The sequence below is a fragment of the Doryrhamphus excisus genome, chromosome 10 (assembly GCF_030265055.1).
Source record: "Doryrhamphus excisus isolate RoL2022-K1 chromosome 10, RoL_Dexc_1.0, whole genome shotgun sequence".
NCBI classification, from domain to species: Eukaryota; Metazoa; Chordata; class Actinopteri; order Syngnathiformes; family Syngnathidae; genus Doryrhamphus; species Doryrhamphus excisus.
This window is the reverse complement of record NC_080475.1, coordinates 12,192,684-13,257,062: the sequence shown is the minus strand read 5'-3', so window position 1 is coordinate 13,257,062 and position 1,064,379 is coordinate 12,192,684. Positions and strand designations below refer to the sequence as shown.

At 40.8% G+C, this 1,064,379-nt stretch overlaps 43 protein-coding genes and 5 long non-coding RNA genes across 115 annotated transcripts; 28 read left to right on the top strand and 20 right to left on the bottom strand.

Moving 5' to 3' along the window:
• The first annotated feature begins 1,689 nt into the window (after positions 1–1,689).
• Positions 1,690–41,881, top strand: si:dkey-11f4.7 (piezo-type mechanosensitive ion channel component 2). The gene is made up of 56 exons (XM_058083306.1): positions 1,690–2,660; positions 4,317–4,412; positions 9,776–9,877; positions 9,989–10,034; positions 10,791–10,944; positions 11,026–11,227; positions 12,695–12,908; positions 12,991–13,156; positions 13,350–13,442; positions 14,427–14,468; positions 14,551–14,683; positions 14,776–14,921; positions 15,041–15,307; positions 15,489–15,597; positions 15,679–15,800; positions 15,904–15,963; positions 17,340–17,488; positions 17,568–17,732; positions 18,734–18,775; positions 19,752–19,784; positions 19,952–20,082; positions 20,155–20,330; positions 20,391–20,567; positions 20,680–20,844; positions 21,868–22,068; positions 22,150–22,354; positions 23,303–23,404; positions 23,476–23,641; positions 23,795–24,038; positions 25,073–25,169; positions 25,443–25,602; positions 25,723–25,812; positions 26,069–26,157; positions 26,896–26,961; positions 27,041–27,153; positions 27,220–27,340; positions 28,740–28,814; positions 28,892–29,058; positions 29,134–29,324; positions 29,972–30,130; positions 30,193–30,495; positions 30,572–30,830; positions 31,934–32,122; positions 32,823–33,030; positions 33,124–33,253; positions 33,343–33,490; positions 35,249–35,463; positions 35,622–35,780; positions 35,852–35,999; positions 36,163–36,351; positions 37,255–37,347; positions 38,767–38,936; positions 39,001–39,117; positions 39,217–39,296; positions 40,935–41,151; positions 41,260–41,881. Exons 1-56 carry the CDS (start codon positions 2,597–2,599, stop codon positions 41,513–41,515), a joined length of 8,181 nt encoding a protein of 2,726 aa, XP_057939289.1. The 5' UTR covers positions 1,690–2,596; the 3' UTR covers positions 41,516–41,881.
• Positions 41,882–42,069: 188 nt separating this feature from the next.
• atp5f1e (ATP synthase F1 subunit epsilon) lies at positions 42,070–43,249 on the bottom strand. Its single transcript, XM_058083314.1, has 3 exons — positions 43,113–43,249; positions 42,653–42,774; positions 42,070–42,269 (listed from the first exon to the last, which is right to left on the bottom strand). Coding segments are annotated over exons 1-3 (156 nt in total). The 5' UTR covers positions 43,145–43,249; the 3' UTR covers positions 42,070–42,267.
• Positions 43,250–43,706: 457 nt separating this feature from the next.
• On the top strand, positions 43,707–47,496 carry LOC131136470 (PRELI domain containing protein 3B-like). The gene is made up of 6 exons (XM_058083313.1): positions 43,707–43,874; positions 44,495–44,663; positions 44,736–44,825; positions 44,973–45,043; positions 46,093–46,195; positions 46,276–47,496. The coding sequence occupies exons 1-6, from the start codon at positions 43,843–43,845 to the stop codon at positions 46,390–46,392; spliced, it is 582 nt and encodes a 193-aa protein (XP_057939296.1). The 5' UTR covers positions 43,707–43,842; the 3' UTR covers positions 46,393–47,496.
• Positions 47,497–48,060: 564 nt separating this feature from the next.
• Positions 48,061–53,726, bottom strand: bpifcl (BPI fold containing family C, like). Of its 2 annotated transcripts, XM_058084687.1 has the most exons (15): positions 53,541–53,726; positions 53,355–53,469; positions 52,278–52,409; positions 52,019–52,174; positions 51,883–51,946; positions 51,395–51,455; positions 51,228–51,319; positions 50,982–51,158; positions 50,806–50,865; positions 49,329–49,496; positions 49,086–49,153; positions 48,983–49,025; positions 48,856–48,919; positions 48,649–48,725; positions 48,061–48,573 (listed from the first exon to the last, which is right to left on the bottom strand). In XM_058084687.1, exons 1-15 carry the CDS (start codon positions 53,638–53,640, stop codon positions 48,514–48,516), a joined length of 1,437 nt encoding a protein of 478 aa, XP_057940670.1. In that variant the 5' UTR covers positions 53,641–53,726; the 3' UTR covers positions 48,061–48,513. The 2 variants fall into 2 exon arrangements, with proteins under 2 accessions (XP_057940670.1, XP_057940671.1); XM_058084688.1 differs by lacking the exon at positions 51,883–51,946 and having other exon boundaries at positions 52,075–52,174.
• Positions 50,744–52,888, top strand: LOC131137114 (uncharacterized). Its single transcript, XR_009131854.1, has 3 exons — positions 50,744–50,861; positions 50,972–51,094; positions 52,303–52,888. It is a non-coding gene; the product is annotated as an uncharacterized LOC131137114 (long non-coding RNA).
• A 250-nt stretch (positions 53,727–53,976) lies between the features above and the next one.
• LOC131137576 (uncharacterized) lies at positions 53,977–64,701 on the top strand. The gene is made up of 3 exons (XR_009131942.1): positions 53,977–54,470; positions 58,518–58,960; positions 64,507–64,701. It is a non-coding gene; the product is annotated as an uncharacterized LOC131137576 (long non-coding RNA).
• On the bottom strand, positions 55,162–59,294 carry LOC131137575 (vesicular inhibitory amino acid transporter-like). The gene is made up of 2 exons (XM_058085690.1): positions 58,580–59,294; positions 55,162–57,807 (listed from the first exon to the last, which is right to left on the bottom strand). Exons 1-2 carry the CDS (start codon positions 58,967–58,969, stop codon positions 56,620–56,622), a joined length of 1,578 nt encoding a protein of 525 aa, XP_057941673.1. The 5' UTR covers positions 58,970–59,294; the 3' UTR covers positions 55,162–56,619.
• An 844-nt stretch (positions 64,702–65,545) lies between the features above and the next one.
• On the top strand, positions 65,546–72,525 carry actr5 (actin related protein 5). 2 transcript variants are annotated; one of them, XM_058084024.1, is made up of 10 exons: positions 65,546–65,934; positions 66,118–66,356; positions 67,249–67,418; positions 67,490–67,707; positions 67,892–68,056; positions 68,134–68,238; positions 69,080–69,219; positions 69,314–69,446; positions 70,365–70,488; positions 72,241–72,525. In XM_058084024.1, the coding sequence occupies exons 1-10, from the start codon at positions 65,563–65,565 to the stop codon at positions 72,384–72,386; spliced, it is 1,812 nt and encodes a 603-aa protein (XP_057940007.1). In that variant the 5' UTR covers positions 65,546–65,562; the 3' UTR covers positions 72,387–72,525. The 2 variants fall into 2 exon arrangements, with proteins under 2 accessions (XP_057940007.1, XP_057940006.1); XM_058084023.1 differs by lacking the exon at positions 72,241–72,525 and having other exon boundaries at positions 70,365–72,204.
• On the top strand, positions 72,397–74,939 carry ndufa4l2a (NDUFA4 mitochondrial complex associated like 2a). Its single transcript, XM_058084027.1, has 4 exons — positions 72,397–72,570; positions 74,314–74,399; positions 74,523–74,583; positions 74,702–74,939. The coding sequence occupies exons 1-4, from the start codon at positions 72,526–72,528 to the stop codon at positions 74,756–74,758; spliced, it is 249 nt and encodes an 82-aa protein (XP_057940010.1). The 5' UTR covers positions 72,397–72,525; the 3' UTR covers positions 74,759–74,939.
• On the bottom strand, positions 74,026–80,683 carry LOC131136785 (uncharacterized). Its single transcript, XR_009131808.1, has 3 exons — positions 80,148–80,683; positions 76,754–76,883; positions 74,026–75,966 (listed from the first exon to the last, which is right to left on the bottom strand). It is a non-coding gene; the product is annotated as an uncharacterized LOC131136785 (long non-coding RNA).
• A 106-nt stretch (positions 80,684–80,789) lies between these two features.
• Positions 80,790–87,271, bottom strand: LOC131136783 (neurexophilin-4-like). Its single transcript, XM_058084026.1, has 2 exons — positions 87,148–87,271; positions 80,790–82,507 (listed from the first exon to the last, which is right to left on the bottom strand). The coding sequence occupies exons 1-2, from the start codon at positions 87,202–87,204 to the stop codon at positions 81,701–81,703; spliced, it is 864 nt and encodes a 287-aa protein (XP_057940009.1). The 5' UTR covers positions 87,205–87,271; the 3' UTR covers positions 80,790–81,700.
• mbd6 (methyl-CpG binding domain protein 6) lies at positions 85,545–110,032 on the top strand. 10 transcript variants are annotated; one of them, XM_058084021.1, is made up of 21 exons: positions 85,545–85,627; positions 86,635–86,754; positions 87,120–89,543; positions 90,668–90,716; positions 90,802–91,197; positions 91,370–91,575; positions 94,316–94,381; positions 94,753–94,784; positions 96,898–97,083; positions 98,522–98,661; positions 98,749–98,851; positions 99,415–99,586; positions 100,671–102,953; positions 103,232–104,211; positions 105,229–105,337; positions 105,449–105,594; positions 105,722–106,459; positions 107,380–107,432; positions 107,509–107,578; positions 107,721–107,801; positions 109,157–110,032. In XM_058084021.1, the coding sequence occupies exons 10-20, from the start codon at positions 98,546–98,548 to the stop codon at positions 107,790–107,792; spliced, it is 4,842 nt and encodes a 1,613-aa protein (XP_057940004.1). In that variant the 5' UTR covers positions 85,545–85,627; positions 86,635–86,754; positions 87,120–89,543; positions 90,668–90,716; positions 90,802–91,197; positions 91,370–91,575; positions 94,316–94,381; positions 94,753–94,784; positions 96,898–97,083; positions 98,522–98,545; the 3' UTR covers positions 107,793–107,801; positions 109,157–110,032. The 10 variants fall into 10 exon arrangements, with proteins under 10 accessions (XP_057940004.1, XP_057939996.1, XP_057939999.1 ...); XM_058084013.1 differs by having other exon boundaries at positions 87,120–87,271; positions 89,404–89,543; positions 107,721–110,031; XM_058084018.1 differs by having other exon boundaries at positions 85,568–85,627; positions 86,635–86,685; positions 87,153–87,271; positions 89,404–89,543; positions 107,721–110,031.
• On the bottom strand, positions 89,070–95,065 carry stac3 (SH3 and cysteine rich domain 3). The gene is made up of 13 exons (XM_058084025.1): positions 94,622–95,065; positions 93,578–93,616; positions 93,189–93,267; positions 91,864–92,017; positions 91,690–91,787; positions 91,112–91,172; positions 90,921–91,018; positions 90,775–90,844; positions 90,624–90,673; positions 90,002–90,084; positions 89,844–89,895; positions 89,637–89,774; positions 89,070–89,507 (listed from the first exon to the last, which is right to left on the bottom strand). The coding sequence occupies exons 2-13, from the start codon at positions 93,583–93,585 to the stop codon at positions 89,400–89,402; spliced, it is 999 nt and encodes a 332-aa protein (XP_057940008.1). The 5' UTR covers positions 93,586–93,616; positions 94,622–95,065; the 3' UTR covers positions 89,070–89,399.
• Positions 110,033–112,609: 2,577 nt separating the features above from the next.
• On the top strand, positions 112,610–130,658 carry kif5aa (kinesin family member 5A, a). The gene is made up of 28 exons (XM_058085216.1): positions 112,610–113,151; positions 116,234–116,321; positions 116,399–116,472; positions 116,556–116,660; positions 117,196–117,244; positions 117,311–117,366; positions 117,448–117,535; positions 118,929–119,053; positions 120,087–120,191; positions 120,273–120,421; positions 120,493–120,853; positions 120,925–120,993; positions 121,064–121,270; positions 122,552–122,698; positions 122,760–122,948; positions 123,031–123,148; positions 123,264–123,325; positions 124,163–124,272; positions 124,347–124,448; positions 124,524–124,584; positions 124,697–124,768; positions 125,219–125,323; positions 125,397–125,613; positions 125,697–125,874; positions 125,953–126,032; positions 127,154–127,193; positions 127,288–127,373; positions 128,402–130,658. Exons 1-27 carry the CDS (start codon positions 113,023–113,025, stop codon positions 127,364–127,366), a joined length of 3,165 nt encoding a protein of 1,054 aa, XP_057941199.1. The 5' UTR covers positions 112,610–113,022; the 3' UTR covers positions 127,367–127,373; positions 128,402–130,658.
• Positions 130,659–131,491: 833 nt separating this feature from the next.
• LOC131137283 (uncharacterized) lies at positions 131,492–167,159 on the top strand. 6 transcript variants are annotated; one of them, XM_058085021.1, is made up of 25 exons: positions 131,492–131,535; positions 135,171–135,219; positions 151,888–153,612; positions 153,804–153,980; positions 154,064–154,184; positions 154,273–154,366; positions 155,705–155,791; positions 155,930–156,049; positions 156,136–156,234; positions 156,311–156,462; positions 157,259–157,397; positions 157,476–157,598; positions 157,708–157,905; positions 158,038–158,639; positions 158,737–159,153; positions 159,380–159,629; positions 159,980–160,069; positions 160,824–161,105; positions 161,176–161,343; positions 162,145–162,322; positions 162,398–162,508; positions 163,573–163,842; positions 163,916–164,124; positions 164,735–164,790; positions 164,945–165,479. In XM_058085021.1, the coding sequence occupies exons 3-24, from the start codon at positions 152,106–152,108 to the stop codon at positions 164,768–164,770; spliced, it is 5,430 nt and encodes a 1,809-aa protein (XP_057941004.1). In that variant the 5' UTR covers positions 131,492–131,535; positions 135,171–135,219; positions 151,888–152,105; the 3' UTR covers positions 164,771–164,790; positions 164,945–165,479. The 6 variants fall into 6 exon arrangements, 4 of the variants coding, with proteins under 4 accessions (XP_057941004.1, XP_057941006.1, XP_057941005.1 ...); XR_009131877.1 differs by lacking the exons at positions 131,492–131,535; positions 135,171–135,219 and adding exons at positions 142,681–143,149; positions 166,964–167,159 and having other exon boundaries at positions 164,945–165,926; XR_009131878.1 differs by lacking the exons at positions 131,492–131,535; positions 135,171–135,219 and adding an exon at positions 142,680–143,149 and having other exon boundaries at positions 163,916–164,135; positions 164,945–165,481.
• On the top strand, positions 167,068–175,743 carry LOC131137285 (protein-glutamine gamma-glutamyltransferase 2-like). The gene is made up of 15 exons (XM_058085024.1): positions 167,068–167,197; positions 167,896–168,069; positions 168,140–168,373; positions 168,498–168,616; positions 169,187–169,315; positions 169,543–169,711; positions 169,867–169,999; positions 170,069–170,172; positions 170,246–170,334; positions 171,908–172,061; positions 173,306–173,394; positions 173,505–173,688; positions 173,765–173,925; positions 174,817–174,953; positions 175,058–175,743. Exons 1-15 carry the CDS (start codon positions 167,068–167,070, stop codon positions 175,221–175,223), a joined length of 2,172 nt encoding a protein of 723 aa, XP_057941007.1. The 3' UTR covers positions 175,224–175,743.
• Positions 175,744–176,300: 557 nt separating this feature from the next.
• On the top strand, positions 176,301–181,217 carry szrd1 (SUZ RNA binding domain containing 1). The gene is made up of 4 exons (XM_058084938.1): positions 176,301–176,466; positions 177,527–177,576; positions 178,617–178,889; positions 179,707–181,217. Exons 1-4 carry the CDS (start codon positions 176,419–176,421, stop codon positions 179,789–179,791), a joined length of 456 nt encoding a protein of 151 aa, XP_057940921.1. The 5' UTR covers positions 176,301–176,418; the 3' UTR covers positions 179,792–181,217.
• A 1,136-nt stretch (positions 181,218–182,353) lies between these two features.
• Positions 182,354–197,148, bottom strand: atp13a2 (ATPase cation transporting 13A2). 5 transcript variants are annotated; one of them, XM_058084933.1, is made up of 30 exons: positions 197,026–197,124; positions 196,688–196,745; positions 194,824–194,907; positions 194,558–194,725; positions 194,425–194,483; positions 193,256–193,322; positions 193,100–193,179; positions 192,944–193,021; positions 192,091–192,160; positions 191,754–191,888; positions 191,616–191,682; positions 191,411–191,542; positions 191,151–191,312; positions 190,922–191,032; positions 190,233–190,279; positions 189,970–190,158; positions 188,706–188,912; positions 188,490–188,600; positions 188,236–188,392; positions 187,985–188,096; positions 187,200–187,324; positions 186,973–187,133; positions 186,739–186,831; positions 186,576–186,655; positions 185,311–185,463; positions 185,133–185,229; positions 184,827–185,050; positions 184,147–184,298; positions 183,903–184,075; positions 182,354–183,715 (listed from the first exon to the last, which is right to left on the bottom strand). In XM_058084933.1, the coding sequence occupies exons 3-30, from the start codon at positions 194,824–194,826 to the stop codon at positions 183,542–183,544; spliced, it is 3,387 nt and encodes a 1,128-aa protein (XP_057940916.1). In that variant the 5' UTR covers positions 194,827–194,907; positions 196,688–196,745; positions 197,026–197,124; the 3' UTR covers positions 182,354–183,541. The 5 variants fall into 5 exon arrangements, with proteins under 5 accessions (XP_057940916.1, XP_057940917.1, XP_057940918.1 ...); XM_058084934.1 differs by lacking the exon at positions 196,688–196,745 and having other exon boundaries at positions 197,026–197,148; XM_058084935.1 differs by lacking the exons at positions 196,688–196,745; positions 197,026–197,124 and adding an exon at positions 196,213–196,293.
• Positions 197,149–197,872: 724 nt separating this feature from the next.
• LOC131137073 (succinate dehydrogenase [ubiquinone] iron-sulfur subunit, mitochondrial-like) lies at positions 197,873–202,876 on the bottom strand. The gene is made up of 8 exons (XM_058084598.1): positions 202,727–202,876; positions 202,021–202,154; positions 201,019–201,104; positions 200,730–200,866; positions 200,005–200,121; positions 199,549–199,650; positions 198,687–198,809; positions 197,873–198,609 (listed from the first exon to the last, which is right to left on the bottom strand). Exons 1-8 carry the CDS (start codon positions 202,790–202,792, stop codon positions 198,529–198,531), a joined length of 846 nt encoding a protein of 281 aa, XP_057940581.1. The 5' UTR covers positions 202,793–202,876; the 3' UTR covers positions 197,873–198,528.
• A 1,151-nt stretch (positions 202,877–204,027) lies between these two features.
• Positions 204,028–218,205, bottom strand: tmem240a (transmembrane protein 240a). The gene is made up of 4 exons (XM_058085781.1): positions 217,490–218,205; positions 217,047–217,153; positions 212,334–212,542; positions 204,028–205,585 (listed from the first exon to the last, which is right to left on the bottom strand). Exons 1-4 carry the CDS (start codon positions 217,544–217,546, stop codon positions 205,431–205,433), a joined length of 528 nt encoding a protein of 175 aa, XP_057941764.1. The 5' UTR covers positions 217,547–218,205; the 3' UTR covers positions 204,028–205,430.
• Positions 218,206–220,355: 2,150 nt separating this feature from the next.
• On the top strand, positions 220,356–226,663 carry otud3 (OTU deubiquitinase 3). The gene is made up of 8 exons (XM_058084428.1): positions 220,356–220,492; positions 220,966–221,197; positions 222,186–222,334; positions 222,426–222,538; positions 222,620–222,742; positions 224,451–224,583; positions 224,679–224,866; positions 226,027–226,663. Exons 2-8 carry the CDS (start codon positions 220,992–220,994, stop codon positions 226,183–226,185), a joined length of 1,071 nt encoding a protein of 356 aa, XP_057940411.1. The 5' UTR covers positions 220,356–220,492; positions 220,966–220,991; the 3' UTR covers positions 226,186–226,663.
• Positions 226,664–230,834: 4,171 nt separating this feature from the next.
• On the bottom strand, positions 230,835–232,588 carry bcas2 (BCAS2 pre-mRNA processing factor). Its single transcript, XM_058085797.1, has 7 exons — positions 232,378–232,588; positions 231,890–231,982; positions 231,748–231,818; positions 231,517–231,678; positions 231,389–231,439; positions 231,220–231,300; positions 230,835–231,140 (listed from the first exon to the last, which is right to left on the bottom strand). Exons 1-7 carry the CDS (start codon positions 232,468–232,470, stop codon positions 231,014–231,016), a joined length of 678 nt encoding a protein of 225 aa, XP_057941780.1. The 5' UTR covers positions 232,471–232,588; the 3' UTR covers positions 230,835–231,013.
• A 1,027-nt stretch (positions 232,589–233,615) lies between these two features.
• trim33 (tripartite motif containing 33) lies at positions 233,616–257,789 on the top strand. Of its 5 annotated transcripts, none has more exons than XM_058085788.1 (21): positions 233,616–234,469; positions 238,925–239,043; positions 240,096–240,249; positions 240,423–240,555; positions 240,705–240,821; positions 240,915–241,029; positions 242,118–242,264; positions 243,309–243,426; positions 244,164–244,495; positions 244,571–244,765; positions 246,656–246,712; positions 246,866–247,066; positions 247,260–247,392; positions 247,859–247,922; positions 248,036–248,189; positions 249,917–250,095; positions 250,165–250,276; positions 251,885–251,959; positions 252,039–252,191; positions 254,712–254,762; positions 257,133–257,789. In XM_058085788.1, the coding sequence occupies exons 1-21, from the start codon at positions 233,686–233,688 to the stop codon at positions 257,352–257,354; spliced, it is 3,615 nt and encodes a 1,204-aa protein (XP_057941771.1). In that variant the 5' UTR covers positions 233,616–233,685; the 3' UTR covers positions 257,355–257,789. The 5 variants fall into 5 exon arrangements, with proteins under 5 accessions (XP_057941771.1, XP_057941768.1, XP_057941769.1 ...); XM_058085785.1 differs by having other exon boundaries at positions 249,791–250,095; XM_058085786.1 differs by lacking the exon at positions 254,712–254,762 and having other exon boundaries at positions 249,791–250,095.
• Positions 257,790–258,323: 534 nt separating this feature from the next.
• Positions 258,324–263,264, top strand: slc66a1 (solute carrier family 66 member 1). Of its 2 annotated transcripts, XM_058085795.1 has the most exons (9): positions 258,343–258,448; positions 258,987–259,044; positions 259,394–259,587; positions 259,664–259,793; positions 260,039–260,126; positions 260,849–261,006; positions 261,109–261,201; positions 262,150–262,335; positions 262,528–263,264. In XM_058085795.1, exons 3-9 carry the CDS (start codon positions 259,397–259,399, stop codon positions 262,612–262,614), a joined length of 933 nt encoding a protein of 310 aa, XP_057941778.1. In that variant the 5' UTR covers positions 258,343–258,448; positions 258,987–259,044; positions 259,394–259,396; the 3' UTR covers positions 262,615–263,264. The 2 variants fall into 2 exon arrangements, with proteins under 2 accessions (XP_057941779.1, XP_057941778.1); XM_058085796.1 differs by lacking the exon at positions 258,987–259,044 and having other exon boundaries at positions 258,324–258,448.
• Positions 263,265–263,406: 142 nt separating this feature from the next.
• Positions 263,407–281,382, top strand: nr1h5 (nuclear receptor subfamily 1, group H, member 5). 3 transcript variants are annotated; one of them, XM_058085792.1, is made up of 10 exons: positions 263,407–263,639; positions 265,091–265,187; positions 268,371–268,751; positions 268,830–268,970; positions 270,787–270,914; positions 270,985–271,180; positions 279,828–279,947; positions 280,019–280,090; positions 280,196–280,309; positions 280,587–281,382. In XM_058085792.1, the coding sequence occupies exons 2-10, from the start codon at positions 265,091–265,093 to the stop codon at positions 280,799–280,801; spliced, it is 1,464 nt and encodes a 487-aa protein (XP_057941775.1). In that variant the 5' UTR covers positions 263,407–263,639; the 3' UTR covers positions 280,802–281,382. The 3 variants fall into 3 exon arrangements, with proteins under 3 accessions (XP_057941775.1, XP_057941774.1, XP_057941776.1); XM_058085791.1 differs by having other exon boundaries at positions 263,549–263,639; positions 265,061–265,187; XM_058085793.1 differs by lacking the exon at positions 263,407–263,639 and having other exon boundaries at positions 264,814–265,187; positions 270,988–271,180.
• brpf3b (bromodomain and PHD finger containing, 3b) lies at positions 281,207–297,595 on the bottom strand. 3 transcript variants are annotated; one of them, XM_058085784.1, is made up of 13 exons: positions 297,249–297,592; positions 294,835–296,405; positions 293,543–293,699; positions 293,291–293,422; positions 291,392–291,520; positions 290,954–291,266; positions 289,360–289,665; positions 285,428–286,012; positions 285,049–285,133; positions 284,870–284,964; positions 283,351–283,445; positions 283,105–283,259; positions 281,207–282,240 (listed from the first exon to the last, which is right to left on the bottom strand). In XM_058085784.1, exons 2-13 carry the CDS (start codon positions 296,379–296,381, stop codon positions 282,057–282,059), a joined length of 3,783 nt encoding a protein of 1,260 aa, XP_057941767.1. In that variant the 5' UTR covers positions 296,382–296,405; positions 297,249–297,592; the 3' UTR covers positions 281,207–282,056. The 3 variants fall into 3 exon arrangements, with proteins under 3 accessions (XP_057941767.1, XP_057941766.1, XP_057941765.1); XM_058085783.1 differs by having other exon boundaries at positions 285,428–286,009; positions 293,291–293,699; positions 297,249–297,595; XM_058085782.1 differs by having other exon boundaries at positions 293,291–293,699; positions 297,249–297,594.
• Positions 297,596–298,089: 494 nt separating this feature from the next.
• mapk13 (mitogen-activated protein kinase 13) lies at positions 298,090–312,371 on the bottom strand. The gene is made up of 12 exons (XM_058085794.1): positions 312,141–312,371; positions 309,065–309,194; positions 307,456–307,514; positions 306,275–306,380; positions 304,609–304,638; positions 303,903–303,950; positions 303,603–303,717; positions 302,552–302,623; positions 301,579–301,658; positions 299,771–299,849; positions 299,528–299,701; positions 298,090–298,784 (listed from the first exon to the last, which is right to left on the bottom strand). Exons 1-12 carry the CDS (start codon positions 312,251–312,253, stop codon positions 298,699–298,701), a joined length of 1,092 nt encoding a protein of 363 aa, XP_057941777.1. The 5' UTR covers positions 312,254–312,371; the 3' UTR covers positions 298,090–298,698.
• LOC131137629 (uncharacterized) lies at positions 312,078–316,499 on the top strand. Its single transcript, XR_009131949.1, has 2 exons — positions 312,078–312,340; positions 316,213–316,499. It is a non-coding gene; the product is annotated as an uncharacterized LOC131137629 (long non-coding RNA).
• A 13,719-nt stretch (positions 316,500–330,218) lies between these two features.
• On the bottom strand, positions 330,219–373,283 carry tafa5l (TAFA chemokine like family member 5, like). The gene is made up of 5 exons (XM_058085613.1): positions 372,789–373,283; positions 354,001–354,150; positions 346,757–346,884; positions 336,012–336,065; positions 330,219–332,557 (listed from the first exon to the last, which is right to left on the bottom strand). The coding sequence occupies exons 1-4, from the start codon at positions 372,883–372,885 to the stop codon at positions 336,042–336,044; spliced, it is 399 nt and encodes a 132-aa protein (XP_057941596.1). The 5' UTR covers positions 372,886–373,283; the 3' UTR covers positions 330,219–332,557; positions 336,012–336,041.
• An 11,179-nt stretch (positions 373,284–384,462) lies between these two features.
• Positions 384,463–468,511, bottom strand: mtor (mechanistic target of rapamycin kinase). The gene is made up of 58 exons (XM_058084201.1): positions 468,356–468,511; positions 467,878–468,020; positions 467,187–467,295; positions 465,755–465,987; positions 465,459–465,659; positions 465,254–465,388; positions 464,887–465,162; positions 463,244–463,352; positions 462,973–463,156; positions 462,762–462,890; positions 462,440–462,684; positions 461,048–461,257; positions 460,279–460,484; positions 458,913–459,035; positions 458,754–458,837; positions 458,587–458,679; positions 457,957–458,091; positions 456,079–456,208; positions 450,903–451,153; positions 450,735–450,821; positions 446,573–446,740; positions 445,842–445,954; positions 444,584–444,746; positions 444,125–444,217; positions 442,540–442,686; positions 442,113–442,255; positions 441,774–441,936; positions 440,726–440,871; positions 421,482–421,557; positions 419,186–419,325; positions 416,716–416,816; positions 415,469–415,584; positions 410,955–411,032; positions 410,640–410,747; positions 407,990–408,115; positions 406,127–406,258; positions 404,211–404,326; positions 400,132–400,249; positions 399,445–399,630; positions 398,711–398,811; positions 398,492–398,588; positions 397,097–397,195; positions 396,895–397,017; positions 396,549–396,731; positions 396,285–396,419; positions 394,615–394,789; positions 393,087–393,222; positions 392,864–393,011; positions 392,651–392,773; positions 391,233–391,315; positions 391,081–391,153; positions 390,813–390,887; positions 390,523–390,658; positions 388,044–388,109; positions 386,839–386,919; positions 386,625–386,705; positions 386,441–386,546; positions 384,463–385,216 (listed from the first exon to the last, which is right to left on the bottom strand). Exons 2-58 carry the CDS (start codon positions 468,004–468,006, stop codon positions 385,201–385,203), a joined length of 7,539 nt encoding a protein of 2,512 aa, XP_057940184.1. The 5' UTR covers positions 468,007–468,020; positions 468,356–468,511; the 3' UTR covers positions 384,463–385,200.
• Positions 433,356–436,043, top strand: angptl7 (angiopoietin-like 7). Its single transcript, XM_058084202.1, has 5 exons — positions 433,356–433,787; positions 434,148–434,248; positions 435,026–435,220; positions 435,303–435,498; positions 435,584–436,043. The coding sequence occupies exons 1-5, from the start codon at positions 433,427–433,429 to the stop codon at positions 435,751–435,753; spliced, it is 1,023 nt and encodes a 340-aa protein (XP_057940185.1). The 5' UTR covers positions 433,356–433,426; the 3' UTR covers positions 435,754–436,043.
• A 9,003-nt stretch (positions 468,512–477,514) lies between the features above and the next one.
• agrn (agrin) lies at positions 477,515–716,053 on the top strand. Of its 5 annotated transcripts, XM_058085203.1 has the most exons (37): positions 477,515–477,932; positions 480,362–480,623; positions 533,761–533,781; positions 560,184–560,222; positions 595,781–595,996; positions 608,921–609,145; positions 613,079–613,303; positions 615,801–616,007; positions 626,170–626,391; positions 633,158–633,355; positions 634,892–635,092; positions 644,971–645,113; positions 645,202–645,307; positions 649,693–649,812; positions 650,154–650,318; positions 650,858–651,001; positions 652,574–652,698; positions 652,780–652,885; positions 659,782–660,201; positions 665,770–665,895; positions 670,047–670,174; positions 674,723–674,837; positions 676,490–676,609; positions 677,613–677,990; positions 678,159–678,351; positions 681,510–681,725; positions 682,280–682,509; positions 686,226–686,360; positions 690,517–690,607; positions 690,682–690,846; positions 691,965–692,076; positions 698,828–698,944; positions 701,222–701,405; positions 701,678–701,768; positions 708,126–708,350; positions 710,523–710,626; positions 714,210–716,053. In XM_058085203.1, exons 1-37 carry the CDS (start codon positions 477,729–477,731, stop codon positions 714,368–714,370), a joined length of 6,240 nt encoding a protein of 2,079 aa, XP_057941186.1. In that variant the 5' UTR covers positions 477,515–477,728; the 3' UTR covers positions 714,371–716,053. The 5 variants fall into 5 exon arrangements, with proteins under 5 accessions (XP_057941186.1, XP_057941188.1, XP_057941190.1 ...); XM_058085205.1 differs by lacking the exon at positions 533,761–533,781; XM_058085207.1 differs by lacking the exon at positions 659,782–660,201.
• A 1,844-nt stretch (positions 716,054–717,897) lies between these two features.
• Positions 717,898–737,686, top strand: ptpn11b (protein tyrosine phosphatase non-receptor type 11b). Of its 5 annotated transcripts, none has more exons than XM_058084070.1 (17): positions 717,898–718,059; positions 724,984–725,106; positions 726,320–726,514; positions 727,753–727,945; positions 728,043–728,162; positions 729,050–729,163; positions 729,699–729,795; positions 729,989–730,086; positions 730,242–730,397; positions 731,774–731,905; positions 732,917–733,071; positions 733,180–733,247; positions 733,457–733,608; positions 734,028–734,128; positions 734,627–734,766; positions 735,531–735,932; positions 737,518–737,686. In XM_058084070.1, the coding sequence occupies exons 1-15, from the start codon at positions 718,046–718,048 to the stop codon at positions 734,712–734,714; spliced, it is 1,806 nt and encodes a 601-aa protein (XP_057940053.1). In that variant the 5' UTR covers positions 717,898–718,045; the 3' UTR covers positions 734,715–734,766; positions 735,531–735,932; positions 737,518–737,686. The 5 variants fall into 5 exon arrangements, with proteins under 5 accessions (XP_057940053.1, XP_057940051.1, XP_057940054.1 ...); XM_058084068.1 differs by having other exon boundaries at positions 735,531–737,115; XM_058084071.1 differs by having other exon boundaries at positions 728,046–728,162; positions 735,531–737,686.
• A 1,465-nt stretch (positions 737,687–739,151) lies between these two features.
• Positions 739,152–744,439, bottom strand: LOC131136810 (RING finger protein 223). The gene is made up of 2 exons (XM_058084073.1): positions 744,308–744,439; positions 739,152–740,188 (listed from the first exon to the last, which is right to left on the bottom strand). The coding sequence occupies exon 2, from the start codon at positions 740,112–740,114 to the stop codon at positions 739,386–739,388; it is 729 nt and encodes a 242-aa protein (XP_057940056.1). The 5' UTR covers positions 740,115–740,188; positions 744,308–744,439; the 3' UTR covers positions 739,152–739,385.
• Positions 744,440–745,385: 946 nt separating this feature from the next.
• Positions 745,386–751,633, top strand: LOC131136811 (uncharacterized). The gene is made up of 4 exons (XR_009131814.1): positions 745,386–745,632; positions 748,298–748,383; positions 749,538–749,587; positions 751,234–751,633. It is a non-coding gene; the product is annotated as an uncharacterized LOC131136811 (long non-coding RNA).
• Positions 749,213–763,415, bottom strand: dennd2c (DENN/MADD domain containing 2C). 2 transcript variants are annotated; one of them, XM_058084065.1, is made up of 19 exons: positions 763,130–763,415; positions 758,150–758,925; positions 757,723–757,847; positions 757,112–757,191; positions 756,935–757,042; positions 755,811–755,889; positions 755,673–755,717; positions 755,213–755,400; positions 755,022–755,131; positions 754,599–754,668; positions 754,082–754,159; positions 753,615–753,755; positions 752,364–752,512; positions 752,091–752,268; positions 751,842–751,883; positions 751,611–751,719; positions 751,279–751,521; positions 751,112–751,198; positions 749,213–749,554 (listed from the first exon to the last, which is right to left on the bottom strand). In XM_058084065.1, exons 2-19 carry the CDS (start codon positions 758,833–758,835, stop codon positions 749,523–749,525), a joined length of 2,550 nt encoding a protein of 849 aa, XP_057940048.1. In that variant the 5' UTR covers positions 758,836–758,925; positions 763,130–763,415; the 3' UTR covers positions 749,213–749,522. The 2 variants fall into 2 exon arrangements, with proteins under 2 accessions (XP_057940048.1, XP_057940049.1); XM_058084066.1 differs by having other exon boundaries at positions 755,213–755,397.
• A 759-nt stretch (positions 763,416–764,174) lies between these two features.
• On the bottom strand, positions 764,175–772,437 carry ampd1 (adenosine monophosphate deaminase 1 (isoform M)). Of its 6 annotated transcripts, none has more exons than XM_058084092.1 (16): positions 772,211–772,437; positions 770,243–770,408; positions 769,869–769,983; positions 769,584–769,749; positions 769,272–769,491; positions 768,218–768,347; positions 767,952–768,146; positions 767,691–767,822; positions 767,448–767,611; positions 767,232–767,358; positions 765,420–765,583; positions 765,214–765,334; positions 764,956–765,129; positions 764,775–764,885; positions 764,385–764,543; positions 764,179–764,295 (listed from the first exon to the last, which is right to left on the bottom strand). In XM_058084092.1, exons 1-15 carry the CDS (start codon positions 772,230–772,232, stop codon positions 764,388–764,390), a joined length of 2,163 nt encoding a protein of 720 aa, XP_057940075.1. In that variant the 5' UTR covers positions 772,233–772,437; the 3' UTR covers positions 764,179–764,295; positions 764,385–764,387. The 6 variants fall into 6 exon arrangements, with proteins under 6 accessions (XP_057940073.1, XP_057940078.1, XP_057940077.1 ...); XM_058084091.1 differs by having other exon boundaries at positions 764,181–764,316; XM_058084090.1 differs by having other exon boundaries at positions 764,175–764,543.
• A 4,877-nt stretch (positions 772,438–777,314) lies between these two features.
• On the top strand, positions 777,315–785,527 carry rassf11 (Ras association domain family member 11). Its single transcript, XM_058084176.1, has 3 exons — positions 777,315–777,375; positions 777,522–777,634; positions 778,702–785,527. The coding sequence occupies exons 2-3, from the start codon at positions 777,532–777,534 to the stop codon at positions 779,889–779,891; spliced, it is 1,293 nt and encodes a 430-aa protein (XP_057940159.1). The 5' UTR covers positions 777,315–777,375; positions 777,522–777,531; the 3' UTR covers positions 779,892–785,527.
• csde1 (cold shock domain containing E1, RNA-binding) lies at positions 781,525–802,626 on the bottom strand. 4 transcript variants are annotated; one of them, XM_058084171.1, is made up of 22 exons: positions 802,463–802,626; positions 797,098–797,854; positions 794,955–795,229; positions 793,884–794,069; positions 792,416–792,614; positions 792,160–792,326; positions 791,647–791,733; positions 791,467–791,564; positions 791,296–791,377; positions 790,382–790,510; positions 789,643–789,768; positions 789,333–789,548; positions 789,115–789,255; positions 788,853–789,020; positions 786,335–786,442; positions 785,353–785,531; positions 785,159–785,271; positions 784,764–784,883; positions 784,504–784,682; positions 784,266–784,429; positions 784,068–784,200; positions 781,525–782,934 (listed from the first exon to the last, which is right to left on the bottom strand). In XM_058084171.1, exons 3-22 carry the CDS (start codon positions 795,078–795,080, stop codon positions 782,887–782,889), a joined length of 2,769 nt encoding a protein of 922 aa, XP_057940154.1. In that variant the 5' UTR covers positions 795,081–795,229; positions 797,098–797,854; positions 802,463–802,626; the 3' UTR covers positions 781,525–782,886. The 4 variants fall into 4 exon arrangements, with proteins under 4 accessions (XP_057940154.1, XP_057940156.1, XP_057940157.1 ...); XM_058084173.1 differs by having other exon boundaries at positions 792,217–792,326; XM_058084174.1 differs by lacking the exon at positions 793,884–794,069.
• A 328-nt stretch (positions 802,627–802,954) lies between these two features.
• sike1 (suppressor of IKBKE 1) lies at positions 802,955–805,946 on the top strand. Of its 2 annotated transcripts, none has more exons than XM_058084178.1 (5): positions 802,955–803,388; positions 803,932–804,034; positions 804,109–804,251; positions 804,330–804,443; positions 805,407–805,946. In XM_058084178.1, exons 1-5 carry the CDS (start codon positions 803,230–803,232, stop codon positions 805,536–805,538), a joined length of 651 nt encoding a protein of 216 aa, XP_057940161.1. In that variant the 5' UTR covers positions 802,955–803,229; the 3' UTR covers positions 805,539–805,946. The 2 variants fall into 2 exon arrangements, with proteins under 2 accessions (XP_057940161.1, XP_057940160.1); XM_058084177.1 differs by having other exon boundaries at positions 802,959–803,388; positions 803,929–804,034.
• Positions 805,947–806,628: 682 nt separating this feature from the next.
• Positions 806,629–808,684, top strand: micos10 (mitochondrial contact site and cristae organizing system subunit 10). The gene is made up of 4 exons (XM_058085445.1): positions 806,629–806,771; positions 807,704–807,751; positions 807,836–807,936; positions 808,510–808,684. Exons 1-4 carry the CDS (start codon positions 806,708–806,710, stop codon positions 808,516–808,518), a joined length of 222 nt encoding a protein of 73 aa, XP_057941428.1. The 5' UTR covers positions 806,629–806,707; the 3' UTR covers positions 808,519–808,684.
• A 2,109-nt stretch (positions 808,685–810,793) lies between these two features.
• On the top strand, positions 810,794–815,715 carry htr6 (5-hydroxytryptamine (serotonin) receptor 6). The gene is made up of 3 exons (XM_058085446.1): positions 810,794–811,741; positions 812,704–812,838; positions 815,356–815,715. The coding sequence occupies exons 1-3, from the start codon at positions 810,857–810,859 to the stop codon at positions 815,713–815,715; spliced, it is 1,380 nt and encodes a 459-aa protein (XP_057941429.1). The 5' UTR covers positions 810,794–810,856.
• On the bottom strand, positions 814,919–825,582 carry tmco4 (transmembrane and coiled-coil domains 4). The gene is made up of 14 exons (XM_058085444.1): positions 825,421–825,582; positions 824,762–824,912; positions 824,238–824,412; positions 823,873–823,900; positions 822,993–823,122; positions 822,800–822,897; positions 822,341–822,484; positions 822,142–822,261; positions 820,908–821,072; positions 820,702–820,838; positions 819,343–819,427; positions 819,147–819,264; positions 818,925–819,042; positions 814,919–817,764 (listed from the first exon to the last, which is right to left on the bottom strand). Exons 1-14 carry the CDS (start codon positions 825,461–825,463, stop codon positions 817,336–817,338), a joined length of 1,941 nt encoding a protein of 646 aa, XP_057941427.1. The 5' UTR covers positions 825,464–825,582; the 3' UTR covers positions 814,919–817,335.
• Positions 825,583–836,774: 11,192 nt separating this feature from the next.
• On the top strand, positions 836,775–846,598 carry vwa1 (von Willebrand factor A domain containing 1). 3 transcript variants are annotated; one of them, XM_058084664.1, is made up of 7 exons: positions 836,775–837,001; positions 837,069–837,146; positions 839,909–840,466; positions 843,371–843,700; positions 843,785–844,060; positions 845,223–845,495; positions 845,719–846,598. In XM_058084664.1, the coding sequence occupies exons 2-7, from the start codon at positions 837,071–837,073 to the stop codon at positions 845,745–845,747; spliced, it is 1,542 nt and encodes a 513-aa protein (XP_057940647.1). In that variant the 5' UTR covers positions 836,775–837,001; positions 837,069–837,070; the 3' UTR covers positions 845,748–846,598. The 3 variants fall into 3 exon arrangements, with proteins under 3 accessions (XP_057940647.1, XP_057940648.1, XP_057940645.1); XM_058084665.1 differs by having other exon boundaries at positions 836,775–837,146; positions 845,722–846,598; XM_058084662.1 differs by having other exon boundaries at positions 836,775–837,146.
• A 762-nt stretch (positions 846,599–847,360) lies between these two features.
• LOC131137312 (ral GTPase-activating protein subunit beta-like) lies at positions 847,361–869,599 on the top strand. 9 transcript variants are annotated; one of them, XM_058085103.1, is made up of 33 exons: positions 847,361–847,505; positions 848,194–848,418; positions 849,421–849,623; positions 849,701–849,867; positions 849,935–850,121; positions 851,096–851,227; positions 851,394–851,572; positions 851,755–851,823; positions 854,723–854,874; positions 854,951–855,176; positions 856,943–856,978; positions 857,756–857,957; positions 858,585–858,752; positions 858,848–858,962; positions 859,064–859,211; positions 859,492–859,556; positions 859,648–859,792; positions 861,072–861,202; positions 861,307–861,489; positions 862,583–862,731; positions 863,790–863,977; positions 864,068–864,171; positions 864,305–864,460; positions 864,914–864,976; positions 865,289–865,498; positions 866,235–866,393; positions 866,476–866,641; positions 866,716–866,838; positions 866,965–867,101; positions 867,182–867,290; positions 867,381–867,459; positions 868,163–868,311; positions 869,312–869,599. In XM_058085103.1, exons 2-33 carry the CDS (start codon positions 848,242–848,244, stop codon positions 869,503–869,505), a joined length of 4,671 nt encoding a protein of 1,556 aa, XP_057941086.1. In that variant the 5' UTR covers positions 847,361–847,505; positions 848,194–848,241; the 3' UTR covers positions 869,506–869,599. The 9 variants fall into 9 exon arrangements, with proteins under 9 accessions (XP_057941086.1, XP_057941087.1, XP_057941094.1 ...); XM_058085104.1 differs by lacking the exon at positions 856,943–856,978; XM_058085111.1 differs by lacking the exons at positions 851,755–851,823; positions 864,914–864,976 and having other exon boundaries at positions 864,308–864,460.
• Positions 869,600–874,871: 5,272 nt separating this feature from the next.
• On the top strand, positions 874,872–966,207 carry prex1 (phosphatidylinositol-3,4,5-trisphosphate-dependent Rac exchange factor 1). Of its 2 annotated transcripts, XM_058084029.1 has the most exons (41): positions 874,872–876,177; positions 895,497–895,562; positions 895,719–895,841; positions 901,120–901,224; positions 906,890–906,991; positions 908,362–908,523; positions 911,285–911,418; positions 911,559–911,674; positions 914,823–914,972; positions 918,778–918,925; positions 924,482–924,582; positions 926,884–926,987; positions 928,176–928,225; positions 929,207–929,282; positions 930,770–930,842; positions 934,957–935,102; positions 938,297–938,389; positions 941,554–941,702; positions 941,809–941,894; positions 943,341–943,480; positions 945,857–946,001; positions 947,138–947,313; positions 947,380–947,541; positions 947,611–947,821; positions 951,884–952,151; positions 953,404–953,625; positions 955,941–956,029; positions 957,598–957,680; positions 957,838–957,928; positions 958,024–958,152; positions 958,264–958,305; positions 959,374–959,591; positions 959,726–959,828; positions 960,408–960,551; positions 961,469–961,583; positions 962,418–962,484; positions 962,582–962,626; positions 962,890–963,065; positions 963,164–963,266; positions 964,657–964,724; positions 964,802–966,207. In XM_058084029.1, the coding sequence occupies exons 1-41, from the start codon at positions 876,034–876,036 to the stop codon at positions 964,842–964,844; spliced, it is 4,968 nt and encodes a 1,655-aa protein (XP_057940012.1). In that variant the 5' UTR covers positions 874,872–876,033; the 3' UTR covers positions 964,845–966,207. The 2 variants fall into 2 exon arrangements, with proteins under 2 accessions (XP_057940012.1, XP_057940013.1); XM_058084030.1 differs by lacking the exon at positions 962,582–962,626.
• Positions 966,208–968,210: 2,003 nt separating this feature from the next.
• Positions 968,211–995,521, top strand: LOC131137330 (potassium voltage-gated channel subfamily KQT member 2-like). 8 transcript variants are annotated; one of them, XM_058085161.1, is made up of 17 exons: positions 968,211–968,907; positions 976,624–976,714; positions 976,803–976,929; positions 977,010–977,185; positions 977,850–977,975; positions 978,050–978,160; positions 978,483–978,578; positions 978,683–978,777; positions 980,149–980,208; positions 981,839–981,868; positions 983,874–983,927; positions 984,451–984,659; positions 986,169–986,186; positions 988,241–988,346; positions 988,436–988,567; positions 992,445–992,538; positions 992,605–995,521. In XM_058085161.1, the coding sequence occupies exons 1-17, from the start codon at positions 968,609–968,611 to the stop codon at positions 993,400–993,402; spliced, it is 2,622 nt and encodes an 873-aa protein (XP_057941144.1). In that variant the 5' UTR covers positions 968,211–968,608; the 3' UTR covers positions 993,403–995,521. The 8 variants fall into 8 exon arrangements, with proteins under 8 accessions (XP_057941144.1, XP_057941137.1, XP_057941140.1 ...); XM_058085154.1 differs by having other exon boundaries at positions 988,217–988,346; XM_058085157.1 differs by lacking the exon at positions 983,874–983,927.
• A 10,749-nt stretch (positions 995,522–1,006,270) lies between these two features.
• Positions 1,006,271–1,022,225, bottom strand: slco4a1 (solute carrier organic anion transporter family, member 4A1). Of its 3 annotated transcripts, XM_058085622.1 has the most exons (13): positions 1,022,116–1,022,178; positions 1,017,389–1,017,425; positions 1,015,452–1,016,429; positions 1,015,192–1,015,282; positions 1,013,886–1,014,007; positions 1,013,704–1,013,815; positions 1,013,482–1,013,636; positions 1,011,824–1,012,070; positions 1,010,805–1,010,970; positions 1,010,553–1,010,728; positions 1,010,406–1,010,470; positions 1,008,587–1,008,735; positions 1,006,271–1,008,522 (listed from the first exon to the last, which is right to left on the bottom strand). In XM_058085622.1, exons 3-13 carry the CDS (start codon positions 1,016,254–1,016,256, stop codon positions 1,008,358–1,008,360), a joined length of 2,253 nt encoding a protein of 750 aa, XP_057941605.1. In that variant the 5' UTR covers positions 1,016,257–1,016,429; positions 1,017,389–1,017,425; positions 1,022,116–1,022,178; the 3' UTR covers positions 1,006,271–1,008,357. The 3 variants fall into 3 exon arrangements, with proteins under 3 accessions (XP_057941605.1, XP_057941603.1, XP_057941604.1); XM_058085620.1 differs by lacking the exon at positions 1,017,389–1,017,425 and having other exon boundaries at positions 1,022,116–1,022,225; XM_058085621.1 differs by lacking the exon at positions 1,022,116–1,022,178 and having other exon boundaries at positions 1,017,389–1,018,023.
• Positions 1,022,226–1,064,379: the final 42,154 nt, after the last annotated feature.

Below are 1,064,379 nucleotides of genomic sequence, written 5' to 3'. Positions count from 1 at the left end.
TAGGTTAGCAGTTAAAGTTAGCACTGTACCCCATTAGCTAACATACATAACATGTCTGGATTCATGGTGGAGGCAAGTGAGGCCTGTAGATTTTGGATAATGTTCTGGAGTCTTTTGCGACCTCTTGGGTGAAACATTGAAGTGTGACAAACCTGAAAAAAACCAAATAACTCAGGAAAGGGGCAAACATTTTTCCAATAAAAGTAAACATGCATATACAGTGGTGCCTTGGTTAGAGTCAGAATGTCAGACAAACCAAAACACACTTTAACCAAGGCAAGTTTTCAAATAAGCAACTATTGCGCATTCTCAAATAAAAGGTGGCTGTTATACAAGCTGTACACTAACAGCTCTAAAGCATATCCAAGTTTCATTTTTTATCCCATGAAAAGATACACTGGAATAAAAAAAATCATATAATAAAAATAATACTTCATCACTTTTGGGAGTATCACAGTCTAATAATTAATATCTAGACAATAATATCAATCCAAACAATACAATCTTTATTCTCTCTGCATGCTAATAGTTGCTTAATAATTACGTTCCTTCTTTAAATATTCAGGTTTGAAGAATGGAAGTACTCTTACACAAGGTGGCAGCAGCACAACAGGAACCCTCAGCAAATCATTGATCCAACTACATATTGATATTCCAGACTTCCAAACATAATAATTTGTACCTCATCTGCATCAGCATCATCACTAATATAAGATGTGACCGCCACAAGGAGGGTCTATTAGTGGCTTTATTAAAACTTGACTGTGAAGGAGATGAGGTCATGCCCAGTGGTCCTTAGGATGGTTTTTAGTGGTTCTCATTGTGGCTTCATTGGGATCGCATTGGGATCCACTATGCTCCCAGTGTGCCGCAGAAGCCGACAGTGCACTGCTTTGGGGAACGCTCAGCAGCACCCCCTGCTGCTCAGCGAGATCAGAAATTGCAGGACAATACATGCTTTCACTGTTAAGTCCCCAAATATACATTTAAAATAGCAATATATACAAGTATATAAAATAAAATAAATCAGAAACTGCGGGACAATACATGCTTTCACTGTTAAGTCCCCAAATTTACATTTATTCATTCATTCATTTTCTACAGCTTATCCTCACGAGTGTTGTGGGGGGTGCTGGAGCCTATCCCAGCTGTCTTTGGGCGAGAGGCGGGGTAATTTACATTTAAAATAGTAATATATACAAGTATATAAAATAAAATAAAATGGATCAGAAACTGCAAGGCAATACATGCTTTCACTATTAAGTCCCCAAATTTACATTTATTAATTAATTCATTCATTCATTTTGTACCGCTTATCCTCACGAGGGTCATGGGGGTGATGGAGCCTATCCCAGGTGTCTTCGGGCGAGAGGCGGGGTAATTTACAGTTAAAATATTGATATATACAAATAAAAAATAACTATTGTATTTGATTAATTGCTGTAGAATTGTATAATAATAATATTGTTATATAGGTATAACTCATTTAATTAAATTTTGAGTATTTTAATCTTGTAACAAAAATCAAATCAAATCAGCGAGATCAGAAACTGCAGGACAATACATGCTTTCACTGTTAAGTCCCCCAAATATACATTTAAAATAGCAATATATACAAATAAAAAAATACATTAAAAATGAATAAAGTGCCACAATTTTGTAGGCATTTTTATTGGCAATGTACACTCAATTAAAAATATAATTGCAACACTTTAGTTTTTCCTGTCATCTCTCATGATGTCTTTTCTTTCAAATATTGTTGACAAATCTGTGATTGTTAGCATTTGTCCTTCATATATTTACCTCAAAGGTATGTCATATCAAGATGCTGATGCTGCAACATCATGCTAGGTTGGCCCAGTTGCTGTAGAAAAAAAAAAATACTCTCGAGTGTAACTGATTAACAGGATTAATAGTTTCCATGTTAATCATTGTCCATAATCCAGAGACATTTATTGCCTAAAAATTCTATAAATAAAGTTTTTTTTTTTTTTACTCTAAGCATTGATTGTTCATCTGTAGTCACACCAGCGCTTAATGGCCTGGCAGCCATGAATATTAGATACACTTCCCCTCACCCTGCAGCTCAAATGTGATGAGCCAGCCTTATGGAACTGTAAGCAAATACAAGTGCAGTTTGATTATCCGCCTGGTGTCAGACATGCACGCAGAAGATTTGCTCAATCAAAGCAAATAAAGACAAAAGTGAAAACCGGCACGGGGAGACGTTCTTAATAGCAAATTCATCAGGTCACTCAGTTTTATGAGCGTTTTATTTACGATTGTTAGCGACGTAATGACAGGAGACCCGTCCCTGGAGGGAGATTTAGCCTCAGTTTCAGCATAGTAACAGGGATGCTCGGTCACAAGCCATTAGGAGGTTTGAGAGCGAAAGAGGTGAGGGAGGGGGAAGAAGATGGATTGAAGAGGAGCATCCTCACACATGAGATGCTTCACTTCTTCCCATTGAGCGTCAGGGAACTTTATTCTGGGCCAGTCTCTCCGTGCATGTCATCATGCACGTTTTTAACAATTTTCGAGGAAGATTGTAGTGTTTTTTTTTTAAGTGAGGAAGATAAATCATTGTAAAGCGGCAATGGCGGGGGACATGGTGGTCGGGATGCTCTACAACTTATTACTGCCGCTCAGCCTCTTAGCCGGTGAGTCTTGTTATGCTTTTTCTGTAGTAGTAACTAAAATAATCTGAATTATTTCATGAATTTCTGCACAATTTTAACAGAAGACAGTCACAATGTAATCCACAGTGCATTTTGTGCATACTGTTTATAATCTGTATAATCTACAATAGCCATATTATAGTCATTTATATCCCTGTACATATCCTCACTGTATTGTAGTCATAGCCTGTTATAGTTTTTTTTTACATAGATCTGTCCATTTTTTTTCGACATTTACTTACTACTAAGGTACTTATAAAATCGCACTTCTGGTTGGATGCTAACTGCATTTTGTTGCCCTGTACAAGTGACATGAGCAATAACAATAAAGTTGAATCTAATCTAATCTAATCTAATTTTCAGTCAAAAAGAAATTGACAAAATTATGACAAAAATGGACAAAATTAATTGACAATTACACGGCGTAATGCAAGTGTCAGATGTGCCACACTCCTCTTAACGCTTAACACTCTCTCTCAATTGGGACATTCCTTAACATAACCTGGTTAAGCATGTTCTAAACAAACACAAGCATTACCATGACCTCAAATGTAAAACAAAAAAAAAAAAAAGTTAACCACTGAGAAATGCATGAACGATAAAACAAGGGCTAATGTTGAATAAAAAAAGGAAAAAAGTTTAAAATTACATATCTCACTATGTGAAAAGGGAATATAATTACTTCATAATTTGAATATAAAAGCCCTTAAATGCCCTTGTGTGTGTGTAAAAGAGCCGCAGTGTAAGTTAAGTTAATGTGGCCTGGTCATGAGTAAAAAGCACAGCATTATTATTATTATTATTATTATTATTATTATTATTATTATTATTATTATTATTATTATTATTATTAAAAAAAATTGAACTTGAACGTGCTGTGCTTTTTACTATATAATTACATAATAATAATGCTAATAATAATAATAGTTATCATTATTATCATTATTATTATTATTATTATTATTTCTGCAATGTAGAAATTCAAGTATAATGTATTGTATTTGATTAATTGCTGTAGTAGTGTATAATAATAATATTCATTCATTCATTCATTCATTAATTTTCTTCCGCTTATCCTCACAAGGGTCGCGGGGGTGCTGGAGCCTATCCCAGCTATCTTCCCAGCTATCACCCTGGACTGGTCGCCAGCCAATCACTAATAATAATATTGTTATATATAACTAATTTAATGTAATTTAATTTTGAGTATTTTAATCATATTTTTAATAAATAAAATAAAATAAAATTACAGTGTACATAATTAATTTTTTACTGGCACTGCAAATAGTGAAACATAATTACTGTTTGCAACATAACCTGAAATAAAATACATACACAATATAATTTACTAAGATCATATCATCTCCAAAGGAAGTATGAGTATAGAGTAGTGTAGTGCCATCATTAAATATAAAGTGCTGTATGAATATCTTGGGGCGCAATGCCAAATCTCTCGGAGCGCCAAAGGTTAATTTTAGTAATGTCCTCTTTGGTGCTGTTCCATGTGATGTTCCAGGAATGGGATCAGTCCAGCTAATTCCGTATGAAGCAATGTGATGTTTCCAAGTAGATGAACCAATGCTGTGAAAAAATGCTGATTTCATTTAACAGGTCAAATGTTTTCTCTTTTTCACACAGCGTCCTCGTTCCGTTACAATGGACTGTCGGTGGTCTATTTCCTGTTTCTGCTCACCTTACCGCTGCTGCCCAACCCAAGTCTGCTCACAATGAAAGGTGAGGAAAATCTTTGCCTCATTCACATATAAATTAAATTTTGAAGTTGAACTATTATGCTTTTTCCACTTTTCTGACCTATAAATGCAGGTAGAATGTTGTATTCTTGTGTTAAAAGATGCCAAAGTTTCAGATAATGAGTTTTGCGCACTTGGAAGTGAGCTCTGAAAGAAGTTTTGGTTTATTTTGTGTAAGTCATGGAACAAAAACGGTTGCCTGTGTGGCATTATAGAGTGCGCATACAGGGAACAGGGTTGCTAATAGTTGTTTCCTACCACAATCAGTGGCAAAAAAGATTACACGTTACCGATGCTGTCGAAAACCTAACGCTAAAATGCTAACGCTACTTACCACTCAGAGACGTCTTGAAGTAACCTCTTTTCTTGATAAACTTCGGACTTTCCAGTCTCTACTTCCGGATCAGAACACTAGAAGTCCTTAGAAGCACTTGAAAGTGTGACCAACCATAGCAGAGTGGGCGTGCCTGGAGGCGGCCCATGGGTGGAATACATTAAAACAGTGAGAAGCACAAAATCCAAAGAAATACAGCTGAAATAGGTGTAGATTCTGGAAGATGTAGAAAGTTTTATGTGCGGGTTATTGTGTGGAGCTGCTCTGTAGGAGCCCACAACTCCTAAATCTGTACGTATTCCGGCGGAATTTCCTTGGATTTCCAAAACGGTCTGTTTTGCTTTATTCCAGGGGTCTCAAACACGTGGCCCGCAGGACACTAGTTTGAGGCCCCCGCCTTGATATGAAAGTTTAATGTTAGTTTGATATGGATGCTGTATGGTATCATGTACCCAGAAAAAATTATTACGTTTGATTAATGTTCATGTTAAAGGTTAAATAACTGTTAATAGTTATCCTCCCTATCAGTGTGGAAGTGGTAAGTTTTTGGCTTTTTAAGTTTAAAGGAAATAACTTGAAGGCTACCGTTTAGGTCGCTAGCTGTCTAGTTTGCGAGTTAGCATGTGTCTCGAGACCCTGCAGTTGTGCAATATGTTGTAAATAAAAAGAGTATAAATGTGACTATAGTCGTGTTTTGTCATGTCTACAGGGCTCTAATAATGCTTTGTTAATTTTAATCTGAAAAAAATAATTTGTCTACCCACCAACTATATGTGGTTTCTTAAGTTTTTATTATTTGCCGTTTTATTATTATTATTATATTTATTTATTTATTACTGATTGATTGATTTTCTTTATTCTTGATTTGTTTATTTATTTTCATCTTATTTTGTGTAGAAAAATAAAAAGTAAGATATTTGAGAACAGTGGAATGTTTTATCAGAGCTTTTCTTTTTGGAGTTTTAAAAATTTTTTTGTTTTTAATAAATGCGTTTTTTTGTTGTTGTTTTTTTTGGAAAACCTGATGCGGCCCAGTCTCACCCAGACCCGAGCTCCAGTGGTCCCCCCAAGTAAATTGAGTTTGAGACCCCTGATCTAGAACGTTTTATGTGCGGGTTATTGTGTGTAGCTGCTCTGTAGGAGCCTATAACTCCAAAATCTGTACGTATTCCGGCTGTATTTCCTTGGATTTCCAAAACGGTCTGTTTTGCTTTATTCCATCCACGCCCACTCCGCTGTGATTGGTCACACTCACAAGCGCTCGGGAAGCCGTACCTGTCACCATCTGCTCATAATTGTTTAGAGTCTGTTATGACTGATAGTATTAAAGACTTTTGTCAGGTCAACTAAAGTAGTTTGAGCTTGTTTGGGTTTTAGGTCAGGTCAAGCAAAATCTGTGGCGATCATCCATGTTGAGAACTCGAAAACTGTGTTTTTGAATTTGGATATGTATTGTCTTCATTTGCTTCCATGTTTCCACAGACAAATATAATAAAACGCTGACTTTACATCACATTTGATGTCATCCCTTTTAACCCTGTACACACACGTGCACGCTTTGTAAAGGGGGGGGATGTGGTTTGGAACAGTCAAATCAATTATACATAGCTTGGTAATTACAGTGAGGAATTAAAAGATGTGATGTCAGCATTCTGTGATTCTTTCACTGGGCCATCTAAAAACTGTTTGCCTTTCAGTCTTTGTGTCTCTTAAAGCTCCATCCAGCCCACAATGATGCTCTCCCTCCCCAATATGAGCTCAGCCTAAGTGCTCAAGTGTGCCTGCCACATCCTGCATGTGTGTGTGTGTGTGTGTGCTTCTTGAGTTTTTGTGTATCCACCTCTTACTCAAAGAGTGTATGTATGTTGTTTATAGCGGAGAGATGGAAGTGAAATGAAGCTTTTAGTTAAAAAAAAAAACAAAAAACCTAAGCATCAATAGCATACTTGCTGCCTCAGCAATAGACTATGATGGTATGTCATTAATATTACTCATTAGAAACACACAACAATCCCCTCAGTGGAACCTCAAAGGTCAAACACTATCTGTTACGGGATGCTGGTGAAACAAATTTTCCGATAGGATGTAACAAAATGCGAAAAAAAAATGTCTTGGCTGACCGTCGTGGTGAAAGGAGAGCTGAAGTTCTCAATTTATTGGTCGACCTATGTTCCTTTGGGTACCTTTGGGTCTACTAGATCGCGGATATAAGCTGCTGAAATAAGTTTGCTGCGTAGTAGGGCTGGGTTAAACCATTATTTCTGTAATCGATTAATCTAGGAAATAGTTTTGATAATAGATTTCCAGTTTCTGACTGGAAGTCAGGAATACAAATACTTTTGGATTGGAAGACCTGGGTGGTGGTCCACCTTTTTAAGAAAGGTGACCAGAGGGTTTGTTCCAACTATAGGGGGATTCCACTTCTCAGTCTCCCTGGGATAGTCTATTCCGGGGTCCAGGAGAGGTTCAAGAGTTTCAATGCGTTTTTTGCATTGGATCAGCTCTACACCCTTGTGACGGTGCATGGGAGTTTGCCCAAAACGTCTATATGTGGTCTTGGAAAAGGCATTTGACCGTGTCCCTCGCGGTGTCCGATAGGGGGGCGCTCCGGGAGTACGAGATTGATGGCGCCCCAATACGTGACATTTGGTCCTGGAGCAGTGAACGGTGAACGTTGACCTCCGCCAAGACTTCCCTTTGTGACTCATTCTGTTCAAATTTTCATAGACAGAATTTCTGGGCACAGCCAAGGCGTCAATGGAGTCCAGTTGGGGTGCCTTAGGATCTCATCTCTGCAGTATTTGCACACGGTGAGGTCCTGATGGCGTCTTCGAGGTTGTGACCTTCAGCGTTTACTGGGAAGCTTCTAGGAGGAGACCCACCACCTCCAAATCAGAGGTCGTGGTTCTCAGTCGGAAAGGGGTGGAGTGGTCCTGTCCGGGTTGGGAATGGGGTCCTGCTCCATGTGGAGGAGTTCAAGTATCTCGGAGTCTTATTTACGAGTGAGGGAATGTGGGAGTGTCAGGTCGATAGGCAGATCGGCGTAGTGTCTGCAGTAATACGGTCGCTGTGTTGGACCGTCATGGTGAAAGGAGAGCTGAGCCGGAAGGCAAAGTTCTCAATTTATTGGTCGATCTAAGTTCCCATCCTCCTATGGTCATGACCTTTGGGTCTACGAGATCGCAGATATAAATAGTAGGGCTGGGTTAAATGATTATTTCTGCAATCGATTAATCTAGAAAATAGTTTTTGATACATCGATTAATCCCTGAAAGTCATCTCAATTTTGTATAGGTCACAAACCACCGCATCATTACCTTTTGGCGTGAAGTATTCCCATACTTTGGATACTCTGTTATGCGATCTTTCCTTCTGGGCGGACTCACTGAAACTTGTTTCCGCAGCCACCGCCATGTTTTGATGTTGAGTAGTGGTGTGGTGTCCGTAGGATAGCTGGTAGTCCGTAGGATAGCTGGTGTCCGTAGGATAGAGGATCTCAGTCACCCGATCGGGGCTAAGAGTAGAGCCGGTTCTCCTTCAGAATGGTCCAGTCATCCAAGTCTACAAATCAGTCAACTTCTGGTGACGTGGCTTCAAATTTTGGCCCAAATTCAGCTCAGCTCATATTTAACACAACACAGATAAACAGTGCGGGCACATTTATTTGTGCTGTTGAACGTAACCGCTGAGAAACAATCATGAAATAACGTGTTATTGATCTCATTCACCGCTCTCTCTCTTTTCATTCACTCTGTAACTTGCTTCACCACAACAGCATCTCATAGCTGCTTACTGACAGAGCAGCCCTGTCCCCCCACCCCATATGTCCGCACCTTTTACACATGACATTGAAGCTGAATAAAGTACCGTAGTAGTATTCCTGTGTTCTTGGTCAACAGAATATATACAAAAATAGCACAACCAAGTCAATCAAGAAAGAAATAATACATAAACATAGCATAGGATAGCAACATGGTAGCCTGAAAACAACTGTCAATTGGTGTGAAAGTAAAATTTGTTTAACATCATGGTCTAGGGCAGGGGTCTCAAACTCAGTTTACCTGGGGGCCACTGGAGCTAGGGTCTGGGTGAGGCTGGGCCGCATCAGGTTTTCCAAAAAAAAACAAAAAAAAACGCATTTATTAAAAACAGAAAAATGAATAAACTTTGGTTCCGATTTTCTACAAGAAAAGCTCTGATAAAACATTCCACTGTTCTCAAATATCTTCCTTTTTATCTATCCACACAAAATAAGATCAAGAATAAAGAAAATCAATCAGTAATAAATAAATATAATAATAATAAAACAGCAAATAATTAAAAATTAAGAAACCACATATAGTTGGTGGGTAGACAAATTATTTTTTTTCAGATTAAAATGAACAAAGCATTATTAGAGCCCTGTAGACATGACAAAACACGACTATAGTCACATTTATACTCTTTTTATTTACAACATATTGCGCAACTGCAGGGTCTTGAGACACATGCTAACTCGCAAACTAGAGAGCTAGCGACCTAAACGGTAGCCTTCAAGTTATTTCCTTTAAACTTAAATAGCCAAAAACTTACCACTTCCACACGGATAGGGAGGATAACTATTAACAGTTATTTAACCTTTAACATGAACATTAATCAAACGTCATAATTTTTCTGGGTACATGATACCATACAGCATCCATATCAAACTTGCGCGGGCCGCACTAACATTAAACTTTCATATCATGGCGGGGGCCTCAAACTAGTGTCCTGCGGGCCTGTGGTCTAGGGGAAGGATAAAAAAAAGGTAGCTCAGCGATTTCAGCTGTCCGGTTCCACTCAAAGGAACATAGTGAGGAAATGGAAGACCAGAGGCAAAGGATGGTGCGAACAGTCAAACTCAACCTACAAACCACTTCCAAACATTTAATATAGTTACTTTCATTTTTTTTTGGCCCCTGCCACAGAACCGATACCGCCCCCATAGTTGGAGACCCTTGCATTACAACGCTTCCTCTTATTTGTATCTTCAGGTAAAACCGGTCAGTTCCTACGCTGGATCATCTACACTTGTGTGACCTTTCTGACCCTGCAGTGCTTCATGCAGATCCCTTTTGCCTATATCACTCCACAGGGTAAAGCAACATATGGCGCAAAGTGTTTTTTTTGTATATATGTCTCAAAAAGTACAACATTCATGAATTTTGTTATTTATATATGTTTTACGTGGTAATTTTTTTCAACAGTGAGTGGCCACTGGGAGGATGTCCTCTACCATGTGGGCATTGTGAGGTATTTATCTGCTGTTGGGCACACAATACATTTCTATTCTATCCCTTAGAGTTACATATTATAATTAGGAATATTAGCACAACAAAAATTATTATTATTTATTTATAATTATTTATTATATGATTATTTATTTATAATGATTTAAATTATTTGTGCAATTTACTGTTTACGCTTTACATTGTTCATATTTGATGTCATCTATTTATTATCCACATTATTATTTATTATTTATTATTTATTATTTATTATTTATTATTTATTATTTATTATTTATTATTTATTATTTATTATTTATTATTTATTATTTATTATTTATTATTTATTATTTATTATTTATTATTTATTATTTATTATTTATTATTTATTATTTATTATTATACGGGAGCCAGGCAACGACATTTCGTTGGTAATTTCATTTCACTGCTGTGTTACTGTACAATGACAACGTCTATCTATCTATCTATCTATCTATCTATCTATCTATCTATCTATCTATCTATCTATCTATCTATCTATCCATCTATCTATCTATCCATCCATCCATCCATCCATCCATCCATCCATCCATCCATCCATCCATCCATCCATCCATCCATCCATCCATCCATCCATCCATCCATCCATCCATCCATCCATCCATCCATCCATCCATCCATCCATCCATCCATCCATCCATCCATCCATCCATCCATCCAGCTCTATCTATTGTGTTTTTTCTTATGGATGCATATTTACAGTATACATGTGTGTTTCCAGATTCACCTCTGTAGATCCAGGGAATATTATCCGCTTCCTGGCACCAGATGTGGGCCTTCTCATGACTACTGCCTTGATAGTAAGACTCTGTAGAAAGCTACTACGCGCCACGCCTCAAGTTAACCTCCACGAAAACGGAATCCCACCCTCTGAGGTATAGGAAGGCTATAGAACATGACTGTACAAACTACACAAACTACACATGGTGACGTCTGTCTGATTGGCCTCTTGACAGGAGCCGGAGACGTCTGAAACAGAGTCGGAGGGAGAGAGTGAGACATCTGACAGCTCGGATGAGAGCACGGTGCCAGTTCAGACAGGTCCACCTCAGTTTGTTCAAAAGCTGTTGATGTTTGCGGCCGGACTGAGGCTTTTGTTATCAGCAATCATGAACACAGCTGGAAAAGTGGTCGTCACCTTACTACTGGGATTGGCAGGTACAGTGCACAAGGAAGGAAAACGGCAAATAATGGCTGCACCCATGAAAAGTCTTAATAATCCCAATTTTTTTAGAGTAAGCCTCAGATATTAGATCTGACCATTTCTGAGTCTGGTGATGTCATAATATGCACATTAGATGAGTAAATAAAGGGTTAATTCAGATGCTGAAACAACTAAATTGACCTTAAATTACTACGAAACCAGTGATGGCGGCATTCCATGTAGCACCAAGCCAAAGGGATACCTTTACAAAATGGAATACACTGATAACTAACTTCTGCCAGATGGTATTGGAAACAGCAGTCTATACCTATATTTATAGGTTATCACATGGTTTGTCTGGTATCAGGCCAGGTATCATGCCCCCAAGTGTCAGCATCAGCCCGAGACCGAAGGTTTCATGAGCTTATTATCACGTACTTTCGTTTTTCCATCATGTAACGTGCCAGAGAATTGAATTTTGATTTGAGAGAATCAGGCTCATATTCATCCCCATTTTCTTTTCTGATTGATAAAATAATGTAGCGACCCTGACGTGTTCATGTTGACATGTTGTGCTCTTGAGTGTCTGACTGTTCCGGGTGACTGTGAATGCACCAGGGGTTGAGGAAGCACTGTTGCGTTGCTGGCGGTGGTTGCAACGGCAGCAAAACAAACGCTGTGTGTTCACGCTCGTGCGCTGTTCTCTGATTGGTTGTTTCACGGCCACGATACCAGAGCAGCGCGCTCTGAGTGGACAGCTACGGGGGATGATACTGGACATGGTTAAACTCTATATTTTATCAGTATCACTGCCCTGGGCTTTGACACAGTATCATTTCGGCCTTTTCCCGTATCATTCATGGGCGGTTTCTAGGGTACAGGACCAATTAATACTGTAGTATGTGATAATTACTTTTATGATACTTTTGTGATAATTACTTTTATGATGATATAGATCATCACATGGTTTGTCTGGTATCAGGCTAGGTGTCATGCCCCCAAGTGTCAGTATCAGCCTTCGGTCTCTGATAGGCTGATAGGGGCTTTCTCATCACTGACTCACGTGGCAAGATGTTGATACACTGTAGTGGTGTGTCGGTCATGAACGAACCGTTCAAAAGAATTAGTTCTTTTTTTTTTTTGAACGGGATGAACGAAGTGACCGCCCGGGTGGGGTTAACTGACTGAAAGACCGAGAGATTGACCGACACTCGTCGGTCGTTCATTCATAACCGACATTTGAGTCGGAACTGCCTTGAAGATGAGTGAACGAACTGACTCGACACCTCTGACCGGGTCTATGCACAGGGGGAGATCACAGGCTAACGACTAATTGATCGAAATGAACGGATCTTTTTACTGAATGAACGGTTTTGCCCACCACTAATACACGACACTGTTGACGGCGAAAAAAAACTATAAAATGATGGTTGTGTTAATGTTAACTTTACGTTTTTATTTATTTTTTTTACTTTGTGTAGGTATAATACTCCCGTCCATCACTTCTGGTGTCTACTTTGGGACTTTCCTGGGACTAGTTTGGTGGTGGGTATTTGGCCGCTCCATCGATCTTCTCCTCTTCAGCTCCATTTGTGTAATGATGGCCATCTTCAGTGGTGGACACCTTTTAGCGCTTTACATCTACCAGCTGCCTCTGTCGCAGCAGGTGGTGCCTCCTGATGATGTATATGCAAGGTAGGACTTAAATAGCCAAATAGCAGAATCATTAGCTACAGAGCAGATAACTTACATTCAACCCCCATCTTGTGTGTTTTAGGTTGTTTGGAATGACGGGAGTGATTCGAACCAACAGTTCTGACCCGTACATGCTCTATCTGCAGCCCGATGTCAACTGGCCTGATTTCATCAACCCTTTGGTTATATTGCTGCTCTACTATACGCTAGTGGCTCTGCTACATAAATGGGTCCACATCACAGAGGAGGTTGGCTGAACAATATTTAGCATCTATGTGCCTTAAGTGGAGTTCTCTGATGTTATTGTACATTCATAGGGCAAAAATTATGTGTGATGCTAAGCTAAATAAAAGTAAATGGCATCCATGAGATTACATACATTCATACGTACACTAGTGTTAAAGTACAAACTTCTAATTGGGTTACTGTGCTTCCTTTTAGGATAATGTTGAGGTTGATGAAAGTCTACTATACACTCCAGATGTTCCTCCGAGCTTCTCTAGAGTGGTGTACATCTCTGGAGATAAGCATGAAGTAAGTTTACAGACGTTATTGTAGATTTGTTTGGTTCTTAATTTATTATTCATTATGGAAATACCAGTTTAGGTTTAAAGGTCCTGACTGTTTTTAATGTCATAATGTGCATTTTAACCTAGTGAGGTTATCAATGTAATACAAAATGTACTGTGTTGTCTGCGCTTCGCCTGCGCCAAGAATAGACCAGATCTGAGCTGGTAAGCTTTTTTTTTGTGAAATTGTCACTGTGCTGGGCTGCATGGTAGACAAGTGGTTGGCGCGCAGACCTCACAGCTAGGAAACCCGAGTTCGATTCCACCCTCGGCCATCTCTGTGTGGAGTTTGCATGTTCTCCCCGTGCATGCGTGGGTTTTCTCCGGGTACTCCGGTTTCTTCCCACATTCCAAAAACATGCTAGGTTAATTGGCGACTCCAAATTGTCCATAGGTATGAATGTGAGTGTGAATGGTTGTTGGTCTATATGTGCCCTGTGATTGGCTGGCGACCAGTCCAGGGTGTACCCCGCCTCTCGCCCACCCGCGACCCTTGTGTGCAAAGCTGAAAATGTGGACTCCTGGTGCGCCACCACAGCCATACCAAATTGGCTGCGCTCATTGGTGCGCTGGACCAAATTACCACTCTGTGGGCTGCGCCACCATCCGCCACCCTACGCTGCGCCACCTTATGCTGCGCCACGCTGCGCCACGCTGCGCCACGCTGCGCCACGCCACGCTGCGCTTTAGTTTTATATCACACTCTTCTTCAGTTAATATCTACTGTAGCTCTCCAGCTGTGTATCAGATGGACAACACATTAAGTCCACACTCGAGGTCCTTCCCCTCCCGTTGAAGCTAAACCAAATCGACCATAACTTGGCACGCACCTCGTAGCAAGCGAACATTGCGTCATTAAACATTTATTTTGTTTTTGTTAATATATTATCATAGAAATATTTCAAATATACATTATATGTAACAAATTGTCTCCCCCTCATTATTTCAGCTTTTGAACAGTACAGAGGAGGAAACGTATCTACCAAATGAGGTACAAGTGAAGAAAAAAACAACAATTATATTCTCTTCTTTTGACTTGTTATTTCATAAAATGTGTGTTTTTTTTCTTTCAGCCAATGATCTTAATGAGGTCCAGTTCCTGGCAGGAAGTCTATGTAGATGACCAAGGAAGCTTGCTGGGGGGCGCCGGCTACACCAACTGTTACCCTCTCTCACAGTATGATGGCAAAAATTCACCATCACATGGTAACCATATTGTATCTAATCTCCGCATATGATGCTTTCACTCATTTGTAGTTGTCTATATATTACTAATCCTTGTGTAATCTAATTTACAGAAAGCAGAGGTGACATGGAGAGGACTGACCAAGGCTTGGAGAGTCTGACTGAAACATCTCCTCCTGAGTCAGGCCCAAGCGGTGCGGTCATCTTTGGACGACTGGCCCAAAAACATAGCTATGTCAGCGGCCTCATCATCATGATGGTAGGGAGGACTAAGACTAACGTTTGAAATGAAGTCAAAGAAACCTGACATCATAATCCTATCGTCCAAAACCAAAACAGTTAGCTGACTAGCTTAGTTTATGTGCTACATCGACCCAGGTGTGGAGTATTACCTACAACAACTGGCTGACCTTTTCCCTCCTGGTGTGGTCATGTATCATCTGGATGATGCGCGACCGCCGCCGTTACGCCATGATGTCTGCCCCCTTCCTGGCTGTCTACGGCACGGTCCTGGTGGTGCTGGGCTTTGTGAGCGGGCTGCGTCTGAGCCGGGCTGAGCTGTACCCGGGCCTGCCCCCAGCTGTGGTGGAGGACTTTGACCTGAACAGCTACCACCCTGCACCCTGCATCCACTTAGGAGCCAAGGTAACATTATAGTGCTTACGCCTCATTGAATGATGCAATATTCAGCCTAATTAAGGGGCTCTAATTTCGTAGACCAGGCCCCCTAACAGGGTGTGGCCAGCTGTTGTATTTTACAACAAAAAAGGTTAATGATTCAAATGATACATCAATACATAAATGTAATAAAAGTTTTTATTTGCAGGTTTTCTACACGTTTAGTTTTTGGCTGATGTTTCGTCAGCAGCTGAAGGAGAGACAAGAGGAGCAGATCCTGAAGGGCAGATCTCTAGATGATGTCAAAGTTATTCCACGTAATTCCAATTCAATCTGCTTTTCCATTCTTTTGTTCTGTTTCTTTAATTTCATTTTTGTTGTGTTTCTCCTTTTTTCAGTAGAGGAAAATCAGCCGTCGCCGGTTGTAGCCATGCTGATTTCAGGTGTAAAGGGGGTCCTGGTGAAATACTGGATTCTTTTCTGTTGCTCTATGTTCTTTGTGGTCAGCTTCTCTGGAAAGGTATGCATGGATTGAGATAATAATACATATAACCATGTTGCTAAAAATAGTACTAGTGATGTGCAACGGTGATGCAAATGTTACTGTTACTTCACTTGTTCAGGTGGTGGTCTACAAGATTCTTTACATTGTCCTCTTCCTGTCCTTTGTTGTCCTCTACCAGGTATGTGATCCAGCTCTTAAATGACGGGGTCAAAATATGCAATATTCTCAACCACTATGTAGCGGATCTTTAGATGTGCAACAGGAAATGATCCAATTTCACTTAATGGGTGTGAAAATGCTGATTTGTTTACAACAAATAATGTATATATATATTTTTTTTTCATGGTTTTTCTCGCCCGTGTTACGTTTCTGCTGAACTTTTCAAAACATGCTAGGCACTTAGCACACAAGAAGCCTAATGGCCACAGAGGTGGCAGGTTTAAGATGCACCATTAGTTCTCTATTTGGATACGGTCAGCAAGCTTGTGGTTTTTTTTTAGTTTTGAAAAAATGTCCATTATCTATGAATGATTCATTATTGATTGACAGGTTTTTTTTTGGTATTATTTTACTAACGTAAACGTTTTTACATTTTCTTCACATGTTCTACGACTATTTATGTATAGAATTCATATTTGAAGAATTGATTGTACTGAGCTTGGTTGCACGGCGGTCGTGTGGTTAGCGCATAGTCCATTCATTCATAGTCCATAGTCCAAAAACATGCTAGGTTAATTGGCGACTCCAAATTGTCCATAGGTATGAATGTGAGTGTGAATGGTTGTTTGTCTATATGTGCCCTGTGATTGGCTGGCCACCAGTCCAGGGTGTACCCCGCCTCTCGCCCAAAGACAGCTGGGATAGGCTCCGCGACCCTCGTGAGGATAAGCGGTAGAAAATGAATGAATGAATGTCTGTTTTGGGTCTGCATGGCAGACAAGTGGTTAGCACGCAAGCCTCACAACTAGGAGACCTGAGTTTGATTCCACCCTTGGCCATCTCTGTGTGGAGTTTGCATGTTCTCCCCGTGCATGCGTGGGTTTTCTCCGGGTACTCCGGTTTCCTCCCACGTTCCAAAAACATGCTAGGTTAATTAATGATGCAATGAATTAATGTTTTAGTCTAGGCTGCACTGGGAACGAGTGGTTAGCACGAAGGCCTCACAGCTAGGAGACCCGAGTTCGATTCCACCCTCGGCCATCTCTGTGTGGAGTTTGCATGTTCTCCCCGTGCATGCGTGGGTTTTCTCCGGGTACTCCGGTTTCCTCCCACGTTCCAAAAACATGCTAGGTTAATTGGCGACTCCAAATTGTCCATAGGTATGAATGTGAGTGTGAATGGTTGTTTGTCTATATGTGCCCTGTGATTGGCTGGGCACCAGTCCAGGGTGTACCCCGCCTCTCACCCGAAGACAGCTGTGATAGGCTCCAGCTGTAGAAAATGAATGAATGAATGAATTGTACTGAGCATCCATACTCTTTCCTTTGGTTTTATGGTTATCATCACACTTTTGTTGGGTGCTATTCTTGGTATCCTTTCTTCGGTTACTCTCAGGTTCGTTTTGATCTGTGGCGTCGATACCTGAAGACCTTCTGGGCAGTGGTGGTTGGCTACTCCATGTTGGTATTGATCGCCATCTACATGTATCAGTTCCGAAGCGTGTCTGCGCTCTTCCTCCAAATAATAGGCATGTCTGAGGAAGGGTAAGTAACACTTATATTTAAAAAAAAAAATACACACATTTTGAGTTTATATCACCGCTAAATGTGTCCCCTATGTCAGTCTCCGGGATCTGGGTTTGGAACGCTATGACACGGTGGAGCTCTTTGCCCGGATTCTGCTTCCTGCGGCGTTTTTGTTGGCTTGTATTCTCCAGCTGCATTACTTCAATTCTGACTTCCTGACCCTCAGTAACATTGACAACGTTCCCATTAGGGAGGCTACAAGGTGAGAAAGCGTTAAAATACATCCATCCATCCATTTTCTATGGCGCTGGAGCCTATCCCAGCTGACTGGTCGCGTTAATGTAGAATATGTAGTAAATTGAACATGCAGCATTATGATTTAGGTCCAGTTATTACCTGACGGGAGATATTTGCACCCCTGGTATTGTCACTGCCTACATTTTACCAGCAGGTGGCGCAAGACTTGAAGTACTCCACTTGCTTCTCACTGCATTACCCACAAAGCATTACGCACACTAGCGTAACAACCCAGCAATTCTTAAAGGGGACCTATTATGCTCATTTTCTATGCTTTGTATTGTGGACTCCTATAGAGCAGCTACACACAATAACCCGCAGAGAAAGCTTTCCGGACCTTCCAGATTCTGCACCTGTCTGCAGTATTTCCATTGACTTCCTGCTTCTAAACGGTTTAATTGTTTAATTTACTCCACCCATCCACTCTCTACCTCGAGGTACACCCACTCCCCTGTGATTGGTCACACTTCCAAGCGCTCCCGAGGACTTCCGGATATGTAGCTATGCGTTTACTAATTGATTTGTATGAAACAATACTATAATTTGTTGTGGCTTTGGTTTGGCCGGGCGTGAAGAAATAAATATGCATAGAACAGTTTTAGGTAGTGATGGATATCATCGTTTATCATAGTAAAAATACTTTTTAAAAGACAAACTTTTCACGGAAAACTGAACTGAACTTTGAATTGAAATGATGGACTATGAACGTGAACTATTTATATTCATACTGTGTGATCTGAACTACATCCGACCGCCATTTTGTGACGTTACTAAAAAATATATCAGAAGGTTGCCTACAGCCACAGCTGTTAATGCCATGTATTTCATCCCGGTGTGAATTGGAGGTTATGTGCTTTTGTGACCACAACTGCAAATAGGAGCCAAGTCAAGGTGAAGTAGTTTTTCGGTGTCTGACTTTACCATTTCTGTTACTAAACTTCATTTTTTTCTGTTTTTCCAACTTAGAGAAGAAGAACTCAGAAGTTCAGTCACCGTGGTATCCGACATGTAAGTGTCATCCTCCTCTTTTACAGCATGTTTTCTTCTTTATATGTCTGTTTTGGGTCTACACGGTGGGGGAGTGGTTAGCATGCAAGCCTCACAACTAGGAGACCTGGGTTCGATTCCACTCTCGGCCATCTCTGTGTGGAGTTTGCATGTTCTCCCCGTGCATGTGTGGGTTTTCTCCGGGTACTATAAATATTCAATTTATAAAGAAATATTCCAGGCTTTACGGTGGTCGAGTGGTTCACGCGGAGACCTCACTGCTAGGAGACCCTTGTTCAATCCCACCCTCGGCCATCTCTGTGTGGAGTTTGCATGTTCTCCGGGTTTTCTCCTCACATTCCAAAAACATGCTAGGTTAATTGGCGACTCCAAATTGTCCATAGGTATGAATGTGAGTGTGAATGGTTGTTTGTTTATATGTGCCCTGTGATTGGCTGGCCACCAGTCCAGGGTGTACCCCTCGCCTCTTGCCCGAAGACAGCTGGGATAGGCTCCAACACGCCCATGACCCTTGTGAGGAAAAGCGGTAGAAAATGAATGAATGAATGTCTGTTTTGGGTCTGCATGGCAGACAAGTGGTTAGCACGCAAGCCTCACAACTAGGAGACCTGAGTTTGATTCCACCCTCGTCCATCTCTGTGCGGAGTTTCCGTGTTCTCCCTGTGCATGCGTGGGTTTTCTCCGGGTAATCCGGTTTCCTCCCACATTCCAAAAACATGCTAGGTTAATTGGCGACTCCAAATTGTCCATAGGTATGAATGTGAGTGTGAATGGTTGTTTGTCTATATGTGCCCTGTGATTGGCTGGCCACCAGTCCAGGGTGTACCCCGCCTCTCACCCGAAGACAGCTGGGATAGGCTCCAGCACCCACCGCGATCAACGGTAGAAAATGAATGAATGAATGTCTGTTTTGATTACTTCCTTGTCAATCAACAGACTTCTAACACGCTCTCTGTTTTACCTTTCACATTTGCAGTATAAAAGAAAACATTGAAAAGTTCAAAAACAGGTAACAATGTGTTAAATCATGTATTGCACTTGCACTGATATTATTCTTTGCATGCATTTTTAACATTCATGTAACTAAACTAGAATCATACACAACAAAGCCAAAAAATAAGAGAAAACAAAACATGCTGTGGAGATAAATCTCAAAAACCACATCTTATGGTTCAGACTGGTGAAGGAGAGTATGGGCAGTGGAAAAAGTCAGGAGACTCTGGACATCGTTGAGCTACAGACGACCTCAGAGGGCGGGGATGAGGAGAAGGAGGAAGACAAGGAGGAGGAGGCCACAAGAGCAGGAGGTAGCGTTTGTAGAGCACATGAAGCTTTTCATCACCATCATTTCTGTCGTTTTTTTTTTTTCTTCCTTTCAGAAACTATGACCGGCAATTGCGATGACAAGTGGGTTGTGATTGTGGACCGGGCCAGTCTCTTGCTCATTCAGGCTCTGCTTGGCATCCAGAGACTCCAGGAACTCAGCTGGAGACTAATGGAGCTCCATGGTTTCAAAATTGTGTCTTCCGGCATCATCTGGGTGTCACTGAGAGAGGTGGGGCATTGAATAAAGTGTCTTGACTCATTCATTGTTACTGTGATTGTATTCGGACAGGTTTCTCTCATGAACTCGCTCTTCCTGGTTCTGTGGGTGTTTGCCGTCCCGTTCCCACGGTTACGGCCCATGGCATCCAGCGTGTCGGCCGTGTGGGCCTGCGTCATGGTGGTGTGTAAGATGTTTTACCAGCTGAAGGTCATCAAACCATTAGACTACTCCTCCAACTGCACCGCTGTGAGTGCTACCCTGTTTTTGTGCTGGGACTTAATTTGGGTTCAGACAGGAACCCAATTCTAAATCAAAATTAATACTTTTTTTCCAATTTATTTTATTTTTTATATCCCAGAGTATTGTGTCATCCAACTTCTCAGGCCTGGATGTTGGTGTGGAGATGAGGAAGAACATGATGGAGCTTCTGAAGAGGTCCATCCTCTACATGGAACCCGTGGATCCAGTCTACTGGTGTGGAGCGCTGCTCAAGTGTGAAGGGAGGATCCTTCCATGCCTTAGGGTACACTCGTATTACATTTGGACTCTAGTCCTATACAGCAAAATATGTCTTGCAACAACAACGATAGACAACATACAACAAAAATGAACAAAAAGCACTGCTGAAAAACCAGCAGGGAAAAAAATAACAAAAAGAATGCTGAAAACCAAGCCGGCAACGAGAAGCTAACCGGAACAAAAATACTCACAAACATGATACAAAAAGCACAAGGAAGAACACGAGGCAGGAAGGAACAGGAGTCAGGCGAGACAATCTGGCAAAGAGAAATCCAAACAGCACAGCATTCGTAATTCATTCATTTTCTACCGCTTTTCCTCATGAGGGTCGTGGGGGGGGGGTGCTGGAGCCTATCCCAGCTGTCTTCGGGCGAGAGGTGGGGTACACCCTGGACTGGTGGCCAGGACAGCCAGCCAATCACAGGACACATATAGACAAACAACCATTCACACTCACATTCATACCTGTGGAGTCGCAATTAGAAGTCGCCAATTAACCTAGCATGTTTTTGGAATGTGGGAGGAAACCGGAGATGCACGGGGAGAACATGCAAACTCCACACAGAGATGGCCGAGGGTGGAATTGAACCCAGAACTCCTAGCTGTGAGGTCTGCGTGCTAACCACTCGACCGCTGTGTCGTCGCATTAGTAATTCATTCATTCATTCATTTTCTACCGCTTTTTCCTCACGAGGGTTGCGAGGGTGCTGGAGCCTATCCCAGCTGTCTTCGGGCGAGAAGCGGGTTACACCCTGGACTGGTCGCATTAGTAATTAAAATTTGAAACATGATTGTTTTTTTCATGACATTTATATATTTTTTATGTAATTTTTAATAGTTAATTTGCATTTTCATTTAATTGACTGTATATTTATTTAATTTTAGCACCAAAAAAAATACTTTGCAATTTTAGTAGCACATTGTACAGACACTCAATTTATTCACTTTTTTTGTCCCATTACTTTTGCCCATGTCAGTTATACATCCTTATGACATTGTTTTATGTTCTATTACTTCTGTGTGGTAGAATCATCTGATGATTTTGGGTCTGCTGGTGTTTGAGGCGACAGTCCATCGTCACCAGATCTATTTCCGTCTCCATAACAAACTCAAACTGCCGCCATTCAGCATCATCTTCCACGGCATCACCAGGCAACACCTGGACCACGGCATCAGGCCCTGCATCAAGTATTTCATCAACTTCTTCTTCTACAAATTTGGACTCGAGGTGAGTTCACGTGAAAACTACTCCCTTTTCATTTTTGACCTTTTCCGATGCCTCCTCAACATCCTTGTTTGTTTTTTTTAGGTTAGCTTAATCGTGGCAGTCAATGTGATTGGTCAGAGGATGGATTTCTACGCCTTGCTGCACTCCTGCGCTTTGATGGCAGTTGTGTCGCGGCGCCGCAGGAAAGCAATAGGAGAGGTGTGGCCTAAATACTGCTGCTTCACGGCGGGACTCATGGTGCTGCAATACCTCCTCTGCATTGGCATACCTCCTGCTCTATGTGTTGGTACGGCTCTCATTCATTCATTCATTCATTTTATACAGCTTATCCTTACCAGGGTCGCGGGGTGCTGGAGCCTATCCCAGCTGTCTTCGGGCGAGAGGCGGGGTACTGGTCGCCAGCCAATCACAGGGCACATACATACAAACAACCATTCACACTCACATTCATACCTATGGACAATTTGGAGTCGCCAATTAACCTAGCATGTTTTTGGAATGTGGGAGGAAACCGGAGTACCCGGAGAAAACCCACGCATGCACGGTGAGAACATGCAAACTCCACACAGAGATGTCCGAGGGGTGAATTGAACTTGGGTCTCTTAGCTGTGAGGCCTGCTCGCTAACCACTCAGCACCGTGCACTTCTCTTTGTTCATTGATTCATTTTCTGCCGCTTATCCTCACGAGGGTCGCGGGGGTGCTGGAGCCTATCCCAGCTGTCTTCCGGCGAGAGGCGGGGTACACCCTGGACTGGTGGCCAGCCAATCACAGGGCACATATAGACAAACAACCATTCACACTCACATTCATACCTACGGACAATTTGGAATCACCAATTAACCTAGCATGTTTTTGGAATGTGGGAGGAAACTGGAGTACCCAGAGGAAACCCACGCATGCACGGGGAGAACATGCAAACTCAAGGGTGGAATCGAACCTGGGTGTCCTAGCTGTGTGGCCAAACCACTCATCACCGTGCAGCCTGTTCATTCATGTATTAAATGATTGATACCGCAAATGTTAACCAGAGTCCCCAAATGTAAAAAAAACATTGGTATTAACAGCTGTGGCTGTAGGCGACCTCCAGATGTGTTTTGAATGAAAGTTCCCCAAAGACCAACAAAATAATTATAACACCCACTATGTAAGAACGTCAAGAAAGGTGCGGCAAAGCACACAAACTATTTTCAGATGTTTACATTATATTCATATGTGCTTTTGCTCTTTCATAGATTACCCATGGAGGACTGCTTTTCAACCTCTGAGCTCCAATGTCATCAAATGGTTTTACCTGCCTGATTTCGCCATGAGTCCAAATCCTTCATTCATATTTTGTGAGTCCTATCTCCTCCATCTATACATCCATCAAACTATACAGTGGAGTGATCATTCTCCTTCTGTGCAGACGACTACCTCCTGCTGCTCTGCTCCTCCTTGCAGTGGCAGGTGTTTGAGGAGGAGAACCGGGCAGCGGTCCGACTGCTGGCCGGCGACAACGTGGAGATCAGCCGCAGTCTGGATCCCAGCTGCTGCAACCAGTTCATACCCGTGGATAACTTCCTTTACTGCAGGTCGGGTACTAGATGCTGACCACTCATGATACATCCATAATTAAAAACGACATAAGGAGGTTGCCTACAGCCACAGTTATTTGTAGACTCAGTATTTAATTGAATAGAAGCCTTACTTGGGTCATTTACAATATGTTTCCCTCTGTCCTCCAGGTCATACCTTGACATGGTTAAGGTGTTTGTGTTCAGCTACTTCTTCTGGCTGGTGCTGTGTCTCATCTTCATCACGGGCACCACGCGGATCAACATCTTCTGCATGGGCTACCTGGTGGCCTGCTTCTACTTCATGCTGTTCGGAAGCAGCGTGCTGATGCAGCCCGTCAAGTACATCCTGCGTTTGTGGGATTGGCTTATCGGCTACACTTGCTTTGTGATCGCTATGAAGAATGTTGTCTCTGTGAGTCCATCAGCCTTTGCCGACACATTATACAGTCATTCATTTACTACCGCTTATCCTCACGAGGGTCACGGGGGTGCTGGAGCCTATCCAAGCTGTCTTCAAGTGAGAGGCGGGGTACACCCTGGACTGGCCCATATAGAGATAAACAACCATTCACACTCACATTCATACCTATGGACAATTAGGAGTCGCCAATTAACCTAGCATGTTTTTGGATGTTTTGGAGATACCCGAGGGTGGAATCGAACTCAAGTCTCCTAGCTGTGAGGCCTGTGCGCTAACCACTTGTCCGCTGTGCAGCCTAGACTAAAACATTCATTCATTCATTATCTACCGCTTATCCTCACGAGGGTCGCGGGGGTGCTGGAGTCTATCCAAGCTGTCCTCAATTGAGAGGCGGGGTACACCCTGGACTGGTGGCCAGCCAATCACAGGGCAGGAGTCGCCAATTAACCTAGCATGTTTTTGGAATGTGGGAGGAAACCGGAGTACCCGGAGAAAACCCACGCATGCACGGGGAGAACATGCAAACTCCACACAGAGATGGCCGAGGGTGGGATTGAACTCGGGTCTCCTAGCTGTGAGGTCTGTGCGCTAACCACTTGTCCGCCGTGCAAGTAATAGTCTAAATATGTTTAATTAGAAATCCATTTTCTACCGCTTGTCCTCAACTAGGGTCGCAAGGGTATTCTGGAGCCTATCCCAGCTGTCTTCAGGCAAGAGGCGTAGTACACCCTGGACTGGTCGCCAGCCAGCCAATCACAGGGCACATATAGACAAACAACCATTCACACTCACATTCATACCTATGGACAATTAGGAGTCGCCAATTAACCTAGCATGTTTTTGGAATGTGGGAGGAAACCGGAGTACCCGGAGAAAACCCACGCATGCAAACTCCACACAGAGATAGCCGAGAGTGGAATCGAATTCAGGCCTGCGCGCTAACCACTCGTCCACCGTGCAGCCTAGACTAAAACATGAATTATGTTTTTATATTTTATGTGTCCTGGTTTTCTCTGTCTGTTCAGCTTGGTTCCTGTGCCTACTTGGAAAGCTTGTTGAAGAATGGCTGCTGGTTAATTCAGGCCTTCAGCATGTTCTGCACCATAAAAGGCTACGATGTCCGTGAGTAGACACAATGAGAACCAGGTCAATGTTACGAATAGGAAATAAAATCCATCATATGACAAATACTGTTCAATGTATGGTGAGACTGGAGTCCACTTACTACTTAGTTTAAGTTATGAATAGCAACATTAGACCCACTTTAGTTCCACTTTATTATATGTAGACATATTGTGAAAATCTTAATATGTTTCAAAGAAAAACACTGTTTCTGTAGTTAAATGTTATACAATTATATAATAACTGTACTTACGTTTTCTTTGTATGTTTCAGCCGAGCCAGATGACGAGTGTGAGCTGCCGGAGGGTGAGGCTGGAATTGTGTGGGATGCGATCTGTTTCACTGTTCTTTTAGCACAGAGGAGAGTCTTCCTCAGCTACTACTTCCTGTACGTGGTGGCCGACCTCAAGTCATCAAAGATACTGGCCTCCAGGTCTGTGGAATCCAACACAAACAAGGAATATGTTTTGCTTATAAAATTGTGTACTGTACAACCCATTGTGTATCGTTTGGGAGTCTTTCTTTTTCCTAAATCCCTCTTTTGGACTCTAAGGGGTGCTGAGCTGTTTGAGGCAAAGGTGAAAAAGCAGGTTGCAGCCCGGCTGGAAATGGAGAAGAAGTCTGTGGAGACGCTGAAAAAACAGTAAGACTGTTGTTGCCAACTTGGCCGCTAAATTTTTTTCTCGAAAGCATCTGTGGAGAGCTTTTTTTATATTTGAGGACTTAACAGTGAAAGCACATTACACTACTTTGCTGAGTAGCAGTATTCCACCTAAGAGCAGAGGTATGGCATCTGTCGGGTTTCCACATCAGTGACCTCTGACCTGCCAGGTGTCCCAATAATTAACATTTTTAATAATTTTGCCCCTTTAGCATAAACTGTCTTCATCTTCTTGTAGGATGGAGAAGATCAAATCCAAGCAGAGGGGTCGGCAGACATCGCCGGACAAAGCAGGACCTCCTGTTGACCAGAAGCCAGAGATACTGGGTAACAGGTTATATTGGAATACATCACATGTTGCAATTCCCAGTTCCACATGTCCAAAAAGGAGTAGGAAGAAGAAAATGTAATACTACCACTTTTCCGTTTGTGCACTTCCTGTAATCACCACGTACCATTTATCAGTTTTGAAAACCAAATGAGTGAGGAAAAGTTAATACTAGCAGGCAGTATGTATGAATACATTACTTTACAGATATATGACACAAAAGGAATTAATATAAATCAAATCAAATCAACTTTATTTGTATAGCACTTTTCCTGCAAAGACATGCAACACAAAGTGCTTTACAGAATTAAAACAATTACCGCAATTAAACAATACAAGCAGTTGATGTTTGCTAAATACAAGGATGAAGAGTCTTGAACCAGTCATGATGTGCTATATATATCACTATATTGACACTTACTATGGTACCCATTATGTCATTGGATGGTCATATCACCTCGTACTTCGGTATGTGACAAAATATTAAATAAAAGTAAAATAAAATAAAAAAAACTTAAATTATATTAGGAAAGCAGGAAGTGAACAAATGTAACAGTTACTGATTGTAAAAGTACCAGATGGAGGGGTAGGATTTAATAAGCTTTGCTTCTTCCTACTCCTTTTGGACATGTGGAACTGTTTATGTGATTATGTGGTGCACTCAATTGTAATCTGATGCATGTTCAAATGAAATAAAACCATTACTATTACCAGTATGTATATATAATATATTCCAGATGCCGAAGAGAAGGCAAAGATGGATGCAGGAAAATGGTGGAAGCCCTGGGTCTCGAGGCCTGGAGGTAGCGTAAATGTAGTAAAGACCCTTAGATTAAATATCACGCAGGTCATAGGTTTCAGACTCTGCTCTCTTTCACACAGTGGAAAACAACTGCGGCTACCACCTGTTTGAGAGTGACAGCGAGGAAGAGGAGGATGAGGCGCCAGAGAAAAAAGACGAGGAAGTGCCCCTGAAGAAAAAATCTGCTTTCCAGGTTAGAAAACGATCAAAAAAAAAAAGAACTTCAATGTTGAACCGTGTGGGTCTGTTTTCTTGCCAGCTGGCCTACGAGGCCTGGGTGACCAGCTCCAAAACCGCTTTGAAGGACCTGAGCAGGGAGAAGAGGCGGATGAAGAAGGAGGAGAAAAAAAGAGCCAAAAGAGAGCTTCAGACGCAGCAGAGTGAGGAGTTTCTTTTCAAATGCTGGATTATTTAGCATTTATTAGTAAATGCTGAGGTATTATTAGGAAAACAGAAACAAAGCAGATTTTGGTTTGTCATTGGGCTGCAGCTGCACGGTGGTCGAGTGGTTAGCGCGCAGACCTCACAGCTAGGAGACCCGAGTTCAATCCCACCATCTTGGCCATCTCTGTGTGTTCTCCCCGTGCATGCATGGGTTTTCTCCGGGTACTCCGGTTTCCTCCCACATTCCAAAAACATGCTAGGTTAATTGGCGACTCCAAATTGTCCATAGGTATGAATGTGAGTGTGAATGGTTGTTTGTCTATATGTGCCCTGTGATTGGCTGGCCACCAGTCCAGGGTGTACCCCGCCTCTCACCTGAAGACAGCTGGGATAGGCTCCAGCATACCCTTGCTACCCTTGTGAGGATAAGCGGTAAAAAATTAATGAATTAATGTTTTTTCAGTGAAGTACCCTAGAGATATTGGGGTGGGATTTAATAAGTTTTACTTCTTCTCACTCCATTTTGAGCTTTCAATGTGTTCGATATTATTTCTTCTTGCTCAAAAACTATTTTGGACTTGATTTTTGCTAATTTGTATATATTCTGTTGTATGTTTTGCGACGGTGCATTGTTTTGCTCGAAATAAATTACAAACAAAACAGTATATGGGGAAGTCTGGCGCAGTGCAGCGCACCCGCGCCTCCATCCCTCCCACCGCCGCAAGTCATATCAGACATGTCATATGGCATGCTCGAAATAAATTACAAACAAAACAGTATATGGGGAAGTCTGGCGCAGTGCAGCGCACCCGCGCCTCCATCCTTCCCACCGCCGCAAGTCATATCAGGCATGTCAATTACCGTATTTTCTGTACTATAAGTCGCTCCGGAGTATAAGTTGCACAAGGCCAAAAATGCATAATTAGGTAGAAAAAAACATACATAAGTCGCACTGGAGAAAAAGTCGCATTTTTTGCGGGTAATATTTTACAAACTACTTGACCAAAACAGACATTACATCCTCTTGGAAGGCAAGTTCTAACAATAATAAAAGAATAGAGAACAGGCTGAATAGGTGTAAGATATGCTAACACAATGGTTATTCAGCTACACCAAAAATAAACATAAATAGAAAAGGTGTCCAGTGTTTATGTAACATAAATAGTTTTTTCATTTATAAGTCGCTCTGGAGTATAAGTCGCAGGAACAGCCAAACTATGAAAAAAAGTGTGACTTATACTCCGGAAAATACGGCACATTAACAGTTAATTAGTTGTCTAATGGGTCGTTTTTTTGTTTCAATGCTGTCTGCGCCGCGTGTAATATTGCAATTTGAATGTAACATGGAAGCCATCATGACTGTACATCTACTTACTGTATGTCTTTTCTATCTAGGTGTTGATAGAGTCGACTCAAGTGAAGATGAACTGGATGAAAGCACCACAAAGGAGGAAAGTGAAGAAGATAAAGGTAATAAAAAATATGTTTTAGGTGTTTCTCTTCCACTGGTTTTATAGAAACCTGAGAGACTTTTCCCCCTTTTACAGAAAACATTCTGCAGCGCCTCATCAGCACCCTGAAATTCGGCATCGTTTTCTTACAGTCGCTTCTGGATGACGTGACTCACGGCCTGAACTCGTTCTGCAAAGATAATTTGGACATTTCTAAGGTGTTGCTCCTTGAGAGAGCACTGCTTAGTCAGCAGCAAAAGAAAGTGAGAGGCTACAAGATGAGATGAATGATGCAACATCATGGACAGCACACAAATATTCCACTTGTTTCTCTGCAGGGCAAAGAAGTCAGCCAGGAGAGCGTGAAGCAGTTTTATGACAGCTTCCTGTCACGTCAGAACACGCTGTCATCACAGGGAGACATAGATGACGCTCTGACCCCACCGCCTGTTGTGCCCTCTTCCCGCCACGCCTACGCCAAACTCAAGAACCAGGCCTCCAAGATGTCCTGGGCCAGCAGTGTCTCCAGGTAGCGACACTGAAGACTCAAAAAACTTGAGCAAAAGCAATTACAAAACTTTTTTTTTTCAAAATGATGCTGTTAAGATCCTAAGACATTCTTAGCTGCCTCTTTTTAGCTGTTTTTATATCTTTAGAATGCACAGAAAAGAGAAAGATGCATGTGTGGACGATGGGCAAAATCGTACACTTTTCTTTTTAATTACTTCCAGTTCTTACGGTAACATTGTTGGGTTGTTGGGCTTCAAAGTTTTTATTTTATTTTATTTTATTTTATTTTATTTTATTTTATTTTATTTTATTTTATTTTATTTTATTTTATTTTATTTTATTTTATTTTATTTTATTTTAATAATTTTTTATTATTTTTTTATGTGAACTGTTATAATACAATACATGCTTTATTATCATGTTGGAAGCATACAATTGTCACCTAGTACATCCGTGTAGATAATGGCGGTCGTCCAGAAGCATTTGGTCGGCTGGGGCACGGACAAAAAAAAAAACAAAAAAAAAAGTTCATATTTTAGGTTGTGTGGTTTGCGGTATTACGGAAACTTGACTGAATTGCTTTACAAATGAGTGTTTGTTGATAAAAACATGTACTGTATATTAGGTTGATTGAATCTAAATGTTTTTTTTTAATGAAACCGTCAGCTGTTTAACTGAGGAGACCATGCTGGGCTCCAGGCAGCCGACCCAGGAGGAGCTGGATGAGCCTCCTGTCACTCCTGCTGCCGACCATCTCAGAAGGAGGCTTCTAAAGTCCGCCAACATTGACTGGACCTCCTACGAAGCTGATGAGCTCGGACCAAGGTAGTACATACAATGGATGGATGGATGGATAGTCCTGTTGTTCTGACTGTATTTTTTATCAGTAGCTGCGAGGCAAACATGGAAGACTATGAGGACAACATGGAGGAGGACAAAAGGAGACATGATGAAGAGGAGTCAGATGAAATGGAGCTACAACATCATCAGGGATTTAAGCAAGAGGCGGAGGAGGACCTTTATGGAGAATTCCTGCAAAGTGAGGAAGATTACAGCCTACAGCACCCACAATGCACCTCTCTGGGCTTCAGGGAGGACATCACAGAAATAAGCATGGATGACACCGGTTTTCCCAGACCTCTGAGTCAGGAAACGAGGAACCTCACTGCCAGCGAGTTGTTGCTCAACAAGTCAGTCAACACACAAAAAAAAAAAACGTCTGCTATTTGATAATCTTCATCAGCATCTCTTCTTCTGCCCCCGCAGAATGTTTGAAAACGATGAGATCTCGGAGTCCGACAAGTTCTTCCTGACGCTGCCCAGGCCACTGAAGCTGATCTTTGCCCTCTACAACACCATGGTGTCCAAGTCAGAGATGTTGTGCTACTTTGTCATCATTCTCAACCACATTGTGTCGGCGTCGTTCCTCTCCCTCATCCTACCCATCCTCATCTTCCTCTGGGCCATGCTGTCCGTGCCCCGGCCGACCAAACGCTTCTGGATGACCGCCATTATCTACACGGAGGTAATGTGTACAATTGTATGATAATAAAGCCTGTATTGTATTATAACAGTTCACAGTATTAGTCGTATAATAAAGTAAAGTAAACATTTTCAACTAGGATATAATGGAAATTTAATTGATCTGTTCCGGGGTCAAACCCTTGAATGTTCTTAATGGCTATGCAACTATCAGTGGCGTCATTAGGCCTATTTTAGGGGGGCTTCAGACCCCCGAAAATGTTCTTAAAATGCCCCCCTAAATAATTTGATATTTTTTTATTGATATTTTAAAAACTTTTATTGATTTTTTTTTCTACTAGTAGTAGTAGTAGGTTAGTATTAGCCTGCTTTTGCCCTGTTTTTTTTCAGAGCTTTTTTTGTAAAAAAAAAAATTAAGAAAAAAAAATTAAAAATCAAGAAAAAAAATCAAATTATTATATTACAATATAATAATATAATTAATATATTATAATATATATTATAACCTACTACTACGACTACTCGTAGTAGTAAACTACTAGTGGTAGGTTAGTATTAGCCTGCTTATTGGCTTGCTTATTAGTCTGCTTTTGCCCTGTTATATGAAATTTGTCAGAGCTTTTTTTTTGTAAAAAAAAAAAATCAAGAAAAAAAAATTTAAAGATCAAGAAAAAAATACCAAAATTATTATTTTATAATATAAATATATCATTAATGTATTATAATATATATTATAACTTATTGGCCTGCTTTTGCCGTATTATATGAAATTTGTCAGAGCTTTTTTTGTGAAAAAAAATTTTAATCAATAGAAAATATCAAATTATTAATTAGTAATAATCAGAAGAAGAAGAATGACGATAGTAATAATAATAGGCTGATTAATAATATAATAATGATTTAAAAAATTTTTTTTTTTTTTTTTGTCTACTACATTCCCCCCCCTGTCCTCGGAACCTAGTGACACCCCTGGCAACTGTAATCAATAAAACACACACTTCACGTTAATGACAAATGATGGAATAATAAACTGACCTTTATGACCTTTGGGGCTTTCAAATGGTTATGTAAGTTGTGTAACATATCAAAACACAACAAATTAATCATAAACTCTGACCTGATTGATGCTTCTTCTTCTTCTTCCAGCTGAACGTGGTGGTGAAGTACTTCTTCCAGTTTGGCTTCTTCCCATGGACCACCTCCGCCTACCGAGGTATTAACGCCGAGCGCCCCTTTGCCCTGCCCAACATCCTCGGCATTGAGAAGAAAGATGGCTACGTCCTGTTTGACCTCATTCAGCTGCTGGCTCTGTTCTTCCACCGCTCCATTCTGAAGGTACGCAATCAACATGCAGTACCGTCAACATGCTGTACCATGCAGAATTAGAAACAGTATCAATAGAACCTTAGGTAACATTATGGTTTGGAGCTGCATGAGAGCTGGCGGTACTGCAGAGATACGGTTCACTGGTAATAACCGTGGTGCTCGCTTTCAATATTAATATTGATTTGGTTAGTGAAATTATACTGCGATACAAGCTGTTCACTGACTACTCTTTTTTTTCAATGAAGTTGATAAAATACCAGCAGCACTCATGCACCTCCAGACCATGACACTCACCATCAATGTGCTTGAGTCGGTCATACTTGTTACCATGTTGGGAAACTAAGGAGAAGGGATTATGCTCTGCCTCATAATGTCGCAGTACATGTCAGAATTCATGTTTCCTCTCAAGTAACCACATTTACCCATTACCAGCGGCACTCATGCACCCCCAGACCATGACACCGACCCATCAATGTGCTTGAGTCGGTCATACTTGTTATCATGTTGGGAATCTAAGGAGAATGGATTATGCTCTGCTTCATAATGTCGCAGTACATGTCATAATTCATGTTTCCTCTCAAGTAACCACATTTCCCCAATATCAGCAGCACTCATGCACCCCCAGACCATGACACTACCCATCAATGTCCTTGAGTCGGTCACACAATGAATCTACACCACCTTCCAAGCTGTACATGTGCTCCCACAGTGCCACGGGCTGTGGGACAACAAGGAAGTGGAGATGCCTGATTTCTTCAAGAAGCTGAAGAAGAAAGCAGACAAGAAGAAAATGATGGGAGGAGAAAAGATGAGCGGCAGGGAGAAACAAGCCCGTCGACTCCGGTTCCTCCCTCTCCAGTCGTCCACCACGTCCATCTTCAGTCGGCTGAAAAGAGCTGACTCTACAGAATCTGACGGTGAAGACTCATTTTAAATTTAAATGTGGCGTAACAAGTGTAAAAATAAGTTAACCGCTGTTGAGGTCAAATCAACAAAACACTCTTGAGCAGGTAAACCCAAGAGGCAGAACAACAAGAAAAAGAGCCGCCGTCGAAACAAGCCTCCTCTGACCAGGAGGCAGAGGATCAGACAGCTGATCAGGGAGAAGATGCTACGGGCTAAAACTACCATCATTGAAGTGTGAGTCCACATACTGAGCCATTGTGTTTTGTAGATTGAAGACTTGAAGACTGCAACATTTGCCTTCCATGTATTGTTTGTGTTTTCAGTGCCCTTCACATCTACTTACCCATAAGACAATTTTTCTATGACATCATCCACCCGGACTACAGTCCCGTGTGTGACGTCTACGCGCTCATGTTTCTCATTGACGTTGTCAACTTCATCGTCACCATATACGGTTACTGGGCTTTTGGGGTAAGATCATATTATGGAGCCATCTTGTTAAGAACATATGCTAGGAATACTGTATACCATAACTCAGGGGTCGGCAACCTTTACTATTTTTCTTTAGTGGGAAAGGGGGTAAAATGGCTATTTTCCCATTTTACCCCCTTGCCCACTAAAGAAAAATAGCCTGGAGCTGCAAAACCTAGGTTTAAAATAAGGTCTTATAAACTCATGGTTACTTATCATGGTATAATCTTGGTTGAATTGGCAGCCTGTTTCTTTTAGCCAGCGACAATTAGCTGTGATGAGTTCATATGCTGAGCCAATTATGAGTTTTTTACCATCAAATTTGGAGGGAAATTTGGGTTATCAAAATAGTTCAGATAAGAAAAGACAAGTTCATTCATTCATTCATTTTCAACCGCTTATCCTCACGAGGGTCGCGTGGGGTGCCGGAGCCTATCCCAGCTGTCTTCGGGCGAGAGGCGGGGTACACCCTGGACCGGTGGCCAGCCAGCCAATCACAGGGCACATATAGACAAACAACCATTCACACTCACACATTCATACCTATGGACAATTTGGAGTCGCCAATTAATCTAGCATGTTTTTGGAATGTGGGAGGAAACCGGAGTACCCGGAGAAAACCCACGCATGCACGGGGAGAACATGCAAACTCCACACAGAGATGGCCGAGGGTGGAATTGAACTCGGATCTCCTAGCTGTGAGGCATGTGTGCTAACCATTCTTCCACCGTGCAGCCCTTGATTAGTTTTGAATTATTTAAATTATTTGTGCAATTTACCGTTTACGCTGTACATTGTTGCTCATATTTGATGTCATCTATTTATCCTCCACATTGTTATTATTATTATTTATTATTATACGGGAGCCAGGCAACGACATTTCGTTGGCAATTGCACTGCTGTGTTACTGTGACAATAAAGGAAGTCTATCTATCTATCTATTGGAGATACATCAATGTATCCATCAATGGAACTTACATCAATGTATGTGTAAATTACTGTAAACTTACATAATTTGTTTACTCTGGCGCAAACTATTTCAAATAATGTCAAATAGCTCTGGGAATGTATTACTTTTTTCCCTCCATGCTTATCTGTGTGAGAGAGAACTGAATAGCATCCTGTCTGCTCATCCAATCACCAGAACTCAGCCAGGATGCATTCATGGTCTCACATAAAGTTGGATTTTTTTTAAGTCATTACAAAGACCTGCATTTTCCCCACTTAAAAATATTCAAACAATGCAAAGGGAGCAGGGTGACACGGTGGTCGTGTGGTTAGCACGCAGACCTCACAGCTAAGAGACAAGGGTTCAATTCCACCCTGATCTCTGTGTGGAGTTTGCACACGGGTACTCCGGTTTCCTCTCACATTCTAGGTTGATTGGCGACTCCAATGTGAGTGTGAATGGTTGTTTGTCTATATGTGCCCTGTGATTGGCTGGCGCCTCTCGCCCAAAGACAGCTGGGATAGGCTCCAGCAACCCCGCGGCCCTCGTGAGGAAAAGCGGTAGAAAATGCAAGCCACAACAAAGAGGCTGAAGAGCCACATACGGCTCTGGAACCATGGGTTGCTGACCCCTGCCATAACTGTTTGCAGCTAGCTCAATCTTGCATTTTTTTAAACCAAAATATTATGATTTTTCCTTTCCACTTTCTCATGCTTTCCAAATCATTACTGAAGTACATTATGATATATTTCAGAACTAAACGCCTATATTAATGGCGTATCCCTTTTGTGCAAATCTTTGTATGGTAGAAATACTCTGCGGCGGCTGACATCACAGAGTCCTTGTCAGAGGACCAGGTTCCCGAGGCCTTCCTGGTCATGCTACTCATTCAGTTTGGCACCATGATAGTGGACCGGGCCCTCTACCTAAAGAAGTCTCTGTTGGGAAAGTGTGTTTTCCAAGTGGTGCTGGTGTTCGGCATACACTTCTGGATGTTCTTCATCCTGCCCGGAGTCACTGAAAGGTCAAATGTCGATTTATTCTTTTGCGATACTCAATTTATATGACGTGGTCTGTTCCAAAAAACTGCGCTAGTAATTTCCAAGTAACATACTATGAACATCTCTACAAGTGTAATAATAAGTAAACCGCCACTAATATCTCCATTAATGTCCCACATAGGAGATTCAACCGCAATCCCGTGGCTCAGCTGTGGTACTTTGTCAAGTGTATTTACTTCGGACTCTCTGCGTACCAGATCAAGTGTGGTTATCCCAACCGCATCCTGGGGAACTTCCTCACTAAAAACTACAACTACCTCAACCTCTTCCTCTTCCAAGGGTACACACCGAGTGTATTTATTCAACCATCTTTTCCTAATATTTTTACCCTGCTGTCATCGACTCCTTCAGGTTTCGCTTGGTCCCATTCCTGACGGAGTTGAGGGCTGTGATGGACTGGGTCTGGACCGACACCACTCTGTCGCTGTCCAGCTGGATCTGTGTGGAGGATATCTATGCAAATATATTCATCCTTAAGTGCTGGAGGGAGTCTGAAAAAGTAATTATAGTCGATATAGTAAACCGGGTGCATCATCTTTAACATCTTCATAAATGACATAAAAGAGGGCTACATTTCTTTCACTTTCTAATGTACTCCAAAGTATTTTTTTATATACTGTGTGTATGTATACAATGTTTTTTAATTAATGTCCTTCTTCCAGAAATACCCCCATCCACCAGGCCAAAAGAAGAAGAAGGTGGTGAAATACGGCATGGGAGGATTCCTCATCTTTGCTCTCATCAGCATCATTTGGTTCCCGCTGCTTTTCATGTCTCTTGTCCAATCAGCAGCCGGCGTCACCAATCAGCCAGTGGATGTCTCCATCCAGCTCAGTATTGCTGGATATGAGGTGAGGAGATGTTTGCTTATTGTTGTAGTGTCACCACAGGGATAAGTATTTTTATTTTTATTTTTATTTTTATTTTTATTTTTATTTTTATTTTTATTTTTATTTTTATTTTTATTTTTATTTTTATTTTTATTTTTATTTTTATTTTTTATTAGTAGAAATAAACAATTTAATCTGTGGGGTGACCCAAAGAGGTCTAATAGAATAATAGTGGTGTGTCAGTCATGAACAAATGGGTCAAAAGAACTAGTTCTTTTTTTGTGAACGGAATGAACAAGCTCCCTGAAAATACTCCTTCAGTTGCAAATGCTTTTTTTTGGATTGGCTGGAGAGTCCGTTCACCGTTCCTTTTGTGTGCTTGCCTGTCTTATCCAATCGTGGCGCCTCGCTCTGTGGGTGGGTGGGGTTAGCTGACTGAAAGACCAAGAGATTGACCGACACTGTTGGTGACCTTGTTCATTCCGTTCACAAAAAATAACTACTTCTTTTGATTCGTTCGTTCATGACCGACACACCACTAGTCATTGCGCTGTTGAGTTGAAACGAACGTGAACATGAGTGAACGGACTGACTCGACACAGCGGACCGGGTCTATGCACAGGGGGAGATCACATGCTAACGACCAATTGACTGAAATGAACGGATCTTTTTACTGAATGAACCAGAATGATCCGGTTCACTGAAATGAAAACGGTTTTGCCCACCACTAAAGACTAAGACGCATCAATTTAGAGTAGTGACTACCCGGTAGTGTTACCCGGAAGAATGAGCAATACTTGCCAGATTCTAAATGTGCCATATACTTTATACCGTATATATTATATATCCCATTTCCACATGGATTACCCGAGAAAACCACTGCTAATTTAACAGTATAACTGTGTTCATTTTCTATATCCACAGCCTCTATTCACCATGAGTGCCCAAGAGCAGAACTTGGTCTCCTACTCAGAAGCAGGATTCAACCGACTCACCAAAATCTACGCAACCTACCCGGTGAGATCTTTTTTGGCAGAAAATAGAGTTTTCTGCATCATACTCACATGCAGTGATGGGAATAAAGGCGTTTAAATAAACTGCGTTACTAACACCGTTACTTTTTTCAGTAATCTAACAAATTACTCTTACTGTCAGCATAACGCCGTTACCATTTTCCAGAGCACGTTAGTTTTTTCCACCTAAAAATATATCACCGTCTTCATAGCTAATCTGCAGCGCTGTGAGAGTGTTGCAGCGTGGCAAGGGAGGAGGTGAGATAATCACATAAGCAATGACGATTGGCTAAGGTTTAGTAAGATCGCCTCTTCAGCCAATCAGAGAACTTAAGTGGGCGGGTGTTTAGAGCACATAAGCAATGAAGATTGGCTAAGGTTTAGTAAGATTGCGTCTTCAGCCAATCAGAGACTTGGGTGGGCGGGTGTTTTAGAGCACATCCAAAGTGCCGGGTAGTAGAAACAGCATCGCGAGAGATGGCTAGTGAGAAGACAGCGGCTGTGTTTGAAACCGCATACTTGCCTACTACTCAAACCAACTCTTTGAGTATACAGTGTGTCTACACTGGCAGTATGCGATTTTTGAGTATGCGAGAAGTTCCCGGGTGGATACTGCATTCGCCAGAAATGTTGAGTATGTATCATCAGCTTACTACTCACACTCAAATTAAATAGGATGCAACGCGATGTGACGTCACCACGAAAAAAGCACATTGGCTGAACACTGAGCAGCAGGATAGACCAAACGGCGGTGTCAAGCTGGAAGTATTACGAGTTGGTTCGCTTCTTGTTTTCAAAATAAAAGCAGTGATTTATCACTGTTTTTTTTTTTTGTATGAGAAAAGCAAGGGGGTGTTTTATTTTGTGAAAATAACCTGAAGTGCGTTGCTCACTTCGGCTAGCTTAATTTTTTTGCCGAATTTGTAAACGAAATTGTAAACGGTTGGTATTTTGACAAATAAATGACACACATAAATGGCCAATTTCTCACCTAATTAAAAAATCACTATTAAGTAATGTATTTAAAGAGTTTAGAGCTAAAGTGAAATCAGCTCCAGGTAGGAGTGCAATGCATTGTGGGTTATCTTGTAGTACGCTGTAGTGTAAACACATTGCGTACTGTCTGATGGATTGAGTATGCAGTATATGGTCAAAGGTAAAAATGTACACGTCGAATGTACATTATGTCACCAACAGGGGCGAGTAATGCAATAATGACTTTTAGTGGTAATTAGTTACTTTTGTAGTGGAGTAACTGAGTTAGTAACTCAGTTACTAAAATAATTAACATTTATTCGTAATTATAAAGACTGGATTGTAAAGATTTTTCCAATGTAAAAAAAACCAAACTGTATTAAACTGCATTACACCATCATTAAAAACTCACTTTGTATAATAAGTTTATATATTCTCCGTCCTGCAGGGCGCCATGCAGTTCATCATGAACTACGAGGCTGAAGACATCGTTGTTGCAAAGATCAAGAGCGATGCCAGTCTGTTGTGGAGCATCAGCCCAGCCAGTCGGGAGGCCATGATCCAGGAGCTCAGCAGCTCCCCTCACTTATACATGACGCTACGCTGGACACTCCTCCGGTCAGACTGAGTAGTCCTGGACTATTTAATAAAAACGTGATGTAACATTGTAACTATTCTACAGAAATGCCTCCATATCGATGAATGCTGAAACGGTGGGAGAACACACGGTGAAGTTTGAAGACAAGGCGCTGAAAGAAGGAATAGTACACATGCTCAAAGGCGACAGCAGCAGACATGTGTGAGTCACAAATAAACATATACCCAAGTGGATATTTATTTATTTACTCTGAATAACTGTAGTAGTATAAATAATTATTGTTGTGGTATATCTTGGCAGGATCATTAACTCTTTGCTGCCAAAGTACCTCCGAGGTCCTAAGGGACCAGAGTCCAAAATGGCCACCAGGATGAACATAGGTCAGTTGTGATTATTATTTACTATTTTTCTACTTATCATTCACTATATTGATCAATACGAAAAATATGTATTGTAACTGATCTAATTATATGTGGCACATTTATTGATCAAATAAACTCATCGCTCATCTCCCTCACCGCCTCTTAGTAAACATCCAATCACTGTTAGTATGCAAATGAGCTAAACACAGTGCAGAGAAAAGTGACCCATTAGACAACTCATAGTTAAGAACAACTTAATATAATTGGTTGTTCAAGTCCGGCTTACTTTAGTGTTAGTTTTTCCGCAAGGAGTAGAAGCTAGAGAGAATATATCATCTAAGGTTCTATTGGCGGTGACAGAGCACTAATGCATGTGTTTAATGGAGATAATCGAGACGAACGTGGCGGCGCACCATGGGAAGTGTCTACATTTTAAGCTTGGTGCAGTGACAATTTTGTGACAAAACAGCGCGCCAAAGATATGCTGAAAGCTCGCCAGCTCCGACTTGGTCTTTTCTCGGCGCAGTCGAAGCGCACCTTGTGCAGTGGCAAATTGGCTGACGGCCGCACAGTGTACACACAGGGTTGTTACTTTACAGATACGTTTATTATGGCTGTCCTTTCCAGTGGTGTACCACTGTTTCGCTCATCTCCGATCAAGGTTGTTACTTTACCGATACGTTTATTATGGGTGTCCTTTCCAGTGGTGTACCACTGTTTCACTCATCTCTGTGAATGTTGACTGTGCATAGCCAATTTGGTAGATCGGACTGCCCTGAGACGAGCATGGCGGCGCACCATGGGAAGTGTCTACATTTTTAGCTTGGTGCAGTGACAATTTTCTGACCGAAGGTGCACTGAAAGCTCACCAGCTCCAACTTGGTCTGTTCTCGGCGCAAGCGAAGCGCACCCTGTGCAGTGGAAAATTGGCTGACGGCCGCACAGTGTACACACAGGGTTGTTACTTTACAGATACGTTTATTATGGCTATCCTTTCCAGTGGTGTACCACTGTTTCGCTCATCTCCGTGGCTGTTGACTGTGCATAGCCAATTTGGTAGATCGGACTGCGCCGAGACGAGCGTGGCGGTGCACCATGGGAGGTGTCTACATTTTCAGCTTGGTGCAGGGACAATTTTGTGACAAAACAGCACGCCAAAGATATGCTGAAAGCTCGCCAGCTCCGACTTGGTCTTTTCTCGGCGCAGTCGAAGCGCACCTTGTGCAGTGGAAAATTGGCTGATGGCCGCACAGTGTACACACAAGGTTGTTACTTCACAGATACGTTTATTATGGCTATCCTTTCCAGTGGTGTACCACTGTTTCGCTCATCTCCGTGGCTGTTGACTGTGCATAGCCAATTTGGTAGATCGGACTGCGCCGAGACGAGCATGGTGGCGCACCATGGGAGGTGTCTACATTTTCAGACAAAACAGTGCACCAAAGATGCACAGAAAGCTCACCAGCTCCGACTTGGTCTGTTCTTGGTGCAGGTGAAGCGCACCCTGTGCAGTGGCAAATAGGCTGATGGCCGTAAAGTGTACACACAAGGTTGTTACTTTACAGATATGTTTATTATGGCTGTGGTGTACCACTGTTTCAAGTATTGTTACTGCTGTATACAACCACAATGTAGTGTAATGTTTTTCCCTCTTAGGCCATACTGAGCGTCCAGAACTCCTGGCATTCTTCAGACCCCTGTCAATCAAACTCCAAAAGGTCAACGGCACATCAGAGCAGGCCGACCAGTGGTGGGTGGTGCAGGAGTGCTCGCCGGGGCCCATGTCCCATGAGCACAAGTGTCACAGCATTGAGATGGTGGTCTTCAGCGACAAGGTCAGCCCCTCCAGTCTGGGCTTTCTGGCTGGACATGGGTAGGTCATGTGGGGGGGCTCTTTTACATGCATTTTTGCAGATGCTCCTTGTATAGAAAATAGGTTTTAAAATGATATATCTATGTTGACCTTCTCCTTCCTACCCAGCATTGTGGGGCTCTACATGTCCGTGGTGTTGGTCATCGGAAAGTTTGTACGGGAATTCTTCAACGGCATCTCTCGCTCCATCATGTTCGAGGAGCTGCCGTGCGTAGACCGCGTCCTCAAGCTGTGCACGGACATCTTTGTGGTGCGCGAGACCGGCGAGATGGAGCTTGAGGAGACACTCTTCGAGAAGCTCATCTTCCTCTACAGATCACCAGAGACCATGATCAAGATGACCAGAGAAAAGAAGGACAGCTAGCGAGACTAATCAAAAGGCTTTTTAAGACATGTCATCTGGACCTTTTTAAAAAGGCTCGCTTTTCTTGAACTTTTTCCAATCGGGGACTTAGAAACATGAGCGTTGTGCATCGTACCTGGTGTAATGTTACACTTGAATGAATAATTGCATGCATTTCTAATGCGCATCATAATCAGTTGACAGATGATAGAGATGCTGTTGATTCAGTCTGTTATGTCTTAAGTAGTCCAAACTTTGTAGTATTTTCAGCCATTTCTAATTAATTGTCCCCCTCATCAATAAAAGGAAATATTTATTCATAAGTACTAAGGAAGGCCCCGACACCACCTGTGTAATATTGAATGTTTCATTTTTGTGCCAAAATTAAAATTTAAAACCTCTTTGATGACTGACTTTAACAGACAAAACATTAAAACATGTCAATAAAAAATAATTTCAAGATTAGAAAATATAAATCAGAAAATACAGAAAAGTGTCTGCATATATTTGAGATAGTTCACAATTTATTTTTTCTTATATTTACTGAGGTGCAGATACAAATACTTGAACAAAACTCCACTTTCCCATGACTCTTCTTTAATGCAGTTTTAATTACTGATAACAGTGCTGGAAATGTAAGTAATTCATTTGTCTGTACTGTTGCAGAAATCAATCTTGACGTCATCCATCGCTTTTTGGGGTCTCTAAATAAAAATGTCAGACGGTTCTGGCAGACAGGGACAGGAGGGAATGGGCTACACCAGAGGATCACATTCTGCAAAGACAAATAATGCAGGATTTTCTAAGGCTATGAAAATTCATATGCAACCAACGTCTAAAATAAAGAGGAAAAGGTCTCTAAATAAGAAACTCAAAGCCACTCAATCAATTAATTAGATTTGCATAATAACACACAGAAACACACTACAATTGAATTAGGGGTGTCAAACTCATTGACACTCAAGGCCAAGACATTGCAGGTTTTCCTTCCATCCATCCAGTCACTAAAGCAGGTGATTTTAATGTAACTTAAATTGGAGCAAGGAACTCATCAATGAAATTACCTGCTGGATAAACTGTTTGGAAGAGAATACCTGCAGTGCTTTGGCCCTCCATTGATATGCGTTTTAGCCCGATAATGAAGACACTTCAACTTACATGCCGTTTTGGGTTTTACAACTTTGACGCTGGCTTCTGCAGCCTTCATGGCTTCACTTTTCGCCTGCGGCTTGAGGGCGGCCCGCACTGCGCTGGCGCAGATGGCCGAGAAGCGGATGTAGCTGCAAAACAGATGACTTGGTTAGTAACATGCTAAAGGACAAGCCATTCTTAGCATACCTATTCCATCCGTCAAAAAGTGCCACCATTGACAAACAAACAGTATATGTAACTTATAAACACAGCATTATTAAGACAATTCGTGTAACAGAACAGTAAATAAATCGCGGACAGGATGACTAGCATAGCATAGTGACAAAATAGCACAGTTCCGTCAAGGCTGTATGTCTGATGAGTTACAAACCACACTTATTACTGCATAAACTAAACATCACAAAATAAACGTGAGATTCAACACTTATATTAAATGCGTATATAGTTCTTTTTATTTATTTTTTACCTGAGTCCTGCTTGTCTCCAGTATGCAACCATCTTGTCAGTCGAGTGTAGCTTCAAGGGCAGGTCGGACGCGTGCGTGATGACGTCATTTACAAGCGCGAAGCATTGGAGATTGACAGCTCACTAACCTCCGCCCCCATTTGAGCAGCAGAGGAAACACAAAGCAGTAAATAACAAGAATAAAACAAATAAATTGTTTTTTTTGTCTTACGAAATGATGTATAGTTTAAAACAATATTTTATCAACATATTACTTCTTTGTTGTTTTTTTTGAAAATATAAATGTGTGGTTAACATTACGGTAAGAAATTACGTTTTAATGCGATGCAAAAATATTTTTTTCTTCTTTATTTCGAACATGAAAAACATCCAAAGCACAACAAACCAACCAAAATCAATACAACCAAAAATACCTATGTATTTATAAATGTACACGAAAGTTGACATGTTCCGTCTATAACAACTGCTATACGTATTAAATATGATCCTATTAATCAACAAACCCCCAACTTACAATTTATACCTTCATTTGCAGATGTTAAATACATTAAATACATAAAAAAAGTTAAATGCTGTATACAAACTATTCCTGTCACGCCCGCTAGGGGGAGTGTGCTTGTCGTGCGTCCATGAGAGAAGACGTCTTTTTCCACCCGACCTTTCTTCCCTCTTCACGGCGGTCACGCTGTCATTAGCAGCCGGCTCCCAGTGTCTGACAAACCTGCCAAAACATGAAGATCTGGGTGTCAGAGCACATTTTCAAGTGAGCTTTCTGTCTTTTCCTATACCACATCCGTTACTGTGTAGTTTCTTACACATTTTCCTCATTGAGACGTTTCTTTTCTAGCTTTTAGCAGCAAAGCTAAGTACTTTAACTACACGTTAAAGTATCCAAAATGGATACCAGTCTCATTACTTTGGACACTGTAGTCGCATTTACCGCCAATCTCTGACATTTAAGCTAGCTGACCGAAAGCTAGCCTAACTTTGTGTGTTAGCAGTGTTAGCGTTAGCAGTGTTAGCATCCCGGTGCTAGCACGAGTCAGCTGACTCGTGACTATTTGTCGAGCTTTTCGAGCTTTATTATTTGTCTGTATTTTCTTTTATATATGTCGATGAAACTATTGTTACACGCCAGTCAAATAAAGTGGTAGTTATGTTGTCATATCTGTCATTGCTTATCATCAAGATAGAAGCTGACATAACCGTTATTACATAACGGGCTGTCCAGTGATGCCAGTACAGAAATGCATCTTAAAGAGTTTGTTTCGTGAATTCAACGTAGTTTAATAATAATAATATAGTTATTACCGTAGTTTAATAATTTAGAATTTTTTTTATTGTGTGTTAACATGCTGAACTAAACAATTGATATTTCAACAGCCACCCATGGGAGACGGTGACCAAGGCAGCCATGCAAAAGTACCCCAACCCTATGAACCCCAGTGTGTTTGGTGTGGACGTTTTGGACAGAAATGTGGACAAAGATGGCCGGTTACACAGTAAAAGACTGCTCAGCACAGAGTGGGGTCTGCCGGCCATCGCAAAATCTGTAAGTGCAATTTAATGAAGCCTTTGAAACAGGCAAATGGATGAAGGATTTGATGCGTTCCTTTTCCTGCAGATTATCGGAGTAACAAGAACACACACCTATGTCCAAGAACACTCAGTAGTGGATCCCCGCCTAAAGATCTTTGTGCTCAAATCTACAAATGTGAGTAGCGCTGAATGCAAATTTAAAGAGAAATTGTGTTTTTTTTTTTTTTACATACACAGGCTCCACACTTTAACATAGAATATTTACACAGTAAGACACACTATAAACCTTGCAATCCAACCTTCACTTGTTTGCTCCCTTCAGATCTCCTTCACGAACTTGGTGTCTGTGGATGAGAAGTTGACATACAAGCCACATCCGCAGGACCCTGACAAGTAATTACCTTTATTATTTAGAATTGTATCTTGTTAAAACACTTAATAATGCCTCATGATCATTTGACACAGCAACTCAACGCAAAGAGAGCAAATATTGTGCAGGACCATGTACTGTAAATAATGGGAACATCACTTTTCAGAATCAGAATCGCCTTTATTGTCATTGTATTGCACACAACAAATTTTTGAGTGCGTTTTGTAGAAGGTAAATAAGGAAAAGGATAGAAATAAACAAGTAATAACAATATACATAAATATAAAAGTGGCAGGTGCTGTTCAAAATAAGTGTAAATATTGTACATCAAAAACAATAGTCTATACAGTAACAAAATGTAGAATTGCAGTCAAAAACAATAACAATAGTATTGCAGTCAAAAACAATAATAATGACAATAACAAAATGTAGTATGAATCTTATTGCACATAAGTCCAGTATTACACGTATGAAGCATTATTTACATAACAGTGAGGTGTATGTTTCTTTTTTGACGACGGGCTGCACGGCAGTCAAGTGGTTAGCGTGCAGACCTCACAGCTAAGAGACCCGATTTCAATCCCATCCTTGGCCATCTCTGTGCGGAGTTTGCATGTTCTCCCCGTGCATGCGTGGGTTTTCTTCGGGTACTCCGGTTTCCTCCCACATTCCAAAAACATGCTAGGTTAATTGGCGACTCCAAATTGTCCATAGGTATGAATGTGAGTGTGAATGGTTGTTTGTCTATATGTGCCCTGTGATTGGCTGGCTTGGCGACCAGTCCAGGGTGTACCCCGCCTCTCACAGCTCTCACTTGAAGACAGCTGGGATAGTCTCCAGCACCCCCGCGACCCACGTGAGGATAAGCGGGAGAAAATGAATGAATCACTTTTAATGGCAGTTTTTAAATTTAGTTTTAGCAACACGCATACAGCGTTTGGCTGAAAAGTGATGCAATCTCTGCCGGTGAGTGCGTAATTATTATGGAGCATTATGAGTTCTTATTTTTCAATGATCAATGATTTTTCTAGTAGTTTAGTTAGCTAAGTTGCGCTGTTGTTGTGTCGACCAGGACTGTGCTGACCCAGGAGGCTCTGATCAGTGTGAAAGGTGTCAGCCTGAGCAGCTACCTGGAGGGTCTCATGGCCAACACTATCTCTGTCAACGCTGGCAAGGTGAAGTTTAAAAAAAAAAAAAAAATCTCCACCTAACACACATTAATGTTTTTGAATTAATTTTTTTACTCTTGCCTCAGGGTCGCGAGGCGATGGAGTGGGTCATCCGGCGGTTGAATACAGAAATCGAGGAGCTGGCAGCGACGGCACGCAGCACTATACGCGTACCCATGGCGGCGGCAGTGGCAGACGAATGATAGTGGGTCTCCTCCAATCACGAACTGATGCACTTCTCTTGATGCTTCCCTCTTCCTCCAGGGGGAGCTCACCTCAACTACCAGTAAAGCCTAATGCCGCAGCCTAAACCCCAACTTAATACCCTTTTACTTTACTTTTACTTTTCATGTCTTTTCCACCCTCGACGACCACAAATACTGTAATTGTCGCTCATGCTTGCATTTTTCTTCTGTGGTCCAAGCCAACATGTCCCCCCCACACAGGCAAAATGTCCACAATAATAACAGTGAAATGCTGCAGAGATAAGGACAAGCCAGTGTATGTGCCGCGTGTCTCACTACTGGAAGAAGTACGTAAGTAAATAAGCACTGTCAAACCCACCCATCCATTGTCTATGCCACTTGTCCTCATTGGGGACACAGGGGGTATGCTGAAGCTTATCCCAGCTGACTTTGGGTAGAACATCCTATTTAAAAGTCACTTTCTTCATACGTCTCTCTGTGGTCAGGAGAGGCTGTTACAAAGTATTCTTTTAACGTCAGCTGACCTCATTCTGTCCTTGTTTATCTTTTTTTTTTTTTTAAACCGTCCCTTTGGAAGCCCCTCGTACTTCCTCACTATCTTTTATTCCGCAGTGCCGCTCACTCAAGCATCAAGTGACCATTTTGAATGTGAAAAACATGACAGGAAGGATTTTTGTTTTGTTCTGGGTGCCATCAAATGTGCCATCATCACATATATGTTTTGAAGTAAGTGTTATGAGAATTTCATTTATCTGCCTCAAAATGATTCAACACCCCCCCACATTGTAAATTCTGACTGCAGATTATTAGAGAACAATTTAAAAAGCTGCCTATTTATCATAAGTAGCCATGAATACAAAGTCGGGGGGTTGTTAAATGGTTTTGTAGTTGCAGCTGTGTCTTGTCCATCCACCCATGCAGTATCTCCTTTAATAAACTGATGTTTTCTTATGGGGAACATTTTAAAAAGCAGGGGCTGTAAATAGGTTTATATTTATATTGTCGCGGTGTTACATTCCAAGAATGTCAACCTGTAACTAAAACAACAACAACAAAAAAAGGCACAAATGTGAATAATAAACATGTCACTGTTTAATGACACTGGTGGTGGTGAAATCCTTTGATCTGCACTGAAAGTTGGAATTTTGATTTTTTTATTACACTTTGAAGAGAGACTCTTTTAGGGTGCCAGGGTATAGAATGTAGGTTTTAAAAATTAACTAATAATGCTAACAATAAGCCATCAAAACAGAGTCAATATGAATTAGTGGCTTCATCAATATTCCCTTTTGCTCCCCATATTGGGAAGATAATGAATTTTTTTTTTTTGTTTCAGTCCTTTTTTATGATAAATCCTGCCTAACAAAATGAAAAATATATTTTTAAATCAACTTTCTATGTCCATGTTGGTAGTAAGAAGTAAGTAGTAAGTAGGTAGTAAGTAGTAAGAAATAAAGTAATAAAACTGTCTAATATATGATTCATTAATTAAAATTAATTTAAATTAATTTAAAAAATTTAAACAAATTAATTGAAATTAATTTAAAATAATTAATGAATCATATATTAGACAGTTTTATTACTTTATTTCTTTATTTCTAATTAATTAATTGAAATTAATTGAAAATAAATGTAAACAAATTAATTAATTGAAATTAATTTAAAATAAATTTAAACAAATTAATTGAAATTAATTTAAAATAATTAATTAATCATATATTAGACAGTTTTATTACTTTATTTCTTATTACTTCCAACATGGAAATAGAAAGTTGATTAATGATTGATTGTATAATGGTTGACTAATTAATTATTTAAATTAATTTTCATTAATCTGATAAAATAAAAATAATTGGATTGAGTTTAATTAATTAATCTAATTAATTAGATAATTTTAATTAATTACTCTAATTAATTTTAATTAGAGAATTACGATGTGTAATTTTTTACTACAAGGTGAAGCATTCCTTGTTGTACTTACACTCATACACTAAGATATGTCCTATGAGATACATTGTAGTAGTCTACAGCCATGCCTTTAGTGAGTAATTGTAAGGCGTGGAAAAGTAAAAATGAAGACAATATTTAAAAAATTTTAAAAAGCTGCTCAAATGTGTGCTAACTAAGACGGCGGTCACTTGGCTGCAGTTTAGCATCCGAACGGAAAGCAACAAATCCCTGTTGGGGGGGCACAAAAATCAACAATAAGTCTCCTCTTAAATTCCTTAAAGTGTTTTTATTAGTAGTACTCACCTCTTCTACTGTCAGAACCGAATTGACCAGCAGTGCTTGTGTTGTTTGTGGTAAAGCAAAGCCTGTGGACAGTTTGTCTGCAAATCAAGCAACACCCAATCAACATCCAAGTACTAGAATATCAGAAAAAATGAATTAAAAAAAAAATTAAAAAATAATTTAAAAAAATGAATGAATGCTTGGTTAATTGAGTGTAATCCAACTCACCATTGATATGAGGCAAAACAAACATTTTCATCGCCATCTTTCCCAAGTTTTCCAAAGCAGCGATCTGCAAAGAGAACCTTTTTTTAAACTTGAGGCTCCAATATTTTATTCTGAAGCAAGCGTGTACCTTAAAGGGTCCGATAACAGTTGCTACCAGAGTCAGTGTGAAACTGTTTGAAAAGAGGTTATTACTTTTTGTTCAAAAACAGACACCATTATTGTACTCTCACTTGTCCATTGTCACCGAGCCCTTCAGGAATCCATCATCCGTCCACATTTTGCCCTTGAAGTTTGAATCCTTCATTAAAAAAGAAGTTAAATTTTTATTTCAATATTAAATACAAACCAACATAACTGAAGACATTTTAATTAATTTTAATTAATTTTAATTAATTAATTTTAATTAATTAATTTTAATTAAATTAATTTTCAAAAAACATTTTTCACAGGACCAAGGCCAGTGTAGTGCTCACCACATGCAGTTTAAACAGTGGGGTCCACGTGGCATTGGGCTGGATGGCGAAGGCCTTCACCGCGCCAGGCAAGTTCAGTGTGATGGCCCCGGGGTGGAAGGAGAACACCGGGAAGTTTCTGGCGTAAGTGTGCAGAACCACGGGCAGGTCTGGAAACATCTTTGGCAACTGTGGAAGAATTAAGTTTCCCATGGGGGGGGGGGGGGGGGGGGGGGGGGGGGGGGTCTGAGAAAACTTTTAAAGGTGGGTGACTTTCAGCAAAGCTTCATTTTAAATGGTTTGTGTGGCTAAACAATCCACATTTGGATCAGATGTCCGGTGGGGTACATTGTCATCAACCACAACCACCCATTGCTGGAAATTTTGGCACGCACGCATGTCTGAATTTTCTTATTTTTACGCTTTATGTAGGTAGGTAGATACTTTATTCATCCCCATGAATAATTAAATTGAATTAAATTAAATTAAAAAAATAAAATAGAATAGAATAAAATGATTTAATTATGCATTTATGTTATAATAAAACGGTTAATTAAATATGATAAAGACACTGGTATGTATGTCTGAATTTTCTTATTTTTACACTTTATGTAGGTAGGTAGATACTTTATTCATCCCCATGAATAATAAAATAAAATTATATTTAATTATGCATTTATGTTATAATAAAACAGTTAATTAAATATGATAAACTAAAGACACTGGTATGTATGTCTGAATTTTCTTATTTTTACACTTTATGTAGGTAGGTACTTTATTCATCCCCCTGAATAATAAAATTAAATTAAATTAAATAATGTTTAATTATGCATTTATGTTATAAAACAGTTAATTAAATATGATAACAAACTAAAGACACTGGTATGTATGTCTGAATTTTCTTATTTTTACACTTTATGTAGGTAGGTAGATACTTTATTCATCCCCATGAATAATAACACAAAATAAAATAAAATGATATTTAATTATGCATTTATGTTATAATAAAACAGTTAATTAAATATGATAACAAACTAAAGACACTGGTATGTATGTCTGAATTTTCTTATTTTTACCTACATTTATGTAGGTAGGTAGATACTTTATTCATCCCTATGAATAATAAAATAAAATGATGTTTAATTATGCATTTGTGTTATTATAAAACAGTTAATTAAATATGATAAACTAAAGACATGTCTGAATTTTCTTATTTTTACACTTTATGTACGTAGATACTTTATTCATCCCCATGAATAATAAAATAAAATGATATTTAATTATGCATTTATGTTATAATAAAACAGTTAATTAAATATGATAACAAACTAAAGACACTGGTAGTATGGTAAAGACATACTAAATTAATATACAACAAGAGACGGTTAATTAAGAAGGTGATATATACTGGCACCTAGCGGCCTTTTTGAGTATTGCTATAATTGAGAAATGAATGGTTTTTTTTCCCTTTGGGACACGTGATTAGATAATGGCTTACCTGAGGAATGAAGGGACCCAGTGAACGGGTGTTAAGGTGCACGGGTGATCTGGGAGGTATCTGAATAAAGAAAACAACAATTTATAACATAAAATGTAAATGTGCTATTTTATTAGGTATTCTCTGGAGACGTTTCCAACTACAAGCGGCCATTTTGTCTTCTCAGGTGAGCTCACCATGCTGTCATCGATAAAAATCTGCATTAAATCAGCTGAGAAGTATCCAAAGGAAGCGGAATTGAACGTGAAGTCAGACAGGCCCATGGACAGCATGTAGGCTGGATTCTCAGGTACCATGAAAGGCTGGGCCTCAAAGGGTGGCTCCTTTGGCCTTTTGATGCTGTAGAATTCTCCCTTAAAATGTATGTCAAATATTTATGTGTTAGCTTAAACTAATAAAAAATAATATGTATATTTCCTGACCTGAAAACCAAGGCGAAGACTTGAAGCGTCAATAACAGGTTGGCCAGTGAGAGGCAGGTCCAGAATCAGGTCTCGATTCACCTGGAAATTGACTAAAAAGAATTGAAATGTTTAGTTTTTGTCTCGAATTTTTGGTAGAGTTTCTTTTTGTATCAGTAGTGCAATACCGTTCATAGCCTGTAGATGGCGGTCCAAGTTCACGATAAGTTCTTCCACAGCGTCGCAAAGCTGGCGAGAATGGAAACATTGTTATTTTTATTGAAACATTAATCTCATGACAACACATATTAAATCCAAATAAAAACATAGAATGTAGTTTTTAAGGACTTTGTGCAAAAACACGAATAATACGAATCAAACATCCTCCATGTTACATGAGTGCTAAAGGCTAGCCAAAGATCCTCTATACAACGACAGGAGTGCCCTGTTTTTTTGTTTTTTTTATATGCCTGCTGCAAAAATCGGGACAAAGATCCTCTATATGAACGCCTATATGTGTTAGTTAAAAATAAGACAATGTTTTAATATAATCCATCCACATATACTTATATATGTATAGACTACTACTATGTATATACTGTACTGTATATGACAGTACTATACAAAACTCTAGTCAAAGATCCACACGTTAACTGTTAAAAAGCAGAACACTCACTTTGCCCTCTATTTGACCTTTGATTCGTGCTTTGAGATGCTTCACAAAAGGCTGGAGGATCCAACTGCAAACATGCATGTTTTTTTTTTTTTTTTTTTTTACAATCTATTATAAAACAATTTTTTATATGTGCTACCTGGAGCCGCCGTAGAAACGTAAGTCCACATCTCGAGTTTGAGTATCGCAGCTCACGTTGGTTAAAGACAAATGTCCATCAGCGTCGCTCCCCAGATGCACTACCGAGACCAAGTCCACTCCGAACAGGGCCATGTCGAAAAAGCCACTTCCGTATCTGAAAATAAAAACTATAAATAATTATAATAATACTAATTTGTACATTTTGATTGATCTATCTATCTGAATCAAATCAAGAATTAATGTCATTTCTCACTCACATTATCCCACAATGGGCCCGCCAAGCTCCTGTCAGTGCGATGCTGAAACCTACAATGGACATCTTCAGTCCTGAGACGTCTTGGTAGAACTCTATCGATGGCTCCGCAAAATCACACTTGGCTATGGTGACACTTCAACAAAGAAGAAGACAAGAAAAAAAACAAGTTAAGTACACACTTCTATTAATAAAATAGTGCAACATGTTTTGCATGTTTTACTTTATTTTAATTTTATTTAGCTGCATTGCATTTCTTTTCAAACGTGACATCAAACATTGCTTGTAGTAGTAAAGGTTTCATGATGGCCACAGCTTGACCTTGGAACAGATTATTTATATTTCTAGCATTATTTCTTGTGGAAAAACTAGAAAGAACAATGAAGTTACTTTTAAGTACACGGTCTGTTTTTAATTTATCCCACTCATAGCCCGCCCCCGGGCATGCCCACAATACTGTGATTGGTCACACGCCCAAAGTGCTTCCTAACTATGAACCATATAAGGAAGTCTGTCCCTCTGTGACATCACAAAGGGTCACTTTAACCACGCCTTTTGAAACCAAGTGTTTTGAACCATCCCAAACTTCTTTCAGTGCTCACTTCTAAATGCAGAAACCTCATTATCTGAAACTTTGACATGGTTTAAAATGAGAATACAACATTCTAACTACATTTATAGGTCAGAAAAGTAGAAAAATCATAATAGGTCACCTTTAAGAATGCATGAATGTACTTTGTCCGTCCCCAAAATCAGAGGAAGTTCTTCAACTTCTTTCAACTAAAAATAAATTCAACTAAATAAAACTAAAATAAAGTAAAGCAGACGCTTAACGTGCCCTTTTATTAGTTCCAGAGTCAGACTTAAAAACTTTTAACTGTACAGACAATGTGTGAAGTTACATTTTAGCATTCTTAACTGTCATCCATGTATAAAAAGCCACAGGCAATGTCTAAGTTAACATTTTTCTGGAATGTTACTGTCAATTATAGTAAAATGTAGCGCAAAATGCCACCTTTTTTGGTACCAATTTGGTATTTCATGATAGAACTACAAACAAAATGGCTATGTCGTCTTATACCCGGTTAGCGTGTAGCCTATGTGTCCCAGGAAGCTGAGGGGTATTTCACCGTCCATATCAGGGAATGTGACAAACTCCAGCTTTTCCTGAATCCAGTCTGCAGCAACGTTTTTTCCTTAGAGACAAAAACACACAACACATGCATGTTTCTTGTTAGTACATGCAAAATGATATAGATCTACTTACCGTACTGGAGTCCTTTGTTGGTCAGGATGACTTGTACTGCAGGGTTTTTTTCTCCATATGTGCAAAAGATGAGTGCCGTTATCATGATGGGAAGAAGCATTTTGATATCAGAATCGAGGCTACTTTAATAAAAGCTGCTGCCTTTCTGCTGTTTCTGAAATAATGCAGTGTTTTATTTCCTGTATTACTGAGAAGTGAAACCTAACATATGACTTCTGTGTTTGTGTGGGCGGCTGTCCCAAAAATTTGCTGAACTGAAGTGAAACTGTCCTTCTCTTTAGTTTTTCATCACTAATACGTATTATTAAATAGATCGTTTATTTCAGTGTTTTTTCTGAGCCATTGCACGTTTGTTTACATTGTTAAAATCTAAACAAACCACCTCACGTGCGGTCACGGAACGAAGCAATCGGGTACGTGTTGCCACACGGACGAATATTACATTGCTCTGCTAGTCTTTACACCACGGACACTTGACAATGACATAATAGTTGCAGAAAATGATTAATAAATGTTAATTTAAAAAAACGGATATTGGATAATTCCTCATGGAACACTATTGTGCCGCGGGACGGTGGTTGAACTGGTCTATCTATTTAACGAGAATGTTCTGTTGCTCCTACTGATAAAACCGCTAGCTAAAGATTCTCCATACGACACCGCTGTTCTGCTGTTTTAAGGAACTAGTGCAAAGGGCTTTGGTATTTTTAACCAAAGATTCATTATATGAGAGTGTGATATATTGTTTGTGTTGCAATGTGTTTATTAAAAAGGGTTACATCTATTTAAAATTGCTTTACAATTCACTCTGAATCAGTTAATCGGGGATCGATTGTCTATGTCTGGCGGCGGCACTCCATTCTGGATGAGGATGCTAGAGGGAGACATCGTTTCCGACCATTCTTATTCACATATTTCCCCCTTTTTCAGGTATGTCACGAACATTACATGTAATGTGAGTATTTTTTAGCATGTTTGGTGCATTTTGGAAACTTTTTGAGACATAGTTTGGTACCGCGTTGTAGATGCTACATGGTACTGTAAGCTAGCTAAGCGACCTGTAAGCTAGCTAACAGACGTCTGTTAAGAGTGTAATGTCACGGTTTATGTTTAATGTATGTATTTGTTTAGGTAGACATGTACAGTATATGTTCTTTATTTAGATGTTTGAAATAACATACAAATTATTTGTGTTTGAATCGACTGAAAAAGTACATTGTGTTGTTTTGTTGACTTGCTGTGCAGGTCTACTTGTGGGAAACAAAATGGCTACCGTGTGCTTGACAGATGTTTTTGTGTGTGTGAAATAAATAATTTTTTAAAAAAGCATTCTTGATGAGGATGCCAGAGGGAGACATCGTGTCCGGCCATCCTTATTCACATATTTCCCCCTTTTCAGTGTTATAACAAGAGCAGTGCTTTGCTGTTTTTAAGGACCCACTGCAAAGATTGTTTACTGTACATGACAGGAGCGCTCTGCTGCTTTGACTGAAAAAATATATATAGTTAAAGATCTTTATATTTGACAATATGGCAAAAACGCTTGTTGAAGATCATTCATTGATCATTCCATCACTTTACTGTATTTACAAATCCCATTTTCTGCAAGAAAACATTGTAATCAGCAGCCATAAAATATTTCATTTATTGATCTCTTCATTCCACAAATACTCTTTGTCTCACACACCATGATTAGTTGCATTAAATCACAAGTTGACAGGTTCCACAGGGAAGAGAATATCATCCAACAAACAGAACACTTTTTCATACGACACAAAGAGGAGCCACTTGCTTGCACTTTTTAAATTCACTCCATCCAGAATGACACAGAGAAAACAAACGATCTCTACCGAAGTTGAAGAAATGTACCCCAAACAAAAAAAAAAAAAGAGATGAGTATTAGTCAAACCACTACACAGAATATATTCACGGCAGGTTATGACCACCATCTTTACTGCAGGGTGCTGGCTCGATTTTATTAAGAGGTTTGTGCATTCCTGTATTGCATTAATATCGTGATATCCAAATCAGTGAAGTATCATGAGTTTTACCTCTGCATACGCTTTAAAATATTGCATTTGACTATTGTACTATTGTTTGCAACATCACCTCTATTAATACGGACTGCGGTTTGCTTCTTACCGCTACGAAAACATTGGCTCTATTAATGTTGTGTCGGTCAAAGAGCCTTTTAACTTTCTCATGCACTCCGAACCATTATTAAAGTTTAAAAAATTAACTTATTTACAATTATTTTTAACACCCTCTGCACAAAATATTAATCAGCCATGCAACATCCTGCCTAAGAACCCCACTCTGGATTCCATCTTCCACACTATAGACCACTTGGTATTAAAAATCTTGTCCACACATAGACACACACTCATAAACTAAATTACACAACCTGTGTCTCAATTCCAATACTCCCATCAATACACTTCATTATGTATAATATGGACGTCATGTACTTAGATCCCTGTTTGGACGCTTTTACCGTACACTATATAATATGTATGGAAGCACGCAAATTGAGACACATAGTGTACACAGTATACTTATCGAAGTGTGCTGACGGTAGCATCGGTTCACTTTTTTTTTTTTGACACTTGTATAACAGTTAAGCATGTTAAAATGTCTGTATTAACATAAATATGGCAGCAGTTTGACCACAGAACACAAACATAATTGAAGAGGGTGTATATTTCTTTTCCCGAAATTATTGTTTTGCATGTGGGACGTATTAGCTAAGTAGCAGCTGGAATATCTAAACAGCAAACAAAACAGTTTTTACGCACATGCAGTACGTGACATACGCAAACCCCGAGTATGAACACGTACTCACACACACGTGACTTGAGGACACAAGTGTCTTCGCCGTCCGTAAAGGAGACTTTTATATTACATCATGATTGTAGAGTTTATTATTGCACGTCATCATCACAAAAAGGCAAAATCAAAAGTTATACAATTTACACAATATAATTGTTTTTTTCTTCCTCTGGATGAGGTCACTGCCACCTGCTTGGTCGGGTAGCGGTTTGGGATGAAAGGTGAATAAAAACACCAAAAAAAAAAGCTCTCAGTCTTGGATATTGTACCTGAAAGCTTCTATGAGCCCTTCAATGGAGTGAATGAAACCCGATACGGCGCAAATACCCCCGATGACAAAAATAGCCACGTCGAAGAAAACGTGATGCCACAGCAGGTTCCTCCACTGCAGCTTCAGATGAAAGAGGCTTGGTAACAGGAAGCACAAACCGGCGCCTGTGAGGCTCCCGGTGAGACCCATAAGAAGCGCAAAATGCGGAACAAAAACGGCCATTAGAAGAGTGAACACCACAAGAGCAACACGGAGCCCCAGACCCCAGGATTTGAGCTGGCCGCCGGGGCCGTAGCAATTGGGGAACAAGGCCTGCCCACCATCCTGGAAGAGCGACTTCTCCAGGACTTCCACAGCGGCGAAGAAAGGCAGCGGATAGGACAGGAGCGCTTTAGCTACCAAAAAGATGTTGACAACAGCACGGATAGCGGACGGGAGGTTATCCGTAATGACCTCCTTGGTGGCGTCGGCCCATGTCAGGTATGCCACCAAGGCGAAGAGACCCTTGAGGACGCAGGCGGCGATATGCGTCCACTCCATCATGCAGTGGAACTCAGAAGGCCGCTGCATGTTGCCTTCCAGCGACGGCAAAAAAATCTGCGAAGTGTAGCTGAAGACGATAATACCGATGGAGATGGGGAACTTCTTGACATCGATGTAGAACTTCACCTTCTCCCATGCCCACTCACGAGCACGGGAGAGGCAGTACGCAATCACGAGGACGTTGATAACAATGTGGGCTATCGTGCACAGCAAACTGAACTTGGACACGGCTTTCAGGTTTTTTAGGAAAGCGCACGGAAGCAGCGCCGCCGTTGCTACCACCGACCACGCCTTCTGAGAAACAGGAAGACCCGGGAAGCTGTTGTACATCAAGTTGCCGCTCACCACCACATACAGAATACACGTCATGACCAGCTCGATGATTTGCGCCACGTTCACAACGTGGCCGCCCAGAGCGGGAAAGCGTGGTGCACAACAGGCGTTAGCCACGTCCACGTAGGTGTCGCGGACCCGCACTTTGATACCATCCTCGTTTTCTTCATAGAGACAGGCGATGAGGATCTTGCCCGTGTAGCAGCACACCACTGCTGCAAAGATGATAAGAAAGAGACCCAGGTAGCCACCATGCAGGATGGCATAGGGCAGGCCGAGGACGAACATGCCCTGCAGGGGGGGGGGGACAAACAAGCATGGCCGAACCGTCACAAAAACATGGAGGCTGCACCTTACATAATCTTTTCATTACAGAAAAAAAATATTTTTTAATAATTTATACCATAGATAAAACATATAAACAAACAAATTCATTTAATTCATCAATATTAATTTTATAAAACTGCTTTTAAATATTTTTAATTGCATAAAAACAGCTACATTGTTGATAACATAATTTACATAATTCCCCCTTATCATCAATCACCAGTGGTTTGACCCTATCATTTAAATTCATTCATTTAGGATTTAAACCGTATTATAACAGTAGGTTTTTGTTGCTTTTTTTTATTATTATTATAATTTTTGCCGCCTTCACTGAGCCACAGCACTGATAAAAGGATTTACATAATTTCTCTTACTAATACATCGGTTTCATTTTAATTTAAAAACCAAAAAAAATCATTTTTGAATAGTTGATTTCGATGTTTTTTTTTAATATTTGTGTATTTGCTACCAAAATATAATTCGCACCCTGAGGGTAGAAGATTTAAATAGTAGGGATTTTATAACACTATTTTCAAAATGTCTTTTAATTCATTGTAGCCTTTATTTGTTGTAATTTTTATGTACTTTTTTACATTAAAAATGTTATACATTTTAATGTATTTTTGGTATGTTGAAATTGTATAACATTATTTTTTTTATTCGTATTTTAATAGGCTGTCCTCCTGTGCCGTGTTGCGTTCAAGGTGACATTAGGCCCAATCCGGACGACGTGTACCTGAATGGCATTAGTGACGTTCCATCCAGCCTCCCACGACGTGATTTTGGGCTTGTCCTCGTCCAGGGATCCCCCGGTCTTAAGTGACGCGGACCTGGGTCCGGTTCCGTCCCTCTGGTAGTGGCTGTCCCCGGCCTCGAGGCCTCCTTCACCGCCGCCGCCGCCACCGTCATCATCGTCCCCTCCTTGGAAGGTGTCCATTTGCATGCCTTGCCTGTAGTCATAATCCAGGTCGTCGCACTCCGCGAAGCCCACGCCCTCTTCGTCCGTGGCGGCCTGGAAGCCGAGGCGGGCGAACACGCCGCTGACCTTGGCCTGGGACTTGTTGGAGACCGTGTGGGCCGCGTTGGTCAGCTTGTTGGTCAGCTTGTGTCGGATCAGGTGAGCCATTGTCTCCGCTTAATCGTCAAAATCCAGAAAGCGAGAAATTAAATTAAATTTTATATAATAATAATTTTTTAATGTCCTTGCTGGTGCTGCACAGTCATGTCGTCGAGTCCCAACACCGCACTCCAAAAAAAAAAATCCTCTCGGCTCGCTCGTCCATCATCCAGCCCCCCCACTAAAAATACTTTAAAAAAAATCAACCTTAAAAATATACCCTTGTTCGTTTCAATATTAATAAAATAATTGTTAAATATATGAAACTGGAAGCAGGGAATGTGTGACTGCTACGTCGTACAAGGACAAGGAGAGATAGAGAAAGGGGGAGGCAGTCACGACAAATCACGTGGAAAAGTGCGCGCGTGTGTGTGTGGGGTGGGGGGGGAGAACCCACGCAATTGACAGTGTGACATTATGAATGAAGCAATGATGACACCTTACTTCCTGTCTACGTTATTTACCCATATTTATCGACATTTTTGTGCAAAATTGCAATTTTTCACATTTCTATTTTATACGTTTTGTGTGATGGAATTATTGCACACTATAAACCCACATATCACTTTAAAAACACAAGAAATACATATTATTAACAATTTACCAGAAAGGTGTTTTTTTTGCCTTATTGGTCCACAAAAGCCAATGATCAAAAACAGTATAATACAATTATTCATTCATTCATTTTCTATACCGCTGATCCTCACTAGATTTGCGGGGGTGCTGGAGCCTATCCCAGCTGTCTTTGGGCGAGAGGCGGGGTACACCCTGGACTGGTGGCCAGCCAGCCAATCACAAGGCACATATAGACAAACAACCATTCACACTCACATTCATATTTTAATTTTAATTAATTTTTTTGACTCAGTTTTCTTTTTTGACAGGGCACATATAGACAACCATTCACACTCGGAATTTTAATTTTAATTTTAATCATTTTCCACTGCTTTTCCTCATGAGGGTCGCGGGGGTGCTGGAGCCTATCCCAGCTGTCTTTGGGCGAGAGGCGGGGTACACCCTGGACTGGTGGCCAGCCAATCACAGGGCACATATAGACAAACAACCATTCACACTCGCATTCATATAATTTTAATTTTAATTTATTTTTTGTTTTCTTTTTTTGGACAATGTGTCCTAATTAACAGCTGGGATAGGCTCCAGCACCCCTGCGACCCTCTTGAGGATAAGCGGTAGAAAATGAATGAATGAATGAATGTTTCCTAATTAACGTCTTTATTTTGCACCCTGCCGCTGGGAGCTCAAAACAGGCCGATGCGTCACACACAAGATGTTGCACTAAACACACACACACATCTGTTTTTGCACATCTGTCGCATCTAAAATGGAAAACACCGAGAATTTCTCTACAGTATTTTGTTTCTAAAAGCAAATATTCCCTTTATATAGACTTGTACTGTTTTCTCATGCATGCACTTTGCAGCTTAAAAAAAAAAAATTAATAGAACATATTGTATTCCGGATTAGCAGCAGCAGCAGGCTGCAAGAACGCAACTCGTTGCTGATATGATGAGCATGCATGGCCTGCAGCAAGCGTGCAACCGTGGAAAGCTCCCACCCGCACGCACATCTTCATGCATCTCCGTACTAAACCGTATTGTTTTAACGATGTATCGTATTATATCATGTATTTGAAGACGCATACATATCCAACATACTGTAACATATATATATATATACAGTATATAGGATAAATACGATTATTTCTTCCCTACCTCAGCTCTCCGCATGCAGCTTACATATAATCTGCTGTGACAAGGCTGAGCAAGTGTCATCGTTTTTTTTTCTTCCTATATAGCAAAAAAAAAGAGTGAGTGGGGGGAGCACAAAGCAGCCAGATTTTAAAAATATTAATCAAAAATAATAATAATAAATAATATGAATGATGGAATTAGGTGAATTTAAATGGTGCATGTTTTCATGCTTGGCTTTGCATGCATGCATGCATGCATGCAGCTGCTGTTGGTGCTCAGGCTCACACAGCGCTTGTTGTTTACTGTGTCACCCACGTCTGACTAGGCGTGTGTGTGTGTGTGTGTGTGTGTGTGGAGTTAGGAGATAGCCACAGTCCTTCAGGCATCTCACCCCTCCCCCTTTATCCCCCCCCCCCTTTCCCTTTCCTCATCATGGTCACATCATGCACACACTGGATCGGCTGCAAATGTCACATGTACACGCATATAGTATAAGTACACACTCTGCAACTAAATGAATAATATTTTATTTTTGTACAGTGATTTTGTAGTCTATTATTATTATTGTGCATATTTGTTTATTTTCTTTTTTTTACAAATCACATTATATATTATTATATTATTATTTTATATTATTATTATTTATTATTATATATTATTATTATATATTTTCTTATTGCATTTTTAAAATATATTTGCATATTTGTTTATTTTCTATTTTTACAAATCAAATTATATATAATTATATATTATTATTTTATATTGTTATTATTATTTATTATTATTATATATTATTATTATATTATATATTTTTTACATTAATTGAATTTTTTCCTCGAAGCTCCTATAAAAAATAATTTAAAAAAATGTCTACCTTCTTTGAAAAGGTATTTTAAATTGGTTGCCAGGGTAACCAATGTAGCTTTTACCTCTACATAAAAGCATTAATTCAACGCTGTGTGTGTGTATATATTTACTATTTTTTACAAATTTAATTATATATATTTTTTACATTAATTTAATTTTTTCCCCAAAGCTCCTATAAAAAAAATATTTTAAAAAATGTCTACCTTCTTTGAAAAGGTATTTTAAATTGGTTGCCAGGGTAACCAATGTAGCTTCTATCTCTACATAAAAGGATTAATTCAACACTGTGTGTGTGTGTGTGTAGGCCCGATACGGAGAGGCTTATAGCCGCATCTTAACACTGCTGACTGGGAGCCATAATCTCTGATAGTTGCCATGGTCACAGCAGCAATTGGACGTGTGTGTGTTGATATTTGATTGTGAAAATTGATTTTTTTTTTCAGCACCCCCCCCCCCCTTTGTATTTTAGAGTCTTGATCATGACTTAGCTAACTGAAACAGCCTTTATGTAATTATTATTTTTTTAAAAAAGAGATTTTATACAGTAAATTATGACACACATAAATGCATGGAAAGTGGCAGGTGCACAAACACATTCACCCCCCTTCCCCCCCACCTCCCGGCGCATAAAAACCCCAAACAGTGCAGCATGGCTCAAAGGGGCCACCGAGTGAAGAGAGCTGCAGTGACAGACTCTTGTTGTGGAGGAGAGATAAAGGTCATAGTGCACGTTTCTCTGAGTGAAGTGGATGTTTGTGTGTTTGCATGCATGTCAGGGTGTGGAGGGAAAAAGTCGCAGAGGTTGAAGATGAGGTTGAGGTGGTGTCTGTGATTGTTGTGGTGCTTCATCTCCTGTTATCTGTTATCAAAGGTCTACCTTGATATCAGGCCTGAGGCTAACACTAATTGGCATACTCTCATAATAAGTATCCAGTATATAGGATGGCATCGTGGTATCATATTGACAGGTTAGGATACGAATACGAATAGAAACCAAACTGACCAAATCCACTGCCTTCCTGGACTGGTGGCCAGCCAGCCAATCACAGGGCACATATAGACAAACAACCATTCACACTCACATTCATACCTATGGACAATTTGGAGTCGCCAATTAACCTAGCATGTTTTTGGAATTAACCGGTATAGTGTCCTATACATTCGCTGTGGTTTTGGATTGTGTTGTAATGCGCACGGTGTACGAGTGGTTAGCGCAGACCTCACAGCTAGGAGACCCGAGTTCAATCCCTCCCACATTCCAAAAACATGCTAGGTTAATTGGCGACTCCAAATTAAAAAAATACAAGTAATTTTAATTTTAATTTTAATTTTAATTTTAATTTTAATTTTAATTTTAATTTTAATTTTAATTTTAATTTTAATTTTAATTTTAATTTTAATTTTAATTTTAATTTTAATTTTAATTTTAATTTTAATTTTAATTTTAATTTTAATTTTAATTTTAATTTTAATTTTAATTTTATGAATGTGAGTGTGAATGGTTGTTTGTCTATATGTGCCCTGTGATTGGCTGGCCCAGGGTGTACCCCACCTCTCGCCCATAGACAGCTGGGATGGGCTCCAGCATCCCCTGCGACCCTTGTGAGGAAAAAGCGGTAGAAAATGAATGAATGAATGAATGTGAGTGTGAATGGTTGTTTGTCTACATGTGCCCTGTGATTGGCTGGCTGGCCACCAGTCCAGGGTGTACCCCACCTCTCGTCCGAAGACAGCTGGGATAGGCTCCAGCGTGAGGATAAGCGGTAGAAAATGAATGAATGAATAAATGAATGTAACACGCCCACCATGTTTGTATAGGTGGTGTCCACCATGTTTTTTTTGGTCCACCATTTTGTGGCATGTTTTGTTGCATTTCCACCATGTTTGTGAACTTCCAACATTGTAGATATTTTGCTACTTATATTGCAGCATGTCCTCCCTGATTATAGATTATGTTTTTCCCACATCTGATTATATATTATATACTTATATTTAGTGTAAATGTTCATCTCCTTCATCTTGCTGGAGACTGGACAAAATGGAGGCATGACAACACCACTCAGCTGTAAGCAGCACGCATGTCAGGCCTTGGAGGGGTGGACCCCGAGTGTGTGTATTGAGAGGGCAGGCATGTTTTGTGACGGTATGTGTGTGTTGGTCTCGTAAGCAAGTATGCCACTGTGTGTGTGTGTGTGTGTGTGTGCGTTTGAGAGGGTGAGTTGACCCAGATCTGCTTATTAGCATCAGGAGGAGGGTGGAGGAGGGGGGTGGGCATCAGTCACTTAGAGCTTTGTGCCTGAGCAGTGAACTGTGCTCGTGTTTTGGTGACACACCATCATACAGTAACCCCCCCCACCCCCCACCTCCTCCTAACACACCAATTGCTTCCTTATTCCTCTCCAACTCCTCCATCCATCGCTGTCTGCACTATCCAAGAAATAAATGCCAATAACGCCACTGCATGCTATATTGCTAATTTATTATGCTCAGTAAAATTTCATTACAGTTACATCTTAATTCAAATTATAACAAAAAATATGTGTGTTACACAAAAAGCCATACTGTTTTTGTCCAGTGAAAACATGTCTCTCCATCATTTTTTTTAATTGAAGGCAAAATGTAAATAAAAAAAATAGTAGCTTTTCAATAGACGATGATGATGCAGCACTTAACATAACACCTTAAATGTAATCTTATATGAAGCTCTTAAACATTCATTCATTCATTTTCTACCACTTGAAGGGTGCTGGAGCCTATCCCATAGCCTATTTAATTTAACGATACGTCGTAATTTTTAATTTTAATTTTAATTTTAATTTTAATTTTAATTTTAATTTTAATTTTAATTTTAATTTTAATTTTAATTTTAATTTTAATTTTAATTTTAATTTTAATTTTAATTTTAATTTTAATTTTAATTTTAATTTTAATTTTAATTTTAATTTTAATTTTAATTTTCCTCACCAGGGTCGTGGGGGTGCTGGGTGCCCAGCTGTCTTCGGGCAAGAGGCGGGGTACACCCTGGACTGGTCGACAGTCAGCCAATCACAGGGCACTTATAGACAAACAACCATTCACACTCACATTCATACCTATGGACAATTTGGAGTCGGCAATTAACTTAGCATGTTTTTGGAATGTGGGAGGAAATCGGAGCACCCGGAGAAAACCCACGCATGCACGGGGAGAACATGCAAACTCCACACAGAGATAGCCGAGGGTGGAATTGAACCTTGGTCTCCTAGCTGTGAGGCCTGCGTGCTAACCACTCTGCTCTTAAACATAATTTACTTTAATTATCTGATTTCAGTTTAGACAACATGCAAATAAAATTGATCAATTATCTTAAAATGATGTGTTCTCTCTTTCTGTTATTGTTGTTGCAGTACAGGAAGTGGAAAGCGGTTATGAGCAACATTAGGACAGCAACACTATGATTGAATGCTTGGATCATAAATGCTTGCATCATAATGAATGGGATACATGCTAATACTTTCAAATTGTGTTTCATCATTTAATGATATTGCCTATATTAGTGTTGATGATCACAATACATATTGTTGGCACTATTATGTATGTATTATTATATATAAATGTTGCCCCGATAGTAATCCACTCTATAATGTACTGTACACTGGGTTTGCTAAGACTGCGCCCTCTGGTGGTAAATACCGGGATTTCCCACAAAAATAATAATAAGATAAGATGTATAATATTGTATGTACTGTAAAAGATGACATCTTTGCGTATTTGTATAAAGGCTCATAATGAACTGTTGTAACAAATAACAAATAAATAAAAAAATACATAACGTTAAATATTTTAACGTCTTTAATTCCTTCCTAAGACAAGTTATATTAAACAGTTTTATAATCGAATTAATGTATTTCGAATTATATTTTTTTGGTAAATGTTTGGGTTTTTTTTTCAAAATTTACAAATTGTTTCTGTTGGCGCAATCAGGAACAGAAACGATGACAAGCAGTTTCTACTGGGGTCTATTTTGTTGTAACACCATGCAAAATGGCCGCTCCACAGCAACCGGCTTGCCAAATTTTCTCATTCCGAGACTGCAAAGCTTCTCCGGATCCAATATTCAATCTCCCGGCCTCATGTGGGACGTCGACCCCTATCGTGATCGACAATGGTTCCTTCCAAACGAGGGCCGACTGGGCCACGGCGGACTTGGACGCTCCACGACTGCTCTTCAGGTCCGTGGCGGCGCGGAGCAGAGGGGCCGCCCGCAGCGAGACCCAGATTGGTAACGACATCCCCAACCTGGAGCCTCTACGGTGGCTGCTTAAGAGTCAGTTCGACCGGGATGTGGTGGTCAATTTTGAGATCCAGGAATTGATTTTTGACCATGTTTTTAGCCACTTGGGCATCACCTCGGAGGTTAGTGGTCCTCTATTGGTCACTTTATTCAGAATTCACAATTAAAAATGGCCTTTACACCTTAATTTACACAGAGGAGAACTTGGGTAATCACTAAACTTCTCTCAAAAGTGGAGAAAAATAAATGGTGCATTCAAGTTAGCTTGGCTATTATCTTTGAACATCATCTGCAATGTGTTTCAGGGTCGTGTGGAGCACCCCATCGTGCTGACCGAGGCGCCATGCAATCCTCTTCACTGCCGTCAGATGATGTCGGAGTTGCTGTTCGAGTGCTACGGCGTCCCTCATGTCTCGTACGGTGTGGACGCCCTGTACAGTTTCCATCGCGGCAATAATCAGAGGAACCCACTACATCCACGGACAGGCATCATTTTATCCTCAGGGTACCATTGTTCACACATCCTGCCTGTGATCGAGGGAAGGTGAGGATCATTTGTGAAAAGAATGTTCATATAGTTGACAGAATATATTAAAGAATACCAATTATGCTAATTTTTCGACGCTTTGTATTGAGTTGTGTACACAATAACCCGCACAGAATGGCCGGTTTTAATTTATTCCACCCACAGCCGCCTCCGGACACGCCCACTCTGCTGTGATGTGATTGGTCACACGCTCAAAGTGCTTCCCAACAAACAAACCCCACTTTCTAATTTAGTGGGTATAAGAGTTGCCTATACAGAGGGAGCCTGCCCCTCTGTGACATCACAAAGGAACATTTTAACCACGCCTTCTGAAACCGAGCATTTTGATCCATCCCAAACTTTTTTCAGAACTCACTTCCAAATGCACAAATCTCATTATCTGGAACTTTAGCATCATTTAACACAAGAATACAACATTCTAACTATATTTATAGGTCAGAAAAGTAGAAAAAACATCATATGTAAATATGTAAATAATGTTAAATATGATTAATAAAACATTCATTCATTTTCTACCGCTTTTCCTCATGAGGGTCGCAGGGGGTGCTGGAGCCTATCCCAGCTGTCTTTGGGCGAGAGGCGGGGTACACCCTGGACTGGTGGCCAGCCAGCCAATCACAGGGCACATATAGACAAACAACCATTCACACTCACATTCATACCTATGGACAATTTGGAGTCGCTAATTAACCTAGCATGTTTTTGGAATGAGGGAGGAAACCGGAAACATGCAAACTCCACAAAAAGAGATGGCCGAGGGTGGAATTGAACCCTGGTCTCCCTAGCTGTGAGGTCTCTGCGCGCTAACCACTCGTCCACCGTGCCACCCATTAATAAAACAATGTAGTTCTATTTATTTGTGAATTGAATTTCAATTGTTGTTCTCCAGGTTCGATGCGATGAACTGCAAGCGAGTGAATGTGGCCGGAGGTCAGGCAGCAGCTTACCTGCAGAGGCTCCTGCAGCTCAAATACCCTGGTCACTTGGCCGCCATCACGCTCAGCCGTATGGAGGAGCTCCTGCATGAGCACAGCTACACTGCTGTGGACTACCAAGAAGGTGCACATCTTCGTCAATAGATTAAAGCTTTTTATTTATTTTTAATATATATATTTTTTAAATGTATACAGAGCTAGAAAAGTGGCGTAGCCCCGATTTCTATGAGCGCGAGGTCCACAGGATGCAGCTTCCCTTCTCCGGCAAGTTGCCTGGTGGCTGTGTGAGTGCCGAGGAGAGGCAAGAGAGGCGAGCTCAGCAGCTGAGGCGTCTTCAGGAGATCAATGCCCGGCGACGTGGAGAGAAACTGCAGCAGGATCAAGAAAGGCTGGACAGACTGATGGCCGTGCAGGTAAGAATGGTATGACATAGGCGGGGTTATGGTTTCAAGGTCACGGTTCGGTTCTGGGAAGTACACATATCGGTACCTTGACCTCACTATTTGTATTGTATTGTATTGTATTGCTTTACAAGCTGGAGCCTACCCCGCTGTTCTACTGCATCTTTTGTAGACTAGCTTTTTTGTGTATGTGCAGGAGCTGCTAGAGGACGGCCTGTTGGATCAGTTCCACAAGAGTCTAGTAGAGCTCAACATGGACTCGGCTGAGGAGCTCCAGTCATACATCAACAAACTCCAGCAGGCCGTGGAGCAGGGCAGACACAAGCTGCTGCACAGCGACGCCACGGAGGGAAAGACGGAGGTAAGGCGGATGTCAGTTGGAGAAATGGGGAAATGGCTGTCATGTGACGTGTGATGTTCTACCGATTTCCCTGCCAGGTGTCCGAGCTGGAGCAACCTATGGAGGAAGGCGACGGTATGGCAATGATGTATTCGGACTTCCCGGAGGACACCCTTCCGGAAAAACCTCTTAATGTAGTCCAGGTAGGACACAACTTCCCAGATTTATGGTAATGGTTTAATTTGATTTGAACATGCATCAGATTACAATTGAATGCATCACATAATCAGTTCACAGTTCCACATGTCCAAAAGGAGTAGGAAGAAGCAAAGCTTATTAAATCCTACCCCTCCATCTGGTACTTTTACAATCAGTAACTGTTACATTTGTTCACTTCCTGCTTTCCATAATAGTTTACTTTTACAATCAGTAACTGTTTCATTTGTTCACTTCCTGCTTTCCATAATAGTTTACTTTTACAATCAGTAACTGTTTCATTTGTTCACCCTGCTTTCCTGATTTAATTTAATTTAATTTAATTCAATTCAATTCAATTCAATTCAATTCAATGTAATTAACATCAACATTTTTAGGTGATTGGTTATTTTTAGCCTTATGCATTATTTTAGCTGTTTGAAGATGAACTATATCAGCAAGTTGAAGTATTAGTGATTTTAGAAATAAAGAGTTAGTATGTTCTCTGTAGGCGGCATTATGAATTATCCTTACTGACCTTTTTTGCAGTACATTTAGCGAGTGAAGATTGCTTTTATAGTTATTAGCCCATATTTCCACACAATAAGTAAGATATGGTAGATTTTGCAAATTTTGCTTTGTTCAATATTGAAATGTTTCTTGCCACCTTATGTTGTATATTTGTAATATGAGGTTTCCAGCTCATATTTTGATCTATTGTAATCCCCAGAAATGTATTTTCCTTCACGGTTTCAGTGTCGACACAATATTTGTATTTGTTGAATTTAAGGAATAGTAATGATCATTTCTGGAACCCATTCATTGTTGGCTTTCTGTGTTATTTTCCAGCCAGCCTTCAATATGGCAGAATACCACCAACTCTTTGTGGGCACAGAGCGACTACGCTGCCCGGAGATCCTCTTCCAGCCCTCGCTGACCGGAGAGGACCAGATGGGACTGACGGAGACGCTTCAGTATGTGTTGTCCATGTAAGGGCTGTTTACTAACATAAACCCGCCAAAAAGCAGTAGTAGTTTTGCTATGAAATAGAAAGGTTGATAATCCTTCCTGTTGGGGTTTCAGGTACACTAAAGAGCAGCAGGAGGCACTGGTCAGCAACGTGTTCCTGACCGGAGGCAACATGCAGTATCCTGGCATGAAGGAAAGGATGGAGAGAGAACTCCTGGCCATAAGACCCTTTCAGTCGCACTTTAAGGTACAAACTAAACAACTCTAATTCATTTTTGTTTACTTTGTTGAATAATGTTGGAGCAGCGGTGGCTGAAGGTAACTTCCTGATGTTGTTTTTTTTATCACCACAAGATGGCAGTATTTGCTGTTGATGTATCACGAGTGCTCAGCCTTTATCTTCCTCATGTGCTTTAATGTAAAAGTCATTTGCGTTACACAGTTTGCTCCTTGGCATTGGTTCTGTTGATGCTATGTTGTGCAATACACTTGGTAATGGTAATGGTTTTATTTCATTTGAACATGCATCAGATTACAATTGAATGCATCACATAATCAGTTCACAGTTCCACATGTCCAAAAGGAGTAGGAAGAAGCAAAGCTTATTAAATCCTACCCCTCCATCTGGTACTTTTACAATCAGTAACTGTTACATTTGTTCACTTCCTGCTTTCCTAAAATAATTTTGTTTTTTTAGTTATTTATTAATTAATTAAATGTAATTAAATTAAATTTTATTTAATTAAATTTAATTAAAGTTAATTACATTTAATTTGATTTAATTAAATTAGATTTAATTTAATTTAAAAATGTTTAGCACGTACCGAAGTATGAGGTGATATGACCATCCAATGACATAATGTGTACCATAGTAAGTGTCAATATAGTGATATATATAGCACATCATGACTGGTTCAAGACTCTTCATCCTTGTATTTAGCAAACATCAACTGCTTGTATTGTTTCTTGAATTGGCTCATCGTTGTGCATTGTTTGACTTCCTTACTCAATCCATTCCATAGATGATGGAATCTTCTCTTGTAGAGAAGTATTGGATGAGTATTAGTATTATATAGTATATAAGTATATAAATATTATTTTTCACTTTCTCATGTACTCCAAAAGCATCATTAAGGTGAACATATTTCGGTTATTATTCTCCTAGGTGACAATGGCGTCACAGCCGTCCTTGGACGCCTGGTTGGGTGCCAGAGACTGGGCCCTGGAGCACCCCCTTAGCGGTGAAGATGAGGGCTGGATCAGTCGTCAGGACTACGAGGAAAAAGGAGGCGAGTATCTCAGCGAACACTGCGCCTCCAACGTCTTCGTCCCAATGAAGGTCAACAAAAATGGTCCGCCTCGACCGGCCGAAGTTCCCGTCGCCATGGTTACAGCAGCTCTGACAGCCTCTTCGTCTGCAGCTGATGTTGCCATGGTGACATCCTAAACTTACTTGCGATGAGTGTTCGTTGATTTGAGTGCAAGGATTACACCAGGAAGCGTATTTGAGCTAAAATGGACGACCTCGTAGTGAGGCTGTCATGTGATCTCTCCCAGCCAATCAGTACTTTATTTAAAATATTTTTTGTACATTTGTAAATATACTTTTTTTTACCGGTCAAGGGGCCACACAGATAAGTCAATTACATAAGAATAGTGGAGCTATACTGTACTGTATTATTTCACATTTGGACATAAATCTGGAATATATACATTATAGACTATATATTATAGACTATAATGTGAGCTCTGGTGTCATTAAAAAGCTTGAATTGTGTTCAGTGCAGATGAATAAGCTCCTCCAGTGCACGCTATTAAGGTAGCAGACATCTGCAGTCTAATAGTATTAAGATGTATGAAAGTGTGCCACAGCTCAGGCTTCAAACCCTCTGCCAGCTTGTTCTGTTTGTCCTCAAGACACACACACACACACACACACTCACACACACAGTAGGGGCATAGAGAGGCTAATCGTAGCCAAAGCAGTCGTGTGACTGCAGGATGTTTGGCTCAAATGTAACGAGCGATTAAAAGAGGGGAAACAAGGTAATATTCATGAGCGCCTGAGGAAGTAAACATTTCTTTGTCTGCATTCCTGATGACGGGAGAGGAACAGTTCAGGTGCAAAATGGCTGAGGTCAAGTCCCATATTACCGTATTTTCCGGACTATAAGTTGCACGTTTTTTCATAGGTTGGCGGTTCCTGTGACTTATGTGACTTACACTGGACACCTTTTCTGTTTATGTTTATTTTTTGTGTAGCTGAATAACCATTGTGTTAGCATATCTTACACCTATTCAGCCTGTTCTCTATTCTTTTATTATTGTTAGAACTTGCCTTCCAAGAGGACGTAATGTCTGTTTTGGTCAAGTAGTTTGTAAAATAAATTACCCGCAAAAATGCGATTTATACTCCAGTGCGACTTATGTAGGTTTTTCTACCTAATTATGCATTTTTGGCATTGTGCGACTTATACTCCGTAGTCCAGAAAATACTGTATATGACAACCTGTCATTGCCACATCATCACGTGGAGTGGGCATGCCTGGAATTAAAACCGACTGTTTTGGAAAGCCAAGAAAATACAGCTGAATAGGTACAGATTCTGGAAGATCTATAAAGTTTTATGTGTGGGTTATTGTGTGTAGCTGCTCTACAGGAGTCCACAACTCAATACAAAGGCTGAAAATGAGCATCATCGGTATCCGTGCCTCATGTTTTGGAAAGCCAAAAAAAATACAGCTGAATAGGTGCAGATTCTGGAAGATCTATAAAGCTTTATGTGTGGGTTATTGTGTATAGCTGCTCTATAGGAGTCCACAACTCAATACAAAGGCTGAAAATGAGCATCCCTGCCTCATGTTTTGGAAAGCCAAGAAAATACAGCTGAATAGGTGCAGATTCTGCAAGATCTATAAAGTTTTATGTGTAGGTTATTGTGTATAGCTGCTCTACAGGAGTCCACAACTCAATACAAAAGGCTGAAAATGAGCATCATGGATATCCCTGCCTCATGTTTTGTTTGTTTTTGCTGCTCTCAGTCGAACTACTGTTGCACACAAGCCTTCCCATTTCCTCTCGTTGGCTCCCAAAGGGCACAAAAGTGAGTGAAAGATCCTCGACTCTTTGCACCCTCACAAAAAAAAGCCACGGTGACGAGAGAGCAGCTGTAATCAGATGGAAATGATCTGTTTCTCCGCCCCACTCCCTGCCTTGTTCCCTCCTCCTGATGCAGTGCAACAGGTCTTACATGTCAACTAACTACAATTACCTACAGGCTGTCAAACCAACATTTGCTATAATATTTGAGGAAATCTCATTTTGCAATGATATTTCGGACAGCGGTGGAGCATGCCAAGAAGCACCCTGGCGTAAGTAATCATATTTTATATTATTTATACATTTGTCATTTTTGCATTTATGTCGCATTTATTGCTGTATGACTTACACATGCATGCATTTAACCTCATGGAAGTTGATTATAATTGCTGCAATTTTAAAGAACATGGAAACATATGATGTTTAAGCTTTGTGTTTGAATAGTTATCACAAATGACAATATGATATATGATAAAAATAACCGTCTGATATATTTGATATATCATTTGATTATATTTTATGATGACTTTTTCCAACATGCAGGATCTTCATTCCTGTCTTATTGTTATATGTAATTATGACCCGCATAAATAATTTAAATGATACTTTTCTGAGGTTATGGCTTTGATTGATTTTTAATTAGAAGTTAAAAACAAGCAAAAGCCTTCAGCTTCTTAATGATGCCTTTCCAAAATTAACACCAACTAATATGAGTATGATGTTAAAATGCATTAACTCCTCTAATGACGACGATACAAGTTTCCTTATCTCTTCACTTGTCAAAGCAAAGGATGAGTTTGGACAGTTAATCTCATTTGATCTGATTGCTTAAGCACTATGTGTGTGTGTGTGTGTGTGAGGAGGGGGGGGCTTAAATAAGACTTAAAAAAAAGAGGCGCTCAACCAGCTATGTATGACCATTACAAAGAAACTGACAAAAATGATTTAGGAAAGTAAAAAAACTGCAAGTCTGCACCTGCAGGGGAGAGGATTAATTTTTTTTCAAGCTGCTCTGCTGACAGGGAGCTCTTATTTTGTGACTGTTTTTTTTTCTTCCTGTCATTAGAAGCGAACTCTACTTTTTAGGGGGAATTTTGCCTGTCATTCACAATCCTTATTTCTTTCCCTTTTCTGTGCATGATAACGCGAGAAAATTTGTTAATTTCAGCTAGCTTACAATGCTGTCATTGGATACACCTACTTGGGAATGCTAATGGATAGTTTTGTTGTTGTTGTTTTTGGAAGAATTGTATTAAGCAGGGGCGTCACTAGGGTCTGAGGATGGGGTGCGGGGGGGCTTAGCCCACTGGAGATGCACAGGATATGAATGAATGTAGTAGACATTCAAAAAAAACAACAAAAAAAAACAAATAACGAACAAACCGGGATTTGTCAGAGATTTTTTTTGTAAAGAAAAAAAAATCAAATAACAATATAAAAATAAATAATTTTTTTTTGAGAGTCTTAAGAACATTTTAGGGGGGCTGAAGCTCCCCCTAAAAAATTTGATATTTTTTTTTACAAAAAAAAATCTCTGACAAATTTCATATAATAGTGCAAAAGCAGGCTAATACTAGCCTACTACTAGTACTAGCATACTACTATCTGAAGCCCCCCCTAAAATAGGCCTAACAACGCCACTGGTATTAAGTATAGGCTGCACGGTTGACGAGTGGTTAGCGCGCAGGCCTCACAGCTGGGAGACCCGAGTTCAATTCCACCCTCTGTGTGGAGTTTGCATGTTCTCCCCGTGCATGCATGTTTTTTTTTCCAGGTACTCCGGTTTCCTCCCACATTCCAAAAACATGCTAGGTTAATTGGCGACTCCAAATTGTCCATAGGTATGAATGTGAGTGTGAATGGTTGTTTGTCTATATGTGCCCTGTGATTGGCTGGCCACCAGTCCAGGGTGTCTCGCCCGAAGACAGCTGACCCTTGTGAGGATAAGCGCTAGAAAATGAATGTCTTAAGTATTATTAGTATAAAATTGTATGATTATTTTTGTGTCCCCTCAGTTGATCCCCCAGTTCTTCTTCATCTGTTTGGGAATGGGTGGGGCTTCTCTTTACCTGATCCGATTGGCCAAAGGACCTCATGTGACGTAAGTACGCACTCAACATGTCCTAAAACTCTCTTTGGTGAAGAGAGACCTGACTTGTCACTTACTACATATTCCATACTAGTCTACTACTTGACAACAATATTCAATCATGTGTGTTTCCAGCTGGGACAAGACCAATAATCCAGAACCCTGGAATAAACTTGATCCCACATACCAGTATAAGGTGATTTAATACAAATGTATATACACTACACAGTATATACTGTCTGTATATATATACAGCATATACATTAACAACGCTATAAATAATTTAAAACTCCCTTTTCTCTGTCTGTTATTAGTTTGTGGCTATCACTACTGACTACAAGAACCTGAAGAAGGAGGGACCAGAGTTCTGAATTTGGCCACCATCCACCACTACAAGTAACTCACTAACAGTATATATAACATTACGGTCACTGTGTTCATCTCAAGGAATAAAATACAAAAATGAATATGACAAGGTGTTCTTCATTAAGGAGATAAGAAAGAGAAGAGAATCATTCATTCATTCATTTTCTACCGCTTATCCTCACAGGGGTTGCGTGGGTGCTGGAGCCTATCCCAGCTGTCTTCGGGCGAGAGGCTGGGTACACCCTGGACTGGTGGCCAGCCAGCCAATCACAGGGCACATATAGACAAACAACCATTCACACTCACATTCATACCTATGGACAATTTGGAGTCGCTAATTAACCTAGCATGTTTTTGGTATGTGGGAGGAAACCGGAGTACCCGGAGAAAACCCACACATGCACGGAGAGAACATGCAAACTCCACACAGAGATGGCCGAGGGTGGAATCAAACTTGGGTCTCCTAGCTGTGAGGCCTGCATGCTAACCACTCGGCGCCGTGCACTTCTCTTTATTTATTCATTAGTTCATTGATTTTCTACCGCTTATCCTCACAAGGGTCGTGGGGGTGCTGGAGCCTATCCCAGCTGTCTTTGGACTGGTGGCCAGCCAGCCAATCACAGGGCACATATAGACAAACAACCATTCACACTCACATTCATACCTATGGACAATTTGGCGTCGCTAATTAACCTAGCATGTTTTTGGAATGTGGGAGGAAAACCGGAGTACCCGGAGAAAACCCACGCATGCATGGGGAGAACGTGCAAACTCCGCACAGAAAAAGGCTGAAAAAAAAAGAGTGGAATTGAACTCGGGTCTTCTATCTGTAAGGCCTGCATGACAACCACTTTCCACCATGCGGCCCAAGAATAATTCACATTTACAGTATTATTAACAACAGCTAAATGAAAGTTCCTTCTTCATATCCCAAAATGCCGTAACAAAAACGCTCACATGCTCGGAATGTTAGCAGGTTTAAATGTCATCCCTGAGGGACACCCACACGCCGTGTCAAAGCAACAGTCAGGTCGTGAGAACAGGCTCGCAGATGTGACGCGGATGAGGCTAGTATTTGTTTACCGATGCTGCTCGAGCGTCTCTGCGGACGTGCGTCCTTGCGTGTGTTTGTATGCAGAGGATGAGGCTGAAAGCTGCTCCTGACCTTTGACCTGCGCTTCAGCTGGTGAGTCTCTGTGGACGGAACACATTCCTGTGGAAAATTAAAAAAAAAAAAAAGAGATAGACTTAGTTTGGACACAAAGCAGCAAGGAAACAAAGGTCTGGTTGTTTCTTGGCCAAAATGAATATTAGACGCTCCAGTAGGCAACAACAGCAGCATGGCCTTGTGTGCAGTTTTCATAGGAGAAATACAGTAGCTTGAAAATAATATATAATAACACATTCTCAATATTTACATCAGTACATCTGAGTACACATTAAGTACATCTGAGAGTTTAAAATATCCATATCCATATATCGATATATATACCTCCATAAAGAGAAAAGAGAGAAGGCTTTAAGACAGTCAAGTGTAACCTTAAAGTTGACCTATTATGCTTTTTCTATATTTCTGACATATTAATGTATTTACAATATTGTATTGTCGTGTTAAACCATGCCAAAGTTTCAGATAATGAGCTTTCTGCATTTGAAAGTGAGCACTGAAAAAGTTTGGGATTGCTCAAAAAGCTCGGTTTCAGAAGGCGTGGTTAAACTGTTCCTTTGTGATGTCACAGAGGCGCTGACTTTGTTATATGGTTCATAGTTAGGAAGCACTTTAGTTGTGTGACCAATCACAACAGAGTGAAAACTCGCCGGCTCCGGCCTGCTCTAATATTGGCGGAGGCAAAGCACAGCCTAATTACAGTTAATTAACAGTTAATAATTAAAAACAACGATTAATATAAAGTTGATTGTTAAAATCTGGCTGTACGATATATTTTTTTACTGTTCCTTTTTTTCTCATGGAGGATGAGGAAGAGAAAACACAAGTGTACCATCAAAGGTTCCTTCTATTTGGCGATGTAGAGCAGGGATGCTGGTGGAAAACAAGCAAGATGTCTGGATTAGCCTGCTGCTGTGTTTAATGTAACGTGTCCCACAAGGTGGCATCCATGGAGCGACATTCTGTTTGGAAAAAAACACAACTTTTAATAACATCATAACATCATGCAGGCGTACATAAATAAGTGAATTTCTCATCACCGGTTGAGGTCTTAATGTAAGCATCTCCTGCTTATGTTTCCTGCTGTGATTTCCCATTTCTGTTTATTTATTAAACAGGAAATGACTTCAAACAAAACCTGGTCTGCTCAGTGGTCAGTGATTTTCAGCAGGTTCTTGCTCTTTGGTTGCAGCTATCTCATATCTCTTTTATTTTCTCTCCACAGTCCTATGTTGTCGTTGTAATGAGAGGAAATGAGGGGAGGAAATACCAGCAGTGTAAAACGCAGCTTTGTGTTCTTATCTTCAACAAGAGTACTTTTTTTAAACATAAAATAAAGAGTTGTTTTTTTTAAACCATACAATGTTTAGAAAGAAATAATTTTTGAAAAATAAGTTGTGTATATATATATATATAAATTAAGGAAAAACAGGTGTACAATTAGTCCTTAAAACAGAGTTTTAATGATTTAATAAATATTATATTATTATAATATAATATTATTATTATATTATTATAATAAATTTAATTATCATTAAATATTTAATTAATTAATAAACACCAATTAATACATACCAATACAAATTGAGTGGGACTGCGAGTGTTTTTCAACCTTTTTTTGAGCCACTGCACGTTTTTTCCATTGGAAAAACCTTGCTGCACACCACTAAACACCTCACGTGCATCACTAAGTCTATTTGAGGAACGAGGTAATCAGCCACGTGTTGCCACACGGACGAATATTACATTGCTCTGCCAGTCTTTACACCGCTGACACTGGACAATGACATAATATTTGAAGAAAAAAATATTAATAAATGTTATTTTGTTTTAAAAAAATTATATTAGATATTACCTAACGGCACACCTGGCGATTTCTGAGAAATCGCACAGTGGTTGAAAATCGCCGGTGTCGTCAAATTGTCCACAAAATGAGGTCAGGAGGTCCTAGCAATGGTAAGGGCAAACAGCTTCACCTGCTGGCCAAACAATGCAATGTACAATCCTTTGAAATCAAACCCATAAGATGTGATTGCGTCCTTCTAGCAACATCTCTCATTCTAATAGTTGACCCTTACTTAATTCCATTGATAAATTCAAAGTTTGAGTAAACATCATTATTATATTTGGTCATTTGTAAAATTAAACTTAATTAATGAAAATGTAGGCAGATGAGTGGTTAGCACGCAGGCCTCATAACTGAAAGATTCACATGCACATATGCCCATATACATGTTTTCATTACTGTCTCTCCATTCACATATACTAATAATAATAATAATACATTTCATTTGTATAGCACTTTTAAGAGTACTCAAAGACGATTGACAGTAGAGCAAAAGAAATAAAAATAGAGTTGAGTAAAAACAGAGTAAAAGATGCATTAAAATACAATATCCATACATTCATTCAAAGCTAAAACAAGGCTAAAAGTATTATTTACAGTATTTATTTATCCATATACAGATGCATACAATGTATTTCCATTCACACACACATCTAATATAAGCATTCACATACACACATTAATAATAATAACAATAATAATCTTCCTATAGGGCTGCACGGCGGTCGAGTGGTTAGCACGAGTTCAGTTCCACCCTCTGACATAATTTGTGGCGTTTGCATGTTCTCCCCGTGCATGCGTGGGTTTTCTCCGGGTACTCCGGTTTCCTCCCACATTCCAAAAACATGCTAGGTTAATTGGCGACTCCAAATTGTCCATAGGTATGAATGTGAGTGTGAATGGTTGTTTGTCTATATGTGCCCTGTGATTGGCTGGCTGGCCACCAGTTCAGGGTGTAACCCCACCTCTTGCCCCTTGTGACCCTTGTGAGTATAATGAAAATATACCAAATGTTGGCGTATAAATACAGCATGCATGCATAAAACTTGTAAAATGGAGTCCAATTAATGCAGGGGTGCAAGTGTCAGTTTGAGGAACATATGGTGAAATGGAAATGCAAGATTCCCCCCTCCTCCCCTCGCGCTGTCATGGCAGTCAATTTTTGTCACTTGTCTTCCAACCTGCCAAGGATGCCTCAGCCTTTCCACTGGGAATGATGAAACGTCTTCCCGAGTGACGTGAAAAACCAACTAACTCACTAACGAGGCGTACGGTGTACACAGCAGCAACTTTTAAAAGGATTATCCTTAAGATAAACTAAATAATTCATTGTTTTTCCACACTATAATAACAGTTAACTTCTTTCTACACACAAATAAATTAAGAATGTTAAAAAAAATAACATGCAAAGTGAAGTCTTGTGCAAGCAATTAGGTTTTAAATAGACTAGAATAATTGTGTTGTTGTTGTTGTGATTGCCAAAACAAGCTTGTTCCAAAAAACACTTTCATCACTCCGCATTATAATGCTTGGCACTGGAGGGGGGGGGCGCGTTGGAAACAATGTAGTGGGACTAATGGGCCTTTGAAGTTCTAAAAAAAAAAAAAATCAGCTGAATAAAAAAAAGGCAACAAATGTGCTGAGATTATAGGCAAAGTGGTAAATGCTAACGGCTTGTTTGCTCTGTTCAGCTGGTAGTTTTGTCCGCCTTTACACTCAATTATTGTTCCACAAGCCTTTCATCTTTTATTGCGTTTTATGTCTTTTGTAATACGGGAGGCGACCGTCTGGAGATGTTTTCCTCCTTTTGGCGACCTCAGTTGCCTAATCAGTGCTATCACATCCACGGTATGACTGTATCTTGTCAGGAAACGACTCAATCAAAGTCTTGTCTCTTAAACACTGATTAGTTTATTTTGTAATGATATACAGTATATATACATGTATATATACATATAGAGAGAGGACAGTTATTCCTCATACCTCAAAGGGGCCCATGGAAAAAAAATCACCAATCACCAAATGTTGGTTAAAAAGGAGTGTGATGTATGCTAACACGACATGCTAATACTTTGCTAGCTTATTTCATTACCTGCTCATTAATTACCAAGTTCATTCATTCATTACCTAGTGTTGGGCATGTTACTTTAAAAAATTATTCGTTATAGTTACTTCTCAAAACAAGTAACTGAGTTACTCCACTACAAAAGTAACTAGTTACCAGTAAAAGTAACTATTGTCCCCCCTCTACCCCCACAGCAAAGGCGGGTACCATTACAGAGGTTTGTATTTATTGCAATGACAGGTGTTTCTGTGGGTTTGAGTTGCTCACACAAGACGTGGACAAAGTTTTTTTTCGGGACATTAATATATATTTTACCTTTGACATCAACGAGGTTTAAGTAGTATCTGTACTTCCATTTTGTAAACGCTGTCTTCTCACGAGAGTCCTCCTCACTCGCCATGTCAGCTATCGCATTTTGGACTTGCTCTAAACACCCGCCCACTCAAGTTCTCTGATTGGCTGAAAAAGCAATCTTACTAAACTTTATAGCCAATCCTAATTGCTTATGTGCTGTAAACACCCGCCCACTTAAGTTCTCTGATTGGCTGAAGACGCAATCTTACTAAACCTTAGTCAATCCTCACTGTTGCTAATGCGTCAGAAAGAAAAGTAGCTATTGGCCGGATTATGTCAACTGCTAAATTGCATATAGTTTGAATGTGACGTAACAAATGATGTAGGAAAAAAAGCATAACCTTGCAGGAGAGACACAAAAGTGAGTAAAAAACTGAGCTCATTCTTGGTTTGTTTATTTAAAATTGGCCTATATTTTATCTTTACACAGATCGTTCTCCCATAGCGCACGGGCCTCACAGCTAAGAGACCGCGGTTCAATTCCACCCTCGGCCATCTCTGTGTGGAATTTGCATGTTCTCCCTGTGCATGCGTGGGTTTTCTCCGGGTACTCCGGTTTCCTCCCACATTCCAAAAACATGCTAGGTTAATTGGCGACTCCAAATTGTCCATAGGTATTAATGTGAGTGTGAATGGTTGTTTGTCTATATGTGTCCCTGTGATTGGCTGGCCACCAGTCCAGGGTGTACCCCCGCCTCTCGTCCGAAGACAGCTGGGATAGGCTCCAGCACCACCCGCGACCCTTGTGACGATAAGCGGTAGAAAATGAATGAATGCAGGTGGATCACAAGCATGATGCTTGGGTTAGCCTGCTGCTGTGTTTAATGTAATTGTCACTTAATTTCATACTCCTATTCATGACAAAGGAATAGATTACATGTTTCCCGTGAGCTGGTCCACGTCGCGACGGTCATTGTTCAGGTATGAATGTGAGTGTGAATGGTTGTTTGTCTATATGTGCCCAGTGATTGGCTGGCCACCAGTCCAGAGTGTACCCCGCCTCTTGCCCGAAGACAGCTGGGATAGGCTCCAGCACCCCCTGCGACCCTCGTGAGGAAAAGCGGTAGAAAATGAATGAATGAATGGTCTAATTATGGTCCAAAATCAGAGAAGCCAGTTGAGGTCACGAATCCCGACAATGTCTGGCGCCACCAACAGGAAGTAAGAATAAAAGTTGTTTGTTTCAGGTTGCAAGACAAACGGCTTTGTCCGTATGGTCAACGTTTGTGTTTTGTTGATGTCAGATTTCGGTATTGTCATCACAACTATGTTCTTCACAAACAAACACAAAAACGCAGCAAATTGGGGAAGCACATGGCGAAAAAAATCGACTATGCGGTTGTGACCTAGGTTCTAAGGGAAATCCGAATACATTTAAGGCTACGTATAGGATTGTTATGGAATTCTTGAGGTCCACTCTTGTAACACCAAGGTGATTCACTACAAAAAACCCCGATTGGACACCATGCTTCATCTCCAAGATAGCTTCCAGTCAGTCATTGTTTGGATAACAGTCATCCAAAGTGCTGCTGGTTCTGCTCAACCTGAAAATTGCGGTCTGGGCAAACCTTCTGCACCAGTCTGTAGTCTGTCCCGGTGAAGGCGATGAAAATGCATATGACCTTAAACGGTTTGGCACAGATCCACGCTGCCTGCGATTGGGTGTTTTCCGAGTAGCATGTTTGACCCGGGTCGTACATGCAGGGCTTGGTTTTCTTGGACCGATTGGTTCTTTGGTACTCCACACGGCAGTTTAATTCAGTCATGACCATCAAGTCCTGCTGCTGTTTGGGAAAATCTGAAGGAGTCGAACCGGTGGATTGAAACTGGGATGCTAGATCTGTTAATAGGACGGATTGAGTGCTTGGAATTCCAGGATCCAGAACCTCCAAGGCAAGCGCTTTAGATGGCGGCACAATGCTAACGGTGATATTCCCCAAATGCGAGGAGTTGTGACGGAAATAGACGCTGAACGTGCCGTTGATGTGATCCACAATCTTCCCGGTCACTAGTAGGCTAAATTTCAGCGTTTTCACATTGAAGTAAAAGTCGCCCCAACCCAAAATCTTCTTGGACTTGCTAGACACTTTTGGATGAGGCTTTGATTTGGATGGAGGGTTGTATAGATGTTGATCCAGGGAGAAGTTCCGAGGCCACCCGTACGGGCCAAGAGAGCCGTACGCCGGGGTTTTATATTTGGTGGAGATGATCTGTAAGTCCTTGGAGATGTGTTTGACCTTCAAAGACGCTCCAACAGCGTCTACTCTTCCTTCCTCATCTGCTTGCTGTTGTTGGCTTGAGGCTTTGGTTGTTTCTTGGATCTGCGGAGAACCAAACATGAATTAACTCAATGGTTGTTTCATGATGTCGCAACCATAGAGCGGTCCAGAGGTAATCGATTCAAATCATGACACTGTAAAGTCGGTGATTAAATTGACTGTGATCAATAGGTCGTCTCCTTCAGGAGTCTTTGTCAACATGTCAATCAAAATACTCAGGCTGAACATACACTCATGATAAATATTTTAGAATTTTTTGTATTTACTGTTTTTTACAGGGGCGGCACGGCGGTCGAGTGGTTAGCGCGCAGACCTCACAGCTAGGAGACCAGGGTTCAATTCCACCCTCTGTGTGGAGTTTGCATGTTCTCCCCGTCTACTACGGTACTCCAGTTTTCTCCCACATACCAAAAACATGCTAGGTTAATTAGCGACTCCAAATTGTCCATAGGTATGAATGTGAGTGTGAATGGTTGTTTGTCTATATGTGCCCTGTGATTGGCTGGCGACCAGTCCAGGATGTACCCCGCCTCTCGCACAAAGACAGCTGGGATAGTGGTAGAAAATGAATGAATGAATGAATGTTTCTTACAGTGGTATAATACTATAATATTATAATACTATAATAATAATAATAATAATATATAGTACGGTATAATACTACCTGCATACATTCATTCATTCATTTTCTACCGCTTTTTCCTCACAAGGGTCACAGGGGTGCTAGAGCCTATCCCAGCTGTTTTGGGCCGAGAGGCGGGGTATCTGCATACATGTAACCTATTATTATTGCTATTAATATTGGTTCAATTACAAAGATTTTACATGTTCAGCCATACTTTTATATTCCTAGCCCTTTAAAAAGTCAATTTCTGGTGACATTTTCCAATATTAAAGGGCACCTATGATGCTTTTTCCTATTTTCTGACCTATAAATGTAGTTAGAATGTTGTATTCTGGTGTTAAACGATGCCAAAAGTTTCAAATAATGAGGTAGCTGCTGGCAGTGGGCGAAATCGCGTTTATTATTAGCTCCAGTGGTGTGTCGGTCATGAACGAACGGGTTAAAATAGCTTGTTCTTTTCTGTGAACGGAATGAATGAGGTCACCGCGCCTTGAATATCCGTTCAGTTTGTTCAGTCGCAAATGCTTTGTTTTTTTTATTGGCTGGAGAGTCAGTTCACCGTTCCTTTTGCAGGGCGGGAGTATCTGCGTGCTTGCCTGTCTTATCCAATCGTCGCGCTTCGCTCTGTGGGTGGGTGGGGTTAGCTGACTGAAAGACCGAGAGTTTGACACTGTCGGGGACCTCGTTCATTCCGGTCACAAAAAAGAACTAGTTCTTGTAAAAAGAACTAGTTCTTTTGACCTGTTCGTTCATGACAGACACACCACTAGTCATCACGTGTTGTTGCGCTGTTGAGTCGGAACGAATGTGAACATGAGTGAACGAACTGTAATTCTGCTTATACTGTTTTATACTGTTTTGTAATTGAAGATTGTAATAATATATATATCAAAAATAATAATAATAATAAAAATGAGTGAACGAACTGACACAACACGGCTGACCGGGTCTATGCACAGGGGGGAGATCACAGGCTAACGACCAATTCACCGAAATTACCAAAACGAACGGATCTTTTTATTGAATGAACCTGAATGAACGGGTTTGCCCACCACTAATCAACTCTCGTGCTGTTTATTAAGGCCTAAATAGCTAGCTGCACAAACCGGAAGTGCTTCTTGCCCTCGGAAATGTGACCAACCACAGCAGAGTGGGCGTGTCTGGAGGCGGGCCGTAGGTGGACTACATTAAAACAGACCGTTTTCAGCTGAATAGGTGCAGATTCAGGTACTTTTCTATGCTGGCTCTATAGTAGTAGTAGTAGTAGCCGAAAAATTAGCATAATATGCCCCCTTTTAAGAGTATTACGATCTGTTTTGTGTCTCTTTTAATGTTGGAAATGTCATTGCATCATGTTTACAGACAATACCATTATGAATACTAGTATATGTACAGTCACCATACAAAAATAGCAAAGCTGACACCAAATACATTATTCACTTCCACTTGTCAGACTCCAACTCCTCTCATTAAAAACTCCAATTTTAAGTAAAACACGTGGCTGCAGTGTGGGAGACAGCTTCAACTTTTTAATGTGAGGCAAAACTTTTTCCCCCTAAAACTTTGTATTCTTATATTTCTGGGGGGAAGAACAGCTCCCATGCAGGATGTCATTCAGCGACATCCCTTCCAGCCACCTCGACCACGCTGTCACAGTTGTTGTCTTTGTGTCACAGGCACTGCAGCGACAATATACTGTATGCGTGCTGCTCTCGGCTAGCCCAATTAGAGCCTTTCAGTGTGACAGCCATGTCAGTGCCTCTGTGACAGCCTACCAGCACAAGTGATGGTGGAATAAACACCTGAGGAAACCCAAATACCAGAGGGTCTGAGATATGTAATTATTTCCAGAATGATTTGGTCACTGGCTGTGAAAACTGAATATAATTGGCTCCAAATAACTAAATTTCCACAAAGTAGCATTCAATATTAATAAATTGAATATTTTTGTACATATGATTTTCTAAATATGTTTTGAATTATTATCAGAGTCCTGCAGACATGAAATAACACCCCTATAGTCAACTTTATATTCCTATGATTCTTTCTTTACAACACATTGTTAATGCAAAGTGTACAGGATCACTGCAGGGACACAGCTTTAAGGACAGCATGTTTGCGAGCTAACTTGTTAGCTTCCAATTATTTATTCTAACCTTAACAGGGAACTGCACTTTTTTTTTATTTTGTCCATGTTCACAATGCTTATGTGAAACAGGAACACATATTTATTTCCCTTTTCTGTGCATTTTAACAAAAAGTTAATATGAGCTAGCTAACAATGTGTGATACACACTGAAGTGTGATCACAATTGTTTAATTAATGTATTTTATTAACAGTTCGTATTAAACAGTCTTAGTTTGTACATACGGGGTGTAGTAACAAGAGTTAGCCAGCAGGGAGCAGTGTGATAACTCGCCTGGTTTCCAACTCTTTACGTCAGTTTATTCTGCTTGACGAACTTCCTCTTTCTGCTTAGCAAAATGAAGGACAGACGTGACGTTGGCTGTGTCTCATTAATATCTCTGGTTTTCAGGTGGGTGGAACAGTAAATTAAACCAGGTATGAAAATTCACTATTTATATGTTATAAAACGTTTGAATGTACAATAATAATGCTGTTATTAATATACGAGAAAATATATGTGTGAAAAGGGAGCAGCTTAACGTTTGCACGCGCCGACGCCATCTTGTGCCAATTAAGCCATGTTTGAAAAGAGTTGGAGTTATTTTTTCTTTTTATGGAAGTAATAAGTGAAATATATAAGGATTATAAATAACTTGGTTAAAAAGAAAGTAAGAACACGTTTTGAAGAGTAAGCTATTTAAGGGAAAGAGAAAATTAAGATGAAGCACTGAAGAACCAATTGTGAATGGTAGAAGCTAGGCTATGCAAGGTAACATAATACAATGTTGTCATTGTTTATTGAATATTCCATTTGTTGTACATTCTGATTTGTTAATTTTTGACTAATAATGGGCCATTGTCAACCATGACACAGTGCTCATTTATTAATCACATGTTGAAAAAACGCAATAGAGTGAAGGAGCTGATGAATTATCTATTTCCATTTAATGGTTGGTTGCAAAAAAAATTTTGTCCGATTTTTTTCAGTCTCACATTTCTTCTTTCTGCTTTTTGAAACTCTACCTCATTAACATCCAACAGTGCAAAATGTAAATTCTTATAATTTTTCAACAGGCCTTTTGATCACTACTGTATATCCACTTCTGTTTGTACATTTGAATTTTGTATAATTGCTCTAATCAATGTTAATACAGGTTGCTCATTAAGATAAGACAATAATTCACTATTCTTCAAAATGTTCTTATCAAGAAATATTCCTATACCTGGGACCCCATCATTGAATATCTAAAAATGCCAAAATGATTGTAATGAACTGAAACACACTGAACTAAAACACCATCAAAATGGTGATATATAATAACTAAATAAACACGTTCTCACATGTGTTCCTCCAGAACAAAAGGCAGTAATATCATCCGTAAATAATACCGACTTAATTCTTTTGTGACTTTGCAGATGTCATTGATGTACAAGTGAACCGCTTTGGCCCCAGTGTTGACCCCTGGGGTACGCCACACATAATATTTAAACATGCAGATGTGTGTTCTCCTAGCTTTACATATTGCTTCCTGTCAGGTAAGTAGCTTTTGACCCAGTTCGAAACTAATCCTCTGATTCCGTATATTTCTAATTTTATTATTAGGATGTCATGGTTGATTGTATCGAAGGCTTTTGTCAGATTCATGAATATTGCGGCTGCAGACTTCTATGATCTGTAGCATTGGTGATTTCCTCCGTAATTTTAATAAGCAGCATAATATACAAGCAATTCTGTAGATCTACGTTTATGCTAAATAGTTAAAATGTTTATGGAGAAAGCATTTCAGAGAGTATATTTTGTCAATGTAAGTGTGTTATTGGTTTTGTCCAAATATGCCACTGGGCTCAAGCTCAAATCCGAAAAGTCCAATGAATCACAACAACATTGCCTTCATCATCAGGAGTAACAATCCGACGTTGTGTACTCACCGCAGAGGAAAAAAGCCACAAGCAGGTGACGGTCAGCTTCCAACACAAAGGCTTCATCTTGGACCGGCAAACATCCGTTCAGTGGACTCAAGGAGGATGCTTTCACTGAGAGCCTCCAGAAGAAGTACAGGACATTCTGCAATGAGACCCCCCCCCCCCCCCCCCTACTTCTACTTCTCCCTCAACGAGCACACATACAGTCCACACACATCTCTGGTGTGCTCAGTCTGACAGCAACCCACTGTCATTGAAAACATTTAAAACCACCATGAGCCTGCTAAAGTGGATTCATCCAAATAAGAGGATTTGTACAAATGATACTGACAAGTCAGCTAATATTCTGACAAATCCTAAACATCCATATTCGTGGAAAGTCATTACATTAGCAACAACCAGACAAGGTTTTTTAAAAAGCTGGACATATAACTATAATGTTAAAAAAATTTAATTGAACTTTTCTTTCAATTAATGTTAAAATCTCATCTTGTCTCAGACCCAATCTGATGTGATCAGATGTGACATAACTGGAGCCTATCCCAGCTGTCTTCGGGCGAGAGGCGGGGTACACCCTGGACCGGTCGCCAGCCAATCACAGGGCACATATAGACAAACAACCATTCACACTCACATTCATACCTATGGACAATTTGGAGTCGCCAATTAACCTAGCATGTTTTTGGAATGTGGGAGGAAACCGGAGTACCCGGAGAAAACCCACGCAAAACATGCAAACTCCACACAGAGGGTGGGATTGAACTCGGGCCTCGTAGCTGTGTGGTCTGCGGCCTAACCACTCAACCGCCGTGCAGCCGGGAGAAACTATATATAATAGTATAACAATATACTGTAATGTATAAAAAAGGTATACCAAATGTATAAACATGTACCAATATGAGTTTTAAATAATTAGTTTTCTGATTTTTTAAACCTTATTAATAAGTATACAAAACAGTAGCAGAAGCCAAAAAGCTAAAAAAAAAAATTCTAATAACATGACACATCACACCCACTCTGCTGTGGTTGGTCACACTTCCGAGGGCATAAGAAACACTTTTTGTTACTTGAGTAGACTATAAGCTGGATACAGTGTTCCACGTCTTTCAGAAAAATTTAAATTTATGAATGAAAAATTTGGCCAAAAAATAATTAACAGATTTTTAATTTTAGAATGCTCTGTTATTCATTCTTAGAACACATTTTCACATAGCAAAACAAAATCATCATCAAAGTCCATTATCAATAATGAATCTGTGTTTTTTTGGAGAGTGGGCAGTACCAAAAAAAGATGTAAACCAGTCTCTGGGTGGTCTCCACAAAAAGATCAGTCCATATTAATAGTTCTCATAAATTTGATCATGTAGTGATTAGAAGGGTAATATTTGTCAATAATTCTGAAGGATACTTTCTTAATCTTGTTAGTCATTAAGAATTTACGTCATTAAGTAGTGCGGCATCATCCACAACTTGTTCCAGTCAATGTCATACACTCGTTGCATCTGAGCAAGGCATTAACAGTGGCCCTGCTGTGACGTCAACTTCCTGTTTCCTCTGGTGGCCAGGGGCAGCATTACAGCGTCAGCCTCCATTTTCTTCAACCATTCAGAGAAGGAGTCATTAGTTTTAGCTTGAGCTCACAAACACAATTGAAATAGTGTAGAAAGAGGTGCAGAATCTGGAAGATCTAGAAATATTTGTAGATCTACTATAGCTGTCCACAACTCGATACAAAGCGACAAAAATTAGCATAATAGCTCCCCTTTAAGAATTGCTGGATTATTACCTAGTGTGCGCAATGCTTTGTGGGTAATGCAGTGTGAAGCAAGTGGAGTAGTTCATGTTTCCAGTAAAATGTGGGCTTCTCACATAACATGAAGGAGTTCACATTCAAGTTCTTTATTTACAAACACGTTGTGCTTGTGAATGAAAGCATTTTACATTGTGATTCTGTCCTAGTCCAGCAGGTAGCAGTGGTGCTACTTTTACAGACGCCAACAAACACCACCATATGAAATAATTGTCAACATTCGGACTTTTTATAGTCGAAAACTTACCCTGCGTTTTGTTAATAGCAAACACCATTAGTGACAACAAAAGCTATGGTATACATGGTATGTCAGTATACATTTTTCCACATATTAGAAGGCTTTTTGGTGGAGTTGTAGAAATGATAAAAGTAATACTTTACCACATCAAGTCAGACAGTATGATATCTTTTGACCTATACTATTGAAGTGTTTTTTTATTATTATTTTTTAGGTCACAGTGATCTCTTGTAGCAGATTAAAGGGGAAGTACCCCAGCTTGCGTCCAGTGCTGACCTTCAAGTAACCACCTTTCTCATCCCCTTTCTTCACCACAATCTGAAAGGCAGGAAGACAACATCACACAGCCTGATAGTAAGAAACAGTGCAGAAGTCGTTATTTTGCTCACACTTACATACTTTAGCAACATAAAACTAATATAACATGATAATGCATGCTTATTTTACCTGATCTTTTTTCAGTGTGATTTGTCCCATTTCTCTGTTCCCGACAAAAGAGCGCGTCACCTTGTAAACCCTCTCAGAGGCACGCACTTTAATGAGGTAGTTGGTGGGGAAATAGCCACTCTTCTCCCCCATTTTACCCTGGAAACATAGCGGGCAACTTATTTTTAATGAATTTTATTTACTGCTGTATATCTATAAAGACCTCACCCTCCACCACTCTTCATTGGAGTCATCCAGCACTGTGATGCGATCACCAGGGCTAACACAACAGAAAAACATCAGTAGCTCCTACACATTACTTACTGTGTTATTATATTAAATTGATTAGCCTAGCATGACATTAAAAAAATGTGTATTATACTTACTGAAAGTCAAGATCATCCTTTTCTATGGCTTTGAAGCGGTAGAGGGCCAGGTAGTAGTGTGACTGGGAGAAGGTTCCTTTGGTCTGTTGTCAAAACGGTACAGATGCAGTTTTATCCATGCAAATATCGAAACAGTACCACACTCTACTGCACTACACAACACAGAAAGGCCAAGGGGCAGGACCACATTTCTTCATGGTCTCCATTATTCACTTAGTTATTCATAAGGAAGCGTATCAAAGTTTTTTAACACAACAGACATGAGTTTATTACACTAGACATGGATACTTATCCTCACAGGAGGTGCTGGAGCCTATCCCAGCTGTCTTCTGGTGAGAGGCGGGGTACACCCTGGACCGGTCGCCAGCCAATCACAGGGCACATATAGACAAACAACCATTCACACTCACATTCATACCTATGGACAATTTGGAGTCGCCAATTAATCTAGCATGTTTTTGGAATGTGGGAGGAAACCGGAGTAAATGCAAACTCCACACAGATGGCCAAGACTGGACTTGAACTCTGGTCTCCTAGCTGTGAGGCCTGCGCTCTAACCCCTTCTGCGCCGTGCAGCCCTACATTTAATGTATGTTAAAAATTCAACATGTTTTTTGCTTACTTTTTCATCTGCTTTTTCTCCTCCTTTTTCCTTCTTTTCTTCAGGCTTCCCTGTGTGTCACAGTAAGAGTCAGTCATCAATATTTCCATGAAGGTACAGTATGTGAATACTGCAAAATTCTATGCTGGACTTATGTAAGTAATTAAAATACCTTCTCCTCCATCCTCATTCTCTTTAGGCTGTTGATTTTCATCTTCCTCCTCCTCCATCATCATGAGCATCTTGAGAAAAAAAATACTTTTGATTGTACTACCGCTTATTGTACATGTTATTAATTTGAGCATCTCCCTCGCTTACATTTTTTTTGTCATTTTCATTCTTTTTGCGCTCCTTGTTGGCCATGATGACGCCCACTCTCAGTGTGTCAAAGACAGGGTCGTTCCTGTTGGGATTGTCTGCTCAGAAGAGATGATAGGGATATTATTGTTATTACTACGCTCCATAGGCACAATGTGTTTTATGTTTGGTTGAATGTTGGGTGGACCCACTTGGATCTGGTTGGTCACTGCCATACAGAGGAGAGCTGTAGGCCCGTCTGAAGCCGGGGGGCTAAAAAGAGCAACAGCAACAAAAGGTATTGGTTGCATTTATGTAATAATGATATTTGCATGTTGAGTGGTACTTGTAGTGGAACTTCTAAATATTGCTGTAAAATTTAAGAATGAACCAGAAAAAAATACACTGGGTCCCCATTTATCACCACGTGTTTTTGCTTTTTCTTTGGCTTTTTTTGTGTATTTCTCCAGATTTTCTCCCAGTCTGTGTTTGCCAGTGCCCTGTACTTTGCTATGGTTTGTTGGTCGTGAAGCACCAGCAAAAACAACATAAACCAGATGGACAAACTGATCTGGAAAGGCGAACAAGAATTCTCTAACAGACTCCTGCAGTTCCGTTCACACAGTAAATGCTCCATGACGACAACCACAGAAAAGGAAATTGAACTTATTGTGGGGTAAGAAAACCAATAGAAAAATCCATACAGCTGTTCCACTGTGTATTGTTTTTTTTGCTCAGTCATTGATATTGTTATTATCAAGTAGCTTGACATGAGACAAAAGACACTTACTATTTTACCAAAGCATTTCTGGAACTCAACATAGGACTGACATGAATGGTGGATGTTGGTCTTGCAGTTTTTACACCTCAGAGCAAACTTGTTGTTCACTAAAGATAGAATCAAAAAACAATGATTGACACAAAGATTGCGCAATGTGAACACAACATTTCCCGAGATACATACAAACGATCATGCGAGCGCAGACGTCACAGAACTTGGGTTTCTTGCAGTAGTGGTCCTTGAACTTGTGAGGTTTGTCATTGACACGGACCACAGGTGGGGGAGGTTCCGGTTCCTTTTCCTCCACCTCCACTTCTTCTTCATATATGAAGTAGACCTGCACATATATATACACTGTAGAGCAGGGGTCTCAAACTCAATTTACCTGGGGGAGACTGGGCCGCATCAGGTTTTCCAAAAAAAAAACCGCATTTATTAAAAACAAAAAAATTTTAAAAACTTCGCTTTGGTTCCAATTTTCTACAAGAAAAGCTCTGATAAAACATTCCACTGTTCTCAAATATCTTACTTTTTATTTTTCTACACAAAATTAGATGAAAAATAAATAAACAAATCAAGAATCAATGAGGTAAAAAATACATAAAAATAATAATGATAATAAAACGTCAAGTAATAAAAACTTAAGAAACCACATATAGTTGGTGGGTAGACAAATTATTTTTTTCAGATTAAAATGAACAAAGCATTATTAGAGCCCTGTAGACATGACAAAACACGACTATAGTCACATTTATACTCTTTTTATTTACAACATATTGCGCAACTGCAGGGTCTTGAGACACATGCTAACTCGCAAACTAGAGAGCTAGCGACCTAAACGGTAGCCTTCAAGTTATTTCCTTTAAACTTAAATAGCCAAAAACTTACCACTTCCACACGGATAGGGAGGATAACTATTAACAGTTATTTAACCTTTAACATGAACATTAATTAAACGTAATATTTTTTTCTGGGTACATGATACCATACAGCATCCATATCAAACTTGCGTGGGCCGCACTATCATTAAACTTTCATTTCAAGGCGGGGGCCTCAAACTAGTGTCCTGCGGGCCACATTTGGCCCACGGGCTCACGTGGCCGCGAGACCGCTGCTGTAGAGTGTCTGGCTTGGGATCACGAATTTGGTCATCTTGCATGTGAAACATTCCCCTTGGATAATGCTCATTTTAAATGGAGACTGGGCTACAAAACCAAATAACCTCCAGGCTCTCTGATTAGTGCCGGGTCAAAAAGCATTGGCATCACCAGCCATGGCTCGAGATAAAGCCCGCTGAGATCAAGATCTAGTTTACTAGTTTTGACATGCATTACTTTTTTTCTATTTGAATTGAACCCCATTTTAATTCCCACTTGGAACAAAAGAAACATGTTGTAGGTTGTATTTATTATCTAAATCGACATCATCACCGCTGCGTTCCTGTTCCTGTTCCTGCTGGTGGCTATTTAATACAACAAGGTTAGCTTGACACAGCCGCTGTCACTCACCGTATCGCCGTCCTCCCTCACCACATTGTCAGGGGCCGGAGGGTTGTCATGGATGTCCACAGAATTTTTGTCATCCTCCCTGATAGATAAGATAAAAATATGCCACACAAAAATTGAGCTTTTGAGTTTTACAAGATATACCGAAATAGAAAAAATAGCATCAAATTGCATTCTCATTTCAATATACATTTTTAATGTAACTATTTTTCACAGAATGGCCATGACACAGGGTTTTATTTTTACCACCTCACAAATGGAAGCTGGATGACTTCTCATATAAATAGAAAGATACAATTAGTAATGTTTTGACAAATAATTGGAGAACACTGAATTATTCTCATTGCATGAAAAAACAAAAAAAATTGAATAAATCTTGCAAGTATACTCACTGGTCCATGGTTGTGTTGTCACTGTCACGACTGTTCCACCTATAATAATATAAAGTACATATACAGTATTCACAGTGATCATATATTGTTTTTGTGTTACTTGTACTTAATTTAATATATTATTACTACATATATTTTATTTTTTTAGCGTCAGGATTTTATATATAACATACTGTATAGTTTTATTTTTTATCATTGAAATGTATCAGGATTTTATATATAACATACTGTATAGTATAAAAATATACTGAGCACAAAATGCATTTTTTCAATGAAACTTTTTATTATTCACCATAAGAAAGACACTGGGCAAAAATTGCATACATGGCAGAGTTCCAAGATGAAAACCACTGCTGAACAAAAAGATCATTAAGGCTCATCTCATTTAAGAAAAACATTATTCCACCAGTAAAATATGGTGGTGGTAGTGTGATGGTCTGGGGCTGTCTACCTGAGCTGAGTCCTATTGAGATGCTATGGCTGGAAAACCCTCGCAGTGTAGCTGAATTACAACAATTGTGCATAAATGAGTGGGGTAGAATTCCTCCACAGTAAACATTTGATTGCAAATGTTGACCTTTTCACACAGGACCATGTCGGATTGGCGTTTTTTCTTTCCTTAATAATAATACGTTTCATTCAAAAACTGCATTTTGTGTTCAGTTGTGTTGTCATTGAGTAGTTGTTCAATGATCTGAATGGTCTTTTTTTTTGTTTTTTTTTTAAATATTATCCAAGGAGAGGTTGCACTGACCCACAGACACGGACACGCTGCACTTGTGCACTTGACCCAAACTATTCTAAGTAAGTGAAATTGAATCTCATCACAGCCCTAACAATGTGTGCTGCACTATCAAATGACAAAATCCAACTTTTTCCCTGTTGTCTTTTTATGCAGTTTTCCAGTGTTTATCATTATCCAATCAGTGTTTAATACAGCAACATACTGGAACATAGCACACTATTTTAATGGAACGCTACATGCTAAACTGGCAATAGTACAGTATCTTATTACACATGTAAAAAGAGATCAAAAATGCGTACCTCTTTTATGTGAAAAGCGGGTGCTAGATCAGTCCTTCAGGAGAGGGGGTGGGGGTCTAAGTCCGTCAACCCAGTTGACCCACCTCAGGACACTTTGTCAGCGTTAACGCTCTCTATTCTTGTCCCTTTAGGAGATTTTCCACCCTGATTTCCAGGTCCAAGTGTGAGTAAGGTTGCCTGTATATTGGCAGACGATGTACGATGGTGTTTGAATGAGTGTTTACGTGAATGCCAAACTGAGCGCTCATGTGTCAAACTTGACTGTTGGGGACAGCTGGGGACCTCAGATGGTGGACCCACCGAAGATGAGGAGAAATTAGACACCTTCTCTTGCCCTCTGTCTGCTTAAAATGCCCCTCTTTGGATCCCCACAGCAGGGAATTAAGATTTACTGTTAAAATGTTTGCCTGTACGGTTTTATAGCAGACACAGTTTGACCCTGGAACAGGCGATTTCCCATTATATTGTTTCCTAGGGCAAATATGGTTTCAAAATGAATAATTATTAAAATATATAAATATTTAGCTTGAGGCATAGTTAAGAGATTTTTCTAGGGGCCACATTGCAGACATTCCAAAAAGGTAAAAAAATAACTATCTATTGTAGATAGATATAGTAGACACACAAAGCATATTATTATTATCAGTTATGCTGTTTTGCTAGTTTTATTATTTTTTGTGTTATTTTCTTGTTTAATTGTATCTGTCGAAGGTGCCGGCGGGACAGTAAAAATAGAGGTGTGGGCCACACATTGAAAATCATTGGTGTTTTTAGAAAATCAGCTTCAAAAATATTAGTCGCTCAAAAGTTTTTAGCTGAATTCGTGGGTTTGTGTGAATTCATCCATTTTTTTTATAATTAATTTAATTTGTGCAGTGATATGTAAGTAAATACCCACAAATGACGAAGAACGATTATGTAACTACATGACCGTGTATATTTAACACGTATTATATATTTATAAACAAAAGCTCATCATCTTATAAATTAAAATACATAAAAATACATTAAGTGTACAATATTTCAGGTTAGTTACGTATTCATAATGACGTTTTCTTGAAGTTTTATGTACGTTCTAATAGAAGGCTACAAATCTCCCGTTGCATGCTGGGTAAAACGTTTCCCCGGAGCTGCACAGTGCGCATGCGTGACAGAAAACTCCATTATTATTTTTTAAAGATGGGAATCTTAAAATAAAAAAGGCAACTGTGCAATTTGGGATTACATGACTCGTACTAGTTTTTTGGAATACATTATTGGAACGCAAGACGGCCGCAGAGGACCGGTGTTCGACGTGGCTAAGTGGAAAGCGGCAGCGGGACATCCTCCACTCCTGTCGGGACACTTCCAAACAAATCAAGTAAATTCACTGAGCTAGCGCTGCTATGTTAGCCGCTACGCTCTGTTAGCATTTTAGCCCCTTAACCCTCGAAAGGGCGCCGTCAAATTGGAAGCCTTATTGCCCCCCTTTGTTTGTACATTCAACTTGCACACGTTGTTCACACGTTGGCCGTTCGCCGCATTAATACGCCACCAATTCCGCTGGAGAGTGCTTCTTTATGTTTGTGTGAGCCGTCAAAAAGCATCCATTTGCTAGCTCAAGCTAACGTGATTCTCCCGCGGAGCCAAGCGAAAGGCGAAGACTTCAAAAACTTCGCCAGCACAAGACGCGTCTGAAGCCGCGAAAGGTGAATACATTCATCCGGGCGGAGCCCTGGAACCTTTTATTTCCTTACACTTGACTTTGTTTGTGGTGTTTAGTTGTGTGTTGAAACGGTTGCACATTGTGGTGGCTAATGTGCAAGACTTGTGCAAGAGGATTGTTTTTGTACGCCTGACAGCTGTCACGACAACAGTGCAAACTGGACGCGTATGCTAGCTTAGCTGTTAGCCTAGCATTTTAGCTTATCGAGTTTTTATTATTTTCTACCATGACTGTGCACTTTTGGTGATGTATTACTTAAGGATTATCTTATTCGATTCAGCTAGCTTTGTTAAAGCGTGGATATTTTGTGGTAAATCTATTTTATTATGCAGCTGGACACCCATTACAGCAGGGGCCTATCTACATAACACACCCTCCCACCTTCCAAGTAGCCTCTGGTAAACTTGTAATGTTTCATCTTCGTGTGCGTGTGTGAGTGTGTATGTCATGAGGTGTTTTTTCAAGTGGCTTTGCATCATAGCATGTGGCGAGGATTTTTATATTTTACCCCCCATATTAGCACATTCCTACTTCCCACGTTACATAATCCACCTCCACGTTTCTTTGGCAGGCTCACCATCTTCATTTCAGCTCAGCTTCTCTGATGTGAACCGAAGACAACACATCTGCAGGATTGCCTGGGGGGCACTTTTGGACACTAAGTTTTAAGTGGCGCGCTTCTAACCAACCACCAGCATGTTCACCCGGCAGTTGATACCCTAGCCAAACCTGAACCTGGCTTCTCAAAGATGACAAGGTACACTTTGGACACCATTTGTCTACTGTTTGCTCTGCCAGTATGATTTCTTTGGTGAAGTATTATTGCAGACCAGAACCAAACAGGGGGGCCAAGACTGCATGAAACAGGTCTTGGTCCGCCTACCAGTGGATTCTAGCCCTGAGTGATGTAAGTGTAAATGCCGACTGCTCCAACAAACCTAAACGTTCCATACGATATTCTCAAATGTGACCGTAACCAGGCGATGCATAGCAACGCCCAACAGAAAGCTGAGTGAAAACGATCCAAAAATAGCATTTAAAGGGTCCCTGACATGATTCATCAACTTTGCTTGGATATAATATATATTTTTTGTGATTCCGTTTGTTGTTATTATATTTTATAATTGTTTGCAGCCAGCCATGATGAACTATCTCGCAGCTCAGCCTCATTTCCATAAGTGACATAATCGGGGTAACACCTCTCAACAAAAGCAGAGTAAACAAACGCTTCTCGAGGTAGATCGTCGACTTAATTCTGTATATTTTTCATCAAAATAGTAGTCATGCCAAAATGTTGTGTTGCTGCTGGATGTTCATCATGTCCGAGTGATACTGTTAAGTTTTTCTTTTCCATAAGAGGAAGGTTTAAGATAGCAGTAAATGAAGCAAGTGCAGAGAACAAGGGACAGATGGATGCCCACCTCAAGTTCTGTTTTTTGCAGTGATCATTCTACTGAATATTGATGTCATTTTTTTGTTGGCGTTACCAAATTTATGCACCTGCCTACTTTTGTTTAAATAATTATTGCTCACTTTCTGTAAATCCTATAAACTTAATTTCACTTCTCACTTTTGTGGTCTGCTATATGATATATATATATATATAACTGCCATAGCTGATCCCAACAAGTACTGATTTATAAAGGAAAATCTTGAATATTATCAGGGGTGCCCAAACCTTTTCATACCACTGTATCTTATATATCAACAATGTACAGGGACCCTTTAAAAGTAAAGTAGTTAAATATAACTGGCTTTTTAAGCGAAGATGTTGTGTTAATCTTTTTTTTTTTGGAGTTGATGGCCGCCTTCTGCAGCACATCTCTGGAAAACGATTAACTTATTCTAGTTTATGTCCTCTTTGTTACATCCCAGCTAGTAACCAAAAAAATCTGTTTAGAAAAAATGCTAAAAAAATGTTTCTGGTGCATGAGGTCATTGTACGCCATTTCCACCATCCAATCAAAACACAACATAATGCAAAATGCTTAACTACAAGTCTGATTACTGTTACTTTAAGACGTTACTTTGTTTGAGCAGTCCACACATGTTGGCAGCTTGGTTGAGGCCATTATAATATATATATATATATATATATATATATATATGTGTGTGTGTGAATATGAATAGAGGTAAGCTACATGGATTCATAAAAGGATTCATTTTTAAATTATACTCTTGTCATACATTCCAAGCTACTGGAAGGCTGCAGCGACAAAATGATGGGAGGCAGTGACACAGGCAGTGGGGACAAGGAAGGGGCGGTCACCACTGCGATCCACATCCCCATTGGCTGGCAGAGGAGAGCGGATGGCGGCCAGGTGGTCTATGTCAGGTGAGTTGTTCTGTTCCAAAATGTTAACTGCTGAATCTATTCCACATGAGAACATAATAAATTGAGCTTTTTTTTGATTTTGTTCAGTCCCAGTGGCACTTCCCTGTCCTCCCTGGATGAGGTGAAGACCTATCTGTTGACTGATGGAACCTGTAAATGTGGTCTAGAGTGTCCACTTGTCATCCACAAGGTAAATCTGTTTTGCTAGCTTGTGGTAAGACAATTGTGTTTGGTGAGAATGGACAAAAACATGGAGAAAATGCACATATAGTGGAACCTCAATTAGCATCCGCCGTAGTTAGCATATTTGCAAAAATGCACAAAATCATTTTTTCAGGTTAGCGTCATCTTGTGTTATTACTCCACTTTGTGAGTCCAACCGTGTTGTTAATGTGTTCTTATCACACAACACAATGACAACCAAAACCAGAAGCCCGTCTATGAAGTTATTAGTGTCTGTTAAAGGGGACATATTATGTTTTTTATAAATGTATTTAGAATGTTGTATTCTTGTGTTAAACGATGCTAAATTTTCAGATAATGATATTTGCCCATTTGGAAGTTTGGGATGGCTTAAAATGCCCCTTTATGATGTCACAGAGGGGCGGACTTTCTTATATGGGCATGTCTGTAAGCCAGATAAGCGGTTATCGTACATCCTTACTATTTTGTAATCCCCCCAAATAATATATTGCAATGATCTGAAAAGCATCTAGTTGGTGATGACGAGTGGTCTCTTCTGTCTTCCATCAGGTTTTCAACTTCTCCGTGGGAGTGAGGGTTGAGCAGCACAAGCAGCCTTTAGGCAGAGCAGAGCAGGACATGACCAAATTGTGCAACCATCGCAGGAAAGTGGTGGCAATGGCCGCCCTGTGTCGCAGTATGCAGGCGTCACAGCTGCCCTTTACCCACCTTCAACAGCCAGGTGAGGCCATGATCACCACAGTGCAAATACAGTTAATTTGCACTGTTTATACATGAACATACAAATACATAGATACATGAATAGGAATGATTCAAAGGGTATTTTTCTCAAGCTGATATTTAGGTGGAGCTACTCATGACTGAGTCCTACTGAGAATTTAAATAAATACACATTCTCCACACAAGGAACACACTTCTGTGTCCATCCTTCAAAATAAGAGCGCAGTTTGCTCCATGTCTGTGTAAACAAAACTCAAGTGTCTTAAATATATTCCATATGCAGTTGGAATTGCATGGGTGACTACATCTTCATTAATCACAAGCAAAGGCATTAGTTTGTCAAATGTAGTAGCAATGTAGTAATAGTAGTAGTAATGTACAATAGTAGTAATGTGTGCAGAGGCTGACATCCCATTAGAAAATGTAACCACTTTGTTAGCAATAAATAATTTCATTCATTCATTTTCTACCGCTTCTTCTCACGAGGGTCGCAGGGGTGCTGGAGCCTTTCCCTGCTATCTTCGGGCGAGAGGAGGGGGGTACACCCTGGACTGGTGGCCAGCCAATCACAGGGCACATATAGACAAACAACCATTCACACTCACATTCATACCTATGGACAATTTGGAGTCGCCAATTAACCTAGCATGTTTTTGGAATGTGGGAGAAAACCCACGCATGCACGGGTAGTACATGCAACCTCCACACAGAGATGGCCGAGGGTGGAATTGTACCCTGGTGTCCGAGCTGTGAGGTCTGCACGCTAACCACTCGACCGCTGTGCAGCCCCAATAAATAATTTGAGACAAATAATTTTTATACAAGACTGAATTAAAATGTTATATTGTCATATCGTGATATATGCTAAGGTCCATAGCGCCCAATCCTATTTTATATTATTTGTTTTACTAAAATCATGGTATATAATGTATACAATGATTTTACTGATCCGGCTCACTTGGAAGTAGATTTTCCTCCATGCGGCCCCTGAGCTAAAATGAGTTTGACACCACGACCCTTCATCATCATAAAGTGGATTTTATGATGATTATTTTAACGTGTCGTTCATTCATTTTTTTTTCCAGAGGTTAGCAGTGGAATGGACAGTTGGAATCCAAAGAGGGCTCTTGGTGAGCGTGACGAAGAGGACCGGGGCGTTGACCATCCCAAACTCCGTCCAGCTCCTGCTCGACCGCAGACTGGCGCACACCCGAACCCCTGCGCCAGCCCTACTTCCTCCCACCAGTTTATTTATCCTTACAATGGTTCCTCACCAGGTCCCCACACAGGCACAAACTCCCCGCATTCCCTGGATGCTTTGCGAAGGATTCAGCATCATCCCCTTCCTCTATCCATGCCCGCTGCCTCTTCCACCCACCCCTCATTTGCCGCTGCCCAAAGGTCACCACGCACTCCCACCCCTCAAGGTCAAAGAACGCCCAAAACCCCCGAAACCCCTGCTTCCCCTCGGCTAAGGCCTCTATCGTCACCTCCTTCATCATCACCTAATAGCTTTGTAGTAGGAGGAAGAGTAGCACAGAGTCAAGGTCAACATGGGGTCACAAGTGGAGGCTCTCCTCTCTCCCCATCTCCCATACTCTCTCCCTCTGTCCAGAACATGAATTGTGTGTCTCCACATCAGCGGTCCCGCCATCCTTCGGCCTCTCCTTCTCCTCTCTCTGAGCAGGGTGTAGGTTGTGGTGCAGCAGCAGAAGGACCGACGGGGAGTAATTTACCACAAAGGAAGAAGTCTTGCTCCTCCTCTCCTCACTCCCCTCTCCCTTGCCGGTCCCCGAATCCCAACCCTAACCTCTCCAAGTTCAAGCTGGAGGACATCTTGGAACATTTTAAGAACTCTGGCAGCAATAGCACTAATAACCACCACCTCTCTCCGAGCCCCAACTTACTGACCAACCGAAGCAGTAGCAGCCCTCATGCCCCCTCTCTGAAACCCTCAAAGGGCACAGCGAGTCCCAGCACAGGACCACTAGGTTTTGCCTTGAACGCTGCGGGGCTGCCCGTCGGGCCGTTTGTGAACCACCACAGCCACCAGGGCAAGCTTCTGCCGCCGACAACTTCCTTTCCTGCAAGTAGTCTCCTCTCGGCAGCTGCGAAGGCTCAGCTCACAAGCCAGGTGACCCTGAGCCAAGGTCAAATGAGCTCACCCCCGCCCTCCCTGGAATTCTTGACAGAAGCGCAGCAAAAACAGTCGACAAACGTAACAAACGGCACTTTACAGAACAGCCATCTTACCCTTTCCACCGCTGCCACGAGGCCTCATTATCCTTCCCTCGCAGCAGCCTCTTCTGTCCTCTTCCCTTCGTCCCAATCCCTGGCCCAATCCCTGGCTTCTACCTTGCCGCACCTGCCTCCCAAAGCGGAGCGCAATGCATCGCACAGGAAGAGGCAGCGGCGATCTCCTACCGTGCTCAGCATGATCAGAGACACCCAGAAGCTGACCAACAGGCCACCGCGGAAAACCCCGCCAGGAGACTGCATCCCGGCTACCGCTATGAACCTGTCATCCGCGGCTTTCCCACACTCTTCCTCTACCTCGGATAGTGTCACGTCTGAGCACCATCATCCCACATCCAAGCTCTCGGCTCCCAGACAGACGGCGCATCTTTCCCCGCCTCCTCCACGACAATGCCAGGCTGTTGATGTCACTACAGGCCTGGTGCCACCCCACCTTGCTGTGGCTCCTCCAACCCAGCCCCTTTCTGCTTTCTTACACCTGCTCAGTGTACAGAATGCTCACGCCTCGGCTTCTAATCCTGTTGAAGGGAGTGAACACACTAAGATGCAGAGACTCTCACCCGGTTCTGTTACCCCTCATTTCGGTGTCAACAACCCCCCGCCTTCGTCGCCGTGCAGAACCAACAACACTAACACAACACTATTGGTTCAAAAGGCACTTTCTCCCCCTCGCACCTCTGTTCATTTCAGATCAGTGCATTCACAATCTGAGCCTGTGAAGTCTAGTTCTCTACAAAGACATTCTCCTACGTCCTCCGTGCCGTCGCCATCAAATTTAGCTTTACATAGCCGCAGCCCGTCTCGGCATATGACCCCATTAGACAGGCATCAACCAACCGAGAATCACATTTCCACACCTGACTCGCGGGTGCTTTCGCAGGAAGCAATGCCGACCGAGATGATGGTCAACAACGGCACATCCACAGCTGAATTGAGTCCCTCACAAGGCAGCGGCGTTTCTGTGGCACCGCCCACCTCGCCAAAGCCTCTTGATCTTAGCAACCACGTTCTGGCCCTTCTCGCAGCGTCGTCTACTGCATGCCAGGAGGACGGCAGCTCCTCTGATCATCTTGCAGATGTAGTGATGTCTTCCCAAGAAAATCTCCTACCGGGTGAGTATATTTTTAAGGATTCATGCGTAAAAATGTTTTTGATGTGTTTTTTTTTTGTAAGCTAACAAGTATAATAGTCAAGGGATGGCCCAGGGCCAAACGCTTAGCTTTTTTTTCTCCTAAATGAAAACAGAGAAAATGTATTATCAGGATTTTAATAATGATCTTTAAATTAAGTCATTATTTTGAGAATATGCTGAGGGCAAAAAATGTCCCCCCGGCTGCACTTTGAACACCCCTGATATAGGGTTTTTCATGCTATGTGTTTTCTTTTCTAGGCTCGGAGGAGTCTGGATTTGTGGTCTCCAAGAGCCTCCCATCAGCAAAACCTCTGGCGTCCACCAGCCCAGAGGCCGTTGTCTCCTCTCAGCTCGGGGAAGACAGTCCCGACACCCCCTCGGCTCTGAGCGACCCGACTGCCGCTTTACCTCTGGCAGAGGCCTTCCCTTTCATGAACCAAGAACAACTGCTCCAGCTGTTGTCTTCCACAGGAGGCCTGCCATCCATCCTGGATCCTGCAGTCCTGTCTTCGTTACACCTCGAAGGGTTGTGGTTGGGTGGGCAAAACGCACAGATACCTCCTCCTGCTGCTGCAGTGCAGACTCTTTCCGAGCAGCAGCCATTATTGATACAAGCAGAGGCGCAGCAGCACAGTCAGGATCCGCAGCAACAGAAGCAGCAGCAGCAGCAGATGAACGGCAGTCCTCTCTTTCCCTTGTTGCCCTTGTTAAGCAGCGTGCAAGGGGACTTACCTCTGAATCTATTGGGCCTTCTGAACCCAATCCCGCCTCCTGTTTCAACCACAGGACAGGAAGCTGATTTGGGTCTGACGGAGAAACCGAGCCTTCAGGCTCTGCTCATGGCCTCCTTGCTGCTCGGGCAGCAGCAGGCGCCATTGTTACCCCTCTCTGGACTCGGCCAGCTGGGTCAGGTCAGCTTGGAAGTTCCTCTCCAGCACCCGCCGCAGATTCCCGCCACTTTGGAGGGCCTCACGCTAGACAAGACCGCCGGTCTTTTAGATCCAACAGCTCTGCACGGAGCGGGGCTTTTGGAGGTTACCCAGGGACTTCCCCTCCCTCCTGGAGCGGAAGGATCTATTCAAGCTCTGCAGTCTCTGCTCCTTCCTGCTGCTCTTCCTCCTCACCCAACTACCTTCTTGCCTCTTAGCCCCGCCCTCCTCGCAGCTGCTCTGAATGCAGCTGACCTATCCCATACTCATTTGGGGCCTGCACAGCAAACCCAAAATACCCAACCTCAGGTAGGTTCACCCTTCTCCTTGGGTTCTTTCCTCTTAACTCATCAATATCTAAACCAGTGACCTTACAGTACTTACTGGTTCTTTTCCATCTACTAGTCAAATATTCCCATGTTTTCCTAATGATGAGTATTTACTGTGTCTAAATGCATATGCATGTGTGAATGCAGAGAATGCATTGAAGCGTCTAGCATTGCTAAAACAACAAATCTAATGGCGGCCTCAGGCAGGGGTTTCAAACTTTTCACTGAGAACCGCATTTAAGAAAAATGAAAGGATGTGGGAAGCCACTTAAATACATTTTACACATTAAAAATGCCAAAACCAATCCATTTCGGTCAGTCTATATACAAAACTACAGTATCTGAACATCCACATAATGTTGTAGGTTATAGATAATCTACTTATACAGTGCTGTAAAAAAATTGTTTGCCCCCTTCCTGATTTTTTATTTTTTTGCATGTTTGTCACAATTAAATGTTTCAGATCATCAAACAAATTGAAATTTTAGTCAATACAGCCTTGTGCGTCAAGATTTCATGGTTCTATTTATCACAGCAAGTCTATCAGGTTCGGAAGAAGCAAAACAGCGCCAGACCATCACCGTATTTTACTTCTGATATGTTTTTCTGAAATGCAGCGTGACTTTTTTTCTAATGGTTGAGTAATGATCACTCACCGTAAGTGAGGCCTGTAGTTCTTTGGTTGTTGTGGGGTCCTTTTATGACCTCTTGGATGTCATTGCTGTGTTCTTGGGGTAATTTTGGTTGCGTGGCCTGTTATGGAATGGTTCACCAATGCTCCATTTGTGGATAATGGCTCTCACTGTGGTTCACTTGAAATGTTTTTTTTTTTTTTTTTTTTTTTGTCCATTTTAGTCATAAAAAGATATAAAAAATTCAGGAAGGGGGCAAACACTTTTTCACTTTTTTTAAGAGTATTCATAAGGCTAATTAAATGTTTTTGCACCATACTGTGGTTTTTTTTAAAATGTAACTTTCCCACTGCAAAACTCTCCAGGAACTGTCTGATGCTGGTGTGGACACCCTCATCCCCCTTTCTCTCCAAGGCAAGGACAACCCCATTCTCCAGCAATTACTTCCCACTTTGCTCAACCCTGCCGTATTAGGTGAGTTTTTATGTCCCAATGTGACATGACAGGTGACATGACACCGAAATAACAAGTAATGCTCTCCATTATAAGCGGGTGCATAAGTGATAATGACGCATTTCTGTGTAGGAGACATTTCCTCCATCACGGGGCTCCATAACATGGTGGGCATCGGGGCTGGTTCAATCCTACTACCCCCGGTTCAGACCTCATCTTTGGGCATGCCTCTTCTCCAAGGCCCTGATGGAACCATCAACTTGCTCAACAACGTACAGGTCAGTGACTGATCTTATTAAAAGTCTTGGGCCAGATCTACTCACTCACTGGCGGCCCCTGCAAAAATGTTTATTTTGATGGCGGAATCTTTGTTAATAAAGTTAATTGTTTGTATTCCCCCCCCAGCTAAACCTTGCACCCTCCTCTGAAGAAAAGTCCAACCCCTTGCAGGTAGCACACAGTCCCGCCCCTCACGAAGACATTCCAGCTACTCAGATCTCTCCTGAAGGGGTTGCCAGTCCTGCTCGGACGCCGGCCCAAGAACCTAGCCAACCTTCACAGCGGGGGTCCGAGGGCAGGGCGGTAATCGACCCCTATACCTCTTTTATGGACACAATTTACAACTCCTTCCTACAAATTAACGCGAAAGAGCAGGAAGAAGGGGTCCACTCTGGGCCATCTGACCCGTCGTCACCTTTCTGTGCCTTACCGCCCGTCTCCTTCCCCATGGAGCACGACACCCTCTCCACTCCGGCCCCCACTCAGCACCAGGCAAGTGCCCCCGTGTCCCTTAGTCCACGGCGGGCCTGCTCCCTGAGAAACCCTGACTTGTCACGACTCAGTTTAGAAGCGGCGGCCCACTCTCCGGCCCAGGGTACGCCCAAACCCACCGAGGATGGGGCCACGTCCCCTTTGCAAAGAAAACCAGTCATGGTGGAGGGACACACCCACCCGGAGCCACCTTTGCCATCCATATACTTGGAGGAGGCAAAGACGGACTGCACCGGGCCGGCTGCTGCAGTGTGCCCCTATGCTGAGGCAGGCGTGGAGAGGCAGGCGGGTTATCTGAGTCCCAGTGACGGTTGCAGTAGGAGGCCCACTGGGGACTGTCCTGGGACTTTGCTGCACAGTGAGCAGGGAAGGGTAAGTGTCTGCTGGTTCTGTTATTTATGTATTTATTTGTAAAGTCAGGCACATGCTTTATATGACACAGGGGTTTGCAGTGTCCCCTCAACCTGAAAAATAAAAATAATATCATTAATAATCATAAAAATATAAATTCATTCATTCATTTTCTACCGCTTTTCCTCACGAGGGGGGTGCTGGAGCCTATCCCAGCTCTCTTCGGGTGTGAGGCGGGGTACACCCTGGACTGGTGGCCAGCCAATCACAGGGCACATATAGACAAACAACCATTCACACTCACATTCATACCTATGGACAATTTGGAATAAAAAAAATTCTAATAAATAAAAATTGATATAATTTATATACAAGTATAGGCTGCACGGCGATCGTGTGGTTAGCGCGCAGACCTCACAGCTAGAAGACCCAAGTTCGATTCCACCCTCGGGCATCTCTGTGTGGAGTTTGCATGTTCTCCCCGTGCATGCGTGGGTTTTCTCCGGGTACTCCGGTTTCCTCCCACATTCCAAAAACATGCTAGGTTAATTGGCTACTCCAAATTGTCCATAGGTATGAATGTGAGTGTGAATGGTTGTTTGTCTATATGTGCCCTGTGATTGGCTGGCGACCAGTCTAGGGTGTACCCCGCCTTACGCCCGAAGACAGCTGGGATAGGCTCCAGCACCCCCCGCGACCCTCGTGAGGAAAAGCGGTAGAAAATGAATGAATGAATGAATTAATAAAAATAAATTACTGACATAGTAGGCTTGGTCAGTTCCTGCCTTATTTTTGGTTTAAAAAAATGTACCACCATTAGAAATCCCCACATTTTTGCATTTATGTCTGTATGCTTCATTGTTTTTTCATCATTGCATTGTCATGATTTCTGCGGTGGTCCTTGAATCCACCATAATTGCTTGATTATGTCTTTACCCAAGGAACAATCAGGAGCAGTGTCTGGAGCCCGACGAGGCAGAAAAAGGAAACAAACGTAAGGGATCATCCTTCACTGAAACAGGCAGCGTGGGTGCAATGTTTAGTTGTCTAATTACACACACTGTTGTCAGGCTGCAGAATATGTTGGAAGACTTCAGAGACGTGGATGCCACCACGGCACTGGAGGACACGAAGGCAACGGTATGACTCACTTGTGTTGCCAGATAATGATACAATAATTGCTGTGATTGCTGTACATTGACTATCAAAAGTATATCCAAGTTTACTTTCTATAGGACAAAAGTCTGCATTTCAATGATCTTTTCTTTCCGTCTTCCCACAGACGGCCCTCTTGAAGCCCGACACGTCGGCCCGTGGCAGGCGGAGGCGAGGGGCAAGGTCTCAGAGGCAGTGAATAGTGGAGGTATCTGTCCGTCTCAGCAATCACAGGCACCGCTTCCGCCACTATTGTCCCCGTCATCTTTAAAACCTTTTTCTTAAAAAAAAAAAAAATCCTCAAACTCAGCTGCACTAATGAATTATGCTGTTGTCGTGTGATCTGTTACTATGGCAACCAGCAGGAGGGGGGGAAAAAGCATAGGAAAAGAGGTCTAGTCTGAGGGCGTGTGGGGGGGGGGGGTCATAGAGAACAAAAGTGGTTATTTTCTCACTCTTCTAGGGTCTAGTTGATGAAATGATGGTTGTTCGGTGACATCAGAGGTCTCCTCAGTATGTTAGCATCATATCATTTTTACACTTAAAACACACCGAAAAAGTAAGAATACTCTTCTCATCGATGTTACTGTGAGTCAGGATGAAGCCCATCTACTTGAATCATGCTCTCTGTGGAAAATGTGTGTGTGTGCGTGAGTGTGTGTGTGTGTCTTTTTTTATAATGTTGATTGTGTAGGACACCTGTGCTATTGCTGAGCCCCCTCACTGTCAAAACATGCTTTTGTTGGATTCATTAATAAATGTAATGAACTACTGTAAATGCTCTAATTATAGCCAGGGTGGTTATTTACCTAAATTGGTATTATTATGGGCTGGAATCAGGCTGTAATTGGTAACAGTTTTTTTTTTTTTGCTCTAATAATGATTTTGAGTGCATGAAAAAGTGGAAGGTAAAAAATAGCTTGTTGTCACAAGCAGCAACAGAACCAATGTTGAGTTATAATGCCAGTTGTACGAGTTATAATGACTTTATTGTAAATAACAGTACAGCAAGTATAACAACATTTTTAAAGTGAATGCAGACATAAACTACTCCTGATACGTAAATACAGTCACTGCCATTTTGCCGGGTTAATTTAAACCAAAAAAAAATGACGTACATCAGGAGGTTGTCTTCAGCTACTGTTAATGCCAATTTTGCAAGTTTTGGTCGTTATTTGATTTTGTAGAACCACTCAGCTGGTGCCTTTAGGGCACTGAAATAAAGTGGAAGAATGGAGGCACTAATTTGAGCATTTATAGTTGATCTTTTTTTTGTAAGAAAGGACACACTCCTAATGTTTTCAGATGGTGCTGAAACAATATTAGATGTATCTGTTTTTAGTTTCCTTTATGCCAATCAGTCACTTTATAGCCATTTAATCATATTTTTTACTCTCCGTTAACAAAGCAGTACACCCCATGATTGATTGAACAAACAGTAAGGAGTCTCAAAAAAAAAAAAAAAAGCTGAGAGCCATGATGTCTTATGTGGATTTGTGTTTTTTTGTCTAAAAACTGTAAATTTTTGGTATAATGTCCTTTTCTGTTTGTCACCTCACTCAGACTACCCTTCCTTGACCTGACCTGAAAAATACTGGCTGTATTTAAACAACAACAAAAAAAAAAACACGAAAGGAAAAAAAAAAAGTGAAAAAGAAAGCATATTATGCAATTTCTATACACTTGGAGATGTGTACATATGTACAGTTAATGTGTTTTATTTTGATTTTATATGGTTTTAGAAGAAAGAGATGAGCATACAATTGTGAATTTTTCCACCCTGGGAATATTTTTATCATTCTCCACAACCCCACACCCCCTTCCCTTTTGCTTTTAATGCTTATGTTTAAAAAGAGACAAATTGTGGAAAGTAGCTTTCTTTTTTTTATATGGGAGTCTTTTTTTTATTTAATATTAAACTATTTACAGAAAATCTTATACTGTCTTGTTGCAATCATATAACAATGAGTTCTACACACTAATAATTATGACTGTATTATGGCAAGTACAACAGAAATGTTTTTTTAGAAAAAGAAAAGAATTATGTGCATGAAAGTCCAGAAGATGTCCAGCAGGAAATATTGTGGTTGTCTGTTTTACTCAATTTTTTGAGTACTTCAAGTTTTTTTTTTTAAGTATACATTGACTAGATTTTTTGCAGGTGCAACCAATGTGGGCGGTGAGTAAAGTTTTCATTACAATTCTTCCTCTAGAAAAGGTTGAAAGTCTGAACAGAAAATATGGTCTGTTTTGTTAAATTACATTTTAGAAAATATAAACAAGTACAATGAAAAAATATTTTAATATATGCCCTACTGCAATATGCTAATATAATTTCTACTATGTTACACTATACTGCACTCTGTGTGTATGCTCGTGGCCCCGCCTCCACCCACAGGTTATCCTCACGAGGGTCGCGGGGGTGCTGGAGCCTATCCCAGCTGTATTCGGGCGAGAGGCGGGGTTCACCCTGGACTGGTGGCCAGCCAATCACAGGGCACATATAGACAAACAACCATTCACACTCACATTCATACCTATGGACAATTTGGAGTCGCCAATTAACCTAGCATGTTTTTGGAATGTGGGAGGAAACCGGAATACCCGGAGAAAACCCATGCATGCACGGGGAGAACATGCAAACTCCACACAAGAGATGGCAGAGGGTGGAATTGAACTCGGGTCTCCTCGCTGTGAGGCCTATGTGCTAACCACTCCACCACCGAGCAGCCAATTACTGAACTAAAATTTAAAAAAATACAAACAAGTACAATTATTTTTTTTTTAATATATGCTAACATAATTTCTACTATGTTACACTATATATATATATATATATACAGTGAAGAAAATAAGTATTTGAACACCCTGCTATTTTGCTATTTCTCCCACTTAGAAATCATGGAGGGGTCTGAAATTTTCATCGTAAGTGCATGTCCACTGTGAGAGAGATAAACTAAAAAGAAAAATCCAGAAATCACAATGCATGATTTTTTAACAATTTATTTGTGTGATACAGCTGCAAATAAGTATTTGAACACCTGTGTATCATCTAGAATTCTGACCCTGAAAGACCTGTTAGTCTGCCCATTAGAAGTCCACCTGCACTCCATGTATCATCCTGAATCAGATGCACCTGTTTGAGGTCGTTAGCTGCATAAAGACACCTGTCCACCCCATACAATCAGTAAGACTTTAACTTGTAACATGGCGAAGACCAAAGAGCTGTCCAAAGACACCAGAGACAAAATTGTACACCTCCACAAGGCTGGAAAGGGCTACGGAGCAATTACCAAGCAGCTTGGTGAAAAAAGGTCCACTGTTGGAGCTATCATTAGAAAATGGAAGAAGCTAAACATGACGGTCAATCTCAATCGGAGTGGAGCCCCATGCAAGATATCACCTCGTGGGGTCTCAATGATTCTAAGAAAGGTGAGGAATCAGCCCAGAACTACACGACAGGACTTGGTCAATGACCTGAAAAGAGCTGGGACCACCGTTTCCAAGGTTACTGTAGGTAATACACTAAGACGTCATGATGTGAAATCATGCATGGCACGAAAGGTTCCCCTGCTTAAACCAGCACATGTCAAGGCCCGTCTTAAGTTTGCATATGACCATTTGGATGATACAGAGGAGTCATGGGAGAAAGTTTTATGGTCAGATGAGACCAAAATAGAACTTTTTGGTCATAATTCCAATAAGCGTGTTTGGAGGAAGAAGAATGAAGAGTACAATCCGAAGAACACCATCCCTACTGTGAAGCATGGGGGTGGTAGCATCATGCTTTGGGGGTGTTTTTCTGCACATGGGACAGGACGAGTGCACTGCATTAAAGAGAGGATGACTGGGGCCGTGTATTGTGAGATTTTGGGGAACAACCTCCTTCCCTCTGTCAGAGCATTGAAGATGGGTCGTGGCTGGGTCTTCCAACACGACAACGACCCGAAGCACACAGCCAGGAAAACCAAGGAGTGGCTCCGTAAGAAGCATATCAAGGTTCTAGCATGGCCCAGCCAGTCTCCAGACCTGAACCCAATCGAAAATCTTTGGAGGGAGCTCAAACTCCGTGTTTCTCAGCGACAGCCCAGAAACCTGACTGATCTAGAGAAGATCTGTGTGGAGGAGTGGGCCAAGATCCCTCCTGCAGTGTGTGCAAACCTGGTGAAAAACTACAGGAAACGTTTGACCTCTGTAATAGCAAACAAAGGCTACTGTACCAAATATTAACATTCATTTTCTCAGGTGTTCAAATACTTATTTGCAGCTGTATCACACAAATAAATTGTTAAAAAATCATGCATTGTGATTTCTGGATTTTTCTTTTTAGTTTATCTCTCTCACAGTGGACATGCACCTACGATGAAAATTTCAGACCCCTCCATGATTTCTAAGTGGGAGAAATAGCAAAATAGCAGGGTGTTCAAATACTTATTTTCTTCACTGTATATATATACTGCACTCTGTGTGTATGCTACTGGCCCCGCCTCCACCCACGGAGACTAGCACTATGTTTAACAAAACATGCCTTAAATTCTTAAACTAATGACATAATACAAAGTATATTGTTTTTCTTTGTTAACTACATGTCATTTAAATTATTTCAGTGAAATGGCGAGGTTATGCAGGAGCCAATCCCAGCTGACTTTGGGCGGGGTACACCCTGGACTGGTCGCCAGCCAATCACAGAGCATAAATTACAAATAATAGAATGTTATAATATTAGTGATGAATTCTAATGTACATTTGAAGAGAAAATACAGCCTATTTTCTTAAAGGCATATACCAATGTTTTAATATTGACTCAGTAAAGTAATATTATTAAACAAATTGTTTCTCTAAATAATGTGTAACGTATTGTTTACCAATAATATCTAAAATGTTTATTTTGCAGCTTTAGAACAGCATTAGAACACAAACTCGGGAGAAGGATGCTGAGCCAGGATGACGAGGTGGGTACCACTTTAATGACAAGGATGCTGGCCACGCCCTTTTCAGGCCCTGCCGACAGGGGGCGCTGTTTGTTGGCGTGTATACTTCACTGTCCTTCTAAGCAGCATCGCTCACCTTCAACCGGCCTGACGCACCCAATAAAAAGGCAACCGGACGACGTGAAACGTCTCTTCTAGACGAACAGAGCCGCATCTGAGTGTTTATTCGCTTTTTTGTAAAAAAAAAATAATGTAGCGTAATCGTTGGGTGTTTTTTTTTAAACGACTATACAGTCCGGCCTGTTCACTGCGACACGGAAACAACATCATCAAAAAAAAACTAAACACAACCTGAAAAAACGTTTTAAGCTTCTTTGCAGTGTTTCTGTGGGACAAAGGAGAGATCTCTACGGATCTTTCTCGTCGTGTTGTGTGGTTTTTTTGACGCCTCAGCAGCATCCACCTCGTCCTCATCGTCGTCTTCATTCAATCTGCGCCATGGCCGACGTCCCAGCAGAGTGCAACATCAAGGTGCTGTGCCGCTTTCGCCCTCTCAACCAGTCCGAGATCATTCGAGGCGATCTCTTTCTACCCAAATTCCAAGGAGATGACACCGTCATCCTGGGGGTAAGTAAAAAAAATTGTCATTTTAAGAAAGGGAGGCGCCTTGTGTACACCCTTCATCAATTAATCATTATGGCCGCCATAATGTGTGTGAATGTGGATGCAGCATAGCCTTTATAATGCTATAAATGCTATTTTTAATTGACAAATTCAACAATAAGCACATTAGCTTTACTGAATGTGTTATTGTGCAGTGTTAGTAACCAAAATACAACCGGTACAGTACCAACTACTACAACCACAGTTGAAAACAATGGACTGTACATAAAAAACAAGCCAAATATAACACCAATTTAAACAAAATAGTATTAAAACATTCTAAAATGATATAAAAAGCGGCCTGTCTCAGGTTAAGGGGTTTAACATTTTTGGGAGCAGCAGTAAAAAAGGCTTTGTCCCTTAGGTTCCAGTTCCTCTGATCAGCTGACCAGAAGGAGGTAAGGCGGGGCAACACCAGTTAAAGATTAAAAAAAAAAGAATAATAATATAGATACAATTTAAATGGACTCTAAACTGCACAGATGTCTGAAAATATTTGGGAAGGAAAAAACTAGCTAACTCCAAAATAAAGTGCATTGCAGTACTCTAGCCGATGGGAGGGCGGGTCTTACCTAAATATAGGTTCATCTGAGCTTTCATGAGGCGGCATTTTTGGACGCTAATACAACATATAGTAGATCTAGCTCAGGGGTCAGCAACCTTTACTATGAAAAGAGCCGTTTTATGTCCTTGCCCGCTAAAGAAAAATAGCATGGAGCCACAAAACATACGTTTAAAACAACGTTGGGGGGATGAACATAGTTCAGACAAGTTGGAGTACTTGTACATTTTTAATGTCTAACTTTTTATACCCGACTTCTGCACCTCACCCCGCTTTTAGCCTTGTTTTAACTCCGAATTAATGTTTGGATATTGTATTTTAACTCATTTTATTTTATAATTTTACTTTGTTTTAGCATATTTCCACAGCATTTCAGTCCAGCTTCAGCTTCCGAACGACTCTGGAGAGTCGACAATCTGCTGAAAACCTGAATAGCAGATTCAAGATCAGCTCTATTTTTATTTATTTTTCTCTACTGTAAAGCGTCTTGAGTACTCTGAAAAGCGCTATACAAAAAAAAATGTATTATTATTACTCTGGAGATAAAGTTATATCAATGTATGTGTAAACTACTGTAAACCTACCCGATTCGTTTACCACGTTCCCATGCAGCTGTTTTTAAATGTCAAATAGCCCTGGAAAAGTATTAATTATTTTACTTCATGTTTACCTGCTTGAGAGAGAACTAAATAGCATCCTGTCTGCTCTTCCAATCAGTCAGAACTCAGTCAGGATGCATTCATGGTCTCACAGAAAATTAGATTTTTTTAAAAACTCATTACAAAGATGTACATTTTCCCCACTTGTGTGTATAAAAATATTCAATCATTGCAAAGGGAGCCACAACAAAGAGGCTGAAGAGCCACATGTGGCTCAGGAGCCGCGGGTTGCTGACCCCTGATCTAACTGTTGCCTGCATAGAACCCAGTGGGAGTAAGTAAAGGCAGAAAAGCAGGGGCCCTAAAATGTAACCCTGTGGTACCCCACATATATTTTCATTCATTTTCTACCGCTTTTCCTCACGAGGGTCGCGGGGGGTGCTGGAGTGGGTGCTATCCCAGCTGTCTTCGGGCGAGAGGCGGGGTACACCCTGGACTGGTGGCCAGCCAATCACAGGGCACATATAGACAAACAACCATTCACACTCACATTCATACCTATGGACAATTTGGAGTCGCCAGTTAACCTAGCATGTTTTTGGAAACCGGAGTACATGCAAACTCCACACAGAGATGGCCGAGGGTGGAATTGAAACCCTGGTCTCCGAGCTGTGAGGTCTGCGCGCTAACCACTCGACCACCGTGCAGCCCGACCTATATTTTTGTGGATTTAATATTCTAAATTAATATAGAAATAATTTTTTTAAATGTAGTTTACATGGTTTTGTTAAGAGCAGCACACATGGTGAAGAATAGCTTACTCGGCAATCATGGAACTAGGAGTCAGCTTTCAATTTAGGATCAATTTCCGGATCAATGACTGACCTGTTTTCTCCTCCTTGCCTGCCTCCAGTATTTATTATTTTCTAGTAATGAGTCAGTCTGCGAATGTGTTGTCTTCTTTTGTGCCACACGAGAGACTGCTGCTCCTGTGTGACTAATTGAGCCAGTGTTGGGAATGCTGAGTCATTCATCAACGTGTCCCTGTAGTCATTATATGTCTTCAATGGATAATTTCACCTTACAAATTTAAAGGTTCAGTATTACAGTTTTTTCCATCCATCTTTTTTTGCTTATCCTGAGTCTGGTTTTGGGAGCGAAACAGAATCAGTGACAAAGGGATGCCCTAATGGAGTTCAACCCTCATTGGAAATTAGTCCGCTATGTGGACCGAGCTCTGGCACTGACCGTACCTCATAGTCCCAGACCAGGACTCCTCAAGGAACACGGTTGAATGCCTTACCTGAGTCCGTAAAACACATATAGGCTAGTTGGGCAAACTCCTATGCACCCTTAAGGATTCTGCTAAGACTATAGAGCTGGTCTACAGTTCCACAACCGGATTGAAAACCACACTCTTGATCTTGAAAATCTGCTCTTCAAGTTTTCAGCAGATCGTCAACTCTCTACAGAGTCATTCGGAAGCTGAAGCTGGACTGAAATGCTGTGGAAATATGCTAAAACATAGAATTACAGTAGTAGTAAATTGGTAGTTTGAGCTCAAATTATGAATTGGAGCAACCGACTCTGGGTCTGGATCCAAGTACTATTCCAGTTGCGCTATATAACCAGCAGAGGGGGCCATTCCCTTCAAATAGGAAAATTCCCATCCATCCAAACTGACTGAGTCACATTCATTCATTCATTTTCTACCACTTATCCTCATGACGGTCACGGGGGGTGCTGGAGCCTATCCCAGCTGTCTTCGGGCGAGAGGCAGGGTACACCCTGGACTGGTGGCACATATAGACAAACAACCATTCACACTCACAATCATACCTATGGACATATTCTTGTGATTTCATTATTATTTCTTCCGTTCCAGGGGAAGTCATACGTGTTTGACCGAGTGTTTCCCACCAACACCACCCAGGAGCAGGTGTACAACACCTGCGCCAAGCAGATTGTGAAAGGTATGCATGCTTTTCAGTAATAATAATAGCATTTTCAAATGAATGAGGTCACCGTTGTGTGTCTTTTTCTCTTCTAGATGTGCTTTGCGGCTACAACGGCACCATCTTTGCCTATGGACAAACCTCCTCCGGCAAGACTCACACCATGGAGGTATGCTAATCACCGCTATTCAATTTTTTAGGAGTATTTGTTAAAACTTTGAATTATTCAAATATGATGACTTCCTGTTTCAGGGCAAGCTGCATGACCCTCACCAGATGGGCATCATTCCTCGCATTGCTGAGGACATCTTCAATCACATCTTTGCCATGGATGAAAACCTGGAGTTCCACATCAAGGTTTTTTTTTTCATTATTTGCTTAGCATTAATATTCATTCATTCATTTTCTACCGCCTTTTCCTCACGAGGGTCGCGGGGGGTGCTGGAGCCTATCCCAGCTGTCTTAGGACGAGAGGCGGGGTACACCCTGGACTGGTGGCCAGCCAATCACAGGACACATATAGACAAACAACCATTCACACTCACATTCATACCTATGGACAATTTGGAGTCACCAATTAACCTAGCATATTTTTGGAATGTGGGAGGAAACTGGAGTACTCGGAGAAAACCCACGCATGCACGGGGAGAACATGCAAACTCCACACAGAGATGGCCGAGGGTGGAATTTAACCCTGGTCTCCTAGCTGTAAGGTCTGCGCGCTAGACCACTAGACCACCGTGCCGCCTAACATTAATATAATAATTTATAATAATAAAAACACACTTTGCCGCCGACTGTGTAACATAACACAAAGTTGACACAAATGGTTGCCAGATTGCCCCCGCATGCAGCCCTGCTCGACTTATATTATTTCCTTGTCCTCCTAAAGGTTTCCTACTTTGAAATCTACATGGACAAAATCCGAGACTTGCTGGATGGTAAGTGTCTGCTTAGCAATCTCTTTAGCATTTCATAGCATTTCAATATTTATTCTGTTTTTAAAGTGACAAAGACCAACTTGTCCGTCCACGAGGATAAGAACCGTGTTCCGTATGTCAAGGTATGGGACAGCGTCTTTTACACCATTTTATTTAATAAAAATTTTTTATGAGTGATGTTAAATATGATCTTCTCTCGTCAGGGATGCACAGAGAGATTTGTCTCCAGCCCGGACGAGGTCATGGACGTGATTGACGAGGGCAAATCTAACCGCCATGTTGCCGTTACGAGTGAGTCACAGTCGCCACGGCAACACATGAACAATTATCTAGACATTAACACACACTATTATCATAAATGCTCAATAATCCAAAATACATTGATGATATTAAGAGTGTATTATAAAACCTTTTCACTTTACCATCATAGTTCCACTGATATTTCATCTATTATTGATTGATTCATATTTTATTATAGTTAATTGATTTAATTGGCATTAAATTACAAATGATACAGATGGAGGAATGAACAGTGAATTAATCTATTTCGTTTTTTTTGTTTAGATATTATTTATATTTTCTACTATTATATTATTGTGTATATTTATTGGGCAAAGTAATCTATTTTACATTTTATAAAATATTGTAATTTATTAGTATTATATTTATTATATTTATTATTATTTTATAAAAATATTTATATAAATTTATAAATTAAAAATATTATAATTTTAAATTTATAAATTTATTTTGTTATTGTTTTGATACAAAAATAATATTTATATTTACTATTTTCCACATATAAATTGCTATTAAATGTCACACAATAGTAAATGGACAATCAGTTAATCTATTATATCACATTGAAAAAAATATATTTGAAATAATATTTAGATTACATTTATTTAGATATATTTAACATGTATATATATATTTTTTCATTTAAATAATATGTTATCAGTAATTATTTTGTTCTAATTGACATTAAAAGCCATAGCCAATGCAACTTTATTATTTTTTTAATAAACAAAATACTAAGTAATATGAAATAACATGCTTTGTGAAACAACTCCAACTTCCTGTTTCAGTTAAATGACTACAATACTTTCATCCAAAGCAAAATATCATTTGTAATGATGTTTCACCCTCCTTGAGGAGGTCTCACTCCTCCCACATTATAGGGGATGAATGCTGGTACTGTGATGACTCCAGCATTCATGTACTCTCGCTGATTAGAGCTCAGAGATTGAGTGTGTTCTTCGTGGATTACATGATTTTATGTGTGTGAGGAAATGCTGATTGGATGGCAAGATACCGCACATGTTGTCATGGTGACCAGGACCAAGATAAAAGCCACACTGTAGAGCAGAAAAGTCAGTCAATAAGAGGGGATAATAATAATAATAATAATAATATCAGTCATGGCGTCATTGCAGTGTTGTGGTGCTGACTCACCGTGCTGCAGGGAATAGTGGAAGCCTATTTATCGAGTGCTGAAACCCGCACCTTATTTTTGGGAAGAGATAGCGCTGCCGGTCCTCTGCATGATGAAGTCACCTTGCTGCAGTTCGAGCCTGGGATAATAGAAGGAGTTTCTCCATAGACAGGCAGACAACGAGGCCCCCTAGTGAGAGCATTCATTAATAAAATATGTATCGTTCTTCTTCTTTGTATGTTTGCTCAGACATGAACGAGCACAGTTCTCGCAGTCACAGCATCTTCCTCATCAACATCAAGCAGGAGCACGTGGAAACGGAGCAGAAGCTGTGTGGAAAACTCTACCTGGTGGACTTGGCTGGAAGTGAGAAGGTGGGAAGCCATCAGAGAAGCTAGAATTTGGAGTCGCTAATTAACCTAGCATGTTTTTGGAATGTGGGAGGAAGAAAAACCCACGGATACACGGGGAAAACATGCAAACTCCACACAGAGATGGCCAAGGGTGGAATTGAACTTGGGTCTCCTAGCTGTGAGGCCTGTGTGCTAACCACTTGTCCACCTTGCAGCCTAATTACCATTCATTCACACTCACAAGGGTCACGGGGGTGCTGGAGCCTATCCCAGCTGTCTTCAGGCGAGAGGCGGGGTACACCCTGGACTGGGCACATATGTATAGACAAACAACCATTCACACTCACATTCATACCTATGGACAATTTGGAGTCGCCAATTAACCTAGCATGTTTTTGGAATGTGGGAGGAAACCGGAGTACCCGGAGAAAACCCACGCATGCACGGGGAGAACATGCAAACTCCACACAGAGATAGCCGAGGGTGGAATTGAACTCGGGTCTCCTAGCTGTGAGGCCTGTGTGCTAACCACTTGGTCACTGTGCAGCCTAATTACCATTCATTCATTGTAATGGACAATTTGGAGTTGCCAATTAACCTAGCATGTTTTTGGAATGTGGGAGGAAACCGGAGTCCCACAAACTCCACACAGAGATGACCGAGAGTGGAATTGAACTCGGGTTTCCTAGCTGTGAGGCCTGTGTGCTAACCACTCGATCACCGTGCATTACCATATTTACATTATTATTATTATTATAGATTCTTATGCTTTTCAACAACCGCCTATGTCAGGGGTGGGCAAACTACGGCCCGGGGGCCACATGCAGACCACCTAGCGTTTGAATTTGGCCCGCCAGTTGCTTTCTAAGTATTTCAACTTTTAACATACAAACCGGCAACATGATGTCTTATTTAGTAAAAAAAACACAAAAAAAACAACAAAACTGTAAAATTAAATGACATGACAACATACAGCTGATAGTATAACACTTTTACAGATAAAATTAGACAAATAATGTTCCACTGTAATACGTATCCTATTTTGCCTGTGCAGGTCAGTAAGACGGGGGCTGCAGGAGCCGTCCTGGATGAAGCCAAGAACATCAACAAGTCTCTTTCAGCTTTGGGGAACGTCATCTCTGCCTTGGCTGAGGGCACGGTGAGTTTTTGTACCGGGTCATCCTTCTACTTTCTTATCTCGGCGTCCTCTTACGTAACCATGACGTCCCTCCTCGTGCAGAAAAGCCACGTGCCGTACCGCGACAGCAAAATGACCCGCATCCTTCAGGACTCTCTTGGAGGGAACTGTCGTACCACCATGTTCATCTGCTGCTCACCCTCCAGCTACAATGACACCGAAACTAAGTCCACGCTGATGTTTGGACAACGGTAGAATCATCTATTCAGTGGAATAATACTTAAAATAGTGTTTAAAAAATATTCCGTATGCTCGTCCACAGCGCCAAGACTATCCGTAACACCGCCTCCATCAATCTGGAGCTGACGGCTGAGCAGTGGAAGAGGAAATACGAGAAAGAGAAGGAGAAGAACAAGACCATGAAGGACACCATCCAGAAGCTGGAGGCTGAGCTCAACCGCTGGAGGAACGGCGAGGACGTGCCGGAGACGGAGCGCACCCAGCCGGAGACCATAACCCGTTACGAGTCGGTGGAGGAGCAGCAGCAGCAGCAGCAGCAACAGCAGCAGCAGCGTACCATCCTGGACAACGACACCTCCTCCATTGTGGTCCGCATTTCTGAGGAGGAGCGGCACAAGTACGAAGAGGAGATCCGTAAGCTGTACAAGCAGCTGGATGACAAGGTTAGCATCCTGGCGTATTTAAGGATTTATTTTTTCGGTGGCTTGTTACGGAGACGTAATGTCTGTTACAGGACGATGAAATCAACCTGCAGTGCCAACTTGTGGAGAAACTGAAGCAGCAGATGTTGGATCAGGACGAGGTTGACACACACACACACACACACAAACACACACATGCGTGTTTTCTCACATGCGTCGTTTTTGCCGCAGCTTTTGGCGTCTTCGCGTGGCGATGGCGACAAGGTGCAAGCGGAGCTGGGCAGGCTTCAGGTGGAGAGTGACTGCGCCAAGGCGGAGGTGAAGGAGGTGCTGCAGGCTCTGGAGGAGCTGGCCATCAACTATGACCAGAAGAGCCAGGAGGTGGAGGAGAAAGGTCTGCAGAACCAGCTCCTGGCCGACCAGCTGGCCCAAAAAATGGTATGTTCTAGAAAGTCCAGTGCTCCATAACAATTCCATAGACCTCAATGATTCTTCCAGGATCCAGTGTTTGTGTTAAAGAGACATTTATTCCATTATTTGGTAATGGTTTAATTTCATTTGAACATGCATCAGATGACAATTGAATGCATCACATAATCAGTTCACAGTTCCACATGTCCAAAAGGAGTAGGAAGAAGCAAAGCGTATTAAATCCTACCCCTCCATCTGGTACTTTTACAAGCAGTAACTGTTACATTTGTTCATTTCCTGCTTTCCTAATATAATTTAAGTAAACATGTTCCGTTCTGCATTTATTCCTGGCATTAATTAATACTTCCCTCTTGATACATTGCAGTATGCACCTTGTAGTCTTAACTTGTTTCTTAAAATACACAGTGTTTTCGGGCACGATCGTGCATCAGTCACGATGTAATGGTTTTATTTCATTTGAACATGCTTCAGATTACAATTGAATGCATCACATAATCAGTTCACAGTTCCACATGTCCAAAAGGAGTAGGAAGAAGCAAAGCTTATTAAATCGTACCCCCTCCATCTGGTACTTTTACAATCAGTAACTGTTACATTTGTTCACTTCCTGCTTTCCTAATATAATTTAAGTAAACATGTTCCGTTCTGCATTAATTCCTGGTATTAATTAATACTTCCCTCTTGATACATTGCAGTATGCACCTTGTAGTCTTAACTTGTTTCATAAAATACACAGTGTTTTCAGGCACGATCGTGCATCAGTCACTGACAATGTAATGGTAATGGTTTAATTTTCATTTGAACATGCATCAGATTACAATTGAATGCATCCCATAATCAGTTCACAGTTCCACGTGTCCAAAAGGAGTAGGAAGAAGCAAAGCTTATTAAATCCTACCCCTCCATCTGGTACTTTTACAATCAGTAACTGTTACATTTGTTCACTTCCTGCTTTCCTAACATAATTTAAGTTGTTTTTGTTTTATTTTAACTTTTTTTTTTTTTTACGTTATTTTTTCAATTTTTTATTTAAACAAAACCTCAACAATAATACAAACAAACTCAAAACAAAAAGGGGGTACTGGACCTACACAGTATACAAGTTAGTGTTACATTGTGATAAACATACACACACTTTGTCATAATCATACACAACCATTCAGTTTCTGTAATTTTAACAGTATTTTTAATTTTTAATTTTTAATTTTTAATTTTTAATTTTTAATTTTTAATTTTTAATTTTTAATTTTTAATTTTTAATTTTTAATTTTTAATTTTTAATTCCAGGCCAGTCTGATGGAGCTGGAGGCAGAGCTGTCTCGCATGCAGGAAGTGAGTGGTCAGCAAAGGAAGCGCATTGCCGACGTTCTCAACGGCCTGATGAGGGACCTCAGCGAATTCAGCACCATCGTGGGAAATGGCGAAATCAAGCTGGTGAGTCGGTGGCATTATCGATATAATATAGATTGTATCTATAACTCTGACCCGTCATCAGCCGGTGGAGATCAGCGGCGCCATCGAGGAGGAGTTCACGGTGGCTCGCCTGTACATCAGCAAGATCAAGTCTGAGGTGAAGAGCATGGTCAAGCGTTGCCGTCAGCTGGAGAACATGCAGCTGGAGTGCCACCGCAAGATGGAGGAGACCGGCAGGGAGCTCTCGTCTTGCCACCTCCTCATCTCTCAGGTGAGGGAGGAAGAAATAGCGGAATGTTTAATGAGGGAAATAGCATTAAATAACATTATTCCGGTGACGTCATGTGACGCAGCACGAAGCGAAGATCCGCTCGCTGACCGAGTACATGCAGAGCGTGGAGCAGAAGAAGAGGCTGCTGGAGGAAAGTCATGATTCTTTGAGTGAGGAGTTGGCCAAGCTGCAAGACCAAGGTAATACACCATCACTATACTACAGTACACTATATTTATGTAAGGTAATACGCTATCTCTGTTTAGTAACTCAATCTTGTCAACAAGATCAATGATTTTTTTCTTCTTCTACAAGATAATTCCCTTATGGAGGACAAGGATGCTGAGAAGGGAGAGACTGAGGATGGAAACGTCAAGGTAAAAAAGTCCAACACACAGGGCACATATAGACAAACAACCATTCACACTCACATTCATACTTATGGACAATTTGGAGTCGCCAAAAAGGGTGGGATTGAACTTGGCCTCGATGTGAGGCCTGTACGCTAACCACTCGGCGCAGTGCACTTCTCTTTGTTCATTCCTTCATTCATTTTCTACCGCTTATTTTCACCAGGGTGGCGGGGGTGCTGGGCGAGAGGCGGGGTACACCCTGGACTGGTGGCTAGCCAATCACAGGGCACATATAGACAAACAACCATTCACACTCACATTCATACCTATGACAATTTGGAGTCGCCAATTAACCTAGCATGTTTTTGGAATGTGGGAGGAAACCGGAGTACCCAGAGAAAACCCACGCATGCACGGCGAGAAACTCCACACAGAGATGGCCAAGGGGGGAATTGAACTTGGGTCTCCTAGCTTTGAGGCCTGCACGCTAACCACTCGGCGCCGTGCACTTCGCTTTATTCATTCATTAATTCATTAATTTTCTACCGCTTATCCTCACAAGGGTCGCGGGGGTGCTGGAGCCTATCCCAGCTGTCTTCAGGCGAGAGACGGGGTACACCCTGGACTGGTGGCCAGCCAATCACAGGGCACATATAGACAAACAACCATTCACACTCACATTCATACCTATGGACAATTTGGAGTCGCCAATTAACCATTATTAATCAGAGATGGCCGAGGGTGGAATTGAACCCTGGTCTCCTAGCTGTGAGGCCTGCGCACTAACCACTCGACCACCGTGCAGCCACTTCTCTTTGTTATGATTTGTAGTTAAACACTGTGTTCTCTTTCCTTGTCCAGAAGATAACCCGCCAGCAGGGGGAGTCTCACCGTGGCCTCCATCACAAGCAGCTGGCTCGTCTGCGGGATGAGATCAATGAGAAGCAGAGGCTCATTGACGAACTTACCGAGTGCGGAAAAATCATCCTTTTACCATCAACCCGCATGATGTGTCCATGAAATAATGACCGTGTTTTGTGTCCAGTCGGAACTCCAAGATGGAGCTGGAGCTGGCTCAGGTTAGGTCCGACTTTGAACGTCTGAAGAGCCAAGACAGCACCAAGAGCGAGCGCCTGGAGGAGCTCTCGTAAGTGACGGTGCTTGAAGTGTACGGAAAATCATAATTTTTTTTTGTTACTAATGATGATCCTTTCCTGCATAGATTCCTGCACGAGCGCCATGAGCAGACTAAACAGGACCTGAAGGGTCTGGAGGAGACCGTCGTAAGTAAACATCATAGCCACATGTCATTCTGTTATACTGTAGCTTTTATGGAATACTGAATAGTTCAGGTTGGTCCACCTAACCTTCTTCACGTGTCGTGTTCCGTATCAGGCCCGCGAGCTCCAGACCCTCCACAACCTGCGCAAGCTGTTTGTTCAAGACCTCACGTCGCGGGTTAAAAAAGTATGTCTAATTTATCATTATCATTATTTATGACTTCAAGCATCAGTAACATTACATAAACCTGAGGAGATCACAATTAATTTCTTTGATACCCACATTTTAATCAATTATTACAATTACAATTGAATGCATCACATAATCAGTTCACAGTTCCACATGTCCAAAAGGAGTAGGAAGAAGCAAAGCTTATTAAATTAACTTGTTTCATAAAATGAGATGAGGATGCTGGGGTTCTCATTGGGAGTGACCAGGATGGATAGGATCAGGAAGGAGTACATCAGAGGGACATTACATGTTAAAGGCTTTGGAGATAAAGTCCAATGAGGCCAGACTGAGATGGTTCGGACATGTTGGGACACTGTTACATTGCATTAGCAATGAAGTTAGATAGGGGCAGGTGTACTTAGTTGACTATAAAAAAATAACAATATTTTTCTTGAACCTGTGCAGAGTTCCGAAATGGAACCTGATGATAGCGGGGGGTCTTGCACCCAGAAGCAGAAGATTTCCTTTCTTGAGAATAACCTGGACCAACTTACAAAGGTTCACAAACAGGTAAGAAGAAGAAGAACATTTATGTTCTACTTGGCTATATTAGCATTAACGCTAGCCACTGTGCGTCCTCCAGCTGGTTCGTGACAATGCAGATCTGCGTTGTGAGCTTCCAAAGCTGGAGAAACGTCTTCGGTCTACTGCTGAGAGAGTTAAGGCCCTGGAGACTGCACTGAGAGATGCCAAGGAGGGCGCCATGATGGACCGCCGCCGCTACCAACAGGAAGTGGACCGCATCAAAGACGCCATGAGGGCGAAGAACGCCCTGAGGCGCCCTCATGCCGCGCAGATCGGTACTACTTTATGGAAGTTTCACCCTGGAGACAGGAACGTATGCTAGTGGTGGTGACTTGGTGTTCTATCTCCTTGTCCTTAGCCAAGCCCGTGAGACCGAAGCAGGTTCCCGTGTGTTCTCCCAGCAACCCGTTCTACTCGTACATCCGGGCTACAGAGCATGCCAACACCTACAGCAACGCTGTTTTCCAGAGCAACATGACACCACCGCCCAATTCCGCCAGCATCAACTGCAACCCAAACTCTGTTCAAACCAACACGTAAATAACTTTTTTTAAAATAAATTTTTTTATTGTAATGGTTTGGTCCGGTTCACGTTGGTTTGTGTTTTTTTACAGAGTTTCCACAGCGCTGGGCTACAGAGCAGGAAGATACAATGGAGACATACTGGAATCTTTCCCACTTAACATTGACAATGGTGATCATGCATCTACAGTACCATTCATATACAAATATTTGTCACACTTAAATGTTTCAGGTCATCAAACAAATATAAATATGAATCCATGACAACACATTTTTTAATCAAACCTTTTATTATTAAGGGAGAAAAAAATCCAAACTGATATAACCCTGTGAGAAAAAGTGATTGCCCTTAGCAACAACAACAACTGCAATCAAACATTTGCAATTGCAATGAGTGTCTTCCCGTAGAGGGACTTTAGCCCACTCATCTTTGCATAATTGTTATAATTCAGTCGCATTAATGGGTTTTCCGGCGGCACGGCGGTCTAGTGGTTAGCGCGCAGACCTCACAGCTAGGAGACCAGGGTTCAATTCCACCCTCGGCCATCTCTGTGTGGAGTTTGCATGTTCTCCATGCGTGGGTTTTCTCCGGGTACTCCGGTTTCCTCCCACATTCCAAAAACATGCTAGGTTAATTGGCGACTCCAAATTGTCCATAGGTATGAATGTGAGTGTGAATGGTTGTTTGTCTATATGTGCCCTGTGATTGGCTGGCGACCAGTCCAGGGTGTACCCCGCCTCTCGCCCAAAGACAGCTGGGATAGGCTCCAGCACCCCCGCGACCCTCGTGAGGAAAAAGCGGTAGAAAAAGAATGAATGAATGAATAAAGGGTTTTCCAGTATGAGGCACCTTTTTAAGGTCCATGCCACAGCATCAATTCATCAATAGCAGCAATAGCATCAATAGGATTTAGGTCAGGAATCGAACTAGGTCACTCCAAAGTCTTCATTTTGTTGGTTTCAACTGTCACCAACAGTTGGACTGACATTCTCTTTCAGTATTTTTGCATAGACAGCAGAATCTATGGTCTTCCAGATCCTAACGCAAAACAAAATAGTTGAAGACCATCACACTACCTCCACCATATTTTACTGTTTTCTGAAACGCGACGTCACTTTTACACACACGTTCCAAAAAGTATTTACCCAAAAGAATTGGTGATCATTAAGATACTTAAAAGGCCTTAAAGGGGACCTATTAAGCTAATTTTTGACACAACTGTATATTACTCCATTGATATGAAAATCAGGGCTTACGACTACTATTTTTATTTATTTTTTTGCTCCCAACAGGAAACAGCATCAGTGACGCAAGGGACATCAATGACAACAGGTGAGCAGATCGATACAGTAGATAGAAAATATATATATGGACAGATCACCAGATTGTATTGAATGCTTTGCATGTGTGTCTACATTATGAACAGGAGTGATGTGCACTGTGGCAGCGAGGTGGACGATTCAAACAGACACTACATGGTTCACCAGGAGACAGCTGCAAGTTAATAGCAAGGTAATAACGTCATTATTGTAATGGCAATGGTTTAATTTCAATTGAACATGCATCAGATTACAATTGAATGCATCACATAATCAGTTCACAGTTCCACATGTCCAAAAGGAGTAGGAAGAAGCAAAGCTTATTAAATCCTACCCCTCCATCTGGTACTTTTACAATCAGTAACTGTTACGTTTGTTCACTTCCTGCTTTCCTAATATAATTTAAGTTTTTTGTTTGTTTTTTTTACTTAATTTAATTTATTTTAGTTTATTCTAGTTTAGTTTAGTTTATTCTAGTTTATTATTTTAGTTTTATTTTATTTTAGTTTATTCTATTTTTTTTATTTTAGTTTTAATTTAGTTTATTCTAGTTTTTTATTTTAGTTTAGTTTATTCTAGTTTATTTTAGTTTATTTTATTCGTTTTCTATTTTAGTTTTATTTTATTTTAGTTTATTTTATTCTAGTTTATTTTATTTTATTCTAGTTTATTTTATTTTATTCTAGTTTAGTTTCACTTAGTTTAGTTTAATTTCATTTTATTTAAGTTTATCTTATTCTTCTTTATTTTATTCTAGTTTATTTTAGTTTTATTCTAGTTTTCTATTTTAGTTTTATTTTAGTTTATTTTATTCTAGTTTATTTTAGTTTAGTTTATTTTAGTTTATTCTAGTTTAGTTTCATTTAGTTTAGTTTAATTTCATTTTATTTAAATTTATCTTATTCTAGTTTATTTTATTCTAGTTTATTTTAGTTTTATTCTATTTTTCTATTTTAGTTTTATTTTAGTTTATTTTATTTTAGTTTATTCTAGTTTAGTTTTGTTTAATTTCATTTCATTTTATTTAATTTAATTTCATTTTTATTTACATTTTTATTTACATTTTTATTTACATTTTTTATTTTTTTGTCACGTACCGACAAACTATGTAACTGTGCATTAAACTGTATATACTTACTGTATATAGTCATTTTCAGCTTTTTTTAAGTTGTGAATTTATCTTGAAAATGTTGTGCAAAAATGTATATTTTTGTCTTCCAGGTGACGACCAAAACACTGTACATGTCCAGGGACCCCCTCCCCTCCCTTTCACCTGCATGCATGCGGCCCGTCTCTCCTGCTTCACCCACTGATCAACAAAGATAAAGATCTATAGCTTTGTAGTCTTTCAAGTACGTAAAGCTTCTCCTCATCCCTCTTACTAGCGTCGACCATTTAATTACTCCGAGGCCTCTCGTTTTGAGATGAAATCAATTTTGTAAATATTAAAAAAAAAAACAGTCAAATCGGTGATATGTTTCAGTACACGCACATGCACACACAGCATGCATGTCACTTAGCAGGTTAGCTTTCCTGATATTTGCATGTGTTGCGATTCCAACAGAGAGGCTACAAAACTTGGTTTTGCACACCCGGTAGTTGTTTACATGTGTTTTTTTTGCAGGTTGTTTCAGGTGTGAGGTAAACGTAAACACATCTGGATCAATTGAGAGTGAATGTAAAATCGAGAATTCGTCAGAATCGGCCATTCGAAGGTGGCGTTCCTCTATTTACTGCAGCTGACATCGATAAGGTTTAATTTTTTATGAGTCACCGAGCGCTATGACTATATTTTGTCATTAATGTAACCAATATATATGTAAGTGTAGTATATAATATAATACATTTTGCAGTTCTATCACAATAATTAGCATACAGTGGCTCTGAAAATTGACCCCTCCAAAATTTTTAATTTTTTTAATTCAATTTTGTTCAGAAATTTTCAGCTTTAGTCATATACCCGAAACCTGTTATTTCCTAAATGTGAAAAAGTCATTATATATATATATAACAAGTTTATTCACTTTAATAATGATTTGGAGTGCATGAGAAAATGGAAAGGAACACATAGCTCTCTTTGACAACATAGTCATGTCTTACATTGTGTATATTGCACAACACAGCAGCATCAGAACCAATGTTAGCGGCAAGTCGCTAATCAGCCAGCAGTAATATTACTAACGACTGTAAACAAGAGCACGCCAAATATAACACGTATGACTTCACACCGACATTACGCATGCAGTATATATTTTTAACATAAAAATATCTGTCTTAATTTGTTTATTTATATTTTTGAAGGCGCTAGCCGCAGCTCTGAATGGCGTACCTTATGACGGCGTAGCATCAGAGCTAAATTACAATGAATGAATGAAGGTCTTTTAATTCAGCGCCAACATGGAGAGAACTTGTTCCCTCTCCAGCTAGCCAACCAGCAGTTGGGGTTCGGACTTGTTGTTTGTTTGTTTATGCTGTGATTCTTCTCACGTATATCCTGACCATCCAATCAGGAGAGAGGAACACTGCGTGAATTTAAAGAACTCAATTATTTGGGCTGTTTTTAAATGAAAATTATTCATTACATTTATCGGAATATGATCTTAAATAGATGAAAAAAATATGCATTCAGGTACAGATGGAATGTAAAAATTTATTTCTTTAAATGACAGCAAAATGACCTGCACCTTTATCTGGATTTGCACCAAAATTTGACCTATTTTGAGTCTTATTTTGCTGATCTCAGGGTCACCGGGAATCTTATTATAGGCTGAAAACGAATTACAAACTGAAAACAAACACCAAAAAAAAAATACTTAAAATCAATATTTATTATGTTGTAATATACTCTTTTAATTATCTATTTTTTGTACAAAAATATTGTTTTGTTTAACATATTATATTATTTTTAAAATAATTTAATTCTTCTATTGTTTAATTTATAATTATTTATGTGTATCATTGTTAAAAAAAAAACCTGCAGACCTTGTCGTAATAATAGTCTGTCCCTTTAAAAAAAAAAAAAAAAAAGATGCCTTGGACTCTCTGCAATTGAGTGGCCACTATATAAGAAAATACGGTAGAAATATGTTCAGACCCTACAGTGTGTGTCCTAGCAGACCCCTTCTATTTGACACCATGTTGTAATATATATATGTGAAGGTGAGGAGCGTGTACTGTACTGTACTTTATACCGCATATAAATACAGTATATTTATTTCTACATATGTCATCTGTTACTGCTTCCACTGTCTGCTTTAAACATATCACAAATAAGTGTGCTATTTTATTCTTCATTTTTGTCAGTAAAGTCTCTTATGACAATGCAAGAGAAAGGTATTAGTTTTATTTTGTGTACGCTGATAACTATGATACATTCTCCGATAATCATCGTGCAAGACTCCTTGTATGTAAATAAATAGAAGTGTACTGCATTGTATGTGAGCCATTGTGTTGTAGTTCAATAAACTTGTAGAAAGCATTTGGATGTCATGTAGGACTTTTTGGAAATGGCTCCCTCTAGTGGTGGATATTTATCAAGACGGCATGGAATCCAGCTACCTTTTATGGAGCTTATCCTCACTCGGGTGACAGATGGGGTCTGTAAACTGGTCGCCAACCAATGGCGGAGCACATATATACAAACAAGCATTCACACTCACATTCATACAGTATTTAAGGCTAACTTAAATGTACAATAGGTCCTTAAAAACAGCAGAGTGCTAGCCGCTATGCTACTGTATGTTATCCATTAAACAGTCCAACCAGATGGTGGCGGTAATGTGTCAGTCAGTTGTAGTGGTGGGCAAAACCGTTCATTTCAGTGAACTGGATCATTCCAGTTCATTCAGTAAAAAGATCCGTTCATTTCGGTGTCAATTGGTTATTAGCTGTGATTCCACCAGTGCATAGACCCGGTCAGCCGTGTCGAGTCAGTCCATTCACTCATGTTCACGTTCGTTCTGACTCAACAGCTCAACGACACGTGATGACTAGTGGTGTGTCGGTCATGAACGAACGGGTCAAAAGAACTAGTTTTTTTTTTGTGAACTGAATGAACGAGGTCACCGACAGTGTTGGTCAATCTCTCGGTCTTTCAGTCAGCTAACCCCACCCACTCACAAGAGGGAGGCGCGACGATTGGACAAGACAGACAAGAACGCAGATAGACCCGCCCTGCAAAAAAGGAACCGTGAAGTGACTCTCCAGCCAATCAAAAAAAAGCATTTGCGACTGAACGGGTATTTTAGGGGCGGTGACCTGTTCATTCCGTTCACAAAAAATAACTAGTTCTTTTCACCCGCCCGTTCATGACCGACACACCACTAAAGAAAACATTCAACTACAACTAGCAATGGGTACGTTTTTAAAACGAAAATATGACAAAAGTGTTGCCAGCCCCTGCCAAAAGACTAATTTTTTTAACCTAAGTACAATCCTGACTTCATCAAGTACGGCTTTGTAAATGAAGGAAGAGCAACATCTGGTTTTAGCTTGTGAGCTTTTAGCTAACTGTGAGTGGATTTGATTTATTATTGAAAAAAAAAAAACAACTAAATGAGATCAATTAAATCTATACAGTGTTAATATTTAATGGATCCCGGGTAACTCTGAACTGAAAAAAATCTGGCTTCAACGTCAAAAAGGTTAAGATAGTCAATCGTCCATCTTGAATTCTGTTCAAGTGATGCAGGCCAAGTGGATAAAGGAAATTCCTTTTGGCTCCCATGAGAAAGGAAATGGTGATGTAAACAGCATGTGAAGAAGCATCATCATCATCACAAACCCACTCTGTGAGGGATGGCCTTCATTGGTAACCTGCATGTCTATTGTCATGTTCTGATACATGCTACTGTATTTCATCAAGGGGGGAAAATATTTTCATATTGATATTTCATATTTTGTGTGTGATTTATACCAGTGGCGTCATTGGGCCTAAAATGGTCTTAAGTCCCCCTAAATATTTTAATATTTATGTATTTATTTTTAATAGATAATAAAAAAAAATAATAAAAAAATTACAAAAAAATCTCTGACAAATTTAATATAAAAGGGCAAAAGCAGGCTAATAAGATATGCCTTTATTCGTCCCTCAGTGGGGAAATTTGTAAAGCAAGCCAATAAGCAGGCTAATACTAGCCTACTACTAGCCTACTACTACTACTGGTATAACTAATATCAAATTATTTAGGGGGCCTTAAGAACACTACTACTAATAGTAGTAGTGTTCTTAAGGCCCCCTAAATAATTTGATTTTTTTAATAACATTTTTTTTTACAAAAAAAATCTCTTTATAGATTTTTTAATAGATTTTTTGGTAAAAAAATCTTTTTTTTTTAACAAAAAAAACTTTTTTTTTTTTTTACAAAAAAAATCTCAGACAAATTTCATATAATAGGGCAAAAGCAGGCTAATAAGCAAGCCAATAAGCAGGCTAATACTAGCCTACTACTACTACTAGTAGTAGTAGTAATAATCAGAAGAAGAAGAATGATGATAGTAATAATAATAGGCTAATTAATAATATAATGATTATTATATAATAATGTATATATATAATTATATATAATAAATATAAAATAATTTGATATTTTTTATACATTTTTTTAAATAGATTTTTTTTACAAAAAAAATCTCTGACAAATTTCATATAATAGGGCAAAAGCAGGTGATGAATGATTATTACTACTACTAGTAGTAGTAGGAATAATCAGAAGAAGAATAATGATGATAGTAATAATAGGCCAATTAATAATATAATTTGCAGTGTAGATTGTGTGTACTTGTGTAAATGTAATGGTGGCCTAAAACAATTGAGTATCTCTACTAAATCTGGCCAAAAGTGGGAAAGTAATATCCCGGTTCTTGTTCCTTATTTGTTTTTTTTTTTATTTTTTTAACGTCTACCACATTCATTCATATTGTGTGAACCCCCCGCCCCTGATTGATACCATTATTGGTGAGAGTTGGTAAGAAAGACTCCTCCTGAACTCTTGAGTTGTGTAAGCAGCTGCTATGGTCTGTCTGTGTCTTGGGAGGTTATAAATAAGAGGCTGTGTTTTTTTTTTTTTTGTCATGTTTGGTCAGCTGCCTGAGAGGGTTTGTTTGTCTCCCCCGTGAGTGCAGGTATACTCACTGACTGGCCTCTTGATGCTCTTGTTGAAAGCTTACCTCAAAGCCACGGTGCTATTTGTGATACATGCGCATCATCTGTCCCGATGCTGTCTTTCAGGGCTAGTCAGCTTTTCAGGGGGGGGGGGTACCACCATACTGCTGTTTGGAAGCAAAGTAAGTCAAATATCCTCTATATGACTGCTTTAAAAAAAAAACAGTAAGAATGTGATGTGACTTTATTTGGTAGTACAACACAACAATGACGTTAAAGGGTTTCATGTTCATTTTGTGTGTGTTTGTTGTGGTGTGGACTTAGCAGTGCATGGGAAAGTGGCCCTGGATTTTTATTGCAGACCACCAGCATCGATGATCTCATTCAGACATCTTGCATATTTGCCCGCTACACTGTATGTTACCGCTGTATGTATTTCTAAACTATTCATCTTTTCCAATCCAATCCAATAATTATTTATATAGCACATTTTATAAACTGAGTTTCCAAAGTGCTGCACAGACTAGTAAAATAATTTTTTTTAAATAAAATACAATAAATAAAGGTACAAATATAATTTAATCCAAAACTAAAAGATCAAATAAGAAAAAAAAAAGTAAAATAGATAATAAAATATGAAAAACAAGAAGCAAAGCACTAAAAGTATAAAAAAATAAAACCAATTAAAATAAAAATAAAAGAACTAAAACACACAGGACCATACGACTCACTCCGAGTTCATTCATTCACGAGGGTCGGGGGGGGGAGGGGTGCTGGAGCCTATCCCAGCTGTCTTCGGGCGAGAGGCGGGGTACACCCTGGACTGGTGGCCAACCAATCACAGGGCACATATAGACAAACAACCATTCACGCTCACATTCATACCTATGGACAATTTGGAGTCGCTAATTAACCTAGCATGTTTTTGGAATGTGGGAGGAAACCGGAGTACCCGGAGAAAACCCACGCATGCACGGGGAGAACATGCAAACTCCACACAGAGATGGCCGAGGGTGGAATTGAACCCTGGTCTCCTAGCTGTGAGGTCTGCGCGCTAACCACTAGACCGCCGTGCCGTCCGAGATGTATTTGGGGGGCCTTAAAAACAAACAATAAAATCTTAAAATCAACCAATTCAGGGAGGCCAAGAATTGGGGTGATGTGCTCCCCCTTTTTGGTTCCTGTTAAAAGCCGTGAAAAGCCGCAGAGTTCTGGACTAATTGTAAGCGGGAGAGAGATTTTTGGCTAATTCCAGACTAAAGTGCATTAGAGTAGTCCAGACGTGATGCAATAAAAGCGTGCATGCTTTCAATGCCATCAGCTTCTGGGTTGATCCTGACAGCTCATGATGATTGATGACCAACAGGGGTCACCTTCCCTCAGAGGTCATTAAGGGTCACACCATCAGTTGGGTGGCCAAAATAGACACTCGTCTCTTCTCAGAGAGTAATCCGAATAAGGTTGAGCAAAAAAAAAAAAAAAATCCATCCCAAATATGTTATGTTAATAATTCATTCATTCATTTTCTACCGCTTTTTCCTCATGAGCGTCGCCAGCCAATCACAGGGCACATATAGACAAACAACCATTCACACTCACATTCATACCTATGGACAATTTGGAGTCGCCAATTAACCTAGCATGTTTTTGGAATGTGGGAGGAAACCGGAGTACCCGGAGAAAACCCACGCATGCACGGGGAGAACATGCAAACTCCACACAGTGATGGCCGAGGGTGGAATCGAACCCTGGTCCTCCTAGCTGTGAGGTCTGCGCGCTAACCACCCGTTTTATAATAATCATTTTTAAAAATAATAATCCATTGTATGGTTAAATATCGCAATACTTCACTAATCTAATCAATATTTTTGTCACGTTCCGGCTTAGGAGCTTTACGGTTCGACCCCAGGATGCAGAGAGCAGGACCCAATTGCAGGTAAAAATGTCTTTATTGATGATATACAGCAGAACAATGACCAACCAAAACTAGCATGACCAACTGAAACCTTGCAATGACAAAGAAAGGAGTGCGTACCTGAACTAAATAGGAATCACAAATCACAAATCAACTGAAAACAGAACAGAGCAACACAGGAAGTTAATACAAAATAAAAGTATGAACTAGGAATAGAGGCAAAGAAGGAAGTAAAAGAGCTGTCACGAGGGGGGGGGGTAACGCCCACATCGTGACAATTTCGTCCCAATCCTAATTTAAGAGAATCCATGTAAACCGGAAATTCACATTAAGAATGTCCACACAGGTCAAAATGACAAAGTATTTTACAGTTTCGGAAAACAGCGTTCCGGGTTCCTTGCTTCCGAGCTTCCGAACTTCCAGAGTGTGAAAGTCTGGTAACCCACCCCCCCCCAAAAAAAAACAAAAAAACAGATGCGTTCCTGTGTAGACAGGGGCTTAGTGCATGTAAACATATTGGGTGCAATGTGACTCGGCACAACTGTTTGAATACCCCCCCCCCCCCCTCCAAGGGTGTAATATTAGCACTTTTGAAAAGTGGGTCAGCACTGACACGTTGGTTCTTGCCTATGTTTATGGGTCTAGACCGGCCTCAAAAAGGTTGGTGACCACTGATCCAGAAGGACTACTAATTACTACTATTACTAAATCTTGTGTCGGTTCCATCGCGGAATGAACGGATCTAGCTTGGCCACAACTGGAAGTACCGGCAAGACAATGATCCGAAACCACCAAGCTAAAGACGATACGGCTGACATATTGCGAGCTAGTTTTATACTCTGAGATGTGTATTTTATTCATGGATTTGTGGAAAAAATGTAATGTTCGGAATGAGTTTTACCGAGTCCAGTGTCCTTTTGTTGTTTATGACTGCTTCCAGACGGATCTTGTACAGCTTCCTGTATGTCACCTGTGGGATTTTGTCGAAAAAGCCTCAAGTTGGGTCAAGATCGGTCCAATTCCTAGCTATCATTCTGGAATTCAAGTCTCACCACTTGATTGGATTCAGGTTAGGACTGAATCCTTGGTCGTTCTAGGATGTTGACATCATTGTCCTTGAACCGTGAAGAAACGGTTCCTTCAAGGAACCGTGAAGAAACGGTTCCTCCATGGTTCAAGGACAATGATGTCAAAATCCTAGAACGACCAAGGATTCAGTCCTAACCTGAATCTAATCAAGTGGTGATTGGAGTCTCACCACTTTTGTGGAGCAGATGCGTTATCTCACCACTTGATTGGATTCAGGTTAGGACTGAATCCTTGGTCGTTCTAGGATGTTGACATCATTGTCCTTGAACCGTGAAGAAACGGTTTCTTTGCGGTTCAAGGAACTGTTTCTTCAGTCCTTAGGATTCAGTCCTAACCTGAATCCAATCAAGTGGTGAGAAACGGTGAAGAAACGGTTCCTTGAACCGTGAAGAAACGGTTTCTTCACGGTTCAAGGACAATGATGTCAACATCCTAGAACGACCAAGGATTCAGTCCTAACCTGAATCCAATCAAGTATTGAGACTTAAATTCCAGAATGATAGCTAGGAATCGAACCAATCTTGACCCAACTTGAGGGTTTTTCGGCAAAATCCTGCCAGGAAGTTGTACAAGACACTGGGCTCGGTAAAACTCATTCCAAACATTAAATTTTTTCCACAAATCCATGAATAAAATACCCCGTAGTACACATCTCAGAGTATAAAACTAGCTCGTAATATGTCAGCCGTATCGTCTTTAGCTTGGTGGTTTCGGATCATTGTCATGCCGGTACTTCCAGTTGTGGCCAAGCTAGATCCGTTCATTCCGCGATGGAACCGACACAAGATTTAGTAGTAGTAGTAATAGTTAGTAGTCCTTCTGGATCAGTGGTCACCAACCTTTTTGAGGCCGGTCTAGACCCATGAACATAGGCAAGAATCAAAACGTGTATAAAACTAGCTCATAATATGTCAGCCGTATCGTCTTTAGCTTGGTGGTTTTGTGTTTTGAGTCGTAGAACATATCCAGTATACAGTAGAGAAATTGTAACGGCGCCACATTGTACTCCCGGTGACTTTTGGCTGGATTCTATCCTCAGTTGTGGTGGGAAGAAAACCAAACGCTTGTAGTTTTTATTTTCCGTCGACCACTTGATTATATATCTGTACTCTTCACCAAGAGACAGCACTCAAACACTTGAGTATTTTAGGTTCAGGCTTTTGAATGCTTTGGAAATCGAATGTTTTCCCACCATTCTATCGTGTAGAGCGTGTGGTTACGTTGTGTCTTTTTGTGGCCCTGAAGTTATGCTGGCTTGAAATGTCTATTGTGGTCTCCTTAGAATGATGATGGATTGTCTGCTGCATGTCTACAAGTTTCTTTTTCTAGAGCTCTGCTGTTTCTTCTAACTTTGCTATGCAACCTAACCACTGTGAACGCTATCTGACACTTTTCTGACCTATAAATAAAGTTAGAATATTGTATTCTTGCATTAAATGAAGCCAAAGTTTCAGATAATGAGCTTTGCGTATTAGGAAGTGAGCCCTGAAAGAAGTTTGGGATGGGATCAAAACACTCTGTTTCAAAAGGTGTGGTTAAACTGGCACTTTGTGACATCACAGATGGGAAGACTTTCTTATATAGAAATTCTCTACCCTCCCCCAATCTCTGCTACCTTTGCTGCTCCTCTGTTTATGTTCTAATGGCACTGTCAATAGATTAAAATACTTGATTGTGATTAATCGCATTTGCTCACAGTTAACTCTGAATTAATCGCAGATAGAAATACGTTTTTAGCTAAAATAAATAGGGGAAATCTCTTTGTGGTAAAGATTTTCATGTGCAATGATAATTACATCAACTTTTATGTAAAAGGATATAAATTTCGGAAATATGGGCCATTATTTAAAACAATGCAGTCAGCAAGCATATTTTTGTATTGCTATTTTTCTTTATTGTTAGCATAGCATCTATTTATTCTCCACATTGTTATTATTATTATTTATTATTAAATGGGAGCCAGGCAACGTCTATCTGTCTATCTGTCTATCTGTCTATCCGTCTATCTGTCTATCTGTCTATCTGTCTATCCGTCTATCCGTCTATCCGTCTATCCGTCTATCCGTCTATCCGTCTATCCGTCTATCCGTCTATCCGTCTATCTCTCATACATATATTATCTATCCGTCCATCCGTCCATCTCTCATACATATATTATCTATCCGTCCATCCATCCATTCATCTATCTCTCATACATATATTATCTATCCGTCCATCCGTCCATCTCTCATACATATATTATCTATCCGTCCATCCATCCATTCATCTATCTCTCATACATATATTATTTATCCGTCCATCTCTCATACATATATTATCTATCCGTCCGTCCATCCATCGCTATCAGAACTGCAAATTAGCATCCATAAATTGGTATGGGAAAACCAATTGTGAATCAGAGATCAGACGGTTAACCAATCAGAACCATTTTGCAAAAATTTGTCATAGTCACAACAACCATCTTGAATGTCTACTGGTGTACTAAGTAACAGACGTCCATCAGCAGTTGTTGACAGAAATATTGAGTGATGTCAAGAAAGACCCTAAAAAGACCCAGTTCATCGCAACAATCTGCAAAGGGTATTACTATCTCCTGTTCATAGAAGACTTAATGAAGATGCAAACCACTTATTAAATTGTCCAAAAAGTACCCCCAAAAATTCCTCAGTCCATAGAATGTATGTCTCGGTATCTTTAAAAATGATAATTGGACAGTATGAAGAACAGCATACAAATATTTGTCTTAAAAACTGTCAATTTCAAGCACTTGCGTAGCCTGGTGTCGACCCAGGCTTGCTTGCTTGCTGCGGGAGATTTATCTGCAGCTATGCTAAGTGGCACTCGGAATGCTAATGAGGTGTGAGCTGCTAAGTCAGAGCTTGAAGATGCAAGCTTGAAGTTCTGAGAATGTGTGCAGTTAAAAATAGACGGCCTGAGGTTCGTTAGTGCCATCATTGGCTGGGATTAGCCGCTTCTCGGCACTCGACTCCATTAAGGTTACAAAGTGCGCGCACACACTTTTCAATGCAAATCTGAAAATGATTTGAAACGATGTGTGACCATTTGAATGTGGTGCGTCAGTGTTGTTTTGGTGGCTGATTTTACTGACTTCATAAAATTAGCTAGTACCATATTATGTACCATATATACCATATTATGTACCATATTATGGTAATGGTAATGGTTTTATTTGATTTGAACATGCATCAGATTACCATTGAATGCATCACATAATCAGTTCACAGTTCCACATGTCCAAAAGGAGTAGAAAGAAGCAAAGCTTATTAAATCCTACCCCTCCATCTGGTACTTTTACAATCAGTAACTGTTACATTTGTTCACTTCCTGCTTTCCATAATAGTTTACTTTTACAATCAGTAACTGTTACATTTGTTCACTTCCTGCTTTCCATAATACAGTTTATTTTTACAATCGGTAACTGTTTCATTTGTTCACTTCCTGCCTACCGAAGTAGGATCTAGATTCTAGATTCTGTTTGAAGGTATTTTTGACCATTCCTCTTTCCAGAACATCTCCAGTTGAGTCAAGGTTCTTGGTTTCTGAGAATGGACAGCCCGCTTTAAATCTTTAAAGTTCTCATCTATCACTGTGTTCGTCTGCTATATGATATATTTAAATTGGAATGACTGATTCCAACAACCGAGCCTGCCATGGTGTAGTGGTTAGCATTCCCCGGGTTCGAATCTCCACTAGTAAACATCATCGTCAGGACGTGCATCCACAGTATAAAGGGCTGACTCCAAATCAGTATCCGCTGGGGCGATTCCGTAGCCAGGAAAAAGTCGAAATAAACAAACCAACACTGATTCCAAGAACCATACATTCATTTTCTCCCGCTTTTTCCTCACGAGGGTCGCGGGGGGGGGGGGTGCTGGAGCCTATCCCAGCTGGGCGAGAGGCGGGGTACACCCTGGACTGGTGGCCAGTCAATCACAGGGCACATATAGACAAACAACCATTCACACTCACATTCATACCTATGGACAATTTGGAGTCGCCGATTAACCTAGCATGTTTTTGGAATGTGGGAGGAAACCGGAGTACCCGGAGAAAACCCACACATGCACGGGGAGAACATGCAAACTCCACACAGAGATGGCCGAGGGTGGAATTGAACCCTGGTCTCCTAGCTGTGAGGTGCCGCCCATTCCAAGAACCAGTGATTTATAAAGGAAAATCATAAAAATGATCAGGGGTGCCGAAACTTTTTTAATACCACTGTACGTCCACAATGGCTGACTGAGGAGAAATCACTGATTAAATGAAATAGGCGTCTAATATTACAATTCAATATGACATTTTTGTAAAGTACATAGCCAAAGAGGGGAGTACTGTCAAGCTCCCTCCCATCCCATGCTGATGGAAGATGGTATCTAGAGAGATGAGGACAAGGGCAATTAATGCTTCACTGTGTCCACTTGATTCAACAGCTTGTCTCCTCTGGCTAACACACACACACACACACACACAAATACACACTCTCCGAACGTCACTCTCTTTTGTGACTAGCACACATTTGCCATGTCAGCCAGAAGAGTCAGTGCATTAACAGAGCCCGGTGGGGAAAACCAGAGCCACAGGAGGAATGTGAGGACAACAATAAAAGCTATAGTAACACAAACAACAACACATGCAAGAGTTCAGGCACATTGCTTAGATTAGTTAAGGCTTGTAGTACATTCGAAATATTTTGTTTACATATATTTTGCGCATATACTATCTACAGCAGGGGTCTCAAACACGCGGCCCGCGGGCCAAATGTGGCCCGCAGGACACTAGTTTGAGGCCCCCGCCTTGATATGAAAGTTTAATGTTAGTGCGGCCCGCGCAAGTTTGATATGGATGCTGTATGGTATCATGTACCCAGAAAAAATTATTACATTTTGATTAATGTTCATGTTAAAGGTTAAATAACTGTTAATAGTTATCCTCCCTATCCGTGTGGAAGTGGTAAGTTTTTGGCTATTTAAGTTCAAAGGAAATAACTTGAAGGCTACCGTTTAGGTTGCTAGCTCTCTTGTTTGCGAGTTAGCATGTGTCTCAAGACCCTGCAGTTGCGCAATATGTTGTAAATAAAAAGAGTATAAATGTGACTATAGTCGTGTTTTGTCATGTCTACAGGGCTCTAATAATGTTTTGTTCATTTTAATCTGAAAAAAATAATTTGTCTACCCACCAACTATATGTGGTTTCTTAAGTTTTTATTATTTGGTGTTTTATTATTATTATTATTATATTTATTTATTACTGATTGATTGATTTTCTTTATTTTTGATTTGTTTATTTATTTTTCATCTTATTTTGTGTAGAAAAATAAAAATTAAGATATTTGAGAACAGTGGAATGTTTTATCAGAGCTTTTATTGTAGAAAATCGGAATAAAAGCAAAGTTTGTTCATTTTTCTGTTTTTAAGAAATGCGTTTTTTGTTTTTTGGAAAACCTGATGCGGCCCAGCCTCGCCCAGACCCTAGCTCCAGTGGCCCCCAAGTAAATTGAGTTTGAGACCCCTGATCTACAGTAAAAAAGATAGTGATCTCTTGTAATGTGTTTTGCCTGCTTTTTGCATTATTAATGGCTGGTTTATCATTTTTAGGTTGCCGGAATGTCTCCCACAGGGTGACGCCATGTGACGTACCAGTCAGCGTCTGTCTGTCTCACTTTGTCGCCATCTGAGGTGGCTATAGGTCAAACCTCCATAGATGAGACATTCTTGGTGCTCAGCTGCTTTTTTTTTTTGGACATATCACCCAAGTAGTGTTACCACTAAATTATAAAATGAAAATGTACTGTGTTACTCTTTTGAACGCATATTGTTCAGAGAAGCAACACCGAAAACCGAGCAGAACTTCATTTTCTACCGCTTATCCTCACGAGGGTTGCGGGGGGTGCTGGAGCCTATCCCAGCTGTCTTCAGGCAAGAGGCGGGGTACAACCTGGACTGGTCGCCGGCCAGCCAATCACAGGGTACATATAGACAAACAACCATTCACACTCACATTCATACCTATGGACAATTTTGAGTCGCTAATTAACCTAGCATGTTTTTAGAATGTGGGAGGAAACCGGAGTACCCGGAGAAAACTCACGCATGCACGGGGAGAACAGGCAAAGGTGGAATTGAACTCGGGGCTCCTCGCTGTAACCTAGCATGTTTTTGGAATGTGGGAGGAAACCCGAGTTCTCCACGGGGAGAACATGAAAACACCATACAGAAATGGCCGAGGGTGGAATTGAACTCGGGTCTCCTAGCTGTGAGGTCTGCACGCTAACCACTTGACCGCCGTGCCGCCCGGACGTCATAAAACTTCATGTAAAAAAAAAAAAAGCAAACTATCTAATTCCAAAATATAAGTGTAATGAAATTGGTCCAATGATTGTAATTCACCCTCTGAATTCTGCCTAGCAACAAGCAAAGAATCAGCGTAATCTAAAAGTGAATATTAAATCTGAATATTAGTGATGCAGTGTGTGCGTACAAGTCGGAAAAAAAGTGTATGTAAGTGTTTGTATGCACTTGGATTGGCTGCTCCCCCACCCCTCTCTCTCGCTCTCTCTCTCTCTTTCTCCCGCTCTCTCAGCTCTCTGCATGTTTGGTCACACTGTCACTTTCAGACCAACATAGCGGCCGCCATTTGACACGCTTCCACAGAGAGCTGGATACATGGTGAAGAGTGGCGAAATAAGAAGTTATTCGGCTAAATAAGACTCATCCCCAGGACTTGATGGTGTGAGGTACAGCTGCTTTAAAATTAGCCGAATGGATCACGGTACCAAATCTCAAGACCGGGACCGCCTCTGGGTCTGCTGTGGAGAACGGAAACGGCAACAGGAGCAAAGATGGTAATGTTAATGTCACAATCTATTTGCTGTGATTACTAGCTGGCTAACAAGTCGTGGACCTTGTTAGACCTTAGGCTGACCTTCAAGTCTCATGTTCTGTTCTGTCTTTGTGTCGAGTCCAAACTTCTAACCTTCTGAGACACTTGTGGACCAAAGCAATTTACTGTAATGGTATGATCACATGGTTGGTTTGTCACATCATGCAAATGTTTGTCCATTCACACGCACATATGCCCACATACATGTTTTGTAATAGACTGTCTCTCCATTCACATATACATAATGCGAACCTCTTTACCATTTACAGATGCATACAATTATTTTCATTCAAGTTTGTCCATTCACACACTGTACACAAAAACATGTCTTTCCATTCACACGCGCATATGCCCACATACATGTTTTGTAACAGACTGTCTCTCCATTCACATATACATAATGCAAACCGCTTTATCCATTTACACATGCATACAATGTTTTTCCATTCACATACTGTACACATAAACATGTCTTTCCATTCACACACACTAATATAAGCATTCACATACACGCATTAATAATAATAGTAACAATAATAATCTTATAATATAGGGCTGCACGGCGATCGAGTGGTTAGCATGCAGGCCTCACAGCTAGGAGCCCCGTGTTCAATTCCACCCTTGCATGTTCTTTCTCCGGGTACTCCGGTTTCCTCCCACATTCCAAAAACATGCTAGGTTAATTAATTAGCGACTCCAAATTGTCCATAGGTATGAATGTGAGTGTGAATGGTTGTTTGTCTATATGTGCCCTGTGATTGGCTGGCCACCAGTCCAGGTTGTATCTCGCCTCTCGTCCGAAAAAAGCTGGGATAGGCTCCAGCACCCCTGAGATAGAAAATGAATGAATGAATCTTACTATAGACATATTGTAAACGTACTGTTAACTCATCAATATGGGACAAAAATGACCACAGCCACACCCCAAAAGAGTGGGAGTTAGGGGACCAACTATCTTTTTTCTTTTATTTTCAATTCTTGAAAGTAGAAGGACCAGTTGTCCCAATACTTGTGTCTAGAATATATTGAAAATATGAGGGTATTCCCTGACTAGATGTGTATTTCCTGTGTGTTACCCCTTTTGGCTGAAGGGAGGGTGTGCCCAGCTTGCACATAAGGCTGATGTTGTGTGCCTCTGCCTGACTGGAAGTGTGTTATGCTGGGAAGTGAATTTTAAAATACCCGCCCATCCCTGCTGCAGGTTTGACTTGGCGGGACATTATGTGTGTGTGAGTGTGTACGTTTACCTACCCAACCGCCCTCTTTCCAGAATGTTTGCCATGCCGTTGCCACCAACAGCTCCTATTCAGAATAGACGTTCTACAGTATGTTGTCTGAGTGATTCATGCACTGTCGGTATATGCATACTTTAGTTTAGTTGTGTATGGAACATGGTCCACTCTACTGTAGATAATACCAGCCAAAACGTTTTTCATGAATATTGTGCAATGGAACCAACTTAAGTCGGTCGTGTTTATGTTGACATCCCACCAAGTCCTGTTACGCCAGAACAGAAAAACATAAATATTCCCATATTTTTGCCCATTTTCCTTATGTCTCACAAGTAAACATGAAAACATTGACTAGTTTTGGTTATTTGGACTACCGCTGTAGGGGATATCCGATCATCTGACGTAGCGACGTGATGCTAACAGCTAATAGTAAACAATATAGTATAGTAAACAATAGTGTAGAAAAATGGAAATAAAAACCGTCTTTTTCGCTGTTCCCTCCCGCTATGCAGCCTCTCCAACTCCATATTTCCGCGGGGATAACCGATCACCTGACGTAGCGACGTGATGCTAACACCTAATATCAGCTGCTCCCGAGTGTCAACAATGGCTCAAATGTAATAAGATGAACAACCATAGCTGCACACTTACTTAAGGGGTCGGTATGGCACAAAACAATAAGGAAGTAATACATAAAGCACTATTAAACACTAAAAAATATATTTTACTTCCACTGTATGTCTTAGCTTTGTTGTAATGTCGTATCTATATCTATCTATATAAGTATCTATATACACTTTTTTACGACATTACAACAAAGCTAAGACATAGCTTGTCTTAGCTTTGTCGTAATGTCGTAAAAAAGTACGTATATATACACACACAAAGTATATATATATATTTATATACACTTTTTATGACATTACGACAAAGGTAAGACAGCTTGTCTCAGCACTTAACACTTTTTTGATATTAGCTGTTAGCTGTTACACTTTTTAATGACATTACGACAAAGCTAAGACAAGCTATGTCTTAGCTATTTCATATATATATATGTTTTTTACGACATTACGACAAAGCTAAGACAAGCTAAGACAAGCTATGTCTTAGCTTTGTTATGTCTAAAAAAGTGTATATATATATATATATATATATATATATATGTATACTTTTTTACAACATTACGACAATGCTAAGACAAGCTATGACAAAACTAAGACATACAGTAGATACAGTATATATATATATATATCGCTATTTCTGTTAAGCACGACATAAAAAACAAGCATATCTTCATATTGATATAGACTGGATTGATGTGGAGGTCACATGTTTTCAAGATGGCGCCGCCCGACTGCTAGCTAGCTAGCTAGTAAGACAGCTCCGTGTCTCCTGCGGCTTTTTTAGTGTTTAATAGTGCTTTATGTATTACTTCCTTATTGTTTTGTGCCATACCGACCTCTTAAGCAAGTGTGCAGCTACGGTTGTTCATCTTATTACGTTTGTAACTTGCCGTTTGAGCCATTGTTGACACTCGGGAGTAGCTGATATTAGCTGTTAGCATCCCGTCGCTACGTCAGGTGATCGGTTATCCCCGCGGAAATATGGAGTTGGAGAGGCTGCATAGCGGGAGGGAACAGCGAAAAAGACGGTATTTATTTCCATTTTTCTATACTATTGTTTACATTTTAATAATACCTTGCACACATATTTGACTTTATATCGAAATATATGCTAATATCGATATTCTATCTAAATATATGGGATATGAGTTTTGGTCCATATCGCCCAGTCCTAAAACAATGATATTTTTTTAACACACTGTGTAATCTCTTTCTTTTTCCGAGCCGTAAATAGCATACAGTGTTGAATTATTAACACTTGCAGATGTTCTTGTGCACCATGAAAAACAAACTGTGTCAATTTTTAGTTTGGAGTGTATCTAAAACAAACATATTTGATTAAGAAGGAATGAATATACAACAGAAATGTTCACGGTTGTGATCATCCTTTCATTGTTATCTTTTGAGAGTGTTCAGAAGCTTCTATTTAAACAGGGACACGCTTATTTGACACATATCTGTCTATTCCTGTGAGTTGATGACGGCTATGTCACTGCAAATCTATTTACAACACAATTGAATTTTCCTCTAAAATTGTTGAGGTTGTCTGTCACTCCTGGTGTCGTTGTGACTACTTCCATTCAGCCATGATGACCAAAGATTTTTTTTTTTTTGTATGGGAAATACTTGTAGACAGTCACCGTCATCAAGTATCTGAGTAGACAGAAGTACTTTTAAAGAAATTGTGCACTTATTATGGTTCTTCTTTTGTTATGTGCCTACAGCAGGGGTCTCAAACTCAATTTACTTGGGGGCCACTGGAGCTCGGGTCTGGGTGAGACTGGGCCGCATTTTTTTTGGGGGGGTTTTCCCCCCAAAAAAACAAAACGCATTTCTTAAAAACCAAAAAATAAAAAAAAAACTTTGCTTTAGTTCCAATTTTCTACAAGAATAGCGCTGATAAAACATTCCACTGTTCTCAAATATCTTACTTTTTATTTTTCTACACAAAATAAGATGAAAAATAAATAAACAAATCAAGAATAAAGAAAATCAATCAATCAGTAAAAAAATAAATAACTATAATAATAATAATAAAACGGCAAATAATAAAAACTTAAGAAACCACATATAGTTGGTGGGTAGACAAATTATTTTTTTCAGATTAAAATTAACAAAGCATTATTAGAGCCCTGTAGACATGACAAAACACGACTATAGTCACATTTATACTTTTTTATTTACAACATATTGCGCAACTGCAGGGTCTTGAGACACATGCTAACTCACAAACTAGAGAGCTAGCGACCTAAACGATAGCTTTCAAGTTATTTTCTTTAAACTTAAATAGCCAAAAACTTACCACTTCCACACGGATAGGGAGGATAACTATTAACAGTTATTTAACCTTTAACATGAACATTAATCAAACGGAATGGGTACATGATACCATACAGCATCCATATCAATCTTGCGCGGGCCGCACTAACATCAAACTAGTGTCCGCGTGTTTGAGACCCCTGGCCTACAGACATTGCCGGACCTTGGCTGAATTACCAAATAAACAAATGAACCGACTTCAGAGGAAAATGGTTTGAGGCATAATAAGCAACATTTGAGAATGCCGGAAAGAAGGAAGACATGATGCGATCTCAAGGCGTTCTTGTCAAACAGTAAACAGAAAAGATGAGATAACTGCGATAAAACATATCAGTTTGACGATTCTGCTTCATTGATCATAATTAGTATCTTAAAATTAGCATTAAAATTTGATTTGAAAGTTTGCAAACCTGCTAACGTCAGTCTTTTCCAAACTTAATATTTGTATCAGGAAATTACAGTACATTTGCAAAATATCATGTACAGATGATATATCCTGTAGATTCAATGCAACACACCACCCCCCATAAAGCGATATTTGGTTATTCCATGTAAACATAGCCAGTGTCAAGGAATAATTGCTCTCAGAGTGCTCGACAAGGGACCGCCATGAAATCTCGAGACTATTTCTGTTTCTTAATGATACCAGACGGCGATATTGAAACCATCCTTCGCTCCCCACAGTGAGTCAGTCATCTTATCCACCGTAATGTGAGTGTGTGGTCGTTTATTTCAGGGCTGAGTAAATGCAAGATGTAAGCAAGATATTGACTTGTAGACTAGTGCAAATCTGACGAACCTGGTATGCCAAGACATCTGCTTAGGTCAAGATAACAGAAAAATGTGTACTGGCCTAGGGATCTGGTGATGGTGTACTGCATTACATAACTACTGGAAAGCATTAATAACTGGTAACCATGCTTTGACCGGCAGCTTATGCTTCACCCATGAGGCCATTAAAGCTTTCTTTGAAAGGTCATCAAAGTATAGTTACTCAAGACTCCATTCACTGTGCAATATCAAGACTCTAAATACAATATATTAAGTTCTATGTGAAGTACTTCTATAATGCCTCATATTAACTCACTAGCAAGATCTCATAGTGTATAGACTGGTCATATATTTCATCTCGTTTCATATTATCGACATACTGTAGTTGTATATAACTCTGGGTAAAACTGTTAATTTGTTAATAGTTGGGTTGTTGATATTGTTTTTTTGTTTTTTTTATATTGTGTATTTTTGTACTGCACTGCAGGGTACTGATGTGCAATGCAAATTTCCCCACTGAGGGACGAATAAAGGCTTATCTTATCAATTTCTGTACAGTTAATATATGTGCTAACAGTTAGCAGAACCTCTTTCTGCCAAGTAGTTCAATTTAGTTTATATATTTTGAAATGTCATATAAAAAAAATCTGTGAACTTCATTTTCTCCTGAGTCATTGTCATCGCCACCGCTTCCAGTACGAACCTCCTTTTCCCCATCATCATGATGACCAGTGTTTTTGTCCCCAAGTCCCCAAGGGGCGTGGCGGGATTGAGTCACAGTGCTTCTCTGTAGTCGGTTCTCGTGGACAGTGGTCCCAGATGATAATGCAAGGCAATGAGATAGCGAGGGAAGATGTAAACATGCAATGGCAGATGCGGAACGAACCACATAGACCAGGGGTCTCAAACTCAATTTACCTGGGGGCCACCGGAGCTAGGTTCTGGGTGAAGCCGGGCCGCATCAGGTTTTAAAAAAAACAACAACAAAAAAACGCATTTATTAAAAACTGGAAAAAAAATCAATAAAAAAACTATCTTCAATGCTTTTGCTTCTACTATACCCTACACTTTTTCAGTACTTTGGTTCCGGTTTTCCACACCAAAATATCTGATAAAACATTCCGCTGTTCTCAAATATCTTAATTTATATTTTTCTATACACAAAATAAAAAAAAATTAAGAATAAAGACAATATATCAATCAATCAGTAATAAATAAGTAAAATAACAATAAAACAGCAAATAAGAAAAACGTAAGAAACCACATACAGTTGGTAGAGAAATTATTTTTTTCAGATTCAAATGTACAGTATTAACAGTTATTTAACCTTTAACATGAACATTAATGAAACTTAATAATTTTACCCAATTAGCAAGTTAGCATCGTACTCAGTTCCATCTGGGAGCAGCGTTGTAACTTTAACAACATGTTTGATCAGATGCTTTATCTTGACGTGTATTTTCCGTTTTATTCCAAATCATTTCCTGCATTTATTTGTACCCACCATCATAAGCCTTTAGCTTCATTGCTAATCCAAAGCAAAACAGGGCGGGGCAAAATCATGTTAATTGTGTCCGGTGTGCACACAGCTTTAAGCTGTCATTTCAACATTAAACTTTGGTATCAAGGTGGGGGCCTCAAACTAGCGTCTCACGGGCCGCATTTAGCCTGCGGGGCCGCGAGTTTCAGACCCCTGACATAGACTATCTGCTTATTACATGAGGCAACTCCTACAAGTGTAAAGGCCTGCCGAGGACAAGAATCTTATTAAGCAGACATAAATTTAATTAGGGTTTCTCAATTAAAATGACCCATAGACAATCATCTTAACGTCGTTCACCACTTCTTGGAGACCTGAGATGTACATGTATATAAATGAACCCTGAGCTTTGCTCTGCCGGGTCTAAATGAAGCTGGACCTAAATGTGTAAGGAAGTCAAAGAGGTTAAAGGAAATGTGAAACCCTAAACCGGGGCTCCATGACAGCCTTGAGAACACCCGCTATTGCAGTCACACTGTTTATTGGGATTGTTTGGCTGCATTTTTGACGGTGAACAACAAATGTTTGAGCTTGCTGAGCTGTTTCCCCTAACAGGTGACGGACCTGTGCGATTTAACAACTGCATGAGGAATGTGACTGAGCTGGGTCATCCGTTATGTTTAGTTACTAGGTTTTGCAAGATCTCTTCTTTTTGTAGATTACTGTAGCTCAGGGGTCTGAAAATCAATTTACCGTGGGGGCCACTAGAGCTAGGGTCTGGGCAAGGCTGGGCCGCATAAGGTTTTCCAAAAAAAAACAAAAAAAACGCATTTATTAAAAACAGAAAAATATACCAACTTTTTCAGTGCTTTGGTTCTGATTTTCTACAATAAAAGCTCTGATAAAACATTCCACTGTTCTCAAATATCTTAATTTTTATTTTTCTGCACAAAATAAGATAAAAAATAAATAAACAAATCAAGAATAAAGAAAATCAATCAGTAATAAATAAATATAATAATAATAATAAAACGGCAAATAATAAAAACTTAAGAAACCACATATAGTTAGTTAGTTGGGTAGACAAATTATTTTTTTCAGATTAAAATGAACAAAGCATTATTAGAGCCCTGTAGACATGACAAAACACGACTATAGTAACATTTATGCTTTTTTTATTTACAACATATTGCACAACTGCAGGGTCTTGAGACACATGCTAACTCGCAAACTAGAGAGCTAGCGACCTAAACGGTAGCCTTCAAGTTATTTCCTTTGAACTTAAATAGCCAAAAACTTACCACTTCCACACGGATAGGGAGGATAACTATTAACAGTTATTTGACCTTTAACATGAACATTAATCAAACGTAATATTTTTTTTCTGGGTACATGATACCATACAGCATCCATATCAAACTTGGCACGGGCCGCACTAACATTAAACTTTCATATCAAGGCGGTCTCAAACTAGTGTCCTGCGGGCCATATTTGGCCCGCGGGCCGCGTGTTTGAGACCCCTGCCGTAGCTTAAATTGTCTGTGCTCTGTCTATGGTAATGGTTTTATTCCAAAGCGGCAATGTCTTATGTCTGTGTTAAAGAGACATTTATTCCATTATTTGTTAATGGTAATGGTTTAATTTCATTTGAACATGCATAAGATTACAATTGAATGCATCACATAATCAGTTCACAGTTCCACATGTCCAAAAGAAGCAAAGCTTATTAAATCCTACTCCTCCATCTGGTACTTTTACAATCAGTAACTGTTGCATTTGTTCACTTCCTGCTTTCCTAATGTATTTTTTTAATTGTTTTTTTAATTTATTTTATTAATTTTATTTTATTATATTTTATTTAGTAGTTCCACATGTCCAAAAGGAGTAGGAAGAAGCAAAGCTTATTAAATCCTACCCCTCCATCTGGTACTTTTACAATCAGTAAGTGTTACATTTGTTCACTTCCTGCTTTCCTAATAAAATGTTTTTATTGTTTTTTTAAATTTATTTTGTTAATTTTTATTTTATTTTATTTTATTTAGTAGTTCCACATGTCCAAAAGGAGTGGGAAGAAGCAAAGCTTATTAATTACATTTGTTCACTTCCTGCTTTCCATAATACAGTTTAAGGTTTTTTTTTGGTTTGTTTTTTTTTGTCGATGAAAATGTTGCATTTGAAATGATGTCAGTTAGGTCTGGAATAATTAACCACAATAAACAAAGGATGGATTTATATGCATACATGAGCTCATAATTTTTTGTGTATCTTTATTCAGAACCTTGATTCTGTGGAGTCGAGCTGGAACCTGCTGTCCATCTTCAGCCTCATCTTCAGTCAGAGATCTCCCCGTGTGCACCCAGAAGCATTTGAAGAGACCCCGGTCCCATAAACGTCATACCCTTGCATAGCTAGCCGTTGTCTGCTTGCTGCAGCCCAGGGTGTGGCTAACTATGGGAACCGGGTGCTGTGCCTAACTCGGACACTTGGAGTAGCATGGCCTCTCCTCCTCGTCCATACGCCCCAATACCTCCTCCAGCTACCTGTGCTACTTTTCCTGATAATTCCACTCCCTGCACCTCCTTAGGCAGTCCTGTTTCTAAGGAAACTGCAACAAGACAATACCCGGTAACTGTCCAGACCTCATTCTTGCCATCTCTCACACACCCCGCTGCTTTTTCGGTGAAGACAAGAATATGTCCAGCCAAGCACGGCATTGCGGTGTCTCTCTGCCTTGTGGATAGTAGCAGTACTCCCTCCAAAGACACTGTAAAAGACTTGAAGCCTATTGGCTGGGTGACTCCAAATACATGGGACAGTCGCTTCAGCGGCACAGAGGAAACGATGGATGTTCGCAAACTGGAAACAACTTGTGAAAATACAGCTTTGCGCAATGTTGAAGAAACTAAAAAACAAGTATGTGAGGATTCAGGACATATAGCTGCCATAGATGCGGACTATATTGATATTCTGCAGGCAAATTTGCTTTTTGGAAAAAGTCCATCAGCAACTGCGGGGCAGCAGAACTCAGCACAAACTGAAAAACATCAATCAGAATTATTCATGCATTTACCTAAAAATGCGCCTTTATCGTCTCTCCACCATTCCCAGTCCCATCACCCTCAACCCGAAACATTTCAGTGTGTCCGCACTGTCCAATTCTCAGAGAAGCCCTGCACCCCATGCATGACAAGGAGACAAGGGGAAGTGGTTTCCCAAACTCAGGATTTAAAGTGTCGGCATCGGGAGTCCTACAAGGCCGCTCTGAAAAACCCTGTCGGATTAGAGAAGGCAAGATCGAGGATGTTAGGTGTTTTGCCGGAAGATGGTGGAATCTCACGGTGTGATGACAGAAGGAGACCAACAGAGACCGAGAGAGGAGGACCACAATGGCATGACCAAAAGCCTTGCTGTGAATCCGGGATGGAAAACTTTCCCAGTGCCAGTGGAGCCATCTTTAAGGAGTCAGGCGAGACGCACAGTGTTCCATGTTGGAGACATACAGGAGATAAAACCCCAGCTGACCGTACGGCCTACACTAGAAAGTTTGACAGAAATCCAGAACCCATAACTCACAGGACCGACGTGCCTTTCCGAGAACCAACTGATGCAAAATATTACATCGGTTTACAAAACGGGAGTAGAGCTAATACAGACATATTTTTCCCATGCACCAAGAACCCTCAACATGCAAATATAATCTCCGACGATCACCACAGCTTATCACATCGCTGCTCCGAAATTCCCAAACCTTGTGAAAGGCCACTTGACAGACCGACTCCCACCGGAGCTAAGGACAAACGGGATTCCTCTCTCTCCACAGCAGTGGTGGACACCTCGGAGAAGTGCCAGTTGGTTCTCGTTGACGGTCAGAATGTCAGGAGGGGGGCGGATGCTGACACGGGTGCAGGTGTTCCTCAGCTACATGTGGTGAAGTGTAAGAAAAGCACAGCTTTTCAATTAGTATCACCAAAGATCAGCAGGATGAAGATGGCCATTCCAGGTATCACTCTTTACTTTCTTTTTACTATTTTTACACTGACAAATATGGATAATACCAAGTACAACAATGTACTATTTTAGAGCATACAGTAGTATATACAGTAGCCAAGACAGGTACTGTGGAGTAGAAAAATAATGCATATATATATATATGAAGCCCCTATTTCCTCCAAATGTATCCTACCCTTTCAGATGCGGTCAGCAGATCCAACGATGGTAGAAGCTTGAAGAGCTCTTCACTGGAAACAGACACTCACAAGAACCCTCAGTCGTCCTCTACTCATCCCAATCCCAGACCAGACCACCTCCCTTTGGGTTTCCTAGGTCCCAGAGTTCACCCGCTCTATCAAGGAGTAGCAGCACTCACAGGCAGGTTCTGATCGTCCTCAAACTAAGAAGAACTGTAAGAATGTTGTATAAGTTGAATGTTATTAACTTCTTCACCCATCCAGGAGGCAGAGACAGAACCGGCAGGGCCATTATTGAGCTTTATGGAGACCACCAAGAATGGAGATCTAACATGACCAGCCAGGAGCTCCTGGGGATGCTGCTCTACTTCCACTCTATCATCAGGTAAGTATTGACAATATTACCTGTTGTTATATTGTATATTTGTACATACTGTACATTTGTATGTGTATATGGACTATTATCTTCCAAGGAGAGAACTCAGAGAAGCTGGGATGACCTTAATCTTTGATGCAAGGAAGTCAAATCCTCCACCGCTGCTTTACAAAGCCTTGATGACGCTGCAGGTAACATCCAAAGTGCAAGTTTAACAAGTGCATTTCACTGAAAGGCTAATAATTAGTTGATATTGGCATAAAAATTAGATACCGGTTCATATTGGTATCACATTTTCTGCCAGTATTCAGTGTGCAAGTGATGATGTCATGCTCCACACAGCAAAAAGCTTACTAGTTTAATGTGTCTGCGGTCTGAAATGACTTTGAAGTTTTACCTTTGTACTGGAAATATGCAATATTAATTATGAAGTAAGGCATATCCCATAATTTCAGATTTTGAACTTTCCTATGTTCTTATAGCTTTCTGAATATGGAATATGGTCGTATCACCTCGTATTTAGGTACATGATTAAAAAAAAACGAAAAGTAAACTATATTAGGAAAGCAGGAAGTGAACAAATGTAACAGTTACTGATTGTAAAAGTACCAGATGAAGTGGTAGGATTTAATAAGCTTTGCTTCTTCCTACTCCTTTTGGACACGTGGAACTACTAAATAAAATAAAATAAAATAAAATTAATAAAATAAATTTAAAAAAACAATTAAAATTTATATTAGGAAAGCAGGAAGTGAACAAATGTAACAGTTACTGATTGTAAAAGTACCAGATGGAGGGGTAGGATTTAATAAGCTTTGCTTCTTCCTACTCCTTTTGGACATGTGGAACTGTGAACTGATTATGTGATGCATTCAATTGTAATCTGATGCATGTTCAAATGAAATAAAACCATTACCATTACCAATATCATTGCCAGCATTATTTAATTGGCTGATATAGTTAACTTTGAAACAGCTAAACAATGCATAAAGCCAACAATACCCTATTACCTAAAAACCCGTCCATCTATTTTCTATTCCGCTTATCATCACTAGGGTTGCGGGGGTATGCTGGAGCATATCCCAGCTGTTTTTATTCCATTGTAACATGATGAATATTCAAATGAAACTATTACCACAACATGTGATCACAGCATGTATATTAAACGATGTTGTTAGAGGTTACGTGCATTATTAGCTAGCTCGTTTTCTCTTGTTAAAATACACAGAAAAGGGAAAGAAATACTGTGTGTTCATGTTTCACACAAGGTTTGTGGATGATGGTCAAAATTGAAGAGGTTGGGAACCACTGAAGTAGAGTGACCATATTTTTGATCTTTTGAGCTATTCAAAGTTTATTGAAATATATTATAATATCAATGCATTTAGAGTAAGTCTCCATTGTATGGCTACAAAATTGTGATGTACCAAATACTACCTATAACCAACGACACACATTCAGGTAGGCTTCTCAGAGGTTACTTAACATATTTTATTCTCAAATATTGTTTAAATTATTGTTTTTTTCAGGAGCTCATTCCCCAGGCAGTAAACAGTTTGCTGCTTTTCATAGACAGAGAAAGCAGCCCTCATCCAGAGACGTGCCCCACCATCCAGGTGAGTCAACTCATTACCTCCCCCAAGGTTTTGTTAGTTGTTTGGTAAACAGTGCAAATGCAATATATGCAGCCGAATGGCCACCATATGAGAACCATGTAATAATATTAATAATGGTGTTCATTTATTTGGACCAAGCAGACTGAAGTGGTGACGTCCCCGAAAGCCTTAATGAAGCTGGTGGAAGAGAGTCAGAGAACCTACTGCCTGGATGGAACACTGTGTCACAACAACCGTGACTGGATGGAGCTGCACCAGGTCAGGACCGATGACACCAGCGACTCATCTCATTCTCATACTTCCAATCAGAAACTCAGCACAGACGTCATCTTTGACTTCCACAGAAACTCTTTCCATTTGCATCTGATCTTCACGAGGCGTCTGGTCTGCTTCTGAGAGCAATCAGTAACTTAAAAGCTCCTCGAAGAATGGACTCTGTTCAAGTACTGTAAAGCTGTCTTTTTACTACAGTCTCACAATACACTAGAATACACAGAATAATATTTGGTTGTCCTACAGACTGTGCAGCAATGTATGAAGGAGCAGAGGACTCTAATGCGTGATGTACTGGAGGATAAGCGATTGGTTCACTTGCAGAGGGAGGGTGGGGCCATCCTGGCGAGGCTGAGGAAGGAAAGTGACCTCAGATACCCACATTGTGAGGACCTCAGGTGGGGTATTTTTTTCATTCATTCATTCATTTTCTACCGCTTTTCCTCACGAGGGTCGCGGGGGTGCTGGAGCCTATCCCAGCTGTCTTTGGGCGAGATGCGGGGATACACCGTGGACTGGTGGCCAGCCAATCACAGGGCACATATAGACAAACAACCATTCACACTCACATTCATACCTATGGACAATTTGGAGTCGCCAATTAACCTAGCATGTTTTTGGAATGAGGGAGGAAACCGGAGTACCCGGAGAAAACCCACGCATGCACGGGGAGAACATGCAAACTCCACACAGAGATGGCCGAGGGTGGAATTGAACCCTGGTCTCCTAGCTGTGAGGTCTGTGCGCTAATCACTTATCCGCCATGCCGCCCGGTATTTTTTTCATTCATTCATTTTCTACCGCTTTTTCCTCACGAGGGTCGCGGGGGTGCTGGAGCCTATCCCAGCTGTCATCGGGCGAGAGGCGGGGTACACCCTAGACTGGTGGCCAGCCAATCACAGGGCACATATAGACAAACAGCCATTCACACTCACATTCATACCTATGGACAATTTGGAGTCGCCAATTAACCTAGCATGTTTTTGGAATGTGGGAGGAAACCGGAGTACCCGGAGAAAACCCACGCATGCACGGGGAGAACATGCAAACTCCACACAGAGATGGCCGAGGGAGGAATTGAACCCTGGTCTACGTGCTAACCACTCATCCGCCGTGCCGCCTGGTATTTTTTTTGTGTATTTTTATTTTTATTAAGTGATTTTTCTACTTCACTCTTCTTTTCATCACATGCAGTGATGCAGTAGACTCGCTGACAAGCCTGTACAACAACATGGAGGAGCAGGTACACATCCTTGTGCAGAGCTCCAACACGTCTCTGGAGCATTTGGAGTATTTGCTACACGTCAGGGAGATGGAGGGACATGTCACACAGGTGCCAAAAACGCACTTTTAGCATAGCCTGGACTTGTATCCTAGTGATGTATTTGAATTCAATCTCATTTTATTCAAGATGCAAAAGTGGTTTTACGAAGAAGGAGAGCGCCACCTCCAGGAAGCCAAATCGGCGGTGGACTCTGGAGAGCAACTGGAGCAATTCCTCAACCGCTTCACTGCTTTTCTTATTGAGGCTAATGTAAGTCATATGCTTGTATCATAGTACATCAAAAACCACCACCTGTACCCAATATTTTTTACATATCAAGGCATATCCAACATCTGACCTTTCACCTCTTTACCCTCAGGATCGCAGACATCATGCCATGTCATTAGTTGAAGACGCTGAGCACCTCCAGCAGGATGGGGTATCTTACCCAGAAACACAAGTCTTCTGCAGCCTTATCTGCATGTTCAAAACAGAACTGGACGACTTCCTGTGCAGAGCGGAAACATGCAGCAGGGAGCTCCAGATCATGGTCAATGTGTGCGATTTCTGTGAGCAGGTTGGTGTGAACTCTGATTGGACAGTTAAAACTACTTTGTTGTTGCTTTACATCAGCTTAAATAATACTGACGTAGTTTGACAGGCAGGGTACATCCTGGTATGATCACATGTCAACACATTTGTTTCACAGGCTAGAACTCTGGCTGCTGAATGCATTGAGTACCTCAACCAGAACCAAACCAGGACCTCCAAAACCCAAGACTGGGTTCAAAATAGATCACCTGTCAATCAAAACCAAGATGGTGTCCATGCACTGCTCATCCCAGTCACACCCACAACCACCAGTGCATTGTCATCAGACACCTCAATGCTCCAAATCTTCCAGGATAAGTTCCTCCAGTTCAGCCCAGACAAATTTCAAGAGGTGAGGGCCCAGGCCAGTGCCCTGCGAGGCTCCAGAGGGATGAGGGTGTGGAACGCGGCGTGGCTGAGGTGCCAGGAAGCCCAGCAGCTGCTTCAGGAGAAGATTCAAGACACCACAGATGAGGTTTTGAACAGGAAACCACAAAATAGCAGCTGTTGTGGGCATCATTATGTCGATGTGGCCAGCACTCATGTTCAGACAGCACCACCTAGTGGTTTGGTGGTGCAGTCGACTCCAGGACCACAGCACCCGCAGTGGGAGGCCATTGTGTCAGGGGCGATGGACCTAGGGAATAGAAGAATAGAAGCTGACTGTGACCTGATCAAACCTGAAGAACATGGTGACGCAGGAAGTAGCCGGAAGTCAAGGTGAGTGTAACTAGCATGAATTTCACACCAAGCATGATACAGTATGTCAAATGCTGATACATCTTGATAAATCTTGTGGATTTACTTCTATTAACAGATCATCAAGGAAAGAGGAACGAGACACCAAGAAGAGTCGAGCGAGAAGCGAGCGAGATGCCGCCGCTCTCTCTCAGTCTCACACGGTCGGCTGCCACTGGTTCCTGTGGGGCAGAGGCCTTCGAGCCAAGTCCCAGTCCCAGGTAGAAGCGACTGAGTTTCCCACGCCTCCAGAGGAGCAGGTTCGACCCCCATCCTGCTCTCACCACGGTCAGCCGTCTTGTCGGATCCTACAAGAGGCTCAGAAGTTTCAGATCTCCCGCCACGGAAGCTTTTGCTCAGTGGGATCCTGCACCAGCAATCGATTAGCCGTGGAAGAGGGGGGAGGTTATCTCTGCAAACACTCTAGCTTGCCAAGTGGGAGGAGTGAAGGAACGTTCTGCTTGGAAAGTCCACAGGAGAGCACCAACAATGCTCTGTAAGTCTTTTTTTTCCTAACTTAAACTTTTTACCCAAACATAGCATTTTGGGTTGTAATGTATTTTTTTGTCTCTAAGCTTCCACTGAAGTTGCACAGGTATTATTCCTCCTGATTTGGGATTCCCAAAACTTTTACAATTTTGACGCCTAGCTGCTCCTGCTTAATGAAACCAAAGAGACAAACTAAAATAGGATAATCTTATTCCCTTTCATTGTTCTCCCAGGAGGCTTCAGCGTGTCCTGGAAGAACTGCTGATCACAGAGAGAGAGTATGTTCGCTCACTAGACTACATCCTGACTCACTACCTCCCCCTGCTGGACAGACCAGACATCCCTCAGGACCTCAGGGGCAAGCGCGGTGTCATCTTCGGGAACCTGCAGAAGCTTCATGACTTTCACAGCCACTACCTCCTGCCCGAACTGGAGGCTTGCCAGAGTGAGCCTGCCATGGTCGCGCGGTGTTTCCTCAGACACGTTAGTACCATGTATTCTTTGTGATCATGTGATTAAGGTGTGTTTTCTCAGCCTCGCCTTATGGGCATGAGTTTTGGTGGTGACCATGATTGCATGTACAGGTAGCGGAAATGAGCTTAACTCTAGAGTGGGTGGGTTAGGACATAGTTGGGAGAGGAGCCAGATCAGATGGCTTGGGCTAGGATGGCTCCGTGCCTGGGAAGGTGTTCAATGCACATCCAACCAGAAAGAGGCCTCCTCAGTCTGGGTTCCTTTGCTAAGACTGCTGACTTTGTGATCTGATCCTGGAAGAACATGGATGGATGGATGAATGGTTCTTAATAACCATTTTGCTTTGTCTCTCTCCACAGAGTGACAGTTTTGGACTATACGCGCTTTACAGCAAGAACAAACCACAGTCAGATGCCCTCATACTACATCGCCGCCATGACATATTTAAGGTCATTTTTTTACCCCTCTTTCTTCCGTCAAAATATTTTGCGTATAGTTTTTTGTGTTATAAATGGTCTGATCTCAGCCACACACAAAAATCATATGACTAAGTCATCATTGCGTGTAAGCTCGCATGACCAGATTTACATTTTATGTGAGACATATGGCTCATATATCATATGTTTTTATTGGGTTTGTGGTTTTTGACACATGATGCATCCTTCATAATTTTGGTGGTCACAGAGAAGCCCTGTATTGTGCAATAACAAACAACAGATGTTTGTTGATGTATAATATATATATATTTTTTTTTATTTATATTATATTATATTTTTATTATGTAAAATATATTTTTTAATACAGTTCAATGCACAGTATTAATATTATATTATCTTTTTTTTGTGTTTATCATGACAATTGACACCCTGCCTCCCCTGACTCAGCGTCACAAACAGTGGCATTTTTGTCCAAAACTGCATAAAAGTGCATATTAAGAAATTAATGTTCACCTTAATTGACACCAGTTCTGTGGTGGGATTATCAATTTAGCTATTTTTGACAGCATCCTCTTCATAATGCATCATCTACAGAATGGGAGTGGAAACAGCTTGATTGGCAGATCTGTTTTTGTTTCTTTAGCTGAGGTTTCTGCTTTTATAGTTTAACAGCCTCACGCACATATTCCATGTTAACATGACCACTATCACGCAAACGCTAAACCATAATGGCGGTCATCAATCTAAGATAGTTTTTCATGTTCAGAGAAAGCAGCAGGAACTCGGGGACATGATGGACTTATCGTCCTACCTGCTGAGGCCCATCCAGAGGATCAGCAAGTACAGCCTGCTGCTGCAGGACATGCACGCTCTGACCGCCTCCCACTGGCCACAAGACATTACCCATGATGCTCTGATGGCCCATTCTCCTGACCTGAGCTGCAGGGAAAGAGAACAGGCTGACATCCAGGCTGCCGCAGAGCTGGTTCGCTTTCAAATGCGCCACGGCAATGATTTGCTCACCATGGACGCCATCCAGGACTGTGATGTAAGGTGGTGGAAAGCTAGAGATGTTTTCATTAGATCAGAAGAACCACTTTTCTCCTATTTCCTGACAGGTGAACTTAAAAGAGCAAGGTCGGCTCATTCGACAGGATGAGTTCACAGTTTTCTTCCGGAAGAAGAAATCCATCCGCCGCATCTTCCTCTTTGAGGATCTCATTCTTTTCAGCAAAACCAAAAGGACAGACGGAAATGATGTTTATGTCTACAAACAGTCCTTTAAGGTTAGCATTGCAACACTATACAACTTCTCAAGAACAAAAAATGTCAAATGAAAATATCTAAATAAAAATATGTACAATGTCAATACATATTTTGACCCTAAAGCCCTCACAAAAAAAGAAAAACATTAACAGTGTTTATTTTTACATTTTTAGTTAATTTATGTAACTGACTTGTATATTAACCAAGCTACATTGTAGCAGCTAGCATGAAAAACTATTTTTATCTCGCGGACTAACACGACATGTCGCTAATCGCTAGTCAATTCGGCGTCATTCACAGACAAAAAAGTGGATACTTAGCTCTTAATTTCACTAGAAAGACCTTTTAATTAAGAGCATTTTTTTTACGTCTCGTGCTGGAAGACACAGCCATCCCAAGGAGAGTGGATATCGTAAGTGCTGTCGCTGTTGTTGTTATTGAAGGAACTAGCATAAGCATGATCACAGCGTGTGTATCAAACCGGGCAACGTTGTTTTTGAGAGGGCTTCATAGTCGAAATAGGTGTATCCCAATGACAGCCTTGTAAGCTAGCTCAAATTAACTAGTTTTCTCATGTTATAATGCACAAAAAAGGAAAGATATATGTGTTCATGCTTCATATAAGTATTATGAATGATGGGAAAACATTAAAAAAGCTGAGCAACCAAAGTAATGTTGTTCTGAACCCATCTTTCCAAAAAAGTGACGTATTCTCTTATTGTATGTTTCTATTATTCCAAATATGCAATCGCTTATGTTGACGTCAGACATAAACATGTTGTATCCATAGTGAAGGAGTCTCTGTGTGCTGTCTTGTTCAGACCAGTGACATCGGAATGACTCATAACGCTGGCGTTAGCGGACTCTCCTTTGAGATCTGGTTCCGCAGACGCAAGAGTGAGGACACCTACACTCTGAAGGCCAGCAGCATGGACTTGAAGAAAGCTTGGACCACTGACCTGGAGAAGCTTCTCTGGGATCAGGCGGCTCACAGTCGAGGTACGTATCAACTGACAACAGTCTAACTATTAGGTTTGCTAACTGTTGAATATGTTATGTATGAATATGTGGTAGAGCTGAGATTACAAGAGAGAGTGTTCATGGGACTCAGCCGCAAAACCTTCATGGACATTCAACCCAGTGACTCCACCGTTGGCGACCAGGCCATCAGCAGCCCCAGGAGAAGTAAGAGCATTCTGCATACGGTACTCCACATTTATTATCCTCACAAATACAGCCGGCCAGCCAATCACAGGGCACAAACAACCATTCACACTCACATTCATACCTATGGACAATTTGGAGTCGCCAATTAACCTAGCATGTTTTTGGAATACGGAGTCCGGAGTACCCAAAGAAAACCCACGGGGAGAACATACAAATTCCACACAGAGATGGCCGAGGGTGGAATTGAACTTGGGTCTCCTAGCTGTGAGGTCTGCGCGCTAACCACACGACCGCCGTGCAGCCCACTTTCATTAATTAATTCATTAATTTTTTACCGCTTATCCTCATGAGAGTCACAGGGGTGCTGGAGCCAATCCCAGCTGTCTTCAGGTACACCCTTGACTGGTCGCCAGCCAATCACAGGGCACATAAAGACAAACAACCATTCACACTCACATTCATACCTATGGACAATTAACCTAGCATGTTTTTGGAATATGGAGTCCGGAGTACCCGGAGAAAACCCACGCATGCACGGGGAGAACATGCAAACTCCACACAGAGATAGAGTGGAATTGAACTCGGGTCTCCTAGCTGTGAGGTCTGCGCACTAACCACTTTTTTGTTTCTTTACTTTATTTGCCTTTTATTTAACCTACAAATGTGTCAGATCATTTTGCCTGTCCCTGTATAAGGAAGTCCGCCCCTCTGTGACATCACAAAGGAACGGTTTAACCACGCCTTTTGAAACCGAGCGTTTTGAGCCATCCCAAACTTCTTTCAGGGCTCACTTCCAAATATGCAAACCTCATTATATGAAACTTTGGCATCATTTAACATGAGAATACAACATTCTAACTATATTTATAGGTCAGAAAAGTAGAAAAAGCATAATAGGTCCCCTTTATCCTTAACACACCGACAGCAGTGCTCAGTTCCAACACAGTAAATGCTTGTTCCTTATTTTGACTAGTAAGTTATCATATGTAGACCAGCCAACAAGGTTTTAATTGTAATCCATGTTTGTGCCCACCGAGCTCATTCTGGTGTCATTGATGCCGACTTTCTATGTGTGTTGTCAGTCCCTGTGGCATGTTGTTCACACAGGACTGTAGATTACACTCGACCTCACTCCATTGGGTCCGCCTCCACCACCCTCAGCCAGTCGTCTTCTTCGTCAGGCCGCGGCTCTCTCTCCCCTGCTGGCTATGCTGGGAACCCATCCCACGGGGTGGAGAACGGTCCAGCCGGAGGCCCCGTTCCCGACACTGTGTTGGATAATGAGGTCAACACTCATCACTTTCATTTTCATCATGACTGTGAACGCTGGAAAACGCTCCATCATCCACAGAGTGCGTTGGTGTTCAAAAAATAACATCCAAGTCCGCTTTTGAGCTTGCGACTAAGGTTTGTGCTGTGTTTCAGCCGTGGCGGACATCACGGATTCATCCGAGGAGAGTGCCACCGTTTTCTTCAGCGACTCGGAGCACAGCTTTTTGTCGGCCCTTGGTGGGGAGGTGGTTGACTCTTCATCCTCACTGAGCTCACACAGTTCCAAGCCCTGTACATCAATGTGTCGCATGTCACCGGCTGTCACCAGGAATAAACCACTTCCACACCGGGCTAATGCTCAGGTACACTGACGGTAACACCAATAATTAAATCCTCTTATCAGTGTATTAAGATTCTATATGAACACAAGAAATTACAACTTGTTTTGATGACATTTGACAAATATATAATTGTGGTGGCACGGCGATCGAGTGGTTAGCACGCAGACCTCACAGCTAGGAGACCAGGGTTCAATTCCACCCTTGGCCATCTCTGTGTGGAGTTTGCATGTTCTCCCCGTGCATGCGTGGGTTTTCTCCGGGTACTCCGGTTTCCTCCCACATTCCAAAAACATGCTAGGTTAATTGGCGACTCCAAATTGTCCATAGGTATGAATGTGAGTGTGAATGGTTGTTTGTCTATATGTGACCTGTGATTGGCTGGCGACCAGTCCAGGGTGTACCCCGCCTCTCGCCCCAAGACAGCTGGGATAGGCTCCAGCACCCCCCGCAACCCTCGTGAGGAAAAGTGGTAGAAAATGAATGAATGAATGAATAATTGTATGAACACACTAAATGAGATGGGAAAGTAATTTTATATATATATATATATATATATATATATATATATATGAATATATATTTTATGATCAATGGGCATGATAATATTACTTATTTTTGTATTACATTCCAGGAAGAGGTTTCCATTGGAAAATCAACAGAGGTTTAAGGTTGGATTCCCAGAGCGCGGTAAGCTTGTCAGGTTTCCCTAATTAGGGGTTGACCTACGAAATGCAGTTTTTAAATGAAACCTTATTATTAATATTATTATTATTATTATCAAATAACACTGATGCATACTCTGTTTGCTTTCTGTATTATTATAATCCAAATATTTTTGCAGGTCTCACGTCTACACATTCTGCCGGATGTCCACTGGTCCACCTGCTCATTGTTTGGGTATCATTTAAGTGGCTTTATATTCAATATAATGTGGTTTTTAGACTTTGTGTGGTTACATAGTCACACACCAGTCATCTATTTTTATGGTTACATTGCCACAACGTGTCATATGTTACGCATTCATATGTGGTTGTATTTGCCACACACCCTGTTAAGTTTTGCTAAATACATAAAAAATAAATACATTAAAAAGTATCAAATTGCAGAATAACAAGCAGAAATATTGGAAATAGTGAAGTTGATATGTTAAAATGAAGGATTTATGATTTGAATTGTGTTTTTGTAGTATTTTATACCACAGATTATGGATATATTATTAAGTTAAACACACAGGACCAGAGGCTAATTTATATTTGTGTTTTCTTGTGTTTGTATTATGTAATTAATGATTTGAGAATTATGATGTAAATAAATTACATCTCCCATGTACAGGTGGCCCGAGGAGCTAAAAAAACAAAGAAATGGTTGTGTTTGATTTACAAAATGGATAAACCACTTTTAAATAGCACATATAATTGATAGTAGCAAGAGTATCATTGCAAACACAAACAAACATATATTTCATGTGAAGCTACTCACTGTTTTATGACATTGCTACCCTTTCTTTACGGTGAGCTGGTGTATTTAAAGGGGACCTATTATGCTTTTTCCACTTTTCTGACCTATAAATGTAATGATAATGTTGTAATCTCATGTTAAAGATGCCAAAGTTTCATATAATGAGGTTTGCACATTTTGGAAGTGAGTCCTGAAAAAAAGTTTGGGATGGATCAAAATGCTCGGTTTCAGAAGGCGTGGTTAAACTGCCCCTTTGTGATGTCACAGTTTTGTGAACATTGGCCAGTATGCTAGCCGACAAACTGCTGCTGACGCTTCCTGACGCCTTTCCAACTTTACTAGGTCGTGTGGACTGAGCAAAAGCAGTAAGTAACAATTCATCAGTGTCCTAACTGTGTTTATTTTTTGTAAGTCATGGAGCAAAAGCGCTTGCATACGCGAAAATGCTAACGCTACTTACCATTGAGAGACGTCATGAAGTAACCTCTTTTCTTAAGAAACTTGGAACGGTCCAGTCTCTACTTCCGGATCGGATTCGTGATCCAACACATATAGCTGTATGTTAAAAGCCGACATTTTAAAAGTTTATTGTCAACCCCTATACCGTCAGCTAGCGTAACAAACCGGAACTCCTTTTAAGTAATTGCTGGAGTGACCAACCACAAACAGAGTGGTGTGCCTGGAGGCAAGCAATGGGCGGAATACATTAAAATACACCGTTTTCGCGGGAACCACGAAATCCAGAAAATACAGCAGAATAGGTGCCGATTCTGGAAGTACTATGAAGCTTTGTGTGCTGGTTATTGTGTGTAGCTGCTCTATAGGAGTCCACAACTCAATATAAAGGGCCTATTAGGTCCCCTTTTAAATGCTCTCACTTCCAAATGGCATAACAAAAACATCAAATAATGGCAAATAAAATTTCATGGTACAGGGAAGTTGTAGCCAACACCTTTCCTGACACAGAGCAAATCTGTTTAGCATGTAAGGGCATTTACTAGATCAACAATACTATCTGCCCCAATGGCTGGACGGGACAAAAAAAAATGCTCTCACTTCATTATCCTCATTGTGAAAGTGATGTAGACGTGACTCATTCGAAAAGTGAAAATGCACGTCAGCGCATGTTTACAAAAAATACACAAAAAAATACATGCACTAAATAATGGAAAGTTTTTAATAATTGAATACCTACTTTATAAAAATGTTAACTGTCACCAACAATGCAACTTGTACAGATTCATTTTGTATAAAGCTTTTTGATGATCTGTTGACTGGAGTTTTGACAACTCTGTATTAAATATAAACAGATATAATATAAAGGACAGAATTCAAATGTACAATGGCGGTTATTCTGTCTATGACTGTCATGTGGACTTGCTGTGTGTGTTTTGTGTGGCAGTAAAGAGCAGCAAAAAGAGGAAGTGATCCAAGCCAGTGTGGCCTTCCAACTAAAAACAGAATTATGAGGACTCGTCAGATGCTGACGACCCACTCTGGTTTCACATGCTACAAATATCTCCCCACACCGCCACAAGCTGCTATCACACACACATGCACGCATTCACAAACACATACGGCAACAGGACACACACCTTCAGCAATAATAAGCGTCTCGCTGCAGTCATGAGTTCAGGTAAGCCTCCAAAAGCATGCTTATGTATTTTATTTTTTGTGTTATTTTTTTTGTGTTATTTTATTATGTTGATGATGTGATTCTATTGGATGTCTTTCACCAGTTTATTTTGGGAGAAACTCGTTAAATGAGAGAATGCTGAGAGATGATAGTGATATGGAGTGTTCACATTGACATTTTGTACAAGATGTTTTTAATGTAACATTTGCTTTTCATTCTAGATATGCTGAGACAAAAATGATTTTTTTTTATTAATTACAATAACAAAATACATATATTTTTTATATAACTGAGTCACAAAATAATGCTGGGACATTTGCATGCATGCTTTTAACTGTTTTTCCACATGAAAACACAAAATAAAAGTTATTATTGTTAAATATTATTTGCTGTATTAATCACAATATTTATAATAATGCTGTTAATAAATTATTTATTACAGATATGTTAAATAGATTGCAGTAAGTAGATTAGTTTTAGGTACACACTATAAAAGGACTACAGTTCCCATGATGCTTTTCCCATTAAATTTAAGGATGTCAGTTTTTGCTTAGAAAAATAATAATAAAGTTGTCAGTAGTTGCTTTTTCGAGAAAGAGAATGTATAGTTCTCTGATTTCTCCCTAAATATAATAGACCACCAAGAATATCAATTTTAGCATTATTATTATTATTATTGTCTATTTTGTTGGTTTTAGTTGTGGTCATCGAACGTTGTGACCTGAACATCAAAGGCAACAGGAGCAGCCATCACACCGACAAGTATGCCGATGAGCGTCTGATCGTCAGGAGAGGACAAGCCTTCACCATCTTTCTGCACCTGAGACCTGGAAACCAGACCCTCAAAGACCTCACCTTCATTGTCCAGACCGGTATAGCAATCAACCTCTGTGTGCGTGTGCGGGGATTTGAACATTGATAAAGTGTATGTTCATACTCCAGGTCCACTGCCCAGAAGAGAATCAGACACCAAAGTTTCCTTCCCACTTAGCCAGTCCACAGTGGATACTGAATGGAGCGCCTCAGCCACTAATGAGTCCACTGGGAACAAAGTGTCAGTGACCATTATGTCCTCCCCCAAGGCTCCCATTGGACTCTACTCGCTGACTGTAGACCAACAGGGACTCAAGACCACCTTAGGACAGTTCACCTTGCTGTTTAACGCCTGGTGCCCAAGTTAGTCATTTTTTCACACAAAAGCAGCTGTGATTTGCAAAATTTAGAGAAAATGGTAACATTACTGGCCAGATGTTGTGTTGTTGTAGTCTCAAGTGTGATGTGTTGTTGTGTGTCTCCACAGAGGACGGCGTGTACATGCGCAGTGAGACCAAAAGACAAGAGTATGTCTTATCACAACACGGGCAGATCTATAGAGGCACACACAAACGAATCAAGGGCATACCATGGAATTTTGGACAGGTTTGTGGATTAAAAGATAAATGGCCGTTTATTATCAACTCTGATAGGGTTAGCAGCTAGCGGAGTGGGGGCATGCCTGGAGGCAGGCCGTGGGTGGAATTAATTAAAACACGCCCTTTTCGGTTTAAAATCACAAACTCCAAAGAAATACAGCTGAATGGGTGTAGATTTTAGACGATCTAGAAAGCTCTCTGGTTATTGTGTTTAGCTGCTCTATAGGAGTCCACAAATCAATACAATGGGCTAGAAAATGAGCATCTTAGGGCCTCTTTAACTCAGGTTTGTCCATTTCTTCTGATCCCGCTACTCCTTCAGTGGAGTTCAGACATAGTAAAAAAAATGTGATTAATCATGATTAATTAATTTGAATACTTTGATTAATCTGATTTTTTTAAAATCAGAAATACAAAAGAGAATTAATCAATGGAGTTCCGACATAGTTTTTTGAAATGCGATTAATCGTGATTAATTAATTTGAATACTGTGATTAATCTAAAAAAATTAAAAATCTGAAATAGAGAAGAGAATCAATAAATTCTTTACTGTTTTTAATTTACTGTATGTGTGCAGTTTGAAGCAGGGATCCTGGATATCTGTCTGAAGATCCTGGACGACAACCCTAAGTATGTGTCGGACGCAGATCAGGACTGCTCAGCCAGGAGGAATCCCATTTATGTGACCCGGGTCCTGAGCGCCATGGTAGGGTCTCGGGAAGAAACCATTATATTTTAGCATCAATGAGTATCTCGCTCTAGAATGATAATAGAACAGTTTAGTTCATATTGATACAGTAAGGTAACAAAATGCTACTTGTTTATGAAATATTTGTTTATGGAGTTGAGGTAGTTACCCTTCCTCAATGTGTCGCCTATATAGCGGACCAAATGTTCCGTACTAAAAAATCTGATTACAGTTTCTCAATTCAGATCAACAGTAATGATGACAGCGGCGTGCTGGTGGGAGAATGGTACGACTTTTCTGGAGGCGTCCATCCCGGCCTGTGGGTCGGCAGCGGGGAGATCCTGCGTCAGTGGGTGGAGAGCGGCCCCGTCCGTTACGGCCAGTGCTGGGTCTTTGCTGCTGTCGGCTGTGCAGGTTGAACAGCCATGCATGTCCGCCGCGGATACTGTTTATGTCTCTTTTGTCACGGCGAGGGCGAATACTGCAAAAAACAACTTTAGTGGGTTAGCGAGGGGGTGTTAGCGAGTGTTGTGGCATATTAACAGATTTTATATGTTACATGCCTCCAGTGTCCCGCGCCCTCGGCATCCCGTGCAGGGTTGTCACCAACTTTGGCTCGGCTCACGACAGTAACGCCAATCTGATCATAGAAAACCATTATGATGAGGACGGCAAAAGAATATCGGACGGAGATTCAGTTTGGTGAGTCAACTACAATGATATTAAAATCGATTACTGTATCAGATTATCATTTATTATTTGACTTGGCAGGAACTTTCACGTATGGGTGGACAGCTGGATGACTCGTCCAGACTTGGGGAAGGAGTTTGATGGCTGGCAAGCCAGCGACCCCACTCCACAGGAGAAAAGTGACGGTCAGTTTTCTTACACAGAAAATGGAATACATCCCAAAATGTGTTTGCAAACGTCGTGTTGTTGTGTTTGTAGGTGTTTACTGTTGTGGACCAGCTTCACTGAGAGCCATCAAGGAAGGAGAGCTTACCAAAAAGTATGATGCTCCTTTTATATTTGCTGAGGTGAGTGGTAAGGCTTCATAACAGTCATATATTTAATAATTAGTATGGTAATCAGCACAGGGTAGATCTTACTTACAGGAAGTGTTTGCGTGAGTAATGCTGAATGCACCGGAATGTGGTGGTTATTTTCTGCGTCCTGATTGGTTAAGGGAGAACCCCCCCGCATTATGTTAAAATTGTCAATCATTTCCTGTGCAGTACAAAATGCGTTCGGCTTGCCAAATTTACATAAATGTTTTATCGCTAGCAGTGTGACTCTGAAGTGCTACTGTATATGTTAGTGCTATATGTGCTATATGCAAGTTTTATCTCCGCGAAAAAGTTCTGCAATGTCAAAGGTACGTGCAGTCGCACCCAAAACGGCGAGAGGGAAGACGCAAGGAAGAAGGAAGAAAATACATAGACAATCATGGGAAAAACAAAGACAGGAGCAATACCTTTTAACAAGGATGCAAAAACGCTACAGTTCAGGAGTGAAATACCCGTGAGTCACTTAATAATTGCTTGTGTCCGACACTGGTTAATCATTAAAATAACCTGATACATAATTACCAAAATTATTCATTCATTCACTCATTTTCTACCGCTTTTCCTCACGAGAGTCGCGGGGGTTGCTGGAGCCTATCCCAGCTGTCTTTGGGCGAGAGGCGGGGTACACCCTGGACTGGTCGCCAGCCAATCACAGGGCACATATAGACAAACAACCATTCACACTCACATTCATACCTATGGACAATTAACCTAGCATGTTTTTGGAATATGGAGTCTGAAGTACCCAGAGAGAACCCACGCATGCACGGGGAGAACATGCAAACTCCATGCAGAGATGGCCGAGGGTGGAATTGAACTCTGGTCTCCTAGCTGTGAGGTCTGCGTGCTAACCACTCGACTACCCTGCAGCCCCACTTTTTTTTGTTTCTTTACTTTATTTGCTTTTTATTTAACCTACAAATGTGTCAGATAATTTTGCCTGACCCTGTATAAGGAAGTCCGCCCCTCTGTGACATCACAAAGGAACGGTTTAACCACGCCTTTTGAAACCGAGCGTTTTGAGCCATCCCAAACTTCTTTCAGGGCTCACTTCCAAATATGCAAACCTCATTATCTGAAACTTTGGCATCGTTTAACACAAGAATACCTAGCATGTTTTTTGGAATGTGGGAGGAAACCGGAGTACCCGGAGAAAAAACCCACGCATGCACGGGGAGAACATGCAAACTCCACACAGAGATAGCCGAGGGTGGAATTGAACCCTGGTCTCCTAGCTGTGAGGTCTGCGCGCTAACCACTCGACCGCCGTGTCGCCCTTACCAAAATTAATGGTAAACAAATAAGAAACGTAAGCTAAATGATAAACTGTTTCCTACAAGATTCAGATCATGAATTGCATGGCTTGTTTTGTAGGACCTTTTGAACCTACTTATATATACAAAATACCACATAATATAAGTTGGACTACCTCAAGTTCTGAGGTTTTAAACCGGTATAATACTACAAGTGTGTACGTTTCTGAGCAGGCGGCGCTCAGGCCGTTGGTAATGTAACCTACTGTACAGTATGTGTGCTATTTTAGGTGAACGCAGACGTGGTGGACTTGGTGCGTCTGTCTAATGGAAAGTTTGTCAAATTCAGCGGCTCCACTAAATCTGTCGGACGTTTCATCAGCACCAAGACTGTCGGCTCTGACGAGAGACATGACATCACGCATCAGTACAAGTATCCTGAGGGTAGACACGTCTTACAGATTCATTCAGACCAGGGGCGCCACTAGGTTCTGAGGACGGGGGGGGGGGGCTTAGCCCCCTGGAGATGCACAGGATATGAATGAATGTAGTAGGCATTAAAAAAAAATCTAAATAACGAACAAGAACTGGGATATAACTTTCCCACTTTTGGACAGATTTAGTAGAGATACTCAATTGTTTAGGCCACCATTAAATACAATAAGTAATCATAAATTACTTAATAAATTGAATAAAATAAAATAATAAGTAACTAAAAAAATAATAATAATAAATAAAATAAAAATAATAAGTACACACAACCTACACTGCAAAACTGCTGCTGTCCAGTGGACAGTGATCAATTATATAATAATTGATATAATAATAATATAATAATTATTGTATAATAATTATATAATAATACAATAAATATATAATAATATTATTATATTATTAATTTGCCTATTATTACTATCATCATTATTCTTCTTATGATTATTACTACTACTACATGTAGTAGTAGTAGGCTAGTATTAGCCTGCTTATTGGCTTGCTTATTAGCCTGCATTTGCCCTATTATATGAAATTTGTCAGATTTTTTTTGTAATTTTTTTTAAATCAATAAATTATAAAAAATCAATAAAAAATATTATATAATAGATTTTTTTTTTGCAAGTTTTTTTTAAATCTATAAAAAAATTACAAATAAATAAAAATTATCAAAATATTAAGGGGGACTTAAGAACATTTTAGGCCTAATGACGCCACTGGTATAAATCACACACAAAATATGAAATATCAATAGGAAAATATTTTCCCCCCCTTGATGAAATACAGTAGCATGTATCAGAACATGACAATAGACATGAAGGTTATCAATGAAGGCCATCCCTCACATAGAGTGGGTTTGTGATGATGATGATGATGACGATGATGATGATCACATGCCTGTTACATCACCATTTCCTTTCTCTAGTACTAGTAGTAGGCTAGTATTAGCCTGCTTATTGGCTTGCTTATTAGCCTGCTTTTGCCCTATTATATGAAATTTGTCAGATTTTTTTTTTTGTAAATTTTTTTTAAAAATCAATAAATTTAAAAAAATCAATAAAAAAAATATCAAATTATTTAGGGGGGCTTAAGAACATTTACAGCCTAATGACGCCACTGATTCAGACACATTCTCTCTCTGTATGCGTCCATACTTAGGCCTCTCCAAACTTAGGCTTCTTGTTGATGCGGTTTAGGTTCCCAGGAGGAGCGTCAGGTGTATGAGAAGGCTCAACACCAGAACAAACTACAACAGCGAGGAGAAGAACCAGGCCTCCATCTCAAGGTATTGTACACCTTCATACACTCATATTTCATTTAATATTCTTTCATTAAATAAATAAACTAACTAAGACATCTTGGATCCCACCCATCAAAACGTCCTTCTTCCTGAAGATCAAGCTGGCTGAGAACATGATCGTAGGCTCAGATTTTGAGGTCTGCGCCGTGCTCGCCAACAACTACGCGGCGACAAAGAAGTGCACCCTGCTGTTCTTCGCCAGGGCGGTGGGCTACAATGGCAAACAAGGAGAGAGCTGCGGATTTGCCTCCGATAAAGTGGAGGTGCCCTCTGGAGAAGGTGACGGGTGAACACTACACACACACACACACACATGCTGTTAGCATCCACACTTAATGTGTTACTGTGTTTTCAGAGAGACGGCTGCACCTCAAACTGAAGTATGACAACTACGGATCAGTGATTACGTCTGATCGACTCATTCATCTGTCTGCCATCACCATTGACAAGCAAACTATTGATTACCATAAGGCAGAGAAGACCATAGTACTGGATGAGCCCTCTATAGACATCAAGGTATTAATTTACTGCATATATACTATAGATTCATCTTAAATACTGCTCTATGTTTGTTTGTGAGAGAGAGCTAAATCTAATATTTTATGTATTTTATGTATATTTTAGTTCAATTCCACCCTCGGCCATCTCTGTGTGGAGTTTGCGTGTTCTCCCCGTGCATGCGTGGGTTTTCTCCGGGTACTCCGGTTTCCTCCCACATTCCAAAAACATGCTAGATTAATTGGCGTCTCCAAATTGTCCATAAGGGGTGGCACGGCGGTTGAGTGGTTAGCGTGCAGACCTCAAAGCTAGGAGACCAGGGTTCAATTCCACCCTCGGCCATCTCTGTGTGGAGTTTGCATGTTCTCCCCGTGCATGGGTGGGTTTTCTCCGGGTACTCCGGTTTACTCCCACATTCCAAAAACATGCTAGGTTAATTGGCGACTCCAATTGTATGAAAGTGAGTGTGAATGGTTGTTTGTCTATATGTGCCCTGTGATTGGCTGGCCACCAGTCCAGGGTGTACCCCGCCTCTCGCCCCAAAACAGCTGGGATAGGCTCCAGCACCCCCGCGAACCTTGTGAGGAAAAACGGTAGAAAATGAATGAATGAACAAAGAGAAGTGCACGGCGCCGAGTGGTTAGCGCGCAGGCCTCACAGCTAGGAGACCCAAGTTCAATTCCACCACAAAGGGTGGAATTGTCCATAGGTATGAATGTGAGTGTGAATGGTTGTTTGTCTATATGTGCCCTGTGATTGGCTGGCCACCAGTCCAGGGTGTACCCCGCCTCTCGCCCGAAAACAGCTGGGATAGGCTCCAGCACCCCCACGACCCTCTTCAGAAAAAGCAGTAGAAAATGAATGAATGAATGTATATTTTATGTATTATACCTAATGTCTTCTGTGTAGCTGCTGGGAGAAGCTAGGGTGAGGCATCCGCTGTCGGCACAGTTGACCTTGTTGAACCCGTTACCAGAGACCCTATGGGACTGCAGCTTCACCATCGGGGGGCCTGGTCTCATTGATGGAAAGCCCATGACACTCAAGTACAGTATAGCAAAATTTATTTTTGTCATACGACAAATGTCACAGATAGTCACAGAGTTTTACTCAAGACGGTACTTGTACTAGTCGTGGCTGTTCTTTGCAGGATAGGACAAGTGGGCCCCAAACAGGAGGCCAGGACCACTGCTGTGTTTACACCCACCGCTCCTGGCCCATGTGTGCTGCTGGTCAACTTTGACAGCGACAAGCTGAGGAGCATCAAGAGTTCCATCAATGTTCTGGTGAAAGACGAAGATACTCCACACATGTAACACTCCAACCTGATGACACTTTTTAATGGAATACAAGGCGATTAATTTAAATTAATCTATTTCTATCACCCTCAATGAATTTTGACTCGTAAATTTTAATCACAGTGAAATGTACAACCATCATCTTTGCTGATTCTGTAAGCAATCAACTTTGTCTAATCTACCTAATCTCTACATTGATTTCAATTGTACTCAAGTTAAAGTCCACTTAAGGTACAGGTCTAAGAAAAAGTAAAAAGATACAGGTAACAATTTACAGGTTCAATTTAGGTTTGATGTGTAGATGTGGTTAATAATATGAGATACACAAAAAAATGCATTCTGAAATAAACTAAATGTAAGATGTGGAAATGAACATTTTGTGAATGTTCTGGCAAAAACAAGATTTCACTTTTTTTTTTTTAAATAGTCTAAGAAAATAAATGTGACAAAAATTAGTAGCTGCCATTTTCATTTTCTAAGAAAAAAGGTTGGCGACTCTTGCCTGAACCAAAATGTAACCTCAACCTTTATCAATTAAAATGCCAAAATAAAATTTATAATACTTTACCAGGTTTGTTCTGGTGTCCATTGTTAATTATTGTTTCCAATTTTTTTCATGTACTTTTTCATTCATTCATTCATTTTCTAGCGCTTTTTACTCACGAGGGTCGCAGGGGGTGCTGGAGCCTATCCCAGCTGTCTTCGGGCGAGAGGCGGGGTACACCCTGGACTGGTCGCCAGCCAATCACAGGGCACATATAGACAAACAACCATTCACACTCACATTCATACCTATGGACAATTTGGAGTCGCTAATTAACCTAGCATGTTTTTGGAATGTGGGAGGAAACCGGAGTACCCGGAGAAAACCCACGCATGCATGGGGAGAACATGCAAACTCCATACAGAGATGGCCGAGGGTGGAATTGAACCCTGGTCTCCTAGCAATGAGGTCTGCACGCTAACCACTAGATCATCGTGCCGCCGCTTAAATGTAATACTTTTCGTAAAAAAAACAACCAAAAAATTCCTTGAATAAATATAAAATATTACTCCCTACCCCGGTATTTAGTGTTGGTGAGTGGGTGTCTTCATGGGGCGTGTCACAAGCCGTGGGGGGGAACCCGTCACAGTGACGTCACTGTGGGCAGAGAGGCGGCTGTGGAGGAGCCAACAGAGCAGAAGTGTGTGTCTCTCTCCAGCAACATGAAACATGGATGAGGAGGTGGCGGAAAGTTGGGAAGAAGCTGCTGATAACGGGGTAAAACTACTAAATACACTCCAACAATTTAAACGCCGTTATCTTAGTCACTTTATTTACAAGTTCCAAAAAAGATTCATATTCTTATTGTGTGCCAAGTCCGCTGGGCCAACAATGTGGCTCTTGCTAAATGCGCTGGCTAATAGGGGAAAGTTAGCGAGCTAACGTTACAGCGGCTAGCGATTTGCTAGTAAGTTAGCTCTCTGAATTAAATTAATGACAAGCTAAGAATGCGCTATTTGTAACTCTCAACACTTTAGTTTAGTTAACCTATCACTCAGCTGTAACAGTAACAGCATTTGCGACGTGACGCTAACCGGGTGGCGATAAAGTTTCAGCTTTGCTTTAGCTAATGTTGCTAATGCTAACATGGGAATATAAGACAAAACGCCGGCTCGTGTCGCCTTACTATTGGTTAAACGTTTATAAATGTACTCTCCGTTGAAATGGTTACTAGGAAAAAAATCACGATAAAGCAAATTAACTCTATTTTAACTCCCCGTTTTAGTCGGTCGTTTAGCTCACATTTATTCAGCGTGGTACCGCTGCCAACTTTTTATTCAAGTCATTGTATGTGTGCGCGCCTCTGATTTTAAACAACATTGTTATTGTCATTGTTATCCCAAACAAACTGTCCATTATTTAACGACAGTTCAATGCCACTGAGTTAAGTTTGTCTCTCAGGTTAGCTTAATGCTAGTTGATGACGTCATCAACGCGGCCCTACTAGGAGCCGGAAGTAGCCGTAGCCACCGGTGCTCACTTCACTTTATCACACGTTCATATTTTAATGGCATATATAGCATACTTTTTGGGGTAATGGTTTGACTAATGTTAGATAGGTGAACACTTTTATGTCATGACTTGACAGCTGCCCCCCCCCAACTCCGCCATGTAAGCATGTATAAATAGCATGTAACTCAACCCTGTTTTCCATCCACTGCTAGACTTGCTCAATACCCCCCCCCCCCCCATACACACCACTACTTTTCTTGAAAATCCCCACAGGAGTAATTTGTTTACATTCATACATGTTTGCACTTCTCCCCTCCCTTTGCAGGAAATGGAAAAACGGTTGGAGGAGAAGCTAAAAATCAGCCAGAAAGAAAAGTAAGAACTTTTATACATTTAAGTTTTTAGGGGAATAGACTTGTTTTGGAAGTTTACATTGAAATACTGCTTAATTTAAGTAATTATTTAACATACACAGGTGGCAAAAATGCTTAAATTATTTAATGTTGTTTGAAACTCATTTTTTATGTGGCTGTTTATTTATTTTATTCATAATAAATGCAATGTGATCATTCATATTCATTCATCTTCTACCGCTTATCCTCACGAGGGGTGCTGGAGCCTATCCCAGCTGTCTTTGGGCGAGAGGCGGTGTACACCCTGGACTGGTGGCCAGCCAATCACAGGGCACATATAGACAAACAACCATTCACACTCACATTCATATCTATGGACAATTTGGAGTCGCCAATTAATTTAATAATTAATTCATTCATTGTTCATTCATTTTCTACCGCTTTTTCCTCACGAGGGTCGCGGGGGTGCTGGAGCCTATCCCAGCTGTCTTCGGGCATGAGGCGGGGTGCACCCTGGCCTGGTGGCCAGCCAATCACAGGACACATATAGACAAACAACCATTCACACTCACATTCATACCTATGGACAATTTGGAGTCACCAATTAATTTAATAATTAATTAATTTTTGAAATGTGGGAGGAAACCGGAGTACCCGGAGAAAACCCACGCATGCACAGGGAGAACATGCAAATTTCACACAGAGATGGCCGAGGGTGGAATCAAACTCGGGTCTCCTAGCTGTGATGCCTCAGTGCTAACCACTCATCCGTCGCATTCCTATCCATTCATTGAGAAAATGATTAGATCACCCTTCTTCGCTTTAATGAGGACCTATTATGCAATTTTTTCCAGCCCTTTGTATTGAATTGTGAACTACTATAGCAGCTACAGCTACACACAATAGCCAGCACAGAAAGTGTTAGATCTTCCAGAATCTGCACCGATTCATTTGTGTTTCTTGTGAAAACGGTTTTACATTGTGTTTTTGCACTTTGTTCAAGTTGAGACTACCCACTTTGAAATATAATTGATATAGTTTGCTGGCTGTGTTGTTTCCCAGAGAGTCAAGTAACCACCTTTCTTCCCGCTCGCCACTGAGGACAGCCATGGTCATCCAGGACGAATCTCTACCATCAGCACCTCCTCCTCAAATCCGCATCTTGAAGCGGCCGAGCAGTAATGGCTCGCTGGACTCGCCCTTGAGCCAGAACCGACCCACGCCCCAGGTAAAGTCATTGGCTCAGCGGGAGGCGGAGTACGCCGAGGCCAGGAAGAGGATTTTGGGGAGTGCCTGCCCAGAGGAGACGGCTCAGGACAAGAACAGCACGGACAGGTATGAGTCCACTTTACACCTCGCACAGCTTAAGACTACTGACATTTAGAAATGATCTGTTCCAGGATCAAACTGTCGCCATCATACTGTCTTTAGTTTGTTGTCCTTCGCTGTATTGCGTTTTTTTATTTTAATGAATGAAATATATGATAGCTGTTTTTGTGGTTGACTATAACAAGTCATTATTATTACTCAAAATATTGCAATATAAGTTATATATTGTATTCTGGTCACCAGGCATCAATAATGTTACATTAATGAGACATTATATGAGATTATATTACTTTACTCGTACAGAAAGCTTTCTGGAGCTTCCAGAATCTGCACCCAGCCTCTCTTTTCTTGGATTTCCAAAACATTTTAATTAATTCCACACACGCCCCGCCCACTCTGCTGCGATTGGTCATGCTCCTAAAGACTTCCGGACACCCCACTTTCTAATTTTGTTGCTATAGGAGTTGATAATGAATAAACCCAATGGTGCTAGCTAACTGGCTGGAGACCCCTGACTTAGCGTGTATGAACTCAAGTGGTAATGTAGGGCTACATCTGGTCGATAGTGGAAAAGGCTTATTGGCAACTCCAGACACGGGTGAGCTTGGAATTTAGCATGCATGCAGGTAAGATTCTCCTTGCATGCACACTCTATAATGCTACACAGACAACTACTTACTTATTCAAAATAAACACAGGTAGGACACTGATGACTTCAATTGTTATTTACGGCTTGAGCTTCTAACTCTTCTGACACAAGTATGGAAAATATGGTAAAATTAATAAGGTACGCACAACATGTTCCGTGTTTCCCCCCCCCCAGGCCCACTCGCACCAACTCCAGCAACCACACAGTCCGACAACCAAACAGTCCCGACGGCACCCGAGGCTTCCGACAGCACAGATAAGTCGGACTGGGGGGGGATGGGCCGTGGGGAGGCCCCCCCCCGAAACCTCCTTCTTCCAGACTCCAGAAGGAAGTAACCTGATCGGGCCTCTGCTCTCCCCACCGTGACACTGTGACTGGACTCACTGTGATGATCCCTTTAACAGGAAAGGCCTCACTCAGCCTCTAAAACTCAGCCCACCACCCGCCGGTTATGCAGGTGGAAGCAAAGACTAGCAAAGAGTTTGAGTGAGGGGGCCATAGCAAAATGAGACCCCCCCCCTCCCCCTCCCCAGCAATAATAGTGAAGACGTCACTTTTTTTTTTTTTAATCTGTATTTTTTTTAACCTTTTTTTGGACTTCTAGGAGGGACGCTGGCATTATGAAAAGAACTCTCAAGAAACCACTCTTAAAGCCGCTTGATGCTTCTGCCTAATCATGAACCTTCCCAAGGTCTGTGTCGGGGTTTGAGCTCATGCCATGCAATTCCGCGGCGAAACACTACATGCAGTGTTTTTCTGGTGAGTCAGCTTCATGACCTACCGGGACACTTGTGAAATATTTTGGTTTGTTAGCTTCCTTTTGTTGCCATGAGGCGCGGTTGGAACTGGAACTAATCAATGTTTCAACAGTCAATTATATTGCAAACATTGATACCAAATCAAAGAAGGTGGGCTTCTACGCCCTCCCGAGTCGAGAGTTGGATTTTTTTGAAGGTGCATTCGCGAGCCCCTGCCTGTACTGTTTTAAATCGTCAAAACAGCCATTGTTGTCGCTAAGACAGCACATTGTATTTGTTGCTTTTTAACTTAGATTATTTTTTTATGACTTCCATTAATGTCCTCGGACTCTCAAGTGTCTCCACTGCCTTTTGAAAATGTACTTGACAACAATGTCAGCAGTATTTTTAAATCAGAAAGAACAAAGTTTACCCCTCCCAAGTTTCTTTGTACATAATAACTTTCCTTCTTTTTTCCAGCTATGCTTTTAGCTTCTAGGACAGAATGAACTTGGGAATGTGATTGTATTCCTATTCTTGTTCCCTAAAACACAGCACAGGAGCAACTATGCGTCCTAGTAGGAACTCAAAGCCAACATGGCCGCCGCTGTCGGAAATGTTTACGTCACTCCTTGTGCAATAGCCTACTTTCACTGCTGGAATTAAGAAAGGAAGTCAGTCGAGGAATGTTGTGTCCATTTCACCATCTCACCTTTTTTAGATTTCAAGAAAGCCATATAAGTTAGGTCTGTGGTAAAGAGGATGTACACACCTGTATTGCTTCTTTCCTTCCTGTCGCTGCAAAATGAGCACATGTGAAGGGGGTAAAAAAAAAAACATCACCTGAAATAGGAATAAGGCTTGCAGAACTTCTACCAACAGCGCAGCACACAAGGCTAACAACGCAAACTGCCTAAGATTCAATAAAAAATTATTTGCTGAAATGCGTATATGATTATGTGTATAATTTGCTTAAATTCAGTGTACAGTTTGTGTATAGAAGAGAAGTCTCCAGGGCAGAGCTAGGACACGTCGTGTCTAACAGTTGGCCTGGGAACGCCGTGGCGGCCTCCCAGTGGAGGAGATGGTCAGGGACCACGAAGTCGACTCTTCCCTACTGAGACTGCTGCTCCTGCAATCCGGACCCGGTGAGTAGAGGAAAATGGCATGGAATCGAGTTTGTGTATACAATGATGTGAAATTGTGTTTGCCCCCCCCCCTTTCAAGTCTTTCAAGTCACACTTGAAAGATTTCAATTAGTCTATTTAAAAGAAGAGAAAAAAATTCAACCTACATGGCCCTATCATGAAAAAGGCCAAAATTCCTCCAAGACTGCAAGTTATCACAAATGCTTGATTGCAATTGCTGCTAATAAATTGGCCCAATCAGTTACCAGCTTTAGGACGCAATCACCTTTTCCACACAGGGCCATGTTGATTTGGAATTATTATTTTTTTCACTCGAGTTTCAATTAGAAACTGCATTTTGTGTTTAGTTATGTTGTCATTGACTTAAGATTTACATTTGTTTGATAATCTGAAACATTTAAGTATAACAAGAAATCAGGAAGGGGGCAAACACTTTTTCCACACCACTGTATACACATGACTTAATTGTGTTGTCTTGTATACAGTATATATTTTGCCTTGATTTTTTTTTTAATTGCCTCAATTGTTTATCTAATTTTGTAATTTAAAAGTAAATTTTTGTAAGGGTTCAAATTTAGTGTAAATATTTTTACCTTATTTTTAAAATATATTCCTGTACTTAAATTGAATATACATTGACAACCAATACAATACTTTTGTATATTGTTTTACAACATATTTTCTAGGATCTTAAAAAGGTGGTAAAAGTTTCACCAGAATCTTGAATTTCCTGTATTAAAAAAAACAAAACATGCACAGCATACATTAGAAGCTGATATTCTCAGTGCCCATGTTCCACTCATATTGCTAACTAATCACAGCATGTTATTGACATTAATGCTTCTGGACCAAATTACACTGAAATCAAGATGAGATGACAGAACATTATATACAGTGTAAAAGTGTTTAGAATATTAAAAGCCACAGGCTGACACATCAAGTCAAATATATATATTTCAGTAGATATTTCAGACTGTATCTTACACTGTGAAAATATGGCATCGGCACTATCCCAATAGCAGTAAGACATAAAAGCACCACAAAATATGTAAAACATGACCCAAAGGAAAAAGAAAAAAAACAAACAAGCTGGGCATACATGGTGTCAATTAAGCCAATTTAAAACCTGTTTCGGTTGACTCGCTTAAATGTGGTTGGTTGTTTGACGATAGGTCGAAATCCTAGCGCGCTGTTTAATAATATAATTGACTGTTTTAAATTTCCAATCATTTTCTCCCTTAAATTATACATATAACTGTTTGTTGCTTGACTGTATGTGTGTGTGTGTGTGTGTGTGTGTGTATATATATATATTTTTTTAATTTAACAATTTTAAGAAGACTACATTGAAAAAAATATGACTGGATTCAAACCAATGCAGGAGCATGTTCTTTGTTTATCGTACCACAAAATTGAATCTACACTGGTTGTAGATTGTAAACTGTACAATTGTAGAATTGCCGTTTTGTGATGTTTGTTTTCACAGGCAATTCGTACTGTCAAACATTTGCAGCATTTCTTGAAATGCTGGCTTGTCAACTGTATTAAAAGAGCAGCATTTCCTGAAACACTGGCTTGTCAACTGTATTGAAGAGCGGCATTTCCTGAAATGTTGGTATGTCAACTGTATTGAAGAGCGGCGTTTCCTGAAATGCTGGCTTGTCAACTGTATTGAAGAGCAGCATTTCCTTAAATGCTGGCTTGTCAACTGTATTGAAGAGCAGCATTTCCTTAAATGCTGGCTTGTCAACTGTATTGAAGAGCAGCATTTCCTGGAATGCTGGCTTGTCAACTGCATAAAGGAGCAGCATTTCCTGAAACGCTGGCTTGTCAACTGTGTTAAGGCGCAGCATTTCTTTGCGATGTAGCAAATTACACTTTCAGTGAACGCACCCCATTTTGTTTGCATTTACTTTGCTGATCAATTTCCTCTGAGTGTCACAACGAAGGCTCTGGACCTCAACGTGTAGTTTTTGTCCAGATGGGAAAACTGGGTCGGAAAGGTAAGTTATTTTTGTTGCTTCACTTTCAACAACAAAAACAACAACTCCCAGTGTGAACATATCAACTGTTCATGCTCATCGTATTTAAAGTGCGTGTTGTGCTAACAAGGAGCAAGATATGCTATCTTATGGTGGTGACTGTGTTCTGGGATGCGTGCAGTGTTTGGTTGAGGGGCGGCCATAATGGTGCATGGGGGTTGCAGAGCTGTGAGTGGAGGCGTTTGTACTGTTTCTTGATGGAGCGCCTCGGACACAGCCAGCGGAGACAGTTGAGGATGCCCACGTCAATCAGCATCTGCACACCAAAACACACTTTTTTTCCGACAATACTACTAAACTATTTTGTAACAAATGTATTTCATTATTTTCTATATTTTTGTAAAATATGACAAATTATTCCAATACCTTTTCCAGTGTACCAGGTGTCTTTTAGGGTTCAGGCACTTCAAAAAAGGACGCTTGTTTATTCCTGTGACACTTACCTCAATCACAAAACAAACAAGGAAGTTGAGTGCAGCCAGAGCGACGATGAGCATCTTGAAATTCATGTCCGAGATGTCGTAGAACTGTAGTAGGTCGATGAAGAACGGCCCCGGATCCAACGCGAGGTATGTCATGATGGCAAACAGGATGAGGAGTAAACACAGGAAAACGACTGGAAGGATAAACAAAGAATGACGGATGGTTGCAAATGAATTGAGTACGCTATCTTCCAATATGTGTTACCGTTGCGGTAGAGAGGGCTCTTGTGAGGGTAACCTTTGGTGACCACCACGGCCATGAAGATGTACTGAAAACCCGACAAGGGAAACACTCCAGTATTTTCCATGTTGGGTAGGTTTGCCGCCCCGAACACAGTGGAATTGAGGGGAATATACCTGAGGGAACAGAATATGACTTAAATAATAACAAACGTATTCAAATCCATTCGTTTTCTAACGCTATTTCCTCACGAGGGGTGCTGGAGCCTATCCCAGCTGTCTTCAGGCGAGAGGCGGGGTACACCCTGGACTGGTGGCCAGCCAATCACAGGGCACATATAGACAAACAACCATTCACATTCATACCTATGGACAATTTAGAGTCACCAATTAAGAAAGTTTTTGGAGAAAACCCACGCATGCACGGGGAGACAAGAACTCCACACAGAGATGGCAAAGGGTGGAATTGAACCCTGGTCTGCTGTGAGGTCTGCGCGCTAACCACTCGACCGCTGTGCAGCTTATTCAAATCCAAGTATGTGGAAATATTTCAACACTTAAATGATATATTCTCTATTAAATGTCTGACCCAAAAGTCTTTAAGTGGTAAAAATAGGTGTCTCAATAATAAAATACATCAATTATTAATTACTATTGGCATCATTTTGTGACCTGTCTGCTCTAACTTGTTGTTTTTGTACTCACCAGTCCTGAGACATGGTGAGAAAGAGAGCGGCCAGCTGCCCCAGTATGACCATGCTAATGTGAATAAAAAGGCTGCCAAGGACGGGCAAGGTCAGTAGATTGGCAGGGGGCCTGCGGGGGTTCAGCTCCTTATTGGGGCCTCCTTTGCCCATCACAATGGCCAGCGGGGTCACCAGTATGAGATCGATGAACAGGAACTGCATGTCAGCCAGGTTGGTGCCCACCTAGAACAAGTGTTTAAAAATACAGCTCGATACCGTTCTATGCTCCAGGTTTTTTTGTAAGGTCATATTGTGTGAAGGTCACCGTGTAGAAGGTGAGCACAGATGTGAACTGAATGATGCTGTAGAGGGCCATGTATCTGAAGAGACTGAAGGAAGTGACCAGCGAGCATCGGCCTTCTCTGCAGAGGTGAGAAGAAGCTCTTACATAATGTTGTGTGTATATATATATATTTTAATGTTTACATTATAAGTTTAATTACCTGATGAGAAGCGGCACACAGCTGATGTTGTCCGTCTTGGAGGTAAAAGGCGATGCGATGGAGGCCTCTGCTTCTGACAGAGAAACGCCAACATCAGCCGCTCTCAGGGCGCCGCAGTCATTGGCGCCGTCGCCACACATGCCCACCCGGTAGCTGCAATAATGACATAGAAGCTTGGATCAATTTTTTTGTTGTTTTGCTTACAACATAAGCAGTACAATTTATTCCATTTGAATGATGTAATACAAATTTTCTATTACCTTATTGTCAAAAAGTGACTGATATTACATTTAATTTTATTAAAATTAAGAATGTTACAATGATATTTGGAAGAGTGGTTAGCATTAGCACGCAGGTCTCACAGCTAGGAGACCATAGTTCAATTCCACCCTCGGCCATCTCTGTGGCGTTTGCATGTTCTCCCCGTGCATGCGTGGGTTTTCACCGGGTACTCCAGTTTCCTCCCACATTCCAAAAACATGCTAGGTTAATTAGCGACTCCAAATTGTCTCGGTCTGTGAATGACGCTGAGACTAGTGATTAGCAGACGTCGTGTTAGTTAGCTAGTATCGATGCACCCTACTTTTAAAGTGTTTTCAATCATCAAAATACGGCAAGATACTGCAACTATTACATATCATCAATATGTGTATCAGCATGGATAATATCAAAACATGCAACATTGTTATAGGTTTATTTTTAGAGGGCTTCATAGTCAAAATAGGTGTAACCCAAAGACAGCATTGTAAGCTAGCTGAAATTAACTTGTTTTCTTGTGTTTTAAAGCACAGAAAAGGGAAAGAAATATGTATTCATGTTTCACATCAGGATTGTGAATCATGGGCAAAATTCCCCAAAAAAGTACAGTAAAGATTATTCATTGATAAAAAAAAATTAAGGTATTTTTGTTGGTTATTCACAAATAAAGCACATTTCTTCTCTAAGAAAAAACATGATCTCGGCAGGCGGAGAGTGGTTAGCGCACAGGGCTCACAGCTAGGGGACCCGAGTTCAATTCCACCCTCGGCCATTTTTGTGTGGAGTTTGCATGTTCTCCCCGTGCATGCGTGGGTTTCCTCCGGGTACATTCCAGGTTAATTGGCGACTCCAAATTGTCCATAGGTATGAATGTGAGTGTGAATGGTTGTTTGTCTAAATGTGCCTGACGACAGCTGGGATAGGCTCCAGCACCCCCCGCGACCCTTGTGAGTATAAGCAGTAGAAAATGAATGAACGAACAATCTTTCGTGTGTGTACAAACTCACTTTAGCATCTGGAGTTCTTTCACCAGTCGTGTTTTCTGGTCAGGCGCCATGCGTGCAAAGATGGTGGCTCGCATCAAAACCTGCAATGACATAATACCACTTCAAGTATAAAAATGTTACATCACAGAGAAGACTTCTTGGGAGTGAATCGTTTTTAATTTACCTTTGACAGATGTTCAGGGAAGTGGTCACAGACGACATCTAAGGAAGTGCCACTAATAGCCAAGTGATAGCCAAAATCTCCCTGGTAGACATCCTGGGAAAATGAAGGGAAGTTATCAACTACTACTAATGTGATGGTTCTAGTTCTTAGGAGTAACCTTGAAGTATTTTAGCTGATGGGATTTCCAGAAAAGACATGAAACTGACTTATTTGGGTCTTTGAGCATCAACTGACCCGGGTTGTGACCACTGATCCCTCCCCGTCCTCCAGGTAGAACCTCAGGGTGGCCGTGGCCTGAGCTGTCTGGGCGGTGGCTTCAACAAACATGACCCCCTCATCAGACCTCACCATGCCGCAGCTTTTGGCCACATTGACTGCTGTTAGAATGTTGTCGCCTGTTTGGAGAAACCACAACGTGTGATTCACGTGACGGTTCAACATATTAACAGATGGTCTCTCACCTGTGACCATGACAGTACGGAGCCTCGCCATTCTGAGCATGTCGATGACCTTGCTGCTCTCCGGTTTCACCAAGTTCTTCATCATTAGAAGACCCAAGAAGAGCATGTCTTGCTCTACCTCGCCTCTATGGTTAAACACATATTACATATATATATATTACAGATATATTTATATTTCCTATAAAGGTGTAGGGTCTTTTTTTATGTAGTCCTGTTTGTTTCTGATGTTTTGTGATTGTTGTTGCTCTTGTCTCTTTGTACTGTCCCGCTCTTCTTTTCTATCCCCTCCTGCTCAGGTCAGCCCGCTCCAAAATTTGCATAACAACAAGACAAGGTCAAATAAAACCTAGGTACACAAGGTAAACAAGGTAAACTATCTTACACTTTCCCTGTTTACCATGTAAGGGCATTTACTATAAATCAACAATACTATCTGCCCTAATGGGTGGACAGGACCACAAAAAAACAAAAACATGTGGGGTCTAATAGAGCTAATAACCAGGATCTTTAGGTAACAGCGGGTCATACATACATAGTAGGAAGAAGCAAAGCTTATTAAATCCTACCCCTCCATCTGGTACTTTTACATTTGTTCACTTCCTGCTTTCCTGATATAGGTTTTTTTTGTCATGTACCGAAGTACGAGGTGATATGACCATAAAATGACATAATGGGTACCATAGTAACTGTAAATATAGTGATATATGTATGTATATAGCACATCATGATTCTATGTTCTATGTATATAATGGGTTTGAAGTAACATTTCAAATCAAGTGTCCTACCGTTCAATGGTGCTCAGATCAGCACTTTTATCCATTGGTTTATAGGCAAGAGCAAGAACTCTGAGGCCTTCACTTGAAAAGCTGCGTAGTTTGCTTGAGAACTGTGGTGGCACTGTAAATGTAAAAGTATCTTATTTAGTATTGCCATGCCATCTATGTCAAAAGTTGTGAAAATAAAAAAAAAGATGGAGAACATTGAACCAAGCGTACCCTTGACCCCTTTTAGGGTTCCCCTTAATCTTAATTCTGACCTGTGTCTTGTTGGCAGAGGCTGGCCACCATCTCTGGGGATCCTTTCATGAAAGCCACAACCGAGCACCCACCGCTGGCTACTGTAACCACACTCATCCTCTGCAGGGCTGAGGAGAAGGGATACCTCTGCACTATTGCCACCGGCTCGCTTGCAGGCTAGAGGAAGAAAAGTAAGTCGCTGTGATGTTACGTCCCTGTGACTGCTGAATGAAATGATAGATTGGTTCTAGTTAGCGTAGGCGAGAACACTCACAGTTGCTTGAAAAGGAAGCGGCCTTCCAGGAGGTCTCATGACAGCTAAAACTCTGTGACCTCCAAACTCTGCATCCAACACCCCGATGTCCTCTCCTGGCTCTTGTAGTGACTGCAATAGAAGCACAGAATTGGGGTTCTGCAGAGCTACATTTAATATCAAAACATTGTGATGTAATAGGTGGTGAAAATATCCATGTTTTTTTTAGGCTCCTACCCAACCAGTGGAATTTATCATTTTAATCTCCAGAGGGTCTCCAACAGGCTGCCCTTGCAGCAGTGTCACAGTGTGACAGCAGGCCAGGCCCGAGAGCAGGGACCCTGGCGGGAGAAGCCTGGGATCGGAGACCACGTCTGCGAAACCGGTAGGTCCGCCCTCCATCACGCCCCACACATCCAGTCCCTCCTCTGTCAGAGTTCCTGTCTGGAGAATAGGCATGGTGCTCAAACACAACCTCAACATACTATATTTATATTAGGGATGCCTGATAATCTCAACCAGCCGATACTGACATAAAATACTTTTCTTATATAAATTACATAAAAATTACCAATCCCCTAAAAATGTCATCCAATACTTCTCTACAAGAGAGGAGAAATATGATCTCGGGGAAGAACTAAATCTAAAACATTTATATGCTAGGACTACGTTAAAAAGCCATAGCATTTCAGTATGTGGAATCAAACTATGGAATGGATTGAGTAAGGAAGTCAAACAATGCACAACGATGAGCCAATTCAAGAAACAATACAAGCAGTTGATGTTTGCTAAATACAAGGATGAAGAGTCTTGAACCAGTCATGAAGTGCTATATATATCACTATATTGACACTTACTGTGGTACCCATTATGTCTTTGGATGGTCATATCACCTCATACTTTGGTACGTGACAACAAATAAAAATTAAAAAATAAATAAATACAAAATAAAAAAATACAAAGTAAAATAAATATTAATAAACTAAAGTAAAAAAAAATTTTTTTTTTAAATATATATCACCTCGTACTTCGGTACGGGACAAAAAATTAAAAACTTAAAATAATAAAAAAAAAACCTTAAACCATATTAGGAAAACAGGAGGTGAACAAATGTAACAGTTACCGATTGTAAAAGTCTTGTACTTTTACAATCAGTAACTGTTACATTATGCGGCATAAAAATTAATAAAATAAATTAGGAAAGCAGGAAGTGAACAAATGTAACAGTTACTGACTGTAAAAGTACCAGATGGAGGGGTAGGATTTAATAAGCTTTGCTTCTTCCTACTCCTTTTGGACATGTGGAACTGTGAACTGATTATGGGATGCACTCTATTGTAATCTGATGCATGTTCAAATGAAATTAAACCATTACCAAATATGCTTTCTATTTGTGGAGATGGTTTACTTGTTCGAGTCAACACTGCAAACGGTCACTGATTAACCCTATTGTAGGAAAATATGGTATGTATACACAAGAACAACAAAACCCGGTCCTCACCTTATCAAAGCAGAAGAGCGACACTTTGCCACTGATGTTGATACGTGGCGGACTAATACAGAAAATACCATGCTTCTTGAGCCTGTGCTGGGCGTAAATTGTGCCAGTGGTGATGGCAGCGGGCAGAGCTGGAGGCACCACGACAGTGACTAAATCCAAAGCCCGTATCACCACCTCGATCCAGTACATCTGGAGAAAATATCATCAGTGAGATGGGCTTGTAAAGTCAAAGTCCCTGATTTACCAATCCAGTCTATACTTACATCAAACCATGAGAAGACAACAAAGCTGTAAATGGTCCCGAACAAAGCTGTATCAAGAAAATAGTAGAAAAAAACGGTTTGTGTGCATCAGAATTGAAGTGGTGACCAATACGGTAATATATGGACATATATAGAGCCAATTTGCTAAATACAAGTATGAAGAGTCTTGAACCAGTCATGATGTGCTATATATATCACTATATTGACACTTACTATGGTACCCATTATGTCATTATATGGTCATATCACCTTGTACTTTGGTATGAGGTACATTATTTAAAAAAAAAACCTTAAACTGTATTATGGAAAGCAGGAAGTGAACAAATGTAACAGTTACTGATTGTAAAAGTACCAGATGGAGGGGTAGGATTTAATAAGCTTTGCTTCTTCCTACTTCTTTTGGACATGTGGAACTGTGAACTGATTATGTGATGCATTCAATTGTAATCTGATGCATGTTCAAATGAAATTAAACCATTACCATATATGGATCATTTATCCAATATCTGTAGGACAGGTCACAATCATTCGCATCACCGGCATAGTTACAGGATGTTAGCTACAATGCTAACATTCCACTAACATTTTAACAGCAACATCATGTCGGTGAGGCAAAGCTTCATCTGCAAAGCCTTTTTTTTTAGCTGTTCTGAAGTTAATTAATTAACTTGTTGTTTTGGTGGGCTTACCCAAAATGCCCAACATGATCAGGAACTTGGTGGCATCCTGGTAGAAGCGGAAGTTGGTAGGCTGAGGGTATAGAATGGAGCTGACCAAGCTACCTTTAGCAGTAAAAAAGCCTGTAGATGACGCAAAGTACATTAACTGGTCATTTGATATTATTATTATTATTATTATTGTCAAGCAATGGATACAATTTTAAAAAGGTGCAGTCCACTTTTCACTTTCAGTACTCACCAGTGCCTGTAACAATGGCGACGCCACCAGCACCAGTGGACCCCCCACCTTTGGCCCGTATGACCTGTGTTCCACAGAACAGTGCATGCTTGCGCTCAGCGTCTGAGATATATCTCCTCTCGGAAACCGGCAGGGGGGTTTTCAGCACCGGGACGCTCTCACCTGAACACATGTAATAGCAAGTATTCTCATATAAAGTATATAGTTTATGCCATCAACACCAGGAATCACAAATGTCCTTGCAGGCCAAGCAACCTCACCTGTCAACATGCCTTCATTGACAAGACACTCCCCGACCAGCAGAGCAGCATCACAAGGGAGCAGCAGACCATCCTTGGGTAAATATATGCAGTCTCCGGGCACCAGCTCATCTGAACTGATATTCTCTTGCACTGTGAAAATACATTTGAAAGGGTAAAATCCTTTAAAATAATTAGGAAATTCAAAAAAAAAAAAAGAAATCACCTCCTGAGCTTCTTAGCACTGTGACATTTGTTACCAAGCGGGCCATGTTGTGGAGAGTGGCTCTTTGCTGTGAAGGGCATAGTGTTTATCCATTATTTCTGTATATACGCCAGTACATAAAATCAGTATACTAAATACCTTGCGGATCTCATAAAGCGAGATGCCGATGGAGAGCATGGAGACTAACAATATGCACGCTGCGTAGAAGTAATATTCATCAAACAACCACAGGATGATACTGAATATTTGGAATATATAGAACGGATTGAGGACCTGAAAAAGAAGAGTTTGATTGATATTGAGAAAAAACAAATCAAATCACACACACACACTTTAGACATATCCGCTATGAGGTGATCTCTTTTGTGTTGCCAGTTATTTACACAACAATGGCTGTGGACCGTAAATCTACACTGCTATACAAGCTGTATAAACTGTTATGAGATATTCTACAAAATATTAATCGCCATCTCACCTCATCGGTCAGTAGTTTGTAGAAAGACTTTACCGGCACGTCAATCAGGTTGGGACCATACACTTGTCTCCTAGAAGATAGCATTCAAAAACAGACAAAAATATAGATTTGTAGTCGGCTTTTGAAAAGTTGTACAATTATACTTCATATTCAATTTCAATATGGTCTATTATTAGTAAAAAGGGTGTTATTTTTTTTGTCTAGATTTTTGTCTGATGATGTTTAAAAACCATGTTTAGTAGAACATAAACAGGTTTATCTTCTGTCATTATAAAAATATTCAGTGAAAATTAACTTCTCACAAGATTCCTGTATTTCCACGCTAATACAGTAAACCTCGGATATATCGGATTCAATTGTTCCCACTGGTTTTGTCCGATATAAGCGAAATCCGTTATATGCGTATACCGGAAAATGTCCGTTTTACGCATATATCGGATTTATACCCGGTATATGCGTAAATCGGATTTTATCCGTTATAAAAAGGCACTTCCTTGACTATGTTTCCAATGTACCTGGACGCGCAGGCAACGCTGCAAATGACGTCGTATAGCGGCCTGTCACGATTCGGCGAATCAGAGCGCCACGATGCGGCCATCCGATATATGCGAGGGAAATTTAATGGAAATGCATTGGAACGGGACTGGAGATTTTGTCCGAAATAGGCGAAATCCGTTATAAAAAATCCGATATATGCAATGAATTTTTATTGGAAATGCATTACAGAAAAATTGGTTCTTTTTTATCTGTCCGTTGTGAGCGAATTTCCGATGTATCCGAGTCCGATATATCCGAGGTTTACTGTATAAAATGTCCACTAATGTGTGCAAACAGTTGTTGGGCATATGCTCACCTCAGAATCTGCTCAGATTGACTCAAACCCTTTTTGAAGCCATGGAGGTCCTTGCAGGTCCAATCCTCATTTAAAACACTGCAGCCAAAACATCCATTATTGCAATGTGATGAAACTCATTTATGTATTTGGAATTAGTGGCTTCCTGTACGTTACCTAACACGACAGAAAGATGCCCTTGTGTCCAGCCATATGTAGCGTAGTCCTTCCAACAGATAGTAGCGCAGGAGTGTTTTCTGTTCCAAAATATTCACACCGTCATTGAGAGTGTGGGAGAAAAAAAAAAAAAAAGAATCCACAATTGTTCCTCACCTTCTCTTTGTAGAGTTGAACTGTGTCTCTCCATTCTGTATCCTCAGAATCTCCCAAGAATCCCAAACTAAAAGAAAACAAAAACTTTTAAGTGCTACAATTAAGGCCTCTATTCAGTGAACTATTGAGTCTGCTATAGTCTACAAAAGCAAATAACCGCTGAGGTCTGTAATTAACACCAATGTCGCAAAACACTGGCATTAAAAGGGATATTAACACTCAACTGTGACTTACGTAAGTCAGGGAGTCATGTGTTCATGCTTTACATAAAGATTGTGAATGATGGGCAAAAAGTGCAGTTCCCCTTTAAAATGTTACTCAAATGCTAGTGTTGCCGTACTGTTATTTGCAATGAATACATCAACACTATTAATTGCTTGACAGCTTGCTCCTTACCGCTATTAATGGTAATGGTTTAATTTCATTTGAACATGCATCAGATTACAATTGAATGCATCACATAATCAGTTCACAGTTCCACATGTCCAAAAGGAGTAGGAAGAAGCAAAGCTTATTAAATCCTACCCCTCCATCTGGTACTTTTACAATCAGTAACTGTTACATTTGTTCACTTCCTGCTTTCCTAATATAGTTTAAAAAAAAATTTTTTTTTACTTTATTTTACTTTTATTTAATTTTTTTGTCCCGTACCTCGTACGAGGTGATATGACCATCCAATGACATAATGGGTACCATAGTAAGTGTCAATATAGTGATATATATAGCACATCATGACTGGTTCAAGACTCTTCATCCTTGTATTTAGCAAACATCAACTGCTTGTATTGTTTCTTGAATTCGCTCATTGTTGTGCATTGTTTAAGGGTCTTACTCAATCCATTCCATAGTTTGATTCCACATCCTGAAATGCTATTACAACATCGATTTGGTTGCTACAATATACTTTATAAATCACCATGTGATCAAAGAGCTGCGATTTCCTTTCCACTTTCATATGCACTCTAAAATATTAAAGTTAAAAATGTACTCATCATATATGATGAGTTTTCACTAATAGCCTTTCCAGTTAGCCACTACTTCCTGTAATACCAAAATATATTGGCACTTTAGCTAATTAAATGTCCCAGGTATAATTGATTACTAAAATTATTTCATCATTAATTTGAGTATTTACATGATCCACATAGTGTTGGATATTTAAAACTGACCTGCCCGCCTCCATCTCCTCTGTGAGTACTTTCACAATATGCTGCTGGCCAAAAGTATCCTGAAAGAAAGGCAAATACTTAATTACCCTGTTTTCACTTGTGTACAAATACAGTATTTTAGTTATAATCTCACCCGTATTAGCACGAAGTCCGCGACCGCCAGAGGGCAGGGGCGGCAGCGTGCCAGTAGAGACAGGCGCGGGAACCATCGAAATAGAATCAGAAGAAAACCAAAGGACAGCAACGCCACAAAACGACACAACCACACCCGCCATCTGACCCACTTGTAGCCCTGAGCGTCCTGGTGGGGGCACATTGTGAGACCATGAGGTCTGTTCAATCTATATACATAAGTCCGTACAGTATTTGTTTAGTTATTTATGCATTGTGGAACATTACCATATGTTTACCAGGCAGTCATGCAGGCTAGCTGTGAGAAGTGGCCTCTGGAACAGTTCAACCACACTTCACAGCACGTCACACCTGCAAAGTCAATATAAACAACATATATAATGCGCTGAACTGCAACAATAAATGATAAGTACATCATTAATTCTATGACAAACTTGGCCCAAGTGATAAAGGCGACCTTTAGACCTGTTTTTTTTATAGTTTGTTTATATATTATATTTTTAAAAAAATGTTAATAGTAATTATGTCATGATATTTGATTAGGACAAATCTACATGTACAGTTTAAAAATAAATACATTTAAATAAATATACATTTTCTGAACTTTCTAGTGAAAAATACAGAGTTCATTGTGATTAGCTGTCAAACCGTCTATTTATAACTATACTGTAATTTAATTTATTTTATGATTTCCATTTTTAAACAAACGATGTTTTTTGGTATAGACTATTATAGTCCGGACGCATCACCGCAGATCAATGCGCGATCTGATGCGGATCAATACCTGCGTGCACGTGTCGACGTCACTAATTAATGGTTTCGGTTGACTAAGTTAAAATTACACAGAAAAAACGAAAAATTATTCGTCTTATTCTAAATAAGTTATCATAAAATGACAAATTCTTGACGACAGTCTGCCACTCTCAAGCGCATCCATGGACATATTAACTTTTACGGTCATACAAAAAGAGGAAAAAGCACTGTAAAACGATTAAGTGGACAAACTATCGTCTCGTTTAAGATAACGCCAAATATAATCGATAGTGTTGGAAGCAAAATGCCATTAAAGTTGCGTGTTTACTTAGCGCTTTAACATCGCAAAACAATACGGTGGATATCAACCTACCGTCAACTGGAAACAGTCATTTAAAGGTCTGTAATATTCAGTTTTTTGTTTTGTTTTCCAAGAGAACGAGTATGGAAAAAAATTATGACCGCGGTGAGGTGAAGGAAGGGGGCGAAGAAAGTGCCGATAACACCGGGATCGAACAACTGAGCTCCTAACCTAGGTCTACGTCACCACAAACAGGAAGTGTCCATCACAAGGCAGGGCCAATAATGCGCATGCGTATACTAGCGTTAGTAATGTTTTCTACTGTATAAGATACCCTGCCTTTTGGTAGTTAAAAGAGATATTTATATATTATAAGTTTATATATATTATAAGTATATTATAATTATATTATAAGTTAAAAGAATATTTGTATTCATTTTTAAATGGTCAAATTCCTTAAATTAGTCTAAAACACAAAAATAGTCCCCTTGAACATCAATATTCTGCTTATCTAAAAAGGTCTTAAATCAATTTTTATCATTGCAGCCTCACCAGAACAAATAAAAACAACACAATAAATCAATATTAAAAACCTGACTGACCTGAAATGGCGTGAACGTGTGCAAAACATGTGAAAATCACATGCCACCATCACATTGTCTCAAATAAGCAAGTCTGCGGCCACAGCTGTCCACAACTTCCCCAAAAGTTTGAAGAAGTAGTAACAGCTGCTTTTACATTGGAATTCATTGAATCCCTGCAGAATATTACACACGTCACACTTAGAGGACCTGCCTGACGAAATGATCTTCAAAAGCTTAAGATCACGCTGACATGTAAAGAAATTCAGGAACAAAAGAGAAATAAAGTAATTGAGCTCTATCAGACTGGAAAAATATTATAAAGCCATTTCTAAAGCTTTGGGACTCCAGCAAACCACAGTGAGAGCCACAAATTGAAAAATTAAAAAAACATGTAACAGTGGTGAATCTTTCCAGGATTGGCCGGCAAACCAAATCACCCCAAGAGGTCACAAAAGGTCCCACAACAACATCCAAAGGATGCTGCAGGCCTTACTTGCTTCAGTTAAGGTCAGTGTTCATGACTTCACCGCTGGGCAAAAACAGCTTACAGACTACAAGACAAAAAAAAAACATAAATACCACAACAAAAACAGAACATGTGGCGATATTGTTTAACTATTTTTGTGCTTTCCAAATGCGAACGTCTCATAATAAACCCCTAAAAGCGTCGGCGTGCAATAGCATGTAATTGTACCTCTATAAAGCCTGCAGGACTTGAAGCAGCATAAGCGTAAGCAACTAAGCTAACCTGCTGGACTGTGCTAACTGCATGTCTGTGCACCGTTTTAATATGGAATTAATATCATTCATTCGCAAGTAAAGTGCACTTACATGTGTCGACGTTACTCTGGTCCTGATGACAGACTCAATGCCGCATTGTATCGCTTTATATTTATTCACACCATGCTGCCCGCCCAATGCAAAACATGGACAACACGTCATCAAGACCCCACATGCCTATGGGAAGCGAGGAGGTCCAAAACTCCTTTCACTGCTTGCCTTACTGTATGTTTCCGCCACTGAAAACAAATATCCGAATGGTAAATCGAAATTACGATATAAGAAAGTCGACATTGCGAGATAGAAAGTCGAAATTACGAGCTAGAAAGTCGAAATTACGAGATAAAAAGAGAAAATCGAAATTATGAGATACCAACTGCGCATGTGCCGCAAGTGCCGTCTTTTCCACAGTCGTCTTGTCACTTGGCAAAATGGCTAAACAGTTGTGCCACATCCTTTTTATTAGTTCGATGCCTCTAAATTCTTTCCAATGTACGTTTGCTTAGTACAATTCCGTGTGAATTCACCAGCAAATGAAGTATTTCATCATTTGTAATACCACACTTAAAGTTACTCACAGTCTGTTCAATCTGAACAGGAGGAGAGAAGAGCTGCTGCTGTGACTCTTCTACAAAGCTAACTCATTATTTCGACTTTTTATCTCATTATTATGACTTTCTATCTCATAATTTCGACTTTTTATCTCATTATTTTGACTTACCATTGGGATAATTTTTAATTACTTTGCATCAAATTACATAAAATATAGGAACTAACTGTATTTTACATACTAGCAAGTACACCGTAACTATAAGTTATGGGAGAACTAGACAGTTTAATCATGTTTTCTCAAGGCATGTTGTGACCCAAATAAGTCAAATATGGCAATGATATCACACATATTTAATAAGTACATGTAATGACATTATTTACAGTTTAAATACATTGACATTGATGCCTGAAACGTTCAAATATCTGTCGGTATGGCGTTTGCTTGTTCTTCCCGTGTTTGCAAGTTAACTGTTGTTTGTGTGATTGATTGTGACCGACTGACGACCACCAAGCCTCGGGTGTACCCTGCCTTGTGCACCAAAGGTCAGCTAGGATAGGCTCCATATCATGCAAGGACTATGAGTAAATACCTGGACGGTGGAAATATGGTCCAAAATCTTGCTTTTGTCTCTGTTAAACAGGCACACATAAGTACATACACAAATGATCCGCAGTCTCAGCAAAACTGTCATTGATTTGCAGCGGAGATAGCTACTTAAAAAATCCATAATGTAGCATGACCCCAGACAATTTAAGATTAGATATCAATGAATGATGTCTGCAGATTAAGACCTGTGCACTTAGCTACTTCCCATAGCTTGTTTGAGGTATCGTTTAATATGAGTGATGGTTTTTGAATAATTGATCGTTATTTAATGGTAGATTGGTTAAAAATCAGCTCCCTCAGAAATGTTCATATGCTCTGAGGACTGATCGAGATGTGAAAATGAACACGATTCAACCAACAATAAATAGATGCATCCATGGATCTTCATGTGGTGTTCAAGATGACAGCGCTTTCTTGTCTTTGTAGGTCGCCATCATTTTCTTGATCTCTGCAATGGCCCTCCCTGGGTTGAGTCCCTGCGGAGGCGGCGAAAAAGAGCAGTGAGAAAAGCAGAACTCGGTAGAAAAGAGAGCGCGTTGGCGTTTTAAAGTACCTTGGGGCAGGTTTTGGTACAATTCATGATGGTGTGACAGCGGTACAGAGAGAATGGGTCCTGAAGCTTAGACAGACGCTCTTCTGTGAACTCATCACGGGAGTCGATCATCCATCGGTATGCCTGTTTGACAGCGTAGATATGGACAACTATTATGTGCATGCCTTTTGATTACACACAACAAAAAAGCTTTGCGGGCCGCACTTAGGATATCGGTGGACGACAGAGTTAAAAGTTACTGTTACTAAACATAACCCGGAAAAAATTGCCAGTTGATGATAAATTTAATTTTGCTGCCGCCAACCTCGCCTGCCCGAGGCGGAGCACTCATTGTCGGACACACTTTGTCAATGGTGCCGCGGAGCTCAGAAACCGGACGTGTGTTTAGCAGATATTTCACATTCATGTTTATAAAAACAGTCCTGTGTGAAATGCTGTTGACAGATATATTATATATATAATCATATTATATAATAATTTTCTCTTGCTCCAATAACTTCTGCCTGATCTTGCCGATCCTTGCCGATCCTTGCCTGTTCCTTTGTGACATCACAAAGGAACAGTTTTGCAACGCCCTCTAAAACCGAGCGTTTTGCGCCATCTCAATCTTCTTTCACAGCTCACAAATCTCATTATCTAAAACATTGCCATTGTTTAACACAAGAATACAACATTTTAACTACATTTATAGGTCAGAAAAGTGGATAAAAAACACAATAGGTCTCCTTTAAGTACAAATTAAGTGTGTAAGACACTTTACATTTCAATAAAGACCAACAACCATATGTAAATATTTCAAAAGTACATAGCTTGCGGTGTCTGTGTGTGTGTGTGTGTGTGTGTGTGTTTGCACACGACATACCTGCATGAGAACAGCAGGTCCGAGGTATTTGTCCCCATTCCACCAGTAACTGGGGCAGCTGGTGCTGCAGCATGCACACAGGATACACTCGTACAAGCCATCCTGTTGGGATCATCATAAAAAGACACATGGATGGGATGTACAGAATTTCAATATGATGGAAATACATTTTTACGTAATATTAAATAAATTAATAATAAGAAATAAAAATAATTAATAATAATTAAATATATTAATAATAAATAAACAATTGTTTAATAATTAAATAAATTAATAACAAGAAATAAAATAATTAATAATAATTAAATATATTAATAATAATTATATAATTATTTAATAATTCAATAATTAAATAATAAACTACTAATAATTAAATCTGATAAATGCCCAGCAACTATTTGTTTGCTGAACTGAACCGTTCCGCCTGGTGGAATCATAAGAAGCTAAGGTATCTACCAGCTTTTGCCTGTCTTCCACAGACTGGTAATACTGGTCCTTCCCCTCTTTAGACTCATCCTTCTTTTTCAGGTAGGGTTCGATGGATTTGTACTGTGCGTAGAAGTTGCTCATATCCTGTAAGACAAAGTATACAATTGTTCCAGCATGAATGTAGACCAACGTGCCATTACAAACACATTTAACTAAATTTGAACTAAAATTGAAACACTCATATGCTAGGACTACATTAAAAAGCCATAGCATTTCAGTATGTGGAATCAAACTATGGAATGGATTGAGTAAGGAAGTCAAACAATGCACAACGATGAGCCAATTCAAGAAACAATACAAGCAGTTGATGTTTGCTAAATACAAGGATGAAGAGTCTTGAACCAGTCATGATGTGCTATATATATCACTATATTGACACTTACTATGGTACCCATTATGTCATTGGATGGTCATATCACCTCCTACTTTGGTACGTGACAAAAAAAATTATTCAAAACCATAAACCTTAAACCATATTAGGAAAGCAGGAAGTGAACAAATGTATTATGTATGTATGAATTTAATAAGCTTTGCTTCTTCCTACTCCTTTTGGACATGTGGAACTGTGAACTGATTATGTGATGCATTCAATTGTAATCTGATGCATGTTCAAATGAAATAAAACCATTACCATTTACTATTCATCAACATTTACACTGAGCTTATGACCAAAACAAGCTTGCATTACTTACAGGCACCAGATCTTTGACCACATACATGTGAGGAAGCGGGTAGATTTTGGTGACTTTGCTTGTGTTGCTGTCGATTTTATTGAGGCACGCGAGAGTATTGCCTCCATTGATGTTCATGGCACAGGAGCCGCAGATACCTGGTAAAAAAATCCAAACATTCAGATTAAAGTACTTGGGTTCACATGTAAAGAAAGGGTAGGGAACCTACGGCTCGGGAGACATATACGTACATACATTTGGTTGCATTCTGTGTTAAAAAATTAACATTATCTGTGCGATGATTTCTCACCTTCGCGACAGGAACGTCTGAATGTAAGTGTGGGGTCCAGCTCGTTCTTGATCTTGATGAGAGCATCCAGAACCATTGGACCACATCTGGATTTAGAAGAAACACAACAGTTTTTTTATATTGAATGCCAATATTAGCCACAATACAGCCAGCAACATGATGCTAGGTTAGCCTATTCACTGAAGAAAAACAAAATGATCAAACTTACAGCTCCCAGCTGACTTTTTAAAGATGTGTAGTGAAGCCTTTTTATACAAAGCTGTCTTTCAGCAAGTGGCGAGCGTACAAATGGGGCGGGCTCATTGAACTAGGTCCGAGTGTCGGGCTCAGAGAGCGAAAAACCTTTTATCGGTTGCACGTTTTGCTTTAAAGGGGTTTTAAGTATATATATATATATATATTATCATTTTCGTCCCATTGTATTGAGTTGTCGAGTCCTATAGAGCAGCTTCACACAATAACCCGCACTTAATTTTAGATCTTAATTTTAGAAATTTAGATCTTCCAGAATCTGCACCTATTCCAAGCTGTACAGTATTTCCTTGGATTTTGAAAATGTATTCCACTCACTGCCCACCCTCTCCACTGTGATTGGTCCCACTCAGCTTGTAGAGCATGTGCTCGGGCATGCCCATATAAGGAAGTCACCGGCTGGGTGGCTGCATACTCATTCTTGTTCAGTAAATAACATGAATTCACCTCAGATCAAGTCAATACCTTGGATACTGTTGTGTAGCTCGCTCGCTTACCATCATGGCTGACTTTCTGCTCCTTTGCATATTACACACTATTTCATGCATTTGTGGCGGTTGTGTTGATGATGTAGCGTCTTTGCTCTCTAATATGTTCCCCGCAGGTGTCGGTACTTAGTAACACACTACCTATGTTTTTGGTAAAAAAAAACATCACAAGGATACCGAATCAAACTATACTTCCTGACTTTGTTTTATTGAAATACAGCATCTATTTGAGGCTAAATAGACGCTAGTAGTCATGCCTTACGTGTTGAGGTCAATTTCATATGTCTGCATCCTTGGTTTGTCTCCAGCTGTGTCCGGGTCCCAGCGGTAAATCTGGAACTTCTTAATCCTAGGCTCAGGAGCTGGGGCAGCGGCTGTCTGAGCATAGCGCACCATCTGCAATATAATAGACAACAAATCATGTCATAAGACTCAAATCGTGAAGGACTATTATAGGACAATTATAAGATTATTAGGACTATTATAGTTTGAAACATACAAAATGTGTTTTACATTGAAAAGCAAGCTATTTTGGTGCAGCTTTTAAATTGGCTCATGCTAGATTGTTCAATTGTACCTAATAATGGCCGTTTAGTACCTCTTACTACAATTCAAACAAGTCTTACGGCGCCCCCTAGTGGTAGCTACCCGTCACAGCTGCGTTACATCACTGTGCTTACCCAACTGTCTTTCGTGACAATTGAAGGTGAATTTAAGAATAGCTAACAATATAATATATATATATATATGTAACTTGGTTCATACTTTGAATGACAATTGCCAGCTTCAAGTACATCGTCTGGCGTATATTTGCTCTCTCGAATAGCTTATATTATCCCTATAAGTTATTCAACGTGTTAAAATAAATGACAGAGAAATGTGAAATTACATAGCATAGCCGTGTATGATAGTAGCAGATATTTAAACACAAGTTCGGCAGTTGTCCGAGAGTCATTTAGGCGACTTACCACAGTCGTGCCAGAGTTCCTAATCGCCAAGACATTCCGGGCAAAGGCGACACAAATTATGGACATAGTTTAATCAATAAATTTAACTAAATCTACCAAATAAGTTCGCTGTACGAGACAGTCAGCGGGACTAGCTTGAACCTTAAACCACGCCCTTTTATATATGTTGCTTTCAGATGACGTACGTAACATGGAGTGTCACGTTGCTGCCTTCAGTGCCATCTTTCCAAATGTAAAAAAAAAAAATCAAACACACCTTACATATGCTATGCCTGGATGTTACCTTAAACAACATTAAATATCCATATATTATTTCCACTTACTATATTAGGGATTTTTAGTATTTGTTTCCAGTCAATATAAGTAGTGTTTAACAAGTCTGTTTTGTCATGTCTGATTGCAAGTGAATGCAGCCTTCTTTCACAACCACAGTACAGTACAGTGGATGAGGGTCAGTTACATAGCGTATGCATACAGAACATTAAGTAACCTAATACAGCTGCATTTTGCAGTTTATATTTATTGTTATATTAGCGTTTATAGCAATGGTTTAGTTAATTTTTAATATTAACAATATTAATATAATATATATTATATTAATATTATTATTTTATTATTAAATTAATATACAATATAATATTAACTTATTATTTATTGTTTATTTAATGTTGACATCACTGTTACATTGGACAGACCAAATGCATTGTTCCTTGGTTTTCGTGCACATTTGTCAACAGGAGCCTTTTGAAATTATAATACATTAAAAGTAAAAATAATAATAATAATAAATCTGTAAGTTAAAAACCAAAGGCAACATGGTCAAGCAATCAACCAATCAAACTATTAATGTGAACACTGTTTTTTTTTTCAGCCATTGTTAAAAATTACTTTATTAAAAGTCTGTTTACCCTTTACAGAAAGAGTAGACTGACAAAATGTATATTGCTGGAGCCTATCCCAGTAATCTCGGCAGAAAGGTCTTACTGTGTCAACACAGTATTTTTGCAACTCTGTAATAATTTAGCAAGGACTTCAGAGCTGGACCTCAGTATTTGTGTGCTTTACCGGAAGACGATCTATCATTTATTTACATTATATCCAGGTGTTCTGCTGTTTTGAAGGACCTACTTCAAAAATGGCAGTCAAAGATCATCTATATAACAAGAGTGCCTTGCTGTTTCCAAATATGTCGATCGAAGATCCTATTTGCGACAGAAGCACTGCTGTTTTTAGTATACTTGTTCTTATTGGCTGTTGTCATTGTTAGTCGTCATGACACAATTAAACACCAGAGGTCACTGTTGTGCTTCAGTGGCACTTTTAATAAAACAGACATCTCATCCTCACAACAGCAATGTCTGGACAGTGGAGGAGGTGGAGGCAAACATGGGTTCTCTTTGCTTCACTTCTGATATTAACAAAACTTGATTTCAAATATGTATTTTCTAATACGGAGCAGCGATTTTGCTTGCAAAATTACCGACAATTCTCATGTAGTGTCGAGTGGTTGGGGGTATTTACTCGACTACAGAGAGCACCGGGCATATGTTACTGTAATTTGCTAAAATGCAACTCTAAATAGAATATAAAATATGTTTTTTCCAAATAAATAATGATACCGAACTAGTCAGCGTCACTTTTAATATTTTAAATACATGTATTTTTTATTCTAAATGAAACAGTGTATAAATTATTCAGATATATCATAACAAATATAAATTATTTCATATTCTGTCAAGGTCGATTTCGGGTTAGCATTGACATTTTGCATTATAAACTAATTTTTTTTTTGCATTATAAATTAAATTTTTTGCATTATAAAAATAAAAAAATGAGTGCTATCAGGTACTCATGGTAATCAGAAAATTACAGCCATCAGGTGGAATTATTTATTTGAGGTGTGGTAATTATTTTTAGAGAGGAGTGCACCATTTTTGGTGAAATATGGTACATTGATTAGTTTCATAATTTTTTTTTTTTTTATGGCTGTGTGTGCCTTATATTTTTCATTGACCAAGCTGATACTTGAGCCCTGTGAATTCTGCCTAGCAACAAGCAAAATGTTAAGAAAACAAACTGGAATGTACCATGTGTTTTATACACTATTGTATATATAGTACACTATTTTGCAAAGCAAAGAGAACCCAAAGCACAATGTTTTTTTTTTGCCTCCTCCTCCTCCTCACCCCCCCCCCATCTCATATATTTACAATAAATTAAATTACATTCAGTTATTTCACTATGTAACAAAGCTAATTCAATCTCTGTGTGTTTGTGTCACATGTTTTTGCGTCCATCTTTTACTGCTTCGTTCGCCGTAATCCTGGACCCGTCAAGCCAATCATTAGTGAGAAAGTAATGAAACCCCCCCAAACCCCCAGGCCCCTTATTTAGAACTATGTACACAAGCAGCAATCTAACATCACAAAAAAAAACCACCCTCCGTTCAACCCCACCCAAAAAAGAAAAAACAAACACTGCCCACATATTTTACCCTGTTCTAAAAGAGCATGCCGAGTTAAACAATCAACACAGAAAATGTCTCTATACAGAAAAAACACTCTTAAAAATGTTTTTGTTTCCGATGCTCCTTCAGGTGATCACCTCCTTGCATTAATTTGGGCCCATAAAGGGTGGGGTTCCTTTGAGGAAGTAACATGGAGAATTCTCAAAGGACAGGCTCAGGTTTTTTCTTGTTGTTGAGTCAGAGGTGACGAGGGCTCGGGTGGCCGTTGTGGTAGAGCTTCTGCTTGATGTGCACCATGTTGCCGCTGGAGTCGTCCAGCTGTCGGAGCTGGGCCCGGCGACGCAGCTCCCGAAAGTTACAGAACTGAGGCAGCCATGACCAGGATGGCGTATCTGGAAACGAGAAACAGACAAAAAATATGGTTAGACTTGGCTCGATATATTGGAAATGTGGCTGCACGGTGGTTGAGTGGTTAGCGTACATGCCCCGCAGCTAAGAGACCAGAGTTCAATTCCACCCTTGGCCATCTCTGTGCATTCGGGGACTCCGGTTTCCTCCTCCGAGGTTAATTGTCCACTCCAAATTGTCCATAGGTATGAATGTGAGTGTGAATGGTTGTTTGACTGTATGTGCCCTGTGATTGGCTGGCCACCAGTCCAGGGTGTACCCCGCCTCTAGCCCAAAATCAGCTGATGCTTCCTGCCAAAATGGTCTGTTTTAATTTATTCCACCCACAGCTCGCCTCCGGGCATGCCCACTATGCTATGATTGGTCACACGCCCAAAGTGTTTTCATAACTATGACCCATATAAGGAAGTCCGCCCCTCTGTGACATCACAAAGAGGCAGTTTTACCACGCCTTTTAGAACAGAGCGTTTTGATCCATCCCAAACAGGACCCGGACCATGTGAAAATAATAATAATTGAACATTGCAGCGGAGTGGTTAGCGCGCAGACCTCACAGCTAGGAGGACCAGGGTTCGATTCCACCCACGGCCATCTCTGTGTGGAGTTTGCATGTTCTCCCCGTGCATGCGTGGGTTATCTCCGGGTACTCCGGTTTCCTCCCACATTCCAAAAACATGCTAGGTTAATTGGCGACTCCAAATTGTCCATAGGTATGAATGTGAGTGTGAATCCAGAATCCAGATCCAGAATCTTATGTTTTGAAGGTCCAGTCATTTACACAGCATAAAAGTGACTTATTGAGCTCACACATACTTTTGGACCGGCATGGCTGAGGTCGTTTAGTCACCATTTTCATCATCGCTCTAATAACATTTAATTCAGGCAAGTACAAGGTAGCTATCTTGCGGTGGCGGGGGGGTGCACTGTGCTGGATTTATTTCTTCTGATATCACGTCATGGAGATGAAGATTGGATTTAGATTTCAGCCAAGCGGTCGGGAGAATTTTTTGTGTCTTTTGATGAAGGATATGAACTCTGACTCGTGTTATTACTGATCATAAAGGGAACCGCAGTACAATACACGCCTGGATACGCCGGATATACTTTCAAAATGGCACATTACTGGCATAAAAGGGTGCAATTAAACCACGTTTTTCATGCCTATTACAGCCTTTTATGTTTTTATTCTTAAGTAAATTTCCAAAACAGATTCTACTATCATATAATTTCATCTGAATAATCTTAAGTAACTTTGATCAAATGTACAATGTCTATAGCTTTTGGACATTACAAGGTTTATAGTGTGTGTAAAGCACCTAATGTGTGGTTCCAATTCTGCCTTGTACACTGACACATAAGTCATAAAAGGTAGCGAGTATCATTCACTGTAGTGTGTGTGCGATACTGCTAGATTTTGTGTCGATCTGATACCAAGTAAATACAGGACCAGTATCGAAAAAATCATAAAAAATTAAGTGTCTTTTTATTTTAATTAATATTAATTAATATTAATGTATTATACTAAAATATTAATAAATTCATTAAATAATAAAAATATTAATATATTATAATATATAATATTATACATTAATTAATATTAATATTAACAATTTTATTAAGTGTCTTTTTATTTTTATTAAAAAATATATTTTTTATTATTTCTTATTATTATTATTATTTATTATTATTTAGAACTATTATGCTAATTTTTCGACCCTTTGTATTGAGTTGTGGTCTCCTATAGAGCAGCTACACACAATAACCCACACAGAAAACATTTTAGATCTTCCAGAATCTGCACCTATTCCAGCTGTATTTTCTGTCATTGATGCTTCCTGCCAAAATGGTCTGTTTTAATTCATTCCACCCACAGCCCACCTCCGGGCATGCCCACTATGCTATGATTGGTCACACGCCCAAAGTGTTTTCATAACTATGAACCATGTAAGGAAATCTGCCCCTCTGTGACATCACAAAAGGGCAGTTTTACCACGCCTTTTGGAACAGAGCGTTTTGATCCATTCCAAACAGGACCCAGACCAGGTGAAAATAATAATAATTGAACATTGCAGCGGAGTGGTTAGCACGCAGGCCTCACTGCTAGCAGACCTGAGTTCAATTCCACCCGATTTCCACCAGATTTCATGCTCTCTCTTTCCTGGACACTTCTCTGGATCTGGGTACTCCGGTTTCCTCCCACATTCCAAAAACATGCTAGGTTAATTGGCGACTCCAAATTGTCCATAGGTATGAATGTGAGTGTGAATGGTTGTTTGTCTATATGTGCCCTGTGATTGGCTGGGTGGCCACCAGTCCAGGTTGGACCCCGACTCTCGCCCGAAGATAGCAACCCCGCGGCCCTCGTGAGGACAAGCGTTAGAAAATGAATGAATGAATATTGCAGCTGTAAAAAAGGTCATATGTAAGATAATTTAATGTCAGTACACACAACAGGGGAGGCCTTGTCAGGTTATAAAGTGAAGGAGGTGAGGGCAGAGGAGAGGAGCCTAGATAGCTAAAGGATAAGAAGGAGGAGGGATGGCGGCCATGGCGGTGAAGTTGAGGGACAGTGTGTGTGTGTGTGTGTGTGTGACGAGAAGGGGGAAGTTATTTATAGCCGTGAATGGGCCATGCTGTCCACAAGGACTGCTCTGAAGGGTATCCAAAGGAAAAGAGGAGCAAACAAAGACTAGAGATGACAATGCATTAGCCAAGATATTACCATGCTATTTGTTGTCATATACAAAATGCTATATACATCCCAGCATCACAATGTATGTGCATGTGTGTTTCCCATTGCAGCTTCCCACTCACTACCGCTCTCATTCTATTTTTAGCAGATACTGTAGTGTGTGTGTGTGTGTGTAAAAGGCGGTGGGGGATGTGACAGCACCATCACCCTCACCCCCCCCCCCCCATACACACACACACACACACACACACGTGGAGTGAAATCCTTCCTCCCACTGTCAGCCTCACCTTCACTCCTCATCTCAGTGAGGCTAAATGAGTGTGAGCAGGCATCTATTTCTCTCTCTCTCTCTCTCTCTCTCTCTCTCACACACACACATACACACACACACACACAAAAGAGGGGCATTCCCTCCCAGTATAAAAAAAATAAATCGTTTAGTTTCCTTTCCGCTTTTTCCTGATTTCGGAGTCGCCACAGCAGATCTTTTAGTGTACTCTTCTATGGTGTACTGTTTTGATGTAACATATTTTTTATAGTTTATTTCTATCAGTTGTAATTCATATATATATATATATATATATATATATATATATATATATAAATGAATATATGAATAAATTATATATATATATATATATATATATATATATATATATATATATATATATATATATATATATAAATGAATATATGAATAAATTATATATATATGAATATTTATCTTAATTATTGAGACCTTGATTGTTTTAATGTATTTTTTATTCGTTTTAGTTTAGTATTTTTTAATAGTTTATTTCTATCAGTTGTAATTCATATATATATATATATATGAATATTTAATTATTTATCTTAATTGTTGAGACCTTGATTGTTGTGATTGTTGTGATTGTTGAGTTTTAAGTAACATATTTTTTATAGTTTATTTCTATCAGTTGTAATTCATATATTATATTATATATATATTATATATATATATATATATATACATATATATATATATACATGAATATATATATATATATACATGAATATTTAATTATTTATCTTAATTGTTGAGACTGTTTTAATGTAACATATTTTTTATAGTTTTATTTCTATCAGTTATAATAAAAGAAATATATGTAGACATACAATATATATATACATATATATATGTGTATTTTTATTTATTTATTTAGTTTAAAGTAAAGAAGACAGTTCTTTATCAGTTCGGCCATCTCTGTGTGAGCATGTTCTCCCCGTGCATGTGTGGGTTTTCTCCGGTTTCCTCCCACATTCCAAAAACATGCTAGGTTAATTGGCGACTCCAAATTGTCCATAGGTATGAATTTGAGTGTGAATGGTTGTTTGTCTATATGTGCCCTGTGATTGGCTGGAGACCAGTCTAGGGTGTACCCCGCCTTTTGCCCGAAGACAGCTGGGATAGGCTCCAGCACCCCTCGGCAACCTCATGAGGATAATTGGTAGAAAATGAACGAATGAATGAATCTCATCAGGCCTGAGAAGTTTTCCTCCAAAAGTCACACATCAACAACTCCAAATCAAAACATCTGAAGCCACAAGAATTCCGTGCCAATTTGTGCCGAAAGACTGACTACTAGTCTCCAAATTTGGATGCGAGCAGATGGCGCTGAAACAGCACATATAAGGAACATTCTGGATGTTTTTTTTTATCCAGTTCAGTGCCTGTTGTGTAATCGCTGCACAAGTCGATGTCACAAAGAGGCCAGTTATCACACTTAGTTTGATATTAAATATACGATATGTGTGTGAGATATGAGAGAAGAATGATGATGGTGACTGAAGATGGTGTACCTAATGCTGTGTCGAGTGGGCATATCCGTATTAGGACTATTCCAAAGTGGGACGCTGCTCTCAAAGTGTCAGAGGAGTGATATCGGAGCTGACAAGGTTGTTCGGATGAAAGATTAATTGTTTTGACAGCAGATAATCATCGGAATGATAAGACATACAATGCTAGCGTCATGGGTGTGTGTGTTTTGAATCAACACTCGTCAACTTGTTCTGACATTTGCTTTGCTTTTCAGACCAGAGATGAATGATTTGACCTGGCTTAGTTTTTACACTAACTGGTCTTCCTGACATGATTCTCCCATTTATTTGGGCTTGGAACCGGACCTGGACATCTCTAGTGGCTGGGTGATGGGACTCGACCTCACCAAGTCTGCACAAAAGGTAGCAGCATGTACCATTACTATTATTTTTATTTTGTTTATAAAGTCAATGCAAGTCATTCATTCATTCATTTTCTACTGCTTATCCACACGAGGGTCGCGGGGGTGCTGGAGCCTATCCCAGCTGTTTTCGGGCGTACACCCTGGACTGGTCACCAGCCAATCACAGGGCACATATAGATAAACAAACAGACTGAGAAACAGCTTCTTCCCAAGAGCCATTACCACCCTGAACTCAGACATATAACCAGCCCGGTCATTAGCATAATGCAAATGTGCAATATTCCATCACTACCTCGAAAACATATTTATTTATTTAACAATACAATACACTCATATGTGACTTACTCATCTGCATACACCATTCATTATTTGTACTAAAACCCATTCATTTTTTGCACTAAAATTAATATATATTCCGGTATATTTTTACGTTTACTTTTTGTATACCTTTTTAACTTAACTATTGCACTGAAAGGAGAAGCTCTCCAATCACGTTGTACATCTTGTATAATGACAATAAAGGTCATTCCATTCCAAACAACCATTCACACTCACATTTGGAGTCGCCAATTAACCTAGCATGTTTTTGGAATGTGGGAGGAAACCGGATTCCCCGGAAAAAAGCCACGCATGCACGGGGAGAACACGCAAACTCCACACAGAGATGGCCGAGGGTGGAATTAAACTCTGGTTTCCTAGCTGTGAGGCCTGCATGCTAACCACTCTACCGCCGTGCAGCCCCAATGCAAGTCATGTCTTCAAATATTCATGACACCAAATGCATACCGTAACACAGTCAAAGATCCTTAATATGACAGAAGGTGTCTCTTTGAAAACACAAGTTAAAGATCCTCAATAAGACAATATAACAGCCTTTTCTATATGACAGGAACGATCTGCTTGTTTTAAGGAGTGATTGCAAAAATACTAGTCAAAGATCCTCTCCAGCAGCCCAGTACCGGTCCTTGGGCGGGGCTGAACCGGGGGAAAGCTTTCAAGTGCAATGATAAAAATACTGGTCAAAGATTCTCTCTATGAGAAATGAGCACTTTACAAGCTTTACAGACCTAGTGCAAAAGCACTAGTCAAAGATCCCCTGTCCGATAGGAGCGCCCTGCAATTTTAAAGCACCTACTGCAGAAATGCTAGTCAAAGATTCGTCGAAACACAAGCCAACCGTCATCTGTTTTCATCTCACCTAATACAAATCACAAGTCAAAGATCGTCTATGTAACAGTAGCGCTCTGCTACATAAATTCTAGTCAAAGATCCTCTACATCGGGGGTCCCCAATCACCAGTTATAGTCACTATAATGTACGACTCCCTTCACCCCCAAAAAGGTTGGGGACCACTGCTCTAAATGTTTTTAATCTTGTATTGTAAAAAATATTGGTCAAAGATCCTCTCTAGAAGCGCAGTACCGGTCCGTTGGCGGGGCTGAACCGGGGGAAAAGCTTTCAAGTGCAATGATAACAATACTGGTCAAAGATTCTCTATGAGAAATGAGCACTCTACTGGCTTTACGGACCTAGTGCAAAAGCACTAGTCAAAGATCCCCGTATTGTAAAAAATATTGGTCAAAGAGCTTCAATATGACAGTTTTTAAGGACCTATTGCAAAAACACAAGTCAAAATCCTTCATGTGTCAGAGATGTCCAGCGAACATTCAAACCCAGATCTCCTGACTGCGTGGCCAACATGCTAACCGCTATACCACCGTACCGCACAAACATCGCATCCACGGTCAATAATACTTTTATGACAGTTTGACCCCCGGATAGAATGATTTCAATTTCCTTGATTCCCGATGGGAAAATAACCCAAACACCGCGTCTTACCGTAGTAGCGGCTCGACCTCCAGGCCCGGACGGCGCAGTGCAGGATGCCGTCCAGCCACAGCAAGAGCCAGCTGATGCAGAAGCCCAGCAGCAGGCCCAGCATCAAGTCCATCTCCTGCTTGGTCACACTGTCACTCACAAAGTAGTTCTCAGATGAGTCCACCAGGGAATGGTCTCCGTCGTATGGGATTACGTAATGGACATGATGTCTGCAGGAAAAAAAGTAGGATAGTCTCCTGTTAGATTTCGTGAATGCTACGTACTTATAGCATTCACCTTTGGTCTCGGGCTGATACTGACATTTGGGGGCATGATACTGGGCCTGATACCAGACAAACCATGTGATAACCTATAAGTGGAGCATGGCTGTGTAACATTTGCCTCAGTAACTGACCCCACGGTGCAACACTACGACTACGGCTCAGCGACTTCCCTCAAACTCCACTGAGGAGCAGCGCAGTCTTCTTCTTCCAGTCACTGCACGGTCAGAACACACAGCAGGGGGGTTGAGCCTCAATGAATCTACACGAGATGAGTACATGTTGTACTACACTATCTCCCTTTGCGACATTGACCATATTATTATACTCTATGTTACTTTGTTGAGTGTCCTAGACCAGTGTTTTTCAACCTTTTTTGAGCCACAACACGTTTTTTTACATTGGAAAAATCTTGTGGCACACCACTAACCAAAAATGTTACAAAATGTCTTGCGGACCGCATTTGGCCCGCGGGCCGCAAGTTTGAGACCCCTGGGTTAAAGGAATATTCCATCCCTGTTCAATTCTTTCCGTTTGAGCAAATAAACCAAATGCAATTGGAATATTTGGGTCCATGTATGCTATTGACATAATGGCTATTGATATAATATTTGCAAATGATGATTAATAAATGTTAATTATAAAAAGTGACATTGGATAATTCCTCACTTCACACCTGACGGTTTCTCAAGGTACACTAGTGTGCCGCGGCACAGTGGTTGAAAATCACTGTCCTAGACCATAGACTATGACCTTATATGGTTCATAACTATAAACTATGACCATATAAGGATGTCCGCCCCTCTGTGACATCACAAAGAGGCACTTTAACCACGCCTTTTGAAACAGAGCGTTTTGATCCATCCCAAATTTCTTTCAGGGCTCATTATCTGAAATTTTGGCATTGTTAAACACGAGAATACAACATTCTAACTACATTTATAGCTCAGGACCCGATTCAGTAGGAGAAAATGTAATATAACAATAAAGAAAAAAGTGAAAACGCACATTAAGATGTCCATTAACACAAACAACATGTCTCCATCTTAGAATAGCACTCATGTCATTGCCTTAAATGCACATTGAATACAATTACCATGCATCTTGGCTCACGGTTACTCCACTGCAATCTGAAGATAAATGTGCAAGTAGCTGGAGAGCACACAACTCCAACATCATCTAGCTAATCCTCATTTGGATCGCTACCAAATTGTACACTTGGATAGATTATTCACTGCAAAATTGTGAAGTGAAAAGGTAAAAAAAAAGTAATGGTAAAACAGGATATGATACAATGTGATGCAAGACCGGGACAGAATCCAATTGGATAGAAAAAGGCAGGACAGGTTTTCTCCGGGTACTCCGTTTTCCTCCCACATATTGTATCAAAATATGACCGCCCAATATAATAACAATAATAACTTGTTGGCTTGTTTCCCCACAATACATCGATATCACGTAATTGCTGTATCATTCATTTATTCATTCATTTTTTTACCGCTTATCTTCACGAGGGTCGCCAGGGTGCTGGAGCCTATCCCAGCTGTCTTCGGGTGAGAGGCGGGGTACACCCTGGACTGGTGGCCAGCCAATCACAGGGCACATATAGACAAACAACCATTCACACTCACATTCATACCTATGGACAATTTGGAGTCGCCAATTAACCTAGCATGTTTTTGGAATGGGCTGCACAGCAGTCGAGTGGTTAGCGCGCAGACCTCACAGCTAGGAGACGAGGGTTCAATTCCACCCTCGGCCATCTCCATGTGGAGTTATTTTTTATAGCTTTATTTCTAATTATAACTATAATTATTATTTCAGTTATAATAAAAGAAATATATATATACATACAAAATATATATATATATTTTTTATTTATTTATTTAGTTTAAAATAAAGAAGATAGTTCTGCACGGTGGAGGAGTGGTTGGTGCACATGGTCTCACAGCTACGAGACCCAAGTTCAATTCCACCCTCGGCCATCTCTGTGTGGAGTTTGCATGTTCTCCCCGTGCATGCGTGGGTTTTTTCCGTGTACTCCGGTTTCCTCCCACATTCCAAAAACATGCTAGGTTAATTGGCGACTCCAAATTGTCCATAGGTATGAATGTGAGTGTGAATGGTTGTTTGTCTATATGTGGTTATTTTTAGGCTTATGTATTATTTTAGCTGTTTGAAGATGAACTATATCAGCAAGTTTAAGTATGATGATTATGAGTATAGGTGATTCAGCGCAGAAATCACAAACCCAGGAACAATAATAAACATGTTGCGACATACACAGCTCAAAGTATCTTTGCAAAGACTCGATTCTTGTGCATTGGAGCTCATTAGCTGGTGTATCTAATGTTTTGCTGACCGCTTGTAGCATTTTGCATCAATTCAGGACTGGATACCATACGATACTGGTTATACTAGTAAGTTATACCAACACATTATACACAATTCATTGTAAAACCAATACAAACATTGATAAATGTATTTCAAAATGGCGACAAATAGATATAGGTATCAAGTCGTCACATCAAATCAGCACAGTGGAGCAACGGACGCTGCCAAGTGCAATGACACTGACTGTGTCCTCCAGCCTGACAAGGTGACACCTCCCTCCACAGTCCTCAGGTGGACCGGCTCAGGTCTGCTCCAGTCCAACATGACAACAACTCAACTTAAAGATATACGTAGGGTTTATCAATCAAATCAATGTAACGTAAAGCTCAGTGATGATTGACACTGTCGGTAGTAGGTGTCAATTATTGTGCGTGGAGTTTATGTCGGACAAAATGTTGGAATAAATACTAAACTAGGCTGCATGGTGTTGTGAGTTGTGGTTTTCTATAGAGCAGCTACACACAATAACATGCACAGAAAATGTTTTAGATTTTCCAGAATCTGCACCTATTCCAGGTGTATTTCCTGTTATTGGTGCTTCCTTCCAAAATGGTCTGTTTTAATTTATTCCACCCACAACCTGCCTCTGGGCGGTCACACGCCCTTATCTGGTTCATAACTATGAACTATGACCATAGACCTAGACCATAGACTATGACCTTATATGGTTCATAACTATGAACTATGACCATATAAGGAAGTCCGTCCCTCTGTGACATCACAAAGAGGCACTTTAACCACGCCTTTTGAAACAGAGCGTTTTGATCCATCCCTAATTTCTTTCAGGGCTCACTTCCAAATGCGCAAACCTCATTATCTGAAACTTTGGCATGGTTTAACACGAGAATACAACATTCTAACTACATTTATAGTTCAGGACCTGAATCAGTAGGAGAAAATGTAATATAATAATAAATACAAATACAAAATATGAAGAAAAGTATTTAAAAATCTGCTTAAAAAATTATAAAAACTGAAAATAAAAATAATTGAATATTGCAGCAGGCTGCATAGAGGACAAGTGGTTAGCATGCAGGCCTCACAGCTAGGAGACCCAAGTTCAATTCCACTCTCGGCCATCTCTGTGTGGAGTTTTCATGTTCTCCCCGTGCATGCGTGGGTTTTCTCCGGGTACTCCGGTTTCCTCCCACATTCCAAAAACATGCTAGGTTAATTGGCAACTCCAAATTGTCCATAGGTATGAATGTGAGTGTGAATGGTTGTTTGTCTATATGTGGTTATTTTTAGCCTTATGTATTACTTTAGCTGTTTGAAGATGAACTATAACAGCAAGTTTAAGTATTTGTGACTTTAGAAATAAGGAGTTAGTATGTTCTCTGTAGGCGGCATTATGAATTATCCTTACTGACCTTTTTTTACAATAAAAACAGCTGTTTACCGTGATTCAGCGCATAAATCACAAACCCAGGAACAATAATAAACACGTTTCTACATGCACAGCTCAAAGTATCTTTGCAAAGACTCGATTCTTGTGCAATTGGAGCTCATTAGCTGGTTGTATCTAATGTTTTGCCGACCGCTTGTAGCATTTTGCATCAATTCCAGACAGGAAAAACAGAGGCCGATGTATGCCCTGCAGTATATGACACCCTTACTGTTAATAGCAATGCATTATAGTGCAGATGAACTCATAACGAATACACAAATGAGTTCATCGCTGCTCATACTGATACCGTAGCCTCTTCCACCACCTCTCTTATTGCAAGACTTGATTTATTTTTGCGCTTTATTCTCATCTCGAGACCCGTACGTAAGTGTATACACTTGATGCTCACACTCCCATCACCTATTTATGGCGCCTCCGACACACACCTTGGCAGGCTGCATGCAGCAAAAAGGCTCACAATCGATGCATGCAAAAAAAAAAAACAAAAAAACGACCACCACCAGTGCATCTGAAAATAAACGCACCAGCTTTGCACAGCTCCATCTCACCCACACACACACACACACACACATACATGAAAAACACCAACCTACCAAGGCCTATTAATTGACAGAATATGGAAATATAACAGCATGCAAATACAACATTTACCTCCCACAGTTGCAGTGACAGACGCGGTCCTCCCCTCGTAGATGTGGCAGGATGTAGTTGTGAAAGCGATCCAGTAGTGCGTTCATGTCCATTAAACAGGCGATCGCCTGCAAACACACACGTCAGTCAGCTGGGACATGACCAGCAAAAAGGTGCACATTTCTTTACAAAAAAAATTATAATAATAATAATAATAAACCTCACTGCTGTGGAATCAAAATTATAAACGTAAAATCACATGACTAACAAAAATTCAGATGTGTTGGTAAGATCCTCCAGAAGATGAGGAGGAGAGAATGAGGATGAAGAGGAGGAGGGGGGGTGCCTGAAAATGGATTATTTATTTATGATTAGAATGTGATTCTGCAAGGTTACATTTGCACCAAAAATAAAAAATATGTCAATTTAATTACATTTAGTGGTGTATATTCGTGACGTCTTACCATTACAACTGAGGCACCCAGAATCATAAAAATCATGGTGGTTGTGATCATATGCATCCAAACTTCCAAGCTAGCCCAACCGCTGGTCCTCTTGGCGGGGACTCTCTCTCTCTCGCTACCCGCGGCGGTGCAGACGCTTCGGCTTTTGGGCTCTGCAGGGCTGTCCCTCCTCCCGGGGGGAGCCGCTCATGGAGCCGCCGCACAGCCCCTTGGCTCCCGGTGTACCCCTCCCTTATATCTCCGGTGTCCTCCTCCTCCTCTCTTCAAGCAGCAGCAATGGGGGCCCTTTGCCGTCCAACAGCACCCCCCCACCCCTTTCCCGGTCTCAGATAGACGCGAGCCGGTCCTCTCCTAATTAGGAATGCAAAAGGATCCGAGTCATTTTCCGCTAAATATAGAAATATTAAATTGGTATCCTTTTAAAAAAAATGGTATCTCCTTCGATCCGGGATTATTCCACCTCAGTACCGGCAAATTCTGTCCTCCATGCAGCCAAAAAAACGCCCACTTTCCCCCCAGGATAGACGCGTCAAAGACCTGCACCTTTTCTTTTCATTGAAATGGAGGTGGGGGGGGGGGGGGGGAGGTGTGGTTACACCCACCCTGCATCCCGAGTCCTGGCCGCTTCAAGGAGCATCTCAACCCGGAGACACATGACGAGACTATCCCATCCTGGCTAGACCCCCCTGAACAGCAGCAGCAGCTAAGCTTAAAGACCAAGACCAGGATCCACAGCGGCGTGCGCGGGCGCCACTGCTTCGTAGGGGGGCGGGGGGATCGATACAAATATTGATTTAAAATAAAAACCGATACCAAGTGTAGTATAATTGCGTTTAGTTATGAATATTACTATTATATTTTTGTATGGTTGAAAGAAATGTTAATTTGAATCACAGTTGTTGTTGTTGTTGATAAATTGTCTTATTGATAGTGTTATATTTATATATTAAGTGTTCAAAAAATATTAAAAATGCCTAATATTTTTTATTATAATCATAGTCAGCAAATTTAAGGCAAAATTCACTCAATTATTTTGAACAAAATGTATTAGTATCAATAATAGTCATCTGGATCGACATCAATATTTGCAGTATAGCCCAACCTTACTGCATAGTGGTGTGGCGTGACATAGGGAAATGGGGGCTAAGGGGATGGGTGCCCCCACCCAATGAGATGCCTATCTCTTGGGATATTGTATCAAAATATGACCGCCCAATATAATAACAATAATAACTTGTTGTCATTCATTCATTCATTTTTTTACCGCTTATCCTCATGAGGGTTGCAGGGGGTGCTGGAGCCTATCCCAGCTGTCTTTGGGTGAGAGGCGGGGTACACCCTGGACTGGTCGCTAGCCAGCCAATCACAGGGCACATATAGACAAACAACCATTCACACGCACATTCATACCTATGGACAATTTGGAGTCATCAATTAACCTAGCATGTTTTTGGAATGGGCTGCACGGGGGTCGAGTGGTTAGCGTGCAGACCTCACAGCTAGGAGACCAGGGTTCAATTCCACCCATCTCTGTGTAGAGTTTGCATGTGTGGGTTTTCTCAGAGTACTCCGGTTTCCTCCCACATTCCAAAAACATGCTAGGTTAATTAGCGACTCCAAATTGTCCATAGGTATGAATGTGAGTGTGAATGGTTGTTTGTCTATATGTGCCCTGTGATTGGCTGGCCACCAGTCCAGGGTGTACCCCGCCTCTCGCCCGAAGACAGCTGGGATAGGCTCCAGCACCCCCCGCGACCCTTGTTAGGATAAGTGGTAGAAAATGAATGAATGTTTTTGGAATGTGGGAGGAAACCGGAGTACCCGGAGAAAACCCACGCATGCACGGGGAGAACATGCAAACTCCACACAGAGATGGCTGAGGGTGGAATTGAACCTGGGTTTCCAAGCTGTGAGGTCTGTGCGCTAACCACATGTGCACCGTGCAGCCCTTGCTGTATCATACTATTGGAAAAAACATCATACTGAGAGGTGTTTGTAATATTTTAATCATTTTGTGTAGTTTGTAGCTTTTTCTTTGGCTTTTTTAGTTATGATAGTGCAGAAGGAGGTGCTGACCCAAGTAATTGGAAAATGCTGTAAATAGACATAAAATAGGCCACATCAGTGTATACATACATATATATATAGACCTCTATATAGACCTCTCAGGCTTTCAAGCTGTTATTTTTAGTGTCACTCAAACAAGCATGTATACAGACAAATAGAAATGTTGCTTTGTCCATACTCGGCTGACTGCTCTTCTATTCCACTCAGGTGACTTGACGCTGATTGCAGCACATGTATGCATGGGTGTCCTTAAGGCCATGACAGCTGTTTTTACACGCAAAACGCCCCATCTGAACTACTCATCAGCTTGTGCAGCTGCACGTGTTATTTCATACATGTGCCACATTGTGCTTCTTAGCTTCGACAGATGCAATTTTCATGCGCTTGTCTCGCTGCAACTTTTCCTTAGTAAACATCCTGTTTATTGCTTCTCGGCCCACGCCTCCCCCGCACATTGCCATTCTGCAACTGTGTGGAGTCGTCAGGAGAAGAAGGTGATGAGTAGATTTGAAAAGAGCTGAGAGCAGCAGAAGGCTTTTCAGATATTTTTTTTGGGGAATCATAATTCTAACAACCTTTTTGAGTCACAGTCTACTGTGTGAATGACTCACAAGATAGACGGAATTGCCCTTTATTATTAGCTCTATTAAATAGATTAGATTCTTTGTTTATTTCTAAAAGAAATTCATAGTATAAGTTAATCACATAATTTTTTAATAATTTTAAGTTTTGAGCCATATATTTAGCAAATTGTATACAGTATTATTGACGTAAATGTATTTTGGTTCATCCGAGTATCCATACTTCCTTGTTGGCGTGACGTAAGCGGAAGCTATGTTGTAAACATTCCAGTGCGGACATAAGCAATATAATCGCTCCCTTCGTCGTCGAAAGAAACAATTAAGGAGACGTATTTACGAGGGAATTTCGTGAAAAGTAAGCAACCCGTTAATTTAGAGTTTGACTCTGCAGTTGTTTGCTTTGGGTTCGCTTTGCTGTGACTTTTTACGTAATCATTAAGACAGCTGATGCTAGCAGCTAGCATAGCTGTTAAACTTGATTTATTCGAACGTAGCTTGGACCGACATTAACCTAAACATATTGTTGCTTTTTTTACCTTTTATTTCCACGTAAAGTTATGTTTAAGCTACTTAAATAGATGTTGAGCTTACTAAAAAGGATCAATGTCTAATCGTTCAGTCGTCAGTTATGTTTATATGAATATTGGAAATAAACCAATGAAGGATTTTGAAGATTTTTATTTCGTTTTAGTAATTCAGACAGTTTTGGATTTTAAATAACTTCCACGTTTGTTCTGATGTTGCTTTTTGATAACTAGATCAGTTTCTGTCATCAGGAAGTTTCCATAAATTGCTCCTCCACCTTAATATCCGTGACTGGTTTTGCAGGACTGCAGAATCGACTGCAGCAAAATATGTCGAGGAAACACGCCGCAAAGCCGACACGAGGCAACAAGAAGAATGAACTGGAGCGAAAGCGGGACGAAAGGGCTGCGAGAAGAGCCATCGCCAAGGACCGCAAGAATCGTCCTCAGGATGCCGACGAAGGAGCCGAGTTTATCAACTTCTCTAATCAGCTGCAGGCGCTGGGACTGAAGCTGAGAGAAGTACCCGGTGATGGGTACGTCAGAAAAGACGTCATCATTTAGGCATTATAATTTAACAAGGAAGTGCCTGCACTACAGTGTAGTTTTCAAATGATCATGATCATTTACTTGACGCCTGAAACAACCCACAAGTGCGTCAACCGGTCAGTTTGGGTTCAAGGTTTTCAAGTCTGTTTGTCTGTAAGGGTCCATAGCAGGCAGCACAGTATGGTAATGTGAAAAAAAACAACATTCTGAGCGTATTCATTCCATAATGAAATACAGTAAACCTCGGATATATCGGATTCAATTGTTCCCACTGGTTTTGTCCGATATAAGCGAAATCCGTTATATGCGTATACCGGAAAATGTCATTTTTACGCATATATCGGATTTATATCCGGTATATGCGTAAATCGGATTTTATCCGTTATAAAAAGGCACTTCCTTGACTATGTTTCCAATGTACCTGGACTGGGCAATGAAAAGAGACGTAAGGTAATGAGAATTTAATTTTATTGGACTCTGAGCATAACAAATTGTTAATTAAGCTAGGTCCTGTTACGCCCGTCAGGCCTACGTTATTTCCAATAGTGAGGTTAAGATCTCATTCACTGCTGTGCTAGTATTATTGACGTCACTCACTTTTATATTTGTCCTAAATCTGGAGCCAGGAGAAAGACAATAGCCAGTGACATCAACAAGATTAGCATAACGATGCGGCCATCCGATATATGTGAGGGAAATTTAATGGAAATGCATTGGAACGGGACTGGAGATTTTGTCTGAAATAGGCGAAATCCATTATAAAAAATCCGATATATGCAATGAATTTTTATTGGAAATGCATTACAGAAAAAACGGTTCTTTTTTATCTGTCCGTTGTGAGCGAATTTCCGATATATCCGAGTCTGATATATCCGAGGTTTACTGTACCTATACAAGCCTGATTGTACTGATTCCACAATGCAACACCGTAGCACCTGGTCATGTGTCATACTGGTTTCCATTATGTTACTCCAGGAACTGCCTGTTCAGAGCTCTTGGAGACCAGTTGGAGGGACACTCCAGATCTCACCTGCAGCTCCGTCAGGAAACCGTCCAGTACATGATGTCCCACAGACAAGATTTTGAACCCTTTGTTGAGGACGACATTCCTTTTGCACAGCACTGTAAGAAAAAAATGATTCCATTGCTAACACTGTTAATAATAGTAATTATTATTATAAAATAATAAAATATATCTTTCTTTTGCCCTTTAAGTATCCAACCTAGCACAGCCTGGAACCTTTGCAGGCAATGACGCTATTGTGGCTTTTGCCCGAAGTCAGCAAGTGAAAGTGGTCATCCATCAGCTTAACACACCACTTTGGGAGGTGAGAACCAATTGTTGCATAATTAATGCTAGGTGAAATCCTTCGGCGTTTTGATTGAGGACTTTGTGGGTCTGTTGGCAGATAAACGGCACGGATAAACACGTGTGCCGAGAGTTGCATATTGCTTACCGCTATGGGGATCATTACGATAGTGTGAGGCGCATCGGCGACAACTCCGAGAGCCCTGTTCAGCTACGCATTCAGGTATGGACACTGGTAATGAAAGGTACAAGAATTTACGGACAGATACTGGAGCTAAATCATCCTACATAGCACTTTCAATTTTACTCATAAATAGTTCAACTTTGATGAATAATCGAGAAAATGGGCTGCACGGCGGTCAAGTGGTTAGTGCGCTGACCTCACAGCTAGGAGACTAGGGTTCAATTCCACCCTGGCCATTTCTGTGTGGAGTTTGCATGTTCTCCCCGTGCATGCGTGGGTTTTCTCCGGGTACTCCGGTTTCCTCCCACATTCCAAAAACATGCTAGGTTAATTAGCGACTCCAAATTGTCCATAGGTATGAATGTGAGTGTGAATGGTTGTTTGTCTATATGTGCCCTGTGATTGGCTGGCGACCAGTACCCCGGCTCTTGCCTGAAGACAGCTGGGATAGGCTCCAGCACCCCTGCGACCCTCATGGGGAAAAGCGGTAGAAAATGAATGAATAATAGAGAAAATACACAATTGTCATAAAAACTCATAAATTATAACAGGTGACTTTTATGTGTGCCTGAGAAATTAGAAAACATAATTTAGCCCTCATTAACCACTTTGTATTTATTTGTATATTGCACAACACAGCAGCAACAGAACCATTGTTGTAATAGTGGTAAGGAGTAAAGTCATCCGGCATTAATAGCGCTGATGAGTTCATTGTAAACAGTACGGCACATGGACCATGCATGACATTCACACCACTTTATTTATTTTATATTAAAATAATAAATATATATTTAAATGTAGTTGAATAACATGAATCATGTACGTAAATGTGTATACAGGTAATAAGAAACTTGTTCAGCCTGAATTAATTGCATGAATTAATCTTATAGTTTATTATTCATCCAATGCATCACAATACAGCAAATACAAAACTATCATCACTATGGTCAAAATAACTATTAAGTATTAAATTCATTCCTTTTCTACCGCTTATCCTAACGAGGGTCGCGGTGGTGCTGGAGCCTATCCCAGCTGTCTTCGCGCAAGAAGTGGGGTACACCCTGGACTGGTGGCCAGCCAATCACAGGGCACATATAGACAAACAACCATTCACACTCACATTCATACCTATGGATAATTTGGAGTCGGCAATTAACCTAGCATGTTTTTTGGAATGTGGGAGGAAACCGGAGTACCCGGAGAAAACCCACGCATGCACGGGGAGAACATGCAAACTCCACACAGAGATGGTGGAATTGAACTCGGGTCTCCTAGCTGTGAGGCCTGCGCGCTAACCACTCAACCACCGCCTGATGAGATAATTCGTTTTTTTTCTTAGAGATGAAATGTGCTTTATTTGTGAATAACCAATAAAAATACCTTAATTCTTATCAATGAATTTTTTTTTAAATAATTTTGCCCATGATTCACAATCCTGATGTGAAACATGAACACATATTTGTTTCCCTTTTCTGTGCTTTAAAACATGAGAAAACAAGTTAATTTCAGCTAGCTTACAACACTGTCATTGGGATACACCTATTTTGCCTATGAAGCCCTCTAAAAATAAACCTATAACAACGTTGCATGGTGTGATATTATCCATGCTGATACACATATTGATGATAATGTGTAATAGTTGCAGTATCTTACCGCCATGCAGCCCTATATATTAAATTATTGTTGTATTTGTCTTTAAAAAAAACAAAAAAAGTGATGTGATCTTAATGTATTTTGCCCCTCCCAGAATCTGCAGAACTCACAGGGCCAGCAACGGGAATTCGGGGACGGCCAGAGAGGGCGACAGGAAAAATCCTCCCCAGCAGGCTCAGAAGACGACAATGTGATACTAAGCTCCATCAGGAACCGAGGGACACGGGGTTAGTTTGTCTCATTAGCTGCTGAGAAAAAAAAAACATGTTTTGTCGTATGTGAACAGCAACACTCATATACGTAACTTCTTCTTCTTCTTCAGGTGATGAGGAGAACCTGCTGCAATTGAGTGCAGCCACCATTAATTCAGAATGGCTTGTAGGCTCCACGCTGAACCTGTCCTGCCAGGGTGACTGTGGACCTGGATCCTGCTCAGTCTGCACAGATGCAACGTCACAAAGCAGTCAACACAAACAAGCAGCAGACAGCAGCAACATAAATAAACTTAAGGTAGGGCGTCCCGTGTTGTAGTCGTGCTTTGTGTAAGGTTAATATAACAATAATTTACCGTCTTTGAATTATTATTTTAGTTGACAATACACATTGTAGACAACATAGTATTCTTCAAACCTAACATATATGTAGATACATCTCCATTCTCCACTTTTGTATAATCATAAATGTGTATTTTTAAACAGCAAATACAACTTAAGTCCTTATTAAATCTTATTATAGATCTTATTGCTGTGATTTTTGGCATTTTCAGCGCAATTTAATCAACATTATCTTTCTTTCTTAATTTATTTCAGATTATTCTAAATCATTAAAATTATTTGTACAAATTACTGTTTACACTGGACATTGTTCATATTTGATGTCATCTATTTAATCTCCACATTATTATTATTATTATTATTATTATTATTATTATTATTATTATTATTATTATTATTATTATTATTATTATTATTATTATTATTATTATTATTTATTATGCGGGAGCCAGGCAACGACATTTCGTTGGCAATTGTGCAATGACAATAAAGAAAGTCTATGTATCTAGCTAGCAATAACTAGCTTGCTAGCTAGATAACTAGCTAGCTGCTAGCTAGCTAGATAACTAGCCAGCTACTAGCTAGATAACTAGCCAGCTACTAGCTAGTTATCTAACTAGCCAGCTACTAGCTAGCTAGATAACTAGCCAGCTAGATAACTAGCCAGCTACTAGCTAGCTACTAGCTAGCTAGCCAGCTAGATAACTAGCCAGCTACTAGCTAGCTACTAGCTAGCTAGCTAGTTAGCTAACTAGATAACTAGCTAGCTAGTCAGTCTATCTATCTAGTTATCCATCCATCTATCCATCCATCCATCCATCCATCTATCCATCCATCCATCCATCCATATGCATACTATGTTACATTGATGTTTCTCACATATACACTTACAATACAATACACTTACAATATCTACTTATATACTTACACATATATACACACACACACATATATATACACGCAGCATACATACACATATATACATACTATGTACGTATATATACGTATATACATACATATATATACACACATACATACACAACACCTCATTACTACACATGTCTGAAAAGGAGCAGTAAGAAGCAAAGTATTACATTACTATCTTTTCTGCCTCAGGTCTCCAACAAGCAGAGGAAAGAACAGCAGCGGCAAGAGAAGAAGAAACGTCAAGAAGAGCGCCATCGATTCAAGGCCCTCCACAGTAGAGGAGACCAGAACCAGAACGTTCCAGAAGCTGTCACTTTAGTACCAGCTCTGAACACACTCAGCATATAAGGTAACAACAACAAAAACAACCAAGGAACCCTACTGCTGTTCTCGCTGCTGGTGGCTGATGCTTTCCACACAGTTTTGCATAGAAGTCAAATCTGACGCAGGAAGTCCAGTCGGTGACTTTCCTACAAACGTTAAAGAGTGCCTGCAGAACACGTGACAGACTTTGCCGCTATGTATTCTTTTTCTGATTAGCATTTTTCCTGTGTGTTTGGGTCACATGACCACATCCCTTCCTGTGCTGGACATGGAGCTTTTTTTTTTTTGACCATTATTTCACGCAGCTAAGCACATTTGTTTTCATTTGAAAACAATGTTTTATTTTTCAAATGGTCAAATCCTTCTTCCCAGATCCTTGTTCCATCTAAGCAAAAAAAAAAGGAAGAACAAGAAGGGAGAGAGGCGGGGCAAACAACTAACCTATCATGCACCCTGTATAAAAGGATGTGGCAATAAATGTATTCTTTGTGTGTGCAGCAAATTATCCTGTATTTTTAGCGTTTTTATGTTGATTCTCATTTTTACAGTTTTATTTGTAATATGAAGATACTTCTTGTGCTTGAGATGTCGGCATAGGCAAGAAAACCGTTGCACAAAACTAGGGTAAGGGATTAAGCCGGAATATCTTTGTTATTCCACCCTCGGCCATCTCTGTGTGGAGTTTGCATGTTCTCCCCGTCCTCCCACATTCCAAAAACATGCTAGGTTAATTGGCGACTCCAAATTGTCCATAGGTATGAATGTGAGTGTGAATGGTTGTTTGTCTTTATGTGCCCTGTGATTGGCTGGCGACCAGTCCAGGGTGTACCCCGCCTCTCGCCCGAAGACAGCTGGGATAGGCTCCAGCGACCCTCGTGAGGAAAAGCGGTAGAAAATGAATGAACTTGGCTGCACGGCAGTCGAGTGGTTAGCACACAGACCTCACAACGAAGAGACCAGGGTTCAATCCCACCCTCAGCCATCTCTGTGTGGAGTTCGCATGTTCTCCCCGTGCATGCGTGGGTTTTCTCCGGGTACTCCGGTTTCCTCCCACATTCCAAAAACATGCTAGGTTAATTGGCGACTCCAAAATGTCCATAGGTATGAATGTGAGTGTGAATGGTTGTTTGTCTATATGTGTCTCTTGCCTGAAGACAGCTGGGATAGGCTCCAGCACCCCCGCGACCCTTGTGAGGATAAGCGGTAGAAAATGAATGAATCTTTGTTATCCTGGCTTAATTTATCCATGAAAATCGAGACATGTTCTGACATACATTATCCATCCATCCATCCATCCATTTTCTATGCCGCTTAATCCTCATTAGAACATAAATTACCATGGACATTTTCTTCCAACAAACATTGTACAAACTAAATTTGTGTTTGTCCATACACCTGTCAGTTAGAAGGCCACTTCCTGGTTCAAGGAGGATAACACAAAGGTGCCGTACCATTTTTTTTTCTACCAGGAAGGATGGAATGTTCCATCATGACTCATCATGAGCAAGTAAATTCCACCTGAAGCTTTTAGCAGTCTTCTTCCTGGTTCAAGGAGGATGATGATACCAGGGTTGGTTGATTCCGTAATACAAATACACATAAAAATACAGTGAAGAAAATAAGTATTTGAACACCCTGCTATTTTGCTATTTCTCCCACTTAGAAATCATGGAGGGCATGATTTTTTAACAATTTATTTGTGTGATACAGCTGCAAATAAGTATTTGAACACCTGTGTATCATCTAGAATTCTGACCCTGAAAGACCTGTTAGTCTGCCCATTAGAAGTCCACCTGCACTCCATGTATCATCCTGAATCAGATGCACCTGTTTGAGGTCGTTAGCTGCATAAAGACACCTGTCCACCCCATACAATCAGTAAGACTTTAACTTGTAACATGGCGAAGACCAAAGAGCTGTCCAAAGACACCAGAGACAAAATTGTACACCTCCACAAGGCTGGAAAGGGCTACGGAGCAATTACCAAGCAGCTTGGTGAAAAAAGGTCCACTGTTGGAGCTATCATTAGAAAATGGAAGAAGCTAAACATGACGGTCAATCTCAATCGGAGTGGAGCCCCATGCAAGATATCACCTCGTGGGGTCTCAATGATTCTAAGAAAGGTGAGGAATCAGCCCAGAACTACACGACAGGACTTGGTCAATGACCTGAAAAGAGCTGGGACCACCGTTTCCAAGGTTACTGTAGGTAATACACTAAGACGTCATGATGTGAAATCATGCATGGCACGAAAGGTTCCCCTGCTTAAACCAGCACATGTCAAGGCCCGTCTTAAGTTTGCATATGACCATTTGGATGATACAGAGGAGTCATGGGAGAAAGTTTTATGGTCAGATGAGACCAAAATAGAACTTTTTGGTCATAATTCCAATAAGCGTGTTTGGAGGAAGAAGAATGAAGAGTACAATCCGAAGAACACCATCCCTACTGTGAAGCATGGGGGTGGTAGCATCATGCTTTGGGGGTGTTTTTCTGCACATGGGACAGGACGAGTGCACTGCATTAAAGAGAGGATGACTGGGGCCGTGTATTGTGAGATTTTGGGGAACAACCTCCTTCCCTCTGTCAGAGCATTGAAGATGGGTCGTGGCTGGGTCTTCCAACACGACAACGACCCGAAGCACACAGCCAGGAAAACCAAGGAGTGGCTCCGTAAGAAGCATATCAAGGTTCTAGCATGGCCCAGCCAGTCTCCAGACCTGAACCCAATCGAAAATCTTTGGAGGGAGCTCAAACTCCGTGTTTCTCAGCGACAGCCCAGAAACCTGACTGATCTAGAGAAGATCTGTGTGGAGGAGTGGGCCAAGATCCCTCCTGCAGTGTGTGCAAACCTGGTGAAAAACTACAGGAAACGTTTGACCTCTGTAATAGCAAACAAAGGCTACTGTACCAAATATTAACATTCATTTTCTCAGGTGTTCAAATACTTATTTGCAGCTGTATCACACAAATAAATTGTTAAAAAATCATGCATTGTGATTTCTGGATTTTTCTTTTTAGTTTATCTCTCTCACAGTGGACATGCACCTACGATGAAAATTTCAGACCCCTCCATGATTTCTAAGTGGGAGAAATAGCAAAATAGCAGGGTGTTCAAATACTTATTTTCTTCACTGTACATTAAAAAATTATTCTAACAAAAGTGGAAATACAACATTTGTGGTATTTTGCTGGTGACTTTCTGATTAATGACAAATTAAGATAAATGTTAATGTATGGAACATACAACTTGAGTGTGAATGTTTATATTGTTTAATGTTTGTAGGTGTGCCCTACCTCTCACCTGATGAAGCTGGGATAGGCTCCAGCATACCCGCTACTGTATACAGTTCCCTGCAAATAACTTAATTTCCACAATCATCATATTCCCATTTTTGCCAAAACACAGCGGGGCCGTGGTGTTGACGTGACGCTGTAACTGTCGTTGTCAGGACACGGATCTCCTTGAGGTGAAGCAGCCTGAGAAGCTTTCGCCGATTATTGCGGAGATGTAACCTAATTAGACGCTATTGACTTTTTAAGAGGAAGCATCAGAATTTCACGTCATTGAACATATGAGTCATTGAAGTTTAAACCTTGTCGCCAGGAGTGCTCCCACTTGACTAATCCCATTAATTGGACGCCAGCATGGAAGACTAAGCCTAAGAATAGCAATACATGATGGGATACTTCTAGTACAATTCAATCACATACTTTTAGACAATGGAATAGATAGTACCGTATCTCGGAAACATTTCCTCCGGTATAGCTTCAAAAGCAGGGATGTGCAAGCTACGGCCCGGGGGCCACATCCGGTCCGCCAAGTGTTTGAATACAGCCCGCCTGTTCTTTCTAAAGTATTTAATTTAAACGTACAACCTGGCGTCATGGCTTGAGCCAACCTTTTGATGGTCGACGTAGCTTTTTTTTTTTATATCAATTTAGTTATTTGGTCTGCTGTTTACAAAGTGCTCCTGAAAAAAGGGGCACAAGCACATATAGCAGATTGCATGACACTTTTATAGATACAATAATTCCAGATGGACTGTTAAGAATTATATGTGTAAAATATATAGTCTGGCCCCCCCCGTCAATTTCCTTAAATCAATTTGGCCCACGAATCAGAAAGTTTGCCCACCGGTGTTCTGTGATTTTTGGCATTTTCAGCACGATTTAATCAACATTATCTTTCTTTAATTTATTTCAGATAATTCTAAATTATTTGTGCAAATTACTGTTTACGCTGTACATTGTTCATATTTGATGTCATCTATTTATTCTCCACATTATTATTACTATTATTTATTATTATGCGGGAGCCAGGCTACAACATTTCGTTGGCTATCTATCTATTTCCCTAAATCAATTTGGCCCGCGAATCAAAACTTTTGCCCACCCGTGTTCTAAAGTGACGATACTACAAAAAGTCAAGTTGGATATATTTTAGAGTAGGCAGTGTGCAGCTTGTATAGCGGTATAAATTTTCTATGCACTGAAAATCAGTCAACACGCAACCTTTATTGTACATCTGGCAACACAAGTCGCATGTCATCATGGAGGAGGATTCCAGTAACAAGATAGAGATGGACTAACTTGTGTTGCCAGATAATTAGGCTATAAGGGTTGTGTTGATCCATGGATAAAAATACAACCAAATGTAAACACAAGGAAAATCTATTTTAAGAAATAATGTTTAACTTTATTAAAATGGCATACAAAAACATGAATGTGCTTTGAGAATTTGAAAGGAAGTCCGTCAACAATGTCCACAATCAAGTTAAAAATATGTTTTCATTCATCCTTCCTCCATATGTAGCTGGATTTCCAAACCTCAAGCAGTCTTTTCTGAACATCAGAAGTCCTGCCTGATGTTTTCCTTGTTCTCGTCCCCTTGCTGTTGTTTCAGTTGGCCAATTTCATTTTCTAGCTGAACAATGGCTCGCTCGATCTCGTAGTTCTTGCTCACCAGGGACACCCAGCTGTTTGGAGGAGAAGCACAAACGGTTTAAAGTCAACAACAACAACAAAAAAAATTAAGTTTAGCTGGAGGCTACATACTTTGACTCCAACTCTCGCAGTTTGGCTCCTCCTCCTAATTGGTCGTTTTTACGCTGCCAGTTTAAATCTTGAATTTGCTTCCTGTGTGTGTGTGTGTTAGACAAAAAAAAAAAGAAATAAATAATCAATTCCACTTGAGAGGATATCTCATGTCCGAGCAACCGTTCACCTGAACTTCTGAAGTTCCTTTTGTGCCATTTCGATCATGTACGCAAGGTTACTAAAGGAAGAAGAAGAAGAAAAAGAGCCGTGTTAGTCATCTTCGGAACAAACAAAGCAATCATCCATTTTTCTTACTCGTTATAAACTTTCCACGCGTTGGTTCCGTACTGCGACATGAGCTCCAGGTTCTCAATGCGAACCGCCTGGTGCTCCAGCTGGGCCATGGAGTTGTTCACACACTCGTGCCAAGCAGTTATGTCGTTTTTCTGACCCGAAGACGGCGCTGGCAGTTCATACCTCCACAAAACAATGGATGATAATTTTGAGTACCACAAATATTCTTCAAAATGGACGCATATTACTCACCTCTTCATACTCAAGAGCTCCATGGGCTGCCGGGATGCCAGGCGCTCAAATTCATTCTTCATGATTTCAGTCTGGAGGGTGACAAGAAGCCAATTGTGCTATATTTGAAGCACTAAGGAGTTTTCAGTTTCAGGTTTCTCACCTCAAAAGCAGAAAAATCAGGTGTTGCCAGGTAGCTTAGGTAGTTCTTAGTTGGTCTGTATCTTCTGGTCTCCTCCTCCACTAATGCTGCAGCCTTTAGGAAAGAAATTGAACGTTTTGACACGGATGCGCAGATACCGATCACATACATTAACTGTAAGTGTTTAACTTGTGGCCTGTCAATTTTGAATATATTATTTATATAATTCCAAGCTTTTCCACAGCCTTCTGCAACTGAAGCCAGTGGCCGATCCATACTTTTTATCCAATTGTCGCATTGAAAATTTTGATATTTGTAAAATCAAGTCTGTGATCAATTCTGATAAAACATAACTTTAACTTTAATTCGATGCCTTATTCGATCTGTTTTAAAAGTCAGAGTATCCACTTGCATTATTTTAATGATCAGAAAGTCAAGTATATTTTTCATGCATATGCCTCACGCGGCTAACATCATGCTAGCTCTCCCGACAGAAACACTTTACTCACCGCTTCTCTAACACCGGCAGCATCGTAACCTTGGTCGAAATAAGGTAAAGCATCAACAAACACATCACCCGCAACTGAAGCAGTTCCAGCCATAATAATATTAATCTAATTACACACAACTAATAATAACTGTGTCTTCTTAAACGTAGCCGCTTTTCTTGTAGCATTTACGTATTTCCGGTTCCACACCCCCGTACTTCCTTCTTGTTGTTTATGGCGGGGCGCTACCAATATTTTACTTGCATACCGCTATCTACTGGTATGGAGTGTATCTGCAGTGTGTGTACTTAAGAGTGAAAATCAAAACGAAACACACACACACATTAAACAAAATGTGTTTATTTCGGCTTTAATAAAATGCATTAAAACATTCTTTTCCGCCTGTTTTTTTCTTCTTTGGCTCTTCATTGTGTTTTATGGAAGAGTGGCACTCATTGTAAAAGGTGCATTACTGCCACCTACTGCACTGGAATGGGACCCGGAATGTTCTTAACCAACGTTGACTGCTATAAGAAATGTACTACACTCTACTCGTGTATATAGCTGTATATAGTGTATGTAAGTGTATGTCCAATGATAATAAATACTTTATTGAATGTTAGTGTCTCATATGGCCATATCAAAGTGAAAAATTATACTAATTATCCGCGTCAAATAACTACTAGGTCAACTGATGAGTTGCCTCGAGACATGCTGTACGCCATGATGACCACTAGTTGGCAGTGTTGATAAGTTTTGTGGCAAAATATTTTTTTCATTGCGGTTGATTGATGCCACAAATTGTAATACTGATGTGACATATACAACTACTAATACTATCCCAATTAATATTTAATATTGCAATTATTCATTTATTTCCCCTCGCTAACCCACGAAACTCACTTTGCAGTAAACCCAATGAAAGCTGGAAACTTAAGGGATACACTCATAAATAATTAATTATATTACATTATAAATTACTTTCGTGATTTATCACTGCTCTGTGTTAAATATGAAATACGTGCTATTATTTTAAATATTGAAAAACGTCACAAAACGTCTCTGGTGGAACAGAGAGACGAAAATTCTTGTGATTGCACTTAATAAATGATGCTCAACGTACGTCCCTTACGTTTAAAATGACGCCATACCTAACGTCGACGTATGTATTTTAGAAATGTCGCGGATGGCTAAATATCGTCAGAAAATCCAACGTCGACGACGCCCCCGCTGTGACGTCACGACGCACTGGCGTTGTCGTTTTTCTGACAAGTCACGCCGTTGACGCAGTCACGTAGAGTACGTGCAGCGGTTCAAAGAGGAAGCAAGATGGCGGATAACAAAGACGCCGATGATATGGAACCGTCACCTAACCCGCCGCCAGTTCCCTCGTTAGAGGGCAACGAACAAAGCGAAATTCAAGCCGAAACTGCGACTGCGGTCCCAGAAAGCGACACTAACGAAACGGAAGAGACAGAACCACGTTTTCCTTCTAATGAGGCGCCAACAATAACAACAAGCACCACCACAGAAGACGGAGGGGAGCTTAGCATCAGCAATGTTAGCGGCAGCTGCAGCAGCATCGACACGAGCCCGACGGAAACAAACGAAGAACCGGGTCCCGCCGAAGTCCCAGATCCAGCAAAAGATCCAGCCCCGGGTCCGTCTCAGGCTCCGGCTTCAGCTCCGGACCCGGCACCACCAGCCTCGGCCACGGCGACAGCCCCGGCCCTTCCCCCGGTCCCGGCGACAGCCCCGGCCCTTCCCCCGGTCCCGGCAACAGCCCCGGCCCTTCCCCCGTTCCCGGCAACAGCCCCGGCCTTGCCCCCGGTCCCGACAACAGCCCCGGCCCTGCCCCCAGTCCCGGCGGCCACGGATGCCGCAGTCGGTGGGCTTTCAACGGAAATGTCCCCCCCTCCCACGGCTCCGGCTACAACGCCGGTGCCACTTAATTTATTAGATACCTGCGCAGTGTGTAAACAGAGTCTTCAGAGCCGAGAACCAAAACTTCTGCCATGCCTGCACTCGTTTTGCCTGAAATGTATCCCGCAACCAGAGAGGCAGATCAGCGTGCAGGTACCTGGACCACACGGACAAACGGACACACACATTGGTGAGTTTTCTTCAGCTTCTTCTCCAACAAAAATCATCTGTTTGCTTCCTGATTGGATTGTTTTGCTAGTTAAACATTATGTAGCTGTTGACATTAGGTTAAGTTCCCACATGTAATAAAGCTTAAAGCTTTCCAGACCTTCTAGAAAGGTCTGCTTTTATTTATTCCACCTCCATGGCACACCCACTCTGCTGTGATTGATCACACGCCCAAGTGCTCCCGAAGACTTCTGTACTACTGTCAAACCCCACTTTGTAATTTTGTTATAATAGGAGTTAATAATAAAATGAATAAACATTGTTGAGAACTACTTGCAAAGTGGTTAGGAGCTAATGGTAATGGTAGCTGATGAGCTACTGGTTGGAGACCCCTGACTCGCGAGTGGTAACCTAGGTTTTCTGCAACATCGGGAGTTGAACTGTGGTCATTACCATTTTTTTACGGTACTACCATGTTTAAAAAAAAGTCGGGCAGTGCCACTGATTGTAGTGGAAAAAAAGGTTATTAGCAATTCCGTACAAAATAAAAACAGTTAGGACACTAACAAATTGTTACTTGCAGCTAGCTCGGAGTTAGCAACTTTAGCAACAGTTTGGCGGATAGTCCAGCTTCATACTAGCCCACATTCACAAAAAAGGCTCCTTTTGAAATGTTGTTGACAGATGAAAATATTTTTCTCTTGCTAGCAGGGAATCGGCAACTCCAATCACTTCTGCCTGATGTTTGCCTCATTAGGCAAACTTACACATTTCCTGGTATAAACAGAGCTTGGGGAGGGCGGGCCTATAGCATATCTGAGCTATAGCTTGTGTCCATATAAGGAACTCTTTGAAACCGAGCGTTCAGAACCATCCCAAACTTCTTTTAGGGTTCACGTCCAAATGCGCAAACCCCATGATCAGAAACCTTTGCATTAACCACGTATACATGGACTCAAATAATCCTATTGCATTTGGTTTATTTGCTCAAACTAAAAGAATTGAACCTTTTGTATACACCTCATTACGAAAGAAAAGTGCCAATCCGAATTAACACATAATCGGTTTCAAGGGGTTGGAATTTTCCTTTTCCCAAACCGATTGAGGTATCTTGTACCCACTCAAATGGAAAGTTGTCAGGGTTTGCGTTCTTCTTCTTCTTCTTTTGTTGTTTATTGGCGGTTGGTGTGCATTACCGCCACCTTCTGAACAGGAGTGTGGAACCGTATCCAAACCCTTCAATAATCTATTCAGAAGTCCAGCTTTTCTCGCGATACATTTGCTGTTGCTCATCTCAACACTGTGAAACACATACACACACAACAATGGACAGGCGGGAGCCCGAAGTGATAATAACAGCAGAGAAAATAACGCCAAACGATTTGTGAGGTTTGATTTTTTTTAAATTTAGGTATTTTTGTTATGCAAATGTATTATACCGGTGGAGCTCAGGCGTAGCCAGACGTCTGGCAACCTCGCCTGCCCGAGGGATAGCATTCATTGTCGCACACACTTTGTCAGAGGCGTGGCTGGCGCCATCAACAGTTTGACTGATAGTTCATGTTCACAAAAACAGTCCTGTGTGAAATGCTGTTGACCAGGGGTCCCCAACATTTTTTACACCACAGAACGGTGTGATTTGGGTCTTTTTTTCACGGACCGGCAGAAAAATACAGCAAATATAAAATAACACGCCGGGGCTAAAAGCAAAATGTTAAGTGCAGGGAAATTATAACTCAACCGCTAATCAGTGGGAGACCTTAGCTTGTTTTGTTGGGACGAGATGGTCCCATCTAGGTGTGATGGGAGACAGTGAGTTATTAATAAATTATTTATTATTTCTGTGCGGCCCGGTAGCAAATGCGCCACGGACCGATACCGGTACCCGGCCCGGCGTTTGGGGACCCCTGCCATTGACAGAGAAAAATATATTTCTCTTGCTGGGACTCTCCAAATGCCTGAGCTTGTTTTGTAACCAGAGTAGCAGAGCTTGGGGGAGAGCAGGGGAAGCAGCCCTCTGTGACATCACAAAGGGGCAGTTTTACCACGCCTTTTAAAACCAAGTGTTTTGAGCCATTCAAAACTTCTTTCAGGGCTCACTTCCATATACGCAAACCTCATTATCTGAAACTTTGGCATAGTTTAACCTAAGAATACAACATTATAACTACATTTATAGTTCATAAAAGTGAGAAAAGGCATAATAGGTCCCCTTTAAAATTTTGAGACGATTGAATCATATGTAAGGGAGTTATGACATTTATAATTTTCAACCAGGCTATGTAGTCATGTCCTGTCTGATGCTCCAAACCACCATCAAAAAATGTGGACCAAATCAGCCATGTAGAAAGTAGTTACCAGTTGGTGGCACCATTGGAGTCGGTATCAAAATGTAGTCGTCACCAGAACCCAACCCTGAAGTTTCATGTGAGTTTTGACAGCCATATGATGATATTCTAAAATCACAAATACTTCTTCAAACAGCTAAAATAATGCATAAGGCCAAAAATAACAAATTCCCTAAAAATGTCATCTAATATTCTCTACAAGAGAGGAGAAATATGATCTCAGGGAAGAACTACATTTGAAACACTTATATGCTAGGACTACGTTAAAAAGCCATAGCATTTCAGTATGTGGAATCAAACTATGGAATGGATTGAGTAAGGAAGTCAAACAATGCACAACGATGAGCCAATTCAAGAAACAATACAAGCAGTTGATGTTTGCTAAATACAAGGATGAAGAGTCTTGAACCAGTCATGATGTGCTATATATATCACTATATTGACACTTACTATGGTACCCATTATGTCACTGGATGGTCATATCACCTTGTACTTTGGTACGTGACAAAAAAGAAAAAATTAAATAAAATAAAAATTAATAAAATAAATACTTTTTAAAAATTATATTAGGAAAGCAGGAAGTGAACAAATGTAACAATGTAAAATGAATACAATAAAAATTAATAATTTTTAAAAATTATATTAGGAAAGCAGGAAGTGAACAAATGTAACAATGTAAAAATAATAAAAATAAAATGAATAATTTTTAAAAATTATATTAGTAAAGCAGGAAGTGAACAAATGTAACAATGTAAAATTAATAAAATAAAAAAAAACAATTTAAAAATTATATTAGGAAAGCAGGAAGTGAACAAATGTAACAGTTACTGATTGTAAAAGTACCAGATGGAGGGGTAGGATTTAATAAGCTTTGCTTCTTCCTACTCCTTTTGGACATGTGGAACTGTGAACTGATTATGGGATGCATTCAATTGTAATCTGATGCATGTTCAAATGAAATTAAACCATTACCATATGAAGTTACCAAGTTATGTCTGATGGATAATGGCGAGGAGCAGTTTTTGCTGCCAGGCTCTCATGTCTTATGTGAAAAATCATGCTTCATATCATCAATCTGTTTAATATGCCCTGTATAAATGTTGAAGTGATTCAATAAATGAAGTCATAGCAGTTGGTTTCTCTAGCAAGCATTTGTGTAGTTGTAACTTCCTGTCACCACCAGGAGGCACTGTAACTAATTGGCGAAGTGGCGATGAAGCTAGCATAATTCAGTTTTATGCCTAATTTCCTTCAGGCAGGGATTGTTTTTTATTGGTTGATGAACGACACACCTTTTTAATCTACATCATTTTCATTATGTTACAATCATAATGTGGACATAATGACAAGGTTATCATAAGATAATGTTATGAATATTAATGATGCATGTGTTCCCATTTGTGTTTATCTTCTTGTCTTTGTCATGTTTGTAATAATTGCGTTAAAATGAAGGGAAGTGTAGAATGCGGATGTGGTTTTATACCGATGAGGAGGTGGTCATGGATCTGTTTAATTTATTGATGTGCGTGCGTGCGTGCGTGCGTGCATGCGTGGTTAACGACTGTTTTGGCAAGCCCATCATTCAGGGACTCAAGCAGATGGAGCCTCCATAAACTGGCCTCACACGGCTCAAACCGGTTTCGACTGCCTCAAACTACTCCACACTGGTTGTCAGTGAAAATGTCCGGCAAATGTCCGGCATTATTGGATTTTTACTTTCAAAAACATCACGTGTGTGCTATATTAGCTTTGGGGGGGGGGGGGGGGGGTGGTAATTGTCAGCTTGAGCATCCTAATTGAATTATTGGTGATGCAATTTTTTTCTTTAATTAATTTAATTACAGACAAACAATCCTGCTTTGAAATAATTTTTGGGGACAAAGTCCCTATGTTCGATTTAATCTAATCATTCTGGGAGAAATACTAACTCAATAAGCTCTCAATGAGGGGGTGAGTGGGTGAGGGGGTCCCACAGACATAAGAACATAAGATCTTTGCTCTAAAAAGTAAAATAATGACTATAACAGAGGTTTTTAGGGTCGTAACTGCCTTTTTAAAAAAATATATATACACATTCTTATGAGATATTTATTAGACATTTGATGTATTCTCTCTTTTCTGTCCTCCAGTCAATGTGATGCGATGCTCAGTGTGCCACCAGGACTACAAACAGAATGACATTATCAACAACTACTTTGTTAAAGATACCTCCGAGACCACCAGCACATCTGATGAAAAGTCTGCAAATGTAAGTAAAATGTAACAATCACTTTTTTTTATGGACAATTTGGAGTCGCCAATTAACCTAGCATGTTTTTGGAATGTGGGAGGAAACCGGAGTACCCGGAGAAAATGCACAGGAGAACATGCAAGAGATGGCCGAGGGTGGAATTGAACCCTGGTCTCCTAGCTGTGATGTCTGCGCACTAACCACTCCGTGCACTCCGCCGTGCATCCCTATTATTTTATATTATAAAATTATTAGATAATATAATATCTAATAATTTTATTGTATAATTATTATAAAATTATATAGTTATATAATAATAATAATTATTATATATCATATACTATATACTATATAATATTATATATTTATATATTATATATAATTATTATATATAATAATAATTGTAATAATAATAATAATTATTATTATGTTTTTAATATTATTAAAATGTGTAATTATAATGTTATAATTATTATATAATAATAATAGTAATAATAATAATGATTATTATTAGCATTATTATTATTATCTGGCCCAACACTCGTAAAACCAAACAATATGTACTCGAAAGTACTTGAATATTTCCAATGACACCTCCTTTTTTGTTTTCAGAGATTCATTTTGATTATCGTTTTCTTTTGATGCTTTTTCTGTTTTTCTTTTTACACCTGAAAGCACCGCTCCATTTTTCCCGCCACTACATACCACGTCCTCCTCTGTTAATGACCCCCATGGCATGTTGACCGGAAAGCTATGTTCCAATCATGAACTGTATAAGGATCCTAAAATATTGGGAATAACACTCAATAGGTTATTACTTAGGTCTATAAATATATTTTTTAATTGTGCAATAAATATTACAATAAAAATAATAACGGCCCACGTGTTGGGAATCACTGCTATAAGCTTTTGGACCTGTTTATTTTCTGTCAAATTGCTGTCAGATCAGAAGGTGGTCAGATGTTATAATAACCTATTGCTATTGCTATTTACTCATGTAAACAATTTCTGAATTTCACGTTGTTTCCAATTCCATACCGTGGACCTGACTGACATGTTGCTGTCTCAAGGTGTGCACAAGCTGTGAGGACAACGCCGGGACCATCGGATTTTGCATGGAGTGTGGAGAATGGTTATGTAAGACTTGCGTGGAGGCTCATCAGAGGGTCAAAATAACCAAAGACCACAAGATTCGTACAAAAGAGGATGCTGACACGGGTTCCGGTAAGACGGTTTGCTAACTAATACAACTTGCCGTTTTTGGGTTCAATATCAAATGAGAATAATGAGAATTAATACGACTGTATGTGGAATTTCTTTCATTAGTTTCAGTAATGAACTAGATTCTGCCGTATTTGGCCATCATCATTATCATCCATCTTCTGGTCTTTCTGCAGAGTCTATGGGCGGATCTGGTCGCAGGCTTGTTTTTTGTCCCATCCACAAGCAAGAACCACTAAAGCTCTTTTGTGAGACCTGTGACACTTTGACCTGTAGGGACTGTCAGCTACTAGAGCACAAGGAGCATAGGCAAGTCGTTTAGCATATATCGAGGCCATAAATATAATAAATATGCTGTAGCACTGTTGTTGTATTAGTTGTTTATTAATAGACATTAAGCGCGTTGATTTTTTGATAATGTAATTTGGAACTGTTATTTTTTTTAACACTAAAATCAGGTACCAGTTTCTGGAGGAGGCTTTTGTGAACCACAGAGGCCTCATTGAATCGTCCATGGGCAAACTACAGGAGAAGAAGAACTTTGTCCACTACTCAGTCTCTCAAGTGCAGAACAGGTAAGTGATTTTTTTTTTTTTTTGCTTCTGCGTTCGTGCTCTCTCGACATACATATGGTGGTGACTGTACCATTTGTGTATTTTTCAATCCAGGTTAAAAGAACTGAACGACACTCATAAGAAGGTTGAACATGAAATCAAGATTGCGGTGTTTACTCTGATAAATGAGATCAACAAGAAGGGCAAGTCCTTGCTACAGCAGCTGGAGGTAAGACAACTGAGTTGAGATGAAAGTCCTGATCTGTCACTAACTATGGTAATGTTTTTATTTCATTTGAACATGCATCAGATTACAATTGAGTGCATCACATAATCAGTTCACAGTTCCACATGTCCAAAAGGAGTAGGAAGAACCAAAGCTTATTAAATTATTAAATCCTACCCCTCCATCTGGTACTTTTACAATTAGTAACTGTTACATTTGTTCACTTCCTGCTTTCCTAATATAATAAAATATATTTAATTTATTTTATAAATTTTTATTATTTTTATTTAATTTTTTTGTCACGTACCAAAGTATGAGGTGATATGACCATACAACGACATAATGTGTACCATAGTAAGTGTCAATATAGTGATATATATAGCACATCATGACTGGTTCAAGACTCTTCATCCTTGTATTTAGCAAACATCAACTGCTTGTATTGTTTCTTGAATTGGCTCATCGTTGTGCATTGTTTGACTTCCTTACTCAATCCATTCCATAGTTTGATTCCACATACTGAAATGCTATGGCTTTTTAACGTAGTCCTAGCATATAAGTGTTTCAAATGTAGTTCTTCCCTGAGATTATATTTCTCGACTCTTGTAAGGAAGTATTGGATGACATTTTTTGGTAATTGGTCATTTTAGCTGTTTGAAGACGAACTATATCATCAAGTTTAAGTATTTGTGATTTTAGAAATAAGGAGTTAGTATGTTCTCTGTAGGCGGCATTATGAATTATCCTTACTACCCTTTTTTGCAGTACATTTAGCGAGCGAAGATTGCTTTTATAGTTATTAGCCCATATTTCCACACAATAAGTAAGATATGGTAGAACCAGAGAGAACTAAGGAGTGTGGAGTCATTTCTGATCAAGAACAATTTTTTCTTTGTTCATTACTGAAATATTTCTGGCCACCTTATGTTGTATATTTGTAATAGGAGGTTTCCAGCTCATATATTCCCTCATAACTGAGGTTGCAACGGTACGTCACAATCACGGTTTTAAGATCAATTATTAAATTTCTGTGCAGTGGTTATTTTCATGTGTCATATCTTAATATCTGATTTGTCTACTTTTGTGTCCAGACTGTGACCAAAGAGCGCAGTGCAAGGCTGATGGCCCAACATAAAGATATCGGCCAGCTTGCCCAGCAGATCCATCACGTGCTCAACTTCTGCCGTTGGGCCATCTCGACGGGCAGCAGCACGGCGTTGCTTTATAGCAAGAGGCCGGTATGTTGTTTCTTTGTAATATTTTGCTTCGGAAAAGAACAGGGTACACCATGGACTGGTTTTCAACTTTTTTTTTATTTCCTTGTTTGCAATGATTAACCCCGTCATTCATCCAAATCGCACCACGTAACACTCTTCAAATACACGCTATAGTTAGTTTTATTTCTATTATTATTATTGTTATTAGAATAATTCATGTTATTATACAATTGATACTATTGATATGGGCAGATCATTTAGAAATATATTTTTATATTAACCTGGTTTGTGGTTTGTTTTCAGCGACCAATCAGGGACTTTCAGGGATTAATCGAAGCATCGAAAAACTATTTTCTAGATTAATCGATGACAGAAATAATCGTTTAACCCAGCCCTAGCGTCAACGCGGCCAACCAGCTGCCTGTCATGATTGATATGGTGGGTAAAACCATTAGCACTCAGACTGCGAGTGTGAATCTCAACAAGGAAAACATCTTGGAGAAGATGGATCGATAGAGAGACCCGAATGGACAAACTGAGTAGCCGGCTACTCGGTTTGTCTGTCGGAATGCGGCTCGTCGCACTAACCCAAACAATCTTTCTTAATCCGCACTTTGACCTCCGCACCCTTGGCCATCCAAGGTCAGAGCGTGATAAATTTCCCACCAAGAGATTTCTGCAGCAGGACGCTCCGACCGCCCCGTGCTCTTCTTCACGGTCACCTGTTGTTTGTTGCCTCCGCCACGGGCCTTTTTCACGGTCGTCTCCATGGCAACTGTTGTGTTCCTGCAAAGTCAGGTCCAAGATTGGGCACCTGACGGGGGGGGGATTTGTTTAGGCCCACACACATGCAACCAAGGACACTCACATGCGCGTTCACACACTCATCCTTTAGTCGTCCACCGCCTTTGCCACATGACCATCGCCACTCCCCTTACAGTCAACAAAACACATGAATTAACTCGTAGAGTTGTTGTGGCCAAAGAAGAGTTTTTCTTTTTTTTTTTTTTTTAAATACAATTTTGGAGTCAATAATACAAATATTTGTACTCTATGTGCTTGCAGATTCTATTTCAGCTCCGCCAGCTCTTCAAGGCGAGAATAGAGCCAGTGCCGATGGCCAACGGAGAAGTGCGATTTTTCTGTGACCCCACCTTCTGGGCCAAAAATGTGGTAAATCTAGGTACGGATGGTATTTATTTCTGATATTTTGACAGAATATACACTACCGCTCAAGTTTAAACATTTTCATGCATTGCACAAATAATTAAATTTAATCAGATGATTTTCAAGAGTCTTGAACCAGTCATTATGTGCTATATATATCACTATATTGACACTTACTATGGTACCCATTATGTCATTGGATGGTCATATCACCTTGTACTTTGGTACAGGACAAAAAATTACAAAAAATCAAAATTCCCCCCAAAAAACAAAAACTGTATTATGGAAAGCAGGAAGTGAACAAATGTAACAGTTACTGATTGTAAAAGTACCAGATGGAGGGGTAGGATTTAATAAGCTTTGCTTCTTCCTACTCCTTTTGGACATGTGGAACTGTGAACTGATTATGTGATGCATTCAATTGTAATCTGATGCATGTTCAAATGAAATTAAACTAACTAAATTAAACCATTACCATTTTCAAAGAATGATCTACATTTTTGCATAGAGGCCTACTATCAACAACTGTCAGTTGAATAAAACAGTAACAAGATGTGGAATTACAGTGACCAAATGTGGAATTTCAGTAAACAAAATGTAGCCTTATTAAATTTTTTAAGGGGAAAATAATTTAAAAATCCCAACAAATCCACTGGTTGAATAGCTTCTTGAAACAAATTGAGTTTCAGGTGTCGTTCAAATTTGATGCCATTTGATTAACGTGCCTTCGCTGCACTTTTCCCCCAAATCTAGGTAATCTGGTCATTGAGAAGCCACCTCCTCCGACGCAGCTGCCCACACAGCCACCCACTTCGCCAGGCCAAGGTCATCCTGGCAAACACCCCGGCCAGATCAGCCTGGCCCAGTTGAACCGTATGAACCAACTACGGGAAGCCGGCTATGTTCCAAAGCCGCCTCAACAGCAGCCGCACCATCCGCACCAACAGAACCATCCACACCTTCAGCACCAGCAGCAGCAGATGCAGCAGCAGCAGCAGCAGCAGATGCAGCAACAGATGCGCCTTGCTTCCCAAATATCCCAACAACTTTCCAGACCGACTGCGCCGCCCATGGTTCCGCAGCAGGTATTGCAGTTTTTATTTTTATAAGCAGCCTTAACAAAAACAAAGGACGCTGACCTCGTTTGCGCTCTTGCCCAGCCTCCCAGGCTCATCAGTATGCAGCAGCTCCCGCGGGGGCCAATGGTCCTAAATGGTGGACCCATTCCCTCCATGTATTCCTCGTCGCACCACATGCGTCTACCAGGTCCACCACAGAGTAGGATGCCCCCTGCGCAGCTCAGGCAAAACGGACAGCAGTACCCTAGCATGATGCAGCCTCACCTACAGCGGCAGGTCAGCACGCACCCTCATACACGCAAACTATTATGGTATGGTTGATTTATGTCCATATACAAACCTTATTGGACAATATGCAATAACAGATCTTGGTAACTGTACACACACAGTATGTGTAAATGTTTTTTTTACTTGTAGCTATTTTTTCCTTGTCTGGAAATTACTTTCTTCAGCCTTCCGATATTGATTGACTTTATGGTTGGAAGTGATAGCTCCATCCATCAGCCCGCAACTGCAGGCTCCAAACTACACTTTTTTTTTTTCAACAACAACAAAACGATATAAGAACAACTACCATATGTTATCAATAGTTGTATAAAAGAACAGATTGAACAAGTAAATGTTCGTATTTGTCAAATTTCTAAGTATATGCACAAAACAGGGTGTTGCAAGGAGTGTGCAAAACTGAGCTGTCAATACACCAAAATCAATTGGCGGTGTGTTCATGGGCTCACCTTGTTTATTCTATTTAACCCTTCCTCTTGTGTTGGGGTCGGCACCGACCCATTTTACATTTTAATGCATAAAAAGAATCACATAACATTTGTTTATTGCATCAGGGCTTTTTGACTTTGTCAGGAAACTCTATTTCAACAAAATAAAACAAAACAAATTTTTTTACTACATTTTAAAATGATGTGGTTGAAATTATGACCACTGTATTGTTAGGGTCGGTTTAGACCCGGTTATAATAATATGACTAAAGCAATATTTTGATCCACAACTGAAATCATAAGTGTACAATTAGCCAACACAATGATAACCAGCTCCTCTTCTCATCATGTAAGCTAATTTTGACCGCTTTTCCAATATATCAGCAGAAAAACAATGTCCAGACATGTGAGGTGAATTCATTCATTTGATTGGCGGATTTCACATTTACAATTTGAATCATGGAAAGAATGGCAAGAAGTACAGTGAACCAAGATTTGGGCCTGTTCTGCTTTTTGATTTCAGTTTATACTAAAGTTCTGTTGCTGAAAACAATAACTTTTTCTACCTTTTCTTGACATTAATATACGTATATGGGTCAATATTCACCCCAACACCATAGATGTTTCTTTAGTGATTAATACTAAAATGAGAAAATAAATACAACTAATTGATTTAAGACATATGATCTATAGCCCTCAGTAATAACCAGGTACCAAAATAAATCAATTTACTAATATGATTCTTTTGAGGTTCATTTTACCATTTTTGGAAATCGAAATGGAGGGGTATAGTGACAAAAAAAGGCCTGCATGCCCACACCAAAAGTATTAAAACCAACATTTTCATGGATGAGGAAGCCTAAGAAGACATGAGAAGCAAATTTGATGGTAACTTATTGTTTGTAGTGTTTTTTATAGCTGATTTAATACATGGGTCAAAACCGACCCGTTAACATAAGAGGTGATATTAGAGTGCTAACACAAGTTTAAAATTGAAATATTCCCCACAATATGGCTTTAGCATTTGCCTGAGAAACCATTGCTTTTGTGCTTTCATTCATATTTGCATTTAGTCACTTGCAAGCTGCAGCACTCGCTTGCAGCCCCCTGCCTCCACCCACTGAATGACTGACAGGAGGGTTCACTCGCTCCGTTCATTTCGCTACACAATCAATGTGCCCTGGGGTTGAAACAGAGGCACAGAGTGACACATCTTGCTATCCAATTATCATGCAGTTAATTGATTTATTACGGTAACAGACCTAGCCTGCTCGCGCTCTTATGGAATCAATGAAGCACTTTTAAGTGTACAAAGTACATGCTTATTGTACCTTAACTACTTCACTCTTGTTTACATTTAAAAAATATAAGCCAAACTTGTATGCTAAATGGATCAGTCCATTTAATTATCAACGATAGTCAATTCAAGCCCCCTGTTTGTTTCTGTGTCCAGATGTCGTTAGAATCTGAGATGAGCCACCAAAGATTTCGTTTCTTACTGCAATCAGGGGTTTGGCACCTTCTTTTCCTACTTTTTGTCATTCGTGCATCTTGTGTAGCATGTTTTGTCACCCCAAATGCATGACCGGCAATCATGTTTACTGAGGGAGTAACATTTTCTTCTATAAATCACCCAATAAATCCTCCCTTGTTTTTGCTTCAGCATTCAAACCCAGGCCATGCAGGACCTTTCCCAGTGGCGTCGGGCCACAATGCAAACCCCACCAGTCCCACCAGTGCCAGTATGGCCGGAGCCCACAGTCACAGAGGTCCTGCCAGCCCTGTCATCGGTCCCATCGAGCTCATCCCGTCCGTCACCAACCCGGAGAACCTGCCCTGCCTCCCTGAGATCCCGCCCATTCAGGTGTGCACATTAGCCTTCCTTTTGTTTTTCATGTAAAACAGTCAGCATTTATTGTAATATCATGCAGAACATGCCTTGTACTCTCTGCAGTTGACCAAATAAAGACCCCTCAGCCACTATTTGTGTTAATTATACTACCGACACACATCATAGCCTGATCACTTAGTCATTATGCATTCCTTTACATTTCTAGCTGGAGGATGCAGGCTCCAGCAACCTCGGCCACCTCCTGTCTCGTTACATCACGGCCAGCACGCAGCAGCACTCGGGCTCGCTAGACATGAACCCCTCTCCTGGACTTTCCACACACTCTCCTGGATCTTCAGGTACCAAAATGTGGCGTTAATTTGGCTGAATGGGGAATATTAGTAATGGTAATGGTTTAATTTCATTTGAACATGCATCAGATGACAATTGAATGCATCACATAATCAGTTCACAGTTCCACATGTCCAAAAGGAGTAGGAAGAAGCAAAGCTTATTAAATCCTACCCCTCCATCTGGTACTTTTACAATCAGTAACTGTTACATTTGTTCACTTCCTGCTTTCCATAATACAGTTTAGTTTTTTTTTGTTTGTTTTTTTAAATAATGTACCTCGTACCGAAGTACGAGGTGATATGAGTATTCACAGGCATGTTGCGCTAATGCATGTCCGACTACAGTGGAACACCTTTTATATAGACACCCATTGTCTGAGGTCTTGTGAGTGGGTTTGTAGACACAAGTGGGTTCCACTGTACTGCTGATGGGCATCACATTCACTGTGAAATACTGTTTGCGTGTTTGCAGGTCTTTCCAATGCACACACGCCAGCACGACCCTCCAGCACGTCCAGCACAGGCAGCAGAGGCAGGTAAGGATATCTGTTTTTTTTTTAATGTCATGATGGTGTTTTCTTTTTGCCTCAAAGTGTGTTAGAGAGGTGTTATTTCTGTATATTAATGTTTTGTGTTATTTTTTTCCAAGTGTCAGCTCTGCAGGGAGGACAATGTCAGGAGGGGCTTCTGCTGTGGACCAAGTGCGGGTGAAACAGGAGCCCGGTTTGGACGACAGTCTCATTTGTCCAGGTTCTTCCATGAAGGCAGAGCTAGGGGCAAATGGTGGGAGGAGTGCCTGCATGGTAAGAACACTTTTTTTTTCAACCTTAATAGTGTAGTCCGCTTTTGTTCAACTCATTAAAATACAGATTTTACAGGCATATGTCCATCTGTTTTCTACCGCTAGGGTATGCTGGAGCCTATCCCAGCTGTCTTTGGCTGGTCGCCACCCAATCACAGGGCACATATAGACAAAAAACCATTCACACTAACATTCATACCTATGGACAATTACCAACACCACTTCTGAGATCAGACGTGGATGAGCACGAGGTTGAGTACGTGTGGAGGTACTGCTGCAGGAGGGTTCAATTTCTGCCGCAGTTTGGCTCTGCGGGACTTCATCTGGGAAGAAATCAAGCCATTATTATGGCCCTCAGGCCAATATTAGAATGTATTTTGATCTCCCAAACATATGCTAACTCTTGCCTTTAGGACACTCGCTTGAATAAAAAGGTGGGAAAAAAAGAAAAGAAAAAGCGTTGCCTCAGGACCCAGGTCTATATCCAGACCCACAGTCGATGGCATTCCTAAAAGTTAGGATGAGGAAGTAAAAAAATAAAATAAAACAGTGGATTTCCCCATTGCCTAGCTGAAAGTGCTGTCTCCGTGACGATGGCCCTGATGAACTGAGAGGTAACAAAAATACTCTGGTCTTATTTCATGTAACATTAATTAATGTAGGGCTGCACGGCGCGCAAAGCGGTTGTGCACGGCGCGCAAAGCGGTTGTGCACGGCGCGCAAAGCGGTTGTGCACATGCTTAACTTGCAGGCCTCACAGCTAGGAGACCCGAGTTCAATCCCACCCTCTCTGTGTGGAGTTTGCATGTTCTCCCCTTGCATGTGTGGGTTTTCTCCGGGTACTCCGGTTTCCTCCCACATTCCAAAAACATGCTAGGCTAATTGGCGACTCCAAATTGTCCATAGGTATGAATGTGAGTGTGAATGGTTGTTTGTCTATATGTGCCCTGTGATTGGCTGACGACAAGTCCGGGGTGTACTCCGCCTCTTGCCCGAAGACAGCTGGGATAGGCTCCAGAATTATTTAATGTGGTTTAAACATGTCAATGTTTTTTTTTTTGTCGTCGGATTTGAATAGGTTCTTTTTCCTGTGGCGCATTTCTTGCAGCAGTACTTCCACTTCCGTACTATCAAAAGTGTTTTCCTCTTCACCGACTGTGCTCCAATTAATTTACATTTTGCTTTCGGCATTTTGAAATCTGCGTCTGCTCAGGACCCTGCAGCTTTATGCCCTTTTGTTAGCATTGGTGGGCTGTTATCTATGCTAATGAAATGTTAATTCGGCTCACCATACGCACACTTTCAGTTTACAAGGCGATGGGATTCAATAATCTAAGAACACAGCTGCACACGATTTTGCGGTTAAAGAAGATGTTGATGATTTGAATGTAGTTTTCTTACAAAAAAATCTAAGATTCTTAGGAAGATACTGCTGAAACCCAGAGTAGAGTACTAAGTAGGACGATGTTCAAAATGAATGACATGACATGAACATTGAAATTAGACCACAGCACAATTGTAGTTCTGTTGGTAAATTGCTTAACGATAGGCAGCCTTCACAGCTTAATAGTGAGACAAAAAATGTCTTTGTTGTCCCGACAGATGAGCAGTCCTGAGAACAGCGCCTTAGGGGAGCGCATCAAAACAGAGCCCCAGTCTGAGACCTCTTGTTCTGGGCTTAACGGCTCCGGTGTTGCCCCCTCATCCTCCTGCACTTTGTCCACACAGCTAACTAATGGAAAAGCGGCCAAGGGGCAGGGGGTGGATGGTGGCGGCAGTAAAGAGGACGACCCCAACGAAGACTGGTGCGCGGTTTGCATCAATGGCGGCGACCTGCTGTGCTGTGACCGGTGTCCTAAAGTGTTCCACATGAAATGCCATGTGCCCACTATCAAAATCTTCCCCAAGTAAGTGCTCTTCAAAAAGGAATTTGTTCTTTTGAAATCCTTTCTTGACTTTTGAAAATTGTTTTGCAGGGGGGATTTTCTCTGCACATTTTGCCGGAGTATATTGAGTCCGGAAATTGAGTACTGTGATGACAGCAAGAGAGTCAAAGGAGAGAAAGTCCTCAATCCAGAGGACCAAAGGGTAAGTGTTGAGTAGTGCATCCTCATTGGGCTCGATTAGTGTGTCTGATTTATTTATTTTTTTTTACTGAACCAAGGAATACCACCAAACAAAAATGTCATAGAGTATAGACCAGGGGTCACCAACGCTGTGCCCGCGAGCGCCAGCATGGACCACTTAAGGCGCCCGCGAGGCATCTTCTAAAAATAGCACTGGTCACAAATTATCATTGTTATTTTGTGCTTTAAATTTTGAATCAGAATTGCTTACATTAATGTATTTTTTTTTATAACATTCATTCATTCATTTTCTACCGCTTTTTCCTCACGAGGGTCGCGGGGGTGCGAGAGGCGGGGTACACCCTGGACTGGTCGCCAGCCAATCACAGGGCACATACAGACAAACAACCATTCACACTCACATTCATACCTATGGACAATTTGGAGTCTCCAATTAACCTAGCATGTTTTTGGAATGTGGGAGGAAACCGGAGTACCCGGAGAAAACCCACGCATGCACGAGGAGAACATGCAAACTCCACACAGAGATGCCCGAGGGTGGAATTGAACCCTGGTCTACTAGCTACGAGGTCTGCGTGCTAACCACGAGTCCGCCGTGCCATCTTATAACATCATAAATTAAAACAAAAATATTTTATAACAAACTGTTACCTCAAGTCAAAGTTCATGTGTGCGCACGCGTCCGCTCACCCGCATTTCCGATATAGTGCAGCGGTGATGAGGAGTTAGCTTACTCGTGCAGTTTAGCCCCCAAAAAACATAGCAGAAAAGCGAAAAATGTGTCTTATTTGCGATAAAGGTTGGTGACCCCTGGTATAGACGGTTTAACCTTGGTTAGTGTACACCCTTGGTTAGTGTGCACCAAAATTGTGCCTCTGTGTGCATACATTTTCCAGTGAGTATGCAGTATGGCATTATTGCATTATTAATACAATGCCTGAATGTACCGTATTTTCGCACCATAAGGCGCCACCATCCCTTTCATTCATTATTCATACGCATTTTGAATTGTTTTCTGCATCTAAAATTATATAAACATGTTGTGTGTTAATATTAAAATTAGGACACACCATTCAGCTGTTCATTCATTCATTTTCTACCGCTTATCCTCACAAGGGTCGCGGGGGTGCTGGAGCCTATCCCAGCTAGCTGTATTTGGAACAGGCCACAGGAAAAAGAACCTATTCAAATCTGACTAGAAAAAAAAAACATTGACAAGACAAAACCACATTAAATAATTCTGGAGCTGGAGCCTATCCCAGTTGTCTTCGGGCAAGAGGCGGGGTACACCCTGGACTGGTGGCCAGCCAATCACAGGGCACATATAGACAAACAACCATTCACACTCACATTCACACCTATGGACAATTTGGAGTTGCCAATTAACCTAGCATGTTTTTGGAATGTGGGAGGAAACCGGAGTACCCGGAGAAAACCCACGCATGCACGGGGAGAACATGCAAACTCCACGCAGAGATGGCCCGAGGGTGGAATCGAACTTGGGTTTCTTAGCTGTGAGGCCTGCGTGCTAACCACTCGCCTGCCGTGCAGCCTCAGCTGTTGTATTTAATGCTAATTATCCTCTTCTGACCTCTCTCTCTCTCTGCAGCGATGTGAGCGCCTCCTGCTGTACATCTTCTGTCATGAGCTCAGCGTGGGCTTCAGGGAGCCCGTCCCCAACTCTGTGCGTAATTTTGCAAGACGCACAACTACACAATTTATTCTATTCACTTTCATATAGAAGGTTTTTTTTTTTAACTCAGGTGCCGAACTACTATCGAATCATCAAGAACCCTATGGATCTGAAGAAGGTGAAGAAAAAGCTGCAGCTGCGGAGCTCCCAATACTACAAGACCATCCAGGAGTTTGTATCTGACATGCGCGTGGTCTTCAAAAACTGTGCAAAGTATAATGAGGTGAGTGAGGTGACTTGTTTTTTTCCCCCACCAGCTTAGGGAGCGACATCTCGTGTGAGTGTGTGCATGACAAGGCTCAGTAAGGGATGTAGTGGTACGCCATCATGACAGTGGTCAAGGTTAAAGTCAAAGGGAATAACATGTTAAACCAAACCTGGATGTATTTCGTCACATTTCTCTAGTTTGTTTCCTTGGTCGGCCTCTGCTAGATAGTATTGACCGGTTACCGTTTTTTTTTCATACCACGGTATGAAAAAGTTGCTGTCTCACAAACGCTAAAGCAGTCAATTATACCATTCTACTGTATGAGGAGAACGTTGAGGTCCTTACAAGGTACTACTTTGTCTTGTCTTCTTGTTTCTCGCAGTTGGAGATGGGCTTTTTATGTGCTGTAACTTCGGGCATGAGCTTTGTTGCCAAAACTCGCAAAAAAAAAAAAACTTGCGATGCCTCGTTTGTATCAAGCGGTGCTGATGTGACAAGACGTGTGTCCTCGTCGAGTTTTACATCCCGAAGCGTAGGGCTTTGCGATATGGACCAAAAACTCAAATCCTGACATATTTCAGTTGAATATCGATTAACGATATAGCGACAAAATCAAAGCCATTCATTCATTTTCTACCGCTTATCCTCACAAGGATCACGGGGGACTGCTGGAGCCTATCCCAGCTGTCTTCGCGCGAGAGGCGGGGTACACCCTGGACTGGTGGCCAGCCAATCACAGGGCACATATAGACAAACAACCATTCACACTCACATTCATATCTATGGACAATTTGGAGTCGCCAAATTAACCTAGCATGTTTTTGGAATGTGGGAGGAAACCGGAGTACCCGGAGAAAACCCACGCATGCACGGGGAGAACATGCAAACTCCGCACAGAGATGGCCGAGGGTGGAATTGAACTCGGGTTCTTAGCTGTGAGGCCTGCGCGCTAACCACTCTTCCCACTTTACTACAGATATCCATAAACATGTGTTAACTAATAGCACGATCCAACTATAAATGGGGGAATGTGCTTATGTTGACTGAATCGATGATTAATCGATTATCCAATTAATCAACAACTATTTTGGTATTGGATTTCATGATGTAAATATGTTCTGATTTCAGCCTCTCAGATGTCTCTCAGAAAACCCACGCATGCACGGGGACAACATGTAAACTCCACCATTTGCCGTGCAGCCTGCGTGTCTTATTTTTATATAAAAATAAGTACTTAACATGAGGATTTTGTAACTCATGAGTTATATGATAATACAACATTTGTAGGTCAGACAAGTGTAAAAAGCACAATAGGTCCCCTTTTATAGTGTCAGAACCTCATACTGGTCCATGCCTACTCTTTGCACACTCTTAGTGACATGCAAACTAAACTGGCTATGATCGGTTAGCTTGTAATGCATTCGCTCCTGTGTGTGTGTGTGAGTGTATACACAAATTGTGCAGAGGTTGGACAGCCCACCTCCGCAAATGTATTCTGCAATTACTGATTGTTGTTACTAATCAATTACTTCCAGATGCAATAACACTCCCTCTCTCTCTCTCTTTAATTAACATTGTGTGATGGAAAGCTTACGGCTATGCACATTTTCCCCAGTGCAGTGTTTAAAAATGCACATGAGTGCAGTGATAAAAATAAGTTTCAGTCTCATTTTTGTTTAAATCTTTGTTTACACATTTTGCCTCGATGGCGGCAGTTTGCATTCATATTAAATTACTTGGAAATCTTGCTCACTTGGTATCATTATAACACTTTAGGCTTGTCTTCAAAACAATAGATATGTGTCAGAATAATTGATGAGGTACTGCTCACCTCAGTATTTTTATAAGTGTTCTATTCAAACAGGAAACCTGTATAAACCTGTAAAATGATTTGCCATTATTAAAAAAAAAATAAAAAATAGAGCCCACCATTATAGCTTAAGACAATCCAAAGGGAAACCCTGCTGCATGCATCTTTATTTCCCTTTAAGACGATGTATAATAGTCTTAGATAATGGTGGACATGTGAATTAACAGTTGCATCGTACAGAGTTGCACAATACATGTTCCTTCCTACATGGTTTACAATGAAACTGGTTTGCTGCCATCATGCTAGTATTTACACCCCAAAACTCTAAAACTGTGCTGTTATACACACCACTACAAGCAAGTCAGTACCCCAAAACTTTGTTGAGCTCCTCAAAATAAGCATTACCCTAAAACGACCGCTGCCACTACTACCTAGGTCTTTCGATTTATCCATTTTGTAGTGAGCAATCATAACCGAGAGTTCAATATACAGTTCTGAGTGTCATCACATTTTCCCTTTTTGCCATCACTGCCAACTTCAGAAGCGTATCTTTCACCAATTTGTTGAATTCTGAATTCTACGACTTTGCAGAGTCCACTAATGATCCACGCCCTCTGTGATTCTATTGTATTAACACAAGTGGACTTAAAAGCATGTTTTTGAAAAGACCATTTTCCCCCTGCTACTTGACCTGTCTGTGTTATAACGCTATTGCCCCTTTTTAGATGTCTCGAATAATCCGGGTTTATGATGACGACAAACCCATTAATACACAGGTAAGATGTTTCAAATAGAGCACAAGATATCCTCCCTCGCTCCCGCTGAGGCTCTAAGAAACTATATTTTTTGCCCTTCAGCATAGCGCTTTTGTACAAAACATAATTATTTACTGATGGCAACGTGGAATACTGATAGACCGCAGTGCTTTAGTAGCATTTTTTACATTTACTACACCACAAAAATCCCATAATACATTGAGTGCGCTAAGAAAAAATGTAATGTAGTGTTTATTTCTACGACCGCAATAATTCAATTAGTGCTATTTGTGCAAAGTAACAAGAGCATTAAACCCAGGTAGCGCTTGCGTATGCACATCATTTATTCTTATTGCCAGATAACTATTGATTTGGCAAAGTTTAGCCACTAATGTTAGCATTATCATAACCACGTAACGACCCTTTGCCGTGCGTGTACGTGCTAAGGACATGTATACGAGAAAACGGTGACCGAAAATCATGAATTCCAACTTTTCTGCCTGCAAGTTTAACTTAGAATTTTGACAAATATAGATATTTATTTCCAATCTGTTCTTATATTTTTGGGTTGAAATTAGTGTAATTTGGAACTGAAGAGGGACAGCGCCTTTTTAATGTTTGAGAATGATTGACATATTGTGTCATGGATATTTAGATTGTACATTTCAAGACTGTAATACAAGTGGACAGTTTCAAAGTAACAAAAAAATGGTTGTTTTTGAACCAACACCAGTTGGCTAGTTATCATTAATAAATGGCAGAAGAAATAATATAATTGATTTTGTGATTTTTTTTTTTTTTGTGACATGTCGTGCCCTGGTTTGTTAGTTTGTGGATTATTTGAAGTGTTCATTATTTTTAATGGGGAAAGATAATAACTGGCGAGTGGAACGAACACATTGTGATTATATGACACAGATTGTGTGCTTGTGTCGGTGCCATTGGCTTTTAGATGTTGGATTATTTTGAATTAATTTCTATCATTAATAACTGTCATGAGGAGCAAACACAATAATTATGTGACACTTATGATTGGTTTTATTGATGGTACAAAGCGACAGACAAAAGGAAACTTATCGATCGTGAGTTTAATATTGTGATAGTTTTTGTCTATGGCTGTCTTAGTAGAGGTTTTAGTTTGTGGATATCGTGGTATTTTGAGGCATTCTGTGGCCAGGGATGCGTACCACACATGAACACAGCACAGACATCTTATCTTGCACCACTCAAACAAACCGGAATTTAGATTTCAAGCATGCCCATATGTGACACCAACTACCTAGTGCAGGGGTCTCAAACTCAATTTACCTGGGGGCCACTGGAGCTAGGGTTCCGGGCGAGGCTGGGCCGCATCAGGTTTTCCAAAAAAAAACAAACGCATTTATTAAAAACAGAAAAATTAATAAACTTTGCTTTGGTTCCGATTTTCTACAAGAAAAGCTCTGATAAAACATTCCACTGTTCTCAAATATCTTACTTTTGATGAAGATGAAAAATAAATAAACAAATCAAAAATGAAGAAAATCAATCAGTAATAAATAAATAAATATAATAATAATAAAACGGCAAATAATAAAAACTTAAGAAACCACATATAGTTGGTGGGTAGACATTATTTTTTTTAGATTAAAATGAACAAAGCATTATTAGAGCCCTGTAGACATGACAAAACACGACTATAGTCACATTTATACTTTTTTTTATTTACAACATATTGCGCAACTGCAGGGTCTTGAGACACATGCTAACTCGCAAACTAGAGAGCTAGCAACCTAAACGGTAGCCTCCAAGTTATTTCCTTTAAACTTAAAAAGCCAAAAACTTACCACTTCCACACGGATAGGGAGGATAACTATTAACAGTTATTTAACCTTTAACATGAACATTAATCAAAAGTAGTAATTTTTTCTGGGTACATGATACCATACAGCATCCATATCAAACTTGCGCGGGCCGCACTAACATTAAACTTTTATATCAAGTCGGGGGCCTCAAACTAGTGTCCTGCGGGCCACATTTGGCCCGCGGGCCGCGTGTTTGAGACCCTTGACCTAGTTTGAGTGCTCACTACAAAGAAGGGACATCATCGATTATTTAAGTGAAGTCATAGGATTCATGCATACCGGGACGGCATATTCAATCCAAATGATTGGTCATACTAAATTGCATGTAAATGCACCAGCTGAATGGCAGCAATGTGTTTCTGGAGCCACAGTGGGTAGAGGGTGCGTTCACATGTGGTTGAAGGATATCAGTGTACAACCCGGGACGTCCTCTCAGCACCGCTTTTAACCACATGTCATTTGTCTCTTCAACCCATCCTTTTCCCTCCCCTACTTGTCTTTTCAATGCCCACCCCCTACCTTCCTCCTTCTTACCCCCCCCTGGCAGGAGGGATCCGAGATGGCGGTCTCCGGCAAAGCGGTGAGCCTGTACTTTGAGGAAAAGCTGCAGGAGATCTTCCCAGGACAAAGCTTCCCTGATTTGCCCGACGACGATGCTACGGAAACGGGGGATGGGAATGCAGAGGAAACCGAGGACTCTGAGGACGACTTTGTTCAGCCGCGACGCAAACGGTTAAAAACAGATGAGATGGTGGTCCACATCAAGTGAAGGCGGACGACGCCCCCCAAGTTCTTTTCATCACAGTTTGTGATGAAAAGGACAAACAACTGCTTTGAACTGTTTACTGGCATTTGTGGGGGGGGGGGGGGAAGACAACAGTTTCATAAACATTTCACCAACAGGCAAGTTTGAAGTTATTTTACAGCAACATTAAGGACTTCTTATTTTCATTTGTATATTATGGCATTTGTGTCATGAAACCAATGGTTCGAGTGTATAATATAATATTTTCTTTTCAAGACATGGAGAAAAAAATCTGTCAAATGTTGACTTGATGACTATAATGGGAAATGTTGTGTGTGTATAAGAGACTTTAGCCCCATTGAATGGAATTACAGGTATTCCCGCAGTATTCATTATTGGGTGCATCCTCAATAAACCGCTGTTCTTGAAATATATTAAAAGAAAATCTATGTTGTGGAATGCTGAGATGGTCAGAGTCATTACTTGGCATTCTGCAGGTTGGTTTGGGGGTTGGTCAGTTTTACATTTTGAACTAATAGTGAGCATTTTGTAATGGCGCATGGACAAAAAAATTTATTTTTCAACAAATCTTGTTTGCTTTAGATGTTTTTATTATTTTTCTCAAGCTGATATCCCCCCCTAATCACATGTCAGTGACCAATTATGGAATAGGAAATCAATATAGCACCAAAGTTTGAATTGGTCTTTTAGCATAAATATTTAATTAACGTTATCCTATTTAAAAGTTGTAGTAAGTCACAAGAGTGTGACAGAGTCAGCTTAATGGAACCCAGCCACTACCTTAGTGCTTAGTTGCTAATGTCAACAGAATTATCAGCCATTAATGTAAGAGTCGGTCCATTAAACTTACTAGCTATAACAAAAAAATCGAATTATGTAATAAGGTAGTGTTATGAGCTACAAGGTACAATTCTATTTATGTAAATAGGTCACAATTTTAACATTTTTATTTAGAATGCAGAAGTCTGTTATAGTATCCGGAAGTGATACAGAACACGTGACCTGTGGAGTGAAACGTCGCACGAGCTGACTGAGTCAGCAGTTTGTCCACAGTCGGCTGACAACGTAGACAACATTATTTCCTTCCTTTTTAAAAGGTAAGACTTATTTCACTCCTTGACCGTCACGTTGTCGACGCATATTACGCAAGCTGGTCACTAATTGTGCTTAGAAAGAACGACACATTATTGTTATTGCTGTCTCTTTCGCAACTGCGTTCGAAAAATGTAAAGCTGGTGACAGCGTTGACTAATGACTTAGTCCCCCTTCACACACACACAGATTCACTGCAATTTTTGGCAACGTTTATTGATATTTGATGAGAGAGTGTGAAATGTTTGTGCGACGCCGGTGTCGTGCCGTACACTACATGAGCACAACACGGATATTAAAAGCTTTCTTGGTGGGGTTTGGTACTAAATTTTGGTACTAAATGCGAGTATTTTATGAATTGAGTGACATTTATAGAAATATATACTTCATCTCCCAATTCAGTTTCCGGCTGAGCGGAGCTTTATTTTGAAGGATATTTATGCCCCTTGTGATTGGTTCACTGTGCATCATGTGATATAACCACTCAATCCAATCATCTCGCAGCTAGGTTGTTTATTGTCTTCTTCCTTGTTTTTACCTCAGCTCCCTCGAGGCGTTTGTCTTACCCAGGTTATTCCACCGGTTCCCAGCTACCACACAGGTTAAGAAACATTTATTGCTTATTTTACTATCACTTCATGCGTTTCTATGAACGTTACAGTTAAATAATGAAAGTAATGCATGTTTTTATGATTTAGCTTGCAGTTTGTCGGATGTAGGATCTCGGTTGATCTAATCAGCGGGACAACAGTGATATGTCTGAGCAAGTAATGTTTCGGTAGACATTGTCTTCCCTGGAATCATGTTTTATGAATCAGGAAGAGATTGTTGTACATATATGACGTCATTCAGATGTTAAAATGTGTTATTGGATGTGTGTTGCTTTCTCTACTCATCATTTCTTAGGAGACTCCAAGACTTTGTTTGAATCCTACTATTTCTGTCTGCAGATTATGTTTCCGCACAGAGACCTCATACACGGACCTTCTGGGTTGGCCACTAGTGGAAACCTCTCTACGTTGTGCCCCAATGGGTCCGAATGGGTTTGGGAAGGTCTCGGCGAATGCGCCCAGGATGCTAGAGATATGGCCAGCATCTACCTGGGCCTGCTGTCCATCCTCTGCTTCATGATGTCCTCGTTGCCGTAAGTAACAGCCTTGGCTTCATGCCCCCACCCCTATAACCACAACACATCTTCTTATGTCATATTTTGTTCACAGGCAGTACTACAGCTCGTGCAAAACGGGTAATATGGACAGCGCCCTCTCCATTTGGTTTCTGCTGCTATGGCTGGGGGGTGACACCTGCAATCTGGTTGGCTCCTTTCTGGCAGATCAGCTTCCACTTCAGGTTGTTGTCTTTTAACTTGGATGATGTTCGGAGTGCATGAAAAAGTAAAACATAGTGTGCTGAGATGAGTGCATGGCCCCCAGAGGGGTGACGGACAGTTTGGGGCAAGACCAATCTATGGAGAAAAGAGAACCGGGGTGGCTTAAATTGGATCCACAGTCTCTTCATCTTGCAGCTTCATTGACTTGAATATGTGGAAAGTGACGAATAACTTTGTTTTCTTTTGTGTGTCTGTCGTCATTTAGACGTATACTGCGGTTTACTACGTTTTGGCAGACCTGTTGATGCTGGCCATGTACTTGTACTACAAGATGAAGAACAAAATGGATGAAAGTAAGTCTTTAGAGAGGTCATCTGCCAGGGCTTTGAAGCTAACACTACCAATCAAAATACTCTTTTTTTTTTTTTTTTTTTTCCTTGCGTTTTTATCTTTTTAGTCCTATTTTATGCTCTTAGTCTTTAGCTTTTAACTCCAGTATTTCCTCAGCGGGGGTCCTCCACACTGGGGGCTGTGTCAGGTCTGCCATCCTTGGGTCCCTTTGACCCGGCCGGCTGGGGGTTCCTCCCTTTTGATGTGGGGGTCCGCCCGTCTGTCGGAGTCGGGGGGCCCGGGTGCTGGTCCCCCGATGGTGTGGACGGCGCCAAAGGTGGCGTTTCCTTGATCCTCAGTGCCATGCCATGTATCCCTACTGTGTGTGATTGTGTGTGTGTGTGTGTGTGTGTCTAGTATGGAGGGGAGGAGGGAGGGGCTTTATTTTGTAATTGTTTTTCTTTTAATTGTGGTAATTGTTTTTAATTCTGTAAAGCACTTTATGTTGCATGTCTTTGCAGGAAAAGTGCTCTACAAATAAAGTTGATTTGATTTCGGCAAACAACTTTTTGCTGTCATTGCGGTCTCGTGTCTTCCAGACACAGGAAGATGTCACAACATCACATGTCGCTGTTATACTTATTCCCAATATTGTTGACCTTTGGCCTTTTCAAGCCCTTGTCTGGAGGAATGTGCTGAAGTGTCGACGTAAGTATTGACACTGAACATTCTCTCCTCTCTCCAGACAGGAGGGTTTTACACATGGTGGGTGTGACCTGCATCCTGAGCTGCGCTACAGGCCTCACGCACCTCCCTTGGTGGGGCACTGCCCGACAGGAAGTGATGCCCTTGGGGTACAGAGGGCGCACGTTGCTCTCCAATGTTAATCTCGCCACCGTCAGGGTGAGACGCATTTTTATGTTTTTTGTGTAAAACTTCCCGTACATTTCCTGCGATATTCACCAACATTATTATTGTTAATAATTTTGTTGTATTGTCTTTCAGTCTTTCACTCCCAAAGAGATCATTGGTTTCTCCATCGGCTCTGTGTCGTCTGTGCTCTACCTGTTTTCCAGACTTCCTCAGATGTACACCAATGTGAGAACTTTTTTTATTTACATTAAATTTACATTTGGCTGCACGGTGGATGAATGGTTAGTACGCAGGCCTCACAGCTAGGAGACCCGAGTTCAATTCCACCCTCAGCCTTGCATGTTCTCCACGTGCATGCATGGGTTTTCTCCGGGTACTCCGGTTTCCTCCCACATTCCAAAAACATGCTAGGTTAATTGCCGACTCCAAATTGTACATAGGTATGAATGTGAGTGTGAATGGTTGTTTGTCTATATGTGCCCTGTGATTGGCTGGCGACCAGTCCAGGGTGTACCCCGCCTCTTGCCCGAAGACAACTGGGATAGGCTCCAGCACCCCCGCAACCCTCATGAGGTTAAGCGGTAGAAAATGAATGAATGAATGAATGAAAAATTTACATTAGGCTGCACGTCGGTCGAGTGGTTAGCGTGCAGGCCTCACGGCTAGGAGACCCGAGTTCAATTCCACTTTTGGCCATCTCTGTGTGGAGTTTGCATGTTCTCCCCGTGCATGCGTGGGTTTTCTCCGGGTACTCCGGTTTCCTCCCACATTCCAAAAACATGCTAAGTTAATTGGCAACTCTAAATTGTCCATAGGTATGAATGTGAGTGTGAATGGTTGTTTGTCTATATGTGCCCTGTGATTGGCGACCAGTCCAGGGTGTAACCCGGCTCTTGCCGAAGACAGCTGGGATAGGCTCCAGCAACCCCCGCAACCCTCATGAGGATAAGCGGTAGAAAATGAATGATACATTTACATTAGAAGTCTCTCATGAATGCAAATGGACTAAGAAATAATCTGTTCCAGGGTCAAACTATGACCATGATGATGATGATTCACAATAATGAAGCATCAAACACTGTTACTATGACGATGTGTCGTGTGTATTGTGCAAGTTATCTGGAAATACTTGGCACTTACATCTTGTACTGATGGAACATGTTGTTCTCTCAGTTCAAGAGGAAATCCACCGAGGGTGTCTCTTACTTCCTGTTTGCGCTGGTCATCCTGGGAAACACCACATACGGCCTGAGTGTGCTGCTGAAGAACCCAGACCAGGGCCAAGGAGAGAACAGCTACGTCATCCATCACCTGCCCTGGCTCATTGGCAGCCTCGGAACGCTCTCCCTGGACCTCTGTGTATCCTTCCACTGTTTGAGTCAAAGCCCGTGTCACCTACTTGCTACATTTTATACAAAGCGCATGTACGCGTGTGTACTACAATATATCAAGTATCCTAAGAGTCAGCATACTCTTGTCTGCACGTGCATTAGCGGTATAGCTTATTCTTTTCTTCTCTGGTCACGTGACTTCCTCAACTCAGTACCTCAGATTTCCATCCAGTTCTTCATTTATCGCAAAGCAGCAGCGAGGCTGGATGCCAGTACCCCAGAGACAACTCCTCTGATGGGGAGCTAAAAACCCCCTCACCCCCACGAAACCACTCAGTCCTCAAGATCACTCACAATCACAGTGGAAATAGTTTATTTTTTAGTTGTATAGTTTTATTTATTCTACTCATGTTTTGTGATTTTTACCAGAGGGATGATATTACTGGCATTCCCGCTGAGCCCCAGGCTTAGTTTTAAAACGGAGCAAAGGGTTTTTAGGACGTTTTGACTGAAAGGAAAACGGATATTTCTCGTATTGATGTTAACACAATCTTAAAAGAAATATTTTACAAGTTGCCAAATATTTGCTGCTGCATGAATTCCTGTGATCAGGTTTACATAACAACTGCAATTTTAACTTTATTTTTATTATTTTGACTTGTAAATGTAGACGCGTATTTACAGTTGTCATTTTATTCATCAATTTCTTTGTGTGTATTTTAAATACATTTCAGTTTTTGGTTTTATGGTGCTTTTATTTTAGTTTTTTAATTTTAAACACAGACACATGACCAGTTGGATTTGCACTGGTGATCACTGGTGAGCACGATAGTATTATGCACGTTTAATTATTTACAGTTTTACTGGACATTCTCACTTTTTTTGCACACTTTATAATGGGAGGGGAACATTTTATCAGGTCAGTGTACTGTTAAAAAAATAAACAATTTCATTCTACTTGCTGTCCTTTTTTTGCTTTTATTTTTCTTTGAATGTGGAGTCATGATATATGTACCCCCACTTCATTGTTTCACCTCATTTTTCACTTCTCATTCTTCCAGGTCAAGTTTTTACCCTTGGACCTGAATGCAACATTCAACCCTTGTGCTGTTTTTCCTTCATTAGCCGCCTCACAGTGGACCTTTTGGCACCTAAAGTAGCGACAGCCCACCCACTTGGGAGACAAAGGTCGGGCGATATTTTGTGTGTGTTTGTGTGTGCGTTTTTGTGATGATGTATTTTTTTCAGACGGGGGGAGTTGGAAGGGAAGCAGCCATCCATCATCGGGATGAACAGAGATAAACACAAGTCTAGAGGGAATGTCTTAATGAGGTACATGGAGCTTACAAATGACTGTAATGCTAAAAATATCTTCATGCTTAAACCCTCTGACATTATTTTATTTTATTTATGAACTCTCAAGCATTTTAACTCAATCCCCAGCTCTAGTCCTAGTCCCTACCCTTAATCCTAACCCTGATCCCAGTCCCAACAGTATTGCTTTCCTATAAAGTACATGAATTTCACATACAACTCAAACAAAAGGTAAAACATCGCCCTCTGGTGGATGTGTTCAGTCAGTCACCTCCTGTTTACATTCCACTTCATGATATGCACAGTCAGCCAAATCAGTGTTGACCCTGTCCACTCCGTCCACATCGTAACTCTTCCTGATTTAAGGCCATTATCAAAGCAGCCTGATCATTTGTTTGTAAAAAAAAAAAAAGGACGAATGATTTACGAGGTGGCTCATTTTGTTTCCCCTCCTCATTCTTCTCCATTTCCTATTGGCTTGTCCATCTCCTTTGAATATCATCTCAGATGTAACTTTACTAGGGTTTGCATTAACTATAAAATACACAAGGATGAAGAAATAAAATCTGCATGTGATCCAAACAATGCAGCATGTGTGTTTGCTCAGTGTAGCAAACGTACACTTTGGCCGTGAGTCAACAGCAATTTTTTTTTTTTTTTTTTTTTTTAAACCATCGATTGTGATGATCCGGTCGTCATCCTCTTCCAGCAGCATGCTATGTGTCAAACTAAAATTTACAAGCTGCTGTCTTGCAGTGTGATTTAGTGTCGGACCCGTCATCATCATTATCATCATCTCCTCGGGGAGCAGATAGAAGGAGGTCTTCTTAAATCAAACCGGTGTCCAATATTAACTGCAGCACAAACACAGCGTTGATAAACAAAAGGCAGAGTAAACAGAGTGTAGTAAATAATTCATTAAACAAGGCTAAAACTCAGCCGCTTAAGTTTAGAAATCATAATAATTGGACTATTTCATTTCTAATAATGGACAAATATTCATACACATTATATAAATGCATACAAACACACCAAAAGTGTTGCATATCCCTCATAGTGTTAGCAAAGAGGTTAAAGGTCACCATGTTTCCCCCTCCAAAACTGACATGGTTTTGATGTATGAAGTCCCAGCTGTTTGGATCCCAGTCCTACACTGGGTGTCCCCTCTTGGTCCGCGCCCCCTACCCTCTCCACCTCCCTCGGGGGTCCTGATGGAACCTCCTCCAACACTTCATCATCTATCACAGACCCCAACCAGCAGCATTCAGCTGGACACGTCCTCTTAAGAGACATGAAACACATCTTAAGGGGGGATTGAGCACTTTTTTATTTATTTTTTTGGTCCCCAGATAGTCGTCTTCAGAAAACGTGACATGTGTGTATTGGGACATGCTTGATGACACACTGTGTGTGTGTGTGTATATGTGTGTGTTTGTTAGTACACACAGAGACACTCTTGTTGTGTCCAGATGAGAGAGTGGACAGACTTGGACATGAACTTCACAGCGGGAGGTTTTCTCTCCTCCTCGGACTCTTACTGCTCCACGGAGCCCATCCAGTTCTACGGTAAGTAGTCCGTTTTCAGTTTTGATATTCAACTCAGTGTCAAATTACAAACATTTTTATTATCCCACATTCTTTGGGGATTTTTTTCTCTTATTATAAAACAATTGTCTCTGTAGGAAATAATGGAAATAGAAATAATCTGTTCCGGGGTCAAACTATAGCCATTATATCAGTCTACATACAATGTTTTAAGTCACCTTTTAACAATATTAACTGTCATACAAGTGGAAAATGAAGCAAACCTCTCGATTATAATATATAGGGTGAGTCAAGAGTAGACAAGACAAAATGTCCCGACAGTGGGATGTCAAAATACTCGGTACACAAACCGGTACACGCAATATCTCCACTCACATTTTAACATTAACTTTATGCAAGTGTAAAAAAGAAAAACATATGGTAATGGTTTTATTTCATTTGAATATGAATATGCATCAGATTACAATTGAATGCATCACATAATCAGTTCACAGTTCCACATGTCCAAAAGGAGTAGGAAGAAGCAAAGCTTATTAAATCCTACCCCTCCATCTGGTACTTTTACAATCAGTAACTGTTACATTTGTTCACTTCCTGCTTTCCTAATTAAGTTTTTTTTAAATACAAATAATTAAAAAAAATATTACTACATAAGTAGTAATGTGTGAAATAGTGTATGTGCATATATATATATATATATAAAATAATTAAGTAATATAAGCTAGAAAACAGTCTAATAGAAATAGTAGTATAATAGTTCCATGGTCAAAGTGTGGCCATCATAAAAGTTTAATTAACTGTACAGGAAATGTTGCATTTAAACATTATTAACTGTCATGAAAGTGTAAAAAGAAGTTAACCACTCCTAATAAGAAAACAATTTGAACTTTTAATAGGCCTGGTATTAACCAATGACATATTCTGGCTTTTTTTCTCGTCAACTTCCATTCATCCATTCATTTTCCTCCGCTTATCCGGGTCCGGGTCGCGGGGGCAGCAGTCTCAGTAGGGAACCGCAGACTTCCCGGCCACCTCCTCTTGCTCCTCCGGGAGGACACCAAGGCGTTCCCAGGCCAGCTGAGAGACATAATCCCTCCAGCGTGTCCTAGATCTGCCCCGGGGTCTTTTCCCGGCTGGGCATGCCCAGCACACCTCACCAGGGAGGCGTCTGGGTGGCATACGGACTAGATGCCCGAGCCACCCCAACTGACTCCTCTCGATGTGAAGGAGAAGTGGCTCTACTCTGAGACCACGAGATACTTAAACTCCTCCACCTGGGGCAGGACCTCATTCCCAACCCGGAGGGAGCACTCCACCCTTTTCCGACTGAGAACCATGGCCTCTGATTTGGAGGTACTGAGTCTCATCCCAGATGCTTCACACTCAGAAAATAGCAGAGATGAGATCCTAAGGCCCCCCGAAATGGACTCCCTCAACACCTTAGCTGCGCCTAGAAATTCTGTCCATGAAAATTGTGAACAGAATCGGTGACAAAGGGCAGCCTTGGCGGAGGCCAACGTTCACCAGAAACAGGCTGGACTTAGCACCGTCAATGCTAACCAGGCTCCTTCCCCATTTGTACAAGGACCGGATGGCACGTAGTAGCGCGCCACCAATCCCATACCCCCGCACACCCCCCAAAGGACGCCGTGAGGGACACAGTCAACTTTTTTGTCAACTATAAAAGTATTTAAAATTCAGGTGTTACGCATACTGAATACTCTTGTACGTACTTTTCATTCACTTCAGGCTCCAACAGCTTTGACAAAATATTTTATAAAAATATATACATATATAATAAACATCATTGTATATAATTAAATAAATGCATGAAATAACTTTATTGATAACAAATAACATGCCTTGATTTTACAGTATGCAGCGAAACCTTGGTTAGCGTCATTAATTTGTTGACTAACTGAAACGGATGCTAACCAAATCAACTTCTCCCATCAGAAATAATACAATATAGCTTGCTAATAAAATGGCAGCCAGAACCGGAAGTCAATTGTGTCACTTGTCAACAACTGACATTTTGTTACAAAGCTATGCTAACAAGAATGCTAACCAGGCAACATTTTGGCATACATTTTGTACATAAACATGCTCGCCAGGGTGGACGCTAACCAAGGTTTTGCTGTATAGGTGCTTTTCACCATTTGATGAAAAACACATAGCTCCAAATTTTGTCCATAAATAAATATAATATACTTTTAAAAATAATACTATGTAGGTAAGGTAGTAAAAGTGTTGGTAGGCCTTTAACACAATACAATGCATATCTGTGCCAAAACCCGACAATGCTAAATGCTAAGTATGTCCATTTTAAGCAAATGTATTGATAAATCACAACAACCAAGTTAGCCTCTAATGAGGCTAGTCCAAATTGAAAACAATGTTTTTCTTCTCATATCTAAGCACCAAATGAAAACACGACCTCTCACCCTGCAGGGTAAATATACGCGAGGCAAGGTCCACGGTATGTGTGTTTTTAATTTTAAAGGGACAACGCTACTATGATGTACTCTTATATATTATGTGATGAATGAGTAAATTTATACACTGTAGGCTATGCTAGCACGGTAACAATGACTTGTAGTGTAGTTTCACTCCTGCGACTCTTTTGATCAATGCTGTTTATTTGCCACGCAGGGAGGTCCCAGCATGCAATGCTAACTAGCTCACTGCCGATGTTGTTGGCTGCCAAACATGTGTGGGATGGAAAAGGGAGGTTGTTTAGACAGTTTGCTAACGGTTTGTAAACACTTGGGTCACATGATATTGTGATATGAGGAGTCATCCATTCAGAGCTGCGTCTAAACCGAAATCACATCCACATTCCTTTTAGTCATCTTAGCTAATATTTTTATTGTATGTATGAGTTTAGGGACGTGGTCTTCGTTCTATGAGAGTCCAGCTGCTCTAAAATGTCTTCTCACTGGAGACCAGACTTCAGACGTAGACAGAAATGCAGAGAAGACGTCACTGGGACTTCCTCTGCTTCGTCTGTGTGACACGTTCACAAGCTTTGTAGTCCAGACCCAAAGAGCCATGACACATGAGGAAAAACACTATCGCAGTCTGTGAAATGTTTGCAGCATTTCTTGAAATGCTGGCTTTTCAATAGGAGTGTCAGTATTATGTCAGCTCACTGTTCTAATAATCGAATAACCAAATAGTCAAATGTTCTTTTGTTCAAATCAGATATGTTGGCCGACCCCCTGGATTGCCCCCTCCCGGAGCCCGACCTCCAGCTGTTCTCTTACTGCCCTCAACCGTACAACACCGCCAATCTCTCCTTCCCCCTATACGACTCCCCATCTTCCTCCACATCCTCGTCGTCCTCGCAGCCCGGCCACGCTCCATACCATTTTGATTTACTGGAGGGACCCTGTGAACCCGTCCCACATGAGTCCCACTGCGGAGGCCTGCCGCAAGGCTTCGGACTATCCGGTCTGCCTGTGGTGAGGAGGTCACGAGTGGGGTCTGGCAGCAGGATCCGAGGTCAGGATGAGCTGTGCGTGGTGTGTGGGGATAAAGCGTCAGGGTATCACTACAACGCCCTCACCTGTGAGGGATGCAAAGGTGATCACAACATTACGCCGCCATTGCCGTGCCATTGCTTTCTGATGCTAACAACGTCCTTGTGTTGTTCGCCTGCAGGTTTCTTCAGGCGTAGCGTGACGAAGAAAGCCGTGTATCACTGTAAGAGCGGTGGCGGCTGTGAGATGGACATGTACATGCGCAGGAAATGTCAAGACTGTCGCCTCAGGAAGTGTCACGCTGTTGGAATGCTGGCTGAATGTGAGTAGAACGTTAGTTAATATAGTAAACATATCCCAGGATGTTGGTGAACGTTGAAGTTAGACAATGTTTGAAAATGTTGGAGAATTTGCAAGATGTTGAAGGAAGTTTGTAAATGTTTAAGTTGATGGAAAATGTTGCAGAATGTTTTAAGAACGTTGCACAATGAGGTTGCATTTTTGGCAAAACTAGTGGCAAAAAAAGCCTGACATACTAAGCCCTTATGATTTTTGTCAAAAATCACCACCCTCAAACTCTGGCATTTTCTGCCATTTTTGGATGCTTCTGAGGCCCCTATTGAGTGTGTTTGAGGTTTTCTGTTTTTTTGGACCGGAAAAGTGCATTAGAAGCAAGTTGGAACCCCCCCCCCCCAAAAAAAAAAAAAAACGACGTACTAACCCCTTTATGATTTTTGTCAAAAACCACCACCCTCAAACACAGGCATTTTCTGCTGTTTTTGGATGCTTCTCATGCCCCTGTTGAGTGTGTGTGTGAGGTTTCTTGTTTTTTTTTTTGGACTGGAAAAGTGCATTAGAAGCAAGTTGAAAAAAACAAAAAACGACATACTAACCTCGTATGATTTTGTCAAAAAATCAACACCCTCAAACACCGGCATTTTCTGCTGTTTTTGGATGCTTCTCATGCCCCTGTTTAGAGTGTGTGAGGTTTCCTGTTTTTTTGGACCGGAAAAGTGCATTAGAAGCAAGTTGGAAAAAAAAACAAACAAAAAAAGACATACTAACCCTTTATGATTTTTGTCAAAAATCAACAGCCTCAAACACTGGCATTTTCTGCCATTTTTGGATGCTTCTGCGGCCCCTGTTGAGTGTGTGTGAGGTTTCCCGTTTTTGTTGGACTGGAAAAGTGCATTAGAAGCAAGTTGGAAAAAGAAAACCCCCAAAAAAACAACAACATACTAACCTCGTATGATTTTGTCAAAAAATCAACACCCTCAAACACCAGCATTTTCTGCCATTTTTGGATGCTTCTCATGCCCCTGTTTAGAGTGTGTGAGGTTTCCTGTTTTTTTGGACCGGAAAAGTGCATTAGAAGCAAGTTGGAAAAAAACCCCCAAAAAAACGACATACTAACCCTTTATGATTTTTGTCAAAAATCAACACCCTCAAACACCGGCATTTTCTGCCATTTTTGGATGCTTCTCATGCCCCTATTGAGTGTGTGTGAGGTTTCCTGTTTTTTTGGACCAGAAAAGTGCATTCGAAGCAAGTTGAAAAAAAAAAACAAAGAAAAAAAACGACATATGATTTTTGCCAAAAATCACTGCCCTCAAACACTGGCATTTTCTGCTGTTTTTGGCTGCTTCTGGGGCCCCTGTTGAGTGTGTGTCAGGTTTCCTGTTTTTTTGGCCCAGAAAAGTGCATTAGAAGCAAGTTGAAAAAAAAAAAACAAAACAACAAAAACGACATACTAACCCCTTATGATTTTTGTCAAAAATCAACGCCCTCAAACACAGGCATTTTCTGCTGTTTTTGGATGCTTCTCATGCCCCTGTTGAGTGTGTGTAAGGTTTCCTGTTTTTTTGTGGAATATTTTCGACTGGTGTACAATGGAATAGAATAGGGATGCTCCCATCAGGGTGTTATGCTGCCCATTCCCGTAGCGATCATCCATGAGTGAGGTCACATGATACAGATCACATGGATGAACTTTTCAGGTTATTTATGATGAGTACTCTGAGCTCCTGCTGCTGCAAATGTCATAGTCGATGCTTATGATGGTGGATGACAACAACAACAAAGAGGAGTCCTGCCAAAACAAGTGTACAGTAACACTACTTCCTACTTTCTGTTCACAGGCCTTCTGACGGAGGTCCAGTGTCAGTCCAAACGACTGAGGAAAGGAGGAAGAGGAAGAAGACATGTGGGCGAGGACAGTGCAAACAGTCGTCATGTCAGCTCCACCAGCAGAGTACACAGTGGACAGGTGAGACATGGATGGACATGTTTGTTTATTGCTTCCAGTGCATATAAGACGGGTATCAACTGTACTGCAGCAGGTAGCTGGGGCCACGTTAAGCCGAGAACAGAAGCACATCGTGGACAAGATGGTGGAGGCCCATCGAGAGTGTCCAGTTGTGGATGGCAACCACTGCAGAGTGATGCAGCTCTTTGACTGGCTGTGTCCAGAGGAAGGGGAGGGGCTTCCTGAGGTTGCATCACAACTTCTGCAGTTTGCCAAGGCAGTGCCAGGTAACACCCAAGACAGACAACATGAAGCAACATTTAATAAATCATTCATAAATCCACCAATAACCTGTAAGGGAAAAATAATTATAATAATAACATCCATAACCTCTTTTTATGTTTCTGGCATTTTATGCCATTTTTGGATGCTTCCTGGCCCCCTGTTGAGTGTGTGTAAGGTTTCCCTTGTTTTTTTTTTTACCAGAAAAGTGCATTTGAAGGAAGTTGAAAAAACAACAAAAAACGACATACTAACCCCTTACGTTTTTTGTCAAAAATCACCGCCCTCAAACTGTGGCATTTTATGCCATTTTTGGATGCTTCTGAGGCCCCTGTTGAGTGTGTGTGAGGTTTCCTGGTTTTTTTGACCAGAAAAGTGCCTTAGAAGCAAGTTGAAAAAAACCAACAAAAAAAACCCCCGACATACTACCCCTTACGTTTTTTGTCAAAATTCACCACCCAAAAACTCTGGCATTTTATGCAATTTTTGGATGTTTCTGGGCCCCCTGTTGAGTGTGTGTGAGGTTTCCGCTGTCTTTTTGACCAGAAAAGTGCATTTTCAGCAAGTTGAAAAAATTGAAAAAAAACCGACATACTAACCCCTTACGTTTTTTTCAAAAATCGACACCCTCAAACTTTGGCATTTTATGCCATTTTTGGGCTCTTCTGGGCCCCCTGTTGAGTGTGTGTGAGGTTTCCGCTGTCTTTTTGACCAGAAAAGTGCATTTTCAGCAAGTTGAAAAAATTGAAAAAAACGACATACTAACCCCTTACGTTTTTTTCAAAAATCACAAAATTTAATACTGGCATTTTATGCCATTTTTGGGCTCTTCTGGGCCCCCTCTTGAGTGTGTGTGAGGTTTCCGCTGTCTTTTTGACCAGAAAAGTGCATTTTCAGCAAGTTGAAAAAATTGAAAAAAACGACATACTAACCCCTTACGTTTTTTTCAAAAATCACAAAATTTTATACTGGCATTTTATGCCATTTTTGGGCTCTTCTGGGCCCCCTCTTGAGTGTGTGTGAGGTTTCCGCTGTCTTTTTGACCAGAAAAGTGCATTTTCAGCAAGTTGAAAAAATTGAAAAAAACGACATACTAACCCCTTACGTTTTTTTCAAAAATCGACACCCTCAAACTTTGGCATTTTATGCCATTTTTGGGCTCTTCTGGGCCCCCTGTTGAGTGTGTGTGAGGTTTCCGCTGTCTTTTTGACCAGAAAAGTGCATTTTCAGCAAGTTGAAAAAATAAAAAAAAACGACATACTAACCCCTTACGTTTTTTCAAAAATCACAAAATTTAATACTGGCATTTTATGCCATTTTTGGGCTCTTCTGGGCCCCCTGTTGAGTGTGTGTGAGGTTTCCGCTGTCTTTTTGACCAGAAAAGTGCATTTTCAGCAAGTTGAAAAAATTTAAAAAAACGACATACTAACCCCTTACGTTTTTTTCAAAAATCACAAAATTTTATACTGGCATTTTATGCCATTTTTGGGCTCTTCTGGGCCCCCTGTTGAATGTGTGTGAGGTTTCCGCTGTCTTTTTGACCAGAAAAGTGCATTTTCAGTAAGTTGAAAAAATTGAAAAAAACAACATACTAACCCCTTACGTTTTTTTCAAAAATCGACACCCTCAAACTTTGGCATTTTATGCCATTTTTGGGCTCTTCTGGGCCCCCTGTTGAATGTGTGTGAGGTTTCCGCTGTCTTTTTGACCAGAAAAGTGCATTTTCAGCAAGTTGAAAAAATTGAAAAAAACGACATACTAACCCCTTACGTTTTTTTCAAAAATCACAAAATTTTATACTGGCATTTTATGCCATTTTTGGGCTCTTCTGGGCCCCCTGTGGAGTGTGTGTGAGGTTTCTGCTGTCTTTTTGACCAGAAAAGTGCATTTTCAGCAAGTTGAAAAAATTGAAAAAAACGACATACTAACCCCTTACGTTTTTTTCAAAAATCACAAAATTTTATACTGGCATTTTATGCCATTTTTGGGCTCTTCTGGGCCCCCTGTTGAGTGTGTGTGAGGTTTCCGCTGTCTTTTTGACCAGAAAAGTGCATTTTCAGTAAGTTGAAAAAATTGAAAAAAACAACATACTAACCCCTTACGTTTTTTTCAAAAATCGACACCCTCAAACTTTGGCATTTTATGCCATTTTTGGGCTCTTCTGGGCCCCCTGTTGAGTGTGTGTGAGGTTTCCGCTGTCTTTTTGACCAGAAAAGTGCATTTTCAGCAAGTTGAAAAAATTGAAAAAAACGACATACTAACCCCTTACGTTTTTTTCAAAAATCACAAAATTTTATACTGGCATTTTATGCCATTTTTGGGCTCTTCTGGGCCCCCTGTTGAGTGTGTGTGAGGTTTCCGCTGTCTTTTTGACCAGAAAAGTGCATTTTCAGCAAGTTGAAAAAATTGAAAAAAAAAACGACATACTAACCCCTTACGTTTTTTTCAAAAATCGACACCCTCAAACTTTGGCATTTTTTGCCATTTTTGGGCTCTTCTGGGCCCCCTGTTGAGTGTGTGTGAGGTTTCCGCTGTCTTTTTGACCAGAAAAGTGCATTTTCAGCAAGTTGAAAAAATTGAAAAAAACGACATACTAACCCCTTACGTTTTTTTCAAAAATCACAAAATTTAATACTGGCATTTTATGCCATTTTTGGGCTCTTCTGGGCCCCCTGTTGAGTGTGTGTGAGGTTTCCGCTGTCTTTTTGACCAGAAAAGTGCATTTTCAGCAAGTTGAAAAAATTGAAAAAAACGACATACTAACCCCTTACGTTTTTTTCAAAAATCAAAAAATTTTATACTGGCATTTTATGCCATTTTTGGGCTCTTCTGGGCCTCCTGTGGAGTGTGTGTGAGGTTTCTGCTGTCTTTTTGACCAGAAAAGTGCATTTTCAGCAAGTTGAAAAAATTGAAAAAAACGACATACTAACCCCTTACGTTTTTTTCAAAAATCACAAAATTTTATACTGGCATTTTATGCCATTTTTGGGCTCTTCTGGGCCCCCTGTTGAGTGTGTGTGAGGTTTCCGCTGTCTTTTTGACCAGAAAAGTGCATTTTCAGTAAGTTGAAAAAATTGAAAAAAACAACATACTAACCCCTTACGTTTTTTTCAAAAATCGACACCCTCAAACTTTGGCATTTTATGCCATTTTTGGGCTCTTCTGGGCCCCCTGTTGAGTGTGTGTGAGGTTTCCGCTGTCTTTTTGACCAGAAAAGTGCATTTTCAGCAAGTTGAAAAAATTGAAAAAAACGACATACTAACCCCTTACGTTTTTTTCAAAAATCACAAAATTTTATACTGGCATTTTATGCCATTTTTGGGCTCTTCTGGGCCCCCTGTTGAGTGTGTGTGAGGTTTCCGCTGTCTTTTTGACCAGAAAAGTGCATTTTCAGTAAGTCGAAAAAATTGAAAAAAACAACATACTAACCCCTTACGTTTTTTTCAAAAATCGACACCCTCAAACTTTGGCATTTTTTGCCATTTTTGGGCTCTTCTGGGCCCCCTGTTGAGTGTGTGTGAGGTTTCCGCTGTCTTTTTGACCAGAAAAGTGCATTTTCAGCAAGTTGAAAAAATTGAAAAAAACGACATACTAACCCCTTACGTTTTTTTCAAAAATCACAAAATTTTATACTGGCATTTTATGCCATTTTTGGGCTCTTCTGGGCCCCCTGTTGAGTGTGTGTGAGGTTTCCGCTGTCTTTTTGACCAGAAAAGTGCATTTTCAGCAAGTTGAAAAAATTTTAAAAAACGACATACTAACCCCTTACGTTTTTTCAAAAATCACAAAATTTAATACTGGCATTTTATGCCATTTTTGGGCTCTTCTGGGCCCCCTGTTGAGTGTGTGTGAGGTTTCCGCTGTCTTTTTGACCAGAAAAGTGCATTTTCAGCAAGTTGAAAAAATTGAAAAAAACGACATAAAATTTTATACTGGCATTTTATGCCATTTTTGGGCTCTTCTGGGCCCCCTGTGGAGTGTGTGTGAGGTTTCTGTTGTCTTTTTGACCAGAAAAGTGCATTTTCAGCAAGTTGAAAAAATTGAAAAAAACGACATACTAACCCCTTACGTTTTTTTCAAAAATCACAAAATTTTATACTGGCATTTTATGCCATTTTTGGGCTCTTCTGGGCCCCCTGTTGAGTGTGTGTGAGGTTTCCGCTGTCTTTTTGACCAGAAAAGTGCATTTTCAGCAAGTTGAAAAAATTGAAAAAAAAAACGACATACTAACCCCTTACGTTTTTTTCAAAAATCGACACCCTCAAACTTTGGCATTTTTTGCCATTTTTGGGCTCTTCTGGGCCCCCTGTTGAGTGTGTGTGAGGTTTCCGCTGTCTTTTTGACCAGAAAAGTGCATTTTCAGCAAGTTGAAAAAATTGAAAAAAACAACATACTAACCCCTTACGTTTTTTTCAAAAATCGACACCCTCAAACTTTGGCATTTTATGCCATTTTTGGGCTCTTCTGGGCCCCCTGTTGAGTGTGTGTGAGGTTTCCGCTGTCTTTTTGACCAGAAAAGTGCATTTTCAGCAAGTTGAAAAAATTGAAAAAAACGACATACTAACCCCTTACGTTTTTTTCAAAAATCACAAAATTTTATACTGGCATTTTATGCCATTTTTGGGCTCTTCTGGGCCCCCTGTTGAGTGTGTGTGAGGTTTCCGCTGTCTTTTTGACCAGAAAAGTGCATTTTCAGCAAGTTGAAAAAATTGAAAAAAAAAACGACATACTAACCCCTTACGTTTTTTTCAAAAATCGACACCCTCAAACTTTGGCATTTTTTGCCATTTTTGGGCTCTTCTGGGCCCCCTGTTGAGTGTGTGTGAGGTTTCCGCTGTCTTTTTGACCAGAAAAGTGCATTTTCAGCAAGTTGAAAAAATTGAAAAAAACGACATACTAACCCCTTACGTTTTTTTCAAAAATCACAAAATTTTATACTGGCATTTTATGCCATTTTTGGGCTCTTCTGGGCCCCCTGTTGAGTGTGTGTGAGGTTTCCGCTGTCTTTTTGACCAGAAAAGTGCATTTTCAGTAAGTTGAAAAAATTGAAAAAAACAACATACTAACCCCTTACGTTTTTTTCAAAAATCGACACCCTCAAACTTTGGCATTTTATGCCATTTTTGGGCTCTTCTGGGCCCCCTGTTGAGTGTGTGTGAGGTTTCCGCTGTCTTTTTGACCAGAAAAGTGCATTTTCAGCAAGTTGAAAAAATTGAAAAAAACGACATACTAACCCCTTACGTTTTTTTCAAAAATCACAAAATTTTATACTGGCATTTTATGCCATTTTTGGGCTCTTCTGGGCCCCCTGTTGAGTGTGTGTGAGGTTTCCGCTGTCTTTTTGACCAGAAAAGTGCATTTTCAGCAAGTTGAAAAAATTGAAAAAAAAAACGACATACTAACCCCTTACGTTTTTTTCAAAAATCGACACCCTCAAACTTTGGCATTTTTTGCCATTTTTGGGCTCTTCTGGGCCCCCTGTTGAGTGTGTGTGAGGTTTCCGCTGTCTTTTTGACCAGAAAAGTGCATTTTCAGCAAGTTGAAAAAATTTAAAAAAACGACATACTAACCCCTTACGTTTTTTTCAAAAATCACAAAATTTAATACTGGCATTTTATGCCATTTTTGGGCTCTTCTGGGCCCCCTGTGGAGTGTGTGTGAGGTTTCTGCTGTCTTTTTGACCAGAAAAGTGCATTTTCAGCAAGTTGAAAAAATTGAAAAAAACGACATACTAACCCCTTACGTTTTTTTCAAAAATCACAAAATTTTATACTGGCATTTTATGCCATTTTTGGGCTCTTCTGGGCCCCCTGTTGAGTGTGTGTGAGGTTTCCGCTGTCTTTTTGACCAGAAAAGTGCATTTTCAGCAAGTTGAAAAAATTGAAAAAAAAACGACATACTAACCCCTTACGTTTTTTTCAAAAATCGACACCCTCAAACTTTGGCATTTTTTGCCATTTTTGGGCTCTTCTGGGCCCCCTGTTGAGTGTGTGTGAGGTTTCCGCTGTCTTTTTGACCAGAAAAGTGCATTTTCAGCAAGTTGAAAAAATTGAAAAAAACAACATACTAACCCCTTACGTTTTTTTCAAAAATCGACACCCTCAAACTTTGGCATTTTATGCCATTTTTGGGCTCTTCTGGGCCCCCTGTTGAGTGTGTGTGAGGTTTCCGCTGTCTTTTTGACCAGAAAAGTGCATTTTCAGCAAGTTGAAAAAATTGAAAAAAACGACATACTAACCCCTTACGTTTTTTTCAAAAATCACAAAATTTTATACTGGCATTTTATGCCATTTTTGGGCTCTTCTGGGCCCCCTGTTGAGTGTGTGTGAGGTTTCCGCTGTCTTTTTGACCAGAAAAGTGCATTTTCAGCAAGTTGAAAAAATTGAAAAAAAAAACGACATACTAACCCCTTACGTTTTTTTCAAAAATCGACACCCTCAAACTTTGGCATTTTTTGCCATTTTTGGGCTCTTCTGGGCCCCCTGTTGAGTGTGTGTGAGGTTTCCGCTGTCTTTTTGACCAGAAAAGTGCATTTTCAGCAAGTTGAAAAAATTGAAAAAAACGACATACTAACCCCTTACGTTTTTTTCAAAAATCACAAAATTTTATACTGGCATTTTATGCCATTTTTGGGCTCTTCTGGGCCCCCTGTTGAGTGTGTGTGAGGTTTCCGCTGTCTTTTTGACCAGAAAAGTGCATTTTCAGTAAGTTGAAAAAATTGAAAAAAACAACATACTAACCCCTTACGTTTTTTTCAAAAATCGACACCCTCAAACTTTGGCATTTTATGCCATTTTTGGGCTCTTCTGGGCCCCCTGTTGAGTGTGTGTGAGGTTTCCGCTGTCTTTTTGACCAGAAAAGTGCATTTTCAGCAAGTTGAAAAAATTGAAAAAAACGACATACTAACCCCTTACGTTTTTTTCAAAAATCACAAAATTTTATACTGGCATTTTATGCCATTTTTGGGCTCTTCTGGGCCCCCTGTTGAGTGTGTGTGAGGTTTCCGCTGTCTTTTTGACCAGAAAAGTGCATTTTCAGCAAGTTGAAAAAATTGAAAAAAACGACATACTAACCCCTTACGTTTTTTTCAAAAATCACAAAATTTTATACTGGCATTTTATGCCATTTTTGGGCTCTTCTGGGCCCCCTGTTGAGTGTGTGTGAGGTTTCCGCTGTCTTTTTGACCAGAAAAGTGCATTTTCAGCAAGTTGAAAAAATTTAAAAAAACGACATACTAACCCCTTACGTTTTTTCAAAAATCACAAAATTTAATACTGGCATTTTATGCCATTTTTGGGCTCTTCTGGGCCCCCTGTTGAGTGTGTGTGAGGTTTCCGCTGTCTTTTTGACCAGAAAAGTGCATTTTCAGCAAGTTGAAAAAATTGAAAAAAACGACATAAAATTTAATACTGGCATTTTATGCCATTTTTGGGCTCTTCTGGGCCCCCTGTGGAGTGTGTGTGAGGTTTCTGCTGTCTTTTTGACCAGAAAAGTGCATTTTCAGCAAGTTGAAAAAATTGAAAAAAACGACATACTAACCCCTTACGTTTTTTTCAAAAATCACAAAATTTTATACTGGCATTTTATGCCATTTTTGGGCTCTTCTGGGCCCCCTGTTGAGTGTGTGTGAGGTTTCCGCTGTCTTTTTGACCAGAAAAGTGCATTTTCAGCAAGTTGAAAAAATTGAAAAAAAAACGACATACTAACCCCTTACGTTTTTTTCAAAAATCGACACCCTCAAACTTTGGCATTTTTTGCCATTTTTGGGCTCTTCTGGGCCCCCTGTTGAGTGTGTGTGAGGTTTCCGCTGTCTTTTTGACCAGAAAAGTGCATTTTCAGCAAGTTGAAAAAATTGAAAAAAACGACATACTAACCCCTTACGTTTTTTCAAAAATCACAAAATTTAATACTGGCATTTTATGCCATTTTTGGGCTCTTCTGGGCCCCCTGTTGAGTGTGTGTGAGGTTTCCGCTGTCTTTTTGACCAGAAAAGTGCATTTTCAGCAAGTTGAAAAAATTGAAAAAAACGACATAAAATTTAATACTGGCATTTTATGCCATTTTTGGGCTCTTCTGGGCCCCCTGTGGAGTGTGTGTGAGGTTTCTGCTGTCTTTTTGACCAGAAAAGTGCATTTTCAGCAAGTTGAAAAAATTGAAAAAAACGACATACTAACCCCTTACGTTTTTTTCAAAAATCACAAAATTTTATACTGGCATTTTATGCCATTTTTGGGCTCTTCTGGGCCCCCTGTTGAGTGTGTGTGAGGTTTCCGCTGTCTTTTTGACCAGAAAAGTGCATTTTCAGCAAGTTGAAAAAATTGAAAAAAAAACGACATACTAACCCCTTACGTTTTTTTCAAAAATCGACACCCTCAAACTTTGGCATTTTTTGCCATTTTTGGGCTCTTCTGGGCCCCCTGTTGAGTGTGTGTGAGGTTTCCGCTGTCTTTTTGACCAGAAAAGTGCATTTTCAGCAAGTTGAAAAAATTGAAAAAAACGACATACTAACCCCTTACGTTTTTTTCAAAAATCACCACCCTCAAACTCGGGCATTTTCTGCCGTTTGAGATGCGTATGGAATGGTCCTCAATGATGAGATCCCCCCCCCCCCCCCTTAATGCATCCCATTAACTCCTTGTAATCCCCATCCAGGTTTTGACCTGTTGGATGTGTCAGACCAACGCGCCCTCTTGTCAGCATCTTCACTGGACCTCATGTTCCTGCTCTCAGCACAGAACTTCTGCAGCAAGCAGCCGACCAAGAACAGTCCAGGTGAGGGCACACGTGTCTGACAACAGCCTATCACATACGTGACGTGACTTTAAAGTTATCTCTCTGATCAGCATTGCAGCCTTTTAGCAAAACAGCAACACATAATTGGATGAGACACGCCTGCTCAAAGGACATCTCGTCAGGTGAGTCCCTATAAGAAATGTGTTGTATACAGAAAATATGTCATTTTTAGATATATTGGTATCGGAATATCTGATATCGGACTAAAGACTAGTTTATTTGTACAGGAATCAGCAAGGATCTCCTGAACCCTGTGCTTAACTTCTGCCACAGCATGGTGGCGCTGCAGGTGAGCGAGGCCGAATACGCCCTGCTGGGTGCCACCGCTCTGCTTTGCTCAGGTAATTATTATAATTAATAATACATATAGTAATGTATAGCAGGAAATAAAGAGTAAGTGCAGTAGTCACATGACCCCTTCAAGCACCGGCGATCATCGATCTTGTTTGATGACACACAGTTGGAGAAGACCAGACACCTAAAAATACAACTCACATTTCATTCCGTAGTTCATGTTGTACTGAGCAGCCAGGACAGAGATATGTGTATAAAAAAAAAAAAAAAAAAGATTTACTTCATCTGTCGTCACAGAGGTTCTTCTGTGTTCCCATCCTGCAGACCGTGCATCCTTGCTAGCGGCCAGCTACGTGGACCAAATGCAAGAACTGGTCCTGGATCTGCTGTCATGTGTATGTGGGATCCGTGCTGCAGCCGGAGCGGTGGGAGGAGGCGGGGGCCCGCAGAGGTTTGGTCGCCTCCTGGGCCGTCTAACGGAGCTTCGGACCCTGTGTCACGACTACCTTCTTCTAAGTCGATCGAATGGTAGAACCTGATAGAGCAGCACCACCGTGTGGCCATTGATGTGCACTACACCGCACGCAATGTCAATAACTGCACACGTTATGTTACTTTTAGGGACTGAAAGCAGTATAAATCATTTTACAAATTTATTACAAATCACCCCAAAAAGGTGTTGCTACCACAACATGGCAGTAATATACAATTTAATAATACATCAGCAAATATACTAGTAAACAGTAGTAATACAAGCCTCCTTACTTCATAATTATTTTTTTCCAGGTGAGAACTCATTAAGACTCATTATTTGACCTCTAAGCATTGCAATACCGCTTACAACCACCAGAGGTCGTAGTTGAATCAGAACCTAGCATTGCACATTCATAATAATACAAAAGAAATAACACTTTCATTCATAAAAATGTGGAAAAAAGCCAATGTTCCATATTCCAAAATGTTTTAATAGAGCATTTATTTCCCCCACGAGGAAATAATTGATTCCAACAAAAGTATTTGGTGAGTTTAAAATATGCAAGTGGCACATAAGCTTATAAAAAGGTGTATGTTTATGATAGCTTTTAATAAATAGCTGGTCAGGGTGGAGCAATGGGTTGGGGTTGGGGGGGGGGGGGTCTTGTTAAAAATAACTAAAATGTATAACTTTGCCTGTTAAAATGTGTTTCTTTTTCATTTCTTATTAAAAGTCTCACAATTTTTTTTAAATATACAATTTAAAATTCTTGCTTTTTACCAATATAAATTTATTTCTATAAGCTCCGTCCTCCATAAATAAATTATTTCTCTTTGTATCAAAAAAGAGAGAATTTCATCATTAATAAACAAACGCATGTGTAGTGTGTGTATATATAGTATATACATATATATATACACACACACTACACACACACACATACAATATAAACAGCATAACGTTGCCTAATTGGCCTGATTGAAAAACGCATTTCAAAAGAAAAATAGCAACATAAAATGAGATTTTTGTCATACACACATAATGTACACAACGTGTACCTTTGTACTGTACAAGTGTATCTGTAAAAGATTAAAATGTGATAAAAAACTATTGTATCAAAGATGGCAGTGATCCGTTCATAGGTCCTCTGCAATTTCATAAATATTTCAATTTCTCTTCTCTTGCGGCTTCTTGGCAGGTCAGCATCACACACACACACACACACACACACACACGTTTGGACTCACTTGCATGTCAGCATACCCAGGGTAACAGGGTGTAGGGTTGGGGCGTGGGGGTAGCCACTTTTTGGAAGGGGTCTACAGGAAGTTGGAGGTGACAAAGCCTTGGCTGTGGCTGACTCTGCTCTGGTGGATCATGGCCCGGTCGAACGCCACCTGTACGGACTTGCGGATGCTGGGTTTGCGGCCCTCCATGATGCGCAGCTTGTCGGCTGTGTCGTCGATGCCCAGAGGTGTTAGCTTGTCACGGGGGAGCCACTGCCTAGAGGGTGGGAGGGTGGGCGGGACAGGAAGGAGAAATGTGAGACCTGAGTATTTGCGTACAATTCCATGAAAATGGAAAAACATAACTAAAAACCCTGACATACTACGTATAGGTATGCTTCCTAGTATAATATGATGTATTAATAATAAAAACCATCAAAGCTGTATAAAGCAATTAAAAACATTAATTTTCTACCACTTATCCCCACTAGGGTCGCTGGAGCCTATCCGAGCTGTCTTCAGGCGAGAGGCAGGGTACACCCTGGACTGGTGGCCAGCCAATCACAGGGCACATATAGACAAACAACCATTCACACTCACATTCATACCTATGGACAATTTGGAGTCGCCAATTAACCTAGCATGTTTTTGGAATGTGGGAGGAAACCGGAGTACCCGGAGAAAACATGCAAACTCCACACAGAGATGGCCGAGGGTGGAATTGAACCCTTGTCTCGTAGCTGTGAGGTCTGCGCTCTAACCACTCGACCGCCGTGCAACCCAATTAAAAACATAATTATTATTATTATTATTATAATAATAGGGCTGCATGGCGGCTGAGTTAGGTTATCGTGCAGGCCTCACAGCTAGAAGCCCCGAGTTCAAATCCACCCTCTCTGTGTGGAGTTTGCATGTTCTCCCCGTGCATGTGTGGGTTTTCTCCGAGTACTACGGTTTCCTCCCACATTCCAAAAACATGCTAGGTTAATTGGCGACTCCAAATTGTCCATAGGTATGAATGTGAGTGTGAATGGTTGTTTGTCTATATGTGCCCTGTGATTGGCTGGCCACCAGTCCAGGGTGTACCCCACCTCTCACCCCCCATTTAAATGAATGAATGAATGATTATTAAGTGACTGACCATGTGCGCTTGTTATCAAAGAAGAGCACCAGGTAGAGCCTCTGGCTGGTCTCCTCCTGCCTCTGGTCCCCCAAGCGGAGGACGTCTTTCGGGGGCACAGGGATGGGCACCCCGTTGAGCAGCAAGCCCTCCTCCGGCATCTCCGGGTCGATGATCTGGAACAAACTCATACACGTCAGCGTGACACCAGGAGGAGTCTGATGCTAGTGGTTGAAAAAAAAAATAAGGAGCTAAACAACAACATACCAGGGCTGGGTAGGAAGGATATCCACGACATTTGGCCCAAACCAGATCCAGGGGTTCCAGCTCTGTCTCATCCTCTGATGTATGGCTGCCGTTACCTAGAAGTAATAATAAAGTACATTCATGTAATGTCAAATCTAAGATGAGAGAGGAGAGGAAAAGTATTTTCTGGACTATAAGTCGCTGCGGAGTACAAGACCAAAAATGCATCATTAGGTAGAAAAAAAACATACATAAGTCGCACTGGAGTATAAGTCGCACAAGGCCAAAAATGCAACATTAGATAGAAAAAAAACATACATAAGTCGCACAAGGCCAAAAATGCATCATTAGGTAGAAAAAAAACATACATAAGTCGCACTGGAGTATAAGTCGCACAAGGCCAAAAATACATCATTAGGTAGAAAAAAACATACATAAGTCGCACAAGGCCAAAAATACATCATTAGGTAGAAAAAAACATACATAAGTCGCACAAGGCCAAAAATGCATAATTAGGTAGAAAAAAAACATACATAAGTCGCACTGGAGTATAAGTCGCACAAGGCCAAAAATACATCATTAGGTAGAAAAAAAACATACATAAGTCGCACAATGCCAAAAATGCATCATTGGGTAGAAAAAAACATACATAAGTCGCACTGGAGTATAAGTCGCTCAAGGCCAAAAATGCATCATTAGGTACAAAAAAAACATACATAAGTCGCACAAGGCCAAAAATGCATCATTAGGTAGAAAAAAAACATACATAAGTCGCACTGGAGTATAAGTCGCACAAGGCCAAAAATACATCATTAGGTAGAAAAAAACATACATAAGTGGCACAATGCCAAAAATGCATCATTGGGTAGAAAAAAACATACATAAGTCGCACTGGAGTATAAGTCGCTCAAGGCCAAAAATGCATCATTAGGTACAAAAAAAACATACATAAGTCGCACAAGGCCAAAAATGCATCATTAGGTAGAAAAAAAACATACATAAGTCGCACTGGAGTATAAGTCGCACAAGGCCAAAAATACATCATTAGGTAGAAAAAAACATACATAAGTCGCACAATGCCAAAAATGCATCATTGGGTAGAAAAAAACATACATAAGTCGCACTGGAGTATAAGTCGCTCAAGGCCAAAAATGCATCATTAGGTACAAAAAAAACATACATAAGTCGCACAAGGCCAAAAATGCATCATTAGGTAGAAAAAAACATACATAAGTCACACTGGAGTATAAGTCGCATTTTTTGCAGGTAATTTATTTTCCAAACTACTTAACCAAAACCGACATTACGTCCTCTTGGAAGGCAAGTTCCAACAATAACAAAACATTATAGAACAGGCTGAATAGCATATCTGAAAGATATGCTAACACAATGGTTATTCAGCTACACAAAAAATAAACAAACAGAAAAGGTGTCCAGTGTTTATGTAACATAAACACTTTTTTCATTTATAAGTCGCAGGAACAGCCAACCTATGAAAAAAAAGTGCGACCTATAATCCGGAAAATACGGTAAAACCTACCTGTGTAGTCAGCGTCTCCATTAACGATGTCCAGGAAGGGAACTTTGGATAGAGCGGGCTTCCCGAGGCTTCGTTTGGGTGGTGAGACACCATGTCTATATAAGACATATCTTAATTAGTCAAATTCTTACACCTAAACGACAACAGGAACACTATTCAACATAACACAAGGAGCTTACATTTCTTTGCGGAGCACCGGACAGGGGACGTCGTCTCGATCGGACCCGCAGTCATCTTTGTGCTTGTCGAAGCCGTTGGTCAGTCCTGAAAAGAAACCAAACAGAAGAGAATAGAGTGGTAATTCAACAATTAAGAGTTGTAGTTTTTGACCCAAAAAAAATGGCCGCCATCATACAAGTTATTTAGCTTTTCTTCAGTAAGTAGAATAAACTAGCATGATTTTTTCGGTGAAACTGTGACGTAATGTTGACACTGTAGCTCAATAGTGAAAAACAACATCTCACCTACATCATTAGTGAACACAAGACAAAATAAACTTATAAAAAATATATATATAATAAAATATAATAATAATAATAAAAAAAAAACACTTCTTACCAGATTTATTATTTGGCATTCTGTCTGGTTCTCCATCTGAGCTCATATCTTGACCAGCGCTCCATTGGTCATTTAGGCAGGGTGGTGCTATGGCTTTTTCAGGGGTTTTGGTGGGCGTGGACAAAGGTGTAGTCGAGGGGGTGTCGGGTGAGCTGAGGGAGGCGCTCGAACTGTCGTCCTGTGCTGCATTCCCATTGGACAAAGGACCGTCGTCTCGCTCTTTCGACAGCTTGGCGCCATTTTTTGCCTTTTTGAACAACACAGACGTCCGTCGTCCAACCCCGCCGGTGATGGGCCGCGTGGGGGTGCAATGATCCGACAGCCCGTTACCCACCGCCGACCCGTCACTGTGCAAACTCGGCGGCGATGACGGCGACGCCTCTTGGGTTTTAGTGCAAACAATATCCTCTGCGGCGTTGCTGTCGTCCTCCAACTTTAGCCGTTTGCAGAGCCAGCTGGTGTGTGGCGGGGGCTGCTTCGTGATGGGACGAAGTGTGGGAGGCTCCAGGGGTGCGTCTCCTAGCCGGGGAGGAGGGGCCGGCCCGGTAGGTTCCAGTGTCGGGGGAGAGGCGGGTTTGATGTCTTCTGAAAGAATGGTGGAAAAAAATGAAATAAAAGTGTAACTGTGTGTGCATTTAAAAACCAACATGGCCACTGAGTATGTGGTGTGATGTGGTGGTAGTCCTAGTCACACTGGAGAATGGGGTCTTCTCTGGCATCCAAAATTGGAAAAACAAAAAACTTGGGGTGCACTGGAACCTCGAACGTCAAACACTTTCAACATCAAACCAGTTTTTTCCAGTAAGAAATAAATTATCTGTGAAGGAGGCACCTTTATTGTGTGCAGGTAACCAGTGGATTCTGGATACACAATACTGGATCATTGCCGGGAAGACTCTGTGATATATAAGTGCTGTCCCACTCGTTTGCTAAAAATACTTTTTTTCCAGTTTGTATGCATCGTAACAATTCATATGAAGAACAAGCTTAAGTGACATGTTTTCTATTTTTAATTTTGTTGTTCTTATTTTCAATCGCATATTCCTTTCTTTTTTTTTTTTTTTTTTTAATTTATGTTGATATTGTTCTGTAGAATTGAACTTTTATGTCCCTGTAATTCTGCATATATTGTTTTGTACAATTGAAGTTTGTAATAAAATATCTAAAAAAATAAATAGAAATAAAAAAAATGAATAAAATTAAAAATACAAAAAAAAGGATTGTAGATGCCAAAATATTATATGAAAAACTGAAACTGATATTAAAAAACAGAAAAGCACTGAAACCCTTTCATACATTGGAGAACGTTCTAAAAACAATTCATATGAAGAACAAGCTCAAGTGACATGTTTTCTATTTTTAATTTTGTTGTTCTTATTTTCAATCGCACATTCCTTTCTTTTGTATTTTTTTAAAATTTATGTTAATATTGTTCTGTAGAATTGCACTTTTATGTTCCTGTAATTCTGCTTATATTGTTATTGTTTTGTGCAAGTGAAGTTTGTAATAAAATATCTAAAAAATAAATAAAAATAATAAAAAATGAATAAAAATTAAAAATAAAAAAATAAAAAGGATTGTAGATGCCAAAATATTATATGAATCACTGAAGCTGATATTCAAAAGCGGAAAAGCACTGAAAACCTTTCATACATTGGAGAACGTTCTAAAAACAATTCATATGAAGAACAAGCTTAAGTGACATGTTTTCTATTTTTAATTTTGTTGTTCTTATTTTCAAGCAATATCCCTCGCACATTCATTTCTTTGGTATTTTTTTTTTTATTTATGTTGATATTGTTCTGTAGAATTGCACTTTTATGTTCCTGTAATTCTGCTTGTATTGTTATTGTTTTGTACAATTGAAGTTTGTAATAAAATATCTTAAAAAATAAATAAATAAAAATTAAAAATTAAAAGAAAGGATTGTCAATGCCAAAATATTATATGAAAAACTGAAGCTGATATTCAAAAACAGAAAAGCACTGAAAACCTTTCATACATTGGAGAACGTTCTAAAAACAATTAATATGAAGAACAAGCTTAAGTGACATGTTTTCTATTTTTAATTTTTAATTTATTTTTTTTATTTATATTGATATTGTTCTGTAGAATTGCACTTTCATGTTCCTGTAATTCTGCTTATATTGTTATTGTTTTGTACAATTGAAGTTTGTAATAAAATATCTTGAAAAAAATAAAAAAAATACAAATAAATAAAAATAAAAAACAGGATTGTAGATGCCATTTTACTAATTTTTGGCCATCATCACACCTTTCCTCTCCCCATTTAGAGTGGCATCACAAAAAACACACCTCTAGAATGGATGCTTTTGATTCTCACTAAGGCATTTCAAATCTATATTTTTATTTGGAGGGGGGGGGGGTCTATTATTCCCCTAACAGGCTCTAATTCCGAATGACATCCAACTAACAGGTGCTAGACTGTAGAGGTTCCACTGCATTCTACTGGTATGTGCACACACAATTCGGACACGAGTGAAGAATATACAATGCTCTCACAACTGTACATGGTACCAGGACAAGATTTAAATGACGCTACAAAAAGTATCCGTCCAACCACCGGCCCTCTTCTAAGACGAGCACGAGACTGTCCCGAGGGGACAATCCTGGGAGTCGGAAGTGGGATGATATGACATGGCCAAATGGAGTGGTGAGTCCATGGGATTTATGTGTAAAAAAGGTGAGCAGAGTGCACTTTGGGAGAGAGGAGTTGTGAGGTAGCCATGGCTAACCAGACTCTGTGGACCCCTACTTACTAGACTGGAGACAGTGGGGTGGTTTGGGTTGGTGCGTGGGGGGGACCCTGGCTCAATTACCTAAGGACAATGTTCCGTTAGCTCATGTTCACAACTGGTCTCATTGAAAAGAACTGGGTTGAAAAGGAGACGTAACATGTATACAGAATCTTGACAAAAAAACACCTCACATTTCAGAAAAAATTGTATTATATCTCAACGTACAGTATAGTACTATAGAAAGTAAACGTTGACATACTTCAGTGTACAGCTTGTATAGCAGTGTAGATTTACTATCCACTGAAAAGGAGTAATCAAGTGAGTAGACCAGAAATTGCTATTTTTATTTTTGATTTTTATATTTTTTTTAATATATATTTTTTATATACTATTTTTAAAAATATTTTATATATTTATATATATATTTTTATATTTTTTTTATATCGCTGCAAGTACTCTCAAGTTTTACTTTCTTAAAAGGGGACCCATTATGCTCATTTTTTTGGCCCTTTGTATTGAGTTGAGCTAACCAGCACACAAAGCTTTCTAGCTCTTTCAGAATCTGCACCTATTCAGGTGTATTTCTTTGGCTTTCGTGCTTCCGGCTAGTTCCACTGTGGTTGGTCACACTTCTGAGTGCTTAGAAAGACCTCCGGTTTGCTCTTGTGACTCTTCCACAAGTAACATTGGAAAGGCGTCGGGGTTCAGCAAATTTGTTGGCTAGTCCATACTAGCTCATGTTCACAAAACAGTTTTTTTGCTGGTAGGGAATCAGGAACTCCATCTAATGGTGGCGTCTTTAGGAATTGTAAACAAGAGAGTAGGGAAGGGGAAGCAGCGCTTACGGGAGAGCGGAGAGTGCCTACAGCCACACCCATAAGAAAGCCCGCTCCTCTGTGACATCACAAAAGGAACAGCTTTGCAACGCCCCCCGGAACAGAGCATTTTGAGCCATCCCAAACTTCTGTCAGGGGCTCACTTCCAAATGCGCAAACATTATTATCTGAAATTTTGGCATCTTTTAACATGAGAATACATCATAGGTCCCCTTTAATGACAAGATTTACTGTCGTAAAAATGATAACTGAAATGTGAGGGGTTTACTCAGGTCTGGGAAATACAGTAGGTATGTTTTTTCCGGAAACAACAACAACAACTTATGACATCACTCACCTTTGTCTAAGGACGCAAGGCCGTTTTCTGTCTTGACCACATCTGCCTTGTCATCCTCCTCCTCCTCCTCCTCCTCCTCCTCTTCAGTGCTGTCTTCTTTGACACGCCCGTTGTGAAGACCATAGCGATGCTGCTGTCCTTGCCGGTACCGAATGCTGTTGATTTCGCGGCGGAGCAGTCGCATGCGACGGGTGCGAGCGCCACTGCAACGCATCGAGCTGACAAAGTCCAGCTTGTCCAGAAGCTCCTTCAGCTGCTCCTCCACACTCATATGGAGCCGATTATCAGGGTCCAGCACGCTGTCCACTGGATAGGGAAGCACAATTTGCATGAGCAACATTTTCCATTCAAGACTCAAATTAGAATTAAAGCCAGTCAAATTTGAAAGGTTGAGGGGGGGGGGGGGGGGACCCTTCACATGAGACATCATCAGCCTTCAATGGGACAACTGTCTACAAATCATTCATTCATTCATTTTCTACCGCTTTTCCTCACGAGGGTCGCGGGGGTGCTGGAGCCTATCCCAGCTGTCGTACACCCTGGACTGGTGGCCAGCCAATCACAGGGCACATATAGACATATAGAATATTTATCCTTTAAAAAAATCAGTAAAGAATTCAGATATAGTTGCAAATGGTGATTAATCATGATTAATTAATTAATTTGAAAACTGTGATTAATCTGATTTTAAATTGTTTAACAGCACTACCATAATGGTGTGCATTATTCATTCATTCATTTTCTACCGCTTATCCTCACAAGGGTCGCTGGGGTGCTGGAGCCTATCCCAGCTGACTTCGGGCGAGAGGCGGGGTACACCCTGGAATGGTGGCCAGCCAATCACAGGGCACATATAGACATATAGATTATTTATCCTTTTAAAAAAAATTCAGTAAAGAATTCAGATATAGTTGCAAATGGTGATTAATCATGATTAATTAATTAATTTGAAATCTGATTTAAAATTGTTTAACAGCACTACCATAATGGTGTGCATTATTCATTCATTCATTTTCTACCGCTTATCCTCACAAGGGTCGCTGGGGTGCTGGAGCCTATCCCAGCTGTACACCCTGGACTGGTGGACAAGCCAATCACAGGGCACATATAGACAAACAACCATTCACACTCACATTCATACTTATGGACAATTTGGAGTCGCCAATTAACCTAGCATGTTTTTGGAATGTGGGAGGAAACCGGAGTACCCGGAGAAAACCCACACAGAGATGGCTGAGGGTGGAATTGAACCCTGGTCTCCTAGCTGTGAGGTCTGCACTCTAACCACTCGCCCGCCGTGCAGCCCCCTGTCTACAATTATTGTGGAAAAAAAGGATGTAAGACTGCCATCACGATTTGTTCGGGCAACCATGTCAGAACTCAGATTGCTGATTACAAATGGGGGGGAAAAAAATCATAAAACAAGCATTAAATTCAAGCACAACATGTTTCCTGACAAAACAGATAAGTCAGGAATGCTTGATTGATGCTGACAACAGAAAACTGAAATAAAAGCGTACACTACATACAACATGATATATAAAATGCAATACATAATATGTTATATAAGTATACTGTTAGTCCTGCTTCTTACCATCCTCCCATGTACAGCTGTAAAACTCCCGCTTCTGCGGCGACTCAGGCAGATGCATGCCCGAGTTGGCCTCCAGGCCCGTGCTGGTGGCCTGTCGCTGTGCATGGCGCAAAACGGCTCCCCCAAGGTCCCGGAGACGTAGTGCGGCCCGGTGGAAGACCGTGTCCTTGGTGTTGTACAGGAGGCAGTTGGACACCATCAGGGTGAAGTCGGCATCCAGGTCAGCCACGCAGCGGTAGGCGTGACTTTCGAGCTTTGAGCGCATGGTGGAGAAGTCCATGGGCTGGCTTATGAACTCAAGGTAGTCTGGGACCTGAGGAGAAGACATCAAGGATGAAAATAAGCACCCCGTAGTCCCGTCTGAAACTGAATTCTACATTTTGGGACAATATAAGCGCCCAACTTTGTGTTGACGGTGGAACTTTTAGAAAGACTGACCTCCGTGGTGTCGACTGGCTCTGCAAAGATCTGGGCCGTGTCCTTCTCCTGCAGTTGGTCCAGGGTTGAGCGAAGTAACAACAGCATTGGGGTCAGCTGCATCTCCAGAGCCGCCTGATGGACTTTGATCTGCCATTGTACAAAAACAGGTAAGTGAGAGGTAGACATTACCCAATCAATCTGAGGCAAAAAGTCTCTTAGAACGCCGTCGGATAAGCATAAGGCCTCTCACTGTGTGCCACTGCTACAGTAACAACAGTAAAATATGGTGGTGGTAGTGTGACTGTCTTGCTGCTTCAGGACCGGGAAGACTTTCTGTGATAAATGGAACCATAAACTCTGCTGTCTACTCATAAAAAAATCCTGAAGGAGAATATCTGGCCGTCTGCGACCTCAAGCTGAAACCAACTTGGGTTCTGCAGCAGGTCAATGGTCCAAAACCCACCAGCAGGTCCACACACTTAAATAACAGTTCCCAGTTGACCTTCACAAAAGAAAGAAAGAAAGAAAGAAAGAAAGAAAAAGGAAAAAGAAAGAAAGAGGAAAAAGAAAAAGAAAGAAAGAAAAAAGAAAGAAAGAAAAAAGAGAGAAAGAAATACAGAAAGAAAAAAAGAAAAAAGAAAGAAAGAGAAAGAAAGAAAAAGAAAGAAAAAGAAAGAAAAGAAAAAGAAAGAACAAAGAAAAAAGAGAAAAAAAGAAAAAAAGAGAAAGGAAAAAAGAAAAAGAGAAAGCAAGAAAGAAAGAAAGAAAAAGAAAAAAGAAAGAAAGAAAAAAGAGAGAAAGAAATACAGAAAGAAAAAAAGAAAAAAGAAAGAAAGAGAAAGAAAGAAAAATAAAGAAAAAGAAAGAAAAGAAAAAGAAAGAAAAAAGAAAAAAGAGAAAAAAAGAAAAAAAGAGAAAGAAAAAAAGAAAAAGAAAGAGAAAGCAAGCAAGAAAGAAAGAAAAAGACAAAAGAAAGAAAGAAAAAGAAAAAAGAGAGAAAGAGAGAAAGAAAAATAACAGCTCCCATTTGACCTTCACAAAAGAAAGAAAGAAAGAAAGAAAGAAAAAAGAGAAAGAAAAAAGAGAGAAAGAGAGAAAGAGAGAAAGAAGAAAAAAGAAAAAGAAAGAAAAAAAGAGAAAAAAGAAAGAAAGAAAAATAACAGTTCCCAGTTGACCTTCAAAGAAAGAAAGAATGAAAGAAAGAAAAAAAGAAAGAAAAATAACAGCTCCCAGTTGAAAGAAAGAAAGAAAAAAAGAAAGAAAAAAGAAAGAAAAATAACAGTTCCCAGTTGACCTTCACAAAAGAAAGAAAAAAAGAAAGAAAAAAAGAAAGAAAGAAAAAAAGAAAGAAAGAAAGAAAGAAAAAAAGAAAGAAAGAAAGAAAGAAAAAAAGAAAAAAAGAAAGAAAGAATGAATGAAAGAAAGAAAAAAAGAAAGAAAAATAACAGTTCCCAGTTGACCTTCACAAAAGAAAGAAAGAAAAAAAGAAAGAAAGAAAAAAAGAAAGAAAGAAAGAAAGAAAAAAAGAAAGAAAAAAAGAAAAAAGAAAGAAAGAAAAAAAATAACAGTTCCCAGTTGACCTTCACAAAAGATGGATGGATGGATAGATAGATAGATAGAGAGCCAACGAAATGTCATTGCCTGGCTCCAGTATAATAAATAATAATAATAATAATAATGTGGTGAATAAATAGATGACATCAATATGAACAATGCACAGCGTAAACAGTGAATTGCACAAATCATTTTTATAATTTTGAATAAATAATAATAATAATAATTAAAAATTTAAAAAGTTTAGCGTGTGCGTGTGGGCAGGTAGAGGAGCTTATTTGGCATCCTCTGACCTCTGAGATGTATTTAAAATGGATGAAAAATATAATATGGGCGATATACAGTAGCTTTGCTCCATGTTACCTGTTCTCGTTTGAGTTTCTCCCTCTTACGGATGAGTTCCACCAGCAGTCTGGCCTTCTCTAAGTCGTGCCGAAGCTTCTGCCAATATCTCAGCGCTTCTCTGGCAGCAGACACTTTTTCATCCACCTCCGGCTGCCAAAATAAAATTTGCTCGATAAAACGAATCCAATTACTGGAAATTATTACGATAAAGAACATGCAACATGGGTGGAAAAATAGCTTAAAAATGTAACTGTGAATTCTGGGGCTGACCTGTTCAGTGTTCCGTTGGGACTGGATGTTTGAGTGCAAACGGCGCACAAGTGGCACACCGTTGCGGGACTGACGCTTCAGTAGCCAGTAACTATGCAGCCTCTGTATGAACTGGTTCTTCTTTTGGAAAATGATACCTTTGCTGATGGCGTTCAACCTGTGTAGAGTCCAGCGATACAAGCTGAGGGATTGGCAAAACGCCACCGTGCACTTAACAGCTTAACAGGTCAAGAAAGACTTCCGCTTTGTGCCGCTAACTTTGTAGGAGTTAATAAACGGTATAGGAGTTGATAATAAATGGCGATTTATCGTTTAAAAGATGTCCGCTTTCAACATAGCGCCATATGTGTAGCTTTAGCATTTTTTTTTTCACAAATGGCGATTTATCTTTTTAAAAATGTTTGCTTTCAACATAGCGCCATATGTGTAGCATTAGCATTTTTTTCCCGAACGGAGATAAATGGTATAGGAGGTGATAATAAATGGCGATTTATCTTTTTAAAAATGTCCGCTTTCAACATAGCGCCACATTAGCATTTTTTTCATAAATGGCAATTTATCGTTTTAAAAAATGTCCGCTTTCAACATAGCGCCATATGTGTAGCTTTAGCATTTTTTTCCCATAAACTTTGTAGGAGTTAATAATAAACGGCAATTCATCTTTTTAAAAATGTCCGCTTTCAACATAGCGCCATATATGTAGCTTTAGCATTTTTTTTCATAAACTTTGTAGGAGTTAACGGTAAAGGAGTTGATAATAAATGGTGATTTATCTTTTTAAAAATGTCCGCTTTCAACATAGTGCCATATGTGTAGCTTTAGCATTTTTTCATATCTTTTTGAAAATGTCCGCTTTCAGCATAGCACTATATGTGTAGCTTTAGCATTTTTTTTTCCATAAACTTTGTCGGAGTTAATAAATGGTATAGGAGTCGATAAAAAACGGAAATTTATCTTTTTAAAAATGTCCGCTTTCAACATAGCGCCATATATAGCTTTAGCATTTTTTTCATAAACGGCAATTTATCTTTTTAAAAATGTCCGCTTTCAACATAGCACTATATGTGTAGCATTAGCATTTTTTTCTTTGCATTTTTTAGCGCAAATCTCATTATCTGAAACTTTGGCATGGTTTAACACTAGAATACAACATTCTAACTACATTTACAGGTCAGAAAAGTGGAAAAAACATAATAGTAAACTGCTGGTAAATTAAAAACTTATGCCACACTCAAACACCATCAGGTATGTTTCCCATCCAATATCCATGTTAAAATGTGAATAAAAAGTACCTGCTTGTGGGTATTTCAGGCACTATGACTTGTGGAGAAGACGTGTTTAGTGTTGTGGACGCCGTGTCCTTCTTCCCTTTCTTTTTGTCTGCCTTGCCGTCAGCCTCGGATTTTCTGCCTTTCTTCGGCGTAGCAGGACCGTCCGTGTAGGCGCTCCGTCCTCGGCTGGCCCTCCCCCGGCTCCCCACCACACGTCCTTCGTTCTCCTCATCGGAGGTGGCGTCCTGGCTGGCGGGCGAATGAGTCTCGCAGAACGCCGTTTTCTTCACGGAGAATGTAGTCCCGTTTACACTCGTCTCTCGCACCGGGTCGATCTTCATGAACAGGCCGGCGCGCTGTGCACATGTGACGTGAAAGGCCGTGTAGCAGTTGGCCTTGTGGCACTGGATGGACGCCCCGCGGCCCTTCTGCTTACACAGGTAGCAAGTTAGCTTCCAGCGTGCTGGAGGAATGTTATTGACTCCTTCCACCGGCTCCAGAAAGACCGTATTAGCAAAACAGACTTCAGGGATCCATATAGCGCAGACGACATGTGCCCAGCGTCCGTCGCTGGTTTGCTTAAAGGCGCCGCCTCTATTGGGGCAAAGGACGCAGTCAGTGGGTTTCTGTGGGGACTGAAGGCAGCAGCGGCACAGCCACTGGCCCTCCGGGATGTAAGGAACGCCGTAGCATTCCTGGTGCACGGCTAGGTTGCACGCGTCACAGAAGAGGATGACGTTGCTATTGAGGCACTCGTCGTCCAGGCACACGCAGCAGAAGGCGTCATCGTCGATGTTCTGAGACGGCACCCGGGTCCGTGCCTCCCGGTATGACTCGTCCTCCAGGCGGTCCACCAGCAGCTCAAAGACATCTGGGGAGAGCGGAGAGCAGCCGTCCGCTCGCCGTCCATTGTTGACCATCTCCAGCCAAGCGGTGTCTTCTTCGTCCATGTCGTACTCCGCTACAGCTTCCTGCTCTTCTGTTGAGCGTTCGATGTAGCGGTAGTACGCCGTGGGCAGAGGAGGCGTCTCGGCAGGGATGAAAGTCTCCACGACACGAAAAGAAGGCTCAGGGAGGGGTGTAAGGTGATTGTGTGTTGCATTCAGTTTTTCCGGCATTTGAGCGCGGGCGCAGTGGTTCTTTGACGTTTGCGGTGACTTGAAAGGCGTTTTAGATTTGGAGTCTTTCCAACGGCCACGTGACGACACGGCGGGTTTGCTGACAGTCTGCGGCGTGCTGACGGGAGGCGACGGCTGCTCACTGTTCTCCTTGTTGCTGTTGCACTCGCTGATGTCCTGTGCCGTCATCTCGTCCTCTGTTATGACAACCAAGGGTTCTAAAACGGAGATCCGGTGAAGCCGACCTTCAAGCTCCACCTCCACGACCTTCTGGGCCTGTGCGTAGCTCAGTGTCTCTCTGCTTGGAGCCGCTTTGAGGCTGTAAGGGGATGGGGATCGCTGGCGGGTGCCGCCCCCGCCGCCACGACCGCTGGCCGGTGTCGTCTTGGACTTTTCGGCATCCGCTCCACTTCCTGGGGCCACATGGCCTTTTCGGCGTGGCTTCCTCATAGGCCAGCGATCACACCGTGCCTCCTGGTCATTAACCACCACAACATTATTATAGAGCATACAGAGCATGGGTATTTAAAGTACAAATCAGGCGATATAAATTCATCCATCCATCCTTTTTCTGTACCGCTTATCCTCACAAGGCATGCTGGAGCCTATCCCAGCTGTCTTTTGAGCGAGAGGCGGGGTACACCCTGGACTGGTCGCCAGCCAATCACAGGGCACGTACAGACAATTTGTATTGTACATTTGTATTGCCCAATATAGTAGATATAATCCGAGAAAACAAGACAATAAAATTTGCAATATTGCCTCTCTAATGACTCTAATGGGGACAAGCGATATAAAATGGCTGGATGTAACTATCTGGACATTCCAATACATATACTGAGGATATATGTTTTCACAAACACGTACTCTTTATACGAGAATTACTTTCGTTAAGTGTCACTAAACTATTTAACACTAATCGCAGGGTAGTCACAACATCAAATGCTCTGAGCCAATCAGCTTGACGGATAATGTGACTGATCACCCAAGAGCCAATCACAATGAAGAACGCCGCAGCCCGTGTCCTTATTTCTAGAGTACACAGTCAGCCATATTTACAGTTTTAAAACACAAACAAATAATCGGTTTATGTTCTACTTTCAGCTTTGTCATTCCGAAGCATTACATTGGGTGTATTTTTGAGTTAGGAACGCGCTATGACAGAGCTTCGGTATAACATTTTTATTAGCGAGCCAGGCTAACTTTGTTTCTAACCTTAGCTGCCTTGTTTCTACATTAACAGGGACAAGAAAGAACAGAAATGGTAGACATTTAAAGTTTTAAAGTATTGATAACATAGCAATAAACAATCCTTACCTGTTATGGTAACCGGGTGGCACAAGTAGATCCACAGCCGGTCTTCTCTTCAGTAATGGTCGCCAACCTAGCCTGTGGTCTGTAGTCCAATAGCCACAAGCTAACTTACTGTAAGCCAGCTACAGTTTGTTGCAACAGCCGGTGTGTGTCCTTTTATTAACGCGGCCGTCCCTCCATAAAACTGCGACGAGGGGCTGTGCGCTTGAATCCATAGATTCGACGAGCGGCCTCGTTACATTTCCACAATAATACTGTAAAGGACTATGTAATGTCGACCTAATTTTGTAGGAAGCTAGCTAGCTTACTTGCGAATGTAGGCTACTCGGCTACATTAATGCTGGCTTGCAACTTCCGTGCACATCAAATAAAAGTACTACACAAAAAATGCAATTTGCCATATTTAAGTACTCCATCTTTCACATACACCACAACTTAATACATCGTGTTGATTAAATAAATTGATTTTACAGTTTTTTTCATTAAATACATGCATAACACTCGCCCTCGACGGCTTCCGTCTACTTTAATTTGAACACGGAATTGTCTTATTTCCGCTTCTGGCACTTAACCCCGCCCCCTTGACGTCACCCAGCCATGATTTTGGCGGCCTGGCTAATAAACAGAGCCAAACGTGACAACAGCAGCAATTAAACAAGACACGTAGACATGTACGCTTCAGTAACAATTGTATATTCTAAAGTTGATACAAAGCATTCAAATGACAACTTAAATCCCCAAAGAATTAACTGGATGCAAATTATTCTACATGTGAATGCAGGGGTTTTGTGTTAAAATTAAATATCTTTGCTTGCAAAAAAACTTATATTCAATTATTAAACAGATTCTTAGTAAACAGTATTTGACAGCTGCAATTAAAAAAAACATTTACATTTTTTTCTCCCCCAACAAAACTTCTAAAATTAAAGCCACAATGAATGAATATATTCAAATATTAAATCATTGTATTTGCTTATTCAGATTTTTTACATTGTTAATGAATTGCTAGTTTATGTGATAATTTAATACCCCCCACCCCCACCATTTCTATTACTCATTTATTGATATAATATTAAATGGCACATAAAAATAGCAACATTTTTGGAAGGCATACACATGTTTGGCTTAAAATTAAATCATTAGATTATACATAAATTGTATATAAATTTACCAAAACAAATTTTACATAGTCTTAAAATATGATGTACTTGGGGCAATATTAACGCTAATACTATACTACAATATTTGGAAATGAGCACACACTTTTTGTTTCATTTGCACAGAAATGTAAGAAACTTTTACATCTCAACTTTAGTGAAAAGTGGCAAGACACAATGTAAACATAATTATGGTACAAGTAAAATAAAAAATAAAAACAAGGGGCTGTGTAGTAGTCGGAACACGAGCATATACTGTATATACTGTATGTATTTACATGACATTCAATCGTAAGTCAAGGAGACATAGTCAGCGTATTTTTCCTCTTGGAGTCTCGCCGGGGGAATGGCACAAAGCTCTTCACCTCTCGGAAACACAACCCTGTAAGGCCAGAGGACAGCATTGTGCATTTTTACGAGAAAAAAAAACATTGTATAGCATTTTAACATCAATTATTAACTAACAGTTCTTCCATAGCATGTTTATAAAGTTGTGGATCCAAACAAAATGTCCACTTCAGGGCAGCAGTGAATTATTTAGAAAGTAAATAATAGCTAAGAAGCTGCACGGTGGATGAGTGGTTAGCGTGCAGGCCTCACAGCTGGGAGACCCGTGTTCAATTCCCTCAGAGCCTGGGTTCTGTTCACGGTTTTTTCTCTAATATGAGTTTGAGTGCTTTCTCATGTGGGGTTTCAGTTGTTTCTCTGTTTTCATTTCTGAATGATGCATGTGAACTTTTTATTCATAATTCATAATTCAAATTCATAAATTGAATTGAATTGACTTTGTCCAGGATTGCTATGTGAGCTACAATGTAAACATTACAGTTTTTCGTTGTTTAATCATGGTTAATTGGTTCCAGACCCGGTTGTGTGAAGTGAATAATTTTTTTTTACCATTATTAGAGCCCTGTAGACATGAAATAACACCCCTATAGTCACATTTCCACACCTATTTTTCTGTGCATTTACAACTATAATGCACAGACTATGGGATCACCGCAGGAAAATGAGATGGCCGCCCCTCTAAACATAGCATGCTAGCCTTCAGTTTGTTTACTGTAATTCCAGCCAAGAAGACTTTTTCCACAGAACTGGACTGCTGTGATTTCCTCATTTACTTACGCTTCCACTCCTCCAGAGATAGCGAGGCATTATCGTGGCTGTCGTCATAAGGTTCGGGTTCAGGAAGGTCATCGGGGTCCCTGAGGCTGTCAAAGTATGGGTGCTCCAGCGCCAGTTCAGCTGTGGGCCTCTCATCTCCGTCCAGAACCAGCATCTTCTCCAGCAGTTCGATGCCTGGAAATTGTGGAAGTCAGTAAATGTGCATGTAACACAAAAACAATTCAAATTAGGAATTGAACTCACCCTTTGCACTGGCTCGGGGGAACAGTGTTGAGAAGTCTTTTCTGGGATAGTGAGGAAGGGCCTTCACATAATTTTTAGCCTGTTTTTAAGGCGGAAAAATAGATCATCAGAGAGCAAGGATGGTTTCGTACGCCATGATGGCCCCAAGACAAATAACTGCTATCATTTTATTTGACATTTTAATTAGTGCATCAGCGTGACTATGCTAAAGTATCCACTAAACATTACAGAGGCATGATCAAGGTGCACATCATACATAGAGCTGCTTTGAGGTGATGTCATGACATCATCGCTTTTCCCTTCATGATCTCACCTTGCAGACACAGTTCAACATTCGAGAATTGCTAAATGTTCCGGGCTACAAAAATTAATGGCTTTCCATATTTATATAGTAATGGTAATGGTTTTATTTCATTAAAAGATGCATCAGATTACAATTGAATGCATCCCATAATCAGTTCACAGTTCCACATGTCCAAAAGGAGTAGGAAGAAGCAAAGCTTATTAAATCCTACCCCTCCATCTGGTACTTTTACAATCAGTAACTGTTACATTTGTTCACTTCCTGCTTTCCTAATGTAGTTTAAGGTTTTTTTTATTTTTATTCATTTATTTTTTAATTTTTTTAATTTTTAGTTTTTTGTGAACATTTGAACATGCATCAGATTACAATTGAATACATCACATAATCAGTTCACAGTTCCACATGTCCAAAAGGAGTAGGAAGAAGCAAAGCTTATTAAATCCTACCCCTCCATCTGGTACTTTTACAATCAGTAACTGTTACATTTGTTCACTTCCTGCTTTCCTAATGTAGTTTAAGGTTGATTTTTTATTTTTATTCATTTATTTTTTAATTTTTTAAATTTTTTGTGTGTACCGAAGTACGAGGTGATATGGCCATACAATGACCATTGACCATACAATATGTGTAAATAAATCGTTAAAACAACATTTTGAGGTGTCACAAAAGCAAAAAAAAATGTCAATGTGAAAGTTATGATTGAAATGCACAAAAAAGATGTTTTGCTCCCTTTTTTTGTTGGGAACAGATACTTGCCTGAAACTTACATATGCTGCTGATTACTACTTAAGAACGGGAAAAGGTAGAAAAACATACACTACCGCTCAAAAGTTTGGGATCCCTTGCAAATTTCTTTGTTTTCCAAAGAAAAACACATTTTAATTTTTATCCATTTCACAAACAATTAAAATTAATCAATTGATTTTCAAAGAAGGATCTACATTTTTGCATTGAGGCCTACTATCAACAACTGTCATCTTCATCAATCTCCTGGTATGGCTTTTATTATTATTATTATTATTATTAAATTATTAGAAAACCCATCTAACCAATCTAAATCTCTTTCCCAATATAATAATTTTTTTTTATTATTTTATGAATTTTTATTATTTTTATTTTATTTATTTTTTTATTTTTTGTCACGTACCAAAGTAGGAGGTGATATGACCATCCAATGACATAATGTGTACCATAGTAAGTGTCAATATAGTGATATATATAGCACATCATGACTGGTTCAAGACTCTTCATCCTTGTATTTAGCAAACATCAACTGCTTGTATTGTTTCTTGAATTGGCTCATCGTTGTGCATTGTTTGACTTCCTTACTCAATCCATTCCATAGTTTGATTCCACATACTGAAATGCTATGACTTTATGACATAGTATATACATTTAAATTTGTTCAGTGTTAAATAATAAGAATAACAGTATTGATATGAAGGCATCGGTTGTGATTCAAATGATTCACAATAGAAAAATAGACTTTTGTAACAAGTTGTACCTCCTGGCTGTCCAGCTTCTGTATGAACTCTGGTCCCGGCACTCCAGTCACTTTCATAATCTGTGTCAGCTGGTCCATGTCTGTAAGGTTTTGGAATCAAGGCCTTTATTGGCAAGACTTTTGGAAGGTGTCCTAATAGGTAATCTATTCATTTTCTATGCTGCTTAGCCTCATTAGGGTCGCGGGTATGCCGGAGCCTATCCCAGCTGTCTTTGGGCAAGAGGCGGGGTACTCAGGGCAGGGCTCATATAGACAAACAACAATTCACGATCACATTCATACCTATGGACAATTTGGAGTCGCCAATTAACCTAGCATGTTTTTGGAATGTGGGAGGAAACCGGAGTACCCGGAGAAAACCACACAGAGATGCCCAAGTGGAGATTTGACCAGGTGTTCCTGGTCTCAGTCGCTAGCCCAAGTCAGTTGGGATAGACTCCAGCTCCCTGTGACCCTGATTTTGATGTCACTGGACGTAGTATGTTTTGCTTGTCTTTGTTTTATATACGGGCTGCACGGTGGTCGAGTGGTTAGCACGTAGGTCTCACAGCTAGGATACCGGAGTTCAATTCCAACCTCGGCCATCTCTGTGTGGAGTTTGCATGTTCTCCCCGTGCATGCGTGGGTTTCCTCCCACATTCCAAAAACATGCTAGGTTAATTGGCTATATGTTGTCTATATGTGCCCTGTGATTGGCTGGCCACCAGTCCAGGGTGTACCCCGCCTCCTGTCCGAAGACAGCTGGGATAGGCTACAGCACCCCCGCGACCCATGAGGATAAGCGGTAAGGTGAGGAAAATGAGTTGCAGGAAACAACGGCAGTTTCTAAGTATCTACTGAAAAAAAAACAACAATCCAAAATACTGTATACAATAGTGCTGATTTGAAGGACTGACCACAGAAACCCTAGAAATGTACACAAATGAATAGTAAGATCGTTAACTCCATGGCTGAGATGCAGATGAAAGGATACAGTCTTTGCCTTTGAAAAGGGTTTTTCCGTTGATCATTTCAGCCATGATACATCCCACAGACCAGATGTCCACTAGAATAAACGGCACAGAAAAACAAGTGTCAGTGACAGCATTTCATCATTGGCCCGGCGCTCTAAAAATGTGCTCGAAAAACAAGCAGAATTCCATTTTTCCATTAACAGCGTGACAGGAAACTTATTGTTTCTTCTCACAAGCTTGGAATTTGCTATAGAAGCAGCATATATCCTTTTTATTGCAAAGGACAGCAGATACATCTGTCCCACTAAAACCACTTAAAACAGAGACTAGACCTGATAGACACTGAGACAACATTCATTCATTTTCGATTGCTTTTCCTCACGAGGGTCGCAGTGGGGTGCTGGAGCCTATCCCAGCTGTCTTTGGTCGATAGGCGGACTGGTGGCCAGCCAATCACAGGGCACATATAGACAAACAACCATTCACACTCACATTCATACCTATGGACAATTTGGAGTCACCAATTAACCTAGCATGTTTTTGGAATGTGGGAGGAAACCCACGCATGCACGGGAAGAACATGCAAACTCCACACAGAGATGGCCGAGGGTGAAATTGAACTCAGGTCTCCAAGCTGTGAGACCTGCACACGAACCACTTGACCACCGTGCAGCCCACTGAGACAACAAAAATGATTCATTCATTCATTTTCTACTGCTTATCCTCACAAAGGTCACGTGGGTGCTGGAGCCTATCCCAGCTGTCTTCAGCGACTGGTGGCCAGCCAATCACAGGGCACATATAGACAAACAACCATTCACACTCACATTATTATCTATGGACAATTTGGAGTTGCCAATTAACCCAGTATGTTTTTGTAATGTGGAAGGAAACCCACGCATGCATGGCGAGAACATGCAAACTCCACACAGAGATAGCCGAGGGTGGAATTGAACTCAGGTCTCCGAGCTGTGAGACCTGCACGCGAACCACTCGTCCACCGTGCAGCCCATTGAGACAACAAAAATGATATATTTTTATAAATAACATGAATAGCTATGATTGTCTTGCCAGTCTGAGTGTAGTGCATCCAGTTCAGAATGACCTCAGGTGCCCGGTACCAACGGGTCACCACATAGCCGGTCATCTCAGCATCAGTACTCCGAGCAAGCCCGAAGTCCAGGATCTGCATGTTAAGGGGGTCAACACTCAATTAAATAGAAAAATACAAATAAAGAAACAAAGAAAGTAATATTTGTTAAATATGCTAGTCAGAGATCCTCAGTGTGGAATGAGTACTCTGCTGTTTTTAGGACCGAGTACCTAGTCCAGTATATGTTTGTCTCTGCAAAACCTTGACAAAGTACAAACCTTCAGTTCACAGTCTTGGTTTACCGCCAAGTTCCCGGGTTTGAGATCCTGCAATAGAAGAGATGAGTGAAGAACGTTATGGTTGCTTTATTACTTCCTACTTCAGTGTGAGGAGTTTAGACAAGGGAGCCAAGTATAGGCTGAGTACTTTCATTTCCATGGTTACTCATAACATGCTGACGCTGTCATGTATGTTGAGTGTGACTAAAGTGAAAGTAAAGTAAATCCTCCAAACTCAAACAAAATCATTATTCTCAACATCACACATTATAAAAAGGGTCATTATGTAAGTGTTTTGTCAAGTGTGATGATAAATATAGAACCAGAAATGCAAGTTCATACAACGCCACTAGGTGACGGTACACAAACATTTACTACTGTTTCTGTTTCAAGCGTCTTCGCCAAGACTCCAAACCTCCAGCTCATCCAATCATCCAGTCGCAACTCAGCCAGGATGCATTCAGGGTTTCACCGAAAGTATTGGGAAATTTGATATGTTCCGACACATGACTTCACAGGTGTTAGCAACAGGGCTGAAGGGTGTGGCCTGACAACTCCAGACACGCTGTCACAATGAGCTCATCCTACCTGTTGGTGCACAGTGTTGATCCGACTCGATCGCAACGAATTAAGCCGACTTTCTCAGGACGCACTCAAACACAAGAATAACAAGTATAACGCAAAGGAGACTTCGGCTTGAACTTACCCTGTGAATGATTCCAGCCTTGTGAATGTACTGCAGAGAGGAAAACAGAATATATTACACCACATTTAGGATATATTGGCAAAAATAAGTGATGATGCAACTGCAAACTAAAAGAGGATCAGTTTAAAGACATAAAAAAGGCCACAAAGTGGCAGAAGCGCATGTAAAAAGCGCATGTAAAAACACACTCAACAGCATGGAGGAGTGTAGTAAGCAGGTTACGCATTGTAAGGACATTTTCACGTATGTACACGCATACACACAAAGTGTGTAATAATTCATGGTGTTATACGGTAATGGTTTAATTTCATTTGAACATGCATCAGATTACAATTGAATGTATCCCATAATCAGTTCACAGTTCCACATGTCCAAAAGGAGTAGGAAGAAGCAAAGCTTATTAAATCCTACCCCTCCATCTGGTACTTTTACAATCAGTAACTGTTACATTTGTTCACTTCCTGCTTTCCTAATATAGTTTTTTTTTACTATTTTTTTTAATTTTATTTTTGTCACGTACTGAAGTACGAAGTTCAGCTAGTTGAATCACAATATAGATACACAATATACACCTGATTTTTTGTGACAATTTGTCTTTAAAAAAAATAATAAAAAATTCTCAAAATGTATTTTAGAATTTATGATCTATTTATTAAATGGTAAATACTATAAATACTGGTAATACTATATAAATGGTATACTGAAAAAGTGTTTCATAAGTTTGTTTCAGATCATGGCTGCACGGTGTAAGAGTTTTTTTTTTTTATTTAATAAAAAAAAATTTATGGTTATTTTTTTTTTACATTTGTTCACTTCCTGCTTTCCTAATATAGTTTAAGGTTTTTTTTTGTCATGTACCGAAGTACGAGGTGATATGACCATACAATGACCATTGAACATACAATATGTGTAAATAAATCGTTAAAACAACATTTTGGGATGTCACAAAAGCAAAAAAAAAATTTTCATTTTTATCCATTTCACAACCAATTAAAATTAATCAGATGATTTTCAAAGAAGGATCTACATTTTTGCATAAGGGCCTACTATCAACAACTGTCAGTCCTCTGCATCAATCTCCTGGTATGGCTGCTAATCCAAGTTCATCATTTTATAAGGCTAATAGATTATTGGAAAACCCATCTAAAAATATAAACTATAATCTCTTACCATGCTGTTAACTACTCCCATCAGAGAGCAGCACAAAGTGGATCTAACAAGGACAGAAAAACGCTGCACAACTGTGCAAAAAGACAACTAATTGAGAGTGTGTAGTTTAAGACAAAGACGTTTTTACCAGGTTGTCACCTGGTACCTGCACTAAATAGTACCCGTCAAACACCAGTGTCAGTATCAACAGTGAAGCGGCGACTTCAGGATTCTGGACTTCATAGCAGGACTGCCAAGAAAAATCCATATCTCAGACTGGCCAAAAAAAATTCTGAGTTATCCCAAACTTTTGAGCGGTGGTGTAGTTTTCTGATGAAAGACAAGAGTCTAATCCATCTTTTTGTTGGTTCCATGTTTATATAAGCTATAGAACACAATATTATGAGTCTAAAATGGCCGGTTTTCCACTTTTAAAACACCATTATATTACATTATATTATGATGTCATATGCCATTATCCAAATGCAAACAACTACAACCATTTCTGAAAACTCACCCTGAGTCCACAGAGCATTTGGTAGACAAGAAACTGGACTTTGTCTTCTGAGAGATGACCCCGCACTTTTGACAGGTCCGTAAACATGTAAGGCATCACCAGGTAGCTGAGAACAGGATGAATCAATCAGGAGGGAACACAAACACCTCATTTGACCAGACGTTAGACTATTACATACAAAGCTGTGTTTACTTGCTAATATGACACAATGACGTGCTACTCAGTCGGGGGAGCTAATTTGTATATTTCTACATGTCCATGCTTTCACTAAAGGGATAAGAGCATGGTTATATAAGGCTTATTTTTTTTATTATTTCTATCCATTTGCGGTGAGTACAAAGGTACTTTGAGGTTGTTTTTTTTTTCACCTGTGAGGGTTTGTCTGCAACTGATTTTGTCGTGGGTTGACATAAGTGCTGCCAGTAGCGGGGGAGCTGCAATTCTTCCAGAGGAAAACATGAATTCCGACATGGACTGTGGAATTGTGAATAAATCCGGGCGGAATAGGAGATTCCCAACATGATAAGGAGTTCAAACACACTTCCAGGATGAAGCTGAAGGTGGTAGAGTGGCTAAGTGTGTAGGATGGAAGCCAGAAGAGTGCTCCACCAGTGATGCATGGAGAAGTGGAAGAAAAATTCCAGTATCAACCTGTGAAGCTCCGGTTAATTCCATACACATTGTTTCATGTCTGAGTTCATGTAGAAATTCCCTGTATGAACCGCAGCTTCCCCCCCGTGCCAGCAGCACTCATGCAACCCCAGCCAATGTTGTCATCAGTACCATTATTGACTATAAATAAGACCCAATTGTTCCACTATACGTTATATGGCATAGTTATATTTGGAACTCAAAAAACAAACCTCTGACTTGAGGAATTGAACTTTAACATTCTCCTAAGCATGCAGGAAACAATTTGCCAACATTCCACTCATGGGATTAGTGACTCTTAGTGCCGGAATGCACCCGACACAGAATAAGAACCTTTAAACTTAGTGTAGTATTCCATCACTCTTAAGAGAATTCACTGTAAGCACAGTTATTGACATTTGTCCCTAAGCTACAGTCTAAAAATGCCAAATAAGAAGACAGGGATGAATGTGAGATGCTCATGTGAGTATTTAGCAGCTGAATATTAAATACCGCCTGGAGAGTTAGCTGATGGGCCACAAAATACTTACAAATCCTGGAAGTCGTCGAGGCTGGAAACAGATGAAAACACATCGAGAAGTCCTATCACCTGGTTGGAATGAAAAGGTAATAAGTCGAGGGAGATTGGGAGCAGAGGTGTTTGATTCCTTCATTTTGGTTTATGTAGCATTGGTCCCCCAAATAATAAACTCGGAAACTGGGCTCTTAAAACATCTCACGGGGGTTGCATGGGTTGCTGGAGCCTATCCCAGCTGTCTTCGGGCGAGAGGCGAGGGTACACCCTGGACTGGTGGCCAGCCAATCACAGGGCACATATAGACAAACAACCATTCACACTCACATTCATACCTATGGACAATTTGGAGTCGCTAATTAACCTAGCATGTTTTTGGAATGTGGGAGGAAACTGGAGTAATTATTATTATTATTTTTCATTCATTTTCTACCGCTTTTCCTCACAAAGGTCGCGGGGGTGCTGGAGCCTATCCCAGCTGTCTTCGGGCGAGAGGCAAGGATACATCCTGGACTGGTGGCCAGCCAATCACAGGGCACATATAGACAAACAACCATTCACACTCACATTCATACCTATGGACAATTTGGAGTCGCCAATTAACCTAGCATGTTTTTGGAATGTGGGAGGAAACCGGAGTAATTATTATTATTATTATTTTTCATTCATTTTCTACCGTTTTACCTCACGAAGGTCGCAGGGGTGCTGGAGCCTATCCCAGTTGTCTTCGGGTGAGAGGCGAGGGTACACCCTGGACTGGTGACCAGCCAGCCAATCACAGGGCACATATAAACAAACAACCATTCACACTCACATTCATACCTATGGACAATTTGGAGTCGCTAATTAACCTAGCATGTTTTTGGAATGTGGGAGGAAACCGGAGTACCCGGAAAAAAACCCACGCATGCAAAGGGAGAACATGTAAACAGACATGGCCGAGGGTGGGATTGAACTCGGGTCTCCTAGCTGTGAGGTCTGCGCGCTAACCACTCGTTAGCAGCCCCACAAAAGTGCTATACAAAAAAGACATTTGTCCAAACTTATTTATTTATGATCCACAAAGAGAAATGCATGCCTTCATGCTCCGTTTTCTTACTGCTCTTCTCCTTCCGCCATGAGGCATTCAGGTCCACTCGTATTTGTGAGTGTTAGGGAAGTAATTGTTTTTCATTTTTATTCACGTACCTCCATGACAATTAATATACCTCTGGTGTTAGGCATAGCCCACTTTGGGAACCGTATCATATTTTGGTAAAAACCCCATTTTGAGCATCTCTTATTTCTAACTATTACACACTGCCAGTTATGTAACAATACCCATTTTAATCAGGCATTGGCATCACAAGTCACACTGCCAACTACTGGCCTGGTATGCACACTACAACAGTAATCGCTAACCTTAACCTTAGCCAACAAACAGGTTTGTCCACTTCTGGTTATGAAAATAACCAACCTTTACAACTGGGAATATGCATTGAACTATGTTTTTCCTTGGTTGACTGAAGGGAAAAATATGATTAAAAAATATGATATGATTTATTTTTTTAAATCAGAAATTTCCATTACTGGTGTCATGTTTTGTTTACTGTTGAAGGTAAGCGTGTTGACTTAATTCTACTTACGTTTTCATGCTTCATGTGTTTGAGCAAGCGCAATTCCCGGTAGGCCCTTTTAGCAAAGATCTCTGACTGAAAAGGCCTGTGAAGCTTCTTGATGGCCACTCTCTCCTTCGTCTTCTCATTTATTGCTGAGCTGTGGTGAATAATGCAAGAACACACAATTAGATTTGCCTGCGTTTGTCCGGTGGTTAGCATTCTTAATGCTTAGAAAGTTTCCCGTACGACATGGGTATTAACAGTTGTGGCTTTAAAAAAAAAAATAATAATAATAATAACAACAACTTTTCCCTACCTCTGCATGCACTTTAAAGCATACTTATTATGCTAATTTTTCAGCCCTTTGTATTGAGTTGTGAACTCCTATAGAACAGGTACACACAATAACCCGTACAGAAAACTTTCTATATCTTCCAGAATTTACACCTATTCCACCTGGATTTCCCTCGAATTCAAAACAGTCCGTTTTACTTTATTCCACCCACAGCCCGCCTCCAAGCACGCCCACTCTGCTGTCATTGGTCACACTCCCAAGTGCTCCTAAGTACCGGACTTCGGGACTGCCAAATCTCACATTTCTAATTTTGTGGGTGTAGGAGTTGGAAAGCCAAGGCTTGGATGGATTCCGGTTCATTCAGTAAAAAGATCCGTTCATTTCGGTCAAGTTGGTCGTTAGCCTGTGTCGAGTCAGTTCATTCACTCATGTTCACGTTCGTTCCGACTCAACTGTCGGTCATGAATGAACGGTCGACGAGTGTCGGTCAATCTCTCGGTCCCGGTCTTTCAGTCAGCTAACCCCACCCACCCACACAGCGAGACGCGACGATAGGATAAGACAGGCAAGCACACAGATAGTCCCGCCCTGCAAAAGGAACAGTGAACTGACACCCCAGCCAATCCAAAAAAAAAAGCACTTGCAACTGAACAGACTGAACGGGTATTTTAGGGGCGGTGATCTCGTTCATTCCGTTCACAAAAAAGAACTAGTTCTTTTAACCCGTTTGTTCATGACCGACACACCAATATACGCTATGTTAGGTTAACGTACGTAAGAATCATTTCTTCAACACTGCTGTGAGCTTCAATGAAAAGTGTATATGGCCCACACTGTGAGGGTGAATGGTTGTCTGTGTACTGAATGTGCTCAGTAAAGCCAAGTAACCGGTTGTCAATGTCTGCAGGGATCTGTAGGGCGCTGCTTTGTAGGAGGGAAAGCCAGCTAGCTGTGCTATTTGTAGCTCCATCCGCCAACACATTAGGAAGAGAGATGCACTTCCGTAGTATCACCAATCCTGGACAAAAAACACTGATTTTTAAAAAAATATTTTTTAAAGATTGTCTATGTATCCTGTGAATGACTGGAGACCTGTACAGGGTGTACCTTGACTCTCGCTTAAAATCAGCTGAGCTCCAGAGGACAAGCGGAATAGAAAATTGCAGAATATGAACATAGAGCTGCAACAGTTAAAGGGGACCTATTATGCTTTTTCCACTTTTCTGACCTATAAATGTAGTTAGAATGTTGTATTCTCCTGTTAAACCATACCAAAGTTTCAGATAATGAGGTTTTAAAATATAAAAAATAATATAATATAATATTATAAATAATAATAAATATTTAAATATAAATTATTTTAATATAAAATATTAAAATATAAATTAATAAATAATAATAGCAGATTGCATGACACTTTTACAGATACAATAATACCAGGTGGACTGTTATGTGTAAAATATACAGTCTGCCCCCCGTCAATTTCGTTAATGTTAATTGTTAATTTTGTCTCTCACCCAACATTATAGTCGTATTACTGACCCCTAGTGACCACTGTAGGACACTACATTTCATTAATGTCATTGAATGCGTCTTTTATCCTTATATTTGTGGGGAGTGAGGATTATATATATATATATATATATATATATATTGTTTCGTTATTTCTGTTTCGTTATATTGTTTCTATACGTTCCAAGAGGGCACCTGAGGTCAAAACTGGAATCGTTGGAAAAAAGCAAAATAAATAATTTGTTCATATTTTTTCCACCGATGACCATATACTGACAAATGAAAATGGAGTTGCTGTAATTTCATTCTACTATATGTAAAATGATATTAAGGGGCATTCTGATTCTGAAAAAAAAAAGGAAGTGAGCTTTAAGAGAAGTTTGGGATGACTCAAAACGCTCTGTTTCAAAAGGCGTGGTAAAACTGCCCCTTTGTGATGTCACAGAGGGGCGCACTTCCTTATATGGTTCATAGTTAGGAAACACTTTGAGTGTCGTGTGACCAATCACAGCAGAGTGGGCGTGCCCGGAGTTGGGCCGTGGGTGGAATAAATTTCATCAGGAAGCACAAATCAAAGGAAATACAGCTGGAATAGGTGCAGATCTGTGGGTTATTGCGTGTAACTGCTCTATAGGAGACCACAACTCAATTCAAAGGGTGGAAAAATGAGCATAATAGATCCCATTTAATCAATTAAATGATAGTTAATCAATTAATCGACTTATTTTAAAATTTCAATATGTAAATTTTGTCTGATTTCAGCCTCTCAAATGTAAATATTATTTTTATTTCCTTAGTCATCCATAAAAGCAGACATATTACCGGTACTATAATGGCTGCTATTTAATGGTTTGTTGGCATTGAATGAAGTAGCATTGTTTTCAAGTTCAAGAAAACAACAACTAGTTTTTAAGGTGTGGTGGATTAAATTATGTTGTGCCTGTGCGCCAAGATCAATTCCATGGAGCTGTGCAATCTGATTGGACCTTAAGAAGTGCTATCATCTTCTGAAGATGACATCATTGCTATTTACTGATGCAGAAGACATTAGTGTGGATATTTGACCATCCTAATACATGCAAATAGATGTTTGGGTGTCTGTTGAGGAGCCACTATTAGGGCCATGATGACGTCATAGTGTATGTTTTGGATCCAGTCCTACAAGGCCCATTGCTGTCTGCATGTGTGTCGGTGAGTGTGTGTGTGTGCGCGCGCATTACAGTTAGCCTTTAGCTCCCATTCACACATAGCCAAGTAGTACTCGCTATGCTACACTAAGAATGACAATTCACTCACCACACGCAGCCGTACGCCCCGGTTCCGATTTGCTTGAGACGGGTGTACTTCTCCGGAACCTCCCACACCGTGCTGTTGATTTCTTCGCGGGAGAAGCTCGCCCGAGCCTCCATGGCAAAGAAAAGGAAAAGGCGAAGGGTTGGAGTAATAACTTCTCCTCCCTCCTGGTGAACCGACAACTGACAGTCTCGCTTGGAAAGGTAAATCAAAAACAATAATCAAGCGGAAGATAATGCACGCTATACCTCATTTCCGGTTTGTTCACAAAATGAAGGTCGTAACAACTCGGGACCGGAAATGGAAATGCCCAACACTTGTTCGAAAATGTTGGAAAAAGCAGTAACACATTCACGAAATCACTTATATAATAATAAATAATAAATAATAAAATATAATAATAATAAAATAATAAATATTTTTAATAACACTAAACACATAAAAACTCTATCAAAATAAAATACAATAAAATGTGCATGAAATGAAGTTGTGATTATCAACCAACCCCCCCAAACTTACCTGTGCAATTACATTAGAAAAATTACTTTTTATAAATTTGTCTTTGTTATGTTATAATATTTCTGCTGCTTTTATTTGTTTTCCCCGCACAGTCTCTGTTTTTTTTTTAAGAAAATAAAATGCTTTAAAGTATTATTATGAACCAGTGGTACTCCAGTTGCAGATACCCAGTTGGGACCACAAGATGGCGCCAGTATCTTGCTGTGAGTCCACTCATCCATCTATCTGTTTTCTATACCGGTTATCCCTTGCTGTGAGTACATTGTTCTTATGTCAGTCAAGCGGAAGATAATGCACACTGTACCTAATTTCCGGTTTGTTCACAAAATGAAGGTCTTAACAACTCGGGACCGGAAATGGAAATGCCCAACACTTATAACAAATGTTAGAAAAAGCAGTAACAAATTCACGAAATCACTTAAATATTTTTTAAAAACACTATCAAAATAAAATAAAATGTGTGTCTGTTTTTTTTAAGAAAGGCTCCAGCACCTCCGCGACCCTCGTGAGGAAAAAGCGGTAGAAAATGAATGAATGAATGAATAAACTGCTTAATAAAAGTATTATTATTGCTCCAACTTCAGAAATTCAGTTTGAACCACAAGATGACGCCAGTGTCTTGCTGTGAGTCCACTCATCCATCCATCTGTTTTCTTATCCCTTGCTGTTAAATTAAATTAAATTAAAATAAAAAAATTAACAAAATAAAAAATAAATGAAAAAATAAAAAATACATTAAAATAAACCTTTCATTCATTGTTGTTATGTCAGTTTCAGTTTCTTAATTTGATGCAACAAAGTTTGCACGCAACTCTTTGTGTCGTCGCTCTGTTCCAATAATTAGTATGCTCATCGGAAACAATAAGTTGCATCATCGCATGTTGTGACACATGCATTTTAGTCGAACACGTCACAGAACAACATCAGCAAAGCAAAGACTCGGGGCACTACACTGCAGCCACATTGCCTCACTTCCCATCATACAGGACAGATTGTCAGATAGTAAAACATTATGACATGTCCTTTTTGAATTTGCCTGCGATGCAGAGTCGGTGGCGTGACTGGTGGCATGCATGCGTGTGACTCCGGACAACAAAACACACACATTTCCACCAACACACACACACACATGTATACATCACAACACAGCTGTGTGTGTGTCTTTCCCTGTCGTTCCCTATGCTCCAACCCATCTGCCAAATTCCTCTCCAGCCAAATGTGACTTGACATTTTCCGACACTGAATCAGCAGAGAAAGTAGGCTAGCACGCCGACCGTGGACCCCCGTTTGGAACAAGCGAAATGGGGCATTAAACTAATGAGTCTTCAACCGCCAATAGACACTATATGTACATTTGTGTACATCTGTATCGGTGGATAATTCATTATTAGTTATCAATGAATTTGCTGTTGCCGAGTTCAGGGCAAAGACGGACGGGCATTGGCATTTGGCTGTGATTAATGAAGCGACCTTCCCTACAGCCTTGGCTGGATTCTAAAAAAAAAAAAAAAAAATCTATTCCATTTAAAAGCTACCCCCTACCCCCCACCTCCCCCCAGGGAAGATGTCTGCTTTGGAACACCCATACGCTCAACCTCTAGCAGTCAGTATCACCTTCATTGGTATCTGTAATGTATCTGTATCAGTCGGCGTATTTATTAACAAAAGATTTGCTGGAATTTAATAAAAAAAAAAAATTCATTCATTTATTCATTTGAGCCTATTTCAATGACTGGTGGCCAGCCAATCACAGGGCACATATAGACAAACAACCATTCACACTCACATTCATACCTATGGACAATTTGGAGTCGCCAATTAACCTAGCATGTTTTTGGAATGTGGGAGGAAACCGGAATACCCGGAGAAAACCCACGCATACACAGGGAGAACATGCAAACTCCACACAAAGATGGCTGAGGGTGGAATTGAACCCTGGGGTCCTAGCTGTGAGGTCTGCGTGCTAACCACTCCTCCACCGTGCAGCCCTTAAAATTAACCTTAAAAATCTATTTATGTTACATCACAGTCACATGTTGGAAGCTAAACCATGATGGCATGGGGACATGATAAAAGTGGAATCGAACCCTGGTCTCCTAGCTGTGCGATCTGCATGCTAACCACTTGACCGCCGTGAAGCCCTTAAAATGAACCTTAAAAATCTATTTATGTTACATCACAGTCACATGTTGGAAGCCAAACCATGATGGCATGGGGACATGGTAAAAGTGGAATCGAACCCCGGTCTCCTAGCTGTGAGGTCTGCGCGGTAACCACTCGACCACCATGCAGCCTTTAAAATGAACCTTAAAAATATATTTGTTACATCACAGTCACATGTTGGAAGCTAAACCATGATGGTATGGGGTCGTAGTAAAAAGGGTAGTACTTGGTGTACAAATGCTGACAAGTATTGAGTTTTTCATTGGATCAGAACATTTTCATAATGAATCTCCAATGATTTGTGTTGTTATTTGACTTATATCAATGCCACTAAAGAAGAAATTGGAATCAAAAGCTAACAAAGTACAGTCAACTTGCTAGCCTATCGTATATAAAAAAAAAAAACAGTGCCTCTGAGCACCCTTTACTGGAATGCAAATATGGCAATATGATTATGATATTAAAGGGTGCCCAAAGACCAAATTTCCATATTTGTCCCAAGGGCTCTCCATTGGTGGAGCATGGCATTAACATTTCTACATTGGTTCAGTTCCCATAAGATGAAAACCAGCCTACTGCAAGCATGAATGCTAATTTCATTCTCAGCAATGCGTTGCTTTTAGGTTTTATTATCAAAAGGTTGTTAACTTCTTTTTACACTTAACAGAACATGGAACAGTAGAAAATCAGTCAAAGAGACCAACGCAATGGACCAACTAACGACCACTGTTCTCAAATATCTTAATTTAAATTTTTCTGCACAAAATAAGATGAAAAATAAATAAACAAGTCAAGAATAAAGAATATCAATAAATCAGTAAAAAATAAATAAATATAATGATAATAATAATCAAACGGCAAATAATAAAAACTTAAGAAACCACATATAGTTGGTGGGTAGACAAATTATTTTTTCCAGATTAAAATGAACAAAGCATTATTAGAGCCCTGTAGACATGACAAAACACGACTATAGTCACATTTATACTCTTTTTATTTACAACATATTGCGCAACTGCAGGGTCTTGAGACACATGCTAACTCGCAAACTAGAGAGCTAGCGACCTAAACGGTAGCCTTCAAGTTATTTCCTTTAAACTTAAATAGCCAAAAACTTACCACTTCCACACGGATAGGGAGGATAACTATTAACAGTTATTTAACCTTTAACATGAACATTAATCAAATGTAATAATTTTTTCTGGGTACATGATACCATACAGCATCCATATTAAACTTTCATATCAAGGCGGGGGCCTCAAACTAGTGTCCTGCGGGCCACATTTGGCCCGCGTGTTTGCGACCCCTGATTTAGTGTATACATTGCAGTATTTCTATGCATCTTTGACGTCCTGTCGCATCCCTGATAATGTGCCCGTGTCCGTATTGACAGATGACAGATCTTCTGGGAAGCCAAACCGGACAGACAATGTGCATCACTGTCACCTCACGGCTGGTCTGACACACAGCCAGAGCTGCCATGACAGGCGGAAGTAACACGTTTTAGCCTGAATGCTAACAATCTGTGACACATGACGTACACTCAGACTGACCCCACCCAAACCAGCACTTGTGGTTAACAGTGGACTATAATTCAGCAGTTATATCTGTTTGTTTTTTTTGTATTGGTTTATGACATGTTAACGCGCCGAGTAAATAAAAACACTACGGTTGCTGAAAGGAGGGAGGAGTACTGGTTGATGTCCGCTTAGTATTAATGGTTAAGGCTGTTTTGGATGTGAAAAGAAGGGGTGGGGGGTGAGAACTGTTTGTGGATTTCCCGGAAAGAATCCGTTTGGGGTCTAAGTTTAACCGTTAACCTTATTAACTCCTTTTTCTCCATGCTTCCTGCTCCAAAAGCCTGAAGCACATCCCCTATGCTATACCTATTTCTGCATAACATTTCTATCAACACAAACACACACACACACACACACACACACACAGTCCAATGGCCCTTGTCTAAGTGTGTCACTCTGAGGTCCAGTGTGTTAGTGCCACATGACCTAAAGACACTCATGGCCAGTGGGCCACAGCTAAAACCATAAAGACGAAGGCTGCTTTTACTCTGCTCTCTGCTAACATCTCCTTTTCTGCATGGACTACTTGAACACAAGTTTTGGGACACATTCATGTTAGCATTTGCCGCCTACAGAGAACATACTTCAACCTGCTGATATAGTTAATCGTCAAACAGCTAAAATAATGCATAAGGCTAATAATAACCAATTACCTAAAAAGAGGAGAAATATGATCTCAGAGAAGAACGACATTTGAAACACTTATATGCTAGGACTACGTTAAAAAGCCATAGCATTTCAGTATGTGGAAGGAAGTCAAACAATGCACAACGATGAGCCAATTCAAGAAACAATACAAGCAGTTGATGTTTGCTAAATACAAGGATGAAGAGTCTTGAACCAGTCATGATGTGCCATATATATCACTATATTGACACTTACTATGGTACACATTATGTCATTGGATGCTCATATCACCTCCTACTTCGGTACGTGACCAAAAATAAGACAAAATAAAATAAAATTAAAATAAATGAAAATTCATAAAATAAAAATTAAAATAAATTAAAAAAAACAATAAAAAAATTATATTAGGAAAGCAGGAAGTCAACAAATGTAACAGTTACAAATGTAACAGGACTACAACTCCCATAGTAACTGTCCATATAATGATGTGCTATATATATCACTTTATGGACAGTTACTATGGTACACATTATGTCATTGTATGGTCATATCACCTCGTACTTCGGTACGGGACAAAAAATTCAAAAATTGCAAAAAATAAATAAATAAAAACTAAAAAATTTTTTTTAAATATTAAAAAAAAAATTAAAAAAAACCTTAAACTATATTCGGAAAGCAGGAAGTGAACAAATGTAACAGTTACTGATTGTAAAAGTACCAGATGGAGGGGTAGGATTTAATAAGCTTTGCTTCTTCCTACTCCTTTTGGACATGTGGAACTGTGAACTGATTATGTGATGCATTCAATTGTAATCTGATGCATGTTCAAATGAAATTAAATCATTACCATTAGTTGTAAGTGTAGTCTGCCTTGGGATTGAGTGTTTCTATTCCCAGTACTTCTCTGTGAAAATGGTTTCCAAATCTCTACAAAGAAGAGGTCAACAGGAAATGGATTGTGTAATTGTATAAACATCAGTCATTGAATGTAACGTACAGACTGTTACAGTATGCCGCAATCATTGCCCCTCCTCAGGCTGACATTCATCACCGCGTCAACTCTTTCGTAATTATAAGGACCGTCCTTCACGTCCCCAAAAAAACATGACTGATGGCTTTCGGCAATCTCACAAGTAGCATGTGTACGTGTACGTGTGTGTGTGTCACTGGCATGTAATAAGAAAAAATCTGATTAATGATGCTCATCTGGGCCTCCCGAGGCTATCTGAATGTAAACAGAGGGCCGGGCTGCTGCTTTGCTTGTGGTGTAATTAGTCAGCGGTGACAGCTTGTGTCTTTCCCCGCTCATCTTGTCAACAGGGACACCTTGCTGTCGACCAGCCTGATAGCCTGTGCTGCCGGAAAGGTTAGAATTTACATAAAATACAGCAATCTGCGTCTGCACGCTTTATTGTTTTTTGGTGGTATGTTTATTATTACCAATGACTGTTGATGACTTCCCCTCACACACACAAAAAAAGGTATAAACGCTCCGATTTGTTAAACAGGAACACAACAGACTGAAGGTAACGCATTTCAGATTATCAAATTTATTCAACTAAAAGCCAAATAAAGTTTTTAAATGAAAACCCTGTGTTAAAAAGTAGTTAAGTTAATGTCCCTTAACTGAGATTAATTGCGATCCATCAGTCTGGAAACCATTTTTAAAGCCTTGGGACTCCAGCAAACCACAGTGAGCGCCATTATCCACAAATGGTGGAAACATTAGAAGTGACCAAAATTACCCCTAGAGTGCAGCGACAACTCATACAAGAGGTCACAAAAGGACCCCACAACAACATGCAAAGTGTTCATGACTCCACTATAAGAAAGACACTGGGCAAAAAAGAGTTCCAAAACTCTCCCGACTGTGTGGCCTACTTGCTAACCACTCGGCCACCGTGCAGCCCTGCCAATTAACCCAACATATACAAACCACAGTGAGCGCCATTATCCACAAATGGAGGAAACATTAGAAGTGACCAAAATTACCCCAAGAGTGCAGCGACAATTCATTCAAGAGGTCACAAAAGGACCCCACAACAACATCCAAAGTGTTCATGACTCCACTATAAGAAAGACACTGGGTAAAAATAGCCTGAGTTCCATAAAGTCCTTTTGAATTTGAGTTCCAAAACGCTCCCGACTGTGTGGGTTACTTGCTAACCACTCGTCCACCGTGCAGCCCTGCCCATTAACCCAACATATACAAACCACAGTGAGCGGCATTATCCACAAATGATGGAAACATTAGAAGTGACCAAAATGACCCCAAGAGTGCAGCGACAATTCATCCAAGAGGTCACAAAAGGACCCCACAACAACATCCAAAGTGTTCATGACTCCACTATAAGAAAGACACTGGGCAAAAATAGCCTGAGTTCCATAGAGTCCTTTTGAATTTAAGTTCCAAAACGCTCCCGACTGTGTGGCCTACTTGATAACCACTCGTCCACCGTGCAGCCCTGCCAATTAACCCAACATATACAAACCACGGTGCGCGCCATTATCCACAAATGGTGGAAACATTGGAAGAGTGGTGACCAAAATTACCCCAAGAGTGCAGCGACAATTCATCCAAGAGGTCACGAAAGGACCCCACAACAACATCCAAAGAACTGCAGGCCTCGCTTGCCTCAGTTATCGTCAGTGTTTATGACTCCACTATAAGAAAGACACTGGGCAGTAACAATAAAACAACAATAAACATTCATTCATTCATTCATTTTCTACCGCTTTTCCTCACAAGGGTCGCGGGGGTGCTGGAGCCTATCCCAGCTGTCTTCGGGCAAGAGGCGGGGTACACCCTGGACTGGTCGCCAGCCAATCACAGAGCACATATAGGAAAGTTGGTAATGAAAAAAACCAAAAAACATGACAAATGTTGTGTCGCGTTTTGCACGGGAAATGTCAGCTCTCTCTATTTTACATTAACTTGCCCTTGACATTTGCGCTATGCCGAGTGTCTCCTTTAAGACGCAGCCACTGCATTTAATGGAACAGCTTCTTCTTCACATCGATGCCTACGCCGATAAAGAAAAAGTACAAAATGTGCATGCTGTTTGGACAGATACAAATATATAAAAAAAATAGGTAACTGATATTTTATATAATAAAACTTAAACAGGACTGATTGTGCTCATTTTGAACCCTTTGTATTGAGTTATGGACTCCTATAGAGCAGCTACACACAATAACCCATATAAAAAGCTTTCAATATCTTCCCGAATCTGCACCTATTCCAGCTGTATTTCCTTGGATTTCCTAAACAGTCTTTCTTTCATTTATTCCCCGCATGGCTTGCCCACTCCACTGTGATTGGTCACACTCCTGAGAACTTCCAGACTACTGCCGAAACCCCACTTTCTAATTTTGTCGGTATAGGAGTTGATAATAAATAAAACCTTTGGAGAGCGACTTGAAAAAGTAGTAGTGGTAGTTCATGAACTACCAGCTGGAGATCGGACGTGAGGGCTTTTTTTTTTTTTTAGGTTGACTTCTTTCACTTTTCACTTTTCCGTTTTCTTTCTTCTGCTGTGTCAAAGTGGCAAATCATTATGCCAGAGATAATCCTTCCTCACCCTTCAAACACTTGTGTTGTACAGGCTCTGAGGTGATGAAACCGTAAGGATGTGGTGGTGCTGATGGTGGTGGAGAGACCGGGTGGGGATGGGGGGGGGGGGGGCAAGGGAGAGAGGGAGAAAAGGAGGTGGGGAGGGTGCTTGAAAATGACTTCTTAGCAGAGCAGTGAGATGTGAAGGACATACAGAGTGACGTGAGGTGGTGTGGCCAGCAAACTAATGAGCAACGCAACTCCTGCCCGGGAAAAGAAGAGAAGGGACAAAATGATGACAGAGATAAAGCGGATGGGGGAGAGAAAGATGGAGGAAAAACAATATTAAAAGATGAAGAGAGAGAGAGAGTGATATGAAAATGACCTTTTCACTGCAAGATTGTGTCATTCATCCTGTCATGACGATGAACAAACCAATTAGCCAGGACGAGTTATATATGCTATATTATATATTATATATTATATATTATATATTACATATTACATAGACATCATAGACACATTGTTGCAAAGAGGTTTGCAATAAGCGGTTCAGGAGGAGGTATTTGTACATCTTTCTCTTTCTGCATCTTTCACTCTGATAATCGTGCTGTCTGACAGTTGGACTACAACTCCCATAGTAATTGTCCATATAATGATGTGCTATATATATCACTATATCACTAAATATACAGTACATATACACACATATATATAGTAACTGTCCATATAATGATGTGCTATATATATCACTATATGGACTCTGGTACACATAATGTCATTGGATGGTCATATCATCTCGTATTTCGGTACGGGACAAAAAATTAAAAAAAATAAATAAATAAATAAATAAAAAATAAAAACTAATTTTTTTTTTAAATATAATTTTTTTTAATAAAAATTAAAAAAACCTTAAACTATATCCGGAAAGCAGGAAGTGAACAAATGTAACAGTTACTGATTGTAATAGTACCAGATGGATGGGGTAGGATTTAATAAGCTTTGCTTCTTCCTACTCCTTTCGGACATGTGCAACTGTGAACTGATTATGTGATGCATTCAATTGTAATCTGATGCATGTTCAAATGAAAATTAAACCATTACCATTTCCATTACATCATCAGTGACTGATGCACGATCGTGCCCGAAAACACTGTGTATTTTATGAAACAAGTTAAGACTACAAGGTGCATACTGCAATGTATCAAGAAAGAAGTATTACTTAATGCCAGGAATAAATGCAGAACGGAACATGTTTACTGAAATTATATTAGGAAAGCAGGAAGTGAACAAATGTAACAGTTACTGATTGTAAAAGTACCAGATGGAGGGGTAGGATTTAATAAGCTTTGCTTCTTCCTACTCCTTTTGGACATGTGGAACTGTGAACTGATTATGTGATGCATTCAATTGTAATCTGTTCAATTGAAATAAAACCATTACCATTACAATAAAGTTCGGGGGGTTAGTGGAAAACAGATCGTCCCTCATCTTTTTTTCTTTCACACGGCACTGATTTTTTTCCCGGCGCTTCTGAAGCTAATGAGAAGGCTCCCCGCGGAGATGGAGATGACACGCTTCCACTTGATTAAGGCTTACATTTTTTTTTTTTAATTCCTCGGTCAAGCATAGTTGTCCGACAGTGATGAAGCCTCAAAAAAAAAAAAAAAATGCCATCAACTTGTAAGAACTTGCCCCCCCTTCCCACAGCCTCCTCATATTCCATGTTATATAGATGGAAAGCTGCTGGGGCGATCTGATGTGTGAGCTGAGTGACATGCACTGCAGCTTTAAAGAGGCCTTTTGGGATCGTTCCCCCTCCAGGATCTTTGATGGACTCCCCTCTAGTCTCAATTATACCAGACCTTCTCTGCTTATGCTGAATTTCCTCTTTTGTTGCACCTCAGGACAGTCTGGTTCTTACCATGTTTGATCTGGTCCACATCACACACCAGCTGCAAAGATGGTGGATGGAGCAGTGGGTCCACGGGCATTATGGTCACCGACCCCGCTATACTGTGGAGGAACCAAGCATCATTAGCGATGGTTAGGATGAAATATATGATATATGTTTTACTAGCGGGTGGCACGGTGGTCTAGTGGTTAGCGCACAGACCTCACAGCTAGGAGGATCAGGGTTTGATTCCACCCTCGGCCATCTCTGTGTGGAGTTTGCATGTTCTCCCCGTGCTTGCGTGGGTTTTCTCCGGGTATTCCGGTTTCCTCCCACATTCCAAAAACATGCTAGGTTAATTAGCGACTCCAAATTGTCCATAGGTATGAATGTGAGTGTGAATGGTTGTTTGTCTATATGTGCCCTGTGATTGGCTGGCCACCAGTCCAGGGTGTACCCCGCCTCTCGCCCAAAGACAGGTGGGATAGGCTCCAGCACCCCCGCGACCCTCGTGAGAAAATGAATGAATGAATGAATGTTTTACTAGCTCTTTAGCTTGTATGCTGTACATCTTCACTAAAGTTGATATACTTCGATACAATACATTTGCAAAACCTGTAAAGCGTTTTTTTTCTATTTCAATATGGATGTATTTTTGGATATTTTTGCTTATTTTCTATTTTTGTAAAGTTTTGTTTCAGTATTCAGACGTCTGCTGACATTGCGTCATCCATTACAATGCCAATCGAACTATGTTAACGTCGCATTGACAAAACAAGTAGCTACTACCCGGTTAGCGATGAGCTTTTCTACATTTTCGCCCGCTGAGAATCAGCGTCACGCTCACAACACCTCCGACCACGACCGAAACGTAAGTCTACATATTCCGTATGCCGCCACCGCTGTTGTGTTTTTATTTTTCACTTTATGAAGTTAACGCTAGGGGTTTGTTTGTATGCTAATATGTGAAATCAACAAAGTTCTGGTAATGAACAGAATACGCAAAATATTGCAAGTATTAGAGTACATGTCATCATAAATGTCACTGTCCGATTATTTATCCTTTAAAAAAAAATCAGTAAAGAATTCACATATAGTTGCAAATGGTGATTAATCATGATTAATTAATTAATTAGAAAACAGTGATTAATCTGATTTAAAATTGTTTAACAGCACTACTATAATGGTGTGCATTATTCATTCAATCATTTTCTACCGCTTATCCTCACAAGGGTCGCAGGGGTGCTGGAGCCTATCCCAGCGGTCTTCGGGGCAAGAGGCGGGGTACACCCTGGACTGGTGGCCAGGCAGCCAATCACAGGGCACATATAGACAAACAACCATTCACACTCACATTCATACCTATGGACAATTTGGAGTCGCCAATTAACCTAGCATGTTTTTGGAATGTGGGAGGAAACCGGAGTACCCGGAGAAAACCCACGCATGCACGGGGAGAACATGCAAACTCCATACAGAGATGGCCGAGGGTGGAATCGAACCCAGGGCTTGGTGATTAATCATGATTAATCATTCATTAATTCAGTCATTTTCTACCGCTTATCCTCACGAGGGTCATTTGGAGTCGCCAATTAACCTAGCATGTTTTTGCAAACTCCACACAGAGATGGCCGAGGATGGAATCGAACCCAGGGCTTGGTGATTAATCATGATTAATCATTCATTCAGTCAGTCATTTTCTACCGCTTATCCTCACGAGGGTCGTCATTCGGAGTCGCCAATTAACCTAGCATGTTTTTGAAAACTCCACACAGAGATGGCTGAGGGTGGAATCGAACCCAGGGCTTGGTGATTAATCATGATTAATCATTCATTCAGTCATTTTCTACCGCTTATCCTCACGAGGGTCGTCATTTGGAGTCGCCAATTAACCTAGCATGTTTTTGAAAAATCCACACAGAGATGGCCGAGAGTGGAATTGAACTCGGGTCTCCTCGCTGCGTGGCCTGCGTGCTAACCACTCGTACACTTCCATTACATAAAATTACATAAAATACTGAAAAATACTCTGATATGGGACTTTTAAGGCATGCCGAGAAATGCCAACACAATGTCTTCCTTTAATATAATAAAGATCTGGATGCCAGTATTAGAGGACCACTTTTAGGACCATTTAGGACCACTTGCCCCCAGACGAGACACGTCAGGGGTCAAGAGGATGGGAGAGTTTCTAAAAAAAAAAAAAAGATGCTTATTGAAATTCATCAGTAAAAAGAGTCTCCACTTGGCCTTTTCAGAAATAAAATTGTCATGCTAATTCCGTCTGATTGCCACATTGGGCCGACTAAACAAAATGAATGGTGTGGGCCAGACGCGCCCGCTCAAGCGTGACTGTGGGTATTTCATAGTGAATTACCTTTGATCGACTCGCCCCGCTGATCTCACGGCAAACTGATCAAATGCCCACGTGGCCAATGCCAATCGCCGCCGCATTGCAAATGAATAGATTTGCATGGGCAGAGAAGCACATAAACAAGCAGGGTAGAAGACCAGGAGGCTCTTATTAAGAATTAAAACATTTACTAGCATGTAGCATCTGGAAGTATATTAAGCGTTATGCTAACCCTTAAAGGGGAATTGCACATTTTTGGGAATTTTGCCCATTGTTCACAACCCTTCTTTCCCTTTTTATGTGACATTCATTTACGTGAAAAAAAAAAAAATTACATTAGGAAAGCAGGAAGTGAACAAATGTAACAGTTACTGATTGTAAAAGTACCAGATGGAGGGGTAGGATTTAATAAGCTTTGTTTCTTCCTACTCCTTTCGGACATGTGAAACTGTGAATTTTGTTGAGTCTTTGTAGCAAAATCGAGAGCTAGGTATCCACTCTTCCGTCTAGCGGTTAGCAAGATGTCGTGTTTGTTAGCTAAACTGGATGGATGGATAGATAGATTAATTAAATTAAATTCAGAAAATTATATTAGGAAAGCAGGAAGTGAACAAATGTAACAGTTACTGATTGTAAAAGTACCAGATGGAGGGGTAGGATTTAATAAGCTTTGCTTCTTCCTACTCCTTTCGAACATGTGGAAGTGTGAATTTTGTTGAGTCTTTGTAGCGAAATCGAGAGCTAGGTATCCATTCTTCCATCTAGCGGTTAGCAAGATGTCGGGTTAGTTAGCTAACTAGTATTGATTAAGTCAATATTACAGAATTGTCATTTATGTTCCTTAAATATGCCTAAAATGACAAAGACAAACAAAGAGTGACACAAAAACATCTCATTAAGAATGTTTAAGCCCAGCAGATACCGTATGGGTGTATTTTCGAGGTCACCGTATCAAGTCCCAGAGCGTCAGCCTTCCCCAGTCGTCATTTTGTGTTCGGCTGTCATGCAGTTGCGGGGATTGGGTACCCCTTCTGGGTATTGATTGGACTCGGCTCGGCTTCACACTGTCAAACAGATAGGAGACATGTCATTCACAGATGGGATCTTGACCCTCGTACACTTAAGATCCAACTCCACACACACAGTGAAAAATCTCTGTACAGTTTGTGGGCTGTAAACTACACAAAATGAACACACAAGTACAACACACACACACACACATATGTACACACCCTTGGGAGTCCGCACTGACACCCTCAATCTGTCAGCACTAAAACCCAGAGGATGTGGTCTTTGAGTCAGGAGGATAGCGACAGCACACAGCTCAGTCGGCTTTAAGCTAATCACGACCGCCAAAGAATGACGGATATGTTTTGATTTATTTCACAGCGTGTGTCCATTTGGGGAAAAAAAACGGTTTATCTTGGTTTATCTTGGTATGGATGGTGTGTCCCTGCTACTTGTCTCCATGCCGAGGTGGGGGATCAGTTGCGAGACAGATGCGACTCGGATGCAATCGTCTGATGAAGTGACCTCTGTGTTAATTGCTGCCAATCAACCTTTAAAAAAATTCGATAAACAAGTCAGCGAGCCGTCGCCTCATCATGGAGAATTTCCTACCACTTCAATGGGTCAATGACAAAATGTGACCCCTGACTCGACCCCCTGTCAGAACCCTCTAAATGATGGCCGCTCGTGAAATCAAGAATCTGCTCTTCGGATACATTTTAGTTTAACTAGCAACAACATTACTGGTCATGACGTGAAAGTAGATCATGTCTGAGAAGTAGTAGGAAGAAACTGAACTTGCCTTAAAAAGGCAAAAGACAGTAAAAAATGATCATTTTAACTCTAGCAAAGCATGCTGGGAAATGTATAATCTTATTCCACAGCTCGATAACATAGATAGATAGATAGATAGATAGATAGATAGATAGATAGATAGATCAATGATAGATAAGATAGATGATGATAGATCGATGATAAATAGATAGATAGATAAATGGATGGATGATAGATAGATGATAGCTAGATAGATTGATGATAGATAGATCGATGATAGATAGATAAGATAGATAGACAGATAGATAGATGATAGATAGATGATAAATAGATAGATAGATAAATGGATGGATGATAGATAGACAATAGATAGATAGATGATAGATGATTGATAGATAGATAGATGATAGATAGATTGATGATAGATAAGATAGATGATTGATAGATAGATGATAGACAGATGATAGATAGATAGATAGATAGATAGATAGATAGATAGATAGATAGATAGATAGATAGATAGATAGATAGATAGATAGATAGATAGATAGATCGATGATAGATAGATAGATAAGATAGATAGACAGATAGATAGATGATAGATGATAAATAGATAGATAGATAAATGGATGGATGATAGATAGACAATAGATAGATAGATGATAGATAGATGATTGATAGATAGATAGATAGATAGATTGATGATTGATAGATAGATGATAGACAGATGATAGACAGATGATAGATAGATAGATAGCTAGATAGATAGCTAGCTAGCTAGATAGATAGATAGATAGATAGATAGATAGATAGATAGATAGATAGATAGATAGATAGATAGATAGATAGATAGATAGATAGATAGATAGATAGATAGATAGATAGATAGATAGATAAATGGATGGATGATAGATAGATAAATGGATGGATGATAGACAGATGATAGATAGATGATAAATAGATAGATAAATGGATGGATGATAGATAGATGATAGATAGATAGATGATAGATAGATGATAGATAGCTAGATGATTGATAGATAGATAGATGATAGATAGATAGATGATTGATAGATAATATGTAGCTAGATAGATGATAGATAGATATATAAGATAGATGATAGATAGATAAGATAGATAGATGATATAGATAGATAGATGATAAATAGATAAATGGATGGATGATAGATAGACTTCCTTGATGAAAAAAAATTAAAACTATATTAGGAAAGCAGGAAGTGAACAAATGTAACAGTTACTGATTGTAAAAGTACCAGATGGAGGGGTAGGATTTAATAAGCTTTGCTTCTTCCTACTCCTTTTGGACATGTGGAACTGTGAACTGATTATGTGATGCATTCAATTGTAATCTGATGCATGTTCAAATGAAATTAAACCATTACCATTATTATTACTGTGATGTTTTTGTGTTGAACAAAATACTCTAATGTGAGTGTGAATGGTTGTTTATCTATATGTACCAGGGTGTACCCCGCCTCTCGCCTGAAGACAGCTGGGATAGGCTCCAGCAGTATCCAGTAACCTATTGTTGGCAGTGTTCTGAGATGCATAGTGATGACCTGGTGTAGTTCTACTAGCTAAAGGTGTCCTGAGTCCTAAAATGATCTGAGTGAATGTGGCTACGTCTCCCCTGCAGAAGTGCTTGCAGCAAAAAAATGCAGTTTATTAAGCACCGTAAAAAAACAACATTAATATTCACGAGCGAGGGAGCGTCGCCTGACCCTTGAGAATGATAAATTACCATGTGTTGCTCGAGCAAAACGACCATTTTATATACCTTCATCTTCCCGAAGGAGCAACGCTTTCCCTTTACGTTTTCTGGCCTTCCACCTGCTGTAGCCTGGACCTTTGTTTCCATGTACTGCTTGAAACTTGTACTGAAAGAAAACTGACGGGAGTAAAAAAATATCATGGCGTCCGACATACTCCGTACTCATCTGTCCATCCATGGATCAAGTGTCACACAATGCTAAATTCTGTCAGTGGAAATACAACATGACAACACATTTACATGTGCTGGAAGATACAGCCATCACAATGAAAGCGGACATCGGAAGTGTTGCTGTTGGTTTTTGTTATTGACAGAACTAGCATAAGTATGTGTATCAATGCATCAAGGAAAGAAGTTTCGATTGTGTTTTAAATCATCAAAATACGGCATTTAGATACTGCTAAATATTACGTTATAATCAGTGTATGTATAAATGCATGAGCACAGCTTTATATCAAAGATTCAATGTTGTTAGAAGTTTTTGTTTTTTTTTAAAATGGCTTTATCATCGAAATAGGTGTATCCAATGATAGCATTGTAAGCTAGCGCATTCATTTATTCATTCATTCATTTTCTACCGCTTTTTCCTCACGAGGGTCGCGGGGGTGCTGGAGCCTATCCAGCTATCTTCGGGCAAGAGGCGGGGTACACCCTGGACTGGTGGCCAGCCAATCACAGGGCACATATAGACAAACAACCATTCACACTCACATTCATACCTATGGACAATTTGGAGTCGCCAATTAACCTAGCATGTTTTTGGAATGTGGGAGGAAACCGGAGTACCCGGAGAAAACCCACGCATGCACGGGGAGAACATGCAAACTCCACACAGAGATGGCCGAGGGTGGAATTGAGCCCTGGTCTCCTAGCTGTGAGTTCTGCGCGCTAACCACTCGACTGCCGTGCCACCCTCACATTAATCAAAGAAGCTAAAAAGATACACAAAACAGTTTCACAGCATGCTGTGTACCCTGTTACAAGATTCCGTCATAGCTACGCTGGCTGGCACTCGTTCCAGGTGTTGTGAACCCCAGAGCAGAAACAAAGGCAAAAAAACAAACAAACAAGGAAATACTGAATGGCTCAAATACTTACAGAATGAAGGTAGATTAGAAAGGTGCAAACGGAGGCAAGACGAGGCAACAATCTGACCAAGGTATGCAGTCCAGGTGACCAGGAAGGGATCCTCTGCAGAACAGCAAAGACACAGCAGAGGGCAGCAGACCAAAACAGAGTGCAGATCATAACACATATTTCACCAATATTGCCTTTCATTTAGGTTATTTTAGCTTTTTCATGCAGCTAAGGACTACTAGCACACCAGAAGATGAGTATGAGGTGTAGCTCCATCCATGAAGGACATGTTTTCTTTTGAATATGCTGAGAATTTTATACAATTTTATACAATAACATAAAGTTCAAGGCAAATTGGCTCTTTGAGAAGTGTGTATCAAACTGGTAGTCCTTCGCATTCATCACGACACAAGAAGTAACTCTTGGTTTCTAAATGTTGGTGACCAATAATATAGATAATATAATAATAATAACAATAATAAGACAAATACACATAATCCTGCGCTTCTTTCAATATAAATACGGTAAAAAAAGGGCTTATTTCAAACATAGTGAGACATGGAGATTAATTATTCATTATTCGAGGGTCGCGGGGGTGCTGGAGTCTATCCCAGCTGTCTTCAGGCGAGAGGCAGGGTACACCCCGAACTGGTGGCCAGCCAATCACAGGGCACATATAGACAAACAACCATTCACACTCACATTCATACCTATGGACAATTTGGAGTCACTAATTAACCTAGCATGTTTTTGGAATGTGGGAGGAAACCGGAGTAATTATTATTATTCATTCATTTTCTACCTTTTTTCCTCAAAAAAGGAAAGGACTGGTCGCCAGCCAATCACAGGGCACATATAGACAAACAACCATTCACACTCACATTCATACCTATGGACAATTTGGAGTCACTAATTAACCTAGCATGTTTTTGGAATGTGGGAGGAAACCGGAGTAATTATTATTATTCATTCATTTTCTACCTTTTTTCCTCAAAAAAGGAAAGGACTGGTCGCCAGCCAATCACAGGGCACATATAGACAAACAACCATTCACACTCACATTCATACCGATGGACAATTTGGAGTCGTAAATTAACCTAGCGTGTTTTTGGAATGTGGGAGGAAACCGGAGTACCCGGAGAAAACCCACGCATGCACGGGGAGAACATGCAAACTCCACACAGAGATGGCCGAAGGTGGACTTGAACCCAGGGCTTAGCGATGAATCATGATTAATCACGATTAATCACGATTAATTAACATTTTTAAAGCATGATTAATCTGATTAACAATTTAATCATTTGACAGCCCTGTTATTTTTATATAGAAAAATGATCGAACCATAACACCAAACAGAACCAAATCGTGAAGTTTGTGTATCGTTACACCATTAATATACATCAATCCATCCATTTTCTAAGCAGCCTATCCTCACTAGGGTCACGGGTACACCCTGGACTGGTCGCCAGCCAATCACAGGGCACATGTAGATAAACGATGATTGACAGTCACATTCATACCTATGGACAATTTACACACAAATGGTAAATTCAGAAGAGTTCCCCCAAGCAGATGCTGTCTTTATATCCTCCAATGCATACATTGCAACATAGATGTACAGGGTGTTAAGTACAAAGAAACAACAGAAGAAATAAAAGCGGCTCGTCACATTAATAGGGACACCAGCACAACAGGATGCAGTACATTGCTTTTGTCCTAGAGTAAAAAAAAACATTTATATATATAATACGTTTTTTTTTGCAGTGTTACAAGTTGACTCTTGCAGCTTGTGTGTTGTGACGTGTTTAAAAAAAACAAAAAACTTTACTTTTGTTATTGTTATGATAATAATTATTATAATAATTACCTGTTATTGTGTTCACCTTTTAGCCAAACAAATGAATAACAATTACCACTTTAAAATGATGCATTTGTTTACCCCTTAATGCAATCGCAATAACAGTGGTAGCAAAAGTGACCATCACGGGTCAACAGTCTCGTACTGAACGTAAATTACACTAATTGTATCATGATATACAGGATATTTATATACAGTTGGTCTTTTTAAATATATCAAGCATCTAGCTGGGCAAAAAAAACTACATTTCATATCAAAATAGAGTCGATTTAGACAAGTATTTCCAAACAAATGGCAGAAGTTACTACTCACTACTTTCAGTGATAGATTCCTTTTCCTTCCAACACATAAATATTTATTTGCACAAATAAAAAAAAAATTCAGAATAAGAAAAGCTTCTTTCGTGCCCGATGGATGGAGAGTGTTCTACAAAGGAGTATTAGGGCCAAAAAGGGGGAAAAAAGCACAATAAAAGAAGTAATTTTTGTCTTAAGTATTTAAAGGGGAAGTGCACTTTTTGTGGTGCATCATTGTGCGAAACATGAACACATTTCTTTCCCTTTTCTGTGCATTATGAAGCCAGTTAATATGAGCTAGCTAACAATGCATGTCATTGGGACACACCTAGTTTGACATTACGACGATATTCCCATTTTGTTTTGTTTGTTTTGTGTGTGACCCTAACACTCCTTTTGTAACGTTTTGGTGTGAAATTGGATATGATTTATTTCACAGTGTATCCGTAGATGCGCGTACACACACACACACACACACACAATGTGCTGCAGTAAATGCCGCTGATGTTGTAATGAAGAATGATCTCCATTGAAAAAAACGAGTCTAACAAGTAAAAAAAAACACTACTGACGTTATATGCTGAGTCATTCAAAATGTCCACATTTGCAGAGTCAGCATATTGTTCACCTCAGTGAGTGAGTCCAGTAGACGTCCACATCTCGTACTGCCTCATAAGCTCAAAAAACAGAAACGGATGTTGAGCGAGGAGTCCATATCAAGTGATGTTTGTAAAATCACCTTGGAGGATGAAGACGTGAATCTTCCTCAATGTCCTCCAACGTTTTGCAATAAATGTGTTTGCACTGTATTGTCACCTTCTGGTAAAAAAAAAAAAGTACTTGAAAGTGAAGGCATGGTGTTGAGTTTGTGAACCTTTTTGTTGTTGATGTCGTGATCAAGCACAGGTCATCTCCTAGCATGGAGCCTGTGGAGGAATAACAAGAAGATACAGACAAGTGAGCATCCTAACCTTGAAAGGGGATCTCTACTACAGCTTGATAGTTTGGTAATGGTAATGGTAATAGTTTAATTTCATTTGAACATGCATCAGATTACAATTGAATGCATCACATAATCAGTTCACAGTTCCACATGTCCAAAAGGAGTCAGAAGAAGCAAAGCTTATTAAATCCTACCCCTCCATCTGGTACTTTTACATTTGTTCACTTCCTGCTTTCCTAATAAATTTTTTTATTTTTTTTTATTTATTTTATTAATTTTAATTTGATTAATTTTCATTTAAAAATTTTTTATTTTATATTTTTTTATTTTATTTTATTTATTTTAATTTATTTTTTGTAGCAATTTTTATTAATTTAATTTAATCTTTAGCAATTTTTATTAATTTAATTTAATTTTTTTGTCATGTAGCAAAGTAGGAGGTGATATGACCATCCATATTTCTCCTCTCTAATTAATTAATTAATTAAATTATTTAATTATGAATTAATTAATTCATGCTGTTGATTGAGTTCACTGTAAACAACAAGGAAACCAGTAGTTGTTGTGGTACATTTTAAAGTGCATACAGAGGTAGATTAGCGTAACTCATTTAATTCCAGTCAAAAGCCGTCCCTTTTCGGTACTGGCCACTTTTAATGATTTTGACTGGCACATGGGCTTCATTCTTTGGCCAAAATGTCTAAACAACAATGCTACAACATAAACAACGCATGCTGGATGCTGACCGTGAATGATACTTCAAATCCATTCCACTTCCTGGGAAGTTAATTAAAAAAAAATATATGAGAGGGTTGACTATATCCACGGTTGTTAATGCCAATTATTTCTGACGTGGGGCGACACGGCGGTCGAGTGGTTGGCGCATGAATGTGAATATATAATATAAAATATAATATATGAATGTGAGTGTGAATGGTTGTTTGTCTATATGTGCCCTGTGATTGGCTGGCCACCAGTCCAGGGTGTACCCCGCCTCTTGCCCGAAGACAGCTGGCATAGGCTCCAGCACCCCCGCGACCCTTGTGAGGATAAGCGGTAGAAAATTAATGAATGAATTTAGTTACAGGGTTGCACGGTGTACGAGTGGTTAGTGCACAGGCCTCACAGCTAGGAGACCCGAGTTCGATTCCACCCTCGGCCATCTCTGTGTGGAGTTTGCATGTTCCTCCCCGTTTATGCGTGGGTTTTCTCCGGGTACTCGGTTATGCTAGGTTAATTGGCAACTCCAAATTGTCCATAGGTATGAATGTGAGTGTGAATGGTTGTTTGTCTATATGTGCCCTGTGATTGGCTGGCCAAGTGAACTGGTGAATTTCTGATGTGACGCTAATTAGAGACCCCCATGGGTTATTTGTTTTTGTAGACCGCTATAGGACGACTTAAGTTCATTCCACAAAGGATGCGCTTCAGTGGTCAGCTAATAACTTCATTTAGCTAATCAAGAACGTCATCTCAATGATAATAGAACTCTGTCATGTAATATAGATAAATCCATAAACGGCTGACGAGTGTGACGTTCAGGATCGCCGTCTATAAATCATCACGACACTTAAAAATGTGTTGGCAAATCCATGTAGAATGATACAAATTCCCAGTGCTGGTAAAATACATATTTATGGTGCCCCCGGCTTCCCTTCTCTTTGTGTGTGTCCTTGGTAATTGTGCCTGATTCAGTTTTGTTTTCTCAGCACAAGAAAGGCCAATCAATCTTCAGAGGCAGCCGCACACATTCTAATAGCCTCTGGATTTGCCCAAAATAATCTAAAAACTTCACAGACACACACAACACTAAATGTGTTTTTTTTTTTTTATGTAAAGCTTCCAGCAAAGTCAAGCTGAGTGAGTATAGAGACTATTTCAATATGACTTTCAGTTATATGATGAATTATGTGCCTGGGAGGAATGGGAGATGGACGATGAGAACAGTGATTTACGTACGTCGACATCAGCATTTGTTGACATTCATTCATTCATTTTCTACCGCTTATCCCAGCTGTCTTCGGGCGAGAGGCGGGGTACACCCTGGACTGGTCGCCAGCCAATCACAGGGCACATATAGACAAACAACTGCATTTGTTGACATAACATCAACTAATGATTACTTAGCACATTTACTTAGAACCAGTGGCGCGGTAAGGGTCCTTCGGGGATCAAAGCAAGAAATTCATGGGGCCCGTGTGAACAATAAACAGACCTTGCGGCTGATTGACGCGCTGAAGGCAGATATAATCGTGTAGAAGGGCCCCCCAAGGGGGGTTTGCTGGCCATTGTTGTTGTTTCGTTAACTTGGGGCAGCCAGTCTCTCAGTCTTTAGGAGGACCCCCCCATTGTCGTTGTTTCGTTGACTTGGGGCAGCCGGTCTCACAGTCTTCAGGAGACCCCCCCCATTGTCGTTGTTTCTTGGGGTAGCCGGTCTCTCAGTCTTTAGGAGGACCCCCCCATTGTCGTTGTTTCGTTGACTTGGGGCAGCCGGTCTGTCAGTATTTAGGAGGACTCCCCCCTCCCCCCATTGTTGCTGTTTCGTTGACTTGACTTGGGGCAGCCAGTCTCTCAGTCTTCAGGAGGACCCCCCCCCATTGTTGTTGTTTCGTTGACTTGGTGAAGCCGGTCTCTCAGTCTTTAGGAGGACCCCCATTTCCGTTGTTTCGTCGACTTGGGGCAGCCAGTCTTTCAGTCTTTAGGAGGATCCCCCCATTGTCGTTGTTTCGTTGACTTGGGGCAGCCAGTCGCTCAGTCTTTAGGAAGACCCCTCGCCCCCATTGTCGTTGTTTTGTTGACTTGTCGTTGTTTCGTTGACTTGGGGCAGCCAGTCTCTCAGTCTTTAGGAAGACCCCCCCCCCATTGTCGTTGTTTCGGTGACTTGTCGTTGTTTCGTTGACTTGGGGCAGCCAGTCTCTCAGTCTTCAGGAAGACACCCCCATTGTCGTTGTTTCGTTGACTTGGGGCAGCCAGTCTCTCAGTCTTTAGGAGGACCCCCACCCCATTGTCGTTGTTTCGTTGACTTGGGGCAGCCAGTCTCTCAGTCTTTAGGAGGACCCCAACATTGTTGTTGTTTCGTTGACTTGGGGCAGCCGGTCTCTCAGTCTTTAGGAGGACCCCCCTAGGGGGGGCCCCTCTTAAAAGCTGGGGCCCCAGTCAAATGCCTGGTTTGTCTGCTTGGAACTTTGCATGGTTCAATGTTGTCTAACTTGATAGCCGTTATATTGCTGTTGTTTCACGCTGTTTATCCATAATGATGAAATTATAATTCCACAGCACATTCTGAAATAATCTGTACAGATTTTCCGTACAAACATTCACCTTATGACCACAAAAGCTGTCAATCAACCTTGATGTAACGCATAGACGTGTTGTTGACATACACTGGTTTCATTGTTTACACTTGATGAATGAATGATAATAAAAAAATAACTTACTATATAGTTTTGGTGTTCTGCCGCAGCGTCCTACGATGGCTCCTTGGGCAAAGGCTACAAAAGACAAACAAGTAGAGGAAGCTTTAATTGAATGTTTTCTTCAACATATTGGCCTTTTTCTGCCTTTAAAAAGAACAATGTCATCCAAGGTAGCAACATGAAGGTTACTAAGTAGTACTTATCTTTACAAGAACATGCTTTTTTTCTTCCCCTTGACAAGTGGTAAAAAGCAGCTTCCTTGTCGTCTTAATGTTGGTGAATGAGCCACTTTTGTGTAGATAATGGCTCTGCTAATCATAATCAGGAAGCTAATGGGGTGTTCAGGAAATCAGACGAGCTGCAGCATTGACATTCCGCTGCTTCCCCAATGCTTGGGTTGTCTAGCGGGGGGATCAGACCCGTCTTGTCGCCCTTACGATCCGTCACTCGGACCGTCTATGGCAGGGGTCTCAAACTCAATTTACTTGGGAGCCACTGGAGCTAGGGTCTGGCCGAGACTGGGCCGCATCAGGTTTTCCAAAAAAAATCCCCCAAAAAACGCATTTATTAAAAACTGAAAAATGAATAAACTTTGCTTTGGTTTTGATTTTCGACAAGAAAAGCTCTGATAAAACATTCCACTGTTCTCAAATATCTTATTTTTTTTTCTGCACAAAATAAGATGAAAAATAAATAAACAAATCAAGAATAAAGAAAATCATTCATTCATTCATTCATTTTCTACCGCTTTTTCCTCACGAGGGTCAATCAATCAGTAATAAATAAATAAATATACTAATAACAATAAAACGGCAAATAATAAAAAATCAAGAAACCACATATAGTTGATGGGTAGACAAATTATTTTTTTCAGATTAAAATGAACAAAGCATTATTAGAGCCCTGTAGACATGACAAAACAAAAAAAATACTTTTTTTATTTACAACATATTGCGCAACTGCAGGGTCTTGAGACACATGCTAACTCGCAAACTAGAGAGCTAGCAACCTAAACGGTAGCCTTCAAGTTATTTCCTTTAAACTTAAATAGCCAAAAACTTACCACTTCCACACGGATAGGGAGGATAACTATTAACAGTTATTTAACCTTTAACATGAACATTAATCAAACGTAATAATTTTTTCTGGGTACATGATACCATACAGCATCCATATCAAACTTGCGCGGGCCGCACTAACATTAAACTTTCATATCAAGGCCTCAAACTAGTGTCCTGCGGGCCACATTTGGCCCGGGGCCGTGTGTTTGAGACCCCTGGTCTATGGCGACGAACGCATGGCTGCTGACGGAATTCAGTCTTCTTAAGAGCCATTGATCTATCACACCTCTCTGGCGGCGTGTCATCTAAATGCTAAGTACTTCCACCGCATCTTTAAATCAAAACAAGGAAAAGAAATGAGGTCCGCCCAAAGGGATGCGGGCCGTCGAGGCCACAATGGAATCTTGCAAAGCAAACCTCAGCTTTATTATTACATTCATTTCCGAGGAGGACATGCTTGGAAAACAAAAGCTGAGCAAGAGAATCAAACATGATAAGGTTTCGGGACCTTGATCTCCCTTATCCTGTACATCAGGGGTCTCAAACACGCGGCCCGCTGGCCAAATGTGGCCAACAGGACGCTAGTTTGAGGCCCCCGCCTTGATATGAAATTTAATGTTAGTGCGGCCCGCACAAGTTTGATATGGATGCTGTATGGTATCATGTACCCAGAAAAAATTATTACGTTTGATTAATGTTCATGTTAAAGGTTAAATAACTGTTAATAGTTATCCTCCCTATCCGTGTGGAAGTGGTAAGTTTTTGGCTATTTAAGTTTAAAGGAAATAACTTGAAGGCTACCGTTTAGGTCGCTAGCTCTCTAGTTTGTGAGTTAGCATGTGTCTCAAGACCCTGCAGTTGCGCAATATGTTGTAAATAAAAAAAAGTATAAATGTGACTATAGTCGTGTTTTGTCATGTCTACAGGGCTCTAATAATGCTTTGATTTTAATCTGAAAAACATAATTTGTCTACCCACCAACTATATGTGGTTTCTTAAGTTTTTATTATTTGCCGTTTTATTATTATTATTATATTAATTTATTACTGATTGATTGATTTTCTTTATTCTTGATTTGTTTATTTATTTGTCATCGGGGTTGGGCGATATGCACTAAAACTAATATCCCGATATATTCAGATATCAATATATGATATATATCTCGATTTTTAGTCTTTACTTAAAACAAAAATCTGAAACAAAATCACAGCCAGCCTGAAACGGATTCTGTTGGGCTTCGGCGGTTCTGCTAGTCTGACAATAGAAGGTCCGAGGCCTTGGCTATCGACCGATACTCCTTGAAGTAGTCTCAGAGTGCTGAATCAGCAGAAGAGGGCACCACTATGAAGTGGTCCCACTCATTAAAAGGCTAACAAGGTGAGCGTGGCCCCATAGGACGAGCGCACAACCGTAGCTCATGGCCCATGGCTGCTAACGAGAGACGGGAATTCAAGGACGTGGAAGACATATTTATTTCTAGGGGAGTGCAATGGTAAGCACTTTTTGCAGTGTGATGCAACAGACCTCCCCTCTGGAACTGGACGTGCCCCAAATTGGAACATGACTTGTAAACACGGCGCGGCGTTAATAGATGATAATGCCTTGCAGTTCAAATGAGGTGTGTTGATAGGAACTTTCACAGGGCACAGAAACAAAGATATTGAATTACATGCAGACGAACAAGTACAATGTTCTGGAATGGCCGCCTCAGTCCCCAGACCTGAATATTATTGATGATATTATTGGGATTTAAAGTGGGCTGTCCGTGCTCGGAAACCCAAGTATTACTCATTCATTTTGTACCGCTTATCCTCACGAGGGTTGCGGGGGTTCCTGGAGCCTATCCCAGCTGTCTTCGGGCGAGAGGCGGGGTACACCCTGGACTGGTCGCCAGCCAGCCAATCACAGGGCACATATAGACAAACAACCATTCACACTCACATTCATACCTATGGACAATTTGGAGTCGCCAATTAACCTAGCATGTTTTTGGAATGTGGGAGGAAACCGGAGTACCCGGAGAAAACCCACGCATGCACGGGGAGAACATGCAAACTCCACACAGAGATGGCCGAGGGTGGGTGGAATTGAACTTGGGTCTTCTAGCTGTGAGGCCTGCATGCTAACCCCAAGTATTACTCGATTAATGAAAACAACAAACTTCAGGACCTGATCAGACCTGGAAAATGTATAAAAGGTATATATCGTATTTTGTGGACTATAAGTTGCTCAAGGCCAAAAATACATAATTAGGTAGAAAAAACATACAGAAGTCGCACTAAAGTATAAGTCAGATTTTTTGCGGGTAATTTATTTGGTAATGATAATGGTTTTATTTCATTTGAACATGCATCAGATTACAATTGAATGCATCACATAATCAGTTCACAGTTCCACATGTCCAAAAGGAGTAGGAAGAAGCAAAGCTTATTAAATCCTACCCCTCCATCTGGTACTTTTACAATCAGTAACTGTTACATTTGTTCACTTCCTGCTTTCCTAATATAGTTTAAGGTTTTTTTATTATCTCAATTTGTATTTTTTTTAATTTATTTTTTATTTTTATTTTTTTGTCCTGTACCGAAGTACGAGGTGATATGACCATACAATGACCATTGACCATACAATATGTGTAAATAAATCGTTAAAACAACATTTTGAGGTGTCATAAAAGCCCAAAAAAAATGTGTCAACGTGAAAGTTATGCTTTAACTTTTTTTTTTTTTTTTTTTTTTACTTTTTTATTTTAATTTTATTTTTGTCACGTACCAAAGTACGAGGTGATATGACCATTCAATGGCATAATGGGTACCATAGTAACTGTCAATATAGTGATATATATAGCACATCATGACTGGTTCAAGTATTTTACAAACTACTTGACCAAAACAGACGTTACGTCATCTTGGAAGGCAAGTTCTAACAATAAAAACAAAAAAATAAGAACAGGCTGAATGGGTGTAAGATATGCTAACACAATGGTTATTCAGCTACACCAAAAATAAAGGTATCCAGTGTTTATGTAACATAAACAGTTTTTTTCATTTATAAGTCGCTCTGGAGTATAAGTCGCAGGAACTGCCAACCTATGAAAAAAAGTGGGACTTATAGTCGGGAAAATACGGTACATACATTAACCGCTGCATTATAAAGTGGACATAAAGTAGAGTCAAGCTTGCCTGCACCAAAGAAAACATGACAAAAGAGAAAGTGTAGCATGTTTCAACCTTTTTTTCCCTCAACCGTGATAAAGAGTCAGTGTTGAAATGTGGCCTTTTGGCTCCAACAATTTCACACCAGATGAAGCGCCGGAGACAAGCTACAACACAAATGGTGGTTCGGGGCTGCTGATGACAGGGCTTAAAAAAAAAAAAAAAAAAAAAGAAGAGGAAAGTGCACTCCATCGCTTGGGAGCACATACATCCTCACTAGACACGCTAGCTCCAGGGAAAAAGGACAGAAAATAACAACAAAAATATGTAAATAAAGAGCAAAACTGAACATTTTGTCATAGTTGCTTTTTCTCAACACACGGTATCTATCACTGGATCTTATTTGAATTTATTTTCCGCACGGCTACACACGCTGTCTTGCCGAGAATGACGAGCACGCCACAGCATCGTGCAAATGGATGAGAGGAAACCTGACAGCGTATTTTTCCTTTGTGTGTGATAAACAATAACAGAAGGCTTGGATATTGTTTACATATTATCCGATACCGGTGCCAGATTGCTACTTTTGAAATGATACTGGTGCTCGCATCAATCATTCATTCATTCATTCATTCATTTTATACCGCTTTTCCTCACGAGGGTCGCGGGGGGTGCTGGAGCCTATCCCAGCTGTCTTCGGGCGAGAGGCGGGGTACACCCTGGACTGGTCGCCAGCCAATCACAAGGCACATATAGACAAACAACCATTCACACTCACATTCATACCTATGGACAATTTGGAGTCGCCAATTAACCTAGCATGTTTTTGGAATGTGGGAGGAAACCGGAGTACCCGGAGAAAACCCACGCATGCACGGGGAGAACATGCAAACTCCACACAGAGATGGCCGAGGGTGGAATTGAACCCTGGTCTCCTAGCTGTGAGGTCTGCGCGCTCGCATCAATCAATAACAAAAAAAAAAAAAAAAACATACAAATGTCATCTATTCAAGCATCCGATATTGTCGTGTCGTGATGATGTTTAGATTCTGATTCCAAAAATAACTTGAGCTCATCATCACCATTGCTGATGTGAATGGAATCATTTGTGCGCTGCTGTTAAAATAACTCACACAAAATGGAATAATTCCATCTGCAAATGAGACTGAAACTTGGCCGAGCAGAGCGTTCGGAGGACGCGATGCATGACATACATATCTAATATTGCAGGCCCTTTTTTCCTCCATTCATTGCATTTTAAATACATAAACATTCTTCTAATGACGTCCTGTGCTAATCTTTTGAGAAAAGCTAACTGACCCACAGGACTGCTTTGATCATGTCTCATTGATTTCAAACAATGAATTGAACTGATGAACCTCGATGTTGATTATTGGCCCTGCTAAACAGAGTTGAAATACAGCTGAATAGGTGCAGATTCTCAAAGAACTAGAAAGCCTTCTGTGCTGGTTATTGTGTGTAGCTGCTTTATAGGAGTCCACAACTCAATACTTCTTCTTTCTCTTTGGGCTTTTCCCATCAAGGGTTGCCACAGCTTGGCGCTGCTAAACAGAGTCGAAATCCAAGGAAATACAGCTGAATAGGTGCAGATTCTGGAAGAGCTAGAAAGCCTTCTGTGTTGGTTATTGTGTGTAGCTGCTCTATAGGAGTCCACAACTCAATATTTCTTCTTTCTCTTTGGGCTTTTCTCCTCTGGACATGTACAAATCATCTCAGTCTGGTCAATATGACATGTAATGTCCTTCTGATGGATTGGTTCTTGGTCCTATCCATCCTGGTCACTCCCAATGAGAACCTCAGCATCCTCATCTCTGTTCTCCAACATGTACTGTGACTCTGGACATGTCCCAACCATCTCAGTCTGGCCTCTCTGACTTTATCTCTAACATGTAATGTCCGTCTGATGGATTGGTTTCAGATCCTATCCATCCTGGTCACTCCCAATGAGAACCTCAGCATCCTCATCTCTGTTCTCCAACATGTACTGTGACTCTGGACATGTCCCAACCATCTCAGTCTGGCCCTCTCTGACTTTATCTCTAACATGTAATGTCCTTCTGATGGATTCGTTCCTGATCCTATCCATCCTGGTCACTCCCAATGAGAACCTCGGCATCCTCATCTCTGTACTCCAACATGTACTGTGACTCTAGACATGTCCCAACCATCTCAGTCTGGCCTCTCTGACTTTATCTCCAAGGCCTCTAACATGCAATGTCTCTATGATGTACTTGTTCCTGATCCTATCCATCCTAGTCACTCCCAATGAGAACCTCAGCATCCTCATCTCTGTACTCCAACATGTACTGTGACTCTAGACATGTCCCAACCATCTCAGTCTGGCCTCTCTGACTTTATCTCCAAGGCCTCTAACATGTAATGTCTCTATGATGTACTTGTTCCTGATCCTATCCATCCTAGTCACTCCCAATGAGAACCTCAGCATCCTCATCTCTGTACTCCAACATGTACTGTGACTCCGGACATGTCCCAACCATCTCAGTCTGGCCTCTCTGACTTTATCTCTAACATGTAATGTCCTTCTGATGGATTTGATCCTGATCCTATCCATCCTGGTCACTCCACTCCACAACTCCATACAAAGGGCAGAAAAATGAGCAAAATAGGTCCCCTTTAAGGGCTATATAAATAAACTTGACCTCAACGCTAGCACCTCGCAGTAGCTGCTGGTTAGCTATATACAACATTGCTTGTACTGTACAGTTAAAAAAGGTTGTATGCTGGCAACAGACTGGATTTGGAACAGAATAGTTCTGTTTCGGTTATTTCCATTAATAGATTTGTTGTGAAAATTTTATCAAAGTCAATCAGCATCCTGGAAGGGCTTTGGTAAATTCTTCCAAATGAAAAGTCATTTATTAGCCTCCTTAGTGCATCACATAATGTGTTTAATCAAAGTGAGTGATACATTTCATTTGCTCACAAAAGCCGTAAATCATTTTCCAAGGAAGCTTGCGGACATTAATTCAAAGGCTGGCTGCGCGTAACAGATGCCGGCGTGAATGAGGAACGTGCTCATTAACATCTTTCACAAGTCGACATTGTCCTCCCGAAGGCTGCCATGTCATTTGATGGGGTTCATTCCAGGATACGCTCTTTATCAGACAGATGCTGACGCTCGTCATTTTGCTTTAACAGGCCAGTGTCCTAATACACCCGGCAGATAGCGTCGTGTAGTAACACACACATCCATTTGATTCCTTCTTCTTCTTGAAATTGGGACGCTTTATTACTGTCACTGTTAGTGTGGAACAGGAATTGACTCAATTTTCCACCTTGATTTTGGGGTGTAGATGCATTGGTATACCATATGATGGTCTCCCCCTCAACTCTAAATCCATGATTTGTCAATCATCCTTCCTCTCAAGTATGTATCAATGTTGTTTTAATGTCAACATGTTTGGTAATGGTTTAATTTCATGGAATTGAACTCGGGTCTCCTAGCTGTGAGGCCCGTATGCTATCCACTTGTTCGCCGTGCAGTCTTACACATTTATTTTTTTGGTATAAATTTATTATTTCTCCGGGCACTCTGGTTTCCTCCCACGGCTTTCCTAATATTTCCTAATCTATCTATCATCCATCATATCCATCATATCCATCAATCTATCTATCATCCATCATATCCATCATATCCATCATATCCATCATATCCATCATATCCATCAATCTATCTATCTATCTATCTATCTATCTATCTATCTATCTATCTATCTATCTATCTATCTATCTATCTATCTATCTATCTATCTATCTATCTATCTATCTATCTATCTATCTATCTATCTATCTATCTATCTATCTATCTATCTATCTATCTATCTATCTATCTATCTATCCATCCATCCATCCATCCATCCATCCATCCATCCATCCATCTATCCATCTATCCATCTATCTATCTATCTATCTATCTATCCATTTATCTATCTATCATCTATCTATCTATATATCTATTTATCATCTATCTATCTATCTATCTATCTATCTATCTATCTATCTATCTATCTATCTATCTATCTATCTATCTATCTATCTATCTATCTATCTATCTATCTATCTATCTATCTATCTATCTATCTATCTATCTATCTATCTATCTATCTATCTATCTATCTATCTATCTATCTATCTATCCATTTATCTATCTATATATCTATTTATCATCTATCTATCATCTATCTATCTATCTATCTATCTATCTATCTATCTATCTATCTATCTATCTATCTATCTATCTATCTATCTATCTATCTATCTATCTATCTATCTATCTATCTATCTATCTATCTATCTATCTATCTATCTATCTATCTATCTATCTATCTATCTATCTATCATCTATCATCTATCATCTATCTATCCATCTATCATCTATCATCTATCAATCTATCAAACTATCTATCTATCTTATATATCTATCTATCATCGATCTATCTATCATCTATCTATCATCTCTCATCTATCTATCATCTATCTATCATAATCAGTTCCCAGTTCCACATGTCCAAAAGGAGTAGGAAGAAGCAAAGCTTATTAAATCCTACCCCTCCATCTGGTACTTACAATCAGTAACTGTTACATTTGTTCGCTTCCTGTAGTTTCACTACTTTGAAAATGTTGATTCAGCATGTTTTGCACTGAATGTCAATGTCAACCATTGTGATGATTGCGATGGAAAATCAACAACAATCACAACTGTTTCAATGTTATTCACTGTTGATTTAAATAGCATGCTATATGCCTCGATGGAAAAAGTTTGGACACCCGTGATGTCGCCTATTTCTGGCTTCCAACAGTTGCAGTTTCTAACCTCATTTCCCTGAAAACAGCACCAGCATCATTTGTTATTAAGTGAACCCGTCCTCGGCCATGCTAATTGAAAAGATGCAAAGGGGCACACAGTCTGCATGATTAGAAATGTAGCGTACACACACATACACACACACACACACACACACACTTGGCTGAAGCTAAGTATGCTGTCAGCAGAGATTACGCCACAAGTGCAAAGCATGCGTGAAATGTGCGGCAGACGCCTGAGGCGGCCGAGCGAAAGACGCGACCGGACAGCAAGTGAGAGAGAAATGAAGAGAGAGAGATGATAAAGCACGAGAGCGATAAAGAGAGAGAGAGAAATGTAGCTTGACCTTTGACCCTGTGCACCTGTCTGCAGCCTCCATCATGTCAAATCTCGTCATGACACCAATTTGTTGCTAAATCATCACAGTCCGTATCCAAAGTCACATGTTATTGTATTGCAATACATGCGGGCGGCACGGCGGTCGAGTGGTTAGCGCGCAGATCTCACAGCTAGGAGACCAGGGTTCAATTCCACCCTATTCATTGTCATGGAGTTATGTGAATAAAAATGAAAAACAATTACTTCCTAACACTCACAAATACGAGTGGACCTGAATGCCTCATGACGGAAGGAGAAGAGCAGTAAGAAGACGGAGCATGAAGGCATGCATTGCTCTTTGTGGATCGTAAATAAATTAAGTTTGGACAAATGTGTTTTTTGTATAGCACTTTTGTGGGGCTGCTAACGAGTGGTTAGCACGCAGACCTCACAGCTAGGAGACCCGAGTTCAATTCCACCCTCGGCCATCTCTGTGTGGAGTTTGCATGTTCTCCCCGTGCAGGTGTAGGTTTACTCCGGTTTCCTCCCACATTCCAAAAACATGCTAAACATGCTAATATGCTAAAACCGAAAGTGAATTCTCTGGAATTAAAAAAGAAATATTATTATATTATATTATATATATATCTATATATATATCTATATATATATATATATATATATATATATATATATATATATATATATATATATATATAGATTAAAAACGTTACATTAAACTTACTGAGTACTTATATTGTCATAGATAATGCAATGTAAAATACATGCTAACTGTGAAAAACTGATAATAATTAAATTTATTTTACTCCGGTTTCCTCCCACATTCCAAAAACATGCTAGGTTAATTGGCGGCTCCAAATTGTCCATAGGTATGAATGTGAGTGTGAATGGTTGTTTGTCTATATGTGCCCTGTGATTGGCTGGCCACCAGTCCAGGGTGTACCCCGCCTCTCGCCCAAAGACAGCTGGGATAGGCTCCAGCACTCCCCTCGTGAGGAAAAAGTGGTAGAAAATGAATGAATGGATTTCATGTTGTGTTTTTCAAGGCAGCCGCAGCGCTTCGCAATTAAGGTGAACCCATCATTATGTGGTAAACTACATCCGTAGCCTCAGCTGCAGAAATTCGTGCCTACAGCCTCTCCAAATGCAAACATCACCACACATTCATTCATATTCATACACCATTGTAAGTAGGAATGGACAGTTCTGGATGACCTGTTATGTTGTATCCATGCCTTACAAGTAGCCCGCAAGCTAACAAGCTAAGAAATGGCATCATGTATTGATTTAATGTAAGCCTTAAACACACAACGCCATCTTGGCCAATCTATGAAACAGACACGTTTTTAATGTGCGCTGTAAATTTACCGTGACAGTCTTGATGCGTCCGCTGCCTCGGGTGCAGGTCCAACCCGAGCGGTTGAAGAGGAGGCTGCAGACCTCGCCGTCCATGCAGGGTGTCATCTCACACCACTGACGACTCCGCACGATTCGAGCTAAGAGAATGTAAGAATATAGCAGTGAGAGACAGCATCTCTGACCTCTGACCTCCCCCAAGCTCATAGCGGTTAACACAGTGTTGTTACAATGTTGTATTCGTGTGTTAAAGGGGACACATTATGCTCATTTTTCAGCCCTTTGTATTGAGTTGTGGACTCCTATAGAGCAGCTACACACAATAACCAGCACAGAAAGTTTTCTAGTTCTTCCAGAATCCGCACCTTATTCAGCTGTCTTTCTTTGGATTCCGTGCTTCCTGCAAAAATGGTGTGTTTTTACGGTATTTAACGGCATTCCACCTATGGCCCGCCTCCAGGCACGCCCACTCTGCTGTGGTTGGTCACAGGACTTGCTGCTAGCTGCAAACCCATTATAGTAGTTCATTCATTCATTCATTCATTTTCTACCGCTTATCCTCACGAGGGTTGCGGGGGGTGCTGGAGCCTATCCCAGCTGTCTTCGGGTGAGAGGCGGGGTACACCCTGGACTGGTGGCCAGCCAATCACAGGGCACATATAGACAAACAACCATTCACACTCACACTCATACCTATGGACAATTTGGAGTCGCCAATTAACCTAGCATGTTTTTGGAATGTGGAAGGAAACCGGAGTACCCGGAGAAAACCCACGCATGCACGGGGAGAACATGCAAACTCCACACAGAGATGGCCAAGGGTGGAATTGAACCCTCGTCTCCTAGCTGTGAGGTCTGCGCGCTAACCACTTGTCCGCCATGCCGCCCAATTATAGTAGTTGATAAACGGTATTAGAGTTGAAAATAAACGCCGATTCGGATGCCGAATCAGATCCAGAAGACTGGACAGTCTGACGTTTCCCAAGAAAAGAGGTTACTCCAAGACTTCTCTCAATGGCAAGTAGCTTTAGCATTTTAGCATTAGGTTTTCTTCAGCATCGGTAATGTCACATTTTTGCAGGACTACCAGTGTTTAAAAAACTGTGGTAGATAATAATAACTAATTGTGGTGGGAAACGACTATTAGCAACCCCGTAACCCCGAGTTTGACGCAGTGGTGAGTTGTGCCGCCCTAACTAGAACAAATACCAGAAAAGTCCCAAAAGTCAAAGAAAAAGCAAAAAGGTGTTCATGGTTAGCAGCAATTTCTGAACATACATTGTTGACATTTGTCATCTGGAAAACTATTTACATTCCCTAGTAATATTTTTGTTAGCGATAAGTTTTTTTTTACAAACAGTTCCCACGTGTGTCATGGCAAAAGTAGCAGATTAGAAAAAAGCCGTAATGGAAAGACGAAATTCCAGCTATCAGTCCGCCGCAGATGTCGAGGTTGGCTATCATCTCTCCAGCGACTGTCTGTGTATGACATTGAATTAGCATCCACCTGTGGTTCGCCACGATAAGCGGTGATTATTCTTTACACAGTGTGCTAAAGCAACACGCTAAAGGTTATCGGTTCTCAAAGGACCTGCTCAGGGCCAATATGACTACCATCATACCTGTCACAAACACTGCTAGCTCCTGGCTAGTGGCGACCTCCTGATGTACATGTTACTAATCGACAACTTTATTTACCTCTGCATGCACAAGTTTCTGCAGAGCTGTTGTTTATAATTTCATTATTGTAAGTGGTTGCACAAAATAATTTGATCTGAAACTAGATATTTTTATTATGTTGACTGAACTAATACGTTTTAACTAATAGTTAGCCGAGTTAGCCGAGGGTGGTAACTATTGTCAAATAAATTATATTATACTTACTCAAACTCGGGCTGCACGGCGGCCGGGCAGGCCTGAGAGCTAGCAGACCCGAGTTCAATTCCACCCTCGGCCATCTCTGTGTGGATTCTGTGGGACTCCGGTTTCCTCCTGGAGTTTGAAGTTTGTTGTTTTCATTAATCGAGTAATACTTGGGGTTAGCGTGCAGGCCTCACAGCTCGGAGACCCGAGTTCAATTCCACCCTCAGCCATCTCTGTGTGGAGTTTGCATGTTCTCCCCGTGCATGCGTGGTTTTTCTCCGGGTACTCCGGTTTCCTCCCACATTCCAAAAACATGCTAGGTTACTAAAAAAATTTGGAATAATTCAGTCACAGGGCTGCACGGCGGATGAGTGGTTTGCACGCAGGCCTCACAGCTAGGAGACGCGAGTTCAATTCCACCCTCGGCCATCTCTGTGTGGAGTTTGTGGGACTCCGGTTTCCACCTGGAGTTTGAAGTTTGTTGTTTTCATTAATCGAGTAATACTTGGGGTTAGCGTGCAGGCCTCACAGCTAGGAGACCCGAGTTCGATTCCACCCTCGGCCATCTCTGTGTGGAGTTTGCATGTTCTCCCCGTGCATGCGTGGGTTTTCTCCGGGTACTCCGGTTTCCTACCACATTCCAAAAACATGCTAGGTTACTATAAAAATTTGGAATAATTCAGTCACAGGGCTGCATGGTGGTTAGCACACAGGCCTCATAGCTAGGAGACCCGAGTTCAATTCCACCCTCAGCCATGTCTGTGTGGAGTTTGCATGTTCTCCCCGTGCATGCGTGGGTTTTCTCCGGGTACTCCGGTTTCCTCCCACATTCCAAAAACATGCTAGGTTAATTGGCCACTCCAAATTGTCCATAGGTATGAATGTGAGTGTGAATGGTTGTTTGTCTATATGTGCCCTGTGATTGGCTGGCCACCAGTCCAGGGTGTACCCCGCCTCTTGCCCGAAGACAGCTGGAGTAGGCTCCAGCACCCCCTCCAGCGGTAGAAAATGAATGAATGAATTACTCAAACTTAACTATTTTGAGTAGATTTTACTAATTTTAGTCAATCGAATATACTCTTTTTCCATGATTTATAGATATTGCTATGTTTTGCTTTATTTACAGTACGTTACCATCTGCTCGCTAATTTGATTTTGGGCACATCATTTGTTGCTCATATTGCCCCCCGTACTAGAAGAAGAATAAATCCATCAAAATACGGGTCATCTCATCAAACTTTTCTTAACAGGATGTAAATGTGCACAAAACATTTTCGCAGAGCAAAAAAACTGTGTGACCTTCCTTCTCTCTGACTTCTATACTCCACTGTGACTTCTCATTTTCACACATCAGAGCGCAAATTTAGTCAGTGGCACGTGCAGTTTACTATGGAAAAAAAAACTCAGTGTGCAGGTTATACGCTAAGTAAAAAAAAAAAAGGTCTGAGTTGGCAAAGCAACAGAGTGCTGACTAACAATGGAGTACTCGTGACTCACTGCCACTGAGTGGCGGAGGTCAGATTAAATAAATGTGTCTTCAAGCGGCTGCCGCTGTGCGTTGACCTTGTTACTTCCACCGTGCCAAAGCGAGACATTTGATCCAGGTTGGAAGCTGTGAAACACTGGACAAGTTTAGTGGTGTTGTTATAGGAACAAACAAATGGGAAAGGTAGGTAGAGAAAGAAAGATGGCTCTCATATTTTAGCAAAAACATTTTTAGGACAGTACATCTTTTTCAATGGACAACACTATAAACATTTGGGATAATTTAGTTACATGGCTGCACGGTGGACTAGTGGTTAGTGTGCAGGCCTCACAGCTAGGAGACCTGAGTTTGATTCCACCCTCGGCTATCTTTGTGTGGAGTTCGCATGTTCTCCCCGTGCATGCGTAGGTTTTCTCCGGGTACTCCGGTTTCCTCCCACATTCCAAAAACATGCTAGGTTAATTAGCGACTCCAAATTGTCCATAGGTATGAATGTGAGTGTGAATGGTTGTTTGTCTATATGTGCCCTGTGATTGGCTGGCCACCAGTCCAGGGTGTACCCCGCCTCTCACCTGAAGACCCCTGGGATAGGCTCCAGCACCCCCGCAACCCTTGTGAGGATAAGCGGTAGAAATTAATGAATGAATTTAGTTACAGGGTTGCATGGCGGACGAGTGGTTAGTGCGCAGGCCTCACAGTTAGAAGACTCAAGTTCGATTCCACTCTCGGCCATCTCTGTGTGGAGTTTGTGGGACTTTCCTCCCACATTCCAAAAACATGCTAGGTTAATTGGCGACTCCAAATTGTCCATAGGTATGAATGTGAGTGTGAATGGTTGTTTGTCTATATGTGCCCTGTGATTGGCTGGCCACCAGGCCAGGGTGTACCCCGCCTCTTGCCCGAAAACAGCTGGGATAGGCTCCAGCACGTCCGCGACCCTTGTGAGGATAAGCGGTAGAAAATTAATGAATGAATTTAGTTACTGGGTTGCACGGTGGACGAGTGGTTAATGCACAGGCCTCGCAGCTAGGAGAACCACGTTCGATTCCACTCTCGGCCATCTCTGTGTGGAGTTTGTGGGACTCCGGTTTCCTCCCACATTCCAAAAACATGCTAGGTTAATTAGCGACTCCAAATTGTCCATAGGTATGAACGTGAGTGTGAATGGTTGTTTGTCTATATGTGCCCTGTGATTGGCTGGCCACCAGTCCAGGGTGTACCCCGCCTCTTGCCCGAAAACAGCTGGGATAGGCTCCAGCACCCCTGCGACCCGCGTGAGGATAAGTGGTAGAAAATTAATGGATGAATTTAGTTCCAGTCAAGCAAAGTGGTGGTAGCCTCACAGTGCATGAGTGCTGCTAGTATTGGTGTAGCTGTGGTTAATTCATTTTTTAAGTTCAAGCAAAGTTTCATTTCTATATTATTATACTTGAGAAGATACTCTGTCTTTGTTGATACTTTGTTTGATAACCCGAATTAATTTTCTTACTCTGTTTAAGAAATTAGAAGAAACAAAAAGTAATATAGTCATATCATATTTTGAATGAATTATAAATACAATAGATGAGCACCAACAGGAACATAAAAGCAGCATTCAAGCAAGAGGAACCTCTTGTATCTCGCACCGTTGGGCTTAAGTAGTCTTGTGCATGTGTCGTTAAACGTGAACAGAATGTTAACGGAGATTAAATGTATTAGTCAACTTCTCTTACATTAAACCATCAGCTGTTGCTACAAAACAGTTCCCATGGTGATACTTTCGGGAAGTAAGACTTCCTGTTCATTACAGCATCCCAGAGTAGACGTGACCTCTTCCTAGATGAGGAACACTGAGGAACACTCCTACTGTTTCTTTAATAAGAAGACCTGTGATAAAATACAGGTGGAATATTTATAAATGATTTAAAATTGGGTTTGGAATAAGAGATTAGCAGTGGGGCAAAATGGCGGCCGAGTCAGTCCTACCCATTAGGCTCATTTTTCGGCCCTTTGTATAGAGTTGTGGACTCCTACAGAGCAGCGACACACAATAATCAGCACAGAAAGCTTTCTAGTTCTTCCAGAATCTGCACCTATTCAGCTGTCTTTCTTTGGATTCCGTGTGCGGAAACTGTGCGGACCGCATGCGGCGTCCAGGCTATTAGAAGTCGTGCGTCATGGCATGTCGTTGTGATGCCGCCATAAAGCCCGTCTGTCAACCTTCCTGTCAGATACCGACTGATTGTTCCGACAGGCCAGCCGGTATTAAAGCTTATCGAGCTCGCCTTGCGCTGTGCAATAAGGGGGGGCTTTATTTAGATGCTAGACGGTATTATTAAACGGTGATTTAACACAGCACTGAAGACCATCAAAGAGAATGAATAGAGAATGAAACTCTGATATAAGGAATGTATTGGACTACGGACTAAACTGAAAATGTCAGAACTGGTCTCAGTCAAAGGTTTTTGGTCGATTTTACACACTAGGCATCAAACACGTATCTTTTTTCATTCATTAATTTTCTACCGCTTATCCTCATGAGGGTCGCAGGGGGTGCTGGAGCCTATCCGGGCTGTCTTTGTACACCCTGGACTGGTCGCCCAGCCAATCACAGGGCACATATAGACAAACAACCATTCACACTCACATTCATACCTATGGACAATTTGGAGTCGCTAATTAAACTAGCATGTTTTTGGAATGTGGGAGGAAACCGAAGTACCCGGAGAAAACCCACGCATGCACGGGGAGAACATGCAAACTCCACACAGAGATGGCCGAGTGTGGAATCCAACTCGGGTCTCCGAGCTGTGAGGCCTGCACGCTAACCCCAAGTATTACTCGATTAATGAAAACAACAAACTTCAAACTCCAGGAGGAAACCGGAGTTCCACAAACTCCACACAGAGATGGCCGAGGGTGGAATTGAACTCGGGTCTCCTCGCTGTGAGGCCTGTGCGCTAACAACTCATCCGCCGTGCAGCCCTGTGACTGAATTATTCAAAATTTTGGAGTCGCTAATTAAACAGCATGTTTTCAGAATGTGGGAGGAAACTGAAGTACCCGGAGAAAACCCAAGCATGTACGGGGAGAACATGCAAACTCCACATATAGATGGTCGAGTGTGGAATTGAACTCCGGTCTACGAGCTGTGAGGCCTGCCTGCGAACCCCAAGTATTACTCGATTCATGAAAACAACAAACTTCAAACTCCAGGAGGAAACCGGAGTTCCACAAACTCCACACAGAGATGGCCGAGGGTGAAATTGAACTCGGGTCTCCGAGCTGTAAGGCCTGTGCGCTAACCACTCAACCGCCGTGCAGCCCTGTGACTGAATTATTCAAAATTTGGAGTCACTAATTAAACTAGCATGTTTTTGGAATGTGGGAGGAAACCGGAGTACCCGGAGAAAACCCACGCATGCACGGGGAGAACATGCAAACTCCACACAGAGAGATGGCCGAGGGTGGAATTGAACACGGGTTTCCTAGCTGTGAGGCCTGCGCGCAAACCACTCTTTCACTGTGCAGCCTAAAGAGCTTTTAATTACTTCATATTGTTTGTTCTTTGAGTGTACAATGTTGATAGATATTGTCCAAATTGTCAATGTATATTGATATGATATGATACGGCGGACGGTGCCGGTGCTGCACCCCACAGAGTTAGTGTGAGCCTACAACAGGGATTTCAATCGGAACTGCGACGGATTCAGGGTGAGCCCGGTCTGATGCAGTTGACAGGTTGGGGTTCCAAGCACAAAAAACAGATTTACTATGAATCTTGAGTTGTTCATCTACCAAACCGTTTCAGTTTTAAGAGTCCGCAGTGCACTGCGATGACATCAGCCACTCATTCGTACAATTATCTCGGAAATTCAGTCTGTTCTTTTACGCTCCAAAACAGAGCAGAAATGTTTCATCAACATACCGTCGACACAGGCCGGCCTTGCCCGTGTGGTTCCGGCAATCTGACCTCTCCGGCAGGCGCAGCGGGCTGTCTGCCTGGCGATGGTCCGTCTGGGAAAGCTGCTGTCCCTGTTGAGCATCACAATCTCGCAGGTTCCCACTGCCAACTGGCCTGTGAAAACAAACACAAAAGCACAAAGTTCATTAGCATAATGATGAGCCTGTAATGGCCACATTGCAGAGTGCTGATGAAACGCCAACTGTGGCGTCTCCTCGAATGGAAACAAGTGAAAAAAAAAAGTGCTCAGGAAACACATTTTGAAGACCTCTTCAGTATCAGTGTATGGATACTACATGTGTATGTGTATATATGTATACGTATGTATATATATGTGTTTTTTTTCTGGTTATTTATTCATTCATCCATTTTCTACCACTTATCCTCACAAGGGTGGCGGTGCTGGAGCCTATCCCAGCTGTCTTCGGGCAAAAGGCGGGGTACATTCTGGACCGGTGGCCAGCCAATCACAGGTCACATATAGACAAACAACTATTCACACTCACATTCATACCTATGGACAATTTGGAGTCGCTAATTAGAATTAGCCTAGCATGTTTTTGGAATGTGGGAGGAAACCGGAGTACCCGGAGAAAACCCACGCATGCACAAGGAGAACATGCAAACTCCACACAGAGATGGCCGAGGGTGGAATTGAACCCCTGTCTCCAAGCTGTGAGGTCTGCGCGGTGCTAACCACTCAAACACCATGCAGCCTTAACATTCATTCATTCATTTTCTACCGTTTTTCCTCACGAGGGGCACGGGGGTGCTGGAGCCTATCCCAGCTGTCTTCGGGCAAGAGGCGGGATACATTCTGGACTGGTGGCCAGCCAATCACAGGGCACATATAGACAAACAACCATTCACACTCACATTCATACCTATGGACAATTTGGAGTCGCCAATTAACCTAGCATGTTTTTGGAATGTGGGGGGAAACCGGAGTAAACCCACACCTGCACGGGGAGAACATGCAAACTCCACACAGAGATGGCCGAGGTTGGAATTGAACTTTTATGGCACAAAAAAAACACAGTTAAACAATATTTTGCCACTTTACCTACAAAACAATGCTGTTTTTTATCTTTTTTATAGCCTTTGATTTTTTAGTTCCTGACCCGAAGTGTAAACTGTTTGGGCACCTCTGATTTAAACCTTTAGATGTAGTGAAAATCCGGAATTTCCAGAAACATGGCATAGGGGATCCTCCACTGTTCTGTATGAATGTTCCGTGTCCCTCCTATCTGAACCCGTGGTTTCATGACAAAGCTGCCACAATGGTAAAAGCGTTGTCTACACACCGACACTGACACTTTCCGTCTCCCAAACGTGACAGCGGGAGGGGGGGGGCGTCAGCCGAGAGTCATTTCGTGTAATTACATGTTTATTCATAGAACGCCATGCCCATTAGCGACTAATCGTTCTCTTCAACGCACCGGCATGACTACATAAAAAGACAATTAAATGTCTTCCCTCTGGTTTTCACTGTCATTCCATTGACAGAACCACTGCTGCCTCCATGTTTTAATGCTTACTGAATTAAAACACAACAGAAAAAACATTGCTTATGTCTGTTAAATAGATCCTCCACTATTTTAGCTATGGGTTAGGTTTTTCTTTGGCTTTCTAATTCCTAAATTATATGTATATTATTTTATGCAGGCACTGTTCAGGGCGGACTTCATAATCTTATGCCAGGCACCTTGCAGGGCAGCTAAGGGTCCTTCTTAGGACTAATGACACATCCAGGCAGCTACTGTTAAAATCTGCATAAAGTATATATTTATGTTCGTCTGTGTTGAAGATTAAAAGATACCACAAAATATATCGAACATTATGTCAATAAGCCAGGATGAAAATATTAACTGTTTTAAGAAGGCCCTTTGTATTGAGTTATGGACTTCTATAGAGCAGCCACACACAATAACCCGCACTGTAAACTTTCTAGATCTTCCAGAATCTGCACCTATTCCAGCTGTATTCTCTTGGATTTGTGATTCCCGCAAAAACGGTCTGTTTTAATTGATTATTTTGAAGTGTCACATAAAGGGGACCTATTATGCTTTGTTGTATGGAGTTGTGGACTCCTATAGAGCAGCCACACACAATAACCCGCACTGTAAACTTTCTACATCTTCCAGAATCTGCACCTATTCCAGATGTATTTCCTTGAATTTGTGATTCCCGCCAAAACGGTCCGTTTTAATTGATTATTTTGAAGTGTCACTTAAAGGCGACCTATTATGCTTTGTTGTATGGAGTTGTGGACTCCTATAGAGCAGCCACACACAATAACCCGCACTGTAAACTTTCTACATCTTCCAGAATCTGCACCTATTCCAGCTGTATTTCCTTGGATTTGTGATTCCCGCCAAAACGGTCTGTTTTAATATATTATTTTGAAGTGTCACTTAAAGGGGACCTATTATGCTTTGTTGTATGGAGTTGTGGACTCCTATAGAGCAGCCACACACAATAACCCGCACTGTAAACTTTCTACATCTTCCAGAATCTGCACCTATTCCAGCTGTATTTCTGTGGATTTTGTGTGTTCTGCAAAAAACATGTTCTGTTTTAATTTATTCCCATTTAAATTTATTCCTATTCCCCAATTCATTCACTCCCAAGTGATTAGGTGGACTTCCAATGTTGATAAAAGGTGTAGGCGTTAATAATAAACAATTATTTATCTTTTAAAAGGTCAGATTTAAACGTCCAGCCGTCTATACTTCCTATTCGGAAGTAGAATGAGTGTGACAAAATGCTAATTAATAAGAAATCAGGAAGGGAGCAAACACTTTTTCACACCCCTGTACTGGATATACACATACCTGCTTGCTTATATCTCCGCCAGGGTGGTCGTGTTTACATGATCTTAACTGCCATTGGCTTTAACTGCACAGTGAGGTTTAATGTAGTTCAAAACTATATAACATAAAATAAATAACATGGTTTTATGTTTTCATGTGATACATTTCAGCCATTTACACAAGTAAACAATCAGGAGCAGTATCTCTCTCTCTATGGAAATGTGTTGTATTTAATATTCTACTCACTCACTATACACCATCATCACAACCACTCAGCCCACCCGGTGATCTTTTTTTTTTTTTCGGAAGGCGAGCCCTTTATACATGGTGCGTACCGGGTAGGGCGGAGGTGATGTGAGATATCACTGCTGTCTGTTTCTCGACTGAACACATGAACGGGCCCGAAGGCACAGACTGCTACAGCAAGGCCAGGAGGATGGTGGAGGGAGGGGATTGGAGTGGGTTGCAAAAGTGCCCTCTTTGCCACCGCCTCCACTCCAGCAATACAAACGCATGTGATTCATGTGAAAGGAAGGGTTTGGCATCTTCGATCATTCAATAGCAAAAATGCACTTGGGATGTCAGCTCGGCTTCACACGACAAAATGTGCACATTTCCGAATTTCAGATTCACATCACTTAGCATCTAAAAGGACGAACGCCCCATAAAACATACCTCAAAATCTTTTGGTTCCTGCCTTTTACGGTATTACGCTAGTAGTCAGAACAGAGTGTGGAAAAGCTGTTTGCGTGGCTGAATAGATTTTTTCCCTCCGTTTGGTACGGTCGTGACCAGACTTGTTATTGAAAATCAGGACTGATTTCAGCACAAAATGTTTTACTGCTTTCCTAATGCTTATTTTTTAAAATCTGGATTGATTTAGAGCCGTTTTAGTTGAAAATAGGTGGCAGTTTATGGTCTGCTGTCTGCTAATTCGGAATATGGATGATCTAAATTAGATAGTTATGTGTAGTAAAATGCATTGACTGATGATTTAATGCTTAAATACGACAATCATGGTTTTTGCATGTTTTTTTTTGCATTTTGTAGGTAAATGGATATTTTTTGGAAAAAGTATGAGGGCAGCAAATCTTTTTAGGGGTGTCCCGGGGGCCATTTGCGGCACATGGCTAATGGCTTTTAATCAGTTCTTGTCACATTCTAATAATAGAATTGAATAAGAAAACTAACAAAAACAAAAAAACTTGCAAAATATTACAACAAAGTCATAAAATTAATTACAAATATAAAATAATATTAATGTTAAGTAATTATTCATTCATTCATTTTCTACCACTTATCCTCACGAAGGTCGCGGGTATGCTGGAGCCTATCCCAGCTGTCTTTGGGCGAGAGGCAGGGTACACCCTGGACTTGTCGCCAGCCAGAGAACATGCAAACTCAACACAGAGATGGCCGAGGGTGGAATTGAACTCGGGTCTCCTTGCTGTGAGGCCCGCGAGCTAACCACTCGTGCACCCAATTATATGATTATTCATTCATTCATTTTCTAACACTTTTCCTCACAAGGGTTGTGGGGGTGCTGGAGCCTATCCCAGCTGTCTTCGGGCGAGACACCCTGGACTGGTCGCCAGCCAGCCAATCACAGGGCACATATAGACAAACAACCATTCACACTCACATTCATACCTATGGACAATTTGGAGTCGCCAATTAACCTAGCATGTTTTTGGAATGTGGGAGGAAACCGGAGTACCCGTAGAAAACGCACGCATGCACGGGGAGAACATGCAAACTCCACACAGAGATGGCCGAGGGTGGAATCGAACCCTGGTCTCCTAGCTGTGAGGTCTGCGTGCTAACCACTCGTCCACCGTGCAATTGTAATATTATGAGGAAGAAAATGGAACTTTGAATTGATTTTAAAGTCGGAATGTTAGTATGTAATGTTGTAATGCTGTTTTAGTGGCTCACCATATTTTTCTGCTGTAAAAATGCTTATTTTTCAAACTCAGCATTGCTTTATGTGCTGCATGTTGCTACGAATGAGAAAATATGAGTCGATTCAAAAGTACAGAGACTCATGACCTTATCACTGCATCACAAGACTAAACCAGTGCAAAGTAGCAATACACACACACACAGGGGTTCAAACACACGGCTGAGGGCAAAGATGTGTCTGAGCGCTACATATCAGCACTGTCATCAGAATGCGGGGCGGATCGGCAAAGCCGTGCAGCACAAATACATTAATATCTGCGTCTGAAATAAGCTGCGGGAGCTCATGGTCACACACAATTTTTGCACTGATTCAATATGCAGCATGGAGGACAAGTGGCCATGATGAGGTTATTAAAGCAACAATATGCAGTCACTGTGGCTTAAAATAGCAGCTGGCTTGTGTTGTAGGGAGGGTAACTTCTGCTGTCGTCACCATGGTGATCACGCATCACCTACTTTAAGTGGTCCATAATGCAGGTTCTGTTAGTACTTAGGAGGTACTGTATGTTCACTGACTTCTGCTCATATATTTGTAGCTTTCCCATTATATATATATTCTCAGATTGTGACTTGTACTTTTATATTAATGAGGGCTGTTAAGTGTACTCCAATGCAACAGGTGGTGCTGTAACTGCTAATCATAATGCTATTGTCGTCATTCACCAGCTGAAGCAAGTCATATTTCATAAGCCAATTGAGGAAGTGGACAAAATTTGTATAAAAAATTATTTTGATGACACTGGAATAGTCAAGACAGTACATGATATGCTGCTTGTGGCTGGGGTACTATGACATTTTTATTTCTTTACTTAAATTTTTTAAACTCTTGAGTACTTTTGTAATAGTAAACAAAATGTCCACTCCAGTAACGGCCATTTTAGATGTTTTTGACTGATCACATACAGTAGAATATTACATTTAACATGCCAAAAGAAAGATTAGACTCATTTTTCATCCAAAAAAAGTTTGTTTCTACCCTTTTCTGGTCTTTAGTATTCAGCAGTAGAACATTTTTCAGCAAAATATCAGTTCTCAATTAACCAAAAGGCTTTTTGCAAAAAGATAAATGTCAATGAAAACTTTCACTTTGACACAAATTTAGCCGAAATATCCAAACAAAAATGCCAAAATGTTTGTTCATTCATTCATTTTCTACCGCTTATCCTAATGAGGGTCACGGGGGTGCTGGAGCCTATCCCAGAGGCGTGGTACACCATGGACTGGTCACCAGCCAATCACAGGGCACACATAGACAAACAACCATTCACACTCACATTCATACCTATGGACAATTTGGAGTCGCCAATTAACCTAGCATGTTTTTGGAATGTGGGAGGAAACCGGAGTACCCGGAGAAAACCCTTGCACGGGGAGAACATGCATGCGATTGAATGGGTCTCCTAGCTGTGAGGTCTGCGCGCTAACCACTCGACCGCCGTGCAACCCCCAAAAAGTTTGTTTTACATCAAAATAATTTCTTTACAAATATAACACGATGAACTATTTACAATTTTCATATTTGGAACTGAACTATGCATGTGCACGCGTCTGCATGCGTTAGCATTCGCTGCTAACCTAAGCTAACCCAGCTAGCTTGCATTCACGTTCCAAAATAGAGGCGTTTCAGAGTATTTTCTGTCAACTTTTGCTGGTGTTTCAGGTCCTTGTGTCGACATGTAAAGTTCAGGAGGGCACGGGCGAGTGTTAGCTAGCTAATTAGATTCTGCTACGATTGAGCGGGTCTGCTGGAGAAATACTTCCCCGCATAAATATTCTTTCTCCTCATTATAGCAGTGTTTCATTCACGTTAAATCGATTTTGAACAGATTCCACATTTAACAGTCGATGACGTTTTTATTGGCCAATTCCATTATTTTGTTAACGTGGATAAACGCGTATTATATTACAATATCCCAATACGATATCACCTGAATTCCTTCACCAGTAAAACTATCAAAGGATGCCATGTGACGCATTGCACAATGAAACGAGGGGACTCTATTAAGAAGCTTCCTTGGGGAAATGTACCATAAGATGTTATCATAGGCCGTATTGTTTGAACGACTGCATTTCCATAATAATTAAAATCCTTTACACACTATATTCTAATTACATGCTGCTAAAGACAGCAGCGAGCCAACCGTAATTGATTAAAAATTACACTTCTTGTAAATCTAGCGCACTTCATTATTTATCACAATGTGTTTGTTTTTCCTCTGCAAAAGAACAACTCGGCTTTTCATATCTACAACCCCCCCCCCACACACACACACACACAAACCCCACCCCCAAGAGAGAGACAATCATGCTCTAATCACCAAACACTGACATACAATAACAAGTCAGAGTGATTATCTCCATTGCTTTGTGTGTTCTTCTCCAGGATATAAAATGGGGGGGGGGGTAGCGACAAAGCAGCAGTGAAGATTATAACACATAACAAGAAATTAACGTATTGACGTATTGACTTTGACTATAGGATGACACTGTGTGTGTGAGTGAGTGACAAGAAAAAAAGCTCTGACTCATTTGGGAAGAAGAAGGTGTTTTGGTGCCGCCTGCTGGTGATAAATACTGTTTAAATTCTATTGTTATCATTGGGGGCTGCACGGCGGACAAGTGGTTAGCGCGCAGACCTCACAGCTAGGAGACCCGAGTTCAATCCCACCCTCGGCCATCTCAGTGTGGAGTTTGCATGTTCTCCTCGTGCATGCGTGGGTTTTCTCCGGGTACTCCGGTTTCCTCCCACATTCCAAAAAACATGCTAGGTTAATTAGCGACTCCAAATTGTCCATAGGTATGAATGTGAGTGTGAATGGTTGTTTGTCTATATGTGCCCTGTGATTGGCTGGCCACCAGTCCGGGGTGTACCCCAGCCTCTGTACAGCTGGGATAGCCTCCAGCACCCCAGTGACCCTTGTGAGGATAAGTGGTAGAAAATGAATGAATGAATGAATCTATATGTCTATATGTGCCCTGTGATTGGCTGGCCACCAGTCCAGGGTATACCCCGCCTCTCGCCCGAAGACAGCTGGGATAGGCTCCAGCACCCCAGTGACCCTTGTGAGGATAAGCGGTAGAAAATGAATGAATGAATAATGCACACCATTATGGTAATGCTGTTAAACAATTTTAAATCAGATAAATCACAGTTTTCAAATTAATTAATTAATCATGATTAATCACCATTTGCAACTATATCTGAATTCTTTACTGATTTTTTTTTAAAAGGATAAATAATCTATATGTCTATATGTGCCCTGTGATTAGTTGGCCACCAGTCCAGGGTGTACCCCGCCTCTCGCCCGAAGACAGCTGGGATAGGCTCCAGCACCCTCCGCGACACTCATGAGGATAAGCAGCAGAAAATGAATGAATGAATGTTGCACAAGTCCTTCACTTCTACATTGCATAACATTAAAGTTTATTAATATTGCTCATGTCGCCGTATAATATTTAAATAGCATCTGAACTCAAGCACCAGTGTGAAAATAGAACGCTTGTTTTTCACTACGGCGCCTCTGCCCGTCTTTACTTGTTTAGCAGAAGAGGATCACGGACATGGTCAAGAACATCTTCAGACATAAACATCTGCCTCCTTCACCTGGCTTCTGATGCACCAGGTAATGAGAAGCGCCTCTTGGCTACCGTGACAAGCATATGCTCGCTAGAACAAGACGGACGTTTGATGTCGAGAGCAGGTTGTGAAGTGTAGACTCAAGGCTACAGTGGAGGATACGTCGGGATAATACATTTAATACATCAAATACCGCAATTTAGACACAAGTATTGGGACATATCAGGAAGGGGAAATAGAGTAGCGTTGTAGCTTCTGGAAAAGACTTCAGACAAGGCTTTGGAGTGGATATGTCTTGTTCAACCCCTGATTAATTGGTTTATTTTCCCTAAAATTGTGTCAATTTATAATTTTTTTGTCAATATTCTATACCCATCCATCCATTTTCTATGCTGCTTATCCTCACTTATATTCCATAGTACCGCTTTCATAATTGTTTTAATACATACAGTAAACCTCGGATATATCGGATTCAATTGTTCCCACTGGTTTTGTCCGATATAAGCGAAATCCGTTATATGCGTATACCGGAAAATGTCCGTTTTACGCATATATCGAATTTATATCCGGTATATGCGTAAATCGGATTTTATCCGTTATAAAAAGGCACTTCCTTGACTATGTTTCCAATGTACCTGGACGCGCAGGCAACGCTGCAAACGCTGCAAATGACGTCGTATAGCGGCCTGTCACGATTCGGCGAATCGGAGCGCCACGATGCGGCCATCCGATATATGCGAGGGAAATTTAATGGAAATGCATTGGAACGGGACTGGAGATTTTGTCCGAAATAGGCGAAATCCGTGACAAAAAATCCGATATATGCAATGAATTTTTATTGGAAATGCATTACAGAAAAATCGGTTCTTTTTTATCTGTCCGTTGTGAGCGAATTTCCGATATCTGAGTCCGATATATCCGAGGTTTACTGTAGTATGAATACGGCTAATATAATGAATAGCCAAAAATCAGTGCAGCTGTACGCCACTACAAACATAAATTACCGTCCTGACCGGAATATGAAACCACTCTGAATATAACACAACCATTTTTTAAGACAATATCAAAACACAAAAAAAGACAATCATGCAAATGGACCTGGTTTTGGCAAAAATTGTTTTTTAGACAAAATCAACGACAACAGAGATCAAATTAATCTCCAACTTTGGTACGGGACAAAAAAAAAAAAAAAAAAAATTAAAAAAAAAAATTATAAAAAAAAAACAACTCTTACATCGTGCAGCCATGATCTAAAACAAACTTATAAAACATTTTTTCACTCCACTGTATTTGGATGTAGTATACCATTTATATAGTATTACCAGTATTTGATATCATCTATTTATTCTCCACATTATTATTTATTATCTATTATTATACGGGAGCAAGGCAACAACAATTCGTTGGCAATTTCACTGCTGTGTTATTGTGCAATGACAATAAAGAAAGTCTATCTATCTATTTATAGTATTTACCATTTAATAAAAAGATCATGAATGCTAAAATACATTTTGAGAATTAAAAAAAAAAAATTTTTAATTGTTAACTTTCTATATTGTGTATATCTATATTGTGATTCAACTAGCTAAACCTCGTACTTCGGTACGTGACAAAAATTAAATAAATAAAAAACTATATTAGGAAAGCAGGAAGTGAACAAATGTAACAGTTACTGATTGTAAAAGTACCAGATGGAGGGGTAGGATTTAATAAGCTTTGCTTCTTCCTACTCCTTTTGGACATGTGGAACTGTGAACTGATCATGTGATGCATTCAATTGTAATCTGATGCATGTTCAAATGAAATAAAACCATTACCAAAATAATGTTTTTTTTTTCATTTTGGTGGTAGAATTGTTGGTAAAAAGGCCCCAGAAAGGGACTGTGGAATATGATGGAGAAAAAGCATGGTGTGGAAAGTAGAGCTGGAGAGTGTGATGCAGCAAAGACTACGACAGTCAGTGACTCACTTCAGCCCTCCAGGATCTCCTTCCCCTTTTATTTAATGCAAAGACAGAGACAGCAATGAGCAACAGAAGACTATTAAAACCCCGGAGAGTACAGTACAATGACACATTGACGGTGTCAGGCCTTGATATTCAAGTCCCTCTCTCTCTCTCAGACAATATAAGCACAGTACCAGGCATAAAATGGAATCGGACATAAGACAGAAGGAACATAACTCAAGTCAAGCTGATGGAGCCGCTTCACAAGCTGGGATGCTCTCTTCAACCGTGAGTATAACAATGCCGAAATACAATCAACGTTACACTCATCCACCAGGGAGGTCAAAGCTGACAGCTGCAGAGAATTCATATTCAGTGGGTGGGGGCGGGGGGGTCGGGGCGCTGAAATATGAGCTTTGTGGACTGCCAAATTGATTTAGCTGTAAAAATTCTTTTCATTTTCTTCTATAAAGATGCTCGTACTTTTACGGCTCGTCCGCCTGTAGCGGCCTTGATGATTTGCTTCCATTTTACAGCCAAGGTCACAATCAAAGCAGCTCCCGCTCTGCATATGGAACGCCGCCGCCGCCGCCGTCAAGATGATTTGCAAGAGCAACGATCCCTTTCACTCGGAAAAGATGGATAGATCCTTGCGACTTTTAACGCTCGGATGCCTTGCAGTTAAATGTCATTCAGTACTATTACATTATTGGGACAATACCGAATCATTATTGCTGAAATTAGGGACGGACTACATTCGCTATGGTGAATATTAACAGTCCATTATTATGTCTTTCATTCATCTCTGAATGTTCTGAACTTGTGTTTCCATGCCATTGTTAAATTGAGCAATTGCCGAAATGGAGGTCTGTATTGATGTCCTCCTTCTTTAGACAGCAAACTAACAATAAGAGGAGAGGGGATGGGGAAAAAAATACAATTCCAAACTAAACGGTGTAGGACTGTTAAAAAAAGTAAACACATTTTTACACAACAAGAACACAAGACTAGTGCCACAAAAGGGTGGTTATCCCAGCGTGGCCGGCAGGCAGCCACAGTTACCTACAGCCAATTACAGCACAAGCTGTGGTCCCAGCCACGCCCACACCAAAGCGGGGTAGATATAGAGGCAAAGGCGTTGGATGATGAAAGGGATTTGAGTGCGAATGTGCATATGCGTGGGTGTATGGGTGTAAGGCCCAAGGAAGTCCGCCCCAACAGGTGCCCTTTCTTGGAGCTCAGTTCGCAGGGTGTCATTGCGATAACACAGCAGTCGCCATGGAGACGTCTGTGTGGGTGAGGGTCGGATGGAGGGTCTAATGGAGGGTCAGAGCATCCTGCTGCGGCAATCTTTTGTCACAACATGACCTTGGTTAGCCATAGGGAGAAGGGGGGGGGGTGGCTGAAATCCAGTATACATACACTGAAGTACTGTATATTGGTTGGGTTAGTGCGGATTTCCGTCTCCATTAACGCCGGACAGGGGAGCTGAGACGCTCGACTGACTCGACATGGCTGACCAGATCTATGCACAGCGGGAGATCACAGGCTAACAACCAATTGACCGAAATGAACGGATCTTTTAACTGAATGAAGCGAAATGATCCGGTTCACCGAAATGAACGGTTTTGCCCACAAAAAGCTTTTGCCAGAAGCAGAGCGCTTTTGTCCGGGAAAGATGCATCACGTCCAAGGAAATACAGCTGGAATAGGCGCAGATTCTGGAAGAACTAGAAAGCTTTGTGTGCTGGTTTATCGTTGCTCTATCGGAGTCCACAACTCAAAACAAAAGGGTCAAAAAATTAGCAAAATAGGTCTCCTTTAAAGGGCTTAGAGACACGCCCATATAAGGAAGTACGTCCCTCTGTGACATCACAAAGGGGCAGTTTTACCACACCTTTTGAAACCGAGCGTTTTGACAAATCCAAAAAAATACAGCTAGAATAGGTGCAGATTCTGGAAGAACTCGAAAGCTTTGTGTGCTGGTTTATCGTTGCTCTATAGGAGTCCACCACGCAATACAAAAGGGACAAAAAATGAGCATAGTAGGTCTCCTTTAAGGGCAGAGCTCTTATCTGGCTTAGAGACATGCCCATATAAGGAAGTACATCCCTCTGTGACATCACAAAGGGGCAGTTTTACCACGCCTTTTGAAACCAAGCGTTTTGAACCATCTCAAACTTCTTTCAGGGCTCACTTCCAAATGCAAAAACCTCATTATCTGAAACTTTGGCATGGTTTAACATGAGAAATCATATAAAATTTCAAAAGGCATGGTAAAACTGTTCCTTTGTGACATCACAGAGGGGCGGACTTCCTTATATGGTTCATAGTTAGGAAGCACTTTGGGCGTGTGACCATTCAAAGCGGAGTGGGCATGCCCGGAGGCGGGCCATAGGTGGAATAAATTAGACTGTTTTGGCAGGAAGCACAAATCAAAATACATCTGGAATAGGTGCAGATTCTGGAAAATCTAAAATGTTTGTGTGGGTTATTGTGTGTAGCTGCTCTATAGGAGTCCACAAAGTGTCAAAAAATAGCAAAAAAAAAAAGCAAAAAATTGCAAAAAAAAATAGCTTAAGAGGTTTAAGTGCAGTGCTCTTATCTGGCTTAGAGACACACCCATATAAGGAAGTCTGTCTCTCTGTGACATCACAAAGGGGCAGTTTTACCACGCCTTTTGAAACCAAGCGTTTTGAACCATCTCAAACTTCTTTCAGGGCTCACTTCCAAATGCAAAAACCTCATTATCTGAAACTTTGGCATGGTTTAACATGAGAAATCATATATGTACAAAAAATATCTCAATTCCCTTGTAGTGTGAATGTACTGCAGCCTTAGTTTCCAATCTTCAGAGACTCTATCTCAATTTAAAGCAGCAGTATTTCTCCAGCTTTGATGAGGCCTACAGCAGAGACCAACTGTTTGTCCAACTCCTAATTAATGCGCTTTAAAAAACAAAACAAAACAAACAGCCATAGCTTGCAACAAATCACCTCTCCAGCCTCAAAGCTGTGATGGGCAGTCACAGCTCAGACTGTGTGCTGCTCGCGCTGGGAGTGTGGTCCGCTGAGGGAATCCAGACATTTCCAAATTTATCGTTGCATAAATTGGTGGCGAGGAGAGCAGCTGACAGGCCATTCATCGCGACGGGCGCTGGCTGGATGCCGTGCGCAGACAGGGCTGCTGCGCTTTGATTTCCTGTCCTGGCTGGCCTGACAAATGAACTACAGAGAGGACGCAGGCAAAACGACGTCGCGCTGCAACACTGGTCCTCTCTGTCAATGACTAGCCTCCATACTGGATTTGGACAGAGGTGGACCAGGTAAGGGGACGGTTATGGACATTATGTTCCGGCAGTCACGTACAAGTTGATTTATTATGTCAGAAAACTGAAATGAGGTTCAAATCGGTCCCTGAACACCTCACTTAGGCAGTGGAAGCTTCTCCACAAAGACACTCAGTGGAGCCCAGACCTCCGCCAAGGCAGAAGAACTTTAAGTATGTTATTGGTTTGAAAAATAATATGACATTCCAGGCAATGCAGTTCCACTCCTGTCTTGCAGGAGGCAGTAAAGCACATGACCAAGTGGGTCTCCACCACAAAACAGCTCTACCTGCTGGATATAGTGTATAACTGCCCCACTCGGGTCCCAATTTAAGCGGACTGCAAAAGCAAAAAATTAATCTGTATTTCTAGTCACACAGTTTTGTGGGAAATAGAGATCTAAGTTATTTGTGTAATCTTCCAAACTACTTAAAAAGGGACCCTTTATGCTAATTTTTCGACCCGTTGTATTGAGTTATTTTTTGTACATTATTTATCGTTTTAAACCATGCCAAAGTTTCAGATAAAATAAAATAAGTTTGTAATGGCGCAAAACGCTCGGTTTCAAAAGGCGTGGTAAAACTGCCTCTTTGTGATGTCACAGAGGGACAGACTTCCTTATATGGGCGTGTCTCTAAGCCAGATAAAAGCACTGCCCTTAAACTTCTTATGCTAATTTTTCGACCTGTTGAATTTAGATATTTTTTGTACATGATTTATCGTTTTAAACCATGCCAAAGTTTCAGATAATAAAGTTTGTGCATTTGGAAGTGAGCCCTGAAAGACGTTTGGGATGGCGCAAAACGCTCGGTTTCAAAAGGCGTGGTAAAACTGCCTCTTTGTGATGTCACAGGGGGACAGACTTCCTTATATGGGCGTGTCTCTAAGCCAGATAAAAGCACTGCCCTTAAAGTTCTTATGCTAATTTTTCGACCTGTTGAATTGAGATATTCTTTGTACATGATTTATCGTTTTAAACCATGACAAAGTTTCAGATAATGACGTTTGTGCATTTGGAAGTGAGTTTGTAATGGCGCAAAACGCTTTGTTTCCAAAGGCGTGGTAAAACTGCCTCTCACAGAGGGACAGACTTCCTTATATGGGCGTGTCTCCAAGCCAGATAAGAGCACTGCACTTAAACCTATTATGCTAATTTTTGGACACTTTGGATTGAGTTGTGGACTCCTATAGAGCAGCTACACACAATAACCCGCACAAACATTTTAGATTTTCCAGAATCTGCACCTATTCCACCTGTATTTTGATTTGTGCCTCCTGCCAAAACAGTCTAATTTATTCCACCTACGGCCCGCCTCAGGGCACGCCTAATCCACTGTGATTGGTCACACACCGAAAGTGCTTCCTAACTATGAACCATATAAGGAAGTCCGCCCTTTTGTGATGTCACAAAGGAACACTTTTACCATGCCTTTTGAAATTTTATATCGTTTTATATCGTCATATCGTGATACATCCTAAAAATATTGTCATATATGCTAAGGTTCATATCGCGCAATCCTAGTACAGAATTACAGTATATTTAAAAAGTAAACAAAGTGCACAATTACACTTTTTGGAGACGCACAGGTCATTTGCATTAAAGCAACAAATACAAACTGGTATGTTCCCAGTCGAGTTTAGTAAAAGCACTTTTAAACTATAGCATCACAAATAGGTTTTGGAACATCTGTTGTAAATTTAATTTACTGTAATTATGTGAAATATTAATGATTTAATCACTTTTCAAACAATTTTTAAAGCAATGAAACACCTCTAGGTTTCAGCTATAATAGCACTAGAAGCTCAAAACAATAAGATTTCAGCATTGATTTAAAATCAGGCGTAATTCACACACAGAGATAGTCAAGGCTAAAAAGTCATGCTCTATTTACTCTCCAATACGAGTGTGAGCAAAGTTCACAGAGATTGATTAAACAATTTTTGCGGCATAAAGACACTAACAAGATGAAAACGAGTACAGTATAAATAGCTGCAGGCCCAACAAGAGCTCTTCACTCGAACACGAGTGCGTTTGACAGCAGCATATTAGATGCCATGGTGTAAATTAGAGGCAAAAGGGAGAACATTTTCCACGCTCAGCTTGCAGTTCATTTTTTCACATCACTATCCTTTCACTTTTTTTTTTGCTGCCCCTCAGGCACGCTGCCAAAGACGCCCTCCACCCTCCGTAGCGGTAATTACACTGCTGACCACAGCTTGATTAAAAGATCTAATCTAAAAACTTAGTGTTCAACATCTGCCAACAAGATCCGGTGTGTGTGTAGTTGTGTGTGTGTGTTCTGTTTTCTTTATGTATTTCCAAGCATGGAACAGTGAAATGGGAGAGGACAGCGAGCTACGAAGTGCAGAGAAAACATCATTTTGCTTTTTCCTCTGTGTCAGGGTGAGAGTGTAATTGCACCAGAGGATGTTTTATTCAAGGAGGGAAGCACTGCGGGATCACAGACATTATGCAGGATGAAATTATAACTTGTTCTGAAAGGCACCAGGCCAGCCTTCTTCCTGTCTGAATTAAAATAAGCTCCGTTTCACCTGAAGCCTCGCTGCAGACGATATAATAACAGTAAGAGTGCGCTGCGTGTGCCAAAATGTAACTTTTAATAATTACTTGGAGTGCATGAGAAAGTGGAATGGAAAAAAAACGTAGCACGGTATTGCACAACACAAAAGCTACATACTGGCGAGTGTACCATGCATGACAACAACTTTTTTTCTTAACTTAAAAAAATTATTTAAAAAAACAGAGGTTGCCTACAGCCACATCTGTTAATGCCAGTGTTTTTGACATGGCAATAAATACAAATACTGATTTTTTGGCTTTTTTTGATCCAATACAATTCATTGATAGTCCAGCACAGATACTTTTCATTCATTCATTCATTCATTCATTTTCTACCGCTTATCCTCACATGGGTCGCGGGGGTGCTGGAGCCTATCCCAGCTGTCTTTGGACGAGAGGCGGGATACACCCTGGACTGGTGGCCAGCCAATCACAGGGCACATATAGACAAACAACTTATAAAATTATTTAAAAAAAAAAACAGGTGGTTGCCTACAGCCACATCTGTTAATGCCAGTGTTTTTGACCTGGCCATAAATACAAATACTGATTTTTTTTGCTTCTGATCCAATCCAATTTATTTATAGTCCAGCACAGATACTTTTCATTCATTCATTTTCTACCGCTTATCCTTATGAGGGTCGCAAGGGGTGCTGGAGCCTATCCCAGCTGTCTTTTAGCGAGAGGCGGGGTACACCCTGGACTGGTGGCCAGCCAATCACAGGGCACATATAGACAAACAACCATTCACACTCACATTCATACCTATGGACAATTTGGAGTCGCCAATTAACCTAGCATGTTTTTGCACGGGAAGAACATACAAACTCCACACAGAGATGGCCGAGGGTGGGATTGAACTCGGGTCTCCTAGCTGTGAGGTCTGTGCGCTAACCACTGCCGCCGCGCAGCCCCCAATGATAACAATAGAATTTAAACAGTATAAAAAAAGTATTTTTCCCACAGAAAGCAGTGTGAAAAATCCATTTACACCATACATGCAAACACCAGCAGGCGGCACCAAAACGCTTTTCTTCTTCCCAAATGAGTCACAGCTTTTTTTCCTGTCACTCACACACACACACACACACACACACACACACACACACACACAGTGTCTTTGGCTGGCCACCAGTCCAAGGTGTACCCAACCGCTCACCCAAAGACAGCTGGGATAGGCTCCAGCAAACCCCCCACGCGACCCTTGTGAGGATAAGCACATTCCAAAAACATGCTAGGTTAATTGGCAACTCCAAATTGTCCATATTAATGAATGTGAGTGTGAATGGTTGTTTGTCTATATGTGCCCTGTGATTGGCTGGCCACCAGTCCAGGGTGTACCCCGCCTCTCGCCCCGAAGACAGCTGGGATAGGCTCCATCATACCTGTAACCCTTGTGAGGATAAGTGGTATAGAAAATGGATGGAGGGATGTCACCCATTGAGGATGCTGTGCATTGACATATACTTCTATAATACCAATATCCAACAACAGCTATTTAAGAGGAGTAAACCAACATCTCACAGGCTACACAACAAACGTCACACCAGATATAGCAAAACTTTGTATATTGGAGTGCATTAATGATGCAGTTTAATTAGCATCATATGCTAATTAGGAATATCAGGGCTCACTAACACGAGAGTTTTTTTTTAAAACAATATTTGTAAGAAATAGGCCTTTTGTGTACATAAAAACAACTTTACTGTTTGGAGTTCTACTCATGAAAGATGTAATTGTTGCATTTATATTTTTGTTGACTTGTTCCAAGTCATAATTAACAAATGTTTATTGTTCGCTAGCTAGCTATCTAGTATCTAGTATCTATCTATCTAGCTAGAAATAAGAAATAGGACTTTTGTGTACATAAAAACAATTTTACTGTTTGGAGTTCTACTCATGAAAAATGTAAATGTTGCATTTATATTTTTGTTGACTTGTTCAAAGTCATAATTAACAACTGTTTATTGTTTGCGAGCCAGCTATCTAGTATCTAGCTAGAAATAGCTAGCTAGAAATAAGAAATTGGCCTTTTGTGTACATAAAAACAATTTTACTGTTTGGAGTTCTACTCATGAAAGACGCAAGTGTTGCATTTATATTTTTCTTGACTTGTTCCAAGTCATAATTAACAACGGTTTATTGTTAGCTAGCGAGCTAGATATCGAGCTAGCTAAGCAGCGGTACAAACGCATATGACCACTTGTTGCTCAGCAGAATTTGTGGGCAAAATTCGAGTCAAACATAACCACCTCCTTAAATAATGACCTTTAAGGGACTGAAAATCATGTGTGTAAAGTTTGAATAAAACGGATAAAACTTTGTATATAACTTTGTATTTGATATACGCATTACAAGTATGCTAGCATGTCTTGTGGGTACAACACATTAGGGGCGTGCTACATTCACTGCCCCGTGACAGTAGTAAAAACGAAATGTGCTGTGGGATGCAATCATGCATTCAATTCAGGATTATTATTATTATTATTAAGATTATTAAACAAGGTCAACTAAGAACATGAGAAGACTTAAAGACACAGACTCACCCTCTCGTAGCAGATGTGAATAGATAAGCCAAAGGAGCAGCAGGCAGCAGAGGGACGCACCTCCACCTGCCGAGAGCGTCTTGACTCCGGACTGCATCCCGTGCTTCTCCTCCTCCTCCTCCTGGATGATTGAGGAAAAAACAAAAACAAAAAAAAAACTTTGTGCACCCTCCCCTCCTCTTCCCAGCTGTCAATTACATCAGCTGCTAATCCAGGAACGTTTCCACATTCTGTCGACGGCATCCATTTTGCAATGAGGTGAAGATAAAGATTAAGAAACAAACAAAAAAAATCCTGTTTTTAACCCCCCCGCCCCACCCCCAACTCCTCCTGCAAGATTTTCCTCAGTGATGCAAATCCAATGTAACAATATCGTTGTCCAAGTTGAGGCATGCGTCCGTGTTGGGGGTCCAGTTTGGTGGGATCAAGTGGTTCCGATGAAAGGTGGGCTTTGAGGAAGAACAGGATGAAGAGTGTGTAGCGCACTCCTCCTCATCCAAGCGCGGGAATGATGATGATGATGATGATGATGATGCGGATGAAGAGGAGGAGAAGGAGGAGGAGGAGGCTGGTGGTAAATAAAGGCATCCTCCCTCACTCCCTCAGCGAGTACAGTGCTAATTCACTTCACACTTGGGGTGTCACCACACACTCAAGAGGCAGGACATATTGGATGCAGTCAAAACAATATTTTCACATTACTTGTTTTTTTTTTTTTAAAGATACAGGGACAAAATATAGGACTGTAACAACCTAAACAAAATAAGAAAACCCACACTCTGATTTTTTTTCTATTATACGGAGTTAGCAAAGTTAGCAAATATGGTCTCAAGGAAGTTACACTGTTATACATTGTAGGGGCGTCACTAGGTTCTGGGGGGGGGGGGGGCATGCACAGGATATGACTGAATGTAGTAGACATTCCAAAAAATCCAAAAAACAAATAACGAACAAGAACTGGGATATAACTTTCCAACTTTTGTAGTAGAGATACTTTTTGTTTTAGGCCACCATTACATTTACACAAGTAAACCATTCTGTCCAGTGGACAGTGATCAATTATATAATAATCATATTATCATAATCATATATTATTATTACCATCATCATTATTCTTCTTCTGATTATTACTACTACTAGTAGTAGCAGTAGGCTAGTATTAGCCTGCTTATTGTCTTGCTTATTAGCCTGCTTTTGCCCTATTATATGAAATTTGTTACAAAAAAATGGAAAAAAATCTATAAAAAAAATCTATAAAAATATGAAATTATTTAGCGGGGCCTTAAGAACACTACTACTACTACTCCTACTACTAGTAGTAGTAGTAGGCCAGTATTAGCCTGCATATTGGCTTGCTTATTAGCCTGCTTTTGCCCTATTATATGAAATTTCTCAGAGATTTTTTTTTTTTACAAAAAAATCTGCATTTTTTTTTGTAAAAAAAAAATCTACAAAACAAAATCTATAAAAAATATCAAATTATTTAAGGGGACCTTAAGAACACTACTACTACTACAACTCGTAGTAGTAGTTGTAGGCTAGTATTAGCCTGCTTATTGCCTTGCTTATTAGCCTGCTTTTGCCTTATTATATTAAATTTGTCAGAGATTTTTTTTGTAAAAAAAAAATAAATCTATAAAAAATCAAATTATTTAGGGGGGCTTAAGAACACTACTACTACTAGTAGTAGTAGTAGTAGTAGTAGGCTAGTATTAGCCTGCTTTTGCCCTATTATATGAAATTAGTCAGATTTTTTTTGTAAAAAAAAAAAATCTATAAAAAAACCTACAAAAAAAATAAAATTATTTAGGGGGGCCTTAAGAACACTACTACTAGTAGTAGTAGTAGTAGGAGTAGCAGTAGTAGGCTAGTATTAGCCTGCTTATTGGCTTGCTTATTAGCCTGCTTTTGGCCATTATATGAAATTTGTCAGAGATTTTTTTTGTAAAAAAAAGATGTTTTTGTAAAAAAAAAAATCTATAAAAAAATGTCAAATTATTTAGGGGGGCCTTAAGAACATTTTAGGGGGAATGAAGACCCCCCCCCCCTAAAATAGGCCTAATGACGCCACTGATACATTGTGTGCGTGTGTATGCAAAAACATTATGAAAAAGGCGATCTATCTTGTGAAAGTGAACCATTTAAGGCTCCCTCGCTACACCGGCATCATTACTATAACTCATCTTGCCACACAGACTGTATAGCATGACTAAAGAAGGTGCACTTTATTAGCAAATGGAGATGTCCCGCCGGTGTGCTGCTGCACTATCATGCTTCTCTCTCAATGTCTTTTATGATGACGTATCGGCAGCCGTCATATCATGAAAAATGGCCGTTTTTTTTTTTTTGTAGGCTATCCTATCTCAAACTACAAAATCCTATCCTGAATCCTATCAAGATGCTGCGGCATGACCTTAAAAAGGCGCTTCATGCTGGAAAACCCTCCACTGTGGCGGAATTACAACAATTCTGCAAAGAGGAGCGGGCCAGAATTCCTCCACTGTAAGACACACATTGCAAGTTATCTTGGCTTGATTGCAGTTGTTGCTGCTAAGAGTGTTCCAACCAGTTATTAGCTTTAGGATGCAATATTCGAAATGTGACGTAGCGGAGTGGCAACTGTATTGCACAACAAAGAAACAGAACCAATGTTGTAATAGTGGCATGGAACAAAAACTGCTCTATTAGTATGATGAGTTAATTGTAAACAATAGTACAAGTGTGCAATGCATGACTTTGACACCGCCATTTTAAAGCGCATGCAGAGGTAGACAATGTTTTTTTGTTTTGTTTTTTTTTTTAGAGATCTTGGAGGTTATTTGCTTGCATAGACTCCGCACCCAGTGACCATAAACCAAAGCTCACTAAGGGAGTGTTTATTTGTTAAAATGTAATATTTAAAACAAATAATGTTTCTGTAATTTTTTTTGCTAAAATTAAATTATTGAATTATTTGTAAAACATATAAAAAATTTGCACAATAAACATAATATATGCAAATTTCCAATATTTTATTATAATTACTTAAATAAAATATAAAATGGAACAGTAACCCTATTATGCATACAGCAACACTTTTTCTTTTATACGTACATTTAAATACTTTTAAAACAATGTATACTTAAATATAATGGACATTATTATAAATAACATATTTATTTTGTTTTTCTTGTATTTCTGATTTGAAAAAAAATAATGCAAATGATTTACAATACTATAAATATAATGCAATTATATACAGTATATACATATTGAATCCCTGTTTTTTTAAGCACATACAGTATAGATACTGACTACACACTGAAAAGACTCCATTTTGTTGTACGTTACACCTTGGAAGCTTCTGGCCTATAAGGTTCGATCCTATTTGTGAGCCTCGGAGTGTCTCAGTGCCATCTAGAAGCTTGTGTGGAAACCATGACAAAGTGTATGGTTGGCGCCGCTATCCATCTTCCAGCTGTGTCGGCCACAGACAGACAGGAAATGAAAAGAAGGCGAAGCAGCAGTAGCCGAAGGCATTCTTACTTTATCCGCCAAGAGACTTGGCTTATCCCACAGTTGTGTGGGCCTTTGAATGCAAACAATGGTCTTGCTGCAGAACTTTTTCCCGTGAAGGATTAAGAAGTTGCGGAGATGTTTAACTGTCTTCTCGTGAAGTTTGAAAAAGAGAGCAAAGCGTGAATTAACAAGAGTGATGAATGACGCCGCGCCGCCGTAGAGCTGTACACCTGACTTCCTCGTTTTTCTGCAATACCGCTCCATGAATAAATTAGACATTTTCAAATGAATCTTCATTTACTGCAACTATTCCGTTTTTGTATGTACTCTGTTAGTTATGCCAACCGTTCCTTTTCACTGCTATTATCCACATGCACTCAATTCCACGTGTCCATTTTTAAACCCCCCACACCTATAGCTAAGTGTGTGTGCTCGGGACATCTTCACTCAGGTGAAATTGGGTATTTAACCTCCAGTATTGGTGGCCACAGCTCTAATAAACGCCATGCTCAGTTTAATATCCATGTGAATAAATTACACCCCCCTCCCCCCCACACACACACAAAATAGTATGATGGAGGCAGTAACATAACGTAACGTATGTATTGCTATTAATACTGTATATAATTGCATTGTATGTATAGTATTGTAAATAATTTGCATTCTTTTTGTTCAAATCTGTTCCATTTTATATTTTATTTAAGTAATTATAATAAAATATTGACAATTTATATATATTATGTTCATTGTGCATATTTTTATATGTTTTACAAATAATTTAATCATTTAATTTTAGCCAAAAAAATTACGGAAACATCCATTTTAAAAAAATATTAAATTTGAACAAATGAACACTCCCTTAGTGATCTTTGACATCTTTACCAAAACACATTGTAAAGTTTACAGTGATGTTTAAAGAGAAAGTACTGCTATATTTAAAAAAAAATCAAACAATTTTAATACAATATTAGCTATATATAATAATAAATATTTCATAACATAACATAATATGTATTGCTATTAATACTGTATATAATTGCATTATATTTATAGTATTGTAAATAATTTGCATTATTTTTGTTCAAATCAGAAATACAAGAAAACCAAAAGAAATATGTCATTTATAATAATGTCCATTATATTTAAGTATATATTATTTTAAATGTATATAAATGTACATATAAAAGAAAAAGTGTTGCTGTATGCATAATAGGGTTACTGTTCCATTTTATATTTTATTTAAGTAATTATAATAAAATATTGAAAATTTATATATATTATGTTCATTGTGCATATTTTTTATGTTTTACAAATAATTTAATTTTAGCAAAAAAATGACGGAAAAATCTATTTTTTTTAAATATTACATTTTAACAAATAAACACTCCCTTAGTGATCTTTGACGTTTTTACCAAAACACATTGTAAAGTTTACAGTGATGTTTAAAGAGAAAGTGCTGCTGTATTAAAAAATTCACAAAAAAAAATCAAGCAATTTTAGCATTGAAATTGCTTGATTTGTTTGGATTTTTTTTCCAATTTTTTCAGATTTTTTATTAGATTTATAATAATATATATTTCAATATGCCATATCGGGGGTATTGTCTTGTAATTATACAATTATACACCGTGTTTGGTATTTTGGTATCATGGTCCATGACCATCGTTAAGTGGTAAGTGATACCAGACAAAATGACTGCAGAGGACAAATAGATTGAATCTTGCACCGAGCTCTCGGACGATAGCTGTCCTATCTAGTCTTTGAGCATGAAGTGATGAAGCCTGCTCGAAGGGAACGGTTTCTTACTTGGCATCCTTCTTTGTCATGTACTGCTGCCCGTCCAACAAACTACCCATCTAGCTAGCTGTCAATAAAAGCCGGTTGATAAAAATCTGATGAAATATCGACCCGGACGAGATTCATTTGGTCACCATATTGGCATAAATTAACTGACGAGGCTTTTTAGCATTCGGACAGCGATTAAAAATGATCAGGATCCCCCCCCCCACACACACGAAACACGGTTTGAAATACGATTTATCCAGTTTAGAACAACAGTGAGTTGCTATTTCTCACAAATTACTCATTTGCAGTCCTCAAACATCAACACCCACAATGCATTGCCCACTAGATCAGATTCTGCTGACTCTCAGCGCCCAACAGCGCCATGGATGCCATCTTTCAGGATAAGTAACTTGTTGACACGGCCCTGTCCTCAAGCTGCCCCCCCCCCCCTTTTAGATTTACACACCCCCGTGGGTGAATGGCTATTACATGTGCTGTTATTATTTGTCATAAAAGCGATGCACTGAACGGTGACCAAGTGTGAGGCGGCTATAAAAAGCAGCGGGGCCGTGAGCGTCATCAATCAGACACGGTGGTGAAACAGCGGGCCCCTCCGCCGGGTGCTGGAAATTGATTTTTCTTTTAAGTCTTAGCGATTAGGGTGTGGAAGAGGCAGCGAGGGGAACAGGCTGAGATTAGATGGAGGAGGGGCGGAGCATTGTGCTGAGAGAAAATACAGCAAAAGCTTGAATACTCCGACCGGAAAAATTCATAAACTGACCTTTGCTTGTTTTAACGAACGTTCTGGATCTATTGCAAAAAAAAATAGTCAAAGATCATAAATATCAATAGACCCCAAAAACTTGTCTGTGGCCGGGGAAACTTTCAGACACAGGTTTGATGCCCTCCGTTATCAGGAAAAAGCCAACAGAAACAAAATTGGACGCTATTGTGCATATTTGGGCACGGCGGTCGAGTGGTTAGCGCGCAGACCTCACAGCTAGGAGGACCAGGGTTCGATTCCACCCTCGGCCATCTCTGTGTGGAGTTTGCATGTTCTCCCCGTGCATGCGTGGGTTTTCTCCGGGTACTCCGGTTTCCTCCCACATTCCAAAAACATGCTAGGTTAATTGGCGACTCCAAATTGTCCATAGGTATGAATGTGAGTGTGAATGGTTGTTTGTCTATATGTGCCCTGTGATTGGCTGGCGACCAGTCCAGGGTGTACCCCGCCTCTCGCCCGAAGACAGCTGGGATAGGCTCCAGCATCCCCCGCGACCCTCGTGAGGAAAAAGCAGTAGAAAATGAATGAATGAATGTGCATATTTGTTCAGCGCACAACCTCAAGTTGTGTTACCACACTCCACCTCTCGACCAAAGTCAACTGGGATAGGCTCCAGCATTAAACAAAATGGATGGATGGTCTTGTAAACATGATATGGAGTGGGGCAAAATAATGACAAATGACTAGTGCAAATATGAGAATGATACATCACTTTACCTAAGTGCAGCTGTGTCTACGGATGTAGTTCACCACCACCAGTGTGTGACCAAGGAGTACCTTGATAGGCAATAATCCTATTACTGTTATTAATTAATCGCTGATGAAAATTTGACCAGTTGAAAAATTACAAGTAGAGCTTCAGAATGTAAACATTCATTCATTTTCTACTGCTTTTCCTCACTAGGGTTGCTGGAGCCTATCCCAGCTGACTTCGGCTGAGAGGCGGGGTAGAATGTAAACAAGCAAAGTGAAATCAATCAAAAGTTCAAGACCGCGGCCTTGAAAAGCCAAATTATTTGCCAAAAGTAAGAGAAAAATTGGTGCTAAAATGATAAATTATTATAAAATATTATTATAAAATATTCTGCAAAGCCTGTGCAGAATATTACTCCAACATGGACGACAACGATGAGTCCAAAGGTCCAGAGCTCCTGGCAAAACACGACCTGCAGGACTTTCTTTTTCTTTCTTTTTTTTTGTCTTAGATCTTCCAGATTCTGCACCTATTCCAGTTGTATTTCTTTGCATTTCATGCTTCCTGTGAAAGTTGAATGAAAGAAACAATTCATTCCCAATCTGGGGGATCTCAGGCAAAATAATACGGACTGCAGGACTTTCTTTTTCTTTCTTTTTTTTGTCTTAGATCTTCCAGAGTCTGCACCTATTCCAGTTGTATTTCTTTGGATTTCATGCTTCCCGTGAAAGTTGAATGAAAGAAACAATTAATTTCCAATCTGGGGGATCTCAGACAAAATAAGACGGACTGCAGGACTTTCTTTTTCTTTCTTTTTTTTTGTCTTCAGCTTGAGGCCTGTGCAGCGGATTTAATTAAGATGTCATGAAAATGTATGGCTCTTGTAGGACGGCATAAATCAGGTGTGAAGGTGTAGAGCTGGGAGGAAAGTAAAAAAAAAAAAAAAAAAAAGAACATTTAAGTACTACTTTCAAAGTTGCTCACCGACAACCTGAGAGACAACACACACACACACACACACACACCATCCCTGAAACAGAAAGACAGCTGGAGGAGTTGAAAAAGTCTGCAGTATCAGTATGAGGCAGGAAAGCCTCCACTGATGAGGTGGACAGCAGTTTAGGACACCGGAGACGTGCTGGTCTCTTTAAAGACGCTTTGGAAACCGGCTTTGTTTCCCGACATGCTGGTCTTCTCTGCAACTTCCAAACCCAAACTAATAACTAGTACAATAAGTATAAATATAATATAATACTGTCAAGGCTGCATGGTGGAAGAGTGGTTAGCACGTAGGACTCACAGCTAGAAGACCCAAGTTCGATTCCACCCTCAGCCATTTGTGTGTTGAGTTTGTATGTTCTCCCCGTGTACGTGTCGCCAGATAGTATGTTAAGTTTAATATACGGGCCGTATTCACACACTCGGCGGGCCAGGTGTGGCCCCCGAGCTGTAGTTTACCCACCCCTGCACTACACAGTAACCAGGAAAATCAAGTTGCAAAAGTGAAAACTGTAAATAGTTCATGGTGTGTTGTTTATTACACATTTTGCCTAAATATAGTACATGGCTAAATGTGTGTCAAAGTGCTAATGGTAATATTTCATTTGACCATGCATCAGATTACAATTGAATGCATCACATAATCAGTTCACAGTTCCACATGTCCAAAAGGAGTAGGAAGAAGCAAAGCTTATTAAATCCTACCCCTCCATCTGGTACTTTTACAATCAGTAACTGTTACATTTGTTCACTTCCTGCTTTCCTAATATATATATATATATATATATTCATTTTTGTCAGGTTGATAGATATACACAATATAGAACGCTAACACATGATTTTTTGTGACAATTTGTCATTAAAAAAATAATAAAAAAATCTCAAAATGTATTTTAGCATTTATTATCTTTTTATTAAATGGTAAATACTATAAATACTGGTAATACTATATAAATGGTATACTATATACAAATACAGTGGAGCGAAATAGTGTTTTATAAGATCATGGCTGCACTGTGTAAAAGTGGTTAGCACGCAGGCCTCACAGCTAGAAGACCCCAGTTCAATTCCACCCTCGGCCATCTCTGGGTTTTCTCCGTGTACTCCGGAATGGTACTCCACATTCCCGAAAAACATTCTAGGTTAATTGGCGACTTTAAATTGTCCATAGGTATGAATGTGAGTGTGAATGGTTGTTTGTCTATATGTGCCCTGTGATTGGCTGGCCACCAGTCCGGGGTGTCAACCCACTGGAAATGGCAGGAGGGCGTTATATATATAACAGTATAACAACTGCATGTTTGTATATTTATTTGGTATACTTTTTGAGTGTTAAGTTGCTGTGTGATGAATTCAGTGTTCTTAGCGACCCTCGTGAGGATAAGAATGAATGAATGAATGAATGGACTGTCCAAAAAAGGGGAGTTAATTCTCCTTTGACTTTGAGAGATTAGCGCAGGGGCATTTATCAAATCTATGTCTAATAAAACTTCACGTATCGACTTTTATTTATTTATTTTATTATATTTTCTACCTTATTTTTGGTTGAGAACTAATATGATATGATAATATGATGGCACATAAATGTGCTGCAGTGCAGTATTGTCTTATATGAGCCTAAAGAGTGACCACATCATCGTTATTATCATCATAGAGTCTGAGGGTGCCCCCCCCTAAAAAAGGTTAAATATAGTGCAGGAGCTGCTGTCATCGCCATTATTATGTGTCACCATCGACTTTACTTCCTGTATCCCCCCCCACCCCCACCCCCACGCTAAGTCCATCTCCACAGTGGGTAAACAGCTAATCCCTCCTTCAATCAATGCAAGCCATTTAACATGAGCTATTGACTCCCTTGGCCCCTCAACAGCCTTGGAAGGGATGCTGCAAAAAAAAAAAAAAAATTAGATGAAGCAGGAAGAATAAGCGTAACAATGTCTGCGTATAAAAATAAATAAATAAATATTTTTTCTCGCAACTAATGAGGTTGAAAGGAGTGACATAGGATAAGCAAGAGGAGGAACAGATCGATGGGAACAGATAATCACCTGGGCTCAGTCCTGATGTGTACAGAGTGTGACATTGCAGGGAAGAGATCAATGGGCTGCTTTTTTTTTTGGTGATCTGTAATCCTTAACTATCTCCAAGTAATTAACCTTCAAAAGGAGGAACACAGGAGAGCGTAAGAGAGAGGAGAATAACAATGAGCACAAGCACATTTGCTGTTAGGATGAGAGTCAACACCGTAGACTGTTGGGACAAATCATCTCAGTTCATTTCCAGGACTAATTCAAACACTGTTTATATTCATTCATTCATTCATTCATTTGGGGGGTGCTGGAGCCTATCCCAGCTGTCTTCGAGCGAGAGGCAGGGTACACCCTGGACTGGTCGCCAGCCAGCCAATCACAGGGCACACATAGACAAACAACCATTCACACTCACATTCATACCTATGGACAATTTGGAGTCGCTAATTAACCTAGCATGTTTTTGGAATGTGGGAGGAAACCGTAGTACCCGGAGAAAACCCGCACATGCACAAGGAGAAGATACAAACTATCTTCTCCGAGGGTGGAATTGAACTCAGGTCTCCTAGCTGTGAGGCCTGCGATCTAACCACTCGTCCGCCGTAGGATTACTTATTTATAAATGGAATATTTTACTAGTAGAGCATCAAAAATGTGTTTACGACCTCCTGACACTATTAGAGCCCTCTAGACATGAAATAACACCCCTATAGTCACCTTTCGACTTCAATTCATTCATTTTCTACCGCTTATCCTCATGATCGTCACGGGGGGGGAGCTGGAGCCTATCCCAGCTGTCTTCAAGTGAAAGGCGGGGTACACCCTGGACTGGTCGCGAGCCAGCCAATCACAGGGCACATATAGACAAACAACCATTCACACTCACATTCATACCTATGGACAATTTGGAGTCGCCAATTAACCTAGCATGTTTTTGGAATGTGGGATGAAACCGGAGTACCCGGAGAAAACCCACGCATGCACGGGGAGAACGTGCAAACTCCACACACAGATGGCCGAGAGTGGAATTGAACTGCGGTCTCCTAACTGTGAGGCCTGCGCGCTAACCGTTCAACCCACTTTACTACAGATATCCATAAATATGTGTTAAATAATAGCAAGAACCAACTAGAAACGGGGGAATGCGTTAATGTTGATTGATGATGATTAATCAATTATCCAATTAATCAACAACTATTTTGGTATTCGAATTAATCATTTTTTGGATTTCATGATGTAAATATGTATGTGATTTCAGCCTCTCAGATGTCTCTCAGAAAACCCACGCATGCACGGGGAGAACATGCAAACTCCCCACAGAAATGGCAAAGGGTGGAGTTGAACCCAGGTCTCCTAGCTGTGAGGCCTGCGTGCTAACCACTCGTTCACCACGCAGCCTTGACACTCATTCATTCATTCATTCATTTTCTACCGCTTTTCCTGGAGCCTATCCCAGCTGTCTTCTGGCGAGAGGCGGGGTACACCCTGGACTGGTCGCGAGCCAGCCAATCACAGGGCACATATAGACAAACAACCATTCACACTCACATTCATACCTATGGACAATTTGGAGTCGCTAATTAACCTAGCATGTTTTTGGAATGTGGGAGGAAACCGGAGTACCCGGAGAAAACCCACGCATGCACGGGGAGAACATGCAAACTCCACACAGAGATGGCCGAGGGTGGAATTGAACCCCGGTCTCCTAGCTGTGAGGCCTGCGCGCTAACCACTCGACCGCCGTGCAGCCTTAACACTGTTTTCCTTTAAGTGAAATAATGGAACAGATTATGCATTATCCTTAACACATGTCATTATTATTATATAGACTATAGTACATATTTTATGTGTTTATTGATAATATTTTAACACTTACCTTTTTGTTTCCCTTTTCTTTCATCACTGCATAGGCTATGTACGTATGTCTTGTTACACATTCTCCATTCTCCAAGCTGCTTCTTCCTACTACTTTTTGGACATGTTGAATTGTGCAAGTAAACACGTGATTTTCCATCATGTAGTGTGAAATAAAAAATTATAAATTATAAAATTACCTTTAGATTATGTATGTGCAGAATGAGTTAAACCATTACCGTCCTCTGCCACCGAAGATGCTGCTATTAGGAGTCACAGTGCCCTCTGTGGGCAATAGAGGAAAAGAGGAAAAATAAATGTAGCAAATGAACGCACTGTGTGTATCTGTACAGGGTTTAATGGCACACGGCGCATCGTCAAACTTCATTCATACCGTGTCACGGATTACAACGCGGAGCTGGAGTTAGTAAAAGGCTTCCTGTGTTACTGAAATATGTGGCAGTAATACACAATGACACAATTAGACAGCTGTGTGACAACTACTATGTTTGCCAACACGGCTACAGTAGAGTTCAAATGCTGCAAGTGGGCGGGTGTCTTAAATTAGGCTGGGAAATCCAAGAACTTAAAAAGAAAAATAAAACAAAAAAATGCATCTATGCAAAATGCAAAAAAAAAAAAACTCCATAAGTTGTATCTTGTGCAAAAAAAACAACAACCCCAAAACAAAGAGATAACATTTTCCACATGTTGGAATGAGTGTCTGTGAGTCAAGTGTTCAACGTTGGCGGACAAAAATATGCTTCTTCACCAAAACGGACACCTAAAAAAAAAGAAGAAAAATTGATATAAAAATTTTTGTCATAAAAGGTGGACAAAATATGAACTTTCATGTAAATTCTAACTTACCAGACTGCAGAAGAAAATAAAATAAAATGGACAATAAAGTCAATTGGAATACAAACTACATTTACAACAAACTAAAAATAAAATAAAGCAAAAAAAAAAAAAAGAATAAAACAAAAATTCAGAATAAATTCAAACTAAATAATAAAATAAATAAATATATAAAAAATATATATAATATATAAAAATAAAATATTTTTGTCAAATTCAAACTAAATTTAATTCAAATAAAAATGTCAATAAAACAAAATAATAAAAATAAAGTAAAAGTAACAAACATATACAATATAAAATATATATATATATATATATACACATATATATACATACATATACCATATTTTCTGGAGTATAAGTCGCACTGGAGTATAAGTTACATTTTTTGCAAGTAACTTATTTTACAAACTACTTGACCAAAACAGACATTACGTCATCTTGGAAGGCAAGTTCTAACAATAATAAAAGATAAATTCAAACTAAATAATAAAATAAATAAATATATAAAAATAAAATATTTTTTGTCAAATTCAAACTAAATTTAATTAAAATAAAAAAATCAATAAAACATAAAAACTAAATAAAACTAAATAATAAAAATAAAGTAAAAGTAACAAACATATATACATATACCATATTTTCTGGAGTATAAGTCGCACTGGAGTATAAGTCACATTTTTTGCGAGTAACTTATTTTACAAACTACTTGACCAAAACAGACATTACGTCATCTTGGAAGGCAAGGTCAAACATTAAAAAAAGAATAGAGAAGGGGCTGAATAGGTGTAAGATATGCTAACACAATGGTTATTCAGCTACACAAAAAATAAACATGAACAGAAAAGGTGTTTATGTAACAAAACAAACAGTTTTAAGTACACTAACTGTTTTGTTTTCTTCATGGCGGTAAGAGTAGAGTCCGAGATATCGGTGCAAAAGTCTAGAGTGCCCTCATGTGGCTGTCTGTTAAATTATATACATATTTTTTCATTTATAAGTTGCTCTGGAGAATAAATTGCAGGGACAGCCAACCGATGAAAAAAAGTGCGACTTATAGTCCGGAAAATACGGTATATGCATATATATATAAATATATATATACAGTATATAGACATATATAAGCAGAAGAAGCAGTGGCACTGACCATCCGATGTAACACTGACACAGGTTCTCATGGGAGGTGGCCTGCTTTATCAACAGCTCCACTTGTGTTGGCACGTCCAGCGTCTCATCGTGAGAGAAGTCTCGACCTGCGGGTCGCAACAACGAATGTATCACAATACATCGGAAACACAGCAGAAGAACTATTGCTCTCTATATATATATACCTGTAAGTTTATCTCGCACTCTGTTGATAATCTGAATGGCTTTCTTGTTGAGGGCCTCGGGTTGTACCAAGCCATCTCCAACTGAAAGACACGTACATATAGTATACGGTATCTTAAAAAATAACTGAAAACCAGTTAAGAACCACTGGTCTAAATATACACAGCATGTGGACTATGACAGAAGTGGGCTTCTTTAAGCAGCAGAAAAACTTACTAAAAGAATGGATAGATTCCGGCACTGTGGTCCCTGGTTTCTTGTGGGTGGTCTCTCCCAGGTCCATTGCCTCAAGGGCTTCTAGAAGAGGACAGGGCACAATTAGGAGGGGCAGTTTTTTACTCTTTCCGAATGACTTTTCCGAAAACAATGGTATACATGGAAAGGAATATTCCAATCTCTTGTCTACATGCGCCGCTATAATCAACCAGAATAGTCAATGGGGCATACGCAGTAAAACGTAAACATCAACATCACGTGATACCGACTTCCTCAAGTTTTTTTTTCACTTGTTGGAATAACTCCGTATTGCCAGTTTTCCCGTTTTTCCAGTCTTGAAATTTAGTTTGGATCAAAAACCAAAGATATACGTCATATCTGAGCATGCGCTCAAAAGAACGCACCCGGGATAAATTTAAACAGGAAAAGATCAAATTCAATCTTGCTAATATTTCATAATTAAACTCGGGACATGTTTTATATATATATATATATATATTTTTTTTTTCTTTTTTCATAAAAACTGAAGGGTGAGGAGCTCAGTCATCCGGGAGGGGCTCAGAGTAGAGGCGCTTCTCCTTCACATTGAGAGTCAGTTACGGTGGCTCGGGCATCTAGTCCGGATGCCTCCCGGACGCCTCCCTGGTGAGGTGATCTGGGCATGCCCAGCCAGGAAAAGACCCTGGGGCAGACCTAGAGGGATTAAGTCTCACAGCTGGCCTGGGAACGCCTTGGTGTCCTCTCCCGTTGGAACTGGAGGAGGTGGTTGGGGACCGGGAAGTCTGGGCTTCCCGACTGAGACTGCTGCCCCCACAACCCGGACCCGGATAAGCAGAGAAAAATGGATGCATGGATAAAAACTGGACTTGTGAATGGCGTATAGAAGGGTTTAGATTCTGTTCCACAAATGGCGCTAATGCACACGAAAACCGCCAATAAACAACAGAAGAAGAAAAACACGAGGAAGAAGAACGCACCCTGACAACTTTCCGTTTCAGCGGGTAAAAGATATCTCAAATCGGATTGATGAAAGGAATATTCCACCCCTGGGAATCCCATTATATATTCATTCGGATTGGCACTTTTCTTTCGGAATGAGGTGTATACAAAGGTTACATTCTTTACGTTTGGGCAAATAAACTGAATCCAATTGGAATATTTGGGTCCATGTAAACGTGGCTAGTCGGTCGACACCGTTGACTCACCCACAGACTGTCCCGCTGTGTAGGAATCGGTCCTTGTGCGGGAGCGCTTGTTGCCTTTGGTGTTTGCTGCAGGGGAATATGACATAAGTCGGGTTTGTTAGAATATTAAACATAATATACTATTTTGATTTTTTGCTCGTATAGTTCTTTCCGTCAAGCCTGTACTGGAATGATGTAAACCTGACTTCTCTAAGTCCTGAGACTCTTTGCTCAAAGGCTAGCGTTCTCGATTTAGCATTTTGTACTGGGTCTGGGTCATGCAGAATGCGGGGCTGGTTGGTCCAGGCAGTTTTTTTTCTACCGCTTTTTCCGCACAAGGGTCGCGGGGGTGCTGGAGCCTATCCCAGCTGTCTTCGGGCGAGAGGCGGGGTACACCCTGGACTGGTCGCCAGCCAATCACAGGGCACATACAGTATAGACAAACAACCATTCACACTCACATTCATACCTATGGACAATTTGGAGTCGCTAATTAACCTAGCATGTTTTTGGAATTGAAAACCGGAGTACCCGGAGAAAACCCACGCATGCACGGGGGAGAACATGCAAACTCCACACAGAGATGGCCGAGGGTGGAATTGAACCCTGGTCTCCTAGCTGTGAGGTCTGCGCGCTAACCACTAGACCACTTTGCTGCCACTTTGCCAGATTGTCACGGCAAATTGTTCTCAATTGTCTTCCCTGGATAAATAAATGAAGGATCCTACAATGTACCTCCTGATGACGCCACATCAAGACCAACTTGAGGTTCAGTATCTTGCCTAAGGATACTTCGACCTGATCACAGAATCAAACCTGCAACCCTCAGCCATCTGCTCATAAGTGGTGCATATGAACACTAAGCATACTAAGCACACCCAGTATGCTTCTCTTTTTTTTATTTTAATGGTGCAAAGCCTTTGAGACCATAACATTATTTTAATTTGCTATTTTGTCTACAACTGCGTTCCCATCTGCTCTCTCCTGTGTGTTGTGGTGCTTGAAATAACCTTGAAATGGAGAATAAGAAATTGATACTTCTGCCTCCTGGCCTTGCATTAAACCACCTACATTATTACTTGTTCTTTGGTCCGATCATGCTCCTGGAGACGTTATTCCATAAAGTAATAACATGTCACTCTATCACAGACATAGTAAACAGTCACGCCGAGCCACAGACTGCAGCGGCTACGCGTTCATTCTTCTAGTAAGAACACAATTGGCCCCGACAACCAAACCCTGATGGCTTCTATGATATTACATTTTTCTCCAAGCGGTACATTATATTGGTACACAAACTGGGGGGTGCTGGAATGTGGTTTCACTTTTTTTTTTTTTTTTTGGTACTGTCCAACATAAACACAATTATTGTCATGTTCTGTCATTTGTGCAGTGGCGGGTAGGCGCTGTGTTGAGGGACACCCAGCCTGCACAATTTCTAGGTGGTGCAAAATTTCAAAAACAAAGAAATATACCATAATGTTGGTCATCATTAAAAAATAAATAAATAAATAAATAAATAAATAAATAAATAAAAAATATATATATATATGTATAGATACCACCCGAGTGGTTTGCGCACAGGCCACACAGCTAGGAGACCTGGGTTCAATTCCCCCCTCAAGCATCTCTGTGTGGAGTTTGCATGTTCGTGCATGGGTTTTTTTTTCCAGGTACTCCGGTTTCCTCCCACATGCTAGGTTAATTGGCGACTCCAAATTGTCCATAGGTATGAATGTGAGTGTGAATGGTTGTTTGTCTATATGTGCCCTGTGATTGGCCTGCATATTCAAGATGCCGCCACCGCTGTTGTGTTTTATTTTTCACTTTGTTAAGTTAATGCTAGGGGTTCGTTTGTATGCTGATATGTGAAATCAACAAAGTTCTGGTAACAAACAGAATACACAAAATACTGTACTGTACTAGAGTACATGTCATCATAAATGTAACTGCCCAAATTATTTATCCTTTTTTTCAGAAAAAAATCAGTAAAAAATTCAGATATCGTTGAAAATGGTAATTAATCATGATTGATTAATTAATTAATTAGCAAAACTGTGATTAATCTGATTAAAAATAGTTTAACAGCACTACCATAATGGTGTACATCATTCATTCATTTTCAACCGCTAATCCTCACGGAGGTGCTGGAGCCTATCCCAGCTGTCTTCGGGTGAGAGGCGGGGAACACCCTGGACTAGTTGCCAGCCAGCCAATCACATATAGACAAACAACCATTCACACTCACATTCATACCTATGGACAATTTGGAGTTGCCAATTAACCTAGCATGTTTTTGGAATGTGGGAGGAAACCGGAGTACCCGGAAAAAATCCGGGGAGAACATGCAAACTCCACACAGAGATGGCCGAGGGTGGAATCGAACTCAGGTCTCCTAGCTGTGTGGCCTACGCGCTAACCACTTGTCCCATAAATAACATCAATATTTAAAAAAAAAAAAGACATTCCATAACACAGACATAATTCAAGGTTCCCTTACTGTCCATGAGCCTCCAGTTAAGCAGCGGATCGTAGACAAAGGCCTCCAGCACAGCCATGACGCTGTCTCTGTGCTCCCTCAGAACCTCCATCACAGTGTGGCATGTGATGCGGTAGTTGCCGTCCAGGCCTGTAACCTGACACAAACACAGCCACGTATTCATTGGCATTTGCTGACATCTCCTGGTGGCTTGTGTGCAGTTTATGTGCTCTTGTGTTCTTCATATGCATATTTCTGCAGAAGGGGATTTGAAGGTTGTAAGGTTGTAACTGTAGTATTGTGCCACCTACCTCCATGGCGTTGGTCAGCATCCTTGTTAACCTGAAGGGAATCTTCTCAGGGAATTTTTCTCTCGTCATGGCAACCTGTTCAATAATGTCATCCTGGTTAATCTTGGGCAAAATTAAATATGACTAAAAGCTTTAGTAGAAATTTGTACATATTGGTAGATTACTACTGTGTGGGATGAAGTTCTTATCCTAACCATGTGAGAATATGAAATACATAGTTTTGGTGCCAGATTGTTCCCAAGTATGTTAGTGTGTTTGTGTCTCTCACCTCAAAACAATCTCCAAAGTCAATATGGAGGATTTTCCCACTTAAACGATCCAGCATCAAATTGGACGGATGCCTTTGAATGGGAAAAAACAAAACATCATCTCCCTTGAAACGGTAGCCGTCATGTGACAATACTGTGTGACATCACCGACCTGTCGCCCAGTCCCAGGATGTAGCCCACCATTGACATCACAGCCAGGGAGCGAGTGTAATTGGTCCTCCTGTCAAACCACACCTATAGGAGAAATAATCATGATAGTCTGTATGAAGACAGGGCTGCATGGTGGGCAAGTGGTTAGCACGCAGAGTTCAATTCCACCCTCGGCCATCTCTGTGTGACTCCAAATTGTCCATAGGTATGAATGTGAGTGTGAATGGTTGTTTGTCTATATGTGCCCTGTGATTGGCTGGCCACCAGTCCAGGGTGTACCCCGCCTCTCGCCCCTAAGACAGCTGGGATAGGCTCCAGCACCCCCGACCCTTGTGAGGATAAATAGCAGAAAATGAATAAATGATCCTTGTGGAGGTCGTTATATATAACAGTATAACAACTGCATGTTTGTATATTTATTAGGTATATATTTTGAGTGTTAAGTTGCTGTGTGATGAATTCAATCTTCTTATTTCCGTGTTCAGTGTGAGTATATAGTTCCCTGGTGAGTTTGCTCCATGCTAGTTGTATTCTCCTCAGTTGTCATACCCTTTATGTTTCATATGTTTTGGACAGTGAAAAGTTTAATAATAATACATTTTATTTAAAAGCGCCTTTCAGGACACCCAAGGTCGCTGTACAGGAGATAAGGTTAAGGTAAGGATAAGGATATAGGTTTGGTTGTATATTTTGTCTTTTTGCCCAGTGTTATACCTTTTTTTAAAGCTGCAGTCTACGATTGCCACACTCTGATGAGTAATAATAATCCCACCCGCGGCCATCTCTGTGCGACTCCAAATTGTCCATAGATATGAATGTGAGTGTGAATGGTTGTTTGTCTATATGTGCCCTGTGATTGGCTGGCCACCAGTCCAGGGTGTACCCCGCCTCTCGCCGAAGACAGCTGGGATAGGCTCCAGCACCCCCCCAATAAAAAAGAATATTAATTTTTTAATCAGATTAATCACAGTTTTCTAATTAATTAATTAATCATGATTAATCACCATTTGCAACAATATTGGAATTCTTTACTGATTTTTTTTCTTTAAAAAAAGGATAAATAATCGGACAGATGATGACATGTACTCTAATACTTACAGTATTTTGCGTATTCTGTTTGTTACCAGAACTTTGTTGATTTCACACATCAGCAAATATGTAGAAAATGAATGAATGAATGAATGTATGAAGACCAATGATGTCCACTTCATTAGGTAACATAAGCAGCCTCTATAAACATAATATGGCTCGCTGGGCGGCGGGGGGGGGGGGGGGGGGGGGGGGGCTATTAACAATTCTCCTCCATTGTATTCCTGTCTGTGTTTTAGCTTGTAACCAAGTGTTCTCGACATACTTTTACACTTTTTCAAGTTCACTCATTCGTCTTCAAAACAAAGGCGGGAGAGCAGAGCACCTCACCTCAGAACTTGGACTCTTTAACCACAAGAGTTTGGCCAGATCGTCTCCGGCTGTGTTGTTCACAGCATGCTCAAACACCTCCACCTTCTCCATCAGCGTCAGGTGATCATAGTCAGGCGCCATCTGAAAGAAAGTGCGGGAAATATATTGCAGAATATACATATAATTCATAATTTGCACTGCATGAGAAAATGAAAAAGAATGACTACGTACCCTGAGCATGATGCGATGTTCAATGTTCAGGAGTATCTTCTTCTTCTCTCTGTAGTCTCTAATGAGGGCGTGTAGCGTGTCACAGTGGGGAACCCAGCCGATCAGGCCCGAGTTAGTGGACAGGGGGATCACGGCGTAGCGCTGGATGCTGAAATGTATAACACAAAATAAAGCATCAATAACGTCTAATTCATATAATGCACACTCAATGCTGTGAGGGTACCTTAGGTTCTTGCGTAAAGACGCAGGGTCGTTAGCCAGCAGAGTGTTGACGAGACCAAAGAGCTGCATGACTCTCTCGTCCTGCCTGAGGTCCTCGTGGCCCTTCAACAGGAACATGAACTCATGGCCGTTACTGCCTGCAGGGGGAGCCACAAAAAAAAACAACACCACTGTAATTTGCATACAACCTTTAATGTTGTTGACATAGTAAAGACGTTGATGTTTTATAGTTCTCGTACGCTCCTTGAAGACCGTCCAAGTACAAGCAATGTGTTTCCTGTTGCCATAGAAGTCCGCCGGTAAATCTAAGTGGGGGGAGCCTGGCAAGTGGGTGACGGGTCTTAATCTCAAGTCCTGCTCCACAGGTCACTTGATTTATTGCCTTTCATTTTTTACAGCCGATGTTGTGTATCACTGATGGGGAAACATGAGAAGAGGTACGACCACGACGTTGGCCCAGTGGGGAAAAAAGTGGGAGGTAAAGCAAACCGTTTGTGATTAATGGCAGCGTGATTTGGCTCGGAGACAAGGTGACTTTATGGTGAGCGTGACGTTTTTGAAAAGGCGTTGTGTTGTATTTCATAGCACTCCATGTAGTGGAATGTTGCTATTATTTATTTGGGTCTTCAAATTATTGTCAAAAGATTGGGATGGTTTATGTACGTATGCAAATTGTCATCACTAGTACTTACTGGAGCGGCACCGGAAAGGTCCACCATATCAACATAAGATGTTTTTGATGATAAAATAACAGAAATTGAATGAATCTGTTTATAAGGTTGCAATCACAAAACATTGATTAATGCAATAACTGTCATACAAGTGTAAAAAGAAGACAATCACTAGCACATACATCGCTAGTTGTATGTTCGGGTCGATGCCTATCGACGATATCTACATAAAAAAAAAGACTGTAATGCACGCAAAGCCGCAGACCTCACAGCTTGGAGATGCGGGTTCAATTCCACCCTCGGCCATCTCTGTGTGGAGTTTGCATGTTCTCCCCCCGTGCATGCGTGGGTTTTCTCCGGGTACTCCAGTTTCCTCCCATATTCCAAAAACATGCTAGGTTAATTGGTGACTCCAAATTGTCCATAGGTATGAATGTGAGTGTGAATGGTTGTTTGTCTATATGTGCCCTGTGATTGGCTGGCTGGCGACCAGTCCAGGGTGAGTGTGAATGGTTGTTTGTCTATATGTGCCCTGTGATTGGCTGGCTGGCGACCAGTCCAGGGTGTACCCAGCCTCTCGCTTGAAGACAGCTGGGATAGGCTCCAGCACCCCCCGCGACCCTCGTGAGGACAAGCGGTAGAAAATGAATGTATGAATGAATGAATGCACGCAAAGCAATGAACAACTTCATGCTTTGTCTCCTTTCTGCGTGATGCATTCAGGTGCACTCGTAATTGTGAGTGTTCACCGCTAATTTAATTTTTGTTTTATTCACATACCCCCCCCATATGACAATGGGTGTGCCCCAAAACAATAACTTTTTCAAAGATTCATAGCAACCAGCCGCTCATCCTTACCCATGATGGTGAGTTTGCGAGGGCGCTGCTTGGAGGTGATGACCTGCAGGGAGGGTGCAATGGACTGGATTCGGATGATGGGCTGATTGGGGTCGTAAGTTCCCGGCACGGCCAATTCCAGGTCGCGACACATCAGCAGCTTGGGAGAAACGTACTGCAGCTCCAGGGAAGTCAGCTAGTATGCAATTTTGAAGAGGAGAAGAAGTTAATGAGATGGCTCGACGATGCGGTAGAGGAAAATGAAATAAAAGTAGAGATATATGCACTTTGTGACGAATTTTGCACACCAATAAATACACACTCTGTCTCATTAAACGATCACATTTTACATCTTATCACACCCAATGTGCATCATGAAGCACATCTTATGCTTTTTCCACACTTGTGGATGCTGATGTAATTTCATCCCTGCATCAACCAGCAGCCTGGATGTACCCTGGAGTGGGTTTATTTCTGTGGATACCTCGCAGGCACATATTTGCAGCAATCCCAGCACCTTATTATGTCGCTGTGCATTTCATAATATCGCAGCGGGGAGAATCCCACCTCCCTGAAGGCAGCACCCTTGTCACAGTCTGTTATTTATGTTGGGGGTTTATGCTGTGCTTTCTTCTCCATGTGCACTTTGTGGTTTTTCTGATTTGTACGTGTCTGATCCTTGTTTCGAGGCTGCACGGTGTACAAGTGGTTAGCGTGCAGGCCACGCAGCTTGGAGACCCAAGTTCGATTCCATCCTCGGCCATCTCTGTGTGGAGTTTTAGGTGTGAATGTGAGTGTGAATGGTTGTTTGTCTATATGTGCCCTGTGATTGGACCCTGGACCACCCCCCGCCTCTCGCCCGAAAACAACTGGGATAGGCTCCAGCACTCCCGCAACTCTTGTGAGGATAAGCAGCAGTAAATGAATGAATGATTGTTTGTATGACTGCATGTTTGTATATTTATTAGGTATAATTTGAGTGTTAAGTTGCTGTGTGATGAATTCCGGATTCTTATTTCCGGATTCAGTGTGACTATATAGTTCCCTGGTAAGTCTGCTCCATGCTAGTTGTAGTCTCCTTGGTTGCTATGCCCTTATGTTTCATATGTTTTTGACAGTGAAAAGTTTGGTTATATATTTTGTCTTTTTGCCCAGTGTTGTCTCTTTTGTCAAGAGCCAATCACGAGCTGTCAGTGCACTCGCAACCAGCTTGTCAATCCACTGGAAATCGCAGGAGGTTGTTATATGTAACAGTATAACAACTGCATGTTTGTATATTTATTAGGTATACTTTTTGAGTGTTAAGTTGCTGTGTGATGAATTCAGCGTTCTTATTTCCGGATTCAGTGTGAGTATATAGGTCTCTGGTGAGTCTGCTCCATGCTAGTTGTAGTCTCCTCGGTTGTCATGCCCTTATGTTTCATATATTTTGGACAGTGACAAGTTTGGTTGTATATTTTGTCTTTTCGTTAAACCTTTTTTTAAAGCTGCAGTCTACGATTGCGACCCCCTTTTGGGCCCACCTCGCCTTGCCACCAAACCCCAACCTTAACAGCCGAATCCTTAAGTGTACAGTCAAAATTGGTGACATTCTTTAACTTTTAAATGTGAAATACTTGAGGTGCGTTCAATTACTTACAATTCAAAGAGGATGGGGAATTTAACCAGAGCAGGGGGGACCGCTTACATACCTGTGGCAACTGTTTGGAGATGCGTCTGAACACGTGGTAGTAAAGGTCCCACGCCTGGGTCAAGTCCTTCACGTTTCCAGAGCGCATGTACTTCCTGCACCAATCCTGAGCCTCCATCAGATCCCGACCATAAGCCTTGAACATGAAGAAAGATTTAGTGCTTGTAAAAAAAAAAAAACAAAAAAAAACCATTCTATATAATCCTGGTCGGAACCAGCTGTACTTTCCTGAGAACGGTTTAACACCAATCTGCCAGAGACGCACCTGATTGAACGAGGTCTCTTTCAGGGTCTGCGGCCCCCTCTCCATCATGGCGTGTAGAGGCTCCAGGACAGCGAACATGCCCTTGACATTGCGCTCCCCAAAGTAGAGTCGAGACGCCTCCTCCAGGCCCTCGTGCCACATCTCGTGCCACAGGATGGCCACTCTGATAAGCTCCTCACTCACCTGAGACCAAGGACGCAGGAGAAGACCTCAAAAACTTGTAAAACTCAAAACTTTGGGTAGTTTATAGTGGTCTAGCAGTACATGTATTTGGTCCCGTAGAGCCCACCCTTGGGTCTAGAGAAAAATCCAAAACTTGAAAACTAGTACTACTACAAGTTTGTACCATGATGGCTTGCTGAACCAGAGTGTTGCAGTGTTCACACATGTTCTTCAGGATCTTGTTAGCGGCATTGTGGCGAGCCGTCGTGGTGGATTTGGAGGCCACGGTCAGCGGGTAGATCAATGCCTGGAGACGAGCAGTTCAAATGTAATCGGTGCTTACCAGTTAGCAGATTGATAGATTTCGGTTTTGGTCACAGGCTTACTTGGGGGTGATAGCGGCCGATGTCGGTTAGCAGCTGGTGGATGAGGCGACCCACCAGAGCACGGGGAGTGTCGATTCGAGCTATGAGCTGCGGGATCACCTAAAACGGCACAAACATAAGAGACAACTAAGTCATAGGTAGATACAAAAATGTTAAAGTGTTGTGCAGATGTGCAAATATTCTAAAAAAAAAAAAAATGCTAATAATCAATTTTTACACTTACAGTTAAAAAATATGCTAAATTATAGTTATCTACCTTATCTACCAAGTTATTATATGTGAGAATATGACTACTTTGTTTATTTGGGAAATAAAGATAGCTTTTGTTTGACAGAATTCAAAATATTTATACATAATCAGGGCTGCATGGTGCACAAGTGGTTAGCATGCAGGCCCCACAGCTAGTTCGATTCCATGGGAGGAAACCGGAGTCCCTGGAGAAAACCCACGCATGCACGTGCAGCCCACATAATACATTTAAACCTAAAAATAAATGTATTAGGCTGCACGGCGATCAAGTGGTGAGCACACAGGCCTCACAACTAGGAGACCCGAGTTCAATTCCAACCTTGGCCATCTTTGTGTGGAGTTTGCATGTTCTCCCCGTGCATGTGTGGGTTTTCTCCGGGTACTCCGGTTTCCTCCCACATTCCAAAAACATGCTAGGTTAATTGGCGACTCCAAATTGTCCATAGGTATGAATGTGAGTGTGAATGGTTGTTTGTCTATATGTGCCCTGTGATTGGCTGGCTGGCGACCAGTCCGGGGTGTACCCCGACTCTAACTCGAAGACAGCTGGGATAGGCTCCAGCGAACCTTGAATGAATGAATAAATGTGTATTTTCTATCTTACAGTTTTCTCCCTTTAACAGGATTTATATTTATTTATATATTTATATTTATTTTAGATGACTTAATAAATGTCTCCACATGTTTTTTTGTCTGTAGTAAAATAGTGGAATTGTAACTAGTGTTGCTTCCCATTGCAGTTGATGTTTGCTAAATACAAGGATGAAGAGTCTTGAACCAGTCATGATGTGCTATATATATCACTATATTGACACTTACTATGGTACACATTATGTCATTGGATGGTCATATCACCTTGTACTTCACTACGAGGTACATTATTAAAAAAAAAAAAAAAAAACTTAAACTGTATTATGGAAAGCAGGAAGTGAACAAATGTAACAGTTACTGATTGTAAAAGTACCAGATGGAGGGGTAGGATTTAATAAGCTTTGCTTCTTCCTACTCCTTTTGGACATGTGGAACTGTGAACTGATTATGTGATGCATTCAATTGTAATCTGATGCATGTTCAAATTAAATTAAACCATTACCATTACCATTGTGAGAAAATGCTACTTAAGACTAGCTTATATGCATGTTTTACCTGCAGCCAGGTGTCTATTTGGATGGTCTTGATGCCCTCCACCAGGGCCTCATTCACCTCAGGCCAATGACCGTAGTCGAACCACAGAGTCAAAACCCTGAAAAGCACAACCAACAAAATGGACTGTTATATTCCCAGGAAGCAAGCAACCACTAGAGGTCGTCCTACACCAACATTCTAGGTCTACATGGTGAAACGTGTTGCAGTCATTTGAGTCACCTCAGAGTGTCCTGCAGGTTGTTGCCTCTGGACAGAGAGATGGAGCGGAAGAAGCCTTGAACGGCAGGAACCGTGTACATGAGCAATGTCTTGGAGAGGTCCTGTGTGGACAAGCACATGTGTGGAATTGATTGATTGATTGGTGTCTTCCTGTAGCAAGCAAGGCAAAAGTACTGCAACCAGCAGAGGTGCTGTTGATTACTAGTTTAGACTGAATAGCGCCTCTGCTGGTTGAAGCTAAGTAATGCACAGCATTTTGCTGTATTGCCAACCATTCTTTCATTTATTCATTTTCTACCGCTTTTCCTCATGAGGGTCGCGGGGGTGCTGGAGCCTATCCCAGCTGTCTTCGGGCGTGAGGCGGGGTACACCCTGGACTGGTGGCCAGCCAATCACAGGGCACATATAGACAAACAACCATTCACACTCACATTCATACCTATGGACAATTTGGAGTCGCCAATTAACCTAGCATGTTTTTGGAATGTGGGAGGAAACCGGAGTACCCGGAGAAAACCCACGCATGCACAGGGAGAACATGCAAACTCCACACAGAGATGACCGAGGGTGGAAGTGAACCTTCGGTCTCCTAGCTGTGCGGTCTGCGCGCTAACCACTAGACCGCCGTGCCGCCCGTATTGCCAACCAGTCCCAATGAATTCTAATATGATGGTGTAGATTGACTATTTGACTATTTGGATAAAGGCGTTCAATTCCGTCCGTCCGTCTCGCACCTCATTGACTTTTTTCTGTCCCGGACTGTGGTCGCTGCAGTCCATCTCGCTGTCGCTGTTACTAGCCTCGCTGTTAGCGCTGGCGCCGCTGGCGTGCCTCAGCTTCTTCTTCTCGTCGCGGGCCTGGTTTTGGTGCTTGTAGTGCAGCACCGCCTCAAAGTTCATCACTGCCCAAGCGTGCCAGGCCTGTAAAGAAAGTCGGGGTGGGGTGAGGGGGGGGGGGGTTGAGTGGAAATGACGACTCATGATGTCATTTTTCCAAATTTAAGGTAGGACACGATGTCCCCACGGGGGTTGATCCACGTGTGCGGTGTTATGCAACCAAGCTAATAAAAGGTTAAAAGCTTAAGGGAGTTGGCTAAGACAGATGAGTAGGAAGTTGGGTAGGTGAGTAAAATATAAACATCCCAGTAGGCCGCAGCACTGGATTGGATTAAATAAAGAATAAAAACCATCCCCAAAAATCGTTGATACGATCAGACCAGGCATCATTTACCGACTCGACATAAATTAGCCATGCAGCCACTAAACAACATTCCCGACAATGAAGGACAAGGTTTCTTCTTGTCAGGAAAACCTCCTGCCGACACAGCTGGAATTTTTTTACTGTGGTCAGTGAAGTTGAAAGGTTAGAGTGTAAAGGGTGACATGTGTGTGTGTGTTGAGGGTGCGTTTAAGGGGGCTGACCTTGTACCAGTTGCGGTCGTGCTCTGTGGAATGGCTGTAATACTGCAAGACCTTGGGAATGGTGCTCTCATTGATGCCCTGCAGACTGAGCTGCCACTCTCCCAGCTTCAGGAAGCATCTGCGCAGAGGACAAACGCAGACAAGACATTATCATCGGAAGACGGCGAAATCGAAATGAAATCAGTAAATTGTTACAAGAGGTCAAAGGTCATCCCCTTCTGTTTGAAGTTCTGCATTAGAAAAGTCGAAGTTATGGTAATGGTTATATTTCATTTGAACATGCATCAGATTACAATTGAATGCATCCCATAATCAGTTCACAGTTCCACATGTCCAAAAGGAGTAGGAAGAAGCAAAGCTTATTAAATCCTACCCCTCCATCTGGTACTTTTACAATCAGTAACTGTTACATTTGTTCACTTCCTGCTTTCCTAATATATTTTATTTTGTTTTATTTCTTTATTTACATTTGTTCACTTCCTGCTTTCTTAATATAGTTTTTTTTAATTAATTTTTTTAATTTTATTTTTGTCACATACCAAAGTACGAGGTTCAGCTAGTTGAATCACAATATAGATATACACAATACAGAACGTTAACACTCCCGATTTTTTGTGACAATTTGTCATTGAAAAAATCATAAAAAATCCTCAAAATGTATTTTAGCATTTATGATCTTTTTATTAAATGGTAAATACTATAAATACTGGTAATACTATATAAATGGTATACTATATCCAAAAACAGTGGAGTGAAAAAGTGTTTTATAAGTTTGTTTCAGATCATGGCTGCACGGTGTACGAGTGGTTAGCAGGCAGGCCTCACAGCGAGGAGACCCAAGTTCAATTCCACCATCTCTGTGTGGAGTTTGCATGTGTGGGTTTTCTACGTGTACTCCGGAATGGTACTCCACATTCCGAAAACATGCTAGGTTGATAAGCGACTCCAAATTGTCCATAGGTATGAATATGAGTGTGAATGGTTGTTTGTCTATATGTGCCCCGCCTCTCGCCTGAAGACAGCTGGGATAGGCTCCAGCACCCTTGACCCTCGTGAGGATAAGCAGCAGAAAATGAATGAATGATCCTTGTGGAGGTCATTATATATAACAGTATAACAACTGCATGTTTGTATATTTATTAGGTATACTTTTTGAGTGTTAAGTTGCTGTGTGATGAATTCAGTGTTCTTAGCGACTCTCATGAGGATAAGCGGTAGAAAATGAATGAATGAATGAATGAATGGTGTAACGTTCAATACACTGAGGACTGTTTGTCTAAAAAAAAAAAGGGGGAGTTAATTCTCCTTTGACTTTGAGAGAATAGCGCAGGGGAATTTATCAAATCTATGTCTAATAAAACTTCACATATCGACTAAAAAAGGTTTCACAAGCACATATTTAATGACTTTTTCTACAGTTACACTCAGCGCCGCACTTTTGACTCCACTTAATCCATCAAACCGCTGGATGATAAGACGCTTCTCACAGGCGATCGTCTAGCATGGTCTGCACAGAAACACTGACATATGTTTAACCCAAGTAGAGTGCTTGGCACACATGGTGTTGTCATCTCATCCATCAACTGTCCAACAGCCCAAGCCCCATTTGCAGAATACCTAAACTAAATTGTTTTTTGGGAGATTATGTAATTTCTCTTGAGCGCTTTTCCATGCAAGGAGACATTCAAAAAAAAAAAAAAAAAAAAAGGTTTTCCCTCAAAGTACTTCAAACTGCAAACAGGTTGAGGGAGTAAAATAGTTGTTTGTGGGAACAATGTGTCATTTGGACAGAAAACGCCGCCGGGCTTACCGAGCTTAGTCACACACTACATACTGTAGGATTCTTCAAGGGTGGCGAGACGTTCAAGTGACGGCAGAAAAACGGCATCGTTGGGAATACAGGTGTAACTCTATACTATGGCATGACGATTGTGTGCACTCCAAAGTGTGTCAGCACGTCTGGAGGTAGACTGTCCTTGTCGGACAAGATACAGGTGTTGTCGCTAACATTCCTCAGGAAGCATGGAAGCAGTTTTCCAAAATAGACACATGTCACGCTTCTTTGTTGTCATGTGTAACTCATTAGAAACAATAAAGCTTTTGTTTGAAGTAGATGTCCGCCGAGGCAGAATAATCATGTTCATGTGTTACAAATCTATAACTTTTTAAATGACAATTTACAGTATAGGGCGGGTCGAGTGGTTAGCGCGCAGACCTCACAGCTAGGAGACCAGGGTTCAATTCCACCCTCGGCCATCTCTGTGTGGAGTTTGCATGTTCTCCCCGTGCATGCGTGGGTTTTCTCCGGGTACTCCGGTTTCCTCCCACATTCCAAAAACATGCTAGGTTAATTGGCGACTCCAAATTGTCCATAGGTATGAACGTGAGTGTGAATGGTTGTTTGTCTATATGTGCCCTGTGATTGGCTGGCCACCAGTCCAGGGTGTACCCCGCCTCTCGCCCGAAGACAGCTGGGATAGGCTCCAGCAATAAATTAAGACATCCGACTTGCAAGTCATGTTTGTAGTTTGTATGTTAAAAGTTGAAATACTTAGAAAGCAATTGGCGGGCCGGATTCAAACACTTGGTGGGCCACATGTGGCCCCCGGGCCACAGTTTGCCCACCCCTGGACTAGTTGCTTGTTCTGGTCTTATGGCATGATAAATGGATAATTCTTGCTTCCAGTCAAGAATAGTGGCAGAGTAAGGATGCACGAGTGCTGCCGGCACTGGGAAGCTACACATCATGGCGGTTTTCCAAGATGACGATGAGCTCAAACACATTCCAAGATTCCAAGTTTCTTACGGAGGAAGCTGAAGGTGACGGCCAAATGTCTCCTCCAGTCCTGAACCCTACTGAGCACCTCAAGTGGAAGGAAGAGGAAGGAGGGCAGGGTGTCTAATAATGCTAAGAGCCCCAGTTGGTGCCAATAAGGTGCCTAGTAGCGTGCAGTGGCTCAAACTGCCTCCCAACTGGCTCGTTGTGGCACGTAACGGTGGCAAAAATTTAGTTTGGTGGCAAGAAAATTTCAAAATGTTTAAAATCTTTGTCGTGCCACTTGCATATCAAATAATTGGCGCAAAGTGTCCACCAAGTGGAACCAAATGTCACAAACAAGCCGCCTATTGGAATCCATTGGAATGTAATGGCACGAGCCAAGTTGAACCAATGTTGCTGGGATGTCCACTGGGTCGGCAGCAGTTGGTGCCAGTTTGCGCCAAAGATTATGTGATTGGCGCGTAGTGGCTCACTGTGGCGCCGAATAACGGCAACATGGCTACAAGCCGAGCCAACTGGCACCAAGTGGCACCAACTGGCGCCGGTCCAGTGGATTCCTAGCATAACATCCACCAGTTCCACCAATGGGTGTGGTGAACCCATCTATCTATTTGAAGATAAGCAGCAGCGTCTGAAATGAATGTATGGATTGATCCCGGCTAGCAAACAAACCATTTTAGCTCATTTTGAGTGAAGTCGATGCATTTACTGTCACGTTAATTGTAACAGTTCAAGTAATTATGCCCAAAAGCATGAGAATATGTTATTATATTTCCCATTCACTTGAATTGGTCACGGGTCTGTAAAAGGCCATCACCGGGTACGGATTCAGACCTAGGTTCGCCATTTGGTGCTGGCTGTCCTAAAATAATTAAGAATGAAATGAAAGTACTGTAGTCACTTTTTGGAGACAATGTCATCCATTTAATCCGGTGTTTGACAGCTTTTTGAATAGCTGACAAGGTTTTTGAAAGCCGCTTCATGGTTTTCCCACATTGGGGCTGCACCATTCTGCCAGAGCTGTCAAGGCAAGCATTCAGTGGGAGGGGTGCGTGCGTCGGAAAATAAAATAAAATAAAATATGGAAGCGTCGGTGTGGAGGCAGCAACTTTTTTAGGTGTTTAATGAGTAGCTGAGTGCTACAGTTGTTTTTCTTTCATTCAGTGAATCTGGCAAGCCTTGAGAAGGCTGTTGGTATTTATAAGATGGCGACGGAAAGACCATTTAGTATCATAAGTAATGGTAATGGTTTTATTTCATTTGAACATGCATCAGTAATTGGAGAAAAAGAAAAACAAACCTGGCCATCAGTTTGTGGAGCTCCAGCTTGTGTTGTTGGTCCTCGGCCGCAATGGCATGCTGGGCCTGCTGCTGCATCCCTTGCACAAAGTGCTGCATGTGCTGGAAGGCATCGATCTGAAGAAGAACAAAGCAATCTATGAAAAATACATAATTATATTATATTTGTGGCTTCACTTTGTGGGTGGGTCCGCTGGGGGCAAAATTACAATTATTTGAAACACATATGGGTTGCACAGTGGAGGAGTGGTTTGCGTGCAGGCCTCACAGCTAGGAGACCCGCGTTCAATTCCACCCTCGGCCATCTCTTTGCATGTTCTCCCCGAAAAAAAAAATTATAAGTTCATTCATTCATTCATTCATTTTCTACCGCTTTTTCCTCACAAGGGTCGGGGGGATGCTGGAGCCAATCACAGGGCACATATAGACAAACAACCATTCACACTCACATTCATACCTATGGACAATTTGGAGTCGCCAATTAACCTAGCATGTTTTTGGAATGTGGGAGGAAACCGGAGTACCCGGAGAAAACCCACACGTGCACGGGGAGAACATGCCACACAGAGATGGCTGAGGGTGGGATTGAACCCTGGTCTCCTAGCTGTGAGGTCTGCGTGCTAACCACTCATCCGCCGTGCAGCCAAATTTACAAGTGACTATTTTGTTCATTTGTGAAATAAAGATAGCTTTTGTTTGACAGAATTCAAAATATTTATACATAATCAGGGCTGCATGGTGTACGAGTGGTTAGCATGCAGGCCACACAGCTAGTTCGATTCCATGGGAAGATACCGGAGTGCCCGGAGAAAACCCACGCATGCACATGCAGCCCACATAATAAATGTATACCTAAAAATAAATGTGTAAGGCTGCACGGCGGACTAGTGGTTATCACACAGGCCTCACAGCTAGGAGACCCAAGTTCAATTCCACCCTCAGCCATCTCTGTGTGGAGTTTGCATGTTCTCCCCGTGCATGCGTGGGTTTTCTGAGACATCTGAGAGGCTGAAATCAAAACACATTTACATCATGAAATCCAAAAAATGATTAATTCTAATACCAAAATAGTTGTTGATTAATTTGATAATTGATTAATCATTATCAATCAACATTAGCACATTCCCCCATTTCTAGTTAGTTCTTGCTATTAGTTAACACATGTTTATGGATATCTGTCGTAAAGTGGTTAAAACGGTTAGCGCAGGCCTCACAGCAAGGAGACCCACGTTCAATTCCACCCTCAGCCATCTCTGTGTGGAGTTTGCATGTTCTCCCCGTGCATGCGTGGGTTTTCTCCGGGTACTTCGGTTTCCTCCCACATTCCAAAAACTTGCTAGGTTAATTGGCGACTCCAAATTGTCCATAGGTATGAATGTGAGTGTGAATGGTTGTTTGTCTATATGTGCCCTGTGATTGGCTGGCTGGCCACCAGTCCGGGGTGGCCAGCTGGGATAGGCTCCAGCACCCCCTGCGACCCTTGTGAGGATAAGCGGTAGAAAATAAATGAATGAACAAATGAATGAAACACATATTCTATATTTTTGACACTTAAAATGATGACATGTGAATCAAAGTTGTGTTTCTCACAAAAAAAAATTTAAATCTGACATTTTTCTTGCAGCACTTAATGTTTACCGTGCATGGCGGCGGACTTTAATTGTGCACGAATTTATTGGAAACATAAAGTGATTTGATCCACGCATCAATCATTAACCACCGCCGTTGAACAACTGACTCATACCCGTCTAACGTTACAGACGCTCTTTTAGTGTTGTGATGGAAATATAAATGTCTGCGGCACTGGCTCCGCCGACATGCCGACTCAATCCCGTTCGAGGCCCAGACAGGAAGTGTGAAAATCCTATCAAGTGATATTACTGTATAATTCCCCATCAAGGAGAGGTGGAGTCCTACCTTGCGGGTGCTCTTCCACATGTACTTCATATAAGCGTAGGTGACATGCGGGTGGGCTGTGGGCAGAGGGTGGTCCAGTTGCTTGGAGGGGTCAACGCCCAGGAGGAGCACCAGGGTCTTATGGGCTAAAGCCTGGAGGGAGGAGAACAAGGAAGTCAAAGTTGGCCAAATGCATGACAGCAGGAGGAAGAGCACTGTCAGAGAATTTTATAGACCATGAACACGACCCCCCGTGACCCATTGTTATTATGGAAGAAAAAAAAAAAACACAACTCCTTGAGCCCTTACAGAGCTTCATTATATAAGCACCATGACACATCCTTAGCCAGGAGGGCATGCATAAGTAATTAGGAAGGGAAAGGAAAAGAGGTATCTTACAGGGTCATTTTTTCCAACACCTTGTATTCACATTCACCCCAACAGGCTTCCACTGCTTTCACTTTCAGTTACATCACTGTTAGCATTTTGTGTGTGTCTGACCGGCTGCCACGCTTAGCAATCAATGAGCGTAACAAGGGCGGTGAAAGATGGAAAACCACTGGAATCGAGCAGATACACAAATATTACTTTTCAAATGCTGATTAAGTATGTGCCATTACTTCATAACATAACACTGCACAAAAACAATATCCAAAACCAGGGGTTGGCAACCCGCGGCTCCGGAGCCTCATGCAGCTCTTCGGCCATTTTGTTATGGTTCCCTTCACAATGCTTAAATATTTTTTTTACACCCAAATGGGGAAAAAGTGCATCTTTGTAATGAGTTGATTTTCTGTGAGACAGTGAATGCATCCTGGCTGAGTTCTGGCTGGTGATTGGATAAGCTGGTGAAGGAATGGAGGGTGTTTGGTAGGCATGGACAGATGCCTTTGTCTTTGTCTGGCTTAGATTTATACTTCATATGTGGCGAAAAACAATACAAAACGCAAAAAAGGACCAATCAGCAGGGGTTCTGTTGACCGACCAATGAGCAGACAGGATGCTAGGTTATCGCAGGTGACATATATAAAACATATATAAAGAAAAACAGTGGCCTGGGAAAAGACAGGAAGCAGAACTGGAGGTAGCAGAGATGAGGATGCTGAGGTTCTCACTGGGAGTGACCAGGATGGATAGGATCAGGAACAAGTACATCATAGAGACATTACATGTTAGAGGCCTTGGAGATAAAGACAGAGAGGCCAGACTGAGATGGTTGGGACATGTCCAGAGTCACAATACATGTTGGAGTACAGAGATGAGGATGCTGAGGTTCTCACTGGGAGTGACCGGGATGGGTAGGATCAGGAAGGAGTACATCGGAGTGACATTACATGTTAGAGGCCTTGGAGATAAAGTCAGAGAGGCCAGACTGAGATGGTTGGGACATGTCCAGAGTCACAGTACATGTTGGAGTACAGAGATGAGGATGCTGAGGTTCTCACTGGGAGTGACCAGGATGGATAGGATCAGGAAGGAGTACATCAGAGGGATATTACATGTTAGAGGCCTTGGAGATAAAGTCCAGAGAGGCCAGACTGAGATGGTTTGGACATGTCCAGAGTCACAGTATATGTTGGAGTACAGAGATGAGGTTGCTGAGGTTCTCACTGGGAGTGACCAGGATGGATAGGATCAGGAAGGAGTACATCATAGAGACATTACATGTTAGAGATTGATTTGCTGTGGCAACCCCTGAAGGAAGTAGTGGTCTTGGAACTTGTTGGCACCAAAGTCAACATACCAGGTAAGTTTAGTTTCCCTCCAAAACCGTGAGAGACTCATGCAATCGAACGTTTAATTCAAATATGTGAAATATTGTGCCTGTTTGCATGACCTCTGTTGGGTTAAGTTTGCCTGATTATTAACCGTAAATACACTGACCAGACGTCCACTCTTTCCACAGAGGCTGGCGTATTTCAACCACGTTCTCATGTCCTCGTGGGGGCTGATCACCAGAGACCGGACCATCAGGATCCTTTGCCAGTCTTCCACAATACGCTGACAACCCTGACGGAGAAAACACACACACACACACACAAAATAAAGCAAACGACAGATGAAATACTGTCTTGTTAACGTCATCAAAGAGAGGCAACTACTCCTGACATTTACGAGATGGTGCACATGAGGGCCATATCGTTAAAAGCCCTGAGGGCTATTATTGCTGTTTCAACCCCCCCCTCACGTGAAGACTGTCCCACGTGCCAGAAAAAAAAACACACACATATATAGGTCATTTTTTATGTATTTTCAAGAAGTAATCACTGGCATTTTGTGCACGGATATGATTTACACGAGGAAGACAGTATTATGAATTCAACTTGAGCGTGTAACATAATATTTTAAGTCTTTTTGCATTGAGGCGATTGAAATAAGGTATTTCAAGACGTTTTGGCCAAAAATGACATCTCATTGTGGGGAACGTTTCTGAGAGGGATCTCAATTTTTTTTTTACAATGTTCAGTCAATTTGACAGAAAGACTGGAAAAATAGCAGTGGACGACATCAGCCTACAGGTTTTCGACACATGACACGATTAAATAAAATAAAAGGCACAGCAAAGAAGTAGGACAGGGACTTTAGGCCAGTTTAAAAAAAATCAAAAAAACTCATCTTTTATTATTGGGGAAAAAGTCTGGTCAAGGTTACCTTAATTTGACTACAGAGGGAATTTTGTGAGTTGGGAAATTTTTTGTTTCCAACTCTTATTCCACTTTTCTGACCTATAAATATAATTGGAATGTTATATTCTCATGTTAAACGATGCCAAAGTTTGAGGTTTGAGCATTTGGAAGTGAGTCCTGAATGGCTTAAAACGCTCTGTTTCAAAAGGCGTGGTAAAACTGGCCCTTTGTGACATCACAGTGGGGTGGACTTATCCTGCTTTTTGTGTTTTATAAGAAGAATCAAATGAACTGTTGAAAAAAACAGTAAGTTATGTAACTTCAGGTGTGGGTATGAAGTACAGTAGAAACATTGACCCAAGAATCAGACATTTTCGCGGGGAAACCACTCACATTTCAGTAAAAAAAAAAAAAAATAATAATAATAAAACAACACAGTACAGTATATGCTCGGATGGGGTAATTCTATACTGATTCTAAGGAATCTGGAGGTCCTCAAGAAAAAATGGAGGAGTGCAAGATGTAACATGCACCACCTCCACCAGTGATATTATCATAACAACATGTGCAACTATGCTCAATTCCATATCCAAGAGGATTAAGGCCTCTTCTAAATCACAACGGTGCTCACAAAAAATGATGCAATTCGAACAAATTCATCGTGATGTGTACTCATTTGTGTTGGTACTTATTAAGACAATAACGGCGATGTGTTGACTAGTAAATTACAGTAAACGTTGCTGGCGGACCCCCAGTCATGTCTCCACTGCTGGACCCCTGTATGCCTGGACACCATCCATCCTCTGCAAGCTACGACGAGGTGGACGGACATGATGGATGATGAACTGCCGGACATGCCACCACTCTTTGATGACCTCCTCGAGGCGGGCCCCGAGTACAGTGGAAGCAGACGGCGAGGCCAATTCTAACCTCCTTGACATGGGCGTGATGGGAGGAAAGAGGAGGATGATGACTCCACTTTTCCTGCTCATTAATCCAGGTCCCCCCCACCAGTGCCGCAAAGGCCGACTCCCAGGGGCGCAGCCATGTATATGATGTTTACAGACAAGCTGCAGTCATGCTCGGAAGTCCGTGGCCAGATGCTCTGGATGCGGAAGGGGGACCATGAGGGACCTGGATGATGGCATAAGGCTTCCTCCAGCCCAGGAGACCAGGGTTCAATTCCACCCTCGGCCATCTCTGTGTGGAGTTTGCATGTTCTCCCCGTGCATGCGTGGGTTTTCTCCGGGTACTCCGGTTTCCTCCCACATTCCAAAAACATGCTAGGTTAATTGGCGACTCCAAATTGTCCATAGGTATGAATGTGAGTGTGAATGGTTGTTTGTCTATATGTGCCCTGTGATTGGTTGGCTGGGTGTACCCGGGGTGTTGCCCGAAGACAGCTGGGATGGGCTCCAGCACCCCCCCCCGCGACCCTCGTGAGGAAAAAGCGGTAGAAAATGAATGAATGTTGTGCAAGTGTGCATAAGTAGGGGGTACATGGCTTCAGGTCAAAATAACTGAGGGGGTAAATGACTGTAAAAGGTTTGGGAACCACTTCTCTAAAGTATATCCACATTTCATTTCTTTAGTCTTGTCCCTAGTGAAGATATAATAAAATGGTTCATCTATCCATCCATCCATCCATTTCCAGTACAAAACATTAGAATCAGGAAATAGAAGTTCTCCACGCTTCTCTGATAAAACTGCGACTCTGAGGCTGTGCTAGGAAAGCACTCGTGCACTCACGTCTGCACAAACTGTATGATGTTCGCCTTACAATGCCTCCCTTGAGCAACAGTCGACCTTTCAACATCTGCTTTTAAGCTGCATTTAAGCTTTTCACACGTGAGTTCAAGTCCGTGTGTGCTCGCTTCATACATCATACTTGAAGGGTTGAGGTTTACCTGAAGCCTCTCCCACCACGTTTCTCGAATAATGTCCCTCCTCTCGGGCACAAGCTTGTACTGGATCACCTCCTCCAGTTCTGACAGCATCTGGCATGACACCATGGCCTGGGAAACACATGAAGGCGTCGGGGGTTGTGATTCCAAATATTACGATTTACGGGGAGACAATATACTGTAAATGTACACGGCTTGTACACGTGAACATGTGGTGGTGGTGGTGAAGAATTGTACATACAAGACACAGTGGAAACTCTGGGAAAGTCAAACAAAAAGAGTTTGTACAGATAATTTAGACTGAATTTGACTGTTTACCCCGTAGGCTCGACTGTAGCTTTCTCCGGCCATGGCTGTCAGCTCAGCATCCAGTAGGTCTCTTGCTTTGTCAATGCACTGAAAAACAAATAAATACATACTTTATAACATGCTCTCATGCACCAAAACTGCACGAGTAACATCTTTACTAGTGCAGTTATCGTAAAAAATATACATCGGTACATCTATTAATAGCCTGCACACATTTTAATATCATGCTTTAAAAACATACTTTAAATATGCTGTTAAGTGTTTTATAAGAAGAATCAAATTAACTGTTGAAAAAAAATATTTTTGTTAGAATGTTGTATTCTCGTGTTAAACGATGCCGAAGTTGCAGATAATGCAGTTTGCGCATTTGGAGGAAAACTTTGGAATGGGTTAAAAAGCTCTGTTTCCAAAGGCGTGGTAAAACTGGCCCTTTGTGACATCACAGTGGGGTGGACTTGTCCTGCTAAGTGTTTTATAACAAGAATCAAATTAACTGTTGAAACAAAAAAAAAATGTTAGAATGTTGTATTCTCGATGCCGAAGTTGCAGATAATGAGATTTGCGCATTTGGAGGAAAGCAGTTCAGGATGGGTTAAAACGCTCTGTTTCCAAAGGCGTGGTAAAACTGGCCCTTTGTGACATCACAGAGGGATGGACTTGTGCTGCTAAGTGTTTTATAAGAAGAATCAAATTAACTGTTGAAACAAAAAATGTTGTTAGAATGTTGTATTCTCGTGTTAAACAATGCCGAAGTTGCAGATAATGAGATTTGCGCATTTGGAGGAAAACTTCGGGATGGGTTAAAACGCTCTGTTTCCAAAGGCGTGGTAAAACTGGCCCTTTGTGACATCACAGAGGGGTGGACTTGTCCTGCTAAGTGTTTTATAAGAAGAATCAAATTAACTGTTGAAAAAAAAAAAATTTTGTTAGAATGTTGTATTCTCGTGTTAAATGATGCCGAAGTTGCAGATAATGAGGTTTGCGCATTTGGAGGAAAACTTTGGGATGGGTTAAAACGCTCTGTTTCCAAAGGCGTGGTAAAAATGGCCCTTTGTGACATCACAGTGGGGTGGACTTGTCCTGCTAAGTGTTTTATAAGAAGAATCAAATTAACTGTTGAAACAAAATATGTAGTTAGAATGTTGTATTCTCGTGTTAAACGATGCCGAAGTTGCAGATAATGAGGTTTGCGCATTTGGAGGAAAACTTCGGGATGGGTTGTCTTTGAATGGTAAAAGTGTCAAAAATGTGTCTTAAGACAGATTAGTTTAGCTAAAATAAGTGTATTGCCCTGGAATATTGCCTGATTAAAAACCAAAATGGCAAACCATGACGCCATTGACCGCCTAGATCCTAACGGTGTGAGCCCTTCCTATACAGCTGAGATGATCTCATATCTTGGATGCCAACACTTTTAATGAATACAAGCTTGAGCATTACCATTAGCAAACGCCTGCTTGTCCAATTTCCTGGGATTCATCTACCGCATCCCCTTTTCACGACCAATCTTGCTCTCTGTGCTCCATCCTCAACCTCGCCCCCCCCCCCCCCCCCCCTTCCTCTTAGGCGAGAGATTAGATCCAGGTGTGGCCAGTAGGACCGAATCGGGAAAGCAGACTTCTGATTCTAGTTGACACCAAGCCACTCAAAATGAATAATGAGGAATGAAAAGCAGATGGGAGCACGGGCAAAGGCTTAGATGTCAACATGAGCTCAGTCTGGTCTTCCCAAATGTGGTTCCTAATCTTCACACTTAACTTCTTTTGATTTCACAAATGTTTGCTTCTGGCCTCGTGCGATACCCTCAACATGCAGACATGTGCTCCGCCAAAACCGAGAGCGCATCGCTGTGTTTTTTTGGAACAATTTGAGGTGTTTTGTCTGTCCCGCCAATGGTTTGTAGCCACACCAGTTGTTGAATGTCTACATGCAGCAAAACCTTGTTTTATTCACCAGACAGACTCGACACCAATGTTTGTCTCTGCAGACACCATTCACACGGCAGCTTACATACCATGATTTAATGATATATATAAGCCCAATATTTAAGCAAGAGAATACATACAGACACTACAATTTATCAGGAGTCGTCTGGGCTGCACATTTCCACCGAGGAGGACCCCCAGTAAACAGAGCTCTAACTGTGGTCGTAAAGAAGCTAGCTTCATTGGAACCTCATCCGCAAATTCCCTCCTCTTGTTGTGCATGCCTGCATAGGTGTTTCGGCACGCCGTGCCTACACCCACTCCCTGTGGAATAATAATTACTGGTCGTCGGACTGAAACAGCTGTGTGCCCCTGGCCTACAAGGACGTCTCGGTCACCTCTCACATTTTTATGATAGCTTGTCAAGGAACAGTGCTATAGGAAGTTAGCTTGGATGTGCGTCATTGGTAAAGCTTGCAGTAGAAATTTACTATGCACCGAAAACAAGTTATTGTCTTAATAACTGGCAACACATATGACTTTGCCCAAATTGTGTTCAAATTGATGCTAATTAGATGCTAATTTCAAATCAGATGCTATGTAACATTTCTCCGGGTACTCCGGTTTCCTCCCAGATTCCAAAAACATGCTAGGTTAATTGGCCACTCCAAATTGTCCATAGGTATGAATGTGAGTGTGAATGGTTGTTTGTCTATATGTGCCCTGTGATTGGCTGGCGACCAGTCCAGGGTGTACCCCACCTCTCGCCCGAAGACAGCTGGGATAGGCTACAGCACCCCTGCGAACCTCGTGAGGAAAAAGCGGTAGAAAATGAATGAATGAATGAATTAATCCTATGTAACATAAACAGTTTTTTCATTTATAAGTCACTCTGGAGTATAAGTCGCAGGAACAGCCAACCTATGAAAAAAAGTTCAACTTATAGACGGAAAAAACAGTATATAACACACACACTCACACTATTTTACGCTTATAATTCTAACAGTCCGCCTTGAATTATTAGTCTAATTTTATTTGTAAAAGTGTCATACTATCAGCTATATTCTCATTTCCCTTTTTTCAGGAGCACTTTAAACATCAGGCCACATCAAACTAATTACATTTTACAGTTTTTTTTTTTAAATAAATAAGATCAATAAATAATCAATAAATCAGACTTGCAAGTCATGTTGCCAGTTTGTATGTTAAAAGTTCAAATACTAGCGGGCCAGATTCAAACGCTTGGTGCGTCGCATGTGGCCCCCGGGCTGTAGTTTGCCCACCCCTGGACTAGTGGATTGTTCTGGTCTTATTTTACTGAATAAGACATCATGTTAAAAGTTGAAATACTCTGAAAGTAACTGGTGGGCCGGATTCAAACGTTTGGTGGGCTGCATGTGGGCCCCCGGGCCGTAGTTTGCCCACCCCTGGACTAGCGGCTTGTTCTGGTCTTATTTTACTGAACAAGACATCATGTTACAAGTTGAAATACTCTGAAAGTAACTGGTGGGCCGGATATTCAAACGTTTGGTGGGCCGCATGTGGGCACCTGGGCCGTAGTTTGCCCACCCCTGGACTAGCGGCTTGTTCTGGTCTGATTTTACTGAATAAGACATCATGTTACAAGTTGAAATACTCTGAAAGTAACTGGCGGGCCAGATTCAAACGCTTGGTGGGCTGCATGTGGCCCCCGGGCCGTAGTTTGCCCACCCCTGGACTAGCGGCTTGTTCTGGTCTGATTTTACTGAATAAGACATCATGTTAAAAGTTGAAATACTCTGAAAGTAACTGGCGGGCCGGATATTCAAATGTTTGGTGGACCGCATGTGGGCCCCCGGGCCGTAGTTTGCCCAACCCTGGACTAGCGGCTTGTTCTGGTCTGATTTTACTGAATAAGACATCATGTTAAAAGTTGAAATACTCTGAAAGTAACTGGCGGGCCGGATATTCAAATGTTTGGTGGACCGCATGTGGGCCCCCGGGCCGTAGTTTGCCCACCCCTGGACTAGCGGCTTGTTCTGGTCTTATTTTACCGAATAAGACATCATGTTAAAAGTTGAAATACTCTGAAAGTAACTGGTGGGCCGGATTCAAACGTTTGGTGGGCTGCATGTGGGCCCCCGGGCCGTAGTTTGCCCACCCCTGGTATAAACAAAAGACATTTGTCAGCGGCCAATGCACCCAAGTCAAAGTAAGCCACTCCGGGTACGGTGCAATATCACATTTCTTAGCCTTTAGCATCTTTAGCATCATCTATGCAGTAAAAAGCCAGGCCTTAATTGTGTGATCCTGAAAACTGATAATTTTATACTTGAAAAGTGAGTTACATAACTCTTACAGTACCGAATAGGGATCACATTATAAAAAAATGCAAACAGAATGAGGCAATAAGGGAATTAAATGATGTCTGGGATATACATATAGACATTTTTACATGTCTTTACAGTGTCCAATGAGGTGAATGCATTGCTCCAAAGACTAATGAAAATTCCAGAGCACTGAGAGACTATAACATATTCCCATGGCCTGCTTTTATGAGATGTTTTCTAAAAATAATAGCTGGTAAATGGGGGTGGCGGGTGGACGTCCATTCCGTACCTGCTGAGCCAACGAGAACAGATCCTGATGGAGGGCTAGCACTGCTCTATAGAAGGCTCCATCGTGGGTATCTCTAGGGATCATGCATGTATATTCCTCCATGCTGTCCCAATGCCCTGAAAAAGACAAAAAAAAAAAAAAATCAAGGACACAATGATCTTTTGAACTTTGATGAGCGTAATATAATGTAGATACCACATGGACAACAAACACGACATGTAAGAGAGAGTTCTTATATATAAGTCAAAACCACAGACCACAAAGCTCGGAGGGATGCTCTTTGACTGGCTTGTTTTCCCTCCACCAGGAGACCGTAGAGGGAGGCGTTTTTTTTTTTGACAATACTTTTTTTATTATATGAAGTAGGGGGCTGCACGGTGGTCGAGTGTTTAGCGCACAGGCCTCACAGATCGGAGACCCGAGTTCAATTCCACCCTCGGCCATCTCTGTGTGGAGTTTGCATGTTCTCCCCGTGCATGCATGGGATTTCTAGGTATGAATGTGAGTGTGAATGGTTGTTTGTCTATATGTGCCCTGTAATTGGCTGGCCACCAGTCCAGGGTGTACCTCGCCTCTCTCCTGAAGACAGCTGGGATAGGCTCCAGCACCCTCCACAACCCTCGTGAGGATAAGCAGTAGAAAAATGAATGAATGTTTCCCAGTTATTAAAGGGGACCTATTATGCTCATTTTTGGCTCTTTGTATTGAGTTGCGGACTCCTATAGAGCAGCTACACACAATAACCCGCACAGAACGCATTCTAGATCTTCCAGAATCTGCACCTATTCCAGCTGTATTTCCTTGTATTTCCAAAACGGTTTGTCTCAATTTTTTCCACCAACGGCTCACCTCCGGGCACATTCACTCCACTGTGATTGGTCCCACTAAGCTCATACAGCTAATAGCTTGTACAGCTTGTACCCGGTTATGCTAGGTTAACTGGTTACTCCAAATTGTCCATAGGTATGAATGTGAGTGTGAATGGTTGTTTGTCTATATGTGCCCTGTGATTGGCTGGCCACCAGCTCAGGGTGTACCCCGCCTCTCGCCCGAAGACAGCTGGGATAGGCTCCAGCACCCACAAAGGCAGTGTAATTGATTGATATAACACCAATTCCCCTGCAAAAATATGATTTGTTGCCTTACTATACACAAAAATGTACCCAAACCGCGACCTTAAAACTGAGGTACATTCCCAACTGTGATTAAGGAGTACTATTACAGCCTTAAGTCATCCATTTAGTTACCTAGGCCCCAAGCAGCTGCAGCAGCCATACGAGCCATCTTGGCCTGGGTTTCTTCACTCACGAGAGTCCATTCCTCGCAGCATTGCTGGTGTAACTGGCCCCTGAAGGAAAAAGAACACCCAATAAAAATTAGCACGTGCGTGAAATGCATATGAACAAAATATTCCCATTTGTGAGTTTCAAATCGGTTTTTCTGCAGCATTGAAAAAAGTATTGAACAAAAAGGGTGAGGAAGTATATGTTATAGTGATAACATGTAATAGTTGCAGTAGCTTGACTTATTTTGATACAAATGAATGAAATTTTTTTTTATTATATGAAGTAGGGGGCTGCACGGCGGGTCGAGTGTAGCGCGCAGGCCTCATAGATCGGAGACCCGAGTTCAATTCCACCCTCGGCCATCTCTGTGAGGAGTTTGCATGGTATCCCCGTGCATGCGTGGGTTTTCTTATTAACATTATTAAAATAAATAAAACATTATTAACTTGTAAATACTATAAATATTGGTAATACTATATAAATGGTATACTATATACAAATACAGTGGTGTGAAAAAGTGTTTGATAAGTTTGTTTCAAATCATGGCTGCACGGTGTACGAGTGGTTAGCATGCAGGCCTCACAGCTAGGAGACCCGAGTTCAATTCCACCTTCAAGATACACTACCGAAACTTTTTTTCGAGGCGCATTGATACACGTACTTATGCTAGTTCTGTCAACAACAACAGCAGCATTGACAGCACTTAAAATGTCCGCTCTCATTGGGATGGCTGTGTCTTCCAGCATGAGACGTGTGTTCCAGTCCTCAGGTAAAAAAGTTAAGTCTTGTAGCAAAATGGGAAGCTAGGTATCCACTCTTCCGTCTGTGAATGACGCTGAGACTAGCGATTAGCAACGTGTCGTGTTAGCCCGCAAGATAAATTTTTTTTTTGATGCTAGCTGCTACAATAATAATATTGCTATAGTTTGTTTAATATACAAGTACGTTATGTAAATAGAACAATGTTTTGTGAGGGCTTGCCACCATTTCAGGAGGACTAATGGTTAGCATGCAGGCCACACAGCTAGGAGACCCGAGTTCAATTCTACCCTTTGCATGTTCTCCCCGTGCATGCGTGGGTTTTCTCCGGGTGCTCCGGTTTCCTCCCACATTCCAAAATCATGCATTCCAAAAACATTATTAAATTGTAAATACTATAAATACTGGTAATACTATATAAATGGTATACTATATACAAATACAGTGGCGTGAAAAAGTGTTTTATAAGTTTGTTTCAAATCATGGCTGCACGGTGTACTAGTGGTTAGCATGCAGGCCTCACAGCTAGGAGACCAGAGTTCAATTCCACCCTCGGCCATCTCTGTGTGGAATTTGTACGCGTGGGTTTTCTCCGTGTACTCTGCAATGGTACTTCATATTCCGAAAACATGCTAGGTTAATTGGTGACTCCAAATTGTCCATAGGTATGAATGTGAGTGTGAATGGTTGTTTGTCTATATGTGCCCTGTGATTGGCTGGCAACCAGTCCAGGGTGTACCCCGCCTCTAGCCCGAAGACAGCCATGATAGGGTCCAGCACCCCCGCGACCCTCATGAGGATAAGCGGTAGAAAATGCTTCCGTTGTGGCTTAAACGTCTAAGAAATAAAACAGACTTGATTTGACTCGACACCGACGTGTATTATTATTAGTTTTTTTGAAACTGTATTTAAGCGCTTTGACACCAGTTTTGGGTTAACACAGCAAGGTCCTGTACAATATCCTTTTTATCCTGACAGGAAACTATGTGTTCTCAAAAATCTGATCTCCTTTGACTCGTGACCCTGTCAAGCGTTACGTAACAGACCGTTACTGTTCCGAACACAAACATTAAAACACACCTTCAGCAAAATCATTTTGTTCCAAAAAAAATATATATATATATTATATCATTTACCGAAATGACACTGTTGACAACAATGACACAAGACAGTTACATAAGTAGAACGCCATCTGCTTAGCGTCAGGATTTCTGTAACTGTCCACGTCATTGGATCTTTTTGACGTGACTGTCTTTTTCCCCCCCGAGAATACTCTTTGAATGTGAGCCTTCAGAGTGGAGTGGCTGCACCTCGAAGTCGAAGTCGGCCGCTGGTTCATTCTTTCCGGATTGAATTACTTTGGTCAACTCGGGAGAAACCATTTTTGTCAATTTTTTCACCCCCTTCAAAAAAGGGACTTTTGTCAGGACGAGTTAGGAAAAGGCACCATATACTTCAACTTTGCCAAGTGAAGATTCGAACCCGGGTCTCCCCGATCTCCTGACTGTGTGGCCAACATGCTCACCACTCCACCATCATGCATCATATAATACTTCTATAGTATTGTACCTTGAGAAGTGATGGTGTAATCACTTCCGTATATTACTGTACTGTACATAAGTCCATCCATCCATCCATATTCTACCACCTATCCAATAACTGAATAACATACCATTCACCCAGGGCTTCTAAGCAGCGCATCCTGCCCAGGATGAGCTCTGGATCTTCTTTGTTCATGTCGATCTTCTTGTCGTATGCCACCAAAGCATCTTCCCACTCATGGAGCTTCTCGTACCAGGTGGCTTGGATTTCCTAGGCAGAAAGTGAAATGTTATTGCACAACATTTTTTTCCTCATGATAAAAAAAGTGCACACCATGTAAGTTTTTTTATTTTTGTGAAATATAATGGTAATGGTTTTATTCCATTTGAACATGCATCAGATTACAATTGAATGCATCACATAATCAGTTCACAGTTCCACATGTCCAAAAGGAGTAGGAAGAAGCAACGCTTATTAAATCCTACCCCTCAATTCTGGTACTTTTACAATCAGTAACTGTTACATTTGTTCACTTCCTGCTTTCATAATATAGTTTAAGTTTTTTTATGATTTTTTAAATTTTTTGTCAGGTACCAAAGTATTTAGCTAACATCAACTGCTTGTATTGTTTCTTGAATTGGCTCATCGTTGTGCATTGTTTGACTTCCTTACTCAATCCATTCCATAGTTTGATTCCACATACTGAAATGCTATGGCTTTTTAACTTAGTCCTAGCATATAAGTGTTTCAAATGTAGTTCTTCCCTGAGATCATATTTCTCCTCTCTTGTAGAGAAGTATTGGATGACATTTTGAGGTAATTGGTTATTTTTAGCCTTATGCATTATTTTAGCTGTTTGAAGATGAACTATATAAGCAAGTTGAAGTATTTGTGATTTTAGAAATAAGGAGTTAGTATGTTCTCTGTAGGCGGCATTATGAATTATCCTTACTGACCTTTTTTGCAGTACATTTAGCGAGTGAAGATTGCTTTTGGAGTCACCAATGAACCTAATATTAAGAGTCCACTTGGTCGGCGCCAGTTGGCACCAATGCAATTTGCTGTGACGCCTAGTGTCGCCAATAAGGTGCCGAGTGGCGTGCAGTGGCTCAAACTGCCTCCCAACTGGCTCGTGGTGACCATAACAGCGCCAAAAATTTAATTTGTTGGCAAGAAAATTTCAAAATGTTTAAAATCTTCAAAGTGCCCACCAAGTGGAACCAAATCTTGGAAACAATCCGCTTATTGGAATCCACTGGAATGTAATAGCGCTAGCCAAGTTGCGCCAATGATGCTCGGAGTCCACTGGGCCGACGCCAGTTGGCGCTAAAGGCAATTTGCTGTGGCGCCTAGTGTCGCCAATAAGGTGACTAGTGGCGTGCAGTGGCTCAAAATGCCTCCCAACTGGCTTGTCGTGGCCCATAACAGCGGCAAAAATTTAGTTCGTCGGCAAGAACATTTCAAAATGTTTAAAATCTTCAATTTGTCCACCAAGTGGAACCAAATGTCAAACAATCCACCTATTGGAATCCACTGGAATGTAATGGCGCGAGCCAAGTTGCGCCAATGATGCTAGGAGTCCACTGGGCCGGTGACAGTTGGTGCCAACATTAATTCGGCGCCACAGTGAGCCAGTACGCGGCAATCACATAATCTTTGGCGCAAACTGACACCAACTGGCACCGGCCCAGTGGACTCTTAGCATAACATGCATGTTTTTGGAATGTGGGAGGAAACCGGAGTACTCGGAGAAAACCCATGAACACACCAGGAGAACATGCAAACACACAGAGATGCCAAGCGGAGAATCGAACCCGGGTCTTCCAGATTTCCTGAAATATTTCCACGTCACACATTTTTTTTTGTATATTGTATTTTGTACTATAGGACAAAAGCAATCACAAGCATATAACATAAAACTCTATTTGTAAATAGAGCTAGATTTGTTATTCTTACACCTTTTTTTTCTTTTTCTAACAAGTCACACCAGCAAATGGGTTTCCCACATGCTGTGTCTTTAGAACAGGGTGTTCTGTGGGTAGGAGGCTCCAATGACCCTGTATATTAGGAGAAGGATACCCCATGAAGAGGTGTGTGTGTAAACATAAGACCACCCATGATACAGTTCATTAAGGTTATATTATAACTGAAAACGGTCAAAGTATTCTGTACTTATGTGTATTGCTGTTGACAGATAGAATTACTAAGTCCAACACATTCAGAACCTAAGATAATATGGTTTCCATTTGGTAGACTCGTTTTCTTGTCTGCCTTGACACTTTTAAATATACATAAATTATAAAAGTGGTTTGACCGTGCTACAATGAATGAACCGTTTTGACTTATTAAAAATGACAAATCCTGTGTATTTATGACTAATTACAGTTTAAGTCCGTTTTAAATGACGTTAAGGAAGCAAAACTTACCAGTTCACCAAAATGTTTCATGGCGTACTCCAACACACCTGATGCAGCTTCCGGCTGTTGCAGTTTATTGTTGATGCTGAAAGATAACGAGACAAAAACAAGCTATTAGGACACGAGGAGCTGTGATGGAGAACAGTCTGACTCATGGTATGATCTAACAAATAAAAAAACACTAAATTCATCACACAGCAACTTAACACTCAAAAAAGGTACTGTATGTATGAGAAATATACAAACATGTACCAATACAAGTTTAAAATAAAAGTTTTCCCATAATGCATTGCATCCGGGGCGGTGCATTGACATCAGCCTCCTTCAGCGCTATGGATGGACAACATCTATACTGCTTATCTTCCAATGAAATGCTTTGCATTATGGGAAAACTTAAAAAAAAGTTGTTTTAAAGCTAAGACTATGTTTTGAAGATTCCAGTTGTCTCGACTCTCAACTTTTGAAGATTCCAACCAACGACATTCCCAGGCGACAAAGAATCTTGAGCAAATGCATTTTGGAAAATATACGGAAGTGTTTTCTCGGTGAGCAAAATTCATTACTGTTGAGGGAAACATTTGTCACACATTTCAAAGTGTGTTATCTGTCACAATCACACCCTGAACTCACAGACCCCCCCCCCCCCCACACACACACATCTGGAAACACTCCTGTGAAAGGCAACTGTACTTCCTCCACGGGTAAAGAATCGTGAGTTGAGTAGAAGAAAAGCGCTACTTCCTGAGGACAGTCGATTAGCTTTCACGCACAGTCGAGGTTAGAATGTGATGAAACGGCTCAGCAGGTGTCCGCTGCGAGCTGCTGATGCTGCACTCAATATCTGACAGTTATGATTAATATTCATGCATGGAGTGGCTTGATAGGAAACAAATGTAATCTCTTTAGCAGGGTCTTGAAAAAACACATGAATCAATTTGTATTTGAATGAAATAAGTATGCCCTGTGATTGGCTGGCGACCAGTCCAGGGTGTACCCCGCCTCTCGACCGAAGACAGCTGGGATAGGCTCCAGCACCCCCCGCGACCCTTGTGAGGATAAATGAATGAATGAAATACATATTTGATGCCTTGTTGACAAGCACGGAGGTCACCAACATTTTTGTAGTTTGTCACCGGGGTTGCACATATCTATTTATTAGAGCCTTGTAGACATGAAATAGCACCCCTATAGTCACCTAAACATTCTTTAATATTTATCTATCTATCTATCTATCTATCTATCTATCTATCTATCTAAACACTCCTAATATTTACAGTTTACGCTGCTCGCTAGGAAAACCTATATATGACTTTTTAAATATGGGTTTTAACATTATTAGAGCCCTGTAGACATGAAATAACACCCCTATAGTCACCTAAACACTCCTTAATATCTATCTATCTATCTATCTATCTATCTATCTATCTATCTATCTATCTAAACACTCCTAATATTTACAGTTTACGCTGCTAGCTAGCAAGCTAACCAGTTAGACTTCATTTTTTCTAAACTTAAGATTCCAAGAACCTACCACTTCCACACAGGATGGGAGGATAACATTTTTCACTCCATCCTGTCAGATATTCCATGGCTGACTCCATGACTTCATGCAGTGTTAAGGTAATGTAAAGTAAGGCAATGTCATTACTGCCCCCTAGTGACAAGAATACTACACTTATATTTCAATATATTTGACTCTTCTCTGGACCCTGGCGAAATATTCGTCCCACAGCAAAAGCCATCTGGTAAAAAAGAAAACCTATTTATCACTTTTTAAATATGGGTTTTAACATTAGAGCCTTGTAGACATGAAATAACACCCCTATAGTCACCTAAAAGCTCCTAATATTCACAGTTTACACTGCTAGCTAGCAAGCTAACCAGTTAGTCTTTATTTGTTCTAAACTTAAGATTCCACGAACCTACCACTTCCACACAGGATGGGAGGATAACTTTTTTCACTCTATCCTGTCAGATATTCCATGGCAAAAATATGGGAGCTTGGACCCTGGCAAAAATACGGGAGCCATCTATCTATCTAAACACTCCTAATATTCACAGTTTACGCTGCCAGCTAGCAAGCTAACCAGTTAGGCTTCATTTTTTCTAAACTTAATATTCCGTGAACCTACCACTTTCACACAGGATGGGAGGATAACTTTTTCACTCTATCCTGTCAGATATTCCATGGCTGACTTCATGACTTGGCAAAAATATGGGAGCTTGGACCCTGGCAAAAATACGGGAGCCATCTATCTATCTATCTATCTATCTATCTATCTATCTAAACACTCCTAATATTCACAGTTTAGGCTGCTAGCTAGCAAGCTAACCAGTTAGACTTCATTTTTTCTAAACTTAAGATTCCAAGAACCTACCACTTCCACACAGGATGGGAGGATCACATTTTTCACTCTTGGGCTTGGCCGGTCAATTGCCTTTGTAATGTAAACAAGACAAAGTAACCCAACTATTAGACTCAAAAAAAGGACAATTTCATACCATATAGCTACATATGTTAACTCGTACTGGCTTGAAGCTTTTAAGCTTGAATGAGAGAGAATATTTAGAACCATTTTGATTACAAAAACAGACTTTTGTTCTTCAAAATATCCAGAGGGAAACCCAAAAGTGCAGCATACTGTAAAGTGAAATCATTATGAATCCCTATAAAGGATCTTGGCTTTCAACAACGAATGTGACTGCAAGCTCTTTTGAAAAGTGAATCTTTCCATTAGGTAAGTAACATCCATGTTTATATGAAAGCCTATGATGGATTGATAGAGAACAATATACTTTACTATTAAAAAAAAATGGAAGAAAGAAAGCCAACTCCCTGGTTTAATAATCTCTAATGTATGCAAAGCAAACAGAGAGGGAAACCAGGCCTTGCAACTGAAACTAATCTAATTATTAAGAAAAATCCACTTGATCCTGGATATTTGGGGCCAACTAGACCTTAATGTAAAACATAATATTTTTAGAAGGCGGACTGGCAATGTGCAGTTTACAAAATTAATATTGGTCCATGAAATGTATAGGGTTGACATCTGCAGAGACATTTCTCCGGGAACAATGAATTTGTACTCCGTCGTGGTATTCTTCTAAGTCTCAGTCAAAAGTACAAAAGTGTTTGAAATCACAAAGCTACAATAAGAATGGAATCACACAAAATAGCCACATCAGAGCCTTTGAAGGACGGACATTTCTGCAACACTGCTTTCAATAAGGCGCCGCTACATTTCTGATACTACTGTTACTAATGTTGGATCAACATAGAATAAGTATTACGGTTAGAACATCGTTATAAAAGTAACTTTTGCATAATAGGAGACCATTACTGCCGACGTCAATATCAGCTCATTCATTCATTTTCTACTGCTTTTCCTCACGAGGGTCGTGGGGGTGCTGGAGCCTATCCCAGCTGTCTTCGGGCGAGAGGCAGGGTACACCCTGGACTGGTGGCCAGCCAATCACAGGGCACATATAGACATATAGGAATTTGGAGTCGGCAATTAACCTAGCATGTTTTTGGAACGGGGGAAGAAAACCCGGAAAAAACCCATGCCACAACATGCAAACTCCACACAAAGATGGCCGAGGATGGAATTGAACTCGGGTCTCCTAGCTGTGGGGTCTGCGCGCTAAACACTTGGTCGCCGTGCAGCCAAAATAAGCACATTCATTCATTCATTCATTCATTTTCTACGGCTTATGCTCACGAGGATCGCTGAGGGTGCTGAAGCCTATCCCAGTTGTCTTCGGGCGAGAGGCGGGGTACACCCTGGACTGGTGGCCAGCCAGCCAATCACAGGGCACATATAGACAAACAACCATTCACACTCACATTCATACCTATGGACAATTTGGAGTCGCCAATTAACCTAGCATGTTTTTGGAATGTGGGAGGAAACCGGAGTACCCGGAGAAAACCCACGCATGCACGGGGAGAACATGCAAACTCCAAACAGAGATGGCCGAAGGTAGAATTGAACCCTGGTCTCCTAGCTGTGAGGTCTGTGCGCTAACCACTTGTCCACTGTGCAGCCTTCAATATAAGCCGTCTAATATAAACCCAACCACAAACAAACCTATGTTCCAAAATTTCAATCTTTATAACTATTTACTGAGCATTATATGACCATTACAATGCATAGCTGAAACTGTCATGACGTAATCAACACACACATTCCCAACATGATTTAAACAGGAAAGTCAACTTGTAATACATGATCTCTGAGGGAAGTTTGGCACGAATGTGTTCTATGGTAACAATTAAGACTTAAGCGCCTTTTATCAAACGCAGACCTCAACCTGTGTGTGACGGAGAAAGCGACACATAGTTGGATGCGGGAAGCGTGGATGCAAAGGAAGTTACATCAATACTGGGTGACCTGTGTCCTAGCAAATTATTTTTGGGATAAGAGTGGCTTAGTGGGGGGGGGGTTGTTTGGTTGCCTCAAGCAAGTTAAGAGAGTGCCGGGCCATCACATGGAAAAACGATTGAAACGTGATCACCAAATTGGGAGAAGACCAATGTAGACTAGTGTGGGCCTCTTCACCTTTCCGGTCAAGAGGCCAAAAGAACCCCCCCCCCCCCCCCCCCCACCCGAAAGCTGGAAGTTACCTCATTGGAATGTTGTTGTTTCCATGTTAACAAACAAGTCCATAGTCAATAGCAACGTATACATGGACCCAAATATTCCAATTCCAAAACCCTTCTATACGCCATTCACAAGTCCAGTTTTATTAAAAAAGAAAATATATATCTATATAAAACATGTGCCGAGCTTAATTATAAAATATTAGCAAGATTGAACTTTATATTTTCCTGTTCCTGGGTGCGTTCTTTCAGCGAATGCTGAGATATGACGTAACACGCAGCTCGAGACGTTCTTTGATTTCAAAAATGGAGGCGAGCAATCGACACTGGACTGCTGCGGAAAGTTTGTTTTTGAGTCAAACTAAATTGCAAGACTGGACGAACGGAAAAACTGGCAATACGGAGTTATTCCTACAAGTGAAAGAAAAACTGGAGGAAGTCGGTATCACGTGATGTTGGTGTTTACGTTTTACTGCGTATGCCCCATTGACTATTCTGGTTGATTATAGCGGCGCATGTAGACACGCAATTGGAATATTCCTTTCCGTGTATACCATTGCTTTCGGAAAGTTCATTCGGAAAGAGAAAAACTCCTCATGTAAACGTGGCTAATGTTTTTAGGCTGCATATTAACCTTCCACTTGAGTAGACTTCAGAGCAGAAAGCTAGTCTTTAACCCAACGCCCCCCGTCGAGGAAGACAACATTCCCCCGTGAGGTTTCACTCTCTTCCACCCGATTGTCCGGTACCAAGAAGTTTGTCGTGGCTTGGCCGGATGAACGCTCTGGGTGGCTGCTTGATAGAGCGAAGCCGCTATTAGTTTTTAACCACAACATTCCTAAGCATCGATAATGCCTGCAACGGGTGTTTATTGTCCATAAACTAAGTAGTTTGTGGCTGATGTTTATTCGGGATAAGCTGGATACTCGTTGTAAACAAGTATCCGTTATAGGTATAGTAGGGCGGCACGGCGGACAAGTGGTTAGTGCGCAGACCTCACAGCTAGGAGACCCGAGTTCAATCCCACTTTCGGCCATCTTTGTGTGGAGTTTGCATGTTCTCCCCGTGCATGCGTGGGTTTTCTCCGGGTACTCCGGTTTCCTCCCACATTCCAAAAACATGCTAGGTTAATTGGTGACTCCAAATTGTCCATAGGTATGAATGTGAGTGTGAATGGTTGTTTGTCTATATGTGCCCTGTGATTGGCTGGCATGCAGTCTCGCCCGAAGACAGCTGGGATAGGCTCCAGCACCTTCCCGCGACACCTATATTTTGGTTTATATCTAAAATTACTTGGTAAACTTGTTCCATAATACGCTGTGCATCGCTGTGCAGACCTGCATTGACTGGCCACAACATTAGATACACTTGCACAAGGGCGGCATCAAGCAATCTGCATTCATGGCTGGCATAAAATATTACTCCTCTTTCAATACGTTGCAGTATACACCTTGCAATCTTCAACTTGTTCCATATAATACGCTGCTTTTTTAACAGGACATCGGGCACGATCGTGCATCAGTCAAGGACTTTTTTTGTCTGCTTGTTTAGGTTGATGGCTGATGATGTAAAGTCAGTTGGAAAACTGTTTGTAGTACTGAACTGAAAATTCATTGTTGTTATGTTTATTACCATGTTTGCAACTTGATGGTATAACTGAAATTGAACTTTTCCAAGCAATATGCGTTCAAAAGAGTAATACATTTGCATGACAAAAATGCTTGTAACTAAGTTATGCATATGCTGCATATAAATTAGCAAAATCTATTAATGAAACCAATTAATACTCAATATTTCTGTCTGTTAAAGTAAAGGAACCGCAACATCCTCACATCTGGAAAGCAATGTCTCAAGTCATTATATGTACTCTGTCACTCCATTTATCTTCAAGTTATACTACACATAAAAGAAAAAAAAATAACAAACCACTTTGAATACTCTTGAGGATTGCGGCCAATCTATGGTCTATCCTTTCAGGATGTTTGTCTGAGCTACTGATTTTGGAGAGTGGCAAACTGCTAGCCGACCAAGGGTTGGCAATACGACGGATACCAGCTGGCAGTCATCACTAGCTTAAGCCACCAGAGTACCGGAGGGCCTGCCAAGACATGAAGTCAGCCAGTCAAAAGCTGCACAATACCCCCAGTGTATTCATATCGTCTCCACTACATCATGGAACATAGTACAGAAAAGTATGTTAACCCCAAATCGGTAGGTTTAACCGGGTCGAAGGTCAACATTCATTGGGTTATATTGTTCAGAATTCATGTCCAAAAGCTCGGACTATTTCACTTTTTGTTGGAGTGCGAATTGTTTTATTAATTAACATTTAGTAATGAGCTGCACGGTGGAGAAGTGGTTAGCGTACAGACCTCAAAGCCAGGAGACCCAGGTTCAATTCCACCCTCATTCCACCCATCAAACATGCTAGGTTAATTGGCGACTCCAAATTGTCCATAGGTATGAATGTGAGTGTGAATGGTTGTTTGTCTATATGTTCCCTGTGATTGGCTGGCTGGCGAACAGTCCAGGGTGTACCCCGCCTCTCGCCAAAAGACAGCTGGGATAGACTCCAGCACTCCCCACGACCCACGTTAAGCGGTAGAAAATTTATGAATAATTTTTCTGAAAATATTATGTCATTGTCGACTGGCAGAACAATGTAATATTCGTCCGTGTGGCAACACGTAGCCCAGTGATTCGCAAACTGTGGGCCACGGCCTCATGGTGGGCCGTGTTGGTAATGCAGGTGGGCCATAAGCGGTCATTAAAAACATGATTCATTTTTGCAAATATCATTTTTTACATTATTTTTACTGTAAAATATTTCTTTCACGATTAAAAAAAATATTTATAGGCCTAAGTAATAACCTATTGAGTGTTATTCGCCTGTCACAATATTTTAGGAACCTTATATAGTTTATGATTGGAACGTAGCTCTCTGGTCATCATGCTAAGGGGGTCATTAACAAAGGAGCACGTTATATGTATCTTTATAGTAATAATAATAATAATAATAATAACAACAACTACGGTTTCCTCCCACATTCCAAAAACATGCTAGGTTAATTGGTGACCCCAAAATTGTCCATAGGTATGAATGTGAGTGTGAATGGTTGTTTGTCTATATGTGCCCTGTGATTGGCTGGCCACCAGTCCAGGGTGTACCCCGCCTCTCGCCTGAAGACAGCTGGGATAGGCTCCAGCACCCCTGCAACCCTTGTGAGGAAAAGCAGTAGAAAATGAATGAATGAATGAATGAATGAATGAATAATAATAATAATAATAATAATAATAATAATAATAATAATAATAATACTACGTTAAGTGCACTGGGAAAACATCATTTCATCTGTGTACTGTTTATAGGTCAAAGGTGGGCCGAGGACATTTTTTTGGGCCCTGAGTTGGTAAAGTTTGGGAACCCGTGACGTACCCGATTGCCTCGTTCCTCCAATAGACTTAGTGATGCACGTGAGGTGGTTAAGTGGTGTGCCGCAACATTTTTCCAATGTTAAAAAAAAAAACGTGCCGTGGCTCAAAAAAAAGGTAGAAAAAAAATCTGAATCACACTTCGGTGTCATCATTGGATCCAGTTCATAGACCAGATTTGGTTCACTTCAGTTGCTTATAAATAAACAAAACAACCAATTCTGAACAGAAGTTACTATTCAAGGGTATTGTATTATCTTGCACCACGCTACCTCTACCATTGTTACACATTGGTACGCTTTCTGCATTTTGACATTAGAAAACTGAACCTTACAGCTTATGGAATCAAGACTTTTGTAAGTTGATGCTACAAAAGTTCACCATGGTACCAACAATGTTGGTCTCCCTGTGTTTTAAACCACTATCCATCTACTGGAAATCTTTGAGCGTAATCTCCACCTCAATCTCCGACCTCAGGTTTAATAAAAAACATATTACTGCAGAGTCACGTCTACCTTTGATACGCAGCTTATCCCATACAGGAAGAAGGTCATACATAGGGAGCTGGAAGCAAGCCTACCTGATATTAGACATGAGGTCGTGGACCGGCTGGCTGCCAGTTAAGGACCGACTTGCGTAGATAAGTGTACATGTATAAAAGTTAGCCTAATCTTGTGTTTTCTATGGGAAAGAGCAGGAGCACAGAGGCGTCGGAAAACCATGCGAACTCTCTAGAGAAGGATCCTGCAAGGAAACCATGCCTATTACGGAATGTCAGCACTTTATCCAAATATCTAAAAATAAACTGAAAGAACAGATTGATACTAAAGGCAAAAAAAAAAAACAATGTCAGGAGGAAGATGTTAACAGTTAATACACATTATGTAATTCCGTCATTTTGGAGAGACAAAGAATCTGCTGGTTTCAACTCAATGTAATTGAAGCCATGAATGCTTTGCTGACAGCTTGGCTCCAGCGGTTACTATTTAATACCGATGGAGATATAGTGACATAAAAGCTCCTTTGGGCTTTTTGTAACGAAAGCATTATGTCAGCCACGATTCCACGGAAGGTAAATGCAATTAAGCACCACAGGGGGTCGAAAGTGACAGCACCTTGGGCCTAAAACAGGGGTCCCAAACACGCGGCCCGCGGGCCAAATGTGGCCCGCAGGACACTAGTTTGAGGCCCCCGCCTTGATATGAAAGTTTAATGTTTGTGCGGCCCGCGCAAGTCTGATATGGATGTTGTATGGTATCATGTACCCAGAAAAAATTATTACGTTTGATTAATGTTCATGTTAAAGGTTAAATAACTGTTAATAGTTATCCTCCCTATCTGTGTGGAAGTGGTAAGTTTTTGGCTATTTAAGTTTAAAGGAAATAACTTGGAGGCTACCGTTTAGGTCGCTAGCTCTCTAGTTTGCGAGTTAGCACATGTCTCAAGACAGTGTAGTTGCGCAATATGTTGTAAATGAAAAGAGTATAAATGTGACTATAGTCGTGTTTTGTCATGTCTACAGGGCTCTAATAATGCTTTGTTCAGTTTAATCTGAAAAAAATAATTTGTCTACCCACCAACTATATGTGGTTTCTTAAGTTTTTATTATTTGCCGTTTTATTATTATTATTATTATATTTATTTATTACTGATTGATTGATTTTCTTTATTCTTGATTTGTTTATTTATTTTTCATCTTATTTTGTGTAGAAAAATAAAAAGTAAGATATTTGAGAACAGTGGAAAAATTGGAACCAAAGCGAAGTTTTTAAAATTTTTTTGTTTTTAATAAATGAGTTTTTTGTTTGTTTTTTTTTTTTTTTTAGAAAACCTGATGCGGTGGCCAGTGGCCATCAAGTAAATTGAGTTTGAGACCCCTGGCCTAAACGAAGACAGTAGTTTAAAAAGGAGGTAGTTTCCAATGAATGATGATGAACATAGTACAAAAAAAAAATCCTGCTGTGCTTTCCTGGGCTAGCACCGAATGACAGAGTCCAGGGCAAACGAATGAGGAAAAGTGATTCCTGGGATGTATTGTTGGCGAGTGGAATGTGACTCACGGAGCAGTTAGGCAAATGAGGAAATGGCAGAAGGCAGAATTAACAGTGTTTTTCCCGTAAAAAGAGACTGACGCACATCGGTGACATAAGGATTCATGAAACGGTCAACAACCATCACCGTCGTTAATTAAAAAATATATATTATGTGTTACTTGTACCTTTTTTACACCTATACACATATAAAACAATACAATAAAATAACATGAAAAGTACAAAACATTTCTTCATCTGTATTAATTATAAATACAATCTCAGGATCTCAGGGAAGAACTACATTTGAAACACTTATATGCTAGGACTACGTTAAAAAGCCATAGCATTTCAGTATGTGGAATCAAACTATGGAATGGATTGAGTAAGGAAGTCAAACAATGCACAACGATGAGCCAATTCAAGAAACAATACAAGCAGTTGATGTTTGCTAAATACAAGGATGAAGAGTCTTGAACCAGTCATGATGTGCTATATATATATCACCATATTACCTTGTACTTCCGTACGTGAAACTAAAGTCAAGTCAAGTAAAGTTAAAAAAGTAAGGTAAAGTAAGGAAAGGTAAAGTAAGGTAAAGTAAGGTAAGGTAAAGTAAGGTAAAGTAAAGTAAGGTAAAGTGAAGTAAGGTAAGGTAAAGTAAAGTAAGGTAAGGTAAGGTAAGGTAAAGTAAAGTAAGGTAAGGTAAGGTAAAGTAAAGTAAAGTAAGGTAAAGTAAAGTAAGGTAAGGTAAGGTAAAGTAAGGTAAGGTAAAGTAAAGTAAAGTAAAGTAAGGTAAAGTAAGGTAAATGAAGTTAAGGTAAGGTAAGGTAAGGTAAAGTAAAGTAAAATAAAATTAAATCAAATTAAATACAATTAAATTAAATACAATTAAATGGAAATTAAATACAATTAAATGGAAATTAAATACAATTAAATGGAAATTAAATAAAATTATATAAAATTTAATAAAATTAAATAAAATTAAATAAAAAAAACATATTAGGAAAGCAGGAAGTGAACAAATGTAACAGCTACTGATTGTAAAAGTACCAGATGGAGGGGTAGGATTTAATAAGCTTTGCTTCTTCCTACTCCTTTTGGACATGTGGAACTGTGAACTGATTATGTGATGCATTCAATCGTAATCTGATGCATGTTCCAATAAAATAAAACCATTACCATTACCAAATCTTCACAGTATAGTACAATAAATGTGTAAATTATTCAATGCACTTCAGAAAACTGTAAAACCTAAACCCTCCAAAATGGCTTCAGAGGAATAGCACTCTAACCCTTCCAGCACTTCACATGTCTTGGCATGTGAGGACCACATTTATTGAACAAACGGTCCTCCCCCAGGATATCGTAAAAAAAAAAAAAAAAAAGTGCAACGTGTAAGTGAAGTGTAAACGCCATGAAGAGGAAATGACAAGTTGGCCATAAAACCATCAATAAGCATCAATAACAATACTCAATAACTTTTCATAGCTTTATCATGGAATTATTATTATAGTCTAAAAAGGTGATTTCAAAATGGCAGTAGACTTTCTTGACTTCTGTTGGTACACATGTGGTCGTTTCTAACAAATCCAAAAACTGGAAAACATAAGCTAACCTAACATGGGTCTACCATCTGTGGAATGAATGGGAATAAGTTGGGATGAAAAGGTAGCAGGGAAGGGATAAGAAACATCTCCACCCAGGGAGGGTTAGAGAGTCCACTGACGGGTGTGCACTGGGAGGGAAGGTGGGAGGGACCCATTTGTAAAATACTTAAGATGGTCTGAGAGAGGAGGTCTTCACTGAGGAAATCAGATTTGGGTCAAAGTAGAGCTACCGGGCAACCACATCTTGACTGACTACTACAAACAAAATCTTTTCCCAATATGTCGAAACTCAATGTGAACATTACGACTTTGTTTGTCGCCCTTCTTCTGGCGACCGTGACATGGGCCCAGAATCCTAGGAAGACTCTAAAACCACCGAAACCCTCCAAGGGCCAGTGCTGCGACGAGGTTCGTTCCCTTAAGGTCCAAGTGGCCAATCTGACCAGCCTTGTCGGGGAGCTGACTCGCAAGCAGGAAGCCGACCTGAGAAGCGTGGTGAGGCAAATCATGGATCTGGACAAGCAGAACCGGCAACAGGAAGCCCGGGTCACCGAGGCTGAGAGCAAGTACTCTGAAATTAATAACCGCGTTGAGATCATGCAGCTTCAGACTCTGCAGTCAGCGCCTCAGACGACATCGGGTAAGTAGGAGCAGTTTCTATATGAATTATTGCTAAAAAACCATTCCGGAGGTCAAAGTTCTTGTCCATTATTGCATCTACTAAGTTCATTCATTCTGAGCTAACAAGTCCAATCTGCATGGCTATCAATCAAGTCCTCCATCACTTTAGTACTAACAAAGTAATCAGCATGGCCTCCAATGGCAATGTTTATTATTTCAGTACCTCGACTGTGTGGTCTCACAGAATCACATTTGACTGACCGGCAAAACAAACAGAGAACTTTTGAGTGAAAGATAAAAAAAAAGTAGTACATTTAAAAATTGGTTCTTTCCCAATCTTACTAACAATGTATAATTTTTTTATGTTTTTTTTTTCCAGATGCTATATACGACTGTGCATCGCTCTACAGCAAAAGCTATAAGATATCCGGCGAGTACAAACTGCCAAAAGATGAGTTTCTGGGAACGCCTGAGTTGAGCGTGAGTATTAGTACTACTACCAGTACTGCTACGTTATCATAATACGGTCTATAATTATTAGACAAATTGGTCAAAGAATTGTGCTCCCTATTTGATGGCAGCCATGTTTTTTTTCCAAACCAACCCTGGTCAAATTTACAAACAGTCCCTCAAAAAATTTGTACAAAATTTGCTGATAATTTAGTAAACCCATCTTGGGTATGTTGTGAGGCCGCCATCAAGAAAAACGAAAAAGTAATTGACAATTTCTATTGTGATGATACAACTCGGAGATCTGTATTATAAGCGCTTCCATAGCAACCAAAAGGGGGCGTGTCCGGATTTTTCCATTACTCTATATACCAGGGGTGGGCAAATATTTGGATTTGTGGGCCGTATTGAGTTAGCAAAATTATCCGGAAAATTATCCGGAAAATTATCCAGAACATATATTTAAACACGCACACACACACACTATTTTATGCTTATAATTTTCCTTGAATGATTTGTCTAATTTTATTTAATTTTATCTGTAAAAGTTCAGGAGCACTTTAAAAATCAGACCACATCAAACTATGTAATTTAATTTTTTTTTTTTTTTACTAAATAAGACATCCGACTTGCCAGTTTGTATTATAAAGTTGAATAAATTATAAAGTTTTATTATAAAAGTTGAAATACTTAGAAAGCAACTGGCGGGCCGGATTCAAACTTTGGTGTGCCGCATGTGGCCCCCGGGGCCGTAGTTTGCCCACCCCTGATTGTGCATGGTAAGAAATTTTTGCAAATGCTTTGTAGGTGTTCTGCGACATGGACACAAATGGAGGCGGCTGGACTCTGATCCAGAGACGTAAAGTGGGCTTGACGTCATTTAACCGTGACTGGAAGCAGTACAAAAGCGGCTTTGGATCCATCCGTGGAGACTTCTGGCTTGGCAATGACCACATATTCCGTCTAACAAGGCGGCCCACTGTGCTCAGGATTGAGATGGAGGTACGTTTATAACCAAAAAATAATCTGCATAAAACATTTCAAACGCATAAAAAGTAATCGTTGAAAATATTCCTGAATACAGGACTGGGAAGGAGAAAGCCGTTATGCCGAGTACGGCTTTTTCACCGTGGCCAATGAGCTCAACAGCTACAAGCTCTTCCTTGCCCACTACAGCGGGAATGCCGGAGATTCCCTGCGCTACCACAACAACACCAACTTCAGCACACTCAACAAGGACAATGACAAGTGTGTTGACGACTGCGCTTCTTTGCGTAAAGGTAATAATCATTTGGAACTCCGAAATTAATGCGTCTTTCAAGCTCTTATTATTATTATTATTTACAATTTTCCATGTGATTGTAGGTGGTTACTGGTACAACTGCTGCACCGACTCCAACCTGAATGGCATTTTCTACCGCTATGGTGAGCACGTGAAGAGCACAGATGGGATCACTTGGTACGGATGGCATGGTCCCAACTACTCCCTGAAAAAGGTGGAGATGAAGATCCGGCCGGTGGGTTTCCAGCCTTAAGTTCTACAGCTCTATATCCCGGATGCCATGATGAGGCTTTCCCTTGGCAGCCAAAGGAAAGCCTGATTAAGTTTGATGTTTTTCCATTTGTACTATGTTTAATTGTACATTTTTTATGTGTGTTTGTTTAGTCTATTTATCAGTAAAATATTTCATTTCTTGAAATATAAGTAGCAATAATTGGAATGGGACCATATATTATTGAATTACGCCAACATTGTACTGTTATTACACTAACCGTTGGTTGCCATTGTTGTAAAATGTGTACAGATGTGTTTTTATACGTGACAGAAAATAAACATATTTTTAAAAGAAAGTGACAATTTGACCACCCTCTGCGTCTAACTTGAGATGTAATTCCCACCGTTCATTGGCAGTATGATTGCTCCGGTCACTGACCTCTGACCCTTAGGTCACATCCCAAAGCGCTCCGAAGCAACGGCAGGAATGAAGACCACACACGAAACGTGCATGAAACACAACTTTGCTACAAACAATGTAGCAATGTGCCACATTAAGTCGCATTAAATATCTGGAAACATAATTGAGGAGCATGAGTGCTGCCACCATCAGGGAGCTGTGGTTCATTAAGGGGAAACATTAATATCAAAATGTGCCTTGACAAGGGGTGCCCCAATGCAACTTTTTCATTTCTAAAACAATATCAATATTGCAACTTTTTTATTGTATCATCCGATACTGATATCAATTCGATACGATAGCAATGCATACTTTTCGTACTTATTTAGTACTGTTGAATGCTAGAAAAGGCTATATCAAGTGATTTGAGTCATACAGAGAATCGGCAAGAAGTGTCCACCAAGTGGAACCAAATGTCACAAACAATCTGCCTAGTGGAATCCACTGGAATGTATTGGCGCAAGCCAAGTTGCGCCAATGATGCTAAAAGTCCACTGGGCCTCAAACTGCCTCCCAACTGGCTCGTTGTGGCGGCAAAAATTTAGTTTGGCGGAAAGAAAATATCAATTTTTTTTTTAAAAATTTGTCACGCCACTTGCATCAAGCAATCAGCGAGAACTGTCTATCAAGTGGAACCAAATGTCGCAAACAATCCGCCTATTGGAAACCACTGGAATGTAATGGTGCGAGCCAAGTTGCGCCAATGATGCTAAAAGTCCACTGGGCCTCAAACTGCCTCCCAACTGGCTCGTTGTGGCCGTAACGGCGGCAAAAATTTAGTTTGGCGGCAAGAAAATTTCAAAAATTTTTAAAAACTGTTGTCAAGCCACTCGCATCAAGCAATCAGCGAGAACTGTCTCTCGAGTGGAACCAAATGTCGCAAACAATCCGCCTATTGGAATCCACTGGAATGTAATGGCGCGAGCCAAGTTGCGCCAATGATGCTAGGAGTCCACTGGGCCAGTTGGTGCCAGTTTGCGCCAAAGATTATGTGATTGGTGTGTAGTGGCTCGGTGTGGCGCAGAATTAATGTTCTTGCCATGCCACAGCGAGCCACTATGCACCAATCACATAATCTTTGCCGCCAACTGGCACCAAATGGTGCCGGCCCAGTGGACTCCTAAGCATCATTGGCGCAACTTGGGTCGCGCCAATACATTCCGGTGGATGGTTTGCGATATTTGGTTACACTTGGTGTACACTTCGCACTGATTGATGGATGCAAGTGGCGTGACAAAAAATTATTATTTTTTTTGAAATTTTCTTGCCGCCAAACACAATTTTTGCCGCCGTTTTGGGCCACCACGAGCCAGTTGGGAGGCAGTTTGAGCCACTGCACGCCACTATTGGCATCACTAGGCGCCACAGGGAATTGCATTGTCGCGAACTGGCAACCAAGTAGCGCCGGTCCAGTGGACTCTTAGCATCATTGGCGCAACTTGGCTCACGCCAATACATTCCAGTGGATTCCAATAGGCGAATTGTTTGCGACATTGGGTTCCACTTGGTGGACACTTTGCGCTGATTGCTTGATGCAAGTAGCGTGACAAAAATTATTTAAAAAATTTGAAATTTTCTTGTGCATACAATGACCTTACAATACAATACATAATACATATACACACAATACATACAATGACTTCCATCTTCACATTATTTTAAGCCTTAAATAACATAAATGGATTGATCAGGTAGTGGACTACACGGTGGACGAGTTGTTATTATTTCGGTCTTAAATGGCTTATTGACGCTTATAATATCGACTATATTGGGTAATACGAATGTAAATGTGACTATAGGGGTGTTAGTTTATGTCTAGAGGTCTCTAATCTCTAATCTAAAATCTGTATTCGGCTGTACGGCGGTCTAGTGGTTTGCGAGCAGACACAGCTAGGAGACTTGAGTTCAATCCCACCCTCGGCCATCTCTGTGTGGCGTTTGCATGTTATCCCCGTGCATGTGTGGGTGAGTTGGCGACTCCAAATTGTCCATAGGTATGAATGTGAGTGTGAATGGTTGTTTGTCTATATGTGCCCTGTGATTGGCTGGCCACCAGTCCAGGGTGTACCGCGCCTCTGGTCGGAAGACAGCTATGATAGGCTCCAGCACCCCTGCGACCCTTGTGAGCATAAGCGGTAGAAAATGAATGAATGAATGAACTCTATTCTAACAACTCTTGCAGTAATCAGAAGGTCATTAACACAAACCATGACTAACGACATATTCAAACAGCGGCGTGTTGCCTCCATTATTACCGCAATGGGGATCAAATACTGTATGAAAGCTATCAGAGTCATTCTTTTTCATTTCAAATACAAGTCATGACTCATTAGAGTCAGGTTCACCATCGTGCATTTTGCACAGCGGCCCCAAAAACCTCTGAAAGGAGGTGAGAACCAGATGGGGAGAGTTGCCTTGCTCCCATCATTCATCATCATCAAGGCTCCCGACAAATTGAAAACAGGACCGCTGAGAAGTCCAGAAAACTCATCGTAGATGAAAATGAGGCAATCGTCCAATTAGATGCCTGGAAAACAGCTTTCAACACGCCATTCTCCCAAAACACAGAAATAAGAAAAAAAAAACGGAGGAAGGAAAAGATGACGGATGTTATCAACAGGTCATGGGACAAGAGGGTAATAAGTCATTCAATGTTGTAATTATTTGATTCAAAGTAGGCTGCCGGATGTTAGCTTATAATGCTAATCAGAGTCCCTTGTCAAACTTTATTGTTGCGACAATGACGATAATCGGCCACGAGAAAGATGAATCAAAAAGACGTGAAAATGACCTCTAGTAACGATCAATTATATTATGATCTTACTGAAATGATCTTATTGGAACAAAATGTGCTATAAGCTAAGTCATTTAAATTAAGAAAAACATGCTTATAGCACGTCACTAAATATGTCGGGCATTATTACATTGTATTGTTTTGGAAAAAAAAAAGGAAAAAAAACTGGATTTGACCTCCTCTTAGCTATTAAGAAAGAAATGCTTGACTAATTATGTGACGGAAATTAAAGCAATAGAAATCCTAGATGTTAGTTCAGGTGACAAACTGGCGTTTTAAGCCTCAGTAGATTAGAATATGACGTATATATACACGTATTTATCAACCAACGGTAGACTGTTGAATTTAATTACTGTCCACACAGGAGGCTGTTTCTGTAAAAGCTCGATTTGGCCGTCGATAGGCAAAACGACAAGCGAGCGTTTTCAGATTTTCACGCTCCGTTTTCAAAAAATACCGTTTCACGTTACAAGAGAAGAGAAATATGATCTCGGGGAAGAACTACATTTGAAACACTTCTATGCTAGGACTACGTTAAAAAGCCATAGCATTTCAGTATGTGGAATCAAACTATGGAATGGATTGAGTAAGGAAGTCAAACAATGCACAACGATGAGCCAATTCAAGAAACAATACAAGCAGTTGATGTTTGCTAAATACAAGGATGAAGAGTCTTGAACCAGTCATGATGTGCTATATATATCACTATATTGACACTTACTATGGTACCCATTATGTCATTGGATGGTCATATCACCTCATACTTTGGTACGTGACAGAAAAATAAAATAAAATAAAATAAAATAAAATAAAATAAAATAAAATAAAATAAAATAAAATAAAATAAAATAAAATAAAATAAAATAAAATATAAAATTAATATATTAGGAAAGCAGGAAGTGAACAAATGTAACAGTTACTGATTGTAAGGTTGCAAGGTAAGGTAAAGGTAAGGTAAAGGTAAGGGTAAGGGTAAGGGTAAGGGTAAGGGTAAGGGTAAGGGTAAGGTAAAGGTAAAGGTAAAGGTAAAGGTAAAGGTAAAGGTAAAGGTAAAGGTAAGGTAAAGGTAAAGGTAAAGGTAAAGGTAAAGGTAAAGGTAAAGGTAAAGGTAAAGGTAAAGGTAAGGGTAAGGGTAAGGGTAAGGGTAAGGGTAAGGGTAAGGTCAAGTAGTGAAGTAAAATAAAATTAAATAAAATTAAATAAAATTAAATACAATAAAATTAAATTAAATTAAATACAATTAAATTAAACAAAACAAACATATTAGGAAAGCAGGAAGTGAACAAATGTAACAGTTACTGATTGTAAGGTTGCAAGGTAAGGTAAGGTAAGGGCAAGGTAAGGGCAAGGTAAGGGCAAGGTAAGGGCAAGGTAAGGGCAAGGTAAGGGCAAGGTAAGGGTAAGGTAAGGGTAAGGTAAGGGTAAGGTAAGGGTAAGGTAAGGGTAGGGCAAGGGTAAGGTAAGGGTAAGGTAAGGGTAAGTAGTGAAGTAAAATAAAATTAAATACAATTAAATGAAAATTAAATTAAATTAAATTAAACAAAACAAAACATATTAGGAAAGCAGGAAGTGAACAAATGTAACAGTTACTGATTGTAAAAGTACCAGATGGAGGGGTAGGATTCAATAAGCTTTGTTTCTTCCTACTCCTTTTGGACATGTGGAACTGTGAACTGATTATGTGATGCATTCAATTGTAATGTGATGCATGTTCAAATGAAATACAACCATTACCATTACCAAAATGAAACCTCTTACCTGATTAGAGACTCCAAGATGAGGGGGGAAGCCCCTTTCTGGAACTCCAGCTCTTTATAATGCAAAGCTTTGGCGTAGGCACGACATTTGGCAGCCCTTTCACCTAGCAGCACAATGCCATTGTCGTCTCTCAGAGGCAGAGGGCCCTAGACAGGCAAGAAGATGGTATAAAACACTATTATGTACATTGTAGGTAAATACGTACATTTCAACCTGAATGATTTTGATATTGTATTTAAGTGTATTTAAAAATTATAACTGACAATAAATCAGGTGATGAATGATTTTTTTGCTAAATAAAAAAATGCATTTCATATGAAACGCATTAAAGTGGGGAAAAACTGTTTTTTATAAATTATCATCTAAAATGAATAGAAAATATTTAATTGCATTTCAATTTATATCCAAATTGACAAAATTTAAATAAATCGTAAAGTATGGAATTAAAAAAAACAAAATTTTAAAGAAAAAAATGAATCTATTAATAAAAAATATTCCCATATAAAAAATGTTTGATAAACTAGGACTTTAGTTAAATTTTCTGAATTCGTTTTTTTTTATTGTTACAAAGCATTAAATATTTAATTGAAAAAGATTGACGAGAAAAAAAAACTGTGTCATCATGGTCAAAATTAAGACAAAAATCATATTTAAATTTTTAAATCCTTGGAAAATAAACCACAAGACATATTTCTCTCCCCATTTCAAATAAAAAAAAACTTATGAAAAATATTATATTTAATTGGAAAAAAATATCGATGTAGGAAGTGTTTTGTTTCAATAAATAAAATATATAAAAATATGAAAAAGTATATGCAAAGCAAGCAATGGAAAAAAATTAATTAAAAATATTAAATTAAAGTTAACAAGTATTAAATATTTCATTTAAAATATACATTAATGTGGAAAAACAAAAACAAATAAGACAAAAATAATATAATTCAAAAAACTATTGTTACTAAGTAAATCAACAAAATAATATAATTAAAAAATAATCAACATTTGAAATCCACAACATGGAAGGAGTGCTTTCACATTGAATGCCGACCTTGTCGCTGTGCTCCATGAACTCTGCCAGGTTGAGCAGCGTCTGCGTGACCTCGGCGATGTCCTGCGACGTCAGTGCCAACTCGATGCTGCGGATCAGTTCGTCCTGCTGGTCTTCGCTTAGCTCGGACCAACAGGACAGGAAAGCAGCGTTGAAAAGATCCCTGTGGACGGAGACACACTGAACAAGAACTGCAATATTCTTTACTTTTACAGTTACATGATTGCATTTGGACGGTATTGTAGTAGTGTTTGTTATTCACATCCATTGGGATAAATCCTAGTAGCCATGTGTTCTAATACTTGATATTGTGCGTGTATGACTGATGTGGTGGCGTACCTGGCCAATGGGATGTAGGTTTGGGCCAGCGACCAGCAAGATCGCAGCGCCGGGGAAGAAGACTCCTTGAGGAGGACCACGCTCAAGCGCCTCAGCCACTCCAGCCAATCGTCTTTGGAAACCTTTCGTGCAGCGCCCCAGGCCTGTGTGCAGAGGGGGTGGAGGGGGGACACACACACCAGTATTGGTTGAGCCTTGATGGAGGTCTTAATGTTGTTTTACATGCCATCAAGTCATTAATTTACCCACGATGCATCTGCTCATTTGGGTTTTCCCCCCCGTTTCTAATTTACTTGTTCCGAAACCACCACCCCGAGTAAATTATAAACAAGACTGTGGTTAATTTGTTTGTTTACTTCCGTTTAATCACATTGAAGTGAAAAACAAACCCAGATTTTGTTATTGTGTTATGATTCTTCTTCCTGACCTTCTGAAGAGCTGTGGTGCTGACGTGAAGTTTCTTCATGGGTCCCGCCTCTACCGGGCCGCTGACCAGGGTGTCACCTTGGTTACCTCGTAGCTGGCGGTGCTGGAAGATTAGAGGGTTCTCTTCCTCCTCTGCCAGAGTGTAGCCCTGTTATGAACACGCACGGACCACACACATACACAAAAGTAAAGGCCTTGCACAGGCAACCTTTGAATTTTTTTTTTGTGTGTGTGTGTGTGTGTGTGTGTGTAAGTGAACAAGTGCATATCCTTCCTGAGGGATAACTAATGATGAGCTAATTATTTGCTTATGTTGCATACGTGCAGAGAGACTATAATTATGCTTTTTCGGAGTCAGGCATGTGGCGCTGTGCAATGTCAAGAGGCCTTCATTAGTTTGGCTTTACATATGCGATCAATGCGATTTCAAACCGTGGACATAGAAATACAGAATTTAAGATATGCCTTAAGATTAAGATATGCCTTTATTCGTCCCTCAGTGGGGAAATTTGTACACAACACAAAGAATAATGAAAATTAAAACGATCTGGTCCAAGGCTGAAATTAGTTTCCTAAGTCAGTGATTTTCAACCAGTGTGCCGCGGCACACTAGTGTACCTTGAGAAACCGTCAGATGTGCCGTGAGGAATTATCCAATATCACTTTATATAGTTAACATTGATTAATCATCATTTGCAAATATTATGTCAATAGCCATGAATATTCATTCATTCATTCATTTTCTACCGCTTTTCCTCACGAGGGTCGCGGGGGTGCTGGAGCCTATCCCAGCTGTCTTTGGGCGAGAGGTGGGGTACACCCTGGACTGGTCGCCAGCCAATCACAGGGCACATATAGACAAACAACCATTCACACTCACATTCATACCTATGGACAATTTGGAGTCACCAATTAACCTAGCATGTTTTTGGAATGTGGAAGGAAACTGGAGTACCCGGAAAAAAACAATGTCACAACATGCAAACTCCACACAGAGATGGCGGAAGGTGGAATTGAACTCGGGTCTCCTAGCTGTGTGGCCTGCGCGCTAACCACTCGGTCACCTTGCAGCCAAAATAAGCACATTCATTCAGTCATTTTCTTCCGCTTATCCTCACGAGGATCGTGGGAGGTGCTGGAGCCTATCCCAGCTGTCTTCGGGCGAGAGGCGGGGTACACCCTGGACTGGTGGCCAGCCAATCACAGGGCACATATAGACAAACAACCATTCACACTCACATTCATACCTATGGACAATTTGGAGTCGCCAATTAACCTAGCATGTTTTTGGAATGTGGGAGGAAACCGGAGTACCCGGAGAAAACCCACGCATGCACGGGGAGAACATGCAAACTCCACAAAGAGATGGCTGAGGGTGGAATTGAACCCTAGTCTCCTAGTCCGTGTGGCAACACCTACCTTGTTCCTCCTTTTTGATGCACGTGTGAGGTCATGGGTGACATTTTGTAACATTTTTGGTTAGTGGTGTGCCACAAGATTTTTCCAATGTAAAAAAAAACGTGCTGTGGTTCAAAAAAGGTTGAAAAACACTGTCTTAAGTGATAACATTTCATACAGAAACATACCTTTACGATGCGACATATGAGTATGTCATAACGTTGGTGGTTGATCCGGTGCTTCAGCATCACTTTATTCACCATGGGGATGAAGATCTGGTACTGCAGATAAGACGATTAGAGGAAAAGCGACGGAAAGTAAATAAAAGAGTGTATACTGAATGTGTTTAATTACGCAGTTTACTATAAATTCCTCCTTTTCTTTTTTACCGTACGCCAAATAAATGAGGATCTAACTAGTCTTTTACAGGAGATCAAAAGCTTCCATTTCGCATTGTTGCCAGATGTGGCTACAGAAGGAATGCTAAAGGGGGTAATTGTGACCTCATCAACGCTCATAAATAGCAGCCCCCCTCCTGCTGACAAACATCAGTCCATGACATCAGCGGTCTGGCAGGAAGTAATAAAAGGCCGTGTAGCAGCCAGCAGTAGGCAGGCTGGAATTGTTTGTAATGAATAAAAGGCTACCTTTTTGCCCAGCTGGAACACGAGCGAGGACAACGTGTCCATGGAGGTGGAGCGCAGCTCCGCCGTACTATCCAATGTCCGGACGATGGGGTGGATGATGCGAGAGGCGTAGTCGGTGAAGTCCAGGGATTCGGTCAACCTGTCCAGAGTCTCCAAAGCAACCCTGACAATCAAGTCAACACAAAATAATTCAAAGATGCCGTATTAACTCAAAAACAAACACACAGCAGCAGGGGCCTGAAGCTAGTCGCTAGCCGGTGTAGTGTCACTACGCCAGTAAAGTAGTTCTTCGTGGTAACGCTGTTAACAATAATAAAGATTTTTTTTTCTGTACTGGCTGCACGGTAGAGAAGTGGTTAGCGTGCACACAGCTAGGAGACCCAGGTTTGATTCCCTGCTCTGGCATCTCTGTGCGGAGTTAGCATGGATGTGCATGCATGGATTTTATCCGGGTACTCCGGTTTCCTCCCACATTCCAAAAACATGCTAGGTTAATTAGCGACTCCAAATTGTCCATAGGTATGAATGTGAGTGTGAATGGTTGTTTGACTATATATGCCCTGTGATTGGCTGGCTGGCGACCAGTCCAGGGTGTATCCCGCCTCTCGCCCAAAGACAGCTGGGATAGGCTCCAGCATGTCCGCGACCCTCGTGAGGATAAGCAGTAGAAAATTAATGAATGAACGAATATTATCATAAAGGCTGCATAGTGGTCGAGTGGTTAGCACACAGGCCTCACAGCTAGGAGACCCAAGTTCAATCCCATCCTCGGCCATCTCTGTGCGGAGTTTGCATGTTGTGGCATGGGTTTTTTCCGGGTACTCCGTTTTCCTCCCCCAAAACATGCTAGGTTAATTGGCGACTCCAAATTGTCCATATGTATGAGTGGTTAGCACGCAGGCCTCACAGCTAGGAGACCTGAGTTCAATTCCACCCTCGGAGAAAATAGTTTGCATGTTCTCCCCGTGCATGCGTGGGTTTTCTCCGGGTATTCCGGTTTCCTCCCACATTCCAAAAACATGCTAGGTTAATTAGCGACTCCAAATTGTCCATAGGTATGAATGTGAGTGTGAATGGTTGTTTGTCTATATGTGCCCTGTGATTGGCTGGCTGGCGACCAGTCCAGGGTGTACCCCACCTCTTGCCCGAAGACAGCTGGGATAGGCTCCAGCGTGAGGATAAGCGGTATAAAATGAATGAATGAATGAGACGATGCTAATATGACATCAGACCAATGAATGCATAGTACAATACTAACTTGCGGGCCTGCAGGGGAACATCGGGGGCATCAAACAGCTTGACAATAGGAGGCAGTAACAGGTGGAGGTAGTCGTCCAGGTTGGCGCCAAACAGCTGGATGGCATTCAGCAGCTGGAGATGAAAGCATTGGTTTGTTGTGATGACACAGAGCAAAAAGAGAAAATGGCGAGTGGATAGACGGTGCATTGATTTTGCATCGAAACGTCCACTCCAGACGCCATCTAACATCTTGCCCACAACTTTGTTTAAACGTGCACATGGCGCAACAGCTGGAAGCCGACGTGGAGGAGCTCTGCAAGATGACGGTAGCTGATGGAAGTATGTTTTTCTTTTTTGCTCTCCTTTGGATTAGCGGGTAACCCGAGTCCCATTTCCCTAATTTAAATCCTCGGGAGGCTACACTCCAGACGCACAGCTGATTCATACGTGACCCGGTTCCATAGGCTGCTGTTACCCAATACTCCAGTCTCAGACGCTAACCAGAAGCGAGGGGGGGGGGGGGCAAATAATGATAATGTATGGCGGTCTTTACCCTGAATCATAATTTATCATAACTAATATTGGCAGCAACAGCAGCTGAAACACGACGGGTTGCCATTTATATGACCTTTGACCTCTATAATACACATGTATACTTTAAACCTGAATGGCCTTGAAGGAAACCGCAAAGAAAAAACAGTGGTTCCCAACCCCTTCAGACATTTGACATGAATCTAGTTCTGCACCTACCTTAATGGTAACACTGCGCCCGGTGCTGTTGTCGTGCATAAAGACGCGTAACATGTGCGGGATGAGCTGAGGCAGGTAAAGTTTGAACTCCCCGCCGAGTGCCACCACAATCTGCTCGATCAGAAGGATGATGGTGTTCTGCATGGGGTTGTTGGGGGTCCAGTACTCCTGTAACACACAGCGTAATATGGTGCCATGTTATATATATCTGTTATGTGTTCCAAATGCACAATCTCGGCAAGGCATTTGAGCGTGTCCCTCGCTGTGTCTGCTGCGCTTTGTCACCAATTGGACTGAATTTCACAGCCAAGACGTCGAGGGAGTCCTGATGAAGGACCAGATGCTCTTGTCTCTGCTATTTTGAGGATGTAAAAACTCATCAAGGGGCATATATTGACCCATATTGACCAGTATCTCACTTGTGCTGTAGTCGGCTGGGTTACATTTGTTCACTTCCTGCTTTCCTAATATAGTTTTATAGTTTAAGTTTTTTTTTTGGTTTTTTTATATAATCAGTTCACAGTTCCACATGTCCAAAAGGAGTAGGAAGAAGCAAAGCTTATTAAATCCTACCCCTCCATCTGGTACTTTTACAATCATACTTTTACAGTCTCTGTTACATTTGTTCACTTCCTGCTTTCCTAATATAGTTTAAGTTTTTTTTTTTTTTTTGTCACGTACCGAAATACGAGGTGATATGACCATAAAATGACATAATGGGTACCACAGTAAGTGTCAATATAGTGATATATATAGCACATCATGACTGGTTCAAGACTCTTCATCCTTGTATTTAGCAAACATCAACTGCTTGTAATTTTTCTTGAAAGAAAAGCCGACTTTGCCGTGTTGTAACGTCCGTCAACAGCAACTCACTCCCCACTTTGTGTCCTGAGCAGAGTTCTGGTCGGATTTTGGTGCTGAGGAAAGTAGTTCCAGCTAGTTGCTGTGGACAGTTAAAGGGGACTTATTATGGTAATGGTTTTAATCCATTTGAACATGCATCAGATGACAATTGAATGCATCCCATAATCAGTTCACAGTTCCACATGTCCAAAAGGAGTAGGAAGAAGCAAAGCTTATTAAATCCTACCCCTCCATCTGGTACTTTTACAATCAGTAACTGTTACATTTGTTCACTTCCTGCTTTCCTAATAAAGTTTTTAAAATTTGTTTTTTTAAATAAAATTAAATAAAATTAAATTTCGTACCAAAGTACAAGGTGATATGACCATCCAGTGACATAATGGGTACCATAGTAAGTGTCAATATAGTGATATATATAGCACATCATGACTGGTTCAAGACTCTTCATCCTTGTATTTAGCAAACATCAACTGCTTGTATTGTTTCTTGAATTCGCTCATCGTTGTGCATATTAACATTTTTAAGCCACAACTTTGTATTGAGTTGTGGACTCCTATAGAGCAGCTACACACAATAACCAGCACACAAAGCTTTCTCGTTCTTCCAGAATCGACACCTATTCAGCTGTATTTATTTGGATTTTGTGTTCCTGATGGCCTCATAGAGATGTGACCTTCAATGTTTACTACGCCGGTTTGTAGCTCCAAATCTGAGGCCATGGTTGTCATTCGGAAAAGGGTGGATTGTAAATAAAGTCTGTGACTTAAAAAAAAATATGCCCAACATCAAAATGAGGCCCTTCTAGAATGAGGCCAGCCCTGCACATCCAAATTTGACTTTATGGGGCCAATATGACGGCACATAAACCTAAAAAAAAACAGATGAGTGGGCTAAATACTTCATCCAAAATACAACTAGTCCAATTCCTGGATATAAAGTAGTGATTCATGTTTATAATATTTAAAGTGTGGGTTCCAAATCTATTAACCTGCTTGGGTCGAGTGCAGAGAAAATGGGACAAAATGTATTTCCACTAAATTTCAGAGCCAGGAACAGTGAGTGTCACAAAAAAAAAACATTTTACCGGAAAATACGTCTATATAACACCTCTATGACGTTTACGACACTGGTTTGGGAGTACTCCCATCGTGTACGTTGGAGATAATGGCCTCTGAGACACCTGAATGTGATGCCATATGACTTTTTGTAGAGGCGTATTTGGTCATGTGACAAGAGTTCCTGGATAGGTTCTGCCTGCCCGGTAACTACAAAGCAAAAATCCTGGATGGCTATTGCAGCCCACTCATCTGGATGCTGCAGTAGCTACGCTGAAGAAGAAGAAGAAGAAAAAAAAAGTGAATAGATTCTTTGTTTCCCTTGACTTTTATTAACACAAGGGGGGGGACCGGTTCTCTCAATTACACCCCTCTAGGATTTATCGCCCTTTGCAAACTTTAACGGCAAATGCGAGGACAGTCATGTGATACTTTGTGCCTTGCTATTTAATTATGTGCTCAGACAGATGGGTTTGCGCTGTATGGCTTTTGCAGTCATTCAGCATCATGTGAGAAGAGTCATTGTCGGGATTCGGCGCAAGAAAGAACTGGACGTTTTTTTTTTTGCATTGGAAAACAGACCTCAAGAGCTGTTAACTGTGGTTAGCTGTGTGTAATTTGGTGTGTGTAAGTGGAAAGAATTTAATATCAACATAAAAACTTGATTGGATATTTGACATTTCCGACTCCTGTTAGTGGAGTGAGCACGTTGTGTACTAAACGATGCTATGTGATGCTCATTACTGTGGCCCCCGAACGACTTACTAGCAGAGAACCCAACAGAGTTTACAGCTGTTTGCATGATTCATCGGAAAAAGAGCTAAAAAAAAAAAAGAGACATTTGGGTTGTTCATCAACTTCGTACCAAATCACAAGAGCTGTGAACTCATTGGAATCGAGACAAAATGGACTATGGATACAAAATAACAAGTATGATGTATACAAAATGAAACAACGCAATGAATCATTTTAAATCCAGCATAGAAGAAAAATGTGATGATAACCATAGAGCCAGAAATTGAGCAATCCAATAAATTAAACATGGTTTATATTATTTAATAATACTGTGTATATCGTATATGCTTCAATTAATGCCTCATCCGGAATCATCCGATGAGCAAAATTATTTTTCATTCATTCATTTCTACCGCTTATCCTCATGAGGGTCGCAGGGGTGCTGGAGCCTATCACAGGGCACATATAGACAAACAACCATTCACACTCACATTCATACCTATGGACAATTTGGAGTCTCCAATTAACCTAGCATGTTTTTGGAATGTGGGAGGAAACCGGAGTACCCGGAGAAAACCCACACATGCACGGGGAGAAGATACAAACTATCTTCTCCGAGGGTGGAATTGAACTCAGGTCTCCAAGCTGTGAGGCCTGCGCGCAAACCACTAATAACTATGGACAATTTGGAGTCGCCAATTAACCTAGCATGTTTTTGGAATGGGGGAAGAAACCGGAGTACCTGGAAAAAAACAATGCCACAACATGCAAACTCCACACAGAGATGGCCGTGGGTGGAATTGAACTCGGGTCTCCAAGCTGTGTGGCCAGCGCGCTAACCACTCAATCACCGTGCAGCCAAAATAAGCACATTCATTCATTCATTTTCTAGTGTTTATCCTCACAGGGGGGGGGGGCTGGAGCCTACACCAGCTGACTTCAGATGAGAGGCGGGGTACACCCTGGACTGGTGGCCAGCCAATCACAGGGCACATATAGACAAACAACCATTCACACTTACATTCATACCTATGGACAATTTGGAGTCGGCAATTAACCTAGCATGTTTTTGGAATGTGGGCGGAAACCAGAGTACCCGGAGAAAACCCACACAGAGATGGCCGAGGCTGGAATTGAACTTGGGTCTCCTAGCTGTGAGGCCTGCGCACTAAACACTCATCCACCAAGCAGCCTGTTGTGCAACATGTATAGGGAAATATTCAGTCATGGGTGTTGTAGTTCCAAAAACGTCCAGCTTAGGCAAGAAAAAAACAATGCAAATAATGGATGGTATTTTTCTCCTACGTATCATCAGACCATGTGACTAATCAATAAACAGGTTCCAAACGAAAAAGTTTCCAAAAAAAACATCTGCAACCATTGCTCAGAGCTCCTCTCAAAGTCATCTCATGCATGACACATTAAAGCATTGGAAGTTCCACAATGATGAGGAATGGGGGGGTTGGACATAATTAGCAGAACGGAAAGTAAACATAATTACTCACTCTGATGAGGGTGAAGATGTCATCCATGTAAGGGCGGATGTGGATCTTCACAAAGCACACCACCATTCCCATCTGCTGAAAGAGGAACTGGAAGACCACAGGGAGGAAATCGGCATCATTAACCGGTAACATAAACCGGTAAGTCTACCAGTCTGGATCACCGTGTACCTCTCGGATGCTGGCATCGCACACCCTGATCACGTTCAGGAAAGTAGGCATGACCTGTGGCAGGAACTGGACGCACTTGAGGCCCAGGGACTTGAAGATGAAGGTGACCGCCTGGACCACCATGGTGTGGTGGTTTGAGAGGGACGGGTCTCTCAGGATGCGCATCAGTGTGACGATGGCCACAGCCGGGTAAAACTCATCAAGGGGCAGGTTGCCCATGTTGACCAGCATCTCACTTGTGCTGTAGTCGGCTGGGGGGGAAGGACAGGAAAGAAAAGCTGACTTTGCAGTGTCAAAAGTTTGTAGACTTTGGATTTTTGGACATGAAGTTGAATGACACCCCCATGAAATCCGTCAACAAAGACTCAATCCCCACTTTGTGTCCTGAGCAGAGTTCTGGTCGGATTTCAGTGCTGTGGAAAAGTAGTTCCAGCTAGTTGCTGGGAACACTTAAAGCGGACTTATCATTTTTAAGGCCTTTGTATTGAGTTGTGGACTCCTATAGAGCAGCTACATACAATAACCAGCACACAAAGCTTTCTAGTTCTTCCAGAATCAACACCTATTCAGCTGTATTTATTTGGATTTTGTGGTCCTGATGGCCTCATCAGGACGTGACCTTCAATGTTTACTGCGCCGGCAAAAAATATGCCCAACATCAGAATGAGGCCCTTCCAGAATGAGGCCTGCCGGGCTAATCCAAATTTTATATATGATATAATATGACGGCACATCACCCGAAAAAAACAGATAAGTGAGCTAAATACTTCATCCAAAATACGACTAGTCCAATTCCTTAAAATAACTAGCACACTAATTCTAGTTCCTCCAGGATCTGCACCTATTCAGCTATATTTCTTTGGATTTTGTTGTTCCCACGACCCGCCTCCAGGCATGCCCACTCTGCTGTGGTTGGTCACAATGCCGAGAATGCCATAGAAACACTTTCGGTTTGTGCCGTTAACAATTTAGAAGTTAATAAACGGTATGACAGCTGATAATAAACAGCGATTTCAGTATATATATAAAGACTTCCTGTTTGTGCCGCAAACTTTATAGGAGTTGATAAACAGCAAAGAAATACTTGTTTATGTTTCACACAAGGATTGTGAATGATGGGCAAAATTCCATAAGAATTGCAGTTCCCCTTTTCATTCATTCATTAATTAATTTTCTACCGCTTATCCTCATGAGGGTCTCCGGGGGTGCTCGAGCCTATCCCAGCTGTCTTCAGGCGAGAGGCGGGGTACACCCTGGACTGGTCACAGGGCACATATAGACAAACAACCATTCACACTCAACTTTGGACAATTTGGAGTCGGCAATTTTTTCATTAACCTAGCATGTTTTTAGAATGTGGGAGGAAACCGGAGGACCCGGAGAAAACCCAGGTATGCACATGCAAATTCCACAGAGATGGCCGAGAGTGGAATTGAACCAAGGTCTCCTAGCTGTGAGGTCTGCATGCTAACCACTACGCCAACCATATGCAAATGACTTAAAACAGGCAAATTAAGTTGAATCAAAAACAATGGCGAATAGCTCATCCGTCCATCCGTTAAAATGGGCTAACACGAATGACATCAAATGCTAATCGACCATGTGTTTTTGATTTGTTTTGACTTTGCCGCATTGTTTAAAGCTTGTGTTCGGTATCCGCTTAAAAAGCCCCTTGATGGTGTCTTTTGAATGATACCTTTCAAACACTAATGGTAGTTGGTGATGGGCTGTGTCCCGTTTCATCTTCTTCAAAGCCTTCCATGGAAAAAGAAGTGTGGTCCAATATAAACACAAGTTTCTCAGGCGTTCTGAGCTTCATGAGGTAATCATCGCAATATGGGGAAATCGGGGTCGACGGTATAGTTGGTATTATATAGGATCTTGTACGGTTACAGGGTTATTACAAGCTTACAGCCTTACTTTGTCACAGATATTTAATAATTATAGTGCATGCTCACAACTTAACTGTGGCTTTAACTGAGGTCATGGGTGAGCTGGAGCCTATCCCACCTAACCTGTGGGCACACCCTGGTCTGGTCAGCAGTCAGTCATAGGGCATATATATAGACAAACAATCATTATCACACCTATGGACAATTTACAGTCTTTTATAGGATGTGGGAGGAAGGCGAATATGTGATAAATGTACTGTGATTATATATATATATATATATATATATATATATATATATATATATATATATATATATATATATATATATATATATATATATATATATATACACACACACACAATATATATATATATATATTGTGATATATGTGATATAATATCTGATTTTTTTTATATCTGTGCAATATCTGATCAAGCTCCACATGCAATATTAAGGCTCTAAGTGCAATATATTAAGTTCTAAATGAAGTCTTTCTATAATGCCTCATATTAACTCACTAGCAAGATCTCATAGTGTATAGACTGGTAATATATATTTCATCTCATTTCATATTATCTGCAAACTGTATTTGTATATAACTCTGGGTAAAATTGTTGATTTGTTAATACTTGGGTTGTTTATATTGTTATTTTTTATATTGTGTATTTTGTACTGCTTAACCGATTCTGTACTCTTGCTGCTGTGCAATGCAAATTTCCCCACTGAGGGACAAATAAAGGCATATCTTATCTTATCTTATCTAATGAACCGCAGTTCCCCCAGTGCTGGCAGCACTCATGCACCCGCGGACCATGTGGCTATATGTAATGAGTCATCATGGATGAACATTCATACCACATGTTCTCCTTAATTATTTTCACAAATGTTGTCTTTGACAGGTTATGCTTACAGGGGGGGAGTGGGGGGTTAGTGTGTCCATTTAGCCACGCAGAACTAGTGAGTTCCACAGGCAATATGAGCCTACAGACGTCTGGTATTCAGAGTTTCGCCGACCTTCTCCCTGAAGACGCATGGCGTTGTAGACATAACAGACGGACACAGGCTTGCAGACTTAAGATCGAGAAAGATCATTACTGGGCTTTTTTATTAATCCCATTTAAGTCTATCAGTATGGCTGAATAAAGATTTGAGCAGTAGGCAATAATCCATCGGTTTTTAAGACCTTGACTTTCAGACAAGAGAGATGTGCAGAACCGGTGACAAAATCTGTGCCCTAAAAACCTACTCTCTCTCTCTCTCTCTCTCTCTCTCCACACAGTGACCCTAATAAATCCGCCAACACACAAAACCTGATCCTACGGGTTTGGCTGGACGCCATTCAGTTGGAGAACAGATCTGGGAAAACTATTATCACTCAGCTTCCCTATTTGTGCGTATGGATAAATGCAAATTACATGGCTCTGTAAATAAAGGTCTTTTATATATGACCGTTTCTTGGAAGCATGGTTGTGGATGAACATATATCATATATAATATGTAAGGGTGGTGCCTTTTATACAAGAGGTAGAAAACTACAGGCAATTTCACACGCCGATGCTGCACATCAGAGCCATACCAGTAGATGTGGAATTTATACGCATGTGCTTTCAATATAGAACCCGACAACGTGGGGTACTGTGTACTACTTCAGGAGGCGGAAAAATTGTCAGGTCAACTGTGTAACTCCCACCCCGTTTTGAGGAAGAAAAAAATTGCAGCTTTCACACAGAGATCCCGCTATTTTTATTTTTTTTAATACAAAATGTCCTGCAGAAATTACCTTTGTAATATGATTTAAGGGCTGCACAGTGGTTGAGTGGTTAGCATGCATGCCTCACAGCTATACACAATAACCAGCACACAAAGCTTTCTAGTTCTTCCGGAAACTGCACCTATTCAGCTGTATTTCTTTGGATTTCGTGGTTCCCGTCAAAACGGTCTGTTTTCTCCAGAGTGGTTAGTGTGCATGTCTCACAGCTCGGAGACCGGAGTTCAATTCCACCCTCCATCTCTTTGTGGAGTTTGCATTCTCCGGGTACTCCGGTTTCCTCCCACATTCCAAAAACATGCTAGGTTAATTAGCGACTCCAAATTGTCCTCCATAGGTATGAATGCGAGTGTGAATGGTTGTTTGTCTATATGTGCCCTGTGATTGGCTGGCCACCAGTCCAGGGTGTACCCCGCCTCTCGGCCAAAGTCAGCTGACATAGGCTCCAGCATACATCCATGACCCTTGTGAGGATAAGTGGTAGAAAATGAATGAACGGATGTATGTTGCTTACATACATACAGACCTAATCAGAATCTTAAATTATGCTAATTTTCCGTCCCTTTGTATTGAGTTGTGGACTCCTATCGAGCAGCTATACACAATAACCAGCACACAAAGCTTTCTAGTTCTTCATGAAACTGCACCTATTCAGCTGTATTTCTTTGGATTTTGTGTTTCCCGTCAATGGTGGCACAAGTGGTTGGAATTGAGTGGTTAGGGTGCATGCCTCACAGCTAGGAGACCGAAGTTCAATTCCACCCTCGACCATCTCTGTGTGGAGTTTGCATTCTCCGGGTGACCGAAGTTCAATTCCACCCTAGACCATCTCTGTGTGGAGTTTGCATTCTCCGGGTACTCCGGTTTCCTCCCACATTCCAAAAAAATGCTAGGTTAATTGACGACTCCAAATTGTCCATAGGTATGAATGTGAGTGTGAAGGGTTGTTTGTCTAAATGTGCCCTGTGATTGGCTGGAGGATAAGCGGTAGAAAATAAATGAATGAATATTATTTCATATGAATAAAATTAGGACATCTTAGACACATCTAGGACACGTTTCCGAAATGTCAGCTACCCAGATTTTACCGTCCATAAGCATTCGACCATCCACAGGAAGTTCACCCTAGTAAATGTACTGTGACTTCCATGCCTCATTGGAATATATATATTTTCTAATTCCTATCTAAATACTATGTATTATGTCTGCAAATGTCCTGTGGTCATCACGCATGTTAAAATCTGGCAGACGTCATAAAATGACACCAATTTGTCTGTGTATAACAATGTCCATCCGGCTTACACACACACACAGTCCCGAAAGGATAGCCCAAAATGGACATGTGTGTAAATAATGACCATAGTCAGACACTTGGGATGTGGGCGTACAGACATTCCAGCTGCTAGGTCTGAGAGGTTTTAAAAACAATAAAAAAGTAAACATTATTCCAAAGCACAATGAAGTGTATTCCCTACGCATAAAGTTTAGTCACGGTGATCCAGTGTAGGCATACCTGAGTCCTGACTGGACTTGGACTCTGAAAGGCTGACGGCAGAGGCATCCCGTGACTGGTCGATCATGCCGATGTTCACCTTGTGTTTGTATGGGTCCAGAGCGCCCAGCAGACCCAGCACACGGATGGCCTGTCGGAATTCCGGGAAAAACAAAAAATACAGTTATTATTGTTACACTCTAATTTCATGCAAGGTATACAAGTTAGATAGATTTACCGTACATCGTCAATGTGTAGTTATACTAATTCAAATATTCATTCATTCATTTTCTATCGCTTATCCTCACAAGGGTCGCGGAGGGTGCTGGAGCCTATCCCAGCTTTAGATGAAATACAATAAAACTAAAATAAATAACTTTTGTGTGTGTTTGTTTACATTGATTGAAATACTTTTTAAAATTTCTTTGTGTAATATTCATTCATTCATTCATTTTCTACCGCTTTTTCCTCACAAGAGTTGCAGGGGGTGCTGGAGCCTATCCCAGCTTTAGATTAAATACAATAAAACTAAAATAAATAACTTTTGTGTGTGTTTGTTTACATTGATTGAAATACTTTTTTAAATTTCTTTGTGTAATATTCATTCATTTTCTATCGCTTATCCTCACGAGGGTTGCGGGGGGTGCTGGAGCCTATCCCAGCTTTAGATTAAATACAATAAAACTAAAATAAATAACTTTTGTATGTGTTTGTTTACATTGATTGAAATACTTTTTAAAATTTCTTTGTGTAATATTCATTCATTCATTTTCTACCGCTTATCCTCACGAGGGTTGCGAGTGTGCTGGAGCCTATCCCAGCTTTAGATTAAATACAATAAAACTAAAATAAATAACTTTTGTGTGTGTTTGTTTACATTGATTGAAATACTTTTAAAAATTTCTTTGTGTAATATTCATTCATTCATTCATTCATTTTCTACCGCTTTTTCCTCACAAGAGTTGCGGGGGGTGCTGGAGCCTATCCCAGCTTTAGATTAAATACAATAAAACTAAAAAAATAACTTTTGTGTGTGTTTGTTTACACTGATTGAAATACTTTTTAAAATTTCTTTGTGTAATATTCATTCATTCATTTTCTACAGCTTTTTCCTCACGAGGGTCGCGGGGGTGCTGGAGCCTATCCCAGCTTTAGATTAAATACAATAAAACTAAAATAAATCACTTTTGTGTGTGTTTGTTTACATTGATTGAAATACTTTTAAAACTTTCTTTGTGTAATATTATTTAATATAAGTTAATTCAAACATTGAAATTAAATGGTATTATATTCAATTAATTAAATACATATATTTATTTATTTAGTTATTTACTTCCATAGCTACCTCTTACAGATGGCAATTTTAAAAAACTCTGTTTACTTATTTGTTTAATTATTTTATAATTATAATAATTATATTATGTTTTATTATATTATAATTATAATAATAATACAATAACAATAATCTCACAAATGTAAATTATTTACAATTAAAAGATTATTTTAGATGTATTTTATTATTCGAATCTTTTTTAAATTGTTGTTTATTTATTCATTTATGTACTTTTTTATGGATTCTCCAATTCCGTTTCATTTATGCGGCTGCTATACTGTCATTATGTAACAGGTAAGGAAACAAACTACTTTCAATGACATCATCCTGAACAAATAAAAAAAAAAGAAAGTTTCAGGTCTCTATGGAAAAGTGCAGTGTTTGTATTCATGCAATGACAATTCAGTGTTTCAAGTCCAAACAGACGGGCAAACCTTAATTTGTTTAGCATGTGTGTGTGTGCAGTCAGGCCTCATTAGAAGTTACTGAGCTCCCAAAGGCATGTCGCCTGTAAGGAAAGCGTGAGAAACACACATGTGTATGTGTGTGTGTGTGCGTGTGTGTACCTCTCTTCTGATGCCCTGGTTTTGCTCCGTCTTCAGGAAGTTGAGCAGCACCTCCAGAAGGGAAGGGTACTTCCGGTAAGGCTCCACCACATAACCCGTACTCGCCACCTGTTGGCCCAAGGTCCACAACGCCACCTGGTGGAGAAACGCAGTATCAAGTAATCTTGATATTTTATTCATTCATTCATTTTCTACCGCTTATCCTCACGAGGGTCGCGGGGGTGCTGGAGCCTATCCCAGCTGTCTTCGGGCGAGAGACGGGGTACACCCTGGACTGGTGGCCAGCCAATCACAGGGCACATATAGACAAACAACCATTCACACTCACATTCGTACCTATGGACAATTTGGAGTCGCCAATTAACCTAGCATGTTTTTGGAATGTGGGAGGAAACCGGAGTACCCGGAGAAAACCCATGCATGCACGGGGAGAACATGCAAACTCCACACAGAGATGGCCAAGGGTGGAATTGAACCCTGGTCCTCCTAGCTGTGAGGTTTGTGAACTAACCACTAGACCGCTGTGCCGCCCTGATCTTTTATTATGTTGTGAAAAATGGTTATGGAATTGAACCCTGCACAGGTGCATGAATACAAATAGAGGCGAAACATCACAGTCGCATCACATACCTGTCGTTTGGCGAGTGAAGACGAGTCCTGCAGCATGTCCATGATGATTGGGAAAAGCTCGTCCATCCACTTCCTCATCTCCAGGCCGCTCACCTGACAGGAAACCGAACATCACAACATTCAGTCGATCTATTCCTGCTTCCGGTTTCTCTCCACTTCCACTTTACCTGAGCCAGCTCGCCAATAGTGGCAAGTACGCTGATGACCACTCCGGGATTGGGGTCTGGGTCTTTCAGCTTGAGGATGAGAGCCTAGAAAAGCAAAGTTTAAGAAGCTAAGTAGCTCATCAAAGAAAGGCATATGTACGACCACAATCGAGGTAGCACCTTAAGGATGGGTTCCATGTAGGGCCGTATGAGACGAGGGGCATTGGACACGAGGTGGCCCAGCATACGTGCACTCTGCTCCTTGTTTCTGCCCACTCCGCTGTGCTCCAACTCAGTTAAGATCTGCAACAAACAAAAAAAAGATGACTTTTCTGGTGCGGACTGGTCAAGTGCGGTTGCAGTGTATTATTGTATGTAAAAATTGCAATAAGTGCATAATAGTAGCAGCTCTACACCCTCACGAGGGTGCTTGAGGGTGCATGGGAGTTTGCCCAACCAGTCTACATGTGCTTTGTGGAACTCGTGGCGTCCTTTGGGGGGTGCTCCGGGAGTACGGGATTGGTGGCGCGCTACTACATGCCATCCGGTCCTTATACAAACGGGGCATTAGTCTGGTTCGCATTGCCAATAGTAAGTCAAGCCTGTTTTCGGTAAACGTTGGCCTCCGCCAAGGCCGATTCTGTTCACAATTTTCATGGACAGAATTTCTAGGCGCAACTAAGGTGTTGAGGGAGTCCGGTTCGAGGGGTTTAGAATCTCATCTCTGCTATTTGCAGATGATGTGGTTGTTATGGCTTCTTCGGGCTGTGACCTTCTGGGACCTTACTGGGACGGTTTGCATCTGAGTGTGAAGCATCTGGGATGAGACTCAGTACCTCCAAATCAGAGGCCATGGTTCTCAGTCGGAAAAGGGTGGAGTGCTCCCTCCGGGTTCGGAATGAGGTGCTGCCCCAGGTGGAGGAGTTTAAGTATCGTGGAGTGTGAGGTCGACAGACGGATCGGTGCAGCCTCGGCAGTAATGCGGTCTCAGTACCGGACCATCACGGTGGTCGATCTACGTTCCCACCGTCACCTATAGTCAAGAGCTTTTGGGTCATGACCGAAAGAATGAGATCGCGGATACAGACGGCTGAAATGAGTCTCCTCCATAGGGTAGCTGGACTCACCCTAAGAGATAGGATGAGGAGCTCAGTTATCCGGGAGATAACTTCTCCTTCACATCGAGAGGAGTCAGTTAAGGTGGCTCGGGCATCTAGTCCGAATGCCTCCGAGACACCTCCCTGGTGAGGTGTTGCGGGGATGCCCAGCCGGGAGAAGGCAGACCTAGGACACGCTGGAGGGATTATGTCTCACAGCTGGCCTGGGAACGCCTTGGTGTCCTCCCGGTGGAGCTGGAGGAGGTGGCCGCAGACCGGGAAGTCTGGGCCTACTGAGACTGCTGCCCCCGCGATAAGCGGAGGAAAATGGATGGATGGCATAATAGTACTTCTTGGATAAACACAGCTCATTAGCAAAAGCCAAAGTCACACAAAATGACGTGCTCGATGCCTAAATGGTCCATAGTAGTACCGAATATATGTAGTACCTGAATGAGCATCTTGCGTAAGAAGGGCATGACAAAGGCCGGGTTCATGCTGCTGAGACGTCCGATGGTGCAGATCGCCAGTTCTCTGATCTCGAATACTTCATCGTTCAGGGCTACAAAGAGTGCCTGCAGGTTCTCCGCCTGTGCCAGGTGGGCATCGAAGCGCTCGTCGAGGGACGCCAACACACAGTATCTGATGTCGGGATCTGACGGTAAATCATTCAGGTTAATGTATAATCAAATCAAAACAACTTTATTTGTAGAGCACCTTTCCTGCAAAGACATGCAACACAAAGTGCTTTACAGAATTAAAAACAATTACCACAATTAAAAGGAAAAACAATTACAAAGAAAGCCCCTCCCTCCATACTAGACCCACACACACACACAATAGCATGGCATGGCACTGAGGATCAAGGAAACGCCCCCTTTGGGGCCGTCCACACTGGGAGGAGCCGCAAGCCGTGCCATCGGGGGACCGGGCCCCCCGACTCCAACAGACGGGCGGGCGGACCCCCACATCAAAGGGAGGAACCCCCAGCCGGCCGGGTCGAAGGGACCCAAGGATGGCACCCCCCTCAGCAGACCCGACACAGCCCCCAGTGTGGAGGAAATACTGGAGTTAAAAGCTAAAGAATAAAAGCATAAAATAGGACTAAAAAGATTAAAAAGATTTAAAAATATTAGTTAAAAGCCTGATTAAAAAGTGTCTTTAATCTTTTTTTTTTTTTTAAAGGTCATCCAGGATGGTTGTCCATTTCTTGGTTACCTGGGTCTGTGATGCCGACCACCAGCAGCTTACTCAGCACGTCCGCAACCACTTGCACAGCTGTCTGGCTCACAACATGGCCGCTGATGGGGTGTATGGAGGGAGTGAGGAGGCGGGAGCAGGTTCTCGCTGCCTCCATTCGGATCTCCTTGTGCTCGCTGTTCAGGAAGTGGTCGGCACAGTGGCGCACAAACTGGGTGAGGGAGTGTCCTGATGAGAGACCACCGAGTTAGAACAACCTCAGTCGCATGTCACTGAAGTTGAAGTATTCACCACACAGGAGCTGAACAAATCGTGATGATTCATACTAGCCACGTTTAAATTCCAATTCCATTTGGGTTATTTGCTCAAACGGAATCTAACCTTTGTATACACCTCATTCCGAAAGAAAAGTGTCAATCCGAATGAATATATAATGGGATTCACAGGGGTGGAATATTCCTTTCCCCAATCCGATTGAGGTATCTTGTACCCGCTCAAACGGAAAGTCGTCAGGGTGCGTTCTTCTTCGTGGTGTTTTTCTTCTTCTGTTTATCGGCGGTCGGCAAGCAGCTTTCGTGTGCATTAGCGCCATCTGTGGAACAGAATCTAAACCCTTCTATACGCCATTCACAAGTCCAGTTTTCCATCTTTTCCTGTTCCCGGGTTGGTTCTTTCAGCGAATGCTGAGATATGACATAACACGCAGCTTGAGATGTTCTTCGATTTAAAAAAAATGGAGGCGAGCAATCGGCACTGGACTGCTGCGGAAAGTTTGTTTTTGAATCAAACAAAATTTCAAGACTGGACGGATGAAAAACGGAAAAACTGGCATTACGGAGTTAATCCAACAAGGGAAGGAAAAACTCAAGGAAGTCGGTATCACGTGATGTTGGCGTTTACGTTTTACTGAGTATGACCCGTTGACTATTGTGGTTGATTATAGCGGCCCATGTAGACAAGAGAGGAGACCAGGGTTCAATTCCACCCTCGGCCATCTCTGTGTGGAGTTTGCATGTTCTCCCCGTGCATGCGTGGGTTTTCTCCGGGCACTCCGGTTTCCTCCCACATTCCAAAAACATGCTAGGTTAATTGGCGACTCCAAATTGTCCATAGGTATGAATGTGTGTGTGAATGGTTGTTTGTCTATATGTGCCCTGTGATTGGCTGGCGACCAGTCCAGGGTGTACACCGCCTCTCGCCCGAAGACAGCTGGGATAGGCTCCAGCACGACCCACGACCCTCGTGAGGAAAAAGCGGTAGAAAATAAATTAATGAATGAATGTAGACAAGAGATTGGAATATTCCTTTCCATGTATACCATTGCTTTCGGAAAGGTCATTCGGAAAGAGAAATACACCTTATGTAAATGTGGCTATTGTCATTAATTCCTATCGGATCAAAATATCTTACCTTCAAACTCAAAGCTTCCCAATGTGCGAAGCGCCAGAGTGATGCTGCCAACGTCGCTGGCCTCAGGGATGTTGGTAAGACTCGGTGACGCCAGTTGATGAGCCAAGCCTTTGGGCATGCCTGGGTGACGCAGCGGCTTGTGCATCAAAACCAACGACAGCATCTTGAGCAACCCATCCTGGATGTCCTTCTTCAGCTGCGGTATCTGACGGCTCAGGTCGTGAAGCACCGCTGTCAACGCCGGGCTGGACACAAAAAAAAAAAAAGTCACAGGACATGTTCTAGAATAAAATTCTGGAATTGATATATGAATATATGATACCTGAGGCCCACAGCTAACATAGGCTCCAGCAACTCCTTAATGTCTGGTTGGATGCTCGGACCCATGGCCCTGGACAGCATGCTGATACAGGTAAACACTGTTGCATCCACCTGTATCGACTTTTGCCTCCTGTACACCAAACAAGAACATGTCAGGAAACCAAATTCCAAGAATTGAACAAAGAAACGCGAAAATATCAACAATGACTGACTTGTGAGCAAAGTCTTTAGGTGGAAGAGCTGCCTTGATAATCTCCAGGATCTTCGACAGGTAGGGTTGGATTTCCACTCGGACCGCCACCACCAGCAAACCCAGAGCTTGGAAGGCTGCCGTCCTCTCCTTCTCTTTCTTGAGGCTGCCCAGTAGGTATCCCATGGTGTCTGAGAGGTATTGGTCTATCCGACGACAACAGAGTGTTGGCTGAGGTTCTCAACTTCCTTGTTCAATTTGTGTGGGTTACATTCAAAATGAACCACACTTACCAGTAAAGGTGTGCGGCTGGAAGGCGCCAAGCCGTGGAAGCAGATTGAGAATGGTCATCTGGATCAGAGGATTCTTACTGGTTCGGTATTTTAGCACCCATCGACACACCTGGAAAAAAAAAAACAAGAGTTTTTTTTTTAATTATTATTATTATTTTTTTTAAATATCATGTGTGGTCTTTATCACCACCATATTGTTTACAATGAACTCATTAGCACTATAAATGCTGACTGGGCAATTTCTATCCTTCTTGAAAATTACTAGGGTCACTCGTTTAGCGCAGTTAATTGCTTCCAGACTCAACCATCATTAGTGCATTTCAGTCAAGTACAATGCAATATTAATTGTTGCAGTTATGGCTTTTAACATTACTAGAGCACACTCGGCACAAAATAACACCCCTATAGTCCCTTTTACATTTGTATTACTGTATTTCTCTCTATTCATTCTTTCATTTTCTACCGCTAATCCTCACGAGGGTTGCGGGGGTGCTGGAGTCTATCCCAGCTGTCTTCAAGCGAGAAGCGGGGTACACACTGGACTGGTGGCCAGCCAATCACAGGGCACATATAGACAAACAACCATTCACACTCACATTCATACCTGTGGACAAAATTTGGAGTCACCAATTAACCTAGCATGTTTTTGGAATGTGGGAGGAAACCGGAGTACCCGGAGAAAACCCACACAGAGATGGCCGAGGGTGGAATTGAACTCGGGTCTCCTAGCTGTGAGGCCTGTGCATTAAACACTCTATCACTGTGCAGCCTGTTGTGACACATTTGTAGGTTAAATAAAAGGAAAATAAAGTAAAGAAACAAAAAAGTGATTGTTGGGGGTGCTGGAGCCTATCCCAGCTGTCTTCGGGCGAGAGGCGGGGTACACCCTGGACTGGTGGCCAGCCAATCACAGGGCACATATAGACAAACAACCATTCACACTCACATTCATACCTATGGACAATTTGGAGTCGCCAATAAACCGAGCATGTTTTTGGAATGTGGGAGGAAACCGGAGTACCCGGAGATGGCCAAGGGTGGAATTGAACCCTAGTCTCCTAGCTGTGAGGTCTGCGCGCTAACCACTAGACCGCCATGCAGTATTTCTCTCTAATTAGAGAAAATTAGACAGTTCCTTCCTAGACAGCATACTTCCGGGCTATTCCTGGCAATCAATAGCAGCTTTAAATGGCTTTACCCTCATAATAGCAGACATAATGAGTGTAAACGAGGTAAATAAAACAAGTGGTTATCACGCTAGGAGACCGGAGTTCAATTCCACCCTCTGCCATCTCTGTGTGGAGTTTGCATGTTCTCCCCGTGCATGCGTGGGTTTTCTCCGGGTACTCCGGTTTCCTCCCATAGTCCAAAAACATGCTAGGTTAATTGGCGACTCCAAATTGTCTATAGGTATGAATGTGAGTGTGAATGGTTGTTTGTCTATATGTGCCCTGTGATTGGCTGGCCACCAGTGCAGGGTGTACCCCGCCTCTCGCCTGAAGACAGCTGGAGTAGGTTCCAGCATATCCTGTGACCCTCGTGAGGATAAATGAATAAATGGATGATGACTCTATGATATTGCTTATGGGGGTACGTGTACAATAATGTATCTGTGAGGGGTAAAAACATCGATGAACATTAACCTGGTCAAACCGCTCCTCCATGAGCTCCCGGCAGTATCTGCTCTCCACCAGCGAGGTCTTAGCAGGCACCGGCGTGGCCCCGAAACTAAGGAAGCCCTGCGGTGTGCTGTATCCCAGCAGGCCCAAGAGAGCATTGGACTGCTGCGGCTGCACAGACTGAAAGCTGGTGAAAGGGGTGATGTGACGGGGCTTGGTTCCGAAGCCCATCAGCTCCTTGCAGTACTTGTCGTGGACCAGCTGCTGCTGCGTGATCTCCTCCATGTCCTCGCGCATGCGCTGGTGGATGGCAAGATAAGTGCGTACATTTAGCTAGCATGGACGCGTACTGGTTTCCGGGTGTGAGTGACGAGTGAAAAGCGAGCATCACCTCTCCTTCCATGCTGCTGATGCGAACCAACTCATTGAGGATGAGTAGAGCTCCGTGGAACCTGTCGTCCCGATTCATCCCTTTCTCCTTGGCCAACGTTTCATCAAATCCCCTCTCCGCTTCCTCAAACGTTTGCTACAAAAACATAAGTGTGTTTATACCCCGTCCGATGACGCGCCAAAATGAGAATCGATGTCATTCGTACTTTGTACCACTGTGGTTTCTGCATTTCTTTGGTCTCCCTCTGCGTGGTTAGGATGAGGCAGGCCCGCAGCGCTGACACGGCGCCCTCTCGTATGGCTTGCTTGGGGTCCCATACGGCGTAGAAGATGTTGTCGAAGAAGGGCTGCACTTGCTGAAAAAAGAAGGTGGGGGCGCTCACGGCCAGCTCTCTTAGCACCAACACCTGGAAAGCAAAGAAAAGCATTTTACGGTATCAGTATCGGTATCAGTATCAGCTTCAAAAATAATATATTCCGTATCCTAAGTAACTAAACTTACTGCTGCATGGCGTCTGCCTTCATTCCGATCTGCTCCCAGCCACTCTAGTGCCCTCTTCACTTCAAACTCCACATATTCAGCAGTGAAGGTATCCCCCGCCATGGATAGGTGGCCCATGGCTTTGGACGCCATCTCCATCACTACCGGGTCGCCAGACGGTAGCAGGTTACGGAGGTAGTTGGCAAAGCGACTAATCCTGGTGGCATTGCCTCCCTCCACTCCGATGAGACTCACTAAAAGGCAATAAACATGTATTTATATTATATAATACATCACTTTGCTTGGTGGAGCACAAGATGGCAGTAGCTGTGTTTGAGTTGTGGACTCCTATAGAGCAGCTACACGCAATAACCAGCACTGAAAGCGTTCAAGTTCTTCCAGAATCTGCACCTATTCAGCTTATTCTTTGGATTTCGTGGTTAACGCGTGGTTAAGTCTGTTTTAATATATTCCACCCATGCCTCCGCCTCCAGGCACGCCCACTTTGTGTGGGCGGTTTGTGCAGCCAACTGTATTGGAGTTGATAATAAACTGTGATTTAACGTGACTGGACAGTCCAAAGTTTATCAAAAAAAAGAGGTTACTTCGGGAAGTCTCTCAGTGGTAAGTAGCTTTAGCATTTTAGCATCTGTAACATGAAATATGTTTTACAGGACTACCAGTGTGGAAAAAACACAGGTACAGTCACTAATTGTGTGGGGGATGAAAGGGTATTAGCAACCCCGCTTCCTGTATGCTATAACGCTACACAGACAAACGCTTTTGCTCCATGACTTACACAAAATAAACACACTTAGGACACTGATAAATTGTTACTTAATAAGGAAGTCCGGCCCTCTGTGATGTCACAAAGGGGTAGTTTTACCACGCCTTTTGATACAGAGCGTTTTGAGCCATCCCAGGGCTCATTTCAAAAAAACGAAAAAGTCATTATCTGACATTTTGGCATGTTTTACAGGACTACCAGTGTAAAAAAAACACAGGAATAGTCACTAATAATGGCGGGGGGGAGGCTATTAGCGACCCCGCTTCCTGTATGCTATAATGCTACACAGACAAGCGCTTTTGCTCTATGACTTCCACAAAATAAACACACTTAGGACACTGATAAATTGTTACTTAATAAGGAAGTCCAGCCCTCTGTGATGTCACAAAGGGGCAGTTTTACCACGCCTTTTGAAACCGAGGGTTTTGAGCCATCCTAGGGCTCATTTAAAAAAATGTGAATACGTCATTATCTGACATTTTGGCATCGTTTAACACGAGAATACTACATTATAACTACATTTATAGGTCAGAAACATGGGAAAAAAGCATAATAGGTACCCTTTAAAGGGAAATGGCAGACATATTAGAGGGGTGATATGTATTTTTTCTTTCATTCAGGGAAAGCAGTAAATCTAGCACAAAAGAGACATAGATTAATGCTTACCTATGGCAAGAATCCCTCCTTTCTTCTCATTGACATCAGAGCTGGAGACCAGTTCAAATATGTGGTGATTCAATTCATCGTAGAATGTGGTGGCTTCATCTTGACTTAACTGTTACATAAAACAAACCATTGTTTAGGAAACGTCAGGAATAAAATATGGTCCAATGTGCAAAAAAATTCAAAATTCAGAAGAGTTGGATTTATTGAGGCTGTCAAGTGGTTAGCGTGCAGACCTCACAGCTAGGAGACCGGAGTTCAATTCCACCCTCGGCCATCTCTGTGTGGAGTTTGCATGTTCTCCGGGTACTCCGGTTTCCTCCCACATTCCAAAAACATGCTAGGTTAATTGGCGACTCCAAATTGTCCATAGATATGAATGTGAGTGTGAATGGTTGTTTGTCTATATGTGCCCTGTGATTGGCTGGCCACTCACCCAAAGACAGCGGTTGAAAATGAGTGAATGGATTTATTGATCGTATGTTTACATGTTCACATTTACAATACAGGGTTTCTACACAAATTAATTTATTTGTGGCGGCCTGTCGAATTAATTATATTAATCTTGGACCACCACAGAATAATTTGGTGTTGTTTAACACATTTGCAACTATAATAGAACATCCCGATTGCCGCTCCTTTTCAATATGGTTAGAGTCCATATAATGGATAGGAGCGTAAACTGTATATTTACCTCTCTCAACTCTGTAGTCACATAGTGCTGCAGATCCTTGGCAGACTTTGCTCTGGTGTCTTCATTTCGACTCTTGAGCCCGCTGACAAACTGTTGCAGCACAGTAGCTGTGCCTGACATGATCACCATTTGGATGGCTTGGTCTGCATGCACATAAACATCATCAGCCACTGTATATAAACTAAATAAACTTACAGAAGAAGACCCATTAAAGTGGGTTGGGTGTTTCATTAACCGGTGTGTAGCTACTTGACAGGAGAGACTTCGCTTCTGGTGTCATGGTAACAATACTATTCTATATACTAACACTATATATAACCTATAAGCAAAAAAAAGATTATTTCAGGACATACTACTTCAGGTGATGTTATGGCTAACTGTTTATGTTTAGCTAACGTCTGCTAGCGCTAACCAGAAGCTACCTTAGCCATTATAGCACACATTTAACAGCACAAGCGCGATGGCATTGTATACTCACGTGTTCGCAGCTATATACAAGTTATCGATACACTATCCGACTTTTGCAATCGATCCCTCATGGTACGAACGCCTTTAACAACTGGCACAAGGTTAGCAAGCTAATGCTGTTTGGAACGAGGTGATCGGCAGGCTTCTCGCGAGTCGTTCAGGAGCGTTGTCTTGCGCGGAAGCGGCGCATAATGCGCAGATATGCACAATTTGACGATATTTTCCAAATGTTTTGTTTTTAAATGCCATAAATATACATCCGTATATTATCTGTATACGAATTATATTATCTGTATATCTTTATATCTAATTAATCAATTATTAATTATTAATCAATTATTTTGTTCGATTTTTAAAAATATATATTTTAAAATATTAGAATAGGCTAAAATGACACAAATTAATGTAGCGTTATACTGATAAAGAAGCTAAATAATTGTTAAAATTGATGGGGTTAATTAAATTGTTTGTGTCCACAAGTGATTTATTTCGATGTATGTTACTTTTTAACCTGAAGAGGGAGACAAAGTACACCGCAATTTATTTTTTTCCCCTCCCAATATACTGTAGCTTACTTTTTAGCCTGAAGGGGGAGACAAAGTAGAGGTTAACAACAGATACAATTGTGTCATCCAGAAACTGAAGCGTTTGAATCCTCCATCCTCCGTTTCTAACCTTATGTGGCCCCTAAGCATCATGCAGTTTATGGCTCCTAGTTTGTGATGTGGTTTTTGTACAGGGAGGAGACATTATGACACTTAACATGGATAAAATTACAGGGTCCGGGAAACATGGTGAGAACATGTAATAATAGAGAAAGGTGATCCTTTTTTTTTCATCCTCCGTTTTGAACATTTTTAACTGACGAGACGTGGATGTATTCAATCAGTGAGACTCACCTTTCCGCTGAAGTCTTTTGCAAATAATGTGTGAGCAAGAGGCAAAGAATGACAGGCAAGATGAAACGTCCACATACTTGACTTCGACATGCTCTACACGTGTAGTCAGCGCTCCTGTCCCAACAAGCCTCCTCTGGACAGGATGTGTCCAATAGAATGTCTCATCAGCTGGAGACTATGATTTCTCGGATCTTGTGTTTATTTTTATTCAAATGTATTTTAGAACTATTATGATGGAGTGGCTGTCTTTTTGTGACTCAGTTTTTCATTCTTATTTATCTATTTACAATGAATATAGGTGAATATTTATTGGTGAAAACATTGAAAAATTATCATCTCTGTTCTTTAAATTAGCCTAAAATGACCCAAACACAAAAACAATGACATGATTTCTTCTTTGGGACCAAACATGTCCAATTTAAAAACAATAGAAAATATGATTTTCCCTTAAAATGAACTAATGCAATCCTTTGTGTTAACATTTAATTTTGAACTACTGCCTTTTAATTTTATATTTAAAATTGTTAATTAATTAATTAAATAAATACATTGGAGGGATTAATTATTTATTTATTTATTTATTTATTTTAAATTTTATTAATTTTTATATCTTTTTTCCATTTTCCCCCAGTTGTTTTTTCGACTGAAAAACATCGTGGTTATGGAAACATACTTTGAAAGGGTTAAAAAGTGTTTTGTTTGAGTCGCAGATTCCTGAGCAAGAATTCATAAAGTAACATCTGGTTCTTCGGGGTGGGGTGGGGGTGGTTGGGGGGGGGGGGGGGGGGCGGTCTCATCACCTACCTGGACACAGCCCAGAAGTACAGTACATATATCGCGGTGTGTTCCAGAGCTGTGATACCGACCTGTCACAGTCTGTTGGTTACGTATTTGTTTGTTTGTGTCATGGCTGCACGGCGGTCGAGTGGTTAGCGCGCAGACCTCACAGCTAGGAGACCAGGGTTCATTTGCATGTTCTCCCAGGGCTAATTGGGCTCAGGTGTGTGCAGGGGCGGGGGGGGGGGGGCTGCTGTCAATCAGGATGCACTGGAAGAGAAGAGCGATAAGACAGATGTCACTTTCCTCAAACATGAACCAAAGATGGGTTTGTGTTAAGCTAAGTCAGCACAGCCTGTCAAATGCCGACGATGATGATGAAGATGATGATGATGGCACAAAGTGGTACAAAGACTGTGCAATTAGCTAATGCAACCATTTTAAGGTCAACGTATGCATAGGGGCGGAGTGATGATGAAACTGCACTTTTTTTCGGTCCTGCTGCTTAGTTCATCTCTGGCACTCTCTCAAGGGCAGTTCAAAGACACGCACAGCGTTTACATCATCCGCCGCTACGTATTATAGAGAAAGATCAAACAATTTAGCTAATACATTAACGTGAATATCGCTTCAAATTAACGTGGACACTTCTTGAAACTCATTTCCTCGTCCGGGTATGCCCACTCCGCTGTGATTGGTCACATGACCAAAGTGCTTCCTTTTATTTATTTGTGTCCCGTCCAGCCATTGGGGCAGATAGTATTGTTGATTTAAATGTCCTTACATGCTAAACAGATTTGCTCTGTCAGGAAAAGTTTAAGCTACAACTTCTGTGTACTATGTAATTTTATTTGCCCTTATTTGAAGTTTTTGTTATGCGAATTTGGAGCAAGAGCAAGAAGATACACAGAAAAGAAAAAGAAGAGAAAAATTCCTAATGAACTATTGAAGGAATTCTGCCCCTCTGTGACATCACAAAGGAACAGTTTAACCACGCCTTTTGAAACTGAGTGTTTTGAGCCTAAACTTTTTTTAGGGCTCACTTCCAAATGCTCAAACCTCATTTTCTGAAACTTTGGTATCATTTAACACAAGAATACAACATTTTAACTACATTTATAGGTCAAAAAAGTGGAAAAAGCATAAAAGGTCCCCTTTGATCACGGTGAAAATGGATGGATGGATTAAGACTACAATATCTCTCAGTACACTTCCAAGGCTGAACTGCTGACAAAGCGCTCCTTTGGCGCACCCCCACTTCTGCGCTGTCACGCCCATCTCAATGCACCTCAGTCTACCACATTACCAAATTGGTGGTGCGCTGGACAAAATTACCACTGTGCGGGTATATACCAACTATATTCCACAGTTGCAGCTGCACGGTGGTCGAGTGGTTATCACACAGGCCTCACAGCTAGGAGACCCAAGTTCAATTCCACTCTCGGCCATCTCTGTGTGGACTTTGCATGTTCTCCCCGTGCATGCGTGGGTTTTCTCCGAGTACTCCGGTTTCCTCCCACATTCCAAAAACATGCTAGGTTAATTAGCGACTCCAAATTGTCCATAGGTATGAATGTGAGTGTGAATGGTTGTTTGTCTATATGTGCCCTGTGACTGGCTTACCTGGCGACTAGTCCAGGGTGTACCCCGCCTCTCGCCCGAAGACAGCTAGGAGAGGCTCCAGCACCTGACCCTGAATTTGTATTATTTATTTGTTTTTATTAAAATCATGGTATATATCCTGTGGCTGACGCATCTTCGGCTTGTACCAGCGCATAACTATAGATCTGATAAAAAAAGTCCTGATCGGGAGATAACGTTCAATTCAAGTTTCAAGACTGAAACCATGTGATCTAGCCCGATTTCCGATCACGTTATCGGATCGGTACATTGCTAGTTAAAATTACCGTATTTTCCGGACTATAAGTCGCACATAGGTTGGCTGTTCCTGCGACTTATACTCCAGAGCGACTTATAAATGAAAAAACTGTTTCAGTTACATAAACACTGGACACCTTTTCTGTTTATGTTTATTTTTTGTATAGCTGAATAACCATTGTGTTAGCATAACTTACCCTTATTCAGCCTGTTCTCTATGCTTTTATTATTGTTAGAACTTACCTTCCAAGATGACGTAATGTCGGTTTTTGGTCAAGTAGTTAAAATAAATTAGCCGCAAAAAATGCAACTTATGTATGTTTTTTCTACCTAATTATGTATTTTTGGCCTTGTGCGACTTATACTCCGAAGCGACTTATAGTCCAGAAAATACGGTATGTCTCCTCCGGACCTGAACCCAACTATGGGTAATGGTAATGGTAATGATAAGGTCTGTTTTGGTCAAGTAGTTTGTAAAATAAATTACCCACAAAATATACGACTTATACTCCAGTGTGACTTATGTATGTTTTTTTCTACCTAATAATGCATTTTTGGCTTTGTGCGACTTATACTCCGGAGCGACTTATAGTCCAGAAAGTACGGTATGTCTCCTCTGGACCTGAACCCAACTATGGGAAATGGTAATGAATGGTAATAAAGTTTGTAAAATAAATTACCCGAAAAAAATGCGACTTATGTATGTTGTTTTTCTACCGAATTATGCATTTTTGGCCTTGTGCGACTTATACTCCGGAGCAACTTATAGTCCAGAAAATACAGTATATACGAATATTCCCTTTTTTTATTTTTTTTTAAAAGATTATTTTGTTGTACCACACCTTTCTGGATGAAAGCTAAAAAAAAAAAAAAAGAAAGAGAAATGGGATGGGCCACATGAGGAATTGAACTATGTGACATTCCAGTTAAATGCACAGGGATAAAACCAGGTGTGAATCACGCTCTCTTGTTTAGACTTGACACCACAGAGCAGAGAGCCATCTGGCTAACTGTCAGAAAGCTAAACAACACGTCTTTGCTGCGAGTCACTCCGGTGCGACTGTGGCAAACACAACACCATTCCTCTCTTTCTGAGCTTGTTGCAATATGAGAAGCATTATGGAGAAAATATAAATGTAAAAAAATACAGAACATCTTCTGCAGATGTGCTGTATTATTTATGTTTCATACGCTGTCAGAGATCTCAAACACAAACTCGGAGAGTTTTTCTGGCATGGGCCTTAAACAATGATTCCCCGACATAACATGATGCAATGTACTACGGCGCAGCTGCTTTCCAGTGGGATTTGAATACAGTTTGGCTGTTTGCTATGCATCTTGAATTACATCTCTGTCTGCCTTGTGACACTCACACGAACAAAAACAAATGTTCTAGCAGTAATGGGACACCTTGACATGTGTTTTGGTGTCATTAGCGCTTTAATTACATGGTGGATGAGTGGTTAGCAGGTAGGCCGCACAGTCAGGAGATCGGAAAGGGTTTGATTCTCTGTGTGGAGTTTGCATGTTTCCTTCCGCATTCCAAAAACATGCATGTTAGACTCCAAATTGTTTATATATATGAATGGTTGTTTGTCTATATGTGCCCTGTGATTGGCTGGCAACCAGTCCAGGGTCTACCCAAGACAGCTGGGATAGGCTCCAGCATACCTGCAACCCTAGTGAGGATAAGCGGCGTCCAAAATAAATGGATGGATTAAGACTACAATATCTCTCAGTGCACTCCCAAGGCTGAACTGCTGACAAAGCGCTCCTTTGGCGCACCCCCACTTCTGCACCTCAGTCTACCACATTACCATATTAGTGGAGCACGGTGGTGCGCTGAACAAAATTACCACTGTGCAGGTATATACCGACTATATTTCACGGTTACAGCTGCGCGGTGATCTAGTGGTTATTGTGCAGGTCTCACAGTTAGGACACCCGTGTTCAATTCCACCCTCGGCCATCTCTGTGTGGAGTTTGCATGTTCTCCCCGTGCATGCGTGGGTTTTCTCCGGGTACTCCAAAAACATGCTAGGTTAATTGGCGACTCCAAATTGTCCATAGGTATGAATGTGAGTGTGAATGGTTGTTTGTCTATATGTGCCCTTTGACTGGCTGGCCACCAGTCCAGGGTGTACCCAAGACAGCTGGGATAGGCTCCAGCATGCGACCCTAGTGAGTATAAGCGGCATCGAAAATGGATGGGTTAAGACTCTCAGTACACTTCTGAGGCTGAACTGCTGACAAAGCGCTCCTTTGGCGCACCCCCACTTCTGCACCTCAGTCTACCACATTACCATATTAGTGGAGCATGGTGGTGCGCTGGACAAAATTACCACTGTGCGAGTATATACCGACTATATTTCACGGTTACAGCTGCATGGTGGACTAGTGTTAATTGCGTAAGGCGTCACAGTTAGGACACCCATGTTCAATTCCACCCTTGGCCATCTCTGTGTGGAGTTTGCATGTTCTCCCCGTGCATGTGTGGGTTTTCTCCGGGTACTCCAAAAACATGCTAGGTCAATTAGCGACTCCAAATTGTCCATAGGTATGAATGTGAGTGTGAATGGTTGTTTGTCTATATGTGCCCTGTGATTTGCTGGCCACCAGTCCAGGGTGTACATCACCTCTCGGCCAAAGTCAGCTGGGATAGGCTCCAGCATCCTCCGCGACCCTCGTGAGGATAAGCGGTAGAAAATGAATGAATGACTTAATTTCACAGTTATCGCTAGCAAGTCCGCCTCAGTTTGCACAAATGACTCACAAGGCTTCAACTTATTTCTGTTTTTATTACTGTATGTATTACCGTTCAGACATGAGGCACACTTGAAAATCAAAGAAATCTAACTAAGGACCGTGGATCAAGTCCAGGACACACATGTCGATGCAGTTTTTGGATTATGCACTATAATGATAATCCAACTCATTTATGGTTCAGCACTAAAAAAAATATATAATCTCACTTTAAGTCTTGCCATACCTGGTGTTAAACTCATTTTTCTTGACCCGAGAAAGTTTGTGTCTGTTTATGCTAACTCAGCTGTCAGTGTGAGGTTTTGGAACAAATTTCTACAAATACCCTCTCCGGCAACCGTGCTGGAGTAAGCCTGTCATTTTCCCAAGAATAGGCGGGGAGTTAAAATTATAGCTTTGAAAGGACTAGAAATTGACGCACTGTTTGTTTTCAAGTGGGAGTATAGCCATATGTTAGCATTTATACATGGTAAGGTTTGTGATATAAGCAAGGATCTTTAATACGATACGTTTGCGTAGCATTAGAATATTGTTTTATTGTGGATATTTAACCATATATTGTACAGTCAAGTTAAAGGGAAATTGGTGCATCATTCCCAATCCTTATGTTAAACATAAACATATATTTATTTCCCTTTTCTTTGCATTATAACGCGAGAAAACAAGTTAATATAAGCTAGCTAACAACAAGCTTCATGGGAAATTCCTATTTTGACGCTAAAGCTATTTACAAAATTGACTCAAATATTAACCAAGCAACATTAACATTATTATTGTAGCAGCTAACATGGAAAAATATTTTTATTGGACACCAAGCTCTCAATTTTGCTCAACAAGATGCCCGTGCTGGAAGACACAGCCAACATTGTAAGTGTTGTCACTGCTGATTGACAGAACTAGCATGTATGTCAGAACATTGTTTGAGGTTTTTTTGGGGGGCTTCATTGTCGAAATAGGTGTAGCCCAGTGGTGTGCATTGTTAGCTAGCTTATATTAACTCATTTTATCATGTTATAATCCACAGAAAAGGGCTGGGAAATTTTGTATTATCGTATTAAACAGTGCCCATGTTGTTGACAGAACTAGCATGTATGTCAGAACTAGTATGTGTGTCAATGCACCGAGAATAGAAGTTTTATATCATCAAAATACGGCATGATACTGCAAGTATTACATATAATCATGAGTGTACGTGGTAATTAAAAAAAACATGTAACATTGTTCGAGGTTTTTTTTAGAGGGCTTCATAGTCGAAATACGTGTATCCCAGTGGTGTGCATTGTTAGCTAGCTCATATTAACTCATTTTATCATGTTATAATCCACAAAAAAGGGCTAGGAAATTTTGTATTGTCGTGTTAAACAGTGCCCATGTTGTTGACAGAACTAGCATGTATGTCAGAACTAGTATATGTGTCAATGCACCGAGAAAAGAAGTTTTAAAAAATCAAAATACTGCAAGATACTGCAAGTATTACATATTATCATGAGTGTACGTGTAATGAAAAAAACCATGTAACATTGTTTAAAGTTTTTTTAGAGGGCTTCATAGTCAAAATACGTGTATCCCAGTGGTGTGCATTGTTAGCTAGCTCATATTAACTCATTTTATCATGTTATAATCCACAGAAAAGCGCTGGGAAATTTTGTATTATTGTGTTAAACTGTGCCGATGTTGTTGACAGAACTAGCATGTATGTCAGAACTAGTATGTGTGTCAATGCATCGAGAAAAGAAGTTTTAAAAAATGTAAATACTGCAAGATACTGCAAGTATTACATATTATCATGAGTGTACATGTAATGAAAAAAAACATGTAACATTGTTCAAAGTTTTTTTTGAGGGCTTCATAGTCAAAATACGTGTATCCCAGTGGTGTGCATTGTTAGCTAGCTTATAGTAACTCATTTTATCATGTTATAATCCACAAAAAAGGGCGAGGGAATTTTGTATTATCGTGTTAAACTGTGCCAAAGTTTCGGATAATAAGATTTGCGGATTTGGAAGTTAGTCCTGAAAGAAGTTTGGGATGGTTCAAATCGCTCGGTTTCAGAGGGCGTTGTAAAACAATTCTTTTGTGATGTCACAGAGGAGTGGGCTTCCTTATGGGCGTGCCTAAGGTCTCTGCCCACCCCCCTAAAGCTGTGCTTCTCCCGTTTCTTGCCACTTCGCGGTTCCAACATCATTAAAAAAATTGATGGCATGGCGGACGAGTGGTTAGCGCGCAGACCTCACAGCTAGGAGACCAGGGTTCAATTCCACCCTCGGCCATCTCTGTGTAGAATTTGCATGTTCTCCCCGTGCATGCGTGTTTTTTCTCCTGGTACTCCGGTTTCCTCCCACATTCCAAAAACATGCTAGGTTAATTAGCGACTCCAAATTGTCCATAGGTATGAATGTGAGTGTGAATGGTTGTTTGTCTATATGTGCCCTGTGATTGGCTGGCGACCAGTCCAGGGTGTACCTCGCCTCTCACCTGAAGACAGCTGGGATAGGCTCCAGCACCCCTCGCGACCCTCGTGAGGAAAAGCGGTAGAAAATGAATGAATGAATGCATGTAATCAGCAATGGAATATCCACTGTTTGTCCGACAGAGGGCGCTGCTGCACAGCCACTTTATGAGGACATGCCTGCGTGCTACGTCCCTACAAACCCCCACGCCAGAAAGACAAACACGCTTTGTGGAATCAACTATTCAGATTACATGCAAATCCAGTGTGTGTGAGAGAGAGAGTGGGGGGGCAGCAAAGTGTCGTTGCATTCCTGCATAGAGAGAGAGAGAGCGAGAGAGAGAGAGAGAGAGAGAGAGAGAGAGGGAGAGAGATTTCTTCCACTTCCGCCTCCTTGTCTCTCCCATCCGGCACTTCCAGCCGGCAGCAGATTTTTCAAGCCGGGCTGCAGATGCGCGAAGCTGGGCAGCGGAGTGGAAGAGGCGTCGCTAGAGAAGTTGTGGAGAAAAGCCAAAAATCCAACCCCAATTCAAAACACTTTGGAGTAACCGCAAACTCCTAAGTGGTAACATTTTGGATCTTTTTTTAAAAAAAACAAGAAAAGTTAATTTACGATCATGACTTCTCAGCGGAGGATCAGCGGAACCGGCCGGGTAGCGTTGCTCCTGGCGGGGCTTCTAGCGGCTCTGTGGCGTCCTTGCGCGGCCACTTGTCCGGAGAAGAACCTGGAGGACCGGGAGGAAGAAGCCAACATAGTTTTGACGGGAACCGTGGATGAAATTATCAACATGGACCCGGTGCATAACACCTACTCTTGCAAAGTGAGTGCGTCTCCATGCGGTTTGTCTTTTTTTTTTTGCACCTGCTGCATGCATGAAAACTACACAAAATGGAGTGCAAAAAAACATACATGCTACTTTTTGCGCACTTTCATGGCGCAAATTCAACTAATTTAACTGTTTGGCAGTACTGGACACACAAATGAATAGTGTTAGAGACTAGATTGATGATTGCCATTAGCAACAAGTGAGGACTAATGTAATCATTCTAAACGTGCTGCAGCTGGAAGGTGACACTAGTAAATTACAACATCTGGATTTGTGAGAAATATTTTCAATTAAAAAAATAATATTCATATAAGGGCTGCACGGTAAAAGAGTGGTTAGCGCACAGACCTCACAGCTCGGAGACCTGGGTTCAATCCCACTCTCGGCCATCTCTGTGTGGAGTTTGCATGTTCCTCCCACATTCCGAAAACATGCTACATATGCAACATGTTACATAAAAGAATCCAGTGTTTAGAAAAAGTCAGGAACAAAATATGGTTCGAAATTCAGAAGAGCTGGATTTATTGAGTCTGCACGGTGGATGAGTGGTTGGATCTCACAGCAAGGAGACCCGAGTTCAATCCCACCCTCGTTTGCATGTTCTCCCCGTGCATGCGTGGGTTTTCTCCAGGTACTCTGGTTTCCTCCCACATTCCAAAAACATGCTAGGTTAATTGGCGACTCCAAATTGTCCATAGGTATGAATGTGAGTGTGAATGGTTGTTTGTCTATATGTGCCCTGTGATTGGCTGGCGACTAGTCCAGGGTGTACCCCGCCTCTCGCCCGAAGACAGTTGGGATAGGCTCCAGCACCCCTGCGACCCTTGTGAGGAAAAAAACGGTAGAAAATGAATGAATGAAATTCATAACAATAATAAGAAACAATACAAGCAGTTGATGTTTGCTAAATACAAGGATGAAGAGTCTTGAACCAGTCATGATGTGCTATATATATCACTATATTGACACTTACTATGGTACCCATTATGTCATTGGATGGTCATATCACCTCATACTTTGGTACATGACAAAAAAAAACTTCAACTATATTAGGAAAGCAGGAAGTGAACAAATGTAACAGCTACTGATTGTAAAAGTACCAGATGGAGGGGTAGGATTTAATAAGCTTTGCTTCTTCCTACTCCTTTTGGACATGTGGAACTGTGAACTGATTATGTGATGCGTTCAATTGTAATCTGATGCATGTTCAAATGAAATAAAACCATTACCATAAAAAAAAAAACATGAAACATGCCCTGGTGCTGGTTTGTCGCTCTGGAAGGAACCTTCTTTCCCCCCCGCCGCATTTCTCCGTCCATTCATTGCGAAACGTTCTGCACCACAGTCGACTTGTGGTTGACCGCTCTATAATCTGTCAAAATAAACAGTCGTGTTTAGTCAGCTTGCTTTCCGTCTCCGAGTGAATGAATGGAGAAGATTAGAGTCAAGCTAGCTAGCTCTTACCCCTGGAGACACAAACCGCAAGTATAGCAACTGCTAAAATAAGACAACTCCAAAACCTCTAAATTGGTTTATTACTTTTTTTTCATCCACACAATTGATAAAATTCTTAAAGAGGACCTATTATACTTATTTTTTGGTGATTTGTATTGAGTTGTGGACTCCTATAGAGCAGCTACACATGATAACCTGCACGGAAAGCTTTCTAGATCTTCCAGAATCTGCACCTATTCCTTGGATTTGTGCTTTAATTTATTCCACCTAAGGCCCGCCTCTACTAACGCCCACTCTGCTGTGATTAATCACTCCCGAAGACTTCCGAGACTACTGACGAAGCACAATTTATAATTTTGTCAGTACTGGAGTTGAGACTGGAGTTTGGTACTGGAGAGCGAATTCAAAGTAGTTAGAACCTACTGGTAGGTCATGAACTACTGGCTGGGAACCACTGACTTACTGTGTTTGAGCTCCAAAGAGTGGTAACGCAGGTTTTCTATAACATCTCTAGTACAGGGTACTAGTACAGGGGTCCAGGATGCACCCTGGACTGGTGGCCAGCCAATCACAGGGCACATATAGACAAACAACCATTCACACTCACATTCATACCTATGGACAATTTGGAGTCGCTAATTAACCTAGCATGTTTTTGGAATGTGGGAAGAAACCGGAGTACCCGGAGAAAACCCACGCATGCACGGGGAGAACATGCAAACTCCACACAGACATGGCCGAGGGTGGAATTGAACACGGGTCTCTTAGCTGTGAGGCCTGTGTGCTAACCACTTTTTGCACTGTGCAATTAAAAAGGCTTTGGACTTTGACGGATAGTCCAGCTTTGTATAGTCTAGGTTCTCCCATATAGCTTGTGCTCAGGCATGCCCATATAAGGAAGCCGGGATTGTTGTTTAATACAACCATAATTCCACATTGATTTGTTTTTGTTGTCCTTTGTCTCCCAGGTGAGGGTGTGGCGGTACTTGAAAGGCAAGACCAGCATCAACCGTGAAATCCTCTTGGACGGCGGGAACAAGGTAATGATTGTTGGCTTCGGCAACCCGGGGGTCTGCGACAATCAAGTCGCGACGGGAGACACTCGCATATTCTTTCTCAACCCGGCCCCGGTGTCCATGGGGCTTGAGCACAAGAATGCGCTGATGCTCAACTCCAGTTTGATGAGGATTACGCTTCGGAATCTGGAGGATGTGGAACACTGTGTTGAAGGTAAGATGGCGGTCTTCTTTATTTATAAGCCATATTAGTGTGTTGGGTTGAAAAGACTGAGAGCAATTGGTGATCACTTAAATAATTAAAACTGCAAGCATTGATGAGCGGGCTCGGGCACCCTGACGTGCTCGGAGGTACGTGCGAGTCAGGGGTATGCTTGCGCGCGGACACGTCGTACAAAAAAACCGGGGTGATCGAATAAGTCGTAAGGGAGTTACGGGACTTACAATTTTCTACCAGGAGGGGGCGACACCGGTGACAAGGCGGGTATGCGGTCACGTCCCGTCTGACGCCCCCAAACCTCCATTAAAAAAATTTGCGACAATCGAACCGTGCGGAAGGTACTTGTGGCGCTAACTTCTGGCCCGAAAATCGCAGACGCCATCAAAAATGGCCGACTTAAAATGGGTTCTTGAGACTTTTTGGTGCGTCCTGTCATGATAGACATATCCACCAAGTTTCGTGACGATCGGTTAAACTGGTGGCGGGGGCTAATTTTTTTTAAATTTCAAGGTGGCGCTACAGAGTCAATTTTGGAACATTATATTTGAAACCCATAAATTTTTCATTTTATCAAAATATCAAATTATTCGCCAGACCTGATGCGCTCGCCAAATTTGGCGAGTTTTCGGGCATGTTAAGGCCCTCAAAATCGCGATCATTTTGGGAGAATAATAATAATAATAAAAACATTACGATTACAATAGGAGAATAATAATAATAACAATAATAAACATTACGATTACAATAGGGCTTTCGCACTGTCAGTGCTCGAGCCCTAAGGAGGGGGCGACAACGGTGACAAGGCGGGTATGCGGTCACGTCACGTCTGACACCCCCAAACCTCCATTAAAAAATTTGCGACAATCAGACCGTGCGGAAGGTACTTGTTGGCCCGAAAATCGCCGACGCCATCAAAAATGGCCGACTTCCTGTTGGTTTTGCAATATGGGTTCTTGAGACTTTTTGGTGCGTCCTGTCATGATAGACGTATCCACCAAGTTTCGTGACGATCGGTTAAACTGGTGGCGGGGGCTAATTATTTTTTAAATTTCAAGGTGGCGCTAGAGAGTCAATATTGTAACATTATATTTGAAACCCATAAATTTTTCATTTTATCAAAATATCAAATTTTTCGCCAGACCTGATGCGCTCGCCAAATTTGGTGAGTTGTCGGGCATGTTAAGGCCCTCAAAATTGCGATCATTTTGGGAGAATAATAATAATAATAATAATAAACATTACGATTACAATAGGGCTTTCGTACTGTCAGTGCTCAAGCCCTAAGAAGGGGGCGACACCGGTGACAAGGCGGGTATGCAGTCACGTCCCGTCTGACGCCCCCAAACCTCCATTAAAAAATCGAACAATCGGACCGTGCGGAAGGTACTTGTGGCCCGAAAATCACCGACGCCATCAAAAATGGCCGACTTCCTGTTGGTTTTGCAATATGGGTTCTTGAGACTTTTTGGTGCGTCCTGTCATGATAGACGTATCCACCAAGTTTCGTGACGATCGGTGAAACTGGTGGCAGGGGCTAATTTTTTTTTTAATTTCAAGGTGGCGCTAGAGAGTCAATTTTGGAACATTATATTTGAAACCCATAAAATATCAAATTTTTTGCCAGACTTGATGCGATCGTGAGTTTTCGGGCATGTTAAGGCCCTCAAAATCGCGATCATTTTGGGAGAATAATAATAATAATAATAATAATAAACATTGCGATTACAATAGGGCTTTCGCACTGTCAGTGCTCGAGCCCTAACAAGGATTCCTCGCAACGCTTAAATGACATAGCCTGAGGCTTCCAGACTTTCCCACAGTTCTATGAATCCAGGACACCTGAGTCTTTGTTGCTATGGTGACGCGCCAAACTCATGTTGCCTTGAGGCGGGTGTGCCTGTAAAAACACCTGAAGAGTCGTCGGGACCTGAAGTGGTCAAAGTTTGATTCCTGACCTTTGCACTCGCACGGTTGCTCGCCTGTGTTATTAAGTCAAGGGATGCACTGTTTGCAGTATAGTCGGGATCTGCATATTCCGGTTGCCTAAGGAATTTAATATTTGCACTAATTGCTTTGATGTTGAACCCCCGCCACCCACCCACCCCCAACCCCCCTCGTACTGGTTTACCCGTTCATTCATCCAGCCACTAACCCTGTCCTTCTCATTGGCTGATTTGGAGAGGGCAACCATCTTGGCTCAAATACCCCTTGTTTATTTTGGCCCCGTCTACTTGAGAACCACATTTTATGTCCCCATTCAACTGAACCCATATTCATTTGTTTAACCTCACACGGTGGTGGAGAAATGGGAATTTAACGCTAACTTCAACGGGCAAAATGCACCACCTAACAATACATAAAAGTCACGAGATGATTGACAGCTTCATCAAATCTGTATAAACTATCTCAGACGCCGGCTTGGCAGCTCTCCATTTAGCTGAATGGTCTTTTGGGGTGTGTTTCAGTGCAAAGATTTAATTAACCCACGCATGCACTGGGGGAACAAGGGTGGAATTGAACTTGGGTCTCCTAGCTGTGAGGCCTAACCACTTCAACCACTGGCCTCTCTGACTTTATCTCCAAGGCCTCTAACATGTAATATCTCTGTGATGTACTCGTCCCTGATCCTATCCATCCTGGTCACTCCTAGTGAGAACCTCAGCATCCTCATCTCTGTACTCCAACATGTACTGTGACTCTGGACATGTCCCAACCATCTCAGTCTGGCTTCTCTGACTTTATTTCCAAGGCCTCTGACATGCAATGTCTCTATGGTGTACTCATTCCTGATCCTATCCATCCTGGTCACTCCCAGTGAGAACCTCAGCATCGTCATTTCTGTACTCCAACATGTGTTTGACTCTGGACATGTCCCAACCATCTCAGTCTGGCCTCTCTGACTTTATCTCCAAGGCCTCTAACATGCAATGTCTCAATGATGTACTCGTTCCTGATCCTATCCATCCTGGTCACTCCCAGTGAGAACCTCAGCAGCCTCATCTCTGTACTCCAACATGTACTGTGACTCTGGACATGTCCAAACCATCTCAGTCTGGCCTCTCTGACTTTATCTCCAAGGCCTCTAACATATAATGTCCCTCCGATGGACTCCTTCCTGATCCTATCCATCCTGGTCACTCCCAATGAGGACCTCATTGTACTTCACATTTGAGAGGCTGAAATCAGAGGATATTTACATATTTAAATTAAAAAAAAACAAGCCAATACAAAAATTGTTGTCAATTAATTAGGTCATTGATTAATCGATTAATCCTTGCAGCTGTATATTGACCCAAATATATATATATATAGTTTGTCTTTGAAAAGGCATTGATGTTTTCAAGGCTATGAACTTGTAAGGCGCAAAGTTAGATGGTGTCAATGTCCCGTTTCGATTCTTTTCAAGGTGAAGAACGGAGCTTCAACGGGCAAAACGCACCACCTAACAATACATAAAAGTCACAAGATGATTGACAGCTTCATCAAATCTGTATAAACTATCTCAGGCGCCGGCTTGGCAGCTCTCCATTTAGCTGAATGGTCTTTTTGGGGTGTGTTTCAGTGCAAAGATTTAATTAAAAGTCCCCGTTGTATGCAACCAGTACTTCAGAGGCATGGATGTCAGCAAGTGAGACAAGACTCTACCTGCCACCGCACTCCATTGTACCCTCCGCTTTGCTTTTCCTCCTTTTTGGGATAGATTCAGGAATGCCTGGCAGGGAGCTCGATAGGGAGACGGAGTCTCTTAAGAAAAGGGCTTTGTGCGAATGACTTGACACTGAGAGGTTGAGAGGAACAGACTCGGGAAAAACAGCGTCTGCGTGTGAGGATGCGGAATATATTTTTTTATTTAGTTTCCCATCATGCCCTTGTTCTTCTTGGAATTGTTTTCTTTCCATTCTTTTCCTCAAGTCAGAGGATAACGACAAAAAATCTACTGTACCGTACAATAATAATATTATTTTTAGCAGGTCTCAGGTGCTACCACAAAAGTATATGTATATACACAGTATATATAAGGGACCTAATATATTAGCTATATTAGGTGTATTCTTGTGTTAAACCATGCAAAAGTTTCAGAAAATGAGGTTAGCACATATTTGAAGCGAAGTTTGAAAGAAGTTTGGATGACTCAAAACGCTCAGTTTCAAAAGGCGTGGTTAAACTGCCCCTTTGTGATGTCACAGAGGAGCATACTTCCTTATACATATGTATATATACAGGCAAAATGATCTGACACATTTGTAGGTTAAATAAAAGTCATATAAAGTAAATAAACAAAAAAATTGTTATTTTGGAAAAGTACATATAATGCCATTCAGTTTCGTTATGTTTTAAAAATGAAATCAGTTCTGGCGGTGCGAGGTCGGCCGGTTGATTTTGGTTTCAATGCAGATCCAGTAGCTCCGAAGTTGGTAACCCATAACAAGATGGTGTTTGGAGCTGGTTCCAAAGAAATTATCCAAAGTAATCCAAAGAAATACAGCTGAATAGGTGCAGATTCTGGAAGAACTAGAAAGCTTTGTGTGCTGGTTATTGTGTATAGCTGCTCTATAGGAGTCCACAACTCAATACAAAGAGACGAAAAAGTAGCATAATTTAAGATTTTGATTAGGTCTGTATGTATGTAAGCAACATACATTCATTCATTCATTTTCTACCGCTTATCCTCACAAGGGTCATGGGTGTATGCTGGAGCTTATCCCAGCTGACTTTGACCCTGGACTGGTGGCCAGCCAATCACAGGGCACATATAGACAAACAACCATTCACACTCACATTCATACCTATGGACAATCTGGAGTCATCAATTAGCCTAGCATGTTTTTGGAATGTGGGAGGAAACCGGAGTACATGGAGAAAACACAGGGAGAACATGCAAGGGTGGAATTGAACTCGGGTCTCCTAGCTGTGAGGCCTGCACGCTAACCGCTTGACCACCGTGCAGCCCAGCAACATACATAGTAGTAATAAATAATATTTGAATTGAGATTTTTTTGGAATTTAGACAAGACATTCATATAAAACATCAATGCATTTACATTTTTATATATATTTTTTTAGAAAATTTGCCAATATTGTGCATTGTGTACTGCGCTTGAATTTTTTTAGCTTTTTTTTTTATTTTATGATTTCCAATTCATTGGTGACATGACGGGTGGCACGGCGGTCGAGTGGTTAGCGCGCAGACCTCACAGCTAGGAGACCAGGGTTCAATTCCACCCTCTGCCCTCTCTGTGTGGTTTCCTCCTACATTCCAAAAACATGCTAGGTTAATTGGCGACTCCAAATTGTCCATAGGTATGAATGTGAGTGTGCATGGTTGTTTGTCTATATGTGCCCTGTGATTGGCTGGCGACCAGTCCAGGGTGTACCCCGCTTCTTGCCCGAAGACAGCTGGGATAGGCTCCAGCACCCCCGCGACCCTCGTGAGGAAAAAGCGGTAGAAAATGAATGAATGGTGAAGCCCCAGGTGTTGGAGGAAGGGAAGAAGCTCTCCTGATGGAGACGTGATGAACACTCAGGGGAGATCTTATCCATTTTGTGACTCTTCCCTTCAATACCTGCTGCTTCAAAGATCCTCCTAATAAAGTAAATATTCCAAAATCTTATATCTCCGTGACATTTCCCTTGCTCAGTTTTGCGGACCCTTCCAAAAGCGACAGGGTTAACCAAGCTTGCTGAGAGAATGACGGGGGTCCAGATTTACCAGAAGGTGGTCCTGCTTAATGATGGGCATGCAGACAGGTCTGTGGAATGCTTCTCAGGGTGGGTGGTATATGGGAGAATTGTGTGAGTCAACCCCCCCCCTTCTCCACTTCCCTTTATACTTCTCCCTCAGTGAATGAATGAATCTTGGCCTCCCGGAAAAATCTTTTTTTTTTTTTTTTTTTTTTGGTCTACTGTTTGTGCAAGGTGGAGGCAATGAGTTGTCTGGAATGCCGAACCTGCCTGAGACACCTGGCTGCTTCTTTTTTTCGGGAAGGGGGGAATTGGGCTGGCTTTTTATTTCATAACGCACATGCCATTCATTTATCACTAAATGCCGCTTTTCAAGGGCCAGTACTATATAAATACAATACTTTCGCACAGTCAGAATACATTGCAGAACCGCAGCGCCCTCAATCATGGCAGCACTCATTCAGCCCCATTCTGAGTCAATGGCTTGACTCATTTTCAATGTTCATTCATTCATTCATTTTTTTATACCGCTTATCCTCACAAGGGTCGTGGGGGGGGGGGGGGGGCTGGAGCCTATCCCAGCTGTCTTTGGGTGAGAGGCGGGGTACACCCTGGACTGACCGGCATGCAGCCAATCACAGGGCACATATAGACAAACAACCATTCACACTCACATTCATACCTATGGACAATTTGGAGTCGCCAATTAACCTAGCATGTTTTTGGAATGTGGGAGGAAACCGGAGTACCCGGAGAAAACCCACGCATGCACGGGGAGAACATGCAAATTCAACACAGAGATGGCCGAGGTTGGAATTGAACTCGGCTCTCCCAGTTGTGAGGCCTAACCACTTGTGCGCCGTACAGGTGCGTACACCCAAAAGCTGGAAATCGTGTTGAAGATAAAAACGGTACATACGCACACGTGCATAAATCACACCTACAAGTTTGCATGGCTAGATTAAACCCCGCCCTCGACACACCCACATTTTTACCATAAATGGTCAATACAAAGTACCTCATGAATATTTATATTTCATATTTAATGAGCCATGATTGCATGTCGCTTGGGTTCGTCTGAAACATGGCTGCCCTCATGTCCTCTTTCACTACATCCATAAACCTCTTTGGTCTTCTCTGATGTACTCCTTCCTGATCCTATCCATCCTGGTCACTCCCAATGAGGACCTCATTGTACTTCAAATTTGAGAGGCTGAAATCCGAGGATATTTACACATTTAAATAAAAAAAACAAGCCAATATAAAAATAGTTGTCAATTAATTAGGTCATCGATTAATCGATTAATCCTTGCAGCTGTATATTGACCCAAATATAAGGTGAAATAACCGGACAATATATTAAATCGGCATTTGTTCACTATCTATAGGACGGAGGCCTCAAATAGTTAGTCTTTGAAAAGACGTTGATGTTTTCAAGGCTATGAACTTGTAAGGTGCAAAGTTAGTTGGTGTCAATGTCCCGTTTAGATTCTTTTCAAGGTGAAGAACGGAGGAAATTGAAATGCCTCGGGACATTCTGGCCCAGTCACTTGGATGTACAGTGACCCGGAAAACTCCCTCTTAGTCCGAGACATAAAGGAATCAGAGCGGCAGTCGGCGTGAGATTGGGGCTCCCTCTGGGCAACCGAATTCCTGCTCCCGGGTTACACTTCTAAAGCAGGGCAGGAGCTTGTGGGCAAGTGCAAGGCTCCGAAAGCGGCGGATTTAGAGGGAGATTAAGGCTTTGGTTGGACACCCAAGAGATAGCAAAGCACATTTTTTGAAAACTATTTTTGATTGGTTGTAGTTAAGCCTGTCACAATAACATATTTTGCTGTCTCACAAATTATTGGCAATAAATTTATACCATATTTTCCGGACTATAAGTCACACTTTTTTTAATAGGTTGGCGGTTCCTGCGACTTATACTCCAGAGCGACTTATAAATGAAAAAACTGTTTATGTTACATAAACACTGGATAACTGTTCTGTTTATTTTTATTTTTGTGTAGCTTAATAACCATTATGTTAGCATATCTTACGTCTATTCAGCCTGTTCTATATTATTTTATTAGAACTTGAGATGACGTAATGTCTGTTTTGGTCAAGTAAAGTAAAATAATTACCCGCAAAAAATGCAACTTATACTCCAGTGCGACTTATGTATGTTTTTTTCTACCTAATTATGCATTTTTGGCATTTTGCAACTTATACTCCGGAGCGACTTATAGTCCAGAAAATACAATATTATTGTCAACATTATTTTGAGACTATTTTTTATATTAAAGTAATGATAATATTTGTCAACATGCATGCACATGTCAATTTATAGGCTAAATGACCAACATTGTTTTGTATTTATCATGCGGTTGATTTATTGATTATCGTGAAAGGACTAGTTGTGATCCTCTTCAAATGTCTACTAACATTAAAGGAGGAATTAAATATGAATTTATTATAAATTCTAAAAAAAAAAGCGGGTGCAATCAGCAGACATGCTACTCAAATTCAAATTCATTCATTCATTCATTTTCTACTGCTTCTCCTCACGAGGGTCACGGGGGTGCTGGAGCCTATCCCAGCTGTCTTTGAGAGGCGAGAGGCGGGGTACACCCTGGACTGGTGGCCAGCCAATCACAGGGCACATATAGACAAACAACCATTCACACTCACATTCATACCTATGGACAATTTGGAGTTGCTAATTAACCTAGCGTGTTTTTGGAATGTGGGAGTAGAGATGGCCGAGGGTGGAATTGAACCCTGGTCTCCTAGCTAACCACTCAACCGCCGTGCCGCCCTAAAATTTAAATATTCAAAAAAATTCGAATAGTTTCTTGGTTAGTTAATAGTTCATTGGGGGGGGGGGGGTGCTGTAGAAAAAAAAATAATTGTAATTTACCCTGTAGTTGATGACATTTTTATGACTAATTTCTTGATAATAATTCTGACTATAAAAGGCCTCAAAATTACAGTGCCCATTTTAAAGCCTATATTAATGTGTGTGAGAAATTCCAAGTCTATATGATTTAAAGGGGTCAGCCTTTGGCGTTTTTTTTTTCACAAGTTGTGCAATATCTTTTTCGGTCTTCTGTCAACCACTTTTAGTTGACATGTGTTCTATTACTAAACCCCCCCTCCCAGGGTCAGTGCCTGCTTTCAGACCGATGGCCTAGCCTCTGTTGTGTTGTTTTAACCAACAATGGCAAGGACATGATGGCTTTCCTAGTCAAACAGAGATATGTGTGGCAAAGGATATCTCACCAACTTGACCATGTGTCTGTGTACACATGCACAGTTTGATTCAACCCCCCCACCCCCACCCCCACTTCTGAATGATAATGGTACCACTCTCACTTTTTTTTTGACAGTTTGGACGTCCTCATGTTCATTAAAACCTTGCCATACCAAAGCTGAGTGGTGAATATAGTGTGGTTTTATACAGCCGTTAAAAAAAAAATACCAAGCAAAGGTGAACTTTATGAAGGTGTTATATCTCCACTGCACTTTATACATGTAGTCATGGAGCCAATGATGCATCGCTGAGTGGTTCTTCCTGCTCTGCACCCACTCAACCGTTTTATAGAGGCAATCTTCTCCTATCGGGCTGTAAAGTTCTATGTTAATGAGACCCAAACATGACCCACTCTCTACAGACCAGGACTGTCTAAATAGCAAGGCCTCATTATGCAGCTCCTTTTTTTGTCATACGGTATGCATCATATTGACCTGATGATTAATCGGTTGATTATTTTTGCTTAATCAATTAATCTTTTTCTTTGGGCTTTTCCCTTCAGGGGTTGCCACAGCAAATCAATCGCTTCCGTATTTGTATTTTATCTCATGTCCACCTTCATGTCTCTCTGATGTACTCCTTCCTGATCCTATCCATCCTGGTCACTCCCAATGAGAACCTCAGCATCCTCATCTCTGTACTCCAACATGTACTGTGACTCTGGACATGTCCCAACCATCTCAGTCTGGCCTCTCTGACTTTATCTCAAAGGCCTCTAACATGTAATGTCTCTATGATGTACTCCTTCCTGATCCTATCCATCCTGGTCACTCCCAGTGAGAACCTCAGCATCCTCATCTCTGTACTCCAACATGTACTGTGACTCTGGACATGTCCCGACCATCCTCGTCTGGCCTCTCTGACTTTATCTCCAAAGCCTCTAACATTTAATGTCTCTCTGATGTACTCCTTCCTGATCCTATCCATCCCGGTCACTCCCAGTGAGAACCTCAGCATCTTCATCTCTGTACTCCAGCATGTACTGTGACTCTGGACATGTCCCAACCATCTCAGTCTGGCCTCTCTGACTTTATCTCCAAGGCCTCTAACATGTAATATCTCTATGATTTACTCGTTCCTGATCCTATCTATCCTGGTCACTCCCAGTGAGAACCTCAGCATCCTCATCTCTGTACTCCAACATGTACTGTGACTCTGGACATGTCCCAGTCATCTCAGTCTGGCCTCTCTGACTTTATCTCCAAGGCCTCTAACATGTAATGTCTCTATGATGCACTTGTTCCTGATCCTATCCATCCTGGTCACTCCAGTTGAAAACCTCAGCATCCTCATCTCTGTACTCCAACATGTGTTAGACTCTGGACATGTCCCAACCATCTCAGTCTGGCCACTTTGACGTTATCTCCAAGGTCTCTAACATGTAATGTCCCTCTCTATGTACTCCTTCCTGATCCTATTTATCCTGGTCACTCCCAATGAGGACCTCCATTGAACTTCACACTTGAGAGGCTGAAATCAGAGGATATTTATATATTTAAATAAAAAAAACAATCTATTACAAAAATTGTTGTCAATTAATTGGGTCATCGATTAACCATCAGTTAATCGATTAATCGTTGCGGCTGTATATTGACCCAAATAAAAGGCAGCTAACTGTGAAATAAGTGGAAGACAGTTGTCGGACAGTTTAATGTAAATTTGACATCATAACTCCTTCTGGTGTTTTGTGTGTGACAGGAAGAAAAGCTCTGACTGGTTTGGGGAAAAATAAGTTGTTTGGTGGGCCCTGTTGATTTGCATGTATAGAGTTGTTAGACGCCCCTGTTCTTTTTCCAGACTGTGTCACGGCAACATCTCTCAAGGTCACTGGTGTGAGTGACAGGAAGAAAAGCTGTGACTTGATCTGTTGTATTTTTCGACTATAAGACGACCCATCTTTTGCAGAATGTTTTCTTGCAGAAAAGTGCTGCCTGAGACCTTGTTTGTGTGATGACAACATAAAGTTTATTCAAATTTGGAACTTCCATCCAATACATTCCTCCTAAGAAATAATGTAAATAAAAATAAGCTGCTTCGGGGTCAAACTGTTACGAAAAAAACTAAACAAACAAAAAAGACTCTGTTCAATTCCCGTCCTGTTTTTTTTGTTGACCAACAAGACTCAGATGAGTGTTTTGTTGCTGTTTTAAATGACTGTTTTTACAATCGAACAATTAGCTGTGAAGTGCCGCTATGTGTGTCGTTTGTTTTGTTTTGTTTTTTGTCCCTGTCTTGCTCTGTAAAGTTAGTGCACGGGACGCTAGCAGAATTTTGATCAGCTCCAATTCACATGGAAACAATAAGTTGGACTGGAGAGGCAGTCGCTCGTCTCTCCTCTCCCCTTCTTGAACTTCCTGTTCCTCCTCCTTGTCCTCCTTCTGTTGGCCTGTCCCGAACAACCCCTCCTCTTTCATTGTGGGGTTGCCTTTGAGCTGACGGACACAAAAGATGGACTAAACTAAATGAGACTTAACTTCATCTCTGATCATGAGGGGCGCTGCCCTTTTTTTCTGCTGATGAACAGAAGACACGCGTGTCAATGTATGGACACTTAAAGTACCTTCATTCATTCATTCATTCATTTTCTACCACTTTTCCTCACGAGGGTCGCGGGGGTGCTGGAGCCTATCCCAGCTGTCTTCGGGCGAGAGGCGTGGTACACCCTGGACTGGTCACCAGCCAATCACAGGGCACATATATGTAGACAAACAACCATTCACACTCACATTCATACCTATGGAGGGCAAGCTGTAAGTAACAATTTTAGTGTACTAATTGTGTTTATTTCGGCAGCTGTGCTGAAGTCCTCAGGAGCATTAGAGAAATTGAGCAATTACAGCGAAGTGAGCTTGGCAGAGGCGGACCTAGAGGAGGAACATTCATTCATTCATTTTCTACTGCTTATCGTCACAAGGGTCGCGGGGGATGCTGGAGCCTATCCCAGCCAATCACAGGACACATATAGACAAACAACCATTCACATTCATACCTATGGACAATTTGGAGTCGCCAATTAACCTAGCATGTTTTTGGAATGTGGGAGGAAACCGGAGTACCCGGAGAAAACCCACGCATGCACGGGGGAGAACATGCAAACTCCACACAGAGATGGCCGAGGGTGGAATTGAACCCTGGTCTCCTAGCTGTGAGGTCTGCGCGCTAACCACTCGAGTCTCAAAAGCGAAGAGTCAGTCCCACAGCGTCCCCACATCATGCCATGTGTGTATTTGCCTTTAGAGAGCGGCAAATTAGCTAAAATGCTAACATGCTGAGAGCAAGCTTGGTAGCATCTAGCAAGTAGGTACCAGGTCCCAAAAGTGTTCAGGCAGTCCCATAGTATCCCGACATCATGCCATGTGTGTATTTGGCTTTATAAATGAGTAAATTAGCCACAATGCTAACATGCTAAGAGTTAACATGGTAGCATCTAGCAAGAAAACACCAAGTCCCTAAAGTGCTAAGACAGTCCCATAGTGTCCCAACATCATGCCATGTGTGTATTTGTATTTAGACATGAGTCAATTAGCTTAAATGCTAACATGCTTACTTAAAGTACCTGTCGTATAATAAACAATTTTTAATAAAAATGGCTTTTTGCAGGTTGTTATGTGGCTGAACTAAACGAAACAAAAAAAACTGAGGTACTAACCTAACCACAATCCATCTAGCTAACCTCATTTAAATAACATACTATTATATTGCTTTTTTTTGGCAAGAGACTTAAGACTGTGTTTGGAATGTTATACCTTCAGACTGCACAAGCGTTTATTAAACTCCATAAATATGTCAGCAGCTGCTAAATACATTTTAGACACATTTTAATGAATCATCAGTGTCACAAAGAATGGGAATTTCACTCCTAGTGAGCTTGTGCTCACACTCAGGAAAAATATCACACATAGAACCCTTGGGTCCCAAATGCTATTTTTTTTCCATATCTAACATTTAAATCTTTTAAGTAGCTTCAGTTTCGAGCATTTTTTTTTTAAGTTGCGAGAGGTCCAGTCCCCAAAACATAGTTTTACATACTGAGCTATTGTACCACGTATACATGGACCCAAATATTCCAATTGTTAAACTGTTGTTTATTGGCGGTTGGCAACAGAATCTAAACCCTTCTATACTTTATTCACAAGTCAAGTTTTTATTTAAAAAAAAAATATATATATATATCTACGTATATAAAACATGTCCCGAGTTTAATTATAAAATATTAATTATAATATTATAATAATAATTATAAAATATAAGAGGGGCTGCACGGTGGTCGAGTGGTTAGCGTGCAGACCTCACAGCTAGGAGACCCGAGTTCAATCCCAACTTCGGCCATGTTTCCTCCCACATTCCAAAAACATGCTAGGTTAATTGGCGACTGCAAATTGTCCATAGGTATGAATGTGAGTGTGAATGGTTGTTTGTCTATATGTGCCCTGTGATTGGCTGGCCACCAGTCCAGGGTGTACCCCGCCTCTGGCCTGAAGACAGCTGGGATAGGCTCCAGCAACCCCTGCGACCCTCGTGAGGATAAGCAGTAGAAAATGAATGAATGAATGTTCCTCCTCTAGGTCCGCCTCTGCCAAGCCCACTCCGCTGTAATTGCTCAATCTCTCTAATGCTCTTGAGGACTTCAGCACAGCTGCCGAAATAAACACAATTCGTACACTAAAATTGTTACTTACAGCTTGCCCTCCATAGGTATGAATGTGAGTGTGAATGGTTGTTTGTCTATATGTGCCCTGTGATTGGCTGGCCTCCAGTCCAGGGTGTACCCCGCCTCTAGCCCGAAGACAGCTGGGATAGGCTCCAGCACCCCCTTATCCTGTGAGGATAAGCGGTAGAAAATGAATGAATGAATGTAGACAAGAGATTAGAATATTCCTTTCCATGTATACCATTGTGTTCGGAAAAGTCATTCGGAAAGATTCCATTCGGAAAGAGGAAAAACTCCTCATGTAAACATGGCTACTGTCAAAAAGAATGGGAATTTCGCTCCTAGCTTGTGCTCGCATGGAACCCTTGGGTAGCTTTAGCCGCAAGTATTTTTTTAACGTGGGATATTTGGTGGGAAGTTGCGAGTCCCCAAAACATAGTTTTCCAAACTGAGCTATTGTACCTCTAAATGTCGGTCTACAAACTTGGAAGTACATAACCTACTGATTAGATTTATTAATCAGTCATTTAAGAGTGCTTAGCAACGTTTAGTAGATATCCTCACCTGTTAAAGTGTTGCAAAGTCTTACTCAAGGGTTTGTGTTGTAATAAAAGATTGACGGTCAGATGGCGAAGCTTCCTCTTGCCCGGGCAAAGCATGCAACACAAAGCAGGCTGACGTCGCTTTGTAAATTATTACCCTCACTCAGCTTCTCCCTTATAGACAAAAGCTCGGAGGCCACTTTCTGGTGGGGTGCGGGGGTGGAGTTTGATCCTTTTGTTGTTGACTTCTTCTTGTCCAACCCCCCCCTCTTCTACTCCCTCCCTCCCAGCCACCTGTCCACTATCGTGGCCCATTATCAAAGCTCCCGTCCGTCCCGCACTGTGGACTGAAAGGGAATATAATATTGGCATATCCCAGAGGCTTTGAATGGCAGCCACCTTTGAACAGGAACCAAGTTCAAGGAATGATGAGGAACTGTTAGGGAGGAGATTAAGGAAGGAGGGACGCTGAAGAATCGGGGGCATTGTTGGAAGCTTGCTCATCGCAGCAGAAAAGGTTTTGAACTGGGCTTGCGGAGGGGGGAGGCGGGACGGAGGCGGGTTTACGGGTTTACCATTCCTGCACTGATACACAGTTTGAAGTTCATTCATTCATTCATTTTGTACCGCTTATCCTCACGAGGGCCGCAGGGGTTGCTGGAGCCTATCCCAGCTGTCTTTGAGCGAGAAGCGGGTTACACCCTGGACTGGTCGCCAGCCAATCACAGGGCACATATGGACAAACAACCATTCACACTCACATTCATACCTATGGACAATTTGGAGTCGCTAATTAACCTAGCATGTTTTTGGAATGTGGGAGGAAACCGGAGTACCCGGAGAAAACCCACGCATGCACAGGGAGAAAAAATTGTATTAGGAAAGCAGGAAGTGAACAAATGTATCATCATTTGTAATATCAGTTCATCAAATCAATTCATTCATTCATTTTCTACCGCTTTTCCTCAAGAGGGTCGCGGGGGGTGCTGGAGCCTATCCCAGCTGTCTTTGGGCGTAAGGCGGGGTACACCCTGGACTGGTCGCCAGCCAATCACAGGGCACATATAGACAAACAACCATTCACACTCACATTCATACCTATGGACAATTTGGAGTCGCCAATTAACCTAGCATGTTTTTGGAATGTGGGAGGAAACCGGAATACCCGGAGAAAACCCACGCATGCACGGGGAGAACATGCAAACTCCACACAGAGATGCCCGAGGGTGGGATTGAACCCTGGTCTCCTAGCTGTGAGGTCTGCGCGCTAACCCCTAGACCACCGTGCCGCCCTCAAATCAATTAAATTAAATTAAATTAAATTAAATTAAATTAAACAATAAATAATAAAAAATATATATATTAAGAAAGCAGGAAGTGAACAAATGTAACAGTTACTGATTGTAAAAGTACCAGATGGAGGGGTAGGATTTAATAAGCTTTGCTTCTTCCTACTCCTTTTGGACATGTGGAACTGTGAACTGATTATGTGATGCATTCAATTGTAATCTGATGCATGTTCAAATGAAATATTACCATTACCATTCATCCACTTGTTGGCATTGCCGTCCATCTCTGCACATAAACCCCCTGTTGCACTGGCCTTAAGTCAGCTTCTTGCTGTGTTGATGCAACATGTCTGAATATATCTGATCCTCCAGCAGCAGCAGCATACCATGCAGTTTTATCACAAATTGTCTGCCTTTTCGGCACATAACAGCATTGGTAGGCTGTTTTTTTTTTTTTACCACATTTTGCATTGAAAATAATCCATATTTTCTTAGTTCTAATGACTTTCAGTAAGATAACATGTTAACATTTAGATGTTTTATAGGCATTCCCAGGGCAGATATGATCCGTAAGTCCCCTTCAATGCACTTAAAAGACAGTTTTTTTTGTGGCATGTCTGTGTGAAAGGGGCTTAAATGTTAGTAATAGGGACAGCAGCAATGGGATACTATGCAGGGTTGTAACTATTGGCATCTGGACAGTGCCCAGATTAGGATTTTGATGCTCCAAACTGTACTACTGCCCAATATACAAACTGTATTCACATCTTAAAGGGATAGTTCCCGATTTTCAGATGTGACTTTTGTTCAATGAGCTGGGTTCTGGTCAGTTTTTGGTGTTGAGGAAAGTAGTTCCGTTTAGTTCAGGGGTCTCAATCTCAATTTACGTGGGGGGCCACTGGAGCTAGGGTCTGGGCGAGACTGGGCCGCATTAGGTTTTCCAAAAAAAAAACAAAAAACGCATTTATTAAAAACAGAAAAATGAATAAACTTTGGTTTGGTTTCGATTTTCTACAAGAAAAGTTCTGATAAAACATTCCACTTACTTTTTATTTTTTTACACAAAATAAGATGAAAAATAAATAAACAAATCAAGAATAAAGAAAATCAATCAGTAATAAATAAATATAATAATAATAATAAAACGGCAAATAATAAAAACTTAAGAAACCACATATAGTTGGTGGGTAGACAAATTATTTTTTCAGATTAAAATTAAAGCTTTATTAGAGCCCTGTAGACATGACAAAACACGACTATAGTCACATTTATACTCTTTTTATTTACAACATATTGCGCAACTACAGGGTCTTGAGACACATGCTAACTCGCAAACTAGAGAGCTAGCGACCTAAACGGCAGCCTTCAAGTTATTTCCTTTAAACTTAAATAGCCAAAAACTTACCACTTCCACACGGATAGGGAGGATAACTATTAACAGTTATTTAACCTTTAACATGAACATTAATCAAAAGTAATAATTTTTATCTGGGTACATGATACCATCCATCCATATCAAACTTGCGCGGGGGCGCACTAACATTAAACTTTCATATTTTCAAGGCGGGGGCCTCAAACTAGTGTCCTGCGGGCCACATTTGGCCTGTGGGCCGCGTGTTTGAGACCTCTGGTCTAGTTCATAGGGTCACTACTGACCAAAACTCAGCTCATGGAACAAAGTGGGAAGTAAGTCACAGTTGACGCACTGATGATTGATGTCAACAAATCCAATTCATCCCTTTTTAATCTGACATGCTTTAGCTGGGTTGCATCCTGCATCCGTGGCATTTAGGAACATCTGACACAAATAAAATCTCCATTCTACGGACTACGTGAGTGGGAGAGGGGCAAACGCGGACAATGTCAACACAGTCAGGTGTTGACATAAAATACAGCCAGGCTCAAAAACCCTAAAAAAGGGCTTCATGTTCCTTAGGGATGCGCACAAAACACGCATGCATTCACCTAAGCAGACTTTAATACTTTATCCTGAATGTTCTGAGCTCTCACGTCCACAGATTATTCACGGGGCTTACATTCTAAATGGGGGGGGGGGTCTTTCAGTTAAACAATCTTTTCAGAAGTCGCTTCCACAGTTTTGGCTGCATTTCTTTTTGCACCTCCCATTTGTGTAATCTAACCCTTAAGGTGGAAAGAACAAACCAGACTCTTGTCAAATTTTTCAAGACTAATTATCATGATGGTGCTTGACTGGCAACACTAAAAGGTCTCATCTTTCACAGGAAATGTCTTATGTTGTAAAGTACTGAACTGTCGTGACAGCTTTGCGGTCCTTTTTCAAAACTCTAAATGAAGAGGCTGCACGGTGTTTGACTGATTAGCACTTAGGCCTCACAGCTGGGAGACCCGAGTTCAATTCCAACCACGGCCATCCCTGTGTGGAGTTTGCATGTTCTCCTCGTGCATGTGTGGTTTTTTTTTCCGGGTACTCCGGTTTCCTCCCACATTCCAAAAACATGCTAGGTTACTATAAAAATTTGAAATAATTCAGTCACAGGGCTGCACGGCGGACAAGTGGTTAGCGCGCATGACTCGCAGCTAGGAAACCCGACTTCAATTCCACCCTAGGCCATCTCTTTGTGGAGTTTGTGGGACTCCGGTTTCCTCCCAGAGTTTGAAGTTTGTTGTTTTTATTAATCGAGTAATACTTGCGGTTAGCGTGCAGGCCTCACAGCTAGGAGACCAGAGTTCAATTCCACCCTCGGCCATCTCTGTGTGGAGTTTGCATGTTCTCCCCGTGCATGCGTGGGTTTTCTCCGGGTACTCCGGTTTCCTCCCACATTCCAAAAACATGCTAGGTTAATTGGCAACTCCAAATTGTCCATAGGTATGAATGTGAGTGTGAATGGTTGTTTGTCTATATGTGCCCTGTGATTGGCTGGCCACCAGTCCAGGGTGGACCCCGCCTTTCGCCCGAAGACAGCTGGGATAGGCTCCAGCACCCCCGTGACCCTCGTGAGGAAAAGCAGTAGAAAATGAATGAATGAATGTTCTTACTCTAGGTCCACCTCTGCCAAGCCCACTCCGCTGTAATTGGTCAATCTCTCTAATGCTCCCGAGGACTTCCGCACAGCTGCCGAATCCCTTTTGTCTGATTATTTACACAAAATAAACACAATTAGTACACTAAAATTGTTACTTACAGCTTGCCCTCCATAGGTATGAATGTGAGTGTGAATGGTTGTTTCTCTATATGTGCCCTGTGATTGGCTGGCTGGTCACCAGTCCAGGGTGTACCCCGCCTCTCGCCCAAAGACAGCTGGGATAGGCTCCAGCACCCTTGTGACTCTCGTGAGGACAAGCGGTAGAAAATGAATGAATGAATGAATCAAAGTGGGCCGCATGGTGGTCGAGTGGTTAGCACACAGACTTCAAAGGTTCCACTGTGAAGTACGTGATCTCACAGTTAGCACAACTTAGCGCCAACGTCCTACATTCTTCCGAGTTCTTACAGAGGACAGCTACACTGACTGTTTTGACGGTTGATCAAAAACTTTATTCGCTACCTGAGGACGGACAAGCGAGACAGGAGTCTGTCTTTGACTGTGTTTGCACAGTGTCAACAGGAAATGCACACAGACCCGGTTGTCCTTGAAGTTCCCCGATGACCTCTTTGCCATCTGCAAACATTGTTAGCTTGCAGAGCTTCTCCCAAAAGGACCATGAGGCCATTTCAACGCGTGCTCCATCATCCACACGACCTCAGCCGAAATGCAAACAACCCAGTTCATTTTTTCCATTCCACATTTTAGGCTCTTTGTCCAAACTTGGGAATGGAGCGTGAAGGGAATGACGAGTGTTTGGGGTTGCTGTTGGTTGGCTTTGTCCTTTTTGTCTTCTAATGACCTGAGCTGGATCATCCCTTCATTCAGAGGACACGGCCTCCAAGTAGTGCGGGTAGAAGATGAGGACTTTGATTTTGAGGGAGAAGATTGATGAAAAAATACAGTGAATTTTTTTGTAGTACAATATAAAGTTTTGGTTCCATTACCTTATCTTGTAGACCGTATGTATTAGGCTAGAAGAACTACAGTTCCCATGATGTTTAGCGTGCAGGGTCAAAACCTTGTGAAGTGGACTCATGTCATATTTTGACGCGGTGATTGTGTCTTAATCGGACAAATCTTCATTCATTCATTTATTTTTTACCGTATGCTGGAGCCTATCGCAGCTGTCTTCAGGTGAGAAGCGGGGTACACCCTGGACTGGTGGCCAGCCAATCACAGGGCACATATAGACAAACAACCATTCACACTCACATTCATACCTATGGACAATTTGGAGTCGCTAATTAACCTAGCATGTTTTTGGAATGTGGGAGGAAACCGGAGTACCCGGAGAAAACCCACGCATGCACGGGGAGAACATGGAAACTCCACACAGACATAGCCGCGGGTGGAATTGAACTCGGGTCTCCTAGCTGTGAGGCCTGCACACTAGCCAAATGTTGAATTACAACAGAGTTTGTTTGGATGATTGGGACTGCGGCAGCTGAACTCCAATTTGGGGGGGGACATCTTACTTGTTGGAGGTAATAAGTGATCCCGGGAGGTGGAGGAAGAATTGCAAGGTTTATAGTGTGTCTTTCTGTATAAATATCCCATCTTATAACATTGACTCGGGCGGCACGGCCGTCGAGTGGTTAGCACGCAGACCTCACAGCTAGGAGACTAGGGTTCAATTCCACCCTTGGAGTTTGCATGTTCTCCCCGTGCATGTGTGGGTTTTCTCTGGGTACTCCGGTTTCCTCCCACATTCCAAAAACATGCTAGGTTAATTGGCGACTCCAAATTGTCCATAGGTATGAATGTGAGTGTGAATGGTTGTTTGTCTATATGTGCCCTGTGATTGGCTGGCTGGTACCCTGCCTCTCGCCCAAAGACAGCTGGGATAGGCTCCAGCACCCCCGCGACCTTTGTGAGGATAAGCGGTTGAAAATGAATGAATGAATGTTCCTACTCTGCCAAGCCCACTCCGCTGTAATTGGTCAATCTCTCTAATGCTCCTGAGGACTTCCGCACAGCTGCCGAAGACTGTACTGGTTATTTGTTCTTTTTTTTCCAATAATTTCTGCAAGTCCTCTTTATACACTGTACATGAACATTAAAATATAAAAAAAAATTATTTGCCTCTCTTTCTGGTCGCCTATTTAGGCCGCAAATGTAGTGCCATTCATCTGTCCTAGTCTCCAGCATACAAATCCTTACTTATGTCAATCAGACCCATCCCTAAACCCACATTAGTTGACATCACTGTTCCATTAGTATATAAATGTCCACTTACTTCGAAATATGTTGTGGCTTTGTACCATTAATGCAGGTACACAGCTTTACTTAAAGCTGATATCCTTAAACCGTCTTCATCCATCATGTCTCATCAGGTTACTGCAGCATTTATGGGATTCCCGTTCATGTAGAGGAAGACTAATCCCTTAAAAAGAAAAATGTCTGCATTTATTTTTCACATATATTGATTTTTTTAGGCCGTAAAATCTGACAGGAACAGTCTGAAGTCGAAGAGGCTTGTTCTTTTACTCCGATCAAGGTCCAAAGTGGAAGTGGCTCATCCTCTGTGGGCCTTTCATCAGCATCACCATGTATCACCACAGCTTCTATATAACTGATACAAATATGGTTACCAATCATTTTTGCATGTTATATAATCATAAAAAGGCTCTTTAAATAGCATCTTGCTTTATTGTGTTTGAAAAACGCCTACTACCTCCAGGTCTTCGTATTCGCATTCAGAAAACACGCTTGCGGTCAAGTGCCCTGTCTGCATGGTTGCTAAGGAATTGCCACTTAGCTAATGAAATGCCCACTGGTGGGGGGGGCGGGGGGGCTTGATTGTGCTGAGACTGAGAGAGAGCAAGTTAGAGGCGGGGGTGGAATGGGACCTGGAGCAATGGAGTCTAAGCTGGGGACAGTCCAAAGCGAGCACTAAGTACATAGCGTAGAACTGCAGTATAATATCAGTGTTCCGGATGAGGCCATGTATAACTTTTTGGTACTTACCCATCACCTAAAGGTAAATCTTGTGGTATAGTACTGCTAATAGCTAATAGCTTTGAGTAAGGACCTCAAACAATGCACAACGATGAGCGAATTCAAGAAACAATACAAGCAGTTGATGTTTGCTAAATTCAAGGATGACGAGAATATGTTTTTTTTTTACATTAGAGCTCTCTAGGCTTAAAATAACACCCCTATAGTCACCTTTACAATCATATTTGGCCATATTGTAGCCATAATTAGACATACTATATAAGACTTGTTGCAAATTATTCACCTCGTACTTTGGTACGTGACAAAAAAAAACAAAATTAAATAAAATTAAATAAAATTAAATAAAATTAAATAAAATTAAATAAAATTAAACAAAATTAAACAAAATTAAAATAAAATCAAAATTAATAAAATAAATTAAAAAACAATAAAAAAATTATATTAGGAAAGCAGGAAGTGAACAAATGTAACAGTTACTGATTGTAAAAATACCATTACCATTAGTTCTAGTCATTGTATGATCATATCACCTCATACTTCGGTACGTGACAAAAAATGAAAAATTAAATAAAATTAAAATAATAAAAATGTATCAAATATTTTTTTATTATATTAGGAAAGCAGGAAGTGAACAAATGTAGCAGTTACTGATTGTAAGAGTACCAGATGGAGGGGTAGGATTTAATAAGCTTTGCTTCTTCCTACTCCTTTTGGACATGTGGAACTGTGAACTGATTATGTGATGCATTCAATTGTAATCTGATGCATGTTCAAATGAAATTAAACCATTACCATTAAAATGAAAGCAGGTGTTATTGCCATTCCAGAACACAGAAGCTTTAAGTACTATTCCCAGTTACCTGAGTATGAAAACGATACCATACTATTACCTCCACAGGTTTATTACCTTGAGGCCTGCCACAACCTATGACCTTTGCACTTTACACCTAATGACCCCTGTCCTCAGAGCCATGCATCCTCTCCAGATTCTTGTAAAAATCAGCAGTGGGAATGTTTAAATGTATGTCCATTCAATAATTAACGGGGGGTTGGCATAGAAACGGAAAAGTGGAGTGAGTCTGCACTTCCTTGTTGACTTTTCAACATTTTTTAAATTCCTTCCTTCCTTCCATTAACGGCTTTTGTTTTCTTGCCGTTACGTGTCACTGCACCGCTGGTCTTTACCCGGTATGACTTTCAAGTAACTCCGATATAGAATGAATACATTGTGTGGGACTTGCTGAGGAAATTTGGGAAACAAATGGCTGCACGGTGGCCGAGTGGTTATGTTCTCCCCGTGCATGCATGGGTTTTCTCCGGGTACTCCGGTTTCTTCCCACATTCCAAAAACATGCTAGTTTTAATTTAATTGGCGACTCCAAATTGTCCATAGGTATGAATGTGAGTGTGAATGGTTGTTTGTCTATATGTGCCCTGTGATTGGCTGGCGACCAGTCCAGGGTGTACCCCGCCTCTCGCCCGAAGACAGCTGGGATAGGCTCCAGCACCCCCCGCAACACTCGTGAGGATAAGCGGTAGAAAATGAATGAATAAATGGTCGGAAACAAACCTATGTAAGCATTGATCTTTGACATGGCGGACATCTTGGGATCCTCATGACTGTTTGCTAACGATACACAAAATGTCTAAATGTTTGATTTTTCATAAACAGTGAAAAAACATTTTAAAGTTAATGCATTATCTGAGCAGTGCATTTTTTGTTTTAAACTCATATGTACATATTTGTATATTTGTTAGGTATAACCTTTAAGTGTTAAGTTGCTGTGTGATGACTTTAGCGGTCTTTGTAAGATGACACCATGACTTATACACCGGTGTGGCTTATTATCTTGCATGTTTGTCACACTCAAATGTTTCAGAACATTAAGCATATTTAAATTTGAGTCAACGACAACACAACTGAACCCAAAATGTAGTTTTTAAATGAATCTCTTTATGACTAAAGGGGGACTATTATGCTTTCTGAGCTATTAATGTAGTTAGAATGTTGTATTCTTGTGTTAAATGATGCCAAAGTTTCAGATAATTAGGTTTGGGTATTTGGAAAAAAGTTTGGATGACTCAAAATGCTCGGTTTCAAAAGGCGGGGTTAAACTGCATCTTTGTGATGTCACAGAGGGCCAGACTTCCTTATATATAAACTGTGTCTTTTTTTTTCAAGTTCTACATTGCTGGTACGGAGATGAGAGCTGGCTTGCATCAACATTCCTGTTTATACCCACGACATAGGTGTTGATAAGGATTGAGGTCAGGGTCTTGTGCACCAAAATGTGGGAAGCAAATCTGACCAAAAACTGTTTTATGGCACAGAGGTGCCTGTCAGGTTGCAACGGGATATGTCAGCCAGTTTTAGGATTAGGATTTGGAAGACCAACAACAGATGTAGTATGTTTAAAGGTGTTGATGAGTGAGAGTCCACGTCTTTTACAGCCTTTGTCCCAAGTGAGAAGTATGGCAGCTGGAGGAAGTGAGCTTTATTTAATTGCTTTGGGTGACAAGAAATCACACTTTAACAAACCATAAAATACTTGACTTAGGACACTGGTTCTGAGAGGCTACCAGCACGGAAACGTTTTTAGGTCAAAACGTATTCATTCATTCATTTTCTACCGCTTTTCCTCATGAGGGTCGCTGGAGCCTATCCCAGCTGTCTTCGGGCGAGAGGCGGGGTACACCCTGGACTGGTGGCCAGCCAATCACAGGGCACATATAGACAAACAACCATTCACACTCACATTCATACCTATGGACAATTTGGAGTCGCCAATTAACCTGGAATCGAACCCTGGTGTCCTCGCTGTGAGGTTCAATTCCACCCTTTGCCATCTCTGTATGGAGTTTGCATGTTCTCCCCGTGCATGCGTGGGTTTTCTCTGGGTACTCCAGTTTCCTCCCACATTCCAAAAACATGCTAGGTTAATTGGCGACTCCAAATTGTCCATAGGTATGAATGTGAGTGTGAATGGTTGTTTGTCTATATGTGCCCTGTGATTGGCTGGCCACCAGTCCAGGGTGTACCCCGCCTCTCGCCCGAAGACAGCTGGCATAGGCTCCAGCACCCCCAGCGACCCTTGTGAGGACCAGCGGTAGAAAATGAATGACTTAATAATCAGATTAATCACCATTTCAAAATTAATTAATCCTGATTAATCACCATGCGCAGTCTAAAATAAGTCTAAAAATCAGTTTGTCAAACACTGGTCTCATTAATCTTTATAATAATAATAATGATGATTACTCTGGTTTCCTCCCACATTCCAAAAACATGCTAGGTTAATTGGCGACTCCAAATTGTCCATAGATATGAATGTGAGTGTGAATGGTTGTTTGTCTATATGTGCCCTGTGATTGGCTGGCCACCTGTCCTCTCGCCGGAAGACAGCTGGGATAGGCTCCAGTACCCCTGCGACCCTTGTGAGGAAAAGCGGTAGAAAATGAATGAATGAATGAATGGAACCAGCAGTTGACAAAAGCAATTGTAATTCTTCAATACCACAATTGTATGAAAACAGGAGTTCAGAACCTTCTCCCGTCCATTAAAAAGAGTTAAAATGACTTTCGTTTGAATGGCGACTGAACCTGTGGGATAATGTTAGGTATACCCCGTAAGTGTTAAGTTGCTGTGTGATGACTTTAGTGGTCTTTGTAAGCCCGAAGACAGCTGGGATAGGCCCCAGCCCCCCACCCCTGCGACCCTCGTGAGAAAAAGCGGTAGAAAATGAATAAATGAGTGTAGCCAGCAGTTGACAAAAGCAATTGTAATTCTTCAATACCACAATTGTATGAAAACAGGAGTTCAGAACCTTCTCCCATCCCATTTAAAAAGAGTTAAAATGACTTTCATTTGAATGGCGACTGAACCTGTGGGGTATTGAGGCTTTTTTGAGGTTTTTGGATGTCATATCGCTGCAGCTGCAAAGCTGGCCGGCTGAACAGCCGTCCTCTCCACTGTCTGGGCGCCGTTCCAAGCTTAGCGTGCTGGAGGATGCCTTGGCTTTGGGCTTTAATCCCTCCTTTTGCTCAAACCCGTGTCGTGCACTTGCACACTTCCACGCTGTTGGAAGTGCTGGGATTGCTTTATGAGCCTGAAGAAAAGCAGAGAAACGATGAGAAACTCTTCGGCGGGGGAATCCGGTTACATCAATCCATGAACGCCCTGGGGTACGCCGCTAGCTATGACTAATCCCGATATCCAATTCACAGTGTTTACAAATGATAAGCAGATGTCAAAGGAACCTCAGTATGTTAGTCCTGTTAATGGGATGATCCGATTTCTCCACTATTGCTCTCAGCTATTTGTTCACATGCATGCTAACATGCTAACATTTTTGCATTGCAATGCAAATTTCAAGTATCAACTTCAAGCATGGTTAGCGTGCAGACCTCACACCTAGGAGACTAGGGTTCAATTCCACCCTCAGCCATCTCTGTGTGGAGTTTGCATGTTCTCCTCGTGCATGCGTGGGTTTTCTCCGGGTACTCCGGTTTCCTCCCACATTCCAAAAACATGCTAGGTTAAATAGCGACTCCAAATTGTCCATAGGTATGAATGTGAGTGTGAATGGTTGTTTGTCTATATGTGCCCTGTGATTGGCTGGCCACCAGTCCAGGGTGTGCCCCGCCTCTCGCCCAAAGACAGCTGGGATAGGCTCCAGCATCCCCCGCGACCCTCGTGAGGAAAAAGCGGTATGAATGAATGAATGAACTTCAAGCATCTCAAATTTTGGTCATGTTTACTTTTGTGGTGTGTACCAGATTTTGTTTGAGACCCCTGCTTTAAGAGACTTGCATCTTGGTGGTAGCATCATGGTCTGAGGCTGCACGAGTGCTGGCGGCAGTGAGGAGCTGGAAAAAAAACATCCATCCATTTTTCTTCGCTTATCCGGGTCCGGGTCGCGGGGGCAGCAGTTTCAGTAGGGAAGCCCAGACTTCCCGGTCCCCGGCCACCTCCTCCAAGGCGTTCCCAGGCCAGCTGTGAGACATAATCCCTCCATCGTGTCCTAGGTCTGCCCCCGGGGCCTTTTCCCGGCTGGGCATGCCCAGAACACCTCACCAGGGAGGCCTCCGGGTCACCAGGGAGGCATCTGGGTGGAACCCCCCCTTGTAGACCCACCACCTACATGGGTAAGCATAAGGTTCCGGTGCCTTGTGTGTTGGATGGCGGTCAAGGGCGGGTGCCTGGGCGACCTGGTCTTCGGCGGCCAAATCTGGTTGTCGGGGGAAAAAAACTTCAATTCCTGAAATGTTTGAATCTACTAGAATTCACTACTTGTCTTCACCTGCAACACCGAGTGTGTTCCTTGTAAACATGCAGTCTGTACAGAGCTGTTATAAAAACAAGCTATTCATTAGCCTTCAACTAGTCTGTCCTATGACTTCCCTCAAAGTCACCTTAGCAACCATGCCTAAACAATGGACGTGTGTACGTGTCTGTGTGTGTGTGGTCCTCTCGCCATCATAAAAAACAGTTTTTAACAAGTGCTAAAGTGGCTGAAGCAGATGAAGCTGATTTCCTTGCTCATTGATGGAATCCAACCACAGTGATGTGATTTGTCTAAGCCTCGTTTCTTTCTCGTTAACATGTGACGTGTGTGACCTTTGGCGCTTACAGGGCAGGACGCTAACACATATTATGTCAATAGTGTCCTGTGGAAATTCAATAAGGGTCGCTTGTCCAGGTATGAATCCGATTGGAAGGTCAGAGTAATTGGGCGAAGCGTCCATTTGTGGAGAAGTTGTTGGCTTCCTCATCATTTTGGGTACCTCGGACACCAAGTTGGACAGTTTGGGATGCTAACGACAACTCCCAACGACAAATGATGAAAACTGTGTGCATCAAATAAAGCAGAGATGAGGATGCTGAGCTTCTCACTGGGAATGACCAGGATAGATAGGATCAGGAAGCAGTACATCAGAGGGACATTACATGTTATAGAGGCCATGGAGATCAAGTCAGAGAGGCCAGACTGAGATGGTTGGGACATGTCCAGAGTCACAGTCGACCGCTTTTCCTTACAAGGGTAGCGGGGGTGCTGGAGCCTATCCCAGCTGTCTTTGGGCGAGAGGAGGGGTACACCCCAGACTGGTAGCCAGCCAATCACAGGGCACATGTAGACAAACAACCATTCACACTCACATTCATACCTATGGACAATTTGGAGTCGCCAATTAACCTAGCATGTTTTTGGAATGTGGGAGGAAACCGGAATACCCGGAGAAAACCCACGCATGCACAGGGGGGAACATGCAAACTCCACACAGAGATGGCCGAGGGTGGGGAATGACAAAATAAGAAGCCAAAAAGTTACCACGTCCACACAAAATAGGAGGAGAACTCATACATCCATTCATTTTCTACCGCTTATCCTCACAAGGGTCGTGGGGGTGCTGGAGCCTATCCCAGCTGTCTTCGGGCGAGAGGCGGGGTACACCCTGTACTGGTGGCCAGCCAATCACAGGGCACATATAGACAAACAACCATTCACACTCACATTCATACCTATGGACAATTTGGAGTCGCCAATTAACCTAGCATGTTTTTGGAATGTGGGAGGAAACCGGAGTACCCGGAGAAAACCCACGCATGCACGGGGAGAACATGCAAACTCCACACAGAGATGGCCGAGGGTGGAATTGAACCCTGGTCTCGTAGCTGTGAGGTCTGTGCGCTAACCACTCGACCGCCGTACCGCCCTTATTATTATTATTATTTATACCAAACGGAATGTTGGCCACAGCGAGGCGGGACATATTTTTTTTAATCAAAGATAAGACAGAGTGAAGCATCAAAATGGAGTGCTACAGCAAAGTGGAGACTGTACTGCAACTTCTCATTGGAAGCCAACTGATGAGTATCACTACATTCCCAATGCTGTTGTTCTTGGAAAAACGTTGCATAACCAACTGAAGCAAACTTTCAATGCAAATTGATGGACCCGGGCCTTTTTACTAATACACTCTTACATTAGTTTCTCCCTCTCCAATGAGCTGCCTTTCTATCCAGAAAGGAGACGACGACGTAGAAGAAGAAGAAGAAGAATGGTCCCGTCAGCCGTACTCGGGGGAGACAACTTAATTTCTCCCCTGGTAATTAGATCAGAGCCGCCGCTGGCTGAGCAACCAAAGAAAAGCTCCCTGCTCTTTGGACCACAATGGATGAATCAGTGCCACTGTATCTGCCTTCACACGGTACCAGGACGGGGGGAGGAAAGGAATGCTTTAATGGAATTGCAGTGACGACCTGGATAGTGGCGGCAGGGAAGGACTTGAAACTTATTCTTTTGGTTAAAAATTATGCAAATATGAACCTTTTGTGTGATGTCTTTTAGGACTTACAGTACCGTAATTAGACTTCAGAACCGTCCTTCTGCACTTTGTTTGTGGTCACCTTTTTTAATTTGGTTGTGTTATTGTAGTCCTACATCGTAGACTAGTGGTGTTTGAGGGATAAACACCCACTTTGCTATTCATCACCTTTTTGTTTATTAAACATGCTAAAACCAATTAAGGTCAAAATATGATAAATAGTTGAATTTAAAAATGCAAGACTGGGGAACTGAATAGTTGGTAATGGTAATGGTTTAATTTCATTTGAACATGCATCAGATTACAATTGAATGCATCACATAATCAGTTCACAGTTCCACATGTCCAAAAGGAGTAGGAAGAAGCAAAGCTTATTAAATCCTACCCCTCCATCTGGTACTTTTACAATCAGTGACTGTTGTATTTGTTCACTTCCTGCTTTCCTAATATATATTTTTTTCTCCCTATGCATGCGTGGGTTTTCTCCGGGTACTCCGGTTTCCTCCCACATTCCAAAAGCATGCTAGATTAATTGCCGACTCCAAATTGTTCAAATTGACTCCAAAAGGTGCACGTACCTCCATCTGGTACTTTTACAATCACTAACTGTTACATTTGTTCACTTCCTGCTTTCCTAATATAATTTTTTGTTTTTTTTAATTTAATTTAATTTAATTTTATTTTATTTGGTTTTATTTAATTTTGTTTTGTTTTTTTGTCACGTACCGAAATACGAGGTGAATAGTTTGTATTTTTAGTGTGATAAGCAACAAATCTTATATAGTATGTCTAATTATGTCTACAATATGGGCAAATATGATTGTAAAGGTGACTATAGGGGTGTTATGTTAAGTCTAGAGAGCTCTAATGCAAAAAAAAACACATTTAAAAGGTTGTAAACAGGTGTACTATGTTCTACCTATGAAGAGATTCCATGTATGAATAAGGAATCCTACTGTCAACCAATTACCCATGATAACCAAGGGATTACTGCGGGAGAAACTTGGAGTAGAACCACTCTTCCTCCGCAGATGAGATGGCTTGAACATTTGGTCAGGATTCCTCCAGGACAAAAACTCTGGGCATGCCCAACTGGGAGAAGGCCTCTGGGAAGGCCCAGGACACGTAGACGAGACTGTCTCCCAACAGGCCTGGGAACGCCTCAGGATCTGGCGGGACGAGCTGGACAAAGGAGTGGGAATCTGGGCCTCTCTGCTTAGGATGCTGCTCCTGCAATCCGACCTCGGATAAGCATGGATGGAGGAAATGTAGAACGTACATCAAGGTCAACATTCAAATCAAGCATTCCCTCTTGTCTTGTACAATACTGGCCCTCATGGAGCAGAATACCTGGACTTGGACTTCCAACAATGGGATCCTTTTTCATTAACTCACCGTGTTTCCCACCAGGATCCCCGGAATGATGGCACAATGAGACCTTTTAGTTTGGCCTTGATTCCATTCCTGTACCTAAAAGATCATGAAATCCGTCACTCATCACATTCAAAGGCGAAGAATTTAGCCCCTTTCACACTGACTACTAAAGCCAGGAATATTCTGGCATCTTTGTGTGAAAGAGGCTGCAGATACTGTAGACCTTTTCACACTGACTACTAAAGCCAGGACTTTTCCACCTTTTTTTTGTTTGTGTGTGTGTCGCCGTTCTGTGTGAACAACAAAGACACGGAAATCAGACCCCAAATATTCCGGCTTCAGATTTTCCGACCTACCCGTGCCTGTGTGAAAGGGAATAGTCTAAAAATGAACTGTAACAGTTTGCCCTTTTTTTAAACACGATGTCCCAACATCCAATTACCAGTCCGCTTGCTCAGACCTTTATAGTCTCTTGTGTGTGGGGGGGGGTGAGTCTTTTCACATGCAGACATACATAGGAGGAGGGGTTGTGGAAGGTGGGTGGGGGTCGGAGTGTGGCATAAAGACGAAGGTCGAAGCAGAGACGTACCAACAAGATCACAGAACCATGCAAGTTCTCACCAGCGCAGGTCAAAGGTGAAAGCCTTGAAGTGGTGGACCGCGGGTGGGGAGGCTTAGCATAGCCTAGGGTCCTAGGATAGTCAGTGTGGGAATCATATGTGTACAACACACACATAACGACACTACTGAAAAGTAATAGAGTGCACTACTTGGCTTCAACCAGCAGAGGCAGTGTTGAGCTTTATGAAGAAGAGGACTTGACGACTTAATTTGTTGGGAATTTTCACATTTGTAAAATTGTGATTTTTTTTTTCCTCTAAAATTCCACTTTGAATTTACAAAAATAAAAAACTTACGGTTCCTCCCACATTCCAAAAACATGCTAGGTTAATTGGCGACTCCAAATTGTCCATAGGTATGAATGTGAGTGTGAATGTTTGTCTATATGTGCCCTGTGATTGGCTGGCCACCAGTCCAGGGTGTACCCCGCCTCTCGCCCCGAAGACAGCTGGGATAAGCTCCAGCACCCCCCGCGACCCTCGTGAGGAAAAGCGGTAGAAAATGAATGAATGAATGAATGAAAAAACGTACGGTTTTAGCCACCATATTGTGTTATTTCCTGCTGTCCATCAATTTTCTATGCCTCTTATCCTACTAGCGTCGCAGAGGTATGCTGGAGTCTATCCCAGCTGTCTTCAAACAAGAGGCGGGGTACACCCTGGACTGGTGGCCAGCCAGCCAATCACAGGGCACATATAGACAAACAACCATTCACACTCACATTCATACCTATGGACAATTTGGAGTTGCCAATTAACCTAGCATGTTTTTGGAATGTGGGAGGAAACCGGAGTACTCGGAGAAAACCCACGCATGCACGGGGGAGAAGATGCAAACTCCACACAGAGATGGCCGAGGGTGGAATCGAACCCGAGTCTCCTAGCCGTGAGGTGTGCGCGCTAACCACTTGCCATTCGTGCGGCACTAACATTGACTACTAATTAAAAAAACAAAAAGTACCTGGAGAAAACCCACGCATGCACAGGGAGAACGTGCAAACTCCACACAGAGATGGCCGAGGTTGGAATCGAACCTGGGTCTCCTAGCTGTGAGGTGTGCGTGCTAACCACTCGCCATTCGTGCAGCACTAACCTTGACTACAAATTAAAACAACAAAAAGTACAACAAGAAAAAAACAAAAAGTAACCGGAGTCAAACCCGATCAAACCCGGGTCTGTGTGAGGTGCGTCCCTGATCATTCAACGTTGACCCCCCCCCCCCCCCCCCCCCCCCCCCCAAAAAAAAAAACCTACTGAGTGATTTGCCCGGTCTATTGTGACTTGATAGTATTCATTCATGGCGTTCCATTTTCAACAATTGCCGAGGCTAAATGCAAACAAAACTCTGTGATTGTGACTGTGTGTGGAACATCCATCTATCTCCCCCCGGGGCGGGCGGTGGGGGGGGGGCACTGGTTTCACTGGATACAAATGTCTTGAGCGTGTCAAGGGGAGGTCAATACTCTGCTGGCAGCCTAATCAGGCCAGATGAATGGCTGTGGAGTAACTACATGTGTTTTTTTAATGTAATGGTAATGGTTTAATTTCATTTGAACATGCATCAGATTACAATTGAATACATCACATAATCAGTTCACAGTTCCACATGTCCAAAAGGAGTAGGAAGAAGCAAAGCTTATTAAATCCTACCCCTCCATCTGGTACTTTTACAATCAGTAACTGTTACATTTGTTCACTTCCTGCTTTCCTAATATAATTTTTCATTTTTCAATTGTTTTTCTATTTATTTTATTAATTTTGATTTTATTTTTTGTTTTTTTGTCACGTACCGAAGTACGAGGTGAATAGTTTGTATTTTTAGTGTGATAAGCAACAAGTCTTATATAGTATGTCTAATTATGTCTACAATGTGGGCAAATATGATTGTAAAGGTGACTATAGGGGTGTTATGTTAAGTCTAGAGAGCTCTAATGTAAAAAAAAAACATATTTAAAAGGTTGAGTTGTACTAAAAGACTTACTTAAACAGAGGATTTTGTGCACATCCAGTGGGCAGCATCTGGCACTAATTGATGCATGTTTGGAGCTTCAGTTCCAACATTTGAACCCTTGTTGTCGTGAGAGAACCCAAACCTCCATGACTGGCATGATAAAATGTTGCTGCCTCTTTGTCATGTGATCTTCTTGGGCAATGCAACCATAAAATGTCCTGCTATCCGTGCTTTGTACAGGTGTCGGGGGTGGGGTGAATGACAACACACCTCGACAAAGCTGTGTTTACTGCCGTGACCCGATCAGTAAAGGGTCATGGAGGGGAAGACGGGAGGGAAGTTGACAGAAATGTCATCTGGTGGATGTAGAGGGAGGGGGTCACCAACACATGGTTGACTGTCATGGACCGCTCCTCCACTTTCTGTTTATTTAACTGCCGTCTTCTCTGTTTATGAACGGCAGACATCCAGCTGGCCCACAATGGCGGCGCTCATGAGTTAAACCAGAACAACTTGTGTGTTTGAGTACAAAGACATGGACCAATCATCCTTTCATTGGATGGACTTAAGGGCTCATATTTATTCTATTAATATACAGACTTTGGAGTAATAAATTGCTTTCTTTTCTGGAGCATTTCTCTCATAAAATATACTCTACTCAAAGGGTTTACTTCATCAATTATTGTTCAAATTAACACATCCTTTTTTTTTGCATTTAGTGATTTTATTTCATTTGTCAAAATAAAAAATATAGTTTTACTTTGTGGCAGGAAATCTTTTTTTAATCCCTTTTTCTTTATGTATACTTTTAGCAAAAAATTATTTTGAAATATTAATTAAAACTCCCCTTCCCCCCCACTATATTTATTTTCTTGAAAACAAAATAATAATAAATAATAAATAAAATAATTAAAATGGATGTCAGCATATTATATTTTATATTATTTTTTAATGTTAATTACATTAATTAATTAATATTTTTAAACTGCCATAAAGCTTTTTATTATTTAAATAAGAAATCATAAATTATATAATTAAAATGGATGTCAGCATATTATATTAATTTTTGAAAACGGTTTTAAAACTGCCATAAAGCTTTTTCTTATTTAAATAATAAAAGAAATAAAATAATTAAAATGGAAGTCTGCATATTATATTCTATTATATATTAATTTTTGAAAACTGTTTTAAAAGTGCCATGAAGCTTTTTCTTATTTAAATATAACAGGGGACCTCTTATGCTCATTTTCAACCCTTTGTATTCAGTTGTGGACTCCTATAGAGCAGCTACACACAATAACCCGCACAGAAATCTTTCTGGATCTTCCAGATCCTGCACCTATTTCTGCAGTGCTTCCATGGACTTCCTGCCACCAACCCAGACTGTCTCTTTAATTTACTCCACCCACGGCACGCCTCTAGGTATGCCCACTTCTGATTGGTCACACTCTCAAGCACTCCTGAGGACTTCCGGATACGCACTTTTTGGTTCCCTAAACCTTTGCTATCTTTCTTTTTTACTGCCCCTTTTGTTGAGTTAATACAGTAAATGAGGTAACGACTCTATTAAAGGCTGCCATGTGTTTGTGCGTCAGCATTTCCTGTTGTCCTTCCTCCATAGATTCTCCTCCAAATGTCTGCGTCTCTGATCCTCACCCTGAGCAGGGCTATGATGAAATGGTTCTCCTCATGCTTATTGCATTAAGTGCAATCAATAAATCCTTTTTTTTTTGGTGCACTTGCTGCAACCCACCCTCGTCTCTCTGAATCTCAATAAAGCCAGAGTGCTTTCACGGTAATGAAGATCGCTCGCCAACTTGATTACCCTTAGTGCCATCAAATAAAGGTGCTTTTTTTTTAGCTAGTGTATGCTTCGTCATGTTGGCATACAGTACATGAACAAACACCGCCAAGACAGTTTAACAGCAAGATTTCCTTTAACCAATAACAGGCCTATCACTAATTTAACACCCTAACTGTGAGGTATACTAAAAGCACTTAATTCCCAATTACACAACAATGATCACTTTTTGAACCCCAACATGATGCTACTTTAAAATGACTTTGCTGACAAAAACATGTCTGTGCTGCCCTAATGGCAATATTCTGAATAAATAAGTGAATGTTTAAATAAACAATGCTAAAAATATGTATATTTGCTAAAAAGTCATTAGAAGTTGTTTATGCTAATTTATATTAAATAAACGTTATCGCTAATACGACTTCCGGTTTCCGAACATGCTTTTCCGGTTTACTTCCGGATTTCGCCAAACGGAAAAGATCGCCTGCTAGAGAGTTAGTCGCCGTCCATGTTGAATTATCACACAGGAATGCTGTAAGTTTTACTATATTATAGTTTATTTATATACATTTGGATTTTGAGGAGTACTTTGACGAAATGTGATTGAATAGGCATGAATTCGCTCAATGTGTTGACATGCGCTTTTTCTGTAGTTACAGTTTTCGCCACACATCCGTATAAAGTAAAGCAATTAACGCTGCATTTGAGCTCCAGGGTCTTAATTTGTGATTTAGCTCGGTGTCACCAACATCTCAGGTGAAAACACTACAATGTCGGTTTTTTTATTGTGTGTGTTTGTTCCAGAAGTGCCAAATAAAAGTCATTAGAAGTTGTTTAAATCAGTAAGTCATAGTTATGCTAATTTATATTAAATAAATGTTATCGCTAAAATGTACTTCCGGTTTCCGAACATTTTTTCCGGTTTACTTCCGGATTTCGCCAAAGGGAAAAGATCGCCTGCTAGAGAGTTAATCGCCGTCCACGTTGAATTATCACACAGAATGTCGTAAGTTTTACTATATTACAGTTTATTTAGATATTGAGGAGTATTTTTACCAAAATGTGATTTAATAGGCTTGAAGTCGCTCAATGTGTTGAGATGCACTTTTCTGTTGTTACAGTTTTCGCCACACATCCATGTAAAGGAAGGCAATTAAACGCTGCATTTGAACTGTGGTTTAGCTTGGTGTCACCAACATCTCAGTTGAAAACACTACAATGTCTGTTTCTTTTTTGTGCGTGTGTTTGTTTCAGAAGTGCCAAATAAAAGTCAAAACTTTTTATGAAGAAAACTACTTTTGCTCCTGTCACCTCCATGGCTTACTTGTCATTGCACAAGGGTGAACCATTAGGGTACCAATGGTGCTCGGACCCCAATTGGCCACCACACTTCTTTTATTCTGCTGGGTCATAGAAGAGGTTTTGGTGGGTTCACCCAGTGGTCTCGTGACCCTGCCGAGATGGATAGGGGTTGATAGCGCTCTTGTTTTGTCTGCAGCTACTTTCCCACTACACAATATCTCTCCATCAAGGCACCGTCCTCTGTGATAAACCCAAGAGCATCTCTTGCAATCCTTCCTCATGCACATCTTTACCTTCCTTTCTTATCTTTGAAGTATCCTTTTTTTTTTTAATAAATATGAACGCTTTATTAAATAATCAGACCTTCAGTGTTTCAATACGTTCGTTGATGGATGCTTTAAGTCTCGGTAAATGGCGTCTAACGTTGTCTTCTTTCTCTTTCATGTGCCGTGTCTCTTTTGTCCTGCCCAACGCCCTTTCAGGTAAGACCACTCCCTGGATTTTATTGTCTCCCCCCTCCATCTGTCAAAATGCCTCCATCCATTTCCATGACATCAAAAGACCACCTTTGTTGAAGTCATGTCAGAAACAGTATAAGAATATGATACTCATTTCTAGCTAGCACAGGGCATTGACAATCTGTGGCTGTAGGTAACCTTCTGATGTAGTTTTTGACTGCATTTGATGTATCAGAAGTGGTTGGCAATACAGCAGCTTCTTCTACATCTGTTTGCTTTTACCCAATCTGTTCCCGCTGTGTTGTGTAATATACTTGTTCATTCGTGACCATGTGGTCAAAGATGGTTCCCTCGTTGTTCCCTTCTTGTTTGGAACTCATTGAGCAAGAAGCGCCGCATTGTGAATGGTCCGTCAAGAGCAGACGTCTTTGCTCGCCCTTTGATGCAGCCTTCAAGCCACCACCATGACGATGACATGATGAAATGTAGCAACAAGAAGACCAACAAGTGGGAAGGCTTGGGAGGGCTGTCTTTTGATATGCATATTACAAGGGCTCTTGAGTCAAAACAAGCCCTTTTCCAGTCTGTCATTTACGCTTCCAGAAGACAGACTGTCTTTCATGTGTTTTCCTCTTTTGGCTCGACCATCCCTGATGATGCAGCCGTGGCCATCCATGATGATGCAGTCATCCCATATTTATTTATGTCAACAATTTTAAACAGGTTTCGGAGGTGCCGCAATGGTTTAATCGAAGTGCGATCCAAATCTAGCCTTTTGGTGGGACTTTAGACAGCGCTGTAAGACACCGTTTTGTGTTTGTAGCTTTAATGCTAATTAGCTGTGTTTGTCCATTCCTGTCTTCGAGAAGCCCTTTTTATCTTACACTAGATGTCATATCTCATAGATAGTTCTCCTTTATTGTCATTGCACAATAACACAGCATTGAAATGGCCAACAAAATGTCATTGCCTGGCTCCCGTATAATAATAATTGTTAAATAATTGTTAAATAAATAATAATAATAATAATAATGTGTAGAATAAATAGATGGCATCAAATATGAACAACAATGTACAGCGTCAACAGTAAATTGCACAAATAATTTAAATAATAATTTAGCGTGCAGCGTGGTTAGCGCGCAGACCTCACAGCTAGGAGGTCTGCCCGTGCATGCGTGGGTTTTCTCCGGGTACTCCGGTTTCCTCCCACATTCCAAAAACATGCTAGGTTAATTGGCTCCAAATTGTCCATAGGTATGAATGTGAGTGTGAATGGTTGTTTGTCTATATGTGCCCTGTGATTGGCTGGCCACCAGTCCAGGGTGTATGCTGCCTCTTGCCCGAAGACAGCTGGGATAGGCTCCAGCACCCCCCACGACCCTCGTGACTATGGACAATTTGGAGTCGCCCATTAACCTAGCATGTTTTTGGAATGTGGGAGGAAACCGGAGTACCATATATACATACATAACTGTTTGAACATCATTAAAAAGTCAGTCGTACACAGTCGGAATCTTGTAAAGTTTTTATGATGGTGAAGCTGGATAAAAATTGGTAAAAATGTCAAAATGCAAAGAAATCCAGGGTTGTCTGTTGTACATTAGAGCTGTTTAAGTCCATATTGGGGAGAAAAAGCACTAAAGTATTAGTTTCCTTGTTCATGGGGGCACCTCACTGACTGACAAGAGGACCTCCCACTTTAAAGAGGCACAGCAATGAGGCGTGACCACTCTTCTGACAGGTGTATTGTCTGCGTCGGTGCAACGTGCTGTGGACACTTCCACCAAATAGAGCTTCTGCTTTTTCAAAGTGATGCAACGTGCGTGACTGTGGAGGGCTAGATAGGTCAGTGAATGCGGCGACGGCACATCAAAGCCATGAAAACAGTTGTTCTACGTGGGGTTCTCAGGTGTGTCCCTGTTATTTCATAAGACTTGTCTGGAATTTAATCATGAGAAATCTTCTGTGAGCCACAAAGAAAAGGCATTTAAATCCTATTACTACATACAAAGCGTCCACTGTTATATTGCTATTTCATTTTAGCAGCTGCTCTACTGCCACCATCCAAAATATCCAATCCATCAATGTCCAAAAGCACATCATGTTTATATTATATACCATGATTTTAATAAAACAAATAAATAATATAAAATAGGATTGGGCGATATGAACCTTAGCATATATTACGATACGGCAATATAGCATTTTAATTCAGCTCCAAAGCTTAAGCCATATAATGACATACACTTTCTCACATTTCTCGAGCTACGTTCAACAATAAACATGCTTATGTTTTTTTGTTTTTTTTTTCCCACGCAGAACTTCCACACCGTCACCGGGCACTGTAAAACATTCCTTACATTCCAGCCGTAAAATACAACATGATGAAAATACTCATCGAGTGCTCACGCAACCACACAAGCTAACCCTGCTAGCTTCCACTCGGGCTCTGACGTCTCGGTTGTGATTAAACACAGACTGTTGTTTCTTCAGCTCCGCCAACAGTTCATTAACCTTCTCTCTTCGCCGCTATCACTGAAAGTTGTCATACTTGTCGCCAGGAATTGTAGTGGCGACGAAGGTTGTATCTTCCAGCATGCAACATGCTGATTACCATTTCTCTTGGAACACTCGGCACACTCCATTTTTGTCTTTTTTGACAGACATATTTGGGGTAATGAAGGTGCCAACGCGCATAATTTTAAATATGGAAGCCGTAATAGATGACGCGGTTAAATGCTAAATTACTTGCGCCAGTATAAATGGTTTGCTTTTCTTAACACAATTACTATAGCACCATCCAGTGGTTTTAATTAGAACTTATTAGAACTAGAATCTTGTTTTTATACTTTATAAAATAATTTTGCGGGTCGGATTAAACCCATCTGCAGGCCTGACTGTATGTTTGACACCCCTGCATTTTTTAATTTCATTAGTTGTATGTGTGATGAATTTTGTAATGTATGATGAGTTGTTATATTGTTTCCTTGTATTAAGTCAAGGCTGCACGGCAGTCGAGTGGTTAGTGCGCAGACCATCTGCAGGCCTGACCGTATGTTTGACACCCCTGCATTTTTTTATTTCATTAGTTGCATGTGTGATGAATTTTTTTATGTATGATTAGTTATATTGTTTTTCCTTGTATTAAGTCAAGGCTGCACGGCGGTTGAGTGGTTAGCGCGCAGACCTCACAGCTAGGAGACTAGCTGTGAGACCCATCTGCAGGCCTGACCGTATGTTTGACACCCATGCATTTTTTTATTTCATTAGTTGCATGTGTGATGAATTTTTAATGTATGATTAGTTGTTATATTGTTTCCTTGTATTAAGTCAAGTAAGGCATCATGAGACATTGTCATCCACAGAGCCAACAAGAAAAAAGCCACTTCATGTTCAAAGTCTGAACCCCCCTCCCCAAAAAATGTGTGTCAAATCCCAAACTGTACAACCTCAGGGGTCGTGATGGTAAATGTATGAGAGAATGAAGAGGTTGGAATGCAGATTTCATATCCTTCCAGATAATAAGATTAGGTACATACCATCTGAAGAAGGAATTCCACTTATCCCTCCTCCTGCCTTTTTTGTCCGTCCTTTGCTGCTCCCAACTTGGAGCGCTGCGACAGGACAAGCTGACATTGTGTTCTTTCACCCGTACTATTAAAATTTTTCATGGAGTCCTACATGTCTCATTAGGTCATAATATGTGAAATAAATTGACAAACTTTTATAACATAAAACTATACAAAAAACTAGAATTAAAACAAACTTTCTGATTGACAGAAATATGAAGTGCCGGATATAATTATGGTCCATTATTATGAACCATAATTATGATAGAGGTTATTTCTAATGCATTCCTCCTCCACAAAGTTACCCGGTAATCGAATGTCATTTTTATATCATCAAAATGAGCTAAGGCTGCAAAGTTTTGTACCTCGGCAAATAGAGTGTGTGAGGGATTCTGTGTGTGACAGTGAGAAAAAAGGCACACCTAAACAAAGTGCGGTCATGAAGGAATGGTGCATCCAAAGAAAAGACGAGTCTGTGCACGTCTTTGGCTGATCCTGTGTCAGCCTGCATCGACATTCTTTCCTTCTGTCTTCTATCTCTCCGTCTCTGTCCACTCATGGGATATTTGTGGAACACTTCACTTGGCGCTAAACCAGCTGTTTTAATCACAGGACAGTCCAATAGACTAATATGATGATGATGAATTATAACTGGTCTTCCTCTGCGCCGCCTACCTAGCAGCTCTAAACGCAGCATCCTTCTACCTTCACTATATCTCCTCTGGACATGTCCCAACAATCTCAGTCTGGCCTCTCTGACTTTATCTCCAATGTCTCTAACATTTAATGTCTCTATGATGTACTCGTTCCTGATCCTATCCATCCTGGTCACTCCCAGTGAGAACCTCAGCATCCTCATCTCTGTACTCCAACATGTACTGTGACTCTGGACATGTCCCAACCATCTCAGTCTGGCCTCTCTGACTTTATCTCCAATGTCTCTAACATTTAATGTCTCTATGATGTACTCGTTCCTGATCCTATCCATCCTGGTCACTCCCAGTGAGAACCTCAGCATCCTCATCTCTGTACTCCAACATGTACTGTGACTCTGGACATGTCCCAACCATCTCAGTCTGGCCTCTCTGACTTTATCTCCAAGGTCTCTAACATGTAATGTCCCTCTGATGTACTTCTTCCTGATCCTATCCATCCTGGTCACTCCCAATGAGGACCTTCATTGAACCTCACATTTGAGAGGCTGAAATCAGAGGATATTTATATATTTTAAATGAAAAAAATAATACATTACAAAAATAGTTGTCGATTAATTGGGTCATCGATTAACCATTAACCATGCTTAATCAATTAATCTTCTTTTTCTTTGGGCTTTTCCCTTCAGGGGTCGCCACAGCAAATCAATCGCTTCCATCCAACCCTGTCTTCTTGTATCTGTATTCTATCTCATGTCCTCCTTCACTACATCCATAAACCTCCTCTTTGGTCTTTCTCTATGCCTCCTACCTCCTAAACGCAGCATCCTTCTACCAATATATTCTCTATCTCTCCTCTGGACATGTTCCACCCATCTCAGTCTGGCCTCTCTGGACTTTATCTCCAAGGCCTCTAACATGTAATGTCCCTCTGATGTACTTTTTCCTGATCCTATCCATCCTGGTCACTCCCAGTGAGAACCTCAGCATCCTCATCTCTGTACTCCAACATGTACTGTGACTCTGGACATGTCCCAACCATCTCAGCCTGGCCTCTCTGACTTTATCTCCAAGGCCTCTAACATGTAATGTCCCTCTGATGTACTTCTTCCTGATCCTATCCATCTTGGTCACTCCCAATGAGAGCCTCAACATCCTCATCTTTTCTACCTCCAGTTCTGGGGGTTAGGTGAATAAAAATGAAAAACAATTAGCACCTAAAACTCAAAATTACGAATGCACCTAAACGCGTCAAAGTGCGAGGAGAGCATGACATACATAACTCCTCGTGCACAAGTTGCTGCTGCATTCACAGACACTTCAAACATTTGTAATATGATAACATTACAGTAGATTCTTCATTTCCTTCCCTGTCAGTATGTAACATCTCTTTCAGTTGCAAAGATTTACTGTATCGGTATCAGCCCTCGCAGTGCTGCTGTTCCTGCAGGTTCTTATGTTAAGTCTACAAAAAAAAAAAAACCTCCTGAAGGATGACATGTTAGTTAATGTGTGCCTGTTTTACTCATTTATGGAGTGCTGTGTGTTGCAGTGCAGAGAGCGAGGCCTTTGCACCGTCTTTTACTTCCCCTGTGGGAACATAAGTGGCCTTTGTTGGCTGCACACAGTACCAGCGGGTGGGGGGGTGGCGTTGGGGTTTTTAGCGGGGATGGGGGAGTCGCTGACGTAAATATGGAGGGAAGCCCAAAAATTCTGGGGCAAGCGGGTGCAGCGACCCCATCCTCCTTCCATCCCAGCTTTTGTCCAATTATCAGTATGCAGCATATGCAGACCAGCTCCCATCACCATGCAGTAGGCTGACTTGGACCTCTGAGTGAATTTAAGTAGAGGATTAAGAAGGATAGCCCCAGGAGCTGTCATGCAAAGGCTCTAGTGTTTGCTTTAATAGCTTTTCATTTGATTTTTTTTTTTGTCCCGTTTTTTTCAGTGGTTATGTCACCACCACCACCACTTTTCACACATGTCACCCTACATCAGGCAGGATGGGTAATTACAGCCTCATATCACATTGCTCACCTGGAAGATTAGGAATGGAGGAATGCAGCCTTTGTCGGAAGCCAATTGGCTTGCATGCAGATGTTCTCACCGGGAAGAACAAGGCATACTTTTTTTGGGGGGGGGGGTTATGAGGTCTGCAAACTTGTTCTCCATCAACCAACACCTCTGATCCGCTTCTTGTTCTGGCAATACTGTTTCAGAAAACTCCTGGTAGGTTTTTGGTGGTTGTTTTAGACAGGAAGGGGCGGGGCTATTACTGATATGTCAACACAAGGCACTCTATTACTTTCAAACACTCAAAAACAACAAGTTCAAAGCATTCTAGTCAAAGATCTGTGCTGTTTTTAAGGACCTACTGCAAAAATCCTAGTCAAAGATCCTCTATACATGACGGGAACGTTGAAGACTTACTACAAAAACGGTAGTCAATTATTATTTTAGACAAGACGGCTCTGCTGTTTTAAGGACCTACTTAATACAATACCAGTCAAAGATCCTTTATAAGACAGGAGCGCACTTTCAAAACTCTATTCACGAACCCCCATATGACAGAAAGCATCTGCAAAGTGTCTAATATGACGTAATGTGACTTAGTATTCATCACAGCGAGACTGCCAGAAGCTTACCTTACACAGATGACTGACTGGACTGACTTCTCATCAGCTTTTTTTTTTGTTTTTTTTTTTTTGCTCGCCCGCCCTCTAGAACACTTAGGACAATTGCTTTCTCTGGCGTGGGAGGTTGAGAGGAAAGACGCATGAAAGGGAGAGGAAGGAGATAATGAGACTGGGGGATACAGTGGATGAAATGTTGTGATACTTCATGACTTTACCATGGTTATATGTGGTTTGATTTTCTCACTATCAAAATGTCCAGACATCCAATTCACAGGGGAGACATTTTATTCAAAAGGAGTCTGAGGGCAGCTAGAAACTAGCTAGGGACCCACGCAGCAAAGTGGAGACAATGGAGTGCGCAGCTTCTGTGTACTTTGCTTCTTATGTAACCCAAAAATTACTTGACTTGTCTTGTTTACCATTGAGTGGTATACACACATACAGTATTGACTCCCTGGCTGAGGTACTATGAATAAAGTACTTCAATGTACCTGCTTTGATTAATGGAAAATCACATTTTAATAGTGACTAGCAGTGTGCTATGAGGTCGGGCTGACATTCTTGCATTATTATTTCCTATTTTGAATTGCAGGCCACAGTGGCTTAAAACAATTGTGTGTGTGTGTATATAGGTGGTCATCAAACAAAATAACACAACACATCCACAGCAATCATCACATAAATCAAATACTGCTACTACTTGGGCAATAGACAACTAACTGCCAAACATTCATTCATTCATTTTCTACCGCTTTTTCCTCACGAGGGTCGCGGGGGTGCTGGAGCCTATCCCAGCTGTCTTCGGGCGAGAGGCGGGGTACACCCTGAACTGGTCGCCAGCCAATCACAGGGCACATATAGACAAACAACCATTCACACTCACATTCATACTTATGAACAATTTGGAGTCGCCAATTAACCTAGCATGTTTTTTGGAATGTGGGAGGAAACCGGAGTACCTGGAGAAAACCCACACATGCACGGGGAGAACATGCAAACTCCACACAGAGATGGCCGAGGGTGGAATTGAACCCTGGTCTCCTAGCTGTGAGGTCTGCGCGCTAACCACTAGACCGCCGTGCCGCCCACTGCTAAACATAACTTGTTAAAAAAATAAATAAAAAAATAAACTAAGTGCCCGCAAGTCATGCTGGGTAGCCATGTAGTGAATGATAGTGAGCGTCTCTCCTTGTTTACTTACCTGACGTCCCTCCTCAACGTGTTTTGCAATCTAGAAAAAAAAATGCAACAGCGATGTGTGGGGGGGCAAGAGTACCACAGCCTACCTAGCATGCCTTGCGGCTACAGATTCATTTCGGTGAAAGTGTCTAAACTGGATGACAGCACAGGTACGTGTGCGCTCATGCATGTGTAAATTGTACAGATCAGGATGGCAGGGTAGTCGGTGATTGACTAACGAAGCCTCCTTCAGGAGTCGGATGCACTTCATTAACGTCAATGTCACGTACACACACACACACACACACACACAATAAAAGAAAAGACAGGCAACATTGCGGACGGAAGAAACTAAAGCACCTGCCAGGCGGATGAAGATGGATGGCAACCTTTTCCACTCGGCTCTTTATCTTGGGTGTGCACCAGCCAAACACAACAAAAACAACAAAGAAGTTGCTTTTTCTCCACTTTTAAGTAAAAAGTGTGTATAGACACTGACATTTATGGATATTAATGACATTGCACTGAGCTGTGACACTCATTTAGAATCTATGCAGTACCATGTGTTGCAAATAAGGAGTTTGGAATTCAAACTGCATATTTTTTTTAAAGGTGTTTTGCAGTTTTTATGTACACTTTATGGCAAATAGGGAAACATGAGGATGGTCATACAATAGGAAATGTAAGTCACGGACGACAACAGACGAAAAATGTGTTTAATCTTGATGTGAAAACACTCGCCTCCCAGGCACAAGCAGTAGTCCTCCATCTATCTATCCGTGTCTGTCGTTAAGTGATTTAGTTTGTCAACTTTTATTGCACTTGAGTGGCGGTTAAGATCGTTTAAAGGCATAGTGCAACATCTTCAAAAATGATCTGTATTAGTAATTTCATTTTAGTTTTATTTAGTTTTGTCATACATACTTATTTATGCATTTATACAGTAAACCTCGGATATATCGGACTCGGATATATCGGAAATTCGCTCACAACGGACAGATAAAAAAGAACCAATTTTTCTGTAATGCATTTCCAATAAAAATTCATTGCATATATCGGATTTTTTATAACGGATTTCGCCTATTTCGGACAAAATCTCCAGTCCCGTTCCAATGCATTTCCATTAAATTTCCCTCGCATATATCGGATGGCCGCATCGTGGCGCTCCGATTCGCCGAATCGTGACAGGCCGCTATACAACGTCGTTTGCAGCGTTGCCTGCGCGTGCAGGTACATTGGAAACATAGTCAAGGAAGTGCCTTTTTATAACGGATAAAATCCGATTTACGCATATACCTGATATAAATCCGATATATGCGTAAAACTGACATTTCCCGGTATACGCATATAACGGATTTCGCTTATATCGGACAAAACCAGTGGGAACAATTGAATCCGATATATCCGAGGTTTACTGTACTTACCTCATCAATTACATTCACTTTTAGGGTTAAAGAGAATTTAGTTTTGCTTTGTTTTAGTTTTATTGTACTGTTTCTAAACTTTTTGTGCTTGTGTGACAGTGGTTAACTTCTTTTTACACTTGACGGTTAAGTATATTTAAAACTACGGTGTGTGAACCTCCAGTTCTCTCCTATAACATGTCATCAAGTGAGTAGTTTTACTTTATTGTACTTTTATTGTACCATTTTAAACCTCATTTTATACTTGTATGCATTGTAAGAATGATAGAACGTGCCTTGAAAACATTACAGTACATAACGGTACAGTTAATAAAAGTTTTAGTGTGGCGACAGTTTGAATTATTTTAACTTGACTTTTTCTATCTTACCATGAGTGCATCATTGTCGCAATGGGTGACCTTCACCTTGATACATCTCGACCTCATCACCACTTGATATTGTTCAGTTATCATTCCATCTTGACATGCTATCAAATAATGACATCACTCAGCTGCAGAATGTCCGTAAGCAAGGACGTTCTTAGCGGGAAAATTGGATTCCTCACCCCTCAAGTATGCGCTTGATTTGAGCTCAGTGTTTCAACATGTTCCTTCATTACACCTTGATAGATGATGCTGGCCCTTTTCCATGAATTGATGAGCTTGTTAATTATATATAAACACACACATATGTGAGCATTTGATGACATTAGCGGAGAACAAAAAGATGATGATGATAAAACATCATCACAAACTTAAATAGCGGTCTGTGATGATGTCTGTGACGGTACATGGATGGTACATTTCATTTTGTGCCGTCTGTTTGACTTTGCTAACGACATCTGCCGGCTTTAATTACACAGCTAAAACCTTCCATAGAAAGGTTTCTCATGCCAAGCTTGGACTTGTAGTCTATTAGGCGAATGCATCCATCGCTTTCTGCCGCCTCAGGGATCACTTGACAAGGTTAATGTAAGTAAGTGTGGCTACCGGGCCAAGAATTTATTGGAATATAGGACATTTCCAAGCATGAGTTAGCACATTTGTTTGGATTGACTGATGGAACGTCACCATAGGTTGATGATGCTAATGGGCTGGAGCAAGTCCTTCTTTTTACAACCAAGCTTTTTTTATCTGTACATCTTTGCAATGCACAGAAGGATTGTGGATGATGTCGAAATTGCCAAAATCAGTGCAGTTTTTCTTTTAAATGGTGCTGTTAGATTAATAATAATCCTTAGATTAATCCACTGTTGAGACATGAGCAAGGTAAAGCAAGACTAGCAACCGGGTCTTAAACAACGCAAGAACCTGGGTTGCCAGAGAAACGATTGCCGCGAAAATCGATCTAAATGTCACGAGCAGCGCATTATCTAGATCTTCCAGAATCTGCACCAATTCCAGCTGTATTTCCCTGGCTGTCCAAAACGGTCTGTTTGAATTTATTCAACCCACGGCTTGCCTCCAGACACTTCCACTACACTGTGATTGGTCCCAGCCCTGAGCGTTCTGGAGGACTCCTTTTGTCGGTATAGGAGTTGATAATAAATTCATAAAACCTTTGCAGATCGACTTGAAAAGCGTTTAGAAGCTACTTCCACCAATTGTGGTGGAAAAGGCTACAAGCAATTTGGCTGCTAATAGCGTCCACTCCATGCTAACACGGTGTAATCTTTGACAAACAACAGAGCGGAGAGGAGGGCAAACTTACAGCTTGTACCCGGGAACGCCCATATAAGGAAGCCGGTTCACTGTGATGTCACAGTGAGATGGTGTTAGGAAAAAAACTCTCTCAAACCGAGCGTCTGGCTTTATCTGGCTTTCATGCCCATATAAGGATGTCCACCCTTCTGTGACATCACAAAGGAACAGTTTTACCACGCCCTCTGTAACCGAGTGTTTTGAGTCATCCCAAACTTCTTTCAGGACTCGCTTCCAAATGCGTAAACCTCCGTCCGTAACTACATTCATAAGTCAGAAAAGTGGAATAGCATAACAGGTCCCCTTTAGGGCTCTAATTTTGTGGCGCAGGGTGGCGGAGTTTGGCGCACCCTACACAGTGGTACTTTGCAGCCAATTTCATAATTTGGTAGACTGGGCTGCGCCGAGATGGGCGTAACGGCGCACCATGGAATGTGTCCACATTTTAAACTTGTAAACAGTGAAAATTTCATGACAAAACAGCACGCCAAAAGTTCCATGAAAGATGGCCCGCTCTGATTTGGTTTATTCTTGGCGCAGGCGAAGCGCACACTGCGCAGTAGTAAAAATGGCTGACAGGCTAACAGTGCAGACATGTCACCTAAAACCTCACAGGCAGCTTTTTCAATGACAGCAGCCACTATTTAATGCAAGCGTGTACATTTTTGTATGAATCTGATGTCCGATCAAAGACGTAACGCATAATGGGAACTGCCAACTAATGTGTTCACATTTTCCAGCCAACCACCAACAGTGTTTGGCTTCTTATTACACTTGTAATAAGACAGTATGTGACTTAAAACCTCACCTGTACACTGAATGAAGCAGCAACTTATTCTTTAAAAAAGCAACCTCACTCTTTATCAACAGAAGATAAATCAACCTGCAAACTTTACTTTTCCGCCCCTCTGGGGAGTCATCTTTTTCCAGCAAAGGCCACCGTGTAAATTGGGGCCACATGAATGATGTGCTTCATGAAGTAAACAAGGAGCAAAAGAATCTCTTCCCTACGGCCTTTTCCTCATCTTCTATTTATTCTAGTGAGTGAAAGGGGGAAAAGGGGGATGGTGTTGGGCAGTGTATACCTCACAGCTGGAAGCTGATAGCTCTTTTTTTTTTTTTTTTTTTAAACACAAGCGCCTGTGAGAAAATGCAGTGATCCCTTTAGACTTATCTCCCACTTACTGGTCTTGTATGTGTGGCTTAATTCTTCCAAAATAAACCCTAGACTAGTATGAGGATGAGTTTTTATTTGAAGTGTACAATAGAGAGAGAATGAACAGTAGGGATGACAAATTTCCCTTCCTGTCCTGGAAGGGGGGGTCTCTTTGAGAGCAGGGGACAGTATTCAGTGGGTTCTCTTTAGAATCAGACTTGCAAACAAAGACCCCCCTTTCCTTTCAGGGTGGGGGACGACACACCACTTTTAACAAGGACAATCTGGACTGGAATCTCATTGCAAGTTAAACAGCATCAGGAATAGTTATCAGTATCCACTCACCAAGGTACATAGGCTACTATTCATTCATTCATTCATTTTCTACCGGTGCTGGAGCCTATCCCAGCTGTCTTTGGGCGAGAGGCGGGGTACACCCTGGACTGGTCGCCAGCCAATCACAGGGCACATATATAGACAAACAACCATTCACACTCACATTCATATCTATAGACAATTTGGAGTCGCCAATTAACCTAGCAAACTCCACACAGAGATGACCGAGGGTGGAATTGAACCCTGGTCTCCTAGCTGGGAGCTGTGAGGTCTGTGCATTAACCACTAGACCGCCGTGCCGCTCCATAGGCTACTAATGGTTGTCTATATGTGCCCTGTGATTGGCTGGCGACTTGAGTTGTCGAGAATGTACCCCGCCTCTCAGCCAAAGTCAGCTGGGATAGGCTCCAGCATACCCCTGCAACTCTAATGAGAATTAAGTGACACAGAAAATGAAAACAAAACACCTCTCCATAAGAGTAGCATTGACCGTGAGGTAGGTCTTTAGCTCCACAGAAACATCCATTTTCGTTGCTGCCTTTCTCCGGTTTAGATACACAATTCTTACATCCGAACTAACACTTTCTGGACAACATTTTCAGTAAAAACGTCACCGATTAGCACTGGACACTTGGCAACTTGAAAAAGTAGGACATGGCCCCTTTAAAGATGTTAATCTCTTCCAGGAGGGTCAAATTATTGGCATCCATCAAGCATGAGAAAACCTCTAAGGAGATTACTGAAACTACTAAAATGAGCTTAAGCACTGTCCAATGCATTTTTAAAGGGGACCTATTATGCTTTTAACACTTTTCTGACACGCGACGAGTGTGACGTGCATTTTGCACCGCTAATATAGCCATAGTACATTTAAACGTTTACATTGCATGTATGTGATCGGTATTGGTATATATGATTTCACTCATGGATTACCAGTATCGGAAGCATAAAATCCTGATCGGAACATCCCTAGTTGTGACTAATCCAAAGGTAAAGATCGGCCAACGATATTTTTGGCCAAGCCGTGTATCTTATTGATTTAATTTTCATTGATCAGCCGCTTCTGTCAACCTATTCCTTCATGAATCACTTGGAACAGTTGGGCGAAATCATTTATTTCAGTCAACCGGTTCATTCAGTAAAAAGATGCGTTCATTTCGGTCAATTGGTCGTTAGCCTGTGATCTCCCCCCGTGCGTAGACCCGGTTAGCAGTGTTGAGTCAGTTCGTTCACTCATGTTCACGTTCGTTTCGACTCAACAGCGCAACAACACGTGATGACTAGCGGTGTGTCGGTCATGAACGAACGGATCAAAATAACTAGTTCTTTTTTGTCGACGGAATGAACGAGGTCAATGACAGTGTCGGTCAATCTCTCGGTTTCGGTGTTTGGTCAGCTAACCCGACCCACCCACAGAGCGAGGCGCGACGATAGGATAAGACAGGCAAGCATGTAGATAGTCCCGCCCTGCAAAAAAGGAATGGTGAACTGACTCTCCAGCCAATCATTTTGGTCAATTGGTAGCCTGTGATCTCCCCTTTGCATAGACCCGGTCAGCCGTGTTGAGTCAGTCCGTTCACTCATGTTCTGGTTCGTTCCGACTCAGCAGCGCAACAACACGTGGTGTCGGTCATGAACGAACGGATCAAAAGAACTAGTTCTTTTTTGTTGACGGAATGAACAAGGTCAATGACAGTGTCGGTCAATCTCTCGGTCTTGGTCTTTCGGTCAGCTAACCCCACCCACCCACAGAGTGAGGCGCGACGATAGGATAAAACAGGCAAGCACGCAGATAGTCCCGCCCTGCAAAAAGGAACGGTGAACTGACTCTCCAGCCAATCAAAAAAAAAAGCATTCGCAACTGAACGGACTGAACGGGTATTTTAGGGGTGGTGACCGTTCATTCCGTTCACAAAGAAAAACTACCGTATTTTCTGGACTATAAGTCACTACAGACTATAAGTCGCACAAGGCCAAAAATGCATAATTAGGTAGAAAAAAATCATGTATACGTCGCATTTTTTGCGGGTAATTTATTTTACGAACTACTTGACCAAAACCGGCATTACGTCCTCTTGGAAGGCAAGTTCTAACAATAAACAATAAAAGAATAGACAACAGGCTGAATAGGTGTAAGATATGCTAACACAATGGTTATTCAGCTACACAAAAAATAAACATGAACAGAAAAGGTGTCCAGTGTTTATGTAACATAAACATTTTTTTCCATTTATAAGTCGCTCTGGAGTATAAGTCACAGGAACAGCCAACCTATGAAAAAAAAAAAAGTGCGACTTATAGTCCGGAAAATACAGTAGTTCTTTTGACCCGTTCGTTCATGACCGACCCACCACTACTTTGAACCAACACTAAATGTAAATGGACCACCCGTCCGTCCTCCCACCACTCCAAACCCTCCCTTTTAATCACATTATCCTAAGTGATATGGGAACGGCAGGCCAGACACACACACTCCCTCCTTCTTTTGCCGTCTTTCAACTCCACTAAATAGCCACTCCTCTGCAGATTGAAGTTGTCTTAAGCTCCATTTTTGGATAATAGACTGTTTGCTCCCCTGCGAGAACCCCACTTTGGAATAATGAGGATGAAGAAAGAAAGTAAAGAAGGAAAAGAGAACACGAGGATCATGCCTGCCCTCTTCTCTTATTTGGATGCTACTCCGCTTCTGGAGGTTTACGTGAAAAAAGTTGAGGGTTGGGGGAAAAAAGCTTTCACAGGTTTTGTTCCTCAAGTTTAAAGTCTGCATTTCACAAACCGAGTAACATTTTCCGGAAAAATACACACTGAGCATGTAATTTTTTTCTTGACATCTCTTGGATTGGCTGACTGAAGCGGTTGTCAACACAAGCGGATTTGAAACTAGCCTTATTGCTTGCACACTTACTTTGGCAGGAGAAACAAGCGGAATGGGCGATAAATAAAATAACCTACAGGAGTTGATTCACATCATTTATCTCTATTTGGCTTATTTTTATTGTGATTCTGATATTTCCATATGATATTTTATACTCTAAACCAGGGGTCTCAAACTCAATTTACTTGGGGGCCACTGGAGCTTGGGTCTGGGTGAGACTGGGCCGCATCAGGTTTTCCAAAAAAACAAACAAAAAAAATGCATTTATTAAAAACCAAAAAATTTAAAAAACGTCGCTTTGGTTCCAATTTTCTACAAGAAAAGCTCTGATAAAACATTCCACTGTTCTCAAATATCTTACTTTTTATTTTTCTACACAAAAGAAGATGAAAAATAAATAAACAAATCAAGAATAAAGAAAATCAATCAGTAATAAATAAATAAATATAATAATAATAATAAAATGGAAAATAAAGCATTATTAGAGCCCTGTAGACATGACAAAACACGACTATAGTCACATTTATACTCTTTTTATTTACAACATATTGCGCAACTGCAGGGTCTTGAGACACATGCTAACTCGCAAACTAGAGAGCTAGCGACCTAAACGGTAGCCTTCAAATTATTTCCTTTAAACTTAAATAGCCAAAAACTTACCACTTCCACACGGATAGGGAGGATAAGTATTAACAGTTATTGAACCTTTAACATGAACATTAATCAAACGTAATATTTTTTTCTGGGTACATGATACCATACAGCATCCATATCAAACTTGCGCGGGCTGCACTAACATTAAACTTTCATATCAAGGCGGGGGCCTCAAACTAGTGTCCTGCGGGCCACATTTGGCCCGCGGGCCGCGTGTTTGAGACCCCTGCTCTAAACACAACTGGTGCATTTTGTTAATTGCCATGGTGGAATCCAGGTTATTAATCCCATGAAGTATATGTTGTGTTGTGTATTTGTTGTGTAACTAGACAGTAGTTACGTGTCACACTTTTATGTCGACTTTTAGTAATGAACCAGAGCTTGATGAGTCGTTCACATAGACAGGTTTTCCAAATCCGTATCCACCCTTATACTTACTGTTCCATGTGTGAAGTGCCTTGCTACAATTTGTGTCGTTGATTGACACCCCTGGAAATAAACGCTACATTTTTTTCCATCAAAATGACAGTTTTCCGACACCAAATCACTTTCATCGCACCCTCTCCTTCTATTTCTTTACAGAAATGTCAACTTTTCTTCTCAAAGTAACCTTAATAACCGTTCTTCTTCTTCTTCTTTATTGCCTACGGAAGCTCACAAGTATATCGTGGCAGGTAAGAACTTTGTCAACAACTTCCTCTGTGACTGGTTGATGCATGCATCTTTTCTAGAAAGGAAGCTAATAATCATGTAAAGATCTATGTGGTGTGCTGGAGCCTATCCCAGCTGTCTTCAAGCAAGAGGCCGGGTATACTCTGGACTGGTGGCCAGCCAATCACAGGGCACATATAGACAAACAACCATTCACACTCACATTCATACCTATGAAGGGCACACTGCAAATAACAATTTTAGTGTACTAATTGTGTTTATTTTGTGTAAATTATCAGACAAAAGGGATTCGGCAGCTGTGCGGAAGTCCTCAGGAGCATTAGAGAGAGTGACCAATTACAGCGGAGTGGGCTTGGCAGAGGCGGACCTTGAGGGGGAACATTCATTCATTCATTTTCTACCGCTTATCCTCATGAGGGTTGCGGGGAGGTTGGAGCCTATCCCAGCTGTCTTGGGGCGAGAGGCGGGGTACACCCTTGACTGGTGGCCAGCCAATCAGAGGGCACATATAGACAAACAACCATTCACACTCACATTCATACCTATGGACAATTTGGAGTCGCCAATTAACCTAGCATGTTTTTGGAATAAAAACCCACGCATGCTCGGGGAGAACATGCTAACACCACACAGGGATTGCTGAGGGTGAAATTGAACCTGGGTTCCCTAGCTGTGTGGCCTACACGCTAACCACTCATCCACCGTGCAGCCGCTACCATAGTTACCGGTACTTATTTGTTCCTATAAATATATCTACGTTCCAAAAAAAAGCTCCATGAATAGCATGCTCGTCTTCCAGGTGCGTGCCTGACAAACGGTCGTATCTTCGCCTCCAGCCTTGACGAAACAAAAGTCAGGTAGTTGGGAGCTACACTTTCCACACAATGTACAGCAGGGCATCTTTTGTGTCGTCTCTTGTTTCCTTCAGTGGTTGCCTCTTTGCTGAGCTTTTGTATTCGCAGGCGTTTAATGCTGCAGTGATTGAAAGGCTGGTATTTGACTTAAATGCCAAACACACCCATTCAGTTATTCACCTGCTAATGCTTCAATTGTCATGTGTCTAGAAGTAGTCCCGACATGCACGTCTGGATACTGGATTTACATCAACCTTTTCAGCTCAAGGTTTTTGAATTTGGTACACTAAAGATCCTCCTCCTATGTATCCATGTTGGATTAATACAAGTAATAGAAGTCGTCAGTGGTTGGCATTGCTGATGTTTACTGTTTAACTGACCAGCTGTCTAGTACTACTTTATGGTACTTGTTGTCATGTCCCACACCTTCTTTGGTTAGTAGGTTTATTCCCATACACTGCTATCTTCTGCTATTTTTGTTAGACTGTCCATTTTAGGCAGTGTTATCATACTGGAGTTATCACCTCACTTTTTTTTTTTTTTTTGGCGTCTCATCGTCCCTCCCTAGCCCTGATCTATCTAAACAGGACCCCCCACCCCCCAGTAGTCAGGGCCATCCTGACCCTGCATATCAACCAGCGTGCTCAGATAAGAAGCTAATGAAGCAACACACTCACCAACAAAAACTTGTTTTTGCAGTAGTTGAGATCAGTCACATCCATATTGTACTGAGCAGCCAGGACACAAAGACGTGCAGATAAGATGGATAAATACAGTATAGGTGTCTAGCTGTCACGCTTGAACTCTGGGTCACTTGTTGCTTGATTTAACTGGAAATGTTCAACATTCAACACGTAGGCCTGTAAGCTAGGAGACCCGAGTTCAATTCCACCCTCGGCCATCTCTGTGTGGAGTTTGCATGTTCTCCCCGTGCATGCGTGGGTTTTCTCCGGGTACTCCGGTTTTCCTCCCACATTCCAAGAACATGCTAGGTTAATTGGCGACTCCAAATTGTTCAAATTGACTCCAAAAGGTTCACGCACCGTAATTTTTAATATACTTAACTGTTCGAAGAAGTGGAGGAAAAAAAACGACATAAAAACGTACTTCTTAAACTGCATTTTATGCATTCTACTGTCATACAAGCACAAAAAGAAGTTTAAAAACAGTACAATAAAACTAAAACAAAGCAAAACTACACACAGTGACTTTCGGTAAATTCTCTTTTAACCCTAAAAGTGAATGTATTTCTTGCTGAGGTAAGTAAGTTTCGGCAAAATATCAGTTCTCAACAAAAAAAAAAAGGGAGAAAAGTCCATATATAAATTTAACCACTCCGACTTCCTCCCACATTCCAAAAACATGCTAGGCTAATTGGCGACTCCAAATTGTCCATAGGTATGAATGTGAGTGTGAATGGTTGTTTGTCTATATGTGCCCTGTGATTGGCTGACCCGCCTCTCGCCAGAAGACAGCTGGGATAGGCTCCAGCACTCCCGTGACCCTCGTGAGGATTAGCAGTAGAAAATGAATGTTCAACATCTTTTTGAAGCCTGTCACCGTTTTGTATTCGTTGTTATTCTTTGGTTGTTATTCCAAGTCATCTGTGACCTCTTCTTGTCAGTTACCTTGTGTATAGAAACACTTCAAAATGTCACGACCATGTAGTATATAGAGTATACACTCTATATACTATGTCATCCGGTGTGATGGTACGAGCGATGCTTTGTGATGACTTCATTTGTACTCATGACTTCTTTATTCCCTCCGTCACACTTAGACTGTTTATTTGCAGTCTCCACATGTCTGAGCTTGAGAGCTTGTTTTCAAAAAAAAAAAAAAAAGTGTCGGGAAGCACATGAGCCTCAGGCTATGTAATCACAACGCTACAAAGCCTTATTATTTCAACTCTTACCTTCAAATCCACTTAGTCATATGGTGGTAATTGCTGTATTCCAGTGCAATGATACGTTTAGGTTCCTCTGTTTATGACTGTTTATTTACTCACTGTCCAATTACAGTCAATGAAACACATGCAAAAAGAGCATCCGCGAAAAGCCTGCCTAATTCTTATATGCAAGGCGACTATCAGGTTCATTGGAGTCTTGACCCCACTCGAATCCACAGCAAGTTGCTTCAAGAGTGGTTTTAGTTGATTCCACTGCAGCCTGTCCCCCTTTTTTATTTCTCACTGTGAAAGCTGTGCTGACTCAGCCATCAAGATGAAGGTCTTCCAAGAGATTAAAAAGCTCTTCCAGTAATTGGAAGCCTGCAGTTGCAGTTTTTTCCCCCTCTTTGACTCTTGTCACAAGACTCAGCATTTTCTGCTTTAGCTTTGTATGTGCTGCCACCTCCTGGCTGGGTGAAGCAATGAAAGGCTGCCACTGAGTTAAGAATGATTTTTAATCCATTATATTGTCTAATTTCCTGCAATCCATCCATCCTTTTTTCTATGCAGGGGAATGCTGGAGCCTATCCCAGCTGTCTTCGGGCAAGAGGCCGGGTAGACAAACAATCATTCATGCTCTATGGTCAATTTGGATTGTTATACATATATATAATATACAATACATATTTATTTATTTGATTTAACTGGAAATGTTCAACATCTAGGGCTGCACGGCGAATGAGCTAGGAGACCCGAGTTCAATTCCACCCTCGGCCATCTCTGTGTGGAGTTTGCATGTTCTCCCCGTGCATGCGTGGGTTTTCTCCGGGTACTCCGGTTTCCTCCCACATTCCAAAAACATGCTAGGTTAATTTTGGCGACTCCCAAAGGTTCACGCACCGTAGTTTTTAATACACTCAACTGTCAGAAGAAGTGGAGAAAAAAAATGACATAAAAACGTACTTCTTAAAACTGCATTTTTTGCATTCTACTGTCATACGAGCACAAAAAGAAGTTTAAAAACAGTACAATAAAACTAAAACAAAGCAAAACTACACACGATGACTTTAAGTAAATTCTCTTTTAACCCTAAAAGTGAATGTACTTCTTACTGAGGTAAGTAAGTTTCAGCCATATATATTTTAGTCATATATAAATTTAACCACTCCGACTTCCTCCCACATTCTAAAAACATGCTAGGTTAATTGGCAACTCCAAATTGTTCATTCAATTATTTTACTTTTTTTTGTCTATGGTTATTTTTTTTGGTTCTTAAATCACACCGCCATGTCATATCACAAATCAATGTTAACCTCTAATAATTATTATCATTGTAATATTGTGATAATCATAATAATAGAGGGGAAAATGTAAACGCTAACCTTTAACCTTTTTAATTTTATCATATTTTTTTTAGTAAACCTTGAAGCTGCACATTTTTAGAAATGTTTTTCTATTTTTGCGCGTTTAATTGGCATCACGTGACATCATAAAACGATACCTCAAGAGGAGTGATGCCGACCACTACCACCAGAGGTCGCTATTGCTCCTACAGTGATAATATGGAATCATGTACACTATTGAGGTCATTCTCACTCATGGAAATTCATTTTCCACTTATGATGATATTTCGCTTAATAGTTTAGAGAATCAACTATGTGGTTTTGTAGTTGGAGAGATTTATTGGCACACTGGCAAACAAACAAGGTGGTGGTGGTGGGGGGGGGGGTGTTAGTTCATGTCCATTCATATTTAATATGTTATATGAGCTACTGTATCGAATGAGGTGGCTTTGCCGCTTGAGTGCACCACTGTGTTTATCGTATTGCCAAGGGCGTCGTCTCCGTTGGGTTATGATGGCGGGCTACGGGGGTGGGGGGGGGGGGGGGCTTATGTATCTAGGTTATGGTAATATTATATGTTCTATTGTATTGATGATTGGAAGGACATGTGCTGTAGTAAATAACAGACAATCAGGGGGTCCCATCTGGTGTGGAAGTGTGTGTGTGCGTGCGTGGTGACCCCCTCCTTCTTCCCTGACCAGGTTAAGAGGCCTGACCCAGAATCCCCCACCCCCTCTGCATCCTTTATTCACTAACATTTCCTGGTTCAGATCAGACAGACAAGCTCCTGGGACAAGGCCTCTCCATTAGCAGCCTGTGATGGAAAGCAGGGGTTAAAAGCAATGGAGGATTTAGTCCAAAGGGGCAGGGGCAGGAGGTGGGGGGGTGAGATAACATGTAAGGAGGTGCAGATGGTTAGGAATATCAAAGAAGAAAAAATCCATATCAAAATCTATCTTCTTCACTGAAGAGTTTTGTAGACACATACTCCAGTTCCAAGCAGGGCGGCGTTTCTTCATGATTTTTCAGCTATTTCTGAAATGGTCTGATGGGTATTTTCAGCCCACAACATTAAATCGGAAACATTTTTCACAATTACAAGAAAATGTTAACATTGGCTGTTTGCAAAAATGATCACAACGGTACTAAGAACAACAGGTTATGTACAATAAAATAGCACTCCAACTAATCAACCGAGGCAAATATCATGTACGACATATGGACTAGCATTCCTGATTCTGAAGGCCCTAAGCAGATTACATTGATATGGCAACACATAGAAGCTTTAAAAAAAAAAAAACACACACACACACACACACAACTAGACGCAGTGCAACCAAGAGACACGGCACATACTAATAGACTGTTGGGGGGAGGAGAAATAAAAACCGTAAAATACTAGGTGGAATAAATTAAAACAAACCTTTTTGGAAATCCAACTGGAATAGGTGCAGATTCTGGAAGATCTGTAATAGTTTCCATGTGGGTTATGGTAATGGTAATGGTTTAATTTCATTTGAACATGCATCAGATTACAATTGAATGCATCACATAATCAGTTCACAGTTCCACATGTCCAAAAGGAGTAGGAAGAAGCAAAGCTTATTAAATCCTACCCCTCCATCTGGTACTTTTACAATCAGTAACTGTTACATTTGTTCACTTCCTGCTTTCCTAATATAGTTTAAGTTTTTTTTAATTTGTATTAATTTATTTTTTAATTTTTTTTAATTTTGTTATTTTATATATATTGTTATTATTTATATATAATAAAAAATGTGTTAAATTTTTATTATTTTAATTTTATTTAATTTTATATTTTTTGTCACGTACCGAAGTACGAGGTGATATGACCATACAATGACTACAACTAATGGTAATGGTACTTTTACAATCAGTAACTGTTACATCTGTTCACTTCCTGCTTTCCTAATATAGTTTAAGGTGTTTTTTTTTTTGTTTTTTTTTTGTCATGTACCGAAGTACGAGGTGATATGACCATCCAATGACATAATGGGTACCATAGTAAGTGTCAATATAGTGATATATATAGCACATCATGACTGGTTCAAGACTCTTCATCCTTGTATTTAGCAAACATCAACTGCTTGTATTGTTTCTTGAATTCGCTCATCGTTGTGCATTGTTTGAAGGTTATTGTGTTTAGCTGCTCTATTTGAGTCCGCAACTCAATAGAAACGTCCGAAAACGAGCAGAATAGGTCCCCTTTAAGTCCTTAACTGCCTACTACTGGCAGGATGGTTATGCACGGCCCCGTGTGTACACAGTTGAAATTGAACACATCCCAATTCTTGCATGGCTAGCATACTCACCGAACATGCCACCTATTTAGCATGTTTGCTACTTTAAACAAGATACTGATACTTGTTGTACCTCTTAGTGTCGCGGGGGGTGCTGGAGCCTATCCCAGCTGTCTTCGGGCAAGAGGCAGGGTACACCCTGGACTGGTCGCCAGCCAATCACAGGTCACATATAGACAAACAACCATTCACACTCACATTTGGCTCGTGTATCATTTACATTGGTTGATTTCTGCATGTTTATTTAAAAATATCACTTTTTCTGTCGTTGACATTTTAAAAATAAATGTGCGCTGATAAGACGATAAGCATCCAGAGATAGACTGCTCCTATTCCTGCCCACAGATTTATATTTAACTGAGCTGTAATCCACATCCTCCATAACAAAGTAAAACCCCCTCCCCCTTCCCCATATATCCCAAGGCTTTTATCCCATCCCCTGCATCCCTCCCTGGTCCAGACATGTCCTGGATCCACTGTTGTTGCTCTGGTTCCAATATCCATACAGTGCCCAAACAAGGCATTGGGAGATGGGGATGTGGGGTGGTTGGGGGGGGGGCAGCTTTGTCTGAATCCAGGCCACACCCCAGTGAAGAGGACCCAGTTTTGTGTTGTTTGTGTCACGAGCGACACAAACATTATTCCAACACAATGGATGATGTTGTGTTACAATAGATGATAGGCAATGATAGAATTAGGAATATACCAAAAAATATATATATATATATTTCTGTTTTGATTGAGAAGTGCCATAAGTAGCAATAGATCGGCCACCGATCAACATCGGTCAATTTCTGTGGGAAAAAAAAAACATGTGATTGGAATATGCCGATAACCTGTGGCTCGTACCAAAGCCAAAACAAACATGTCTGACATTTTTGAGAGTGATACAAATTTTGCAAACACCAAAACATAAAGTATCTCATCGGGGAAGCACATTAAACATCGTTAATTTAACAAACTTGATATAGTATGGTGAGTTTTCCAGGCGACAGCTAATAAAACACTGGACAACGCTCGCCCGAATGTGCCTGACAGTCAGAATTATAAAGCAAATAACCTGAAAAATTATTGAATTTCTGCACTATTAAAAATGTACAGAAAAATGTAGCATCCCTAGCCAATAAGTCAGGTTACAGATGTGTTGTCTTTATTTTTTTAACATTTTGAATTGACATACAAGTGTAAAAAGAAGTTAACCTTTGCCGTAAAACAACGCAAAAAATCGGTTTCCCCTTATCCACCTTCTGGGAATAAACAAACGATACCTTATTTATGATGGTTCCCATCGGCAAACCCTCATTTAATTATGATTAAAAAGACAACAATGAAATCTCCCCATATTTGATAAGATAAGCAGGCCATTATGGGATTTATTGGCTGCACCTTCAACAGCCACCTCCGGTCGTCACATTACACTAATCCATCCTTGCTTGCCATTTTCCTAATGGTCTGCTTGCAACAAGCACACCACCGAACGCCATTTGTAAAAAAAAAAAAAAAGCAGCAGCTGAATACGAGGAGGGAATGTTAAAATGAGATGATGTCGGTAACATGCTCCCTGACGTCAGAGGGATAAATGGAGCTCTGCGAAGAAGGTGAGATGTTGCATTAGCCTAATTGCCACCTTTTTGGATGCTTAATTGGCCAGCCAGCCAGGAGATAATACTGTATATCTGTCGTAAAAAAGGCTTTGTTGATTTGCATGATGCATTAAACATTTACAATGACCTACAAATGACGACAGCCTTTTTGTATTTTTCTCCTTACTCTTATTACAGTATTGGTTAAGTTGCTGCTGTGTTGTGCAATACACTTGTTAATAAATTATCATGTGGTGTTTCCGCTTTTTGAAACATTATTAAAGTTAAACAAAGAAGTTATTCTACAACATATATGGTCCATTTTGTTAGTTTAGGAAATTGTTTTGATAACATTTAGTTTTCCAAAATAACATTCATATATATATCATATATATATATATATATATATATATAAATATCATATATGTGCCCCGCTTTTTCTCATGTTTTAACTGTGTATTAACGAATGAATGTTGTATTTTAATGTATCTTTTACTCTGTTTACTTGCTTTTATTCAACTACATTCTTCTGTAAAATGTCTATTTTGAAAAGCGCTAGACAATTAAAATGTATTATTATTATTATGTACATAGTTATCTACCTCTGTAGCACTTTAAAAATGAACCTTTGTAGTTGGTGTGAAATCCATACACTTGACGTAATGTTTACAATCTGTTCATCTGCGCTATTAACGCCGGCTGAGCAGTTTGCAACTTATCGCAATTACATCATCGGTTCTGCTGCTGGTGTGTTGTGCAATATACTCATTATACTTTTTACATGTTAATACAAGCTGCCCATTAAGAGGAAAACCAAGGAAAATAGTAGAAGATATGAGCATGCTGAGGTTCTCATTGGGAGTGACCGGGATGGATAGGATCAGGAAGGAGTACATCAGAGAGCCATCAAATGTTACAGGCTTTGGAGATAAAGTCAGAGTGGCCAGACTGAGATGGTTGGGACATGTCCAGAGTCACAGTACATGTTGGAGTACAGAGATGAGGATGCTGAGGTTCTCACTGAGAGTGACCGGGATGGATAGGATCAGGAACAAGTACATCATAGAGATATTACATGTTAGAGGCCTTGGAGATAAAGTCAGAGTGGCCAGACTGAGATGGTTGGGACATGTCCAGAGGAGAGATAGTGAATATATTGGCAGAAGGATCGGTCGGAGGCGGAGAAGAAGACCAAAGAGAGGATGCAATGAAGGAGGACATGAGGGTTGGATGGAGGAGATTGATTTGCTGTGGTGACCCCTAAAGGTAAAACCCCAAAGAGAAAGAAGAACATAAACCTATCTTGCATTTGAAATTTTTATACATCTAACTGAATCCAGCTTTGCTGTTTGTGTATTTCAGTAAAAAAAAAAAAGATAATTAAAAGAAACGTCAGTTCCATGACCTTTCACCTCCCATCTTTTTCTGTATTTCACCGGTTGTGGATGTATGGGCTGAAAAGGTATAAAAGTCTTCTTGTAAAAAGAAGCTCTCCTCCTACAAACCATCATATTAAATGTCTACTCCTTTTAAAAGGGTACAATACCTTCACCATTTTTTTTTTTGACTTTTTGTTTTGTCCTTGAGTATGTCTGCGTGGGGTCATCCGCTTTGCTCGCTCTGTAGCACAAGAAGCTAAAAGGCTATGTTGGATTTTGTGGACAGCAGAAGGGGGGGAGATCAGTCGATCAGTCAACATTATCGATTGAGCAAAGACGAACTCTGATGAGGAAGATGTTTGTCCTGCTTCCTCGGCTGTTTAGTCTTAAAAGGGTGTCATGGCTGTCTGAGTCAAGGTGAAACGTGCTATGATAACTTGTTCTGGAAAGTAAGTGAGCTCAATTCCGCCGCATTAAACCAGCGAGACATCCAACAAAACCAAGGACTCTTGGTTAAATGTATTACCATGAGGAGATAGTAAACAAGATGAGGTGGTGGATATGCAAGGTTGCTGAAAAAAAATCATTAATTATCTACGGCTTATCCTCACGAGGGTCGCGGGGGTGCTGGAGCCTATCCCAGCTGTCTTCAGGCGATTGGCGGGGTACACCCTGGACTGGTCGCCAGCCAATCATTCATTCATTCACTAATTCATTCATTCATTCATTCATTCATTCATTCATTCATTTTCTACCGCTTATCCTCATGAGGGTCGCGGGGGTGCTGGAGCCTATCCCAGCTGTCTTTGGGCGAGAGACGGGGTACACCTTGGACTGGTCGCCAGCCAATCATTCATTCATTAATTTTCGACCACTTATCCTCACAAAGGTCGTGGGGGTGCTGGAGCCTATCCCAGCTGTCTTCGGGCGAGAGGCGGGGTACACCCTGGACTGGTCGCCAGCCACTCATTCATTCATTTTCTACCACTTATCCTCATGAGGGTCGTGGGGGGTGCTGGAGCCTATCCCAGCTGTCTTTGGGCGAGAGGCGGGGTACACCCTGGAATGGTGGCCAGCCAGCCAATCACAGGGCACATATAGACAAACAACCATTCACACTCACATTCATACCTATGGACAATTTGGAGTCGCCAATTAACCTAGCATGTTTTTGGACTGTGGGAGGAAACCGGAGTACCCGGAGAGAACCCATGCGTGCATGGGGAGAACATGCAAACTCCACACAGAGATGGCCGAGGGTGGAATTGAACCCTGGTCTCCTAGCTGTGAGGTCTGCGCGCTAACCACTCGATCGCCATGCAGCCCCATGAAAAACATTTAATGCCAAGAACTTCATAATTCAGCATACACAAATGTAACGATCCAAAGTTCCAGGTTGTGCAGCACAAAGGACATGTGATTTATCGACAAAGACAGGACAAAGTACACATGCTAATGACACAACAAGACACACTTGGCTAGACACAAGAGGGAGGAGGGCTCTATTGGGAGGAAACATGGGGGGGTCAGGGAAAGACAGAGGGTCCGATCATCACAAACAAGACCACAGGGAACACAGACGACACAAACCAGAACACAAACAGGACGTGACAGGTGAACGAGTGGCTAGCATGTTGACCACACAGTCAGGAGATCGGGTTCGAACCTGGCTCATGAGTTATGCCAAGAACCGTCGAGTACACGAGCTAAATTAGCCAAAAAAAAAAAAAACAGCACTGTACAGCCTGAAGGGAGAGTGAGCCGCAGAGAGTTAATCTGGCTTTCACGCCCATATAAGGATGTCCACCCCTCTGTGACATCACAAAGGAACAGTTTTACCACGCCCTCTGTAACCGAGTGTTTTGAGCCATTCAAAAAATTCTTTCAGGGCTCATTTCCAAATGCGACAACCTCATTATCTGAAACTTTGGCATGGTTTAACACGAGAATACAACATTTTAACTACTTTTATAGGTCAGAAAAGTGGAAAAAGCATAATAGCTGATACAACTAAAAGTACATTTGTTCGGACATATATAATAACATCTGGTCTTGATGGGAGCTCAAGTGTGTTCGGTTGGGGCTTGACTCCCATTGGCTCCCTGAATCCAATAAGGTGGGCTTACACTGGTATAGATTCTACTTTAAGAGCCAGAAATGAGACTTCTTTGTCTTCTCAGTATCTCGCCCCTCCGGTTCCTCTTAGACCACCTTCTCCCAACAGCCATTAGCCAGCCTCTTCCCCCTTACTCTCAACCTTTCAGCCCCATGCTGTCATCTCTCTTCCTGATTAGCTCTCTTCTTCCACTACAACCACCATACTCCATTCCCGTGCGAGTGTCCCGGCTCTTAGCCTTCACTTTTGTTGTCAGGCGTCTTCTCCTCCATCTTCTTCCACTGTACACACTCATTTGTCTCCTCATCTTCCACTTCTCACAAGCTGGTCTTGATCTCCTTTCCTGATGTCACCCTGAGATGTTATTGTTATTGTTGTTTTTAATTCTATAAATGCAATCTTCACTCGATAAATGTACTGCAAAAAAGGTCAGTAAGGATAATTCATAATGCCGCCTACAGAGAACATACTAACTCCTTATTTCTAAAATCACAAATACTTCAACTATATAATAAAATAAAAATTAATAAAATGAAAATTAATAAAATAAATAAAAAAAACAATTAAAAATTTTATTAGGAAAACAGGAAGTGAACAAATGTAACAGTTACTGATTGTAAAAGTACCAGATGGAGGGGTAGGATTTAATAAGCTTTGCTTCTTCCTCCTCCTTTTGGACATGTGGAACTGTGAACTGATTATGTGATGCATTCAATTGTAATCTGATGCATGTTCAAATGAAATTAAACCATTACCATTACTATAACCCACATGGAAACTATTATAGATCTTCCAGAATCTGCACCTATTCCAGCTTTATTTCCAAAAAGGTCTGTTTTAATTCATTCCACCCAGTATTTTAGGGTTTTTATTTCCCCCCCAACAGTCTATTATTAAATTAAATTAAATTAAAAAATTATATTAGGAAAGCAGGATGTGAACAAATGTAACAGTTACTGATTGTAAAAGTACCAGATGGAAGGGTAGGATTGAATAAGCTTTGCTTCTTCCTACTCCTTTTGGACATGTGGAACTGTGAACTGATTATGTGATGCATTCAATTGTAATCTGATGCATGTTCAAATGAAATAAAACCATTACTATTACCATTCTTAAAGAGACGGCGTACAGCTTGCTGAATCATTGGGCCTTTGCTGTAGTAATATGAATTACAACATAAAGTAGTTAGGTCTGCTAATAGGCCCATGGAAGCCAATCAGAGCAGCCAATCGAATGGCTGCCTCGTTTGTTGCCGCGGTGGGGAAGTGAGACTTATGATCTTGCCTCGGGTCCTCTGTGTGGGGGGGTGGGGAGTGGGGGGGGGGAGTCAGCGGGTCCTTAGAGGTCTAGTAAGGGTCACATAGTAAAGATCTGGATTGCATCAAGCGATGTGGTGGTGAAACCAGAGAGGCGCACCGGGACTTCTTTTTTTTTTCCACGAAGAAAGGTTCAACGTGTTCCTTGGTGCCTGCTTTGGATGCAGGCGACGTTGTGTTCCGGCATCATTTAGCATATGTCGGAATGGTTTGCAGGTGTTGGGATTGAGATGAAATGAATGGCAGATGAGATGACAAATTGCGGGAAAAGCACTCCAGCAAATTGTCGGCGCTCTTCTTTCTTCTTCGTCGTCGTCTTCTCGTCACTAAAAAATGAAGTCTCACAAATGGCCATTTTTCCCTCTCGGTGGTGTCTTTCTCTCCATACCCGGCGTCGCCATGACAACGGGGCAATAATTCATCCCCCTGCTGTCTTGCAGCAGCGGCGGCGATCATGGATGCATGGATTTGAGATGTGAAATATGACTCCTGCTCTCCTTGCTATCGCTTGCTGTTTCGGCTAAAGTGAATCATTTTTATATTTCAGGGGTTGGGGGGGGGGGGTCGGGTCAAGGTGAGGGTGTGTGTGACCGTGTGTGTGTGTACATGTAAAAGATCCTCTGAAAGCAAACTGCTTGGCTTGACTCTGAAAGAACAGACGTTATGTTATTATATCTATTTGTTATAATCCATCGGTTTTCTATGCCGCTTATCCTCACTAGGGTCACAGTTATGCCAGAGCCTATCCCAGTTGACTTCGGACGCAACAAAAGGATAAGTAGCATAGAAGATATATGGTGAGATGGGGTTGACCACCCCCGTTTTTCCACTCTGTGGTTGTTTCCGTTCATTTTGTCCTGTTTATCAGTTTTGTTATCCAGATGAATAATGGATAAGGTGGCTCGTTACCTAGGCAACACGCCAAGCTCTTTGCTGTGGTGCGTTTGCTTGTAAAAAAAAAAACAAACAAACAAAGTGACCTCCTCCCTGACTAGACCGCCGTCCTTCTTGACGCTGCCCCCCCTACCACTTGTAGATGACAGCCGAGTTGATGCATAGGCTCTACTTCCTGTTGGGTCTCGGCTGGTGAAAATGAAGAGGGGAAGGCTTTACAGGAATCTTGTCAGCCGTTCGTCATGCCCATAAAGCTTCTGTCAGAGCTCTAGTGGAGCACATATAGTAGGTTCGTAATTACACACATTCACAGTCACTTTGGGGCCTTCAAGGCTTTCTTCTGCTGGTTTTTGGATTTAGCATACATGTCTAAACGCAGTTTGACTTTTTAATTGCATAATTGACTTTTTATCTGATAATTTAGAATTCCTTAGCTCATAATTTAGACTTTTTAGAATAAGCGGTATGAATGAATCTCATAATTTCCATTTCCTTATGTCAAAATTTTTACTTTTTATCTCCTAATTTTGACTTTTCATCTGATAATTTTGACCTCCTTATCTCATAATTTCGACCTATCTCATCATTAGGACTTTTTTATCTCATAATTTTGACTTTATCTCATAATTTTGACTTCCTTATCTCATAATTTTGACTTTTTAGAATAAGCGGTATGAATGAATCTCATAATTTCCATTTCCTTATCTCATAATTTAGACTTTTTATCTCATAGTTATTACTTTTCATCTCATAATTTTGACCTCCTTATCTCATAATTTTGACTTTTCATCTCATAATTTAGACTTTTTATCTCATAGTTATTACTTTTCATCTCATAATTTTGACTTTATCTCCTAATTTTGACTTTTCATCTCATAATTTTGACCACCTTATCTCATAATTTCGGCTTTCTCATAATTTTGACTTTTCATCTCATAATTTCGACCTCCTTATCTGATAATTTTGACTTTTCATCTCATAATTTCGACCTCCCTATCTGATAATTTAGACTTTTCATCTCATAATTTAGACTTGTTTTATCTCATAGTCATGACTTTTTAATCTCATAATTTCAACTTCCTTATCTCAGAATTTTGACTTTTTAGGATAAGCGGTAGAAAATGAATGAATGAATGAATCTCATAATTTAGATTTCCTTATCTCATAATTTCGACTTTTCATCTCATAATTTCGACCTCCTTATCTGATAATTTTGACTTTCTCATCATTTAGACTTTTTATCTCATAATTTTGACTTTTCATCTCATAATTTCGACCTCCTTATCTCATAATTGTCTTTTTAATCTCATAATTTCGACTTCCTTATCTCATAATTTTGACTTTTTAGGATAAACGGTAGAAAATTATTGAATGGATGAATCGCATAATTTTGATTTCCCTAGCTCATAATTTTGATTTCCTTATCTCATAATTTTGACTTTTTATCCCATGATTTGAAATTCCTTATCTCATAATTTTGACTTTTTATCCCATGATTTGAAATTCCTTATCTCATAATTTTGAATTTTTATCTTGTAATTTTGACCTCCTTATCTCATAATTTTGACCTCCTTATCTCATAATTTTGACTTTTAATCTCATCATTTCGACATCATCTCATAATTTTGACCTCCATATCTTTAATTATGACTATAACTTATTTTTTTCAGTGTCAGAAACGTGCTTCCATGGGGTCTACCTCACTCATCAAGGAACAAATGAACAAACATGGCCACTTATTTATCATCATTAACATACAGTAATTGTTGTACAAAAAACAGTGATTTCATTGGACATTGAAGGAATGGTTGGATTTCTAAGTTAACATTTTACTCCTTCTGCAATCCCAACCCAAAACCACCTCGACACATCCTAATAAATATTGCTAAGCAGCCCTTTTCTTTCCTGGCTACCAGAGTAATTGGGACTTCTTCACCGAGGCGCACAGTTTTCTTTTCATTAGACTTCTAATTCCTGCATGCAGTCAGATACCGCTTGGCTGCACTTCCATTAAAAACAGCTGGAATTATTTACTATGTGAAAAAGAAATAGCGGAACCTACTGACTTTTTTTGGGAGAATGTGTTTATCATTTACGGCCTTCTCGTTTGTAGGCTGGCCAATTAATAACACGGCCTCTTAGCTTCTGTCAGTAAAATTTGCACAGTCAAAACATATGTGTATTGACGCATATGTTAAATTTTTCCCCTAAATTAAGCATTTTCAGGCATAAAAATGACAAAAATACAATATAAGGCATTCAAAAGACGCAAACATGGTGATGTAGTATTCTACACTGGCCACTAGGTGTCAGTAATGTTAAAGCACAGACGTTGTAACGTTGAAGCACAGACTTGATCAATGGAAAAACAGGCTTTAATGGAAGTTTGTAATAATCCGTAATAAAAATCCCAAATCAGACTAAGACTCTGAACCCCTGATGTCACATCCTGTCCGCCACTCACTCTGCTCCCCAAGGCAACACAAACACGCACAAAAATTTGTTCTATTTGTGCTCATAAAGCGGCTCCAAAGACACACATTACTGTTAGCGTAGCATTAAAACGTCACTTTTGCACAATATAGCAGCTTTAAAGAAGCACCCCTCCACTGCTGAAGCTAATGTTGTTAGCAACTTGATTTACGATGTTGACAATTAATACCTCGGTGAGACCTTGCCTGCAGGGCTTCCCCTTTGCTGCATGCTTTGGTGCACAAGAGGAATCCAACATGGCCTTCGCATGTCAACCTAATGACCCCTGGAAGCAGAAATTGTGTCCTTGAACGCATCACTGACCTTTTTTTTTTTTTTTTAAATAGAGTTCCAGAGGGCTTTTGACTCTTCATCTCATAATTTCGACCTCCTTATCTGATAATTTAGACTTTTCATCTCATAATTTTGCTCTTTTCCTCTCTTAATTTCGACCTCATCTGATAATTTTGACTTTTTATCTCATAGTTTTGACTTTTTTCTCATAACTTCGACTTTTCATCTCATAATTTTGACCTCCTTATCTCATAAATTCGACCTCATCTCATAATTTAGACTTTTTATCTCATAATTTTGACTTTTCATCTCTTAAATTCAACCTCATCTGATAATTTTGACTTGTCATCTCATAATTTCGACATCTTTATCTGATAATTTTGACTTTTTATCTCATAGTTATTACTTTTCATCTCATAATTTTGGCTTTTTATCTCATAGTTATGACTTTTTAATCTCATAATTTCGACTTCCTTATAAATATAATAAATATTTATATATTCCCTTTGCTGCATGCTTTGGTGCACAAGAGGAATCCAACATGACCTTCGCATGTCAACCTAATGACCCCTGGAAGCAGAAATTGTGTCCTTGAACGCATCACTGACTTTTTTTTTTAATAGAGTTCCAGAGGGCTTTTGACTCTTCATCTCATAATTTCGACCTCCTTATCTGATAATTTAGACTTTTCATCTCATAATTTTGACTTTTTATCTCATAGTTATGACTTTTTAATCTCATAATTTCGACTTCCTTATAAATATAATAAATATTTATATATTCCCTTTGCTGCATGCTTTGGTGCACAAGAGGAATCCAACATGGCCTTCGCATGTCAACCTAATGACCCCTGGAAGCAGAAATTGTGTCCTTGAACGCATCACTGACTTTTTTTTTTTTTAAATAGAGTTCCAGAGGGCTTTTGACTCTTCATCTCATAATTTCGACCTCCTTATCTGATAATTTAGACTTTTCATCTCATAATTTCGACCTCCTTATCTGATAATTTAGACTTTTCATCTCATAATTTAGACTTTTTATCTCATAATTTTCTCTTAAATTCGACCTCATCTGATAATTTTGACTTTTTATCTCATAGTTTTGACTTTTTATCTCATAGTTTTGACTTTTTTCTCATAACTTTGACTTTTCATGTCATAATTTTGACCTCCTTATCTCATAATTTCGACTTTTTATCTCATAGTTATTACTTTGCATCTCATAATTTTGACTTCCTTATAAATATAATAAATATTATATATATAAAGGGAATATATATATATATATATATATATATATATATATATATATATATATATATATATATATATATATATATATATATATATATATATATATATATATATATATATATATATATATATATATATATATATATATATATATATATATATATATATATATATTCCCTTTGCTGCAGGCTTTGGTGCACAAGAGGATTCCAACATGGCCTTCGCATGTCAACCTAATGACCCCTGGAAGCAGAAATTGTGTCCTTGAACGCATCACTGACTTTTTTTTTTTTTTTTTTAAATAGAGTTCCAGAGGGCTGCAAGAAATTGAATCATCTGTGTGTTCTTTAAAGTCAATCTTAAAAAGCAAGAGTGAGTTTCTGCCGATGATCCTCTCGGCTTTTAGGTGGCGCAATCTTTATTCAGCACGGGCAACTGGTGCGTGCATCGCACACACACACACACACACACACCTCGCACCTCTATTGACCCATCAGTGCCAATCAGTTATTGAACGAGACAAATGTCTCTCCCCGCTCACAAACAGTAACGTCTGTGGCCATCATTAAACAGGAGAGCAGCTCCTTTGGCTTCTTTAATGGAATTTGCAATTTCAAAGGCTTCCAGAGAGAGACGTTAACCTCGCTCGGTGCCGGTGCCATTAAAAATGGATCAAAGCGCCTCAGCTTTGATGTGGATTGGGGGGGGCTCCACATTGCCCTCTGCTGGGAAGGATGAGCACCTGCTGTATATTGTTGCTGGTTAAAGGTCTTTTTTTTTTTTTTGTCTGATCACAAATGGTTGTAAAAGTGACGATGGCGACACTAAAAGGGCTTTCTTTGGCTTTAAGCCCGTTAATCAGCTTTTGTTATGCTGCTGATGGGAATTGTTGCTTCTTAGCAGTAAAGGATGAGGATGGGAGGTGGAGGGAATGATAACAAGGGGGTGGACAAAAATGGACAAAAGTCAAAGATCCTCTATCTCACAGAGCGCACTCTGCTGCTGTGAACAAAAATCAGTCGTCAAAATCCTCTACATGGATATTCTATCTAAGGATCTGCTGCAAAAATCTTAGCCAAAGATGTTTTTTTCGGAATATAAGTCATCTGCTTATGTGATATGTAGTCATGTGTGACTTGTATATAATAATACATATTTAATGTTGAAATTCATGCACTGCCTAGTAGTTAAAATAGGATGGTGCTTGGCTAGGTGTTCCACTGCAGGTCAGTTCCAATTTTTTTGAACATATGTGACTTTTTTTTTAATATCAGGTCTCATTCGATTCAATTTCAGTATGTGTGTGTAGCATTATAGCGTGTGCATACAAAGCCGCATGCATGCAAATCACCGATGTCTGGAGTTGCTAATAGCCACCGCAATCTGACTTTTGGGGTTCGGCAATTATCCGAAGGTCCTCAGGAGCGCTCGGGTGTGTGACCCATCATAGCGTGCCCGGAGGCGGGTCGTGAATGAAATAAATTAAAACTGTTATGCTAGGTTAATTGGTGACTCCAAATTGTCCATAGGTATGAATGTGAGTGTGAATGGTTGTTTGTCTATATGTGCCCTGTGATTGGCTGGCGACCAGTCCTGGGTGTACCCCGCCTCTCGTCTGAAGACAGCTGGGATAGGCTCCAGCACTCCCCGCGACCCTCGTGAGGAAAAGCGGTAGAAAATGAATGAATGAATTGAAATCCAAGGAAATATACCTGGAATGGGTGCAGATTCTGGAAGATGTGGAAAGCTTTTCTGTGCGGGTTATTGTGTGTAGCTGCTCTATAGGAGTTGGATTTTTAATTTTTTTTGCACATATCTGACTTTTTTTAATATCAGGCCTCATTCGATTCAATTCCAGTATATGTGTGTAGCATTATAGCATGTGCATAGAGAGAGCGTCTTACCCGCATGCATGCAAATCACAAGCTCACAGATGTCTGGAGTTGCTAATAGCCACCACAATCTGAGTTTTGGGATTCGGCAATCATCCGAAGGTCCTCGGGAGCGGTAGAGTGTGTGACCCATCATAGCGTAGTGGGCATGCCCAGAGGTGGGGCGTGCAAGGAATAAATAGAAATATAGCTGGAATGGGTGCAGATTCTGGAAGATGTGGAAAGCTTTTCTGTGCGGGTTATTGTGTGTAGCTGCTCTATAGGAGTCTACAACTCAATACAAAGGAACAAAATATTAGATATCAAAGTAGTGGAGGGGGGTGTGGGTACTCTTCAATTTCTTTAAGGTTAGCAGCTCTGCAAAATGCTGACCGAAGATCTTTGTCTGCAAAAAAAAGTCATCAAAGATCCTCTATGTGACAGGAGGGTTCTACTGTTCTTACGGGCCAAGTGACAGGAGTACTTTGAGGTTTTTATGACTCTATCGCAAAAGCCAAAGATCCTGTAGATGAGAGGAGTGGTCTGCTGTTTTTTTAAAAACCTACTGCAAAGATCCTCTACACAACCAGAAGATGAAAAAATACCAGGGTGAGGTCTTTTCAACCTATTAGACGTATATGTGTGTGTGTGTGTGTGTGTGTGTGATGAAGTGATGAAGATGGAGGCAGAGCAGGAGCTGGAGAAGACACAGAACAGAACATGAGAGAGTGAAGAAACATAAATAATTGATGCTCCATCCCGCCTTGCATCTGCCGCCTGCTGTCGTTGAGTTTATTCCGAGCCGACACATAGCATGACCTCATTATCGCATTAGGAGCGAAATGATGAATGGCTTTTTTTTTTTTAAGTGCTGTTCAAATTTTCATGCTGTGATATGGATGCAAATGCCTTCACTCTGCTTCAATGTTCCTATTTCGATCTAGCGCTATAAATAGAAGAGGATGATCAGAGAGGTTGACGATGTGGTAATGTTTATAATTGTAGTGAGAAAATATATACAAAGACTGTGTTATTGATCATTGATCACGTGTGGAGTTAAGGTAAAAACTACATCAGGTAATATATGGAGTGTTTTTTTCATTGTGGTTAATTAAATAGATTTGTTAGATTGGTCATTCATTTTCTATGCCGCTAATTCTCTGGAGCCTATCCCAGCTGTCTTCAAGCGAGAGGCGGGGTACACCCTGGACTGGTGGCCAGCCAATCACAGGGCACATATAGACAAACAACCATTCACACTCACATTCATACCTATGGACAATTTGGAGTCGCTAATTAACCTAGCATGTTTTTGGAATGTGGGAGGAAACCGGAGTACCCGGAGAAAACCCACGCATGCACAAGGAGAAGATACAAACTATCTTCTCCGAGGGTGGAATTGAACTCATCTAACCACTCGTCCGCCGTAGGATTCCTTATTTATAAATGGAATATTTCACTAGTAGAGCATCAAAAATGTGTTTACGACCGCCTAACACTATTAGAGCTCTCTAGACATGAAATAACACCCCTATAGTCACCTTTTGACTTTAATTCATTCATTTTCTACCGCTTATCCTCATGATGGTCACAGGGTGGACCTGGAGCCTATCCCAGCTGTCTTCAAGCGAGACTGGTGGCCAGCCAATCACAGGGCACATATAGACAAACAACCATTCACACTCACATTCATACTTATGGACAATTTGGAGTCGCTAATTAACCTAGCATGTTTTTGGAATGTGGGAGGAAACCGGAGTACGTGGAGAAAACCCACGCATGCACGGGGAGAACATGCAAACTCCACACAGAGATGGAATTGAACACGGGTGTCCTAGCTGTGAGGTCTGCGTGCTAACCACTTGTCCGCCGTGCAGTAAAGTAAGGCTATGCTAACAAAATGTAAACTCAATTACTCACTCCATGCCCCCCCCCTCCTTGTTGTCACTAAAAGGACATCACATTCAAACACATGAAACGAGCACATTGGTAGTAATTACTGTGATAGACTTAAGTAAGATACCCCCCCCCCCCCCCAGCTATGTTATATTGTGCCAGAAATAACCGTTACTATTAGCGTTTCTGTAAAAAAAAAAAAAAAAAAGAGGCCGTCCTAAATTTGTCTCATTCATCTCAAACCGAGGAGTCGATTGAAATCTCCGGAAGACCTCGACCCCTTTTGTTCGTAGACTCCGTTGCCCTCCCCTCACTGTCAGGACTCCAACGCTATTCAATTCCCATGCTTTTTTTTTTTTTTTTTTTTATTCTTGCTTGCCGACCCCTCCTCCCTTCTGTCTTTTGTTAAGACAGCCCCCACCCCTCTCTCTCTCTCTCTTTCGCTCTCTCTCTCTATTGCTCCCTCGCTCATTATCATTGGTTCTCCCGGCTGAAGGCTGGAGCGCTCGAGAGGAGCGTGTTTGGGGGGGGAAGCAGCAACACGCCGCTGTTGTTTTTCCCACTAGAAGAAGATTGAAACCCGTGGAGTGGTTATTATTAATATTATTTTTTACTTCCCACTCCCACATCTGTGGACTGACTGAGGGTGTCCACAACCGGGACCGCTACCTGCTGCCGTGGGATTAAGTGCTGGATGCCGTCGCCTGTGAGGACCTAGTACCTTGGAGGAAGCACAGCCAGACAATCATAGAGACGGGATTCTCAGGGAGAGGAAGTTATTTCCTGGTAATCAGGGTGCAATTATTTTTTTTAAGTAATGAGATTTTTCCTTAGACGCTTCAGTCACGGAACGACTCTGACAGGTTAAGTCAACTTTTCCGGTTCTCACTTCTCCACACAAGAAAGGAGCACCCAAAACCAAAGAGGGTATTTTTCCCCGGTTCCTGGTTTTTGGATGTGCGTCCCTCCCCAGCGTGACCAGGCTTTTCCACAGGATACAGAAAGAAGCTGCTGTGTAGAGTTTGATCCGATGTGCGCCTCTTAGGAAATACTTGTTGTCTGTCGGGGGGCGCTGGACCTTGACGTTTGGACAAGGAGGCGGAGGGAATCCCGGGACGGACCATCCAATTACCAATCAGGGTCACAACAAGGACAGAAGAGAATTCCATGAGGATATCTGACTAAAATGTTTATTTTTTTTTACGCTAGGTGCCACTCACTTGCTTAGTTGTCACTATTATTATTTTTCACACTGTGTATACAAACCACAGTAGAATTATCCCAGAAGTATGGAGGTAATATGGACAGGCGGAGGGCTATAAGAGTCCAAAATGTACCCCCCCATCTGACCCACGTGTTTAAAAATGTGTTGCCTGGATACGGATGAAAGTTTACCTGCCGGAAACCGCTACACCTGAGCCGGATTACGCTTCTACTTTTTTTAAAATAAAAAAAAAAAAAATTCTTCACTGGTCAACCACCAAACCGCCATCATTTTCTCCAGCGGGTCTTTGGGCGCCTCGCGACGCCCTCCTCGCCCCGTTGTCCCCTCAACTGCCGCCATGGAGGGTAGGGGGTCAATGGATTGGACGATGGGTGGGTGCCACTATCCGTCACCGACGCCGCCCGAGCGGGATCGGCGGTACCAACATAAAGTATCTCTGGTGGTGCGCTACTTCATGATCCCTTGCAACATCTGCCTGATCCTGCTAGCCACTTCAACGCTGGGATTTGCCGTTCTCCTCTTCCTGAACAACTGTAGGTTCAAAATCCGTGTGTGACAATTATAGATAGCTGTCCCATAAATATGTGTTTACCAAAATCAGGTCTTGATGATGGAATTTAGGGCTGCACGGTGTGCAAGTGGTTAGCGCGTAGACCTCACAGCTAGGAGACCAGGGTTCAATTCCACTCTCGGCCATCTCTGTGTGGAGTTGGCATGATCTCCCCGTGCATGCGTTTTTTTCGGGTACTCCGGTTTCCTCCCACATTCCAAAAACATGCTAGGTTAATTAGCGACTCCAAATTGTCCATAGGTATGAATGTGAGTGTGAATGGTTGTTTGTCTATATGTGCCCTGTGATTGGCTGGCTGGCGACCAGTCCAGGGTGTACCCCGCCTCTCGCCTGAAGACAGCTGGGATAGGCTCCAGCACCCCCTCTGCAACCCTTGTGAGGAAAAGCGTTAGAAAATGAATAAATGAATGATGGAATTTATGCGTGTCTGTAGCTTTAATGCTAATGAGCTGTCATTTACAGTGTGTGTATACAAGAAGCACTAGTGCGCACTTTATGCACTTTTTACAGATACACACTTTAACCAAATGTCAACAAAACTACCCTCACATCAAAATATAGCTAACTGAAGTTTAGTTAGGCAGAGCTTTATTTTAAGATATGTAGCGAAGCCTGCTTTTCTACAAAGCAACGTCCCTTCTTCGTCAGTCTTACACTTGTCGTCTTGTGTTTTGGGAGGGGTGAGCGTGGAAAAAAAGGGGGCGTGTCATTTCTAACATTATCCTATTACCACAGCCAGACACAATCTGTCAACACTGCTACAAAGTCTCCCCAACGCTAGCTTCTCTGGTTACCTAATCGAGACACAGAAAAAAAAAAAGAGTAATGGATGAAGTCAGCATGTGGTCACAAATGACGGTAGCTGGGCTCATGGAGGCGCGCTGTGTGTCACCATCACACACGCTGACATAATTCCACATTAGAAGTCACACCCGCATACTGTACATACGCACGAGGCTAAATGTCACCCTCAGACACATATTGATTTGATAAAGATATTGGCTGAGTGATGGTTGTGCTGTGACAATCAAGTTAGATGGGAAAAAGGATGATATATTTATGAAAGGACCTTATGTTCCTTTCGTTTCATGGATGATGGCATGAATTGGTTTCCCTTCATCCCACTCCACTTTTTGTGTGTCAGCTTTCTCCGATACCGATGCAGTGTGCTTGTTAGTGTTAGCTACGAATGGCTTGTTTTTTCATTGCATTCAGATGATAATAATAATAACAAATACAGGCATTTGGGCTGCACGGTGGACTGAGTGGTTGGCCTCACAGCTAGGAGACCCGAGTTCAATTCCACTCTCGGCCATCTCTGTGTGGAGTTTGCATGTTCTCCCCGTGCATGCGTGGGTTTTCTCCGGATACTCCGGTTTCCTCCCACATTCCAAAAACATGCTAGGTTAATTGGCGACTCCAAACTGTTCAAATTGACTCCTAGTTTTTAATATACTTAACTGTCAAGTGTAAAAAGAAGTTAACCACTGTATAATGAAGCTTGGAGTGGAAGTGGAGAAAAAAAACGACATAAAAACGTACTTCTTAAACTGCATTTTTTGTATTCTACTGTCACACGAGCACAAAAAGTAGTTTAAAAACAGTACAATAAAACTAAAACAAAGCAAAAATACACACAATGACTTTAAGTAAATTCTCTTTTAACCCTAAAAGTGAATGTACTTGCTGAGGTAAGTAAGTTTTGGCAAAATATCAGTTCTCAACAAAAAATAGTGAGAAAAGGCCATATATATTTTAACCATATATAAATTTAACCACTCCGACTTCCTCCCACATGCTAGGTTAATTGGCGACTCCAAATTGTTCAAATTGACTCCAAATTAGGATTAAAAAGAAGTGGAGAAAAAAAACAACATAAAAATGTACTTCTTAAACTGCAGTTTTTGCATTCTACTGTCACATGAGCACAAAAAGAAGTTTAAAAACAGTACAATAAAACTAAAACAAAGCAAAAATACACACAATGACTAAGTAAATTCTCTTTTAAAAGTAGGTATAATAAGATTAATAAGTAAGTTTAGGCAAAATATCAGTTCTCAACAAAAAATAGAGAGAAAAGGCCATATATATTTTAGCCATATATAAATTTAACCACTCCCACATTCCAAAAACATGCTAAGTTAATTGGCAAATCCATATTGTCCATAGGTATGAATGTGAGTGTGAATGGTTGTTTGTCTATATGTGCCCTGTGATTGGCTGGCCACCAGTCCAGGGTGTACCCCGCCCCTCGCCCCAGAACAGCTGGCATAGGCTCCAGCACCCCCCGCGACCCTCGTGAGGAAAAGCAGTAGAGTTTATAAATAATGGAAGAGGGCTGCATGGTGGATAGTGGTTCACACACAGGCCTCACAGCTAGGAGACCCGAGTTCAATTCCCCCCTCGGCCATCTTTTTGTGGAGTACTCCGGTTTCCTCCCACATTCCAAAAACATGCTAGGTTAATTAGCGACTCCAAATTGTCCATAGGTATGAATGTGAGTGTGAATGGTTGTTTGTCTATATGTGCCCTGTGATTGGCTGGCGACCAGTCCAGTGTGTACCCCGCCTCTCACTTGAAGACAGCTGGGATAGGCTCCAGCACCCCCGCGACCCTCGTGAGGAAAAGTGGTACAAAATGAATGAATGAATGAATGATGGAATTTAGACCTACTGGGAACATGTGTGTCTGTAGCTTTAATGCTAATGAGCTGTCACTTTTCAAGGTCATCAAAAATGCTGCACAATAGGGGGAATGATTTATATTGCACAACACAGCAGCAACAGAACCAATGTTGTAATGGCGGTAAGGAGCGAACTGCTCATCCGGTATTAATAGTGTTGATTAATTCATTATAAACAACATCTACGGGACACGTAACACCCTCGAGTTTCACACCAACAGCTGATGAGCAACATTTGAAAGTGCATGTAGAGGTATATATATAGCTGCTGGATGCCGACCACTTCAAATGCAGTTACGGCCATCTTGTATTTAGTTTTAGAGCCCTTGGTGTTTTGCTTTTGTAGTCCACACACCCGGTAACTACAGGAGACGTGGAGGTGAACTGACATCAAGCTTTTTCCCAAAAAAACCTGAATACATTTTGTCTCTTTTATCTCTTTCAGACAAACCTCCTCACTTCACACCAGCCCAGCCTCCTGATGGTAAGTGATCCGTACTTTTTTTTTTTTTTTACCATGGTTGGCCGCTGCTGATAATACACGCTCTGATACCTCCAGACAACCTGGGACACCACCCTAAAATCATCCCACGCCCTTTACTTCAATCAATACTGCCGTGTTGCAGTTGTCTTATGCATTTTTTTGCTAGCTTTAACCTAAAACCCAGACATCTAGTTCCTGCCTCATTCATGAATATTCATCTGCTTTCGCTCAGTGCAATCGGAGCTGGATAGATTTTTTTTTTTTTTTTTTTTTTAGTCGGGTATTTCTTCAATGCCCAGGGCTGGGCTTTTGCTAGCTCTAAAGGTAATGGATCATTCTGGAAGGCACCAAAGCCGGAGGCGTAAAGGGCAAAAAAAATAAAAATATGAAGGAAAATGTTTGTAATTCTGTGGTAGAAGGGGGCTCAATTCGTTCTGACCTTTCTGATCTCCGTCTACCAGTTTCTTGACTGTATGTGTTTGTGTAAAGTCATGGTCATGGTAGCGACTGGAGATGACTTACACAATTGCTAGCCATCCCGCTTCTGACACCAATTGTCAAATAACTTTGTTTATCATTTAGAACCGATGGGAGGAGCATTCTTATTACCTGCCTAGAGCAAGTTGTGGCAAGCAACCTTTTGCCTATTATCCAGTGTGGCAGGTAGCATTAATAACTGGTGAGAGGAGTGATTGCATTCATTATATGACATGTATGTTGTTGTGTTTGGACATATACGCATAGCCGAGCGAGTGTAATGTGGGATTTGAATCATCGTGTTTGCATCTATTTTGCAACATGGCATTTTTCATAACTGGTGGGAGGAGCAATTGCATTAATCATATGACGTTTGAAAGAAGCTAAAGAAAGTACTGTTCCAAAATTATTTAACTAATTCATTTTTTGCTGCTTATCTTCACGAGGGTCGCAGGGGTGCTGGAGCCTATCCCAGCTGTCTTCGGACAAGAGGCGAGGTACACCCCAGACTGATGACCAGCCAATCACAGGGCACATATAGACAAACAACCATTCACACTCACATTCATACCTATGGACAATTTGGAGTCGCTAATTAACCTAGCATGTTTTTGGAATGTGGGAGGAAACCGGAGTACCCGGAGAAAACCCACGCATGCACCGGGGAGAACATGCAAACTCCACACAAAAAAGGCTGAGGGTGGAATTGAACTCGGGTCTCCTAGCTGTGAGGTCTGCGCCCTAACCACTCGGACACCATGCAGCCTTTTTGATAATATTCATTCATTTTCTATGTTACCGCTTATCCTCACGAGGGTCGCTGGGATGCTGGAGCCTATCCCAGCTGTCTTCGGATGAAAACCGGATGGCCGAGGGTGGTATTGAACTCGTGTTTCTTAGCTGCGAGGTCTGCGTGCTAACCGCTCGACCACCGTGCAGCTCTCTTGTTCCAAAACATGACCGCAAAAGTGTGTCCCGTCCTTTGTAAACTTTTCCCCGAACCAAAGCAATAAATTCCCTCTTAACGGAGCCCCCATGCGTTTGCCCCGTCTGAGGCCACAGTTTGTTCCCGCACAAGTCAAGCGTTTAAAAGCTGCTGCTAGATCTTAATTACCTTTCCAATAGTTCTGCATGCTCTCCATCAGCAGCCCATGTTTTTTTTAATATCCCAAGGAAAACAAAAAGACCCAAGTCTCCAATCAGTGGATTAAAGCTTGTCCGGTGGGATGCTGTTTCTGTGGGTCATTTAACGCCGGGGAGATTAGTGAGACAATTACAGTCGGCCTCAACAGACAAGAGTTTTTTTGGGGGGGGGAGGTGGCGGTTTAGTAGCGACGGTTGGGGGGGTGATTTAGAAGATGATCCCGAGCGGCAGCCGAGGGCTAATATAACAACGCTATTAGTCAAATCTGCTCCAAAGAGCTGAAGCAGGGCGTCCACTGAATGTGTCCTCCAACGCCAAGGACACTTCACTCCCTGGCCCTTAATTAGAGGAAATCAAGGATACACAGGAGTGGGAATTTTTAAACAACCACATCTACTCTGAAATTCTTTTTTTTTTTTTGGGCAAATTATTCCCAAAGAATTTAGAATCCGATGTGTCCTCAGGGACAAATTATCTTGAGTATTTATATAACGAATCCCCCGATGAATGACCTGTAATCATCAGTTCTAACAGTGTTAAAAGTCACAAAACAGCCTTTAATTAGCTCCACTCAACCACCTACTTTTACTGCTTGTTGTCGTCTAATGATAAGACACTTGTTAGACTGCTAATAGTCTCTTTGACAAGGATTAGAAGTGGAACTTTTGGAAGTTCTTTCAAGAGGAAAACAAATAGGTTAACTTATTTGCATCAGGTGTAAGTGGTTCTGTGAAGATGACCTCCGCCAAGGACATGGGTGTCTGCAGTTTTCAATGTATCATCTTATTATTGTTATTTTTATTTTATGAAAACTGGATATGGCGGCACGGCGGTCGAGTGGTTAGCGTGCAGACCTCACACCTAGGAGACCAGGGTTCGATTCCACCCTCGGCCATCTCTGTGTGGAGTTTGCATGTTCTCCTCATACTACATGCGTGGGTTTTATTCCGGGTACTCCGGTTTCCTCCCACATTCCAAAAACATGCTAGGTTAATTGGCGACTCCAAATTGTCCATAGGTATGAATGTGAGTGTGAATGGTTGTTTGTCTATATGTGCCCTGTGATTGGCTGGCTGGCCACCAGTCCAGGGTGTACCCCGCCTCTCGCCCGAAGACAGCTGGGATAGGCTCCAGCACCCCCACGACCCTCGTGAGGATAAGCGGTAGAAAATGAATTAATTAATTTTGGAACAGCACTTTCTTTAGCTTCTATCAAACGTCATATGATAATGCAATTGCTCCTCCCACCGGTTATGAAAAATGCCATGTTGCGAAATAGATGCAAACACAATGATTCAAATGTTCTTTCAAGAATCTTCCGATGAAATGAATAATATAGGCAGGAGGAACAATCATAATTCTGACACATATAATATGTTTATTGCTAGATGGTTATCATTAATAACTGGTGGAAGGAGGAATAAGATAAGCATTTATATTGACATCTACTGTATGTTGTGGTTGCGCATGAGTGAGGTTAATTGGCTTTGTTGATTATTTGAGTTTTTCTCTTTGTGTTGGGTAAGGAAGTGTATGGTGGGCTTTGACTTTGTGGCTTATTTCTATACAAGGTGGAGGTTATTAACAATAACTGGTGGGGGGAGAAGTCATAGTGATTAATATGGCAGATCTGCGTTGTGTTGGATAAGGAAGTGTATGATGGGCTTTGACTTTGTGGCTTATTTCAAGTCCTTCTGTTTATTTCTAGTGTGCAAGTTGGAGGTTATTAATAATAACTGGTGGGGGGAGAATCATAGTGATTATATGGCAGGTCTGCGTTGTGTTGGATAAGGAAGTGTATGATGGGCTTTGACTTTGTGGCCTATTTCAAGTCCTTCTGTCTATTTCTAGTGTGCAAGGAGGAGGTTATTAACAATAACTGGTGGGGGGAGAAGTCATAGTGATTATATGGCAGATCTGCGTTGTGTTGGATAAGGAAGTGGGCGATGGGCTTTGACTTTGTGGTTTATTTCAAGTCCTTCTGTCTACTTCTAATATACAAGGTTGAGGTTATTAACAATAACTGGTGGGAGGAGAAGTCATAGTGATTATATGGCAGGTCTGCGTTGTGTTGGATAAAGAAGTGTATGATGGGCTTTGACTTTGACTTTCTGGATTTCTTTTATGCAATGTGGTGGCTATTAATAACTGGTGGGAGGAACAATTGGATTTATTGCGGACCGCTGGCTTTGACTTTGAATTATTTTGAGTTTCTCTGTGTTTTTTTCCTGTTATGCAAGGTGCTGGCATAATAGCTGGCTGGTGCAGTGATCACATTCATTATCCTAACCACATAAAAAAAATCATCAGCAGTTTCGCTTACTTTGACAACATGATCTCCAAATTAATGTAACTTTCTGTCAGCTGTGACCCCCCCCAAGACGAAGAGGTCAGGACCCCCCCCCCCTCAAATCACACACCCACTCACAATTTATTCTGCCTGAGCCTTCCCGTGTTCTTGACAATAGACCTCGACTCGCAGAGAAGCAGAATTAATTACAATTCGTCTGCCTATCTTAATTAAATCTTTTCACATCATAGGTTCCTCATAACAGAGACAAAATATCTGCGTCATCTCTGAGGGTTTACAGTCAAAGAGAAGGTCAGCAAATGTTTAAGTTGGCCAGAAATAAGTGCTATCATAGCCGAACCCTCGGGAGGCCTTGAATCCATCAAAACGCAGTTTAACGTCCGGCAAAAGTACACACAACTCTTGAGTCAGGGTACTCTGGTTCATGTCGGCGACGCAACATATGCTTGGTTTCTTGTGTTTATGGGAAGTCAATCAGTTTGACTTGTCACCACATTTATGTTCCGTGTGAGCCCAATGACCGATTGTCCGCTAAGACAAAACACAACACTTAGCCAGAAATGCTGTCTGGTTTACGGTAGCAAAGCTCTTATGTACCTCGGAAATCGATGAGGGGTCATTTCAGGACACTGGACTTTGTATGGATCAGCAGATGTTTGGTCTGACTGGATTATCTGTGTTTACATGGATTACAAATAACACTGTGTCAGTTACACCATTCGGTGACCTCAACCTGGACCCCATGAAGACCTGTTTAGTGGGCGGGGCTATGTACATTTGCATGTTATGTAAACAATATATGTAATTCAAAAAAATGGAAACAACACAGATGAAAGACAAATAAGTGCTCTTTCAAAACTTATAACTCTTTCAAATATATACAGTATAATGAATACAAGGAGGCCCGGGTTTGGGTTTTCTCCGGGTACTCCGGTTTCCTCCAACATTCATTCATTTTTTTACCGCTTATCCTCACGAGGGTCGTGGGGGGTGCTGGAGCCTATCCCAGCTATTATATGATAAATATTATGATAAAGGCTGCACGGCGGTCAAGTGGTTAGCGCGCAGACTTCACAGTAAGGAGACCCAAGTTCAATCCCATTTTCGATCATCTTTGTGTGGAGTTTGCATGTTCTCCCCGTGCATGCGTGGGTTTTCTCCGGGTACTCCGGTTTCCTCCCACATTCCAAAAACATGCTAGGTTAATTGGTGACTCCAAATTGTCCATAGGTATGAATGTGAGTGTGAATGGTTGTTTGTCTATATGTGCCCTGTGATTGGCTGGCTGGCCACCTGTCCAGCTGGGATAAGCTCCAGCATACCCGCCACCCTCGTGAGGATACGCAGTGTAGAAAATGAATGAATAAAAATCCAAGGTCAGCACAAATGTAGAATTTTCTTACTTAATAAAAGCTATGATTTATTGCATTTTTTTAACTTTATCATATATTGTAAATTTCTTTAAACTGCAGAATGTCCATCATGCCCAGTATCTGCCAAATATGACAGTATGTGGGTGATATTTTTATTTTTATTTTTATTTTTATTTTTATTTTTATTTTTATTTTTATTTTTATTTTTATTTTTATTTTTATTTTTATTTTTATTTTTATTTTTATTTTTATTTTTTATGTTTACTTTTGTTTTTTTATGTTTACTTTTGTTTTTTATGTTTACTTTTGTTTTTATTTAAGCAGGAGTCATTTGATGGGCGTGAGGCTTTAGATATAACTTGTTGTGCGTTCATTACAATATGTTATGCAAATGAGATTCAACGAGGTGCCTCGCCGTGTGTCAAAGTGCGGCTGAACAATATCATAACTCTGATTTCCTGCTATTAGCAGCGTCTTCCATCACAGTCTGTGCTTTCCATAACAAGACTGCCTGGGGTTATTTAAGCGCAGAGTGAACTGATAACACATATATTCTACTATACCGGATGTTAATGTTTCCCATTGGAAATAATGGAAAAAAGCAACAAGTTACGTCACCTTTTAACATTAATACAAGTTATCTCGATTAAACATTTTCATTTGTGAACTTTAGCGACCTTAACGGTTCCGCTGTGTGTGTTTAAAATCCACCATGATGCATCATGAACACATAACTCCATGTTATCGTTGTGTATGGTTGTTGACATGGCAACCACAATGTGTTTTGCTCTGCTGCACACAATTACAACACAGCACCATGCAGCGTGTACGCACACTTACACACCGCGCTGCCCTCAATACTAAGATTTACCACGGCAGGAAAACCAGACGAAGTCGCCGAGTTTTTGGCAGCGTTCCTGTGCTAGACAATCTTTTTCTCTTTCACTCGAGTGTACAAGAAAGACGTCACGAAACAAATCATAGATTTTTTTTTTATTTGCGCATAGTTTCCTGCCGTGTGACATGTAGACAGCTAGGAGGCGTAAAGGATGATGATAAAGATCCATTCTGTTGTTTACCGGCTTGTCAGCCACCTGAAATGACGCTAATGCTTTTCCCCAGGGCTTGTTTACATGCATGTAAGTTATGGCGCCTTAATATGTTCACTGTTATGGAAATGATGCTGCCATAAAACGCCAATGGATTTGCACTTACTTTTCCAGACTCTGTTCGGTAAGGGCGAGGACTTGACTTATATTATATTATTTTGTGAGATTTTTAAACAAAACTGAACAAAGAAAAAAGGGGACGGTTGACAAATTTTCACGAAATAGGAAAATATGGGAATTATTCTATTATTAATCGATAACAACTGGACTGTTCCGGTTGACAAGACTAGTTTGTCTTGTCTAGCTTACTGTATGTGGTCTATCTAGTCTACCACGACAACCTCAACTAGATGCTTCATTGTACTGTAATATCATATTTTTTATGGAAATAAAGTAAATTAATAATTTTGCTACATTAAAAAATATTCATTCATTCATTCATTTTCTACCGCTTATCCTCACAGGGTTCGCGGTGGGTGCTGGAGCCTACCCCAGCTGTCTTCGGGGCAGGGTACACCCCGGACTGGTGGCCAGCCAATCACAGGGCACATATAGACAAACAACCATTCACACTCACATTCATACCTATGGACAATTTGGAGTCGCCAATTAACCTAGCATGTTTTTGGAATGTGGGAGGAAACCGGAGTACCCGGAGAAAACCCACGCATGCACGGGGAGAACATACAAACTCCACACAGAGATGGCCGAGGGTGGAATTGAACTTGGGTCTCCTAGCTGTGAGGCCTGTGTGCTAACCACTCAACCACCATGCAGCCTTTATGATAATATTCATTCATTAATTTTCTACCGCTTAGCCTCATGAGGGTCGCGGGGATGCTGGAGCCTATCCCAGCTGTCTTCAGGCGGGAGGCGGGGTACACCCTGGACTGGTAACTGGTCAGCCAATCACAGGGCACATATAGACAAACAACCATTCACACTCACATTCATACCTATGGACAATTTGGAGTCGCCAATTAACCTAGCATGTTTTTAGAATGTTTTGGAGTAAACCCACGCATGCACGGGGAGAACGTGCAAACTCCACACAGAGATAGCCGAGGGTGGAATTGAACTCCGGTCTCCTAGCCGTGAGGTCTGCGTGCTAACCACTCGTCCTTCGTGCAGCCCTAACCTTGACTACAATCACATGATCACAATGAAATTTCTGCAAGCTGATTTCTGATCTCTTTGGGTGTTTTTCACCCGTACAAAGTCCGAATTTATGGGTTGTAATTATTAAAAACTCTGTAGGCGAGGATAGTGCAGGATTATGTAGGATTGCCCGCACGTTGCATAAGCCAATATTGCGTCTGCATGTTTGGGGTCTGTGTGCTCCTGCCTGAGGGCTCGACGGAGCTCAGTGTGCGGGGGAAATTTTGCATTCTATATATACTGTACATATATATATATATATATAATTTTATTTTTTTTTGTAATAATACACACACAACTTCGCAGACAGAGCATGGAATGAAGCAAAGGATGCTAAGACTATTTTTAGGCAAGCGAAAGCGCTAGGAAATGTATCAATTATTGACGTTGGAGTGTGCATGTGTGTTTGGATTTGGAGGCTGAGTGCCAAGAGAAATCGTTGTAACGATTAATAATAAAAAAGGTGTCAGAAGACGTCTAGTGATGTGTTTATGTACTCCTGTGCAAAAGGCCGCCACTGGCTTTGTTGCTGGAAGCATTGTGGAATGACAACTACTGTCTATTGACAAAAGCATTAAAACAACTTCCTGTTCGGTGCAAAGTAAGCTTCAAAATAAAGCATGACTATTTTAGATAAGGGTATAAAGTCCATACATAGGGTCGCGGGGGTGTGCTGGAGCCTATCCCAGATGACTTCAGGTACACCATAGCCAATCACAGGGGACATAAGTATAAAGTATTATATAAAAACATTCATTTTTTACCGCTTATCCTCATGAGGCTGGAGCCTATCCCAGCTGTCTTCTGGCAAGAGGTGGGGTACACCCTGGACTAGTGGCCAGTCAATCACAGGGCACATATAGACAAACAACCATTCACACTCACATTCATACCTATGGACAATTTGGAGTCGCCAATTAACCTAGCATGTTTTTGGAATGTGGGAGGAAACCCACGCATCCACGGGGAGAACATGCAAACTCCATACAGAGCTGCCCGAGAGTGGAATTGAACCCTGGTCTCCTAGCTGTGAGGCCTGCGCGCTAACCGCGCATCCCACTTTACTACAGATATCCATAAACATGTGTTAACTAATAGCAAGAACCAACTAGAAATGGGGGAATGTGCTAATGTTGATTGAATCGAAGATTAATCGATTATCCAATTAACTATTTTGGTATTCGAATTAATCATTTTTTGGATTTCATGATGTAAATATGTTCTGATTTCAGCCTCTCAGATGTCTCTCAGAAAATGCATGCACGGGGAGAACATGCAAGAGATGGCCAAGGTTGGAATTGAACTCGGGTCTCTTAGCTGTGAGGCCTGCGCGCTAACCACTTCTCCACCGTGCCACTATATAAAAACTGAAGAAACTTAATGAAAATACGCACAAATCCTTAATAATCCTTTTACTTACATCTGCAGTGTTAATATAGACTGAAACCTATTTTCACTCTGTTTATATTCACAAAGTTAGTTTTTTTTTTTAAAGGTTACCATGGTGATGTGTTTTTTTTTTCTATTTATTTAGTGAACTGAGTAACCTTGCAGCAGCCCTAGTCTCTGAGTCGGAACCTACTTTCCATGTTACTTCCTTCCAGACTTGCAGAAAGATAAACCCAGTCGCCTTTCTGACAGCAACAGCAGTGTGTGTGTGTGTGTGTGTGTGTGTGTGTGTGTGAAGGTGTGTGTCTTTGTGTGCGGAAATACTTCCTCCCAAATGTCATGCATGAGTTGCATTCACAACTAATAAAGTGAATTAGCAAGTAGACCTATTCCTATGCATTTGCAGACAAAAACACACCACAAAAAGTGGAATAGGTTTGGCTATGTGGGTTGTTGTGTTTGGAAGCGTTATGCATAATTGGGAATTTCTGTTGTTTACTCGGAATCTGTGTCTCCTGTAGGCTGATCAGTAAGACTTGCAAAAATGCGAGGAATGCATTTTTTTTTCCACTTTAATTTAAGCGTCTGCCATAGCTGACTTGATTTAATCAGTCAATATCTGGAAAGCAATCATCACAAACATCACTTGCAATCATGCAATGCTCAACACGTCACAAACAGAATGGAATATTACTCATCAGGATCTTTTGTTTTTTTATTCATCAGATGAGATACGGATATATGGCAATGTGACAGCAGCGTAAGTACTGGAGTCTGATGTAACCAAAAGATGGCCATCCATGAGCTAAAAATGGGAAATAACGCAATAACCACCGTAAATGCCAGTGTATTTCTCACACTTTGAACCCTGAGGATTATTTGCAGGCCTCACAGCTAGGAGACCCAAGTTCAATTCCATCTCTGTGTGGAATTTGCATGTTCTCCCTGTGCATGCATTTTCTGAGAGACACCCGAGAGGCTGAAATTAGAACATATTTACATCATGAAATACAAAAAATGATTAATTCGAATACAAAATAGTTAATTAGATAATCGATTAATCATCGATTCAATCAACATTAGCACATTCCCCCATTTCTAGTTGGTTCTTGCTATTAGTTAACACATGTTTATGGATATCTGTAGTCAAGTTAGATGAGCGGTTAGCGCATAGGCCTCACAGCAAGGAGACCCGAGTTCAATTCCATCTCTGTGTGGAGTTTGCATGTTCTCCCCGTGCATGCATTTTCTGAGAGACATCTGAGAGGCTGAAATCAGAACATATTTACATCATGAAATACAAAAAATGATTAATTCGAATACAAAATAATTAGATAATCGATTAATCATCGATTCAATCAACATTAGCACATTCCCCCATTTCTAGTTGGTTCTTGCTATTAGTTAACACATGTTTATGGATATCTGTAGTAAAGTGGGATAAGCGTGCAGGCCTCACAGCTAGGAGACCAGAGTTCAATTCCATCTCTGTGTGGAGTTTGCATGTTCTCCCCGTGCATGCGTGGGTTTTCTGAGAGACATCTGAGAGGCTGAAATCAGAACATATTTATACCATGAAATCCAAAAATGTATTAATTTGAATACCAAAATAGTTAATTGGAAATCGATTCAATCAACATTAGCACATTCCCCCATTTCTAGTTGGTTCTTGCTATTAGTTAACACATGTTTATGGATATCTGTAGTAAAGTGGGATGAGCGGTTAGCGTGCAGGCCTCACAGCTGGGAGACCCGAGTTCAATTCCACCCTCGGCCATCTCTGTGTGGAGTTTGCATGTTCTCCCCGTGCATGCAATTTCTGAGAGACACCTGATAGTATGAAATCAGAACATATTTACATCATGAAATCCCAAAAAATGCCTAAATTCAATACCAAAATGTTATTGATTAATTGAATAATCGATTAATCATCGATTCAATCAACATTAGCCCATTCCCCCATTTCTAGTTGGTTCTTGCTATTAGTTCACACATACTTATGGATATTTGTAGTAAAGTGGCATGAGCGGTTAGCGTGCAGGCCTCACAGCTAGGAGACCTGAGTTCAATTCCATCTCTGTGTGGAGTTTGCATGTTCTCCCCGTGCATGCGTGGCTTTTCTGAGACACATCGGAGAGGCTGAAATCAGAACATATTTACATCATGAAATCCAAAAAATGATTAATTTGAATACCAAAATAGATGTTGATTAATTGGCTAATCGATTAATCATTGAGTCAATCAACATTGACAGGTTCTCACACAGTTGAAATGTCTATACTAAATGTATGGTTGTCAATATTGCCATTATTTACTAATTTCATCCATCCGCTGACTCGCTTCAAATCGGTGTCATATTAGCGAGCTGGGGACAGCTGGGCGGAATCTGTTCACCTGCCTGCCTGGACGAGTTTATTAAATACTCTTTCATGCGGGCCGCATATTATTAATAAATAGATCACGGTGATAATCATGCTCATTCGTCTGTTCAGTGATGGAGACTGAAAGGTGGACTTTTGGTGCTGAGCAAAGCTTCAATTGAGGCTCTTCATTTGAACAAAAATATTCCATGCATACATTGAAACAAAGTTCAAAGGTCAGAGCCCGACCCGACCCCTTCTATGTCACCTCCTATTATTTCCAGTCCAATTTCCAGCATGTATAAAATGGCTTCATGTGAAACTCAATACTGGGAGTGAAGCATGAATATGCAATAGTCCTTGCAAGGGAAATCACACATGCAATCTGACCAGTCAACCCCCCCCCCCCCCCCCCACACCAAACCAGCTGGAGATCATCTGCGGGGAGGCTATATAGACATTGAACATCCTAACCCCACCCACACTAATGCAGTATTCATGACGCCCTTTCCACTGGCCCTGTCACTACTATCCCCCAGTGCGCACACACACACACACACACACACACACACACACACACACATACTCACACCCGCACACTCAAAAGTATCTTAGTAGTCATGGATAAATGGATGATAGATGGATGTGATTGATTCATGGTATTGATCCATTTATTGGTACGAGGTAACCTCCAAGGTGGAACACATCAGCCCGTTCCGGAACATTATTTGACTTCTAGAGTGGTTCTAATTGAATAAAAATACAAATAGAATGTCATAGGAAGTAATGGAAAGTCAATCCGTTCCTGGGTCAAACTGTGGCCGTGATGTTGTGCATGACAGCTGGTTGATGTTTTGGACAACTTTAGAGGTACAGCATATTATTTGGAATATTTATGGCTTTAGAGCAAGGGGTGGGCAAACTTTTTGACTCGTGGGCTGCATTGATTCAACAAAATGGACGAGGGGTTGGGGGGGGGTTGTCATGTAATCTGCTCTTATTATTTATTACTTTATACATTAACACTTTATATTTAAATATTTTATATATATTTATTCTTATTCTTAGTCCTTAGTCTTATCCTTAGTCCTTCGTCTTATCCTTAGTCCTTAGTCTTATTCTTAGTCTTATCCTTAGTCCTTAGTCTTAGTCCTTAGTCCTTAGTCTTAGTCCTTAGTCTTATCCTTAGTCCTTAGTCTTATCCTTAGTCCTTCGTCTTATCCTTCGTCTTATCCTTAGTCCTTCGTCTTATCCTTCGTCTTATCCTTAGTCCTTAGTCTTATTCTTAGTCTTGTCCTTAGTCCTTAGTCTTAGTCTTAGTCTTAGTCTTAGTCTTAGTCCTTAGTCTTGTTCTTATTCTTATTTATTATTTTATACATTGACATTTTATATTTAAATATTTTATATATATTTATTCTTATTCTTAGTCCTTAGTCCTTTGTCTTATCCTTAGTCCTTTGTCTTATCCTTAGTCCTTAGTCTTATCCATAGTCTGAGTCTTAGGCCTTAGTCCTTTAGTCCTTAGTCCTTTAGTCCTTAGTCCTTTAGTCCTTTAGTCCTTTAGTCCTTTAGTCCTTAGTCTTAGTCCTATTCTTATTCTTATTCGTATTCGTATTCGTATTCTTATTCTTATTCTTATTCTTATTCTTATTCTTATTCTTATTCTTATTCTTATTCTTATTCTTATTCTTACCTGTCATATTTAATCTTTTTTTTTTTTTGGTGCCCTTCGGTCACACAAACAAAACGAGAACAGAAACTAGCATGGCAATATGCCGTTAATTTAGACAATTCGGACAGAGCCAAGTGTATTCTTGTTTATTATTTTTAGTGCACAGCAATTATATCTGGTACTATGATATCTCAGCCAACACAACACAACCAAGTGTAGTCTGGGTTGTTGTTGTTGTTGTTCTTGCCTCTCGTATCTCCATGACACACATTCACCGCCAACAATGCATATCAGCATAGCCCCTATATTTAGTAGACGCATTCTGGCACGCCATTAAACTGAAAGAAAATCTTCTGACACAATCTGTTTCAAGGCTGCTTGCTGCAAATGCTGTGGGTGTCCTTGCGACGGTGAATACTACACTTACACAAACACACTTACGAGTAGTAGTAAAAGTAGTACACATGGCTTTGCCTCCAAGTATAGTAACATTTTCTCGGGGTATGCATGCTAGGTTAATTGGCGACTCCAAATTGTCCACAGGTATGAATGTGAGTGTGAATGGTTGTTTGTCTATATGTGCCCTGTGATTGGCTGGCCACCAGTCCAGCGTGTACCCCACCTCTCGCACAAAGACAGCTGGGATAGGCTCTAGCATACGAGCGACCATAGTGTGTTTCTTCTTCTGTTGTTTATTGGCGGTTAGCAACAGAATCTAAACCCTTCTATAATTTATTCAGTCCAGTTTTTCTTTAAAAATAAAATATATATTTATATAAAACATGTCAGACCAGGGTTCAATTCCCACCCTCGGCCATCTCTGTGTGGAGTTTGCATGTTCTCCCCGTGCATGCGTGGGTTTTCTCCGGGTACTCCGGTTTCCTCCCACATTCCAAAAACATGCTAGGTTAATTGGCGACTCCAAATTGTCCATAGGTATGAATGTGAGTGTGAATGGTTGCTTGTCTATATGTGCCCTGTGATTGGCTGGCCACCAGTCCAGGGTGTACCCCGCCTCTCGCCCGAAGACAGCTGGGATAGGCTCCAGCACCCCCCGCGACCCTCGTGAGGAAAAGCGGTAGAAAATGAATGAATGAATAAATAAAACATGTCCCGAGTTTAATTATAAAATATCAGCAAGATTAGCAGTTTGCTAGTTTTGATCTTGCTTTTTAAGTATGAAGTGTCCATTATCTGACTGGAATCTTTCCATGATGTCCCAACTCTATCCCCTTAAATCATTCTAAATAAAACCAACAGATCATTTTAGGGTTTAGAAATTAATTGGAACATTAATATAAATTAAGTTTTCAAGGTGAAACACTCTTAATGCACCAAACTTACTTATTGGCTTGTATGATGCACAGAGCAATGAGCAATTTGGCGCTGTCTCCTTCCTCCTGTTATATAGAAATTAATACAATGTTAAATTTGTTTTAGTTCAATTAAAAAACATGATGTCGATGTTTACGCTTTACTGCGTATGCCCTATTGACTATTTTATTTGATTATAGCAGTGTATGGAGACAAGAGATTGGAATATTCCTTTCCATGGATACCATTGTTTTCGGAAAAGTCATTCAGAAAGATTTGGGAAGAGGAAAAACTTCTCATGTAAACGTGGCTAGTGTTAACCAGAAATAAATCTGTTATCCGCACCTATTTGGATCGCCACTAGTTTTTTTTTTCATTCATAAATGAGTGATAATACATACATACATGTGCCACTACACTATTTTTAAATGTTTATGTCTTTCATCGCGAACAATGTTTCATCAAGCATTGCAATTTCGCTTCTGGATTTATAATCGACATTCATTACTGTCGAAAACGTGTACATTTGAATACTTTTAAATGTGTTTACCGACAGCAGTTTGCTAGTTTTGATTCTGCTTTTTAAGTATGAACTGTCCATTATCTGACTGGAATCTTTCCATGGTGTCCTAACTCTATCCCTTTCAATCCCCCTAAATAAAACCAACAGATCATTTTAGGGTTTAGAGATTAATTGGAACACTAATATTAATTGATCTGATTAAGTGACTTATTGGCTTGTATGTTGCACAGAGCAATGAGCAATTTGGCGCTGTCTCCTTCCACCTGTTATATAGAAATTAATACAATGTTAAATTTGTTTTAGTTTAATTTAAAAAACGTGATGTTGATGTTTACGCTTTGGAGACAAGAGATTGGAATATTCCTTTCCATGGATGCCATTGTTTTTGGAAAAGTCATTCGGAAAGATTCCATTCGGAAAGAGGAAAAACTTCTCATGTAAACGTGGGTAGTGTTAACCAGAAATAAATCCGTTATCCGCACCTATTTGGATCGCTACTACTTTTTTTTTTTTTTTTTTTATCCTGCTATGACATAAACTCAAAAAGATGCCTTAAATGTGAATTCCAATGTGCACAAATTAGCATGAAAAAAGAGTCTAATTTATCGGTTGCCGAGCCCCCACCCCCCCAACCCCCCCACGACCACACTCTGCCTGTTTTTACTTTTCGAGCTTATCTATCATCCCTTACGTCAAGCAATTTATATGGAAAACACTGTTAATGTGCTGCATTGCCTCCAAACGAGACATCCGTTTATATTTAAAAAAAAATAAAAAATGAAGAAACATGGCAGCTGTGTTTCATCTACTAGAGGTGATTCAGAGCCTCAACATATGGCGACGGAGATAAATGCTGCTCATTGTCTCTGCGCTCGTCTCTTGTATGAACGTTGTTATTTCTGGATTATGGTCTACTAATGTGAGGCTAACCATCGTATCGGCGTATGGACGGGGGGGGGATCACGTCGGGCCCAATTAGTTCACCTGCACTTGGTTTCGGCTTCAATGTATGATGACACCCGCTGGGACACTTTGGACTCGGGGTGAACTTTTACCGATTGCGGTGACGTCACACCTTCTTCTTCCTCCGGAGAAAGCCTTTTGTTGACATAGTTTTATTATTTAGGCTGCTAGCGTGAGTTCAGCAACCGTAAACCTATTCACTTTAGTTACAATAGAGCCGCAAAATGGACGCAGCAGCCAACAAAAGGCGATCAAGAAAATATGTGAGCTACTTGGAAAGGCGTAGACAATATGTGCACGCAGCGCGACACTTTTGTTGCCACAACATGGAGGTAAAACAGATTTAGCGAATGCATACAAAAGGCTCATGGCGCGCCATAGAAGCATCTATTTGTGTTACACACTCGCCAATCAAGGAGCGCTCTATAATTTGCATTGCAACTTAAAGAAAAGCCTTTCTCGGAGAATAACATTGGCACAGGCCTTTTGTTATACATCACCCACATAGATCACATGACTGCATGGACTTTAGTTGTTTGTGGAAGATTCTACTCCTGCTGCAAACTCCAGTGCCCTCCATCTGGAAGTCCGGAACTCGGTTTCTCAGTATATCGATCTCCATTGGTCTTAACCAGGTCGGTGCGCTGTTTACAACCAAACTTTAAGGTGTTTTAGTTGAATGACCGTGAAATTTGGCACACGTTATCATGGAAAGACTAGCTGGAAAAACATGTCCGCCATAAAGTGAAATGATTTTGCATGGGCATCTCCAGGACTCCAGGCAAAGAATTGTCAATAAGTCATTGAAAATTTCTCTTAAGGTTATTCAACTTTGAGGATGTATCACTTATAAGTCACTCAGTCAGAAAAAAAAAAAAAGTAAAAATTTTTTTTGGTCCCATTTTTTGTCCCATTACATGGCACATTTCAGAAAAAGAACATAACAAAATATGGTGGTGGTAGGGTGATGGTCAAACTCAAAAAGAAACTTTTTAAAATTTGAACTTGAATTCCAATGTGCACAAATTAGCATGAAAAAAACAGTCTGAAACGAAACAAAAGTAATTTTTTTTGGAAGGCGTGTGTCCCATTACATGGCACATTTCAGAAAAAGAACATCATACCAACAGTAAAATATGGTGGTAGGGCGATGGTCTGATGCTGTCTCACCCCCCCCCCCCAAAAAAAAAATACACATTTATTAAAAACAGAAAAAAATTTTCTGCACAAAATAAGATGAAAAATAAATAAACAAATCAAGAATAAAGAAAATCAATAATAAATAAATAAATATAATAATAATAATAAAACGGCAAATAATAAAAACCTAAGAAACCACATATAGTTGGTGGGTAGACAAATGATTTTTTCCAGATTAAAATGAACAAAGCATTATTAGAGCCCTGTAGACATGACAAAACACGACTATAGTCACATTTATACTCTTTTTATTTACGACATATTGCGCAACTGCAGGGTCTTGAGACACATGCTAACTCGCAAACTAGAGAGCTAGCGACCTAAACGGTAGCCTTCAAGTTATTTTCCTTTAAACTTAAATAGCCAAAAACTTACCACTTCCACACGGATAGGGAGGATAACTATTAACAGTTATTTAACCTTTAACATGAACATTAATCAAAATGTAATAATTTTTTCTGGGTACATGATACCATACAGCATCCATATCAAACTTGCGCGGGCCGCACTAACATTAAACTTTCGTATCAAGGCGGGGGCCTCAAACTAGTGTACTAGTGGCCACATTTGGCCCACGGGCCGTGTGTTTGAGACCCTTGCTTTGGAGTGACTTATTTAAAGTCCTGATCTGAAATTTAAAAAAAATGCGGTTCATGCCGGGAAACCCTCCACTGTGGCTGAATTACAACAATTCTGCAAAGTCGAGTGGGCCAAAATTCACTCATTGCAAGTTATTGCAAACTCTTGATTGCGGTTGTTGCTGCTAAATGTGGCCCAAGCGGTTATTTATTAGCTTAAGTGTACCATTAACGCCATGCAGTCACTGCGATGTAGTGTAGGTGACGCCTAATCACAGTGTAACAGATTGACTGTTTACACACCAAAACATGTGATTCCGTATTAAGTGCTTGCATGAGCAGAGTAGGAAGTAATGCCGCGGTTCAGGATGAGCTCGGCGCTCCGAAGCGATGAAAATGAAGACAAACGATGTCAGCGCTGCTAAACACTTTCCCTTTCAATTCTATATTACTCACCAACAGCATGCTTTTTTATTTATTTATTTATTTTATTTTTTCCCCTCTCACTCACAGTTTGCTAATGAAAAGCACAAAAGCGTTTTTTTCTGTGTGTGCTACTTTTGTGTCACCGGCAATTAATTCCACAGCGGAGCCTGGAGGCGGCTTGCATTGCTTTAACGCCACACTTTAAAGCCAGCGGTGCATGTGTTGTATACCGTCTATAAATTTCAATCTCTTGTCGCTTACCGTTAGCTACCATCTCCAAATATGAGCTTTTTGTGGAAATAATGTGAGCAGAATCTGCCCTGAAGCTACCTGGATGGATATTCAGACGAATTTGAACACAACATTCACCTTTCAGGACTACTAAGAGAGATACTGTGTAGTGAAAGTTTGCAGAAAGACTGAAAAACACTTCTTATCGCCTCAAGTTGAAGTGGTCTCAAAGCGGAGGTCCATTTTTCACGTCGTTTTTTTTTAATCCTCCCAGGCGAGAAGTGTGCTAAAGACGGAGGTAGCAAAAAGACGAAAATGAAGTGATTTGTAGCCCCATTGATCAACGGGTCGGGAGTTATTGATCAGGGAGCCGAAGCAATCGGAGGTAAGAGGTGCACAGAGATGGTGAATAATGGGACTCATTGGAGGAGATGGGCGCTACAGTCGGGCCCGGCCAAGCACAGGTCATCCAGGAGTGGTCATCCGGCTTGGAGAGGAGCTTTGTTCATAAACTTCACTTTATGGGGGAAGGAATACGGGATGGGAATTGAAGCCTGGAAATCGATATCCATCACATAGGAACGTTTGTTTTATCATGACTGGTTCAAGACTCTCCATCCTTGTATTTAGCAAACATCAACTGCTTGTATTGTTTCTTGAATTGGCTCATCGTTGTGCATTGTTTGACTTCCTTACTCAATCCATTCCATAGTTTGATTCCACATACTGGAATCGCCCCCCCCCCCTCCGACTTTGCCATTGTGCTGCACCCCCCCAAAGGTCTCAATGCTGTGACATTCCTTGCAATATGAACTTATAGTAGGAATAACAAAAAATAAGGTTTGTAATGGGGCTGCATGGTGGACGAGTGGTTAGCTAGGAGTCCCGAGTTCAATTCCAGTCTACCAGTTCCATCACATAGGAACGTTTGTTTAATTTTGTGTGTGTGTGTTATACTATTTTATTGTTTTTGTATATTCCCAATACATGACATCACATCCATGGATTACTGATTTTTTTCTGATTTTTTTTTTGGTTCATTCTAATAGTTATTTATATTATGGAAAGTGCAGGTTATCCGAAAAGTCAGCTGGGATAGGCTCCAGCATACCCCCGGCAACCCTAATGAGGATAAACGGCATAAAAAAAAAACAGATGAATGGATCGAAAGTGGAGGTTATCTGGTTATAACTGGTGAGAGGAGAGATTGCATTAACTCCAAGACACATTTTTTGTTTTGTGTACGCACCAACGTCACACCGCGGCTTAGTTATTTGTACTAGTTCTTATTATGCAAGGTGGTTGTCATAAATAACTGGCAGGAGGAGCGATCGCATTAATGAGAAGACATGTCTATGTTGTGTGACCCTGTGCTTTGACTTTGTGGACTATTTTGTGTTTGTGTAGTTATTTGTACTAGTTCTTATTATGCAAGGTGGTTGTCATAAATAACTGGCAGGAGGAGCGATCGCATTATGAGAAGACATGTCTATGTTGTGTGACCCTGTGCTTTGACTTTGTTGGACTATTTTGTGTTTTTGTAGTTATTTTTTGTAATCGTTCTTATTATGCAAGGTAGTTGTCATAAATAACTGGCAGGAGGAGCGATCGCATTAATGAGAAGACATGTCTATGTTGTGTGACCCTGTGTTTTGACTTTGTGGACTATTTTGTGTTTTTGTAGTTATTTGTAATAGTTCTTATTATGCAAGGTGGTTGTCATAAATAACTGGCAGGAGGAGCGATCACATTAATGAGAAGACATGTCAACATTGTGTCATTCTGCATAACATTTAGCAAAATGGTGTGATTCAGGTGTGACTCTGGTTTGTACATTATGTGGAACATTATGTTTCCAGTGCGAAAACTGTTGATGAGGATTACCTTTCTTGAATTGATTGGCAGGTTCTCATGATGATACGCCAAATAATACAAATATGATTTATGTCCATTACCTGCCGTATCTCAAATTGTCCTCTTAATGGACCCATCAAGAAGGTTACCAGCGTCCCAATTCATCTTTTCCCATATGGTGGCACTAATGCACCAGTGAGCAAACACTTCCTCTCCCAGCTATGCAGAGCGGTAATGAGTCTGTGCGCACTTTGTTGTTTGCTGTTGACGACCATATGGAGGAGGCTCATCCAGGAGAGGCGGACGCTTGCTGGCTCGCCATCCAAGCTCTCCCCAGGTTGTCTGAGTGATGCATCCTGCTGCCATCTGCTATTGATTTGGGATTCCTCCAGAATTCCAGGGGAAAGATATAAAAATAAAAATAAAAATATATATATTTATATATATAAAAACAAGCGGCCTAGATTCCACCCCACTTCCTCCTTCTGGTTGGTGGTCATATCAGGAATGACTCAGAAGTGGAACTTTTCCAAACCGCTTATCCTCACAAGGGTCAGAGGTGCTGGAGCCTATCCCAGCTGTCTTTGGGCAAGAGGCGGGGTACACCCTGGACTGGTCGCCAGCCAATCACAGGGCACATATAGACAAACAACCATTCACACTCACATTCATACCTATGGACAATTTGGAATGTGGGAGGAAAACCCACCCATACACGGAGAGAACAGAGGTGGCAGAGGGTGGAATTGAACCCGAGTCTCCTAGCTGTGAAGTCTGCACGCTAACCATTCGACCGCCGTGCAGCCCTGTGACTGAATTATTCCATATTTTTATAGTAACCTAGCATATTTTTGGAATGTGGGAGGAAACCGGAGTACCCGGAGAAAACCCACGCATGCACGGGGAGAACGTGCAAACTCCACACAGAGATGGCAGAGGGTGGAATTGAACCCGGGTCTGTGCGCTAACCACTAGACCGCCATGCAGCCCTGTGACTGAATTATACCAATTTTTTATAGTAACCTAGCATGTTTTTGGAATGTGGGAGGTACCCGGAGAAAACCCATGCATGCACGGGGAGAATGCGCAACCTCCACACAGAGATGGCAGAGGGTGGAATTGAACCCAGTCTCCTAGCTGTGAGGTCTGCATGCTAACCACTTGTCCGCCGTGCAACCCTGTGACTGAATTATTCAAAATTTTTATAGTAACCTAGCATGTTTTTGGAATGTGGTAGGAAACCGGAGTACCCTTAGAAAACCTACGCATGCACGGGGAGAACATGCAAACTCCACACAGAGATGGCAGAATGTGGAATTGAACCAGAGTCTCCTAGCTGTGAGGTCTGCACGCTAACCACTCGTCCACCGTGCAGCCCCAAAAGCAATTGAAAGTTGTTGAAATATTTAAAAAGCAGTTCATATGACACAGCAACAAAAAGTTAAAATCCTTTTAGCTTGTGGCACTTTGATCTGATTTCTGTGTGTGTGTGTGCGTCATTAGCTTTGTGTCTATGCATCCGCATCTTTGAGGCTGCGGTTCCTCGTTAAAAAGCATCTCTCACAATCCTTCTCTATAATTAGGCAGGGTTAAAAAAAAAATAACACCAAATATGAGTGACAGAAAAAAAGTCTTTGAGGAGTGACGGCGCTAACAAAACGAGCGATGCTCCTCATCCCTGTGACTCGGCTGAATAATTGAATTGGAGTCTTGAGTGTGCAGCAGCGCTGCGGCTTCCTTCATGCATTATTGCAGAGACGCTGAAATCTGTTCTATGTGGCAAACTGCTGCTGAGTCGGTGGAGGATATAGGAGGTGACAGAATCGGGTTCTGTCACCCTTGACTCCATTATTGATAATGTTTAGCACAGTGATGCTTTTTTTTGGGGGGGGGGGGGTAAAATGACAGCGATACTCAAACTAGTTTTTGATGTCTCCTAAACTGGTTTCATTGTTAAATAGCACTGTAAGAAGACATATTAGGGTATGACTGCTTTCTGTTGACCAGTCCAGTTGGTCCCAAATTGGAGTTGACTGATACTGTTGCTAACTATTCAGTAAGAAAAGCAGCTATTGACTCTCCTAGATGATGTCATTATCTCATTTGCTTATTATTTGTAGTGGTGGCGTCACGGCGGTCGAGTGGTTAGCGCGCAGACCTCACAGCTAGGAGACCAGGGTTCAATCCCACCCTTTGCATTTTCTCTCTGAGCGTGTGTGGGTTTTCTCCGGGTACTCCGGTTTCCTCCCACATTCCCAAAAACATGCTAGGTTAATTAGCGACTCCAAATTGTCCATAGATATGAATGTGAGTATGAATGGTTGTTTGTCTATATATGCCCTGTGATTGGCTGGCTGGCCACCAGTCCAGGGTGTACCCCGCCTCTCACCCAAAGACAGCTGGGATAGGCTCCAGCACCCCCCGCGACCCTCGTGAGGAAAAAGCGATAGAAAATGAATGAATGAATGAATTAATTTGTAGTGGTTAGCGTTCTGGACTTAGGAGCAGATGCCTCGGGTTCGAATCTCAACTAGTAAGCATCATCGGTATTCGTATAACAAAGAAACTCTCTTGTTTCATTAGAAAAAAATTTGTTTGTTTTTACCTTATTGTGGTCTTTATAAATCGACAGTAGAATGTAGGTTGGTTTCAACGAAAACACTGATTTTGACGCCCCTAAAAAAACCCCATAGAAAATTTGTTTTTCTGCAAAGAATTGCAGAATTCAACAAGAATGGTGACTGACTTCCATTTTTTTGATGATGAGTATTCGGCTCAAAAAAATCAAAAAATGTATATATTTTAAATATATATATATATATTAATATTACTTTACTGTCAATAATTTGACAACAATAGTAATAATATTTACAATAAACATTTCAAAATGCACCTGCACTGTTTTGTGACTCAGTTAAGGAACGGAACATAAACTTTTCTATACTGTATTGTAGTGTGATGAAGACATAACTTCATTTTTTTTAACTCACAATAAGCGTGATTAGGCAGATGTTCTTTTCTATGAAGTGTGATATTTTCGAGCTGATTGACGACACAGCATCTGCTCACTTCTGAAAACCTGAAAGACGTCAAGTAAATGAGTGAAGATGAGACTGATGTATTTTATTCATGTTCAGATTCATTTTAACATCCAAAAAAAAAAAACTTTGACCATAATTCGCTGCAAAACTGGACAAAATCCTATTTATGTGCCTTTTTTTCCCTGAAATGACCTCCTCTACTGTTCCGATTGAGAATATAGGTGTCAAACTATGTGTTTGTTTGTATTTGCTCACTCTTTTCCTCTGCATGGCACGTTCATCTCCACTCCATGCCAGTGGGACATAATTAAAATAAAAGATGTAGCGTTTGTCAAGGGAGTCTGCAAATAGCAACGCCTGTATCCCAAAACAGAAGCAACAGTAGGAAACCACGTCAGCATTCAGGAGAAAAAGTAAATAAGAAGACAGATCTGGATTTGGTTTTAAGGATCTGCTCTATTCTCACAAGCAGACCATGGAGGGATGACCTATTGGTGTTGATGTATAAGTGAGGTGTGGTAAACAATAGCAGGCAATCTGGTGCCTGTTTAAGTAGATGCAGACAGGAAATGCCTTGATTTTCTTTTTATTATAACCTTTTCTTCACCTATGTTTCTTCTTCTGCACGCTATGTCCCCTAATGAAGCTCCCTTAGCGCTACTGTTTACTTCTTATTTTCCTATGTGGACTTAATATAATAGCCTGGCCCTTTCATGCTCAATATTGAGTTTCTTAATTTTATGTTGTAATGGTAATGGTTTAATTTCATTTGAACATGCATCAGATGACAATTGAATGCATCACATAATCAGTTCACAGTTCCACATGTCCAAAAGGAGTAGAAAGAAGCAAAGCTTATTAAATCCTACCCCTCCATCTGGTACTTTTACAATCAGTAACTGTTACATTTGTTCACTTCCTGCTTTCCTAATATAATTTATTTATTTATTTAAATTAAATTCAATTAAGTTTAATTTAATTTTTAGTTTTTTTAATTTTTAGAAGTTTATGTTTTTATTTTTTATTTTATTTTTTATTCTTATTATTTTTTATTTTTTGTCCCGTACCAAAGTACGAGGTGATATGACCATCCAATGACATAATGTGACACTCCTTGCAATATGAACCTATAGTAGGAATAACAAAAAAATAAGGTTTGTAATGGGGCTGCATGGTGGACGAGTGGTTAGCTAAGAGTCCCGAGTTCAATTCCACCCTCGGCCATCTCTGTGTGGAGTTTGCATGTTCTCCCTGTGCATGCGTGGGTTTTTTCTCCGGGTACTCCGGTTTCCTCCCACATTCCAAAAACATGCTAGGTTAATTGGCGACTTCAAATTGTCCATAGGTATGAATGTGAGTGTGAATGGTTGTTTGTCTATATGTGCCCTGTGATTGGCTGGCCACCAGTCCAGGGTGTACCCCGCCTCTCGCTCGAAGACAGCTGGGATAGGCTCCAGCACCCCCGCGACCCTTGTGAGGCTAATGAATGCTATTCTTGCATGCTTCCAATGAACGCCCTGTCCTTTTTACAGTTGAGGTAATCAAACCCACTCCAGCTGCTACTGTTGTCCACCCTCTCATTAACACCAGACTCCATGCCTGGAATCACCTCTTCAAAATTAGAGTGGAACAAACAAAAGTTCCCCTTCTCTGGAGATGCTGTGAGGCCACCTGTGTGCATGACGGAAACTTTGCAGCTCCGCCCTTCCGACTGTATGATGCAAGACGCTCTGAGCTGATTGCTGGCTGTCGGCATGGAAACCCTCCGCCTCAGTGCCACAGCTCCAAGAATAGGAGCATATTAAATAGAAGGGTCAAGACATGGGCTGCCGTTAAAGTAAGACATCTATATTGCTTAGTATCAGCTGGGGGAAGAGTGGCGCCATTTATTGGCCAATAAGTGGAAGATGTCCCCCTGGAGGGATCCGGGCGTAATGAATTTAACGTCGTTCACCACTGATGTGGCGTTAACCCTTTACCAAAACACCATCCTCTTTCATTTTCCTGAATGTCGTTAGCGGGCGCCGCTGATTAAATCCCATCACAACACGTTTGGCTTCACCTTAACGGGCTCATCAACGTGTTTGCCATTTGGGCATCACCACCTCTGCTTGTCTTGCTGGATTTACAACATGTCACAGCGTTCTCTCCCACCGGGCATCGTTTGGAAACGGATGTGAATACAAAACGAAGCATTGTGTGAACACGGGCGGCTCCCAAAACACACCCACGGTTAATAAATACGTGCATAGTAAATCTCTTACAGCATAAAATAATATGGTGGTAAATATGGTGGTATAATGAACGTCCATAGACAATTGAGGTTTGTACATTTGGAAGTGAGCCCCTGAAAGAAGGTTGGGATGGCAGTTTTTTTTTTCTAACACGGCTCACTGTGACATCACAATGACTTCCTGGGTACAAGCTGTACGCCCCGCTGGGAGTTTGACCAAACACAGCAGAGTGAACCGAATAAATTCAAACAGACCGTTTTGGAAAAAGCCAAGGAAATACTGGAATAGTAATTCAAGAAGATCTACAGGGTCAGGCAAAATGATCTGACACATTTGTAGGTTAAATAAAAGGCAAATAAAGTAAAGAAACAAAAAAGTTTATTTTCCAAAAGTACGTATAATGCCATTCTGTTGATTTTGGTTTCAATGCAGAACCATTCATTCATTCATCGAGAGGCGGGGTACACCATGGACTGGTGGCCAGCCAATCACAGGACAATATATTGACAAACAACCATTCACACTCACATTCATACCTATGGACAATTTGGAGTCGCCAATTAACCTAGCATGTTTTTGGAATGTGGGAGGAAACCGGAGTACCCGGTTTGCATGCTAACCACTCGACCGCCGTGCAGCCCATTTTCTAACATAAAAATGTCAAAATTAACTAAAAGACATTAAAAGATGATTAAATGTACTTGCTGTCCACATGACCGGAACACATGTAGTGCAAGAAATATGAACACAAATCTTATTTATGTTTTAAATGGGTTGTTTTCTATGATTATAGATCCTATATTGGGTAATATAAGTGCAAAGCTGACTGTAGGGGTGTTATTTTATCTATGGGGACTCTAATGTCATTTTTAGACAATAGTGAACAGGATTTCTGTGCTTTACTTAGTGGAAATGAACCTATCACAGTCGGGTCTGGAGTCATGTAAATTGCGACGTTACTGTATCACCTGTACAGGTGAACTTAATTTGACTTAATTTGGAACATACAGTAAACCTCGGATATATCGGATTCAATTGTTCCCACTGGTTTTGTCCGATATAAGCGAAATCCGTTATATGCGTATACCGGAAAATGTCCGTTTTACGCATATATCGGATTTATATCCGGTATATGCGTAAATCGGATTTTATCCGTTATAAAAAGGCACTTCCTTGACTATGTTTCCAATGTACCTGGACGCGCAGGCAACACTGCAAACGCTGCAAATGACGTCGTATAGCGGCCTGTCACGATTCGGCGAATCGGAGCGCCACGATGCGGCCATCTGATATATGCGAGGGAAATTTAATGGAAATGCATTGGAACGGGACTGGAGATTTTGTCCGAAATAGGCGAAATCCGTTATAAAAAATCCGATATATGCAATGAATTTTTATTGGAAATGCATTACAGAAAAATTGGTTCTTTTTTATCTGTCCGTTGTGAGCAAATTTCCGATATATCCGAGTCCGATATATCCGAGGTTTACTGTAGTATGCAGTCATTTGAGACACTCATGTTTTAGTTTAGGTATGCATCTAATCAGAATATGTGTTCAATTATGCTACATCTGTCCACTTTATGTGTTTTAATCTTTTCCTGTCATGTTTAATGGCTGAATCCCAGCAAGGATGAAGCATTACCTGCAAAAGATGTTTGCTCTAACAAGTGCAAACTGGACATGCTGTTTTTTTTTTTCTTTCTTTTGCAATGGGATTTTCTTTCCCAGCGTTCAGCATAGGGAGAAAAAAAAACTAAGCAATAGCAGAATGGAAGTGCAGCTTGTAACGCTGCAGGGCTCCAGGGAGATTACCTACCACTCTTGGAGTACATGGGCCAGCAAACATGCACACGCACACTCATTTTCACTCTCCAAGACCTTTCGGACAAAGAAATGCAAAGCTTGTATTCACGCTGGAAATGGCACGGGTTTGTAATATTAATCAATAGTGAGTAAAAGCGTAAAAAGCTGCGCGGCACAGCCATCCGGTCAATGTTCGACACAGCAGACTTTTGTAGTCTGCACACGCGGCCAATTCAACATTTAGAATCGAAGCACATCTCGACTTGTCCACTGAAGTGTATTTTTGTACCTTTGCTTGGACATGTCGGTATTGTACTCCACAGGGTCCACTTTGATGCAGCTGCCCATTTTTGTCTTGTGGCCCTCAGTCTCTAATCTATTGGATTAAAAAAAATGTGACTAACTTGCTAACTGATGGACGTTACTAAAGTAAATACATGTTAGCTTACCCTGGAGGCTACCTTAATATAGTCAGTCATTCATTCATTTTCCACCGCTTATCCTCACAAGGGTCGCAGGGGGTGCTGGAGCCTATCCCAGCTGTCTTCGGGCGAGAGGCGGGGTACACCCTGGACTGTTGGCCAGCCAATCACAGGGCACATATAGACAAACAACCATTCACACTCACATTCATACCTATGGACAATTTGGAGTCGCCAAAAAGGGTGGAATTGAACTTGGGTCTCCTAGCTGTGAGGCCTGCACGCTAACCACTCAGCGCCGTGCACTTCTCTTTGTTCAGTCATTTTCTACAGCTTATCCTCACAAGTGTTACGGCAGTGCTGGAGCCTATCCCAGCTGTCTTCGGGCGAGAGGCGGGGTACACCCTGGACTGGTGGCCAGCCAGCCAATCACAGGGCACATATAGACAAACAACCATTCACACTCACATTTATACCTATGGACAATTTGGAGTCGCCAATTAACCTAGCATAGCAGAGAAGCCGATGGTGGAATCGAACTCAGGTCTCCGAGCTGTGAGGCCTGCATGCTAACCACTCATCCCACTTTACTACAGATATCCTTAAACATTCATTCATTCATTCATTTTCTACCACTTTTTCCTCACGAGGGTCGCGGGGGTGCTGGAGCCTATCCCAGCTGTCTTCGGGTGAGAGGCGGGGTACACCCTGGACTGGTGGCCAGCCAGCCAATCACAGGGCACATATAGACAAACAACCATTCACACTCACATTCATACCTATGGACAATTTGGAGTCGCCAATTAACCTAGCATAGCAGAGATGGCCGATAGTGGAATCGAACTCAGGTCTCCTAGCTGTGAGGCCTGCGTGCTAACCACTCATCCCATTTTACTACAGATATCCTTAAACATGTGTTAACTAATAGCAAGAACCAACTAGAAATGGGTGAATGTGCTAATGTTGATTGAATCGATTAATTAATTGATTATCCAATTAATCAACAACAATTTTGGTATTCGATTTAATCATTATTTGGATTTCATGATGTAAATCCAGTCATCGAAACAACAATCATCAGCTTCCACGACTAAGAAAATCATTTTTACAGCCTTAATGTTGTTCCATCTTTATTATACTCCATAGTCTCCTCTTGCTTGTAACGGTCCATTTCTGGCTGCTCCTTCCAGCTGTTCAACATAAGCTAATGTCCACAGTCTCAACATTGCTGCAGCGGTCTTTAGTTTTGTTGGTTTGCCATAATGCTCCTTTTGGATAAAAACATATTATCCATATAATCTCTTTGTATATTACAGTGCGGTAATGTACTCCAAAGTCTCCATGTTGCCCTCATTCTCTATAAGAATGCAAGTACCTGCTAGAAATATCTGGAAATTATAAAAAATAAAGGCACATGCTAATGTTAGCTTACACGGGACTCTGCTTTAATATATACTCCACAGTCTCTAATTTGCACTTGTTTTTCTTCTGTCTGCCCTCAGTCTCCCTTTGGATAAAATGACATGAAATGTAGCTTGTATGCTTGTAGTTTTTTGTAGTTTGTAGCATTGTTTGTTTTAATGATTTGGTGTCTTTGTGAAGAGACAGGGGACATTGCTTCCCATGCTTCCATGTATAGGACAAGTACTTTCATTCTGCTACTGCAGAGTACATGTATTCTAGTGATGGGAATTCTGATGAATACTGGTGAATTTGAATGCATCGGAAAAACTTTCCCCTATACGGTATTGCCGCTTAAATGAACAAGGCTGGGACTTTGGGGACTCCTCGTCATCGGTTGCATAGATTATTTTGGTAGGAGTAAAAAGAAGCTGTCGAGGTTGTATACATTATGCATGGACGTTGGAGTACTCCTTCCTGTTCAGCCTGTTCACATGAGAATTGAGTAGCTCTGTCATGCACTGCGATAGGCGGCAACACCACGACGTTTTTATGACATTTATTTGTTATGTTGAAAACTGCTGTGTTCTTTGTCATGGAAAGTCATGAAAACAATATGGCCGAACACGAGCTGCTTTTGAAATGATTGCATCATATTGGCTTTTTTAGTAGAGCGCAGAGCTGAAAAATAATTTAGAATTTTATTCCTACGTGTTAATCATGAAGAGGTAGTAAACGTTGAGACATGCATAATTATTTCATGGACCTGCACCAAAATGTAATGAGTTCTTCGTCTTCATACGTCCGCTTATTGATGAATACATTTTTCTTTAGTAGTACTTTCCTGTCTGTCTGCAAGGTTTTTCGAGGGTTTTGAGGACCTGACATTATCGCCAAGGATTTGGAGATAATGCTGGTTTGCAAAATCAGTGATGCTAATGTTTCTGTAACCGTCTCCCCCCCCCCAAAAAAAAAAAAAATTACATATATATATATATATATATATGCATTTTAAGAAAACGAAAAAGAAAAAGTCTCAACTTCCATCGTTACTTTTTCTCCCCATTTTTAATGTTTTTGTTTTTAGAATGTTCCTGAAATAATTATTTTTGTAATATTTTTACTTCATTCCCACAACAATGTTTGTTTGTTTATCAAAAGAATTCAGTTTTTTTTCCCTCCATTTTTTATTTTTACTTTTTTTTAACTTTCTTTATGTAAAATTTCTCCTTAGTCCCATAATATTTGGACTTTATTGTAAATTATTTTTGTAATATTTTTACTTCATTCCCACAACAATGTTTTTTTGTTTATCAAAAAAATTCTGTATTTTTTTCCCTGCATTTTTTATTTTTACTTTTTTTTTTTTTTTACTTTCTTTATGTAAAATTTCTCTTTAGTCCCATAATATTTGGACTTTATTGTCACAACTTTGTTTTATTTGTTTCTCATAATATTACAACTTTAATACAACAACTTATGCTACTAAAATGACTTTTTTTGTAATATTATCACATTATTCTTGACTTTCTCTTCTTAGTTTTCACATTTTTCCTGTAATATTTTGACTTTATTCTTTTAATATCACTACTAATTTTTCAATTGTTGCTGTTGTTGTGGGCTTTTTTTTTTTTTAGTTAGTGTTCGAAAAAATATAATTGAACGTGTCTTCGGTCAATCTGAAACAAAACATCAATTAAAGCATCTGTCCGAATGACCACGATATTTGCCGCACATTTTCAGGTGACTGACAAACACACGTATAACATTTTTGCCCGAGATTGTTTGAAAAACATTGGTGCTATCAAACAAACATCTTTGCAGTGGCACCTCCGGGACCAGTTCTAGGCCATCTGTCCCATGATTCTAAAACAATGAGGATATCTGTATTACCTTTAAAGCAAACTAGACAGATCATATGATTTATGAATATTGTAAGAACACCGTTTATGGTTACATTTTCCGGAACACTTTCCTTTTATTGCATTTGTTTCTCTGTAAAGTGATATCTTTACTATCTCAAGGATAAGTCCACCTGATCCCATCCATCTCCGACATTCCCAAAGATCACCTGTCAATGAAACTGGCTCCGAGCCAGTACAACATATTTATTGTTGGCAATGTTTATGGGGGGGGGGTGTTGTTATTTTAACCTTGGTGTCCCTGTTAAATAGCTTCTGTCTTCTTTGCGGTGATCGCCGCGTAGAACATGCAAACCCCCCACCCCCACACAGAAGAAGGAACTTGATATGCGGTTTGTACGCTCAGTCCAATGTACACACCTGATACTTTGGTTTTGACCAAGCCCGCTGGTGTGGTGTCAGTCTTTGTTCACTGGGATCAGCTCCAGGCTAAAGTCACATTGGACAAAAACTAAAATATTGCTGAAGAGATTTGGTTGCAACCCGACATACCTTTTTCTTGTCCAGGTGGCGTGTTAGTAACTAGTCACTAGTGTCCATGTAAACATGGACCCAAATATTCCAATTGCATTCGGTTTATTTGCTCAAACGGAAAGAATGTAACCTTTGTATACACCTCATTCCGAAAGAAAAGTGCCAATCCGAATGAATATATAATGGGATTCCGAGGGGTGGAATATTCCTTTCCCCAATCCGATTGAGGTATCTTGTACCCACTCAAACGGAAAGTTGTCAGACTGCGTTCTTCTTCTTCTGTTGTTTATTGGCGGTTGGCAACAGAATCTAAACCCTTCTATACTTTATTCAGAATCCAGTTTTTATTAAAAAAGAAAATATATATCTATATAAAACATGTCCTGAGTTTAATTATAAAATATCAGCAAGATTGAATTTGATCTTTTCCTGATTAAATTTATCCCGGATGCGTTCTTTCAGATATGACGTAACACGCAGCTCGAGACGTTCTGCGGTTTTAAAAATGGAGGCCAGCAATCGGCACTGAAGGAAATTTATGTTTTTGCATAACTTTAAGATAACATAAGATATACCTTTACTAGTAGGGAATTAGAAATTCGGCAGTAAAAGTCCAAAAACACAAACAATGGCAGATAAAGTGCAAAATGAGAAGTTACATACACAATTTACAGTTGTGTTCATGTTGGCCAAACCACAGGTTATTGCACGGTTATTGCACAGTTACTGCACAGGATTTTTGGAGCGAAAAGTTTAGCTCATGACAAATTTTTATTTTCATTTTTATTGAATGTTTCTCTTTTTAGCGTATCGTGACCTACACCGAATTACTTGGCAGGCCTACAGGCTGCATTTTAAGATGTGTAGCGAAGCATACTTGTCAGAAGTAGATCCAGATCGCATCTATACGTTACACATTCAACACTCAACACACAAGATGTGACAAGCAGTTGATGTTTGCTAAATACAAGGATGAAGAGTCTTGAACCAGTCATGATGTGCTATATATATCACTATATTGACACTGATTGTAAAAGTAAACAGTATTATGGAAAGCAGGACGTGAACAAACGTAACAGTTACTGATTGTAAAAGTAAACTGTAATATGGAAAGCAGGAAGTGAACAAATGAAACAGTTACTGATTGTAAAAGTAAACTGTATTATGGAAAGCAGGAAGTGAACAAATGAAACAGTTACTGATTGTAAAACTAAACTGTATTATGGAAAGCAGGAAGTGAACAAATGAAATAGTGACTGATTGTAAAAGTAAACTGTATTATGGAAAGCAGGAAGTGAACAAATGAAACAGTGACTGATTGTAAAAGTAAACTGTATTATGGAAAGCAGGACGTGAACAAACGTAACAGTTACTGATTGTAAAAGTAAACTGTAATATGGAAAGCAGGAAGTGAACAAATGTAACAGTTACTGATTGTAAAAGTAAACTGTATTATGGAAAGCAGGAAGTGAACAAATGAAACAGTTACTGATTGTAAAAGAAAACTGTATTATGGAAAAGCAGGAAGTGAACAAATGTAACAGTTATTTATTGTAAAAGTAAACTGTATTATGGAAAGCAGGAAGTGAACAAATGTAACAGTTACTGATTGTAAAAGTAAACTGTATTATGGAAAGTAGGAAGTGAACAAATGTAACAGCTACTGATTGTAAAAGTAAACTGTATTATGGAAAGCAGGAAGTGAACAAATGAAACAGTTACTGATCGTAAAAGTAAACTGTATTATGGAAAGCAAGAAGTGAACAAATGGAACAGTTACTGATTGTAAAAGTAAACTGTATTCTGGAAAGCAGGAAGTGAACAAATGTAACAGTTACTGATTGTAAAAGTACCAGATGGAGGGGTAGGATTTAATAAGCTGTGCTTCTTCCAACTCCTTTCGGACATGTGGAACAGTGAACTGATTATGTGATGCATTCAATTGTAATCTGATGCATGTTGAAATGAAATAAAACCATTACCATTACCAAGATAATAGGCGGGAATGGACTCATCTTCACATGTTTCTCGTGTGTAGTCGTCGAAATCAATTTCATCCCCACAGCAACGCCGGAATGTCAAATGTAGCACCACACAAACATAAACAGACAAGAACACATCGTCTAATCAGGTGAAGGACCTCATCCTGGGATATATTTCTTGTGTGGAACAGTCAAAAATGTAGCCACAGAGACAACAATGTCCTCATAATAAAAGGTGGGATGTCAAGAGTGGTACCACACACACACACACACACACACACACACACACACACACACTGACATCTTTTCCCCAGATACAAAAGAGACTGAGCTCAGGTAGCTGTCAGTCACCTACTGGGAAAAGTCGACATGTGTGTGCACACACTCTCAGGATAGAGTAAGATGCCTTCGGGAGATGTTGGACTGGCTGTACAGAGACACACTATGTGTGTGTGTGTGTGTGTGTATGAGATTGTCTATCTACTTCAGTGGACACGCTGTCCTGCGTTAAGTCCAGGCCTGGAAACCAGTGATAAGACGTATTGGTATCTCCGTGCAAGTGTGTGTTAATGTGACATGTTTATCCATCGGCATAGATACGAACTCGCTCTATGATATTTTTTTTTTTCCAGCGTGAATTTTGTTGTGTGGATAAAGTTAAGGTACCTTTGAGCGTTACAGCAAGGACGCCGCCCCGCCAGCTGGCTCCAGAGCTTTCCCCTCAAAGCGAGTGCGGAGCGGGACCAGCTGGTGCTGCCACAACGCGGGTCAATTAGTTTCTAACTTGATGGTTTATGTGGGTAAGAAAAAATACGACACGAGCCTGCTTGGTTTGTGTTTTGTTGTCATGGCGTTGCTTTCGAGTCGCTTCATTACCTCCGCCAAGGATGTTATGTTTTCATGTGAAGTTGTTTGTTCGAAGAATGATGGAAAAAAAATGCTTTGTTTGTAGCGAGATGGGCTAATCTGGTACCCAATGGCAGTTTTGCTTTTTTATGTCTTTTATTTTTGCCACCTTTGCATCGCTCTCCTATGGTTGCCAGATGTGTGGTCTAGAAAAAAAATGCTGTGGCTGTAGGCAACAGCAGTAGCTGAATTTGAAGTGGTCAGCATCCACCAAGATTAATCTACCTCTGCATGCACTATAAAATGAACCGCTATTACAATATTAGCTGTGTTGCTACTATGTTGCGCAATATGCTTGTTAATAAGTGACCATATACTCATTCATTCATCACAAGGGTTGCGGAGGGTGCTGGAGTCTATACCAGCAGTCTTCGAGTTAGAGGCAGGGTACACCCCGGACTGGTGGCCAGCCAATCACAGGGCACATATAGACAAACAACCATTCACACTCACATTCATACCTATGGACAATTTGGAGTCGCCAATTAACCTAGCATGTTTTTGGAATATTCCTAGGCTGCACGGTGGATGAGTGGTTAGCGTGCAGGCCTCACAGCTAGGAACTCGAGTTCAATCCCAGCCTCGGCCATCTCTGTGTGGAGTTTGCATGTTCTCCGGTTTACTCCGGGTACTCCAGTTTTCTCCCACATTCCAAAAACATGCTAGGTTAATTGGCGACTCCGAATTGTCCATAGGTATGAATGTGAGTGTGAATGGTTGTTTGTCTATATGTGCCCTGTGATTGGCTGGCCACCAGTCCAGGGTGTACCCCGCCTCTTGCCCCAAGACAGCTGGGATAGGCTCCAGCACACCCGAGACCCGAGAATAATATAGGCAAGTGGAACAATCATAATTCTGACACATATATGTTTACTGCGAGATGGTTATCATTAATAACTGGTGGAAGGAGGAATAGCATTTATGTTGACATCGACTGTATGTTGTGGTTGCGCATGAGTGAGGTTCATTGGCTTTGTTGATCATTTATGTTTTTCACTGTATATCTATATTTATATGCATGAAGTTATCATTTATAACTGGTAGGCGGAACAATCATAGTAATTATATGATACATCTACATCATGTACCAGCATGTGCTTGAGTGTATCGTGGGCTTTGACCTTGTAGTTTATTTCGAGTCTGTTTGTTTCAAGTCCGCCTCTCCCCCGAAGACAGCTGGGATAGGTTCCAGCCCCCCCCCCCCCCCCCCGCAACTCTGAGGAGGTAGAAAATGATTGAATGTATGAATTAATGTTCCTAAATCTTTTTTTTTGTTGTTGTATCCACAGGCTGCCGAGGGATGCTGTGCGGCTTTGGCGCCGTTTGTGAGCGAGACCCCAGTGACCCCAGCGAGGCCCGGTGCATTTGCAAAAGGGTGGATTGCCCGTCCTTGGTGGCGCCCGTCTGCGGCTCCGATTCGTCGACCTACTCGAATGAGTGCGAGCTGGAGAAAGCCCAATGCCACACCCAGAGGCGCATCAAGGTGTTACGCAAGGGTCCCTGCTGTAAGTTGCTATCGCTAACCCAAAGCACCCTCTACCGACTGAACCAGCATTTGCTATGTGAGCTACTGTGCTAACATTACACTTGATCAAACTATGGGCTCCCACGTCTGTAGTTGTAGTTGACAGAGCTCCTGGCTTTATTAAAGGATGCATAGCGAAGCATGTTCTCCACGTGCATGCGTGGGTTTTCTCCGGGTATTCCGGTTTCCTCCCACATTCCAAAAACATGCTAGGTTAATTGGAGACTCCAAATTGTCCATAGGTATGAATGTGAGTGTGAATGGTTGTTTGTCTATATGTGCCCTGTGATTGGCTGGCCACCAGTCCAAGGGTGTACCCCGCCTCTCGCCCCAAGACAGCTGGGATAGGCTCCAGCACACCTTCTGAGGACAAGTCGTAGAAATGTTCTTTCAAGAATGTCATAATTCTGACACATATAATATGTTTATTGCAAGATGGTTATCATTAATAACTGGTGGAAGGAGGAATAGCATTTATGTTGACATCGACTGTATGTTGTGGTTGCGCATGAGTGAAGTTCAATAGCTTTGTTTATTGGCTTTAAATCTATATTTATATGCATGCAGTTATCATTTATAACTGGTGGGCGGAACAATCATAGTAATTATATGATACATCTACGTTATGTACCAGCATGTGCTTGAGTGTATCGTGGGCTTTGAACTTGTAGTTTATTTCGAGTCTGTTTCTTTCAAGTCCGCCTCTCGCCCGAAGACAGCTGGGATAGGCTCCAGCAACCAGCGAAGCATAGCGAAGCCTACACACTCTATCAGTTGTATACAAATTAACAGTGCAATTGTATACAAAATCCTACCAAATCCTTGCAAGAACAGTCACCAGTCATTCTCATAAGAGGCCATCATTTTCTGTCCTTTTGGCTGTTGCCTTAATAAAAGGTGATGATGTGAGGAAAAAGACACGTCTTTCTTTCGGTGACTTCACTCCTGATAGGACGAGGTGAGTTGATTTGAATCGGACATGACAGCCTCTCAGTATTCGAGCCACTTCATTTACCTCAGCAAAAACCTGCCAATCTATTTGGAAACAAGTGAATGAAGCCATTTGCCATGGAAACGCAACTGACACCATTTTTTGGAATTCTCACCTTGTTCACCTCGGGTAGGCTTTCGCTTGACCCCAATCTGCCTGGAAAGTATAATCTAGTCATCGGTACAGTGACCTGGGAAGACCTGTCGATACCGTCTGAATGTAGCAAACGAGAGAGGCTTTCCTTTGACTGTTGCTTGGTTCAATCCCTCACTATACAATACTTATTTTAGTATAGTCAATAGTGGCGTTTGGAAACAGAAGTTGGGAAAGTAAATAAGTAAATAAGCCGTGTCTTAACCATAGACAAAATTATTTTCGTATATTATCTTAGTGGACAATATTCAGTAAGACAGAAACTGCATCTTTGTATTCAAAAATTGTGTATCCCAACATTCATTCATTCATTTTCTACTGTTTATCCTTATGGGGGGTGCTGGAGCCTATCCCAGCTGTCTTTGGGTATATACATACACCCTGGACTGGTGGCCAGCCAATCACAGGGCACATATAGACAAACAACCATTCACACTCACATTCATACCTATGGACAATTTGGAGTCGCCAATTAACCTAGCATGTTTTTGGAATGTGGGAGTGGTTAAATATATATATGGCCTTTTCTCCCTTTATTTTGTTGAGAACTGATATTTTGCCGAAACTTAGTGACCTCAGCAAGAAGTACATTCACTTTTAGGGTTAAACGAGAATTTACTTAAAGTCATTGTGTGTATTTTTGCTTTGTTTTAGTTTTATTGTACTGTTTTTAAACTTCTTTTTGTGCTCGTGTGACAGTAGAATGCAAAAAATGCAGTTTAAGAAGTATGTTTTTATGTCGTTTTATGTTGTTTAAGTACTCCGCAAGCTTCATTATACAGTGGTTAACTTCTTTTTACACTTGACAGTTAAGTATATTAACAACTACAGTATGTGAACCTTTTGGAGTCAATTTGGAGTCGCCAATTAATTTAGCATGTTTTTGGAATGTGGGAGGAAACCCGGAGAAAACCCACGCATGCACGGGGAGAACATGCAAACTCCACACTGAGATGACCTAGGGTGGAATTGAACCCGGGTTTCCTTGCTGTGTAGCCTGCACGCTAACCACTCGGCCGTATCCCAACATTCATTCATTCATTCATTTTCTACCGCTTTTTCCTCACGAGGGTCGCGGGGGGTGCTGGAGCCTATCCCAGCTGTCTTCGGGCGAGAGGCGGGGTACACCCTGGACTGGTCGCCAGCCAATCACAGGGCACATATAGACAAACAACCATTCACACTCGCATTCATACCTTATGGACAATTTGGAGTGGCCAATTAACCTAGCATGTTTTTGGAATGTGGGAGGAAACCGGAGTACCCGGAGAAAACCCACGCATGCACGGGGAGAACATGCAAACTCCACACTGAGATGACCTAGGGTGGAATTGAACCCGGGTTTCCTTGCTGTGTAGCCTGCACGCTAACCACTCGGCCGTATCCCAACATATCAAATGTAAATTTGAAATAGCCACGAACCAAACAATCTCCACCCTGCAAAGAGGTCTCTAAAAGGTCAGCATTCAGTGGAGAAGAATCCTCTGTAATCAGGAATTACGCATGCAAATTAGCACGCTCAGCCATACGATCCACTTTCCCTTCCTCATTTGCCTCCTTAAGATAACATCTCTGCTTTTTCTCGCTGTTGCTGTCATAAGCACAAGATAGGCACAAACACAAACTAATCACATTTCTCAGAGGGGATTGTCTAACACATTTATGCAAGCTCACACTAACACACAAGAGGGTCAAGAGGTCACGGTATGCAACTCCTTTCCCTGCTCTCATTTCCCCAAGGCCTTCAATCTTGTTTGGTATTCATCACCATAAGACGTCCGGACTAAGTACGTAGCGTGTGCATGGATGCAGTGCTCATGCCTCATGCATCATACATTAAACAGACATTTGTTGTGAAGCTCTGTCATCTTCACAAACATTTGCTGCTGTATTTTCCCCACATAAAATTCACAAGAGGACTGCAGATGTCCGTCTCTGTGTAAGCAAGCTGCACTATTGACCTGTTGGTCCAAAAAAAAAAAAAAAAAGCTGGAAATCATACAAAATGTTGCACTAAAAATGCTGCATTGAATGTAAAGTGGCTACTCGGGTGCCAATTTAATGAAAAAACAAAGTAAAACAACAAAAGCGAAGCACTCTTATAAAATGTGGAGTAGGGCCTCAAACACACTCCATGCAACCACTGCGTGATTGTGCTGAAAAAAAATGCTATTTGCTTTTTTGTTTTTGCTATAATTTGTCTATAATTTACAGTGTACTACACTGCTTTAATTAAGTTATTAAAATAGTAAATAATACATAATTCAATTAAATTACTGTTTTCGGGACTAGGGCTGCAACGATTATTTGGATAATTTGAATATCTTGATTACAAAAAAATAGTTTCAAGGAATTGGAAGCATATTGGGATTTGGGATCCAACACTAATTCTTAAAAGCGGACATTTTAAAAAGATAAATCAACTCTCATCCTGTTTATCAAGTCCTGTAAAGGGAAAATTAGCAGCTAGCGGTAAAACACCGGAAGTCCTCCGAAGCAGTTGGGAGTGTGACCAATCACAGTGGAGTTGGAATACATTCAAATAGGCCGTTTACGCAGGAAGCACAGAAGCCAAAGAAATACGACTGGGATAGGTGCCGATTCTGGAAGATCTACAAAGTTGTCTGTACTTGTTATTGTGTGTAGCTGCTCTACAGTGGTCCACAACTTCATACAAAGGGTTGAAAAATTAGTACAATAGGTTCGCTTGACTGCAGCTCTTAAATGGTCAATTACTGTTTTCCCTTTCAATTGCGCTCAAAGTCTCACCACAATTATATAACAATTATAATCTTTTTTTTGTTGGCCACTTACTTGATGCCTGTTGTTATATCGTGACTATAATGAAATTCCACACAAACCCCATTATAAAGTATTGTGGCTTAGATTTAGTATTAATCACCACAACGACCCTACATAAACAAGAGCAGTATTTTGTGTTTGATTTATGCAAATCACATTAAAATTTAATTGTGGAAATCGCGTGGGTGGTCTGCATGTTTATAAAAAAGGGTTTGTTTTGTTCATAATTACAAAACAACTAGTCCTCCTCAATGCCCGGCAAAAAAAAAAATAAGTCTGCTATTTCCTCTAAGGATTTTGGGCTCAAAAAGGCCAGGGGCCACTTATATTATTCTGTTGTAAATTATTTTGTTGTAAATGTAATGTTTAATACAGGCACTGTTCAGGGCAGACTTCATGTTGGGATGTTTTGAACCAGGCAACTTGCGGGGCAACTAAGGGGTCCTCGGTAGGACCACGGCCCAGCCATTCCGGCACTTCAGAAAGCTTGTTCTTGTACCATATGCCGGTTAGTGCTCTGCGTTGGTGATAAAGGTGAGTTAATGGGCTGTTAACGATCGTTCGCGATCGCATTTATATGCAAATTAGGCGGCGAATATCGCTTGTTGTTTTTGTATGCACCTGTGTATTATGCTAACGTTTAAAGTGCTAGCTAACCTGTTGGCGCCATTTTCGCCGTGAAGCCAAATACTGTATGTTTGTGTGTGTGTAAATTAGCAAGTGCTCCTCTAAGCTTGTAAGTTTTGCGTTGTTGATAAAGGTGAGTTATTGGGCTGATAACGATCGTTCGCGATCGTATTTATATGCAAATTAGGCGGTGAATATCGCTCGTTGTTTTTGTGTGCACCTGTGTGTTATGCTAACGTTTGAAGTGCTAGCTAACCTGTTGGCGCCATTTTCGCGGTGAAGCCAAATACTGTATGTGTGTGTGTAAATTAGCAAGTGGTTTTCTAAGCCTGTAAGTTTTACGTTGTTGATAAAGGTGAGTTATTGCGCTGTTAACAATCGTTCGCGATTGTATTTATATGCAAATTAGGCGGCGAATATCGCGCCGTTGTTTTTGTCTGCACTTGTGTGTTATGCTAACGTTGTGCTAGCTAACCTGTTGGCGCCATTTTCACGTGAAGCCAAATACTGTATGTGTGTGTTTGTAAATTAGCAAGTGCTCCTCTAAGTGTGCGACTTACATTTATGCTAATGTTGATTCAGTACAGAAACCAGACTCATTAATACATTATACTACTCACAAATTAGCCTGTTGGATGGAAAATTGGACTGTAAAGAAATAAAGTCTATACAGTTCTGTTACTGTTAGCGGAATCACTCTCTGACCGGAGTTCTGGTGTTTATGAGTTGCTACAGCTAACCTACCTAACACACATACAGTCAATTCTCCCCTAAATATTCATTTTTCTAATACAAGTAAAACAGTAAGATACATCATTTGAGATGAAACAAAAGGAAAAACAAAACCCAACGAAAAACATATCACAATTTTCAAGGTCATTGAAGTGAAGTGTTTAGAGCTGCAGAAATAAGTGTTATCTCAGATGCTGAATCAACGTTTATTCTCTGAAGATGATTGAGAAGCGAGTGGAAGCAGAGATCAGCAATTTCACTTAAAGTGTTGCTTTTAATGCATTCATATGGAGTGGGTTATGGCACTATATGTGCAAATATATACATTCTGCACGGACTAATAACTATTGTACGTGACATTTTTATAAACATAAGTTATTAACAATTGGTGAAGACCCCAGATAGCTGTCCTTGCCTATGTCTGCCTGCAAGTCGTAGCTTGTAATCCAAATTTTAGATTGTAGTTCAAAGCAAAAAATCAGCATCTAAAAAAAAAAAGTACTCGCTTTTTGGGACACCAGGGTATAATTGACAATAAAATAATACCTGCAGTGCTCTAGTACCTTCTCTCTAGCATTTGAGACAACCCTGACAGCTCAACTCACAGTGACAGTAGATACAAATACCTAGAGTCCAAAAATACAAAACACTGCCAGCAAAAGGCTGACAGGAAAAAGCTAACAAGAACAAAACAAACAATAAAAAAAATTGTTTGAAAAGCCAAACAAGGAGCAAGGTAGCTGTAGCACAAAAAAAAAACCAAAACGCCACTGCAAGAGCCAAGTGGGATAACACGCTTGTTACAATCTAGTAAGGTGTGTAGGGTTGGGCATCAAGCATCGATTGGAACTGATTCTGATATTACAATTCTCCCGGAACCGTTCTTTTTTTATTTTTTTAACTTCTGGTGTCTAAGTTAGATTATTGGCTAGCGGCATAACATCAATTTCAACCGCAGCCAGCGTGTGACGACACTTGCTAGTTTGCGCAATACTCACTTTTTGCACAATTTTAGCCAAAGAAGCATGCGCTACTCACAGGATTGAACGCCCCCTGATTCACGGTTCACTGCCCCGTTTATGACGTGCTACACCGGACTTTTCACTCCGTTTATGACATGCTACACCGGACTTTTCACTCTGTTTATGATGCGCTACACCGGACTTTTCACTCCATTTATGACGCACTACACCGGACTTTTCGCTCCGTTTTTGATGCGATACACCGGACTTTTCACCCCGTTTATGACGCACTACACTGGACTTTTCACTCCGTTTATGACGTGCTACACCGGACTTTTCACTCTGTTTATGACGCGCTACACCGGACATTTCATCACGTTTATGACGCGCTACACCAGACTTTTCACCCCGTTTATGACGCGCTTCCCCGGACTTTTGACCCCGTTTATGATGCGCTACACCGGACTTCTCACTCAGTTTTTGACGCGCTACACCAGACTTTTCACCCCGTTTATGACGCGCTACACCGGACATTTCACTCCGTTTATGACGTGCTACACCGGACATTTCACCCCGTTTATGACGCGCAACACCAGACTTTTCACTCCGTTTATGACGCGAAACACCGGACTTCTCACTCCGTTTATGACCCGCAACACCGGACTTCTCACTCTGTTTATGACGCGCAACACCGGACTTTTCACTCCGTTTATGACGCGCAACACCGGACTTCTCACTCCGTTTATGACGCGCTACACCGGACTTTTCACTCCGTTTATGACTGGTTACACCGGACTTCTTTCAACCAATCAAACAATAAATGAGCTGTATCTTATGCCAGCATTGATGCAGCAAACCAATGATACGTTATTCTGTGAATACGTTGGCCAATTAAAATATTCAGCTAACTGACGTTGGGTACTTTACCTGACGTTAATGCTAGATTTAGCCAGGAAGTTGACCAGACCGCGCCGTTACTCTAGTCATGTGACTTGTTTACCATAGCGAAGTTAGTTTTTCACATTGGGCGTTGGATATTCACCTCTGTCGCTGTTGATTTAAAGTTGGCATTCGGATATATGGCTCCCTAGCAACAGTGACAGCGCTGTTGCTATGTAAGGCCACTCATATTCGGACAGTCAATAGATTAATATTGCACTGAATCGTCAGTCTTTGTCCATTATGCATCATAAAACATAATGACAGAATGTAGTTAGAATGTTGTATTCTCGAGTTTCAGATAATGAGGTTTGCACATTTGGAAGTGAGCCCTGAAAAAAGTTTTAACTCTCGGTTTCAAAAGGCATTCTAAAACGCCCGGCTTCTCACCCGGGTATAGTTAATTTCATTTCTTATGAGGGGAAAATGGTTTCCAAAACCACAGAAGCCACCATATTAAACATTAAATTAATTCCTCTCTGACTGTCAATCAAGTGTGTTGGATATCATTATAGGCTGTAATGTTATTTTGGTTTGGTGTATCAAACGACTCTTTGAAACCTGGGAAGATTTTTAAGGCACATTTTCTTTGCAAATAACTTCCTGCCTTTCATGTCACTGTCACCTCTGTCGACCATTATTCTCTTCTTCTTCTTCTCCTGCTGTTGGGAGGTTGGGGAGTTGTTGATTAGAACTCGCATTGCCAGGTTCTCCCACATTGCATCGTTGCATTTGATTAGCTCCATGCCTCCTCTCTCTCTCTCCTTTTGTCATCTCTACAGGAAGCAAACCATGCATGCTTGAAAACACATCACAAGCTCATTTTCCGACACTTTTAAACGTGCACGGTCCACACACATAAACGCATACACCGACACAGGTGTGTGTGTTGACAGTGTGGTATCAGGGTGCCAGCTCAAGCCTCTGTGTGTGGCTGACAACTTCCTGTCCCTAATGAAGCATTCATAAAGTTGCATCAAACAGTGGATCACAGAGCGAGCAAAGATGTGATCCACCCCCCCCACCCCCCTCCTTTTCCCCGCACACACATACATGTGCGTACACACACACACACACACACACACACACACACACACACGTCACCATCCTGCTTCCTGCTTGCCTGCTGGATAGCTGGATGAGAGGGGAGAAGATCAGAGTAATCCCCCCCCCATCCAACCACATCCTTCAAAGCCCTTCTGCCCCACTTTTGAGGAAGACATTATCCTCCTCGAGCTTCTCTTGCTTTTTCTCAGCTGGCAGTCATCGAGCAACTAAGAAGACTAACAGCATCTTGTCAATATCATGCATGAAAATACATAAACTTGTAAATCCCCAACTTTTGATTGCAGCAACACATTATCACAGCACATATAATTAATCATCATTAGGACCAACGGCTGCCCAGACAGAGCATTTCCCCCCCAATAACTGAGCTCTGATTGGAGTTATTTCAACCTGCTGAGCGACAATATCAGTAGCATGATTTCCATGTAATTGCTTGCCATTATGTCGTTTGGGTTGCTTAATAATAATAATAACACAAATATAAACCCCATTCTGATTGACTTAAGCAGGATTTTACCAATACAGGGTGGGCAGCCAAGATGGGTGACTGGTTAATTGTTCTTTGGGTCACAGAGTAAAATGGGTTTTATATAGCTCTTATTGATTCTTCAGGAGGTACACGACTTCTTGGCAAAGAAGTTTGTTGTCATAAATCAATGTCTGTTGGGTTCTATGTCACTTTACTTTATGTACACTTGGGTTATTTGTCTATATTATGGCATTACATGACATTTTAGAGCAGCAAATACAGCATCTTGAGAAAAACAAAGAAAAACCTGCTCAAGCTTGCCTCAGTTATGTTTTCTGTATTGTTTTGTTGCTGTTTGTATTGATTATTATTCAGCTCTATGTGTATGTGTGTAAGTGATCCTTGGGACTTGAATTATTTATATATATTATAATTATTGTGGGCAGCACGGTGGCGAGTGGTTAGAGCGCAGGCCACACAGCTAGGAGATCTGGGTTTTCTTCTGGTACTCCGGTTTCCTCCCCCATTCCAAAAACATGCTAGGTTAATTGGCGACTCCAAATTGTCCATAGGTATGAATGTGAGTGTGAATGGTCGTTTGTCTATATGTGCCCTGTGATGGGCTGGCCACTAGTCCAGGGTGTACTCTCGCACCAAGACAGCTGGGATAGGCTCCAGCACCCCCGTGACCCTTGTGAGGATAAGCGAAAAAAAAAAATTTCTTTGTTAAAATTAAATTAATTGAAAAAAATTTAAATTACAATTAAAATAAAAAAAAATCTTCTGTAAAAATTTTGAAATGTGCCATCCTTTGGAATCTGATGAGAAAAAAAAATCTTGCTCCACAAACTTTAGCAAAAATTGACGAAAATATATCCTCCCTAGCAAAGGTGCTATAAATTGTCCACACGCAAAAATGTAGCAGCTATCCCCATCTCATCCCGACTTGCCTCATTTGTGCTAAAATGTCATCTGTTGGTGTCCTTATCTCTCCTGCCTAACTGTCTCTTCTCTTATCTGCAGTTTTCTCATTATCTCCGCCTTTTTCTTTTTTTTTTTCAACTGCTTTGAGATTTTCCGCGGCGATAGCGGGTCATTTAATTGGCAGCGAGGATCATTCTAATTTTGCAACTCTTGATCCGCCGTTTTTTGGACCCCCTCTTGCATTAGAAAGACAAAAATATGAGCAAGGTTTCCTGCTAATATTTCCACCATATTTTCACTATTAGCACTTGTTAGCAGGGGTGAATATGTGTTAAAGTAGTTGAGACTGAATCTTTGTAGTAATGGTCCATTCAGTCATTGGCCGGTCTACATGTCACTTAGCACCAGTCGTTACTGGTTTATTGTTACGCTCTGGCAAGCATTTTTCATGGTCTGTTCTTTAAGAAGCAACATGACCTTTCACCTGATCTGCTGCAAGGGCATCAATGCAGAACCCCGAGGACTATTAGCAGGTCGTTGTTCCGACACAATTAGCATGTCACATTGGCCGCTCGCTGGTGGATCACTTGATGATTTCTGAGCTGCTGGATTTCTATAAAAAGTTGCGTTTGAAAGTCTTTGAATGAGTTCTGGCGTTGGGGGATAACGGAGGAGAAAAGGAGTTCGTTAGTGAGTCTTACAAGTGCTCGGCAAGCCTCCGAAGGACTTGACAGGAGCGTGGAATAAAAGGAAGGGAAATGCATCTGGAGGATAAGGAGAAGAGTGGGTGATATGCTTTGATTAAGAGCAGTCTCTTCTTACGCTTCCATAAAATATCTCCGATCGCATCTCAGCCTCTTATTAAAACGGCAGTGGTGTCATTCCATCCTAAATGGGGGGGGGGGATAATGTTTTCAAAAGGAGAAAAGGCTTTTAAAAAGACAGTAGAGAAAATGCTGTATTCCCTTATGCGGTGGGTGGCTGTGCTTATTTGTGTTGGTCTAACATTTATTTCAGGTTCTTTGGCTAAAGTCTGGACTTTTCATATGTGTTCACTATAAAGTCTCCATGGTCAACTTCCTAGTTTGGGAACCTATTAGGGAAAGGCTTTGATTTAAAAATAAATAATAATAACCTATTGTAATTGATCATGTATACTATTAAATATAGTAAATACAATACAAAATATACAATAAAAACATGTAAATTAGTGGTATGCCATAAGACAGGGGTCTCAAACACGGACACTAGTTTGAGGCCCCCGCCTTGATATGAAAGTTTAATGTTAGTGCGGCCCGCGCAAGTTTGATATGGATGCTGTATGGTATCATGTACCCAGAAAAAAATTATTACGTTTGATTAATGTTCATGTTAAAGGTTAAATAACTGTTAATAGTTATCCTCCCTATTCGTGTGGAAGTGGTAAGTTTTTGGCTATTTAAGTTTAAAGGAAATAACTTGAAGGCTACCGTTTAGGTCGCTAGCTCTCTAGTTTGCGAGCTAGCATGTGTCTCAAGACCCTGCAGTTGCGCAATAGGTTGTAAATAAAAAGAGTATAAATGTGACTATAGTCGTGTTTTGTCATGTCTACAGGGCTCTAATAATGCTTTGTTCATTTTAATCTGAAAAAAATAATTTGTCTACCCACCAACTATATGTGGTTTCTTAAGTTTTTATTATTTGCCGTTTCATTATTATTATTATATTTATTTATTTATTACTGATTGATTGATTTCATTCTGGATTTGTTTATTTTTCATCTTATTTTGTGTAGAAAAATAAAAATTATATATTTGAGAACAGTGGAATGTTTTATCAGAGCTTTTCTTGTAGAAAATTGGAACCAAAGCAACGTTTTTTTAATTTTTGTTTTTAATAAATGCGTTTTTTTTTTTTGGAAAACCTGATGCGGCCCAGTCTCACCCAGACCTGAGCTCCAGTGGCCCCTGAGTAAATTGAGTTTGAGACCCCTGCCATAAGACATTGGCAATAACAGCTGTGGCTGTAGGCGACCTCCTCATGTTTTTTATTCCCACGAGTGATCAGCATCCAGTAGCTTCATCTACCTCTGCTTGCGCTTTAAAATGTCGCCACTCGTTCCTTTCCAGTCATATTGTGAGAGTTTATGAATAATTGCGGCCGTACATACATTTATCATCCACCATGTTTGTTCATTGAATTATCCTTTACATGGGCAGCACGGCGGTCGAGTGGTTAGCAGACCTCACAGCTAGGAGACCAGGGTTCAATTCCACCCTCGGCCATCTCTGTGTGGAGTTTGTGGGACTCCGGTTTCCTCCCACATTCCAAAAACATGCTAGGTTAATTGGCCACTCCAAATTGTCCATAGGTATGAATGTGAGTGTGAATGGTTGTTTGTCTATATGTGCCCAGTGATTGGCTGGCTGCCAGTCCAGGGTGTACCCCGCCTCTCGCCCAAAGACAGCTGGGATAGGCTCCAGCACCCCCCGCAACACTCGTGAGGATAAGCGGTAGAAAATGAATGAATGAATGGTCGGAAACAAACCTGTGCAAGCTTTGCTCTTTGACATGGCGGACATCTTGGGATGTACTTTCAAATCCGAATGACTGTTTGCTAACGATGAATTATAAATGAATGAATGGTCAAACATGTTGAAATCGCGAAGAAATAGGATCGCAATTGGCATTCTGCCTCACTTTTCACGGCAGAACATGTTTAAAAGTCATAAATATGCATTGCAATGAGATGACGACTGTAGTCTACTGCCATTTGTCAAACTGTAAGAAAAGCCCCATCAGTGGCAAGGGAGCACAGGCGACATTTAAATTGTCGCCTGTGAGTCACGCTGTTTAATTAGGCTGAAAACAAAGTCCTCGGGGAGAATGCGTTCCCCAATTTTTTTTTCCTCTTTTGCTCTTGGACTCGTTTTGTAGAAAGGTAAATATTCAGTGGGTCCCTTCCCGATTTAAAGCTCGCTGGAGCATCGAGGAAATGCATGTTTGGAATCCGGAGCCCCCTAAATCAGAATGATACACAATGGCGCGACAATATGTCCCCACTGAGGGATGTCAAGTACTTCTTGACACCCTGAATGACTGCGCTGGGCCTTTCTATAGTGCGCCAGTCACCACTTAAATACGATGGACTGTCTGCTATCAAGCGCTCCATTGTTACTGTAGCAGCAAATGCCCTCAAGTGTGCGAGTAATAGTCTCTCTGTTTTGGTCTAAAACTTCTCTCTCTTTTCCTTCAAAGCTCTCAAAGATCCCTGCGCAGAGGTGACCTGCAGCTACGGCAGCACCTGTGTCCAATCCACAGACGGCTTGTCGGCGAAGTGCATGTGCCCGCTGGGCTGCGAGGGCAAGCCAGAGCAGACGGTGTGCGGCAGCGATGGGAACGACTACCACAACGAGTGCGAGCTGCACCAGTATGCCTGCAAGAACCAGAAGAATGTGAGGGTGCAACACCAAGGCCCATGCGGTAAAATACATCTTTGTTTTCTCCATTTTTAATCAATGAAGGTCTAAACTGGAGGTCGAACATAATTCATTCTGGGATGCAGGTCGACCCACTTTGAAACGTTCCGCCGTTGGTAATGATGGAACTTTTATTAGCTACAAGTACAAGTGTAAAAATAAGCTAGCCACTCTACATTTATTTACAATTCCTAATAACGCAAACATCAGGCACAAGTGGTTGGAGTTCCTGATTCCCTACCAGCAAAATAAATAGATTTTAATCATACTGGACTGTTTCGTGAACATGGGTTCAGCTGGACTAGCCTGGACTAACTGTTGCTGAAGCCAGACGCCTTTCCAACGTTACTTGGTCGTGTCGTAGAGTCAGAAGAGCATGCAGTAAGTAAGTAAAGTAAGCAATTTATCAGTGTCCTAACTGTTTATTTTATGTAAGTAATGGATCAAAAGGAGTTGAATGTGTAGCATTATAGAGTGTGCATACAGGTAACGGGGTTGCTAATGGCCATTTCTTACCACAATCAGTGGGCAAAAGACAAATTGCAGTTTATTATTCTCTACCGTTTATCAACTCCGCTACATTTGCTAAGCTCTTGGGAGTGTGACCAACCACAGCTTTGAATAGGTGCAGATTCTGGAAGATCTAGAAAGCTTTCTGTGCTGGTTATCGTGTGTAGCTGCTCTATAGAAGTACAGAAGTCAATACAAAGGCCCGGAAAATAAGGTATAATAAAGTCCCCTTTAACTGACGCAAATGAGGCCTGCAGTTATTTGGATGTAGTTGTGGGGTATTTTGTGACTTCTTGGATACGAGTAATTTTGGTTGGCTGGCCACTCTTAGGGAGGTTCACCCTGTTTTCGCCCTTTGTGGATTTCGGTCACTGTGGTTGGCTGAAGTCTCAAAGCTTTAGAAATGGCTTTTCTCCAGACTGATAGGTCTCGGTTACTTTTTATCGGGGTGGGGGCAAAAGATGGCACAATCACTTTTTGACAAAGGGCTATGTGGGTTAGGATTTTTTAATCCAATCAGAAGCGCCTAAACTGTTTCCATGGACCGACATGTTCATGTACATGTTGCCATTTGACAAGGAAAACACTCTTCCAAACCTTCAATCACTTTCTAAATGCAATCAACTCTTTTCATGCGCTTCGGCCGTAATGATAGTTATTGTCTGCCACCACAAACTGTCCTTTTTTTCCCCTTTTCTTTCTATATTCTCCCTTTGTTCTTTTCGTACCTCTGGCTATTATTATTTCCCATTCACTTCCTCCACTTACTTACTACTTGGCCCTGCTAATTCTCATTTTTCATTCCAATTGTGCGCATCGCAACGCCTCTCCTGTGGTGCAAACTGTTGTTTCTCTAAGTAGAACTCGTCATTTTGGCCTATACTTGTTATCATCTAGCAATGGTTGTTTACTCCCAAGGCGATTGTTGTTTATTTCCTCTCTCGTCGGGGAGAGCCAGATGGAGACAGAGAGAGTAGTGTATCGCTGTCGAGACAAAGCTCGGTGGTGGGCAACACGAGATGAATACGTGGGTCTGCAGACAGAAGGTTGGTCGCATAAATCCAGCCCGAGTCGGCCCGTGGGGAACGGTGCTTCCCCGATTTATCCGCGCTGCAGCAAACAGGCCATTCTTTTTGTAATTACCCTCCTTGCTCGGCTGGAGGAGAGCATGGATCCTGGGAAGCTGTTCTTCTCGGTTAATGGGAGGTAATGGTGTTGCTCTCCAATAATGGCCTGGCGGGTGCTGAGTTATAAAATCCCCGTTTGCTAGTCTCCTCAAGCCTTTGTATTGTCCTGCGAGAAAATAATCTGAGGCCCTGGCCACCGACTTTATCAAGACCCCTTTTCCTTTGCTTTGTTGTTTTTTGTATCCCTGCCGGACCTTTTTGTCATTTGGGTCGGTGGCACAACCTTTGGACATGATGATCGATTTAGTCAACTAAATGATTTTTAAATGTTAGGGATGCTCTAATCAGGGTTTTATGCTGACAATTCGGATATCGATCATCCTTGAGTGATTGGTCGATACTGATACCGATAGATTAACTGAAAATTTTTCAATTTATTTATGATGAGTGCTGTTGGCTAGGAAATTATTTAAAAAATCAAAAGGTGGGGTGTTCTGGGGTGGCCCAACAACCAGAATCCCTGACTGCTCGCATTAAAATTGCTCTCAAGTCTAATACATTGGTGAGGAGTTGCATCATTCATTCATTTTCTACCGCTTATCCTCGTGAGGGTTGCGGGGGCTGCTGGAGCCTATCCCAGCTGTCTACGGGCGAGAGGTGTGGTACAACCTGGACTGGTGGCCAGCCAATCACAGGGCACATATAGACAAACAACCATTCACACTCACATTCATACCTATGGACAATTTGGAGTCGCCAATTAACCTAGCATGTTTTTGGAATGTGGGAGGAAACCCACACATGCACAAGGAGAACGTGCAAACGCCACACAGAGATGGCTGAGGGTGGAATTGAACTCGGGTCTCCTCGCTGTGTGGCCAGTGCGCTAGCCACCCGACCACTGTGCAGCCTGAGTTGCATCATCACCTCGCAAAAAACACAAAAGATGTATAAATACATTGTTGGGTTCTGGCCTCAGATTCTAACTACATCTTTGGTTGTTGTCTAGCATTTTGAAAACGTTAGCTGCCGTTTGACTAATGCTACACTGTGAGCCTCAAAAACTCGCCATACTCTGTCACATGTTTGTTTTCATTGCATGTTTTGTAGTATGCAAACTTTATATCACTCTCCATAGACATGGATAGTTTGTACCCTGCCTCTTGCCCGGGGTCAGCTGGGGTAGGCTCCAGCATACCCCCATGACCCCACTGAGGATACGTGTCATAGTAAATGAATGAATATTTTTATTTGTTATGTCTCCTGCTTTCAGGTAAAATAATATACCACTAAGGTTAATATGTCACATAAGGATTGTGATTGATGGGCAAATTCCCCCCAAAAGTGCAGTTCCCCTTTAACATTGCATTGCCTTAAGTGTATTGTGGCAAGCATGACCGTGATTTAATTTGCCACAGTGCCGACATAAATCCTTTGTCTCCCCTCATGCCAAACGCGTGGCAAGCAGGATAAAGCCCCGAGTCCTGTTTGGAGGCGTAACAACGTCCCTCCCGCACATCCACAAACCACAATCCCATTATGATGGTGTGCTGATAACGGCCAAACAGGCCAGCCTGCAAGGAGGGAGTAGCCACAGGGGCGCAAGCTTTATCTTTTTTTCCTTGTCTTCACTCCGATCTGGAGCTCACTTGGAGGTGTGCTCCATTGCCAGGCTAAGATGATCATTTAATAGTGGATGTGTAGGGAAGCAGAGATGGAAGATCTTCCTTCCGTTCGCTACCTTCAAACACTCTTTTACTTCACTGTTTGTTACTCATTATCATATTCTATTCATAGAATGTGAATAAGTTCATTTGTGTTGGAATAAACAGTGAATCAGGCATAGTTTGCTTTTTAACTTATTCATTTGTTAAGATATTGACTCTATAATTTTGTTAAAGTAGCATAATTACGTAGTCAAATAGCAAGATATGAAAGCCTAAAATATATATATAGGTTAAGCTAACTTAACATAGAAAACACTATTGAAATGCTAATGCAAATAGCATCTTGCTAATTTAACTGCAGATGAGTTTGAGATGTATACTGCCTAGTAGTTTTGAAATACAAAAATAAACATTACAGTACCATTGACTTTGTGAAATAATAATTCTAACTGTAAATCAGCGTAATTACTAGGGACGCTTGTGAGGCGCCAATAATTGCCATTCAACGCCCAATGACGAAAGCTGGTCACCTCTGGCTAGTACTATTGGAGAAGCAAATGTATAATTTTAAATACACGTCCATCTTTTTTTCTTGTAATTGACAATGTTTTCAAATATTGTCTGTCTCCACAGACCCCTGCAAAGACAGCGAGAACAGTCTGAACACAATGTGCCGGGTGGAGGCCCTTACCCGACAGCCTCTCTTCTTCGGCTCGCCCGACTCATGCCCGCCGGCTAGCGAGCCACTGTGCGCCAGCGATGGCCAAACGTACCCCAGTGAGTGTGCCATGAAAGCGTCCGGGCTGCAGAAAGGCGTCAAACTCAGGAAGCTTCACGCCGGCTGGTGCAGAAGGCTCGGTAAGATCAGACATACAATGTCATTCATGGATGATAAGGCTAAATTAATGGTCATGAGGCCTTCAGGTCTGTATAAAAGAGCCTTGAGGCTGGCTGTCAATACAAAGGAGGAGGTATCCACTTAGTTTACAAAGAGCTGTCGGTTCCTACTGTAAACATGATGGCCTTTTGAGGATGACTACTCGTTTCCCCTGCTGTGTTTTTGTCAGAGCCTGAGCACGAGAACAGCGTTGTAGGTTTAAGCTAGTGACGTGGACGGACTCTAATGCGTGTGGAACATCAAACACAGGAGGCTGATGAAGATGTTTTCAGACTGCTAATTCAGTACTGCATCAGGATGCCATGGGAATTTAGTAGAAAATGATACCAAAAGTCTTCTTCACAACCTCCAAAAATAGTTGAATCACTCTCAAGTGCACACTGCAGAATTTCTACAATATATTACATACTAATAAGCACAATTATCTGCCAACAGATGAGGTGAGATCAGTGATGTTGTTTGGTCTAGAGACAGTGGCACTGAAGAAAAGACAGGAAGCAGAACTGGTTGTAGCAGATATGAGAATGCTGAGGTTCTCATTGGGAGTGACCAGGATGGATAGGATCAGGAAGGAGTACATCAGAGGGACATTACATGTTAGCGGCCAGACTGAGATGTTTGGGACATGTCCAGAGTCACAGTACATGTTGGAGTACACACATGAGGATGCTTAGGTTCTCATTGGGAGTGACCGGGATGGATAGGATCAGGTAGGAGTACATCAGAGAGACATTACATGTTAGAGGCCAGACTGAAATGGTTGGGACATGACCAGAGGAGAGATAGTGAATATATTGGTTGAAGGATGCGGCGTTTAGATCTGCCAGGTACGAGGCCTAGTGAAGGAGGACATGAGGGTAGTCGGATGGAGGAGATTGATTTGCTGTGGTGACCCCTGAAGGTTAAAAGTCCAAAGAGGAAGAAGAGAAATCTGCTAACAGATGAGGAAATCTGCCAAAACATGTCAAATGTGATCATATTTTGTCATGTATAGCATTTATTTGTTGTTTTAAGTAACTTGTCAGCCTTCTTAACTGGCATACACGTGGAAAAAAGTCAAATTCCCCATAGAAAATAATTACAATGGAATATCTGTTCCAGTGTCAAACTGGCACCAATATTCTCAACTTTCGTAAAGGTATAAAAAGAAGTTTTTACATATTTTTTGGTACAAAATCCTACAAAATTGTGGCGAGAACAAGCTGAAAAGTAATAGTTTTTAGGTCATTTTCGCCCCCACCCCCCAGCGACACCAATGCCCAATGAAAGAATAATTTAATTAGAAAAAAGCGATCCATGAAATCATATCCCTTAGCAAATTACAAGTTGCAAATTAATCAGAGTGGTGGTTTGGACATGCTACCGTGACATCACACATCCTTTCACCGTGATGGAGCACCAATGTAATTAAGTGTGGCTTGACAGGCTGTTAAAGAAAGCAATTGGATTGCTGTACAAATTTGATTCGGCGATCAGGAATGAAATACATTTGAAGGCGTCGCGAGTGGCGCAAGAACACTGCCCTTAAATTGGATTTTCTCACTTCGCCAGCAAATGTGCCGTTTAACACCAGCGGTTATTCTTTTTCCTTCATTTTCGAAGGCAATCTCAGCTTAGCAGGTCTGATGGTAATGAACCTAATAGTTTAGACCGTAAAATTACATTTGAGAGTTCATTTCAAGTTTTATGGAACTTTTTGTTGAAAAAATTATCATTAAGCTGAATGAGTATCATTCATGACAAGGATATTCAAATAATAAGATTAATTCATATTTAATTAGAATAAAAAGTGGTACAAACCTATTTTTCAACCATAAATTCTAAAATCTAGCATTATTGTTATTTTGAAAATGACTCAACCATAACACATCACATAACTATTACTGTTTTTTAATTAATTTATTCAATATTATTTTCTTTTTACCAAGTGTATTATTTATTTTTTATATCAATAAAGATTTTTTAATTTAGAAAACATTAGTTTTTATTTTTGCATAATATTAATTTGCACACTGTGTTTTGATTTTTGCCATAATTCATTCCTTTTTGTACAAACTTGTACAAAACTCTTCCGTGATGGAAATAAATCTTCAAATTGCATTATTTACAATATTCTAATTATTTTTGACCACAACATGGACCTCATTTGTTCTTCAATGTGGGGAAAAAAGTATAATGATGAGTCCAATAATATTTCTATACAATATTTATTATGTGTGTGTATATATATATATATATATATATATATATATATATATATATCTCACTATTTCTTAATATTTTTGACTTAATTAGTGAGATATGACACTTCATACAGACTGAAAAAACAGACTGAAAAACTGAAGCAGATGGTTTCTTAACTGCCATGTGTCCCTGAGCATATTTTCCAGTTGTTTATTGAAACGTGTTGGCCAACAATTGACTATCCCTGGATGTATTTGTCCTTCCTTCTCGCAGAGGAATGTAAAGAAGAATGCCGCTTCAACGCCGTGTGTCTGGTGGAGCAGCTGACCTCCCGATGCTCGTGCGATCCAATCGAGTGCGACGGTACCTACAAGCCCGTGTGCGGCAAGGACGGTCGCACGTATACTAACGACTGCATGCGGCGCAAGGCCGAGTGCCACTCCAAGAGCCTTGTCCCCGTCAAACATGCCGGGCCTTGTGGTGAGTAGAATAACACGGGAGTTGTGAAATTCAAATGTGTATGACATGGTTTAACGATAAAGTGGGGGAGGGGCAAGTCAAAGCAGTGCCTTCACTTTCACTCGTTTCATCCTCTCAGCTCCATCTTTCAACACCGCATGCTTACTCCGTCCGTCCATTCACCTCAGTTTGTCTTTGTCTCGATAACTGTTGTCTAAAAAGAAAAGCTCTTCTTTCTTGTTTCAGTGCGTCAGTCAATGTCTTGTCTGTCTTTGTCCATGTCGGCTGTGTCTTCCCCCACTCCTGGCTGGAAAAGTGGGGTCACCCAATAGGCGACCTCATCAGAAGGATGCTGAGGGGCGAAGGCTTCCCCTTTTGCTCCAAGCGGATCTAACAGGAGGGGGTCTTGTAGTGCTGCTCTTCTTCCTGTGTCTTTCTGTTACTCTTCCTGCACACTGATATGTGATCCACGAGGTTGGAGAGGTCTCCACTCTCTCTCCCTGATTTTATTTATTTTTTGCTCTTTTATCCCCCAGTCCTATCCACCCAAGTCTTTGATTTTGTTGTGCATGCTGCCGTGCATGCCAACCCCAGACCTCAAATTCCCTTCAAATAGGCTACTTTCAGTGGCAGCCTCGGCATTTTGAAAACTCTACTCTAAAATAGCAAAGCGGGTCATATTATTAGGGATCGACCGGTATGGTTTTTTGGGGGCCGATACCGATTTTTTTCCATCACCCTTAGCCGATGGCCGATTTTGCTTGGGCTGATATTTGTGGCCGATACTGCATTTGATTGATTGATGCAGAAGAATGAAGAAATGACCATGATAACAAATATTTATTGAAATGTAAACACAGAACACAGTAGGATTCAGCTGTCTTAAACACAAATTTAGCATCTAGCATCGATGTGATGACTGCCCCCGCCCCACGCCTCCACACACACAAACACATCACACTGACACAATTTAGTACGATATATAAAACATTTCTCTCATCATTAAAGTTTGTGTTGTGCATGATAAAGACCTCTCATAAGCAGACACGGCTGCTCCAAATCCATGTGCAACACAAAGCTGCCCCGGCGGATGCCTGACTGTAAATCATGCGGTGGAAAAAAAAACATCGGCGAACCCAACGTGCGTATCGGCCGATACCGATACAAGGAAAAAACGCAAATATCGGCCCGATCCTTTCATATTCTGCAATTGTAAATGTTGAAAATACAAATTATACTTAACACAACCGATGTTGTAATCGTGGTGAGGAGGAAGTTGCTCAGCCAGGATTAATAATGAGTTCATTGTAAACAGTAAACAAACAGTACGGTAAGTACAACATTAACCGAGTAACACTATTTTGTAGCGCATGCAGAGGTCGATAACGATACTTCAAATGCATCTTGTGAAGTTGGTAAAAACTGTGTCAGGGCGTTGCCGCCGGTGGTTGTGTGAGGTTAATCAAATAAAGGTGTTAATTGAAACATTTTTATAGTAAGTGTCGAGCTCCAAAAATGGCGGACATGATTTTGACGAGCGGTTCCAGTGCAAGATTCAATCCCGCTCGTCTCCTCATTAGCATGGACTGGTTTTCCCCAGTGCTGTGCTTAAACGGAACAGTAGCAAAGACAGCAGTAACGCTTATGTCTTTTGTTTCATGTGTACGCCCATCAAATCCCTCCACCACCACCCTGTATTTGTTTCATTATTCAACTATTCCTTCCCCAGTGCATCAAAGCCGGCTTTTCAATGCATTCTTATTGACATTTGCATATTACTCCACAACAGAGCAGCTGAAACGTCAAAGCTGGACTTGTTTTTTTAATTAAACATCAAAAGAGTAAAAGCGCGGTAGCCCACTGAGACAGTTAGCTTCATCATTTGATTATATATGTATGCGCAGAATTTGCTTGCCTTTTTTGTTTTTATTTCCAGTGTGCCGGTGAAGCTGAAACAGGATTAGATGTTAGCACTGTTGGAGAGACTGTAGAGATTAAGTTGGAAAAAACACAACATGGTTTCTATGTTGTGTGTGTGTGTATCCGTGTGTGCATACGATCAGTCCGTAAAAACCCCAAAGAGATCGAGCGACATGACGCCGTGTGAGGCTTCCTCTGTGATGCTTGCACCTTGACAGTCGAGCGGCTGCGGCAGAAAATGTCAACCCGGAGCACAAACACAATCGCTGCCTCTGGGCTTAGTTTCATGTCTAAGGGGAGCAGCGTTTGGTTATTAAACTGGAATACGTGCCACAATCATTCACAAACAATATTGTATTTTCTAGAAAAGAGTCCTAGAGTGGCACCTACAAAGTTGACGGTATTGTCTGGTCGACAATATGGCGTATGAAATCATGTCACATGGCTCTATTGCTGGGATGAAGTCAATGTTAATCACGGTTGCTAGTATCGTATTGCTAATATTTGAAATCAGTGACTTCGTAACAATGTGGCTAGAATGATAGTAGACACCACGGAAACAATTTTTCAATCCTTCAATCTTTTATCTGTGTTCTAAAGATATAAAAACAGATAAAAATACACACCATATTAACAGCTATTTGAAGAGTTTTGCTGCAAAGCATTATGGGAGATTCATTTGGTGCATACTACTACTACCCACATTCTACTGATTCTATTGAAGCACAATTGCTCAGGTCGTAGAGTACTTGGTTCTTAATCCTGACGTTCAATTCCACTTCCAAGCTGATATAATTAATGTCATCAATTTGCCTAGTGTAGCGTGCAGACCTCACAGCAAGGAGACTAGGGTTCAATTCCACCCTCGGCCATCTCTGTGTGGAGTTTGCATGTTCTCCCCGTGCATGCGTGGGTTTTCTCCGGGTACTCCGGTTTCCTCCCACATTCCAAAAACATGCTAGGTTAATTCGCGACTCCAAATTGTCCATAGGTATGAATGTGAGTGTGAATGGTTGTTTGTCTATGTTTGCGACCAGTCCAGGGTGTACCCCGCCTCTCGCCCGAAGACAGCTGGGATAGGCTCCAGCACCCCCGCGACCCTCGTGAGGAAAAAGCGGTAGAAAATGAATGAATGAATGAATTTGCCTAGTGGTGATTTTTGTTACTATTCCAGGGTCGTATTCATGGTGATGTATAGCTTACCACAGGGATTGGGTAGTACAGCCACTCCCTTCCCTTTCTTCATCCAATCAGCAGTCAGAATGCAGCCTGGATGCGTTCACAGACTCGTGGTATCATATAAAAACCCCACCACAGCTTAGGAAATTGAAGAGCCAACGGGTTGCCGACCCCCCTGTACTGTACTTAGAGTCCCAATCACAATTTAGTTGTTTCACTTGTCTGGAAAAATGACTCAAGGACGAAGCAAAAGTTACTGAGACATTGCAGATTTATTTTTTTTAAACAGCTTCTTTCACCACTTTCTTGTGTCATTGTAAGCCATAAAATGTCCATCGAACCGACACAAATGTAATTTAACTCACAACTTGGCCACAGCATGAATCATTTTGGCCTTTACTCCATGTTGTAAAGTGGTGGAAAATTGCTAGTAAATCTCCAGGAACTGGACCATTTTGGAAAATACTAGGCCTTGCCACTTTCCGTCAATTAGAAATACTGTATAAATAGGACTTTTGACAATTTATTTTGACATTTTTTTAACTTATCTCTTATGTTACTTTACATTATTTACTAAAGATTCATGACAAAATATCCTAAACGTCTTTCTCTACATGCACAAATGTCGTTTAACGTTTTTCCACATGAGCTTGTCAAGCTGGAAGATGACGAGTGGCAGAATTTTGGCGACTGTGAAAGTGGGCTACGTCCCTACAGCACGCTGAGCATTAACAATCCAAATTGCCCAGCGGGTCCCCGACGTCTCCTCGTACCTGTTTGCGGTGTACTCTGCTTAATGTTCTGCTTTTGCTGGCTCTTGGCTTGACCTCCTGCAGCTTTGTGCAAAGTTATTGGGATCTGTGGCATGTTGCTGCGCTGCAGAGACGCGCTTCCCCGCCATTTAGAGTCGGTTTCTGCCTCCCCTGACTCGAATGGATGGCAGGGGGGAAACGGCAGTGAATGAAAATGGCAATATTTTAATAGATCGGCTAATAAAGTATTCATAGCTAATTCATTTAAAACTATGGTAATTTCCATTATTATAATTTCTTTAAAAGACATTCAGTTAGAGAGTTAGAGATCACAGAACATTTATAAAAAGTATAAAATAATTGTCCAAAGCCAGCTTCATTTTTGGAATAAGGTGCTGTGAGTTATTTGGACATAAGGTGGATGAAGAACACAGCATTCCAAGATAAACACTTGCTACCCACAGTAACATTTGGTGGTGGTTCCATCATGCTGTGGGGCTGTGTGGCCAGTACGGGTACTGGAAATCTTCTTCAAGTTGAATGTTGCATGGATTCCAGTCAGTATCAGCAGATTGTTGCCAACAATACTCCAGAATCAGACAAAGTTGAAGACTTCCAACAAGACAATGATGCTAAACACTGCTTAAATTATACTAAGGCATTCATAGAGAGGAACAACTATACATTTTGGAATGGTCATCTCAGTCCCTAGACCTAAATATTATTGAAAATACGTGGTGTGATTGAAAGTGGGCTGTCCATGCTTGGAAATCATTAACCTTCAACCAGAATCTAGACCCTCATTTATAAGCTATTGGGAATTTTGATGTCATTTTTCTGTTGGGGTACCCAAATTTAGGTCCCTTGCCTGCTTTTGTTTCAATAATTATTGCACACTTTCTGTAAATACAGGTTGTCATAACGCAGGCTTTGTACTCTTTGTACTCGCTTGCTCTACTGATGTGTCCCACCCAGAGGTTTTTTTGCAGGTGATCTGATTGGACACCCATGAGTATATACATCAGTCTGTATTTTTTCCTCCATCCTAATCAAGTTAATTAGAAGAAGTGCAGTGGGAGGCAGATTGACAGCAGCCAGGGGCTTGACTGCCAGTCCACTTAACGCAAGCTGCTGGGGGGGGCGATGCTCTGCCACAGCAGAAATTGCCATCGTTATTTGGGTCAGCGGGGCGTCGGTAGCGACTTGAGGTTGTAGCATGCTGCAGGGCACGCCACACAACACACATTTGCAAAATTTGGTGTCATTTCCATTGTACTCGTAGTTGTTCTCGGAACAGGCACAGCATCATAAACTTTTAGAATACTGTAGATAGAACCGACAGGACCACAACAGGATTGAATTGAACAAATGTGACTATTACTAGTATTGTTTGGGGTCAGTACTCCATGTTCCATGGTTCCATGTTAGATCCATATGAAGTCTTAAGAGTGTTTAGTATTCCAGTAAGTATTCTGTTGTAGACAGACATGTCCTTTTCCTTTATGTTAATAGAGCCTTTTCCATCCACTGGCATTACACATGAATGCCTTTAACGCTAAAGGGAATAAGGGATTGGATCAAAGCCCTGGCAGGTTAAAAAAACAGACACGGTGGTGCTTGTCGTGGATTAGCCGTGTCCCATTGGAGCACTGCCTTGCAATATGTTTGTCAGGTCATTCTCTCTGCCAGTTGGCTGCTGCGACCATCACCTGGACTGGACTGGTCTGGTCCTCGTTCTCCATAAAACCAACAGGAACCATCTGGAATGGCGCTCAGACCCTTTGGCGGGTTTAGGGTGTGGTGCAAATGAGCATACTGTATACATGCATCACAATGGGAGTATTACCCCCAGCAATTTAGAGCCATGTTTAAATGTATATGTTATGGCATTTCAGTATCTATGAGTACCTGGAGCGCAGCTTTTCCATTACATAATCTAACTGTATTTTCGCTATACTGTAATAGTGATTTTTAATAACTAAAAAGTTACATTTAGACAGTCATCCCTTGTTTATCGCAGTTAATGGTTCCAGACCCGACAGTAAGTGAATTTCCACAAAGTAGGGTTCAATAGAAATAAATATTTTGGTCATTAGCACATATTTTATGTGTTTTTTAATCATTATTAGAGCCTTGTAGACATGAAATAACACCCCTATAGTCACCTTTAAACTACTATCAATCTTTGTTGACAGCATATTGCAAAAATGCTCAAGCTACGGGGTCACTCCAGAGACATAAGAGATAGCCACCGCTCACTGCATTATAGCAAGCTACAGAGCTAACGAGTTAGCCTCCAATTATTTTGCTCTAAACTTAAGAAAGTGGGTAAGAAAAACTTACCACTTCCACACAGATTGAGAGGATAACTGTTGGACACGCCATTATTGATGACATGCAGTGTGATCTAAGCTAATGTCTCATTGATGGAACCTTACTGATGCTTCGTGACCAGATAATGTTTGACAAATAACAGGCCACAATCAACTACGAAAAAGCAATCATGTAATAACGAGCGACAGAGTCGGAGAGAATCATGGTTGGGTTTGTGTTTGCCTTCAGGGTTTGGGTTTGGGGTTCCAACAATTCCATCATTAGGGGTTAGAGTGAGAAGTTGGAGTTCGCTTTAGGTGTTAGCATTAGCACAAGGGTTACAGAATATTACAAAATGTACTTTTCCCTCGCCACAGTGTCAGCCTTGTCATTGAACTTTTGCGAGGTGTGCATACAAATGGAGGTGATGCATCGAACGTTAAAGTCGTTTACCAGCATGGTTGCACTAAATGAAGAGCAGGAGTCTGTTATTCATGCCCTGACTTTTTCATTGCCATCACATTGGACCAATCACTCTCGATGCCCACTGAGCGACAACAACAAAAAAAAAATGCCTTGCAAATGTATTTGCTTTTGCAGATGTTCCCGATGGGTTGCCAGGTTATTTTCATGAATAAGTAACTTGTTTGCTATGGCGACAGAAACATAGATACATGCATTTAAAGCTTTTAGGTAAAAACACCAATTTCTGACAGTGCTGCAGCGATTTTTACACTTTGGGAGTTGTGTTTTTATTTTTTTTTTCTCCTGCCATGCTCTCTTGTTAATAAATCAGCGGGAAATTATTTTCCACTCACTGAGAGAGGATGATAAAAACAGTTGAAGATGAAAGTGGTTTTATCATTTTTTGCTGTGTGTGTGAAGCAAATCTGTACTCTGAATGGGTAGGGCCTAAACAGGAAGTTGGTGTCATTTTCTCGAAAATGGGCAGAAATGGGCGTGGTCAACCGGACATGGGCATGTCTTAAATCGGTACATTATCTCATGCCCGAAATTAGCATGGATTGATAAGAAGCTGCTATATTGTTTATTAACCAGCTATATGTGTACTGTGTATGTGTGTAAGTGAACTATCAGAATTAGTTTTTAGTATCAACTTTCTTAGTTAACCTCACAGCTAGGAGCCCAGGGTTCAATTCCACCCTCTGACATTGGGTTTTTTCTGGGTACTCCGGTTTCCTCCCACATGCCAAAAACATGCTAGGTTAATTGGCGACTCCAAATTGTCCATAGGTATGAATGTGAGTGTGAATGGTTGTTTGATAAGCGATAGAAAATGAATGAATGAATGAACTTTCTTAGTTACATTTCCTACAATATGCCGTTCACAGGCCCATAAAAAAATAGTGTCCACAAATGGCCCGCTGGCCACACTTTGAAGGCACACACACACATATCGGATTGAGGTTGGAAACGATGACGTTCTCCTGCCGTATCGTAAGGGTTGCTGGGGAAAAAAAGGTCATTTTTAACGAGTTAAAGTGAATTAATTTTTCAATTAATCTTTGTATATTCTCATGTGAACAGATTGTCAGGGGACATTGAACCCTGATTGATGTACCTTTCATTAATCAGAGCAAAGCAAGTTAATTGCATATGTCAGGTGTTAACCCGACATTAGTGAGCCGACTCGTAATGACTCCGAAGAATGCCAACATCTGATGCCCTTTAAACACATCACGAGTGAAAAATAATGTTCAACCATGGACACCCTGACCTCCACACCGCGACACAAAATCCAAAAAGAATAAATAGAGCCAAAAATGAAGACTTTCGGCTCTGCAGGGGGGACTTCACCAGCAATTTTTCATTAAGATTTATTTGTTGCTCTGACCCGCAGACGTACCACATTTGGCAGAACGATCCATCCCTCATTTGTGAAGGCTCAAATGAAAAAACCCTCGGATGCAGGATGTGTGCACCATCTAACATCTAGACCTCAATCTCATACTTCAATCGACTCCTTTAAAGGGGAAAAAAACTACACATCATCCTCAATCCTTATGGAAGACGTGAACAAATGTCTATCTCTCTTTTCTGGGGATTCTAAAGATATACAAACAGATAAAAAGAGACAGCTCATTCATGACAACATGTCATGCTAACAGTATTTTCTTGTATTTTGGGCCTTTTAAGCATTACCCTAACTTGTGAAGCGAGTCGTTAGCCAGCTAGTAGCTAGCCGATGTGGCGTGGCAAGGTGTTTTTTTTTTGTTTGTTTTTTGTTTTTTTTACATTAAAAAAAAATCTTTTAGAAGGCTGGAATAGGTGATTACCGAAGGTGATTCCCGAAGAGTGGCGTTGCAACGGATACACGTCAAATTGCTGTTTAGCCACATTTTCGGTCTGTTTTTTTAAAGTTAGTTTTCCTTCTCTTTAATTGCCTTGCCGCTTTTTCTCGCCTGTTCAAGCCTCTTCAATCTTCCAGCGTCTTCACCCGCTTCCTTCTTCGTCCTTTGCGCGGGTGATTGTAATAGTGGTATTCAAATTATTCGAATAATCGTTGCAGCCCTAGTCTTTTTTTAGCTGTTTTTATATCATTTTTTTTTACTGTGGAATCATTTTCTTATTTATTTGATTTATTTGCTAAGAAATACAAAGAGTTTAACCATTCTTCTGTGAAATAGCACCAAGTGGTCCGAATGTCCTTGTTCATATCAAAAGAAAGACATGGGAATGTCATCACCTTCCTTACACTCATAAATCAAATATTAAAAAAGTATTTAACCCAGAAGAACCCATACTTTTTCCGGAATTTCCTTGGCTATTTTAAGGCTAGCCATATTTTCCTGTCTTATTTCACATTACTTTATTCAATAAATAATTGAATAAATAGTTGAATTGTAATATTTGACTGTCAGTATTTGGGGAAGTCATTCCTGGCATAGTCACATGGGTCAAAGTGAATAATAATAATAATAATAATAATAATAATAACGAACAGTATTGTAAAACATTACAGTATTTCCAGTAGCTGGTTACAAAGCATAATAAAGGTTATATTTTATATACAAATGTTGACGCCGTCCTTGACAAAAAATATCTGCGATTTGGTCTCGTCTGAGGAAAGCGTATTTGGGGAAAATCTAAAAATTTGGTGTCTTCGAAGATTTTCAGTATTGTGATGTGCGAAAGTCCTTAAATCGACCTTTGTTACTTCCTTGTTTGTATTTAGAACACACAAAAAGAGTGTTCAGGTCCCCATTGTGGATGATGGGTAAAGTTCCAAATAGATAGATCGCAAGCGGACTGAGTCCATTTATTTGGTGTACACCAGGATTCAGATCATCACAAGTGCACCAGAGTTCCTTTTCAATCCATCCAATCACGACAAGTGTTAATACATCCTCAATGATGCCGGAGCGTACGCGGTAGAGAGTCGAGCCGACACCCCCTGCTCTGTGATGTTCACATTTCATATCTGCTTCTGCCCGGGAGCTTGCGGTTTTTAAATTATTGAGCAGAACCTCTCTTCATTTTGCCTGTCTTTGCTCCTTGTTTTTTTTTTTGGGGGGGGGGGGGGTTATTTTTTTTATTTCTGTCTGTCCTCTATTTTTCATTTTTCTTTGGCTGGAGCCCAGCCTCTCATGGAGATTCAAATGGCGAGCCTTTGAAAGGGCACATTGGGAACGTCAATTAATTCCAACGTTTACTGGAGCTGGCCGTGCAGCCATTGTTCGTAAGATGTTTCATCTCTCCTGTGCCACGGGGCAACTTTTTATGTCACTGTCTTCCATGGCACCAGTTTTGGGAGGCTGCTCAAAGATTCAGGATACATCAGGATTGACACAAAGGAAAGGAAATGACATAGTTGAGGCATCACACAAAGACAGTATATTCCATCAAATTTATTTTTTTACTCCTCTAACAATTCTCTGAGTTGCTCCACTCCTAATGCTCTTTTAAACCCAAGACTAACCTAACCCAAGACCTTTCTCCAACCTCTACCGAACACTCCCTCCAATCACCGTCCTAACTTTTATTTTCTGGGTCCTCAGATCTCGACACGCCGAGCCCCTGCACGGATAAGGTGTGCGAACACGGCGCTGTTTGCGTGGTGAAAAACAATGAGCCCGTGTGCGAATGCCCGGAAGCCTGCTCGCAAACATCAGACCCGGTGTGTGGATCCGACGGGCACAGTTACGGCAGCCCCTGTGAGATGCGAGCCATGGGCTGCGCCTTACAGAAGGCAATCCACATCCAACACAAAGGACCCTGTGGTGAGTAGATGCATGTTTGAAGCTGGCATAGGTCTTCTGTGTAAACGGCACTGGGAGGTGGCATCAAAACCGTTACAGAGGCGGGGAATCTCCTGATGACGCTATATGTATGAACTGGACTATTATGCTATTTGAATTTACTTATATGTGGAGTGGTTAGCTCGCAGGCCACACAGCTAGGAGACCCAGGTTCCATTCCCCAATCGGGCATCTCTGTGTGGAGTTTGCATGTTCTCCCCATTCATTTGTGGGTTTTCTCCGGGTACTCCGGTTTCCTCCCACATTCCAAAAACATGCTAGGTTAATTAGCGACTCCAAATTGTCCATAGGTATGAATGTGAGTCTGAATGGTTGTTTGTCTATATGTGCCCTGTGATTGGCTGGCCACCAGTCCAGGGTGTACGTACCCCTGTCTCGCCTGAAGACAGCTGGGATAGGCTCCAGCACCCCCACGACCTTCGTGAGGAAAAGCAGTAGAAAATGAATAATAATAATAATTACTCCGGTTTCCTCCCACATTCCAAAAACATGCTAGGTTAATTAGCGACTCCAAATTGTCCATAGGTATGAATGTGAGTGTGAATTATTGTTTGTCTATATGTGCCCTGTGATTGGTTGGCGACCAGTCGCTGAAGACAGCTGGGATAGGCTCCAGCACCCCCCACGACCTTCGTGAGGAAAAGCGGTAGAAAATGAATAATAATAATAATAATAATTACTACGGTTTCCTCCCACATTCCAAAAACATGCTAGGTTAATTGGCGACTCCAAATTGCCCATAGGTATGAATGTGAGTGTGAATTATTGTTTGTCTATATGTGCAATGTGATTGGTTGGCGACCAGTCGCCGAAGACAGCTGGGATAGGCTCCAGCATGCCCGCTACCCTTGTGAGTATAAACGGTATAGATATCCCTTATGGAGGTCCCCTCTACAATATGTTCTGGGACAGTGCATGCGTGGGTTTTCTCCGGGTACTCCGGTTTCCTCCCACATTCCAAAAACATGCTAGGTTAATTGGCGACTCCAAATTGTCTATAGGTATGAATGTGAGTGTGAATGGTTGTTTGTCTATATGTGCCCTGTGATTGGCTGGCCACCAGTCCAGGGTGGCCAGCTGGGATAGGCTCCAGCACCCCCGCGACCCTCGTGAGGAGAAAGCGGTAGAAAATGAATGAAATGAATGAACTCATGCTGCATATCAACATGTACTTTCAGAGTGATGCAACCTAATTGATCTAAGTCTTCTATATCTTCTATAAGGCAGGACGAAATCCTGGTTTGACTTATTTTTTTTTTTTTACATGACCTTTAAGCGGCGATACACTTTAGTCCAGATGAAAAAAAAAAGAAAACGGAGCATACTTGTGTGTAATTGGGCTACATGAGTCACTCAGCATTATCTGGCTGTGTCGGCGCATCCGCTAATCATTAGCACGCAGGGGAGGACGACGACAACGACGACGGCAGCGGCGGCGGCGGGGCTTCAAGTAGAACAAATATCTACAGATCCACTTTGCAGAGACACAGGCCCAAGTAGAGATTTACAGCTTGTTAAAGCCACTCAGTGAATACTCTCGATGCCATCTTGGCAGGCCAATTATCCCGCAGGCGCCATTGGTGATTGAGTATTTTGTTTTGTTGTTTTTTTTTTTTTGTCTCCTCACTTTTCACACAACTAAGTACGGCAGTTATCCCCCCACCGGTCTGACTCACTCAATATCCTCTTCACTGCAATCGATTTTTTTTTTTGCTCTGCATATTTGGTGCTGACCTGACTTTTCAACATTGCTTAAATATGTCCTATATTATTTGTAATTGTTTGAAAGCAACCATTAAATTAGTAAAAATAGGCGCCATTTTTGGTCTCAACTCTTTCGAAAAGTGTTTCCCAAGTGATGTCGGGAAAGGCCCGTGCTTCATTCATCTACATGATGCAATTGGCAAGGTCAAAACGGTCACACTGCCTCCACTTTATTAGGTTTTCTGGTCACATATTACACCCCTTCTCAATATGCCGCAGTATGCACGTTGTAATCTTAAACTTGTTTTATACACCGCACGTTTCACGAGAGAACTGCATACTGCTTGTCAGTGCCGGTGTTTTTTTATTTTTATTTTTTTCTCTTGTCTAATTTGGCTGGTGAGATTGAATTCACTTGGAAAACTTTACTTCAAGTACTGAATGCTGTGTCTATTGAGAAAAATACAGTGAATGAGGCTGGCGCATTAGTTCCCTGTTTGCTTGAATTACCAACCACACAGATAAAAAAAATTATAATTAAAAAATGAATGAATAATACGTCTTACCGATCACTTACACACATACACAGTACACAAAAATAAATATAGCTACTTCCGATCAATCCCTGTCCATTCATTCATTCATTTTCTACCACTTTTTCCTCACGAGGGTCGCGGGGGGTGCTGGAGCCTATCCCAGCTGTCTTCGGGCGAGAGGCGGGGTACACCCTGGACTGGTCGCCAGCCAATCATAGGGCACATATAGACAAACAACCATTCACACTCACATTCATACCTATGGACAATTTGAAGTCGCCAATTAGCCTAGCACAGGGGTGCTCACACTTTTTCAGCATGCGAGCTACTTTTAAAATGACCGAGTCAAAATGATCTACCCACTACAAAAATGCAAAACATCTACTTATTTTCAAATGTATTGAGGATTATTTGTACGTACAATGTATGTTGATGTACCTTACATAACCAAATGAGCCAATATTGCAAAACACACATAATTAACAATTAACATTTTTTGTAATTACCTCCACATTACTCCACATTTCCCTTCTTTGGTACTGCGATGGTAGAATGGCATATGAGGCAAACGCACTTCGAAAAAGACATTGTGGAAAAAAAGTCCACCTCCCATTCCGTATGGAAGTGATATGTTTTTGCCTTTTTACTTGGTCCAGCTCCTTCACTCATTTTAGTGACCATAAACTTTAGCGAGGGCTTAAAATCTGACGCAATTCGCCGACTAGCTTAGCACTTTGCATCGCTGTTTACGCATGAGCGGTGACCTGAAGGTCAAAATTCAGTTGTCATCTGACTGGTTGTCCTGTATGTCAATCAAGTAACGGGGATGGATGATAGGCTGACATCGTAAGTTCTGCTGTACTTAGAGACGTTGTTTGATTTGATTGGTCACCCGAAGGGCAACATTCAGTTGTCATCTGAATGGCTGCCCTGTATATCAATCAAGTGACGGCATTGATGCTGGGATGATATTTTTTTAATGTCACGCCGCGATCGACCAGCGATCGACCAGTACCACCTCCGCGATCGACCTAATGAGCACCCCTGGCCTAGCATGTTTTTGGAATGTGGGAGGAAACCGGAGTACCCGGAGAAAACCCACGCATGCACAGGGAGAACATGCAAACGCCACACAGAGATGGCCGAGGATGAAATTGAACCCTTGTCTCCTAGCTGTGAGGTCTGCGCGCTAACCACTAGACCGCCGTGCCGCCCAATCCCTGTCCATTTCAGACTTAAAATAATGCACAAATGTACATGTTTAGCATCAGCTATTAGGCTTGCATTGTAGTTGTGAGGGCAAGGTGAGGAGCGGGGAATAGTGGAGAGTAGACGATTTAAAATAGACGAGCATATGAGACTTGTCGGTCCAATAAATTCAAAATTGACATTTCAAAAACACCCTGACACCACCAATGATAAAGGTCGAGTCCTTAAGGCTTTCTCTGTAAGAAGGAGTTTGCTTTACCCCGGAAGCAGCTCAAGTTTAGCCTACCACAAAGCACCCAGTCTCAAGTGCAAGCAGCAGCTAACGTTAGCAGCAAAGAAATTAGCAATTTAGCCAATCGACGATCATCATACAAGCCAAGTAAGACAACACTAACGACCAAAATCAATATGTACGACGGTTTAAAGAGAAAACTTTGCTAGGCTACTTGTTTTGTAACACAACGACAAGGTTCATGGTGTCCCTGCATTGAGAAGATAATTATTTTTTTGTTGTTTTTTTTTTTTGGAAGAGCTCGCACCTCGGCCTTCCTGTGTCGAGCAAATAGAACAATCCCACCGGTGGGATGCCGGATAGGAATGCCAGAAACGGACATGCCACACCACAGGTAGACAGATGTCAGCAGTCATGTCTTCATATGACAAAGCAAGACACCCTTTTGCTTTTTGGCAGCCCTTGTCGTCGCCCTAACAATGCCGATCCGACCCTCCGTCAACGTGCCAGGAATTGGCCAGCTGATGACCGATGGCCGTGATCACATGGGGTTATTTCTTGGCTCGTTCGTACGGCTTTGTTGGGCGAAATCACAAAAATGATTAGCTGTAATCCCGGCTAATTATCACAGGCTATTTCTTCTGCTAACACTGTCTCTGTCTGGCTTCACCGAGGCTATAAAAACAGTCGGCTATGTGCGTAACTCAAGTGAACTCTTTTAGCAATATGATTATTCTTAAGATTTGATTACTCAATCCCGCCCACCCCCTTTACGCTCACTGCCTCCGATGTGGTTCTTTTTTTGTTGTTGTTATTTTTTTGGGCAGGTGGTGGGTGACCTTGTTGCCTTTTCTCGGTGGACCGGGAGGAGGTGCGCTTGGTTAATAGAAGCCTCAGCTGGATAACCGTCACCTTAGAAAAAGGGTCACTCATGCGGCTTTTGCCAAACAGATGGAGCCGAGATGCTCGAATGCTGTGAGAATAGGGAAAAATAAAAAAACCTTTTCCTCACTCAAAATGATATACGCATACGTGAGATCATCTACATGACATTGGTTGGACGAAGCAAGGAATGGAGAGGAGGAAATGGATGATTGGATGTTGTCACACACCTTTAGGACCATTCATTCATTCATTCATTTTCTACTGCTTATCCTCACGAGGGTCGCGGGGGTGCTGGAGCCTATCCCAGCTGTCTTTGGGCGAGAGGCGGGGTACACCCTGGACTGGTGGCCAGACAATCACAGGGCACATATAGACAAACAACCATTCACACTCACATTCATACCTATGGACAATTTGTCATCCAGATTTTCCCCTTTCTAGTCGCATATCATGCATTGTTGTGACTATCCTAGTGTGTTTTTACTACAAACTGGTAAAAACCGAATCAAAGATATCCAGATTTTTCCTTTTCTAGCAGCATAGCATGCATTGTTGTGACTATCCCAGTGTGTTTTTGCTACAAACGTGTCAAAACCGAATCAAAGATATCCCAGATTTTCCCCTTTCTAGCAGCATATCATGCATTGTTGTGACTATCCCAGTGTGTTTTACTACAAACGTGTAAAAACCGAATCAAAGATATCCAGATTTTCCCCTTTCTAGTAGCATATCATGCATTGTTGTGACTATCCCAGTGTGTTTTTACTACAAACTGGTAAAAACCGAATCAAAGAGATCCAGATTTTCCCCTTTCTAGCACCATATCATGCATTGTTGTGACTATCCCAGTGTGTTTCACGAGAAACATGTAAAAACCGACTCAAAGATATTCAGATTTTTCCTTTTCTAGCAGCATATCATGCATTGTTGTGATTATCACAGTGTGTTTTACTACAAACTGGTAAAAACCGAATCAAAGAGATCCAGATTTTCCCCTTTCTAGCAGCATATCATGCATTGTTATGACTATCCCAGTGTGTTTTTACTACAAACTGGTAAAAACCGAATCAAAGATATGCAGATTTTCCCCTTCCTAGTAGCATATCATGCATTGTTGTGACTATCCCAGTGTGTTTTTACTACAAACGTGTAAAAACTGAATCAAAGATATCCAGATTTTTCCTTTTCTAGTAGCATATCATGCAGTGTCGTGACTATCCTGGTGTTATGCTACAGAAAACCCTCCAAAATATACCGTCTACAATATTCATGTCATACAATGTCAGCTTAAATCTTGATTTCTCTGTAGCAAGCTGCCTGTCATGCACAGTCGTTGCTTTTTCCAGCATAATACGACAAACGTCCCTCAGAATGACTGATTTTCTCCATTTCCTGACTATCCGAGTGTGTTCACATCAATCATTCTGTACTCAAACATTGTGATTTCTAAATTTCAAGCGGAGAACAGCATGCCATGCATCGCTGTGACTTTTTCAATGTGTTGTAACAACCCTCATGTCACGCACTGTCATAAAATGCAAATGCCTTTTTTTGTTAGTGAGGATAAGCGGCATCGAAAACGGATTGGATGTCATCTTCCGTTGGCTTTGTCAAACATGGAATGACTGCTGCTGAGTACACTCGGAATAACCGATAAAAGCGAGTCCTCGGTATCCGTCAAGCTAGTTGATGAGCAGTGCCAGGCTCTCATTAAAAACAGCCACTGGCATTAGGACCAGTCTTTTTTTTTTATAGTAGTACACTGGAGAGTTCTTCAAATGTCGTTTGTCAAAAAAAGCCGTGTGGCGTCGCTCCACCGCCCTCCCTCAAAGTACTGATTGATGGAGTGTCTGTTGGAGTGTTTCAAACTTTTTTTTTTACTAGTTTGAGCTCTTTCGAGTGCTCGGGTAGTTCCAAATGTCTTCACTTGATGTTGACTTTGCTCCTGGGAATTTTCAGGTCTTAGTCATCATTTTTTTCGCCACAATCCTTGTCTTTAGATCTGAACCTCGATAGAGATCTATCTGTGGAAAAGCTCTCATTCAATTGGACAGAATTTGCCTGTGGTTAAATGTGACTGTATATATTACTGTCAATATGGAAACTTCCATTATATCTTTCATCACAGACTTACACAAAACCTTCCCTCCTTTCCTTCTAGATGAGGCTTGTGTCAACTGCTCTTTTGGGGCAATCTGCGACGCCCAGAGTGGGCTGTGTGTTTGCGCGACGGAATGTGTGGAGTCCCACCAGCCTGTATGTGGAAGCGACGGCGCCACCTACAATAGCGAGTGCGAGTTGCATGTGCGGGCTTGCCAAAAACAGACGGACCTCCGAGTGGTCGGCCAGGGAGAGTGCAGTAAGTACTAACACAACCTCACCTTTACCTGCTCTGTGTTCTAATTATGTCAGAAGGGGTCTCAAACACGCGGCCCGCGGGCCAAATGTGGCCCGCAGGACACTAGTTTGAGGCCCCCGCCTTGATATGAAAGTTTAATGTTAGTGCGGCCCGTTTGATATGGATGCTGTATGGTATCATGTACCCAGGAAAAATTATTACGTTTGATTAATGTTCATGTTAAAGGTTAAATAACTGTTAATAGTTATCCTCCCTATCCGTGTGGAAGTGGTAAGTTTTTGGCTATTTACGTTTAAAGTAAATAACTTGAAGGCTACCGTTTAGGTCGCTAGCTCTCTAGTTTGCGAGTTAGCATGTGTCTCCAGACCCTGCAGTTGCGCAATATGTTGTAAATAAAAAGAGTATAAATGTGACTATAGTCGTGTTTTGTCATGTCTACAGCGCTCTAATAATGCTTTGTTCATTTTAATCTGAAAAAAATAATTTGTCTACCCACCAACTATATAGATAGATAGATAGATAGATAGATAGATAGACTCCCTTTATTGTCATTGCACAAAAACACAGCAGTGAAATTGCCATATGTGGTTTCTTAAGTTTTTATTATTTGCCGTTTTATCGTTATTATTATATTTATTTATTACTGATTGATTTTCTTTATTTTTGATTTGTTTATTTATTTTTCATCTTATTTTGTGTAGAAAAATAAAAAGTAAGATATTACAGTAACAGTGACAAGAGGGTTCACTCTGTGCCTCTGTCTCAACAAACTGGGCGTGTTGGTTCTATAGCTGAATGAACAGAGTGAGTGAACCCAGTCAATCAGTCTCAGTGGGTTGAGTCAGGGCTACGAGAGTGTGCCATAGCATGCAAGTTAGCAAACGGAAATATGAATGGAGGCACAAAAGTTATTTTTTGTAAGGCGACCGCCACAGCCCCTGAGTGGGAATATTTAGGTTTTAAACAGAATTAACAATGAACATGGCGGAACGGCGGAGAGTGGTTAGCGCGCAGACCTCACAGCTAGGAGACCAGGGTTCAATTCCACCCTCTGCCATCTCTGTGTGGAGTTTGCATGTTCTCCCTGTGCATGCGTGGGTTTTCTCCGGGTACTCCGGTTTCCTCCCACATTCCAAAAACATGCTAGGTTAATTGGCGACTCCAAATTGTCCATAGGTATGAATGTGAGTGTGAATTGTTGTTTGTCTATATGTGCCCTACGATTGGCTGGCGACCAGTCCAGGGTGTACCCCGCCTCTAGCCCGAAGACAGCTGGGATAGGCTCCAGCAACCCCTGCGACCCTCATGAGGAAAAAGCAGTAGAAAATGAATGAATGAATGAATGCTTGTGCACCTCAAACACAACCATCCTGTCCAGTTTTCCCAAATGGGAATAAAACAACTGCCACTCAAAGTGTAGCAGGGTCATGACAATCAATGCTTACTGAGGCAAAGTAAACAGAATGGTGCTCACAGACGGTGTCGTTTGCTACATGTTAACGCTGTAATGCTTCTCTTTTCCTGTGTGTTATCCAGAAACCTGTGGCAACACGGTGTGCGCCTGGGGTTCCCGGTGTGTCCAGAGCAAATGCGAGTGCCCACAGTGCTCGGACGAATCCTTCTCCCCGGTCTGCGGTAGCGACGGCACCACCTACGACAACGAATGCGAGCTCCGCCTGTCCTCCTGCGTGCAGAAAAGAAGAATTGACGCGGTGAAAGCCGGCAGCTGTGATGAAGGTAGGAAATGGACTTTGAAATGGCGTAATTATGTTAACCAAGCGGCCGTTGAACGTGTGTAATCATCTTAATCAACTGACCTGCGCTACAGTATTTAGTCATCTGTGCTGTGTTGCTAATGGCTGCGCATGCCACCCGCCGCATGCTAATGAACCGGCGAAGAGTGTATGAACTGTAACTATGCAGCCGTAAATACGACGCAATCACGGGGATTGGCTATTAATTCTGGCTAATTAAAGTCAAGTCATTTTTTTTTCTCTCTCTCTCTTTTGGGCGGTTGCCTTTAAATCAAGCACATGCACTAATTCTGTTTTCCATTTCAAAAAACATGCTAAAGTGACTGCTATTTGTAGAATCCTGATTGCGCAATAGATTCAAGCTTTCTGAACTAATAGTGAGGCAAAACTTAAAAAGTGCACGGTTGTGATAGAACCACACTTCTACCCCGAGTGTGAAAGTGAATTGTTCCGCCTGTAGCTCAAGTCAGGTGTCCTAGTGTACTGCCGTATTCCCAATGAATTATCTCTAATTCACTGAGCAAATCATATCTTGATCGGTGCTGACAGTGCCAAGCCAGTGTAACGCGTTCCGTTCCTCAAGCCCGACTCCACAGGGAGCGACGAGCCAACCTCTGGCTGTCACGCAGATGGCGGCGCGCTTGTACCCCCGGTGGCTTGTGGGTGATCACGGCAAGCAGGCGACGTGTGAAGGATAGCAGATTGGAGGCAGGTGGAGGAGTCGGGTGCAAATAGACACAAGATGAATCTGCTTCTGTTTTTTCAACAGCTCAGCTTGAGGTGTTGTTTTTCTTTTCTTTTTGTTTCTCTTGTTTTCCCCCATTGTCTAGCACAGGGGTCTCAAACTCAATTTACCTGGGGGCCACTGGAGCTAGGGTCTGGGCAAGGCTGGGGCCGCATCAGGTTTAATAAAAACATCAGGTTTAATAAAAATAAAATTATGTATATATATATATATATATATATATATATATATATATATATATATATATATATATATATATATATATAATTTTATTTTTTTAAAACCTGATGCGGCCCCAGCCTTGCCCAGACCCTAGCTCCAGTGGCCCCCAGGTAAATTGAGTTTGAGACCCCTGTGCTAGACAATGGGGGAAAACAAGAGAAACAAAAAGAAAAGAAAAACAACACCTCAAGCTGAGCTGTTGAAAAATTAAAAAAAAAAAAAAAAAAGAAATTAATTTTTATAATAATTTATATATATTATTAATCTAAAAATTAATTTAATTAATTATTTTAATGTAATTAGTAAATTAAATGAATTAATAAAAAAATATTATTTATTAAAACAGAAAATATACAAACTTTTTCTGTTCTTTGGTTCCGATTTTCTGAAAAATAAATAAACAAATCAAGAATAAAGAAAATCAATCAGTAATAAATAAATAAATACATAAAATAGTAATAATCATCAAACTGCAAATAATAAAAACTTAAGAAACCACATATAGTTGGTGGGTAGACAAATTATTTTTTTCAGATTAAAATGAACAAAGCATTATTAGAGCCCTGTAGACATGACAAAACACGACTATAGTCACATTTATACTCTTTCTATTTACAACATATTGCGCAACTGCAGGGTCTTGAGACACATGCTAACTCGCAAACTAGCCTTCAAGCCTTCGGTAGCCTTCAAGTTATTTCCTTTAAATTTAAATAGCCAAAAACTTACCACTTCCACACGGACATGATTTATATAATATAATAGTAATAGTAATATTTTTACTGGTTTCTAGTCTATTATCCCGCATAAAAATAGCATATAGTCACATTTTTACTCTTTCTATTTACAACATATTGCGCAACTGCAGGGCTACATGCTAACTCGCAAACTAGAGAGCTAGCGACCTAAACGGTAGCCTTCAAGTAATTTCCTTTGAACTTAAATAGCCAAAAATTTACCACTTCCACACGGATAGGGAGGATAACTATTAACAGTTATTTAACCTTTAACATGAACATTAATCAAACGTAATAATTTTTTCTGGGTACATGATACCATACAGCATCCATATCAAACTTGTGCGGGCCGCAATATCATTAAACTTTCATATCAAGGCGGGGGCCTCAAACTAGTGGCCGCGTGTTTGAGACCCCATTGTCTAGCACATTGGCCGGGGGCCTGTCGGGCGAATCATGACGCCCCGAAAAACCTCTTGTGGTCCATTTAACATCATTTCATTGACTCAGACGGTGACCTTTTTCGGATGTAGAGCATGAAGAAATGTGCAAGTCCATCCCAACCCCCCTCTCCTCCCCTGCGCGTCACACTCATCGCATTCATCTCTCGCTCCGTCCACATTGTCTGCCAGTCGCCCTGCATCAGACCTCTCTCCCGAGGGTCCTTCTCACTAGATCGCATTGCCTGATGGCTTTAGTTTTTTTTTTTTTTTTTTTTTCTTTTCATTCTACGCCTCGTTCATACTGTCCCCAAGCATCCTCCACTTTCCATCACTTGCTCATTTTGATTCAGGGGCTTACACAATAGAATCTCGTCTCCTTTTTTTTGTACATGCGCCCACAGCGCTGAGCTGCCGCTTCGTGTCTCTTTCCAGTGTTTTGCGGTCATCTCCATCAAAAATTGGATCTCTTGACAAAAGTGGCATAGTCAAGGGCAAATCGGGTGGTGTCTGCGATCGATACATTTCCCTGTGGGGACAAACATGAGGCATTTTGGGGGAGATTTTCCAGATCAAGTCACAGGAAGAAAGGTGATACCATTGTAAGTTCAAACAATTACTTCATTATTATGACTTAGAATAGTGGAAATTGTGACGCTAAAGAGAAGTCCAGCCCAATGGGTTTGAATCCTAACAATCAAGTCCTCAAAACAGAAGAAGTCCGTACCACCGTGCGATGCAGGTTTTACGCCGCAATCTAGCCTCTGATTAGCTACAGAGCTACGAAGGCAGAGCTTAGAAACACTCATCCATTACACTCAACACTTCACTTTCCTGGCGAAACATGCATGGGTGGCCAAAGTGTGGCCCAGGGGCCATTTGTGGAACATAACAATAAAATCAGCAAAGAAAAAGTGGCATAGGCGTAATAAATAAGCTTGAATGTTGATACCAGTAATTAATAAAACCACAAAAATGTGTCTTTTATGATTATAAATATCAAAGGACAGCCCTGCCGCAAATAGTTCAACTAAAAGCTGAAACACATCTTGACATTTGACAGACTATGAGAGAATCCAGGTTGCTGTTGCCAATTTCAAACTTTACAAAGTAATCCATTATTATTAGGGATGTCCGATAATTTCGGCCACAAATAAGATTATCGTCTTATATCATCCTACAAATCTGATATCGGGTGATAATCGGGATGAGAACCGATGTAGAGCAGGGAGCACAAACACAAACATTTGCGACGATTGCAGCGAAATGTCGCTGAAACTGAGAATGGATGTAAATAGCATTAGCAGGGCTAGCATCGGAAACACATCAGCAAAACATTTGTGCATTATATCGATCTAATTTATCTTTTTTTTGTTTTGTTTTATGTTGGGTAATCCTATGACAGGAACAGCATCAAATTACGGTAAAAGTGCAAAATGAAAACAAAGCCACCATCCACCAGCACGAGCCTAGATTTACACCCCTTCTTGTATGCCTGTGATTAATTGAGATTAATTATGAGTTAACTCAACGTAGTGTGATTAATCGTGATTAATTTTTATTTTTAGCTTGACTGACACCCATCATAGAATTTCTTATTGTTATTATTCATTCATTTTCTACCGCTTTTTCCTCACGAGGGTATTATTATTATTATTATTATTATTATTATCGGATTATATTCTTATAATATATATATTATTATTATATATCGCCAATTGCATTTTTTGTGTTATTAAGCTGCAATACTTGCTGCTAGAAATGAAATAATTACGGAATGGTCTGTTCTCAATATCTGTTGCTTGCTCAGGGTTCATTCAACTTTGGCGGAGGTCTTCGCCGAGTCTTTGAGTGCCGTGCTCATTGAAAACCTGTTTTATCCGCTCAATAGAGCTGCCGGATGTGTCTTTTCGGTCATACAAGGTCTATTTCTCGTGCACTCCATCGGCGAATAAAAGCTCAAAGACAGTATTGGCTCACTCTGCTACAGACAACATACAAATGGGCACACTTCAAATCTAGGATAAGCCCAAAGAGGAGGTAGGATTTATTCTCCTTTTTGAAAAAAAAAAAAAAAAAAACCCTCCTCTTTAGGTTTGCTTGAGGGAAAGGATGGCGTCAAGAAGAAAAAAAGGATAACCTTGTTTTCTACAACGTTTTAGTTAGCAGTAATGAAAAATGACAGCGGCCCCACTGCTGACCATAGAGGGGGAATTTATCACCTGTTTAATTTCACACTCGGGTAGGCCTGGCTTTCTAGCTTTAGCATCTTTTCACTGCTCAGGCAAAGTGGCAAATTTGAGTACCACGCAACCTATGTTGCCTCTGACCCTTTCTTTAATTAAGTGGATATTTAATAAATTGCTTTCAGAAATGCTGAGCGATGTCGTTGTTGAGCTTATTTATTTATTTATTTTATAACCTACGCTAATATGCCACCGAGTGACTCTGAACCGTAGAGCATCTGCTTCGAAAATGGTGTCTGTACTCCATGTACCACATAAGCCATAATCAATGCTCTACATTGTTTTAACACATCTTCTACCCTGTTGTGTTGAAAGCATTTGACACTATTTGAGAAATATTAGATAGTATCAGAGCCGCCATATCGTGTTGAAGACAATGATCAGTCACGTATTTTATACATCACACCAGCCGCTACCGCTCATGCATTTCATGATTTTGATTGCTGGGTGGTTTGTCGCTCACTCAGAGGTGGAGGTTGTCCCTCAACACGGGGACAGGATGATTAAGTTTAACAAGTGATACTGACTTCTCCTGTCCTGTTATGTTAAATCAATTATTGCTGTCTGACTAAGTGTGTAGTGGGATAACAGAAGGTATTGTCCAGCAAATACCAGGACCGGAATGTGAAGTTTAACACCTGACAGTCACTTCACCTGAATGCTATTTGTTAATGTATGCAGTCGTCCCCTCGCAATATGGCTGTTATTTTACTCCCCATCCATTTTCTATGCCACTAATCCACATTAGGGTCGTCCATCCATTTTTTGTACGTATTTGTACTGTATTTTTTGCTACTTAGCAGACAGAAGGCAATATATAACACACATCTACGGGCTTCAATGTATTGTGTGGAGTACCTCAGGCATCAATACTGAGACCACAACTGTTTAATCTACACATAAACACCTTTATTCCTAAAGGTTCGTTCGTTCATTCATTCATTTTCTGACGCTTATCCTCACAAGGGTCGTGGGCATGCTGGAGCCTATCCCAGCTGTCTTCGGGCGAGAGGCGGGGTACACCCTGGACTGGTGGCCAGCCAATCACAGGGCACATATAGACAAACAACCATTCACACTCACATTCATACCTATGGACAATTTGGAGTCCCTAATTAACCTAGCATGTTTTTGGAATGTGGGAGGAAACCGAAGTACTCGGAGAAAACCCACGCATTCACGGGGAGAACATGCAAACTCCCCACAGAGATGGCCGAGGGTGGAATTGAACTCTAACCACTTCTCCACCGTGCAGCCTCAACCCTTTTTAATTATAGTGACTAGTCCTGAGTCCCTGCAGTGAGCGCATAGCCTTTGCATTACAGTAGAGCAATGTGGTGTAAACAAATATTGATAGGAGGTGACTATAGGGGTGTTATTTCCTGTCTACAGGGCTCTAATTGTAGTAGAGATGATCTTTGCTTTAACAAGGAAAATGTTCCATTTATTAATATTGACTCCTGCTTTGCTGAAATGTATTTAACACGGTCAGGTCTGGAACTAATTAACCGCAATAAACGAGGGATAATTATACTGTGTGTAAGCAATTGTGGCTGTCTGAGAAGCATTTTGGATGTCACGCCATAAGCGTCTATTTCTGTAATTGTCGGATTCCGTGTTGCTTTGGGAACGCGCATACAGCTGCAATGCCAGATCTACTGGTTAGGCTTTTTTTGCATTATCTGTGTGAAATGTCTTGGTCCCAACTATCTATTGACGTCATAGGAATGTTGTCGTCTATTATTTTCCTGTCAATGGCATCTACACACGGACACATGTTAGACAAAAGCATCACGCCTGTCATTTGTTCGTTTATACACACAGTCAAATACTCAATATGTTCCCCCTTTTTTCCTCCCCTCTGCCTATTTTGTATGCTATTTATTTCCTCGCTGCTGCATCTTAATAATAGGGCTCCCTTGGCTACATAGACCGAGGCTTTGGACTGGATTGAGTTACACTGGTTGGATGGGCAAAGCACAGAGTTGATGTAGTCATCTTGGCTAGTGCATGCATTAATTAAAAGGTTCTCCGGCAGCATGGTGGTTCACATCAGAGAGCAAAAAGCTAATTAGGACTCTCTCCTACCCACCTTTTTTTTTTTTTTTTTTGCCTTTCACTTTTTCTATATTCCATTCCAATGTCTTATCTCTTCTATTTATTTGTCTCTGAGAAGGAGGCTAGAGCGGAATACCAATTGGCTTCGCCTGCAGTTTCTCTTTTATTGTGCGCTGCTGAGCTGGCGCAGGAACGAGCGGCCAACCTCGGAATGCCTCCGCTGTTATTCCATTCTCTTCCTGCCCAGTTGACTTATTATAGAATATACCGACGAGAGGCTTGTGTTGGGAATTTCATGAATGATTAGGTCCAACTTGCAGGGTTTGCAAATATGCAGGTAAGGCCTATAATGAGGCGATGCATTTTATTTGCATGATTTTGGGTCCTTCTGAAAGATTATTTTGGAGGGACAATACTATTAAAAAAAACGGAATTTGCACAAACTTTAGTCGGTTTACAGCTTGTTATGATTGTGTCTTGCCTACGGTCAAGCATGGTCAGGAAGCTGCAGTTGTGGTTTATTGACGGAAATGACTGCTACCTTGACCTAAGTATATGATTGCATGTTTCAGCAATTATTTTTTTATGTTTTAGAAAGAAAAATTGGATATACTTTAGCATAGTCGGCAATGTTTTTTGGCCTTGAGACAGTTCCACTGAGGAAAATACAGGAAGCAGAACTGGAGGGAACAGAGATGAGGATGCTGAGGTTCTCACTGGGAGTGACCAGGATGGATAGGATCAGGAAGGAGTACATCATAGAGACATTACATGTTAGAGGCCTTGGAGATAAAGTCAGAGAGGCCAGACTGAGATGGTTGGGCCATGTCAAGAGTCACAGTACATGTTGGAGTACAGAGATGAGGATGCTGAGGTCCTCACTGGGAGTGACCAGGATGGATAGGATCAGGAACAAGTACACCAGAGGGACATTACATGTTAGAGGCCTTGGAGATAAAGTCAGAGAGGCCAGACTGAGATGGTTGGGACATGTCCAGAGTCACAGTACATGTTGGAGTACAGAGATAAGAATGCTGAGGTTCTCACTGGGAGTGACCAGGATGGATAGGATCAGGAACGAGTACATCATAGAGACATTAAATGTTAGAGGCCTTGGAGATAAAGTCAGAGAGGCCAGACTGAGATGGTTTGGACCTGTCCAGAGTCACAGTACATGTTGGAGTACATGATTCCCCTCAATCAACAACAAGCTCCCCATAATTATGTCACAACTGTTAAAATGATTGCTATGTAAAAAAAAAAACGTATTCAAACAGCAAGCTAGTTGTCGTCTAAGACGTTTTGAACGCTACCGAAGTGGAAGCTGTTATTCACTTGCACTGAAAGCCGTGCTTTCCTCCTTTTTGAATAACAAATTTGTTTCAAATGAACTTTGTGTTACCCCCAAGGGTGCTTTGCTCGCGTCGCTCTCTGCCTTCATATGCTTTCACCTAATCTCCCTGGGGAGTTTTACTCTAGGTTTGTATTTTTGTTTTTTTTTTCCTCTTTCCTTTTCCTCCCCTAAATGAGTCCCCAAACAATCCTGCAGCTTCTCTTTCTTCCCTCTTCTGTTGCCAGTTTTTAAGACTCGGATTTATCGCCGCATGGTAAAGTTTATACAGCAGGTGCAACAATAGTTTTTGCGATCCCACCGGTCCCAGCGGTCGCGGTCATGGTCTGAATTATGGGGCGTTGTTGAGCATATGGCCGACCTGAGCACCTCGTTGACTTATTGAAGTCGGCTCGTAAAATGTTCTTCTTTCAAGGTCACAGCTAAAGAGCTGCCAGGACAACTTCTATAGGGTTTTGCAGCTCTTTGATTAAAAGTAAAGGTTTGGGGGACATTCACCAGCTTTTTATTTTTTTTGTTTTTGTTTTTGGAGTTAAAGGCCAAGTTTTCAAAATTCAAACACGCCACAACTCATTTATGGCGCCTCATATGGGTTGTGGTCAAAATTCTTTGGAGGACATGCGAGCATCCATGTAATTAAGATATCCTTAAATGTTTAGAATTTTTAGAGAAATCGTCCATGACTTATGGACAGTTATCTGCTAAGTCCCACCTGCGGTCCGCCAAAGTCACTTTGCTTGATGGCGGCCATGTTATTCAACCAATCACATATGCTTGTCAGTCGCCTCAAGGTCTTTAAATGTCTATACATGCAGGGCAGTACCTGCAGTACCTGCAGTACCAGTACTACTCTGTCATTTGAGAACACAAAAGTAATTTCAGAGAGGCAATCAATCAACAATATGACCAGCTATGCATTCAATGATGAACAGCTAAACTTAACCAAATTGCTATCATGAGCTGACAACAAATAGTGCACCTATGCGTGCAATATTTTCAAAATGGAGCATACTTCATTGGATGAAAGTGTAAAAAGAAGTTAAACGCGAAATTACATTCATTCATTCATTCATTTTCCACCGCTTTTTCCTCACGAGGGTCGCGGGGGTGCTGGAGCCTATCCCAGTTGTCTTTGGCCGAGAGGCGGGGTTCACCCTGGACTGGTGGCCAGCCAATCACAGGGCACATATAGACAAACAACCATTCACACTCACATTCATACCTATGGACAATTTGGAGTCGCTAATTAACTTAGCATGTTTTTGGAATGTGGGAGGAAACCGGAGTACCCGGAGAAAACCCACGCATGCACGGGGAGAACATGCAAACTCCACACAGAGATGGCCGAGGGTGGAATCGAACCCTGGTCCTCCTAGCTGTGAGGTCTGCGCGCTAACTGCAAAATTACATACAGTAAACCTCGGATATATCGGATTCAATTGTTCCCACTGGTTTTGTCCGATATAAGCGAAATCCGTTATATGCGTATACCGGAAAATGTCCGTTTTACGCATATATCGGATTTATATCCGGTATATGCGTAAATCGGATTTTATCCGTTATAAAAAGGCACTTCCTTGACTATGTTTCCAATGTACCTGGACGCGCAGGCAACGCTGCAAACGCTGCAAATGACGTCGTATAGCGGCCTGTCACGATTCAGCGAATTTGGAGCGCCACGATGCGGCCATCCGATATATGCGAGGGAAATTTAATGGAAATGCATTGGAACGGGACTGGATATTTTGTCCGAAATAGGCGAAATCCGTTATAAAAAATCCGATATATGCGATGAATTTTTATTGGAAATGCATTACAGAAAAATTGTTTCTTTTTTATCTGTCCGTTGTGAGCGAATTTCCGATATATCCGAGTCCGATATATCCGAGGTTTACTGTATTAAAGTTAAAAGCTTTGCATCACTCAGGTTGTAGATTCTTCATGTTTGTGGAGCCGTAGTCATAATAACATTGGATATCATGGGGCGTATGTTTTATGTATGTATGAATGTATGCCGTACATATGGGATAACCACCTTTCTGTTGTGTTTATTTGAATGCAGATTGTGGATCAGGAGGGTCCGGTTCCGGTGCAGAGAGCTGCGAGCTGGATCGATGTCGCTTGTTTGGAGGCTTATGGGATGAAGACGCCGAAGAAGACCGATGCATGTGTGACTTCACGTGCCACACCGTGCCTCACATCGAGGTAGGGTAGCCTACAAGGACATCATGTGATAAATGTCTCTTTTCCTAGGATTGTTATCATTATGTTTTATTTTTTTTTTATCACATAGGTTTGTGGCTCTGACGGCAAAAGCTACAACAATGAATGTGAGCTGAAGAAGGCCAGATGTGAGAAACAGGAGCACTTGACTGTTCAGCATCTCGGACAGTGTGCAGGTTTGTGCATCTGTAACGCACCGACGTCATGTGAATGCATCACACACACACAACACTCATTTTCATTGACATTCCATCTCTCATGTCATCCATTGAAAGGGGTTTAAAATTGACATTTTTCGTCATAATTTCCAGGTTCCATATTATACAATTTTTCACCAATTGGTGTGTTGTTTAGAAGTACGTTTAGTTAGTTTTATGCTACCAATTCTGATTCTGATCATCCACGAGTGAGATCGGCCATCGTTGGTATCCTCAATTTTACATCAACACCCTCTCTTTGCCCGCCACTGATGGGTAAGAAGCGTTGGATTGTTAAGCCGCCCTCATAGGAAGACCATCTTTCTCCCTCCTCCAAGTGAAATAGTGATGTTTAGCATGTGGCAAAAGCAGAGCAAAAGCCACTTAAAGTTATCATTTCAGCCTGTTTGATTCCTTGTGGGAATAAAAGAGAGCAGAGGATGAAGAGAGCGAGAGAGATAGAGAGAGAGAATTGCCGGTGTTTTCACAGCCATCCCTGGAGATTGTTCTGCTTCCTAAGCCGGCCTCTTTTGGGCTGTCACGCCTCTCTTTCCATCCACGGATAATCAATCCCTTTTCCGAAGAAACCTCTACGGGGCACGAGAGCGCCAAAGCTCTCCTCTCCTGTTGGACAATGATATGAAAGTCAAATGTTGGGGAATGTCACTGCCCTGTGGAGAAACTTCATTTGACCTCAGCTCCCAAGGAAAAAGTCAAAAGGCGGTTATTTGTTTACCAAACCATCAGTAGGAGTGTATTGAGAAGCCAAAGTATGAAAACACTCAACCGTCCTTTTCAATCTCCAGTTTAGTAGGAACACTTGTTCCCAATACGTTGGTAAGACGAAAGCAGTGTGCCGCCATTGTTCTGTATAGATGGGCCTTAAAATGGAGCTTCCAGCTGGATCTATTAATGCTACACTTCAGCCAATCAGAGACTTGCTTAAAAAATAACTTGTATGACAATTACAAGTCTTAATAATGAAATGTGTGAGGCAATTCGACTTCGCAATCTGCTTTGATCAAATTGAACGATAAGCATCTAATTGTGTTATATTTACTGTTAGAATGTTGTATTGTCGTGTTAAACCATGCCAAAGTTTCAGATAATGAGGTTTGCGCATTTAGAAGTGAGCCCTAAAAGAAGTTTGGGGTGGCTCAAAACGCTCAGTTTCAAAAGGCATGGCAAAACTGTCTGTTTGTGATGTCACAGATGGGCAGACTTCCTTATATAGGTCATAGTTCAGAAGCACTTTGGGTGTGTGATCAATCACAGGGGAAGGAGTGGGCGGAATAAATTAAAACAGACCATTTTGGCAGGGAGCACAAATCAAAGGAAATACAGCTGGAATAGGTGCAGATTCTGAAAAATCTAAAAAAAAGTTTTGTGTGGGTTATTGTGTGTAGCTGCTCTGTAGGAGACCACAACTCCACACAAAGGGTAGAAAAATTAGCATAACAGGTCGGCTTTAAATTAGATATGTATTATAATTTCTTAGGTGGCACTTCAAAAATAATCAATTAAAACAGACCGTTTTGGCGGGAATCACAAATCCAAGGAAATACAGCTGGAATAGGTGCAGATTCTTGAAATTCTAAAAAGTTTTATATGTGGGTTATTGTGTGAAGCTGCTCTATAGGAGACCACAACTCAATACGAAGGGTAGAAAAATGAGCATAACAGGGCCGCTTTAAATTATATATGTATTATAATTCGATACTTAAGTGACACTTCAAAATAATCAATTAAAACAGACCGTTTTAGAATAGGTGCAGATTCTGGAGGAACTAGAACGCTTTGTGTAGCCGCTCTATAGGAGACCACAACTCAATACAAAGGGTCGAAAAATTAGCATAATAGGTCCCATTTAATGGCTCTAAATTGCCCATAGAAGCGAATGTGAGTCCAATTATTGTCTATATGTGCTCTGTGATTGGCTGGCAACCAGTCCGGTGTGTATCCCGCTTCTCGCCTGAAAAGACCGGGCTGGGATAGGCTCCAGGATGCTCTTGACCCTCGTGAGGACAAGCAAGTACAGAAGATGTATGCATGGCTGGAAGTTATTATTACAGTTGCATGACAGTTCACATGAAAATAGCATTTATCAATTTTTCTCAATCCCGACAACCTCACAACAAATGTTATTAATTGACTCAAATACCGCATAGCCCAATCCACCCAACAATGTCAACTCCGCAGTGAAAAGCCATGAAAGAGCCCTGAGAACATTCCAGCTTAAAACGTAAACCCTCCACTCGACATAATTGGCTGAGCTGAGATAGCCCAACGACACGAGGAAAGTGTCAAGTGAAATGAACTGAAACCAAAAGCCCATCCCTGGGAAAAGCACTTAAAAAAAAAAAAAAAAAAGTGAGCCCAGTCATCACCATTACGCCCGGCCAGGCTCATATTCACACCTGTAGTAACCAGTGTGATTTATGGCCCCTGTGGCTCCAGCCTACGAACGCCAAATGAGCGGTGCTAGAAAAAAAAAGGGGGGGATTGAAAGAGAGAAAACGGATTCCTTCTTTGCCCAATTTTTGCTCGGTAGAATTCATACTGTAAGACTCAATCTTCTCTGCCCCGTAGGTGGATGGAAAAACTGACTTCCAGTAGTACAGCACTGTGCATGAACAGGAAGTCTATTAAATGTGAAGTGTCACGGCTCTGTATTAAATGTAAAGTTAAGTGCCGTATTTTCTGGACTATAAGTCGTTCCGGAGTATTATTATTATATTATTAAATTATATTATTATATAATATATATAATTTATTAATAATTTATAAATATAATAATTAATTTATTAATAATTAAAATTAATGTATTTATTTAATTATTTTATTATAATTATTTTTTATTATTATAAAAAGTCATATTTTTTGCGGGTAATTTATTTTACAAACTACTTGACCAAAACAGACATTACATCCTCTTGGAAGGCAAGTTCTAACAATAATAAAATAATAGAGAACAGTCTGAATAGTTGTAAAATATGCTAACACAAAAAAAAAAAAAAATGAACGTAAAAGGTGTCCAGTGTTTATGTAACATAAACAGTTTTTTCATTTATAAGTCGCTCTGGAGTATAAGTCGCAGGAACAGCCAACCTATGAAAAAAAAGTGCGACTTATAGTCGGGAAAATACGGTAATTAGGAAGAAAAGGAACTTGTTGCTAGGTAGAATTCACAATATTAACTGTTGTTTTTTTTTTTATAATGGTATATTTTAGCCCCATCAGTCTAGAACAGGGGTGGGCAAACTACGGCCCGGGGGCCACATGCGGCCCACCAAGTGTTTCAATCCGGCCCGCCAGTTACTTTCAGAGTATTTCAACTTTTAATATGTCTTGGTCAGTTAAAAAAAAAATGTAAAATTAAATTTTGTAGTTTGAGGGAAATGAGGACATATCGCTGATAGTATGACACTTTTACAAATAAAATTAGACAAATAATTCAAGGCGGACTGTTAGAATTATGAGCGTAAAATAGTGTGTGTGTGTTAAATATATGCTCTGGCCCCCCGCACAATTTTGTTAACTCAACGCGGCCCACAAGTCAAAAGGTTTGCCCACCCCTGGTCTAGAATGGCAAACAGGGACTGACATAAATGTACAGGAACAAGAATTCAAACAAATAAGAATTGTGGAAGTGTATTAATTTTGCAAATACTCTGTATGAAATATATCTATATGTGCCCTGTGATTGGCTGATTGGCGACCAGTCCAGGGTGTCAGCTGGGATAGGCTCCAGCATACCCCTGCGACACTAGTGACGATAAGCGGCATAGAAAATGGATGAAATAGAAAAAAAAAAAATGTATACAAATTGCACACATGCTTATGAATTGCCCAGTTTAAATGAGAACAAATGGCTTCATATGGCAGAGTACTGCTCCCCACTGTCTTCACAGGGCTGTCACATTGCTAGGTTGAAGGCTGCTGCTTGCCCAAACAAAGAAGCACCACCACAACCTGAGCCTGCCTGACAAAAAATTCTTTCCTATTATGTTGCACATCTGTCTTTTTTTTATTCTGTTGAGGGTGGCTGTAGGGCAGCATTTTCAATTGTGTCCTATTAGACGCCAACAAATATAGAGAACATGCCTCCGAGTTGGTGCTAAATGTCACCGGCGACGCTATTGTTTGTTTTCACTTGAGATAATAGCGTCATTTTCCTCCCTGATTTTTTTCGGAGGAGAAAAGTCGTAAATAGAATAGTTATCTGGAAGCCCACCAGCAGCTCCCCTGCAAACCTCCAGCCCCAAATAAAGTTACCGCGGTGATTGTGTTACCGTGTTTTTATTTCCCTCGTTCTGCTTTTCCCCCTCATCATCTTTTTCTTTTTGTGTTTCCTGTCTAATCAGTGACTTCAGCCACGTTGCTGCCAGAACCAACGGTGTTCCAGCACTGCAGCGCGTCGGTTTACGGATGCTGTTCTGACAACATCACAGCCGCCTTGGGAGTCGGACTGGCGGGCTGTCCAAGTGAGCCCCTCCCCTCTCGTTTTTACTCTTAAGCTGTGTTAAGCTATTGCCTTCGACGTCAGCGATTAAACAAGAACTTTGTCATGTGCCTGTATCCTGCTTTCTCTTCCACAGAAGCTATAGCAAGATTACATAAAAACGACTTTCTGGAGGTGGCCTATAAAATCTTAGCTAGTTTAGATCTAGCTAATTGTTTGGATTGTTCCAGACTCTCGTAAAAATGAATACTTTTCTTCTATAGACGGCCGCTCTGAAGCCGCACCGCTGTGCTCTTTCAAAGTAAGAGAAATAAGCAACCCGTTGTGGAGGAATCGATCTTGTCCTTGTCTTGTTGTCCTCAGGCACCTGCCAGTGTAACGTCTACGGCTCCTACAAGGGAACGTGCGACCCGGCCACCGGGCAGTGCTCTTGCAAGCCAGGCGTGGGGGGCCAGAAGTGCGACCGTTGCGAACCGGGCTTCTGGAACTTCCGCGGGATTGTGACGGAGAACATGAGCGGATGCACACGTAAGACATGATTTGGAGTGCATGAGAAAATGGAATGGTTTTTAAGGCACCTTAAGAGGATATTATTTTTGACCCGCTAATTCGAGACCCCATCACTTTTTTGGCTTTTGTAGACGATGTACCCGGTAACAGAAAATGGTTCACTGTAATTATAATAAAACAATTTTTTTTTACTTATGCTGGAGCCTATCCCAGCTAACTTCGGGTAGTGCAGCATGTCCGCCATGACTCAGTGACACAGTATGAGTTAGCTGTAGTAATCCTGATACATTGTGTATGTTTATTTGTCAATAATTAGTCAAACAGCTAGCATCCAGCCAGTATTGTCTAGCCTATGTGTCAATGGTCAAATGATTTTCCAGTCAATAAGCTGAGATGTGCCTCGTAGCCACCTTAACAAGATTTTCCCCACAGCAAACAAGGTCCCCGAAACCGGGAAAAACAGAACACGACAGGATTGTTGTCACCACCTCCCATCATCAAAGAATACTAATCAACACCTCTAATCAATCCTGTCTTCTGTCCTCGTCCATGGGCAGCATGCAACTGCGATGCCAACGGCTCCGTGCGTGACGACTGCGAGCAGATGTCAGGTCTATGCTCCTGCAAGGCTGGCGTGAAGGGCATGAAGTGTAACGTGTGTCCAGATGGAAGCAAGATGGCCATGAACGGCTGTGACAAAGGTAGTACCACTTTATTATTTATAGACGTTTGTAGTTTAATGGATGACTCTGAATTGTCCATAGGTATGAAAGTGAGTGTGAATGGTTGTTTGTCTATATGTGCCCTGTTATTGACTGGCAACCAGTCCAGGGTGTACCCCGCCTCTCGCCCGAAGACAGCTGGGATAGGCTCCAGCACCCCCAGCGACCCTCGTGAGGACAAGCGGTAGAAAATGAATGACTTAATAATCAGATTAATCACATTTCAAAATTAATTAATCCTGATTAATCACCATGAGCAATCTAAAACAAGTCCATTTGTCGAACACTAGTCTCTTTAGTAGTGGCAGAACATTTGAATCACACTTTAAACTCTGTTATTATGAGCAATGAGGGTTTGCGTTCAATGACATAATGACATAATTTAAGGTCAATTCAGCTGGGATAGGCTCCAGCACGCCCGCGACTCCTGTGAGGATAAGTGTCAGAAAATGAATGAATTCCTTTTATTCCTAATTTATTCCTTTAGGACTTTCCAGATGTGTATGTGTAGATTAAACAGTTGTGGTCTCAGTATTGATGCCTGAGGTACGCCACACAATACATTCAAGCCCGTAGATGTGTGTTATGTATTGCCTTCCGTCTGCTAAGTTTTCACATAATGTGCCGTGAAAGATGTTTGCGTTGGCTCTAAACGCTCGGTCTCAGAGAGTTTTTTCTAACACAGGCTCTCTGTGATGTCACAGGGAACCGGGCTCCCTTATATGGGCATGCGCTGGAGGCCAGGTGCAATGCACACATCTCTGCTTTCCTCTGTTTACATTAGTTAGCTATGGCTATTTTTCAATGAGGCAGTGATATAAGGACTTGTATAATATTTTCATCCATCAACGTAAATACAATTTCTGTACTGTTTATGTGTATGTGTGTATACTACTCAGATAAGCAAGTGGGTGCACAGGCTTTAAAGTAGCCTGCCAGAAAGGTTAGTTCCCACTGTGTGCGGGAGGAGATGGGCTTTGGGGGTCCATACCGCTGTCTTGATTAAGATGCTCTATCAAATATCGACTGCAAGTCAAAAGGCTTAATGAAGTCAGCAGTGGCGGGACGCCCCCCCGCCCCCCTCCACGCTCACCATGTCAGATAAAAAGACCGCTAGGTGGTAGGTGGGCTTGCAGGACTGCGGGGGCATGAAGACATGGACGGTGGGAGGTGGTTGGGGTGGAATTTAAGCCGTTATGATGTAGCGCTGATGCAAAGACCCCTCACTTACATCCTGGTGGGCACACAGTGAGCTTATTCAGCTCCTGCAGCGCCAACTTGAAAGCTTCAAACGCTGCTTATATGTCGAGAGGGATATGTTGTTTTTTGTTGTGTGCTATTCCGGCTAAGACAGCTTCGATGAAATACTAGGAAACTATGAATTATTTATTGACGTATGGCACAGGTAAATATACTGGTTTGGGGGTATATTTGTGTATGAACTTTGGTTCTGCAGTGTGTACAATACATGGTACAGAAATATTTCCATCAATAAGAAATAGTCACCATGACCAAATAAATACATTACAAACTTTTATTAATTTTTTTAAGGTCCAGAGGCTCCAAATTCATGTGACGAGTTGGTTTGCAGTTTCGGAGCGTCTTGCATTGAAGTGAACGGTCAGGCCCATTGCGAGTGTCCTTCACCTGACTGCGACGAGACCAACAAAACCAAGGTGTGTCTCCTCAAATGTGATATAAGAAGGTTTCCAATAGGGAGTAGCATCACCTTCTCCATTTCTGTCACCACGGAGCAGGTGTGCGGCTCAGACGGAGTTACATATGCCGACCAGTGCCAGCTGAGGACCATCGCCTGCAGGCAGGACAAGGACATCAGCGTGCAACACTTTGGACAATGCACAGGTGAATCCAACTGAAGTCTGTGCATCACACACCCCCACCCACAGATGGGGAGAGTGGCATGCCCACTCCCAGCTCTGCTTTGCTCTGTTTACCGTGTTAGCAGTGATTCCCAGAAAACGTTTTTTTTTTTCGGCAAACATCAGGCAGAAGTTGTTGCCGTTGCTTGGTGTCAAAGAGTCAGAAGAGCAAGCTTTACGTAACAATTTATCAGTGTCAAGTAATCAAACAAAAGTGGTTGTCTTTGTGTAGCACTATAGAGTGTGCATACAAGGGAGCGTGTTGAGTGTTCCCTGCATGCATGTAAATTACAAGCTCACTAATGTCTGGAGCTGCTAATAGCCTTTTCCCACCACAGTCAGTGGGTCTACCTCGTTTTTTTTTAAAACACGGTTAACACAGTCCCGCTAAAAATATGTAATTTTGTAATTTTTTAATATGTAAGTATGTAAACATTTCCACTATTGATGTTTTGCCAAGATTGCCTGCACTCAGTAAAAGTGGACTTAAGTTTCCACTCTGAGTTCATACACGGTAAGTCAGGGGTCTCCAACCAGTAACTCCTAACCACTTTTAAGTACCTGTCCAAAGGATTTATTTATTATCAATGCCTATACAGACAAAAGTGAGCTAGCCCGGAGTCGGGCCATGGGTGGAATATATTAAAACAAGACTGTTTTGGTGGGAAGCAGGAAATCTAAGGAAACACAGCTGGAATAGGTGCAGATTCTGGAAGCTCTAGAAAGCTTTCTGTGCGGTTCATCATATCTCGCTGCTCTATAGAGGTCCACAACTCAATACAAAGGCCTGAAAATGAGCATAATAGTGGAGCTGTTCGGTCCTGATATTAAAAACATATTTACTCTTTCATTACCATTACATTATTTTAGAGAAAAAATGTTTTGAGTCCTCATGTGTTGAGTGACATTTGCCGAAATTAGGAGCCGTGTTCTCTGTGAGGAGAAAGCCAACTGATGTGCGTCACCACAGAAAGAATCATAACAATGAGAGTCTGGACACCCCCAATGGATATCTGGATACCCAATGGAAAGTATATAGTAATTACCAAATTATTGTTGGGTATAGGACTTCTAGAACTGAAGAGGATGACCAGATGTGTGGTTCACTGCCTCATGATGCCTCATATATGTTTGGTTGGCTGGAAAATATCCTTTCACTGAAATGACAAGTCTTTTGTACACATGTCTTGCGTTATGTACTCAGGTTTTTTTTACACCCTTCAAGTAAGTTAGCTTATCCATCCTCCATTATTGACTCTTTGGCTCTTTTATTGAGTCTTACCAAAATCTGTCAAAAGTTACCTTATCCATCCTACATGATGGACGCTTGGTCATTAATGTAGTGTAGAGTATGACGGTATTTATTTCTCCCAGAGCTTCATGGTCAAATTCTAGGTGGACTGATCAAAGAGCTGATATGACTCGGAAGAGGTCAGCAGGCCAGACAGACTCTGCAACGTTTTAACAGCCAAAGTTTAGTCTTTTTTTTTTTTTTTACCCCGAGCTTCTGTTGCCTGGCACTCGTGTGTAATCCCTTGCCAAGTGTTGGCGCGCATGGAAGGAAGGCCGTAAGACGCCTCCTAGCACATTCTTTTTTTCCCTCTTTCTCGTTCTATCAAGCCCTCAGGGAAGGAACAGACAGGCACACCGATGGAGGATCTTTTAATTCTTTTTTTTTTTTTTTTTTTTTCTTTCCCCCGCCCGTATGCGGTCGCACGGCGGGTAGCATCTCCGCCACTAGTGTAGGCTTCAGGGGTTTGGATGTGGAGCTCATTTCACGTGTGGCTGGGTGCGAATTAGCATTTGCTGTTGCTGCCGCCACCTTCCTTTCCCGAGCAAACCACTCGGCCCTCCTGCTGTTTACATACGGCGTCTGCAGACCCCGGCGGATTTAGGGAATGGCTGGTGCTCGCCATGCCGAATTTTGTCACCGCGGCATTGCCAGGAGCTTATGGAAATCAGGGGGTAGTCAGATGGAGTGGAGTGTCTAATGTTGAACACAATGCCAGACGTTTTCCTGCAGTAAATCATGGAAATTTAAGCTCAAACCGTTGCCATCTGAATACATTTATTAACCTTTTGAAGGAACACTAAGGGATGGCAAAAATCGGCATAAAAATTAGATATTGGACCATATCGGTGAGACCTCATCAACTACACCATGCTCTGCAGAACAACAAGCTTGGTCTGGATTGTAAGTATGCAATTTTCTATGACTTAAGTGTTCTGTACGGAATACTGCTCCACCGAAATAGTAGTATTGACTACTAATGATGAGTTGGGGCAAACTCCCATGTGCCCTCCAGTACCCTTACAAGGCTGTAGAGCTGGTCCGGTGTTCTGTAACCGGGACGAAAACAACATTGCACCTCCTGTAGTCGACTGTAGTTTGACTCACAGTCGTACCCTGGAAAAGACTTTCCCAGGGATGACCTGATGATGAGTTGGATTAGATTGTGGGAGAAGATCCCAGTCAGACTTGGGAGACCCAAATGTGTAGTGAGGTTTTGCTGGGAAAGTCTGGCAGAGTCTCCCGTTCGTCGAGTCGGCCAAGCTTAAGAATGAGTCCTATCGAGCATGGATGGAGTGTGGGACACCTCAAGCTATTATGCTAATTTTTCACCCCTTTGTATTGCGTTGTGGTCTCCTATAGAGCAGCTACACACAATAACCAGAACAGGAAACGTTTTAGATTTTCCAGAATCTGTACTTATTCCAGCTGTATTTCCTTGGATTTGCGATTCCCGCCAAAACGGTGTGTTTTAATCGATTATTTTTGAAGTATCACTTAAGTATCGAATTATAATACATATATAATTTAAAGCGGACCTGTTATGCTCATTTTTCTACCCTTCGTATTGAGTTGTGGTCTCCTATAGAGCAGCTTCACACAATAACCCACACATAAAACTTTTTAGTTTTTCCAGCTGTGAACCATATGAGGAAGTCCGCCCCTCTGTGACATCACAAAGGGACAGTTTTACCACGCCTTTTCAAACAAAGCGTTTTGACCCATCCCACCCAAACTGAAATGATCTAAATGAATATCTGATCTAAATGAATGTAATCTGAGGTCAGAAAGCCTGATCTCCAAGAGTCGTATTCAGGACCAGTGAGCAATTTCAGCACTCAGTGGGAAGTGTCAACCAAGCTGGCAATGACTTGTCCCTCCTCCCATATGGTGTTATCACCTGCGGCACACTGACAAAGACTGGCAGCATACTGTATCGTCATCCCGCGTCTTCTAATCAGGTTTTGGTTTCCTTCACCAGTTATTTGTCATTATTCAAGCCTCTCATTCTTTGTCTGCCGTCTTCTCTCCTCACTGCTGTATTTTATTAGCCTGTTTGTCACTCTTCTTCTTCTTCTGGGTGCTGTCTTTTCCCTTTCAATGTCCTCCTCGCCAACGAGCACGGCTGACAAGCCCAACAATCTTAATAAGCACATTTCAACAATAAGTGCACGCTTTAAGACGAGCCATGTTGACAATGATTTATTTTCTTCTTCTCCATCTTATGGTGACACGACTGCTCACTGGCCTGCTGAGAGGGAAAGAAAATGGAGTGTTAAACACCATTTAAAAAGTTAACAACTGTTTAATAAAACTAAAATAAAGTAAAATTTATAGGTCAGAAGGGTGGAAAAAGCATAATACAGTAAACCTCGGATATATCGGATTCAATAGTTCCCACTGGTTTTGTCCGATATAAGCGAAATCCGTTATATGCGTATACCGGAAAATGTCCGTTTTACGCATATATCGGATTTATATCCGGTATATGCGTAAATCGGATTTTATCCGTTATAAAAAGGCACTTCCTTGACTATGTTTCCAATGTACCTGGACGCGCAGGCAACGCTGCAAACGCTGCAAATGACGTCGTATAGCGGCCTGTCACGATTCGGCGAATCGGAGCGCCACGATGCGGCCATCCGATATATGCGAGGGAAATTTAATGGAAATGCATTGGAACGGGACTGGAGATTTTGTCCGAAATAGGCGGAATCCGTTATAAAAAATCCGATATATGCAATGAATTTTTATTGGAAATGCATTACAGAAAAATTGGTTCTTTTTTATCTGTCCGTTGTGAGCGAATTTCAGATATATCCGAGTCCGATATATCCGAGGTTTACTGTAGGTCCCCTTTTGTATCATCCCTTTTGCCAACTTACAATGCAAGACATTTAAGATCAACTCTTTGTGAACATTTTGTGGAACTTCTTCCATAAACAAGTCCTGCAGTTGTTCCGGAATACTTCTAGACATACACAGTGTTGATTTTTCCCACCTTTCCTTTCCTTCCTTCCTTACCTTGTGCCATTATCTGTGCAGCCATCCAGCCAGTTGACACTAAACCTGGATGAGGAGTGACAGGTGTAGCCGAGGGGAACGGCAATGCATTCCACCACAATGTCAGCGATACCATCGCCACTTCTTTTTTTTTTTTTTGCACTCCAAATCTCACCCTATACAAAAAAAAAATTCCAAGCTCTTAAGCTGACACCTCTCCCAAGGCCCTCTACCGTCTTGGGAGGGATCGCTTTTCACACCTCAGCCACCAACTGTCAGTCAAATAGCAGATTATAGTAGCGTGATTACGATATGCATAATGTTGTGTGATCCCTAATGAGGTTAAGAAGGTTTTGCAGTACATCCTGTCATATCAAGGATCTTTGACTCATAAAAACTGCAGCGTGCTTCTATTATATAGAGAATAGAGAGCACTCTTCTCATATAGAGGATCTTCACATATTGCTTGTGTTTTAATTTCTGACACTATGACTTTCCGACCATATTATCCATGTGGCGACTTGCATAATCTCGCCGTAAGCAGTGAGGAAGCTTACCGGCTGAAGTAGCATCTTCTTATTTAGTCACGTTTCTCCAGGGGGACTTTTTGTCCTATTTATCGCTCTTTCATCAGACACAGTTATGTCTTTTGGCCACCAGAGCTGTTTTTTTGTTTTTTCCCCCCTCCCCGCATGGTTAATGATGGTCTCTCTGCAGCAAGCATCCACTCTCCTCCATATTCCAAGTGATTCCTTGCCGAGTGTGCACTTGTTTGCTGTTTGTTGGCGGCGTCGGTGCCAGGGAGTCTTTGAAGCCCAGAGTTAAAGCCGGCTTCTCTTCTCTGTTTTTTTTTTTTATTTTATTATTATTTTATGCCCCATTTCTATCAATCATTCATCACCAGAGGCACTAGCTGTTGGTGATTAAAGCTTTTGCTCCTGCACGGCAGCATGTGAATATGGATATAGAATTCAAAGCGTACATGCAACGCGCAAACATGAATAGGAAGCAGGGAAAAGTAGACACTCCATCACCGTGCTGTGATAGCCACACTGTGTATGCAACATCTGCAGACGAAACACTACCATGCATACATCTGTGAATGCTGTTTGTCATCATCCATATTTATCATCACTGTAGTACACTTAGAGAACACTAATTTGTTGGCAATTCAAAGCCATTTTCCCATACAAAATAATGGAAATAAAATAATCTTTTATAGATTAAAATTGTCACCATTATGCAGGACACACAGCTAGAAGACCCGGGTTCGATTCCCCGTTTCTCCGGATACTCCGGTGTCCTCCCACATTCCAAAAACATGCTAGGTTAATTGGCGACTCCAAATTGTCCATAGGTATGAATGTGAGTGTGAATGGTTGTTTGTATATATGTGCCCTGTGATTGGCTGGCGATCAGTGCAGGGTGTATCCAGCCTCTCAGCTGGGATAGGCTCCAGCACCCCCACCGCGAGAAAATGAATGAATGAATGAATGTAGTACACTTAGAGAACACTAATTTGTTGGCAATTCAAAGCCATTTTCCCATACAAAATAATGGAAATAAAATAATCTTTTATACATTAAAATTGTCACCATTATGCAGGACACACAGCTAGAAGACCCGGGTTCGATTCCCCGTTTCTCCGGGTACTCCGGTGTCCTCCCACATTCCAAAAACATGCTAGGTTGATTGGCGACTCCAAATTGTCCATACGTAGGTATGAATGTGAGTGTGAATGGTTGTTTGTCTATATGTGCCCTGTGATTGGCTGGCCACCAGCTGGGATAGGCTCCAGCACCCCCGCGACCCTCATGAAGATAAGCGGTATAGAAAATGTGTGAATTATGAGATAAAAATTCCTAACTAGCTTCACGGTGGATGAGTGGTTAGCGCACAGGCCTCACATCAAGGAGACCCTAGTTCGATTCTACCCTTGGCCATCTCTGTGTGGAGTTTGCATGTTCTCCCCGTGCATGCGTGGGTTTTCTCCGGGTACTCCGGTTTCCTCCCACATTCCAAAAACATGCTAGGTTAATTGGCGACTCCAAATTGTCCATAGGTATGAATGTGAGTGTGAATGGTTGTTTGTCTATATGTGCCCTGTGATTGGCTGGCAACCAGTGCAGGGTGTATCCAGCCTCTCAGCTGGGATAGGCTCCAGCATGCCCGCAACACTCGTGAGGATAAGCGGTACAGAAAATGGATGGATGTATTTTACCACATGATTCAATTACCTGATCATTTTCCTACATATTTAACCAGCAATGATTTCTTTTGGAATACAGGAAGTGGACAAATGAAAACAAACAATTAATGTTAAACAGATGGGGGAACTGTGAATTGTCACATGTGATGTATAGACGTGTAATGTTGAAATAAATGAAACCATTACCATAATCATCTGCACCTCTCGCCTATCCCAGTTCAAGTTGAGGTTGTCAGGGTTTTGGTCTTGCTGCTTTATTCTATTGTGCAATTGTTTTGTTGTTATGGAGTCATCTGACACAAATTCAAAAGTCAAACATTTCCATCTTTGCTCAGTCATTCATCCATTCCTTGCTTCCTCCCCTTCCCTCCGCCAGAGACCATCTCCGAGCGGGCAGAGCGACCCACTCCGACCCCCTCACCCGCCGCCGCCATCACAACGCCAGCCCCTTTCCACATTAACAAGGTGTGGGCCATCCCGCCTCCGAGAATGGCCGAGACCGCCGAGACCACAGTGCGGCCCCCCACCACCACCACGCCCTCACCCACCCTCACCCACCACCGTGCTCAGGCAAACCACCACCACCACTCCATCCACATCCAGCCTCAGTCGCCGCGCTCCACCGCCGCCGCATCTCGCACTAGCCCCGCCCCATCCGCTGCCGCCAATTCCAATTTTGATGGGTCGGGCAGCGGCGAGCCCAGTGGCGATGACCAGGCCGAGGAAGAGGAGGAGCAGGAAGAGGAAGCGGGTAGCGGTCTATCAGCAGAGGCCAGTGGGGCAGAGGAGATTTTGGGTAAATCCTTGCTCTTTCATTATCATGACCCATAATGCTTTGCTAGCTTGAAATGTCATATCATAACACATTCATGTCATTTGATTGTTCATTCTATAAAATGAACGCACACAGTTCCGATATAATTCGGCCATTTTGGTTGGTAACTACCGGGTGTACCAAAAACAGTTTGTCATATTGCTACCAAATTTTCACCACATATTCGACACAGATGGGCGAAGATAATTACAGTAAACCTCGGATATATCGGATTCAATTGTTCCCACTGGTTTTGTCCGATATATGCGAAATCCGTTATATGCGTATACCGGAAAATGTCCGTTTTACGCATATATCGGATTTATATCCGGTATATGCGTAAAACGGTTTTTATCCGTTATAAAAAGGCACTTCCTTGACTATGTTTGTGGCCTGTCACGATTCGGCGAATCGGAGCGCCACGATGCGGCCATCCGATATATGCGAGGGAAATTTAATGGAAATGCATTGGAACGGGACTGGAGATTTTGTCCGAAATAGGCGAAATCCGTTATAAAAAAATCCGATATATGCAATGAATTTTTATTGGAAATGCATTACAGAAAAATTGGTTCTTTTTTATCTGTCCGTTGTGAGCGAATTTCCGATATATCCGAGTCCGATATATCCGAGGTTTACTGTAGCAAAATGTTTGACTTTTCATCACAGAGTGATATATAACAGTGATTTTCAACAACTGCGCCGCGGCACACAAGTGTGCCGTGAGGAATTATTCAATATCACTTTTTTTTAATTAACATGTATTAATAATTTTCTGCAGATATTATGTCATTGTCGCGTGTCATTGGTGTAAAGACTGGCAGAGCAATGTAATATTCGTCCGTGTGGCAACACGTAGCTGATTGCCTCATTCCTCTAATAGACTTAGTGATGCACGTGAGAGGTAGTGGTGACATTTTGTAACATTGTTGGTTAAATTAGTATGCGGATCAAAAGGATCCGCTGTGGCGAGTCCGTAATGAGGACAAAACCTGAAAGAAGCAAATAATGTTGGTTATTGGTGTGCCGCAAAATTTTTCCAACGTAAAAAAAACCGTGGCTCAAAAAAGGTTGAAAAACACTGATACAGTAAACCTCGGATATATCGGAAATTCGCTCACAACGGACAGATAAAAAAGAACCGATTTTTCTGTAATGCATTTACAATAAAAATTCATTGCATATATCGGATTTTTTATAACGGATTTCGCCTATTTCGGACAAAATCTCCAGTCCCGTTCCAATGCATTTCCATTAAATTTCCCTCGCATATATCGGATGGCCGCATCGTTATGCTAATCTTGTTGATGTCACTGGCTATTGTCTTTCTCCTGGCTCCAGATTTAGGACAAATATAAAAGTGAGTGACGTCAATAATACTAGCACAGCAGTGAATGAGATCTTAACCTCACTATTGGAAATAACGTCGGCCTGACGGGCGTAACAGGGCCTAGCTTAATTAACAATTTGTTATGCTCAGAGTCCAATAAAGTTAAATTCTCATTACCTTACGTCTCTTTTCATTGCCCAGTCCAGGTACATTGGAAACATAGTCAAGGAAGTGCCTTTTTATAACGGATAAAATCCGATTTACGCATATACCGGATATAAATCCGATATATGCGTAAAACGGACATTTTCCGATATACGCATATAACGGATTTCGCTTATATCGGACAAAACCAGTGGGAACAATTGAATCTGATATATCTGAGGTTTACTGTATAATATATCAGTGTACTGCATGTTTAGACAGACTTGTTATCCTCAATGGCAAAATCTCAGCAGCTGCAGCTCACATATTTGATCTCATTAGATTGTACAGACGTAAGTAATGTTGTGGCCCGTGAGTGTGTATGTCAATTTAAGACAGAAAGGAATCTATTTGCATGGTTCGCTGTCACCGCACGGTCCAGGCCGCTATCCTTCCAGCACTCTCAAATAGACTTTGAGCTGGCCAGATGAAAGCGTTGGCCCGTAACTGGGTCTCCTCGGGGGGGGCCCTGAATGGAGAGGATGATATGAATGCCTTCAATCAGTCACATGACCATTCGTCCCAAATCTTTTCCGACGTCCCTCCTCGTGCCTGAGGTTGACTGGTGCCTTTTCCATGTGATGGCTTGTTGTTTTCTCCTCCCTCCCCATTTATCCGTCCATCTCGGGTTGTCAGGTTGCAGCAGCCGTGTCGTATCGGACGGTTCGGGGGGGAAACGGCACAGCCTTTGTTGTGGTCTTCCTTCCATTCCAAGAGTAGGAGATTTATTCTCCTGTCAGATGCTGACCAATGCTCGGTGACGCAGGGAGCATGTCGACTGTCCACCGAGGAGACCTGCTGTCTTGTGTGGATGAATGTGTAGCCAACCGTGCCATAGTGTTATTTGTGTGTGTGTGTGTGTGTGTGTGTGTGTGTGTGGTGCAGATTTCAACAATCCGCGGTTGGCAGCTCTCCATGTTGCTAACCAAGTGTGCTTGCAACAACACTGTTGTTATTATTATTAATTAGTGATATCTTTATTTATCACATACTACAGTATTAATTGTCCCTGTACTCTAGAAACCGCCCATGAATGATACGGGAAAAAGGCCGAAACGATACTGTGTCAAAGCCCAGGGCAGTGATACTGATAAAATATAGAGTTTAACCATGTCCAGTATCAGCCCCCGTAGCTGTCCACTCAGAGCGCGCTGCTCTGGTATCGTGCCCGTGAAACAACCAATCAGAGAACAGCACACAAGCGTGAACACACAGCGTCTGTGTTCTGTCAACATGTCAGCGGTTAAATAGTAAATAGTATAGTAAATATTAGTATAATAGTAAATATTAAATAGTATATGATAATAAGATCATCACATGGTTTGTCTGGTATCAGGCCAGGTATCATGTCCCCCAAGTGTCAAACCATGTGATAACCTATAAATATCAACTAAAATAGAGAAAATGATTTATTAACTCCTCAATCACACACTAGTGGTGGTGATCTATATCTGTAGACACAGCAGCTTTCATACGTACATCAGTGTGGGCAAAACTGGAGGCAATGTGTGTGGAAGTGTCTTGCCCAAGGAGACAATAACAGTGACTAGGATAGAGGGTGAAGATCGAACCGGCAACCTTCTGGATGGCCTGTTCTGTCTCTTGAGGCGCTGCCATCCCTTTAGTCATGAATGGTAGATAATGTAACTCAGCCAACTAGTCCATTGCTTCAATTACAGGAGCACATTCCGGTAAGTACAGTATATAAATCATGTAGGGGGGGTGCATACATTGTGCTTGTGTAGTGGTGCTCCATTGAGATCTGTACTTAATCATTGCCTGTGTGTATTAGTGTATGTTTATGTGACAGTCACTCCCAATGGAATTGCGGTGTAGTGTAAGCCCATTCTGTCTCTTCAGCCCGACACCCATAAATCTGCAGACCACACACCAATATATGCCCTATAACCCCCCCCCCACCTCCTCTTTGCTTCGACCGGGAGTCCTTGAGCAGAATGTCCCCCCCCCCCCCCCCCTCCCCCCCCCCCCCTCCATCCTACCCGCTTCTGACGTCTTTACGACTTGTTTAGCCGTTAGCTGTTTGCCTCCATGATTATTTCTGATCCCCGTGCGGCCATAAACCGTGCCGCTTCGGCCCGAGACGCCCCCGCCGCCGACACCGTCATTAGAGAAGATGAAGGTTGACTGCCTGAGCAGTGCATTACACACACCCGGGCAGCGAGCAGGGGCAGCACGCACCTTTTGCAATCTTTATGTTTTCAGGTAGCCGCACGAACACGACGTGTACTTTTCAAGAGATGCGGGCTGTCTTTTTGTGGAATGACGAATAGAGTTTTTAATATTAGATATGCCAAATAGTCTTTGTTATCTTCCAAAGACAAACCCGCAAAGTCAACAAATAGTCTGCAGGTATGTGACTCATAATAATGAAACTTTACAACTGCTAGCTAACAGACAACATACTATAAATACGACACATTTTTGTTTATTGTTGTCATTGGCCAGCAACGCTTACTGTGCCGTTACCTTGCCAACTCCTGGAAAGGGGCTCCACTAAATATTTAATCGTGATTAATCACATTAAATGAACATAGTTAATTCATAAACAATCACAGCTGAAAAGTGTGTATCTATAATAAGTGGGGATTTGTAAAACAACTACCACGATAACTACATCAAATTTTATGGAAAGAGATTTTGGAAATATTAGTAATTATTATAAAATTATCTTTTCTATTATAATAATAATATGCAATCATATTATATATTAATTTTATATTTTATAGACTATTATAATATAATTATAATATATAAGCCTCCAGGAAATAAGTGTTTTTTTTAAACGAATACATAATTGCTCAATATTGTTGAACTCATGAAATTAGAGGACTCATGTTTTATTAACATGCTAAAATATACATTAAGCACCAGTAAAAGTTGAGTAAAGTTCTGAATCACCACTCTGTATTGCTCTCAGTGGACCATCCCCACACACACAGTCTCTCAGAGAGTCTGACTACTTATTCCTGAACAATAACAGCAGTACAATTCCAACACCAGTTACTGTATGTATCTCCTACTCACACACATCTCTCCCTCGTCCATTCATCCTCCTTCTTATTATAAGAGTGCAAAATGCATTCAGGGACACTCAGAAAATCACAAAAATGGCTTTATAATGTGCGTGTTAATAAACAGGAAGATAAAGAAAAACATGAAGTGGACTTTCTTATCACACACTTTATAACTCTTAATTTGGATGTACCATTTTCTACATTTAGGTATGCTGGAAAATACACTGACAACAAGTCAATTGACCTTAAATTATGTAATTATGTCATTGAACACAAACCCTCATTGCTCATAATAACAGAGTTTAAAGTGTGATTCAAATGTTCTGCCACTAATAAGAGACTAGTGTTAAACAAATGGACTTGTTTTAGACTGCTCATGGTGATTAATCAGGATTAATTAATTTTGCAATGGTGATTAATCTGATTAATTAATTCCTTTTCTACCGCTAATCCTCACGAAGGGTCGCTGGGGGTGCTGGAGCCTATCCCAGCTGTCTTGGGACAAGAGGCGGGGTACACCCTGGACTGGTGGCCAGCCAATCACAGGGCACATATAGACAAACAACCATTCACACTCACATTCATACCTATGGACAATTTGGAGTCGCCAATTAACCTAGCATGTTTTTGGAATGTGGGAGGAAACCAGAGTACCCATGTACGGGCAGAACATGCAAACTCCACACAGGGATGCCCGAGGGTGGAATTGAACTAGGGTCTCCTAGCTGTGAGGCCAGCATGCTAACCACTTGTCCGCCATGCAGCCAAATCTGATTAAAATATGTAATACTTTCATCAATAAACATTATACTCTATGAGAATTAGAGTAGTACTATAAGTTTTTACACCAGCACTGATACTTAATTAAATAAGTATGACAAGGCTTTGTAAAGGTCCTCATTTATTTACCAGGTATGTTCTTATTTGTTGTAGTTTGCGTTGTGCGTTTCTAATATTTGGACCTCCACTCTCCCCTTCCAGGTTCCACAGTGTCAAACAGTGCGATACCCATCGCTGACCACTCATCGTCATGTGACAACACAGAGTTTGGTTGCTGCCCTGACGGCGAGACTGCATCCGGCACGCCAGAAGGCTTCAACTGTCCACGTAAGTGGAGTGTATTTAATATAACACCAACTCCTTGGTCATATTTCATGTCTCCCCTCGTAGTTTATGATTTGAACACATTTTTTTTTTCTAATGTTTGTATTTCGAGCCTACTAATATTCCGCCATCTGCGGTAAACAAAGAGAGGAGCAGCTGCTACCGTCTCTGCTTCCATGAATCACCTCCTCCCTCAAAATTTGGGCAGATGGATTGGAAGTAAACAAATCTTCACGAGGGGAAAAATATGACCGACGTTTGTCATAACGGGAAATGATGATCCCTTCACAAAACTGTCCTTGTGTGTCTCCGTGTGTGGGGGGCTGTCGGATAGCAGAGAATGGATTGGAGTTGTACTACAAGGGATATAATACACTGAGATCATTTGTGTCCATGGCCACTCCCTAGACAAGGCCTGTCCACTTTTTTTTTTTTTTTTTTTTTTCAGAGCGCTACCTTTACAAAATGAAAATGGCCGAGAGCTACTCCTTTTGTGTGACATTTATCTTCATAGCTTATTTCAACCCAAACAAATGCAATAACTTTTGTCAGAACAGCTTTGTCAAAATCTTTTTGTTTGTTCATTTTAGAGCAATAACGTAACCGCTTTGATCAGACAGTAGAAAACAACGAAAAAGTACGTAAATACGTATTTTTGTAATAAACGTCTTATATATTACATATTAACTTTCATACAGTGGAACCTTGGTTAACATCATTAAGTTCCAACTTTAACCAAAATGGACATTAACCAAATAAATTTTTCCCATTAAAAAAAAAAATTGCAAAACTATAAAAGCCTATTTTGTGTCAACATCTGATGACATCACAGGCGACAAAGTAACTTCCGGTTCCGCTTGCTGTTTTGTTTAGCTAGCTAATAGAATGCTAACAAGGTAGGATGTTTTGTGATTTAATAAAAAAATAACAATTGGACTCATGCAGTGTATTGATAACACAATTTTTAATAACAAAACAAGATACACGCCAAATTGTACGCTAAATAGAGAATACATTGTTACGTAAATGTGTGAAGTTTACGGATAAACACACTAACCGGGGCGGATGCTAACCAAGACTGCGCCAGTGGGATCACATGACTTGCACACATCAAATATTAAAGCTTAAACTCTATTTTTAAATGAGGTTATTCCACATATGCTCTTTGTTGTGTTTTCTTCTACATCATGTCGCCAAACTGCTGACTTATTTTAATGGCTGCCGCGGTTTGAAGTTTCTGTCGGCGCCTTCTATTTGTGGTAAATCTTTATTTTCCTTCACATTTTCCTGCTTGGTTTTTTAATCTGAGCTCACTGCAGACACCACTTGGTCTTATTAGTCGGTGACACTCTCTTCAATATCTCCCTGGAGTGCTGCTACAGCTCACTTTCCACTCCAGCCAAAGCGGGTCAGTGTCAATCCAGCTTTGTACCACTCTATTTCTCTGTGGACTCAGCCAGAGAGAGGCTACCAGAGGGCTTTGGGTCCAATCATTGCTTTCGGACAGACTAAGTTCAAAGAGATAAAGAGCCCGCTCCATCCTTTGCTCTGTAGTATCTCTGTCCCGCTGGTGTTAATCTGACTGGCAAATTACAGAGCGGCGTCTCTGCCCTGTGGAATCCCAAAGCACTCTGTCAACCCCTGCCTCATATCACCATATCGTGTTTTGAACATCTGAAAGTGGCTGCTTTAGCCTTCATAGGCTCTCAGCATGAATTCCTACCATTGAATCGAAGAATGCAATTAACATCGTGTCTGGGCAGGTCGAATTGTAAGGCATTTAGCAGCATTTGCTAGATAAGACCACTGTAGGTGTTGAAGGTATTTGCTCAATTTTGCTAGCTAAAGATAAAAGCAAACACATAGTCTCACAAATACAAAGGATACTTATACTTGTACCCACACAAACGTGACATCTGACAGTTAAGGTGGAAACATCGAGTATGCATATGACAACTTGCGTTGCAACAAAGGAAATGACACCTTGATGCCCCTGCAAAGGAAAGATGCCTTGATGCCCCAGCGAACAAACGATAGCGGAAACACCATGAAAGCGGTTCAAGCAAGGGCAGTGGCGAAAGCTGATTGGTCCAGGACTCCGGCCTCAGGACTCCAGCCTCGAGTGTATAAAAGGCCGGGCAGGGAAAGGAAGGGTGCTTTTTTGCAGCTGCGCTTTAATAAGACCCGCTTATTTGTAGGCATACAGGGACTGTAGATAAGCCCGGATGACTGTATTAGGTATTTTTGTCAGGAATAAACAAAACAAACGATAGCAGAAACACCATGAAAGCGGTTCAAGCAAGTGCAGTGGCGAAAGCTGATTGGTCTAGGACTCCGGCCTCAGGACTGCAGCCTCGAGTGTATAAAAGGCCAGGCAGCTGCGCATTAATAAGACCCGCTTATTTGTAGGCATACAGGGACTGCAGATAAGCCCGGACGTCTGTATTAGGTATTGTTGTCAGGAATAAACAATCTGGTTCTCATTCTATGATTTGGTTCTTGTAAGATTCCTTTATCCTCTATCCGAAACCCACTTAGAAGATTTCTACAGTGTCCACATTGTAACATGGGATATATACTCAGACAACAACATAAACCTTGCAATTCTGCCGGCACTCGGTGTGATACAAGTGTCCACTTCATGACTCCAAGTCACTACTTTCTGAATCTGCACTCTAAGCATCATGGGAACTGTAGTTCTTTTAGCCATAAATTATCCCAACTGTGGTCAATTCTTTAATTGTACCATTGTATTGAGACACTTACCATTTATATTTGGAGATACTTCCGATCCCTCATAGACCAAAGTGTGCCACATTAACAACAAGGCGCTAGCACTAATATGACATCAAACATAACGGCCAAGCGACGGCTAGGGTGAGCGTTAATGGCGCGCTAAGTTCCAGCTACTGTAAACTCTTCCATATGGCCTTGGACGCTCGACATCTATTAAAGCAGTCACAGTTCAGTAGAAGCTGATGTTCTGACACCTCCTCTTCTTTTACATCTCGGTCACAGTACCGGTGCCGGAACATCACCCTGTCTCATGTTTTTCTTCCCCAACTTTTTGCTTCTATTTTATGGACGCCATTAAATCTGACTCAGCAGGTCACCCACCCCCCCTCCTGTGAAAGAACCGAAGAAGCAAGGCTGCAATGTGTAGCGTTTTATTGTTGTGTATTTTTAAACCAGGCTGCCTCAGTTCCACTTGCCCTGCTGCAAGGAGACAATTAAGTCTTTCACGGTAATCATACAAGCCATCCAGCCATTCCTCCACCCCCACCCCACCCCACCCTGTAGATGCTCAGACAGGAGCAGCCATGATTGATTTGGGCAATTTGCTTCATTGATTATGAGCTTGCGTGGAAGTTCGGCATCTCACTCAATTCCAGAGTAAAACCGTGCAGAGAGAGCTGATTGATGTCGGGCGACGTAGCCCCATAGTTGCACCCGCAGATGGAAATGTATTTTTTTTTTTTAATGTATTGGTTTTCATCTTATCATCATTCATTCATTCATTTTCTACTGCTTTTTCCTCACGAGGGTCGCTGGGGTGCTGGAGCCTATCCCAGCTGTCTTGGGGCGAGAGGCGGTGTACACCCTGAACTGGTCGCCAGCCAGCCAATCACAAGGCACATATAGACAAACAACCATTCACACTCACATTCATACCTATGGACAATTTGGAGTCCCTGAACCCTGGTCTCCTAGCTGTGAGGTCTGCGCGCTAACCACTCGTCCGCCGTGCCGCCCATCTTATTATCATATTAGAGTATAATATTGGGTCTAGTCTCAATGTTTGTGTGTTGCCGTTTCCTCCTGTTGTGTGTTATGTGTGTCTATAACATGTTGTCTTTTTACCCAGCCCTCCTTGCTTCAGCCAGCTTTTGGGATGACCCTCCGTCTGGTAAAACTTGGCCACCATTTCCCCCTTTCCTCTCATATTCCACACTCCACCTCTTCCTCATGTCTACCATATAGACACTTTTACCACCCAGTCTGTCAGATGCACTACAGTCCATCACTAACCCAAAATTGGCACTGATAGCCCAAAACGAAGACTATGGGGGAAGCAAGATCAAGACAAAAAAAAAAACATATCCATGAGGTAAAGTGTTTGAAACATCTTGTCTTCTTCTTCTCTCTCCTCAAAGCTACCATAAAGTTCACTGGCTTCCTGCACTTGGACCAGGTGGAGGGACAGGAAATGTTCTACACCCCTGAGATGGAGGACCCCAAGTCTGAGCTTTTTGGCGAGACAGCCCGGAGCATTGAGAGTGCTGTAAGTGCATTAATGAATTTTTTTTAATTTTCCATGTAAAAGAATCACAAATGTTTATCAAGTAACCCTCATTTTAAATGGTAACTGGAAATGGAATTACCAGACTCATTACTACTCACTACACAATTGGCAGGAAGCTGGTGTTGATTAATGCTAAGCAATTACTGTATAACTGGCTTTGCTGTAAATATTCCATTTGGAGTAAGTTAATCAAGTTACTGAAACGCTACACACACTGGATGCCGACCGTGCTTGATAATTAACCTGCTATCTTATTTATACATTCAGGGGTTACCTACGGCCACATCTGTTATTAACGGTTGCAATTGTTTGCCAATTGTTTCCTTCTCTAGACCACGCAAGGAGTGACTGTAGACGACTTAGCGCTTAGTTACTTAGAGGCCATTCATTGAGATAGAATGGGATACTTCAACCTCTTCAGGTTTCATTACAGCTTTTTTTTTTTTTTACACACCTAGCACTGCTGAAGTGATGGAGGGGAATGTATTTACTTGTAGGCTAGAGTAGAGTATGCATTCACATTAACAGCAGCAGCGTCTGGCTGATGTTTGATGTTGGATCAAAGGCGTATTGGCAAATCCTTTTAAGGCTATGTGTCGCTATTTTCACAAACACTGGCATCACACAAACACATCTGGGGTAGTTTCAAAAGTTTTGTTGGGGGTAAAAAAAAAAAAAAACGAAAGCATTTTTGCTGGAGACTGAATGAACAGCATTTTTTTGTTGGCAGGTGACAAACCATGCATTTCAGAAATTGAATATTAAGGAGGATAATTGGGTAAAATCATTTTCACACAATTAAATACTGAAGTCTTCAATACAGGATAAGAAGTATTTTTTTAACTTTGAAAATGGTTTGGAGTGCATGAGAAAGTGGGGGGGGAAAACATATTGCACAACGCAGCATCGACAGAGCTAATGTAATTGCGGTAAATAGCAAACTGCTAGGCTAAAGTGCATGCAGAGGTAAATAAAGTTGCTGGATGCTGACGACTCATAATAGTTAAAATGCAGTTACTGCCATTTTGTGGAGTTAATTTAAAAAAAATACATCCGGTTGCCTACAGAAAGAAGTTTCAGGGGTCAAAACGCTTGATGTCGGATAGCGGGAAGCACAAATCCAAGGATATACAGAATGAATAGGTGCAGATTCTGGAAGATCTAGAATCGTTTCTTTGCGGGTTATTGTGTGTAGCTGCTCTACAGGAGTCCACAACTCAATACAAAGGGTTGAAAAATGAGCATAATAGGTTCCCTTTAATGGCAATGTTCTTACCTACAAATACTATGTTGCTGGGACATTTCAGTACTGCATATCTTGTGATCTTGTCAAATCATTGAGATGGTACAAAGAGGACACAGAGTATTTATTTGCTGAAATTTGCATCAGAGGCAGAGAGATGTGGCACCTTTTGCCTTTTATACAGAACCCAATGAGATTGCCACATTTGTGCGGAGAGTGTGTGTGCTTTCACACAGCGACACAGCATCTTGCAATCAGATAATCAGATGCTTGGCGATGTTGGCGGTGTTATGTGGAAATATGGAAAGTAGCAATCGCATTCAACAGTGCCGTCGAAGTGATTCAAAATTCACTCCTGTCTCACAAGAGACATTCTGGTCGTACGTCTGATTGTGTAAAATTGCCAGGTCATCTTTGTAAAAAAAAAAGGCGACTTTTACTGGCTTTATAATGGGGGGGGCTCGATGCACTGCTTTCAAGAGTTAGTGTAGCGTTGCCGTATACTATCTGAGAGAAATGCTTTTAACTATAAAAAGTAACAGCTCCCTGCCTTTTGGTGCAAAGATTACATTGTAAAAATAAATAATCCAAACATATTAAAAAAAAGTCAAAGTGCTTACTAAAACCGGAGCAAAAAAAACAAAAAAGTATGAGCACAAGAGGAGAGAACTTCTTTGAAAAGTTGACAAAAAAAAATAAGCGTGGCCAAAATAGCTGCTTCTATTTGCTGCGACGCCTGCAGAGACAATATAAAGCCATCATCCACTGTGTGTTTGTCTCTGTCATCATTGTCACTTTAAACAAACCTTGTCAAGACATTGCTTCGCTCCTCTGATGAAAAAAGGCCATTTGTGTGTGTGTGTGTGTGTGTGTGTGTGTGTGTGGTCGGTCACAACATATCTTCAAGCTGTTGAATTGCAGTCTCGAGCATCCAGTGGGACCTAATCTACCGTACCTCAAAGCAACGTGTGTGTGTGTGCTTGTTAACACTTTTAGCCTGTACGTCTCTGCCGCTGACATCTTCCATCATTTACACACAACACGCTGGCCACAAGCACACATACAAGAAAGTCAATCTTAAGACAAATGCATTCTGCTGCCGAGGTACAGTGTCCTACAGAGACATACTTAGACATACTTAGACATACAACGTACGCCGGTCATTAGCATAATGCAAATGTGCAATATTTCCATCACTGCCTCTGTTACTACGTCAATCATATTTATTTATTTAACAACCCATTACATTACACTCATATGTGACTTTACTCACCTGTATACACCAGTCATTATTTGCACTATGACCCATCGATCATTGCACTAAAATTAAGATATCTGCTCCTGCATATGCTCCTGTGCAATACTATGTGTATATTCTGGATATCTTGTATATATATTGTATATATCTTGTTAAATTGTCTTTTTTACTCTACTTTATATACTTTTTTTGTTTTTTAAACTTGACTACTGCACTGAAAGGAGAAGCTCTCCAATTTCGTTGTACATCTTGTATAATGACAATAAAGGCCATTCCATTCCATGGTTGCACCCGTCTTTGCCCAGTTTCACCCATTCCTCTTGGGATGGTATTGAACCTGGTGATGAGCGGTTCCTGGTTTTCTACAAACCTAACGCCTGGCATTCACTGCGAAGAATTCAATTTTTGTCTCATTAGACCAGAAAATGTTGTTTCTTATGGTCAGGTGCCTTTTGCAAAGTCTGGACGGGCTTCCATGTGCCTTTTACTCAGTAAGGAATGGTATCTAGCTAGCTAGCTCGGGGAAGAGTCCTGGTGGTTGATCAAGTTTACCAGATCTGGGCATTTTAATAATCACAACTTTACTCCGGTTTCCTCCCACATTCCAAAAAACATGCTAGGTTAATTAGCGACTCCAAATTGTCCATAGGTATGAATGTGAGTGTGAGTGGTTGTTTGTCTATATGTGCCCTGTGATTGGCTGGCCGCCAGTCCAGGGTGTAACCCCGCCTCTCGTCCAAACACAGCTGGGATAGGCTCCAGCACCCCCGCGACCCTTGTGAGGATAAGCGGTAGAAAAGGAATGAATGAAAAAACCTTAGTTGAGATTTTGGTTGGGCTGCACGGCGGTCAAGTGGTTAGTTCGCAGGCCACACAGATAAGAGACCTGAGTTCAATTCTTCCCTTGGTCATCTGTGTGGAGTTTGCATGTTCTCCCTGTGCACGCGTGGGTACTTCAGTTTTCTCCCACATTCCAAAAACATGCTAGGTTAATTAGCGACTCCAAATTGTCCATAGGTATGAATGTGAGTGTGAATGGTTGTTTGTCTATATGTGCCCTGTGATTGGCTGGCCTCTCGCCAGAAAACAGCTGTGATAGGCTCCAGCACCCCCGCGACCCTCGTGAGGATAAGCGGCAGAAAATGAATGAATGAGTGAACTTTTAGGAATAAAGGGTGTGTATGTTCTCCATGAGTTGCATTATGGACTATCCTAACTGGCCTTTTTTTGTAGCAGAATGTGGTTGTATTGTCTGCAAATAATATTTTCAAAATCTTTTCCAGATGTTTATGTATAGATTAAACAGTTGTGGTCTCAGTATTGATGCCTGAGGTACGCCACACAATACATTCAAGCTTGTAGATGTGTGTTATATATTGCCTTCCGTCTGCTAAGTAGCAAGGCTAGTCCTCCGTCTTCATAGCTTTCTAATTTTGTAATCAGGATTTTGTGATTAATTGTATGGCCCTGTTCAGTTTGCACCAACGGTACAACACAATATCTGTAAATCCAAGATTGTGACTTTCAGATTTCTTGGGAAGAATCATTATATGGGACACGATGATGGGCTTAATTCATGTTTGGTTTGAAGAGAGAGCGGAAGATGGGGGAAGGGGTGGAAAGTAGGTTAACAGCCCCCGTGGCAGGTAGACTGTATGTGAATGTACAAATCAAAATCGCAAGAATACAGAAGGAATGTTCTTTTTTTTTTTTTTTTTTTTTTTTTTTTTGCAGTAAACGGTGACCCACATTTTTCAAGTTAAAAGTATGGATAGAAGCTAGCATGAATAGAAGCTGCACTGAATGCACATTCTGAGGGAAAACCTAATCAGAAGCATGACATTTATCTTCAAGCTCTATCCCTCCTTCTTCATCTCACGTGGAGCTAAATGTCACTTTCTTCAATCACCGCCATGCTTTCCAGCACAGAGACTATACAGTCCGTGTAGTGATAGGATGGCTCATTTATTATCTGTCCTCCGCACCTCTCACACTTTTTTTCCCCATCCTCTCTTCTTTTATTCAGCTCAATGACCTATTCAGGAAGTCAGAGGTCCGCAAAGACTTCATGAGCGTCCGTGTCCGTAACCTGGCTCCAAGCAACTCCATCCTGGCCTTTGTGGAGGCTCATTTCAAACCAGGTGAGACGAGAACCGGGTTGAAGTGAGCAAGTCATGCACGCTTTTATTTCATCATGTCTGGACTACTGACTACTGTAATGCACTTTATTCTGGAATTAGCCAAAAGTCTCTCTCCCGCTTACAGTTAGTCCAGAACTCTGCGGCACGGCTTTTAACAGGAACCAAAAACGAGGAGCACATCACCCCAATGGTTGCCTGTTCGCTTTAGGATTGATTTTAAGATTTTATTGTTTGTTTTTAAGGCGTTGAATGGGCTGGCCCCCCAAATACATTTCGGACCTCATCCAAAATTTACTCTCCAGCGCGGTCACTGAGGTCCGAGGGGCCAGCTCCAACTTGTGGTGTCTAAGACGAGACTTAAGACCAGGGGGGGGACCGAGCCTTTTCTGTGGTTGGCCCCAAACTATGGAACTCTCTCCCCTCCCAAGTAAAAAAAAAAGGCCCTCCAACATCGAAAGCTTTTAAGTCTCGTCTTAAAACCCACTTTTATTCTCTGGCTTTTAACTCGGAGTGAGTCGTATGGTCCTGTGTCTTTTAGTTCTTCGTTTTTATTGTAATTGGTTTTATTTTTTTATACTTTTATTGCTTAGTTTCTTGTTTTTGAATGATCTTTAAATGATCTTTTAGTTTTGGATTATTACTTTTTATTTTTAATAGTCTGTGCAGCACTTTGGAAACTCTGTTTATACAATTCATTCATTCATTTTCTACCGTTTTTTTCCTCACGAGGTTCGGTGTCTTTAGGCGAGAGGCGGGGTACACCCTGGACTGGTCGCCAGCCAATCACAGGGCACATATAGACAAACAACCATTCACACTCACATTCATACCTATGGACAATTTGGAGTCGCTAATTAACCTAGCATGTTTTTGGAATGTGGGAGGAAACCGGAATACCCGGAGAAAACCCATGCATGCACGGGGAGAACATGCAAACTCCACACAGAGATGGCCGAGGGTGGGATTTGAACCCTGGTCTCCGAGCTGTGAGGTCTGCGCGCTAACCACTAGACCGCCGTGCCGCCTCTGTTTATAAAATGTGCTAAAATGTACAAGACGGGTTCATTATTCATATAGTGGCAGTGAAGGTTGCGGAATGACTGAGGTTGGTGCTTGTGTATCTTTCATATGTACGAGCAAGCAATTATTTTGCTTCTAGTTTTCACCAAAGTCTCATAAGTCCTCCTATAGCAGTGGTCGCCAAACTTTTTGATACCTGGCCCGTGAACCCGCACGAGTTATTTTGCTTGTTTCCTAAGCTAAATAAATTGAAATTGAATATTTTACATAAACATGAGCTATCGCATGATCGCCAACAAGTTCCAACTCGCTTTCACATTTAGAAAAAGCGACAGGGAAAGCTCTAGTTTCACCATCCCAGGTGTCTCCTTTCATTCTGAGCAGCACTTAGCGTCCTTCATACCCAGGCTAACGGCCGCCGTTATGCGACTGTCCGCTATGGCCAGTAAAGCACCAACATCTGTGTCAAACAATATAAGAGCAATTCATCTGGAAAACCCAGCAGGTGGAGGACAAGTGGTCTCCTGAGGGGACACGCTCCTTCCTCCTGCCTGTCGGAGGCTGATGTATCAACTGTCTTCTTTACTCTGGAGATCTTGCACCGAGTGGATATGCCTCTTTTTTTATTCCAGACACAAGATACACAGTGGAGGACATTGAGGGAGCGTTGCTTAAACAGCTGAAGGTGTCCAAGGAGACCAGCATCGCTGTCAAGAAGCCAGTGGACGAGAATATACGCTTCAACAATTATGGTAAGAAAAACACTCATCGAATAATAAACACATGCAGACAGCCGGTGCAAAGTTGCTGGATGTTGACCCCTCATGATATAGTCTGCCATCTTGTACGGTTAATGCGAAAGGGGTTTACGTGCCTATCCATCACTAGGTTCGCGGGCATGCTGGAGCCTATACCCGCGAGGGGGCGGGATACACCCTGGACTGGTGGCCAGCCAATCACAGGGCACATATAGACAAACAACCATTCACACTCACATTCATACCGATGGACAATTTGTAGTCGGCAATTAACCTAGCATGTTTTTGGAATGTGGGAAAAAAATGGAGTACCCGAAGAAAACCCACGCACACTCAGAGAGAACATGCCCGAGCTGGGAATCAAACCCTGGTCTCCTCGCTGTGTGGCCTGCGCGCTAACCCCCGGGGGTCACGCTATGGACAATTTGGAGTCACCAATTAACCTAGCATGTTTTTGGAATGTGGGAGAAAACCGGAGTACCCACGCATGCTCAGCGAGAACATGCAAACTCCACACAGAGATGGCCAAGGGTGGAATTGAACTCAAGTCTCCTATCTGTGTGGCCTGCGAACTAACCACTCGTCCACCGTGCAGCCCAACCAAAATCTCAACTAAGGTTTTTTCATTCATTCATTCATTTTCTACCGCTTGTCCTCACGAGGGTCGCGGGGGTGCTGGAGCCTATCCCAGCTGTCTTTGGGCGAGAGGTGGGGTACACCCTGGACTGGTGGCCAGCCAATCACAGGGCACATATAGACAAACAACCATTCACACTCACATTCATACCTATGGACAATTCGGAGTGGCCAATTAACCTAGCATGTTTTTGGAATGTGGGAGGAAACCGGAGAAAACCCACGCATGCACGGGGAGAACATGCAAACTCCACATATAGAGGGTGGAATTGAACCCCGGTCTCCTAACTGTGAGGTCTGCGCTGTACGATTAATACAGTATAATATATTTTTTTGTAACATTCACCCTTTTCATTTGCAGGCCTCTCCTCCATGCCCTTCTACACCACCACCACCGCGTCAATCACCACTCCTGCTCCCACCACCAGACATCTGGTAACCTCCCCCTACATCACCCGTCGACCCCCGGGCACAACCCGCAGGCCCAGCACCAGCAGACGGACCACCACCACTGCCTCTTCACCGGCTGTCACCACCACGGCACAACCCATCATCACCACAACAGCGATGCCCCCCACCACCACCGCCGCCGTTGTCGCTCATGTGTGGGACAGACTACACAAACACCACAGAGCCTGCGAGTCCCATCCTTGTCTCCATGGCGGAACATGCGAGGAGGACGGAAATGAATTCAGCTGCAAATGTCCTGCTGGGCGGGGGGGGCCTGTGTGTGAGAAAGGTAAGTTATAATAACTGAATGTCTGAATGTATATTATATATAATATATTATATTTTTGGCCCAATCAAGTCGTCCTCCACAGAGAGGACATGAGGACACATTGATGGAGAGCTTTTTTTTTTTTTACTATCCATTGTACATAATGTACTTCTCTGTCCCCTCTTACAGTAATGAAGTACTTCATCCCATCTTTCGGAGGCCAGTCCTACTTGGCCTTCCAGACCATGACCGCCTACCACACGGTCCGCATCGCCATGGAGTTCAGGGCTGCCGACATGACGGGCATCCTGCTCTACAACGGCCAGGACGGCAAGAAGGACTTCATCTCCCTGGCACTGGTTAATGGCAAAGTGGAGCTCAGGTAAAAACTTGTTTTTTACACAGTAGAGTTGCAGTAAAAGTAAATCGGAAATGTATTCACTGGTGTTGATTAAAAAGAACCCAGTCAAGCGACACTTACTGCAAAAGAAAGAGTACCCTTAACAAAGTATATTAATGGATCCTTATTATACAATTATACTATAACCTATAAAAAGGAGCCTTAAAATAAGAAATAAATTAGAGTATATTATAGAATGTCAATTATCGAACATCCTAAACCTGGCCAAAAATTTTGAGGAAAAAAAAACGAATAAATATTATGGACATTATTATGGACATTGAACTGAACATTGAACTGAACATTGAACATATTGCATGACATCAGTGTATCGCACTGGATTTTAGCATGCCTCACAGGAATTTCACCAAGCATCCAAGGTAGAAGAAGCATAACCACACATGCGTTTAGCTTTTTCTTTGACTTTTATTCATGATTTTCATATGTGTTGTTATTTAAGACCTTAAAAGGATGTGACATACAGTGGATTCTTGATTATCAAACTGCCTAAATCTCATAAAATTCTGACAATCCAAAAAAAAAAACATTGCGGAAAAATAGGCCATCACTCCCAAAGAGGTGATGATGCAACTCCACAATCAAGGAGTGCATGTTTGGTGCAGTTTTAACATGAAAAAACAGCCAGAAGTGCATTTTCTAAGAGCTCGGCCTGCATCTCTCCCATTGAAATACATGCTCAGAAGCAACCAGGAAGTGAAAAGGCATCTCACTGTGTTGTGTGAAGGGGGTTTACGCATCTATCAATCACGAGGTTCGCTGGGGTACACCTGGGACTGTGGCCAGCCAATCACAGGGCACATATAGACAAACAACCATTCACACTCACATTCATACCTATGGACAATTTGGAGTCGCTAATTAACCTAGCATGTTTTTGGAATGTGGGAAAAAAAATACGGAGGACCTGGAGAAAACCCACGCACGCTCAGAGATAATATGCAACACACAGAGACGCTCGAGCGGGGAATCGAACCCTGGTCTCCTAGTTGTGTGGCCTGCGCGCTAACTCCTAGGGGTCACACATTGAAGGGAGATTTTAACATGCACACATACAGTTAAATTGTGGTATAATTACGGGTGCTCCGACTGATTGTCCACCAATTGGTATCGGCCGATACTTACTATAAAAGGCCAATCCCCTCCGCTGAGCAGTAAGATTCCACTGGTGAAATAAAGCTAGTTTTACAATGCTCGGCTTCTTTTTACACTTGTGTGACAACAATGTCATTTCCATGTCAAAAAGCAAGACGTGCCAGCGGAATTTAGGACTCACATCACCTCCGCAAATTGAAATTCCTTCACCTTGCAGCTGCGCCTCTGAGCACAGATAAGACTAAAAACAAATAGGAGGCAGCGCGATGATGAGGCACGTTGCAAACAACAGCGACGAGTAAATAAATATTGACAGAGAAGGTTATTGGATAGAATTTGTAGGTTAAAGCGGCGAAAGTAAAAGCGGTTCGATGAACTCTATGCAGATGTGGTGGGATGAAATGTGCGGAAAGTGAGCTGGAATATGTCACATCACAATTGTACACTTGCACAATGTAATAATAATGTCGGAGAAGCCAATTTAAGTGCTATGTCGAAGCCGCTGATATTACCACCCATGGTACTGCAAATCCAACAACATATTATTTATGGCAAATGGCAGCACATAGTTTGGATGATAGCTCTGTTTTTTTTTCTCGAGAATTTGTTCTGTGGATGAACGGTTGACACAAAAAGAGGTTATGAAGTCTCATTACAGTCACATTTCCAATGACAGAGATACTTATTGTTGTACATAACGTTACGCCTGCTTAAAATAAAATGGGTGCTACTATGGCTTGTAAAGAGGTTAACTGTAGCTCTGTTGTCACCATGGCAACCCCGATTCGCCTACACTACCCGTTTTAGGTGGACCAGCAGGGTACTTTTTGTTATGTTGGGATCATCCTTGCTGCAGTGCTGACTGTTCAGGGTGGTGTGGAGTAGTGTTGAGGATTTTTTATTGTTTTTCATAATTTTTGATACAGGATTATAATTTTTTTTGTCCAAAAAAAACACCAAAGTAATTATTTTCAGTGAATCAGGCAGGGAAAAAAACGCTTTTTAACATCATTAGAGCCCTGGACATATGAAATAACATCCTTGTAGTCACCTTTGCAATCGTATTACCCAATACAGTAGATATAATCAAAGAGAATAAGCCATTTAAGACATAAATAAGACTCCCACTCGTGTGTTGCAATAAATGTGTTTCGAACGTGTGAGCAGGAAGTGACATCGGGAGTTCAGAGTTAAGTTTGGGTCACGGCCGCAACAGTAGCTGTGTTATTTTGATTATTATTGTCATGGTTATTATGTTATTATGACGCTCAAAGAGAGCTGGGATAGGCTCCAGCATACCCTAGTGAGGATGAGCGGCATAGAAAATGTATGGATTGATGGGATATTATGCGTTTATTATTTTTTATTGCACCTGTTGTGAGACAATTCAAACCTGCAATAAAAGCCTGCTGAACAGCCCAATGTAAAACTTACATTACTGACACCTGGTGACCAGTATTAAATACTACATACAATAAAACTAATGGAATGTCTCATTAATAATAATAGTTATTCGATTTAAAATAAAATAATTTTTTTGTTGTTTGAAAATGCTGAATTTTGGCCAAAAAAACATTGCATTTGCTTCAATATGCATCTTTTTTATATTATAAAATATATATAAATATTTAGATATTATATATATATAATATTTATATTTTTTATATATGATAATATATATATATAATATTTATATTTTTATATTGTATTACACCACTAAAGAGCATGATTTATTAATTAACATATGTTTCAAAAATGCTGAATTCTGGCCAAAAACATTGCATTTGCTTCAATATGCATCTTTTTTATCTTATAAATATAAATATTTATATATTATATTATATATATAATATTTATATTTTATATATACGATAATAATATTTATATTTTTATATTATATTACACCACAAAAGAGCATAATTTATTAATTAACATATGTTTCAAAAACCCTGATAGAGTAAAGATGCAGAATTTGAACCGCGATGTGGCGACGGATGATTGTATTATTAACATTTGTCCTTCTTTAGGTTCAACACAGGTTCGGGGACAGGCATCGTGGTCAGCAAGGTGGACGTGACTCAGGGCCGCTGGCATCAGCTCGTGGTGACCCGCAATCGTCGTAGCGCAATTCTCAGCGTGGACAACGAGCCTCATGTGGAGGGCGAGAGTCCACGCGGGACGGATGGCCTGAACCTGGACACCGACCTTTTCATTGGAGGAGTACCAGAAGAAATGAAACAGGAGTAAGTGTCTTTTTTGTTGTTGTTATTATTTAGGAAAGTTCCAAATGCAACCCTGCTGCCGTGGTTAGATTCTTTTGCGATTGAATCCGGCACTTTTAACATCTTCTTCTGAACCATCACATTTGTTTTTTCCTGTCTCTGTCCATTCTGCTAATGGATCCTGACATTTTAATCCGCTATGGAGTCTTTATTCATATGTCTTACTTCCAAAGCCTGAGGCAATAATTGAGAAATTTGCGCTCATGTAGTGAAAAAGATCAAATTTGACATTTTGCATCATGATTTTTGACACGGAATGCCTCTCTGAACAGGAGAAAATAATAGCGTTAGACAGGTTATATCTGGATGTTTATATTTAAACTAGAAGCGCATTGCTTGGAGATGACCATAAAGTATCCCACCAGACATCTTCTGGGATTTTTTTAAGCAAATGTATACAGAACAATTCAAATGTAGTTAATTTTGTGATTAAATTATAACCCATAAAACAATATTGATGGTCATTACTTCCTAAAATTAAATACTGATGACTCCTCCTTCTCTGTCTTGTGCAGCGTACGGGAGCGGACCACCGTTGCCTCAGGTCTTATGGGCTGCATCCGACTGCTGGACGTCAACAATCGGGTGCTCAACCTGCAGGAGAGCGGCGGCGACAGTCTCTACGGCAGCGGCGTTGGCGAGTGCGGCAACAACCCCTGCCTGCCCAATCCCTGCAAGAACGGTGCCACGTGTCAGGTCAAAGAGGCTGAGATGTTCCACTGCCAGTGCAGCAAAGGATTCTGGGGTATGTTGACACTGCAACAGTGTCATCCATTGATTCCATTTGATGTAACAAAGGCCTACGCCAACGGGGTGTGGCCAGCGGAGAATTTTTGTGAATGGCACAGCCTGGCGCACCCACACTTCCGTCCCTCCCACTGACTTAAGTGGCAAAGAGGGAGGAGAGAAGGCGTGAGAGGGTTTAACACAGCCGAGTGTAATCTTAACCAATCAAATGAACGCCTCTCATTGCCTGTAAATGCGCAGGGCACACCGGACTGCACATCAGATGTCGCAATGCGCATCCATTTGATGTAACAAAGGCCTATGCCAACGGGGTGTGGCCAGCGGAGAATTTTTGTGAACGGCGCAGCCTGGCGCACCCACACCTCTGTCCCTCCCACTGACTTTGCCAAATGGCAAAGAGGGAGGAAAGAAGGCATGAGAGGGTTTAACACAGTAATTTTAACCAATCAAATGAACGCCTCTCATTGCCTTTTAAATGCGCAGGGCACACCGGACTGCACATCAGATGCCACAATGCGCATCCATTTGATGTAACAAAGGCCTACGCCAACGGGGTGTGGCCAGCGGAGAAGTTCTGTGAACTGCGCAGCCTGGCGCACCCACACTTCCATCCCTCCCACTGCCTGAAGTGGCAAAGAGGGAGAAAAGAAGGCATGAGAGGGTTTAACACAGCCGAGTGTAATCTTAACCAATCAAATGAACGCCTCTTGTTGCCTTTAAATGCGCAGGGCACACCGGACTGCACATCAGATGCCACAATGCGCATCCATTTGATGTAACAAAGGCCTACGCCAACGGGGTGTGGCCAGCGGAGAATTTTTGTGAACGGCGCAGCCTGGCGCACCCACACCTCTGTCCCTCCCACTGACTGAGGGAGGAAAGAAGGCATGAGAGGATATAACACAGTAATCTTAACCAATCAAATGAACGCCTCTCATTGCCTTTTAAATGTGCAGGGCACACCGGACTGCACATCAGATGCCACAAAACTAAATGACATGGCCTTTTATTTTGGTTATAAAAGAAGTAAACCCATGCAATCAATAATAAGATAGTCCTTCACTTTTGCCAAATCCTCCCGAGAACACATTGACAGTTTTGATTCGCTGAAGAGTTTCTCGGACAAAACCCCCGACTAGCCTAATTTGATCATGTCTCCCTTTCCTGTGGTGCTGTTTGCTGTTTGTGAACACAATCAAATGCTCGAGTCCAACACAGACATTGAAGATGTTGAGACTTGGACAGAAAACATCCACCAAATGCTCAGTAATTGCCCTTTGGCCTATCTCTCCTTCCATATCCCCTTCTTGTTGTTCCTCCGCCTGCAGCAGCTTCCAGCTAACAAGCATCTCAAAGAGAGCACAGTTAAGAGCAGACAGCAGTGCGGTCTAATCATGCGTGGACCCCCCCTCGCTGTTTGCACAAAGTTTTTGGCCTGAACCAAGTTAATTGACGGAGTAAACTTTTGTGTCTTGTTCTAAAAAGGGCTTAATTATTCCCACATTGGGTACACAGGGTTTTTTTTTGTGAAGAAGGCACCTTTGTGCTGACAAGATCCAATGAAGCACCACCCAGCAAGGGGTGTCATGGTTCAATACTTACCTCCGTTTTCAAGGAAAATTTTGCCCATTGTGAAAATAGTCTGTGAATCATGACCACACTTTTTTTTCTTTTCTGTTCATTCTAATGAGCCAATGAGCTGATTGGCTGAAGGGAGGAAATAATACCTTGTAGCTTGTAGCCCCATCCCCTTTCCCTGAAAAATGGCAACACGTAGATTTTATGTTAGCCGTTTACGTATTTCACCGGGAAGTGTTGACTTTGATGATGAAAGAGGGTCTTCAACGTCTGGCTCCGCTTTGCCACGACTGGACTCCACTGTAGTCGACCCATCCGTCTAAATCAGGGGTCTCAAACTCAATTTACTTGGGGGCCACTGGAGCTCGGGTCTGAGTGAGACTGGGCCGCATCAGGTTTTACAAAAAAAAACGCATTTATTAAAAACAAAAAAATTAAAAAAACTTTGCTTTGGTTCCAATTTTCTACAAGAAAAGCTCTGATAAAACATTCCACTGTTCTCAAATAGCTTACTTTTTATTTTTGTACACAAAATAAGATAAAAAAATAAATAAACAAATCAAGAATAAAGAAAATCAATCAATCAGTAATAATAAATAAATATAATAATAATAATAATAATAAAACGGCAAATAATAAAAACTTAAGAAACCACATATAGTTGGTGGGTAGACAAATTATTTTTTTCAGATTAAAATGAACAAAGCATTATTAGAGCCCTGTAGACATGACAAAACACGACTATAGTCACATTTATACTCTTTTTATTTACAACATATTGCGCAACTGCAGGGTCTTGAGACACATGCTAACTCGTAAACTAGAGAGCTAGCGACCTAAACAGTAGCCTTCAAGTTATTTCCTTTAAACTTAAATAGCCAAAAACTTACTACTTCCACACGGATAGGGAGGATAACTATTAACAGTTATTTAACCTTTAACATGAACATTAATCAAACGGAATAATTTTTTTTCTGGGTACATGATACCATACAGCATCCATATCAAACTTGCGCTGGCCGCACTAACATTAAACTTTCATATCAAGGCGGGGGCCTCAAACTAGTGTCCTGCGTCCATTCGTCCATTCGTCCATTCCCGGTCCACCGTGTTTTTCTTCTTATAAAGTGCTAGCTTAAGTTGACATCACCATGCATGGTTGAACGGAAAATTTTTAGATCCAAATGAGTAATTTCCATGAAAAAGTGGTTTGTTTATTTTAACTTTATCATTATTATTACTATGGATTGACCGATAGGGTTTTTTTGGGGGGCTGATACCGATTTTTTCCCATCACCCTTAGCCGATGGCCGATTTTGCTTGGGCCGATACTGCTTTTGCAGTATCAGATATATTTTATATATATATATATATATCACAAATATTATAGGTCTCATGTTTAAACAAACATTTATTGAAATGTAAACACTGAACACAGTAGGATTCAGCTTTCTTAAACACACATTTAAACAACATTATCAACTTTAAAAGGAATAAATATTCAACCACGTGCAAAACATTTCTGTCGTAGTTTTAAGTTTTATCTGGTATTGAGGTGATGACTGCTCCGCCGTAGTGAGACGCTAATCACTTAGAACTCAGTTCTGTACCCAACTTTCTGTACCGAAAAATCCAATTACTGATACATGTAGTTTTACAACCCGAGTACACAGCAAATTTAACAGGCTCTGAGTTCATTTCAACACTTTGAAATTGTCCCATGGCGTCCACTCCAAAAAATGTATGAAAGTCCTAGCTTTTTTACAACATCGAAAGTTTTTAGTCTAAGACCCGTGGTTCTGGACCTGCTCTTTGAAAACTAGTGTGAATTCCGATGTCTGCTTTAGGGAAGAACTGTGATTAAAAGAAAACACAATAAGAGAAGAAGAGGGTAAAAAAAACGTCCAGACAAACCCTGTGAGCTCAGCAAGGATGAAGCTCATTAAAGTGCTTCCTCACCACAGGGCTTTTGACTACTGAAGTAACGGCGAGGCCAAAGCACCAGCAGCCATTGGGGGCACTGAACCAGAAACATGGTCCTTCCCCTGTTTTAATTTACAAATCCTATTAGAACATGACCTCCATTACCTGGGCCTCCAATCAGTTGAACTCATTGTTGTGTTACGTTGTCTGTAGGTCCAACTTGTGCTGACGTCCATGACCCGTGCGAGCCCAACAGATGCCACCCGTCCTCCCAGTGCCAGGCGCTCCCCGAGGGAGGCTACAAGTGCGAGTGTCCCATGGGACGTGAAGGGAGGCACTGCGAGAGAGGTAAACAGTCGCCATGTCGAGATTTATATATATGTGTCATTAAACGACTTGTCCTCCAAGCAAGTCATTGCTTTTCTTCCTGTCACTCACACACTAGTGTCTCAACGGTTATTAGCAAGTTAGCAAACACACGAGTTATGATGCTAATTTTGAGATAATGATCCTGCAATGGATTGCAATGGAAACCACTTAAGTCAACCACATATGGACTAGCGGTGACCGGCGACCATATTGCACGCTTAGCCTAGCTGTCACTGGCTGTAGTTTGCATTGGCAACAACTCGCTAGCTAGCTGCAGCGAGGAAGATTTATATATATATCTGTCATTAAACGACTTGTCCTCCGAGCAAGTCATTGCTTTTCTTCCTGTCACTCACACACTCAACGGTCTCAACGGTTATTAGTAAATTAGCAAACTGAAGAGTTATGATGCTAATTTTGAGATCATGATCAGTTATGATTGTCTGTACATGTTTTATGATAGCAACAGTTTGATCCTGCAAAGGATTGCAATGGAAACCACTTAAGTCAACCACATACAGACTAGCCGTGACCGGCGACCATATTGCACGCTTAGCCTAGCTGTCACTGGCTGTAGTTTGCTTTGGCAACAACTCGCTAGCTAGCTGCAGCGAGGAAGATTTATATATATATATATATATATCTGTCATCAAACGACTTGTCCTCCGAGCAAGTCGTTGCTTTTCTTCCTGTCACTCACACACTAGTGTCTCAACGGTTATTAGCAAGTTAGCAAACACACGAGTTATGATGCTAATTTTGAGATAATGATCCTGCAATGGATTGCAATGGAAACCACTTAAGTCAACCACATATGGACTAGCCGTGACCGGCGACCGTATTGCACGCTTAGCCTAGCTGTCACTGGCTGTAGTTTGCATTGGCAACAACTCGCTAGCTAGCTGCAGCGAGGAAGATTTATATATATATCTGTCATCAAACGACTTGTCCTCCAAGCAAGTCGTTGCTTTTCTTCCTGTCACTCACACACTAATGTCTCAACGGTTATTGGTAAGTTAGCAAACAGAAGAGTTATGATGCTAATTTTGAGATCAAGATCAGTTATGATTGTCTGTACAGGTTTTATGATAGCAACAGTTTGACCCTGCAATGGAAACCACTTAAGTCAACCAGATATGGACTAGCTGATCAAGTCCCTGTGTTGTTTATAGTATAAAAAAGTGTTAACATCATCATACAACAAGCTTAAAATGGAGGTAAACCATGTCAGCAAACCCAATCGTCTTATGTCTCTGGTCAAAGTCACAAATCCCAAATAGCACTCTAGCTTAGTAAAATCTAAGCTTGGTTCCGAATGTGTGAACCCGACTAATATGACACTAATTCTCCTGGAGGCCTATTTACCCGAACACCCCTTGTCTTTTTAAGTGTTGTCAGTCTAGTTCTCAGTCTAGTTTTTGTCCACCAGGCTCGCTGCTTTTGTATTTTTTTTATCTCTAAATGTTGCCCGCCCGTCTGGGCGGCTGACTGACGCCACCATTAATCACGGCAGTCGGCGGAGGACTGACGCGATTATTCATCTCATTGATTTCTGTGTTAAAAGAATAAATAAATCAAAAATAGCCTTTTTGAGTGTGGGGGGGGGGGGGGTACTGTCGATAGCACGGCATCGATTTTAGCTTCACCTCCATCTGTTTGATTTGATTCACCCGCTAACTGGGACTCTCACTATTCCCGTTTTCTGAGTTCCCAGGGTTCATGTCACTATTTAGAGAATGGTAGCTATTGTGTTTACGTAGCTCATCCCGTCTATTTAGTTATCTCACAGAAGCAAAATCTCGACATTTGAATACTCTTAAACAGGGGTCTCAAACTCGTGACCTGCGGGCCAAATGCGGCCCGCGAGACGCTAGTTTGAGGCCCCCCACCTTGATACCAAAGTTTAATGTTGAAATGACAGCTTAAAGCTGTGTGCACACCGGACACAATTAACATGATTTTGTCCCGCCCATACTGTTACCCTACCCTGTTACCCCGCCCTGTTTTGCTTTGGATTAGCAATGAAGCTAAAGGCTTATGACGCTGGGTACAAATAAATGCAGGAAATGATTTGGAATAAAACGGAAAATACACGTCAAGATAAAGCATCTCATCAAACATGTCGTTAGTTACGACTCTGCTCCCAGATGGAACTGAGTACGATGCTAACTGGGTCAAATTATGCTAATGCTAATGAACCAAAGTACTGAAAAAGTACTGAAAAAGTGTAGGGTATAGCAGAAGCAAAAGCATTGAAGATTTTTTTTTTATTGATTTTTTTTCCAGTTTTTAATAAATGCGTTTTTTTTTTTTTTTTTTTTTTTTTAAACCTGATGCGGCCCGGCTTCGCCCAGAACCTAGCTCCGGTGGCCCCCAGGTAAATTGAGTTTGAGACCCCTGCTCTTAAAAGTACAATACAAATTTCAACCGTCGTTCTTGCAAGACGACGACAAAGACCTCCATGTTGTAATTTAAAAACACCGATTTATGGGTCTGTAGCTTTAACGCTAATCTGTTAGACGTGCTACAGCACACTTCCGATACACTATTGTGCGATCTCAGGTGAATAGTATAATGTGGGACCTTAGTCTTAAGGTCAGAGGTGCTATCATGACGATTCTTTCTTAGAAAAATTACTCATTGGTTGAGAGATGATAGATTTTTCTCTTGTTTGGTGCTCGTAAACGGGCTCTCGGGAGACATACTGTAAGAACATCATTAAAAAGTCCACTTTGCATCATTTAAAGAAGAATCCTACCACTGGAGATAGAAAAGCCCAAATTGAATGTTCCACATGAACAAGCAGGCTTTCAGCAGTATAAAATTCACATTTAATAGGCTTCAAATAGTGCTGAACGTCTTTTTCCCCCCACCCTGCAATGTGTCAGTCATAATCTGGGAATGAAAGAATACGACCAAATAAAGTCTCTGCTGAAATTACAATCAGCGGCTATTAATAGAACCAATCAGTTTAGTGCGTGATGTTTGTCTGTGCAAGTTTCCAGCTGGTGTGCGTCATCGTGATTCAGTCTTTTGGAACAACAACCTAATTAGCTTTCTCATCTCCGCCCGCCCGACTCAAACACGCTTACTAATTCCAACCCGTTACCGATTTATAGCGCCCTCGCTGTCTTGATGCTGTGGAGCGTGTGGGTGCATCGCATTGCGCCAAACACGGTGGTGGCTCTTGAATACTTAGTTAATGTGAAGTTGTTTCTTCTTCTTGTGTTGTATTTGGGCATCCTACACACTCATGCACTTTTTTTAAAAAAAAATTTAAATAGACCTGCCAGGATAAACTGTCTGCATTATTTCCAGTGGTAGTTCTAAGACAGTGCCACTGAGGAAAGGACAGGAAGCAGAACTGAAGATAGCAGAGATGATGATGCTGAGGTTCACATTGGGAGTGACCAGGATGGATAGGATCAGGAGGGACATTACATGTTAGAAGCCAGACTGAGATGGTGAATATATTGGTAGAAGGATGCTGCGTAGAGGCGTAGAGGAAGACCAAATAGGTTTATGGATGTAGTGAAGGAGGACATGAGGGTAGTTGGTGTTGACGGGGTTGGATGGAGGCAGTTGATTTCCTGATGGGAAAACCCGAAAGAGAAACAAGAAGAATTAAACTCCACATGTCCTCAGAGGCACGGCGGTCGAGTGGTTACCGCGCAGACCTCACAGCTAGAAGGCCAGGGTTCAATTCCACCCTCGGCCATCTCTGTGTGGAGTTTGCATGTTCTCCCTGTGCATGCGTGGGTTTTCTCCGGGTACTCCGGTTTCCTCCCACATTCCAAAAACATGCTAGGTTAATTGGCGACTCCAAATTGTCCATCGGTATGAATGTGAGTGTGAATGGTTGTTTGTCTATATGTGCCCTGTGTTTGGATAGATGCCAGTACCCCGCCTCTCGCCTGAAGACAGCTGGGATAGGCTCCAGCACCCCCCGCGACCCTCGTGAGGATAAGAGGAGGGCCTTCAGTGCAGATGCACCATACAACATAGTGCCGTTTGACGCCCCTGCACAACCTGATACTCCATTGTTCCATTGAAAGAAAACGAATGACATAGAATTCAAGTCATCATTCAACATCAAAACCTAACAATTCCACTGATGACGTTCTTATGCTTCCAGTGGCTGAGAGGAGAGGAGCTTACATGCCATTATTCAATGGCGACTCCTACCTGGAGTTGAAGGGTCTCCATCTTTACGGCCATGATCTACGGTAATTCACCAACTCACCATTCCACTGTTCCAAATGACCTGTTTGACCTCTGCATGTGTTTTTTTTGTCTGTAGCCAAAAAGTCAGCATGACTTTGGTTCTCATGGCCAACAACTCCAACGGTATGATCTTCTACAACGGGCAGAAATCAGACGGAAAGGGAGACTTCATCTCGTTGTCACTAAATGAAGGCTTCCTGGAGTTCCGCTACGACCTGGGCAAGGGGCCTGCGACCATCAGGTGAGCAGTCGGCGTGTCTGTGAACGTCACAATGCCTTGTTCCTGCTGCTAACTGCTATATTTGCTTTGAAATCATTCTACTCTGTTCCATAGAGACTTTTTCAATCACTTGAATAGTTTTTTCCAACTTACCTGATGAGCCAGCGTCCCAAAATGCCCGCAGCAATGCAATCAAAGTCTCTCCCTGTGTAAGCTGTCAGATAAATGCGCTACAAGAAAGGATTTTTGCTCTACAAACCCAAAAAGGACTAATAAAATGTTCCCAATGGAATCCAGTGGTAAGAAGTATGGATGCTCCGATGATCGATCAACCAAAACACGTGACCGTATTGCGTCTCGAATTGAGCTTGACACAGGCGACGCCAATCGATACCGTATTTGATGACTCCCTTACTAAACGTATTGCTGTTCGACTATTCGACTATATTGTTGTGTACATGATTAACCTAGCTGTCACTGGCTGTAGTTTGCATTGGCAACAACTAGCTAGCTAGCTCGCTGCAGCGAGGTAAACAACCAAGTTCCTCACCAGCCGTTGTCAATGCATTTGGGTCCTTCCAAGCGAAATAGCTGCTAGCTAGAATTATCCGTCTAGCCAGGATGGGTGTAGCTAGCTGTCACTGGCTGTAGTTTGCATTGGCAACAACTAACTAACTAGCTAGCTAGCTAGCTGCAGCGAGGAAAAGAACCAAGTTCCTCTCCAGCCGTTGTCAATACATCTGGGTCCTTCCAAGCAAAATAGCTAGCTAGCTAGCTAGCTAGAGTTATCCGCCTAGCCGAGATGGGTGTAGCTAGCTGTCACTGGGTGTAGTTTGCATTGGCCACAACTAGCGAGCTAGCTAGCTGCAGCGAGGAAAAGAACCAAGTTCCTCTCCAGCCGTTGTCAATACATCTGGGTCCTTCCAAGCGAAATAGCTAGCTAGCTAGCTAGAATTATCCATCTAGCCGGGATGGGTGTATCTAGCTGTCTTATGCTTTTTTTTCTGGCGGATTTTTCACTTCAAAAGTTTTTTTTTTTTCAGAAAAATTTTCTACCTCGATCCTAACATATTTTCTTTTCCTTTACAATCTATTCTTACTCTTTATTTCTCACTGGCTGGTATTTGTCTACTATTTAGGAGTAAAGAACCTATCCAGCTGAACGTGTGGAACACGATCAACTTGGAGCGTTCCAACCGCAAAGGAGAGATCATGGTGAACAAGAAGGATGCTATGCGAGGAGAGGCGCCGGTAAGCGTATCGTATACCGACATTTGTTTCCTGCAAATGTGTAATGTCCTGCTATTAGCATGCTATGCTATTAGTGGGTCTTTATGTGCTTACGTGCTTTGCCATCCTCTTATTGGTCCATCAGCTTTTTTCTACATCATTGCAACCAACTTTTAATCTGTACATTTACATAATAGGACTCCATTTAACCGTTCTCTTTGTGTCGGTTTACATGAGCATGATGTCATGTGATTTGTTTGCCCACTTTTTAGCTTGTTTATCGGTTCAAAGGGAGACGGGAGTAGCTAGTAGCAAAGGCTAGGTCACAATACCGTGTATTGGAACATATTCACCTGTGTTATCCTTGCATTTTAGCAACCAAGACATCATACAGCAGTAAATATAGCAGTAAATATCAGTATTTAGATTTTCCAGATAACCACGTGTGCTTATGAACATGTTGAATATGTGACTCCAGAACCTGTTTCCTCGGTTTTCTGGACATATTTTAGACAACACAAGACTATTATATATTGTTCAATGCAAGCAGAATATCATGCAATGTTTATATCATTAGTGCAAAAATTGCTGTTCTTGCAAGATAATTCTGTCATGTTGGCCCTGGTTTTCTATGCTAACAGCACATGATGCAACATCTGAAGCAGCTAATGCGGATGTACATGTCGACCGTTTGATCATGTGATTACTGCGTATCACAGAAGTTTGCCTATGCATAACATGCAGTGGCTTAAGTAGCATAAATGTCAGACAAACGGTCATATAACGCCACGGTTTGATCACATGACTCCAACAAACTTGTTCACCAGCCCCATTCCCGTAAATTATAGTCGATTTTGACTTCCAGGTCTAAACTTGTTGAGATGGAAACATGTAGGATAAATTGCATTTTCAGGCTAGGAATATTTGCATGTATTCATTTTGAGGGACACATTTTTTCTCTGTAATGAGTCTTTCATTTGTCTAAACCTTGTAATCTGGACACCCGGCCAATGAAAATAGCTCGAGGAGCACACGGTGGTGCGTCGGAGGTGGATAGTGGCGGCGTCAAAGTGCATCCTTCTCGATGAAAGTGAGCTTTTTATGCCAGATAAGCCCCTCCATGAGCTGCCCAATTACATTAAACGCTGTCATTTGCGTTTATGAACATGCGCTCTGTTAACTCTCATCATTTTCTCTCGCAAGCATTTATTTACCCTTGCTACTCCCCCCCTCCCCATCACCATCACCACCTTCTTTCATCATCCATATGGTAATCGCGTCTTACGCCGGCAATAGAAGCAGAAAATCTTATTAAAACAGAGGCAGAAGAAAGCAAAGATAAGTTCAGGAGGAAGATGGTGGTCTATAGGGGACTATAAGGGTTTGCACACGCAGACATGGACTAATATTCTGTAAATATGTATATATGATATTGTGTGTTCATCATATCAAGGACAGGCTCGGACAGGCAGCATGATGAAGTACGTGCCGAGAAAGGGGCGGATAATGTCGCTTGTTGAGGGACACCGCTTGTTCTTGCATGGTCTTCTCAAGCGCTGATGTGCACGTAAAGCTATCGTACTAATCTCACTCCTGCATGCTGGCACTGCTGCTTGTTTCATATTCCCCAAGTTGAGGCTTTGTCCACACCTAGCTTGTTTATTGTTTTGAATTCAATCAGATTTTCTGTTCACAGAAATTACAGTAAAATAATATGTTGGTGGCACTATAGGACAAGAAATAGTTTATTATTAAAGGTAAGGGGTTTATTACAGAGTAGGTCTTTTATTTTCAAAGCTGCTTTTTTTATTATAACATTTAATAATTAGACATTTTTATCTTTCATCTAAATAATTTAAATTAAATTAAAAATTTTAAATAATAAGATTTATATGATATGCATCTTAATTTTTTCCAATAATGATATCCTCCTTCCTAAAACCCAAAAAGTACCATTTCCAAAAAAAATGCATTTTTGTAATATTATATACAATCCTGCTATGTTTTTATTAAAATAATGATACCAATAATGATAATGATACCAAATTACATATCTGTAATAAAGTTTAAAAAATTGTAAGAATTATAAATTGTAGAATTATAAAAATTTCCACTTGTGTGGAATTTTTTTTTCATAATAATGTTGTATATTATTATATGAAATCTAATAATTTAATTGACATGTTAATTTAATATGTTAATTAAATTATATGTATATAATTTAATTAACATGTCTGCAATCTAATAATTATTTTTACTATTAATATTTATTTGTTATATATATTTTTATATTTTTTATATTTTTTATATATTTGTTATATAATTTGTAATCTATTATTAGTCACTAAAACCAAAATATATTATTTATGTATTTTTTTTTCATTAATTATTTATTATAAAATTTAGTATTACAATGTTCCATTTTTATTATTTTTAAAATACTTATATTTAATTGCAGTACAACTTATTCCTAACATTCTTATTCCTGTACTCATTCTTCTTATGTGCGAAGAATGTATGTATTTCTATATTTTAGTTGTATATTTTATGTTATAACATACATCAATATTAATAATTCTTAAGTATTTTTTAAGCCAAACATTTAAAAAAAAAGAAGTGTGAAATAATAGTCTACTTTCCATGTAGACGAATGACCAAACTGCATAAAAACTGAGATTTTTTTTTTTGTGTGGACACGGCCTGAGTTTTCTGAGCGGCTGCATGAAGACGTTTCCTGCGTGCATGTTCTGCAGGCTTCGGCATGCCCCCCCTTGCACTGTGCACCCTTACCGGTCTTTTATTAACGCTCTTCCTCCCTATTTTTTTGTGTGTTCTTTCTCTATGATGTGCTGTCTGGAAATAAGAAATCACGCAAGGTAATGAGACACCTTCGCTTCACTTTTGAGATGTTTCACACAGTGTCTTCTCTCACTCCCGCTCTCAACTCTGCAGAGTGGTGGGCCAAATTTGTCACTTCATAAAGGCGCTTGAAGAGAACACGTTTTTGGCTTTCACCTCGGTCCATCTGCTGTGGGGGTGGGGACGGGGTGTGAAGGTGGGAGGCAAGGTGGCCATCTTTTGCGACAGCCATTGTTTTTTTTGTCGGCGGCAAAACACAACGTCTCCATTAGCTTCAAGCGTAGGTGGGGGATATCACGTGTGGCTGCCGTGTTGTTCTTTTTCGTCGTCATACAGTGCGCTCGCTTTTTCACCCACTCGAACATCAGCAAGGTAGAATCACTGCTGAGACAAAAAAAACAAAAACAAACAAACAGTGCTTCTGTTGTATAGAGGATCTTTGACTAGCATTTTAAAATCCATTTTCTATGCTGTTTATCCTCACTGGGGATATGCTGGAGCCTATCCCAGCTGTGTTTGGGTGAGAGTCGGGGTACACCCTGGACTGGTCGGCAGCCAATCACAACGCACATACAGACAGCTTACCACTTGACCACTGTACAGCCCAGTATTTTAACAGTAGCTACTTTAAAAAAAACACACACAAGCAAAACACTCCTGTCATTTAAAGTATCTTTGACCAACATTTATGTAGTAGCTCCTTAAATACGTGCAGCTGTTGGAAAACCGTAAAAAAAAAATGTACAGATTCTTCTGGCTCCTTCACCCACTCAGCACACAAGAATCACTCCTCACCGAGTGCAAGAGCCAAGAAAACAAACAAACGCAGCATCTAACACCTTTTTATTGCTCACAGTCGTGTCACACAGAACAACAAATGGGAGTATCACATTCTAGAAAAACTGCACCAGAACATGACAACTTGTTTTTGCTACAAAAGTAATAGTAATAAAAAACATGTGATTTTTTTTTCAGGGCACACCAACACTCAGCATTTGTGCTTTGGCCCATGTGCTTGTGACATCACTTTTGGATCAATTTGTGGATTATTTCCGGTCTTCTCACATGATTATGCACACAAATAGTAGTTTTCTTAGGGATCATTTCTATTGTGAAATGTGACTGTTTTCTGCGAGGAGCAACTACATTGCAGTCATCCTATGACTCAGCTACTTTGCACATTCTTCTTTCTCTTTCGGCTTTTCCCTCTGATGTATTCGTTCCCCATCCTATCCATCCTGGTCACTCCCAATGAGAACCTCTGCATCCTCATCTCTGCAGTTCTGCTTTCTGTCCTTTCCTCAGTGGCACTGTCTCTAGACCAAACAACATGGACTGTTTTCATGAAGAACCTGTCAGGAGCGACTACATTGCAGTCATCCGATGACTCAGCTACTTTGCACATTCTTCCTACTTCTTTCTCTTTCGGCTTTTCTCTCTGATGTATTCGTTCCTGATCCTATCCATCCTGGTCACTCCCAATGAGAACCTTGGCATCCTCATCTCTGCAGTTCTGTTTTCTGTCCTTTCCTCAGTGGCACTGTCTCTAGACCAGGGGTCGGCAACCTTTACTATGAAAAGAGCCATTTCACCCACTTGCCCACTAAAGAAAAATAGCCTGGAGCCGCAAAACGTTGTATGTTTAAAACAACATTGGAGGGAAAAAAAAAAAAAGACGAGTTGGAGTACTCTTGCTAGTACTGGAGATAAACTTTTGTTTTTAAATGAGCTCTAATTTATTTTTTAGAATCGTCAAATAACTCATTAATAATAATTAATAACTCAAATAACTCAAAGTATTACTCATTTCCCTTCATGTTAACCTGTCAGAGAGAACTGGATAGCATCCTGTCTGCTCATTCAGTCACCAGTCAGAACTCAGTCAGGATGCATTCATGGTCTCACACAAAGTTGGATTTTTGTAAACTCATAACGAAGATGTGCATTTTCACCACTCGGGTGCTTAAAAAATATTCAAGCATTGCAAAGGGAGCCACAACAAAGAGACTGGAGAGCCACATGCTCTAGACCAAACAACATGGACTGTTTTCATGAAGAACCTGTCAGGAGTAACTACATTGCAGTCATCCTATGACTCAGCAACTTTGCATGTGTGTGATTAATCACGCTGCGCTCTGGCCCACCTATTCCTTCTGGTTTCTCTTTCGGCTTTTCCCTCTGATGTACTCGTTCCTGATCCTATCCATCCTGGTCACTCCCAATGAGAACCTCAGCATCCTCATCTCGGCAGTTCTGCTTTCTGTCTTTTCCTCAGTGGCACTGTCTCTAAACCAAACAACATGGACTATTTTCATGAAGAACCTGTCAGGAACGACTACATTGCAGCCATCCTATGACTCTGCAATTTTGCACATGTGTGATTAATCATGCTGCGCTCTGGCCCACCTCTTCCTTCTGCTTTCTCTTTTGGCTTTTCACTCTGATGTACTCGTTCCCGATCCTATCCATCCTGGTCACTCCCAATGAGAAACATTCTGCAGTCATTTCTGCAGTTCTGTTTTCTGTCCTTTCCTCAGTGGCACTGTCTCTAGACCAAACAACATGGACTGTTTTCCTGAAGAACCTGTCAGGAGCGACTACATTGCAGTCATCCTATGACTCAGCAATTTTGCATGTGTGTGATTAATCACGCTGCGGTCTAGCCCACCTCTTCCTTCTTCTTTCTCTTTCGGCTTTTCCCTCTGATGTACTCGTTCCTGATCCTATCCATCCTGGTCACTTCAATGAGAACCATTCTGCAGTCATTTCTGCAGTTCTGTTTTTTGTCCTTTCCTCAGTGGCACTGTCTCTAGGCCAAACAACATGGACTGTTTTCATTATGACTCCACTACTTTGCACATGTATGTGCTCTGGCCCACCTCTTCCAATTGTGCATAAAGAGGGGAAGTGTTCATACACCATAATACTTTCTATGTGTAGTACAATAGACAAGTAAATGAGGGGAATACGTGTGAAAATTTGGTGCGGATCCTGGATGTCCTTTCGTTTCTTTGATGTGAGATATCACACAGTCATGTGATTAAAATTAGGATACCTTCATGGGAAATTCACATTGTTTGGCCTTGCCTGGGTCCACGTGCCGTTTTATGTCTTTATTTAAGAGGCATCTCAGGACGAAGATAATTAACCAATCTCTCAGCAGACATGGAAATTAATTATGTTGAAATATATCACCTGTGTGTGCTTATGTTGTCTCCACAGGCCACCGAAATGCATAAATGGTCATAGACTAAAACAATTTCTTTGTATACGTGTGTGTTTGAACGCAACATTAAAATAGAATGTTAAAGAAAACCCAGAATAAAACATTAAATATAGGTTACACATGAATGAAGTATTTGATCCCTCGCCAACCAGCAGGCATTCTGGTTCCTACAGACTTGTTATGTGCCCATCAAGCACACAAATTAGTTTTGTCTGTTTCCGAAAGTACTCCTAACTTGTTATGTCATTCTAAAATGGAGCTCTTAGCCATCATTTTGACAACAATGTGTTTGTGGGCATGTAGCAACAGCATCCCTCTCAAACATGAATGACTTTTTTGTTAAGGGTGCAGGAAGTCATCACTGCATTGAGGTGCTGATAATTAGGGCCATGTCCCGTAGAATCCTATATGAGAACCTCCTGGCCTCAGCCAGAACTGTGAGAATTGATTGACAGATGACAATGACCCAAAACTTATGGCCAAGGCAGCAAAGGATCGACCCAAAAATAATTCTATTAAGATTCTAAAGTGGCCAATCTCCGGATCCCATTGAAAATGTATGAAGGGAGCTGAAACTTTGACTTGCCAAGCGACAGCCTCAAAGTTGTCAGGAGTTGGAGATAATCTGTAAGAAGAAGTGGACCTTTTGTGCTTGGCCATTGCTAAGGAACTGTCCTGTCTCATCAGAACCTCCACGTGGACCTGAACCTGAAGGAGTCTCTCCTTGTCGGTGGAGCTCCGGACTACAGCCGACTAGCAAGAAGCGCAGCTCTCACAGAGGGCTTCATGGGAACCATCCAAAAGGTACGTTTGACCCTGGAACAGACTAATTCATTTCCTACTTGTTATGAACTAAGTTATTTTCATCTGTCCAGCTGTCAGCGTGTCCACCCTTTCGTATTCGTGTTTTTCCCATTGGGATTAGCATGCGCTAATATTAGAATGCTCATTTTCAAGCCCCTTTCCTTTTTACATTTTCTCAGATTTTGTTCCTTGACAGCTTTCCAGTATTTTTTTTTCTCTCCGCATTCCAGCTCATCTCCAAGCCAAGCGACAAAAATAGCCCCTGCAGAACAAAGGCAGGATGTTAGCGTTTGCACAAACTTGTCATTAGTTCTCCTCTCCAAAGTTTGCCTTGACACCCTGGAGGACAATCACGACGCTAAATGTGGTGTTTGTCTTCCGAGGGCCACTGGAGAGATGTTAATTCTGGAGGAGAAGCATTCGTCTAACTCTTATCTCCGTCTGACACAAGGCCTTTTAACATAAATTTACTGTAATACATTTTTATACAATACACACACGTCAATTGCTATTGCTTTTGTTGGCTTGTTTAATTGTATTTTTTAGAATATGGAGGCCACACTTTCCACCCCTGCTATGTTGTAATACAGGGGGACTAGTATTTATATAGAGGATCTTTGACTACCATATTTGCATTATGTCCTTTGAGGATCTTCTTACAGTATACTACTGTCATGTAAAGGATCTTTGACTAGTGTTTTGCTGTTGGTTCTTAAAAACATCAGAGCACTCATGTCATTCAGAGCAATAGTTCTCAACTGGTTTGGTTGTGAGACCCACCATCATCTTTTAATGACAAGCGGCGACGCAAATTGCTGATTTTTTTCCCGACCCACTTGTTGAGCGTTACTGATTTAGAGCAATTTTTGACTTGTTCTTTTGCATTACAACCTAAAAAAAACAGCAGGGCACCCCTGCCATATACAGGACTAGCATTTTGCTGTAGTATTTTGGGGTATTTTTGAGGTAGAAACAAGAGGTTCACAAGAAATCAATTTTAAATGTATATATGTACTGTATACTATAAAGATTTTCTTTTATTTTTTATTAATGGACGTCCCTCTTTGGCTTCGAATGTTTTCTCTCCAACACATTTTCAACTGATTTAATTTCCCCTTTCCGTTTGGGTGATACAATATAAATGTGACTATAGGGGTGTTATTTAATGGCTACAGGGCTCTAAATGTTTAAAAATGTGTTTACAAGGTTCTAAACAGGTTGTCTGTGCCATAACTATGAAAATGTTCAATTATTTTATATTATTTTCTCTGATTACCTTTACTATATTGGGTGATACAAATATAAATATGACTATAGGGGTGTTATTTAATGGCTAGAGGGTTCTAAAAATGTGTTTACAAGGTTCTAAACAGGTTTTTTTCTGTGCCATAACTATGAAAATATTCAATTATTTCATATTATTTTCTCTTACTTTTACTATATTGGGTGATATAAATATAAATATGACTATAGGGGTGTTATTTAATGGCTAGAGGGCTCTAAAAATGTGTTTACAAGGTTCTAAACAGGTTTTTTTCTGCGCCATAACTATGAAAATATTCAATTATTTCATATTTTCTCTGATTACGCTTCTATATTGGGTGATACAAATATAAATGTGACTATAGGGGTGTTATTTCATGGCTGGGGGCTCTAAACATGTGTTTACAAGGTTCTAAACAGGTTTATTCTGTGCCATAACTATGACAATATTCAATTATTTCATATTTTCTCTGATTACGCTACTATATTGGGTGATACGAATATAAATGTGACTATAGGGGTGTTATTTCATGGCAAGAGGGCTCTTAAAATGTTTTAAAATGTGTTTACAAGGTTCTAAACAGGTTTTCTGTGTTAACCATGACAAACGAGACACAACTGTCTCCTTTCCGATCAATTGCTAGTCATTTATTTTGTGCACTTCCTGTATTCAACTTGTGCCATTTACCGCTTTTGAAATAGAAACCATGTCTATTTACAATAAGAAAATAATAAAGCGAGTACAGACAATGTAATACCTCAAGTAGTCCTAAGAAATGAGAACAAGTAGTACTGTAAATGTACTACTTGGTGTATCGTATGGACAAAGTGCATCAGGAGTCTTATTACTTGCACTTTGTAAACATCAACTGCTTGTACTCTTTGTTGAATTTTTTTTTCATTTTACTTCATTTTTTCTTTTGCTCCAAAAGAAAATATACTGATATATACAGCAACATGAAAATTGGTGATGACTTATATCCCCATGAAGTAATATTATTCTCTGTCCATTAGATCATTTTAATGGGCACGCCCATCCTCCGAGAGGACAACGCCCTTCGCTCCCAAAATTTGGCCATGTTCCAGGAGCACCCGTGTTCCCGGGAGCCCTGCCACAACGGGGGGCGCTGCAACCCCCAGTTGGACACCTACGAATGCGTTTGCCTCAGTGGCTACTCCGGGGGACACTGTCAGAACAGTAAGTAGTTACCGTTGTATTGCAGTATTTGGTGAAAGGTTTACACAGTTGCGTTAAATCAGGCCATAATAAAGTAACATGCAGTAAAATGGTGACTTGACACCCAACAGGTGACAGCATGTCACTTTTATCACCACAGCGTTTCCCGCCTGTGCCATTAACCTTGTCCACATGGCCGCCGGTCCCTTTTTACGTTAATTGAAAACGTGCAGCAGTCATCCCATTGATCGACTAAACATCCCACCCCCTTCCCGTCTATCCTTTCTTTGCAGCCATTTATGAGAAGTCTGCCGGGACGGAGACGGAAGCCATTGCCTTTGACGGGCGGACGTTTATCGAATACCACAATGCCGTCACCAGGAGGTAAGGCAGAGGACAAGAGCACCTTTTTAGCTTTTTTAGCTGCTTTAATTAGCCAAGTAACCCCCCCCTCCCTCATCCTCCTCCTCCTCAGTAAGCTGTGATGATATCATCAGCTAACAAGCTTGAGGGAGACAACCAGCGAGCTAATAGTCCTTCCCTTAGCTCTTTTTGCCTAATTAGCAATACATTTGACAATCACAGTGTTGCCCTGAGCGCTCTCTGCACTATCTGACATTTTATAAAAGAATACAAAACGGATGACATCATTCGAAAAGAGATATTACGTAAGGTAAGGGCCCCTGTTGTGACATTAAGACACAGCGCCTCAGGGATGATTGATAACCAGCATTACACAGTCATGACTGGGAATTTAGATTTCCACGTGTGGTGAAAACGTTGCTAGCTTACATGTTACATGGAATTTTGCTCAAATTTTACACACGGTGCATAGCAAATTTTGTGTTGATTTGGCAAAACACTCAAAAGTTACGGTGGGTTGTTTTGTAGAGCGTTTAGAGCCGGGGTCTCAAACACGCGGACACTAGTTTGAGGCCCCACCTTGATATGAAAGTTTAATGTTAGTGCGGCCCCGCGCAAAGTTGATATGGACGCTGTATGGTATCATGTACCCAGAAAAAATTATTAAGTTTGATTAATGTTCATGTTAAAGGTTAAATAACTGTTAATAGTTATCCTCCCTATTCGTGTGGAAGTGGTAAGTTTTTGGCTATTTAAGTTTAAAGGAAATAACTTGAAGGCTACCGTTTAGGTCGCTAGCTCTCTAGTTTGCGAGTTAGCATGTGTCTCAAGACACCTGCAGTTGCGCAATATGTTGTAAATAAAAAGAGTATAAATGTGACTATAGTCGTGTTTTGTCATGTCTACAGGGCTCTAATAATGCTTTGTTCATTTTAATCTGAAAAAAATTATTTGTCTACCCAGCAACTATATGTGGTTTCTTAGGTTTTTATTATTTGCCGTTTTTTTATTATTATTATATGTATTTATTTATTACTGATTGATTGATTTTCTTTATTCTTGATTTGTTTATTTATTTTTCATCTTATTTTGTGTAGAAAAATAAAAAGTAAGATATTTGAGAACAGTTTTATCAGAGCTTTTCTTGTGGAAAATTGGAACCAAAGCAAAGTTTTTTTTAATTGTTTTGTTTTTAATAAATGCATTTTTTTGTTTGTTTTTTTTTGGAAAACCTGATGCGGCCCAGTCTCACCCAGACCCTAGCTCCAGTGGCCCCCAAGTAAATTGAGTTTGAGACCCCTGGTTTAGAGTTTGCGAGAACTTTCAAGCCAGTTAAATTTTCCGGTGCATTCAAAAACTGTTCACTATTATTATGAAGCGGAACACGATATAAACGATATAAATTGTGGTATAAAATGTATAAGAAGCTTCCACAAAGAAATCCAACATGTCTATCCTCATGTGTGTTGTATTTTTGTTCACTGCCGTCTTTGTCTTCGTCTCTGTGTGTGTGTGTGTGTGTGTCTCTTACATAAAATGTCCCTGTCCACTGTTTTTCTCTTTTGCACCAAAAGCCAACTGACCAATGAGATTCCAGAGTAAGTAGATGATACATCCACGGGGATATTTGTCCGGCTTGGAATCAAGACCGACTAACAGCAAAACACACAAAAAAAAACACCCATTTGTTTTTAATAATTAACCTAATTGACACTAATAATCCAGTCGTCATCCTAACAGTCATATCCAATATCCATTCAGTCCATATTCATCACTTTGAGGTTCAATACATTGTTAAAAGCAGCATGAACGTGTGCATGAGAAGCATTGTGCTCAAACCCCTAAGAGGAACTGCCTTTTTTCAGAGAATATGCAATATTTTTTTATGCATGGTTCATAAACAAAAATAAATTGCCGGGTATTTTTTTGCACTGAATGGCGTTATCCGTAATGTGGGGTAATGAACAAGACCCTACCCAAGACAAGAAAAAACTGGAGGAAGAAATATACTGACCTACTTTCTGGTTGGGAAAGCCCTCCGTTATGACTTAGTTATTAAATAACGGTTGTTTTTCATGATTGTTCAGATAAACATGCCCATCCCAGTGTGTCTCTTTTAGATTTTAGCACATTAACCCCTTTCTTTTTTTCCATTTTTGGACCGTGACACTTGAGTGTCGCTGTTCGAACAATTGTTAAATTTCGCACCTCATTCCAGACTTTGCAGATACATCATCACACACCGACTCACTTCTGTTACATCACTGATATTGACCCCAAAGCTGGAATATTAAAAAGTAAATCCCTGACAGCGAGTGAGGGTTCTGCGTTTAAACCTGTCTGGATTTTGGACAGGTTCTAAAACCACCTGTGTTATGGCTCTTATACTACCTCCACAGCCAGTAAAGTACTAGTACTAGTAATTAACAGTTATTATTAGTTAACACTTTTCTTATACAGGCAATAAAAAAAATTCCGACAATATTTCAAAACAGGTTGGACAAAAGAAATGATTAAGTGACTGATCTTTTGTCCTGTAGCGTTTTTGTAACCTTGTTAGAACATTTATAGTACAGTAAACCTCGGATATATCGGATTCAATTGTTCCCACTGGTTTTGTCCGATATAAGCGAAATCCGTTATATGCGTATACCGGGAAATGTCCGTTTTACGCATATATCGGATTTATATCCGGTATATGCGTAAATCGTATTTTATCCGTTCTAAAAAGGCACTTCCTTGACTATGTTTCCAATGTACCTGGACGCGCAGACAACGCTGCAAATGACGTCGTATAGCGGCCTGTCACGATTTGGCGAATTGGAGCGCCATGATGCGGCCATCCGATATATGCGAGGGAAATTTAATGGAAATGCATTGGAACGGGACTGGAGATTTTGTCCGAAATAGGCGAAATCCATTATAAAAAATCCGATATATGCAATGAATTTTTATTGGAAATGCATTACAGAAAAATTGGTTCTTTTTTATCTGTCCGTTGTGAGCGAATTTCCGATATATCCGAGGTTTACTGTATTCCGCAATGGCACCATGTAGCCATGTAATTTCTACATTCCATCAACATGTCCAGAGGTCGCATTCTCCTCCGCCTTTTGGGCGCAGAACGTTTCGTCAGCATTGTGGGTTTTCGTCCGGGACAAACTTGCACACATACAAAGACTGCAAGCTAGCGATTCCACGGGAGACACGACATAGCGGCATGTTGGAGATTGATTGACAATTGTCTACAGCCAGGACAGTCAGGACGCAGAAGACAATAGGCGGTGCAGACAGACTTCTTAAAGGGCCAGGCTCAGTCTTTCTTTCTTTCTTTCTTAATGTATTTCAGACATGCATACTATATTACATTATTCTTTCTCACATATACACTTACAATACAATACACTTACAATATCTATTTATATATATATATATATACACATACACACATATATACATACATATATATATACACATACATGCATACACACAACACCTCATTACTACACATGTCTGAAAAGGAGCAGGAAGAAGCAAAGCTTATTAAATCTTACCCCTGTAACAGCGTTGAATTTAAAAAGAGAAGCACTTAAAAAAAAAAAAGGAGCAAATCCGCGAAAAGGTGAACCACAATAGAGCGAAGGAATGCCGTACAGGAAAAAAAATACAGTAGGCTAATGTCTAATTCTGTGTGAAAGCCCACACAGTCAATATTTGCTGACCTCTGTGTAAAAGGCATAGGTGGATACATGCAAGATCTGCTGTTTGCAGGGAGAGACTGTTATTAGGACTAATTACACCCCCCCCCCCCCCGACCTGATTCTTGTAAATTGGACCTCCAGTTGAGATGTCTTGCAGCGAATAATATCCACAGGCATCCATCTCACTTAGCCGGAGTACGAGTAATTGGGGGTGGGGGGTCCCCAGGGAGCCCCACTGTCCAAAGTTGAATGGATGTCACATTTAGCGGTGCTCTGCATGTGGCCCTGATCAATTTAGCTTAATTTGATTTAGGAAAAAATCAAAGGAAATGACTACTTTTCTAGCAAAATTAAGGACCTGACGAGGGCAAGGTAAAAAAAAAAAGCTACGGTCCATTCGGCTTCAAGGCCCATTATTTCAATGACAAATCATATCTGCTCATGACTCTTCACTCTTCTGACGTTTGACCTCATTCTTTGACCACTGAGGCTCATTTGACTTAATTGAGGCTACACTGTGTGCCATACTGGCCTCATTTATATCCACTAGTTTAATTGGCTGCTGGCTAAAGACTGTGGGCCATGAACGCCCCTTTTAAAAAGATCCTTGATCCAATGGCAGCGTAGTTAAATGTCCCATGTTAGAATGCTAATAAACTGTCTCTGACAGCACTTTATCCATGTAACTCTCCACTTGTCCAACGTAATATAATAGGTTATCACATGGTTTGTTTGGTATCAGACCCTTCGGTCTCGGGCTGATACTGGCACTTGGGTGCATGATACTGGTAATGGTAATGGTTTTATTTCATTTGAACATGCATCGGATTACAATTGAATGCATCACATAATCAGTTCACAGTTCCATATGTCCAAAAGGAGTAGGAAGAAGCAAAGCTTATTAAATCCTACGCCTCCATCTGGTACTTTTACAATCAGTAACTGTTATATTTGTTCACTTCCTGCTTTCCATAATACAGTTTAACGTTTTTTTGTTTGTTTTTTTAATTTTAATTTTTTTTTTATTATTATTTTGTTCTTTTGATGTGCAATTCCAGCGATTTTTAAGAAAATATAAAAAACGATTGGAATCATAGAGAAAATACATTTATAATACACTTCAACTTTTAATTACTTTGTTATCATTATTATTTTTTTTTTCATCCATACCAAATAATACCAATTAATACTGTAGTATGTGATAATAGATGGATATATCACATACAGCACATACATATCACATACAACAAAGTGAGAGATACGGTGCTAACATTACATTCAAAAACGATGAACACGCCCATCCATAGTCGCCACGATCGACATAGTAAAAGTAAAACAATAAGACCCAGTGAGTCCGCCTAAAGGCTCACAACGACACCCCTTCCCCTCTTTTTTCCCCCCCATCCTGCTTTTACACTGCATGCGTTGACTTTCTTCCCCCCCCTCCTCCTCCCCTGTCCCCTTAAGTCCCGAGTCTGTGGAGAACCCTTCTGACCAGAGGTGAGTCTCTCTGAGCTTTTAAAGGCCTTCATTGCGGTCTCTCATTTCTCATTCTGAGACAAACTCTCGTCATTTGCTCTCCGGGGCATAAATCTCCCTCTATGCATTTACCGTAATGAGTCTTTTTTCATTCCAAGCTATGATTTGGCTACGACTCTCCAAGGTATTCCACACTCTGCTGCCACCTAGAGTGGAAAAACGCAGCACACGTAGGGGGAGAGAATGTGAACACGTGTAAGAAGGAGATAAAAATCCCACCATTTATAAAACAGCGACACAGTCTCTTAAATTGTCGGTGCCGTGTACGGGATTTCTTTTTTTTTTTTTTCTTTCGTACACGGCGTTGTTTTATTCATCATCTATTCAGCTCGCTTAATAACCTTGAACTTATCACTGACAAGCTGCTGGGATGGAGATTTATTGGTCCCTGTGAGCTCTTTGAGGGTCTGCCAGAATAGGATTCGCTGAGTTTTATTTGTTTTGGTTGTTTGTTTTTTTTCCCCCTCTTTATCTTTTTATTGGGGGTAAAAAAAAATGGTATCACATTATGTTGTTTCACTTCACCTCTGCAAATCTTGGAAATGAATGTGCTTGAAATGTTGGAACTCATGTTTACCGCAGCTCCCCAGTGCCGGCAGCACTCATGCGGCGCCCAGACTAATTCATTAAATATTACAATAAATATTTAAAAAAATACTTCTGCTGAGGTGAAACATATTACAAACATTTGAATATTACTTCATTGCTTCTTTTTCCTGCATTGTCAAAAAAAACTACAAAAACTCCCATGACCCTCTCTGTTTACCACACTGTATCGTGTTGTCTGTCTCGTCCAATCATGTCTTTGTTTATGCCGCTGCTGTTGTTGTTGTTGTTGTTGTTGTCTGGTCCACGTCCTCACCTTGTCTTTGTGTTAAATATATCCTTTGAGGAAGGAGATGTGTGGCTAACAATTGCACAGATGCTGATTGATGGCATGCAAATGGTAGGTAGATATTTACTGAGGTACTTTTTTTGTGAGTACACTACAAGGATTTTATTATATCTTATAATACTATCGGAAGTAAACTTGGATATAGCCTACTTCAGAGCCATCATGTTCAAAAGAGCCAGCAAAAAAGGGCATCGGGTCCTGGGTCAACCCCTCATGATTCTACTTTTCTTCTTCCCCCCACAGTGAAAAGGCTCTTCTGGTGAACAAGTTCGAGCTCAGCATCCGCACGGAGGCGACCCAGGGCCTGGTCCTGTGGAGCGGCAAGGGCATAGAGCGCTCCGACTACATCGCCCTGGCCATTGTGGACGGCCGCGTCCAGATGATGTACGACCTGGGCTCCAAGCCGGTGGTGCTCCGCTCCTCCGTGCGCGTCGACACCAATCGCTGGATACGCATCAAGGCCAGCAGGTGAGCTAGTGACATGGGGGGATTACACTTCATGCATATTCTATTCCTGTATCACCCCCGCTCCCCCCGTGCATCAATCCTGTGCTGCGCCGAGACCGTGACAGATTAGTCTCAGATTAAGGTGATTTCCGCGCCTGTGTGTGTGATCAAATTCCATGCATGCATTAGCAAGGAAGAACATGCGGTACCGCATTTTGGCTCCACACCCAAAAAAATGAATTCTACAAATTGATTAAAACGTGCGGATATGACTTGAAGATCAGCTGACGCCACACTTTGGGATTTACAAGTAATTTACACTTGTAATTAAGATTAAGATTAGCGCAAATTAGCTGAAATTTCGATCTTTTTATACATCTTGGAGTGGGCTGTGTGTGCTTTATTTACACTTTAGCTAATCTGCTTTTGGAAGAACAGTATACACATTCTTCTGCTGAATGTAAATATATATATATTCATTAATTAATTCATTCATTTTCTACCGCTTTTTCCTCACGAGGGTCGCAGGGGGTGCTGGAGCCTATCCCAGCAAGAGGCAGGGTACACCCGGGACTGGTCACCAGCCAATCACAGGGCACATATAGACAAACAACCATTCACACTCACATTCATACCTATGGACAATTTGGAGTCGCTAATTAACCTAGCATGTTTTTGGAATGTGGGAGGAAACCGGAGTACCCGGAGAAAACCCACGCATGCACGGGGAGAACATGCAAACTCCACACAGAGATGGCCGAGGGTGGAATTGAACCCTGGTCTCCTAGCTGTGATGTATGTGTGTGTGTGTGTGTATTATACATATATATGTGTGTATTATACATATATATGTGTGTATTATACATATATATATGTATATTATGCATATAATGTCATGTATACGTCTTTTACATAATTTTCTTTTTTTGCTGAAATGGGATTTATATGCGGCTGCACGGTGGACGGGTGGTTAGCACGCAGGCCTCACAGCTAGAATACCCGGGTTCAATTCCACCCTCGGCAATCTCTGTGTGGAGTTTGCATGTTCTCCCCGTGCATGCGTACTCCGGTTTCCTCCCACATTCCAAAAACATGCTAGGTTAATTGGCGACTCCAAATTGTCCATAGGTATGAATGTGAGTGTGAATGGTTGTTTGTCTATATGTGCCCTGTGATTGGCTGGCTGGCAACCAGTCCAGGGTGTACCCCGCCTCTTGCCCGCTGGGATAGACAGCTGGGATAGGCTCCAGCAACCCCCTCGTGAAAATGAATGAATTATCAATATCCATTTTTTTTACCACTTATCCTCACTCGGGTTGTGGGTATGCTTGAGCCTATCCCAAGCCTATAGTTTACTCTCTTTTTTTTTTTTTAAAGAAAATTGATAAACTTTTCAGGCGGCACGGCGGACGAGTGGTTAGCGCGCAGACCTCACAGCTAGGAGACCAGGGTTCAATTCCACCCTCTGCAATCTCTGTGTGGAGTTTGTGAGTGTGAATGGTTGTTTGTCTATATGTGCCCTTTGATTGGCTGGCGACCAGTCCAGGGTGTACCCCACCTCTCGCCCAAAGACAGCTGGGATAGGCTCCAGCACCCCCGCGACCCTCGTGAGGAAAAAAGCGGTAGAAAATATACTTATAAAAAATAAATCCAGATCAATAAACAGTGCCAAAAACAAGTGAATCAAGTATGCATGGCTTCAAAAAAAAGAGTTGTGTCATTAGGAACAAATTAACTGCCCAAAATTTGATCGCGACCCATTCATCACCTTCAGCCTTCTGCTGGATGTTGGCTTTAACATGGCTGTGAGTGGAAGCACCGGGGGGGATAATTAGATTGCTTTCAAGGAATAATTGATCTTTGAACATCCATTCCCTAGAAAAAGATCCGTCCTCATGTCGTCTCCGGGGTGCTCAGCCATTATTTGGATGCTGGCATCAGTCATAACACGTGTAGTTAGACCCTGGCAATCTGTGTTGCTCCGTTTTCTAACGACGACCCCCCACTCTGTCAGAATGACACTTTAGTGACTTCAAATGATCTCCCAGCGTCACAATTCTTAAGTGTGTTTGCTCCGAGTCACACGATCAGGGGGGAACTCTCCAGCGGCATCTGTTAGCTGCTCATTTAGGCTAAGGCACTTAGGAGAGTGCTGAGAGTGCCAAATGTAAACAACGAGCATGTCTTCCACAGAGCACTACGGGACGGATCGCTACAAGTTGGCAACGAGGCGGCCGTGACGGGATCGTCGCCCTTGGCAGCCACCCAGCTGGACACTGACGGGGCGCTTTGGTTGGGTAAGTGGCCATATTCCATATGCTTATTTCATACGTTTCTATGGATTTTATTGCCCGCTTCGGGAGAATAAGACATACAAGCACAGCCTGCGGAAAATCATGGTGTATAATAAATATTTCTGCAACATTATATTGTTAGCGACGTGCTGACAAACAGAAACTGGCAGGCGCTATGATCCATCTCAGTACACTCACTGAGATCCAATATTAACATTTATTTTTGTGCTGAATCACGCTTCGGAATTGAAGTCCAAGTCCAAGAGAAAACTTGACTGGAACTAACCAAAGTAATCATGGAAAAAGTACCTCCCGCTTGTAGTTTATGCACGACACACTTTCATTGACAGCTCTTCCAACAAAATAAGCAACTCTTTTCTGCACACGGAACGTTGTGTGCTGCGGTAAAATGCGTTCAAGTGGAGTGGGGTGCTGGAGCCTATCCCAGCTGAAGCTGGTTTAAGACGTTTCACATTACCTTTCACATTACATTACATTACATTACCCTGAACTGGTGGCCAGCCAATCACAGGGCTCATATAGACAAACAACCATTCACACTCACATTCATACCTATGGACAAATTGGAGTCTGCAATTAACCTAGCATATTTTTGGAAAGGGGGAGGAAACCGGAGTCCTCGGAGTAATGGTGATGGTTGTATTTCATTTGAACATGCATTAGATTACAATTGAATGCATCACATAATCAGTTCACAGTTCCACATGTCCAAAAGGAGTAGGAAGAAGCAAAGCTTATTAAATCCTACCATTCCATCTGGCACTTTTACAATCAGTAACTGTTATATTTGTTCACTTCCTACTTTCCATAATACAGTTTAAGGTTGTTGTTTTTTTTTTTTTTAATAATGTACCTTGTACCAAAGTACGAGGTGACATGACCATACAGTTTTTTTTGTTTGTTTTTTTAATTTAATTTTTTTTTTGTCATTTTTAATTATTTTATTTTTTTGAGTGCACTCTTGGGCGGCACAGCGGTCTAGTTGTTAGCACGCAGACCTCACAGCTAGGAGACCAGGGCTCAATTCCACCCTCGGCCATCGATATGTGGAGTTTGCATGTTCTCCCCGTGCATGCGTGGGTTTTCTCCGGGTACTCCGGTTTCCTCCCACATTCCAAAAACATGCTAGGTTAATTGGCCACTCCAAATGTGAGTGTGAATGGTTGTTTGTCTATATGTGCCCTGTGATTGGCTGGCAACCAGTCCAGAGTGTACCCCGCCTCACGCCCGAAGACAGCTGGGATAGGCTCCAGCACCCCCCCGACCCTTGTGAGGAAAAAGCGGTAGAAAATGAATGAATGAGTGCACTCTTTTGATGTGAAATTCCAGCGATTTTTAGGAAAGTGTTAAAAACGATTGGAATCATAGAGAAAATACATTTATAATACACTTCAACTTTTAATTACTTTATGTTATCATTATTATTATTTTTTTCATCCATTCTATTCAGTCTACTATAGTGGCTGAGTGCATGGTATACAAAAGCAAATACCCACCGGGGTCTTTAATTAGCGGCAGGTAAAAAAAATCATTTCCAGCTGTTGCCGTCGGCATCTTCCTAATGTTGTTAATTAGCGCTACATTGTAGCTGTAGCTGAAGTCCAAGTGTGATCAGCATCCAGCAGCTTTATCTGAAATGCTGCTGCTCAGCTGTTGCTGTGCAAGTTATGTGTGTACCCTTGTACTTTTGTTTACTATGAACTCATCAGTGCTACTCGTACACGCCGAGCTGTTGTGCAATATATGTGTTAATAAATGACCATGTGGTCGAAGAGAGCAAAGTTTTCCTTTTACACTTTGCCGTCCACTCTAAATCATAACTCAAGTTTTAAAAATGTACTTAAAGGGGACCTATTATGCTATGCTAATTTTTTTACCATTTGTATTGCATTGTGGACTCCTATAGAGCGGCTCCACACAATAACCCCTGACTTACCGTGTAAGAACTCAAAGAGTAGACTCCTAAGAGATGCTCCTCCAACCTCGCCTGCCTGAGGAGGAGCACTCATTGTCGCACACACTTTGTCAGAAGCACTACTGGTTCCGTGGAGCTCAGGAAAACCGGGATGCAAGGCCGCTGCTTCCACCTTGCTTGTCCGAGGAGGAGCACTCATTGTCGCACACACTTTGTCAGAGCACCGCTGGTGCCTTAGAGCTCAGGAAAACAGGGACGCGAGGCCGCTGCTTCCACCTCGCCTGTCCGAGGAGGAGCACTCATTGTCGCACACACTTTGTCAGAAGCATTACTGGTGCCGTGGAGCTCTGGAAAACCGGGATGCGAGTGCGCTGCTTCCACCTCGCCTGTCCAAGGAGGAGCACTCATTGTCGCACACACTTTGTCAGAGGCACTACTAGTGCTGTGGAGCTCAGGAAAACCGGGACGCGAGTGCGCTGCTTCCACCTTGCCTGTCTGAGGAGGAGCACTCATTGTCGCACACACTTTGTCAGAAGCACTGCTGGTGCCTTAGAGCTCAGGAAAACCGGGACGCAAGGCCGTTGCTTCCACCTTGCTTGTCCGAGGAGGAGCACTCATTGTCGCACACACTTTGTCAGAGTCACCGCTGGTCATTACACATTTTTCGGTGGGACTACCGTGTTCCAGACAACGAGCACGGTGGTTCTCTCAAAACCTCTGTGGACCTACAGCGTGTCCGACATTAATGCATCTTTCCCACCAAGAGTGCGCTACTTCTGGTTTCAGCAAAAGAATGGCGGATATTTCACGTACATACAAAAACAGTCCCGTGTGAAATATTGTGAAATATTTTTTCCTCTTGCTCCAATAACTTCTGCCTGAGCTCGCCTTGTAAACAGAGAAGCAGAGCTTGTGGTCGGGCGGAGAGTTTATCACGCCCATAAGGAAGCCGGCGCCTCTGTGACATCACAAGGGAATGTTTTTGCAACACCCTCTGAAACAGAGCGTTTTGAGCCACCCTAAACTTAAACATTGGCATCGTTTAACACGAGAATACAACATTCTAACTACATTTATTGGTCAGAAAAGTCCTCGTTAAAGTGGAACAGTTCATGTCTTGTTTTTTTGGGGGTGGCTATTTCACAAAGCACAATAAAAAAGCATCACAAACTAAACTGATGTTGTTGCACATTCAGGTGGATTAAAGTGAGCCCCGCAGCATTGATAGTACTTAATCCTCCAATCCCTCCATCAAGGACCCTTCTCTTTCTTCTGCTTTCCAAATCCCCCCCCCATCCCCCCACTCTTTTCGGCACTCAACATTAATTCCTTGGTAATGTGCGTGAAATTAGGCCTGTCGAGCCGCGATTCTGGAGGTGCACAATCCGATTAAAAGGAGCAGAGGAGGAGGTAAGGAGCTTGACATGGAAGTGAACTCTGAGATAAAGTGGAAGGACATCCATGATGATGATGATGATGATGATGATGAGAAAGTGCAGCCTGTCTGACCTAGTCGGATGTACACCCTTTATGTACGAAAAACGGACTTTATGTTTTGGGGGATCACATGCAACGTAACTTTTAGAGTTATCGATTGTCATTTATGTCGTTATTCTGACATGTTTTTCCAATCGATATATATCTCCGCAGGTGGTCTTGAGGAAGTAGCGGTTGCACGCCGTTTGCCCAAAGCCTACAGCACTGGCTTTGTGGGCTGCATCAAGGACGTGGTGGTGGACGGCGTGGAGCTCCACCTTGTGGAAGATGCCCTCAACAGCCCCCAAATATTACACTGTCCTGCAGGCAAATAAAGAAAATAGACAAGGGACAAAAAAACACAGAGAGAAATGAGGATTCATAACGATTTTCAAAAATGAATAAATACACAAGAGCCCCTTTTCCACTCCCACCATAGCACCTGCTGTAATTATTTTCTATTTTTGTATACTTTTCATCACTTTTTATATGGGGATTTTGTTTTATTTCTTTTATATATTTTGGTTTTAATGCGTACCTCCATCCACATGCTCGTATCATTTTTTTTGTTGTTGTTTTTAAATCCCAAGGTAACAAAAAAAAGCTCATGACTTGAATTCTCATGATTGTTTTTTTTACTTAAATCACAGTGCCATCATTTTTTTTTACTATTAATACTTCTACTACTACATTCCACCATTGTCTGTTCCTAATGTGAAAATAACAAATTCACAAATAGCCATTTTTACTCCCATTGTTTTTTTTTTGCCCCCCCCAAAATAAAATAAATGTTAAATAAAAAATAATAAACAAAATATTCCTGACTAAATCTAACATCTAAAATATTCCAAATAAATATAAAGTTTATGTTTATAAATAATACCTTTTACAGAACTCATGATGACCACTAATAATAATAATAATAATAATAATAATGCATGCACTTCTGGAGTCTTTTTCTTCTTTCATCCATACAAAACCTTCTCAAATCACATTTTTGTCTTATTTTATTTGCAGTATTTTTGTTCCCCGGGATGCACGTGAGTAAAAAAAGTAGTGTGGGACCCTCGCAAAGGAGAAAGTGACTCTTTATCATGGGATGTATCACGCCTGGCAATAGTCAACATACAATCAATGTCAACACACACACAAAAAGAGGTAATTTCCTGTTTTTTATATATATATTAAAAAAAATATATAGTATATTCCACATTCCTGGCTGTTGAGAGAGACTGTGAGCCCTTTTTTTGAAGCCATAACAGCCACAAAGATGAATGAACTGTGCTGGTAAACTAACAAAATACTGTAGTAGCGCATGGGTTTGTAAGCATTCAGTAATGCAATTGCTGGACTGCATTAATAATAAGCTGTGATTGATGACTTCTTCTTTTTTGATATGAGATCTTTGGCAATATATTCTATGACACACGTGGTTGAGCATCATAAATGGTTAATTATGTTCCCCCCCTCTCCTCTGAAATGATGTTTTTTTTTGTTTTGTTTTGTTTTGTACATTGTAAATTTTAGTGTCATCTGTGGAGGTTAATGTTCTTTTTTTGGTTTGTTTTTAAAGTAATATACACTGGAGCCTGGAGTCTGTTCTGGCACTAAAACTATAATAATCTGGTTTATCTAATCTTTCTTGTTATTAACTATGCTTTTTTTTTGGAATTTGACCAATCTGGGTGGTAAATGCCTAAAAAAAAAAAAGAATATATGTATATTTGTATGTGGTGTCGAACAGTAAAGACACACGACTTCATGCCAACTTGGAATTGCCTTAAAAAGCCATTATGCATTATTTTAGCAAATGCATAAGAATAATTATGATAAAGATTTTTTTTTTTTTTTTTTTAATGAAAAGTGGTATGTTCCTTATTTATGTCAAAAAGAGGATGTCAACTACAGTGGCACCACAAACCTCCTCAAAGTTTAGTGGCATGACCTGAACATTACTAACTTTATGACCTGTGTCTTGTGTTCCTACCGCCATCAAATAAAATGTCGACCAAAATGGACTTTATTCTGATCATTGTTTTTTTTTTAATATATATATATTGTATTTTTTTTTTTTTGTGAATGCGAGTATTCTGTGTTACAACCTTTGTTTTTTTTCTGACGAAAATGACTTTAATCAGAATATTTAATTTTTTACAAGGGAAAAATGTTTTTTTTGTACTTGAAAAATATTAGTATAATTTTATTCAAAAATTTTTGTCATACAAATGTATTCACGTAAAAATGCAGCTGACAAAAAAAAATATTCTTGACTATTCCGTCCATCTTTTTATGCTGCTTATCTTCACCAGGGTCGCAGGGCAATGCCGGAGCCTATCCCAGCTGTCTTTGGGCGGGGTACACCTTGGACTTGGACCTTGGAATGGATTGTGTTCTTCCTTGGCCTGGTCCAAGTGCTGTTTAGTGTTGTTCTCCCTCTACATGCATTTCCATTTCCATCATGTATTGATCAGACATTAACGTGTCCAACCATCATGTTTAACTGCCCCCCCACGCCTAAACAATAACCGCTGGCTGTGGGAGCATTGTGCTGAGAAAAAACATCCCACCGAGACATGATGCGTCCATCAGTGGTGTCCATGCTGGTTTGTGTGGGCTGTGGCAGCACACAGGGGTCATGCAGCGGGGAGGCAAATAAATCCATAGTTGTCAAGCTGAACAGACAATTGCATAAGCCTGTCCATCCCCCCCACTAGATTAACCTCCTCTCATTGGCCGCTGACGTCATCGCAGCACAATACAACCCACGTTATTTCTCTGCAAACACTCTCCGAGCTTTTTACAACACAGGGTGCCCAACATACAGCCTGTATGATATTGTTGGACTAAAGTTGCAATTTTTTAAGGAAAAAAAGGAATAATACAAGAAAAAATTGCATATTTTATGCAAGAAATCGGAATATTGTACAATATGGTATTTTTCTATAAAACAATCAGTATGAAACTGAAGTTGTATTTTTAACTAAACAAGTAGTAACCCCACAATAATATTATGAGTAAAGTCATAATTTTTTTTAAAGAAAAATGTAATCACATTTATACTATATTATATTATACTATATTTATACTATTTGTACTATATTACTATATATATATTACTATATATTATATATTTATACCAAACATAAATTAATAAAATAATGATTTTTTTTCAAGAAAAATGTAATCACATTTATACTATATTATACTATATTTATACTATTTGTACTATATTACTATATATATATATATATTGCTATATATTATATATTTATACAAAACATAAAATAATTAATGAATTTTTTTCAAGAAAAATGTAATCACATTTATACTATATTATATTATACTATATACTATTTGTACTATATTACTATATATATATTACTATATATTATATATTTATACAAAACATAAATTAATAAAATAATGATTTTTTTTAAAGAAAAATTTAATCACATTTATACTATATTATACTATATTCATACTATTTGTACTATATTACTATATATATTACTATATATTATATATTTATACAAAACATAAAATAATAAAATAATTAATGAATTTTTTTCAAGAAAAAATCACATTTTTACTATATTATATTATACTATATTTGTACTATATTACTATATATATATAACTATATACTATATATTTATACAAAACGTAAATTAATAAAATAATGAATGAATAAAATGTACAAAAGGACCAACCATAAATCTTATTGCACGTCACTGTTGTGAATGTTTGGGTAAGCCTGCATCATTCGTCGAAAAAACCTCTTGTGCTTTTGTTTTGAAGGTCCTTCAGTGTCACAATGCTCTTGTTCCGAAGGCTACATCCGGAAGTTGAGCGCCATGTTTGTTTGCAGTACGTGAGGTTTGACGGCGGCGGTGGGGGTGGGGGGGTTAGCCAATAGCCGAAGCTCGGTGACTGTCAGCCGCTACTCAGGCACTCCAGCGCGGCCAACACGGGCAACCTTTGACGCCTTCTGAAAACCTGGAGCGACTGCGATGACATCTCGCAGGTAAAGAAAACCGACATTTTTGTTGTTGTTGTTTTTTTTATTTACTCCTAACGTCGTGTGTCACCTGTCATGGCGTCAACTTGTTTTGACACCTGCTTCACTTTGTACGAGCACTGCTTGATAGTGAGAGGAAAAGGGGGGGCTGGTGAACTTTTTACTCTCGTTCGAGACAAAGGCCAACATAAACTTATGGTTCAAATGTTATAATTCCATCTGTCTAGCTAGCATATTCCTAGTATTTATAGTATTTTAACCACAAAGTCAAACATTCTAAACAATTAAAATGAATATAATTATCGTACTTATCTACGGTTATCAAACTAGCAAGGATTGACGCAAATAACATTCGACTTATTTGTATGCTATATGACACAAACTTTAGTTTTTATCATTTAATTTTAATTTTACACAAGTATAAATACAAGTACAGGTCTAAAACTTAATACTAAAGTAAAGGTAGCTGTAGTAGTTAATCATGATATTGTATACCTCATATAGCATATAGCCTATACGGTTTTTCCATAAGTAACCATATAACCTCATGGTTTTGACACTGATACAAATGACTTTAGCATATAAAATATATAATATTAACATAATAGAGTTGGTGAAGGGATGTTATGTTACTACAGTAAAGTGTTAAGTTAATAAATCAAAGCAAAATTGTCATACTAGGTCTGAAAGTATAAAATTCAATACATAACATTAACATTTTTTTCACAGAAATAAATAATAATCATAATCATCATGTATATTATATATGAAACGGCAGCATGCATCGAACCTTAAAATGTACATTTGCCCATAACAATAAATAACATTATTTTGTCCACTAAGTGTAATGGAAAGAAGTCATGCTTTTGCCGGTGTTTGTGTTTGTTTGTTTGTTTTTAAAATAGCTTCAAAAGAATGGATTTGGATGGAATTTTTAGTAATTGTCAAAAATGGGCAATGACAGAACTGTTGACATTTCAGATCACCGTGTGGATTCAGGAATATTTTAAACGATTCATTAAGATTGCCATATATTTGTGCATATAACTCCACAGGAAATAGTCAGAGCAATTGAAACCAAAATACAGTGTGAATCTGACTGCTGTTGTAGTTTTTTTTATTTATTCTAAGTATATAGTTTTATTAGCCAACAGTGTTTGTGTTGATAGTCCAAAAAGTTTATTCTCGTGAAGTCAGGTCTTGGAAGATAATTTTTCATGTCCTACTAGCCAGAATTTTGCTTATGTAGCACTCCAGGAGTTGATAGTTGACACAAAAGAGGGTATCGCTGTAGGGGTGGCAAACAGAGCATCGTGAATCAGGGTAGCGTAAGTTCACAGATCAAATTAAGGTCTGAAAGTGCTGGAATTTTGGATTATGCTCAAATTTTTTAGGATCATATAATGAGGTTTGCGCATTGAAAGAAGTTTTGGTTGGCTCAAAACGCTCGGTTTCAGAGGGCGTGGCAAACTTGTTCCTTTGTGATGTCACAGAGGCGCTGCCTTCCTTATGGGCGTAGCTGTAGGCATTATACACTCTCTGCCCTCCCCCGGGCTTATATATTGTCAGACACGCTGTGCGTCCACAGAGGTTTGAGAACCACAGTGCCCACTATCTGGAACACTTTAGCCTCGCAAAAAATGTGTAATGACCACATTTCCGTAACCAATGTCGTGCCAGGGTTGTCTGCAGTTCCTAAACACAGCGCCATCACATCCGGATTCTGAGCTCTACGGCACTAGCGGTGCTTCTGACAAAGTGTGAGCAACAAGGAGTGTTCACACAACAACGAAAAATCTTAATGAAAGCTTTTTCTCTATTGAACAACATTAAAATTCCCTCTATCGGCCACTTCATGTTTTGTATATTCCGAAACCCCCTCCAACTATGCACTATGACCCCCCCTGTCTTTGTTAATGGAACAGACCTCATCTGTCACTGAGACCCATTTGAGAAGAGTGAGTCAGTTTTTTTTTGTAAGGCCACAGGAAAACAGCAGCCTGTGTGGAGGAATCAGATAACATGCTGGCAACCATTTCCAGCAGAGCAACGCATGTACACACACACACACACACACACACACCAACTGTTGTGCAAGCTGTTGTGCATGGAGGATTCACATGTACCTGTAATTTTAAAAAATCTGACAGAAATCCTTTGTTTACCGTGGTTCCAGAAATTGGTTTCCAAACAGTTCCGCGGGCCAGATGAAATTGCAACGCGGGCCGGTTTTGGCCCCCGGGGCCTGGGTTTGACACATATAGTTTAGCACCTCGTGCAAATACCACAGCTTGTCAGCAATGCTAAAAATACAGGCGACGTTACCAAAATCCACTCGCCGAGGCTTCATATGTGACCAATATAGCCCTCACGGGGACTTTGATGCCTCGCCGGGTCTGCTAAGTATACCACCTTTTTGTCGGCGGGCCTAGACAGGCATACTGAAAATAGCCAAGACCGAGCTTTATTGAACTTGAGACGTTACGTAAGAGGCTAAGCGGCGGCTGGATCGCACTGCGTGTCCCGTTTGGGTTCAAGCAGCTTGAGGCCCAACCGGTCTTTTTCCCAGCTGCCCCGCGTGTTGTCTGTTCTCTTGACATCTTATCGCATCTAACCAGGTCTGTTTGGAATCCCGGCTGCTCGTTTGTGTTTTCGCTGCTTGGCTGCTGGAGGCTAATGCATGGAAATGGGTCACATGGTGGCCGTCAAAGGAAATCCTATTCTTGGAAAGCCCTGAGTCACGCAGTCGGCTACTCCAGTCATGATGTGAGGAGGATGGAGCCGGGCAGGTCGTTTGCTCCTGATCCTTTAAACACAAATTCAGGGCTGTAACGTTACATGTATTTGTAATCTCATTTGTATGTAATATTATGTAATATTATTATTATATTATTTTAATATTAATAATAGTAATAATATATTAATATTTTGTTTTATTACTATTATTTGTATTATTAATATAATATCATATATATAATATATGTGTATATATCATATATATATATTATCTTATATATATATATACATAATATAATTAATTTAATATATTAATATAATAATATATTAATATTATTATTGATATAATAATAATATTTTGTTTTATTAATATTATTGGTATTATTATATTTATATTATGGTATATATAATATATGAATATTATTAATATAATAATAACAATAACTATTAAATACTTTAAACTAAATTCAGGGCTGTAATGCTACATGTATTTTTAATCTCATTTGTATGTAATATTATGTAATATTATTATTATATTATTTTAATAATAATAATATATTATTATTTTGTTTATTTTACTATTATTTGTATTATTATATTAATATTATTAATACAATATTATAATATATTAATATATAATATATGTGTGTATATATATCATATATATATTATATTATATATATACATAATATATATAATATAATATATATATTCATCTATATTAATATTATTAATATAACAATAATACTATTATCAATATAATAATAATAATAATAATAATAGTAATAATAATAATATAATATTATTATTATTCATGTTAAAATGATATTATTAATATTAAAATAATATAATAATATTACATACAAATGAGATTACAAATTATGTATAATAATAAGTTATTATTATTAATAATATAATTATTAATAATATATTATTAATTAATTATTGTTAATAATAATAATCAATTAATATCAATGATTTTATAAATCATTAATAATAATATTATATTGATAATATTAATATAATAATATTATTAATATTATTATTAATATTATTATTATGTGATATTAGACCTTTTGTCTATGGACTTCTGAACTTCCATTATCAAGTTGTATATGTTTATTTCACCATGACATCATCATGCATATGTATACTCTGACACTACTTACCACATTCAATTGTGACTTCATCCCATCGCTGTAAAATTAATAGCCTAATGGCATACTGCTGAATTGGCTGGATTGTGAGGGGGTTTATCTGGGCTAGGAGCCGACTACGATCTGGTGTAACTACTCCACACACACGATTGAGATGTAATCTCCAGGCACGGGTGACACAGCTGTCGTGTTTATTGCAGACTGCGAGCCAGGACCCGGGAGAGCTGGCACCCCTGATGTGCCATGGCCTGGCATGGTGCGGTGCGTGTCGCAGCCAGAGAAATCCGTGGAATCCCACGGCTGGGCTTTGTTTGCCGTTTGACCACTCGGGAGTAAGGTGGTCACACCAGTCAGCCCTAAGCTTGTCGCATAAAGTGGGGAAAGGACAAGGAGGGTTGGGGGCGGTGGTGGTGGGGGGGTGGCTTCGTGGTTGATAGCGCTGACGGGCTGCACTATCAGGTTCGCTCACGCTCATCCAAATCCCAGATTACAAGATCCCCCCCCACCCACCCACCCGCTCTCCCTGCACACTCCCTCGCTTACATTACCACATTTGCGCAAGGCACCACGTTTCTCAGTGTCTTGTTCTGTGTAACCTGGTAACACCCACCCCAAACTTGCCCCCTGACAGTCCCAGTTTTTATATACTACCTTTGCCCCGCACTAGTCTAATAGTACTGGATTACAAAAGTCCGTGGCTGCAGAAGGAAGGAGGCTTGTGGAAGGCTTCAACCAGAATGGTGAGGTAGGCAGAAATGTTATCGAATATACACTTCGACCAATTACCGTCCTAAACAATTAGACATTCTACCGTTCCATATTTTAGGAATTAGTACTTAGTACTAATTAGTACTAAATCCATACAAGGGGTCAAACTTTTGCTGACTTTTAAATACTTAACAGGAAGTGCTTGCCTTGTGCTTCACTTAAATGACTTTGGTGCAACTGGTACACGTTCAAACTACCACAATTTTCATATACTTTTTCATATTTTCTTATATTTTTTACTTAAACCATTCAGTCACCAAACTGTTCTGAAGTGCCACGGTGTAGTTTTAGGATTTTAGGTTTCACTTGTGGGATTTTAGTACGTCAGTCCTTGCCCCTCGTGTTACAGCAGCGTCCAGCATGCCTCCCCCCCCCATTGTTTTGATAATTTCACCATCCATACAGCAGCGCTATGATGGAAGGATTAAATATAGATTAGTGAAAGACCACATCCTCCCCCTGCCCCCCCTTATTATTGCTGTGTCTGAATCTGTGTGAAGGATTATAAACAAGACAATGAGTAATCTGTTCACCAGTTGACACCCGTGACTTCTCAGTGGTTCCTCGGCAGTCTGCATTGTCAGTAAATGATCAGGTAATGCGACAGATGAGAAGATTTTCCTTGTGTGTGTTATGTTATCCTGTGAGTTAAACTAAAGGTAAATTTGTTTGGGCAAATATAATGACTATAACAAAAATAGTTAAGAGTAGGGCGGGGCGATATGTCGATATTTTAAAAATATTTCGTTTAAGCACGATATCAAAAACAAGCATATCGTTCATCGATATCCATATAGACTGAATTTGATACGGAGGTCTGTATCTTCTATGGCGTTTTTAGTGTTTAAAGGGGACCTGTTATGGTTTTTTCCACTTTTCTGACCTATAAATGTAGTTAAATGTAACAATAATAATAACAATAATAAATGTAGTATTCTCATGAAGTGAGCCCTAAAAGAAGTTTGGGATGGCTCAAAACGCTCAGTTTCAAAAGGCGTGGTAAAACTGGCCCTTTGTGATGTCACAGAGACTTCCTTATATGGTTCATAGTAGTTAGGGAGCACTTTGGGCATATGACCAATCACAGCAGAGTGAGATAAATAAATTAAAACAGACCATTTTGGATGGAAGAACAAATCAAAGGAAATAGAGTTGAAATAGGTGCAGGTTCCGGAAAATCTAAAAAGTATTCTGTGCGGGTTATTGTGTGGAGCTGCTCTATAGGAGCCCACCACTCGACGATCAAACGATCAACAATTTAGCATAATAAGTCCCCTTTAAAACAGACTGTATTCGCGGGAACCACGAAATCCAAAGAAATACAGCCGAATAGGTGCAGATTCTGGAGGAACTAGAAAGTTTGTGTAGCTGCTCTGTAGAAATTGCTTGCAATTCAACTTCAATCTTTATCATCAAATCCCTGCCCAGGAATTGTACCATCCCATGTTCTGGTGCTCTCCAAGGCCCCAGAAGGCCTTCATCCCAGTTAGCCTGGAAGCGTACACTTTAACTAATACCGTTATAGTCGTAAATGTATCACTTGTCCTACAGTTGTTCTGGAAAGCTGTTCTTTGGACTTTCACTTGTCTGAAAGTGCATCAGATGACACCCACAGCCTCACCCCCACCCTAATCCAACCCGGGGGGGAAGCAGGGTCAGGTGCATTGTCGGCCAGATGTCTGGTCTTTGTGTCGGAAGCTGATCCATTTGACAACTGAGCCAACGCTGTACTGGTTGTGTGGTGACAAGCCATCACTGTCACTGTCACAAGAGTTTATCTCCAAAATACAGTCTTGACATTTACATTTATCTCCATAAAGGGAACATTTTTTTTCTATGCAGGAAATGTGATTTGTCAGTGCAACGCAACTCCTCTGACAAAGTGACAGTCATTTGCCTTTTTGCACATTTGATTAAGCCAAAATATTATGTCACGCAGCGGGAGGCTAGAGTGTATGCGGTGACACATTTTTATTTTTATCGCAGTGTGTAACGGGTATTCGTTATGCAGTATTGTATTGGTGCTTGAGTGTAGTTTTGTTTCACCACATCTTTCTCCCACACTATATTTGGAAGAATTATAAAGCTTTCTGTGCTGGTTATTGTGTGTAGCTGCTCTATAGGAGTCCACAACTTTCCCCTTTAGAACCCCTATTGCATTATATTTGAATTGTATATTTCATTTCCTCACATGGTCTTTTTTAATTGGACGTGATCATGGTGGCATTGTTGTATTTTTCCATAATTCGGTTGATTTTTTTTTCTTTAGGTGGTTTCACCCTAACATTACCGGAATCGAAGCAGAGCAGCTCCTGTTGACCCGGGGTGTCCACGGCAGTTTCCTGGCCCGGCCCAGCAAGAGCAATCCAGGGGATTTCACCCTCTCTGTCAGGTAAATCCCTATCTGTACTGCTGTCTGCTTCCTCCATGTTCAAAGTTCAACCCCGGAGAGCAAACAAGCCTCAGTGCTATTTGGCTAGTTGGTCTCTTTGTGTAATTTGTCATGTTAAAGCTAATTTAGCATCTGAGCCCTATTGTTAGGGTAACCATAATTGAAACTCGGACTGTTCAGAGTCTCTACATCCTTAAAATAAATGATAGACAATAGACTACTTTTTTTTGTAAAACTTTGTTGAAACATGTTGAGCAACATTTTAGTGTGGAGTTTGCATGTTCTCCCCATGCATGCTTTACAATTTGAGACAAGTGTTTCAACAAATGGGGTAAAGTTTGTAGCTGTTTAAAGGGTTCATTCATTTATCATCAACTCATATATACCGCCAAAATTAGAAAGTGAGTTTCGGCAGTAATCCGGAAGTCCTCGGGAGTGGTTGGGAGTGTGACCAATCACAGCAGAATAGGCTGTGCTTGGTCACAGACCATCAAACCTGACCATTTTGGAAAGCCAAGGAAATACAGCTGGAATAGGTGCAGATCTGGAAGATCTAGAAAGCTTTTTCAGAGGCCACAATTCAATATTTTTTAAAAATCGGAGTATTATGATAAACAAACAAAACAATGTTGTCATTTTGTGGAAAATTGATTGGGGGGAAACCAATATGGACCTTAGCATATTTAGATATTTTTATGACACTCGTGTTTACACAATTAGAAGGCAAATGGCTCTTTTATTTTGAAGGCCGGTACTGTGTCCTCTGTGTTGAGAATGACTTTGAATATGCAAAGCAAATAGTTTTAGATGTTCAGTCCTGATATCACAGGCTTTCTTTTCTGTCGCCCAATTATGATACAGCCTGCTTCCCAATGTACTGTACATTCATTTTATCAGCTTTATTATTATTAAATGGAAGTCCCTCTCTTAAGGGTAACTATGGTAGATTATGACAGTATTGTTGCTGTATTAGCATGCTTAGTTGCAGTTACTGAAAAGTGTAGAAATCTAGATGCACTACAAACCAAACTGCAGCCTTAAAACCACAGATGGCTTAATAAATTCACAGCGTGGTGTAGCGTGTGAGTGGGCGCTGGCAGTACACACAATCTTTATATTACTCGTGCAACGGCGAACGTGGGTGTTATTTTCACACGTCTGCAGGGCAATAAGCGCTTCAACCTCTTAAATAACACATCTCTCCCTTGCTAAGGCGCAACGATGAGGTGACCCACATCAAGATCCAGAACTCGGGCGACTACTACGACCTGTACGGGGGCGAGAAGTTTGCCACGCTAGCCGAGCTGGTGCAGTACTACACAGAACAACAGGACCTGCTGCGTGAGAGGAACGGCCATGTCATCGAGCTCAAGTACCCGCTGAACTGCAAAGACCCCACATCTGAGAGGTGCCAGTTTCCATGTCTCACCACACACACACACTCACACGTATTTTGCATACAGTAATGAATGTACTTTATATACATAGGGGATGTGCTGCTAGGTTGCATCAAACCCATAAAAACGACATGACTTTCTTTCGCTCTGCACAAACTTTTTTTTTTAAATGGCTATTAGGTTAAATTCTTCACCTCCACGGATTTCACAGTGTTGCTTTTACAGCACTGAGAGAGGCAGTTAAAACATCTGAGAGGCGTTATTAGTCGAGCTTTTAGCACACTTTTACTTTCATGGCCCAATTGCAGCTGTCGGTGCACTTGAACCCCCGGGCTTGTGATTTCTGCAGCGATTGAGTCACAATATTCAAAGCAAATACATTTTATATAAATCATCCGAGCTCTGATCATCAAGGTTATTTTTTTAATGAAAATTTTTTTTGAAATATTTTCACACTAATTTCTTTTAGTCGAAAAACACAGACTCAAATTAGATACTAGTAAACAGTATGTAAAGTATTCAAAAAAAAATTCTATGCTGTATATCTGCAATATTGCAACACATTTCCAATGGAAACTTACCAAGAGTCATAAAATTCAGATGACTTCAAATTAATTTTTTTTGATAAGCCAAAGTCAAACATTAGTTACTGGTGATGAAAATAAGTGCTAATTGTCCCCATATGCAAATTTTTGGCCCTTTTTATTGAATTTTGGACTCCTGTAGAGCAGCTACACACAATAACCCACGCAGAAAGCTTTCTAGATCTTCAGAATCGGCACCCTTTTCCAGCTATATTTCCTTGTATTTTCAAAATGGTCTGTTTTAATTTATTCCACCCACGGCCCGCCTCCGGTCACACCGACTCACTGTGATTGGTCCCACTAGCTAACAGCTTGTACCCAGCTAACAGCTGGGTAACTAGCTAACAGCTTGTACCCAGGCACACCCACCGTATAAGGAAGTCCGGCTTTAGCGGGTATTGGAAAAAAGTTCAAAGCCTCATTAACTGAACTTGTCATCATTTAACACGATAATACAACATATTAACAATATTTAGAGGTCATAAAAGTGGAAAAAGCAATCCGTCCCCTTTAACAGAAAGATAAATGTCAGGACATGATTATACAAATTTGTATTTGTCTCCTTCCCACTATTAAGTCATTCACGATGCGTTGTTTTCAGTCTTTGTGTGACAGTTTCTGTGTTAAACATAAACAGCGTGACCATGTGTCTCCGTCCTCTCTAGATGGTTCCACGGACACTTGTCGGGCCGAGATGCTGAGAAGCTGCTCACGGACAAAGGCAAGGTCGGCAGCTTCCTGGTGCGGGAAAGCCAAAGCAAACCTGGCGACTTTGTCCTGTCTGTTCTCACTCACGAGGAGAAGCACGACAACGTGGAACGCAAGACCAAGGTCACCCACGTGATGATCCGCTACCAGGTACCTCAGTGTGATGGTTGCTACGTCAATGATGAGATGTTTTTAGGCATATTTATGGGTATTTGTAATGGCGGAACTTTGGGTGGTGGTCTTCCAGCAGGATGGGAAATACGACGTGGGCGGCGGCGAAAGGTTTGACACTCTGGCTGACCTGGTGGATCACTATAAGAAGAACCCTATGGTGGAGAAGAGTGGCATTGTAGTGCACCTCAAACAGGTTTGGAAATGAATGCTTAAAGAGCTTATCTGCTACATGCTATATGCTATCCCAGCTGTCTTTGGGCGAGAGGCGGGGTACACCCTGGACTGGTCGCCAGCCAATCACAGGGCACATATAGACAAACAACCATTCACACTCACATTCATACCTATGGACAATTTGGTGTCGCCAATTAACCTAGCATGTTTTTGGAATGTGGGAGGAAACCGGAGTACCCGGAGAAAACCCACGCATGCACGGGGAGAACATGCAAACTCCACACAGAGATGGCCCAGGGTGGAATTGAACCCTGGTCTCCTAGCTGTGAGGTCTGCGCGCTAACCACTAGACCACCGTGCCGCCCACCTAAAAAGTTGTACAGTAAACCTCGGATATATCCGATTCAATTGTTCCCACTGGTTTTGTCCGATATAAGCGAAATCCGTTATATGCGTATACCGGAAAATGTCCGTTTTACGCATATATCGGATTTATATCCGGTATATTCGTAAATCGGATTTTATCCGTTATAAAAAGGCACTTCCTTGACTATGTTTCCAATGTACCTGGACGCGCAGGCAACGCTGCAAACGCTACAAATGACGTCGTATAGCGGCCTGTCATGATTCGGCGAATCGGAGCGCCACGATGCGGCCATCCGATATATGCGAGGGAAATTTAATGGAAATGCATTGGAATTTTGTCCGAAATGGGCGAAATCCGTTATAAAAAATCCGATATATGCAATGAATTTTTATTGGAAATGCATTACAGAAAAATTGGTTCTTTTTTATCTGTCTGTTGTGAGCGAATTTCCGATATATCCGAGTTCGATATATCCGAGGTTTACTGTACAACTATTTTTGTTGTTGTTTGATTTCACATATATCTCTTTGTCCAAACAGCCTTTTAACGCCACAAGGATAAACGCGGCCAACATTGAGAATCGAGTACGAGAGCTCAACAAGGTAGCAGACAACTCCGAGAAACCCAAGCAAGGATTTTGGGAAGAATTTGAGGTATGTTGCCTTAAAACTCCTGCACACTAATAATAATTTCCTCTCATCTTCTCTGTTATTACCACTCGTCAATCATGAGCCAATTTAAAAAACAAGTTAACATAGGATAGCATGCATGTGTTGAGCTATACTGAACTGGTTTTAGCATTTTATTAACAAAATGTGAATACCCAAGTAGCCCAGGAGTCTTTCAGTTTCTTCCAGTAGAAAAGGTTTAACATACCTTGGTTAGAGGAAGACCCAAAGGGGCCATTAGACCTGTTTGAATGACGCACAAATGGAGGAAATGGATAAAAACACCCACAGACAGCTCTGATATGTTGTAGAAAGTATTCCTAGAATACTTGAACTTGTCGCTGCAAAAGGAGACCGGTTCTATATTTTATCCATTTTCACTTCCTGTATGTGTGATGTCCAAGTGTCAAATAGTCTTTGTCCATATAGTGTGCATCACGCCTTTTTTTTTTTTGTTGTTTTCGGGGGGTGACATTTCATTTTACACATGACAAAGACAATCCGTCTCCGTTTCCCGCAGGTACTTCAGCAACAGGAGTGCAAGCTGCTGTATCCCCGGAAGGAAGGCATGAAACCAGAAAACAAGAGCAAAAACAGATACAAGAATATCCTCCCGTGTGAGTGTTTCAGAGAGCAACATTGCCGCAGTTTCCTGCCGTCGTCGGCTTCCTGTGGAAAAAGAACAAGAGTGACACAAATAGACAAGACGGGCCTCATATATGGGCGGCATTGATAGCTCGCACATGGCCACCATTTAGCCGCACAATGTATTAATGATGTAACATTTGTTGTTTTGTTGTGTCATTTCAGTTGACAACACTCGGGTTGAAATCAGGGACACGGATCCCGAAGTTCCTGGTTCAGATTACATTAATGCCAACTATATTAGAGTGACCGGAAAGCATGAGGCAAGTGGATATAATAATAATGATAAAAACTCTTTGCTAATATAAGTACATGCTAACTTTGTGGTTCTGTGCTGCCATGCTATTGTTATGGGGTTTGAAACACAAGTTCTTAAATGATCCAGTATCACAACATGTTCCGGTGCTGTTTTGAACAGGGCTCACATGAAGAGGGGCGGCATATAGAAGAAAGCAAAGTCTTCATCGCCACCCAAGGATGCCTTCAGACCACGGTGAATGACTTCTGGAAGATGGTGCATCAGGAGAACACGCACGTCATCGTCATGACCACAAAGGAGATGGAGAGAGGGCGGGTAAAGTACATAGCACATTATTCATTCATTCATTTTCTACTGCTTATCCTCGGGGGGGTGTTGGAGCCTACCCCAGCTGTCTTTGTGCGAGAGGCGGGGTACACCCTGGACTGGTGGCCAGCCAATCACAGGGCACATATAGACAAACAACCATTCACACTCACATTCATACTTATGGACAATTTGGAGTCGCTAATTAACCTAGCATGTTTTTGGAATGTGGGAGGAAACCGGAGTAGTACCCGGAGAAAACCCACGCATGCACGGGAGGAACATGCAAATTCCACACAGAGATGGCCGAGGGTGAGATTGAACCCTGGTCTCTCTAGCGTGTGAGGTCTGCACGCTAACCACTTGTCCGCCGTGCAGCGCCATAGCCATTATATCATTGTTAATTAGTAGGAAAATTTGTTAATTAGTAGGAAATGCTTGCAGGTCTCGCATGATGGTAACAAGCATTTAAAAGATAATTTTAAATTGATGTTTTACAGTAGTGTAAAGGAAGCGTGTCTCGCATTTACACTGGAAATTAGACAGTTTAATGGTAATGGTAATGGTTTTATTTCATTTGAACATGCATCAGATTACAATTGAATGCATCACATAATCAGTTCACAGTTCCACATGTCCAAAAGGAGTAGGAAGAAGCAAAGCTTATTAAATCCTACCCTTCCATCTGGTACTTTTACAATCAGTAACTGTTACATTTGTTCACTTCCTGCTTTCTGTAATACAGTTTAAGGTTGGGTTTTTTTTGTTTGTTTTTTTTATTTTAATTTTAAAGTTTAATAGCTGCCACCAACACAGCTCTGATGCCATCCATGTTGTTTCTGACATGTGTGATGTCACAGCATACTTTGTCACAGACACTATCCGGTTATTTGTGTCCGTATCCAAACACATAACGGATGTTTCTCCAAATCCACACTTTAGCAGGAGGTTTTCAAAACCTTTGTTTTAGTACCAGATGTCTGCCGACTCATGTGGATGATCAAACTGTGGAAAAATAACATTTATTTATTTTTTAAACTCATAAACTCATGAACAGGTTCTAGGGACACATATTATTGTTGTAACATTATTAAAAAGTCCCAGTAAAGGCTTTGAAATAACTATTTTTTTCCAACATATTTAATGGAAAATACGGTGTATTGTGTTTTATAGTTTTATAGTTTAGCTGTGTGGTTTATTGTAATGGCTGGACGTCACTGTCTGTTAGATGTGTGTGTGTGTGTGGGGGGGAGACAGCAGCTAACAAGGATAGTATGACAGTTAAGCTGATTCCCTAAGCTGCTTGAGTGGATCTAATTCTTTAGGTCGTCTAATTCCTACAACCACCTACCCTCCCTCTTTCTTCTTCCTGTACCTCCATGTAGAACAAGTGTGTGCGTTACTGGCCCAAGCTGCACGCCACCATGGAGTTTGGGAGGGTCCAGGTGAAGAACTTGGAGGAGCGCACGGCGCAGGACTACATCCTGAGGAAGCTGGAGGTGACCCGTCTGGATCGGGTAAGCGGGGGACAAAACAAAGCAGCCGCCCTCAATCGGGGCTGACACACTGACCTGGGATCAGATTATCTAACCCATTACACAAAACTCACAAAATCCCCACACACCACTTGCTGACGTTTACAAGGCTTGATTTAAAGTGCTAGTGACAACAAAACATGTTAGTATTATTATTTTCACGTACCATATATTTCTTATCCAGTTGTTTTGATACTGCCCATTTACCCCCTAAAACAGGGGTGGGCAAACTACGACCCGGGGGCCACATGCGGCACACCAAGTGTTTGAATCCGGCCCGCCACTTCCTTTCTAAGAATTTAAACTTTTAACGTACATGCTGGCAACATGACTTGACTGAACATGACTGAAAAAAAACAAAGCTGTAAAATTCAATTGCGTGGTTTCATGTGGTCTGATGTTTAAAGAGTCTTGAACCAGTCATGATGTGCTATATATATCACTATATTGACACTTATTATGGTACCCATTATGTTATTGTATGGTCATATCACCTCGTACTTTGGTACGAGGTGCATTATTTAAAAAAAAAACAAAAAAACCTTAAACTGTATTATGGAAAGCAGGAAGTGAACAAATGTAACAGTTACTGATTGTAAAAGTACCAGATGGAGGGGTAGGATTTAATAAGCTTTGCTTCTTCCTACTCCTTTTGGACATGTGGAACTGTGAACTAATTATGTGATGCATTCAATTGTAATCTGATGCATGTTCAAATGAAATAAAACCATTACCATAAAGTGGTCCAGAAAAAAACTAACATTAGGACATATAGATAATAGTATGACACTTTTACAGATAAAATTAGACAAATAATTCAAGATGGACTGTTTAGTGTGTGAGTTATATATATATATATATATTCTGGCCCCCCGGACAATTTTGTTAACTCAATGCGGCCCACGAGTCAAAAAAGTTTGCCCACCCCTGCCCTTAAAGGTTAATCTAGCACAAAACCCTTATTTTTTGGGCCTTCCTTTGATTTCTTCACAGAGGGAACCTCTGAGGTACATTTGGCACTACCAGTACCTAAGCTGGCCAGATCACGGTGTTCCCAACGAGCCAGGAGGCGTCCTCTGGTTTCTCGAGGAGATCAACCGAACCCAGGGCACAGTTCCGGAATCTGGACCCATTGTCGTTCACTGCAGGTACAAGCGGTGTAGAGCGTTTAGACTGGGCAGTTGCGTGGCCGCACACGGCAGACCACTACACACGGTTCGCACATGGTTTGACCCATGCCTCTTGTTGTTCCACAGTGCAGGCATTGGGAGGACAGGCACCATTATCGTCATTGACATCCTCATCGATGTCATTAACCGCCAAGGTAGGGGCAGACTTCATTTTTTTATTGCACTTTTTTAGATTTTTGCATTTTAGATTGCAATTTTTTTTTCATGAATTCTATGTTTTACTTTCTATTTTCATCACAAATCAGTGTCACATCCCTGTCCGATTTCTGGTTCTATGGTTATCATCATGAGATTGAATGAAGTCTTATGTGATCTCTCTCTGAACTGTCTCTGTGTACTCCAGGACTAGACTGTGACATCGACATCCCAAAGACCATTCAGAGGGTACGGCAGCAGAGGTCCGGTATGGTGCAGACTGAGGCCCAGTACAAATTCATCTACATGGCAGTGCAGCAGTACATAGACACAGCCCAGAAGAGACTGGAGGAAGAGCAGGTAAGATTAAGATTAAGATTAAGATATGCCTTTATTCGTCCCTCAGTGGGGAAATTTGTATTGCACAGCAGCAAGAGTACAGAGTCGGTTAAGCAGTACAAAAATACACAATATAGAAATATAAACAACCCAGTATTAACAAAATGAACAGTTTTTCCCAGAGTTATATACAATACAGTATGTAGATAATATGAAACGAGATGAGATATATGACCAATCTATACACTGAGATCACTGAGTACACAAAGCCCAAAAGATTTCAAATATCTAGAAAAAAAGCAGCTTGTGATAACTGCCCCAGTGAGTGCCCACAATGTTCTTATCTAATCCAAGATAAGTCCCCAAGCTTTTATTCCATAGCTGGCTGAACTGAACTGAAGCTGCATAATGATGATGATAATGATGATGTTGCATTGCAGAGGAATAAAGTGAAAGAGAGAGAGTACTCCAACATCAAATATCCTCCGATGGCTAACTCCAGGTCCATGCTCAACATGGCATCCTCACGTTCTTCATCTGTGTAAGTCGAAGTCTTTTATCTTGAAACTGCATATACTGTATATTGAACCGTATTAATGTCCTGTGTTATAGTGTTTTTCACCATTGGAGGTGTGTTGTCTGTAATCTTGAAGCCGGTATTTAGTCATAATGGGACAACATCGCTTAATATACTAAGTGGATATCACGCTCATGAGGTCACAGAAAAGGAGTTTTTTAAACAGTACAGTACAGTACAGTACGGGTAATCTTGCCTCATTGCCTCATCTTGCCTTTTTTTTATTGGTTGTCTGCGCTATTTTATCCCATTTATTGGTATGATGTCATCATTCCTCATACTGGTGATATACTACTAACATTATTATTATCATCATTCATTCATTTTCTACCGCTTATCCTAGCCTATCCCCGGTGTCTTTGGGCGTGAGGCGGGGTACACCCTGGACTGGTCGCCAGCCAATCACAGGGCATATTATTATCATCATCATCATCATTATTATTATTATTATTGTTGTTCTAGCATGACCAATGACGATTCATCGGGTGTATACGAGAACATCAACTTTAAAAGCCCTCAGACATCATTCAGCAGCAACACCAGGAGGTAAAAGCAGTGCTGCGATGGCCCCTCCCCCCCACCTGTTCTCTGCCTGCTTATCTGTGAGTACATATTTTTATATGACAATATCAATATGATTGTGAAAAAATCTTATTATTTACATTTACATTATTTGATCACTTTTCTGTGTCTAAAAAATTAATTAATGTACTGCAACAGATGTGAAATGGATTGGGGGGGTAGGATTAAATAAGCTTCTTCCTACTCCCTTCGGACACGCAGAACTGTTTTTTGAATTATGTAATGTATTTCATTGTAACATTCATTCATTCATTCATTAATATTTACCGCTTATCCTCATGAGGGTTGCGGGGGGTACTGGAGCCTATCCCAGTTGTCTTTAGGTGAGGGGCGGGGTACACCTGGACTGGTCGCCAGCCAAACACAGGGCACATATAGACAAACAACCATTCACACTCACATTCATACCTATGGACAATTTGGAGTCGCTAATTAACCTAGCATGTTTTTGGAATGTGGGAGGAAACCCACTCATGCACGGGGAGAACATGCAAACTCCACACAAAAATGGCTGACGGTGGAATTGAACTCGGGTCTCCTAGCTGTGAGGCCTTCGCGCTAACCACGATTACTATTATCATTTCAATGTTCATCGTTACCCGTGTTAGTTTTTGTTTGTTGTGCAAGAAATGTTAAGTCCCAAGAAGCATACTGGATTAAATTCATACCAGTTCATAAGACAAATATTAATATTTACTTTTTTAGTTTTCATCATGCCTCCGCTTAATCACACGTCACTGTTCTCAACCTTTAACTCCACTTGTCCACCATGTTCGCTCTTCAGCGGGGAGGCATCTCCTCATTTGAAGCCGACAATCCCTCCTTCCAGCACGAGTTCAACGGGATCGCGGCTCTCTGCCTGAACCCCCGCCATGGTGCACCTTGCCAGAATGAGCGCACCCAGCAGGTCTTCTCCAGCTTGGACCCCCGCTATCTCAGGAGCTAATCCTACGAAGGACTGAGCACACCGCCACCACCTCGCCCTGTTAGCTACAGCTCTGCTGCCGCCTCTTCTGTTCATCAGTGAAAGTGCCTTGTTGCCAGTCATGGAGCTGTTCCATCTCTGCGCTTATGTCTGCTTGAGTTGAGTGGGATGGATGTTGAACCAGGGGTCATGACACTACAAGGATGCAGGATCGGAGACAAGAGGAGGTCAAAGCAAGGTCGAATGACAAGACATCCTGATGTAAGGTTGTATTCTATTCCCAAAAAACATCTTTTGCAAAAAGACGAGAATATGGGCACCACATCATTGTGGTGTCTTCTTCTATTGTTTCTTTTTAAGATTATTTTCCCAGTCAAGCACATTGAATTTGTAGTGGTCACATTAACAGTAAGCTAAGTAGTATATGAAAATGGATGAAGTAATTTTATGAGAATAAAGTCCTAATTTTTCCAAAAAATAATTTTGAAAGAAATAATACAGTATGGGGATTTTTTTATGACAGTTATATTAGATAGATAGATAGATAGATAGATAGATAGATAGATAGATAGATAGATAGATAGATAGATAGATAGATAGATAGATAGATAGATAGATAGATAGATAGTGGTGAATAATTAGATTACATCAAATATGAACAACAATGTACAGTGTAAACAGTAAATTGCACAAATAATTTGAATAATTTTGAATAAATAATAATAATTTCAAGTTTTTAAAGTATTACAAGGCAAAACAAATTTCTAATACCCAAAAATGTCCTGATTTTAGGAGAATAGTTCATGGTAATTATAATATGACAAAGATATCATATGAGGACTAAAGTAGTAATTTATATGAATGAAGTTATACAGGAAGAAAGTTGTACTACAAGAAAATAATGAATGAAAAATTGCCAATATATTATATAGTAAAATCACATCCAAAATGCCAATTTATTATTGTAAAACCCCAACTTTTTTTCTTGTAATCATTATATAATTAGCTTCTTGCCTATATGCACCTATGTGGTAATTACCACCTTGTCCAGCAGGTGGAGTAGTTCCACTCTTCCATCCCCTTCTGTATTGGAACGTATGAGGCCATTCACTATCCACGTTTGGTGTCATAATAACAGCCAATAACAGACAGACGGTACATCAAATAGTAGCGGGATGTTGAGGATTCCTGAATGAGATCGGTGGACTTTGTTTGACTTGTAGTCCTTGTTAATCATCTGGATCTGATGTGCTTCAACATCTGCTCACAAAGCAGACAAGGAAGAGGAAATGTGGAGCGATTATAGTGGACCAGATGGCCATGTGCCCGAGATTGAAGAATAGATTTGTCTCCAAAAAAGTAATTTCGACCCACAAGGGGGGATGTAATCCAGGCTTGATGACAGCGCTGTGAGCACGTAGAGACCACGTCACTGACGCCATAAGTAAGAACACTAGTTTGAATTTTAGTCTCCGTTTTCATCACCAAAAGGCAAATGGTGCTGACACCAGATACTGATCAATTATTCAAATTTGACTGAATTATTTTCGCGTGCTACATTCACGGTCATCTTGTCACATTTTTTTCCTCTGTGTGGTGTACTTTTTAATGCCATTGATACTTATCTATGTGTGTTTCCCCCTCTATATTATGGCTTGTGTTCCTGTATTTATGTCACTTTTTATTTTCACTTTGTCTCCTATGCTAAATTGTAATATCAATACTTGAAAGTGTGAAACTGCTGAATTGTAGTATGATTGTGGTTTGTTAGAAGTATTACTATGATTATGACTGGAGGTTTGCAGTGATTCTCCTCTCACCGTGTATGTACTTACTTCCTTCTCAGATGGCTTCTGCTTAGATGCCTTCTTTGCTGTACAGGCCAGACTACCTACAGTACCTCCAGTACTTCCAGTACTTACCAGTACTTACCCGCAGATGCAATCAGCTTCCGCTAATGGAAACCACGTGGTTTGTTACAATAAACACACACATACGCTGACTCATGCTATTCATTGATTGGCCTTCTTTGGACTTTTCATTGCAAAATGTGGAACTTCTTATTGATTCCAGCAATACCTTCAAAAGCCACTGGGTGAGTAGTTTCTACTTTGACTTTTATTACACCTTGGTTTGAACTTAAAGCTGCTGTATGCCGTTCACTTTCAAGTATTAGCCCTCTAACGCCGGACAGTGTTTGTTGTCCACTAATGACAGCCATTTTGCTAGTTAGCCATAGTTGCTAAGTTTAACTACTGAAGTTAGCAACCGTTGAGTGTATCTTAACGTCATGACGGCATTGTGAAAAATATAGACGGTTTTTTTGCATAATTTGTTCTTTTAAACAACTATTGGTAGCAAATGCTAGCTATCATATTTCCTATATGAAACGTTCTATACCTCAACTAGTTTGCTAGCTAGCTGGCTAGCTGTCGACTTTGCATTGTACATATTTACTGGCAATATTTCCGTCTATAATTTATTATATACAATTAAAAAGCAAAAACAAGATTATTTAAAATAAATTGGCAGATACAATGGCAAAGGGAAACGTGCCATGATATCAATTTTGACATTTTCAGAGGAAATATAACAATGCTTTATCAATTCCAGAAGTACCGGATAAAGGCCACTAGGTGGCAGTATTCACATCCGGGGCCTTCAAAGGGTGAGTATGGTTACTTTTGTGACTTTATTTGAATTTTTAGTGTTCTTTATACACTTGAGAATGGTTTTACTTAAAAAAATTTCCTCTTCAGTTAAAGCTAGCAGGCTACTTTACTGTACTTACCGTAGCGACCCCAAATCACCACTGTTAGTCGTTTATATTATTGATCGATTTACCCATCAATTTGTATTCATAACCATATCTGATGTTAGCATTTAACCATGTTTCACTGTCATTTTCAGCAGCATTAATCAGGATGTTGCCTCTTTTTTTTTAAATGAGTCTCCTCTGTGACTTGCAGTTTTATGACTCTTTATCAGTCTGGTGTCAGAAAACCGAAGCTACTTCCTGGCAGCTCTGAGGATAGGTGTGTTTTGTTTACATGGCTGACTAACTTAATGAGGGGAGTTTTACATAGGAGAAATCATATACCAGCAATAGCTAAACAAATAAATACATTCTTGGAGATAAGAAATACTTGACACGCTGCAGGGTGTCCCTATAGTCTGAACATATAGGCATAAAAAATAATTTATTAGTAGAATTGTAAATATATGTATGTACAGTACAGTATATATTTTTTAGATTTAATATAATTGAATATGTATACATTTTTTTATTGGTTTTTAACACCCCATAAGGATTTTTTTCTACGTTTTTCTTGTGTAAACACTTTGTAGGATGCTTTTTTAGAGGATATCAACTATGAATATCCATTTCATATGCTTTTCTTTTATGTTTTCTACTTAATTTCCATTATTGTGAGAATTAATATCATCCACCCACAGCACTTTTTTTCTGACTTTGTTTATTCATCAAATAATGTTCGACAAAATACAATTTCAAAACTAGCAATGTTGATTTATGGTGCAACTATCAATATGTTTGTAGAGGAGTCTTGTTTTTCGGCCTTATTGTGTCTTTCCACACTGCCACTAGAGGGAGCTGTGGGGATTTGTAGTTGGTGGCAGTCAGTCATTCACAAAGACAGATACAAACTATGTACAGTCCAGTCCAGTCCAGTCTAGTCCAGGCAGTCTTAGTGTTTATTGAGTCGGAGCAGAAGGCCTGGTAAACGCTTTGAAAGTCAGCATTGTGGGTGTGGTGGCTGTGCGGTTGGGTCGTACCATCGGTGCACATCTCATGTTTCCCGTGCTAAACATGCACTGCAGCGGCCACAGCACCACCACCACCAGCAGCACCATCAGCATCACAAACAGCATCATCCTCTTCCAGTCCGCCAGCTGGTGCAGCAGCCCCACGTGCCGCTGCGGGCTCCGGACGGGGGCGTCACCCGCCGCCTTGGTGGCCCCAATGTCGATGCAGATGCACAAGGCGCTGAGGCTGTCGGATGCCGGCCCGGCGCTTTTGTAGCACAGCTTCTCGCCCTCCAGCCACACTGGCTCCTCCTGCTGCTGGTGGCTGGGCAGCTTGTGTAGCATGTCGTGGTTGGTGGGCAGGGACGGTGGCCCGCCCTCGGGCAAGGTGGTGCTCTGGCGGCAGAAAGGGCAGAAAACGTGCGGCGTGGTGCCCGCCTCGCCCGTTTCTGCCGCCATGATGTCATGCTCTGCCGGCGAGATGGCCATGAGACGGGAGAGGCACTCCAGGCAGAAGGTGTGGGTGCAGGCTAACAGCTTGGGGGTCTTGAAGACGTTGTCATAGGTGTTGTAGCAGATGGGACACTCCGGCTGGCTCACCGTGGACATCTTTTGGAGCTCGCCCCCAGAATCCTGGGTGGCGGCCTGCATGTGCCAAACCTGCGGCGACTGATCCATCACTGATCTTTGGATTACAGTCCAAAACTGTAGTGTTGTGTCCACTTGTGTGCACTCTTATGTCCTGCTCTGTCCTGAAGACATAAATGAAGGACATTTTTTAATGGGGTTAAAATGTCACCGTGCCTGCTAGCTAGCAGATAATGTAGCATTTTGGTGGGAATAAGCTAGTTGTCTACGATACACATTTTATATTATACAGAGTTTTGACTCAAAAGCACCATTTTCCCTCTCCGTGCTCTTTCACTGCTTGGTTGGGTAGTGTAGTCCTCTGCTTTGCTAGCATGGGCGTAACTAGCAGAAAAATAGCTGTATTGTTTCTGATGATGTACAACTCATTTCATGAATGTGTCTCTGACTTCCTGTCCCTCCCGACTCTGTTTTTCCACTCCTAACTAGGGCACTATATTTGCCTACTTACTTTGACTACAGTATGTACATTTAGAAATTATATCTACCTAGCAACACTACAATTCAATTGATGGTGCTGTGCCTGCTAGCTATAGCTATTTTTTTTTCATCTCTCAGATTTACTATACTACATATACTACCTTTCAAGTCGCTGAAAAATTATAATGATGACCATAGAGGCGTGAATGTAACTTAAAGGAAAGGGATGAACACTAAGTCGAATAAGTACATGGTTAATGCATGCCACAGTTTGACCCTGGAACAGCAGAAACATGGCTCAGATGCTGTGATGCTGTCCAGCAGGTGTTCCTCCTCCATCTGTGTGAACGATGAGAGCTACACAAAGTCCCTGTTTGTTCCCGCTTGTATCGCTCCATCTACCCTTGGAATTCCTACTCCCCCCAACCCCTCCGTTTTCTTCTCATTTAGAAATAATGTGCAAAATCCCATTTGTCCTATCAGTTAATTAACTGAACTGCTGAAGTCCATCTAGATAAAATTCCCTGTTTTTTTTTTAGAACAAAAATGTAAACAGCCTGGGGATGATTGGTGTGTGTGATGCAAAGTGTGTCACACAGTTAAATATTGACTCACATTGGGATGTGCGGGGTGGTGCAGCTCCTTAGGGGATCAAGTATCTAAGATCATGGCCGTGCAATAGAAGAATCAACTTTGTGATGGTCTGAGCCGCACTGTGTTTTTTTTAATCACCAGTATTTTAGTATTTTCATTTGAAAGTCTTGCCATCTTTTGTTTCAATAAACCAGCAGCAGTTTGTCCAACCTGCATTACCGTCTTCAGCCCCGGGGGGGCCTCGCCTAACAGGTTTACGCTTCTCCAGCTTTAGAAACAAAACCAAAAAAATGAAAGACTGTGTCATTTTGGACATTCGTTCATGTAACGTTGATGTGTTCAGTACGTAAAAACCACCGCATTTTCTTGCACTTTTGTATACATAGTGCTTTTCCAGAAAATTATACATACATACATATATACATACATATAAATTATACATCTATTGGTTCATATTCAATTGTGCTAATTTTTCTACCCTTTGTATTGAGTTGTGGAGCAGCTACACACAATAACCTGCACAGAAAACTTTTTAGATTTTGCAGAATCTGCACCTATTCCTGCTTTAAGGTGACTCGTGTCATTGATGGTGGCATGACTTTAAGGCTTGGCAAACATAAGGTTAAGACGTGAACATGTGTTTTTCTTCATCTCATCTATAGTTCTGTCAGAACTGACGTGATTGGTCAAATATTGCCATTTAATTGTTGTGGTTTTTTTGGGACCTATTTCGATCTTTTTTGACCTATAAATGTAGTTCGAATGTTGTATTCCCGAGTTAAACCATGCGAAAATTTCAGATAATGAGGTTTGTGTATTTAGAGAAGTTTGGTATGGCTCAAAACGCTTGGTTTCAGAAGGCGTGGTAAAAAGAAGAGCGGACTTCCTTATATGGTTTATAGTTAGGAAGCACTTTGGACGTGTGACTAATCACTGCGGAGTGGACATGCCCGAAGGCGAGCCGTGGGTGGAATAAATTAAAACAGATCGTTTTGGCAGGAAGCAACAATCAAAGGAAATACAGCTGGAATAGGTGCAGATTCTGGAAAATCTAAAAAGTTTTATGTGTGGGTTATTGTGTGTAGCTGCTCTATAGGAGACCACAACTCAATACAAAGGGTAGAAAAATGAGCAATATAGGTCCCCTTTAAATTATATATGTATTATAATTCGATAATGAGCCCTCCAACAGTATCCTTAAAAGCGTCAGTAGTATTATAGTATGACTATGGGAGGAACAGTACAGTAGGATGACACCCGAGTGGAGCTCTAGTGTGTACAATTGGGGTGGGGGCAAGTGTGGTTTGTAAACAAAACCAGTATAGTCGTTTTGTGTAAATGTAAACAAAAGCTTGTAACAATGTATCCCGTAACAAGAATTGTTGATGATTAAAGTGGAATACTTGCATTTGTCAGTAGGCTGACTTGAAACGGATACAAGCAGCTTTTCCGGATGAATATTATTTGGAATGGGAAGTCCAGCTATGTTCCGGCAAGGCTGGTGTCACTGTGTAAATAACAACACTGGCTTGTGTTGTCCCAAGCCAATCGGGTGAAAGCAGTCGTGATGGCAACCTCTGAAGCGCAGGTCAGTTTGAAATGCACATTCACAAGACACAATATTAGGTACACTTGACGTTACCATCATAATATAAACAGTCTATCGTTATAGAAGTAATGAGGCGTTCATTGACTAGTGGATTTATTATTGTAGTTATACTTTCCGCATCACAATGATCTGTTTCTAACATTTTGATGATTGTTTTCATCTTACAGTTTGCCCACAAGCTTGTTTACGAATGCAAGGCCAGAGATATGGAAAGGGATGGCAAATGTTTAAAAATGATGAATGCTATTGACTCAAGGCGGCACGCAGCTAGCGACAATATGGGTTGAATATCTGCGAGCTCCGTCAAATATTAACTCCCCGAACGGCAAAGGATTAAACTCCTCTGTTGTGATAACCGCTTTATCACCTGCACGTGTCGTTTGTTTTTTTTACCTGTGCTACTGACCTACAGACAACGGCACACACGTTTCTTTGTTATCTCAGCACAACCGTCGCTTCAACCGACACGGCGGCGCTGCTTGCCCTGCCAGTTTTTACAACCTAATGCAAGAGCCGTAACTTGAGTTAACACAGTCACAGGCTGACTGAACAGACAAATAAACATGTGACATTGTGGTATTTTTAACTGTAATATTGTGTAAAAATTCCATTATTGGTAATTGTATGATTATTAAAAATATATAATACAAGATATATATATTTAAGAAATAAATCTAATAATATATCACCATTTATTATCACTCTATGGTTACATTACCTTACATTTCTTTGTGTGTTTAAAAAAAAAAATCAAATTTCTAATACAGGAAGTGGATGAATATAATAGTACCAGATGGAGGGGTAAGATTTAATAAGCTTTGCTTCTTCCTACTCCTTTTGGACATGTGGAACTGTGGGTTGACTTATGTGATGTATTCCATTTTAACTTGATGCATGTTCAAATAAAATTAACCCATTACCATAATATTACTATTAAATATTATGACATTTCTTATGACAACTTTAGTAAACATTATTTCCTTCCATACTATTCATTTATTATATAATATATATTTTTATCTATTAAATTATTTCATATTTTATTATAGCTTTACATGTAATTATTTCAATATCCCTCCAGTAATAGAGTAATAATCAATAATAAAAGAATTATTGTAGATAATTAAATGTGATGTATTTTTATTTATAAACTTTTTTTAGCCCCAAATAAATGTATGTACATAAAATAAAATAATATTATATGCTGTATTTCATTTTGCATTGAATAGCCATGACTTTGTAAGCAATTATAATTGTGGTAACCAAAGCGCCCTCTGCTGGAGATTCACTGTACAGCATTTCGCTTACAGTATATTGTATAGTATATTGTACAGTATATTGTTTGTGCTACCAAGCTATATATCACATAAGAAATATTGCTTTTTAACTTGACCCCATTAGTATGGGGCACACTTGGTTTCTATTTTAAAAAAACTATAAAAAGTAACCAAAATATAAAAACCATTTCTAACACAGCCTGAAAAGAGAGCATTGTTGTCTTTGAATGCGTTTTGAAAAACTTTTTTTTTTTAGCTACAGCTCTGGCACAGCAGCAAAGTGATGATAAAACCTGGAAAGAAACACGAGTGGGATGTTTTACCTGAGTTGTCCTCTTTGTGTCCCTCAGGCACAGTAAAGCAGCATCGTTATCTTGTCGTTATAGCCCTGAGGCTCACACATACAATAGTCCACGTCGTCAAGCTAACTTAACTTTAGTCTTGCTGTCTTTGTGTCCTGCTATCACCTTGTCTGCTTTGTCACCTCCCCTTTTAGCACTTCATGCTAATCACTACAAACTCTGGCGGGGTGGGGCGGGAAGGAGGAAGAACCCCCCACCATCCCCCCAACCAGGAAGTTAGTTCACCTTAACTGCCCTAACATTAATCAGTATGATTACAAGGGAAAAAAGTTTTTAATATTAATACAGTAATACAGGAACACAATCATGTTTTGCTTGGCTTGGACTCAATTCATATTTCACATTTAACTTATTTTTTAGAATAAAATGTCTGGTTTTATCAAGATAAAATAGTAGTGTTTATCTGTTATACTAGATGTCTCTCAATGCTAATGGTATATTCCGAGAAAAATCCGCCCATATTTTATTGAAATTGGATGCAATTTCCTTTTGGAATATGTGTAGATATTTTTGTTTCTCGGTGGTATTCTTTTATTATGTATCATTCTGGTTTTATCAAGTTAAAATAGTAGTGTTTATCTGTTATCCTCGATGTGTTAATGGTATAGTCCGAGAAAAATCCGTCCACTATTTCTCTCCAAAAAATAAACCGTTTTTCACTGCATAAATTAATAACAAATAATAAAGCCTGTCATGTAGCGCATGGTGGTTTCAGTATACAGTACATGTAATGCTACGTGCTAACAGGTCTGACCAGTAGATGGCGGTAAAACAGCAGATTTGTCGATGGGACGGAACATTAAAATGTGAGTATGAGGTTTCAGTGTGTTGTATTTTCCTTTGTACTTCCTGCTGGTTAATGTCTCCGTAATCACCATCAGGGCATAATAAATGTCATTGTCCATTCTTCTCTTGTTTTTTTTTTTTTTTTGCTAGGCGTCTGGGAACAAACTAACAGCAACTAACAGCGGGGACTTCCAACTAAGCCACGCAGAGCCTGGCCCTTTAAGAAGTACTGCATTATGGGAAGTTGAGTATTGCACCAACCATTGTCGTCTGCGTCCTGATTGGCTGTATACTATCGTCAATCAGTGTCCTGCATGCCTGCTGTGATCATGGCTACCGAACTAGCTAACCGTATGAACTAGCTAACCGCCAATACCGTAAACAATAGAATAAACGGAAGAAGCTAACCGTGTGAAGAAAATACGACAACAGGAGAAATATGTTTCAACGAGAATACAAAAGCAGCAAAGTACAGCGGAACGGCACCACGACAACAAACCGTGAGTCACTTAATGTTTGTGTCCAACCTCGTCATTGATTATTAAAATTCTAACGAAATTGGAACTTTGAAAGTGTTTATACAAGAGAGACATGTGAGACAATGTTAATATCTGTCTGAGAAAAGCGTATAAAATGTATGGTATGGGGATTTACAGCTTTACGGTATATAATAATTGCTAATGATTACGTAGGCGACTTCTCGCGATAAACGAGGGAACGCTGTACAGAATAAAATAGCATTTTTCAAGTAGAAGTTTGCAATGTTATGTGAAAAAAGTAGTTATGGTTCGAAAATATATGTATGGGGGGGTCGCAAATTTTATTAAAATGAAAAAGTCATGGTATTATAACAAAAAAGTTATTTTTATGTGGGGAAAAAACTTAAAAATTAATAATTCTGCAAAAGAAAAAACAAATTTACAATAATATTTTAAAATATGTTCTGAGAATAAAATAGCATTTTCAAGTAGAAGTTTGCAATATTATGTGAAAAAAGTAGTTATGGTTCGAAAATATCACAATACTGTAGGGGGGGTCACAAATTTGATTAAAATGAAAAAGTCATGGTATTATAACAAAAGTTATTTTTATGTGGGGAAAAAAACTTTAAAATTAATAAATTCAGCAAAAGAAAAAAACTGAAATTTACAATAATATTTTAAAATATGTTCTGAGAATAAAATAGCATTTTCAATTAGAAGTTTGCAATGTTATGTGAAAAAAGTAGTTATGGTTCGAAAATATCACAATACTGTAGGGGAGGGGGGATCGCAAATTTGATTAAAATGTAAAAGTCATGGTATTATAACAAATAAGTTTTTTATGTGGGGAAAAAAACTTTAAAATTAATAAATTTTGCAAAGGAAAAAACAAATTTACAATAATATTTTAAAATATGTTCTGAGAATAAAATAGCATTTTCAAGTAGAAGTTTGCAATGTTATGTGAAAAAAGTAGTTATGGCTCGAAAATCATCACAATACTGTAGGGGGGGAAATCGCAAATTTGATTAAAATGAAAAAAGTCATGGTATTATAAGAAATAAGTATTTTTTATGCGAGAAAAAACTTTAAAATTAATACATTCTGCAGAAGAAAAAACAGAAATTTACAATAATATTATTTTAAATTGTATGTCTTAATTTTTCTCTGTACAATTTGTAATACTAAAAGAAAATTAAAGCCTTAATATTTAAAAAAATATAACATTTCCTGAGATTAAATTTGGAACGCAAAGAGAAAAAGTCAATATTACAAGAATAACAAGAAGATTGCCCTAACCTACAGTCATGGAAAAAATCATTATTATTACAAGCATTGTTTCTTCTTCATTTTAAGGTACAAAAAAAATTGCTCAAGAGTTTTGGCAGTACAACGCCATACTTAAGCTATTGATGGAAAATACCGTAGAAGTACTCCAATGTCTTTCCTTACCTTCAGTTCCTGGTAATCACTAATAGCTTAGCTTGACACTCAGGCGTGGGTTAGTTAGTAACCTTCAAGTAAAATTTTGCAGTCTCATCCGGTATCAATAAAGTCACGTTTTTCTGCACGGTTTCACAACCTCTTTGAGGAAGATGGAGAAAATAAAAATGTCTGATATTCCTCTTCCTGGAATATCACCACCAATATTGATGAAACTTTCAGTAAACGTAATAAAAGTGGGCAAATACGAGAAGGATACACGTGAGTTGTTTGCAGGAAGGATGTCAAATGACGTCATGTCACCTTGGTTAGCACATTATGACTAAGAAGCACCAATAGCTAGCTAAATGACAAATAGCCTTCCCGGGTCACCGTTTATTATTCATTGACGTTGGGCTCACAATTAGAATTAGAATGCTACACGCTCACATAAGCCGTAGTTTGTGTGTTGTTGTGTATATTAGCATGCTCAAGATTATTTTACAGTGCATGAAACCATGGCCTAGAAATTAGCGTAGCACAGTCGACTAATACGTAAACACAAACACTATGTCCTTACAAGCAATAACGGTTATCTTTATGACTCGCCTTCTTTTCCACCTCAACCTTGACCCTTTTTTTATTTTCAAAAACTTTTTAAGACCTTATCATTGCTCATAAGCCGTGTTTCCATTACTAACATAGCTAACATATACTGTATCATCATGTAAGGTCCACAAGCAAATATTCTTAATAAAGTAAATTAGCATATACAATTACCATGTGTATGTCTAATTCTTAATACTTTTTAAGTTTTTTTTAAAAGACTTTATATAAATTATTATAATACCGTATTTTCCGGACTATAAGTAGCACTTTTTTTTCATAGTTTGGCTGTTCCTGCGACTTATACTCCAGAGCGACTTATACATTAAAAAAAACTGTTTATGTTACATAAACACTGGACATTGTTTGTTTATTTTTTGTGTAGCTGTACCATTATGTTAGCATATCTTACACCTATTCAGCCTGTTCTCTATTCTTTTATTGTTAAAATTTGCCTTCCAAGAGGACATAATGTCTAAAATAAATTACCCACAAAAAATGCGACTTATACTCCGGAGCGACTTATAGTCCAGAAAATACGTTATATGAATTAATATAATTGCAATTTGAGTTTATTATATATGTGGCCAAATCACATGATATATTTAATCTAATTAATTATTGGAATTAATCAATTTTTTTAACTGTCTTATAGATGATATCACACAACTCTGACCGAGCACCAGGACAACGTGAGAGGTGTCCTGACTGGGCTACCAATACTCTACACACATATGGCAGGTGAGTCTGGGTTGCTATGGTAACAACCGTGTTTGTTATAGAAAAATGTATTTATTTACATTACTGCATGACTAAAGGACTGGCGTGGGTACAGTGCCCCCTTGTGGCCATAAGCGTAACATACAACTAAAGCACACTTCCAAAGTCTCCTACAACAATGATAATGATGTAACGGGTGGCTAGACTAAACTTTAAAAGAACAGGCTAATTAGTGCAGTGTTGCATGTGGCTGGCCGTGGTGTGTTTGGGGGAGGTTTGGCTGTAGGACTTTTGCCCTTTAAAGTGTCACACTGAAAACAAGTAACCAAAACCACCCCTTTACAATGATAACTACAAAAAACGTGCACGGTTACACCTCGTTGCCTTTTAAACTATTTATAAATTATAAATGGAAATGCTCAGAATGTGCTAATTGCAAGAATGCTAGCAACCTATGCGGCTACATTGGAATAACATAACATATAGACAGTCGCTGAAGTGGTACACCTCAATCTGATATGCAAAATGCTAAATGTAGCACCCAGCAGTATATGTCCATAAAGCCACAACTGCTACCTATTTTCATTTTGGGAGTATCCCAACAAAATACAAATGCTAAACAAACTAATTGCTAGCATGCTAGTACTGCGTGGATTTATCTATAGCATATCTATGCGTGAACTGTATGTATGCAATTACGTATGCGTTAGTGGCGTGATACAGTATAATTTAAGTAGTATTTTGATTGAGGACGTCTGACACAGGTCTCTTTTGTCCATCTCCACTAAAACGTATCAACGGTAACATTGTGTGTGTATGTACAGTACTTTATGATAATAAAAGACAGCCACCACAAAATCATTTAGTGCCCTTGGAGCCTGTGTACGCAGGACACGTCTGGATTTAATTTTTAAAAAAACTTCCAAATACTGTACAAGGGTTGTGAACAACATAGGAAAGTATGAGTATCAAAAATATATGTACAATTCCAGTTCAAAGGGGAAAAAGGGTGCGACTTAGTGACAATAAATCCCCATGTTAAGACTTTTGGACATGTTAGGGATTTGACAATGTAAACAAATGCTGAGGTTGATGAGTGAGGTCACACAGGAGGACTTCTTGTAGTGAGCTGAGTCTTTAATCCACAATCTAAATGCTTTTCATTTCATTTGTAGAAGCTTCATCTTGTTTCCTGAAATCAGCAAACAACAATCAAGTTAAGCAGGTAAGCAAGTATTATGTATATACATGTAGGTGTATGTACGTGTATACGTGTACGTACGTGTGTACATGTGCATACATGCATGTAGTCTATGTAAACAGTTAACTATGTAGTTTAACAAGTTAGTACGTCGTTAGGATGTAGTTAGTATGTACAAACTACACACCACATAGTTTAACTACATATTGTGTAGTTTAACTCCATGTGTGTAGTTTAGCTACACGCAAACTACGTGGTGTGCAGTTAAACTACGCGGCGTGTAGTTTAACTACATGAAAACTATATACTGTGTGGTTTAACTATGTGGTGTGTAGTTTAACTACGCGACATGTAGTTTGACTACGTGCAAATTACGTAGTGTGTAGTTTAACTACATGCAAACTACACGACGTGTAGTTTAACTACATGCAAACTACGTAATGTGTAGTTTAACTACATAAAACTACGTAATGTGTAGTTTAACTATATACAAACTACATACTGCGTAGTTTAACTACGTGGCGTGTAGTTTAACTACATACAAACTACGTGACGTGTAGTTTAACTACATTCAAACTACGTACTGCGTAGTTTAACTACATAAAACTACGTACTGTGTTAAACTACATGCAAACTACACGACGTGTAGTTTAACTACATAAAACTAGGTACTGTGTAGTTTAACTACATTCAAACTACGTAATGTGTAATTTACTACATGCAAACTACGTAATGCGTAGTTTAACTACACGGTGTGTAGTTTAACTACATACAAACTACGTGACGTGTAGTTTAACTACATTCAAACTACGTAATGCGTAGTTTAACTACATGCAAACTACGTAATGCGTAGTTTAACCCACATAAAACTACATACTGTGTAGTTTAACTACATGCAAACTACATGACGTGTAGTTTAACTACATGCAAACTACGTAATGTGTAGTTTAACTATATACAAACTACATACTGCGTAGTTTAACTACGTGGCGTGTAGTTTAACTACATACAAACTACGTGACGTGTAGTTTAACTACATTCAAACTACGTACTGCGTAGTTTAACTACATAAAACTACATACTGTGTAGTTTAACTACATTCAAACTACGTAATGTGTAATTTACTACATGCAAACTACGTAATGCGTAGTTTAACTACATAAAACTACATACTGTGTAGTTTAACTACATGCAAACTACACGACGTGTAGTTTAACTACGTGGCGTGTAGTTTAACTATGTAGTTTAACTACACAGTACGTAGTTTGTATGTGGTTAAACTACCTAGTTAAACTACATGCCACGTAGTTTGCTACAGTTTGTAGTTAAACTACGTAATGTGTAGTTAGTGTGTAGTTTGTACTACACAATTAGTGCATAATTAGTACATAGGTAGCACATAGCAGTGCATAGTTAGTACATAATGCTAACAACATACATATGCATACGTGTATGTATGCATGTACTACGTACACATACTACGTACGTGCATATACACAGTCGTACACGTGTATGCATGTACATATTTACTGTAATAATAAGTCTTACCCAGTCCTTTGAGAAACTTGTTAACCCCACTTGGTTGTGGCTCAGGAGAAGAGTCCAAATATTCAGCCACTCTGACCTCAAACAGCCCTGCAGGAAAGCAACACACATTTGCTCTTTTTCAGTTCCCTTTGACTTGATGGGAATCGCACATGAGACCAAAGCGTCACCTCTCGCCGTGGCCTTGTGCAGCTCTCGCTCCTGAACGAAGCCGGCGAACATCTGCGACTCCATGAAAAGCTGCAGGAACTGACGCACGCCGCGGGACGGGTGAGACTTGCGGAAGGTGTCGCGTTGAAGCTCCCTGTTGCCCCCGGAGGACTCGACCATGTGGAGAGGGTAGTGGCCCACCAGCTCCACAAAGAAGCGCACAAAGGCCTCCGACACCAGCGAGCACAGGTCCACCGTCTCACCTGGATGATTGGGACGTGCATGTTAAACGACTGAGTTTCTTCCTCCTTAATTGACTAGGCTAAAATCCAAATAAAAAGTCAACACAGACCTTCAGTGTCATCTCCATCCTCCTGCCTCACAATGTCGTCTCTCTCCTCCAGAATCTGCTGCAGCGCCGCCTGTAGTTTACTGGGCAGGATGCAGTCCTCATCCCCCAGCTAGCAATCATCAGATTGCTGACATTATCTTACAGCTGATAGTGTTTCTAACTTCAGTTAGCTAAAAGTGTGCTAAATGAGAACCCCCGTCACTCCCACAGTAGACGGCTTTGTTTACACACCTGAGTGACAAACTTGTCTGCACACAGATCCACGATGAGAACCTGCAAAAAACAAGCCAGTCAACAATCAGTTCCTTTCAAACGTCAGATAAAGCTAAAGCTAAACAGCATGTTGATGCTAATGTGAAGGGTTTTTTTTATGTGTGAAATGGATCCATGATATATTAGTTTCTTCCTGAGCTACATAGGATGAGCTCCCATCATCAAAAAATGATAGTTGAGTAGACTAGATGATGAGGTATGACTGACCTCTTCTATGGGGAGCTCCAGCACCTGGGGCAAGCAGGGGGACAGCACCCCGATGAGGAATGGTGTTGGGGAGCAGCTGATGTCCAACATAGTGGCAGGAAGCACAGGCACGAAGGTGTGCTGCCAGGTGAATGGGTACAGCAGCGCCAGCACTGCATGGCCGCAAAGGGACAGCACACTGCAAGTCAATACACACACAAAAACACACTTAATACATGTTTTCCAACAAGAAATGTAATTAAGAGTGAGTGGGTGAGTGATGTGGGGGTGCACCTGAGTTTGTCAGCAACAAAGATGACCCTCCTCTCCAGCAGCAGAGAGGCAAACACCTGCAGGAGTCTCCCCACGCTCAGACACCCGAGCAAACTGTCAAAGTCTACATGCTCCAATCTGGAATCCACCGGACGACATAACGTCAGCACCTGCAAACACACACACACACAGAAGAGGATATGCTGTATGTTGTATTGACCACCAGGTGGCGGTGTTGACACGTTTTGCGGCTAAACTTTTACTTGGTGACCTTTTTGTTGATATAAATGGTGACGCCATCTCCGGACTGTGGCGCTTTCATAGCCAATTTTAATATGAACGCCACACAATTATAATATTGTTTGTCCATTCACATATGTTACAAAGGGTAATCTGTCCACTCATGTACATGCACTTGCACACACAATAATAATATATAATAACAATAACAACACAATAATAAATGTCACTCGGATACATCAGTCTGTCCATTCACATAAATAAGGGAAACTTTAGCCTTGCCATTCACATACAATATAAAGTTTTACATGTAATGTGACTTATCCACTCACTCACACATGAACATGTCTATCCATTCACAGACATATAATGGGAACTCTAGCCTCTCCTTGCACTTACACATCAACATCTGTCTGTCCATTCACATAAATAAGGGAAACTTTAGCCTTGCCATTCACATACAATATAAAGTTTGACATGTAATGTGACCTATCAAGTCACTCACACATGAACATGTCTGTCCATTCACAGACATAATGGAAACCAGCCTCTACTTGCACTTACACATAAACATCTGTCTGTCCATTCACAGACATACATTATATAACAATGTGTACTGTACAGTGGAAAAGGAGCATTAAAAAAAATAGTGAAACAAACCAATAATTTCCGGGGTGTAAAATGCACCATTGTTTAAGCCTTAACGTGTATATATTTCATATTTCTTACAGTATACCCAATGAGTGTTAAGTTGCTGTATGATGATGTGACCGGAAATGAGGATACTATTTTTGTCACTTGATTGTGCGGTGCTGGATGAGTGATTTCTGGTGTTGTCGTCCCCAAACAGACATCTAACAACACAATAGAGGCGTTCCAACGTGAGCCATATGAAACCAAAATAGCTTTCCTTTCCGTTTAAACACACCATGTCTCACGACCGGGGAGACGCAGACGAGTGGTTTAAGAGGAAGCATAGTGCTAATTAGCACTTCCATCCTGCGGTCTTACCAAGCACTGTTTGGGTCTTACCTCATTGCCAGAGCCGGGGAGGAAATTCTTGACTGTGACCGTGCGGCCGGGCGCCGGGAAGGGTGCCTCCATCACACTGCGCATGAAAGGATAAACCAGCGCCGGGGAGATCTCTCTGCGACGCTCCACCTCCTCTAAAATCTGTGTATTACAAATATAAATGAGCGTTTTTGCTCTTGTCTGGGAAGACCGTAGTAGACGCTGGACTGGTCGCCAGCCAATCACAGGGCACATAGATAAACAACCATTCACACCTACCAATTTGGAGCCTCCAATTAGCCTAACATGCATATTTTGGGAATGTGGGAGGAAGTACACAGAGAAAAACCCACTCACGCAAGGGGAGAAGAACTCCCAACTCCACACAGAGCTACATATCGTGCGGCTAGCATGACTAACCACAACTTATACGTCGCGTTAATACGCCACAGTATCTGCAGGGAACATTCTAGAAGCTGCAGGATTACCTTGGCAAACAGGTTGAAACAGCCCAGCTTGCTGACAACACAATGAACCTCCGGGAGCCTCTTGCCCTTTCCGCCAGGCTGTTAAGAAGACAAGAGTTTCATATGTCAGACACACCTACGGTACATACAGTATAGTAATAATGCTCCTTAGTCACACACGCACGTAATATCAGGAATAACCAGAGACTTTACAGGATACAGGGGTGGCGTCACAAGCATTTTGTAGTCTAACAACAACAAGAAACAATCTTTAGTAGCTATAAAACTTAAAAAAAAAGACTAAGCCAAAGCCACATAATTTCTCCCAACAAAAAGAAACTATTTTAATGGCTACAAAAACCCTGCAAGACAAAAGACTGGGGGAAATTCTTCTCACTTTCAGCCATGTGGTTTTGTTATTCGGTCTGCGATCCACACGCAGCCGACCTCCAACAGAGTTACGTAAGCGTGTGGACGACATGCCATGTCGTAACAATGCAAACACAGAGACAACGCCGTGACTCACGTTCCCACTCACCAGGATCTTACGACAGTAGCAGAACCAGCGGCTCCCATCCTCTCCCGTCAGGACGAAGGAGAACGTCTCACTGCACAAACGACATTGTTAACCACTAATGACCCCACTACCCTGACGTATGTAGGTGACACTCGACTACGCTATACTCTTCTGTACTGTGTTTCTATGTAAGACAGAGACTGTATGACTGGCAAAAGGGCTCACTCCGTTCATGCCATTGTTCTATGGAATAAGTGCTGAAACTAATGCACAGAGTGAACCCTCTTGTTGTTGCAATGCAGTGTAAACAAATAATAATAAGACTATAAAAGGTGACTATAGGGGTGTTATTTCATGTTCACAGAGCTCTAATTATGGTTTAACAGGTTCTCTATGCTCCAACTACTAAACTAACTAACCAACCAACCAAATACGAAGGCTGACCTCGGAGCGTGCACAGAAGGCTTCCAGTCTTGCGGGTCGGGGAAGCAAAACTTTGGGATGACCTTCAGCTGATCCTCGGCTTCCTTCGAGAGCCGTGATGACTTTTCAAACTAAAAACAGAACGCGAGTTTTACGTGAGGTCGAGTGCGTCCCCACCAGACGTCATCCAGGCAATAAGGAAGGCTACCCACCATTTTGGGGAACTGCTGCGTGATTTCCGGAGAGTAGCTGTTGCCCGGGGAGCCTTTCCTCAGGGAGACCACCACAAAGATCTGGAAGAGCTGCTGCTGCTGAGCCTGGATCAGGTCTTTCTCCAAGGTGCGGTAGCCAGGCCGGCGCTTTAGTGTCGACTGTTTGTAAACGGATCTCCTTAAACCTGCTGGACAACGCACAGTGACGGTGTATTGTCACAAGGAATGTCGGGACTTGGACGCAACGGGTAGAAGAGCGTAGAAGCTCCATTCTGGTGGACCCCATTATACACAGTCACTACTACAGTGAAGCATTATGGTCCTACAGCTGGATGAGAACGTAAGACTGGTTCTATTGTCCCGCGTGCTGCGTTCAGGTGAAGTCATGTCGCTAAGGCTTCACTGATGATGTCACCTTCCTGTCTGCTTATCACAAAAAAGCAAATTACAGACGTGATACCTTTGGTGTCGTCGTCAGGATCGCTTTCAGTCCCACTGGTCTCCTCTGATGACAGCAGTTAAAAAAAAAAAAAAAAAAAGATCAGTGAGGCTTTGGTCACATCTTTACTGTTGATGCATGCTAGTCCACATGTGTCACCTCGCATGGAAACTCCCTGGTTCTTTACTCGCTTCCTCCCTCGTTTGTCGTCAAATATGGTCTCGATCTTATTCACGTACTGTGTAGGGTGAGAAGAAGTGTATCTGGTAAAGCATGATTTTTTTTTTTTTTTTTTTACTTGTAGCCATTGCAGACAATCATGACGTAAAGGCTTTTAAGCAAGGAGGCTCTGATTCCGATACCGATCATCCAGGACTGAAATCGATACCGATACTGATAATGCTATTGGCTAATAATACTAATCGTGCTATTGGCTAGGTGTGCCGTACCATGGGACCCGAAAAGTATTCTCCAATAAAAAAGGACAGTGGTAACTAAGCAGTGCAGTGGCTCTTTTTTTTTCCAATACTGTACTTAATCAACTTGTAATGGAAGTCATACGTAGATCGAAGACCTGTACATTAGAGGTCATGTTTAACCTGACCCACTGGACTGTAATGGACTGTGATTCCAACAGGGACTTGAACACAGCATTAACAAGCCAAACAGGAACTGATATCGAATATTGAACATCTAAATAAGTGGAATTCCATGCCCATTTCCTGGAAAAAAACACGGATCTGAAGTTGCAGTTTGATCACAGCATTTCTATTGTATGGCGTGTACGGGTTTAGCCAGGTGGAAATACATTTTTGGCATATTTTGTTGTTTCAGAGCACACGTATATACAGGATGTACACTGATGGAGTCCATAGTCAACTACTCAATTCAAATGCACTCATTCCAAAGCCTTTTAATCAAGTCCCAGCACAGCATAAATGAATGTGATTAGCATTAGCGCTAACACATCATGAGTGGTAACCATGGCTGACCAACCAATACAAAAGACCACCCATTAAAGTAGCTGAATGGCTGTTACTAGTAAGTATTACAAGTATGAAGTTACCTTATTATTAAAGATTGTTCCGGCGCTTTCCACCGCCATGACGGGTGTGTTTTTGTTGCGCATGCATGCACCCTTTAAGTTGCACTACCACTGTCACTCTCCTTTACTTCCTTCTTGTACCGCCTCCAGTTTAGTCACAACGTCACTGGTTCTACCGCATTGCATCTAAACCACCGTCGCCGTGTATGACTTGAGCACAATACAAAATACAACTTACCGGAGGTGCTTTGTGAAGTTTCTGGGTGCTTATGTGTCGTTGTGGGGGTGCAGGCTTATGAGCGTCTGTCATGGTTGACGTCTGTACGGTTTGAGGTTTTGAATGCAGCTGAAAGAAGAGAATTTGTTATGATGGCAGTGTGATTACATTTGGATTGTGGCATAACGACAATGCTACCTTTCGAGTATGAGGTCTGGGAAGGGGGAGACACATGGGGGACTTTACATCCTCATAGGGGTGCTCTCGGGTCACGTCACCTGAAGGGTAAACCAATGAAGAGGAGAGACTGGAATTATAAATCCAAATTATACTCCCCTTATGGTAATGGTAATGGTTTTATTTCATTTGAACATGCATCAGATTACAATTGAATGCATCCCATAATCAGTTCACAGTTCCACATGTCCAAAAGGAGTAGGAAGAAGCAAAGCTTATTAAATCCTACCCCTCCCATCTGGTACTTTTACAATCAGTAACTGTTACATTTGTTCACTTCCTGCTTTCCTAATATAGTTTAAGGTGTTTTTTTTTTGTTTTTTTTACATTTTTTTTGGCTGGCTCCTGTGTGTTTAAATGATTAATATTAGTTCTGAAATCCAGGAGATAGCAGATTACAACATGGTCATAAATTATCCGCTTACAGTATAAGATGCCGTATTCAAGTAAGTATTAGTAGTAGTAGTATTAGCAAGTAGTATTTTCAAAAAGGAATCTCAGTATATGAATATAATACAGTAAATAACTTTGACAGAGTAGTGGCATTAAAACATACACTGGTTCAAACTTACAGATGATGTCTTCGTAAATATTATCATCGGAATAGGCGTGATGAAGGCCAGAGTGTCGGGTCTCGCCTCCCATGATGCCTTGCTTCCTCGAGGGACGTACGGCATCCTCATACTCAAAGGACCTCCTGTGGCATTATGGGAAGGAAAAGGAGTTTAATAATGTGTTTTGGTGTCATGTCATGATCACTTTAAGTGTTCTATATTATTATTATCAATCCACAGTCAAATTTGCATTTTCTAAGTGTAGCCTAGCTTGTTTGAGGTTATGTTTGCCAACAAGTCCAGACATGGACGTGTACTCCGGATCGAGTTACGTAAGTGAATGCCAATGTGTGAAGATGACAACACTGCTGTGATTCAAAAGGCCTTTTTCCAGAACGAAAAAGGCATAAATTGGTGAGATAATCTTTACAGAGCATCAACTCACCTGTTATTTTTATGCCTGGAAAGACCGTTGGTCCTGGGGACAGGACATGGTGGAGGTGGGAAGCTTGGCGGGTGAGCTACCCTTCGAGCCCTGCCACCGGGCTGGTTGCTCCACTTCCTGGTGTCATTTTTGTCTCCCTCGTACTGAAACGTTCGCTGAGGTTTGGGCGGCGGCTGAACCGTCCCGAGGGACTTTTTGCCTTTTTCCCAGAGCAGCCGGTCCCCCTCGAGGCTCCGCCAGAAGCTCCTTGACATGTAGAAGTTCCCGGTGGGCATGTCATCTTCCAGATCGTCAGCTGACAGAGGTAGAATCTTCGTCACAATACCCAAATCTGAAATATATTGTGATTTTTGTCCGCCAGGGACAGCAGGAGACTTGGGTCTTTGCGGTGCCTTGTGTCCTGGGCTAGCGGTTAATGCTTTGGATTCCCAAACATCTGAAGCCAAGCTCAGATCTTTAGCATGGAGGCCTCCAGGCATGCCCTTGTTTGAACATCCATTGCTCAGACATTCACCAGGCACGGGGTTCGCCTGCTGGCTGCGACCTTCCCACTGAGAGATCCTCTGTCTGATGTTACAGCCTTGCTCGGGAGACCGCTGGTCCTGCCGTCCGACGGCAGCCCCTTTCTGCCAATGTTCGATTTTAGCACCCCCTCGCTTGCCTTGCTCCACTCTCAGAGCCAGCATGTTCAGAGGGGGCGGAAGTCAACCTCCATTCAGCTCCGGTTCGCCATCAGTGACGACACCAAAAATCATTTGCGGTGCACTCTGACAATCCTGGAATAACAACAAAAAGGACATTCTCAAATAAACAACATGAAGTCTTGTTCTTAAGTGGGCACTCATTCTAAGACGATAATAAATTAACACTTTTGTAAATGAAAACTTGATAATATAATATGACAATATTATGTCTCTGTTTTCCTCGTCTCCCGCCTCCAAAGAGGCAGGAAGAGGTTTCACTCATTTGTTTCATAGAACAACAGCATGAATGGAATGAGCCCTTTTGTCAGTCATATACTCCTTTTGTCTTGGTGGGTGGAGGCGGGGCCGGTAGTATATACACACAGACATGGACAATTTAGAGTCGCCAATTAACCTAGCATGTTTTTGGAATGTGGGAGGAAACCTATATAGCAATTAATGCTAATTTATCGCCATTATTAACAAGTTAAAAAATTAATTGTATTGAACAATACAACAATAAAGTGCACAATAGAATCATATCATCAATAAAATAAATAACAGAAGCTGTGTATGTGTGTGTGTTCCTGCTTTCCTTTATCTTTCCCTCTTGCTTTCCACTACCACTCTCACTCCGTGTGTGAGACGTTTAGATGAATGACGGGTTAATCATTTCAAACAAGGAAAAAGAAGAAAAAAAGATGAAAACGTACGGTGTCTTCTCCTCCACGCCAACAGCTGCCGGTGTTGTGCCGAGTTTTACATCGCGGTGGTGCTTTTACGCTTCCACATCTCCATTTTGTACAGCTCACAGACCACCGAATCGTTACCTTTCGGTGTGAAGTACCTCCGTGTTTTTGACATCCTATTGCGACATATTTTATTCTCCCCTGACTCGCTGATACTCGACGCCGCGTTCGCCGCCATTTTTTTGATTCCGAGTGACGACGCATGCACGTGCCGTTCTTGCGTGATGACGTCATCGATTACGTCGTCCCAGCACTAATCCACACATCCCTAGTTGCCAATTACAATAACGGCTATGTGTAAACATGGGCCGGTATGAAAACAGTAGATAACCTTGGGTAAAAAAAAAATACATACATCTTCACAGGTGCATTTTGTGGTTGCAGTGAAGGTGCAATTAGGAATCATTTAACTTTAGCATGATGACAGGGTTGCTCATGTCAGGTCCCTATGCTAGTTTCACTCATATTATTACAAGGACACCTTCTGCAGATGACAGCCCCCTTAAACACTACGTCATTTTCAGATGCTATTGTCTTGTATTTCTAAACACACACACACACTCCTGGATGTCATTATTTTATTAGCATCACCAGTGTATCTGAGTCATGTCTGAAATAAGTACTCATTCTAAACTGCAGCTGGAGCCTGTAATTATGGACAGTCGGCGTCTGATCCGTCTTCCCGGAGCGCAGTGCAGGAAACACAACTCATGTCTTCCTGTGCAAATGCGCTGCATAAATATCAAGAGTATTTGGGTCAGTTCCGAGCGACACATTGTCATCCGAAGCTCATTCCAGTGTCTGCATACATTCGATTGAGGTCAGGCCAAAACAAAGGCGTCACTTGACTGTCCAACTGGTTCTCGTTATACACCCCCCCTACCCGAACTTCACCTCCTTCAATGGAATCTAGCTCATGTGATGACTAGGATCATTCTGTGAAATTTTGCACCCCCCCTACTTCTGTCTGTGTCGTTATGTGCCAAATATTTCATCACAGAAGCAAGTATACATGTTTTTGACAAAGGTCTTGTCGCTTATCCGGGTCATAGGAACAATAAACTATAACAATAATAAGAATTCATAATGAGCTTAAGCACCACATCCATATGAGTCATGATAACTAATTGATCAAATCATTAAATGGCAAAAAAAGCAGTCTACTAGACTTCATCTAAAGTCTTTGGATCCACCTTCCAAGCCTCCTCCTCCTCCATCTAACCCCAAACATGGTCAATTACTGTATGCTGGTGACAATCCTGGAGCAACTTGACCTTCACGCTCATGAACTTTGATGTGGAGGCTGGAGTATGAGAAGTCCTGCTTAAGAATTTGGCCCTTACTTGTCATTTTTTAGAAGGTAATAAGCCAACAAGAATTTAGAGAGAACTAAATAATGATGTTGCATCTTGCAGAAAGCCGCATCCCAACCACCAAAAAACAGGAATATCATGGCTTCCCCATTACCTTCGAAATCACAAGAGAGGACAAACAAGTATCGGATCGGGACTCGTATCAACAGATACAAAAAAAAAACTAAATCGGGACATCCCAAGTTCTAACAGTAGTCAAGTCAGGTTTATTTATATAACCCACATGTGTCGTCAAAGGGACGAAGCAATGCAGGTTTTCTTTCCAACCAGTTTCTCCAGCAGGTGATTTAATTGACAAGTTCCTTCCCTCAAACCAAAGGAGAATTAATCATTAAAATCAGCTGCTTTAGTGGAAAGAAAACCTGTAGTCTCCATGGCATGAGATTGACACCCCTGATATAGCCATTAATCACAAAAGAGCCTCAAAGGGCTTTACAAGCAGGCGACAATAGACTATAGACGACATCCCCGGATCTGAACCGACATCCGGGCAAGGAAAAACTCCAAAATTTGTGGAAAAAAGAACCCTTGAGAAGGAACTGCAGAAAGGGAGAATCCCACTTCCAGGATCACAATGATAATAAATGAATAGTCTCTGGAGAGCTAATTGAAAAGTGTTTCATTGTCTGACACAGTTTGTCAGAGACATCGCTCGTGCTTTGGCACCACGTTTACTAAACATGGCAAAACATCGGTAGTGGAAATGTGGTCATTACATGTTCCACTGTGGGTCTGCGTACACAGTTTCTTGCTTCACCAACAGTTTGGTGGATATTTCACGTTCATATTCACAAAAACAGTTCCATGTGAAATGCCATTGACAAATGAAAATATTATTTCTCTTGCTGGGAATCAACTCCAATAATTTCTGCCTCAGCTTGTTTCCTAAACAGAGGAGAAGCAGCGCATGGGGCAGGGCAGAGAGCGTATCGCGGCTACAGCCACGCCCATAAGTAGGATAGTGTCACTAGGGCATAAGAGACACAGTTGAACACATTTAAAGGCACCCACAGCCACTAAAAGGATCAGGAAGGTCAGGCTCCCGTCACGGCTACACTATCCAAAAATATCCCAAATAGGAATAAGTATCCACAAGAACAAAAAAGATGGTGACAGGAACAGGGTTACTGCATGTCACGTCTTGAGCTGACCCAACCCTAGTCAAGGCCTCGGGGGAATTCTGCAGGGCTCTGTCCAAAGCCACACAGCAATTCAAATATGAATTAGCAACAACACAGTAGAAATCTAAACTGTGACTTTAAGGAGCTTCAAAACAGTGTGACTGATGGCAGTATGATAATGGTAATGGGTTTATTTCATTTGAACATGCAGCAGATTACAATTGAATGCATCACATAATCAGTTCACAGTTCCACATGTCCAAAAGGAGTAGGAAGAAGCAAAGCTTATTAAATCCTACCCCTCCATCTGGTACTTTTACAATCAGTAACTGTTACATTTGTTCACTTCCTGCTTTCCATAATACAGTTTAAGGTTGTTGTTTTTTTTTATAATGTACCTCATACCGAAGTACAAGGTGATATGACCATACAATGACATTATGTGTACCATAGTAACTGTCAATATAGCAAGTATCACTTGCACGAGGATGGTAAAAAACTGATATATAGAATTGATATTATGAGACTTTTTTTCACTAAAACAATGATAGAAATGGTATCAAAAGCAATAAACTTTGTAAATATGCGATGTATTCCAAAGTAACGTATGCAAGTTCAAGGTGCGGAAGGCCTCATTCAGGACTCAAGTCCGTTGGCAGGTGGACTAGCGCACCCAGCCCACCTATTTTGTACTGAGCTGTGTTCACACTTGACCAATAAACCCCCCACCCTGGAGCATCCTTCCATTTTCTCGTGTACCATCAGCAGCACGCGTATCACAGTTTAAAAGTCAATGGTTGGCGTTTTCTGGGGGTGCGTTCAAAAGCGTTCAGGAGAACCAACCGACCTTCTCCTTACATGTCTTGAAACGGCAAAAACGACAGAAAAGTCCCATTATTGTGTACAACTAAAAGACAAGAAACGGCATTCATTGTCATTATTAGCTAACGGGCGACAAAACCCACAAGCTAACTTGAGCTTCATGACACACCGACGCGAGGAAGAAACAACAACAGCATTCAGGAGAAAGTTAATGATACAAAGTTTCACTTACCCGTTATTTGAATCCCAATTTTCGTCCTTTTTGGTGATGAAATGTCGGACTTAAAGTACATAACTGTTCAGTCGCCCCCATCGTCAATGAGCAAAGCTGCACTAACGGAAACGGAGAGTAAGTTACAAGCTCCTCAAAAAGTGCTAAGCAGCGCGTTTCACTTTATATTTATAACCGTGCACTCCAACAACAAAGAAAGTAGCCAAAAGAAAGAGACAAGCAGAGTTTTACAGTCTTCCTACTCCTCCTTCTCTTGGGGACATTTCGATAAGCAAAAGTAATAAAATCTTAACAATTTCCTGTTAAGATTTCAAAATAAAACTCAACACCATAGATCCGAGCTAAGGATTTCAAAATAAACCACTATTTCCTGTTTAAGCATTCTCAATAAAATTCAACGCCATATATCCGAGCTAAGGATTTAAAAATAAAACATTAAATTGTGCTTTAGTCTTGTTGATTCATATTTTATTATTATGTAGTTTATTGTAAATATGTATAAGATTTTTCATTCAATTATTTTTTTTTATCAGCTATTCATTTCAATAAGATTTTAAAATTAAACAAAAGCAAACAATGTATCTAATTAATTATTTTTCCTTTGGGGATTAATAAAGTAGTTTAAACTATTATTATCTATTTCAGGGGTGGGCAAACTGAGTTAAAAATTGTTCATCAAACTTGCTCACGGTGCCACAAAACGAACACACAATCCATCTGCATCAAGTTAACGCATCCCGTAACTCAACTACTAATACTAAGTGGCTGATAAACAACCAGTAAACATAACATTTATTTCCAAATGCCCGCAAGGCATGCTGGGTTGGCCATCTTCAACAATAAAACATTGGATATCAACAGGTTGTTTACTTCTCTTCAACACATTTTGCCATCAAACATGGCATGGCATGGCAATTGGTGTTATTTTGTAGTGGGTATTGTGCATAGATATTTGTATGCCAACATGGTAAAGTAGGTAGGTTGCTAAATGTATTTGGCATATAAACAAGAAAGCATGTAAACAAAGTTGCTGAGTCGACATTGTGAGATCCTATTTGTTGCTTTATTATCCTGGTTGAATCATCCATGCTCAGAAACAGTAGTTTTTCCTCATTTTAATGCACTTCCATTCTTGTACGTGATGCTCCTCCATAATGAAGATCACACTACACGGTCATCAACAAAGTCTCCAAATGAAAACAACATCAGCGTCTCTATAATGGCATTCAATTCCACTTGTGTGTGTGTACGTTACTTTTTATTCAGACTTCAGGCCCTCCTTGATGAGGTTGAGTTCGTAGCACAGTGTCTCAAAGCGGTACGCCATACGGATCTGGGCCACGTTGGTCTTACGGATGTCATTGCCCTCGGGACCCTCCTTCAGGTAGTGCTGACCCAGGAAGTGAATCTTCTCCTGAGAACGCACGCACAACAATAGCACAATATGGAATCACTATAAATAGTATGTAAGTCGACCAAGCTGCTGTGGAGGTAGTCTCGGTTTCGTGTGACATAGCACCCCTATACCACCTCCGAAACCCAGAAGACTGATTCCCAGCTTCATGTGCGACAACATCTGGTATATATTGTACTTTTCAAAAATGTGTTTCTTTAAAAAAAAAAAATAATGTGCTAGCAATGCTACCTCGTGAGACATTGCGCTCTGCAGCACACTGCTCCTGGAGATCTCACACATGTCGCAGGTACTCAGCTTGAACACCTGAGCGGCGATGGCGTACTCCTCCATCAGAGGCTCCTGTATGTACAAAGAAAAAACAATAACATGGTTTGGATGCTAGCTGGTTCATGATGTTGTGGTAGAAGACCTTAGTGTAGTGGAACTGCATGGGGTCGTCAGTGGACAGAGAGACCACCAGGCCTTTCTTGTGGAACTCTAGCAGTGGGTTTTTGGCGTACTCCAGGAATAGACTGTTGTTGCTCAGGGGAGACATGGCAATGGGGATCTGGGTCAGGAAGTACAGGTACTGCAGCACTGGACTCTGGTGGTATTAAAATACAACATTTAATGCAAATACTGTACTTATATGGTATTTTCTTCTATTCTAGTGGACGTAGAGCGTGACCTTTTTTAGGTTGAGGCCGTGAGAGATGTTATCGGCCGTCATGAAGGCAGCCAGCAGGTGAGTGATGGCACCTGCTTCACCGCAGTGAGGCCGGAACGTGAACGTGTTCATCCCCCGCTGTCTGAAAACAACACAAAAACACACCAAGTCAACGTAAAGAAAAACATCGAACATAGATCGAGAGTAATCCTTTTTCACCGACTGACCTCCTCAGCTGGTTGAGCACAGCGATGTTGGCGTACATGTAGTAGATGTAGTAAGTGTAGGACGGGTTCTTCACGATGTCCCATTCCTCTGGTTTGGGGCTCTTGGTGGAGAACATGTGACCACTGTGCTTGGACTCGTCATCCACGCTATCAAAACCTGTCACCTGTCACAAATATCGCATAGGAATTATACATGTTAATGCTGTTTTTTTCCCCAAAAAATATATTTATCTGCCTGATATTAGCATAAAAATGATATCATTCAGATTTTTTTTACTCGATCATGAAAACTGATATTAAAAAAATGCTGTACACAACTCACACTGCAGATATGTCATGTTACAGATATCGGAATCGGCTGATATCGGTATGGGAAATATCGGATTTCGGGGAAAAAAAGCCGATATCGGACATCCCTACTCATAACATTACCAATTTTCAGGTTAATTGGGAGGGCTGCACGGTGGACAAGTGGTTAGTTCGCAGACCTCACAGCTAGGAGACCCGAGTTCAATTCCACCCTCGGCCAACTCTGTGTGGAGTTTGCATGTTCTCCCCGTGCATGCGTGGGTTTTCTCCGGGTACTCCGGTTTCCTCACACATTCCAAAAACATGCTAGGTTAATTAGCGACCATAGGTATGAATGTGAGTGTGAATGGTTGTTTGTCTATATGTAGACAGCTTGACAGTGACTGAGGTGAGTCCAAGGAAATACAGCTAGAATAGGTGCAGATTCTGGAAGATCTAGAACGTCTTCTGTGCGGGTTATTGTGTGTAGCTGCTCTTTAGGAGTCCACAATTCAATCCAAAGGGTAAAAAAATAAGCATAATAGGTCCCGTTTAATATAATAATAATAATCATTATAGCTGCACGGCGGTTAAGTGGTTAGCGCGCAGACCTCACAGCTAGGAGACCCGAGTTCAATTCCACTCTCGGCCATCTCTGTGTGGAGTTTGCATGTTCTCCCCGTGCATAGGTGGGTTTTCTCCGGGTACTCCGGTTTCCTCCCACATTCCAAAAACATGCTTAGGTTAATTGGCAACTCCAAATTGTCCATAGGTATGAATGTGAGTGTGAATGGTTGTTTGTCTATATGTGCCCTGTGATTGGCTGGCCACCAGTCCAGGGTGTACCCCGCCTCTCGCCTGAAGACAGCTGGGATAGGCTCCAGCACCCCCGCGACCCTCGTGAAGATAAGCGGTAGAAAATGAATGAATAAATTAGGTCAATTGGGTCTTCGCTAGATTTTCTTTCAGTTTACCGCTGGTGCCATCATTCATTACAAAATGATACAATCATCTGTCTGTGTGCCTTGTGATTGGCTGGCAATATTAGTGAGACACTTTTTGAAATATGATTGAAAAAAAAAAATCATTCATTTACTACCGCTTATTCTCACGAGAGTCGCGGGCGTGCTGGACCCTATCCCAGCTGTCTTTGGGCGAGAGGCGGGGTACACCCTGGACTGGTCGCCAGCCAATCACAAGACACATATAGACAAACAACCATTCACACTCACATTCATACCTATGGACAATTTGGAGTCGCCAATTAACCTAGCATGTTTTTGGAATGTGGGAGGAAACCGGAATACCCGGAGAAAACCCACGCATGCAGGGGAAAACATGCAAACTCCACACAGAGATGGCCGAGGGTGGAATTGAACCCTGGTCTCTTAGCTTTGAGGTCTGCGCGCGAACCACTTGAAAAAAAAAAAATCATTCAGCTTGTCTTCATGGACAATAACATATGTTGTCACTAACAAGTATTATTTAATCCGCTTCCATTTTTTAAAAAACTTTCTCGCTCACATGCTTGAGGAAGATGCTGAGATCCGGGTTGGATTTTGGGTCGATTGTGGCCTTGAAGACAGGGAGGAAAATATTCTCCAGCATCTTTCCAAAGTGAGGCACAAAGTTCCTGCCTCTGAAGATGTCACTAAAGACAAAAGAAGGGCAAAAACACCACCATTAATTATACAGTATTTATATAATATATAAAAAATGTAAGGACATGAAAGGACTGACTAGATCCTGGGGACTTGGATCATCCACTTGAGGTGTGGGGAGTAGACTCTGTGCTTGACAAACCAGCCGGAGAGTTTGTCCCACTCGGCAGCCGTGCAGCCGTAGATGGAGAGACGAGGCTCGGCGTACTGGTACTTAGCGTCCTCCAGGTCACTGGCTACTTCCTGGTTGGTTTTAAAAATCAGTCAGTCTCTATTGAGGGGGAAAAGTAAAGTTGACCGACGAAGAAGACAAATCAGTGACCTTAATGATGGTGGCAAAGTACTCTCCATTGATGTGGTTCTCGGTCTTCAAGTAGAGGTCACGTAGCTCGCTGGCTCCCACCGGGTTGTACTTAGCGTTGAACTTGTCGAAACGCTGGAACGTTTGTCTGCCCTTTAACCGGGAACAGAAATAATGTTAGGAAATGTTTTTCTTGCTATCATTTAGTCAGCTGGGATAGACTCCAGCATACAGGATGCATCAAAACAACCATTTGTGGCTTTGTGACAGTTAGCAACATACGGCGTGCACGTCCAGCGAATCCACGGTGAGGTCATAAGGATGCAGGTGGAGAGACTCAAAAAGCTCCTTCATGGTGACCTCGCGTCCGTTGAGGTTGTGGACCACGCGGTCGGCGTCCACGCGGTATGACTTTTTGATGAAGCGCAGAAGATGTTTCTGGTTCATGCAGGCCGCAGCGTGGATGTGAGTGTCCACCTGGTGGATAGAAAAAAATAAGGAGGAGCCTCCACAAGGAGGAGCAAACGGTAGCGGCCGTAATGGGCTACCTTCCTGCAGTTGTAGAAGTCCCTGTGTGGGTTCTTCTTGAGCTCCTTCATCTCCTCCATCTCATTCAGCATCTCGTGCACATTGAACTTGGACATGAGGAACTTGAGACGGCGGTGAGTGTACGTCTTACTGCAAAAAAAGCAAACAATACGGCAAAAACTGTACTCGCTAATGGGACCAACCACAGCGCAGAGGGGCGTGCCTGGGGGCGGGCCCTGGGTGGAATACATTAAAACAGGAATAGCTGTCGATAGCGTTTAGATTCTGGAAGAACTATAAAGAAGAACTATAGAATTTATATAAAGTTTTTTGTGCTGGTTATTGTGTGTAGCTGCTCTATAGGAGTCCACAACTCAATACAAAGGGCCAAAAAATTAGCATCAAAGGTCCCCTTTAAAATGATATGAAAATAAAGTTGTAAACGTACGATTTTATTCTTGTAAATAAAGTCGTAAGTTTGTAACTTTATTTTATTCGGCCCTTTGTATTGAGTTGTGTACTCCTATAGAGCAGCTATACACAATAACCAACACTATCTAGAACTAGATCCTGAGCTGTGTTCACACTTGACCAATTAAACCATATTAGTGGACCGAAAGTGCTGATGCAACCGTGTTGCGTTCACAAGTGTTCTAGATCTTCCAGAATCTGCACCTATTCCAGATGTCAAGTGTGAACAGGTGCAGATTCTGGAAGATTTGTGAACTTGTGAACGCAACAAATTTTATTCTTGTAAATAAAGTCGTAAGTTTGTAACTTTATTTTATTCGGCCCTTTGTATTGAGTTCTGTACTCCTATAGAGCAGCTATACACAATAACCAACACTTATTCCAGATGTATTTCCTTGGTTATTTTTAATTAATTAACATCTGTATGCTAACATGGTGAAATCGTCACAGCACAGCAGAGGAAGGTAGGGCAGGTCTACAGTTCGTATTCAAGAACGCCCATATAAGGGCGTCTTGTCAAATTCTGACTTATTGATGCCGTCATAAATGAGGACATCTTGTAATAATGACTGATGATGATGACAAAGAAAGGTGCAGCCTCACGTGGGTCCCTGCGCGATGAGCGCAATGAGGAAGTTCATGTCGTCGATGAAGCTGTTGTAGTCAGGACAGGGGATGTCTCTCGGCTGATGGTTGTCGGCGGCGGCGTCATTGTCGTACACGTAGATCAGGCCCTCCTTCATGCGAGCAACGTAGCCCAGATTCTCCGGAAGGTTAGCGGCGTCAAATGGGTCATCGCCGTCCTTTTGAGGCGGAGTGAATACTACATAAAAAATTATATATACACAGTACAGTAATGGTAAAATCATTGACCATATGGAATAATATGCAAAGTTCTTTTTGAACGTTTCCGACCTGGCTGCACCTGGTCCTCCACCTTGAAGGTCTCGCCCTCGATGTCACGCAGGTACTGAGAGGCAGTGCGTGGGAAGCGCTGGTAGGCCAACCTCATGTACTTCTCTCTGATGGTCAAAGCGCGGTAGATACCTTTGCAGGACAGCTCAAAGTCGTCCATAGTAACCTGGAGAGAAGATTGACAAGGAGGGAGGGAGCCATAATGGAAAGTATGTGGATCTATTTTAACATAGTATATACATTTTTTTAATTTTGATTGACTGGCAGAATTTTGCATGGGTGTACCCCTGAGGCGTAGTCTCCAATGATGGCCACTCTCTGGAAGTCTGGTACTTCCAGGTAGGTGGGCGTGTCCACCTCCACAACAGGGGCAGCAGCCATGGTGCGACAGCGCCTCTTGCTGGGGAGAAAGGGTATATGCACTTTTAAACGTTTTCATCCAGACATCCGTTATCGTCATTAGGGTCACGGGGTACGCTAGAGCCTATACCAGGTGACCTCAGGAGGGAGGCGGGGTACATATAGACTTTGTTTTGAGGACATACCTAATTGTCCAGTAATATTCTGACAAATGTAATGTATTTTATTCTTGTAATATTACTTTATATTGAAATGCATACAACTTCATGACTGTACAAACCAATACAATACAAACTGACCGCTTCTCAATGTCGTCGTCAGCCTGCAGATGGTGCGCCATCTCGTGGTGGATGATGGGACAGTCCTCAGCCACGTCGAAGACGGAGATTTCATCGCGGATGTCTTCGCCTTTGGTCTCGGATGCAAAGACCTGCTCGGCGAAGGCCCGCATCTTCTCATCGGTCTCTGGCGTACAAAAATAGTCATTACTGACACCTGAAATAGCAGTCCTGTGTCACGTCATGCAGTACTAAAAAGACAACTTGGCAATCCAAAATGCTAATGGACAAGGACACAAATAGATGTCTAGCTAGCAGAGACATGAAGAGATGGGACAATGCACACCATGATGGTCTCATAGCAGTCTCACAAAGTTTCACTATGTCCTACATGCACCTACTGACTACTGGAAGACAACCATTCCACTATTATTACTCGGACTATGTTCTCTCAGCTCACCCTCCATACTTACTATGCTGGCCTGATCATGACCACCAACAGAAGCATCGCCCAGAAAAGAAAATGTGTTACAACACAAAAATATACATGTTATATACTCAGAGTGTGACATTATGACTGAGAAATAAATGATTAAATAATCATATAAACGAGTAAAACAGCCTTTTTAGGCCAATACAAGGCTTGGTTGCTTGAAGACGTCTACAGTGGTGGTTTAGCTAGTGGGCGTGGCTGACATGCTAATGATTGATGCGTCGTAGTTTCGTTTTAGAATTGGTTGGAATTGTTAGAATTGTTGCTAGTACCTTTACTTGCAATGACTGAGAAATAAAGGATTAAATAATCATATAAACGAGTAAAACAGCCTTTTTAGGCCAATACAAGGCTTGGTTGCTTAAAGACGTCTACAGTGGTGGTTTAGCTAGTGGGCGTGGCTAACATGCTAATGATTGATGCGTCGTAGTTTCGTTTTAGAATTGGTTGGAATTGTTAGAATTGTTGCTAGTACCTTTACTTGCAATGACTGAGAAATAAAGGATTAAATAATCATATAAACGAGTAAAACAGCCTTTTTAGGCCAATATAAGGCTTGGTTGCTTGAAGACGTCCACAGTGGTGGTTTAGCTAGTGGGCGTGTCTGACATGCTAATGGTTGATACGTCGGAGTTTCGTTTTAGAATTGGTTGGAATTGTTAGAATTGTTGCTAGTAGCTTTACTTGCAATGACTGAGAAATAAAGAATTAAATAATCGTATAAACGAGTAAAACAGCCTTTTCAGGCTAATACAAGGCTTGGTTGCTTGAAAACGTCTACAGTTAGTGGTTTAGCTAGTGGGCGTGGCTGAAATGCTAGTGGGCGTGGCTGATATGTGTCAAGACGGCCGTTGGCCTTTGGGGCAGTTATGACAAAATCAAAGTAATGCTGTTGGTCTGCGTTGATGCTTCGTAGTTTCGTTTTAGAATTATTTGGAATTGTTAGAATTGTTGCTAGTACCTTTACTTACAATGACTGAGAAATAAATTATTAAATAATCGTATAAATGAGTAAAACAGTCTTTTAGGTCAATAAAGTGTTGGTTGCTTGAAGACGTCTACAGCGGTTTAGCTAGTGGGCGTGGCTGATATGCTAGTGGGCGTGGCTGACATGTGTCAAGACGGCCATTGGCCTTTGGGGCAGTTATGACAAAATCAAAGTAATGCTGTTTATCTGTGTTGATGCTTCGTAGTTTCGTTTTAGAATCAGTTGGAATTGTTTGTTGACATATATATTTATATACAGTATATAAATATACGTGGAGACACTACATTGTTAAAGTATGAAGCGGTTTTCTAAAGTTAGAACGTTTGCTATGTGACCCGTTGATAACATACAATGCAGCAGAGTCATGACCCCTGACATAAGCATTTAAACCATTAGAGGGAGCTTTCATTTTTTTGACCCCGCCCCCTCCAAAAGTCAACACAGTAACCTTTAAATATCACATTCAACTTTTTCCTGTTTTGTGTGGGTTCATGCTGGCAACACTCACCCTGTACCAGAAGTTTCGGCATGGTTGAATTGCTTGGCGCACGCCTCTCCCTGGGGTGAAATGAGCGTGTTAGATGTTGGTGGTGGACGCTGGAGTGAAGGACCACTGCTGCCTGGTGGGAGTGTGCAATGCCAAGTGCTGGGTCACGGCAATATGAAGCTCCTGTCAGCCCTCTCCTGCAGAAGGCGCGCTGGTAACCGGACCCCCCCACACTAAAATGTGTTCCTCTGCAAGACACCCCCCCATCCCCTGACTCTACGCTCAAGTCTTTACACACACATCACAAGCGTGTACCTCTATTTTAGGTCACAAAGTGACATGCAAAAGCCTTTAGGGGAGAAAATCATCGCATTTCTTTCAACTTGTGGCTTTGTACATCGTACCTGATCAGTTTAAAGGGGCAAAAACAAAACAATTACAAAAATGTCATGACCAAAAATATAAATTATGATATACAGTGGTATGAAAAAGTTGGGTACACTTGATAATTTAAGATTTTCCTTTATAAATCACTAGTTATGGAGATCAATTTCAGTTAAATATGTCTGCATGGTGGAAAAGTGGTTAGAGCACAGACCTCACAGCTAGGAGACCCGAGTTTAATTCCACCCTCTGCCATCTCTGTGTGGTGTTGGCATGTTCTCCCCATTTTTCTCCGGGCACTCCGGTCTCCTCCCACATTCCAAAAACATGCTAGGTTAATTGGCGACTCCAAATTGTCCATAGGTATGAATGTGAGTGTGAATGGTTGTTTGTCTATATGTGCCCTGTGATTGGCTGGCCACCAGTCCAGGGTGTACCCCGCTTCTCGCCCAAAGACAGCTGGGATAGGCTCCAGCACCCCCCGTGAGGATAAGCGGTAGAAAATGAATGAATGAAGCTGCACGGTGCTCGAGTGGTTAGCTCACAGACCTCACAGCTAGGAGATCAAAGTTCAATTCCACCCTCTGTGTGGAGTTTGCATGTTCTCCCCGTGTATGCGTGGGTTTTCTCCGGGTACTCCGGTTTCCTCCCACATTCCAAAAACATGGCGACTCCAAATTGTCCATAGGTATGAATGTGAGTGTGAATGGTTGTTTGTCTATATGTGCCCTGTGATTGGCTGGCGACCGGTCCGGGGTGTACCCCGCTTCTCACCCGAAGACAGCTGGGATAGGCTCCAGCACCCTCTGCGGCCCTCGTGAGGATAAGTGGTAGAAAATGAATGAAGACAGTGATAGATGAGACGTGAAATATTATATTATCTTAGTATATATATTATATTATATTAGTATATATATATTATATTATATTATATTAGTATATATATATATATATATATATATATATATATATATATATATAAATCCATGCAACATTCAACTTGAAGATGATTTCCAGTACCCGTAGTGGCCACACAGCCCCACAGCATGATGGAACCACCACCAAATGTTACCGTGGGTAGCAAATGTTTGTCTTGGAATGATGTGTTCTTCATCCACCTTATGTCCAAATGACTCCATTTTAGTTTCATCAGTCCACAGCATCTTATTCCAAAATGATGTCCAAAATCTTGTCCAAATTTGCTTTAGCATACCTCAAGCGACTCGGTTTGTGGCGTGTGCAAAAAGCATCCCACAGCTGAGTAGTTGAACGAAGCACAGTGACACTGTGATCATGCTGTAGGTCCTTGGAGCTGGTCCGTGGGTTGAGTTTGACTGTTCTCACCATCCATGGCCTCTGCTTATGAGATTTTTCTTGGCCTGCCACTCCGGGCCTTAACTAGAACTGTGCCTGCGGTGTTCCATTTCCTCACTACGCTCAGAGTGGAACCTGACAGCTGAAATCTCTGACCTAGTTTTGTATCCTTCCCCTAAACCATGATTTGAACAATTTTTCTGGTCATTTGACAGTTGTTTTGAGATGCAACTTGCAATCAGACACATTAAAAACCTTTTTCTCATGATTGGCTTCATTTGAGTATGCAGGTCAAGGGTCAATGAGCTTACCAAACTAATTTTGTGTTCCAATAATTAGTGTTAAAAGGTATTCAAATCAATAAAAGGATATTTATGCACCTGCCTACTTTTGTTTAAATAATTATTGCACACTTTCGGTGAATCCTATAAACTTCATTTCACTTATCACTGTATTTGTCTGCTATGACATATTTAACTGGAATTGCTGATCCAAACAGCCAGTGATTTATGAACAATGTTGAAAAATATCAGGGTGTCCAAACTTTTTCATATCACTGTAGGGAAAGTGATTTATTTTCTCATTTTTAAAACTATATAATGATAAAAAATACATATATATATATATACACATACATACATACACACACATTATATATACACACACACATTATATATACATATATAATTGTATAACAGTTATATTGTGACCAGCTATTAAGTCATAATTATAAAAAATAATTTCCACAAAATTAAGAGAAAACGGTAGACGAGTGGTTAGCATGTTGGCCACACAGTCAGGAGAGCAAGAAGACAATCTCTGTGTGGAGATTGCATGTCCACACCCCCCCCACCTTCAGTGCCCATCTCATCATCACTCTGGAAGACGTCCTGCGTGGTACCTGTACCAAAGACCCCACACCCCAAGGACCTTAGCTGCAACAGGGCCAGTGCTTGAACATCCCACCTCAAAAAGCCCTGGAACGGCTGGTCCTTGCCCAGCTGCGCCCCTGTTGACCTCATCAATGGACCTGCTTCAGTTTGCATACCAACCTGGCATCTGATTGGACGACACCATCCTCTTCCTCTTCCATCGAGCACTGTCCCACCTGAAGTCACCTGGAAGCTCTGTTAGGGTCTTATTCCTGGACCCGAGCAGTCCCTTTTTAACACCATAAGGCCGGACAAGCTTGTGGGACAACCTCACCAACCACCCACAGTATGCGAGGACCCGGGACCGTGTGTCAAGAGTCTGTTCTCTGCAGTGTAAGGGCCCCCCAGTGAAACCAGCTCCTCATAAATGCCAGCAAGACCGAAGGAACTGGTTATGGACTTGCAGCCTGGAACCACACAACCTGAAGAACAAATCCGATTGAATCATAAATGTACATTTAAAAAAAATAATGTACGCAGAGGCTTGATTTTTTTATGAAATATTTGGGCATTGAAATATTCACACAAAGTACTAGCTTGTGGCTCATGTCAGCGGACGCAGAGTGGGGGGCACAGTTCGGGGTGGCGAACAGCTGTTCTGGGCAGGTCCACGCTTGACATGGGTGGGGGGGTCGGCGGGTCACGTAACACAACACTGGAGCCGTTACAGCTCTATGTTGCCATGTCAACCCCATGACGCAGAAGCTCCTCCTATAAGGCGACCGGTCAGATCAACAAATCGTTTGAAGCTCACACTGCAATCTTGGCAAAAAAAGAACCCAAGCGCACCGTGCGCCTCACACTTCAAGGTGTCGATATCGTGACAGGAACTGGATATTTAGGTATCAGCATTTTATTGTTTGGATGAGAACGTTCTCACTCAGGTGCTAAGACGTTACATAACACTGCTGAAAGCACGCTAATATACTGGAGGTGTCCAAAGTGTGACCCGGGAGCCATTTTTAAAACAACAATGGCTACCATCGGCACTCACCTGAACAGCCTTGACATACAGTATGTAGACAAATAGATAATACAAAAAACTAAAAGCTGGAACTATTAATCCTGCACAAATCCTACAATATCGGCACTTAGCAAAGGGGACTGTAGTTGGAATCCTGAATAAATGGCAATGTATCGCAATATATACTGTTATTATCATGATACTTTAACAAATACTGCACCAAGAAGTGTTTGCCAAGAGTACCCAATGCACTGCCCCACTTTTTTTTTTTTATCTGAATAAACTCACTTTTAAAAAGCTCATCCCTTTAAAAAATGACTTGCACCATCCTAAAACAAACTGACATTTAAGCTGACTTTCCCTAAAAATAGACCCAGGGGGAGAGTGTGTCCCCCCCATGGTGAATGGATGACTAGAAGCCTGTTACATAAATGAGAAAATGTGCATTAAAAGCTATATATATATATATACAGCAGAATAGATTCACTATTCTTTTTTTCTAACAAGCTGGCAACACAAGTGAATAGCAAAATGATTGTGTCTTGCCTACAGTTAAGCATAGTGATGATGTCATAGCCGGATTACACGAGTGCTGCAGGGCATTTGAAGGGAAACGTGAATTCTAACATGTACACCAGGGGTCTCAAACACGCGGCCCGCGGGCCAAATGTGGCCCACAGGACACTAGTTTGAGGCCCCCGCCTTGATATGAAAGTTTAATGTTAGTGCGGCCCACGCAAGTTTGATATGGATGCTTTTTGGTATCATGTACCCAGAAAAAAATTATTACGTTTGATTAATGTTCATGTTAAATGTTAAATAACTTAATAGTTATCCTCCCTATCCGTGTGGAAGTGGTGAGTTTTTGGCTTTTTAAGTTTAAAGGAAATAACTTGGGAGGCTACCGTTTAGGTCGCTAGCTCTCTAGATTACGAGTTAGCATGTGTCTCAAGACCCTGCAGTTGCGCAATATGTTGTAAATAAAAAGAGTATAAATGTGACTATAGTCGTGTTTTGTCATGTCTACAGGGCTCTAATAATGCTTTGTTCATTTTAATCTGAAAACTATATGTGGTTTCTTAATTTTTAATTATTTGCCGTTTTATTATTATTATTATATTTATTTATTACTGATTGATTTTCTTTATTCTTGATCTTATTTTGTGTAGAAAAATAAAAATGAAGGTATTTGAGAACAGTTGAATGTTTTATCAGAGCTTTTCTTGTAGAAAATCGGAACCAAAGCAAAGTTTATTCATTTTTCTGTTTTTAATAAATGCGTTTTATTTTTGTTTTTTTTGGAAAACCTGATGCGGCCCAGTCTCGCCCAGACCCTAGCTCCAGTGGCCCCCAGGTAAATTGAGTTTGAGACCCCCTGATGTACACAGAATGGAATTTAAAATGGGCATGAGGCCGCAAAACAACACACCCAACGTTTTTATCAAACTATGGGTGGGATCGGATCTGTTTGTTCAAAGCCCTTTGGGAGTTCTAATTGCTCCTAATTAGACTGTTTTCCTCCCGAGCAGAACACTTGGCCAAGCAGATGAGACCTGATCGTTGCTACCAAAAGAAGGAACCGGAAAAAAACGGTAATTCCCATTTAAGAATAAGATATTTTTTATTTTACGCAGGCGGAACATCCAACGTCCATCTATTGTTAAGCCCTTTGAGGCCACCATCTTCACGTAATAGAAAGTCAACCAACAATCCACAATTTAACGCTTTTGTCATCAAGATTGGCTGCGATGGAAGTCAAAGTGTTTGTGGACGGCCTCCCGCGTCTGGTTTGTGGAGTTACAGACCGGACAACATGCCAAGACGTGGTCACGGTGTTGGCTCAAGCCTTGGGTGAGTAAGCTCCTACGCTTGGGTGTTATATACTACAAATTATCACATACTACAGTATTACTTGGCCCTGTACCCTAGAAACCGCCCATGAATGATACGGGAAAAAGGCCGAAATGATACTGTGTCAAAGCCCAGGGCAGTGATACTAATAAAATAACCATGTCCAGTATCAGCCTCTGGTATCGTGCCCATGAAACAACCAATCAGAGAACAGCGCAGACATTGATAAGATAAGACATAATAAAATATTGTTGAAATATTTTTGCAATTATTGTGTTTACACTGTTTAGATATAATGGAAACAATTCTGGAAACAAAATGGTCTTTTGATTAAATAGTACGTGATAATAAGCTCATGATTAAATAGTATGTGATAATAAGATCAGTATAAGGCCCAGTATCATGCCCCCGCGTGCCAGTATCACTGACACTTGGGGGTATTATACCTGGCCTGATACCAGACAAACCATGTGATAACCTATAATTATCACATACTACAGTATTAATTGGCCCTGTACCCTAGAAACCGCCCATGAATGATACGGGAAAAAAGGCCGAAATGATACTGTGTTAAAGCCCCGCGTACTACATACTGTAGTATGTGATAATGTACTGTACTGTACTTTATACTGTAGTATGTGATAATGTACTGTACTGTACTTTATCACATACTACAGTATTAATTGGTTTCTAGGGTACAGGGCCAATTAATACTGTAGTATGTGATAATGTACTGTACTGTACTTTATCACATACTACAGTATTAATACTAATACAGTATTAATACTAATTGTACTGTACTGTATCTCATACTACAGTTTTATTAATTAATACTAATACAGTATTAATACTCACTGTAGTATGTGATAATGTACTGTACTGTACTTTATCACATACTACAGTATTAATTGGTTTCTAGGGTACAGGGCCAATTAATACTGTAGTATGTGATATTGTACTGTACTGTACTTTATCACATACTACAGTTTTATTTGGTTTCTAGGGTACAGGGCCGATTAATACTGTAGTATGTGATAATACAAAGTATAACTTCTATTACTCCTTAGGCCAACCAGGACGCTACATGCTACGAGAGTCCTTCAAAGACTTTGAGAGGTGCATGAAGCCGGACGAGCGCCCCTTGGAGACGCTTAAGAAGTACGGGGAACACAACAAGGAGGTCCAGTTCACATTGCTCCACAGCGGACCTTCATTCGGGGATGAAATGAGCCGTACCAAAGTGGGTCGACACCAGCCTTTCCCGCCGCTGAGGAGGAAGGACGCCGTTGCGAAGTCGTGGCGACGTAGCGGGTCGCTAAGTCTGCATCGGCAGAGTTTACCGCTGTCCTGTTTGAAGCGGGACACCGAGCAGGAACATGAGGACCTAAAACGACCCAAGAGGAAGTCTTTGACATTAATGGAGGAGGCTTGGGAATGGTTGGAGTCTTTGGGGAAAACACAGGTTTATAGCACCGTCAGCGATAAGGACGGCGGAAAGAAGACGGATAAAAAGAAGAAAACGTTTTTAAGCGTCACACTCTCGGCCGAGAAACAGCAAATGAGAGGTCACAGGAACTTAAAAACCGACTTGGATCACCAAACAACATGCTGCATGGGGACATCACAGAAAGCTAGAGAAAGCAAGAACACCTTCTCCATCTCAAATGACGATGAAGTGAACAACCTAAGAGAGACCATCATACTGCAGCTTGGTTACATCCAAGACCTCCAGGTCCAGGTAGCTGCTTTGGACTGTGAGATCTTAAAACTGGAGCAACAAGCTCAAATCAGAGAAGATGAGCAGAAGCTGGCTAAGGACGAAGAGGAGCAGGTGAGGTTCTGGGAGAACGAACTGAAAACCGAAGAAGGATTCGAGAGAGATTTACAACATCAGTTTCTTGAAATGAAGGCAAGAGTTGCAGACTGCAAGACCAGACTTGACTTGTGTGGAACTCTCAATGTTGACTCAGGAATCAAACACTCCTTAAACAGTCCAGAAACTGAGACCCGCCATTGCCTGCCATTTGAGACTCAACTAAATGTAAATATCAACAGGAAGTGGACGCCCACAGGAAATCTCAACCCTCATTCTTCTTCTCCTGCCAGTCAGATAAAGGAGCGGAGACCCACTGGACCCGCAGAGCTCAGAGAATGGTGGTCACGTTGGTCTGAGACCCACAGCCCAAAACCTAACATGAAGAAGACTGAGATCCACCGCTCGGAACTCACTATTTATTTGGCTAGCACCAAAGTCTAAATACAGTGATTTTCAACCACGGCACACTAGTGTACCGTGAGAAACAGTCAGGTGTGCCGTGAGGAATTATCCAATATCACTTTTTAAAAAATTAACATTTAGTAATCATCATTTGACTCCGGTTTCCTCCCACATTCCAAAAACATGCTAGGTTAATTGGCGACTCCAAATTGTCCATAGGTATGAATGTGAGTGTGAATGGTTGTTTGTCTATATGTGCCCTGTGATTGGCTGGCTGGCCACTAGTCCAGGGTGTAACCCGCCTCTCGCCCAAAGACAGCTGGGATAGGCTCCAGCAACCCCCGCGACCCTCGTGAGGAGAAGCGGTAGAAAATGAATGAATGAATAATCATCATTTGCAAATATTATGTCAATAGTATACATGGACCCAAATATTCCAATTGCATTTGGTTTATTTGCATTTGGACTAAGCAAAGTTTGTTTTTGATTCAAACTAAAATTCAAGACTGGACAGACGAAAAACTGGCAATAGAGTTATTCCAACAAGTGAAAGAAAAACTCGGGGAAGTCGGTATCACGGTTGGTATGATGTTGATGTTTACGTTTTACTGGGCATGCCCCATTGACTATTCTGGTTGATTTCACGGCACATGTAGACAAGCGATTGGAATATTCCTTTGCATGTATACCATTGTTTTTGGAAAAGTAATTCGGAAACAGGAAAAACTCCTTATAATGTAAATATGGCTAGTGTTAACCAGAAATAAATCCGTTATCCGCACCTATTTGGATCGCTACTAGTTTATAAATGAGTGATAATACATACATACATGTGCCACTACATTATTTTTAAATGTTTATGTCTTGCATTGCGAACAATGTTTCATCAAGCATTGCGATTTCGCTTCTGGATTTACAATCGATATTCATTACTGTCGTGTACTAACTAACGTGTACATTTGAATACTTTTAAATGTGTTTACTGACAGCAGTTTGCAAGTTTTGATTCTGCTTTTTAAGTATGAAGTGTCCATAATCTGACTGGAATCTTTCCATGGTGTCCTAACTCTATCCCTTTAAATCCCCCTATATAAAACCAACAGATCATTTTAGGGTTTAGAGATGAATTGGAACACTAATATTAATTAAGTGATCTGATAAAGTGACTTATTGGCTTGTATGATGCACAGAGCAATGAGCAATTTGGCGCTGTGTCCAACCTCCTGTTATATAGAAATTAATACAATGTTAAATTTGTTTTGATGTTGATGTTTACGTTTTACTGGGCATGCCCTATTGACTATTCTGGTTGATTTTCATGGCGCATGTAGGCAAGAGATTGGAATACTCCTTTCTATGGATACCATTGTTTCCCGAAAGGTCATTCGGAAGGACAAAAAATGGTCATGTAAAAACGTGGCTACTGTCGAGTGTCTGTGGCGAAAAGACTGGCATAGCAATATTGTAATATTGGTCCGTTTGGCAACAGCTACCTTGTTCCTCCGATAGACTTATTGATGCACGTGTGAGGTCGTGGTGACATTTTGTAACATTTTTTGGTTAGTGGTGTGCCACAAGATTTTTCCAATGTAAAAAAAAAAACGTGCCGTGACTCAAAAAAGGTTAAAATCAATGGACTCTTCTTCATTATTGAACTCAAAACAAAGTCTAATTGATTTCCATAAAACTTTTAATTTGTTTATTCATTCAAGACCATTAACAAAAGTACACCAGAACCTGCGTATGTGGTTCAACTGAAGCCCAGTGATCTCTGAAAGTTATTTTCCACCAGTAAATTGTAATGTGCAGACACAAAACAAAAACACCGGTATTTTTCCTTATGTTGTCTTATTTTTAACTTAGTCTCTAATACCTTACTTTTTTCTCCCCCGTCCCGCCCCATTAAGTTAAATTTGTTCTCTTATATATGAAGTCTGACTTTTACTAAGGAAAAAAAAAAAAGCACACAATACATACAGTATAGTTCAACCCACAGGTTTGGGATGCATATCATTGTCTTCTCTATTAGATAAGAAAGCCATCCTAAGATTGTTCTTTATGTTGGCGACTGGCTGGGAACCTAACTATATATTTTTTTCATGTCTTTTTTTTTTTTAATGCTTCCTTCCCTCCACCTTTGTTTTGCTTGTTGAAGTTTTTTTTTTTTTTAGGCACCTTGTTATTTAATGAGTTTCAATGAAAAAAAAAAAAAGTACAAAAAGAATGACAGGTATAAGATGCCACAAGGAATTCTGCACCTGGGAGAAATTGCTTTCGTGGAGCTTGTGAATACCAAAAAAAGTATCTTAAAAAGGCTCCAGGTAGTTACAAGTAAATTCCTGACACACACACACAAACACACACACACACACCATGCTTTCAAATTGCTGTTAAGTAAAGCATTTTCAAAGCTGCTCCAAAAAAATGAGCAGAACAAGAAGATATCGGTTGAAGCTGGTACATATGAGAAATATGATCCTCCTTATGGAGGGAACTTTGCTTTATGCATTTTGTAGGAAAGCATACAGTAGCAGAAACCTCACCGTTAAACCGTTTTCAAGTGTCTGTGTGGGCAGAAAGAAGCAAAAAAAAGGAGATAACATCATGGGAAAAAAAAAAAAGACACTTACGAAAAACATGCAGGCCAAACACTGTCAACTTTCAGTCGGAAACACGTTTACAGGTGCAGAATTCCAAACTAAGCAAAGAAAGGAAAAAGAAAAAAAAACAAGTCGGGATAAAGACAGCCACAATTCTCTCATTTTCGGGATGAGCCCCACTTCAAAACAAAGCTGGGTGACAACACACATGCACACGCTAAAAGATCTCAAGTGCACGCATCAGGAACATCATACACAACAGGGGTGGGGGTGGGTAGGGTTAGCCCACATTTATGGATAGTGACAAAGATTTCAACAGGGTAAATTTGCTGCATGTGTGGTTGTAAGAGTCATGTGATATTTGGGGTTTCACTTAATCAATCACCCCCCTACCCCCCATTCCCACCCCCCTACCAGCACCCAATAGGTATTGCTCAGTCAATGACACCAGGCTGTCGAGTCTTGCGCTCCACATTGAAGCCCTGCACAAGAGAAACACATGTTTATGTTAATAAGCATATTTCATGTCATGATTTTCAAATAATTTGATGTTTTATGAAGTGATTTTCCCCTTCTTTGCTGTCAACACTTTGAATTAGCTTGTGTTCTATAAATAAACTTATCTGACCTAATTGAAGAGTGACATCTATTTGAGTAGGGCTACTATCTGAGGGAACGTGGAAAAATAAAAATGACTTGGGAGCTCAAGGGGCTGCACGGCGGAAAAGTGGTTAGCACACAGGCCTCACAGCTAGGAGACCTGAGTTCAATTCCACCCTCTGCCATCTCTATGTGGAGTTTGCATGTTTTCCCCGTTAATTCTCCAAATTGTCCATAAGTATGAATGTGAGTGTGAATGGTTGTTTGTCTAAATGTGTTTTGTGATTGGCTGGCCACCAGTCCAGGGTGTACCCCTGCCTCTCGCTTGAAGACAGCTGGGATAGGCTCCAGCACCCCCCACAACCCACGTGAGGATAATGAATGATAATAAATGAATGAATGAATATTATCATGAAGGCTGGACGAGTGGTTAGCACACAGGCCTCACAGCTAGGAGACCCAAGTTCAATTCCACCCTCTGCCATCTCTGTGTGGAGTTTGCATGTTTTCCCTGTTTTTCTCCGGACACTCCAGTTTCCTCCAACATTCCAAAAACATGCTAGGTTAATTGGGACTACAAATTGTCCATAGGTATGAATGTGAGTGGGAATGGCTGGGATAGGCTCCAGCACCCCCGCGACCCTTGTGAGGATAAGCGTAGAAAATGAATAAATGAATATTATCATAAAGGCTGCACGGCGGATAAGTGGCTAGCACGCAGGCCTCACAGCTAGGAGACCCGAGTTAAATTCCACCCCCTGCCATCTCTGTGTGGAGTTTGCATTTTCTCCCCGTTTTTCTCCGGGTACTCCGGTTTCCTCCCACATTCCAAAAACATGCTAGGTTTTTGGAAATGTCCATAGGTATGAATGTGAGTGTGAATGGTTGTTTGTCTATATGTGCCCTGTGATTGGCTGGCCACCAGTCCAGGGTGTACCCCGCCTCTCGCCCAGCACCCCCCGCGACCCTTGTGAGGATGAGCGGTAGAAAATGAATGAATGTGAGCTCAAGGTACCTTTGAATTGTCTGGACCACGGGGCTGTCTGACGATGACAAGACGTGGGGCGCTGGCGTCGTCCAGAGTGATGCTCTTCAATCTGTTGACCAAACGGTCTGGACGCGGAGTCACCACAGGTTTTGGCCCCTCACTGCAACACATCGTGTTTAGCTTCTTGCCTTCATAAATAAATCAACAGGATCATTCCATCATTACCTGACTCTGCGGACATTGCAGGCACTACATTTTCCCGTGCGTTGATTGAAGACTACCGAGAACTCCACCTCGTCTCCGGTCTGGAGCTCCAGGCCGTCTTGCACTTCTTTGACATGGAAGAAAAGCTTCTTGCTTTCACCCACTTCATATGTAATGAACCCAAACTAAAAAGAACACAACAATGTCAGACTCTTTTTGGCCGTAACATTTCCCTGTATGAGTAAAGAGTGACAGCCACCTGGTCTTTGACACACTCCACCAAGGCTCGACGTTGTGGAACCACATTGCAGGCCATCTTCTGTCCAGTCTGGGATATTGTGCAAACCTGGAACTTCACCTGTTCTCCTTTCTGCAGACAGTCGGCCTTATTTGCCATACCCATGATTCCAAAGGGATAGGTCTGGCCTTTACCTCCACCTGACACAAACAAAAGACTAATTAATAATGAAATGATTCCTTCTGGTTAAGAGAAGTGTGCATCAAAAGATGACACCCCACCTTCTTCTAGGACTTCAATAAGTCCTTGGTACTCTGTCTGAGAGGGATCCACACTGCGTATTGGACGGATGACTTTACCAGTCATCACTGTTGTACTAACATCTTCACCTATGCCGTTCACTGAAAATAGTGGGATTGTTTTTAGTTACATGCCTTAACATGACTTTTTAAGAATGTTGTAACACTAATACGTCTGTTTCTGAGCACTAAATCTGATTAAGCTATGCTAGTGTTGCTAACGCTTGTGTCCTCCCAACAGAGTCAATGTTACGTTGTTGTATATGATACTGTATATGGCATATATATTATGTTCAACACAGCTTAAGAGACAAGCTTTCCAATGCATTATTGCAGGACATCTGAGACGCATAAAATTATATGCAAAAAAAATATACCTGCAGCCACTTTGTCAACTTTTTCAGCACTGACTTTATTTCCTTTTCCCTTTGAAAGTGAATACTCCACTGTGTCGCCCAGTTCAAGGCTATCCAAGTCTCCACTCATTTCACTGAAGAGAATAAAAACAGCACAACAACATCCTTAGTTTACAAATATTAATAAACAGCCATATAAGAACTTCAAAAGTTACCTATAGTGAAAGAAGATCTCCTGGTCATGATTGGCCGTCTCAATGAAGCCAAAGTTATCCTTCAGAGTGGCGATGAAACCCTGCAATCGCTTGCTATTGGAGGCGTTGCGGTTCATGACCCTGATGGAGACTGCACTTTGCTGGCCGCTTCTTTTCACTTCGTTGATAGAGAACTCCACCTAGTGGTCACAAGTTAGCATGTCATAGACAAAATTAGTGCAAGTTGAGTACTTCACCGGTATTATTGCATTTCTTGCATCATCATTCATTCATTCATTTTCTACCACTTATTCTCATGAGGGTCACAGACTGGTGGCCAGCCAATCACAGTGCACATATAGACAAACAACCATTCACACTCACTTTCATACCTATGGACAATTTGGAGTCTGCAATTAACCTAGCATGTTTTTGGAATGCGGAGAAAACCCACGCATGCACGGGGAGAACATACAAACTCCACACAGAGATGCCCGAGGGTGGAATCGAACTCGGGTCTCGCAGCTGTGTGGCCTGCGAGCTAACCACTCGTCCGCTATGCATCCCTATTGCATCATCATTCATTCATCCATTCATTCATTTTCTACCGCTTTTTCCTCACGGGGGTCACGGGGGGTGCTGGAGCCTATCCCAGCTGTCTTTGGGCGAGAGGCGGGGTACACCCTGGACTGGTGGCCAGCCAGCCAATCACAGGGCACATATAGACAAACAACCATTCACACTCACATTCATACCTATGGACAATTTGGAGTCGCCAATTAACCTAGCATGTTTTTGGAATGTGGGAGGAAACCGGAGAACCCAGTACCCAGAACCGGAGTACCCAGAGAAAACCCACACATGCAACATGCAAACTCCACACAGAGATGCCCGAGGGTGGAATCAAACTCGGGCCTGCGAGCTAACCACTCGTCCGCTGTGCTGCCCTATTGCATCATCATTGCAAAGATAACTTAACATGCAAGTTTGTATGATCTGATACCTTGTCTCCAACCTGTGGGTGACATCCCCCCTCCAGATCCTTTACATGGTACGGCACAGTCAGCTTCACACCGCAGTCTTCATACGTGATCACTCCTTCCTCAGCGTCCTACAGCGGAGGCAAACTCTTAAAATTCAATCCATTTCAGCATATTGATATACGGTGTAAAAACGCCACTGAATATTTTGTCTAAAATAAGAAAACGACAAGTTGTGAAGTTAGCAATGCGTCACATCAAACACTCTGGTTACATGGTGTAAAAGAGTGGCTATTATGTTTGTAATGGTGGTTAAAATCTAAACACACCAGAAGCCTCACCAACGCTCAGTACGAAAGGGTCAACTTGTCATATTTTTGACATAATTCAAATGAAATAATGAATATTTTGGATGAGCCTGATGAGTTGGGAAAGTTGTGCAGCGCTGAAGCTCAGAACTCCACAGCAGGGCTGCATAATTAATCAGTGTTTGTTGTTTCAAAGAGACCCTATTGTACAAAAAGTGACTTATTAACGATGTTCCCGAGAAAAAAACATTTTACACAATCCCTTTACAAATTTTCCATGAAGTAAAAACCTCCTCCCTCATGGACATGACACCACCTCCAATTAGCTAAATGAGCTAGCCCCACGTATACGGCCACCACAGCTTTGTGAAGAATCAGGTTTTGCTACACATCTTAAAATCCGACGACATCTTGTGACACCCCTAATTAATCCAGAGTGACTAAATTTAAAACTAGAGACACAAGAAATACAAACTTTCCGTGGGCTAATTATGCAGCCCTACTTCTCACTTAATCGCTTAAACCATGTGCGCCTTCCACATCCCTACGTGTTAATTAAATGACCCAATGCATGCTCTGAATAAAAAAAAAAGTACAACAGGAAGCAATGGCTGTTCTTGCAAATAAAGACTAACCTTGTCTACAACTTTAACCTTGAAAAGACAAGAGTGAGATTAGAAATTCTTTATCTAGATCTAGGGATTATTGCTGCATGCAGCAGGCCCAAATCCTACCTTGTCTTTTTTCTAACCAATAGGAAGTGAGAGACCAATGGAAAAGAAAGAATAAAGGTACAAGACTAAATTAGAACTATAAAACAGTGTGTGTTACGCACTAACGATGGATCTGCACGATCGATCGATAGCGCTGCGCCCGAGATGGATCCATCGTTAGTGCACAAATCGATCGATTTCTGCTCTCACGATCGATGGTACAGTAAACCTCGGCTATATCGGATTCAATTGTTCCCACTGGTTTTGTCCGATATAAGCGAAATCCGTTATATGCATATACCGGAAAATGTCCGCTTTACGCATATATCGGATTTATATCCGGTATATGCGTAAATCGGATTTTATCCGTTATAAAAAGGCACTTCCTTGACTATGTTTCCAATGTACCTGGACGCGCAGGCAACGTTGCAAACGCTGAAAATGACGTCGTATAGCGGCCTGTCACGATTCAGCAAATCGGAGCGCCACGATGCGGCCATCCGATATATGCGAGGGAAATTGAATGGAAATGCATTGGAACGGGACTGGAGATTTTGTCCGAAATAGGCGAAATCCGTTATAAAAAATCCGATATATGCAATGAATTTTTATTGGAAATGCATTACAGAAAAATTGGTTCTTTTTTTATCTGTCCGTTGTGAGCGAATTTCCGATATATCCGAGTCCGATATATCCGAGGTTTACTGTATATTACTGCGCCCGGGATGGATATGTAGTTTGTTTATATGCCAACAGATGGCAAGAAGTCCATGCATGCAAATTTAAAATCTTTGATTAATTGTCAAGCAGTTCACTTTGTTACCGTTTTAGACATGTCATTGTATGCAATTAGCAGATCAACGATTGTCATTATAATTTCATGTTTTCACTTTAAACATTGTGTATGATGTGACCTTGTATTGCCCTTTCTAAAATAAAATTGATAATTCATTCATTCATTTTCTACCGCTTTTTCCTCACGAGGGTCGCGGGGGTGCTGGAGCCTATCCCAGCTGTCTTCGGGCGAGAGGCGGGGTACACCCTGGACTTGTAGCCAGCCAATCACAGGGCACATATAGACAAACAACCATTCACACTCACATTCATACCTATGGACAATTTGGACTCGCCAATTAACCTAGCATGTTTTTTGGAATGTGGGAGGAAACCGGAGTACCCGGAGAAAACCCACGCATGCACGGGGAGAACATGCAAACTCCACATAGAGATGGCCAAGGGTGGAATCGAACCCATGTCTCCTAGCTGTGAGGTCTGCGCGCTAATCACTCGACCATCGTGCCACCCTAAAATTGATAATCTAATAAATAAAAGCAAAACATTTCCCGAACCATAACCCTAAAGCATCGGTCTCCAGCGCAAGGCAGTTACATCCATCTCGGGCGCAGCGCTACCGATCGATCGCACAGATCCATCGTTAGCGCGTAATATATGCATTTTGAGTACCACTCTTCAAAGCAGCGAAATACAGTATGTGTTTAAATGCGGAATAATGTACTTACCACCTTCTCTTTATTCTTGCTGGGACTGGCGTTTTTGTTGCCAGGTGCCCCGATTTCCCTCTGCACCACACCCACAAAGCGTTGTTCAGACTGGGTATGAAAAGACACTGTACCCTTGGGTAGCTTCTTGATGCGTACTGCATGGTTTCTCTGAGCTGAGAGCATATCCTGTTGAGGACACGGTTGTGACATTTAATTTATTTGTTCATTCACGACAAATGGAGTTCTACGATTTTGGAGTTGGAGAGGGGGATTTACATACAGGCACGACAGTGAACTCCACTTCATCAGAGATGTGCAGCTGGCTCTCCTCCAGGACCTCACTGAAATGGAAAAACATCCGAGCATCCCGATCCACACATTTAATGAAGCCGAAGCCGTCACGGATAGCAGCAATCACACCCTGCAATGAAGACGCAATGTTAATGCTGATTGATTGCAACCTCCGTGTGAACCTCCATGTTCTTCGCCGCTGCCCACCATTTCACGAGTCTCTTTCGTGATGCCAAAAGAGTCTGGGAGGATGTCGATGTTGGTGGCCCTCTCCAGTTTGTCTCTCCGGTCGGTGGAGATGTTGAACTGTACGTGGTCTCCCTCTAAAAGGGTCACCTTGGACTTTGTGTCCTTTTCGCCAAAGGGTAGTTCTTTGTCACTAAAACCGATTCGAGCGCTAATGCGACCTGGCAGGGGGTCATTCTGTGCAAAGTAAGAAGAACAACCAATAAAAAGTCGTGTTCTGCTGAAAAAGTCCAACATGTAGCTAAAACTCTTGAATAAACTTTAAACTTGCCTGGTTTTTGGAGGGAACCTTGGGGATCACCTTGACGACGGCGCCTTCAAAGTGTTCAATGCTAATATCCTCAAAAATGACAGTTCCTTGCGGGAGAAGTCTCACTTCTGTAGCAACCTCTTTACCCTACAATCACATTATGTTCCAAGTCACCACACGTTGCTGAGAAATCATGATTGAAGTACAGTAAACCTCGGATATATCTGACTCGGATATATCGGAAATTCGCTCACAACGGACAGATAAAAAAAGAACCGATTTTTCTGTAATGCATTTCCAATAAAAATTCATTGCATATATCGGATTTTTTATAACGGATTTCGCCTATTTCGGACAAAATCTCCAGTCCCGTTCCAATGCATTTCCATTAAATTTCCCTCGCATATATCGGATGGCCGCATCGTGGCGCTCCGAAGCTAGCTGACATTCTGAGATGTTTTAAAGCAGAGGACATTTTTAATGCTGACGAAACTGGGTTATTCTGGCAAATGCTGCCAGAAAACACCCTGGGATTTATTGAATGAGTCCAGGTACATTGGAAACATAGTCAAGGAAGTGCCTTTTTATAACGGATAAAATCCAATTTACGCATATACCGGATATAAATCCGATATATGCGTAAAACGGACATTTCCCGGTATACGCATATAACGGATTTCGCTTATATCGGACAAAACCAGTGGGAACAATTGAATCCGATATATCCGAGGTTTACTGTACTACGCATGAGGATACCTACATTTCTATCTTTGATGGTGAACTCAACATCATCTCCCGCCTGCAGGGCTTCGAGATCGCCCTTAAACTCACTGTAGTGGAAAAAGATCTCCTTCACCACATCAGCCCTTTCAATGAATCCAAATGCCTCCTAAAAAAAACACAAATGGGTCAACATGAATCGACAATAAATATTAAAGTGATCACTTAAAATTAAACTGAAATATACTAACATAAAAATGATGCTCTAACAGTAAGAGATGTGCCCGTTTAGGAGCACCTAAGTTGACAAATGCCTATCATCTCCCTCCCTTGTTTGTTCCACTTTTGAGTGAGCTTTGAAGTTGCAGCTTTTTATGACGTCACAAGGGGAAAAAACTCAATCCTCATGGACATGATATCACCTCTGATCTGCACCGAGCTAGGATCTGCCTGTCCCGTGTATCGGCTCACCAGTTCAATGAGAGGAGTTAAGTGGGGGGAAAAAAGGCTATGCGACACACCTTAAAATAAAACCCAAAGCTCTGCCGCCTATCAGTCAGTCAGCTAAAGAAGTTGGAACTGTAAGTTTGATCTCTTTTTTCCCCAAACCTAGCATGATGTTACTGTTAAAATGTGACTATAATGTTAGCACTACAGCAGACATTGCTGCACCGGTGGTGCCAGCGTTTGTGTATATTTAAAAAATGAACATGCACAATAACACTTCTTGGGAGATGCACACACTGTTGGGAGAATGGTGTGGGCCCAAGATTGTTGAGCTTACTAAAAGCGTACTTGCTAACTATCCAACTTCCAGTATCAAAGCTAGATTTTGTCACTATTATCAAAATTATTAAACACACAATAATGTTTTGCTTTTCTTGAGTCAGCGCTGCCCCAGATACTGTACGCCTTACGATGTTTGTTTTGTGCAATGTTATCAGTGACCCTTACCTTGGTAGCGCACACCACACCCTGGCACCTCATTTGCTTTTTTGTCACGAGCTGAATGTTACGAGCACTGACCGCACCAGTGCTGAAAAACAGGAGACGAGTGTAAACGGGTCTTGTTTGGACCACTGCGGGAAAACGCTGATTGCACAGGTCAGAAGAGCTAATACACACTGCTTGTTAGTCTCCATATAAAAGCCGACTTTGTCGCCCGTGTCCAGGTGGATATTGCCCTCCACATCATCCGCAGCGTAGGTCAGGTAGAACACTTCCTGTGGAAAACACAGTTCATTGAAGTGGTAAGTTTGATACTTTTCTAATAACCAAAATGAAATACAATCTATGACACGTTACCCCATTTCTTTCATAGCAAACACTTCCGGTGGGCACCTGACCAGGTGCAGACTTCCCATCCAAATGACCAGGAATTGAAGAGACAACCTGCGGAAAACAGACACTACTTAAACAGCTTTCCCAATTTAATGTCACATACAAGCATAGAAAGAAAAGCATCGAAACCACAATAAAGACGGACACAAGCAGCACACATCAAGACTGCAAACAGGTGGAAGTGGGGTGACGGGGGGGTACATGAGGATTTGCGAAATGCTTAAATACACTGTTATCCTGTATCTAACAAGTAGGCCCCATCTGCGAAGCATTATCCACTTGGATTTGAAAAACAACGCACAGAAAAAAATACAACAACAAAAAAAGAAAGGGAATACAGGATTGGATTGGGGTTTGGATCTCATACTATGCCTTTAAAGATTCTGGAAATTATACAACTCTGTAATGATAATGAAATAAGCACTTCAAGTAGACAGAGACAAGGATAGGACCAAATATAAAACGGTGTTCCTTAACTGGATGAATATAACCATGCAGCACAGTAAAGGGATAGGCGTGCAGGTCTGGCCCCACCTGGCCTGAAATGCGCTCCTCTGGCAGCACCTCTGGCTTAATTTTAAGCAGCTTCACTGCTATGGGCTTGCCAGTGCGCCTGTCAGAGGACACCTCAAACTCAACATCATCTACGAGGAGAGGGGGGAAAAAAACAAACAAACACAAAGTCAGAATTAAATAGAGCTCCATAAGTGTCCCCCCCTGGTTGGTGCCGCACCTCCAATTTTGAGGTCCTGCAGATTGCCATTGTATTGAGAGCAGTGGAAAAAAAGACGAGCCTGGCGTTCGGAGCACTCGATGAAACCGTAGGAGGTCAGCAGCTTCTCGATCACGCCAGTTTCTCTGATGCCGGGCCCTGAGCCGTTAGCGTAGGCGTTGTGACCGTTGTTGTGGAGCATGCCTGGGTCAAAACTCATCTGGAGAAGACGAGATTGGGGGGGGGGGGGGGAGAAAGTCATTATAATGTAATAAGAGAATAAAGCAACATTTAAAACGGGTGGGAAAGCTGAGGATCCGCCCACAAGGTCATTTGATCATGCAAACATAACGCAATCTGTGAGTTTAAAGTTCAAACTTAACACACATGGGGCATGTTTTTTTCCCATAAATCTAGCATGGTTAGAGTGACTTGGACAATTGTCAAACTTCACACCACTTCAGGAATATTTGCCTTTGCTACCGTTTTTACTTTCGTATCATTTTGCTATTACAGTAAACCTCGGATATATCGGACTCGGATATATCGGAAATTCGCACACAACGGACAGATAAAAAAGAACCAATTTTTCTGTAATGCATTTCCAATAAAAATTCATTGCATATATCAGATTTTTTATAACGGATTCCGCCTATTTCGGACAAAATCTCCAGTCCCGTTCCAATGCATTTCCATTACATTTCCCTCGCATATATCTGATGGCTGCATCGTGGCGCTCCGATTCGCCGAATCGTGACAGGCCGCTATACGACGTCATTTGCAGCGTTTGCAGCGTTGCCTGCGCGTCCAGGTACATTGGAAACATAGTCAAGGAAGTGCCTTTTTATAACGGATAAAATCCGATTTACGCATATACCGGATATAAATCCGATATATGCATAAAACGGACATTTTCCGGTATACGCATATAACGGATTTCGCTTATATCGGCCAAAACCAGTGGGAACAATTGAATCCGATATATCCGAGGTTTACTGTCTTTTAATATGTTGCCAATTATCACCAGATGAAGCCCAACATAGCACGAGTGGTACAACTACCACAATTTGAGAATTATTGAAAAAAAAATTTCAACATCTTAGACCATTTGCCAATGCTTTTCTGTCAACCTTGAGAATAAAAATGCATTTCCAACAACATGCAACAACCTTCTAGAGACCTACAACCTTCTGAGAGCTCCCTGGACAACAGTGGTACATTCCATTGCTAAGTGAATTCCAGGTCATTTCACTATGGAGGTGGAAATGGCTTAAGTGGCATGCATTCAAAAAAAAAACTAGGTGACCCGTCAATCTCCGTTTTTATGAGTACATGCAATTCGGAGTTTTAGTCAAATACCTCTACCTCAACTCGGTTGAAAATGTTTTAAAAAACACCCCACACAGTCCATGCTGTTAAGAGGTTACATAAAAGTCTATTGTCTAGGGTTATAGGGCTGTAATATCAGGACATCGGCAAGCCCTCTTACTGATCTCTGGTACAAGGGAGTCCGCTTGTGTTTTTTACTTCCTGGATGGGGACGGCAAGAGACTGAGGAAGAGCGGGGAATAGACATAGGAGCGGTGGAGGTTGATGGACCCGTGTTGCGAGCCACCGGTGGTTCAGAGGAGCCCCTTTCCATGTTTGACATTGTGGATTGGACTTGCTGGCTATGCTGTTGGAGAGGAGCATGTAGCATTTTAAAACTAGCTTAGAACACACTGTGTGGTCGTGATATCCAAGCTTTCACCAGAATATTAATCCACCTTTCTATGACAGCGATTATTTAAACTCATAATGACAATAAGGGGCTATGAAAATCATCCAGAATGGAATAAAACACAAAGACACCTAACAAAAGTCCCACCTTGCGTCACCTGCTATAGTTACGTTTTATGCCACAACAGCGTCCCCCCTGCTGATACGGCTCTGATGCTACCTTCCATGTTGTGGCAACTCCGTACCCTTATTTTGTATTGGTGGTGTTTATACAGAACAGCGACACAGATTGTGCGTTTCCACAGAAAAACACGATTCTTCTTTGCACAGTTAAGGTCAAGTTGTGCAAACAAAGTGATCCAAAAGTAACACTAAAAGGAAGGGATAAGCAAATGATAGGTCAAACTGCAGTGTATCTACAGTGGAGAGCTGGTTGATGAGTAATGGGTTATGGGAGAGGAATGGGTGTCCAAGAGCAGCCTCTTTTTGTTGGGCCTGTATTGCAAAACTTGGGTGTCCAATAAACGGAAAAAAGACGTTATTTTGGTTGCCCGTGCAAGCACTCGCGCGAATCAAATCATCGGCGGCACAACAGCCCGGTATAGAGTTTCTTGTATTTTAGTTTGCCGTGATTTGGGACCGGTGATATGTCATCGGGAAGATGTTCTCGCAAAACAACGCTGATGCAACTGAGCAGAGGCTAGTCTCTGGAGCCCAGAGGGGATGGAAGGCCATTCATAGCAAAAGAGATGCAGGGCAAAAGGCAGGCTGATGGGTGCTTGAGGTGGGGGGGTAGTGTGGATGGGCACTTAGAAAAAGGAGATGGGAGGGTGGAACTTACAGATCGGCCATACGGCGACAGGCTGAGTCCGACAGGGGATGTGCTGCTCAGGTCAGCGCTAACAAACGCGGTGGGTGGCGACGCAGGCATGGTAAACTCAACAAAGCCTTTCCAGGGACTGCCCATATTTTCCCATAAAGTCCAACCACACTTGCTTGATTTTGATTAGTCTAATTTCTCTTCTTGAATTGTTTTTTTGTATGTTTTTTTTTTTTTTGGCTTGACTGTCAATGGTTAGTTCTAATGCAACCACCCAATGATACACCGCTGGATGTCTGCAGGGGTGAAGAGAGGAACAGACAAAATGGGTGAGGCAGATAGGTAAGCCGGCTACAGTTTCACAAACAAGAAAAGGTGGGATGTGGGCTCTTCGACCCCCTGACAGGGAAGTCTACAGCATGGATAAACAATTATACAGTAAATACCAAGGAGACCAAACAAGGTTGTGTTTCTTGGTACATAGAAACTACAATAGCAACCTTGGGGGGCGGAGTATGGGACATGGACCCAATTTAATTCAAACGTAAACAACGTACAAATCCATTTTCCTTTTTCACTTTGGAAAAACTGACAACATTAAAAATTATGAACACTGCCAAACAGCAGTATGTTTGAACCTTTGCTGTGGGGGGGGAATCATAAACGGACCTGACTCCATTTTAATTGAAGATCCCGGTTCTATAGTACAAGGTGTAATACAACACTTGCTGAAATTTGAGGCGTGTACTCACTTTAAACAAAACTTAACTAGATTTAGGCATCTGTACAATTAAGACAATTCGTTTTTAAGTAAATATAGAATGTTGGGACATACACTCCTGCTTAAAATTTTGGCAAAAACTTATATTTTCACTGTTGTACCCTAAGGAGATTCCAAGTATAGCTTCAAAAGCCAGAAATAAGAAATGGCAGTGAGACAAATAAAAAGTATTCTGAGGAAGCAATTTATTGCAAACAACCATTCAAGTGAAAAAAGTTGATAAAAAGGTCAAGACTACAGCCTTTAAAAGCCAAAATCCTGGCAAAAATGTGGGTCATTATCTCTTGATGGCAAAGGCCAAAAGGGCTTTCTATCTTTAAACACGGGCAGATTGCTTAGCTGCATAAGCAACGCCGATTGCAGTGTTACAGAGGTTACACACAGTAAGACTGTCATTTTAAACTGCACTTTTCTTATTAATATACCCCACAATTTTTTGTGGAAATTTGTCAATACACCAGCAACGCAGTGCGATCGGTGTAACAATATTAATAATGTCACTGTAGCTTGGTTAAATATGTATGTGTCATATGTAAATGGAGCATTGTTGGTTTTATAGTTGGAATATGCCTTTCCTATTACATACATTCTTATCTGTGTCCTTTATCCGTTATTATATCTTTAGAAAGCACAGCAAAGAGAAAGGATTGTGGTCCATGGGCAAATTTCCCTTAAAAAGTGCAGTTTTCCTTTAAAAGATCCTGAGGGTTATGGAACAAAAAAAAGTCAAGTGGGAGACTTTGGAAGCCATCAGGAACGTCAGGGTTCCAAACTCTCTTACGCCTCTCAATGCCCCATGTTTTGGACTCGTACAAATTCCAATTCTGGTACATTTACTGTCACCAAGTATTGTTACTAAGTAAAAATCTCCATTAGTAAAGGTAAAAAATTAAGTCAATTTTTTTTTTTTGTGGCATTGAAGAGGACGAGGCCTTTGAAGACTTTTTTTTTTTATTCTTAAAGGCCTTCTTTTGCAGATGCCGTCCGATGGTTATTTGTTTGACTGCACTTGGCACCAGTAATAACCTTTATTTTGGGCCGAGGATCATCCCATATCTTGACGGATACTCCGACTCATGAATGAACTCAAGAGATCATGACAGTGTGAATATCTAAAATAAAATGACATTGAATCTACATTTTTGCTTTATAAAGAAATATATTTGCTGTTGTTTTTCGCCTATTTCACCTTAATGGTTGTTTGCAATAAATTGCTTTGTCAGAATATTTTGTTGGCTCAGTGCCATTCATTTTTGCATCTTGAAGCTCTTAGAACCTCTCTAAAATCAAACAGGTAAATTCTTGCCGTTCAACTGGTCTTGAAATTTTGATGTAGTGTACACACATTTTGGATGTCGTGCTGAAAATACAATTCGGGCTCACCTTTGTCGTCTTGAAAAGGGGGTTTTCTCAGGTTCTTGAAGACTGTGCAGTTCCTGAAGATCTCTTCACACACATTCACTCGTGTGCACACACACACACACACACACACACACACACACACACACACACACACAAACACACACACGTTACAGGCTTGTGGCACGAGTTCTAGATGCTTGCATCAAGCAAAGAGGAGGAGGAAATGTACAGCAAAAAAATGCAGATTACAAAAACACTGCTTAAAAAAAATATATGCGATGAAAACAATGGGAGAAGAAGGGGGTAAAGTGTAGGGAGCTATGATGAAAAAAAAACAAACAAAAAAAAACTAGCAGACAGCAGCTCACTCCACACCCCAATCCTGAGTTGGCGGTGTGGTGAGGATGAGGAGGGCTAGGAGCAGCGTTGGGACGTGTGCTTTGTCAAAGCTGTTGAGTAGGCACAAACTTCTGGTTTCAGATCATTTGTCGTCTTCTCGAAGTATGCTTGGGTGTAAAATTTGCTTTTCTTCTGCTTGTGTTGACTGGCCTGTTTGTCTTTGGTCAATAGAAGGGTTTTTTTTTTTTTTGGTTTCACTTTGCTTTGTCGTGCGTTTTTATTTTTCTCTTTTCACCCTTGAAGTGATCCTGTATCTGACGGGTCTCTTGGGAGTTGCAACGTTGCTTGTTTCGTTTTTAGGTTTGCAGGCTTCTGTCTTGTGATCTGAACGTTGAAGCAGTTGCGAATGGTAAAAAATTCGGTTCCGTTTTACTTCATACTGTCGGGAGAAAGCACAAAAAAGGAGGAAAGATTAGTACTGAGTGTTCCCCAACCTTTAAATACACGGAAGAGGTCAGTGGTAATAAATGTTGATTTACCATTTTAATTAAAGCATGCGCTCTACAGTCATCACCTTTTGTTAGACGTCATATAAGATTAAGATTAAGATATGCCTTTATTCGTCCCTCATTGGGGAAATTTGTATTGCACAGCAGCAAGAGTACAGAGTCAGTTAAGCAGTACAAAATACACAATATAGAAAAATAAACAATATAAACAACTCAAGTACAGTAAACCTCGGATATATCGAACTCGGATATATCGGAAATTCGCTCACAACGGACAGATAAAAAAGAACCGATTTTTCTGTAATGCATTTCCAATAAAAATTCATTGCCTATAATCAGATTTTTTATAACGGATTTCGCCCATTTCGGACAAAATCTCCAGTCCCGTTCCAATGCATTTCCATTAAATTTCCCTCGCATATATCGGATGGCCGCATTGTGGCGCTCCGATTCGCCGAATCGTGACAGGCCGCTATACGACGTCATTTGCAGCGTTGCCTGCGCGTCCAGGTACATTGGAAACATAGTCAAGGAAGTGCCTTTTTATAACGGATAAAATCCGATTTACGCATATACCGGATATAAATCTGATATATGCGTAAAACGGACATTTTCCGGTATACGCATATAACGGATTTCGCTTATATCGGACAAAACCAGTGGGAACAATTGAATCCGATATATCCGAGGTTTACTGTATATAACCAGTCTATACACTGAGATCTTGTTAGAGAGTTAATATGAGGCATTAGGGAAATACTTCACATAGAACTTAGTATATTGCATTTAGAGCCCTTAATATTGCACATGGAGGTTGGTCAGATATTGCACAGTGAATACACACACACACACACACACAGTGGAGCGCCCTCACACAGTCACACAAAACCTGTTTTTACATTCATTATAAGAATGTGAGATGCGTTCAGTGACATCACAAAAATGGCTTAATAATGCATATATGTGGAAATAAACAGGAAGATCAAGAAAAAAATTAATCGGATGTTCTTATCACTGAAATGCCGCTACACAGAAGTTTAAAGAGGGCGCCATTTCATGTTTTGGGGAAACTACCTTACGGGTATAAAAATAGTTTTCCACTCAGATGCCTTTGGAGACAGCCCACAATGGCAGCCAGCTGACTAGATAGGACATGCAGAGACGCCTGGATCAACAAATCATCGTGCGTGCCTCCATATCAGTTGTTGATATTTATGGCGGCAGTCCTCATATGTGATTTAATGCAACATACTAAATTTCCTAGAACACTGCAGTGTAGTGTATAAGAAACAAAAACAATGCATAGATCCAGATATAATTTAATGTTACATCCCGATTTATTATTAATTTTATATATACACACACATGAAATTAATGCCAATTTATGTAATCTTTTTGTCATTTACTTATAAAACACTATACTGTATATATAAAAAAGGACAATACAACTATTCGTTTGGCGTGTGGGGTTTTGAGATAAGGTTTGGACTTTGTCACATTTTAACACTGTCACTACTGTTCCTTATGCTGTGTCTTTAAATGATGGGAAAAAATTATATGTGTTTGAGTGGCTCGAAAGAACTTGCTGATTTTTAGTCAGTGTCTGACTTTAAATCCAAACCAAAACCAAATAATGGCGTTCCCCTTCCCCGCTTTTTCGCACAAATTCCTCATTGTTTTTTGTTAGTTTAGGTTGATTTGAGATATGGGATTGATTGATGATTATATTGGCCTGCATCTAAAACCCCTAATAAAGGTAGTCCGGTACAAGCAGTCCATTCCATACACCGCCCCAGCACTTCTATTCAGCATGCAGAACCCTCGTGATCACAACAGCAGGAGTGATGTCGGTCAGCTGTGTGGCAGTATTTTTCGTTACATTCTGAAAAAAGATGCTGCAGTTGAGTGCAAAACTGCGGTTTGAAACATTTGTCCATTTGTGGGAAGCTTCCACAGAAAAACAAAAGGAGAACTGCACTTTTTGGGGGAATTCACAGTCCTGATGTGAAACATGAAGACATCTTTCCCTTTTCTGTGCTTTATAACATGAGAAAAAAAGTTAATTTCAGCTAGCTTACAATGCTGTCATTGGGATACACCTATTTTGTTCATTCGTTCATTCATTCATTCTCTACCGCTTATCCTCACGAGGGGGTGCTGGAGCCTATCCCAGCTGTCTTCGGGAAGAGGCAGGGTACACCCTGGACTGGTGGCCAGCCAATCACAGGGCACATATAGACAAACAACCATTCACACTCACATTCATACCTATGGACAATTTGGAATGTGGGAGGAAACCGGAGTAGCCACGGAGAAAACCCACGCATGCACGGAGAGAACATGCAAACTCCCACAGAGATGGCCGAGTGTGGGATTTAACTCGGGTCTCCTAGCTGTGAGGCTAAGACAAAAAACTAACAAAATTGCATCGTTTGATATACATTCTATGATCATACATTAAGACGTACCCTGATGATAACATGTAATGATGGCAGTATCTTGCTGTATTTTGATGATTTAAAACACTACCGAAACTTCTCAATTCGGTGCATTGAAACTAACTAACATGACACCTTGCTAACCGCGTTCTTCAGCGCCATTCACAGAAGGAAGAGTGGATACTTAACTCTCGATTTTACTACAAAGACTCAAAGATACTTTTTACAGGAAGATTGGAGCACACGTCTTGTGCTGGAAGACACAGCCACCCCAAAGAGAGCGGACATTGTAAGTGTTGTTGCTGCTGTTGTTGACAGAACCATCATAAGTATGTATCAATGCGCTGAGAAAATCAAAATAATTTTTTTCTGCAGCGTTTTAAATCATTCCCCTTTAAAAGCTTCCTCAAGCACCCTTAGATTCTCTACATTATCCGTATTATCGATAAAGAATATTGACAATATCCTTCCTACTGTTGCTACCTATTGTTCTCAGAGTAATATGACTTGATCATGCCTTTACTAATATTCCATGTTACCCAACAAGTAACCTAAGTATGTATAATTTGTACTGATATCGGATCAATATCGGACAATGGATTGGAATTGTGGAAGTTAAACATAGCAAGACAATCCTAGTAGTCAATCCATGCCCAAGGAAGTGTGACGGTAAATATTTCCACTTTTGGAAATTTTTACTTAGGAGTGTACAAACCTTTGTAGAGTTACTTTGACATTACAGTTGTAGAAGCAGTATAGTGTACAGAAATTACTGTAGAAAATATAATACAATATTTGCATAAAAGTGAGTGTACTCACTTTTGTAGGTGTTAATTACGGTATAAGTTCTGACTTATAACATAGTGGGAACGGAACTCATTCGTAAACCGAGAACCTCCTGTACAAACAAAGTTTATTTCATCGTCCCAACTCACAAGACAACCGACCTGTCAGATGTTCTATTAAATGGGCCAAAGGTTGACTGCAGCACAGGGACTAGAGTCCATCATATGTCCACAAAAACCTACTTTTTTTTTGCACTGCCTAGTTGACATTCAACATCCTAGAGGCAAACGGCTTCAACGCCGCAACGCCGCCTTGTCTACTCTTCAGAAGGTTCCAGAACAACAAGATCCCCTGACAGGAGTTGCCATGTGACTTCCCAGAAGCAGCAGTCTGTCTGCCATGCTCGGATATGCTACAACAACGCCTGACCGCCCCCACCCCCCCTCTCTCCTTCCAAATCATTGCGACACCATGCTCTACGATAGCCTAGCATGACACGTTAACATTAAAAGCAATATATACAGCCTTTAAATCATGTAATATTATTTTAGGCAGGGGCGGGGGGTTGTCACAAAGATCAGCTGTTTATGTGAAAGTGCTATATGTTAAAATGACCTTGTGTGGACAAACCAGGCAGATTAGCATTTAGCTTTTACTCCTTATGTGCAGGGCCTTAACGATCGATTACATCCACACAGACGAAGGGGGGGTATCACATTAAAAAGTTGACTGTTTAGTTCAGAAAACATTGATTTTAAAAGCATATTGTTGTTGTTTACATGTCAATGCGCATAATTCCTACCACTACGGGCACCCGTTAAACTACAACATGTGCGTTCGCTACTTGTATAGTAGCAATATAATTTTGTTGATGATTCTTAACAACACAAACAAAAGATTAAAAAATAGCTGCATGTTAACGTTAACTGTTAAAGCCGCACAAGGAGGACAACAAAGAAGCCGCCATCAACTCTCCGAGGCTGGGCTTTATTGAGTTGTTTTTCAAAATCAAGCTTAACCTCACCAATGACAGGTTGTCAAACTCAAATAATAAGTATTTTGATGTAGACATATATCGATAACAGATTGTGTGTGTTTTTTTTTAACCAAAGATCTAGCTAGGCCGTCAGTGATGCTAGCGGCTACGAGCTAGTTTAGCAATGCTAATCTGGGTGATTTATGCTGACTTCCCAACAAAGGCCCCACAAAGTCGGTTGTTTTTTAAACTTGCAGTTACAAGACTAACCTTCTCAAAATACATATACTTATGTGGGAATGGCAACAATTAAGCGTCGATATTGACAATAAACTTACCCCAACAGCTTTCAGCACTGTCACCAGCGCCGCTAGAAGCAGCACGGCACATTACGTAGTGACACGGATGGCTCATATCGCGAGATTTGCCAACGGGCGCGAGATCCAAAGATGCTATAAAACGGAAAGAGATCCACCTCCCTCTATTCACGCTTCGTGTTGTTGTTCTTTCACGATGCGATAGTCGTCTCGCAAATGCCATCACAAGATACAACAACGTAACATAAGAAGTGAAGCAGGAGGAGGACACAAACGTTAGCAACACTAACATAGCAATGGAGCTATGCTAACATTAGGTTAACCAGGGCTATACACAGAAGCAAGAAAAACATATGGATGGATAGCATAATATAAATATCTAAAGACAACGATAACGACATAATTATTATTAATTAGAATATATTTTTAAATTGTGTTTTGGGATAGTGTAAACTCCTAATCAGCAGTCCGTTCCTGAAGGTGGCGGAAGTGCGCCAAAAAGGTTGATTGAAAAAGAAGAAGAAGACGAGGATGGTGACGTCATCACTGCGTCGACACGCAACAACAGACGACATTGTGGGTTTCGTAATATTTTTGAAGGTTTGCTAGCCATTGTTTTGTTGTTTTAGTATCATTAAAACATTAATCATTGGAAATATTCTCTACAGAAAGAATAGGAGCTTCTCCTTTGACAAACAAAGAACGCAAGGAGTGTTACTGTTGTTATTGTTTTCGTTTTCGTAAGCTACCGATCTTGTTAAGCTAACACACCCACCATCTTCAAGAAGATGGCCTGCACTTTGGAGAAAGTGTTGGGAGATGCTAGGACATTGCTGGAGAGGTTAAAGGAGCACGACACAGCCGCCGAGGGACTCATCGAGCAGTCGGGGGCCCTCAGTCAGAGGGTGCAGAGCATGAAGGAGGTGGGGAATGCTGTCCCAGACAAGGTAAGGACATCACTGGTTGCATACTATGGGAGATTACATTAAATATGCAATAATTATCCCCAATTATTGACACTGACTCAACTGACAGTACCATGCATCTGTTATGTTAGCATTAGAGATGCAAATGTATTTTTCATCATATTAAATGATATATACAAATTAATACTGACATTTATTATATATGCTCAGCAATCATTCCCGGTGTCCCTCAAGGTTCTGTCCTTGGTCCCCTATTTTGTATTATTTACCTGTTTTTTTGTTATTTTGGCATTAGTTTTCATTGCTATGCTGATGACACCTACATGTATATCACAACTAAGCTATCTTCAACAGCTGCATGACAAGACTTAGAATATCCTAGCTTGACCAATGTTTGGAATGGTTAAGTCAAAAAATAAAGAGATCCTGGATAAGTTAGGCATGATTCGTAGTACAAGCCTTGGATGCAATGTAATCACAGTGAGCTTATTATATGGCAATAGACTGGAACATTTACGCAGTGTTTTAACTGTTCCTACACCCTGTTTTCTTTGTCCTCAGCAGGCAGAGGACGCATCAGAGCTCCAGGAGATGATCAAGTACAAGCCTCATGTTCTACTCACTCAAGAAAACACTCAAATCAAGGAACTCCAGCAGGAAAACAAAGGTTTGTTCATTAAAAATATTCACTTTGTTGCCACTCTTTTACAGTATATGTTGACATGTCTTGTATCTCCACAGAGCTGTGGCTGTCTCTGGAAGAGCACCAGTATACGTTAGAGCTGATCATGGGCCGTTACCGTAAGCAGATGTTGCAGCTGATGATGGCCAAAAAGGAGTTGGACACCAAACCCGTTCTGTCCTTGCACGAGGATCACGCCAAAGTACCGTGGCTATATTTGTGCATTTACCATGGCTGCTAAAAGACTATGCATGCTTATTTTTGTACTTCACTGATACAGGAAGTGCAGAGCCAGGTGGAGCGAATATGCGAGATGGGCCAGGTGATGAGACAAGCCATGCAAGTGGACGATCAACGCTATTGCTCCCTTCGAGAGAAGCTTGCCCAGTTAGAGGTAACTGTATTTCGGTTTTAAAGGACATACTGCAAAAATATGAGTCAAAGAGCCTCATTGTCCTTGGTTACCAACATGGGGTATGCATTGCCAATTGTCATAATTATAATTGTCAAACAATTAGCAAACAATTATGGAGGATTGATCAGTGCTCATGTAAAACTTTTGACCACAGAAAATAAAAATGTCTATAACATTAATTAACCAATTAAGTAGGGGGCACATGACTATTACAGTAAACCTCGGATATATCGGACTCGGATATATCGGAAATTCGCTCACAACGGACAGATAAAGAACCGATTTTTCTGTAATGCATTTCCAATAAAAATTCATTGCATATATCGGATTTTTTATAACGGATTTCGCCTATTTCGGACAAAATCTCCAGTCCCGTTCCAATGCATTTCCATTAAATTTCCCTCGCATATATCGGATGGCCGCATCGTTATGCTAATCTTGTTGATGTCACTGGCTATTGTCTTTGTCCTGGCCCCAGATTTAGGACAAATATAAAAGTGAGTGACGTCAATAATACTAGCACAGCAGTGAATGAGATCTTAACCTCACTATTTGAAATAACGTAGGCCTGACGGGCGTAACAGGGCCTAGCTTAATTAACAATTTGTTATGCTCAGAGTCCAATAAAGTTAAATTCTCATTACCTTACGTCTCTTTCCATTGCCCAGTCCAGGTACATTGGAAACATAGTCAAGGAAGTGCCTTTTTATAACGGATAAAATCCGATTTACGCATATACCGGATATAAATCCGATATATGCGTAAAACTGACATTTTCCGGTATACGCATATAACGGATTTCGCTTATATCGGACAAAACCAGTGGGAACAATTGAATCTGATATATCCGAGGTTTACTGTATATATGACTGGAGACCCATAAGTCAGCCAGTGAACGACGACAAAAATAAACAGTGTGCATTTTTACACTATCTTGGTCAGATTGAGAACAAGGAGCTGCGGGACCTTCTGGCTATCAGCAAAGACTCAATGGAGGCAGCAAAGGAAGACGGCACCCAACCAGCACCAGCAACAACACAGGAAAACAATGCTCAACACGAGTCCAATAAATGATATAAAGGGCATCTCATTGGAACTTTTAGGACTGAAAAGTCTTTGTCCTTGACTTTGTGCTCACTATGGATGGATGGCACTCTGTTATACCACAGCATTTTTTCATAATGTACTGATGATAGTTGTCTATTTTCCTAATTATGCGCGGAAATTTAATATTTGCTTTCAAGGAAGACAAGAAAGGAACAGCAAATATGATTTATAGTCCGAGTAGCGCTTTATTCTGTTATGATTTATTCAAAGATCCTCTGTGACAGGAGCGCTCTGATGTTTTTACAGTTGAACTTTTTTTTTTTAATGTCGAAAATAGTTCTTTGTCATCTAAGGAAAAGAACGTTAATATGGTAGACTTGTGATTTCAGTCAAATAAAGTCGAAATGTAAATAAAACATGGCACTTTTAACTACAGAAAGCTGTTGTTATTGAGTTACGCTTTGTTTATTAGGAAAATTCCATATTCAAAAATCCAGAGTTATGTAAGTTATTGACCAGTTTTCTTCTGAACTGAAGATATTATATGAAACACTGGAGCTGATCATCAAAAACAGAAAAGCAAGAAAAAACCTTTCATACATTGGATAACGTTCTAAAAACAATTCATATGAAGAACGAGCTTAAGTGACGTGTTTTCTATTGTTTTTATTTTTGTTGTTCTTATTTTCAAGCAATATCCCTCGGACATTCCTTTGTTTGTTATTTACTTTTTCTTATTTATGTTATTGTTCTGCAGAATTGCACTTTTATGTTCCTGTAATTCTGCTTTTTCTGTTTTATACTGAAGTTTGTAATTAAAAAATATATAAAAAAACAATAATATCACAATAATAATAAAATAAAACAATAATACTTAAAAAAAACTTACGCTTTACGAGACGGGTTGATAATATCGCGAGGATTGTGTAGTGCTGCTGCGTTCATGTGAGCTCGGCAAAGAGCGACCCGAACTCATCCTGAGTGCTGCTTAAAATCTAAAAAAAATCCTCAGGTTTTGGAAGAGGTTTGTATTATTGTCTTTATTCTATTTCTATTCTATTTCAAGCATGCGTCCCACTGTCGCCATTTTTTTCTAAACCGAATAGCTCATATTTCATTACCAGTGTCATTGAAAGCAGCACGAGAGTCAAACCGTTGACACATCCACTCTCTGCATCAAGCTAAAAAGGCTCAGCATGTCTGAGAAAGAGCTGGGGAAAAAGTGGGACCGATGTCTGGCGGACGGTGTTATTAAGCTTGGTAAATATTTCATATTTTAACGTCTAATTGTCATGAAATATTCGAGACGTGCTGGAAAAAACACAGTTGTCATTGAGTGGTCAGGAAGCTAACTCGCTAGCTATAAAGGGCAAGCCAATGTCCACCAGTCAGACGAGAGCAATGCTATTATTGTGATATTTACAAGCAAAATTAAATATATATGCACTTTTTTAAACACTAATAAAACCTTAAAGCTTTACTATCTTTGTGGGGGAAAAAATCGCAATCCCCAGGTTTGAAGCATAAATAAGCAATCGTCAACTTGAGTGAATACACGTTATTTTTATTATTTTGATTTTCATTTCATTATGGCAAAATGCCAATTCATTGTGTAAATATTATTTTATATCATTTATACTGTATATTCATATATTTTCCAGTATTATTATTTTAATGGAGATAGTTGTATAGAGCTAGCCCTCAGTCACACTTTCTCATTCAATAACATTAGGACCTTTGACTGGTTGTGTATACAATATTCCTTCTATATCATATACCTTTTATATATTTTCTATATTATTGGCTCCACTTCTTTGCTGGTTTTATTGTTACTATTATATTTGGTACATATTATATTGGTATATTTGGTTACTATTACATTGGTACTATTATCTTACGTTATATCAATTTATATTGATATATGTTTTAATTTCCTTTGTATTCAATAATAAGCAAGCATATTTGAGCCAAATTATATAAACAACAATGCCACAACACTTATTTTTGCATTAAAAACAACATAAAAGATGTCTTTGGTAGTGAATGAGTTAACAAAATATTGGTGTTCTCACATTATTAACCTGAATGAAAAGCAGTCTGCCCCTTAGACATTATAAAGGGCAGACAAATCACAGTATAGAAGTATATTGTGTATGTTAGTAATGAATGCGCACATCTTTACCTTGTTTCAGGCACGGGGCTGGGCTTAGGAATTGTCTTTTCTGTCATCTTTTTCAAACGTAAGTGGGCTTTGCTGTGGATTAAAAAAAAATTGCCTATATGCTGTATTTATATTATATTTTGACTTTTTCTTGTTTTTTTAGGGCACACATGGCCCATTACACTGGGCTCAGGAATGGGGATCGGCATGGCTTATGCTAACTGTCAGAATGACCTGAGGTTACATTACTTGCTGCATAAAAAGGTTAGTATAACACAGTTTACAACATAGCTACAGTGCTTTTTGATTTTCATGTCAAGCTGTAGTTGACCACTAGGGAGCGCAACTACACTCCAAATGGTCCGCCATCTATTTATGCATGAGAAATAATAATAATAATAACCTATTTATGCCTGGTGGGATACATGGTGGTGGTCTACAACCACACATTGCATCAGTTGTGTTTGTCCCCTTCCTGAGGTCTTATTTTTTGGGCATGTTTGTCACACTTAAATGATTTGGATCATCAAACAAATTTAAATAGTAGTCAATGAAAACACAACTGAACACTAAATGCAGTTTATAATTGAAGTTGAAACTCGCAGCAAAACAGACCATCCCACTACCACCACCATATTTTACTGTTGGTATGATATTCTTTTTCTGAAAGACATTGTTACTTTTACACCAGATGTAATTGGACATGCACATTCCAAAATGTAAAAAGAGGAATAAAAAAAAAAGAAATCAGGATGGGGGCAAACATATTTTCACACCACTGTATATAACGTGACTTTTGATGCCATTTATGTAACCAATATGTGTTTTGTCCAACAGGCTCAATAACCTCAAGGCATGGAGGGATTGTCTTTTTTTATTTTTTGAAATGCTTGGCTTGTGTGACAGTCAACATTTGCACTCGTCTCCTATTGGATGCCGATGTCCACTTGTTGGACACAGACCGTCTCCCAGTATGGATCAGTTTATGTAATAAAAGCAATACCAAAACAGCTATGGTGGTTGTCTTGTCTTGTCTTGACAAATAAATGCAAATGAATGATATCATCACAGTGGTAGCAGACCAATAAAGGAGTATTTGTCTGTCCCATACTTACCAGTGTGCTTGAACACATCATTACATGAACAATGCAGCGTTTAATTAATCCTGACGACACTAAGAAATCAGACAGCTGTGTTGTTTACTGTTCTATGCGTATTAGATGAACAAATAAGTGAGTTTAGGTTTATTTTATACTTATAAGTCAGTCAGGGAAAGGGTTTGTTCGCCCATTCCACTCAAAGTCTTCTAGACCGGTGATTCATTTTCGGCAAATATTATGTTATTGTCGAGTGGCTGTAGTGTAAAGACCGGCAGAGCACTGTAATAATCGTCCGTGTGGCAACACGTACCTGATTGCCTCGTTCCTCCAATTGACTTAGTGATGCACGTGAGGTGGTTAGCTGTGTGCGGCAAGTTTTTTCCAATGTAAAAAAACGTGCCGTGGATAAAAAAAAGGTTCGAGACCAGTGATTCCCAACCTAGTGTACAAACAAATTGCAGCGGCTAAGTGGAAAAATTGTAATTCCAAGATTAGTAATTATTCTCAGTCATTCCGTATTAAACCAGGCAATAAAATGGAACGTGTGTGCTACGACTAGATTGCACAGGGAGACAATAACCTGTGACACAGCCGCGCCAAAAATAATAACAGTTGTGGTTTTGACATGTTATTAGATTAATATTGATACTAAACTGCTGTAGTATTTGTTTTTCAAATTATAAAAGTAACTATATAAAAATGTATGAATAAGATGCTAAGATAATATGCTATTTTATGGTCCAATAATAACATTTGTTATAGTATTTTTATTTATTTATTTACATTTATTTTTTTTAAATACCTTTATTTACCCAGGCAATCAATTTAAGAACAAATGCAGCCTGAACAAAGAGCAAAAGCACTTTGATGGGAGAATATATAGTACAGTAGTATATATATAGTATAGTATTATAGTATAAATTTTAATATTATTAAAACATATTATTTATACATTGCTGCTATTCAAGTAATAATATATTTTTGACATTTTATTTTATTTTTTTAATTAATTAATTTATTTATTTGACATTTTAAACCATGGAACGTGTGTGCTATGACTAGATTGCACAGGGAGACAATAACCTGTGACACAGCCGCGCCAAAAATAATAAGTTTTCTTTTATAGTTTTTCAAACTATAAAAGTAACTATATAAAAATGTATAAATAAGCACAAAGATATTTTATTTAGGCATTTTAATATTTTTATAGCCCAATAATAACATTTGTTATAGTATTTTTTATTTATTTATTTACCTTTAAAATACCTTTATTTACCCAGGCAATCAATTTAAAAACAAATTCTTATTTACGAATGCAGCCTTAACAAAGAGCAAAAGCACTTTGACGGGAGAATATATAGTATAGTATTATAGTATATATTATAGTATAGCATTAAAACATATTTTTTATACATTGCTGCTATTCTAGTAATAATATATTTTTGACATTTTATTTTTTTTATTTTATTTTAATTTTTTTTGACATTTTAAACCAAGTAGCATCATTTTTGGTGTCTTAATTATGCTTTCAGAATAAGCATCATCATTCATAAGTGTGAAAAAGTAAAGATGAGCTACTCGTCTGAAACACCGTGACCAAACATGGACAACCAGCATCCACCCACACAAATCCCCATCATGTCCAATTAGCATGTCTTGGCTATGATGGTGCATGCTCCTGCATTAACAGCCCCTATGCTTTGACACACTCCTTCTCTCCTCCCCCGAGGATGCGCTCTGGAGTGGCCGGCACAGGGATTAACGGGAGCCGGAGGACGGGGGGCTCTTAATGCAGCGGAACAAGGACAATGATACCTGTGTGATAGCTTTTTGTGGGAAAGACTGACGTTTGTGTCGCTTGGCAGCATCTGCTGGAATAGAAAGAAGTGCAGGCAGAGCTCCAGCAGCTCTCAGTGCTGAATTGGAATCTTAAGGAATTTCCAGCTTTTCTTGCTCATCTTTTGGACTTTATAGTCTCCTTGTGTGGGAATTCTGGTTTTCATCTCCATGGATGAATAAGATTGATCCCTTCTTTTTTTCTGAAAACATCCAGAGTGGTTTACCAAGTGTTCCAAAGCTGCACCATGTCAGAGGCTGGTTCTATTGGAAGCTACAACAGCAGTTTTCCGAACACCGGCGCCTGGAACATCAACGGAAGCGGCCCCTGGTTGCTGGCCTTCCTGCTGACTGTTATTATTCTCATTACTGTGTGTGGAAATGTGTTGCTTATTGCGTTGGTGTTTGCACACCGCTCCTTACGTTGCACCTCCAATTGTTTCCTAGTGTCCTTGTTCCTGTCGGACCTCATGGTGGCGCTGGTGGTGATGCCCCCAGCCATGCTGAATGTTCTGTGCGGGGCCTGGGTGCTCTGGCCGGCCTTCTGCCCTGTTTGGCTGTGCTTCGACGTCATGTGTTGCAGCGCCTCCATTCTCAATCTGTGTGTCATTAGCTTGGATCGCTATGTCTTCATTATCTCGCCACTGCGGTACAAGCAGAGGATGACCCTCCCTCGGGCGTTGCTCCTGGTGGGTGCCGCGTGGGGGTTGGCAGCGCTGGCGTCTTTCCTGCCCATCGAGATGAAGTGGCACAGCTTGGGCAACCCAAGCGGCCAGCCGCCGACTCCCGGGGTCGGCAACGTCAGCTCAAACTCGCTGTACCCGGCGTCCTACTTCCAGGTCTCACCGCCCGGGGGACTATACTTCCAGTGCCGCCTGCAGGTCACCCTGCCCTTTGCTCTGGTGGCGTCCGTGCTCACCTTCTTCTTGCCTTCCGGTGCCATCTGCTTCACATACTGTCGGATTCTCCTGGCAGCTCGTAGACAAGCCAAGAGGGTCGCCGCCCTGAGCCATCCGCCGCACCCTCATCCTTCTCTCGGGGAACCATCCAGGCCTCCTTCACTTGGGGGTACAGCTCAGCAAGATGGAGATGACTGCAGCCACCAACAACCATCAGTGTCGCAGAATCTACCGGTAAGTACACACACTGGTTCTAGTTGTATCCATTTTCCTCCACTTATCCGGGTCCGGGTCGCGGGGGCAGCAGTCTTAGTACGGAAGCCCAGACTTCCCGGTCCCCGGCCACCTCCTCCAGCTCCACCGGGAGGACACCAAGGCGTTCCCAGAGACATAGTCCCTCCAGCGTGTCCTAGGTCTGCCCCGGGGGCCTTTTCCCGGTTGGGCATGCCCGGAACACCTCACCAGGGAGGCGTCCGGGAGGCATCCGGACTAGATGCCCGAGTCACCTCAACTGACTCCTCTCGATGTGAAAGAGAAGCGGCTCTACTCTGAGCCCCTCCCGGATGGCTGAGCCCCTCACCCTATTTCTTAGGGTGAGTCCAGCTACCCTACCTACGGAGGAAACTCATTTCAGCCGCCTGTATCCACACGGGATCTCCCCCTCGTAGACCCACCACCTACGGGGGCAAGCATAAGGGTCCGGTGCATTGTGTGTTGGGTGGTGGTCGAGGGCGGGTGCGTAGGCGACCTGGTCTTCTGCGGCCAAATCTGGTTCTTGGGACATGGAACTATAGTCACCCATGAAAACATATTGTGCTTGTGCATAAGCATCCATCCATCCATCCATCCATCCATCCATCCATCCATCCATCCATCCATTTTCCTCCGCTTATCCGGGTCCGGGTCACGGGGGCAGCAGTCTTAGTAGGGAAGCCCAGACTTCCCGATCCCCGGCCACCTCCTCCAGCTCCACCGGGAGGACACCAAGGCGTTCCCAGGTCAGCTGTGAGACATAGTCCCATGTGCATAAGCAACCAAATCCTAAGTCCAACCAGGCTTTGGGACCAATTTTGAGGGTTTTAGAAAATTCCAAGAATGTTATAACTTGTATTTTGTACAGTTGAATAGAATTCAATGCATTTTGATGATGAAGCCTTGCTCTGGTTATTATTATTATTATTATTTTTTGCCCGTAGCCGTCAGTGAACAGCGAGCGTCGCCTAGCCCACAGACAAGGTCGCAGGGCGCTGAAGGCCAGCTTGACGCTGGGAGTGCTTCTGGGACTCTTCTTCTGCACTTGGCTACCTTTTTTCATCACCAATATGGCTCAGGTTAGTATAAATGCACTGTGGGCGATTACTAAACGAATTGTGGACTGTAATACAGTAAACCTCGGATATATCGGACTCGGATATATCGGAAATTCGCTCACAACGGACAGATAAAAAAGAACCAATTTTTCTGTAATGCATTTCCAATAAAAATTCATTGCATATATCGGATTTTTTATAACGGATTTCGCCTATTTCGGACAAAATCTCCAGTACCGTTCCAATGCATTTCCATTAAATTTCCCTCGCATATATCGGATGGCCGCATCGTGGCGCTCCGATTCGCCGAATCGTGACAGGCCGCTATACGACGTCATTTGCAGCGTTTGCAGCGTTGCCTGCGCGTCCAGGTACATTGGAAACATAGTCAAGGAAGTGCCTTTTTATAACGGATAAAATCCGATTTACGCATATACCGGATATAAATCCGATATATGCGTAAAACGGACATTTTCCGGTATACGCATATAACGGATTTCGCTTATATCGGACAAAACCAGTGGGAACAATTGAATCCGATATATCCGAGGTTTACTGTATGTCGTAGCATGTCAAAAATTGTTTGCCGACTGCATAAGAAGTGTTAAAAAATCAATTATTTTGCTATAACAAAACATGGAGGATGGTAAATCAATGCCAATAACAGGAATGGGGATAATTTTGTGTCGAAACAAAATGTAAACAATATTGTGATATAATATTATCCATTCATTTCTTGGTTAGTTCATGCAAAAGAGTCGGTGGTGTCCCGGTGAGTCAGAGGTTGTTTTGTCACTTCCCTCACATGAATATGTATCTGCAACCATTACGGTGTTGAAATACACGCAACAAGTCCGCCAGCCAAGCATCCGAGCAAAAAAAAAAAAAAAAAAAAAACAACCTTGGATACCACTCTATTTTTGTACGAGCCAAGTCATAGACACAGCGATACAATGTAGATTGGCATTTTAGCTGTGACTCATTCCCCCAAAGCAAAACACTCTAAGAGTCACCACTTATGCTCCTTATTCATCTCCTTCACTTGTTGATTGTTTTTCATTTTGCAGCTCCATCTAAATTGGTAATTACACTCGTGTTTTTTTTTTTCAAGCTTACGATGCTCCAGACATTTTTTTTGTTTTACTTCCCATCTGTGCGCTCTCTCTTTCTATCTCACTTACTCGCACACACACATATACACACACACTCACACTGCATCACATAGCATACACACGCTCGACTATGCCTGCACTCGCCTTCCTTTTCACACTCAATGTGGTGTTCTATTCCACTCCCACCATCACCATCTTATCATCTTGATTGTATTGGACGTTTTCCTTTAGCAGCTGTCTCCTTTTTAAATCTAATGTTTATGCAGGTTTTATTATTATCACTGTGGTGCACACTAGCATGCATGAACTCCCATTTTCATGGAGATTACAATGTTTTGTCATTGTACTTTAAAGGGGAGCTATTATGCTTTTTTTCACTTTTCTGACCTATAAATGTAGTTAAAATGTTGTATTGTCGAGTTAAATGATGCAGAAGTTTCAGATAATGAGGTTTGCGTATTTGGAAGCGAGCACTGAAAGAAATTTGGGATGGTTAAAAAACGCTCGGTTTCAGAGGGCGTTGCAAAACTGCTCCTTTGTGATGTCACAGAGGAGGACTTTCTTATGGGCGTGGCTGTTGGCTTGAGACGCTCTCTGCCCTTCCACAAGATCTGCTGGTGTGTTTATGAAAAAAGCTTAGGCAGAAGTTATTGGAGAAAAAGAAAAACATTTTCATCTGTCAACGGCATTTTACTTGGGACTTTTTAAAAAATATCGTAAAATATGTCGGACACGTTGTGCGTCCCCGGAGGTTTGAGAAATCCACAGTGCTCACTGTGGAAAAAACGTGTAATGACAACATTTCCACTACATATGTTGTGGCAAGATTATGCCTCTGACAAAGTGTGTCCGACAATGAGTGCTCCTCCTCCGGCAGGCGAGGTGGACGCAGCTCCCTTGCGTCCCGGTTCTCCTAAGCTCCACGGCACCGGCTGTGCTTCTGATAAAGTGTGTCCGACAATGAGTGCTCCTCCTCAGGCAAGCGAGGTGGACGCAGCGCCCTTGAATGCCGGTTCTCCTAAACTCCACGGCACCAGCGGTGCTTCTGATAAAGTGTGTCCGACAATGAGTGCTCCTCCTCAGGCAAGCGAGGTGGACGCAGCGCCATCGAGTCCCGGTTCTCCTAAGCTCCACGGCACCAGTGGTGCTTCTGATAGAGTGTGCCCGACAATGAGTGCTCCTCCTCAGGCAGGCGAGGTGGACGCAGTGCCCTTGGGTCCCGGTTCTTCTAAGCTCCATGGCACCAGCTGTGCTTCTGATAAAGTGTATCCGACAATGAGTGCTCCTCCTCCAACAGGCGAGGTGGAGATATATCTAGTGGAGATCCATGTGGCGCATTCTTAGCAGAAGAATAAATATTACTAATAAATAAATATGACAAAGACATTTAGAATTTAAAATGCAGTATTTAACTGTATCCCTTCAGGCAGTGTGCGAGTGCATCCCCCTGGCGCTCTTCGACGCCATCACGTGGCTGGGCTACTGCAACAGCACCATGAATCCCATCATCTACCCACTCTTCATGAGGGACTTCAAGCAAGCGTTGGGGAAACTCTTACCCTGCTCCGCCTCCTTACGTTCACCCAGGCAACCCTCACCGGCGCTATCATTGTCCCTGCGAAACTCAGGAGAACCCAACATCTGCAGTGAACCCCAGTCACCGCTGGCTTCGGACACGACGCCGTTGCCGGTCACTGCTACGGATGCAGTGAATTTGTTGGACGCCGAGCATGCTGGGATAAACCTGCCTCTTCTTCTACCCAATCAGGTGGTCACACTGGACTGAAGTGTCACTGACCAAATAGATGAAAAAATGTGAAGTCAATTCCAGGTAATATGGTGGAGGTTCGGTGCCACGGGTCAATTCCTATGGGTTTATGTTCATTATTCAGTGCTGTTTTGTTGTGTTACTCTTACCCACTCTGTTGACCTTTCAGATGCTAACTCCTGAGCTGGGCGGAGCTAATGGATCCCTTCACTGCTCCTCATTAGCGCCCTTCATTGTCCTCTCAACTGCAGTTTGCTGGCGCTGGATTATTCGGTACCCGTGCTACACATTTTTGTTTTGCCCAGTAGCCCGTCCAGCTCCCCCGGTAGCATCCTTTGTTTGTAATTTTGGTCCATGGTTCCTCCCTCGTTTTGGCACCTCTGTTACTGTTTTTTTTCCCTCTGGTTGTCCTTCTCCATTAAAACTGTTTTGAACTGCCATCCACATTGCTCACACATAATCCAGCGATCACATGGATCCCGCAGAACAGGACATGGTTCAGTTTGCCCTCAAACCCCAAGTCCAGGTGCTCTCTGGCCATGAGCAGACTCTGGAGGATCTGGAGAATGCATGCCCGCATGACAGCGATACACAAACACCAGACTTGATTGCAGTCTTTTATTACCGATTTGAAGGATCCATAGCAAAAATCCCACATGATACTATTGTAGCTGTTACCGGTGCCATACTGAAACTCAACTCTGACATCACTTCCTGTTCACCTATCGCTCTGCTAGGGAGCTTATATGTCTTATTTATACTTCTATTTGTACTATATTGACTGATACGAGTGTAAAGGGGACTGTTGGGGTGCTATTTCATGTCTAGAAGGCTCTAATAATGTTATTTAGAAGACAGGAAACAAGTTTTTTATGCTCTAACTATGAAAATATTCCACTTATGAAGAAGGAATCCTACTTTAATACAGTAAACCTCGGATATATCGGACTCGGATATATCGGAAATTCGCTCACAACGGACAGATAAAAAAGAACCAATTTTTCTGTAATGCATTTCCAATAAAAATTCATTGCATATATCGGATTTTTTATAACGGATTTAGTCTATTTCGGACAAAATCTCCAGTCCCGTTCCAATGCATTTCCATTAAATTTCCCTCGCATATATCGGATGGCCGCATCGTGGCGCTCCGATTCGCCGAATCGTGACAGGTCGCTATACGACGTCATTTGCAGCGTTTGCAGCGTTGCCTGCGCGTCCAGGTACATTGGAAACATAGTCAAGGAAGTGCCTTTTTATAACGTATAAAATCCGATTTACGCATATACTGGATATAAATCCGATATATGCGTAAACATTTTCCGGTATACGCATATAACGGATTTCGCTTATATCGGACAAAACCAGTGGGAACAATTGAATTCAATATATCCGAGGTTTACTGTAGTGAATTCTGATTAGTCTACAAACTATACGGGCATAGCAGTTGTGTCTCCCCCATTTTCTTTGGTTCCACTTGCACCCTGAGTCCTGCATGTCGATCTGCATTCATCCTTGAGTCCCTTAAAAATGCAGTCCTACTCAATTGTAAGGAGACCAGGCTCTTAAAATTCATATCTTCTCCAACAAATGTTGGATACTAAAAAAAAAAACGAAATAGGTCCAATTACAGCCTCCTTACACGTTTGCCCCCCCGTGGTCTGTAGTCCAGTGTGCATCATCATCATCCCAGCTCCATGACACAGCGTCATTATCAGCCTCTTCACTATCATTAAAAGCAGCAGGTCCACAGTTAGCAGTGCTCTCCTGTGATGACAGCGCTCTATTGTTCTTGGCTTTATGTGGACACCTGGACTCATCACTGTGAAGAGAGTCCAACAGGTCTGAGATATCGGGAATGTCCCAGCCGTCGCCTGTCGCCGCTGTCTCCTCATCGACACACTCGGGTGTCAGATTTCGGGTTTGGTCAGAAGGGTCCACGGTGGCCTCTGTAATGGTTACAGTTTGAGGAAGTTCAAAGGAGGCTCCGGGGACCTCCTTGGTGGGAACGCCTACTGCCACCAAGATGGTGTCCATTTGATGCATATAATCTAAGTGACCTTTTACCTGGTGAACAGAAATGTCCTTTTAATGCAGTGATGAGTCAGTTTTACATTCGAAAAATCTGGCATAACACCGCCAACAGGTGGTACCAACAGGTGGTACCAACAGGTACCTCCCACGGATGAGAATAGGAATGACTGTTTTCATAACCTGGCCAGTACAAAAGAATTAATAAGCCTTTGTAAATTACTCACAGAAAGTCTGTTTTTAAAGGGGTACACCCTGGACTGGTGGCCAGCCAATCACAGGGCACATATACATAGACAAACAACCATTCACACTCACATTCATACCTATGGACAGTTTCATTCATTCATTCATTTTCTACAGATTTTTCCTCACGAGGGTCGCGGGGGGTGCTGGAGCCTATCCCAGCTGTCTTCGGGTGGGAGGCGGGGTGGACAATTTGGTGTCGCTAATAAAACTAGCATGTGGGAGGAAACCGGAGTACCCGGAGAAAACCCACGCATGCACGGGGAGAACATGCAAACTCCACACAGAGATGGCCGAGTGTGGAATTGAACCTGGGTCTCCTAGCTGTGAGGTCTGCGCGCGAACATTAATGTCCTACATATGACATTAATTCATTCATTCATTCATTTTCTACCGCTTTTCCTCACGAGAGTCGCAGGGGGTGCTGGAGCCTATCCCAGCTGTCTTCGGGCAAGAGGGGCAGGGTACACCCCGGAGCGGTCGCCAGCCAATCACAGGGCACATATAGACAAACAACCATTTACACTCACATTCATACCTATGGACAATTTGGAGTCGCCAATTAACCTAGCATGTTTTTGGAATGTGGGAGGAAACCGGAGTACCCGGAGAAAACCCACGCATGCACGGGGAGAACATGCAAACTCCACACAGAGATGTCCGAGGGTGGAATCGAACTCGAGTCTCCTCGCTGTGAGGCCTGTGTGCTAACCACTCGTCCACTGTACAGCCCACCATCACAAATGAATATTTAAAATGTCTGGGGTCAAGGCTCCATTCATTACAGACACAATTCCTTCCAAGAGTCTCTTCATTTGCAGACTGATGGATGTGATATTTTACACTTGAACTATCAAGTGTCGCCATGCACTCGGTGGAAGAAGAAAAAAACAAAAAAAACACGATAAGAACACTTCAGTGGCTGTTTTAAAATGAAAGCTGTGACTCACCACAGACGAGAGGTCTACATTGATAACACGGCGATCGGTGATGCTGATTGGCTGTAGCCCGGCAACGCACAGCTGTGCAGCTGAGCTCCTGTACAAGAATCCCAGGAGCCAATCCCCTCTGACACGCGGACAAGGACAAGAAAGAAATGTGAGCGGGCCATAATTTAATCAAGTAAACAACCAAAAAAACACTGATACTGTAAAATGTGAATATTCCTATACCTGCAGTACCCGTTGACTATTTTTCCAGCCACCACCCGTGTAATTCTCTCCCACGCCTTCTCCGAGCCGTCCACGGGGGCCCCCAGCAGGACCACATCCTCCACGACGCCTTCGCTGCCTGCCAAACCCACAAAAGTGCCACTAGTGAGTAGGTTTCACACAATGGGAAAAGGGGGCATACATTTGATGTTCATACCTTGATCATTGGCAAGCTCCTGAAGACAGAAGTAGATGACTCTGGCCCCGAGACTGAAACCAATCAGACTGACAGGCCGCTTCCCCTTTAAATACACAAGGCACTTCATTACTTCATTTTTGGGGGTGTAAACGTTCATTCATAAGCAGGGTTGCTATAAGTCTATCTTTGGAGAACATAATACAACCGAGTCCTGCCTAGTCTCTGAAAAACTGACTTTCTAGAGCAGTGATTCCCAAAGTGTGGGCCGCGGCCCCCTGGTGGGCCATGAGAGGTCATTAAAAATATGATTCATTTTTGCAAATATTATTTTTTAAATTAGATTTATTGTAAAACACTTATTGCACGATTAAAAAAATGTTTATATGCCTAAGTAATAACCCATTGAGGGTTATTGACCTGTCACAATATATTAGGAACCTTATATAGATTATGATTGGAATGTAGCTCTCATGCCAGTCATCATGCCAGTCTTGGATGCAGTTATGAAAAGTATGATAATTAATTCTGTCTTGTGTGTGCACCAAAAATTAAAAGTTTGGGCTTCCTTTATCCCCCGGCTTTTATTTCAATCCTGAATCTTATAATAATAATAATAATATGAAGAAGAAGAATATATTATTCTATATTATATTATATCTAATATTATTATTATATATTAATAATAATATATAATTATATTATATAATTGTATTATTATTATATAATAATTATATTATATTATTATTATATAATAATATACATTATTATTATTATATAATAAAGTAATAAAATAATTACTTTACTAAAATAATAGTATTACTAAATTACTAAAATAATAAGAAATGCTGCGTTCTCAGAGCACTTAACTTAATAATAATAATTATTATTATTATTACTATTGTTATTATTATATAATAATATTTTTATATAATAACAATAATAATAATAATTGCTATAATTTTATAATAATATATTATTATAATTATATAATAATATATTATTATAATTATATAATAATAATGATTATTATTATTATTATATAAAATATATTATTATATAATAATATATTGTATAATAATAATAATGATAATTTGTATTATTATTATTAAGTTAAGTGCTCTGAGAACGCAGCATTTCGTCAATTTACTGTTCATACTGTTTATAGGACAAAGGTGGGCCACGGACATTTTTTTGATTTTCAAGTGGCCCCCGAGTTAGTCAAGTTTGGGAACCCCTGTTCTAGAGCATAATTTGTACAATTTTCGTCCCTCCCCAATCTTTGTTTTCGATTTTGATTCCTGCCACACACTATGAAAATCCTTATTATAATGGGATGCTAAACCAACAGTTATGACAGCTGACAAGAAGCATTCTTACCTGCCGTCTGCTCCTCAGAACCTGAGCCAGGTGCTTCCCCACCTCGGCGGAGCGGTTCAGGCACACACACCAGGGATGGTCAATGACACTAGCAGCAGCCAGCAAGGAGGCGGGCCAAGTCAGAGCTGTCACAATACCTGGAGACAGCCATGATGTGTCAAATAAGTTTTAAACAGATCCAGATGTTTCAGGTGTCTTCCTCCAACCTGAGAGCACGGTGTACTTCAGGGCCTCCTGAGCCACCATGCTGACCAGTCCGTCCAAAAGCGAGGTCATAGCCGAGCCCAGATCCCTGAGGAAACGTGACTCCCACACCAGGCAGTACTGCTCACCGCAATCTCCGAGGCTGCACCACGGGGCCTGGAAGGAGCCTAGCGGGGAGCGATTAGCAGTTCCAAATTAAAGGGGAACTATTTTTCCACTTTTGTGAGTTTTGACACCCCTACAGAGTTTTTTTTTTACACAAATCTGCTCCAAAAGGTTTAGTCATTTTGATGTGAGCTTGTAGGTCTGATTTTATTCACCTTGGGAGTTGAATTACACCCTGGGGAGCGCCAGAGAACACCAAGGAGGGGTGCAAATGTATTTTTTTTACTACATCTAAATATTCAAAATGCATATAGTAGGGAGGACTAATTTGAACAGCATTTCCATGTTGAGTCATTTCCATGTTAAGTACACCTAGTAGTAGTAGTTCATGGCTTAAAAATTCTCAAACTTTAAATGTAACTGATATTGCTGCACGGTGGTTTAGTGGTTAGCGTGCAGGCTTCACAGCTAGGAGACCCGAGTTCAATTCCACCCTCGGCCATCTCTGTGTGGAGTTTGCATGTTCTCCCTGTGCTTGCGTGGATTTTCTCCGGGTACTCCGGTTTCCTCCCACATTCCAAAAACACGCTAGGTTAATTGGCGACACTCCAAATTGTCCATAAGGCTGCACGGCGGTCGAGTGGTTAGCGCGCAGACCTCACAGCTCGGAGACCTGGGTTCAATTCCACCCTCGGCCATCTCTGTGTGGAGATTGCATGTTCTTCACCGGTGCGTGTGTGGGTTTTCTCCGGGTACTCCGGTTTCCTCCCACATTCCAAAAACATGCTAGGTTAATTGGCAACACCAAATTGTCCACCTCGCCCGAAGACAGCTGGGATAGGCTCCAGCACCCCCCGCAACCCTCGTGAGGAAAAAGCAGTAGAAAATGAATGAATGAATGAAATTGTCTATAGGTATGAATGTGAGTGTGAATGGTTGTTTGTCTATGTGCCCTGTGATTGGCTGGCGACCAGACCGAGGTGTACCTCGCCTCTCACCCGAAGACAGCTGGGATAGCACCACTCCAGCACCCCCCGCAAGGATAAGCAGTAGAAAATGAATGAATGCTATTGCTAATTACTAAATTAGTGTTGATCTACTACTATAAATCATACAGCTACAGACACTTACTGTATTTTCCACTGCATAGCCACCCTGTCACTGCTATAGTGACGTGAAGACGCTTTCCAGAACTCAGTGGCAGGAATTCAAACTCCTCTATTTCCCCCACACACTTATTCATCTTATAACCTGATGAGGAAACAAAAAAATGTAATAAAAGGTTGCAGAATGAGACATTACGATTTTTTTTTTTTTTTTTTGCACGTACCGGTCAGTCCTGCCCCGGCTGCTCCAAACAGGGAGGCCATGATTGCGATGCCAGTGGCTGAACCCAGAGCTGCAGCCCCTCCGGCCCCGAGCACAGCACCGGCTCCTGCTGCCACCAAGGGGGCTGCCAGCCCGCCAGTAACACCTGAGAGAGAACATGATGGTCAGGATAATTAGTCAATTCAAAGTAGTTTTCAATACTTAGGAAATTGTGTACTTATATGTGCATATATGAGTATCAAGTATATAACAAGGCTTCAATCTGTGCAAATACAGTTTATAATGTACTGATGCAGGTTTTTTGTAAGATCTCTGAGGGGAACAAAATTGGAAATGGACGACTCAAAGTGTCCACATGGATGAATGTGATAGACAACGACTGTTTCCTGTGATTGACAGGTTAATCTCCCCATACACTGGATTAATAGCATACAAAATGGATGTATGAATACATAATCACCAATCACAGTCCCTCCACCAACTGTTGCTAGTCCAATAAGGAGATACCGCCGTAATTTTCGTCTTCTTTCTCTCCTTAGTCGCCGCAAACACTCCTCCCTGGTAAACAATAGTTCCATTCATCACTAATGCAAAAAAAAACCCCACATATTTTATAGCACTTTAACAGGATCCGTATCTTAAAATCGACTTACTCGGTCTCCTCTCCGCCTTCCCTCAGCCTCTCTCCAAGGGTTTCCTCAAACTCTTCCAACTGTCGCACAGACACTCGAAGCAGGCAGCACATGTGACGAATAATCACCCTCGCTCTGGCGTCATAGTGACCTGAGAGAACCAGTTAGAAAAATATATACAGTGTGTCAGGAGTCATAGATTACATTGCTGCGATGCATGTAATTCTATGGGAGAAATGCATGCCGAACATGATCTCTTCTATTGTGGAATTGCATCGTCACCTCTTTTAAAAAAACATAAAAAACTTATAAATACATCTTTGGGAGCTAGTATTTGTCAGGTTGAAAAAATAAAAAACATAAATATGTCTTTGGTAGCAAATTAGTTAATAATGCTTAACTTCACTTCAATTGTATTACTGCTAAGTTGTTATAGTATTTGATCTGGTAAAACATTACCTACACAATTAATAATGGTTTTATGATGGTGACAGATTGTCCCAGGAATTAATAATTTATATTTAGATTCAGTTTTCTCCGGGTACTCCGGTTTCCTCCCACATTCCAAAAACATGCTAGGTTAATTGGCGACTCCAAATTGTCCATAGGTATGAATGTGAGTGTGAATGGTTGTTTGTCTATATGTGCCCTGTGATTGGCTGGCCACCAGTCCTCTCGCCCAAAGACAGCTGGGATAGGCTCCAGCACCCCCGCGACCCTCTTGCGGAAAAAGCGGTAGAAAATTAATGAATATTTAGATTCTTTTGTATGGAAAAACGGTTTATCAACCAGTGCTTGACTTGTGTTGTAACTTCAAAGTTCAACTGTATTATCTTTGAATCTTATGTTTTTTTACAAAATTCTACAAAATTCTCACAAGTCTATCAGTAAGGTTTCTTACCATCTTTGACAGAGAAAGATACCAGGTCCTGCAATTCAGAAAAAAAATGTTTAAAGATAGAAACAATGCATCTAGTCTATTAAAACATGAATTCAATACTGGGGACTCATTTATTTACTTTATTTACTTTGTTTACTTCTCAACATTTTATCCAAGTGGAGATTGAGGGACTATCCACACGGAAACATTTTCAAGTATTTTATTGTTTCACCCTCTTATCCACAACAAAAGATCTTATTAACATTATTTATCAACATTTTATCTGAGGCGGAGATTGATGGTGGCAAGATGGAGTGGATGAAGTGGATCCAGCAATGTGGAGACTCTGGAGCATAATCTAATTGTGTTTCATATTACAGTAATACCTGTATAATGGGGAAGGCGCCTGCAGCCATCAGAGGTTCAGCCTGCAGGATAGACATGAAGGTGTCCGAGCCCTCAAAGCCCACGCCTGACAGGAAGGCACCCATAACAGGCATCACAGACTCATCCAGGTCGAGCCAGCGAACCAAGCCTTGCAGGTATTGGCCCCGGAATGCACTAATATGGAAAAGCACAATGTTTTGTTTTGTTTTGTTTTTTTGGGGGGGGGGTATGGACTTTAGGCTTTATGACAGTTATTTTTTTGCATAGGCTGTAGCATCATGGTTTAGCTGGGGGTAATATGCAAAACATTCAGTTCCTATTGGAGCATTAAGTTATAACGTTTCACTAAAGTATTTCTAATTATACTGTCAATCAAAATACATACAATTCAATCCAATTGAATGCCATTCTAATTAGTCTTCAAAGCAATAATGTCAGAGAAAACTCTAGTATTTGTCCTCATTTTATTGTGTAGTTTCTAACAGCATCATTGGGACATTTGTCCTCCTCAGCCTTGGATTACCTGTTTTCTTTACCAGTAAACAACTGTCCCAGAGAGACGCCACACAGTCCGGCATAGGCAAATCGTCCCGGTTCACTCATTTGTCTGCTGATAATTTCCTCAGGGCTTTGGTCACAGGGGCCATTTTGTGTTGTTTCTGCCCCACCTGGATCTGCGCGGGTAAATAGGGAGGCATAATTATTGACCACAATGCCTTTCAGGCACTTATACAAACATTTATTATATTTTGTGGGTTATACACACAGGCCGAATTCATTAGAAGACTACAATTAATAATTTACGATGTGTCAATAACTTTAAAATGTCTTAGTTGCACTTAATAAACAATGCAACACTGGATTTACCCGTTTTTTATTGAGGTTTTGTTATACTGTCAATTCAACTAAAATAGCTTCAATGAACGAGGAGCTGACGTGAATTGTTCTGAATTTGGAAGCTACTGAAAATGGTTTTAAAGAAGGTTTCACGTTCTGGCTATAAATATAATAAAAAAGGAGTGTAAATATAACGCCTTATTTACATGAACAAGTCCATACCGTTAGCCCAGTCTCGACAGCGTATCAATGCAAGTGGTTCGAGCAGTAAGTTTTCATAACATCGATAGCTTAATAACGTGCTCTACTCTTATAATAAAGAAATAAACAGGATATTTTACATACCGGGGGTAAAGTTTGTGGTCGAGTTGCTTTGCTTTTCCTCCATTAGCCAAGATGTCACAACTTACGGCACTAAACTTTTGTTGCATTCACGTCTTCCCACCAAAGCTGGGACAAGTGAAGACTCTCTCACTCACCCATTCCACACAACGTATCTCGTAGAAGAAAATGTTCAGATACACACCTCCAGGAAAATTATTTACTTAAACGGAGATTTATTTATTGCGGAAACATATATGTTTTCTTTATTCCTGATTCCAAGCTGTTCAAATTGGGAATATTCTTAACAACGTTTATTTTGAAGGCATCGTGCTTGGGGAAGTTTATATGTGACGTAGCGTACACGTGGCCTAAAATGGGGCGTGGCTTTTCAAAAAGTGAGGAAAAAAGGAGAAAAATACTATTATACTATTACTATTATACTACAAATAATGTCGACATACATTTTTATTATTACATTTTATGTCTTTATAATTTATTGTATGTATTATATTTATTGGAATCACACTCAACGTTAAAGTGGAAAAACGCAGTACAGTACAGTATACAGTATACAGTATTATGATCAATGGATCATAATACTGTTTTACTGAAATGGAAAATCTAATCTGTAGTTATAATTTACTAAAGACACTGCTCTGAATGTATTACACGTTATGTGCAAATGAGTTGTTGTTGTGTCAATTGTTGTTGTTATTGTTGTCCAGTAGGGGGCAGCCTCAACCTGTACATAAACTCTAGTCATTTTTGCACTCAGTTTCCTCCCACATTCCAAAAAACATGCAACTCCAAATTGTCCATATAGATATGAATGCTACCAGTCCAGGGTGGGATAGGCTCCAGCATACCCTAAAGAGAATAAACGGCATAGAAACACAACTGAAGGCAAGCAGTAAACCTGACTGAGAACAACTGTTAGTAAAATGAGAGTACTTTGTCAAAATAACATCCTCACCTTGTCACTGAGGAATTCCCAGAACCACTTCTCACAGAGGCATCCTGTTTACGTTACCAACTGTAACAGTCGGCAATGTATCAGAAACAAGAAGACATTGCACACCTCCTCCACTGTCACTGCTTTGTAATAATAATAATGTAATAATACCAGTGATGATGAACAGACACGAATCTTGTCCGTCTTGTGTGCAAGGATCCCCCCCTTTCCACTACTCAACCCCCCTTGCTGAACTCTGGCCCCCCAATACCCACCCAAGTCACTTCATTGCACTACTTCATTGCACTACTGTACATATTACTGTTATTATATCTTGTCACATTTATACTGTGCATACTGTTTATAATCTGTATAATCTGCAATAGCCATACTATAGTCATTTACTATATCCCTGTAGTATATATCCACACTGTATTATAGTCATAGCCTGTTATTGTTTGTACATATATCTGTCCATTTACAGCTCTATTATAATTCTTAATTTATTTACTAATAAGGTATTTATAAATTTGCACTTCTGGTTGGATGCTAATTGCATTTTGTTGCCCTGTACCAGTGACATGAGCTATAACAATAAAGTTGAATTGAATCGAATCTAATCGAATCTAATCGAATCTAATCTAATCTAATCTAATCTGATCTGATCTGATCTGATCTGATCTGATCTGATCTGATCTGATCTGATCTAATCTAATCTAATCAATCTAATCTAATCTAGTCTAATCTAATCTAATGTAATGTAATCTGATCTGATCTAATCTAATCTAAACTAAACTAAACTAAACTAAACTAAACTAAACTAAACTAAACTAAACTAAACTAAACTAAACTAAACTAAACTAAACTAAACTAAACTAAACTAATCTAATCAAACCTAACCTAACCTAACCTATACTAATCTAATCTAATCTAACCTAACCTATACTAATCTAATCTAACCTAACCTATACTAATCTAATCTAATCTAATCTAACCTATACTAATCTAATCTAATCTAATCTAAATGACGTGACTTTGATAATGTAAAGTCTTTCCTGATACTTTTATGGTGATGGATTTGAAAAGCATAAGTAAACATATCTAAGAAGGGCTGCTACTTATGTTCAATACAAGAAAGCCAGATTGAATTAATTAATTAACTAATTGTTGCATTATTGCAAATATTGATCCAAAATCTTCGAAAAACTATTATGGCTCTGATGCTATAGATAGGAGATGACGGGTGCCGTTCATACAGAGGAAATTACACAGGAAAGTAGCCAGGTAAAAGTAATCTTTTCCAAATAACGGATAATGTGTAGTTAACTTTGGCATCAAATGCGTCTTCCAGCCAATCACAGAAGCTTTCCAAACATTCCCCTTTGACATCGACACGAGCCTCTGTCTGTTATCAGTCAGCCATCCATCCGCACCCAAGCAACCCAAAAAACACCTTCTTCACCACTCCGGTGTATGTACTTGTGTGTGTCTATGTATGTGTGTGTGTGTGTGTGTGTGTGTGTGTGGGGCTCACAATGGATTACTCATTGGACAGCAGACAGGTAGACAGGCTCAAACATATTTTCTATCACAAGCAGACAGTGACAAGCCTTTTCTCCCTTCCTGTCGCCTTAACAATAGACAGGAGTTGAGTGGACTCTTTGACCTGTAGGGCACTCCTGAAGGTGTGTGTATATGTGTGTGTGTGTGTGTGTGTAGGTAAAGTAAAAGCAGGAAGTGGTGACAAAAAAGACAACATGCCTGGAAGTGAAAAGGACTTAAGTGGGGCACGGAAAAAAGGTTGTCATCTTCCTGTCAGGACGTCGCTCACACCTGGTGAGGGTTTGACTTTTAGCCCAGTTCCAGGTTTTCTTGCTCTGTCAAACCAGTCAGGATTTGATCTGGTTTTTGTCTCCTTTTCTTTTTTTAGGCCGCATTCCAACTAGTGGTTCTGTACTCCGGTTTGTTACGGTTTACACCGGGTGTGGCTTTTGCCTGATATGTTGATTTCTCCTACAAGCTCCGCCTCCGAGTCAACCTGCCCAGACAAATTCCTTTGCAAATGTAATTACAAGACATCTTTTTTTTTTTTAATCACATACCACAAAAGTGACTTCAGTCAAGCTGTTGTGTGAGGATGAGTGGATGAGGGCATTTATTCCACAAGTGCACTTGTCACGGTACATGTGAGGGCTTGTGTGTGGGTGTTTGCATGGAAGGCAGCTGCAGGGGAGGAGGAAGGAGGGTGCAGTGAGAACGGGATGAATCACAATAGGAAGAGTGAATGCACAATCCAGATGCTCCCCTCTGTGGCCTTAATCGCTATGGAGATGGGAGGTTTCGCATACTGACAATGACGTTATGAAAACACAAAACGCTGTAATAAACAGTGTTGGGAAAGATACATCCAAAATGCAATATTCATTCATTTTCTACCGCTTATCATTACAAAGGTCGCGGGGGTGCTGGAGCCTATCCCAGCTGTTTTCAGGCGAGAGGCGGGGTACACCCTGGACTGGTCACCAGCCAATCACAGGGCACATATAGACAAGCAATCACATTCATACCCATCACAATTAGGGATGTACAATATTGGCTTTATTGTCGAAAACCAATATATACCAATAAATATAAGCAGAAATTAGGGACAGGTCTGGGTGATTAGGGCAACAAAGGCAGACAAGGCAAAACAGGAAGTCAAATACAAAATAAGAGTGTCAAAAACGGAAACTAAAGCCCAAGAAGGTAACTTAAGCAAACTGCCACGCAGGAGCCTACACAAGGTGTGACAGTACCCCCCTCCCCCTAGGACGAATCCCAGACGAATCAAAGAGGGATGGGTGGTGGCGGGACCGAAGGTGGGTCGCAGACAGCAAGGGCTGTGATTGGCTTACCTGGCGACCAGTCCAGGGTGTACCCCGCCTCTTGCCCGAAGACAGCTGGGATAGGCTCCAGCACCCCCGCGACCCTTCTGGGGGTCGACTGGGGCAGCAGGCCCGGCGGAGCCAGCAAGACCCCTCCAAGCGATGGAGGGAATGGCTAGGTCGGTGGAAGTGGTAGGCACCCTCAGGGGGGGCGCCCTCGACTATGAGCGAGGTAGACTTCCTTAGGGCGGTGCTCTCGGTGTAGAACCTGGGCTCTGGAAGGCTCCGGCTACCTGAACAAGGCAAAACAGGAAGTCAAATACGAAATAAGAGTGTCAAAAACGGAAACTAAAGCCCAGCAAACTGCCACGCAGGAACCTACACAGGGCGGGACAGTACCCCTCCCTCAAGGACGGATCCCAGACGTCCCAAAAAAGTTCAGAGTCAAAGAGGGATGGGTGGTGGCGGGGACCGGAGGTGGGTCGCTGATGGGACCCTTCTGGGGGTGGTAGGCCCGGCGGAGCGAGCAAGACCCCTCCAAGCGATGGCTGGGTCAGCTTAAGTGGTCGGCACCCTCAGGGGGGCGCCCTCGACTATGAGCGAGGTAGGCTTCCTCAGGGGGGCGCCCTGGGTGTAGAACCTACTACTATAACTACTTTTTGTTTATAATTTGTGATGCACTCCACAAAATTATTCAAGTCAAAAATGTACTTTAACATTTTTCTTTCAAGGAAATTTCTGTAGTTTTTTTGCATCGTCATGGTAACAAACCGACACTTTTGTGTGAAGAAAAGAGGGATTATGGGCGCCATTGTGTACACATTCAATCCGGTATCAGACGGTGATTGTGTGCATGTACGCTATGCTTGTGATATTGGCTTAGTTTGTGGCGCTTCCCACATGGATGACTCACCGCCATTGACCTTTCTCATGTGGTTTGTGATGAAGTGGGACTTTATTATTGTGTGGCTTGCTTCTTTTTTTTGAGGAGGGGAAGTCCTTTGTGCTACTCAGCATGTAGGGAGCGCTCGGGGCAGCTGAATGGAATTCTATTTCTCTTCATATTGCTTGAGCCTACACACACACGGCTCAGTTAGTCCGCTTCTGGAAACAAGTGTTTTCCAGTGTTAGCGGTGATGCAGCTGGACCCAGGATCCACTGTGTACCTCATGAAAAAAAAAACTGCATTCATTAATACTTGGACATAGTACATATACTCCCTCACACAACAGACTCCATTGTTTGGACTCCTCAAGAGGATCCAAGGCTGTTCCAGTGAGAACCTGAGCCTGGCAGAGCCGGAGGCTATGACGTTCTACTGTATGGAAACTCTGGTGTGGCTGTCGGTTTATTACAAAACACCAGTTAGCTTCTGTGAGAACGACATTCTGCAAGCCGGGTTTTTGCTTGTGTTTATCCGAACCTGTCATATTTGTTTGGTCGAGTCCGAGATTGAGTGTTTCAGAAGTCTTGGTAGCACAACTGTGGAGAATGTGAGGTCAGCCTAAATGCGGCTTCCAATGGAAACAGCTTCATATTTTACTTGAGCATCTACACACAGTCATGTTAACAGTGGGAGCTGTGCTCTAGAGTCACAACTACTTCCCTATCGAGGCAAAAAATGATGCTCCATTTTGGGAGGAGAGGTGCTCAACCGTTCCTTTTATAGTTGCAGCTGTCATGAACCTCCTTCCTCATTTCATTCATGGGCTAACACATTCTCAAATCAGAGTCTTCCGGGTATTTCAAGTGGGATTTCCGCACTCGTTGCCATGTTGGGAACACCCAAAAAAAAAAATGTTGCCAAGTTCACATGTCTTAACAGATGGAGCTCAAGAGGAAAATACCCACTGTGGATGTACACAGGATGCTGATTAACGAGAGCAGGAAAGTACCAATGACGCAGGTCGGGAGGTACCATCCTATCTCTCCCGCTCAGGAAGATGGAAGTCCCTTGGGTGTATTTGTGGTCTTAATTTAGAGTTTAGAATTAAGGTTGATAAGTGGTTAACGCGCAGGCCTCACAGCTAGGAGACCCGGGTTCAATTCCCCCATCGGCCATATCTGTGTGGAGTTTCTCCCTGTGCATGCGTAGGTTTTCCGGTTTCCTCCCACATTCCAAAAAACATGCTAGGTTAATTAGCAACTCCAAATTGTCCATAGGTATGAATGTGAGTGTGAATGGTTGTTTGTCTATATGTGCCCTGTGATTGGCTGGCCACCAGTCCAGGGTGTACCCCGCCTTACGCCCGAAGACAGCTGGGATAGGCTCCAGCACCCCCGCGACCCTCATGAGGATAAGCGGTAGAATGAATGAATGAATTTAGAGTTTACAAATAATGGAAGAGCGCTGCATGGTGGCCACGTGGTTAACACGCAGGCCTCATAGCTAGGAAACCCGAGTTCAATTCCCCCCTCGGCCATCTTTTTGGGGAGTACTCCAGTTTCCTCCCACATTCCAAAAACATGCTAGGTTAATTAGCGACTCCAAATTGTCCATAGGTATGAATGTGAGTGTGAATGGTTGTTTGTCTATATGTGCCCTGTGATTGGCTGGCCGGCGACCAGTCCAGGGTGTACCCCGCCTCTTGCCCGAAGACAGCTGGGATAGGCTCAAGCTCCCCCATGACCCTTGTGAGGATAAGCGGTCTAAATATATATAGACAAATACATATAGACAAACAACCATTCACACTCACATTCATACCTATGGACAATTTGGAGTCGCTAATTAACCTAGCATGTTTTTGGAATGTGGGAGGAAACCGGAGTACCTGGAGAAAACCCACGCCTGCACAGGGAGAACATGCAAATTCCACACAGAGATGGCGGAGGGTGGAATTGAACACAGGTCTCCTAGCTATGGGGCCTGTGTGCTAACCACTTATCCGCAGTGCAGCCACAAACCGACTTTTAATGGATAATTGCTGCTTTCCGCGAGGCTGCTCAATGAGAGACTTTCAGCCTCCCTCCCAAAAGGAAGTTCTGCTACAACACCCTTGAATTTGTCATAAAGTTTGCGTCTTCTTTCCTGCTCCTCCCATGGAGTCCTCTCATGCCTGGCACTGCTGCAATTTTCTTTCCCAAATGCCGGAATGCTAAAATGAACCCAAAATTGCAAAACCCCGCATAGGGACTGGGGCGTGCTGACACAAGACTGTGTGGTTGGAAACAGCTGGAAATGTGTGCGTATTGACGCGCGACGCAGGCTTGTGTGTCCGTGTCAATGTGATTTCAAAACACAAATGTTCGTCTTAAAAACAATCACGGTGGGGCCTTGCTGCACGCTTTGCACACATACGGCCATGTTCCGTGTATGGAGATGATTTACTGCCAAAACACAAGATGAGAACTCCCATGTGTGGTAAAATACACACAGTCATTGAGCGTGCACTGCTAATGCACATGTGAGAACATGTGAAGAGCTTGCAACCAAAAGGCGCTAAATCCATTTTGACTGATTTCGAGAAAATCAATGATTTTTAATTACGCACACAATCTATTTGGTCATCAAGTCTATATTGCAAATGAAAGAGCTATCAATATAGGTCATAAAAATGCATGCTATAAAAATCCTGCACACACCATGTATTTTATATTTTTTTTAATTATTTTTTTTTTTCGGATTTAGCGCCTTTTGGCTGAAATTGACCAGGCCTTTTCCTTGACCAGGCCTTGACCAGGCCTCAAAAAGGCAACTTTCAAGGCCTTCAAAAGGCCTTGAAAAGGCCTTGAACAGGCCTTGACCAGGCCTTGACCAGGCCTTGACCAGGCCTTAACCAGGCCTTTACCAAGCCTTAACCAGGCCTTTACCAGGCCTTAACCAGGCCTTGACCAGGCGGATTACTATTGAATCCGATTACTTTTGTCTCATTTTTGTGAAATTTGAAAAATGACATGACTGAAAAAAATGAGAAAAAAGACAAAAATGGGAAAAATGAGAAAAAGAGAAAAAATGAAAAACAAGAAAAATTGAAAAAAATTACAAAAAAAATTACAAAAAAATTACAAAAAAAATTACAAAAAAATTACAAAAAAAATTACAAAAGTAATCCGATTACAAAAGTAATCCGCCTGGTTAAGGCCTGGTTATATATATATATATATAATATATAATAAATATTATATTATATATATTATCCTGTGTGAAATGTGAAAAAGGCTCTCACAATCTTATTACAAATAAATGTTGTATGTCAAATGTCTGGATTTCACATTGAATGTCTTGAATTATTTTTTAACTTTAGTAATGTCCTTTAATTATTATTGTTATGATAATAAGAGTGTAATACACATTTTCTTTTGTGTTTATTTTTCTGTTGTATGTTCATATATATGTTCATGCATTTTTAATCTATTCATTTTGACCATGATAAAAAAAAGAAAACAAAGCACCAAAAAAGTGCAAGAAATGGGAGGAAAAAGTATAATACATTCTCCAATAAACATTTCCTTTAAGTTCTGTTGGTCCGGAAAAAGGAGTGGATTGTAAGTAAGGAGTTTTCGAGGTCTTCTTCTCTGTTTTCCTTTTTTATGTTTGGATAATAAAAACAATTATTATTTTTTATGAATACTCAATTTATCATACAATCTAAGTCCATTCTGTTAAAGATTTTATGTTTCACATCATTAATAGTCGGACAGTAAAAAACAGTACAAATTGGAGTTAATATATTAACTTTTTAAATTATTTATAACTTTCTTTACTACTACCTTATTAGTTAATGCATATAGTTATTTAACCTAAAAGTTCCTCAGATAATTTTATGACGCTACAGCATATCAAGCTTTCCAATGTAGTCCCCTGACATAGGAGCGACTGGGGTGGTGGCCTGGACTGGTGGCCAGCCAATCACAGGGCACATATAGACAAACAACCATTCACACTCACATTCATACCTATGGAGGGCAAGCTTTCAGTAACAATTTTAGTGTACTAATTGTGTTTATTTTGTGTAAATAATCAGACGAAAGGGATTCGGCAGCTGTGCATATAGACAAACAACCATTCACACTCACATTCATACCTATGGACAATTTGGAGTCGCCAATTAACCTTAAATTAATGTTTTTGGAATGTGGGAGGAAACCGGAGTACCCGGAGAAAACCCACGCATGCACGGGGAGAACATGCAAACTCCACACAGACATGGCCGGGGGCGGAATTGAACTGGATAAAAGGCGTTCATTTTTCCCAGTGTACTGTACAGTGTTTAGTTACGAGGTGTGTGGATGAAAAAAGGATGTTTTTATAGTCAGTGTCTTTATTGGAACAATAGAAGTATTTGAATGCAACGTGTCACAGTGGAATGCAGAACTTTGTTGGATCCCACTTGGATTCTCCCATCCATTTATCCCACCGGCCCTCCTACTGCCTTTGTTTCTTCTTGGCTTCTGGAACAAACACACACACACACACTGTGTTTAAGTACTTGTGGTGTCTTCTTTATAGACCACAAGCTCCATAATCTCCTGGATAGCAGGAACTTTACCGCCATGAGCTCAAAAATAGATACCACTGCGTCATTTGAACCGTTTGTTTATTTTATGTTTGTTGACAATCAATTTCACTGGAGTCGCCAATTAACCTAGCGTGTTTTTGGAATGTGGGAGGAAACCGGAGTACCCGGAGAAAACCCACGCATGCACGGGGAGAACATGCAAACTCCACACAGAGATGGCCGAGGGCGGAATTGAACTCTGGTTTCCTAGCTGCGAGGCCTGCGTGCTAACCGCTTATCCCACTTTACTACAGATATCCATAAACATGTGTTAACTAATAGCAAGAACCAACTACAAATGGGGGAATGTGCTAATGTTGATTGAATCGATGTTTAATAGATTATCCAATTAATCAACAACTATTTTGGTATTCGAATTAATCATTTTTTGCACTTCCTGATGTAAATATGTTCTGATTTGCCCACGCAGGCACGGGGACAACATGCAAACTCCACACAGAGATGGAATTGAACTCGGGTCTCCTAGCAGTGAGGCCTGTGCGCTAACCACTTGGTCGTTGTGCAGCCCAATTAATTTCACATAGGTTATGTTATGTTATGTTATGTTATGTTATGTTATGTTATGTTATGTTATGTTATGTTATGCTATGCTATGCTATGGAAAACATGCAAAGATGATTGCCTTGAAACAGCTATATTTTTCAACCGATCTTGCTCAAATTTTACACACATGTGTTTGTCTGTCCCCCGGGGGTGTCTACCAAATTCCGTGGTGATTCAGCAAAACACACTAAACTTATAGTTGATGTTTTGTAGAGCATGTGGGTTTACTATGGGGTTTAACAGGAAGGACACCATGTGGTCTATTTATGGGAAAAATAATAGCACATGCAACACAGAAGGGGCGGGGGGGGGCATGTTTTGACAAATTTTCACCATTTTGTGTGGATCGATTTGAGAGGTTATTAAAGTGGTTATTAAAGAGGAAGCCACTATTTGTGGAAATACGGTTAAATTACAAACCAAGAAATATGAAAACGAAAGACAGCCAAGTCGTTGGTTAGCAAGTTCGGAATGTTTTGTGACAAGGTGACATCGCCAACTACTGGCCCGGCATGCATATTGCAGCTTTTTTTGTTGTTCTAGCAGTTCAAGCTATTCCAACTTTGGCTGCGGCTATAAAAAGGCAACCAGAAGGAAAGCATGATCTTTAGCTCCTTTGAGGATGAGCCCAAATGAGACGGTATTTTCCCCCCTGGTGTTAATGACTTCATTTCTATAACTAGCAAAAGAGAGAAGATGTGCTGGCTCATATCCAAATATTTGACGCCTGGTTGGACAGTGAGAGCAAGTTTATTTTACTATGAGTTGGAGAAGGTGGACAGGGAGCCAAAGGGAGGAGTGAGATGAATCAAGTTGGACAGAAGAAGCACAAGCACCGTGGCTCTTTTATTTCAAAATAAAGACACCACACAGCACACATAGCACCTGTAGGCAAATTATAGAAATACATAACATATGTATGAGAGTTTATATGTTTATATGAATCAATGTTTTTTTTTGTTATTCTATGTCAGCATTTTCAATCCAAAAATAACTTTTTAATTATGTACACGATTCCCGAGAGCACCAAAAGTCAGAAAAAAAAACCTCTGGCTTTTTCGCATTTCATAAACAAAAAAGTAGGCTTCACTACACATCATAAAATGCAGCCTGGTTCTCTGCTGGGCATTTTTTTTTTTTTTTTTAGCGAATAAGTCAACCTACCACATTGTTGCTGTTAAAATCTGAGCGTAATGTTAGCACAAAGCAATGCTAGTTTAGCATTGGTGCCCACACCTTAATGTTATGTAATTGTATGTGATCTACTACATATGTACAAGTACAGCGTATACACCAATTAACAATTACCTCAACATATTTTCCGCTAACTTTGCATTTTAATTGCCACAAAACACTTTATTAGTGTTTTATTATTACTATGATCTCAGTCAGTCGGGACTCGACAGCTTTATTTTGAAATCAACACGCACCGGAAATACTGCACTGCACTGCACTGCGACGTTGTCTATATGGTGTCTCATTTGCTTTGAGAAGGAGCGGCAAGACAACCAACAGACGGAAAAGTTTGCGTCTCATTCTGGTTTCAGTCGGGCGTCCACTTTATTGAGCTGAACGTTTATAAAATTACAAAAACCAACCCAACAAAGAAAAGAAAGACTGATTTAGTGATCTGACCGGGGACTTTATTTTGGAGTTACCTTCGGCGCTGTGGTGGTGGATTAACTTGACCGTCAACTTCAAAGCTCTCGGCGACATTTACTGTAACTATTTTGAATTTTAATTGAATTTTGATTTTTGCTGAGTGGAATTTTGCCTTTGACCTTGCAGTGATGTTGACAACATGGATGCTCATGTTATGTTTGCTGCCGACGATTTTGAATGCTCAAGCTAGTGCACCTGAGGGCGGTGAGTACATTTGAAAAAAACTTTATTAGTGCCTATTCATACACTGAGCAGCTGTTAATCACAACACACACCAGCAAAATACACGATAAAATACAATTTTATTATTTATTTTAAGGTTAAAAAATACATATAAATGTACAAGTCATTAATACAAAATGCATATGTCGAACAATTATCACTATTATTACGTTCAGTCATATTCAAATTCAGCTAATAACTTTATTTGTACCTTGTGAGCAAAGACAATAAAGTGGCATGATACAAATGTTGTTATGGTTGTGCTACCAAGGAAATACAGTGCTAGCATTCGGGATACTGTCATCAACACACAGGAATAACGTAATAACATATAAAAATAAATATCATAGCTAGACAAATGTTCCTTGTGGTGAAACTCTGTGGTGTAACTGCTGAGTGTGTCACTGGAGTTAATATAGTAATCATTAGTGAAATGCTGCCACCATGTTCTGGCCATGAATAGGAGACTAGCAAACAGTTCAGCACTTCTTTAATAAGCACGCCTGTTAAATGTGTTTCTGTATGTACAGTATATAAAAATAACTTTGTATCGCAACTACACTACGTGTGTACAAATTCATGCACAATTTAGTCCTGCATATTTGCCATCACACCTATGCAACATACGTATGCAAGTAAATTCTGGAATTGATTTACTGGAAACAGATACACTACTGCAGGGTTGCCCAAACTGAGAGTCTGGGGCCTAATATGGCTCAGATTTTATTGGGTCACAGACTGAAATGCTGTAAAGTCTCTAATTATACTGTATATAATAATATATTTAGAGTAGGACAAATACTCCTGATGTGTTTGTTGTATATAACAATATGACAAGTATGAGTAGCAATATTTTGGAGGTAAAGCTGCTGTATGTTGACATCACTTCAAATGTAAATACTGCCATCTTGTGGAGTTTAATAAAAAAAACAACAACAAATCAGGCAACAGCCAATGATTTTTGAGAAAGTAGTAATCACAGATCCTGGTGGTCATTTGCTAGGCATAAACCTGACGTCCTTTTAAGTACTTGCAAAAGCGACCAACCACAGTGAAGTGGGCGTGCCTGGAGGCGGGGCTGTGGGTGGAATAAATGAAAACAGGCCGTTTTTGTCGGAAGATTACATCCAAAGAAATACAGCTTAATAAGTGCAGATTCTGGAAAAAAAACTATAAAGCTTTATGTGCAGGTTATTGTGTGTTGCTGCTCTGTAGGAGTCTACAACTCAATACAAAGGGACAAAAAATTTGCATAATAGGTCCCGTTTAAATATTTTCTAAAGAATTTATAATGTGTGACAATTGATAGAAAAATAATAACAATAACAGTAAATGCTTCTATAAATAAATAATAATAATTAATCATAATAAGTATAATTAAATAATACAAACGTAATTACTCAGAGAAGTACATTATAAAATAAATACATATACTATATGTTCATTCATTCATTCATTCATTTTCTATTGCTTATCCTCACAAGGGTTGCAGGGGTGCTGGAGCCTATCCCAGCTGTCTTCGGGCCAGAGGCGGGGTACACCCTGGACTGGTGGCCAGCCAATCACAGGGCACATATAGACAACATATACTATATGTGAATGAATAAATACATACTACAGGAGTAAAATACATCTCATCTGTTCATAAACTGATGATAAAAAATGCAGAATACCTTCATGATGATCAATAATTGGTCGGCAACCCAATAGTGACCCATTTTGGCCCCACAACCCTCAGTTTGGAAAACTTTTTAAACTTCCTGTTAGGCATCCCTACACTTTTGTCCATATGGTGTATTTGCAGATGTTTAAGATAACAGCATACCTACCTACACAAAGGTGCAGACAGGAGGGGTGGGAGGGTAGGTGGGTTGCCGTGATACGGCGGAGCCCCCTCCTCTTGTTCCAAAGTCCAAACAATCAGTCTTGATGGACAGAATTCTTCGTGCTGATGGAAAAACAAGTGGCTAGCATGCATATACAGTATATTCTGTACATTCATTCAAATGATGATTAATTTTTTGAGATTATTATAGTTTTATTATGGGCGGCATGGTCGAGTGGTTAGCGCGCAGACCTCACAGCTAGGAGACCAGGGTTCGATTCCACCCTCGGCCATCTCTGTGTGGAGTTTGCATGTTCTCCCCGTGGGTTTTCTCCGGGTACTCCGGTTTCCTCCCACATTCCAAAAACATGCTAGGTTAATTGGGGACTCCAAATTGTCCATAGGTATGAATGTGAGTGTGAATGGTTGTTTGTCTGTATGTGCCCTGTGATTGGCTGGCCACCAGTCCAGGGTGTACCCCGCCTCTTGCCTGAAGACAGCTGGGATAGGCTCCAGCACCCCCGCGACACTCGTGAGGAAAAAGCGGTAGAAAATGAATGAATGAATGAACAACAACTTTCTAAGCCATGCACAACCTCATACGCATTGTATTGTCAAAGATTGTGACATTTTTGCATTGATGTAAAATATTGTAGCTTTTACATTATTAAGAGAATGACGAAAATGTGGTCTATCAACAATCACATTAAAAAAAAATTACCACTTCCACACCGAATGGGAGGATAACTTTTTTCCACTCGGATGTAATCTAAATTAATGTCTCATCAGTGTAACATTGCTGATGCCGAGTGACCAGAATAGTATATATGACTTGTCTTTCAAATGTGTAATAGGCCGCATGTTCGAATCCCTATGTAGCGAGGGGCGACTGTATTAAGTTATGTATTGTTCTCCACAGTTCTAAACTGCTGCGAGGGAGATGTCCTTTTCCTTCTGGACTCCTCAGGCAGCATATCATCCTACGAGCACTCCCGTATGCTTGATTTCCTGTCAGAACTAGTCCTACCCTTTTCCCTCGGCGAGGATCAGGTGAGGATTGGACTTTTACAGGTGGGAAGCCAACCACGGCTTGAGTTCGGCTTTGACACGTATAGCGCCCAAAGCGGCCTCCAGGGGGCTTTGAGGAGCATCAAACCCCTCAGGGGGGACACAAACACAGTGGAGGCGCTGAGAATCGCAAAGGATCGGGTATTGAAGCCAGGACCTGTGGGCGGGGCCCGTGTGGGGCTCCCAAGAGTGCTGGTTTGGCTGACTGATGGGGTGAAGCCGGGTGATGTGATCGGACCAATGGCTGAGCTGAAGGAGGAGGGCGTGGCCGTGCTGGTGGTCTCCACTGACCATGGTAACTATCAGGTGCTGAGGCAGGTTGTGTCGCCCCCTGCTGAAAACCACCTGTACTTTGTGGACATTGACGACATGAGCATCATTGCAGAGGACCTGCGGGACGCCATCATCGGTGAGTCTGTTACAGTATATGTATTTTTACAGTATACAGTATTGTTAACACTTTCACGCTAACTTGTTTTTTTGTTTTTAGGACTCACAGAGAAGGGAAATAAATGGACGATGGGTAGCAAAAAAAGTTCAGTTTTCCGTTCGAAAACGAAAATAAATTTCTGGGGATCATAATAGATGAAAATCTAGCTGAAAAAAAAGCTGGAAACCTCATATTACAAATGTACTACATAAGGTGGCTGGAAATATTTCAGTATTGAACAAAGCAATACAAACAAATACAATACAAACAAAGCTCAATCAGAAATCACTCCACACTCTTTATTGCTCTCTGGTTCTACCATATCTTACTTATTGTGTGGAAATATGGGCTAATAACTATAAAAGCAATCTTCACTTGCTAAATGCACTGCAAAAAAAGGTCAGTAAGGATAATTCATAATGCCGCCTACAGAGAACATACTAACTCCTTATTTCTAAAATCACAAATACTTCAACTTGCTGATATAGTTCATCTTCAAACAGCTAAAATAATGCATAAGGCTAAAAATAACCAATTCCCTAAAAATGTCAATCAATACTTCTCTACAAGAGAGGAGAAATATGATCTCAGGGAAGAACTACATTTGAAACACTTATATGCTAGGACTACGTTAAAAAAGCCATAGCATTTCAGTATGTGGAATCAAACTATGGAATGGATTGAGTAAGGAAGTCAAACAATGCACAACGATGAGCCAATTCAAGAAACAATACAAGCAGTTGATGTTTGCTAAATACAAGGATGAAGAGTCTTGAACCAGTCATGATGTGCTATATATATCACTATATTGACACTTACTATGGTACACATTATGTCATTGGATGGTCATATCACCTCGTACTTCGGTACGTGACAAAGAAATTAAATAAAAGTAAAATAAAGTAAAAAAAAACAAAAAAAAAACAACTTAAATTATACTAGGAAAGCAGGAAGTGAACAAATGTAACAGTTACTGATTGTAAAAGTACCAGATGGAGGGGTAGGATTTAATAAGCTTTGCTTCTTCCTACTCCTTTTGGACATGTGGAACTCTGAACTGATTATGTGATGCATTCAATTGTAATCTGATGCATGTTCAAATGAAATGAAACCATTACCATTACATTGTCAGTGACTGATGCACAATCGTGCCCGAAAACACAGTGTATTTTACGAAACAAGTGTAAGACTACAAGGTGCATACTATAATGTATCAAGAGGGGAGTATTATTTAATGCCAGGAATAAATGCAAAACGGAACATTTACTTAAATTACATTAGGAAAGCAGGAAGTGAACAAATGTAACAGTTACTGATTGCAAAAGTACCAGATGGAGGGGTAGGATTTAATAAGCTTTGCTTCTTCCTACTCCTTTTGGACACGTGGAACTGTGAACTGATTATGTGATGCATTCAATTGTAATCTGATGCATGTTCAAATGAAATTAAACCATTACCATTACCTTTAAGTGCGGTTGAATCGCAGAATAAACTAGTCATGCTTCATTATCCATTGTCAAATCTTCATCAACATCAACAAGCAAGGTCATTGCTCTTGGGTGGACGCAAACAACTTCATCCAAATGACTCCACTTGGAGCGTCCCGGCGTATATTATAAGATACGTTTCTCATTGCGGCGCTTGTCCCGAGTTCCGTGCATGCTCAAGCAGACATGGAAGCTAGAGCATGCATGTGTAATGAGATAACGTGATCTATTCATGGCCTTAATGACTCGCTGCATCCCTATGGTGCTGTGGTAGATGAGACATGTATACAGATGTATATATGTTTTCCTATATATAGACGAATGGGGCAGTTCTTGACTTCCAGATTAGGTAACTGCCATAACCGTGACACCCCCCCTGAGGGACCCCTGCAATTTATACTGCAGGTCAAAGTCATGATGCATTGCATGAAAAGGTTAAATGTGCACAACAAAGAGACACAGAGCCGATTGTGAATTCAGAAATCAACACCTCAGTAGGTGTTGTTATTATTTCGCCGCCGGCTCTTGACTGACAGGGTTGGCTATTTCAAAAGAGGTTATGAATGCATTTTGAAACCCAAGCCCGTCTTTGGTTTCTGTCTCGAGCGGAGACTTTTTTTAGCACACTGTCTGCAACCCCTGAAAATTGTGTCACGGCCTGCAAGTTGAATGTTTATTTTTAGTTATTCATTCATTCATTCATTCATTCATTTTCTACCGCTTTTTCCTCACGAGGGTTGTGGGGGTGCTGGAGCCTATCACAGCTGTCTTCGGGCGAGAGGCGGGGTACACCCTGGACTGGTGGCCAGCCAATCACAGGGCACATATAGACAAACAACCATTCACACTCACATTCATACCTATGGACAATTTGGAGTTTTTGGAATGTGTGAGGAAACCGGAGTACCCGGAGAAAACCCACGCATGCACGGGGAGAACATGCAAACTCCACACAGAGATAGCGGAGGGTGGAATTGAACCCAAGTCGCCTAGCTGTGAGGCCTGCGTGCTAACCACTAGACTGCCATGCAGCCTAGACTGAAACATTCATTCATTCATTTTCTACCGCTTTTCCTCACGTGGGTCGCGGGAGGGGTGCTGGAGCCTATCCCAGCTGTCTTCCGGTGAGAGGCGGGGTACACCCTGGACTGGTGGCCAGCCAGCCAATCACAGGACACATATAGACAAACAACCATTCACACTCACATTCATACCTATGGACAATTTGGAGTCGCCAATTAACCTAGTATGAGATGGCCGAGGGTGGAATTGAACCCTGGTCTCCTAGCTGTGAGGTCTGCGCGCTAACCACTCGACCGCCGTGCCGCCTATTTTTAGTTATGAAGAATCATAATTAACCAAGTTTAAACTTTTTCAATGTGTTTTTTTTCCGTAGAGATAATCCGTGCGGAGCGTATCAACGTGCAAGACGTCTCCTCCAATGCCGCCACCCTCCAGTGGCGACCTGTTTTATCTGGTTTGCCAGGCTACTACGAGATACGTTTCGGCCCGCGTCCATCAGGTGGAACAGGAGGTGCGGGAGGCGGCACAGGGACCAGTCCGAGCACTGGTGGAAGTCAGTACCAGAGACTGGTCCAGTCTGCAGATTCCAATTCTGTCAGGCTAACAGGCCTGAAGCCTGATACCACATACACAGCCACCTTGACACCCGAGTCCAATGAACAGTCTTTTAACACGCTATCTGTCACCTTCACAACTAATCCAGGTTAGGTTATAAACTCTTGTTTAATATTTGCTATTATACAAAAATACAAATAAATACTGACTGATGATTGTCTTTTCCTACCAGAGGTGCAGAGTCCTGCTGCAGTGACTGTCTCAGAATCAGGACCGACGAGTATTCGGGTGAGCTGGGGACCGCTACAGCCGGACGTGGTCACAAGTTACTCCATTGAATACTCTACGCTGCCTACTGGCAAGCTGCAAGCAATCACAGTGGACAAGTGGCAGAACTCTACGCTGCTCAAGAATCTCCAACCAGATAGCACCTACTTGGTCACCGTGAACGCACGCCATTCTTCGGGCAAGGAGAGGGCAATGTCGGTTAAAGTCTGCACCAAGGAAGGTTAGATATGTGAAGATGATGGAGTCCATCGTAAATGTTCTGGTAGTGATTGACGACATAACGCTACGGGACTGTGGAGTCATTGAAATTGCTCCACCCACCAACCGCCACCTTCATTAATTCATTTTCTACCGCTTATTCATTTTCTACCTGGCCACCAATCACAGGGCACATATAGACAAACAACCATTCACACTCACATTCATACCTATTTGGAGTCACCAATTAACCTAGCATGTTTTTGGAATGTGGGAGGAAACAGGAGTACCCGGAGAAAACCCACGCATGCACGGGGAGAACATGCAAACTCCACACAGATATAGCGGAGGGTGGAATCAAACTCAGGTCTCCTAGCTGTGAGGCCTGCGTACTAACCACTCGCCGCCATGCAGCCTAGACTGAAACATTCATTCATTCATTTTCTCCCGCTTATCCTCACGAGGGTCGCAGGGGGTGCTGGAGCCTATCCCAGCTGTCTTCAGGCGAGAGGCGGGGTACACCCTGGACTGGTGGCCAGCCAGCCAATCACAGGGCACATATAGACAAACAACCATTCACACTCACATTCATACCTATGGACAATTTGGAGTCGCAAATTAACCTAGCATGTTTTTGGAATGTGGGAGGAAACCGGAGTACCCGGAGAACATGCAAACTCCACAAACACAGAGATACCCGAGCAGGGAATCGAACCCAGATCTTCCTTAAAATGTCTATGCTATATGACACAAACTTTAGTTTTCATTCATTCATTCTTTTTCTTCCTCGTGAGGGTTGCGGGGGTGCTGGAGCCTATCCCAGCTGTCTTCGGGCAAGAAGCGGGGTACACCCCGGACCGGTCGCTAGCCAATCACAGGGCACATATAGACAAACAACCATTCACACTCACATTCATACCTATGGACAATTTGGAGTCGCCAATTAACCTAGCATGTTTTTGGAATGTGGGAGGAAACCAGAGTAACCCACGCATGCACGGGGAGAACATGCAAACTCCACACAGAGATGCCCGAGGGTGGAATTGAACCAAGGTCTCCTAGCTGTGAGGTCTGCGCGCTAACCACTAAATCGCCGTGCAGCCTATAACCGCCACCTTACATAATAGAAATCAACACAACTCAAAATAAGCCCTTGTAAGTTCCCCTGCCATGTCTTTTTGCAGTGACTCCAGCCCTGTCCGACCTGCAACTGACCACAGTGGACAGTCACTCTGTTCAGGTGGACTGGAGAGGCAGCGCCGACGGATTAAAGGGTTACTGGCTCACATGGGAGGGACGGCAAGTGAGCGCTGACCAGCGGACTTCTGTCTACTTGCCGCCAAATTCCCTGTCGACACGACTCAGCAACCTCCCACCCTCTGCCAGGGTGTGTGTTTCACCCATTTATAGGACAGCACGGGGAGAGGGACTGTGTTGCACCGCACGCTTTACCTCAGGTGAGCGTCATCTTTGGTTCTATGTTTGATCTCCATCGCAATGCAGTATGATACAGTTTAATATTCACTACTGAGTCCAATAATCTTTACAGTAGAGTTTTTATATTTAGTAGTATTAAATACTGGTAACCTGTTTTTGTTACCACAGTGCCATCTGCTGGATGTGATGGACCACTAATCAATTTCTGTCCTTTTTGCTTCATTGTGTTCTTCTGTCTTCCAGAAGCTTCAGCATACGGCTATCAATCATAGCACCCGAGTGTACCTCACCAAACATGGAGGCTAGCAAGAAGAACAGGGTGGACTTCAGCTATAATTCTTTCCCATGCTTCTCCGTGGCTCTGTGGATATGATCCAAGGAATGATGTGCAGCTTGGCTTGTCCTCATGTGGAAAGCATAGACACTCTGAAAGGAGTGGTGCAAGGACAATATGGCCGCATGTTGTCTGTCAAAACGTGGAGAAAACAAGGGACTATTTTACTTTTTATTGCTATTATATTGCCTATGTGGTCTACAATATGTTTATTATTGAGGTGTTCAATATTAGAAATACAGTACATCAGAAAATATAGGAAACAGATCTCCTATTGGCTCATATATGCACCTTTTAAGGATTAAGTGTATCTTTTCAGGAGAAGTGCATGATGGGAATACACATGATGATTGATGTGGCGTGTTTTTGCAGCACATTTTGACCATCTCCAATGTTTTTATAGCAAATAAAACCTCTTGAGTTATCCTTGTAAAGAGTACTTATCAATGTTATGTTTGGAAATTTAGGTTGGTCACAAATGTCAAATGTTATTCTTCAAATGTTAAATTAAGAAAGCACTTTTATGACCAAACATGGCATTTATTACAAATATAATATAGTCGCCATTGTCTATATTTCTTCTTCCTGAATCATAATGTAATTATAATTAACATTACCATTTAGCAAGTACTTTTTGAGACGTTTCAAGGGTATTACTAAGTGAGTCTTTGCTGCCCCCTACTGTCAGCAACCACGCACGTCATTTCAATTGAACAAAAATAGGTTTATATTTTCCTTAGAGAAAATGTTTTATTGTTGACCTGCTCTGCTTTGTACCATCAAATTGCAATAAAGTCATGTAATGTTTTTTTCGCTTTATTTTTTATTTTGTCATTTTTTATAAGTTCTTTTTTCTCTTTATTATTATTATTTCTAAAAAGTTTCTTTAGATTAATATATTTAATACATTTTGGTAGCCCTTAATAATAAAAACAAATATATTGTATAATGTCAATTTGTACATGAATATCTGTATTTTACCTTTTTTTAAAAAATTTAAATCAGAATAAAAATTAAATTATTACTTCAAAAATCACTTTTTGAACAAAACGTTGTTGATTTTACTAAGTATACTGTGGTCATTCTATTGTATGTCCTGTTGGCAATATTTTATAAAAGCAAAAATACAATTAAAAATATAATCTAAAATAAATATGTTTACATTATTATATAAATATTATATTTTATATTTATATATATTTTTTATATTTAAACTTGTATGTATATTTAAATATTGTATTTATATTTACTGTATATTTAAATAATAATTATATAAAATGAAATAAAAAAAATTTAATGAATATAAAATTGAATGAAAATAAAGGAATTTTTTGTCAATAACTAGATCTACATCCGTTTTTAAACAAACAATTTAATTGAGAAAGTAGTTGAACATATATACAGTACAGTATATTACAATACACTACCCCTGTATTGGAATACAGGGGTGTGCAGTTCATTCACCAACCGTTAGGGGGCAACAGCCTTAGCGCCCATGTTTTACAATTAAGACTGAGGAAGGCTGCTGCAGTTCACTTACTAACCAGTGGGGGTCGAGCTTCTGAAAACCTGCACCCCATGTCATCAAGCTGTAATATTCAAGCGTTGACATTGCGAAGATGGAGGCTGTAAGGGTCTGAGAACACAAACTACGCTTTTCCCAAGGCCTACATTATGACATTCCGAGTTGGTCCAGGTAAAAAAAAACAATCCTTAACGAGTGAATGAGTGAAAGCTTAGCGCTTGTGCTGGTGCTGATGGGTGAAGTTGTGAGTTTAGCTAGCTGAGAGATGACAACCATGGCGGCTAAATGTCGACCATAAGGTGATAAACTCGTCGAATAAACTACAACGCCGTTTAATAATACTTTCGGCCGCGAATGCAGTGATTGCATTCTTTCTTGATGTTTAAACCATTTTAGCAGCTGCTTAACGCTATAACGGGCTAATGCTAACGATGTTATGATGTACGCGCAAGCTAGCAGCAGGAAGCTAATGCCGTTTCCTGGTAGCCTAGCATTCATTCTAATCTTAAATCTCTGTATGGGATGGCGTTGTTTATTGGATATACTAAATCAGACATGCATACTTTATGCTGTCATAGTTTATTGTCAAAGTACTCCTCAATTAGAATTAATTCGAGAAGGATCGAACAGAATAGCATTGTTTACCTGTGCAAAAATTGCAGGAAATGATTGTGTTAGGTAATATTGGGTTGATTCTGTACTACATTGTACCTTTATTAAGGTTTCAATGGAGTTGAAAGATTAATCAAAGACTTGTAAATAGAGCTTAGTCATTGTGATGCTCCAATTCATTAAAAGACACAGGAAGATGCTTCTCTGTGCTTTCGTGACCTTTGAACTTGTGTGTGTGTGTTTGCAGGAGGGGGCAGGAGGTGCGAGTAGAATCGCCACGCCGCCACCGCCGACAATGTACTCTGAGTGGCGCTCGCTGCAATTGGTGGTGCAGAGCGACCAGGGCCACCTCAGCGTGCTGCACTCCTATCCCACCAATGTTGGCACCGAGGTGGCCAACGCTGTGGTCAAGCCTCTGTGCACGGCTGTGAGCCCTGTGGCCACCGAGAACATTCTCAAGACGGACAAGGAGGTGAGGGAGGAAAAGGGGGACAGTTTAGTTCATTTTAAGGTGTGTAGCGAAGCCTGCTGTCCTCCAAGAAGTGGTGGGCAGGCTTAACTAGCTACATGCAAGTCAAAGACAGGAAGCAGTTTTTTTTTTTTTGGAGCAAATGATTGGTTTGGTGTTTATAAACTTTGTAGTCACTAGCCACGTATAAATGGACCCAAATATTCCAATTCCATTTGGGTTATTTGCTCATTCCGAAAGAAAAGTGCCAATCTGAATGAATATATAATGGGATTCCCAGGGGGTGGAATATTCCTTTCCCCAATCCGATTGAGGTATCTTGTACCCGCTCAAACGGAAAGTTGTCAGACTGTGTTCTTCTTCCTCGTGTTTTTCTTCTTCTGTTGTTTATTGGCGGTTGGCAAGCAGCTTTCGTGTGCATTAACCGCCATCTTTGGAACAGAATTTAAACCCTTCTATACGCCATTCACAAGTCCAGTTTTAGTAAAAAAAGAAAATATATATCTATATAAATCATGTGAAGAGCTTAATTATAAAATATTAGCAAGATTGAACTTTATTTTTTCCTGTTCCCGGTTGTATTCTTTCAGCGAATGCTGAGATATGACGTAACACGCAGCTACAGATGTTCTTCGATTTAAAAAAAAAAAATGGAGGCGAGCAATCGGCACTGGACTGCTGCGGAAAGTTTGTTTTTGATTCAAACTAAATTTCAAGACTGGACGAAGGAAAAACTGGCAATACGGAGTTATTCCAACAAGTGAAAGAAAAACTCAAGGAAGTAGGTATCGCGTGATGTTTATGTTTACCTTTTTTTTTACATATGCCCCATTGACTATTCTGGTTGATTATAGCGGTGCATGTAGACATGTAATTGGAATATTCCTTTCCATGTATACCATTGCTTTCGGAAAAGTCATTCGGAAAGATTCCATTCGGAAAGAGAAAAACTCCTCATGTAAACGTGGCTATTGAGTTTTAATAGGAATGGTTTGGCTCCCCAAGGTGAAGTGGACCATGGAGGTGCTATGCTACGGCCTCACACTCCCTCTAGAGGGCGACACAGTCAAGCTGTGCGTGGATGTTTACACGGACTGGATGATGGCCCTTGTATCGCCCCGAGACTCCATGCCTCAACCCGTGGTCAAAGAGCCCAATATGTATGTGCAGACCATCCTCAAACATCTCTACAACGTCTTTGTACCAAGGTGGGGTCATATATAATTTTTATAATTTTTATCAATTGCAATTTATGAACACTGTGTCAAATTATCACCTCTTCCAGGCCCGAGCAGCACAGCTTGAATCACATCAGGCTTTGCCAGCAGGTGCTGACTGCCGTGCAGAAACTAGCCCGGGAATCTATTTTCATGGTTCGGGAGACCTGGGAGGTGCTGCTGCTCTTCCTGCTTCGCATCAACGACACCTTGCTCGCCCCGCCCACAGTCGGAGGTAATCCACTGGCACGAATGCGTTTGTGGACCTCATGAAATGTGACCATATTGTATTATTTTTCAAGTGGGAGTGGCTGAGAAACTGGCGGAGAAATTGATGGCCGTGCTGTTCGAGGTGTGGCTGCTGGCATGTGCTCGCTGCTTTCCCACGCCGCCGTACTGGAAAACGGCGAGGGAGATGCTGGCCAACTGGAGACATCACCCGCCTGTGGTGGAGCAATGGAGCCGAGTGGCCTGCGCCCTCACCTCCAGGTTAGTCAGGCGATGAGTCCCTAAAAAGCAGGCCAAAAAATACATTCACCAGATTTCTACATGCAAAGTGACAGCTGCCGCTAATTGAGCTTTTCTTCCTGTCATTCACATGCACCATGATTTAGAGGCATGCAGACTCTGGAAAAAAGACAGGGTCATCTATCATATATTAAAGGTTGAGAGATTATATACTTGAAAACCAACAGGTGGTGCCAAGCAACTTTTTCACCTTGCGAGTCAGAGCCTTTCTTCCTGTCACTCACGTACATACATTTTGTCTTTGATTTCGTTAAACTTTACTATAACAAGTATTGGAAAAAGAGGCGTCTTTTGATATTTAGGACCCAGAGTAAACCAGTAAATGTGATGCCAAATGACTATTCCCAATCCAGTCAGAGTTTTTCTTCCTGTCATTCACACACATACACATCAATGAATTGCCGAATTGCCTTATATCATTCATTCATTCATTCATTTTCTACCGCTTATCCTCACAAGGGTCACGGGGGGCGCTCTCAGGGCGAGAGGCGGGGTACACCCTGGACTGGTGGCCAGCCAATCACAGGGCACATATAGACAAACAACCATTCACACTCACATTCATATCTATGGACAATTTGGAGTCGCCAATTAACCTAGCATGTTTTTGGAATGTGGGAGGAAACCGGAGTTGCCTGATATTATTGCTTCTAAATTACTTGTCATGACCCCCCCATTGTACAGAAATGTTATCGCGCCACCCCCCCTTGCCCAGCCCAATTTGAAATATTACAGAAACTGATAATATTTATTAATTTATCTGTACTATGCAGACTGAACTTAAAAATGAAACCAAGAAAATGCAACAAAATGGAGAGCATATTCTAGAGTCAAATTGCATGTTGAGTACTATAAATGTGTACATGTTGGTAGGTCTGCATTGATATGATATGATATGATATTTTGTTTCTGATCAAACATCTTTGTGCATTCAGACTTTTGCGCTTCACCCACGGACCCTCCTTCCCGGCTTTTAAAGTCCCAGATGAGGACGCCAACCTAATCCCGTTAGAGATGGACAACGACTGCGTGGCACAGACGTGGTATCGGTTTCTGCATATGCTCAGGTACATTAACGTCCTTACACAAGTAGTCAGTACTTTCCTCTCCACCATCAACAGTGTGAACAATCTGAATCTGTCAATTTGTCATTTTTTGCACAATCCAAAACAGACGTCTCTGTTTCCGGTCCCTTGCAGCAATTCCGCTACATTTCTTCTTCATGTGTTCCAGCAACCCAGTGGACCTGAGCAACCCCGCCATAGTCAGCACCACTCCAAAGTTTCAGGAGCAGTTCCTTAACTCCAGCAGCATACCTCACGAGGTGGTGCTGCATCCATGTCTCAAACAACTGCCGCAGATTTTCTTTCGGGCCATGCGGGGGGTCAGCTGCCTGGTGGACGCCTTTCTGGGTAAGATGAGCATCATATGTGTAACTTACATATACAGTCGTTACACTAAAAAAAAAAGTTTAGGCGTGGTAAGTATAAAATGTTGCAGGTGTGTGATGGCTACCCCACGGCTTTAATCCAGATGCCTGATGTCAGTTAAATCATGACAATGTCAGTGTGTATTTTTCTTTCTACACTTATAGGTGTCTCAGTTGAAAAGAGAGATGTACGTGAGAGGGTGTTCTCTTTTTGTCCAGCACGACTCTCCCATGGTACAGACACCAGCGGCCATGTTGTATTGAGAAAAGGGGCATAATAATGAGGTTTTGGTGAAGATATATAAAAAAAAATGGAGGAGAGGTTGAGGAGTCCTAACCCTCCATCTCCGTTTCAACATCTTGCGAGGGCTTTCTGTGGGCACAAAAAAAAAAACTCAATCAAGATGAGGCACCTTTTTGATTAGAATCTAACCCACTTGTCTTGCATGTTAACCAATGAATTCTGCCTTTAATCAACTCACAGATTCAGATTACACTTAATAGCAAAACAGAAAAATTAATGAAGTCTGGGGTGTCCAAACTTTTTCAACAGAAGGCCACATACTGAAAAATCAAAGGATGTGTGGTGGCCATTTTCATATTTGTAATTTTCTCAATGAGACAAAACTAATCCAAGATCATTTGTTTTGCTTATACCGTATTTTCTGGACTATAAGTCGCTCCGTAGTATAAGTCGCACAAAGCCAAAAATGCATAATTAGATAGGAAAAAACATACATAAGTCGCATTTTTTGCAGGTAATTTATTTTACAAACTACTTGACCAAAATAGACATTACGTCATCTTGGATGGCAAGTTCTAACATTAATAAAAGAATAGAGAACAGGGTGAATAGGTGTAAGAAATGCTAACACAATGGTTATTCATTCATTCATTCACTACCGCTTTTCCTCACAAGGGTGCTGGAGCCTATCCCAGCTGTCTTCGGGTGGCCAGCCAATCACAGGGCACATATAGACAAACAACCATTCACACTCACATTCATACCTATGGACAATTTGGAGTTGCCAATTAACCTAGCATGTTTTTGGAATGTGGGAGGAAACCGGAGTACCCGGAGAAAACCCACGCATGCACGGGGAGAACATGCAAACTCCACACAGAGATGACCGAGGGTGGAATTGAACCCTGGTCTCCTCGCTCTGAGGTCTGCGCGCTAACCACTCGACCGCCGTGCCACCCACAATGGTTATTCAGCTACACGAAAAATAAACACAACACAAGGTGTCCAGTGTTTATGTAACATAAACAGTTTTTTTCCATTTATTAGTCGCTCTGGAGTATAAGTTGCAGGAACAGCCGACCTATGAAAAAAAGTGTGACTTATAGTCCGGAAAATACAGTAATATGTGAGTGTGTGTGTGTGCTCTTGTGTGTGTGTGTGTTTGTCCAGGGTCTCTGCTGGGGCTTAAAGAGTGTAAAATCCATCAATTTGAGTTCAAGACGTTAAAATGTCTAAAACTCCCTTGAAATCTCTTCAAATGCCTTAAACACGATTTGGAACGGTCTGTCCCAAAAAAAAATGTCTTAACATTACTTTTTCAGTCTCACTTTAACTTGTGTAGCCCAGTAAGAATTTACAGAATAAAAGCACCACCTTGTGTGCTGTGTGGGCTTCAGATTTTCCATCATGTTGTTGCTACTTTTTAGCCAGTATGGGTGTGAAGTGGGTCTTTAATTATATCCATGACGGTCTTTAACCCTTAGATGCACGAGTGACTGGACCCTACACTCTTCCATAAGTAGAATCAATGCGTTTTTATGTAGATTTTGCCCTTTTGTTTAGGAATAATCACTTGTATGATATTTAGTATTATATTTAGGTTAATTTATTCCTGACAGCCAAAGTTGATAAGAATCAAAGGTTCCTATTGGATTCAATAGAAAATGCATGCGGGTCATTTTTGACCCACTTATGGAAGGTTGCGGTTGTAACACAAAAACAAACATTTCTTAAAATGTATAAAAGGTAAGTTAAAAATGTGAATGGCATGATATCAAAAACGTGTTTTTTGAGGAATACCTGGAATATGAAATGATAATTTTTTTTCATTACGAAGATATTTCAAGAAAACTACCTGACCATCATTTTTGACCCACTTATGGAAAGTTGGGGTAGTAACATAAAAACAAAAATTTCTTAAAATGTATAAAAGGTAAGTTAAAAATGTGAATGGCAAAACACGTTTTTTGAGGAATACTTGGAAAATGAAATGATAAAAAATTTTCATTACAAAGATATTTCAAGAAAACAACCTGACCGGGTCATTTTTGACCCACTTATGCATCTAAGGGTTAAAAAGTTAAATGTGGCTTGTTGAAACCAACAGAGACCCTGATATATCAGTCTATGAGTGTGTGTGCGTGCTCCAGGTTTGTGTTATAGGTAAGTAAGGATTATTATAGTGGAACCCGCATACGTCGAAGCTGTAAGCGATTGTCGACATAGCCGAAACTGACCACACATTTACACGTGACCTTTGCTAGGAGACATAAGTAGAATGTTTGTTGACATCATCTTCCTGTATCATCTTTAGATTGTTGTGTTTTTGTATATTTTATACACCTATCTAACACAGCTGCTGCTGTCTCGAAAGAACAGGTCTACCAGAGGAAATGATGATAAACAATAAACAATAATATGGAAGTGGAAGTGCGCGAGGTACTGTACATTAAGGGCTGTGTGCACACTATAAACCTTGAAATGCATCCTAACTTTGTGTTTCCAGTGTCACTCGCTTGCAACGTGGCCAGTTTTTTTTTTTTTTCGTCGCAGTTGAGCATCTGCCCCCGTGTTAATATCCGAGCAGAAGCAGTAATAAGAATATGTTGCAAATATTTTGTGATGAATTTGTCCTCATGTCGACATCAGCATGGCCGACTTAAGCGAGTTCTACTGTATATTGTTCAATGTTATTAGAGTCAGCGTTGAACCTTTTTTTTTTTCTTGTTACATTGTGCTTTATTGTCCTTGTTTTCAGTGACAAAACAATATTCGGGCTGTGTTACGGCCCCCCTGGGTGCCACTTTGGACACCCCTGCTTTAAGAAGTGATTGTTCCTCGTCTCTCCGTTTTATTCTATGAACTCACTGGACCCAATCCTCTCATCAGGCATATCCCGTCCTCGAGCCGACAGCGCCCCTCCTACACCGGTCAACAGAATGAGCATGTCTCCGCCCCCCTCTGTTGTCAACACCACCCCCCCTCACAGTCGCAAGCAGCGGCACACGGTGGTCACCAAAACCACAAGCAAGAGTTCAACTGTAAGTCCAGTTTCATGTTCAGTTTATTTTGAAAGGTGATTTAAATTGGACATGTCCCCCCACCCCCCCGTTGCAGAGCAGTAGCAGTCAACCGACAAAAGTATCGCAGCAGCAGCAACCTTCATCCTCCCCGACTTTGTTGTCCAGTCCAAACCAGAGCAGTTGGGAGTCCAGGCCGCTGCCCGCCCCGACACGCCCCAAAGTCAACAGCATCCTTAACCTATTTGGCCAGTGGTTATTTGATGCCGCACTGGTCCACTGTAAGCTCCACAGCGGTCTCAGTCGAGACCCCAGCATGACCGGTAAGTCGCCAGACCGTGCCCCCAAAACTAGACCATTCCATGCATGGGCAGGTGGGTGTTATGCTGCTGGGGCATTAATATAACATTTTTGTGTGGAGTTGTCTGTGTTTTTGTAGTGTCTTATTTTCAACTCTGTGTTGTTGGGATGTCTGGTCTGTTTTGTTTTTTCTTCTACCATTGACTCAGAAACTTACTTCTGTCTGTGGAGGGCTTGGCTAGAAGTGGCCTGGTTTGAGAAACTCATCAGGTTCGAGCGACAATTTTTAAAACCTAAAGAAAAAGGCATCATGGGTGTAATATAAAAGTATATTCCTCAAATAGTGCTGTTCGTTTCTAGTGCAGATGCTTATTTTAAAGCTTGACTGATATGGGTTTTGTGGGGCTGAAAAAATCAGATATCCAATATATTGTATGAAATAAAAGTATTGCTTGCCCGTATATATATATAAACTGTACATGAGCATAAATTCTTGTAATACCCAAAATAAGTTTCAACACAAAGAAGCAGAGGACTACAAAATGTAAACAAGGAAGTTTGATTTACAACACCGTCAACATAAGACATAATTATTAAAAGAAAATATGAGCTATAAGCCTCACATTACAAATATACAACATAAGGTGACCAGAAATATTTCAAATAAAGCAAAATTTGTTCTCAATCAGAAATCACTCCACACTCTTTATTGCTCTCTGGTTGTACCATATCTTACTTATTGTGTGGGAATATGGGGTAATAACTATAAAAGCAATCTTCACTCGATAAATGTACTGCAAAAAAAGGTCAGTAAGGATAATTCATAATGCCGCCTACAGAGAACATACTAACTCCTTATTTCTAAAATCACAAATACTTCAACTTGCTCATATAGTTCATCTTCAAACAGCTAAAATAATGCATAAGGCTAAAAATAACCAATTACCTAAAAATGTCATTCAATACTTCTCTACAAGAGAGGAGAAATATGATCTCAGGGAAGAACTACATTTGAAACACTTATATGCTAGGACTATGTTAAAAAGCCATAGCATTTCAGTATGTGGAATCAAACTATGGAATGGATTGAGTAAGGAAGTCAAACAATGCACAACGATGAGCCAATTCAAGAAACAATACAAGCAGTTGATGTTTGCTAAATACAAGGATGAAGAGTTTTGAACCAGTCATGATGTGCTATATATATCACTATATTGACACTTACTATGGTACACATTATGTCATTGGATGGTCATATCACCTCCTACTTCGGTATGAGGTACATTATTAAAAAAACAAAAACAAAAAAAAACTGTATTATGGAAAGCAGGAAGTGAACAAATGTAACAGTTACTGATTGTAAAAGTACCAGATGGAGGGGTAGGATTTAATAAGCTTTGCTTCTTCCTACTCCTTTTGGACACGTGGAACTGTGAACTGATTATGGGATGCATTCAATTGTAATCTGATGCATGTTCAAATGAAATAATACCATTACCATTAATTCAAGGTATTTAAGTGCAATTAATTGGAGCATGGCCTCTGTTAGAGCAGAGGCCACTATTTGAGGATGTACGGTATTTATTTATAAGTGGTACTCCTGATCATTGGCCCCCTGACATGTTTTATGTGTAGTGTCCTGTGCGCCTCTCCAATGTCTGACTGCAGTAGGTCAATCTGTAGATCAACAACAACAACAACAAAAAAAAAACAACAACTCAATTCATGCCTGAAATGAATTGGCTGTGCTTTGATTTTGTGTCTCTCCACTATTTCTGTTATCTTGCAGCCTCTTTTATCCAAATTCTCCTTTCTTATAAATCTTGTAAGTAGGAACAGCAGCTTTGTTTTTTTTTTTTTTAAAAACCCACCTCTTCACTTGATTTTAATTTCCATGACCAGTCTTTGACTTTGATTTGCCCCATGATCATCGCAATTACCGCCATCGTTTTTTTCTGTTGTCACTCCTCGTCATTCCAATAAAAATAAGTCCCATCAGTGTAGTTTCGGCATCTTCCAGAGGTGATGGAATGATTCCACTTACTGATCACATGTCTCCACCATAATTACGTTGCCAGTCTGCTATAATGTCACATTGTTGTTTTTTTGTATTTTATTTATTTATTTTTTTGACAATTCTCAAGATATTCACACTAATCTTTATTTGGCTTCAGACCATCTCAAGTTCAGCTTTGTTTTGATCATTTTCTGTTGTTTGTTTGAACTCTGGAATTATTGGTTTGGTGCCTCAATGCATGACGTGAATGTTCTGTGATCTTGAGTGATAGTCGTGCATACAGCCAGAAAGCTGACACAGGGATTTTGTGTTTCATCTCCATTCACTTGGTTTACGTCCCTGAATGGCGGAACTGTATGGCAAAGTCTTTGTGTCAGAATTCCCTTTATTCAATGCTATGAAATTATGAATGTGTACTGTATGTTGTAATGCTGTGAATGTCATAGCAGTGAAATGCTGTTTTTTTTGTTATTGTTAACTTTTTTGGTTGTTTGCCTGTCTGTGCATGAGTCGTCACCCCCGAAAAAAATGCCACATTGCAATTGAGGTTGCTTTCATTCCGTTTTTTTCCCCCACTCTGTGCAGCGATAGCCACACAAGTAGGCCTGGAGCTGAGAAGGAAAGGCTCACAAATGTCCACTGACTCCATGGTTTCCAACCCCATGTTTGACGCCAATGAGTTCCCGGAGAGCTATGAGGCAGGCCGAGCCGAGGCCTGTGGGACTCTGTGCCGTATCTTTTGTAGCAAGAAAACGGGTGAAGAAATTCTACCAGTTTACCTCTCCAGGTAATATCTTCAGGAATTGTTTTTTTTTGTCAGATTGTATCATGTAAAACTAAAATATACAGCCTGTTAGAGTCTAACCCTAGTTTGGTTTGCCTTTATTAGAAATACACTGTGATACTTTTACTGTACTTTATTATTTATGACATAGTAGTTCATTCCTACTGTGTTTAAGGACAACCTGGAAAGACTGTGTCAGCTTCCACTCAATTGATTTTGTGTTTGTGTTTATGGGAAAAAAACCCCGAGAACTTTAGGTTAATCCTCTAAAGCAAACCCAGCCATCATCATCAGTTAGTCGTGTATTTTTTTTTTAAGCTTTGAGCAGTCAAATGTTTCTGAGATGTCCCCTCCTGCAACCCCAAACATGGTGAAGCTCCAAAATGTGCTGCCGCAGTGTTGCACCGATTAAAGTTAGATGTCCGCCATCTCCAGGTGTAAAATAGTAACTATATGAGGCGTCATATTCCTCTCTATGGCATATTAAATTCAACAATGTTGCTTGTTGTGGTTTTGTGATCTTTGCGTCGAAGTGCCAATCACATGATTAACAAAATTTAAATTAATTATAAAAAATTTAAATTAATTAATTATAAATTAACAGAATGTTAATTTCGTTCTTTCCAACAGGTTCTACATGGTGTTGATTCAAGGTCTCCAGATCTCTGATTTCATCTGTAGACCCGTCTTGGCCTCCATCATTCTTAACTCTTCCTGTCTCTTCTGCACCGACCTGAAGGGCATCAATGTGGTTGTGCCATACTTCGTAGCGGCCTTGGAGACTATTGTACCAGATAGGTCAGGCTAATAGCACGATGCAATCATTACATTGTTCCGTTGAATATTTTTGAAGTGGTTTCCAGAAATTTACATGCCTGTGGTTCATTTGTTAGGGAGCTGTCAAAATTCAAGATGTATGTAAATCCCACGGATCTGAGGCGAGCCTCCATTAACATCCTGCTGGCCATGCTGCCATTGCCGCATCACTTTGGCAACATCAAATCAGAGGTAAGAACCTTTAATAATTTATATATATTTATTGATTTACCGCCAATGCTTTTTGAAGGTGAATGTTTCTGCACAACATATGATATCTTCTCTTTTTGAAGGTTCTGCTGGAGGGCAAGTTTAACGAGGAGGATGGCTTGCCTCATGACCAGCCCGTGTCTTTTTTGTCCCTGAGGCTACGTCTTGTCAATGTTTTAATCGGCGCCCTGCAGACGGAGACGGACCCTACCAACACGCAACTCATCCTGGGTATGGGCGGTTTTCAGTACTGAAATACAATCTGTGTGTTTGGCCTCTCCTGATACTTCAGATGCAGCTACTCCCATCTTGTGGCGTTAATAAAGAAATATATAGAGACCCACTAATAATACAATTATGTTGTATATTTTTATTTTTAACCATTATTTATTATTTTAATGTATTTATACTATTAGTGTGTAACAATCAGAAACAAAAGTAGTAATGCACTCCATTTGGTGTCCATTTTCCTTCCCTTTGTATTGATTGTTCATCTTGTATCCTCTCTCAGGTGCAATGCTAAATATTGTTCAAGACTCTGCCCTGTTGGAGTCCATAGGTGCGCAGACGGAAACGGTACGTGTCGCTTCTTTCCACCTGAATAACAAGCAATATTTTTACATCACCGTGCTCACTAATGTGGACCTGCTGCGTTTGGTGTTGCCAGGGGAGCATCGATGGCACTCATGCGCCCTCGAGAAGCCAGAGTCACAGCCGAACCAACAGCGGCATCAGTTTCAGCAGTGGAGGCAGCACGGAAGCCACCAGTCCGGACTCTGAACGTCCTGCCCAGGCTCTACTTCGGGATTACGGTAAGACACAGCTCGGGTCATCCCATCCCATCCCATAAGCAATTGCCACATGTCATCTTCACCTGCTTGCTTGTCAATCATAAGCATGTGACTTTTATAAAATGAAAATGTTTTCTCTTTGTTAGCTAACGTGGTTAAAGTGGTATGCAGAGTTAAGAAGCGTTGGATAAAATGTCTCTGTAGGTGCTGCTACACTTTTTTTGCTGTGACGGTGTGCTTTTTCCTCAACAATATGTGAAGTGCTGCTGTTTATCTCCAAATCTGTTACTCTTATTGTTGCTGCCTGATGAAAATCTTGTATTGTCACTTTGACAGGATAAAAACACATCAAACAAATCATGTTAAACATACATGGCAGTGAAGATATAGATTTTCAAAAGAAAAACATTTTTTTTTGTTAATCCTGAAAAAGTCATTGGAAAACAACATTATTCTTTTCAAATGTCAAATGATTTTATAATATATATATATATTATATTATAATTTTATATAATATATTTATAATATTTATATTTATAATATATTTATAATATAAAGGGTTCAGTGAAAAAAACAATTTTTTTTGTTAATCCTGAAAAAGTCATTGGAAAACAACATTATTCTTTTCAAATGTCAAAGGATTTTATAATATATATATATTATATTAATAATATTTATATTTATAATATATTTATAATATAAAGGGTTCAGTGAAAAAAACATATATTTTTTGTTAATCCTGAAAAAGTCATTGGAAAACAACATTATTCTTTTCAAATGTCAAATGATTTTATAATATATATATATTATATTATAATTTTATATAATATATTTATGATATTTATATTCATAATATATTTACAATATAAAGGGTTCAGTGAAAATATAATGATAATATATATATTATATTAATAATATTTTATAATTTTATAATTTTATAATTTTATAATTTTATAATTTTATAATTTTATAATTTTATAATTTTATAATTTTATAATTTTATAATTTTATAATTTTATAATTTTATAATTATAATATAAAGAGTTCCGTGATATGTTAGAATTATCTATCAAACTCGACTAGCAAGAAGCAGTGTCCAGTATTAAAACCTGCCATTATTTCTTGTTTAGTGAAATAGAATTCATTTAAATATCATGTACATTAATATATGCTCTACAGTATGTGCTTTTTTTTTCCTCCAAGTCTGTCCTTTCAAGGCATGTTTTTAACCCCCTAAAATGCTGCATGTCTTCTGCTCTGCTCTGCTCTATTTGGTATTTCGGGGTGTCATATGTTGTAGCTCTTCCAGATACAGCGGCAGGCCTGTTGGTCCGTAGCATCCACCTCGTCACTCAGAGGCTCAACTCCCAGTGGAGACAAGACATGAGCATTTCACTTGCCGCCCTGGAGCTGCTGGCCGGCCTCGCCAAGGTAAAGCTACCGTACAGCACACTTCTCACACGTCCAAATCTCAAATTTAGTCTAGTTTCTTCATATTGCATTTATTTAATACAAGAACAATTTATTTTGCTCAGGTCAAGGTGGGGGTTGACTCAGCGGACCGCAAGCGAGCTGTTAGCTCTATATGTGGCTACATTGTGTACCAGTGTAGCCGTCCAGCACCTCTTCAGTCCAGAGACCTTCACTCCATGATTGTAGCTGCTTTCCAGTTTCTTTGCGTGTGGCTCACCGAACACCCTGACATGCTGGATGAAAAGGTACGTCGTTCAAACGTTCAAATCGTTCAAATCGTTCAAAAATATGCCTTGTATATATGGTAATGGTTTAATTTCATTTGAACATGCATCAGATTACAATTGAATGCATCACATAATCAGTTCACAGTTCCACATGTCCAAAAGGAGTAGGAAGAAGCAAAGCTTATTAAATCCTACCCCTCCATCTGATACTTTTACAATCAGAAACTGTTACATTTGTTCACTTCCTGCTTTCCATAATACAGTTAAAGTTTTTTTTTTGTTTTTTTTGCGTGTCCAAAAGGAGTAGGAAGAAGCAAAGCTTATTAAATCCTACCCCTCCATCTGGTACTTTTACAATCAGTAACTGTTACATTTGTTCACGTCCTGCTTTCCATAATACAGTTTAAGGTTTTTTTTTTTGCGTGTACAAAAGGAGTAGAAAGAAGCAAAGCTTATTAAATCCTACCCCTCCATCTGGTACTTTTACAATCAGTAACTGTTACATTTGTTCACGTCCTGCTTTCCATAATACAGTTTAAGTTTTTTTTTTTTTTTTAATAATGTACCTCATACCAAAGTACAAGGTGATATGACCATCCAATGGCATAATGTGTATCATAGTAAGTGTCAATATAGTGATATATATAGCACATCATGACTGGTTCAAGACTCTTCATCCTTGTATTTAGCAAACATCAACTGCTTGTATTGTTTCTTGAATTGGCTCATCGTTGTGCATTGTTTGACTTCCTTACTCAATCCATTCCATAGTTTGATTCCACATACTGAAATGCTATGGCTTTTTAACGTAGTCCTAGCATATAAGTGTTTCAAATGTAGTTATATTTCTCCTCTCTTGTAGAGACGTATTGGATGACATTTTTAGCTAATTGGTTATTTTTAGCCTTATGCATTATTTTAGCTGTTTGAAGATGAACTATATCAGCAAGTTGAAGTATTTGTGGTTTTAGTAATAAGGAGTTAGTATGTTCTCTGTAGGCGGCATTATGAATTATCCTTACTGACCTTTTTTGCAGTACATTCAGCGAGTGAAGATTGCTTTTATAATTATATTTTTTTCTGTGTCTAACGTAACTTTATTTGGCAAAAGGATTGTTTGGTGGAGGTGTTGGAAATCGTGGAGCTGGGAATTTCCGGCAGCAAGTCCAGACAGGAACAGGAAATCCGACACAAAGGAGAGAAGGAGCACAACCCGGCTTCCATGAGGGTGAAAGATGCTGCCGAGGCCACTTTGTCATGGTGAGGCAACAATTGATCTTTTTTTGGTGGAACGGAGTGAGCCCTCTGAGCTCATACTTGAAACAGTAACACACTCATATTAAAGTAAGATGTTATTGATGCTGAACCACTCTTTATTGTACCACTTGTTTGTGAAATGTTATTTAACTTGAGTAATACTATGGAACAGTTAAAACACATGCATCTACCGTTCTGTGTATGACACAAAAGAAAAACAACTGCCATTATTCAAACATCCTTAATCTTCAAACAGCTAAAATAATGCATAAGGCAAAAAATAACCAATTACCTAAAATGTCATCCAATACTTCTCTACAAAAGAGGAAAAATATGATCTCAGGGAAGAACTAAATTTGAAACACTTATATGCTCGGACTATGTTAAAAAGCCATAGCTTTTTGATGTGCTATACATATGACTATATTGACTGTTACTATGGTACCCATTATGTCATTGTATGGTCATATCACCTCGTGCTTTGGTACATGACAAAAAAATTAAATTAAATCAAAATTACTTAAATTAAATTAAACTAAATTAAAATTACTTAAATTAAATTAAGCTAAATTAAAATTACTTAAATTAAATTAAACTAAATTAAAATTACTTAAATTAAATTAAACTAAATTAAAATTACTTTAATTAAATTAAGCTAAATTAAAATTACTTAAATTAAACTAAATTAAATTAAAATTACTTAAATTAAAATTAATAAATTAAATTTAAAAAAACAATTAAAAAATTATATTAGGAAAGCAGGAAGTGAACAAATGTAACAGTTACTGATTGTAAAAGTACCAGATGGAGGGGTAGGATTTAATAAGCTTTGCTTCTTCCTACTCCTTTTGGACATGTGGAACTGTGAACTGATTATGGGATGCATTCAATTGTAATCTGATGCATGTTCAAATGAAATTAAACCATTACCATCCTCTTTTTAAGCAAGGTGATTGTCCCTTACTAGTAGTATATGTAAGACAGGCTAGACCGCAGTGACATGAGTTGTCAACATAAGGGGAACAGACTTACATGGGTTTCACTGTATTCTTTTTACCCAGTATCATGCAGGTCTTGGGAGCCTTCCCCTCCCCTAGTGGTCCCTCCTCTACTTGCAGCCTTCTCAACGAAGACACCTTGATCCGCTATGCCAGACTCAGCGCTACGGGAGCTAGCAACTTCCGCTACTTTGTTTTGGACAACTCTGTCATTCTAGCCATGCTGGAGCAACCTCTCGGCAATGAGCAGAGTGAGCAGCTAAATATCATGTATTTTACGAAACTTAGATGAGCTGAGAGAAACCTATAAGATGGGACCGTGTTTATCTCCCTCCTGACAGACCCCAGCCCATCTGTGACCGTTCTCATCAGAGGGACGGCCGGAAGACATGCCTGGACCATGCAGCTCTTCCACCAACCCAGGGGAGCTCGGGCCAATCAGAGGGTGAGATCACACAGAAGATTGCTGCAAACCTTAAAGCATCTAATGTTAATTATAAACCAAAATAACATCAGATTTATTTCTTATTGATGTCTGACAGAACCACACCGACTGTTTTCCTCTCCTCCTCCCACAGCAGGTGTTTGTCCCGGAGGGGCGTCCGACACCAAACAACGGTGTGGGGATCAAATACAATGTCAAGCAGAGGCCGTTCCCCGAGGAGGTGGACAAGATTCCCCTTGTTAAAGCCGATGTTAGCATTCCTGACCTGGATGACATTGTTAGCAAAGAGGTGAGAGTGCAGTATCTCATCCCTCCATTTTCAGCAGCCATGTTATGATAAAGATAGCATGAAAGATTGGTGGAAGATTGTCTTTGTCGTAACAATGCTTATAGGTAGTACATCTTTAAAGGGGACCTATTATATTTTTTCCACCTTTCTAACCTATAAAAATAGTTACAATGTTGAATTCCCGTGTTAAACAATGCCAAAGTTTCACATAATGAGGTTTTCGCATTTGGAATTGAGCCGTGAAAGACATTCGGGATGGATCTAAAAGCTCTGTTTCAGAGAGCGTTGGAAAACTGGACGTTTGTGATGCCACAAGATGGGCGGACTTCCCTATATGGGCGTGCACTGTAGGCGAGATACGCTTGAGCTCTGAGATATTGTTCATCTTGTATCCGCATACTGTATTATTATTATATTGAAATGTTCCATTTTTATGTTACTTTACAAACCTAGGCGGGTTATTTGGGCTGGCTGGATGATTTGAGAACTACAAATACGCTGAGTTATATCCCACACGTGAGTTGATGCTGGAAACACAGTTGGTTGGGTTTTGGCGGGGTGTCTTGTTATTTGGCAAAACAAGTGGGATTTTTTTCGGGGGTGTCATGTCTTCTTTTGAAAAGCACTCTGAAAAAATTGCAACAGCATTCAACCAATAAATGTATATACCTTTCAGTGAAGCAGAGTATCCATGTTTTAATTGTTCCTTTTATTATGAATGCTGTTGCAATGAGATCCTAAACACGGGTGACCTTTTAAACAGGCTTTTCACAAACGCACCCTTCTGCCGCAGCATGTCTTCTAATCCTCTCATCGCTCTCTTTTCAGCTGGAAGTTCAACACGACAGGCTGCGCATTCTAATGAGCAAGCAGATAGAGTACGAAAACACGTTGGAGCGACATAGCGACGACGTCTGGAAGTCCAAGCCTTTTCCCGACCCGCAGATTGACTGCAAACCTCCTATGCCGTCGCAGGAGTTCCAGACAGCGCGACTCTTCCTCTCACATTTTGGCTTCCTCTCCCTGGAGGCGCTCAAGGTGAGTAGCTGTGGTATTTATACGTGTTTTTTATGTTTTCTATGCCACTTATCCCAAATGAGCACCGTAAAGTCAGCCAAATTACAAGTTACTCATTCATTCATTCATTTTCTACCGCTTTTCCTCACAAGGATCTCGAGCTGTCTTTGGGCGAGAGGTGGGGTACACCCTGGACTGGTCGCCAGCCAATCACAGGGCACATATAGACAAACAACCATTCACACTCACATTCATACCTATGGACAATTTGAAGTCGCCAATTAACCTAGCATGTTTTTGGAATGTGGGAGGAAACCGGAGTACCCGGAGAAAACCCACACATGCACGGGGAGAACATGCAAACTCCACACAGAGATGGGTGGAATTGAACCCTGGTCTCCTAGCTGTGAGGTCTACGCGCTAACCACTCGACCGCCGTGCCGCCTATTACAAGTTACTATGGTATCCATTATGTCATTGTATGGTCATATCACCTTTTACTTCAGTATGAGGTGCATTATTTAAACTTAAACTGTATTATGGAAAGCAGGAAGTGAACAAATGTAACAGTTACTGATTGTAAAAGTACCCGATGGAGGGGTAGGATTTAATAAGCTTTGCTTCTTTGCTTCCTACTCCTTTTGGACATGTGGAACTGTGAACTGATCATGTGATGCATTCAATTGTAATCTGATGCATGTTCAAATGAAATAAAACCATTACCAAATGCTAAGCTAATGTTTGAGTCTCCCGACAGGAGCCCAACAACAGTCGTCTACCTCCTCACCTGATCGGCTTGGAGTCGTCCTTGCCCGGGTTCTTTGATGACATCAACTACCTTGACCTGCTCCCCTGCAGACCGTTTGACACCGTCTTTGTTTTCTATGTCAGGGCTGGACAGAAAACCAGCCACGAGGTGAGAAAAGTTCCAACTAGTGATGGCGGCGTTTTTTCCTGTAGTGACTTTAAATCGTTTACCTGGCTTTGTTTGTGTTCAGATCTTGAGGAATGTAGAGTCATCATCTAGCGTCCAGCCTCACTTCCTGGAGTTCCTGCTGTCCTTAGGCTGGCCCGTGGACGTAGGCAGCCACCCGGGGTGGACGGGGCACCTCGATACCAGCTGGTCCCTCAACTCGTGCTCCGAAAATGATCTCCAACAGACTGGCGAGTCACTAAAACAAGAGAACTTGTCTCTGACATGTATTATATATAATACAGTTTTTTTCTTTCTTTTGCAGAGGAAACATCTACTCCTGAGGATACAGGAGGCTCAGTGTTCAACGGGGAGAAGAAAGTTTTGTACTACGCCGATGCGCTGACTGAGATCGCTTTTGTCGTGCCATCTTTGACTGAACATTCTGGTCAGTATCTTACATTCACAAAGAAAACTTCAGAGCGGTCCTATCTAGTCTTGTAGTAAAAGATCTATTCAGTATGTTTGTATTCAAAACAGAGCATTATTTTCATAAAGCCGTTTAATCCGACAGAGGAGTCATCGGTGCACAGCGACTCTACACTGGAGGCCGACACCAACATGGATCTCATGCCCAGTTTACTCAAACAGCCCAATCTCACACTCGAGCTATTCCCAAATCATTCGGAAAACCTGGAGTCTGCCAAAAAGGTAACGTCTCCGTATACCGAACAGCATTGTTGCACAACAGGGAGTGACTGACTTATGTGTGTCGGTTTGTCTTTTTATAGATGAGTCCTTTAGTGAAGACCAAAAGGTCTTCGAGTGGAAAGTCTTTTCCGCCACTGGGTCCTGAAACCAAAGTGTTTGTGGTGTGGGTGGAGCGCTTTGATGATATTGGTAGGTTTGTGCTGAGAATTCCTAGCAATTTCTCCCATGACCTACCTTGTGGTTTTAAATGGTCGCTTATTATTATTATTTTTTCCTCAGAGAACTTCCCATTGTCAGACCTTCTGGGGGAAACCAGTACAGGTTTGGAAGCAAGCATGAGCAACAGCACGTCCTGCAGGTACTCTACAAACATTGTACTGCTTGTACTGTCGATACAAAAGCCAAATTGTTTGGTGCAAAGAAGCATGCAGACCAAGGCCAAGCTTCAGTGCAAAACAGGAAGTGGAACATGCAGCATGTGCGACGGTGGGCAATAAAAAGGAAGTGATAGAGGCTGACAACGGGGAACATTCAGTAACCTTGCCATCAGTTTTTTTCTATTACAGTAAACCTCGGATATATCGGACTCGGATATATCGGAAATTCGCTCACAACGGACAGATAAAAAAGAACCGATTTTTCTGTAATGCATTTCCAATAAAAATTCATTGCATATATCGGATTTTTTATAACGGATTTTGCCTATTTCGGACAAAATCTCCAGTCCCGTTCCAATGCATTTCCATTAAATTTCCCTCGCATATATCGGATGGCTGCATCGTGGCGCTCCGATTCGCCAAATCGTGACAGGCCGCTATACGACGTCATTTGCAGCGTTGCCTGCGCGTCCAGGTACATTGGAAACATAGTCAAGGAAGTGCCTTTTTATAACGGATAAAATCCGATTTACGCATATACCGGATATAAATCCGATATATGCGTAAAACGGACATTTTCCGGTATACGCATATAACGGATTTCGCTTATATCGGACAAAACCAGTGGGAACAATTGAATCCGATATATCCGAGGTTTACTGTATAATGTCATTCACTCTTCAGATCGGGGTTACTGGAGAAGGATGTTCCTCTGGTCTTCATCCACCCGCTGAAGACCGGCCTCTTTCGGATCCGACTCCATGGAGCTGTGGGGAAATTTGGCATGGTGATCCCCCTGGTGGACGGCATGGTGGTCAGTCGCCGGGCGCTAGGTAGTATCTTTTTTTTTGCTTGCTTGATTGTAGAGGGGGCTGCATAGTGGATAGTGGTTAGCGCGCAGACCTCACAGCTAGGAGACCCGAGTTCGATTCCACCGTCGGCCATCTCTGTGTGGAGTTTGCATGTTCTCCCTGTGCATGAGTGGGTTTTCTCCGGGTACTCCGGTTTCCTCCCACATTCCAAAAACATGCTAGGTTAATTGGCAACTCCAAGGTATGAATGTGAGTGTGAATGGTAGTTTGTCTATATGTGCCCTGTGATTGGCTTCGCCACCAGTCCAGGGTGTACCCCGCCTCTCGCCCGAAGACAGCTGGGATAGGCTCCAGAACCCCCCTGCAACCCTTGTTAGAAAAAGCGGTAGAAAATGAATGAATAAATGAACATCAACTTTCTAAACCATACACAACCTCATGCACATTGTATTATCACAGATTGTGACGTTTTTGCGTTGATGTAAAATACTGTAGCTTTTGCATTATTAAGAGAATGACGAAAATGTGGTCGATCAACAATCACATTACTGAAACAAACAACCACACCAAAAAAAAAAATAACCACTTCCACATCGAATGGGAGGATAACTTTTTTCCACTCGGACATGCACTGTTAAGGTAATGTAATCTAAATTAATGTCTCACCAGTGTAACATTGCTGATGCTTAGTTAGAATAGTATATATGACTTGTCTTTCAAATGTGTAATAGGCCGCATGTTCGAGTCCCTATATAGCGACTGTAGTTTTAAGTTAGTTTTGTATTGTTGGGTTCAAGGGTGTACCCCGCCTCTCACCGGAAGACAGCTGGGATAGGCTCCAGCACCCTCAGCGACCCTCGTGAGGAAAAAGCGGTAGAAAATGAATGAATGAATGATTGTAGAGGACCATAATGTATCCCACCAGACATCTGTATTAACTAGCACAAGTAGCACTATCAGGCTGTATTACCAAAGCAGTGTAATTACAGAAGTCTTACTCCTGTGTCCTCCTCCACTCAAGGCTTTCTGGTGCGTCAGACCGTCATCAACGTGTGCCGACGGAAGCGTCTGGAGAGCGACTCGTACAACCCGCCTCACGTCAGGCGGAAGCAGAGGATCACGGAGATCGTGCAGCGTTACCGTAACAAACAGCTGGAGCCCGAATTTTACACCTCCCTCTTCCGCGAGGTGGGGGAGGGAAAGCCTCACCTTTAACACGAAAACCTTCCACTCATCCTGTCCTGTCCTAACACTGGCTCATGAGCGCACACGACACACACACACACACACACACACACAAAACACACAACATGCATACATGATTCACACAACACAGAATCTTTATATTTATACTGTACAACTTTATTTATATGAATCCATATATCAACACTGTCTGCCTTTGACTCTGAGAGCAAAGTGTGGAAAAGTAGTGAAGACGCCAAGGCTTGGAAAAAAGGATACAGTTTGTGTCTTTGGGCAGCTCATTGACGATTGATTAAGGGGCATTTTACTCAAGACCGCTTTTGTTGATTTAGCCCTTTGCTTCCATGTTAACAATGTTTTTTTTCTCAGGTCACATAGTGTATTGGACCTGAGTTGGCTAACATTTAACCTTATAGAAGTGACTTTCTAATGATGTTGTAATAGTAACATGTGTTTATGAGCACCAATTGCCAGAAAAGTCTGTCATTTGCCTCACTGGATTGTTCCACTTTTGAGGTTGGGGGGGTTTTCAGGGGTGATTCAGATTGAGGTGCCATATTCTAGATCCCACAGTAGTGTGTTGTTGTTGTTGTTGTTGCGGTTTAAGCACATTTAGTAAGCCCTACCTGGTACACGCCGGTTTGTGTGTGTAGCTTTAATGCTAATGACCTGTTGGCGTGTAATCCCAAGAAGCACTATTGTGTACATGTACACTGTTGCACTGTTGTATGTAGCACATACAACAATGGAACATTAAGAGGTGGCCGGGCGGACACAAACGTTAGCAACTTGACTATAGCTATGTGAGCTACAACGACATCATGCTAGTTCAGTTTTAGTTATTTTTTATTTATTTTATTTTTTTTGCACCCCCCTCTAAAGTAGTAATGTCCAAACTTTTGTCCAAACTTATTAGGGTGAACTTTGGTCTATGCACTTTGTTCTTAAATAATATTCATATTAATATGTCTTTATTCCAATATTTTGACATTTTTCCAAAAATTTACTTTCTTTCTTATAATTTAGCGACTTCTAAAAAAATAACTTTAAACTCTGTGCTCCTAAACTATTTTTTCCTCATAATATTGCTAGCTTATTATATTTAGCTTATTATATTATTATAATATTGCTTGTAAAACTGACTTTCCCTCCCGTTTCTTCTAATATTTTGACTTTATTCCTGTCAAATTAGTGTTTTTCCATTTCTATATTTTCCCCCCAGCTTTTTCAACCTTTTTCTCAACTTTTTTTTCATAATTCTGACTAGAACTTTTTTTGCAACCTAATTGTCCATAAATTGCAGGCTTATTCTCATGCAAAAAAAAAATCTTTATTTTTTTGTTAAATTATATTGTACTAAAATTAAGTCAATTTTTCTCATAATAATTCAATGTTATGGTAAAAAAAAAACATTAAAAGTAATAAAAACAAAACAGCTGCTGGCCGCACTTTGCACACCAAAACATGTTTTTTTTTGAACATATCCATGTATTATTACCAATTTATTACATTTCATTATACCGTTTACTACATTACTCCCTGAATAGTCATTCATTCATTCATGCTTAGAAGATTCTCATTCTGTGTAACGACGCCCGGTCCTCAAGTTTGATTGCCTCTGCAAAGAAGTGAGAGAGATGATATTCTCACATTTGGTGCTCATAAACTATCATTAAAAAGTCACTTTGGCAAAACATTGTCATGTAACAACATGGTGGTCCGTTTCCAGTTAAAAAGGGTCTTGGGTAAATGGGTGACTTTTGCTTTTCGTCCTGAACTGCAATACAAAACGGTCTCTATCTGAGCGGATGACGTTAAAAGGTCCGTTGTGATGAAGGGTCTATCATGGCGTTGCTACTAATATGCACCTGTGTCCCAAATCTGTTGAAGGCGTCTGCCATTCTCGCCATCCATATTTAGTCACCAGGAAACGTTTACGTTCATGTCATGTCGCCATGCCGACGCCTGCTAAAGTCTTCCGAGTGCACAATGGTGGCCATGGCAGCAGCTCACTAGCTCACTTACTATAATGCTGTTTTTTTATTATCATTTTTGTGTTCTATTACTATATGTCTTTTTTTCTACCCAAAATCTCTCTCTCTCTCAGTGTGTAGATGTGTGTATGCTTATTCAAGCCAGTCACATTGACCCCTAGTGCCCCCCCGCCCTCCCGCCCCCAACCCTTAAACACCCCAAGAATGGCATTTAAAGATGACACTGTCACTTTAATTCTTCAGTTGGGAATTTGAGTACCCTCTTGTTTGGTACCAAGGAGTATTATGGTCCTTTATACATTTCATAAATTAGCAATGTTACACCCATTTTATGAGAAAATATTTTTAATGTTACAAGACATTTGGGGGGGAAAAAAATAATTTTATGAGATTAAAGTACCATGATTGGATGGCCACCAGTCCAGGGTGTACCCCGCCTATCACCTGAAGTCAGCTGGGATAGGCTCCAGCAAACCCGGACCCAAGTCGGGATAAACGGCATAGAAAATGAATGGAGATTATTAAGACACGCCATATTACAAAAAAAAAGTCAAAGTTGTAATACAGGGAAAAAGACTAGATTGGGAATATTGCGAGAAAATATTTTGTATTTTGCAAATACGTTGTAATAAAAGAAAAAAAAACCTATTGTCATAGTCATAGCGGCGGATTACAATAAAATAAAAAAAAGTTGATCTCACAAATTAATAATAATGAATACAATTTAAAAATTAAAAAAAATGAGGAACTTGTATCCACAGATATGATTTTATTATGGTAATATTATGAGAATTACCGCAGTAATACCACAGCTTTATTATTATAATACGTTTCTTCACCATTCAAATACATCATATGAGACACAAAACATCTTGTATGTAATATGATGTATTTGAATGGTGAAGAAATGTATTATTATAAACTTGTGGTATTACTGCAGCAATTCTCATAATATGACCATAATACCAACAAAACATTTTGTATGCAATATGATGTATTTGAATGGTGAAGAAATGTATTTTAATCACAAAGTTGTGGTATTACTGCGGTAATTCTCATAATATTACCATAATATTATGAGAATAAATAATGTGGTATTACTGCGGTAATTCTCATATTACCATAATATTATGAGAATTAATCATAAAGTTGTGGTATTACTGCGGTAATTCTCATAATATTACCATAATATTATGGTAATTCTCATAATGTTATGGTAATTTTATGAGAATTACCGCAGTAATACCACATTATTTATTCTCATAATATTATGGTAATAATATGAGAATTACCGCAGTAATACCACAACTTTATGATTAATTCTCATAATATTATGGTAATATTATGAGAATTAATACCACATTAATACCGCAGTAATACCACAACTTTATGATTAATTCTCATAATATTACCATAATATTATGAGAATTAATCATAAAGTTGTGGTATTACTGCGGTAATTCTCATAATATTACCATAACATTATTCTCATAATATTACTATAATACATTTTTTTCCCTTGTTTACATACCACATTCTCATAATATTCACTTCATATTTATTCTGGCAAGATTCTGTTTTTTTTTCCCCCCATCATATTCTTAATAGTATTCTACGGGTTTATTTGTGTAACATGGTGTAAATGCAATGTTATTTTTGTCATATTTTGAGGTCAATCTTCAAACTTTTTTGGGCCTTGATACTCCTTTGTACGGCGACATCAAATGCGTCATATTTTGACATTGCACCCCCAGAGAGACCCAATCCAATTGAGCTTTTGTGTGTACAGTTTTTCACACAATAACTCCTGCTATGGCTTTGTTTACTCACTGTACTTGTTTTTTTTTTTTTTTTTTTGGTCTTGCCTATCACAATGTGAAATTATTTATCACACCAAGAACACGGGCAAGACTTATTTTGGTTTTCAAGTCTTAATGCACTGAGCACATTTCTTATTCTCTTGACATTTTTTTTGTATTTGTTTGCAAAGAAGAAAAAAAACCCCCTGCCGAGGGACTACCTTTAACATGGCTGTGTTCGCGGCGCCATTGGACTTTTTAAAGCGTGACTCACTTTTTACGATGGTGCTTTATGCACATGCCTTTTATGGAAAAAGCGGAAGAGACGGACATATATATATATATACTCTACAATCACATGTTGTATCCTGTTATTACATCACTGTAGGATGCTATTTAAGGACATGTATAGACACCATGAAGGATGACATGTAAATAGAATATAACATAAAAGACAATGACAACTGCTCTGTCCACATCCGGTGGGGTTGGGGGAGGGTGTGTTTGATTTTTGTGTGGAAAGAGTGCCGAATGTAACATACGTCCATTAAAGCTACTATTCATATTTTTACTCTTCACATGGCTTTCAAATGGCGAGAACTCCTGTCTTTTAGTAGGGTCACATGGGGTATGCTGGAGCCTATCCCAGCCGGCCAATCACAGGGCACATATAGACAAACAACCATTCACACTCACATTCATACCTATGGACAATTTGGAGTCGCCAGTTAACCTAGCATGTTTTTGGAATGTGGGAGGAATCTGGAGAACATACAAACTCCACACAGGGATGCCCAAGCGGAGATTCGAACCCAGATCCGACTGTGCGGCCAACATGCTAACCAGAATATTGACTTTTTGACTTTGGTTCTTGAAGACAGCAAAGCTTTTTTTGTATAAGATCTTTAACGTTTTGCAGTAGGTCCGATAAAAAGGCAGACCTCTCCTGTTGTATTGAAGGCGTTTTTGCAATAGCTCCTTAAAAACAGCAAAGCAGGGGTGTCCAAAGTGCGGCCCTTGGCTGTGTTTTGTTTTAAATTGCCCTTTGCGCATCCTAAAAATACAATTAAAAAAGAAAATGTAAAAAAAAAAAAACAGCAAAAATGAAATACTAAAAAAGTAAAAAAAAAAAAATATATATATATATAAATGAAATACTAAAAAAGTCAATAAAAAATATATAATATATATATTTATATTTTATATATATAAAAAACAGCAAAAATTAAATACTAAAAGTCATAATAAAAATATATAAAATGTAAATATATACATAATTATATATATTTATATTGTATATATATATGTGAAACAGCAAAAATGAAATACTAAAAAAAGTCATTAAAAATGTATAAAAATATAATATAATTATATATATATATATATATATATATATATATAATTATATGTATTTTAATATTTTTATATATTTTTTAAGAATAAAATATATATATTTTTAAATTTTTTTTGATATATATATATTTTTTATTATTACCTTTTTAGTTTTTCATTTTTGCTGTTTATATATATATATATATTTTTTTTTTTTTTTTAATCTGAAAGATAAAAAAAAAGTGAAACCAAACAGAATAAAGTTGCAATTTCTAGAAAATTAGTTTGGGGAAGAAGTTCTATTCTCATGAGAATAAAAAAACTTTGAGTTGAAGGCAGTTGGATTTGTCAGTTGGTGAACAAGGAAGGCGGTAACCAAGTACACCGCTCCAGGGCAAAATACTATAATAATTACTTTTGTAAAGTAGCTATGCCAGGGAACAAAAAGATGCAATCATGTCACTAAAACAACATTAGTAGTCATTTATGTCAACAAGAAAAGGACTAGTGAACAATAATCATTTATTTATGTCAATACTATATATCAACAATCATGGAAGAAAATGGCAATAACAACCAATGGCCACTAGAGGGCACTTTATCAACAATTACAGTATCTGCTTGGTAGATGTCATGATTAGGACTGTTCAGAATGCATTTGAATAATATTTTGAAATAGTTAAACGTACTTTTTATGAAGTAACTGACCAAATAGTAAAGATGACATGGAGACAACAGACAAAGAATGATGCTTAGCGAAGGATGAAAGTAATCCTAACGTGACAACACAAAGCATTTTAAACTTTACAGCAATAAAGCAGTAACATTCTTTTAACAATAAATCACCACGCCATTTTAAACAATCAAACAATATATTTAATGTACTGAAATTATTAATATACTGCAACGTGCACCCCCAAAAGATTGACTATCCAAGACAGCACTCATGTTTCTTATAGAGGATCTTTGTAAAAAAAAATGGTAGCAGTATGTTCTTAACTCCTGTCAAACCGAGGCTCTCCATTTCCACGCAATCCGACTGTGGGTTGGTGAGACAGTGGGTGTCACCGCTAGAGGTGGCCCCCTGCCCGCTTTGCCTGAGCGTGAATGAAGCGGCGGCTCCTCCTCCAGTGTCAGCTGTTGTGCAGCGTTAGTTGCGTGTTGGTGGTTTGTTAGTAGCGGAGTTTGGTGTCGGTTCTCCTCACATGAGCGGACTCTTCCATTCTTGGTATCCGAGCTTCACGTGTTGCTGAGCGGCATAGCGAGACTAGCATCTCCGCCCCCCCTTGTCCCAACCAAGGAGGTCTTTTTACAGTGGATTATTCGAGATGGACTAAAGGAGAACTAAGAGCGGATACTCACCGTGAGAAGACTACTCCCCCCCTGCTCCTAGTTGCGTTTTTTAGGAGCAGATCATGGAGGAGGAAGACGTGCATCTGGAGAACGCTGTCCACGCCGTCAAGGAGTCCGACCGACAGCAGCGACTCCGGCTGTGTGTTCTCAACGAGACGCTAAACACGGAGAGAGATTACGTACGGACTTTGCTTTTCCTCCAGTCGGTAAGTTTGACTTCAACTCTTCACCTTTCTCTTAGAAACACACGCGTGTCTCGATTCCCCTATGCCGAATTCCCGCCACCAATCTTTCAATTCAAACTCCCCTCCTTAAAACCTCTAAAATGGTCTCCCTGCTTATCTTTTAGGCAACTCCCTCCAACATATCAACCGTCGTTGTTAATTCGGCGCCGCTTATATAAACAATAAACCATTAATTCTATGATTTAGCCTAGCATGTTTGTGTTGTAGTAAACGGACGTCTCGTGGCGTTAAATCGGTAGGATTCTCAATGGAGTTCTGAATGGATTTTCCTGGCAGCAGTTTTTGTTTGTATTCCAGGTGTGCTGCTTGCTGCTCACTTGACAGCTTTGTGTTGCATTTGCTGTGAATTGCTGCTGCTGTGCTGTGCTGTGTGGTGTGACGTGACGTTATTAAAAGGGCTTCATTCACACATCTCCACTGCTCAGGTTCACATAAGTAGTTATTCATGAGTAGATCTATAATTAAGATAAGAAACCCCCACCACAGTATTTTACCACCTTTTCAACCATTGAATGTAACTACTCATTGTAGTTCTATTTCAGATATTTTGTCCTTGGTGTATTATAATGTTTGAATTTATTTGTAATTTTACTGATGTAGTGATTAGATTAATATTTTTTTTTCCATTTTTTCCCAAATATTTTTATTGTTGTTGCAGGTTTGTCACAATTGGTTTCACATGTTAGTTAACGTTCCCCCGCTGGACACACTAAACGACTCTTTTTCATCCTTTATGTCGTTTAAACGCGCTATGTAACACTAACTATTAATTCACTCGGTCGTATAGAGGATCTTTGACGAGTGTTTTGGCAGCAGACTGCAAAAAAAACAACAGAGCGCTCCAGTTTTTGAAGAAGAATCTTTGAAAAGTTGAGAATAGGTCCTTAAAAACAGCAAAGCGTGAGCATTATGTACGTAGAGGATCTTTGAATTGAGTTTTTTCAGCCAGTTCCTAAAAACCGTGTTGTGCTTGTGTTGCATAGACAAATCATGATTAGCATTTTTGCGGTTCAGCTGAGTGTTGCACTCATATCAAGGACCTTTGCAAGGTTTTTGCAGAAGGTCCCCAATAACACTTTGACTATTGTTTTTGCAGTCAGTCCTTAAAAACAGCAGAGCTTAAACTTCATATAGAGAATCTTTCACATTTGTTTTTTGCAATAGGTCCTTAAAAAACATCCGTGCTGCTTTCATATAGAGGATCTTTGACGAGACTTTGCAAGGTTTTTGCAGAAGGTCCCCAATAACACTTTGACTATTGTTTTTGCAGTCAGTCCTTAAAAACAGCGGAGCTTAATCTTCATATAGAGCATCTTTCACATTTGTTTTTTGCAATAGGTTCTTAAAAAACACCTGTGCTGCTTTCATATAGAGGATCTTTGACTAGATTTTGCAAGGTTTTTGCAGAAATTCCCCAATAACACTTTGACTATTGTTTTTGCAGTCAGTCCTTAAAAACAGCAGCGCTTAAACTTCATATAGATAATCTTTCACATTTGTTTTTTGCAATAGGTGCTTAAAAAACACCTGTGCTGCTTTAATATAGAGGATCTTTGACTAGATTTTGCAAGGTTTTTGCAGAAGGTCCCCAATAACACTTTGACTATTGTTTTTGCAGTCAGTCCTTAAAAACAGCAGAGCTTAATCTTCACATTGAGAATCTTTCACATATGTTTTTTGAATAGGTTCTTCAAAAACACATGTGCTGCTTTCATATAGAGGATCTTTGACTAGATTTTGCGAGGATCTTTGACTAGATTTTGTAAGGTTTTTGCAGAAGGTCCCCAATAACACTTTTGACTAATGTTTTTGCAGTCAATTCTTAAAAACAGCAGAGCTTAATCTTCATATAGAGAATCTTTCACATTTGTTTTTTGCAATATGTCCTTAAAAAAAACACCAGTGCTGCTTTCATATAGAGGATCTTTGACTAGATTTTGCAAAAGGTTCTTAAAAATCCTCCATTTGAGGCTCTTGCTGTCACCTGTCATATTCAGGATCTTCGTTTTGTCGTTTTATCAGAGAAGATAGGTCGTAGAAAAAAGTTTTGCCCAGAAGTCGGAGCTTATCTTGTGTTCTAAGATGGTCCAGGCAGCAGCAGAAGAGACATGTGTTTGACTCCCACCAGCACCCTTACCGAACCCCCTTCCGGGAGCAGTGATAACGACGCAGCCCTTAAAGGTTTATCAGTAGACTGTTGCTTTAAATGAAGGGAGGTCAACTAGGCAAAAATATATAGTGATTTTTGTTGACGTTTAAGGTCAGAAATCTTAAGAAAAGTATTTTTTTTTCGGTCCACAGCATGATAAGATGTCTCCAAACTTCTGACTTTTAATGTGTTTTGGTACATTTTTATACTTTTTGACTGTGAAAATGACTCTACTGTGTCCCAACTTGGCCCAAATTCCCAGTTGTGGGTCTTGTTTTGGCACCTGAGCCCAGGAAACATATTTAAAAAAAAAAAAAAAACAAATAGAAAGGAGCCTCTGCTGCTAATCCTCCCTCTTGCTCTCCATCCAGAGTCCAGCTGAGCCTCCTCGTCTTACCTCGGCTTTGTTACCACTTAGCTCACTGGGGTGTTGATAAGATGGGCGGAGGGGGGCGAGGTCAGGACATATGTTTTCAGTAAAGATAAAGTCAAGAGGACAAATAAAATGATTGGCGGTGAAAAGTGTCATCTGTTTAGGAAGATGATAAGTGACGTTTAAGTGTCCACTTGGAAAAGGAAATAAAATTGTCTGGTTTAGTTAGGATTGGGCTCCAATCTTGAAAATAAATCGAGTATTTTCTTTGTTTGGGTGGGATTTTATTTAAATTTTATTTTTTGAGGGTTGCAGGGTGCTGGAGCCTATCCCAGCTGTCTTTGGGCAAGAGGCGGGGTACACCCTGGACTGGTGGCCAGCCAGCCAATCACAGGGCACATATAGACAAACAACCATTCACACTCACATTCATACCTATGGACAATTTGGAGTCGCCAATTAACCTAGCATGTTTTTGGAATGTGGGAGGAATTGAACTCGGGTCTCCTAGCTGTAAGGCCTATGTGCTAACCACTTTTCCACCGTGAAAGTCATTCATTCATTCATTCATTTTCTACCGCTTATCCTCACGAGGGTCGCGGGGGGGTGCTGGAGCCTATCCCAGCTGTCTTCGGGCGAGAGGCGGGGTACACCTTCGACTGGTCGCCAGCCAGCCAATCACAGGGCACATATAGACAAACAACCATTCACACTCACATTCATACCTATGGACAATTTGGAGTCGCCAATTAACCTAGCATGTTTTGAATTGGACTTGGGTCTCCTAGCTGTGAGGCATGTGTGCTAACCACTAGATCACCGCGCAGCCTTCCGTAAAACTCATTCATTCATTCATTTTTTAACCTAGCATGTTTTTGGAATGTGGGAGGAATTGAACTCGAGTCTCCTCGCTGCGAGGTCTGCATGCTAACCACTCGCCTACCGTGCAGCCTTCTGTAAAACTATTTTTTGTAAAACTCCGGTTATTGGCGTCAATACCCAAACACATAAATGTATTTTTCTCCAAATCCACACTTTAGCCGGACGTTTTGAAAACCTAGAAAATGGACGCATGCTAATCTGCTACTAGCGACAACTGTCGTTAGTTTCCACGCTTGAGAGGTTGTTTAACGAGGTCATCTTCTAGTCAAAAACGAAGTGTATATCTGTCCAAAAACACAAAAACAAACGAAAAATAATTAAACTGTGTTCTAATCACACTTTTAATTCAACCTAGACCCTTTAGTTTGTGTCTCCAAGACCCAGATGGATAGATTTTTTTTTGTATCCCCACTGCATCACCTCTTACACTAATTAACCGCTGATTTATTTTTAACCTCCCCTTTTGTGTGCACTTCCTGGAATCCTCCCTGGATCTGTAGCTGCTCTACACAAACCTCATAGTCGCACTGAAAACACACGGGTAGGTGGTGCTATGGAGCTCATTGGGATAACGTAGAGGAGGAAGACGGGTGTGAAAAGAAGGATTAGAGGATTGTCGGGTGTTATCATCGCACATCGATGAGTGGAAACAAGCTCATGTAGAAGGCTCAGTCAATGGATTCCCTTGTTAGCATCTGATCAATTCTTCCATCTGGAGATTAGTGTTTTTTTTTTTTCCCTCAGAGCGGCGCTTTAGTGGATAAATATTGTAACAATATAGTAACAAAATATAGGGCATCAATGACGTCATGGTGACAAATACCGTATTGTTCCGAATATAGGACAACTCTAAATATAAGATAACCCCAATTTAAATATATACATGGTCACGCAAAATCATCTGACACATTTGTAGGTTAAATAAAAGGGAAATAAAGTAAAGAAACTAAAAAGTGTTTTTATTTTTCGAAAAGTAAATATAATGCCATTCTGCTTTGTTTCTTTATAAAAAAAATAACATACAGTAGAAACATGCAGGTTTGTTTGTATTACTACAGTTTCAGGCAAAATGATCTGACACATTTGTACGTTAAATAAAAGGCAAATAAAGTAAAAATTATTTTCGAAAAGTACATATAATGCCATTCTGTTTTGTTATGTTTTTAAAATGAAATCAGTTCTGGTGTGAGGTCGGCCAGTTGATTTTGGTTTCGATGCCGATCCAGTAGCTCTGAAGTTGGTAACCCATAACAAGATGGTGTTTGGAGCTGGTTACGGAATCATGTCTACCAAGATTGAAGTCCAAACGGAACGCTCGTTGTGTTGCGGTTACAGATTCGTTTGTTTTGATAAACGTTTCCACGATGAACGCACGATGCTCACTAGTCCAATTCATGGCAGCAACTGACAAAGAAACAAAAAAACAATGGAATTATAAAGAAAAGTACTTTTCGAAAAAATTAACTTTACTTTATTTGCCTTTTATTTAACCTACAAATGTGTCAGATCATTTTGCCTGACCCTGTATATGTAAGTAACGACTATTTATATTCTCCAATGAACAGTCACGGTCAAACACTTTTCTGTCACATTTAGGATCTTTGACAGTCGGCCATTTTTAAAAAAAGTCTTACAAAAGATCTGTGTAGTGTGTTCCTCTACCGTCCTACGTCATTTAAACCATCATCTACATTCACTTTGCTGTACCGCTTCAGTCAGTCAGTAGAATATCAGTTAGTGGCTCCAGTTAGTTGAAGGTTACATTAATATGGGCGTGACGCACTGCCTGTGGAGACCAAACAGGCCCGGTTATAATAATAACCCCTCACAAAACCTCAGCAGGCATCTGTCGTAACTCTACTACCTGCTGTTAAAAAAAAAAAAAAAACCTTCTATTGCGCGACGTGTGCGCTGCGATGACTTCAGCCCAGGGTGAGGTTGCAGTGGGCTGAAACCACCGGCAAATGGGAAGCCGAAAAAGAGCTATTTATACCCCCCCCTCCCCTTCTGCCTCCCCTCCTTGGAGAAACCTGATGCTAGTAGTGTGGCACCGACAGACCCAAGGAGCAGAGGAAACCAAATCAAATGAGAAAACACAGAAACGGAAGTCCCACATTGCCTTCCTGCACCCACAATATTGTGTAGAGGCGTCATCCTGTTTGCTACAACAACAACAACAACACTGCAAAGGAACACAACTCTTATCAACTCACTGATGTGTGGCCAAAAGGGAGAATGAGATTTCCAAACCTTTCCTTTTTATTCCACAGTAATTATGATAAAAATAACCAATTCCCTAAAAATGTCATCCAATAATTCTCTACAAGAGAGGAGAAATATGATCTCAGGGAAGAACTACATTTGAAACACTTATATGCTAGGACTACGTTAAAAAGCCATAGCATTTCAGTATGTGGAATCAAACTATGGAATGGATTAGGAAGTCAAACAAAACTAAGCTAAACTAAACAACTTCAATCAAAATTACTTCAATTAAAATTACTTAAATTAAATTAAAATTACTTAAATTAAAATTCATAAAATAAATGAAAAAAAAACAATTAAAAAATTATATTAGGAAAGCAGGAAGTGAACTAAAAGGAAGTTAAACTAAACTAAACAACTTCAATTCAAATTACTTCAATTCAAATTACTTCAATTAATATTACTTCAATTAAATTAAAATTACTTCAATTAAATTAAATTAAAATTACTTCAATTAAATTTCATTAAAATTACTTCAATTAAATTTCATTAAAATTACTTCAATTAAAATTACAAAAATAAATAAAAAACAATTAAAAAATATATACTAGGAAAGCAGGAAGTGAACAAATGCAATAGTTACCGATTGTAAAAGTACCAGATGGAGGGGTAGGATTTAATAAGCTTTGCTTCTTCCTACTCCTTTTGGACATGTGGAACTGTGAACTGATTATGTGATGCATTCAATTGTAATCTGATGCATGTTCAAATGAAATAAAACCATTACCATTACCATAAATGAACTAAGGATGAACAACATGGGGACACAATGATTGTCCTCAACGGACACTGATCTACAGCATTCAGACTCGGGCTTCTCCTCCCAAATAGACAATCTCTGACGATTTTTGTGCATGAAACTGCTGTTTTAAGTATGCAAGCAAATAATAAAACCCTAGTTATGGATTTGCTATATGACAGGAGTGCACTGCTGTTGTTTAGAATCTAATGTTTATTAGAACGTACTGCAAAAAGGACGAGTCAGAGAGTCCCTGTAATCCAGTGCTTCTCAACAAATAGTGGGGTGGGTTCTCCCTGGGGGCTGGGGGGATTTTATGAAAGGCTTTCATTTTAATGTAGACCTGCCAACATGTACACATATTTAGTACTCAACATCCAGTTTGGGCTACACGGTGGTTGAGTGGTTAGCGCGTAGACCTCACAGCTAGAAGGCACGAGTTCAATCCCACCCTCAGCCATCTCTGTGTGGAGTTAGCATGTTCTCCCCGTGCATGCGTGGGTTTTCTCCGGGTACTCCAGTTTCCTCCCACATTCCAAAAACATGCTAGGTTAATTAGCAACTCCAAATTGTCCATAGGTATGAATGTGAGTGTGAATGGTTGTTTGTCTATATGTGCCCTGTGATTGGCTTCGCCACCAGTCCAGGGTGTACCCCGCTTCTCGCCCGAAAACAGCTGGGATAGGCTGACAGAAAATAATCGAGAATCACTGCTGTAACCTAAAGAATCTTCTTCCAAAAAAAAAAACATCAAAGTTCCTCTATATGACAGGAGCACTCTGCTGTTTTTTAAGAATCGACTGCAAAAGGTTTGAAAATAACTCTAGGTTCTGTCGTCACTGAGAGTCAACTCTCCATGGCGGTTAACGATTATCATCATTATTTTTTTGAAGTCATGTGTGTTAATAATCCATTTTCTTTGAGGCATAAGACTGCAGCAGGAATTTATGGAATTAAGAGTTGACAAGTCTAAACCACTGTAATACCCGCCGGCATGATGTAAAAAAAAAAAAAAAAAAAAGACAACAAAAACTCCACCCCACCTTCCTTCCATCAAGAAGAATACTGACACTGTTGTGAGAGTAGGAAAGTCACATGGTCATTCTTTTGGGGACAGAATGTGATATGACATATTATATAGAATATATATAATATGTATACATTATATTTCTTGGCTCTGAAGTACAACTAGATGACATAAGACATGGTTTTGGTCTTGGAACTCTGCCATGCAGGCCGGTTTTGCCCACTGACTTTCTTATGGTGGAGTCATGAACACTTTGGCAGATCTGTGAATGTTGTTGTGGGGTCTTTTGTGACCTCTTGGATGAGTCGGTGCTCCTTTCTTGGGGTAATTTTGGTAACGATTCACTGCTTTTCCATGTTTTCCATATGTCGATAATGACTCTCGCTGTGGTTTGCTGGAGTCCCAAAGCTTTAGAAAAGGCTTTATAACCTTTTCTAGGCTGACAGAGCTTTTGAACATCTTATTGTTGGTCTCCTTCACTTTGTCAGATATTTAATCATGATTAATCAAATGTTGTTCATAGTTAACTCAGAATTAATCGCATTTGCTCATAGGTAGAAATAAGAAATTCATTAGGGGCCTGGTTAGTGTTTATCAGGACATGGAATGAGCGGTTCGCTATTCGGTTTTTAACATGGACATTTCTCCTTATGAATACAGCATTTTATTCAGTATATGTCAATATCCGTTAGATTCTGCGTTTATTGGCCAATTCCGCAACTCCATGATGCTGAAATGACAGGACCCTCCATTTGATTAATTTCACGGTCAATCTATTTCATGACAGATTTACGTGTTTGTTTATTTCATGACCAATTTCAAGGTTTCTTCCCCCTGAGGCTGGTTTTCCTCGCCTTGGTTGTCAAGCGCTTGCTTATGTGGCGCTCAGCCGGTTCCTGTTAACTTTTGAGGAGCGGGGGTTCTCGACCTGTTCCTTCTTTAATTTGGCTTGAGATATTTTCTGTTGTATTTTGGAAAATGCATTGAATTACTGACCTTTTTTTTAAATTAATTTCATGACAGATTTAGATGGTCTTCCTTTATTGTCATTGCACAATAACACAGCAGTGAAATTGCCAACGAAATGTCGTTGCCTGGCTCCCGTATAATAATAATAAATAACTAGAAAATTCCCGTGGAAATTTTGATGGGCTTGCCACCTGTGCTGTGAACCTCGGGCCCGGTTTTGCCAACGGCTACCGTGCTAGCACCTAGCCTGACAACCTCAAGTACTGAAAAGGTTGATGCAGTCCCATAGTGTCCCCACATCATGCCATGTGTCTATTTGCCTTTAGACATTAGTAAATTAGCTTAAATGCTAACATGCGAACGGCTACCATTCTAGCACCTAGCAAGACAGCCTCAAGGTTAGATAGTGCCAAGGTTGTCCTATAACATCCCTGCATCATACCACGTGTGTATTTGCCTTTAGACATAAGTAAATTAGCTTAAATGCTAACATGCTAACGGCTACCATGCTAGCACCTAGCAAGACAGCCTCAAGGTTAGATAGTGCCAAGCTTGTCCTATAACACCCCTATATCATATCGTGTGTGTATATGCCTTTAGACATAAGTAAATTAGCTTAAATGCTAACATGCTAACGGCTACCATGCTAGCTCCTAGCAAGACAGCCTCAAGGTTAGATAGTGCCAAGGTTGTCCTATAACACCCCTATATCATGTCATGTGTGTATATGCCTTTAGACATAAGTAAATTAGCTTAAATGCTAACATGCTAACGGCTACCATGCTAGCACCTAGCAAGACAGCCTCAAGGTTAGATAGTGCCAAGGTTGTCCTATAACATCCCTGCATCATACCATGTGGGTATTATCCTTTAGACATGAGTAAATTAGCTTAAATGCTAACAGCTACCATGCTAGCACCTAACCCTAACCCTAATAATAGCTAAACATCACAAGGAATAACAATATGGGCTTGCATTACTGAGCAAGCCCATAATAATAATGTGGTGAAAAAATAGATGACATCAAATATGAACAATTCAGCGTAAACAGTAAATTGCACAAATAATTTAAATAATTTAGTGCATTATTTCATGGCTAGTTTCATTTCATGACGGATTTAGATGTTTAATGTAGTTTTTTTTTAGTAATTTTGCCACCAGTGTATTTATTGAATGGCCATTTTATGTAATGTAATAATGTAATCATCCAGGCTTTTATAATGACAACATTAGCATCCATGCAACAGGAAGGAAGTAGCGTGGTAGTAACTGGACAACATTCAAACAAGACTTCTTTGTTTAGTTGTTAGGCAATGGATAGTGCCAAAGTGCTGTTTCTCTTGGATGCTGGGTGGCAGTAGAGCTGTGAATCAGATCAGGGATCCGGGGTAAAAGATGTCCCCCTTGTTCGTTTTGTAAGTCGGGGACTCGAACTTTTTCCAAAATAAGAGGATTTCTTCATTTATTTATTCCATTTCATGCCACGCCGACCCTAGAGTGGCCCCCGAGGCCTCTGCAGGACTGCCCTGTTCCCCCCTTTTTACTCTGGCCCAAAAGAGACCATTAATGCCTACATTGTTTTTATGTTGGATGGGAAGGGGTGGAGAGAGTGTGAGCCTCTGACGAGAGAACCTGCATACAGAATTCTTGTGGGAACTCATGGGGGTTAAAAGGGGACAGATTTGGGGAGTTCAATTATCAAACCCAAATTCAGCTCAGTCAGAATCTAAAATGGCCTGAAATTTCTTTAGATTTTGAATAAAACGTATTAAAACAACACAGCTAGGAGACCGAGGGTTCAATTCCACCCTAGGCCATCTCTGTGTGGAGTTTGCATGTTCTCCCCGTGCATGCGTGGGTTTTCTCCGGGTACTCCGGTTTCCTCCCACATTCCAAAAACATGCTAGGTTAATTGGCGACTCCAAATTGTCCATAGGTATGAATGTGAGTGTGAATGGTTGTTTGTCTATATGTGCCCTGTGATTGGCTGGCCACCAGTCCAGGGTGTACCCCGCCTCTCGCCCAAAGACAGTTGGGATAGGCTCTTGTGAGGATAAGCGGTAAAAAATGAATGAATGAATGTTCTCAGTAAAAAGATGGTGACAAAGTCTTCATCATACTAGATCAAAGATAAGTCGCAGCATAAGCAACAGTGTTTCCTGTTCTTTAGTCACATTAAAGACAACAGTGAATACCTTGGCTGTCAGTTAGCGTCCCATGATGCTAAAGGTCAAAAAAAGCATCCTGAAGGCTGTTATGGCAGACGTGAGGGCAGCAGGCTCCTTTACCCAGCGTCCAGTGGAGCAAACGCAAGGCCAAGGCTATACACACACACACACACACACACACCAGCATATGGTCCATCTGGCTCTTCACACCTTCCTGTCTGACTCCTTTTTGGGCCTGATTAATCGCATCTGACCCTTTTGACTGGAGGCCACTTTAGTTAACTTTTGTAAGACTTATCAGCTGATCTTTGTCTATGTTCTGATGATACATTACAGTATGTATTGTAGTATTTGTAATGGTAATGGTTTTATTTCATTTGAACATGCATCAGATTACAATTGAATGCATCACATAATCAGTTCACAGTTCCACATGTCCAAAAGGAGTAGGAAGAAGCAAAGCTTATTAAATCTACCCCTCCATCTGGTTACTTTTACAATCAGTAACTGTTACATTTGTTCACTTCCTGCTTTCCTAATATTTATTTTATTTTATTTTATTTCAGTCTTTTTGTGGTGAAAGTTGAATGGATTCATTTCAAATACAAATGAGAGCATTAGTTCCCCATTCTTGTTTATGTTTTTTTTCACAAAGACCGCACTTCCTGCCGTGGAACAACACTACGCTGCTGGAGGAGAGGTTTTGCTTGGTCTCGCTGTGCAAACTGTTTGTTTTCCTGCCTACCTATATCAGCTCGAATAGAAGAAACAAAAAAAAAAAGAAAAGCTTGCTTGCTCTCTTTCATGCTTCCTGTTTGCGGAAATAAACCTGCGAAGGTTTGTGCTTGCGCACTACAATCACAGTAATCAAGATCTTGTCATGAAATGAACAGCTCTATGACAGTGTCCATCAAAAGTCTTCATTAGTGGTGTGTCGGTCATGAACGAACGGGTCAAAAGAACTAGTTCTGAACGAGGTCACAGCCCCTAAATACCTGTTCAATCTGTTCAGTTTCATATGTTTTTTTTTCATTGACTGGAGAGTCAGTTCACCGTTCCTTTTGCAGGGCGGGATCTGCGTGCTTGCCTGTTTTATCCTACCGTCACGCCTCTATATGTGGGTGGGGTTAGCTGAATGAAAGACCAAGACCGAGAGATTGACCGACACTGTCGGTGACCTTGTTTATCCCATTCACAAAAAAGAACTAGTTCTTTTGACCCGTTCGTTCATGACCAACACATCTTAGTCATCACGTGTTGTTGCGCTGTTGAGTCGGAACGAACGTGTACATGAGTGAACGGACTCGACACGGCTGACCGGGTCTATGCACAGGGGGAGATCACAGGCTAACGACCAATTGACCGAAATGAACGGGTCTTTTGACTCAATGAACCATAATGATCCGGTTCGCTTTGTAGTCCCACAAAACATTGAGTTTTAGGACTACATTAACTCTTGTTTGTTTGAGTTTGTTTCTAGCCTTTTGGGGTCTTCATAAATGAGCTGTAGAAAATAGGACCTGAGTGAAGTTGGCCCCCCACCTCACTCAAAACTCTGGACAGTCTCATTTGTTTGTGCTACGTTTGTGCTGTTTTGTACAAGTAAAATGGACGCTTGTGGTGCTTTTGTTTTTGGGATATTACAATTTGTTACATAGATCAGCCAGAATGTTTGTGCAGCACAAACGTTCATTTTACCTGCACAAAAAAATGACACCGCTTTGGTTCAATTCCGAGCATGTTGGGGGGGCTGGTTATGTAAACTTAAAACGTTAATAACTCTTAAATGAAAGCAGCACAAACTTTCATTTTACCTTTTCAAAACAGCACAAACATTCATTTTACCTGCACAAAACGTGCACAAAAAAAATGACACCACTTCGGTTCAATTCTGAGCATGTTGGGGGGGGGTGGTTGGCTGACCTTTGGTTGACCTATGCATTAAACTGTAATAGCTCAAAAACGAAAGCAGCACAAATGTTCATTTTACCTGCACAAAACAGCACAAACGTTAATTTTACCTGCACAAAACGTGCACAAACAAATGACACCACTTTGGTTCAATTCCGAGCATGTTGGGGGGGGGGCTGGTTATGTAAACTTAAAATGTTAATAACTCTTAAACAAAAACAGCACAAACATTTATTTTACCTGCACAAAACGTGCACAAATGACACCACTTTGGTTCAATTCCGAGCACGTTGGGGGGTTGGCTGACCTTTGGTTGACCTATGCATTAAACTGTAATAACTAAAAAACGAAAGCAGCACAAACGTTCATTTTACCTGCACAAAACAGCACAAACGTTCATTTTACCTGCATAAAACGTGCACAAACAAATGACACCACTTTGGTTTAATTCCGAGTATGTTGTATGTTGGGGGGGCTGGTTATGTAAACTTAAAACGTTAATAACTCTTAAACAAAAACAGCACAAACGTTCATTTTACCTGCACAAAACATGCACAAATGACACCACTTTGGTTCAATTCCGAGCATGTTGGGGGGCTGGTCATGTAAACTTAAAACGTTAATAACTCTTAAACAAAAACAGCACACATGTTCATTTTACCTGCACAAAACGTGCACAAACAAATGACACCACTTTGGTTCAATTCCGAGCATGTTGGGGGGGGGGGGGGGGGCTGGTTATGTTAACTTAAAACGTTAATAACTCTGAAACGAAAACAGCACAAACGTTCATTTTACCTTTTCAAAACAGCACAAACGTTCATTTTACCTGCACAAAACATGCACAAACAAATGACACCACTTTGGTTCAATTCCGAGCATGTTGGGGGTTGGTTGACCTTTGGTTGACCTATGCATTAAACTGATGCAAAACAGCACAAACGTAGCACAAACAAATGAGCAAATTCAAGTAGAAGCGGTGTAAGCGGCCTGGATTTTTGTCTCTGCTGGATTTGTCGCCATTCCCCTTCTTCCACCGCGCAATTCAACTTCTGTCTTCTTCACATTCGACGTGTTTGGCCGTGAATGAGTTAATATAGTCTATTGCTGCAATCGCAGTGACACAGCAAGTGGGCAGTTTCACAATTGACAAAGTGTTGCTAACCTAAGATGCATTCATCTCCGCTGAAAAGTGACCTACTTTTTGTCAGCTTCTCGTCATGTGAGGGACCGCTGCTCTGCATTCTGCGTGATATCTCCACAAAGATCATGTTATATTCAAACCTCTTCTCGATTTAAGTGTGAAAACACTCTTGCACAATAGCTTCTCGGTTAGAGGAAGTGGGGAAGTGGCGGCGATGGTGAGAATCGCAGCAGAAAAAGACGATATGGGATTGTTCGTAGTTCGTAAAACTCTTTTGGGTCATGGCGAGAAATGACTCATTAACAGTTCAATTAACTCTTTAGTATTCATTCATTTTCTACTGCTTATCCTCATGAGGGTTGCAGGGGGTGCTGGAACCTATCCCAGCTTTCTTCCGGCGAGAGGCGGGGTACACCCTGGACTGGTGGCCAGCCAGCCAATCACAGGGCACATATAGACAAACAACCATTCACACTCACATTCATACCTATGGACAATTTGGAGTCGCTAATTAACCTAGCATGTTTTTGGAATGTGGGAGGAAACCGGAGTACCCGGAGAAAACCCACACATGCACGGGGAGAACAAGCAAACTCCACACAGAGATAGCCGAGGGTGGGATTGAACTCGGGTCTCCTAGCTGTGAGGCCCTTGTGCTAACCACTTGTCCGCCGAGCAGTCTTACATATTTATTTTTTTTGTATAAATTTATTATGTGGGCTGCAAATGAACCAATCACGATTAATCACGATTAATCACAATTAATCACGATTACCATGCAGCCCTGATTATGTATAAATATTTTGAATTTTGTCAAACAAAAACAAATCTTTGTTTCACAAATAATCAAAATAGTCATATTCTCACATATAATAACTTAATCATTTTTTTTTGTTAATATGCAGGTAGATTACTATAATTTAGGATTTTTCATTTTAATTTTGGAATGTGGGAGGAAACCGGAGTACCCGGAGAAAACACACGCATGCACGGGGAGAACATGCAAACTCCACACAGAGATGGACAAGGGTGGAATTGAACTGGGGTTTCCTAGCTGTGAGGCCTGCGCGCTAACCACTCGGTCGCCATGGACTATGGACTTCCTAGCATGATTTTGGAATGTGGGAGGAAACCGGAGTCCCCGCATGCACAAAGATGGCCGAGGGTGGAATTGAACTCGGGTCTCCTAGCTGTGTGGCCTGCCTATTATAAGTATTTATCAACAATTTCAAATAAGTGTCAGAGGTTTATAAGGGCTTTTAGTAAACCCTCCTGGGAACACACCCTTTTTGTGTGTCTGTGGAGCTAATGCTAATGTGTCCGCTTTTGAGGTTGTGGCTTTTTATGGCTCCTTTTTTGCGGACATGATAGAAAAATGGAAAAAGAACCAAAAGGAAGGCTTCATTACACATCTTAAACTGATTAATGCCCCAAATTAGGGCGCCATTTTGTGCATCTGTGCATCCTCAATTCAAATTCATCACCTGCAAACCAAAATGGCCGACTCCCTGTGCCTTTGCCAACATACTGTAGCTGCTTATACTCACCAGTATACATTAACTTACCAAATTTAGTGAGTATTCGTTTTACGCTAGCAACCTAGCATAACCAAAACTTCATAGCGCATGCAGAGCTAGTTTAAGATCCAGGATTGTGAAAATACTGCTTTTAAACAGCTGATCTACTAAAGCCAGTCACACAAAATGGTGGAAGGCTTCATTACACATCTTAAACTGATTAATGCCCCAAATTTGGGGCGCCATTTTGTGCATCTGTGGCTTTAATATAGCTAAGTCCTCAATTCAAATTCATCACCCGCAAACCAAAATGGCCGACTCCCTGTGCCTTTGTCAACAAACTGTAGCTGCTTATACTCACCAGTATACATTAACTCACCAAATTTAGTGAGTATTCGTTTTACGCTAGCGACCTAGCATAACCAAAACTTCATAGCGCATGCAGAGCTAGTTTAAAATACAGGATTGTGAAAATACTGCTTTTAAACAGCTGATCTACTAAAGCCAGTCACACAAAATGGTGGAAGGCTTCATTACACATCTTAAACTGATTAATTAGGGCGCCATTTTGTGCGTCTGTGCATCCTCAATTCAAATTCATCACCTGCAAACCAAAATGGCCGACTCCCTGTGCCTTTGTCAACATAGCTGCTTATACTCACAAGTATACATTAACTCACAAAATTTAGTGAGTATTCGTTTTACGCTAGCAACCTAGCATAACCAAAACTTCATAGCGCATGCAGAGCTAGTTTAAGATACAGGATTGTGAAAATACTGCTTTTAAACAGCTGATCTATTAAAGCCAGTCACACAAAATGGTGGCCGGAGAAAGTGTGAATATTCTCTCTAAACGAACCTGTGTGCTTTTGTTATGGAACAATGATGACAGCCAACACAAGGCTCGGGTTAAGAAGGTCGCGTTTCGTACCGGACTGAAAGGCTGTCTTTGTTGCTCCGTCCCACCGCTGTAATTTCCACATCTGTGCTGCACATTGACAACCACATGGATGTGATATTTTTTTTTAGTTTTTTTTAACATATTATCTTTTATCGGTTCATTTGTACGCTCTTAAAATCCCCGAACACCAGCATCTTTAGTCTTGGCAGTGAGCATCCTCTCACTTGACTGAACCCTTCACTGTGGACGTGTGACAAATTGCCATATGGGCAAAATAATTAGTGTACGCCTCAGAACAGTAGCTCTCCCTCGAACGCCCCCTTAAGAAAAAAAAAAAAAACAACCACTGATTTCCTTTATTGCTGTTTTTAATTAGGAAAGAGGCACTCCACTGCTCTCACGTTCTATTTTGGTTTCATTGGAAATGACATTACTGCGTATGTGTTATTCTAAGTGTCAGCGATGGTGTAAGTTACACTTAGTTCATTTTTGTGTGCTTTTATAGTGTTTTACTGGAGTTGATTTGGCTTAAAAGAAAAAAACATTTAGCCTACAATGACAGAAAGCGTGCTACAGCGGTTTGTATGAAACCATGTTTCCACAAATTAGTTGACTTGAGTGCGGTATGGGATGGTTAACCGATTGGTCGACAGACAATGGAACACCAGGAAGTGATTTTTAGGGACACAAAATGGAAAGCAGGTGCCAAATTTTTACCCACAAGTGTAAATAGAACCATTTTCCTCTGGGAAAAGTACACTTTTTTTGGGAATTTTCCCTATCATCCACAATCCTTTTTAGACATGAGCACTTCTGTGTGTTATAAAGATATACAAACAGCTAAAACCACGCATCTAAGAATGCATGTAATGGTAAACGTGCTACAGCGGTCTGAATGAAACCGTGTTTCCACAAATTAGTTGACTTGAGTGTGGTATGGGATGGTTAACGGATTGGCCGACAGACAATGGAACACCAGGAAGTGATTTTTAGGGACACAAAATGTAAAGCAGGTGCCAAATTTTTTACCCACAAGCGTAAATACAACCTTTTTCCTCCAGGAAAAGTACACTTTTTTGGGAATTTTCCCTATCATCCACAATCCTTTTGAGACATAAGCACTTCTGTGTGTTATAAAGGTATATAAACAGCTAAAACCACGCATCTAAGAATGCACGTAATGGGAAACATGCTACAGCGGTCTGTATGAAACTGTGTTTCCACAAATTAGTTGACATGAGTGCGGTATGGGATGGTTAACCGATTGACCAACAGACAATGGAACACCAGGAAGTGATTTTTAGGGACACAAAATGTAAAGCAGGTGCCATTTTTTTTTACCCACTAGTGTAAATACAAGCTTTTTCCTCCAGGGAAAGTACACTTTTTTGGGGAATTTTCCCTATCATCCACAATCCTTTTGAGACATAAGCACTTCTGTGTGTTATAAAGGTATACAAACAGCTAAAACCACGTATCTAAGAATGCACGTAATGGGAAACATGCTACAGCGGTTTGTATGAAACCATGTTTCCACCAATTAGTTGACTTGAGTGTGGTATTGGGTGGTTAACCGATTGGCCAACAGACAATGGAACACCAGGAAGTGATTTTTAGGGACACAAAATGTAAAGCAGGTGCCAAATTTTTACCCACAAGTGTAAATAGAACCTTTTTCCTCCGGGAAAAGTACACTTTTTTGGGGGAATTTTCCCTATCATCCACAATCCTTTTGAGACATGAGCACTTTTGTGTGTTATAAAGGTATATAAACAGCTAAAACCACACATCTAAGAATGCACACAATGGGAAACGTGCTGTCACAAAGAGAAGTGCAGTGAAGGCGAGGTCCACACCATTCATTACAGCGGGAAGTAAGATGAGGAAGAGTTTTATATCCGGTGGTTTTGGGAATTACATTTCTGCATCATCCCTTTCTTTTTCCAGACTGTGGGTATCCGGAGGTGGAAAGTCACATGGGTGCACTGTAGGTTAAGACCCGCTAGATAAGAGGTAATAGACAGCAAAATGGAGAAGAGTTTCTAGAAGAAAAAGATACATATCCCCTTTTTTTTTTCCCCTCACTGTTTGGTCTTGTTTTGCGTGCCAGCGTCGCCATTGGTCGGCATGCAAAAAATCCAAACATGAAAGTGTGCATTTGCAGCGTGGCCTCGCTTGGCCTCAACTTGTTGTTGTCGTCTTAGGGCAGTTAAGACAGCCGAGTGGTTCTTGTTTTTCAACATGCAGTAAAGCTGTAAATCAAGCATTTATCTGCGGGTGTCTTTCATTCAGAACCAGCAGGTCGACTATAATCTATGTTAATATGTTAATATCTTCAGTTCAGGATTTTTTTTTCATATTCTGTTCTGTCCTGCGCCCCTTTTTAGATGCAGGCTGCCCTCAGTTTCCTCTTGGATAAAACACGTCCTTCTTTTTCATTGTTGTTGTTGTTCCACACGAGTCATTCATTCATTTTCTACCGCTGGAGCCTATCCCAGCTGTATTCGGGCGAGAGGTGGGGTACACCCTGGACTGGTGGCCAGCCAATCACAGGGCACATATAGACAAACAACCATTCACACTCACATTCATACCTATGGACAATTTGGAGTCGCCAATTAACCTAGCATGTTTTTTGGAATGTGGGAGGAAACCGGAGTACCCGGAGAAAACCCACGCATGCACGGGGAGAACATGCAAACTCCACACAGAGATGGCCGAAGGTGGAATTGAACCCTGGTCTCCTCGCTGTGAGGTCTGGGTGCTAACCACTCGACCGCCGTGCAGCCCTATTAAAGCTACAGACGCACAAAATTACATATTCCCAGTAAGGAACAACTAACTCCTGCATGCTAACCACTTGACCACCGCGCAGCCCACTGAGACAACAAAAATGATTCATTCATTCATTTTCTATCGCTTATCATCACAAGGGTCTCGGGGGTGCTGGAGCCTATCCCAGCTGTCTTCGGGCGAGAGGCGTGGTCCAACCTGGACTGGTGGCCAGCCAATCACAGGGCACATATAGACAAACAACCATTCACACTCACATTCATACCTATGGACAATTTGGAGTCGCTAATTAACCTAGCATGTTTTTGGAATGTGGGAGGAAACTTCCGAGGGGGGAATTGAACCCTGATCTCCTAGCTGTGAGGCCTGCATGCTAACCACTCGTCCACCGTGCAGCCCTATGATTCATCTTAATATAAAGTATGTTTTTGTTCCTCCTCAGGCGTTTTTGGACAGAATCAGGGAAACGGCAGATGGCCAACAGTGCCTCTCACCTGAACATGTCAAGGTAAGACTAAGACTTCTAAATCATTATTTCATTTTCGGAAAGTGAATTAGGATTGTCCCTGATCCCGCATCCATCCGTTACACCTAACTTCCTTCCTTTGCTTTTTATCTCTCCGCTTCCTCTATACCTCCACCCCCCCTCTTCTACTGTTTATAGATTTTGTTTTCCAACATTGAGGACATCCTGGAATTGCACAAAGAGGTGTTGTCGTCGGTGGACGCCGTCCTGCAGCCTGAACCCCAGCCTCACCACGCGCTGGGACACGTGTTTCTCCAATTTGTAAGTCCAATCAATGAAATGAAATGAGTTGAATCCATGCAGACCTCGACATGGACAGCAATGTTCTGCTCCATACGCTCATTGTCATGGAAACGGTTTACAACATTCATTGAGAGATAAACAGTATTTAGTCCGATGTCCATCCTGGCTAAACATTCTTGTTTTATTTTTTTTCATCCCATACATGCTGCTTTGCACCCCACCCTCGCCACCACCACCACCACCACCCCCAACCCACCATTCCCCTCTCTTTGAACTCATGTGGCCTCTTGAGGACAAACAAAGAAGTCTCTGTGTCCGCTAGAGGAAGAGGCGCTGTGTCAGTCTTGCGAGTGGACAATGGCTTTCTGCTTCTCGCACTCCCAGCATCTCCAGCCGCTCCCTCCTCAATTGGGGTCTCACTTTGACCATCTATTTTCAGTTCACTTTTTTACTGAGATCTGCTGCTGTGGTGCTGCAGCTTTCGCAAAAGATTGTAGCGGGATAATTGTGTGAAAAAGAGCCGTATTTTGACGTGATAGCTGTAAAGTAGTAGGCGTGTTAGCGCTGAAGATTTTCGCACTTATGTGAGCACTTCAAACTAACTTAAATCACCTTTCACGTGGCATCTTTCTGTTCACAAGGCATGGACATTCAGTTTGCCAAGTCAGAGTTTTAGTCAAAGATCCTCTATGTGACAGGAGCACTCTGCTATTTTTAAGAACCTATTGTTACAAAAACACTAGTCAAAGATCCTCTATGTGACAGGAGCACTCTGCTATTTTTAAGAACCTATTAATACAAAAACACTAGTCAAAGATCCTCTATAAGACAGGAGCACTCTATTTTTAAGAACCTATTGTTACAAAAACAGTAGTCAAAGATCCTCTATATGACAGGAGCATTCTATTTTTAAGAACCTATTGTTACAAAAACAGTAGTCAAAGATCCTCTATAAGACAGGAGCATTTTATTTTTAAGAACCTATTGTTACAAAACACTAGTCAAAGATCCTCTATATGACAGGAGCACTCTATTTTTAAGAACCCATTATTACAAAAACACTAGTCAAAGATTCTCTATATGAGAGGAGCATTCTGCTATTTTAAGACCCTATTATTACAAAAACACTAGTCAAAGATCCTCTATATGACAGGAGCACTCTATAATTAAGAACCTATTGTTACAAAAACAATAGTCAAAGATCCTCTATGTGACAGGAGCAGTCTTCTATTTTTAAGAACCTATTATTACAAAAACACTAGTCAAAGATCCTCTATATGACAGGAGCACTCTATTTTTAAGAACCTATTGTTACAAAAACACTAGTCAAAGATCCTCTATGTGACAGGAGCACTCAGCTATTTTTAAGAACCTATTGTTACAAAAACTAGTCAAAGATCCTCTATGTGACATGAACACTTTATTTTTAAGAACCTATTGTTACAAAAAGACTAGTAAAAGATCCTCTATAAGACAGGAGCACTCTATTTTTAAGAACCTATTGTTACAAAAACACTAGTCAAAGATCCTCTATATGACAGGAGCATTCTATTTTTAAGAACCTATTGTTACAAAAACACTAGTCAAAGATCCTCTATATGCCTGGAGTGTTGTTGTTTTTAGGTGCCTACTGCAAAAACCTGAAAGGACTGAATGAAAAAAATGACAGTCAAAGATCCTCTATATGATTAGAGTGCTTTGCTGTTTTTAGTAATCTGTTATGTCAGATATGCTACGATGTAGTAACAAAAAGTCATGTGAGGCATATCAGCTATCTTTTGCATACTGAGAGCACTTTCGCTGCTGTGGAATTGGCTCATCAAGATGAGACCTTCACACATGTGCTTGAGACGTCACGGTCATTCATTCTGTCAGGGTGGAGAATTGATTACAGAGCAGCGAGGACGTGGGCGGTGGGACTCGACACGTTTTTTCCATCACTGTGTGGTCAGACTGGGGAGACACCGAGGTCACACTGTGGACGCTTGGAACTCAACTCTCTCATTTCAAACTCGAGTCGTCTCACCTTCAGTGGGCCTCAATTTCATAGTATGGATTTTTTTCCAGTCAATAGTAAGGAATTATATATAATTGTTTTAATCACGTGTGTTATATCTTAAGAAAAACAGTAGGCTAGATCTTCCAGCATCTGCACCTATTCCAGCATTTTTGGGGGGATTTCGGATTACATGTTAAAAAAGAAACACAACAACAACATATACACACAGACACACACCAAAAGGTAGGCAGGCGGCCCACAGCGCTGCAGTGGGGCACCGCCACAGAGCTCCCAGCCACCCCAGTCGGTAAGGCCCACGAGAGGAGACACCCCAGCCCCCAACCGAGAAAAGCCCCCAGCGCAGAGAGCCCCCCCCACTGAGGAAACACTGGATATATGGGATTAAAAAATATAAAAACATAAAAAAATAAGAATATAAAAAGTATATATAGAAATAATGACATAAAAAGTAAAATACATAAGAACATTAATAAAAACTAAAATAACCATGTATAAAAATATAAAAACACTTGATTAAGATCCAAAACAAAAGATTTGAACAAAATATTAAAAAAATATAAAAAATAAGAATATAAAAAGTATATATAGAAATAGACATAAAAAGTAAAATACATAAGAACATTAATAAAAAACTAAAATAAGCATGTATAAAAAATATAAAAACATTTGGTTAAGATCCAAAACAAAAGATTTGAACAAAAGTTTAAAAAATATAAAAACATAAAAATATAAAAAGTATATATAGAAATAATGACATAAAAAGTAAAATATATAAGAACATTAATAAAAAACTAAAATAACCATGTATAAAAATATAAAAACACTTGATTAAGATCCAAAACAAAAGATTTGAACAAAAGATTAAAAAATATAAAAAATAAGAATATAGAAAGTATATATAGAAATAATGACATAAAAAGTAAAATACATAAGAACATTAATAAAAAACTAAAATAAGCATGTATAAAAAATATAAAAACATTTGGTTAAGATCCAAAACAAAAGATTTGAACAAAAGTTTAAAAAATATAAAAACATAAAAAATAAGAATATAAAAAGTATATATAGAAATAATGACATAAAAAGGAAAATATATAAGAACATTAATAAAAAACTAAAATAAGCATGTATAAAAAATATAAAAACACTTGGTTAAGATCCAAAACAAAAGGTATAGGGTATAAAATAACCATTACATAAAAGTCAAGTTCAAAGGTTAAAAAAAAAAAAGAATATACTAAATAGTAATAATAATAAAAGCCAAATTAAATCGGTGGGTCTTGAGCCTATTTTTAAAAATCTCAACGTTCTCAGGCAGGCTGTTCCACAAAAACGAAAACGGTCTGTTTTGATTTATTCCAGCCGCAACCAATTTAAATAAAGATTTGTTGTCATATGACAAGAGACATGCTAACCACTGTATTGTATATGTATTTCTTTATGTCTTTATGTGCCTTGTGATTGGCCGACAACCAGTCCCCGCCTCTCACCCAAATTCAGCTGTAGGCTCCAGCTTACCCGTCACCCTAATGAGGGCAATCTGTACAGTAATGTAATATAATTGCTCCAGTTAACCTCCACCTTCTTATAGTGGGGGGGCTAATTAGGACCAGAACAACTATACCAGTAGCCAGCCTCGGGCCTTACCAATATCACAACTCTGTTGTATATTATACTTAATAAACGGTAATGCTTTTATTTCATTTGAACATGCATCAGATTACAATTGAATGCATCCCATAATCAGTTCACAGTTCCACATGTCCAAAAGGAGTAGGAAGAAGCAAAGCTTATTAAATCATACCCCTCCATCTGGTACTTTCACAATCAGTAACTGTTACATTTGTTCACTTCCTGCTTTCCATAACACGGTTTAAGGTTTTTTTAATTTATTTATTTTACATAATGTACCTCCGTAGTACGAGGTGATATGACCATACAAAAATGTTCAAAGAATGTTTTTTTAGCTGCAAAGATTAATGGATTATTAATCGATAATCCAATTAATCGACCACTATTTTTGTAATTGTGCGCCGTTTCATTTAAAAATATACTTAAATATCGGAATATATTGATATTTTTTGCCTCGTTTTGATATATTGTGTAGCAAACTCTTACCATGTGTACACACTCAAGGATTGATGGATTATTAATCGATAATCCAATTAATCGATCACTATTTTTGTAATTGTTTGTCGTTTCATTTAAAAAATATACTTAAATATCGGAATATATTGATATTTTTGCCTCGTTTTGATATATACAAGTCGCTATAGCCGGGTTGGTCTCATTTTGTGTTGTCACGCCCCCCCCCCCCTTCTGTTTATACTCATCTACTTAAATTTTGGTGTCCGAGATTTTGGGGAGGGAAAAAGTTCATTCATGCATTCTTCAAGGGATTGCTGCTAAGAGGCGGAAATTAAAAATTTGTGTTTTTTTAAAAAATCCGATTAATCGAAAAAAAAACTCCAACCGATTAATCAGTTCTTACAATAATCGCAACCATGTTTTTTCCTTTTCACTTTGTCTTGTAATCCAACCTTCTGTAGGGAATTTATGTAAGGTATGGTGTAAAATGGGTATATTTTTTTTCAGAATAGGTCGATTGTGATTGTGTTGTTCTTTGTGGGGGGGGGGGGGGGGGTTGAGCTTCCCCTCCATTGTTGCTACATATCCATTACACTTCCCTCTGCAGCCCGTGACCTTTTGTCACCCTTCCCCAGTGCTGCTCGCTCTCAGCCAATTGGTGGTGTCTGCAGTGTCTGGCACCCTCTGGCCCCGCAGCCCTTGACCTCCGCTTCGGGGTCAACACCATGACTGGGATTTGATTAACCTCCCACATTGTTTCATAAGACCAGCTGCCACTCAAAGAAACATGAAAAGATTCATTGCTACGGTATGCTAAGGCGAGTGGAGACATCATTCCTTAGGGTTAGCTCTTAAGAGGAACAAGTCCAAAAAGTAATGGAGGTAAAATCACACGGGCGTCAATATTTGCTCAATCTAGGGCGTCTCTTCAACGAGTCCTCTGTTCATTATGCCACGCTGTGAACTACGGCCATTATGCTTTCACTCCTTAAGCCTCTCATCTAGTAGCCGTTTAGAAATAAACATTCAGGCGAATAAGAGACGCAGTAGCTATTCCGGGCACAAGTGGTTGTTTTTTTTAACTGTGGTCACATGATGTTGAAAGAAGGAAACACACACGACCTAACGTGTACCTAAGATGTCATCTAGGGACAGTAAATACCTTATTGTTGTTTTTGTGTTTGTCAGAGGGAGCGTTTCTCGGTGTACGGAGAATACTGCAGCAACCACGAGAAGGCTTTGCGACTCCTCATGGAGCTCAACAAGATCCCCCACATCAGGACCTTTCTTCTGGTAAGACGCCCTGGCTTGACCCGATCCTCTTGGGTGCCGTTCCTGTACAACCACAGCCCAATTCTGGACAAAATGTCATGCATTAGTGGGAAATGCAGTTTTTTTTCCATCATATATTGTTGAAGGACTGTTGCACGGTGAGCGAGTGGTTAGCACGCAGGCCTCACAGTTATGAGACCCAAGTTCAATTCCACCCTCGGCAATCTCTGTGTTGAGTTTGCACGTTCTCCTCGTGCATGCGTGGGTTTTCCTCCCACATTCCAAAAACATGCTAGGTTAATTAGCGACTCCAAATTGTCCATAGGTATGAATGTGAGTGTGAATGGTTGTTTGTCTTTATGTGCCCTGTGATTGGCTGGCCACCAGTCCAGGGTGTACCCGGCCTCTCGCCCCAAGACAGCTGGGATAGGCTCCAGCACCCCCGCTACCCTCGTGAGGATAAGCGGTAGAAAACCCTTAATAGATAAATATTAATCTCCAAGAAAACTACTGCTAATAATAATATATATATTATTATTATTATTATTATTATTATTATTAATAATAATAATTGATATCTATGTGGTTGCTCCTCCCGCCAGTTATTAGTGATTATTAATAATAATTGTTGTATTAAATAATTTCCTGTTATTATTATATTATATATTATATTTATTTATAAATATTATTTAATGTAATATAATTTATTTATTTATATTATATTTATTTATAAATATTGTTTAATATAATATAATATATTTATTTATGTTATATATTATTATGTTGTATTATATTATTATATTATTTCCTATTATTTTTGTTTTTTCAGGAACTTACTAACACAAAAAAAATCTTGCATTTACTGATATATATTTTATTATTTATTATTATTATGGTATTATATTTATTTTTTGTCCCTGCAGTTGAGTGGAAAAATTGCAAATAAATATCACATTTTTTTTCTTTTATTGGGGGTGGTGGGGGGGAATCAACATTTTTTTCCTCTAATAATTTGTGGACTAAAATTATGTATTTTTTCAACTTAATTTTTCATCCTATTTTCAGTGTGATGTCCTCCCTCTAAATGATGCTCATTAATGAGACTAATAATAAGTGTTCTTCCTTCCTTAACAACCTTATTCGTTCCCAGCCACTGCAGACTTCATCTCCCCTGTCAAGTATTTCTTCTAATATACCCCCCCCCCCCCAACATTATGTCATATCCATTTCCATGTTTTAACACATGCATAAAGAGGGTCTGATACCATAACAGGGTCATAAGGTTTCTTCCTGCCTGGACAGGATGCAACTGCCAGCAAGGTCACTTTTGTAGTGAGTTTCCTGCTGCCAGCTGTTTCCATGTTTTGACACCCCAAACATTGTGGGGGGGCGGGGACTTCGGACAATGAGCTCAAAGTGGTGACAAGCCCACAGCTTTAGGGACTTGGGGAGGGGGGGCAAGATGACAGGGGTGTTAGCCAGCTGTGTAGCGCTGGCAGCCTCGGTAGGATTGCTTGCATTGATATCTATATGGTTGCTCCTCCCGCCAGTTATTACTGATTCCCACCATGTGAGTCTAATAGAAATCCATTAAGTCAACATTCACAGTACATTTGCGTACGAGCGCATTCGGGTGTGCGACATAAAATGTGTTATGTTAAATGTGGCATTTAATGAACATTCTCAGCAGTTATTAATGATAACCGCCACCTTTCATTTATCTTCTACCACTATTCACTATTAATGATAGTTGCCACTATTCATTTTCTACTGTTTTCTTTCCTCTGGCCGCATGAACGGAGTGTGGCCAGCGTACTTTGCAATTTTCATAAGCGGCGCAGTCCAGCGCAGCTTGGCGCACCCATGCCTCCTTCGCCAACATATTTAATGGTTTGGCATGCTGTGTTTTCTATTATGATAACTGATACTATTCATTCATTTTCTATCGTTTGTCCTCACAAGGTTGGCGGTGGGTGCTGGAGCCTACCCCAGCTGTGTTTGGGCAAGACTGGTGGCCAGCCAATCACAGGGCACATATAGACAAACAACCATTCACACTTACATTCATACCTATGGACAATTTGGAGTCGCCAATTAACCTAGCATGTTTTTTTTTTGTAAATGTGGGAGAAAACCCACGCATTCACGTGGAAAACATGCAAACTCCACACAGAGATGGCCAAGGGTGGAATCGAACTCCGGTCTCCTAGCTGTGTGGCCTGTGCGCTCACCACTCCATCACCGTGTAGCCATAACCGCCACCTTGCATAACACAAATCAATAGAAAGAGTGTAAAAAATCCAGTCAATAAAGTTGCAGTAATACAGAAGTGTATAATGAAGTAAACAAAGGACGAAACTGGAATGTTGTGTAGGAAAGAAGTATTTAATTACTTGTGTAAGAAGAGCAAAGTTAAAAGCAAAAAACAAAAAAAAGGAGGTCAGAGTGAAGAAAACGAGAGGAAGAACTGGGAGAGTTCTTGCTTTAGGCTGGCAGATTATAAACAAGCGGAGAAAAGAGCGAGAGGCTGAGTGGATTTAGATAGAAAGTGGAGTGTTAGAGAGAGATAGATTGCGGGGTGGGAAAGTCTGTGTCTTTTATATACAGCCATTCACTTTAAAGTCATTTAGATTCAGTTCAATTCCATGTTAAGTATATACAGCACATATTTATCCAAAGGCACTTAGGCCTTATACATCAAAGAGACTTTACTGAACTCCACATGATCACGTGGTGGTGGGGGGGGTTCTGAACAGAACCAAGACTCACTTTGCGGGCGGTCATAAGCCTCGAAACCATAGGAAAGCACAGACCTTCGCCAAGCGCCATAGATAGTTCCCATATTGTTATTTATATTACACGCTAACGATGGATCTGCGTGATTGATCGATAGCGCTGCGCCCGAGATGGATCCATCGTTAGCGCACAAATCGATGATTTCTGGATGGATATAACTGCCTTGCCCTGCACAAAATAAGATGAGAAATAAATAAACAAATCAAGAATAAAGAAAATCAATCAATCAGTAATAAATAAATATAATAATAATAAAACAGCAAATAATAAAAACTTAAGAAACCACATATAGTTGGTGGGTAGACAAATTTTCAGACAAAGTATTTTTTTCAGATTAAAATGAACAAAGCATTATTAGAGCTCTGTAGACATGACAAAACACGACTATTGTCACATTTATACTCTTTTTATTTACAACATATTGCGCAACTGCAGGGTCTTGAGACACATGCTAACTCGCAAACTAGAGATCAAGCGACCTAAACGGTAGCCTCCAAGTTATTTCCTTTAAACTTAAAAAAGCCAAAAACTTACCACTTCCACACGGATAGGGAGGATAACTATTAACAGTTATTTAACCTTTAACATGAACATTAATCAATCGTAATAATTTTTTCCTGGGTACATGATACCATACAGCATCCATATCAAACTTGCGCGGGCCGCACTAACATTAAACTTTCATATCAAGGCGGGGGCCTTAGACTAGTGTCCTGCGGGCCACATTTGGCCCACGGGCCGCGTGTTTGAGACCCCTGATTTACACCATAAAAATTAGTCCTACATTTATGATCTACATATTTAGACTCCTTCACCAAGAAAACATACCATTAGCAATTTGATTCATAATCATACCAATATTATTTAGTAGTTATTTAGAAAAATCTAATATTCCGTAATGGCGTTGTATGCTAGCCTCCTTTGTTGTTTTCCTATGATGAAAATTGCAAAGGTTTCATTTTTTTCATACTGTGGATCATAGTGTCCTGATTATCTGGGTCAGTCTTTGAAATTTTGCAGAACCTGTTGGAAGCCTTACAAGTACTCCAGTACTACCAATTTTTTTTTGTGGAGTTATATGCACAAACGCCGAAATTGGCAAAGTGAAAGAATCTTTTTGGGAAAAAAAATCCTGCTGGATCATTGATCAGAAAATTCATCGCTAACTGTGTTAGCTTGTGACATTATTTCTCTGCCAAATACACCACATGGTGCTCATTGCACTCTACAAACCCGCCACTCTGACTTTAGAGTGTTTAGTTGAATCACCACCGAATTTGGCCACACATCTTTAAGGGACTGATAAGCAAAATGTTTTTGCAGAAGCACAGGGCGGACTTAGCAAATAAATTGTCTATAAATCATTTACCAATTGGCTAATGATGATGACATTTGTGTTAGCTATACATGTATGCTAGCTTGTCTTCCAAAGAATTTTGACCACAACCCATATGGAGCACCATGAATGTCATATGAATCAATTCAGAACATGCTGATGCCGGTCTGATGATACGACCACAAAGTCCATTATAGACTTTGAGCATAGTTATAGACTATGGACAAAGTGTAGTCCAATAACAGGCTGTTACGCTCCCCAAACCACGCCCCTCCAGGTTCCACTGTCTTTGCCCTCAAGGACGTTGAAGTCTCCCATTAGAACCATGGAGTCACCGATAGGGACTCCAAGAACCTCATGCCTAAAACGAATGAAAAAAACTGTTGCCATAATATTGAATGTCAACTATACATTGTGGGGGGAAAAAACATAAAGAGAAAAAATGTCTCCATTACCTCTCCGTCAAATATCTTCAAACCGTGAGTAATTTTACTTTGTTTTAGTTTTATTCAGTCAAGGTCACCGACACAAGATGTTGATGCTGATATTCCAGGCAAACAGTCCATTTAAATATGGTGGTTAGAACGGAGGCCACACAGCTAGGAGACCCGAGTTCGATTCCACCCTCGACCAGCTCTGTGTGGAGTTTGCATGGGTTTTCCTGGGAACTCCAGTTTCCTCCCACATTCCAAAAACATGCTAGGTTAATTGGCGACTCCAAATTGTCCATATGTATGAATGTGAGTGTGAATGGTTGTTTGTCTATATGTGCCCTGTGATTGGCTGGCCACCAGTTTAGGGTGTACCCCACCTCTTGCCCGAAGACAGCTGGGATAGGCTCCAGCACCCCTCGTGAGAATAAGTGGTAGAAAATGAATAAATGAACTACACTTTGTAGCACAATTTTCGACAATGTAACAACATAAGTCATTTTTGTTGATAATGAAATATTTGCCTAGCAGTGCCTAAAAATGTAACAATGTATTTGTAAAAAAAAAAAAAAATAACAAAAATTTTACTTTACCTTACTAAAATGTGCTACATCTCTGGCTTTTGCTCCCAGACTGTATGCTATATGCTGTAACACATTGTTCTGACTTCGAATGAAAACAACCAGCAATTAAAGGTCATTGCTGAAGAAAAAATGCAAACATTCAGATGCAGATGGGTGCGTGTTTACGTAGTCGATGGAGATGCTTGGAACTATCCACCTTGTAACCTAGGAGGTCCAACCACATTGCATGCCATTTAGACGTCAACACAAACACATGGCTGACAAACTGATAAGGTAGTTAAGCGAGAAATCATGAACCCAGCACTGAAATCAGAATGATGCTTAGTGCCTTTATGCACTGCCTAAAACAGAATTCTGTGTTCTGTCCATAATGGAGTACGTGTTTCAAAGTGTTATAACTGCTATATGTTGTCATTACAGGCTCGATTTAGTCATACTTTCTAAGAATGAATATACAAGAAACGTGTAATAACCTGCCATCACCTGTTTTAGCATGTCATGTGTTGTGATGTTCATTGTTCTTATTGCCTCTTCTTCAGCACTGTATGCTACTGGGAGGCAAGAAAAGCACAGATATCCCCCTGGAGGGCTACCTTCTCACTCCCATCCAGAGGATCTGCAAGTATCCTCTGCTACTCAAGGTAAAAGTCATTCCAAATCACATTTCAGATCGTATAGTTACTTTGTTCAACACGACCAATTGTTTTTTTAAATGCTCAAACATTCTTGAAGGTAGATATTTATATGCATTTGCTATTTTAGAGCACCACATTATCGACAGCCAGTATTCGCCTGCGCCAGGAATAGACCAAGCTGGAGCTGGCGAGCTTCTAGGGCACCTTTGGCACGCTGTTTGGTCACAAAATTGTCACTGCGGCAAGCTGGAAAGGTGGACACCTCCCCTGGTGCGCCGCCACGCCTATGTCGGCGTAGCCTAGTCTACCAAATTGGCTGCACACAGTGGTGCGCTGGACCAAATAACACCGAGTGGGGTGCGCCACGAAATTAGAGCCTTAAATGTGAACCTTCAATTTTTATTAATTTTATGTGCTGCTGAAGCGCACCGCAAATAAGCACGCCTGGGGTGCACCACACTCCGCCACCCTGTGCTACCTTGCGCTACCTTGCGCTCCGCAACGAAATCAGAGCCCTATATTTCGAACCTTCAATGTCATCATTTTTGGTGCTGCTGAAGCGCACTGCAAAAGAAGCATGCATGGGGTGCGCCACCCTGCGCTGCGCCACGAAATTAGAGCCTTAGATTTGAAACTTCAGTGTCGTCATTTTAGGAGCTGCCGAATCGCATCGCAAAGAAGCATGCATGGGGTGCGCCACCCTGCGTTGCCTTGCGCTGCGCCATGAAATTAGAGCCCTAAAATTTGAACCTTAAATGTCATTCTTTCAGGAGCTGCTGAAGCGCACCCCAAAGAAGCATGCATGGGGTGCGCCACGCTCAGTCACCCTGCGCTACCTTGCGCTCCGCAACGAATTTAGAGCCCTACATTTCGAACCTTCAGTGTCATCACTTTAGGAGCTGCCGAATCGCACCGCAAAGAAGCATGCATGGGGTGCGCCACCCTGCGCTGCCTTGCGCTGCGTCATGAAATTAGAGCCCTAAATTTTGAACCTTAAATGTCATCCTTTCAGGAGCTGCTGAAGCACACCCCAAAGAAGCATGCATGGGGTGCGCCATGCTCCATCACATTGCGCTACCTTGTGCTGCGCCACGAAATTAGAGCCCTAAATTTCAGTCAATGTCATCCTTTCAGGAGCTGCTGAAGCGCACCCCAAAGAAGCATGCATGGGGTGCGCCACCCTGCGCTACCTTGCGGCGCGCCACAAAATTAGAGCTCTAAACTTTGAACCTTAAATGTCATCATTTTAGGATCTGCTGAAGCGCACCGCAAATAAGCATGCATGGTGTGCGCCACGCTCCGCCACCCTGCGCTACCTTGTGCTGCGCCACATAATTAGAGCCTTACATTTCGAACCTTCAATGTCATCCTTTCAGGAGCTGCTGAAGCGCACCCCAAAGAAGCATGCCGACTACCCCGCCGTGGAGGAGGCTCTGCAGGCCATGAAGGCCGTCTGCTCCAACATCAACGAGACCAAGCGTCAGATGGAGAAACTGGAGGCGCTGGAACAGCTGCAGTCTCACATTGAAGGCTGGGAGGTGAGAGGATTGAGTTGAAAGTGTGACTGTTGCCGTCATCTTAATGGGAAATATGTCGCTAAGGGGCTCGGATTGACAATATTGACTTGGTATGCGACCACGATGATATCACTTTTAATTGGACGCTTTGGTGTTATACTCCACAGTCTCCGTTTTGCTGCAGTGGCCCATATTCTTACAGCTCTCTTTTGGATAAATGTGTGTCCTCCATCGTTGATGTTTGTTAGCATGTTTTGTTGTGCCTTTGTATCTGTCTGGGATAGGCTCCAGCATACCTCCGCGTCTGCTGGCATCTTTGGGTAAAAAAAAAACCATTAGCATTAATTGCTAAATTCCTAAAACAAAAAAAATGAATGCCGCATATTTTGCATCCGTCCTAAAGAGTTAATGTCCACTGCAGCCAGGGGCCACAGACAGGGCTTGGGAGCCGAATGAAGGCTCCGGTGCATTTTTCACGCCTCCCTCGCCCACCACAACAGAGGCCTTGTCTTCGGGAGGCACCGCAGGGACAATCCACCTACACAGGGTGCCAAGGGGGATGCCAACAGGCACTCTGCCCAATCAAAGGAGATGGAGGATGCTGAGCCTCACACAAGCGCTAAAGGGGGTCGGGGGGTTGGCTACTTCTATGAGAGGGGAACCTTTTGGAGGGAAGAGAGGCAGAAAGCGGAAAAAGGAAGGACCCAGAGTGTGCGGGGCCTCACTCGGACATCTCATCACTGGTTGCCAAAAAACAAACCATCTCACTATTTTCCCCCCTCCGCAAAAATGTCAGCATTTCACCATGGTCATAGTTCAACATAACAACGGAAAACCAAAAGATTGTTAGTTAGGGAAGAGTGTGTAGACTTTGAAAAACCTTCCTTTTGCAGTGTGGGCTTATTCCGTATTTTGTAATAATGTAATAAAAGTGTCTCTTCACCTGCAGCCTTAATGGAACACCAGTCCATTTGCACCCAATCAGATACATTACACACACACACACACACACACACACACATACAAGCAGCTTAAGTCAGTTACAGTTAACGTGAGGTTAAATCGATTGTAGCATGATATGCAAACCCCCCCATTGCCATCTCGTCGTCTATGAACTTACCAACCACCTATCATGGCAACATCCCCCATGGGACTCCATAATGTGGACACTTGAGCATGGATGAGGTACTAGTTATTGAGAGGGGGGGTGGGGGGTTTCCACAGTGTCTAAACATGAAAGACCACACTGCGGTCCAGGTCTGATGTATGTATGTCTGTGAGAGTGGGAGAGGTTGGGGTGGTGCCCACACATGGCCGTATTGAGTTCCAGATGATTGAGAGTGCAGTGAGACGTTTTACACTGACTAATAACATGTCTTTATTTTTTAGTAAACCCCCGTCAGTAAGAATGCTTTGACACACTTGCTTTTTTCTTTTATTTATTTTATTTTATAAAATTTATTTTTTTATTTTTATTTTTATTTTTATTTTTATTTTTATTTTTATTTTTATTTTTATTTTTATTTTTATTTTTATTTTTATTTTTATTTTTATTTTTATTTTTATTTTTATTTTTATTTTTATTTTTATTTTTATTTTTATAAAATGTAATTTAATTTTATTTTATTTTCTTTGATAATAACATTCTTATTCTTCTACTAGTAGGGAGAAAAACTGCAACAAATGCCAAAGAATTCACAACAAGATGATGTTCAATTCCTGGTCCTGGTTATGTGATTGGTACATTTGGGTCCATGTAGCGTGCAGAATAGAAAGCATTGTCTTTATTCCCCCCCCTCCTACTTAAAGGGGATTTACGTTTCCCATAGGAAAAAATATAGGGCAAGGTAACCCCCCCCCCCCCCACTTACTGTGATGCGTTTAGTGCCTTCCTTTACAGCTGCTGCCTGATGACAACACTAAGTGCAGGACGGCGATGCATTAGTGAGTTAGCAAATTATGGCGAAGGAATGGGATGTGTTTATTTAGCATTTTTCCATTATAGAGCCGATATTCTACTCATTCATTCATTTTATATCGCTTATCCTCACGAGAGTCGCGATTGTGCTGGAGCCTACCCCAGCTGTCTTCAGGCGAGAGGCGTGGTACACCCTGGACTGGTGGCCAGCCAGCCAATCACAGGGCACATATAGACAAACAACAATTCACACTCACATTCATACCTATGGACAATTTGGAGTCGCTAATTAACCTAGCATGTTTTTGGAATGTGGGAGGAAACCTTGGAGAAAAAACCCACGCATGCACAAACACAACCCGAGACTAAATGATACATGCTTTATCAATAACTGTGATAATTGTGCATTTCAGACAGTTATCATACCGTTTCACAGCGTTTAGCATTACACCTGCGACAAGGACGAGTAGCATTTCATTCACTGCTACGACTTTTATGTACTCATTCATTCAATCACAGGGCACATATAGACAAACAACCATTCACACTCACATTCATATCTATGGACAATTTGGAGTCGCTAATTAACCTAGCATGTTTTTGGAATGTGGGAGGAAACCTTGGAGAAAAAACCCATGCATGCACGGGGAGAACATGCAAACAGAGATGGACGAGGGTGGAATCGAACTCGGGTCTCCTAGCTGTGTAGCCTGCGTGCTAACCACTCAACCACCATGTAGCCTCCATATTCTACTATTTGTGATCATTTTAATGAGGTCTCTAAGGTCTCTAATGTGTATAGGAAGTGTACGGTCCAATATCAACATCATTAAAAAGTCAATGTATGTTTTTTTCTTCCTTCAGGGTACCAACTTAACAGATATCTGCTCAGAGTTGCTGCTTCACGGAAATCTCCTCAAAATCTCAGCGGGCAACATTCAAGAGCGTGTCTTTTTCCTGTTTGATAACCTTCTGGTCTACTGTAAAAGGAAGTCCAGGTAAGAAATAATCAGAAAATTCCACACAGAGACATACAACTTGGAAAATTTGGAGCAAATATCCAAAATGCTGTTTCACCGGATGTTTTTCCCGTGCGGAGTGAGTGAGCATAACCACGGCGCTGTCTCATTTCCTAAAGGGTTTCTGGAAAGAAGTCCACCAAAAGGACCAAGTCTATCAACGGCCCCCTTTATGTGTTCAGGGGCAGAATCAACACAGAGGTGATGGAGGTGGAAAATGTGGAGGATGGAACAGGTACGTGTTTTGATCGGTAGTATTACATTTTTTTTTATTTTTTTTAGAGGCTTGCAAGTTTTTTTCTGTGCACAGAACAATTAATTTTGGCATGTTTTACCCATAAAAAGATTAATTAAAGACCATTAAAGACACACCTTTTAAATCAGGCTTTATCTTTTTAGTCCTATTTTATGCTTTTAGTTTTTAGCTTTTAACTCCAGTATTTCCTCAGAAGGGGGGTCCTCCACACTGGGGGCTGTGTCGGGTCTGCTGAGGGGTCCTGCATCCTTGGGTCCCTTCGACCCGGCCGGCTGGGGGTTCCTCCCTTTGATGTGGGGGTCCGCCCGTTTGTCGGAGTCGGTGGGCCCGGGTGCTGGTCCCCTGATGGCGCGGCATTGCGGCTCCTCCCAGTGTGGACGGCCCCAAAGGTGGCGTTTCCTTGATCGTCAGTGCCATGCCATGTCTCCCTATTGTGTGTGATTGTGTGTGTGTTGTGTGTGTGTGTGTCTAGTATGGAGGGTCGGAGGGAGGGGCTATCTTAGTAATTGTTTTTCCTTTTTAATTGTGGTAATTGTTTTTAATTCTGTAAAACACTTAATGTTGCATGTCTTTGTAGGAAAAGTGCTCTACAAATAAAGTTGATTTGATTTGATAAATCATATCCCTTTGCAAGCGCGCAGACCTCACAACTAGGAGACCAGGGTTCAATTCCACCCTCGGCCATCTCTCTGTGTGGAGTTTGCATGTTCTCCCTGTGCATGCGTGGGTTTTCTCCGGGTACTCCGGTTTCCTCCCACATTCCAAAAACATGCTAGGTTAATTGGCGACTCCAAATTATCCATAGGTATGAGTGTGAATGGTTGTTTGTCTATATGTGCCCTGTGATTGGCTGGCGACCTTGGGTTGTGTTTTCACGTATGTGTTTATTCGAGACAGTGCATGGTGCGCCGCTTGCTGCTGTTTATGAATCTGTTGCTAGCTGACAGTTTGGGTGGGGCGTCGCCTTTAGAGTTTCAAAAGGGAAGTAGCACACAACCTTGTGCGGTTTTTTTTTTTTTTTTTGATGTCAAATATTCGGTTGGAGGTGTGGCTTCAGCTCTGAGGTGCAAAAGTGCCAAAATGCACAGAAATGTTGTGCCAACGCCTCGTCTGTGGGCTGGATGTGGTTCAGTTATCGGTGTACTCCAGCCGACACACTGCTTTATATGTGTGTGTGTGTGTGTGTGTGTGTGAGTGGAGAAACACTGTCTTCCTCTCTCGCTCACGTGTTTCCTCTTTTCAGCGTCTGCCAGCATATTTTGCAATTTCACAACCACAAAGACAAAAACATAATTCTCCGATGTTTTGACTATCGCCGCATAGCCGCTACGACATCAATTGTGTTAATACGTACCAGATACGCTTATAACATTACGGCTGTATATTCTAGTAGCTACTCAGGTAAAAATGTCCTTCAGGGCTCCTAAAGCTGACCAGATGTCAGCGTGTCTATTGATCCCCCCCCCCCCCCACACCCCCCTCCCCAGTATGTGTGCGCTGGAGAACTACCAGAGCTATTCTCTTGTGGGGCTTCAAGTATCACAAGTATTTATGTGACCTTTGGCCCACAAGGTTAATGTAGCCCATTACCAGAGGACATTCATTATTTAGGAGCTGCTCACCTGCAGCTGAGTGCAGGATAGAATTAGAACGGGGGGGGGGTCAAATGCAAGGTAAATGATGGGAAGTGAACTGGTCCATTTCAGGCATTCAGGTAATGTTTTTACTGGTTTGGCTGTGTGACCCGCCATCATTGCTCAATGACAAGCAGCAACCCAAAGTGTTTAATTTCTTAACTCATTCATTCATTTTTACCGCTGATCCTCACGAGGGTCACAGGGGTGCTGGAGCCTATCCCAAGCTGTCCAGGTACACCCTGGACTGGTGGCCAGCCAATCACAGGGCACATATAGACAAACAACCATTCACACTCACATTCATACCTATGGACAATTTGGAGTCACCAATTAACCTAGCAAGTTTTTGGAATGTGGGAGGAAACCGGAGTACCCGGAGAAAACCCACGCATGCACGGGGAGAACATGCAAACTCCACACAGAGATGACCGAGGGTGGAATTGAACCCTGGTTTCCTCGCTCTGAGGTCTGCGCGCTAACCACTCCCGCGCCATGCAGCCCTGACCCCAATATAAAGTAGAAAAATGAGTGTTGAGAACTAAATAAGCAATAACAATAAAGCGGCTGGATGCTGACCACACATGATACTTTACTGGTAAAGTTCCACATAGGAAGTTGCCTACAGCCACAGCTTTATGACTATACCAGCCGACTATCACAGTAACAATTACACAGTGACAAATGGCTGGAAGATCCACAACACGACTACCTAGACAAACAACCATTCACACTCACATTCATACCTATGGACAATTTGGAGTCGCCAATTAACCTAGCATGTTTTTGGAATGTGGGAGGAAACCGGAGTACCCGGAGAAAACCCATGCATGCACGGGGAGAACATGCAAACTCCACACAGAGATCGCCGAGGGTGGAATCGAACTTGGGTCTCCTAGCTGTGTGGCCTGCATGCTAACCACTATATTTAAATGGACTGTTTGCCTGGAATATCAGCATCATGTCCTGTTTCGATGACCTTGACTGAATAAAACTAAAACTAAGTAAAATTACTCCTGTTTTGAAGATGTTTGACGGACAGGTAATGGAGACATTTTTTCTCTTGATGTTTTCCCCTGCAGCCGACTATCACAGTAACAATTACACGGTGACAAATGGCTGGAAGATCCACAACACGACTACCTAGACAAACAACCATTCACACTCATATTCATAATTATGGACAATTTGGAGTCGCCAATTAACCTAGCATGTTTTTGGAATGTGGGAGGAAACCGGACAAAACCCACGCATGTACGGGGAGAACATGCAAACTCCACACAGAGATCACAGAGGGTGGAATCGAACTCGGGTCTCCTAGCTGTGTGGCTTGTGTGTTAACCACCATATTTAAATGGACTGTTTGCCTGGAATATCAGCATCAACATCTTGTGTCGGTGACCTTGACTAAATAAAACTAAAACAAAGTAAAATTACTCACACTTTGAAGGTGTTTTGAAGATAATGGAGACATTTGATGTTTTCCCCTGCAGCCGACTATCACAGTAACAACTACACGGTGACAAATGGCTGGAAGATCCACAACACGGCTAAAAACAAGTGGTTCGTCTGCATGGCCAAAACAGCGGAGGATAAGCAGAAGTGGTTGGACGCCATCTTGAGAGAGCGGGAGCAGCGAGAGAGTGAGTAAACTTTAGGCATTTTTTTAATATAACTAACTAAAATATGTAACTAAAAATAACCACATAATTGGGTCACGGTATTCTGTTTATTTGGTGCTTGTTTTTTGCAGTCATTAAACGTCTTTTATTTATTTTTCTTCGGCTGCTGTAAAAGTAGCCTTAAGCTTTTAAACTAGTTACATCCAAGTATAGCTCTGGAACATTTTCAGTGATTAACAATGAACAGTTTCTGTCACGGAACCCGATACCCTTTTTCGGACTCCTTTTTAGTTGTGTTCCCTCAATCCCTTTTTCGGCCTTAAAAGTGTTCCCACCTGTCTGATGCTAACCATCTGTCTTAGTAATCTTATGTACGTTGCACACTGTGAAGAGCTTTAACCAGATTTTGCGGCGGTTTTTAAGGCAACTTGATAGTGTTGATGGCTAAAAAAGATCATCTATTCGGACACGGTCAGGTTCGGAAATGCAACGAATCGTGTTTCACAAGATGTTGAAATGAGCCTCTTGTGATCGTATGTTAAATAATTGCTTTAACAACATCAGATTGTGTGATGAATCAGCACAGAAGAGTGCTCGGAAGCTGGCGGTGTTAAATTACCAGACTGGGCCAAACTGACCTGAGGCTAACAGATGCCCGATGCGCCTCATTTCTGTCGGACATCTTTATTTTTCTCCAGACTATGTCATTGTAAGGTTGACATTTCAGCTGACGCCTTATGCTCAATATGTTTTCTCTCTACCAAAAGTTGGTTTGCAAACTGTGAGTCATTTACCATAGATCGATATTGCAGGAAATACTAAAATGAACTAAAATAAACTGTTCCTGCAGCGGCATGAAAAAAAAAATGCAACATAGTCCTACCCTTTTAATAATAATAATAATAATACATTTTATTTCATTCATTCATTAATTTTCTCACAAGGGGGGTGCTGGAGCCTATCCCAGCTATCTTCGGGTGAAAGGCGGGGGTACACCCTGGACTGGTGGCCAGCCAGCCAATCACAGGGCACATATAGACAAACAACCATTCACACTCACATTCATACCTATGGACAATTTGGAGTCGCCAATTAACCTAGCATGTTTTTGGAATGTGGGAGGAAACCGGAGTACCCGGGAAAAACCCACGTATGCACAGGGAGAACATGCAAACTCCACACAGAGATGGCCGAGGGTGGAATTTAACCTGGGTCTCCTAGCTGTGAGGTCTGCGCGCTAATCACTCGACCGCCGTGCAGCTATAATGATTATTATTATTATATTAAAAGGGGCCTATTATGCTCATTTTTTGACCCTTTGGATTGAGTTGTGGACTCCTATAAAGCAGCTACACACAATAACCCGCACAGAAAACTTTCTAGATCTTCCAAAATCTGCACCTATTCCAGCTGTATTTCCTTGGATTTACAGCTTAAAGATTAATTCATTCATTTTCTACCGTTTATCAACACAAGAACGCGGGGGGTGCTGGAGCCTATCCCAGCTATCTTCGGGCGAAAGGCGGGGTACACCCTGGACTGGTGGCCAGCCAGCCAATCACAGGGCACATATAGACAAACAACCATTCACACTCACATTCATACCTATGGACAATTTGGAGTCGCTAATTAACCTAGCATGTTTTTGGAATGTGGGAGGAAACCGGAGTACCCGGAGAAAACCCACGCATGCACGGGGAGAACATGCAAACTCCACACAGAGATGGCCGAGGGTGGAATTGAACCCTGGTCTCCTAGTTTTGTCTTACAGGGGAGCGCCAGGAGGTTAGAGTCTTTGTGTGGATGGAGCAGGTCTGTGAGATGGGGGGGGGGGGGGTCAGATAGTCAGATTGTGGAGGGCTTTGTAGGTTATGAGAAGAACCTTGAAGTGAATGCGTTGGGGAACGGGAAGCGGTATTTATTTATTATTTTTGTTGCAAATAATTAATTCCAGGATCAAACTGCTGCCATCCTGCCCTATAAACAAATTAGGGCAGACAGAATTCAACCACAGTTTTCAAGAAAATATGTCTGCCAATTCGAAGAACTCATAGTAATAGTGACGTTGGATAATGTGATTTTTAGCTCATGTCAGTGAGTGAAAACATGACAAGTAGCAGCAAGGAGCAGACAAAATCTGGCAGCTGGACCAGAAGCGCTGGAAAAAAGACGGCCTACTACTCGCCCCATGTGTTGTTCAATAACAACCATTCTTTAAGTCCACTTCAGCTGCTGTCAAATGTAATAGAACCCTGCATGCATGTTAAGTTGCTGCGTGATGAGTTTAGTGTTTTTGTAAGATGACACAGCGAGTCAGGCTTTTATATTCAGGTTGATAAGTTTGTTGTGAGTTTTTTCATAGCTAATGGTTAGCACAGTCACATGTATGTGAATGTGGGCGGAAATCGGAGTACCCGGAGATAAACCACGGATGCACGGGGAGAACATGCAAACTCCCCACAGAGATACTCAAGCGGCAATTTGACCCAGGTCTTTCTGATCTCCTGACTGTGTAGCTAAACCACTTGACCACCGTGCGAAAAAATTATATACAGTTGGCGCTCCTAAGTCAGAAGGTGTCGCAATGTAGGTCAGAAGTTTAACAAAGTCCACAGGGAGGTTAGGAAAGTGGACTCGCAGTTCACAATGGTCCCCCCTTACAGTAACACACAAGCCCACATTGACACATCAACACCGATCTCAATCTCAGCGCCCTTCTGAACTTTGGCTTGTTGAGTCGAGATTTCCATCTGGGATTGTTTGGTTTTTCCTTAAGATTACGTTGGCATGCAGTTTTCCTGGCTGTGGTCCATCGATACACACAGCTGGACAGTCCGGGCCCCGTTTCTTCAAATAGCCCAAAGCCGATCTTTGTTCTTTGGCTCGCCGATTTACACAAGATACTCAGTCAGCAAAAAAAGGGCTGTTTTTACATGCGGTTTACCCTGATGCAACTCGATTGGATAATGACCCCCATGTTGTACCGTTTCTAGAACCAAGAGTTTTCGAGCTCTAAACATTTTGGTGAAAACATGAGTCAAAGATCCTCTATAAGGCGTTTTTGTCAAAAATAATACCACACAACAAACAAAGTAAGGCAAGGGTCTCAAACTCAATTTACTTGGGGGGCCACTGGAGCAAGGGTCTGGGTGAGACTGGGCCGCATCAGGTTCCCCCCCCAAAATTATTCTTTTTATTTATTTAAATTTATTAAAAACAAAAAAATTAAAAAAAACTTTTTCTACACAAAATAAGATGAAAAATAAATAAACAAATCAAGAATAAAGAAAATCAATCAATCAGTAATAAATAAATAAATATAATAAGAATAATATAGTTGGTGGGTAGACAAATTATTTTTTCAGATTAAAATGAACAAAGCATTATTAGAGCCCTGTAGACATGACAAAACACGACTATAGTCACATTTATACTTTTTTTATTTACAACATATTGCGCAACTGCAGGGTCTTGAGACGCATGCTAACTCGCAAACTAGAGAGCTAGCGATCTAAACGGTAGCCTTCAAGTTATTTCCTTTAAACTTAAATAGCCAAAAACTTACCACTTCCACACGGATAGGGAGGATAACTATTAACAGTTATTTAACCTTTAACATGAACATGAATCAAACGTAATAATTTTTTTCTGGGTACATGATACCATACAGCATCCATATCAAACTTGCGTGGGCCGCACTAACATTAAAGTTTCATATCAAGGCGGGGACCTCAAACTAGTGTCCTGCGTGCCACATTTGGCCCGTGGGCCGCATGTTTGAGACCCCTGTGAAACTTTGTGGTATCTTTTCTGTTTTTTTCTCCAGGCCTCAAACTTGGAATGGAGCGGGACGCCTACGTAATGATTGCGGAGAAAGGGGAGAAGCTCTATCACATGATGATGAGCAAGAGCCGCCACCTCATTAAGGACCGACGCAGGAAACTGAGCATCGTGCCCAAGTGCTTCATGGGAAAGTGAGTGCCACAATGTTTTGCTTTATTACTCGTCACAAAGACCTAGCATTCAGTCAAGTCTTGGCAAGATGTCCTCCACGTATCCTCTACCTTGACCCTGCTTTTTTTTTTTTTCCTGTCTCAAAGCCTCTCCTTCATCTAAAGCCAAGTCCTTAGCCTAAGTCTTCCCGAAACAGGGAGGCGGATCCCACAGTGTGAGTAATAATTGGGACACAACCAGACGGGCCACCTCCAACATATTCAGGCTTTCTGTCCCATTCATGTTTCTGGACAGTGAACAGACAACAAGGGCCTTGTTTGACAGTTCCGCCATATTACTCTCTTTCACACAGAGATCCGGCAAAATCAGTCATAAAGAGAGTCAGAGGTCATGGTAGTCAACATGGTAGTGTCTGGTTATTGTTGTTACTTTTGTGTTAATGGCTTTTATATAGACGACCGTCACATTTTTTTATAGGGCCGTGTGAAAGAAGGAAGAACAAATTTGGCCCTTATTCTGTGTCAGTGCCTTTTATACAGAAATTGCAGTTTTTACATGCTGACTTGTACAGGCAGTATGAAACTGATACTACACATGACGGTTTTGTCCACCCGTTTCGTGTCTGCGTCATTTCATACACAACAGAGGTTGGCAGAAAAACGCATAAAAAAAATGCTGGTGCCTCTTATACAGATCAGTGATGAGGAAAATAGGAGGAAAAAAATCTGTGTTTGAACAGAAAGTGTCAGATGATGATGATGCCTGATACCGTAAAGATTTACAGGAGGACTTTGTCCCGACTTTCTGCGTCAGTGCAGTTTGTGCAGAACAGAGATATCGAAAAGAGGAGGAAAAATGGCTGCTTTGGTGGAAAAGATGAGGCCCCATACGGTGTTGGTGACTTTTCCACATCACACTGAGTTGAAAAAAGGCGGATTAGATTAATATTATGGTAATGGTAATGGTTTTATTTCATTTGAACATGCATCAGATTACAATTGAATGCATCACATAATCAGTTCACAGTTCCACATGTCCAAAAGGAGTAGGAAGAAGCAAAGCTTATTAAATCCTACCCCTCCATCTGGTACTTTTACAATCAGTAACTGTTACATTTGTTCACTTCCTGCTTTCCTAATTTATTTTTTATTTTTATTTTTATTTTTATTTTTATTTTTATTTTTATTTTTATTTTTATTTTTATTTTTATTTTTATTTTTATTTTTATTTTTATTTTTATTTTTATTTTTATTTTTATTTTTATTTTTATTTTTATTTTTATTTTTATTTTTATTTTTATTTTTTATTTTTTGATTTATTTGATGACTGGTTCAAGACTCTTCATCCTTGTATTTAGCAAACATCAACTGCTTGTATTGTTTCTTGAATTGGCTCATCGTTGTGCATTGTTTGACTTCCTTACTCAATCCATTACATAGTTTGATTCCACATACTGAAATGTTATGGCTTTTTAACGTAGTCATAGCACAACAAACACGTTTGCAAGATTAACAAGCCTAGAAAACAACAAAATATCCTCAGAAAAGGTCTTAGCTTCAAACTCCACTTCTAGGCTATTCCACTTATTTCCCAGACTACTTAGCTCACCGTGTTTAGTATCCAACACGTCATAAATCACAACATAATCCTGCTGAATGACGAATGCGTCTGAGGACCCGGTTTGCACTGCCACCCTTTTCAGTCTGCTTCCTTCTTGGCAGAACGGTTAACAACTTGGAGAACCAAAAATAACGTTAAAAGACCATTGTGAACCAGATAAATCGGATTTCACCAGCAGGAACACTGCAGTAACTGTCCTGTATTTTTTTCCCTATAGGAAAACATGGGAATTTAATTAATCTGTTCCAGGGTCAAACTCTACAGACAATGCTTTTAGTCAATCATTAACTAGCATACAATTGTAAAAGTCGTGTTGTGGATCTTTATTATTGTCCTCTTGTTGAGGTAGCCATTTGTTACTGAGCAGCCAGGACAGAGACAGAACTACTTTGATGATTTGCATTAAAAATTACATAATTAAATAAAATTAAAGCAATCATTCCGGGGTTTGATTCCACAAAAATGTTGTCCCAGAAAAGTTATAGAGCGCTTTGTAAATTAAGGACACGTTGATGTCCTCTAATATGATTTAAGCAAGAAGACTACAAGGGACAGTATATTGATTTAATGAGTTGGAGCCACATAAAAGAAAAATAAGTATAGTACTTGTTGTGTTGTGTCTTTGGGCCGGACTTTCCTCTCTCTCTCTTTCTCTCTCTCTCTCGCTGCCCTTTTAGTGTGGCACCATGGTGTTTGTTCCCATGGAGGGCACTATTTTAAAATAGCGAATCATAATTATCATCCTCTGCCCGTCCCATTACATGTGTGACAGCGCAGTGCCAGCAGTCGCTTTGAGTCGGGTTCAAAGTCAAAACTTTTTCCTGCTCTTTTTTTTTTTGGTCTTGATGACGGCGACTAGAGTTAGCTCGCTTCCTTTGTCTTCAAATGAGATGCAAGCTGCACGCTTATTTCATTAAGTCAAGTGGTTGCTTTGATTGTACCTGATAACATAATGTCATCATCTATCTGATCTTTGTTAGCGTTAATATGCATTATTTATGTTTATGGAACATAGGAAACATCCATTCATTCATTTTCTATGCCGCTTATCATCACTAGCAGGGGTCTCAAACACGAGTTTGATATGGATGCTGTTTGGTATCATGTACCCAGAAAAAATTATTACGTGTGATTAATGTTCATGTTAAAGGTTAAATAACTGTTAATAGTTATCCTCCCTATCCGTGTGGAAGTGGTAAGTTTTTGGCTATTTAAGTTTAAAGGAAATCACTTGAAGGCTACCGTTTAGGTCGCTAGCTCTCTAGTTTGCGAGTTAGCATGCGTCTCAAGACCCTGCAGTAATCAGGGGTCTCAAACACGCGGCCCGCGGGCCAAAAGTTTAATGTTAGTGCGGCCCGCGCAAGTTTGATATGTATGCTGTATGGTATCATGTACCCAGAAAAAAATTATTACGTGTGATTAATGTTCATGTTAAAGGTTAAATAACTGTTAATAGTTATCCTCCCTATCCGTGTGGAAGTGGTAAGTTTTGGGCTATTTAAGTTTAAAGGAAATAACTTGAAGGCTACCGTTTAGGTCGCTAGCGCTCTCGTTTGCGAGTTAGCATGTGTCTCAAGACCCTGCAGTTGCGCAATATGTTGTAAATATTCCAAAGTTTGGAGTGTCCAATTATCCTAGCGTGTTTTTGGAATGTGGGAGGAAACCGGAGTACCCGGACAAAATCCACGCATGCACGGGGAGAACATGCAAACTCCACACAGAGATGGCCGAGAGTGGAATTGGATAGATAAATGATTTATTGAAAATATAGACCCAACCCAACACATCAAGAAACACCAACATGCAAAGGGGTGTGTCCACTTCTCTTTTTTTCGACAAACCATTATCCAAGTCGTCTATCACTGTATGGTCAGATTGGTGACACACACACACACACATGCATACACACACTATTCATCACGGTCATCATGTTAATTTCCTTAACAGCATTGTGACTGATATTAATCTTGCATAACGTCCACGCACACTTGAGTGCTCTGTCCATGGTGATTAACAGCCAGCGTGACCGCATGTGAACTTTCACATATAAAGCTAAAACCCAACACACACACACACACACACCTGGCTGCTAATAAACAAAAAAACAATTATGCTGAAATGCGCCATTTTGCTGCAGATAAAGGTTGCAATGGCAGATGGTTCAAGGTGTCTCATCCTCGACACTGTGTGTGTGTGTGGACAAGAAAAGGCCAGCCACATAGACTACGGCATTAATTACACAGACGCCTGAAAGCAAATCTAAATATAAATAAATTGCTAGCAGGTTCTGTCTTCATGAATGCACACACACACCCACACACACACACACACACACACACACACACATGGTCCAACGCTCATGTGATGTGATTAGACTCGAGAAAATACTACTGTACTGCATGTAGGTGGTATAATTCATTCATTCATTTTCTACCGCTTTTTCCTCACGCTGGAGCCTATCCCAGCTGTCTTTGGGCGAGAGATGGGGTACACCCTGGACTGGTGGCCAGCCAGCCAATCACAGGGCACATATAGACAAACAACCATTCACACTCACATTCATACCTATGGACAATTTGGAGTCGCCGATTAACCTAGCATGTTTTTGGAATGTGGGAGGAAACCGGAGTACCCGGAGAAAACCCACACATGCACGGGGAGAACATGCAAACTCCACACAGAGATGGCCGAGGGTGGAATTGAACCCTGGTCTCCTAGCTGTGAGGACTGCGCGCTAACCACTAGACCGCCGTGCCGCCCAGGTGGTATAATATTCTATAAATTACATATAAATGCTTTAATACTATGGTCTGAATTTAAACAGATTATACTGATAAAATAGGGTAGTAGACAATATTGCAGAAGATTGTACTTTAGCTGTATTTCACTGACTGACGTTCAAGCCATGTTTTTTGTTTGTACTTTTCGACGCTGCCTGCCTCCCATTAGCTCACGAGACTCATTTAGCGATCAATAAGCACAGTCAATAATTCTTAACTTCCTATAGAGACAAAGCTTTTCAGACTAAAAGATGCTTACTCAAGACATCATCACCTTTGCCGGAGTTGTTTTTCCCTTGGAGAGTATTCCCTATCAGGATCCAGGAGAAATCGTTTCTCTTGGAGCGTATGCAACCTAAACACGATGGCACAAATGTTGAGTCTTTACCACCCAAGCGAGTGGTAAAAACCAAAAACCTACATATATTTGCTGGTCTCTTACCCTGAATATCATTTTACACATTTTATGTTGAGTGGAGGGCTGCAGTTTTCTGTGTGGGTTATTGTGTGTAGCTGCTCTATACGAGTCCACAATTCAATCCAAAGGGTCAAAAAATTAGCATAATAGGTCCTGTTTAATATAATAATAATAATCATTATAGCTGCACGGCGGTCAAGTGGTTAGCACACAGGCCTCGCAGCTAGGAGACCTGAGTTCAATTCCAGTTTGCATGTTCTCCCCGTGCATGCTTGGGTTTTCTCCGGGTACTCCGGTTTCCTCCCACATTCCAAAAACATGCTAGGTTAATTGGCGACTCCTAGTTGCGACTCCACAGGTATGAATGTGAGTGTGAATGGTTGTTTGTCTATATGTGCCCTGTGATTGGCTGGCCACCAGTCCAGGGCATACCCCACCTCTCGCCCGATGACAGCTGGGGTAGGCTCCAGCACCCCCCCACGACCCTTGTGTTGATAAACGGTAGAAAATGAATGAATGATTCTTTAAATCCAAGGAAATACAGCTTGAATAGGTGCAGATTTTGGATGATCTAGAAAGTTTTCTGTGCGGGTTATTGTGTGTAGCTGCTCTATAGGAGTCCACAACTCAATCCAAAGGGTCAGAAAATTAGCACAATAGGTCCCATTTAATATAATAATAATAATCATCACTATTCCTGATACTTAAAATCTTGTGAACCCCCCCACATTGACTCCGGTGTGTTTTTTTCCTTTCAGCGAGTTTGTTTCGTGGCTGATTGAGAGCGGTGAGATCAGTAAACCTGACGAGGGGGTCAACTTAGGACAAGCTTTGCTGGAAAATGGCATAATTCATCATGGTGAGACTCTTTCTTATTTTTGTTGTCTAATGTCAATTTTCATATATGTCATATAAATTTCCATAGACACTTTCTGAATAACAACAGTAGATCTTAGATGGACAAAACCTTCTAATCTATGAGATTGTATCCACTCCATAGTTTAGACTTCTCCGAGTGTGACATTTTTGCTGGTCCACTTACCTGAATTATGCATCAACCAATGAAAGAGAAACACAAACAAGCTATAAATAATGCATGGACCCAGTGGTAGTGGTCTGCAGTGGTGCTGAAGGGTCTCTTGTCCATCGTGAGTCCACACCGCCTGCACTGAGTTTATATTATGGTGGTTCTCATGGAATATCCCCTCTGAAATGTGCCGTCACTGTGGCCTACCACTTTAGGAGGGGGGGAAGAGACAGCGATGACATGGCTGGATTCTGTGGGTTTGACCTGTTTTTTTTTTCTGGGGGGGGCTGGTGGTGTAGGTGTCAGTAAGGAAGGTAAACACTTCTTCATGCTTGTGGTTCGGTACTCTGGTCCGGACCAAACTTTTTTTGTGTGGTTTGCTTAGTATTCATACTTTTATTTTTGTCATTTGACCCAAGGTTATGCAGAAAATAACATATGTAAAAAATAAGGACTTGATTTGTTGTATCTATTTTACCAAAAGCTTCTCAAATGTACCTTTTGCATGTTTGTCACATGTAAACGTTTCAGATCATCGAACAATGTAAATATTAGTCAATGACAACACAACTGAACAGAAAATTCACTCATTCAAGAGGTCACAAAAGACCCCACAACAACATCCAAAGAACTACAGGCCTCACTTGCCTCAGTTAAGGTCACCATAAGAAAGACAATGGGCAAAAATGGGTTCCAAACTACAAAAAGTTCATTAAGGCTTGTCTTAATTTTGCCGGAAAATCATCTTCTTTTGGGAAATACTCTGGGATCTCACGAGACAAGAGTTTTAAGTTTTTTGGAATGTGTGTGTCCCATTTTATGTGGTGGCAAAATAATGCTAATGCTAAGAGTCCACTGGGCTGGTGCCAGTTTGCGCCAATGCAATTTGCCGTGGCACCGAGTGGCGTGCAGTGGCTCAAACTGCCTCCCAACTGCCTCGTGGTGGCCCGTAACGGCGGCAAAATTTGAGTTTGGCGGCAAGAAAATTTCAAAATGTTTAAAATCTTTGTGTCCACCAAGTAGAACCAAATGTCGCAAACAATCCGCCAATTGGAATCCACTGGAATGTAATGGCGCAAGCCAAGTTGTAGGAGTCCACCGGGCCGGTGCCAGTTCACGCCAAAGATTGTGTGATTGGCGTGTAGCGGCTCGTGGTGGCGCCGAATAACGGCAACATGTCGAGCGAACATTAATTCCGCGCCACAGCGAGCCACTACACGGCAATCATATAATCTTTGGCGTGAACTGGCACCAACTAGCGCCGGCCCAGTGAACTCCTAGGATAAGGCTGCGTTTCTAAAAACAAACATTATACTAACAGTAAAATATGGTGGTGGTAGTGTGATGGTTTGGGGCTGTTTTGTTTCTTCATTACCTGAAAGACTTGCTGTGATTAATGAAAACCATGAATTATGTTGCCTACCACTTAAGCGTTCACCACTTAAGTGGTCTTTTTGACCGAATCAAACATGACACATACGAACGCAAGATATTCCTCACAGTCAGGTCTTCAATAACCAATAAACAATCACATACTGTACATCCTCGCTACTGTAACAAGTGAGCTGTCATTGAGCTTTACTACTTCATAACAACAGTTTTTTTATGGTGCATTCCTTTGGTCTGTGGGAGAAATTAAGTCTAGACAAAAAAAACCTGTTTCTACCGCCTCTGAAGTCAGCCGGAATAGGCTCCAGCTTACTCCTTGTGAGGATTGCCATAGAAAGTGAATGAATGAAAAAGAAGCCCATTTGTCGTGGTGTTTTTTCTCCATTGATGGTCCAAATAGTTGTCATTCTCCAACCTGTGGTGCAGAAGGATCAAAGGAATGAAAGGAATCACTTGGAGGATGTTTATGGAAATTGGTAGCTGTCTGCTAAGGTACAGATTTAAGTCATGAATTTATAAGCGAGATTTTATAGACTTCTTATTTTTTGGGTTTCAAGCAGTAAAAATGATAGATTCGATAGATTTATTGAAGGTTGAAAAACACAGCCACCATCAAGCAAAAAAAAAAAAAAACCCATATAGGGGGTGTCAAAAATGTAACTTACATGGGGTACCATAATGTTTTTACGTCTATACAGTACATATTTACACACCATATTTTTTCCACCTGTGTTGACATTTCAGTGTCGGACAAACACCAGTTCAAGAACGAGCAGGTTTTGTACCGCTTCCGCTACGATGACGGCACCTACAAGGCTCGCAGCGAAATGGAGGACATCATGTCAAAGGTATGTCCTTTCACTTTGGTTAATAGTATTTGTTTACTTTAGTTCAAACACAATTGAATTGCACAATTCAACATGTCTGAAAAGGGCTGAGTCGTTACAGATAGGAGACCCGAGTTCAATTCCACCCTCGGCCATCTCTGTGTGGAGTTTGCATGTTCTCCCCGTGCATGTGTGGGTTTTCTCCAGGTACTCCGGTTTCCTCCCACATTCCAAAAGCATGCTAGGTTAATTAGCGACTCCAAATTGTCCATAGGTATGAATGTGAGTGTGAATGGTTGTTTGTCTAGGTAGCCGTGTTGTGGATCTTCCAGCCATTTGTCACCATGTAGTTGTTACTGCAGGGGAAAACATCAAGAGAAAAAATGTCTCCATTACCTGTCCGTCAAATATCTTCAAAACACGAGCAATTTTACTTTGTTTTAGTTTTATTCAGTCAAGGTCACTGACACGGAACGTGATGCTGATATTCCAGGCAAACAATCCATTTAAATATGGTGGTTAGCACGCAGGCCACACAGCTAGGAGACCCGAGTTTGATTCCAACCTCGGGCATCTCTGTGTGGAGTTTGCATGTTCTCCCCGTGCATGTGTGGGTTTCCTTCCACATTCCAAAAACATGCTAGGTTAATTGGCGACTCCAAATTGTCCATAGGTATGAATGTGAGTGTGAATGGGTTGTGGATTGTGGATTCCCCGTGCATGCGTGGGTTTTCTCCGGGGACTCCCACATTCCAAAAACATGCTAGGTTAATTGGCGACTCCAAATTGTATGAATGTGAGTGTGAATGGTTGTTTGTCTATATGTGCCCTGTGATTGGCTGGTCACCGGTCCAGGGTGTACCCCGCCTCTTGCCCGAAGACAGCTGGGATAGGCTCCAGCACCCCCGCGACCCTTGTGAGGATAAGCGGTAGAAAATGAATGAAAAGGAGTAGGAAGAAGCATTATTTAAATATATTATTATTATTATTATTTACAGAAAAAAATACACAGTAATTATTCCTTCTGGCAACAATTTCGGAATCTGATTTGGCAACATGACGCTTGATGTAACCTCCCTGAAAAGACTAGCCTGAGGGTGCCTGAGTTAAAAAAAAAAAAAAAAAATGTCCGGCCCTGAAGCCATACTTGTGCTTGTTTATGAAAGGTGTGTAATGTTTAGTGACTCAGCTGTGGTTCTTCTCTTTCAGGGCGTCAGGCTGTACTGCCGCCTTCACAGCCTCCACATGCCTGTCATCAAGTAAGTACCTGCCTCCATGTTTTATCTCACTTTGTAAAAATGAAGACCAAGAATAGAGAATCAAGCGCTCCCTTAAGTGTGCACATTCAGACATTTTTTCTGTAGCCTTTCAAATATTCAAGGTAGTATTAGTGCTAGCATACTTCTTGTACATAAATAAAGCGGCATTGCACTGACATATGATGACACAGTTGCGCCTGTTTATGCTGTCAAAATTGAAATGGAAACCAAAACCAGTCATTCTTTGCATATTTACTTGTGGCTTGGAACCAATTTGTCACAAATAGCGCATTAATTATCAGTAACTAATTTACTTCATTAATTACGTATAATTTTATAGCAAGCCACGCCTCTCTGTTATGGTGACAGACGGAACCACAGTAGCTTTCTCAGAGTCTTTATTCTGACCTGAACGCATCACCAGCAGGGCAGTATATGTACATGTACAGTATATACACCGTATATGTATCTCCTACTCACAAACATGTCACTCATCCCTTCATGATCGGAACGACACTTGTGATTAATTTTAATTTGATTGGTGATTAATTTGATTAAATTTTTCATTCATTCATTCATTTTCTAACGCTTTTTCCTCACAAGGGTCGTGGGGGGTGCTGGAGCCTATCCCAGCTGTCTTTGGGCGAGAGGCGGGGTACACCCTGGACTGATCGCCAGCCAATCACAGGGCACATATAGACAAACAACCATTCACACTCACTTCACTTCATACCTATGGACAATTTGGAGTCACCAATTAACCTAGCATGTTTTGGGAATGTGGGAGGAAAACGGAGTACCCGGAGAAAACCCACGTATGCATGGGGAGAACATGCAAACTCCACACAGAGATGGCCGAGGGTGGAATTGAACCCTGGTCTCCTACCTGTGAGGTCTGCGCGCTAGACCGCCGTGCCGCCCTGATTAAATTTTTGACATCCCTAATTTTCTGAGATGTTTTTTTGTTTGTTGCTGCTTTAGGGACAGGGACCATCATTTGAAAACGTTTAAATCCGTGGTGCCTGCTTGCAAACTTGTGGACTGGCTCCTCTCACAGGTACTATCTATTATTATTATCATTGTTATTATTATATGTTTTACTTGGAATCAACGCTACAACTTCACAAAACTACTTAAAACTCATATTATTTGCAAAGCAAAAGCATTTTATTGGAGGACAAATTAGCATAGAAAATATTGCAGTGCTGTGTCTGTTAACCAGAGAGAGCTGGTCAGAGGGAGGCTGATGTCATCGCAGCCACTTCAACTGGTTTCTCTCAATGTGAAGGAGTGGTGGCTCTACTCTGAGCTCCTCCCGGGTTGACTGAGCTCCTCACCCTAGTATCTCTTAGGGTGAGTCCAGGTACCCTACGGAGGAAACTCGCTTGTATCTGCGATCTCATTATTTTAGTCACAACCCAAAGCTCATGACCATAGTTGAGGGTGGGAACATAGATCATCTTGTAAATTAAGAGTCTCTTTTCACCATGACGGTCCGGTACAGCGACCGTATCCCGTTGGGTCGAGGTGAGTCCGACTATTTCTAGTCGAAATGTCTCAACCTCTTGCACAAGTTTGGGCTGATTCCCCACCAGAGAAATGACCAGGTTGCCCAGACACAAAAATCGCAAAGCACTGGACCCTTATGCTTGCCCCCACAGATGGTGGGAGGGGGGAGATCCTGTGTGGATTCTTCCTGGGGCGACTGCCCCCAAGCCCCTGCCCCGGGCCTGGCTCAATGGTGAGGCTCCGGTATCCCACATCCACGCGGGCGAGGTGCGGCCTCTTCATACGGGTCTTCTGAATACGGGTCTTCTTGGTCTGGCCCGTCACCTACCGTGGGACCCCGTTTGCCTTGGGAGACACTACCAAGGCCATAACATGCATTCATTCATTCATTTTCTACCGGGTGCTGGAGCCTATGCCAGCTGTCTTTGGGGCGAGAGGCGGGGTACACCCCGAACTGGTGTCCAGCCAATCACAGGGCACATATAAACAAACAACCATTCACACTCACATTCATACCTATGGACAATTTGGAGTCGCTAATTAACCTAGCATGTTTTTGGAATGTGGGAGTAAACCGGAGTACCCGGAGAAAACCCACGCATGCACGGGGTGAGAACATGCAAACTCCACACAGAGATCGCCGAGGGTGGAATTGAACCCTGGTTTCCTAGCTGTGAGCTGCGCGCCAACCACTCGTCCACCGTGCCGCCCTCATAACATACATTCATTAGCGTTTTTAGTAACTATAGCTACCAGGAACTATAAATAGCGAGATTTTTGGTGGAAATAGAGTGAGTGAACCTGGTTATTGTTTATACTCCAACATAATATGATGATGTCCTAATGTTTGCTTTTTACTTCCTCGTCCATATTTATTCAACACTGTATGGCTGAGTGTGGCAAACACAGATACTTGAAGCTCAGCAGCGTAGTCTGTTGTGCGTCAGGATCTGTGTGTGTGTGTGTGTGTGTGTGTGTAAAGGTGGAAGCAGGTGTTGATGCTGAATGACAGTGTGCGTCATGGTTGTTTCCCAGGGAGACTGCTCCACCAGAGAGGATGCTGTGACACTGGGTGTGGGTCTCTGCAACAATGGCTTCATGCATCACGGTCGGTCTCATTGCTGATGCACACTCACGCATACATACATGCACGTACACGTACACGTACACGTAGGATGGCTACACAGTAGGATTTAAAATAAATCTGACACATTCTGGAGAGTCACATGATGTTGTTAACCTCTGACCCAATGTTTGAGACCGTTTTGGTGGCTTTTTGGGCTTTGCCGCCATTTTCTTGCTTCGTTAGCAATGCGATTTTGCTAACAGCTAGCATGCTATCAACCTGCGGAGCTGTATCATGATAACACAAGAACATCTCTTGCGACAATAGATGGTTTCCAAAGTGCTAATTGTTCATGTGATATGCAGGATGCTAAAATGTTAAAGCTAGCGTCCAGAAAGATACTTCTATCGACCAAAAGTGGAGTTTTATCGCAATTTTGGATCACGCTATGGAAAAGTGTTAGGTAGTTTTATAGTGTTCCTGAGTAAAACTGCTAAAATGGTGACATGCTAACAGTTAGCATTAGGGGTGCTTTGATCAATCGTTCACGGATGGATATCGTCTGATATCAGGAAATACAAGTACCGAGAGTAGCAAGGAAGTGCCTTTGTAATCTTACAATACATTCAATTTAAAGAAATAAAATAGCTAAAATGCTGACATGCTAACAGTTAGCATTAGGGCGATCGGCCACGGATGGGTATCGTCCGATATCAGTAAGTACAAATACCGAGAGTGACAAGGAAGTGCTTTGGTAATCTTACATCATGCCATGTAAATACATTCAATTTGAAGAAAAATAAAATAGCTAAAATGCTGACATGCTAACAGGTAGCATTAGTGCTGCGCCGATCAATCGGCCACGGCTGGGTATCGTAAAGTAAATACAAGTACCGAGAGTGGCAAGGTAGTGCCTTTGTAATCTTACATCATGCCATGTAAACACATTCAATTTGAAGAAAAATAAAATAGCTAAAATGCTGACATGCTAACAGTTAGCATTAGGGCGATCGGCCACAGATGGGTATCGTCCGGTATCAGTAAGTACAAGTACCGAGAGTGACAAGGAAGTGCCTTTGTAATCTTACACCATGCCATGTAAATACATTCAATTTGAAGAAATAAAATAGCTAAAATTGTGACATGCTAACAGTTAGCATTAGGGCGATATGGCCACGGATGGGTATCGTCCGATATCAGTAAGTACAAATACCGAGAGTGACAAGGAAGTGCTTTGTTAATCTTCCATCATGCCAATTCAATTTGAAGAAATAAAATCGCTAAAATGCTGACATGCTAACACTTAGCATGGTTACACATGGCACAATTATACCGAAAGCACCAAGGCAGTTTTTTTTGTGATTTTTACATACTGTCATGTCAATGTATGTTAAGTATGAGGATAGAGGTTAACATGCTACCAGTTAGCATCCACCTAGCAAAATAGCACTAATTGAGAATTTTGATGCCGGAAAAACATTTGCAATAAAAGTGACTCTTATACTACTACTACTACTACTACTTGGAGCTCCCTGACCTAAACCGTCGCTTAAGAAAGACCTAATTATTCCATCTTGTTTTCATAAGCTCAGTTATCGTTTCATCCACGCTGTCGTGTGACGGCGTGACCTCGTAAACATGGCCGAATATAAACAGCATTAGCCAAGCTTGTTTAGCTTTACTACATGACTGTTTGGGATCTTGCGATTAACCATCACTTTGCTTGCACAGGGTCAGAGCAAGATCACCGCAAAATCTGTATTTAATTAACATTAAGTTTAATTTAAGGGAAAATATAATTCAATAATTTCAATATAAATGTCACTTAACTTAAACTACACAAACTAATAACATAAGATCCTGTACATAAACTAATAAAAATCAAAATAAATGTCATGTACAGTTTATATAATGTACATAATTTTACAAGTTTAAATGACAAGTACAATATTAGTAAAATTGAATTAAATTAAGAACGACTCTTAACAATGCAAATCAGTTCAATGATTTATTATCATTGATGAACATTAACACATCAAAAGTACAAAACCAACCCGATTACCATTTAGCTGTAAATATCTTTCATGAAAAGTACAGGTACATATATGTTTGAAGTACCAGTTAAGCAAAAATAAGTACGTCAAGCACAGCAAATATAATGCTTGAAGTAATACGTTTGTGTACAATTGTTTAGTGTATAAATACAAAATAAAAGGGTTTTTTTTGTGTCCTTCTTACCTCCAGTTGAATAATTGTCATTATGAGGCCACAGCTTGCATGACTCAGAGGAAATAATACACATAGGTCTGAGGTGGCACCGTGTGTGTGTGTGTAATGAGTTTACTGAGCTTTATGGAAGTCAGTGTGCCAGATGCTCTTTAAACATTTCAAACAGCTGGGTACTTCAGGCTCTCCGTTTTTAGCCTGTGTTCTTTTACATCTGTTTTTACACACCTGAACGCACACGTCGCACACGCAAAAAATATTCTTCTAAATGGCTCAAAATAGAGATAAAGGCTGCTGTTACACCCGCAAACGTAATAACTAGCCCACAAACGTAATACAAATCTGCAGCTTTGAATGTAATAATCCCGCAAATGTAATAAATTTCACACAAATAAAATTTACCTACTACAAACGTAATACTGAATTAATGACATTTAATTACAAAATTATTATATTTTGTTTGTATGCGTTTTAGTTACAGTATATTATTGTATGTGTGATTTTATGCTTATATGAGGAAGAAATAATGAAAAGAAATAATAAAATTCATTCATTCATTTTCTACCGCGTTTCCTCACGAGGGTCGCAGGGGTTGCTGGAGCCTATCCCAGCTGTCTTCGGGCGAGTGGCGGAGTACACCCTGGACTGGTGGCCAGCCAATCACAGGGCACATATAGACAAACAACCATTCACACTCATATTCATACCTATGGACAATTTGGAGTCGAAATAATAAAATATAATAATAGTAATAATAATTTTATTAAAACTATTGCAATTATCACAATTATGTTATATTTTATTAATTTAAAATAAATAATAATTTAATAATGAAAGATTCCTTTAATGTATTCAAATGATACTCTTTGAATAATATTTTTTCCACCAAAAAAAAAAGGAATTATCTTGTTAAAATCCTCAAAATGACATCTACACCTTCTCCTTCATTAAAAGAAGAAACAACAACCACAAAGATCATTATTTTGTCTCATATTACATTTGTGGGAAGTTATTACATATACAGTTTTTCACTTTCCTACATATGTAATAATTTCCTGCAAATGTAATAACTATTACAGTCATACATAAATTCAGTATTACGTTTGCAGTAGGCAAATTTTATTACGTTTGTGGGAAATTTATTACGTTTGCGGGTGTAACATGCTGTTATTCTGTTTTAATATATTCATTCAACCTTTTTTTTGTTATATTTTCTGAAAGGGCAACACTCTAGAAAGTAAACTTGAATATTCTTTAGAGTAGTATATAGCAGTATATATCCGCTAGCCGCTCAAAATGAGTCAGCACAGTCATTATTACAGACGCAGAATAGTACATTAAAGTACAACGTCTTCAAATGTTTCTGTACTTTCGTCATACACTTGCACAATACTTTACTTGATGGTCTTTTTGCACAAGCACGGGCTTATCTTAACACAACTCTACAACAGTTGCCATGATACAAATACTTTATGGCCCAACCGCAAAATACACTGTGTGTGTTGGGTGTGTCTTAATCTGCCCGCGGCTGAATAACTTTGACTTTAATCAGACTTTTTTTTGTCTTATTAGTATTGTGATTTCTGTTATTGTTTATTACAGCTCTTGAGTTGTAGCTTGTTTTGCTTTATCACTTTTTAATCCTGTTTTTTTTTCGTTTTTTTACCTGCCACTTTGACACTTTCACTATATGCGTTACATTAACTCCCAGTTTGGACTTTTAGGAAAAATAATCAGACTGCACTTCCGGAATAACAAACAAAAAACAGACTGTGTACATATATTTATACTGTTATTCTGTATATTTTGTATTTTTCATTCTTTTTAATAGATGTGTTTGCACCTATACTATACCAAAACAAATTCCTAGTATGTGTTTGATCATACCCTTTTCTGATTCTGATTTCTGATTCTGATTCTGATCTCTCAGTCCTGGAGAAGAGCGAGTTCAAAGACGAGTCTCAGTTCTTTCGCTTCTATGCCGACGAGGAGACGGAAGGAACCAGCACCAAGAGCAAGCAGCTCCAACGCAATGACTTCAAGCTCATCGAGAACATTCTGGTCAAGTCTCTCGTGGTAAGAGCTTTTGAGAGTCTTAAGTTTAATACTGTGTATGCCACCCATAACGGAATGGTCACGTGAACAAAAAACGACAGGAGCCATAGTTGCAGGAACTGGTTTCTTCACGGACTCCCGTTAAGTGACCTCAACACTCACAAAAACACTTCCTGCCTTTAAAATGACACAGTGGAGAAGGTGCCGTCATGACATCGGGTGCTTTTTTTGCTTCAGTGGAACAATGGAGCTTCAGGTTGTGCAGGGGCGTCAAATGGCAGATGTCGATGTGGAGATATTGGGGGCGTCCCCCGTGATGGGGAAACACTGGCATCAAGCGTGACCAAACCATGTAACAAAATTAGCATTAACGAGTCTTCTTATGAATATTTTATTTCTATTTTAGTGCCGGTTATGTTCTTAAAAGGGACCTATTTTTTTTTCTCAATTTTTCCGACTTATAAATGCAGTTAGAATGTTGTATTCTTGTGTTAAATGATGCAAAAGTTTTGAGATAATGAGGTTTATGCATTTGGAAGTGAGCCCCGAAACAAGTTTGGGATGGCTCAAAACGCTCAGTTTCAGAGGGCGTTGCCTAATTGTTCCTTTGTGATGTCACAGAGTAGGGGGCTGTCGGCCACTCCCAAGCTCTGCTTCTGTGTTTACATTGCTAGCATTCATTCATTCATTTTTTACTGCTGGTGCCTATCCCAGCTGTCTTCGGGCGAGAGGCGGGTTACACCCTGGACTGGTCGCCAGCCAATCACAGGGCACATATAGACAAACAACCATTCACACTCACATTCATACCTATAGACAATTTGGAGTCGCCAATTAACCTAGCATGTTTTTGGAATGTGGGAGGAAACCGGAGTACCCGGAGATGGCCGAGGGTGGGATTGAACTCGGGTCTCCTAGCTGTGAGGTCTGCGCGCTAACCACTCGGCACATTGCTAGCAATGGCTCGTAAAAAAGTGTGTCTTTTAGATGTAAGGGACCGCCATATTTGTTTACAATTCCTAAAGACGCAACCATCAGGCACAAGTGGTTGGAGTCCCTGATTCCGTACCAACGAAAAAAATGGATTTTAATCTTTAATCGACATTCATGGACCAGTATGCAGCTGGATTAGCCGACACTAGCCAAACAGTCAGACGGGCCGACATTAGCAAGCAATAAATAACAGCGTCCTAACTGTTTATTTTGTGTAAGTCTACGACTGTCTGTGTAGTATTATATAGCACGCATACATGGAGATGCTAAAGCTACTTTAACGACAAATGATTCATTGATTCAAATGAGTTTTGTCGTGTTGAGACTGAACTAGGCGACCCGAGTTCTCGCTTCCCCACATAGCATCAATGCTTACTTTCCATGGAGACGCAGACAACGACTACGGCATCTCGGAGATGGTTTCTTCCTTACATTCCTTGAGGCCTCCCTGCACTGTAAAAGCCATGTGTTGAATTATAATTCCCGACTCGGTATCTGCGGGTTTGAGGCAGAATGTTGTAATTTAAGACATTTTTGAGGTTTTAACTACAACACAGATTGTGAAAACAGTCAGCAGGGCCCTTTTTCTGGTCTAACATCGATGAACTGCGACCTAACAAATAGACAGAAATGTCCACAAAGACACTATTTATGGACGCCCACTATAGTCTAAAAGTATAATAATTCATTTATTTATTATCACTATTATGTTTTTGGATCTTAAATATAAAACAGAATATATATTCTACAGACATAAATAGAATAAGGAAATATTTATGTCATTTTTTTATGTTATCATTGCCAGGTCAGTGTGTTATCCGATAGTCTAGCCCAAAGTGGGAAACGTTTTTCTTTGTGTTTTTTATCACAGCTAATCCGTGCCTGAGGGAAAGTGCAAGGAACTCTTTTATTCAGCGCAGCCATCTTCCTCTCCATCAGACATCAGCCATCTCAGCATCTTATCAGGGCCGTGCAGCAGGAAGATGGCCCTGCCCTGGCAGCTTTCTTTAATGGAAGGCAGCTAATGTGTTCGCTAATGATAACATCAAATGCACCCCCAAAAGACACAAAGTGGGGGGGTAGAGCGGGGGATGTATAGAAGTAAAGACATGATGGTATGTTATACAGATGTAATACAAAGATACACAACTGGACGTTGATGTTTTCTTCAATTGGATTAAATACGCCATAGGTTGCTTGATACAATATGTTACATAATGTTATTTTATTGGACTTTCATTCATTCATTCATTCATTTTGTACCGCTTATCCTCATGAGGGTCGCGGGGGTGCTGGAGCCTATCCCAGCTGTCTTTGGGCGAGAGGCGGGTACACCCTGGACTGGTGGCCAGCCAGCCAATCACAGAGCACATATAGACAAACAACCATTCACACTCACATTCATACCTATGGACAATTTGGAGTCGCCAATTAACCTAGCATGTTTTTGGAATGTGGGAATACCCGGAGAATGCAAACTCCACACAGAGATGGTCGAGAGTGGAATTGAACTCGGGTCTCCTAGCTGTGAGGCATGCACACTAACCACTCAAGAAAACAGACCGTTTTGACGAGAACCACGAAATCCGAAGAAATACAGCTGAATAGGTGCAGTTTCCGGAAGAACTAGAAAGCTTTGTGTGCTGGTTATTGTGTATAGCTGCTCTATAGGAGTCCACAACTCAATACAAAGGGATGAAAAATTAGCATAATTTAAGATTATCATTAGGTCTGTATGTATGTAAGCAACATACATTAATTCATTCATTTTCTACCGCTTATCTTCATAAGGGTCATGGATGTATGCTGGAGCCTATCCCAGCTGACTTTTGGGCGAGAGGCGGGGTACAACCTGGACTGGTGGCCAGCCAATCACAGGGCACATATAGACAAACAACCATTCACACTCACATTCATACCTATGGACAATTTGGAGTCGCCAATTAATTAACCTAGCATGTTTTTGGAATGTGGGAGGAAATCGGAGTACCCGGAAAAAAAAACCCACGCATGCACGGAGAGAACATGCAAACTCCACACAGAGATCGCTGAGGGTGGAATTGAACCCTGGTCTCCTGGCTGTGAGACCTGCGCGCTAACCACTTGGTCGCCATGGACCATGGACTTCCAACTCAAAAATAGAAAACCAAACGTGTCTAATGATGCCACACAGGTGCAATGCATTCTGGGAATAATTGTATTTTTTTGTTGTTGTATGCTAGATTCACCCTGAGGAGGAGGACTACGGCTTTGAGATCGAGGAGAAAAACAAGGCTATTGTGGTGAAATCTGTCACCAGAGGCTCACATGCTGAGGTAATGGTGCGCGCACACACACTGTATCCCCCCCCAACAACGCCCTGTGGCATTAGTTCCTGTAGGTAATGGCTGTCTAATATTTAGACGGCCGCTGTCAGTCTCCTTCTGTTCCCCCCTTGGAGGAGCTTTGTTGTGATTGGTTGTTCGTCCACAAAAGACATGTCCACTCACATCAATCTGTACAAAAATAGAAGAGACACAGCCAAGTCGAATGCAACGTGCCACTTTGGGAACAACATGAACTGTGAGACGACTTTGAATAGGCACTTTCAACTTTCTTGCTCACGGTACCTCTTGGGGTTGACCCGGTGTTGTGTTGATTTGCGAGTTAGCAGTTAGCAAAAACGACTTAGAACGAGGGATGTATACCTTATGCATGTACTGTTACTTTAACAGTTTGACTTATACCGAGAAATCGACAAACAACCATTCACACTCACATTCATACCGATGGACAATTTGGAGTCGCCTATTAAGCTAACATTCATATATTTTGAATATGGGAGGAAACCGGAGTACCTGGAGAAAACCCACGCATGCACGGGGAGAACATGCAAACTCCACACAGAGATGGCCGAGGGTGGAATTGAACCCTGGTCTCCTAGCTGTGATGTCTGCGCGCTAACCACTAGACCACCGTGCCGCTGTTAGCAATTTCAATAAAATAAAAAAAGGAAAGGTAATATAGTTTTTGTAGTTGTAATATTGACTGAGGCTGCACGGTGGATGTGTGGTTAGCGCTCAGACCTTACAGCTTGGAGACCAGGGTTCAATTCCCGTGCATGCGTGGGTTTTCTCCGGGTACTCCGGTTTCCTCCCACATTCCAAAAACATGCTAGGTTAATTGGCGACCCCAAATTGTCCATAGGTATGAATGTGAGTGTGAATGGTTGTTTGTCTATATGTGCCCTGTGATTGGCTGGCTGGCCACCAGTCCAGGGTGTACCCCGCCTCTCGCCCAAAGACAGCTGGGATAGGCTCCAGCACCCCCCGCAACCCTCTTGAGGATAAGCGGTAGAAAATGAATGAATGGATATTGACTGACTTAAATGCAGTCACGTTGTGAGAATAGCGTGTCCTCTTGCGTGTGTGTATGTGTGTGTTTGTGTTGTCCAGTGTCCTAGACACACATCCGGGGCGGTGGGGGTGGCGGGCCGAGCTAAGGGGGCCCCTACTCTGGATAACAGCCCAGGCAGGCTGGATGAACGACCAGTTTTCCTGACTTGCTGTAATAGTATCACAGTCAAAGGTGTGTGTGTGTGTGTGTGCACGCATATACATGTGCACGTGGGAGTGTATGTGTAGCCCATTCAGAGCCCCCCCATGGGAATCAGCTGAGCTGCATTCACAGTGCTGGCACACAGACTGTGTCACAGCTAAACCAATCACGTTATTGTGGGGAGCCCTTGGACATTGAGGAGGATGAATAAGAGACCAAGAGGGGAAGAAATGGAGAAAAGAGAGCAGAGATTGAAGCTTTACAGCAGCGGACAGAAGGCCAAAAAGAGACACAGAGATTACCCGGAAAGAGACTGAGCAGGGGATCAATGTGGGAAACTGGAGACTGAGGGGTGCAAAAACCTCCGCCAAGGCCAAACAATGCTAATTTGGATGAGCATCAAATAGTACTGTCTTACACACAGTATATTCTAACCTCCTGCATAATTATTTATACAATATTCATTAATTTTCTACCACTTTTCCTCATGAGGGTCGCGGGGGTGCTGGAGCCTATCCCAGCTGTCTTCAGGCGTGAGGCGGGGTACACCCTATAATGATGATGATTATTATTATTATATTAAACAGGACCTATTATGCTCATTTTTTGACCCTTTGGATTGAGTTGTGGACTCCTATAGAGCAGCTACACACAATAACCAGAAGAAAACTTTCTAGATCTTCCAGAATCTGCACCTATTCAAGCTGTATTTCTTTGGACTCACCTCAGTCGTGGTCGCCAGCCAATCACAGGGCTCACATAGACAAACAACCATTCACACTCACATTCATACCTATGGACAATTTGGAGTCGCCAATTAACCTAGCATGTTTTTGGAAAGTGGGAGGAAACCGGAGTACCCGGAGAAAACCCACGCATTCACGGGGAGAACATGCAAACTCCACACAGTGACGGCCGAGGGTGGAATTGAACCCTGGTCTCCTAGCTGTGAGGTCTGCGCGCTAACCACTAGACCGCCGTGCCACCCTTATTTATGCAATATATTATTTCATTGTTTAATTGTTTAATCCTTAGTTGCATAAGTGGGTCAAAAATGAGGTTGTTTTCTTGAAATATCTTCGTTATGGGCTGCACGGCGGTCAAGTGGTTAGCGCGCACACCTTACAGGAGATCAAACTCCAGGTCTCCTCGACAACTGTGATAGTCGGCTGCAGGGGAAAACATCAAGAGAAAAAAAATCTTCTCCATTACCTGTCTGTCAAATACCTTCAAAGCGTGAGTAATTTTACTTTGTTTTAGTTTTATTCAGTCAAGGTCACCGACACGGGTTGTTGATGCTGATATTCCAGGCAAACAGTCCATTTAAATATGGTGGTTTGCACGCAGGCCACACAGCTAGGAGACCCGAGTTCGATTCCACCCTCAGCTATCTCTGTGTGGAGTTTGCATGTTCTCCACATGCATACGTCGGTTTTCTCCCACATTCCAAAATCATGCTAGGTTAATTAATTAAACATTAATTCATCACAGTGCCCTGTGATTGGCTGGCCACCAGTCCAGAGTGTACCCCGCCTCTCGCCCCAAGACCGCTGGGATAGGCTCCAGCACCCCCGTGACCCTCGCGAGGAAAAAGCGGTAGAAAATGAAGACTGCTGCCCCCTGTGACCCGGACCCGGATAAGTGGAGGAAAATGGATGGATGCCCCAATGCTATAATTCCTCGGTTCCCAAAGTGGGGTACGCCATTTGTTATGGGGGTAGCAAAAAATGTAAAACCATTAGCGCCGAAAACTCTTAATTACGAACGCACCTGAATGCCTCACAGCCCAAGTAGAATGGAGCAGAAAGGAGACACAGCGTAAATTTGTTCATTGCTCTGTGTGCATAATACAGTTGTATAGTTATAACCTCCATTTGCGCGGCGCAAAACACACTAGTCAAATATGGCCCTATCAATAAAAATATCCTCTGTGTCTTTCCAGATGGCCGGTTTGCAGGTTGGCAGGAAGATCCACTCCATCAATGAAGACCTGTTGTTCCTCAGGCCCTTCTCTGAGGTGGAGGCCATGATCAACCAGGCCTTCTGTATACGGCGCTCCCTGCGTCTGCTTGTCACGACCAAGGCCAAGGAGTGAGCGAACACACACACACATACAACACACACACACACAAATACACACACTCCCTCTTACTGTAAACATAGGCTTCAGTGGTCTAAGTGGTGGTTTGTCACCCAGGATTGTGAAGGTCCCTGACAACCCAGACAGCCTTTCCTTTCGACTCAGTGGCTCCACCCCTCCCCACGTCCACGCTGTAAGGAAAGGTGAGTGACACGTTCCTTTGCTTTCATTGCAGCATTACTTATACGTAATGGATTCCGCCTTGACAGGCACGTCCACTTGAGCTGAATAGTACCCGGGAGAACATGTTGCATGGTAACTACTTCACATAGCAGTACTACTGCATTTACTAAACTATTGAAGGGAGCAAGCTGTGGCTTGCTTTTTATATTATATTTAATTATAAGTGTTTAAAGATAAGTGTTTCAAATGGAGTGGGGAAGAAGGAGAAATAAGCCCAAAACTTACCACTTCCACACGGAATGTGAGGAGAGCCTTTTTTTCCCCCATTCAAACTCAGCCCTGACATGTCCGTCTCAGCCTTGGCATGTCCGGCCCAGCCTTGGCATGTCAGTCTCAGCCTTGGCATGTCAGTCTCAGCCTTGGCATGTCAGTCTCAGCCTTGGCATGTCCGTCCCAGCCTTGACATTTTTTTAGTCCCAGCCTTGACATTTTTTTAGTCTCAGCCTTGACATTTTTTTAGTCCCAGCCTTGACATTTTTTAGTCCCAGCCTTGGCATGGCCGTCCCTGCCCTGGCATGGCCGTCCCTGCCTTGGCATGGCCGTCCCTGCCTTGGCATGGCCGTCTCAGCCTTGACATTTTTTAGTCCCGTGCTTGACATTTTTAGTCCCAGCCTTGGCATGTCCGTCCCAGCCTTGACATTTGTAGTCCCAGCCTTGGCATGTCCGTCTCAGCCTTGACATTTTTTAGTCCCGTGCTTGACATTTTTAGTCCCAGCCTTGGCATGTCCGTCTCAGCCTTGGCATGTCCGTCTCAGCCTCAGTGTTCTGCTACTCACTGCAACACGTTGCCGCCGCTAGTAAAGTAAGTATAGAAAATGTTTCAAACGGACGACAAAAAAAAAGCCAGATTGTAACCACTTCCACATGGAATAGGAGGAGAACCTCTGTCGGCTGTAAACTTTTGTGTGATATTAGAGCTAAGCAGTGTAGAGCTGCAGAGTAGTGTAATTAAATTTACATTTCCTTAACTTGGTTACAACCCCCCGTATATTTTTACAATCGGGCTCAAATGTTCGGGGATTTGTTGGCATATTTCAGCACATATATCGTCATGGTGACACAATCAGTGTTGCTCTGTGCTTTGAAAACGTTTTTGGTGTCAAAGAGACCAATAACTGAAGTGTGTGTTGCCGGCAAAAATGAGGTAACTCGAGCCTGCGACCACCTGCTACCTTTCTGCTCTCAATGAGCCTTTATTGTTTTTTTATGACCACCTGTCACCCCGCTATCCGGTCAAGGTTCAAAACCCTTCAAAGACCTTCACACACTTCTAGTTATATGTATTTGCAGCACATTACATAGCTAATACTCTTAACTATTTATGTTATGTTTATTGAACCCAATCAGGCGGGATATTTTTTTGTCCCTGTCTCACCTTTGACGTCTCTTATTGGTATGCCACACAGGCTGGGAGGCTGCGGGGGCGGGGCTTCAGCCCGGTCAGGTCATCCTGAAGGTAAACGGCCACAACGTCAACCGTGGTGACCACCAAGAGGTTCTGGAGCACTTCAGCGCACAACACAGACACATCCAGCCGTCTCATGTGGTGAGAATACAACATTTATTCATTCAGTTTCTACCGCTTATCCTCACCCTGGACTGGTGGCCAGCCAGCCAATCACAGGGCACATATAGACAAACAACCATTCACACTCACATTCATACCTATGGACAATTTGGAGTCGCCAATTAACCTAGCATGTTTTTGGAATGTGGGAGGAAACCCGGAGAAAATCCACACATGCATGGGGAGAACATGCAAACTCCACACAGAGATGGCCGAGGGTGGAATCAAACTCGGGTCTCCATGCTGTGAGGCCTGCGCGCTAACCACTTGGTCACCGTGCAGCTATAATGATTATTATTATTATTATATTAAACGGGACCTATTATGCTCATTTTTTGACCCTTTGGATTGAATTGTGGACTCCTATAGAGCAGCTACACACAATAACCCACACAGAAAAATTTCTAGATCTAGAGAAAACCCACGCATGCGCGGGGAGAACATGCAAACTCCACACAGAAATAGCTGAGGGTGGAATCGAACTCTGGTTTCCTGGCTGTGAGGCCTGCACGCTAACCACTTATCCACTATGCAACCTAGAATACAAAATTATAAACACAAATTGATGATTGTTTCATGTCCAGAGGGCTCTAATAATATTTAAAACCATATTCAGAAGATCGTAAAGATGTTTTCTAAGGCATAAGTATAAAAATATTCACTAATCTCGGGTCTAGTACTAATTAACCGCGATAAACGAGGCATGACTGTACGTACATAATCTACCAATGATGAAGTGATGGAAAATCGTTGTACCCCAAACTCAGCAGTGTAATCAACCACATGAACGACATCCTGATAATTGAAGTCAGTTAGTGGAACGTATCCAAAGAGCGCTGAGACTTTGGCCGAGCATGTTCATGGATTTGGAAAGAGGCGATATGGCTGGGCTGCCGATGAAAGCAAACAAAACTGTGCTGAATACAGTAAGGAGATGTCCCACTCTTGGACACCAGCCTGTTGAAACGCTCCCGGCACCACTGACTGTCTGGTAGTACAGACATGACTGTTGCATGTTGGTAGCGTAGTAGCCAGCCAATCACAGCTAGTGTAGTTAATTGACCTTAGATTAATAATAATGATTATTCATTCATTCATTTTCTACCACTTATCCTCATGAGAGTCGCGAGGGTGCTGGAGCCTATCCCAGATGTCTTCGGGCGAGAGGTGGGGTACACCCTGGACTGGTGGCCAGCCAATCACAGGGCACATATAGACAAACAACCATTCACACTCACATTCATACCTGAGAGGTCTGCGCGCTAACCACTCGACCGCCGTGCAGCTATGATGATTATTATTATTATATTAAACAGGACCTATTATGCTCATTTTGACCCTTTGGATTGAATTGTGGACTCCTATAGAGCAGCTACACACAATAACCCGCACAGAAAACTTTCTAGATCTTCCAGAATCTGCACCTATTTTAGCTGTATTTCCTTGGACTCACCTCAGTCGTGGTGGCCAGCCAATCACAGGGCACAGAAAGACAACTCCACACAGAGATTCCCGAGGGTGGGATTGAACTCGGGTCTCCTAGCTGTGGGGATAGCTGTGAGGTCTGTCGCTGTAGCTGTAATGATTGTTATTATTATATTAAACGGGACCTATTATGCTCATTTTTTGACCCTTTGGATTGAGTTGTGGACTCCTATAGAGCATCTACACACAATAACCTGCAAAGAAAACTTTCTAGATCTTCCAGAATCTGAATCTATTCTAGCTGTATTTCTTTGGGCTCACCTCAGTCGTGGTGGCCAGCCAATCACAGGGAACATATAGAAAAAAACAACCATTCACACTCACATTCATCGTCGCCAGTTAACCATGTTTTTGGAATGTGGGAGGAAACCGGAGTACCCGCAGAAAAACCCACGCATACACAGGGAGAACATGCAAACTCCACATAGAGATGGCCGAGGGTGGGATTGAACTCGGGTCTCCTAGTTGTGAGGTCTGCGTGCTAACCACTAAACCGCCGTGCAGCTATAATGATTATTATTATTATTATATTAAACGGGACCTATTATGCTCATTTTTTGATCCTTTGGATCGAGTTGTGGACTCCTATAGAGCAGCTACACACAATAACCCGCACAGAAAACTTTCTAGATCTTCCAGAATCTGCACCTATTCAAGCTGTATTTCCTTGGACTCACCTCAGTCACTTTGTAATATGTAGTGTTATGATTCCGAAGGCAGCACATGCTAGTTGGGTCTGAATGCACTTCACCCTCTGCTGGTCAATGCCAACTAATGCAATCCACAATGCCGGTCTCGCTTTAAGACGTAACGATTACACATGGTGATCTAACAGTTTTACATATTAATATCGGGCTGCTGCTTTTACAGTGCGAGTGGGTGTACCGCACATTTGAAGATGTGGAGGAGCTTCAGAGCAGACAGACCACATCCGAGAAGGTTGAAAGCCCATTCGGGCCGTACCCAGTGGAAAATGGGTCTGACCACGAGGAGGAGAATGGGACCAATGGAACAGGTGAAAGCAATTACTGTACGTGCTTAATATGGATGCTATTTTTTTTATTATTGGGTCCGTGACATGGGGCTGGTAAAAGGAGAAATGGTTCAGCAATTTGTAGTTGAAAATTCATAACTACTATAAATTATATTAAATAATTTTAAAAAGGGCAACAAGAGCAAACCTTCATGATTGCATTGACCCCAATATTCATTCATTCATTTTGTACCGCTTATTCTCGCGGGGGTGCTGGAGCCTACCCCAGCTGTCTTCGTGTGAGAGGCAGGGTACACCCTGGACTGGTGGCCAGCCAGCCAATCACAGAGCACATATAGACAAACAACCATTCACACTCACATTCATACCTATAGACAATTTGGAGTCGCCAATTAACCTAGCATGTTTTTGGAATGTGGGAGGAAACCGGAGTACCGGAGAAAACCCGGAGAACACACTGAGATGGCCGAGGGTGGGATTGAACTCGGGTCGCCTAGCTGTGAGGTCTGCGCGCTAACCACTCGACCGCTGTGCAGCCATAATGATTATTATTATTATTATTATTATATTAAACAGTACCCTATTATGCTCATTAGATTGAGTTGTGGACTCCTATAGAGCAGAGAACACACAGAAAACTTTCTAGATCTTCCAGAATCTGCACCTATTCTAGCTGTATTTCCTTGGACTCACCTCAGTCACTGTCAAGCTGTCTACATATAGACAAACAACCATTCACACTCACATTCATACCTATGGACAATTTGGAGTCGCTAATTAACCTAGCATGTTTTTTGGAATGTGGGAGGAAACCGGAGTCCCCGGAAAAATCCCACGCATGCACGAGGAGAACATGCAAACTCCACACAGAAATGGCCGAGGGTGGAATTGAACCCTGGTCTCCTAGCTGTGAGGTCTGAGCGCTAACCACTCTGGCGCCATGCAGCCCTGACCCCAATATAAAGTAGAAAAATGAGTGTAGAGAACTAAATAAATAACAATAAAGCGGCTGGATGCTGACCACACATGATACTTTACTGGTAACCCACATAGGAAGTTGCCTACAGCCACAGGTGTATTACTAACAAACAGCATTATATCATGATTGTGCAACAGGAAGTTGAAATCTTTTTAAATAAATTTTCCCATGCCAACAGATTACAGACTGGGTAGCCTTTCCCTCTCAGACGACACGCCCCTGGTCAGCTTGACCGTGGATAATGTCCACCTGGAGCACGGGGTCCTCTACGAATACGTCAGCACCGCCGGGATCAAGAGCCACGTCCTGGAGAAGATTGTGGAGCCCAAGGGTTGCTTCAGCCTCACAGCTAAAGTAGCGTCAAGGCCGCCATATTGGAAAACGGAACTAGCATCACCGACACTTTATCTATATCTGCAGATCCTCGAGGCCTTTTCCAGTGACGACAGCCTCTTTGTTAGCAACTGCAGCCAGCTCATCTCCCAGAGCGACAGGGTGGTCACCATGCCTCAGTACGAGTTCAGGCACATCTGTGACACCAAGCTGGCGAGTATTCGACGCCGCATCAGCAGCTATCAGCAGGTACATCAACAAAACACGAGACTTGGATTATTGTAAAAATGATCAACAATAAGTCATATTTCCATTCAGTTTTCCCTGGAGCTGCGAAACATGGCCTGGCCCACCTTCAGGCAGGCTAGCGTCCGACCGCACCCGTTGGGCTGCATGGACTTCGTCCCCACCAACTGCCATGTCAACGTGATGCAGGTCTCCTACCCCAAAAGTGCTACCTCGGCAGGAAGGACCTTCAGCATTCGCTTTGGACGCAAGAACTCCTTGTTTGGCCTGGACCCGGATCAAGGTACTCATTTGAGGATTTGACGTGATCATCTTGTATTGTTGTCTTTCAATACTGACATCCTATAAATGCTCTAATTATAGCCGGGGTGTTAATTAGAAGCAGTCGATAATTGGAGCAACAGCAGCAACAGAACTGGCATTTTAAAGAGCATTCAGATGTAGATGAAGATGCTGAAGCTACTGCCATTTTGGGGGAGTTCATTAAACATGGGCACCAGGAGATTAAAACAACAGTGTAACATGGTAATGGTAATGGTAATGGTTTAATTTCATTTGAACATGCATCAGATTACAATTGAATGCATCACATAATCAGTTCACAGTTCCACATGTCCAAAAGGAGTAGGAAGAAGCAAAGCTTATTAAATCCTCCCCCTAAAACGTACTCTAACTGAATCATTACTCAAACTAAAACGTGCTCAGACTGAATCAATACTCAAACTAAAACGTACTCTAACTGAATCATTACTCAAACTAAAACGTACTCTAACTGAATCATTACGCAAACTGAAACGTACTCTAACTGAATCATTACGCAAACTGAAACGTACTCTAACTGAATCATTACTCAAACTAAAACGTGCTCAGACTGAATCATTACTCAAACTAAAACGTGCTGAGACTGAATCATTACTCAAACTAAAACATGCTCAGACTGAATCATTACTCAAACTAAAACGTACTCTGACTGAATCATTACTCAAACTAAAACGTGCTCAGACTGAATCATTACTCAAACTAAAACGTGCTCAGACTGAATCATTACTCAAACTAAAACGTGCTGAGACTGAATCATTACTCAAACTAAAACATGCTCAGACTGAATCATTACTCAAACTAAAACATGCTCAGACTGAATCATTACTCAAACTAAAATATGCTCAGACTGAATCATTACTCAAACTAAAACGTACTCTAACTGAATCATTACGCAAACTGAAACGTACTCTAACTGAATCATTACTCAAACTGAAACGTACTCTAACTGAATCATTACTCAAACTAAAACGTACTCTAACTGAATCATTATGCAAACTGAAACGTACTCTAACTGAATCATTACTCAAACTAAAACATACTCAAACTGAATCATTACTCAAACTGAAACGTACTCTAACTGAATCATTACTCAAACTAAAACGTACTCTAACTGAATCATTACTCAAACTAAAACGTACTCTAACTGAGTCATTACTCAAACTAAAGCCTACTCAAACTGAATCATTACGCAAACTGAAACATACACAAACTGAATCATTACTCAAACTAAAACGTACTCTAACTGAATCATTCTCTTCTGGTTGCAATGCTAACATGCTCACAGGGATGTTGTGTGATAATATACAAAAACCGAGGCAACATTTTGCCGTAACTCTTTGGGTGTAAACTAAAATATGTGCTAACCAAGGCGTACGGAAACGGAGTTTCCGCTGTTACATTTGTTCACTTCCTGCTTTCCTAATATATTTTTTTTATTTTTTAAAAACTTAACTTTAATTTAACTTAACTTTTAATTTAATTTAATTTAACCAAAGTAGGAGGTGATATGAGCATCCAATGACATAATGGGTACCATAGTAAGTGTCAATATAGTGATATATATAGCACATCATGACTGGTTCAAGACTCTTCATCCTTGTATTTAGCAAACATCAACTGCTTGTATTGTTTCTTGAATTGGCTCATCGTTGTGCATTGTTTGACTTCCTTACTCAATCCATCCCATAGTTTGATTCCACATACTGAAATGCTATGGCTTTTTAACGTAGTCCTAGCATAGAAGTGTTTCAAATGTAGTTATATTTCTCCTCTCTTGTAGAGAAGTATTGGATGACATTTTTAGGTTTTTAACATGAATTAGTTTCACACCAATAGTTTTAAAGCGCATGCAAAGGTAGAAAAAGCTGCTTGATGTTGACCGCTCAAGATACTTTTTAAAAAAGCTGATTGAAAAAGAAGATGACATTAACATTTTTTTTTCCATTTCTTTTCATGCTTTGAGATGAACGCTCTGTGGTATGCGTGCTATTAGCCGGCTGAGCGGCAGCTTAACTATCATTCTTGCTAATTGAACTTTATGGCCATTAAAAATCCCTCAGTGTAGGGAATGGAATGCCATTAGGTAGCAAACTGGAAGAGCGGTCCGCTGTTTGGATCCCATTAGCCCTGGGCCATGCTCGTGTTATTAATAATATGTGACTGATGTCATTTGCCAACATTGGAATGTGATGAGGAGGAAAGCAGAATAATCCAAAAGTGTTGCCAAATTCAGGTCTTTTTAACTTTCTAATATTTGAAGTTGTTGTGATTAGGGGTGTAAGAAAATATTGTTTCGGCTATATATCGCGATACTTTGTTCCATGATACTGTATCGATATTAAAAAGTATGATATGGATATTTTTAGGCATTTATCATAGACTGTATATGGTATTTATTCTTGGGGCGAGAGGCGGGGTCCACCCGGGACTGGTGGCCAACCAATCACAGGGCACATATAGACAAACAACCATTCACACTCACATTCATACCTGAGAGGTCTGCGCGCTAACCACTCGGCCGCCGTGCAGCTATAATGATTATTATTATTGTTATATTAAACGGGACCTATTATGCCAATTTTTTGACCCTTTGGATTTAATTGTGGACTCCTATAGAGCAGCTACACACAATAACCCACAGAGAAATCTTTCTAGATCTTCCAGAATCTGCATCTATTCTAGCTGTATTTCCTTGAACTCACCTCAGTCACTGTCAAGCTGTCAATTTGGAGTTGCCAATTAACCTAGCATGTTTTTTGGAATGTGGGAGGAAACCGGAGAAAACCCACTGGAAGAACATGCAAACTCCACACAGAGATGGCTGAGGGTGGAATTGAACCCCGGTCTCCTAGCTGTGAGGTCTGCGCGCTAACCATAATAATTATTATTAATATTATATTAAACAGTACCCTATTATGGTCATTAGATTGAGTTGTGGACTCCTATAGAGCAGCTACACACAATAACAGACAACTTTCTAGATCTTCCAGAATCTGTACCGTGCCGTCCGTAAGTGCATATTGCTGGTGTAATTCACTTTTTCCAGGAAATAATCTTTAACTACAAGAAAAACAAAAAAATATCACCTTATTAACAGTATCGTGATATATCGTATTGTGAGCCTAGTATCGTGATGCGTATCGTATCGCCATATTCTTGCCAATACACACCCCTAGTTGTGATGAACGTCTAGACGACGTCTCTCTTAAAGTTCCTGGCATCTTTGCATGTTCTCCATCAGACATATGCCCAGCTGTTGCTAAGCGCAGATGTTGTCATTCATCTCGCTAACAGACTTTCCAAACGGGTACTGTTTAATGTCAAAGCATATACGGTACATGTGTTCGTATCGGTCATAGAAGGCGCATCGGCTCCAAAGCTACTAGAAGCTTCCACTTCATGGAGAGTTGGGATTTCTCAGGTTACCGCAGCTTGTTTTTTGTCTTGTAAACTAAGCAAACATTGGATTTAAGCCCGCGTGTCAGCTGAGTATGTTCATAGAAACACAAATGGAAGTCAAGGGAACGTGTTGTTACTCCATCTTTGTTTGGAACATCTGGACTGAATAGTCATGTCAGACAGTCGAGGCTCACCGCAAACCACAAAGAAATTGTCTGAACTCTTATGATATATTCTACTGTACTCCACTGTACTCTACTCTGACCTACTTTGCAATACCATATTGTATTTTGTACTATTCTGGAATTGTTCAACTTTTTAACCCTCCTCTTGTGTTAGACCTGTTTTACATTTGAATGCATAAAAAGAATCATCTCATTTAATACATAAATATATAATAAAACATGATTTATATAATATAATAATATTATATATAATAAATAATAATACATTTTATTTGTATAGCGCTTTTCAAAATACTCAAAGACACTTTCCAGAGGAATGGAGTTGAATAAAAGCAAGTAAACAGAGTAAAAGATACATAAAAATACAACATTCATTAAAAATTAATCTATTAATTAATCCATTAATCTAATCTTAACTCTGTTCTTCTTGACCCCTCCAGCCCAACTGAACCCCATGTCGCACACACAGCATTGTGTAACAAGCATGGGAGCTGCTTCCTGGAATTCATCAGGCCTGGACGGCGAAGACGGAGACGAGTCCGTGAACGGAGAGGAAAGCCTGATGGAGAGCCGGAGTCAAGGAGAAGGAGGTTTGAGCTTCTTGCTCAAACAGGAGGACACGGAGACGCAGGACGCGTATCTTCACTTATACAGCCGCCTGGACGTCGCCGTCAGGGAAATGCGGCAATACGTGGCTCAGATAGACGTGTGAGTACGCTTACAATGTTCTGTTTTTCTTATCCGTCGTTCGACAGGAAGTGTAGACTCAATCTCGGGCATTGCTGTTTATATGCAAGGACCACATTTTTGTCTCGCCCCCACAATGCTATTTGGAAAACTTGGTGGAAAACGTTATCAAGCTCACATCATCAGTTCCAGAGAGGATACACGGACATTGTGTACGTGTATGTATGTATGTATGTGTGTGTGTGTCTCCCCCCCAAGAAAGAGTGTGAACACAAACAAGGCAAGTGTATTGTGACATAATATTGTATACATTGTACCTGAACGCCTCACAGCACTTGGAGAAGGGAGCAAAAAGCAGAAAGGAATTGAATTGAATTGAATTGAACCAAACCACATTAAATTAAACTAAATTGAATTAAATTAAATTAAACCAAACCAAACCACATTAAATTAGATTAAATTAAATTAAATCAAACCAAACCAAACCACATTAAATTAAACTAAATTAAATTAAATTAAACCAAACCACATTAAATTAAACTAAATTAAATTAAATTAAACCAAACCAAACCACATTAAATTAAATTAAACCAAACCGAACCAAACCACATTAAATTAAACTAAATTAAACCAAATTAAATTAAATTAAATTAAACGAAAAACTAAACCAAACGAAAAACCAAACGAAAAACCAAACGAAAAACCAAACGAAAAACCAAACGAAAAACCAAACGAAAAACCAAACGAAAAACCAAACGAAAAACCAAACGAAAAACCAAACGAAAAACCAAACGAAAAACTAAACGAAAAACTAAACGAAACGAAAAACTAACTAACTAAACTAAAACTAACCAAACTAAAACTAACCAAACTAAAACTAACCAAACTAAAACTAAAACTAACCAAACTAAATTAAATTAAATCAAATCAAATTTAAGTTTAAAAAAAAAAATTATATTAGGAAAGCAGGAAGTGAACAAATGTAACAGTTAATTGTTAATTGTAAAAGTACCAGATGGAGGGGTAGGATTTAATAAGCTTTGCTTCTTCCTACTCCTTTTGGACATGTGGAACTGTGAACTGATTATGTGATGCATTCAATTGTAATCTGATGCATGTTCAAATGAAATAAAACCATTACCATATTATATTATATTGCATATTTGGACAAATTGTCACCTATTTGTAGTAATAGATGTGTTAGCTTATTCCAACAAATACACAAGTCATGTGAAAGAAATAGAACACATCTTTTATTCCGTCACTCCCCCAGCCTCCTGTCGTCCATCACGGAGCCCACACAACCCCAACCGGGCGTAGGGACGGAGACCGCCGTCTATGAGTCGGGCCAGCCGCCCTCGCTGGGCCCCTGTGAGGAAAACTGCGACCAGGACAAAGTGGAGCAAGGTGGCATCAAGAGAGTTTGCTTTAAGGTGAACGAGGAGGACCAGGAAGACTCGGGTCATGACACCATGAGCTACAGGGACTCCTACAGGTGGGGACCACCACAAGCTCCTTTACTAACCCCCCCCAAAACCATAATACTACTCATTTACCCTCCCCGTTTTGCATTCTGTGATTGATTCCATATGTTGTTCATTTTAATTTAAGATCCAAGGACTAAAAATGACTCAAATGTTTTTTTTGGGGTCCGATCTGGTTATGTAATTTGCTTGTTGTGAGCTCACTCAAGATGGGTGCGTGTTTAAGTGTAGTACTGCGCCACCACCCACTAAGACGTAGTTATTGGTTGTTGGTGTGGTGGGCCCGTCTATAATAGAGCCAAGCGTTTTTTTGGGGGCGAGTCCTCCTGCCTGCCTGCCCAGTCATTAAACCTCGAGCTGCAGCATGTGTGACTACCTCATCGCATTAAGATGTGTTTGTTTACTTGTTGTATGGACTACAAATTCAAGATAAACAGGCACATGGCGTGTGTGTGTATATCGTCAGTTAGCCATCTTGTGCAGTGATGAGACAAAACGGAGATGAAACACATAATAAATGTGACTAATTCTGTAGCATAATACACAATATATAGTAGTTTCTTTGAGTACTAGCGGCTTGCATTAGTGTTTCATTCATTCATTCATTTTCTACCGGGTGCTGGAGCCTATCCCAGCTGTCTTCGGGTGAGAGGCGGGGTACACCCTAGACTGGTGGCCAGCCAATCACAGGGCACATATAGACAAACAACCATTCACACTCACATTCATACCTATGGACAAATACCTTGTTTTTGGAATGTGGGAGAAAACCGGAGAACCCGGAAAAAACCCACTCATGCACGGGGAGAACATGCAAACCCCACACAGAAATGGCAGAGGGTGGAATTGAACTCAGGTCGTGCAGAGAAGGGCATAATAAGAATCCAAAAACTTACCACTTCCACATGGAAAGAGAGGAATCTTTTTTCACAGGGCACATATAGACAAACAACCATTCACACTCACATTCATACCTATGGACAAATACTAATTGGACTCCTATAGAGCAGCTACACACAATAACCCGCACAGAAATCTTTCTAGATCTTCAAGAATCTGCACCTATTCTAGCTGTATTTTTCTTGGACTCACCTCATTCACTGTCAAGTTGTCTTCATATAGACAAACAACCATTCACACTCACATTCATACCTATGGACAATTTGGAGTCGCTAATTAACCTAGCATGTTTTTGGAATGTGGGAGGAAACCGGAGTACCCGGAGAAAACCCACGCAAGCACGGGGAGAACATGCAAACTCCACACAGAGATGCCCGAAGGTGGTATTGAACTCGGGTCTCCTAGCTGCAAGGCCTGCGTGCTAACCACTTGTCCACAGTGCAGCCTGCTTTGTTTTGTTTTAGGAAATTATTCTTGACATATAGTAGCCTTTTGTTTCCCTATTTTAAGTGCTTGTGATGTGAAATGTCTCTTAAAAATTATTTCCCAAAAATTGCATATTGATCCAAACGTCACATAGCAGTTTCTAATACAAAGCAACCCAGCTGCAACAACTACAGTTTTGACGGGTTGATTGTTGTATTCTGTGTTAAAACGTTCCTTCGGTCATTATAGCGCATTCACTCATGTCTTTTATAGCAAATAGTATCAATTTAGTTAATTAGTCTATTGTCGTTACTGGAACACTTGCCAGTACGTGTGCAGCAACGACGAAAATGCACCCATTTCATCTTTTTTTTAGTCACATAAATAAAGATATGCACATGTTTGAAAGCTTTATTGTCATTGCAGACCTGCCAACATGTACAGATTTTTCATCCTCGGCCCTTGAGTTTTAAATTCAGTATCTGAAGCCTGGATTATGCCAGTGTACGCTATGGTGGCCTTACTCCTCCCCTGGAAAACCATCAGACTTTCGCCAATAAAAAAAAGGCATAGCTTGTGTTCCAAGCTCTTATTTTCCATGTATCCAAGTACCAGGCAAATGTGTACACTCTAATGAAAGTCTCTTCTGTTGGTGAAGCGTATCATTACCTTTTAGTCTGTACTGTAAATCAGGAAAGCGGCATTTACAGTCACAACATCGCTTGACAATTTAATTATAAGACGCATTTTAAAGCACGGAATTTTAATGCGCCCTGAGCTTTATGGCTGCAACTACAACTGAACTGAAAAACACCAATAGCATCGTAGGAGGCCAAAGATAAGCTCATAAGCATCGGAGAAGAGCTGCAGAAACCAGCAGGTAGCATCTTAGGTGTGGTTGCCTGTGTTGCTTTTAATCCAAGCAAACATTACAAGCGACAGTACAATGTTATTCCTCGTTTTAATCATGTGGTTGTTTTTCCTTTTGTTTATTTGTCAGTGAATGCAACAGCAACCGGGATTCTGTTCTGTCCTACACAAGTGTGCGGAGTAATAGCTCCTACCTGGGGAGTGACGAGATGGGATCAGGTAGGTATTTTTTTTTATATCTGCTCTGATTCTCGCCATTTTGGATCTTTGTGTGAGTCCACAATAATTGTGTCATTGGATTGACAACAAACATGAACACAAACAATACGTTTATCTGCTCTCAGGTGCTTTTACATCACACTTTAAAGCCACAATATATGAAAATAAATGAACCATACAATAATAATTAGCTATAATAAGCTATAATCTTATTTGTAATGGGAATCCCCACAGTGACCACATTTTTTGCCCAGATCGCCTACTTTAATCTTTGTATTACTTTGTATTATTATTAAGGGAGAAAAAAAATTCAAACCTAAAATACATGACAGTGTGAAAAAGTGATTTTTAAAACACTTTTTTAAAAAAGTTTTAAAACACAACTTAACTGAAATTAATTGACAGTCTGGAAAAAAAAAAAAAATATATATATATATATATTTTGTATTATTATGAAGTGAGAAAAAAAATCCAAACCTACAATACATGACTGTGTGAAAAAGTGATTTTTAAAACACTCTTTTAAAAACAGTTTTAAAACACAACTTAACTGAAATTAATTGACAGTCTGGAAAAAAAAAATATATATATATATTTTGTATTATTATGAAGTGAGAAAAAAAATTCCAAACCTACAATACATGACCGTGTGAAAAGTGATTTTTAAAACACTCGTTTAAAAACAGTTTTAAAACACAACTTAACTGAAATTAATTGACAGTCTGGAAAAAAAAAATCTATTTTGTATTATTATGAAGTAAGAAAAAAAAATTCCAAACCTCCAATACATGACTGTGTGAAAAAGTGATTTTTAAAACACTCTTTTAAAAACAGTTTTAAAACACAACTTAACTGAAATTAATTGACAGTCAGGAAAAAAAATATTCTAAATCCATTTATAAAGCTTTAGGACTCCAGCCAACCACAGTGAGGGCCATTATCCACAAAACATGCGAAAACATGGTACTGTGAAGTACCTTCCCTGGAGTTGCCAGCCAACCACAGCGCGGCGACATCTCATCCAAGAGGTCACAAAAGTCCCCGCAACAACATCCAAAGAACTGCAGGGACCTTACTTGACTTAATATATATTTATGTAATATGTATTACATATATTCTCAATAAACCCTATAATCATAGTACAAATAATTGTTCCATTAGGTAACAGACAGTATTATAACCACTACATTGGCAGTTACTATGGTACTCATTATGTCATTGTATGGTCATATCACCTTGTACTTCGGTACGAGGTACATTATTAAAAAAAAACAAAAAAAAAACTTAAACTGTATTATGGAAAGCAGGAAGTGAACAAATGTAACAGTTACTGATTGTAAAAGTACCAGATGGAGGGGTAGGATGTAATAAGCTTTACTTCTTCCTACTCCTTTTGGACATGTGGAACTGTGAACTGATTATAGGATGCATTCAATTGTAATCTGATGCATGTTTAAATGAAATAAAACCATTACCATTATACTTATGTGCCCAGACTTGCATTACAATTAGCTGTTTTACTTGATTGCTAAATGAAAGTTATGCTAAAAGGTTGTCTTCCTTTCCAGGAGACGAGTTGCCGTGTGACATGAGGATCCCCTCAGACAAGCAGGATAAGCTGCACGGTTGCCTCGAGCATCTTTTCAACCAGGTCTGTGGCCTTTGGAATAAAATAAAAGAATATATGTATATATATACTGTATATGCATGTGTCTTACTTTGAACGCAACAAAACAGGCCCTCCAGTCTATGCTGCACATGTTTGCATTCCTGTGTGATTGTGTGTTTATTTTGCCGCCTGCACACAGGTTGACTCTATTAACAGCCTCCTCAAAGGAAGCGTCATGACCAAAGCCTGTGAGGAGACCAAGCACTTCTACTCCGACCACAGCCAGCCAGGTTCATGTTTGCTCGTGTGTGTGTGTGTGTGTGTGTATGTGTGGCTCAACCCCGAGCAAACTTTCACTCACCCGTTCCTGTTGTTATGTGGGCAGAGTTTCGACAAACAGAAGACTGGACGCTTCGCTGTCGGTACGTTATACACAAGAACATCCAGGAGGATCCTTGGAACCTTCCTAGTTCCATCAAAACCCTGGTGGAGAGCCTGCAGAGATTTGTGGATGGTTTGTTGAATACACACAGACTCATAATGTTCTGGACTTTTTATGGACACGAGAAATGTCCAGTGCTACTTAATATTAGCTACTAAATGCAGTTTCTGTCCGTTTTTACAGACGGGAAGAACCAGCTTCTCCTGGCCCTGCTCAAATGCACAGGTAGTGAAACACATCATTGACTCCGGTTTCCTCCCACATTCCAAAAACATGCTAGGTTAATTGGAGACTCCAAATTGTCCATAGGTATGAATGTGAGTGTGAATGGTTGTTTGTCTATATGTGCCCTGTGAAAAAGGATTCCTCTCATTCCATGTGGAAGTGGTAAGTTTTTGGATTCTTACTATGCCCTTCTCTGCATGATCTGCACTACTCCGGTTTCCTCCCAAATTCCAAAAACATGCTAGGTTAATTGGCAACTCCAAATTGTCCATAGGTATGAATGTGAGTGTGAATGGTTGTTTGTCTATATGTAGACAGCTTGACAGTGAATGAGGTGAGTCCAAGGAAATACAGCTAGAATAGTTGCAGATTCTGCAAGATCTAGAAAGTTTTCTCTGCTGGTTATTGTGTGTAGCTGCTCTATAGGAGTCCACAACTCAATATAATGAGCATAATAGGTCCCGTTTAATAAAATAATAATAATTATTATAGCTGCACGGCGGTCGAGTGGTTAGCGCGCAGACCTCACAGCTAAGACACCCGAGTTCAATTCCACCCTCGGCCATCTCTGTGTGGAGTTTACGTGAGATCTAGAAAGTTTTCTGTGCGGGTTATTGTGTGTAGCTGCTCTATAGGAGTCCACAACTCAATCTAAAGGGTCAAAAAATGAGCATAATAGGTCCTGTTCAATATTATAATAATAATAATCATTATAGCTGCACGGCGGACGAGTGGTTATCCCGCAGACCTCACAGCTAGGAGACCCGAGTTCAATCCCATCCTCGACCATCTCTATGTGGAGTTTGCATGTTCTCCCCGTGCATGCGTGGGTTTTCTGCGGGTACTCCGGTTTCCTCCCACATTCCAAAAACATGCAAGGTTAATTAGCGACCATAGGTATGAATGTGAGTGTGAATGGTTGTTTGTCTATATGTGCCCTGTGATTGGCTTGCAACCAGTCCAGGGTGTACCCCGCCTTTCGCCCGAAAACAACTGGGATAGGCTCCAGCACCCCCGCAAATGAATGAATGAATGAATAAAGCCTCTGTTGGTCCTTTTACATTACAGACACATCACTGCAACTGCGACGCGACGTCATCTTTTGCCAGGCCACCACGTCTGCCGTGTGCACGCTGGCTGAGCAGCTGCTGTCGGCATTACGTTATCGCTTCAACAACGCCGGCGAGTACCAGGAGGACAGTAAGGAGACCAGCCGCAAGTGGCTGGAGCAAGTAGCTGCCATTGGTGTGCTGCTGCACTTTCAGTCCACGCTAGCGCCACATGTGGTGAGGACACTTTATCCTTGCATATTTGCCATTGAAACCTGCAAAATGTACTTTTTGGGGGTATTTTTTAAGTATTGGAAGTGTGTCTCAATACCCAACACGTATGAACCTCTCTCTTGTTCTCCCTGTGGCAGAAAGAGGAGAGGACCATGCTGGAAGACACCAAGGCGGCTCTGTCAGACTTGGACAAAGTGACAGTGTTCTTCAGGCAACTGGAGGATGAATGTCTGGTTGCAAGTAAGCCACAAAGATGCATTCAAACCAGTCAAAGCACACTGCCGGTGATGAGCAGCTGAGTGCTTTGACTGAATTGAAATGATGTCATTTCGTTTATACATTTTGCACTGCCACAAGAAAATGTAATGGTAATGGTTTTATTTCATTTGAACATGCGTCAGATTACAATTGAATGCATCACATAATCAGTTCACAGTTCCACATGTCCATTTTTATTTTTATTTGTATTTGTATTTTTTTATTTTTTAATTTATTTTTTAATTTATTTTTTAATTTATTTTTTAATTTATTTTTTATTTTTTTAATTTTCATTATCATTATTATTTTTATTTTTATTTTTATTTTTATTTTTATTTTTATTTTTATTTTTATTTTTATTTTTATTTTTATTTTTATTTTTATTTTTATTTTTATTTTTATTTTTATTTTTATTTTTCACTATTGGATCATGTCTTGGAGAAAACGGTGCGGTCAATTGCAACAATGCATTCTCCGTCTTTTTTTAGGTTCTCAGGTGTGATCCTGCTCTTGTTTCCGTGCACGTTTTGGTTAACCTCTGCTATTTCATGTTCGCTGCAGACTCCCCCGTGTGCTACCAGGTAGAAGGCAGCCGTCAGACCCTGAAGGTGACGCTCTACCTGGACAGCTGCCACTTCAGCGAGCTGCCCAGTCGGCTGCAAAACGGAGGCAGCCTCAAACTGCACACTGTTCTCTTCACCAGAGGTTAGCGAGGGGTGGACTGGGATACTGCAAGGTTGATGATGAGTACCACTGGAAAACTACCACCTGGTAGTTCCAAGTAGCACTGGAAAACAACCACCCAGTAGTTTGCAAGTAGTGCCAGAAAACCACAACCTAGTACTTGCAAGTAACATTGCAGAACTACCACCTACTGTAGTATTGATAAATTACATTGGAAAACCACCAATACTTGTCTTGACAATTACAGCTGGAAAACCACCACCTAGTAGTTGCAAGTACTTTATGGCCAGAAAACCACCACCAAGTAGTTGCAAGTACTTTATGGCCAGAAAACCACCACCTAGTAGTTGCAAGTACTGTATTGCCAGAAAACCACCACCTAGTAGTTGCAAGTACTGTATGGCCGGAAAACCACCACCTAGTAATTGCAAGTACTGCATTGCCAGAAAACCACCACCTAGTAATTGCAAGTACTGCATTGCCGGAAAACCACCACCTAGTAATTGCAAGTACTGTATGGCTGGAAAACCACCACCTAGTAGTTGCAAGTACTGTATTGCCAAAAAACCACCACCTAGTAATTGCAAGTACTGTATTGCCAAAAAACCACCACCTAGTAGTTGCAAGTACTGTATGTTCATGTTCATATCTTTGATTGTGAATATGCTGCTTTTGGCAACACAAGCGTCAACCAAAGTGCCCATAGGAGGATGGACATTGCCCCCTATCGGGGATCGGTCTTTACTGCAGGAAGGGAGCTCCATGTGGTAGAAACAGGGAAGCTCCATACAGAGATGAATGTTGTGTTTACATCCAAAACACATTCAAATTCACATTCAAAGCAATTAAAAGACATCCTAGTGAAGGTTAAAATAGCAAAGGGTGCAAGATTGATGCATAAATATCGAATCAAATCCTCCCTGGCTTTTGTTTTGCAGCCCTGGAGCGTCCGGAGGGAGTGTCCCAGCAGGACTACACCGCAATGGAGGAGCTCCAGCAGCGCACCAATGCTGTCTCCTTGGAGAAAGTTAAAACCTACTACCGTAAACTCAGGTACACTTGATCAAACGATACCTTTCATTACATTATTTTTTTGGTTAGTTCAGTGTTGTGGACGAGTGGTTAGTGCGCAGACCTCACAGCAAGGAGACCAGGGTTCAATTCCACCCTCTGTGTGGAGTTTGTGGAGTTAGTCAAGGTCACGGACACGGGATGTTGATGCTGATATTCCAGGCAAAGAGTCCATTTAAATATGGTTGTTTGCACGCAGGCCACACAGCTAAGAGACCCAAGTTCGATTCCACCCTCTGCCATCTCTGTGTGGAGTTTGCATGTTCTCCCCCGTGCATGCGTGGGTTTCCTCCGGGTACTCCGGTTTCCTCCCACATTCCAAAAACATGCTAGGTTAATTAGCGACTCCAAATTGTCCATAGGTATGAATGTGAGTGTGAATGGTTGTTTGTCTATATGTGCCCTGTGATTGGCTGGCCACCAGCTGGGATAGGCTCCAGCACCCTCTGGAGTGACCCTCGTGAGGATAAGCGGTAGAAAATGAATGAATGTTTAACTCTTTAGAATGTGTTTAACTACTTTATATTGAGTTTTGATGGTTTAATAAACAATAAGGTTGAAGAACATAAAAGTGGACCCCTGATAATCTGGCCCAGACTGGGGGAAAAAAAAGTTTAGACACACCTCTCCGTCCTCGTGAACAACATTTACACTCATTAGTTGGTGAGTTACAGCCAAAATGACAACTCATTAATTTGGCTGGTCAACAGCCTGCCCAGAAGTTGCACGGTGGTCGAGTGGTTCAGACGTTAGCCACACAGATCAGGGTAAGATATATGACTATACTCAAAATGACTCTTGCTGTCGTAACTGCAGGGCTTTCTATTTGGAGAAATCGAACCTCCCGACAGACTCAAACACCACAGCTATGAAGATCGATCAGGTAAATATACGTTATTATGATATCCTATTATATCATCAGCTTTTTTTTTTTTTTTTTTTTTTTTCCAACTGAATATATACTATAAATGCAAGCACAGATACTGGGCCTTGAGGTTAGAGATCTTCGACCCAAGATTGCAAAAGTAAGACCAACCTCCCTGCAGTGGATCCCCCGTTAGCTTGACAAGATTTAACTCCTCCTTTAACTCCCAACTAACATGAGTACTTCCTCAGCAGCCATTGACTGTATACCTGATTGATGATTAGATGGTAGAGGACCGCACTGACTGTAGCGCAAATAGTTAGTGGTTGTTACAATCAAGTACAGTAGCATAGCATAACTGCATAAAATGACTGACTTACCTCAAAGTACCATTTGACTCTTTTTTTTCCCGCATTCTCACAGCTTCTGCGCCCGCTCAACACTTTGGACGACCTTTGCCGACTGATGCAGTCCTACGTCAACGTGCGTCCGGGCGCCCACGGTCACCCTTCAGGTGTCAGCATGCTGTGCGTGTCCTCGGAGCTGTGCAATCGCCTGGGAGCCTGCCACATCACCATGTGCGCCACGGGCATGCAGAGGTCAAAAGACAAAAGACGGCGTAACATATGATGTCGGATTCATCCGTGTGTGTGTGTGTAAAAGATGTTGACGTAACCGGCTGGGATTTTTTTTGCAGGAGTACTTTATGTGTGACACTGGAACAAGCCATGATCCTGGCTAGGAACCATGGTCTCATGCCGCGATGCATCATGCAGACTATGGATATCATGCGGAAACAGGTTTGCTTGCATGAACTGGTATTTATTTGAGGCTAATTTTGATAAAAATAAAAGACGTTATAGTTTAGATACAGTATGGAACCAATGAACCAATCAATAGCCACGTTTACATGACGAGTTTTTCTCTTTCCGAATGACCTTTCCGAAAGCAATGGTATACATGGAAAGGAATATTCCAATCGCGTGTCTACATGCAGCGCTATAATCAAACAGAATAGTCAATGGGGCATACACAGTAAAACGTAAACACCAACATCACGTGATACCGACTTCCTCCAGTTTTTTTTTCACCCGGGAACAGGAAAAGATAAAGTTCAATCTTGCTAACATTTTATAATTAAGCTTGGCACATGTTTTATATAGATCAGGGGTCTCAAACACGCGGCCCGCAGGACACTAGTTTGAGGCCCCCGCCTTGATATGAAAGTTTAATGTTAGTTTGATATGGATGCTGTATGGTATCATGTACCCAGAAAAAAAATATTACGTTTGATTAATGTTCATGTTAAAGGTTAAATAACTGTTAATAGTTATCCTCCCGATCCGTGTGTCTACAGGGCTCTAATAATGCTTTGTTCATTTTAATCTGAAAAAAATAATTTGTCTACCCACCAACTATATGTGGTTTCTTAAGTTTTTATTATTTGCTGTTTTATTATTATTATTATTATATTTATTTATTACTGATTGATTTTCTTTATTCTTGATTTGTTTATTTATTTTTCATCTTATTTTGTGTAGAAAAATAAAAAGTAAGATATTTGAGAACAGTGGAATGTTTTATCAGAGCTTTACTTGTTGAAAATTGGAACCAAAGCAAAGTTTATTCATTTTTCTGTTTTTAATAAATGCGTTTTTTTTTGTTTTTTTTTGGAAAACCTGATGCGGCCCAGTCTCACCCAGACCCTAGCTCCAGTGGCCCCCCAAGTAAATTGACTTTGAGAACCCTGATATAGATATATATTTTCTTTTTTTAATAAAACTGGACTTATGAATGGCGTATAGAAGGGTTTAGATTCTGTTCCACAGATGGCGCTAATGCACACGAAAGCTGCTTTCCAACCGCCAATAAACAACAAAAGAAGAAGAACACACCCTGACAACTTTCCGTTTGAGTGGGTACAAGATACCTCAATCGGATTGGGGAAAGGAATATTCCACCCCCTTGAATCCGATTATATATTCATTCGGATTGGCACTTTTCTTTCGGAATGAGGTGTATACAAAGGTTACATTCTTTCCGTTTGAGCAAATAACCCGAATGGAATTGGAATATTTAGGTCCATGTAAACGTGGCTATTGTGTCAAACATATGATATATGAAGCATCCAAATATAACTGATTTAATTCATAAATATTTCTGATACATTTTCAATTTTTGTCCCATCAGGGGGCCCGAGTGGAGCTCTCTGCAAAAAATCTCAAAGTGATGGACCAGATGCCGCCAACGGCACCAAGGTACCGTGTAAAAAAAAAAATATTTTATGGCTTTTAATGAGTTCCTTCATTATGTTTGTTCTTTTCGCCTTCCACAGACTCTTCAGGCTATGTTTGCCGCCCTCGGATGGCGAACTCTAACACTCCACATCCAGACAGAACTGCTGTCACGGGGATGATTATTCCAACATTTTAGGAAAGACCTGGATTAACCAAACTACCTTTAGCCAACATCCGGTTGTCCCATTTTTGCCTCGGACTGCTTTTTTTTTTTTTTTTTTTTGTGGGGGTGGCGTTCCACAGGGCTCAATGCTTGATCCCCTTAAATGAACAGTATTCATGTATGACTGCTGGCTGGATGGAAGCAGGATGTAAAGTTTGGATTTTTTAGGGGCGGGTGAAGCCCATGTGCATGTGGTTACTGTGCAATTACTGTAGGCTTAGTGTGAGTCATGTACTGCGGCACTATATGAAGGATAGTAAATTATTTATTTTGTCCAATTTTAATCCCTTTAATAACTTAGCAGGTTGTAAAGAATCCAATAGCATTCCAGCTGCCCGTATTGAACAGTATTTAAAGGACCAATCACCTGTCATTTATGCTTTGTTTATTGTATTTATGTGTGGATTTGGACTATTTTGTCTTAAGTTCATATTCAGGGATTTTAAGGCTGCGTTCACACTTGTGGTTCGGTACTTTGGTCCGGACCAAAAATTAAAAAAAAATATGCTTAGTGTGTACTTTAGTACAGCTGGCTTAGTTTTCACTTTGGTATATCTAAAATAAGTTCACTTGTTTGGTACAGTTGATCGCACTTAACAAAGCAAACTGTACTAGCAAAGCAAACACACCCGTTTTTAACCAAACCATAAATGACAAGTGTGAACGCACCCAACAGGAGCTAGCTACATCAGAATCAGGATGGGTAAAACGAAACAAAACCACATAAGGTAAGGACAGGTAGGGGGTTATTTAATCATTAGTAAATTATTAATATATTAAATTAAAATGTACTACCTGAAGGATTACCTTCTGATTATTGTTTTGAGACTTACTAGGCTCAATTGTCATGACAGTGTTAGCAAAAAGTACTGTAAAGTGTTGTAGAGTCACCAAACAAAGGGATCATTGACGTAAAGTGTTTTTTTTTGTGTAACAAATGTTAAAAAGCAGCCGCTACACATTAAATCCCATTCTTTTTTTTTAAATTTTTTTAATGTTGTACACATTTTTTTAATCAACGCAGGACTGAATCAGGACTCAAACCTCATCCAATTTGGCTTCAGTGTGAACAATGTAAAACTCCCTAAGGGCAACTAATGATGGCAGCGTGACTGATGACGACGCCTTGTATTTGACATCATTCTAATGTTTGTTTTTCTATACTGTACACGATATTTACGTGAATTGCAATTTGACCTTGCTTGACAATAACTGTACAAAGTTGTTTCTAAAATGATTACTGTAAATCTTAACAAGCTAGGAAATAAAACATTCCCAGTATGGATGTGCTTTGCTTGGGATATATATATATTGTATATTGAATAAAACTAAAATATATATCATGTAAATGACATTTCTAGTGCCCCCTATGGGGCCTATTTTGACTAATTTTCACCCATTTGAATACAGGGTAAAAGTTACCTTAAGTAAACAAATACTTTGCCATAATTTCATGCTATCTAGGGAGTGCTATGATATGCTGTGATGTTACATTACTACACTATATCTTTTTATGTCTTTGGGCATTTTTGCATGGCCACACCATCTGTCATTAATAATGATGTTTTCATTGTTCTGGTATAATTTTATTTTTTTTATTTTTATCATGATAAAGCGGTATCTATCCAAATGTTAATACACAATTTTAAAAGAAATTAATTAGTTTTTATTGTTCTATTATAATTTTATTTTTTTTTAATTTTTATCATGATAAAGCGGTATTTATCCAAATGTTAATACACGATTTTTAAAGAAATTAATTTGTTTTCATTGTTCTATTATAATTTTATTTTTTAATTTTTTATCATGATTAAGCGGTATCTATCCAAATGTTAATACACAATTTTTAAAGAAATTAATTTGTTTTCATTGTTCTATTATAATTTTTATTTTTTTATTCTTATCATGATAAAGCGGTATCTATCCAAATGTTAATACACGATTTTTAAATAAATTTGTTTTCATTGTTCTATTATAAATTTATTTTTAAATTTTTTTATCATGATAAAGCGCTATCTATCCAAATGTTTATACACGATTTTTAAAGAAATTAATTTGTTTTCATTGTTCTATTATAATTTTATTTTTTAAATTTTTAACATGATAAAGCAGTATCTATCCAAATGTTAATACACGATTTTTAAAGAAATTAATTTGTTTTCATTGTTCTATTATAATTTTATTTTTTAAATTTTTAACATGATAAAGCAGTATCTATCCAAATGTTAATACACGATTTTTAAAGAAATTAATTTGTTTTCATTGTTCTATTATAATTTTATTTTTTAAATTTTTAACATGATAAAGCAGTATCTATCCAAATGTTAATACACGATTTTTAAAGAAATTAATTTGTTTTCATTGTTCTATTATAATTTTATTTTTTAAATTTTTAACATGATAAAGCAGTATCTATCCAAATGTTAATACACGATTTTTAAAGAAATTAATTTGTTTTCATTGTTCTATTATAATTTTATTTTTAAAATTTTTAACATGATAAAGCGGTATCTATCCAAATGTTAATACACGATTTTTAAAGAAATTAATTTGTTTTCATTGTTCTATTATAATTTTATTTTTTAAATTTTTAACATGATAAAGCAGTATCTATCCAAATGTTAATACACGATTTTTAAAGAAATTAATTTGTTTTGATTTTTCTATTATAATTTTATTTTAATTTTTATCATGATAAAGCGATATCCATCCAAATGTTAATACGTGATTTTTAAAGAAATTAATTTATTTCATTGTTCTATTACAATTTTATTTTTTTTTATTTTTATCATGATAAAGCGGTATCTATCCAAATGTTTATACACGATTTTTAAAGAAATTTATTTGTTTTCATTGTTCTATTATAATTTTATTTTTTTATTTTTTTATCATGATAAAGCGGTATCTACCCAAATGTTAACATTGATGTCTGTTATAAGTAGAACATTATCTAGCATTGTATTACTGTTATGAGCAACAAGTGATTGGGTTTTAAATATCACGTGATTGGGGCTGCATGTGTGGGTGTGTTTGCTGTGATTAAGTGTGATTATCAAGTTATGTGATGAACCTGAATGCACCATTCTTGGGAAAAGCTAGCTAAGCAGTGATATAGTTTTGATTCTGCTTATTGAGTATGAAGTGTCCCATTATATAACTAGAATGTTTACCCCCCCCCCCCCCCCCCCCCCAACTGTAAAATGACCACTACCTCCTCCTAATAGTATCCGGAATATAAAAATACATACAACCGATGATGGAGGCTCATTTCCGGGTGACTCACAGGTCAGGTATAGACACCCATTCACAGCATATTCTTTATTTGTATTAAATAAGACATATATTTTAATAGTTTAAAATAGTTTAATGTATGTTATCTTCCATAAAGTGCATTTTCTCGTTAAAAAATTGCATTTAACTAGGAAAAACACTCAGCTCGTGGGCTAATTGATAAGCTAGCAAAGTTCACGACAAACGTTAGCTGCTTTTCCCCGTTCGCTGTATGCCAGGCAGCCGGAAGCAGAGGAAGAAGTGGGTGAAAGTGAAACTGCAGATCCGCGAGGAGGAGGAAGAGGATATTGCATCTGGCTCTGTGGCAGCACACACCCCACACTCCTCCACAGAGATGCATCCCGACGCCAGGGACCACTTCTCTTCTCTGGAGTCACCCCGGCTTTGAAACATGGTGCAGAAATCCCTCAACGGCGGGGTTTACCCAACTCAAGCCGGGGAGAGGAAGCACAAAGTCGGCTTCGTGGGTCTGGAGCCCCCCGGTGGTCCCGAGTCCAGCCGGGACGGGGCTCTGCTGATTGCGGGCGCGGAGAGCAGCACCAAGCGGGGCGGCAGCATCCTGTGCAGACCCAGAGGCAGCATCTCCGCCAGACCCCCCAAGAAAAATGCCAGCTATCGCAAACTGCAGAATTTTCTCTACAATGCGCTGGAGAGACCTCGGGGATGGGCGTTCATCTACCATGCTTATGTGTGAGTGTCTTTCCGCTTTAATGTCACATGTTTTACTACCATGATTATTATTATTATTATGGGATGCTGATGGTAAAAGTAAAATAGTTAATTAGATCCTGATGCTGGCAAGTTATCATCTCTCTGCCGTCATTGCGACATTTTTTGATGCATTCCTCGTGATAGGACTTGTGGTGTGGACGTCTGCATCGGGGCAGCAGGGGGTAGTCAACCTGCGACCCGCGGGCCATATATGGTACATAAGAATGTTTAATGTGGCACACTATGCAATTCTAATAGTTACATTTTGTAATAAGATAAGGTACACAAAATTAGACTAGTTAATTCACCTTAACCCTAAACACTACTCACTACTTGGACTTGAGTGTAGCGTCCGAGGTGTCACTGTTTGCCGTGCCCCCCACCCCCCCAGCATCAGATCAAACTGTTACACAAGTAAAGTTTAACACTTTTATCAATACAATAGCTAAAACACTACTGTCTATTTATTACCTCCATATATGTAATCAGAATGGAAACTTGCTGAACACAGATCGGTGCAGTTGAATCGTAGGAATACGAATCGATACATCAATGTAACGGATGAATCATGAATCACCCCTGCTAATAAACAAGAACAATATTGAAGTAACTATTGTAACACCGTTCATCAAAGATCCTCTATATGACTGGAACACTAACAACAACCAAAAAAAAAAAACCGCCATTCAAAGATGTTTTCCTGTATAACAGGAACACTCTGCTGCTGTTTAAGGGACCTCAATTAATTTTTGGGATCATTTGTGGTGTACCATAGTGGTTCACCTACATTTTTTTTAGGGGTGGGGGAAAAAAAACTGCCAAAATGTTAACATCTGCTCGCTATTCATGCTCAGCAAAAATAACAGTGAAAAATCCCACAATGTCCTTTAGTGTCCTTGTCTTCGATTCTTTTGTTTTTTTTTTTTTTTAGTCCTTATGCTGCAGAGGCTTCTTGGCTTCATCACACAGTGAGGCTCAAAGCTTAGCAGCTAGCATAGTCAGTGGGATTTGCTGTCAGTCAGACAGAATGTGAGAAGCTATGGACTTTACTTTCACATCGACAATCATGTCTTCGCTGATGAGAGGTCAAATGATTGAACCGCTGTTATTGATCAACGTGTCGTCGATTTACATTCTACAGGAATGACCTTGACATTGGATAACAATCCCCTTTTTTTTCAAGTGATGATTTAAAACATGATCAGAATGTCTTTTTTTGGCGCATTGATTTCACTTTGAGCATTTAGCTTATGCTACTACCGTCAATAGGGTTACGATTACGATGTCTGCACTCATTGGGATGGCTGCGTCTTCCAGCACATGACACGCTTACGGGGTGTGGTCATTGCACTTTGCAATTTTTGTGATTGCGGCGCAGCACGGCGCACCCACGCCTCCGTCCAATCAAATGAACGCCTCTCATTGCATTTAAATGGGCAGGACTGGACAGTGCATTAGAGGCCGCAATGCACATCATTCACCACACACGCCACCCGTCATCTGTTCCTGAACGCAGCATCAGGCTAATCTTGCTTGTTTTCCACCAGCATTCCTGCTCTCCATCGCCAAATAGGAGAACCTTTAATGGTATTAGTTGTCTGATGTGTCACTTTCTCTGTTCACAAATTGGCTCATTTGTGATTGGATGGAGAGGACGGAGAGGCAATCTGGGCTATGAAAAAGCATCCGGCAAAGCCAACGAAAATGTTGTTTTGGGTGCAGCAAGCCATTATTTTCGGGAAATCATGGGAAATACATATTTCCTACAATGTTCATTGTTAGCTAGCTCATATTAACTCACTTTCTCACACTCAAATGCACAGAAAAGGGAAAGAATATGTGTTTATGCTTCACATAATGATTGTGAATGATGGGCAAAATTCCAAAAAAAAGTGCAGTTCCCCTTCAACATGCACTCCATTGTGATGTATAGCAGGCTGCTATAGTTGGTAGGTGTGTGTGTGTGTGTGTGTGTGTCCTACTACTCCCCAGCATCCCCCTCCAGGAGTTGATTTGCTATGCGCTGTAAATTTTTCAGTGCTTTTCCCATTTCCATTCCTGGCTAGCCAAGCATACATTTTGTTAACACACAGATGTATTGTATCCTATTGAACATCTGAGGAATTAATTTTTATCACAGTCATGGTACACATATAGTACTTTGTCTGATTTAGTTTTATTGTAGGAGATCAAGTGGGACAAGGTCAAAAATCTAAATGCGCCAAAACCATATCAAGAGACTCAAGTATACTCATATTTGTGAAGACAGTAAATATATTTTCTATATTTATAGTCCCAGGTAGGTCTTTTAGACTTGTAGCTCACAGACTGTAAAGGTGTAAGTACCCCTTTTGTAGTTCTAGATCTCATTTGGGCCTGCTGAACCCTCCAACCAACCTCTCTTTCCTCTGCTGGAGTTTGTCGCAGTCTATATTTAGCATCGACGAGTAGGTCTGGCGAGGCAATGTAGTGCTGAGCGTTCGATGTGCAGCTCTGCAAGAAATGCACACTTTTTCTGCTTACGTCAACAGACGCCCGGCTTAATTCATCAATACTCACGTTTCTACCGTCCAGTGCTAAATTCCGTAGAACTGGCAAGTGGGACAGTTTTTGACCTCAGATCAGGAAACAGTTTGATGGCTAAGACTCGACTTCTTTTTACACTTACACAAAGGATCAAACTTGTACGTGTGTAGATGAATGACGGGAGCTCCAGGCTGAATTTTAAGATGTGAAGCGAAGCCTGCCAGCCAGGAAAACAGATACAGACTACATCTGATAATCGGATAATCTGATGGGTTAAAGGGGACCTTCCATTCATTCATTTTCTACCGCTTATCCTCACAAGGAATCACGGGAGTGCTGGAGCCTATCCCAGCTGTCTTCAGGTGAGAGGCGGGGTACACTCTGGACTGGTGGCCAGCCAATCACAGGGCACATATAGACAAACAACCATTCGGAGTACTCGGAGAAAACCCACGCTTGCAAACTCCACACAGAGATGCCCGGGTCTCCTAGCTGTGTGGCCTGCACACTAGCCACTCGGCCTAAAGTGGCTAGTGGACTTATGATAGTTTTTCGACCCTTTGTATTGAGTCGTGAACTCCTATAGAGCAGCTACACACAATAACCCGCACAAAACTTTCCAGACTTTCCAGAATCTGCACCTATTCCAGCTGTATTTCCTTTTGATTTGTCCTTCCTGCCAAAACAGTTTGTTTTCATTTATTTCACCCACGGCACGGCCACTCCGCTGTGATTGGTCACAATCCCAAACTAGGGACTAACTCTGCATCACTGGTGCGGTGAGGCTCAGGAGAAGCCGAACCAGATCTGTTCTTGGCGCAGGCGAAGCGCACCCTGCGCAGTGGTTGAATTGGCTATTTATGTTATCATGGAAACCGACAACTTCAAAGCCAACCATGTTCTCTCAAAATTGGAGCATAAAAGTGAAGAATTATATATTTTTTCTCACATTCTGTGCTCTTTAAAAAGCTACAGGAAGACATATTACATCAGAACATCATTACAAAGTCACTTATGCAGAGTAGGGCATCAAGTGCAATCATTTCTACCTCCTATAAGTTCTTAAATGCAGCATACGGATGGGGACCAGAGAGGCTGACATGAATATTTACCTTTTTTAAGGATGGGGGTCAAAACTAATTGGCCCGCTTTAGGAGGCAAGCGTCCTCATTAGTAGTTGCAGATGTCCTTGCCAAAGTTGTAACATTCCACCAACAGACACATACGGAGTAGTAAACGTTTCCATCTTATTGATATTCCACATCATTCAAAGCAAGTGTGCTAATGCACTAATGGCTAATTACAGATTCCGTACTTAATGAACATCAGCTACCAGGAGCAAAAGGTGGACTTATGTACGTTATTTTGTAAAAGGTACAGAAAGACAAGTACTGTACTGTAACGATGAGAACAGTAATAATGAGATATTTGTAGTAGCACTTGCTGTGCTCATCAAGAACAAAACTCCCATGGATTAGCAAGAGAAAAAAAAACTCCCTGAGTACATTCCAAAGAGCTCACAGCAAGCTTGGACTAGCAGCCATCAATGATGGATGAGATGCTAAAAACACACACATGTACATCATGGAGGATGACCTCACTGTAACCTGACTCAAACAACCTAGCAAGGGCAGTCTGATGCAGTCTGTGAGCTTATATTAATTTTAAAATGTATTTATTCAAAATGTTTTGGTAACTTCCACAGACATTTTTAACATACTAAAAACAATTCATCCAATTCAACAATTCATAATACTATTAGTGATGGTTGAGGATTGACTGAGTCGTTCAAAACTCACAATTTTTTACGGGTAAAAAGACTTAGACTTACGGGTATTTGTCTGTTGGAGCGAATACTCGAACTCTGGACCACAAACTCTTCCATGCAGGCCATTTTTGCCCAGGCTTTTTCTTTGGATGTTGTTGTGGGGTCTTTTGTGACCTCTTGGATGAGCATTCACTGGCTCAAGACCCACCTCTTTGATCTGGCTTTTACTTATCAATTGTTATTATTTTATTTAAATTGTTTTTTTTGTTTTTGTTTGTAGTGTATTTATTTTAAAAAAAATAACTTTGTAACTTCCACAGACATTTTTAACATACTAAAAACAATTCATTCAGACATAATACTACTAGTGATGGTTGCGTATTGACTGAGTCGTTCAAAACTCGCAATTTTTTACTGACTCAGGACTTACGGGTATTTATCTGTTGGAGCGAACACTCGAACTCTGCAGGCCATTTTTGCCCAGTCTTTTTATTTGGATGTTGTTGTGGGGTCTTTTGTGACCTCTTGGATGAGCATTCACTGGCTCAAGAACCACCTCTTTGATCTGGCTTTTACTTAATTGTTATTATTTTATTTATATCGTTTTTTTTTTTCGTTTTTTGTTTGTAATGTATTTATTTAAAAAAATTTAAAAATGTCTAGGTTTTTGCAACTTCCACAAACATTTTTTAACATATTAAAAACAATTCATCCAAAGATAATACTACTAGTGATGGTTGAGTATTGACTGAGTCGTTCAAAACTCACAATTTTTTACTGACTCAGGACTTACGGGTATTTATCTGTTGGAGCGAAAAACTCGAACTCTGGACCACAAACTGAAGATCAATACGTGCTTTCAGTTTTAAGTCCCCAAATACTGGAAAACTCTTCAATGACGCCAGAAAAGTAGCTTGATTTATTGCTAGTGGAAAAAATACTGTATGTCGAGTTTTGGCGTGTAGCCAGATTTAGTCGACAAGTTGGCAACAGTGATGGGAGTATAAAGCCAATCTTTTTCTCCGGTGTATAAGTGACATTTCTTTATCAGAATGAATGTTGATCATGGTTGATTTTGATGTATTTAGTATTTTTTATCCATTCATCTTGTGCCTCGTTTCCCATTACCTGTATTGAGTTTCACTAGGCGCTCTCCTTTAGCTTAGCACTGGATTCCTTCCAGGAGTGTCTTGCTCTTATAATCCCGTTATCAGGCAGCCAATGAAATGCTCGGTGCTGCAAGTCATTTGAAGGTGTGTGTGCAGAAACCATCTTTTACCTAACTTAAGTGTCGGAAAGTCGTAAATAATCCTCCTCTCAAATTGAATGAATTGTTTTTTTTATTTCTAATCAAGCGTCAATTTAATTCATATGGAATTTCCCGTCCTCCCACTCTAATTTATGTCCGTCATCAGAAATTAGCTACTTGGCCGGTTTCAGTAAATGAGAGCGCCGTCCATAGATGACGTTTTGATTTCCCAACATCATCAATTCAAGCTATAGGAATCAGTCTCCGTGTTGTATTGACCAACAGAACCACATCCCAATATCGAATCTCATGTGAAATGATATTCCAACCCACAGGCATGAGATCAATCGAGTCATTTTGTCGTTGCAGAGGAATTTCCATAGACTATATCTAAGACTATATGCTACATGCTAATAGGGCCAAACGGATAACATAGCTTTCTGCAGTTCTTATGTACGGTTGGTAACATTTGAATGTCTTTCAATGACATCTGCATCGGTTCTTGTGGTTATGGTGTTGCTTTAAATAGACTGAAACACCCAATGGACCTCTCTGGTACTGTACTGTGTAGTGGTGTAGTGTTTTCCTAAAGGTCTTGGGATTTTTTTCTGTGGTTTTGGTCTTGGAACTCTTCCTTGCAGGTGGTTTTTGCCCAGTGTTTTTCTTTGGATGTTGTTGTGGGGTCTTTTGTGACCTCTCCGGTACTGTGCACAAGTTTTGTAGGTCCTGAAGCAGCAAAACCAACACAGACCATCACACTACCACCACCTTATTTTACTGTTGGTATGATGTTTTTTTTTCTGAAATGTGGCGTTAATTTTACACCACATGTACTGGGATGCACATGTTCCAAAATTTTTAACTTTTGTCTTGTCAGACCAGAGTGTTTACCTAAAGGTCTCGGGGATCATCATTTTTTTGAGTAGTGGTTTTGGTCTTGGAACTCTTCCATGCAAGCCATTTTTGCCCAGTCTTTTTCTGTTGATGTTGTTGTGGGGTCTTTTGTGACCTCTCCGGTACTGTGCAACAAGTCTTGTAGGTCCTGAAGCAGCTAATGCCCCAGAGCGTCACACTACCACCGCCTTATTTTACTGTTGGTATGATGTGTTTTTTTTTCTGAAATGTGGCGTTACTTTTACAGTCTTTTTCTTTAGATGTTGATGTGGGGTCTTTTGCGACCTCTTGCATGAACATTCAAGAGGATTCAACTCTTCGATGCAGGCCATTTTTGCCCAGTCTTTTTCTTTGGATGTTGTTGTGGGGTCTTTTGTGACCTCTCCGGTACTGTGCACAAGTTTTCCAGGTCCTGAAGCAGCAAAACCAACACAGACATCACACTACCACCACCTTATTTTACTGTTGGCATGATGTGTTTTTTTCCTGAAATGCGGTGTTACTTTTACAGTCTTTTTCTTTGGATGTTGTTGTGGGGTCTTTTGTGACCTCTTGGATGAGCATTCAAGAGGATTCAGCTCTTCGATGCAGGCCGTTTTTGCCCAGGCTTTTTCTTTGGATGTTGTTTTGGGGTCTTTTGTGACCTCTCCGGTACTGTGCCCAGTCTTCCAGGTCCTGAAGCAGCAAAACCAACACAGACATCACACTACCACCACCTTATTTTACTGTTGGCATGATGTTTTTTTTTCCTGAAATGCGGTGTTACTTTTACAGTCTTTTTCTTTGAATGTTGGTGTGGGGTCTTTTGTGACCTCTTGCATAAGCATTCAAGAGGATTCAACTCTTCGATGCAGGCCGTTTTTGCCCAGTCTTTTTCTTTGGATGTTGTTGTGGGGTCTTTTGTGACTTCTCTGGTACTGTGCCCAGTCTTCCAGGTCATGAAGCAGCAAAACCAACACAGACATCACACTACCACCACCTTATTTTACTGTTGGCATGATGTTTTTTTTCCTGAAATGCACCGTTACTTTTACAGTCTTTTTCTTTGGATGTTGTTGTGGGGTCTTTTGTGACCTCTTGGATGAGCATTCACTGGCTCAAGACCAACCTCTTTGATCTGGCTTTTACTTATCAATTATTATTTTATTTATATCGTTTTTTTTGTTGTTTTTTTATGTTCATGTAAATGTGTTGCGCTTCCTTGATCAAATCATGTACTGATTTCCTTCTCTTGTCCTTTCTTCCTGTCTGGCCTTAGCTTCCTCTTGGTCTTTTCCTGTCTCATTCTCTCCGTCTTTGCCACCATTAGAGAGTTCAAAAATAGCTCAGAGAGTGCTTTGTACATCCTGGTGGGTATTTCTGCATTTTTCTGCAACACTCTGTGCCGTCTCGGTGCTAAACTGTTATTGTCACCTGTTTTGTTGCCTGCTCCTCCAGGAAATCGTGACCATTGTGGTGTTTGGAGTGGAGTACATTGTGCGAATATGGGCGGCCGGTTGCTGCTCTCGATACAGAGGATGGAGAGGGAGGCTGAAATTTGCCCGGAAGCCTTTTTGCGTCATAGGTGACAAATCTCATTTATGGATTCCCTGTGTTTTAAGGACTTTAACTTGAACGTTCAGTGTGATGCGCCTCTCTCCTCAGACATGATGGTGCTGGTTGCCTCGGTGTCTGTGCTGGCGGCCGGATCGCAAGGCAATGTTTTTGCAACGTCAGCCATCAGAAGTCTGAGATTTCTGCAGATCCTCCGCATGCTGCGTATGGATCGCCGCGGCGGGACTTGGAAGCTACTCGGTTCGGTCGTGTACGCCCACAGCAAGGTGAAGTAGCAACTTTGAAGGACTGACCTAAGTCACTGCTTAATTCCTGGAATAGAGTCATCAGGGGCCAGAATCAGTGTTTCTTTTTTATTAGCATTTAGCTGCAGGGAGTTAGCACTGGATGGGTCCTTGATAAACAGCTTTTCAGAGAGTCTAACTTCTGAACCTCAGATGCCTTTGAAGGAGCAGTAAAGCTGGATGTCATCAGCAAGTCGATCATAAGAAAGATCACTGAACTTTTGGATGATCAAACAGAGTAGGCCCCAAAACAGAACCTTGAGGGACTCCACATTGCAACACTAAAGCTACGACCAGATAGATAGGAAGAAAACCAATGCAGGACTGACCCTGACAGACCAACATGGTGTCTCGGCGTTCCCAAAAGGATCGGATGGTCTGTGTTAAAATCTGACGACAGATCCAGAAGGACCAAGACAATTCCCTGAATCAGCAGAAACTTTCAGTAAAGCAATTTCCGGAGACTGAAATTTACGGAAACCAGATTGAAATTCGTCCCGGTTTCCCAAATAGGGGAATCATACTTCACAATGTCATAGTACCATAGTTGGAATTCCTGTTTGCCCCCCAGTACCGGCAGCACTTCTACATCCTCCAACCAAGACAAGTCAGTTAACCTTGATGCTTCTTCTGGATGCCTCTGCAGGAGCTCATCACGGCATGGTACATTGGCTTCCTGTGTCTTATCCTAGCTTCATTCCTGGTCTACTCTGTGGAGAAGGAGTCTAACAAAGAGTTTGAAACCTACGCTGACGCCCTTTGGTGGGGACTGGTAGGATAAACGCAAAGTCATCGCAATGGTTAAAATGATGATGTCACCCTTTTTAGTAAGATTTTCATCCCCAGATAACTCTTACCACAATTGGCTATGGAGATAAGGTCCCCAAAACGTGGAATGGACGCTTATTGGCGGCCACCTTCAGCATGATCGGCGTGGCCTTCTTTGCACTTCCTGCTGTGAGTAAATCAATCGTCTTGTTTCTCATGAATAGATTCAGCAACATCATATTTAATTTAATTTAATTTAATTTAATTTAATTTAATTTAATTTAATTTAATTTAATTTAATTTAATTTAATTTAATTTAATTTAATTTAATTTAATTTAATTTAATTTAATTTAATTTAATTTAATTTAATTTAATTTAATTTAATTTAATTTTTTTAGCCCATATTTCCACACAATAAGTAAGATATGGTTGAACCAGGGAGCAATAAAGAGTGTGGAGTGATTTCTGATTGAGAACAAAAAAATGACAGCTTCTGTAACTCTTGAACAGGGCATCCTTGGTTCTGGTTTTGCCCTCAAAGTCCAAGAGCAACACAGGCAGAAGCATTTCGAAAAGAGACGTAACCCTGCAGCAAGCCTGATCCAGGTTATGCATGAGGACACAACAATGTTTTTACTTTTGCTCGTTGTCATTTGTCGGCAATTATCCACTCTTTTGGTGGTTTTGTCTTTTTCTTCTTCGTTTTCCAGGCTGCTTGGAGGTTTTATGCAACCAACCTGTCCCGCACGGATTTGATATCTACTTGGGATTTCTATGAGCAGACCGTCGCTATGCCAATGTACAGGTATTAAGTGATCACTCAGTGTTGTTGGACAACAGTAAAACAGTAAAAAAAAATTACTTAAAGAAATAAACTGGGTCCACACAGTATAGCAACACTATGCTGGACAAATTCTATTTATTTTTATTTTTATTTTTATTTTTATTTTTATTTTTATTTTTATTTTTATTTTTATTTTTATTTTTATTTTTATTTTTATTTTTATTTTTATTTTTATTTTTATTTTTATTTTTATTTTTATTTTTATTTTTATTTTTATTTTTATTTTTATTTTTATTTTGCCCAGTCTTGCCCAGTCTTTTTCTTTGGATGTTGTGGTGGGGTCTTTTGTGACCTCTCCGGTACTGTGCACAAGTCTTGTAGGTTCTGAAACAGCAAACCCGCCCCAGAGCGTCACACTACCACCACCTTATTTTACTGTTGGCATGATGGTTTTTTTCCTGAAATGTGGCGTTACTTTTACAGTCTTTTTCTTTGGATGTTGTTGTGGGGTCTTTTATTTTTATTTTTATTTTTATTTTTATTTTTATTTTTATTTTTATTTTTATTTTTATTTTTATTTTTATTTTTATTTTTATTTTTATTTTTATTTTTATTTTTATTTTTATTTTTATTTTTATTTTTATTTTTATTTTTATTTTTATTTTTATTTTTATTTTGTTTATTTATATAATGCTTTAGATTTTATTCTCCTGAAATTACAACTTCATTCTTGTGACGCATTTTCCAAAAACGACAAAAATCCAACTTATTTCACACAATATTGTGCCTTTTTTTTACATGATGCTACATCTTTATTGTAATATAGTAATGTATTTTAATGTTATCATGATTATTACATTATTATTAATATCCCTGCTATTGAATTACTTAGTCTACAATTACAAGTGGAGTATTAGTTTATATTTTTCAACATATTTTACATAATATACCTTAATTATTAATAATTATACAAATTTAATAATTAATCATTATTATAATTATTACGTTTAAAGCTTTTTCTTAATAAAATCTTGAGTTTTTAGCTCATTACTGACAACTTTATTGTCATAACATCACTGTTTTGAGTTATTGTTGCTTTATTTTTCTGACCACCAAACACTTCCAGTCTGCAGCCAGTCTGCATTATTGGCTCCCACAGCCCAGATTTCATTAAGGGACAGGATGCCGCCCCTGGTCTGTTCTGCTTAGAACGTGTCCTTTTCATCCAAGTTCTAAACGGAGGTGAAAGGGTGATGAACGGTGCAAAAAAGTCAGCTGCCAAATTGAATTGAATCAAGAACCCGTAGGCGAAATTCAACCTTTGAGGTGAAAACGTTTTTATTTATAAAATGACTCAACATTTTAAATGCCTTTCCTTCCCCCCCAACTCAGAATAATTCCACCTCTGAATCAATTGGACCTGCTGAGGAATCTGAAAGGGAAGTCCTTCAGGTATGAGCACATTCTTTTACACTCCTATTTGTCTTTGTTTACATCAACTGCAGGGACACAACAGACAGTGGCTGCTAGCATAGCAAGCTACAGAGTCAACTAGTTATAGTCTCTTCAATTTACTTCTAAATTTATTTATAAAAATCTAAAGATAAGAAGGTGTTTCAAATAATAATAAAAATAAGCCCAAAACTTACCACTTCCACACGAATATGAGGAGAGCCTTCTTTTCCCCATTCAATCTCAGCCCTGACATGTCCGTCCCAGCCTTGGCATGTCCGTCCCAGCCTTGGCATGTCCGTCCCAACCTTGGCATGTCCGTCTCAGCCTTGGCATGTCCGTCTCAGCTTTGGCATGTCCGTCTCAGCCTTGGCATTTTTTAAGTCCCAGACTTGGCATTTTTTAGTCCCAGACTTGGCATTTTTTAGTCCCAGACTTGGCATTTTTTAGTCCCAGACTTGGCATGTCCGTCCCGGCCTTGGCATGTCCTTCCCGGCCTTGGCATGTCCGTCTCGCCCTTGGCATGTCCGTCTCGCCCTTGGCATGTCCGTCTCGCCCTTGGCATGTCCGTCTCAACCTTGGCATGTCCGTCTCAGCTTTGGCATGTCCGTCTCAACCTTGGCATGTCCGTCTCAGCTTTGGCATGTCCGTCTCAGCCTTGGCATGTCCGTCTCAGCCTTGGCATGTCCGGCTCAGCTTTGGCATGTCCGTCTCAGCCTTGGCATTTTTTTAGTCCCCGACTTGGCATGTCCGTCCCAGCCTTGGCATGTCCGTCTCAGCTTTGGCATGTCCTTCCCAACCTTGGCATGTCCGTCTCAGCCTTGTCCGTCCCAGCCTTGGCATTTTTTTTAGTCCCAGCCTTGGCATTTTTTTAGTCCCAGCCTTGGCCCGTCCGTCTCGGCCTTGGCCCGTCCGTCCCAGCCTTGGCATTTCCGTCCCAGCCTTGGCATTTCCGTCCCAGCCTTGGCATGTCCATCCCAGCCTTGGCATGCCCGTCTCAGCCTTGGCATGTTGGCTCGGCTCTGCAGTGTGGAAGGTAATGGGGATCTAACGTCATGTCTCATCACATTACTGATACAGAGTGACCAGAATACTACATATAACTTGTCTGTCCATTTTCTATGCCGGTGACTAGTCCAGGGTGTACTCCGCCTCCTGCCCGAAGTCAGCTGGGATAGGCTCCAGCATACCCGCAAAACTAGTGAGGATAAGCAGCATAAAAAAGAGTTCTTTATTCTCACATAGTGGGGTGGGTCCCTCTGGGTAGGGAGCGTGTTCAACTGTTAGGGGGGCTTAGAGGGAGGGAGGACTTTCAATATGAGTAGAGACCTGCCAGCTTGTATGAATTTGTCCTACTCACTCTGCAGTTTGACTCCTGAATAAGCTTTTCTGCTTCACTGCTCCCTATTTGAGTTCTGTAGAGTCATGCTGTACATTTCAGTCCATTAGTAAGAACAAGAACCACTTCGTTAGAGCGATGACTTTGATTGTATTTTCTAATTGAAAGCACAGCACACATTCTTGCTACTTTAACACATTTTCATGAACTGATCTGTTGATAGAATTCTATCTGTAATATTATGACTTGGTGGATGCTCCATTTCAAGTGTGGTATCCATTCTTCTGACAGGAAGGATTCCCAAACAGAAAGCTCTCCCAGGTCTGTAATATGATTGATTCACTTGTCTCTATCTCCTCTTGGCTTCTCTTCAACTCTGCTTTTAGCTGCTGCTGCTGAGCCACTCTTTCTTGGGTGTGTGTGTGTGTTTGTGTGTGTGTGTGTGTGTGTGTGTTGTGGGTGCGGTTGTGCGTCATGAACATCTCCTTCAAGAACGGTTATGCCGCATTTGCATACACGATGCTTTTACTATACATCTCATCAATTAGCTGATTTGTTTGAAATAGCATTCAGCATCAATACAGGAAAAATGGATGATTTTTGAACACTTTTCAATGCTTGGCTTGTCTTTATTTTGTTATTTTGACAAAAGAGACATGTGCTTGTTGACAGCACAGCACTTTATTGCGACTGCAGGGTCAATAAAGTGAATTGAAAACAATAAAGCTTGGAACTAATTGGGTGTTTGTATGGCAAGGTCCCCTATTATGCAAAAGTGATTTCTACACTGTAAAAAAAATTCAAGTTGACTCAACTTAAAATAATTTGTAACCTTGCTGCCTTAAAATTTTGATCAAATATAGCAAATATAGCAAATAATTTAATTTAATTTAATTTAATTTAATTTAATTTAATTTAATTTAATTTAATTTAATTTAATTTAATTTAATTTAATTTAATTTAATTTAATTTAATTTAATTTAACATTAAATTAAATTACACATTAAATTAAATTACATATTAAATTAAATTACACATTAAATTAAATTACATATTCAATTAAATTACACATTAAATTAAATTACATATTCAATTAAATTAATTAATTTAATTTAATTACACATTAAATTAAATTTAATTTAATTTATCAACAATAGAACTCAAGTCATCTCAACTCACTTTTAATTTAGTCTAACGAATTAGCTCAAGTAAATTCAACTCACAATTAAATTGAAATAATTTGTTAACCTGATTTGAAAATGAGTTGAGATGACTTGATTGACATTGTTGATACAACCAAAATATTTGGTTATTTGACCTAAAAAAATGAAGTCACATGAAGTTGGAGAAACTTAGTTGTGTGTTGAAATTACCTGAAATAATTTGCTAAATTTAATCAAAATTTCCTCTTGTGTTAGCTTTCTGGTATCATCTCTTATGTTAACAGGTCGGTTCTTAGGCTTCCTCATCCGTGAAAATATTGGTTTTAATATTTTTGGTGTGGGCATGTCGGCCTTTTTTGTCACTATACCCCTCCATTTCAATTTCCAAAAATGATAAAATGAACCTCAAAAGAATCATATTAATAAATTGAAGGGTCTTTTGTTACCTGGTTATTACTGAGAGCTATAGAATATATCTCTTAAATCAATTAGTTTTATTTATTTTCTCATTTTAGTATTAATCAATAAAGAAACATCTATGGTGTTCGGGTGAATTTTGACCCATATATATTATATATTGTCAAGAAAAGGTAGAAAAAGTTATTGTTTTCATCAACAAAATAAGAATCCCCTGAAGCTTACATGATGAGAAGAGGAGCTGGTTGTCTAATTGTACACTTGTGATTTCAGTTTTGGCTCAAAATATTGCTTTATAGTCATATTATTATATATACAGTGGTCATAATTTCAACCAGACCATTTTAAAATGTAGTAAAAATTATTTATTTGTTTTTATTTTATTGAAATAGAGTTTCCCGACCAAGTCAAAAAGCCTTGATGCAATAAACAAATGTTATATGATTCTTTTTATGCATTAAAATGTAAAACGGGTCGGTGACGACCCTAACACAAGAGGAGTGGTTAAGGAAGCGAGGTTGCAAATTTTTTTTTTTTTTCTAGCAGCAATATGCGTCCCTAAAGCCTGGTTATGAACACTAAACATCTTGCATCTACTGTATGAAGTGTATGAAGTGGATCCAACACAATAATATAATATGGGACCTTTAGGAAGACATTTTGACTGCAAACAATGTTGTTTTTTTTTGGCCTCTTTTTGTCACTGTATCCACAGCTTTTGTTTTGTGTCTCCTCTACCGCTCCAGTAATGAGAATGCACACAATGACAGACTTTGCGGGTGCTGTCCAACAACTTTTAGGTATAGTTGTTGCACATGAACTCACCCCCCACTGCACTGCAAGTCTGTGTGCATCACTTCCCCCCCCCCCCCCTGCACCTCGGTTACAATCTAATACAAAGATAGATACTTTATTCAGATTTATTCAATATGTATTTCATTGTTTTTATAATGTCAGTTTTATTTGATGGCTGCCTTTTCACCACAAGGGACGTTGAATATGATGGTTTATTTCCTTATTTGCATGTTGTCCTTTTTTTTTTTTTGCACATAGAAGGAGCACAACTCTTCCTTTTTGAGATGTCACTTTGCGTCCCGTGCATGCTTGCTTGTAGCTTCCCGCTGCTTGCCAGGCCCGCTGAATGCTCCACTATGCTCCTACTATATGGACATGGCTTCTTCCGCTGTAGGTTCTTTTAAGGTAAGATCCACCGCGATCATTTTTTTTTTTTGCATCAAAAAAGCAGGAACATAAGATAATGATGTTAAATGTTCTGATACATTTCTTACTCCGGCTGAGCATCTTATGACTTGGTCCTCCTAGTCGGAAGGCAAGCTTGAAGGACAAGGTGTTCCCCAGTCCTTCCAAGGCTCCTTTGGCCAAAGGGAGAGACCAGTCTCCTGGTCCGGAAGATGGCGCTGAAGTCAGCCCTGGCAAGGTCTCCAAGAGCTGGAGCTTTACAGAGAAGAACAGAGGAGGGCCCAAGCATGCTTTCAGAGTCCGGGGCAGCGCCTCACGGCAGAACTCTGAGGGTAAAAAAAAACAAACTTGAATTAGATTGGGGAACTTCTTAGAGCACCTTAAATGGGAACGTTTAGCTCAAGGGAACTCTGCTAATATTCCAGTCATTAGAGTTTAGGGGGTTGGGGTTAAGGTTTAGAGTAAGTAGCATTAGTTAGGAGTTAGAATTAGGGTTTAAGCATAGGAGTCATTGTTATATTATGGTTGGGTAAGGGGTTAGGTTTAGGGTTGCGATTTGGGTTTAAGGTTTATATTAGGTTTAACACCCAATTAGCCACGTTTACATGAGGAGTTTTTCCTCTTTCCGAATGATTTTTCCGAAAACAATGGTATCCATGGAAAGAAATATTCCAATCTCTTATCTACATGCGCCGCTATAATAAAACAGAATAGTCAATGGGGCATGCCCAGTAAAACGTAAACATCACGTGATACCGACTTCCCTGAGTTTTTTTTTTTTACTTGTTGGAATAACTCCATCTTGCCAGTTTTTCCGTTCGTCTAGTCTTTAATTTGGATCAAAAACAAACTTTCCGCAGGAGTCCAGTGCCGATTGCTCGCCTACATTTTTAAAACTGAAGAACGTCTGGAACTGCGTGTTGCGTCATAGCTCAGCATTCGCTGAAAGAACGCTGAAAGAAGTGCCAATTGCTTGCTTCCATTTTTTAAAATCACCTTGTACTTCGGTACGGGACAAAAAATTCAAAAATTCTAAAAAAAACAAACAAACTGTATTATGGAAAGCAGGAAGTGAACAAATGTAACAGTTACTGATTATAAAAGTACCAGATGGAGGGGTAGGATTTAATAAGCGTTGCTTCTTCCTACTCCTTTTGGACATGTGGAACTGTGAACTGATTATGTGATGCATTCAATTGTATTCTGATGCATGTTCAAATGAAATAAAACCATTACCATTACCATTAGATAATCATTATCATTAGATATAGATTTTCTTTTTAAAGAAAAACTGGACTTGTGAATAAAGTATAGAAGGGTTTAGCTTCTGTTGCCAACCGCCAATAAACAACAGAAGAAGAAAAATGCCAAGAAGAAGAACGCACCCTGACAACTTTCCGTTTGAGTGGGTACAAGATACCTCAATCGGATTGGTGAAAGGAATATTCCACCCCTGGGAATCCCATTATATGTTCAGATTCGGATTGGCACTTTTCTTTCGGAATGAGGTGTATACAAAGGTTCTTTCCGTTTGAGCAAATAAACCGAATGAAATTGGAATATTTGGGTCCATGTATACGTGGCTATTGTCATATTTTTGCATATTTTTGAACTCACTGGTGGCACCGAAGTCTGGCCAGTGTGAGCGTTTAATGGTGGGGCTAATTTTAGTAGTTAGGCTGTTTTTGTCTTCACTTTGCATATCCCCTGTTATATATACAATTTTATAATCCATGCAGCTCATTAGTTTCAACTATTACCAATCTATTCTAACAGGTTGTCATTCTAGAAGGATCCATAATGAATTGTGTTCCATGTCTCTCCCTTCTCTCTCCTTGCAGCAATTGAAGGTTTAATAAGTAAGACATTGGGATATTCTCCTAGTTGGCTGACATCGGGCACAAAGACAATACATGCATGCCGGAATCTGCTCAAATGTGTTCACTTGACCTGAACCCCTCTTATGTTTGTCTTACGTGGGTGTCACTTAGGGTTCTGTAGCTCATTGTCAATGATAGCGGGAGGAGGTAAGTCAGTGGTGGGTTCAAGTCAAGTGGTGCCAATGTATGAAGAGAAATGGCCCCGATCATTACATTGCATGACAAATATGTGTATAGACTAGGGGTGTAATGGTACGGCGTCTGTTACACCCGCAAACATAACAACTGCCCACAAACCTAACACAAATCTGCAGCTTTGAATGTAATAACTGTAATAATTATTACATTTGCAGGAAATTATTACATATGTGGGAAAGTGAAAATCTGTAAATGTAATAACTTCCCACAAATGTAATATGAGACAAAATGTTGTTGTTGTTGTTTGTTCTTTCTTCTTTTAATGAAGGAGAAGGTGCAAATGTCATTTTGAGGATTTTAACAAGATAATTCTTTTTTTTGTGGAAAAAAATATTGTTCAATAAGTATCATTTGAATACATTAAAGGAATTTTAAATTATTAAATTATAATTTATTTTAAATTAAAAAATATTGTGATAATTGCAATTGTTTTAATAAAATTATTATTACTATTATTATTATTATTATATTTTATTATTTCTTTTGATTATTTCTTCCCCATATACACACAAAATCACACATACAATAATATACTGTAACTAAAACGCACATGTACGCCCACAAACAAAATGTAATAATAATTAAAAAAAAATTAAAAATTCAGTATTACGTTTGCAATAGGCAAATTTAATTACGTTACCCTAACCCTACATTAAAGGAATCTTTAATTATTAAATTATAATTAATTTTAAATTAAAAAAAAATAACATAATTATGATAATTGCAATTGTTTTAATAAAATTATTATTACTATTATTATTATTATATTTTATTATTTCTTTTGATTATTTCTTCCCCATATACACACAAAATCACACATACAATAATATACTGTAACTAAAACGCACATGTACGCCCACAAACAAATGTAATAATTAAAAAAAAAATAATAATTCAGTATTACGTTTGCAGTAGGCAAATTTTATTACGTTACCCTAACCCTACAATAAAAGAATCTTTAATTATTAAATTATAATTTATTTTAAATTAAAAAAGATAATTGTGATAATTGCAATTGTTTTAATAAAATTATTATTACTATTATTATTATTATATTTTATTATTGCTTTTGATTATTTCTTCCCCGTATACACACAAAATCACACATACAATAATATACTGTAACTAAAACGCACATGTACGCCCACCAACAAAATGTAATAATTAAAAAAAAATTCAGTATTACGTTTGCAGTAGGCAATTTTTTTATTTTAATTATTTAAAAAAATTACATTTGTGGGAAATGTATTACATTTGCGGGATTATTACATTCAAAGCTGCAGATTGTATTACGTTTGTGGGCAGTTATTACGTTTGCGGGTGTAACAGGCGTCATCACAGATACCTACGTTCAAGGTTCACGGCACGGTACATTAAGGGAACAAAATGCAACACATGAAATTGCTTAGCTTTTGTGTAAACATAACAATACTGGGAATGTGAAGTGTTCCTAAACTGGAGATTTTAACAGCGGAAGAGGGTTTTCAAGCTGTGGCATCTCCTTGGCACTCTTATACTAGCTGCACTGTATTTGTTTCACCTCCTGTCTGTCAACATGTTCTATGTGGGAACTTCTTAGTACCATACCAAAAAACACCCGTTACACCCCTAGTATAGATGCCTTTGCCTGAATGCACTATGTTGCAAAAAACAACTTCCTTAACGTAACGTCCTGTAACGTCAAATGTTCAAATTCTGCCCTAAAGTTTGAATCCAACACAAACTGGCTCACACACATTTTTTTACTCCGAGGATAAAAAGAAGAGCTTTGCTTTATTTAAAATGTGTCAGCCAAAGTAATCTCCTTTAAGGACGTCCTTGTCTTTGCACTGCAGAGGCCAGCTTCCCAGGAGAGGACATTGGCGACGACAAAAGTTGCCACTGTGAGTTTCTCACTCAGGAACTACCGCCAGGCTTGAGGGTTGCCATACGAGCAATATGGTAAGTCTACTCTTCACCCAATGGAATGCCTAGGATGTTCCTAGTGGATAATATCTACTCCTAAATAAACGCTCTATGTCTTTCCTCAGCATCATGAAGTTCATGGTGTCCAAGAGGAGGTTCAAGGAGAGCCTCCGACCATACGATGTCATGGATGTGATCGAGCAGTATTCTGCAGGACATCTGGACATGCTGACCCGTATTAAGAACCTGCAATCCAGGCAAGTCTACTTTCACTTTACAATGTAGAAGCTAATAATCCTCACATTACAGGACTGAGGACTTCATATCGTGATGAAATTATGCTAATGTTCTTATTTCATTTTATGCTGGATACACACATGTGCAGATAAGCCATTTTGCCTGTTTCATTTATCACATACATGTGTTGTATTCAGTTATTATAGTAAAAAAAAAAACACAAATTTTAATATTTTACAGTAGATTGCAACATGTCCTTGTTTGGAGTTCTCTTGTTTCGGTCCCCCTAAATATCTAACATGAATAGTAAATATATTCCAACAGGAAAACACATATGCTGTCAGAAGAGATGCACTGTGTGGGCTCTAATTTTGTAGACCAGGCGCAGTCGAGGCGCACCTGCCATGTACATACGGGTTCTGTCAATATTTATTCCACTGAAATGTGCCTGACACTCTGAAAAAAGGTTTTGAAGCGTGTGCACTGTGCGCCTCTCAGCCAATTTAACACTATGCGAGGTGCGCTTCGCCTGCGCCACCTTGGGTGCACTGTTTTGTCACAAAATTGTCAGCTGAAAATGTGGACACCTCCCATGGTGCGCCGCTACGCCCCATCTCAGCGCGGTCCAGTCTACCAAATTGGTTACACATAGTGATGCGCTGGATCAAATTACGCTGCGCCACTTTGGGCACACTGTTTTGTCACAAAATTGTCACTACGCCAAGCTGAAAATGTGGACACCTCCCATGGTGCGCCACTACGCCCCATCTCAGCGAATTCCAGTCTACCAAATTGGTTACACATAGTGATGCGCTGGATCAAATTACGCTGCGCCACTTTGGGCGCACTGTTTTGTCACAAAATTGTCACTACGCCAAGATAAAAATGTGGACACCTCCCATGGTGCGCCGCTACGCCCATCTCGGCGTGGTTCAGTCTAGCAAATTGGTTACACATAGTGATGCGCTGGATCAAATTACGCTGCGCCACTTTGGACACACTGTTTTCTCACAAAATTGTCACTACGCCAAGCGGAAAATGTTGACACTTCCCATGGTGCGCCGCTACGTCCCATCTCGGCGCAGTACAGTCTACCAAATTGGTTACACATAGTGATGCGCTGGATCAAATTACGCTGCGCCACTTTGGGCGCACTGTTTTGTCACAAAATTGTCACTACGCCAAGATGAAAATGTGGACACCTCCCATGGTGCGCCGCTACGCCCATCTCGGCACAGTACAGTCTAGCAAATTGGTTACACATAGTGATGCGCTGGATCAAATTATGCTGCGCCACAAAATTAGAGCCCTATGTCTTCTGCGAGTGGAATATATTGAGGATTTCCCTTGTTGCTTCATTTTTTTTGGATTGCACTCATCTCGTGTCTGTGTGCTTTGCCAGGATAGATATGATTGTTGGGCCCCCTCCCCCATCCACACCTCGTCATAAGAAGCCCACTGAAGGCCCCCCTAGGTTAGGTCCATAGACATGCACCTCCGGAGTAACCATTTCGCAAGCAGCTACCTTTAACTAAAGGACCCTTGCTTGTTTTTATATGAATATTTTTATATGCTTTCCTACTCAATTTTTGCGACATGACATTGCATGCGGACTGTTGCATTTTCCTGTTTTCACATTCATCACTGTAAAGACTAAATCTGTACATGTACTATACATGCATGTATCCACTTTGTTGTGTGCATCTGAGATAAACACTTCACACTTGGACATGCTTGCCTCATTCTCAGATACAGTGGGACCTCTTTATACCTTCCATCACTTTGCATTTGCTGGTACTTAAAGAAACTGGAATAAAAAGTAACATTTTTGCGTTCATAATTACCATACAAGTGTAAAAAGACGATAAAGCGGACCTATTGTGTTAATTTATTCTCCTATAGAGCAGCTACACACAATAACCCACACAGAAAACTTCCGAGATCTTCCAGAATCTGCACCTATTCAGCTGGATTTATTTAGCTTTCCAAAACTGTTTATTCCACCCACGGCTTTACCTCCGGGCACGCCCACTCCGTTGTGATTGGTCACACTCCTTGTTCTTTCTTCTGTTAATGAGGGAGAAGGTGTAGATGTCATTTTGAGGATTTTAACAAGCTTTTTTTTCTTTTTTTTTTGTGCAAAAAATATTCAGAGTATCATTAGAATACATTAAAGGAATCTTTAATTATTAAATTATAATTTATTTTAAATTAAAAACGATAATGTAATTGTGATAATTGCAATTGTTTTAATAAAATTATTATTACGATTATTATTATTATATTTTATTATTTATTTTGATTATTTTATTTATTATTCAATAAATTTATTATTTATTGATTATACTGTAACTAAAATGCACATTGACGCCCACCAACAAAATGTAATAAAAAATGTAATTTAGGAAATTCAGTATTACTTTTGCAGTGGCCAAATTTTATTCCGTATATGGGAAATTTATTACATTTTCGGGATTATTACATTCAAAGCTGCAGATTTGTTTTACGTTTGTGGTTCATTACGTTTGTGGGCAGTTATTACGTTTGTGGGTGTAACAGTATATGAACTCTGGTTTTCTAGAAATGCGGTCATTATATGTTTTTTTGCGGGACTACCAGTGACTTTGGTGGAAAAAGACTAATAACAACTGCAGACATCAGTGAGCTTGTCATTTGCATCGTTACTGCCTGTATGCACGTACTATAATGCTACACAGACAACCGCTTACTTACACAAAATAAACACTGGACTCTTCTGACTCTTCAACATTGGAAAGTCAATGCACTTCAACAGTTTGGCGGATAGCACAGCTTCCCCTCTTGTACCCGGGTACACCCCCCCAAATAAGAACGGCTAACTGTGACGTCACAGGCTTCCTTGTATGGGATGTCAGAAGAGCGTTCAGAATTATCATGTGACTAAATGTATTCCATTATTAAGCGTATTGTTAAGTTTTGGACATATTGTATGGCATAGCCACATTTAGAGGTTCCACTGTTGTTTTTTATAGCTATTCATTTGTTAATACGCATCATTGGTAGCATGACGATAGAAAAAAAATAATACATAATATAATTTTTTCATTTTAAAGGTACTCTGTGTGGAGTTTGCTTGTATACAGACATGGCAGCAGTACGTTGTACAGTAAACCTCGGATATATCGGACTCGGATATATCGGAAATTTGCTCACAACGGACAGATAAAAAAGAACCAATTTTTCTGTAATGCATTTCCAATAAAAATTCATTGCATATATCGGATTTTTTATAACGGATTTCGCCTATTTCGGACAAAATCTCCAGTCCCGTTCCAATGCATTTCCATTAAATTTCCCTCGCATATATCGGATGGCCGCATCGTGGCGCTCCGATTCGCCGAATCGTGACAGGCTGCTATACGACGTCATTTGCAGCGTTGCTTGCGCGTCCAGGTACATTGGAAACATAGTCAAGGAAGTGCCTTTTTATAACGGATAAAATCCGATTTACGCATATACCGGATATAAATCCGATATATGCGTAAAACGGACATTTTCCGGTATACGCATATAACGGATTTTGCTTATATCGGACAAAACCAGTGGGAACAATTGAATCCGATATATCCGAGGTTTACTGTATGCAGTTTGTAGTGTACAGGTTTTCAAAATGAAGCTTCATATATACGTAGCAACTAGCGATGTTTAGCATTATTTAGTATGCCGATTAATGTTAGCAATACGGCAAATTCAAAACCGCTACAAATTTCGATGTTTTTCTTTTGGACAGTATTGTCGTTGGTCTGATTGTGTTCCCTAAGACCAGAAACTCCACAAATTACCTTTGAGATTAAAATACCGCATGTTGCAGAAATGTGTTTATGTATTTTTAAGTGATGTGATTTTATGCTATGCTAGAGTTGACCAGATCGTGGGTAAAGGTCCTAAAGGGGAAGCCGACGCTACAGAGGACCAAAGCATGATGGGACGTTTAGTCAAAGTCGAGAAGCAGGTAAGGGCGACCATTCCGGTTTGTTTTCATACAATTGGCTACTTTTGTGTTTGACTTCTTCTACAGGTGGTCTGCATGGACAGAAAGGTGGATTTTCTGGTCCATGCGTATATTCAACGTATGGGCATCCCTCGTTCCGAGACGGAGGCGTTTTTTAATTCCAAGGAACCGTACCCGGCCCCGCCTTACCACAGCCCGGAGCACACCAAGGAGGAAAAGGAGGAGGTCGTCGAGGCCGAAAAGGAAGTCAACGCGTGCTCAGGCATCGCTGAAATCCAGTCTTCCACCGAGCGTAAAGACGTTTTATCGGACGCGTCGGCGTCAGCGGCGACGCCGTCGGGCAGTCGTCCGTCTACCTCGTGGCAGCACCAGCTCCAGCACCCAGTCAGCCAGCCGGCCTGGAGCAGCAGCTTAGCCAACACCCCCGATTCCCCGCCTCTGTTCCGTCTCCCGCCTCCGCCGGCTCCGCTCCATGACCGCTCAAGTCAGGATAGCGGATCCCTGAGCAGGAGACGCCACCGCAGGCAGAGGCGGCGTCCGCGGGAGGGCGCCAATGCAGAAAGCGACACGTCTCTTTCCATCCCGTCGGTGGACCACGAGGAACTGGAACGTTCCTTCAGCGGATTCAGCATCTCTCAGGCAAAAGAGGACTTTTTTGGGCCCTCTTTTTTTGCAGGCGGTGGCACAGATTGCGGACCCGCAGCGGGATCTGACCCTGGAGCCCCGCCTCCGTTATGTGCCAAGGTGAGACCTTTCCTAGCAGAGGGCGAATCCGACACAGACTCCGACCTCTACGCTCCCTCGCCTCTGTCCTTCACCGGTGAGGCCTCCTGTGGGGAGAGAGGATGGCCTGGACACAAGTAGCTCCGCCCATTGCTTCTGGTTATGTGACCTTCAAGACAATGTGAGTGAAGGGCAAAGAATATAAAGAGATGTGTTTTGATTAGGGATGTCTGAGATTGGCTTTTTGGACGAACTCTCAATATCGAGAATAGAGTCGGACGAACTCTCGATTATCGGTTTTCATGATTGGAAAAAAATTCCGATATCGATATTGCATTTTTATGCAAATATCGGACCGCTAATTATCCCTAGTTTTGATGTATTTCTTTGTGAAAACAAAAACAAACCATTTCCACGTTATGTAAACCAGGAAGTAGCCTGCTAGCAAAAAAAAAAAGGGACACAAATGCTGTAATTATTTGACTTTAATTAGACAAATGTATTAAACCATGTTGGCTATTTCAGTCAAGAGGTACTTCCTGTTTGTTAACCAGGAAGTAGAACCGAACAAACACTAATTTATTTATGCTAATTTGAGTCACTAAAACCCATTTCCTTTAGGCTGAAATTGAAAAAATAGAGCAGTCCAAAATACTACATATGTATACAAGGAAGTACATAGCCTACTAGTAGCCTACTAGTCTCTTTTGTTTAATTTTTTTTTCAAATTTTAATCACAAAAAAAAGCTAGCCAAAATTTCAGTCTCAAAAAACATTCCGCTTATGTTTTTTTAATACTATCTCGACACCGTACATCAACGAGGGAGTAGCCCGCTAGCTAAAAAAAAAAAAAGAGAGACAGTGAAACATACAGCAATATGTGATTATGGAATTTATTTTATTCTAAGTAGCTTGAGTCACGATAGAAAACTTTCACCCAGCTTGCTAGCAACAAATAAAAACAAGTAACACACGGTAATTAAATCACTCTAGTTGGACGAGGCAGCACGGTGGATTAGCGGTTAGCAAGACAGTGAAACCCAAATATGATGCTGAAGGATTTTTTTCAAAGTTTTCTTTTTTTTTGTTGCTAATTTAAGTGACAAAAAGCACGGTACGGCCCCCATATGTCAATCATTATTAAATAGCAAGTATCCTGAAAGCTGAAAAAAATTAAATAATAAATTAAACGCAAGTATGGCACCGGGCAATTGATTCACTTTCATTAGAGGAATTAATTTTCTTTTTTTTGCCGATTTGAGTTACAAAAATGTTCCCATTGTGCTATAGAAAAAAAAGAAAAAAATGTTTTCATGATTGGAAAAAATTCCGATACCAATATTGAATTTTTATGCTGATATCAGGCCGCTAAGTATCCTTAGTTTTGATGTATTTTTTGATTGTGCTATAGGAAAAAAAAAGTTCTGTAATATGCCATTGTTTATAAACCAGGAAGTAGCCTAACTTGGAAAAAACATTCACAATTACGCAATTGTTTTACTTTTACATTATTTTTTTCTTTTTTTACTCATTTAAGTGATGAAAAATGTCCCCTTTGTGCTAAAATAACAAAAATGGTCTTCATACAATAACTTCATACATGACTTTCCAAACACAAAACATGATTATTATACATGCTATTAGTAAATGATAAGGTTAGTAAACATAGGTTAGAAACTAGAAACATAAATATATGACACAAGAACTCCCCAAGATATTTTAATGAGGTAGTGAAGCCCCTGCATGGCATGGTTAAAAAAAAAATTATAATAATAACTTGGCCTCATAAATTCCTGTTTAGGAAATAAGTGCATTAAGTTGTCAGTCAGTTGTGAGTCCATGGTTGTAGCACTAAACGCATGGGATGTTAAAGGGGACAAAGCATGATCTTGTTACTGTAAAACTAACCCCAATCATCACACGGTAACACTTTTAACACCAGGGACACCCATTAGACAATTCTCATTGGTCGTAGCTGCAGACCCCCCAGGCATGTTCACACACGCTCATGTAAGTGCACCGTCCTGTTCTGTTAATAAACGTTTTTGTACATGCTAAATGTCATGTGTTTGTGTCTCATTATAAGGCTATGCTAAACCCAACACAGATGGTAACCAATAAGGATCGACCCATACAGGCGGCGGGAATGGGGGGGTGGTGGATGCGTCTCACTGCAGAGGAGCAGTCATCACATCGATGCTAAATACGACAGAAATGTTTAGCACATGGTTGAATATTTATTCCTTTTAAAGTTGATGATGCCGTTTAAATGAAAGATTAATGTGTTCAGTGTTTTATTTTAATAAATATTTGTTTAAACTTGAGACCTGGAATATTTGTCATTGTCATTTTTGCATGTAAATTGAGGGAGAAAACATAAGGGGTTAGTGTGTCGTTTTTTGTCATTTTTTCAACTTGCTTATAATGGACTTTTCTGCTCAAAAAAACACGGGAAACCTCACACACACTCAACAGGGGCCCCAGAAGCATCCAAAACTTTGAGGGCGGTGATTTTTGACAAAAAACGTATGTCGTTTTTTGTCATTTTTTTCAACTTGCTTCTAACGCACTTTTCTGGTCAAAAAAACACGGGAAACCTCACACACACTCAACAGGGGGCTCAAAAGAGGCCAAAAATGGCATAAAATGCCAGTATTAAATTTTGTCATTTTTGAAAAAAACGTAAGGGGTTAGTATGTCGTTTTATTAAAATTTTTTCAACTTGCTGAAAATGCACTTTTCTGGTCAAAAAGACAGCGGAAACCTCACACACACTCAACAGGGGGCCCAGAAGAGCCCAAAAATGGCATAAAATGCCAGTATTAAATTTTGTGATTTTTGAAAAAAACACAAGGGGTTAGTATGTCGTTTTTTTCAATTTTTTCAACTTGCTGAAAATGCACTTTTCTGGTCAAAAAGACAGCGGAAACCTCACACACACTCAACAGGGGGCTCAAAAGAGGCCAAAAATGGCATAAAATGCTAAAGTTTGAGGGTGTCGATTTTTGAAAAAAACATAAGGGGTTAGTATGTCGTTTTTTTCAATTTTTTCAACTTGCTGAAAATGCACTTTTCTGGTCAAAAAGACAGCGGAAACCTCACACACACTCAACAGGGGGCCCAGAAGAGCCCAAAAATGGCATAAAATGCCAGTATTAAATTTTGTGATTTTTGAAAAAAACATAAGGGGTTAGTATGTCGTTTTTTTCAATTTTTTCAACTTGCTGAAAATGCACTTTTCTGGTCAAAAAGACAGTGGAAACCTCACACACACTCAACAGGGGGCCCAGAAGAGCCCAAAAATGGCATAAAATGCCAGTATTAAATTTTGTGATTTTGGAAAAAAACGTAAGGGGTTAGTATGTCGTTTTTTAAAATTTTTTCAACTTGCTGAAAATGCACTTTTCTGGTCAAAAAGACAGCGGAAACCTCACACACACTCAACAGGGGGCTCAAAAGAGGCCAAAAATGGCATAAAATGCCAAAGTTTGAGGGTGTCGATTTTTGAAAAAAACACAAGGGGTTAGTATGTCGTTTTTTTCAATTTTTTCAACTTGCTGAAAATGCACTTTTCTGGTCAAAAAGACAGCGGAAACCTCACACACACTCAACAGGGGGCCCAGAAGAGCCCAAAAATGGCATAAAATGCCAGTATTAAATTTTGTGATTTTTGAAAAAAACATAAGGGGTTAGTATGTCGTTTTTTTCAATTTTTTCAACTTGCTGAAAATGCACTTTTCTGGTCAAAAAGACAGCGGAAACCTCACACACACTCAACAGGGGGCCCAGAAGAGCCCAAAAATGGCATAAAATGCCAGTATTAAATTTTGTGATTTTTGAAAAAAACGTAAGGGGTTAGTATGTCGTTTTTTTTTTAATTTTTTCAACTTGCTGAAAATGCACTTTTCTGGTCAAAAAGACAACGGAAACCTCACACACACTCAACAGGGGGCCCAGAAGAGCCCAAAAATGGCATAAAATGCCAGTATTAAATTTTGTGATTTTGGAAAAAAACACAAGGGGTTAGTATGTCGTTTTTTTCAATTTTTTCAACTTGCTGAAAATGCACTTTTCTGGTCAAAAAGACAGCGGAAACCTCACACACACTCAACAGGGGGCTCAAAAGAGGCCAAAAATGGCATAAAATGCCAAAGTTTGAGGGTGTCGATTTTTGAAAAAAATGTAAGGGGTTAGTATGTCGTTTTTTTCAAATTTTTCAACTTGCTGAAAATGCACTTTTCTGGTCAAAAAGACAGCGGAAACCTCACACACACTCAACAGGGGGCCCAGAAGAGCCCAAAAATGGCATAAAATGCCAGTAATAAATTTTGTGATTTTTGAAAAAAACGAAAGGGGTTAGTATGTCGTTTTTTTTTTAATTTTTTCAACTTGCTGAAAATGCACTTTTCTGGTCAAAAAGACAGCGGAAACCTCACACACACTCAACAGGGGGCCCAGAAGAGCCCAAAAATGGCATAAAATGCCAGTATTAAATTTTGTGATTTTTGAAAAAAACACAAGGGGTTAGTATGTCGTTTTTTTCAATTTTTTCAACTTGCTGAAAATGCACTTTTCTGGTCAAAAAGACAGCGGAAACCTCACACACACTCAACAGGGGGCTCAAAAGAGGCCAAAAATGGCATAAAATGCCAGTATTAAATTTTGTGATTTTTGAAAAAAACGTAAGGGGTTAGTATGTCGTTTTTTCATTTTCTGGTCAAAAAGACAGCGGAAACCTCACACACACTCAACAGGGGGCCCATAAGAGCCCAAAAATGGCATAAAATGCCAGTATTAAATTTTGTGATTTTTGAAAAAAACATAAGGGGTTAGTATGTCGTTTTTTTCAATTTTTTCAACTTGCTGAAAATGCACTTTTCTGGTCAAAAAGACAGTGGAAACCTCACACACACTCAACAGGGGGCTCAAAAGAGGCCAAAAATGGCATAAAATGCCAAAGTTTGAGGGTGTCGATTTTTGAAAAAAACGTAAGGGGTTAGTATGTCGTTTTTTTCAATTTTTTCAACTTGCTGAATATGCACTTTTCTGGTCAAAAAGACAGCGGAAACCTCACACACACTCAACAGGGGGCTCAAAAGAGGCCAAAAATGGCATAAAATGCCAAAGTTTGAGGGTGTCGATTTTTGAAAAAAACATAAGGGGTTAGTATGTCGTTTTTTTCATTTTTTTCAACTTGCTGAAAATGCACTTTTCTGGTCAAAAAGACAGCGGAAACCTCACACACACTCAACAGGGGGCCCAGAAGAGCCCAAAAATGGCATAAAATGCCAGTATTAAATTTTGTGATTTTTGAAAAAAACACAAGGGGTTAGTATGTCGTTTTTTTCAATTTTTTCAACTTGCTGAAAATGCACTTTTCTGGTCAAAAAGACAGCGGAAACCTCACACACACTCAACAGGGGGCTCAAAAGAGGCCAAAAATGGCATAAAATGCTAAAGTTTGAGGGTGTCGATTTTTGAAAAAAACATAAGGGGTTAGTATGTCGTTTTTTTCAATTTTTTCAACTTGCTGAAAATGCACTTTTCTGGTCAAAAAGACAGCGGAAACCTCACACACACTCAACAGGGGGCCCAGAAGAGCCCAAAAATGGCATAAAATGCCAGTATTAAATTTTGTGATTTTTGAAAAAAACATAAGGGGTTAGTATGTCGTTTTTTTCAATTTTTTCAACTTGCTGAAAATGCACTTTTCTGGTCAAAAAGACAGTGGAAACCTCACACACACTCAACAGGGGGCCCAGAAGAGCCCAAAAATGGCATAAAATGCCAGTATTAAATTTTGTGATTTTGGAAAAAAACGTAAGGGGTTAGTATGTCGTTTTTTAAAATTTTTTCAACTTGCTGAAAATGCACTTTTCTGGTCAAAAAGACAGCGGAAACCTCACACACACTCAACAGGGGGCTCAAAAGAGGCCAAAAATGGCATAAAATGCCAAAGTTTGAGGGTGTCGATTTTTGAAAAAAACATAAGGGGTTAGTATGTCGTTTTTTTCAATTTTTTCAACTTGCTGAAAATGCACTTTTCTGGTCAAAAAGACAGCGGAAACCTCACACACACTCAACAGGGGGCCCAGAAGAGCCCAAAAATGGCATAAAATGCCAGTATTAAATTTTGTGATTTTTGAAAAAAACATAAGGGGTTAGTATGTCGTTTTTTTCAATTTTTTCAACTTGCTGAAAATGCACTTTTCTGGTCAAAAAGACAGTGGAAACCTCACACACACTCAACAGGGGGCCCAGAAGAGCCCAAAAATGGCATAAAATGCCAGTATTAAATTTTGTGATTTTGGAAAAAAACGTAAGGGGTTAGTATGTCGTTTTTTTCAATTTTTTCAACTTGCTGAAAATGCACTTTTCTGGTCAAAAAGACAGCGGAAACCTCACACACACTCAACAGGGGGCCCAGAAGAGCCCAAAAATGGCATAAAATGCCAGTATTAAATTTTGTGATTTTTGAAAAAAACGTAAGGGGTTAGTATGTCGTTTTTTAAAAATTTTTCAACTTGCTGAAAATGCACTTTTCTGGTCAAAAAGACAGCGGAAACCTCACACACACTCAACAGGGGGCTCAAAAGAGGCCAAAAATGGCATAAAATGCCAAAGTTTGAGGGTGTCGATTTTTGAAAAAAAACGTAAGGGGTTAGTATGTCGTTTTTTTCAATTTTTTCAACTTGCTGAAAATGCACTTTTCTGGTCAAAAAGACAGCGGAAACCTCACACACACTCAACAGGGGGCCCAGAAGAGCCCAAAAATGGCATAAAATGCCAGTATTAAATTTTGTGATTTTTGAAAAAAACATAAGGGGTTAGTATGTCGTTTTTTTCAATTTTTTCAACTTGCTGAAAATGCACTTTTCTGGTCAAAAAGACAGTGGAAACCTCACACACACTCAACAGGGGGCTCAAAAGAGGCCAAAAATGGCATAAAATGCCAAAGTTTGAGGGTGTCGATTTTTGAAAAAAAACGTAAGGGGTTAGTATGTCGTTTTTTTCAATTTTTTCAACTTGCTGAAAATGCACTTTTCTGGTCAAAAAGACAGCGGAAACCTCACACACACTCAACAGGGGGCCCAGAAGAGCCCAAAAATGGCATAAAATGCCAGTATTAAATTTTGTGATTTTTGAAAAAAACATAAGGGGTTAGTATGTCGTTTTTTTCAATTTTTTCAACTTGCTGAAAATGCACTTTTCTGGTCAAAAAGACAGTGGAAACCTCACACACACTCAACAGGGGGCCCAGAAGAGCCCAAAAATGGCATAAAATGCCAGTATTAAATTTTGTGATTTTGGAAAAAAACGTAAGGGGTTAGTATGTCGTTTTTTTCAATTTTTTCAACTTGCTGAAAATGCACTTTTCTGGTCAAAAAGACAGCGGAAACCTCACACACACTCAACAGGGGGCCCAGAAGAGCCCAAAAATGGCATAAAATGCCAGTATTAAATTTTGTGATTTTTGAAAAAAACGTAAGGGGTTAGTATGTCGTTTTTTAAAAATTTTTCAACTTGCTGAAAATGCACTTTTCTGGTCAAAAAGACAGCGGAAACCTCACACACACTCAACAGGGGGCTCAAAAGAGGCCAAAAATGGCATAAAATGCCAAAGTTTGAGGGTGTCGATTTTTGAAAAAAAACGTAAGGGGTTAGTATGTCGTTTTTTTCAATTTTTTCAACTTGCTGAAAATGCACTTTTCTGGTCAAAAAGACAGCGGAAACCTCACACACACTCAACAGGGGGCCCAGAAGAGCCCAAAATGGCATAAAATGCCAGTATTAAATTTTGTGATTTTTGAAAAAAACATAAGGGGTTAGTATGTCGTTTTTTTCAATTTTTTCAACTTGCTGAAAATGCACTTTTCTGGTCAAAAAGACAGTGGAAACCTCACACACACTCAACAGGGGGCTCAAAAGAGGCCAAAAATGGCATAAAATCCCAGTATTAAATTTTGTGATTTTTGAAAAAAACGTAAGGGGTTAGTATGTCGTTTTTTTCAATTTTTTCAACTTGCTGAAAATGCACTTTTCTGGTCAAAAAGACAGCGGAAACCTCACACACACTCAACAGGGGGCTCAAAAGAGGCCAAAAATGGCATAAAATGCCAAAGTTTGAGGGTGTCGATTTTTGAAAAAAACATAAGGGGTTAGTATGTCGTTTTTTTCAATTTTTTCAACTTGCTGAAAATGCACTTTTCTGGTCAATAAGACAGCGGAAACCTCACACACACTCAACAGGGGGCCCAGAAGAGCCCAAAAATGGCATAAAATGCCAGTATTACATTTTGTGATTTTGGAAAAAAACGTAAGGGGTTAGTATGTCGTTTTTTCATTTTCTGGTCAAAAAGACAGCGGAAACCTCACACACACTCAACAGGGGGCCCAGAAGAGCCCAAAAATGGCATAAAATGCCAGTATTACATTTTGTGATTTTGGAAAAAAACGTAAGGGGTTAGTATGTCGTTTTTTTCAATTTTTTCAACTTGCTGAAAATGCACTTTTCTGGTCAAAAAGACAGCGGAAACCTCACACACACTCAACAGGGGGCCCAGAAGAGCCCAAAAATGGCATAAAATGCCAGTATTAAATTTTGTGATTTTTGAAAAAAACGTAAGGGGTTAGTATGTCGTTTTTTTTTTTATTTTTTCAACTTGCTGAAAATGCACTTTTCTGGTCAAAAAGACAGCGGAAACCTCACACACACTCAACAGGGGGCTCAAAAGAGGCCAAAAATGGCATAAAATGCCAGTATTAAATTTTGTGATTTTTGAAAAAAACGTAAGGGGTTAGTATGTCGTTTTTTTCAATTTTTTCAACTTGCTGAAAATGCACTTTTCTGGTCAAAAACACAGCGGAAACCTCACACACACTCAACAGGGGGCTCAAAAGAGCCCAAAAATGGCATAAAATGCCAAAGTTTGAGGGTGTCGATTTTTGAAAAAAACATAAGGGGTTAGTATGTCGTTTTTTTCAATTTTTTCAACTTGCTGAAAATGCACTTTTCTGGTCAATAAGACAGCGGAAACCTCACACACACTCAACAGGGGGCCCAGAAGAGCCCAAAAATGGCATAAAATGCCAGTATTAAATTTTGTGATTTTTGAAAAAAACATAAGGGGTTAGTATGTCGTTTTTTTCAATTTTTTCAACTTGCTGAAAATGCACTTTTCTGGTCAAAAAGACAGTGGAAACCTCACACACACTCAACAGGGGGCCCAGAAGAGCCCAAAAATGGCATAAAATGCCAGTATTAAATTTTGTGATTTTGGAAAAAAACGTAAGGGGTTAGTATGTCGTTTTTTTCAATTTTTTCAACTTGCTGAAAATGCACTTTTCTGGTCAAAAAGACAGCGGAAACCTCACACACACTCAACAGGGGGCCCAGAAGAGCCCAAAAATGGCATAAAATGCCAGTATTAAATTTTGTGATTTTTGAAAAAAACGTAAGGGGTTAGTATGTCGTTTTTTTTTTTTTTTTTTCAACTTGCTGAAAATGCACTTTTCTGGTCAAAAAGACAGCGGAAACCTCACACACACTCAACAGGGGGCCCAGAAGAGCCCAAAAATGGCATAAAATGCCAGTATTAAATTTTGTGATTTTTGAAAAAAACGTAAGGGGTTAGTATGTCGTTTTTTAAAAATTTTTCAACTTGCTGAAAATGCACTTTTCTGGTCAAAAAGACAGCGGAAACCTCACACACACTCAACAGGGGGCTCAAAAGAGGCCAAAAATGGCATAAAATGCCAAAGTTTGAGGGTGTCGATTTTTGAAAAAAAACGTAAGGGGTTAGTATGTCGTTTTTTTCAATTTTTTCAACTTGCTGAAAATGCACTTTTCTGGTCAAAAAGACAGCGGAAACCTCACACACACTCAACAGGGGGCCCAGAAGAGCCCAAAAATGGCATAAAATGCCAGTATTAAATTTTGTGATTTTTGAAAAAAACACAAGGGGTTAGTATGTCGTTTTTTTCAATTTTTTCAACTTGCTGAAAATGCACTTTTCTGGTCAAAAAGACAGCGGAAACCTCACACACACTCAACAGGGGGCTCAAAAGAGGCCAAAAATGGCATAAAATGCCAGTATTAAATTTTGTGATTTTTGAAAAAAACGTAAGGGGTTAGTATGTCGTTTTTTTCAATTTTTTCAACTTGCTGAAAATGCACTTTTCTGGTCAAAAACACAGCGGAAACCTCACACACACTCAACAGGGGGCTCAAAAGAGCCCAAAAATGGCATAAAATGCAAAAGTTTGAGGGTGTCGATTTTTGAAAAAAACATAAGGGGTTAGTATGTCGTTTTTTTCAATTTTTTCAACTTGCTGAAAATGCACTTTTCTGGTCAATAAGACAGCGGAAACCTCACACACACTCAACAGGGGGCCCAGAAGAGCCCAAAAATGGCATAAAATGCCAGTATTAAATTTTGTGATTTTTGAAAAGAACATAAGGGGTTAGTATGTCGTTGTTTTCAATTTTTTCAACTTGCTGAAAATGCACTTTTCTGGTCAAAAAGACAGTGGAAACCTCACACACACTCAACAGGGGGCTCAAAAGAGGCCAAAAATGGCATAAAATGCCAAAGTTTGAGGGTGTCGATTTTTGAAAAAAACGTAAGGGGTTAGTATGTCGTTTTTTTCAATTTTTTCAACTTGCTGAAAATGCACTTTTCTGGTCAAAAAGACAGTGGAAACCTCACACACACTCAACAGGGGGCCCAGAAGAGCCCAAAAATGGCATAAAATGCCAGTATTAAATTTTGTGATTTTTGAAAAAAACGTAAGGGGTTAGTATGTCGTTTTTTTCAATTTTTTCAACTTGCTGAAAATGCACTTTTCTGGTCAAAAAGACAGCGGAAACCTCACACACACTCAACAGGGGGCTCAAAAGAGCCCAAAAATGGCATAAAATGCCAAAGTTTGAGGGTGTCGATTTTTGAAAAAAACGTAAGGGGTTAGTATGTCGTTTTTTTCAATTTTTTCAACTTGCTGAAAATGCACTTTTCTGGTCAAAAAGACAGCGGAAACCTCACACACACTCAACAGGGGGCTGAAAAGAGCCCAAAAATGGCATAAAATGCCAGTATTAAATTTTGTGATTTTTGAAAAAAACGTAAGGGGTTAGTATGTCGTTTTTTTTTAAATTTTTTCAACTTGCTGAAAATGCACTTTTCTGGTCAAAAAGACAGCGGAAACCTCACACACACTCAACAGGGCCCCAGAAGAGCCCAAAAATGGCATAAAATGCCAGTATTAAATTTTGTGATTTTGGAAAAAAACGTAAGTCGTTTTTTTCAATTTTTTCAACTTGCTGAAAATGCACTTTTCTGGTCAAAAAGACAGCGGAAACCTCACACACACTCAACAGGGGGCCCAGAAGAGCCCAAAAATGGCATAAAATGCCAGTATTAAATTTTGTGATTTTTGAAAAAAACGTAAGGGGTTAGTATGTCGTTTTTTTCAATTTTTTCAACTTGCTGAAAATGCACTTTTCTGGTCAAAAAGACAGCGGAAACCTCACACACACTCAACAGGGGGCTCAAAAGAGGCCAAAAATGGCATAAAATGCCAGTATTAAATTTTGTGATTTTTGAAAAAAACGTAAGGGGTTAGTATGTCGTTTTTTTCAATTTTTTCAACTTGCTGAAAATGCACTTTTCTGGTCAAAAAGACAGCGGAAACCTCACACACACTCAACAGGGGGCTGAAAAGAGCCCAAAAATGGCATAAAATGCCAGTATTAAATTTTGTGATTTTTGAAAAAAAACGTAAGGGGTTAGTATGTCGTTTTTTAAAATTTTTTCAACTTGCTGAAAATGCACTTTTCTGGTCAAAAAGACAGCGGAAACCTCACACACACTCAACAGGGGGCCCATAAGAGCCCAAAAATGGCATAAAATGCCAATATTAAATTTTGTGATTTTTGAAAAAAACGTAAGGGGTTAGTATGTCGTTTTTTCCCAATTTTTTCAACTTGCTGAAAATGCACTTTTCTGGTCAAAAAGACAGCGGAAACCTCACACACACTCAACAGGGGCCCCAGAAGCATCCAAAAATGGCATAAAATGCCAAACTTTGAGGGCGGTTATTTTTGACAAAAAACGTAAGGGGTTAGTATGTCGTTTTTTGTCATATTTTTCAACTTGCTGAAAATGCACTTTTCTGGTCAAAAAGACAGCGGAAACCTCACACACACTCAACAGGGGGCCCATAAGAGCCCAAAAATGGCATAAAATGCCAGTATTAAATTTTGTGATTTTTGAAAAAAAACGTAAGGGGTTAGTATGTCGTTTTTTAAAATTTTTTCAACTTGCTGAAAATGCACTTTTCTGGTCAAAAAGACAGCGGAAACCTCACACACACTCAACAGGGGGCTCAAAAGAGCCCAAAAATGGCATAAAATGCCAAAGTTTGAGGGTGTCAATTTTTGAAAAAAACGTAAGGGGTTAGTATGTCGTTTTTTGTCATATTTTTCAACTTGCTGAAAATGCACTTTTCGGGTCAAAAAAACACGGGAAACCTCACACACACTCAACAGGGGCCCCAGAAGAGCCCAAAAATGGCATAAAATGCCAAACTTTGAGGGCGGTGATTTTTGACAAAAAACGTAAGGGGTTAGTATGTCGTTTTTTTTCAATATTTTCAACTTGCTGAAAATGCACTTTTCTGGTCAAAAAGACAGCGGAAACCTCACACACACTCAACAGGGGCCCCAGAAGCATCCAAAAATGGCATAAAATGCCAAACTTTGAGGGCGGTGACTTTTGACAAAAAACATAAGGGGTTAGTATGTCGTTTTTTGTCATATTTTTCAACTTGCTTCTAATGCACTTTTCTGGTAAAAAAAACAAAAAAGAAAAAACAGGGGAAACCTCACACACACTCTCAAAGCCTCAAAGCCTTAACTTTACTCCTAACCCTGATCATGAATAACTCAAGTAAACCACAAAGTCACAATTAAGATGTGAAGATTTATTTATGAAACACTTGACATCTTTGAATCAGCCTGTAAAAAATTGTGTAATTCAGCTCCACCTTAAAAAAAAAAAAAAAAACAGTACGTAGTACCCCCCCAAAAAATAAGCACATATCAAAACTATACTGTTCACTGAGTCCACTATAACAACAATAACAACATATGGAAAATTCCTTTACAGCCAGAAATCATGTCAAACATGATCTCATACATCAACTATTGCGTATGAAAGGCAGCGAGAAAGCAGGAAGCCGCTTTGGCGTATTTGTACAGTCAACCGTGACTGAATGAGCTTCAACATGAAAATAATCACATCAATATAATAAATATAATAGTCACACAAGGAAGTGAAGTAACAATGCACTTTTTGGTGATCAACAATCACATGACACGAAGTGACATCTTCATTTCAAGGAGAATTAGGCCAATGTAATTACTGTATAATGACAATAACATTGTAATACAACATTAATGTTGTAAAATCGACCCACCCACACACACACAAAGTTTTTTGTAATTTAATTGTGACTAAGTAAGAATATTATGAGAAAAAAGTAACTGTGCTAAAATTCTTGATTTTTTTTTTTAAATTTACATTATTTAATAATAGAATTATGGGGCGAATAAATCAACATGCTCTGTGCTTGTCTTTCGAAATTAAAATGCAGCTGCTAATAGCGTGTCACGTGTCGCAACAATCTAGTCGAAAGCAAAGTTGGTTTAAATGTTAACACAGACCTTGCTGCATTAAAAAAATATACTGTACGTATTTCCCATTAACTAAAAATAAAAATATGCATTTCAGTGTCATTTTTCACGGCGAAAATAATAATAATAATATTATCAAGTGTTTTGGTGTCATGAGCACTTGTAACAGTTCCAAATACTACATAACTTGATGGAAGAGTGATTAAGTTCCTCATTGTTCCTCATTTATGAAGTCATGGCTTTATTTCTATTGGCGAACAGTTAGCAAATAGCTCATCTTGACCACCATAAGTAGTGTTGTTAGCATCAATGCTAATCTGTTTAAAAAAAAAACAGGGGAAACCTCACACACACTCAACAGGGGCCCCAGAAGCATCCAAAAATTGCATAAAATGTCAGAGTTTGAGGGCGGTGATTTTTGACAAAAAACGTAAGGGGTTAGTATGTCGTATTTGTTTTTTGTAATTTTTTTCAACTTGCTTCAAATGCACTTTTCTGGTCAAAAAAACACGGGAAACCTCACACACACACTCAACAGGGGCCCCAGAAGCAATCAAAAATGGCATAAAATGCCAGAGTTTGAATTTAGTGATTTTTGACAAAAAACGTAAGGGGTTAAGGGGTATGTCGTTTTTGTTTTTTCGTTTTTTTTCAACTTGCTTCTAATGCACTTTTCTGGTCAAAAAAACACACACTCAACAGGGGCCCCAGAAGCATCCAAAATGGCATAAAATGCCAGAGTTTGAATTTAGTGATTTTTGACAAAAAACGTAACGTATGTCGTTTTTTGTCATTTTTTTCAACTTGCTTCGAATGCACTTTTCTGGTCAAAAAAACACAGGAAACCTCACACACACTCAACAGGGGCCCCAGAAGCATCCAAAAATGGCAGAAAATGCCAGACTCATATTTTCCAACTTGCTTCTAATGCACTTTTCGGGTAAAAAAGGAAGGGCCAATCAACATTCAGAAGATCTCCAATTGGTGCAAATTTTGGTGTGGAAAGTTCATATCAACTCGAGGCTAATCTGGCAGGTTGACAAAAAACGTTGGTCAAGGACTGCAATGGACATGGACACAAACTAAAAAATGGTCAACATTCTCACCAGAACTGCTCCAATTGGCGGACACGGACATGGAGGATGGTTGGAGATAGTCGGACAATCGTCAACGCTATAGACCTAGACGCTAATCGGACAAGTTGGACAAGGTTGGTTAAGGATGGCGGCATTCACTTTTCCTAGAGCAAAGACTATAACACATGAGAAGGACCAAACGTTGGTTCTTCATGGACACCTCATTCTTTAAATTGTCTTTTAAAGTTGTCAAATCTACCTTTGGCTGAGAGAAGGCTGAAGGTATCTGAGATAAGCACCATAGCATCATCCAATGGTTCTTCAACATCATAACTTGGCATGCAGGTTGACTATGACGCCATCTGCTGGAAGATCTTTCAAGTTGCTCATGTCGCCGCTTTCCGGGTTGGTGTTTTGGCAGCTGCTTTGAGGCGACTCAGGAGGAGGTTGGTACAAGATGCTGGCCAGCAAGAAGAAGACGGTGCCCAAAACCTGAGATGAGCGAATACCAAAAGCCAATAGGGTGAAGTCTACTATTGGGTTTTCCTGTGTTTACCTTGTAGATGATGCCCGCAACAAGCGTGTAGCGGCTCATGGCTGAGTTCTGGTAGACGTAACAGGAGCCCTGATCTCCACACTGATCCTGCCACAGTAAGCAGGAGATGTCGATCATGGAGCCGAAGGCAATGGGTCCTGGAATGCCACCTGCGAGGGAAGGGCGAATGACGAGTTAAGATCAAGGCATAAGACCATAACAAAAGCCATAGCATTTCAGTATGTGGAATCAAACTATGGAATGGATTGAGTAAGGAAGTCAAACAATGCACAACGATGAGCCAATTCAAGAAACAATACAAGCAGTTGATGTTTGCTAAATACAAGGATGAAGAGTCTTGAACCAGTCATGATGTGCTATATATATCACTATATTGACACTTACTATGGTACACATTATGTCATTGGATGGTCATATCACCTCCTACTTTGGTATGTGACAAAATAAGAGTACAAAATAAAAGTAAAGTAAAGTAACAGAGTAAAGTAAGGTAAAGTAAGGTAAAGTGAGGTAAAGTAAAGTAACAGAGTAAATTAAAGTAAAATCACCTCCTACTTTGGTACGTGACAAAATAACATTACAAAATAAAAGTAAAGTAACGTAGAGTAAAGTAAGGTAAAGTAACGTAGAGTAGAGTAGAGTAAAGTAAAATCACCTCCTACTTTGGTATGTGACAAAATAAGAGTACAAAATAAAAGTAAAGTAACAGAGTAAAGTAAGGTAAAGTAAGGTAAAGTAACAGAGAAAAGTAAGGTAAAGTAAAGTAAAATCACATCACCTCCTACTTTGGTACGTGACAAAATAAGAGTACAAAATAAAAGTAAAGTAAAGTAACAGAGTAAAGTAAAGTAACATAGAGTAAAGTAAAGTAAAGTAAAATCACCTCCTACTTTGGTACGTGACAAAATAACAGTACAAAATAAAAGTAAAGTAATGTAGAGTAACGTAGAGTAAAGTAATGTAGAGTAACGTAGAGTAAAGTAAGGTAAAGTAATGTAGAGTAACGTAGAGTAAAGTAAGGTAAAGTAAAGTCAAGTAAAATCACCTCCAACTTTGGTACGTGACAAAATAAGAGTACAAAATAAAAGTAAAGAGTAAAGTAAGGTAAAGTAAGGTAAAGTAAGGTAAAGTAAGGTAAAGTAAGGTAAATTAAAGTAACATAGAGTAAAGTAAAGTAACAGAGTAAAGTAAAGTAAAGTAAAATCACCTCCTACTTTGGTATGTGACAAAATAACAGTACAAAATAAAAGTAAAGTAACGTAGAGTAACGTAGAGTAACGTAGAGTAACGTAGAGTAACGTAGAGTAAAGTAAGGTAAAGTAACGTAGAGTAGAGTAAAGTCAAGTAAAATCACCTCCTACTTTGGTACGTGACAAAATAACAGTACAAAATAAAAGTAAAGTAAAGTAATGTAAAGTAAAGTAAAGTACAAAAGCAGGAAGTGAACAAATGTAACAGTTACTGCTTGTAAAAGTACCAGATGGAGGGGTAGGATTTAATAAGCTTTGCTTCTTCCTACTCCTTTTGGACATGTGGAACTGTGAACTGATTATGGGATGCATTCAATTGTAATCTGATGAATGTTCAAATGAAATAAAACCATTACCATTACACCTTATGTCCGTGGATTAACCACTGTTTTCAGTGTTTAATATTAGTAGAATAAAACCTTAAAATTATAAGAGTAATTTACAAGACTGAATCTTGTCTTGTAAGATTAAAATCTGAATTTTTACAAGAAAAAAGTTGGAATAAAATCTTAAAATGATGAGAATATTATCAGACAAAAGCGTCTATGAAGGTTTCATTGTAACCTTACCAAAGGTACGAACTATGATCCACTGGATCCCAAGTCCGAAGGATCTCTGGCTGTCAGGCACGCACCTACAGGCATATAAGAGTCATAATATAATATATCTATTAAAAACACCTTTAATGAAACAGCTGCCATATTTTAATGCCTGACCTGAGCGTGGCGGTGAGTGCCGGGATGCTACAGAGGAAAGTGAAGCATATGATGATGAAGCAAAAAGCCAGGAAAGCCGGCATGTGGTTGCAGGTGCTCCTGCACTTCCCCGCCACGGCGACTCCAGCGCGTTCCAGTGATCCGTTGGCCGCGACACAGCTGCAACCAGAGTACACCTACAAACAACACAGGACGCCACACATGTAAGACACTCGTGTATCACCATCCTAGTTTTATTGACTTTATCTTTACCTTTTTGCCAGTGGACACATCTGTGTGGTTGATGCCGCTGCAGCCGGCGTGGCAGGGGGAGTAATACATGAGGCCATCTGCACCGCACACCGGGTTGTACAGCTCCTGGGTGCAGCCGCACCCGGTATTGCAGGCCACTGTTAAACTCTGCGGGACTGAGGAACTCCTGAAGGATCCCATCAGCAAACACACGGGGAAGAACAGGGAAGTACACAAGTTGTGTTGATGACTGCGCGATGAATTAAATACTACCATTGTGTCGAAGTATTCATTCATTCATTTTCTACTGCTTATCCTCATGAGAGTCGCAGGGGGTGCTGGAGCCTATCCCAGCTGTGTTCGGGCGAGACCGTGGACTGGTGGCCAGCCAATCACAGGGCACATATAGACAAACAACCATTCACACTCACATTCATACCTATGGGCAATTTGGAGTCGCCAATTAACCTAGCATGTTTTCGGAATGTGGAATGTGGGAGGAAACCGGAGTACCCGGAGAAAACCCACGCATGCACGGGGAGAACATGCAAACGCCACACAGAGATGGCCGAGGGTGGAATCAAACCCGGGTCTCCTAGCTGTGAGGTGTGCGCGCTAACCACTCGCCGTTCGTGCAGCACTAACCTTGACTACAAATTAAAAAAACAAAAATACAAAAAAAGTACAAAAAGAAAAAAAAACAAAAAGTACCCGGAGAAAACCCACACATGCACGGGGAGAACACGAAAACGCCACACAGAAATGGCCGAGGGTGGAATCGAACTCGGGTCTCCTAGCTGTGAGGCTTGCACGCTAACCAGTAGTACTAACATGACTTATTAATTTTATTTGTAATGACACATTTGCCAATATATTTTAAACTAGCAAAGGGTATATTTGGAATACAGGAAGTGAACAAATATATTGCAATTGATACAAAATGGAAGGGGAGGAGCCTAAAATAACCTTTGCTTCATGTCCAACTTGATACTGACAGATTATGTTGATTTCCATAATTTGGCATGGAGGATTTTTCCTACCAGTTTCCATTGTTGTCCGGGTGCTTGGGCTGGTCATACGAGTGACTGACTGACGGCACGTACGGAGCATCAACGCCGGCCATTGGCACGTTGGGGCAGTGGACAACAAAGATGAAGATAGAGATCAGGCTGACGACGGCGCAGACCCCACAGAAACGGATGATATCTCGACAGCGTAGGTTCAGTCTCTTTACAATGTAGCCGCCCAGGAAGGTGCCCCCTCCTCCTGCTGGTACCACCATGAAGCCTAAAGCAAAGGGAACATTTGTTCATAAGCCAGAACTATACATATACAATATGAAATATTAAGTACATTTCAATGAGTATTGAAAATATGCCATAGCTCAAAAAATGACAAAGAAACTCTCAGTCAGACTCAGTAATGAGTAGCTCCACCATTCTTGTTAATCACTTCAAACATTGGTTTGGGCATGCTTGATGCGAGGCTATTGGGGCCCCCCATTAGCAGCAGCAACTGTACAATGGGTCTCTTACAGCGCTGGGGAAGAATTTTGGCCCACTCATCTTTGCAGAATTGTTGGAATTGAGTCAAATGATCAGGTTTTCCAGCATGAAGCCTGTTTAAAGTCATGATGCCACAGTATCTCGTTAGGATTCAGATCAGGACTTTGGCAAGGCCACTCCAAAGTCTGTGGTTTTCTTCAGCCAATCAGAGGTGGTTTCTTGGATCTTGGCCTGTTTCAGTTTCAGTTTGAGGTCACCAACAGATGGCCAGACATTCTTCTTCAGGATTGTTTGCTGGATAGTAAAATTCCATTTATCACAGCAAGTATTCCAGGTCCTGAAGCATCAAACAGCCCCAGGCCATCACACTACCACTATCAATCAGACCATCACACTACCACCAAACAGCCCCAGACCATCACACTACCACCATCAAACAGCCCCAGACATCACACTACCACCATCAAACAGCCCCAGACCATCACACTACCACCATCAAACAGCCCCAGACCATCACACTACCACCATCAAACAGCCCCAGACCATCACACTACCACCATCAAACAGCCCCAGACCATCACACTACCACCATCAAACAGCCCCAGACCATCACACTACCACCATCAAACAGCCCCAGACCATCACACTACCACCATCAAACAGCCCATCACACTACAACCATCAAACAGCCCCAGACGATCACACTACCACTGTCAAACAGACCATCACACTACCACTATCAAACAGCCCCAGACCATAACACTGCCACCATCAAAGAGCCCCAGACCATCATACTACCACCATCAAACAGCCCCAGACCATCACACTACCACCATCAAACAGCCTTAGACATCACACTACCACTATCAAAACAGACCATCACACTACCACTATCAAACAGCCCCAGACCATCACACTACCACCATCAAACAGTCCCAGACCATCACACTACCACCACCACATTTTACTGTTGGTATTTAAGTGTGACAAACATGCTAAAATAAAAATCAGGAAACACTTTTTTACACCACTGTATATGAGCAAGAAGAAGGTGGGCTACATTGCTATGCTAGCTGTGTATATTGCTCCGCAACCTTACTTCCTTTTCTCATTGAGTCATCCAGTTTCAGAAGTAGAAAACCCTTCACTTATGCTTCTACTTTTCTCAATGGAAAATAATGAAAATTTGTTACCAAACCACATAGCAGCTTCAGATGCACTGATGCTGAACTGTGCCTCCAAAAACTTTGGACCAAACGTGGACATGCCACTGATGAGGGTGGCTTCGGTGGCCCCCGCCAAGCACAAGTACAAGAAGGTTGGATTCTTTAGGAGGAGCAGGACAGACCTGGAAGGGAAGGGATTAGTGAATAAATCCATATGTTCTTGCACAAATTAGCACATTAGACACAAACCTGGGCATGTCTTTGACAGACTTGCCAAATTGAGGGTCAAAAGCTGTGGTGTGACTGCCGTCTTTTAGCTGGTGGGCCTCGGACACCCGCATGGCTTTGTGCTCTTCAGAACCTGCAGATGTTTGATATTTAAGGCAGGTTTTTAAGACTCTGAAGTTTGAGCACTGCAAAATGTTAAGCACCTGGTAGATGTCTTGGGTAGCCCAGGATTGGAAACGCCACCAACAGACCTGCTGCTCCTCCCACCAGGAAACCGATCCACCAAGCACCAACCCACAACGGATTCTCTGGAGTCATATCTGTCCTGTTGGCACCCAGTGGAGTGAAATAAGAGGGATTAACGTCAAAAAACCCACCTCTTTAAGTGTGTTTTTAATGTTTAATGTGTTTACTCATGTTTTAACTGTGTATTAAGAAATGAACATTGTATTTTGGTGTGTCTTCTACTCTGTTTACTTGCTTTATTCAACTCCATTCTTCTGTAAAGTTTCTTTGAGTATTTTGAAAAAGCGCTATACAAATAAAATGTATTATTATTATTAAAGTTCCAAATGGGGCGGCACGGTGGTCTAGTGGTTAGCGCGCAGACCACGCAGCTAGGAGACCAGGGTTCAATTCCACCCTCGGCTATCTCTGTGTGGAGTTTGCATGTTGAATGGTTGTTTGTCTATATGAAGACAGCTTGACAGTGACTGAGGTGAGTCCAAAAAAAATACAGCTAGAATAGGTGCAGATTCTGGAAGATCTAGAAAGTTTTCTGTGCGGGTTATTGTGTGTAGCTGCTCTATAGGAGTCCAAAGGTATTTGTCCATAGGTATGAATGTGAGTGTGAATGGTCGTTTGTCTATATGTGTGCCCTGTGGAAAAAAGATTCCTCTCATTCCATGTGGAAGTGGTAAGTTTTTGGATTCTGACTATGCCCTTCTATGCACGACCTGAGTTCAATTCCACTCTCGGCCATCTCTGTGTGGAGTTTGCATGTTCTCCCCGTGCATGAGTGGGTTTTCTCCGGGTACTCCGGTTTCCTCCCACATTCCAAAAAACATGCTAGGTTAATTAGTGACTCCAAATTGTCCATAGGTATGAATGTGAGTGTGAATGGTTGTTTGTCTATATGTGCCCTGTGATTGTGTGGCCAGTCCAGGGTGTACCCTGCCTCTCGCCCGAAGACAGCTGGGATAGGCTCCAGCACCCCCTCGCAACCCTTGTGAGGAAAAGCGGTAGAAAATTTTGAATGAATGAATGAAGTTCCAAATGGTCCCATTGAAAATTTCACTCTCTTCTAGGTAACCAAGTATGTAGATGATATTTTTCTCATAGGTTAGGTCTCATAGACAAGCTGTAGGGACTCATATTACTGTTAGAACATCATTAAAAAGGTAATGTTTGCATATTAGGGGATATTTAAATACCAATTCTATTCTTATTCGCCACAGGGCGTACACACACACACACACACACACACACACACATAACACACAGACTCACGTGAGGTGGATCTCTGTGTAAATATTGAGGAAGTAACCCCCCAGCAGATAACCTGCTGCTGGACCCACAATGGCTGCTGTGTAGAAAATCCCTGGGGGAAGAGAAAGTCAATGCATGGGTGTGTCACTTTTTTTTTTTTAGAAAGTGCTTCCTGTTCTGCAAGTTCAAAAGTGTTTATTGTTTGGAAATAATAATAATAATTTCATAGACAGTTTGTGGCTAAAAGCAATCGGATTCCACTCTATCAAAACGTGACTTACCGATGTAAACAGGCCCGTAGTTGGACTTGACGTTCTCATCCAGGTACGTGACTCCAAGAGTGTAAAGCGGTGTAGCACCCATGCCATGGAGAAACTGTCCCAACATGAACACGAAACGATAACCGGACAGCCCCCCGCCATCGCTGTCCCGACACAGGCTGGTCCGGTTGCCGGAGCACATCTCGACTTGCTCGGATATGCTGACCTGGTAGGGCGGCGTGGTGAAGTGAGGCAATGCAAACACCAAAGAGCCCAACGCCATGAGGAGAACCCCCCACCCGAGCCAGCGAGGCTTGTGCCCCGTCCCGCCGAAATAGCTGACAAAAGCGAGGCAGACGCACGCGGCGATGTCGTAGGAGCTGACGATGAGGCCCGTCTGGTAGCTGCGCAGATCGAAGCGCCTCTCGATGGACGTGACCACCGTGTTGATGAAGCCATTGATGATCATCCCCTGGAGGAACGAGGCCACGCTGAGGAAGAACAGCACCCAACGCGGGGTGTTGAACACTTGGATGGCTTTGAGTGTCAGAGCCCCCCAGCCGCATAGCTGACTGGAGTGCATGGAGGTCGCTTTTATTCCAGTCTGTGTGGGGGGCTGGGTTGCGTAGTGCTGCCCCGGAAGAGTGGAATCCCTGGTGTAAATACATGGTCGATTCGGACTGACGGGATCCCGCAGTCTTGAGCTAACCGGACCCTCGGTGTCAAAGTCCACGGGGATGGCGGCTTCCAGAGAGGGACTCAAGGGAAGGTTATGAAAGTCAAGGAGCTCCTGTCTGGAGCTGAAGGACGCATTTGCATTGAGCATTGACGGTCCTTGGCTGGGGGAGACAACCAGATAGTTACAAGTCGACTCGAAAATCGGATAAGGGTTTAAATCCACAAAGTCTTTTGTGCAGGATGTCCATCCACAGTGCAGAATGCTGCTTAAGGCTCCTCTGGTGTTTCATAAGGCAACATGATTGGTTGATTCATGGCATCCTACGAAAAACAAGACATGAGTTACAACTTATCTTTATCCATTTATTATCAACTCCTATACCGACAAAATTCAACAGTGGGGTTCGGCAGTAGTCCAGAAGTCCTCGGGAGAGCTTCGGAGTGGCCGGAGACAAGCCATGGGTGTAATAAATTAAAACAGACTGTTTTGAAAATCCAAGAAAATACAGTTGAATAGGTGCAGATTCTGGAAGATCTTTCTGTGTCGTGTTATTGTGTGTAGCTGCTCTATAGGAGTACACAACTAAATACAAAGGGCAGAAAATTACCACAAAAGGGTCCCCTTTAAATGCAGATACTACTTGTGGAGAGAATTTTTTAAAAAAATCAGGAGGTTGTCTACAGCCACAGCTGTTAACACTCTTTTTTTCAGACCCCATCGGTTATTTATTAGCTAAACATTCATTGAAGTATTTACTCTATAATGTAAAAATACAGCACTATGACTAGAATACTCCGAGATAGTACAACGTTTTCACAGAATAGTGGAAACTCCCCAGTGGGTGGAGGGTGGGGGGGGGGGGGGGGGGTCACATTTTCATTTTCAGTTGCATTTTAATTCAGTTTCAGCCCAGAATAAGTCACCAGTGAGTCACAATGAAACCAAAAACTGTACAGACTCATGTGACCCTTGTCTACTTCGTTCTTTTACATATATACTTCATACAGATCCCTTTGTACTACAATTTACATTCAAACAGTAGATATGAAAAGTATGAAATGAATGATAACTAGAATGTTTGTACAGGTTAAAGTGATATACTCTTAAAAAAAATGACTGAATGACCGAAGTCAATCATTTCCCCTTGAATCTTTGAACAGTACATGAACATTTTATCGATTTGAGTACCTTTAACACAAATATATTTGACCCTTAATCTGCATACACAAATGAATTCATAACCAAAATATTATAAATAAAGTGAGCCCCGGCCACCTACCTCAATCCTCACACATGATCAATGTGTCTGGAGAAATCTGGAGAAAAGAGTGGGCAGATTGAAGAGAAAATAAGTTTTGTAGAACTCCGAAAGCCTCTTATAGCGGAGTGCTGAGGCAGCACGCCCATGGGGGAGGGCAGTACTCGCCATGATGCTATTTAATCCACCTGGGACATAAAACCACTAGTACTGTTCAGGAGTGAATACAGTAAGGGAAAATAGTGAAGACTGTAAATAAACTGTAAAACGTGGATATAGATACGGTGATGGGATTTGATTTTTGGGGCATATCTGTCAGCATTAAATGTTTCAGATCACAAAACAAATGTAAATATTACTCAATGACAACACAAAATGCAGCTTTTCAATTAGGGCGAAGGAAAATATCACAATAGATGAAAATATGAGCTGGAAATCTCATATTACAAATATACAACATAAGGTGGTGCAAAGCAAAATTTGTTCTCAATCAGAAATTATTGCTCTCTGGTTCTACCATATCTAACTTATTGTGTGGAAATATGGGCTAATAACTATAAAAGCAATCTTCACTCGCTAAATGTACTGCAAAAAAGGTCAGTAAGGATAATTCATAATGCCGCCTATAGAGAACATACTAACTCATTCATTAATTCATTTTCTACCGCTTATATACGCACATATAGACAAACAACCATTCACACTCACATTCATACCTATGGACAATTTGGAGTGGCCAATTAACCTAGCATGTTTTTGGAATGTGGGAGGAAACCGGAGTACCCGGAAAAAAAAACCCACGCATGCATGGGGAGAACATGCAAACTCCACACAGAGATGGGCGAGGGTGGAATCGAACTTGGGTTTCCTAGCTGTGAGGCCTGCGCGCTAACCACCCACATACTAACTCCTTATTTCTAAAATCAAAAAAATACAAAATAAAATAATAATAAAATAATAATAAAATAAAATAAAATAAAATGTCCTCCAATACTTAGAAATATAACTACATTTGAAACACTTATATGCTAGGACTACGTTAAAAAGCCATAGCATTTCAGTATGTGGAATCAAACTATGGAATGGATTGAGTAAGGAAGTCAAACAATGCACAACGATGAGCCAATTCAAGAAACAATACAAGCAGTTGATGTTTGCTAAATACAAGGATGAAGAGTCTTGAACCAGTTATGATGTGCTATATATATATATATATATATATATATATATATCACTATATCGACGGTTACTATGGTACCCAATTGATGCATTTGATGCACTTAATGCAATTGTAACCTGATGCATGTTCAAATGAAATTAAACCATTACCAGAAATTAAACTTAAATGGGCAGAAAAACAAACAACATAGTAGCCCTGTCAACAAACTTCCATCCATGGGTGCTTCTCTCCATCGGTTACAGAACGGTATCATTCCATATCAGTGGAAAAAAGGACGTTATCGATATCGTCTGATACTTGTTATAAAAGTATATAGTGGAAGCATATTTCGCGCGCTAACTAGCCTTGTGTACAGGAAGTTCTTATACTATACTGTATTTTGTTATTATAGTTTTCTGGCGTCATCTTCAAATACGTCTCTTTTTCATCTCAATATCTTCATCGTCTGGTTTCATGAGCTGAGTGTATCGTGTATCGAGTGTAAGTGATCGAACCAAGGACACACTTGTTCTATAGGCTTTCTTTGTGCTTCTCACAAATGCTTTTTCATTTGTGTTTTCAAAGTGAGATCAGTATGAGGCATTGTAATAACTTGTTTTATCTTCACAGCAGAAACCTGCTTGTTTTGGGTCAGGGAGGTCTTTCCTCCGTCGCCATACACAAAGGCTTCTGTAGAAGCGAGGAAATGCTCTGAAGTGCTTGTTATGCGTCTGAAAAAGAACTTCGTCAAGTTCATTCAAGGTGTTTTCCTTATATTGTGCCTCCACCACTGTGTGGATCGTTTTCTAGTCTTGCATTTACTTTTTAGAATGAAAGGTGGTGGTTATCAAATGGAAACTGGAAACCTAACCTTTTCGGAATTGAGACTGCGCCTCAAAGTCCGGTGCGGAAATTATGGTAATACATCATAAATACAGCAAAGATGTAACAAGCCTTGGTGCCTTTCATTGCGGAGACGTCAGCGCAAACATCACATAACACAAAGCTAGCCAGGTTAACCTTTCATCTTGTCATCTTTTGGAAATTAACGATTAAACGAGGGATAAGTGTATTCCTGTTCCTATTAATTGGCTAAGCAATTGTACCGAACCGAACGCGCCATGCCAAATTCAAGTGAGGACAGGAATTGGACACTAAAGCCACAGTTGTGTGACTCAAAGTGTACTACATTTTCCCTCACCTTTTCCAGTGTGTCGTCTTAAATTCTGTACCAATGTTGTGTTCCGGTGCTCGTGCTTTGCGTGTGTAACCCCTCCCTCTTCGTCCTGCTCAGTGTCGACACATACGGCACCGCTCATTTTGACCAATCACGTACGGCTTTAGAGGAAAAACAAGATGTCTCGTTCACTTCAAAGAGCCGGCGTTGGTATTTCACTTCAAAGACAATGATCTGCATCGTTGGAGCATCTTCAAACCTGGATGGACTCATGGCAGTTGAGCTCATCGGTGTCACTTTTTATTATTATTTGATGTTTAAAGCAAGTTTATATACAATTCCACTTTATTGCTGGAATTATTCCAGCTTATTGCTGGAACCTTTTTCCATGCAAAAGGGATCCCAGACTCAAATGAAAAAGGCCATAGCAATGCTGGAATAATTCCAGCAATAAGCTGGTATAAAATGGAATAATTCCAGCAATAATTCAATGCAAAAACTATCCCAGACTTATTGCTGGAATTATTCCAGCAATAATTCCATGCAAAAATTATCCCAGACGTATTGCTGGAATTATTCCAGTTTATTCCAGATTATTGCTGGACTTATTCCAGCATTGCTATGGCCTTTTTCATTTCAGTCTGGGATCATTTTTGCATGGAAAAAGGTTCCAGCAATAAAGTGGAATTATTCCAGCAATAAAGTGGAATTATTCCAGCATTGCTATGGCCTTTTTCATTTCAGTCTGGGATCATTTTTGCATGGAAAAAGGCCATAGCAATGCTGGAATAATTCCAGTTATAAGATGGTATAAGCTGGAATAATTCCAGCAATAAGTCTGGGAGCATTTTTGCATGGAAAAAGGCCCTAGCAATGCTAGAATAACTCCACCTTATTGCTGGAATAATTCCACCTTATTGCTGGAATTATTCCATCTCATTCCAGCTTATTGCTGGAATTATTCCAACATTGCTATGGCCTTTTTCAATTCAGTCTGGGATCATTTTTGCATGGAAAAAGGCCATAGGAATGCTGGAATAATTCCACCTTATTGCTGGAATTATTCCATTTTATTTCAGCTTATTGATGGAATTATTCCAGCATTGCTATGGTCTTTTTCATTTCAGTCTGGGATCATTTTTGCATGGAAAAAGGGACATAAACGTACAAAAAAAAAAACTACACACACACAGACAAAGACAGTGCATGATATGCTGCGCGCCATGCATCCAATCACAATAAATGCCAACATTCTTGCTGGTGACGACTGCTTTCAACACAACAGGCGTAGGAAAAATGAGCGCTGTCTCCGATATTACCTTGGCATATTTCTAGTGTGAATTTGCTCGTCCTATTCCATACCGATGCTGTTGACGTAGAACAAAAGACATGGAAAGCTGAGTGGGGCTAGTTTGTCCACTTCAGTGAACAATGAGGCAGGCAGGCTTTCCTCCTGCTTTGGACCTCATCTGTTCTTCTATGAACCGGGTCACAAACAGTCCACAAACCCTTGTGCCTATTGCTATGGTAACAAAAGCCATTGTAGGTCCAGCAGCAATTGAAACATATCAGTCTAAAAAAAGTTTATAAAGCAATTTCTAAAGCTTTGGGACATTATCCACAATTCAAAAACACCAGTGGAGAACCTTCTCAGGAGAACCAAAATGAGCCCAAGAGCGCAGCAATGACTTATAAAAGAGGTCACAAAAGACCCCACAACAGCAAAACAAAGAACTACAGGCCTCACTTGCCTGAGTTAGAGTCAACATTCATGACTCCATGATAAAAAAGACAAAAGGCAAAAAGAGTTAAGGCTCAATTTAGCCAGAAAACATCTTAATAATCACCAAGACTCCATTTTTTACTTTTGTTGCCAGATATGTACACAATAATATATTTGTGTTGATTCATTTTCAGGACGTCATAAATAAAAGCTGTACACCGACAACGCTCAAATGCATCAATGTATCTTGTATTGTCCTTTGACATTGACTTAAAATGCTAAAATGTGATATATTTTTATATTTTTTATCGTGCCAATTGAAGGTGACAATGAATAATCAGGCTGAATCGCCATTAAAGAGTGTATATAATCGAGCAGGTTGCCATGTTTTTTCCCCCCCTCCTCATGAATGCTGGGTTTAAGGTGTCCCCCCACCCCCACACCCCCCATGGCGGGAAACACCCTAACCTTTGTGTGACAAACAATGTAAAAATAAAATAATAGCAACACGTCACCGTCAGCCTCCATGACACATATACGTCTTAGCATGGACTACAATGGACGACAACCTTGAGTGTGTGCTCGGTAAACACGACGCATGCTTCCGGCATATTTGCCGCATGTTAATGACCCCAACGTTAAAAACGATGCTTTTTTTGGTCAAAACACAAGAACATGCTTTACTTTACCTTGAAATGGACCTCAATGTGCATCACGGCTGCTTTCCTGAGAGAGATAGATGTGCTGTCAGTGTGCTGCTTGCTGCATGCTGACACCAAACACGTTGTTGCTAGTGATGGGTCGTTTGTGAACGATCTTGGAAGTGAACGAGTCGTTTTTTTTATAATTTTATTTTATCTTAAAAAGACAGAGGATACTGCTTTGTATTCTAGTTTTGTAAATGTTAAGTTATACTTTGGATGTGTAATGCTTATTGGTGTTGTTTTGTTTTACGGTAAGTAGTTGGAAATTTAATCCGAGGAGTCATTTTGGAGCCGAACCAAAAGTACTGGCTGTCTAGGAAGAGCTGAAATTCCCATCTGATTGTTCAGGTGTTGGGGTGCTTGGTGATAGCAACCCTTATTATTATATTATATTTAGTATTTTTTTTAATAATATTAATTCTTAACAGATTTATTCCGCTTTATGTCGACATAATACTTTTTAATGTTTGTAAATTATTATTATTATTTATTTTCTGTCTTTTTCCCTCATAAAATTTTAATTGAATATACCTTTATCTTACTTTTGTATAAATATGACTTTTTTTCTTTTGAGACTTTATGATGGTATTGTTCTTGTGGCTTTAACATTACAATACAACATACAACCACTAGAGGGCGTTATTGCACTACATGACTTATTCCTGAACAACCCCTCTGTTTAATCAAATGCATACATTTAATTAAACAAGCTGATATAATAAAAAAAAGTTATTAATTATATTGAATGACAATAAGGGGGTTGGAATTGAAAATAAAAGAGCAAATAAACACGGCAAATACATCTTTCACGGAGCACTTGACTTACTCTACATGAAGGTAATGCTCAATAACCTCTGCAGTATCTAACTTCAGGTTCTAAATTCAGGTTCAAATAAAATTCACCCATTACCATTTTTGACTTTCTTGAACGGATTAGATTAGATGTACATTATTTCTTCTGGGAAAAATGTATTTGGTTAGCGTCAGACCCTCGGGAACAAATGATTGATGGTAACCAAGGTTCTATATACCGTTGCAGTCCAACTATCACCACAAGAGGGCAGTATAGTCCCGGCGTTCTGATCCAGTGTGCAGACAGCTGGCTGACTTGTGCTTTGCAGCATCCCAATATAATGCAATAGAAATTATAATATTAATCTAAATACATAATATGATGTAATATATATATACATAGAATATATAAATATATATAATAGATAAATACATTATCAAACCATTTTGTCACCTTCCAAATTGTTGTAGAACATAGAACAATGTACTGGTATTCTTTTTTACTTTAATAATGATTTGAGTGTATGAGAAAGTGGAAGGAAAACATACATTTCTTTGACCACGTGGTCATTTTATTATTGTACAACACAGAACCAATGTTGCAATAGCAGAGTTTTGTAAGTACAACATGTATAACACTGTATTATTGTACAACATACAACCAATGTTGTAATAGCTGAGTTGTAAGTACGACAAGTGTAACATTGAATTTGTCACGCCCTGTATGGCCTCCTAAGTGACAGTTTGGGTTTGAGTTTACGGTCTGGGCTTTGGTTTCCTTTTGGCACGCTCTTATTTTGTGTTTGACTTCCTGTTTTTCCTTGTCTGCCTCCGTTGTCTTAGTTACCCACACCTGTCCCTAATTTGAGTGTCTATTTAGTTCAGGTGTGTGCGTCTCCCTTTGTGGGATTATTATCATTTGTCCGTCAGCTACCTGAGTTGCTTTTTCTTGCTGCCGCATTGACTGCAAAAAATAAAGATTTTTACCTGCATTCGGTCCTGCTCTCTGCATCCTGGGGTCGAACTTTAAAGCGATGAAGCCGAACCGTGACAGAATTATTGTACAACACAGAGCCAATGTTGTAATAGCTGAGTTTTGTAAGTACGACAAGTACAACATTGTGTTGTTGTACAACAGAGAACCAATGTTGTAATAGCAGAGTTGTAAGTACGACAAGTGTAACATTTTATTATTGTAAAACACAGACCCAATGTTGTAATAGCTGAGTTTTGTAAGTACGACAAGTACAACATTGTGTTGTTGTACAACAGAGAACCAATGTTGTAATAGCAGAGTTGTAAGTACGACAAGTGTAACATTTTATTATTGTAAAACACAGACCCAATGTTGTAATAGCTGAGTTGTAAGTACGACAAGTATAACATTGTGTTATTGTACAACAGAAAAACAATGTTGTAATAGCTGAGTTTTGTGAGTACGACATGTGTAACATTGCATTATTGTACAATACAGAACCAATGTTGTAGTAGTGGAGTAAAAGTACAACAAGTGTAACATTTTATTATTGTAAAACATAGAACCAGTGTTGTAATAGCAGAGTTGTAAGTACGACAAGTGTAATATTTTATTATTGTAAAACATAGAACCAATGTTGTAATAGCAGAGTTGTAAGTACAAGTGTAACGTTTTATTATTGTAAAACACAGAACCAATGTTGTAATAGCAGAGTTGTAAGTACAAGTGTAACATTTTATTATTGTAAAATGCAGAACCAATGTTGTAATAGCAGATTTCTCAGTACGACAAGTATAACATGCAAGACTTTGACAACATCAACTGGGTAGCAACATCTTGAAGTTTATGCAGCGATAAATGTGCATATCAAAATCTTATTTTGGCAACTTAATGATTAGAAGTGCATGAGAAAGCGGAAATAAAAATGACAGCAGCAACAAAACCAATGTTGCCATACCGGTTAGTAGCAAACTGCTCAAGTTTGAATCCAATGAGTTCATTGTAAACAACAGTACAAGTATAACATACATGACTTGTACACTTACACAACAGCTGGCTAGCACAATTTACAGTTTAAAGCGCAAACAGAGGATGCTGAACATTCATGATACTTCAAATGCATAATGAATAACCAGTGTATTAAGTGTATAAACACTTCATATTGTATTGCATTTAGCTGTATTGTAAGTCCATCAGTATGGAGTGGACGGTAAAGTATTCCTTTCATGAGTTGACGACTCCTCCCTGTGCATTACATGGCCGCCATAACGTGCCATGTAAAAGTGAAGTATCGCTTTGCGTGGAATGATGTCATGTCCCGGCAAAGAATCCAGCTCAGGTTCTGATGGATGCAAGACATCTGTCATTTTTTTATTGGCCCGTTACTGTGGACACAGAGGAGTGGAATGACGTGACAGGAAATAAAGTGATATTATGATGTACCGTACATGTAAAAAAAACAACTCATTAGCATTAAAGCTACAGACACATAGTTTAAAATCTATGTTTTAAACTATGCATGTTGCATAACACACACTGTTGTGAAACATATGACACTTAATTAAAACAATGCTCCATGATAATAATTCATAATTATTTATATTGTTGTAGTTATTGTCAAGCTCTGCAGCACATTATGGAACACGTACATTGAAATATACAACACAATCTGATGGCAATGAAGGCCGATGCTGGTGGCACAGGCATAAATGCATATGGAGTGTTGAAATGGGATTATCTTTCTTTCCTATTGATTAGCTGGGCGGCTCATAATTAAAGCGGGGTCAGGCCTCAGGGCTGCTGCTGCAGTGTGTATGAGTGAGTGTGATGAATGCCACGGACCCCGAAGTCAGCATCCTTGCACTCAGCACAATCACAATACAGTATTCATATATACGTACATACAGTATATGTATAATATATCCATCAAGGCTGTAGGTATTGAATATTTTGGTAATGGAGTATTCTACCAAAAGATTAGTCAATTAATCAAATAATCTGAGAAACCATATTTTTGCTTGGTTAATTTAAAGGAATCAAAACTATATGCATCACACAGCAACTTAACACATACACTGCTTCAAAAGCAGAGTAAGATTTTTCACACATGTGATTCTCTATAGTACAGTTTTAAAAAGTCACTTTGGAATTATGGTGGATGTTGAAAAAAACATTCCAAATCCGCACCTTTTTCCAAAGTACAAGGGTCCCGGAATGAAGACTTCACAAGTTCTCTTGATTAAACGTCGGCGGACCAACCAAGTAAGGTGAAATTCATCTGCTGGACCATGAAGAACCACGGACCCCGAAGTCAGCATCCTTGCACTCAGCACAATCACAGTACAGTATTCATATACATACAGTATATGTATATATATGTATACTATTTCCATCAAGGCTGTAGGTATTGAATATTTTGGTAATTCGACCAAAACTTTTGTCGATTAATCGAGTAATCTGAGAAACCATATTTTTGCTTGGTTAAAGAGCAATAATGAATTTAAAGGAATAAAAACTATATGCATCACACAGCAACTTAACACTTACACTACTTCAAAAGCAGCCTTTTCAAGTAAGGGAAATGATAGATTTTTCTCACATGTGGTTCTCTATAGTACAGCTTTAAAAAGTCACTTTGGAATTATGGTGGATGTTGAAAAAAACATTCCAAATCCGCACCTTTTTCCAAAGTACAAGAGTCCCGGAATGAAGACTTCACAAGTTCTCTTGATTAAACGTCGGCGGACCAACCAAGTCAGGTGAAATTCATCTGCTGGACCATGAAGAACATAACCCGGTTGTGCATCATTAGCTTGGTGCTAACACAGCGAGAGTCGCCGCCATAATTTATTCTATCCACAAGGATTATTATTTTAGATTGAAATAGATGTGATCCTGAATTGTTCTGCACCATTGCTTGGCGGAACATGAGCGATGAGGTTGGGGAAGTGTGTGTGTGAGTGTGTGTGTGAGTGTGTGTGAGTGTGTGTGAGTGTGTGCCAAAGAGAGTGAGAGTCGCACTGGACCTTGTCTCCACATATCAGAGAGGCAACACCACATGTGGACAATGTGAATGGAAACTGCTGAAATGTGCAATACTGTCAAGGAGGCTTGCAATCACTTTACTGGCAACCTTTCCACCAGGAACAGCTCTTTGTTGATTGCAAAACAAAAGGCTTTATTCTTTGGCGAATGTACTGAAGTGACTTGTACATTAACCAAGCTGCGGCGATATTATTATTGTCGCAGCTAACACGACAAACTATTTTTATCTCACGGACTAACACAACAAATCGCTGATCGCTAGTCTCAATTTCGCTACAAAGACTCAACAAGATGCTCGTTTCCGTCAGTATTTTTTTACTCGAGGACTGGAGCATGTCTCGTGCTGGAAGACACAGCCATCCCAGGGAGAGCGGACATTGTAAGTGTTGTCACTGCTGTTATTGTTGTTGACGGTACTAGCATAAGTACGGGTATAAATGCACCACGAAAATAAGTTACGGCAGTAACTAAATCATCAAATCGTCTCGTGCTGGAAGACACAGCCATGCGGACATTGTAAGTGTTGTTGCTGCTGTTGTTGTTGTTGACGGAGCTAGCATAAGTATGGGTATAAATGCATCTCGAAAGAGAGCGGACATTGCAAGTGTTGTCGGTGCTGCTGTTGTTGTTGACGGAACTAGCATAAGTACGGGTATAAATGCAACTCAAAAATAAGTTAAGGCAGTAACTAAATCATTAAATCGTCTTGTGCTGGAAGACACAGCCATCCCAAGGAGAGCAGACATTGTAAGTGTTGTCGCTGCTGTTGTTGTTGTTGACGGAACTAGCATAAGTACGGCTATAAATGCACCATGAAAATAAGCTACGGCAGTAACTAAATCATCAAATCATCTTGTGCTGGAAGACACAGCCATCCCAAGGAGAGCGGACATCGTAAGTGTTGTCGCCGGAACTAGCATAAGTATGGGTATAAATGCACCTCGTAAATAAGTTACAGTAGTAACTAAATCGTCAAATATTCTTGTGCTGGAAGACACAGCCATCCCAACGAGAGCGAACATCGTAAGTGTTGTCGCCGGAACTAGCATAAGTATGGGTATAAATGCACCACGAAAATAAGTAACGGCAGTAACTAAATCATCAAATCGTCTTGTGCTGGAAGACACAGCCATCCCAAGGAGAGCAGACATTGTAAGTGTTGTCGCTGCTGTTGTTGTTGTCGCCGGAACTAGCATAAGTATGAGTATAAATGCACCCTGAAAATAAGTAACGGCAGTAACTAAATCATCAAATCGTCTCGTGCTGGAAGACACAGCCATCCCAATAAAATCATTAAAATACATCAAAATACTGTAACTATTACATGTTATCATCAGTGTATGTTAATGTATAATCACAGCATTGTAAGCTAGCTCATTTTAACACATTTTCTTGTGTTATAATGCACAAAAAAACTTGCGTTTATGCTCTTTATGCTCTTTGACTGATGTTTTTGCAGTAGCTTCTAAAAACAGTAGCGTTTTGTTGTCATGGAGAATACCTTTAATTAGCTTTTTTTTTTGGAATAGATTCCGAAGAACAACATCATTCTCCTGTGGTATCAAGGTCTCTTTGTTTTGTCTTCCTGGATTGGTCGTCGGTATTAGCTCCAGATGTAGCCTCATTCACTTTAACTCGCCACTACTTTCAGCACTGATAATTGGAGCGCAGCAGTTAAGGTCCCGATGGCTCACATTATCTTTATTTACCGGCCTAATTGTCACGCTGATGGCAGCCTTGAATTGAACTGTGCAGCACTAAAGACTGATCAGTAAAGACACAACACCGGGGACTCACGCTAATGTAAAGAGCATTCTTAATGAGACGAGAGGTTTGAAATTAAAGACATATGAACTGTTTAATTGGGAATTTTTTTTTTGGAATTCATTCATTTTCTACCGGTTTTCCTCACGAGGGTTGCAGGGGGTGCTGGAGCCTATCCCAGCTGGGCGTGAGGCGGGGTACACCCTGGACTGGTGGCCAGCCAATCACAGGGCACATATAGACAAACAACCATTCACACTCACATTCATACCTATGGACAAATACCTTGGACTCCTATAGAGCAGCTACACACAATAACCCGCACAGAAAACTTTCTAGATCTTCCAGAATCTGCACCTATTCTAGCTGTATTTCCTTGGACTCACCTCAGTCACTGTCAAGCTGTCTACATATAGACAAACAACCATTCACACTCCCATTCATACCTATGGACAATTTGGAGTCGCCAATTAACCTAGCATGTTTTTGGAATGTGGGAGGAAACCGGAGTACCCGGAGAAAACCCACGCATGCACGGGGAGAACATGCAAACTCCACACAGAGATGCCCGAGGGTGGAATTGAACCCTGGTAACCTAGCTGTGAGGTCTGCGCGCTAACCACTAGACCACCGTGCCACCCGGAATGTTGTCCATCATTCAAAAAATACATATTTCTTTCCCTTTTTTGGTGCATAAAAACACAAGAAAACAAGTTAATTTAAGCGATTTTAAGGTTGTCATTGGGATACACTTATTTTGGCTATGGACCCCTCTGATATACATGCTATGGTCATGCATGAACACGTACACTAACAGATACAGATAACATGTAACTTGCTGTATTTTGATGATTCAAAACACCACCGAAACTTTTGATAACACAATTATGTTAGTCAACAACAACAATCTCCGCTCTCATTGGGATGGCTGTATCTTCCAGCACATGACGTAGCAAAATCTTCCGTCTGTGAATGACGCTGAGACTAGCGATTAGCGATGCGTCGTGTTAGCGATAAGAAGTTTTGGTAGTGTTTTAAATCATCAAAATAACATGTAATAGTTGCAGTATCTTGCTGTATTTTGATTATTTAAAACACCACCGAAACTTTTGATAACACAGTTATGCTAGTCAACAACAACGATCTTCGCTCTCATTGGGATGGCTGTATCTTCCAGCACATGACGTGGACTCCAGTCCACTTCAGTCCAGGTAAGAAAATGCTGAGCATCTTGTTGAGTATTGTAACGAAATCGAGAGCGAGGTATCCACTCTTCCGTCTGTGAATGACGCTGAGACTAGCGATTAGCCATGCATCGTGTAAGCTAGCTAGTATCAATACACATACATACATAGGAAAGAAGTTTTGGTAGTGTTTTAAATCATCAAAATACAGCAAAATACTACAACTCTTATATGGTATCATCAGTGTACGTGTTAATGTATATTAAATGATACAACAAGGTTTTTTTAGAGGGTTTCATAGTCAAAATATGTGTATTCCAATGATAGCATTGTAAGCTAGCTGAAATTAACTTGTTTTCTTGTGTTATAATGCATAAAAAGGGAAATCAATTGTGACTGATGACATCACATCATACAAGGATTGGGAATGATGGGCAAAATTCCCCCAAAAATGCAGTTCCCGTTTAAATTAGGCACATCTTTATGACCGTGCTTCTTAAAAGCATCAAAATCAAGAATCAATAGGAACCGGAATCGTTCAAATTGAAAAGATGCCCAACCCCTAGTCGTTGGCGGAGTGTCAGAAACATTGACAACCCCTCCCCCGGAAGACGACCATCAGTGTGACGGCGCCGTCTGCTCCCTCCTGTCGCCTCATTTGTTTCAACATCAGGCTGCTGTCTCAGAGGAGACTTGGTGTTTTTTTTTTGTCCTTGTCAGCAAATATCAGCTTTGAACAAAACTGCAAAGGTGAGAGGTATTCTTTTTTTTTAATGACTTTTGGCGCTCCCTATGGGTTGTGGTCAAATTGCTTTGGAAGACATGCTAGCATATTCATGAAAGTGGTAAAATTTTAGAATCATGAGAAATTGACAAAAGACCTTTGGACAATTGGTGGCTAAGTCAGTAATCAGTCATGCTTTTCTGAGTTGGCTTATACAAACAAAAACATATAGTCATGTGACACCCTGATTTAAATTACCGTGCGGGGATTAATTGGAACGCCAATATAAACAAAATCTTCAAAAAGTCCAAAAATGCTTGTGTAAGTTGACCGGAATGACTGGAACGCTTTCTTTTTTCACTGTACAGTCAGGCAAAATGGTCAGAAAAAATTATTAAATAAAAGGCAAATAAAGTAAAGAAACAAAAAAGTGTTTTTATTTTCGAAATGTACATATAATGCCATTCTGTTTCATTATGTTTTGAAAGTGAAATCAGTCCAAATTATGGCAGCAACTGACAAAGAAACCAAAAACAATGGCGTTATATATACTTTTCAAAAATAAAAACTTTTTTGTTTCTTTACTTTATTTGCCTTTTATTTAACCTCCAAATGAAACACTGTTTTTAAGAACCTAGTCCAAAAATGCTTGTCTAAGTTGACCGGAATTACTGGAACACTTTCTTTTTTCATTGTACAGGGTCAGGCAAAATGGTCTGAAAAAATGGTTAAATAAAAGGCAAATAAAGTAAAGAAACAAAATTATTTTTTTATTTTCGAAAAGTACATATAATGCCATTCTGTTTCATTATGTTTTGAAAGTGAAATCAGTTCAATCAGTGCAATTCATGGCAGCAACTGACAAAGAAACCAAAAACAATGGCGTTATAGTATGTACTTTTCAAAAATAAAAACTTTTTAGTTTCTTTACTTTATTTGCCTTTTATTTAACCTACAAATGAAACACTGTTTTTAAGAATGTAGTCCAAAAATGCTTCTCTAAGTTGACCGGAATGACTGGAACGCTTTCTTTTTTTCATTGTACAGGGTCTCAAACCCGCGGGCCAAATGTGGCCTGCACGACACTAGTTTGAGGCCCCCGCCTTGATATGAAAGTTTAATGTTAGTGCGCATGTTTGATATGGATGCTGTATGGTATCATGTACCCAGGAAAAAATTATTACGTTTTGATTAATGTTCATGTTAAAGGTTAAATAACTGTTAATAGTTATCCTCCCTGTCTGTGTGGAAGTGGTAAGTTTTTGGCTATTTAAGTTTAAAGGAAATAACTTGAAGGCTACCGTTTAGGTCGCTAGCTCTCTAGTTTGCGAGTTAGCATGTGTCTCAAGACCCTGTAGTTGCGCAATATGTTGTAAATAAAAAGAGTATAAATGTGACTATAGTCGTGTTTTGTCATGTCTACAGGGCTCTAATAATGCTTTGTTCATTTTAATCTGAAAAAAATAATTTGTCTACCCACCAACTATATGTGGTTTCTTAAGTTTTTATTATTTGCTGTTTTATTATTATTATTATATTTATTTATTTATTACTGATTGATTGATTTTCTTTATTCTTGATTTGTTTATTTATTTTTCATCTTATTTTGTGTAGAAAAATAAAAATTAAGATATTTGAGAACAGCGGAGTTTTTCTTGTAGAAAATTGGAACCAAAGCGAAGTTTTTTTTTTATTTTTTTGTTTCTAATAAATGCGTTTTTGTTTTGTTTTTTTGGAAAAACCTGATGCGGCCCAGTCTCACCCAGACCCGAGCTCCAGTGGCCCCCGAGTAAATTGAGTTTGAGACCCCTGTTTTACAGGGTCAGGCAAAATGATCTGACACATTTGTAGGTTAAATAAAAGGCAAATAAAGTAAAGTCATTTTGCTGTGTTTCTTTAAAATGCCATTATTTTTCGTTTCTTTGTCAGTTGCTGCCATGAATTGGACTGTTTTCATTTTTAAAACATATTGAAACAGAATGGCATTATATGTACTTTTCAAAAATAAAAACACTTTTTTGTTTCTTTACTTTATTTGCATTTTATTTAACCTACAAATGTTTCAAATCATTTTGCCTGACCATGTATTTTTTTTTTTTTTTAGAAAGCCATGCAGGCTTTAAATGGCCCCCGGGCTTTACTTTGGACACCCCTGCTCTATATAGTCAATAGAATGAAGGGTGAGACACACACTACACACACACACACGGTGAATATAATACTCATCCTTTTAGCAGCATTTCAATTTCTATATTAAAATGTCCGCCATTGTTTTATGACACTTGGTGCATTAGGGATTGGTCCACAGTGCGCTGATAAATTTGTTACGGTAAAGAGTGACATTACTGTTGGCAAAAGCTGGCTTACCTTTTAAGAGGGGTCTACTCCATTTGACCCCTGCTGAACACGCCAGGTTCCCTCTCATCATTGTCGTTGTCAGGCGGCTTTCGCTAAAGCTCGGATAACAGTTAAGATAACAGATACCTTATAGCACAAGCATCCACAATCTATTCAAATATGGTGGCGTACCTCGTCCATCGCTCTCACACCAACGTCTCGGCGTTGGACTTCTTCTGTTCCTCCTCCTGAAACGATGCCAAGCTCCGTATTCATTTGCTTTCAATTGTTCAAAAAGTACTGCATGAATATCTGTCCTAAGTATAACGCTTGTTCTCTTCTTCTCCTCGTTGTGAAACACAAAAGGCTTTCAATAATCCTACAAATGTAACGAGTTGTAAACACACCGCCAGCTTAATCAAAGCGTCGCTGCATCGCTTGTTTATTTTGCGACTTTATTTGTAAGGTTCTGCTTGATTCCCTCGATTGTACGTTCTTGACAGGAGAGCTTTCATCACAGCTGTAATTACACACAAACACAAACACACACAAAACATGTCCGCATCCTGCAGGGGTGTCCAAACTTTTTCCAGCAAAGGCCGCTAAAGAAAAATTGAAGTATTTGGGGGGCAATGCAATGTAAATGTAGGTCAATATATGCTAAGCTATGTGGAAAAACATCCATATGGTTGTATTGTAGGTGACAAAACATATGAGTGTATAATTTTGTCTTTTTAATTTAAAAAAAATAATAATATTATGAAGAAATGTGACATTATTTTCAGAATTTTTATCAATTAAAAACATTTTTTTTAATTTAAAAAATATATACATAGTATAGTGACTGAAACCATAAAAATAAATAACTGTATGTGCATCTTTATACACTCTCACTAAATGCCCATGGCTTCCTCCTTTGCACCACCCTACCTGTCAAACTTCATTAAAGGTCATTAAAGGGCAAGTCTTATAGTATTTTTCACCAATTTCCAAAGTGCCAGAGGTGCCATATTACTCCAAAATCGAACAGGGAATCAAACCTATGTGACCTGTGCGCTAACCACTTTATCACCGTGCAGCCTCAATGCCATGAAACATCAAAAGCGATAATGATGACCTATTAAACGTGCAGCAAACAAATGCGGGAGATGCTAGAATTTTTTTATAATATCATAATGACAGCATAATAAGGGGATCTTGAACCAACTTTATTGTGGTGGCCCAAGACTTTTGGACAATCCTGTTCTTGGCATTCATGCGTGATACATTAACATAATAAAAAGGCAATAAACAACATTGAAAATTTGTATATTTTATTGATAAAATTTGCCTAAACAAAGTCATACAATGATAGGTGTACATGAAAAGTACATGAAGTACATGAAAAGGTATTTATAGCAACACACAATTGACCCAATTTACCTATAAGGTGTTTGACGTATTTTCCTCACGAGGGTCGTGGGGGGTGCTGGAGCCTATCCCAGCTGTCTTCGGGCGAGAGGCGGGGTACACCCTGGACTGGTCGCCAGCCAGCCAATCACAGGGCACATATAGACAAACAACCATTCACACTCACATTCATACCTATGGACAATTTGGAGTCGCTAATTAACGTAGCATGTTTTTGGAATGTGGGAGGAAACCCACGCATGCACGTGGGAGAACATGCAAACTCCACACAGAGATGGCAGAGGGTGGAATTGAACCCTGGTCTCCTAGCTGTGAGGTCTGCGCGCTAACCACTTGCCCTACTTTTAATTCAAAATTGAAAATATAAAATTAAACAAAATTTGTAAATATCTGCTAAGCATCAGTTCAGCATCAGTGATTTCTGAGTCCAAATGTCTTAATTGATGCAGCATCAGCACCGATTCCCCATTCCGCAGGTTCAATTCCGGCGTCTTTGCATTCAGCAGTCGTCGGAGCGATCAATGCACAGCTACAGCTGGTTGAAGGGGACCAAATCCAGTCAACAGTTGATTTGGTTCCATTTTACCAGCTTTAGCAAAGCATTTACATATGTGGTACTTTGGGTGGGAGGTGGGGGGGGCGGTCTGGATGGACACCTGCAAGAGTAGGACAATGTAAGTCAGTGGAAGCAAGTAAAAAAAACACAGAAATATGCAGACACATAGTAAACACACGCCTCCCTTATCAGAGGTCGCCCTTGAAGGAATGTATGTTTTGTATAGACAAAAGCCAACAATCAAGCAGAGATGGAGGACGTAGATGAAGGGAATTACGGAGGAATGCAAAACGGAAAAAAGCAAACAAAACAAATAAAGTAGGTCTTCTTGTCTTTCTATCTTCCCAACAATTATTGTGGTAGGACATGTTTGTTTGCACGGACAATGGGTTGTGTTGAATGGCTGCATGGTGGATGAGTGGTTAGCACGCAGGCTAGGAGACCCTAGTTCAATTCCACCCATGGCCATCTTTGTGTGGCGTTTGCATGTTCTCTCCGTGCATGTGTGCGTTTTTTACTCCGGTTTCCTCCCACATTCCAAAAACATGCTAGGTTAATTAGCGACTCCAAATTGTCCATAGGTATGAATGTGAGTGTGAATGGTTGTTTGTCTATATGAAGACAGCTTGACAGTGACTGAGGTGAGTTCAAGGAAATACAGCTAGAATAGGTGCAGATTCTGGAAGCTCTAGAAAGTTTTCTGTGCGGGTTATTGTATGTAGCTGCTCTATAGGAGTACAAGGTATTTGTCCATAGGTATGAATGTGAGTGTGAATGGTTGTTTGTCTATATGTGTGCCCTGTGAAAAAAGATTCCTCTCATTCCATGTGGAAGTGGTAAGTTTTTGGATTCTTACTATGCCCTTCTCTGCACGACCTGAGTTCAATTCCACTCTCGGCCATCTCTGTGTGGAGTTTGCATGTTCTCCCCGTGCATGCGTGGTTTTTTTTTTCCGGGTACTCCGGTTTCCTCCCACATTCTAAAAACATGCTAGGTTAATTAGCGACTCCAAATTGTCCATAGGTATGAATGTGAGTGGGAATGGTTGTTTGTCTATATGTGCCCTGTGATTGGCTGGCTGGCGACCAGTCCAGGGTGTACCCTGCCTCTTGCCCGAAGACAGCTGGGATAGGCTCCAGCACCCCCGCGACCCTCGTGAGGATAAGCGGTAGAAATTGAATGAATATATGCTAGCATACATATATCAAATATCCTCATAATTTTCTAATAATTTCAATTGCGACTTACGGACAGTTAGTTGGCAAGATGGCTGACATGTTTTGCTTGTGGGTAGCCAAGCAACCAGTCAACCAATCTTGCTCAAAATTTCCACACACATGCTTATAATTCCCCCAAAGGTGTGCACCAAATTCTGCTGTGATTGGACTAAACACCCTAAAGTTATAGTGTCATTTGTTTTGTATAGACTATGACAAATGTCAAGTCAATCTGACTTATAGGACAAACACTCATATCTTTCATATTTCTATAGGCCGGTGGACATACTTTAATGATGCGATCAGCAATCTCATAACAATTGCACCCCTTTCCTGAGTCTGTTAGGCAATAGCTTAGCATTTAATCGTTAGGGAATTGACTTCTTAAAGAGTATTGACCCTGCAATCCAAGCTATCAATATCCTGTGGCTTCAAATGTAAATATTCTTTTCACAATTCACTAGTGTTATTTATACAACGCAGTCTCTTCATGCATAAGTTGTGAATTGTACCTACTTTTCCCCAAAACTGGAATATACGTACATGTAAAATATCAATGATGTTATGTTTGTGTTTTATATAAAAAACAACATTGCTAAAATAACAACACACACATAGAAAAATACACATAATTATCCAACATCAGTAGAGATACACTTTTCAACAGTATTTGCCACACTTTCAGTACAACGTTCAAAGTATTTTGTCAATAGCTAGGAAGCATCGAATGGTAATGGTAATGGTTTTATTTCATTTGAACATGCATCAGATTACAATTGAATGCATCACATAATCAGTTCACAGTTCCACATGTCCGAAAGGAGTAGGAAGAAGCAAAGCTTATTAAATCCTACCCCTCCATCTGGTACTTTTACAATCAGTGTCAGTTACATTTGTTCACTTCCTGCTTTCATAATATAATTTTTAATTTAATTTAATTTAATTTAATTTAATTTAATTTAATTTAATTTAATTTAATTTAATTTAATTTAATTTAATTTAATTTAATTTAATTTAATTTAATTTAATTTAATTTAATTTAATTTAATTTAATTTAATTTAATTTAATTTGTCACGTACCAAAGTACGAGGTTATATGACCGTACAATGACATAATGAGTACCATAGTAAGTGTCAATATATTGATATATATAGCATATATAAGTGTTTCAAATTTCGTTATATTTCTCCTCTCTTGTAGAGAAGTATTGGATGACATTTTTAGGTAATTGGTTATTTTTAGCCTTATGCATTATTTTAGCTGTTTGAAGATGAACTATATCAGCAAGTTGAAGTATTTGTGATTTTAGAAATAAGGAGTTAGTATGTTCTCTGTAGGCGGCATTATGAATTATCCTTACTGGCCTTTTTTGCAGTACATTTAGCGAGTGAAGATTGCTTTTCTATGAATGAGCTGAACATGTATCGCAAAGTTGTCAGAATTTCCCATTTCAAATTGAACTTAAATCCCAGAAAAATGTGGAATTACGGAAAAAGAGTTCATAGTATGTACTATGGTACTAGGTGGGCCTCCTTAGGTTTGATGGGGATCGGCTGGCTTTTTGTCTATTCTGGGTCTGTGCTGCCCACTGCATTCCTGCCCATATATTGAAAACCAGGGAGGAGGAGGTGCGGCGAGGGACAGTTTGACACCAGCAAAGAGGGACAGGCGGGGACGACGCATCGGGGAAAGTCAGTCAGGCGGGTCACGGCAGGAAGGTCAGTGAGGGTGCGAGGTATCCCGGGGGAGCCGCGCATAGCTGCAAGTGCGCTAGCGTTGTTACAGAACAGCTGCCAGCCTAGCGGTGAGTCCGCCACTTCCAAGTCAGTCCCACGGCAGACTCTGTCACTCTTGTTCAACGTCTCATTTTCACTTCATGGCCCGATGCCAGAGCTCGACAAGCATGACCTCCCGTCAGCTCTGAGCCGCCGCAGCTTCTGGCCTCAAAGACTACCACTTCCTGTCATGCTCTTGACCGCTACGGGGAGGCCTGCACAGTAGTGAGGCCACCATGAAAAAAAACTGCCATTAAAATCCACTTAAGAAGGCAATAATCCTTTGTAATGCTGCATGGGAATCAAACACATACATATACACGCCATCCGAAACACTTTGCATGTCTGATGACGCTGTCAGCCAGTTGGTAATTGGCTTAATGCTTAAGGCCTACTACACTATACTAAAGTAGCGGTGAAAAACGCTGACCTGTCTTATGTCTGTAGGCTTTATCTTCACTTCTATTTATTCCTGATAATTGATTGGAAGTGGGGGGGAGGGGGGGGAGAGACGGAAATTTACAATAGAACAGTCCTAATATTTTTAAGCACATACTCCAACATTTTTGCCAAAGATCATATATATGATTATATATGGCTAAAATCATCGCACAGCAACTTAACACCTGTTGCTGTGAATATTCATTCATTCATTTTCATGCTGGACATGCTGGAGCCTATCCCAGCTGTAATCGGGCAAGAGGGTCGGGGTACACCCTGGACTGGTCGCCAGCCAATCACAGGGCACATATAGACAAACAACCATTCACACTCACATTCATACCATAATTCATAATTCATAGCATTAGCGCCTTATAGCTATTATAACATTGGTTTTGTTGTTGCTGTGTTGTCCAAAATATTTATTCATGAATAATCATGTGAAACACATGTTTATTTACATTTTCTCAAATATTTTCACAAATATGTTCAAGTTGACAAGTTCAGTTATTTAAACATAAAATAATTAGTTGTCATTTTGGAACCTATATATAAGTAATACTAATATAAGTATATAAATGTTGCTATGGCTACTCAACTGTTGGTTTAGCAGGAGACTAAGCATTCATTCATTCATTTTCTACCGCTTATCCTCACAAGGGTCGCGGGGGTGCTGGAGCCTATCCCAGCTGTCTTTGGGCGAGAGGCGGGGTACACCCTGGACTGGCCGCCAGCCAGCCAATCACAGGGCACATATAGACAAACAACCATTCACACTCACATTCATTCCTATGGACAATTTGGAGTCGCTAATTAACCTAGCATGTTTTTGGAATGTGGGAGGAAACCGAAAGAAAACCCACGCATGCACGGGGAGAACGTGCAAACGCCACACACAGATGGCCGAGGGCGGAATCGAACTAGATCATAAAAATGATTTTTGACGTTTTTCAGTTGGTCGCTCCTTTTAAATAAAGTTTTTTTGACTTTTTTATGACTGTCCTGTCATATGAAAAAGACTGCTCTGCTGTTTTTAATGATCTTTTTTCAAGGAAAACAAGTAGTTGTAGTAACGGTACTATAGTCCTAGTACATCAACACTGCTGTACAGGCTGTATGTACATTGACAGTGCAGTTAGGGTTAGTGCTAATGATGCTGCAGTGCACCGCAGACAATGACTGACTGATTTCTCCCGTCCTCCCTCCTGCATCCAAACGTGAGCAGCACCCTGCGCTTGACTCAGCAGTATTCCTGCACCTGATTGGTTCGTCGGTGGAAGAGACTGAAGCAAACCCTTTTATCCTCCGGCTTCACTCTCCCTGTAGATAAAACACGTCTTCTGGATAAGAAAAAAAAAAAAAAAAGGTACTGACCTTGAGCGGCAGCTGTGCTCAGGTAGCAAAACGTATGAACTTCTCCTTTATCACGACGCCGCAATGATAATGCTATCTACACTGCAGGCCCACACAATACATGCTAACTAACTTATACTCCTTAAAGCTTTATCTCCAAGCTCATACTTTGTGATTATTGCAGTGTTTATCATCTTTATTTTTCACGCAAACGATTTAATCCTCAAAGCTCTTTTATTCCTCCCATCTTTTAATCTAACGCTAACACCCTAAAGACGATCAATAGCTATTTAGGATGACATATTTAATTATATCCTCCTTTCTTTCTCTCACACTCTCCATGCCTTTACTTGTTTTGTTTAATTTAACTTAACACTCAAAACGTAGGTAGTTGTCCATCGAAACATCCCGCCTTGTTTGCTACGCACGGAATGAAAATTAATTCAGTGTTTGGACTAGCTGTGTGATGATTTTAGTCATATATATGAATATGTACGACTAAAATCATCACACAGCAACTTAACACTCAAAAGGTAGGTAGTTGTCCATCGAAACATCCCGCCTTGTTTGCTATGCACAGAATAAAAATTAATTCCGTATTTGGACTAGCTGTGTGCTGTGCGATGATTTTAGTCATGTATATGAATATGCATGGCTAAAATCATCACACAGCAACTTAACACTCAAAAGGTAGGCAGTTGTCCATCGAAACATCCCGCCTTGTTTGCTATGCACGGAATAAAAATTAAGTCAGTGTTTGGACTAGCTGTGTGATGATTTTAGTCATATATATGAATATGTACGACTAAAATCATCACACAGCAACTTAACACTCGAAAGGTAGGTAGTTGTCCATCGAAATGTCGCGCCTTGTTTGCTATGCACGGAATAAAAATTAATTCAGTGTTTGGACTAGCTGTGTGCTGTGCGATGATTTTAGTCGTATATATCAATATGTACGGCTAAAATCATCACACAGCAACTTAACACTCAAAAGGTAGGTAGTTGTCCATCGAAACATCCCGCCTTGTTTGCTATGCACGGAATAAAAATTAAGTCAGTGTTTGGACTAGCTGTGTGATGATTTTAGTCATATATATGAATATGTACGACTAAAATCATCACACAGCAACTTAACACTCAAAAGGTATGTAGTTGTCCATCGAAACATCCCGCCTTGTTTGCTAAGCACGGAATAAAAATTAATTCAGTGTTTGGACTAGCTGTATGCTGTGTGATGATTTTAGTCATATATATGAATACGTACGACTAAAATCATCACACAGCAACTTAACACTCAACAGGTAGGTAGTTGTCCATCGAAACATCCCGCCTTGTTTGCTATGCACGGAATAAAAATTAATTCAGTGTTTGGACTAGCTGTGTGCTGTGCGATGATTTTAGTCATATATATGAATATGTACAACTAAAATCATCACACAGCAACTTAACACTCGAAAGGTAGGTAGTTGTCCATCGAAACTTCCCGCTTTGTTTACTATGCACGGAATAAAAATTAATTCAGTGTTTGGACTAGCTGTATGATGTGTGATGATTTTAGTCATACATATTCATATGTAAAATCATATGAATCATATGTAAAATCATCACACAGCAACTTAACACGCAAAAGGTAGGTAGCTAAAATTTATTCAGTGTTTGGACTAGCTATTTGGCAGTATGTACTTAAAAACAGCAGAGCGCGTCTGTCATATAAATGATCTTTGAAGAGTGTTGATGCAGTAAAGTTATTGTAGTGGAAACTAATAACGGTAGGTTAAGTTATGTCAATAAAAGTCTTTCCATAGGATGGCAATCGCAGTCAGTATACTGTAATATACTGTATATCGACCTTGACAAGATATGGAAGTATGTTATCTAAATCCAAGCAGCCTTGACTCCTTGCTGGGACACGTTGTCAACATACCAGCGCCCTCATCCATAACTTTAATGACAGGAATAAAAAGACGACAAAGAGGAGAATAACGGTCCTGCCAATGTCGCTGCGCTCATTTTATGTGGCAGGAAAATGCTGAGATGAAGTTTCCAACACGGTGGAAATGTGGTTGTTTAAAGATGCTTGAGGCGGCCAATTATTTGATGGTAAACTCACATAAGGATATATAAAAAAATAAATAAAAAAAATCTACATGGGACTTCCAGGCAAAGATAAAACGGAGACAAGTGGGAATAATGGAGGAAAAGCTTGACTTGAGAGTGGATTTAAGTGGACTGCAGGAAGGGTACCAACAAAGTTAAATCAAGCAATCTTGAGTGACGTCAGGATCTTGACAAAAGGACTGCAAGGCTGCCTTTTGTCTTTTTACCTTCCTGCCTCCACCTACTGACAACTCCCATTTGTATGCCGGGCACGCTCCGAGCACGCAACCCACCACCACTTCTACTTATTTCAGCCGTGATTCATTAGAGGCCGCAAAGGGGTCACAAAGGTCCTCTTGATATACATACTGTCCAATGTAGTTGAAAACCCAAGTACTAAGGAACACTTCTTTAGCTACACGGATCCCATCCGTCACACTTGAAACATACTTTGTTCACTCATAACACCGTCAGTATGAATGCCTGTCAACATTCACACAATGAAAATAATACAAATCAGATTTCCATGACTAATAACATTAGCCTGAATGACTGTATCTCAGCATTAACGCAACAATAATAAAAATAGGGTTTTACACCAATACAAGTAGGATTTCAAATATGATTTCATGCATAATAACAATGCAAACACTAAAAATGGCTCATTAAATCAGTTATGGTTCTTTTCATCATATCCATCATATGGTGTTAAGTTGCTGTGTGATGGTTTTAGTCATATTTGTGAATATGTATGGATAAAATCATCACACAGCAACTTAACACCTGTTGCTGTGAATATATATATATATTTATATATATATATATATATGAATATGTATGGCTAAAATCATCACACAGTAACTTAACACCTGTGTGCTGTGTGATTATTTTAGTCATGTATATATATGAATATGTATATGTATATATATATATATATATGTATATATATTAGCCATACATATTCATATATATGACTAAAATCATCACACAGCAACTTAACACCTGTGTGCTGTGTGATGATTTTAGCCATACATATTCATATGTATAACATCTATATATATATATATATATATATATATATATATATATATATATATATCATATATATTCACAGCACACAGGTGTTAAGTTGCTGTGTGATGATTTTAGTCATATATATGAATATGTATGTATATAACTTAACACTCAAAAGGTAGGTAAGAAGCATACAGTAATATCCCAAATGACACTGCTGGGAAGAAATGCAACATGGGATATTATTGTATATTAGCTACAAGCGCATCACAAGTTCCCTTTTTGTTCGTCACAGTATTTAAACAATTAGTAGCAGTACAGGACATGTCACAAGATTAAAACAGCCGTATAAGTGGCAGGGGTCAAAGTTTATATACTTAAATTTAGGGTATTTATTTCTTTGACATGTCACAAAACGGGCTGAAATTGACATCAGATAGTGAAACAAAGAAAGTATTTAGAAATACCAAATACTATTATTGTGAATGACTGTTGCTTTGAATACAATAAAAATCATTTTTTTAAGGATTATATTAGCACAAATGATTGTCTTTCAGCAGTCACACAATAAAAATGAAATATATTTTGGTGTATAGCAACATTACTCTGAATAATTGTATGAATCTGTCAGCGATTCATACAATGAAGTTCATAAATCAGGAATAGTAATATGATTAAAAATAATTATCTCTCCGCATTCAGGTCCTAAAAGTACCCCTTTGTCACGTAATTACATAATTACATAAACATAAAAAACATAATTACATAGGAACCTATTAGAGGTTAGAGGTGTGTTGTGTTGTTTCACACTTAATAGAATTTGATCTCGTCAAGTCAATGTGCTGACATCCGCGGTGTGGGGTGTTCACTTTCTCCTAAAAGGACCCCATAAGTGCTACAAGAGCCTTAGGCCAACACACACACACACACACACAAACACACGCCGTTAATGCTAATAAAAGGTTGTTCTCCGTTTTTCGTCTTCTGTTCACTAAACCTCCGAGTTGTGCCGAATCTCTGCTGCTGATTCAGCATTCCTTTTCCAGCCCGTGTGTCGAACGCTCGGCGGTACAGATACTAATCCAGCGATCATATACTGTAATTGTCTCTGAGCAACAAAATGGAAGCAATTATCGCAAAGCACACAACGATTCAGGGGAACCGATCGCAATGTATGACTCTTTATGGCTTTCGGGAGAGATTTACTTTGAAGACACTCATGCTCGCTGTAATTTATGTCCTTTTACGACCTTGGTCTGATTCTCCATTGTTTTTTTTGTTTTTTTTAAAGAATATTGATCACTGTCTTTCTTGTTAAGAGACATAAACGCATCATTCTCTTCCTTTTTCCTTCAACTTCCGTTTCGCTTGTTGTGAGCGGCAATAGCAAAGGAACGTTAACTGAGTTTTTATACACATACAATAAACGTACGGCAGTCCACTGTATGTACATTGACCTATAAATTATACACAGGTGTCAGTCCATTCACATATAATGTAGAAATATCCTAATCATTTCACATCCATCCATTTCTCCATCCTTATGAGGGTCACAGGGGTGCTGGAGCCTATGCCAGCTGTCTTCGGGTGAGAGGTGGGGTTCACCCTGGACTGTAACTTATAATTCAAACATTCATTCATTCATTCAAAACAACAAGCGACAAATCTAGTGACTTTTTCTGCCATCCTAGGGGAGTTTTCTGGTATTGGGGCATCAAAAGTGAAAGCACTATTGCTCTGCATTTTGTGTGCTCAATCACAGTGGAGTGGGCATGCCCGGAGGCGGGTCGTGGGTGGAATAAATAAAGACCGTTTTGGCAGGAAGCACAAATCCAAGGAAATACAGCTGGAATAGGTGCAGATTCTGGAAAATCTAAAACGTCAATCAATCACAGGGCACATATAGACAAACAACCATTCACACTCACATTCATACCTATGGACAATTTGGAGTAGCCAATTAACCTAGCATGTTTTTGGAATGTGGGAGGAAACCGGAGTACCCGGAGAAAACCCACGCATGCACGGGGAGAACATAGAAAATTTACACAGAAATGGCAGATGGTGGAATCGAACGCGGAATTGCGCGCTAACCACTCAGTCGCAATACATCCCCAAAAGAAGTTATGAAAGTCATTTTATTTTTGATGAATTGATGGCTAATTTTAAATGAACAAAGAAAGAATTAAGTTTATTTAGCGTATATTTGTATATATTTGTATATTTTATTTTGTGTTGTTATTCACTTTTTTGTCTCTTCTACCAGGTTATGCTTTTTTCCCTACAGTATCTGTAACAATGACGTCATCGAGAGACTTCAATAATAAAGACCTTCCAGTTATAAAGACCTAAAAAGGCTAGAAACAGACTTTTGTTGACAGGTCCGTGGCTAATGGCTACTTTTCTTACTGAAAAGTTGGCAACATCTATCTGTCCATTCACATATAAGTTAAAAAAATTGACGTCATCAACTTTAAGACAATGCATTAAAAAAACAAAAACAAAAAATCCTAACAGTGCTAGATGACAAATCCAGCCAAAGGTATTTCAAGGTAATATTACGACTCTCTAAACATAACACAAACACAATCTGAGCTTCACACATTTGAGTATGTGCCCTTGTTATTTTAATTACGTCCCACAAAATAATGCATAACAACAAACTGTGTTCATTTAAAGGCAGCGACCCCCCCCCCTCATATCTACTGTAAATGAAACAGCAGCTATGGAGGAATACACTAGCCATTAAATTAGACTGGAGCTGAGGCTACCGTCTTCTAGCTCATTTTTCCTCAGCACCATAAACCATACGCAAGCTTCCTCATAATATTCTATCACGTGGGCCGAAGCATTGGATTTATTGTCACTTGTCCACTCAAATCATAGTTTCATTTAGAACATGTATGTGAGGCATGATTATTTAAAGGTCATCCCATATTCGTAACATAAGTAAAGGGAGGAAATAGCATTAATTTTTGCATAAAAATCAATTTTATAGATGATCAAAATCAATACATTTTGAAGCAGAATTGATACAGGGTATGGGAAGGGTGACTTCACCACTGCGCCTCAGCGTTCAGGTTAATTATAGCGTAAATAAAAAGGAAATTACAACAGTACATAGGAGGAGTAGTAAAACATATTTCATTCTTAAATTATTTGCTAACAAAAACGTATTTATAGTTTTTTTCAACCAGAACACCTGATCCCAAAGATGTTTTTATACGCCTTTTAGTTTTTTTGTGCAATGTCATTGTATGGTAATATCACATCGTACTTCGGTACATGAATAAAATAAAATAAAATAAAATAAAATAAAATGAAATGAAATGAAATGAAATGAAATGAAATGAAATGAAATGAAATGAAATGAAATGAAATGAAATGAAATGAAATGAAATGAAATGAAATAAAATAAAATAAAATAAAATAAAATAAAATAAAATAAAATAAAATAAAATAAAAATGTAAACTATATTAGGAAAGCAGGAAGTGAACAAATATAACAGTTACTGATTGTAAATTCACCTTGTACTTCGGTACGGGACAAAAAATTAAAAAATTCAAAATTCAAAAACAAAAAAACAAACTGTATTATGGAAAGCAGGAAGTGAACAAATGTAACAGTAACTGATTGTAAAAGTACCAGATGGAGGGGTAGGATTTAATAAGCTTTGCTTCTTCCTACTCCTTTTGGACATGTGGAACTGTGAACTGATTATGTGATGCATTCAATTGTAATCTGATGCATGTTCAAATGAAATTAAACCATTACCATTACTAGTGTTTTGAGCCATCCCAAACTTATTTCAGGGCTCACTTCCAAATGCGGAAACCTCATTATCTGAAACTTTGGCATCATTTAACAGAACATTCTAACGATATTTATAGGTCAGAAAATTAGATAGGTATAAAAAAATAGATAGTGTAATAGGTGCTCTTTAAGAAAGAAAAGTCAAACATTATTGGCTGCATAGTGGACGAGTGGTTAGCACACAGGCCTCACAGCTCGGAGACCTGAGTTCAATTCTTCCACCCTCTGCCATCTCTGTGTGGAGTTTGCATGTTCTCCCCGTGCATGCGTGGGTTTTCTCCGGGTATTCCGGTTTCCTCCCACATTCCAAAAACATGCTAGGTTAATTGGCGACTCCAAATTGTCCATAGGTATGAATGTGAGTGTGAATGGTTGTTTGTCTATATGTGCCCTGTGATTGGCTGGCCACCAGATTTTTCTTCTTTTCTTCTCTCCGTCTTAGATGTTGTCATCATTTACACTTTATAGAGTACAATCTGAGCACTTCACCTTTTAGCCATTGTCTTGCGGTTTCTACATAAAGGACAGATATCGATGCAGACACACACACACACACACACACACACACAATCTACTGGAGTCTAATTCAAGCAGATGTCTGTTTAATTGATCGAAACAAATGACCTCAGCATTGATCTCCATCCCAGAGTAGGGGACTGATCAGCTTCTTTGTGGTGTGTATGTGTGTATGTGTGTGCCAAACAAAGGGGGTACTACTCCAGTTAGTCTAAACCAGGGGTCTCAAACACGCGGCCCGCGGGCCAAATGTGGCCTGCAGGACACTAGTTTGAGGCCCCCGCCTTGATATGAAAGTTTAATGTTAGTGCGGCCCGCGCAAGTTTGATATGGATGCTGTATGGTATCATGTACCCAGAAAAAATTATTACATTTGATTAATGTTCATATTAAAGGTTAAATAACTGTTAATAGTTATCCTCCCTATCCGTGTGGAAGTGGTAAGTTTTTGGCTATTTAAGTTTAAAGGAAATAACTTGAAGGCTACCGTTTAGGTCGCTAGCGCTCTAGTTTGCGAGTTAGCATGTGTCTCAAGACCCTGCAGTTGCGCAATATGTTGTAAATAAAAAGAGTATAAATGTGACTATAGTCGTGTTTTGTCATGTCTACAGGGCTCTAATAATGCTTTGTTCATTTTAATTTGAAAAAAATAATTTGTCTACCCACCAACTATATGTGGTTTCTTAAGTTTTTATTATTTGCTGTTTTATTATTATTATTATTATATTTATTTATTTATTACTGATTGATTTTCTTTATTCTTGATTTGTTTATTTATTTTTCATCTTATTAAATTAAGATATTTGAGAACAGTGGAATGTTTTATCAGAGCTTTTATTGTAGAAAATCGGAACCAAAGCACTGAAAAAGTTTGTATATTTTTCTGTTTTTAATAAATGCGTTTTTTTTGGAAAACCTGATGCGGCCCAGCCTTGCCCAGACCCTAGCTCCAGTGGCCCCCAGGTAAATTGAGTTTGAGACCCCTGGTCTAAACAATGAATAATAACATGGAACAGTACTCATCTTTTTGGTACAGCCATTACTGTAAGTATGTGATTATCAATAATGCTCCATTTGTTGTACTTAAATTAATAAATGACCATCTGGTCAAGGAGAGATAGAGTTTTTTTTCATCAATACTCATCAATAAGCTGTTCCTTACTACTATTGCAACATTGGTTCTGTTGCTGCTATGTTGTGCAATATACTTATTAATGAATGGAAGGTCGGGGTACCCCTATGTGGGTGTGTATGTTTGCTGTTTCACTTTTAAAAAGCACCCCTTCCACCCTAGGGTTGTAAGTCTCGGGCTGGCTCAGCATGGTGCCGCAGTCAGCATCGTTGCATATTTAATGTCCTGATGAGAGCTTCCACCTGCTGACACAGGAAAAGTGACAGAACAATACCCGCCCCCTCCACAACATCACCCCCTTCCATATAATACACACTTAAACACCATCATCAATAGGCTCCTCTTATTTGGCATTGCTTTATATCATACGCTCACACCGGATTGACTGCCTCCAATTTTAAAAAGTTGTAATGTCCAAAAAAATAAGCTGTAATATTATGAGGAAAAGGTTGGTATGCTATGAAAATTACATTGAGGAATTAAAACACAAAATTGTCCACATCACAGAGAGGCAGATATCTTTATATGGTTCATAGTTTGGAAGCAATTTGGCCGTGTGACCAATCACAGCGGAGTGGGTGGAATAAATAAAGACAGTTTTGGCAGGAAGCACAAATCCAAGGAATAGGTGCAGATTCTCGAAAATCAAAAACATTTTCAGTGTGGGTTATTGTGTATAGCTGCTCTATAGGAGTCCATAACTCAATACAAAGTTCATTCATTCATTCATTTTCTACCGCTTATCCTCACGAGGGTCACGGGGGGATGTTGGAGCCTATCCCAGCTGGCTTCGAGAGGCGAGAGGTGGGGTACACCCTGGACTGGTGGCCAGCCAATCACAGGGCACATATAGACAAACAACCATTCACACTCACATTCATACCTATGGACAATTTGGAGTCGCCAATTAACCTAGCATGTTTTTGGAATGTGGGAGGAAACCGGAGTACCTGGAGAAAACCCACGCATGCACGAGGAGAACATGCAAACTCCACACAGAGATGGCCGAGGGTGGAATTGAACCCTGGTTTCCTAGCTGTGAGGCATGCGTGCTAACCACTCGACCACCGTGCAGCCCAATATAAAGTTACCAATATTTTATTTTGATGAATTGATGGCTAATTTTAAATAAACAAACAAAGAATTAAGTTTATTTGTAATTCAAAACCTAATTAATGTGTTTTTATTCACTTTTTTGTTTGTTTTACCAGGTTATGCTTTTTTCCTACTGCATCTGTAACAATGACGTCATCGAGTGACTTCTATAATAAAGACCGTCCGGTTATAAAGACCTAAAAAGGCTAGAAACAAACTTTTTTTTCCAATAAAAGAAGTGAGTCTAAAGTTTCTTTACTTAGCTATAATGTTTATGTAGGTCTTGAAAGTTCAGCTGTTCTCTAAAAATGCGCCCCAAAATCACAAGCCATCAGTGCACAGTCAGCTTCCGAGGCACACTGAGAGCGCCGAATTCTACAAATCTGTGAATCACGCAGGTGGCTGAGATAAAATATGAGATAAAATATGGAAATAATTTTATTTTGATGAGGTGATGGCCAGTTTGAAATGAACGTTTTTGTGTTTTCACTCACTTACAGCCTTAATTTTTGTTACATCATATACATCTACCAACTTGATGGCTAACACCCCCATTCTAGAGAGTGCAGCATCCTCCAAGCTATCCATTTATCTATCATTTAATCACTGCACCATTTACTGGAAATGTGTGCAATATACGGGTGAACCAAGAAAAGATTCTTTTTCAACATTTTCCATCTACACATAACAGAAGCATGAAAAGGATACCTGAGAATAATCTATGCAGAAAATGCTGGTGTGTGCAGCAGCATCACCACTTTAGGAAGATTTCTGCAGCATCAAAAGCTGAGTGGACTCAACCGGAGCACATCAGGGCGGAGATATTATGCAAACTCATACTGCCAATCAGACAAAATGACTTGAACAGCACATGTTCCTCAAGTCTGCGGAGTAGTTAATAACGACAAAAAAATAAAAAATAAAAATCTGTTGGTCGCCAAATGTCCCAACCTGAGATACATACTTCTTTACATTCCATAGCTGCTCTTGTTCATATGGGCATATAAAGAAGTATGTCCCCCAAGCAGGCCACAGTCCTTCATGGCACCCCCCCCCATCCTGACGTCATCCACACGGGACATCGTCAGGAAATAATGCTGACAAGATCCACTCACGGGGCTAGGACAATGTCCGACAAGACTAAAACAACAGGACTGAGAAAAACGGGGTTTTAGATTGGGTATAGGAGTTAAAGTAAACTAAAGTTTAGGGAGTTATGACATGACGGACTAAACTGAGGACTTAAGTGGCCGGGATAACCTGGGAACTATAGCTGCAGGAATAAACTATGTGAACAAGATGAGGACTAAATTTGCAGGACTAAAACCTAAAACCTGCCTCTTTGCCCAAAGACAGCTGGGATAGGCTCCAGCATGCCCGCGACCCCAATGAGGATAAGCTTGACAGTGACTGAGGTGTGTCCAAGGAAATACAGCTAGAATAGGTGCAGATTCTGGAAGATCTAGAAAGTTTTCTGTGCGAGTTATTGTGTGTAGCTGCTCTATAGGAGTCCACAATTCAAAGGGTCAAAAAATGAGCATAATAGGTCCCATTTAATATAATAATAATAATCATTATAGCTGCACGGCGGTCGAGTGGTTAACGCGTAGACCTCACAGCTAGGAGACCCGAGTTCAATCCCACCCTCGGCCATCTCTGTGTGGAGGTTACGTGTTCTCCGGGTTTTCTCCGGGTACTCCGGTTTCCTCCCACATTCCAAAAACATGCTAGGTTAATTGGCGACTCCAAATTGTCCATAGGTATGAATGTGAGTGTGAATGGTTGTTTGTCTATATGTGCCCTGTCATTGGCTGGCCACCAGTCCAGGGTGTACCCCGCCTCTCACCCAAAGACAGCTGGGATAGGCTCCAGCACCCCCTGTGAGGATAAGCGGTAGAAAATGAATGAATGAATGAACTTTGTATTGAGTTGTTAGCTCTCCTATAGAGCAGCTACACACAATAACCTGCGCTGTTTTAGATTTTCCAGAATCTGCACCTATTCCTGCTGTATTTCCTTGGATTTGTGCTTCCTGCCAAAACAGTCTTTATTTATTCCACCCACGACCCACCTCCGGGCATGCCCACTCCGCTGTGATTGGTCACACGCCCAAATTGCTTCCCAACTATGAACCATATAAGGATATTCTATGAACTAAACTGAGGACTACATACAGGACTAAAACATCACGGACTAAACTGAGGATGGAAGTGACCGGGAAACTGGGAACTAAAGTTGCGGGATTAAAACCTAAAAGCCGCCTCTCGCCCAAAGACGGCTGGGATAGGCTCCAGCACCCCCTGTGACGCTTGTGAGGAAAATTAACGAATTAAAACTGCATGACAAAAAGATGTGGCACAAAAACTGCAGAACACAAAACATGTAGGACTAAATGGGGGGGGGGGGGCAAAGCTGCAAAACTAAAAATACACAACAAAAACTGCAGTACTATCCTTACAAGACTAAAACTGCAGTAGTAATCGGTCAGTGTAGGACAAAAGAATCTAAGCACAACATCTGGTGATGATGTCATCACTCAGCATTGTCACACTTCACCTTGACTGTCACTATCATATGAAGTAACGACGACAGCAATATGTGTGTGTGTGTGTGTGTGTGTGTGTGCGTGTTGCAACGTCCTAGTGGCAGATGTTGTATTGCACCTCGCCCCCGTCTGCAGCCCCTCCCTTGATGCATCAAGACATAGTAAAGAGACTGTAAGGAAGATATGCCTTTACTCTTTTTTTTTTTTTTTCCTATAGTCACTGAACGTCCCATGTGCTGCCTCTGCAGTCTCTCTCTCTCTCTCTCTCGACCCCTCCCATTCCTCCTCACCTTCACTGCAAAAAACTTTTACTTTGACGTATAGCAGCTTGTCCTGTCACTGAGACCAATAGAAGCACTTTGATGCTTTTAAGGACCCACTGCAAAAATGGGGGATAGGAGTGCTTGTATGTTATTAAGGACCGACTCAAAGATTGTCTATGTTAATTGTACTTATTGGATCTTTCTACACACACACACACCATTTTGTGTAGAATCAATAGTAATTTATAAGGAAATGTACAAAGGCTGAGTCGGGCTTTTAATAAATTGAACCATTGCTTCAGACGACATAGTAAAAAAAAAAAACGTACAAGGTATTAGTATTTGATTACATCAATATTAGCGCAAAGTATTCTCCAATTTGCTGACATGGGACAATAATAAATGCAGGATTGTTTTAAATAAATGTAGACATAAGACAGCAGATGGTGTAAAAGTGCAAAATTTGTCCCCCGTGTCCTGCCATCTGCTTTAAACATACATAACACGCCTGCATATTTGTGTGCTTCAAACATTGGTTAAAGAGCGCCCACACACGTCAGAGCTAGCGGCGCTAGTAATTAAAGTAAAAGTCTTGACTATAAATCACAACTCATCCTTCGTTACGTCCTCCCTTCTGTTCTTTCCACTCCTGGAGAAAAGCTTTAGTAAATCAGCAGCCAGTCACCACAACAGGACCGCTGATACAAAACAATATGGAGGGTGAAGCAAGTGGAATTCCCGACACTAAAAGTAGCGCTGTGGGATCGACTAAAGAAGGTGAGCATGCATTGGAAATAACAAATGAATAAAATTAAAATTAGTTAATAAATTCATTAATAAATGTGATTATAATGACAAGTGAAGTAGCGGCCTCCACAGTTGTTCACATCCAGTTTTTCTTTACGCAACCTAGTATGGAAAACACTGGAAAATCTGGAAAATATATAATAAAAAAATGTATATAAATATAATAACATAAAATAATAATATAATAAATATAATATAATAAAAAAATTAAAAATTTATACAAAATAGAAAATGGAAAAAATAGAAAATTAAATCCATATAAAAAATGTATAGTGTGTCTCAAATTAATTCAATTCTAATCCTAGTTTTACTGCAACATACTCATATTTTTTTTGTGTGTGTATACTGTATTTCACATTTTTAGTAAAAAAAAAAAATTTATTAAAATTAATTAAATGAAAAAAATATGCTATGCTGTTTTTAAACCATGATCCTGCATTGCCTTTCTGAATTTTAGCATGCAAAAAGTCAGTAAGCAATATACTGTTCAATACATCAGCAAGGAATTTCAAATTTCCCGCACAGAATGTCGGAATATTTGTGAAAAAATGATCTACTATCATGATTTCATTATTTATATTTGCATATACTACATAGAAAAAAAAACCCTACCAGGACACTTGTCCACTTCTGACAACTGCAGGTCCACTATAACCAGCAGAGTCCTATTGGACACCCGACACTTTGCCACCCCCAGCATACTCTCATAGGGGGGCTTGACCAGCTGACCATCACTGATCTCCACGGTATTTGCAAAGTCGGTAAAATTAGCATGGGTAGCGGATGAGGAGCACATGCGTGATACTTTTAGACACTTTGCATCGAGCTATTATTAAACTCTTTGCCTCCTGGAAAAGTCACACACACACATATGGATGGATATATATAAATATAAATATAAATATATATATATATAAAATATTTTGCTCACAAAATGCAGAAATGTCAGAGCACAATTGATTTTTTTTGGGTTGCAAATCCAGATACGACTATTGTACATTAATAGGATTTATTTTAGATGCTAACATCAATACAAAATTATAAAAAAATACAGTACATGTTTATGTTGAAAGACTATTTTACAATGTATTTTCATGTCCAGCATTTATATTTTAAAATAATAAAATAAAAAGTATATTTTTAAAGAAAGAATAAAAAAAAAACATTATTTTTGGTGCAGATCTGGGTACAAGTGCAAATGGTCGCTGCCCAACAAAAAACATGAATTTTTTTCTTATTTATTTTGGGTATTAAAATATAAATTTAAATAAATGCAAGAAGTGCAAGAAGAAGTTTTTGTCTGAATATTTCATTGGTAATATTTTTTTTCACAATAATAAAATTAAATAAATTAATAAAAAAATGTATTTGCATGTATTTATATTTTTTCTAGTCAACGCTATGCCAAAAAAAAAAAATTGGTGGAATCGGCTTCTTCATTACACTGCACACATATTGATGCCAAACACTCACATAGGCAAACAAAAAGACTCTATAACTGCATTTCAACACTACGAGTCTGAACCTCACAAACGCCAGTATGGAACTCAACTTCAGCCAACCAGGATGCACAAACGCAACCTTTGACCTTTTAACCCTGAGTAAAAATGTGCCGTGTCAGCGTTTTTGTTTTTTTTTCATCCCCTCACCACGTGCATCGCAAGCTTCACAGTCGGGATTATTTTAACACAGTATGTCAAAAATAAGAATAATAATCAAATTCACATATGAACACATTGAAAGGAAGTGAATACACGTGAAAGACACCTACCTAGCGGATGTCAAAGTGGTCCAGAAGAGGCTGGGCGGCCCGTGCGGAGTGGAGGCGGTCACTGCAGGCGGAGGCTGGCTGGGAGCTGAATCAGCGATGGAGAGTTTAAGGATGCGGAGAGAGGAAAGAGGAAAGAGGAGGAGGAGTGAAGGAGAGGACAGGAGGAGAGAAAAGGAAAAGGGTCACGGGACTTGCCTTCCCTCTCTCCCTTGATGGTTATAATGAGAGAGGTGGAGGATGGAAGGGGGGGGGGAGATGAAGGGGTGACCCAGTGCAGGCAGGAATTGATGGTTAAAAAAAAAAAAAAGGAACCAATAACCACTGAGAGGGTTGTGAAGTGATGACTGGGCAGCGGAATGTGTCAGCTGTCCGTCCATGTTGGACCGAGGACAAGCGCACACGGAAGGAGATGACGGAGCGAGATAGTGAGCGACGGAGATGAAGGGCACCAAATGAGGAGGATAAAATTGTAAAAAAAAAATATTTCAGAATTTAGCAGTATGTTAGTACAACTTTTTGACGCCGAGTGCAGCAAATATTATCAGAAATTCGATTTAATATAATAAATCATTAAAGACACTCAAATAAAACACTATTTAAGGACTTTATTTAAGTAAATAATAATAAGAAATGTATTATTTGGACATTTTTTAATGGAAAAAATAATGTCCCAAATAAAGAAAATATAAAAATATTTTTTTAAAATATTAATTAATTTTTTGGATGCTAAAATAATGTTAAATAGACAACCAACATCAATGATAATAGCCAAAATTTAGATATTTTGTTTAAAAGTTCAAATAAAATAAATATATTCGCAAAATAATAATAATAAACAGAAATTATTATTATAAAGTAATAATTATATAAAATTATTATAAAATAATTATAGAAATATATAAATAAATACAATTTAATTCCAGGAGTTTCTTGCAGATCTTAACTGTTTTTAAATGAATAAAATAATAATAAATAACGAATTAAAATATAAACATAATTCTTCAATATATTTTCATATCCAAATTTCAGCACCAAAATGTGCTGGAATGTTCTAAATTAAAAAGATAACCTATATAAGCTATAAATATATACATATTATTTTATAATAATAATCATAATTATTGCTTACTCTTTGTGTTGGCCTCCTGGTCCTTTTGCAATCATATTCCTTTGTGACCCCTCCAGAATTAAAATACAAAAATCCTCCAAAATTAAAGGCAATAATAAAAAAAAAAAGTAGTAGCCTCCAAAATAAATGACTCGTCAATGAAGAAAAAGCTGCTGGTCTTATTTTGAGTGTTAAAGGTTGAGCAAAAAAGCAAGTTATAGTCAAAGTGGAGTTAAAGGACAAGATGGGGGGGGGGGGGGGGGGGGGGGGGAGCAAGACAGAGGTGAGTGAGGAAAGAGGGAGGGCGATCAGAGGAAACCCCCACCGTCCCGACGGTTTTATACCAAGGTAGGGGGCAAGGGCCGCACACCCCCCCAACCCCCCCCATCTCCTGGCCATGGTACACGGCCTTATTTAGTGAAGAGGGGCAAAAAATAGCCTCCCAATCATCGCTGCTGGGAGTGACCGAAGGGTGGGAGGGCATCGATGTGGGAGGTGCCTTGCGGGGGAAGACTGGGAGGTGTGGCGGCGCGTCAATAAATGAAGCAAAGATGATGATGCTCGCCGTTTATATCATCATACAGTCATCTCTTAGTAGGGATACACTGTATGGACTATATTTGTTTATAACAAGAAAAAAGGCAGGAAAAATTGCTGTAATTTTACAAGAATAAAGTCAAACGATTAAGAAATGTTATGGAATAAAGTTGTAATATTAGTAGGAAAATAATAGTTCAGTCACATACAATAATAAAGTCAAACAATTAAAGAAATGTTATGGAATAAAGTTGTAATATTAGTAGGAAAAATAATATTTTAGTCGCATAAAGTTGAAATATGGAAAAAAACAAGTTGTAAGTCATAATATTATGAGATTATATTATTATTATTATTATAACAAAACAAAACAAAACAGCTGAAATTTTTGGAGAAAAAAAATTCCAACAGAATAAAGTCTAAAAAATAAAAGAAGAAAGCAGAAATGGAAAAAAAATCTTCATTTTACAAGAATAAAGTGAAACTATGAAGAAAAAAAAAGATGTGTTCTAAAATTGTATGAGAATCAACTCAAAATATTATGAGAAAAAAATTTAATAAAGAAATACCTTCTAAAAAATATAGGTCGTAATAATAGGAAACAAACAAAACAAAATAAAGCTTTATTGAAGTTTTTTTGGGGGGGAAATTAGGTTGAAAATTAAGTTGAATTAAGTGAAAATATTATGTGAATAAATTCATAATTATAATTACAAAAAAAAGATGTGTTTTAAAATTTTAGGAGAATGAACTCTCAATATTATGAGAAAAAATGTCATTTTAAGTATACATTCAAAAAAATATAGATTGTAATATTAAGAAACAAACAAAACGAAATAAAGTTTTTCAAAGTAATTTTTTGAAAATTAGGTTGCAAAAAAGTAATAATATTATGGGAATTAAGTGAGAATATTTTGTGAATAAATTCATAATTATAATTACAAAAAGAACATTTTTTTTACAAAAAGATTCTTCAAGAAGAATGTCCGTTGATTGGTTGGCAACCAGTCCGGGGGTGTACCCCGCCTCTTGCACAAAGTCAGCTGGGATACGTGGGATCCATGTATACGTGGCTATTAACGTATGTGATGTATGGTGTCTCTGACCTTCATTAGCATTAAATCTACAGTAGCCATGTTTACATGGATCCAAATATTCCAATTCCATTTGGTTTATTTGCTCAAACGGAAAGAATGTTTTTAAGGACCTACCACAAAACTGGACAGTCCGAAGTTTCTCAAGAAAACTTACTTACTTCAATCAGGAACTCCAACCACATGTGCCTGATGTTTGTGTTTTTCCCGTATGAGCCATTGCTAGCAAGTAAACAGAGGAGAAGAAGGGCTTATCTGGCTCACAGTCACGCCCATATAAAGAAGCCTGCTCCGTTGTGACATCACAAAGAGACTAGTTTTACCACGCCTTTTGAAACCAAGCGTTTTCAGCCATCCCAAACTTCTTTCAGGCCTCACTTCCAAATGCACAAACCTCATTATCTGAAACTTCTGCCACCTTGTTTACTAACAAGGAAGGATATTTTCTGATTTAAAAAAAAAATTATCAAGAATACAGATGGAGTCACACAGTCTATTAATAACATGACAAGACCTGTGCTATGTTGTACAAGTAACCGTAGAATGCATGCAAATCGACGCAAAATAGTGGTGTGAATTTTAACCAAAAACACCTTAACCAGGGCGGACGCAAACTGAGGTTCTTCTGTAGAGTGATTACTTTTTTTTATTCTAGGTACATTAATTAATTAATTTTCTACCGCTTTTCCTCACGAGGGTCGCGAGGGGGTGCTGGAGCCTATGCAAGCTGTCTTTGGGCGAGAGGCGGGGTACACCCTGGACTGGTGGCCAGCCAATCACAGGGCACATACCGGCATCAAGGCTAGGTTTTGGTTCACTGCTATACACTCCAGTCATCAACAGGTGCCAAGACTGAGCTAGGAAGCTAGGAAGCATCAAGTAGCGATTTAAGGCTGCAAAAAAATCCACTTTATATTTTCTGGCTGCCTCAGGCTCCGAGTGCGCCGCGGGTCCAAATCCTGCCGTTATCTCACCTATATCTCAACAAATGATCCCAGCCAGACCCCACAGCCTTTTTTCATCAGCCACTTCTCACGATGCCCCCGTGGCCAAACCCCCCCCCCCCCTCCGACCAACACATCACCTCAACGTCTCTACTTTATAATAGCCTTAGCTAGCGTTGCTCTATCACTCAGCTGATATTTAGTTCATCTTTTCCGGGAAGTGAAATCTTTGTCCGGGGGGGGAGTCGATCCTATTATGTTAGTTCATGGCTTCCCACTTTCAGTCTTGGCTACACTTCATGCTTGCTTTCTTTTGTCTGCAGACTCCGTACTCCCCCCCCTCCCTTTCCGTCCCTCCTGGTGCAGCCAGGAAAATGATTATGGAAAACAGTACTGAGATCCATCAATGTCTCAGCAGCTTGTCCCTTATGTCCAAGACCCTCTAAGGACCAGCACCGCGTCCCCATCCCCCCCTTCCGTCCTCCGTCGTGCAGCCACAGAATAGCAAAATACTGATGGCACGGACGCACGCTTACGCTGTCGATAAGGATAATTGAATCGTTGTTTAACTTTATTCTCGCCGCTTGAATTGTCGCTGCACTGTACCGACCTTGACATTAAGGTACAGTCGTCGTTTGAGATGTGCAAAAGGTTGCAATCGATGATTTTCTCAGCTGGAAGGCGACCATTGACAGATGAACAACATTAAGTGACAAATAACTTACGTTAAAACGCTTCGTACCCTGACTTCATGCATACAGAGTGTGTCCCCCCGCTAGTCAAACATCCTTTATTCGAAGGAAGTGATCAGCCGTTTTTAAGGACATTCCGCAAAAATGGACAGTCCGAAGTTTCTAAAGAAAACTTCAATCAAAAATTCCAACCACATGTGCCTGATGTTGGTGTTTGTCACGTATGTGCCATTGCTAGCAAGTAAACAGAGAAGAATAAGGGCTTATCTGGCTTACAGTCACGCCCATATAAAGAAGTCTACACCGTTGTGACATCACAAAGGGACAGATTTACCACGCCTTTTGAAACCGAGCATTTAGAGTCTTCTCAAACTTTTTTCAGGCCTCACTTCCAAATGCACAAACATCATTATCTGAAACTTCTGCCATCTTGTTTGCTAACAAGGAAGGATATTTTCTGATTTAAAAAAAAAATCAAGAATACAGATGGAGTCATGGACAGTTTTACCACACCTTTTGAAACCGAGCGTTTTCAACCATCCCAAACTTTTTTCAGGCCTCACTTCCAAATGCACAAACCTCATTATCTGAAACTTCTATCATCTTGTTTGCTAACAAGGAAGGATATTTAAAAAAGAGTGGAGTCACGCAGTCTATTAATAACAAGACAAGACCTGTGCTATGTTGCACAAGTAACCGTAGAATGCACGCAAATCGATGTAAAATTGTGACGTGTATTTTAACCAAAAACACTTTAACCAGGGCGGATGCAAACTGAGGTTCTTCTGTAGAGTGATGACTTTTTTTTACATTCATTAATTCATTTTCTACCGCTTTTCCTCACGAGGGTCGCGGGGGGGTGCTGGAGCCTATCCCAGCTGTTAGCGAGAGGCGGGGTACACCCCGGACTGGTGGCCAGCCAATCACAGGGCAGATATAGACAAACAACCATTCACACTCACATTCATACCTATGGACAATTTGGAGTAGCATGTTTTTTTTGGAATGTGGGAGGAAACCGGAGAAACCCCCCCGGGTGGAATTGAACCCTGGTCTCCTAGCTGTGAGGTCTGCATGCTAACCACTTGACCACCATGCAGCCCTATTCTAGGTACAGATTTTTCAACTTTATTTTGTCTTTCAAAATAAAGTTTCTGGCTTATGATCAAATTGAGGAGGCCTCATGCTGAGTGTAGATAGTGCCACCCATAGTTTTGACATGAGAAGCTGCTTTGGTGACATCAAAACAAGTGTTCATGCTATGTCACGTGTCATGCAATGGCAGATTTTTTATTTAAAAAAAATGTGTGTGTGTGTGTGTGTGTGTGTGTGTGTGTGTGTGTGTGTGTGTGTGTGTGAATGGAGGTTGATTGTGTCAGCGTTACATGAGACAAGTCTATATTTAGATGTGTTCATTGATTTGCAGCTGACACATTACACCCGGCCTGTCTGCTGCACATAATTCATCCAGCCACACACAGATTGGCCAAACATTGCCAGCTAAATCATACAGTAATGCTTCTAAATTGTGTTCCTCTTCTGCTTCAACACTCATAAAGTCATGAATGAGACCTGACTTGACACTAACTCCAAACCAGGAAAATTTGCTTCATCTGAATTCATTCCCCATTCATTCTGTTTATACAGAACAGCAACACATGGAAGACCATCCCACAGCAGTGTGTGACCAGCATAAGAGGGACTTGCCAGGTGTTGTGTTCAATTAACCGCCAAGTCTCCAATAGCGCCAGAAGTATGGTCTACAAAAGTAGCCAGTAGTTGCCATGGTTTTATTTCATTTGAACATGTATCAGATTACAATTGAATGCATCACATAATCAGTTCACAGTTCCACATGTCCAAAAGGAGTAGGAAGAAGCAAAGCTTATTAAATCCTACCCCTCCATCTGGTACTTTTTGTAACTGTTACATTTGTTCACTTCCTGCTTTCCTAATATTGTTTAATTTTTTATTTAATTTATTAATTTATATATATATATATATATATATATATATATATATATTATAAATTTTATGAATTTTTTAATAATTTTTTTTACCTATCTACCTCTGCATGTGCTTTAAAATATTGTGACTAAAATATTGCAATGAGCACATTAGCACAATTAATGCTGGCTCAGCACTTTACTCTTTACTGCTTTCCTAATACAGTTTAATTTTTTTATTTATATAAATATATATGTATATATATTTGTTATACTATATATATGTATATATATTTTATACATTTTATATATTTTTTTATAATTTTTTTAACCTATCTACCTCTGCATGCGCTTTAAAATACTGCGACTAAAATATTGCAATGAACACATTAGCACGATTAATGCTGACTCAGCACTCTTTACTGCTTTCCTAATATAGTTCAATTTTTTTAAATGTAATTAATTTATTTAATTATATATATATATATATATATATATATATATATATATATATATATATATATATATATATATATATATATAATTTATATTTTATAAATTTCTTATAAATTATTTTAACCTATCTACCTCTGCATGTGCTTTAAAATATTGCAACTAAAATATTGCAATGAGCACATTAGCACGATTAACGCTGGCTCAGCACTTTACTCTCTACCGCTATTACAACATTGATTCTGTTGCTGCTGTTTTGTGCAATATACTTGTCATAGGTAGTGGAAAACAAGGTCGGGAAACAATGGCTAGCTAGCCTTCCTCAGACAAAGACAATAGGTAACTTGTGTAACTTTGTGTACTTAGCATGCAACCAGCGATCACAACAGAAGCAAATTTGCTGATAAGGCGTCTCTGTGGATCGCCCTCCTAGCTGACATGTCATTCAAAAATGCAAATGTGAATATTAATTACACAGCCATGTCCACTGACTAGGATAAATATTCTATTACTAAGACTATTTTTAAGTCAAATGTTGCACTAAATTATGTATTGGAAGTGTGTTGTTCTGTAGCCTTTATGATGGAATTTAGATAAAGAGCTTTTCAAAACCGCTACAGAACCACAACTGTGACCCATGATCATGCCAACATGACCCCACAGAACCACAGCTTCGACTTGACCACCCGGGTAGGAAAAGCTTTGGTGGAAACTGGGTGCTCCGTGTCGTTGATCTGCCCTGGTAGACTGCCAAATCCTTCTCCAAGGACTTTGGCAGTTCAGAGTGATGCCATTTGGGCTTTGCAATGCCCCAGCTACATTTAAATGCCTGATGGAGAGGGTCCTGGCCGAGATCCCGTGGATCCGGCTTGTTCACTGTTTGATGGGGGGGGCGGTCATTTTGGAGTTGATGTCCTGGGGCCCTTTCCGGTCACAGAGTAGAGGAACCCGCTATGTCCTTGTGACGACGGGATATTCCAAGTGGTCTAAAGTCTAAAACGTCCCACACCAGAACATGAGGAGTTTTTCTCTTTCCGAATGACCTTTCCGAAAGCAATGGTATACATGGAAAGGAATATTCCAATCGTGTGTCTACATGCGCCGCTATAATCAACCAGAATAGTCAATGGGGCATACGCAGTAAAAAAACATCAACATCACGTGATACCGACTTCCTCGAGTTTTTCTTTCATTTGTTGGAATAAATTGACAGTTTTTCGTTCGTTCAGTCTTAAAATTTAGTTTGAATTAAAAAAAAAATTCCGCAGCAGTCCAGTGCCGATTGCTCGCCTCCATTTTTTTAAATCGAAGAACGTCTCGAGCTGCGTGTTACGTCATATCTCAGCATTCGCTGAAAGAACGCACCCGGGAACAGGAAAAGATAAAGTTCAATCTTGCTAATATTTTATAATTAAGCTCGACACATGTTTTATATAGATATGTATTTCATTTTTTTAATAAAACTGGACTCATGAATGGTGTATAGAAGGGTTTAGATTCTGTTCCACAGATGGCGCTAATGCACACGAAAGCTGCTTGCCAACCGCCAATAAACAACAGAAGAAGAAAAACACCACGAAGAAGAACACAGTCTTACAACTTTCGGGTACAAGATACCTCAATCGGATTGGGAAAAATAATATTCCACCCCTGGGAATCTGATTACATATTCATTCGGATTGGCACTTTTCTTTGGGAATAAGGTGTATACAAAGGTTACATTCTTTCCGTTTGAGCAAATAAACCGAATGGAATTGGAATATTTGGGTCCATGTAAACGTGGCTAATGTCCAGGGATGGAACTTTGAGTCCCAGACTTTCGGCAACGTTTATCCAAGGCCAAGAAAACCAGTTCAACGGTCTTACATTCCCAAAGTTACATTCGAATCGAATGGTTAACCGCAATCTGGTTACCCATCTCACTCACCGCAATTGGGATCTGCAATGACCAACGGTTTTCTGGGTACACCAGACAACAGTCCAAGAGTCCACTAACCTGTTCTTGATTACTACTGACTGAAGCTGACTGTAGACAGAGGAGTCCAAGAGAAGACCATGGACCATCCACTAGGATCATCTGGTCCTCTAGCGACCCATGGTCTCACCTGACCGACTGGCCTATGCATCCTCCAGAGCACAACCAGGTTTCCATCTAACTGGGTTAAATTGCACTGCCAGTTCTTAGAGTCCAAGTCCAATTCCTGTGCCATTGAATCTCGCCACAATCTTTAAGTGCGCAGACCATCCAGTCCGAACGTCAAGGTTGTCATACGTTGATGGGCTGTGTTTTTTTTTTTTTTTGTGCTGACTCAAAGCAACATTTTTAATCATCTTATGTATCTTATGGAGGTCAACACCCATTTGTGGCTCATTTATTAACCTCAAAGTGCTGCCGCTGGCTGTCACCACTCAAGTGAGGTCGACCGTATATTGTATTATATGTCAATAAATAGTCAGCAGTAAAAAAAGTAGAATCAACAGTAATCAAACACATTTTTTTTTACTCGTTTTTGCTCACTGGTATTATTACTGATGACTAAAAATAAGGCTTAAGTCAGGACTTAAACATTTCTCCTGAGGTAGTAGCTCGGCGTGGAGTGAGTGGAGGTTTCTAGGTACAACCCATGTGATATTTTGTAGGCAAATAACAGAAGCGGGCGGCACGGTGGTCGAGTGGTTAGCACGCGGACCTCACACCTAGGAGACTAGGGTTCAATTCCACCCTCGGCCATCTCTGTGTGGAGTTTGCATGTTCTCCCCGTGCATTCGTGGGTTTTCTCCGGGTACTCCGGTTTCCTCCCACATTCCAAAATCATGCTAGGTTAATTAGCGACTCCAAATTT

Excerpts from the sequence above, each read along its gene's own strand:
- si:dkey-11f4.7 (XM_058083306.1), top strand. The coding sequence starts at position 2,597 with ATGGCGGGGGACATGGTGGTCGGGATGCTCTACAACTTATTACTGCCG. Across the intron at positions 11,228-12,694 it reads CTTACTACTGGGATTGGCAG|GTATAATACTCCCGTCCATC; the intron begins GTACAGTGCACA and ends TACTTTGTGTAG. Across the intron at positions 35,781-35,851 it reads AACCTCTTCCTCTTCCAAGG|GTTTCGCTTGGTCCCATTCC; the intron begins GTACACACCGAG and ends CGACTCCTTCAG.
- bcas2 (XM_058085797.1), bottom strand. The coding sequence starts at position 232,470 with ATGGCTGGAACTGCTTCAGTTGCGGGTGATGTGTTTGTTGATGCTTTA. Across the intron at positions 231,440-231,516 it reads GCGTGGAAAGTTTATAACGA|TAACCTTGCGTACATGATCG; the intron begins GTAAGAAAAATG and ends TTCTTCCTTTAG. Across the intron at positions 231,301-231,388 it reads AAGGAACTTCAGAAGTTCAG|GAAGCAAATTCAAGATTTAA; the intron begins GTGAACGGTTGC and ends ACACACACACAG.
- ndufa4l2a (XM_058084027.1), top strand. The coding sequence starts at position 72,526 with ATGATATTTCGGACAGCGGTGGAGCATGCCAAGAAGCACCCTGGC. Across the intron at positions 74,400-74,522 it reads GCCAAAGGACCTCATGTGAC|CTGGGACAAGACCAATAATC; the intron begins GTAAGTACGCAC and ends GTGTGTTTCCAG. Across the intron at positions 74,584-74,701 it reads ATCCCACATACCAGTATAAG|TTTGTGGCTATCACTACTGA; the intron begins GTGATTTAATAC and ends GTCTGTTATTAG.
- LOC131137285 (XM_058085024.1), top strand. The coding sequence starts at position 167,068 with ATGCTACAAATATCTCCCCACACCGCCACAAGCTGCTATCACACACAC. Across the intron at positions 168,617-169,186 it reads TACCATGGAATTTTGGACAG|TTTGAAGCAGGGATCCTGGA; the intron begins GTTTGTGGATTA and ends GTATGTGTGCAG. Across the intron at positions 173,395-173,504 it reads AACCAGGCCTCCATCTCAAG|ATCAAGCTGGCTGAGAACAT; the intron begins GTATTGTACACC and ends TTCTTCCTGAAG.
- mtor (XM_058084201.1), bottom strand. The coding sequence starts at position 468,006 with ATGGTGATCATGTCAGGCACAGCTACTGTGCTGCAACAGTTTGTCAGC. Across the intron at positions 446,741-450,734 it reads ACATCTTCACCCTCATCAGA|GAGTACTGGACCCCCAACAA; the intron begins GTGAGTAATTAT and ends TGTGTGTTACAG. Across the intron at positions 390,888-391,080 it reads ACTTTGGAGATTGTTTTGAG|GTTGCCATGACGAGAGAAAA; the intron begins GTGAGAGACACA and ends ATTATTGAACAG.
- LOC131137330 (XM_058085154.1), top strand. The coding sequence starts at position 968,609 with ATGGTGCAGAAATCCCTCAACGGCGGGGTTTACCCAACTCAAGCCGGG. Across the intron at positions 978,579-978,682 it reads CTGCAGCAAGCCTGATCCAG|GCTGCTTGGAGGTTTTATGC; the intron begins GTTATGCATGAG and ends TTCGTTTTCCAG. Across the intron at positions 981,869-983,873 it reads CAAACAGAAAGCTCTCCCAG|TAATGAGAATGCACACAATG; the intron begins GTCTGTAATATG and ends CTACCGCTCCAG.
- vwa1 (XM_058084664.1), top strand. The coding sequence starts at position 837,071 with ATGTTGACAACATGGATGCTCATGTTATGTTTGCTGCCGACGATTTTG. Across the intron at positions 840,467-843,370 it reads CCTGCGGGACGCCATCATCG|AGATAATCCGTGCGGAGCGT; the intron begins GTGAGTCTGTTA and ends TTTTTTCCGTAG. Across the intron at positions 844,061-845,222 it reads TAAAGTCTGCACCAAGGAAG|TGACTCCAGCCCTGTCCGAC; the intron begins GTTAGATATGTG and ends GTCTTTTTGCAG.
- rassf11 (XM_058084176.1), top strand. The coding sequence starts at position 777,532 with ATGGAAGTCAAAGTGTTTGTGGACGGCCTCCCGCGTCTGGTTTGTGGA. Across the intron at positions 777,635-778,701 it reads GGTGTTGGCTCAAGCCTTGG|GCCAACCAGGACGCTACATG; the intron begins GTGAGTAAGCTC and ends ATTACTCCTTAG.
- ampd1 (XM_058084090.1), bottom strand. The coding sequence starts at position 772,232 with ATGCCGAAACTTCTGGTACAGG. Across the intron at positions 767,823-767,951 it reads ATTCGCTGGACGTGCACGCC|GGCAGACAAACGTTCCAGCG; the intron begins GTATGTTGCTAA and ends TCCCGGTTAAAG. Across the intron at positions 765,335-765,419 it reads GTGCTCAACCAGCTGAGGAG|ACAGCGGGGGATGAACACGT; the intron begins GTCAGTCGGTGA and ends TGTTGTTTTCAG.
- sike1 (XM_058084177.1), top strand. The coding sequence starts at position 803,230 with ATGGCCTGCACTTTGGAGAAAGTGTTGGGAGATGCTAGGACATTGCTG. Across the intron at positions 803,389-803,928 it reads GGAATGCTGTCCCAGACAAG|CAGGCAGAGGACGCATCAGA; the intron begins GTAAGGACATCA and ends CTTTGTCCTCAG. Across the intron at positions 804,252-804,329 it reads TGCACGAGGATCACGCCAAA|GAAGTGCAGAGCCAGGTGGA; the intron begins GTACCGTGGCTA and ends TCACTGATACAG.
- agrn (XM_058085203.1), top strand. The coding sequence starts at position 477,729 with ATGACTTCTCAGCGGAGGATCAGCGGAACCGGCCGGGTAGCGTTGCTC. Across the intron at positions 652,886-659,781 it reads ACACTTTGGACAATGCACAG|AGACCATCTCCGAGCGGGCA; the intron begins GTGAATCCAACT and ends TCCCTCCGCCAG. Across the intron at positions 686,361-690,516 it reads AGGGAGGCACTGCGAGAGAG|TGGCTGAGAGGAGAGGAGCT; the intron begins GTAAACAGTCGC and ends TTATGCTTCCAG.
- htr6 (XM_058085446.1), top strand. The coding sequence starts at position 810,857 with ATGTCAGAGGCTGGTTCTATTGGAAGCTACAACAGCAGTTTTCCGAAC. Across the intron at positions 811,742-812,703 it reads CAGTGTCGCAGAATCTACCG|CCGTCAGTGAACAGCGAGCG; the intron begins GTAAGTACACAC and ends TTTTGCCCGTAG. Across the intron at positions 812,839-815,355 it reads TCATCACCAATATGGCTCAG|GCAGTGTGCGAGTGCATCCC; the intron begins GTTAGTATAAAT and ends GTATCCCTTCAG.
- mapk13 (XM_058085794.1), bottom strand. The coding sequence starts at position 312,253 with ATGGAGGCTCGGGCGAGCTTCTCCCGCGAAGAAATCAACAGCACGGTG. Across the intron at positions 306,381-307,455 it reads CTCGACGACTTCCAGGATTT|CTACCTGGTGATGCCTTACA; the intron begins GTAAGTATTTTG and ends TCCTGTTCTCAG. Across the intron at positions 303,718-303,902 it reads ACCAAGACTGTGAACTGAAG|ATCCTGGACTTCGGGCTTGC; the intron begins GTTTGTACTTTG and ends CTTAACATGCAG.
- kif5aa (XM_058085216.1), top strand. The coding sequence starts at position 113,023 with ATGGCCGACGTCCCAGCAGAGTGCAACATCAAGGTGCTGTGCCGCTTT. Across the intron at positions 116,473-116,555 it reads GCAAGACTCACACCATGGAG|GGCAAGCTGCATGACCCTCA; the intron begins GTATGCTAATCA and ends TTCCTGTTTCAG. Across the intron at positions 127,194-127,287 it reads AGGGACATCAATGACAACAG|GAGTGATGTGCACTGTGGCA; the intron begins GTGAGCAGATCG and ends CATTATGAACAG.
- LOC131136470 (XM_058083313.1), top strand. The coding sequence starts at position 43,843 with ATGAAGATCTGGGTGTCAGAGCACATTTTCAA. Across the intron at positions 43,875-44,494 it reads GTGTCAGAGCACATTTTCAA|CCACCCATGGGAGACGGTGA; the intron begins GTGAGCTTTCTG and ends ATATTTCAACAG. Across the intron at positions 46,196-46,275 it reads TCTCTGTCAACGCTGGCAAG|GGTCGCGAGGCGATGGAGTG; the intron begins GTGAAGTTTAAA and ends CTCTTGCCTCAG.
- slco4a1 (XM_058085620.1), bottom strand. The coding sequence starts at position 1,016,256 with ATGCTCAATGCAAATGCGTCCTTCAGCTCCAGACAGGAGCTCCTTGAC. Across the intron at positions 1,015,283-1,015,451 it reads CTACGGGCCTGTTTACATCG|GGATTTTCTACACAGCAGCC; the intron begins GTAAGTCACGTT and ends CTCTTCCCCCAG. Across the intron at positions 1,013,637-1,013,703 it reads TCTGTCAAAGACATGCCCAG|GTCTGTCCTGCTCCTCCTAA; the intron begins GTTTGTGTCTAA and ends CTTCCCTTCCAG.
- brpf3b (XM_058085782.1), bottom strand. The coding sequence starts at position 296,381 with ATGAGGAAGCCACGCCGAAAAGGCCATGTGGCCCCAGGAAGTGGAGCG. Across the intron at positions 284,965-285,048 it reads CCGGTGCTCCGCAAAGAAAT|ACATGGTGTCTCACCACCCA; the intron begins GTAAGCTCCTTG and ends TGTCTTATATAG. Across the intron at positions 283,260-283,350 it reads ATCCTTCCTACCCAGCCCTG|ATCATCGACCCGGAGATGCC; the intron begins GTATGTTGTTGT and ends AGTTTGTTCCAG.
- tmem240a (XM_058085781.1), bottom strand. The coding sequence starts at position 217,546 with ATGCATATGATCACAACCACCATGATTTTTATGATTCTGGGTGCCTCA. Across the intron at positions 217,154-217,489 it reads TGGGTGCCTCAGTTGTAATG|GCGATCGCCTGTTTAATGGA; the intron begins GTAAGACGTCAC and ends GTGTGTTTGCAG. Across the intron at positions 212,543-217,046 it reads TGTCACTGCAACTGTGGGAG|ACATCATGTCCATTACGTAA; the intron begins GTAAATGTTGTA and ends TTTTTCCTGCAG.
- otud3 (XM_058084428.1), top strand. The coding sequence starts at position 220,992 with ATGTCGAGGAAACACGCCGCAAAGCCGACACGAGGCAACAAGAAGAAT. Across the intron at positions 221,198-222,185 it reads AGAGAAGTACCCGGTGATGG|GAACTGCCTGTTCAGAGCTC; the intron begins GTACGTCAGAAA and ends ATGTTACTCCAG. Across the intron at positions 222,743-224,450 it reads CTGTTCAGCTACGCATTCAG|AATCTGCAGAACTCACAGGG; the intron begins GTATGGACACTG and ends TGCCCCTCCCAG.
- tafa5l (XM_058085613.1), bottom strand. The coding sequence starts at position 372,885 with ATGCAGTCCGGAGTCAAGACGCTCTCGGCAGGTGGAGGTGCGTCCCTC. Across the intron at positions 354,151-372,788 it reads TTCACATCTGCTACGAGAGG|GCCAGTTGGCAGTGGGAACC; the intron begins GTGAGTCTGTGT and ends TTGTTTTCACAG. Across the intron at positions 336,066-346,756 it reads GACGCATCAAGACTGTCACG|CCTTTGCCCAAGGAGCCATC; the intron begins GTAAATTTACAG and ends TGTCTTTTGTAG.
- mbd6 (XM_058084021.1), top strand. The coding sequence starts at position 98,546 with ATGATGGGAGGCAGTGACACAGGCAGTGGGGACAAGGAAGGGGCGGTC. Across the intron at positions 105,338-105,448 it reads GCTCAACCCTGCCGTATTAG|GAGACATTTCCTCCATCACG; the intron begins GTGAGTTTTTAT and ends ATTTCTGTGTAG. Across the intron at positions 107,433-107,508 it reads GGCAGAAAAAGGAAACAAAC|GCTGCAGAATATGTTGGAAG; the intron begins GTAAGGGATCAT and ends CACTGTTGTCAG.
- LOC131137312 (XM_058085103.1), top strand. The coding sequence starts at position 848,242 with ATGTACTCTGAGTGGCGCTCGCTGCAATTGGTGGTGCAGAGCGACCAG. Across the intron at positions 866,839-866,964 it reads ATCTTTGACTGAACATTCTG|AGGAGTCATCGGTGCACAGC; the intron begins GTCAGTATCTTA and ends TTAATCCGACAG. Across the intron at positions 868,312-869,311 it reads GGTCAGTCGCCGGGCGCTAG|GCTTTCTGGTGCGTCAGACC; the intron begins GTAGTATCTTTT and ends CCTCCACTCAAG.
- dennd2c (XM_058084065.1), bottom strand. The coding sequence starts at position 758,835 with ATGCTGGCTCTGAGAGTGGAGCAAGGCAAGCGAGGGGGTGCTAAAATC. Across the intron at positions 754,160-754,598 it reads GCTACTGTCGTAAGATCCTG|CCTGGCGGAAAGGGCAAGAG; the intron begins GTGAGTGGGAAC and ends TCTTCTTAACAG. Across the intron at positions 749,555-751,111 it reads CAAGTTTCTCAAAGGACTGG|GAAACAAGATGAAGCTTCTA; the intron begins GTAAGACTTATT and ends TGCTGATTTCAG.
- atp13a2 (XM_058084934.1), bottom strand. Across the intron at positions 193,022-193,099 it reads GCATCTTTCTGTCGTGTTAG|TGTTTTAAATGAGGATTGGA; the intron begins GTAACGTACAGG and ends TTTTGGCTGCAG. Across the intron at positions 184,076-184,146 it reads GAGCCCTCTCTACCGCAACG|TCGTTTTCCTGTGTTTACTC; the intron begins GTAACACATATT and ends TTATCCTTCCAG.
- ptpn11b (XM_058084070.1), top strand. Across the intron at positions 729,164-729,698 it reads GATTTTGGGAAGAATTTGAG|GTACTTCAGCAACAGGAGTG; the intron begins GTATGTTGCCTT and ends CGTTTCCCGCAG. Across the intron at positions 733,609-734,027 it reads AGAGACTGGAGGAAGAGCAG|AGGAATAAAGTGAAAGAGAG; the intron begins GTAAGATTAAGA and ends GTTGCATTGCAG.
- csde1 (XM_058084171.1), bottom strand. The coding sequence starts at position 795,080 with ATGGGCAGTCCCTGGAAAGGCTTTGTTGAGTTTACCATGCCTGCGTCG. Across the intron at positions 791,565-791,646 it reads TTTGCTATGAAAGAAATGGG|GAAGTGTTCTACCTGACCTA; the intron begins GTAACGTGTCAT and ends TGTTTTCCACAG. Across the intron at positions 785,272-785,352 it reads GAGATCTTCTTTCACTATAG|TGAAATGAGTGGAGACTTGG; the intron begins GTAACTTTTGAA and ends TATTCTCTTCAG.
- LOC131136810 (XM_058084073.1), bottom strand. The coding sequence starts at position 740,114 with ATGGATCAGTCGCCGCAGGTTTGGCACATGCAGGCCGCCACCCAGGAT.
- micos10 (XM_058085445.1), top strand. The coding sequence starts at position 806,708 with ATGTCTGAGAAAGAGCTGGGGAAAAAGTGGGACCGATGTCTGGCGGAC. Across the intron at positions 806,772-807,703 it reads GGACGGTGTTATTAAGCTTG|GCACGGGGCTGGGCTTAGGA; the intron begins GTAAATATTTCA and ends ACCTTGTTTCAG. Across the intron at positions 807,752-807,835 it reads TTCTGTCATCTTTTTCAAAC|GGCACACATGGCCCATTACA; the intron begins GTAAGTGGGCTT and ends TTGTTTTTTTAG.
- tmco4 (XM_058085444.1), bottom strand. The coding sequence starts at position 825,463 with ATGGAGGAAAAGCAAAGCAACTCGACCACAAACTTTACCCCCG. Across the intron at positions 823,901-824,237 it reads GCGCCTTCCCCATTATACAG|GACCTGGTATCTTTCTCTGT; the intron begins GTATTACTGTAA and ends TCTGAATTGCAG. Across the intron at positions 819,428-820,701 it reads TTCTGAGGAGCAGACGGCAG|GGGAAGCGGCCTGTCAGTCT; the intron begins GTAAGAATGCTT and ends GTGTATTTAAAG.
- prex1 (XM_058084029.1), top strand. The coding sequence starts at position 876,034 with ATGGAGGAGGAAGACGTGCATCTGGAGAACGCTGTCCACGCCGTCAAG. Across the intron at positions 914,973-918,777 it reads AGAGCGGGAGCAGCGAGAGA|GCCTCAAACTTGGAATGGAG; the intron begins GTGAGTAAACTT and ends TTTTTTCTCCAG. Across the intron at positions 956,030-957,597 it reads GAGTGACGAGATGGGATCAG|GAGACGAGTTGCCGTGTGAC; the intron begins GTAGGTATTTTT and ends CTTCCTTTCCAG.
- LOC131137283 (XM_058085021.1), top strand. The coding sequence starts at position 152,106 with ATGGCCTCTCCTCCTCGTCCATACGCCCCAATACCTCCTCCAGCTACC. Across the intron at positions 154,185-154,272 it reads TACTTCCACTCTATCATCAG|GAGAGAACTCAGAGAAGCTG; the intron begins GTAAGTATTGAC and ends TTATCTTCCAAG. Across the intron at positions 156,050-156,135 it reads ACTGGATGGAGCTGCACCAG|AAACTCTTTCCATTTGCATC; the intron begins GTCAGGACCGAT and ends TGACTTCCACAG.
- LOC131137073 (XM_058084598.1), bottom strand. The coding sequence starts at position 202,792 with ATGTCCATAATTTGTGTCGCCTTTGCCCGGAATGTCTTGGCGATTAGG. Across the intron at positions 201,105-202,020 it reads TATGAAATTGACCTCAACAC|ATGTGGTCCAATGGTTCTGG; the intron begins GTAAGGCATGAC and ends TTCTAAATCCAG. Across the intron at positions 199,651-200,004 it reads TGGAAGACAGGCAAAAGCTG|GATGGCTTGTACGAGTGTAT; the intron begins GTAGATACCTTA and ends TGATCCCAACAG.
- slc66a1 (XM_058085796.1), top strand. The coding sequence starts at position 259,397 with ATGTTTCCGCACAGAGACCTCATACACGGACCTTCTGGGTTGGCCACT. Across the intron at positions 261,202-262,149 it reads TTCCTCAGATGTACACCAAT|TTCAAGAGGAAATCCACCGA; the intron begins GTGAGAACTTTT and ends TTGTTCTCTCAG. Across the intron at positions 262,336-262,527 it reads CGCTCTCCCTGGACCTCTGT|ATTTCCATCCAGTTCTTCAT; the intron begins GTATCCTTCCAC and ends TCAGTACCTCAG.
- trim33 (XM_058085785.1), top strand. The coding sequence starts at position 233,686 with ATGGCGGATAACAAAGACGCCGATGATATGGAACCGTCACCTAACCCG. Across the intron at positions 234,470-238,924 it reads ACAAACGGACACACACATTG|TCAATGTGATGCGATGCTCA; the intron begins GTGAGTTTTCTT and ends TCTGTCCTCCAG. Across the intron at positions 239,044-240,095 it reads CTGATGAAAAGTCTGCAAAT|GTGTGCACAAGCTGTGAGGA; the intron begins GTAAGTAAAATG and ends TGCTGTCTCAAG.
- angptl7 (XM_058084202.1), top strand. The coding sequence starts at position 433,427 with ATGTCGAAACTCAATGTGAACATTACGACTTTGTTTGTCGCCCTTCTT. Across the intron at positions 433,788-434,147 it reads AGCGCCTCAGACGACATCGG|ATGCTATATACGACTGTGCA; the intron begins GTAAGTAGGAGC and ends TTTTTTTTCCAG. Across the intron at positions 434,249-435,025 it reads TGGGAACGCCTGAGTTGAGC|GTGTTCTGCGACATGGACAC; the intron begins GTGAGTATTAGT and ends AATGCTTTGTAG.
- atp5f1e (XM_058083314.1), bottom strand. The coding sequence starts at position 43,144 with ATGGTTGCATACTGGAGACAAGCAGGACTCAG. Across the intron at positions 42,775-43,112 it reads TGGAGACAAGCAGGACTCAG|CTACATCCGCTTCTCGGCCA; the intron begins GTAAAAAATAAA and ends TCTGTTTTGCAG.
- bpifcl (XM_058084687.1), bottom strand. The coding sequence starts at position 53,640 with ATGCTTCTTCCCATCATGATAACGGCACTCATCTTTTGCACATATGGA. Across the intron at positions 53,470-53,540 it reads CAACAAAGGACTCCAGTACG|GAAAAAACGTTGCTGCAGAC; the intron begins GTAAGTAGATCT and ends TTTGTCTCTAAG. Across the intron at positions 49,154-49,328 it reads CACTGTTTAAACTGCATGTG|GATTCAAACTTCAAGGGCAA; the intron begins GTGAGCACTACA and ends TTTTTAATGAAG.
- LOC131136783 (XM_058084026.1), bottom strand. The coding sequence starts at position 87,204 with ATGAAGCCTTTGTGTTGGAAGCTGACCGTCACCTGCTTGTGGCTTTTT. Across the intron at positions 82,508-87,147 it reads TGTGGCTTTTTTCCTCTGCG|ATCCAAGAAACAACCAAAGC; the intron begins GTGAGTACACAA and ends GGTTCTCCGCAG.
- szrd1 (XM_058084938.1), top strand. The coding sequence starts at position 176,419 with ATGGATGAGGAGGTGGCGGAAAGTTGGGAAGAAGCTGCTGATAACGGG. Across the intron at positions 176,467-177,526 it reads AAGAAGCTGCTGATAACGGG|GAAATGGAAAAACGGTTGGA; the intron begins GTAAAACTACTA and ends CTCCCTTTGCAG. Across the intron at positions 178,890-179,706 it reads GACAAGAACAGCACGGACAG|GCCCACTCGCACCAACTCCA; the intron begins GTATGAGTCCAC and ends CCCCCCCCCCAG.
- actr5 (XM_058084023.1), top strand. The coding sequence starts at position 65,563 with ATGGCCGCTCCACAGCAACCGGCTTGCCAAATTTTCTCATTCCGAGAC. Across the intron at positions 66,357-67,248 it reads CTGCCTGTGATCGAGGGAAG|GTTCGATGCGATGAACTGCA; the intron begins GTGAGGATCATT and ends GTTGTTCTCCAG. Across the intron at positions 69,220-69,313 it reads CTTCAGTATGTGTTGTCCAT|GTACACTAAAGAGCAGCAGG; the intron begins GTAAGGGCTGTT and ends TTGGGGTTTCAG.
- stac3 (XM_058084025.1), bottom strand. Across the intron at positions 91,173-91,689 it reads AGAAATGCTTTGGTAAAATA|CCCCCCGGCTTCAGACGGGC; the intron begins GTAAGTGTCTTT and ends TGCTCTTTTTAG. Across the intron at positions 91,019-91,111 it reads CAGTGACCAACCAGATCCAA|ACAATCCCAACAGGAACGAC; the intron begins GTGGGTCCACCC and ends TCTTCTGAGCAG.
- LOC131137575 (XM_058085690.1), bottom strand. The coding sequence starts at position 58,969 with ATGGCTCACCTGATCCGACACAAGCTGACCAACAAGCTGACCAACGCG. Across the intron at positions 57,808-58,579 it reads ACGTCACTAATGCCATTCAG|GGCATGTTCGTCCTCGGCCT; the intron begins GTACACGTCGTC and ends CCCCCCCTGCAG.
- nr1h5 (XM_058085792.1), top strand. The coding sequence starts at position 265,091 with ATGAGAGAGTGGACAGACTTGGACATGAACTTCACAGCGGGAGGTTTT. Across the intron at positions 270,915-270,984 it reads GCAGAGTACACAGTGGACAG|CAGGTAGCTGGGGCCACGTT; the intron begins GTGAGACATGGA and ends ACTGTACTGCAG. Across the intron at positions 279,948-280,018 it reads GCCGACCAAGAACAGTCCAG|CATTGCAGCCTTTTAGCAAA; the intron begins GTGAGGGCACAC and ends CTCTCTGATCAG.